The sequence below is a fragment of the Hippopotamus amphibius genome, chromosome 11, assembly GCF_030028045.1.
Source record: "Hippopotamus amphibius kiboko isolate mHipAmp2 chromosome 11, mHipAmp2.hap2, whole genome shotgun sequence".
NCBI classification, from domain to species: Eukaryota; Metazoa; Chordata; class Mammalia; order Artiodactyla; family Hippopotamidae; genus Hippopotamus; species Hippopotamus amphibius.
In genome coordinates this window covers 93,479,520-94,632,952 of record NC_080196.1, presented here as the reverse complement: position 1 = coordinate 94,632,952, position 1,153,433 = coordinate 93,479,520, and the positions used below count along the sequence as shown (strand labels likewise).

The window sequence follows — 1,153,433 nt, the reverse complement described above, 5'->3', positions numbered from 1 at the left end:
TCATTCATACAAGGGATTGAAGGAAAATCCAATTCTGTACACCAGAATTCCAAAAGATAATAATACAAGTACAACAAGAAATGTACTACAAGAAAACAGTGATTTTTCTGTTATCTTGGAGTAGGCAACAAAAGAGAAATAATATAGGAAAAGGTCAGTAAGCGTCACTAAATAAGATTAAAAACTTTTGTTCAGCAAAATAATATGATATACACTATCAAAAACCCAACACAAACTGAAGAAAATGTTTGCAACATATTTGACAGAGAAAAGACAAATTTTCTTAATATTAAAAATGTCCTTGACAATTAATTAAGAAGGACAATGACTCAGTGGATAAATGGAGTAAATACATGAGTAGGCAGTTCAGAAATAGCTGTGGCTTATAAACACCTGCAAGGATGCTTACTTCAGTGGCCATCAGGGAAATACAAAACACCATATTTTTAGGTTATCCAACTGACTGAGATAAAAAAGTATGAGAATAAAGGGTGGAACATAAATCTTCCACCTTTGGAAGGCAGTTTGGCATCAAAAATCAAGATTTTAAATGTATATACTCTTAGATCAGGAAATTCACACAAACCTGTGTACTCACACATGCGAGAAATGATGTATTTTAAAGGATAATTATACTAAGAGAAGGAAAGCATCCAAAATGCAGCTGTTAAAAACCAAGTCATACTCGAGGGGGGCGGGGGGGAGTCAAGGAAGGGAGGGAATACGGGGATATGTGTATAAAAACAGATGATTGAACTTGGCGTACCCCCCAAAAACAAAACAAAACAAAACAAAAAAAACCAAGTCATGTCTTCATTTACTGACACTGAAATCTAACAAATACAAAAGAAGCTTAAAAGCAGTTTCATCTGAGGAGTGGAGTTGGAGATTCAGGATGAGATAAAGACTCACATTTCTTTGCTTACGCTTTTATACCTTGTGAGTTTTTTTTAAAGCCCTTTATTGGAATATAATTGCTTTATACTGTTGTGTTAGTTTTTGCTGTACAACAAAGTGAATCAGCTGTATTTATACGTATATCCCCATATTCCCTCCCTCCCGTGACTGCCTCCCACCCTCCCCATCCCAGCCCTCTATGTCATCACCCATCATCAAGTTGATCTCCCTGTGTTATGCAGCAGCCTCCCACGAGCTATCTATTTTACATTTGGTAGTGTATATATGTCAATGCTTCTCTCTCACTTCGTCCTTTGTGATTTTTTAACTCTGTAAATGGACTATTTTGGTAATAAACAGATGTGTAAAACATAGTTGTTAAATAATGGAGCGAAAGAATTAGTTGCTACCTTGGTTCTGGATTGGTTTCTGTGGTTTAGGTAGTCCCTGGTCTGCTTGTCCTTGGACACAAAGTACCTGTGGCTTTTTAGCAGTTCATCCCATATTAACTTTGTATCTTTAGTAGGGTTTGCAACAGTGGTCATTAGGATTGGTCTGAGAGACATCTTCTGCTCCTCACTCTGGCCTGAACTGTTCTCCCACTTCAGATTTTCCTGTCCAGACTGACCAGAACATGAGGAAGACAGAGGAATGGGAAAGGACAATAAAAAAGAAAATCCAGTACATAGGCTATTTTTGACACTTATAGAAGGTTAATAATCTAAGAGATGTCTTTATAGTCTCAAATAAAAAAAGGTTGAGCAGGCTTCCACATCCATCCCCAAGACCCCTAAAATCTGGCTGTAAGTTTGTGTCTCTGAGTGTGTGTTTATCTGAGAAAGGACCAAGGAAGTGCAGAAATATACAAAAAAAATCTGTCATCTCCCTAGGTCTGTCATGGCCCATGTAATAGATGTTTCTGAGATTTGAAAAATGCCATGCATCTGCCATTTAAAAGTCACATCTGAATATACTTGCTACCTTGTAAGTAATCTTTTATTTTTAATTGTAATATTATTTATGAGTTTTTGCTCACTAGGAATTCTGTGTCGCTTTCAAAGCGATGGTATGAAACACAATACATCAGGAGAAAGACATGTGCTGATGAATTATGGTCCTGAATGTCATCATTCCAGTGATGTATATTAGAATAGGGATGGAGGAGTGAAGTTGAGGGATGAGACTGTGTGCTGTGCATTCTTGAATGATCCCCAAGAAAACTGTGATAGAATTATTATCCATGTTTATCATCATAGGATCACAAAGTATTTGCCTGCAGAGGGAACCATTTTGCAAGGTAACTAGGCATATACACCACCAATACCCTGGACTAAAACCAAACAAAGTCTAAGAAAAAAATCAAATCAATTGCATCTGAGTAAAAATACTCCAAATTCCATCCTTATAATTGAGGTAACTTCTAACTACCTCGACTTGGTGGGCTGGTAAGGATAGGCTGTGTGTATGCTGATCGTCATTTAGAAATTTCTGCAGGTGATGTTAAATTCTTCTTGGCTCTGAAAATGCTGGCTATATGTAATTATGCCGTGGATTTCTTGTACATCTTCATATTCATAATTACCTGGTATTTAACTTTCAATAACGACATTATTAAATCTGAGGTGACAGCCCTTCACTTGTGACATTTAATTTACTTTTCAATTTTCCTTCTTCCCCTGGTCCTTTAAATCGTTCTTAAAGGCAAACAGCTGAGGAGGTACTGTCAATCCTGCAGAACAGCAGCTATGATGATTTTCCTTGAGAAATATCTTCACAATAAATGTCCAAATCTGAGTTTCTCTTAATGCCTTCTCGGGCAGTATACAGGTACCTGTATTTGTAAGTGGTGTCTTTTACACACAAAATAGCAGTGATGAGATGCTAAGTATCTTTTTATGAGTTGCTTAAGAAAGAGCGCTTGAGGATTTGGTTGCTTTTAATCATGCCACAGGCCATTATTTACACAGCAAATTTCCTTGCTGTCTGCTTTTCCTTGATGATAAAGTCACAAAAGGTTACCCTTCTACCTGAAGGTGAGCTGAAGAGCAAATCTCACTTACTTATTTACTTTCCTGCAGATAAATCTTTCCTTCCAGTTCTTTTGCACACTCTTAAGAATGTAAAAGACTATCCATAATTATTTGTTAAACACTGCAGAAAATATTTTTAAAAGAAACATACATAGTGAGTAAGGGAACATAACTGATGGGCCTTTGGGATTTTCAAATTGGGGAGTTTTATCTGAGAAGTCATTAAGTTCTAGTGAAATTGAAGCTGGAAATAGAAGCCAATAAGCATATTCTCATGATTTTATAAAAGGTATAATACAGTCAGTGGTAAACATTATTGATGATTGCTCAGCTAGTATCTTCTACACAAACAATAGCCCCCCATGGTGTCCTCTAAAAAGAAAGTTTTCTTTTTGCCATGAAGCTGATAAATGTTCCTGTGGTTGGCACTACTCTTTTAATTAATGTACTGCTCAGTGTGTCTTTATAAGTCACTTATCTCCTATAGTACAGAACCCATTCTAAAGGTGGAAGAAGGAGAATTTCACTTTGGGGACTCTGTGCCAATGATTTTTTATTTTTCTACTGCTTAACATAATAGAAAATTGTTGCTGAAAGAACAATCAGAGGGCATGTCCCTGATATTAAACATAATGCTGGGACCCATTTTGCATTATTTACTCACGATTCACTTGGCTTCCAGGATATGGCCCTCTCTTTGGCTTTCCGCCTATCTTTCTGTCTATTCCATCCAGTAGAGAGGCTGCTGCCTTGCTCATCCTCCATTGGGTCAGTGTGCTCCAGCCAACTTTCAGCTGCCAGCATTTGAGCTTGCTTTGGCTGCTGGAGCCACTCAGCTCACAAGCAAGGGAGGCTCAAAATAGCAAAGAGTTAAGGTCTCTTGGGAGCAGCTCCCTACTAAAGACTGATGGCAGTTGGTATCTAAATATTCTAGTTTCTTTTCTTTATGGAGGGATAACCTCAAAGCATGCATTCTGTATTGGTGAACAGCGTTGTCCCAGAGAATTAAGCCCCAGTAGTGCACAACGATAAACTGGCTTGATAACGCACCCTTTATTGGCTGCTTTCCTTTCCTTGTCTCTTGTTCTGATTCCACTGCTGGCATTTCTTGGGGTCCTCTCCCAAGTAAATTACTTGTACCCAGACACCTGCTTCAGAGTCTGCTTCTGGGGAAACTCAGACTAAGACACTTCTCTATCTCCTTTTCTTGATTCTCATCTTTCGGATATCTAAATGTTAGTATAGCCAAGGGCTTAGTCCTTGGACCACTTTTCTTAACTAAATTTATTTCCTAAGTGAATTCACCCAAACTTAAGTTTTCAAATATCATCACAATTATGCCTCAGGCTCTGTCTTCTTTTTAGAGTCTCAGCTATCAAATTTAAATGTGTTTGTGAGTGGTGTTTATATACATCTATGTGTGTGTATGTCTATATCTGTCTGTCTGTCTCCATTTAAATGTCTCCTAGGTATCCCAAAATTACATTTCCCAAAACTAACTGTTGAATTTCCCCCTTAAGTTGTTGGGAACTGAGTATCCCATAGGATGTTTAAGTTTTTATGTTGAATACATTGGTCCTAGTTTTTCTCCTATTTGTAGGAAATTTTTTCAGATATTTAAAGAAAATAGACAGCTCTTTTCCTCTAAGATTCTCTGGAATCCAGGTTCAGTAAACCTACTTGACTCAAATGTCCTCATGTAACAACACTCTTAGACACTGATCACATTCTTCTCTGTAAATATCCCAGTTTTCATTGTTCCTCTCAAAATATGACAACTAGAATTAAATCTTATATTTTTGATATGGTCTAGTCAATGTGGGATATTTCTCTCTCACTCACTCCCTCTCTTTCACACACACACACACACACACGCAATATATCAGGATATATGCATTGTTTGCTGGTCCTTGCATTGAATGTCTTTTTATATGTCAGCTGTGTTATTGTTTTGTTGTTCTTTTAAATAAAACTGGACAATCATAACTAGAAAAAAACCAACACATCTTAACAGATTTTCATAGAATGGTCTTGTTATTTTAAATGTAATTTTAAGATAGTTTCTGAATTCGGGACGGGGCATTGTGAGAGGATCAAGAAAAGAGTAGAAATGTGTCTGAAGACAGAGAACACTGGTGTTTGAGTAGTGTTTTTTTCGGTGACGTTTATCTCAATGGCCTATTGGCCTGTTCAGCCTTTCTCTGGGGGAAGCTGCAAGTCTGAGTGAGGTGTGATATTTGAAAGAAAACAGAGGCTACTTTTTTGTTTTGTTTTTGTAGAATGGAAAAGCTTTTTATTCCCTTGTCAACTAGACTTAGGTAAGCAACAGTCATTCTTTTTGCTTAAGAAGATGGATTTGTTTTGGTGTAAGAATTGTCAGGCCTCAAGAGGAGACAGTTAATGCAGTCCTACTGGGAGAGTAAGATGCCAGGATCATGAGGAGGACATACTCTAAGTACAGCTAATCACAGAAGATCAGCCACTTTCCTGGCGCTTATGAAAACAGTAATTATATTGAGCTCTTATATATGCACGGAATTTACAGTTTCCAGAGCAATTCTGAATACCAACTCTCCCCTCCCTCCCTTCCTTCCTCCCTCTCTCCCTTCCTATCATTTGCTTGATATATGCCAGGAACTGTCCTGGACACAAAATAAAATACGACATTTCCCCTGTCAGGAGAAGCAAATCAAAATTACAGAGCATGTCTTTGTAATAGCCCTGATCACAAGGTAGTGTAACCATTAGTTCATTCTTAAGGTGATTGTTGTAAACTCCATGAAAACACCACATTTGGTCAACAAAGCTGATTTCCTTGACACCTCCCTTTAGGTCAATAGGTGTATAAACAATTTAGTGTGTATCTTAGACATAAGCCCATTGTTCCTCAGTTGTCTAACAGAAGATGATCTAGAACAATGATTCTCATCAAAATGAAAATCAGAAACAATATAAAAATTAAACTCAAAATATGGTTCACGTCCATGTTCCAGAGATTGAAACTGACATTTTAAACAGAATTCAGTTTCTCAATAAGAATTCAACTAGAGGAGACTTTATCTCAATGCTTAACATGAAAATATTATCCAATATGGAGTATGACAACCAATGAGAAATTGATGTGTAAAATTAGCTTTATAATGCCAAGCGTTTTAATATGATGATATTGACAGAATATGAATGTTGGTGATAAGTTCAAAGGGGGCTAACATTAGTAATGATGCCCAAACTTCTTAAAATCCATGCAATTCATTGACTCTAATTCCATAATGTGGCCAGTGGAAAATCGGGCTTTTACCATTATTAATTTTTAAACACTGCAGAAGAATAAGATAATAACTTTTCATGTATATTTGAGGACTTTCATGTTGAGATGGCAGGAGCTGCTATAACTTAATTTCAAAATTAATGAATGAGGCTACATTTAAATGAGGCTTTTTAGATTGGGTTGTGAACCCAGCTGTTTCAGAGCACTGTTATTTTTATCCCAGCTTGACAAAGAAACGTGGAGAGATAATATCAATAACCCAAGACAAGGGAGGAAACCCTCTACACTAGGATATCCTGGGATTTGCATTTATTTGGGCTTTATCGGTCACTTCATGAGAAAAGAGGTTGTTATTTTCAAATTCTAAGACCAGTGGAATCTTTGTGTTTCTAAAGCTCGTTTTGTAACCTTTAACTGCAGAAATATGGGATTTAGGAGGATCAGCATCATTTTAAGGAAATCATAGCCAAGCATTAGTGCCGGGTTTATTTTCCTCATCTAAGGAGGTGAGAATCTAAATGGGCTTTAATATCCTATTTTCAGTGCTAACGTGCCACATTACCTGTTTCCGGGGGAGGTGTAGAAGAGCCTGCCACGTCCATTTGATACATGATCACTATGGTCACTGTGTCTGGGAGCTTGGCTTATTAATTACTTGATAGTGAGTGATAGTGAAATGTGATGAGCTGCAATGATTTTTTGGTGGATAATCCCTACTCAGTCAGGCTTCCTGATGTCTTAAACCCTGAAAGAAATGGGAAGGATTTTGTTCTGTTTATTATGCTTTTTTTGGTTGTTTTAAAGGTTATTTTTTAAACTATCAGCCAATCTGAATTTGTGGAGAGCGACGTTGTTAAAAGCGTTCAATATAATTCAGCAAATGTTTTCTAAGCCCCATTTTGTGCCATTTCCTGTATTAGCTATTTAGAATTGTGTAAAAGCCTTGACTACCTACTCTACGTGTTCCATTGACTTGAACTGGCAATGTGGAAACAGTTAAAAAAAATTAAAAACTGACTACCAAAATCAAAAGGTAGAAAATGTTTTACTGAAGCAAATGTGTCCTCAGAGAGGAATTGGTTTGTATGTATAATGTGACTATGGCTTCGGTACAGAACATCCTGGCATAGTTTTTAGAGCCAGGCCCTGACGTCTGACCACCTGGGCTTAAATCTCTGATCTGCATTTACCAGCTCTGTGGTCTTTGCAAAGTGCGCTGTGGTTGGATTGCAACATTGAGTGGTTATGTGGATTAAATAGGAGAGGTTGTTCAGAGCACTTAGAGCAGCACTCCGGGTTAGCAATGACCTTTACTACCTTCTGTTCTGCGCTGTTGCATTTACAAATGGCTTGGTCTTCTTGATTTACTCTGCTTTTTCAAAATATATCATCCTGCCACGTCTGTCAGACAATATATGAAATCAGGTTTTGCTTTTTCGGAGGCTGAGGGGGTAGGAACCATATCTAATCCAAGAGCTTTCAAAGATAATATTTTTATTTATCAGTAAAATTTTTTCTGAATGTAAAAGTACTATTCGTATTGAAACATATTCAAACCATATAGCAATGTTCTAAGGCAAAGGTTTCTTTGTGGAAATGTACATGCATCTGCATATGCACCTGCTATTACTATATGGATCAGTATTTTGGGTTTTTTTGTCTCTAAGAAACAACTTTATTGAGGTGTAATTTACATATCACAGAGTTCACAAAGTGAATTCAATGATTTTTAGTAAATTCATAGTTAACGGTACAATCCTCACCACAGTTCAGTTTTAGAATATTTCCACCACCTCAGAGATTCCTATGTCCATTTGCAGGAGAGCTCTGTTCCCATCACAGTTGCAGGCAATCACTGATCTGTTTCCATCTCTGTAGATTTGCTTTTTTTGAACATTTCATGTAATTGGAATAATACAATGTGTGATTTTTACAGCTGTCTTTTTGAACAGCATAATGCTAATTAGAAGTTCAAACATGTATGTATTAATAATTTGCTTTTATAATTTATTATGTCATTGGCTTTTTCTATGTTAGTATATATACATTTGCTTTATTCTTTTTTAGTGAGTACAGATGATTTTATTTTATGACTATACCATAATTATAAGGTACTCAATGATATGTGTCAAAGTTCTTTAGATGGTAGTCCTTTGTTGTATATAAGGCTACACAAACATTTTGTATAAATATCTTGGTAAACTTATATTAGCACTTCTGTAGGATAAATTCCTTAAAGTAGAATTGCTAGGTCAAAGGGTACAATAAATTTTAGGTTTTGATATACGCTTCTAAATTACTTTCCAAAAGGTGGTACCAATTTATATGCCCACCAATAATACGAGTACCTGCTTCCCAATGTTTTGACATATTTACTGTTGTTATTTTAAAATCTTTGTTAATATGATAGGTTAAAAAGTGATATTTCTTTGTTTTAATTAATATTCATTTGATTATTAGTGAATCCAAGCATCTTTTCATATTTGAATGAGCCAAATGCTTTTATGATTTGGAGGATGGATTACCCTGTCCTGTTTTTTTTTTTTTAAATACCATTTTAGATTTTTTCTGTTGATGTATGGGAAATATTTATATATTTAAAACAATTTTTTCTATCATTTATGTTGATTTTCTGTTGACCTTGTCTATTGTGTTTTTCAAGCTACAGAAGCTTTGTTTCATTTTTTTTAGTGCTGTTAAACCTGTTTTTTAAATTGAGTTATAACTGACATATAACATTCAGTTGTACAACATAATGATTTGATATTTGTGTATATTGCTAAATGATCACCACAGTAAGTCGAGTTAACGTCTGTCACCTTACAAAGTTACAAAAATACTTTTCTTATGATGAGAACTTTTAAGATTTATTCTCTTAGCAACTTTCAAATATGCAATACAGTATCACTGACTGTAGTCACCATTGCTGTACACATTGTTCATTTTATAACTGTGTTTGTGTTTGTCCTTTTGACCCTCTTCACCCACTTCTCTCACCAATCCCTCCCCCCTTCCTTCTCTGGCAACAACTACCAGTCTGTTCTCTCTATCTATGAGCTTATTTTTTTGTTTTGCTTTTGTTTTTGATTTTTAGTTTCCACATATAAGTGATATCATACAGTATTTGTCTTTCTCTGTCTCACTTATTTCATTTAGCATAATACTCTCGAGGCCTATCCATGATGTTGTGAATGGCAAGATTTTATTTTTTTAATAGCTGAATAATAATCGTGTGTGTGTGTGTGTTTCACATTTTTTAAACCCATTCATCCGTCAGTGGACACTTAGGTTTTTTCCATATCTTGACTATCGTAAATAACGCTGCAATGAACACTGGGGTGCATATATCTTTTTGACTTAGTATTTTTGTTTTCTGTGGATAAATATCCAGAAGTGGAATTGATGGGTCATATGGCAGTTCTTTTAATATTTTGAGGTGCCTCCATACTGCTTTCCACAGTGGCTGCACTAGTTTATATTCTCACCAATAGTGCATGAAGTTTCCCTGTCCTAATGGAGTGACCAACACTGTCTTCATCTTCCCTGTAGGGTTGATAAAAAGTTACCATTTGTGGGACTAACTTGATAGTGTGCCCTTGTTTGCTTCCTTTCCCACCCCAGTCCCATTGACCCACTCTGCCCACATTTTCCTGGGAATACTTTCAAATAAATCTGTTTCGTGTGAATTCTCATCCGAGTGCCTTAGAAACCCAACCCCAAACCCACTGAAGGGTTTAAGCAGAAGACTGGCATATCTGTTATATCTGTTGGTATTCATTTAACTGAGCCCCACTGGTTTTTTTCTTTTTTGTGTGTGTTTCAGAGTGTTTCCAACAGGATTTTCGTTTCGCTTATCTTCTTTTTTAAAAATAGACATTGTTTTTTAGAGTAATTTTAGGTTCACTACAGAATTGAGGAGAAAGCTAGAGTTCCCATACACCCCCTACCCCCACACATTCATAGCCTCCCCATATTAACATCCTGCACCAGAATGGTACATTTGTTATATTTGATGAACATACATTGATGTATCATCGCTCACAGCCCATAGTTTGTGTTAGGATTCACTCTTGGTGTTTTCTGTTCTACGGGTTTGGGCAGAGGTACAATGACATATCTACCATTATAGTATCAGACAGTAGTTATACTTCCTTAAAAATTCTCTGTGCCCTGCTTTTTTTTAAATCTTTCCCTCCTCTCAACCCCTGGTAACCACTGCTACTCTTATACTGTCTCCATAGTTTTGCCTTTCCAGAATGTCATATAGTTGGAATCATATAGTATGTAGACTTCCCAGATTGGCTTCTTTCACTTAGTAATATGCATTTCAGTTTGCTCCATGAATTTTCATGGCTTGATAGCTTATTTCTTTTTAACACTGAGTAATATTCCATTGTCTGAATATACCACAGTTCATTTATCCACTAACCTGTTGAAGGATATCTTGGTTGCTTCCGAGTTTTGGCAATTGTGAATAAAACTACTATAAACATTTGTGTGCAGGTTTGGTATGGACATGTTTTCAACTCATTGGAGTAAATACTAAGGAGCATGATTGCTGGATCTGTGGTAAAAGTATGCTCACTTTTGGAAGAAACCACCAGACTGTCTTTCAAAGTGCCTGTACCATTTTGCATTCACACTAGCAATGAATGAGAGTTCCTGTTGCTTCTTTTCCTTGACAGCATTCGTTATCGTCAATGATTTTGGCCATTCTAATAGCTGTGTACTGATATCTGATTGCTTTTTTTCCTCTCTTCTTTTTCTATTTTTTTTTCTTTTTGCTCCTCAGTAGCTCGGCCTGTATTTCTTCTTGTGATAATAATACTTGCCCATTTTTGACAAAATAGAACTTTCACAGTGTAATTTTCCTTAACCAGAAATTCTGTAACTGTTACTGGAAACTGGAAATGCTGTTTTCACCCTTCCTGAACTCCGTTTTCTCAGAGCTAATATTTTACCCTTGGGATGTAAGTCTCAACAGAACTGAGAGATGTCCAGGTTGTAGTGACACTGTGCCACCCACTGTGTGTGCTCCTTGGTGTGTGGGGGTCCCATGGGAGGGATGTTTAAGAGTTTAGTGAGAAAGCTCTTTTAGTTCATGTTCACAGATCTTTGTGCCTGCAGTTCTCACATGTATGCAAGGTACCTGGGTCAGGAAGGCTTTCAAAACTCAGAAACCATGACCTTGACTACTTAGTTGAATCTGGCTACTTGAATCAGACTCCTTCCATCATTGTAGACTTACCCTCAAGGCTTCAAATTCCCTCTTGAAATCTAGCCCCTGTTCACCTTCCCCTTGGTTCCAGTCATCTGATGACACATCTGTATGTCAGGTGACAACTGTATGTCTGGTCCCTAGCTGTGAAATTTTAAAAATATATCCATATGGCTAATAAATATTTGGAAAGTTTCCCGAACTTATTAGTCATCAAGACACTCAAGTTAAATCCACAGTGAGATGTCACTACATACCCATCAGAATTTCCAGAAGAAAAAGGTTTTTTACTACCAAACATTGGTGAAGCAAGTAAAACTCTCAACATACTGACACAAGTGTAAATTGGTGCAGCCACTTGGCAAAGCTGGTTGGTATTGTCTACTAAAACTGAACATACACCCAACAATGACACAGAAACTCCGCTCTCAGTTACATACGCAGCAGGAAGGCATGCAAATGTGTATCAAGAGCCACGTACCTGATTGTTTGTAGCTGCACTGTTCATGATAGCTAAAGACTGAAAACAACCCATGTGCCCATCAGTAGTATATTAAATAAACAATTTTTTGCATATGCTTATAATGAAATACTCTATTACTATATTATAGGTAAAGTGAATGAACTTTTGTTATACACAATGTGGCTGAAGCCCACAAACATAATAGTAAGCAGAAGAGGCCAGAGAGCAAATAATGCAGACAGTGTGGTGTGCAACTAAATTATAGTGTTATAATTGCTAATTGGGAAAAGGTATGAAGGGGTCTTCTGGGGTGCTGGCAAAATCTTACTTCTTTACCTGGCTCTGAGTTCATGGATGTTTATTTTCTGAAAATTACTGAGTTGTACCTGCAGATGGCACTTTTGTGTATGTGTGTTATCTCCATAGTGATTTTAAAGTAAAAGAGAGAAAGAGAACATTCTGGCAGCTGGAGAGTGGAAGGACTGAAATCAAGAAAATTAATTAGGAAGTAATTGCAGTAATAATGATAAAAATCATGACAGTGAACACTTATTGAGGGCTTATCCTATGCTCCACATGGAAACTCCATGAGGGAGATATTATCCCCATTTTATAGATGAGAAAACTGAGGCATAGGATTATTAAGGACAATGCTCAAGGTCACACAGATATTCAGCGGTAAAGCTGGAATTTGAAACCAAGCCCAGGCAATTGAATTCTAGGACATGTGCATTTATATACCGGATTATATGCTCTTGTGATCCTGGTCTTAGGAAAAGATAATTTGGTGTTGATTAGTGGCGTTGGTGAGAAGTGGTCATATTCAAGGAAGATTTTAGATTTGCTGCTGGATCTGCTATTTGGGGAGAGGAAACAAAAGAAATTACAGGTGACTTGTAGATTTTTTTTTTTGTTATGCAGTTAAGGGGATATTGTTTCTGACTTGTGACAGAATGGGTATGGAATAGGTATTAAGATGAAAAGAGATATCAAGGCTTTTAGTTAGGCCTTGTTAAATTTGAGATATCTGTTAGGCATCCAAGCATGTAAGTGAAATAGGAATTGGATCCATAGGGTCCACAGGTCTGGAGGGAGATCAGGCTGTGGATATAAATTTATGAGTCATCAGGACAGTAGTCAATTTAGGCCACAGGAGATGATGAAATTATCTAGTGAGAGGCTGCAGGTAGAAAAGAATATAGGGCTGAAACCGAGTCTTAAATTTAGTGGAGAGAATGAGGTTAGGCTTTAGCAAATTTGTGGAACAGAAGAAATCAGAAGAAAATTTCCCAGAATCGAAGAACAACACAAGCGCTCAGAATGAAAACGCTCAGATAGTGCTAAGCACAGTGAATGTGTAAAGAGACTCCTACAGATATAATTGTGACCTTGTAGAATACCAAAGATAAGGAGACCATCCCCAAAAGTGGGTCATGGAGAGGTTAAAACAAAAGTTGCATATAAGGGACTAAGGTTAGATTTCTTACCAACAGCACTTTACACTCAAAGATAATAGGCAATAAATCAAAGATGATGGCAGAGTGGATGTTTTCAGACCAAGATGCCCGAGTACCCTTTTGCAGAAAGTTCCTTGAGGATATGCTCCAGAAAAAAAAAAAAGAAAGGCATATTAGGAAAAATTATACAGAATGTGGGAAACAGAGGATCCAAACCAGAGTGCATTGATGGGAATTCTGTGTGCAGGCCTAAAAAGCAACTAATCCATGTTATCGAAAGAGAAGGAAGACACCAAAAGGGTGGCCTCTGGAAAGGAAAGAAAGGCAGAATGAAAGGATAGATAATATGATTGTGAGTCTAGAAATGTTTGAGGATATGCTAAAGGAAATTGATAAACTATGAAAAAGGAGAATCCAATTGAACTGATTCTAAGTATATTTTACTTTAATTGGAAAACAACACTGGAAAAGAAAATGGAGTCCTAGCTTATGATGCAGCTCATTATTGACATGACCACACGATAAATCAAATACCACTTAGTGGTTTTCATCTTTTCGAATCAACCTATAGACAAAATACGGAAAACTGTAGGAAGATTATAGATCAAATGGTAAACAGTATCAACTCTGCTATTAAAAGTGGAGATATGGTAGATGGAGAGATGGAGGAAGGGAAGAGAAGAGAAGACAAGAATGAGAGTTTTCATGTCCTATCCTCTTGTAAAGTAAGGAGCCCAGATGTATTGTGTATAATGTACGGGCCAAGAAATCGTGTTTTAACTTATTTCGTGTTACTGCAGATATCTTTAGTGGAGAAACTCTGGTGATAAAACTATACAGAGAGAAAGATTTGGGTAGGTAGGGAGTGATGGAGGTGAGCAGAATCCTCTTCTACCATAGCAGGAGGCCAATAGCCAAGAAATCCTGGTATCAATGTGCTAATTAAGTGTTTGAAGATGAGCCCCAGAAAAATGAAAAGGAAGCAGTTGAAAGTGTTTGCCTATGGGGATTAAGGCTCTGTGGGTGGGGAGGCATGGGAATGAGAATTGTTGATTTTCTTTATAAGCCCTTCTGTTCTTTTTTGTTTCATAAGTCATATGCATTTACGACTTAGAATAAAAATGAAGAAAATGAAATGGACAATTAAATTATAAAATGGAAATTATTCTAAAATAAGGACATTGATTAGGAAGATATTAAAAAACAATTTAAAACAAACAGAAGAAAATCCCACAGGAAGCCTGGAGTCAGTGTTTAAAAATACCACAATTAGAAACATAGACATAGACAAGTGCTTTGAACTGAAATCCTATAGGACTCATTTGCAAAAAAAAAAAAAAAAAAAAACAATTGTAAGAAAAAAATGTTTTTTGAAAATGAAAAGAAGGATGGAAAGATGGAAATAAATACTGCAGAGTTGTAGACCAGAAATCTAGACATATAGGCAGACTCCGCCTCACCCCATTTCCACTGCCTTTTGAAATGAGTTCAGAACCAATATTGAAAAATAATTAAAACATGAAAGGCAAGAAAGCACCAAAAAACTAGTGGAACTAACTGCAGATCATGGATAAAAAGGAGATAATACAGAATAGGTAAAGTGTTTCTTAGGTCTTTATTGAGAAAGTGATTAAAGAGATTCTCACTCTTTAGTTGTCTTTTGAAGCAGGAGGATGAAAAGGAATGGATCAAATAGTAACAAATAAGAAGGGAGAATTCAGATCAAGGATGGAGATATTTGGCACAAGTGCCATCAGTCTCTCCTCCTCTGCCGGTATGGAGGTAGCCTCAGAAACTTCCTTTGCAGTTTTCCAGAATAGCCACTGAAATTGGTATGTGAGATGAAAACTATGATCTAGGTAAACCTAATTGAAACAGGGTATAATTAAGTCACTTAGCTCCTGTTGAATTTGTTAAAAATTTGGACCCAAACTTAACAGGTTTAAGAGAAAGAACATTTATTGTTTTGGGTGGCACACACAAGAAATATCTTCTAAAAGAGGGAAGGAGTGCTCTGAGCATTAGTGGAAATACTGACACTTTAGCCAGAAGGGTATCCAGTGACCTATATATGACCTTCATCTCAGGTTACTAGACCATGGTAGCGACTGAGTTCAGGTGAAACTTGAGATAGACATAAAAAGCATTAACAACTCATTATACAGATAAATAAACTGAGGTTAAAAGATATTAGGTGACATTTCCAAAATCTAGAATCAAATTAGTAGAAAATCTGACCCTAGATCTCAGGTGCCTGATGTTCTAGTTCCAGAGCCCTCACCCTAAATAACTCGACATTCACATCATGTGAAGTACGTTGAGATAACACTAGAGGTATCAGATTTAAGGAACCAGTTGTGGTAATTGAAAATGTTTATCTTGAGCACTGTTGTCTTTACATACATCTTGGTCTGTAAAGAACTGGTGGCCTTTATATTATTCCTTCAGATGGGAGATACTACAGAATTAGAATATGTGGCAGAAACTGCTAGGGATCCACTAATGTTAAGATGACCATATGTTCTGGTTTTCCTAGAAAAGTCCTCGTTCATGCTATTGTCCCAGCATAAATAGTGATAGCATCCTGTGCCTTTCTTATTAGTGTCCTATGTCAAGAGAATCCTGTGAGTCAGGTAATAACTCCCTGTTACCTGGACTATATATTTAAAGACGTTTATAGCGTGAACAGCTTTGGAAGATAGACAGGGAGACTCTCTCCAGCACAAAAGGCAAGCCTGTTGCTGCCACTATAAAAGATTTGAGTTCACTAAATTCAAAATTCTTCTCCTATATTGCGGCCAATTATGTGTGCATACACCCATCCAAGCCCATCACATTGCCTCTGTGGGACTTGGTAGGGCAAGGGAAACTGATGCAAATACGGTGATGCTCATGCTACTTGTAGTACCATGAGTAATAAACCATTGTTCCTGACCCAGGAGTCCCATGTCTTTTGCCAGTATCCATGAGACTGTGCCAGGTAATCTTGTTATCTTGCAAATGGCATAAAATCTCAGACCCTTCAAAGTTAACATTCTAAAAATTATATGTTATACTAAACTAATGAAAGAGCTCCTGAGTTTCTGCTGGGCACCCTGGTAGAGACTACATTTCCCATCTTTCTTTTCATGGCCATGTGATCAAGCTCTGGCCAATAGAATGTGAGCAAAAGAGTTACTGCCAGATCACAATCATAAGAGGAATGGATATACCCTGCATTCGATCTTTCCTTCATTCATCTGGCTGGGATACAGACATAATGGTAGCAGCTTGAGGGGACATCTTGGACTCAGGATACAAGTCACCTGATGAGAATGGCAGGACCATCCCTTTAGCCTTGGGCTGGCTACTTCTGGACTGTAAGGGAGATATACACTTTTTATCTTACTTAAATCAGTGTCTTTTTGGCTCCCTTTCATGGCAGCTTGAATGTACTCTAAGAAATGGAGAAGCAAACTTAAAAATCTCTTTGTTATTATTATTTTAAACAAATGAAGAAGTTGAGATCTAAAATCAATAAATAACTTGCTCATCATTACAGAGTTAAGAAAACTAAAAGTCCCATTGATTTCCTCCTCCCCTGTTCCTCACATGGCCCATATCCAGTAGTACCGAATGACGTTGAATATACAAGTACAAGGTGTCCAGAGAAGTAGGAGTATCGGGAAATCTTTACAGTGAGTACAAGTAAATGGATGATAACTGATATCAATTATCCAGCTCTGGATGAAGAAATGCATATAAAGATATAACTTGAGCTTTGTGAGCTGAAAGTCAAGGTAAGAATGAGAAATTGCAAGGGTAAAAAGTACCCGGTGGAGGAGAAATGATTTATACTAAAGTGAAGTGGTCGGCAGTTTCTTTCAATTTTCATTGTTATGTCCCCGACGTCCAATTCACTGCCTTCTTGGAATGGCTTCATTAAGCAAGTGAAATTTAAGGAGGGATCTGAGAGAGTTGAAATAGTTCTCATGGCAAATGGGTGAGGGAAAACTGGCTAGGCACTGACTTCATAAATCAAGCAGTATCTATATGTAAGACACTTGTGAAATGCTTGTGGGTGTGGCGAAGATACCGTGATTTTGAAGACAGGTTTTGTAACCGAAGGGAAAACACAATTTTGCAGGGCTTACATGCCAACATTAAACCTAGCAATACAGTTTTGTAGGGAGGAAGGAAATAGGTAGTTTCATAGAGATTATGGGGCTCGAGGTGTGCCTCGAAAAATAGAATGTTGGGAAGTTGAAGTCTTGTTAACAGCTGAAGAATTGCCAAAGGGTTCTTCATTTAACTGGAATGTCTTAATAACAAGTGTTTTGTTATTGTTTCTTAACTTTTTGGTGAGCTTAGTAAAAACTTCTTCCTTAATCTTGTCTCCTTGGAATCTGGTGGTTTTATAGATTGCGCAGAAGTGCTTTTAGGACATGAAAGTATCTGAGATGAAATGGAAAAACTCTGATACAGAGCATTGGATTTCAGATGGACATTATTCAAAATTCTTAGGAGCCATATATAATACTGAAATGGAGAAGATTATTGTAGGCTGAGATTCGTCAGATATGTTCTCTTGGAGCAAACAGGGAGTTAGGCAAGTTCGAAGGAATTGAGAATCAATGAGGCACAAAAAAGCCCTTGGGCTAGGCTCTTAACATTTTCTGCACCTCTGCTACTATGCATGTTTTCAAAAAATTAATTGTGGTAAAATACACATAAGATTTACCATCTTAACCATATTTAAGCATACAGTTCAGTATTGTTAAGTAAATTCACACTGTTGTACAAACAATCTCCAGAATTTTTTCATCTTGCAGACCTGAAATTCTATATCCATTGGACAATAATTCCTCATTTTCTTCTCCTCCATCTCCTGGTAATAGCCATTGTACTTTGTTTCTATAAATTTGACTACTCTAGATACTTCATGTAAATGGAATCATACAGTATTTGTCTTTTTTGACTGGTTTATCTCACTTAGCAAAATGACCGCAAGTTCATCCATGTCGTAGCATGTGTCAGAATATTTTTCCTTTATAAGGCTGAATAATATTCTATTGCATGTACATACCATATTTGTTTATTCTTTCACCCATTGATAAACACTTGGGTTGCTTCTACCTCTTGACTGTAATAAATGATACTGCTCTGAACATGCTTATACAGATATCTCTTTGGGACCCTGCTTTCTATTCTTTTGGATATAAATTCAGGAGTGGAATTGCTGGATCACATGGTAATTCTATGTTTAATGTTTCTGAGACATTGCTATGTTGTCTTCCATAGCAGTGACACCCTTTTACCTTCTCAGCAACACAACACAAGGTTTCCAGTTTCTCCATGTCCTTGTCAACACTTGTTATTTTCTTTTTTTAAAAAAGTAGTAACTATCCTAATGGGTATAAAGTGATATCTCATTGTGATTTTGATTTTCATTTCCCTATGGTTAGTGATGTTGAACCTCATTTTATATGCTTATTGGCCATTTGTATATCTTCTTTGGAGAAATGTCTGTTGAAGTCTTTTTTCCATTTTTAAAACTATGTGAGCTATTTATTGACAGACAATGCCCACAAATTTATTTCTTGTTGGACACATCTATGGTGCAGCCATGGTGGCCTGTGGACTTGGTGTGTTGGTCTCAGACACAAAGTCCCCAAAAGTGTTGTAGCCCTCTGTGGGCCCAAATCTTCTTCATTTGCTCCAGGTCTTCACGGAGTGTGTTGTCCAGACCATTGGCCAGGACATGGCTGTGTTTTCCATCCTTCATGTCCTTCTATCTATTGAAGAACCAGTCTGGGATCATGTCCTGGTGTGGCTTCTGCATAGTGGTGATCACATGTTCCACCTCATCCTCAGTGAGCTCTCCTGCTCTCTTGGTGAGGTTGATATTGGCTTTCCTCAATGTTACATGAGCAAATCTTTGCCCCATACCTTTAATTACTGTAATGGCAAAAGCAATTTTCTGCTGTTCATCAATATTGTTGTTGAGTACTCAAAAAATGTGCTGGAACTTCTCAGGGATTACAAGAGACATGGCAGCGGCCCCAGCAGCCCTTTTGTCCATTTTTAAATTGAGTTGTTTTCTGTTGTTGAGTTTTAAAATTTCTCTCTGTATTCTGGCTATAACTCCTCATCATATATTTGATTGCAAATATTTTTCCCATTCTTTAGGTTGCCTTTTCACTCTGTTGATTGTGTCCTTTGCAGAGAAGTTTTAAATTTTGATGTAGTTCAATTTAGCTATTTTTACTTTTGTTGCCTGTGCTTTTGGTGTCATGTCCAAGAAATCATTGCCAAATCTGTTGTAATGAAGTTTTTCTGCTAGGTTTTCTTTTAAGAGTTTTATCATTGAAGTCTTAAGTTCAAGTCTGTGATCCATTTTAAATTAGTGTTTCATATGATATAAGGTAAGGCTTCAAGAAAAAAAGATGGCGGCGAAGTAGAGAGACGTGGAGTGCATCCCTCTCCACAGATGCATTGGGAATGCACGGAAGGACGCAGTCATTCCCACAGAGAGCCAGCTGAACACCAGCAGACGGCCTCGGACACCAGAAAGGGCTGCGGGGAGCCCGACATAGCCGGTAGGGAGGCATCTACGAGGGCTCAAAGAGGGTGAAGCGGCGGAGCTGTGGCAGATGGGAGGGAGTGAGAAACATACGGAGGGTCCGCAGCGCAGCTCAGCGTTCCCGGACCGAGACATCGATCCGCGACTGAACGGAGGGTCCGGGAGCGGGAGCGTGGGAACCGGAGAGCTGGTTCAGGGTGAGAAACATTGTTGCCCGTAGGGTAACGGACCGAGAGGACAGGAGGGAGGAGGTCCTCGGAGAGGAGTGCCCGTCCCTGAGAGCTGCCCGGCCATGATGGCGGCTGCAGGCTCCCGGGCGGGGGGGAGGACCCGCGCGCATAGCCTCTCCCTTTCTTTCCGTGCCTCTGCAACAGGCAGTGGAGAGACGCCCTGCAGGCCACCTAAGGCGCTCAGGGATAACAAGCATCCTCAGGCGCTCGGGCGGGGCTAGATTAAAACTCCTTGCAACTCCAGCAGCAGGGAGGCTGCCAAGAGAAAAAAAAAAACCAGCATCAAAAAGAAAAACCCCGAGAGAGGCCCAACTCTAAGACTTTCTGTGTACGCCTGAGCCACCAGCGCCCTCTGCAACAGGCACCTCCAAGCCTGACTGAAACAACAGTGCGCCACTGCTCACTCACTCCCAGGAGAAGGAGCCACTATTGTACCCTCTCCCTCCCCACACACCAAGGCTTACAGACGAACAATAAAGAAACCTCTGCTGGTCACAGAATAACGCAAAAAAAAAAAAAAAAACCCAAGGCAAGGAGAAGGACACTTACAGCTGAGACGCTAAGGAAACAGAAATGGTAGTATCAATACCTATTGAACTGGTCCATTCTGGGATCAGTTCTGGATTTTTTTTCTTTTTTTCTTTCTCTCTCTCTCTCTCTTTTTTTTTTTTTTTTTTTTGATTTATTAAATACGATCTTAGCCCTAAGGGATCTACAAGTTTTACAACATAATTTTTTAAGGATATTTTTTATTCTTTTTTTTTTTTTTTTTTCTTTTTTGCCTTTTTATATACTTCTATATCTAGCTAAGTTTTTGGTAGTATGGACAAAATAGCTTTCATACTTTCCTTTCATCCCTTTCTTTTATACACTTCTATTCCTTTCTTTTTCTTTGCATATTTCCAACCACATTACGCTCTTCTGTTCCCCTTTCTTCCAGCCATTTTAAGTGTATTTTATCTTAACATACTTATAAGCAACACTATCAGTCTGCTCAGACTCCTTGCTCTATTCTCCAGATGATGCACTGCCTTGCTATTAATATTAGGCTTTTGTCTTTATCTTAGTTCTTAGTACAGTTGTCTAATTACATTCTGAGAATCTCCATTCTCTCTGGTGGTACTCCAGCTCATTTCTATATTTGATCCTAGCTTACAAAATCTCCCTGGATTGATGTTTGTATGTGTAGGGTGTTATTTGTTGTTTGTTTGCTTTTGCTTTTGTCTCTGATTTGTTCTGTTTCAGTTGTCAATTTCTGCTGGGTTTCTCTTTGAATATCTGATAGCACACTGGGGTTCTGTCAGGTCTTTCTAGAGCCTTATGTCCTAACGGATTCAATAATTGTGTGTCTTATACATGTATGTGTTTCCTAGACTAAATATTCATTTAATCCAATACTTGGACATTAGTCTGAGGCTTGGACAGTCTTCTATAAACACCTCTATCACCAGGACAAGCAACCCCAAAAGCTCGGACAACCATGAGGAAACAAAGAAACCCCATGCAGGCAAAGGAGCAGGAAAAAAACCCACAAGACCAAATAAATGAGGAGGAAATAGGAAAAATGCCTGAAAAAGAATTTAGAGTAATGATAGTCAAAATGATACAAAATCTCGATAACAAAATAGAGAAAGTACAAGAAACAGTTCATAAGAACTCAGAAAAACAAACAGCAATGGATAACAAAATAACTGAAATTAAAAATACTCTAGATGCTATAACCAGCAGAATGACTGAGGCAGAAGAACGAATAAGTGAGTTGGAAGATAGAATGGGAGAAATAAACGCCACAGAGCAGGAAAAAGAAAAAAAAATTAAAAGACTAGAAGACAGCCTCAGAGACCTCAGTGATAACCTTAAACGTACCAACATTCGAATTATAGGCATCCCAGAAGAAGAAAACAAGAAAGGGTCTGAGAAAATATTTGAAGAGGTTCTAGTGGAAAACTTCCCCAACATGGGAAAGGAAATAATTCACCAAGTCCAAGAAGCACAGAGAGTCCCATACAGAATAAACCCAAGGAGAAATACACCAAGACACATATTAATCAAACTAACGACAATTAAACACAAAGAAAAAATATTAAAAGCAGCAAGAGAAAAGCAACAAACAACATCTAAGGGAAAACCCATCAGGATAACAGCTGACCTTTCTACAGAAACTCTGCAGGCCAGAAGGGAATGGCAGGATATACTGAAAGTCCTGAAAGAGAGAAACCTACAGCCAAGAATACTCTACCCAGCAAGAATCTCATTCAGATTTGAGGGAGAAATCAAAAGCTTCCCAGACAAGCAAAAGTTCAGAGAATTCAGCACCACCAAACCAGCCTTACAACAAGTGCTAAAGGAACTTCTCTAAGTAGGAAACACAAGAAAAGGAAAACACCTACAAATACAAACCCAAAACAATTCAGAAAATGGTCATTGGAACACACATGTCAATAATCACTTTAAATGTAAATGGATTAAATGCTCCAACCAAAAGACACAGACTGGCTGAATGGATACAAAAACAAGACCCTTCTATATGCTGCCTACAAGAAACCCACTTCAGACCAAGGGATACATATACACTGAAAGTGAAGGGATGGAAAACGATATTCCATGCAAATGGAAGTCAAAAGAAAGCTGGAGTAGCAATACTCATATCAGACAAATTAGACTTGAAAGTAAAGACTATTACAAGAGACAAGGAAGGGCACTACATAATGATCAAGGGATCCATTCAAGAAGAACATATCACAATGGTAAATATCTATGCCCCCAATATAGGAGCACCTCAATACATAAGGCAAATGTTAACAGCTATAAAAGGGGACATCGACAGTAACACAATAATAGTGGGAGACTTGAACACCCCACTTACATCAATGGACAGATCATCCAAACAGAAAATAAATAAAGACACACAAGCTTTAAATGACACATTAGACCATCTCGACTTCATTGATATTTATAGGACATTCCATCCAAAAACGACAGACTACACTTTCTTCTCAAGTGCACACGGAACATTTTCCAGGATAGATCACATCTTGGGTCACAAATCAAACCTCAGCAAATTCAAGAAAATTGAAATCATATCAAGCATCTTCTCAGACCACAACGCCATGAGACTAGATATCAATTACAGGAAAAAAACTGCAAAAAATACAAACACATGGAGGCTAAACAATTCACTCTTAAACAACCAAGGAATCACTACAGAAATCAAAGAGGAAATAAAAAAATATCTAGAAACAAATGACAACGAAAACACAACAACCCAAAACCTATGGGACGCAGCAAAAGCAGTTCTAAGAGGGAAGTTTATAGCAATACAGTTCTACCTTAAGAAACAAGAAAATGATCGAATAAACCACCTAACCTTACACCTCAAACAACTAGAGAAAGAAGAACAAAGAAACCCCAAAGTGAGCAGAAGGAAAGAAATCATAAAGATCAGAGCAGAAATAAATGAAAAAGAAAGGAAAGAAACCATAAGAAAAATAAGTGAAACTAAAAGCTGGTTCTTTGAGAAGATTAACAAAATTGATAAACCATTAGCCAGACTCATCAAGAAAAAAAGGGAGAAGATGCAAATCAACAGAATTAGAAATGAAAAAGGAGAAGTCACAACGGACACCTCAGAAATACAAAACATCATGAGAGACTACTACAAGCAACTCTATGCCAATCAATTGGATAACCTGGAAGAAATGGATACATTCTTAGAAAAATACAATCTTCCAAGACTGAGCCAGGAAGAAATAGAAACCATGAACAGACCAATCACAAGTACAGAAATTGAGGCAGTGATTAAAAATCTCCCAACACACAAAAGCCCAGGATCAGATGGATTCACAGGCGAATTCTATCAAACATTTCGAGAAGAGTTAACACCTATCCTTCTCAAACTCTTCCAAAATATTGCAGAAGGCGGAGCACTCCCAAACTCATTCTACGAGGCTACCATCACCCTGATACCAAAACCAGGCAAAGATGTCACAAAAAAAGAAAACTACAGACCAATATCACTGATGAATATAGCTGCAAAAATCCTCAACAAAATACTAGCTAACAGACTGCAACAGCACATTAAAAAAATCATACACCACGATCAAGTGGGGTTTATCCCTGGGATGCAAGGTTCTTCAATATACGCAAATCAATCAACGTGATACATCATATCAACAAATTGAAGGATAAAAACCATATGATCATTTCAATAGATGCAGAAAAAGCTTTTGACAAAGTTCAACATCCATTTATGATAAAAGCTCTCCAGAAAATGGGCATAGAAGGAAATTACCTCAACATCATAAAAGCCATATATGACAAACCAAAAGCCAACATTGTTCTCAATGGAGAAAAACTGGAAGAATTCCCTCTAAGAACAGGAACAAGACAAGGGTGTCCACTCTCACCACTGTTATTCAACATAGTTTTGGAAGTGTTAGCCACAGCAATCAGAGAAGAAAAAGAAATTAAAGGAATCCAAATTGGAAAAGAAGAAGTACAATTGTCACTCTTTGCAGATGACATGATAGTATATATAGAAAACCCTAAAGACTCCACCAGAAAACTGCTAGCACTAATTGATGAGTTTAGTAAAGTAGCAGGATACAAAATTAATGCACAGAAATCTCTTGCATTCCTATACACTAACAACGGAAGAGCAGAAAGAGAAATTAAGGAAACTCTCCCATTCACCATTGCAACCAAAAGAATCAAATACCTAGGAATAAACCTGCCTAAGGAGGCAAAAGATCTGTATGCAGAAAACTTTAAGACATTGATGAAAGAAATCAAAGATGACACAAACAGATGGAGGGACATACCATGTTCCTGGATTGGAAGAATCAACATCGTGAAAATGACTGTACTACCCAAAGCAATTTACAGATTCAATGCAATCCCGATCAAATTACCAATGGCATTTTTCACAGAACTAGAGCAAGAAATCTTACGATTTGTATGGAAACGCAAAAGACCCCGAATAGCCAAAGCAATCTTGAGAAGGAAAAATGGAGTTGGTGGAATCAGGCTTCCTGACTTCAAACTATACTACAAGGCCATAGTGATCAAGACAGTATGGTACTGGCACAAAAATAGAAAGGAAGATCAATGGAATAGAATAGAGACCTCAGAAGTAAGCCCAAACACATATGGGCACCTTATCTTTGACAAAGGAGGCACGAGTATACAATGGAAAAAAGACAGCCTCTTCAATAAGTGGTGCTGGGAAAATTGGACAGCAACATGTAAAAGAATGAAATTAGAACACTTCCTAACACCATACACAAAAATAAACTCCAAATGGATTAAAGACCTACATGTAAGGCCAGACACTATCAAACTCCTAGAGGAAAACATAGGCAGAACACTCTTTGACATACATCAAAGCAACATCCTTTTTGACCCACCTCCTAGAATCATGGAAATAAAATCAAGAATAAACGAATGGGACCTCATGAAACTTAGAAGCTTTTGCACAGCAAAAGAAACCATAAACAAGACTAAAAGGCAACCCTCAGAATGGGAAAAAATAATTGCCTATGAAACAACGGACAAAGGATTAACCTCCAAAATATACAAGCAGCTCATGAAGCTTAATACCAGAAAAGCAAATAACCCAATCCACAAATGGGCGGAAGACCTAAATAGACATTTATCCAAAGAAGACATACAGATGGCCAACAAACACATGAAAAGATGCTCAACATCACTCATCATCAGAGAAATGCAAGTCAAAGCCACAATGAGGTATCACCTCACACCAATCAGAATGGCCATCATCACAAAGTCTGGAAACCACAAATGTTGGAGAGGGTGTGGAGAAAAGGGAACTCTCCTGCACTGTTGGTGGGAATGTAAGTTGGTACAGCCACTATGGAAAACAATTTGGAGGTTCCTTAAAAAACTGCAAATAGAACTACCATATGATCCAGTAATCCCACTCCTGGGCATATACCCAAAGAAAACCGTAATCCCAAAAGAAGCTTGTACCATAATGTTTATTGCAGCACTCTTTACAATAGCCAGGACATGGAAGCAACCTAAATGCCCATCAACAAATGAATGGATACAGAAGATGTGGCATATATATACAATGGAATATTACTCAGCTATAAAAAGGGATGAGATGGAGCTATATGTAATGAGGTGGATAGAACTACAATCTGTCATACATAGTGAAGTAAGTCAGAAAGAGAAGGACAAATATTGTATGCTAACTCACATATACGGAATCTAAAAATGGTACTGATGAACTCAGTGACAAGAACAAGGACGCAGATACAGAGAATGGACTGGAGAACTTGAGGTATGGGAGGGGGCGGGGGGTGAAGGGGAAACTGAGAAGAAGCGAGAGAGTAGCACAGACATATATATACTACCAACTGTAAAATAGTCAGTGGAAAGTTGTTATATAACAAAGGGAGTCCAACTCGAGGATGGAAGATGCCTTAGAGGACTGGGGCAGGGAGGGTGGGGGGGACTCGAGGGGGGGGCGTCAAGGACGGGAGGGAATATGGGGATATGTGTATAAAAACAGTTGATTGAACCTGGTGTACCCCCAAAAAAAATAAAATAAAATAATAATAAAAAAAAGAAAAAAAAATAAGCTAATTTAATGGAAAAAAAAATATATAAAAATAAGGTAAGGCTTCAACTTTATTCTTTTGCATGTGGCTATCCAGTTTTCCTAGCACCATTTGTTGAAGAGACTGTCCTTTTCCCATTGAATGGTTTTGGCATCCTTGTCAAAAATAGTTTTACCATATACTCAAACATTTATTTCTGGCCTCTCCATTCAATTCCACTGGTCTTTATGTCTGTTTTCATGCCAGCAACATACTGTTTTGATTGCCATAGCTTTGTGATAAGTTTTGAAATCAGAAAGTGTGAGCCATTAACTTCATTCTTCTTTTTAAAGATTGTTTTGGCTATTTGGGGTTCTTTGAAATTCCATAGTAATTTTAGAATGGATTTTTCCATTCAAAAAATTTGCATTAAATCTGTAGATCATTCTGATTTGTACCGACACCTTAATAATAGTAAATCTTCCAATCTATGGGCACAGGATGTCTTTCCAATTATCTTCTTCAATTTCTTTCAGCAATGTTTTAAAGTTTTCAGTGTGTAAGTTTTTCACCTCCTTGGTTAGATTTATACCCAAGTATTTTATTTTTTTAATGCTATTATAAATGGAATTAAAAATTTTTCCTTTTATTTTTTGTGTATAAAAATGCAACTGACTTTTCCATTTTAATTTTGCATCCTACAATTGCAGAATTTGCTTATTTATAACAGTTTTTTTTTTTAAATGTGGTCATTAGAACTTTCTATATATAAGGTCATGTTGTCTGCAACTAGAGACATTTTACGTCTTTCTTTCCAGTTTGGGTGTCTTTTGTTTCTTTTTCTTGCCTATTTATTCTGGCTAGGACTTCTAATACTATGCTGCATAGAAACAGCAAAAGCAGGCATCCCTGTCTTGTTCCTGATCTTAGAGGAAAAGCTTTCAGTCTTTCACCATTGAGTATGATGTTAGCTGTGGATACTACTCATTTTTCCACTCAGGCTTAATTATGTTCAAAGAGAGCCTCTCTGATAAAAAATAGTCTTATCTCTTGATGCAGTTAAGAGTAATACTGTGATTTTCCAAGTAAAATTTTATATTTTCTTCAATTTAATCTACTCGTTTAACAGTTAAGGAAAGGCCCTGGAGGTAGGCGTGGCCACTTGATAATTAATGACATAGATGACAGTGGGAAGTGGCCAGGGTCTCTTAACTCTTGGGACAGTTCTATTTGAATGACTCTTGAGTGCTTCTTCAGCTCTAAGAGTTGCAATTGTCAATTGAATTTTGTTGTAAGCAATTCTTAAACTAGATCAATCAGACTCAGCTCTCCCCTTACCTCCTGCAATGAATTCCCTTTTCTCTTTCGATCCAAATACTGTGATGCCTACTCTATGTTACTATCTCCTTTTTAAAGATTTTCCTGACTCAAAATTCCAGTGGGCATATTTTCTAGAGATAAAATTGTGCTGAACCAGGAAGGTTCTCAACTGCACAGACAACGTTGTAGTTTTTGAAATACATCTCTCATGTGACTGTGACCCTATTTTCCAAATGGATAAAGTACTGCTATAAGGAATGAAATGTATAAATTCACTTATTGAGGGTCCTCTGAAGTCAAATCATTGGAAATCATATTTTAATTGGAACTTTACACCAGGTGGGTTAGAAATCTGAATTAAGCACAAAAAAATCGAGAGAACAGTATATCAAATTAATTTGAACTGATATTTCTACATTTCATTTCATTCTTGAGTAATGGGTTTGACAAGTTGGTAGGAGTATTTTCTTAATATTCGTAAATATGGAGATATATATCTTCATGTTGGCAAGAGTATTTTCTTAATACTCTTGCTTATATCTATGGATATAGATATAGATAGGATATATGGCTATAATGGAAGTTATCAGCTGTCTCAGTGAACGTGTTCAGTGACACTTTTCTTGCCCAAACTTTAGCATACATTAAGTTCCACAAGATGAAAAGAGTTATGGGGATGGATGGTGGTGATAGTTGCACAATAATGTGAATGTATTTAATACCACTGAACTTTACACTTAAAATTAAGGTGGGAAATTTTATATTATGTGCAATTTACCACAATTTAAAAAAACTTAAAAAAAAATGCATGCTTATTTTGACCCTCTGTCTAACCTCCCTACCAGCCAGCACTAGCAGTAAGAGCCCAGGGTGCTTGGTTTCCAAAACATATAAAAGAAGAAGAAATATCATTTGCCTTTTAGGTTAAAATGCAAAATGCTTACACATACACAAGTACACGGGGAGGCAATTATGCATAACTTAAGGCAAGTTAGGATGTTACGAGAAGTACGTGCACAAAATACTATTCAAGAAAGAGTATTTGAAAGCAAAATATGCTGTTCTCATGCCCTAGGCTGCTTTTGATAAGGAAAGAAGTAACAACTGTAACCAGTGGCTTGTATTTAGCACCCATTGCTCCGACAGCACAGGGGATCTCTTCCACAGGCTGGTTTGTGTTAAAGTTGTTCTGCTGGATACAAACTTATGGGAATGTCGGGAATATCCTATGCAGCTACTTCTAACAAGTGGAATCATCTCTAGACCACTTTTGGAGAATTTTCCTGTGCTTGAGAGGGGAAAAATAGTAGTGGAGGATATTTCTCTTTGATAGATTTCAAATTTATTATGTGTTAAGGACCATAAAACAATGTGCTCTCTCATGTTTCTTATTGGAGGAACAAAGCTGGAAGGTGGAGATTTATTAGCTAGGGGTCATATCTTGAGGGACTAGAACGGTTTTGGATTTCTAAGAGATCCAGATTTCCTTGTCCCAAACATACTCTCTGTGCTTTACGTTCTGTAGTAAAATATATGAGCAGCGTGCTGTGGAAGGCACACAATTTCCTGTCCATCTGTGCTGTGCTACCAATCATCGCCCACAAGCTCAGAGTGTGTCACCCTCGAAAGATAAATAGTGTTTCATCTGAAGAAGGCTGCTACTGAACTGCAGCATGTGGTTATTTGAATAAGAACAGACTGATAAAATTGTTAATGGCAAGAGGGGCTAAGGAATCAATTTTATGGACTCCAGAGGTAGAAAACAGAAGAGAACTCTCTGGGATTCCCAAGTAATTTTAACCAGCAGCCCAATTTAATGTATTGAGACATCAGAATTGCCTATGAATCACCTAGCCTTCTGTATTTTATAGGCATTCTTTTCTGCCATTAGAGAGACTATGTGTGTTTTGATGTTACGTGGCCTAAGTGTCTGCAGTTTTCAAGAGGGAGAAAGGGTGTTGTACCCTTCCAAAATGTTAGAGAGCGATGGCCCCAAGGAGCTATAAGTGCACGGATATAATGGAAGTATATTAATTTATGGGAAACTCAAGGATCAATGGAAATGTCACACTGGGATTATAACAGTATAGGTTTAAATAAAGGCAGTATATGTTTCCTGGGCTGTACAGTTGACTGTGCTAATCTACAGAGTGATCACATATGTTTCTGCTTTTTCTCATACTCATCCTGGCTCTTTCACAACCCAGAGGTCATAGGTGTCTCTTGGATGCAGTTAGGAGCCACTAGGAATGGTGCATTTTAGTTCACCAAAGGTGAACACTTCCTTTTTCCATAAGGGTCCAGAAAAACAAAAAACAAAAAACAAAAACCAACTGAGATCAGGTGGACAGTCCTTTTTGTTATATAGTTAGCTTTCTCTGAACAGGTCACTGGATTGGTGCTGAAGGCTTAAGACACCCTCAGAAGGGATTTATAAGACTATTGTAATTTACAACATATTACAATGCAACAATTTATAATTCAACACATTTGGTGGCTGAAATTTCAGCTAATCTGGACTTTTTATTGTTTGATAAAAGTGAAGCCTCTTCAAGACTTGGGCTTTCCTAAGAGGGTCCTTCAATGAAGCTTCCTCCTCTAGTTCATTAACTTTTCTCCAGAATCATCAGTTTTTCACATGCACTCCCCTCTTCAAATACCACTTTCCTCTCTCTAGAGGAGTCCATAGAGAAACTCTTGGACTCTAGGTAGAGTACAGCCCTAGGTTTTGGTTAAATAAACCCTGAGCTCTGTTCTAAACAATCAGAGGCTCTGGGTGGGGAATGGGAACCAGTCCAGGAGAGAAGGTACAGGTAGACCCTTAATTTTTTTTTTTTAACTTCCTAACAGTTGTTGGGATGCTGCTGCTGTTTATCTTTGTAGGGAACTTGACAAATAACCATGTCACTTGAAACATTAATTTTTTTTTGAAAGCTTCACAGCCTACTCCCATATTATTGAAAGAACTTTTCTCCTATTAGCAAGGCTATGATGCTGTCTTATAGAACAAGATATTTTAATTGTTGCCATAAGGGGAAGTGGGTTTGTTTCTGCTCCAGCTGAGGTCTGGTGGCACCAGAAAAAAACTGTTACTGTCTTTTACAGGGTTTTCTTTTTTTGTTTCTCAAGGCATGACTCCAACTCCTATTAGTTTATTTGGATTCAGAGTCTCCCTCTGGAGGGGGTTTCTGTCAGTAGCATCTGCTACACAGAGTCTTCTCTTAACAGTCAAACTGCCTGAGAAGCACTCGTGTTATTTCTCTGTTGGAGGCAATCTGTTAAAGACCTCTTTAAAAGATTTAACACTTTCCTGAAGTTTTAGAGAATCTCTGAAGCAATATCTTATCCCCTGTGTTGGAGGGCATTCTGGTCTTCTTAACTTTGAGTGGGAAACCTGAATAAAGGGCTTAGGTGGTCTTTGCTCAAATGTGTTGAGAGCCTGCCTGTCAGGGGCCATGCCGGCGACTGTGACATAGCGATGTTCTCACTGTTTGTGCTTCACTGGTTTAACAGTACATTTATGAATCTCACAGTGACTGTTCTGCTGGTAGCCAGGATAAGTGATGGGTGACAAGAGACTCTGCCCTCCAAGCAGCCTGGTCCTGGAACAGGGGTCAGCTCTCTCTCACCCTCACTTTCTATGAACACCTCAGCCCCTCCCCTGACAGCACCAAGAAGTCCGGGAGCCTCAAGCATACTTGCCCATCTCTGACAACCTTTTATCTGCCTCTTGTATCAGGCAAGATGTAGATGTGGGGATATTTCCTCTCGATTTTGGCTGACTCCCACACATTCCAAGATAAGATGTCAGAGCACCCCAGTGTGGGATGTGACCGTGGTCTCCTCATCTGCTTATGACTATAAATTGGAGAGGAGAGAGGGGCTGCAGATTGGAGGATTTTAGTCCTCTGTGCTTTCCCCTCACCTCAAGGCTAATGAGAGGGGTTTCAAAGGTACTCATTGAGAGGCTTCAAGGAGACTAGTTGGAGAGCTTTTGTGCATCCTCTGTACTGAGGGGATGGCAGGCTATGGTTTGACTCTTGCATAAGAAATCTACTACGTAGAAAATAAATAATAAGGACCTATTGTGTAGCACAGGAAACTCTACCCAATACTCTGTAATTACCTATATGGGAAAAGAGTCTAAAAAAGAGAGAATATATGTATGTGTCTTACTTATTCACTTTGCTGTACATCTGAAACTAACACAACATTGCAAATCAACTATAGTCCAATAAAAATTAAAAAAAATATATATAAAGGGCAAAGTGGGCTGTGGCCACAGTGCAGAATATGAGGTTCGGGACCACAGAGTCAGAGGTTACACATGTATGTTTCTGAGGGTCTGGTGGTCATGGAGAACCAGCCTGCCAGGGGTCTTAGAATCACCTTGTGGGGACTCTTCCAAGAGGGCTTCCTGGAGGATAATGGCGCCCCTAAGGGGAGAATGTGTGAAGAGGAGAAGCACAGAGAACCAGGAACCTAAAATCGATATGAAGGGCCCGTGGCGATTGTATCGCTGAGGCAGGGAATGGCAGGTGACAGATGAGATCACGGCACCAAGGGTTCTGCAAAAACACACAAAGGTGCCCATGACAGAGACAGCTTTAAAGCTGTAGTCAGACAGATACAACTCTACATGATTCCAATGAAGAAAGATGTTTTCTACACTCTTATCCCTTCACCCCTTTCTTCTCATCACTGCACTAAAGGAATTTTCATATGCTTCACTTAGAAAGAGTTCCAAACCCATTCCCACTGCTTCCTGCTGGCAGCAGTCTTGAGATAAACCTGGAATCAGGTCTGGAATTTTGATATGGGATTGCACCAGATTTTTGTATTCAGCTGAGACTGTTTTAGGGACCAAACTAAAGGGCAACATTATAGTATCAGAACGTATGCATGTCTATGCAGGAGCTTGCCTAGGCTTTCATGCAGCAGCAGGGGGAGAACAAAGCTTACGTAGTGGGTTTGAGAGGGTCATGATGAAAAAGAATGAAGGAGTTTCTGATGTATTATAAGCCTAACTTACTCGATGGATTAATTACATAACGTTTGATCCAAGTCAAAACTTGGAGTTGGCTTGCTATTCAGTCACAGGTTTAAGATCAGTCACCCAACCCTGTCCTCCCCATTACTATCTCATGCTGCCTGAGTCTACACTCCTTCTTATTGCAAATACCAGGCCCCCTCCCATGCTATCTATTCCTCATTGCAGGCAAATACCTGAAAGGAAGAACTCTCATGTCACACCTACAAAGTAACAAGAACGAGTGTTACTGTTACATGGGAGGTTGCCAAAATGTTCCTGTTTAAAGCTTGCTTCTTCAGTCCCCACCTTTAAGCTCTTATTCTGATCTCTGACTGTTCTTTTAAGACCCGATCTTGCTGGCCCCAGTCAACTGATCCCTCACCCAGTGCAGCAGCCCATGTCCTATTACCCGTGGTAGCAGATCTTCTGAGAGCTAACCCCCTTTCTTCCTGGACTCCTAAGAATCACCCACATCCAATCCTCATTGTAAAGAACCTTCCTTCTTTTCCAAGTCTAGTCACTGTCACCCTTTGCTCTTCCTTGGACCACTGGTTGCTGGCACTTGCCTGACTGTGATGGGGTATTGCACTGCTTCTTGGAGTGGCCTGCTTGAAACTATCATCGGTGAATCCACCAGCCCTAGAACTTGTTCCACCACAGGGACAAGTTTCCAGCTTTCTCTGAAGGATGAAATAAACTTATGTAGCAAATTAATTCTAGTGCATATCTGGGGATGGTATAAATTCGGCCTAACATTCCATACCATCTTTACTTCTCAATGACAATGGAATTAAAAATGGAACCTAAAGATGATGTTGAGCCTGAAATTGAGGTTTAACTGTTTCATAGATTTTATTTGCTGATAATAAAACAGCTACTCCTTTTAAAATAGCTAATATGCTCCAGACACTCTGCTAGTACTTCGCATATATTATCTTTCAGCTACCTGCAAAAGCAGGTTTTATGATCTGCTTTTTACAGATGAGGAAACTGTAAAACCTCAGCAGGCTGATTCCAAACCCAGGCACTTTCTCTCACTTGTGCCTTCACTATATCACACGGCTTCTTGGGAGCTACGCAGTATTAGCAGGGTTTCTTTCTATTAAAAATGAGCTGGTTTTGTTTGAATAGTGGTTCTCAACCAGGGGTAATTTTTGTCTTCCAGGGAACACTTGGCCATGTCTAGAAACCGTTTTGGTTGTTATGACAATGGGGAGAGTGCTAGTGGCATCTAGAGGGTAGAGGCCGGTGATGTTGCTAAGTAGCCCTCAAAGTCCAGGGCAGATTCCACAACACAAAATTTTACCTAGCCCCAGTGTCAGTAGTACCAAGGTAGAGAAACTCTGATTTAAAGCAATTTTAAAAAACAATTTGCATGACTAAATAGAACAGCTGGATATGCAGTTTTAGCTAAATATGTTGCTAGATCAATGAGTGACTGGGATAGAATTTTATAGGAAGAAACATAAAATTAATCGTATTTTGTGATGTTCCGAGTCCGCAGACGTGTTACAGATTTTTAAATGTCGGTAAATGTGGGCTCCTCCAGGAGCCCCTCCTGCCTGGAAGGGATCTAGATAAGAATGGTTATGTTAGGTGGGCTCTGATGATTTCTAGCTTATATAGAATGTGGGTGAGTTACAGAATCCATTGTGAGGAGCCCAGCAGATTACAAAGCAGAATAACTAAACGTTTTACTAGCTGATATGTGATCAGGGGCTCCTGCATTATTTTCCAGAGTTTCTACCTCCTTGCCTTTCTTCCTGTTAAAAGTCCCAAACAAACCTCAGAGTAGAATTCTGAAAAGCCAGGTGAGTGTCTTATTTCATTTATTTTCATAATAGGAAAGTCATGCAAGTTTGCTCACTGGAACAAATTACCCACTTACTGAATCAGGAAAGGACAATATTACTTACAAACTGTTCTCTGCTGGTCCTCATAGCAGAGGAAAGATTGTTCTAGCATAATATAATGGCATCCAAAATATTATAGCATTAATTCAAGTAACCAGACAGTAAGAAAAAAAATAGCAGGCCCTGTACAGCAGTAATGTTCTGCTCCTGGAGCTGATTAGCTATTTAAAATACAAAACAGCAGAGAAACCCAGAAACCAGAAAGTGGAAGCAAATACACTTAATGATTTAGGAAAAGAGCTCGGAAAGGGTGAGGTAGTCACCCATTGGCCAACTTAACTCTTGACTTTTAAAATGAATTGGAAGTGGGAAGAAACACATTTCCTTTTAATGTAATAGAGTCCAAGCATAATTCTTAATGATGCTGTCCAAACTGCGTTCATATTGTTGCTGTTGCCCTGAGAAGTATAAATGAATGCAAACATCTGTGCATACCCCATGCATTTGTGCACAACATGGTCGTGCTGTAAAGCTTCCCATAAAACAGAGCAGCCTGAATATTACTCAGGCTTATTTTATAATGCTGCCCGGATTTGAAAATGAATAGAGAGAGTTATTATGCACTCATAAATTCAGGCCAATTAGGCAGAGAAATATTCCAAGCATCATGCCACATGTTCCTGCATCCTACCACCTCCTTTAGGTGCTGTCCTGTGGGAAAAGAAAGCCTCAGCAGACCTTTACACACAAGTTGTTTTCCTGGCAAGTAGAGAACACATGTCTGTAAGGATTGTGGCCGGTATAAATCTGCTCTTTCATGAGATGATGTCCACTAGCTCCTAGGCTAGGTGTGTTTCAAAAGGATGGAAAGTAATGTAATCATAGCTTGGGGAGAAGTATTATAGAGACTGAATTAAAGGATGAGCAGTTGGTGAGGGGTAGATTATCCAAAGGTAGAAAATAATACACATTAAGAGATGGTAAATGTGCAAATCCCTAGATACTTTAAGCTCTATCTTTGAAGCTTTAAAAAGTTTTAAATTTATTTTAGGAAATATCAATTCACAAGGAAATTAGTAAATATTAGTTCATCACACTTATTCATGTTTTTTTTTTAAATTTTTATTGAAATGTATTTGATTTACAATGCTGTGTTACTTTCTGCTGTAAAGCAAAGTGGAACAGTTATACATATATCCACTCTTTTTTAGATTCTTTTCCCCTATAGGTCATTACAGAGTGTTGAGCATCACTTCTTACTTATTAACAGCAGAACTAACTTTATTGAGTACCTATTTTGTGCCAAGAATTATGTAAGGTACTCAGGACATAAACTTAAGCAGACACAGTCCTTGATTCCATAGGACTTCAATTCCACAAGGGTGAACAAACATAATAAATATCCTGATGCAAGTTGATAAATGCAACTAATTAAGTCTAGGAAGGAGATGGAGATTAGAGAGGCATTTAGACTGTGGTTGAATCAGTTACTGATTCAGAGCGGGAGTCAAAGGAGAGGCACTCCTCAAGTGTGCCTTTTAGCCCTCCAGCACAGGGAACTAGATGGATAGAGGTGCCGGGAACCAAGATGGTGGTGGTGCAGGAAAGGAATCCAGTTGTAAGGAAAGTAGAAGAGTTAAGTTTTTAAGAGATTGAATTTAAGGTTTCTAATTATTCAAGTAGATATTTCTAGTAGCCAGGAAGAAATATGGGTTTGGTTATTAGGAGAGAGAGTTCTGAGTTGGGAAAAATAGATTCAGGATACCTTTAAGTTAAGTAAAGCCACCACATTTTGCTGCTTTTTGATGGACCCTGAGATGGTTTCTGATTTTGTGCCATTTCCATACCAGACTATAAGCTTCTTGAAAAGTACCATGTCAAATGCATAGAACATATTTTCATTGTTTAAATATGGTTAAAAATCAACTGATGAATGAGTGAACTGAATGATATATGTATATATCTCAAATCTGTTATAAAAAAGAAAAAAAAAACAATTGATACAATTTTCCTTTTCCAAAGTATTTCCCATAAGAAGGAAGGAAGATAGGAAGCAAGGAGAGCAGTCTTACAAATTGAATTCATGGAATGAATGAACTGAAAGCATTTGATTCAATAAGAGATCATTCCATTTGATTTGATAAGAGATCATTTGATTCAATCCCCTACTTTTGTTGATGAGGAAACATAGACCAGAAGAATGAAAATGCGTTCATTTAGAGTCACACACTCAGTTGCCTCTAACACCCAAGCCTTCTTTCTCAGTTTTTTTCGTTTGATTTGGTTTGTTTTTTTGTTGTTTAAGCATATTGTCATGATGTTTATTATTATTAACAGTGTAATAAATGAATATTGGTATTTTAAAAAAACACTGTCAGTGGAAGCATAACAGAATAAAGGGGTGACTTTTCAGAAAGAAGAGACTCAGAATGAGACATCAGGAAAGAGTAGGCTGGGCCTAGACTGTGAATCATGTATTCAGTGAGGCTGATTTTCTCCGTTTCTATTTTTAATGAAACCCTTCAGTTCTGGCAGCAAGTGTTAACAAGTCCGCTTAGTATTTGTCAAAAAACTTAAGGTACTTAACTAATTAAACATTCCTATCTTTTTGCCTTTGACATTTTCATAAACTAGAAACTTTCTAGACTAAATTATTGAGTTTGAAATAAAATTTTACGTAATTAAACTTTTAAAGACAGATACTTATGCATTTCAAATAGAGAACCAGCCCTAAAGAAAGCAAAACCTTACATTAAAGTGGACCAATTACCAACTGAGAGCTTCAAGAGCAACTTGCTTATGATGCCTGAAATGAAATAAAAATTTTAAGTGGCTGAGCTGTCAGATGGAGGAGCCCAAGAGATTTACATGTGCCACAAGGATTTCCATTTTTCACAAAATAAATATATGACCCTGTCTTCAAATTTGATTTCCTATGTATGAATCCTAGTGTCACTATATCGCTTTCAACAGTTTTATTAGTGAGAGTTTGTCCTTGGTCCCTGGGAAGAAAGTTAGTTCTAGGAAGTAAAGTGCTTCTAGACCAGTGGTGGCTTTAAGAACTAACAGGATAGTCTCCTCTTTTTTATCTTTTCCTCCTTTTGACTGAAGTGTGTGTTTTTAATTGATCCTATATAGTTATCATTTACTCTCTTAAAATCATTCCATTTTCTTAGTATATGTTCAGGGAGATAAGTGATTTCAGGGGAGTACTTCTGGATCTATTTGTTCTTTAGCTTAAGATATAATTTCTAGGGCTTCCTAGGTGGCACAGTGGTTAAGAATCTGCCTGCAAATGCAGGGGACACGGGTTTGGTCCCTGCTCCAGGAAGATCCCACATGCCGTGGAGCAACTAAGCCCGTGCCCCACAGCTATTAAGCCTGTGCTTTAGAGAGCCCGTGAGCCACAACTATTGAGCCACATGCTACAACTACTGAAGCCCATGAGCCTAGAGCCCTTGCTCCACAACAAGGGAAGCCATGGCACTGAGTAGCTCGTGCACCGCAACGAAGAGTAGCCCCTGCTCACTGCAACTAGAGAAAGCCTGTGTGCAGCAACAAAGACCCAACACAGCCAATGTATACATACATACATGCATACATTTATATAAAAAAAAAGATATAATGTCTATTGGAAGCATTTTTAGCTACAGTGTTTGACACATAGTGGTTGTTTGATAAACATCCAATGAGTTAACAGATCAGTGAAAGAGATTCTTGGATGCTGCTTTGGTAAATAAACATGTGTAAGTGAAGAGAGTTTTTCTTCTTCAGCTAAAATGCATAGGTCAGGTGACATTCTCTTTCAGAATTTGTGTAGTTTGTAGTGCCTGCAAAAGATATTGTGGATCATTTGTTAGTCAGTATGGCAATTTGGTGAGTGACTCAGTCTGCTGCTAAGGGGACAGCTATGAGCAGCTGCATATTTAACTCCAAAGCATTCCATGCATGTTATAAATCTGTGCCTTTGAAAGACAGGGCTAAAAAGTTTCACTATGCTACATTGGGTGTGAAATGGTTGAAGAATATAAAATCCTGATCTTTATAACAGGAATAAATGATTAATAATATTACGGATAAAGTAAGATATTGATGGTGTTTCTGTTTACTGGAGGGTGGTTTTTAAGTTCAGACTTCAAATCTGGAATTTACTCTTTCAGCCAGATGAGAGGAGGTTGGAGAATGAATCAGTATCATTTACGTAATGAATGCAGACGTGTAGAGCAGGTAAGATCTGGCGGTGGAAGAAAACACCTGAATATAATGGAAACATCTTTAGGAAGTGAAGGTGGTATCAGTACAGAGGTTCATGACAACCCTGGTTGCCATAGTTCAGGCAGAACAGAGAGGCAGGCTGATTAGCAGGTACTACATCAGAAAACTGAGTCTGCAGCAGCATGAAAAGTCAAAGAGAAGCCCTTCCCCAATAAGAAACCAGTGGCAGACATTTTTGCAACGGATGTTGAAGGAAAGTTCTATCTTCTTGGAAATAAAATTAATCAAGATCCTTATCGAAAGATAGCTTTGTGGGTGTGCAATGACTTCTATAGTATATGAGGTGAGAGCAATATGGAGGAAGCCTAAAAACAGTACCTAGATCAAGAGAAATATAGACTGAAGGAAAATTCCTTCCCCTAAGCCTACCATTTCACCCATTTTTGGTGAAGAATTGCAAATTACTATATATTACTGTGAGTTTGTTTTAAACAAATATGTTTAGATTAACTGCACCATAACTCGTAGTACTCACTGTGTGGGTTTAGTCATTCCCGACCTGTTGGAGACATGTTGTCTTCATAAATTCCCACGTTAAAGAACCATTGCCAGTATTTCTCCAGATACAGATTTGACCTTGGCGAAGAGTCACTGTCTGGCATCCAAGATACCCGTGCAGAAGTGTGTGCATCCCTGGGTAAGAACGTGTCATTGCAAGAAAACTTGCTTTTCCCTGGCTGTGCTACGAATACATCGCCTTACTTAAAAGTAACCCAAAGCACATGTCCTGTTAATGACATTCCAGAAATATCATCTTCACACAAAAAGCTTATGCATGGCTGACCCTAAGGCTACACTCAGGCCTGGAGAATATTATGAATGCATTCAGTTTATACAATGACACTCAGACTAGACCAAGAGTAGTATTCAGAGTTTTGAAAAATTCTCTATATGAGGCTTAGCCTTTTTTATCCATACATTTTATCATGTTACTTCTGCACATAATATCCTACAGTTATTTCAAATTGTCATTGTGCCTGGCCTAAAGTAACTGTGAGCTTTTCATGACCTTCCATAATCTGACACCACCTTTTCTTTCTGAAGATGTTTCCATGATAGTTAGATACTCTCTCCTACAGGAGACTTTACCTGCTCTGCACTTTTCTGCATGCATTACTTGATTTACACTGATCTTACTACCAGGAAGGCTCTCTTGCTTATCTCTACTATACAAACTATGGTCTCCCATATCTTAAGGTACTGCTGTCCCAAAGATCGCTCCTGTTCTGAGCATCTACGGTATGAATGTTGAGTACCCCATAGTTTACCACATAACTATCTACTACCGTCCATAGTTTTCTTCTTTAATTTTTGTTATTCTTATCTTTCCAGTTAGAATTTTATTTCTTGAAGGCAGGGACTTCTATGGTAGCTCCATGGCAGGCAGTTCAGCAATGAGCAAATAACAGGTCTCAAACACTTTTAAACCCATCTCTCTTTTGGTTCTATTTAGAAAGTCTTGGTATAAGAAGTAGTCTTTCATAGAGCTGTGATGCTCTATTGTTTTGTGATCCTGCTGTCCGTTCATTTGTTCATTTTATAGTCCCCTCCTTTGTACCCCTTACATTGCAGTGGTGGTCTGGAAAGTAGCATGTGGATTAGTTTTGAAAATTAAGGTGAATTGTGTTTTGAGAACTTTGCAGCACCCCTTACAATATAATTAGCATTTTTCCATGTCATTGCACAGCTTAATTTGAGAAACATTCTAGACATTACCAGAAGAGCTTGTGTGATGTACTGGTAACAACCAATGCTGATTAAGCTAATTGGCTAATTTGGTCACAGAGTGCCATACATGAGGAACATAAGGTCAGAATTCAGGAGAACAAGGACTCTGTGGGCAATTAATGGTTTGAAACACCTGGATAAAGCCAAAAAGAGAGAGATTTAACACTAGTGAGGCATCACACAAATGTAAGGTAACACTATATCATTAATATTATTTTAGTAGTTTGATTGTCATGGTGTTTGGCACTCAGTAATATTAAAAAAACACCACGTGTCAACTTTTGGAAGCAACATCTCTCATGTTCTGTTGCTTTCCATGACTGTGGTTTGAGAATGGGCAAAATTTTGCAGGATTTAATTCACCGATGTTTAAAAATTACCTGTTTTATTTCTCCATGCTGTCATGATGAGTGTAATTTTTTTTTTTAACTGTGGTAAGAACACAACATGCGATTTACCCTCCTGACAATTATTTAAGCAAACAATACAGTATTGTTAACTACAGGTGTGATGTTGTATAGCAGATCTCTAGAATTTATTCGTCTTGCACAGCTGAAGCTTTTCACCAGTTGAAGAGCAACTCCCATATCCTGCTCCCCACAAAGTGCAATTTTTACTAATGCTCCAATTATCCCGCAAAGAGTTATACTATACTAGAATGTCGGTGTCAGTTTTATTTATTCTTTTTCTACTCTTTCAAGAAGTTTTAGGTTACCAAATTACTTATTGGATTAAAATTTCATTTCTAAAATTTGTTTGTAATCTAATCCCATTATTTGAGAAAATCTCTCTGCAGATCCTGAGTCGTCAAGGACTAACACCCCCACTTTTTTGTTGATATCCACTTGTATTTTTCAAAACAGTTTTGTTGGGCCCCAGTCATCGTTCCCACAGGCAGAAGCTCTCAACCCTTATTTGACTTTCTTCCTTCAGAGATCTTCAGTTCATATCTTAAAAAAATTTTGTTCTCTCTATCCTGAATGGACTTCTACTCTTTGTGTCCTTTTAATTTCTCTTTTGGATATTGTTTTGAAAATAGAGTAAATAGTCTTGAAATAATTGTTATGTATATGGAGCCGGTGATATTTCTCCTTTATTGCTTATCAAAGACATTTGCCTTTTAGGAGTGGAAGGAAGGCAACACTGAAGATTCATCTACAAGGGTGAGTCAAAAATTATCTGCACTCTGGCTGTAGAATTTATTTCAATTAACTTTTAGAAAAGACAAATACATCATTTTCAACATAATCTCCTTAGTTTTCAATATACTTTGTCCATCTGTCAAGGAGCTTTCGTATTCCCTCGTTAAAAAATGTTTTGGGCTGAGCTGCAAGTCACGGATGCACCACTGTATTCACTTCTTCATCAGAAGTGAATCTTCATCCTTGTAGGTCTGCTTTCAGAGGACCAAACAGGTGAAAGTCCGATGGAGCAAGATCAGGACTACAGGGAGGATGCCTTAACATCTCAAAACGAAGTTTTTGCGGAGTGTCGACAGCATGGGCAGAAGTGTGCAGACGTGCATTGTCATGCAAGATCACAACACCCTTGAATAGCAGTCCTCTGTGTTCAATCTGAAGTTTAGGCTTCAACTCTTCAATAAGCATCTCACTGTAATGAGCACTGTTGATTGTTGAACCTTTTTCCTGATAATGTTCCAGTACTGGCCCTTGAGAATTGCAGAAAACTGTAAGCATCAATTTTCCAGCTGATGGTTGACTTTTGAACTTTTTCTTGGTTGGCAATTGAGGATGTTTCCATTCCATACTCTGTCATTTACTCTCAGGCTCGTAGTGATGAATCCATGTCTCGTCACCAGTAATGATTCTCTTTAAGAAACTTTCATCTTCCTTAGAGTGTTGGTCCAAATTTTGTTTGCAGATATCCAAACGCTTCTGTTTATGCTTTTCTGTGAGTTGTTTTGGTACCCATCTCACACAAACTTTTCAAAACCTAAGTCTGTTGTGGATTACTTCGTTTTGAGGTGTTAAGGCATCCTCCCTATAGTCCTGATGTTGCTGCACCAGACTTTCACCTGCTTGCTACCCTGAAAGCAGCCTTACAAGGACGAAGATTCACTTCTGATGAAGAAGTGAAGATAGCAGTGCCTTTGTGGCTCACAGCTCAGCCTAATACATTTTTTAACGAGGGAATACGAAAGCTCCTTGACAGATGGACAAAGTATATTGGAAAGCAAGGAGATTATGTTGAAAATGATGTATTTGTCTTTTCTAAAAGTTAATTGAAATAAATTCTACAGCCAGAGTGCAGATAATTTTTAACCTACCCTCATACATTCATCTCAGTCTGAATGAATCATTATTTCTGTGACCGTGACTTAGTTTAAATGTTCCATATTATTGTTCATTTTGTATCCTTGCTGTGTTCTATATTTTTTCAACCTTATTTGACCTTCATTGTATCGATTTCAGTTTCTCCAATTTATCCAAACAGTATTATATTATAACTCAACTTTTGTAACTTTTAGAAATTATTTGCAGCCATGAAATGCCTTCATACTCTAATAGTTGCATTGTCAGTCTTTAGATAAAACCAGCAGGTTCTCTGTAGTTACCTCTCAGTTTTAACACCAGGTGATTCACAATTGCACTTTAATTTCAAATAATTCAATTAGGAGTGTACTTTGGCATTATTTATTTTACTTCCTGTTTGAGTGTGCAACATGTAATTTGCATTCTGTTCATTTGTCACTTAAATTTAGGACATGAAACAGCTGTCCAGGAAGGCAACACTTCTCCTAACATATTGTTGGAATGTCTGGAGGAGAAACAGTAGCCTATTGGTATAATTTTTTAGAATTCTGGGAAGACTCCTTGGTCTAAAATATGTCTATTTAAGAGCTAACTGATGCTAGCAGTTCCATCACTACAGATTTGGGTTTTATTTTTAGCTCAAGTCTTTGATTACTATTAAAAGGCAAATTACTCTCGAAGTTTTAGTGCTCAAGCCTTTTCAGCCACTTGTACTTAAGGGTCGTCTCAGGTAGCAGGATCTTGTTCTAAAGAAGTTTTTGGTAAAAGGCAAGATCATGGGGACACATGGCCCTTGACAAAGAAGATCAGGTGCAAGTCAGACAAACAAGAAACGAAGGTATAAGGGACCCTAAAGATAAACATCATATATTTCATTTGTGGCAGAGTGATATTTTGATATTAAACGTGTGCTTTTCCTTCTCTTTGTTTTATCCATACTCAGGTCAAGTAGCAGGGAGGACCACTATCTTTGGCAGAATGTTGTTAGAGAAAATGCAAAGTGTGAGAAGCAAGGAGATGTTCAGCTTGTGTATTATAAGGCAGAGGCAATGCTCTTGAGTGCTGAGGCATCTGATTTGTACAAGTTGAATATTTTAAGAGAGCTTTGTAATTTCCAAAAGCTCATTTTGTAGGATCAAAATCAGAGCCCCGAAGGAGTCAATTCACAAAATTTGTGATATATGTTTAGTACAAGCTCCAGGAAGAAATCATTAATCTCATCCAGAAACACTGCCACAGACACCCAGAATAATGTTTGACCAAATGTCTGGACACCTTGTTGACACATAAAATTAATCATCACAGGGAAATTAAGTAAATGTTTGTGATCACAAAACTAGAAGGTGGTGGGAATTGGCATTTAATCCAGACCTGTAAGAAAAAAAAGACTTTGCCTTTTAGTAACTGTGACATTATCAATATTCCATTCATATCCAGTTGCCAGTCAGGATCTTCCTTTGTAGTGCTCCTTGCTTCCTTTACATCTTTCCAGCCAACCTAGTTTAGCGCCTCTTTGTCTCATACCCAGACCACTGAGATGATCTGGAAACTGGTAACCATTCCTCCACTTGCTTGCTCAGGAATCTTCATGACCCTCCAACATTAATGGACAAAATGTGAATACCTCCATCTGGACATTAAGGCTTTCATGTAATGACTCCACATTTCCAGCCCCGGCTCCACCTGCACAGGTGATGGAGGTGTATTGTATTTGGAGCAGAGATGTCAAAGTCTAAGGTATAAGGCAAAGTTGCACATGGTCAAAATAGCATAACAAGTAATTCCTATGTGTACTAACATTTGACACACCCTGAGCTAGGCTGAGGGGATGAACTAAAGGAGAGTCCATAACAGAATCTTGGAATGTCCACAAATGTACTTTAAAGTCCCCGCTAATGAATGAGGCCTTGGTGGAGAATTCTGAAATATTCCTGCTTGCTTCCTGGGTGTATTCAATTTGTTTCATTGTTCAGTCTCTCTACCATTAATACATGTTAAAAGATTTGTTATTGTGAAGACTAAATGAGATAGTGGGATTCTGTGTGGTGGGGGGACGGAGGGCGTTTTACAATCATCTGTAAGTGAAATGTGCTTCGCACCTGACCCTGTTGTGCTGCCTTTTCTCCACTATATTTGTGTACAGATAGTATGTATCCTTTTCCGGTTGCTCAAGGATGCAGAGCTGTAACTCATAGAATGCTGCCTTATGACCCTCCTGATTCCTATGAACTTCTCTGCCCACAGCAAAGTATTGTGATTGTGACTTGGACTAAATATCTCAAAGGAGACACGAATAGCGGGATTTCTCCTTCATTAGACAGGCTGGTCCAGAGGCAGCGGCCTGGGACTTTCCAGAAACTTTGCATCTGTGAACTTCAGCCTGCCCTTGCTCCCATTCCTTTACCCTCAAAAGTCATTGATCATGTTTCCCTTTTCCTCCTCATCAACCGACAAGTATAAGTGCATCTCATCATTTCTTTATTGGTGATTACAATACATACAAATAGAATGACAAAATATTTTGAGGTTTGGTTTGGTAGGGGAGAAGGATATTAACATTACTCAAAGAAGGAAAATAGGACATGATTTTAATTTTGACTAGAAGCTAGTTAGACAAGTATGTTACTGTACAACCAGCCCTGGATTAGAGATACTCTGCTCCTGGCTGTCACTCCTGGCTTCTGGGGGAGACCTTGGGAAAGTCACCCACCCTCATTTACCTTTTGTTTTCTTATCTTTATCAGAGAAATTAGGTGCTCTCCAAGTCTCCTTCCAGTGTCATGTTTTGTGATGGCAACACATTCAGTAGCAAGTGCAGCAGGTGGTAGGGTATACTCTTTGCATATCTCACATTCAGAGAATTACCAGCGTTGTTCTTGTTTGTGGAAGTGGATGCTATGTCCTCATTTGCTTTTTGAAAGCATTGGAATGCCTGTGTCACGGTTCTGGCACAGTTGACAGTGAAGCACAGATCTAAAGGGAATTATTTGTGTGAATAATCTTGTGCATATAGGCACAAGTGGGTTGTGTATGGGTGTATGTATAAAATGAATTTTGGGGTTTTGAATTCTCTCTCAGATGGCCTTCATTTGGGACAGATAAGCCTGTATTTCACTGCTTTAGTTCATTCAGAACACACTGAGCACAATAAAATCAGAGTAGGAGCCTCCACTCCTGTCCTTGACTCTGGGCTGCAAACGACTTTACGAGAATGGATAAAATAACCATTAGAAGTTTATCTTAGAGTATCGGAATGAAACCTTTTTCGTGTTCAATATGAACCGCTCTTTTGTTCAAACTCACGTGTGTCTTTTAAAATTCTTTTATCTTTGACTTTAAGAAATAAAGGGGAAGAAAAGAGAGTAAGGATATGGTAGGCCCAGAGATAATATCCTGACAGAAATTCCATTGACCAAAAAATATATTTGGAAATGAAGAAGAGAAAAAAAAAAAAAGAAAAGGTGTCAGACACAAGATGATAGATGACTAAGGCAACTATCAGTTTGAAGGAGGATAATATGAGTAAAATACAATTTTATTTTTAAAGTTAAAGAGGTTTCATGTTCAGAGAGAAGTTAAGAATTTTTGAAAACTTTAGACTTAATTTGTGTAGTATTTTTAAATTGATAAATAAGGAAGAAGTTATTTTATGAAAGTAACCTAATACTTTAGAATGCTTTGTAAAGTCCTTCAGCTGAAGTTTAAATATCTTACATTCTGATCTGCAAATACAAGGGAAAACTAAAATCTAAACAGAATACAAAGTGATTTTTTAAAATGAGGTTTGGGTGGTAATTTACCTGTGCTAATCCTTTCCTCCTCTTTAAAGTCATGAATCTGTTCATTGCATTTTTGAGTTAGAAATGAAAATCATTTTACTTCTTATTTTCACATTTATGGTACTTTTTGATGTTAAAACAATACAACTTTCAAATGCCAAACTGTACAAGAAAATATTGCACTAAAATGGGAAGTGTGTATGAGATACTAAAGCATCTGGTTGAAAAAAAAAAATGAAACATTAAATCAACTCTCAGACAACTGTTTTGTTTCTCCAACGTTAAATATCTGGTTTGGGGGAAACATCTGAATGTTTACTCTCATGCTGAAAAAAACTTACTGGCGGTAGAAGGATCTTTTTTTGTTGTATCCGAATATATCAGGATATTTCTGTCTAGGATCAAGAGTAAAAATACATAAATAGCTCTGATAGTGAGGTTCATCTCCTAAAACGGAAGTTGAAAGAAACCAGCTTTCTAGGTGGTTTACGATCATTTAGAAACACCTTGACAATCATGTACACATATCTATCTCTTCGTTAACTTCTTTTTTGCCCCAGTCAACCCATTTTACTTCTTATCCTCCAACCCCAACCCAACCATGCACTTTTAATTTTGCTTTCATTGATGGGCCTTCACTGAGAAAGCTGACTGATAAGTCTATCAGGTTTTCCCTCTTAGTGTATGAGATCTATTTTAATCCTAAAGAAGAGAACTGTCTGCTGGGATGCCAGTGACATTCATTAGGAAGCTTCCCAAGGGAGGAGGATGGTATTGAATTCCCTAGGAAGCCATGACCAAAAAGCTGTCTCTAGGAAGACACCATGAAGCTCATGGAATTCACCTTCAGAAAGCCAGCTTGGGGGCCCGTGGAACGGTCTTGGAAATTCACTAGAGGTGAGTTTCCCTAGGCATCCTGACCTCCAGCCCCGTGCAGCGGGAGCAGGAAAAATATCTAATTTAATGGAATTGTAAACTATCAATAAATCACGAGCCAGGATCATGTAGCCTTACAGTGTTATTTAGAGGATCAGTCCAGTCTTCATTGCTTCTGTGATTTAGGTTATAAGATGATTATACATTCTCTATATCTTCACATATAAGATAACATCAACTGAAGAACAAACCACTGAGGACCATGATGGTACCAGCGTGATAGAAAATCAATGCCAATTAGACTAAGACATACTATTGAGTGTAATTTGCACCCTCATTTCTGAGACATTAAAATGTGAAAAAAAGATCTTAGAAATTTTAAGTCTTAATTGTTTTAGAATCAATGCAATATAAGCAAAAAGGATCATAGCTTTGGTTAGCAACCCCAGTAAATGATCTGTCTTCTCCCTCTTCTTGACTTTCTCCTTACTCAAAGCTTAATAATCTTTCCATATGTCACATTTCTCCCACCTCCATGAAGACTTGGATACTTTGCCTTCTACTCTTCTTATCACCTATAAAGTTGTCTTCTGACTGTGCTTGATTGTATATGCTCATATTATTACCTGATTGTTTCATACATATTACATGTGAAAGATGTTTCCCTATCTCCCTTGTAATTCCTTGAGAAATCTTATTTGCAACTTTGATACATTTGTATAAAGTTTGGATGTTTTGATCAGTAGATCCCCGTGAGCAGGATAAAATCATTCTTAATCTGGGGATTGAAAATAAGTAGCTCCGTCACATCAGTGCTTGTGAAGATTTCTGTTCCTGTTTGACTTCATACGTCAAAATGTGGTTCATTGAAAAATGTTGGTAAATCATAAATATTTACATTTAATTTGCACAGGAATTCAGCTTTGGTTCTTATTTTCAAAGCAAAAGCCAGAGCATGATATTATAAGATGAACATATATTTGAACTTGGGCTGACTTGAGTGGATCTTTTAGATCTTCCACCAACACATTTGCCCAAGTCATGGGAATATATATTGTTACCATTAAAATCAGTTCAAGCTCATTGCATCTTCCTTCCCTGGAGATCTAGGTCAAAGGTAACCTTCATCGGCCAAGCAGATGCTGCTTGAAACCAAGGTCATTTCAAGCATCTCTATTAGCAAAGACATTTCAAAAGGCAGGCAGGGAAAGGAACTGATACATGGCTTTTCTCACCAGAGAAATTACTCACAACAAGTCACACTGGAGGAAAAGAATGTTTTATAAGAACAGATTTTAAACATTTGCAGAAGTGAGAGGGGAAAGGTTGTTTTGCAATTTAATTTTCAACTATAAGGGTACAAATTAAACTCTGATGATACTTAAACCTTATTAGAGGACTTTGGGACAGCAAAAGGTAGTAAAAGAGAGAAAGAGAGAGAAAAGAAATCAACATTTTTGCCTGAGTAGTAAAATAATCTCTTGATTTATTTTCTTGTAGAGGCAGACCATAACTCCGGGGTGAAGTTTGTATTGCTCTTTTGCTCTCCTATTTCCCCCCATTAAATGTTATTAATAGGAGTGATGAATTCGAAAAATTGGGGGCGGCCCTTGTATTGCACCCACTATGTCATTGGGCCTTCCTTCTGTCCAGTCATGCTATCTATATCCTGAGAACAGAGGGCTAGAAAGTATAAGTATTTCTAACTCTGATTTCTTTAGCCTGGGAGGTTTCTCTCTTAAATCAATATTTTGAACAAGCTTTATTTGAATTTAATTTTGGGACTAGAAGATTGATGATGGTGAGAAGCTACAGGAGCTAAAATGATTGCCTTTGTTTCATTCAGCCTTGAATTATGTGAAAACTGTAACTATTAAAATTTAAGGAAAAATTATTGGAAGAAGGCTTTGGATTGTGAGATAAAGTTTATTCAAATTATTTTCCAAGCTACTTATTTTAGTTGATCAAAATTTTATTCTTTTATTTGTGATTACATCCTGAGTCACGGGATGGCAAGCAGTGATATTATTCTTGGGAAATGTGGGAAGTCTGTGAGTGATTATTGAAATTTTAGCTAGTACCATGAACTAAAGGACCAGCGTCACCATCTATGCCTGAGATGGCCAGAATCTGACCTCTATATGATCATTCTCAATTCATGACATCTTCACATAATAGGTTCATTGTATTTTCCCTTGGAGCCTGTGTAAACACAGATACTATTGCATTTAATGAAACCGTTCTCTAAAAGAAGTACAAATGAAGAGCTGAAATATATACACTTTGCTTAAATTTACTCAAACCCAGGACTTCGATTTTTTTTTGAAATTTTTACACATTTTGCTCATACTTTTGGAAACTGAGAGAGGAAGCAGGTCTTTCCAAGAGCTGCATTTTCAGGCTCCTCATATTAGATTAGGGAAAGAAGGGGAGATTCCTGAAAAAAAATAGAAGCATAGTGTCCCCTCCTCACTACCCCTCAACATGTCTTTGTGACTGAGGGAACATTGTTTTGAGGATACTACATGTCGACTGGAAAAAACACACAACCTAAAAGTTAAGAATCATGTTTTATTTGGTGGATAAAACTGAGGACTTCAGCCTGGAACACAGCATCTTCAATAGCTCTGAGAGACTGCTCTGAAGCAGTAAGGGGGAGCCAGGATATATAGGAGTTTTTGCAACAAAGACCAGGTACTGGGAACATCAATAGATTACTGTTAGAGAAAACCAGGCATCTGAAGTGAATGAATTTTGTGCTTTTCTACGCATGGGAAGATGCAAAAGTCTGGGCTCATTGAAATCTTTCCTTTGATATGCACCTCAGCTCTCTGGGGCCAGTATCCTGTGCTTTCTCTTCAGGGTGTGCTATGGGGGGATGGCTGCAGTGGCTGATGACAGGCATTCTGTTTCTACCTTGAGTTCCCTCGGGGCTCACTATTGGGGCAGCTGTAATGTGATGGCTTGATGGCTGCAACATCCGTTGTTTACTGATGTGGCAGGCAACTTTTTTTCCTTGATATACACAACTTACCAAAAAGATCGCTGAAAAAACTGGTAGGATGTGGAAATGGCAGGACACATTGGGGACTTTCAAAAGCTGAGGGCCAAGAACGATTGGTCTCTTTCAGTGTCTTTGACTATACAGAGGCATCAGCTGTGATCTGTAGCAAGAAAGAAATAACCAGAATCAGATCAGAAGCTCTGCATTGCAGAGCTGCCTCCATTCCTTACTGAGCCTCTTTGAAAACCGGTAAAGTAGGTATCTCACTGTAAAGTAGAAGTGGCTGTATTTCCTAAATTACATCATCCAATGAGACAATATTGGGTAAATAAAAACTTCTTTGTAAGCTCTAAATTGCTGCGAAAATGTTAATTATGGTTATTACTTTGTGACGTGTTTGGCAGCATCTGTGATGATTCTCTGCTTTCTGATAAAAGCATCTCTTTTACTCCATCTCTTGTAAATAAGTCTCAAGACATAATAAAAGTACTACTCCTGTTGCCACAAGATCTAGCATCAGTTCCAATACAGTGTCATCTAAATTTATATGAAAAAAGATTTTTTCCTATCAATTTCTCATTTTAAAAGAAACAATTCCCTTTCCAGCCTACCCTTTCCTTATAAAACAAAACAAAACACCCCCCCCCACATACACACAACAAACAACAAAAAGTTTTATAAATATACTGATTTATGTTGACTGATACATCAAATAGTGGCCCTAAATATCTGCTTTTGGGTCAATGGTACCTAGGGTGTTTTTTCCGAGAATAGTTGCTTGGATAATTAATCCATATGGTGAGGGGGCTGGCTCTGAGCAAACAAGCAGCCAGTCTTTAAAAAGTCTCCATTCGAGAATATGGAAAACTTTGCTGGTTTAGATGACAGGGTTTTTATCATAACCTGAATGTTTTAGTTTCAGATATTGAAACTAACTAGAGTACTCTGATTTTAGGTTAATATCTTTTTTCTGCTTTCATATCAACTTCTTTTCTAGGTTAGAAACATTGACCTTAATCTATATATATTTATGTCAGCAAACTCCATTGTAAGGAGCCCAGGGCTTAGAATAAAAGGACTCGAATTTCATTCTCAGCTTTATCATTTGAGAGGCATTTATTGAGAAAAATGAACAGGCTATATGACAGAGTTTTCTTTAGATGTTAAAACTTCTTGTAATTATTAGCTGTTATTATTTGTGACAGGTAGATGGGAGAGTTACATAAAGAGAAAAATTAGGGAGGTGTTTCAAAGGAAGACCTTTTTGAAAATTTGCTTTACCCCACTTAGCTTTTACTAAAGACCTACATTAGTACCTGTTCTCACTAACTGAATCTGAAGGAGATTTCCACTTTTACTAAAAAAGGTGAAAAGTGAGAAAATCATTCAGTGTGTGTTTATCAGGGAGTAGTCAGAGAGGCATTGCAAATCCAGAGAACTGAGAGTGGTACTGCCAAGCTCCTTCTCAGGGAACTGCATTCTGCATCTCAGCATCAGATGCCATAGCTTTGAACAGTGTGTGAGCATCTGTGCTTTATCTCCATTTATTTTGTGCATCCTTTAGCAAGATATTTCCTAAGGTAATTGCTTCTTCACTTTATGGCATCTTAAGAAAGGTTGCATAGGAATGCTCTACTTTTGGGTAGCTGGGAAACCTATTCTTATGTAGGAAGACTGTATACATTTCCCCCTACCCATTACAGAAAGCTCAGTTCTGAACTTGGAAGCTGTCAAGATGAACAATTTTGCATTTGACCTTTGAAAATGTAGCACATTCTCACAGAGAAGTTGGGACATAGGATATCCAACTCTGATGATATCAGAAAATTATGTGGATTAAGATGCTCAAGTACAATCTATGTAAGGTTCAAAAAGATACAATAGATGTGTTGTGTGTTAGAACCCATTATTGGTCTGGCTTATTTTCATGCTTTCTAAAACTCATGGGATTACTTGGGCTTGTTGACTATTTGTAAAGCTGTATCTCTTTGGGAATAAATAGGGAAGTACTATGAAGTTGTGTTAAGCAACCCTTCTTGGTTTTGGTGTTCACAAGCATCTAGCAGTAGTAGAATCTGCTACTCAAAATTTAAGTAAGATCAGTGCATGGACTGTGCTGCCAGACTGCTTTCTAGGACCATAGGACACAATAACAATGTCATGCACAACTGTAAACAGCCATTAAATTAATTTCCCCAGTGATGAAGTCAAATGAGGTGCCAGCAACAGAGTGACAAATCATTTTCGGAATGGAAAGAAAAACAACGTTAGCTTCATGATGGCTATGCCTTTGAAAGCATCTTTAGAAAGGTTATTTCAAGACAGGCATATCTGGAAATATATCCAAGTTTTTATATATGTGTGTGTGTGTGTGTGTGTGTTAGTTACAGATCGGGAGAAATCATTCTTGTTCTCCATCCCTACCCCAATTTCTCTCTCTCTTCTTTCTTCCTCTTTTTCTCTTTCAACACACACACACACACACACACACACACACACACACACCCATACCCCTTTCATGAGCAGTTTTCCCAGCTTGCTGCGTTAAAACTGTGTTCCGCCATTTACTCATATAATTCACTTAAAGTATGGCTTCAGAACTGGGCATTTTTAGGGGATAGTGAGATGTACTAAGTTATAGCAACATTACCCAGTACTGTCTCAGTTCCTTCCCTTCTTGTTTCAGAGGGTAACATCCTAGAATAGAATAGAATACAATAGAATACAATAGAATACAATAGAATACAATAGAATAGAATACAAGGAGTCATCAGAAGGTTTAGTATTAACATAGCTGGAGAAAATCCAGATTGTCTAATATTTTCCAGTGTTTAATTATTTTTTCTCTTTGATAGTATGCCTACTAGGAGGCAAGTAGCTGGCATAATAAATCCTTGTGATGATAAACTCCATGTCCAAACCCCCGGGTAGTAGAATTCCAAACAGATAGTCTTGCAGAAGCCATTGGCAAGCTTTAAACATCAGAATGACATGATCTGATCTACATTTTAGGAGATCATTGTGCCCTTTGACCAACATCTTCCCATTTCCCTCAGTCCCCCAGACCTTGGCAACCACCATTCTATTTTCTGTTTCTACAAGTTTGGCTTTTATAGATTTCACCTATGAGTAATGTCATATAGTGAGAAAAACAAATACTTATTTCACTTAGCATAATGCCCTCAAAATCCATTCATGTTGTGGCAAATGACAGGATTTCCTTCTTTCTCATGACTGAATTTTATATATACACATGTATATGTATACACACATATATATACATACATATACATACACAAATACACACATATACATATATACATATATATACACACACACATATGTACACACACACACACAATCTTCTTTATCCATTCATCCTTGACAAACCCTTAGTCGTTTCCATCTTTTGGCTATTGTGAACAATGCTGCAAAAAAATGGGAATGCAGATATGTCTTTGATATCCGGTTGCATTTCCTTTGGCTATATACCAAGAAGTAGGATGGCTGGATCATATGGTAGTTCTATTTTTAATTTTTAAGGAATCTCCATACTGTTTTTCATAGTGGCTGTTTACCAATTTATATTCTCACCAACAGTGCATGAGGGTTCCTTTTTTTCCACATCCTTGCCAAAACTTACTATTTCTTGTCTTTTTGACAATAGCCATTCTGGCAGGTATGAGGTGATATCTCATTGTGGTTTTGACTTGCATTTCACTTATGATTAGTGATATTAAGCACCTTTTCATGTATCTTTTGGCCATCTGCATTTATTATTTGGGAAAATGTTCATTTTTTAACCAGGTTGTCTTTTTGCTATTGAGTTGTATGAGTTTTTATATATTTTTAACATTAATCCCTTATTAGATATTTGATTTGTAAGTATTTTCTCCCATTTCATTGGTTACCTTTTAATTTTGTTAATGATTTCCTTTGCTGTATAGAAGCCTTTTAATTTGATACAGGCCCACTTGTTTATTTTTGCTTTTGTTGCTTTTGCTAAGTGTCAAGCACAAAGAAATCACTGCCAAGACCAATTTCAAGGAGCTTATCCCTATATTTTCTTCTAGGAGTTTTATGGTTTTTGGTCTCACATTCTAGTCTTCAATCTATCTTGATTTGATTTTTGCATATGATGTAAGATAGGGTCCAGTTTCTTTTTTGCATGTGTATGTCTAGTTTTCCCACCATCATTTATTGAAGAGACTATTCTTTCCCATTGATATATTCTCTGCCCCCTTGATAAATATTAGTTAACTGTATTACATTAGTTAATGTTATTAGTTAACTGTAGTTAAATATTAGTTAACTGTATTTGGGGGCTCTTGATTCTGTACTTTTGGCCCATGTGTCTGTTTTTATGCCAGTACTATACTGATTGATTACTACAGCTTTGTAGTATAGCCTGAAATCAGGAACTCTGATGCCTCCAGCTTTGTTCTTTCTCAGAATTTCTTTGGCTATTCAGGGACTTTTGTATTTCCATGCAAATTTTAGGGTTTTTTTTTTTTTCTCGTTCTGTAAAAATGCCATTGAAACAGAGGTTGCATAGATTTATAGATGACTTTGGGTACTATGGACATTTTGACAGTATTAATTCTTCCAGTTCATGAACATGGAATATGTTTCCATTTTTTTGTGTCTCCTTCAATTGCTTTCACCAAAGTCTTGTAGTTTTCAGTGTACATGCCTTTCACCTCCTTGGTTAAATTTATTCCTAAGTAGTTTGTTGTTTTTGATGCTACTGTCAATGGGATTGTTTTCTTTACTTATTTTTCAGATATTTCATTCTGGTTAGATGATGAATAAGTTCTGAGGTTCTAATGCACAGCATTGTTATTATAATTAATAATAGTGTGTTATATACTTGAAAGTTGTTGAGAGTAGATCTTAAATGTTCTCATCACAAAAAAGAAATGGTAATTATGTGACATGATGTAAGTGATAGCTAACACAGTGGTGGTAATCATTTTGCAATACAGAAATGAATCAAATTAACCCATTGTACAGCTTAAATACACACAATGTTGTATATCAACTATATTTCAATAAAGCTGGGGAAAAATAGATCATTCTGGTTAGTGGAGAAGAATGATTTGAGGGAAGAAGAAGAAGGAAACAGACCAGTTAAAAGGTTATTCTTGTGTTCCAGATGGGAGATGAGGAGACTTGGTTTGAGTTATGGACATGGAACTGATGTGAAATTGTTGGATTCTGAATTATTTTTGGAGGTAGTGCTGGTAGGACTTGCTGATGGTTTGGAAGTGGTGGAAAGAAAAGGAAAATGGCAGAATCCAGGGTGACTCTTAAGTTTTGGAACTGAACAACTGGGTGGATGGTATTGCCATTTACTGAAATGGGAAGAACTTTCTGGAGAGGGATGGATTGGATGGGGTAAGCAAGTGTTCTGTTTGGTGACATTAAATTTCAGATGCTTATATAAAGCTAAATGGCAGTAGAAAATTGTGTAGTTGATTTTATGTCTCTTAGAATCCTGAATGTTTCGCTCACTGTTTTATTAAAAGAAACCTATTAATGAAATTGGAATCTGGCAAGTAGAAAGTAGCTCACAGCTGGATAAAATTCAATTCGTTAGATTAGCATTCAGAGCATCTCTTTGCCTACTTGCTTAACCTCATCAATCTCTATTCCTCTTTCACAATATATGCTGTAGCCATATCAAGCTATATGTGGTTCCCCAGACACATTATGATGACATACGCTCTCATGACTGCCTGTGTTCCAAATTGCAATTCCTTTTCCATCTCTTTCCATACAGCAAATTCCTAACTCATCCTTAAAGACTCTATTTTGGTGCATGTCATCCTTGAAAACTTCTCTAACCTTCCTAGTTGATAGTCTTTTACTTCATATTGGCACCCAAGGCCTCCTTCAAATATAACATTTGTTATGCAGTACTATAATCATTCAAATGTTTGCCTTCTAGACTAACCTGAGAACCCTTTGAACCCAAAAGTTGTCTTAATTTGTGTACCCCTAGCAATTGAAATGGCTGGAATTAGTAGATGATCTAACTGGTTGTTGGATGAATAAATATTTCTTTTTGAATGTTGAGTCTCTCTGAGGAACCTGTAAAGTAGAAAAATTTACACAGTTCAGATCCTTGGAAATTCTTTCTGAGTAGACAGGACCAGGGAGGTACTGATAAGATGACCTCTTATAGAAAATGATTTAAAGTTGCCCAGAATGTCTCCTTGTACAACCTTTAGTGATTCATTTCTTGAAGTTTATACACTTCCCTCTTACTTAGGTTCTCTTAAAAATGTGAATCATGGGGACAGAGAGTAACACATTAAATCATGGCATGAAGGTAAGGTCTCATAGTAGAAGGAACACTGAGCCAGGAGTCTTGAGTTCTGGGTTACATGCAGTCTCAATTCTCTCCGTAACTCAAGGCAGAAAGTCAGTCATGTGGAATTGGCTAAGATGGCAAATGGCATAAAAGGGGAATTCTGTACTTCTGCAGTTTCAACAATGACATTCATTGCTCAGAAAGTCAAGTGGTAGAGTTATGAAATACTGTTGAAAGTCTTAGGGTGATAGTGAAAGGGCGTGAGCAATAGGATAGGAAGAAACAACTACTATTTAGAGGGGAGTAAAATGGTACAAGTGATTTCAGTGGAACATTATCTTTGAAGAAAAATAATTGTCCTTATGGCTGTCAGCCAGCCATAGAGTAGAGGACATTATGCTTTGAGAATGACCTTCCTAATGTTGAGAATTTTCCATGTTCTGAGCTCCTTGACTTTCAAGTGAAAGCTTGCCAGATGGGAGGTAGTGTTTGCAAATCCCCATTCTTAATTGATAGCCTTGACATGGCTTGTGTTCTAAGTTTCCTTATTGTCTCAGGGAGTATTTGTTCACATTATTCAAATTTGCATGTCTAAACTGATTTTCTGATGCTGAAAGCTTATAGCCAGCCCCTTCCTTGTGCAATTTTGAGACAGACTTGACTATTATCATTAGTAATATCATATAATGGGACCATTAAGAATCTTGGCACCAATCTCTCCTTCATTTTCAATGTCGTGGGAGAGAGATTTATTTGAACTCCTGCAGCGCTGCCTAAGCCCCGCATCTTTCAGAAGGAGGCAGAAATGATTGCTCTGATGCTGTATTATATGGTGGGTCTATAGGGATCTCATGGACAAGACCTTAGCAGAGCCTTTTAGCCTTGACACCCAAACCTGTGCTATAAGACTCTTCATATTTCTTAGTACTAGTGGCACTGATTAGCTTTTTTTTTTATAAATTTATTTATTTATTTATTTAATTGGCTGTGTTGGGTCTTCTTTTGCTGTGCGTGGGCTTTCTTTAGTTGTGGTGAGTGGGGGCTACTCTTCATTGTGTTGCACGGGCTCCTTATTGCTGTGGATTCTCTTGTTGTGGAGCATGGGCTCTAGGCGCGTGGGCTTCAGTAGTTGTAGCACATGGGCTCAATAATTGTGGCTCACGGGGTCTAAAGCGCAGGCTCAATAGTTGTGGCTCATGGACTTAGTTGCTCTGCGGCATGTGGGATCTTCCTGGAGCAGGGATCGAACCCGTGTCCCCTGCATTGGCAGGCGTATTCTTAACCACTGCGCCACCTAGGAAGCCCCGCTGATTAGCTTTTATGTGTCAAAATATAATGATTGAGCCTTATCCCAAAGGGAACGAAGAGGAAGTAAGTATAAGCCCTTTCTGGGATGCAAAGGCTGAAAGAAGGAAAGTTAGAGGATTGCCTGTCTTGTCTGTTAATAACTAAGACGCTATATTCCAATTCCAATCTCCTTTTACAGCTTTTTCCCTCATTGCCTTCCTACATGAATTCTCTGTGTCAGCCAGGTTTGTCTACTCATTGTCCCTCAACTGTAAGTTTTCTGTTCTCACCTTATTAGCTTTCCACATGCTATTTCACTTTCCCAAGATGCACTTCTCTTTGCTCTCCATTTATTAAAAATCACTAAATCATCCAAGGGCTGGCTCTCATTCCATCTTCTATGTAAAGTCCTTCCTGTTTCCTATTATTAACAATCACAAAGCCCCTCTTCTCTACCACCTGGAATCTTTCATTTAGGTAGTATTTACGAAGGTCTTACATTGCTGGGCCTGGTGCTAGAGATGAAACTGAGCAAATCAGACGAACCTTTCTCTGCCCTTAAGGAACTTTCAATCTAATGGGGTGGAAAGATGTTAATTCGTTGTCAAATTATAGTTAATATTTGTAGTGTTTACTGTGGTCCAAGAATTTCACTTGATATGATTTTGCTTAATCCTGACAACAGCTTTATGGGACCTTATATTATACTTTGAGATAGCCTCTGTTAATTTTCCTATTTAACAGATGGGGAAATTGAGGGTAAAGGGGTTTAATAACTTGCCCAGGGCCATCCAAATGCTGGAGCAGTTTCTGAACTCAGGCAGTCTTTTTTTTTTTTTTTTTAATAAATTTATTTATTTATTCAATTTGTTTATTGGCTGCATTGGGTCCTTGTTGCTGCACACTTGCTTTCTCTAGTTGTGGTGAGCAGGGGGCTACTCTTTATAGTGGTCCTTGGGCTCCTCATTGAGGTGGCTTCTCGTTGTGGAGAACAGGCTCTAGGGTGTGGGCTTCAGTAGTTGTGGCACACAGACTCAATAGTTGTGACTCACAGGCTTAGTTGCTCCATGGCATGTGGGATCTTCCCGGACCAGGGCTCAAACCCGGGTCCTTTGCGTTGGCAGGCGGATTCTTAACCACTGTGCCACCTAGGAAGTCCCTGAACTCAGGCCGTCTTAACCACTAAGATTTCTCCAGGCCTCCAGGTATTTTACCTTCACCTTTATTTTTACCCACTGCTTTTTGCTATAATTCACCTGTCTGGATACATACCTTGTCTCCTCAACTACATTGTGATGCAGGATCCACAAGGAAACTGACCGTGTCTTAGGGAGCAGGTATGAACACACGCTTTGGAAACAGATCTATATTTCAACCCCCAACTCCCTGGCTGTGTGTCAAGGGGAAAGTTAATCTCCTCAACTTTGTATTTCCTTATTTGTGAAATGGGCAAAATAATAACCACAGGGAGGTGCTCGAGGATTAAGTAAGATAATATATGTAGTCTTATCGCAGCACCTTGAATGTCCAGCATTGAGTAAACAGTAGCTAATTTTATTCTTTGCAGCCTCCGGCCTTGCCTATTAGCACAATGGTTGACACCCAGCACTGCAAACATCTTTCTTAAATCATTGAACATAGTGAAAACCTAAATTCAAAATAATCCTCAAGAAAACCCCTTTGACAGTTCATTTTTATTAAAGGATATATTTATAAGACATATACTTTTATTATTTTAAGGTATATAAAATGGAACAAACTAATTACCAAGTACAGGAAATTTTAAAAGTGTGAGTGATAAGGATTTGGTTAATTGCAAGTGAAAATTTGAGAACTTTGATATAAATTTAATGAATAATAACCATTTATATTCTTAGCACATACATACTTTTGACTACACAGCAGGCAAAAAATTCTATGAAGTTATTTTTCAATGTGTATTCTATTAATACAAAACTATTTAATGAGCATATATCTACAATATATTCCAAAAAACTTAAACATATTTTTTTCCCACTAGTTTCAAAGTTTCCCAGATTACTTAATTTTTTTTAAATAATCATAACGGTCAGCCCAGACTTAGTCTGAATTATCACTAGTTTTTAAATGGTTATGTTCAAATAAATAAATATCCCAATATAAATATCTCAGATATCCCTCTTTTCCTTTCAGAGACCTACAAGGAAGGTAAAAATTTAACCTAACCTAACAAATTTCTCAATATTTGGAGATTTGCTAGATATCTCTCTGATAAAGATTTCAGTTTAACTCCATTAGGTCCAAGGACATACTTCGCATAACTTCTACTCTTTTAAATTAAGGTTTATTTTACCCACCACTGTGAGTATTCTGTGAGGAAATTCTGTTGAGAAAAATGTGTATTATGCTGTTGTATGGCAAAATGTTCTATAAATGTCAGTGCAATGAAGGTGGTTGATGGTGTTGTTCAGATTTTATTTTTTCATTTTAAAAAAATTAGTTAATTACTTTTGGCTATGCCTAGTCTTAGTTGCAGCACGTGAGATCTTTGTTGCAGCATGTAGGATCTTTAGTTGTGGCATGTGGGATCTACTTTCTCCAACCAAGGATTGAACCCAGGCCCCCTGCATTGGAAGTGCAAGGTCTTACCCATTGGACCGCCAGGGAAGTCCCCAGATCTTTATTAAATAATTTTTTTCTACTTATTCTCATTACTAAGAGAGGAATATTGAAATCTCCAGCTGTAATTATAGATTTGTTTATTTCTCCTTTCAGTTGCTATTAGTCTTTGCCTCGTGTATTTTGAAACTCTGTTGTTTATTGTATACACACTTAATATTCCTTTTTTTGAAATTTAATATTTCTAATATTAAATTAATATGGCCAACATTGATTTCTTTTAATTGGTGTTTACATGGTATATGTTTTTCCCATCCTTATTCTTTTAACCTATATGTGCCTTTACACTTAAAATAGAGTTCCATTTTATATGGCTATTTTTTTAATCTGTTGTTAGATCACTTACAGTTAATTATTGATACAGTTAGATTAAAGTCTACCATGTTTACATTTGTTTTCTATTTGTTCCATCTGTTCTTTGTTCCTTATGCCCCCTTTTCTGCCTTTATTTAGATTGAATATTTTATTTATCTCCACTCTTGATACATTAATTATAACTACATTAAAATTGTTTTTTTGTGTGTGTGTGTGGTTGCCTTGAGTTTACATCTTCAATTAACCATGGCCTATATTCTTATAATATTAACTGCCTGATGTGTAGAGTAAGGACATTATAACAGTATTCCTCCTTCCCATTTTTGTGCTATTGTTTTCATATATTTAACTCAACTCATGATATAAACTCAGACATTGCTACAGTTTTTTTGCCTTAGACAGTCAATTATGTTTTGTGTCAGTTAAAATTGGGGAAAAAAAAGATTTAATATTTACCCTCATTTCTGTTTCTCAAGATCTCTTCATTTCTTTGTGTACATCCAAGTCTGTCTCGTATCATATTTCTTCTGTTTGAAGAACTTATTTTAACATTTTATTTTTGTAGTGCAAGTCTGCAGGAAACAAATTCTATCAGTTTTTGTTTGCCTGAAAAAAACAAACACTTCATAAAGTTTATTTATCCTTCATTTTGAAGGATATTTTACTTGTTATAGAATCCTAATTTGATAGTTTTTTTTTTTTCTTTCAGCACTTTAAACATTCACACCATTGTTTTTTGGCCTAGCACAGATGAAAAGTCTGCTATAATTCTTATCATTATTTTTATGAATATAATATGTTCTCCCACATCCCCATGGCTGCTTTCAAAAAGTTTTACTTTTATCTTTGTTTTTCAACATTTGAATATGATTTGTCTAGGAGGGTGTGTGTATGTGTGTTACTTTCTACTTATCTTGCTTGGAGACCTCTGAATTTCTTAGCTATATGATTTGGTGTATGTCATTATTTCTGGAAATTTCCAGCTACTATTTCTTTAAATTTTCTCTTGCCTTGTTCTCTCTTCTCCTTCTGAGATTCTAATTATGCATTTATTAGGTCATTTGACATTGTACAACTGTTGGATGCTGTTAATTTTCTTTTCCACTCTTTCTTCTCTTTGTGTTTCAGTTTGGGCAGTTTCTACTCACCTGTCTTCAAGATCATTGGTTCCTTCCTTGACTGTGTTGAAGTCATCAAAGGTATTTCTCATATCTGTTAAAATATTTATTTTACTTCTAATATTTCCATCTTACTTTTAGAGTTTCCACCTCTCTGCTGAAATTCCCCATCTACCTATCCATGTTGTTTGCCTTTTCCACTAGCGTATTTAAAGTATTAATCATGTTATTTTAAATTCCCTGTTAATTCTAATATCTGGTTCATTTTTGAATCTGATTTTGTTGGTTATTTCGTCCCTTGACCATGAGTTGTTTCATTTTCTTAAATTTTTATGTATCTCACAATTTTTGTTTGAAAGCTGGTCATCCTGTGTGTGACAGTAGAGACTGAGATAAACAGTATTTCCGCCTAGAAATGGGAACACCTCGTCTTCTGCTAGGCCTGCCGAGTGAGGGGTTGTATTAATCTCATTAGGAGTTGGACTGAGTTTGAGTTTTGTTGTTATTCAGCTTCCCTTGTGTTCATCACTGACTTCAAATTCCTGTATTGCTGCCTTGTAGTTAGGCTGGGGGCTGGTTTGCTGGAGAGTTTTTGCCAGGGTCTGTTTCACCTTCAACTTTAGGCTTTCTCTTTTTACCTGCACCTCAGAGAGGTCTCTCTCCACACTCTTGAACATCTCCTGGCAACAGTGTTGTTGCTTGTTATTTAGTACCTGATAGCCTGGTTGGGGAGGTATTCCACTCTAGACTCAGTGTTAGACAGGCTGTGTGTCCCTCATATCTGGTGTGAGGCCTTTTCAGTGACTCTGTCCTTCTCCCAGAACTAGAATACCTCTACCTTTCTCCAGGGTAGGGAGTTTTTCCATTTTCCCTCCCCATAATCAGAGTGGGTCTTCCTATGTGTCCTGGCAACAGCAGGCTTTACTGCCCTTCCTCCAGCTACTTAAAGCTTTTGTTTCATAATGAAAAAGAATCCAGATGAGATTCAGTGTATTTTTTAGAGAGAAAGCCACTCCCCAAATCTAAGCCTGCACCGCAGTGGAGGCTTTCTCTTATCTTTTATTGTGACCTTGATCTTTCTTGTGATGACTGGTGAAGGTCCTGCTGATGGGATTGGAGCTTCCAGAGACTCTATAATCTCATACTAGCTCACATTCAGTCTTTAGCCATTAGTTAAAGCACTCTTCTTACCCACTTATAGGGAAGCCCTGTTTTCATCCTATGCACTGGGTCAGTGCTTGTGTCCCATTTTTCTATGGAGTTGCCTGTTTTTCCTTAGATCTCAGGTGTGACTAGCAATTGCTAGGTGCAAGGAAAGTTAAGATTTTGTCTTTTTTCCATATTTTTCTCATTAGAGTGAGAGTGATACACTTGTAAGGTTGCTCTATCCCAGGTGGAATATAATGTCACTTAATTAAAAGAAAAAATAAAGTTATGCAGGCTTGAGTGAAGGTTGCCAGTTTAATAAGTTCTGCGGGATAAAGAGACATCTTAGAACTGGAGTGAAGGGGGAATCCAGTTGCAGAATCTGTAAGGGGAAGGGCAAGGAATAAAGCTGTATGCTCTGAACATGAGCCAGATAATAAGAAACAAGCCTCAGGAGACCTGAAGGGGCGAAGGCACAGGATTTTCCAAAAATGTCTTGTTGTTTAGGTGGGTCAGCAGTGATGAGTAGGGTGAGCAAAGGTCAGAAAAATTTTAAAGTGGTGCATCCATGTGTTAAGGTTCACTGACAGCCATTAGGGAAAAACATCATGTCCCATATGTGAGAAGACGAAAAATGAGAAATTTAAGAGACTCTCAGAAGGGGAACAGCTATTGCTCATCCTTGTCCAACTCAGACTTAGGACTAATAACATATAAGCAGGGGGCAGAAAACAAAACCAAACAAAGCAAAACCACCTACTAGTTCAACAAAGAGATAGGAAATCCAGCTGGTGATAGCTTGCATGAATGATGCAACTACCTCTTATAACAGTAACTTATAGTTAATCAATTGAGATAATATATGTAAAACTACTTTCTCAAACATGTAGTGGTTTGTTTAGGAATAAATACAATCCTGTATATGTTTCAGAATGAGCTCAAGAATGTCCGTGTCCAAACAGATATTGATAAGATGGTTTCCATGAAAATCCTGACAGGGCTGTTTCTGTTTTTGGTGATTTAAGTTGCTCGTCATTGATGGGTTGATGTCCTGTGACTTCCATGAAGCTGTGCCTGACTCCTTTGACTAGTAGGGATGGTCTCTGATTTCTCTGATTTCTTCTTGAGCCTGCATCCCTCCACATTGCACTAAATCATTTACAGTGTGGCAGGACAAGATTTTGAAAGCTATGTCCTTCTTCTCTTTGCTTCGTATTGCATTCCTACTCCCTGTCCAGAGAGATAGACATTAGTCACCCATTGCCTTAGGGAAAGTCTGACAGTGCAGAAACTCAGCATAGAAGTGTCAAATTCCTTGAGATTTAAAGTTTGTTTCAGAAAATGTTTGAAGTAATACCTGGCCTAGTTATGTGTCCCTGTAAGAGAGCTTATTCCAACCCTGAAGGTGATCTAGTCTCTACTTGGGTGAACCAGTCTTTACTTGAGTGAGCACGGTTATACCAGCTCTGCTAACAGGCTGTGTTGTCCTCATTGCTGACCAGTGAAGACTGCAGCCAGCAGGGCTAGGGATCCCCTAGCAGAAAGCACACACGTGTTGACCTCAGGACTGCTCAGTTTACTTTCTGTATCTCCCCATGTGGACAACCACTCTTTCACAACTGACCGGAGTCCTAGAAAGACCCAGGAAAGGATAACTGGGCTTTAGACACCTAAAGTGGTAGTGGTGTTGTAAGAACCCAGGTTATCTGTGGGTGTACAATAAATATTCAGCAGACGGATACTGGAGGCAGTGGCGCGGAACTGGAAAGCAGGCAATGTTCCATGGAGGATTAAATCAGAAAATGGCTCTGTTTCACTTATCTATTCCTGTGTACAAACCACCCCAACTTTAGTAGCTTGAAACAAAAATCATTTCTCTGCTTCGGATTTTGTGGCTTAGCAATCTGAGTTGGGATCAGGTAACTGTTTTGTCTGGTGGCCTTGCTGCGCTCTCTCATGTAGTTTCCATCTGCTGTCACCTGGTGGCTCCTCTGGGGCTGGGTGGTCCAAGATGGCCTCATTTTCATGTCTGGTGGTTGTTGCCTGGATCTCTCTCTCTCTCTCTCTCTCTCTCTCTCTCTCTCAAACCCTCCACCTGGTCTCTTATCTGCCAGGGAACCAACCCTGGCTTCCTACACGGTGCTTTCAGGGTCACAAAACTGAACAGTGGAAGCTGCAAAAGCTGTGAGACCTCATGCAGCTGAGGTTCAGGAATCACAGAGAGTCACTTCTTCCACATGCTACTGGATAAATCCATGCAAGACTAGACTAGATTCAAGGAGAGAGGAGAATAAACACTGCTTCTTGATGGGAAAAGTGGTAGAGTCAAACTGCAAAGGCACCAGCTTGTAGATATGGGAACAATTGTGATCGTCTTTGCAAACAAACCACAGTACGTGTATAAAAGCACTTAGCATAGTGCTTGCACTTCTCCTAGTAGGCAGCGAATCAATGGAATGATGATGGTGACGTTGATAACGGTGATGGTGATGCTTTAATACATGAATTACTGTTGGTAGATTCAGCACTGAAGGTTCGATCCTTGTTTGCAGTACTGACAATCACTGTACATAAGACATAGGAAGTCTTATACACTCTTTCATCCTGCGCTGTTGTTTCTTTGCTATTGAAATATACTGCTCTAATGGTTTCCTGAGCAGACAATCAGCAGGATGACTTAAGATCCCAAATTCATTGCCAGAAGATCAAGAGGGTAAGAAACAACAATAACTTATGTCCTCATTCTTACTTTCTGAGGTAGTAATACAGTCCTAATAACTTCACTTTCAAGGCCTAAATTCATTCATGTACCAGGTATTGGATTCATGGGTTCCAGAATATTTTACTGGAGTATGCCTTTAAAAATACTGAGGATAAGCCAGTATTCTAATGAATTTTTTCCCCCAGTAGGCAGCCTATTTAGCAGATCCTCCCAGAAGCTGTCTGGTTTTGATGTTTGAGGCAATAGAATCTTACACATTCAGTGTCAATGGCATACTTACATGCCAGCTGTTATGAAGGTGATTATCTGTAAAATGCACCATTTTAAAATAAACCAGAATATTCATTGGTTTTGATGGTGAGAAATGAAAATGTAGGGAGCGACATAATACCTGAGTTGCTTTGTTGTTGTAACTATAATCGGAATTCTCTGAGTAAGCAACGAAACCAAACAAAGACAAACCTAGCTTTGAAGTGATGAGATAAAAAATACTGAGAGCCAGTGAGCAGTGCAGTGCACTGAATTCAACACAGTCCTAGCACTGCCCACTCCCGGAGTATGAAGGCTCAGGTAGACAGTGAAAGGTATGCATCTGTGGCCTGTCCTTCATTTGTCAGTGTGACATGCCCCAAATGAGACCCATTGATTTTTGGGTGTCACAAATTTTGCGTCTTATTAATGAAAAAAAAGTTGCTTTCAGGAAAGACGTTTTCTTTGCACAGATATTTATAAGGACTGTAAAGACTGAGTAATCATTTCTGAGGAAGAGTAGGGGCTAGTCTTGTTTAAAATTAGTTGAATTTTTGGTTAACGGTGATGGCAGTACATATTTCACAGTATCACTTTGCAAAAATGGAATGTTGTTCAGGGTGGAAAGAGGCTCATTTGTCACCTGAATTCCTCAGGGAAGCATTTCTTTTTCTGTATTTGAAAGGTACACCTTTTATAAAACAGGTCCTGAAATTCCAAATTGGAGGTTGTTTGCTGCTAAATATTCACACCCTTTTGTATACAGGCTTTACTTAGATTCTCTTTTCTGGTCACCTTGCGCTGATGAGAGGATGAATCTTGAGGCAACTATATTAATTGTCATTTAATTGGTGGACCTATTGCACATTAGACAATTGGATTGTCCTAAACCCATTTGATTAAGTGGAGCCAGTTTTACAGGGTCTATGCCTACACGGGCAATGAGCAGTGAAGAGTTAAGGGGAAAACCTAAATTACTATCCTCCATGAAATATTGCATCACCCGCTTTCTTACTGAGATTACCAATAGCAATGTATTTAACATGTCTATTGCAATTAAACTGATTGGTTATATGTGTTTTTTTAAAATTAGAAGTCATTGATTCCCTATCCCCTACTTTCTTAACCACAGAGGATCACATTCAATATCATCACTGTTAGCTAAGGGTATTTTCCAGTGTTTTCAGAGAAAACATATTGAAAAACCATAAGGACCACCCAGACTAACACTCTCTTTGGCAAATGAGAGTTGTATTTTATGTGGATTATATCTCAATAAAGCTGTTACTAAACAAACAGATAAAAACTAGAGAAGTTTCGTGCCACTGTCTCAATTCCTGCTTAGGCACCAAAGTTTTACCCGTGATTACATTTGCATCATTAGCGCAAGTGTTAACATAGTGAAAAATGAATAATAATTTGGTATTCTTATGAAAATGATTTTGACCTCATGCAACACCTGGAAAGGCCTTGGGGTCCCCCAGGCATCTACAGACCACGTGGTTTAAGGCAATAAGTGTGTCATATAGAGCTGGTCTTACATGGTGCCACACCACACTTTCCCTGGGGAGAGCTTCGAAAGCAAGGTTTCCCTTGGATCTCATTCAAGGGTTTGAATCTTTCAAGGAGCCAAATGCCCATCTTTATAAATTGTTTTCCCCTATAGTATAGTTGAGTGTCATGCGTCCCAAGAGAAGACAACAACACATCTCTGGTGTATTTCATTTTCAGTGTGGAATTGCACCAGAAACAATAAATATTTGTTGTGAATGAATCCATAACCCCTTACAAATTACTCTTGGTTTGCGTTTCTGATTGTTTTGTTACAGGCAGTAAACACTGCCAGATGGAAGACCTCTGACGCTTTTTAATCAAATAACAGAATCCTAAAAAGGTCAGAACTGCAACTTATAAAAGCACTTTTCACTGGTTGTCCCCAAAGGAATGAAAGATCAACATGTGAGTGATTCCCTAAGCAGAAATACCATCCAGACACGAGAATCAAAAACGCATTGCTTCAAAGTGGGACAGCATTGACAATGAGTTGGAACAAGAGAAGTGAATTTCTCCTGGGCCCTGGACCACCTTCTTCCATTTTCTTTCTTTCATCTAGTTTTGAGAACTTAAATTATTTTCATGAATTTGAAAAATATGATCCTCATATCAACAAATAGAAGAAACCATCATGCTACCAACTAGTTTAATAAAACAATTTGACCCATGCCATATGGAATTTATTTACTTTTGTCCCCCGGGATAGTTATAACTCTCTGACCATCCACTACACGCAGTTTTATCTGGGAGGTAGAAACAAAGACAGAGAGATACATTTGCTTGATCTTGAGGTAGTTTTATTAGAACACTTGTTGCCTTTATCAGCCAGTTTCCCTATTTAAATACAATCTGTGACATTCATTTGTTCTTTGACTCTTTATAAGTACATCACTTGAGCACTGACTGTCCAGGAATAAATATAGAGAGAGAAGGGAAGGTGGCAAACTAAAAGAAAACATTCAAGAATTTAATGCCCACAAAAGAATAAACTGAGATATTTTAAAGTCTCATTTGCCACATTGGCAGCAATATCTGCAACTAGAAAGAAAGTAAAGGTGGAAGACATGCACGATATGAATTTCCAAAGATTATTGTATTTTGTCTGCTTTGTATTGAAAGTTGGTATGTAAATAGCCATGTAGTTCTCTAAGGCTTGATCTAAAAAAGTTTCCTTGTCCCCACCATTTCTCATTTCCCAAAGCAATTACTTTCAATTCTTTCAGTTGATTTGTTTGATATGTACCTCTGTATTTATGAATAACATATGCACACTGCTACTTTTTGATGAGCCAGTTTTAGGCATTACCTGTTTACTTCCTACAATGGAAGATGGAATTAAACTTTATCTTTTCACTCCCTAGCCCACACGTGTATACTACTTGTCCCTGGCCACTAGATTCTCAGTATATTTATATCAAGATTTTAGGACATATTTAAAATATTCATTGTTTATATAGGTAAACACTGTACCTGACTGACCAGGTAGTTTACTGCGATTATTTTTTTCTTTTCTGTACAACATCCTTCTGTTTCCCAGAGTTAATAGCTGTTTGTTTACCCAGTTCTCTACAAAATGGGCACTAATTTGATTTCCTGTCAATATGTTAAAATATCTTATCTAAGATATCTATTCATTCAATTTCATTTTATTGGAAAAAAAATTCAGGGCTTTCAGATCACCTATTATTTGAATTAATTGATTTCTAGACATGCTGTATAGCTGTCATCCTGAGAGCTCCTTTTACCGTCAGCCTAGAGATTCCCTTAGCCTTTCTTTGGTGATAGAATCTCTGTTTCCCTGAGCCCATGTTTTTCATTTTGGGTTTACTTCCTCACTTTGGTAGAGCATATCTTGTGATATCTTCCTGAAAATTCATGCATGGGAAAAACATTTTTAAAGATCTTTAAGGGGCAAAAACATCTTTATTCTATCTTGCACCATAATTAAGAGTTTGGGTAAAATGTAGATTGGAGGTTACTTTTTTTCAGAACTTTGAAAGGATTTCTTGGCTTCCATAACATTTAGGAGAAGCCTTTGGAGAAATTTGAGGATATTTTGAAACTTGATCCTGATGTGGTATCTGTTTTTTTCTCTCTCCCCAAATTGTGTGATCTTCTCTTTGTCTCCAATATTATAGAATTTCCCAATATGTGTATTTTAATTTTATCCACTGTGCTAAGGACTTTGTAGTCATGTTCAATCTGGAAATGCATGCCTTTTATTTTGGGGGGAATTTTTGCTTTTTGTTAGTATTTCTTTGATATTTTCTTTCTCTCCATTTTTCTTTAATATTTATCTTTGGGACCCCAGTATTTGAAGGTTGAGCCTCTGGGACTGGTCTTCTCATTTTCTTATTTATTTCCTTTCCTGTAACTTATGATTTCTTTCTGGAATATTTCCTTGACTTCACCTACTAATCTTCCTATTGCATGTCTTATTTCTAAAAATATTTCTCAGAATATTTATCTTTTAAAATGGAACTCTGTTCTGTTATCTCTGAGGATGAATTTATTTTTATTTTGTTTCTGTATCATCTATAACTCCTTCAAATTGATTTTTTTTTTTTGGTACTTTTTCTTTGGTCTCTGACTTTCACATTAAATAATTTCCTCAAATGTCTGGTGTTCCTTGGTAATCTGATCCTATTTAAGAGCAGGATGTTGAAAAGACAATTAAAACTTCTATGCATTTGGGTGCCATTATCTAAAGCAAGGTTTGATCCTGAGAAGCTGTCAGTTTCTCCTTTCTTCCTCTTGCAGCCCTGGACTACCTTAAAAAGAGGCTGTGCCACCATGTTGGAGATGGGGGTGGAGGGGTGGGGGGAGAGAAAGAAAGAGGGGTGGGGTAGGGGTGTGTGTCTGGAATTTGAGATGCCCAGGCAGACTCCACTTGTCTCAGCCTTCCAGCTGAGAGGTCACACACAGAAGTGAAGTCATCCAGGACTTCTAGCTTCAGTGAAGCCTCTAGATAACTGCAGCTGCACACATGACCTCCAGGGAACGCAGCAGAAGAATCACTGACTTGGGCCCAGCCAAAATTGCAGAGTCATGAGCAAAGAAATTATTTAAGATATGGAGTTTTGAAGTACTCTGGATGCTGAATGGAAAAATCCAATAGGAAAAAATGTGCCACACAGTGAAAATCACCAAAACAATATAAAAAGGGGGAGGAAGTACTCGAATTTTGCGAAAAGAGGAAATGTGTGAAACAGCTCTCTAGCGAAGTTGCTACTCAAATGCTTTACGGAAAAAATACAGAGAACTGAACCAAGGCGGCAATGCTGAAGTAGAGGATTATGAGGGATAATTGTGAGGTGTCATCTATAGGAATTTGTGATCGATTAGAGGTAAAGGAAGAGCAAGAAATACTGGAGGATGCACAAATTTTTGACTTGTGCAACTAAGTGGAGGTATTAGCATTCCCTGGGCTGGACCAGTGAAATTCATTATTCAGTTTGGAAAAATTTCAATTTCAGGTGCATTATCTCCTTATTAATACTATTATATCTGATTCCTAAGGCACAAGATATTACCTACAATTGTCTGGTTTTGAGTGTGAAAAATGTGAAAGAACCTACTCTAATGCAGCTATAACTTCCTTGGAGAGGAGTTTGGTCCTTTCAGAGAGAGAGATGAGAGCTCTCCTTCTGGGGAAATGCAGAAAGCAGGGAAGGTGAGTGGAGAGAGAGCCCTGCTCCCCAAGAGGTGGCTTAAAAGGAAAGTTCTCTGAACCTGGGTCCTTCATCATTGCTCTGAGCGTTAATGGTGGAGTGACCTTATCCGGTTAAGTCTAGTCTTTCTTTCTTTCTTTCTTTCTTTTTCTTCCTTCCTTCCTTCCTTCCTTCCTTTCTCTTTTTCTCTCTCTCTCTCTTTCTTCTTTCTTTCCTTCCTTCCTTCCTTCTTTTTTTTCTTTCTTTCTCTCTCTCTTCCTTCCTTCCTTCCTTTCTCTCTCTCTCCCTCTCTCTCTCTTTCTTTCTTTCTTTCACAAATTTATTTATTTATTGGCTGCTTTGGGTCTTTGTTGCTGCACACAGGCTTTCTCTAGTTGCAGAGAGTGGGGGCTACTCTTCGTTCCCGTGCGTGGGTTTCTCATTGTGGTGACTTCTCTTGTTGTGGAGCATGGGCTCTAGGTGCATGGGCTTCAGTAGTTGTGGCACATAGGCTCAATAGTTGTGGCTCACAGGTGCTAGAGTGCAGGCTCAGTAGTTGTGGCACACAGGCTTAGTTGCTCCATGGCATGTGGGATCTTCCTGGACCAGGGATCGAACCCGTGTCCCCTGCATTGGCAGGCGGATTCTTAACCGCTTCACCACCGACTGGGGAAGAAAGTTATGAAATGAAGACAAATCCAAGTTTTAAGCAGTGAAGCACTGTTTATTATAATCAAAAAATTTAGTCTTTGACAAGAATTTTTGTCTTTGACTTCATTCCCTAGAGCCATCCATCTTTCATGTGATCTGTCTCAGCATAAAAAACATTTGCATGAAAATCTCTGTTTTGCTGTTGATGAGATTCTTCTGTAACTTTCTTTCCCCTTTTCTTTCCAGCCAGAGAGCTGGTAGCACAGCTGTCCCTCTGTGGGTGCCAGGATCTCTTCCGGGCAGTTTAGTGGGGTACCTTGGACAGGGGATGCATCTTCTCGCTCCCTGAGGGGAATGTTGCTTTCACAGCTGTCCTGTGCCTGACACCGTGGGCCCACGTGTGACTCCACAAAGGTGGTAAACATCTAAGTTTTCTCCTAAGTCTTCCTGTTGCAGAGGAGAGAGGCAACTTTTAAGAGGCAGCATTTCTGTGTCACAGAGCCTTGGGTCACCACATGAGGCATGTAAAATTAGTAGAAACAAAAACAAAGACCTCCTCAGAATTTTAGGATTTCACAAAATGTTAACACTGAATTTGGGTACATGAAGAAAATATTTAGATAACAATGGCCACTGAGCCCCCACTGTGAACTCACAAAAGCTCTTTCAGCTGGAGTGTTCTGGAACTTTGATTCTGCCATGACAACTCAGCCTGTCCAGGAACAGCAGTGTGCCCTGTTAGAAGCAAAAACATACAGCTTAGAAAATATTTACACACCACCGGTAACTCTTTCTTGTTATAAATGTGAAAGAATTGCATATTTTGTCGTGCTATTTTCCCCACTTTTTGTTGGCAACGTTATGATGATGTTACTTTTAAAATCAGTCAGTGTGTACTAATGACCTAATGCTTTGCCAAAGTTACTGGAGGAAAATTGAATTCATCTGCATGGTCAGATAAAAGACGATAAATGAATCGATATGAAATCATTAAAAAATAGAAATGGGTAAAAAATTTGGCCATTCTAAAAGATGTATACAGCTCGCTTTCTATTGGTAAGATCGCCTGTTTGCATTTTTCATCTTAGAAGAATCCACCCCCTCCCCTCCAGCTCTCAGTCTGACAATATTACCATGTGGTGCTGATACTGAGATAATTATGTTGGTAGCATCTTTTGGTCTTTCTGGATGCCAAGTTATTTTCTCTGTAAACATGTAATTCTGATATTCTTATCCTGGGCCAAATTCATCAAGAAAAAGAAAGGGTAGAGAGGTTCTCCTTCTAGCTTTAGACAACAAATACAATTTCTATTTACTACCAGGTGAAAATACGTGAAATAAAGGATAGTTTTAGTGATGAATTGTTGAATTTCAATATTTATAATAACTGGCCCACAATTCAGAGAGAGAATAGTATTGTTCATTGTTTGTGAAGTCTCAATTTTCTGCAAATATTGACATTTGTTATTTAAAGTGTCTATCCTTATTTTGAAGCCACAGCTTCTATTCAACCTAAATACTTTCCTTTGCAGCTTTGTATTGAGGATAACTTCAGAATTCTGGCATCTGCTTTTATGACCTGCATAGTTAAAGTTCAGTTGTAAGTGGAGAATGATATTTATCTGAATTTGAATTTTAATGAATAAGAATGTCATTTATTTGTGAACACTTGAATAATAAGAAATACCATTATCTCTCTGATTAATCTTGCTCATCACTTGTAAATATACTTCATGTAGAATATGCATGTAAATACACTGCATTTTAGCCTAATTAGAATTTTTCTCAAAGATCCACTTCTTTTAGATGATTTTAATATGTGCTATTAGGACCTTTTGGTACTGGCTTCTGGGTTTCTAGATCATGGGCTTGGCTCTGAAGAATGGTCCTTTCATATTCCTGGAAGTCAGTGGAAGAAGTCGGTGGGAATTGTGAACCATTTGGGGGAAGAAAGAAAAGCTGTTAAAGGAAAGAGACGCAAGAAGGAAGTGAACTGTATTCTTTCAACCAGGTTAGAGAGGGTGTCAATGACAAGAGGGCCATGGTCATGAGTATGTAATGTAAATTAAGCAGGCTGCGGGGTTTTTGTGGTTATGGCTTCCTGGAGACCGAAAGTGAGAAGATGCAGGATCCGTCATGAGTTGGGGGTGGACATAGCTGAGAAAAGTAGCTATTCACTTAGTTCTGAGACTTCCTGGCTGTGTTTGTGTCATGGTGAGGGCTCATCCTAGGTAAGAGGAACTCTGAGTAGCTTGGTGATGCATTCCATATGCATTTTGTTGAGTGTAAAAGTTAATGTCAACAGTTATCCCAGAAAAGGATTCTCTGAGCAGGAAACATCGTGCCCCTAAACTACTTATATTCCAGGTAAAGAAAGGACAAAGCATCAAGGATGGCAGTTGAAGTGTGTGGGTTTTCAGATTGGGGTTACATAGGTAATTTCAGGGTTTCTTTGTACTTTTGTCACTTAATGTTTGATATAATAATTTTATGCTAATTAAGTTATTCCTAAGAATGCTTGTCGGGTATAAATAATGTGTAAGAAGATTGAGGACAATGACTGTATCGCCACTGGGGGGAAACCCTTGAATGTTGTTGAGGATGACAGTGGTAACGTTTGTCCTCTTGGGAGAGGGCATTTCTGGACTCTCTCCATTTCCTATGCTTCCCCCACTCCTTTCTTCAGCCTTTTCTGGTCCAGGTGCATGTTCTGTCTTCTGAGTTCTCTTGGCGTTCTCTTTAGGGAGTCACTTCCATCATCCCAGCAACCTGGGGAGCTGAAGCCAGGCCAGTGACTGCTGCTTTCCCCCTCCTGCTTCTGTCTGTTTTTGTATGTACTGCTTTCTGCAGATTTGCTCGTGGAATTTATGTTTCCAGTTTCTGATGCTTATTTTCAAGTAACTTCTTTGCAATTCTTTGAAATGAGAGTGAAATCTGGTATCTGCTAAGAATTGGATCTACCTCATCCTAATCGCTTCTTGCTATTTTTTTTTTCCATAAAAAACTACGGAATGAGCAGTGTATAGTGAACAATGATTATGACTCCGATTTGACTTTGGGGTTGACTGTTCATCATTGTCTTTTACTAAATAAACCTAAGTCCTAAGTGAAACCTCCTTTCTTTTCATGTGTCCTATATGTATGTGTACCATACAAAGCTCTCCTCCACCCCCCCAACATGCTTATGTATTTGAATTGAATACAAATGTGGTTATGCTTTTATTCTAGATTTCAATGAATGGACTATAGTGTTAGTAAGCATACACATTAGGAAACTCTTTAAATTACTAATATACTCACATCATCTTAATTTCATTTAATTTGAAACCCTTGAAGGTGCCCACTTACAGTCCTCTTTTGTCTTTATGTTCACTATGTAGATAATCCAATAATTTGTGTACTGGCCATTGGGTTGCTGTTGACACTTATCTCAATACTCCTTTCCTAATGGGTTACTATGTGTAGAACTTGAAAGTTTACCCTCAGAGTTTCCTTTCGTACTACATTTCTGTGGTTTTGATAAAATTAAATTCACCTGTACACACACAGCACACAGTTCATTTTAAAAAATACTTTCTTAGGCATGATTTTTCTCACTTTTAGCTCATTCCTCAAACAATGACATTTCTCAACAAAAATAGATTCAAATAAGAAGCTTGGTAAAGGGAGGCTAGACCAGACCATAGAAGGACAGGCAAGGCTAGATAGACACTTAAGACAGCCAATAGAGTCAGGCAGAGTCTGGAAAAACAGCAGGTCTAAAGATAGGTTCACATTCAGGCTGTTTTTGGAAGGAAAAAGTTATTCATGAGTCAGGAAAGCAGATACAAGATCAGCAAGTCAGTCCAAAGAAAAGGACAAATGGGATGGAGCTGAAACAGCTCAATGTATACCAAATTTTGTACCTTCCCTTTCTTAGTAGAGAATTGTTAAGAAGCAACTACCCAGCCAGGAACTGTGCTTGCCAGCTTTCTTTTATCTGGGTAGGGCCATATGATTAGTCCTCACCGGTGGCATATGACCAGAAGAGAGGAATGTCACTTCCACGCCAAAAAGGTTTAGAAGCAGGTAGGCTTCCTTCACTCTCTGCTTTCTGTAGAATTGATGCAGGTGAGCACAGCGCCCTTGGAAGGCAAATGTTGGGAAGGGTGGATCCACAAGAGGGAAGAACCTTGGTCCCCAAATTGCTTATTATGAACTACCTTTTTTTGAATTTACATAAGTAAGAAATAAAACTGTTATGATTCAATTGTTTATATACATATAAATTATTTATATATGTATATATATGTTTGTTACAGTATACATATATGTTATGTATACATATATATTTGTTACAGTAGCTACTATTGCTAAATAATATAGTGAAAGTGGGAAGTGAATGGTGGAAGTTTAAATAACAGCCACTTTGTCCAGTTCCAAGTGGTCAGAGGAGGTATTAGGAATGTTGCAACTTTTGGGGAGGAGATGTCAGGGACTAGAGATCAAGAGTCTAGGAAAGTGGGACAGAGATATGGCCGCATGGACAATTGAGTTCATCCATATTAGAATTTTCTCCTAACGCCAAAACGGAATTTCCCAAATCTTAAAAAAAAAAAAAAAAAAAATCCTGAACCAAATGAAGAGTTAGTTCCAGAGATTGTTGTGGGATGAATATACTGATGGATTTTAAGAGGCTTAATTACCACAGTTAGATGGTGTAGGAGGGGAAATCAGACAGATTATCTCAAATATGTAGTTAAATTTCTGCTGACAAAGCAAGATGTAAAACATTCTGTTAGCTGTAAATATCAGAGTCCACTTAGTTGCTGTTACGTTCTGCAAAGAGCTCAAATGTATATATATTCATGGCAAAGAGGGAAAACAATCTTCATTTAGGCCTTTGGAAAAATTATAATTTAGAACATTTTGTGAAAGATGGTACACTTGGTCTCCATGGATTATATGCCTTAGTTGTCCCAAGAAATTGAGTCATATTGTTAGTGATAAAAAGTCGATTTCCCTTAATTAATTAGATTTTATGAATTCTGATGTCTTAATGATTAAATTAAGTTTAACATCACAGGAATCATTGGATTTCATATTAGACACTCACTTTCTTAGTCGTTCTCTAGAGAATCACAAAGAACCTTGGTCCCTCCACTAACCTTGCTAGAGAGAAATTATAATTGTTACTGGGAGCATGGCTTCGGCTTTTTGAACATTTTTTTTTGCCATTTTCATTAGCAATAAGTGCTATATGGTTTGAATTTACATTTCTATTAGACATGACTTTGTTCTTTGGTAATAAAAAGCAATAACATAAGTAGAAAGTGATATTGAAGATAAGTTTAAAGAGACGACAGAAGTTCAACAAAACTATACATTCGGAGATAAGGGTACTTATTATCTCTTTAGTTACAGAGACATTGTCTCCTCTCATATTTCCTGTGTGTAGAAATTAACATCTCATGTTCTAACGAGAAGGTTATAAGTAAGGCGATAATTATCCAGAGATGAATAGAGAGTGACTTCGTCTATGGTAGATTGTATAAATGAATCTGCATAGGCCATACTTGCCTGGTAACTAATATGTGATAAGATGAACTGTAAACTAAAACTTAGATGATGTATTTATGCCAGTTGCAGTAAGTAGTGACTTGAAGTTATTATTCAGATTATCTGAACCGAAAGATTTATTTACCTAAAATACCCAGATCATTAAAGCAGATGATTTTTTTCTTTTGTTAAAAAAAATCTAGAAAGTTAAGTATTATAGCAACACAGGCAGCGCTACAAGAGCTATGGTAAACAATCTATGTTTAATATTCCAATAAGGAAGTAAACACTGAGTTCAGAAGAGGGAAGGGCCACTGTGGTCTGGGAATATTTCATAAATGAGAAAGAACTTATACTAGAAGCTATAGTTCAAAGAAAAGGGGCTTTGGGTAAGCAGACAAAAAGAGAGACTGGTGTTCTGCAGAAGAAAATAGTATATGAGAATGAAAGTGGGCTATTTTAAGATGTGCTTGGGTGGCAGTGAGTAGAGAGATCATAAACTTTTAGTGGGAGATGAGGTTGGGAATGTAAATAGGAGGCTGGTTGTGGAGGATCTTAATTATCAGCTTAGGAAGTTTAGGTTTTTTTTCAAAGGCAATTAGAGATATTGCAGATTTTAAAGCAGAGAAAGATCTTTGGAGAAGGCATATATGGCAGTGGTATGCAAATGAAGTTCCTTTGGAAGAGGCTAGAGGCAGGGAGACTTTGAAGAGAGAAATGTGAGATGATACAATAGCAAGAGTGAGGAAACCACTAGATGAAATCAGAAAAGAAGAAAAGAAAAGTGGATAGAGATCTCATCTAGGACAATATCTCATCTAGGCTTGCATCAGAACATGGAAAACCTTAAATGGAGTTGAACTTTTAGTATACTGAAAGATTTTATAGCCAGGAGAAGAAAAAGATCAGATCTACTCTGTGAGCAAATTGATCTGGCGATTACCAAGAGCAGAATTAGTCATAGTCTGGAGGTAAAGGGACATGTGGTTCCCCAAACCTTAAAGACTAAGAGGGGATTTCAACAGTCAAAGGTTAAGTTCTTGGGGAAGAACTTGAATAGTTTTAGTGGGACTAGAAACAACAAATGTCTGGGAGAGAAAAGTTGATGAATTGATTGGATAAAGCAGAAGAGTTAAAGGCATTCATTGCATTTTATCTGGTATAGTTATCAGATTATCTGTGTTAGAATTAGTTGGATACAGAACAAACACAAAACAGAAACAAAAAACCCCCTAGTAATCAGAATCTGTAGGGGGTGGGTTGTGGGAATGTGAATGACAAACAAACTTCCAAGAGGATTCCTAGGAACTCAGCTAGAATGGACAACTGGCATAAAAGAAATAACATGGATTTGGAAGTCAGCAAGGTTCAGGTAATATACCATCTTTCTTGCTTAATAGTTCTTTTAAATTGTGTGCTGGTTAACTACTACATTCTCCGAGACTCGGTGTTCTTATCTATAAAATGAGGATAAATGAAATCTAACTTAGGAAGTAATTGTAACATTCAATTAAATAACAAATGGGGAGTACCCAAACCATGCTAAGGGCATAGTTGATTCTTACCAATTGTAGCTGTCATAATATGAAAATAAAACTATTCGGAGTGGGCAGATATAAGGAGATTTGGTTTTGGATAAATATTGGTTAGATATACTAAATTTTAAAAAAAAAGACCTTCCTAACTAATATGTGATTTTAGTTAGTGCTCTTTTTAGTATTAGTAGGTGTAGAAAACATGGTTTATAAAATCTTGTAGCTCAAGGATCTTAATCTAGGAAAACAGTTATCAAATAATGAGTTAAAGATGTATATTTGTTTTGAGGGATTTATAACCTTAGAATAGATATTTGCTTTTAGAGGGTGAGTCGTTATGCCTGAACACATATTGGTTTACTAAGAGGGAGATGTGCAATTGAGGTAGGCTGATCAAAAGTAGAGTAGAAAATACTCAAAATTTAGCAGATAATATAGAGAATTAGCTGTATTTTGATGTGAATTTGGTTGCCGTATAACTCTGCCTATCTATCATCACAGACCAAGATGAGAAAGCAAAGCCATTTATTTGTATATAGGAAGCTTTCAAGTGCTTTATTGACGTTCTGGCTTGAATCAGATAACACCACACTTCATCATTACTGGGTTCCATGCAAAAGCTCATTCATGGTGCCTTAAGACTCTTCAGAGCCATCCTAGAAGTCCATAGATGATGCAGCCCTATTCATACAACATATTCTGGTGAAAGCAGCAAGAAAGAGCCTGCCAGATTTCCTCCCCCAAGATTAAGAGTAAGAAAGCAGACCAAGACAACACAGGAAACTCCATTAAATATCCGAAGGGGTAGGGTGGTGTATTAGTTCTGGTTGCCATAACAAAGTACCACAGGCTGGATGGCTTAAACAACAGAAATTTAACAGAAATTTATTTTCTCACAGGTCTGAAGGCTGAGAAGCTCCAGATCAAGGTTAGGGAGGGTTGAATTTTGGAGAGGACTCTTTTCCTGACTTACAGATGTTCACCTTCCTGCTGTGACCTCACATGGCTTTTCCTTGGTGCATATGTGTATGTACACAGAGAAAGTGAGATCTTTCCTCCTCATCTTATAATGCCACTAATCCCATCATGAGAGCCCCATCCACAAGACCTAATCTAACCCAGATTACTTCCTAGAGACCCAATCTTCATCACTTTGGAGGTTAGGGCTTTAACATATGAATGTGGGGTGGGGGGGGGCAGGTATAAACATTCAGTCTGTACCTGGCAGGGATCAGACATTTTAGTTGGCATGTTTCTTGAACTCAGTGTATTTGACTCATAAATAAGGAGGCTATTTCAAGCAGATATAAGGGATACGTATCCAAGTTGTCTTTCCAAGCAAATGAGACCCTGAGGCTCTGGTCCCAGCTGGGTTGCAGTACCTCAGGAATTTGGACAGAGCAGGGCAAACAATGTTCATAAGCTTCAGTGGGGCAGAGGAGGTAACTACACACGTGACCATATCCTGGGAAGAAAGTGAAAATGAAAACGTAGAAAACTACACGAGTAAACATTAGTTGGAAAGCACTTGGCAGTGAAAACAAATCTGTGAATGACACAAAAGATGTGAAACCTGGGAAACGTTGGAGAAAGGAGTTGCACATCTGTAGTGGAAGGAGGAATGCAAAGCAATTCTATTTTAACAAGTAGAGAATTAATCCCTAAGCCCAGGGCCATGAGGGAGCTATTGTGGGGATAAAACCTGTTTCAGATATACTAGAAACAAGAAAGATGCGCTGACTTGGGGAACAGTAACTGGCAAGAACATGGTGAAAGGCAGTTACGCATGTTGTACCCAAGATTGGTTTTCAGCCCATGGGGGAATTAAAATAAGAATGATGTACTAGGGACTTCCCTGGTGGCATAGTGGTTAAGAATCCGCCTGCCAATGCAGATTCTTCAATCCCTGGTCCGGGAAGATCCCACATGCAGCAGAGCGAAGAGCCCATACCCCAAAACAAGAGAAGCCACTGCAATGAGAAGCCCAAGCACTGCAACGAAGACTAGCCCCTGCTCACCTAGAGAAAGCCTGTGTACAGCAACAAAGACCCAACACAGCCAATAAAAATAAATTAATTTTAAAAAAAAGAACAAAGTACTAGCAGCCTAGACTGAATGGACATAGGCGGCAGAGATATGTCAAGGAGATGCAGACTAGTGTTCACCATGCTTTAAACTCAGCTTACTCGAGGCAGAGCCTAGATGTGGGACCAGCGGGCAACATTCCTATCCCAGGTATGGATCAGGCTTGAGGAGCCTGCAGGGACAAAATGTGGGGCACATAGACCAAAAGAACTGTTGGCCGTTTCCCTTGGGGTGGTCTTTGCAGTGCCAAATTTACAATAATAGAAATAGAGGCCCAATTTTGTCTACATTCATGAGCATTCATTGTAGAAGTGCATTTATGTGCCTTTGTGAACAGTTGGCTTTCCTTTGCTGTTTTTCTGGGCATGGCGTCCAGTTCGATTAAATCCTTATTTGTTATCACACATGGCGATCTATATCCTCCCAACACCTCCTTTTCTCATCGCCCCCACTGACTTCTTTTGGGATTGGCCTCTTTGTTTGGATTACTATCAAATGAAATAGAGAGTGCTGGTAGTTAGCATGTGGCTGTGATGCTGAAGAAGGAGGCATAAATGGGAAATTCAGAGGCAGCAGGCTAGAGTTATTCCATTATAGGCTTTGCTTTCATGGGGCCTTTGGATTCCAAGGACATCATGAGACAGTAGGGGTCTGCAATTCCACTGACTAGGGCCTCTCTGTGACGTGCCAGGCTTAGTGAATTAGATTTGAGTGCCATCATTTTATTAGTAACCTTTTCTCAGAGTAGATTAGTGCCCAGGCCCAAGGTTCTCTAGGTTAAATCGATGCATTCACCCGGAATGACTTTTTACCATTCCTAATCAGCAGTACTTTTCCAGAGTTCTAATTTAGTTGAATAATATTGTGTTCCTGTTAACGTCTCCTTCCCGTCACTTCCCTTTCTCCCAGTTGCATTAGAAACAGGCATGATTTTAAATATAGAGGCGAATTAAAAGTAAACTAAGCCAACTAAATGTAAAATGCAGTGATTGCTATTTCTCCTAACAGGAATGCAGGCATCACTAATATACTTTCCCCCCTGTGGTAAAGTCCCCAGTTAATATTGCAGCCTGAACAAACTGAAAGTGGGAAGTGGAAAGTTCGCTAGGATTAGAGATGTAAGATGAAAAAAATATTTTCAGAGAATTTTATTAAGTCAACAAGTACACTGGCTTATTTTAGCCAATAAGTATTTGTAAATTACTCTCCATGTACTCAATGCTGTGTGAGTGTGTTCTTGCAGCTAAAGTAATATTTGGATTGGTTTGGGAGCACTTTGAAGTGAACTTTCCCCTTGGAGACTGTGGCTATTATTCCACCAGGAGCATTGGGAGAAAATGCGTGCTTTCTGATTTCATCTAAAGATCAGCGCTTGCTGTTCCCCTGCTTAACCCAAGGTTGTGCTTATAACAAGAATATAAAAGAGGCAGGATCAGGAGTCTGGCATGCGAGCAGATGGAAAGATTGGAAGACAATTAATTATAGAAAACCTCCAAGCAGGTTTGATAAGGCAGTAGACAGTAGGCAGATATTAGGCACATGGTAGAGGCAGGTTAATAATAATTTCCTGGTTTTTCATGTCAGGGACCTCAAGAGGCCCCATGGCCAGGTAAAAGAGCAAGCGCTGAGACTGAAGTTTGTGTTTGGGAAACATCATTATTGAGTAAGATATCCACAAAATAAAACATAGACATTTTAAAGGCACTGCTTAGTGAATTTTTACAAGGTGGTTACATCTGTGAATCCACTACCCAGATCAAAATATGAAACATTAGCAGCAACCCAGAAGCTTTCGTTCTATCGCCCACCACTCAGCATCCCTCAAAAGTAACCCAGTAACTGTCCTAACTTTTCTTTCTATGGAATCATTTAACCTGGTTTTGAATCGTATATAAATGGAATCGTGTATTCTTTGGTATAGGGTTTCTTTTGCTGTTGCCGAGATTCATCCATTTTGTTACATGTAGCAATAGTTCATTATTTCACTATTGCACCATATCCAGTTGTGTGATTCCACTGCAATTTTTTATTGTCTTCTGTTGATGGATATTTGAGTTGTTTCCAGTTTTGACTATCATGAATGATGCTGCTATGTGCATTCTTGGTGCACATATATATTCATTTCTGGGTATATATCTTGGAGAGAAAGTGCTGTGTCATAGGGTTTGTATATTTTCAGCTTTAGCAGATACTGCCCAGCTGTTTCCTGCTAAAAGTGTATGAGTATTCCATTTGGTTCATAAGTGAGTCGATATTTAATCTTATCAGTTTCTTTTTCATTTTTTTATACCTAGGTATTCTAGTGCAAAATGGTATCTCATTATGGTTTTAATTAGCATCCTCCTGATAACTAATGATGTTGAGACTCTTTTAATATTCTAATTGCCATTTGAATGTATTTTTTTCAAAATGCGTATTCAAGTCTTTGACACAGTTTCAATGGGATTATCTGATTTTATCTTACTGGCATGTTACAGCTCCCTATATGTGTATTGCAGATGAGTTATTTGTAATATTTATGCATTCCAAGCATCATTTTCTACTCCATTGTCTGCTTTTTCACTCTCCCTTATAGTCTTTTTTTTTTAATTTATTTTATTTATTTATTTGCTGAGTTGGGTCTTCGTTGCTGCGCATAGGCTTTCTCAGTTGCAGTGAGTGGGTGCTACTCTTCATTGTGGTGCACGGGCTTCTCATTGCAGTGGCTTCTCTTGCTGCAGAGCACTGGCTCTAGGCACATAGGGGCTTCAATGGTTGTGACACATGGTCTCGTAGTTGTGGCTCGCGGGGTCTAGAGTGCAGGCTCAGTAGTTGTGGTGCACGGGCTTAGTTGCTTCATGGCACGTGAGATCTTCCTGGAGCAGGGCTTGAACCCCTGTCCCCTGCATTGGCAGGAGGATTCTTAACCACTGCACCACCAGGGAAGGTCCCTCCCCTACAGTCGTTTGATGAACAGATGTTCTTAAGTTTAAGGGAGCCTAATTTTCTTTTTTTTTTCCCATTGTGGTTAGTGCTTTTTATGCTTTACATATATAAGATCATAAAGCTATTGCCTTATGTTTTCTTCCAGCCACTTTACTGTTTTAGATTATTCATCTGGAGTTGTGTTTATGTGTATGGGATGATATAGATATCAAAATTCTTTTTTTTTCATACCTGGATGTTAATTTGATCTGGCACCATTTAATGAAAGGGTCTTTTTTCCCTTTTTACTATAGTGGCATCTTTGTTATAAACTATGTGACATTATATGACTAGGTCTGTTCATAGTCTATATTGTACTGATCTATTTATCTCTACTTGTGACAATGTATATTAAATAATTTTTTGTAGCTTTATGATGAGCATTGATGTATAGTAGTCTTCTTACACAAATTTGTTCTTCAAAATTGTTTTGATCTCTTCAGCCTTTGGTATTTTCATATATTTTTAGAGTCAGCTTGTCAATTATCATACATACTGACACACATACACAAAGGCCTTGCTACTGTGTTGATTTGGATTTCAATCTATGTATAAATCAATTGGGAGAAAATTAAAATCCTTACAATCTTGAACATTACAATCCTTGAATATGGTGTATCCCTTCATTTATCTGGGTCTTTTTTAGTTTCAGTATTGTTTATAAATTTTTCAATAGCTGTCTTATATCTCTCATTAAATATTTTTAGATATGTAAGAGTTTTTTATTACTCATGTAAATACTATTGTTTCTAAATGTTACATTTAAAATGTTTGATGCTAGTATATAGAAATAGAATTTATTTTTTATGATTTGGTCTTTTATCCAGATATCTTGATAAAGACATTAATTTTAATAGCTGATTTGTAAAATATTTTGAATTTTCTCATACACAGTGATTTCATCTGCAAGTAGTGGGAGCTTTATTTCCTTCTAAATCTTCACATTTTATTTTTTCTTTTCATTAACCTCCCTCCCTCTCTCCCTGTTCTTTTGCTGCTGTTGTCTTCTTATTTGCAGCGGCTAGGTCCTCCAAATTAATGTTGAATGGATTTGATGATATTTGACATTCTTGTCTTTTTTTCTGATCTCAGTATTTCAAGGCCAGTCTCATAATTTCTAGTATCTTTTAAAATATTTCTGGTTCTCTATTCTCTGCTCTTTTTGCAACTGCAGTTTCATTTCTGTTAGACTTTCATACTATGTCTCATGTTTTTCTTGCCCTCTGTTCTGTTTATTTCATCCTTTTTACCTCTGTGCTTCGATTTTACCTATTTTCCAGCTAATCAATCCTCTTTTCATCTCTGTCTAGTCTATTGTTAAATCCATCTATCGATTTCTTAATTTTAGCTATTTTATGTTTTAGTTCTAGAGTTTTCATTGATTTTTAAAATACATTCCAATTTTCTAGTGTAATTTCCATCTTTTCATTTTTCCCCTAACATATAAACATAGTTATTTCAATGCCCATAAATAAATCGGAATCACTGGGAGTTTCTTTTCTTTTCCCTTTTGTTCCTTTATATTTTGCAAATTTGGTGTTTTTTCCTTGCATGTCAGCTAATTTTGACCAAATGCCTGAAGTAGGCATTAAAATATGAAGAGGATCTAGATAATAGTATTTCTTCCAGAAGGATTCAATATTTTTTTTTCCTTGGCAAGTAGTTAAAGTTTAAGTAGATTAACTTTGATCCAGTCATGATGTATCTATTTCAGGCTTTCCCTTACTCCTTGAAGGCGACACTTCAGTGGATCAACTGAAAAACTGGAATTATTTTTAGTGTTTCTCCTTTTTTGGAAAGTTCTGTATTCCAATTTTATTTCCCCATCACTGTGAGACTGGGAGATATCTACTTAGTTCTTTAACATCTCAGCACCTGTGTTTTGTATGGGTTCTGTATGTCATGCCAGATAATCCCCAGCCATGAACTCGCAGATGCCTTAAGGGGAAATGGTGCACAGTATGTCAAGCTTACTTCCCTGGAGTTCTCTTTTCTCCAGAGGTTGGCCCCTCAAGTCCTGGCTGCTTTGAAATTCTGAATTTCAGTTTTACTTTCCCAGTCCAATGAGACTACCAGAAACTCTTGGCTTCTATGCCCTATCGTGATATTGGCATAAGTGCTAAAGGGTGTTAAAATTTTTAAGACTTTGTGTTTGTGGTGAGAACACTTAAGATATACTCCTTAGCAAGTTTCAAGTATACAGTACACTATCCATACTGTACCTTAAAACCTATAACTCCCTCATCTTGGAACTGAAAGTTTATACCCTTTAATATCTTCCTATTTTCTCACCCTCCCTAGCCCCTGAAAATCTCTAAATTAGCAACATATTTTTGGACTCATTTCAATGTCTGGATGTCTTGGTGGCTCTCCAATGCCTTCACTTAGCTGTTTTGTATTTCACCCAGCTTTTACAGTTGTTTTTGGCATAAGATTTTGTATGATGTCAGATAACTCTGTAATAGGCGCAAGTAGAAGCCTGGGGTAAAGATTGACTCACTCATTGGCTTTGAAACTGGGGAATTTACTAAACTTTATGAACTTTTGTTCATTTCTGAGATAGACTTGATACAAACTATCTTGTTTTTAGAAAGAATAAGTGATATATGCACATAGCACAGTTCCTAATAAACCATTTTTTTTTCATATTGTTACTACTGATAATGTAAATATGAATAATCATCCATTTTACACACTTGCTCTAGACAGGGTTGAAAGCATATTCTGGATGTATATAATACAGTATCTAAGCAATTTTATATTAACATCATTCAGGCAAGTAGTAGATGATGGAGAGTTAAGACAAAATAAAGCATAATATGATTATAGGAAAAGCACAATAATGGCGAGGCAGTGATTGGGAGTCTTAGCAGATAGATTGGTGAGCTGTCAACATGACAGCTCATTTACCACCAAGCTGGTCCTCTGTAGTTTATAGGAAAAGGTCAGAACACAGATCTCTTATTTCTAGATGTGGACTGATGTGGCCAAATTGTAATGTGTAGATATATTAAAAGTTTTTAAAAAATTTCAAGCCATTATTAAAAGTAACCAGATGGAGAGAGAGCATTGAGATTTGGGTAGAGGCCAGTTGCAAGGCTCTAGCACATGTTTAATTGGGCTTCAACAGTCAGAACTTCCTCAAAGCGCACGGGTCAGGTCAAGATTGGGAACTGGTAAAGGACTGAACTTGTAAGGGGAATTGTGTATCTCAAACACATAAAGGTTGCAGAAACTGGAAGAACAAGCAGGACTAGCAGGTCAAGGAGTCAAGGAAGTAATGCTACCTTCAGCCCCCTGCTCTTTTTTTTTTTTTTTTTAATCTTTATGGAGTATAATTGCTTTACAGTATTGTGTCAGTTTCTGCTGCCAGCCCCTTACTCTTATGCCACCACTCTACGTCTACAGACAGATGTCATGAATGACAGAGACTTGTGAATCTCTGGCCAGCCTGACATCATTTTTTGGGTATGGGGAATCACGATTCACAGACAGTCACCTTAGAAGAAAACCAGAAGTCTCACATGAACACTACATTAAAAAAGGAATACGAATTAATTGTTTATTGGGGGAATTCACTCCTCCAGGTCTGTTACCATTGAATATAAATAACAGAACTTGTCTTCTGTTTTCTCTCATTGTAGCTTTTTGGACATGATCATGCTGAACCACTGAATCAATCAACACAGATTCAGTGGTACATACTACATGCCAGATCCTATATTTAGAAATTCTCTGATAAAACCAAGTACTTCAGGTACTTCATTCATAAGCCAGATGAAACTCTCCTGGCTATTTTACTTCTTTATACTTCAGCATCCTAACATGTAAAAAGTTGATAATAATATTACTTGTTTTATGAGGTTGTTGTGAAGAGCAAATGAGATATAAAATGCTTAGCTTTATCTCTGATGCATAATAAACATTTCTTATGCTATGTTTGCGTTATCTATTACTGTGTAACACAGTTATTCCAAAACTTAAAAGCTGAAGACAACATTTATTATTGTACAGTTTACATGGGTCAGGATGTCAGGAGCAGCTTAGCCTGGTTATCCTTGTTCGGAGTTTCCCATGAGGCTTCAGTCAAGGTGTTGGCCAGGGTTGCTGTCATCTGAAGGCTCAGCTGGGAGAATCGCTTCCAGGCTCACTCAGGTGGCCATTGGTGGCATTGTCCTCAGTGCTGCCTCATGGCATGGCAGCTGGCTTCCCATGGAGCAACACAATCCAAGGCAGAATGAGGGAGAGAGCACCGAAAAGGGAAGACAGAGTCTTTTTAGGACTAATCTCAGAAACGCCTAATCCCATCACTTCTGCTGTATTCTCTTCATTAAAAGCAAGTCAAAGTCCAACCCACTCTCAAAGGAAAAGGATTATACAAAAGTGTGAGCATGAGGAGGCAGCTAGCATTGTGGTTGACAACCACATTATGTTAGGTATTTGCAACATTTCTGATGAGCTCAGCGTTGACAAGAAGAAAGTATATGAACTATAGGGTACACTTCAGTTTTGTTAGGCAAGAGTGGCAAAATCTGTGACAAAGTGTACAAGCAGGAACCTAGGTCATCATCAGGTAGCTTCTCTTGGTCCCAAGTTCCTGACTGAGGGTGGGGGACCCCGGTAGTTGGAAGGATAGGAGATGGCCCACAGCTGCTGGTGGACTGTGCATGTGAGTCAGTCTTGTCGGATCTGAGTAGCTTAATCGCTCCCTACACTACAGACATTCGACACCAGGGACTTACTTTGGGATCCACGGGGGGTGGTTCGGTGCAAGGGCTCTAGAGCCACGCCAATCAGGTGTAAAATTTCCACCACTTAACAACCAGCGAACCTTGGAAAAGTTATCTAACCTCGATAAATCCCATTTTCCTCAATTGTAAAGTGAAAACAGAAATGGTACCTACTTATATGGTTATTGTGGGAATTAAATACAACAATCATGTAACGTGCTTTAGAACAGTGCCTGCCTGCAAAAGGTTCTGTCAATGCTAGCTGTTAGTATTTCCAGAAACATACATGGAGAAATTGCACTAGCAATTTGTGGATTTTCTTTTGTGAGCAAATTAATACAAACTGCAAATTAACACAAACTGCATAGGCCTCATCTTTCTACAGGGAGAAAGCTGAGTTACTCCCTGGGAATCTTTGAGCAGGGTGTTTCTGCCTCTAACTTTCTGGGATTAGACAGCACTCAGGAAATCCATTTCCCATATATTAAAAGTGCCTGCAACATACTAGCAACTTGAAAACTATCAATTGCTTCCCCATTTCTCCCTTTACTCCTATTTACAATGAAGTAGAAGTAAAAGAAATCTCTACATAGAATGCAACTGGCGATAGAAAGTGATATATGCTGGATGAGTGGTTCAGGTGGTAAGTGTTCTGAGATCCTTGAGGAAGAAATGATTTCAGGAGTGGATTGCCAATTACCAAGGGGAATTTAGTCTGTGGAACCAGCCAGACGGTTTAGGATTGGGACTCATTTTCTCTCAATGACCTGACCAGCTAAGGTGAAATTGTGCTATTTGTTAAAAATGTTCTGATACTGGAATCTCTCTCTCCATATCTCCCCATGTAGCTTCAACCTTTTAGGTTTGTCTGTTGGTGAAAATGCTGTTAATTAAACCTATTTTCTCTTGAGACTGGAAATCAGCTTCATTTCATCTTCACAGAGTTTTCGTGTCTTCAGAGGCAAGTTCCTAAATTTCACCCTATTAATACTCACGGAAGGGAAATTATTCATTGCGAAGGTAAATGCTAGTCAATTGGAGGCCATCCTTGTTACATTTTCAATAGAAATCTGCTTAAAATAGGTAACCTACTATCTTAAATGTGAGAATAATTGAACATGGAAGTATGTATATTTTACGATTATTCCATGTAAAGAGTTTAATATCATTCGAACATTAACTTTTCCTCTTAATTTGTAAGCATTGAATGAGAGAGTCAGAAATTGGGGCAGAATTTTCCTTTTTCATGAAAAACCTTGGCAGAGAGTAAAAGGGTAGGTTTTCATTTCTGAACTAAAAAAAACTCAAAGTAGAACAAAGTAATCAAAGGCTCCCAGCCCAACAATTAAGACTTTTAACTAGATAAAGTCTTTATAAATTAGGTATTGAGGGTGTAATGTACAACATAATGAATGTAATTAACACTGCTTGTGGTGTATTTGAAAGTTGCTAAGCGAGTAGATCCTAAGACTTCTCATCCCAGTGGAAAACATTTTCTTTTTGGTAATTATATGAGGTGACAGGTGTTAACTAAACTTATTGTGGTTATCATTTCACAATATATGTATGTCAAGTCATTATGCTTACACTTGAAACTTAACAGAGTTCAGTACGTTAATTATATCTCAATAAAACTGAAAAATACCTTTAATGAATTAGAGAACTTAATTATAATTTGTATTGCCATGCAAAATTCAGGATACTTGTTTTGGGCTGTTTTTGGTATAGGCTTTAAACTAGATTATTGTATCTTCAAGGAATTACAAAAATTATTAATTATATATTTCTCACAACTACATTATGACAATAGAAAATGCTTATTAATCACAAAACAATGCAGTAGTATTCTTCTTTCCTCTAGGAGTTTTATAGTGTCTGGTTTAACATTTAGGTTATTAACCCGTTTTGAGTTTATTTTTGTATGTGGTGTTAGAGAATGTTCTAATTTCATTCTTCTACATGTAGCTGTCCAGTTTTCCCAGCACCACTTATTGAAGAGACTGTCTTTTCTTCATTGTATATTCTTGCCTCCTTTGCTGTGTGTTAATTGACCATAAGTGGGTGGGTTTATTTCTGGGCTTTCTATTCTGTTCCATTGATCTATATATCTGTCTTTGTGCCAGTACCATACTGTTTTGATGACTGTACTTTGTAGTATAGCCTGAAGGCAGGGAACCTGATTCCTCTGGCTCCATTTTTCTTTCTCAAGATTGTTTTGGCTATTCAGGGTCTTCTGTGTTTCCATACAAATTAAAAAAATTTTGTTCTAATTCTGTGAAAAGTGCCATTGGTAATTTGATAGGGATTGCATTGAATCCGTTTATTGCCTTGGGTAGTATGGTCATTTTAGCAATATTGATTTTTCCAGTCCAAGAACATGGTATATCTTTCCATCTGTTTGTGTCATCTTCAATTTCTTTCATCAGAGCCTTATAGTTTTTGAAATACAGATCTTTTGCCTCCTTAGGTAGATTTATTCCTAGGTATTTTATTATTTTTGATGTGATGGTAAATGGGATTGTTTCCTTTATTTCTCTGATATTTTGTTGTTAGTGTATAGAAATGCAACAGATTTCTATATATTAATTTTGTATCCAGCAACTTACCAAATTCATTGATGAGCTCTAGTAGTTTTCTGGTAACATCTTTGGGATTTTCTGTGTATAGTATCATGTCACCTGCAAACAGTGGCAATTTTACTTCTTCTATTCCAATTTGGACTCCTTTTTCTTCTCTGATGGCTGTGGCTAGGACTTCCAAAACTGTATTGAATAAAAGTGGCAAGACTGGACATCCTCGTCTTGTTCGTGATCTTAGAGGAAATGCTTTCAGCTTTTCACTGTTGAGTATGATATTAGCTGGGGGTTTGTCATATAAGGGCTTTATTATGTTGAGGTATGATCCCCATAAGCCCACTTTCTGAAGACTTTTTATTATAAATGGATGTTGAACTTTATCAAAAGCTTTTTCTGCATCTACTGAGATGGTCATATGTTTTTTATTCTTTATCTTGTGAATGTAGTATATTACACTGATTAATTTGCAGATATTGAAAAATCCTTGCATCCCTGGGATAAACCCACTTGATCATGGTGTATGATCCTTGTAATATATTGTTGGATTCAGTTTGCTAGTATTTTGTTGAGGATTTTTGCATCCGTGGTCATCAGTGGTATTGGCCTGTAATTTTCCTTTTCTTTTTTTTTCTTTTTTTTTTTTTTGTGATATCTTTGTCTGGTTTTGGTATCAGGGTAATGGTTGCCTCATAGAATGAATTTGGAAGGGTTCCTTCCTCTGAAATGTTTCGAAATAGTTTTAGAAGGGTAGTTGTTAACTCTTCTTATATGTTTGATAGAATTCACCTGTGAAGCCATCTGGTCCCAGACTTTTGTTTTTTGGTCATTTTAAAATTACTCATTCAATTTCAGTACTGATAATTGATCTATTTATATTTGTTATTTATTCCTGGTTCAGCCTTATTCCTATAACTTTCTACAAATTTTTCATTCCTTCTAGGTTGTCCATTTTATTGGTATAGTTGCTTGAAGTAGTCTCTTTTGATACTTGTATTTCCGTTGTGTCAGTTGTAACTTCTGCTTTTTCATTTCTTATTTTATTGACTTGGACCCTCTCTTTTTTTCTTTTTTATGAATCTGGCTAAAAGTTTTTTATTTTTGTTTATCCTTTCAAAGAACCAGATTTTAGTTTCATTGATCTTTTCTATTGTGTTTTTTTTTTTTGTCTCTATTTCATTTATTTCTGCTCTGATCTTTTTTTTTTTTAAACTCTTTATTGGAATATAATTGTTTTACATGCTTGTACCAGCTTTTCAGGTACGTCAAAGTGAATCAGCTGTATTTATACATATATACCCATATCCCTTCCCTCCCACAAATCCCTCCTGCTCTCCCCATCCTGCCCTCTAAGGCATCACCCATCATCGAGTTGATCTCCCTTTGTTATACAGCAACTTCCCACTAGATATCTATTTTACAGCTGGTAGTGTATCTATGTCTAAGCTCCCCTCTCACTTCGTCCAAGCTTCCCCTTTGCCCCCTGTCCACCTAAGCCCATGTCATCCAGTCCATTTCTGCATCTGCGTTCTTATTCTTGCCCTGTCACTGGGTTCATCTGTACCTTTTTTTTTGGTTCTGTATATATGAGTTAGCATACAGTATTTGTTTTTCTCTTTCTGGCTTACTTCACTCTGTATGACAGACTCTAGATCTATCCACCTCATTATATATAGCTCCATTTTATTCCTTCTTATGGCTGAGTAATATCCCATTGTATATATATGCCACATCTTCTTTATTGATTCATCTGTTGATGGGCATTTAGATTGTGTCCATGTCCTGGCTATTGTAAACACTACTGCAATGAACATTATGGTACATGTTTCTTTTTGGGTTATGGTTTTCTTTGGGTATATGCCCAGGAGTGGGATTACTGGATCATATGGTAGTTCTATTTTTAGTTTTTTAAGGAACCTCTAAATTGTTTTCCACAGTGGCTGTACCAACTTACATTCCCACCAACAGTGCTGGAGAGTTCTCTTGTCTCCACAACCTCTCCAACATTTATTGTTTCTAGATTTTTTGTTGATGGCCATTCTGACCAGTGTGAGGAGATACCTCATTGTGGCTTTGACTTGCAATTCTCTAATGATTAGTGAAGTTGAGCATCTTTTCATGTGTTTGTTGGTCATGTGTATGTCCTCTTTGGAGAAATGTCTATTTAGGTCTTCCGCCCATTTGTGGATTGGGTTATTTGCTTTTTTGGTATGAAGCTGCATGAGCTGCTTGTATATTTTGGAGATTAATCCTTTGTCCATTGCTTCATTGGCAAGTATTTTCTCCCATTCTGAGGGTTTTCGTCCTGTCTTGTTTATGGTTTCTTTCGCTGTGCAAAAGCTTTTAGGTTTCATCAGGTCCCATTTGTTTATTCTTGATTTGATTTCCCTGATTCTAGGAGGTGGGTCAAAAAGGATCTTGCTTTGATGTATGTCATAGAGTGTTCTTCCTATGTTTTCCTCTAGGAGATTTATAGTGTCTGGCCTTACATTTAGGTCTTTAATCCATTTGGAGTTTATTTTTGTGTATGGATTTAGGATGTGTTCTAATTTAATTCTTTTACATGTAGCTGTCCAGTTTTCCCCGCACCACTTATTGAAGAGGCTTTTTTTCCATTGTATACTCGTGCCTCCTTTGTCAAAGATAAGGTGCCCGTGTGTGCTTGGGTTTGCCTCTGGGTTATCTATTCTGTTCCATTGATCTTCCTTTCTATTTTTGTGCCAGTACCATGCTTTCTTGATCACTGTGACCTTGTAGTATAGTTTGAAGTCAGGAAGCCTGATTCCACCAACTCCATCTTTCCTTCTCAAGATTGCTTTGGTCATTCGGGGTCTTTTGTGTTTCCATACAAATCATAAAATTTCTTGTTCTAGTTCTGTGAAAAATGCCATTGGTAATTTGATAGCAACTGTGTAGAATCTGTAAATTGCTTTGGGTAGTACAGTCATTTTCACAATGTTGATTCTTCCAATCCAGGAACATGGTATGTCCCTCCATCTGTTTGTGTCATCTATGATTTCTTTCATCAGTGTCTTATAGTTTTATGCATACAGGTCTTTTGCCTCCTTAGGCCGGTTTATTGCTAGGTATTTTATTCTTTTTGTTGCAATGGTAAATGGGAGAGTTTCCTTTATTTCTCTTTCTGCATTTTTGTTGTTGGTGTATAGGAATGCAAGAGATTTCTGTGCATTAATTTTGTACGCTGCTACTTTACTGAATGCATCAATTAGTGCTAGCAGTTCTCTGGTAGAGTCTTTAGGGTTTTCTATGTATAACATCACATCATCTGCAAAGAGTGACAATTTTACTTCTTTTCTAATTTGGATTCCTTTTATTTCATTTTCTTCTCTGATTGCTGTGGCTAACACTTCCAAAACTATGTTGAATAATAATGGTGAGAATGGGCACCCTTGTCTTGTTCCTGTTCTTACAGGGAATGCTTTCAGTTTTCCCCCATTTAGAATGATGTTGGCTGTTGGTTTGTCATATATGGCTTTTATTATGTTGAGGTAATTTCCTTCTATGCCCATTTTCTGGAGAGTTTTTATCATAAATGCATGTTGAATTTTGTCAAAAGCTTTTTCTGTGTCTATTGAGATGATCATATGGTTTTTATCCTTCAATTTGTTGATATGATGTATTACATTGATTGATTTGCATATATTGAAGAATCCTTGCATCCCAGGGATAAACCCCACTTGATCAAGGTGTATGATCTTTTTAAAGTGCTGTTGGATTCTGTTAGCTAGTATTTTGTTGAGGATTTTTGCATCTATATTCATCAGTGATATTGGCCTATAATTTTCTTTTTTTGTGACATCTTTGCCTGGTTTTGGTATCAGGGTGATGGTGGCCATGTAAAATGAGTTTGGGAGTGTTCCTCCTTCTGCTATATTTTGGAAGAGCTTGGGAAGAATAGGTGTTAGCTCTTCTCTAAATGTTTGGTAGAATTTGCCTGTGAATCCATCTGGCCCTGGGCTTTTGTTTGTTGGGAGATTTTTAATCACAGTCTTCATTTCTGTACTTGTGATTGGTCTGTTCATATTTTCTATTTCTTCCTGGATCAGTCTTGGAAGATTGTATTTTTCTAAGAATTTATCCATTTCTTCCAGGTTATCCAATTTATTGGCAAATAGTTGCTTGTAGTATTCTCTCATGATCTTTTGTATTTCTGTGGTGTCCATTGTTACTTCTCCTTTTTCATTTCTGATTCTATTGATTTGCATCTTCTTCCTTTTTTTCCTGATGAGTCTGGCTAATGGTTTATCAATTTTGTTTATCTTCTCAAAGAACCAGCTTTTAGTTTCATTAATTTTTGCTATTGTTACTTTCATTTCCTTTTCATTTATTTCTGCTCTGATCTTTATGATTTCTTTCCTTCTGCTCACTTTGGGGTTTCTTTGTTCTTCTTTCTCTAGTTGTTTTAGGTGTAAGGTTAGGTTGTTTAATCACTATTTTTCTTATTTCTTGAGGTAGGACTGTATTGCTATGTACTTCCCTCCTAGAACTGCTTTTCCTACATCCCATAGGTTTTGGGTTATTGTGTTTTCATTGTCATTTGTTTCTAGATATTTTTTGATTTCCTCTTTGATTTCTTTAGTGATTTCTTGGTTGTTTAATAGCATATTGTTTAGCCTCCATGTGTTTGTATTTTTTGCAGTTTTTTTCCTGTAATTGATATGTAATCTCATGGCATTGTGGTCAGAGAAAATGCTTGATACCATTTCAGTTTTCTTGAATTTACCAAGGCTTGATTTGTGCCCCAGGATGTGATCAATCCTGGAAAATGTTCCATGTGAACTTGAGAAGAAAGTGTATTCTGTAGTTTTTGGATGGAACGTCCTATAAATATCAATTAAGTCGAGATGGTCTAATGTGTCATTTAAAGCTTGTGTGTCTTTATTTATTTTATTTTTGGATGATCTGTCCATTGATGTAAGTGGGGTTTTAAAGTCTCCTACCATTATTGCATTACTGTTGATTTCCCCTTTTATGGCTGTTAGCATTTGCCTTATGTATTGAGGTGCTCCTATGTTGGGGACATAGATATTTACCATTGTGATATGTTCTTTTTTGATTGATCCCTTGATCATTATGTAGTGTCCTTCCTTGTCTCTTGTAATAGTCTTTATTTTAAAGTCTAATTTGTCTGATATGAGTATTGCTACTCCAGCTTTCTTTTGACTTCCATTTGCATGGAGTATCTTTTTCCACCCCTTTACTTTCAGGCTATATCTGTCCCTTGGTCTGAAGTGGGTTTCTTGTAGGCAGCATATAGAAGGGTCTTGTTTTTGTATCCATTCAGCCAGTCTGTGTCTTTTGGTTGGAGCATTTAATCCATTTACATTTAAGGTGATTATTGACATGTGTGCTCCTATTACCATTTTCTTAATTGTTTTGGGTTTGTTTTTGTAGGTCTTTTCCTTCTGTTTTGTTTCCTACTTAGGAAAGTTCCTTTAGCAATTGTTGTAAGGCTGGTTTGGAGGTGCTGAATTCTTTTAAATTTCTTGTATGTGAAGCTTTTGATTTCTCCATTGAATCTGAGTGAGATTCTTGCTGGGTAGAGTGTTCTTGGCTGTAGGTTTTTCTCTTTCAGGACTTTCAGTATATCCTGCCATTCCCTTCTTACCTGCAGAGTTTCTGCAGAAAGATCAGCTGTTATCCTTATGGGTTTTCCCTTATATGTCATTTGTTGCTTTTCTATTGCTGTTTTTAATATTTTTTCTTTGTGTTTAATTTTCATTAGTTTGATTAACATGTGCTTCAGTGTATTTCTCCTTGGGTTTATTCTGTATGGGACTCTCTGTGCTTCTTGGGCTTGATTAGTTATTTCCTTTCCCATGTTGGGGAAGTGTTCCACTTTAACCTCTTCAAATATTCCTCAGACCCTTTCTTTTTTCTTCTTCTTCTGGGATGCTTGTGATTCAAATATTGGTGCACTTAATGTTGTTACCAAGGTCTCTGAGACTGTCTTCCATTCTTTTTATTTTTTTTTCTCTTTCCTGCTCTGTGGCAGTTATTTCCCCCATTCTATCTTCCAACTCACTTATTCCTTCTTCTGCCTCAGTTATTCTGCTGTTTATACCATCTAGAGTATTTTTAATGTCGGTTATTTTGTTGTCCATTACTGTTTGTTTGCTCTTTAGTTTTTCTGAGTCCTTATTAACTGTTTCTTGTATTTTCTGTATTTTGTTATCAAGATTTTGGATCATCTTTACTATCATTACTCTGAATTATTTTTCAGACAATTTTCCTATTTCCTCTTCATTTATTCAGTCTTGTGGGTTTTTTTCCTGCTCCTTTGCCTGCATGGTGTTTCTTTGTTTTCTCATTTTGTCTATTTTATAGTATTTGCTGTCTCCTTTCCCTATGTTGCCTAGTAGTAATTCCTCTTGTTTCTGTGCTCTTCCCCCTGTGGTGGGGTTTGTCCAGTGTCTTGAGTAGGCTTCCTGTTGGACGATCCTGTGTCTGCTTTCTGGTGTGTGGCTTTGTGTCTTTTCTCTCTGGTGAGCAGGGCCATGTCAGGTGGCGTGTTTTAGGGTATGTGTGAGGTTAATATGGCTTTAGGTAGTTTGTGTGCTGATGGGTGGGTTTGTGTTCCTATCTTTTTTGTAGTTTCGTGTGAGGTGTCCATCATTGGCAGTTGCAGAGAGTCAGACCAAGCTGTGTCTAGACTCTGATATAGGGCTCTGTGAGAGTTCTCTGCAGTTAATCTTCCCTGTGTCAGAGGACTCCCTAGTAGTCTGTCATCCTAGATTCAGTGGTCCCTCCCCAGAGCCTTCTACTTGACTTCTAATGGAGTAATCCAGAGTTCAGAGGTTTCTTTTCCTGGCAATAAAGGGGTTTAAGGAAGACTGTCAAAGCCCCAGACTAATGGCAGAGTGTTGAGTTAAACAAATACTAAGTCAAGGAAACACATACATGTGTAAGACACACAAATACTGAATCCAGTAGAACATAAGGCACTAGAATGACCTGACAGAAGAACCCCAGTATGCCATCAGACAATCAAAGAGAAAACCAACAGAAATTCAAAACCAAAAAAAAAAAAAAAAAAAAGAAAAGAAAAGAAAAGAAAACCCACACAGAAACACAAATCCAGGGATATTTTGAAAGCTAGGATCAAATATAATAAAGAGCATGAGTACCACCAGACAAGCTGAAGATTCTCAGGACAAAATCAGACAATTATACTTAGAACTGAGATAAAGAAAAAACCTAGTAATAAAAACCAAAGCATTGTGTCATCTGAAGAATAAAGCAAGGAAACAGATCATATTGCTTATAAGTATATCAAGATAAAATGCATTAAAGAAGGATAGAAGACAGGGAAACAGAAGAGCATAGTGTGACTAGAAATATGAAAAGAAAAAGAAAAGAGAAAAAAATAGAAATGTATAAAACATAGAGAAGGAAAGTTGGTAGAAGAGATAAAGTTAGCACTACAAAGAACTTAGCTAGAAATAGAAATATGTAAGAAGTCTAAAAATAAAAATAGAAGAAAAATAGAATAAAAGAATCAAAAAATATGTTATAGGATATGTAGATCATAATTAATTAAAAAAAAATAACCACACATACACAAACAGAAAGCCAGGGAAAATTTGAAAGCTAGGATCAAATACAATAAAAAGCGAGAGTACAATCAGACAGATTGAAAATTTCCAAAACAAAATCAGACAGTTATAATCAGAACTAAGATAAAGACCAAACCTAATAATAAATATCAAAGCAGTGTGTCATCTGGAGAATAAAGCAAGGAAACAGAGCAGACCAATAATATTGATTATAAGTATATTATGATAAAATATACTAAAAAAGGATAGAATGCAGGGCAACAAAATAGTATAGTGTGACTGGAAATATGAAAAGAAAAGGAAAGAAATAGAAATGTATAAAAGATAGAGATGAAAAGAAAGTAGAGGTATAGTCAGCACTACAAAAAACTTAGCTAGAAATAGAAATATATAAAAAGGCTATAAATGAAAATAGAACAAAAAATAGAATAAAAAATGTTATAAAACATGTAGATCCCTTAGGACTAAGATCAAAATTAATAAAATTGAAAGACCAAACAAACAGAAAAACTTAGAACTGACCCCAGAGTGGACCAGATCAATAGAATTAATAATAATATTTCTGTTTCCTTGGGAGTCTCAGCTGTAAGTGTCCTTCTACCTGCCTTGGGCTTTTTGTATTACTCTGGGACCAGTAGTGCTCCCTTTATTGTTTGTTTGTAAGTGCTGGTGTGTGGGGAGAGAGAGGGTACAATAGTGGCTCCTTCCCCAGGGAGTGAGTGAGCAGTGGCACCCTACCTGGGTCACAGCGGCTCAGGCAGTGCCTATTGCAGAGGGATGCTGGTGGCTCAGGTGTAAACAGAACGTCTCCAGACTGGGCCACTCTGTGGAGTTTTGGCGTTCAGCTGCAGGTACTCTGGGCCAGCCCTGCTCAGAGGCCTTTGTTATCCCTGAGTGCATTAGCCAGGCCCAGGTCCTTCCTTTGTCTGTGGCAGTCGCCAAGAGAGAGGCTACACCCGCGACTCCTCCCCACTGCTTGTGAGTCAGCAGTATTAAGCCGCTGCCATGGCGCTGCCCAGCTTTCCATGGTAGGCATTCTCCACTGCAGATTTCTTACCTCCTGTCCTCTCAGTCCGTCTCTCCACTGTCAACAATGTTTCTCACCTGAACCAGTTCTCTGGTTCCCACGTTCCAGCTCCCAGAACCCCTATTCAGCTGTGAACCAATGTCTCAGTCTGGACACACTGAGCCTTGGTGCAGACCTTCTGTGTGTTTCTCACTCTTTCCTGTCTGCTGCAGCTCAGCCACTTCACACTCTTTGAACAGTCCCAAATGTCTCCCTTCTGACCCAGGGAAATTCCCCATTGAAGAAGGGATTTCCCCATCAGATAAGAGATGTTTCCCTGAATTTGGCAATCTCCCCTCTGTTTCAGATACCCCTGCCCCAGGGTGTGGGACCCATCCCTTTCCTTTCTTCTCCTCCTTTTTCTCCTTTTTTCCCCCTCTGTGCTACCCAGTTATGTCAGGATTTTTGCAGTCCTTTCTGGTGTCTGAGGTCATTTGCTTTTGTTCAGCTGGTTCTCTGTGGGAATTATTGTGTCTTTTGGTGTATTGCTGATGCATCTGTGGAGAGGGATGCATTCCACATCCTTCTACTCTGCTGCCATCTTTCCGATCCTGCTCTGATCTTTATGGTTTCTTTCCTTCTGCTACCTTTGAGTTGTATTTCTTCTTCATTTCCTAGTTTGTTTAGGTATAAGGTTAGATCGTTTGAGATTTTTCTTGTTTTCTGAGGTAAGCTTGTATCTTTATAAACTTCCCTCTTAGAACTGCTTTTGCTGCATCCTGTAGGTTTTGGATTGTTGTGTTTTCATTTTGATTCATCTCTAGGTATTTTTTGATTTACTTTGATTTTTTTCAGTGATCCATTGATAGTTTAGCAGCATATTTTTTAGCTCCCCCCCCCCTTTTTTTTTTTGCATTTTTTCTTGTAGTTGATTTTTAGCCTCATAGTGTTGTGGTCAGAAAAGATTCTTGATATGATTTCAGTTTTCATAAATTTATCAAGGCTTGCTTTGTGGCCAGCATATGATCTATCTTGGAGATTGTTCCATGTGCACTTGAAAAGAATGTGTATTCTGCTGCTTTGGGATGGATTGCTCTATAACTATCAATTAAGTCCATCTGATCTAATGTGTTATTTAAGGCCTGTTTTTCCTTATTGATTTTCTGCCTGGATGATCTGTCCATTGATGTTAATGGGGTGTTAGAGTCCCCCACTATTATTATGTTACTGTCAGTTTCTTCTTTTATGTCTGTTAACATTTGCCATATATACTGAGGTGATCCTTTTTTGGGTGCATATATATTTACAATTGTTATATCTGTTTCTTGGATTGATCATTTGATTGTTATGTAGTATCTTTCGTTGTCTCTTATGACAATCTTTATTTTAAAGTCTATTTTGTCTGATATAAGTATTGCTACTCTGGCTTTCTTTTAATTTTCACTTGGGTAGAATACGTTTTTCCATCCCTTCACTTTCAGTGTGTTTGTGTCTCAAGATCTGAAGTGAGTCTCTTGTAGGTAGCATATATATATAGGTCCTTTTTTAAATATATCCATTCAGCCAATCTGTGTCTTTTGATTGGAGCATTTAGTCTTTTTACATTATTCCTAGCCTTATTGAGAGGAGAAATTAAGGTAAATGTTAGTCTTATTTTATTTTATATAGGTGCAAGTTTCAGACAGTGAGGGAGATGGTGAGACAAGGGGGACTGAGACAAGGGGAGATGCAGATGAATGTTGCCTAATATATTCCTGTAGCAGCTACTGCTTCATGAAGAGCTGCCCAGATATGGCATTCAAAAAAAAGGAATGTCTCCTACAGTACTGCAAAGAGGGAGTTCATCTTGGAGTAGTACTGCAGGCCTGCTGAGTCACTGCCTGTGTATCTTAGACCTTGTGAAATGTAGCTAGTGTAATGTATCATATCACATTGCTTTGATCTTCTCATGATTACTTTCCATTTCCTCTCCCCTGCCAAGGGCTTGCATCTTATAGATAGAATGCTACCACTTTAATTCTTGCTTTAGGTTATGTTTTCAAGAGAAACCAGGCTAAGGTAGTTGGTACCAGACATGGGATTATAAAAATGAACCCTCAAAATATAATTTTGAATGAATAAATTTACTCCTGAACCAATAACTCTAGCTAGGGGGATAGAATATCCTGTATGCTTAGCTAATCAAGGTCCATTCCAATATCTCAGGGTAGGTCAATTCAGACTAACACCTGGCTAAAAATTCTGTAGGAATGGGAAATGGCTTCTGGCATGGCAATTAACAGATATTTTCTACTAGCAATTTGTAAATAACTTTAGAAAAAAGAGAAGGGAAAGAAATACACTACTCCATCATGCCAGTACAACTATATTTAGGTTTGTTTACACTCTGATTTATATCTTTTCCTCTTAGGTGCTTTATTTGACATAGTTGTGAAAATAGTGTGTTTTTAATTTTATGTCATACCTTTTTGTTTTATTATTTTATATCCTTGGTTAATTCTAATAACTAAATAATATTCCATCAAGTAGAACATACCGTATTTACTTAACCAGTCTTATATAATCAAATATTTAGTTATTGCTTCCCCATTATTGTTTGCTTCTTTTATTTGTTTTGGTTTATTTGCAATTATAGATGGTGTAAAGGAAACCTTCCTGAATGCTATTCCAAGTTTTCATCTAAACATGCCTAAAAAATGATCTAGCCTCAATGTTTGTATTTATCCTAATATATCAACAAGATAAGATAAAATTTGCCTATGTTATATACCTGATGCTCTTAATGTCAGTTTATTTTTCTATCTGCCAATTTATTTAGAGTCAATTAAGTTAAATGCCTAATGTTGTCCATGTATAAGAACATGTTGTAGTCTCCTTGAAGAACTTGAAAATTTTGGTTACCTTCTTGGGATAATTCTAGTGAAATCTCTAGGTACAATTTATTCAGATACTTATTGATACCCAGTGTATGCCAAGCACAGTTCTAAACACTAAGAAGTAAGTGATAGATAAAAGAGACATACTCCCTGCTCTCATGAATGGCTGTGATTAATCATCCATGGAAGTAATTCAAGAGATTATGTACTGATAATTGAATCTAGCATTTGGGACAACCCTAAAAGGCAACCATGATAACTTGCTTATAATTTTAGAGAGTGAATGAATAAGTTAGAATTTCGAAACCTAGTTGATTATATCATGTGAAGTTTGAAGATTGAATATTGGAAATATAGAACTGAGATGTTCAAAAAGATAAAAGTGGTTGTTGTCCATCTCCCATTTGTGCAGGCAGCAGACTTCCCAATTCTGTGGATTTATGAAATCTGGTTCTTATGAAAGGGACATCTCTACTTGGTCATGGAACCATTTCATTTTGTTCTGATTTCACACTCTTAACTGTTATTTCTATAATAGATTGACCTGTGGTCTGAACACAGCCTGATTTGGGATGCATGTTTCAGGCATACCAGATCACCTGAGAGACTTAAATATGTATACTTCCAGGGTATCACTTGAATCCTGCTACAGCAGAATCTTTCAGGGCCATGTATGTTTGAAAAACTTCCTTAGGTCATTGTTTCTCAAATTGTGAGTCAGGATCTATTAAGCAGGGAATGAAATTAATTAAGTAGCTTGTTAATAACATATTTATAAATATAAAATAGAACAGAGCAGGAAATATCAGTATGTTGCACTCTAACAGTAAGGCATTATGGTAGTCAGATGCTAGCTTTTCCTGTCAACACTCTAGTTTTTCCCTTTTATTTGAATTTTAGTGCTCATCAAATCAATCAACCAATTAGTTAATTAAAAACCATCAAGCTGGTTTTGTGAATGATTTATTAATTAATAGGTCATTAATTTTCCAAACAAGTTATGCATAGATATCAAGTAGACTATTTCTTTAAAATTCAGATTTCATGCATACACTCTTAGATTTTCTAGTTCGTTATTTTGGAGTGGGGTCTGGGACGCTGTTTAAACAAGGGCCCCAGATGATTTTGATCTAATTAATCAAATAGGTCCTGAGTTTGGGAACCAAGGATTGGATGACAAACTCATCACAGGGAGGCTCTCTTTTGTCTGCTCATTTGAAGCACTGAGATATTTGCACCCTCAATACTCGAGTGTTTTAGGTGTACCAGTAAAGCTAATACAAGGTAGTTGGCAGAGTATATGTAGTTTCTCAGGAGACATAGAACAAAAGCTATGCTCTGGAGAGAAAAATGGTGTCCCTCCCTAAGATAATAAATGCAAGACTGATTTTGCTCAGAATGCAACACAGTATTGTTTCTCATCCTTTTATCAACAGCAGTGTGGGAATTTACCAGAATATGTGAATCCCCAAAGGTGGACATCTAGGTTGGGAATAACTGAAATGATAAGCTAAATAGAATTGATATAGAACAGCATTCCTATTTGTTTAATATTTTTTATTCTTCTGATGTGATCAAGTTGCCATGGGAACCGAAAAGCTCGTTTATCCTATGTGAATACATAATGCTATCAGTTTTTTAACTAACTCCAAAAACTTGCTAAAGATCCATTCAGCTTACTCTACCTTCAGAATGATAGCACTTTATAAAATCTAACAAGTAATTTAATTGTAGATAGTTGTTTAAATGTAAAATTTTGAAAAAACTTCAAACTTGCAAATGACTTGGTTTTGGAAACTTAAGCTAGAGTATGAAGTGATCTTTGTTTATTCAAATGTTTTGCGCTAATAATTTAGATGTTGTTGTGTATAAGCCTTCAAAGAGGAGTGATATTTAAATACATTATGATGCAATTCATCCAAATGGACACTGGCAGTGGTTTTACAGGGCCTTGTAGTAAGGCTAGGCATTAACCCATTTTTTAAAAACTGGATTCTGGGAAAGTTCCTTGAATTATGAGTCGGTATGGGCAGGATAGGTCAGGGAGACAGCAAATTTAAACAGCAGATGTTTTCCAACTAGTACAAAAATTTTTCAGTATTTTAACAGTGTGTACTGTCTGACTGCCAACCCTGCTTCAAAGGGACTTTTGAGCTTTTGATTTCAGATTGAAGCTTGGGTTAGTAAGGTAGCAATTAGATGTTGCTGGGAGGACCATTGGTGCAGTTTAGAATGAGGAAATACAGAACTGCACAAGATAATCAAGGTGATTTTCCAGTGAACCAAAAAATTGGGTTGCATTGAGCAAAATGATGATTTGTTCATTTGGGCCATCACTACTATGTGTACAGAAACACACATACACACAGGTACGCCCAGAGTTTCACATGTTTACACATATATTGATGCAGATATACTCATGCACAGGCAACAAGTTGGAAGAGTCTCAAATGAGAATGAATGAAAAAAATTTCTTTTATTTCTTTCAAAAAATATGTCAAACTATCCTTGGTCAAAATTCTTTCACCACCAGATAGATCTTAGTGATATTTCAGTCCAGTTTGAGAATTTTTCAGTCATTTTTGGTAACTACAACCTCATATCTCATATTACCTCCATTAGAATAGGCTTGTCTTGCTCAGTCACTGGGAGCAGCCTACAGAGGTGAAGGGCCAGCCAGGGTTTGTCTTTGCCTGTCTTATTGAGGATACAGGCCAGCAAACACCCAGCTGATGGTAGAAAGAACCCATCATCCCTCTGGCTCCAACACAAATAATCAAAATAACAAGAGGGCCCTCCCTCTCCTGCCTAGTCATAACTCTGTGTACCTCTCAAAGTGAACCCCTCTCCCCTTCTCTAGGCCTTTTTATATCAAGTAAGGAGGGGGGTGTTGCAGTGCTTATTATACTAAATGTAAATAGATAGCTGATAAAAAAATGGACTTTTCCCAAAATACAGTTTAAAAAATGCAAGTCCTAACGAGGAGATATTGTTTGGCACCTGTTATATTGGCCAAAATTCTATCATGTATGAACTAGTGTGGGGTATCAGACACATTTATGCACTCTTATGGAAGTGAAAATTGGTCTAATCTCTTTGGAGAAACTTTCAGCAATATCTTTTAAACTTAATTTTAAAATACATCTTTTGGCCCTAGATGTTCATTGGTAAGAATTTACCATTTATACACACTGCACAAATCCAAGGGTGATTATTGCAGCACTAATGTCATGGAAAAGAAAAAGATAAAAAACAACCTAAATACCCTCAATAGAGCACTCCCTGAATACATTACGCATGTAACAAAATACTGCAGTTTAAGCTGATGGAGGTAAATGCATATATGTTGATATAGAAAGATTTTGGAGAATATGTTGCGAGAAATCCCAAGGTACAGAAGTGAATAATACCTACTATGATGGCATTTTTGTAAGTTAAAACTATATATACAATTGTTTGTCTTTATATTCTTTTTATTAAAAATATTTGTATATATATGCATGCAAATTCTGAGTGTGTATGAGAAAATGTAAACAGTGTTTAACCCTGTGAGTGGCACTGAGAACTGACAGGTGTGGAGATGCATTGACTCTCAATTTACATATTCTCTATTGTTCAAATGTTTTTAAACCATTTGCCTGAATATAATGACAATAAAATAGTAGAAAACCAAAATAACTCCATTGTGACGATGGAGGTTATAACTCAAGAATTAGTTTGTAAAGCTCCTGTAAAGGTCATTAAACTTAACACACTGGAAAGAGAGGCTATGGAGGGAGGTGGGGAACCTGTTCTATGAGCCCTTCCTCTGTTGTTCATTCTTTATTGCTGTTCACTGTTACAAGGTCTGTGCTGGTGCCCCCTGCTCCCCACCCAAGGCCTCCCATCTCCTGCTCAGATCACCACTGGTCATCTTTGCAGCTCCTAGAAAACCCACTGCCTTGGAATTAAGGTTGTATCCACTGCAAAAGTGTTGCCTCAAGGGGAGAATGGGCACAGAGTTTGTGAATCAGCATGTGTGCCTCTCACCCCATCTCCAGCTAGGAGTAGCTATGGATTTTCCTTTATTCTTTAAATGCCACTGAACAAAAGTGCATTTTTTGTGTATTCGATCTTAATGAAGGGTATGAGTAATGAAAGGAAATTATGATTGTAGGGTAAGGAAAATATCTAGAGCTGGAAATCATGTATGGCTTTTAGTCCAAGGAAAAATCAGCCAAGGGTGTACGAGCATACACCCTTTCCTGGGTATCCGTTTTGTGCATCTACTCTTCCAAAATTGGCTCTGCTGCCTGCTGTGCTGGGGTACCTCCTTCCTCTCATGCATGGTGCCAATTTCTACTGAACCTTGGGAGAACCTGTCCTCTTCTCAGTATGCTTGAGATGACTAATTGTTAAGCAATGAGCATCCTCTCTTTCTTCCTTAGGGACACAACCATAAATTTATTTGATGTATTAATATGTTCTGCTGAAAGTTTATATTTCCCACACCTCCTTGTATCTAGTGTGGCCAAGGAGAGGCATGTCGAAGTGCTTAGATGGGACTTTTGGGAAACATTTTTAAAGATGACTTACTCAAATAAGAGGCATGTGGTTTTTGCCTTTCTTCCTTCCTGCCATTTCTTGTCTAGTGCTCGGTTGTGATGGCTGGAACTTCAGCAGTCATCTTGGACCATTGTGGGAGTTTCAGGAAGAAAGCTGGCATTGAGAATAGCAAAATAGAAAGGTTGGAAACACCAGATACTGTAAGGCCATCCTATCAGCTCTGGAAACCTGCCTCTGGTACATTTTATTTGATGGAAAATTAAAACTCTTATGTATTTAAGTTGTGATAATTCTCTCCTCTTGCCACTAAAACCTAATTCTAATAACCTCAATCTACTTAAGTAGCTCCAGGATATTTTCCAAGTCCGAGTTGTTCAGTAGTTAAAAAGCATGGTTACCTCAGGCAGAACAACAACTGATGAAGAAATGGGGTGATAGGCCTGCTTTGGTTTTTAAATTGCTGCAGAATAGTGCAGGGTGGACATAGTTTGGTTCCCTTTGAATTCTCTCTTCTGGAATGTGTTGGAGACATACTTCTTTATTTTTTCAATTACTCAGCAGTAACTTAAAAATATTTTTTTATGGCTATTGTCTTATGGAATACTTCTGGGTGGAGTGCATTTTGCTCACATTAGTTAGGTTAATCCCCACATCAACCCTATGAATAACTATAACAATGGAAATAAGTGTTTCAAGCCAGTATTGGTTCCTTTCATTTGCAGTTCTTCCCTCCTACTTTATTCATTGTATAATTCATGAATTTATGGCATTTTAAAACATGCCCAATCCTGACCCAATAATACATAATAATCACTTCCTAGACCTAGTGATACATTACTCTTAAGAAAGCTTGTTTCAGTTCTTAGGCAAGGTCTTATCTTGTGTACAATCTCTGAGGGTGGGGGGATAGGGTGAGTGGATGCGTTCCAGGCTTTCGGTCACAGATGTAAGGAGGAATATTTTGAAAATGGTTGAATTGTTTGCCTTTGAACTTACCTAGCACATACAGATATAAAATACATGTGATAAATGTTCAAGGCTCCCTTCATGCGTCCTATAAAGAGGCAGCTCCTTTTGACTACAGGAACCTCCCTGTCTTTGAGTGTCTCACAGTTAGGCTCTAAATAATTATATGTTACATGAAAAATACTAAAAGGTTAAGTAACTTTTGATCTAGATACTTTATATTAAAAATCTAGCTGTCAATTACTTTGAAGCAAAACAGGCATCCAAGGGGATGGGCAGATAAACTTATTTTGGTGATATGAATAAAAATGTGCTCATGCCACATATACTTAGCATCCTGGGCAAATGAAGGTATGGAGGGGCAGTGTGAGGATACTTGGTACTTCCAGTAGGTCTAAAGGGCACTAGAACAAAAATTCATGATTTAACTATAAGTCGGCTCTGCATGTATTTGTATGGACTGTATGTTCCATTGATTTGAGCCCTATGTTGATTTATACCCCAAACAAGATTATGTGAGTTGACATAGAAAATATTTTATTCATAATTTCAGAATGCATGCCCATTAATTCCTATCTATGATGTTCTTTTATTTCCTCCAGTGTAAGAAATTAATTTTTAAAAGTCTAAAGATCCAACTTTAGGAGTAAAGGTTTTTAAAAAATACATTTAGGTTGCTATTTTCTCTTACAATGCGGGAGGAATGAATCTTCCCAATTTACACGTTTAATGTCTTTGAATGCATACAATTCAATTTTGAGTTGAAATAATGTATCTGTTTGGACATTATTTATGGATAAAAGATTTAAATTTGGATGTTACAGCTCACGGATCAATGTTTATACATCAATTTCATGCTTCAGAAAAGAATAGCTTCTTATAATACTTGATACCAAATTATGTTGTGTATAAAGATCTATAAATGTGAGTGCTAGTGTTGTTTGTGTTGAATAGACTAGAAATGAGACGTAAAAAGCAAAATCAGTACCAATTGTTTAAAAAGAATCTATTTGCCTATTTTAAACCTTATTGATAACTTAGCCAAAAATTGAGCCTTCTAAATTATGAGTCATATAATAGCCATGGAGAAAGTTGGTTTCTCTGATCCAAACCCTTTTAAAGAAGTGATCTGTAAAATAATTGCTATAGAGAAGAGCTTACAGTGGTTTATTGCTGGTATCTATGTAAGTGGGATGCTACAGAACATCTTTTGTGAATGTAAGTTACAAGGTTAAAATATATCCACAGAAGTACACAAGGACCAGAGATAAGAAAGTAACTTACTTGAAATGGCAAAACAACAGAAAACTAAAATAAAATTGCTTTCAGTTTGTGTTGAAAAATTGTTGGCTGTGGCTAGTTGCACCAAATGTATGGTAAAATAACTTGCTTTTCCTGATGAAGAGTGCTTTATGCTTCTGGGAACTGTATACAGAGACATGTTAAAATATAGCCTGATGTATCTTCAATCTTAAAGTTGGTTATAATTTTGCTGGCATGATCCTTGAAGCTTTTGCTGCCAGGATCTATTAGAAGAATAAAATAAGTTTAATGAGTGCCAAAAGAGAAAAGCAAACAAATACACAATATGCATATCAAAATCAATATCATAAAATGGCAAGCACCCCCATTTGCCCTGAAGTTCCTCTAAGTTTTATCATAAGCTATAGCAGAGAGCTATAAAGTGGTTTTCTCTGCTGTCATTTTGGGAGATTGGGTAAGAGAACTATGAAATCAGAAACTCATGGAACAAAGGCAAAAAGGTTCAAAAATAAGGAAAGCATAAAGGACTGAAATAATTTGAAGAGAGTGTTTTGGGTGTATGTGTATTTGAAGATAGAGTCGAAGGCAAGCTCTGAAAATTCTTCACAGCATGGCAGCATCTGAGTACATGATCTAATCAGAAAGAGTGCTGGTCTCATTGTAAGAAACCTGTGTTTATTCCCTCACTAGCTTAGAGCTCTTCTTATTTCTGTTTCCTCCTTTCCGAAAGTGAGGTTGGTTTGGCCCAGTGAAGTGGGTTGAAGAGTGTTCCCACCAAATTGATGTCCACTCAAAACCTCAGCATGTGACCTTGAATGGGAATAGAGTCTTTGCAGATGTAATCAAGCTAAGATAAGGTAATACTGGATTAGGGTGGTCTTTTTTAAATTTTTTTCATTTCTTGTAAGATTTTTACATTTACAAACATGACAACAGCACAGAGTTTCATGCAATTGTTTTAAATAGTATTTTTCTGAATTTTAATTTCATTTCTTTCAACTACTTTACTGAGATGTAATGGACATAAAAAAAGCTGCACGTGTTTAATGTATACAAATTTCATGAGTTTAGAGATATATATTACCATGAAACCATCACCACAACCTAAGCCATAAACCTATTACCTCCAAAGTTTCCTCTTGCCCCTATTATTATTGTTGTTGTTATTATTACTATTATAGGAACACATAACATAATCTGCTCTTTTAGGAATTTTTTCTTTTCTTTCTTTTTTTTTTTCTTCAAATCCTTGTGTTGAGGTCTGGCTTTTGATAGAGCAAATCTTTAAGTATACAATACAGTATTGTTAACTGCAGGTCCTGTTCTCTGCAGTAGATCTCTAAGATGTATTCATCTTCTATAGATGAAATTTTGTGCCCTTTGATTAATCCCATTTCCTCTTCCCCTCAGCCTCTATGATTTTGAGGACTTTAGATTCTTCATGTAAGTGGCATAATGTAGTATTTGTCCTTCTGTGTCTGGCTTATTTCATTTAGCATAATGTCCTCCAGGTTTATTTACATTGTGGCAAATGGCAGGATTTCCTTCTTTTTTTAAAAACTGAATAATATTCCATTATATATATATACACCACATTTTCCTTATTAATCCATCACAGACATTTAGGTTGCTTCCATGTCTTGGCTATTGTGAATACTGCTGCAGTGAACACTGGAATGCAGGTATCTCTTCTAGATCCTAATTTCAATTCCTTTGGATAGATAACAAGAAGTGGAAATGGTGAATCATTTGGTAGTTCTATATTCATTTTTTTGAGGTTTCTCCATACTATTTTCTATAGTAGCTTACATTTATATAGTGGCTTACATCTATAATGACACTAGCTTACATTTCCACCAACAGTGTATGAGGGTTTCATTTTCTTGGCAATCTCAACAACGCTTAATATCTTTTATTATCTTTTTTTAAAAATAATACCATCCTGACAGGTGTGAGATAATATCTCATTGTAGTTTTGATTTGCATTTCCCTGATGATTAGTGATGTTGAGTACCTTTTTATATACTTTTTGGCCGTTTGTATGTCTTTTTTGGAAAAAAGTCTATTCAGTTCTTTTGCTTATTTTAAAACTGGATTCTTTGTATTTTTGCTTTTGAGTTGTGAAGTACTTATGTATTTTAGATATTAACGCTTTATCAGGTATAGTTTACAAATAATTACCCCATTCTGTAGTTTGCCTTGTTATTTATTTATTTATTTATTTATTTATTTATTTATTTATTTATTGGCTGCATTGGGTCTTCGTTGCTGTGTGGGCTTTCTCTAGTTGCGGTGAGCAGGGGCTACTCTTCATTTTGATGTGTGGGCTTCTCATTGAGGTGACTTCTTTTGTTGTGGAGCATGGGCTCTAGGTGCGTGAGCTTTAGTAGTTGTGGCACATAGGCTCAGTAGTTATGGCTCACAGGCTCTAGAGCGCAGGCTGAGTAGTTGTGGTGCACAGGCTTAGTTGTTCTGTGGCACGTGGGATCTTCCCAGATCAGGCTCGAACCTGTGTCCTCTGCATTGGCAGGTGGATTCTTAACCACTGTGCCACCAGTGAAGTCCCTGCCTTTTCATTTTGTTGGTCATTTTTTTTTTTTTTTTTGCTGTGCAGATGCTTTTTAGTTTGATGCAGTCCCACTTGCCTAGTTTTACTTCTGTAGTCTGTGTTTTTTGTGTCATATCCAAGAAATTATTGTCAAGGAAAAGTCAAGAGATTTTTACCCTATTCATTCTTCAAGGAGTTTTACAATCATAGGTCTTACATTTAAGTCTTTAATCCATTTTGAGTTAATTTTTGTATATGGTATAAGGTAAGGGTCCAATGTCTGCCTGCCTGCCTGCCTGCCTGCCTGCCTGCCTGCCTGCCTGCCTTCCTTCCTTCCTTCCTTCCTTCCTTCCTTCCTTCCTTCCTTCCTTTTGGCATGTGGATATCCAATTCTCCCAGCACCATTTATTGAAAAGACTATTCTTTCTCCATAGTGCCTTCTTGGCATTCTTGTAGAAGACTGTGTATATGCATGGATTTATTTCTGGGCTCTCTATTCCATTACACTGATCTGTATGTCTGTTTTTATGCTGTTTTGTACCACACTCTCTTGATTACTGTAGTTCTGTAATATATTCTGAAATTAGGACATGTGATGTTTCCAGCTTTGTTGTTCTTCTTCAAAACTGCTTTGGCTATTCAGGGTCTTTTGTGATTCCATATGAATTTTAGGATTGTTTTCTCTATTTCTGTAAAAAATGCCATTGGGGTTTTGTTAAGGATTGCATTGAATCTATAGTTTGCTTTGGGTAGTATGTGCATTTATATATATATATATATATATATTTTAAATTTATTTTTTTTTTATTGGCTGCGTTGGGTCTTCGTTGCTGTGTGTGGGCTTTCTGTAGTTGCAGAGAGCAGAGGCTACTCTTCATTGCGGAGGGTGGGGGCTACTCTTCACTGTGGTACACGGGATTATTGTGGTGGCTTCTCTTGTTGTGGAGCACAGGCTCTAGGCACGCAGCGTGTGCACTTAGTAGTTGTAGCTCACAGGTTCTAGAGCTCAGGCTCAGTAGTTGTGGCACACAGGCTTAGTTGCTCCATGGCGTGTGGGATCATCCTGGACCAGGGCTTGAACCTGTGTCTCCTGCATTGGCAGGCAGATTCTTAACCACTGCGTCACTGGGGAAGCCCTTGTGCATTTTAATATTATTAATTCTTCTAATTTATGAACATGGGATGTCTTTACATTTATTATGTTTGCTTTAATTTTTTATCTGTGCTTTATAGTTTTCAGTGTACAAGTCTTTTCAACTTCTTTCTTAAGTTTATTCATATGTATTTTATTCTTTTTCATGCTAGTGTAAATGGGATTATTTTCCTAATTTCCTTTTCACATAATTTGTTATTAGTTTATAGAAATGCTACCAGTTTTGTATTATTTTTGTATCGTGCAACTTTGCTATATTTGTTATTAGTTTAACATTTTTGGATGGAGTGCTTAAGGTTTTTTACCTATAAAAATGTATATCTACATGTAAGATCGTGTCATCTGCAAACAGAGATAATTTTACTTCTTTCTTTCCAATTTGGATGTCTTTCATTTATTTTTCTTGGCTAATTTCTCTAGCTAGGGTTTCTTGTACTATGTTGAATATAAGTAATGAGAGTGGACATTCTTGCCTTGCTCCAGATCTTAGAGAAAAAGTTTTCAGTTTTTCATCATTAAGAATGATGTTAACTGTGGCCTTTTCATATATGGCGTTTGCTATTTTGGGATAAGTTCCTTACATAACTAATTTATTGAGAATTTTTATAGTGAAAATTATTGATATTTGTCAAGTGATTCTTCTATTGAGATGATCATTTGATTTTTAGTCTTTATTCTTTCAGTGTGATGTATCACTTGATTAATTTGTGGATGTTGAACAATCCTTGTATCCCAGGGATAAATCCTGCTTGATTATGGAATTGAATTCAGTTTGCCAATATTTTCTAAAGAATTTTTGCATTCATGTCATCAGGTATATTGGCCTATAATTTTCTTCTCTTCAGAGCCTCCAGAATGAATTAACCCTGCCAACTCTTTGATTTCAGACTTTAGCCTCCAGAATTATGAGACATATCTGCTGTTTTAAGTCACTCAGTTTATGGCACTTTTTAATGGCAACTCTAGGAAATGAACACACCTAGTTAACACACAGAGTAGAAAATTAAAGTGAGACTTAAGAATCTATTGTAAGAATGTTAGGTATTTTATATAAGGAGTATTATCTAATGAGATACAACAAGAAATGAGGTTAAGAATAAATACATTTTAATTTGTATAATTATTACAGTAAGTTTAAGATTTCCTGACATTTTGAAGTGTAGTTTTGGAGGGAGACTCCCATGCAGTTTCTGCTCATCACAAACATTTATGGGATTATTAGAAAACTGGGAGAAATGGGTATGGTTGCAGTGACCAGTTCAAAGAACCAGTAGATTAGGTGAGTCTGTGAAATTTATCAAGATAAATCTAATCCTCATGTATCTCTGTTACATGAGGATTGGATTTATATTCAGAATATTTAAATTATCTGAATCTAATGTTGTTAAGAATGGCAAAGGGAAAAAGATCTAAGTAAAGCTTTGATCTAAGAAATGAAGTGTTTATGATAAAGGTATTTAGAAAATTTCATTTGCACTCCTAAATATTGGGATATAAACACTGAAAATCTGACCATAATATAATTCTTCTTAGCTTTGCTTCCCTTCAGACAAGAAAATAGCTAACAGCACATTGCTGATTAATATAAGTAATAAAATAAAAGCAATTTATTCATAAAATTAATGTCCTGACTCTTTTCTGGTGTACTTTTATGCTTGGATACATAGAGAACATCAGCATTTTTAAATTTTCTGCTCTGCAATTAAAAGTTGATGTTTGGTCTTAACAATTATACTTAAGAACACTGTGTCAGAAACACTAATGCAGAACACTGAAAAAGTGCAAAAGATTTGAAACTAATTCAGTCTTTGAGGCAAGAATTTAATCTCTGGGTACTAGGAAAAATAAACTAAAGAAAATAGATGTTTTGCAGGCAAACACTAGATCTGTTCATCCATGTTGATTTTAGAAGCAGAAATAAAGTATTTAATTAGGCTGGTTTTCTGGGCATCAGCTTCACAGGAGTAATAAAAATGCTTCTGAATCCTGCCATGCCAATGATGAGCCAAAGTCAAAGAGATTTACTCAGACCCATCCATCGAACCCTTGGGTGCTCAGTTTGTTTGGTCTGAAAAGCTAACAGTTCTTAGTTGCCCAGCCCCTAAACCTAAACTCAGATTGCAATTTAAATCCATTCTTTAAATGCCATTGCCTTATGCAGGGTTAGGGAGCTGTGCCTTCAAGATGAACCAGTTATATACTAACAGACCGCTTCAGACAGGTACAGCCATGCACACCAACTTCTGCTGTTTACCTTTAGGAATCCAAAGGGTAGGAAGTTCTTTTTTTCCCTTTATTCTGTTGTTATGTTACTAAGGTGGAAAATAGAGAAGAAAATTAACCAGCATATGTCAAAATGTGGTCTCAGATGTGTGTCTGGCTGTTCTACTTTCTTCCTGCTGTGTTGCCTATAAGAGGACATATATACCTGGAATTGATGGGTTTACAAGGATCTGTAGAGTTTTAAGATTCTGCCTCTTCAGAGCCTGGATCCTGAATGCCTGAGGAATAGAAAATCATTGAATTGTATATAGAAGGGACAGGCCTTTGGCTAGGGTAGGTATGTTGTTTCTGGTGCCTAAATATAGAGCAGAAAAGGGTAACCTGAAGGGATTTCCTCTTTCAGTGAAGAAATCTGGAATTTTTTTCATCAGCAATGGCATGGAAGGAGTATTTGCAGAAACTTCTCTTTGTAAACCATTTCTGTTGCTATTTAGTTTGATTTTAAGTTGGACCTTGTCTTAATGTGGATATAATTTGGCGTAGCCTCTGGACCAAGTTATCTTAACCAAACTCTTGATTTGCTGGTCACTACTAATGCTGTTATTGGCATTGGGTATAGCTATAGATTTAAATGGAATGCTTTTCAAATTTCAATTTTCTGCCATTTTTGATAAAACACAGACTGGTCACAGCTGAATCAATCAGTCTTAATAGCCATATAACTTAGTGGTTCCACAAACATAGGCTTGTGCTTTTAAATCCCCAGCCAACAGTGCTTGAGTGAATAAATTAAAGAAGGAGTGAATCAATAAATCAATCATGGCTCAATGGATGAAGAAGTTAAGAAGATGTTAAGAATATGTCTGTTCCAAATGGATTTTAGGACACGTTAGAAGAAGGATCATACAAGACATAAAAATAGACTTCTGGAAGTTTTATGCCCTTAAAAATGAGATAAGGTCGGACTATTTCATGAGTATCACCACAGGAAATCATTAAGAGGAAGATGAGTATAGTCTCAAAAGATTTGGTCTAATTAATTGGTGAAAGTCTCAAAAAGGAGATGTTTCAAGTAATTTATAAAGTGTATATTGAGAAAATATCCAGGAAGGGTAAGTGATAGAAACTGAGAAAGTTGAAAACCAAATTTCACTGGGAATAATGGGCTCTTCAGATATAGAAACTCTATTGAGTACTTCAGAAAAAAATTCCCTTTTGGTTGTCAAACTCAGTTAAATTTTCTACTTGCCTAATTGAGTAAGTATGATAAAATGGAATAATCCAAATTAAAATATAGAATGGTATACAATACAGAGTTTAAAAGGATTAGAAGTTTACTGAGGACATTTATTTTCATTGTTACTATAGATTAGGTACTTGAATAGACAACCATCTCAGAAAGAAGAATCCTGTGTAAATATTAAATGAACTGACATGTCTCAGAAAAACAAGGACTTCTCAGGTTAAAAAAAGACTAATCAAAGGCATGGACCTAAAGAAGTAAAGAAAATGGTGAAACTGACTTTCACTTGAAGGCATTTGCTGAACCTGTGAACTTGAGTTGTATTTTAAAGGTCTCCCAGAGTTTGGGGCATAAAAAGACAAAAATCTAGGGCCTGTCTAAGGTAGAGGATCTAATGTGAAATCCATACTTCTTAAAGCTCGTACCTAAAGGGTGATCCAGAAATAATCTCTGCCATTCTCCAGTGGGACCTCAAGAGAAATTAGTGATCTAAAATACGGGGTTGAGGTGAGGGGGGGAAATAACATTAGTAAACATTTGGAAATACCAGCTTGACCACATGCAGCTTTGCAGCCTAAATTTTTGTTACCTTTGAGATCCAGAAATTTAAATTAAAGTGATTACTGACTGGTAATTTCCCCAGGCCCTTGGAAGAGGCAAATGTAGATCTTAAAGGAACTCATTTTCACCTTAAGTCTCAAATGTGTCTTGCAATTGTAACTAAGGATAGAAAGTACTGAGAGTAAGAACTATCAGAAAAAGACCCCAAAGCTACAGGCACTGTAATTTTCAGATATAGGATATAAAATACCCATGCTTACTATGTTTAAAGAAATCAAAGACAAGCTTAAATTTGTGTGCATGGAACATGAAACAGTAAAGAATAATAATATGTATCTGGTAATGAGTCAAGTAGAACTGCTAGAAATAAAAACAGTAATATTTAAAAATCCAGTGGAAGAAGGGAACATTATAATAGGACTGAAACAAAAATGTGTACCCTAAAGAAATTGTAAACTAAAAAAAATCATGCATAACCTAGCAAAGAGAGATTAAAGAATGAGAAATATAAGAAAGAAGTTAAGGGACATGAAGGAGAGAGTATGAATGTCTACAATATGTCTAAATGGAGTTCCAGAGGGAAAAAAGATAAAGAAGGGGCTGAGGCATATTTGAAAACATAATGGCAGAAAATTTTTCAAGAACTGATGAAAGACACCACCCTTGAATCTCAAGAAGCCCCCAAATCCAAAACAGATAAATAAAAAATATGGTGTTTAGACAAAACATCAAATACAAGGAGGTGATTTTAAAGGTAAGCATTGAGGAAAGAGTGATTACTTCAAACAAGAAAGAGAAATACATTTAACTTTTTCTTAGCAACAAGGGAAGACAAAAAACAGTGAAATGACCTGCTAAGAGAAAGTAACCATCCATCTAAAATTGTATGATCAGCAAAAAAAAAAAAAAAAAGTCTTTAAAATATGACAGTACAATAAACACATTTGTCAACAAAGAGGAACTGGAGATAATTTGTTATCATCAGACTTCTACTAAAAGAAATCCCAAAGGATATACTTGAAGCAGAAAGAAAATGAAGCAAGATGGAAGGTCAGAGATTCAGGAAGGAATAAAGAGTATAGAAAAGAGCAAATGGGTATGCAAATCTACATAAACACTTCCTATACAAAATGTAAGTAATAATGTCAATTCCAAGTGAAGTAAAGACATAAAGGTAAAATCCAAAGCTATCATTTTTTCAGAAGTTCATATTCAAAAATATTTTCATGATTGCAAGACAAAAAAATTTTTTTAAGGCACAATACTCACTAACTATAAAGAAAAATATTACTAAGTTCTATTAAAGTTAAAATTTTCAAAACTTCTGTTTGTTTAAAGGTACTATAGAGGGGAAACAACAACCAAAAGGGGGAAAAAGCCACAAACTGCATGAAGACATATAACTGAGGATTGCAAATATCTAGAGTATGTAAGGAACTCCAATAAATCAATAGAAAATGGCAAAACAAACAAACAAACAAACAAACAAACAAAAAAGAAACCCAAAACCGACAGAACAATGGACAGTAGACTGAGATAGGTACTTCACAAAAGAATAAATCCAAATGGTCAATAAACTTATGAAATGATGCTCAATGTCGTTAGTAATTAGGAAGATTGGTATATTTAAAAGTCTGACATCAGTATGCCAAGTGTTGGCTAGTACACAGAGTGGTGGAGACATCTGTGCCTTGATGCTGGTTGTATGAGTCCAAGTACTATGACAGTTTGGTATTATCTGGTAAGGTTGAGCATGTATATAGGCAACAATACAGATATTCTAACCTCAGGAGTATTCCTTAAAGAAATCTTGAATATGAACAAGGCAGACAAACACAGAAATGTCTGTAGCCATTTTTTATGAATCAAAACAGAGGAAATAATCTGAATGTCCATTAACAGTAACTTAGTATGTACATTGCAATATATTAGACAACAAAATATTATGTATCTGTGAGAAAGAAACTAGCCATGGGCATCATCATAATCTTGCAAAAGTAATAGCAAAAGAGGAAAGTGTGGGTTCCATTTATATAGAGTCAAAAACTTATAACCCTAAAAAGTATATTGTTTGGGAAACCTAAGTGAGAAAAATGTCAGCAAAACCTTGATAATTCATATGCAAGTCAGGAGGTCAATGATTTCCAGCACAGAGGCAGAGCGATTAGTTTAAGGAATGTACAAAAGAATGTTTTAAGTTACTGGCAATCTTCAATTTCTTATCTTGCACATGGTAACATGGTGATTAAATGGGTATTTGCTTTTTTCTTTTCTGGAAGTTTGTAAAAAGTTTTCCTTTATATGTTAATCATCTTGGGTTGCTATAACAAAATGCCATAGACCAGGTGGCTTAAACAACAAACATTTATTTTTCATAGTTCTGAAGGGTGACAGCAGTCAGTTCCTCGTGAAGATTCTCTTCTTGGTTGCAGACTGCTTCTTCCTGTATCATTCATGGTGGAGAGAGGGAGAGCTCTCTAGTCCCTTCCTTCGAAGACACTAATCTCACCATGGGGGCTGCACCCTCATGACCTCATGTAAACCTAATTACCTCCGAACAGCTCCACCTCCTAATACCATCACATTGGGGGTTAGGGTTTAACACATGAATTTTGTGGGGACATAAACATTCAGTCCAAAGCAATACCTTTTATAAAGTCTTTGATATGTATGATACTTTTACACTTAAAATTTTGAATTAAAATTCCTCTTGAAAAAGGGACACTTTTAAGAAATTTCAAGTAATTTTAAGAACCATTTTTCAATGTTAACTTCAGGCAGGGACTACATCTTATCTGTCCCTTTATCCCAGCAACTAGCATAAAGTCTGGTTTGTAATAAGTGCCAATAGTTATTTACTAATTGAAATATTAAAAAAACTATTTTGGTTTAGATTTTACCCTCTTAATATAATGAGGATAAAATTTAGCAACTGACAGTATTTTGAAAACCAGGTTCCTAGTTACAAACCTCTATTATCTTGACTGAAGTGTATGTGTGTTTGCTAAGTGGAAGTAGTCCCGAGGAAGGTATCCCTGCTCACAGTGAACTTCTACATGTATTGTGCTGATTAGTAGTTTATTTGGGGTAACAAGCTACTTCCAAACTCAAAACCAGTCTATCTCTAGGGAGGTTATAATAGTGATATTCAGCAGTCATTTGTAACTTAGCATGAATTAATGTCACCATATAATTGATCAGCTGAAGATGGGGGCTAGAATGAAAAGAAAGGGACATTGAACATTCAGAAATGATTGAATTACTCCATCACATACATTTAATTTTGCCTGTCTGGCTGACCATTCTAGGGATATGAGTCTCTTCCATGGGCAAATAGAAGCCCAGGGTCACCAAAGAGCAGACCCAAGCTGTTGAAGAAACTCACATTTTGTGTGGACACACACCTCTTATCTTATCCATCACACTTCTTTTCAAAGGGTTCTGAATCTAATGTGTGTATAATTCTCACACTCTCCCTTCGCACCCTCACTTCAATTTCAGTGGCTAGTTTGTTCTTTGTGGGGGCTGATGAGGATTAATATCTTACTACCTCACCAAAGTAACTACCTGAAGAGATCTTTGCTGTTCTTGTCGGATAGGAGGTGATCTTGTTCCAGTCACAATGTTGGAACTGAGTTAACCTGACAAGGCCCAGGAACCCAAGGGTACAGAGTTTTTACTTTGAACCTATTGTGGGCATGAGAAAATGTTAAGTTTCTGGAAATGCCGTAGGGAGGCTTAGGCACTGCTCAAAACTATGTAATGAGATGGATAGACCTAGAGACTGTCATACAGAGTGAAGTAAGCCAGAAAGAGAAAAACAAATACCGTATGTTAACTCATATATATGGAATCTGAAGAAATGGTACTGATGAACCCAGTGACAGGGCAAGAGTGGAGATACAGATGTAGAGAATGGACTTGAGGACACGGGGCTGGGGTGGGGGGCAAAGGGGAAGTTGGGATGAAGTGAGAGAGTAGCATAGACATATTTACACTACCAACTGTAAAACAGATAGCTAGTGGGAAGTTGCTGTATAACAAAAGGAGATCAACTCGATGATGGGTCATGCATTAGAGGGCCAGGACAGAGCGGGGGGAGGGAGTCACAGGAGGGAGGGGATATGGGGATATATGTATAAATACAGCTGATTCATTTTGGTTTACCTCAAAAACTGTTATAAGAGTGTAAAGCAAATATATTCCAATAAAGAGCTTAAAAAAAAAAAAAACTGCTGATGGTCTCAATAGTTACAGAGTATCCGTTAGGAATTTTGTACCCTGTAATATTAATGAGCTCATATATACATTGTTGCTTCATAAGATGTAACTTTTATTACTGTACTCTTTCTGTAATCCTGGGCATCATGATGAAACGTGTAACAGGTATAACTGTAATATATTATATTACAGGTGCCATGTAAGTGTAACACATACATTATGTTACACACACACACACACACGTATGCACATTCATATGTTTGAATGTCTGTGCATGTGACTCCCTGTATGATAGATGTAGTTATGTAAATATATATGTAGATACATCCACTTGAACAAGAATAGGAGGGACAGAAACTCTGCCTGGTGCATTTAGGGTTTTGTTGGGCATGGTTTTCTGGTGGAAAGCAGAAATGTTCAGTGACTATGTATAGCCTCAAACAAGATTTTGTCAGCTTTCCTAGGGTTCCCAGGACTATTAGCTTTGTTTTGAATGTTTAATGACATTTTAAGGGGACCAGGGTCGTTTTCACTAGCGGGCTTCTGTGGGCTTCTAAGGCAACAATAAGGAAGACAAAGTTTGGTTTGACTCAGAATCTTAGGGGAACGTATTAGTTGCATCTTGCTTGTGGGAGTATTAAGGAAATGAAAGCATAAACATTTGCAACTTAAAAAAAAAATAACTTCCAAGTTAGCCTTGGAGCCTATTTGGCATTTCTTTGGTGCAGGACTCTTCAAAATGTGTGGGTAACTGGCCCTTTCTCTACTTCAACTATCCAGCATCCAGCACTGAGAGGTCTGTTTGCAGTCAACTGTGTTGGCCTAATAAGGCTGAGGGTGGTAAGTGTGAATGGTGATTATGCTGAGTAAACTGTGCTGTCTCAAAATCCATTTACCTAACAACTGCATAACTCCAAAATCAGTGAGGTGTGCTGAATCCAGTGGGCTGTCCCTTGGCTCAAACCCAGACCAGTCTGTGTGCATTATGGATCTGGATTTATGAAAGATAGTTGGGCCCCAGAAACCTGTCATGAACCTTGTTCGTGCAGGCAGTAAGCTTTATAGCTGTACATGCAAGTGATGATTTGAGGGTCTGCATGTGTCCTGGTCCTAGAAGAAAATATGCCTACATGTCTCCCACGTGTCATGACTACACTGACCTTCTCCATACTTTTACATACATCAATTCTGTTTCATGTGCCAATTTAATTTATTGGTGTCTGGGTCTAGTCATTCCATCAATCTAAGCCCAGTATTGCTATCATTTATATATGGTGATCATGTGATAGTGTTATAAATGAGGTTTACATAAGAAAGGGAAAAAACCCCACATTTCCTCACCTTACAATCTTCTAATTTTGACTCTCTCCTATAACAACCCATCTCATATGATGGTATTAGGGGACACAGTCTGGAAAAATGGGAAAAAAACCAGCTTGTCACTTGGGTCCACATTTTTTGTGGACTTGTTTGATCAGCACCTTTCTTGCTTTCTCTTTGAGAACTCTCAACATCTAGTTGAGATTAGCTATATATCTTGGCTTTGCAGTTCTTACTGTATCTCCTTTGTCAATAGATGAGGTAGACAGAATGACATACACCCTACCCATCTGCTGTGGGAAAAGTGACAACTCTAAGAAAGCAGAGGTTTAGAAGGGAGTATTTAAAAGATAGTGGAATCTAGAGAAGATAGTTAAATTAATGCTTAAATTTAACATAGCAACCACTTCAGTGCTCTGGCAAATAAGGGAAAGATGAGACTACTACCCCCAAATTACACGTTAGCGATACAAAACAGAGGTGAAACTCAGAGGAAAAAAGGAAAAGGAAAATCAACATCAATCAGTTTTAGATAGATTAATTTCCCTTAAATTTCCTTAAGTTCTTTAAACCGTCCCCCTCCAATAGCTGGTTTTCTTTGTAGCCTCCAGAGGTACCCACCAAACCTATACTCTTCTCCAGAACCACGGGATTCGTCATCAGCTCTCTCTTCCCCAGCATGCCACAGATTAGATTAGAGGGGATTTTTCTCATACTTTCTGATGATTCTGGAATGAAGGGACCATGGTTGTAAGGATCATAGTCTTTAAATATCCATATGACAGAATCACAAAGTTTTGGCAGTTTCTCAAAATAATTTTAGAGCCCTTAGAAATGCCTTATTTTTCTTGACTCCCCCCAAAGCACTGGCATAGTTAAGACAAGGTTCAGAAAGAGGGTAGCAGGTCTGAAATAGTAGGAACATGAGCTCGTGGTACCAATATAGCTTCTTCTATTTCTAGTTCTTGGGTATCCTGGAATCATGGTGATGCCAATGCATTCTTGAAATAAGGCCACAAGTCTTTGACAGACATTTATATTGTTGGGTGCTATAAAATCATAGAGATTAGCTAGCTCTGATTGATCCATTTGCTTACCACCTAAAACATACTACAAAACAGTATTGAATATATGAGAACCTGGTTGGGATTCCTGGAGGTAAAATCCACAAAAGTTGAGGCCCCCATGGATTTCTCATTCTCAAGCCAGTATCCACTTTGCCTCCAGAAATTCATCACATTTCCTCTCAGCTTTATAATTTTAAGTTATAATTTATAATTTGAGTGTTCCTGTCAGTTTATAACTCTAGTAAGCTGATCTCAGCTGTGATTCTCTGCATTTACTCATCCCTCCAGAGTTTGGAATGGTAGTTTGCCTGTGACCTTAATTCTCTAGTGTCCAAGGAAAGTACTTTAGCTTGTTCAGATATTTTTTTGTTGTTGTAAGAATGGGAGTGGTGATGTCAAAGCTCTTTATATGTCAGAGCTGAAACCAGAATGACTTTAGGATTTTTTATATGTAAAATGGAAAAGGCACTAGCTTTCTGTGTGGTTTGTAGAAAGGAAAACATCTATTACAATGTCTTGCATGTAGCTATTGCTAGATGATTCTTAACTTCTGACCTCCATCACATTGTGTGCAAATGACCTGAAATCCTTATGGCTTTTATTATATGCTTTGTTTAATTAAACCCAGTTTCCCCCATTTTATACTTACACAATTAGAATTTTAAGCTCTGGAGCAAGATTTACATTGATAACTGTTAAATTTTATAGCTATTCTAGGTGTACGTGAAGCAGGAGCCATTACCACAGCTAATGAAGTAGATCTGCATGGAGCATCTTCACTTGCTTCATGACATGACTCATATGTGTCAAATGGCCATCAAGAAGTCAGGGGCCTGAAATCAAAAGGAAATAGTGGTACTTGAGCACACCAGAGTATGGGGAATCAACATGAAGGCTGAATCACATCCAAATTAGTGGCTTCCAGAATCAATTAATGATAATATTCTTTGATACATTTTACACAAGAAACAGTTGAAAGACTAGGGGAAGTTTCAGCCTGGGGAAAAGGAGATACGACAACTGTCTTAGAATATCAGAAAGATGCTAAATAAAGGAGAGATGGAACTTGTTTTTGTGTCTGTAGAGATTAGTCCTAGAAGTTATGGGTGGAAATTTAGAAGCAGACATGTTTTAGTCTAATATAAGGAAGAATTTTCTATTGGGCCATAGTCTCTGAATATAGGAATAAGAGAATCCAGATGACCTCTAAGTTATTCGTAAAACAAATACAGCCACAAACTGAGAGTTTGGATGACCCTAAGCTATGTGATTTTGTTATTCTAGCTACTTACTCACTGACTTTTGTTATTCTAGGCTACATGGTTTTGTTATTCTAGGCTCTTCTGAGCCCAGACTTATACAGTTCTCATGTTCTATCACAAATAGATTTTCATATCACAGCTTCCCAATTTATCCAATTTATCAATCGATTTTCCTGTGCTTGTATTTAATATACATGCTCCCAGTTAGGAGAGTTTCAACAGATCACATTGGTATAAAGATATTTAAAATTTTGATAAATATCTAAATTTAATAAATAAATATATTTCTTAATTTGCTGGAAGGAGATGATTAATAATTTTTGGATTAAAAGAGGCTTCTCTTATTACCAGTATTTCAAATGTTCTGTTTGTTTGATGCACCAGAGATTATACTCCTCTCAGCAACTGATGTTTCTGGGCTAGAATATTCTGGATGGGTGTGAAGGGAGCCTTTCTGCAGGGTGATTGTGAAAGAAGAAATAGGAAAAAAAAAACTCCACCATGATTCCTCAGTCCCCATCACATCCTCAGGCATACCAGTTTTGAAAGAGTACACTTGGACATTGTGCATTTGGAAGATGGAAGGTGGTTCTTTTAAAACTCTCAATGCCTGTCTTCCCCTTCTCTCTACCTGAGTTTAAAAACCACTGGTCTAGGGTGGTGATTATCAATTTTAGCTACTTTAAAAATATACCAATACTCAGGCTCCACACCAAACCAACCAGATCAAACTGTCAGAGGATGGGTTTCTGGCATCCATATGTTTTCAAACCCCCACCCCCAACCCCCACCACTCAGGTTGTTCTAAATATGCATCAGCCATGATCTAGAATCCGTGGTCTGGGACCTAGTTTGGGAAATCCACTTTTTATTTTGGAAGGTAACTGGCAAGAATGACTTTCAGCTTTCTGAATTTTGCAGAGAAGAAAATGAAAACAAACAAAAGTAAAAGTTTCATCTGATGGCTCAGATTTCCTGTCTTCAAAAGAAGAAAAAGAAAAATATAAAACAGGAAAGAGAAGAAAGGAAAACGTGATTGTCTCAGCTATTTCCAAAATTTAAAGCCCTGACATAGCCATAATCCACAAAATAATTAACATCGCTTTATAAAGATCTTTTTTTTGTTTCTCACTTCCAGCAATTTGAAAATTAGAAAAAGCTGCACTCTAGCAGAGTCAAAGATCAAACAAGGTAATTAATACTCTTAGACAACATATTCCCTTTCTGATTAATTGCTTGCTTGAATACAGGACTTATATCCCAATCAACTTTTTTCTCCTCACATTTATTGTTTTGTCTCCTGTTCCCATTTATCTATTCACGAAAAAAAAATAAAATCACCTATTCTTGTAGTAAAAGTTTTATTAGAAATTAACGAAGTTTGTTGCTTAAAAAAACTTTCTATTATTATCTGTCCTAGAATTTAAATGTATTAATACCCACATCTCGTGCCATTGGAATTATTGTACGCTTTGATGGAGCATCCTAGAACTTGTATGTATTTTAAAGTCATAAGTGGTAGCAGATTCTGATTTTAAGATCTCAGAATTTACAGGTGGAAATGTTTCTGGGATGTTAGGGCAGATTTCTCCAAATGGAGGGATTTGCTTCCATGATGTTGAGCAGCTTCCAGCAGAGCACACGTTGAATATTAGAGGGGAAGGGATGATTCATTATGAAGCTGCAGCTCTCTTTGAACATAAACTTAGAAAGGTCAGGAAACTCCGTCTTTTGTAATATCTCCTGGTATCCTAATTACAGGAAAGCTGCAATCTGTACTACTTAGCAACTGGGCCCCATCAATGCAATATTCTTTTTTGTATGTTGAACAGGACATAATGGTTTTCTGTAGGCCTGGCTTAATAAATATATTACCCATCTTTTTATTTATCTGTGTATCTATCCATATTTTGAAATTTCTGTATAGTCTTTACATCAACACTTCACCCATCATTATCAACCTAATCTATTATGTATTACAGATATATACATTTTCACCTATCATCCATTGATTTATTCTTTTTCTTTTTTCAATTTGCAGCCTAAGCGCTATACTTATCTGAATTCTTTATCCCTGTAAACTATCTAAATTATTTCTCTCCTGCTTTCCCTTCCCTTTCATAAGTACCTTCTGTGTTTGGCTTAAAAATAATTAGTAGTGCTATGAGGTCAGGGTTGCAAAATTGTTTATGTCAACATGCTTTATTTCCCCCCATTTCAAGGTTAGTAGTCCTCAAAATCTTATGCGTATCTATCCATCTCTTATCAATTCTACTTTTCCAGTAGACTGACAGCGTAATTAAAGTTTCCTTATTGGAGGTCAGAACATGAATAGATACCATAATATTCTGAATACACTATAGCTTCCTTTGGGTGGACCAGAAAAACTTAATCCTTTTTTTCCCTGCTCCTCGATTTGTCACATGCCAAGAGGACATCCAGAGAAGGTTTACCTTTGAGTGTAGGTGAGATAAGGGAGGTACCTGCAAGTGTCCTTTCATCAAGATACAATTCCCCTCTCCTCCACTATTTCTGCTATTAATATCCCATCTTGATATGTGAAGTTAAGCTCATACACCTAGTCTTACAGGAGAGATACTTTGGAACCGTCCGTGCTTCTAGTCTTTCCTTCACTCTCTATATCTAATGTTTGACACTATCTGTAAATCTTGAAGGTTCTTTTTTGGGGTGGGGGAAGCATCTATAAAAGATAATTCTTGCCTTTCAGCTGCGGAGAAGGCTAATACTGCTTTTTGATCCTCTCTTTTCCCAGGCCTCCTTTTTGTCCCTGAAAGCACATCAAATCTCACATTCCTGCTAATATTGCCTGAACTTGCTAGGATAGTAGATAAGTTATTGGGAGATCAAAGGCTCTAAATATCAAATATATTGGAGCGTTTGTGTTGGCTTTCCTGATTTTTTGTTGAAGGATACACTATAAAATTCCTTCCCATCTTAATGTTGAGAGTACATAACAAACAGGAAGTCATCTGATGATCAAATTCAGACTGGAGGGGAAGTAGGTCTCCTCAGAGCTCATTCAACTTATTCTTGGACAGAAATGAGTCTTAGAAGCTGCTTCAAACCAAAGGGGAACTACTGTGGCTTGTTCTTTTTCCAGGATATGAGATATTCATGGGTGTTAAATAAAGGAATTTTTGGTTCTCTAGGGAGATGATTTTCACAATGTTAGACTTAAAAGGCAGAGAGGGAAGGGGAAAGAGGGAGAAAGAGAAATAAAGAGGCTGATTTTTTCACTGTAGAGTTTTTCAAAGCTTGATTGTACTCCAAACTTTGTGACTCTCAGTGAGGATGACTGGGCCTCCTTTCTCAACCTTGTTGACTGTATATCCTTTTTATCACAGAATTTCCATTAACCGCTCCGTCTTCATAAGGTTATTTTTCAACAGATTTTCTCTCTTTTCAGAAAAGAGACATTGTGTTTTGTAATTTTTTCGTGCTGTACTGTATTGAGAATCATTTTAACTTCACATTTGAGCAATATGTATATTTCTGTAAAATTTTGCCATTCTCTTTTGAAATGTAAATCTGTTCCTTGTGTAACTATTCCAGGAATAGAGAATGAACTACTTCTAGCATCTACTTGATCCTCTTAAGACTGTGGGCCCCTTCTTGTTTTTTAAGAAAAATCAGTATTAGATAGTGTTCTGAAGTCCATGTGTGCTTTGAGTAATATTATAAACAAATGTGACAATCCTTTCTTTAGCAACTTTGTTGTAACTCTGTTGTTTGGTTTCCCATCAGTATGCTAAATATAACCCCCAAACCTTTAGCATTTAGCATAGGATATTCTAAATTTGTACCCAAAAGGTTTAACAAATAGATTATGAGGTTTTTTGTTTTTGTTTTTATGAAGACAAGTGTTTGTTTTTGTTTTCCTAGTGCTGAGACATTGCAGTAACATCTGTTTGGTGTAAATAAAACCTACCAGGTACTAAAGAATTTCTCATAATGCCTCACCCACCCATTACTAGAGAATATTAAGCAAACTAGGAATTAATCATGTTGGATCAGTTCAGTCTAATGAGGAAGGCATTGATGGCTTTTTTTACCTCTTCAAATTCTGGCACAAACTATTTCAGGCACTGAGATAATGATGTTTGCGAGATTGTTAATGAGAAAACTGTCCCAGCTCAAGACTTAGTTTTAAAGAAGGGAGCATTCTGAAGATTTAGACACGGTAGTTATGTAGATCTCAGCTTCTGGAATTGGAATCGTAAATGAAGGTGAAAGAGCAAGCAAACAATTAGGACAAATCAGATGAAGTGTTAACATGCCTCCCCTTCTCCTTTCTTATAATAGCTAAGAGGCTCCTATTCTTAGGTAGATATAATACGTATGTATTTCTCTAGAGAGAGAGAGAGCCTCTCTCACTCTCTCACCATATATATGTGTATACCTAAATCTAGATGTATCTATATATATATATATACCCATAAATATTTATATATACATGTATCTGTATATATCTTAGCTGCTATTGAAAATAAAACATTTATGGTACTATATTTTCAAATGATATTTCTGACACTTTCATGTTTAAAAATAGTTTTGAATATTTTAAAGAAGAAAATTATATTTCTAAGAAGGCAGCTGTTATGGGTTGAGTTTTATCTCCCTTCAAATATGTTGAAATCCTAATCCCTAGTAACTCTGAATGTAGCCTTACTTGGAAATAGGATCTTTACAGAGGTAATTCAATTAAAGTGAGTTCATTAGGTTGTGTCCTAATCCAATATGACATCTTTTTATAAGCCTTATTAAAAAGGGGAGATTTGGACACAGAGACAGATACACACACAGGAAAGATGATGTAAAGACAGAAAGGGAGAAGATGGTCATGTGATTGGAGAGATGCACATGCAAGCCAAGGGATACCAAGCATTGCCAGCAAACACCAGAAGATGGAGGAGACAAGCACGGATTTTCCCTTAGGTATTGCATGGCTCACCTGATACCTTGATCTCAGACCTCTAGCCACCAGAACTGTAAGATGATAGTTTCTGTTGTCTTAAGCCACCCAGTTTGGGGTGCTTTGTTACAGCAGCCCTAGAAAATGAACACAGCAGTTCTGTGGTTGAAAGCACAAGCGTTGGGATGTTGGATTCCTAAAATTATACTTCCAAAAAGGGAGTTCCAAAAACATTTATTAAATGACAGCCTCAATAACATGAGGGTTTGTAACCATCCTATGTAACTCAGATGAAATAGCTAATAATGTTTTACAAAATTTAAATTTGCTTGTGTGTGTGTGTGTGTGTGTGTGTGCGCGCGTGTGTGTGTAGTGTGACTCGGGAAAATAAATGAGAGAAGAATTGAGGGAAGAAAGCAATTGAATGCCTTGTGGGAAAAATAAATTTACTGCAAAAGAAAATGCCAAAATTGTCGAAAATTGTTCATTTAGTTATCTCCTTGAAATAGTTATTAGTTTTAAAAAATATGCTAGCAGTGCACTATCAGGTGATCACAGTTAATCTAGAATTGTGTGGCATAACTTGCCTTTTACTATGTGGAGAGAGATTTGTGCCCAGTGGCATTCGAGCTGTCAAAGCCAATAAAAGGAATCTCTGAATCACAGATTTCAATATATTTTTAATTTAGAAAACTAATAGATTGACTTGTATTTTGAACAACTTAAGAAAATATGAACATTCATTTTCTAAAGGAAACTGGTACTTTTATTATTCATATTTGTTTCAATAACTCCCCTACTGCCTCAATCACAAAGCATGCAATTTCACCAAGAAATCCTCAATATTTGAACTACAAGACTTTTGCTAAATATTACAGTCTGTATAGAAATAGCACAGCTTCTAATGATTTCCTTCTGAGATATAACCTAAGCTCATTCAAAGGCATAGAGTGGGTCCCCAGGGCTTAGTCACATAATTTGGCTTGGCGTTTAAGTATAGGCCTCTAGAAGACCAAATATGGTTCACAATGTCAGGAAGTAAATTGTGTTTTCATTCTTTTTCTTTTTTTTTTTTTTCAAAAATATTATATTATGTGAGTAGAAGAGCCTAAACTAGGAGTTATGTCTTGATGAACAAAAATTTGGCCTCAAAACCAAAATCTTTTACCAGCAACTAATGCTTCCTAAACAGAACTAACATCCTTGGAGTATTTTCTGTGTGCCAAGAAGTGAACTTCGTTTCTAACATAGGTAGCTTCTTTAATCCTCATGTAACCTTTTGAAATGGATGTTCATGTTTTACAGATAGGGAAATTGACGGTGACAGGTTAGAAAACTGCCCAGAGTTCTGATTCTGGTAGGGCTTGATAGCCACTTAATTCCTACCTCTTCCCATTTCCTACTACAGTCGAAAAGAAAAGGGAAATAAACCCACAGAATCCATCTCCATGTGAGCTAAGAGGAAAAGGAAACCTCGTACACCCCAAATTTTATGTAAGTGTGGCTTTAACACTGTAACCAACAGAATAAGCTCTTACCAGAAATCAGAGAATGTGTGAACCAAAGGTTTATGATTCCACCAAGCTGTCCCTTAAGTAAAGGACTATAAACAGTTTTAAACATGGAAGAACTGAAAAAATATTCGTTAGAATTCTTTATGAGAAATATACTAATGGTTAGCTTCAGTCATTAAGAGATAATTAGTGAAATTTCAGCCAAAAGACTAAGGGTCAGTCTTAAATATATTGAACTATAAACTAAAATTAAACAGAGGTGGTAATTACCAAAAGAAAGCAGTGGTCATGATTAGACCAAGTAAGTCAAGCCAAGAAAGTATTAAGTGAGACAGAGCATGCTACTTTATAATGGTTAAATTTACATTAAAAATATAAGGTTTGTGAACTAATATCCTCCATATAACATAACTTTCATAAAGTTTCCATAAAGAAAGAAAAAATTATTCCTATGCATTAAGAACAACTGCTTTTAAGCACCCATATATGTTTATAAAAATTAACTCACAATGAAAATGCCAGCAAATTTCCGAAAGCAGATATTTTATAGGCCATAATGTCTGATCACTAAATAATTAACTAGCAACTGTCATGTAAAATAAATATAAGAGAAGCCCCAACCTCATGAAAAATTTTTTGTAATTTTAACATTTTCTTTAAAATGAATCTTAAATTTATGGAAACGCTGCAAGGATAAGAAAATATGGAATAAGTATTCACTCTTTTACCCAGATTCATCTGTGGTTAAAAATTGTCGCATTTGCTCTATTATTTATCATTTGCGTTTCCTCTCTGTGTACGTGCATCTGTATGTACATACTGTTTTTTAACCAGATGAGAGTAAGTTGCACACATCAAGCTCTTTGCCTTGAAGTAACCATTAAAAAACTTACTGAGTATTTTCTAAGAATAAGAGTGTTCTCTGACATAACCACGGTACAGTTAGCAACTCCAGTAAATATAGTATTGACACAATGCTTTTATCTAATGTACCATCCATATTTCATTTTTGTCAAATAACCTAATATTATCCTTTATGGCATGTTTTTTCCTCCAGTACAGGGTCCATTCTAGAATCTGTTATTGCTTTGCTTGTGATGTATCTTTAGTCTCCTTTAATCTTCAACCTTTGCACAGACTTTCTTTGTTTTTTATGATGTTGTTACTTTTGATGGATAGAATCTCTCCCTGCTTTATGTTTAATATAATGATCCTTCTATTGGCTTACCTGATGCTGCCTCATGTTTGTATTCAGATTATATACTCCAGGGCAGAATAACACATGAGTGATATGGTGCCCTTCCTAGAGCATCACATCTGGATGCATACTATGTCCACTTGATCCTCATTAGCGATGTTACTTTTGATCACCTACAGTCTTTTTTTTCCCCTGTTTACTCTTCTTTTTTTCCCCACTATAGATAAAAAGCAATCTGTGGGGAGATGCTTTAAAACAGTATATATCTTGCTCCTCATGAGAATTTCCCCCCGCATTTAGCATAAATAGGTGAGTCTTCTCATTATCAATCTTCACTGTGATGGTTATAAAATGATTTTCTACTTTCAGCATTCCCTTCGCATTTACCAATCAGTTCTTGGCATTCTACTGTAAGCAAGGTCCTCTCTTCTTGTCTATTCATTTATTTATTTACCTATCATCATAATGAACTGAAGGATTCCTATTTTTTAAAAGATCTTTAATTATTGCACCTTAATTGGATGCTCAGATTGTCTCAATTTGGCCAGTAGGAACCCCTTTAAACTGCTCTTGTCTGTTTGAGAGATGCCTTCAGGCTTCATCTTTTTTATTTTTTCTCAATTTCACTGTCTGGCGTAATACGTCTCAGGCCCAATTTGTTTCTCCCCGGAATCAGCCATTTCTCTGAGGATCTCGGGTTTCCTTCATTAGAGTTCTGTATCTCTGCATTGGGTAGATTCATTCCTAATGGAGTGTCTTTGTTTCTTAGACCTTCCTGCATACAATGTTCATGAAAATTCAGGAAGAAATAAAATATTCCATATAACTCGATGGTCAAAAATAACCCAAAATTCCATTTCATCGAACTTCAAGACAAAATTCAAAATAAAAACAAAAACCCTATCTAAAGAAAACCATGTGTCAAAACTTACAGAACACAAAGTATTATGTAAAATCAAATTTCTAGCCTTACATAATTTCATTAGTCATAATAAAAGGATGAAATATATAAATGAACTAACCATTCACATTAAAGATAATAAACAATAATTACAAAGAAGACCTAAGGAAAGTGAAAGAAAAACAAAGCATAATTTGTAACTTAAAAAACAGAACAAAAATTAGAACTGTTTGAAATGTATATACAAACAATAAAATGTAGGAAATTATGGCAAGACCATAATTTAAAGAACATACATTTGAAGAAATTTTCCCTTTGTATCTGAAGATTCCTTTATTATTCATCATACATTTTATTGCTTTGTTTTCTCTATCTTTTAAGGAAAATTATGAAAATAAAAAATTGTGATTGTTAGCTCCTTTTATAAAATGAGTCAGCATGATGTGCATATGTAATTTTACATATGTACATCATACATGCAATACTTACACATTTCCCATAGGAATCTTTGCATAAGATTCCTGCTAAGTTACTCCTTAATGTTGGTGCTGAAGAATAGAGAGAGACCTGCCAATTATACCTATGTTAGACATGGAAATGCTGCTAGGACAAATCATTTCTGATCCAAGGATGGTCATGCAGCATCTGGAAATCCTCCTTTGAAGAGGATACTTGATTGCCAGCAAACTCCTCTACTGTCTGCTTCCTGATCTATCTTGGTTGATCCATCTTGGCAGATGCTGGTTTTGTGGAGCCTTATGTAATTTGGGGGGGATCCAGTTAAGAAAAGAGAATATAAAATTATGTAAATAAATTTTGGGATAAGAGTAGTTATTTATTTAGAATGAGAAAAGAAATCATGACAACTTATTAAAGTCTTAACAATTCAAGTCTCTTCTGATATTCCTTCAGGCAATTTTCCACTCATCCTTACACATTTCATAATTCTAACCTGGCTTCCTTCTCACCCCCTAGAACACTGTACACCTTCCAAGAATTGTTAGTACTTGCAGGGGCCCATGTCAAGTGTGGGGACTGAAGGTAAATTTCATTAGCTTTGCAGTACCTCTTCCTCTGGCTTAGACGTATGAAAACGTGTCTACCACATGCCAGGCATCATTGTTGGTGTGAGAATACAGCTTTGAATAAAGGCTCTGTTCTTATATAGTTTATAGTCTAGTGGGGGGATGGGATGGAGAAAGTCAGTAAGACAAACATAAATGCAAATATATCAGGCAGTGATATGTATGGAGCAGAATATTAGGGAGAAGAAAAGGGAAGGAATGTTAGGGAAAACGGTCATATACATTGGTCAGCGGAGACCTCTCTGAAAGGATTATATTGAAGTTAAGATCAGAAGGATGTGAAGGGGTGAGTCAGTTACACATGTGGGGACATTTCCTGAGAAAAGCAGGAAATAAATGGCTTTGGCATGGGAGGGTGTGTGCCTTATTCGTGTGACTGGAGTAGAGTGAATCAGGAGAGTTGTGGAAGGTAGAATCAGAATTAGAGGGGAAAATTATATAGGATCTTGTAAAGTCTTTGGTTTTGACACTGAGTGAAACAGTTTCTGATCAGATGAGTGTTTGAAAGTAGAGCCAACAAATTTGCTGATGGATTAGGTCATAGGAGAAATAGAGGCGCCAGTGATGAAAGCAGTGTCGTTTGGCTTGAGCAACTAGAAGAAACATCACTTCCTGAGAGAAGGAAGTCCTTGGATGGGGGCTGGCACAGAGGCCATTGGAGGGAGTGCTGGTGGCTGAGATCAGGAGTTCGGGTTTGAACCTGAAGCCCAGCTGCCTACTGAACATTCAGATGGAGATGTTGGTACACTTTAATAATATGGTACTTGAATTTCAAAGGAAGTATTTGGGCTGCAAATGAAAATTTGTTTTAGTATCTATAGATGGTCTTTGCAGCCGTGGATTTATTAGATTACCTAAGGAATGAATTTATAATGGGAAGAGATCTGAGGACTGCACCTGGGGCACTCAAAATTTTATGATTTGAGATGAGGAAAACCAGCAGAGCTTGAAGAAGAACTGAAAGAGTAGGTATCATAAAAACCATAAAGAGTGTTTCAAGAAGGAGGAAATAAATTCATCAAATTCTGCAGATAGGTGGAGTGATATTAGAATTATCTAAGTGTTATGTAATGTATTTGTAGAGAATAGGGTCAGTAGAAGAGCAATTTAACTGGTCTTTAGGCCTTTGGTATCTTGAAATTCCTGCCGCATTGCTGATATTAAGTGTTCTGAAAATCAGGTGTAGTCTAGAGAAAGTACTCAGCTTTCCATAGTGTGGTAACAAGGCAGGAACAGGCAGAGTAGGATTTTGGAACCTTGGTGGATGGAGCTTGCTAGAGATGCATGAAAACCTGGGACAATATTACATCTAAGCTTTGCTTCTTTCTTTCCTCTCCCGGGGTTTCTGGAGCTCTTGTGTGCAGTTGTTGGCAAGCAAAGGCAGGGAAATAACCTTGGTAGACTCTCTTCTTGCTTTTCTCCTTTTGCTTTTAGCTGACAAAGATCATACGTATTACAAAAGGTAATGCTTTTTAAGTAGAAATTTAAAAAAATGCATTTGTACACAAAACTTCCAGCAAAAGTGTACAGCCTTCTTTAAAGAATTTTTTTTAAACATAAACATATTATTGTTCTGGAATGGATAAACGTAAAGGTGACTAAGCAAATGTTTGAAAGATTCTTGCCCTTAGTTTTTAAATGGATTCCAACCAGTCAACTTAAATACAGTCAAGAAATTAAACCAGTAATTATGGTTTTCACTGTAATCTTACACTCAAAATGAAATCTAATTTCTGAATAACTTTTTTGGAAATTGATAGCACACCTTGAATTGGAGAACATGCATACTATGACAGCATGCTTAGAGTGTAGATGATACTGGATGTTAAAGCTCTTTCCACCCATCCCCAAAGCTAAAATTTTAGGAAGAAAAAAATTGGCATGCCTCTTTTAAATTGTATTTGAGCCCCATATCAGAGATTCAATTGCCACATCACTTCTTTGGTAAATACAATGAAAATTTATTTTGAAGGTTTCTGATTCCCAACTTAGGGAATTTTAAACTAAATGAAGATAAAAATATGTGTATGACAAATCTGAGAAATTTATGACTTCTGAATTTGAAGATTTCTTTAACTAATGCTTGTAGAATAAAACTTTTAGCACAAAACAATAGCATGTTTATTGATAATTAAAATTTTTTGGAGAATCTTAATTTTTCACATTGTCTTTATTTCATTACTGAGGTAAAGGTGCATTTTTCACAATACAAAATCAGGTGTACAAATGTGATATTTTAATTTATGAAGACTCAGGCTTTTACATAAACACAAAACTTGTAGCTTGTGGCCGTTCTCTGTCGCTTTTAGTTTACTTATTGATTCATTCATTCGTGCATTCATTCATTCACACAGCAAATTCTTATTGAGTGACTGCTGTATGCCATGCCCAGAATTATTAATTGGGGAAACATTACTGGACTAAGCTCTCAAAAACCCCTGCCCTTGTAGAATATTCACTGCAGAATGTAGAGACAGACCAAATAGCAAACCTATGAAACAATTTTTTTATATTAAAAGATGATAAATGCTTTGGGAAAAATACAGCAAAGTAAGGCAGATTGGGAATACTGTGGACAGGTGGCAAATTTTCATGGTGTGCTCAGGTTTGATCTTATTAAAAGGTGACATTTGAGCAAGAACTTCACGAGAAGGACAAGGTAGATAAGATGTATCTTGAGAAAAAGTGTTCCAGATAGAAGAAACAGTAAGAATAAAGGAAATGTTATCTCTATGAAAATATCTTGATTATCGATTCTCAATCAATTAGAAAAATAGCAGTGTGGAACATTTTAGTAAACGTTACTTAAATTGTCCTTTGTGGCTGAAGTTCCCTAACAGTCATAGCACATTTAGTAAATTTCTCTCCCCTAGGAAGAAGACAGCAATAAAAAATAATGATGATAAACCCTCAAGCAGATCTGACAGAGATCTGTGTGAATGCTTCTGAAGAAGATGACTTTTATGGTTGTTGAAACACATGGAGTTGTAAAATGTTTGCAGAGTTTCAGTGAGAAATCTAAGGCAACATCTGTACCAGATTCGTGTTTAATTTTGTGGCTGAGGAATGGCCTAACCTTTAAATCACCTTCCAAGGAGGTAATGGAGTTCCAATTGGAAATCATCCTCACAGTCATTGCTGCCATAGGACGGGTCGTAAGAAGGATCTGGAACCTACATTCTCTTGAAGCACTGTGCCCAGTGGGAGGCAAGAACTCCTCAAGATTCTGCCTCACAAATTGGTGGAGGGTCTATTATGGATTGTAGATGTGAAAAAATATTCAAACCACCAACAGAGAGCTGGAACCGTGTAAGAGAAATAGTATAAACAGAAGTGGTTTGCCAAACAAAATGTTGTATGATCTTTGGGCAAGAAAAAGTAAGTGTATCAAAAGAATACTATGAATAGAAGTATCCTGACATATATGTGTTTTGCCTGTTTGAAAAAACAATAACAGAAAATTAAATCTAGCCTAAAATATTTTAACACAACCAGCCATTCAACAGTGCTCAAACTATTTTTCTTTCTCTGATCAGCTCTGTCTCCCATTTTTCATTTGCGTGTGTGTGGTGTGTGTGTGTGTGTGAGAGAGAGAGAGAGAGAGTGCATGCGATTGAGTGTGGGAGCATGTGAGAAATCTAGCTACTTAGTTACCAGATATTTAAGAAGTTAAGCCTATCTTAACTAGGATTTAGCTACAGAGTTTCCAGGCCATCTGTTTCTGTGTTGGGGGTATCAACACTTTGGAGTAAATGTTCTGTTATTATTTTAACTGGGAAAAAGCTCTCAAGTTTCATTTCAGTATTACAAGGCATATATGTGCCTACATTTCTGGAGAAAAAAAGTACAACAGGATTTCCTTTCTTCATGACAGAGGACTAGCCTTCTTCACACCATGATGTTTGGAGCTCAAAGGCTACATGTCCATGGTGTGAGGTAGGTGGGTTCACATAAGGAGCCAACAAGCTTTGTGGGAAGAAAGGGACTAAGACCTTGACACTTTTTTTTTTTTTTTTTTTTTAGTGGAGGGAGACTGAATATTTGAATATTCTGAATAGAGTAAAGCCTCAGAGATTAGCCGATGGGAAAGGACCCAGAGCAGATTTACCAAGACCCAAAGAGAAACTAGCCATGAGGGTTTGGGAGGAAGTAAGGGCTTAAGTTATCCCAAGAAAGAGCTACAGTGGGTGTGGTGTGAAATTGATGGAGAAACAGTCTCTGTCCACTTAGCCTTTTTACCTGTTTTACCAGTAGATCGGGGTGCACTTTGACTCATTCTCGGCCAGTGAAACAGAGTGAATGTTAGCACATGCCAAGAAGCTTTTAGAAGAAATTGCTCACTTTTTGGTGGTGTTCAGACACTGTGAACCTGAGGTAAAAGGTCTACGATATAACCCAGCTAGCCCAAGGTAAGCAGAACTGGGAAAGACTTTGTACCCTTCCCAACTCCCTTTTCTTGTTTCTTCTCCAATATCATTTGCCCAGTGTGTCTGCAGACTTGAAGGAAAGGTGAGCCATTGTAGGAATGACCTTGGGCAACCCTTTAGATGTGGGAGGTCTGGCTCCAGTAACACAAGAACATCATCTGTTTCAGAGAATAAAGTTTCATTCAAAACTTTGCCGTTCCATTTTGATTTATTCACACCTTCTTTACATGTTTTGTGTAATGAAAACTGTGTCCAACCCAATGTGAACTTAGAACTGGTCCCTTTCAGACCTGACTCTGCTAACTTTTCTGTCCTGATGATGCACGGGGGACATGGGCTTTGGCTACCACTGTTTAGTGACAGGGATAGTGTTACTGGTTATCGGTGTATGTTTCTCGTGCAGAATAGAAATAGAAGGTTAGAAATGCATTGTTGAGAGACACTTTATTTTTGAAAATAACTGAAATATATTTCTGCTTTCAGAGTGCCTAAGGCCAAAAGAAATGTCCCTGGCATCAAATATACTATAGATGCAATTAAACCCTGCTAGTGTTTTCTGATAAACAAAGTAATGGTAAAAATTTCCAGCATGTTCTCAGGTAGAGTGCCTTACCTTCTACTTTAGTTTTCATTCCACTTGTTGACCCTCAAATTTCTCCCCTTCTTTTTGAGAATCCTGGAAAGAGGTTTATGATTTTCACAATAAGCAAACAGTGTTCTGAACTGTAAACTCCACAGTATGAAGAATGCTTCAGCTCCTGGTATTCTAAGATCAGCTAACGTTTGCCTGGAGTCAGCTGGTTGATCCAATTCTTCCTATGTTTTAAGTAAAGGCTTTCCGAGGTGAAAACCGATTTCTGGTTGGTCATAGACAGGTGGGCAAGTTAACATTTGCCATTGTGAATAGGAGGGAGAAATGAAGATTTTCACTAGAGCTGGTATTAGAGAAAACTCGCAGCTGAAGGTTTCTTCTTTTTTTCCTTTTGACAAAAATCCTCCTCATTTCAGTATGCACTTGAACAACCAAGATTATCACACAGGCTCCCAGCCCATCAGGTTCCATGCCTAGCACTCTCTTGTTTTCAGACTGTCTTTTGCTGTGATTATTCTTTTTTGCCTTCTTGTTAATTTTCTTTCCCCTTCACTTGATACCAACCATTCTTGTCCTCTATCCCATTCTCTCAAAGTCTTAAAAGGTATCCAAGATTAATCTTATAAGCTAAGGTGTTGATGGATAGTTAGTATATTTTCCTTATCACAAAGGTATTTACATTTTAAAGGAGCAATTCTGGAGCTATTCCAAATTAGAATCTTTATTTCTGGGATATTAGACACCATGGATGGTGAATTGGAGAGTTTTGTTTTTTTTTTTTTTGGTTGGGAAAAGATTTTCATGGTCTTTCTTGGGTAATACTACCTGAGCAGTGACTTACTCTGCTTATGTTGCCCATATATAAATGGGCATAGAATGTGTAGCTATAAAATTCTGGGTCACTGAGTCAAATGTGATGGTGTAGCTATACAGGAAGTAGTCCAGATGAGGACTTTTACACAGTGCATAGACTTCTTTGTATGGCCCTCAACCTTGAAGATGTTTCATATGAAATATTAGAGAAATCAATAGAATTTCTTCAACAACAATGACAATAAGACTTAAAGGAGGTTCCCAAACTTTGTGCTGTGAGTGGATTGCAGATATTCTCTGAAATATTGATTCCTTCAGCCCAGTAATTCTCAAACATGAGCATGAATCAGGAGGCTTGGAAGGCTGGTTAATACACACAGTGCTAGACCACACACCCAGAGTTTCTGGTTCTGTAAGTCTCCTGGGACCTGAGAATATGCATTTCTAATAAGCTTTTAGTTGCTGCTTCTGCTCTTCTTAGTTTGGGGACCACACTTTGAGAACTGCTACATTAGTCTTTGGGGTACCTAGGTTGGGTCATCAGGCAGGAGCTCAAGCAGTCACATCTGGCAGTCCTTCCTTGCTCTTGACTGCCTGCTGGGCACTAAGGGGATGCTCTAGCTTGTAGAAATCCACCTTGACATCCAGCTAAAGCAGCCCAGGTTGCTGCTGGAATAGTTCACATTCAGAACATAGAACAGAGAATGTAGCTCATGGTGAACTGCGGTCAGAGAGGCCATGAGCAGACTCCTGGAGGGTGTTATTTTAGGAGTGAGCTCCTGAATTTGTCTGTTTTGTGGCTTGTGTTTTGTTAGTGCATACAAACTACCTGCTGTGTGGCTGCTCTAAAAATGAAGGCATGTTCTGCAAATTCTATGTTCTCCATAATTTTGAAGTATCTCATTTACAGAAAAGGATGTGCCTTTAGATTTTTAAAATATAATTCAACTTGCTAGTTAAGACTATAAAAATGGAAAAATGGTTTTAAAATTTTCTTATTACCTCTATGTGAACAAAGATTTTTTTGATGTGACTCTCAAGGATTTGAAAAAAGATCATCATTAAAATCATGATTAGGAATTGCCTGTAGCCAGTTCAATCATAAAATCAAACATAAAATATCTATTTTTTAGGAAAGCAAGTTCAAATTTCTCATTAAAGAAAAAATGGAAAGTCTATATTTAGAAGTTTTATGTGAACTTAATTGTTAATACTCTTTCTATCACTTATTCTATTTTTCTAACATTGTTATATTACATTAAGAAAGTAACTTTTTTTTACCAAGCCCTATATAGACACTTGCAAATCCATTCCAGTTTATCCCAGTGCATCAAGTAGATATAATCACCTTTTATGTGTATTCCAATCTGAAAATGGTTCAGAGGCACTGCAGTGGTCTCCAATGAATGTTGACTAGCAAGGCAGAATTTAAAATTACATTTGCCACTTCTCTGTCTAGAGCTGTAGACAGTAAACCACCTTAGAGCAGACTTGTGCTATTATTGGAAGAATCAATTGCATTGTTCCTTTTAAAAAGAATTTTAAGGTAAGTACTCATTGCTTTAGGGGAAATATGTAAGAGCATCTTTTTATGGTTTGACAAAGATATCTTTCCTCGGTTTTCCTTGGTATATAGAAATGGGCTTGGGGAAGAAGTAGATATGTCCTCAAAAGGATAAGGATTCTCCTGAAAAGAAAATGATCAAGGCACCAATTGGTTTTCTTCTGAGATTCACTGCTGTCGTAATGAACTTCTGTGATTGATTAAAATGACTCTAACTAAGGCCCCCGTGGACCTTGAAGGGGAATTCATCTTATAAGAATTGGAAATCCTGATTGGTGACTTGGATTCATGACTGCCTTTGTCATGAAGGGAAAAATTATTTAAGTGCAGCATTTTTCAAAAGCAAGAGATCTCTTTCTTATCCAGATGCTCTGACATGGAGACCAGTATTTGAGAACAGTGAATACATTTTGTGGATATAAATTAAGTATGAATAATCCTTCCTTAGGAGTTGAATATTTGGGAGCCCAAGTAGAATCCTTCCTTAATGGATTGTAATATTAAAAGCAATGTGCTCATTTTTCCTTAAACAAAATAAAATAAAACAAAAATTCACATACCAGTTTCAGAGAGAACATCTCTGAATCTTTGTGAGATTAGCTTACAGTGGCAACAGTGGTAGCCTAAAACAGGGACCAGTTTTGAGAGCCTCTTCATTTGTGTTTGCCTGGAATTTGGAAAAGGATACTTTCTTTGTCCTGAGCAAGTTTCTTTGGTTCTTAGAAAATTTCAGTGGCTGAAGGGAAGGACAAAAATAGAAAGGGTTGGGCAGGGAATAGGGAGAGAGGAAGAGAGAGAGATTGGTGTTGGATCACCAAGTTGGCCAGGCATGGTCTTGAGTAATGAGTTAAAATATCATAAGGAGATTTGACCACAAGGTAGTGAAAGGCACCAACTAAATAATATAATAATATGTATCTATGATATGATAGGTGTTTTTAGAATTAGAGTTATTTCTTTATTATAGGAATTTCTAACTTGAGGGGCAAATTAGGAAATCAATAACTAGAACTTTAGAAAAATATACAAAGGACACTGTAAATAAAATATAAACTTTAAACAGTTTCAGGTGAAAAAGATTTAGTATTTGAATCTCCAGAATTCATCTACATACTTAAATGTATGAAAATGAATATGTAGATGCAGAATGGCAAGGGGTAAAGAAGTTGACATGCTAAATGCAAAAGATGGAAGAAAACCCCCAAACAAAAAACCTCCCCCCAGGACAGAGACACTTCCTTTAACCATACCTGAGGTTGTATCTGTACCAGTTTAATATTTTCTTTTTGTAGTTTCAGATATTTATCTCTCTCTGCCTCTGTCTCTGTTTATACACATACACTCACACACGCACACGCACATGTACGTATTTGTCTATACCTTCTTACATGTGTATGTGTGTTAATATATATGTTTATACTTAATCTGGTTGGTGAATACAATGTGGCTTATCTACAATAGGTTAATTGTGTCTCAATGAATTTTTTGTGGGCTTATTGGTTTCTTTGTTTTCATCATATAATATGTAGGTAAGAAAATCTCTTACCAGATTCACAGTCCATGCAAGTGGCACCTTTTAAATAGTGTTGCCTTAGCAAGGTTTCTTTTCGTTAGTGGGCCGTATTTTATATTTATGCCAAAGGCAAAGCCAGATGTAGCCACTGACTGCATTCTGCTTATCCCTGTGTATTTCAGGGAAGGAGAAATGTTAGAGATGTTGTATATGCTTATGTTGCATTTGAGTTTTAAAGTGTGGGGTTTCTTCTCTGAGAAATTCTGAAGGCCACAGGTATCAGCTGTACTTAACTCTAGCACTCAAGGGAACATTAGATGTACGGGTGTAGAGTTGGGCATGAGGTCTTTATCATCAACACTGTCATCAGCATTGGCCTAGGGCTACAAACTGTGAAAATATTCTTGGCATTCTTTTTTTTTTTTTTTTTAAATTTAAGTACAGTTGATTTACAATGTTGTGTTAGTGTCTGGTGTACAGCAAAGTGATTCAGTTACACACATAAGTGTGTGTGTGTATACGTCCTTTTTCATATTCTTTTCCATTATTGTTTATTATAAGATATTGAATATAGTTCCCTGTACTATGCAGCAGGGCCTTGTTGTTTGTGTATTTTGTATATAGTATTTTTTATCTGCTAATCCCAAACTCCTAATTTATCCCTCCCCCTTCCCCTTTGGTAACCATAAGACTGTTTTCTATGTCTGTGAGTCTGCTTTTGTTTTGTAAATAAGTTCATTTGTATCACATTTTTAGATTCCACATATAAGCAATATCATATGATATTTGTCTTTCTCTGACTTATTTTCACTTAGTGTGATAATCTCTAGGTCCATCCATGTTGCTGCAAATGGCATTATTTCATTCTTTTTTATGGCTGAGTAACTTTCCATTGTGTGTGTGTGTATGTGTGTGTATGTGTATTACATCTTTATCCATTTGTCCATCAGTGGAAATTTAGGTTGCTTCCATGTCTTGGCTGTTGTAAATAGTGCTGCTATGGATGTTGGGATGCATGTATCTTTTTGAATTATAGTTTTCTCCCCGGAGTGGGATTGCAGGATCATATGATAACTCTATTTTTAGTTTTTTGAGGAAACCTTCATACTGTTTTCCATAGTGGCTCTACCAATTTATATTCCAGCCAACAGTGTACTCTTTGCATTCTTAATCAAGGTTAATTAACCCTGGTAGCTAAGATTATACAAAAAAGTGATATCAAAATATTAGTACAGGGACTTCCTTTGCGGTCCACTGGTTAAGACTCTGTGCTGCCAATGCAGTGGGTACAGGTTCAATCCCTGGTCAGGGAATTAAGATCTTGCATGCCGTGCAGCGCAGCCAACAATAAATAAATCAATAAGTAAAAATTTTTTAAAAATGTATTAGTACCTATCCTTGGTACAAGCAATGGTTTTGAGTAATTTAAGAAGGGGCTTTTTCTTTTTTCTTCATAGGCTTACTTTTAAGGGGTGGCATGAGTACTTATCCATCATTCTAGCTCGGATTTGGAATTGATAATCAATGAAGGGCTCATCATACTACTATTTGATTTTTCTCTAAATTTACAACTAAACATATGCTTCCTATTTTCATTTTGAAATGGAAACAGCCTAGCCTTAATCTTCACATTATGCTAGTAGTAACTTACATCAAGCTGGTATGTAAAAACATTTGGACATTGAACTTAGATCTTCCTTGTAAGAAAAGAGGTTACTTAGATTTTTAGAAGAATGTGGAGGGTTGGCAATTTATGAAATGAGTCTGGGCAATGTGAAATATCAGTGCAGTAATTTAGTCTCAATTTACCTTCTTTTCTTGATTGCCATCATTTCCCTCATGAACAATGTATACAAGACATTGCAGGTGTGTTTACCTAGTATAATGAATAGGCATGTCATACAGAATTGTGCCCAGTTCTCAGTGGTGTGCAATGCACTTGCTCCCTGCGTCTGAGAGTTCTAATGTGAGATGGGGATGGGGAGGGATCTCCTTCTAACTCACCTGTGGAGTCTCAATTCCCCCCAGGCTTACCACTTGCAGATTATAGGATTTATTTCCAGGACAGGAATCTTCCGATGCTTTGTCATCAAACATACTTGGCAACTTTCTGCTCTCTGAGATATTTCAGTTCAAATTTATTATAGCTCACTTATTTTTCTCATCCCAGCATAATTTATAGTAGAGGAGAACAACAGGGGAGACAGATGGAATCATTGTTCTTTTCTTCAAAATCTTAGAGTCATGAGTGAGTTGTGCCTGTGAATCTGTTGCTATGACCTAAAGCCCTGGTATTTTGATAATATAACTAATATTTGAAACAAAACTCAGAGATGAAAGAAAAATCTTGAAAAGAGTCCAATCCCCAAATATGATTCTTTATAATTGAAGATATATAGGTTTATATAGAGAAATCTCGGCTCTAACAACCTTAGCTGTTCAAGAATTTATTTAATTTTTACCATTTAAACTCTATAGTTCAAGTTCTTGACTATGAAATTGCTTCATTCTGGAAACTGTAGAAACATTATTATACCTTATAGTGCATATTCTGCTGACTATTATCCTTAGCAGCCGTTAACTCCCACAGGAAGTGAGGAAGTTATGAGGTTTTTTCCTTGAACATTTTCAATAGGAGAAAAATGGGAAATGGCTCTAAAAGAAGAATAAAATTACACTTATAAAATGGTAACTTGATGCATTATTTTCATGTACCAGAGCTGAGGGAGCCTGGGGAAAACCCAAGTGTGAGCAGTTTTGCTTTTTTATAGAGTGAGAAAAGAAAGTTTTAACAACTTTATTAGAATATGGGTAAACAAGTAAAGTTCATAAAGAATTTTAAGGAGGAAGTTATCTTAATTCATATTACAAAATACAAAAGCCGCTAGACAGACAGACACACACATACTATCTTTTTCTTTTTTAACTTCAACACGAGCTCTAGGACTGCAGTCTTTTCTCTAAATGGATTTGAAAACCATAAGTACCAAATACTTCTCTGTTTCACTCAAGGGAAAATAATTACATTGGAAGGGTTGGGAACTCTCAAAACACATATGAAACTTGATACTCTCAAGAGACTGCACTGGCTGAAAGTTTAAATGGGTTAGAGAAGGGTTTAGATAAATCCCTGGATGACTAAATCGTAATAAGTCATTTAAAGGCAATTAGAAGTTTAGAAGTAGAGGTCTTGGGAGGATTATGCCGCAGCAGAGGCAAGGGTCCTTTTAGGGCACTTGAAGAGCCAAGATTCTACTTAATTCTTTTATGCTTAAACAGAAGGTCTAGATATCTTAATACTCTGGGATTTCATATATATTAGAGTTTTTGGCATGGTCCACAGGGAACACAGTAGCTGGTCCAGGTTAAATGGAAAGTAACACTAGATGGTCTCATCCCAACTGATGAATTCCAAATTCAGTGCTATGTACCAGGAAAGATAGCAAATCATTCCTAGAGTTCATTTTATGAAAAATGTAGGTGTGAGATTACATCTCTATTCTCTTTTGCCCGTTTTCTCTCTAATTTTCTCCATTCATATTAATTACAGGGATAATTTAGATATAATTTCATTTTCCAAGTAAGAATAAAGGGAAAGGAATCCTGTAACATGACTGGAAGTGAATCATTTTGGCCTGCTCCTTTACTGTTACATAGCAAGTCCCAAAAGATTTGGGTATGTGATAGACTGATTGTAAAAATGTCCCAGACTCTTTATCCCTCCCTCTATCCACACCCTTTGCAATGTGATTTTGCAGTGCCTCCAATCAAGAGATGTTCTATTTCCCCAGCTCTTGCTTGGCCTGGCCTCGTAATTAGCTTTGGCCAATACATTCAGCAGAGATGATGCTGTGCCAGTTGCAAGCGTAGGCCTCTAGAGGCCTGGCACTATTTCAGGCTTCTCTTTGAACTTCTTCCCCTGGCACAGAACAAGCCTGCTGGAGAACGAGAGACCACATGGAGAGAAGACCTGCTCATCTTTAAGACTAAGTAGCTCACACACCATCAGCCAGCTGACAGCAGTTGCATGGGTGAGCCTGGCCAAAATCAAAACAATTGCGCAGATGATCTACAGATTCATAATTAATAACAAATGCTTATTATTTTATGATATTGCATTTTACAGTAGTTTGTTATACAGTAAGAACTAAATAATAAAGGGATGAAGCATGTCATTGAGTTACTTGTTACCTAAATATTATCATCATAAGTATGTGGTTTCATTCTCTCTTTCCTCAGTAGTTCCTTGGTGATCTTAAGTGATTTTGAAACAAGTGGTCCCATGTCAAGTCCAGGAGAAAAAAGAAAAAGTTATATACCAAACTTAAGGAAATGCATCTCATGAAAATATCATTCTTTTATTGGGTAGATTATCAGAAAATAAAACTGTGTGTTTGTACGTACTTAACAACGTGCCCTTATATACAGAGTAAAAACAGTAGTAAATTAATTATGATGAGATGTTTTCAACACTCTACTCTCAATAGATAAAAGATATAATTTTATTTGGAGAGCAAGATTATAAAAATTAACCTAATATTCCACTCAACAACTGCAGAATGCAGTTCCCTCCCCTCTACATAAAATATTTATCAAAATTGACCACAGACTGAGTCATAAAGCAAATCTAACAAATCTCCAAGAATTAAAACCACACAGAAGAGTACATTCCCTGATTGCATGGATGAATTAATATATATACATATGTATGTATATATGTGAAGTTATAGAAAGAGAGAGTAGCTATATGAATTTTGGACAAAGCCAACTTCAAAGCAAGGAAAATTACTAGGGATGATGAAATGTGTTACATAATAATAAAGTGGTCAGTTCTCCAAGAAGATATGAATCCTTAACATGTATGTGCCTAAAAGCATCAAAATATGTGAATAAAAAATTAATGGAACCGCAAGGAGAAATAGATCCACTATTATTGCTAGAGATATGAACACCCTTTTTTTCAGAAAAAGATCCAGCAGGTAGAAAATCAGGAAGGATATAGTTTAACTCAACAACACCACCAATCAACTGGATATAATAGACTTTTATACTCTACTTCATCCAACAACAGCAGATTACACATTCTTCTCAACCTCAACTGAAAAATTCATCAAAATAGACCACATTCTGGGCCAAGAAACATACCTTAACAAATTTGAAAGAATAGAAATCATACACTGTCTGCTCTCAAATGACATTGGAATTAAGCTAGAAATCGAGAACAGAAAGATAACTGGAAAATAAAAAAAAATTTGGCAATTAAACAACACACTTAAAAAATTATTTATTTTTGGCTGTGTTGAGTCTTTACTGCTGTGTGCAGGCTTTCTCTAGTTGCGGCAAGTGGGGGCTACTCTTCATTGCGGTGCACGGGCTTCTCTTTGTTGTGGAGCATGGGCTCTAGGCATGCAGGCTTCAGTAGTTGTGGCACACAGGCTTAATTGCTGTGCAGCATGTGGAATCTTCCCGGACCAGGGCTCAAACCCATTTCCCCTGCATTGGCAGGTGGATTCTTAACCACTGCGCCACCAGGGAAGTCCAAAGAACACACTTTTAAATAGTACATGAGTCAAAGAAGAGATCTCAGGAGATTTGAAAAATATTCTGGACTAAATAAAAATGAAAATTAACTTAATATATGTGGGATAAAATTAAAGCAGTGCTTAGAGGGAAATTTATAGCATTGAATACATATATCAAAAGAAGAAGATCTAAAATCAATAATCTAAAAGAAGAGAACCCAGAGGTAAACCCAAGCACATATAGGCACCTTATCTTTGACAAAGGAGTCAAGAATATACAGTGGAAAAAAGACTGCCTCTTCAATAAGTGGTGCTGGGAAAATTGGGCAGCAACATGTAAAAGAATTAAATTAGAACATGTCCTAACACCATACACAAAAAGAAACTCAAAATGGATTAAAGACCTACATGTAAGGCCAGACACTATAAAACTCCTAAAGGAAAACATAGGCAGAACACTCTATAACATCCATCAAAGCAAGATCCTTTTTGACCCACTGCCTAGAATAATGGAAATAAAATTAAGAATAAACAAATGGGACCTAATGAGACTTAAAAGCTTTCTCACAGTTAAAGAAACTGTAAACAAGACATGAAGACAACCCTCAGAATGGGAGAAAATACTTGCCAGTGAAGCAATGGACAAAGGATTAATCTCCAAAATATACAAGCAGCTCATGCAGCTTAATACCAAGAAAGCAAATAATGCAATCCACAAATGAGCAGAAGACCTAAATAGACATTTCTCCAAAGAAGATATACAGATGGCCAACAAACACATGAAAAGATGCTCAACATCACTAATCATTAGAGAAATGCAAGTCAAAGCCACAATGAGGTATCACCTCACACCAGTCAGAATGGCCATCATCACAAAATCTAGAGACAATAAATGTTGGAGAGAGTGTGGAGAAAAGGGAACTCTCCTGCACTGTTGGTGGGAATGTAAGTTGGTACAGCCACTATGGAAAACAATTTGGAGGTTCCTTAAAAAACTAAAAATGGAACTACCATATGACCCAGTCATCCCACTGCTGGGCACATACCCAGAGAAAACCATAATCCCAAAAGAAACATGTACCATAATGTTCATTGCAGCACTATTTACAATAGCCAGGACATGGAAGCAACCTAAATGCCCATCAACAGATGAATGGCTAAAGAAGATGTGGCACATATATACAATGGAATATTACTCAGCCATAAAAAGGAATGAAATGGAGCTATATGTAATGAGGTGGATAGACCTAGAGACTGTCATACAGAGCGAAGTAAGCCAGAAAGAGAAAAACAAATATTGTATGTTAACTCATATTTATGGAATCTAAAAAAATGGTACTGATGAACCCAGTGAAGGGCAAGAATAAGGATGCAGATTCAGAGAATGGACTGGAAGACATGGGGTTGGTGGGGGTGTGAAGGGGAAGCTGGGATGAAGTGAGAGAGTAGCATAGACATATATACACTACCAACTGTAAAATAGATAGCCAGTGGGAAGTTGCTATATAACAAAGGGAGATCAACTTGATGATGGGTGATGCCTTAGAGGGCCAGGACAGGGAGGGTGGAAGGGAGTCTCGAGAGGGAGGGGATATGGGTATATATGTATAAATACAGCTGATTCACTTTGGTGTACTTTAAAAGCTGGTACAAGAGTGTAAAGCAATTATATTCCAATAAAGAGCTTAAAAAAAGAAAAAAAAAGAATTTGCCTCTGGTAACAAAATAAATAAATAAATAAATATAAATAAGAGCAAATGAAATCCAAAGTAAGCAGAAAAGAAATGAAGCAGTTATCAGTGGAATTGAACATGGAAAATCGGTAGAGAAATAAAATCAATACAACCTAAAGCTGGTTCTTTGAAAACATCAAAAAATTGGTAAGCCTCTAGTCATACCAACTAATAAAAGGGAGGACACAAATAACTAATATCAGAAATGAAAGAAAGAATGTCATTATAGATTTCATGTACATTAAAATAATAATAAAGGAATATGAACAACTCTATACCCACAAATTAGGTAATGTTCAACATAAAATCTAAAACTAATGTTTTCTAGAAGACAACTTAGGGGAATATATTTGTAAGCTTGATATAGACAGATATTTATAAGATTGGATTTAAAAAGCACTAAACATAAAAACAAAAATTGTTTTTAATGGAAATCAACATTTCTGCTCTTTGAAAGACATCATTTAAAAAATGAAAAAGCAAGTGAAGGAACTGGAAGAAATATTTGCAGTACTTATATCTGATAAAGGATTTATATCCTCAAAAATTATAATAAAATGAACCTCTTCGTTATATTCCATGCACTCTTCTGTGGGAGAATTAAAACTCTCAATTAAAGGTTAGACAAACAAAAATAGCAAAAGAATTCCAAGTTTCTTGCATTGTGTTTCAAGTAGCAAAATTCTTAGACAGCTTCTGAGGTGATACAGAGATGTGTTCTTGTACAAAAATAGCACCTTTTTCGCACTGGATCAAACAGCTGTTTTCTTATGTACCTACTGTATAAACACAGTCTTCCTTTATGGAAAATATAGGCAGAATGAAAGGGAAATTTCCCAGTGAAGTATTTCATAGATTTCCAATCGAGGGAGCATAGAACAACCCGGAAATGTATATTCATTCAGATACACGTACATAGGAACACACAGATTAAAAAAATCCAGTCTTTATGTTATTTTTTATTAAGACGCAGTTCTAGAACCTTTTCTTCAGAACACAACAAAGCCTACTGGATGTCTGAGATGCGTCATCATTGGTGAAGAACTCACTTTTTCCCTGCATCCTGTACAACCCTAGAGAAGAAAGCCAGTGCTGTGTCCAATTGTTAAAGACTTAGCAAAGCCCAGTTGTGCAGCTGTGCTGCTTAAAAGTTTCTTGATGACAAGTTAATCCTACATCTCTGATATGTTTCATTGGCAGTTTAAATGGAAAATTTAACAGACATCCTCATATATATATAGTTTTGGCTGGCAGCCGTATTAGGCATCCTGCGCAGTGAGCTCCTATTTTTTTTTGAGTCCTTTTTACTTCCAAAGACTGTGCTGACTGCTGTTGATGAGACTGAGGCCGTTTCCACCATGGAATAACCTGCTGCTTCTGCCTTCATTGATTTTTGGCTTGTGCTGCTCACCAGGGAGTAATTGTTAAAATCTCCTGTGGACCAGGGAAAGCGTGCCACCCCAGTGTTCAGACAGCTTCTCTCGCCACCCCAGTGTTCAGACAGCTTCTCTCGCCGAGTAACTGTTGGAAACTTTCCATAACCTAATTGTACCCTTATTCAAGGAAAGAGGATATTTAGTGTGTCTGGTCAGAATGGAAAATTTACCTTAAAAGTTTCCAAAACTGCAACATTGAAATATTTATATATTCTTTTAGTTTGGTGTTTCTTTAATTGAAAAGTACTGTACCAATATAGTAAGCAATTCAGTGTAACAATATACCATGCGACCTGTAATCTTCTTCCTGAGTGATGATCACTGTGAATAGTTTCTTGTTTATTGCCAGAAATGGTGTATATACATGTATAAGCATGCATAATTGTGTGGATTTTATGATATATTACAGATGTGCGTACAATACATATATATGACATCTGACGTTTGGTATGTGACATATATATATATACACATACATACACACCAAATACAAAGGGGAAGCATATAAAATATACTCTTCTGCATGATATCTTTTAAATTTATTTTAAATTTTCATGTGGTAAAATTCACTCCTTTTGAAGTGAAGTTCTATGAGTTTTGGAAAATACATAAAATCATGTAAACAACATAATCAAAGTAGAGAACAATTCTATCACTCCTTCCCCCCTAAGTATCCTCCCATGCTGTCTCTCTCTTGTGGTCAAATCTTCCCTGAACCATTAAATTCTGACCCTCAGTAATCTGTTTTCCTCCCCATGGTCTTGCCTTTTCCAGAATGTCACATAAATGAATCATACAGTACATAATCTTTTCAGTCTGACCTCTTTCACTTAGCAATATATATTTGAGATTCATCTATGTTGTAGGTATTGATAGTTTGTTTCTTTTTATTGATAAATAGTATTTCATTGTATGGATGTACCATAGTTGCTTTATCCATTTCTCAATTGAAGGACATCTGCATGGTTTCCAATTTTGGTGATTAAGAACAAAGCTACTATCAACATTTCATGGATAGATTTTTTTATTTCACTTGGGCAAATACATGCGAGTGGGTGAATATTGCTTTTAATCTAATGTATTTTGAACATTTTTTAATATTAGCACTAAAAACACACATAAATACACACATACAGCCCACAAACCTACTTCTCTGAAGAGGATGTAGCTCAGACTCTAGACCCTCTGGCATTGCCTAGAAATACCCTGTGGTGTTAAGAAGGGTGTGAGTTTAATTTTTCTTCTAATTTTTGCTGTAATTTTCTAATTTTCTAAAATGAACAGCTGTGTGTTGTTTAATAAGGAAACAACAACAACAAACACTGACTGGGTCCGATTTTTTGAAAATGCTTTAAAAATTGAGTCTAAATTTAATTGGCTGACTTAACTTTTTTTCAGATATTTAAAAAGTTCATAACTAAATGCAAGCATCAGTTTCTCAAGTCTGTTTGAGTGTATAATCACCAGCTGCCTGACCTATTGGAGCATTTTGTTTATTACAGTTTTTTTTTTTTTTTTTGCATCTGTATCTTTATTCTTTTTTTTTTTTATTATTATTTTTTTTTGGGGGGTACACCAGGTTCAATCAACTGTTTTTATACACATATCCCCATATTCCCTCCCTTCCTTGACGCCCCCCCCTCGAGTCCCCCCCACCCTCCCTGCCCCAGTCCTCTAAGGCATCTTCCATCCTCGAGTTGGACTCCCTTTGTTATACAACAACTTCCCACTGACTATTTTACAGTTGGTAGTATATATATGTCTGTGCTACTCTCTCGCTTCTTCTCAGTTTCCCCTTCACCCCCCGCCCCCTCCCATACCTCGAGTTCTCCAATCCATTCTCTGTATCTGCTTCCTTGTTCTTGTCACTGAGTTCATCAGTACCATTTTTAGATTCCGTATATGTGAGTTAGCATACAATATTTGTCCTTCTCTTTCTGACTTACTTCACTATGTATGACAGATTGTAGTTCTATCCACCTCATTACATATAGCTCCATCTCATCCCTTTTTATAGCTGAGTAATATTCCATTGTATATATATGCCACATCTTCTGTATCCATTCATTTGTTGATGGGCATTTAGGTTGCTTCCATGTCCTGGCTATTGTAAAGAGTACTGCAATAAACATTATGGTACAAGTTTCTTTTGGGATTATGGTTTTCTTTGGGTATATGCCCAGGAGTGGGATTACTGGATCATATGGTAGTTCTATTTGTAGTTTTTTAAGGAACCTCCAAATTGTTTTCCATAGTGGCTGTACCAACTTACAGTCCCACCAACAGTGCAGGAGAGTTCCCTTTTCTCCACACCCTCTCCAACATTTGTGGTTTCCAGACTTTGTGATGATGGCCATTCTGATTGGTGTGAGGTGATACCTCATTGTGGCTTTGACTTGCATTTCTCTATTACAGTTTTTTTGCTAATGCTATTGCCCCATGTTGATATCAGAGGAATTCACTTATAAACAAGCTTGGCCAATATATCTGACTTGGCTAGTTACAGCAATTTGAAAGCATTTAATAAAGTGAAATAATTGGTTATGTGGACCAATGACAGGAAATAGCTGGCTATATATTGAAGCATTGTTTAAATAGCCATTGTTTAATTTCCCAAAGAAGAAAAAATAATAATGAGCACAAAGAGAATTTTAAATTCAGAAAACTTAAGTAGAAGTTTATAAAGTTTCTTAGCACCTAACTCTGTGAGATTGCTGCTTCCTTAAATATACTTGTGTGTATCTCAAGGCATCTGGCCACTTTGACTTATAGATGTTATAGTATGGCGATTAAATTGAGGCATTTATCACATATATGTAATATAAATATATATGGTAAATCATATATATATATACATACATGTATACATATGATTTTCTTGTTCAAGAAGATCCCTGACATGGATTGTCTTGTATTATGGGCTAAATTGCGTTCCTCCAAAACCCATATGTTGAAGCCCTCACCACCAGTTTCTCAGAATGTGGCTGTATTTAGAAATAGGGCCTTTAAAGAGGTTTTAAGATTAATGAGATCGTAGGAAGAGACCCAATCCAATATGACATGCCTATATGAACAGAGGAGATTAGGACACACACATGAAAAGGTGACCACGTAAAGACATAATGAACTGGCCACCTGCAAACTAAGGAAAGAGGATTCCAAAGAAACCAAATATGCTGACATCTTGATCTTGGATTTTAGCCTCCAAAACTGTGAGAAAGTAAACGTCAGTCGTTTAAGCCACCCTGTTTGTGGCGTTGTGTTATGGCAGCCCTAGCAAATGAATGTGGTATTGTCTCCACTTCTTGACAGATTTAAATATCACAACCTGAGCTTCTGCTGTAGAAACTCTACTTAGAAAGAAATAGAAAAATAACAATTACCTCTATGGTTATAAAATAATGCTTAGCAAAAACAAATAGATTGGCAACATCTACATAGGAGGTTTGATATCAGAATATTTACTATAGTTTCCATTCAGTTCACTTTAACAAACATTTCTTGGGTCTCTCCTAAATAGACCTGTCTGTCAAGGCTTAAGGCAGGAAGTAGATATTTAGGGACAAAAGTCCACATGCGCTGGTCCTTATCCTTTTAGGGTAGCCGAGGAGATATTGTTGTTAAAATGAGTAACCACAGGAGAATATTTTCAGTGCCAGGATAGAGGTACAAATGGGTACAGTAGGAGCACAGATAGAAGCTCCCAGTCTGAAAGGTGTGTGTGTGGCGGGGGGTGGGGAGGGGGTACAGAGGATCAGAGAATGATTTTATGAGAAATAGGTGCTCTAGCTGACACATAAAGGTGAAGAGTATATTAGGTGGCATGAGGGTAAACAGGATGTTTCTAGTAATGGAGAGAGCACAAGCAAAGGCATGATAGGGGAAGCAGCATGAAAAATGTAGGGTGTTGCAAAATAGTTTGATTTCACTAAAGCACTGAACAGGGGGCAGGAAGTGGTGAGAACGAGAGTGAAGAGGTGGGCATATGCAGGATTCAGAGAACTTTGTAAACTGTACTACAGACTTTACATTTTTCCAGTGGAGGAACAGGAGAAAAGGATGGATTTGAGGAAGGAACTGGTACAGTCATATTTGCATTTCTAGAGAGAGCCTTCTGGCAACAGTTCAGAGGGTAAATTTCACAGGGTCGAGACTGAAGGCACGGAAACTGGTAAAGGGGTCACGTAAGTAGTCCAGAAAATAAATAATGAGATCCAGAAGTGAGGAAGAAATAGAAATTTCAAGGACTGGGAAGACAAACAGGTTTTCCTCTTGAGTGTCATTTCCAGTTACCTGTGGTGTCTGTAAGGAGTGCTGTTTGAGGCATTGTGTGAAGGCAAATTCAGAGTTAGCAGGAATGGGTGCTGCAATTCTGTGATTGTTTAATCATGTCTGTACAGGCTCAGCTGGGGGATGTAGGTGGCTGGGTGCTTTCCATGCACTTCCCTGCCCTGATTTCAAGTAGAAAAATCAGGAAACCTAGAAGAATAATTGGATGTTTGGAAAAAGGAGCCAGAGGTGACTAAGATTTCTGCACTGAATAACTGAATAGATGTAATGAACTGTTAATAAAGTACTAGGGTGAGTCAAAAATTATCCGCACTCTGGCTGTAGAATTTATTTTAATTAACTTTTAGAAGAGACAAATACATCATTTTTCGACATAATCTCCTTGCTTTTCCATACACTTTGTCCATCTGTCAACAAGCTTTTGTATTCCCTCATTAAAAAATGTTATAGGCTGAGCTGCGAGCCACAAATGCACCGCTGTCTTCACTTCTTCATCAGAAGTGAATCTTCGTCCTCGTAGGGCTTCTCTCAGGGGACCAAACAGGTGAAAGTCTGATGGAGCAGAATCAGGACTATAGGTGACCTTCTTCAGGACAAAACACTTTCTCCATACTGCACACAGTCTTTGATAAAATAATGGCACCAGGTACACTCTCAGATCACAAAAAACAAATCACTACACGCTGCTCTTCTTTCGTACAAATCACAAGTGGAGCATCCATTTTTGCTTACACCACAGTTACAAATGAACTGATGTGACACATTCACACGTGCACAGCAGTGACTGTGGAGACAGTAGCCTTGAATGGAAAGTGCTGATAAGACAATGCGGCCAACAGAAGTTCTAATATAACCAGAGTGCAGTTATTTTTTGACTCACCCTCATAGAAGTAAAGAAGGTTTTGCAGTGTGTGTGTGTACATTTGTGCAAATGTGCATGTATTTGGGGGGGAAGTTCCATTTTCATTATCTGGCAGTAGAATTCCCTGCAAGACATTCAAGTAGAGGTGTCAGGTAATTAGCTGTATAAATGAGTCTGAAGGTAAGGAGAGTTGGAGAATCACATTTAAGAGTTATTAGCTCTCCAGTTTAGTTTAAGAAAATAAGGAAACCTAAAATGAAACAAAACGACAGATTTTGTCAGGATGTCAAGGTTGCCTTAAATTTCTTAAAATAGCAGAAAGCAAAAATCAAATCTGTAGTCTATTTCTATTCTCTGGTATCCTCCAGGGAAGATAATCAACTCTCCTTGGGCTCAACACTTCTAGGTTCGAAATGGAAATGATATAACCTGTCTTTTACTTCTGTCTCAGCGATCTTGAGTCAGATCATTCCAATGCCTAATCTTTTAATTAATCCCCTTTGCAATTGGATTAATCTTCCTAGATGCTTAGCAAATGCTGCGTTAACAATTTACAGCCTTAATTGTAATTAATGACATATTTATAAAAGTTCCCACAAACCCTAACTTTTTAAGAGAGTAAATGTACCTGTCATCACACAATGAACAATCAGATCAGTCAAACCAGACATTATGAATATTACATTTTTACTGATGACATCAGTCTTCAGTAAAAGGATGAAAATTAGCTTTTTCTCCCCTACTCTAATTCTCCATTTCTTAGGACTCCCCTTAAGATAGAACACTGTCTTGATTATTGTATGATTATCTATCCTCTCATTAAGGGTCATTTTCAATGCTTCTTGGACCAGATATAGTGTTCTCATCTATCTTATACAACCTGCTCATGGTGCTCTAAATTTCCAGAACTTACTTTCTTCTCAGAATTTTGAGAAACTTTCCCACTGATCACCTCCACTCTCATCTTCTCAGAGTATATCTTTTATTAGAAAATGTGAGATGGCAAAGAAAAGAATATTTAGTTGTGACAATTATGGTTTGGTTTTACATTTTATTATTTACTTTGTAGATTTTTTTTTCTTGAAAAGCACTGAACTATTAGAATTCCCAGTGTCTACAATGTATTAAATATTATGATTATTAACATACATAGAAGCAGTTTATTTGTCCAATCACTTTAGTATTGTTATGGTTTTATGGAATATCAATGCAAGAATTATTTATATTGCCAGATATTACAGACTTTGGCAGGAAAAATACTTTGGCTTGATAAATACTTACTTGAATAATTATAAGGATGAATAATAATAAAATTATTGGGCCTACCACTGAAATTAAATATACAAATATTAATGATGGTGCTATTAATGATCTGATTCTCAGATGTACATGTGTGTATATCGTAAGCTGGGGCATCCATTATTTCAGAATGGAGAGAGGTTGAAAGACTCTGACAGGTGGCAGATTTAGTCTGTAAATTTAGTTCTTGGAGCGATCACTCACTTGGTAAGTGATCAATGAAAAAAGAACTATTTTGTAATAAGAAACAAAATAAACACACTTAGCCCTAACATTAAAAAAAAAAAAGCCTTATCAGTAATGGCTGGCATTTCTGGCATCACATCCTCAGGTGTGATTGCAGGTAAAAACCAAATAATCCTTTGCTTTGAGATTGCAAGTCACCATAGAGGGCTGTAAAGTAGAAAATTCAGTTAATAATCATATATAAGATGATGTAGATTTTTCTAATCCAGCTGCAGATGCAGAATCTTGATGATACTAAGGTTAGAGTTGCAGGGCAGTGTAGCATTTAACAATTAGAATAAGATTATACGTTGTCAGAGAAATCACTAATAATTTCATAGTGTGTGGATAGTATTTCTGAAACCAGTTAATTTGTCCTATCTCAAATTTGCCTGGCCTTTTAAACTATAATTTCTTAAGTGTAATCAAGGAAATTGTTTGAATAAAATGATACAATGTACTGCCACTAGCCCAGATCATGATTCCAGTTTTAGTCTAGTTTTCATGCATATAGGTAGATATTAATAATTATGGGACCCTTGGGAAGTGACTTTTGGGTTTACCAGTTGGCAGAGACATTGCCACAGTGATATGGAGCATGAAAGGTGGGAAATGACAAACATCATCTAAGAGACGAGGCAGCCAATTCTTAGGCCATTAGTGAGATACCCCAGGGGACACCCAGGACTATGGGAAAAATTTTTGGAGAAGCTGGAGTTTGAAAAGAGTGAAACTGAGCCAAGACAGAAAAATACCCTTATGGGTCCTTTACTCTTACTGTCTTAGGATATAAGGTTTTAGAAAAATTTATAATAGGTAGAAAGTATATTACAGTCATATTATCATAGTCCAGGAATATGTTTCCTGTGGCTGCTGTAACAAGTTACCACAAACTTGATGGGTCAAAACAACTGAAATTTATTCTCTCCTAGTTCTGGAGGTCAGAAGTCCAAAGTCCATTTCACAAGTTGGCAGGACCCCACTCTCTCTATAGACTCAATGGAGAACCAGTTCCTTACCTCTTCTAGAGGAAGCTGGCATGCCTTGGCTTGTGGTCTCATCACTGCAATCTCTGCTCCAACTTGACACTGCCTTCTGCTTTTCTGTCTGTATCGAATCTCGCTCTGTCTCTCTCTTATAAGGACATTTGTGATTGGATTTAGGGTCTATCTGGATAATCCAGGAGAATCTCCCCACACCAAAATCCTTAATATAATCACATCTACAAGGATCTTGTTTCCTTATTAGGTAACATTTATAGGTTCCAGGGAAGAGGACCTGAAGACAGTGACTACTAACCAAGTAAGAAAAGACAATAGCAACAACTAATTGACAAGAAGTAGAAGAGGAAATCATAGGCCCACAAGCTGAACTTCCATTTCTTATCCTAATTTTCTATTTTTAAAATTTTATTTTTATTGCCATTGTCTCAGGCCACCATCTCCACTTAATTTAGTTTTGTCATTCTAGCAAATGTTCTTCACCCTGACTACACATAAGAATCACCTGGGCAGTTTTATAAAACCATGAATAGTCAGGCCCAGCCACAAATCAATCTAAATAGAATCTCAGAATGGGGCCTGGGTATCAACATTTTGAAAATGTTTTTCAGATGATTGCAACATGGGCAGGGTTAAGAACTACTGCAGTAAAGGGATGCAAATTTTGCTTGGCTTATGGAACTGTGTCTTATAATGGAAATCCTTGGCTTCGAAACCTGGATTTGAAACTTGTCTCTGACACTTACTAGCTAGAGGACCTCAGACAATACACTCTAGTGCCTAGGTTTATTGCAAATAGTAAATTAATATATATGTGTATTTATTCATTTATAGTATACTTAATATTTATGCATATCCATTTGTAATATAAATATGAAGAATATTTGTTAAGTGAATGTACAAATGTCAAGAACTAAGCTAGATGTTGTAACACTATGTTAAGTGATAGTGATAAAATAAAGAGGAATATAGATACGATTGCTGTCCGTGTGCAGTTTATACTATAGTGGGGGAAAAAAGAGACATTAATCAAATAAAGTCTCCCAAAGAGGGATATTGAGAAGAAATAGTGCTATAAAACTCTACAATGTTATTGGTAGTGTTTTTACTCAGTCAAAAAGATTATGAAAAGCTTCTCTAATGATGTGCACTGAGGTCCCAAGGACAAGCAGGAGTTATTCAGGCAACATGAGGAAGGAAAATCGCTGGGAAAGGAGATCAGCATAGGTAAAACCAGGTTGTGTGAGAGAGAATGGTGGCACATGGCCTGGAGGTAAGCCAGGGACCAGGTAAGAGACTACAGTGATGGGGGCAAGACCAGACTGGGCAGCTAGCACTAGTTATGGGGTGGTTCATGCAGGGACTCTGTGAAAGAATCCATGTGAAGGAATCCATGCCTTTATCCTGAATGCAATGAAAAGCCCCCCAAGAGTTTTAACCAGCGGTAGTCAGGAAGTGAGGGTGGTAATATTACCCTGGGACTTAAATAGGGGCCAGAGTAGATGCAAGTAGATGAATGAATGTACTATTGGAGTAGTCAAGTAAAAGATGGTGGTAGCTTAGACCAGGGTGATAATGGAAAGATAAAGAGGTATGGGTAGATTAAAGAAATCTATAGGAGATAAAACTCACAGGGCCTGGTGAAGAAAGGTGTCATGGAAACCAGTGATGACTTAAGTTTCTGGTTGGTACAACTGACTGAGTGTTGAGCCATTTTCTGTGTTGGGATCTAGAAGAGAGTCAGTTTCAGGGAAGATGATCAGGAGACTTGGTTTTCACCTTGCTTACTTTGACATTTCTATGAGTTATTTAAGAGGAATCACAAGTTCTCATTTGGATAAGCAGGTCTGTAGCTAAGAAAAGAAGCTTAGGATGAAGATAGGTATTTGTGAGTCATCTGAAAACGAGCAGTAATTAAAGCTGCAGCAACAAATGAGATTTCTCAGGGGTAAAACATTGAGTGAGAAAATGTATGAACTCAAGGCTGAGTCTTAAAGAACTCTGGTATTTACTGGCCTACGTAGAGGAGGACAAACTTGAAAATTTGGCAAATACCATCAGAGAGGTAGGAAAAAAAAATTGAAGAATATTTATTAAGAAATCTCCCAAAAGGTTATTTTACTTACAAGGGCGTACTTAAGAAATTTGAATGTTGATCATAAGTGAGGTATGATGAGGACTGGGCAAAATTCATAGGCTTTAATGTCATGGAGGTCGTTGGTGATCTTTGGAAGAATAGTACTGGGGAGATAAATAAGCAGAAAGTCAGACTGACAATTATTGAACAGTGCATGGAAAATGAGAAATTGAAATATAGGGTGTTGATGAGTGTTTTGAAAAATATGGTTGTGAGAAAGACAGTGCATTACCAAATGGATTTGAAAGGTTGAAGGAATTTTGCTTCATTTCTTGTTTGTTTTAATGGGACAGATTGAGAGCATTTAACAGTGAAAAGGAACTACAAGGGAGGGAGAAGTTGAATTGTAAGAATAACTGTGTGTAGCTAAGAAGGAACTAGATTGGTCTTAGATAGAAGCAAGTTCTCCAAGGTAGGAGAGAGAAGAGAATGGATGCAGATGAAGAAGGCGTGTATGCTTGGTCTCGGGGAAATGGACATGTTCCTATGTGAGAGCTTCTGTTTTCTCTACAAATTCGTCTACTGAATGCATAGTAGAGGAGAAAGGAGGGGAAGATTTGCAATAGGCATGTGGAGGGTTTCGAGGAAAACTTGAGTCATCCAGACAAACCTAACAGGGTTTCTAGGTATAGAGAGGCCTCAGTGACAGTCTCTGGTTTTTGTTTTTGTTTTTTTTAGAAGTTCTAATCTTGTATAATTTCATCAAAGTTCAGGACAGAGAGTTGAACTCCCCCAGAGTTGGAGGGAAAAGGGAAGTTAGGAATCCGTAAGAATATTAGTAACACAGTACACAGCCAACTAGATCTTCCATAAAACCAACAGTCTTTAACAACTCATTCTTTCTCTCCCTTCACGATGCCTATTTCTGTCTTTTCCCTCCCCTCAAAGTTCTAATCCTCCTCTTCCTTCCACTGCCCTGTCAGAAGATGAAAGCCTCCCTACTTTGTAGAGAAAATGGAAGCAGTCTAATAGAAACTTACCCATTTTCTTGAGACCAAACATTCAAAGTAGTGATTACCGTGGAATCTGACCTTCATAAGGAAGACAGTGAAAAAATGAGAGGGGCTGATGGATTGAAGGTCTCTTTCTCCACTTAATTTTTACATAAATACTTATAATCTTTCAAGTTTCTATGAGCTGTTTTTAATATAAATATTCTATTGCTTCAAATAATTAGAAAATTCCCTTACTAATATTTCTACCTTTTTAATCTTTCACTTGTTGCAGAAATCGGTCCATCGAGAAACCAAGCACCACACTCGGAGGGTTGGAGAACTCAGGTTTATTGAGCCAGTGGCCCCAGATGAGCTAATGCTCCAAAGTTCTGGGCCCTGAACTCAGGGTGAGCTTTACTTTTATAGTGCATATGTTTACAGAGCATGGAAGTTTCCAAAAAGAAACTTAAAGAGCAGGTGCAGAACATTCCATTTTTAGCAAAACATCTTAAAGTTACATTGGATTGCTAGGTCATTCTGTTTTTTTTTGTTTTTCTCAGCACAGCAAGTATATTTCACAAAAGCAGAAAAAGCATGGAGTTATTTTTAGCTGTGTGCAAGTTTCTAATTTTCCTCTTCACACTGACTCCTTTTAGTGAGTTTTCATGGTGTATAAAGAAATGCTTTCGGACACTCTTTGGGTCATGACAGTGACTGCTTAGCTCAGATGTTTAAAGGAGGATCTAATGAGGCCAGGTCTGTTTAGTGTCACTCTCCTCCCTGGCTTCAGACTGACCCTCTCCTCCTGCTCTCGTCAACTCTGTCGCATAAATACACTATTAATCTCACAAGGTGGATGGGAGAGAGTGGAAAAAATGTGAATAAAAATATCAATAGTATGGAAAAAAATCCAGCTCTCATACGTTCTTGATGGGCTGTTCTTTATAAAATAAAATATCTTCATAAATAGATGTAGTATTTTCAAAGTCCCTTCACATCTGTTATTGGCCAATTTTTTGAGATTCAGAAAAGAATGTTATCTCCACTTGTGAAGTCTGAGATTCAGTGATATCAGGGGGCTTGTCCATCAAGGTAGTTGTATTAACCTTGTCTTTGATTTTCTGTATTTCTGATGCTTTGACATCTGGGGCCTTGCTGACTGTGGAGGGCCCCTCCCAGGGATTGCCAATTCCTAGGAGAGTAAACAACTCACCTGTGAGTGTACTTTTCAAACACAGGCCAACCCAGCTAGAGCCCACGCCTCAAACACCACCTGTGTCAGGCTCTATCACTCTGAGCTGCTCTCCACCTAACATAATCACCCCGGAGCCAGGTACCAGACAAGTAGGGACAGCTCCTACACTCCAGGGTCTGCTGAAATCTCTCAAACTAGCCACCCCTATGCCTGCTTACCCTGCCTCACCCATCCCTTCCTGAAGAAACCACAGCTCAGTCTCTGTCCACAGCATCTCCCTCTCCCCTTGCTTTTAACCACCCTGGTGCTTCCAAGGGTGGCTCCCTGTGGCATGTCATGCTCCTGTTCTTGGGAACAATGAGAAATAAGGCATCTTTTCAATGGCAGTTTTCTCCTCTTCTGTTGGCTTTACAATACATCAAATTTTCTATTAATGCACTATATTTTAAAATAGTAGGATAGCTTGAACATGGTGAAGCCAGAAATAGAATCCAGGCTTGGTTTTTTTTTCAATTTTATCACTCTACTGTTCTGCGGATGGTGGGGCAAGAAAATTACATCTACTGTTCTTTGGATGCATTCATACATTGAATATGTATGTTTGGAGCACGAGTAACATGCTAGGCAGTATGCAAGCATTTGATATATATTGATAAAATAAATTATAATGTACAAAGTGGGGAGACAGAAAAGGAGGAAATAAACATGAATATATAATTACTATTTGTGACAGCACTGTAGGTGAAAAGGAAAACTCTAATGTAGGATTGTGCACTTTGGCTTGGAGGTCAGAAGAGATTTTTCTGAGGGGGTAATATCTCGATTACAATCTGAAGGAAATGGAGGATGCAGTTAAGCAAAAAGGAGGGTAATACAAATGCTCAAAAGCCCTTAAACAGGAATGATCTTGGTTTCTAAGAGGATGGGAAAGAAAATAAGGGTAGATATAAGATAGGAGAGAAGGACACAATGTGGAATTAGAAAACTAAGAAGTCAGATTATTTCAGGGTTTTGTAGGATATGGAGTTTGAATTGCTTTGCCAGGACAATGGGAAGTTATCAAAGGGTTTTAAGCAAGGGAGTGACATTCTTCCTTTCATGTCTAGAAAGTTCACTTTCGAAGCTGTGAAGAATGGATACAAGAAGGGTAAGTAAAGGAGACCAGCTAGGAGGCTATTTTAATAGTACAGAAAAGATGTGCTGGCGGTGGCTAGGTTTACGGTAATGGCTATAAAGATGGAGAGAACCAGGCAGACTTAAGATATATTTTGGTGATGGACTGATTTTATGTGTAGGGGTAAATGAGGAAACCAGAAGGGACTAGGGTAACTGGAGGTGAATAGTTAATAGTCAGATGATGATAATGCCATGTGCTCATATGAAGAAGGCTGAGGGAGGAATGTGTGTATGTGTGTGTGTGTGTGTGTGTGTGTGTGTATGCATGCATGTAACTGGGGTGGAAGAGGAGGAAATTGAGAATTCTTTTTCAAAAACATGTTTGACATGCCTCTGAGCTCTTTCAGTGGGATAGTAACAGACAACTGCCTATGACTCTGCATTTCAGATGTCAGAAGGCTGAGCTGAATGGGTATTTGGGAAGTAAGAACATAGAGCTAGCATTTTACAATATATGAAAGAATGAGTTCATCTGAGGCCATTTATAGAGAGAAGTAAAAAGATCCACAGTTGATACCTAAGAAGCGACAACATTTTTAGGTAAAGTTAAAGGAAACAACAGAAAAGAGTGAACATGAGTGCCCAGGGAGAAATGAGGACATCAAAAAGTTGGACCATTTTGTAAGGTAGGAATTAACACCATTACATAGGCTCAGAAGCTAATCACTAGCAAGTGGTAGAATCAGGATTTAAACTCAGTTTGTCTGACTTCAGAGTTTCTATTCTGATTGCTCTACCAAGCTGTCTTTCTGAAAGCAAACAAAAAAATAACTGAGGATCATATATTCTCCACGTTTTCCAAACTGCCAGGTTATAAGTATCTCTTGGGATTTTTATTAAAAATCAGAGTTTCTAATCTCTCTCTTTCTGATTAAAGAAACTCCCACTTCATCCTGTGGCCACAGCTAGATGTAGGTTGATATGAAGATTAAAGAAGGTCATGTAGTTTTGCCCAAACTTGCCAGAATCAGAGAGGTTAGATGATCTGCTCAAGGTCACACAGCTAGGAAGAGTGGGCATTTGAACTCAGGACCATTGTCTCCAAAGTTCTACCTTACTTCTGTACCTCCCAGTATTGATAAAAACATTAATCATTTCCCATGAATGTGGAATGCACCCCCCACTGGCTCTTTGTTGAAAAGCCATCTAATCTCCTTCAGATTACACACATTTTCTCTATGAAGCTTTGACTTTGATGTTTTTTCCTTCCTCTGGATGCCTATAGTGTTTATTATCTATAATGTTAAATTATTGCTCAGCATATGTTGCTTTGTATTGCTGTGTTCTGTCTCTCCTCGACTGTAAACTCCCTGTGTTCATGACTTACAGTCTGTGGCAGAATCTCCTAACTAACCTCCAAAGTCCATTCTCCCTTTCTTCCTAGTTGCTGAGCTGCACTGAATTCTCAGCTGCCCTTGCAGTTGTGTGACTTTTGTAACAAAAGTTTCAAAACAAAAGTTGCTGCTAATGGAGTAGAAGTTTAACATGCCTCTTCCAGGCCTAAGCTATAATAATTTCCATGACTTCTCCACTGTGATCTTTCCCCCTTTCTGTCTGCTGAAATAGTGACAACCAGTGTTAAAGGTGGTAGAATCACTATTAGCCTGGGATCCTGAAAGACTGCATGGAGCATGGCTTCCTGCCAACCTGAGATGCTCCAGGCTGTATGCAAAGAGAAAATAAGTCTTAATAGTATGGAACCCTTGCACTTGGGCAGTCATAGATATTTGTCAGTTTAGCATACCTAATATACGGTCCTATACTTGTTTTGTATAATGTGGGATAAACATGTGATAAATACTTACAACATGGTGATGATAAATGTCAACCCTGAATAGTGACATAAAAAGCTGAGTAATATAAAAACAGTTCTTATAAGTTACACACCTCATCAAACACTGTGCTAAATTTGTCTCAACTTTATTATGATCATTCACTTGATTTTCAGATTTTGAAAAAGTATTATCTTTATCTTCTCATATTCCTGCTTTTATAGGGCAATATCTTGAGTATATTTGTTTGATAAAAATGTTCTATTTCTAGTGCAGGTGGGTCATAACAGCTAAAAATTATTAGTTAATCAATGCCAGGTTCATAGACTATATCATTTGCAATAGAAATGATGGGTTTAAATGTTTTATAAGAATCAGAGGAAATATTACTTTCTGCCATTTATATAATTTATTTACTTTACAAGTTCAATATTTAAAAGGTTAGAGAATCTGCAGAGGGCCAAGGACTTAGCTCACGCTCATAAATAATAAATAAATCATTCTCATTAATACTTTCAATAATATATTAATATTAATATATTAACACATTAATAATTGATTAGTGGTTAAGGCTTTGAAGCAAACCAAAGTAGATCTGAAATATTGAGATATACGTTACAACAAGAATAGTGTTTTGGTAAGGAAGTCGAGGGGAAAAATAAAATTAAACTATAGAATCAACTAACCAAGAAAAATAGGTTTTCAGGTTCCAGTGATAGTACTTGGGGGAATAATTAGAATAAGATATAGAAAAAGCATTGGAGTAAATACTTTTATTATTTTCTTTGAATTATTATATATGTTAATAGAAAAGCAGATAAAAGAAGAATAAACAATTTTGCTCTGTTGACGATCAACTAAATTCTGATTTAACCAAAAGAGTAATTATGTTGATTTGTATTTTGAATTATATTATGAAAGTAGTAGGCATTCAAGTTGACTGTTAGAGTTTAATGTGACTAGTAGTACTTCATCCTATGAGTGATGTGTGAGACCTCAGAACAGGAATCCAAGAATTCTTCTCCTCCTCTCTATTCCTTCCCAATTCTGATTTATCACTTCTTCTGAGGCAGATATCTCCTGGGACCTATGGGTAATTGAGTGCAAGTGGGACCTTGGACTGTTGGGTTTTTAAAAATATTTATTTATTTATTTAGATTTATTTGGTTGTGCTGTGTCTTAGTTGAGGCATGTGGGAGCTAGTTCCCTGACCCGGGATCAAACCCGGGGCCCCTGCATTGGGAGTGCGGAGTCTTAACCACTGCGCCACCAGGGATGTCTGGGGACCTCGGATGTGGAGAACTGGTTCACAGCTTTCTTTGCTGAAAGCTAGATGTATATCTGTATCCTTGATTAGGAAACCTAGATTAGGACCAATGGTGGTTGGATCCTAGGAAGAGCTTGATCCATGTATAACTCAGGGGGTCACTGTCACTGGCCAGGATCTCTGGGGGAAGATTGACACTGGACACACATGATCTTTCTGGACCCCCAATGTCTAGAAGAAGCACGATGGACAAGCTAAATCCTCGTTCTCTTGAAGTTGAGACAATAATTAGTGACCTGAAATCAGCAAGAATTCCTCTAGGTGGTTTAGGGGGAGGTAGCTGCCCACTTGTTTCTATACTGCTAGCCTCCTAAAAGAACATATAACTTTATGTTCCCCCATCTGTAGGACTACCACCACTCAGAAAACTCTAATCCAGTCTGAGGTCTAATGACCAACAGAAAGAGAAGAAGAAAGAATTGATTGTGCAGTATCCACAATCGTTAAATAGAGCTGCTGAAAAAGACAGACTGCAATCTGAGTAAGAAAATAATAGGAGTACTTAGGTAGAACCTTAAGTGAAGTGTTCTCACATGCATACAAATACTTTCCTTAATTTATATCTATTTCTATTATATGAGATATATACAGCTTTCTGTATATATCTCTTCAACGTGTTCTTATGTCTCATTCTCAGTTCAGAATATCTTGTTTTCCATTTTATATTTGCAAGACATCTTAAGGTATTACCTAAATTGCATTTTCAGACATTTAATCCATAGTCTTTGGAGACCTCTCTGTTGTTGTTTTTTGGTGTGTGTGTGTGTGTTTGTTTGTTTGGTTTTTTTTTTTGGCAAGTAAAGCAAAAAAATTGAGTAATTATTTAATTCTATTGGGTTAGCCAAAAAGTTTGTTTGGTTTTAAGTAAAAATAAAAGACATATTTTTCATTTTCACGAAGAGCTGTATTGAACAAGATATTCATTAACCGAGTGAACTTTTTGGCCAACCCAGTACATCCCAGGATTCAGAATTGTGATGTCAAGTCAATACATCCTGTGCCTGGGAGGTTGGTTGTTTTTTCCCCCATGTCCAGGCACACTATCACATATTCCAACAACCCATAATACAGTGGGTCCTTCAGGAAGATGGAAAGCATTTTCTTGAGTCCAACTGCTATGGGATCAAAAAACCTCAATTACAACCAAATTTGTGATTGTTTATAAAATACAATGGAAACATCATTCTTTAGAGATGAGGTTGAATGTCATTTATTCAAAGAAAAACATCGGGAGTCCATAGGAAATACTATGTTTAAATGAGAGGTGAAGGAAAGGCAAGTAGTGCTTAAAATATCTTTAACAGAACTTATTATTTTCATGCCTATATTCTCTCTTAGTAATAGATTATAAAAATGTACTTTGTGAATTCCTTATTAGGGCTTAAAGGAATAATGTTATTATGTTTTTTTTTTTTTTTTTTTCCATTCTTGCTTGTATCCCTATTCTTGACCTTTCCCTCACCCAAAGTCCTGTTTTGGTTTTGTTTTGTGTGTGTGTGGTTTTTTCTTAAGCTCTTTATTGGAGTATAATTGCTTTACACTGTTGTGCCAGTTTCTGCTGTACAGCAAAGTGAATCAGCTATATATCCCCATATCCACTCCCTCCCACCCTCTCTATCCCACCCCTCTAAGTCGTCACCAATCATTGAGTTGATCTCCCTGTTATGCAGCAGCCTCCCACTAGCTATCTATTTTACATTTGGTTGTGTATATATGTCAGTGCTACTCTCTCACTCCAAAAGTCCTGTTTTGATGATAAGAACAATTGAGGAAGGCTTTCCTTGAATTTCATCAAGATTGAAATGTGGTCTCTAAGAAAGTCTAATCCTAGTGGCAATGATTCTACAAGTGTATCTTTTTCAAGATACCTTTATTGAGACCAGCTGGGAGGAGAGCGAAAGCATAACTTTGACCAATTCAGATACTATAATTGCAGGATTTTATTCTAATATCTTGGTCATCAAACATTGGCGTACTAACTGTTAGACTGACAGGAAGCAATATGTACTCTCTAAGAAATACTTTTGAGCGGTTACCATGAATGGAATTTTGAAAGTGGAATTCCTAAAAAACAACAGCAAAGAAATCATCCCAAGGAGCACATCGAAGCTGTCACTCCAGCTCTCAAAAGCTCGATTCTCGGTTGACAACATTAATGCAGGCCATCTGTAACTTGTTCCTATCTCTTTTCAGTCTTATCTGGCCAGTTAATATGTCTTGGGTCTGACGCTTCAAGAGTCTTCAGTGTGTATAAAAAAAAATTGATACATCTTGATTCAACCGATGGAGCATAAGATTGTTCTCATAGATAGATTGCAAGTTTTCAGAAAAATTTATGGAACTTCCACAGAATGAAAGAAACTAAATTTTACGCAATGAATGAAACATATTTTCTCAGCTCTTTTCATTTGGTAAAAAATTATGTATAACCTATTTCAGATGGTACCCGAGCTGCAATCATCTATTTGATATCTGGTTTCATTTAGCTAGTGGGGAAGGGCTAGAAAAGAGTAGAAATCCTACTCATTCATTTATCTGTTAGGAAGAAAATCTGAGACACTTACAAAAGGCAATTTGGTCTTTTTTTTTTTTTCTTTATATGAGGTTTTGACTTACAACTTCCAGTAAGAACCCCATCAGAACTCAGCAATTCAAGGGGACTTGTCCTTGGGCCCTTTTTGATTGCCACCTACTTAGAGTAAATAAGTGGACACTTCTAGGAAATCTGTTTCCTTTCACTGCTGTCAGACTCACACCATATTATGAGATAAAGAGGAATATTATGAGAAATATAAACTACAATGACAAAGAAGAATCATTGAACTTAGAGAAGAAAGATTCTTCTTTAAAAATGTACAGGTAGGGCTTCCTAGGTGGCGCAGTGGTTGAGAATCTGCCTGCCAATGCAGGGGACATGGGTTCCATCCCTGCTCCGGGAAGATCCCACATGCCATGGAGCAACTAAGCCCATGTGCCACAGCTACTGAGCCTGTGCTCTAGAGCCCGTGAGGCACAACTGTTGAGCCCATGTGCTGCAACTACTGAAGCTCACACGCCTAGAGCCCGTGCTCTGGAACAAGAGAAGCCACGGCAATGAGGAGCCTGAGCACCACAACGAAAAGTAGCCCCCGCTCACCACAACTAAAAAGAAAACTCATGCACAGCAAAAAAGACCCAACACAGCCAATAAAATAAATAAATAAAAATAAAATAAATAATAAAAGACTGTTGAAAAAAAATGTACAGGTAGACAATATACGGTTCTGGTGTGGTTTCAGTTTTATTTATAAGTAGCTTTTTTTTTTTAAGATTTATTTATTTATTTTTATGTTTTGACTGTGTTGGGTCTTTATTGCTCTGCTCGGGCTTTCTCTAGTTGTGGTGAGCAGGGGCTACTCTATTGCAGTGTGCAGGCTTCTCAGTGTGGTGGCTTCTCTTGTTGCAGGGCTCAGGCTCTAGGCACTCAGGCTTCAGTAGTTGTGGCACGCAGGCTCAGTAGTTGTGGCACGTGGGCTCTAGAGGTCAGGCTCAGTAGTTGTGGCACATGGGCTTAGTTGCTCTGAGGCATGTGGGATTTTCCCAGACCAGGGATAGAACGTGTGTCCCCTGCATTGGCAGGCAGATTCTTAACCAATGTGCCACCAGGGAAGTCCCTATAAGCAGCTTTCAAGTGAAATTTTTTTTTAAGAACTTTTATTGAGATACAGTTAACATACAGTAAACTGTACATATTTAGAGTGTACAATTTGATATCCCAATCTCTCAAATCATTCCACCCCAACCCTCCCCACTCCCCTCACTTGGTGTCCATATGTTTGTTCTCTGCATCTGTGTCTATATTTCTGCCTTGCAAACCAGTTGCTTTGTACCATTTTTCAATATTCCGCATATATGTGTTAATATACGATATTTGTTTTTCTCTTTCTGACTCACTTCACTCTGTATGACAGTCTCTAGGTCCATCCATGTCTCTACAAATTCAAATGAAATTATTTTAAGGAAAACTGAAATAATGAGGCTATTCTCTCATGTTGTGAATGAGCTGTTTCTGAATTTTTTCCTGAAGGAACTTTTCTTTTTTTAAAAAAATGATTTCTTTATTGTTTTTATTAGGGTATGATTGACATATAACATTATATTAGTTTCAGTTGTACAACAGCAGGAACTTTTCTTATTTAACTCTGTCTGACTTGCCTCCCTGTCCTGCTGAGAACACCGATCAAGATCTGCGCGTTGGCTCTCGCTGGATTCCTGTTGAACGCGTTACTTGTTTTCCCAAGCTTTCACCCTAATTGCTTCCACCAGATTGGCAGCTCTTTGAAGATCAATGTGCTGTTTTCCAATTCTTCCTAATCTGCTTAGTTCTTCTTTGCATGCCAGAGAACTCAGAAAATGCTAGGCCATGATCATTTGGATGGCCTTTACAGGCAGACTTTGCCCTGTTCTGCACATTCATTGCTGCTTAAAAGCAGCTACAGGTTATGGCTCTACTGCTAAGCAGGTGGTATAACACTGGGCAGATCGCTTCCTGGGCTGGCTGTCATCTAGGGGCCCCTTCCAGGGCTGCTGTCATTATTGTTAATAATAATTGTAATAATAGTGAGAGTTTCCATTTATTGTCTATCTTGTGCCACTATGGGTTTTTAAATAAAATTTATTTCATCTTTACAAGAATCCGGTTAGGTAGGTGCTATTTTCTCCATTTCACAGGTAAGGAAAACTGAAGCTCAGAGAGAGTAAGCAACTGTAAGTACTGGCACCTGCCCACTCCTTCCTGATTTCTCTTCTGCCGCTGGTCATCGCTGAGTCCTGCTGGTTACGCCTCTCCTCCATTCCTACAACCACTGCCCTGGTTTCAGCTCTCAGCTTTAGTCTGAACTTGTTAATCACTTCCTAACTGGACTCCCTGCCTCCAGTTTTATACTCTTTCTCTTATGTCTGTCAACTCTGAAGATGTAACTCAGGTACCACCTCTTCTGGGAAACGTCCCCTGACCACCCCTTCAATGGAGGACGTTACCCTCCTCCGTGTCCTGTAATACTTCACATATCTCTGGTCTGCTTCTTTAAAAACACAGTACTAGCCAATATTTAATATTTGTCTCCTGTCTCCCAAGAACTGTTCTAAGCACATTATATGCATTAACTTATTAAATCCTCACAACAATCATATGAAGTAGGTACTATTAATACCGTACTTTACAGATGTTCAGTAACTTGACCATGAAGCCAATACATGCTAAATGTGGACTTTGAACCCCAGACACACTTACTTGAAAGCTTGGTCTCTCAGTCTCTGCTCTGTACGGTCTTTTGCTTCAAGTCCTGTCCTCACCAGGAAGCCTTCTATGACTCTTTCCTAAGTTACTTTTTGAAATAATTTGGATCTCTAAAAGTCCAAGTTATCTTAAACAACCAAGGAATCACTAAAGAAATCAAAGAGGAAATCAAAAAATATCTAGAAACAAATGACAACGAAAACACAACAACCCAAAACCTATGGGACACAGCAAAAGCAGTTCTAAGAGGGAAGTTTATAGCAATACAGTCCTACCTTAAGAAACAAGAAAATGATCGAATAAACAACCTAACCTTACACCTCAAACAACTAGAGAAAGAAGAACAAAGAAACCCCAAAGCGAGCAGAAGGAAACAAATCATAAAGATCAGAGCAGAAATAAATGAAAAAGAAAGGAAAGAAACCATAAGAAAAATAAATAAAACTAAAAGCTGGTTCTTTGAGAAGATTAACAAAATTGATAAACCATTAACCAGACTCATCAAGAAAAAAAGGGAGAAGATGCAAATCAACAGAATTAGAAATGAAAAAGGAGAAGTCACAACGGACACCTCAGAAATACAAAACATCATGAGAGACTACTACAAGCAACTCTATGCCAATCAATTGGATAACCTGGAAGAAATGGATACATTCTTAGAAAAATACAATCTTCCAAGACTGAAGCAGGAAGAAATAGAAACCATGAACAGACCAATCACAAGTACAGAAATTGAGGCAGTGATTAAAAATCTCCCAACACACAAAAGCCCAGGACCAGATGGATTCACAGGCGAATTCTATCAAACATTTCGAGAAGAGTTAACACCTATCCTTCTCAAACTCTTCCAAAATATTGCAGAAGGCGGAGCACTCCCAAACTCATTCTATGAGGCTACCATCACCCTGATACCAAAACCAGGCAAAGATGTCACAAAAAAAGAAAACTACAGACCAATATCACTGATGAATATAGATGCAAAAATCCTCAACAAAATACTAGCTAACAGACTGCAACAGCACATCAAAAAAATCATACACCACAATCAAGTGGGGTTTATCCCTGGGATGCAAGGATTCTTCAATACACGCAAATCAATCAATGTGATACATCATATCAACAAATTGAAGGATAAAAACCATATGATCATTTCAATAGATGCAGAAAAAGCTTTTGACAAAGTTCAACATCCATTTATGATAAAAGCTCTCCAGAAAATGGGCATAGAAGGAAATTACCTCAACATCATAAAAGCCATATATGACAAACCAAAAGCCAACATTGTTCTCAATGGAGAAAAACTGGAAGAATTCCCTCTAAGAACAGGAACAAGACAAGGGTGTCCACTCTCACCACTGTTGTTCAACATAGTGTTGGAAGTGTTAGCCACAGCAATCAGAGAAGAAAAAGAAATAAAAGGAATCCAAATTGGAAAAGAAGAAGTAAAATTATCACTCTTTGCAGATGACATGATACTATATATAGAAAACCCTAAAGACTCTACCAGAAAACTGCTAGCACTCATTGATGAGTTTAGTAAAGTAGCAGGATACAAAATTAATGCACAGAAATCTCTTGCATTCCTATACACTAACAACGGAAGAGCAGAAAGAGAAATTAAGGAAACTCTCCCATTCACCATTGCAACAAAAAGAATAAAATACCTAGGAATAAACCTGCCTAAGGAGGCAAAAGATCTGTATGCAGAAAACTTTAAGACATTGATGAAAGAAATCAAAGATGACACAAACAGATGGAGGGACATACCATGTTCCTGGATTGGAAGAATCAACATCGTGAAAATGACCGTACTACCCAAAGCAATTTACAGATTTAATGCAATCCCGATCAGATTACCAATGGCATTTTTCACAGAACTAGAGCAAGAAATCTTACGATTTGTATGGAAACGCAAAAGACCCCGAATAGCCAAAGCAATCTTGAGAAGGAAAAATGGAGTTGGTGGAATCAGGCTTCCTGACTTCAAACTATACTACAAGGCCATAGTGATCAAGACAGTATGGTACTGGCACAAAAATAGAAAAGAAGATCAGTGGAATAGAATAGAGAACTCAGAAGTAAGCCCAAACACATATGGGCACCTTATCTTTGACAAAGGAGGCACGAGTATACAATGGAAAAAAGACAGCCTCTTCAATAAGTGGTGCTGGGAAAATTGGACAGCAACATGTCAAAGAATGAAATTAGAACACTTCCTAACACCATACACAAAAATAAACTCCAAATGGATTAAAGACCTACATGTAAGGCCAGACACTATCAAACTCCTAGAGGAAAACATAGGCAGAACACTCTTTGACATACATCAAAGCAACATCCTTTTTGACCCACCTCCTAGAATCATGGAAATAAAATCAAGAATAAATGAATGGGACCTCATGAAACTTAAAAGCTTTTGCACAGCAAAAGAAACCATAAACAAGACTAAAAGGCAACCCTCAGAATGGGAAAAAATAATTGCCTATGAAACAACGGACAAAGGATTAACCTCCAAAATATACAAGCAGCTCATGAAGCTTCATACCAAAAAAGCAAATAACCCAATCCACAAATGGGCAGAAGACCTAAATAGACATTTCTCCAAAGAAGACATACAGATGGCCAACAAACACATGAAAAGATGTTCAACATCACTCATCATCAGAGAAATGCAAGTCAAAGCCACAATGAGGTATCACCTCACACCAATCAGAATGGCCATCATCACAAAGTCTGGAAACAACAAATGTTGGAGAGGGTGTGGAGAAAAGGGAACTCTCCTGCACTGTTGGTGGGACTGTAAGTTGGTACAGCCACTATGGAAAACAATTTGGAGGTTCCTTAAAAATCTACAAATAGAACTACCATATGATCCAGTCATCCCACTCCTGGGCATATACCCAAAGAAAACCATAATCCCAAAAGAAACTTGTACCATAATGTTTATTGCAGCACTCTTTACAATAGCCAGGACATGGAAGCAACCTAAATGCCCATCAACAAATGAATGGATACAGAAGATGTGGCATATATATACAATGGAATATTACTCAGCTATAAAAAGGGATGAGATGGAGCTATATGTAATGAGGTGGATAGAACTACAATCTGTCATACAGAGTGAAGTAAGTCAGAAAGAGAAGGACAAATATTGTATGCTAACTCACATATACGGAATCTAAAAATGGTACTGATGAACTCAGTGACAAGAACAAGGAAGCAGATACAGAGAATGGACTGGAGAACTCGAGGTATGGGAGGGGGCGGGGGGTGAAGGGGAAACTGAGAAGAAGCGAGAGAGTAGCACAGACATATATATACTACCAACTGTAAAATAGTCAGTGGGAAGTTGTTGTATAACAAAGGGAGTCCAACTCGAGGATGGAAGATGCCTTAGAGGACTGGGGCAGGGAGGGTGGGGGGGACTCGAGGGGGGGGCGTCAAGGAAGGGAGGGAATATGGGGATATGTGTATAAAAACAGTTGATTGAACCTGGTGTACCCCCAAAAAAATAAAATAAAATAAAAAAAAAAAATCAAGGAGAAAATAAACAAAAGCATTCAATAAAAATCAATTACACAAACAATTTAAAGAAAAAAAAATAAATAAATAAAAGTCCAAGTTAAAGTTTGAAGCTGAAAATGAAGGGTTCTCAGGCATTTTTGTTAGACTTGAAGTAGTAAAATCACCCCAGGGTCAGATGATCCTCCATTTGTATAAAGCCAAACACTTTAAAACATTTTTACCTCCGTGAGACACATGGTTCCTGTTTTCCAGGTAAGAAAAGTAAGGATAGAGTGATGAGAAGTGATGGCCTAAAGCAGAGTTTCTTAGGTGTGGTGTTACTGCTGTCGGGAGCTGGATCATTCTTCACTGTAGGGGGCTGTCCTGTGTATTTTGGAATGTTTAGCAGCATCCCAGGCCTCTATCTCGCCCCAGGTGTAACAAGCAACGTCACCAGGCATTGTCAGTTATCCCCGGGGAGGACAAATTTACCTCCTGTTGAAAACCACTGGTTGGAAACTTCATGTTGTCAAGTGGCAGTTTGAAAACTGGCTTTCTACCTCTCCGTTCAATTCTTGTCCATTTCTCTAAGTTGGCTCCCATTCTCAAATATCAAACCAAAAGAAAACAAAGCAGCTACAACTCAGTCCTCATTGTCTTTCACCCCTATTTCTGTTGGTGATGGTGGGCATGTCCCTTTGGTTGCAGGCAGAAGTGCATAGCTGATTGGCATTTTCCTGAACTAGAATTATCAAATGGGGAAATTAGGCCTTTGAAATGTCAGGGGCACCTTACCTGGTACGTGATTCAGAGAAGCAGCACAGTCTACTTCACTACTCCCTATCAGGCAACATTGCGAAGCGTTGGGTGGTAAAATGGACACAGCCTGCACATGTGCTGGGTCCCCGAAGATTTTAAAAAGCACCGTGAATAGTTGCTTCCAGAAGGTGTATTCTGGACTTTGATACCAGCTTCTTCAATATATTTTAGACAAGGGATTCTGCTTTGGGGAGTCTAACAGGGAAATGATCCATTGCTACTCTTCACAAGGGAATGTTTTAGGGATTGATGTTTTGATGTGGGTGTGGCAATTTGAAATGCTCAGCAGAAAAGCAAAATGCTTACAGAGCAGTAATTATTGATGAGGTGACATGAGGATCTAGAAGTGAGATACGTTGCAAGTGGCTGAGTGTATTTGCCTGCTTTTCTTTCCCTGTCTTTGCTTGTTGGATGTACTTATTGTGATGGTTAATTTTGTGTGTCAACTTGAATGGGACATGGAGTACCCAGATGTTTGACTAACTGTTCTTTCTGGGTGTGTCTGTGAGGGTGCTTCCAGATGATATTAACATTTAAATTAGTAGACTGAGTAAAGCAAATTGCCCTCCCTACTATAGGTTGGTATCATCTAATCCCTTAAGGCCCAGAATAGAACAAAAAGGGGAGGAAGAATTAGCTCTCTAACTGACCTGTGGAGCAGGGACATCCATGTTCTGCCCTTGGCCCTGCTGGTTTTCAAGCCTTCAGACTGGAATCTACACTATCAGCTCCCTGGCTCTCAGGCCTTCATATCTGATCACCGGCTTTTTTGGGTCTCTGGCTTGCAAAGAGCAGATCATGGAATTTCTCAGGTACCATAATCACATAAGCTGATTCAATACAGGGTTCTGTTGACCCCTGACTAATACACTTATCTTAAGTGGCAAATGTAAGATGTTTATCTTCCTTCAAAATTTAGAAATCAAGAGCAGTTTTTTTAGTTCTCAATTACTGTGATAGTATAAAATGTGCTTAAGCCAGAGAGAATATTTTGGAGCAAAATTATTTTCAAGGGCATAATGAATGAAATAATAACTCAAATACTTGACTGAGAATAGGAACAAACTATGATATACTCCTGACTCTGCTCCTAACTAGAGCTGTAAATGTGATGAGGTCTCCTCTTCATTCTGGATTTAGATACCTTATCTGCGATGAAGAGGTTGGACTATATCATAGTGGTTATCAGCTTGGGCAGTGTTGCCCTCAGGGGACTGTTGGGAATGTCAGCAGTGATTTCGGTTGTCACAAGTAAGGGTAGTGGTGATACTGGCATCTCTCGTGGGTAGAGGCCAGGGATGCTGCTAGACACCCTACAATGCACAAGACAGCTTCCCATAACACAGAATTATCCAGCCTCAAACACCAGCAGTGCTGAGGTTGAGAACCCTGGCAATAGATTCACTCTCTTGCAGCCTTAATTTTATGAATCTATCACTCTGCTCTCATTAAATCTGATAAAGTATGCTACCTTTGAAGGGTCTTTTATAAAAAGTTAAGACAACTGATGATACATAATTAACATGAAAGTCAATTTTGCTAGGAAGAAATATAGTCCCATTTATGAAATACTCCCCTGGATTTATTAACTTGAGGGTCAGAATCAATACCAACCACATTCCCTCAAGAAAATATCTCCTTTCATGGACCTCTGCACACGTAGCTTTTTAGTATCTTATCTGAGTTAAGGATGGGATTGCATTCTCTTTGTCTATAAAGCTATTTTTGTGTTTGTTAACTGGTGACAAAACCTGTTGGGGAAAAGTTGAAGTAAAGCACAGAGGCTTGAAATGACAGTGTCTGAAAATCCCCTTGTTTAAAAATTTTCCCACACTACCTCTAACTGAGAAATCAAGAGTTTGATAAGCAAATGCTTCCTCAGAAATTCAGATGGCGCCCTGCCCTGAGAATGGACAGATATCACTCTGTGTGAATCTCCTGAATCAGAACCATACCTAAGGCCTTGTAGAGCTTTGTTTGGGAATAAGGAAGTTCAGAGGTGGTGCCTGGTGGGAGAGGTGGCTTGAGGAGTTGACTCTCTGGAGTCAGGAAGGAGAAGGTGAGAAATAGAGGCTTCAGGGAAGAGGAAGAGTGGATGAACACTTGGCCCTTGGTGGTTCTTCTGCTGGAAATCACTAGGTAGGGTGTGAGTGCCGTAGGAAAGACAAGGAGGAAGAGACCCCAAAATTTCCAGTTTGAATATCCCTTCATCACTGCAGATTTCCCTAGTGAGCTGACCAGACTCTCCAAATAAGGAAAGGGGGAAGAAATGTACCACGAACTCCTCATCTCTTTCCCTTTCTTCTTCTTCTTTATTATTAGTAGATTCTCATTTTCAGAGAGCCTTTGAACGTGTTATCCAGCGACATAGGAAGATTATGTGACAATCAAAGATGACTTTCAGTCCTGTCGCCTCTGTCATCTTAGTGAGTCACCTGACTTCCTTGAGCTGATGGATCATGGGCCTTAGCTCATGAAGATGGGGGTGCTTTGGAACATCAGGCTCCAGAGTTTCAGATAAGGTATAGAAGACCTGTGTTTCCTGTGGAACTCAGAGCTAGAAGTCTCTGGAATGGAAAGGGGAAAGAAAGGCTTCCCTGGTGAGCAAAACTTAGGAAAGAAAAGTTGTTAATATGAGCTGGTTTAGGAGACTTGGAAAGCCTCTCATAGCTCAACTAGCCATTCCTGATGTCTGATATTCAACAATTTTAACTCATTCTCTAATTTCTTTTAATATTTCCTGCTATGATATAGAGCCTAGATGCCATAGAAAGGAAACATTGAAAGCCCCACCTTAAGGATTCACCTGTGAATATATGTGTAATTTTAAATAATAATAATATTATTATTAATCATACTATAATTGTTATAATTATAATTATGTAATATATATATATATAATTCTGAGGCGAACCAGGTCAAGCAGGCATTATTTTGATTATAGAAAATATCTTCAATGGCATTTCTGACCCTTGTGCCTTAGATCCATTGAGGCTGAGGTGACTTTGGCTTTGGGCCACAGTAAATGCCTGGGGCAGATCTACTGATCCCTAGGTCTTAGATGAGCTGGCCTACCCTTTTGTTTTTTTATTTTAGTTAAAAATTTTTTTTAATTGAAGTATAGTTGATTTACAATGTTGTGTTAATTTCTGGTGTACAGCAAAGCAATTCAGTTATACATACACGTATTTTTCAGATTCTTTTCCATTATAGGTTATTACAAGACATTGAATATAGTTCCCTGTGCTATACAGTAGGTCCTTGTTATTTATCTATTTTGTATATAGTAGTGTGTATCTGTTAATCCCAAACTCCTAATTTACTCCTCCCCAACCCTTTCCCCTTTGGTAATCATAAGATTGTTTTCTATGCGTGTAAGTCTGTTTCTGTTTTGTAAATAAGTTCATTTGTGTCATCTTTTTTAGATTCCATAAATAAGTGATATCATATGATATTTGTCTTTCTCTGTCTGATTTACTTAGTATGATAACCTCTAGGTCCATCCATATTGCTGTAAATGGCATTATTTCATTCCTTTTTATGGCTGAGTAATAGTCCATGTATATATATACCACATCTTCTTTATCCATTCATCTGTCCACGGACATTTAGATTGCTTCTATGTCTTGGCTATTGTAAATAGTGCTACTATGAACATTGGGGTGCATGTATACTTTGAATTATGGTTTCCTCCAGATATATGCCCAGGAGTGGGATTGCTGGATCATATGGTAGCTCTATTTTTAGGTTTTTAAGGAACCTCCATACTGTTCTCCATAGTGGCTGTACCAGTTTACATTCCCACCAGCAGCGTATTGGATGGCCTCGCCTTTTAGCATAGTTTCTGGTTTTTATCTTCCACAAAGGTACTTCCTCTTTTCTATGAGGCAGTGGATTTACTTCTGAACTCCTCTCCTTTTTGGAATTTATACTAAGGGGTAAATGACCTATGGGCTATCAGTATTTCCTTTCTATGGCGTCTAGGGTCTATATCATAGCAGGAAATATTAAAAGAAATTAGAGAATGAGTAAAAATTGTTGAATTTCAGATATCAGGAATGGCTAGCTGAGCTATGAGAGGCTTTCCAGGTCTCCTAAACCAGCTCATACTGATGACTTTTCTAAGTTTTGCTCACTAGGGAAGCCTTTCTTTTCCCTTTCCATTCCAGAGACTTCTAGCTCTGAGTTCTATGGGAAATACAGGTCTTCTATACCTTATCTGAAACTTTGGAGCCTGAATTTGGATTTTTTAGAATTCATTTTTTAAAAAGAGATAATATAATGAATAGGTGGGGCACAGAGGATTTTTAAGGCAGTGAAACTACTCTGTATGATAGTACAATGATGGATACATTTGTGCAAAGCCATAGAATATACAATACCAAGAGTGAACCCTAATGTAAACTATGGACTCTGGACAGTAATGGTGTGTAGATTTGTTGATTGTAATGAATGTAGCACTCTGGTGCCGGATGTTGATAACAGGGGAGTCTGTGCATGTGTGGGGCAGGAAATACGTGGAAAATCTCTGTACCTTCTTCATATTGCTGTGAACCTAAAACTGCTCTAAGAATAAAGTCTGTCTCAAAAAAAAAGGTAATACAATATATAATCACTGGAAGAGTCTGAACCATACCCAGTAACCAAACTTATAGCTTTACAGTGAAAATTAGGCTCCTTTATGCTAAAGGGGATAAACATAGTTTATAAATGGCCTAAAGTCAATTCAGGTCAGATTTTTGCCTCCATATAAGTTTGCATCAAAGTTGCAAAAACTGAAATAATAGTAGTTGGATTTCTGAAGTCTTCAGATTTTGAAATTGCAGTTAAGAGAAATTCTCCACCCACTCTACCCTATTTATATTGGCTTTTTATTAGCCAATTCCTGATAGCAGTGCGACAGGCTTTATTGTTTGGTGAGAAGGCTCAGAACTGCCATCTTATCAAAGTTACCCCGTACCAGCACTCCTACACGGATGCACTCCATGGACTCATCCTCTGTGGTGTGTGCACAGCTGCAGATGGTGCCAGGTGACAGTACATGTGATGGGAGAGGTTAATTCTCCTACCGGGCCTGAGTCTCTATTATAAATCATCATAAAGCTGCCCTACATTTCAGAGGCAGCAGTTCACTGCAGCTATTTCTCTCTCTCTGCTCTCAGAAAGGGGCAGCTTTACTCACACATTTCTGGGCAAATGTCTCTTTGCTTTTGGGGTAATCCCAGACTTATCAAAAAGATAAAAGTCAGAGTTGAGGTTTTGCTGATCACCAAAATAACCCACAAAATAAAATGCCAACTTTCCACATTTTTATACTCTCGCTTTCAAGCACAGATCTATTTCTCATGAAAGGAAGTGCTCACAGGTATACCTTCTTTTATGAGTTAGTCAGCTTGTCCCTTTAAGAGTAATCTTTTTAACGTAAATATACCTAGGAGTGTGCTACTCATATAAATCCCTCAATAATTTTTTTTTAAAGTAACTAGACTCAACATTTATGTTCACCGTAGAGGAAAAAGTGTTAATCCAGGAAAAAGTTGGAATCCAGAGGCAGATCTGACTTCTGGTCACATTTCTACTAGTAAATATCCGCTTCATCTGAGACAGGTGTCTCTGGTTCTCCATGCATAAAAGGAGGACATTGAATTCAAGTCCATCTCTAAAGTTTGTGCTCATCATGGGTCTTTCTTCAGATGGGCTTTGGGAGGTCTGTGAAACCATTGCTAAGTAAAAGTGTGTGTGTATGTTTGTGTGTGTGTCTTGACATGAAAGCCTTCCCAAAATTCTAAAAAGGATTCATTTGTTTTTCCTTAAAATCTTTATGCTTTGATAAGTGTGAATCTTCATATATCAGATTTGCTTAAAACAAATTATACTTGCAAGTTTATGGCAGCCTTAGATGTTGTGGTTATTGAGTCTGTAGGGTCCCAGCAAGAAATAGATGCTATGCATGGTGATGGATATTGGAAGGAAGGAAGGGAGGGAGGAAGAGATGGCATAGTCAGGGTACTTTGAAGAATGTTTAATAAGGAACTATTTATCCATACAAATGTTTACAAAACATTTATAGAATTTTATAACATTTATAATATTATAAAAGCAAAAGAAGTAATATAGCATCCAAGGGCTAGTAATGGAGGAGTCATCATCATTAGCACACTTAGGCCTGAACTGGCAAGGGAAGGGGGCCATTACTTAGAGTCATGACCTTGAAAGGAATGGTGAGTTTGGGCCCAGAGTTGCAGCTATTCTGATGTGAACACTCAGAAAGAGAACTGGAAAATAAATACTCCAACCATCATTTCCTCCTTCCCTTGGATTTCTCCCCAGGGCTGTGCAATAGCCACACTCAAATGTATGACAGAGATAGGGGAATCCATTGATATAGGCCAGACCCACTCTCCTCCCCGGGCAGAGGAGGGTGGATCTGGTTGGGTAAGTGGCAGCTATCCAGCCAAGCAATGTAGAGTAAATCAGATGGAAGCAGCAGGAGCCTGGAGACAGAATCAGTCTCGTCCCTGCTGTGTGACCCAGACCTTCCCTGTGGCTCTGTTTCTTCATTATTTAAGGGCGATGATACAAATGTACCTTGGAGAGTTCTTTTGTGAAATGACCAATAAAAATGAATATAAAACATCGTGCAGATATAAAGTGCCATATGGATGCTCAGTGTTTGTGGTTACTGGTTTTAAATTCTGTAGGAGGAATGACAAAAGGAGGGGTGGCATGTGCACTGGTCGGAATGGCCCTCAGGCTCCTGTTGGAACAGAGCCAACTGTGGAGAAGGACACATTGGTCGCTTCATGGACGTTTCTGCAGAGTGAGATCTGTCCTTGATATAGCTCAGGCAGAGCATAATGTGGTTAGGGAACATGAGGACAACTATTGTTTCAATGACAATATCAATAACAGACTAGTCAAATGAGCTATTCACTTCCCCCAATTTAATAACGTCCCTCTTTAACTAATTGAAGGTGTGTGGTACTAGTGATCACCAAGTGAAAAAACAGATTAATATGCAATAGCTCTGGAGACTCTGATTCTGCTTTTGAGACATAAATCATGGTAGCTCTACAACAAGCTCCCCCCACCCCCCCCACCCCCTCCCCGGTTATTTTTATGACTAGGTTGGTTTGGGGACACATGATACAGGCAAATCTTATCCATTCATTCTTCTGTCACAAAAGGGAGTAATCTGGACAGAAGAAGGACCGAATGGAGAGTTGGTTTGTTGCTTATTGAGGGGATGCAAGTTTCTGATCCAGCCTATTGGCAGAGCTAGTGGATGTGGGCTGAGTATTATTTGAAGGTGCTAAAGAATTCTGCTTAAAAATGCCTCTCTTGCTTCTTCTATTACAAACCCAACAATCCTCACATGACTCATTCTTCTGCATCAGGCCTTTAAAGCCTTTAAGTGCAATCATTCTCTGTGAGCCAACATGGCAGATTGGAAAGGTCACTGGACTAGGAGTCAGGAAGCCTGGTTTTGTGTCCGAGGTCATCTGCTGGTGTTCAGTTGGTTCTCTGTGGGATTTATTGCGTCTTTTGGTGCATTCCCAATGCAACTGTGGAGAGGAATGCATTCCACGTCCCTCTACTTCGCCACCATCTTTTTGCCTCCTGGTTTTGTGATTTACTGTATTTTTCATCTCTTATCATCTGTCTCTAAGGCTCCTGGAGCCTCGGGTTCCTTCTTTATAAAAAGGAAACAGATGCAATTAGTAGTTTTCTGGGCTTTTTACTTAGTAGTAGAACTCTTTTGTCAAATTAAAGCTTGCAAAAGACCAAAATATGTCAATTTTTCTCCTAAGTTGAGATGTTTTAATTAAAAAACAGGCAGATGATGCAGAAAGAAGCCTATTCTAGTTTCTCTTTTACCTCTCGTTGTTTCCATTGTGATGCTTCCCCAGAACCCTAGGATTCTACCACCCGCATTTAGAAAATCACTACAAAAAAATGAGCTCTAAATTCTTTTCATTTAAAAAAAAATTTTATGCCATTTGGATACACTTTAAACAACTAACAGCAGTTGTATTTGGAGCCATCAATTCAAAGTAGTTTCTCAAAAAATGTATTCACCTAAAAATATCCATAAAAAATAGAACATTTAATAAAGATATTATGGTGAGGCATAGGAGTTAGGAAAGAAGGGACAAACTCTGAAAAGAAAGACCTGAGAAAGGAGCCGAATTCAAGAGGCTGAGACATCCTGAAAGGTAGTATGAAGGCCTTGGGTTCCTTGTCGGGGGAAGGAATTCTAAGGGTAAGTGGAAATCAATAATATGGTAATAATGACACCATCAATTATATAATTTTGTGGATTCCTAAAATATTTGCCTCCTTTTCCCTTTTATCTTCATAACAACTCCTCAGTACAGGCAGGACAGGAAAAACATCTCCAACCTCTACATCAGGGTTTCTCAGTCTCAGCACTACTGACATTTGAGGCTAGAACATTCTTTGTTGTGGGGGCTGTCCTGTGCATTGCAGGAAGTTTAGCAACGTTCCTGGTCTCTACTCACTAGGTGCAAGTAGCAACCTCTCTCCCAAATTGTTACAACCAAGAATGTGTCCAGACATTGTTCTGTGGGGCAAAACCACTCCCAGATGAGAACCACTGGTCTACACAAAATATGAGGGTGATTCAAAAATTATCCACACTCTGGCTATAGAATTTACAGAAGTTTTAATATAACCAGAGTATGGATAATTTTTGACTCAGCCTTGTAATTGAGATACAGAGAAGCTATGATACTTGATTGAAATGATACAGCTGTTGAGTTAGGCTATTTGTTCCCAATCCTGGATTCTTTCCCTGTGCAACGTTACTTGAACCATTCATTCTTTTTATATTTTGCTTCATCATATATCTGATCCTGGCAATGATTTTATCTCCCAACCTTCCATATCCTTTCCCAAAATTATACTTCTGAGGCCTGTTTTTCAAAAAAGAAAGAGCCCTGACTCTTTGCAGAGGCAAATTTAGGTCAAGAATAGGGTCAGGTATGTGCACACTTAACACTCCTTGCTTGAAGGTATATTTGCTGTAGAATTAAACCCAAGGCTTTTGGGGATGCTGGTCTTGATAGTTGATATAATTATAAAAGACATTCTTTAGTCTATTGTTAATTCTGCTGTCCATAGGAGTTGATGCCTCCTGTATGTTCCTTCTTTAATACTTTTCTGTTGCATCTTTAATGACCATTTAGAGAAATTAGCCATTAGTTAAAAAGCTCATCATGGTAATGAATTTCTCTACCCAGACTGACATCACGGTCATAATTTTGAACCCTGCTTAGTCTGGTATTAGAAAAGGAATTTATTGTTTTGAAGAGTTATAAGATCAATACACTTGGAATAATGTGTTGGGTATAATGTGTTGGGTAACCATGCCAACACAACTGACATACGGGATTGGAAAGCAGGGTGGTTTTAAAATAATTGACAGAGAGATAATTAAGTCTAGTTGTGACAAGACATAAGATAAATGATGATTTACTCGAAGCTCTCTGGTATTTCTTTAGCTGAAAAAAATAATGCTAGTATAGCAAACATTAAATCTAGTAAATGATTCTCTAAACAAGGTTTCCCAGAGTATTTCCCTAAGAGGAGAATTTTGCCTTATTTTATGTTTCTCCTTTCACATTTGAGCTCATCTCAGTCTCCTCTCAAGGACTGCAAAGAACTCATTTGTTTCATGGTTAAGAGTACAAAGTGAATAAATATGCAGCAAAGTAGTGGCAATTAGGGTCAAACATGGTGAAACTAGGATGATCATTGAGGTTTTCTTTGGTGAACCTCTCTCCTGTTCAGTACCTCACTCCTTCCTGAATCTTTTTGTATTTAACATTATCTTCAATTAATATCAACCACTCTCAGCAAAACAAAAAACAAAAACAAAATTACAGAGAATGGTTTCCTAGGTTGTACCCTTTGCCAGCATTTCAGGCTGAGATAGTCCTATTCCTAGCAGTTTATGAAAACTCTCTTAGGAGTACCCTGGCATGAATAAGTGAATCAATTTCCAGAACTTCAATTTCCACCTGAACTTTTCCTAAAATTGATTTGCCTGAAGTATCTGCATTTGAGATGTCAATCAGTTCTTCTTCTCCACACTTCCTTTTCTCTTCCATCTCACCCATCCAGAATCTTACTATGGCTCTTTGCCCAATATGCTTGAAAAAAAAAAAAAGGCACCAAATAAAGGGACAATTTAAAATACCGGTGTCTAGGAAAACTTTTTTAATCAAGACACCACAATGTCCACTTCCACCCATATCATTAAGAAAAAATTTTCCAATTCTATTTTTGGGTTAAAAAGTATATTTATAATATATTTATTTGTTTTGAATAATTGTATACTAACAATAATTATAATAAAACTCAATCCGGCTAAATTTTTTATAGCATCATAGAGCCTTAGGCTCAGGGCAAAAAAATATGTAGTTGTTGCAAAGAAATATAACATGATATGTGCTCATTAAAACTTTCAAATATAAATATTACATTAGAATAGAATTTTGTGGAATATGTAAAATGCAAATATGAGTTGAGTTGTACAAGTAAGATGTAAAATTTTTCATGAGTTTATCTAAAATGATTGATGTTGAGTATCAAATTACTATGCTATTTACAGCCTATTGAATACATTTAAAGGAGTGATTCTATTATTTTGTATTTTGGGGGGGCTGTTGTGAATTTAAAAAAATTTTTTTAAAATAGAAAACTAGTTGATTTACAGTGTTGTGTTAATGTCTGCTGTGCAACAAAGTGATTCATATACATATATACATATTCATTTTCAGATTCTTTTCCATTTTACAGTTTATTACAAGATGTTGAATATAGTTCCCTGTGCTATATGATAGGACCTTGTTGTCTATATGTTTTATAAATAGTGGTTTGTATCTGCTAATCCCAAACCCCTAATTTATCTTTCCCACCACCTCTTTCCACTTTTGTAACCATAGTCTGTTTTCTGTCTGTGAGTCTGTTTCTGTTTTGTAAATACGTTCATTTGTATTGTTTTTTAGATTCCACATATAAGTGATATTATATATTTGTCTTTCTCTGACTTTGTCACCTTAGTATGATAGTCTCTAGGTCCATCAATGTTGCTGCAAATGTCATTATTTCATTCTTTTTTATGGCTGAGTAATATTCCGCACGTGCACATGCGCGCGTGCACACACACACAAATATATACATACCATCTTTATCCATTCATCTGTTGATGGACACTTAGGTTGATTCCATGTCTTGGCTATTATAAATAGTATTGCTATGAACATTGGAGTGCATGCATCCTTTCCAATTATAGTTTTATCCAGATATATGCCAAGGACTAAGGTTACAGGATCATATGGTAACTTTACTTTTAGTTTTTTAAGGAACCTCCATACTGTTCTCCATAGAGGCTGCACCAATTTACATTTCCACCAAGAGTGTAGTAGGGTTCCCTTTTCTCCACAACATCTCCAGCATTTATTACTTGTAGACTTTTTGATAACGGCCATTCTAACCTGTGTGAGGTGATACCTCATTGTAGTTTTGATTTGCGTTTCTCTAAAAATTAGTGATGTTGAGGACCTTTTTATGTTTTTGTTGGCCATCTGTCTGTCTTCTTTGGAAAAATGTCTATTTAGGTCTTCTGCCCGTTTTTTGATTGGGTTGCTTTGTTATTGTTGTTGTTATTGAGTTGTATGAGCTGTTTATATATTTTGGAAACTAAGCTCTTGTCAGTTGCATTGTTTGAAAGTATTTTCTCCCATTCTGTTGATTTTTTTTTCATTTTGTTTATGGTTTCCTTTACTCTACAAAAGCTTATAAGTTTGATTAGGTCCCATTTATTTGTTTTTGCTTTTATTTCTATTGCCTTGGGAGACTGACCTAAGAAAATATCATTGTGATTTATGTCAGAGAATGTTTTGTCTATGTTCTCTTCTAGGAGTTTCATGGTGTTGTGTCTTATATTTAAGTCTTTAAGCCATTTTGAGTTTACTTTTGTGTATGGTGTGAAGGAGTGTTCTAACTTCTTTGATTCACATGCAGCTGTCCAACTCTCCTAACACCATTTGCTGAAGAGACTGTCTTTTCTCCATTGTACATTCTTGTGTCCTTTGTTGAAGATTAATTGACTGAAGATATGTAGGTTTATTTCTGGGCTCTCTATTCTGTTCCATCAACCAGTATGCCTGTTTTTGTGCCAATACCATGCTATTTTGATTACTGTAGCTTTGCAGTATTGTCTGAAGTCTGGGAGGCTTATGCCTCCAGCTTTGTTCTTTTTCTTCTGGATTGCTTTGGCAATTCTGGGTCTTGTATGGTTCTACAAAAATATTAGGATAATTTGTTTCAGTTCTGTCTTGGGTAATTTGATAGGGTTCTCATTAAATCTGTAGATTACTTCGAATAGTATGGCCATTTCTAACAATATTAATTCTTCCAATCCAAGAGCATGGGATATCTTTCCTTTTTGTTAAATCATCTTCATTTCCCTTTATCAATGTTTTATAATTCTAAGCATATAAGTCTTTTACCTCCTTGGTCAGATTTATTCCTAAGGTTTTTTTGGTTTTTTTTTTTTTTTTTTTGCTGTGCTTTTAAAAGGGATTATTTTTTACTTTCTCTTTCTAGTATTTCATTGGTAGTATAAAGAAATGCAGCAATGTCCTGCAGGTACTGAGCTTACAAAGCTGCTGGCAGCATAAATACACCAAGTCCACATTCTCTGGGACACGACTCAGATATCAGCCCTGTCTCCATGAATTCTCCTCCCAGAATTTTTCGAGGTGGAGCTGCATGTGCTGTGAGCATGCAGAGAGTGAAGCAGCTATGGCAGGGCCCCACCCCTCCCTTCAGCAGTGCATTAACAATGAGGCATCTATAGCAGACCCAGACTCCGTCCTGTGCACATCCCAGGTTTCAACCTGGATCACACTGCAGTCCTTCAGGCTGTCTCTGAGTGGCCAATCCCAGTCCTCTCCCCAGGTCTGTCCACTGAAGCCTAGTTTCAGCACCCAACCCCTGTGTGCACCAGCAGACATGCATCTCAGGCTGGAGAGTGTAGTGAGGTGGCCAGGGCCATCTGCGCTGGACTCTCTCCATTATGCCTGCTGCAAGCTGGCTGCTGCACTCTCCTCTGGGTCTCTGAAGATCCCTATGTGTCCCAGCTGATCTCCCAGCCAGTGAAGGGAGTTTCCAGGGTGAGGGAACCTTTCCTCTTTCACAGCTTCCAGGGGCACAGGTCCCACTCCCAATTCCTTTTTTTTTTTTCTCTTTTGTCCTTCCTGTCTACATGGTGATCTTTCTTGCAACTTTGGCTGTATGAGATCTTCTGCCAGTGGTCAGTAGGTATTCTTTGAGAATTGTTCCACATGTAGACGTATTTTTGATGTATTCATGGAGGAAGTGAGCTCTACATTTTTCTATTCCACTATTTTGATCTCCGCCCATATTACTTTAAAATATGTATTCTTATGATATGCTGGAAATTACATCCTCACGATGATATATATGAGCAAAATGTTTCAAGCCTTTTGCTTTATACCATGGACCACTTTTTCTTTGAAAGCCTGCCTATCTTGTGACCTGGTACCTCATGGGATATATACAACTGTTTTTTTTAATTAATGTCAACTAAAATATTAATTATAGGTGAAATGTAACATACATTTGCCTTTAATAGTGCCTTGAACCTTGGAAATCTTATAACACTTTTTTGCTGGTGGATATGGTGGACACTTTGTTACCCTTCACATCACATATAATTAACTCACTATGCTGTAAATACTCGAAACTATCTGTGAAGGGTCAAATAATTCCTCAAAAAATGTGTCCACCCTGATTTTAAATTTTAGTTTTAGATATCAATTTTTTAACTTTTTAGAATTACAACTGTTTTAATTTTTAGGATTTCCAGTCTCTATAGACTGTGTTACTTGATGAAATAAGGTGAAAAAACATCCTCCAGTACTATGTTTTCTATTTCTTCAATTCTTGAAGGAATCTACAATTAATAGCACTTCTACTACAGAGAGAAGAGAGTGAGAAATTATGAATTAAAATGTTTGGGGGAAACATATTTTGAATTTTAATTGTCCTAAACATGTCCAGGAAACATGGAAGAAATTGATCCTATCAAACATGACTAGGGGTTCCAAGTCACTACTTAAATATAGCTAGCACTTCATTTATTTAATGACACACTCAGGTTACTTATATAAGGAAGATGACAATAAACATTTTTCATATCCTCTCAAGATATTTTTACCTCTGTGTAGAAAATAGTTGTCCTTAATTTTATATACAGCAATAAATCTTCCCTCTTGCCTTTAATCCATGGCCCTGAACAATTAAAACCATTACTAGACTGTCTTTAAATTAAATGTTTCTGCAACTTCTCTAAACACTTACTCATGGGCATATATGGAATATGGAATGGAGGACTTATACAAATAACCCAACAGACTCTGAGGTACTTAAAGTAAAGCAGCATCTCATAAATCTTTGTATTTCTAGTGCTTCACTTAGTAGCAGTATCATAGTATGTAAGAAATAAAATTGTGTTCTTTCCTAAAACAACATCTTTACTCTAAGGACCAGTTTTAATATACCAAATACATAAGTTCCCCAAATAATTGATGACAGCTATCAGAATCATTCATATCACTGCTCAAGGATCTGTTTTCAGTTTCACTATATAGACTCACCCCTAAGTTCAAGATTATTGCAAGAACAACTCACTGCTTCTTTTCAAAAAGCACTTTGTGTGGTATACAGATCAGCTGCTTAAATATATTCTACTTGTTCAAAGTGGCAAATAATTTACAACCAAGGACAATAAAAAGTAATCAACAAGGGTTTAATCCTTGCTATTCTCCCTGGCACCATTTAAAATGAGGCTGTGGTACTACTTCACCATAAAGACTGAAGCAATTATATATGTGTGTGTGTGTGTGTGTGTGTGTATAATATATATAATTATGCTTGTATGCAATTATATATAATATATAATTAGTGATATACTATATTCCTATCTATCTATCTATCTATCTCCTATTTTTCTTAGTCCCTGCTTATTCCTAGTAAAGAAAACCATTGTCTACTCTGACCAAATCTAAACTTTGAAATAGCTGGGAGAGGGAGAAAGCATTGTGGAATGTTTGCACTTTGCTGAGGAAAGATATCTTGCATGCACCTGCTGATTTTTTAAATAAGACCTTTGTTTGTCAAAACATACTTTCTTGAGTTGTCGTAAATTATACTGCATAATTGTTTGGGTCCCAAGTTCAGTCTGTAAGCACTGTGCTCACAGCTGGCAAATCTGTTACATTTTGCTTCTGGCTTGCAGCCTTTCATTTTATTTAAGAATCACATCTGCTCAGAGCTGGCACTGGGGCACAGACTTGAGAAACCTGGTACACTTAACTTGAACATACAACCTGAACTTGCTAAGTAGCTGTGCTGAGTTCTGAATTTTGGTACACCCCCCCCCATTCCCCTCCCAGTGCATGTGCATGCCTGTACACACACACACACACACACACACACACACACACACACACACACACTCTTTTTCTTTCTCTCAAATGGCCATATGGGCAGAGTTGGCTGTTACAACTTATGCTAGTCAGTAACACTATCAAATCTGAGCTTGATTTATTTTCTCCTTATTTTAGAAAAGCACACTGTGGTCTGTACAGTGTTTATGCTGTAAACAATAACTGCAGCCACAACAAAAAAACCTATGTAAGGAAGTTCTCTTTTATTGTTAAGGAGCCAAAAGGAGAGGTCTGGAAGGCAAGAGCTTCAGTTCTCAAGAACTGGGATCTGGAAGCTCTAAACCATTTTCAGGATCCACGACGAATCAGTGTCCTGAGAAGAATGGGGCTGTGAGTTAGTTCTCAAATGATACTAAAAGTCAGGTACAGAAATTAAGAAACTCTCCTCAGTGGTATCACAGAGCAAGTGTGCTGTGGACCACCACCACCCTGTTGATTTTACAGGAAATCCCAGACCAATTTTTTAGGGAGCATCCACATCTCAGCATCACACCTCACACATGCTGAACTGCAAAGGGCATGAGCTTGGTCTAATAAAAAGCACATTGGCGAGGCGAGCTGAGCACCAGGTTTCCAAGCTTTCTGCTATTCTATTCAAACTAGAAAAAAATAATCACTTACTAAATACCTGCAAGTATGTGCATTTCCCTTCTGCTTTAGGGACTGTAAACAAATTTGAAGTGTCTTTGATCTCACAGGTTTTGTTGTCCAGTTGCAGAGAATAGATGCACATTCATGAAACAGTGGCAGAAAGAAAGACATACATAAGCTAAAAGAGATGAGAAAAGACAGCAGAGGATGTTATTAAATTCTAGACCACGTAAAACAGCTTCCAAGACAGAAAGCACTGTAGGGAGGGAAGATCACCAAGGCTCCCGGATCATAGAAAATGTCATGAGTCTTGAGCAAAATTTCAAAACTAGATAGTTTATAACTAAGCAAAATAAAGGAAGACCTTCTGGTTGAGGGAAAAAAAGACCCAGGAACTGCATGTTTGAGGTTCAGTAATGAGACCTCGCTGACCTTAGCAGAGAGTACTTATAATGTTCTTTATCCTGTTTAGTTTCACAACTTTCTCTAGGAGACACAGCAGGAGTTTGGCGGAATATGGATGCCTAGACCATGAAACCAAAGATGAAAGTGATTTTAATGTTGAGTAGGCATCCTGATAAACTGCATGTATTACAAAAACAATGGTAGCTACCACTTTATTATTATTATTTTTTAATGCAGAAACTTAGTTCCCTGACCAAGACCCTGTGCTTCCACTGCTGGGGGCATGGGTTCCATCTCTGATCCTAGAACTAAGATCCCACATGCCACATGGTGTGGCCAAGGAAAGGGGGGGACTACCACTTCTTATTTACTACCCACCAAGTTACTCTTCTAAGCGTTTTACATGTGTATTAATTCATTCAATTCCTCAATGAATCTATGACATGAATCCTGTTATTTTACCATTTTACAGATTATGAATCTCAGGCACAGAGAATTTAAATAAGTCACCCAGGGTCAAGCAGCCAATTAGTGGTGAAACTGGAACTCCAGGCAGAAGTCCTTCCTCACCCAGTCTTTCCACTCAAATACAGCTCCCAACGAGGATCTGGAGAATATCATGTGCATCTCATAAAACTCCCTCTGATATTTTAGACTGCCTGGATCCGCAGGCTTCTCTGATTGCTAAATATCTTTGTATTTTATCTTATTTAGTTCTTCTAAAAAAAGGTCTTTTCTGTTTTCTCTCATCTTTTATTATCATCATTTTAAACTTATTTTTTTCTTAAATATCTCTGCGTGGTGAACATTAGCTATTCCATCTTTGTACCCAAATCCTTAAAGATAGTTTAAAAACTTAACACTAATATATATATATATATATGAACTTGATAATTTGCTTTCCTAAGTCAGAGTGAGACATCTGTTTTACCCCTTTCCTTTTCAGTACACATACATATTCTAAAAAGTGATTTGTAATCCTGTGTAACAAAGTGAATGTTACAAAGAGGCAATACATCCTATGCTTAAGGCAGAAAGAGCTGTGAAACCACACTGTGCAAAATTAAATCCTGCCCTGTCCTTCCCATTCAACTTCCTCTATCATTTTGTACTTAACATTTTTGTACTTCAGGGTTTTTTTAAATTTAATTTATAAATTGATGTACTATAACCTATCTGATAGAGGGATTAGGGATATATTTGTAAAGCATTTAGGTAGACTTGGCACTAATAATAATTACTTCCACTACCACCAACCAACAACAGTGACATCAAAACATAATCACAGGGCTTCCTAGGTGGCGCAGTGGTTAAGAATCCGCCTGCCAATGCAGGGGACATGGGTTCGAGCCCTGCTCCAGGAAGATCCCATGTGCCGTGGAACAACTAAACCAGTGCGCCACAACTATTGAGCCTGCGCTTTAGAGCCCATGAGCCACAACTACTGAGCCCATGTGCTGCAACTACTGAAGCCCACGTGCCTAGAGTCCATGCTCCACAACAAGAGAAGCCACAGCAATGAGGAGCCCGCGCACCACAATGAAGAGCAGCCCCCACTCACTGCAACTAAAAGAAAGACCATGCACAGCAAAAAAGACCCAACACAGCTGATAAAATAAATAAATTTATAAAAAAAAAATAATCACAACTGCTTCATCACCATCACCATCATCAAGCTGTTACTAAAATAATATTATGAAGAGAATTGGCCCCTTTCAAGGTATTATAAACCCTTTCATGTAAAAGTTGTGATCCCAAGACATAACTGTGAATAGCACCACAACCAATCCTGAAGTCTGCTGAATTCAACAGTTGCATCAACATATATATATTCTTTTAGTAGCAAAATACTGGAAACAAAATCAGGGTCAATCGTTGGTTGAATAAACTATAGATTATGCACAAAATGGAGTTCTTAAAGTCATAAAAAAGAATAAGAATGATTACTATGAACTAATTTTGAGTGACCTCTAGAACATATTTTCAAGGGTAAAGAAGTAAGGTTCAGTACAATGTATATGAATAAATAGAAAATGTTTTATATATTCAAGACTCAAATGAACTCAGAAAGGAAGCAAAACATGTTTGAAAATAAACTAAATCAATAGAACTATATGTATATGTGGTAACAGAATCACACAGAGAAAAGAATCATTCCAAGTTACCTTTAACTCTGTACTTAGTGGAATATATTCTAAAGGGGCATAAATGAGCTGCAAAGCAGTCTTGAATATCACCCATTAGTTTCATTGTTAACTAGTTTTGTCTAGCTTTATAAATATTTTAGGATAAATAAAGATGATAAAGTTATTAGGAACTGCATTTTTTGGACCATAATATTTGGAAGAAGAGAAAAGAAAATAGAACGTTCAACATGAACTTGTGATTTTAAAAATATGTTTCCTAGGTCTGCCCACTACATGGCCCAGGAAGGAATGACCATAACTAGTTTTCCACACTGAAATGAACCAGGGTTTCTTAGAGAAATAGGTGATTGTCAGTCTTGGGCAGAAGAACCTAATGATATCTTCTTTCAGGAACGAAAACACTCAAAGACTAAGCTTGAAGGGATTCCCACTAGCCGTGTTTGGGATAATTTGAACAACAAAAAGAATAATGACTCTGATTGTAAAGCACTGAGCAAATTGAAATCTATGAACTCAAATGTGACAATCAAAGAATAAAATTCATTTGCCACTCTGGGAGGTATCTTCCACCAAATCTTTACCCTGAAAATTGCTAATTAAGGAAAAGGAATTAATCATTTACTTTTGCCTTTTGGTGGGGGGAGGGGGAGATATTTCAGTTCCAATTGATAAGAGAAAGATATTTTTTCCCAGAGGAAAGACAGCAGATAAATGCAGAAGAAATGATAGAATTAGAAAGTGACATTATGCAACCCTCAATAAAACCATGGGCCAAGGCAAGGATTAGTGAAGTGGAGAGGTGATTCCAAGGCAGAATACTTAAATGCCTCAAGCTTTACCTCAAAGGGCACTTAGTGCAAAGGAGGAAATATAACTTTACAGTGGTACTCTTAGAAGTTTACCACCCTAACCAAGGGCTCAACCTTAAATTATTCTGAGTGGAATAACCTCTCCTAACTGTGAACTTGTGATACAGAACGTATTACTTCATTCTTGAATTAATCTTGTCAAAATTAACTCAATCTAAATAAATCTTTTGACCTTATTTCCAGTTTACAGGAAATACAAGGATTAAGAATTCAAGAACAACTGCCCTAAACTCGTCAAGAAATCAATGTCATTTTTAAAAGTAGGGAGTGGTGGTGGCTATTCTAAGGTAAAAGAAACTAAAAAATACAGCAACCAAATGCAATATGTAGACCCTGGTTGGATCCTTGGTTTGTTTTGTTTTGTTTTTAAGTATACAATGTATAGCTGTATGCAAAATTACATGTGCAACAGAGATATAAAAGCTATGAAAGGAATGTGGGGTTTAATTGAGGAAATTTGAATATACAATGGATATTGAATGATGGAAAAAAATGTTAGTTTTCTTAGATGAAAATACAATTGCAGATTAGTAGGAAAAATAGCTTTCTTAGGAGATGCTTGGTGAAATATTTAGGTATAAAATATGATGTCTAGAATTTACTTTCAAATATGTTATCAAAAACACATGGTGCATATTATACGTATGATAAATATGGCAACATGTAAACAAAGATTGGATCAGAGTGGAGGGAAGATTGGTGATGATTGTACTATTCTTTCAACTTTTTCTTCATATCTGAACTTCAAAAGGGAAACTTAGGGGAAAGACTTCAGAAACATTCAACAACCAGTTGAAATATGTTGTCCTGATATATATACTGAATTAGATAAACATTTATTTACTCAATTGAAGAAGCTTAATAATGATAAAAATCAGTTTAAAAATTATTTTATCAATAATAAAGTTTACATTCTTTCATAGTTTCAAAGGATCAAAAAAATTCAAGACAACTTGGTATGGTTAGTTTTAGCCATTCTGAGTGGACTTCTGCTTAGAGAGGATACATTCAGGGCAGTCTTCTCAATCTGCTGGCTGAATTTAATGTGTCTCCACTGAAGGGCTTCTCCCAAAGTGGACCGCTGCAGAGTATCAGGTGTAGGCATCTTATAACTACTGAAAGAGAATAGTAAAAGAAAAGAAATCCTTTAGGTGTTATCAAAGGCGCTACAGTAGGTGAGTGAGTGTGCTTTTGTGATACCCTAGTATGAGAACTAGATCATTACTTGATAATTCAGGAAATATTTGTTTATCCAGTCTTGTGATAACTACCTGTACAGAAATATGAAATTTGATATATTTGGTATATTGGTATAGTGTATTTCTCTTCTAAATCTGAATAATCTTATTTTAATAAATTTTGTATAAGAAAATTGTCCATTCTGTGGAACCTACCTGTTTATAAGATACTTTTATATTCAGTGAAGAAGGCAGTGACAATTTTTATTTCCATTTTTTACATGAAGTAACTGAGGCACAGCGACTAAATAATATACCTAAAGCCATATAACATCTAGTAAACAGGGAAACTAAAACTTGGGTGAAGGCTACAAGTCCACCCTCTTTTCTTCTTCCAGGCTACTTTTTTAAACAACTGAGTCACATCAAACTCATTTGTACTCCTAGATCCAGACTAAGACTCAACTTGACTGGTGAGAAGGTGAAGAACTGATATTGCCCAGTAATGAATTCTCTTTGCCGCATGTGCTTTGCAGGATGAAATATGGCCAAGTCTATTTTTTCAGGTTGCAAATGGTTGTTTGCTCCTAAAGATCTATTTTGGGCTTCTTTTTATTTTAATGATAGTTAATATTCATATTCTTTTTGTTTCACATGAGGAGTGGTGATATTTTCCTGTTGACTTTGTTTGAATATGAAGCACCTTAATGAGCTGTGGCACTGGGAGGGCATGTCTGCCTTCCGTTGCTTCTGAACCTCCATGGGAATTCTTTGCCCTGTCGAACTTTCTAGGTTCATTGCTCTGTATAAAGAACTGTCAGAGGTGCCCGAGGGCTCTTGAACTTTTGATGTCAATGGGGACTGAGAACTCTCTTGGCTTAATAAGTTCTTTCCACGATTGCTAGACTGTGTTTGTTTTTCAATACCAGCAGGCTGGGATACCCAGAGGGATGTTTGTGTATAATTCAGAAGACAGTCTGTTTTCCTGTTTGTTTTTTTTATAGTTCTTTTGCTTTCTTTTTTTTTTTCCCATTTCAGTTTGCAGCTATCTGTGCATAAAACAGTTGGTGTGTTTAGGTAATGTCTTCGAATGGAAGCTAAATGAATGCTTTCAGTCTTTCCTTAGTGGACCATGATTTTCCAGACATAGACTTCTACTACAGAGGAAGGCAGGAGTTCATTTTTGTATCAGCTACATTTAAAGGGATTTAACTCATTCACCCCATCCTAGTGTCCACCTATGACTCACCCCTAGTTTGTGCATGTGTGTGTGTATGTGTGTATGTGCACATGCTTATCTGCACCTGTATTCTCTAGTCTACTTTTATGGAATAAGATCTATGATTCATTTATGATTTTCGGCTTCAAAATAGTAGCTGCTTAATCAAATGGCATTTCTCTTTTATGTTTCTGAAATTTTTATTGAAATATAGTTGATTTACAATGTTGTGTTAGTTTCAGGTGTACAGAAAAGTGATTCAGTTTATATATATATATACATATATATATATGTATATATATATATATTTTAGATTCTTTTCCAGTATAGGTTGTTATAAGATATTGAGTATAGTTCCCTGTGCTATACAGTAGGTCCTTGTTGGTTATCTATTTTATATATAGTTGTACATATATTTTTATCCCAAACTCCTAATTTATCCCCCCCACCCTTTCCCTTTGGTAACCATAAGTTTGTTTCCTATGTTGTGTCTCTCTCTGTTTTGTGAGTTCATTTGTATCATTTTTTAAGATTCTACACATAAGCAATATCATATGATATTTGTTTTTCTCTGATTTACTTCACTTAGTATGATAATCTCTAGGTCCATCCATGTTACTGCAAATTGTATTATTTCATTCTTTTTTATGGCTGAGTAATATTCCATTGTATACATATATCACATCTTCTTTATCCATTCATCTGTTGATGGACATTTTGGATACTTCCATGTCTTGGCTATTGTAAATAGTGCTGCTATGAACACTGGGGTGTGTGTATCTTTTCAAATTATAGATTTGTCCAGATATATGCCCAGGGGTGAGATTGCAGAATCATATGGTAATCCCATTTTTAGTTTTTTAAGGAACCTCCATACTGTTCGCCGTAGTGGCTGCAGCAATTTATATTCCCACCAACAGTGTAGGAGGGTTCCCTTTTTACCACACCCTCCTCAGCATTTATTTTTTGTATACTTTTTGATGATGGCCATCTTTTAAATTTAAACAAATTAAGCTTAAAACCATTTACTCTTGTAGTATACATAAGATTATGTTTTACTTATTTTTGGCGAAAAGGATAATTTCTTTTCCATTGTTTTATCAAATGGTATAAAGAATATAGTACTCTGATTGGGGAAGTAATTGACAAGAGTAGCATGTTTGTGTGTGAAAGGAGAGCCAATTTTTTGATAACAGATTTTTAAAAAATCATGGTCTATACTAGCTAAGTAAAATGGAGAGGACAGGAAGTAAGAGAAGGAGAGAGAATGGGACATAGGAAGTGCTTTAAAATACAGTGTATCAATAGAAAATGTGAGGTATAGTAAGACCAATAGATTTAATAAATGACTTATTGAAAAGATTGTTTGTTGCTCACAGACAAGAGATTTGGGCACATCCAGCCTTGGGGATCCACCCAAGGAAGCAGGAAAGGAGAAAAACTGTGGGCAAGAGCCTTTATTGTGGTTTCTTCAGAAGGACAGGCAGGCAGGATGGGCAGGTTTAGGGTTGCCTAGTTTGAATAATTTCAGTTGGCTCTAGGGTGTAGGCGTTGTCCCTAGTTGTCTGATACCTGGCCCTGGGGTGATTAGGGTGGATGGTTAGTGGCTCAGACTGTGAGAGTCTGGTAGAGGGGGTGGTTGAGCTCTGGATTGGTTGGTTTGTGTTTGAAAAATGTATGCTCCACTCTTGGTGAGCTGTTTCCTGGCTCTAGGAATTGACTATACCTGGAAGGTGCAGCCCCTCCAGGGTCAACAAGGCTCCAGATGTCAAAACATCAGAATATAGACAATAAAAGACATGGTTAATGCAGGGAGAAAAAGGAGGGTTGGAGAGATATTAAGAAGAAAGATATACAGAATACCCTCAAACCAGTAATGATGTTTTAGAAGTTTAATTTCATAGTGCAGATGAAGACTTTGAGATTTTTCCTGACCTAGCCAAAAAGTTGTAAACACTCTCTCTTCTTGTCCCCTGCAGAACATTTTAAAGTTTCTACTATAGCAATACCATCACAGTACTATAATTCTAATTATTTGGGGGCTATCTGTTGTCTCCATTGGCTCAGTAGTCCTGGAAGTTGGGACTTTATGTTTCCTCTATGTAGCTATTCTAGCACTTTCTGTATCCTTTTAAATGTTTAAAGAAGGAAGGGAAAGGAAGATAAGAAAAATGGAAAGGAAAAAGGAAAGTGCTAAGGTTTTAAGGACCTCTAGTATAAGAACGGGATTTGAGACTTAGTCTCTAAGGAAGCACCAAATGACAGAATTTTCTGTAGGGAGGAGGCCAGTGACATGAGTATCATCCAATGAAGTATATCATTTGGATCACTTGATGCCATCCAGCTTGGATGGTACTTATGTCACTGACCTTACCTTATGATCAATCTGCAGATTAATACTTAACTGTAATTGTGGAGGAATATGAGAATGGCAAAAGAAGATAAAAAGAAACTTGTGAGCCAAAATGCTCATAATTATCTAATATGTAGCAATAATGATAGTTAGGAATGAAAAATGAGAATGAAAAGCCTAAGTATGTGTTGAGTTGCTTTGCTAAAATATCAAGAAAGAGGGCTACAAACATAGGGACCGAATGAATCATGACAGATATCTACATTTCTCACCATTTAGAAGATAAACTATGATATACTATGCTTGAGAGAGAATGTGTCAGCAGAGTGGTTGTAGGGGGCTGACTTCATAAGGCAGTATCCACCAACATCAGACAGAGCTGACTGCGGTTTGAGAGAAAGATACATACGAAGAGAAAATACCGCATCTGAAATTGAGTGGTTTTAGAGAAGGTGGTCTCCAGTTGTTGGATGCACAATCTATCTTTCTTAGTAATGATTAGGTATCATAGGTACCTCTTTGCACCATTCCCCTACATTATCTATGGGAAATCGCTGTAGAAATGTTTTTTTTGTGTGTTTCAGTAGAAAAACTATACACTGTCTACAGCATACATTTCCAGGTTATTAATTCTAGCCCTGTTCACTGTCTTTGAACTACTTCACAATTATTAATTATAGGTAACCAACAGATACATAAATGCTATCCTGTTTGGTAGTGATTTTAATTGGTTTCCTCCTTTCTAGAAAATCTAGCTTTGTCCCCCTTTGCAATTCACCTTGGCATTTTTTTTTTAACTCTATATCATTTTGTGCTCTTTTGACTTTTCCTTTGAACTAGAAATAATATCTGGTTGGTTCTGTTATATCAGATGAGTAAAATAAAATCTTTAACACATGTTCATTTTTATATCTGCATGAGAATCATGATTTACCAGTTTCTGAAAACGATCTTTAATACCACATTTAGAGGAGTAGTACCTTCCAGTTTTGGTTTAGTTTCGATGAACTATAAGTAAGGTCATAATTAGTCCAAAGATAAGTCATTTTTGAGGCAGGTTAGAATTTTAAAATTTATTTCAGATAGACTATTACCTCTTTTTCTGTTTCTCCTCCTCCTCTTCTTCTTCCTCTTCTTTATTGACAGAATCAGTTAAGTTAAACAGATGCTTTCTTAGTGACAATCTTAGATTCAAAAAGAATGTTTTGTTTAAAGTGATAACACTATAAATATTCAAAAAATGTTGTCTCTGTTGATTTCCTACAGTAAATAAGGATTTTTTAACATTGTAAAATTAACTATAATCTCTGTGATAAAGTGCTAAATTATCTTGACAGGAAAATAGCCCTCCAGCTTTATGTCTTTTCATGTCTCTGGAGCCTGCTCATCTCTCTTGGGATAAACTAAGCAGAAGATTTCTCTAAAAGGAAAGAAAACAAAATCTGGGTTTAATTTTAAAAATTACTTGGGAAAAAAATAAAATGTAATGCCTATACAGCAGTCTTAAATAGACAAAGATGTTATTTAACTTAACTAAAATACCAAGACAAAATAAAGGAGCATGCCATCTTCCCCTTTCACATTCTCTCCCAGGAAGAATTCTGGATCATTGCTGCCATTTGAATTTCACAGTTCTGCTTCAATGGTGAGAAAACACAAGCAAGGTTTTTTTGTTTTTGTTTTTGCTTTTGATTTTACAAGCTTTGCTATTCCTCCCTACCCTCACTATCCTCTAAGGGAGGTTTTCTGGTTGTTCTGACTTTTCTCAAAGTTTTGGGTTTCATTTTTAAGTTAATGTTGTTTTATACAATTACTTTTCATTGAACTCACTATATTTGTTTTTCCTGCCCTTTCCCACACCATGGGCCATAATGTGATAAAAGTAGGCTTAAACATTTAATTGACCATTTTTTTTCTTTTCAAAGTGTGTGTAGTCAGAAAGCTACCTTTAAAGTTTATATTCGTGATTAAATTTACCAAACATTTATTGAGCACGTGTTATGAACTCTTGAGGGCCTGAGAACACACCAGTGAAAGCTACAAGGCCCTTAGGATGCATAAATCACTAGCCATAATTTCAATGAAGAATTGGAGCCCCAAGAATTTTTTTTCAGCTCTAATTGTATTCAAGATTTCTTGAATTTGTAACCCGTGTACTTACAGAGTAGTATCTTCAAGATAAAGAATCTTCTGATATATAAGAATTTTGAGATTCCTGTAAGCCTGACCTAAGTAAAAAAAAAAAAAAAAAAAAAGCTCAGAAAAGTGATATTAATGACAAAGAATTCAGAAAAAGACAAAATCTTGACACAGGTATAAAAATATTCTGTTCCTATGACATGATCTTTTACTCAGGATATGAAGGAACCCAGAAAAATGTTTAACCTGTTCAAAAAAGGTCAAAGGAGCACACACTTATGTGAAATAAAGGAACGTCGAAGTGAATTGCAAATGGACACAAAACTGGATTTTCCCTAGAGTGGAGGAAGTCAATTAGTTCATCATCAGTGGCCTACAGTTTACACAGATCTGACAAATGAACAATGAACAAAGACAATGAACAGAGCTATAATATGATGACTGAGAAGGGTGTGCTACAGATGAGGCATAGTTTTCCATGGCAACAAAAAGTTTTCTGCAGAAGGAAAAGGAGAAAATGCCAAATATACATTAAACCTAGTTAATTTCTTTTTTTGTTTTCTTTTTTAAGCTCTTTATTGGCATATAATTGCTTTACACTCATGTACCAGTTTTTGGGGTACACCAAAGTGAATCAGCTGTATTTATACATATATCCCCGTATCCCCTCCCTCCTGTGACTCCCTCCCCCCCTCCCTGTCCTGGCCCTCTAAAGCATCACCCATCATCAAGTTGATCTCCCTTTGTTATACAGCAACTTCCCACTAGCTATCTATTTTACAGTTGGTAGTGTATATATGTCTATGCTAATCTCTCACTTCGTCTCAGCTTCCCCTTCGCCCCTGTCCCCCCATGTGTCCTCCAGTCCATTCTCTGCATCTGCATCCTTATTCTTGCCCTGTCACTGGGTTCGTCAATACCATTTTGTTTTTTTTTTTAGATTCTGTATATGTGAGTAAACATACAATATTTGTTTTTCTCTTTCTGACTTACTTCACTCTGTATGACAGACTCTAGGTCTATCCACCTCATTACATATAGCTCCATTTCATTCCTTTTTATGGCTGAGTAACATTCCATTGTATATGTATGCCACATCTTCTCTATCCATTCATCTGTTGATGGGCATTTAGGTTGCTTCCATATCCTGGCTGTTGTAAATAGTGCTGCAATGAACATTATAGTACATATTTCTTTTTGGATTATGGTTTTCTCTGGGTATATGCCCAATAGTGGGATGACTGGATCATATGGTAGTTCTATTTTTAGTTTTTTAAGGAACCTCCAAATGTTTTCCATAGTGGCTGTACCAGCTTCAATTCACACCAACAGTGCAGGAGAGTTCCCTTTTCTCCACACCCTCTCCAACATTTATTATCTCTAGATTTTTTGATGATGGCCATTCTGTGTAGTGTGAGGTGATACCTCATTGTGGCTTTGACTTGCATTTCTCTGATGATTAGTGATGTTGAGCATCTTTTCATGTGTCTGTTGGCCATCTGTATGTCTTCTTTGGAGAAATGTCTATTTAGGTCTTCCGCCCATTTGTGGATTGGGTTTGCTTTTTTGGTATTAAGCTGCATGAGCTGCTTGTATCTTTTGGAGAGTAATCCTTTGTCTGTTGCTTCATTGGCAAGTATTTTCTCCCATTCTGAGGGTTTTTGTCCTGTCTTGTTTATGGTTTCTTTCGCTGTGCAAAAGCTTTTAAGTTTCATGAGGTCCCATTTGTTTATTCTTGATTTTATTTCCATGATTCTAGGAGGTGGGTCAAAAAGGATCTTGCTTTGATGGATGTCATAGAGTGTTCTGCCTATGTGTTCCTCTAGGAGTTTTATAGTGTCTGGCCTTACATGTAGGTCTTTAATCCATTTTGAGTTTCTTTTTGTATATGGTGTTAGGAAGTGTTCTAATTTCATTCTTTTACATGTTGCTGTCCAATTTTCCCAGCACCACTTATTGAAGAGGCTTTTTTTTCTTCCATTGTATATTCGTGCCTCCTTTATCAAAGATAAGGTGCCCATATGTACTTGGGCTTACCTGTGAGTTCTCTATTCTATTCCATTGATCTTCCTTTCTATTTTTGTGCCAGTACCATGCTGTCTTGATCACTGTGGCCTTGTAGTATAGTTTGAAGTCAGAAAGCCTAATTCCACCAACTCCATCTTTCCTTCTCAAGATTGCTTTGGCTATTCGGGGTCTTTGGCATTTCCATACAAATCTTAAGATTGCTTGTTCTAGTTCTGTGAAAAATGCCATTGGTAATTTGATTGGGATTGCATTGAATCTGTAAATTGCTTTGGGTAGTTCAGTCACTTTCACAATGTTGATTCTTCCAATCCAAAAACATGGTCTGTCTCTCCATCTGTTTGTATCGTCTTTGATTTCTTTCATCAACATCTTATAGTTTTCTGCATACAGAACTTTTGCCTCCTTAGGCAGGTTTACTCCTAGGTATTTTATTCTTTTGGTTGCAGTGGTGAGTGGGAGAGTTTCCTTAATTTCTCTTTCTGCTTTTTTGTTGTTGGTGTATAGGAATGCAAGAGATTTCTGTGCATTAATTTTGTATCCTGCTTCTTTACTAAATTCATCGATTAATGCTGGCAGTTTTCCGGTAGAGTCTTTAGGCTTTTCTATGTATAAGATCATGTCATCTGCAATGAGTGACAATTTTACTTCTTCTTTTCCAATTTGGATTCCTTTTATTTCTTTTTCTTCTCTGATTGCTATGGCCAACACTTCCAAAACTATGTTGAATGACAATGATGAGAGTGGACACCCTTGTCCTCTTCCTGTTCTTAGAGGGAATGCTTCTATTTTTTCACCATTTAGAATGATGTTGGCTTTTGGTTTCTCATGTATGGCTTTTATTGTGTTGAGGTAATATCCTTCTATGCCCATTTTCTGGAGAGCTTTTATCATAAACGGATGTTGAACTTTGTCAAAAGCTTTTTCCACATCTATTGAGATGATCATATGGTTTTTATCCTTCAATTTGTTGATATGATGTATCACATTTATTGATTTACATGTATTGAAGAATGCTTGCATTCCAGGGATAAACCCCACTTGATCATGGTGTGTGATTTTTTTTAATGTGCTGTTGGATTCTGTTAGCTAGTATTTTGTTGAGGATTTTTGCTTCTTTATTCATCAGTGATATTGGCCTGTAATTTTCTTTTTTTGTGACATCTTTGCCTGGTTTTGGTATCAGGGTGATGGTGGCCTCGTAGAATGAGTTTGGGAGTGTTCCTCTTTCTGCTATATTTTGGAAGAGTTTGAGAAGAATCGGTGTTAGCTCCTCTCTAAATGCTTGATAGAATCCACCTGTGAAGCCATCTAGCCCTGGGCTTTTGTTTGTTGGGAGATTTTTAATCACAGTCTCAATTTCTGTACTTGTGATTGGTCTATTCATATGTTCTATTTCTTCCTGGTTCAGTCTTGGAGCATTGTACTTTTCTAAGAATTTAACCATTTCTTCCAGGTTATCCAATTTATTGGCATATAGTTGCTTGTAGTAGTCTCTCATGATCTTTTGTATTTCTGCAGTGTGCGTTGTTACTTCTCCTTTTTCATTTCTAACTCTGTTGATTTTCAGCTTCTCCCTTTTTTTCTTGATGAGTCTGGCTAATGGTTTATCAATTTTGTTTATCTCCTCAAGGAACCAACTTTTAGTTTCATTGATCGTTGCTATTGTTACTTTCATTTCCTTTTCATTTATTTCTGATCTGATCTTTATGATTTCTTTCCTTCTGCTCACTTTGGGGTTTCTTTGTTCTTCTTTCTCTAGTTGTTTTAGGTGTAAGGTTAGGTTGTTTATTTGATATGTTTCTTGTTTCTTTAGGTAGGTCTGTGTTGTTATAAACTTGCCTCTTAGAACTGCTTTTGCTGCATCCCACAGGTTTTGGGTTGTTGTGTTTTCATTGTCATTTGTTTCTAGGTATTTTTTGATTTCCTATTTGATTTCTTTAATGATTTCTTGGTTGTTTATAGTGTATTGTTTAGCCTCCATATGTTTGTATTTTTTACAGTTTTTTTTCCTGTACTTGTTATCTAGCCTCATGGCGTTGTTGTCAGAGAAGATGCTTGATATGATTTCAATTTTCTTGAATTTACTGAGGCTTGATTTGTGACCCAAGATGTGATCGATCCTGGAAAATATTCCATGTGCACTTGAGAAGAAAGTGTATTCTGTCGTTTTTGGATGGAATGTCCTATAAATATCAATTAAGTCGAGATGGTCTAATGTGTCATTTAAAGCTTGTGTGTCTTTATTTATTTTCTGTTTGGAGGATCTGTCCATTGATGTAAGTGGGGTGTTAAAGTCTCCTACCATTATTATGTTACTGTTGATTTCCCCTTTCATGGCTGTTAGCATTAGCCTTATGTATTGAGGTGCTCCTATGTTGGATGCATAGATAGTTACAATTGTTATATGTTCTTCTTGGATGGATTCCTTGATCATTATGTAGTGTCCTTCCTTTTCTCTTGTAATAGTCTTTACTTTAAAGTCTACTTTCTTTGATATGAGTATTGCTACTCCAGCTTTCTTTTGACTTCCTTTTGAATGGAATATCTTTTTCCACCCCTTTACTTTCAGGCTATATGAGTCCCTTAGTCTGAAGTGGGTTTCTTGTAGGCAGCATATAGAAGGGTCTTGTTTTTGTATCCATTCAGCCAGCATGTTTATTTTGGTTGGAGCATTTACTCCATTTAAATTTAAGGTGATTATTGACTTGTGTGTTCCTATTACCATTTTCTTAATTGTTTCAGGTTTGTTTTTGTAGGTCTTTTCCTTCTCTTGTGTTTCCTGCTTAGAAAAGTTCCTTTGGCAATTGTTGTAAGGCTGGTTTGGAGGTGCTGAATTCGCTTAACTTTTGCTTGTCTGTAAAGCTTTTGTTTTCTCTGTTGAATCTGAATGAGATTCTTGCTGCGTCAAGTATTCTTGATTGTAGGTTTTGCTCTTTCAGGACTTTCAGTATATCCTGCCATTCCTTCTGGCCTGCAGAGTTTCTGCAGAAAGATCAGCTGTTATTCTTATGGGTTTTCCCTTATATGTTATTTGTTGCTTTTCTCTTGCTGATTTTAATATTTTTTCTTTGTGTTTAATTGTTGTTAGTTTGATTAACATGTGCCTTGGTGTATTTCTCCTTGGGTTTATTCTGTATGGGACTCTCTGTGCTTTTTGGACTTGATTAATTATTTCCTTTCCCATGTTGGGGAAGTTTTCCACTATAGCCTCTTCAAATATTTTCTCAGACCCTTTCTTTTTTTCTTCTTCTTCTGGGATGCCTATGATTTGAATGCTGGTGTGCTTAATGTTGTCACCAAGGTCTCTGTGACTGTCTTCCATTCTTTTTATTCTTTTTTCTCTTTCCTGCTCTGTGGCAGTTATTTTCCTCATTCTATCTTCCAACTCACTTATTCGTTCTTCTGCCTCAGTTGTTCTGTTGTTTATACCATCTAGAGTATTTTTAATTTTGGCTATTTTGTTGTCCATTACTGTTTGTTTGCTCTTTGGTTCTTCTGAGTCCTTATTAACTGTTTCTTGTATTTTCTGTATTTTGTTGTCAAGATTTTGGATCATCTTTACTATCATTACCCTGAATTCTTTTCCAGGCAATTTTCCTATTTCCTCTTCATTGATTTGGTCTTGTGGGTTTTTTCCTGCTCCTTTGACTGCATGGTGTTTCTTTGTTTTTTCATTTTGTCTCATTTATAGGATTTGCTGTCTCCTTTCCCTATGCTGCCTAGTAGTAATTCCTCTTGTTTCTGCCCTCTGCCTCCTGTGGTGGGGTTTGTCCAGTGTCTTGAGTAAGCTTCCTGGTTGGTGGTCTATTGTCTACTTTCTGGTGTGTGGCTCTGTGTCTTTTCTCTCTGGTGAGCAGGGCCATGTCAGGTGGTGTGTTTTAGGATATCTGTGAGGTTAATATTGCTTTAGGTAGTTTGTGTGCTGATGGGTGGGTTTGTGTTCCTATCTTGCTTGTAGATTGGTGTGAGCTGTCCAGCGCTGGCAGTTGCTGACAGTCCAACAAAGCTGAGTCTTAGACTGTGATACAGGGCTCTGTGAGAGTTCTCTGCAGTTAATATTCCCTGTGTCTGAGGACTCCCTAGTGGGCTAGCATCCTGGATTCAATGCCCCCTCCCCAGAGCCTCCTACTTGACTTCTGATGGGGTAATCCAGACTTCAGAGGTTGCTTGTCCTGGCAATAAAGGGGTTTCAAGAAGACTGTCCCAGCCCCAGACTAAGTCAAACAAATACTAAGTCAAGGACACGCATACATGTATAAGACACACAAATACTGAATCCAATAGAACATAAGGCACTAGAAAGACCTGACAGAAGAACCCCAGTGTGCCATCAGACAGTCAAAGAGAAAATGAGAGAAATTCAAAACCAAAAAGAAACAAACAAACAAACAAACAAACAAAAAACATACACAGAAACACAAGTCCAGGGATATTTTGAAAGCTAGGATCAAATATAATAAAGAGCATGAGTACCACCAGACAAACTGAAGATTCTCAGAATGAAATCAGACAATTATACTTAGAACTAAGATTAAGACTAAACCTAACAATGAAAACCAAAGCAGCATGTCATCTGGAGAATAAAGCAAGGAAAGAGAGCAGACTGATAATATTGCTTATAAGTACATTAAGAGAAAATGAACTAAAAAAGGATAGAAGTCAGGGCAACAGAAGAGGGTAGTGTGCCTGGAAATATGAAAAGAAAAAAAAGAAATAGAAATGTATAAAAGAGATGAAAAGAAGGTAGGAGAGATACAGTCAGCACTACAAAAAACTTAGCTAGAAATAGAAATATATAAAAAGGCTAAAAATAAAAATGGAATAAAGAATAGAATAAAAAATATGTTATGAAATGTGTAGATCCCTTAGGACTAAGATTGTAATATATAAAATTAAATTAAATTAAAAAAAAAAACAAAAGAAAGCTAGAACTGATCCTAGAATTGACCAGATCTATAGAATTAATACTAATATTTCTGTTTCCTTGGGGTCTCAGCTGTAAGTGTCCTTCTACCAGCCTTGGGCTTTTTGTATTACTTTGGGACCAGCAGAGCTTCCTTTATTGTTCATCTGTAAACACTGGTATGTGGGGAGAGAGAGGGTACAATAGTGGCTCCTTGCCCTGGGAGTGGGTGAGCAGTGGCCTCCTGCCTGGGCCACAGCAGCTTGGGTGACTCAGGCTGAAAGAGCAACTCCAACCGCGGCTCCTCCCCCTGCTATGACTCTGCCAGGGCACCTTGACTGAGGCACGGCAGCTCAGTTGGACATGGTGGTGCCTGTTGCAGAGGGGCGCTGGTGGCTCAGATGTAAACAGAATGTCTCCAGAGCTGGGCCGCTCTGCGGACTTTTGGCTCTCGGCTGCAGGCACTCTAGGCCAGCCCCGCCCAGGGACCTTTGTTATCCCTGAGTGCATTAGCCTGGCCCAGAGGAGTCCTTCCTTTGTCTGTCGCAAGCACTGAGAGAGAGGCTACACCTGTGACTTCTCCCCCAGCTTGTGAGTCAGTAGTATTGAGCCACCTCCATAGCTGCCCCACTTTCCGCAGTAGGCATTCTCTGCTGTGGATTTCTTACCTCCTGTCCTCTCAGTCCATCTACCCACTGCCAACAATGTTTCTCACCCTGAACCAGTTCTCCGGTTCCCACGTTCCAGCTCCCAGACCCCCTTTTCAGCTGTGAACCGATGTCTCAATCTGTACATGCTGAGCCATAGTGCAGACCCTCCTCTGTTTCTCTTTTCCATCTGCCACAGCTCAGTTGCTTCACCCTCTTTGAACAGTCCCAAATATCTCCCTTCTGACCCAGGGGATTCCCTGTTGGAGAAGGGGTTTCCCCATCAGATAAAGGATGTTTCCCTGAATTTGGCAATCTCCCCTCTGTCTCAGATCCCCCTGCCCCAGGGTGTGGGACCTGTCCCTTTCCTTTCTTCTCCTCCTCTTTCTCCTTTTTCTCCCCCTCTGTCCTACCCAGTTATGTCAGGATCTTTGCAGTCCTTTCTCGTGTCCGAAGTCATTTGCTGGTGTTCAGCTGGTTCTCTGTGGGAATTATTGCATCTTTTGGTGTATTCCTGATGCATCTGTGGAGAGGGATGCATTCCACATCCTTCTACTTCGTTGCCACCTTTCTTCTCTCAGACCTAGTTAATTTCTGGAAATCGTTTCATCTGTAGGCTCAGAGTGCCACAACCATGCAGGAATAGATACATAGAAGGAACTATGGTCAAAGGCAACACAAAGTACAGGAAACATCTTGTTACATCTGCCCCCCCCCCCACACACACACAGATTATCTGCCATTAACCATGACCCTGGCAACTTGACCATGGGTGGTAGACCAGTGTCAGCTGCTGACCCAAGCTAAGTCAATTAGATCCTCTCTCAAGAAATACACACTTTGAACTGGATGCCAGTTCCTGTCTTGGTTTATCCTCTTGAACATAGGAAATGCCAACTATTGGACTCTGTCCTGGTAATGTTTAACCATGTGAATAGTGAAGCAAAGAAAACTAGTCTCAAAAAAAAAGATGGAAGAAAACTCTCAAAAAGAAGCAGACTTGAGAGAGAGACAGGCTCTCAATGTGTCCCTTATGAATTTCAGTTTTGGCACGGAGTAAAACAGATGATATGAGGCCCCTCTCTGAAGAGAGAACATGTGTAATCAGAAATGTGAGGCACCTTGAAGAAGGGGATTAGCTTTTTTTTGTTTGTTTTTGTTTTTGTTTTTTTGTCTGTGTTGGGTCTTTGTTGCTGTGTGGGGGCTTTTCTCTAGCTGCAGTGAGCAGGGGGCTACTCTTTGTTGCGGTGTGCAGCCTTCTTAGTGCAGTGGCTTCTCTTGGTGCAACGCATGGGCTCTAGGTGCATGGGCTTTAGAAGTTACGGCACCTGGGCTCAGTAGTTGTGGCTCTCAGGCTCTAGAGTGCAGGCTCAGGAATTGTGGCACACAGGCTTAGTTGCTCTGTGGCATGTGGGATCTTCCTGGACCAGGGATCGAACCCATGTCCCCTGCATTGGCAGATGAATTCTTAACCACTGCACCAGCAGGGAAGTCCAAGGGAATTAGCCTTTAAGTAAAGGTAAGCTAGTATTAATTTGCTTACACCTTAAGGTAATTGGTTTATTCAGATACTGTGCTATATCCGTTTTCGTTGTTGACTGAAAAAAAGTGTACAACCTAAAAGTTGAGAATTATGTTTTATTCAGCACACTTGCTGAAGACTTAAGCCCAGAAAACAGCCTTTCAGATAGCTCTGAGGCACTGTTCCCAAGAGGTGAGGGAGGAGCCTGGATATATAGGAGTTTTTGCAACAAAAACCAGGAAGTCGGAACATCAAAAGATTACTGTTAATTAAAGAAAAACAGGCATCTCAAAGTAATGAATTTAGTGTTTTTCTATTTATGAGAAGATACAAGAGTCTAGGCTCATTGAAATCATTCCTTTGATAGGCATCTTAACTATCTAGGGCCACCCTGAATTCTTTTATTCTTTCCCACCCTGAATTCCCTTAGGTGCACAGTCAGGTCGGCTGCAGTGGCTGATGGCTTTATGGCCACTGCAACATCCTTGGTTTACTGATATAACAGGTGACATCCTTTGTCCATGCTGTTCTGATAGGAAAATCAAATTTATGACCACGTAAACTGCAGTTAGTAGGGCAATCAGGTTTTAAATAGTGTTACATTTGGTTATGCTATGTTATCGTAATTATGGATTTCTATAGTGGCTTCCTTCTTTCTGCGTAAAGAAACAAAGATGTTCTTGCTCACAAATTGTTTTACTGCAAGATTGTTTTGACCCATTTAAGTAGTAAATCCACAAGAAGCCAGAGTTTGTGATAACTGTATAGTTGTGAAAAAATCACAAAACATGGCTAGTATGTGGGGTAGTGATAGTTTATGAGTTCTTTTTAATATCAGTCACCTCAGATTTAACTGAACTTAATGTTCAACTGCAATTCATTTTGATGATCTTTCTGGTGTTTCCATTTTACTTATTGTGATTCTTGGGTATGTCCCTGGAAAAGTTGATTAAGCCAAAAAGAGGTTTATTTTTAGTATTGATACTTCTGGCTTCTACTTAAGGGGTAGAAAGCTGGAAAGAGCTTGGCCTCCAACTAACCACAAATCAAACAAACAAACAAACAAAAACAAAAAACTCACCAGATTATGTGCAAAATCATAACTTTTCTTGAACACATTAAAGGGCTGAGATTGTAGTACAAACAACTAGCCTGATTTCTTAGAAAAGATGGGCACCTCCAAGGACAAACAGGATGTGAGCATCATTTCTCCTGTGGCAGTGGGAAGAAAGCAGGGCTTCCATGCAAGTTGTAAGAAGAAATTCAAGTAAAAATTTTTTTTTGATTTGATAAAGGCAGAGTGTGGCTGTCCTGAGGGTTCAGAGCCACTGGGACCTTAACCCATGAGGGAAATTCACACCTGCCCTTAGGCTCTTCTAAAAATCAGTGCATTCACAAGCAAGACTGAAAACAGGGCTGGCGGGGAGGATAAAGCGTCCATTGGGAAAGGCTCTGAAGGAGGAGCAGATGTCCACTTGGCTCCTTTGCCATCGAAGAACAAAAACCATGAGCTGCTAGGGGAAGGGCAGTATACCCTGTAGCCCTCCAGGACACAGGTAAAAACTCATTGCACCTGGAGCAAGAATAAAAGGGAAACATCCTATACCCTAGTGGGGCCCAGACTGTTTAAGTTCTTGAAACTCTAGAGGAGGAACAGGATCACTGAGAAAGTCCCACCTCCAAGATCTAGGGATTCAGTGTGAACAGAAACAGGGGTGGGTTTCAATTCCATTATGCTCTGTGACAGAATTCAGACTCAAAAGTCTAAAAAAACAAAATAAAACCCATAGGGGCAGAAAACAGATCAGTGTTTACAAAAGGCTGGGGTTAGAGGAAGAGGACTAAAAGGGGCGTATTTATGAAGGAATTGTTGGAGGTGATAGGTCTGTTTTATATGTTAATTGTGGTGGTGGCTACGTAACTGCATGCATTTGTCAAAAAAATATAGGCTCGTGTACTCTATAAATTGTATGTAAATTATAATCAATACTCTTAAAAAATTGATGTAGAATTCTTGGGTTATGATAAGAGCTAGATAGAATTTGAATCTCCCCAAATTCCTCTCCTTATAAAAATACACATACAGACCTGATTAGCAAATCAAAACTCCATGGATAACATATATAATAGAACTGGGTGACAAGGTGTCCTCATTAATTCCCAGATTTGAGCGGATAGAGACCAGTCAATGACAGCTACAAGACATGCATTGTGTCAATATCTGTATGGAGAAAGTATCTGTATGGGCAGCTATTGACTAGAATCCCAAAACAGCCATCAGATAATCACTGAAATGCTAAGAGGGCCAGTTTGTGAACAGTGGCTGAACTTGAGAGAACTGCTGCACTCAATAGTGAATAAATACAAGTCTTCAGAAACATCAGAAGGGGCTTGCGTAGTTCCTGCCCTGTGAATTCTCAGAACAAATCAGCAAAAGCTCCCTTCCTGGACAAAGCCCCACACTAAGAGAAACTCCTGGGAATAGAATTTAATTGAGTAGTACAGGGGAAATGGAGACAAAGTAGGAGAGAATGTCAAGGTCAAAGTTGGGGAGGTGAAAATCATGTTAAAATGTGCGCTGCCATCTTTTGTCACACTTCAGAAAAATAAAAGGAAGTGATATAGCTGTGAGTTTTGAAATGCTATCCAGAACCAACCTTTTCATTTTAGTTCAAGAAAAGTAAATTCACATGAAGATAGGCAAGAAAAAGAACTGAGGTCAAATTATGAGGCTGAGTCAAAAATTATCCACACTCTGGTTATAGTAAAACTTCTGTAAATTCTACAGCCAGAGTGTGGATAATTTTTGACTCACTCTTGTATTGGCAATGTTATTAAAAGAAGAGGAGTAGAATAGCATCCCCAGCTGCAGCTAGTATAAGACCTGCCATAAAGATGTGTCCACCACAAATATATAAGTACAAGTTATTATTTCAAAATTAGCTAAAAGATATTAAGAAAATGAAATCATGTGAAAAATGACATAAATCAGAATTAGAAAAACTCAAAAGTGAGATACTAATTATCAAGAAATAATTAGATATAAAATAATTAGAAATGAAAAGAATCAAAGACTAAGCTAAATGGAACACCTGAGTAAATAAACTCAAAGATAATACCTTTAGAAAAATACAAAAGTAAATAAGAAAGACTTCAAAAATCAAAAAGTGATAAAAAATATGTGAGAAAAATGATAAGCAAAAAAGATCTGAAGTATGTATTACAGTGGTCCTTCCAATGCTCCCCTACCCCTCAAAATGGAAGAAGACAGAAGTCACTAAATGCTATAATTTGTTTTTAATTCCTAAAATTAAAAAACAAAAAGATTTGAAATAATAACTACTACTTGAGAAAACTGACCCAGAACAATCCATATCTTGATCCATTCTAGTAAAATTATAGGACATTAAAGAAAAAAGAAAAAAAAATTACTGGACATACAGAAAAAAATACGCAGTTACTTATAAAGGAAAGAAACTCGGACTGTCATAAGCTTTTAAGAAGCAAAACTTTGCATCAAGATCATTGGACTATTATGTTCAAGATACTCATGGAAAAAAAAAATTGAGCCAATGATTAGATCAAGTCAAATTGACTTTCCAGTATAAAAGTCACATATTCCTATCTGTATGCAAGAATTCAGGAAATACTGGCCTTCTAAGTTCCTTCTATGGAATTTACTAGAATGTGAGCTTCAAACAAAATGGGCAGAGACATTGATATAAAGATTCAGGGTAAATTTTAATTATATATTTGCTTATACAATTAATACTAAATAAGGACTATAAAGCAAAAAGTATGTTGTAACAATGTAAATATTAAGAAATTGAAAGAGAATGGAGAAAATATGAGCAGAAATAGTTATCTGCTTTCAGTGATCACTATTGTTTTTCTGAGGTTGTGAATGTAATGTGGGATTGAGCAAATATATGATTATGTGACATTTTACTTCTCTTCCCTAGTGATCTTGAAAACCACTTGTCAGGAAATAGCCGTGAGATACAGGTATAAGACAGACAAACTTAAGTCAACAGACTGCCATTCTAAGGTCGAATTAAAAGTATTATTATGAAGTGGTGAGGCGCTTTCTCTTTAAAAACGTGTGTGTGTATTCTAGTTCTGCTTAGTGAAAACACCAAGATAATGACTAGCCCAACAGCAGTGACTGTCCCTGGAGCCCAGATGGTGCTCAGTAAATATGATTTCCCTCTTATAACAAACAAATAAACAAAGGCATCTTGGAGTAATGTCTGCTGTAGGGGCTTGGGTCAAAAGTTTTCAAGATAATCCTGAGACGTCTTGTCTCTGCAGACATAGCAGAGCTATCAGAAACTTCAAAGGTCAATGCTGAAGGCCTTAAGGACAAATTTAAGAGGCTCCCAGCATTTAAAGATGTAAAAATTTGTACGTCAATAAGTGTAATAACCATATGGCTTATAAAACGTCAAATATGTTTAAATATGTGAGTTCATAATGATTCTTTACAAAGAAACTAATCGTTCACATTGGGAAGATGATAGGAAACCAACTCAATATTTTGAAACTTGGCAAATAAAGGAAAAGATCTAAGCATTATCTTTATTATGAATTGTTTTGCTGGATAACTACATAATGGATGCAGAGAGACGGCTCTTTACAGACGCATTCCTAATAATATTTGGAGAAGCAAGGAATGAATTAGAAGATCACCACTCTGCAGTGCCTAACAGGCTTTGAGAATCAATTGCTGGTAGACTCATAAGATGAAAGGCAACTTCACATGCCTCTTGATGGAAGAACACAACACCAACTCTGAACTAATTCTTTTAAAAACTCATCAAATCAAAATATGACCAATTCTTTACATGTAAGTTTCAATTTATAGAAAATACAGAGAACAGTGCCTACACCATGCAGATACAATCAGCAAAACATATACTGTTTTTCTGTGTGTGAAACTCAATGGGCAAAACAAGCTAGTTAATGAATGTACAAATTGTATGGAGAGAGGAGGCGGTGAGGGGTGAGGATGATGGGGGGGGGGATGAAGGAGATGGAGAGACACGGGGGAGGGCGGAGAGGAGACTTAAAAGAAATGTTTTCAAAAACAGGTAAACTATACTATTTAGGGACGCACATTCCTAAAAGAAAATTCCTAAATAAAACCATAAAGAAATCGAGGAAGTAATTACTTTAAAAGTCATATTAGTGGCTACTTTTTAGCAGGAAGAAAGGGTGGTGATGCCCTCCAAGACACACAGTAAATTCTGTTTCTAACCCTGGGTAGAGATTACAAAGCTTATCCTCATAATTCACTGTTATAATTTGATACACATTTTTCTGAATCTGTATTGCATTTTACAATAGAAAAGATTAAAAAAGATATTGGTTAGATCACAGAATTTTGGGGAGAGTATAGCACTAACTTGAAGTTAAATTTCCAAAAATAATGTTACGACAGCACAGATGTAATAGGAAAATTGCTGTTGCTACTGCTTCTTACCCACCCAAAGGCTAAATGCAGTCATTTGTCCTGTTGCCCAAAACTCTATGGCATCTATAAATCCCACCATTACCAGTGTCACTTCTGCCTCAGAAACCTGGCCTTACAGCCTACTTCCTACTTCCCAAACTACAGCAAGCAGAGTGAATTCTGTACAGAGTCTCCTTCCTCATGTTTTTCACAACTGTATTGAAGTCTCAGTGATGAGACTGATAGCAGAGCCTAAGCTTGGAGGGGTGGGCATAATCCTTGGGAAATGATTGACATGTTACGTGAGAAAATACTGTTCCTTTTTTTCTGTTTATTGTCCTATGTATTCTTACTATAGAGCTTACAAAATGGAAACACATAGAAAATGAACAATTTGATGTTCTCCACCCAGAGTTAATGAATGTTAATATTTTATTATTTTATCTTCAAATATTTTACATACAAAGGATGTAAATGTAATAGTTGATGGCCTCTCTTGTTTTCTTCTTGAGTTCCAAAGTTCTCTCTTCCTTCCAGAGGCATCATTATGACGGAGTTTACAGCATTCTTCCAGTTCATGTATACCACACGTGAGCAAGAGTTTTGCTAAGGGACTACAATGAGAAGGAATATTTGGGGATTACATTGAAACACAGTGCCTGCTTTTATAGATACTGCCAGATTTTCCACTAAAATGGATGGACCAACATTTAAGATTCCTGTTTTACCATATCCCTGCCTACTTGATATTTTTAGACTTTTCAAATTTTGCCGACTTGATGACTGTTAGTTAGAATTTCACATTAAATTGCATTTTTCTGATGTTCATTATAGTATCATCTTTAATAGCAAAACCTTGGATTTTTTATTTTTCATGAGCAAACCATTCTTTGGTCTAAATTGACACACAGATGCTAAACTAGGCCATAGCACAGAAGGCATACTCGTTTTGTTCACCTGCCAAAGAGTAAAGCAACTAGTCTGATCATTTGGATACACACCAAATCAATTGTAGAGTCTTGACCTGTGCTGACTCTCTGGATTTCTGCCTCCTGGAAATTGAGAATTTGAACATGATAAGTATGGGTTCCTTATTTGAGAATGATGGACTTGTAAGTTGACATTGGGACTCAAGTTGCATTTTTGAGTGGCCATTCTGGGAGTTCTGAGAGAGAGAGCCTGGTGATATAGAGGAAATGGAGCACATGGTGGACCAGAGTTAGGTCAGAGGACTTCAGGGTACTTCTAGTGTTCCAATTCTAGTTCCAGGTCAGAGCCAGACCCAACACCTTTAGGCTCTGGAAAATCTCCACTGAATGCTTATAATAAATCAACCTTTATTTATAGTCGGTTAAGTGGGTAGTGACCTGGACCCAGCCAAACCCCTGTTTTCTGTTTGATATAGCAATCACTCTTGTCAGTGGAGACATTTTTCCTTTGTGGCAAATAAAGGACCAACCTAAGGAATAGGCACTTTCGTACCTTTTGGGAGATATTAAACAAAGACTAAATCAGCATGTTAATCTAGCAGAGTGGAAAATAAATCAGATTTGGAGTTATAAGATATGAGGTAGATTCTCTGCTGCTCCCTAGCTGTTTGAATTCAGGCAAGGATCTCTTCTGAATATAAATTACTGACCTATGAGATAAAGACAGTAATATTTCTCTCTCAGGATTGGGGTAATCTTAATGAGATTAATTGAAATAATAGATGTAAATGGACTTTATAAAACATGTCACCATAAAGTAGAAATAGTATAATTTGAAGAAAAAAATCAAGAAGGTCAGAATAACCCAATTTTCCTGTATATTTGTCTTCCTTCTGTCTCCTCTGGGTTAGAAACACATAACTCAGTTTCCAGGGCAAGTTTAAACTCTCTGAGAAACATAAACTTTTTAGTGAGGATTTTTCTTTGATCAACCAGGAAGGAAAGAAAGAAATCTTAACCGTAAACCATGCTTTTTGGCAGTTTATTAAGTCTCTCCTTTTTCATTGCTGCTACTTTTTCTTTCTCATCCATAACCCAGCAACTTCACATAAAGCAGTAAGAAATTCCTAAAGAAAGAGAAATTCTTAGCTGATCAAGCTGAAAAGTGGTTTTTCCCTGATTGCTGGGCAACCTGGAAATGTCAGTTCAATAGTCCGTTTGGTAGGAGATTGGTAATGAGGTTTAGAGATGGTTTCCAAGATTAGTGAAAGTTAAGACCAGTAATAGACTTGGATTTGATGAGCTCACATTGAAAGATGTATACTCATAGAAGGGGAGGGACATCAGGGGCTTTATTAAGCTAGTGATTATTAAATATTCTATTCTAATGATTTTATTTTTAATTTTTAATTATGGTGAAATATACAAAATATAAAATTTACCACTTCCAGCATTTCGAAGTGTACAATTCAATAGTGTTAAGTACATTCCCATTGTTGTACAACCACCATTCTCCAGAACACTTCATCTTGCAAAACTGAAACTCTGAACCTATTAAACAAAAACCGTTCTAATTATTTTAGAACTTTTTTCTCTTGAATTGCTTGGTGAAGTACATTAGATGTCAGAAGCAATATATCCTGTGCCTTGTATATGACATGTATATATGTCATTCTTAGATTACAGAAGCGGAACTGGCACCAGGTCCAAAGTATTTGTACAAAATTTGACACAACATGCTTTTAATGAGTAATAATAACTGAAAGGATTCTGATGACGACAGTGATGTACACCCACATATCAAAACCTGTCCTTAGATTTGATTTAAGGACTACATTTGAGTTGTTTTAGTTGATTTTGTTGGTTGATGAATCTGTTCTTTAAAATGATAAGAAGTGGTTCCAGTCATTAGGACTTTGATTTCATGGAGCAACTGATTTGGATAGAAGCCCTTACTTGGCTAAGTTCGTGAGCTCCGGCTTCCCCTGCTTATTTTGGATGGTGAGTGTGGATTCTCAGACCCATAAGGAGATTCACATTATTGATTCCTTTCTCTAGGAGAATTTGGCTGACATTTCCTCCATGACATACACTTGTATGGCAATAGAAGATTTTCCAAGTTCATTTTTATGCCTACTTCAAACAATTGTCAAAAAAAATGTCTCTTTCTCTCTTGCCTTTCTAACCTTAACACTCAAAACAACTTGAGGTTAAATCAATTTCACAAAACAGCAAACTGTTGAGAAGGAAATCAACTAGATGTGCCAGTGGCAAAGGATTTCTGTTGTCATTTTCCTTAGATCTAGAAAACGACTTGGAATAAAAAAAATTAAAATTAATTGATCATATAACCTCTCTTATCCTTAATCAACTCATTAGACTTTGAAGTTTTTATAGAGATAAACAAAATCCCATGTTACCTGCAAGATGAAAATGCACACGTGATAACTGATGTGTACATTACTCTCCTGCTGGAGCTGCAGAAAAGCTGGAGGGGTTTCAACAGATGCTGCTTCTCCCAGCATGACATGCATTATTATTCCTGTTAGCATTTACTCTTCCATCTGAGGAGAACAGGCAGAATTGTCACAGTAAGAGAAAACAAGGAAGCAACAAAAATGAATGTTCTTCCCAGATGACAAGCGTGTATCTTGCAAAGTTTGAAATGCTATTTAGGTAGAGTGAAAAACAGAGTAGGTCTGAAACTATTCGACCAAGGCACTTCTGATGATCATAAATTTGTTCACTTGTTCCATAGACACCTTTAGGATAAACAGTCAAATGCAAAATATTTGGAGGCATAATAGGAATGATTTAAACTAATGTTTATTCTTAATTAAATCATGTTAATTTGCTGAAAGTAAAATGGTATAATGTATCAATTTCACTGAAAAATGCACTGTTTGGGCTAAGAAAAGAACTCTTGCCAAACATTTATTAAGAATAACCAATTAGGTCCCACAGTTAATATTTAAAATAAGGGAATCAAAGAAATTAGCTACTGGTTCCAATTTCCATCATCTTTATTAAGTACTCATTTTATATCTTTAAAAGCAATGCATTAAAATAAAGATACTTAAACACATATGCAAAAAAGCAGGAGCAAATGCTTTACGATTTACAGAAGGTTGCAGTGAAATAATTTTGATAGCACTCAAGCTTTGTGAAGTTATTATTCATGCAAGGAGAGTTAGAAATTCACTTGTCTAACTCTGTCCAACTATGGAATAAATGAGGGCTAACCAAACGGGAACTCTTGCTAAGCAAGAGTCAGCCACAGACACTAGCCTCTAAGGGCTAAGACTCAAAGGCAGGTGGAGGAGTGGGAAAGCCTTATAGTGGAAAAAGGAAAGGCTTCAAATATACCCTGAATGGAGGTTGTTGGCATGGGGAAGGCAGGCCGACTAGAAACAGGGCATCCTGTGTGATTAGTTAGGAGTGGATATTTGACTCTCTCTTGTTGGTCCTAAGTTGGAAGCAGGAACAAAAACTGACAGGAAAGCTGTCAGGTGTTAATCAAGTCCTGGCTGTCTGGGGCTGATTGTTACAGGAGTTATTGTTTGGCTTCCTGAATTGTTGCTAGCAATAGGAGTCTGGTGTCCTACAGGTTTGGCTTATAGCAGATTGATTTCCTGGGCTTGTTATTGCAGATAATGGGATGGTTGGTTCCTGGGGCAGGTTGTTGCAGCTTGTGGGTCAGAGTTCTGTTTCTGTGTAGGGTCTTGTCATTGTTCATTTGTATACTCAGTCTCTCAAAACAAACCAGTGTGAAAGACAAAATGCACGGGGCAAATAAAGAGATGCTTTCACTTAGGCTGTTACAATAGGGAGAATATTAATTAGTAAGAAATGTCTCAAAGAAGAGAGAGAAAACACAGAGTTTTATAAAGACCGGTAAATAAGAGCGTCACAAGGAAGCCTGGAGCTGGACCTCATTTGAGTTACTGAGAAAGGATGGAGATTTGACTTATCTTGGAAAATACTAGAGCAGGTGGTCATTTGCTATTACCTCCATGACATAACGGAGTGGGGGAATTTCTCAACCTTTGTTGCCTTCCAGGAGCCCAGGGCTGTTCAACATCATGGCTAGTAAACAGCAGATTGGTTGATGTAAGTCAAGTGCTTATATATAATTAGTTGCTTGATCTAACATTCCCTCTTGCTATTATCTATACACTGGTTCTAGCCTGAACCAATTCATAATGTGTTTGTAGCAGAACTCTGAGAAGAGCCCCATCACTTCTGACAGGAGTGATGTGGGTAGGCTGCATGGATATATGTTCATATCTGGACTGGACTTCAAAGGATGACTAGAATGTCGATGGGTATTGCATGTGGGTAGAATGGAATGCAATGTGATCCAAAGCATGGAAGTAGGAAAGCTGTCATGGCCTTCTCAGGGCTTTGTATAGGAAAATTTGGCCAAGTTAACCTGGAAAAGTAAAGGGGAAGACAGATCACAAAGGGGCCTGGGAATTTGGATATCATTTAGCAGACAGTGCAGAGCTAGTGAAGATTTGGGGGCAAGAGAGTAATGTGTCAAAGTGATTCTTTAGAAAGATCCATCTCATGGCAATGTAAAGGCTATATTCTTAGAAAGAGACTAATGAGAAATTAAGGAAATGTCAAAAAATACTTTGGCCTCAGAAGGTAAAGAACCAAACTGAGGTGGGGGTGGGGCAGTGACTTTTGAGAGGAAAATGAGGACAACTGCTATTTTTTGTTTCTCCAGTTTGCATTCTTCCTTCCCCTAGTGATAGCATATACAATTTTCTTTATTGTTTCTTGGTTGCACCACAACGCTTGAGAGATCTTAGTTCCCCAACCAGGGATCAAACCTGGGCCCCCAGAAGTGAAAGCGCTGAGTTGAAACCACTCGACCACCAGGGAATTCCCTAAAATTTCCTTTTTCTTTGGATGACTCTCCCTTCCCACCCTTTCTTGTGAAGTCTAGACATTTATTTCACGGTGCCAGTGGGATGACCACATGGGGATGTCCAGGAAATAGTTTAATATATATGTTGAGAACTTAACTCATATTTTTGGCCCCAAACCTCCTCTCATTCTGGCTTGCCATGTCAGTGACCAATGCCAGCATCAATCAAGACATCCTACTTGGACTCCTGGGTATGTTTCCTGACACTCTTCTCTCCTTTATCTAGCAAATTCAATCAACAATGAGATCATACCCATTTTATTTAGTAAATAAGATCTGAATCTATCCTCTATCCTTTCTCTCACAACCAAAACTCTGTTAGCCTCAACCCTCATCATCTCTTGAATGGACTTCTGAATACCTCCCCTCCCCCCAACCCGGTAGTTCTATATTTTTTCCTTTCCCTCTCTATCTAGTCCCTGTGTTAACCTTGAGATCTTTATGCAAAATGCAAATATGTGCAAATATGATCAGGTAATTACTTTGATTGCTCCTATATTCTGTTACTCTTAGAATAAAATCCAAATTCCTTTATGTAGATAACAGTCTCATACGACCTAGCTCTTTTATGTTATCATCCTCTTTTCTCAGTTCTACCCTTTCTCTATTACACTTCAGTGAGATTGGTCTTCATTTAATTCTTCAGTTATATCACTTATTTTTTTAGCTGCCTCCAATCTTTTAAGTGTGCTTTTTTATCTTCTCGTAATTTTCGTTTCCCCTTCGGATATACTTCCATCCATATCGCCTCACTAATCTTGATTTATCCTTTAGATATTATCCCATATTTTGTTTCCTTCATGGGGACGAATGAGCCTGAAGCTTGTGGGAGAGGTCAGGGCTAGAGCTTTGCAGGCAATAGTGAAAACTCAAAACAGATAAAATGTCTCTGGGACAGCATGTGAAGCAAAAGAGAAAACTGCCAAAGGTGGCTCCTTGGAGAATACCAGTACTTACTAGAGAGACAGAACAAAATAAAAAGTTGAGAGTAGATAGCTAAAAAGGCACTAAGTGAAGGGGTTCAAGGTGAAGCTAGCAATCAATAGAATTAGGTGCATCCTTGAGATCTGTTAGGGTTAAGATCTGAAAAACATTCTTTGGAGTTACCATTTAGGAATTGATCAGTGATCTGAAGAGAGTAGTATGAGTGACCCTTGAACAAGGCTAAGGTTAGGGGTGCCAAACCCGTGCAGTTGAAAATCCACATATAATTTTAGAGTTGACCCTCAGTATCCACAGTTCCACATCCACAAATTCAACCAGTCCCAGATGGTATAGTACTGTGATATGTATTGAAAAAAAATCTACGTATTAGTAGACCTGTACAGTTCAAACCCAAGTTGCTCAAGGTTCAACTGTGTTATCACAGTAGAGAGGATAAAAGTCAAGTGGCAGTGAGTTAAAGACTGAAAGAGTGGCAAGGATGTAGAGATAGCAAGAATAAAATAGTTTTTTTTTTTTTGAGAATTAAGGATGAAAAAGAATGGAAAGAAGAATTATCATTGCAGTCTTTGGAGGGTGAAGATGGACAAGCAAGGGTTTGTGTATGTTTTATGAACTAGAGGTAACTCTAACAGGGGCCAGGAAAAGAAGATTAATTTTTTTGCCACATGTTCAGGCTTCCTCTTAGAGGTGGTATCACGTAAAAATTGGCAGCATGAGACTATAGTATGGCTAATCACAGATAATGTCTATATCATCTTTTATATTGGTATTGGAAAGAGTTTCATTCATATTGATACATGGTTGTTTATGATATTATAAACACTTTCTTTATTCTGTGATTATTTTGAAGGTTTGGGCTTGTATCATTAAAATAATCTGAGTAGGGAATTGTTCATTTCGCTACTCAGCTCCTTCCTACAACACACACCAGGCTAGGAAAGGAGAGTTTGTGTATCAGACTGGTGTGAAAACACAGTTGTTATTTTCATTTTTCCTAGAGTAAGGACTCGGTCCAAAGATAGAATAGGTTGCCTCAGGGAGTAGTGAGTTCCACATCACTGGCATTGTTCAAGCTTCTGTGAGTCATTCAGATTGATGAGAGGCCTAGATGATTTTTAAAGGCACTTCCATCCACAATAGTCTATGAATTTCGCATTTCTAAATGACTGGAGAACTTGAATGCATGCTACATGCCACGTTGAGAGTAAATAGATGTGAGCTGTTAACAAAGTAAGCGTGAAGTGGAATATTATTTTTGCTGGCAAGATTTGCCAAGGATAATCTTCTTTAAGAGAACTGAGAGTTGATTCTATTAATGTTCATTGTTGTTCTTTTTAGACAGATTTCCATCTTGTGCTTAACTTACAAGTTATATTTTCCAGATGAAGAAGAAGATAGGATGGGAAACTTGTCATGTAATATCTGTCTAGAACCTGAATAGGCAATAAAGTTTTGTATTCATGGAGTGTTCCAAAGAAATTGTGTGGGGTTCACTTTCCCCCATCTGTATGTAGTTGGCGCATGTTGTCATCTTTTCCCATCACTTACTTGTCCCTTTTATCATCCACCCCTTTTCAGATGAGAAAACTGAATTACAGCAATTGCAAAGGGTCCAAGGTCATGGAGGAAATCAATGGTGAGAAATCACCATATACATCAGGAGGAAACATCAATAACAGAATGGTCAATGATGATTCATCCAGATCCTGTCTTGATGCTGACATTTGGCCTTATGCTTAGCATCTCTGCATGCCCAGCACTCTACGTGCATTTTCCATTCAGTACAAATTGCATTACTGTGGGTGCCCACATACTATTACTTGTAGAACAACTAAGTAAATATCAGAAATATTGAAAGTCAAATTTATATTAGAAGACTCATTTCTCCTGTAAAAACATCTGATCATTGCCTTTACCAATAATAAATTCCTTAATATTTTTGTTATTCAGAAAAAGAAGTATGGTAAAAGAGACAGAACCATGAATTTGAAAAAAAATAATAAATCTCAAATATTTTCTAAGCTTTGTGCTTCATTGAAGATGGCAAGAGAAGGAGCCACGACAAAGAGACACAATCTTTCATGGGGTTTTATGTATTTGACAGAAAAATGATCAATAGAACTATTCAACAGTTTATTTCATGAATGTAAATAATAGTGGAAAATCTCAACTAATTTGACCTAGGTTTTTGTTCAGATGATTCTATTTTTATTTCCTTTTCTGAAGTAAGGATAGTTTTAAATTTTTACTGTAGGCAACTAAGTGCATTTTATTTTCTTTTATTTTTAATATTTATTTATTTGTTTATTTATTTATTTGGCTGCCTTGGGTCTCAGTTGCAGCAAGCAGGATCTTCATTGCGGCATACAGATCTTTCGCTGCGGCGTGCGGTCTCCAGCACATGGGCAGGCTCAGTAGTTGCAGCGCGTGGGCTTAGTAGTTGTGGTGCACAGGCTTAGTTGCCCTGTGGCATGTGGGATCCTAATTTTCCAGCTGGGGATTGAACCTGTGTCCCCTGCATTGGAAGGTGGATTCTTAACCACTGGACCTCCAGGGAAGTCCCTTTAAGTGCATTTTAAAATGAGATGCTTGAATATAATTAAATGTTTAATTAGATATATTATGTATCTCTCTGATGACCAGGATGATAGAGTAGAAAGTCTTTTTTCCCATCCCTGATCTGAGGAGAAGTCAATGGAATTTAATTCAACAAATATTTGTTGAATGCATAGTTTGTTACAAAGACTAGTATAAGAACTTGACATACATAAATGGAAAATATAGTCACAGTCTTCAAGGACATCTGTCTCGTGGAGGAATCCATAGCCTTGTGAGACAGTGTTTCTTAAAACTCTGAGTCCCATAGATTCTCATTTTTAAAGCCATTTCTGTTTTCAAAACCACATTAATTTGTTTATCTTGGTTGAAGGATCTCGCCAATTCTGCTCTCTCAATTTTCATAGAATAATATAAAGGATGGAATCTGAAAATGTCTTGATAAGAAATCCTGGCAGCACTTCCCATAAATACACAGTGTCTGTGTTACACTTCAAAACGTCTTAGTGAAATGAACATTTTCCCAGTCTGCAGCTGTTCTCAACTTGCTTCATGTATTTGCGTGCATTTTGATAGGAGTCTTATTTCTGAGTTAGCTCACATCTTTTCTTATAAATAATATACAACAGAACATCAGAAGGATCAACAGTAAGACAAGAAAAAAAGACTCCAAATTTAGAGTTTCTAGTTACTTTCTTAGTAGTCTTTGTGAACGTTGGCTGTGGACCTGGGAACTAAAGGAAGAGCTGATTAATTTGTGGGAAACCAAAAAGAAAATTAAGAGTTTCTAGAAAATCAAGATGATGTGTTTTTCCTACTATTAGAACGTATTATATCAAGTAATTAACTATTGCCTTTTCTCACAAGACTGAGACATCAGTATTTCACTATCCTGCAAGTCAGTTCAGTATTTTGTACCTGCACAACTGTGAAGCCAAAGATAAATAACTGAATAGGTTAGGTAGTGCTTCTCAAACTTTGAGCTTACAGATCACCTGGGGGATTTTGTTCAAGTGCAAATTCTGATTCAGGGTCTGGGGTGGAAACTGTGCTATATCTACTCTAAAACTGTAGCCACCAGCCACAGTGGCTACTGAGCATTTGAAATGTGTGATTAAAATTTTAATTAAGTTTAGACAGCCACGAGTGGCTAGTGGCCTCCATATTGTACAATCCATGATTAGTCTGTCAAGAAAAGTCAGATGATTGACAGATCAATGACAGTCTTTAAGATCTCTTATATTTTCTATTTCTTTTCTCTTATTAGAAAATAAGATGGTAGTCTCTTTTACTCATTTGAGGATATTGAATTTTTTGGTAGAGTCTTTGGAAAGCATAAGCTGCTATTTTTGGTAAACTTATATAGCTTTGCCTGAAGAAAGCGAAGTCAGTTGACTATGACCTTTTGTTAGCTTTTCCATCCAATCTACACCCGACAAAGCATAGAGTTGATGGTACATTAAAATGCTCAGTGAAAGCTGATGTGCTTCATTAACTCACGGAAAAATCTCTTCCTGTGCCAGATATTAGAATAAGTAGGTTTGATTTTGAGTATATTTTATTTCTTCATTTAAAATTAAAAGATTCTTTATGTCTGGATTCTGTTAAAATGGGAGTATAAGATACTTTAATACTAAAGGTAACAAGTACAATCAGTGGGTAAATCATCTAATTAATATTTACTCTGAATAAACATAAAGATCCTTCCTTTAAGTGATTTATACTGAAAAATAAATCTTCCCTAGGGATACAAACAAAATGTGCTACCTTAGTACATTAAATGGGCACTGGCTGAGTTGACTGTACTCTCATAGATTTTTAAGATAATTTATTATTAATAGATATTTACATAGTATTTATTATGCAGCAGACACTATTCTAAGTGATTTTAGTCAATGCTTATTTATTTAACCTTAACAATTCTGTTAGGTATTAGTGTCTACCCCATTTTATAGGTGAGAAAACTAGAACACAGATAAGTGGAATTAATTTGCCAAAGGTCAAATGGCTAAAAAATAGAAATCATGTTTGAAAATTTTCAGAATCCATGCTCTAACCCCCTCCCCACCCCGTGCCATACCGTGTGACCAGTTCCGTTTTGGCTTGGTATTAAAGGACAGGCTTTCTTATGTTAGGCTCTGTATTTTCAGAGTATTGCAAGCATCACTAACTCATTAGCAGTCTTTAAAAGTGGAAGGCTTTGTGACCATTCTTATTTCTATTTTTCCTTAAGGTCAGCCTGTTGAATTTTGTACTTGAATTTGAAAAGGCTTTGGAATTTGATTTCCCATCTCTGTCTTATAGTACTTGTGTCATTTGGGGCAGAATTCTTTATCTTTCAACTCTGACTTTCTCATGCATCCATGTGGTTAATCATAGAGCCTACCTTACATTGTTTTTTGTTAGAATAAATGAGAAATATATAATATAATCCACAAAAAAACCCAGCCCAAAACCCTTCAACTGTTCATCAAGTCCCCAAGAAATTGTAAAGCAAATAGAAATTTAAACAAAACTAATGTCCGTATATGAAAATATTTTTTTTTTATTATTATTTTATTTTATTTTTTTTTGGGGGGGTACACCAGGTTCAATCAACTGTTTTTATACACATATCCCCGTATATGAAAATATTGACTGAGGCTGACTCCATGTAATAAAATCAAATACAAAAATTGCCTGTAAATTTGATGAAATTCATATAGCTTAATCATACTTGTACACTAAGGTAGAACATTTTACTAAAACTGTCTATTTGGAAAGTAGAAAGAAATTAAATGTATAAATTGATTAATTTCTCTATTCCCTATATGAGTGTTTTATAATGTATAAGATGTGTTAATTCTTTTTTGTGTTTAATTGATATATATTTTAATGAAGATTTGGCTGTGAAAATGGGTTTAGTATAATATGGGCTCATTATATTCATTCCTTTCTAAACATGTCTAATACCTTTGACATCAAAATGTTGCCATGAATAATTGTCCTCACCAAACAAATCATGTGGTTGAAAGATACTTGGGAAAGGAAAAAAGATGGCGGCGAAGTAGAGAGACGTGGAGTGCATCCCTCCCCACAGATGCATTGGGAATGCACGGAAGGACGCAGTAATTCTCACAGAGAACCAGCTGAACACCAGCAGACGGCCTCGGACACCGGATGGGACTGCGGGGAGCCTGACATAGCCGGGTGACGGACCGAGAGGACAGGAGGGAGGAGGCCCGCGGAGAGGAGTGCCCGTTCCTGAGAGCTGCCCGGCCATGATGGCGGCTGGAGGCTGCAGGCTCACTGGCGGCTGGGAGGAGCCACGCTCATAGCCTCTCTCTCTCTTTTGGCGCCTCTGCAACAGGCAGTGGAGAGACGCCCTGCGGGCCACCTAAGGTGCTCAGAGATAACAAGTACCCTCAGGCACTCGGGTGGGGCTAGATTAAAACCCCTTGCAACGCCAGCAGCAGGGAGGCTGCCGAGAGAAAAAAAAAAAAAAAAAAGAAAAGAAAAAAAACCCCCGAGAGAGGCCAAACTCTAAGACTTTCTGTTTACGCCTGAGCCACCGGCGCCCTCTGCAACAGGCACCTCCAAGCCTGACTGAGACATCAGTGTGCCACTGCTCCCTCCCTCCCAGGAGAAGGAGCCACTATTGTACCCTCTCCCTCCCCACACACCGACGCTTACAGACGAACAATAAAGGAACCTCTGCTGGTCACAGAATAACGCAAAAAAACCCAAGGACAAGCAACCCCAAAAGTTTGAACAACCATGAGGAAACAAAGAAACACCATGCAGGCAAAGGAGCAGGAAAAAAACCCACAAGACCAAATAAATGAGGAGGAAATAGGAAAAATGCCTGAAAAGGAATTTAGAGTAATGATAGTAAAAATGATACAAAATCTCGATAACAAAATAGAGAAAGTACAAGAAACAGTTCATAAGAACTCAGAAAAACAAACAGCAATGGATAACAAAATAACTGAAATTAAAAATACTCTAGATGCTCTAACCAACAGAATGACTGAGGCAGAAGAACGAATAAGTGAGTTGGAAGATAGAATGGGGGAAATAACTGCCACAGAGCAGGAAAAAGAAAAAACAATAAAAAGATTACAAGACAGTCTCAGAGACCTCACTGATAACATTAAGCGTACCAACATTCGAATTATAGGCATCCCAGAAGAAGAAGAAAACAAGAAAGGGTCTGAGAAAATATTTGAAGAGGTTCTAGTGGAAAACTTCCCCAACATGGGAAAGGAAATAATTCACCAAGTCCAAGAAGCACAGAGAGTCCCATACAGAATAAACCCAAGGAGAAATACACCGAGACACATATTAATCAAACTAACGACAACTAAACACAAAGAAAAAATATTAAAAGCAGCAAGAGAAAAGCAACAAACAACATATAAGGGAAAACCCATCAGGATAACAGCTGACCTTTCCACAGAAACTCTGCAGGCCAGAAGGGAATGGCAGGATATACTGAAAGTCCTGAAAGAGAGAAACCTACAGCCAAGAATACTCTACCCAGCAAGAATCTCATTCAGATTTGAGGGAGAAATCAAAAGCTTTCCAGACAAGCAAAAGTTAAGAGAATTCAGCACCACCAAACCAGCCTTAAAACAAGTGCTAAAGGAACTTCTCTAAGTAGGAAACACAAGAAAAGGAAAACACCTACAAATACAAACTCAAAACAATTAAGAAAATGGTAATTGGAACACACATGTCAATAATCACCTTAAATGTAAATGGATTAAATGCTCCAACCAAAAGACACAGACTGGCTGAATGGATACAAAAACAGGACCCTTCTATATGCTGCCTACAAGAAACCCACTTCAGACCAAGGGATACATATAGACTGAAAGTAAAGGGATGGAAAAAGATATTCCATGCAAATGGAAGTCAAAAGAAAGCTGGAGTAGCAATACTCATATCAGACAAATTAGACTTGAAAGTAAAGACTATTACAAGAGACAAGGAAGGACACTACATAATGATCAAGGGATCCATCCAATAAGAACATATCACAATGGTAAATATCTATGCCCCCAATATAGGAGCACCTCAATACATAAGGCAAATGCTAACAGCTATAAAAGGGGACATCGACAGGAACACAATAATAGTGGGAGACTTGAACACCCCACTTACATCAATGGACAGATCATCCAAACAGAAAATAAATAAAGACACACAAGCTTTAAATGACACATTAGACCATCTCGACTTAATTGATGTTTCTAGGACATTCCATCCAAAAACGACAGAATACACGTTCTTCTCAAGTGCACACGGAACATTTTCCAGGATAGATCACATCTTGGGTCACAAATCAAACCTCAGCAAATTCAAGAAAATTGAAATCATATCAAGCATCTTCTCAGACCACAACGCCATGAGACTAGATATCAATTACAGGAAAAAAACTGCAAAAAAGACAAACACATGGAGGCTAAACAATTCACTCTTAAACAACCAAGGAATCACTACAGAAATCAAAGAGGAAATCAAAAAATATCTAGAAACAAATGACAACGAAAACACAACAACCCAAAACCTATGGGATGCAGCAAAAGCAGTTCTAAGGGGGAAGTTTATAGCAATACAGTCCTACCTTAAGAAACAAGAAAATGATCAAATAAACAACCTAACCTTACACCTCAAACAACTAGAGAAAGAAGAACAAAGAAACCCCAAAGCGAGCAGAAGGAAAGAAATCATAAAGATCAGAGCAGAAATAAATGAAAAAGAAAGGAAAGAAACCATAAGAAAAATAAATAAAACTAAAAGCTGGTTCTTTGAGAAGATTAACAAAATTGATAAACCATTAGCCAGACTCATCAAGAAAAAAAGGGAGAAGATGCAAATCAACAGAATTAGAAATGAAAAAGGAGAAGTCACAACGGACACCTCAGAAATACAAAAGATCATGAGAGATTAATACAAGCAACTATATGCCAATCAATTGGATAACCTGGAAGAAATGGATGCATTCTTAGAAAAATACAATCTTCCAAGACTGAACCAGGAAGAAATAGAAACCATGAACAGACCAATCACAAGTACGGAAATTGAGACTGTGATTAAAAATCTCCCAACACACAAAAGCCCAGGACCAGATGGGTTCACAGGCGAATTCTATCAAACATTTCGAGAAGAGTTAACACCTATCCTTCTCAAACTCTTCCAAAATATTGCAGAAGGCGGAGCACTCCCAAACTCATTCTACGAGGCTACCATCACCCTGATACCAAAACCAGGCAAAGATGTCACAAAAAAAGAAAACTATAGACCAATATCACTGATGAATATAGATGCAAAAATCCTCAACAAAATACTAGCTAACAGACTGCAACAGCGCATTAAAAAAATCATACACCATGATCAAGTGGGGTTTATCCCTGGGATGCAAGGATTCTTCAATATACGCAAATCAATCAACGTGATACATCATATCAACAAATTGAAGGATAAAAACCATATGATCATTTCAATAGATGCAGAAAAAGCTTTTGACAAAGTTCAACATCCATTTATGATAAAAGCTCTCCAGAAAATGGGCATAGAAGGAAATTACCTCAACATAATAAAAGCCATATATGCAAAACCAAAAGCCAACATTGTTCTCAATGGAGAAAAACTGGAAGAATTCCCCCTAAAAACAGGAACAAGACAAGGGTGTCCACTCTCACCACTATTATTCAACATAGTTTTGGAAGTTTTAGCCACAGCAGTCAGAGAAGAAAAAGAAATAAAAGGAATCCAAATTGGAAAAGAAGAAGTACAATTGTCACTCTTTGCAGATGACATGATACTATATATAGAAAACCCTAAAGACTCTACCAGAAAACTGCTAGCACTCATTGATGAGTTTAGTAAAGTAGCAGGATACAAAATTAATGCACAGAAATCTCTTGCATTCCTATACACTAACAACGGAAGAGCACAAAGAGAAATTAAGGAAACTCTCCCATTCACCATTGCAACCAAAAGAATAAAATACCTAGGAAGAAACCTGCCTAAGGAGGCAAAAGATCTGTATGCAGAAAACTTTAAGACATTGATGAAAGAAATCAAAGACGACACAAACAGATGGAGGGACATACCATGTTCCTGGATTGGAAGAATCAACATCGTGAAAATGTCTGTACTACCCAAAGCAATTTACAGATTCAATGCAATCCCGATCAAATTACCAATGGCATTTTTCACAGAACTAGAGCAAGAAATCTTACGATTTGTATGGAAACGCAAAAGACCCCGAATAGCCAAAGCAATCTTGAGAAGGAAAAATGGAGTTGGTGGAATCAGGCTTCCTGACTTCAAACCCTACTACAAGGCCATAGTGATCAAGACAGTATGGTACTGGCACAAAAATAGAAAGGATGATCAATGGAATAGAATAGAGAACTCAGAAGTAAGCCCAAACACATATGGGCACCTCATCTTTGACAAAGGAGGCAAGAATATACAATGGAAAAAAGACAGCCTCTTCCATAAGTGGTGCTGGGAGAACTGGGCAGCAACATGCAAAAGAATGAAATTAGAACACTTCCTAACACCATACACAAAAGTAAACTCCAAATGGATTAAAGACCTACATGTAAGGCCAGACACTATCAAACTCCTAGAGGAAAACATAGGCAGAACACTATATGACATCCATCAAAGCGCCATCCTTTTTGACCCACCTCCTAGAATCATGGAAATAAAATCAAGAATAAATGAATGGGACCTCATGAAACTTAAAAGCTTTTGCACAGCAAAAGAAACCATAAACAAGACTAAAAGGCAACCCTCAGAGTGGGAATAAATAATTGCCTATGAAACAACGGACAAAGGATTAACCTCCAAAACATACAAGCAGCTCATGAAGCTTAGTACCAAAAAAGCAAATAACCCAATCCACAAATGGGCAGAAGACCTAAATAGACATTTCTCCAAAGAAGACATACAGATGGCTAACAAACACATGAAAAGATGCTCCACATCACTCATCATCAGAGAAATGCAAGTCAAAGCCACAATGAGGTATCACCTCACACCAGTCAGAATGGCCATCATCACAAAGTCTGGAAACAACAAATGTTGGAGAGGGTGTGGAGAAAAAGGAACTCTCCTGCACTGTTGGTGGGACTGTAAATTGGTACAGCCACTATGGAAAACAATTTGGAGGTTCCTTAAAAAACTACAAATAGAACTACCATATGATCCAGTCATCCCACTCCTGGGCATATACCCAAAGAAAACCATAATCCCAAAAGAAACTTGTACCATAATGTTTATTGCAGCACTATTTACAATAGCCAGGACATGGAAGCAACCTAAATGCCCATCAACAAATGAATGGATACAGAAGATGTGGCATATATATACAATGGAATATTACTCAGCTATAAAAAGGGATGAGATGGAGCTATATGTAATCAGGTGGATAGAACTACAGTCTGTCATACAGAGTGAAGTAAGTCAGAAAGAGAAGGACAAATATTGTATGCTAACTCACATATACGGAATCTAAAAATGGTACTGTTGGACTCAGTGACCAGAACAAGGATGCAGATACAGAGAATGGACTGGAGAACTCGAGGTATGGGAGGGGGCGGGGGGTGCAGGGGAAACTGAGACGAAGCGAGAGAGTAGCACAGACATATATATACTACCAACTGTAAAATAGTCAGTGGGAAGTTGTTGTATAACAAAGGGAGTCCAACTCGAGGATGGAAGATGCCTTTGAGGACTGGGGCGGGAAGGGTGGGGGGGGCTTGGGGGGGGGGAGTCAAGGAAGGGAGGGAAGATGGGGATATGTGTATAAAAACGGATGATTGAACCTGGTGTACCCCCCCAAAAAATAACTAAATAAATAAATAAATAAATAAATAAATAAAAAAAAGAAAGAAAGATACTTGGGGCAAATATTTCAATTGATTATATATAGTTAACTGTTAATGTAAGCTTTTATTTTTTTCCTTAAATGTTTTTTGGTTAGTTAGGTTTGAGGTATGGCTGTAAGGTAAGAGGATGTGTTTTACTTTTAAAAGCATTATTTCACATTTGAACTACTTCTGGCCTTTTAAAGAGGTAACTTGGGAGAGTTTATATTTATTGCAGCAATGCTGTCATAACCCCAAATATTTTTTAACTCTTTTTTGAAACTTCCTTCATATTTTTTGACACATGCATAACAGTTTAGCCACTGTGTTTACTCTTCACCTATTTGCAAATGGATTTGACTCTTAGAGAGCACTCAGTGTCATTCAGAACCAAATCTATGGAATAAGATGGATGATTAAAAATTACTTATTCTTTTGATGACAAGAAGTAGAGTTGAGGGACTTCCTAGGTGGCCACAGTGGGTAGGAATCTGCCTGCCAGTGCAGGGGACACAGGTTTGATCCCTGCCCCAGGAAGATGCCACATGCTGCGGAGTAACTAAGCCTGTGCACCACAACTATTGAGCCTGCACTCTAGAGCCTGTGAGCCACAACTGTTGAGCCCATGTGCCACAACTACTGAAGCCCATGCACCTAAAGCCTGTGCTCTGCAACAAGAGAGGCCACCGCAATGAGGAGCCCGTGCACCACAATGAAGAGTAGCCCCCACTCGCTGCAACTAGAGAAAGCCCATGTGCAGCAATGAAGACCCAACACAGCCAATAAAATAAATAAATAAATAAATTTATATTAAAAAAAAAGTAGAGTTGATATACAATGGTGAGGCACAGTTACAAAGAAATGAGATGTTGTCAACCACCCTGAGGCTGATAATGCCAGTATCAGCAAGAGCTTGCTAGGGTTCTAGTATTTTCCAGCCACTGTTTTAGGTAATCAATTCATACTATTTTATTTAATCTTCATGGCAACTCTGTATTTTTTTTTCTATCATTCAGTTGAAAATAGTGATGCTTAAAGGCTTAGGTAACATTCTCAAGGTCACATAGCAAATAGCAATATAAGGTTTCAAATTTAAGATCGTGTAAATCTAAAACCCACGCCCTTTCCACTGTTACACTGTTCTGAAGTAGTATCTTGCAAATGCTTGAATTATAGTGAGTAAGGGCAACATCAATGGAGAAAATACCTAATCTATCTCAGTAATTAAATTAAGGGCAATATTTATTTGGATGATATATTTGTAAAAAGAGGTCCCATTACCTTTAGGACATGCTTCTTATATTCTGGCAATTTTACAAATTGAAGTTTAAATCACCAGGTACTAATTTTATCTAATATTATGTTGAGTAGAATATTTGCTCAACTATAAGGCACTGAATTTGATAAAAATGTAATATGCATTTTTTAAATTTTTTTAATTTCTTTTGAGAACTTTTATTGAGATACAGTTAACACACAATAAACTACATATATTTAGAGCGTACAATTTGGTATCCCAATCTCCCATTTCATTCCCGCCCAACTCTCCCCGCTTTCCCCACCTGGGTGTCCACATGTTTGTTCTCTACATCTGTGTCTCTATTTCTGCCTTGCAAACCAGTTGCTTTGTACCATTTTTCTATACTCCGCATATATGTGTTAATATATATTTGTTTTTCTCTTTCTGACTCACTTCACTCTATGACAGTCTCTAGGTCCATCCATGTCTCAACAGATGTCCCAGTTTCATTGCTTTTTACAGCTGAGTAATATTCCATTATATATATGTACCACATCTTTTTATCCATTCATCTGTTGATGGACATTTAGGTTGCTTCCATGTCCTGGCTACTGTAAATAGTGCTGCAATGAACACTGGAGTGCATGTGTCTTTTTGAATTCTGATTTTCTCTGGGTATATGCCCAGCAGTGGGATTGCTGGGTCATATGGTAGTTCTATTTTTAGTTTTTCAAGGAACCTCAACACTGTTCTCCATAGTGGCTGTATCAATTTATATTCCCAACAGTGCAAGAGCGTTCCCTTTTCTCCACACCCTCTCCAGCATTTACTGTTTGTAGATTTTCTGATGATGCCCATTCTCACCAGTGTGAGGAGATACCTCATTGTAGTTTTGATTTGCATTTCTCTAATAATGAGTGATGTTGAGCAGCTTTTCATGTGCCTCTTGGCCATCCGTATGTCATCTTTGGAGAAATGCCTGTTTAGGTCTTCTGCCCATTTTTTGATTGGGTTGCTTGTTTTTTTGATATTGAGCTGGATGAACTGTTTATATATTTTGGAGATTAATCCTTTGTCTGTTGATTCGTTTGCAAATATTTTCTCCCATTCTGAGAGTTGTCTTTTCATCTTGCTTATAGTTTCCTTTGCTGTCCAGAAGTTCTGAAGTTTCATGAGGTCCCATTTATTTATTTTTGTTTTTATTTCCATTACTAAAGGGGGTGGATCAAAAAAGATCTCGCTGTGATTTACGTCGAAGAGTGTTCTTCCTATGTTTTCCACTAGGAGTTTTATAGTGTCTGGCCTTACATTTAGGTCTTTTACCCATTTTGAGTTTATTTTTGTGTATGGTGTTAGGAAGTGTTCTAACTTCATTCTTTTACATGTAGCTGACCAATTTTGCCAGCACCACTTTTTGAAGAGGCTGCCTTTTCTCCATTGTATACCCTTGCCTCCTTTGTCATAGATGAGTTGACCATAGTTTATCTCTGGGCTTTCTATCCTGTTCCATTGATCTATATTTCTGTTTTTGTGCCAGTACCATACTGTCTTGATCACTGTAGCCTTGTTGTACAGCCTGAAGTCAGGAGCCTGATTCCCCCAACTCCATCTTTCCTTCTCAAGATTGCTTTGGCTATTCGGGGTCTTTTGTGTTTCCATACAAATCATAAGATTTCTTGCTCTAGTTCTGTGAAAAATGCCATTGGTAATTTGATAGGGATTGCGTTGAATCTGTAAATTGCTTTGGGTAGTACATTCATTTTCACAATGTTGATTCTTCTAATCCAAGAACATGGTATGTCCTTCCATCTGTTTGTGTCATGTTTGATTTCTTTCATCAGTGTCTTATATTTCTACATAGAGGTCTTTTGCCTCCTCAGGCAGGTTTATTCCTAGGTATTTTATTCTTTTTGTTGCAATGGTAAATGGGAGAGTTTCCTTAATTTCTCTTTCGGCTCTTTTGTTGTTAGTGTATAGGAATGCAAGAGATTTCTGCGCATTAATTTTGTATCCTGCTACTTAACTAAATTCATCAATTAGTGCTAGCAGTTTTCTAGTAGAGTCTTTAGGGTTTTCTATGTATAATATCATGTCATCTGCAGAGAGTGACAATTTTACTTCTTTTCCAATTTGGATTCCTTTAATTTCTTTTTCTTCTCTGATTGCTGTGGCTAACACTTCCAAAACTATGTTGAATAATAATGGTGAGAGTGGACACCCTTGTTTTGTTCCTGTTCTTAAAGGGAATTCTTTCAGTTTTTTACCATTTAAAATGATGTTGGCTTTGGTTTCTCATATATGGCTTTTGTTATGTTGAGGTAATTTCCTTCTATGCCCATTTTCTGGAGAGCTTTTATTATAAATGGGTGTTGAATTTTGTCAAAAGCTTTTTCTGCATCTATTGAGATGATCATATGGTTCTTATCCTTCAATTTGTTGATATGATGTGTCACATTGATTGATTTGCATATATTGAAGAATGCTTGCATCCCAGGGATAAACCCCACTTGATCATGGTGTATGATTTTTTTTAATGTGCTGTTGGATTCTGTTAGCTAGTATTTTGTTGAGGATTTTTGCATCTATATTCATCAGTGATATTGGCCTATAATTTTCTTGTGACATCTTTGCCTGGTTTTGGTATCAGGGTGATGGTGGCCTTGTAAAATGACTTTCGGAGTGTTCTTCCTTCTGCTGTATTTTGGAAGAGTTTGAGAAGGATAGGTGTTAGCTCTTCTCTAATGTTTGCTAGAATTCGCTTGTGAATCCATCTGGCCCTGGGCTTTTGTGTGTTGGGAGATTTTTAATCACAGTCTTCATTTCTGTACTTGTGATTGGTCTGTTCATATTTTCTATTTCTTCCTGATTCAGTCTTGGAGGATTGTATTTTTCTAAGAATGTATCCATTTCTTCCAGGTTATCCCACTTATTGGCATATAGTTGCTTGTAGTATTCTCTCATGATCTTTTGTATTTCTGTGGTGTCCATTGTTTCTTCTCCTTTTTCATTTCTAATTCTATTGATTTGCATCTTCTCCCTTTTTTTCCTAATGAGTCTGGCTAATGGTTTATCACTTTTGTTTATCTTCTCAAAGAACTGGCTTTTAGTTTCATTGAGCATTGCATTGTTACTTTCATTTCCTTTTCTTTTATTTCTGATCTGATCTTTATGATTTCTTTCCTTCTGCTCACTTTGGGGTTTCTTTGTTCCTCTTTCTCTAATTGTTTTAGGTGTAAGGTTAGGTTGTTTATTTGATATTTTTCTTGTTTTTTGCGATAGGACTGTATTGCTATAAACTTCCCTCTTAGAACTATTTTTGCTGCGTCCCATAGCTTTTGGGTTGTTGTGTTTTCATTGTCATTTGTTTCTAGATATTTTTTGATTTCCTATTTGATTTCTGTAATGAATTCTTTTTTTTTAATTTTATTTATTTATTATTTTTGGGGGGTACACCAAGTTCAATCATCTATTTTTATGCACATATCTACAGCTGTACCACCCTGAAAGCGCCCGATCTCCTCTTTAATGAATTCTTGGTTGTTTAATAGTGAATTGTTTAGCCTCCATATGTTTGTATATTTTACAGTTTTGTCCTGTAATTGATATCTAGTCTCATGGCATTGTGGTCAGAGAAGATGCTTGATATAATTTCAGTTTTCTTGAATTTACCGAGGCTTGATTTGTGACCCAAGATGTGATCGATCCTGGAAAATGTTCCGTGTGCACTTGAGAAGAAAGTGTAGTCTGTCGTTTTTGGATGGAATGTCCTATTAATATCAATTAAGTCGAGATGGTCTAATGTGTCATTTAATGCTTGTGTATCTTTATTTTCTGTTTGGATGATCTGTCCATTGATGTAAGTGGGGTGTTAAAGTCTCCTACTATTATTGCATTACTATTGATTTCCCCTTTTATGGCGGTTAGCATTTGCCTTATGTATTGAGGTGCTCCTATGTTGGGAGCATAGATATTCACAATTGTTATATGTTCTTCTTGGATGGATCCCTTGATCATTATGTAATGACCCTCCTTGTCTCTTGTAATAGTCTTTACTTTAAAGTCTACTTTGTCTGATATGCATATTGCTACTCCAGCTTTCTTTCACTTCCATTTGCATGGAATATCTTTTTCCATCCCTTTACTTTCAGTCTGTATGTGTCCCTTGGTCTGAAGTGAGTTTCTTGTAGGCAGCATATAGAAGGGTCTTGTTTTTGTATCCATTTTGCCAGTCTGTGTCTTTTGGTTAGAGCATTTAATCTATTTACCTTTCAGGTGATTATTGACATATGTGTTCCTATTACCATTTTATTAATTGTTTTCAGTTTGTTTTGGTAGGTCTTTTACTTCTGTTTTGTTTCCTACCTAGAAAAGTTCCTTTTTCAGTTGTTGTAAGGCTGGTTTGGAGGTGCTGAATTCTCTTAACTTTTGCTTGTCTGTAAAGCTTTTGTTTTCTCCATCGAATCTGAATGAGATTCTTGCTGGGTAGAGTGTTCTTGGCTGTAGTTTTTTCTCTTTCAGGACTTTCAGTATATCCTGCCATTCCTTCTGGCCTGCAGAGTTTCTGCAGAAAGGTCAGCTCTTATCCTTATGGGTTTTCCCTTATATGTTATTTGTTGCTTTTCTCTTGCTGCTTTTAATATTTTTTCTTTGTGTTTAATTGTCATTAGTTTGATTAATATGTGCCTCAGTGTATTTCCCCTTGAGTTTATTCTGTATGGAACTCTCTGTTCTTCTTGGACTTGATTAATTATATCCTTTCCCATGTTGGGGAAGTTTTCCACTAGAACCTCTTCAAATATTTTCTCAGACCCTTTCTTTTTTTCTTCTTCTTCTGGGATGCCTATGATTCAAATGTAGGTGCGCTTATTGTTGTCACCAAGGTCTCTAAGACTGTATTCCATTATTTTTATTTTTATTTTCTTTTTCCTGCTCTGTGGCAGTTATTTTCCCAATTCTATCTTCCAACTCACTTATTCATTCTTCTGCCTCAGTTATTCTGCTCTTTATGCCATCTAGAGTATTTTTAATTTTGGTTATTTTGTTGTCCATTACTGTTTGTTTGTTCTTTAGTTCTTCTGAGTCGTTATTAACTGTTTCTTGTATTTTCTGTATTTTTGTTATCAAGATTTTGGATCATCTTTACTATCATTACTGTGAATACTTTTTCAGGCATTTTTCCTATTTCCTCTTCATTTATTTGGTCTTGTGGGTATTTTTCCTGCTCCTTTGCCTGCATGGTGTTTCTTTGTTTTCTCATGGTAGTCCAAACTTTGGAGGTTGCTTGTCCCAGCAATAAAGGGCTTTAAGGAAGACTATCCAAGCCCCAGGCTAATGGCAGAGTATTAAATCAAACCAATACTAAGTCAAGGAAACACATACATATATAAGATACACAAATACTGAATCCAATAGAACATAAGGCACTAGAAAAGACCTGACAGGAGAAACCCAGTATGCTATCAGACATTCAAAGAGAAAATGAACAGAAATTCACAACCAAAACAGAACAAAACAAAAAAGCAGAAACAAACAAACAAATAACACCACACACACACACAAACACAAATTCAGGGATATATTGAAAACTAGGATCAAATATAATAAAGAGCTAGAGTCCCACCAAACAGACTGAAGATTCTCAGAATGAAATCAGGTAATTATACTAGTATCTAAGATAAATACAAAAACCTCATAATAAATACCAAAGCAGTGTGTCATCTGGAGAATAAAGCAAGGAGACAGAGCAGACCAATAATATTGCATATAAGTATGTTAAGATGAAATAATTTAAAAAGGATAGAAGACAGGGCAACAGAAGATTGTGGTGTGGCTGGAAATATGAGAATAAAAGGAAAGAAATAGAAATGTATAAAAGATAGAGATGAAAAGAAGGTAGGAGAGGTACAGTCAGTACTACAAAAAACAGCTAGAAATAGAAATTTATAACAAGGCTAAAAATAAAAATAGAATAAAAAATAAGATAAAAAATATTATAAAACGTGTAGCTCTCTTAGGACTAAGATCGTAATTAAAAAAAAAAAAAAAAAGAAAGAAAGAGCTAGAACTGACCCCAGAATGGACCAGTTCAATAGAATTAATACTGATATTTCTGTTTCCTTGGGTTCTCAGCTGTAAGTGTCCTTCTACCCACCTCTGGCTTTTTGTATTATTCTGCAACCAGCAGAGTTTCCTTTATTGTACATCTGTAAGCACTGGTGTGTGTGGAGAGAGAGAGTACAATAGTGGCTCCTTCCCCTGGGAGTGAGTCTGCAGTGGCACCCTGCCTGGGTCACAGCGGCTTGGGCTGCTTGGGCCAAGATTGTGACTCCAATCATGGCTCCTGCCCCCTGCTACTGCTCCTCTGGGCACAGTCCCTGGGTCACGGTGGGTTGGGTGGCTCAAACCTAGAGTGTGACTCCAACCGCAGCTCCTGCCCCCTGCGACTACTCTGCCAGGCACAGTGCCTGGGTCACGGTGGTTCAGTCAGACATCATGGTGCCTGTTGCAGAGGGATGCCTGTGGCTCAGTTGTAAACAGAATGTCTCAGAGTTGGGCCACTCTGTGGGCTTTGGGTTCTTGGCTGCAGGTGCTCTAGGCCAGCCCTGCCTAGGGGCCTTTTTTATCCCTGAGTGCTTTAGCCAGGCCCACAGGGGTCCTTCCTCTGTCAGGCACAGGTGTTGAGAGCGAGGCTATGCCCGTGGCCCCTCCCCCCTGCTTGTGAGTCAGCAGTATCCAGCTGCCACTATGGCCTCGCAGCTTTCTGTGATAGGCACTCTCCGCTGTGGATTTCTTCCCTCCTGTCCTCTCGTTCCATCTCCCCACTGCCAACAGTGTTTCTCACCCTGAGCTAGTTCTCTGGTTCCCACGCTCCAGCTCCCAGACCCACTATTCAACTGTGAATCAACATCTCAGTGTGGACACACTGAACCGTGGTGCAGACCCTCCGTGTGTTTCTCTCTCTTTCCCGTCTGCCACAGCTCAGCTGCTTCACCCTTTTTGAACAGTCATAAATGCCTCCCTTCTGACCTAGGGAAATTTCCCATTGGAGAAGGGGTTTCCCCATCAGATAAGGGATGTTTCCCCAAATTCAGCAATCTCCCCTCTGTTTCAGGTCCCCCTGCCCCAGGGCATGGGACCTGTCCCTTTCCTTTCTTCTCCTCCTCTTTCTCCTTTTTTTTTTTCCCTCTGTCCTACCTAGTTATGTCAGGATCTTTGCAGTCATTTCTGGTGTCAAGGTTGTTTGCTGGTGTTCAGCTGGTTCTCTGTGGGAATTATTGTGTCTTTTGGTGTATTCCTGATGCATCTGTGAGGAGGGACGCATTCCATGTCCTTCTACTTTGTCACCATCTTTCTTCTCCTCCGTCTTTTTCTTGATGAGTCTTGCTAGAGGTTTATCGATTTTATTTGTCTTCTCAAAGAACCAGCTTTTAGTTTCATTGATTTATGCTATTGTTGTCTTTGTTTCTATTTCATTTATTTCTGCTCTGATCTTTATGATTTCTCTCCATCTACTAACTTTGGGTTTTGTTTGCTCTTCTCTCTCTAGTTTCTTTAGATATATGGTTAGATTGTTTATTTGGGATTTTTCTTGTTTCTTGAGGTAGGATTGTATTGCTATAAACTTCCCTCTTAGAACTGCCTTTGCTGCATCCCATAGGTTTTGGATCATTGTGTTTTCATTGTCATTTGTCTCTAGGTAGTTTTTGATTTCCTCTTTATTTCTTCAGTGATCTCTTGGTTATTTAGTAGCATATTGTTTAGCCTCCATGTGTTTGTGTTTTTTACAGTTTTTTTCCTGTAATTGATTTCTAATCTCATAGCATTGTGGTCAGAAAAGATGCTTGATACAATTTCAGTTTTCTTGAATTTACCAAGGCTTGATTTATGACCCAAAATGTGATCTATCCTGGAGAATGTTCCATGCGCACTTGAGAGGAATGTGTAATCTGCTGTTTTTGGATGTAATGTCCTATAGATATCTATTAAATCCAGCTGATTTATTGTGTCATTTAAAGCTTGTGTTTCCTTATAAATTTTCTGTCTGGATGATCTGTCCATTGGTGTAAGTGGGGTGTTAAAGTCCCCCACTATGATTGTGTTACTTTCGATTTCTTCTTTCATAGTTGTTAGCATTTGCCTTACGTATTGAGGTGCTCCTATATTGCGTCCATATATACTTATAACTGTTATCTCTTCTTCTTGGATTGATCCCTCAATCTTTATGTAGTGTCCTTTCTTGTCTCTTGTAACATTTTTTATTTTAAATCTATTTTATCTGATATGAGTATCGCTACTCCAGCTTTCTTTTGATTTCCATTTACATGGAATATCTTTTTCCATTCCCTCACTTTCTGTCTGTATGTGTCCCTAGGTCTGAAATGGGTCTCTTGGAGACAGCATATATATGGGTCTTGTTTTTGTATCCATTTGGCCAGTCTGTGTCTTTTGGTTGGTGCATTTAGTCCATTTACATTCAAGGTGATTATCGATATGTATGTTCCTATTACCATTTTCTTAATTGTTTTGTTGTTGTTTTTGTAGGTCCTTTTCTTCTCTTATGTTTCCTGCTTAGAGAAGTTCCTTTAGCATTTGTTGTAGGGCTGGTTTGGTGGTGCTGAATTCTCTTAGCTGTTGCTTGTCTGTAAAGCTTTTGATTTCTCCATCAAATCTGAATGAGATCCTTGCTGGGTAGAGTATTCTTGGTTGTAGGTTCTTCCCTTTCATCACTTGAAATATATCATGCCACTCCCTTCTGGCTTGCAGAGTTTCTGCTGAGAAATCAGCTGTTACCCTTATGGGAGTTCCCTTGTATGTTATTTGTCATTTTTCCCCTGTTGCTTTCAATAACTTTTCTCTGTCTTTCATTTTTGCCAGTTTGACTACTGTATGTCTTGGCCTGTTTCTCCTTGGGTTTATCCTGCCTGGGACTCTCTGTGCTTCCTGGACTTGGGTAGCTATTTCCTTTCCCATGTTAGGGAAGTTTTCAACTATAATCTCTTCCAATATTTTCTTGGGTCCTTTCTCTCTCTCTTCTCCTTCTGGGACCCCTATAATGTGAATGTTGGTGCGTTTAAGATTGTCCCAGAGGTCTCGTAGTTTTTCTTCAGTTCTTTTCATTCTTGTTTCTTTATTTTCTGCATCAGTGATGATCACCATTCTGTCTTCCAGGTCACTTATTCGTTCTTCTGCCTCAGTTAATCTGCTATTGGTTCCTTCTAGTGTATTTTTCATTTCAGTTATTATGTTGCATATCTCTGTTTGTTTGCTCTTTAATTCTTCTAGGTCTTTGGTAAACTTTTCTTGCAACTTTTCAATCTTTGCATCCAGTCTTTATTCAAAGTGCTGGATCATCTTCACCATCATTATTCTGAATTCTTTTTCTGTAAGGGTGCCTATCTCCTCTTCATTTAGTTGTTTTTCTGGCATTTTATCTTGTCCCTTCATCTAGTACAGAGTCTTTTGCCTTTTCATTTTCTCTGTCTTTCTGTGACTGTGGTTTTCAGTTCCACAAGACGAAATACTGCTGATACTGCTTGATTCTGCTGTGTGCCCTCTTGTGGAGGAAGCTATTCAGGAGGCTTGTGGGTGCTTCCTGATGGGAGGGACTGATGGTGAGTTGGGCTGGGTGGGCGGAGCTCAGTAAAACTTTAATCTGATTTGGTGGGTGGAACTCAGTGAAACTTTAATCTGCTTGTCTGCCAGTGGGTGGGGCTGTGTTCCCACCCTGTTGGTTGTCTGGCCTGAGGCTACCCAGCACTGGAGCTTACAGGCTTTTTGGTCGGGTTAATGGCAGACTCTGGGAGGGCTCATGCCAATTAGCACTTTCCAGAACTCCTGCCACCAGTGCCTCTGTCCCCTTGGTGAGCCACAGCTGCCCCCCACCTCTGCAGGCAACCCTCCAACACCAGCAGGTAGACCTGGTTCAGTCTCCTATGGGGTCACTGCTTCTTTCCCCTGTGTCCTGGTGAGCACTTTTTTGTGTGCCCTCCCAAGAGTGGAGTCTCCATTTCCCCCAGTCCTGTGGAGGTCTTGCAGTCAAATCCCACTGGCTTTCAAAGTCTGATTCTCTGGGGCTTCCTCCTCCCATTGCTGGACCCCCAGGTTAGGAAGCCTGACATGGGGCTCAGAAGCCTCACTTTAGTGGGTGGACTTCTGCAGTATAACTGTTTTCCAGCTTGTAAGTCACTCACCCAGCATTTATGGGATTTGATTTTAAAGTGATCGTGCCCCTCCTACTGTCTCATTGCGGCTTCTTTGTCTCTGGATATGGGGTGTCTTTTTTGGTGAGTTCCAGTGTCTTTCTTGTAATATGCCTTTTAATATATATAGTTCCTGTAATGATTAAGTTGTTGAAAATCTTCATAGAAATTTTATTTATTTATTTGAAATTTAATTTTTGTTTTATATTGGAGTATAGTTGATTTACAATGTTGTGTTAGTTTCAGGTATAAAGCAAAGTGATTCAGTTTTATATGTATATATATTTTTTCCCAGATTCTTTTCCCTTTTTCCTTATATTGTAAAACATTGAGTACTGTTTCCTGTGCTATACAGTAGGTCCCTTTTGGATATCTATTTTATATATAATAGTTTATGCATGTTAATCCCAAATTCGTAACTATCCCCCAAACCTCTTTGCCCTTAGTTAACCGTAAGTTTGTTTTCTATGTCTGTGGGTCTCTTTCTGTTTATGTTTAAGGTCATCTGTGTCATTCTTTTTTTCTATTCCACATACAAGCGATATCATATGATATTTGTCTTTCTCTGTGTGGCTTTCTTCACATTAGTATGATAATCTCTAGGTCCATCCATGTTGCTGCAAATGGCATTATTTCATTCTAATCCAACACTCCAAATAGGCTATTGGGTCTCCCTAGTTACTCGTTAAGAAAGTGCCAACTGCTTTTAAATTGCACAAAGCCCTTCATAGTTATACCTGTCAATTCATAAAGGGAGACTAGGTAGGTGGGGAAATTGGAATGGTTCATCTAAGTGATATTCAGTGTAGACCTGTATGTGGAGAGTTTCCTTCTATACATCAGACCTAAATCATTGTTATTCTTTATGACTGTACATCTGGCTGCTGGACTTGATTCACCAGGTAGAAGGAAATAATGGATATTAAATAGGCAACCCACAGCATCTCCCACACTTTGTAAGGTATATACATTACCCACTCATAACCCACAGTCATGAGTGATACCCACTCCTTCCTTTTTATGTAGAAAAAAACTTTGTCATCTTTCTATTTCTATTAACTCTCATAATACTGGGCCTCTTGTAAGTGCTTAATAATTTCTTGTTTGTCAAATAAACATTAGAATGTAAAAAAAGCTTTTATATATTCTTCCCAAATCAGCTTCAAAAAATAGCCTCATATGGGAATTGAAAGAAAAAAAGAAGCAGAAGGAAGGAAGAATGAGAAAAAATGGGGAGAAGAAAAAGTGTCTTAAGTTGCTAGCCATCCTGTAACAAAAGAAATTAAACCTCTGGGCTAAAGGCCTCTAATCTAGTTCAAGGTGAGAACTTCGACTTTGCAGCCCTTGGGTCTTGGCCATAACTGTGGGGAAACCTCAGTGTGTGATCACTCAAACTCTTTTCTGCACTGGGGCACCTGACAGCACCTGCAAACACACTCAGTGTTGGGATGGCCATGGGTGAGCGCCATGAATCATGTCAGGATCCTTTACTAGACTTGGTTCTGGAAGAATGCAAGAGATATGAAGCCTTAGGGTCAGTCATAACTTCTTTAATAAGGAAATGCACCAGTTTTGTGTTTTCATCCCCCCTAACACAGAAAGTTTGCTGTGTCCCTCTCAATTTAATTTGTGGCATACCATTTAGGAAAGACCTATTTGCTGTAGTGCCCCTAAGAAAAGATAAATTTCTGGATGGAACTAAAATAAATATCCACAATGAAGATTATTTTGGCCATCCAGCTCAAAGTCTTTTCCCTTTTGTTTTCTTGCTTTTTCGCAGATGGTAATCAAGGCACTCTGTATAATCCACCATAGTGTTTGAAAGGGTGAGGTGGCCAACGACAGGGTAGCAGAGAAAAACGTTTGTATTTTGAATCATCAGAGATAGCCTACTGCCAGCAATACAGGAGAGAACAGTAGCCCGGCCTGACTCGCCCCATGGCTGTTCTACCCCAGTTCCAATAACCACTAAGCCCGTTGGAGTATAAATAGCAATATGACAAGTCTCCATTCAATTTATAGTGTTTTTATTGCAGGCTGTGGCAGCAAACTATTTATCTAAGGTAGAATTCCCTAATGAGCATAGCCAGCCCCAACGTACAGACCAATTTAAAGCCAGTGTTTACAAATTGCAGAATACTTGGAAACGAAATCAAGGAAGATTGATTCTTCGCTTATAAATTTAGTTTGTTCCCAGACACTAAATGTATGGATTTTTAAATAGCCATATGGCTTAAACAAAATAAAGCACGAAAATCTTCTCCCAGCAAATCACAGACACGAGAACTGCCTTGGCTTGAATTATCTTCCTTAGGGCTTGATCAGAGAGCAAGTTTCCAAGTCTGTTGTTTTTCAATAACAGTCTTTTCCTGCAAACTTCTATTTGAAATATTTATGCCGGTGCTCTAGCGGTTTCTTTAATGGGGTTTCAACAATGAAACCTGGGGACTGAGTACTGCAGATGGTGTCTGCTTTTTGAGCTATGGTCTCTGAACAAAACCAGCTAATTCACTCTATGCTTTCCCTGCCTTGAGAATTCCACCTTCTCTTATCATCGGCTATGGCAAAGCACACCGGTGGCCAAGCAAGACATGTTCCACATGCAAGGGCCACTGGGGAAAGAGTTCCCGTTAAGCCATAGGCCAGAAAAGGAAAAGTTAGTACTGAATCACAGCTAAGCATCTTGAATAGAAACATACTTGCCCCACAGTTAGGAGATCTTAGAATTTAAAGGCTGAGAAAAAAACACGAAACACACAAAATCATCTTTTGATAGAGAATCATATTGAGAGCTTGGGAATAATTTGCATTATGAAAAAAAATATTCATAGGCCTGGGATACCTAAATTCAAGGGTAAAACAATTGTTCACCTTGACTGGGTAGAATTATCCTGGAAATTAGATTCTAGCTTGTGCCTTTCCTGGGTCAGCTGCTACCTGGAGGCCACATTGAACATTTACATTTTAAAGTTAAAACAAACTAAATTGGTAGGAACATTAGAATGCTGCCCTCTAGAAATGCCTGTCATCTCATTGGAATGATAAGAGCCTTTTCCTAGGTTTTCCTTCACAGATTGTTATTAACCAGTATTGCTGAATGCCTGTTATGTGCTAAGGCTGTTCTAGTCACTGAACATAGCACTTAACAAAAGAGACAACCATTCTTGTCCCATGCGTCTTCTATTCCAGTGGAAAGAGACAGAAACAAAATAAACAGTCAGTAATGTAATGTATTAGGAGGTAAAGTGTGCCAGGTTATAAATAATAGGAAAAAAAGGAAGAAAAATAACGATGGTAAAAATGTATCTGCAGTATTTTAAAAGGTCGTCCAAAAAGGCCTCCCTGAGAAGGTGACATTTGAACAAAGACTTAAGTGAAGGAATGTGCTATCTGAGGGAAGACCATTCCTGGGACAGGGTGTACAAATGGCAAAGGCCCTTGTGTGGGAGAATGCCTGATCCATTGAAGGAATAGTAAGGACACCAGTGTCCCTGGAATTGGGTTAGGGAGAGAGAACAGGAGGGGAGGGGTGAGGGAGAATAAGGAGGCAGAGCCTGTGGACCACTCTAAGGTCTTTAGTCTGAATTCTCAGTGAGAAGCCATTGGAAGACTTTGCCTACAGGGAAGACAGGGATTAATTTATGTTTTAAACAGGTCACCCTGATTTTGTGAGAATCAGCTGAAAGTAGACAAGAATAAGAGCAAGGAGACCAGTTGGGAGGCCATGGTAATGACACAGGAGTTTGTAGTTTGAAAGATGATGAGAAATTGTCAAATTTGGACATATTAATATTTTAAGGTGGATTTAAGGAAATTTGCTGCTGCATTGGATGTTGGGGATAGTTAAGAAGAAGAGTCAAAGATGATTCCAAGATTTGGGGCTTGATAATTGCACAGATGGGGGTGGGGTGTGAGATGTAATTGCCAAAACAGAGACAGGAAAACTGCAGGTAGAGTAGGTTTGTGTTCTTGAATATGTTCACTTTGAAATTAGACATCCAACTGAAGTTGTTTAAGAGGAACTTGGGTATCTTAAGTATGGAGTTCAAGAGAAATAGTGCTGAAGAGACAAATTTGAGGTCCGATTTTATGCCTCAATAAATGTTAATTTTAAAGAGTGAAATTTGGCCTCAACTGAGTAGTTTAAGTATTTTAAGAGATTTTTCTCCTCTGGAAAGCAAATCTATCCCTACATGCTTTCACTCATCACATAATAATTGAGCATTTTGTGTACCTGATAGTGTACTTGTATGTGCATTGATTAATGTGATAGTTTTGATCTGTACTCTCCCAGGGTTCATGGCAGGAAATGAGGGAAACAAGGGACAGATCATCACAATACTTTGTGTCAAGTGCATGGTATGGGCAGTAGAATATCTCATGGTTGCAGAGAGCAAGGGAACCTCACACAGTTAATGAGTCAGAGGAATCTTCTTGGTAGAAATTACATATTGCGATCTTAAGGAAATGTAAACACAGAAGGGGAAGACTATTCGAGGCAGAGCAAAACAACCTATGGAAGGGCTTAGAACTGAGAGAGAGCCCAATGTATTTGTAAAAAAGTAAAAAGTTTAGTTTGCTTGGACATAGAGTACAAGGTTGGAGTGAGGTAAGGTAAGAAGGGCTGAAACGGTAGTGTACCTGTTAATCCCATGCTAACAATTTATCCCCCACCCCTTCTTCTTTGGTAACCATAAGTTTGTTTTCTATGTCTGTGAGTCTCTTTCTGTTTTGTAAATAAGCTCATTTGCACTATTTTTTTAGATTCCATGTATACGTTATATCACGTAATATTTGTCTTTCTCTTTCTGACTTATTATGATAATCTCTAGGTCCATCTATGTTGCTGCAAATGGCATTATTTCATTTTTTTAATGGCTGAATAATGTTCCATTGTATGTATATATACCACATCTTCTTCATACATTCATCTGTTAAAGGACACTCAGATTGCTTCCATGTTTTGGCTATTGTAAATAGTGCTGCTATGAACATCGAGGTTCGTATATCTTTTCGAATTAGAGCTTTCATCTTTGCCAGATATGTGCCCAGGAGTGTGATTGCAGGGTTATATGGCAACTCCATTTTTAGCTTTTTAAGGAACTTCCATACTGTTTTCCATAGTGGCAGCAGCAATTTACATCCCCACCAACAGTGTAGAAGGGTTCCCTTTTCTCCACACCCTCTTCAGCATTTATTATTTGTAAGTTTCTTGATGATGGTCTTTCTGACAGGTGTGACATAATACCTCATTGTAGTTTTGATTTACATTTCTTTAATAATTAGCAATGATGAGCATCTTTTCATTTGCCTATTGGGCATCTGTCTGTCTTCTTTGGAGGAATGTCTGTTTAGGACTTCTGCTTATTTTTTCATTGGGTTGTTTGGGTTTTTTGTTATTGAGTTGTGTGAGCTGTTTGTACATATTGGAAATTAAGCCCTTGTGCATTCATTCTTTTGCAAATATTTTCTAGTAGTCTGTAGGTTGTCTTTTTGTTTTGTTTATGGTTTCCTTTGCTCTGCAAAAGCTTATACATTTGATTAGGCTCCATTTGTTTATTTTTGCTTTTGTTTTTATTGCCTTGGGAAAGTGACTTAAGAAAACATTGCTGTGATTTATGTCAGAGAATGTTTTGCTTATGTTCTCTTCTAGGAGTTAAATGGTGTAATGTCTTCTTCTTATGTCTTTAAATCATTTTGAGTTTATTTTTGTGTATAGTTTAAGAGAATGTTCTAACTATGTTGATTTACATGCAGCTGTCCAGCTTTCCCAACAGTGCTTGCTGAAGAGACTATCTTTTCTATATTGTATATTCTTGCCTCCTTTATTGAAGTTTAACTGATCATAGGTGTGTGGGTTTATTTCTAGGTGCTCTGCTCTGTTCCATTTATTTATATGTCTGTTTTTGTGCCATTACCATGCTGTTTTGATTACTGTAGCTTTGTAGTATTTTCTAAAGTCTGGGAGGGCTATGCCTCCAGCTTTCTTCTTTTTCCCCAGAATTACCTCAGAAATCCTGGATCTTTTTGTGGTTTCATATAAGTTTTAGGATTATTTGTTCTAGTTCTAGAGGGCCTTTTAAAGGAGTTTGGACTTTATCCTTAGAGCAAAAATAAAAGCAATAAAAACATTAAAGAAGCAACTGTTTGTTTTATCCATTCAATGTCCAACAATCAATCTGAGATTTTTTTTTTTCTCACTAAATTGGGTCCACCATCTTTCTCATTTTGAAGAACTTTTCCTATCTGATCAACAGTGATTTATTATCCTTGATATGCATATCTATTTTTATTGAGCTATCTGGTTGTTTCACTCAGTTGCTAATCTTTAGTCCAGGTTTTGATGCACATGCAGAGATAATTTCAAATATCTGCAAAAGTCAAACTCATGCTTGTTCGGATTGCTGAGAAATCAGTCCTGTGCTGTTTCAGATAGTTGCAAATCTTAAAAAGAAATAAACAGCCAAGAACTAAATGGTAGAGATATGGATGATATATATAATGGAGTTTGAAAATGAAACAATTTAAAAATTTCAGACAGCCCAGTTCTCCACCATCTGTTAGTAGCAATTATTGGAACACACAGCCAAAGTTTAGTGTCCAGTAACATAATGACCATTTATGGTACCACAGGAAGACTTTGCCAGAAATTTGTTGAATGGAGTCACTTGTGATGCCAACAAGTGGCATGGAGAAGATGATATGACAGAGAATAAAGTTAAGAGACAAATGTAGACATTATTGCCATATTTCTTTTGTAGGAAAGGGAGGTGAGAAGAGAGAAGATCAGCAGACAGCCTTTAATCTCAAGTCAAGATAGTGGAATTTGCTCTCAGAAGAATCGGGTCCTAGAAGAGAGGTTGCCAAGGTGAAATTAAATAGTTCAGACTATCTTTCAAAAAAAATTTAGCAGGACCCCTTCACACTTAGCCACATGCATAGGTAAATGCCATATGCAGTGACAAGCTACTAATGTCCTTCTAGAGAACTGAAAGATTTCAAGTAATTTGTAGGTAGTGAAATTTAGTGAATAAATTTTTATTTTTCCTGAATTCACTAAGAGTATCATTGTAAGGTCAAAACCAGCTGTGGGTAAAAAATGGCATAATCTCAAACCTAAGAGTGAGATTCCTTCCTTATGTTAAAGGTAGTTAATATATGAACACACAACTTTTAGGTTATAACATTAAAGTGGATAAATGGTGTTACAGAGCAATTAAGCAGTTCACTTATTCAGTGGAGAGTACTTGTTCTGTCTTCTAAATTTTAACGCCCCATCTTTATATTAGTTTCTATTGTGCAGTTCAACAAATGGTCTCAAGAGAATTTCAGGGGAATTTAAAGAGGTAATAGGCTAAAGTGATAGATCCTTTCTGTGGGTCAGGATGGTCTGAAATTTATAACTTCCCCTGAGAATTGTGAAATTTCTCATCAAGGCCAGAGAGGTCAAAAATACCCATTTATCTAAGAGGGTCAAAAGAGCTAAATAGGAAAGAAGTAGCACATAAAATCTCTACAGACTTATATTTTAAGCAAAATATGATGTTTCTATGTGTTTTTACTCTTTGGATTCCCAAACTAGCAAAGAGGACTGGATAATAGTCAACTCAGCCACAGGAGAAAGAAATAATGTCAGACCACTCTAATTTTCTTTTGTAATGGAGTGACCAGTTTTGTGGATGGAAAAAGCAATAGGCGTAATATATCTTTCTTTCAGGAAGGCTTCCCTTTGCTCTCCAAGATATGCTCATAAACAAGCCAGAAAAAACATTGTTGATTATTTATGTCAGATGTTAGATGTGTGGAGGTCCAGGAGACTGTTTGTCACTGATTCAGAGTCAACACACCAGACCCCATTGAGAAGCTCAGTTCTAAGTTTGGCTAAGGCTCAAAATGTAGAACAATGGCCCACCTCATACTCCCTTAGAATTCAGGATGATTTGCTGATGACTTAGCAAATGATTGATTTCAATTCAATTGATGAAGCTTGAGTAGAATGAATTCAATTATTTTTGGAATAACAGCTTTACAAAGCTGGAGGGAAGCAGTTATTTTAGGGAGGAAAGTGGAGAGGAATTTAGATTACTCTTATGAGTTGAATTGTTACCCAAAAAGATAAGCTGAAGTCCTAAACCTCAGTAGCTGTGACAGTGACTTTATTTGGATATAGCCTTTGCAGATATAATCCAGTTAACATAAGTTCATTAGAGTGGGCCCTAATCTGATAGGACTGTTGTCCTTATAAGAAGAGGAAAATGCCACGTGAAGACAGAGACTCACAGGGAGAATGCCATGTATGGTGAAAGAGGGAGCGATTGGAGTGATGCAGCTGCGAGACAAGGAAAGTCAGGGATTGCTGGCCAAGACCAGAAACTAGGACGAGGTGAGGAAGGGTTCTACCCAGAGTCTCTGAGGGAACATGGCCCTGCCAACACCTTGATTTCAGAATTCTGGCCTCTAGAATAGTCAGACAATAATTTCTATTGTTTTAAGTGACCCAGCATGTGGAACTTTGTTATAGCAATTCAAAGAGATAAATACAATGACAAATAGCAGATGTTCCACAAAAGAAAATTGTGGCTCTGAGGACACTGAGGCACCAATCCAACAACAGCGCTCTGGGGGTAATCCAGGAGCAGTAGCTGTGATGGTAGGCAAGTGATTCCGCTCATATGGGCCTTAGTTTGCTAAACTTTATGAAGGAGAGATGTTGGTGTAGAATGGAATTAGATCAGACTTTCCTAAGTAGTATTCTGCCAGGCATATCTTTCCTTGGGAAAAAAAGGTTAACTTTTATAAAATTTCGCATAACATTTTAGGGAGTTCACAGACCTCTTTCAGCCTAGCACACAGTCTCCTGTTTAGATCTCCTGCTTTAAACAATGCTGCCTGTCTAAAAGCAAGCCACTTTAGGATGACATCGTCCATCCTTTTACCAGGGCAGTGATGGCAATTTCAATCAGCCATGGCCAACAGTGTAAAGAAAAGAAAGAGTCCTTGATGTATTTGACCTTCTGTCCTCTGCCATCCATCTACCCACTGATTCTCCACATTCATGCTCAGGGTCTGTCTCCTCCCCAAGCTTCTCCCTGACTGTACTCTTTCATCGTCCTTGTCCCAACAGCTCTCATCAGAGCTCCATGGTGTAACATGTGATCAGTTGTATTTTCATTGATTGCATAATGTTTTCCATATCTTTACACATAAATTATAAAATACTGCTCCTGGTTTGGAAGCGATGAAAAAAATGGTGAGGAATCTTTACCACCATAGCCATTCACCATGAGAACCACTGCTGAGGATTTTAATTCCAGTCTCAGCTTTCCTGAATGTCACCCTTGGAAGATGGTGGTTAGTTTCCTTCCTTACTCGGGAATGAGAAGTCGAGTGCAGAGAGAGGGATGGAGAAAAGAAAGGAGCAGAGGAAAGAGAAGAGTGAGCTTGTCTATCATGATCAGTTATTACCTGTAACCTCCAAAACAACAACAAGAAGACATGTGTTATGATTTTATTGGGGAAGCAGGAAGGTTATAAATCTTGGCTTCACTGTGTTGGTTTAACATTTTTAAATAGATTTCTGGATGGACATCACATGTGAGCTTTAACAAGAGGCTTGATAACTCTCCATGTGGACAGTGAGGGCACAGGCCTCACCCCTGAAGTCCTTCCAAACCACCCCTGCGTAAGAAAAATCATTAGACCTCTGAAAGTCACAAAGTTAAAACAAAAGTCTCAAAGACTGAGCAGATAATTCCAGGGAGGCCTATTCACAGCACCTTCTTCAGTTACAGTCAATTTTCTTCCACACAGTGTTTATTCCTTTGTCAGATGTTTATAGTCCTAATACCAAAAGTCCATTGAACATCAACCATTGATACAGTAACATAAAGCAGATTTATGTATTCGGCTTGTCTAATACTCTATTGGGAAGAGAAGGCATTGCTCAATCTAATAGCCTCTTTTCTTAGAGATTCATTTTAAAATGTTGTCTTATAAATACAAAATGGGTTGAGACTCATGTGCTCTAAATATTTTAAGGGATTTATGTTTTCATTAACTGTCCTTTTAATCAAACTTCAATGCATTGCAAACACTGCAGGCATTTCAGGGAGAGAAATACTACTTGTTGTTTTGAAGTTAAAAATTTCCTAGTAGAAAGGAAATCCAAAAAGTTCTAAAAGATGATATTAGAAACATACTGTCAGGCTCATTATTACTTATAGAAGATATTCCTATATGAAATCATGGTTTTGGATTTTAAAAAAAAGAAACTTTCTTAGTATCTCTTTTTTTCAAATACTTTATGAAAATGTTCCAAAATTGTATGTCTGCATTTTTGTGGCATTAAAAATATGTAATATTGAACTTCCCTGGTGGTCCAGTGGTTGACTTGGCACTTCCGCTGCAGGGGGTGCAGGTTCGATTCCTGGTCACAGAACTAAGATCTCACAATGCTGTACAGCATGACCAAAAAATTAAAAAAAAAAAAAAGAAGAAGAAGAAGAAATAAAAACAGAAAAAAACTCATTAAAAAATGAAATATTTGTACTTAGTCTCTATGCACACAAATTTCCATTTTAATTCAGTATATTTCAGTTTCTAAATAGGCACTAATATGTCAGTGTCTTCAAGGCTACGCCTTCAAAGGTTAACATCTCTGGCATTCATTGAAGCTGGACCTTGCTGCATGGACTGTTTTGTCCCTCTGGAGCTGTGCTTTCTTACATTCACTGCACCTTCCCCTCAACCTAGAACCCACTCTGTATTCCCCAAAATAACATAATCCTCAATCCTGAACCATTTTCTCTTTTTCTCTTCACCCCCAAACTTCTTTTTTCTTAAATAAAGTTTATTTATTTATTTATTTATTTATTTATTTATTTATTTATTGGCTGCATTGGGTCTTCATTGCTGCGCATGGGCTTTGTCTAGTTGTGGTGAGCAGGGGCTACTCTTCATTGTGGTACAAGGGCTTCTCAGTGCAGTGGCTTCTCTTGTGAAGCATAGGCTCTAGGGGTGCGGGCTTCAGTAGTTGTGGCACGTGGGCTCAATAGTTGTGGCTCATGGGCTCTAGAGCGCAGGTTCAGTAGTTGTGACACACAGGCTTAGTTGCTCCATGGCATGTGGGATCTTCCTGGCCCAGTGATCGAACCTGTGTCCCCTGCATTGGCAGGTGGATTCTTAACCACTGCACCACCAGGGAAGCCCCCACCCCCAAACTTCTTGAAGGAATAGATTCAATATTTGTCTCTACATCTTCAGCATCCTTGCACTCTTCAACCCTTAACAGTATGACCCCAGTCCCCAACCATTGCCTGAAATCAATCTTCCTCAGGTCCACAGTCACAGAATGTCATGGCTTTTCATTAATTTTCTTAGTTGACCTTGTCAAATCATTGAATCGTGGATAAGCAAATTTGGAAGAACCTTCGGTATTACTTTATGTGGTGTTTTCAAAATTTTTTGAGTCATGAAACTTTCTTACATGAAATCTTATTCAGAAGCTCGGCATAGATATGGGGCTGATTTGATTGAACTGAGATGGGGGTCTGGCTATAGAGCATTAATTAGAAATAACATTTGGATACAAGTCAAAAAAATCCTGACTTGAAAGGGCTTGAAAAATAATTTTTTCAGCTTTATTAAGGTACAGTTGACAAATTTGTAAGTTATTTAAAGTGTACAATGTGATAATTTGATATATGTATATACTGTGAAAGGATTCCCCCGATCTAGTTAATTAATACTCCATCACCTTACATATTTTTCTTCTCCTCTTTCTTCTTCTTTTGGTGAGAATATTTAAGTTCTACTCCCTCAGAAAATTTCAATTCTACAATACTGTTATCAGCTAAAGTCAGCATGTTATACGTTAGATCCTCAGACCTTATTCATCTTGTAACTGAAAAGTTTGTACCTTTTTATCAACTTCTCCCTATGTCCCCCAGACCCCGGACAGGTACTTTTCTACTCTCTATTTCTGTGTATTCTACTTTTGTTGTTGTTGTGTTTTTTAGATTCCACATATAAATGATAACATGGTATTTGACTTGGTCTGGCTTATTTCACTTAGCATGATGCCCTTCAGGTTCAAACATGTTGTGGCCCATGACAGGATGATTGCCTTAGTTTTAAGCCTGAATAATATACCATGATATATATAAATCAAATATAAATGCAAATTATATATATGTGTGTGTATATATATAATATATATTGAAAATAGAAACATCAATTTTATTGACAAGACAGGGCCACAGTGGGCAGCTTCACAGAAGAACAAATAAAATAATCCCAAGATGATAGTGTAAAATTGCAGCAGACAGTTTAATATTGTTCACCCTCATCTTCTCCCTCATCACTGTCTGCTCCAACTTCCTCATAATCCTTCTCAAGGGCAGCCATGTCTTCATGGACCTTATGTCTGCCTGTCTGTCTGTCTATGTACCTACCTACCTACCTCCCTCCCTCTATCCCTACCTTCCTCCCATTTTCTTGATTTGTTCATCAGTTGATGGACACATAGTTTGTTTCTATACCTTGGCTATTGTGAATAGTGCTGTGTGAACGTGGAAGTGCAGGTAACTCTATGATATACACCCTTTGGATATATACCCAAAAGTGGGATTGCTGGATCATATGGTAATTCTATTTTTAATTTTTAAAGGAATCTTCATACTGTTTTCCATAGTGGAAAACCAGTTTACCTTGTCTCCCACAAGTGTATTAGAGTTCCCTTTTCTCTGCATCCTCACCAACATTTGTTCTCTCTCCTCTTTTGACAATAGCGATCCTAACAAGTGTGAGGTAGTGTATCGTGGTTTTGATTTGCATTTCCCTGATGATTAGTAATGTTGAACTTTTCATGTACATATTGGCCATTATATATCTTCTTTGGAGAAGTGTCTATTTGGGTTCTTTGCCCATTATTTAATTGGGTTATTTGTGGGGTTTTTTTTTGCTGTTGAGTTGTATAAATTCTTTGTGTTTTGGATATTAACCCATTTTCTGATATGTGGTTTTGCAAATATTTGCTCCCATTCCACAAGATGCCTTTTTGTTTTGTTGATGTTTCCTGTGCTGAACAGACATTTAGTTTTTTTTTGTTTTTTGTTTTTTTTAAAACGAGTTTGCTCTTGTTGCCTTTGCTTTTGGTATCGAAACCAAAACATTATTGCCAACCCCATATCAAGGAACTTGCTGCCTGTATTTTCTTCTAGGAGTTTTAAAATTTCAGGCCTTAATATTGAGCCCTTAATCCATTTTGTGTTGTTTGGGTATAACGTAAGACACGATCAAGTTTTATTCCTTTGCATGTGGCAGTCCAATTTTCCCAAAACCAGTTATTGAAGAGAACCGATTAATAGTATTTACAATATCTGCTCTCCATTCACCCTTCTCTTTTTCCTTTGTGATTTCATATACTCCATGGGAGGGATTTTTGATGAATATATAATTGTCTATTTCATTTAAAATCAGTTTTTGGCTGCTGGTAGTTCTTAAACCCATTCCAATAATTCATCAAGAAGAAGTCATTACTGTCTTTTCCTCTTCTTTACTGTTCCTATCATTACCCCCATTAGAACTGACTGCAAACTACAACACTCCATTCAGAGAATCAATGATTCTTTCTACACAATGGCCCTGGTGCTCTCAAAATGTTGAGAACATTTAGAACATTCTTGTGCCTTCTTCAAAAACTGGTAACACCCTGATGTTGAGCTAATGCAAATTTTTTTTGAAGTATCATTGATTTAAAATATCATATTAGTTTCAAGTGTACAACATAGTGATTTGATATTTTTATAGATTACACATCATACAAAGTTATAATATCATTGGCTATTCCCTGGGTCATGCATTACATCCCTGTGACATTTATTTTATAACTGGCAGTTTGTACCTTGTAAACCCCTTCATCTATTTTATGCCCCCCGCCTCCATCTCCCTCCCCTCTGGTAACCTCTGGTTTGCTCTCTATACCTGTGAGTCTATTTCTGTTTTCATATTTGTTCATTCTGGTTTTTTTGGTTCCTACTGAAAATTTCTGAGTAAAGAATTGAAAGGTTGAAAATGGTGTTGGGTTCATTTGAATATCTAAAGGTAAACTCCAGGATACATATCTAAAAACAAATATTCTCTGAGATTTGCCCAGTAAAGAAGTATAAATTAACATTTTTTTTTGTTGTAGGACAAAAAAGAGGGAAAATGATGACTTTTCAGGCCCTCAGTCAACGACTTAAAGCCTTGTAACCACAATAAAGTACAACATATAAATTGAAGATTTTTATAGAGTATTTTAATAATTTAGAACTGATTTTTGATGTATATATAAAAGAGAAAGACCAGATAAATTATAATTACAAAGGTGATAAGATTCTAATTAAATGGGAGAACACATAATAGAACATTTTTTAAAAAATACCATTATGCTTGTTTGTAGTATTATATATTCCTAACTGTATAAAACTGTGATAGTTAATAAAAATAATGCACGCAGTCAAAACTGACTTAATTCAGTATTCTCTTTAGGAATAATAAATATTATTTGCTGAGTAGCTCATGTAATTTTAAATACAAGTTCAGAAAGGTTTAGTTTCTGTTAAAAAAAAAAAAGTGAAACAAACAGAAACACTTTTTATTCTTAGTATCCTGTGGCTGGCAGAATACCTTGTGACCAAGCTGGTGATGTCAAGATAAAGGTCAGGGTAGGCTTTATGAGAGACGTTTGAGAGCCAAGAGAACTAAATAGAGGCCAGAAAATTAGTGTCTACATGCTAAAACTGATTTTCTGGAATAAATACTAGGAGGAGATCAACAAAACCAATGAGGAAGCTTGTTTTGTGGGCCAGTGGGGCAGTGGTTACAAGTTGCGAAGTCAGTTAATTCAGCCCTTCCTACTTGGCTGGTTTTCTCCCACTGCTTATTCAAACCCTGCAACTAACTGAAGTCCTGGCCAGATCATGCAGCCAGGAAGGGCTACATTATGATGTTCATGGACCTCTTCCATGAAAAAAAATTAAAAATTATATTTCATGAAAGTTTATTCTAACTATGTTTTCGTAGATTCTATATTCATCTCTTTGGCATCCATTCATCATAGAGTCAACGTTATGTTAACTGTATTTTCTTATTTTCTGTATTCTTGACACTCTGGCATTTGGAAGCCTTACAGACCTAGGGATAGACTGCACCTTCCAGGGCTGGCTGATTCCTAAAATTAATAACTTGCCCAGACAGCATGCCTTTCAAATGCAAAGCAACCAGTTCTGAGTCTGTACACCCAAGCACTTCTTTATCTGACTCTCATACACCAAGACAATATTTTCCTTGTCCTAAATCATCCCAGGGCCAGGTATCAGGCAACCAGAGACCACTCTTATGGCCCGAAGCCTGCAGGAATTATTCAAACGAGCCAGTCCTAAACTGTTCACTCTGCCCTGACTTGCCTTTCCCACAGAAACCCTGATAAAAGCTCTGGCCAAAGCTTGCACCTTGCTCCTTTCTGCTTCCTGTCCAACAGCGAAGCTTTCTTCTATGATCCTGCGTGGTACACGGTGACCCCTCTCTGGGACTTGTGACTATAATCAGCTTTTCCCAAGCCCCATTCTCATTTCTTCCTGTGGCCATGCTGTCTGTCTTTACTCTACCATATGCAACATTTACATTCTTAGAACACTGAGTTGGCATAAAGACAAATGTATTGATATTAAACAGTAAACATTTTGTAACCAATATATTTATTTTTTTCCTTATATTAAATGAAATTTTAAAGTTTTGTTGGCTCCTAAGGGTACCATGAGCCCTTGACACTGGGTCTACAATGCCTAGTAAATAAGTTGGCCCTGTAGTTGTAACTGAGTTAGAAATAGACAACGGTCAGTCCGTATATGATAAATAGAACTCTGACCCACAGCCTCTGCAGCAACCTTCACAGGAAGCCACTCACAACCTCTTCAGCAATTGGCCTGGAATGGTCAAGACTTGACCAATGACTGTCAGCTTCCCCGTTTTTTACCCTTGTTTCCAGTTTCAAGCCAACCAGAGAAAGCTAAATATGTTCCCCAAACCAATCATATAAGATGCCACACTTCTAGTTAGCCTGTTTCCAAAAACTCCAGCACTGCTGAGCCAATGACTTCAATCACGTATCTAAAAGCTTCTCTTTTTCCACCATAAAGCTTTTCCACTGCTTTGCCTGCCTCTGAGTTTCTGTCAGACATAAGTTATGGTGACTGACTGTTGCTATAGCAAGCTCTGAATAAATAGCCTCTGTTTGTTCTCATTTGGGTGGTCTTTGTTTATTTTCACACATCCCATTTTTCTTGGGGTTTTTAGTTGGGATACTTCCTTCTCACTAAATGCCACCTATCCTGTACATCTTCTAAGGAAATGGTTCATCATGTGCTTTCCAAGATAACAGGCAGATAATCTGTTGAGTTCATCTATACACATATAAATATATAACATTCATAAATGCCTTTGCTACTTTCTCAGATAGAATGCTTATATTGAAACCAGAGACCCTTGAATCTCATTTTCTAAAGCTTTCTTTATCCCAAGGAAATATGAATAAGAAAGTGAATAGAGTTAAATGTAGGCTGGCAGCAGCAGCATCACCTGGGATCTTGCTAGCAATGCACATTTTGGGGCCCCACCCCAAACCTACTCCAGGTGATCTTGATGCACTCTTTATTTTCCCATTTTATTTATTTATTTATTATTTTTTGGGGGGTACACCAAGTTCAGCCATCTGTTTTTATACACATATCCCCATATTCCCTCCCTCCCTCGACACCCTCCCACCCTCCCCGTCCCAGTCCTCTAAGGCATCATCCATCCTCGAGTTGAAATCCTTTTGTTATACAGCAACATCCCACTGGCTGTTTTACAGTTGGTAGTATGTATATGTCTATGCTACTCTCTCACTTCGTCTCAGCTTCCCCTTCACCCCCCGCCCCCCCAAACCTCGAGTTCTCCAGTCCATTCTCTGCATCTGCGTCCTTGTTCTTGTCTTGTCACTGAGATCATTAGTATCATTTTCAGATTCCATATATATGAGTTAGCGTACAATATTTGTCTTTCTCTTTCTGACTTACTTCACTCTGTATGACAGACTCTAGGTCTATCCACCTCATTATATATAGCTCCATTTCATTCCTTTTTATAGCTGAGTAATATTCCATTGTATATATATGCCACATCATCTTTATCCATTCATCTGTTGATGGGCATTTAGGTTGCTTCCATGTCCTGGCTATTGTAAACAGTGCTGCAATAAACATGATGCTACATGTTTCTTTTCAGATTATGGTTTTCTCTGGGTATATGCCCAGGAGTGTGATGACTGGATCATATGGAAGCTCTATTTGTAGTTTTTTAAGGAACCTCCAAACTGTTTTCCATAGTGGCTGTACCAACTTACATTCCCACCAACAGTGCAGGAGAGTGCCCTTTTCTCCACACCCTCTCCAACATTTGTTGTTTCCAGATTTTGTGATGATGGCCATTCTGATTGGTGTGAGGTGATAACCTCATTGTGGCTTTGACTTGCATTTCTCTAATGATTAGTGATGTTGAGCATCTTTTCATGTGTTTGTTGGCCGTCTGTATGTCTTCTTTGGAGAAATGTCTATTTAAGTCTTCCACCCATTTGTGGATTGGGTAATTTGCTTTTTTGGTATTAAGCTGCATGAGCTGCTTGTATACTTTGGAAGTTAATCCTTTGTCCGTTGTTCCGTAGGCAACTATTTTTTACCATTCTGAAGGTTGCCTTCTAGTCTTGTTTATGGTTTCTTTTGCTGTGCAAAAGCTTTTAAGTTTCATGAGGTCCCATTTGTTTATTCTCGATTTTATTTCCATTATTCTAGGAGGTGGGTCAAAAAGGATCTTGCTTTGATGGATGTCATAGAGTGTTCTGCCTATGTTTTCCTCTAGGAGTTTTATAGTGTCTGGCCTTACATGTAGGTCTTTAATCCATTTTGAGTTTCTTTTTGTATATGGTGTTAGTTCTAATTTCATTCTTTTACATTTTGCTGTCCAATTTTCCCAACACCACTTATTGAAGAGGCTGTCTTTTTTTCACTGTATATTCGTGCCTCCTTTGTCAAAGATAAGGTGCCCATATGTGTTTGGGCTTACCTGTGAGTTCTCTATTGTATTTCATTGATCTTCCTTTCTATTTTTGTGCCAGTACCATACTGTCTTGATCACTATGGCCTTGTAGTATAGTTTGAAGTCAGGAAGCCTAATTCCACCAACTCCATCTTTCCTTCTCAAGATTGCTTTGGTCATTCAGGGTCTTTTGCATTTCCATATAAATCATAAGATTTCTTGCTCTAGTTCTGTGAAAAATGCCATTGGGAATTTGATCGGGATTGCATTGAATCTGTAAATTGCTTTGGGTAGGACATTCATTTTCACCATATTGACTCTTCCAATCCAAGAATATGGTATGTCCTTCCATCTGTTTGTGTCGTCTTTGATTTCTTTCATCAATGTCTTAAAGTTTTCTGCATACAGATCTTTTGCCTCCTTAGGCAGGTTTATTGCTAGGTATTTTATTCGTTTTGTTGCAATGGTGAATGGGAGAGTTTCCTTAATTTTTTTTCTGCTCTTCCATTGTTAGTGTATAGGAATGCAAGAGATTTCTGTGCATTAATTTTGTATCCTGCTACTTTACTAAACTCATCAATTAGTGTTAGCAGTTTTCTGGTAGAGTCTTTAGGGTTTTCTATGCATAATATCATGTCATCTGCAGAGAGTGACAATTTTACTTCTTTTCCAATTTGGATTCCTTTTATTTCTTTTTCTTCTCTGATTGCTGTGGCTAAAACTTCCAAAACTATGTTGAATAATAATGGTGAGAGTGGACACCCTTGCTTTGTTCCTGTTCTTAGAGGGAATTCTTTCAGTTTTTTACCATTTAGAATGATGTTAGCTTTTGGTTTCTCATATATGGCTTTTATTATGTTGAGGTAATTTCCTTCTATGCCCATTTTCTGAAGAGCTTTTATCATAAATGGATGTTGAACTTTGTTAAAAGCTTTTTCTGCATCTATTGAGATGATCATATGGTTTTTATCCTTCAATTTGTTGATATGATGTATCACATTTATTGATTTGCATATGTTGAAGAATGCTTGCATCCCAGGGATAAACCCCACTTGATTATGATGTATGATTTTTTTAATGTGCTGTTGGATTCTGTTAGCTAGTATTTTGTTGAGGATTTTTGCATCTATATTCATCAGAGATATTGGTCTGTAATGTTCTCTTTTTGTGACATCTTTGCCTTGTTTTGTTATTAGGTTGATGGTGGCCTTGTAGAATGAGTTTGGGAGTGTTCCTCCTTCTGCAATATTTTGGAAGAGTTTGGGAAGGATAGGTGTTAGCTCTTCTCTAAATGTTTGATAGAATTCGCCCATGAATCCATCTGGCCCTGGGCTTTTGTTTGTTGGGAGATTTTTAATCACAGTCTCAATTTCTGTACTTGTGATTGGTCTGTTCATAGTTTCTATTTCTTCCTGGTTCAGTCTTGGAGGATTGTACTTTTGTAAGAATTTATCCATTTCTTCCAGGTTATCCAACTTATTGGCATATATTTGCTTGTAGTATTCTCTCATGATCTTTTGTATTTCTGTGATGTCTGTTGTTACTTCTCCTTTTTCATTTCTAATTCTGTTGATTTGCATCTTCTCCCTTTTTTTCTTGATGAGTTTGGCTAATGTTTTATCAATTTTGTTTATCTTCTCAAAGAACCAGCTTTTAGTTTCATTGATCATTGCTATTGTTACTTTCATTTCATTTTCATTTATTTCTGATCTGATCTTTATGATTTCTTTCCTTCCACTCACTTTGGGGTTTCTTTGTTCCTCTTTTTCTAATTGTTTTAGGTGTAAGGTTATGTTATTTATTCAATATTTTTCTTGTTTCTTAAGGTAGGACTGTATTGCTATAAACTTCCCACTTAGAACTGCTTTTGCTGTGTCCCATCGGTTTTGGGTTGTTGTGTTTTCGTTGTCGTTTGTTTCTAGATATTTTTTGATTTCCTCTTTGATTTCTTTGGTGATTTCTTGGTTGTTTAATAGTGAATTGTTTAGCCTCCATGTGTTTGTATTTTTTGCAGTTTTTTTCCTGTAATTGATATCTAGTCTCATGGCATTGTGGTCTGAGAAGATGCTTGATATGATTTCGATTTTCTTGAATTTGCTGAGGTTTGATTTGTGACCCAGGATGTGATCGATCCTGGAAAATGTTCCGTGTGCACTTGAGAAGAAAGTGTAGTCTGTCGTTTTTGGATGGAATGTCCTATAAATATCAATTAAGTCGAGATGGTCTAATGTGTCATTTAAAGCTTGTGTGTCTTTATTTATTTTCTGTTTGGAGGATCTGTCCATTGATGTAAGTGGAGTGTTCAAGTCTCCCACTATTATTGTGTTGCTGTCGATGTTCCCTTTTATGGCTGTTAGCATTTCCTTTTGTATTGAGGTGCTCCTATATTGGGTGCATAGATATTTACCATTGTGATATGTTCTTCTTGAATGGATCCCTTGATCATTATGTAGTGTCCTTCCTTGTCTCTTGTAATAGTCTTTACTTTCAAGTCTAATTTGTCTGAGTATTGCTACTCCAGCTTTCTTTTGACTTCCATTTGCATGGAATATCTTTTTCCATCCCTTTACTTTCAGTCTATATGTATCCCTTGGTCTGAAGTGGGTTTCTTGTAGGCAGCATATAGAAGGGTCTTGTTTTTGTATCCATTCAGCCAGTCTGTGTCTTTTGGTTGGAGCATTTAATCCATTTATATTTAAGGTGATTATTGACATGTGTGTTTCTATTACCATTTTCTTAATTGTTTTGGGTTTGTATTTGTAGGTGTTTTCCTTTTCTTGTGTTTCCTACTTAGAGAAGTTTCTTTAGCACTTGTTTTAAGGCTGGTTTGGTGGTGCTGAATTCTCTTAACTTGTGCTTGTCTGGAAAGCTTTTGATTTCTCCCTCAAATCTGAATGAGATTCTTGCTGGGTAGAGTATTCTTGGCTGTAGGTTTCTCTCTTTCAGGACTTTCAGTATATCCTGCCACTCCCTTCTGGCCTGCAGAGTTTCTGCAGAAAGGTCAGCTGTTATCCTTATGGGTTTTCCCTTATATGTTGTTTGTTGCTTTTCTCTTGCTGATTTTAATATTTTTTCTTTTTGTTTAATTGTTGTTAGTTTGATTAATATGTGTCTTGGTGTATTTCTCCTTGGGTTTATTCTGTATGGGACTCTCTGTGCTTCTTGGACTTGGTTAATTATTTCCTTTCCCATGTTGGGGAAGTTTTCCACTATAACCTCTTCAAATATTTTTTCAGACCCTTTCTTTTTTTCTTCTTCTTCTGGGATGCCTATAATTCGAATGTTGGTATGCTTAATGTTATCACTGAGGTCTCTGAGACTGTCTTGTATTCTTTTTATTCTTTTTTCTTTTTCCTGCTCTGTGGCAGTTATTTCCCCCATTCTATCTTCCAACTCACTTATTCATTCTTCTGCCTCTGTCATTCTGCTGGTTATAGCATGTAGAGTATTTTTAATTTCAGTTATTTTGCTATCCATTGCTGTTTGTTTTTCTGAGTTCTTATGAACTGTTTCTTGTATTTTCTGTATTTTGTTGTCGAGATTTTGTATCATTTTTACTCTCATTACTCTGAATTCTTTTTCAGGCATTTTTCCTATTTCCTCTTCATTTATTTGGTCTTGTGGGTTTTTTTCCTGCTCCTTTGCCTGCATGGGGTTTCTTTGTTTCCTCATGGTAGTCCAAACTTTTGGGGTTGCTTGTCTTGGCAATAGAGGTGTTTATAGAAGACTGTCCAAGCTTCAGACTAATGTCCAAGTGTTGGGTTAAACAAATACTAAGTCTAGGAAACACAAACATGTATAAGACTCACAATTACTGAATCCATTAGGACATAAGGCTCTGGAAAGACCTGACAGAAGAACCCCAGTATCAGATATTCAAAGAGAAACCCTGCAGAAATTGACAACCAAAACAGAATAAAAGAGAAACAAAAGCAAAAACAAACAAACGAACAAATAACACCTTACACATACAAACACTAATCCAGGGAGATTTTGTAAGCTAGGATCAAATATAAAAAAGAGCTAGGGTACCACCAGAGAGAATGGAGATTATCAGAATGAAATTAGACAATTGTAATAAGAACTAAGATAAAGACAAAAACCTAATATTGAATACCAAGGTGGTGCGTCATCTGGAGAATAGAGCAAGGAGTCTGAGCAGATCAATAGTGTTGATTTTAAGTATGTTAAGATAAAATAAACTAAAAATGGATGAAAGACAGGGGAACAGAAGAGCATAGTGTGATTGGAAATATGCAAATTAAAAGAAAGGAATAGAAATGTATAAAAGATAGGGATGTAAGGAAGGTATGAGAGATATATTGTCAGTACTACCAAAAACTTAGCTAGAAACAGAAGTATATAAAAAGGCAAAAAAATAAAAATAGAATAAAAAATAGAATTAAAAAATATGTTATAAAATTGTAGATCCCTTAGGACTAAGATCATAATTAATAAAGGAAAAAAAAAATCCAGAACTGATCCCAGAATGGACCAGTTCAATAGAATTGATACTAATATTTCTGTTTTTTTAGAGTCTCAGCTGTAAGTGTCCTTCTACTCGCCTTGGGTTTTTTTGTATTATTCTGTGACCAGCAGAGCTTCCTTTATTGTTGCTCTGTAAGCATTGGTGTGTGGGGAAAGAGAGGGTACAATAGTGGCTCCTTCCCCTGGGAGTGAGTGAGCAGTGGCGCACTGTTGTTTCAGTCAGGCTTAGAAGTGCCTGTTGCAGAGGGATGCTGGTGACTCAGTTGTAAACAGAAAGTCCCAGGGTTGGACCTCTCTCAGGGTTTTTTTTTTTTTTTTCTTGGCAGCTTCCCTGCTGCCTGCGTTCCAAGGGGTTTTAATCTAGCTCTGCCTGAGGGCCTGAGGGTACTTGTTATCTCTGAGTGCCTTAGGTGGCCCACAGGGCATCTCTCCACTGCTGGCTGCAGGCACCGAAAGAGAGAGAGAGGCTATGCCTCTGGCTCCTCCCCTCTGCCCATGAGCCTGCAGCATCCAGCTGCCATCATGGCCAGGCAGCTCTTGGGGCAGGCACTCCTCGCCGTGGACCTCTTCCCTCCTGTCCTCTCAGTCCGTCACCTTTCTGGCAACAATTTTTCTCACCCTGACCCAGCTCTCCGGTTCCCATGCTCCTGCTCCCAGACCCACCATTCAGCTGTGAATTGACATCTCGGTCCGAGAATGCTGAGCTGTGGTGTGAACCCTCCATATGTTTCTCACTCCCTCCCGTCTGCCACAGCTCTGCAGTTTCACCCTCTTTGAGCCACCGTAGATGCCTCCCTACCAGTTATGTCAGGATCCTTGTGGTCCTTTCTGGTGTCCGAGGCCGTCTGCTGGTGTTCAGTTGGTTCTCTGCGGGAATTACTGCGTCTTTTGGTGCATTCCCAATGCATCTTTGGAGGGGGATGCATTCCACGTCCCTCTCCTTCGCCGCCATCTTTCATCCCCCGATGCACTCTTAAGTTTGAGAACCATTGCTCTAAACTATTTTATTGAAATTCCCTAAACCTTTTATTAGGTCCTGAAGCTATGGGATCATTTGATTGATATTTCTGTGCTGTTAAAAAAAAAATCATACCATTTCATCAGTGCTGCCCAATCATCCTTGAACCAAGCTCTTATTTACCAGAGGCTCTTTCATCCTTAATATAACTGTCTCCTTGGGGGTGGTATCTCACTAGTTCTCTGAGCATACACAATAGTGCCTAAGTCCCAACTAAACACAGCTTACACTTGAGTTGGCTCCTCTGATACATGTATTCATAGAAATAAACATGTATGCGAAGACATTTTAAAAACAAAACATTAGAAGAACAATATAGTAGTAATTGATTATTATTGTCATTACTGCAACCTTGGTGTAGGGGAAAGACTTTTAGCTGGGCCCCACAATTTTCACTTCCTGATATTCATGCTCTTGTATAATCCTCTCCTCTGTGACAGTAGAATATCAAAGATGATGGGATGTCATTCCCATGCTGGTTACATTATGTAAGACTCTATCTCACTAAAAGACCCACTAGGTCAATCTCCCTTCACTGCCTTTGAAGAAGCAAGTTACACATAGGTGTTCTATTGTAATAATTAATTGTTACCTGCTTATGATTTGTGCACTTTATCTGTGATGATATACTACAATAAAATATTTTAAAATAAAACAATGTTATACATACTATTGATAACAGAAAGCAATGATTATCAGACATTAGAGCAGTGCTTCTAATATAGAAGACTTAGATCAAAACACATTGATATAACAAAAGAAACAGCAAACACAGACACTGCAGTGAACAGAAGAAAATTTCAACAGAACTCAATCAATACGTTAGGAGACAAAGTAGTATGCAGCAATCACAAAATCAAAAGTCTAAAAAGTGAACTTTCAGAATTGTAGATATTTTTCAACTTCAAGTCCTAGCAGAAAACTAAAAAAAAAAGAAAAAAGTGGAGGATGAGTTTGAGAAAATATCTTCAAAATTAGAACAATAAAAAAGAAACTGAAGAAAATGATAAAGATAAGCCATTTTTTTAATGTAATATCTGAAATACAAATTGGACTATTTTGAATCTCTTATTTGGGGAGTCCATGGTTTTCCCCTTCTCGTAAAACAGGGAAGGTAATATGGAGAGACATATTAATTTTCAGCTGCCAAATAAACTCTAAGGGAATTTGGGAAAGTCTTTACCAATCCATACTTATTTATTAAGCCCTGTGTCTTCACTGCCTATAGCCATGTTTCCTAAACTTTTCCAAGTTAAGTATTGATTTTTAAATTTAACTCTTTAAGTATTTGATGTGCTTAAATTTGCAACTACTTTCTATTTACTCAATAAAAACAATCTGCAAAATTTATTTAAATTCATATATAATTGCCAAAGAACTCCTGGTGAGTCATTATTCCCAAAATACTTGTGGTAGTAAGACTTAAGTGTTAGGAACAAGAATATCAAATCATATGCAAATGCAAATACCTAAATAAAGGATATCCAAGCCTCAGTTATTTTATCTATAGAATGAGAACATCCTGACTTATGGCATCATTGCAAATGTTAACATGTCACCATGTCTGGAATCTAAGTGTTAGCTGTTATTAATATTATCATTGTTTCATACTGAATCAAGCTGATGTAATTCTATGTCAAAACAAACAAACAAAATTAACCATTTATCTAACAGAGGCTTATTTGGGTAACTGCTCAACTTCTGCTCTACTTTTTCAAAAAATGAAAACTAACCCATATTACCTGTTTTGCAAATCACTACTAGTCTGAATAACTTAGCTTGGAAATCACCTGCTGAATTAAGGAAATCTTAAAATCTACTTTTATATTTATGATTAATAGAGTTATGTCAGAATAGTTCCTCTTATTATTCCACTTAAACCAAATGCAATACACTTGTAAAGCTGAAATTACACATATTTGATAAGAATCTTGAAAAACAGTGATATTATTTAGGTCATGATTTAAATTATATATGATTCACATAGATCTCTAGAATTATTTTTTCTGGTCCCTAATATAGATATATAAAGTGATATACATAATCTGTGAGTAAGTTAATGCATCTGATACGTGAAATTATATGCTAGGTATTCTACGAGGATCCTTGTGAACAATTTCTAAAGAGACTTCTTTCTCAAAGCCTCCAGGAACTGGGGGGAAAGGTTAGAGGCTCAAACTGAAAACAGAGATTTAAATTATCAATAGTTGTGAGGACAGATTCCTAGATGAGAGAATGATTTAACACAGAAATGCGTTTTTTGAGGAACCATCTTTTCTGATTTAAATAATACTATTCCAGATGCTGGCGATTTCTTTACTCTGTTCCTCACTCTCTAACTCACCCTTTTGAGTCCTCCAAATACTAACTCAATTCATTCACTAACATTCAGGATGTCATCACCATATTCTCACCCATCTTTTTTGTCCTAAGGAATGGTTCATTTATAGCAATACATTCCTACCTCAAGAAACAAGAAAAATCCCAAATGAAAAATCTAATCCTACACCTAAAGAAACTAGAGAAAGAAGAGCAAACAAAACCCAAAGTTAGTAAATGGAGAGAAATCATAAAGTTCAGAGCAGAAATAAATGAAATAGAAACAAAGAAAACAATAGCAAAAATCAATAAAACTAAAAGCTGGTTCTTTGAGAAGATAAATAAAATTGATAAACCTCTAGCAAGACTCATCAAGAAAAAGAGGGAGAGGACTCAAATCAATAAAATTAGAAATGTAACAGGAGAAGTTACAATGGACACCACAGAAATAAAAAGCACCATAAGAGACTACTACAAGCAACTATATGCCAATAAAATGGACAACCTGGATGAAATGGACAGATTCTTAGAAAGGTATAACCTTCCAAGACTGAATCAGGAAGAAATAGAATATGAACAGACCAATCACAAGGGATGAAATCGAAACTGTGATGAAAAATCTCCCAACAAACAAAAGTCCAGGACCAGATGGATTCACAGGTGAATTTTATCAAACATTTAGAGAAGAGCTAACACCCATCCTTCTCAAACTCTTCCAAAACATTGCAGAGAAAGGAATACTCCCAAACTCATTTTATGAGGCCACCATCACCCTGATACCAAAACCAGACAAAGAGACAACAAAAAAAGAAAATTACAGACCAATATCACTGATGAATTTAGATGCAAAAGTCCTCAACAAAATACTAGCCAACAGAATCCAACAACACATTAAAAGGATCATCCACCATGATCAAGTGGGGTTTATCCCTGGAGTGCAAGGATTCTTCAATATATGCAAATCAATCAATGTGATACACCATATTAACAAATTGAAGGGCCAAAGCCACATGATCATCTCAATAGATGCAGAAAAAGCTTTTGACAAAATTCAACACCATTTATGATAAAAACTCTCAAGAAGGTGGGCATAGAGGGAAACTACCTCAACATAATAAAGGCCATATACAATAAACCCACAGCAAACATCATTCTCAATGGTGAAAAACTGCAAGCATTCCCTCTAAGATCAGGAACAAGACAAGGATGTCCAGTCTCTCCACTACTATTCAACATAGTTTTGGAAGTCCTTGCCATAGCAATCAGAGAAGAAAAAGAAATAAAAGGAATCCAAATTGGAAAAGAAGAAGTAAAACTGTCACTGTTTGCAGATGACATGATGCTATACATAGAAAATCCTAAAGATGTGGCCAGAAAACTACTTGAGCTAATCAATGAATCTGGTAAAGTTGCAGGGTACAAAATTAACACACAGAAATCTCTTGCATTTCTATACACTAACAATGAAAGATCAGAAAGAGAAATTAAGGAAACAATCCCATTCACCATGGCAACAAAAAGAATAAAATACCTAGTAATAAACCTAACTGAGGAAGTAAAAGACCTGTACTCAGAAAGCTATAAGACACTAATGAAAGAAATCAAAGATGACACGAACAGATGGAGAAATATACCATGTTCTTGGATTGGAAGAATCAACATTGTGAAAATGACTATACTACCCAAAGCAATTTACAGATTCAGTGCAATCCTGATCAAATTACCAATGGCATTTTTCACAGAACTAGAACAAGAAATTTATGATTTGTATGGAAATGCAAAAGACCCCAAAGAGGCCAAGCAATCTTGAGAAGGAAAGACGGAGTTGGTGGAATCAGGCTTCCTGACTTCAGGCTATACAACAAGGTGACAGTGATCAATACAGTATGGTGCTGGCACAAAAATAGAAATATAAATCAATGGAACAGGATAGAAAGCCCAGAGATAAACTATGGTCAACTAATCTATGACAAAGAAGGCAAGGATATACAATGGAGAAAAGGTAGCCTCTTCAATAAGTGGTGCTGGCAAAATTGGTCAGCTACATGTAAAAGAATGAAATTAGAACACTCTTTAACACTTTATTTTTTTATACAAAAATAAACTCAAAATGGATTAAAGACCTAAATGTAAGACCAGACACTATAAAATTCCTAGAGGAAAACAGAGGAAGAACACTCTTCTACGTAAATCACAGCGAGATCTTTTTTGATCCACCTAGAGTAATGGAAATAAAAACAAAAATAAATAAGTGGGACGTAATGAAACTTCGCAGCTTCTGCACAGCAAAGAAAATTATAAGCAAGATGAAAAGACAACCCTCAGAATGGGAGAAAATATTTGCAAACCAATCAACAGACAAAGGATTAATCTCCAAAATATATAAACAATTCATCCAGCTTGATATCCAAAAAACAAACAACCCAATCAAAAAATGGGCAGAAGAACTAAATAGGCATTTCTCCACAGAAGAAACATGGATGGCCAAGAGGCACATGAAAAGCTGCTCAACATCACTCATTATTAGAGAAATGCAAATCAAAATGACAATGAGGTATCACCTCACACTGGTCAGAATGGGCATCATCAGAAAATCTACAAACAGTAAATGCTGGAGAGGGTGTGGAGAAAAGGGAACGCTCTTGCACTGCTGGTGGGAATGTAAATTGATACAGCCACTATGGAGAACAGTATGGCAGTTCCTTGAAAAACTAAAAATAGAACTACCATATGACCCAGCAATCCCACTGCTGGGCATATACCCAGAGAACACCATCATTCAAAAAGACACATGCACTCCAACGTTCATTGCAGCACTATTTACAATAGCCAGGACATGGAAGCAACCTAGATGTCCATCAACAGATGAATGGATAAAAAAGATGTGGTACATATATACAATGGAATATTATTCAGCTGTAAACAGGAATGAAACTGGGACCTTTGTAGAGACATGGATGGACCTAGTGACTGTCATAGAGTGAAATGAGTCAGAAAGAGAAAAGCAAATATCGTGTATTAACACATATATGTGGAATATAGAAAAATGGTACAAATCAACTGGTCTGCAAGACGGAAATAGAGACCCAGATGTAGAGAACAAGCATATGGACACCAAGTGGGGAAAGCAGGGAGAGTTGGGGGGAAATGAATTGGGAGAGTGGGATTGCCATATATAGTTACTAATAAGAAAAAAATACCAAATTGTACACTCTAAGTATATGCAGTTTATCGTATGTTAACCATATCTTAATAAAAGTTCTTAAAAAAATAAGAAAAGGAATGGTTCAAAACTCTGATTTCTGTTACTGGCAGAGGGCATTGCTTGAGAACTTTTGGAACACATTCCTGGAGTGGTGTAAGACCAAAGTCTGACAATTATATGACCAGCCAACGTTTTAGGGTCCCTCCCACCCAGGCAATCCCAGGCCATATATATATATTTAATTTGTCTTTTCTGTTGTTTGTTTTGTTCTCTTTTTTTGGTTTTGCTGTGTTTTTAAAAGGAAGCCCTCAGAAGCTGGAGGACCCTTTTGTTGTCTAGATTCATGTAATTTTGCCATTTTGCCATCTGGTGGATTTCCACTGTAATTGCAACCATTAAACAAGTTTACTATGGGCAGAGATGCAGACAATTTCACCATAGACTTTGAAAGAGGAAATCTTGTGATTTTGTTGAAAGGGAGGCAGACATATACAGTTATCTCTCCCTGCTGTATCTAGTTGCTTTCCTATATTAGAAACTTAAGAACACCTAAGGAGAATCCTAGTTAATGTTGACAGCATACATTTAAGATTCTAAGAGTCATAAAGGAAATCTTAAAAAAGTGAAGCAGACAGATGTTACTATATAACTAGATGTTATGTAGACATTGATGTCTGATGTTTGTGTGTGTGTGTGTGCGCGCGCATGTGCGCGCACGTACGCACGTGTGCAATAGATATATTTGCATCAAGAAAACCTAGCTTGAGAAAGTGTTCTGGGGCAAATTGAATAATAAACATAACCAGAAATATCTCCTTATGGATCCAAAAATGAATATTCATGTCAAAATTTCTGCTACCTGAGCTACAACTCTGAGATATTTAGTAAGACACAGACATTACCTATTTCTCAGCAGGGGCTCCTGAAAAGCCTAAGTTATGGTTGAAAAGGAAGCTTAGGTAACGTAGGCCCGTGCCTTAGAAATTCATGGATTAAAAGCAATCTTTTGTTTCACTTTATTAGCTGCTGTGTAATGTCATAGAAGCAGCCTAGGCCATTTGAATACAGTAAATTAGAAATCTCCATTATCTCCTGGTGTCTTATAATTTTAAGTTTCTGTTCATGGGGCTTAATGACTATATGCAGAGTGAAAAATATGGCTTTGAAGCCTGGAATACCTGTGGGCTGCTTTGAAATGATTCCTTCTTTTAACCTGTGAAGAATCCCTTGTTAACAGGGGCCATCCTTCCATACCACCTGCAGTGCCTAAAATTCCACTATTTTCAATTTAAAACATTTAGTTTGTCTGGGAGGATGTAATGTGCGCCTGGCTGGCTCTATGTGTGTCTTGGAGACAGGGGACAGAAGATTATTGCAGGGAGGGAAGGGAGGAACATTAAAGGTAAACTTGCTAATTTGTTCCTGAACCTGCAAATGACTCGTTATGACTGTGAAATGCCCCATGGGCATGAGATCATGGATGGTACCTCTTATTTGTATGATCAAGTTTTGCTACCTACATAGGCTACTGTTGGTTTTTACATCTGAAAAATACTTTATGTCTGAATTGCATTTATCGTTGTTAATGTTTTGTTCCAGGAAATACATATTTTGATTTGTTCAGGAGAATGATTTCAAGAAGAACAATTGACAAATATGCATGCTGGGTGGTGCCCAAAGTGTCTGTCTTTGGTATTGCCCTCTGAATTAATGCATTATTCGATCCTACTGACTCCAGAGACATTTGACTCATTTTCCAGGCCAGTACTTGTGGCCCACAGGGTTAAATGCCCTAGTGGTTGAATGCATCAGGCTCTATCATATGTTTTTCTGTGGAATTAATGATCTTTATTCATTTATTTTCCAACTATGGCTTGTATTCCCAAGATTAATTTTTATTTTTCTGTGCTATAGGACCTTGTATAGTTTTGTCTGCTTAGTGCACCTGCTACCTTCTGAGACTAACAGAGCATTCTTTGAGAAAATACTCCCCTGTCTTATCCTCTACCTCTAACCCAACTGTGATGAACAAAATGGTGCTCCTGTGTTCTTAGAGACTCCGTGTGAGGCTGTAGTTGATGGTGCAGAGATAAGCACATGGCACAATAAGACGAGTCATAGCTGATGCTTGGGAATCTGGAGAGAATGTAAATCAGTCCCTCTCTGGTGATGGCCACTGTGGGAGGTCGTGCTTGGGAACTGTCAACCACTATATTCTCTAGCACATGAAGGAAACCAGTTTGCAGTAGGACAATATGTGGCTAATCTTTCGAAAAGGCAGAGATGAGAATTTTTCAGGATTTCAGTGGATCTTGAGGTAACTAACTTCCCTACTGTTACAAAACATACCTCCAATATATTTCATCTGTAGCCTTCAAATACATTTTTTTCTTCTGTGTCACAATTTGAGTTGATGTCACTTGGGCCTGAGAGTCCCAACTGACACTTAGAGTTCTCCCCAAATACAGTGTGTTTCTGTTCCAGCAGTTTTATACACACACACATTGCACAAAAGTCTCTGCAAATTTATGGCTTCTGACCATAGGTGTACAATCCTCTTGTTTTCTCCTAAGAAGGCTAAAGAAGACAAAAGAAAGTTGGCATAAGAGTACAGGGAAAGCAGAAAGGAAGTGACTACAAAAACCAGTTTTGAGGACATTCGTCAGGATTAGTTTCCTTTAGACCTCCCAAAGGCTAACTGTGCTGTGATAATCAGTCCTAGTGTCCCTCCAGGATCTCTTGCCTAAACCTACTTAAGAATGCAGCTTGTTTCTCAGAATGATTGGGTGTATTCATTATCTTTAATTATTGAAAGTTTATTTCTGTTTGCTAAGTAGGTTTAAGCATAAGCCTTACTAGGATTTGGCTTCTCACGTGGCAGAAATGCCACCCAGCTCAGGGGGATGCAGAATAATTCCTCTTATTTGATATCTATGGTGGAATCAAAATGTAGATTCACAGTGAACCTGTGCAAGTTCTTTTTATTTGTTTGTATTAAAAGCAAATTAAGCCCAAATTACTTTAACATTTACTGCTAAATACTGTGATTTCATTGTTATTGGTGACAACTCAATACCTTCCAAGGAAAGACTGTATTAGATAAAAAAAAAAAAAAAAGGTAGTTGACCTTCTCAATATGAACAGTTCAATTAGTGGCAAATTATATTTTTTAATTAGGAAAAATGCAAGAAAGGAGTCTGAGAGTCCTGTGCAATGAGGGAATTGACCATCTCTAGAAATTTATAATAAAGTCTCATTATAGAAGCCATTGTAGAAACAAATGGATCAGGTGAAATGTGCATTTGAAACATTTTTCTCCACTCAGCAAAGCTTGCCCCAAGCTCATGTTTCTTACCAGCTGCTTGACTACTTCTTCTAAGAGCCTCTGTAGGGAGCCACAGGCTTGGAAAGGACAGTGGACCTTGATGTCAACAGTTCTTTAAGTGAGATTTCTTTCCCAACTATTCTGATAGTTGGGAGTCCATTTTCTCCCTGAAACTGTTGGCAAATTCAGGTTTGGCTGCCTGCTGCTCAAAACCCAATACTCGAGAGAGAAGTGCTGGTAGGAAAGGAAAGGTTGCTTTATTCAAGAGGCCAGCAACCTGGGGTGTCAAAAACCAACTCCCAGATGCTAATCAGGGGCAAGAGCTTTTAAAGGGGAGTTTCGGGGGTGCACAGGAAGAGGGAGGGGGCTAGGTGCAGGACGGTCGGCTCTGACAGTCATCTTCATGTTGGTTGTGTGGTGCTCCGATCAGCATCACCTTGTTTGTTTTAAGCATAGTTAATCTTTAATTCCAGGGTTGGTTTGTTCCCATTTCCTTGAGACCAGTTCTTGGAATTGTGTAAGATGGAACAGCTTATGTCATGGCTATAGTTTGGTCATTGTTCAGTTAACTTCTTCCACCTTGTGGGGGTTTTATTATCTGCAAAACATCTCAAAGGACATGGCTCTATAGCTCCTGAGGAGGAACTAAAGGTCCTTGACTTTGTTTAATGGCTGAACTATTGTTGTTATGTCTTGTTTGACTACTTTCTTTTGCTTCTGCATTTTCTTATTTCTCTGATTAAATTCATTTTTTGACTAAAGTTCTTCTACAGACAAGGGGCAGCCAGCAGACATAGATTGGAGGGGGGTCTGTCCTGGGAAGGCCCCATAGGGTCCTGCTTGTTTACAAAACCCCTTAATTCTGTAACTATTACATCTTTATGTCAGCTATATAGACTTCCAAGTCACTGCTCTAAGATCACTTTATGTATTTATTAATTTAAATATAATTTAATGGGAAAGATTCATGTCTCCTACCAGTCTACTTAACCACGCTATCAACAATGCCACCTCGAAATAAAGAGAAATTTGCTTGAGTCAGTAAATATCTGCTATACCTACATTTAGCATCAAAACCAGGATAATTTTGAGTGTGAAAGAAAATTCTATTTATTATTATGGTGGGGCAATAGGTATAAGTTAGAAATTTCTTAGGAAATCAGAACACATAGTTTCCCAAATTATCTGATTATGAATCTATTTACACTTCTAATTGGCTAGGGAGGTGGGGTAGGCATGTCTTGGGCTATCCACCCAGCTCACATTTCATTCTCTGAAAGCTACCCTTTTCCACATCCTTTCCTGTGGTTTATTCTTGGAAAATCCGGAGCCATGACCCCTGCCATTTCCAGCCAATACTACAAGTTGTGGTGGATTGAACTAGATGTGGATTTGGACCTAAGATGGGCCAGTCAGGTGATTTGTTTACTAAGCAGTTTAAAATTGGGATTCAGAGATCCTAGTTAGAGTCTGTTGGATTTTAACATTTTGTATATTTATTTGTTTGCTTACTTATTTAAGCTTTTTATTGGAACATAATTGCTTTACACTGTTGTGCCAGTTTTTGAGGTACACCAAAGTGTGCTTATTTATTTTTCTTTTTGGCTGCGTGGGATCTTAGTTGCGGCATGCAGGCTCTTTTGTTGCATGGACTCTTCACTGTGGGCTCTCTAGTTGTGGTGCATGGGCTTCTCTCTAGTTGTGGCATGAGGGTTTTCTCTCTCTAATTGTGGCGAGCAGGGTCCAGGGCATGTGGGCTCTGTAGTTGTGGCACGTGGGTTCCAGAGCACGTGGGCTCTGTCTTTTGTGGCACATGAGCTCTCTAGTTGAGGTGCGCTAGATCAGTAGATGTGGTGTGTGGGCTTAGTTGCCCTGCAGCATATGGGATCTTGGTTCCCTGACCAAGGATAGAACCTGTATCCCATGCATTGCAGGACGAATTCTTTACCAATTGACCACCAGAAAAGTCCCAAGTCTGCTGGATTTTAAGCTGAAAGATCAGGTAAAGCAAGACAATCATGACATGTGAATGCAGACACAGGGAATATTGCTCTGCTGAAGAAGGAAAGAATGAAGAAGACATGTAGAGCTAGACAGAGTGATAATTCCATCTGCTCCAGAAAAAGCAAGTAGAGACCAAGACTGAATGGGCTTCTGACTCCTTTCTGGTTATGGGTTTCATGATGTACCTGGGATCCACAATGTATTTAAATGTTCATGCAATGAATTCTTCTTTTTGCTTACTATGGTTTAAGTGTGTTTCTTTTGCTTGTAACCCAGTATTCCCTGAGACAGGCAAATATTTGCTTAAGAAGCTCTCTTTCCATGTATCTCCTATGAATTCCAAAAGAAGTTGACTAAGCCTTGGTCTCTGCAATGAGTTGTAATATAAAAAAAATTAAAACTACTTATTAAAAGTAAATACGCTTTTGTTTCCTTATGGTCTCTAAAGACCAAATTAAAATATACCTTATTTTTAAATTGACATACTATTAGCCTTGATGGAAGAAACAGTAGCAGAAATCTAATTTTCTAATTGTTCCACCTTGCTTCAAAGTTTACCTGGTGTTTGCCTTTAACAGACAAGAAATACTCATGATGTGGGAAGGCAATTGGCATATTCTTCCTAATTCTCTGGCCTCTTATTATTCTTTCAAGCCTAAATTGCCTATCCTAGGTTTATCAAATCCTTTAAGATTTGCAACAGTTGCGAATTTTCAAGGAGCTGCAGGTGCAACGTTCAAACAGGCCAAGTTCTCAAGAATTAAGTAAAAAAGTGAAAGAGAGTGAAAAAGCCCATTTGCCAAATTCTACAGGAAGGGTGAAAACTGTACACATGAATAAAAAATGCACATGTTTACATAGACATAGACCATTTAGTATTAGAGAGAGCATCTGGATCCCAAGAGCTGCTCACCTGATGGAGCCACAGGGGACTAAAAAGTTTTGTCAGATAAAAGCACTATAACAAACTCTTATTCTTGGGGAGATGTCTTGCTATAGTTAGAAAGAAAACAGAAAGAAAATCAGCCATTGTAATGTAGTGTTGATTTTTTAAAAATCAGCAACTTTGTTATTGTTTAATCATTACTGTTACTTTCTGGCATCAACCTAATAATTAAAGAAATTAGAATGATTTGTAAATATTGGACATGATCCTGCCTTAATGAAGACGAGCATGTCAGTAGCTGTAGGTCAGCTGATCTTTTCCTTACTTTACAATTATAAACTATACCCCACACTAATTAACTGATCCACCCATGTTACCAAAGGGAATTAAATATTGGAACCTGATATTAAACTTAAATTTTGATTAAATCAGAGGTATATGACAGTCCTGTGGTTATTAGATTTATATATCAGGTTGACATCTCCTGAAGCATTAGCTGACATAACTTTGGGTAAAAAACAAATGTCTCATTAATCTTCATAAGGTCATATTCTCCTGTATTTAGAGGGACATGTGAGTATGCTGGATTCAGAAACACTGAATTACATAGACTTAAATATTCAACAGATTGTGGCTAGTCAATCATCTAAAAATCTAAGGTTTTTTTTAATTATACGCTAAATGAGTGGTTTTGTCAACCGTAAGCCTCAGGGAGTGCAACGAACTGGACTAACCTAGGTTGGATTTTTAAATGTTGATTTTCAGAAAGGATATGGGATCCATCAGGGTTCAATCAGAGAAACAGAATTATTTGGAGATGTGTATTAAGAGATTTATGGCAAGGAATTGGTTTACGATTGTGGAGCTGGCTGGGCAAACTCGAAATCTGTTAAGTTAAGCCATCAGGAAGAACAGGCTAGAGTTCTCAGGCACAGACTGAAGCTGCTGTCCACAGGCAGAATTTCCTCCTCTTCAGGGAAGCCTCAGCTCAGCTTTTAAGACCTTTCAGTTGACTGAATCAGACGGACCTTTACTTAAAGTTAAATAATTATAGAGTGTAATTCCAACTACAGAACACCTACACCAGAACACCTAGATTCATGCTTGATTGAATGAATGCAGTCTGTGGCCTAGCCAGGCTGACACATCAAAAAAACCATCACAGATTTCTAGGTCATAGACCAATCCATAAGGTGAATCTCTATTTTTTTCTCTTTGGCAGCAGTGACTTCCACTCCTCTGTACCATTTCGTCTACTATTGATTCCTTCTCATGTATTTTTCATTTCAGTTATTGCATTCTTCATCTCGGGTTGTTTTTTACATTTTCTGACTCCGTTGAAAACTTCCAGCTTCTGGCTCCATGCATCCATTCTCCTCCCGAGTTCTTTGATCCTCTTTATGTTCTTTACTCTGAACTCTTTCTCGGGTGGACTGCCTGTCTCCACTTCACTTAGTTCTTCTTCTGGGATTTTATCTTGTTCCTTCGTCTGAAACATGTTCCTCTGCCGCCTCTTTTTGACTAAGCTGTTGTTGGTATTTTTATGTATGTGGTAGGTTGGTTACCTTTCTTGACCTTGAAGAAGTGACCTTCTGTAGAAGATGTCCTATGCATCCCAGCAGCAGACACCCCTCTGGTCACCTAAGCTATACACTCGAGGGATTCTCCCTAAGAGGGCTGCATGAGTCCTTCTGTTATGGTTGGTTGACTATGTGTGCGGTCTGATAGGCTGGGTTGGCCCCTGGTCTGGCTGGTTTCCAAGCCTGCCTTGTGTGGGTGCTGTTGGCTGCTGGTGAGTGGGGCCTGATCACTACGTGGCTGACTGCAGAACCCCAGGGGGCCACTGGGCTAGTGCTGGCTCACTGGTGGATGGAGTCAGGGTCCAGAAGACTCTGGAGCTGTTGCTTCCCCACTGGTGGGTGAAACCAGGTCCTGGGTTAAGTGCCAGACTACTGGCAGTCAGAGCCGGATCCTGGAGTCTGGCTTCAGGGCTCAGGGATCCCAGGGCTGCTGTCATATCACTGGCAGGGGAGGGTGGTTCCTGACACAGTTGGGTATGGGGTCTGAGGTGTCCCAAAGCTTGCCTACTAGTAGGCAGGGCCCTGGACCAGTTGGTCCCAGGGTAGGGTCTGGCCTGCTGCGGAATTGTGGTTTTCTTCCTTCTGGTGTCTGCCCCCTGCTGGGTGAGGCTGGTGCAGAGGCTGGAGTAGGCTCCCTGGAGGGTGGGGCCAGTGCCTGCCCATTGGTGGGCAGAGCTGGATCTTTGCCCTTTGGTGGGCTGGGCTATGAGTAGAGGTGTGCCTAGAGGTAGCTGTGAGCTCAGGAAGCCTTTAGGCATCCTGTCTGCTGATGGATGCAGCTGTGTCCCCACCCAGTTAGTTGTTTGGCCTGAGGTGTCCCAGCAGTGACGCTTACAGGCTGTTGGGCAGGGCCAAGTCTTGGTGCTAATGAGCTAATGGCGGCTCCAGTACCAGCTTCAGGCTTCTGCAAAGTGCTACAGAATGAGCTCCCAAATACAGCTGCTGCCAGTGTCTACATCCCCAGTGTGAGCCGTAGCAGCCCCCTCTCCCTTTCCCCACCTCTCTGGGAGACTCTCCAAGCAGGTAGGCCTGGCCTAGGCTCCTGTCGAATTACTGCTTTTGCCTTGGGTTCCAGCGCGTGTGAGATTTTGTGTGCTCTTGAAGAGTCAGGTCTCTATTTCCCCAGTCCTGCAGGGCTCCTGATATGAAACACAGCTGGCCTTCAAAGCCAAATGCTCTCCAGGCTCATCTTTGCAGTGCCAGACCCACCCCCCCAGGCTGGGGAGCCCAACATGGGGCTCAGAACTCTCACTGCTGTGGAAAAACCTCTGCACTATAATTATTCTCCTGTTTGTGGGCGCCCACCTTGGGGTATGGCACTTGATTATATCAAGAGTCCACCTCCCGTATCTCTCTCATTGTGGTTGCTTCTTTAAGTCTTTAGTTGCAGAAGATCTTTTCTGGTAGGTTTCTGTCTTTTTCATAGATGATTATTCTTCAGGTAGCTGTGGGTTTTGGTGGGCTCATGAGAGGAGGTGAGCTGAGGGTCTTTCTACTCTGCTGTCTTGGCCCGACCCAACCCATAAAGTGAATCTCAGGTGTAATCTTATGTTCCTCAATGATGTACCAAGTTTGATTAATTCCTTCATGAATCAAACACTTGGCAATTCTAAGAGATCAAGTTGAAAGAGAGACCTTTTTTATTCATCTCTTTATGGAATTTGTTAAAAAAAAAAAGAAATGAAGTGTAGGTGGTAGAGAGAACATTCTTAATCTTCACTTCAAAGAAACAATCCCTGCTTTGTCTTTTGTGATTTGAAAAAAATCTTTTTTTTTTTTTTAATCTCAGCATTCATCTAACAGCAGGTGACCATTATCCTGCACAAATGTTCTATTCCATTGACATTATCTCTAAATGATGATCTAGGGATAGACCTGAGAATGCATTCTAACTACCATTTTCTCTCTGAGTTTTAGAGAGCTCGAAATTTTATTGGAATATGTCAGAGGGGATTAATGAGAGCATTTTCTATTTTATCACATTTAAACACAGAGAGTTATGATGGGAGAGTAAACTAACTCATGATAAATAGCATGTGCTAAGGCTTTAGTCTGAATTTAAAGTGGTGTTTTCTAATAAATTTATCATGGGTTACTGTTTTATTGGCCAAGAGGGGATGGTATACGATATATACAAAAAGATGGCATTTCTCTCTGCTGCTAATACATTTTATTCGTTTTAGTTATTCGTGTAGCCAAATGATGTGAATTTTTTTGAGCAAATCAGGTCAGCAGATAAAGATGACAGCAAGCTAGTCCTTGTTCTCTTCTGAAATCTGACTGATTACTGTATTGGAGTTTGTTTGGGTCTGGTTCTCAGCCATTTCATGCATTATTTTTCTAATCACTTGAAAGCATAAAATTTTCACTTTTATTCATGTGGATACCTCCACAAATTTGTACACGCCACATAATTTCTTGCCTGGTTTAGAGCACATATTAGAATTGGATGTTAGAAATGTTTAGAGCCTCTGCATATATGGAAAGGGCATCAGAATTCCTTTGGTTTGTTTTTGTTTCCTTCTCATTCTTCTTATTCCATAATATCACCCCAACCAACAATTTGAGAGGAATATTAGCCACCATTTACTGAATACCTATTATTTGCCATTTGTCATGCTAGGAGCTCTATAACCATCTCTTCTCATGTTTACAAACTTTTCTGTATAGTGAGTTCTATTTTAGAGATGAGGAAACTAGGCTTAGGGAAGCTAAGTACCCGGCTTAAGATCACACAGCTTCTTGGCATTGGAGTTGGTATTTCAGCTGGTGTCTGCCTGTTTCCAAACCCCAATTTTTCTCTACCATCCCATCTGTCAGTTTAATTTGTTATTTGACAATATATAAAATGTTTCATCCAAGGGAATGGTGATTCCCAAAGCATGAAACTTTGTCATCTTTTCCAGATAGACAACTGCCTCTAGAAGCTATTTTTATACAACTTATGCAGACTATCAAGAACAGTCAGAATTACCATGTACCTCTTTCATTCTGACTCTATATTTTGAAATTTGGAACTTTGGGTATTGGTATGGAGGATTTCATTTAAATTAGGTAAAATTCCCTTTTATACTAAGAATACCTTAAAAATGAAATGATACCTAAGCAAATTAATTGTACAATTAAGATTGTAGGGCAAATGTTTAGCCTATTTTGTAGGACTGGCTGATTTTAAGCACTTTAGAAGTACCATTAACATACAAGTAATTGCTGTGCTCCTTTGAAAGTGGTCTGCTTCTTATCCATTCATTAAGCCGATCATCAAAGAATTCTGCTTGACAACAATTTTTTAACCTTCTTCAAGTTGCTATATTTACTTAAAAGTCATTAATCTGTGCTTTACGAAAATATTATATAACCGTTTTGGTCATGATTGTTTCCTTCAAGTGGTTCTAATCAGTGAAGTTTTTTCTAAATATAGAATACGCTTAGGTCATATGCAGTGGAGTGTTTTTTTTCCCTCAAAAAAATTCTTATTAGATATCTAGGTGGAACTAAAGTGTTGGACTGCATTCAGAAATGCCCAGGGGATAGATATTTTGATAAATTTCACTTAGTGACCTGAGGATTTTTGGTTGTAATGGTCCCTGGAGCTACAGGACGACTTAAAGAAGTCATAATCCAATCAGGGTTATTATTTGGGGGGTATTGTCATTACTCTCATGAAACCAAAAGCCTTGAGTCATATGGGAGGTTCACAGTGTGACAGCTTACACCTATCTCAAAAATCTAAGTTAACATTTTAAGAAAACGTAATTGGCACATGAACTTTAAGCTCAATTTTTTATGTTTTCAAATCCTGTCTTGCCATTTCAAAATAGGAATGTATTCCTTACATGATATCAGAAAGAGCAGAGACAGGAAGAGAAATGTTATTAGAAGAGAGAAGATTAGTAAGAAAACAGCCCCACAAATTAGGTAATATTTGTTCCCAGAAGACACATTTTATTCTCTTCATAATCTTCTAGAATCCCTCCGCAGTCAAGGAATGATATCTCAGTTACAAGGGCATTGTTTGGGACCTTTCTCATGCCCAGATACACTCCAAAATTGTATAGATTCTATATATTAACTCGTAGAATGATGAAAATTATTTTAAGACAATAGATCAGGGCAGTAGCCCAGTTTAACAAGGTAGGAAAACGCAAGGCTTATAATACTGCTTAATATTAGTTGTCAGGGAGCCGAAACAGTGCCTCATCAGAAGAACATGGAAAGAGAAATTTTAATTACAGGATATTTAATGCCATGAAGGCACAGAGGTCAGAATAGCTACATAATTAGTTTTCCCTAATAGAATAAACTTTTGGTTCCCTCCCAAACTAGTATTTTTATATAGATATTTCCAGAAGTACCTAGGTGTTCATTATGCTCATGTGTCATCTATAGGGCATTTAGTTTGTAATAATACCCTGTTTTGAACTGCCCTACAGTGAGACTGAAGAGAAATTGCTATCTTGCACTGTAGCTTCTATGCTTTTTGATGACTGCTATTGACATTGAGTGTCTCAACTTCATTTCCTGAGTAAATAATGTTGAACTTGTTACTGCTAATTTTCTCTCAACATCTATTAAGAATCTATATTGTGCATTTGTTTTTGGCATGAGAGTTAAGGTTGGTTTCATTTTATGTTTCAGAAATGTGTCACGGGAAGATTAACTCAGGGAAAATACCTGTCATGAGCCATAGAGAAGACAGATGAGTGTGTACATTGACTAGAAACTTCTCAACTATAGAATTGTCTAAAAAAATGAAATCAGATTACCTGTCTATAAGTGAAAACCATTTTTCTTAAAGTCCATAAAATAGCAAAAAAAAACTTAGTGTATTGATTTTCTTTTTTAGAAAAAATTACATCAATTAACTGGTTTTCTGCCACTCATAATTCTACTATTCCTAATTCAGCTAATATGCATCTTGAGAGAGGTGACAGCAACATTTTCTTCTTTCTCTTGCAATTAGCTATATCTATAGAAGCAGTTATTCTTTTGGGTACCGGTTTCCCTACTCTTTTGAGAATTTATATAAAAAAAAAAAGGCACAAGGGCACATATATACCAGATTCTGCATAAAATTTCAGGGGATCATAAACCCACCTACCCATACAGATACAACTGTCTCAATACATGGACTCTGGACCCTGGGTTAAAAGTATAACATTTTTGAGACCTGAGATGTCATCTTAATCAGTTTTGTATTCCTCATAGAGTCTGGTATAATGCCTTGAACATAAGTTGGTTCTTCAATATTTGTTGAATTTATTTGCATAAAAATAAAATAGAATCATTTTTACATGTCCAAAGTTAAGACCAATTATGTTAAAAAAAAAAAGATATTCTGATCTCTGGAAAAGAATGGAGAGTCCAGAAATAGGCCCACACATGTGTGGTTGATTGATTTGTAGCAAGTTGCCAAGGTTATTTAACAAGGAAAATATATCTATCCAATATCTATCCAAAATATATGTACCCAGTATGTCACCCAGGAAATTATAAGGGTGTTTGGAGCTCTGTGTCAGGAACTGGATTCAAAGACCAACTATTAGAACAAAGATAATCCTAGCACTCTTATAACTTAGGAAATTCCAAGGGTTTCAGGAGCTCTGTGCCAGGAACTGGGGGCAGAGACCCATACATATTTTTTTCTGTTATCTCACAGGAGAAAACATGAATAAATGATACATGAAAAGCACTAATGAATTTGCCTTATCAAAATTAAAAACTTTTCCTTTTTGAAATACACCATTAAGAAATGAAAGTGAAAGCCACAGCCTGGGAGAAATTATCCCAATACACATATATCTGATAAAGTACTTGTATCTAGAATTTATAAAGAACTTATTCAACTCAATAAAAAGAGAATAAACAGTCTAATTAAGTAAATGAGTAAAAATTAAACCGATGTTTCACAAAAGAAGATACTGCAAATGACATATAAAACATACTTAACCATCAAGAAGTGATAATTAAAACAAAAACCACAGTGACATACCATTATGCTCCTGATAGGCTAAAATTAAAGACTGACCAATTTTCCCAGCACCACTTATTGAAGAGGCTGTCTCTTTTCCATTGTATATTCTTGCCTCCTTTGTCAAAGATAAGGTGCCCATATGTGCTTGGGTTTACCTCTGGGTTCTCTGTTCTGTTCCATTGATCTTCCTTTCTGTTTTTGTGCCAGTACCATACTGTCTTGATCACTGTGGCCTTGTGGTATAGTTTGAAGTCAGGAAGCCTAATTCCACCAACTCTGTCTTTCCTTCTCAAGATTGCTTTGGCTATTCGGGGTCTTTTGCGTTTCCATACAAATCGTAAGATTTCCTGTTCTAGTTCTGTGAAAAATGCCATTGGTAATTTGATAGGGATTGTGTTGAATCTGTAAATTGCTTTGGGTAGTATAGTCATTTTCACAATGTTGATTCTTCCAATCCAAGAACATGGTATGTCTCTCCATCTGTTTGTATCGTCTTTGATTTCTTTCATCAGTGTCTTATAGTTTTCTGCATACAGATCTTTTGCAACATGTAAAAGAATGAAATTAGAACACTTCCTAACACCATATACAAAAAGAAACTCAAAATGGATTAAAGACCTAAATGTAAGGCCAGACACTATAAAACTCCTAGAGGAACACATAGGCAGAACACTCTATGACATACATCAAAGCAACATCCTTTTTGACCCACCTCCTAGAATCATGGAAATAAAATCAAGAATAAACAAATGGGACCTCATGAAACTTAAAAGCTTTTGCACAGCGAAAGAAACCATAAATGAGACAAGAGGACAACCCTCAGAATGGGAGAAAATACTTGCCAATGAAGCAACGGACAAAGGATTAATCTCCAAAATATACAAGCAGCTCATGCAGCTTAATACCAAAAAAGCAAATAACCCAATCTACAAATGGGCGGAAGACTTAAATAGACATTTCTCCAAAGAAGACATGCAGATGGCCAACAAACACATGAAAAGACGCTCAACATCACTAATCATTAGAGAAATGCAAGTCAAAGCCACAATGAGGTTATCACCTCACACCAGGCAGAATGGCCATCATCAAAAAATCTAGAGACAATAAATGTTGGAGAGGGTGTGGAGAAAAGGGCACTCTCCTGCACTGTTGGTGGGAATGTAAGTTGGTACAGCAACTATGGAAAACAATTTGGAGGTTCCTTAAAAAGCTAAAAATAGAACTACCATATGACCCAGTCATCCCACTCCTGGGCATATACCCAGAGAAAACCATGATCCCAAAAGAAACATGTACCATAATGTTCATTGCAGCACTATTTACAATAGCCAGGACATGGAAGCAACCTAAATGCCCATCAACAGATGAATGGATAAAGAAGATGTGGCACATATATACAATGGAATATTACTCAGCCATAAAAAGGAATGAAATGGAGCTATATATAATGAGGTGGATAGACCTAGAGTCTGTCATACAGAGCGAAGTAAGCCAGAAAGAGGAAAACAAATACCGTATGTTAAGTCATATATACAGAATCTAAAAAAATGGTACTGATGAACCCAGTGACGGGGCAAGAATAAGGATGCAGAGAATGGACTGGAGGACATGGGGTTGGGGGAGGTGAAGGCGAAGCTGGGATGAAGTGAGAGAGTAGCATAGACATATATACACTACCAACTGTAAAATAGATAGCCAGTGGGAAGTTGCTGTATAACAAAGGGAGATCAACCCAATGATGGGTGATGCCTTAGAGGGCCAGGACAGGGAGGGTGGGAGGGAGTCGTGGGAGGGAGGGGATATGGGGATATATGTATAAATACAGCTGATTCACTTTGGTATACCTCAAAAGCTGGTACAAGAGTGTAAAGCAATTATATTGCAATAAAGAGCTAAAAAAAATCCTATGATAAATCATAATGGAAAAGAATATTTAAAAATGTATATATATGTATGACTGAATTACTTTTCTGTGCAGCAGAAATTAACACAACATTGTAAATCAACTATACTTCAATAAATAAATTAAAGTTAAAAAGAAAAAAAAAAAAGACTGACAATATCAAGTGTTGGGAAGGATGTGGAAAAACCACAACTCTCATACATTTGCTAGTGGGAATATAAAATAGCATAGCCATTTTGGAAAACAGATTGGTAGTTTGTTATAAAGTTAAACATATAAGAACCATAGAACTTATCCAATGTAGTGCAGCCACAAACCTCATCAAAGTTGATTATAATGGTAGGAAAGAAAGATACCTTTTCTTCTTGAAATTTTTTGTGCTCTTGGAAAAGTCATTATGTTTTCAAAATCTATCACTTCAGAATTCCAGACACCACCATGTGCATGTACCAACTTCCATAATGGAGGCATTTTTTTTTCTCTTAACGCATAATTGTTATTTCTCACAAGAAAAATCATATTGAATTTTTGAATTCTTAATTCAACTGCCAAATTAAGAGCAATAACTTCAATTTAGTTTCTAATAAAAATCACGTTTAATAATAGCCCCAGGGTAATTGAAAGCACAGTAGTTCTTTGGGTTCAAATGTGCCTTATAAGCGCTTGTGAATGACCGCTCTGATTGGCACCCAGCAGACCTCCTGATCACATCCCAAACCACCGTGCAAATGTGGTCAAGCGTCACTGGGAGACCTAGCAGCCTTTTCCTCGGCTGATGGAGCAGCAGAGAGTCACAGCCAAGGAAAGGTCAAGTAGAGCTATATCAGCAAAGTTAACAGGAATTTAAGAGAGCCCTATGCTTTCCTGCTCTGCTTCCTAGCACTGGCTGAGTCCTTTCCCTTTCTACACCTTATATGTGACTCCATAGAGAAGTTCTGCCTGAGTATTTTGGCTCATGTCCACTTAACAGTTGGCTATAGGCCAGAACACAGCCAGTCGAATCCCACGGTGCGGGTTACTGTGTGAAGGGCTAGGAGGGGGCCCATAAAGCTGGCAGATCAGAATGAGTCAGCTGCTGTGAGGAGAATGGTTGAGGTAGCTTTAATGATTTCCTTTCGCTTAACTAAGTTAGAAGATTGAACTTTGGTGGACAACCACCATATAGAAGAATGGAAGAAAAAACTAAATATAAGTATAAAAATAAGTATAAAATGGTACATTGATAATAATAATAAACCAATGATATACATAGCATTTTATAGCTTAGAAATTGTTTTGGATTTTTTGAAGCGATTTTGGCATAAACCTAGGAGGGGAGCAGGATTTATTGGCCACATTTTGTGGAGAAGGGAAGTGAGTTAAGTGACTTGCCCAAGCAGGTGAATGAAACATCTGGGACTCAAATGTCATGCTTCTGCCGTGCCTATTGCTTCCACGACTGTTATTGCTAAGATTCTAATAATATTCCTTCTGCCTGATATGGTGCCTCACACAGAGGAGCTGTTCAAGAAATATTTAAGTGAATAAATGAATCATCGCAGTGCTCAAAATATTTTATTTCCCTCTAACAAAATGGCATTCTGATACAGGAAACCCTGATGAAATAAACCAAGCTTTATTCATAAGTGGCATCTGGATGAGACTCATGGTAGAAATTTGGCAGAAGCTTGTTATATGAATAAATAGACATTTCTCAAGTACCCATCTCTTAAAAAAAAAACACATTTAAAAGATTAAGAGCATACAAACAAAGCTGCCCCATATGTTGTCATGCTTGTCTCTTAAGCCAAGTCTTTTCAAGCACAGCCTTGAAAATCTGCCAAGTTGGCAAATACTGACATGTTTCAGTGTTTGTTTCCTCTCCTGTGTGAGAGAAAGCTATATTGAATACAGGACTCATCTTATAATTCTCAGCTTATATATAACACTCTCTGCAAAGCCCTCTCTGACTTTGCAAAGTCTGGGCCCAAACCCAGCAAAGGGAAGCTCCATGCATTCAGGACAGTATCTGCCTCGAATGATTAAGCATCTCTAGAGCACACAGTGTGTTATCAGGGATGAATTCCCCAAAGGATACTACTATGTGAAACTGCTTTTGGGATTAGAGTAGTGAATATAGCACTTTTTGGCAGGAGCCTACGGGCCATGATTGGAAATTTCTGAAATGAAACTGTTCCTCTACTGACACTTACCATTCAAATACCAAAGAAGAAGAAATGAACACAAAACATCCATACATTTTTATCTTTTATATTACATTTTATTTATATGTTTAGATTTTTCAAGATAGATGATGCTAATGAGATTTGGAGGTTATTAGCAATCTGGGAAAGAGCCAATGCCTAAAACAGGGAAACTTACTAGAAAAACAAACAAAAATCTTCAGGCAAATTTCTCCGGATAGTAAGACACTTGAGTCACATTGATGATGCAGAAAAAAATTTCTAAACGGACACATTTTCCACATATTTTTTATATTACATGTGTGGTTCCCCACATTGAAATATGTTTTTAAATTTTCTTCTTGTTTATTTTCACAACTTATTTTCGTGATTTTAAAATATAAATTAGACTTTGTTACATAGAATGCTGAAGCAGACAGTGTTGATTTTTTCTACTTAAGAATACTTTCTTACAGAAAGAGCATTTTTTTTTTTTTAGAAAGAGCATCTTGCAGCACACTTCACTTCTCTCTCTTTTCATTCACACTCTTCCTTCCTCCCTTCCTCATTATTTCACTTGCCCCAGCTATGTTTTGGTTGCAGCTGTCAAGCACCTGTGTCTCCCGAGGCACAGAGCTGGCCACTTGGTCCAGACCGGGCCAATCATTTTATGCCATCCACCTGCCTGCAGTGTTTGGTGCAAGTAAGGGCACATTTTCCGGAGTAGGTGAAAGAGATCACCCCAGGAATTGCATTAACTAGAGCTGGTGCTAGGCAATGAGGGTGCCACACAGCGCCAGCTAGAAGTGTATTCTAGTCTTGTTGGAACAGCTAATCTGAGGGAGCAGGCTTTTGTACCAGTGTTGCTGCGTTGCATATGTCCTGTCCAATGTTCCTGACATTTGGCTGTGTGAACCAATAAATTTTCCATGATTGCTCAAGTTCTGTTTTGATCCCTAGAGACTTGAGACTCCATTAGACTGTTAGAAGCCTTAGAGTTCAAATCATGCTTGAAGGTCTAGGAGAGCTCAGGGTCATGCCCAATTTATTCCATTTTATGTTTTGAGGATTAGGATTTAGTTTTCTGTTTTCTTATCTTCAAATTTTGGAAGATAAAATTATTTTGTGTAATTCTACAGTGAGATGCAATATTCATCAATGGCAAAAGGGACAAATCTGAGAGATGTTTAAAATGGGTGCAATGAGTATTCTGTACCCTGGGCACTTTTGACGATCCAGAACCTAAAAGTAGTTGGCAAATAGGAATCATTTTCTAACATTTATACATGAAGAAATTGTTGTTTGGGGGCTTTGTTTCTTGTGGCTTAAACTCTGAAGTACATCTGTGTTCAAAGTAATTACTTGAAATAGACTCTCTAATTCACTTTTTTGTCTGGTATTAACATTAAAATATAAGCTAGAGAGGGAGGAAAATTATGTAACTGGGATATTCTGAAGTATCCATAAATACATATGTTTATAGTTTATATTTGTAGCATGGTCTTAGCTACTATTCTTTAAATAACATTTATCTACATTTAATGAAATGTTTAAACAGAAAGGATTAACATAAGATGTTCTCTTATGTGAGAAATCTTCAGGTGATTTCCAGAACCTTCTGTTTTTATTCTAGACCTGATTTCATTGACTTGAAGAAAAGCGTTACTTGATAATTAGTTTTACTCAACATGTGAAAATTAATATTCCCTCAGTGTTTGATGTACCTCCAGAGAAGTAGAATAGAGTTGAAGAGCGAGGAGAAGTTTGGACAACAGCCATTTCAAAAAGAAGAATAGGAAAATAATGTATATCATTATATATACAATATATTATTTTTCTATTCTTTTTGAAATGAAAAACAATAATATTGACTATGCTTTTTCTCAGGACTCAGAACTTCTTAGAAGAATACTCTGATATACTTAAAATTTTGAAATGCAATTACAGGTAAAGAAGATGCAGAAATCAGATTGGCTCTTTTGGGGTTGTTATCTAAACACATAATTTTGTAGTCTAATATATCCTTTGGGATTGAAAGAGTCATTAAGAAACCATTTATCTACAAGAAATATCAGCAAGAAAGCACTAAATCCAGATGGTTATAAAGTTTTATTTTAGGAAATATTCAGTGATAAAGCATATCCAATTTTAAATGAGAGTTGCAAATAAGCAGTAAAGCAGTTTCATCTTAATTTAGTAAACATTTTCCTTCTTGAAACTGAAGTAAAATCTCTAAAATATAAATCTCCAAAAGCTTAGTTTATAATTTAACATGAATGCAGTAAACTTTACAAAAAAAATAAAACTGTTTTTTAAAAGATCTAAAGTAAATGAAAATTGTGCAAAATGAGAAGATTTATTTTGGTCCACTTCCCCTCCCCCTGCATTGGATAAAAGTATGGATAAGAGCATGTGTTCAAGAATATAAGAAAATGTGTCTACTTGAGACATACAGATAATACAAATAATACTGATGATTTTGTGGAATAGTCTGTCTGAATATATAGGTCTGGAAGGCAGTAGCTTAGCAACCAAAATATCCTTGCCATGATAAGAAACACTTTGGAGTCAGATGATTTTGATAGTTTCTTAAAGCAGCTGACATAGTTTATTCTTATGACCTTTACATTTTACCTAGAGAAGTCTAGTTATTTTCCCCACCCTGCATCCATTTCTCCTCCTTTCTGATAATGATCCATGGTGCCCTCCCCTCCCCTGTTCTCATCCCGTGGGCTTCAAGACAGCTGACATTTCTCCTGGGCTTTAGGGGAGGAGTGAGTGAACAAGACTAAGAAAATAGCAAATTCCAACCACTTTAAAGTGATTGGTCCAGGGATGGACCCTTGATCCACATCTAGCCAACTAGGGCCAAGGATAGTCAATTCTGGTACTATTGATTGTGGTCTCCAGGAAGCAGTTTTCTCTCATTGTATCCTCCAGTTGTAACCTGAAAATGAAGATGTGTGTAAAATTAGTCTACCCTAAGTTGTTCAGGTACCTGAGCCAATATAGTTTCTTTTTAAAATTTAAGTTAGGAGTTTTAATTGGATTTTCTGTTGAATATAGCAGACAGAGTTCTTATTGATACACGTTGCTGCTACCAAACAAGGCTTGGGTTTGCTCACCCATGCTCAGTAAAGCTAATTTACTGACACTGGATTGTGATGAAGGAAAGTGCAGCGTTTTTGCAGGGTGCGAAGCAAGCCGTTCAGGTGGCTAGTGCTTAAAAGACCCGAAGTCCCTGATGGCTTTCAGGGAAAGGTTTTTAAAGGCAGGGTGAGGGAGCAGGATTGCAGGGTGCGTGATCAATTCATGAACATTCTTCTGACTGGTTGATGATGAGATAATTGGGAGTCAACATCATCAACCCTCTGGTTCCAACCTCTCTGGGGTCTATGTGCTTTGGGGCAGCATACAGTTAACTTTTTCCAACTGGTGGGGGCTTCAGTATCTGCAAAACAGCTCAAAGGATATGGCTCAGAATATTATCTATAGCCCTTGAAGAGGAACTAAAGGTCCTTGACTTTGTTTAATGGCTAAACTGTTATTATTTTGTCTTGCTTGACTGTTTTCCTTTGCTTCTGCATTTTCTTCTCTGATTAAATTTAATCTTTATAACTCAAGGAGAGCATAAGAGGCTATTTCTTTCTTTCCTTCTTTCTTTCTTTCTTTTATTATTTTTTTTTTCCTTTTTACAATTACAAATAAGACGATGGAGGACATGGCTGGGGCAGGGGTCCCAGGAAGGCCCCATGGGGTCCTGCTCGGTTACATTATGAGACTAGAAATCAGCTGGGGATCTTGTTAAAATTAGATTCTCAGACCTTACCCTTGACTACCTGAATAAATATCTGTAGAATTAGAGCCTAGGGTTTGGTATTTTAACAGGAGTTCCAGGTGGGTTTTTAATCACTAAAGTTTGGGAAACACTCTCAAGGAATTCCTTAGGACCAGTACTTGAATGTTATTCAATTTGATGATAAAAAGCATATATTTTAGAGCTGACAGAGTGGGTTCAAGGTCACTGATTAGCCAGGTGATTTATGGCAAAGTACATCATTAACCTAGTTTGAATATCCTCATCAATAGATAGAAATAATACACAACATTGTAAAGCAACTATACTCCAATAAACATTAATTAAAAAATAAATAGAAATAATGGTACTTTATTATTCATAGTTGATGAAACATAAAATCTAATTAAATGTATTCATTTCTTCAATACATTCATTCATTTCTTCAGTCAGTCAGTCAGTTTGGCCTCCATGTACAAGCTCATATTGAAAAGCCATTGGTCTATAAAGCATATCTGAAAAGGCCAAAAATTTAGTCTGAAAGGAATCACCTTTCATAGCTTTGGATTTGAGAAGGGTCCTGGTTTGACTCAAGAGAATCCAGAGGAAGAAGAAATCTTGTTACGGCTGTAAAGTCTGGCCTAGGAGGTCTTCCCTCTCACTTAGATGGATAAATGTGTGAAAAGAATCCCAGGATAAAGTTTCATTTAACATTTCCATGTAACAGGGTAAGCATTATAACAGCTGGGAACAGAATTCCTTCTACAGAGGGAATGGTCTTTAGGGAGATAGAGACTTAATTAACTCCTTGGGTTAGGAGGTAAGAGGCTAGAGCTCCACCAGCAATAAGCTGAACAACTAAAGAGTCGGTGATGCTTCTCTGAGGGAAAAGATCAGATGGATTTGTATTTTTGCAACTGGAAGTAAGTAACAGAATAGAATAGAGAGACAAGGAGCGAACAGGAAAGAGAGGGGAGTTTGAGAGATGGTGGAAGGACATGGTTTCAGAGTCACTGGGTCTTTCTTTTTGATAAAATGGCTACAGAATGTTTTTTAAATTGGAACGTTCACATCACTACAATTACTGTAAAACCCTCTTAGGCCTTCTCTCTCCTTCCTGTCCTCAGTGTGATCTCAAGTGAAGTCTACCACTTACACTTTTTTATTTGTTTGTTTTTAGTGAGAAAATAGTTGAGTCAAAGAGATACCCAACAGGATCTGACTGCCCACAAACAAGAACTTGAGCCAATATTTCCAACTCTACTCCTTTGGAAGCTCAGAGAAATCTTAGGAAGGGCCTTGGAACCTAATCAGGTATGGAGTTTCCAGTAAAATCCCCTACAGCGCCTCCCCTTGCTTGTATTTTAGATCTTAAAGGATAGGTAGGTCACAGTTTTCCAGGCACAAATTTTGATGATTCATACCACTTTAGCTTTGTAAGCTATAAAGTAGCACTTTGTAACTTATAAAGTGTGTCTATATATGGTATCTAATTCAGTAAGAAATCTGTGAGGTAGGCAAGCTAGATATTATTACCCTTGTGTTATATATGAAAATAAATCAAAATCAACTCAAACTCAGAGAAGTTTGGCGTCTGTTCAGGGCCCAGTGGCTGGTAACTCTAAAGACTGATTCCTTTTTTTTTTTCTTTTTTTGTTGTGTTAAATGAAGTAAACATAAAATTTACCATCTTAACCATTTTAAGGGTATAATTCAGTGGTGTTAAATACTTTCACTTTGTTGTCAGCCATCACCACCTTCTACCTCCATAACTTTTTTCATCTTGTAAAACTGAAACTCTATAACGATTAAACAATAACTCCCCTACTCCTCTTCCCCCAGCCCCTTTCTGTCTCTGTGATTTTGGCTACTCTAAATACCGCATAGAGTATTAGTCTTTTTGTGGCTGGATTATTTCATTTATCAGAATATCTTTAAGGTTCATCCATACTGTAGGATATGTCAGAATTTTCTGCCTTTTTAAGGCTAATATTCCATTACATGTAACACCAGATTTTGCTTATCCATTCATCTGTCGATGGACGCGTGGGTTGCTTCCATATTTTAAGCAGTTGTGAATAATGCTGCTATGGACATGGGTGGACAAATATGTTTTCAAGACCCTGCTTTCAATTTAGAGATTCATTCCTTTGACTTGTAGCTGGATCATTCCAGGTTCATCTTCCCAGTTGCCAAACCTGGAGAGTCCATAAGAAGTCCACTACAGTTGTGATCTGATCTTCTAGACAATAGACAAGGACTCTTGTCTACCAGTCATATCTTTATACACTTGAACCCAACTTGTCTGTGCAGTGACGTTGAAACTGTTGACTTCATTTCCTTGTCTCCACCAAGGTATCTCCTCTAATCACTTTGGATTTGGTATTTTTCTCTTTTTTCATTGCATTTAGTCTTCATGTTCCTGGTTGAGTTTTACTCAATCTTGGCAGGTTGGTTTCCTGTGGCTGCAATCAGAAATTACCATAAATTTGTTTCAAATGACAGAAAGTTATTCTCCCACAGCTCTGCAAGCCAGAGTTTGGAATCTGAGTTGAAATCAAAATTGTGGGCAGGGCTGCACTCCAGCCAGAGTCTCCAGGGGAGAATCGATTCTGTGCCTCTTTCAGTGTCTGGTGACTGCCAACATTCCTTGGTTTGTGGCTACATCACTCCAACCTCTACCTCCATTGTCACATTGCCTCCTCCTCTTCTGTCTGTGTAAAATCACCTTCTGCTTTTTTTTTTTTTTTGTAAGTACACTTGTGATTGCATTTAGAGCCCAACCAAATTATCCAAGATAATCTCCCAATCTCAAAATCCTTAATTTAATCACATCAGCAAAGATCCTTTTTCTATTCCACATAAGGTAAAATGTGGAGGTTCCAGGTGAGGACCTGATATCTTTGGGCACTATTGTTCAGCCTATTAAACTCTGTCCTCTAGAATGAAGCTACTGCGTGTCCTCCTACTTTTGGTCCTGGAGAGTTCCATTTCCTGCTCCAAACCAGGGCAACTTTCACACTTATGCAACAGTCTCTGGAGTGTTTGATTATTGTTCCTAGCCTACAGGTCTTTTCCTTAAATCACACTGCTATTTACTCTGAAAATTTATGGCACAGGAGAATTTGGCTTGGAAATCACCCAGGTTTCTTACAAGAATCATCGTGAGTGGTTTGAGAATTTGTTTTTAAACATGTACGATCCAGTTACACTTGTAATCACTTCCCTATTCTGCTCTTTTTCATAGTATAACTTCTTCTAAGAGTTATTGTATGTGTACTATGTTTATTTTATAACTTCCTATTCCATCTTTGAGCTGTAATAATCTGGTTTCCAGCTGCACTACTTCACTGAAATTGCTCTTGCTTTGGTCACTAAAAACTGGTATGACCATACAAATTATCACCCATATAAGTTATTTTGAAAGTGATGCTACACTATGCTAAATACTACTCTAGATACGTACTACATGAGGGCATGGTGCGTAAAGTGGGACTGTCCCCAGAAAGCTAGAGGGCATGGTTATCCTATCAATGATCACATTGACAAATGCAATATTCACTATTTTATCTTTGTCTTACCAGCATCTTACCAACTTTTTAACACAGCGTATTTTCCCTCCTTTTCCAATGTTTTTTTTCTCTTTTCTTCTGCCATACCAATGTTTTTTTCCTGTTACTTTTCTCTAACAGGAAACGCCTGCTTTTTCCTCTTATTGACCCTAGTTTCATCTGGTTGCTCCTTCTCTACCAAATATCTATATCCTGGACTCTCTTGGTGCTTAGTTTAGCCCCAACTCTCTCTTTCCACCAAGTCTCCTGTGACTTTATGTGTCATCTATTTACTGGCAATTTCTAAATTTATGTCTCCAGTCCAGACCTTTCTTATGTGTTCCAGATTCAAATATTCAACTACATTTTTAGTTGTCTCCTCTGGGATATCATACAGGTGCTTTAAAAATTATACTCTTTTTTTCCCATATATACCTATACCCAAAACTGTTTCTCTCCCAGTCTACTATATCACAGGAAATGTCACTACCAACTTAAAGGCTGTTCAAGCCAGAAACTCACCCCGTCTAATCCATCTGCAATTATGTTTGTTTTTAGCTTCAAAACTCATTTCAAGTGTACCCACTTTATTTTCATTTCTTTACCACCACTGCAAGATACCTTTCCTGTAGCTTTTTTTCACTTTAGCTACGTGGAATTCAGTCTCTACACAGTAGCCAGATTGGTATTTTAATACACACACACGACTGATATACCATTTTTGTAAATATTAAAGTAACAAAATTTATATTCTTTAATTCTTGATGCCCTGTGGCTTCATAAGAGTTGACTTAGTGGTTTCAGTGCCCAAAGGGAAATAAAGATACTAATAAATATGCACACAGTGAAAATTTCCAAGATATGACATAAGGAGAATTTTCACTAGAACTGAAAAGGGAGCATAAAATTTCTGTTGGACAAGATATGGTACCTCAGTGGACAGGGGTATGCAAGGAGGAACAAAAATATTTCCCTGACACCCCTCTATAGGGTAAAACTCTAGGAAACTCTAGGACAAGGTGGCAAGAGATGATAGAAGCCCTAGATGGGGGGCAGGGAGGCCCAAACCAGAAGATGCTTGGACTCTTGTCCATTGTGGCTTGTAGAATTCTTGGAAAGGAACATCTCAGAAGGCTGGGTATTGCTGTGGAGGAAAATGGTGACTTGATAATGCTAGGCAGAGAGAATACTGGTGGTAAAACCTGCATGTAAAGTAAGGAATCAGTTATTCTAACATGCTGTCAGTAGGGCATTTGGGAGAAATCTGAGTTGAGAGTCACTGAGTCTGCCATACAGTTATCATGGCCAGGGCAAATGTAACTCTCAAATAGAGGTTGCATAGTGGACAGCCTGCTTGAGGTCCAGGTAGAAGACAAAGCCGAGACTCAGATGGAGCAGTTACAGGAAGAGTTTAGAATGGGCCAGTTCAGTGAGGGGAATGATGGGATCCTATCATGCTGAGAGAAACGATTCTCAATTCTTCAGATGCAAATCTTGGCAGTAAAGGCCAAGAGAGTACCCAGTAATGAGGGAAAATGACAAACTTGGAAGCAGTGAGGATCTGCATTGGTCCAGCACACGGAAAGAGCTTATGTGCTTCCCCAGAAGCCATCTTGAAAAGAATTGGCAAAGGTAGGGCTTTTGTGAAGAGCAACGCAGATGTGACAGGGAGTTAGAACTTTGAATTTCATGACTTTATCCCAAAAAACAAACAAAACCCCAAAACTTAGCTAAACAGAAAGAGGTTGCTTTAAATGAAAAAGAAACAACAGACTCTTTTCATTGACAAGACTGAGATTTGTCTCTTTACTCAACAAGAACTGGGGCTCATAAGAAACATAAGAGCGATTGTAGACAGTAAAGAGTGCTGCGTGATTTTGCACATCTGATGTAGTGTGTAGAGTTTTTACAAATCTTGGGACACCTAAATTAGATCTAAACTCTCTTCTCTCTGTGTCCCCAAATGGCTCCTATTCCGTTTGGAATCTAAGCTCGGTGGCACGCATGGCAAGATGCAGCATCATCTGGCCCACATCCACCTCCCTAACCCCTTCCTTCTGTTCTTCCCTCCTGCTCAGTGAAGTTCAGCTGCACTGATCATCTACCCATTACTTGGATAAACCAAGCTCTCTCCCAGCCTGGGGCCTGCTCAGTTTTTCCCTCCCTCTGGAATGTTCTATGTTCCCAATATTCACTTGGGTTACTCCTTTTTATCCTGTGGTTTCAGTTTAAATGTCACCTCCATGAAGAAGTCTTTCCCAATCTAAGCTGTCTCCATTCCCCATCAGTAATTATGACTAATCTCTAAAGATCTGTCTGTGTCACAGTCTTAGTTTATAGCACTCATTATGATTATAATTATTGCACCAATCTGTTCTTTGTCTCCACAAGCAAATTATAAACTCCATGAAGACAGAGATCACATTCACATTGATCATTGTTGTTTTTCCAGTACCAGTTCAGTCATTGGTACGTGGTTAATATTCAACAGACATTTGTGAGTGAAAGGATACAACTTTATATTCAGTGGTTCTGTATTAGTAACAGTTAAATATCTTAGATCACTATTACATAATTTCCATTGATTTTCTAAATGTACTTCCTACTTTTTTCCCATAAACCATAGACTCCAAAAAAATACCCACCCTGAAATTAGTTCCAATTTTGTCCTATAAATTCTTACCTTTGTATCTTTTTGTTCATATAATAACTTCTTTTATCTGAATAGCCTTTTTCCATCTCTAAAGATTTTGATCTTATTAATTATTTAAAGCTCTTTCCACATACCGTATTCCCTATGAGGCTTCTATGAACTTTAGTTTGATACTTTGTATTCTTTTGGAATTTTATTTTTATCTGTCTAAAGATATCTAACTGTCTTATTTGAACTATAATCACATATATACATATATATATATATAGATAGATATACACAATTTTTTTCCTGTTAGTGAAAGATATACAGATTTATCCTTTGGTTTGCTGGTACCCTTAGCACTATGCCTTACATGTGAATAAAAGGCACTAAATAGATACTGGTTGTACATATTAAGAAAAGGAAAAATATTTTATAATACCATCCATTTGAAAACTTTTTTCTACATCTACATGCATACTACAAATAATACCTATAATATTAGAACCACACCCAAATGACAGATTTGTTAAATTCATATTTATATGTTTTAAATGTATGAAAAGGTTCACAGATATCAAGGGGAAAGAACGGAATGCAGAGACTTTCAGAAGCAGCAGTCAGTAGGCTTTTGCCAAGTACTGGAAATTGTAGTAGAAGCTTTACATACATTGTCTGATTTAAATTTAAGCCCACAATATACATCTAAAGTAAATGTTGTAGTCAATTTTTTGAAACATCCTATTTCAGGAAGAAATAGGAAAATTAATGGCAACTAAGGAGCCATATCTACAAAATTAAAATACTGCCATAGTTAAGAGAGTTCCAGACCAAAGAACAGTTTTTCTCTTGAATAAAAGAAAAGTACCTGAGGAAAGCAACCACAGGGTCAAAGAATAGCACAAGAATTAAATCCTTAAGAAATATTAAGACGGTGAAAGATTATTCTACTAAGAGGTATTTTGTCAAACTTATGTAAAGAGTCAGAAAAGATATTAGCAAAGACAGGGAAATTAAAGGACTGTCATTAATTTATAAAGAAGAATGTTAATTAAAACCTGAAAGGAATCTTGGAAAAATTACTTCTGTTATTTATTTCAAGAAATCTTTTGAACTGCTAATGAGGACATTTGGATTATCTCAGAAATAATTGCCTTAGTATTTATTGTATCAAATTATGAGTTTCCAAAGTTAAGGTGAAGGAGAGAGATTAGTCACAAATAAAAAGAGAAGGAAAATAGTGATATAGAAATAAATTGGTAAATAAAAAAGTAGGTGAAGATTACACTTAGGTAAATAGAAAGTAGGACAAAACATGGCATCTAGAGAGTTGCCCCTAATAGTGAACCCCGATTTCCCATGATTATATCAATGGACTCAGAAAAATATATAATAGAATGAGAAAGGGGAAGGGGAGAAGGGGGAGAATAAGACATTATTACTAAAAAACAGGACCTCTCCACTAAATCAGAAAGTTTTTTTTTTTTCTCTCTAACTATAAGGCCAGTAAAACTTCAAGGAAGCATAGTATATGGGCCATTCTCATCATATTGCCAGTGATCTGATACAAAATGATCTTCAGATCACAAGTGAAAAGTTTATATCAACCAAAAATCCAGGCAGGTATCACTCTGGTAGCCTCAAAAAGCATCAGGCCCCCAGAAGTCATTTATTCCTTCCTCTAATCTCTCTCTCTCTCTCCACTGCATTCATTTGTTTACTACAAACTGTCAGAACAGAACTGGGCAGAAAGGGTAAGAAAGGAACTAATATGCTTGGGCACATTTCTCATCTTTACAGTATTCCAGGTAGAGGTAGAAAAGAGAAGAGATAGGGCATCTGTTTATTCTTGAGCTTTGCTTTTTCATACACTCCCCTTCGCAATGCTGAAAAAGTCTATTGAACACAAACAGTCATAAAATGGGGCCAGGAGCAATTCAAATGAACAGGGAGTTGACACACTTTGATTTGACTAGATCTTCCTTCATTTCAGAGTAAATAGATTAAAAATACTGAAATATAAAATAAAGATAAGAATGGGCTAAAGTAATGAGACATAACAAGCTTATAGTATAATCCTTTTACAACACCAGTAGAAGGTTCTTTCATAGAAAACTGGTGTTTTCAAATTTATAAAGAAATATCAACTCTCTGAAAGAGAACTGGGATATAACGAAGAAAGAACAGGATGGGATAAAAAGACAACATGATGAAATAAAGAAGGCAATGGGTAAAAAAAGGAAGAATTGCAATAAAATGTAAAATCCAAGTGCACAATTAAAACCATTATTGGAGGCAGTTAAAGATTTAACTTTACCAAAAGCAAAAGTAGTGATGTGGATGACCAACCTGAGAGGATGCAAAGGATGTTTGGAGAAAAGAGTAATGCATGAAAAATAATGAGAAGTTTAATAATAGGATGGAAATCAGGAAAGATTTTTAAGAATTACAGACACACCTTTAAAACACATCAAAATAAATGCAAACGATTAATTCATGCATTGAAGAAAATGTCCATGAAAGAGAGGCAATGTCAGCCTTTCTGAATTCCAGCTCTGGGTAAACCTCTCTGATTTTCCACTTTCTTTCAGACTGATTAAATTCTCCTACATTTGTATTAATGCAATCTGCTGTCTATCTTCATTATAGCATTTTAGGGTATTTAAGATAGCATATCATTCTTTGACTACTCCAAAATCTTTCTTATATATTTGCAGTGGAGAGAGTAGTTAATCCTTTAACCTTCTGCTGTCTAGGTCAAACACCAGTAATCCATTTTATTTTTCTTCAGTTAATTGGTTTTCCATGAAGATATCATCTCTGGTAGCTTCTGTGAAAGCATGACATTCTTCTGTAAGAGATGATTACATCAATTGAATATGTGAGATAAAATAGACTGTGGTAAATATGGCACTTCTAGGGCTTGCATATCAGTTTAACATTTTGTTGTTAACGTATTTATATTTCAGGAGTCATAGAATAAATATCAGCATTTATAGAAGATGGCTCTAGACTATCCTTATTTGGAATTTTTTAAATTGTGGTAAAATATACCTAATGTAAAATCTAAAATTTTAATATTTTTAAGTGTACGGTACAGTTCAGTAGCATTAAGTATGTTCACATTGCGCTACCATTATCACCATTCATCTCCAGAAATTTTTTCATCTCCCAAAATATCCATGTTGTAGCATGTGTCAGAATGGACTTCCTTTTGAAGGCTGAATAATATTCCATTACACAGACACACACAGACACATGCAGACACACACACCCCATATTTTGTTTATTCATTCCTTGATGAATTCTTGGATTGTTTTCACCTTTTGGCTATAGTGAATAACACTGCTATGAACATGGGTGTCCAAATATCTCTTAAGTCCCTACTTTTAATTCTTTTGGATATGTGCCCAGAAGTGGAATTGCTAGATCATATGGTAATTCTGTTTAATTTTTTGAGGAACCACGGTACTGTTTCTCACAGCAGCTGCACTAGTTTATGTTCCCCCTAGCAATGCACAAGGGTTCCAGTCTCGCCAGGTTCTTGGTGATCTTAACCACATTTTTTTTCTCTCTAGGTGGAATGATTATGCACTGAAGAAGATGAGAAGAGCTAGGTGGCCTCTAAAGCCCCACCTGTCCTGTCACCAGTGATGTATTGGCTTTAAGCAAACTCACTGGATAGTTCTCTGCTTACCCAAAAGAGTTAGTAAAACTTTTATTAATACATGATTTTCTCTTAAAGAATAGATTACATGCCCAACTTCATCCTTCAGTACTCATAGCCATATGTTATTTACCACATATGTGTTCCCGTGTTCTTCTCTTGACATGATAAGAATGAAATATCTCGAGGATGTAGAGAGTATTATATTTATTTGGTGTTGGTGTGTTGAAACGGGAACAAAAATAGTAGGATCTTCACCTTGGGTTCAATCCCTAAAAACAGCCCTTGACATGAAGATGTGTGTAAAAGTGATTTATTATGAAGTGCTCCCAGGAGAAATCACTAGTGGGATGGCGACGAGGGAAAGAATGGAGGCAGGCCAAAACTGGGTGCTATATCTATGGTGCAATATTTTGGAGCAATGTCTCCCTCTAGAGAGTCACTTTGGCTCAGTCCTGTAGGGGAACTCTGGAAGTAAGTTGGCTTACACTGCAGAGTTGTCTCAATCAGGGCATGGGGGCTGGAGTATTTATCAGCTATTGGTAAATGGAATTTTCAGCTCTCCTGTAATATGCAGGCAAAGCAATTTCTGGCAAGGAGAGGCAGTCTTCTGGCAGATAGTGGTAGTGGCTGTTGGGATAGAAAGCATACTGGGTGTGTGCATGAAAATGGTAGAAAGATTCAAAGGGCTGTGGTAGGGGAGTGACAGTCTCTGATACAGATGTCAAAAAAGGCAACACGTATGCTGAGGATAAGAACAGACAGGCAGGGGTTAGGGTCTTGTGCATTTCATATCAGTCATTTAATATAAATAACATGAAGAAAGAACTTTATATCAAAACTTTATTTATTAAACAAAAAATGCACCATTGGAATAACATTTCTATAAAAAATGAATATGAGACTGTTCTACAGTGATTACAAAACCCCTTTTTCCTCGTGTAGTAGTATACAAGATCGTGTGTAGAAACAGTCATTGTTTTAAACTGTAAGCAAGTTTCCTTTCTCATAGAACAAGATTTACACTTAAATATTGCAATCACTAGTCTAATTTGGTTAACAATGCTAGAGTCTGACAATTCAAAGAAACTCTTTGTAGGCTCAAAATACCTTTTGTTGTTGTTGTTTTAAAGACATTTTGTAGCAACAAAAAATTTCTTTTTTCCACTAAGGCTAGTTAAAGCTGTAGTATACCCATTTCTACCAAATAAACCTACCACTAGCACACTAACAATTTGTTTGAATCGCAAAGCCCTTTGAGAGAACGAGTAGCATTGATCTGTAAAATGCTGTCAGAATATTGTAGGTTTGGTGGTACCATGTTTGAATGACCCTGGAAAGGGAGAAGGCGGTGATGATAGGGATGCAGTGGGGGCTTTGCCTGGGTGTATCCTCATACTCAGCAGTGGACGATTCATTTCCAAAGTGGTCCCTCTGAGATATGGAACACTGCAGCTTTAACAGCCGTATCTAGATTCCCAACCAGATCTCCCTTTGTATCATAAATTATCCAAAAAGAAGCCACTCTAAATAATAAATTAAATATTACTTATAAAAAGTACACCCCAGACCCACCCACCCAGCCCCCCAACAAGCTGACAATTCACAAAGTTCAGAACTGTCAGGTTTACCCTACAATAATAAAAAACAGCATTTCTCCTCCTCGCCAACATTCCTGTCTTGCATCTGAGAACACACTTTCAGCACACACTGAGATCCCTTGGCCCATGCATCTGTGTTTGCAACATCTTGTAGAGTTTTGCTGTTGCTCTCCAACCAACACAAAAATCATAGGATGACAATGTTCAAAGGCTCTCTACTGAGAGCAGGAGAAATCCTTCAGAGAGTGCAACTAGAAATCCACCAAGTGAACGTTATCCAATAGCGGCAGCGGAGAGCCCAGATACGAGCTTACTGTGTGCTCTCCTCTATAATCTCGCTGACTAGGAACTACTCAGGCATTTCTTTTCAGAATCAGGATGTTTTGGAAACAAGTATTTGGATAGCAAGTTACACTGAGGCATGGGAGCACATATGGAATATCATACAAAACATCTATCTATGATTTTTCCAATGTCTGATTTAATTTGAAACATTGGAATCAAGTGAAAAGCTTTTCTGTACACTATGAAAGTGATTTCTGAAAGTTACCAGAGAAATACAAGTTATTATCCATAAAAGATTGCTTTGAAAGTAATTTTAAAAAGAGATGATAGATTTGAGTGTACGACTGCTCTGCTGCTCTAGAATGTTAGGGTTTCTCTATTGTGTATATGGGATTAGAAACAGGCTAGGCTACTAACCTCTGACCTTAGGGATGGTCTGCATTTAGATGAAGTAGACTGGTCCAGGAAGGGAAAGCAACCTTGTTCCACATCTGTTTTAAAGTTGCGATGATTTCATTTTTTATAAACATACCTAAAACTAAGGATTTTTTCTATTTTTCTCTCCCTCATAAACTAGGAATGGACATTCTGAAACTACAAGTAGTCTCGGACACAATTTTATCTAAAAGGTAAGGTGATCTCTTTAGAGGTGATTTCTTTCTCTCTCTTTTTGTTTTTTTTGGTTAGAATTCCAGTCCAGCAGTCATGTATGAGACATTCTATTATATTTGGAGAAGGCCTCAAGACATTCTTTTCAACAAAGTCAACAGACAGGTGTATCACAAGGGTGGCCAGGAACAAGAAACCATCTTCAAGCACAAACTACGAAGGCTTCCAGGGAGACCTGTACTTAGAGTCTTTATCAGGAAAGCCAGTGAGTGCCAAACATTAGTTTCCGAATGTTGTCTGCAATGACACACCCATGCTGGACAGCTCTCTTTTTGTAGCTTTTACCAACGCAGCGGATGAAAACATACATGTCATTGTGCACAACCCTTATTTTGAAGAGAATAATGCTATATCCAACTCCTCCCAGGAAGCCTTAATAAATCCACCTCATATCCCTGGCTTGATATGCTTCTTTTTTTTTTTTTCAGCTTGTTCAATTGTGTGTGCATTTTATAATACCCAAATGTAAAGTTCCATTATTGAGGTACTCTAGAAGCTTATAGCTCTGCTCTGCAAAGAGGTAGCTACAACTGGTTTCTTATTGAATGTGAGTCACTAAGAAATATTTAACTTTTGGCTGGTGCATCCTCCAGATATGTTTTATGCATTTTGAGCTATCTGCCTTTTTGTGAGTTTAACAAATGCAGAACTTTCTAGAGGAACGACAATAGCTTTCTTATCGGTATGAAACAGAAGAAAAATACCAAACTTTTTCAAGAGGAGGCTCTTGACTGACAGTCCAGCCGACTGCAGGGGAGGCCTGAGTATGCCCTGCCAAGTTTTATTTTCTTCTTTTTTCGGGGAGAAATGACTCCTGGTGGCAGAGCTGCTGGTTGGCTGTCAAGCATTGCCCTACGGGAGTCAGGGAGATTTATGAGCTTAAAGAGCCCTGTATGTCATGAACTAGATTCAGAGTAGGAGCAAAATAAGGGCTGTCTTGCAGTATTTACAGGTTTCTTCTTGTCAAGAGATCAGGAGACTGGGAAATTAAAAAGTTACCTGTAAACTTGGGCAGGCAGTTGTACATACATATGAACTATTTGAGAGAATGGGGAGCAGAGTAGTGCAGAGTTGTGGTCAAATCATTTTATATTCAAACCATTGGGTACATCTCCCAAGAGTCTGTTGGGAGAATTTAAATGGATTTTACTCTGTATTCACTGGATGGAGCAAAGACGTATTAGCACTGGCAATTACTAAACTAAACCACTGGGTTTGTTTAATGAAGAAAGTTTCAAGAGCATCCACTGAAAACAAATAATGTATACATTCATATATTAAAAAAATTATTTCCTAAGGTAATTGACTTCAGAGGAGTCTAGAATGTTGTGAAAATGCTAGTTCTCTTGATTGTGCAGATACAGTCTACAGAGTGAAGATGTGACTAATCCCTGAAATCCGAGATTTGCAGCTCATTCCAAACTGGACACTCAGGATGACCTTCCTTGGATGTCAAATGCCTTCAGAGAATGTTCCATGTTTGTGAGGATTAGAAAGGGAAGGCCATCCTAGAACCTTGAGAAGGTAAGGCTGGCCTAATGAACATTTTCTTTTCTGAGATAAGGGGTTATTTCTGTAAGACTCAATATTATGTTATGAAATGCCTTGTTCCAGGTCAGTGGAGGGTTGTTTGCCTAAGTGCCTACATGTCGAATAAGAGTTATCTGCCCCATAGGATAACGTCACATAGCTCTTCAGAAGGACTTCATGAAAATATAAGTAAATTGAACAAGCACTCTTGTTGAAGGAACAGTTTCACAAACGGACCGGACTTTCTAATGAACCATTTGAACAAGCCCTCTCTCTGACATCAGATTTCCTTCCCGACATAAAACTGTAAAAAAATAATCTGAATTATTACTTCTGTTACAGTGCCATTTTGCTCAAAATATTTCATTCAGGGATTCATATATAATTACCCACCTAATAAAAGGAGCTATTAGGTTGTAAAGATCCTATCCCTTCCATGCTCTTTTAAAATTATGACCTACTCAAGCTTGAAATCAAAGGCAGAGCTGAAAGGAATAATTCAGCTGAAACTCTCTTATTGGGTTTTCAAGTTGCCTAACTGATAAATATGCAAACTGGCTCCCTTTTGGCAATTCAGCTGCATAAATGGATTAACTCCAAACGCAGCTGCAAATTCAGAAACTAAAAGGGTGCACACAAAATCTTTTTAATTTCACCTAGTTGCAAGCTGTAGAAAAACATGGCATAGGATTTTAAGATTCTAGCTCACAATGAAGATGCAGTTTTAAAGAGCATCCACTGGGTTTAGGATGTGTCAGAAGAGTCAAATGATGCCTTCCCTGCTGCTCTTCTCTGACTCTGGGCAGGCATGGTGCAGAAGGTTTCCTTGACAACAAAGCTTGGTGGTGGTCACTTACCCACACCGCCTGCTCTAAGTCAGTGAGGGATCTGTTGGTGGAAGTGACATCACTCAAGAGAAGGTAATGTTTGAAACTGACTTCCGTTTTCCTTCCCTTCCTCGGGATGGGTCTGCCATTTCCACAGAGGGTTTTAGGAAGGTGGATCAGGAGGCCATGGGATGTGTGGAACTGGCCACCTGACCAGGGCTGGTTGCCAAGGAGAACTCAGGGAAGGATGGGGTGGTGGTGGGGGGACCTCTTCCAGCCAGACTCCTGATGGAGACGGACTTGGTGAAGCTTTGAAATATCATCACAGTGTGGTATGGCACAAAAGCCATCCAAATTGAAAAGTGTCCTACTATAAGCTTAAGCACATAACTGTCATGGTCTGAAAAGATTGCATATTGTATCCTCTTTCAGGAAATGGACCAGTTGCTGGCAGGATGCCACTAACTGCAGATTTTTAAATTACATCAGTGTTAACCAAGGGTGGATTTACCAATACTTGCTAAAATGGGTGAATTTTACAGCCACTTGCGAGAATGAATCCACCACCTGTGCAAGAATGACCGCGTTACAAAACGTAAGCATTTGCTGCCTTTTGCTTGTTTACTTGTTTACTGTTTTGTGCTGTCAGAAAAACATCCAATCCTTTGGTGCTATGGAGTAATGAAAATCTCCCATGGGTGCTTTGTACCTTACATTTGAAAACAAAATAGTGAACTTGCACTGATTTGCCATGACAGGGTACAGGCTTCAATAATGCACTTGCATTTTGTAAGACTAGACCTACACATAGAAGAAAATGACAGGCCGTGATGAAGGGAAACAAGCATTCGTCATGACAGTGTGGTCACTGCGGTGGCAAAGGTCCAGGACTATTCTAGCAGCTTCAGCTTTGACACTGCAGTGTAGATGTATCTTTGCTTTTGTTAAGGGACCCCAGAGTCATCACTTTGAAACTCCTGATGCCTATGAAAGAAGGGATGCTTATTCCTTCTGAACTGCTTCAGGATCTTCCAGAACTGAATGGTCTTGATGGTTGACCTGTACACTGGTTAGAGTTCTTGGATACAGGTGTGCTGTTTATGGGTAATTGGTAATGCTGCAAAGGTCCTGGGAAATTCACCTCATCAATTTGGCAATGCGTGTTAAAAGGCCGAGCCTGTGATAGCATTAAGCTGCTTCATTAGCCCTTCCAAACTTGCCATTTGTTCACTCAAGTCATCCTGTTCGTATACCTACAGAGAGAACGAGAGCAAAGAATTAGTACAGGTGAATAGTGGTGCATTCCTTTTGTGAAGGCAGGGCCATGTCTAATTGATTCACTGTATTCTCATGCATGACACAGTGGCCCATAGCCAGGGGCTGTGCTCAGCACATCATCATTGAATGAAGATGCTGGTAATGAAACAGGCAGTGATGAATGGTTGTCTGCTGTTTCACCGTCTTCATCCTATGATGAGGCAAAGGCTTTAGTGTCAAAAAAAAAAAGAATCTTATTTCAGATCAATTTGCACCAGTCACTACCTGTGTGAGCTTGGACAAGTTAGTAAACCTCTCTGATGTATAGCTCTCAGCTGTAAGATGATGATGATAGCTATTTCATAGGCTATTCTGAGCATCCTCTGACATGTTTAGTGCTTATCAGTGTTCAGCACATGGTACATAGTCAATACATTAGCTCCTTTTCCTTTATATCAGGATATGAGCAGAATTGACATCACTGGGTTTCCTTTCTTTGTAGCACCACATAGGCACTTTTTGTTGTGTGGGAACTGGACCTGACCAGTGAAAAGTCTGAGGATTATGATCTTTGTTTGTGTGTGAAAACAAAGATCTCACCCTAAACCAGAATTGGCTCTATGCATGGCTGTAGAGGCAACCTATGACACAGTTTGACTGGTGGATAAAATGAAAAGCTTGAACCGTAGAATCTTAGTGACCATCCTCTTTGTAACTCTCCCTCACTGTGAGCCTCTAGGATCGTGTCAAAAGTAATACTACATTATTAGTGAGCACAGATCCTCTGGTCACTAGCCTCAGGGATTTGGACTCCATAGGTCAAGGGAAGGTTAGAATCTCTTTTTATAAAGCTTCCCAGTGAATTCTGATCATCAGCCAGTGGGGAAAACAAGGCTTGTGGTGTTGATTTGAATTGCAGTTCTTCTATAGACTTGACTTTTTGAGTCTGTCTCATTTGTCAAATGGAATAGCAGGCTTGCCTCACTGGGTGGCTGGGAGGATTCATTCATCAGATCAGTGCTGATGAGTAAGTGCTCAATAAAGGTTACTGTCTTTTTTTCCCCTTTCTCAACATACCCGTTGTTATGACTTATACAGACCAGCCCTACCTGATTTTTCTTGGTTAGCTCATTCATTTGATGAAGTTATTGAAATTACTGAACCCATCTGAGGCCTGAGGCGTGATGTCTAGCTCTGTGTAGGCCAGGATGTATATGTACTATGGCCAGAATGTATATTAAGTCATGCCAAATAAACACCCTGGATCCGATGAGAACACTGGTGGAGAATATATGATATGGAGCAGCACAAAGCCACCCCAGTCACTAAAGAAACAACTCGTGGTAGTAAACAGGTTGGAAATGGTACATTCTTATAGAGGTCTCAGCCTGCCAATGAATGACATGGTCATTTACTGTGTAATCTTCAGAGTTTAACAGGGATTGAAAGATGTAGCCAGTTTGGCTTAAAAGACTGGCCTGTGTATGAAGAGGGATGCTGAAGTGAACTGATTAATTTGATAACTCCTTTCCCAAAATGTTGTCATAGTTGTCTGGGTTGTTTTCTCAAATTATTTGCTACTGAATTTTTGAAATGTGGATAGCCTGAATTGAGATGTGTTGTACACATAAAATACACATCATATTGAGTACTTATAACAAAAAAAGTAAAATATCTTAGTGATTTTTTTTGTATTTATTGCATGTCAAAATGATAATATTTTGGAAATATTTTGGAAATATTGGGTTAGATAAAACATATCATTAAAATTAATGTCACCTATTTACTTTTACATCTTTTCATGTGGCTCCTAGAAAGTTTTAAACTACACATGTGGTTCACATTATATTTCTTTATGATAGTGATGGTTTAGATTATTTGTCCCATTTCTGTATTTCCTTTAACATATAATCTTATTGTTATACCTTTGGCTGTCACTCCTTAGAGTCAACCTTAAGTGCAAAAATGGGTCACCTGGCATGATTCCTTACGAGATGAGATATGTAAATTTAAGAATTTGATCTGAATTAAGATATGGCCAACAACGGTTAACACTAAACAGCTATTGCAGTGTGTAAACATCTGTATCCTGACAGAGCAGTGCATTAGATGCTTATAAATTTGCATATTTTTTATGTATACAAAGGTATGTTGATTATATAACATACTTCTACAAACATTCACACACATACGTATATCCAGATTGTCTGATCTCCAAGTGTTAAAATATTTTATTGTTTTGTAGTACTGAAAACAGTAAAACCAAGAAAAAATGTACTGTTCATTCAAATGAGATGATTCCAATCTGTTTTTTCATCTTTATTCCCCCTTCCAGTCCTCTAATTTTTCAAGGTATCATATGTGTTAGTTCCTTAGCCCTCTTTTTTATTTTTTTTATAAATTTATTTATTTATTTATGTATTGGCTGAGTTGGGTGTTGTTGCGTACAGGCTTTCTCTAGTTGCAGAGAGTGGGGGCTACTCTTTGCTGCAGTGCACGGGCTTCTCAGTGTGGTAGCTTCTCTTGTTGCAGAGCACAGGCTCTAGGGGCGCAGCCTTCAGTAGTTGTGGCACAAGGGCTCAGTAGTTGTGGCTTGCGGGCTTTAGAGCGCAAGCTCAGTAGATGTGGTGCATGGGTTTAGTTGCTCCGCGGCATGTGGGATTTTCCTGGACCAGGCATCGAACTTGTGTTCCCTGCATTGGCAGCAGGATTCTTAACCACTTGCGCCACCAGGGAAGTCCTTAGCCTTCTTTTAAATGTTTTCTCTTGAACTATATTCAGAAACAGTCCGGAGTTTTCTAAATTGCTGCCTTCAGGCAACATCTTTTTAAATCTCCCTCAAAATGTGTTTTTTGGGGGAAATGTTTGCTCTCTCAAAATTTTGATTTCTTTTTTTGGTCCCCATTGATTTTTTTTTTCCTGAGTTTTCTAATTTGATCACTTTTTAGATTGTTTCCTTAGTTGGTAAATTTTTTCTCTCATTAAATAATTAAATGTTCCCCTCTTATTTTCTAAATATATCAGTTACTTCTCTTTTTTCTTCTTAAATGCCTTCCTTCATTTTGTAGTTTCTTCTCAGTTCTGTATTTCCAGGCTGTTTTATGATTTTTATAAGTGACATATATGATAACTTCAAAAAACTCCTTAGAGTATAGCTTTATTACTAATTTTTTATTTTAAAGAATAATTGTATAGTTGTATTTCCAGGTACGCCAAGGTGTTTCATCTCATTGATGGAAATGTTTGTGTGTATATATATATATATGTACATTTTAACATCTTTTAATGTGGCTCTTAGAAAATTTTAAATTACACATGTGATTCACATTATAGGATAGTGATGATAGTGTATATCTATATATACATATAAACACACATACACGTATATATTCATATATGTGTATATATACATATATGGATGTAAAGTCACATTCTGTTGCTATCTGCTTATAGGTATAAGATTGCCTTTAAGTACCAACGATTTTCTAACATAACTGAATCCCTGATACAATTTTTTTCCCTAAAATTTTTTCTCTTCATATTCAAGTGCAGGAAAACAGAACTAAACAAACAATAAGAACAACAAGGGCTTGGGGTTAATGGAGAGCACTGGGTGGTTTAGACTGCATTGCACAGCAGTGCGTCCCTTGAGGGGGCATGAATTTCAAGGATGGCCTTACATTGGCTGGATCCTCTGTTGGTTTGTGGCTCTCCTCAGACACTTCAGGTGCTGTTGGCACAGATACAGGAAGCAAAGGAGATCTTGCCTTTCCGGCCAACCCAAGAGAGGCTGTTTTGACATGAGTCTTGGGAAGAGTAGGCCCTAGAATAGAAAACACAGAGTGATGAAAGTACTGTAGAAAACATTCTGGAACAATCTCTCAAGCATGTAAGCCAAATCCGGTGAGTTGGCATTGATTTTAGGTTATTGTTCATTCTGTAGTCTAGAGATGAATTCTGACACAATGAATGGGCTCATTTTATTTCTACTAGGTCAAAACCAAATCCTGATTAGGCCTCTCCAGATGAAGCTCCACCAGTCATATGTAATTTCAAGTGGATTTCGAATCTCCCTGTGAAAGGTTCCTTGGGAGCTGCAGACTTTTCATCACACCTTATAAAGTGTCAGGCCAGCTCATTTGGGGCCAGTCTCAGCTTTGGGTCAGAAAGCCCTGTGCTAAACCACCTATATACATCATAAACTGTTTAACAGTACCAAGGAATATTTGTGCAGTTAGAAGAGATGGTTGCTCTGATCTGCAAATGAGTATTAGATGTTACAGTACAAAACAGTCCTTTATGGCTAACCTGATTGAATATCATTATTGATTTTCTTTTGGAAAAGAAGAAAGATATGATTCTATCCTAATCAGTATAGTTTCTCTCAATGAAATACATTCTAATGCTCATGAAAATCATTTGAATAACTGCTGAGTTTCTGCTAAATGACATTTCAGTCTGCAAAAAAAAAAAAATTGCTACCTTTTCTTTTTGGGCCTAAAATTTGCCTTGTAAATTCTGCTTAGCTTATAGCAGTCATATAACTTTGTCCCTATAGTCTAAAATAAAAATTTTATGAAGGCATATCAAATGAGCTAGTATAGCTCACATACCTAAGGACTTTTGCCATTCTTAGTATTATAACCAAGACCTCATCATAGAAGGCACTGAAGCCATCGAAAAGTTTGCCTCAGTTTTCTTCTCTCATCAGTGATGATATTTAAGTTCTAATGATCTGGGGGGAAAGAAAAGTTATTTTGACAATACTTTCAAAAACAATTCTAGTTAATAAAACTCAAAAGTTATTCGACTACTATCAGAGAAATAGGGATAGTAGGATAACTTTTTCCTAATATTTGCTTATTGGGAAAGAAAGAAAGAAAGAACAGAAACAGTCTAGGAGACTAGCAATTTGCTAAATGCTAAATCCCAACAAAAGCACATTTTCTCATTCCATGGCCTAGCATCTAGTTCCTTCATATTTATATTCTGTCACCCTTTTTCTTAAACCAAGGATGCAAAGTCTGCAGTTAAAATCATTTATCACTAGAGGGTGATATTCAGTTTTTGGTAACTCATATGAAAAGAGATGCAGAGACAGGAGAAACAAGAATCATTTTCTTAAGAAAGAAAATACTAAAATTTATGGAGCTCCTACTAAGATCTAGACTTATGCTAAAATTTTTAGTTCACTTTAGGCCAAATAACGTAGTGGGGAAGAATTTGGGACTTAACAACACAACCTGAATTCAAATCCTGGAAAGCCCAACTACATACTAACTGTAATTCCTTGCTCAACTAATTTCTCTTGCCTGTTTCTTCATCTATAAAATAGAAATGATTATAATTTGTGAGGATTAATAAGATTACATATTTAAATTGGCTGATTTCCTTCACTTGTTCAAAGAGAGGTAGCTATTATTATTTCATTGCCAAAGCAAGCCTGCTAAGTATTCTATCTCCAGTTCATATATGATGCTAAAATGAAGAGAAATGGAGGAACTTGCCTAAGTACATACATTTCAAAGGGACAGAGTAAGGATTTGCACCAAGATCTATCAAACTGTACTGCACAAATTAAGCTTTTATCATTGATATGTTGATTTAGTCCATCCAATTTGAATGAGCTTTTTGAAGAAGCAATGTAAAAGAACATGAAATCTAGTTCTAGACTGTAAATAACTTGAGGGTAGAAACTATTTATTGTATTACAGTTTCTCATAGTTAAATTATGTTTGTATTTAAAGGGGAAAACAAAACTCTAATGAACTTCAGCATTGATTTAAACTACTTTTATTACAATGTTATTTAAATTTATACAAACATAAAACTTGGCATAACCTTTATAAACTTGTAGTTCTTATATTATGCTATAAAACCATGTAAATTTGGTACTGACTGCTGTGTCACAAGTCATTTTGGGTTTGTCTTACGTGATCAATTTCACTATCAGTTTTTTTCTGGTTCAGCAACAGGTAAACCTTCATTCTTCCAGAGACTGTAATGGCAACTGGTCTTCATTGGATCTGAAGAATATTTATATAATAAGTCTACCTCTATCTTTTTCCCTTTAGCCTCTGACTATAAACACAGTGTTCCTAGAGCCAACTTAGCTATAAACGCAAATACAAAGGCAAGCACTAAAAAACCCTGGCAGAGCAATGCTATAAAATGGGCCTCTAGATACTCCAACTTGTGTAATTCACATTAATATTATAGATAATCACTTAAGTGAAAGCATAAAGTTTAAAGAGGGATTTTCATACAGTAGTGGTGAACACTGAGAATGTATCTATTGAACTCCTAATTTGAATTTCATTTTCTGAATTATGTCTATAATCCCTTCAAGAGTGTTCACAATGTTCTGATTACACCTGAGTGTAGATTTATTGCCATGGAAAGTTCCTCCTAGCACATTCCATGAGTCACCTCTTCCTTCCCTACATTTAATAGAATGGAGTAGCGGCATTTTAACAATGAACACTTTATGTATATATCTTTTATATTTTTTGTTACAATTTTGACTTCGATTTCCTTGATGATATATGGGAAGTTAATTAATTAGTTTTTGAATGTTAAATTTTAGGTTTTAATAAAATTGAAGTATACTTGATTTACAATGTGTTAGTTCCAGGTGTACAGCAAAGTGCTTCAGTTATATATATATATTCAGATTCTTTTTCATTATAGGTTATTACAAGATACTGAATATAGTTCCCTGCACTGCTATATGGTAGGTCTTTGTTGTCTACTTTATATATAGTAGTTTGTATCTGCTAATCGCAAACTCCTAATTTATCACATCCCTCCATCCCTTTCCACTTCGGTAACCATAAGTTTGTCTGTGTGTCTGTTTCTGGTTTGTAAATATGTTCATTTGTATCATTTTTTTAGATTTCACATATAAATGATATCATATGATATTTGTCTGTCTGCCTTCTTCACTTAGTAGGATAATCTCTGGGTCCATCCATGTTTCTTGCAAATGTCATTATTTCATTCTTTTTTTTTATGGCTGAGTGATTTGTGTGTGTGTGTGTGTATATATATATATATATATATAGTATATATATATGCCACATCTTCTTTATCCATTACTCTGTTGATGGACACTTAGATAGCTTCCATGTCTTGGCTATTGTAAATAGTGCTGCTGTGAACATTGCGGTGCATGTATCTTTTTGAATTAGAGTTTTCTCCATATATATGCCCAGGAGTGGGATCACTGGATCATATGGTAACTCAATTTTTACTTTTTAAAGGAATCTCCATACTGTTCTCCATAGTGGTTGCACCAATTTACATTCACACCAATAGTGTAGGCATGTTCCTTTTTCTCCACACCCTCTCCAGCATTTATTATTTGTAGACTTTTGATGATGGCCTTTCTGAATATTGTAAGGTGGTACCTCATTGTAGTTTTTGATTTGCATTTCTCTAATAGTTAGCAATGTTGAGCATCTTTTCAAGTGTGCATATTCGCCATCTGTCTTTTTGGAGAAATGTTTGTTTAGGTCTCCTGCTTATTTTTTGATTGGGTTGTTTGTTTTTTCAACATTGAGCTGTATGAGCTCTTTGTATATTTTGGTGATAAATCCCTTCTCAGTCACATCGTTTGCAAATATTTTCTCCTATTCTGTAGGTTCTCTTTTCATTTTATTTATGGTTTTCCTTGCTGTGCAAAAATTTGTTTGATTAGCTCCCATTTGTTTCTATTTGCTTTTATTTCTATTGCCTTGGGAGACTGACCTAAAAAAATATTGGTACAATTTATATAAGAGAATGTTTTGCCTATGTTCTCTTCTAGGAGTTTTATGGTGTCATGTCTTATATTTAAGTCTTTAAGCCATTTCGAGTTTATTTTTGTGTGTGGTATGAGAGTGTGTTGTAACTTTGTTGATTTACATGCAGCAGTCCAACTTTCCCGATACCACTTGCTGAAGTCTTTTCCCCAGTGCATAATCTTGGCTCCTTTGTCAAAAATTAATTGACCATAGGTGTGTGGATATATTTATGGGGTCTCTGTTCTGTTCCAGTGATCCATATGTCTTTTTGATTACTGTAGCTTTGTAGTATAGTCTGACATCAGGAAGGGTGGATTTGTAGTATAGTCTGAAGTGTGTGAGGGTTTTGCCTCCTGGTTTGTTCTTTTCCCTTAGGATTGCTTTGGCAATTCTGGGGCTTGTATGGTTCCATATAAGTTTTAGGATTATATGTTCTACTTCTGTGAAAAAAGTAATGGATACTTTGATAGGGATCACAGTAAATATGTAGATTGCTTTGGGTAGTATGGCCATTTTAATAATAATTTTTCCAATCCAAGAGCATAGAATATTTTTTCCCATTTCTTCAAATAATCTTCAGTTTCCTTTATCAATGTTTTATAGTTCTCAGTGTATAAGTCTTTCACCTCTTTGGTCAGGTTTATGCCTAAGTATTTTATTTTTTTGTTGCAGTTTTAAAAGGTTTTTTTTTTTTTTTTTTAACTTTCCCTTTCTGATGTTTCATTGTTAGTCTAAAAAATGCAACTGATTTATGTATGTTAATCTTGTATCCTGCTACCTTGCTAAATTTGTTTATCAGTTCTAGTAGTTTTTGTATGGAGTCTTTAGGGTTTTCTACATATAGTGTCATGTCATCTGAATATAATGACAATTTTACTTCTTCCCTTCCAATTTGGATACTTTAATTCTTATTCTTGCTTGATTTCTGTGGCTAGGACTTCAAATACTATGTTGAATAGAAGTGGTAAGAGTAGACATTCTTGTCTTGTTCCAGATTTTAGCAAGAAGGCTTTCAGCTTTTCATCACTGAGTATTATGTTTACTGTGGGTTTGTCATAAATAGCTTTCATTACGTTGAGATATACTCCCTTTATTCCCACCTTGGTGAGAGTTTTTATTTTATTGAATGCTTTTTTCAGCATCTATTGAGATGATTATGTGGTTTTTGTCTTTTGTTGATGTGATTGATGTATCACGTTGATTGATTTGCATATGTTTATCCTTGTGACATTGGCATGAATCCAGATTGACCATGGTATATGATCCATTTTATGTGTTGTTGGATTCAGTTTGCTAGTATTTTATTGAGGAATTTTGGATCTATATTCATCAAAGATATTGGCCTGTAATTTTACTTTTTGGTGGTGTCTTTGATTTTGGTATCAGGGTGATGGTGGCTTCATAGAATGATTTTTGGGAATGTTTCCTTTTCTTCAAACTTTTGGAAGAGTTTGAGAAGGACTGGTATAATCTCTTCTTTAAATGTTTGGTAGAATTCCCCAGTGAAGCCTTCCAGTCCTGGACTTTTGTTTGCATGGCATTTTTAAATTATAGGTTCTATTTCACTTATAGTGATCAGTCTGTTCAAATTATCTATTTCTTCTTAATTCAGTTTTAGGTGGGCTGTATGTTTCTTGAAACTTGTCTCTTCTAGGTTGTCTAATTTGTTGCCATATAATTGTTCATAGTATCCTCTAATGATTTTTTTTTTGCATTTCTGTGGTATCAGTTGTTATTTCTCCTCTTTCATTTCTTATTTGTTTATTTGGGTCTTCTCTCTTCTCTTTTTAGTGAGTCTGGCCAAAGGTTTGTCAATTTTGTTTATTCTGTCAACAAAACCAGCTTTGGTTTTATTAATTTTTTCTATTTTTAAATCTCTATTTTATTTATTTCCTCCCTGATATTTATTATTTCCTCCTTTCTGCTTACTTCAGGTTTTGTTCGTTCTTTTTCTAATTCTTTTAGGTAGTAGGTCAGGTGGTTTTTCTTGTTTTTTGAGGAAGGCCTGTATGCTATAAACTGCTACATACCATAGATTTTGTATGGTTTTGTTTTTATTGTCATTTGTCTTGAGGTATTTTCTAAATTTCATCTTTGATTCCATTCTTGACCCATTGGTTTCTTAGTAGCTTGTTATTTAATCTCCATGTGTTTTTCTCATTTCTATTTCTGTGGCTGATTTCTGATTTCATGCCATTGTGGTCAGAGAAGATGCTTGAAATGATTTCTATCCTCTTAAATTTGTTGAGACTTGTTTTGTGTTTTAGTATGTGGTCTATCCCAGAGAACATCCCATGTGTGCTTGGAAAGAATATGTATTCTGTTTCTTTCGGATTTAATGTTCTAAAGATATCAATTATGTATAACTTCTAGTGTGTCATTTAGGATCTCTGTTGCCTTATTAATTTTCTTTCTGGACTCTGTCCATTAATGTCAGTGGGCTGTTAAAGTCTCCTACTATTATTGTATTCCCATCAGTTTCTCCATTTATGTCTGTTAGTATTTATGTATTTAGGTGCATCCATATTGGGTTCATATGTGTTGACTATAATATTGTCTTCTTGTGTTGATCCTTTTAACAGTGTATACTGTCCTTTATCTTTCTTTATGGATTTTATTTTAAAGTCTATTTTGTCTGATTTGAGTATTGCAACCCCCAGTTTCTTGTCATTTCTATTTGAATGAAATATCTTTTTCCCTCCCCTCACTTTCAATATAGGTGTGTCCTTTACCCTAAAGTGGGACTCTTGTAGGCAGCATATTGTAGGTTCTTGTTTTATTGTCCAATCTGGCACTCTGTCTTTTCATATTAACTTAAGAGTATTATATTACCTTATATGTCTATTGACATGTGTATTGACATTTAAGGTAATTATTTATAGGTATGTATTTATTGCCACTTTATTTTTTCCTTATAAATTTTTAAGCTCTTTATTGCAATATAATTGCTTTACACGCTTGTGCCAAGTTTTTGCTGTACAACAAAGTGAATCAGCTGTATTTATACATATATCCCCATATCCCCTCCCTGCCACCCTCCCTATCCCACCCCTCTAAGTCATCACCCATCATTGAGTTGATCTCCCTGTTTTATGCACTTTAAATCTTGTTTAGCAGATGATTTTGTATTTCTTCTTTGTTCTTTTCCTTTTGTTATTTCCTTTTGTGGTTTGATGGTTTTCTTTTGTATTTGCTTGAGTTCTTTTATTTTTGTTTTTTGTGAATCTGTTTTTGATTTGATAATATGTTAACATACTTGAAAACCCTGGATTTCAAGTATGTTAACACATTGCTATATCTACTTGCTTTAGATAAGCTGGTAGTCATATAAGCTCAAACACAGTCTAAAAAATTACATTTTCTTACTCCCCTCCCCCACATTTTGATTTCCTATTTTACATCTTCATGTTTATCCTTCTGCTGTTCATTGTAGTTAAAATCACTTTCACAATTTTTGGGGGGGGGGGGTTTTTTATAGATGTACTGGCTAATTTAAGTGATATACAATCCTTTTATGTATTTACTTCTCCTATTGTGATTTTCCCCTTTCTTATAGATTCTTGCTACTTTTCTGTTTAGAGAGCCCCTTTCAATATTTCCTTTAGAGTAGGTTCAGTATTGATGTATTCTTTTGGTTTTGGTTTGAGAAATTTTCTCTCCTATTCTGAATACTAATCTTGCTGGGTAGAGTATCCTAGGTTGCAGGTTTTTCCCAGTCAGGACTTTAAAGTTTCTGTGGATAATTTAGATGATGTGTGGGGGAGGGGTGGTGTCACTTATAATTATTTGTTTTTCTCTTGTTGCTTTTAGAATTCTCACTTTAATTTTTGCCATTTCAATTATAATATGTCTTAGTGTGGGTTGGTCAGGTTCATCTCATTTGGGACCCTCTGTTCTTACTGTATGTGGATTTCTTTTTCCTTCCTTAGATTTAAGAAGTTTTCAGCTGTAATTTCTTTGAATACATTTTGATCCCTTTTTCTCTTTCTTTTCCTTCTGGGATCCCTATTATGCATAGATTGGCACACTTTATATTATCCCATAGATCTTATGTGTTACTTTCATTGTTTTTCATTTGTCTTTCTGTCTGCTGTTCTGATTGTGTAATTTCTGTTATTCTGTCTTCGAGATCATCAGTCTACTGCATTATTCAGTTTGCTATTTATTGCTTGTAACTTGGTTTTCATCTTGGCAATTGAGTTGTCTAATTTTGAATGGCTCCTCTTTATAGTTTCTAGTTCCTTGTTACAGTGATCTGCATTTCTATCAATAGTCTTAAGTATTTTTATTACCTACTTTATGAAGTCAGAGTCTGGTAGACTGGAGAGATCTAGTTCATTGTTTAAAACAGGATTTCGCTTGTTTTTTTTTAATTGGGAGTAGTCCCTCTGTTTTTTTCACTTTACTTCTATTTCTCTGATTCTATGAATTTATGAAAAACAGTTAAAAGTTATCTACTGTGGCTTTAAAGAGCTGTTTTTATGTGAGAATGTCCCTGTGTAGCCTGCATGTGTCCAGTATTTTTGGTGTGAGAGGGCTGTTTTTGGTATGCTTGCTTGCCATATTTTTCCTCAGGTTGTGCTGGCCCTTGATAAAGGGTGTTTGGTGTTGTGGTGACCAGAGCCTTCAATGGATGTTGGGCAAGCCCTCCTCTTTGTTCTATGGTTGTCACAGCCCTTTCAGGGGCTGGGTCTGCTCTCCAGTTGTTGAAGCCCCCAGACAAAATTTAAATGGTGGTGTGAGTAGGCAGGACTAGGGCACTCCCACTGGGGAAGAGTTATGGCATATTTCTTCCCAGGAGCTGTCCACCAGGGCATGCACTCTGTGGGTGCCCACATTAGGTGATGGGCAACATCACAAAGTGCACTGTTGTTGGTGCTACCCATAGGGCTCCTATGGTAGACCCAGCCTCTGTCCTGTGCATCCAGGCCCTTCAGGCTGGAAAGTGCAGCAAGGTGGCCAGGACCATCTATGCTGGACTCTCTCTGTCCTGCCTTCCACAAGCCAGTTGCTGCACTTTCCTCTGAGCCTCTGAATCTCCCTATCTGTCCCAGCTGCCCTCCCAGCCAGAGAAGGAGGTTCCCAGAGTGAGGGAACCTTTCCTGTTTCAAAACTCCCTGCCGGGCATGCAGGTACCATCTCAATTCCGTTTCCCCCCATTTCATCCTATCCAGTTACATGGTGATCTTTCTTGTAGCTTTGGTTGTATGAAATCATCTGCTAGCATTCAGTAAGTATTCTGCAAGAATTGTTCCACGTGCAGATGTATTTTTGATGTATCTGTAGGAAGAGGTGCGTGCCACATCCTTCTATTCTCCCATCTTGACCTCTGCCTAAATTTTAGTTGTTTTTAAATAATCTCTTTCAATCTATTTCTGAAAAATTTAACCCTTAACTAAACACATGCAACATATATCTAACACATTCGCAAATTAACACAAATCAATTCACTTTAGCATAGATATATGTACAAAGCGAGTAGCACAAGAAAATGTAAATGGTACAGGCTTAGCCTATTATGCAGAAAACTAAAACAGGCCTGTCCCTGTTGTATACTAGGAAACATATAAGAATAAAGATTCTTTTATAGTTTTTTAAGACTATTCTATATAATGCCCTAATATTTATTTCTTTTTGTAGTTTTGCACAGAGAGAAATTATAGTTCTCACTATTAAAATACATTCTAATGGAGTATTTTCTGCCTGGGATCCTAATGACTTGGGCAGATCCATGGTGTATTATACTGGATCTGAAACACTTGTATTATTATAATAAGATGCAGATATGCCTAAAGAGTACTATAGCTCAAACCCATTAGAAAGAAGATAATTATAATAATTGATTGTCTCTAGTGTCCAGGCAACAGTTACACATTTAGAACCTGCTGAGTGTTGAATAACATGCAAGATGCTGTGCATTTTACGAAAGGAATTAAAGACATTGCCTCAGCTCAGAAACCACGAAAACTGTTTAAACCTCATGTGACTCCCTTTTCTCAAGTAATATTCACAGATTTAAAGAAATTTAGAATGCTGGAACCTTGACAGCCGTTGGAGTTCATCTAGTGACCTTCCCTTTATTTTGCTGAAGAGAACACTGAGGTCCCTGAAGATCAAGGGATCAACGTAGAATTAATTTCAATAACATTCCAGTACAGGAGAAGAATCTGAGGAGTCTCTTAGAGTTCAGTATTAGCAGGGTTTATCTGGTGTATTATATGGCCTTACATTTTTTTTTCTTTTTCATGAATGGGGAATTAAAGAATAGAAGGGAAATTTTCTAGGAGAGATTTATCAACAGACAATAAGACAACTTTGGTCTAAATATTGCCCTTTGGTAAAGGGGAATAGATGTTTTAAAATAAAGATTCTCATGAAAACATGCTGTGTTGGATAGCTGGCATCTTGCTTTTGGACGTGCATTAACTCTATCCCTATGCTATATGCATTTGTATTTGGGTAGATTCAGTATTTTATACTCTGAATCTCCAATCTTTTAAGCTTGGAAACTGATGAGGTCTGGGTCCTTACAAGGTTCCTTCACTTATGCACTCACAGGTCACCCCATATTACTGGCTTCTGTCTTGATTTTCTAGCCTGCATCTTTATTCTTCTGAAGAACTATGAGACATGCCTTTATCACCTTATGCCTGAGACCTTAACAGTGGCTCTTCCAAAAGGCTACATTCTGAATCTATTTTCTATACCATTCAAACCAAGCAAACATCTTCCTATAAAATAACCAGTCTCATGGCACAGAGTATGTTCAAGTGAGAAAGTAGTGTAGTCACCTGGCATGTGGATTAGTAAGTGATGTCTGAGAACTCAGTCCAATCTGAAGAGGACTCTAGGAACCCTCTTGCTGCCTCTCACCTGCTGATGGATTGCTACTGGTGGTAGGTGATTTGTCCTGAATCCATTCATCCTTATTTTCTTCTGTATTTTTTAAAAATTGAAATATAGTTGATTCACAATATTATATTAATTTTAGGTATTCAACATAGTTATTTAAACCTTCCTGGATTTCAGTTGCAGATGGACTTTGTCACACTTCCTCTGTTGCTATCTGGCTTTATCTACACTGCCCTCATGAGCCAGTTTAAAAGCCAACTTTATTCTTGCAGTCCTGCCTGATGCCCCATTCTTGTGTGTTCCTTCTGCATGATGGGTTATTTTAAGGCATGATAGCTTTTGCCTTGCCTGATGGTATTCTGACACACTGGAAGACTGCCATAATCTTACCCTCCCAAACAAACAACTAGTGAAAACAGTAGCAACTAGAAAAAGCATTTACTTTGTGGTATTAAACTCCTGTTTTCTATGTCAAGAAACAATAGGATTTATGACAGCTTTTCCTATTTTTGTAGATCTAGGGAGTGGCCTATAGATCAGACTGTGCTTCCTATTTATTTCTTCCCTTTGGAGAACTGCACTTATGGTGATAATTGGTTTAATATAAATAATTTTTAATAAAATTTCTCTTAATTTCAGTGGAATTTCTGAGTTTTATCAGAGTAATATATCAAAGGAAAAGTGAATGGAAGAGTGGCCAAGATGGTGGAGTAGAAAGACCCTGAGCTCACCTCCTCTCACAAGCACACCAAAATCACAATTATCTGCAGAACAACCATTAATGAAAAAGACAAGAACCTACCAGAAAAGATTTTTTACAACTAGACCTAAAGAAGGAACCACAAAGAGACCAGTAGGAGGGGTGGACTTATGATATAATCAAAGTCCCATACCCTCAAACTGGAGAATAATTATGTTGCAGAGGTTCTTCCACACTAGTGAGAATACTGAGCCCTCTGTTAGGCTCTGCAGTCTGGAAGTCCCCTACCACTACCAAGAAGACAAGCATCCAGAGCATTTGACTTTGAAGGGTAGTGAGGCTTAATTTCAGGATCCCCACAGGACCAGGGGAAATAGAAACTTCATTCTTAAAGAGCACACACAAAATCTGATGCTACCAAGACCCAGGGAAAAAACAGTAATTTGATAGAAGCCTGGGCAGACCTACCTGCTGGTCTTGGAGAGTCTCCTGGAGAGGTGGGTGCCACTCACCCTGCAGATGTAGATACTGGAGACAGCCATATTTGGGAAAATTTTACCACGTGACCACTGCTCCTGGCAGCTGGCATCTTGGTTCATGAGCCCCAGGACCCCGCTCCACCTTCAGTGGCCAGACACTAGACCGGCCCTCCAGAAAGCCTGCACTAGCTTCTAGACAGACATTCTCCCTCCACCAGGGGCATACACCAGAGATAGCAAGAAAACTACAATCCTGCAGCCTGTGGATTCAGCCTACCCACAGCAGGTCAGATCCTATCCTGGGACCAGCTAGGCCCTGACCCTGTCCAGTAGCAGGCTAATGCTAGATGAAAAATTCCCTAACATAGGAAAGGAAACAGGCACCCAAGTCCAGGACACACAGAAAGCCCCATATAGGAACACAAGACACTACTTAAAATGACAAAAATTAAAGAGAGAATATTAAATGCAGCCAGTGAAAAGCAACAAATAACATACATGTGAACTCTTATAAGACTATTAGCTGATTTTTCAACAGAACTCTATAGGCAAGAAGGGTGTAGCACAGTATGTTTAAATGGAAAAACCTACAATCAAGAGTTCTGCACCACTAAACCAGCTTTAAAACAAGTTTTACAGGAACTTCTCTAGATGAAAATAGAAAAGGTCATGACTAGAAATATAAGAAAATTATGAAATGAAAAAGCTCACTGGTAAAGAGCAAATCATCCACACACAAAGCTACTAGGAAGGTTAAAACACAAAAGTAGAAAAATAATTTATATACACAATAAACACCTAAGGGATACATAAAACAATTCAATGTAAAATATGATATCAAAACAGTAATCATGAGGGGAGGAGAATATTTAAATGCATTTGAAATTAAGAGATCGAGCAACTTAAAACAATCAGACACATTATGTAATACTGCTATACAAAAACCTCATGGTAACCACAAGCCAAAAATGTATAATAGATATACACAGAAAGAAAAAGAATTGAAACATACCACTAAAGCTAATCACAGAACAAAAGAAAGGGAATATAAAAGACCTACAAAAACCAATCCAAAACAATTAACAAAATGGAGCATACCTATGGATAATTAAATGTAAATAAACTGAATGTTCATACCAAAAGACACAGACTGGGTGAATGCATATGAAAACAAGACCCTAGTATATATGCTGCCTACAAGAGACTCATTTCAGATCTAGGAACATAAATACACTGAGGGGATGGGAAAAAGGTATTCCATACAAATGGAAATCAAAAGAAAGGGTAGCAGTATTTATATCATACAAAGTAGATTTTAAAATAAAGACTGTTACAAAGAGACAAAAAAAGACACTACATAAATCCAAGAAGATAACAATTGTAAATACATACACACCCAATATAGGAGCACCAAAATATATAAGGCAAATATTAACAGACATAAAAGGATTAATCGACAGTAACAATAATAGTAGGGGGCTTTAACATCCCACTTACATCAATGGACAGATCATCCACAGAGAAAATCATTAAGGTCACAGAAAATCAGCACAGGCTTTAAATAACATACTAGACCAAATGGACTTAACTGATATTTATAGAGCATTCCACCAAAAAGCAGCAGAATACACATTCTTTTAAACTGCACAGGGAACATCCTTCAGGATAGATCACATGCTAGGACACAAAACAAGCCTTAGTATATTTAAGAAAATTGAAATGATATCAAGCATCTTTTCCAACCACACTATGAGACTAGAAGTCAACTATGAGAAAAAAAACTGTCAAAAACACAAACACGAGGAAGTTAAACAGTATGGTACTAAACAACCAATGGATCAAAGAAGAAATGAAAAATAGCTAGAGATCAATGAAAATGAAAACACAATAATCCAAAACCTATGGAACACAGCAAGAACAGTTCTAAGAGAGCATATGGACACAAGAATACCTCGGACACAAGAAAAGTCTCTAACAACCTAACCTTACACCTAAAGCAACTAGGGAAAGAAGAACAAAGACAATCCAATATTAGCACAAGAAAAGAAGCCATAAATATCAAAGCAGAAATAAATGAAATAGAGACTTAAAACACAATAGAAAACATCAATAAAACTAAAAGTTGGTTCTTTGAAAGAAAAAAAATTAATGAACCTTTAGCCAGATTTCTCAAAAAAAAAAAAAAAAAAAGAGGGTCAAAAAATTAGAAATGAAAAAGAAGTTGCAACTGATACCACAGAAATAGGACATTATGAGACTAGTATGAACTATACACCAATAAAATGGACAACCCAGGTGGAAAGGACAAATTCTTAGAAAGGTACAATTTCACAAAACTGAACCAGGAAGAAATAGGAAATATGAACAGACCAATTATAAGTATGAAAATTGAATCAATAATTTAAAAACTCCCAACAAACAAATCCAGGACCAGATAGTTTCACAGGTGAATCCTACCAAACATTTAGAGAAGAGTTGTCACCTATCCTTCTGAAACTATTTCAAAAAATTGCAGAGGAAGCAACACTTCTGAACTTACTCTGTGAGTCCAGCATCACCCTGATACCAAAATCAGGAAACATATCACAAAAAAGAAAGCTACAGGCCAATAGCACTGATGAACATAGATGCAAAAATCCTCAACAAAGTATTAGCAAATTGAATCCAACAATATATTTAAAGGATCAAGTGGAATTTATCCCAGGAATGCAAGGATTTTTCAGTATCCATAAACCAGTGTGATACACTGCATTAACAAATTGAAGAATAAAAATCATATGATCATTTCAATAGATGCAGAAAAAGCTTTTGAAAAAATTCAACATTCATTTGTGATACACTCTCCAGAAAGAGGGCATAGAGGGAGCATACCCCGACATAATAAAAGTCATATATGGCAAACACAGCTAAAATCATACTCAGTGATGAAAAGCTGAAAGCATATCCTCTAAGATCAAGAACAAAACAAGAATGCCCACTCTTGCCACTTTTATTCAGTGTAGTTTTGGAAGTCCAAGCACAGCAATCAGAGAATAAAAAGAAGCAAAAGGAACGCAAATTGCAAAAGGAAGAAGTAAAACTGTCACTGTTTGCAGAAGACATGATACTGTACATATAAATCCTAAAGAAACCACTGGAAATGAGAGGTCAGCAACTAATTCAGTAAACTTGCAAGATACAAAATTAGTATATAAAAATCTGTTGCATTTCTATACACTAAAAAAGGAAGTATCAGAAATAGAAATAAAAGAAGCAATCACACTTACCATTGCATCTAAAAGAATAAAATACCTAGGAATAAACCTATCTGAGAATGCCAAAAACCTATACTCTGAAAACTATAAGACTCTGATGAAAGTAATTGAAGACAACACAATCAGATGGAAAGATATACCATTTTCTTAGATTAGAAGAATCAATACTATTAAAATGACCGTACTACCCAAAGCAATCTACAGATTCAATGAAATCCCTATCAAATTACCAACAGCATTTTTCACAGAACTATAACAAATAAATTTAAAATTTGTATGGAAACACAAAAGACTCTGAATAGCCAAAATGATTTTGAGAAGGAAGAGTGCTGGAGGAATTATGCTGCTGACTTCAGGCAATATTAAAAAGCCAAAGTCATTGAAACAGTATGGTTCTGGCACAAAAACAGACACATAGATTAATGGAACAGGACAGAGAGCCCAGAAGTAAACTCATTCACTTATGGTCAATTAATCTACAACAAAATAGGCAAGAATATACAACAGAGAAAAGACAGTCTCTTCAATAAGTGGTGCTGGGAAAACAGGACTGCTACATTTAAAAGAATGAAATTAGGACATTCTCTAACACCATACACAAAAATAAACTCAAAATGGATTATGTACCTAAATGTAAGATTGTATACCATAAAACTCCTAGAGGAAAACATAGGCAGAACACTCTTTGACATAAATCACGGCAATATTTTTTTTATCTTTCTCCTAAATCAAAGGAAATAAAATCAAAAGTAAACAAATGGGACCTAATTAAACTTAAAAGCTTTTGCATAGGAAAGGAAACCATCCACAAAGTGAAGAGGCAGTGTACTGAATGGGAGAAAATATTTGTAAATGATATGACCAATAAGGGATCAATATCCAGTATATATGAACAGCTCATAGAACTCAACATCACAAAACAAAAAACCTGATTAAAAAATGGGTAGAAGAACTGAATAGACATTTTTCCAAAAGGATATGCAGATGATCAACAGGCACATGAAAGATGCTCAACATTGCTAATCATCAAGGAAATGCACATCAAAACCACAGTAAAATGTCACCTCAAACTTGTCAGAATGGCTATCATCAAGAAGAATACAAATAACAAATATTGGCAAGGACATGGAGAAAAGGGAATTTTTGTACATCATTGGTCAGTATGTAAGGTGGTGTAGCCACTGTGGAAAACAGTGAGAGGTTCCTTAAAAAACTAAAAAGAGAACCACCATGTGAAACAGCAATTTCATTCCATTCCTGGGTATATATCAGAAAAAAACAAAAACACTAATTCAGAAAGAGACATACACCCCAATGTTCACAGCAGCATTATTTAGAATTGCCAAGGAATGGAAGCAATCTAAGTGTTCATCAACAGATGAATGAGTGAAGATACACACACACACACACACTACTCAGCCATAAAAAAGAATGAAATTTTGCAGGAGCATGGATGGACTTGGCATTATGCTAAGTGAAATCAGTCAGGCAGAGGAAGACAAATACTGTTTGATATCACATATATGGAATATAAAAATTCCACAAAACGAATGAATATAACAAAAAAGAAGCAGACTCACAGATATAGAAAACAAAGTAGTGGTTACCAGTGGGGAGAGTTGGGGAGGGGCAATATAGGGGTGGAGGTATGGGAGATACAATCTACTGGATATAAGATAGGTGGGGGAATATTGCCAATATTCTATCTATAATAACTGTAAATGGAAAGTAACCTTTAAATATTGTATAAAAATTAAAAATTTTAAAGAAAAAAAAATCCTTTTCATGGCTCCAGATGCTAATTTTATATAAGCTTAGCCTGGCAGTCAAGATTCTCTGTGATCACTCCCCAAAATGAAGAATGACTTGGAGAATGTGATAAAGAAAACCCATATCCCTTTCAGAACAGGATGTGAGCAAAGCTGAGTGTGGCAGCAATGAAGAGGAGAGCCAATACTGGCACTCTGAGACACTGGAAAGCTTCCCTTTTCTTTGTAGACAGGGTTGAGTGATGAGAGATTCCCAATCCTGAAGAACAGAGCAGAACAAAAGGTTTCTGATTCCCTGTATTATTTACGCCCTCCCCCCAACTCCATGATTGTAAAATGTGTGTTGACTACACAAGGAATTCCAAGCACATAATGAGTGCTCAAGTACATATCCAAATACTGAGGATGAATCCTAGCCTGGAACTTAGGAGATCCAGTCTTTTTAGTTTTGTGACTTTGGCCTCATAGCTTAATTTCTTTGGTCTTTTGTTTTATTTTGTTTTGTTTCTTTAATATCTATAAAGGTCAAACAATTTTATCTTTAAGCTATTAGCTATCAAATTATACAAGGAAAAAGAATATAGTCTACCTATACTTAACTTTACTAGTTAGAATAGGTATTCTATCTCTACTTCATTTTTCTGGAGTTTTTGGCTCTCCTTAAGATTTAGGAAGCATAGTTAATCCCCTGTTAAAAATGAATCTAAAGAAATCTCCAGCAAGTGAATCCTTAACTCATAAGTTACAATAATTGGATTTTAAATTGGTTCTTTCTATAAAAAAAGTTCTATCATTTGCTCTTACAATTATTAATGAAAAAACCATAACAACAATTATGGTTGTTTTGCTTTTTTTATTTCAGACTAACATCAGAGAGTTCAACCTACAATAAGCAGTATTAAATTACTATGAGTTTAAACGATCCATGATTAATTGAAAAATTTAAATTTACAAATGCTCATTCGGAAATTGCTATAAATTTCCCCCTACCCAGGGTGCATGTTGGAGAAGTGTTTCCGGCCAACCTTAGGTGAAACACATGATGTTGATAATGCTAAGTAAACGGGTTTACACCAATATACAACTAATTAAGTGAGCATGGCTTTGGTTTTAATGCTACTCTCCCCAGCAGGACCCACTAAGGGGGGGAAATACAAATGATACTGGAATTTTGAGACGGGCCAGCCATGCACATCAGGTGGAGATGAGCTGCCTCAGCAGGAATTTACTGTTTTAAGTTTTATTTTCACAGTACAGTTATTAAACATTTCATTTGCTCATTAGGTACATAATATATGACTGCCAGGTGCAGACTCCTGCTAGCATCTCCCTGCAGAGGGCTCTCCCAAGTAAAATAGTTCTTGGTAAGAAATGTTAGATTAAGCTGTGGCAGGAATGAAGTATACAGACTCAGCTGGGTCAAATCATAGGCCAACGTGTAGCATGATTTTTACTTCAATATTAATTTTTACATCCTTGTCTACTTTCTCTTATTTTCTATCTGATTTTCTATTCCTTCACCCTTAAGAGTAAATTTAAAATGGGTAGCTTTGAAGAGCCTGAATTCTCATCTCCACTTTGTCTCTGACTTATTCTGTGATGCTAGACACATACAAAAAAGCCTCTCTTGATCTAGCTGCCACATGAACCACAGTATTAGTCTAACATGTATTTATCAATGAGTAACTACTCTGTGCTCAAGTTATTTGGGGGAATATAGAAGTGTCATATAGACGTATACATTTCTCACATGCAGAGAGCTTTTGAGGCTATAGAAGAAATAAATATGTACATGGAAAACTTTGTGTAATACTCTCTACCTTTTTATGTTCACAAAATATTGATCACAAAGAGAGTAGCTGTATTTACCTAGATGCAGTAGCATCAGGCATTCTTCATAGGTGATAAAATTTCAAATATGTAAGTTTTGGCATTAATCTTAAAGCATTTGGTCTACTATGTGTATTATATTTGAAGGGTGATAAACATTTAAATGCCACTTCTAGGAACCAAAGCTTTGTGTTCTTCTAACTTCCCTGTTTCTCCTCTAAGATAAAGAAAGCATCGAGGCTGTGTTAATGAGGGGCTTCTTCCAACCCCTCTACCCTTATCTACTCCTTCCCATTGAGTTGTAAGGGGGAACTACTCCGAGTGACTTTCAGTGGGCCACCACTCTGTGAAAGGTGGGAGGGTAGAATTAATGAACTAATGGTCACTATTCAAGTTTTTAAGCCTGCCTGTGCTGTGACATAGAGGACCCAAAGTCTCTGTCCCTGAATTTTCCAAAGGTTGAATTTGTTAAGCAAACAAGGCACAGTCTGACTGTAGCAGGGCAGGCAGGTCTCCACCTGCTCTAGCTCACTGCTGGTGATCCTAGTAGTCCTGTAGTCAAGGAGGAAAAGGCCTCCCAAATACTCCCACTCAATTATTCCAGAAGGTCATGATTCTCTGGGATCCTTGATTCCCATTTGGTTATCAGCATTTTTTTCTCTGTAATTTCCATGAACTGCAACCCAGAGAGAAAAAAGATAAAACTTAGGTATTCTCTCTCTCTCTCCCCCATAGGCACATAAATTACAATAAAACATCTTTTCCTACATTGTCTTATTTGCTTTTTAAAATAAACCTTTTAAAACGTATCTTACTGCCCATGTCTTGAAGACAAAAGTCAAAGTTCAAAGAAGATAAAGGATTTCCTCAAAGCTATTTAGCTGGTAAGTGGAGTTTGACTATGATTTTTTAAGTATGTGTTCTTTCTTAGACAGAAACAAATAAAAATAAAATTCTACCCAGTAGGCTTTGATGGAAAGCAAGACATTCTTAGCTCTGGAAAGGAAAGGAGAGAGTGAGAGGGGGAGAAAGGGAGAGAAAACAACAGTGAGATGGTGGTAGTGGATGATGGAAGAGAGAAGAAAGAATAAAAAGTGTTCCTGCTCTATCTTGATCCCAGCTAGACTTGTTCCCATCTAAGTGGTGAACCAAGGTAAATATAAACCTCATAGCATCACAGAAGTAAAAACTTCTTATGTCTTAGAAGATAATAAATATAGTATATGGGATGATTAGAGACAGGATGGCAGAGTAGAAAGACCTTGAGTTCACAAGAACACCAAAATCACAACTAACACCTGAACAACCACGTATAAAAAAGACTGGAACTTAAAGAAGATATTCTGCATCGAAAGACATAAAGAAAGAAACCCAACAAGTGGGTAAGAGGGGCACACTAGTAATACAATCAAATCCCATTGCCCCCAGGTGGGTGACCCACAAACTAGAGAATAATTATATCACAGAAGTTCTCCCACAAGAGTGAGAGTTCTGAGCCCCACAACAGGCTCCCCAGCTGGGGGTTCTGGTAATGGGAGAATGAGCCCACAGAGCATTTGGCTTTGAAGGCCAGAGAGGCTTGATTGCAAACTCCACCAGACTCAGGGAAAGGGAGACTCCACTCTTGGAGGGCACACACAAGGTCTCATGCACACCAGGACCCAGGGCAAAAGCAGTGACATCATAGGAGTCTGGGTGAGACCACCCTGCTGCTCTTGGAGGGTCTCCTAGGGAGGCAGGGGTGACTCTGGTTCTCCCTGGGGTCATAAAAGCTGATGGTGGCAATATCAGGGAGTGTTCATCTACTTAAACTCTTGCTGGAGGCAGATATCTTGCTTGGGTAATAAGCACCATGACCTGGCCCCACCCAACAGCCTATAGGTTCCAGAGTTGGGATGCCTCAGGCCAAACAACAGGGCAGCAACACATCCTCACTGATCAACAGAGAGGCTGCCTAAAGACTTCCTGAGCCCACAGCCACCTCTAGACATGCCCTTTGACATGGCACTACCCCCCCAGAGGGACAAGAACCAGCTCTACCCACCAGTGAGCAGGCACTGGCCCCTTCCACCAGGAAGACTGCACAAGCTTCTAGACCAGCTTCACCCACTAGGGGGCAGACACCAGAAGTAAGAAGACTATGATCTGGCAGCCTACAGAACCAAGTCTGCAAATGCAGGTCAGAACCTACCCTGGGACCAGCTGGTCCTTGACCCTTGGGTGATGAGAGGGGAGTGTACAGCTGGGTGACATAGGACATCCCCTATGGAGGGCCACTTCTCCAAGGTCAAAAAACATAACTAACCTTAACATATATAAAAACTATGAATAGAAATTTAGATAAAATGAAACAGCAGAGAAATATGTTCCAGATGAAGGAATAAGATAAAACTCCCAAAGAACAACTAAGTGATGTGGATATAGGCAATCTACCTGAGGAAGAACCCAGAGTAATGATTATAAAGATGATCCAAAAATTGGAAAAGAACAGATGTACAAAGCAAGAAATTACAAAAAGTTTTTAATAAAGTTAGAAAATATAAAGAACAACCTAACATAGTTAAAAGAATATAATAACTGAAATGAAAAATACACTAGAAGGAATCATTTGCAGAGTAAGTGAGGCATAAAAATGGATCAGTGAGCTGGAGGACAGAGTGGTAGAAATCACTGCCATGGAACAGAAAAAAAGAAAAAATGAAAAAAAAATGAGGACAATTTAAGAAACCTTTGAGAGAACATTCACATTATAGGGGTCCCAGAAGAGGATGAGATAGAGAAAGGGCCTGAGAAAATATCTGAAGAGATAATAGCTGAAAGTTTCCCTAACATGGAAAAGGAAACATTCACCTGAGTCCAGGAAGCACAGAGAGACCCATATAGGATTCACCCAAGGAGGAACATGCTGAGACACATATTAATCAAATTGACAAAAATTAAAGATAGAGAAAACATGAAAAATAATAAGGAAAAAGCAACAAATAACATACAGGGGAATCCCTATAATGTTATCAGCTGATTTTTCAGCAGTGTCTGTGCAGGCCAGAAGAGATTGGCATGATATATTTTATGTGAAGAAAAGGAAAAAAAAATACAACCAAGAATACTTTACTTGGAAAGGGCCTTGTTTAGATTTGACAGAGGAATCAAAAGCTTTACAGTCAAGTCAATGCTAAAAGAATTCAGAACCACCAAACCAGCTTTACAACAAATGCTAAAGGAACCTCTCTAGGTGGAAAAGAAAATGCTACAACTAGAAACAAGAAAATAATGAAATGGGAGAGCTCACTGCTAAATGAAAACATACAGTAAAGGTAGGAAATCATCCACAAACAAAATATACTATCTAAACCAGTAATTGTGAGAGGAGAAAAGTACCAATGCAGGATATTTGAAATGCGTTTGAAACTAAGAGATCAGCAACTAAGAACAATCATGTATAGCAGTCTATATGACTGCTATATCAAAACCTCATGGTACTCTCAAACCAAAATATAGGCACAAAAGAGAAAAAGGAAACCAAACACAACACTAAAGATAATTATCAAATCACAAGGAAGAGAACAAAAGAGAAAGGGAAGAAAAAAGACCTACAAAATCCAATCCAAAACAATTAACAAAATGGCAATAAGAACATACATATGGAAAATTACCTTAAATGTTAATGTATTAAATGCTTCAACCAAAAGACAGACTGGTTGAATGGATACAAAAACAAGACCCTTATATATGTTATCTACTAGAGACCCGTTTCAGATCTAGAGACACATACAGACTGAAAGTGAGTGGATGGAAAAAGGTATTCCATGCAAATAGAAATGAAATCTGGAGTAGCAATACTCATATCAGACAAAATAGACTTTAAAATAAAAAATAGAGACAAAGAAGGACACTATGTACTGATCAAGGAATTGATCCAAAAAGAATATATAACAATTATAAATATAAATGCATCTGAAAGAGAAGCACCTCAATATTTAAGTCAAATGCTAACAGCCATAAAAGGAGAAATCAACAGTAACACAATAATAGTGGGGGACTTTAAAACCCCACTAACATCAATGGACAGATTATCCAGACAGAAAATCAATAAGGAAACACAGGCCTTAAATGACACATTAAACCAGATTGACTTAATTGACATTTATATAGCATTCCATCTGAAAGCAGCAGAATACACATTATTTTCAAGTGCACATGGAATATTTTCCAGAATAGATCACATGCTGGGACACAAAGGCAAGCCTCAGTAAACTTTAAAAAATTGAAGTCATATCAAGCATTTTTTCTGACTACAACACTATGATATTAGAAATTAACTGGAAACAAAACAAAACAAGAAATCCAAAAAACACAAACACATGGAGGCTAAACAATATGCAACTAAGCAACCAAAGGATCACTGAAGAAACCAAAGAAGAAATGAAGAAACTAGAGACAAGTGAAATGAAAACATGATGATCCAAAACCTATAGGATGCAGCAAAAGCAGTTCTAAGAGAGACATTTATAATGATACAAGCTTACCTCAGGAAATAAGAAATCTCAAATAAACAACCTAACCTTACACCTAAAGCAACTAGAGAAAGAACAAACAAAACCCAAAGTTAGTAGAAGGAAAGAAATCATAAAGTTCATAACACAAATAAATGAAATAGAGACTAAGAAAACAATAGGAAAAAAATCAATGAGAGTAAAAGCTGGTTCATTGAAAAGATAAGCAAAATTGATAAACCTTTAGCCAGACTCACCAAGAAAAAAAGGGAGAGGGACCAAATCAATAAAATTGGAAGTGAAAAAGAAGTTACAACTGAAGCCACAAAAATACAAAGGACCATGAGAAACTGCTACAAGCAACTCTATGCCAATAAAAATTGGTACAGCCACTATGGAAAACAGTTTGGAGGTTCCTTAAAAAAACTAAAAATGGAACTATCATATGACCCAGTAATCCCACTCCTGGGCATATACTCAGAGAAAACCATAATCCAAAAAGAAACATGTACCATAATGTTCATTGCAGAACTATTTACAACAGCCAGGACATGGAAGCAACCTAAATGCCCATCAACAGATGAATGGATAAAGAAGATGTGGCACATATATACAATGGAATATTACTCAGCCATAAAAAGGAATGAAATGGAACTATATGTAATGAGGTGGATAGACCTAGAGTCTGTCATACACAGTGAAGTAAGCCAGAAAGAGAAAAACAAATACAGTATGCTAACTCATATATACGGAATCTGAAGAAATGGTACTGATGAACTCAGTGACAGGGCAAGAGTGGAGATACAGATGTAGAGAATGGACTTGAGGACATGGGGCTGGGGTGGGGGGCAAAGGGGAAGTTGGGACGAAGTGAGAGAGTAGCATAGGCATATTTACACTACCAACTGTAAAATAGATAGCTAGTGGGAAGTTGCTGTATAACAAAGGGAGAACAACTTGATGATGGGTGATGCCTTAGAGGGCCAGGCCGGGGCATGGGAGGGAGGGGATATGGGGATATATGTATAAATACAGCTGATTCACTTTGGTGTACCTCTAAAACTGGTACAAGAGTGTAGAGCAAACATATTCCAATAAAGAGCTTAAAAAAAAGGGTTTGGGGATGCAAATAAATAAATAAATAAAATAAAATGAGAAAAAAAAAGGACAACCTAGAATAAACTGACAAATTCTTTGAAAGGTACAATCTCCAAGACTGAAGCAGGAAGAAGTAGAAAATATGAACAAGCAATTACAAGTACTGAAATTGGACCTATGATTAAAAAAACTCCCAATAAAGAAAAGTCCAGGACCAGATGGCTTCACAGGTGAATATTATCAGACACTTAGAAAAGAGTTAACACCTACCATTCTGAAACTCTTCCAAAAAATTGCAGAGGAAGGAACATTCTCAAGCTCATTCTACAAGGCCACCATCACCCTAATACCAAAACCAGACAAAGATATCACACAAAAAATTACAGGCCAATATCACTGATGAACATAGACACAAAAATCCTCAACAAAATACTAGCAATCTGATTTCAACAATACATTGAAAGGATCATACATCATGATCAAGTGGGATTTATCCCAGGGACGCAAGGATTTTTTAGTATCAATCAGTGTGATACACCACAGTAACAATGAAAAATAAAGACATATGGTCATCTCAATAGATGCAAAAACAAAGCTTTTGATAAAATTCAACATCCATTTATGATAAAAACTCTCTAGAAATTGGGCACAGCAGGAACCTAACTCAACATAATAAAAGACATATATGACAAACTCACAGCTAACATCATACTCAATGGTGAAAAGCTGAAAGCATTTCCTCTAAGATCAGGAAGAAGATAAGGATCCACACCTCGCCACCTTTATTCAACAAAGTTTTGGAAGTCCTAGACAGCAATCAAAGAAAAAGAAATAAAAGGAATCCAAATTGGAAAAGAAAAAGTAAAACTGTCACTGTTTGCAGATGACATGATACTATACACAGAAAGTCTTAAAGATGTAACCAGAAAACTACTAGAGCTCTTTGATGAATTTGGTAAACTTGCAGGATACAAAATTAATACACAGAAATTTGTTGCATTTCTATACACTAAGAACAAAAGATCAGAAAGAGAAATTAAGGAAACAATCCCATTCACCATTGCATTGAAAAGAATAAAATACCTAGCAATAAACCTAAGAAGGCAAAAGACCTATACTTGCAAAACTAAGAGACATTGATGAAAGAAATTAGAGATGACACAATCAGATGGAAAGATATACTGCGTTCTTGGATTAGAAGAATCATCTTTGTTAAAGTGACCATACAACCCAAGGCAATCTACAGATTCAATGCAATCCCTATCAAATTATCAATGGCATTTTTCACAGAACTAGGACACAGAATTTTAAAATTTGTAAGGAAATACAAAAGATCCCCAGCAGCCAAAACAATCTTGAGAGAGAAAAATAGTGCTGGAGGAATCATGCTCCCTGACTTCAGAATATATTAGAAAGCTACAGTCATCAAACCAGTATGATGCTGGCACAAAAATACACACATAGACAGATGGAACAGTTTAGAAAGCCCAGAAATAAATCCACACACTTATGATCAATTAATCTACTCAAAGGAGGCAAGACTATACAATGGAGAAAAGACAATCTCTTCAATAAGTGCTGTTCGGGGAAAACAGGATAGCTACATGTAAAAGGATGAAATTCAAACATTCTGTAACACCATATATAAAAAGAAACTCAAAATGGATTAAATACCTAAATGTAAGACCTGAAATCACAAAACTCCTAGAGCAAAACAGGAAGAGCACTCTTAGACATAAATTGCAGCAATATATTTTTGGATATGTCTCCTAGAGTAATGGAAATAAAAGCAAAAATAAACAAATGGGAGCTAATTGAATTGAAAAACTTTTGCATAACAAAGGAAACCATACACAAAACGAAATAACCATGGAATTGGAGAAAAAATTTGCAAACGATGTGATTGGCAAGGAATTAATCTCCAAAGTATACGAACAGCTCATACAGCTCAATATCAAAAAACAACCTAATCAAAAAAAAAAAAAAAAAAGGGCAGAAGATTTAAATAGAGATTTCTCCAAAGAAGACATACAGATGGCCAAAGGCACATGAAAAAAAGCTCAACATTGCTAATTACTAGAAAAATGCAAATCAAAACTGCAATGAGGTACCACCTTACCCAGGTTAGAATGGCCATCATCCAAAAGTCTACAAATAATAAATGCTGGAGAGGGTGTGGAGAAAATGCAACCTTCCTATACGGTTGGCAGGAATGTAAATTGGTACAGCCACTATGGAGAACAGTATGGAGGTTCCTTAAAAACCTAAAAATAGAGCTACCATATGATCCAGCAATCCCACTCCTGGGCATGTATCTGGAGAAAATCACAATTCAAAAAGATACATGCACCTCAGTATTCATAGCAACACCATTTACAATAACCAAGACAGGGAAACACCTAAATGCCTATCAACATATAAATGGATAAAGGTATAGTACATATATACAATGGAGCATTATTCAGCCATAAAAAAAAATGAAATAATGCCATTTGCAGCACCATGGATGGACCTAGAGATTCTGATACTAAGGGAAGTAAGCCAGACAAAGACAAGTATCATATGACATCATTTACATGTGGAAAATTAAAAAAATGATACAAATAAATTTATATTCAAAACAAATATCCCCACAGACACAGAAAACAAACTTACCAAAGGGGAAAGGTGGGGTGGAGGGATAAATTAGGAGTTTGGGATTAACATATACACAGTACTATATATAAAAGAGATAACCAACAGGGACCTACTGTATAGCACAGGGAACTATACTCAATATTTTGTAATAATGTGCAAGATATATATATATATATATCTGAATCACTTGGCTCTGCATCTGAAACGAATACATTTTAAATCAACTATATAATAAAATAAAGGGGAAAAATAGTTCACGGTTTTATAGTTTGCTTTTGAGTAACGCAAAGGGTAAAAATTGTCTTCAAATATATTTCCTCTTTTGTACTCCCTCCTTTTGGGATGCTTCTCCACCACACACAGTCCCCCATACTCTTCTTTCTGTGTACATCCAATATGGGATACCAAGAGACATCATATAGCCCTACATCCTCCCACATGATAGAAAATGATCCAATAATTTAGTGACAAACTATTAACAAATTATCTAGTTCAATCATCTGTTTTTATATATATATACCTGTATTCCCTCCCTCCCTCGACTCCCCCCCACCTTCCCCATCCCAGTCCTCTAAGGCATCTTCCATCCTCGAGTTGAACTCCCTTTGTTATACAGCAACTTCCCACTGGCTATCTATTTTACAGTTGGTAGTATATATATATGTCTATGCTACTCTCTCACTTCGTCTCAACTTCCCCTTCACCCCCACCCCCCCAAACCTCGAGTTTTCCAGTCCATTCTCTGCATCTGCGTCCTTGTTCTTGTCTTGTCACTGAGTTCATCATTACCATTTTTAGATTCCGTATATATGAGTTAGCATACAATATTTGTCTTTCTCTTTCTGACTTACTTCACTCTGTATGACAGACTCTAGGTCTATCCACCTCATGACATATAGCTCCATCTCATTCCTTTTTTATAGCTGAGTAATATTCCATTGTATATATGTGCCACATCTTTATCCATTCATCTGTTGATGGGCATTTAGGTTGCTTCCATGTCCTGGCTATTGTAAACAGTGCTGCAATAAACATTATGGTACATGTTTCTTTTCGGATTATGGAGTACCCCCCAAAAAATAATAAATAAATAAATAAAATGAAAAAAAAACCCAAATTATCTTTCCCTTGTCTTCAGTTTGTTTACATTTTAAAGGTAAATGATAGAAAGAACCATAAAAGGGATTCTTTTCTACTAATGAGTCTTCTGTCACCATTGCACCTGAGTAGGGGAGATGTTTATGCTTCCTGGGACACCTCTCAAATCTGATCTTGATATTTTTTCATCTTTTTTCTCTAGGCTACAAGGCAACCACCTTACTGGCTTAAACAGCTAAATAGTAATCCAAAAGTAATTCAGTTCCTCCCTTGCGGAAGTATCAAGGTCTAGTTGCTCCAAATATAAAGACATACACTTTCTTAGTTCTACATATTTGTGATTTGTTGTACCTTCTAACCTTTGCAAAGTGGAATCTAAGTCCTGAATTCACTCGGCACATCAGAAACTTCCCAACAGTAAACGAAGAAGATAGCAAAGTCTAAAATACTGGACGGGAGAAAGTGGCCAACTGTGTTGGAAAGATGAATGAGTTAAATGTTGCCCCAGATGGCTCTGAATCCATAAAAATCCTTTATACAAGAGAGGTGTTTATTTTGCATTTTATAATGGATAAGGGAGAACCTTACAGAGGATTTAAAAGGAGCTGGAATTGATAATGAGTCATCCTATAAAGTTTATGGTGGGAAATAATGACTAAGCAAAGGATGGCTAAGAAGCCCTCAAGTACCAAAAAAACCTTTTCTAATCTGTCTTTAGGACTTACATCAGTGCCTAATTCATACAGAACAGAACTGACATTGTACTTTGTGGAATTCATTCCTGGAAACAAGACTGAGGTGACCAAAGCAACAACAAGCAGATGAGGATGCAAAGACACTGGACTTCTGATTCTAGTTGTTTCTGCTTCTTGATTTAGAAACCCTATAGAATAAGAAAAGTTCTAGGAAAGTCATCAATGATCATGAGAAATGAATTTACCAGAACAGTTCTACTTCTCTCCTTTTCTCTTGATGCTTCTCTGAGGTTCCTAGACCATAAATTAACAAAATACCAAAACAGAATTAAAAAACTACAAACTTAAAATTAAACCTCTGTGTTGTTTATTGGCAAGCTCCCATAATTCAAAGTAAAAATGTTCATTCCACATTGCTTCCATTACTCACTTTAAGAGGTCTACTTTGACTTCCTGTGTCCTTTTGCATATAATGTCAAAGTCAAGAGGCTTCTCAGTTAATTTCATGTATATTCCAGATCATAGAACTATCTATCATTGTAGATAGTTTGGAACTTTGTATCCTCTGCCCAATTCTATGAATATACTATAATTTTCTAACTTTTTCTACCCAATTTTCTGCAAGAAGCAACAAGTTTGAGCTTTCTATTTATAGTTACTGCAATTCAGCTCTTTTGTGCTCCTAGGAAGAAAATTGTCAATTTTGTTCTTCATGAAAAATAAACTTTAAAAACCCCTCCTTTATTATCTCATTTTTGATAATATCCTAGTGATCAAACTTCAAAGAAACCACACTCTCAAGTCATAAGGAAACAAATGACACTGGATAAAGTTTCCATAATATTTCACGAAAACATCAGAAAAATGTAGAAACAATGCAGAAATCCAGAGTCAGTCTTGCACAACTTTTGTAATTATGTATTGTGTAGAATGTCATCACAACCCAAATTCATCCACATCAATATGCAATAGATTACATTTCTGGTAAATATTTCATATGTATAATAATTTTCACTTTTCAAAAATCAATTTATTTTGTAAATATTGAAAATATTTCCCTTTATGAAGACAATTTGATTGCCACAGAGGATTCCGTTTTTTATTTTAAAAACTTATTACTCCAAACCAGATTTCTCAATATCCTGAAATAATTGATTTTTTATCTGGTTTCATCTTTAATAGAAGTCATCAAATTATACGCACGCGTACACACACACACACACACACACACACACAGAGGCATGCATACTCCAAAGCACATATACACAAATGGATATCATAATTATGGCCACAAATATATGAGGTTAGTACACAACCAATGTAACCCAATATTTTCCAACTTTTACATGTATACCGCTCAGACTGGCCACAGCACAACATGAATCGTATTTTCAAGGCACAAGAATATTTTAAAAGCTCAAAGCAAATTACTCAGTCAGTGGAGTATGGCCCCATATTTTAAAAACATTTTCAAGTATAAGATTTAAACAGTGTCAGGGCTTCCCTGGTGGTGCAGTGGTTAAGAATCCGCCTGCCAATGCAGGGGACACAGGTTTGAGTCCTGGTCTGGGAAGATCCCACATGCCGCAGAGCTACTAAGCCCATGCACCACAGCTACTGAGCGTGCACTCTAGAGCCCATGAGCCACAACTACTGAGCCTGTGTGCCGCAACTACTGAAGTTCATGCACCTAGAGCCCATGCTCTGCAACAAGAGAAGCTCATGCACTGCAAGGAAGAGTAGCCCTCGCTGTCCGCAACTAGAGAAAGCCCGCGTGCAGCAACAGACCCAATGCAGCCAATAAATAAATTAATTAATTAAAAAAAAAGACTTAAACAGTGTCACCACATCCATCCCAGAGACCAAGTCTGCCACTGAGGAAAACACCTTAAATAGTGCCATCTTCTCCACTGACTGACGTCTTTCCTGCATTTTGCTGCCATACTTCTCAGGCTGGTCTATACTTGCACATCATCTATTTATTTATTCCCCACGGCTCTTTGGTCACCTGGCTTTTGCCCTCACCAACTTATGGAAATGTCAGCTATAAAGGTCATAAATACTCTCATAATGTTTCAGCCTAATGAGTATGTACCCTGGAAACCTTTCCATGGGATTCGTTAGTATTGCATTTCCTCAGTTCTAAGATTCACAGCAATGTCCCTGAAATCATAATGCTTCTTCCAAGTGATTCTGTACAATTATTATAGTTTTTATTTCCCTCCCGCTAAAATTATACAACTAAATCAGTGGTACACTCTATAGGCAATGGCCTCTTACATGCTTGCTGAAATGTTGAGGGGTAAAGTGAATTAACGTCTACGATTTCCTTTGAAATGCAACAAAAATTAAGGTGAATGGATAGAGAAAAAAATATGTGGGAAAGAAAATATGAAAAATGTTAATTGTAGAATCTAGGTGGTGGGTAGATGGGAGTTCAGTTTTCCTGGGCCTTTGATATTTTTATAGTAAAATGTTAGAGGAAAAATAACTCTATGGCAACTTTGAATCAAAGAACTATTGTATTTAAGACTGCTTTTTCCCTGAAATACATGCCCTTCCTGGCTTCTGAAAAATTATTCAGTCATTGTTTTCCTATTTCTAGGACCTCTTCTTTATTCCCTCATAAAAATGTAGATTTACCTTAAGGTAGAGCTTTCAAATGTTTTTTTCTTTTTTCTTTCAAATTCTTTCCCTGGGAGTTGTCATTTAATTCTATCTACTATATCCTAAAACTCTTACCTCTCAGAAAATGATTCCCCAGCCTACTCCTCAGTTTGACTTCCTTCTTGAATTCTTAGCACTTTACCATGTCCACCCACTATGTATTTGCACTTGGATGTCCCACTGTCCCTTCATGCTCAACATAATTCACTCTTTTTTTTTAATTGGAGTATAGTTGATTTACAATGTTGTGTTATTTATTGCTGTACAACAAAGGGACTCAGTTACCTGTATGTATACGTTCTTTTTTATATTCTTTTCCATTATGGTTTATCACAGGATACTGAATATAGTTCCCTGTGCTATACAGTAGGACCTTGTTGTTTATCCATCCTATATATAATAGTTTGCACCTGCTAACCCCAAACTTTGAACATACTTCGCTCTTTCATACTCTTCCATTCCTTTCAAGGAGGAGCCTCTCAGCACACTTCCTTCTGTTTGTTTCTAACCATGTTCCCAAAGACAAGGAATTAAAACAACAGAGTCACCTTGGACCTCACCTTCTCCCACATTCTTCATATCCAATTATTCACTCAGTCACTTGTGTCTTCTTTGGGAAGGTAACTCCTGCAACTGTCTCTTCCATCTATTCTCACTGCTGTCAACCTACATCACACATTTTATGTCTCCATCTTGGTTTACCATTTGATCCTCCCAAAGCACTGTTCTGTTTTCACTCACCATACCCTGCCCTTTTCCAGGCTATTACCTCATAACTGCACTGGGAATCTTCCTCCCTAGCAAGACAGCTTTACCTACAGACTCTGAAAATATCTTGTACTTTTCCTTCTCTAGGCCTTTACTTACTCTGGTCTTTCTTCCTGGTACACTTCTGCAGTTGCGGAAAGAGAATAAACATTACAGTCATGCAGAAACAGACTTATATCTTATCTTTGCCCTTTGTTAACTGTGACCTTGGAGATGTTATTCCATTATTCTATAGTCTGGGTTCATCCCATATAAATTGACATTGTCTACTTTAGAGAGATGGTGTGGGATTTAAGGAAAAAGTATGTGCAAAATGGCATTCTCCTCAGTCATAAGTTTATAGCTAACATAGAATTGGCAACTGATAAACATTTATATGTTATAAAATGATTTCTATTTTACCCTGAGCTATTCAGAAATGCAATTTCCTGAGAACAGTCCATTCCCCAAAGATACTAGTTAATTGAGATTTTATTCTCCTTTATTTGTAGTGGAACTAAATGTCAATGAAAAATTCTGACTAATCCTTGTCATGCTGGGCCCAAAAGAAGTTCTCTTCAAGCCCATATATGGGAAATTATTTGTGAGGAAAATATGTTTCTATGCAATATTTGATAAATTCTTCAATATTCAACATGTTCTGCAGCATGAACTTTCTGAATATTTCATATCTATAAAATGATTGGAAACTACTTCTCAAAAAAGGGCTGTAGGATATTTCGTGTTGAGCTTAGAAATAAGTCCACGTTATCTTTGGGGTTTTGACAATTATATAGGAAATTATTTTAGCCTTCCAATGAAAAATAAAACTTTTCCCAGTTGGATGTTTTGGGACCATTCAAGTATGAAAAAATGTAATCAATACATATTTGGAAAGGAAACTGAAAAAGTGTGACAAAATAAAAACCAATGGAAATGTAAGTAGTATATAGAGAATGCAGAAAAAAACAGTCTATTTTTTCTTTTCATTTGTGAAAGTATAAGCTGGAGAATTGTGTCATGGGTATAAATATCATAGAAGAATACTAGAAAACCTCTGGAAAAATAATCACAGTGTATAAATTTACAGTTTAAGGGAGATGCCAAAATATAGGTTGAATGTTTATTATCTGTGATATTACTATTCACATAATCATTGCCCTTTTATGTACACACATCATAATACAGGTGTTCAGAAAAGTAGGCTTTGGCTTCAGAAAATCCTAGGTTCCAATCCTTGTCCTGCCATTTAAATACAATGTGACAGTGAGTAAATTATTTTCTACTTTCTGATCCCCAAATTTCTCATGAGTAAATTGGGAGAAATAATACTTTAGTCTCGGTGTTTTTGTCAAGATTAAATGAGACTGTAAAGTGATAACTGCGTGCTTACTACTGGTAATTATCACAAATGAAGTTTGCAAACATGATCGTCATGGTTAGCCCAGTTCACTTTTTCCTGAGGATCTACTGGGACCCAGCACATATTAAGGTTTACTGTTACATTAAAGGACATTGAAAATGAGTGTCTATCATGATATTACAAGTTGGTGTGAGAAGATAAGTCATTTAAGTGTGAAGCATTTAATTATAATCATACTACATACTGAATAAATAAAGAGAGAAATTTTTGAGCTTTATGAGCTTTTATGAGCCTTAACCCAGGAAAGAATTAGAGACAGTACTGATTGTGTGGCATCTGGGAGACAGTGGAGTTGGAGGAAGCAAGAGGGTGGCGCCTGTGTGGCGGGATGGCCTGCGTCTGGCGGAGGGGGCTCCAGGTCAGCTTTTAGGAACCAGATCCTGCACCATCTGTCTAACCCACGAATTCAAGGAAAGAGGTAACATGAGGCCTCTGAGCCGAAAATTCTCAAACATTCGAAACATCAAGAGACCTAGGGACATTCATTTTAATACACTTTTCTCCAAGGTATTTTCCAATATTCTATCATTGTTCCTGTCTCTGGTTTGGAATCTCGCAAATGCAACTACTCAGGTACTGGTAAGTGTTTGTGCAGCACCTGTTTCCATTTAAATTCAGAAGCTCTGATCCAGAAAACAAACAAACAAACAAACAAACAAAAAACCAAAAAGAAAGAGACAGACACAGCAGGATGGAAGGAGAGAGGGAGAAAGATTTTAATTGCTCCAGCATTGACTAGAGAAACAGGTTCTTTTTCTTTAAAAACCCTCCTCTCTCCTACCCCCTCTTTACCACAACCAAGCCTCCTCAGACACACATTTACTCCTTAGAATTATTTTATACCCAATAAACGCTTTATAATATCTTTCAGGATATCATACAACTTCTTCACTTTTCAAATAAACATTCAATTACTTCCCATCGAAAATTATCTTCGTGATTTATACTATTGCTAATTAGAGGTTCACCTACCCTCATGACCATTTTTAAAAATATGTTTTACAGATTTCAGATGCTATTCATCCTGGTGTGACACCGGCTGAATCTGAAATTTACATCAAATGATGAGTCATTGTTTGGGGAAATGTGTGTGTAGTCATTCAGTTTCTGTTGGCAGTGCTCTCCACCGCACCCCAGAACACAGGGTGCCAAGGACAGGTTATGATGACCCACTTCAAATGACAACACATTTCCATTTCCCACAGGAGCTCCTCTTCTGGAGAAAATTTATCCTAGAGAGTTGTGGACCTTCTCTATCAGTTTTCATTTTGGCAACAAAAATAAGAGTTTCAGAAGTGGGACCTCTTTTAAGACATTTATAAATACTAATCTAACTGATTCCCTCCTCAGGCATTGAAAAATGTACACAAAGGCCCTGGTATTTCTACAAGAAAATGAATAACTGAATTTTTTAGAATTTCATTGAGCAGGGCAAAAGTGTTCTGTTCTTGGCCTTAGATTCTGGAAGGTTATCTTTGCAAAAGACATTTTGGAATTGGTCTTGCAAAACAAACAAACAAAACCAAGGCAAAACAAAAACAGACTTCGGTGTTTATGTGCTGCAGCAGAGCCTAAACGCAGGTGAATGACAAAATGGCAGCTTAAGTGGTCCTTAAAGTATTTACAAATAATGAACCATTTGAAACGCTAATGAAAGCTATGAACCCACTCAATAGAAAAAATACACACACACATACACACACACACGCACAGACACGCAAATGTAAATTTAATTTCAAATGAGTTACTAGACCCACACATTCTTCCCTGAACTCCAGGTGAAGAACACATGATCTGTTTTAGAATCACACTACTCAAAACAGGATCTACAGAAGGGCAAAATCTGCTTCACATGAATATCTTCTTAGAAATGGAGAATCTCAGGCCCTCTTCCAGGTCTACTGAATCAGAACCTGCATTTTATTAAGCTCTGCAGGTGATTCCTAGGCATCTAAGATTTGAGAAGCTCTGCTTACATAGTCATATTCATGGAGAGTTTGGAATTAAAAACATGTCTCAAATCACATTTGAAAATGAGTCATACTATAATATTCTTAATAGAACATATATATTATTTGTAAATGGATAAACAACAAGGTCCTACTGTAGAGCACAGGGAACTGTATTCAATATCCTGAAATAAACCATAATGGAAAAGAATATAACAAAGAATGTACACACACACACGTATAACTGAATCACTTTGCTATACAGCAGAAATAAACACAACATTCAATTTAAAAAAACTTTAAAAAAGAACATATGTATTATTTGTAAATGAGAAGAGAAAGCTGGTAGCAATATTTTACATGTGTTTGATGAGAAATATCCCTTTTCTCACTTTCAATAGCTCGCTTCCTGGTCTTCACTTCTTACTCTTCTTTGCTCTGCTATTCTCTTTGCAGAAGGTTAGGGCAGGGACTAGATAAGCTGGAAGTGAGAGGGGGGACCTTGGAAATTCCAGAGGCTTTAGTCATATTAAATTGGTTCATCATGAGAAGCAACTCAGGAGATGCAGTGTTTATGAGTGAGAGGAAATCAGGCACGTTACCAAATCTGTACACCTACTGGACATAAATCCTTAGTGGGCTTGAGGAACAGACATTCATAACAATGGGTGGAGAGACAGATTAAGAAATTGGAGGGGGGATGATACCCGATGCAGTTTGGTCATTTAAATGGGCTAGTGGGAAATAGTTTCATGGCTGTTGGATGGATTTATGATTTAAGAGCAAGACCTGTTTAACTGAAAGAGGCCATGCTTCTCTCTAGACTTAAGAAATGATATTCAGACAGCTCTGAGCCATTCTGAAATTCTCTGCTCAAGACCATTCTGTCTTCCAAGCAAGGGCCCATTTCATTGGCTGCCCCTTCTGTGATACATATACTTGTGGTGAGATACAACCTTCAGGGGTTAGGTCTTGTTTCACCAGCCACTGAACCATTAAAATGTACTTTTAAACCCCCTTCTACATAACACACTGCCTCTTATTATAAGGCACTGGAAACTTCACTGGGCCCAATTTATACGGCAATGTGGTCTCCAGATTCTATTAAATCAGAAGCTCCTGGATTCAGTGCTAACATTTTTAACTAGCATCACTCATGTTTACATGCTTTGACTCCCTTAGGAAAATGAAACTCTTTCCAGGCTAGATTTTATTCTCCGCATTTATAGTTGTGGAGAATGGAAGCACAGATGGTAAAAGAGTTAGTCGAGGTCAACCTAGCCAATGAGCAGGGGAGCTGGGTCCTAGTGGATTTTATCATTTTCCTCCTGTAAGTCCTCTTTCAGTCATACTTTGCTTCTGCCAAAGAGACCAGGAAGACTGGCCAAATTCTCACCAAACTTCACCTTCCTGCCTTCCGTCGTGCACCACAGAAGGCATCAGCTCAGACTCGTATGCCCAAAGCACTCTGTTTCTATTAACTAACTGAAGTACCACTCCAGAGAGGAGCCAAGAAGAAAACAAATAACTATAATATTAAATGCAACATCTACCGAACCTAAAGGTTAAACCAACAATCTCAGGCTTTAAAGATACACTAGGTAAACACATTATTGTAGTTTGAAATATGTTGTTTCTATTAAAAATCATGACTCAGATGACCACAGAAATAGAAAGATACAAACAACTGGGTAAGAGGATGGGAAATGTGAAAGAAAAATATTTAAGAAGGGCAATTTGGAGTAGCTGTTATAAGTAACTGCAGTCGTTATAAGTACCACCAAGTCAATTGGGCTTACTGCCTATTAAAAAAAAAAAAGTTTGTTGGAATCTCTTTTACCACAAAAGATAAAGGTATTCTACTCTGAAAGCTTTGATATTCTGGTAAATAAAGAGATTCTGGCAATAGGAACATCAGTCCTCCTGCAAGCCTAAGATGAAAGTCTTAGAAGCACATCTAGAAGCACATAAGATGTTTAACATGGCACTTGAATTTCCCATTAAGCCCCTGCCAATAAGATAAAAGTTATAAACATTCAGATGAAGTAGGATCTTTAAGTGGTTTTTATACATTCTTACATACTACAGGTCATATCTTTGGAAATAGTTTGCTGGTGGTTAAATTCTCACTTATTTTTAATCACAAGAGACTTTTCAGTGTGTCAGATTTTTCACAACCCATTTTCAGTAGTCCATTAATACAGAGATTTATGTGAACACTTTTCGTCTGTTTCAAAATTTCTGTCTGCTCCCAAAGAAAGCAACTGGGATCTGACACGAACTGATGAACTATAAGGAACTCTGTCAAACACTTAGAAGACTTAAGATGCACAGTGTGTAGCTCAGAATCTTTATTCAAAGGAAAACCTTTCTCTTACTGATACTCTTTCACAAAGCAAAAAAGACATACAGAGAGAATGTCTACCCTTATTTCTGCAGTAATTAGGATTGCTAGAAAATCTTTCTTGCTAGAAAATTTCATTCTTCCTTGAAGGGGAGAGTGTGTCTAATTTCACAGATGAGAATTAGTAGGAATCAGGGGAGCAAATTCCATAACTGGCAAAATGGAGAGACTAGTCCTCGGAACTCTATTTGCACTGAGCCTCACTCCCTCCTTTTAGGAATAAAGGGATGCTGTTCTTCTCCAATGTAATATGGATGTCACTGCATGTGTATTTATTTTCAATAAGTTAAATTACTGGATAGAATTTCCAGGGGTGGTGGCTTACTATTGCTTTATTCACTGTATGTAATTTAACTCAACTTTAGCAGAAGTTGTTATTCAGAGTTCAGAACATTTAGCGTTTTATGATCAAATGGTCGTGAATTTAGAAATCATTTCATCTTCCCTTATCATCAACATCTAATCCTTTTACCAACTCTCAAATTGCCTTACTTCACCTATAATCATCTTTAAATTGAGATTGAAGATCTGAACTTAATTTCTGGCTCGTACCTTTATTATTCTATTCTGACCACTCCACAAATATTTACTGAGTGTTCATGATGTGTAAGGGTTTGTATAAAGGTCCAAAGAGCAATGACACTTGATCCTGAAACAGGTGCAAGTTATTCAACCTCTGCATCAATAATGGTGATAATAGTTACTTCTCAGGTAGACATGAACTCATTTGGAAATATCCTTTATAAACTGAAAATGGTCAACAAAATGTAAAGCATTAACCCTACTGGTTTCACCTAAGCTGATTTTTAAAAAGACACTTTGATCCTCGAGATATTTCATAAATAACAAAATCTGTAGAGCAGTAGTTAACCATGTGGTCTAGCAGGTTCTTAGGAAATGTGAGAGGAATAACTGCTGTCTTGACAGCAGCTTGTTCCTCACATTTTCATCCATCATTCTCTGTCACCCACAAGACCACCACTCCCAAGTATAATCCAAGGACATTCTTCTTAGATTATATGTTTCAAATTATATAGTCTACTAGGTAACAAAGTTCTGCAAATAGATGTGTTTTCATTTTCTTTATGATTATCTAGATAGCAATGCAATACTTTAACCCTAGAGTGTAACTGCATAAAGTTGATAATTAGCCTCAATTTTATTTATGATGTAACAATTCTTGGTATAATATTTTCTTTTTTTTTTAATTGCACAAAAGTTTGACCAAAAGGACTCAAATTTTGACTCAATGGTGCTCATTCCCCCTCTCTTCCCAATAGCTTTTTGCAGTTCTAAAACGTACCAGCCTTTCCTTTTTCACTCTCACTGACCTTCACATGTTCTAACCCACAATCTGAGTAATATTCTCATGTGTGTTAACTTTTATCTTTGTTTTACACTTCCTTCTGCTCATCTTAATTTTATTATTGGACTCCAAAGCCCCGGCCATCCATGGTGCATGGTGTAAAAGCAACAGATGTCAGCTCCTTGGCTCCTTGCCTTCTTGTAGAGGAATCTGGCAGGCTGGACAGGTGACTTTGACAGGAGCTATTCCAGACTTCTGGCTACTTACTGCTCTTGCTATAACTCATTTCCTCCATCTACCCCACATAAAGGAATAAAACATTTACTCAGACACTAAGCTAAATAAGTAACCTACCTGCTATAAAACAATTCTTTCTGAGGGATATTTAATAACTAGAATCATCCTAGAAGCCTGCTTGTAGGGAAAAAGTCAATCTAAGAATAACAACTCACAGCACAAAGGCTAACTAAAATCCTTTATTTTTCTTCAACATTTTATTTCTCTGAATTCTTTAAACTTGGCCATTAGCTCAATTGCTGACCTTCGGCAAGCTGCTTAACCTTTTTAGGCTTCACTTTTGTCATTTATAAGTGAGGTACCAGTCATATGGCTTACTCATAAAGTGTCTTCTAGAAATGATTTCCCTCTCTTTGAGGCAGCTAGCAGAGATTTTTCCTATTTAAATACTGGAACACCATACTAAAGGAAATAGTATTTTATTAAAACACCAAGTAGGTTCCAGAGTTACAAATATTGGTGATGTATAAAGCAAACTTGACTTAATTACATTTTACCAAGGGGCAATTTAGAATGATTAGACCAAATCCAATAAAATTTCATTAAAAAAAAAGATCTGTTAGGAATGAGGACAGGACAATTTCAAGGAGGTACCTACCAAAAAAACAGAAAAAGAAAACCAAATAAAAAAACAAACACACACACACAGATGAGTTTACACATTAGATGAAATGTAAAGGAGGCAGTGTAATTTTCTGCTCTGAAATTGATTGGTGGTGTTGGCTCCAATAACATCAAATCAACACATCTCTCCCACTTAACTGTGCCAATGATATATTTGATCTGACTGGCCTGAAAAATGACCTTCTTGTTCTACTTGATAAAGGATGTCTGACCCCCCATGACCTCTGCCTGTGACTGATTTCAGCAGAATGGAACACTCAGGTGGAATCTTGATGAACACCTGCAATGGTGGCCTATAGGTGGCTCAGGGAATGGAACTGTAATAATGTATTAATTTATTGGCAGTTTTGTGTGATAGCATATTTACTGAAATGAGGCCTGCCAACAAGATCAGGTTATAGCAGGAACACATGATTTCCCAACTAGCCATAAAATATAAATGCCTTTTCTGTCCACTGTCAGCCACTTCCACCCACTCCTTTTCCTCAGTCCTCAGACAAATTGAAGCACATGCCACAATTTGCAGAGCGAAAATCAAACTCAATTTCGCAGTACAATGAAGTGAGTTTTGGTCTTGTCATGTCCACTGACATATTGATCCCTAGAAGACTGAAAAGATCAGGATGTTCTAGGTTTTTGCTTTTATAAATAAAAACATGTAGAAATACAGTGTGTAAATGGAGGACAATACAGCACGCAATCAGCTTTACAAAGATGCAGGAACTCCAGGGAGCTAATGTTGTAAAACAGCACTATGATATAAAAGTCACTATTTAAGAGGTCACATTTTCTTTCCCTTTAGAATTACAGCCTCAGAAGACAAATGGTCTCCTAATCCAGGTTCATTTAAAGTGCAGCTGATCAGTTCACAGCTAAAAGGAATTTTCACTAGTGAAAAAAAAAAAAAAAAAAAAACAGCCTATCTTGGCCCTTTGTAGAATTTATGCCAGATCTATAATGCCATAAGCCCAACACTCCATCAAACATTTTCTATTTAATCTGAAAGGGGACTAAGCCAAATCACTTATATGTCCACATTCGTGATTTGCAAAGTGCAGTATTTGCAGCCTCCCTGATATGTGTAAAGACCACACAGTTATTCATGTCTATAGATGAAGCATTAAGAAATGGAACCACTTATCATGAGGTGATGATAAAATTGTAAGAAATACCATAAAACACCTGGGAGTCCAGGAAGCTAAATTTCTAGCTGGGGAAGGAAAAAATAAATGAAGGAAAGAATCTGTATTTTTCAGGTAGGCAGAATGTCAGTCGTTATGACAACAGGATGATTTTTCTAATTACCATTTATGAGAGAAATACTGCAAAATTCTCTGCAACTCCATGGAAATCAGTACTGCATATTATGGGATGCCCTATACCTCATATAAAACTGCTGCAAACATAGCTTCGCATGCCTTTTTGGAAGGCAAATTGAGGTACAGGTCGATAACATTGCCCAAGAGAAGCCACACACAGGAATTTGAGGACAGAGAGAACTTCTTCACTGATCATAATGTAAACAGTTTCAAACCAGAAGGAGCTTCTCATTGGCTGTGATCTTTAAAAATTACAGCGATGCCTCACGTTACCACATTCTAGAGTAATTACTTGTGGTAAGTAAAGATAAATTCATTAGTAATTATGCAGTCCTTTATTGTGAAACCCAGAGTAAAATTATTTGAGGTATTTTTTTAAGCCAACAAGACAATGACTTGACTTCATCAATCAGTTTGACTAAAGTAATGATTTTCTTAGAATTAAAATTTGTCAAAAGCTCTAAGTATTTCATCTTTTAGACTAAGAAGCATGTAGTTAATGTCACAGCTAATACATTTGTCATTCTGCTAATTTTCTTTTTCTATTAGAATAAGTAAACATCAGCCCTTTCTTAAAAGCATACTATTTACCATGTGTCAGGAGCAATGCAGGGAGGACTTATTTGAAAATCATGAGGTAAGACGTTATGAAATGAACAGGAATCACAGGCAGACAATGGAGAAACAAAAAAGGGAAAGGCATTGAATAATTCCCAAGTGATGGTGGGGTGTGCCACAAATGCATGGGGGAGGGTGGCATTTAAAGGGGAACTATGAAAAATATAAAATCAACCTCCAAAACGCAAGCCAGAGATATGGGAAATTTTTGAAAGGAAAGATCGTTTTAAGAAACAGTTCCAGTAAAAACAAGAACATTAAAACAAAAGAAGACTTACAAATGTGCAATGGAAATAAAAGAAAATGAGATCTGGCCTGCATGACATTAGATCAGAGAACAGTTCTTCAAATATGCTTATTATTTGAGAGAATAGGGGTAGAGACAGAAGAACAAACTCTCTTTGCCATCTTTTAAAGATACAATACACATTTATGCTACAGTGTGTCAGTTTTTTTAAAGCTTTGGTTTTATGGTAACTAGAAGAAAAGAATAACTAGTAAATAACAATGATAAGTGCTTTTTTCTGCCTATTATCAGATGTTCTTTCTAAAATTAGAATCATTGGGTCATTTTGGGGTCATATTTTGTTATTATAGATCACTTGGAGCATGGGTTGATTGCCAAACTTTGTGTTCGAAACCAAACATTACTGTCACAGCAAAATTTTCATTTCAAATGGACTTTTGAATATCATTTCTATCTTTTTCTCTGCATAACATAGTTACTAAAAAAATACCTTTACTTCCAAATAGAGAGACTAGTCGACAGTATAAAGTGCTATAGCACTTCAGTTTCTTGATGTTATACAATTGGTATTCTCAGAATAAAACAGTTAAACATCTCTAGAAGAAATAGACAAATTCTCAGAAAGGTATAGTCTCCCCAGATTGAACCAGGAAGAAATAGAAAATATGAACAGACCAATTACAAGAACTGAAATTGAATCAGTAATGGAAAAAACTCTCAACAACCGAAAGTCTAGGACCAGATGGCTTCACAAGTGAATTCTACAAAACATTTAGCGAAGAGTTAACACCTATCCTTCTGAAACTATTCCAAAAAATTGCAGAGGAAGGAACACTTCTGAACTCACTGTATGAGGCCAGCATCACCCTGATACCAAAATCAGACAGATATCACACAAAAAAGAAAATTACAGGCGAATATCACTGATGAACACAGACGCAAAAATCCTCAACAAAACACTAGCAAGTTGAAACCCACAATACATTAAAAGGATCACACACCATGATCAAGTGGGATTTATCCCAGGGATGCAAGGGTTTTTTCAATATTGACAATCACTCAGTGTGATACACCACGGTAACAAACTGAAGAATAAAAACCATACCATCATCTCAATAGGTGCAGAAAAAGCTTTCGATAAAATTCTCAGCTTTCCTCATTAAAATGGGAGGGAAGAAGCCTTGTGAGCAAATGGCATTCCCCAACTCAGAATGACTTCAGATGTTTCTCATTTTTCCTTTTTATCAGTTTTAGATTAATAGGCTTTAAAAAATTGTCTTTGTTTTTGTCATTAAATGAGTTAGACATAAGCTAGGAGTTACAAATGGGTTCCTAAAAGTTCATAATGCATGCTTTCTACAGTTAAAAAAAAAAGTGGGAAAATATACATCACTCCCTAGCTGTGTAGACTTAAATATGCTACTTAAATGCTCTGTGTCACAATTTCTTTGTCCATGAAATGGGTTAAGAAAGTAGCATCCTCACAAAGTTTGGAGGATCATATGCCACACTACAAGTCTTCAGAAGCATGCAGGTCACACAGTACATGTTCAACAAAGGTTACTTATTAGTAGTAGTTGCAATTAACCTGTCATCTCTCCTGAATACCAGTCTCCTCCAAGATCAATTCCCTTGGTTGGTATTTCAGTGGGAAACTGAGTATAGCCAGAAAGCACCAGGCAGCATGCTCTGGACACAGGTACGTCTTGAAATGAATGTTCTTGCTTCAAACTGTCCCAATCTCAATTAGCAAAGACCACATAGCTTTGGGGCAATACCAAGTAGCAGATTCTCCTTATCATATGTATATGAGATATACATGTGGGGAGTGGGAGAAGGGCTTGGACAATATAGACTTGCTTTAAATCCTAGCGTGGGCTTCTTTAGGGCTAGAAGAGCCATCTCCTGTGAAATGAAGTCAGGAGCTGCAGTGAGCCTATGTGTCAGAGAAGACCCCATCCTGCCCAGGAGTGACAGGCAGCGTGCATCTCAAGGGATGGAGTCCCACACCCCTCCTGTGTTCTACTCCACCTCCCAGGGTCTGGTAGCTGAGCATCCATACTAGACAGCACATGAATGATGAGAACACCAGAGGTAATACACAAATCGATTAAAATGATGCCAGGAACAAGATACAGTCGTGATATTAATATAAATTTAACATTCATAATTGCAGTCTTATTTTTGCTAGTGTCAGCAGTCACCGTGAGGTTTGTGTACTAATGGAGTGACTAAAATCGCTGTGGGTGTAGATCTGAGTAACAGAAACTAACTCAAATGTATCTGTAGAGTGGTCCATCCAGCTGCCTGTGTCTATTAGGGGGGCATCTCTATTTACTTGGAACCACTGAACTTTACTATCTTATGCCTGATTTGCTGGGGTTGTTAAGAATGATGCCGACATTCCAAAGAATTTTAAGCACTATGTAGTTCTTTATGTATCTACTTATCTAGCTACTGACCTGTCTTTCATCCTGTTTGTTCCTCCTCCCCCCCCCTCCTCCCCCTCCTCCTTCTTCTTCCTTTCTCCCTTTCTCTGCCCTCTTCTTCACCCTGATCCCTAAGAGAAGCAAAAAGGAGCTCTGGTTCAGCCTCACTGGACACCAGCTAAGGTAATAAAATGAACACTGAATTGGGAACTGGGGACTCTGGTTCTCTTCTCTGCCACTTGATTTTCTTAGAAAGGCAGCATAGAGATGTTACTTCCTATCTATCTAAGTTTTGGTTTCTTTATTTCTAAAATTAGGAAGTTAGATGCTACACTGGTCGGATACTCCTTTCTGGCCTTGGAGCTCTAAAATAAGAACCCCTGGAAAATGACTATTAAAAGGAACAAAGCAGAATTATGAGACTTACATGAGTTTTTTAAAAAAGTGATTTTGCAGACTTCTGTTCCTTTAACTCTAGTCTTGGAATCTAGCTTTAAATCCTACAATCCATGTGGCAGACAGAAGAACTCTTCCAGTATTCTCTAGTGGACATACTTATAGCACATATCAAAAGTATTGGACTGACATTCAGGATCAATGAACAACTTTCCAAGGGAATCAAAGGCACCTACAACCAGCCAGTTGCTTATAAGGCAAATACTTAAAAGCTGCACCGCAAAACATCAGTGAAAGACACGAGCACACCAGGCATATCATCAACGTCAAAAAGGTATATTGCATCCATTCCTTCTCAGGAACCCTCATGCACTTAAGCAGAGCCACCAAGGATAACAAAGCTTTTAAATGTAAACAAATGGGCACTTACCTGACTGAGACAAAAGCGGTGTATAGGGGACTTTCGGTTCTATTGCACTCATTGGTGGAGGTAGCAAAGGGTTAGCGAAGCTGCGGAGTGGATGAGTTGGTCGAACACAGGCTGTGGGGATGGTTCTGCTGGGTGCCTCCTCACTGCTGGGATGCTCAGGCTGAGTTGGGGGCAACATGGGTGGCTGTTGAGTCGTTGGTCCTTCGCTCACTGCTGCCATGGAGACAAGAAATGCCATTCATTATTCCATGGCAAAGTGGACTTTCCCTAAGTCACCTGTAGGGCCCCTGCAGCAGTTGAAAGAGTTATGCCAGGATCTGGCCAATCGATTCTTATGTTAAGAACATTTTCATCCCTCTACCCTCATATATTTATGGGATGTGATAGCACTGCCCCTTTAAACAGTAGAAATAGACCCAGTAGGACAGGACTCTATCTTCCAGGAGGAGTAGTAAAATATATACGGCACTGACTATACTGCCTGAATTGTCTAGGCCCTGCAATCATGAGTGATGAAGCGAGAAAAAAAGAGTTATTTCTCCTTTCATAAGTGGCAATGTCAGTGAAATTCAATGTACCAAACCAGGCTACAGCTGCATTATTATCTTCCAGCCAATATGCCAATTCTTCTGTGATTTAAACATGCCATGTCAACTGTCACACAAATGCTCAAGGCATTGCTAATAGAATGATATGAATAATAACCATTATCATTATCTTCCATAACAAAATAGAAGCACATCCATCTAAGAAGTTATATGAGAGATGACTCTGCTGAAACAAGTTGCCTGAATGCAGAATTGCAATTTTTCCTCTTTGGTAGCAAACGTAATTTTCAGTCAGATTACTATGGTTGAAGAGGTTTCACATAGTCGGTTGTAACAGCGTTTGGTTATTTGGACAGTTTTGTATGTGGAAACACACCTTTTCTCCAGAGAACACAGCTGAGTTGGACTACAATACTGGCCAGGCAGCTTCTCATGCTAAAGACACTGTCATTAGACTTTATTCATTCATATTTGGAGTCCACAAATCCAAAATAAATTGCAAATGAACAGAGTGGCATAGTAGGTATAAGTGCGGATGAAGAGTATTTCTGATGACTTATTTCTTAAAAAAGTACTATCGGGTAAAGTGGAAAAAATACAGTGATAGAAGATAATCTCTCACTTTTGAAAGAGAATTTCTAAGCAGGAAATATTTCAAGATAATTAGTTTGTGAGATAATTTTGAGACACCTCTCTGGGAGGCTTGGTGAGGTCAGCAAAGGACAGAAAAGATAGAGAGAAAATCTGATAATGCTGAAGGGGGTGGAGACTGAAGATACAAAAGACCAAGATATAATATTAAAGATATGCGAAAGTGAAATGTGCCTGCAGAGGGTCTTTGATAGTGAAACTCATTTTTCTATATTTGAAAGGGTTAGAGGTTCTCTGAGTCACTGAGGGGCTTTGGGCTTACCCCATTCAAAGATGAGGTGGGGACATACAGGGTTAGCTGAGGACAGACGTAGCCGCATAGCAACCAGAATGAGAAAATGGGCAAAGACTTAAAGATTTCTGCAAATAAGGAAAACGTAATCCAGCAAACTGTATAGAACTCTGAGGGCAGGAGTAATTTGAGAAGTATCTTTATCTCTAGGCTAGGAAATCTTATCAAAGATGGAGAGGAGAAACACGTGCATGTACAATCTCAAGGTTAAAGTATGGGGCTGCAAGGAAAACATTAAGGCAAGTCTTTGGGGATGTTGGTTCTAAAGGCAAAAGGGAATGGGGGCTTGAGGTAGATGCTATAAGCAGCTAAACTGCTTTTAAGAATGTAAAGGGAAAGAGGAACATGTGTGTATCTGTGTTCAATCAAGATGATATAATTAGGTGGTTGAGGGTATAGTTTTAGAAACAGAGGAAATTATGCAGGTTTTACTCTGGACTCGTATTTAGTCTAAAGGAACAAGTGACCAATGGTCAATTGTCCAAATAAAAATACACTGTCTCTCAGCTCTAGATCAGAGAGAAGCAGGTGCAAGAACCTACGACTAGGTCCTTCTTTATTACCAAAGGGCTGGTTTTTATTAAAGGGGCCACATCATCATATTAAAAATGCCTCTCCTGGAAAAGAAACTTGACAATTTTCCTCAGAAAACTGCCATAAGTAATTCTCTCTTTGAGGATGGATTGGATGCAGTAAATCCATACCATATTTTGAAAACTGCTTTAGTTGTAACAGAAATAATGTTTTGTGATGTCTTTCTTTCCTTCATTCCTTCCTTCATATTTTCCTTTTCTATGTCTTCTACATTTTTGAGATGAAAGATATCTGTGTTAAAATATTATCGTGATGATAGGCTTAATAAAACTTACATGCATTTTTTAGTCTTCTAAAATTTAGTTACTTAAAACCTCAGGCTTCACATGAATTCTGTTGGCTTCAGTGAATTTTAGGGGGGGTGCTCCCAATTCCCCTTCTCTTTAGCATATCTGAAAAGAAAAATGCTGGGCATGCCTCATCCTCCATTCCAGAGTTTCCAGTTGGCCACCATGATTCCCACTGGGAACACCACAATGTAGTTCTTGACTTTGAGGGTGGCTTGATACCAATGGACCAGCTGTTTAGCAAAATCAATACTTAGTACCACATAGTGAAAAGGAAAGTGCCTAATCTAATGTGCTAGGTGGGAATGGGAGGGTCCAGCTTCAAGACTGAATATATCAGGAATGCATAAGGGACTCTTTTTGTTTTGTTCAAAATGTTGATTTTGCTTAATACCTAATACTATGGACAAGGTACACGTTTTCCATAGACAATTCATAATTCTTATACTTTACAGAAGAGAAAAAAAAAAGCCTTTTAGACTGGCTGACATTTAAGGCAGTGAAAAAATTCTCAAACAAACGCAATAGCAACTGCTCCACTGGAGAAAAGCTCTAATTTCAGATGATCCCATTTGGCCAGTTCAGGTGCCAGCTTCAGGACACCTATGTGAAACAAACTGGCTCTGTGACATGACATTTAGCTGTGCTAAGAGCTCTGAAAAGCAAAGAAAACCTCCTTTTGCCCACGAACTACAGCCTCCCTGCAATTCAGAGACTAAAGTGAGAATCAAATATGTACTGGCAAGGCACTCGTTTTCAAATGATGAAACAGTAGGGATGCATTGTACAAATAGCATACAATTACACAGCAGAGTCAAATCTCAAGGCACTTTATAGTAATTAATGTCAACACATAAATAATTGCTACAGAATAACTGGCAAAAATATTGAAAAAATGGAAATGAGGATTTTTCTTCTATCTAAAATTGCAACAATTGAAAGAAATATAGCACATTAACTCTAAGCAAAGATACTTCAAAATTTGAACATTTCTAGGAACCAAATCCACTCAGTCTTAGAAGAATAGCATCAGGCAATATTCCTGAGTAACCCCAATCCCTCACAGCCTGGATTTTGTTTAAAGACCCTAGAGAAAAGTTCATGAACTCCACTGTGCTGATTTTATTTAGGGCAAGTTCCGTTTGGTAATTGATTTCCAATTCTGGGGAGAGGTGGCGCAGAAAAGTAACATGGATAAAGTTGACCAACACTCTCACTAAGACAATGCCCACACTGAAAACAAGAGTGGAAATCATATACTCTTCTCTAGCACCTGTTTCAAAGTTGAGGAAATGGGACCACTGATTTTATACTGATTTGTAGAAATGAGACCTCAAGATGATTATCTGAAGTTTTCAAAATACAGCACTTTTCCTTGTTTGCCAAAGGCCAGTTCCCTTGCCTACTGGGGCTAAGGGCAGAACTGCAGTACATTAGTAGGAAGAGGAAAGATTTGTCCATCACAACTGTATAAATCTTTATCCGTGGACCACTGAATATATGCTATGCAAATGTACTATATCCTATATCTTTCCTTTCCTTACGGGAGGGGAGAAATTCAGCTTTATTTGTGTCTTCAGAAAGCAGCAGTCTTTGTGGGGGGTGTGGGGTTGTTAGTGATTCATCTCTCAAACTCAAAGGTCTTTCTGATAACTTTTGAGGAAGGAGAGTCGCCCCACTTCACACAGTCAAATGTTTCTTTTCCTCTGCGTGCCTTTCGCTGTTTTTCAAGGTGACTAATAAGACATCTCTAGCCAGAGACATGAAATGTTTTCTGCTTGAGAGAGAACAGGGATGTTTAGTGTTCTCCAAGGCATTTAGAAACCGATACTGAATGGCTGGAAGTTAACTGTTTCTGACAGTGATTTAGAGAATATTTAGTTTCCTAGAAAAGAGGATGCTTTTTTTTTTTTCCGTTGCTAAGCAATCAGTTGGAAACACATATCAGTTCCCATACCTTTTGCACTGCACATAGCTTTGGTCAAAATATACTTGAAGAATGACTGAGTATAGATTTAAAAAATCTATGAAATGTTGGCCAGGAGTAGAATGTCTATGCCTTTTGATTTTAGATGAGATTCAAGAATTATTAAACTAAGAATTCTGTTAAGAATCCTTTATTTGGATAACTTTATATAATAGTTACATTATGTATTTTATGTTTGCATTATATAACAGTTATATAATCAAATTTATTTGAGGACACGGGGTGGGGGGAGGGCGAAGGGGAAGCTGGGACAAAGTGAGAGAGTAGCACTGACATATTACACTACCAAATGTAAAATAGATAGCTAGTGGGAAGCTGCTGCATAACACAGGGAGACCAACTCAATGACGGGTGATGACTTAGAGGGCTGGGATAGGGAGGGTGGGAAGGAGTCATGGGAGTGAGGGGATATGGGGATATATGTATATATGATTCACTTTGTTGTACAGCAGAAACTGGCAGAACAATGGAAAACAATTATACTCCAATAAAGAGCTTAAAAAATAATTCTTACTATTAAATAAACAAAATAAAAACCTCCTAAGGAGATTAAATTTTCCTCCCTTCCTTTTCCCTCCCTCCCTCCTTTCCTTCCTTTCTCTCTAATAGATCTTATTTTTTAGTGCAGTTTTTAGGTTCATAGCAAAATTGAATGGAACATACAGAGTTACCCTCTGACTCCAGATATGCACAGTGTCTCCCACTATCAAAATTTTGCACCATAGTGGTACATGAGACTAGCCACAGATATAAGCAAATCTGTGGTCCTTAACCACGATGAAAACAAATTTTATACTAGTTCACTTATTGTTTTCTTTTTCATTGAAATTTAACTTTTGGAATCATTTTCCCCATGGTTTAATGAGACAGTTTTGCATGCTGTACCAGATCAAGAGAGAAAGCAAAGAGTAAGTGGGATGTTGAGTTTTCAGAAGAAGATGATGCTTTAAAAACAGAAAAGAATTTACAGGAACACCCATGAATAAAATAGTTAATTTCTAGTTTTAAAGAAAGTAGTGAACTTTGGCTGTCTCAGCCTTGCTGGAATGAACAGATAAATGCCATTCTTATACTTCCTTTTAAAGTTAGAGAATATAAATGAAATCAAAAGAAAGTAGTAAACAATAAACCAATGAGAAGAAAACTAAACTAAAACTACAAACCTCTCTTTTCTATTGGATACAGTTCATTTCAGAAATTGAAGAAGGGACTTGTGGGTTCTAATTCTTTGACTGGAATCATCGTCCTAGTTGTCTTGGGATTCGGAAATTTTGAGTTGTTGGATTTCTCACATATTTCTTATTTAAATTCCTTCAATATGGTTTGGGAGGCTTTTCTTCTTAGAGTTTCTGCACACAACTCTATTCTCTAGATATGATGTGCAGTGAGAAAAAGAAAAATCTAATTCTCTTTTGGCAGATTTTTGATGCCTTTTAATTCTAACCTTGCTACATCTAGATGATTTATGATTTCTTAGAGCTGTCCCTGTTGGGTTGGAAAAAATATAGCTACCCCACAAATATATTTTATTGCTGTTACCATCTTATCTATTACGAAATATCCTATCTCACAGGAGCTGCTGAGTCACCTGTTCGTAACTAAGAGAAGAATGCCATAAAATCGATTTTAAAATGCTGTGCTTGAAGAAAAAAAAAAAAAGCCAAATGGCACAGGAAAAAATCACCAGGGCGCATATAATAGCTTGAGACGTTCTCTCCATTCCTACATTCCTTGAAACAAATGAAATACTACTCTTGGGATACAAAAACAATATACAAAAATCAGTTGCATTTTTATACGCTAACAACAAACTATCAGAAAGAGAAATTAAGAAAACAACCTCACTTGCAATAGCATCAAAAAGAACAAAATACTTAGGAATAAAGTTAATCAAGGAGGTGAAAGAGCTATACACTGAAAACCACAAGACTTTGATGAAAGAAACTGAACAAGCCACAAAAAGTGGAAAGATAGCCTGTGCTCATAGATTGGAAGAATTAATATTGTTAAAATTACTACCCAAAGCCATCTATATATTCAATGCAGTCCCTACTGTAATTCCAATGTCATTTTTACAGAAATAGAAAAAAAAAATCCTAAAATTTGTATGGAACTCTGAATAGCCAAAAGCAATCTTAAGAACAAAGCTGGGGGCATCACAGTTCCTGTTTTCAGGCTATACTACAAAACTACAGTAATTAAAACAGTATAGTATTAGCATATAAACAGACACAGACCAACGGAACAGAATTGAGAGCCCAAATATATCCCCACATATAAAATCAACTAATATTTAACAAGGAATCCAGTAATATATCATGGGGAAAGAATAGTCTCTTCAATAAATGGTGGTGGGAAAACTGAATAGTCACATGTGAAAGAATGAAACTGAACCCTTATCTTGTACCATCTGCAAAAATAAACTCAAAATGGATTAAAGACTTGAACATAAGACCTGGAACTGTAAAACTCCTGGAAGAAAATTTAGATGTTGGACTTGGCAATGATTTTTTTGTTTTGACACCAAAAGGAAAGGCACCAAATGCAACAATAAGGAAATGGAACTATATCAAATTAAAAAGCTTCTACACAGAAAGAAAATGAAAAGGTAAGGGGAGAAAATTCTTACAAATCAAATATCTGATAAGTAGTTAATATCCAAAAAATATAAAGAACTCATGCAAGTCAATAGCAAATGTGATTAAAAAATGGGCAGAGGAACTGAATGGACATTTTTTCAAAGAGGATATACAAAAGATCAGCAGATATATGAACAGGTGCTCAACATCACTAATCATTAGGGAAATGCAAATCAGTAGCCTTGAATGGAAAGTGCTGATAAGACAGTGCAGCCAGCAGAAGTTTTGATATAACTGGAGTATGGATAACTTTTGACTCACCCTCGTATACTATCACTTATACATGGAATCTGAAAAAGTCAAACTCATAAAATAGAAACTAGAATGATGTTTACCAGGGGCTGGGTTGCTGAGCGAAAAGAGGAGATGTTGGTCAGAGTATATACTTGCAGTTATAAGATGAATAAGTTCTGGGGATCTGATGTACAGCATAGTGATTATAGCTAATGATACTGTATTATACACATGAAAGTTGCTAAGAGAGTAGCTCTTAAATATTTTTACCACAAAAAAGAAATGCTTATATGACATGATGTGGGAGTTGGTTATGGTGGTAATCAGTTTGCAATATATAAATGTATCAAATCAACACTTTGTACACCTTAAATTTATACAATGTTAAATGTCAATTATATCTCATTAAAACTGGAAAAATAAATACATAAAAACAGATGAAATACCACTCTGAGAATTTTTCATTTCCAATAACCATTTCTTAAAGATGAAAAGGTACTGCTGACCTGATTTAACTAAGGAAAGCTAAAGCTTTCCTCCAGGTATTGGTTCATAAGGAAAATCAATGAGATAGCTTTACTTATAACCAAGAAGCACTTAAGATTATGTTGGAGGACAGTCATTTCCTTATTAACTTCCCAAATCACAGAACATATTAATTTCAAGCATCCGTCACATCACTGTTTTACTGAACCAGTTAACCTTTGTTTCCTCAGGACGCCCCATGTTAGTGCAATAGACTATTGAGGACTCCTAGAAAATCAGTCCCAAAGCATGTAAACAGGGTTCAAAAACTGACCATGCTAGAAAAGAAAATTCTAGTACCCAGGTCATAGGTATATCAATCTTTCCAAAGGATAAGAACATCCAAATGCTACACACTTGACAAGACATCCTTGGTATTAATCATTTGTTCTTAGTAAAAAGAAAGGAAAATGCAATACACTAACTTTTTCCTGCTGTGAAACCTCGGTCCACTGACAGTGTAGGGAATGGCACAGGCCGGAGGGTGAACTGTGGGTGGGGGTATCCACATGTGGGCGATGGAAGGATTCCTGGGTACTGGGCACTTTCTAGGGTTGGCACAGGGATGGCACTCACGACAGCTGCAAAACAAAGATGTCATCATTAGTATTTGTAATCCTATGTATCTCCACCTAACAAGCAAAAAAGAAATAGCTACATTTTCATATCTTCAAATCCATGCAGGCTCTTTACAGTTTCATGCAGGTTCCTCTTTCCAGAAAGTCCTTTTCTTACTTTAGAAGTGACAACTCACTCTTCAAGAATCTTAATAGGGAGCATTACCCTGAGGTTTAAAACTTTTCATGGTTTCAAACAAGGAAATGATTCATCAGCCACCATAAAGCCATCTTAAGGCTTCCTAGTTTTTATTTAGTTTAGTTTAGTTTTTGTCTTAATCTTTCTCGTAGGCAAGAATGATGACATCAGAAATGGAATATATTATATAGAGTGGGCTAAGGAAATGGGAATTTTCTATTAATTCTGTGAAAGAATGTAATACTTTGGAGATCTATAGTCTGGAAAGAGAATAGCAAGTTATATTCTAAACAATCACACTAAAGATTTATTTAAATAGAAACAAAATACTTTCAAACAGCCAAAACAGTAGTACAACCTAGTGACACATTAATTTAAATGCAACTGAATTTTTTCTGGGAATACAAACTATGTTTTAAGTTATATTGGCTTAAACCTACAGATGACATCTTACACAATATTTTTTAGGTTTAGTGTTCCATTCCATTATTAAAATATCTGTTCAATTATATATTATGAAATATTTCCTCTAAGTGTAGTCAATCATCTCATAAAATGTTTAGTATTCTTTACCTCATATTGGCAAAAAAATAAAAATTAAGCTAGCTACTGGAATGATCAGTTTCAACGGTATATTCCTGTTTATAAAGTTAATGAAGTTATTTCTATTACATACATGATTTTTTATTTAATTACACCCTAATGCCAATTGTTGGAGTTCAACGTGCACAGCAGTGTACACTTACAAAAAAAATCTTTTTTTAAAAAATTACATTTCTCTTACATAAGTAATTTCATTATCAAGATGCAGATTATATTGCACTATTGTAAGTTAGTTAGAAACAGATTTAAAAATATTTTTAACTTAAAAATGCAGATTAATTACACTAAGTACATAACACTTTAAAAGGACTGCCTCTAGTAAACTAGCTCTTAAAACTGCATTTGAGAATTTATTTTGCAGTGTATTTACAATACTCCTTGAAGTGCATATTAACATGTTTAACAGAAAATTGAAGGCAGGTTTTTTCAGGAAGAAAGTTTTGATTGACTGGTTTGACAATGAAGACTCTTTTTTAAGTAGGTTAAGTAATGGGTGTTTCATCTGAATTGAATAAAAATATTTATTAATCATTTAATGGGACAAAACCCTTTTTTTCCAAAAAATTATGTTAGTAAAGATATACATGATATTTCAATGTTTCCAATCCTTAGTATACTGTATTACACAAAGTACCTCTAAGTGAAAAAAACCTGCAGATGTGTTTTATAATTATAAGTCTTGGTAAAGCTTTTTACAGTTTTATCTTCTAGAAAGTTAGAAACTCAATAACTTGAATGAGTAATAAATGCCTTTGAAATTCAGGTAATTTCTAAAACCTTTACTTCCAGAAAAATTGAAGGAGGACATTATCTAATTGTTTACTGAAATACTATTAAAAATAACTTTATATGAGAGTTCACAGAATAATCCTGGCATGTAATTTGGAAGGAGTTTAAATCACTGAATGATTGCTATAAAAATCTCATTGCTATTAGCCTCACCCATACTTAATGCAAACAAGGTTTCTCAATGTTTAGATCAATGAAAGAAAACATTGGAATAGAATTTATACACTAAGTAATGTTCAACCATGAATACATGCAATAATTGCAAAAAAAGCATCTTTCATATCATTAGGTGATAGGATTCTAACACATTATTTTATATACAATTGTGCAGAAATACTAATTGTAATGTTAACACACAGAAGAAACATAATTAGCAGTTAAAGACTTGTGGTCACATAAGTTTATAATATAAATCTAACATCTTAGTTTATAAAAATATGTTTCAAAGAAATAAGACAGATGATCAACAAAAGATACTTATAAAACCAGATGACAACTGTATATTATTCTGTGGAGATAAGTGGATTGTAGGTACTAGTTCAAGGAAAAAATGACTGATACAAACTTTTCTGTGTAAAAGGGGAGCTTTCTCATGTATTTTGTAATTGGATGATGTGGGAATTATCAAATTGCTATGGTATTTTCATATGTTTGGCTTACTTAACAGAGTGGAATACCAGAAAAATTACGTATTCCACAGATATTTAACTTATAATATTGTAAGTGTTAAATTAAAAATGTGTGTGGCAATACAAAACTTTTCTAAATTATTTTTGGGAGGGCTTGAATTAAAAATTGAGACTAAATAATATATAGCATCATAAATAAAGATGCTTTATAATCAATAAGATATTTTATAAAGAGTAAACTGTGGCTATACAAACACATGAACAGACTTTAGAAAAAGGAAAAGAAATAAAATGACAAGGAAACATTTTCAAAGAATCAGAAGTTCAAACCAGATACAAGCCAAAATAATTATAAATTCCGTAAAGGAAAAGGTTATAATTTTATACTCTTTGTGTCTGTCACAGTACAGTACTAGAGATACTTCATATTTTTCAAGTGAGTTAATAAGAAAGATTTTCTAGAAGTAGTATTTAGAAATCCTTCATTTTAACTGATTGGAGATTTTTTTATGTGGTTTGATGTATTTATTTGCCTCCTGCTGTGTATAGTTACGATGTTACTATACTAATAGTAATAATAATAATAATAGAAGATTTGAATACATTGTAAATAAGAGTTGTATAATAACATAAAGTCTGTATTCATATAACTCAAAATCCCAGTCTCTGAAGTGGTCGATTTAAGGAATTCACACATCTTACTGATCAAAATGAGATCACTGCATAGTCATTAAGGTTCTCTGCTGAATTGCAAAGCCTTTCCTGTGTTGACAATTTTTACTCATAAATAAATGTCACAATGATAGTTTCCCGTAGATACAGAAGGCACCCACTTGACAAATCGAGCACATTTCTAATCAATATTATCATTTGAATTTAACCAATATTTTAGAATATATTTAGAAAAAGAATGTCATAAATATCTCCTGGTTGGAGCTGAATAAATCTGAATAGAGAAACATAAAGTAATTTGGCAAGCCACAGATTCTGTATAAGTTAGAGCTGAACCCAAGAGACTAAATTTATATTCCAGTTCTGAGTCTTTCATTACCGAAGAAAAGAAATTTTACTTTCTATGAGTTTTGCATTTTGCCTACTGACCTGGGTGCAAAAGTTCTGCAAATAATAAAAGTCCTTAAAAAAATATTAAATCTGTTGTATGTCTCTGCTTCTCAGAAATTCGCATTGTTCTATTCCCTGACATGAAACAGAATAGTCAGTATTCCCAAGCTTTGGTTTTGAAGTATATTTTGATCCATGATTCATTTCTAAAATGGCACAGACATCTACCCTTAGTTATAAAACTATTGTTGCAAAACTAATCATTTTGAAATACCTTGGATCCAACACCATGTATTGAAGTGCATTTTGGTATTTTCCCTCTACATGTCAGTTTTGAGAGCCAGAAACCCGCGAGTGCGCGCACGCACATACACACGCCCTCACACTACAATTCAAGGCATTCACTGCACTGCTCTGTTTATGTAAAACAGCTCAGAGAACGATATCATCAAGCATTTTCAATACATCTCTGCTCTGTGGCCAACTATGACAAGAAATCTGTTCTGACACAACTTGCTGACAACTGAATTTATATCTCATACTGACACACAGAGATTTTTCAAGTGGAAATTCCCTCATCAAATTACTTAGTTCCCTGAACAGGGCACGTTGATATTCAAAAACTTTTACAACATTAAAAAAAAAAAAAGCTGTAAATGTTAGCACTAAATGCTACCTATAGGAGATTTTATTTTTAAAGCTACAATGTTAAGAAATAAAGCTCTCTGTAGACATTTCTCACCATGATACTTGACAGATTTGAGAGATTTGTTGAGGAGGAAAGGTGGACAAATAGAAGAGTAAAGATAATATTTTGAAGTGCAAAGACTTTAAGTGAAATGATTTCTCATTCTGCCTCTCTTTAGCATCTCTCATTGGCAATGGCCTATATGTACTCTGGACTATTTGGAAATGTAGTGTCCATTGCCCTTGATAAATATTCTAATCTTCTTCACATTTTCAGGTGTCCTTTGACAAGCAGTTGTCGCTGGATGGCAGCCACGAGTATCCGTAACCTCCACCTTTAGGAAAATAGTGACCATTCACAACGATGTGTTTTGCATTTATTCTTAACATGGTGGTAAAGAGCCCAAACCCTGAGGTCAGACTGCCTGGGTTCATTAGCCAGCTCTGCCACTTGGTAGTGAATAAATGTCATAGCCAGTATCTAAGATGCCTTCCATTGATTCCCTCCTCATGTATTCACATCCTTGTTGGATTTTCCTGCCACAATTCACCAGGGTTGGTCTGGTGACCAAAGAATGCAACGGAATTGATGGTATGTCACTTCCAAAATTAGGTTAAATGAGATCTCTCTCTCTCTCTCATCGTTCACTCTGGAGGAAGCCAGGAGTCATGTCTTGGGGACTCTGAGCCAGAACTGTCTGGCTAAATCACTCCTGTATTCCTGACCTCAGAAGCTGTTGTAAAAATAAATGGCTGTTTTATGTTGCTACACTTTTGGGGTAATTTGTTATGCAGTAGTAGATAACTATACATTCACTTGAGAGGATATATAAGCTCTCGATTTCTCGGTTTTCTCATCTGTAAAGTGGAGATGATCATGGTACCAACTCTATGGTATGGTTCTGAGGAGTAAAGAGAACATCCACATAAAAGTACAGCAGGGTGGGGCGGTCAGGAGTCAGCACTGAGGAAATGTGGATTATTGATATTAATCTGCTAGGCTCCACTCGATCTGCCCCAAGACTGAACTGAATATCATTCAATAAGAAATACTGTTTAAAACAGCCTTCTTATATTTCTATGACTTTGATTATGGTGATTGCTTCAGGGGTTTATACATATGGCTAAACTTACTAGACTGTACACATTAAATATGAACAGTTTTATATAAATAATTATATCTCAACAAAACTGTTTAAAGATAAGTACAATTTTTTAAAAAAATAACCACTTAAAATAAAAGCCAAGAAATTTCCAAAGATACTGAAAATTACTGTCATCAAAATATAATTAGTTCTATTAAAAATGCTACCTTACATTTGAAAGAGGAATACAATACATTCAGATAGAGGCAACTAAATAGTAGTTTTTAGCTCAAATTTGAACTTGAGGGAATTATGACACTGTAAGATTTATGAGATTGGAGGAGGAAAATAACTGGAATTATGATTATGAAATCAAATCTGGGTTCAAATTCTGGTTCTGTCATTTATGAGCTAAGGGAAGGCCCTTAATTTATCTAAGTCTATATAGCTGGCCCATTTTTCATGAGGTTTTTACACACTTTACAAGATGAGATATGATCTGGAGGTGACTGGACCAGTGGCTGCCATAGGGCAGCTATGAAAATGTCCTAAGATCTAATGTGAGCAGGGAACTTTAAGACTCTTAACAGCATCCTACAGCCTTTGCTCACTTCCATCTGGCCCTTCTCAACTGAGATCTCAAATGAGATATGGTATGAATTCCAGAAATCTTAAATAGTTGTGAACATCTGAGTGTTCACTTTGACCCCATGAACATCAGACAGAGGAGACTGCAGGAAAAGAAGACTCTGCTTTGGGGCCAGAGGAATCCTTTGAGAAGAGGCTGAGGCATCACACAGCTTCCTTCTCTGCAGACCAGTGACTTTCCCAGGACACTGGGAACCCATCTGCTTTAATCTTTTATGTTATCCCAGACCACCCAAAAGACTTGACTCAGATGAGAAAGGTCCTGGAATAAAAGGTAGTGCATTTATCTGAAGAAATCTCTAAGATGTGAGGAATTAAGGAAGAATTGGGTAACATAAATCTGAAAAAGTGAGGGATTTTCTAGGTCCATCTATGTTGCTGCCAATGGCAATATTTCATTCTTTTTTATGGCTGACCTAGAGAATATTATACTTAGTAAGCCGGACAGGAAAAGACAAATACTATATGATATCATTTTTATGTGGAATCTCAAAATAATACAAATGAATCTATATATAAAACAGAAACAGACTCACAGAAAGAGAAAACAAACTTATAGTCACCAAAGGGGATAGGGAGGGAGGGACGGACAAATTAGGAGTATGGGATTAACAGATACAAACTCTTATTCATAAAATAGATAAGCAACAAGGATTTACTGTATAGCACAGAGAATCATTCAATATCTTGTAATAACCTAAAATGCAATATAATCTAAAAGAACTGAATCATTTTGTTATACACTTGAAACTAATCTACTATTGTAAATGAACTATACTTCAACTGAAAAAAAAAAAAAAGCAATGGATCTCTATTTTTCATATTTCTCTAGGAAACCTTTCTGAAAGCTGTGTTTGTATTCCTTTTGTACTCCATCACCTAAAATTTTCACCAACTCTTTGTCAGGTCCCTTCTTGATTATTCTTTTATCTCTGATAATCAAACTTTTTTTTTTTTTTTGCCTTGTAAAATCCTCCCTAAAAATACAATTCTGTATTCCCCATAGGTACCATTTTGAACTTAAAGGCCATACCTTGACCATGTCTGCACAATCCTACTGACCTGCTGATTTGGATAATGCAGTAGAATTATTAATCCATGAATTTTATTTAAAAGGTCATTTGCTTATAGAACTATCAAGAAATGACCTCTGTTATTTCAACCTACATTCAGTAACAAGTGTTATACAAAGTACTGTATATAGCACTGTGGGAGTTATAGGGATACATAAAAAATATTCCTCCTGCAGAAATTCATAGTAAGACGAAGAATGAAGTATGACATTCAAGACTCAAAGAATAAAAAACTGATCGTAATAATGCTATCAAGTACTGTTTGGAATCATATCTTAGGTAATGATATCATTTCTAATGCACATTTAAATTAGCTTTGAACTGTCTGCACCTTGCCACTGCTCCCACAGTTCTGAAGAGCTGAAAATTTGTATGCACTGGTGTTTGTGGTACTACAACAGTTGTTTGCACTTATTACACTAAGAAAGCATTCTCGGTCAGATGCAGGAACCCACAAGGTGATGGAATAAATGTCCAGTTCCAGAGGCCCACTGAGCTGGGACCAGTCCAAAGATACTGGCTTCTCATACTGTGTATGTAAGGATCAGACTAAGATTCTGATTTGGAATCCAATATTTCAGAGGTTAGGAAACTGGCCTCTCACAGGCCAGCCCCTACCAATGTCCATCTATTTATAAGAGAACACGCTGGTAATATAGCACCTCAAGTTAAGAGAATCCTAGCTTTTAAAATCTGCTTTTTCTCATGCAGCTTTGTTTTACTTTTCAGTAGCTTCTCCAATGTATTGTTTGAGTTGTGCAGTCAAGTGACTAAAGCAGATAGTGGGGATGGAGAAAAAAAGGGGTTGGTTCTCACTGTGAATGTTCTAGAAAGCCCCCAAATCAGTAGCCACAGCAGCATCCAAGCTATCCCCAAAGCAAAACTGTATGTTTTCCTTTGCCTCAGGTTTTTTTAATAGCCTCTAGTTTAACTTTTTGAGATTTTGTTTTTCTTTAAAGGCTGATTTTACATTTTTCCTTCAAATATTTACGAGGAAAGAAAATGCTGAAAAAAAAAGAAATTCAAGAGGATTTTACCCAACAAACTCTCATAGAATAAATTATTAAAATTATACAATGATGTGGTCTTATAGGGTGTCTGCTTTCATCCTATATCCTTCCTGGTTTTGATTCCTCACCTCTCCTCTGGCATTTTACGTAAGAAAACACAGGTTGAAAATGGAAAGGAAATCTTTCCAAGGCCAAACAAATAGTTAGGTTCTATCGAGTAATAAAATGCCGAAACTGTAAGAAAATCTACATCTCTCCAGGAACTGCTCTCAGCCAAAAAATGTCGCTCACCCAACTTATGCCTTACTTCCTAGGAGCAGCCCACGTCAAAGACTACAGCATCGCCCCCTCCCTGCCCCCCACCTCATTTGGGACAACACGGAAGGACAATCCCAGCACCAGAACAACCTGTAGGGTCAGCTGAGGCCTTCATTAAACTGCATCATCAATTCAATATCTCCCTGCCAGCAATGCTGCATCCTTTACCCTCATAGGTGTTACCCCAGAAAGCACTTGCTAATAAATCTCCTGTTTTCCAATCTCTATTCAGAGTTTGATTCCTGGAAACCCAGCATGTGACTCTTACCTATCCTTGAAAAAATAAGGAAAGTTATACCTGATGCTTCTGATTTCTTGTAATTAATTTAATATATAGTAAGAAAAATATTTAAAATAATTCTTTGGCCATTGTAACCACAGTCACTTTTTGCTACCGTTTTATAGGAAAGAGCACTGGACTGAGGAAATCAGAATATCTGGGTTCTAATCCTGCCTATGCTGTCAGCTGGTGTGCTTCTCATGGGCATCAGCTTACTTAGCTGTGAAGTGTGTTTAGGGTAAGAAGTAGCATATGCCACACCATGTTTTCAACCAAGAAGCAAAATCTTAGACAAATAAGCAGATTTTGCACTTCAATGAAATTAAATACCATTTCCCGTGGGTTTTAAGAACTAAAAAACACTTCGTATAGTTTATATTTTATCTGGTAATTATCATTTTACAGAACATGGTGAGCAATGTCAAGGAAGAGAGGGGAAATAATCTTACAAAAAAAGCGATTCTTAAGTGGAACAGCAAACATCTTTATACATGTGACTAGAAACCCAAACTATGCTATGATTTGATTTATACAAGACTTGATTCCCCAGTAAATCCAAATAATTGCTAGTGGGGCTATCAGTAAATGTATCTACTATTCTGAATGAAATCATAACTCTGCCAAGATGCAGATCTACACGTTTTTCAGCCTAGTTATCAAAGGCCTATCAAGCATGTCAGTTGCAAAGAACCCATTTTATTTATCAGAAAGCCTAGGAATTTATTTTAAACTCAGCTTGGATTATATGTTGAAGTCATTTTCTCTTGTTAGATAGAGTTCTACTGACAGAGTTCAGAGCCAACAAAGAATGTAATGTGACAACGTAATTTCAAAAGCTCTATATTCTATTGACTCATTTCTTATTGAAGTTTTATTTAAATGTAATATACATATTAAAACCTGAATATCCTCAGTAGTGTTCAGTGATTTTTCAGAGTGAAATGTCTTATAACCATCATCCAGGGCATGAAATGGAACTTTATCAGAAGCTGCCCCATGATCACTTCTGGTAACGAACCACCTCTCATCAAAAGTAACTACTCCATGGGCTTCCTAGGTGGCGCAGTGGTTGAGAATCCGCCTGCCAATGCAGAGGACACGGGTTCGATCCCTGCTCCAGGAAGATCCCACATGCCACGGAGCAACTAAGCCCGTGCGCCAAAAAAAAAAAAAAAAAAAAAAAAAAGTAACTACTCTTTTGAATTATAACCCCATAGGTTATTTTGTCTCTTTTGGACTGTAAGTAAGTTGAATCATATAGCTGCTTTAAGTTTCTGTCTTGCGACATTCCATCTGTGAGCTTCACCATATTGTTTGTATCGTTTTAGTTTGTTCATTTTCATTGCTACGTGGTATTCCATTCTGTGAATATATTATATGCATTACAAAGTAATGAAGATATGATGAGTAGTGTTGCCAAAAATATTCTTATACATGTCTTTTGGTGAGCATATTAGGTGTTTCTGCTGGATATATACCCAAGAGTGGAATATAACTAGGTATGGAATTGTTAGGTCAGAGTATCCTTGTACATTTTATACATTTATTTAACTTTAAAATCACATATGCATGCCTTATATAATAAATTAATAAAACAAATAAATTAGTAGTCATTAGGGCCTACATTCATGTAGAGTAAGACACTAGGAATAAGAGAAGTTTTGTTTTAGGCACAGAGTAACTCGGAGCTTGAGGTGACAACATGAAGCAGCAGAGTGAAGTCAATAGACTGAGCACAGGTTTTGGGTTCAGACTCTCAGAACCTTAGTTTCCATGTTTGTAAAGTGGAGACACTAAAGTAAAAAAAAATTTTTTTTAAATGAATACAAATAATATAAGGTATCTTTATCCTTAGAAAAGCAGTACACTATAGGGGCTCATAGGTTGCCCACTTATGTCCCAGAATAAGTTTCTTAAGCTGTCTGAACTCTGTTTCCCATCTGCAAAATCAGGATAATCTCACTACGTGAGAATGTTATAAGGGTTGAATGAAATAATAATTAGCAAGATATTTAACAAGTGAATAATACTTAGAAGTTCTCAATACTTGTTAGATTTCCTTTCATTTCTCTTTCTTTCTAAGCATATTATTTCCTTTCTTCTTTAATGAAAACAAATTTTTTTTTTTTTTTTTTTTTTGGCACACGGGCTTAGTTGCTCCGTGGCATGTGGGATCTTCCTGGAGCTGGGATCGAACCCGTGACCTCTGCATTGTCAGGCAGATTCTTAACCACTGCGCCACCTAGGAAGCCCCTAATGAAAACAAATTTTAACTACCCTTAATATATCAAAAAATTTTACTTGAAGATATTCTATTTATAATGGCTAAAAAAGAGCCCTAAAACACTAGTGTGTTATAAACACAAGGCATTCTTATAATACATTTATTTATTCATGCAGTCATTCATTTGACAGATATTTGGCAAGTACCAATTATGTGCTAGGTATTGAGTTACACAATGTGTGAATATGAAAATGAATTAGTATATACCCTCCCTATCATGTAATACACGATTTGTTAGAGAAGAGAAGGTTTGGACTTGAATATCTAAGCATATGAGGCAGCTATATGGAATTAATGCCACAAAACTGTTAAAAAGAAAGGTTATTTGCTGGGTGGGTGACTCACGAGCTGGAGAACAGTTATACCGCAGAAGTCCAGAGGGTTCTGAGCCCCACGTCAGGCTTCCTAACCTGGAGGTCCAGCAACAGGAGGAGGAATCCCCAGAGAATCAGACTCTGAAAGCCAGCAGGATTTGATTGCAGGACCTCCACAGGATTGGGGGAAATGGAGACTCCACTCTTGGAGGGCACACAAAAAAGTGTGCTCACCAGGACCCAGGGGGAAGGAGCAGTGACCCCATAGGAGACTGAACCAGACCGACCTGCTGGTGTTGGAGGGTTGCCTGTGGAGGTGGGGGGTGGCCGTGGCTCGCCTAGGAGACAGGGGCGCTGGCGGCGGGGGTTCTGGGAGGTGCTCATTGGCATGAGCCCTCCCAGAGTCCACCATTAGCCCCACCAAAGAGCCTGTAAGCTCCAGGGCTTGGTTGCCTCATGCCAAACGACCACCAGGGTGGGAACACAGCCCTACCTATTGGCAGACAAGCAAATTAAAGTGTCACTGAGCCCCAACCACCAAATAGGATTAAAGTTTTACTCAGCTCTGCCCACCCAGCCCAACCCACATCAGTCCCTCCCATCAGGAAGCACACAGGAGCCTCCCAGAAAGCTTCCTCCACAAGAGGGCAGACAGCAGAATCAAGCAGTATCAGCAGTACTTCATCTTGTGGAACTGAAAATCACAGCCACAGAAAGACAGAGAAAATGAAAAGGCAAAGAATTTGAACCAGATAAAGGGACAGGATAAAACCCCAGAAGAACAACTAAATGAAGAGGAGATAGGTACTCTTCCAGAAAAAGAATTCAGAATAATGATGGTGAAGATGATCCAGGACTTTGAAAAAAGATTGGATGCAAAGATCGAAAAGTTGCAAGAAAAGTTTACCAAAGACCTAGAAGAATTAAAGAACAAACAAACAGAGATATGTAACACAATAACTGAAATGAAAAATACACTAGAAGGAACCAATAGCAGATTAGCTGAGGCAGAAGGGCGAATAAGTGACCTGGAAGACACAATGGTGATCATCACTGATGCAGAAAAGAATAAAGAAAAAAGAATGAAAAGAACTGAAGACAGCCTAAGAGACTTCTGGGACAACGTTAAATGCACCAACATTTGCATTATAGGGGTCCCAGAAGGAGAAGAGAGAGAGAAAGGACCTGAGAAAATATTGGAAGAGAATATAGTTGAAAACTTCCCTAACATGGGAAAGGAAATAGCTACCCAAGTCCAGGAAGTGCAGAGAGTCCCAGGCAGGATAAACCCAAGGAGAAACATGCCAAAACATATAGTAGTCAAACTGACAAAAATTAAAGACAGAGAAATGTTATTAAAAGCAACAAGGGAAAAACGACAAATAACATACAAGGGAACTCCCATCAGGTTAACAGCTGATTTCTCAGCAGAAACTCTGCAAGCCTGAAGGGAGTGGCATGATATATTTCAAGTGATGAAAGGGAAGAACCTACAACCAAGAATACTCTACCCAGCAAGGATCTCATTCAGATTTGATGGAGAAATCAAAAGCTTTACAGACAAGCAACAGCTAAGAGAATTCAGCACCACCAAACCAACCCTACAACAAATGCTAAAGGAACTTCTCTAAGCGGGAAATGTAAGAGAAGAAAATGACCTACAAAAACAAAAACAAAACAATTAAGAAAATGGTAATAGGAACATACATATCGGTAATTACCTTGAATGTAAATGGACTAAATGTACCAACCAAAAGACACAGACTGGCTGAAAGGATACAAAAACAAGATCCATATATATGCTGTCTCCAAGAGACCCACTTCAGATCTAGGGACACATACAGATGGAAAGTGAGGGAATGGAAAAAGATATTCCATGCAAATGGAAATCAAAAGAAAGCTGGAGTAGCGATACTCATATCAGATAAAATAGACTTTAAAAAATATTACAAGAGACAAGAAAGGACACTACATAAGATTGAGGAATCAATCCAAGAAGAAGAGATAACAATTACAAATATATATGCACCCAATATAGGAGCACCTCAATACGTAAGGCAAATGCTCACAACTATGAAAGAGGAAATCGACATAGTGAGGGACTTTAACACCCCACTTACACCAATGGACAGATCATCCAGACAGAAAATTTATAAGGAAACACAAGCTTTAAATGATACAATAAATCAGCTGGATTTAATAGATATCTATAGGACATTACATCCAAAAACAGCAGATTACACATTCCTCTCAAGTGCGCATGGAACATTCTCCAGGATAGATCACACTTTGGGTCATAAATCAAGCCTTGGTAAATTCAAGAAAATTGAAATCGTATCAAGCATCTTTTCTGACCACAGTGCTATAAAATTAGAAATCAATTACAGGAAAAAAACTGTAAAAAACACAAGCACATGGAGGCTAAACAATACGCTACTAAATAACCAAGAGATCACTGAAGAAATCAAAGAGGAAATCAAAAACTACCTAGAGACAAATGACAATGAAAACACAATGATCCAAAACCTATAGGATGCAGCAAAGGCAGTTCTAAGAGAGAAGTTTATAGCAATACAATCCTACCTCAAGAAACAAGAAACATCCCAAATAAACAATCTAACCTTACACCTAAAGAAACTAGAGAAAGAAGAGCAAACAAAACCCAAAGTTAGTAAATGGAGAGAAGTCATAAAGATCAGAGCAGAAATAAATGAAATAGAAACAAAGAAAACAATAGCAAAAATCAATGAAACTAAAAGCTGGTTCTTTGAGAAGATAAATAAAATCGATAAACCTCTAGCAAGACTCATCAAGAAAAAGAGGGAGAGGACTCAAATCAATAAAATTAGAAAGGAAACAGAAGAAGTTACAACGGACACAGCAGAAATAAAAAGCATCATAATAGACTATATGCCAATAAAATGGACAACCTGGATGAAATGGACAGATTCTTAGAAAGATATAACCTTCCAAGACTGAATCAGGAAGACATAGAAAATACGAACAGACTAATCACAAGTAATGAAATAGAAATTGTGATGAAAAATCTCCCAACAAACAAAAGTCCAGGACCAGATGGATTCACAGGTGAATTTTATCAAACATTTAGAGACGAGCTAACACCCATCCTTCTCAAACTCTTCCAAAACATTGCAGAGGAAGGAACAATCCCAAACTCATTTTATGAAGCCACCATCACCCTGATACCAAAACCAGACACAGATACTACAAAAAAAGAAAATTCAGACCAATATCACTGATGAATTTAGATGCAAAAGTCCTCAGCAAAATACTAGCCAACAGAATCCAACAACACATTAAAAGGATCATACACCATGATCAAGTGGGGTTTATCCCTGGAATGCAAGGATTCTTCAATATATGCAAATCAATCAATGTGATACACCATACTGACAAATTGAAGGATAAAAACCACATGATCATCTCAATAGACGCAGAAAAAGCTTTTGACAAAATTCAACACCCTTTTATGATAAAAACTCTCCAGAAGGTGGGCATAGAGGGAACCTACCTCAACATAATAAAGGCCATATATGACAAACCCACAGCAAACATCATCTCAATGGTGAAAAACTGCAAGCATTCCTTCGAAGATCAGGAACAAGGCAAGGATGTCCACTCTCGCCACTACTATTCAACATAGTTTTGGAAGTCCTTGCCACAGCAATCAGAGAAGAAAAAGAAATAAAAGGAATCCAAATTGGAAAAGAAGAAGTAAAACTGTCACTGTTTGCAGATGACATGATACTATACATGGAAAATCCTAAAGATGCTACCAGAAAACTACTTGAGCTAATCAATGAATTTGGTCAAGTTGCAGGATACAAAATGAACACACAGAAGTCTCTTGCATTTATATAGACTAACAATGAAAGATCAGAAAGAGAAGTTAAGGAAACAATCCCATTCACCATTACAACGAAAAGAATAAAATACCTAGGAATAAACCTAACTAAGGAGGTGAAAGACCTGTATTCAGAAAGCTATAAGACACTAATGAATGAAATCAAAGAAAACACAAACAGATGGAGGGACATACCATGTTCTTGGATTGGAAGAATCAACATTGTGAAAATGACTATATTACCAAGCAATTTACAGATTCAATGCAATCTCCATTGAATTACCAATGGCATTTTTCACAGAACTAGAACAAGAAATTTTATGATTTGTAGGGACACACAAAAGACCCCGAATAGCCAAAGCAATCTTGAGAAGGAAAGACGGAGTTGGTGGAGTCAGACTTCCTGACTTAAGGGTATGCTACAAGGCTACAGTGATCAAGACAGTGTGGTACTGGCACAAAAACAGAAATATAGATCAATGGAACAGGATAGAAAGCCCAGAGATAAACTATGGTCAACTAATCCATGACAAAGGAGGCAAGGATATGCAATGGAGAAAAGGCAGCCTCTTCAATAAGTGGTGCTGGGAAAACTGGACAGCTACATGTAAAAGAATGAAATTAGAACACTCCCTAACACCATACACAAAAATAAACTCAAAATGGATTAAAGACCTAAATGTAAGGGCAGACACTATAAAACTCCTAGAGGAAAACATAGGAAGAACACTCTTTGACATAAATAACAGTAAGATCTTTTTTGATCCACCCCCTAGAGTAATGGATATAAAAACAAAAATAAATAAGTGCAACCTAATGAAACTTCAAAGCTTCTGCACAGCAAAGGAAACTATCAGCAAGATGAAAAGACAACCCTCAGAATGGGAGAAAATATTTGCAAACCAATCAACAGACAAAGGATTAATCTCCAAAATATATAAACAGTTTATCCAACTCAATTTCAAAAAAACAAACAACGCAATCAAAAAATGGGCAGAAGACCTAAATAGGCATTCTCCAAAAAAGACATACAGATGGCGAAGAGGCACATGAAAAGCTGCTCAACATCGCTAATTATTAGAGAAATGCAAATCAAAATGACAATGAGGTATCACCTCACACTGGTTAGAATGGGCATCATCAGAAAATCTACAAACAGTAAATGTTTGAGAGGGTGTGGAGAAAAGGGAACGCTCTTGCACTGCTGGTGGGAATGTAAATTGATACAGCCACTATGGAGAACAGTATCGAGGGTCCTTGCAAAACTAAAAATAGAACTAACATCTGACCCAGCAATCCCACTACTGGGCATATACCCAGAGAACACCATAATTCAAAAAGACACATGCACTCCAATGTTCATTGCAGCACTATTTACAATAGCCAGGACATGGAAGCAACCTAAATGTCCATCAACAGATGAATGGATAAAGAAGATGTGGTACATATATACAATGGAATATTACTCAGCTATAAAAAGCAATGAAACTGGGACATCTGTTGAGACATGGATGGACCTAGAGACTGTCATACAGAGTGAAGTCAGTCAGAAAGAGAAAAACAAATATAGTATATTAACACATATATTTGGACTATAGAAAAATGGTAGAAATCACCTGGTTTCCTAGGCAGAAAGAGAGACACAGATGTAGAGAACAAACATATGGACACCAAGGTGGGGAAAGCTGGGAGGGTTGTGGGGGGAATGATTTGGGAGACTGGGATACCAAATTGTACATGCTAAATATATGCAGTTTATTGTAAAAAAAAAAAAAAAACAAATAAAAAATTTAATAAAAAAACAAAACAAACAAAAACAAAAAAACAAACAAACAAAAGAGAAAGGTTATTCAAACATGAGAAAGAAAGCCCTCATTTCTGGATAGAGTAATCAGAGAGGAAAGAATTTAGGAGAGCATCAATACCTCTCTAGTCTTTGAAAGATAGATTGAACTGTGTGAAATTAGAGATAGTTACCGAATCATTCCGAAAGGGAAAAAAATATTCTGAAAGAAAATCAAATAAAGGGCAATGCATATTTGTGGATTGGCGATTAGTCTGATTTAGCAAGAGTGTAACATAGCAACAGGAAACTAGAAATGTAGACTTAAATCTGGTATGTGGAGGGGTTTGTCGTTTTTTCTTGGAAGACATTGAGGAGCCACTGGGAAAATTTATGGAGTGGAATGTCATAGTTAAGTTGTTTTAGCATGAAATTTAGCAAGGGGGAAACAAAGAAGTCTGGAAGACACTATGGAGAGGAAGACTAGTTATACAGCTGTTTTGACAGTTCAGGTGTGAGGCCATAAAGAAGAATAAAAATATGATTCTTGGGAATGGGAAGGTAGCCAGAGATTCAGAAGATATTGTGGAAGAAAAAAAAAATCAGTGGGATATGGGAACTTATTAGATAAGGAAGTTATGTATGGGAGAGAAAGGCCCACAAAGATTCTGAAACACCATGATTTTTAAGAAGAAAGCTACAGAAGATCGACACAGAAGGAACTTAGTTACAAGAGGAAAGCGGCTGGAAGGAAAAAAAAAATAGAGGCAGCTGAGTGTACAGGGTCTCTCTATGGGGTGAAAGAAAAGAAAGAAAAAGGACAATAGCTTCACAGAGGCCTGCAGCTGGGAGTATAATGATTAAGAGTGCAGGACTCTGAAGCCAGACCTTCTGAGCCCAAATTTTGGCCCTGCCACTTACTTGTTATGTGACCGCAAGCTAGGTACTTAAACTCTCCAAGCCTCAGTTCTCTTATTAGTAAAACAGGCACGACAATAGTATCTAACCCATGAATTGAACAGTTGGAATTTATTATAAATTCCATGTAAGTTTTTACACTTATTATAGTAAAATTGAGAGTTATATTGAAACATAGAGGAAACATGACTTAAGGTAGGTAGACAGACACAACCATTAGTTCATTCATTTGGCTACACTGTATTGAGTGCCTACTGTGTGCCAACCTCTGTTCTGGGGATTGAGGATATGAAGTGATGAAAGCAGGCAAAATCCCTGCCCTCATAGAGTTTACACTAAAATATGGAAAACAAATAATAAATAAACAAACACAATAAAGCAAGTAGGATAGTTATATACATTAAGAAAAATGAAGCAGAATAAAGAGGGCAGAGAGTGACCAAGCAGGCTATTAGGCAATGGTCAGGGAAGATCTACATTCCCTTCTGGTGGTGGAAGTTGAACACAGACCTGAAAAAAATGAAGGAAAAGCCAAGTAAATATCTATGAAAAGAGATTCCAGGCAAATAGGACAGTAACTTAAAAGTCCCTGAGTTGGAACGTGTAATATTATCCAAGGAACGGAGAGGAGAGTTATGTGGCTGAAATAGATTATAGAGAGGAGTAGCAGGAGACAATGTGAGAGAAATGCCAGAGGCTGGATCACATGGTGCTGTATAGCACATGGTAAAATCACTGGATTTTGTTCTACATGTGATGGTAAGTCAAGAGGAGTAACACAATCTAATTCATATATTGAAAAGCTGTAAATAACTTACTGTGGGGTCAACAGCTAAAGAAAAGAAAATAGTTACAAGCTTACAGCTATAGTCTATAATCTATAAGAGATGGTAGTGGCTTGGATAAAGGCAGAACAGCGGAGAGGGGAAAAGTGGTCAGATCTGGGACAGGTTTTGAAAGCAAGAACTATAGGATTTGGTGAAAGATTAGATTTGGGATGTGAGGAAATCAGAATAAAGAAGCATGAAACTAGAGTTAACAAGAGTAGATGGATAAACAGTGGTACCATGTAGTGAATGGGAAAAATAATAGGAAAATCAAGTTTGGAGTTGGGGAGAGGAAATTATAAAAGAGCAAGATTTCCATTTGAAGTATACCTGGCTTGCCTATTCGATAGCCATTTGGAGAAGGTGAGTCAATGTTTTACATGAACACTGATGTGGATTTCAGGAAGAGATTAAGCTAGATAAAATTTAGGATAAAATTTAGGATTCATGAGTATTTAAATGGCATTAAAGCCATTGGTACTAGATGACAACATCTAAGAAACTAGTGTAGATAGGAGACAGCAGCTTGAAGACTGAGCCCTAGGGTACTCTCTGGCTCTCAGAGATTGGGAAGAAAAGGAGGAATAAGTAAAGGACTGAAAAGGAGGAGCTAGTGAGATAGGAAGAAAAACAGGGGCATTTAGAATACTACAGCCAAGTGAAGAAAGCATTACAGGAAAAAATAAAGAGAAGCTATATTAAATTTTGCTGAGCATCGGAGAATTGACCAATCGGTAAGACAATGTGGAGATTATTGATTATCTCGGCAAACATGGTTTCAGTAGAGAGGGACTGTGGAAATGTTATTAAAACTAATAAGGAAAATTAAAAGAGGAAAAAGTAAGTATAGACAATTTTTAAAAGAGTTTTTCAGGAAAGGGGAGGAATGGACTTTGTTTGGAAGGGCAAGTGGTTCCAGTGAAGATACTTTAACACGGGAGTTATGAGATAATGTTCATATTCTTATCGGAGTTACTAGTAGAGGGAAAACTGATGATGCAAAAAAGTGAAGGGGTAATTACAGAAGAGTCCCTAAGTGAGGATGAAGGGATGTCCTCAAGGGAAAGAGCTGGCCTTAGAAAGGAACAGAAGCAGATCAACTAGATTTGATGGGTAGATAAGGATATCATTTCTGAATGCTTCTCTTTTCTTGGTGATATAAGAAGCATGCTTATTAGCTGGGAGTGGGGAAAGGAGAGAAGTATTGGGAGTCAGAAAAGTAAGAACAGATATAAGACGTTCATCTTATAAAGTGAGACAATGAATGATTAAGAGAAATGAGTGGCATTTCCAAATAGATGACAGCTCACCTTGAATTTGTGGTCATAAGTACCCAGTAAACAGGTTACATGTTTTTCTCCAGATAAAGTCAGCTATTAGAGCACATGATCAATGTTGGTAGAGGTGGTGATTTAACCAGGGTTGAGTTTTTCAGGTGAGTATGATAGGGAAGAAGAACCAAGGGAGATGAGGGGGTTTGCAAGAAACTGGAGGTAATAACTGATGATGGATTGGAAGCTGACTTTGGATGGAAATGAAGACATGAGGAAGATGAAGGACAATGAGAAGGTTGCAGAGTAAATGGATTGGAGGTCCAAGTTGGATTGAAAAATTGTTGGCAAGGGGGCAATAAAATAAGTGACAGGGATGTAATATGGTGCTAGAAAAAGGGATGATAGAAACTGACATTCTGTAGTGGGTGCAATTATTGGTTTAGTGTGTGACATGGAATTGATGAATTGAGGTGGGAAAGAGCTAATATTACAGGGAACATCAAGGAACTAACATCAGATGGATTATCTGCATGGATACTGCAATTACCAAGATTGATCATAGAAGTAACTGGAAAGGAAGTGATTCCCAGATACTAATATCTTCAGTGAATGTGGGAGTAGAAAACATGAAGAGGGTATTAAGTGATTATCTCAGTATTTGCTTCAAGGGTGCTAGATTATTTAAGTCTGAAAACTGGACTTATTAAAAAAGGTGAAAAACCCATGAAGGTGGTCATTAGAACAAGATCCATAATGACAAAAATTTCACTCTTTTTACATCAATTCATATTTTTTTATAATTCCTTAAATATGTATCAACTGATTGCCAATAGATCATTTGATTGTGTACAACAAATACAACAGTAATAGTGAAAATTCTAACTTCCAAATATAAATGATATGATTTTACTCATTCTTCATTATGTCCACTTGCCCAGAAAGTTCAGAGAAAACTCTAATTAGGTTTTGGTAATTGATAGAGAAAAGATACAAACAGACAGCACTTCACTGCTCCACTGTGGTACCCATGGTCACTCACCAGGATTGTTGGACTGGGCATCCACAGGAATCATGAGCTTGGCCCGGGTGGCTCGGCGTGCAGCCAGTGACCTCTCCAGGGTCGACATGGAGCTCCCTGCTTCTTCTGTGTCTTGACCTAAAAAACAAACAATACTCCTGAGTATTAATGATGCAACACTTCATTTCGATTCAGGAACTCCAATGCCTTTTTCGTTTCATTGACGTTTTAAATAATAATATCTATGTTTTTTGTTATCCAACCGATATGCTCTCATTGTACAAACATTAATAAAATGTACCATCACCTCATTACCCAGAAAGAACCATTATTATTTTATGTATAATTTTTGCACATGTATGTATATTGAAAGCAAGAGAGTATATATTAATATATTTATTTCAAAAATGGCATTATACTATACATACTGTTTTTGTAGCCTTCTTTATAAGATAACATAAAAATCTTTTTCTGTCAATAAATAAGTCAGCAATATAATTTTTTAACAGCTCCACAATATTCAATTTTATGAATTTATCACAATCTTTGCAACCCATACTTAAGTCCCAAAGACATTAAATCTTATTATAAAAACACAGGAAATAGACTACATTCTTCCAAAGAATGGTTAGGTATCACTATACAAATTGATTATAATTCCATAAAATGTCATACTAAAGAGTCATAAAAAATAATAAGAAAGAATGATATATGGAGATTTGAAAATTTAATAAAAATATATGTTGAAAAATAAAGCTGAAATTCTGAATATTATGTATCACTAAAAAGTGTATGATTCATTAATATGAAGTTTTGCTTTTTTTCCCTTAAATGAAGTATAGTTGATTTGCAATATTATATTAGTTTCAGGTATACAGCATAGCAATTCAGTATTTTTATAGGTTATACTCCATTAAAAGTTATTCAAAATAATGACTATAGTACCCTGTGCTATGCAATATATCATTATTGCTTATCTAGTTTATACAGAGTAGTTTGTATCTCTTAATCCCATATCCTTATTTTGCCCCTCCTCCCTTCTCTCTTTCCACTGATAACCACTAGTTTATCTTCTTTATCTGTGAGTCTGTTTCTGTTTTGCCATGTACATTCATCTGTTTTATTTTTTAGATTCCACAAATAAGTGACATCATACACTACTTGTCTTTCTCTGACCCATTTCAGTAAGTATGATATTCTCTAGGTCCATCCACATAACTGCAAATGGCAGAATTACATTCTTTTTATCACTGAGTAATATTCCATTGTATATGTATACCACCTCTTCTTTATCCGTTCGTCTGCTGATGGACACTTGGGTTGCTTCCATATCTTGGCTATTGTAAATACTGCTGCTATGTACAATGGGTGCATGTATCTTTCAAATCAGTGTTTTTGCTTTGCTCTGGATAAATACCCAGGAGTAGAATTGCTGAATCACATGGTAATTCTATTTTTAGTTTTTTGAGGAACCTTTACACTGTTTTCCACAGTGGCTGCATTAATTTACATCCCCACCTACAGTGTACAAGGATTGCCTTTTCTCCATATTTTTCCCAACATTTGTTATTTGTAAACTTTTTCATAATAGCCATCCTGAAAAGTGTGAATTGATATCTCATTGTGGTTTTGATTTGCATTTCTTTAGTAATTAGAGATGTTGAGCATCCTTTTATGTGCCTATTGGCCATCCATATGTCTTCTTTGGAAAAATGTCTAATCAGGTCTTCTGCCCATTTTTTGATTGGGTTGAATTTTTTTTTTGATATTGAGTTGTATGAGCTGTTTATATAATTTGGATATTGACCTCTTGTTGGTAATATCATTTGCAAACATATTCTTTCATTTGGTAGGTTGTCATTTCATTTTGTCAATGTCTTGTGGGTTTTTGTTTTTGTTTTCTGTGCAAAAGCTTTTAAGTTTAATTAGGTCCTGTTTGTTTATTTTTGCTTTTATTTCTTTTGTCTTAGGAGACAGGTCCAAAAATATATTGCTACCATCAAAATCAAAGAGTGTTCTGCCTATGTTCTCTTCCAGGAGTTTTATGGTTTCAGATCTTACATTTAGGTCTTTAATCCATTTTGAGTTCTTGTATATGGTGTGAGGAAATCTTGTAATCTCATTATTTTACATGTAGCTATAAAGTTTTCCCAGGACCACTTATTAGAGAGACTGTCTTTTCTCCATTGTATATTCTTGCCTCCTTTGTTGTAGATTAAATGACCATAGATGTGTGGGTTTATTTCTGGGCTCTTTATTCTGTTCCATTGATCTACATGTCTCTTTTTGTGCCAGTACCATGCTGTTTTCATTGCTGTGGCTTTGTAGTATAGTCTGAAGTCAAGGAGTCTAATATCTTCAGCTTTGTTCCTTTTTCTCAAGATTGTTTTGACAATTTGGGGTCTTTTGTGGTTCCATATAAATTTTAGGATTATTTGTTCTAGTTCTGTGAAAAATGTTGTGGATATTTTGACAGGGATTGCATTAAATCTACAGATTGCTTTGGGTAGTATTTTAACAATATCAATTCTTCCAATCAGAGTTTTGTCCTTTTAACCAGGACAACACAGAGAGCACTTCATGCACTGTCAATTTAACAAACAGGATTTCAAGTGCTACTTTCCCTGTTGTTATAGAACTGGCAAGTAGGTCCTCAAATTAAAGACAAATATGTGCAAGTATCCTCTCATTCTGAAGAAAACAGCCATCATTTGGAGTTAAGCTTTTCCCGAGACTTAGGAAGAGACATCAAAACTTGTCTCACTGACCTCAAATGTCATCTGAGCATATAAATGATAAGGGGAAAATTGAGGAGGAATCCTAGAAATCACTAGCAAAAACTTTTGAGGGTTGAGAGACAATTTTATTGCCTCAAGTGAGGCAAAGGTGCTCTCCCTTCCTGATATCCAGTATGGAAAAAAATTACAAGAATGAACACCTATAGACTGTTGAGGTTCTCGCAAAAGAAGCTTTCATTCATTCTCCAGGTAGAAGCTTATTCAGGCAGCAGGCTTGCTGGTCTACCTTGTGTCTATTTAAACAGAGGAAGAAGTAATTGAAGAAATCAAGGCTGAGAGAGGGGCAGCGTGGATTACAAGCTCTTTCATCATTTGGCCTGTCAAAGATATAGGAGCTTCCTCTGGGTCAAGTGGGCACTTGGAAAGTTGACCAGGCTTCAGTCCTCTTGCTGGAATTCACCTAAGTGCAACTGACCTACCAGAAGAGCAGTTAGGTTGACAGAGCTATTCCTGGTTAAGCCCTGACTTGATATCTCAGGTCACAGAATTGGCCAGAGGAGGTATCCCACAGGGTCTCATAAAGAATTCATATTGTATTTCTTAAGAGACTGAGAATTTGGATGGTCCATGTGCCGAGAAAGTCAGTGAAGAACTTCAAACTGTGCTTTCTTCCTTCCCACTTTGCCTTTCTCCTCCCATCTTTTTTTTTCCTCCCCTCTCCTGTCCCACAAAACCAGGAAGAGCAGATAAGTAGGAAAAATGGGTAAAGGTGCTTCTGTAACAGAATAAGTCCCCTCCTTCTTTCCCACCCCCATCACTCCATTTTACTCCAAGGTGCTAGAGGATTTAAAAAAACAAATTGTGATCCCTAGTCCTCAGAGCTAAAAGCATGATTGGCTGTAATGGGAAAATAATCCTTAATTTAAATTTCAGATTAAAATTTTTAATTGAGCTGGACTGTAGTTTAATCACTGAAAGTGACAGAGAAGTTAGTGACTCTGCTTGAGATATTATTTAAAGTCTAGAAAAGGAATACTCAACCCATGATTAAAAATAAGCAATTAAAGTCCTTGTTTAAACAACTCTGTAAGAAGGTCTAGTCAATCAGTTACATATTTAAACAACTAAAATATTTTAATTTGGCTTAAAAACAACAGCTACTCATTCTAGAAACACACATCATGAGTAGATCAAGAGATCTTTTGATGGGAGTACTGGGTTGATTATTCAACTTCCCATAAGCATTTTGAAACTATGAAGACCCACAGAAAGTGAAATATCTTACCACCACTTTCTGGATTCCTTAGTTATTCCTGGACATAGATTGTTCTGCACCAAACCATTAAACAGCAGGCTTTTTTCTTCAGATCACTTTGTACACCAATAGAGACTTCAGAGAGACTCCAAGACTACATTAGTGATCATATACTATGATTGCACAGGGATGATAGTTGCTCTCCATGGTAATCAAGGCAAAGTAACAGAATAGTTGGTGTTTTCATACTTCAAGTGTCCCTGAAGTGATTTTTTAAAGTAAGGAATTGACAGCAAATTTAATATTAACTTTTCACAAACGTAGGGAACTAAAATATGTACAAAGAGCTTCAAATTTTGCCTTGACAAAACTTTTATTCAAGATGTAACAAAAAGCAATCGGTTCATTTAGCCTTCACATTTCAATATGTCCCAATGGTATCGTCTCTTACCTCTTAGAAGTTGCAAGTCCCAACTGCATCACCTCTTACCTCTTAAAAGTTTCAAGAAGTATTACAATTATAAAAGGGAGTCAACAAGATGATGGAAAAGAAAGTAAACCTAGTTAATCAACCCAATTTACATCAGATTATTTTAACTATTGGTAAATGACCTGCTAATTAGTGGGAACGATACATTCACAAAAGAGGGAGTAGAGAGCTCCTCTGTGGGGTTCAGAGTGGGATGTTTTTCCTGATGCCAGAAAGATGAGAGTTACCTGAATGAGAAGTGCTTTTGCTCCCCAGTTGGGTTTCTGACTGGCTGTGACTGACTGGCGTGAGGTCTTGGCAACTCTGGATGGGGGAGTCCCTTCCTGTAGGGTCAGTGCCTGATGGCTTCTCGATATTTTTCATCTCCATTTCTTCATGATGGATCCAAAGATCAGGAGGCCGGAGGTCCTTCTGACTGCCCTTCCTTTTGCCAACACTGTGGGTGGCCCGTTTCCTATGGAACAAAATTAGAAGGCAAATGTGAGTGCCTTTATTCAATGGTCCTTCCTTTTTTTTTTCCCTCAGTCAATTCAAGTTAGAAGCAGGGAAGGAAACAAAAGCACTCCCAGGAGGAAACCTGTGAAATAAAGGAATTGGCAGACTTGTCTTGGCTGCCTTTCCTCTTCTGCCCTGGAGCTTCACCATATTACAGGAGATGTGGTACTGAATCCCCAGGGCCGCAGCTGCCTGCCAGAGAGTGCCTTACTCCAGCTTCCCCTGCTGCAGATTTGAGCACAAAGTGACAATGGGTTAGATGCAGCCATATGCCAATCTTCGGAGCTAGGCATAAGGTACCCAACTGCAACATCTGTTTAGGAGATAAATGACAGAGTTGCTTCAAAAGGGCAAATAGAAATAAAAAGGCCAGAATTTGTGCCAACAGCCAAGATTGGGGCTTAGAGGAAAGTCTATAGCTCAGCTGTCCAATTTCATGTGCAATTGAGAAGCTGGCTGTTTGAAGACAAAAGGCTGCACGAGTATATTCTTAGGAGAATAAAATACTTTCGTCTTGGAGTTACTAAGTGTCTGGATTCAAACACAGTAAGACCCATCCTTTGAAAAGTGAAGAAGCCACTTTGGAAGTGTGCTTCAAATGTTTCTTATTTTCCTCAATTAGAATTTAGCAATCATTAATTTATTTTTCAGTTGGTAGTCTCCTCGTAGGGCTAGTGAGACTCCAATGTCCCCTGCATGCGGAGTCCAGATCTTGATGCTCCTGTTAGCCGTTCTCTACAGCAGGGGTCATGAAGGCCATGGCCTGAAGGCCAAATCCTCCACTGCTTATTTTTGTGTGTTTTTCTGTGGTTGTTGTTTTGTTTTTTTAAGATTTTACTTTTGTTTCAGTTGACATTTTGGTCAAAAGCACAGAACAGTGAATGTTTCAGTGGCTCACTGTTAGGGTTACAAGCAAAATTCTTAGGTCAAACAGTTACAGTATCCCGCATCAGTTATTTCACATTAAGTGTGGGTTGTAAAAAAAAAAAAAAAAATCAGTGCTGTGCTTGAATGGAGCACAAACAAGATAAACATTTTAATGTAATAACAGTGAAACCTAGCACCTTTAAAATAAATACTGTAAGTACAAAGGTATCATTTCCATGGGGGGAGAATCCAGTTCACCATCAGTGCAAACGAAAAGCAGCATTTTCAAAGCTGAATTAAATTTGTGTAAACACACACCCACCTGCCACTCGGCCTCATATGGAGAATATGCACTCCTGTTGCACCCTCCCCACTTAGGACTGAAAAGAGCTCCTCTGAGTCTCTTTTTGATTCCGTATCAGAAAACTGCCCTGACTCCTAGGCCACGGGCTAGGAAGACTTACGTGCAGCACAAGGAGATCAAAACGTTCGAGCAAGACGAGCTCTTCTTCAGACGGGCCAACTGCTAACACTTCCAGCCACCCCTGGAGCCTCCCAGCCCAAGGGTGCCTGTGGCCACAGGCCTACCTGGTGTGACCTTGACTTCACTGGGGGCGTCTGAGCACAGAGCTCCTGAGCGGCATGAGGAATGGCGGCCTACGTTCCCCACAGCTGATACCAATTTGCAAACAGAGCATGTAGGCCAATCGGGATAATTAAAAACATTTGTGATTCTTAACCCATTGTGACCAAAGGGTTATAAAGCAGGGAATGTCTACGTGTTAGGTCTTCCTCTTCTCAATATTCTCAAACATTAATGATTAGTCCTTTCCAGTGTGGTTTTTACATCACTTACAAAGTTACATTTTCTTTCTCGTGAGCGCTCCATCTTTTACATGGAAACTTGGAACTTCAGGTCTTACTTTTAACAAGTACAGCCAGATATAAACAGAAACACTGAAAAGCAGTAGAATTTCTACAGCCAGAGTGTGGATAATTTTTGACTTACCCTCATACTTGCATTACAGTGTTAGCATATGCTAATGGCTAGATGTTTTTTCTAAATCATTCAGCATTTACCAACTGTCCAGACCGAAGATCATTTCCAAGCAGTAACGTTCTGACTACAACTTTTCCAGTTGCATGTGCAGCATAGTTTACTCTGTTCCCAAATGCTCGTGGAAGGACCTGCTTGCTCGGCTGTCCCCAGCGCTGAATGGGCTTTGTAGACACACAATGCCTAAGGATCATGGTCACCAGCAGGATGCTGAAAATGGTTCCCAACACCACCAGGTTCTACCCACGCAGCACTGCACGCGGCTGGCTCTGCTCTGGCGGCTCCACAGTGGAGGGGCTCGGGTCCTCTTCCTGCCCCAGCAGGAGGCCACACAGTCCCAGGCACAGCCACTGCCACACTGGACTCAGCATCTTCCCTGGCTGGCAGTAGAGAGCTCCACTGCCTATTTTTGTAAATGAAGTTTTATTGGAATCCTGCCAAGCTCATTCGTTTTCGTACTGCATTGTTGAAGAGTTGCAGCAAAGACCATATGGTCCACAAAGCCTAAAATATTTACTTTGGGGCCCTTTTCAGAAATGGTTTTCCACCTCTGCTCTACACTTTTATAATTTTTTAAATCTCCACTTGTAGCTTCTGCTTCTTTTAAAATAATAATATCTCTTCCTAAGGCAGAATTCAGACAGTTAAAATCTAACTTTTGGCAGAAGCCCAGACAAGTACCTCTTTCTCACTTTCCTCACTTGCAATGAATGGTTTAAAAGGATAATGGCTTTCATGTGAGCTAAATGGTTCAAACACACTACTCTCAGTGGAGACTCTTTGTAACCTGTGCAAGGCCACTGAGAGTAGCTGATTTCCCAATTGCTGGATAAGATGCTTTGTACATATTAGGCAAATTAATAAATGTTTAGTAGTGTGATTTGTTGAATTTTTGTTAACATTCTTTTTTCTTGTCTTTCCTGAAGCATGCTGATAAGGATAAAAAACATCCTCTTTAGTAGTTTAGTGGAGAAATAATGCTGGGTTTTCTGCTCTAATATTTTCCCAACAAGTACCTGCACTTTGCTGATTTTCTGGCAGCAGCCTCACACTGACTCTAGACAATGGTCTGTAATATCCCCCACATCATTTTCTTGTGTTTAAGGTAATAACTCTTTTGCTAACCATTTATTCCCTGAATTCATTTCCTTACACTTCACCTGCCCATAGTAAATGAGGCTATAGCTCATATATAGCTCCTTATGTAATCCATCTCTGGCCACTTAGAAGAATTTAATGTAATTTTCAAACTTGGAGATTTCACCCCGTTATCTTTCTTTTTAACACATCAAAACGCTAAATAACTTAAAACCTAGTGCCCACATGACTGCATACAGAGACACACCAGTTCCCAAATCCAGGACAAGATCGTCAGAATGTCTATGATAACTCAATATTTAAATAGCTTGTGGTAAATAAGTTTGTCAAATAATTTTTGAAATTAGAAGGAAATGATGAATTCTGGTTTGCCTTACTTACATTCATGCCTCATTCATTCATTTATTCATTCATTCATTTCCCAGTCCCTAGACCTCAGTACCAAACATCCCCAGGCATATTCTATTAAAAAAAAAAGTTCTGGGACTTCTCTAGTGGTCCAGTGGTTAAGACTCCATGCTCCCAATGCAGGGAGCCAGGTTCAATCTGAGATGAGGGAACTAGATCCTGCATGCCACAACTAAGAGTCCACATGCCACAACTAAGAAGTCTGCATGCCACAACTAAAGATCCCACATGCTGCAACTAAGACCCAGTGCAGCAAAAATTAAGTTCTAAACTTGATTGAGGTAGAAACTTTTTAGTATGATTTATAATCTCCATCTGGAAAGAAATTATCATTCTTGATAAAATGTATAAGCATTTTTCAGATGGATTTTAATCAGATCAAGACCTTTTCTGAGAAGTTGTTCATCTACCCAGCTGACAGACATCAAGAATCCAAATATCTCTATTTTTTTAGATTCTTTGCCCACATAAATCATTACAGAGTACTGAGTAGCATTCCCTGTGCTATACAGTAGGTCCTTATTAGTTATCTATTTTACATATAGTAGTGTATATGTGTCAGTCCAAATCTCCCAATTTATCCCTCCCCCTCTTTATAACCATAAGTTTGTTTTTCACATCTGTGACTCTATTTCTGTTTTGTTAACACTCGACTCAATGTAATGACCTATATGGGAAAAGAACCTAAAAAAAGATTGGATATACATATACGTATCACTGATTCACCTTGCTGTACAGCAGAAACTAACACAATATTGTAAATCAACTATATCCCAATAAAAATTTTAAAAAAATCTAAAGATCTCTAACAGACTTTATTCCCTTTTCGTATATATTCTATGAAAGAGCATCTAACCAATTCTGTTTTCTACAATGTCTCTTATCAAGAGAGAAAGCTTTGGCCTTGGAGAGGCCTCCCTCCCCTGTTGATAGTAGCCCAGTGGTCCAAGTAGCAGTGTTGTAATAAAACTGACATCTACTCATAACTAAATTGTGTGAAATTTGTCTTAAAACCTGTAGGAACAGCTGTAACCTCAACCTTTTGTCCATCTGCTGGTTCCCTGGCATAAGGACTGCTGCCCATTTTGGTCCACAGTTCCTCTATCTCACCATTGGAATCTTCAAAATTTGTATGTAGGCGAACCCTGTGCAATGGTTCCTAAAGTGTGGTCCTAGGACCAGCAGCATTGGCATCACCTGGGGAACTTGTTAGAAATGCACATTCTCAGGCCCCACCCCATCAGAAACTTGGGAAGGGGGTCGTGAGGCCCAGCAATCTGTGTTTTAAGAGCCCTTGAGAGGAAACTGATGCACCAAAATTTTGCACTGTCTTAAGTGAATGATTTGGTTTTATTACAAAGCTAGTTTTTTCTATTAGATGTGCAGTGTGTCACATTTATCCCTCCCCCAGACACACATCTTTTCTTACAGGTACCAGTAATCTTTTGGCTTCCAAAAAAAGCTGTGTGATAAGAGGGTCTCTTTCCACCCATGTATTCTTGAATAAGGGCAAAGCAAGGAATCTTCCAGCACTCTCTCTGCTGTTTCTTTCTCATACTGTGGCAAAGCTTCCACAGCTCTGGTGGGTTTTTGTTACGTGTCCATGTGATAAACATGTGTCCAGAATTTCTAAGATAGTCTCAATGTCAAACATGTTGTCTTCAGTATCTATAGATACATTCTAAATTATTGTAATACGTGTTCTTCATTTCATCCAGGAAAATATTATTACTTTATTAAAAAGCACTGAAATCCCCCGTCAATTTAAGCTTTGCTAAAACAAATTTTTTATATGATGATATTCTACTATAATCTCACTAATTCAAAATGTGTAAGGGAATTCTCTTCAAAGTGGTAAAAAATTTTAAATTAATAACTAAAAAGAAACACATTAATACAAAATGTGTAAGGGGAGTCTCTTCAAAGTAGTAAAAATTTAAATTAGTAACTAAAAAGAAATGCATAGTTATTTTTATTTCATATGAATTTGAAGCTAAATGCTATCACGTGATTCTATAATTTAGTAGTAGTCCGTTGGGGATTTTAGTGGTAGGAGGTTGATAGAAAGTATTTACTCCCATTTCTTATTTGAGGAAACAGACATTCAGAGACCAGGTCTTCCCTTAAGTATAATTAAATACCATTAATTTAACTAAAGAAGTGATAGAATCAGAACTAGAACTTGGGTTCTAACTTCTGTTAGTTATTTTATAACATAAAAAGAAAATCTTACCAATTAGAATGTGAGTCAATCAGATAAGCTAGCTCATTACCTCATCATTACATAAATCACAGAATAAAATGAGTATCTACTAACTTGAATGAAGTATTACCGATGGTACACAAAAATATGTTTCAAATCCATTTGGATGCAATTCAAGTTCCCCAATAAAACACAAAGACAATTTACATTCTCCAGCAGTCCTAGATAAAGAGATATTGAAAAAGCCCATGGACATTTCCTACTTCACCTTATTAATTACATTAAACTCCCATTTCTGAGAGCCCTGTAATGGACATTATTTCTGTTTCAAATTAGAATTGATTTTGCTTTCATCTGCATTATTTAATTTGTTCTACAAAGTTCAATGGTGGTGGTATGTGGGGGGAGGAGCTCTCAATGAAATCAAGAAAAGCTAAATTAAAACTCAGAAATATCTTAAAAGAGAATTTTTCTTTTTTTCTTTTTCTCTGTTAACATATACAAACAAAGAGACCAAGATGAGTGCCATTGGGTCTGTTACTAAAGAAAAATATATGAAGCTAAATAGTCACAATATGCCAAGTAAATATTAAGAGACTTTGCGGTGGGGTGAGGAAAAACCCAAATGGCAGTAACACAGGAGCTATAGATTTACTTTCTTTGGGTTTTCAGTCATTCATGGAGTGATTTATTCTTTCATTTATTCCCTAATTTTAAAAACAAGTGATACCCAGGGTTCAGCCTCTACTATTTCCATATAAAACCTTCAAGCTCCTAACAAAGTGCTTAGGGTGCGATTTAGGACAATTCGAGAGTTTCTCTAAATAGCACCAAATCCCACTTTTGTACATGGAGAAGACTAGCATTTTCTCTGTGGAGAAACAACATAGGTCTAGGAGTTCAGTTCATCAAGTCAATATAACCCTCAAACATTCTTCCAACAATGATGAAAATGATCAAAACAAAACTGAACACCTCTCTACAGATGGTTTAGTTAATTCAATTAGTTTTGTGAACCCATCCATAGTTTTAAAACTGTCATGAAATAAAGCCAGAAATGGCTGACCTCCCCGCTGCCGTTTCTGTGAATCTTTCTCAGCTCTGCCTCACAGACCTGTGGCTTTGATTTTTCACCATTCTTTGTTTATAAAAGCCCTTTCCTGGGGTTGCGGGACCAAGAGATTGTTCAATGAGGTAATCACAGTGATTTTCCCCTACAACCTTACTAAGTGCCCAGCACTTTAGAAGCTCAGTGGGTGATTATGACTTCCCAGATCGCTTACACAGGAAACCCACTCTGTTAATCTCATTCTGTCTGGTTCCTTGTTTGGGAATAGTGGGCCAGCACACCACCTATCATCAGCTTCATGATAGTCCAGTCAAATGAATGCAGCTGGGTATAAAATTTGACATGCCATACAAATACTGATAAGTGAAATGCGAAGACTACATCTATATCCCTATGTTACTTTCTTCAATATGTACATCTTTCTGAATTCTGTTACTAAACACCTCACCACAAAATGCTAGAACATACACTAGAAATCAACAAATAGGGTCATAGGATTTTTAAAAAGAGAGAAAGGCTGAGGTATTACCAAGAGAAGAGGGAAAATTATTTGCTAGAGAATCTTTCTCTAGCAACGTGTGTGGTATATAGTTGTCAAACCAACCACCTATGGGGCCATGCCTCAGGCTTGCAGAGCACCACGCCTCCGGCCAAAAACAAACAAAAATTAAGGGAAGAGCCTACTGTAGCCAATCCAGTGAGAGTAGCACAGCTGAAAAAGACATATCAGGATGGATTTGAAAAGTGCTAGAGAGGCAGAAAATAACCAGAAGATTATTGCTGATTTCCACAACTGGCTGATTCGTTAATAGGCTGGTTTCAGTGAATTGCTGGGAGGGGATATGCTGAATTAAAACCCCCTTTCCATTCCAAACTTTGTACTTTGATGTATCATGCTCTGCATGTGCTATAACCTAGAATTGCATGATATGAAAATATTTTAAACCCCTCAAAATTTTAATTTCTGAAAATCAGCCATAGCCAGGAAATAGGAACGATTTTGAATTTTCTGGAATCTCTCTCCTAACCTAACTACTGCCTCCAAACTAAACACTCCACAGTATTATAACTACATTGAGTTTGGCATTCGATACTTAGCCATTCATGCAACAAGCATTGAATAAATGCCTACACGTCTCCTTGCCAAAAGGGATAAATAAATACTTTCAGAGGAACACACATCTCCAACCTTTTCTACATAATTGCAGAGAGGGCCATAAGTAGGGACACAGTGAAGTACATTCTCTAAGTGTTTCTTAAGAAACACCCGCCCTCACTTGAATAGAAGAATCTGTTCTCAAGAAGTAAAACCAAACAGAAAGGCAAAGTGGGTGTCCAGATGGGTTCTACTATTACATCTGCAAGCCTAGTCCTCACTCACTTAAGTTATGGGCCTGGAATGAACAAAAGGCAAGATTTTGCCAGGGCAGGAGAGGCAATAACGAACAAGTAGTGAATTGTAAAAGTGCTCAGGAAGAGAGCTGTCAAAATCTAACTCAGGGGCTTCCCTGGTGGCGCAGTGGTTAAAAATCTGCCTGCCAATGCAGGGGACATGGGTTCAATCCCTGGTCTGGGAAGATCCCACATGCTGCGGAGCAACTAAGCCTGTGCACCACAACTACTGAGCCCATGTGCTGTAACTACTGACATCTGTGCACCAAGAGCCTGTGCTCTGGGACAAGAGAAGCCACCGCAATGAGAAGCCATGCACCGCAACAAAGAGTAGCCCCCGCTTGTTGCAACTAGAGAAAGCCCACAGGCAGCAACAAAGACCCAAGGCAGCCAATAAAACTAAATTAATTAATTAATTAATTTAAAAAAATCTAACTGAAAAAAGATGGTAGTCAGGTCAAGCAGTGACTTCTCTTCCCTTGGGAACTAGTTGTTACCTACTTTCTCTGCTGAGCTGAAGAACGCCGGGTACAAATCACGGCCACGATCACCACCACCAGCACCGTGATGACGCCAACGGTGACCACAATAATCATGAGCAGGTTGCTGTTCTTCTGAGGAGTGACGCTGCCGTGTGGGGGGTGCATCTGGCCAATGGGTGGCTCTGGGAAAAGACAGGCAAATGAAGATCAGGTTTAAGGAGACGTGGCAGCCCATGGCTTATCAAGCTCTGTTAAGGATTCAAAGAGTTCCTATTGTTCTGGGCATTCCCGCAGCTGGGGGAAAAAAGCAATGAAAAATGAGAGGAAAGATCTAAATTATCCACCAAAGATAAATGAAACCAATGACCACACAGAAACTTGCACAGTAATATTCATAGCAACAGTATTCAGAATCGCCAAAAGTGGGAAACCCTAAGCCATCAACTGATGACTAGATAAACAAATGTGATATATACACACAGTAGAGTACCACCCAGTCATAAAAAGGAATGGGCTATTGATACATGCTACAAAATTCATGTAGCTTGAAAATGTTATGCTAAGTGAAAGAAGCCAGACACAAAAGGCCACATATTGAATGATTCTACTCATATGAGATATCCAGAATAAGCAAATCTACAGAGACAGAAAGTAGATCAGTGTTTGCCAGTGGATTTGGGGAGGAGTGAATGGGGAAAGACTGCTAATGGATACAGGGTTTCCCTTTGGGATGATGAAAATATTCTAAAACTAGATAGTGGTGACAGTAGCACAACCTTGTGAATATGCTAACACTGTGCACTTTGGAAGTGTAAATGTATGGTATGGGAATTATATCTCAAAGAAAAAAATATAATTAAGCTAACATACTGAGTAGAAAAGTGGGGAGGGCAGGAAGCATGCTGCTTTGAATGATAAGAATTCCAGTATGATAAGAATCAGAGAAGGCTGAGAAAATACTATTTATTCGATGCTGTGAAAGACAAACTATTTGACACCAACCACTCAAACCTTCCATTCCTTTTAGGAAGCTATCTATAAGGCACATTTAATTTTCAACCTGTCAAGGGTGTATGAATCCCACTTAAAAGCAGCCAGAGGGTTAGAAAGAGTGTCATAAAGTCTTGATATAAATTTTTTCCTGTGCTGCAACTGTACCTCATGGTAGATAATATTTAGGCAAAAACAGCAAAATAATGAGACATTTTGATAATTTTCTTATGTAAGCAAGAATGACTAATGACCCTTCAAATGGCTTTCTTTAAACCTTCAGTGATTAATCCATTAGAAATATTGATTTATGTCATATTTGTTATTACAAGCTACAAAACTTTAAAAAGTAAATATTAGCACATAATTTTATCTATAAATTAACTTTAAAAGTAGCAGAAAGCAATTTATTTGGATATTTTCCTAGATCTAGATTTGAATGAGTTTCTTTAACAATCTACATTAGCTTTCTATACCCCTTGAGCAAAATCTTTAGGGCTTTTGCACCCCAATGCCTTTACCTGTAAAATGAAATAATATTTATCGTATGTAGTTACTGTCAGAATTAGAAAAAACATAGACAAAGCAACTATCTCGGTGCCTGACACAGAGTAATTGCTTATAATATCATTATACTACTGAAACATTAAAGAAAATGTTGCCTAAATTAATAATCTACCATACCATTTGGGATACTTTTGGTGTGGATTGCCAAACTACAAAATTTTTAGAAATAATATTCAATGTGAAAAATAAATTAACTTGTTTTCACAAGTGAATACAATAACCCAACACTTGCCTCAAAATTGAGACACTATCTTTTGACAAGTTATCTAAGAATCATTGGGGTTTTTTTTGAAAAGACAGTCACCTAAATTTAAACAAATTATTGCTGATTCAATATTATTGGGAAAAAAAATAAGTGCTACCAATATAATTTGAATCTCAGGGATGGGTAACTCATCAAGTCTTTAAATATAGCACTTTTTGTTAAAAGATTCTGATTATAAGTGAAAGAAATAAGGTTTCCTTGAAGTAATTTTTTCACTTATTACAAAGGAATGAGGCAAGTAATGAAAGGTCAGAACTTCCTGTATCATAGTTTTACTTACAATTTAAAAAGTCATGTTACAGTAGTATCTCAATATGCCCTTTCTGTTCTTAATAAATTAACTGATTGGAATAAATTAAGCTTTTATGTGAGAGCGTACAATGGAGGCAGTTGGGGATCTCATGGATTTTATTAGCTTAGCTTAAATTTAACAGTTCGCCATTTCTGACTAACTTAGTTTGAGTCATACATGGCAGTAACACTGTATGAATATTTTTTAAATGTAAATTGGAATTTTTCAAATTCTTACTATTCTTTCTTTCTTTCCACCTAAGAAGACATCATGTTCCAAATCAGAAAATAATGACTCTGGATTCTGCCGTGCATTAGTGGGATTATATTGATGTCATTTGCCTCAGAGAGTTGGGTTCATGAGGGCTCCTATTATAAATCTTTGATTCCAGGCCTTTATGACTTCCTCATAAAAGTTCCATTAGTTTAAAACGTGGTATTCAAGATCTTTCATTAATTTCCCAATCTCCATTCAAAGACTGACTAATCAGAATATCTGACATGGAACAGGCAGTTAAGAAAAGTCAAGCACATTGGTGTCTTTACATGGAGTCCATCTTTGTTATTTGCAGTAGTTATGTTCCATAACAAACTAGTTACGGAACATCACATTAGTCATCACAAATACTAAATTAGGGAATACAAAGTATTGCTTCTACAGGAAATACAGCGTCAGATTCCTGCGAGCCTCTGGTCACAACCTTTCTGTCAACCAATCAAAGCACAACCTTGTTTTATGTGGGTTTCTGTTTAAAGGCGTCTTATTTAATATGTAATGTTGATTCATTAACATTGAACTCATAGCCAACAGCGCTATAAATTCATGACCGATTGAAGCTTAATTAACACACCTATTTTCTCCATAAGGCACATCAGCCTTTTGTGTTTAGGAACACTAGAAAGCACTTCATCACCACATTTAGGGGCAGCTTTAAACAGTGAAAACACCAACAAAACCCCACAAAAATCGGAAAAATTGGCAGTAAATGTAGTGTCCCCGAAAGGACACATCCACAGTATGCGATCTGAAACATAAATGCAGGATGTCACTTTGTTCCAGCTCAGATGAGTTTGTGAGCAGTGGGCTGCTCAAATTTCTGGCTGCTCTACACATGTCCAAGGTTGATCATAAAAGCACCATAATTATTGGTTTGGGGGGTCAGAAATAAAATTTTAGAGAGTAGATAATTTCATGAATAAAGAATCTGCAAATAATGATGATCAAACATATATCTAAATATGTCAAAAGACTGCTCCAAATTAGGGGAAAAAATAGAACTCACAAATCTAGATTGTGTAGTTGAGTTCTAGGAGACAGCCTGACTCCAGAAGGGGCAAGGTGACATTTGCCACCTTTCAGAAGCTGAATGGCATAATTCAAAGGCTTACAAATCTCCAGGGCACTGTCATTATTTCATGAGATAACAGACGCATCACACTGACCACACACCCTGGCACAGAGGTGGTGCTCAACAGACATGATGTGGCCCAATGTATTTCATTCTATGTGATTTTTCCAAATTAAAGAAAAATACAGTATCCTAATGCATCTGTTCCTAGTGTTAGCCTGAGTGTGGGTGTCCAGTGTCTGAGTAATCAAGACCTAAATATGTTTCATTGAAATCAGTGAGAAGGGAGTCACATTTTTCAATATCACATGAGCATTCCATCCAATTTAATTTTCATGATATCTGATCACCACAAATGATTTCATTCTTTTTCTACTAAATTTAATAAAAGCAAACATAGATTTCATAATCTGATGTGTCTAAAGTCTTAGTAATGATTAGAAAATTGTTTTAGTGAAACTGCTAATAATGCCTTTAATTTTTATGATACTTGGTAGGCTTTCAAAAATATTTTATGCGTTTTAACACATTTGCCCTCAAAAATTCTGCAGTAGACTAATGGATAGACTGGTGCTCTGAACGCTTAACTACCGCATAGAACACAAAGCCAAGTATCGAATCCAGGAGTCCTGGCTCCTGTGTTGAGAACCTGGTCTCATTGACGCAATGGCTGAGCCTTAATAGCTATACAATATCAATAGGCAGGTAAATAATGTGAACATAAGATTGACAAGTTCAGTTCTGGGGAGACAAACGAATCCAATGAAAGCTTCTAGTTGGGAAATTAACTTCTCTCCCATGACTGCAGTGTTCTCTGATAACAGTTTTATTATTAGAACATTTCAAGCTCAACATATATCTTCATAATTTCACAGGCCTTTGAATTTGAACAGACATTCATATGGCATTGAATATTTTAAAGCACTTCCCCTGAAATAAGGTGGTATATGATCAATCAGCTAGAAGAGATCTCACAGGTAATCTAGCCCAATGTTCCCTAAAATGAAATATTAATCACCACTATGGCGGAAAAAGATTCCTTGGTCAATTAAGTTGCAAAACATATTTTTCCCTCAAATATCAGAATTTTGAACACACTAATGTGAACTGTGCATTGCCAGGAGAGGTAGGGCAGAAATGGCAGAGAATGTATTTAATTATTCTGTAAATATGTACAGAAGATCCAATTAGGCGCTGTGGATATGATGTTTTAATTGAAATATGCATAAGTGGTAATTATATGATATGATGGAGGTGTTAACTAACTCTATGGTGGTCATCATTTTGGATTATTTAAGTGGATCAAATCAGCTCATTGTACACCTTAAACTTGCATGATGTTATATGTCAATTATTTTCCAATAAAGCTGGAGACAGGGGGAAAAGCCATGAGAGGATTCAAGTAGACAACAAGAAACGATATGAGATAAGACACACACACAGTTGTGAAATAGCCAGAGGCTTGCCCAAGTAGTTGGACCAGAGAAGAAAAAAAAATGTTCTGTCTTCCATCCCTGAAACATGTACCCCATCTGGGTCACTATGACATGAATAGAATGTCAGGTTACTTCTCACCTGAGATCAAGGCATAGCCAATAGAAGGAAGTTATGAAAGCTCCATTTCTGAGCTATTTTTCTGGAACGGTGGAGAAGGGACAACAGACAGGCTATGAAAACCATTAGAAAGCATTTATAGGGTACGAAATATATGAAGTATGAAATACGTCATTTCATAACAATTTATATGTCATGTTCTTCTTGTATATTGTGTGGTCTGAGAAAATTTTCCAAATTAGAGTATTGATTGCTCCCCACCGAATAAAAAAAAAAAAAGCATAATTACCTCATGGAGCTTACAATTTACTGGACAAGATTTACATTAAACAAATCATGAAGCAAAAAAATATAACATTACCACTATAGTTGGTGCTTTAAAGAAAAGCAGAGTTCATGTAGAAAGATATAACATGAGGATATAATACAAGGTCACTGACAGAAGAGAGAGGTCATGAAAGGCCTCATTACAGAAGTGACATTTAAGCTGAATTATGAAGTGTTGCTAGCAGTTAGTTCTTGTTCCTTTACAAGGGCACTGAGAGCAGACTGAGTGTCTGGAACATTGGGAGCAAAAAGTAAATGGCACAAAATGAGGCTGGAAAGAGAAAGAGAACCCTGTGCATATGAGCTTTGTAGATCACATTCAGTTATCCTTGGTAAAATCACAGATGATTTAAGAGTTTTCAGCAAAGAAGGGGCAGGCTTGATTTGTTCTAAGGAAACATCTCTTCCCTCTATGTGGAGAGGGGTTGGTGGTGGAAAAATAGAGACCAGCTAAGAGGATATTGAATTCTCCAGGTGAGAGTTGATGATAGCTTTAACTGTGATGGTGGCAATTTCAGTCAAGCAAAGAGGACAGGTACACAATATAGTCTGAAAGTAAATGAACAAAGCAGACTGCACTTGGGGGAGGAAAGAAAGGAAGAATCGGGTTCAGGCCTTAGCAATATCCTTATGTCTAGGATGAGGGAGAGGATGAAAGGGCAGGTAGCCTCAGTGTGGCAAGAACAAAAGTTGTCTTGAATATGTCAGGCTTGAGATCTTAGGAATTGTGAAGAGGTGGCTAGAAGGTCTGTGTTAGAGATATAAATGTGGGAACTGGCATATAGATGGAATTTGAGGCCTGGGAGTGGATGACATCACCAACTCAAGGGTATAGAGTCAGCAGAGATGCTCTCTCAAGACTAATCCTCTAGTGTTCAGGTAGAAGGCAAGGACCTGGCAAAAAGAAATGAGTACCAAACGCGTTTCCCAATGATTACTTGACAATGGAACACTTCTTTGTCTCAGAGCTTCTCATGGGACCCATGTATCTTGGAACAACTATTGGGGAATGCTAGTCTAGATCAGTGGTTTTTAACTGGGGATATTTTGCTCCCCAAGGGGAAATCTGGCAATACTTAGAGACAGTTTTGGTCGTTACAACATGGTAGAGGGGAAGTACTATGGGTGTCTAGCGGCTGAAGGCCAGGGATGCTGCTAAACCTCCTGCAGCGCACAGGTTGAGCACAATAACAGAACAACTTATCTGGTTCCCCCCAAATCATCCAGTCCCAATGGCAACAGTTCTGCGGTTGAGAAACCCTGATCTAGTTTAACACTTTCTATGTTCAGAGGAAAAACTGAGATCCAAAGAGGTTAAGCGACTTGATTCACACATTTCTAATCCATGGCAAAGTCAGTTCTAGAACCTGGAGTCTGGGATTAGTCTGAGATCCTTAACATCATTTCAGATAGATAATGTTTAGAGAGTAGGTGGGCAGTGCCTCTTGTAAACTAGAACTTGAGACCCCTGGGACACTTCAGTTATCTTTACATAAGGGAAATGAGTGTAAAATTTTATTTCTGGACCTTTCTTTTGGCATTAAGGTGTCTGTTGAGTGTTCTATAATACCATACCAACTTCAGAATGATCATCTCATGCAAAAATCTGTATACTTCATTTAGATTGGTTAAAATGTTAGTTAGGAAAACAGTAAAACAAATTTTTTCAAAACTGAAGGGCAAATCATGGCTTTTTCTCTGAAACGCAGAGTTTAAGTCATGTTTTACAGAACATCTAATGTGATTCTAAATATACAAAAATTAATAACATTAATTTTTAAATAATGTTTCACCGAAGTATCAACACCTATCAAACTTAAGTTTTCAAAGGTTGAAGTCAACATAACAACGTTTTTGCAGGGTTTGTAGATCTCTTTACCAAAATTACTGATTTTGAAAATTTTAGGAAAAGCTACCAACAAAAAGAAATTGGTGATTTACCTTCCTCAGTGAAAAAAGGACTGAATTGAAGTAATTTTCACTGTTGTTATCCTTCATACAAGTATAAACTACAAAATCACATTTTCAGAAGTTGAAGATTTTCCTGCTTTAAGAATGTGGACTATAAAACTGAATGCATCATAAAAGTAAAATACTACCATATCACCACATATTAGCTTTGATTCTAGCTGCCAACAGAAAATAATTTAGGAAGCCTCTTCAGTCTCCTCAATGTAATTAAGGGCTTCCAACTTCAAGAGTAAACGTGAACTGTAGCTTTGTTTTTCTTTATTTGAATTCCAAGAGTGCTTTTTGAAAAGAGTGACACATTGTAAGAGAAAGTAAATGATTAGCGAGGTCTAAATTTATTTGCAACTGGCTTGTGTATCCTGACAATAAACCACTATTCTATTACAATTATTTGAAGGATAAATCCAGCAAGTATAAGAAGAGACAGGAAACCTCTATAATTCTGTCACAACATGAGGAGACGTATGAAATTTTCATTGTATATGAGGTTCAAAAACTCAAGATTTTAAAATGTTCTTGTTGATGCAGCCTACTTTGCAAAGGTGGAGAGGGGTTAAAGTTTTATTAGTCAAGCTTTCATTTATATATCTAATTAGAAAATATACCCCCTTCTTAAGGTATAAGATGTCAGTAGAAGTTTAATTAGCAAGGTAGAGTTTTCAGATGCCTTTGCTGATTTGCTTGTAAGAGCCCAAGCTAAAGGCAAATTACATATTTGCTATCATTTATTGGATAGCAAAATAGAATAGGAAATAAAGTATGCCCTCTACCATCCATGCCTCTCTGAGGTTATCAATTCACCTTAATTAATCATGTAGCCTGTAATAATTAGTTATTCCAGTTGGGATTCTAGAAATGTTTCAGGTACTTGGTTCATCCCATCCATTTAACAGGAAATGCCTAAAATACCATTGTGTTGCAGAAAATTGAGACGGGGTAATGCCAATAATCTATCTAAACTGGTTCAAAGCCATTGGATGTCATTCATCTATTTTATCTTCATGACTTTCTCCTTTGAGATAATATATATCAGATCAAATTTAATTACAGTTATATTTCTCACTAGGCATCTTAAATAGTAAAAAAATAAAATGACATGCATTTCTCTCAGTTAATGACATTCTCTTCACCTGAGGTCTGACTCCTGTGAAAAGTTCTTATCTGCTGACTGATCTGTTCACGTCAAATTTGGGCTGGGGTTTCTTTCCAGAGAATTCATTTTATTTTGAAGGGCAAGTTCAAATAGTCAATGCCAGACTTTTAAACTTGATCCAAAATTAGGATTGCCAGATTTAATAATTAATAATACAAAGAGGTTCAGTTAAATTTGAATTATTTCTAGTTGCCTACTGATATGTACATTGAGATGTCTATGTACCTTGAGATGGTAATCCCTTGCAATATTTTTCTTTACCTTATATCATAGGCAGTTAGAAATGATTCAAATTTTACTGTGCCTCCTGTATTTTTAGTTGTTCCATTTGGCAATTTTGCCCAAGATTAGTGTTCTTTAGGACACACAATGTAAGAGAGTATATTGTTCTGTGTCTGTGGCTTACATTTGCTTCACCTGTAACATACATAACTACTGCTCAGTAGTGGATGGAAATTGTGAGGAAATAACTACTCTTTCTCAATTGTCCATACCAATTACCTCTTAATTTCCTGACACTCTCACTCTTCAAAAAGTCCCAGTAACTTCAATGTATGAAATTGAGTGTTTCAGTTTGATCTACCTTAGATGTAACCTCTCTTTAATAAAATTTCAGTTTTGGAAATATTTCAAATACATATAGGATTTTCAAATCTATATAGTTAACAGCCCTACATCATTTGTAAAATTCTCTATGCTTTTCTAACTGACTGTTTTGTCTCCTGGTTGAATATACTCCAGGTTTGTTAATAATGTCACGTTCCTATTACCCCGACTAAAACCCTAAGTCTGGGGTTCTTGGCACTTGCAGTCAAGAGAATTAATCATTTTAATTAATATAACTAATCCCATAGAAGCTAATTTATATACTTACCGTTGAGAGTGCTTCTATCAATCAAATTAGTATCAACTGGCCAATAACCTCCATCTCCATGGCGACCTGTTGATCAGGAAAATATATCAGAATGTTAGTGGACCTGCAACATGAAAGCACAAATGAAACAAAACAGATAAAAATAACAAATATTTAAAAGTACACAAACAACTGGATAGGACTGTTTTGTCCATCTCAAAGAAAGCCTGAAAATTATGATAGCATTATACTCTGCAAGAAAATGTTATTTTCTAGGCATGAGAAAAATCTGTCACAAAAATATTCTTTTAAATAAGCTAAATTCAATTCCTCACTGAAAAGCTGACCCCTCCTTTTCTTCTCCAATATTCTTGTTAACATGTCCAAAAGGTACAGCATCAGTGTTAGTCTAACTGCCTGAACATCTTAGAACAGAAGAAGGGCTGGTCCTGGATCCTAGAGAGACAGAGCCCACCTCCTTCATGTTGCAAGAGGTCCAGTCTTTACTGTTGCCCATTGGACACAACTTTGTGGCAAATTACCATTATTACTCTACAAGGGGACAGTACTTTTTGCCTTATAACTGGGCTTTGAGTAGTCTTTGCGTTATGTGTCAAACAGGTGTCTGGGAATGAGGAACTAGATATGGAGGAAAGAGTAGGGGGTGAGTCACAACCCACACGATCTGAATATTTCTTATAAACACGCCAAGAAAGAAAGAAGGTTTCTTTAGTATCACCGTATGGGAAACACTACCTTATATTAGGTGTTCAACAGTTGTAAAAGTAATCTTTAAGAGAATTGAGCCAGAAATTAACCAGAAATAATTATACTATCATCCACACTTAATTAATAGCTTTTCACTACAGGTAATCTCCTTTTCTATTGGTACATTTGTAGAACTGTAATTATTTGATTCGATTTTGAGTTCTAGAATATCTATTAGAAAAACATTTGGGAGTTGAATCTATATGCAAACACGTACAAGAGTACAGCTAATTCTTTATTCACTTCGGGGTGCTATTTGTGAAAGTGGTTATAATCACTAGGTGATGCTGAGGAAGTCAGCTGGGCAGCCAGCTATGATAACACTGGATATTTTTCTCAAGTGTATAGATTTTCTTTTTTGAGACTTTCCAGTCCTGCTCTTGTGACATTCCTTTGCATACCGAACTCTCTCTTACTACAGCTTTTCCAAGAGCTCACCATTTTATTTGCAAAAGAGTTGTGAAGAAGCAACTTAAATCGTGTTAATAGACCATGCATTCACAGCTAAAAAAAAAAATTCTTTTGATATCAAGTCAGAGCTGAATGAACTGAGGGTGTTAAGCTTCCAACAAGCAATGATAAATTAATCCAATCACATCATATTCTGTTTTCAGGGTATACTGGTACATTTAAAATTGCTGGCCAATGACTCTGGGTATATAAAGAAGTGGGAATTAGGATGGAGCCTCCAATATGTGTGTGTGTGTGTGGCGGTGACTGAAGAAGAGCAACTGAAATAAGCAGCAATTGTGAAAATTTTGGGGGTTGACTGATAAGCCTAACCCTTTTCCCAAATACCTTGCTTGTGTGACTCTGACACATCTGGGGTTTCAATAAGCAGAGGATACTTTACCCACGGGACACTGTCAGATCAATGTTGGAAGAAATGAAGTGAGACAGATGTTCTGTATGAATATTAAGAAGACTTTTCTCACATTTGAAAGCAACTAGATTGCAAAGCATTCAGCCAAAGAGATGCTAACAGCCCCATCACTTAGGCCACTAAAGCAATAGATGATTCCTGTTGGGAGTAATTCTGTATTGGCTGGAAATTAGGTACATAGCCTGTGGAGGATTTTTCCTTTTCCTCTAGCATCCTGATAAATGTCTTTTTAATGAAGTTTCTTATTCTCCCAGCTAGTTTGTGGGAAGATGCAGAAACAAGCCCACAAGCACATCCATATGTTCTAATACTTAAACATAAATCTCTATGGGTATAGCACCCTTTAGATTCAGCAAGGCTATTGATTACATGGTGAATTTCAATACACAGAGGAAAATCAGATGGCATATGGTGAGAGCTCTGGGTAAGACAAAGGAACTCGAAACGCTCTCTAAATCACAGGGCAGCTGAAAACTTGCGCATTCTACCCGTGTAATCTAGGGTATTGACATTGGTTAGCATTTTGTTGGTTATAATTATTTTGATACCACAAAAGAAAATTAAGTAACTCTTAACAAATTCAACAGAAACTACTTTAAAGACATTTGATATCATCAACAAGCAAGATTGGATTCATGGTAATTTAGAGTACTGGTACCACTTCAGTAAGGAAACACAAAACTCATTTCTGGGATATCGATGGGTCTGGGATCTCTTCATCTAAAGATGTGGGGATCAAATATTAATTTTGTGTGCTGCTACATTTCTGATCTCTAAAATATGTCTTTTAAATTCCAGGAAGTCTTCCTTTATGGATAAATAATAAGTTAAAAACAGAAGATTCTCCTATTGTCTTGAGGCAAGAACCTCAATATTGTCAAATGAGGAGACACTGGAGACTAAAGATGACACTGAACGTTATTGTTTCACATGTCAAAACATTTATAAGGGCTTTTTGCTGTGGATCAAATAGTAGATATGTTTAGTTAACTTGGTGAATTTCATAAACACTGATTAAGGGAAATAGAGAACTAATTAGACTCTGGAAGATGAAAAGTCAGTTAATGCAAAGATATAAACTACTATTCAATCCCAGAGGTCTTAATTTTTTAATGGAGCATAAAACTGAAAATAATTCATTCAAAACGTATTAAGCACCTACTATATGCAAGGCACAGTCCTAGATCCTCAGGGAAAGGATAGCATAAAAAGATTTAACAGATATGGAACCTGCCATGACAGAGTTGGCTCACTGTATCCAAATCCTATACATGCTTATTTATGGTTAATATTAGCTAACTGCAGACAGTTTTTAACTTATTCTGACTTTAAAGATTTAAGAATAAGTTAATTCTTATTATAAAATCACTATTACTGAATTGATATACTATTACTATAAAATCACTATTAGGTTTAATTGAAAATGTTTTTCATTTATCTAGTATTATTAAAAGAACTACATGCAAATAAAAGATAATGTATTATTTTTTAGTCTTATGCATATGTTTCACAATTAAATTTATCTTAAAATCCCTGAATTTCTTTTTTTGCTTATTGTACTAAATGTCTAACATTTTTCAAGATTAAAAATTTCAGATAAGAAAGTGAATACACGGATATTTAAATATGACATTTGTGGAACTAATATACATTTCAATGTATATGAGTTTTTTTTTTAATTATTCAAATAAAGTTCAATGTAGTTCATAAAACTGGTAATGGGTAGTTTCTTTTTTTATTATGGAATTAGTAATATGATTTTACATGAACACGAATCAAAATGTAGTATATGAATATAGCATTATATTCTACAGAATATAAAAAAAGAACTCGTGTTTCTGTGTACCCATATTTCTTTAATAACAGAAATCAGGGTAAGGAAAAGAATTAAGATGATAAAGAGTAATGAATTTATGTTTTACTTAGCCAACCACGGATTTCATCCAGATAATTTCATCAAAAAATCACTTCTTCCAGAAAGCTTTGAAAACTAAAGCAAATGTTTTTCACTTTTCAAAATGTTTTGAAACCAAAGAATGGTAGTTCCAGGAAGAAAAATAAAACAAAAAAATGATCCCATGTCTGACTTTAAAAAGTGGAAGACTGTGGCTTTCTAGAGTTATTCAAAATAGTTTATATAGTTTTAAATTTATTTTACTTAGGTACCTCTATGGAAGGTCCAAACCAAACAATTCATGTTCCCTCCCTTGGTTTGTACTCCTAAAAAATTATAAATGATAAAGTCACTTAAAGAGTAATTTTTTATATTTTATTTAAATAATAGATTATCCTCTTTTGGCAGGAGACATATACTCCCTTAGGCAAAAATAATCTCCATGATTTCCCTGCCAGTTACTCTCCGGACTGAGGGAAACACGGGCAGAGGTAATATGAATTCCTTTAGGAAGGTGCTTATTATTTTATTTCTTGGTACTTACCAAAGTGACATTTATACTGTTCTCAATACTTGATAAGTGACTAAACTGAGTTAGAATACTCTGTAATGTGTTAATAATGTAAACACATTTTAAGTTATTACTATTACACATTAATCTCTATGTTCTTGTTTTTACTTACATTATCACTTAAATTAGTTTCTGCCTTTTTTTACTGTGGAGTGTGTGTGTGTAAAATTAAACAGTATAGTATTTCATCAAACTCTTACTTTTAGCACACATGGACAGATGAAGAATATTCCCCATGATAATAAACTTTTAGCACCTAGAAAATATTAATTCTATTGGAATTTCAGTTCTAGAGTGGTTTTTCTGAGTGGATATTTATAAGTTCGGGGAGGAGCGAATGGAAAATCTGCAGAGGACATGGAGAAAGGACCACTACATGGATGAGTTAGTTCTAATCTATTTTTTCATCCTTCCTTCCTGAATGGGGTTAACAAAGGTCCTTCAGAATGGCACCTACACAATCAATCCCAAGATATGGACCATAATCTAAATTAAATGGACAGATTGGTTGTCTAACAAACGTTTAATATATATCCTCCCAAGGATGCAGAGCACTGAGATATCTTCCTGATCTTAGAATCGGTTCTCTGAAAATAATTCTGGTGATAATGAAGGAAAGTGCCTTGATTTTATGTCTTGTATACCAGTGGGTAAAGATAATGCGTTGATGCCACACGGATACAGTTTTACTGTCCAATACACAGATCATATTGAGACATATTTAAAGCAGATGATTTTTCAGAGGCTGAAAAATGTGGCTAAGAGAGCAATTTACCATACAGTTTATACTGCTGACTTTGAACAAAGGCATCAGGGCATCTAAAAACCAGGAAGCAAAATCATAATCTATACCTAGGATACTTCAAACCTATATTAATAGAGAAAACTCATGAGCTCTTCTCACCCTCTCCTCAGGTTTAACACACTGTTTTCAAGTTAACATGAATGAAAGTTCATTGATTAAAGAAAGTACAATGTTACTACTTCATATGTGAGGCCAGCTAACGTGCCTGCCTGCCATATACTGAGGCTTGGTGCTCAACAAATACTGTGTCAAGTCTATGAGCAATAATTTTGGGGAATGCGTTTGGTGACCTACTCTGAGTCAGACACAGTGCAAGAGAACCAAATAGGCCATTGTCCATCTTTTCTTTGACCACGGGAGGCAGTTCTTTGGGAGTTCCAATTTCTACCTTTCTGCTATAAAATATAAATATGATGAGAAGTAAATTCATTTTCTAAGAATCCTTAGAAAGTGATCAAAATATGTGATTATAATTTCACATACAAATGTTATGAATAGAGTGACCATATAGCTAATATGAAAATCAGCACACTTTAAGAGTGAAAGAAGGTGCTATTATCAATTTTGCCTGGACCCAAGTATCAATCAGGACACTCCTGGACAAAATGAAAATTATATTTATCCTAGACATGAACAATTTAAACAAATAAACCCTTAATTCCTAGCTCTTGGTTGATACTGCAGTTTGATTCTGGGTCCTGATTTCCTGAGATGTATGGGTAATCTTTTTCAGAATGTGGTAAATGATGGGTAAAGAAAGTTGCCTGAGAGATGTGCTAAAGTAGGAAAAAAGTTTACAAACATTTCACTCTTCTTTTGCAAGCATCAGAATAAAAGCAGCACTAGACACAGACCAACTGGTATCTGGATATCTGAGCATGATGGCAGATGTCAGCCAATGAAAAGAGAAGAAGAAAATCATATATATATGAAATATATATACATACATATATATGTATTATGAAATATTTCAGAAGCACATTGGTTACTTTTATGAATTCTACCACCATTCATTTTCAACCTCTTGCAAGGGAGAATGGACTCAAAAGGCAAATACCAGGAGACAAAAGGACCTGTCTAGATCAACAAGATCTTTTGCTCACAGGAAAGAAGTTAGCTTCATTAAATATTTCAGGTGGGCTTCCCTGGTGGCTCAGTGGTTAAGAATCCGCCTGCCAACACAGGGGACATTGGTTCAATCCCTGGTCCGGGAAGATCCCACATGCTGCAGAGCAACTAAGCCTGTGCGCTGCAACTACTGAGCCTGTGCTCTGCAACAAAAGAAGCCACCGCAATGAGAAGCTGGTGCACTGCAATGAAGAGTAGCCCCCGTTCAGCACAACTAGAGAGAGCCCGTATGAAGCAACGAAGACCCAACGCAGCCAAAAATTAAAAGAAAAAAAAATAGATAAGCAAATAAATAAAATAAATCTTAAAAAAAAAGATTTCAGGTAAGGGGAGTCCACACATTCTTATCTATACGACTTTAACTACAATTAGCCTGTGTGCATTTATCTGGTTGCAAATAAAAACTTGTCAATTTCTCCTGATCACACATGTCATAAGATTCCACATATGAAAAGCCAGGTAAGTCTACTGGTTATTGCAATCACTATTCATGTAAGTTTAGAATGAAACTTTTGTTAAAATTGAATGGTTAATAGAATAAAAAACAAAGATGACTTAATAATATTACTGATATGGTGAAGCAGGATGGTCTCTCAATTGTCTCCTCTCACAAGAATCTCTTTGAATGCATTCTTCCTTGCAGTGTATCTGGAATAATGGCCAGCATATGGGTCTAAGAAATCACTTTTAGATGCAGTGCTGTCTTTATGAAAATCTAAAAGGCATCCTGTTTCTCTAAACATGGACACTTTCTTGGATGACTAGGTCTTCCCAACAGCCAGTTCCTTTACCAGATGCAACATGGAGGATGAAGCAGTCTTGTGTGATTTATAAAGGAGCAACAGTTCTCAAAGGCTACTGAATAATCCAGGAAAGCCTCACCAACCTGGATGGTCTGCAAGCTTATCCCAAAGGCAGTGTGAGATATGTTTGTGTTTCAGTGACATTGCCAAGTAGTACAGGGAGAAGTAACAGAAGAGCATGAATGTTCTTTCTTCTTCAAGTGACTGTATGTTGGGAAGTTGAGACTATAGTATAAAAATACTGAAATGTGAGCATCCTGATGGCTGCACTGCTAGTATGTATAAAATAACAACACTGTTGGAGCACAATATTTCTTCATTCATGTATCTGTCCAAGCTCCATCCATCCAGTCCACAAATGTGTTGAGTTGACCACCCACTGTTCTAAGAATTAGCGATACAAAATGACTATTGCAGAAGTTCATAATTTAGTAAAGGGAAAATGTTAAGTGAATAATAATAATTATATCAGAATATCCAAAAGTTAAAAACATTGTAAGTAGTTGGCACAATGGAAAAACAGGACGATTGACTATTTCTACCTAGAAAAATGATGGAAGGTATTTCAGGGGTGATATCTGAGTTGAGAATGAAAGCATGAGTGGAAAGGCATCAGGTAGAAAATAATGAACTGGGTAAGCTTAGAAAAATAGACAGAGACGAAATAATGAAACTCCTTATATTCTCTATCAAAGAGTCTGGAACTTTTCTTATAGGGTACAGAGATCCACTGAAGGTATTTTAAGCAGAAAAGTGACAATTAAATATGCATCTAGGAAGATTATTCTAGCCGCGTGTGAAGAAAAAATTAATTAGGAAAGATCACTGTGATAAATAGGGTGAGAATAATATTAATTATGAATCCATGACGTTGACATTATTAGCCCCATTCTACAGAAGAGTAAACTGTGGCTCAGAAAGACTAATACACTCATTTGAAGTGGCTGAATCTGCCTGACTCTGATGATGGTGGTTTTATCCTTGGCGGGCAAATTAATAAATGAAAGATGAATGGGGAGTGAGTTGGACAGAAATTAGAGCACCTCCTAGAGTTGATCGTGGTGTGAGAGTGTGAGGGTTTAGGGGTGTGGGTGTGATTTGCGGTGGTGGCTCCATTCTCAGTAGGGCACAGAGAATACAACAGACTTTGGAAAAGAAACAAAAGAGTGCGGTTGGTCACCATTCAGAGGACTGGGACAAGTGAAGGTGACCCTTCAGAAAAGGCATAATGGAAGTGAACAAATAAAGCTCAGAAAACTCTTTGAAGATGAAGGCTATTGAAGCCCTATGCCTCTTTCAGATTTTCCTTTCATCTCCCTGACCCATACTCTCACCAGGTCCTCGTCCCCCCAAGCAAGATGTGATAAACATCCGCAGCCAAAGATGCATGTGGTTTGCCGGGATCTGGACCCAGGGGAGCACTGCTGGGCTTCATAGCCAGGGTAGACAGTAGGTACTTGATGTACTGAAAAGTCAGAAAGTCTGAGAGCTGCTGTGTTAGAGCAGACAGAGAGAGCAAAAGACCTGTTACCAATTATATCCTAACCATAGCGTACTACTCCGCACAGTCGTGCCCTAATTATGCCCTGAACACATCCTGTAATCCTCACTATTTGAGCAGCTTCTTGGCTTCTTGATTTTCCCACTGTAGGATTTTTCTAAGTAAAAATTCAAGTAATCTTTCTCTCTGTAGTCATTTGTGCTCACTTAAGTTCTACTCATATATCTGAAGTCCAGTCTTGGGTTTTAAGAAGTCTTTTCTACTACTACTCACAGTGATTTCCATCTGAAACCCTATAACATACATTCGCAGAGAGTACCACCTGCTTTAGTGTTTCATACTTTTCATATTGGGCTGGGAATCTTTATTTCTAACTATACTGCATGTTCCTGGAAATGAACCCATGGAACTGGACTTCTTTCTTATGTTTCATCACACCCAGTACAGTGCTAGGTAAAGAGTTATAAACAAGTTGTCCAAAGTGAGTCCAACTCTTTTCATACTGCACATTTGGAATTTCAAAAACTCATCTGCACCCATTAGTTCTGATTTTCTCTTTTACGTACTCAGAATTACAAGCAGCTGGTGAAAAGCGAGTGTATAAATTTTCTGCTAACAAGAAATGACAGGAAGGGTGGAGGTCAAGAAAAGGGCACAGTGGGTCAGAATCATCTGCAAATGTGACCACCATTTCCTGAATCAGAGACAACTTGTCATCTTTCTGTTTAGCTTAAATTTAATAGACGGATATTGAAGATACATTTTCCCTATTGGAAAAAATATGTTCACACCTTTTTCATCTCCCGCAAGATCAATCACATATACAGTGGTCTCTCAATACCTGCAGGGAGTGGGTCCAGGACTTGCCTCGGGAGCCAAAATCTACAGATGCTCATAGATCATAGACATAGTACAGGATCCAACATTGGTTGAATCTGCAGGTTTGGAACAGGCAGACAGGGAGGACTGACTATGCAGTATCCACAGCCATGAGCACTATTACTTTTGGATTCTCCAAACTATACTCTGGATTAGATGGTGAAATCTATCTTTCCAGATTAGTCTGTGACTGCTTCCCGAAGATTTGTGTTATAATTCAATTCAACAAACACTTATCAGGCAACTATAATATGATAGGTTCATAATTAGAGATTGGGGGTGCACAGAGGCAGGGATTGAGGCAGGAGACGGATGGGCCCTCAGGGCAAACAGTCGGAGATCGTTTCCTGTGGTCCAATACTCTGAAATGGGAATAACAGGACAGTTGAGAGAGGAGGCTGGGCACTGCCCAAATAGAAGATAAGAGACCACATATTCCTCATTCTCGAAGTCAGGAGAGCTCCCCCAACTACACCTGCACAGAAAGGCTCCTTGGAGGTCAAAAGGGGAGTGATGCCAAGTGGCCAAACCTACCCACAGGCCTCTTCGGTAGAATCCATCTTGGCTAAGAGACACACGCAGACACATGGGAAAATCCTGAGATACACCAAATGTGGACTCTGAACCAGGCAAATCAAAATGACTGATCAAAGGAAACACAGAAGAAAGGCCCCATATAAGTGATTCAAACTGCCACGAGGGTTCGGACTCTCTCTCTCAGCCTGCCCGTGTGTCTATCCACATGTATTCTACTCTTTTTTTTTTTCTAATAAATACTTTGTTTTACTAATTTCTGTCTTTGTGGGAATTCTTTTCTGCAAAGGCTTGGGGCCAGGGCCTCGTCACTGACCACCGTCTAGCGGCTAGGGTTCGGTACTCTCACTGCCACGACTCAACCTCAATCCCTGGCCGGGAACTGAAACCCTGCTTCAAGCCACTGCAGGCCAAGGCCACTGGAGATCAGGATGACAATGTGAATGAGGCCAGCCCTTTGCCTCCAAGGAATTTACAACCTGGCCAAGAGGTTGAGAATAAAAATGGTAAACTATAAGAAACAGACAGCATAACAAGGACTAAATGGGGGTGTTAGAGATATACAGAAGAATAAAAGACCAGAAAGGTAAGAAAGGCTTCTTGGGCAAAATACAATTCAGAAGGAGCCTTAAAAGATGAGGACCTCTCTCAGTTAAGAAAGGGAGAATGTACTGCTAAGGCTTAGAGCACGGAGTTCTAAAAATATACATTTTCCAGTGATTTATGGATCTTTGCTAATAGACAGTGACATATGTGGAGGGATAAACTGGTTGTGAGGCTGGAAAGGGGGAATTTGCGGTCACATAGCCAGGACCTTGATGTCAAAGCACTGACTTCATTCTGTAAGCAACAGTGAACCGTCTGTGTTTCAGAAAGAAAACTGAAGTGACAGAATCCAGGACTGATAGACGTGGGCAGAAAATAAAGCTAGGGAAAAAAAAAAAAGGAAAATAAGGCTAGGAATTTGATATTTGACTGATGTCTACAGCAAAGGACATTCAACAACGTGGTGGGCCTTAAAATAAGAACTTGTTTAAGAAATGTTTTTGAGGGCTTATTAATGAAAATGTCTATCTTTCAGGTCTGAGAAGATTAAAATTATACCATGAATCAACATCAACTTCTGAGAGCACTGAGTATGTTTTTTTTTTTTCCCCCTTTCAAAGTTACCTATTAAAACACAAAAACTCCTGAGAGGTTGACTAGGCAGCCTTGATTGCTTAAGCACTCAACATTTTATCAAAAGCACACTATACTCATTTTTTTGCCTCTACTTTTTTGCAGTCCTGGAAATTATGACCATAGTCATAATTTCCAGGATTGCAACATCCTGGAGCTGAGAAAAACATATGTGACAATAGCTTTTTCAAGGAAGTGTAGCAAGCAGTTGAATAACAAAGTGAGCTGAAATTACACGGGATAATAGGGTAAAAAGAGGTTTCATTTTCAATTAAATGACGCCCATCAAAAGGTGCTAAAGGTTTCAATTTTTAAACAGCAGCCTGGTTGCTGTAATCCAAACCCTGCAAGATCTAGATTACATTAACTAAATTCCAAGCTTGACTAGACTACCTTGAAAACCCTATTTCCCTGAAATTGGAAACAATTAGCATTCTGTTTATTCATGAGATTAAACCTGCTGAGGTGTAAAATGGCAGGTGTAGTGTTAAGTACTTGGCCTGAATACCCTATTGAGGAAAGACAAAGACCTTTAAATTGGATGAATTTATGGGGAGGATGTGTAAGTTTCACTTTCTTGATAACAAAGTAGGAGTCGATTAACTCATTGCATTTCCAGAAATTATACATTGATTGTGAGCAGAAATTCTCAAGTTAGTTAGCCTGGGTATATATCTCAGCCTAACCACTTACATACTGTGAGCCATTGGGCAAGATTTAACCTCTTGGAGTCTTACTATCTGCATCTGTAAGGATGTTGTGAGAACTAAATATGATAGAACATGCACACTGCACAGAAGAGTAATGGATGCACAGTGGGAGTACTGAAATGTGAAGTGCTACCCTCCTCGAAGATGCTGTGCTTAGGTTTTTTAATTCTAATACCAATCCTAAAATTTGATCATCTTAAACTTGAAAGAAATCAAAGATAATTTGGGCGAAAGTCATCATTTTAGAGGTGAGGATGCTCTAAAGAATTCAGTCACATGCCCAAAGCCACACAGGCGCTCACAGGGACAGCATGGTGCTAGAATATGGGGCATCTGATTCCATTCTCGTTTTCTTCCAGCACACACGGAATGATGCTAACGGGAAAGCCCAGAGCATTACCAGCCATTATCACGATTCAGAGGAGAGTAATTCTCTCTCCTTGGTAGGAAGGCACTTCTCAGCAGGCTGCCTTCATCTGGATCTAACAACTGGTCTGTGAATTTATGCCTCTTTTCCAGGCCTCTGTTTTAGATCACCCCTCTGCAGGCCATGGAGAATTAAAGATACCTGACAGTGCTTGAAGCATTTTCTTCATGATTCACATCATCCATGATACAGCTCATTTCATGACGATTCCTGCCCTCTTTAAGGTACTACATCATGGCCATAGCACCTGCTCTACTGCCCCAATGGGCAGGCATGGAAACACACGTGAAATTGAAAACATTTGTGCTCATGCCAAGAATGACCAGTTTTTAATGACAGACACTTCAAAGTGGAGAACAACATTTTGGGGTTAAATGGAATCTAAGGATGCAAAAATAATCCTTTAAGATTAAAAGCTTGATTTAATAATCACTTTTGAGAATTGGTCATATTTTACAATTACTGCTATCCTCCACTGTGACCCCAAAAAACAAGAGACTTTTATAAATGCTTCTGTGAGAAGCTCTAGAAAGTTTAAGCTGATTGCAGAAAAACAAAAAGCCAGTTTTTTCACAAGTAGAGCAACAGTCTACAAAGGAAAGATGACATTCTCTGGGAGTAAGATAAATGTGTTTGAGCGTCAACTCTGCCTGCCACTATATTTGAGTGACCTTCTGTAAAACATTACCTTCTGCTTCCTCACTTGAAAATCTGGAAAGATAATCCATAAAAGAGTGAAAGAACAGTTTTATTTTTGAAAGTGGATGCAATGTCTACTTTCAATTATGTGCTCCCCAACCCTCAAATTCATATGTTGAATTCCTAACAGCCAGTGTGACTGTATTTGGAGATATGGGCCTTTACAGAAGTAACTGAGGTTAAATGAAGTTATAAGGGTGGGGCCCTGATCCGATAGGATTGGTGTCCTTATAAGAAGAGACATGAGCAAATTTGCACTCTCTCCACCATGTGAGGACACAGCAAGAAGGCAGCTGTCTGCAAGCCAGGAAGAGAGCTCTCACAAGAAACCAACCCGGCAGACCTTGATCTGAGACTTCCAGCCTCCAGAACTATGAGAAAATAAATTTGTTACTTAACCTACCCAGTCTGTAAATTGGCAGCCTGAGCTGACCAAGACAGCGGAGTTAGTACCATCCCTGTGTTTCCTGAGATAAAGAACTATCAGGATCACATATTCAGTGCTGTGGCTTCCCACTTACAAGATGACCCCAGGTTGAGAGCTGTTTGCTTTGTTCTCTAGTATATTCACAGAGTTGGGGAAAGAAAGGCTGATATTGGGAAAATATCTGTACACCCACTTTACATACAGAAATTTTATAGATATATGTCAAAATGTTGTGTGTGTGGTTGTGTATGTGTATATGTAGCATATAGTGATGGATACACAAGATGGTACAAAACAGGGGTTTTAGAAGATGGTTGTCTGGGTTTGAATCATGACCTCATTACTTACTAGCTGTGTGTCTACAGGCAAATCACTTAAACTCTCTGAGCTTCAGCTTCTGTATGACTAAAATGGAGACAATAATAGTATCTTGCTCACCATATTGTTATGAGGATTAAATGAGTCAATACATGTTAAGCTCTTAGAACAGTGACTATGGTCACTTTGTCAGGATTAATTTTACCATTACACATGCCCACCCAGACAGACAAATTGATAGGGTTTTTACCAAAACATGGAAAAGAAAAAAAGAAAAAAAAGAGTCTAAAGCAGAGGATTTCTATATCTTTTCCACTGACTTTACACAGCCCATACAATTTCCCTACCCTGCCTGACCCTCCAAAAGAGTAAATCTGTAGTTAATCTTTAAAATCCCGATTACTTTAAAACTTATTGGCTACTTGTGCTTACAAGAGACTAGAGAAATAAAGATGTGGAACAAGCGATAAGTAAATGGTAGATATAACCGATTTACACTGACACAAAGGGAAAATGGAGTTGTATGCAAATCATTTCTCATTGTCATACTGGTACCACTACTACTCAGAAGAAAATATTTTCCCCAAATCACAAGCTATGCATATATAATTGACTTTTTATTTTCACATTTCTGTTCTTCAGGGCACATATTAGATTCCAAGAAAAAAGTAACTGCGACAAGAAACCAAAGAGATACTTTTTAAAAACAATCAAAACTTTTCTCACTTTCTCTTACATAAGTCAAACGGCCTCCTGCTTTTCTATTTAGGATTCATCTTTGCAAGGTTAACTCTGACCCAGGGTGCTAAATATTCTCTCTGAGCAAATTTTCTCTCAACAGAAATTCAGTGCTTGTCATAAATGTAACAGTGGGATCACTGCACCATGGGAAGGGGGCAAATTGGTCTAACAGTGAACACACTAATGCATATTCAACTGATCCGCTATGTGCTGAGAGTGGGAACATTCAGAGCAGCTTTTTCCTATTATTTTCACCAGTCTTAGAGGGATCTCTAAACTGGGTTATTCCTGATTTTGTTTACAAAGAGTTTTTGATGGCCAACAAATTTTATACACTTTCTTTGCAAGAATTTAAAGATCTTACCTATAACCACTAAATTATATGTTGTCACTCCCTCTCAATTTTACAAGTAATTTGAGTTTGATGTATCAAACCTATCAATTTGACCAACTGTATACCAGCTGTGATTGAACAAGGGACCGAGTAGTATAATATGTGACAGAATCTTTCTAAGTAATGTTAGATGAAGAAAAAGAGCAATTTCCCAAATATATTAACACACTCAGCCACTGGCAATAATTCTTGGGAATTCCTTTTGTTCCCAGTAAGTGATCTGATTTCACTGTCAATGAGAAAATCTGAGTAAAAGCCATGGAGAGTATGTGACCAGAGAGACTATACAAAATATATTTCTTGGTAGCTGACAAGATTATTAAGCAAAACAGTTAACAAGATGTAATAGCAAGAAACAATTAAAAGGAACTCAGAAACAACTGGAAATCCACCATACTGAGAAGCTTGGGCATGTTGTCATGCAAACGGCTAATAATGTAACTTTTCATGAAGTTCAGTTACTTAAAAAAAGTTTGTGTGTTTTCTTTCTCTCTATGCATACTTTTTCTAAATATAATTTCAAAATTTGGGAGTTACCTGACTGTGGAAATTCCAAATTCATTTAAGTTAAGAAAACTATTTGAAGTTGTTTTAATTGTTTTTTAACTGAAATAATACATTCTGCTAATTAACTATTCCAGCTTCAATTTGGCTAGCACTAACATTTAATTTACCTAAGTAAATACACACTAATTGCCAATTACTTATCATTAGTAGTTTTACAAATATTATTGTTTAGTAGACACTGATCTTACGAAAATATTTTAAGGGTAAGCAAGCAGGAACAGCTAGATGATTAGTGGAAACGCGAACCCTGGGTGGACATTTCTGTGTACTGCATCATTTCTATGACTCCCTGTGTGAAGCCCTAGCCATGTTCTCTTAAGCAGAGGGATGGTTTAAGGACCCCAAAATAAACTTGAACACAGGATCCTCAGAGAAAGTCTACTCACGTACACAACCTTCTGTTGTTAGTGAAACTGAACATTGTGCTTAGTATCTGTCAATAGTTGAAAAGTATTGTTGTTGAAAAGTATTGTCGAAAAGCACGTTTTCCCAAAATCTACAACAGGATGCCTTATGAGCCGTGATGCCGGCAAAGAGGTTCTGTTGACAGTAGATGCCCAAAGCAGGAGACAACTATACAAGCTGAAGACTCTGAACTAATACTCAAGACACTGACTATAACCAGCATTTCCAAACTCTCCCTTCTTTGAAGAATATAACACCCTGAAAAAATAAAACTCATAAACTATTCTTTTTCTCCTTTAGCATTCTATTAATTATCCTTAGTGTAAAAAAGAATGGAATCCTAATATATTAGCCTACAAATCATGGTAAGAAATTCCTATCCACCTGAGAGTTGATGGATAACTCTGATTTACCTCTATTTTCCTTTGTGTAAAACCATCCCTGTTTCTCTACACAAATCAGTTTTTAGCAAATGAATGGAAGTGGGACAGAATACTCCAAGTCAAACTGGCACCTGATTCATGAAATGAAAGCTTTCTGGCTTCAAAATGAACAAAGGTAATGCCCTAAAAAAAGTTGACCGAACTTTGTTTTTATGTATTAAAAGAAGCTCATTACAGAGGAAATGAGCACATGATTTATGGGGTTTCTCTGTCGAGCTATAGAACTTTAATCCAGAGCTCACGAAAGGGTGCAAGAGCAGCTTGAAAATTATGCTGAGCTTAATTATACTTAATGTGAATTATTCAGAAGTGCAGACAGAGACTAAAAATTTATTTCATACAAAGAAGCTTGACATTTTAATTGGTCCTTCAGAATGGAGACAAAACAATTTCCTCTCAAGAAAATTTACATCCTCCCTATCAGAGCCAAAACCTCAGCCAAGCAGAACTTCATTAACAAGATTAATTATCGCACTAGGGTCTGCTTCATCAGGTGTACGGCCCAGGTGAAAAGAGGAATACAAAATAATGACTGACATTTCTAACAGATAGGATTGATTCAAGGAGGGAAAAATGACGGATTAAACCACCATACCTTGGTCATTAGCCATTTTGTCAGGGTGTTCCACTGTGGGAGAAAAGAGAAATAATATTATTAGATTTTGCCAGTTTCCATCAAGAAAGCTGACATTTCAAATCAACGGTTTTGTTAGCAAGTTCTCATATCAAGGCCAATGCCCTACTGAAATAAAGTTGATAAGGAATTCTGGCTAATGTGATTATTTTGATTAAATGAGTCAGAGAAAGAAATCAAAAATAATCTTTTTGCTGTATAAATGTGTTCTAAAAATGTTATTTGTAACATTCCTCTAAACATAAGCTCAAAATGATCACCATGCAAGTTGAATTAATAATACAATTAACAGTAAAAAAATGTATGTCGTTACCAAGTAATTATCACCCACATATTTTAAATAAGTTAAGGAAGCTATTTTCTTGCATTCATTTTTAAATTTTTCAACAAGAAAACTTTACCAATTCTCACATGAATAAGGTAAAATAATAAAAGATCATAAAGTTTAATCTAAGTGGTTGGATTTTAAACCTTGTGAAGAAAAGCCTTGAATTGTTCACAACTTTAGATGAATTATGTGTAGTGTTCTTGAAAATGATTTTTTTTTTAATTTTAAAATACAGTATCTCTAAATTTTTAAAAGAAGGCTTCCTATATAAGAGGTAGATCTCTGTGAAACACTGCTTTTCTGGAAATTGTGCAATGACATTTTGGCCAATGTAGATCTTTGTAAGTCTCCATCAATTAGAATTATTTCACCTATACTTGATTTTCTTTGAGTCTTTTGGGCGTGTTTAACTCACTTAACTGCAGTCACTTAGGCTACTTCACTTGCTGGTTTGCTTCTTGTATATGTCTCAGTTAAACTCAGAGAATAATATTGGGTTGGCCCAAAAAGGTCATCTTTAAGTAAAAATAAAGGACACACCTTTCATTTTCACCAAGAACTTAATTGAACAACATATTCACTAACCTAAAAAGTCTTTTGGCCAACCCAATATAATAGCGTTCCCATGGTCAGCAACCTATAACCTAGTTGGTTATCTCATTACATGTGGTTGTCGCACAGCAAATTCATACCATTGCTTGAAAAATACTTATAGCAAATATCTTACAGGCGTTGGTCCTTCCTTTTTAAATGAAGGAATGTAAATAATTGTCCAAAAGAATATATAAGCTCAAAATACTTAAAAAATGATGCTGTTAATAAAACCTCTTTCAGATAACAGGGTTTATTTATGTCACATCATAGAAGGACAAATTCCTAAACCAGAGATCATCTATAATTTCTTTCATTTTAAAATAATATGTAGACATATTCTATGAAAAGGATAAGCCAGGAAAGATATGTTAATACGTATTAGACTTTGAATTCTGAATCACTTTTTGGAAAATGGTATATACGAGAGTGCTTATTAGATTAAGATTCTACAAGTTTTATTTTATTTATTTTTTTAGCTCTTTATTGGGATATAATTGCTTTACACTGTTGTGTCAGTTTTTGCTGTACAATAGAGTGAATCAGCTGTATTTATACATATATCCCCCATCCCCCCTCCATAAGTTTTATAAATGTCTTTGTATGTCCTCAAGATTTAACAATTTTCAATTCACCAGGTTATCTAATCCAATCTTTCCAAATCTAATCATTATGTTTAAATTTTATCTTGATTTTCTCTCCCATTTCCCATTCAAGACTAATGATGTCTCTGGATGGAGCTAGAGACTGTCATACAGAGTGAAGTGAGTCAGAAAGAGAAAAACAAATATTGTATATTAGCACATACATGAGGCATATAGAAAAATGGTACAAATCAACTGGTTTACAAGGCAGAAATAGACACAGATGTAGAGAACAAACATATGGACACCAAGTGGGGAAAGCGGGGATGGTTGGTGGGGAATGAAGTGGGAGAATGGGATTGCCATATATACATTACTAATAAGAAAAAAAATATCAAACTGTACACTTTAAATATATGCAGTTTATTGTATGTCAACTATATCTCAATAAAAGTTCTTAAAAAAAAGACTAATGATGTCTCAAAATACATTTTGTTATGGTATTAGGGAATTGTTGATGAGAGGTGCTTCTGATAGGAAAATGCATTATCTGTAGTTTACATACAGGGATAGGATGCTAATGTAGCCTTTAAGGGAGGACACTCTGCCGTAGGATGTGGCATACCAGGTCTCCAGTAAGAATGAGGAAGGGTATGTCAAAGTCATGTATGACCACACAATCTAGGAAGGGAAAAGTTTGGTAGCCAGAGCAGAACACACTTGAGAAACTGCTTCACCCAGCATCTCATATTTAGGTGAGAACTTTTTAGAATGACATTAAAAAAAGAGAGAGAAGAAAACCGATCTTATCTTATTTCCATTCTTCATCTCTCCCTTTTTGTTTAATTATATAATGCATTACCTGTAGTCTAAGAAATTTTTGGCAAGTGACAAATAAAAATGTGGCATGGTGAACAATTTCATCCTTATTCTTATCTTTTGGATTTGTTTAACTGTTTACAAATCTGAACTGAATATAACAAGAAATTTTGAATGTCTCAAGAAAAGTGAATCTACTAGAGAGTATTTCCCAACAGGGACCAAATATATTCTAAGAGTTACTTTTCATTAAAGACAAATAATGGCTTTTTAAAATAAATACAAATAATAAAATATTATAATTTGTGCCTTGACTTTTTAATTGCTCCTGTCATTTGTCAAGAAAATCATATACTTTGTTACAAAATTATTTTAAATCTAAAACTTTTTTGTATTCTGGAACAGAGCTTTCAGTTCCATATTCTCAGACGGGAGAGATGCACATTTCAGAATGACAACTAAGGATGTCCAGAAAAGAGACCACATTCTACTCCTGTTTCACTGCTGAAGACTCTGCTTCTTTGTGTGTAAGAGGTGATTTCATCCCTCCACAGAAGCCCTCTTTGGTCTACTCCATCAGGTGCATCTTTCCTCCCTGTTACTTGATGGTCTCACACAGAGAAGGTTACTTTACTGGAGGGAACAACTCATGGGCAGAAATAACCATGCCTCTTAGACACCTTCCAAGCTTTTGCTAGTCTGTGGGTACCATAATGGAGACTTTTGGGAAGGGTGGTGGCAATCTTCAGAGTCCTTTGTGGTCAGAGAATCAAGTTCAAGATTCTTCTAATCAACATTCCAAAGAAAGAATCAGATCTACCACATATATGCATGTACAAAAGGGTGAAGTAATTTAATCCCTTTTAAGTTATAAAAATCCTTTTAATTAATCAGTGATTACTGATTGAGTTTCCTGTACCTCTCTGGCTGGTGGCCAAAACTGAAAAGAAAAACACTAGTCTCTAGCAGAAAATGTTTCTATCTTTGCAAAGACTAACTATGATAAAATGAAGCTGTGGACACCTGCCTAAGGCATGGTTTGCAATGGAACACTTGCCTGTTACCCAGTAGACTACTGAGAGCTTCCTCAGCTTTAGGACAACATGGAAGCCTTTTCCTCTGTCAAACAAAGTTACGTTCTGATGAACAGAGAGGCCTTATGTTTTGAAGCAGCTTTGGAAACTGAAAATCTTAAATCAGAAAGCATTTTGTCTTTACTGTAGATGGGGTTCGTTGTGGCTTCAAATCTCTTATAATGAGTAAATTATTTACCTTAGAACATTTGTCATCTGTAAGTGACACACAAGTTAGTTACACGCCTGTACAATCTCAATTATCGATAAAAATACAGGCAACATCAACATGTCTGAATAATTTAACATACACTCAAGACACCTGAAACTTAAGTTTACTGTAAGATTTACCACAAAAATCTAATTGAGTACTAACTGAGCATGGCATACTTAGGGCAGACAATATTAAACATTCAAATCAGGATACTAGAAATAACTCTTGTGGACTATTGTGACACGTAACAAATCTTCCAACTTGTTCTTAGTTCTGAACATCATTTCATGGATGAGTTTAGGGCACTTAGAGTAAACAGTGCCAAATGAGATATGAAGTTCATTAAATAATCTGCAGGATGATTATTAGCGTGGGCCTATAAATCCTGTGATAACTCATCACTTTGCTTCTCAATACACTTGGATGCCTTAAGTCATCTTCAACCCTCCCTGAGATCTCTAGTTGGCACACATTGTGAGCATGAAATTAATTTGGCACTTGTCTTCAGATAAAGGTGAAGCATTTGTGAAACATTATCTAGTCACATTTCATGCTCCCACAAAATGAGTAACCAGTTTCCTTTCAGTTGTTCATCTGGAGTGAAACTTGATGTAGACATGAAGTCCTAAAAACCTGGAGAGACAAAGATTGGCTCATTTATCTCCTGCCTCCCTCCCAGCTTCTACTGTGTCGTTAGGAGCTGTCATGCAAGCTTAGGCTGAATGCTTTTTTGTGCATTCTTGGCAAACTTTCAGATTAGCTGTTACCAAATCGAGCTTTTGAATAGCCCAGTCACCAGAATTCAAAAGTCTACTATTTATCAGAGTACTTTTCCTAGGAGAATTTAGAAGTAGTTATTTTAAGCCTCTTCTTTTAGTTATTCTAAAGCCTTTTCTTCAGTATGTCCAAGTAAATGGGTAAAAATGTCAATCAGATACATGTTTCTAATTTTTTGGTTGTTTGCCATCATGTTTTATTAAGTTTTCAGCCAGATGTATGGGCATAATGTGGTAACAGTTTTAAGAGTCAAGTATCCTTCTTTAAAATAACACACATCAATACCTTAAATATGCATCTTTAAATAACAGCTATGGAACGTTTGAATTATTTTCAATTGCTAAATAATAGAGGCTCTTGAAATCATTCACCCTCCAGAAAAATAACACTGTGCTCTAAAATGAAAAGCACTTATATGGAGATCATTATGAGGTAGTTACCATTCTTGGGCCTTAGTATTTTTCTGTATAAACATATAATTATCCTTAAATTGAGCAGTAATTTTTATACTGGCAAGTATGTAGAATTTTCTTCTAGTAATCACATCACAAGATTTTTTTTTTCATGTTGCTACCCTGTGTCCTTAAAAAAAAAAAACAATTAATTTTGTTTGAGATTTTCTGTCTTGCCATATCAAAATCTCTTTCAATATATAAGGACAATAGTTCCTGAAAGGAAATATTTAAAGTTGGCAATAGTATGCCAGTCACATAATACAATGTCTTTTAATTTTCATTCCCTTACATAAAATGGCTAAAATGTTTCATTATATTTTGAACACAGCCCATATACATGAAGTCAATACAAAATTCCAAAAGGCCTGTAAATGAAAAAAACTCAAGTTAAATATGTCTGCTTTGTGCTGAAGGCAGAAAATGTATTAATATATCTTTCTTTCATATGCTGGCTTTCATTTTTTAAAAAAAGGTAACTTTTAATTAATTAATTATTTTTATCTTATTTTTTTTCCAGTTTTCCAATTTTTTTCCCAATTATTTAAGAAACAGTTGACATACATCACTGTATAAGTTTAAGATATACAGCATGATGATTTGATTTACATATATTGGGAAATGATTACAACAATAGCTTTAGTTAACATCTGTCATCTCATATAGGTGCAATAAAAAAAGGAAAAATTTTTCCTCATGATAACTCTTGGGATCTACTCTCTTACCAACTTTCCTATATATCATTCAGCAGTGTTAACTATAGTTACCATGTGTTTAATACATCCCTAGTACTTATTCATCTTATAACTGAAAGTTTGTACCTTTTGATTACCTTCCTCCATTTTCTCCTCTCACCACCTCCTATCTTTGGTAACTATAAATCTGATCTGTTTTTCTATGAGTTTGGTGTTTATCATTTGTTTAGGTCCCATATATATAAGTGAGATCATATAGTATTTGTCTTTCTCACTCTGACTCATTTCACTTAGCATAACACCTTCAAGGTCCATCCATGTTGTCACAAATGGTAGGATTTCCCTGTGTTTTGTTTTTTTTTTTTAATGGCTGAATAATATTCCATTACACGCACACACACACACACACACACACACACACACACACACACACACACATATATAATTATATATACACAATGGAATATTTTATATATATATATGCCTCACAACTTCTTTATCCATTCATCCATCAATGGAATTTACGCTGTTTCCATGTCTTGGCTGTGGTACACAATACTGCTATGAACATCAGGATGCAGGTTATCTTATAGAGTTAGTGTTTTTGTCTCCTTTGGATATATTCCCAGAAGTGGACTGCTAGATCATATGGTATTTCTATTTTTAATTTTTTGAGGGACCTTCATACTGTTTTCCATAGTGGCTGTACCAATTTACATTCCCCAAAAGGTGCATGAGGGTTCCCTTTTCTCCACGACCAAGCCAGCATTTGTTGTCTCTTGCCTTTTGGATGATGCCCATTCTAACAGACTTGAGGTGATATCTCATTTTGGTTTTAATTTGCATTTTAATTTCTTTTGAATGTCCACTGTAGTCATGTTGCAAACAGAGATGGTTTAAGGCAATTCCTAACACAGACTCCAAAACTATTTTATAACAACTCCCTAGGGGAAAAAAAAAAAGGAAATTACAGGAAATGATTCAAACCTTTCAGAGTCCTGAAGAGGATGGGATCAGAGAGGGGCCCCACTCCTTTAACATTCCGTGCTTGAATTCGAAAGTAATACATAGTGTCAAGGTTGAGATCCATGATTTGATGTGTAAGCCGATCACCACTGATTGTTTCCATAATCCAGTCATCAATTGGAATGTTCTTGTCCAACGTATAAAACAAGATGTAAGCTACATGAATAAATGAAAACAACTTTGATTAGTGTACTGACTACATGCTATACTTTTGCTTCCAAACATCCATATTTTCCAAATACAATTTTCAAGGATTATTATACATCCATAATCTATGAAGTGCAGTATTCAATTTGGCAAATAATGATTTTTTTTGGTATTGCAAAGATTAGAAAAAGAATTGCTTCAATGTACAAAATCTAAAAATGGAATTAGCAGTTAGAAATAAAAATACCTGCCATATTTAAAAAATGTGAGGTTTCTGCTGTCTATAAATCCAGATTATTGTTTGTTGTAATATATAAGCATGATGAAAAATGTAAAAGATAGACAACAAGTCTGTATCATTTTCACTTGTATCCCATAATGAAGATAAGTAATGTTTATTTTGGCTAGTATTTAAATAATAAAAATACACTGAAAAATATAAAATGCCCTATATTTTTAAAGTGGTATAAAAATAAATGATCATGTTTGATTACTGTAATAATTCTGTGAGGCTGGCTGGGGTACTGTTGCTGTCTTTTTATAGACGATGAAGCTGAGCATGACCTAAGCTAAGTGATAAAAGGGCTAGGATAACATCCTCTACTACCATACTAAAAATTCAATACTATTTCCCCTAGTCCATCCCACCTAGGCAAAAATTAGCAAAAGAAGAAAGAAAAGGTATTTCTGGATAACTGTAGGGTATCTAGTCAATATCTGAAATATTAATAAATCCATCATTTGATAGTATCATTCATCCTCTGTGTTAGGAGATATGTTACTTGGATAACTGTAGTGTACTCAGTGGTCATCACCTAATATGCACCCAAACAGATCCAGGTGTCCCTGTAAAATATTCATAATCTAACATTATATTTAGCTAATATTTAAGCTAGCTTTTATTTTAAAGCATTAATTCACCACTTTGTTATATTATATATTATATCAGATGATAGTATAATATAAACTGTAAAATAACTCATTGCAGGTGTGTTTGCTACATGAGTGTGGTATTAGTCTCTTTTTCTGTCAAAATTCTGCAATGGTATCTGCATCAGATAGGCCACAAATGCCCTAGGTCTATTCTTATGCATTGAATACCTCCTTTGTAAAAAATACTTTTAAAAACAATTGTCTTCCTTTGTTTCCCCTGGTCCTTCCTTTTGAGTCCTGCTTGTCCCATCTGGACCGGGGACCTTCACACACAAATATTTCAATGGTCATGTCACAAAGTTCTTTGACTCAGATTCACCTCCCTCCCAAAATAACCATGCGTATTACCTACATCTCAGCACACAACCCTCACTCCAGGAAGACTGGTTTCCATACTATCTTTATTCCCACTTCCGTCTCATTCCTCATACCACTCCACTTTTCATTACTTTCTCCATCCAATTCCTACCCATCCATCAAGGTCTAGTTTAAGCTACATCTAATATATGATACTTTCCTCTATAGTGAGCTCTTCTTTCTTTAAGCTTCATAATCCACTTCAATAAAGTATAAGAGTATTTACATGATTCTGTATCATTTTCCCTTAATCCCATACTGATTTACAGAATCATGCCTGGGTTTAGGGGATGCATTCTAGACAATGAACTGGATGTTTCTTCCTTGTGGTTCTGCAGGATTAAGCAATGCCCAAAACTCCAACACCCAGAAGTCCATTTGTCTTAAATTCAGATCAATGCTGAAAACTTGCATCTATTTTGCTTTGGCTTTCGCCTTTCCCCAATGCTGTTAATCATAAGAATTACCTGAGGACTAGGTATAAGTTACAGAACATAGAGCCTAAGAAAGGGAATTTTGATTCAGTAGGTGTGGCAGGCACATCTTGGATAGCCCCCCAGTTATCCCTGCCTCCTGGTAGTTACACCTTTGTGTAGTCTTTTCTCTCTGGGTGTGGATGGAACCTAAGTCTTGCTTTTAATCAACAGAATATACCAAATGTAATGGACTGTCACTTCCATGATGTTACATAAATTATAACTTCTGTCTTGCTAGCAGACTCTATAGACTCTCTCCTTTGTTGACTTTGATGGAATAAGTTGTCCGATGGAGAAGACCACGTGGCAAGGAACTAAGGCTGGGCTCTGATCAACAGCCAGTAGGGAACTGAGTCCTACCAACAACTACATAAGATCAGAAGCAAGTATTTTCCCCAGGTCAGCCTCAAATGAGATATCACCAAAACTAATACCTTGATTGCCACCTTGTAAGAGACCCTAAAGCAGATGACCCAGCTAAGTTGTGCTTGGATTCCTGATTGACAGAAACAGTGAGATAGCAAATGTGTGTCATTTTAAGCTGCTGAGTTTGTGGAGATATCGTTACACAGCAGGAGCTAATACAATAGGTTAATGGTAACCCCAGTTACCTGCACCCCAAATGATTCCTGTGTTCAAGTCAAGTCAGGAATCACTGCTTTAGTTGATGATGTGAATTCTGTATATTTTGTGGTTATCTGTTGAGATGTTGATGCTGCAGATATGAACATCTAAGATGTGGAGAGCTCAGAGGGGATAAAAGACTTACCAAGGTAAAGAAGTCTGCAAAATCTATCAAGGTTACATGGCTCCTCCCTCTGGCTGATATTAAAACTGGAAGATGATAATTCGGAAGGGATTATAAAATATCATTGGATAAAGGAGCTATTTCTGACTCACAGATGTCCATTCTTTGATAACTCAGCCCCCGTGACCAACATCAATAAAAGCTCCTAATATTCTTTGAGCCAGAGAAGTCTCCATTCTTGTACCCAAAAAACCACATCTATTGAAAAGAAGACCTTGGCAATAATAATATTTTTATAGCTTTTATTATGTGCATGTCTTATCTCTTCAAAAGAATAAAAACTTTCCTCTAGTTCAGGAGCTATAACTTATATTACTTTTTTTTTTAATATGACTTCTTATTCTTCAAAAAAACTAATAAAATAGTCTTCACACAATAGGTATTGACACTCTCTTATTGAATAAAATCCCCTAGCCTGTAAGTATATAAGTTTTAAATTCATGACATTTAATGAAATTGTTAAAGCTTTCATGGGCTGTTGTAAGTACATGATGAACTTGAAAGTTAGGATAATTGTGCTCCCATCCCAAGTCAGCTACACTTATTCCTGATTTTCTCCATTTACCAAATGAGAATGTAATATTTGCCTTCACTGTAATTTTTTCTATGTGAAGAGTATTCACTGAAGCATTTAAAAATGACAGTCCTGGCATCAGGTAAGTAAAGTTGAAAGTGCAAGTGTTAGGTCCTGACTCCGAATTGTATTTGAGCAATTTCCTAAAATTTATTAAAAAAAACCCCTGTCATTGGTTGTAAATTTGAAAACTGAGATGCAGAATAGAAACAGAGTACATCACTCAAAACTCTTAAAATCTAGCCTTAGAGAAACCATACAACTTCATTTGGATGTGTGAGTTTGGCATGTTTTGAGGCTATTAAATCCATTATTGAAGTCTCACCTTATAGATTTTCATCTAACCACACAGGTTGGGACAAATTTATATAGGTTTCTCACTACCTTTCTGTATCTATATGTTCATTCCGCTGTATCCAATTCTCTGTCATTCTCCATCCTTTCATCTTACATTTTTTCCACTTCATTTTTATCTTTTACCCACCACACTGGCCAAATAATAAAGTATCAATATGATATTCTGTCATATGTTGTAAGACCTTTTGGGATTATTAGTTTACCTGGGCATTCCCGCTTTGAAATACCATTTGTCTAAATACATATAAAACGCAGCATCATACATATTTCATTTTGACTCTACTTATACGAATAGGTAGCTGTAATTCCAGAAGAAAAGTGTTAGAAAGTATTCACCTGTACCTCTCTTCTCTCTTCTGTCCTTTTCCATACTTCCTCTCACTCATTACTGATTCCCTTCCATGGATCACGTAGGTGGATAAGTACTGGGAAGACCAAGATACGTGATGTGGCCCTTCCCAGCAAGGAACTCAGCCCAATGAGGGCTTCTCATCTTTAAAGAACTGATTCTGATAATTGTATATATTGTATATATTTTCATGTATATACATGAAAAAGGAGGACATATTTTCTCCTTTTTTATGGTAAAAAATTATAGGCTATGGATTCAGGGAGGCCTGACCTCAAAACATAGTGCTATCATTTACTATCTTTGCAACCTTGAGCAACTTGCTTAATCCAAGTATGTCTTAATTTTCTTATCTGAAAATGTGAGATAATGCATTTTAAAAACTTAAGGTATGTGGGTATTTCTATTACAGTATCTTTTACATAGTAACTACCTAGTAAATGCTAAAGCTTTTATTTATTTATATTAATAAAGCTTAAGAAATATCTCATTTGGAAGCTGGAACTTCAGTTTGAAGTCCAATATACTTAATACCAATTCTGTGATTATTCTGCTCAACAAATGTTTACTAATTACCTACTCGGTGTCAAAGATATTGTTACCGGGGAGAAAGCATTGAACACAATCTGAACCTTGTTCTCCTGGAGCTTTCAGCCTTGCACTATAAGCATTTAGATTTTCTCTCATGATAATATGGAAAGGGGATGGACAGGAAGAAGTCAAGATGAGTATGTTTCCAACTTTTGCAGCTGGATGAAGTGTGGAAGCTTCTGAAAAGATAAGAGTAAGACTATTTAGACACATATGACTCCAGTGTGCATGCCCAGCTGGGTTCACAATCGCAATGAGCTAACCACCTCTTCCAGAATATACTAGTGCATTGTTTGGCCACTTGCAGTGGGTGATAGAGCAAAAATTGGAAGAATGGGCGAGAGGGAGACTGGTGAATAGAACGAGGCAACAATAAGACAGACAAGTGGAAATGTACAATATGAGGTAGGATGTGTGTATTTAGAACTCCTTGGATGGTGACATAGATTCCAGAGACATAAGATCATGTTCACTGAAGTCCTGGAGATAGTGTAGATATTTTTTCAGAGAAAGTAACGAAGGGAATGAAAAGATCTACATTCTGCGTAATAACATTTACGGAACAGGTGGAAGAAAAGTCTGCTTATGAGACTGAGAAGTTATAGCCTGGAAGTGGGGAGAAAAGTGGTTAGGCGATTTTATAAAAGTCAAGAGAGAGGAGAATTTTGAGGAAGAGGAATTAGACCAGCGTATCAAATGACAGAGAAAAAGAGGGTACAACCTTAGCCATTAGATGGTATTGATAAGGAAACAATCTCTGAAGCTCTAACTCTTTTATCTACATGAGCCCTTGACCTTACATAAGGGTGGATGCTGCATTTATTTGGATTAATGTCTCACAAATCTAATTGTACATTAAAATCACTTGGGGAGCTTTTAAAAATACCAAACTCAACCCCTCCTCAGATAAATTAAACCATAAATCAGTTGAGCACCACTGATTCGGACCAGTAGAATACCGATAAGAAGAGAAAAACAGTGTGTGATAGTTAAGTGTAGGAGCCTGAGTTTTACATCCCAGCTCTGCTACTTCTCAGTTATTTGATTTTGGGAAAGTTATTTACCCTGGAAGACCCCAACTCTTTATTTCAAAATGGAATAATAGGATTATACAATCACTTATAATACAAAAGTGCTTAGCAGAATGCCAAGCATGTAATAAATGCTTAATTCATTTTGAATCATTTTCTTCTGAAAATGTCAGTCTAAATTCCTAAGATGCCAGTTTATAATCAAATAATTTAGGCAACGGAATTACCTGGATCTCCTCTTTCATCCTCTTTTTTGTTTAATCTTTTTGAAATACACACACATACACACACACATTTATATAAATACATATATACATTTATAAATATACATATATTTATAAATTGATGATCTAGGTTCTGTGCAGAGTACATTAGTGAACGCTTGTCTTAGAATGAATTTCAACTGGGAATAAAAATCACTAAATTATTTCAGTGCTCACTGGGTATCAGGGACTTTTCTCAGTCCTTTATTATAATAATTCTATAAAAGAACTTCTAAAGTAAGACTCAGGGAGGTTAAATAACTTGCGCAGGCATCTCCATCAGAAGCTTGTGTCCTTAACTACCCTGTTCTCCCACTGCGCACATACAGGGATTTAGGAAAACAAAGAAATAAAAAAGTAAGATGAGAGTACATCCCTCTACATAGGCATACATGTGCCCTGACACACGGAAAAGAACTCACATCTTCCTTTGTACTTTCACAAGAAACTGAGTGTAGAAAATCTAGGCCCTCAGCCTAACGGTCTGGTATTTTAAATATTTTATCATCCAATTTTTTGAAATGATTTTGTTAGGGGAACCACTGACTCAAACTGCCCATCCTGGCCAGGTAACCATCTGCATGAGTTGTTTTATGACAGGAGGTCCTGGCAAGGAACACAGAACTAACAAGCCACCACCAAGTGGAAGAATACGGGAAAGGTCAAGAGGAGAGAGGAGACGCCTGTCCTACGTCCTACCAGCCTCCCAGCATCCTCTGTGCTGGAATCCATTTTGGCTGAGCGATGTGCGTGCCACCAGGTAGAGCCCTAAGTCAGAATGATTGGCCAGAGACAACCCGGAAACTGATCCCATCACCATAAAACCTGAGACTGTGAGCCACGTGGCAGAGCAGTTCTCCTGGGGTCCCTTACCCTCCTGTTCTCCACCCGGGTGCCCCTTCCCAATAAAGTTTCTTGCTTTGTCAGCATGTGTGTCTCCTCGGACAATTCGTTTCCAAGTGTTAGACAGGAGCCCACTCTCGGGTCCTGGAAGGGGTCCCCCTTCCTGCAACAATCTGAATGAAAGAATCAAAATATGCATGGAACAGAAGTTATTTTAAGTGCTGTTCAAAGTTGTTTTAAGGGTTTTTAGTGTTTGCTCCTTGTTGAATTGAATCAAGATATATTAACTTGATAACCACAACTTGGCTTTAATAAATGAAGCAGTCTTTAAAGATGAATTAAGTATTTCATCCCATACCTTTCACTATGCCATTGTGAAAGAATGGATTTTTAGTTTTGAGAACTACTGAACATACAACTCTAAATAAAATATGTGGACACGATTTCTTACACATGCACTGTTACATTTACATACAGAATTTTATTACTTGGGTTAATTTGTATTTCTTAATATGGGGAGGACTTCTATTTTTTTCCAATTGAAAAGCAAAATTAAGCTTTTTCTTCAGAGTTGAAAATATATTCTATTGTTCACATAGACCATTTGATGAGATTTATTTAAATAAGTGTGGAGAATTGGATAGTATATGACTTATTTTATCCTTTACCCCCAAACATATTTTTTCTAACAGAACTTGCTTTTATTTAGACAATTTCTATTCTGTTTTTTCCTTCTTAAATTTATTATCTGTTGATTTACCATATGCTTATAAATAACTTTATAACATAAGTCATCATGTAAACAAATCAAAATCTACAGAAGTACTGAAATAGAACCAATGAAAATAGATCCTAACACTAAGGGGAAGAAAAAATTAGAATGAGCCAGCCTCAGTTTTAAAAAGCCTGGCAGAGTGACAACTGAGTATGTAAGATCTGGGGGAGATTTTATGTCCCTTTTCTTTTTCCATATTTGTCAGCTCAAATAGAAATTCTGTTTGCTATTGCAATTAAGAGCAATTTCCTAGAGAAAACAAATCTTCAACTTAAATTTAAACCACATTTGGAATTTTCACATCATCTTTTCATTTTGTAAAATTCAAAAAGTAAGTCATATAAAGTAAGTGTGCCATCAACTGTAATTTCCACGCTCATCTCTGTATCACAGAAGGACTGAACTACTTTGTTAATTTATAATAGTGCTATCCACCTCTGGTATGCAAAAAAGAAGAAACAGGAGTGACTCTCGCATGCACCTAACCCAATGGTTCAAGTTAATTAGACTATAATGTGCACATTTTTAGTTATACAATATTTTTCACAATAATTATATGCTACGGAGACATCTATTAAAAGTCTAAAGTGATCATTTAAATGCAAAATCTCTGATAGAACTCCATTATATTTTTCATACTAAATTAACATTACAGGCTTCTAATGGATGCTTTAATTAGGCATCGATGTTATCAGCAATATTTGGCAAAATAAAATCTGTCACTGTGAAATATTCATTAAGTTCAATTTCTGTCAGTCAATATCAAGTGTTTTCCGAACCTTATGATTTAAGAAAGAAGCTAAAAGCTAAGTGAGAAACTAAAAACCCTCAGACAAACCTCCTTCCTATGTTCCCTATAAAAATACATGGTCATTAAGTGTCTTTTATATTTTATAATTGCCAAACCATTGCCAACAACTGGCTTCTTTTTAGTCATTTAGGCTCAGAGGTATTCCATTAGGAAGTTGTTCTAATCCGCCACAGAATGAAAAACCAAAGGTCTATACTAATTGGAATACACAGCTTTCATGAAACAACACAAATGAAATGTGTCTGTGTGTGTATCTGGAGCCTCCATTAGAAGAATTCCAAGGTCAGTCTGGGGCAAGAAGAGACAATCAGAAAGGGTCAGGAGTCAACGGAGATGCTGGGACAGAAAACTAATACATGAAAGGGCCACGCAGTGCGCAGGAGGTAAGCAATCTCAGGCCAAGCAGAGCAATGCAGGAAATAAAGTGGAGGTGCCTACCGGTAATTTTCCCATTGGCTTCCAAGGGAGGCTGCCAGCTCACAATGACAGTGCGAGGCTTCCCTTCCCGAGTAATGACTGTCAGATCCTTGGGAGCAGAGGTCGGGGCTGTGAGATGAAACAGAAACATGGCCTTGTCATTGGATGTGAAAGAGAGCAGACATTTATGGGACTTCTAATCATGATGTTGACACTCAGAATCTATCATGTAATATATCATGCTTATTTTACCGTGTAAGATTTATTTTAAGTATTTGAATTAAACAAGGAAACAAAGATACAGAAAGGAATGTTTTTCCAATGGAAGTGAACTGACTTTCAAAGCTGTGAATACAGAGAGGAGAACAGAATATGTCTGAATGTACAGGAGAAAAATACACCTGGTATTTTCAAGTGAGCGATACACTAAATATGTAAGAACCATTGTGAGAACAAAAAAATGGACGTGTACTTAGTGAGATTAATGGCTACATGTCTCCAAGGGACAAAATTCTGTTACAACTGTAGGATTTATAAATAAAAATTCACCTAATTCTGTTTCTCCTTAAAAGCCAAAAAAAAAAAAAAAAACCAAAAAGAATTTAAATGCAGGTCACAACACCTTGCTTAGGTAACATACTAGGTATCTCCCAACAAGAAGACAACAAAATATTTGAAAATAGGGTCTATGAGGGTCTTAGTATCAACCTGGTAGGAAGTAAAGATGGCAAGAAACGCTGTCTTGTTTAGGGCTACTTTCCCCACATGTTTGAGGGAAGCAGAATCTGTCACCCCAAAATATGCCTCTTTGGCGTAAGAATTATCTTAAGCTGATTCTTTTTAAGAAACAGCAGACGGAGGAAAAGTTCTGAAAACCGAGTAGAAGTTACCCTTTCATGAGAGAGATTTACATTTATAAGGGTGTCTCGTCTTTGTGCCAGGAAGAGGATGATGACAAGAAGGCAGAGACTTAAATGTACATAACAACCATGCCCTTGTTTATTTGCCTGAAGACTTCCCATTACTGGCTCCCCACCTTCCAACATCTTTTATCTTTAGCTGGAGGTGGTATTGAAAATGGTGGCTTGGACCATTTTAGGGGATTACTGTTTTCCTGGGTATCTCCCAAGTATAAAAGAGGTATACTTATTATCAAACTTCTATTTGTTTTTCTCTTGTTAATCTGTCTCTTATTAGAGGGGGTCTCAGCCAAGAACCTGGAAGGATAAAAGGATTATTCTTCCCCTATATTGTGCTCAACAAAAACTTAAATATACTTCAAAGGTGGCAGCAAACTGGTCAAGCTGGTCCAGCATCTTTCAGATATTCTTTGACCTGCTTTCTTACTCTCTGTGCTTTGAAATGTAATTAGTTTTCCTTCTAGGTAGCTCACAACGCCCAAGTCTACTATCCATAGTCTTTTTCAGTTACCCTATATTTGACATAGGCAATTTCAGAATGTATCTAAGTTCTGAGCTTGGGTTCTGGAGGAATTTTCTGATCTCTGCACAGGAGTGCTTGTGTATATTACAAATAGGTACAACTTGGTCCTAATTCTGAATTCCTTTTCACTCTTATAATTCTCTTTGGCTCTTCTGTTGATTGTACAGTACAGAATCTGAGCATTACAAACACTCTATTTGTAGCTTCACTTCCTAAGAGAATTTCAAATAGAGGGACATCAAACATGCCCACCTATCATACCATTTTATTTCCAATGCCCTGATTCTCCAAGCCACTAGGTTTCTAGGTTAACCAAAGCTGTGCCTAATTATAATAGCCTTATATATAAAAATAATACTTTTAAATTAAGTATTCAAATTAAAAAAGAGGGAGGAGGAGAAGGAAGAAGGAAAAGGAAGAGGAAGAGAAGGAGGAGGAGATGAAAAAGTCTAGTGTAGCAGATCCCTGAGTAAAGAGACTGTATATTAACCATAGTTTAATATATATTTTAATGAAAAAAGAGAAAGGACATTATTGCATAAAAGGATTTGTAATAACAAAGTACCGGAGAGGCAATGCTACCTTAAAGAAGGGTTAGTCTTATAAAGAGCTCATTCAAGATATTTCCTAAGCCACAGATAGGAAGATACTATACAGCCACAAATTAGAGTATTATACCAAACATAAAAAGAAATTTTCCAATTTTGTAAGTAATTAAAAGATCTGTCTTTCTAACTAGTCAGAATAGTGTTTCTTTCTTAACTGTGTTAAAAGTAAAATTGATGTTTATTTACAAAACAAACGATGATTAGATTGCTTCACTGAATCTATGTTGATATTCAAAAAATATGAAATGACTCCGACTTTAACTAGCAAAATAATACATTGAAGAGCTGGTTATTTTTCCAAAAAGAAAAAAGAAAAAGAAAAAACACCCTAACAACTAATCTATTTCAGGTGCTGAGCAAAGTTTTCTTTCTCCTCAAACCATGTGACTGTTGGTGAACAGAGATTCTGGTACTGGATGTTTGGGATTATTCTCTCATATTCTTTTAGTTTTTTTATTTAAAAATTTTTTTGATATTATAGTGGCCCTAACAAGTTCAATGATCCCCTAGGTCAAGCAGAAGGACAAGTTCTTTGGTCTGCTCTTCTCCAATCTCATGGGTTCCCCTGAAATAATTTTTATGAATTCTTACCTATCCTCTTTGAATGAAATCTAAATAAATAACAATAAATAATAAATACCAGGCACTGTAGGATTTATACTTTATTTTCTTGTACAATCTTACGTCCCCATTTGTGTTCATGAGTACATGCTCCAATCACTCTAAACCATTCATAAGTGTCTCTTTAAGACATCCTTTTGATACTTGCATGTGTATTTTTGTGCATGCTGTTTCCTTCCTTTGGAAGACCCTGGAATGGGTACCTGATGATCCACCCAGGCCACAGCTCCAGCATTACTTCATTTGTGACACTTTTCCTAATTTCTCCAGACAGAATTTATACTTGGATTTTATTCCTCTGATTCCAACTTGCCCACAATTCTACAACTGTATTTTTCATGTTACTTCAAGGTGGTATTTTTTCAATATTTTTCTTATACATTAGATCATAATTCTCTCAAAGATATAGGCTGTATTCTCTTTACCTTTTATACCAAGTCCCTATCTCAGGACCTGACAATTAAAATGAAGCTTATTGGAATCCCGTAATTAATATCTCAGATAACCGGACAAGCACTGCCTGCTGGTTCATCTGTTTCTCAGTTGACTTTTCCCATTCTTAAATCTCTTTGGTAAGTGTATGAGTGGAAGGTAATATTCAATATTTAGAAGATTTCCAGCCGTGGAAATCATATTGGGCATTTGTGGTTGGACTGCTCCACATCCCATCCTCTCCTCCTTCATTTAGAGAAACACTTGGCTTTTTCCTTTGAGAACAAGCTCTCCTCTGTGTCACGTGAGCTAGGTAGCAACATCAAATAGGAATTTCATGGCCTTCACCTCACTCTCTTTAGCTGTGTGATTCTCTCTTCTGGGAAACTGAATGTTGATACAAGAAAGGAAAACACATGGAGTCAAACCACTGTGACTGTAACACCTTGAAGGGAGAGACCTATAGTTCCTCATCTCTAAAGCCTGGGAATTCTGCTTCCTGTCCCTCTCCAAGACTTCATTAGTTCAGCTGCCCTTCCAATTATTTTTATTTTACTTAAATTAACTAGAGTAAAATTAGGGATTCATCACCTGGACAGAAAGAAATGTTTCATTTCAAGAATTTGTTGGCTGCCATTATTTTTATTATGAGCAATTTCAGCACAAGTGCATGACAACACAGCCCCATAGAGTCTTTGCATTATTACAGAATTAGAAACAAGCTCTAGTTATTTCACTTCGTTTCCTTCTCACAGTTATAAAACCTGCAGACACTTGTGAATTACTTCTTGCTTCTCATCATCACCCAAGGATCTTATCCACATGCTATTTACACCTTTGTCCAGATCATTATCTGTTTTGACAATCATCCTTCCTACTAGCCATTTCTAAAAGTTAGTATCTTTTTGTCCGCAATGGGTCTCACCACTGATGTCCCTACAAGGCTGGGCAGTTGAGGAGAAATCAATAGGGTGCATTTATCAAGTCAGATGTTGGTGTGCCTTTATGTTTACGACAGGGAAAAATGAATGAGGAAATCACTTCTCTTTCACTCAGGGAAGACCAAATGCCTTACTCGTTTTCATTTAACTCCTTTCAATTCCTTTTAAGTAAAAAGAAAGAGCAGAGCCTTTATTCTCCCCATAGTTCATAACTCATTCAGCTTGTCTTATTCTTCCTAAGAAGCTAGGAATATTGACATCCAGGGCAGAATTCTAAGAGAATGACTTAATATATATAAACATGTAAAATAGAACAGGATATTGAAATTAAACAACTAGAAAAAACTTCTTATAGAAAGAATTATCCACAAAATTGTAAAAATATTCACAATGAACTCAGACTTAAGGTAGTAGCTTGAAATAAAAATTAGAACTGCGATGCCATGAGACAAATTCTAATGGAAAAAGAAATTCAACATACCCAGATAAAAGTGTTACTGGCATATTTTTTAAAATTTGGAAATATGTGATATAGTTTACCCCCACATATGATATAATGCCATGAAAGCAATCAGAAAGTATGTTAAGCCCTATTTTCTTCAGATGTTGGATTTCTGTGAACTATAAATGCCATGTGCACTGCATGTCTGCTAAGGGTGTAAACTCAACATTTATGACCCATCGTAAATGTGACTGGTAAAATTTACAGTGAATTGCATTTACTCTCGATCTGAACTATTGCAAAATGCATGAAAGTTTTCCATTGTGTTGTTTTATTTCCAAACAGTGAACACGAACACCCAGAAACTTCTTCCCACAGGCAGCCAAGGTTACTTGGGGTAAGCATCCATGAGACTACTGTTGTAATGCAATGTTTCATTTTGTATCTAATTTCTTTCCAAAAAAGTAAATACCTAACAGGTCTGTTGATCAAAGACACACATGCATTAGAGTAAAATGTCTTTACTTAAATGTATGGAAAAGAAGCTTTAAATTCAGACCTCCTAAATTAACATACAGATTAAAACCAGATTACTTAATCCACTGGGGACTCATTTTCTCTTTATCTAGACTGGGGAGGATAATATTAGATATCAAAGTGCTATGAATGATTTTACAAATAAAATCATTTTAAGATAAAGCGTAATTTAGACATCATAGTACACACATGTTCCAGCTTCCTCGGAACCAGGAAAACACCACTGCCAAATATCAAGAGTAGAAATTTCCATTCCAGCCTTTTTTCACATACCTGCTTCATATGTGGTGGCATGTGCAGTCATGCTCCACGTGCTGGACCTTCTGTTTTTTGTTACCATGACCGAGAACTCATACATTGTGTTTGGTTTGAGGCCTGTTGCTGTGTAACTCAGAGATGTTGTGTCTTCTGACTAAACAAGTGGGAAATAAGGAAAGACAAAAAAAGAAAATGAACACTATCAACTTGGTAAATCAAGACACATAAGAAGACTTTCAAAAGCCAACGAAAAAGGAATTTATTTCCAAACAGAGGAAGACCTAGGACACGGCACTAACTTTATTTCCTTTCTGTACCAGTTTACACTGGCTGATTGTACATCTAAAACCTAATCGATAAAATCAGGTGTTATGTTGTTCAAAGGGGCAGATAGCTGATAAATTTTCCCAAGTGAGGCAATAACCACAGAGACAGGGCCCATTCCACTTCCTTCTGTCAGTTCCATTTTTAAGGTTATCTGCACTGACTTTAACTTCAATTTATTTCTAATAATCAAAATCTTTTTTTCAAAGGTTTTCACATTTTATATATTTTACATAGATTGTTATGATTATTTTCCACTGGTAATAAAATGAAATTTTAGAGCTCTACTACTTATGATTCTTTTAAAAAGTCTTTACAATATAAACTTTTAGTGATTCCAGAATCTATATAGCTATTATAAAGAAAATGGACGAAATCAATATTGTGTCATGTGCTTTTCTTTCTTTGTGCATAGGTCATGTTAAACATACACTGAAGTATGATCATTAGAGCAGTTGATCAGGAAGAGAACAATAAATTGCATAAATATTAAATGATTACATTAGTGTTAATATTTTTCATCTTCTGAATACATTCTTTGACCTTTTTTTTTTTTTTTTTTTTTAAGCGGCACTTAAAATGATTTATTTCTTGACCTGGGCAGCAGTCACATAGATATGTTCATTTGCGACAACTGAACTATATACTTAAAATTTGTGCACTTTTCTATATCTATTATATTTCTTTTTTTTTTTATTTTTTTGGGGGTACACCAGGTTCAATCAACTGTTTTTATACACATATCCCCATATTCCCTCCCTTCCTTGACGCCCCCCCCCTCGAGTCCCCCCCACCCTCCCTGCCCCAGTCCTCTAAGGCATCTTCCAATCTCGAGTTGGACTCCCTTTGTTATACAACAACTTCCCACTGACTATTTTACAGTTGGTAGTATATATATGTCTGTGCTACTCTCTCGCTTCGTCTCAGTTTCCCCTTCACCCCCCGCCCCCTCCCATACCTCGAGTTCTCCAGTCCATTCTCTGTATCTGCTTCCTTGTTCTTGTCACTGAGTTCATCAGTACCATTTTTAGATTCCGTATATGTGAGTTAGCATACAATATTTGTCCTTCTCTTTCTGACTTACTTCACTCTGTATGACAGATTGTAGTTCTATCCACCTCATTACATGTAGCTCCATCTCATCCCTTTTTATAGCTGAGTAATATTCCATTGTATATATATGCCACATCTTCTGTATCCATTCATTTGTTGATGGGCATTTAGGTTGCTTCCATGTCCTGGCTATTGTAAAGAGTGCTGCAATAAACATTATGGTACAAGTTTCTTTTGGGATTATGGTTTTCTTTGGGTATATGCCCAGGAGTGGGATGACTGGATCATATGGTAGTTCTATTTGTAGTTTTTTAAGGAACCTCCAAATTGTTTTCCATAGCGGCTGTACCAACTTACAGTCCCACCAACAGTGCAGGAGACTTCCCTTTTCTCCACACCCTCTCCAACATTTGTGGTTTCCAGACTTTGTGATGATGGCCATTATGATTGGTGTGAGGTGATACCTCATTGTGGCTTTGACTTGCATTTCTCTGATGATGAGTGATGTTGAGCATCTTTTCATGTGTGTGTTGGCCATCTGTATGTCTTCTTTGGAGAAATGTCTATTTAGGTATTCTGCCCATTTGTGGATTGGGTTATTTGCTTTTTTGGTATGAAGCTGCATGAGCTGCTTGTATATTTTGGAGGTTAATCCTTTGTCCGTTGTTTCATAGGCAATTATTTTCTCCCATTCTGAGGGTTGCCTTTTAGTCTTGTTTATGGTTTCTTTTGCTGTGCAAAAGCTTTTAAGTTTCATGAGGTCCCATTCGTTTATTCTTGATTTTATTTCCATGATTCTAGGAGGTGGGTCAAAAAGGATGTTGCTTTGATGTATGTCAAAGAGTGTTCTGCCTATGTTTTCCTCTAGGAGTTTTATAGTGTCTGGCCTTACATGTAGGTCTTTAATCCATTTGGAGTTTCTTTTTGTGTATGGTGTTAGGAAGTGTTCTAATTTCATTCTTTTACATGTTGCTGTCCAATTTTCCCAGCACCACTTATTGAAGAGGCTGTCTTTTTTCCATTGTATACGCGTGCCTCCTTTGTCAAAGATAAGGTGCCCATATGTGTTTGGGCTTCCTTCTGAGTTCTCTATTCTATTCCATTGATCATCCTTTCTATTTTTGTGCCAGTACCATACTGTCTTGATCACTATGGCCTTGTAGTATAGTTTGAAGTCAGGAAGCCTGATTCCACCAACTCCATTTTTCCTTCTCAAGATTGCTTTGGCTATTCGGGGTCTTTTGCGTTTCCATACAAATCATAAGATTTCTTGCTCTAGTTCTGTGAAAAATGCCATTGGTAATTTGATCGGGATTGCATTGAATCTGTAAATTGCTTTGGGTAGTACAGTCATTTTCACGATGTTGATTCTTCCAATCCAGGAACATGGTATGTCCCTCCATCTGTTTGTGTCGTCTTTGATTTCTTTCATCAATGTCTTAAAGTTTTCTGCATACAGATCTTTTGCCTCCTTAGGCAGGTTTATTCCTAGGTATTTTATTCTTTTTGTTGCAATGGTGAATGGGAGAGTTTCCTTAATTTCTCTTTCTGCTCTTCCGTTGTTGGTGTATAGGAATGCAAGAGATTTCTGGGCATTAATTTTGTATCCTGCTACTTTACTAAACTCATCAATGAGTGCTAGCAGTTTTCCGGTAGAGTCTTTAGGGTTTTCTATATATAATATCATGTCATCTGCAAAGAGTGACAATTTGACTTCTTCTTTTCCAATTTGGATTCCTTTTATTTCTTTTTCTTCTCTGATTGCTGTGGCTAACACTTCCAAAACTATGTTGAATAACAGTGGTGAGAGTGGACACCCTTGTCTTGTTCCTGTTCTTAGAGGGAATTCTTCCAGTTTTTCTCCATTGAGAACAATGTTGGCTTTTGGTTTGTCATATATGGCTTTTATGATGTTGAGGTAATTTCCTTCTATGCCCATTTTCTGGAGAGCTTTTATCATAAATGGATGTTGAACTTTGTCAAAAGCTTTTTCTGCATCTATTGAAATGATCATATGGTTTTTATCCTTCAATGTGTTGATATGATGTATCACGTTGATTGATTTGCGTATATTGAAGAATCCTTGCATCCCAGGGATAAACCCCACTTGATCGTGGTGTATGATTTTTTTAATGTGCTGTTGCAGTCTGTTAGCTAGTATTTTGTTGAGGATTTTTGCATCTATATTCATCAGTGATATTGGTCTGTAGTTTTCTTTTTTTGTGACATCTTTGCCTGGTTTTGGTATCAGGGTGATGGTAGCCTCGTAGAGTGAGTTTGGGAGTGCTCCGCCTTCTGCAATATTTTGGAAGAGTTTGAGAAGGATAGGTGTTAACTCTTCTCGAAATGTTTGATAGAGTTCGCCTGTGAATCCATCTGGTCCTGGGCTTTTGTGTGTTGGGAGATTTTTAATCACTGCCTCAATTTCTGTACTTGTGATTGGTCTGTTCATGGTTTCTATTTCTTCCTGGTTCAGTCTTGGAAGATTGTATTTTTCTAAGAATTGATCCATTTCTTCCAGGTTATCCAACTGATTGGCATATAGTTGCTTGTAGTAGTCTCTTATGATGTTTTGTATTTCTGAGGTGTCCGTTGTGACTTCTCCTTTTTCATTTCTAATTCTGTTGATTTGCATCTTCTCCCTTTTTTTCTTGATGAGTCTGGCTAATGGTTTATCAATTTTGTTAATCTTCTCAAAGAACCAGCTTTTAGTTTTATTTATTTTTCTTATGGTTTCTTTCCTTTCTTTTTCATTTATTTCTGCTCTGATCTTTATGATTTCTTTCCTTCTGCTCACTTTGGGGTTTCTTTGTTCTTCTTTCTCTAGTTGTTTTAGGTGTAAGGTTAGGTTGTTTATTCGATCATTTTCTTGTTTCTTAAGGTAGGACTGTATTGCTATAAACTTCCCTCTTAGAACTGCTTTTGCTGCGTCCCATAGGTTTTGGGTTGTTGTGTTTTTGTTGTCATTTGTTTCTAGATATTTTTTGATTTCCTCTTTGATTTCTGTAGTGATTCCTTGGTTGTTTAAGAGTGAATTGTTTAGCCTCCATGTGTTTGTCTTTTTTGCAGATTTTTTCCTGTAATTGACATCTAGTCTCATGGCGTTGTGGTCTGAGAAGATGCTTGATATGATTTCAATTTTCTTGAATTTGCTGAGGTTTGATTTGTGACCCAAGAGGTGATCTATCCTGGAAAATGTTCTGTGTGCACTTGAGAAGAAAGTATAGTCTGTCGTTTTTGGATGGAATGTCCTATAAATATCCATTAAGTGGAGATGGTCTAATGTGTCATTTAAAGCTTGTGTGTCTTTATTTATTTTCTGTTTGGATGATCTGTCCATTGATGTAAGTGGGGTGTTCAAGTCTCCCACTATAATTGTGTTACTGTCGATGTCCCCTTTTATAGCTGTTAGCAGTTGCCTTATGTATTGAGGTGCTCCTATATTGGGGGCATAGATATTTACCATTGTGATATGATCTTCTTGGATGGATCCCTTGATCATTATGTAGTGCCCTTCCTTGTCTCTTTTAATAGTCTTTACTTTCAAGTCTAATTTGTCTGATATGAGTATTGCTACTCCAGCTTTCTTTGGACTTCCATTTGCATGGAATATCTTTTTCCATCCCTTCACTTTCAGTGTATATGTATCCCTTGGTCTGAAGTGGGTTTCTTGTAGGCAGCATATAGAAGGGTCTTGTGTTTGTATCCATTCAGCCAGTCTGTGTCTTTTGGTTGGAGCATTTAATCCATTTACATTTAAAGTGATTATTGACATGTGTGTTCCAATTACCATTTTCTGAATTGTTCTGGGTTTGTATTTGTAGGTGTTTTACTTTTCTTGTGTTTCCTACTTAGAGAAGTTCCTTTAGCCCTTGTTGTAAGGCTGGTTTGGTGGTGCTGAATTCTCTTAACTTGTGCTTGTCTGGAAAGCTTTTGATTTCTCCCTCAAATCTGAATGAGATTCTTGCTGGGTAGAGTATTCTTGGCTGTAGGTTTCTCTCTTTCAGGACTTTCAGTATATCCTGCCATTCCCTTCTGGCCTGCAGAGTTTCTGTAGAAAGGTCAGCTGTTATCCTGATGGGTTTTCCCTTATATGTTATTTGTTGCTTTTCTCTTGCTGCTTTTAATATTTTTTCTTTGTGTTTAATTTTTCATTAGTTTGATTAATATGTGCCTTGGTGTATTTCTCCTTGGGTTTATTCTGTATGGGACTCTCTGTGCTTCTTGGACTTGGTGAATTATTTCCTTTCCCATGTTGGGGAAGTTTTCCACTAGAACCTCTTCAAATATTTTCTCAGACCCTTTCTTGTTTTCTTCTTCTTCTGGGATGCCTATAATTCGAATGTTGGTATGTTTAAGGTTATCACTGAGGTCTCTGAGGCTGTCTTCTAGTCTCTTTATTTTTTTTTTCTTTTTCCTGCTCTGTGGCGTTTATTTCTCCCATTCTATCTTCCAACTCACTTATTCGTTCTTCTGCCTCAGTCATTCTGCTGGTTATAGCATCTAGAGTATTTTTAATTTCAGTTATTTTGTTATCCATTGCTGTTTGTTTTTCTGAGTTCTTATGAACTGTTTCTTGTACTTTATTTTGTTATCGAGATTTTGTATCATTTTTACTATCATTACTCTAAATTCTTTTTCAGGCATTTTTCCTATTTCCTCCTCATTTATTTGGTCTTGTGGGTTTTTTTCCTGCTCCTTTGCCTGCATGGGGTTTCTTTGTTTCCTCATGGTTGTCCAAGCTTTTGGGGTTGCTTGTCCCTGAACCAGCTCTCCGGTTCCCACGCTCCCGCTCCTGGACCCTCCGTTCAGCCGCGGATCGATGTCTTGGTCCGGGAATGGTGAGCTGCGCTGCGGACCCTCCGTATGTTTCTCACTCCCTCCCGTCTGCCACAGCTCCGCTGCTTCACCCTCTTTGAGCCCTCGTAGATGCCTCCCTACCGGCTATGTCGGGCTCCCCGCAGCCCTTTCTGGTGTCCGAGGCCGTCTGCTGGTGTTCAGCTGGTTCTCTGTGGGAATGACTGCATCCTTCCGTGCATTCCCAATGCATCTGTGGAGAGGGATGCACTCCACGTCTCTCTACTTCGCCGCCATCTTTTTTCTATATCTATTATATTTCTATGGCCTTTTGTATATGAAACAGTAAAATCTGATAAAATGATCCAGTCTTTATTATCTCCTATGTTACTTCTTGGATTGTAATCTTGTTTTGTGATAACTTGAAGATTTAGCCATCCAGGTACCAACAATTAGTGAAATACGAAAACCCAGGCTAAGGCTCTTTCCGTAGCGACGAAACTAGGGCCGAACGCTCACCGCCATACCCATCCGCCCATTCTTTGACTTTTAAACAACAGGTTAAGGATATTTTAGTGGAAAGTAAATTATCTGTCTTTATTGCTTACTCGAAAGATCAAAATTGCAATAAAGAAGAAAAAGGTTAATCTCCCAGGTTAATGTGTATTTTGCATATGATCAGGCAAATTTAAAACTATTTATGCCTCTTCTAAATATCAATTTATGCTTGTTATTTAGATCTTGATCCTCATCCAAGGTTAAATATTTACTTTTACTTTTAAATTTATTACACTTGTTATATATCTATGTCTAGAAAAATCAAGGAAAATTTTTGTCTCCACCTATGTCATACCTGTCTCCTCCCTTACCTACTCTAGTGTGGTATATCTTTTTTATTCTACTATGAATCTTTCTTAGATTAAAGCTATGAAAATCCTACATTTCATTCTAAAACCAAATAAATATTTAACTGTATTAATAACATTTTGACGATGTGCCCATCCAACCTATTTAAGTGATGACCTCATAAACATTTATCAGAAGCTCTTCTTAAAAATAGCTGCAAAAAAGTGTGCCCTAAATAAATGTAAAAATACTTTGTAGACTCAGTAAGATGGAACCCCATCAAATAAAACATGAAACGGGCAGCTAGTATCTGACAGGCTGATATATAACTTCCAATCTTGCCCTCCTTCCCTGTCATGAATACCTCTAAGTCTTAGAAATGGAAATAAGGGCAGAAATGGGGCAATGAGAAATATTCCAGTTAGGAGGGAAGATCCACACTTTGATAAAACTAATCACTGAGCATAGACACAACTGGCATTTGGGAGGCAACTAAGCAATACCATCCGTCCTTGTGTTTCTTGAATTCTTATATTTCTTGTTTGTATTCTTGAATGATACGCTTGCGTTCTATAAATACCATGAATTCACTGAGTTTTCTCAGGAACTTCATGAAAAGTTACTGTTCATCGTAAATCATTAGCCTAGAAGTATTGATAGAAAATCACAGCTGTATGTATGTGGGGGGGGGGGGTGCAAAATATCCAGGTACTACCTCTCTGAGCCACAGTTTCCTCATCTATAAAATGGAAATAACCATAGCACTTACCTTACAGTGCTATTTAAAGTGTGAAATAAGTCAAGTAAAATACAGTATATGGCCCAGAGTAAGTACTAAATAAACGTTATGTACAATATTTTGTGCATTGTCTTGTCTAGTGTGATATATAGACACTCTATATGTGGTGTATATATATACATATATACACATATATATATGGCATTTTGATAAATTCTCCATTGAACCGTAAACATCATGAGGGCTGAGACTGAGTCTTGCACAACTTTCTATCTCCTCTAATATACATGCTATTATCTGGTAAGCACTAGTCAGGCAATGAATATGTTTTGAACGGAAAGATATAAAACATCAAATGATGAATCACTTAAGTAGAAAATAAGCTACAAAAAATTTGATAAGGAAGGTCAACATAGAGTTTTGGACAATCAAAATATGCATGTCTGGGTTATGGATTGATGTGCAACTAAATGAAGTAGAAAGGTACTCCTATGGGGAGAGGCCTGGGTAATGCCATCACGTCTTTGAGTTCCAGCTCTAGTTTAAAGGGTGAATTTTGTCACATTATACAGCCTGTCTAAATCTTCATAAAGATCTCTACATACATACTTAGCTATGAAGAATCTTACTTATTCTTTTTATATTGATAGTAGATGTCAATATCATGATCACATAGATGAGAAAAAAGATTAAACAAGTTAAGTCACGTGACCGAACATACCAAAGCCCACTCCAGAGCCCCATTTATTTTACTCCAGGTATCTATTTTTCCCCCATTATTTTGTGTTGCTCTGCCTAGCTTATGAAGCTTAGTGGGGAGTGAAATGAAGTAATAGATATGGCCGTGGTTTGAAAAGTTCAAAATGCAAAAACAAAGCACTCTATTACCATTATTTGTAAAATTTAAATCTATTGTATGTCTTTCTAGTAGATCATATATGCTCTACATTTATCCTTGCTATCCAGCTATCTTACTTACCTAACTCTTTGCTCTAACCCTTCTTCTCAGAGTGTGGGTGTAGAGTGTGTATATGTGAGAAGGGGGATAGGAGGTTAGTAATTTAAAGACTTATTGGGTCAGGGAAGATGATGGGGAGAGAAAATACAGTTGAAATATTTTTTTCTATTCTCAAACTTCAATCCAGAAGAGAAATCAGCCTCTCCTTACAGAGGATGGTTTTTGGTTGGGTCTCACATTGTAGGCACTATTTATGAGGGTCAATAATTCTCTGTCTGTTCTATTAACTATTCAACTGAAAAAAAAAATTGCCTCCAGAAATTTTGGAACTCAAATCATTCTGCAGAGAACAATCATTGTCCTTCAGAACATTTCACATGCTGGCAAGGTACCCACGGCCATTCTGTGAAATGACTGTATCCACAAAGTACAGCAACCATAAGCATAAAAATTTTAAAGTAGTCTTTTAAAAGTAAACTTAGAATTGGGTAATATAAAGAGAGATTTTTATAAAAATGTTTCATTCGTTGTCTTATCTGATAATGTTATCTTTATTTATAGTTCTGCTGAGTCTTAAATCTGATACTGTAAGGAGATGGATAGGATACTGACAACACATATCAATGATACTATTTGGGCTTGCCTGGAGAGTTTCTCCAAGTACCTGACCTAGCAGAGAGGCAGAACCAAAGAAAACTGTTTTTTAAATGGTTTCAACTAAAAACTGATTTACTATGAAATGTGAATTTTATGCTACTTAAAGTTTGAATGAAACTAGAAGCAGATCCAGCATGACTTCAGGAAAAAAGAGGCAGACTTACAAAATTATTGGTGGGATTTTGCTTTAACTCCAGGGTCTTTAGAGTCAGAAATTTCCAAAGGATATTTTCATCCCCCCAAACTACCTCTGGCTTGAAGCCAGATTAAGCAAGATGGCAGTTTAGTGGAAAGAACATTGGATAAAGTACCAGGAGATCCACATTCTCCCTGAAAGCCCCCCCAGTAGAGTGGTCAAGAGGAGGGATGTAAGGGAAGTATGAAGATTTTGGCGTGCCAGGGTTGAACTACTGGTTCCTTTGTTGTTGGGTAACATTTATGCTGTTTTTTTTTTTTCCTTCCAGTTTTATTGAGATATAATCGAAACATTGCACCATGTAAGTTTAAGGTACACAACATAATGATCTTACCTACATACATCATAAAATGATTACCACTTAATGATAAGTTTAGTGAATGCCCATCATCTCATACAGATACAAAATTTAATACATAGAAAAAATATTTTTTCCTTGTGATTAGAACTCTTAGGATTTATCCTCTTAACTTCCATATATAACATACATCAGTGTTAATTGTGTTTATCATGTTGTACATGACATCCCTCGTACTTATTTATCTTTTAACTGGAAGTCTGTACCTTTTGACTGTCTTCATCCAATTTGCCCTCTCCCCGCCCCCACTTTAAGGCTCTTACTTTTAAAGCTACCTTCTTCACCCTAAATAATCATCCTGTGAATATTTTAAATATTCACTTATTTAATATGTAAATTAAACATATGAATTCTTTGAAGTACAACTATGGAGCTGAGTGTATAATGCATCCCCAAATTACAAGTAATGATTTTAAGTACGTGAAGTAAGGGCTAGAGCACGTTAAACTGCCTCTATGATCTGGCATAGTTCTAAGTAAATGGTAGGTGGTTAATAATTACTTGTTGATCTTATTTTACTCTACATTTGTGTATTGTTTATTTTTTTAATTTATTTGTTATTTATTGGCTGTATTGGGTCTTCGTTGCTGTACACGGGCTTCCTCTAGTTGCGGCGAGCGGGAGCTACTCATCCTGGCTGTGTGCGGGCTTCTTACTGCAGTGGCTTCTCATGTTGCGGAGCACAGGCTCTAGGAGTGTGGGCTTCAGTAGTTCTGGCACATGGGCTCAATAGTTGTGGCTCATGGGCTCTAGAGTGGAGGCTCAGTAGATGTGGTGCACGGGCTTATTTGCTCCGCGGCATGTGGGATCTTAATGGCCCAGGGAACTTGTGTCCCCTGCACTGGCAGGCAGATTCTTAACCACTGCACCATCAGGGAAGTCCCTGTGTATTGTTTCTATACACTACTAACGTGGTAGGCTTAGGAGGTAACAAAATCGTTTCAGTATATAAATGACTAATTGTTGGAGTTGCTGAGGCTAGCTGATAGAAATATGAAAGTAGTCATGACAATGCCTCAAAAGAGTATCTCTCAGGAGCTCTTGGGGGGTTATGAGATGACTCAGTGATAGGACAGCAATAAAGGAGTTGGTCTAATTCATATTAGTTAAAGGGGAGTGTGCATTGTGAATTTTCTTTACCACATGAGGGTGTTTCAAGGCTAAATGAGGAAGTATATGTTAATGGCTTAGAGTGTGCTCACCATCTAGGGATGGTATAAAAAATCATCATGTATCACTTTTCATATTCACTATAAGATGGGTCTCTGTAACATTAATAGGGGTGCCTTTGGTATAAATCTAGATTCCAAATGAAAAGAAAAACACCAAGATCTAACCAAAAAATGAATGTAGAGCTCTGCTATTTTCAATAGAAAATGGCATTCCCTTGTACAAAATCACATTATTTATACAAACCCAACATCTGGTGGAATTCAAATAACATTTTGCAGCTCTTGACGTTTTTCTACCTTGCGTTAGAATTGTTTCCTAAGACACAATAGTTCCCATGCCAATTTTAGATACTGAGTTCTTAAAATGCTTTGTTTTCCATTTCGTGTCACTGCAGCAAAATGACTCATGACAGTCCAGGAAGCATTTAAAACAATGTATTAAACAAATGACAGTTCATGTTAAATTTCATACTATCAATCAGAATTTCACCTTGTATTTCGCATTCGCAGAAAAGCTGGTCCTCCACCGGACAGTGTAAAGTCGCACTTCAGACGTTTTTTGGTTCTTAGGGACAGAGTTGTCTGCCCAGCTGACCCTCACAGCATCGTGAGTAAGAGCCACAGCCTGTACACCTACTGGTGGGAGCATGGGGGTGGAGACATCTGGGACCGAGGTGGGGAAATCATCAAGCAAAGGATAATAATCAACTGGGTCAGTGGGATCTGGGTTTAAAAACCCACCAAATGAAACAAACAAATAAATACACAAATAAAAGAGTTAAAGAAATAAACGTCAGTGGCAACACATCACAATGAGTTAAATGCATGGCAATAATGATGAAAGGGAACATGAGAAGAACAGAAAAAAATACAATTAATTCAATCGGAAAACTCATTAGAAACAGTATTGCTAGATGACAAAAGTAACTGACTATTTTCCATAATTTACTCATTTCCTTAGAGTGGTTTTATCAATTTGGCTGTCACTTCTAGTTATAGATTTTAAAAGTTCATTTTTTTTTCTTGGAATGTTGCACTTTGCTTCTTAAAATATCCAATAGAGAATTTATCAGTTGTATAACTATTCAGATAACTTAAAAAAACAAAATACTAAGGAGTGTCTGGTTTATTTACTCCTGCAAGGGAAATAAATGCCTATCTAATATCTGTTTTGTTATTTATTTGTTTGTTTTTCTCCTCATTCTCTAACTTGATTTGGTATCTCTAATGCTTTTATTATCGCTTAGAATCTATCTGCATAAATATTGTTTAGGTAAGAGCCAAACAAAAGATAAAGACCAAAGGGCTCTAAGGTCTACAGCAATCTGTCTACAGCTACTCCTGCACAAAGCCACCAAGTCCATGGACCACACGGTTCAATGATGTGATAATTAGGTTTTACATAGCACGTGGTATGGTTAGTTTGAAATTCTTAGAGAGTATAGAAGGGTTCATTTTGCCCACATTCTCACAGAGTAATTAAGTTCTCTATGGCATTTCTATATTCTACATTCCTTGTTCTAAAATTTTAAGTTTCATGGAAAGAGTTCATATTATTGGGTGGGGAGACAGAATGAACTACTTACAGCCTGATGAGATTTGCGCTAAGATACACACATGCTTCAATCCGTAACACAATAAGAATCTGCATAATGATGTGTGTGGTTTCATAAAATTCTCTAGAAGAATCTTGTATTTGTTTTTATGCTGGGGATTTCAGAATCAGGGGAGCTTTTTTTGTGGCTGTAACCAGAGTCCAATTTTGAGCCTTTATTACCTAAGACATTTACATTTGTTAAAAATTTTCCTTGAAATCATATAACGTGCTCTCACTAACAAAAAACCAGATGAGCTCTCAGGCTGGGTATATGATTGCATTTGGGGAGACGAGACCTACTAAAATGTAGAGTATCTGAAGCAGTAAACATATAGAGCTTATATTTTTAATTATAGTATAGAGACTACGGACTGATTTTGATGATTACTTCACTTTGTCCACTGAATTTTAAATGTCTACCTCCTACTCATCACTGTTTTCTAATGAATTATTTAGTAGTTTGCTGGGCTGCAGTCTTTGGAGCAAAATATAAAATCTGAAAACAAAAACAGAACAAAAGGAAGACAAAAAAATAGAAAGAGAAAGAAAAATGTGTGTTTAAAATTTAATGACAGAGCCCAGGCTTTTCATATTTCCTTTGATGTGTCTTTTTATTAAGGGCTCCTTTAAACCCGAATGGATTTATGGAATGATGAAGAAGCAGCTGAAGACACTGCAGCCTCTAGGAGTAACCTAATCAGTCATCAGGCTGGTGCATCAGTGGAATCTTCTGGCAAAACTAAAGCAGGTGTAGCCTCACTTGACTTGAGTCTATTCCTAGCTGACTTATCAAGAGGACTTTTAAGGGGCGGGGGTGTGGGCGGAGCGCAAGTACTGTTCTCAATTGCAAACTCCATTTAGACCAACTCATATTCATGTTACCCTATCTGTTGCTTAATCTAGTTTTGTTGATAAACCTACACTGACTTCACAGTTTTTCACAGGTACCCTATATAAGATTTTGAAAAGTAGTGATTCTACTTTAAGAAATGGTAATGCTCAACGCTGCTATTCCTGGATTTTAGAAAAAGTATGCTTTTCATGACTTGTTGAGTTTCTCAGAGTCTCAATTCCAGAATGCATCCCTAAATTTCAAGTAATGCTGTTTGTTGGTGAATATCTATGAACTCATATAATTCAAAAATTTCTACCCTGGCCAAGTGTTCCTTGCTTATTATAGAGGAATTTTTTTTCAGGCATGACTTTTACTATTTGTCACTTCCTCCATAGCTGGGCTAATACAATAGCCACTAGTTACATGGACAATTTAACTTCAAATTAATTAAAATTGAATAAAATTTAAAATTTATTTATTGTGTTGTACTAGCCAATTTCAGATGTTCAACAGCCAAATGAGCCTCGTGCCTGCCATACTGGATAGTACAGACACAGTACGATATTTCCAACAAAGCAGAACATGGTAGCAGGTAGCAAGCGCTGCTCTAAATCTACGCTACCTATATTGCTCATTATCTTTCCCTCTCAGGTCAGAAACTGAGTAGTTGAATTAAAAACATTATTTTGCTATCAAACCAAAATTTTTTTTAAGTTTTTCTTTTTCTTCTGGGTACTCCTGGGTGCCTTATATACCACTGATTTTTAGTGGAGATATTCAAAAGAGTGGAGAAAAAAGATGAAAACACAAAATACAGCTTTAAAACTTTTTGTTAAGAAGAGAAACCTATTCAATTCCTAATAGCTGTTTTGGTAAGAACATATAAGTGTTTGGTCAATATACTGAAGTTCAAAACAATCTTTTTAAAAAAGTAACCCAATTTTACATCAGGATTGTACTTCATTTAGACACTTATGAAACAATTGAGAATAAACAAATTCAAATAACACACCTCATCCTTCCCCTGCTCTCTTCCTTTCTCCAGGCTCAGAATGCCTTTTTGTTGCAACAATATGAAATAAAATTGCAAAAAATGCAGCAAAAAAAAAAATAAAACTCTTAACCTGCCCATTTGACCTGGTGAAACTTTCCTCAGTTCTAATGCCAATGTGTTGAGAATGAGATGAGGTCCAGAGTGGACCAGCATCTATGAGCACACCCATGTGGAAAGTACCATAGCCTGATACTTACTCCAGCCTGATGCATTTACTGCCTCTGATTTTTTTTTTCTTTTATTATTTTATGTTGGCCTTTTCCAAGACTGCTCACGAGAATACTTTGCAGAAGCTCAGAGACTGAGAATCTCTTCTATGTAGCCCTGGGACACATTTATTGAGAGAGTTTCTCCCAGAACCATAGCCTTTGATTGCATTTATTTGTCCTTTGTTCTCTATGACGTGTGAAAACACAATAAAATAAGTCTGCCACGTCTAGGCAGGGATGTGGAAAGGGCTACATTTATTCATCCTCTCCAACCCCTTACTGACTTTTCTTCAATAAGAAAATCCCTAACACATTTTCCAACTTTCAGTATTATTTGATTTCTCAGATCCATTAGGGTTATTCATAGCAGGAAACAACTGTCTTATGGATCACTGGTATTTTAGAAACCACTCTGGGTATGCCATATGCTAAGAATTAAAGAATGACAACAAATGCTAAGGGAAAAGAAGTTAATAACGCCTCAACTTGCTCTCTCTGAGTAACTTATCCTCAGCTTATCTGAACTCTACTGAATCTAACACTACTAGTTCCTGCTCAAAAATTGATTTTTGGGGGGTCATCTTAGTGTTCCTTCTTTGTGGCTTTAGTTTTGACAAGAAAATAAAAGTTCTAAAAGACTGGCCATGGTACAATTTTGCATGGCCTGATTGCAAGCCACATCAATGACTTTTTACCATCTTTTACCCTAGGCAGGAAAGAGCTGGCTTACTGAATAAACGTTATGGGAAGAAAGGGCACAGCCAAAGTGATTGCTATCTCTCAAAGAAATTTTGGCAGCATCCTGGCCCTCTATTTGCCTCATTTCTCTACATTTAGAGACAACACGTTTGATAGTAAAAGTTCTCTAGGGTAATATTTCTTATTTACCCTTTTTGGGGAGTCATGAGCCCCTGTGATAACACAATGTAAGATATATACTGTCTCCACAGATAAAATTAATATACCGACATGCACCCGAGCTTCTGCCTACCACTTCAGACAGACCATGGACGCTGAAACCAGCAGCCAAAGATTCAAGGAGACTCTGGAATAAGATCTTTGCTTTACAAGGAAATCTGGTTGAAATCAATAAAGTGATGGTACACTCTGAAAATCATCACATAAAAACTGTGAATTTGGTTTACAACTGTATATTCTAAAGATGGTACGAAGCGTCTGGATTTGGAAAACAAACTGTACAAAGTTCTCATAAATTTAGGTGGTAGCGGAATTATTTATTTTTAAAAATTATTTATGTTCATTTATCCCTACCTGCCAGGACTCATACTCAGGTACCCTAGTAATTTTTCACGTTCTCTGGTTCTCACTATTAAATCCTGCTCACAGATCCTTTGTTCTCATTAAGGTGAAAATAGCTGATAAGTTGAATGAGGCCTGAGGGTTGTGAGTTTTGAAAGGGAGCAGGATCAATGTATTCATTAAAAAAAGGGAACTGGTTGGTTTTACTTTCACATTTCAGACATAAGGCTATTGGGAGTGGTCATGTGACTTTGCGTCATGTGACGGGGTCATCAACAAGCCCCACAGAAGTGGTACTGATTCCATTTCTGAGTAGGTCCAGCCTTGTTCACAAATAGTCTCCAAAAATGGCTGGAATCCTGCTTTCTTACCCATTCCTTTCTCATTTCCTTGAGCCCTGTTTCTTTCCTGTGCTACCTTTAAAGTCCAACTCACGTAGCGATTCCTAGAGGTGATAAGCCCTTGAAGCAGCCAATCCTTTTAATGTGCAGTGGCCCTGGACACGGTTGGGATAACCTATTGGCCCAACTCAGAAAGAAGCCACTGTGTGACTCAGTTCAGCCCAAACTAGCCCCATGAGGTCAGTTCATCCTTGTCATATCAGCTTGAAGGGCCCTCTGCAGAGAAGCAAGTGTCCATTCAGGTACTTGGTGGCCTTTCTGCAGAGACCCTCTTGTCTACATTGCATTGATTTGAGACAAACTGCCAGGGGAATGAACAGTGATATCAGGATGCCAAAATATGAAGCAACTGGGAAAAGAGAATAAGAGATCTACATTTTCTAAGTCCATTTACTGATTTATAGACTGGATCCCTCTCACTTAATTTTGATAACCAAAAAATAATACATTGTGTGTGTATATATACATACATACACATAAGGCTTAAGACATGATTACATAAATTTTTTCTTTGTATTTTGTTTTGTTTCACTTTAATTTGTTTTTTTCACCATAACTCAAATGCTTTGTCTCAAGAGAATTAACCATTTTAGCTTACCTGTTATAGATCTGGTGGTAGCACTTTCGTAAAGAGGAACTCCTTCTCCTGCATTGTTGAAAGCTTTTAGGGAGATTACATAATGGGAACTTGACTCTGGAGAAAAAAAGAAAAAAAAGTAGAAACGTGTTAATTTATTTAATATACTGAAATTTCAGGATAAACTTCTTTCTGAAATCAATTTAAATAATCAATTAAGCAAACGGTTGTTGAAAAATGAGTTTGACTCTGGGAAGAAGGTAGCAGTGGTGGCAATATAGTTTTTTGATCTTTCTGAATCTCCACAAAGAAAGAGACAAGGAGTAGATAGAAAACCAAAGGCATTTTGACATTTACGACAAAACAAGGCGATGAGGTCTACATGCTCACACTCTAAAATACAAGTGGATGTGGACAAACCAACAAGGACCTTAGAACCTGCATGTTATCTGTATCTTTTAAGAGAAATCGGAAGGAAGCATCAAACCTGAAAACAGTAATCCTAAAATAACTATCAATAGGCCACTCTGAGAGCAGTAAATGTAAATACTTGAAACTAACCTACAAAATCTCCTTTCCAGGACAGGGTTCACACTGGGGATAAACTAGTCAGAATATATTTAAAATTTATGAGTAAAACAGAAGCAACAGACATGAAAGGAAGAGAAAGTCCAGATAAAAGTAGGAGAGAAGAATAGTCACAAAAATTCAGAAAGCAAAGTGCCACAGTTTTTAATGTGTCTCAGAGTTTGGCCAACTTCTCTGTAAAAGGCCAAGATAGTCAATACAGCTTTGCAGACCACTTAGTCTCTGTCACATATTCATCTATGCTTGTTTTGTTTGCTTGTTTACAACTCTTTGAAAATATAAAAACCGTTCTTATTTCACTGGGGCCCAAACAAAAACAGGACCCGGGCCAGATTTGACCCACAGACTATAGTTTGCTGAGCCCTGAGCCCTGGTCTAAGGAAAACAGCAGGACAGGGAACTTTGTGTAATTAGAAACGCTATTTGAACTTCTGGGATTGCAGGGAAACAAATCACATAAAAGCAAGCAACAAAAATTTGTTAAGGTTAAATTCCTTACAAAATAAACTGAGGAGAATATTATTCTACAAACAAGTACACACACATAAAAGGATCAAAAATACACAAGAAAAAGAGATTAAACCTGCAATTTACTGTTTCAAAATGAGCTAAACAATATTAAGAAAATGAAATACCAGATATGCAAGAGTTAACATAAATCAGAATTAGAAAAACTCAGAAATGAGGTGGTATAACTTGAGAAAGAATTATATGTAAGTGAAGAAGTAATTTTAGAAATAAAGTGTAATTAGGTGAACAAATAAATGTGACAAGGAGAAACAAACAAAACAAATATAAATTAAGAAAGAACAAAAAAAGAATTCAGGAGAAAGGAATAAATATTAGAGAAGGAAGAGCTAACATTGGAGTAATAGTTGTCTTTGAGGAAAAAAAAAAACAAAGGGAACAGAACAAATGTATATGAAAAAATGTAATTTAAGAAATTTTTGCTGACTTAGAAAAAATCTTTTAGGCATGTGGACAAAAAGAATATGTGACTTATAAGAGGGAAAATTAGATTATTACCAGACTTTTTGACAGCACCATTTTGTGCCAGGAGAAACTGAAGTGATTTGAGTTACTCAAGGTAAGAAAATGTGATTCAAGGATTTTACAGTCAACAAAAGTTAACTTTAAATATAAAGGGCTCACCCAAACTGTTATCACCTTGCAAGTAATCAGGGGATATTGTTCCCCTGATCCCGAGGACTATTAGAAAATGAGCTTTAGACATTGAAAATGACCAGGGGAGATACTGACCTAATAGCTAACTGGTGAAGAATAAATTTAATGAACTAAGACTAAACGAGGGTTAAAAGGGAGAAATTTTCTTTTGCAAGGCTACCTGCTCTGTTACTGTACCTATATTACAATCATAAGACAGAATTAAGGGAGAATATGAATGGTATATGCAAAAATGTTTCAGTAATTATTATTGATGGTAATACTATTATTATTGTTATTCTGAGACCAATGCAATACAAGACAGAGCAAATGAGTAATCGTGAGAAATTCTATCTACCCTGTGTCCTTGAGAACCAGGCTCCTGGTATGAACAGAAGGACATACAGATGTAAAACAGAAGAGATGAAGTATTGTGTTCCTAAAATTTAATTGAAAAATCAGTTTAAACTCAAAAGGTATTTTATCTCTAATTCTGTCCACTGAAAATGTCTAGAAACACTGACTCAAATAACAACAGGTATCCCTAGCACCCAAACTGAGATTTTGAAAAAAATATTTTGCACTGCAAGAAACAAGGGCTTCTTGGAGAACTGGCTGATTCATAGTCTGAGGCAGGAAACACAGCATTTGAGCCCGAGGCATCCTGACATACCAAACAGAAAGGAAATAATCAAGGACTAATAGGATTGTGTCAGATGGATTTGGAATCAGCCTGGAAGAGGCTTCCACAGACCAAAGATGAGGACAATCTGAACTTTAATAAACATAAGAGTTGCAATAAAATAAAACTTAGCAAATATATATGACTATAAAGAGATTTTAAAGAATAATAAGAGTTGGTCACTTCTGAGATTGATAGGGAACCAAATTACTATCTGTAAGTGTGGGTAAAGAGTCAAATATTTATCATGTCTTTCTTGAATAAACTCTACCACTGTGTAACCAAACCTCTTATAGTATTATTCCAACTAACTAATAAGAAACAAATGATAAAATTCAAATATTGCTATTTTTCAGCCCCAATGAACAAATGAAACTATGCATTAAGGATTCATGATTGCTAAGATAAAATAGAGATATCTCAGCATTATTTACCTCCTAATGAAAGAACACACTACCCTCTAGAGATTTGCAAAGGAATTGAACCAACTTAGTCTGATCAAACTCCTGGATCCAAATGCCAGTTTGCAGGAAATAGAGCAAAGAAACAGGTTAAACTCTAACTTAAAATAATTCATGAGGTGATACATTTGTTTCATGTGGTTTTCTGTGTCTGTGTTTTATTTTACAATAAAAAAGCTTTTAAAATGAATGAATTTATCTCGGACAATGTTCTTTGAAAATTTATTAGATGGATTTTCCTTCATGAAATTTTTATGTGACCTAAATATGAGCATTAAAGATTTGACATTCCAAATCTCAATGACACAAGAACCACAATACAACAAGAAGAATAAAAAAAATTACATTTAATACAGTCAAAGGGCTTCTATTCAGTGAATTACTTTGCCTACAAAGAGGGGATATTTATTTTTTTAGATTTATGTTGTCAACTTAGTTTACCAAAAAGAAAGCAATTCGTCAACAAGTGTTAAATGCTATTGGAGATCCAAGAATATTTGGAAAAGATGGACCTTTGTTGTCAGGTTACAGTCATAATTCTGGGCAGAAGAAACAATGAAAGACTACATAAAATTAAGCAATAAAGTATGTGGTACAACATATGAATGCTATATGAGTGTAGAGGCCTAAAAATTAGTGAGGGATTGAGTCATCAAAGACTTGGAACTAGGACTGAAGGGCATGAGTAGGATTTAGAGGTAGAAGGATGGATGAAAAAAAAAATCTCAGGAAAAATATGGGACAGATTGAAAAAAACAGGAAGATCACCAAATTATTTTTCTACTAGGAAAAATGTACTTTACAGTTACTGGAGTGAAGTCAAAGTCTGATTTCAAACATATATTCAACTACAATATAAACATTTATATTAGGTTCAAACCATAGAAAATTACTTCTTTTGGGTGAAACTGCATTTGGTTTCACCTAATATACATATACTATATATTTGCATTTGTCTATGTATTTCTTTATCAAGGGAGTGAGAGTGAGAGATCAGGAATGCCAAACTCACATGCTTAGAAGTTAGAATTTTATTTTTGTTTTTGCCTTTGTTTCTAAACCTGAGAGAGGGAGGGAGAGACAAAGACATTTGGCTACAGTATATGAAAGACAATAGGGGAAGAGGATGCCGGACAGGGATACAACTAAGTAATTCACCAAAGGAGTGGGGCCAGCACTCAGCTTCAAGGTGTTATTAGCCTATGGAGAGCAGTCCTGCTGTTGTCAAATTTTCTGGAAATCCAGATTTTTATGGGAAATCACCAAATTTTCAAATGTTGGTAAATAATTTAAATAAAGAAAATAAACCTGTGCTGGCAAAACAAAACATATCTCTGAACTGAATCCAGGTCTATGGCCAGTAGTCTATAACCTCAGATTTCTACATATACAACTACATGCAAGTATGTATGTATTCATGCAAGAATCGCTAACAAAGTCTGGGCTTCCTTAGTCAAGATGTCAACCATAAGATCAACAGCAACCAGGTAGAAACTATATGATATGGTAAGGACGGTAAACATAAAATAATAAAGAAGGTCTCCTTTATGCAAGGCTATTGATTATGCTTGTTTTATGTGGACCTCTCCAATTTAAACTGGAATTCAGAGGGAAGAATGTCTGACTTGAGCTCTGAACTTCCTGCTCAGGGTTAATGCTGAAACTTCCAGCTGGTCAGCCTGGTCCATGTGACATTGAATTCATGCCTTCACCACTCTGTCCCCGCCTCCCAGCTGCCCAGTTTATACCTCCTCACACAATACACTCTGTAAGAGCCTCTGCAGCATTACTGCACTATTGGCTTTCAGTTTGGGGAGTATGCATGATTTCTCATTTTAAAACATTAAAAGGACCTTAACTGGTTCGTTCTCATATTACTGGTTTGAATTTTTGTCTCAATGTGAAGGACCTCATCTGGCTTCCATCTGGCTCCTGAGCAGTCACCACCATTTCTTAATCTCCGCCCACAGTAAAGGTGAGGTCATTGTCATTTCAATACTGACCCTTGCCAATATCGATACCCGTCAAGTCTCTACTCATCTGAGTAACAGCAGCTTCTTCCACTCACTGTCTAGCCGTGGTATAGAGTATGGTAGCAAAGAGTACAGAGTTTTATAATTTTCCAGCTGTTGGATTAATGAATTACACTAACCGCTAAATTCCACAAATCCTATCTTGTGTACACCTTAAGGGTGACCAGGTTTCAATTTAAGTAGAAAGTGGTAATGGCTTATTTTCGGAAACATAAAAAGGTTTGCCATGGAGTTGTTACTGATATAAGGATATTGCTAGAGCTAGGGGTCTCCAAGACTTTTTGATCTGGTCTTTCGCTGTTGTCAGTAATTTGAGGATCAAGTAAGTTCACTGACATTTCTAAAGTAACACTGAGCTACCTAGAAGTAAGAGACCTAAGACAACTTCACATCCCCTTCTGTCTACCTTTTTCAAGAAGCTTCTTTAAGTTCTTCACACTCTACCTGCTAATCAACATATTGTGGGCTTTCTCTGGCCTCTATACAGGGCTTTTGTCAAATTGCATCTGGATCTCTAAGGAGAAAACAGAATCTTTCCATACCCCCATCAAACTTGATCCAATATTGAATCAGCCTGAACAACAACAATAAAAATATTATTCAGATTACTCAGCCATAAACAGGAATGAAACTGAGTTACTTTGTAGGGAGGTGGATGGAACTAGAGTCTGTCATACAGAGCGAAGTAAGCCAGAAAGAGAAAAACAACATATGCTAACATATATTTGGAATCTAAAAAAATGGTTCTGAAGAACCCAGTGACAGGGAAAGAATAAAGATGCAGATGTAGAGAACGGACTTGAGGACACGGGGTGGGGGTGAAGGGGGAGCTGGGATGAAATGAGAGAATAGCATTGACATATGTATATATACTACCAAATGTAAAATAGATAGCTAACGGGAAGCTGCTGCATAACACAGGGAGATCAACTCGATGATGGGTGATGACTTAGAGGGCTGGGATAGGGAGGGTGGGACGGAGTCGTGGGAGGGAGGGCATATGGGGATATATGTATAAATACAGCTGATTCACTTTATTGTACAGCAAAAACTGGCACAACAGTGTAAAGCAATTATATACCAATAAAGAGCTTAAAGAATATTATCCAGTTATTGGTTAATAGTGGGCATAGGACTATATTGCTTTGATCCCCTTTCATTGTATATTGCGATAGAGGCATCTCCTTTAAGTGTGTACTGAGGGGAAAAGACAGCTGTGAGAGTGAATGGGGAGCAAAGGAGAAGAAGGGTTTGTGTTTTCTCCCCATATAAAAAAAAGGTGTCATTTACTAGCACACCACTAGAGGGCAATGTGGAGCTATTTTCCTGCACATGCTCAGAGCTCTTAAACTTTAAAACCAATAAATCACAAAAGAATTGCCTAGAATTGCTCCCTCTTTCGAAGCATCAAATGAGTTAAACACATTTAATACTTTCATAATGAATTCCAAATGAATTAATCATTAATTATGGTCAGACCCCACTGTTCAGATACATTTAATGACTATTAGGAGAGTAAATTTATTTTTTTGGATTTGCTAAAATGATACACATATAGGCTTGAAATATGTATCAGTTGCCTCTGAAAAATAACGTATAGCAGTATTTTCTCATTTGAATTCACTGTGATTGAATTGTACTGAGATAACTTGAATTTTGGTGGGTGTCCCTGGGGATTATTTTTAATTATGGCTATTCTGAGTGAGTCCAAAGATTTCAAATTATTGATCAGATTTTCATCAGTTTGGCCAACCTTTCCTATAGAGTACATCACATTGGGAAAAGAAGGATAAAGAAATACTTAATAACCATTTTAGCATCCAAAATACATGGCTTCTGGCCAGTATCTTCTTTGTGGCTAGGGAAAAAAAGGGAATAAATGCACATTTACTGAGTATAGGAGTTGTGAAGACAAGGAATGGGCAGTGGGGAGAATTTTGATTCTTCTTCCCCAGAGACTTGGTAGGTGTGAGACCCATTATTCTAAGAGCTTTTGTTGAGGCTTGCATGAAGGTAGTGAGATGCATGTGTGTGGCTCTCTGGGGTTGAGGGAATGAATCAAACCACCTGCAGACAGATCCTCAGGGGCTGGACCAAGACGCTGTACTTGGTAACAAAAACCAGTAAGGAGAACATCATTATTTTTAATTAATATTTTGTGTGAATTAAATGCCACTGGCATGTACTAGGTTGACAGTGCATAGTCCTTTATTCATTACAGATTATGCACTTCGCTCAGTGGCCCCATCAATGCGAAGTGCTTGTCGGGGCCCAGTCTCCATGCCCCTACGTCTTTTGCCCTCTGTTAGCACTGCCAACGAGTCAATTAGAGAAAATTAGAGTGGTAGCTGTTTTCCTAATGCAGACACCTGCTCATTGCAGAGAACCAGGGCTACCTCAGGCACAGAGTACAGGCACTAGACCCCTGTCAGATGCTAAACGTTACTGGACACCTCTGACCCCACTGGACCTGAACCGTTTAATTAAGTGTAATGGGTGGATAGCAAACACAGCCAATTGCATTGATCTCTTAAAAGCATGAGCAATTCATATTCAAGAAAGATGCAATTTATATAGTACATTCAATATTCAATTCTACTTCATTACATATACTTGTTTGCAAATTTAATTAATAGCTAATTTAATTAGCACCCTTTGAAGATTTCCTTCCTTCCTTCCTCCCTCCCTCCTTCCCTCTCTCCCTTACTTCTTTCCTTTATATTCTAGGAACACTATCCAAAGAATGGTCAAATTATAACATAATTTGTTCATTAACTAGTCTTGTAGGTACCACATACTCAGCTAGTCTGTGTAAAGAAGTATTTGGGTCCAAAGAAGGAGAATCAAGGTAACTTTTCTTTAATCTACCAAGGTCTATTACCAGGAGGGAAATGAGATAAAAATAAACTTTATAGGGAAAGTTTCACTGCTTGGCATATAGAAAGTACTTAACAAATATTTGTTGAATTGATGAACTTGTGAGACAGAGAAAGGCTGTACTACTTAGTGAAGGTTACATGGCAGTCCCCAATCAATCTGAACATAGAACTCGGATTTCCTGATCTCAAACTGCACATTCTGATACCTGGAGGTTCATGAAAGATGAATCCAAAGAGACTGTGCAACAGAACCTGTCACTTGCGTATTCAGTTATTCTCCATCTATTCATTTGTTCATTTGCTCTTCAATTATCTTTGAGCATGTTCTGTATGTAAGACACGGTTTTAAGTTTTCTCAGGTATGGAAGGATTTAAACAAACAAGCCCTTATTCACCTTGATGAATCTTCTAATAGAGAAGCTATGTTGGAAGTTTTAAAAAAAAATCAGAGCAAAGTGTTCTGAAATCAGAGACACTTTGTGGAGAAGATGGCAGTTTTGCTGAATCTTTTGATGAAGAAATGTTGAGGAGAGTGGAATAAGCAAATACAAATAAACAGCATATGGTGGCTGTGGAATCATGCGTGTCAGGGTCAAAATTTGAAGACCGACAATTTCTCCTTCTCCTCCCTCTCCCTTTCTCTCCCTCCCCCATCCTCCTTCTAATAGGAACATTTGTTGGATATTTCATTAGGCCCTTTGTTACCTACCTCACATCCTTTATTTTATTTAATCCTTCCCCTAATCCAGTATCTGGCTTACAGTAAGTACTCAACAAATATCTGTTGAATGGATAAACCATTACTCTCTTTTTGTAGGTAATTCCAAAGCTCAGCCCTTTATCCTTGCCTTTTACTGAATAAGAGATGGTGAATACATTTTGAATGTCTCAAACTGTGCTTTTAGAGATACTGATTCCCCAGAACTATGTAGTCCAGGGAAAGATGTTTAAAGCAGATCTGCCTCAGACACTATTGTAATTGTCCAGGCAAAGATTACAAAGGCCTTGCCTGAGGTGGTAGAACACAAATGAAGAGCAAAAGATGGATGTGAGTGACACAGTTTGTAGGTATATCTGGAGAGACCGTGAGGATGGGAAAAATCAAGAATGATTCCTAGATTCTGAGGCTCAGAGTGAGATGAAATTATTGCTGGGACTAGGAAATCAAGAAGGGAGAGAAAAATTCCTGCTTCTGTCATGTTTGGTATAGAGAGGAGGGGGCATCACAGATAAAACAGGCGGGCTGCTCTGGGCTCTGATCATGGTGTAAGAACTGTATATAAATAATCTGCAGTATGGAGGAGTCTTTCTTTAAGCCTCAAGGAAGCAATGCATCCCTCCAGATACTCTTCTAAATAATTGTTTTCCTATTTTTTCCCCCCACTGTCTTGGGGTTATTAGACTGGAGATAATCTGCTTAGAGATGCTGGTTCTTTCTTGATGAGTGCTACCAAATTTGTGTGGTGTTTTCCATCACATTTAAGAAAAGCAGACTTTCATGTGTACTGTGCTTTGACTTTAAAAACAATTTTTCATCAGTTATCTCAACAATGTTACAAAGAAGTTAGGGCAGCGATGAATCATTGCCATTTTAGAAATGCAAGGACTGAGGTCCAGTTGTAATCCTTTCAGCCAGAGAAGACACAGGAAGCACTGACCGTCTTCCATGTGCCTAGACTCTCTTCTCCATAGCACCAGCATGAGAAGGTCTGGGATTTTCTCTGGACCATTCTGCAGAGCAGCCTTTAGTCACCAATTAGAGCAGAATAAACACTCATCACCTGCTTTGGGTGGTGAGGTGTGCTTTGGCAGCCAGCCCTCAAAGTCAGAGAAACAAGTGAGTAAATGCTTAGATTATAAAGCACCGCGAACAGCTTACAAATGGGGCACTTAATGAAATGATTTCTCAGCAAAGCTTTACATCAGGAAATTACCAGAGACAATATAACCAAACATAGAGGTTTTCCTCTTTTCGTTCACATTTCTCAAGGAAATATTGACTTAAATAGAAGACAAGGTGAAAATATTTTATGACCATCTAAGGACTCAACTAAATAAGAAACACAAATACTGTTCAATTAGTTAATTCCAGCACACAAATCATTACTTTGGGTTAAAAATCAGTCAGGCTAACCTCCTAGCATAAAGGAAAAATAAAGAATAAAATAATAAAATGTGTTTTGGTTAGGAATTGAAAGAGGAAGCACAGCTTTCCCTTTTTACCAATATTTGCTATTCTTTCTTCTCTTACTAACTTTGGTCTTCTTCTATGCTTCTGGGGTTCTTCTCTTCCTTACTCTCTTAATTATTCTGGGTTTCTGGGAGAGGGGATGGGAAACAGGAAGTAGAGGAGAAATACGAAAAGGGGACAAAGAGAAAGAATAATAAGCATATGAATCAGAGCTGCTGAGGAAAGAGAGCAGACGTCAGTGTAATGAGGAGAGATTTTGTTTATTAGCACTTGCTGTACCAGACACCAACGTGGCCATGCTTTACCACACTTATGTAACGCTAAAGGTGGGTACAGTGATGGTCCCCACTCCAAAGACGAGAGAATGTAATCTTAGTGATGGTCAAAGAGCTTGTTAATTAGCAGCACTCAGGTTCAAAGCCAGGTCTGTCCCACCTTTGCATCCACCCACTTTCCAATCACTACAGGATAAAGACAGAGAAAGACAACATGGGCGAGAGGCCCCAAATGGTTCACACTCTTTTTTGAAGTGGAAAAGTAGAAGGAAAGACACAAGACAGAAATAATCTTGGGACTTTACATGGCTCAGGTTAAGCAGAGCCCAAATGGAATGTTTTACCTTTTAGTGTCTGAGATGTGTGTGTGCGTGTGTGCGCGTGCGTGCACACATGCGAGTATCAAAGGAGCCTGCTCAATCTGTCTGCTTCTTTATTCACTCAGGTTCCTGCCTTCATCTGGGTAATGTGTCTTGTTATTTGACTGCTGACCTTTAATTACCCAGAATGCCAAATAGATAATATTCAAACACTTAAGTGGCCTGCAGCCTGCACTCATGTATGTGTGTATTTATTTATAATTACAGTGGTTATTTCTCTAAGTCCTCTTGCTTTTTTTTCTTCATTGCCATCAGATCAAGCTCCATTTACAGTAACCCATTAAAGTACTGTAAAACAGCCTTGTCCTATAGCACTTTCTGTGATGCTGTAAATGTTGCATGACTATACTATATAGTATGGTAGCCACTAGCCACATTTGGCTATTGAGCACTTAAAATGTAAGTAGCATGACCAGGAACTATTTTTTTTTCTTTTTATTTAACTTTAACTAGTTTAAGTTTAAAGAGCCACATGTGGCTAGTGACCTCCATGGTGGACAGCACACCTACACAGAAGCTCTGTTTACCTTTCTTTCCCATGGTGTTGCCATAGTTACGAAGGTCTGGAGGACAATGCCAAGGGCAAATGGAGAAGATTCAATGTGAGGGTTCCTGCTGCTGTTTTTCTCTTCAAATGTGGAATAATTCACTCCATATACATACTATGATTTTATAGTCTGGGTTTAATTTAATAGGTTGCATACATATATCACACCTGAAGGTAAAAAATTAAACACTGCCTTGTATCTGATTCAATTTCTTGTATATATCTTAATTGATTTCTATCCTCATGGCAATAAAGCTGCCTCAACTGATGAAACTTTGGAGTACTCAAATTTTCATTTCTGTGCTCTAAAATTTGGATTTTCTGCTCATCTGTATATGTACTTGACTCAGGAAAATATGTCCAGATGGAAAATAACTTTGTTAATAATGGAAAGGGACATTACTGTTAAGTCTAAGGTGTCTGTAAACTTGAACTCATTTTTAACCTCATGCTTTAATAAACCATGAAGAAATGAAGTTGAAATAGTTAGGTAAGAATAAAGACCTGGTAAAAATAATAACTACCAATGAGAAATGGCACAAGGCCACTGATATACAGCATTAGGCCACTGATCATAAACAAATATAATTTCTGACCTAAGTTCTCAAGGAAATCAACCAGTATTTTAGATACCCACTCAGATCGCCTTGGACTCAAGGGGTAGAAGAGGAAGAGAAAAAAATTAGATGAAACCAAATGGACTTAAAATAACCTGAGCCAAGGTTAGGCAAATGTCTGCATTAATAGTAACAGTTAGTAGATGTATGGGTAGAGTAAAACACACTGTTATTATCAGGAAGACAGTGAAAGAAGAGGCAAAATACACTTGTTGATCCCAGCAAGATATACTGAATTATAACATTACTGGTATAGATTTGGATTTTAACAGGCAATTTTGTACATGATTGATTTACATTGACCTAGACTGTAATACAGTTGCATGTCTGGAAAATTCTGCTGAAAGACTGTGAACAAAAGGAAATGATAAATAGCAACCCATCCAGTTGTGGGGAGACACACGTGGTGAGACTGGGCTTTCTTCAGCACCTTGTTTAGTAAGAACTGGGAAGAGGGTAAATTGCCGGAGGAGAAAGTTTAGAGATATAAACTGAAAGGGGTATAAACCTGAACCTTGCAGCAGGATGACCTTAGTGAATTTACGGGGGCCTGGTTTTCAGGGAGAATCACTGAGCATTTAGGGTGAAGGATTGGAAGGAAAGAGTTCTTCCTTCCAGACAGATGTCACCCCAAAAGATAAAAATTGAGAGAGAGTGGAAATGCCATGGCACTGGGAATACACAGACCTGAGTTAGAAATGAATTTGACTACTTAAAAGATATATATATTCTTAAGCAATTTTCTTGACTTCTCTCAGTTCTTTGTCTTTTTTTTTAAATCTGGACATGTGAATGATATTACCTTCATTTAAGATATATGTTGAAATTGGTGCAGCCACTATTGAGAACAACATGAACTTTCCTTAAAAAACTAAAAACAGAGATACGATATGATCCAGAAATCCCACTCCTGGGCATATATCCAGAAAAGACAAAAACTCTAGTTTGAAAAGATACATGCACCCCAATGTTCATAGCAGCACTATTTACAATGCCAAAACATGGAAACAACCTAAGTTGTCCATGAAAGATGAATGGATAAAGAAGATGTGGTGTGTGTGTATATATATATACACACACACACACACAAATATACAATGGAATATTCCTCATCTATAAAAAAGAATGAAATAAAGCCATTTGCAGCAACATAAACGGACCTAGAGATTATCATACTAAGTGAAGTAAGTCAGACAGAGGAATACAGATATCATATGCTACCACTTAGAGGTGGAATCTAAAAAAATGATATAAGTGAACTCATTTACAAAACAGAAATAAGACTAACAGACTTAGAAAACAAACTTAAGGTTATCAAAGGGGAAAGGAAGAAGGGAAAGTTAAATTAGGAGGTTCGGATTAACATATACACACTACTGTATATACAATAGATAAACAACAAGGACCTACTATATAGCACAGGGAACTATATTCAATATCTTATAATAACCTATAATGGAAAAGAATCTGGAAAAGTATATATATATGGAATTACTATGCTATACACCCAAAACCAACACAGCATTGTAAATCAACTTTGCATCAAAAAAAAAAAAAGTTGTAAATAAGGCTAGAACTGAAGCTTCACAAAAGAAGATATGAAAATGGCTAATAAGCACATGAAAAGGTAAATGTAAGTTAAAACCACAACACAATGGGATGCCACTTGACTTACAGCACCAAATGTGAGGGTATGGAGCAACTAGAAGAATGCAGTGCTTCTAGTTGAAATGTAAAATGCTACAACCAGCTTGGAAAACTATTGAGCAATTTCCTTTAAAGTTAAATATAGTCTTATCATACAATCCAGCAATTCCCTTCCAGATATCTACCCAAGGGAAATAAAAACATACATCCACAAAAAGTCCTTTACAGAATGTTTACAGCAACATTATTAATGATAGCCAAAACAGAAACTAACTCAAATGTTCAAAAACAAAAATTATGAATAATGACATTCACACAATGGAAAACCATTTGAGTAATGAAAAAACACGAGCTACTGATACATAAAAATATATTGATGAGTCTTGAGAACATTACACTAAGTGAAAACAAAAGATATCAGACTCAAAAGAATACAGATTATAAGGGTACGTCTTTAGGAAGTTCTACGACAGGACAATCTAATCTACGTTACTCAAAATCAGCACAGTGGTTGCCCCCGAGGCACGGGAGGTTGATTGGATGGAGGTGTGCAGAAACTTTGTATGGTGATGGAAATGATTTATACCCTGATTACGTCCTTGTTTATACAGGTGAATACATTTATCAATATTCATGCAATTATATCTTTAATATCTGAGTATTTTATTAAGTGTCAATTTTGTCTTAGTTTAAAAGAAAAACTACACGTCTTGTGGTCAGAAAAAAAATACGTTGATATAATATTTTAAAATAACGAGCTAGTGGATCAACATTCAATAATGGTATGTGTTTTATTATTATGACCTGTTTTGAATGCCACCTTTTATAACTATTCACTATAAATTTATTTAAAGTTTTGTTCACTTTCCTTTTTTAGGGTCCTAACTTTATCTTTGATGCCTACTTTGTTTCTCAGAAGCCTGCAAGAACCATCACCTTGGTGTAAGGGTGACCAAAAGCTAAAATTTTACTTCACCACTCCTGTGCCCATGCAGTAATAGTGACAACGGCCATGCTTTGTAGATTACAAAAGGAAACACAACTGTGCTCCTGATTAGTCACTCCCTCTCATTCTGGCACTCACCAGCCCCACTTCCTTTGAAAATCATGAACTGGGATTGAGATTCTTCTGAGATGACCTGGCCCTGGAATAATTTATAAGGCAAGAGATGTCTCTGATAATTGCTCTAGTTATTTTGAATATATCATTTAAGGGAGAAACAAAACTTCAAGCAAGCTGCAAACAGAAAGATAATCTTGCCATTCAAAGACTTTTTTTCATCTGAAATGTTGGTTTATAATTTGTTGTTCATCTTGTTTTTAATATCTGTCCTTGGATCACTTTTGGTTGTTATATTACATCAAATCCGTCAAAAAAAAAATTCTTGTCAATGAAGGAATTCCAGAATATATGGTACATTCTAAAAGTCTTTCTCAACAAAGATTTTCAGGAGACATCGTAAATAGAAATATCACTGGAATAGGTTTTTAATATCTTAAGGAAACAACTCGGATGGAGCAGGACTCGTTTGTATACATTTTATTCTGTTAGCTAAGCATCATATTGTGTTCTACATCTACTCCTATATACATACACTGTTGAAAGACATGTTCTCTTTCTTATGAGTTATATTTACTTAAGCCCATTATTTTTAGAAATTCTTCATGTGTCACAGAAAAGGCAAAAATTAAGTCTGAAAAATAAATTCAGAACTATAAGTATGACTTGTCCAAATACCACTTCTAGATTTCGTCAAATATCAAAACTACTTGGGTGGTTTGAAGATTAAAGGAATTTTAAAATATTATAAAACATAAGAAAGGTCTAAATCCAAATCCCAAAGAGAGTGCTCTAATTATTTTGCTGTTTAAGAATTTTATTTCATTGGACATTACTTGAAATAGGGCTATCAACAGAAACAAAGATTTTTTTCCTTTGTGAGTGTAAATTTTCTTGCACTGTAATTATCATAACACAACTCAAACTAAAAATAATAATGTAGGGAAGTACAATTGGAGAGATACTTAAATAATACTGTAGTAGTTTCAGAGATAGATTAAAAAATATTTTCCAGTGATGAATGTTAACAAAGGATGTTCTTTCTATGATTCAAGACAATGAATATGGTATGAACTCTATTTGTCACATATATCATATTAGTTAAGGTACATACCAAGCTGCTATAATAAAGAAACACGAAGTACCACAGCTTAAGTTAGAAGCGACAGTACAGAAGTCAGCAGTCCACTGTTGCTCATGTGGCTTTGCCATCCTCTGTGACTTCTGAGTCCAATTCCTTGCCATCTCCTAGCCAGGGAGAAGGGGAAAGGACCTGAGTGTCACACATGCTCATGCATTCTGTGAGGGGGTCAAAGCCTGAGGATGGAAATGTCACACTTGTCTGCACTGGCCAGATCTTACTCACACCGCCATCCACAACTGTAAAGAAGGCCATGCACGAAACCTGACTTTAGCTGGGTGGCCCGGCATCTTGCTAAAATCAGGTAGGTGGGCTTATTATTAAAGTCACTGCCTTTGGAGGAAATCAGAAGAAACAATCCATGGAAAGTTCTTTCCAAAAGAAAATGAGATAATGATCAGGATGTTTCGGGACAGTGGTGATAATTTATACATGCTCTCTCCTTTAATGCACACACCACTTGTGAGAGAGGAATCTCTTTACTCACTCTGAAGGCAGGGACCTTTTTTTCTTTATTTCTTATACCCCCAATGCCTACCATAGTTCCTGACAGACAGTAAACACTTAAAAACTATTTATTGAATGACAAAAATGACTGGTCAAATGAAGGAATTAGAAGGTAAACAAAATTGATATTCAAAAAGATTAATTATCTTAGCCAAGGTCAAACAGCTTCTAGCTGGTAGAGACAAGATTCTACCCAGGTTTATTTGAAGTTTTTCTCCTATGTGATGCTCCTGCAAGAAAGTTCCTGTGTTAAAACAAGCAATCTGCTTGAGAGAAGCTCTTCTTCCATAAACTGGAATATAAAATCTCTAATGACTACAGCTTTGTCAGCAAAGGATTTGTTGTATTCCTTTTGTGGAATGTGAAAGATACTCATGTTGGTCTCATAAATTTCCTGAGCAATCACCCACTGTTTTCTCAGCCTTTTTGATGTCAGAGAAGAATGTGGTTGAGTGATTCTCAAATGAATAATTTTAACAAGAAGGCTCATTCCCAATGTGCTGCATTTTGGCTTATGATTATAAACAGTAAGGTTAACCCCTGATTAATGGATGTTTTAAAAAATGCACAACACTAGAACACTCACATATTCTGGTCTTGTCCTCTGCCCATCACTATAACGATTTCTGAACTGATCCCCTTCAAAAACCATTAAAGCTGGTAATGGACTAACTGGGCTCCCATCCATACCGTAGGCTTAAGTATTAATGCTCACTCAAGAAAGGAAAAGTTTGCTGATTTTTCTTTATCCTTGAAGATAGAATTCAGAGAGAGTTGGCTGAATGTTTAACACAAGGTGAAATTTCCATCAACGTGAGAAACAGTGAGAATGTATGTGCGTGCATGTGTGTGATTGTGTGGAGGGAGCTGCAAAAGAGTTCAAAGACTAAATCTAGCATTTGTAAATTTTAAAGTTATGAAATAACGTGTGTGGGAAACCAAGTTGGTAAATGACATATCTGGGAAAATACAAATGTCACGACATTATTTACACATATGTGAAAAAGAGCTAGAGATAATTGGAACACATATAAAATTACTTTCCTCCAAATCTCCACCTCCATTTATTTGAACCTTATTTATGTGGAAATATTCTATGAAGGTTGGGATTTCTGAATTATCCAGGTCACTTTGCCTTTGGTAATATGGTGGATGAATTAGGAGAAACCCTAAGTGCTTGTGATGCTTAATTTTATGTGTGAACTTGACTGGCTATAGGGGAACCATTAACATTACTTCTGGGTGTATCTCTGAGGGTGATTCTGGATGAGATTAGCGTTTGAATCCATGGGTTGAGTAAAGCACATTACCCCCTCTGGCATGCGTGGGCATCATCCAATCCACTGAGGGCCTGAATAAAACGAAAGTTGAAAGCAAGAAGGATTCACCCATTTTTTTCCCACCTCGCTGCTTGAGCTGGGACATTTCATCTCATCTTCTCCTGCCCTCAGACTGGGATTTATATTATTGGTTCCATGGATTCTCAGGCCCTTGGATTGGGGCTGAATTATACCACAAGCTTTCCTGGATCTCCAGCCTGCAGAAATATACATCTCCATATCTATCTACCTATCTATCCATCCATCCATCCGTCCATCCATCCATCTTATGGGTTCTTTTTCTCTGGAAAATCCTGACTAATACAATGTTCTCCCTCTGCCTATTGTCCACAGCATCCTCAATACAAAAATTCATGAACATTTGCTAGGCCAATATATTGGCAAAATAAAGATTATACCTTTCCCAGCCAGTCTTGCAGCTATGTTTCTGAGAGGAAACACAGATGATTTATCCTTGTTTATGAAAGAAAAAGGAAAAACCTTTATAAAAATGTTAAGTGGCTTTATATATTTTATTTCTTTAATCTTTATAATAACCTCAAGAAAGCTGTATTTTTATCTCTAATTTGACAATGTGGAAATTGATATTTAAAGAGATTATTATTTGTCAATGGTCTTCCAGGTAATAAAAAGAAGGGCCAGATTCTAAAAGAAGTCTTTGATTCTAAGTCTAGTGTTCTTTCTATGCAGCCATAACTGGCAATATTGTTTCTCTATTTGGCACTTGATAATGTTGATTGAATTACTGATTTACAGCATTCAACTCCAAGCACACTAATCCTCCAGTAACTCTATCTAATTAGCTGAACAGACTTATCCAAGTAATTCTATTCTTGTTATTATAACATTAATGATCTTGAACAATTTATTATGATTTTTGCACCTCTAATAAGTATCTCATTGATAATAATAATAAAACCTAGTCTGCTCACTGATGCTCTAGGAAACCAGGCAAATCATTGGAGGCCTGCACTTAGACATGAAGCAACTTGTTTTAAAAGAAAACAAATTGTTCTGCTAGCAAATTATTGTACGTCATTACTAATCCATTCAATATATTTCTTAAATTGAATAAAAAAGCATATACACTCTTTCTGTATTATGGGAAAATCTGGATAGCTCAGGTTGGGGACTTTAGTTGAAAAACAAGAAAAACACACGTAGACAAAGGAACATAAAGAGACGGTGTGTGTGTGTGTGTGTGTGTGTGTGTGTGTGTAAATCTGTGTGAGAGACACAGAGAGAGAAACAGAGATAGAGAGAGAAAGAAAGTTGGAAAAAAGTACTTTCAAACTTATACACTTTTAGTGGAAAAAAAAAATTCCCTGAAGAATTTTTCAGGTATGAAATGCTTGTAGAGAAATGACAGACTGCAGAAAATTATTCTAGACCTTCAGAGGGGTTGGCTCCATTTGCTAGATATTTGACTTCCACAAGTACATCTTGTGGAAGATGCTTAGCCTGATGTGGTTAAGAAATACTTTTTTTAAACTTTTATTTTATATTGGAGTAGAGTTGGTTAACAATGTTGTGTTAATTTCAGGTGTACAGCAAAGTGATTCAGTTATACATAGACACATATCTATTCTTTTTCAAATTCTTTTCCCATTTAGGTTGTTACATAATATTGAGCAGAGTTCCCTGTGCTATAGAGTAGGTCCTTGTTGGTTATCTATTTTAAATATAGCAGTGTGTACATGTCAATCCCAAACTCCCTAACTATCCCTTCCTCCCACCCTTCCCTCTGTAATCATAAGTTAATTCTCTAACTCTGTGAGTCTGTTTTTGTTTTATAAATAAGCTTGTTGTATCATATTTTTTTTTGGATTCTGCATATAAGTGATATCATACAATAGTTCATTTTCTCTGACTTACTTCACTCAGTACGACAATCTCTAGGTTCATCCATGTTGCTGCAAATGGCATTTTTTTCATTCTTTTTAATGGCTGAGGAACATTCCATTGTATATATGGACATTTAGGTTGCTTCCATGTCTTCGCTATTGTAAACAGCACTGCAATGAACACTGGGGTGCATGTATCCTTTTGGACCATGTTTTTCTCTGGATATATGCCCAGGAGTGGGATTGCAGAATCATAAGGTAGCTCTTTTTTTGGTTTTTCAAGGAACCTCCATACTGTTCTCTATAGTGACTGTACCAATTTACATTCCCACCAACAGTGTAGGAGGGTTCCCTTCTCTCTACACCCTCTCCGTCATTTACTGTTTGTGGATTTTTTTGATGATAGTCATTTTGTCTGGTGTGAGGTTATACCTCAATGTAGTTTTGATTTGCATTTCTCTAATAATTAGCGATGTTGAATATCTTTTCATGTGCCTCTTGGACATCTGTATGTCTTTTTTGGAGAAATGTCTATTTAGGTCTTCTGCCCATTTTTTGATTGGGCTGTTTGTTTTGATGACATTAAGCCACATGAGCTGTTTGTAAATTCTGGAGACTAATCCCTTATCAGTCACATTATTTGCAAATATTCTCTCCCATTCTGTGGGTTGTCTTTTCATTTTGTTTATGGTTTCCTTTGCTGTGCAAAAGCTTTTGAGTTTAATTAGGTCCCATTTGTTTATTTTTATTTATATTACTCTGGAAGATGGATCAAAAAAATTATTGCTGTGATTTATGTTAGAGAGTGTTCTGCCTATGTTTTCCTCTAAGAGTTTTATAGTGTCCTGTCTTACATTTAGGTCAATACATTTTGAGCTTATTTTTGAGTATAGTGTTAAAAAGTGTTCTAATTTCATTTTTTTAACATGTAGCTGTCCAGTTTTCCCAGCACTATTTATTGAAGAGAATGTCTTTTCACCATTGTACAGTCTTGCTTCCTTGTTGTAGATTAATTCACCATAGGTGCACGCGTGGGTTTATTTCTGGGCTTTCTATCCTGTTCCATTGATCTATATTTCTACTTTTGTGCCAGTACCATACTGTCTTGATGACTATAGCTCTGTAGTATTGTCTGAAGTCAGGGAGCCTGATTCCTCTAACTCTGTTTTTCTTCAAGATTGCTTTGCCTATTCAGAGTCTTTTGTATCTCCATATAAATTTTAAGATTTTTTTTGCTCTAGTTCTGTGAAAAGTGTCATTGGTAATCTGATAAGGATTGCATTCAATCTGTAGATTGCCTTGGATAGTAGAGTCATTTTGACAATATTGATTCTTCCAATCCAAGAACATGGTATATCTCTCCATCTGTCTGTGCTGTCCTCGATTTCTTTCATTAGTGTCTTATAGCTTTCAGAGTACAGGTCTTTTATCTCGTTAGGTAGGTTTATTCTTAGGTATTTTATTCTTTTTGATACAATGGTAAATGGGGTTGTCTCCTGAATTTCTCTTTCTGATCTTTCATTGCTAGTATATAGAAATGCAACAGATTTCTGTGTATGAATTTTGTAACCTGCAACTTTACCAAATTCATTGATGGGCTCTGTTACTTTCCTGGTGCTGTCTTTAGGATTTTACTAAACAGTGACAATTTAACTTTTTTTCCAATTTGGATTCCTTTTGTTTATTTTTCTTCTCTGATTGCCACGGCTAGGACTTCCAAAACTATGTTGGATAAAAGTGGCAAGAGTGGACATCCTTGTCTCGTTCCTGTTCTTAGAGGGAATGCTTTCAGGTTTTCACTGTTGAGTATGATGTTAGCTGTAGGTTTGTTGTATGTGGCTTTTATTATGTTGAGGTATGTTCCCTCTATGCTCACCTTCTGGAGAGCTTTTTATCATAAATGCGTGTTGAACTTTCTCAAAAGCTTTTTCTGCATCTATTGAGACGATTATGTGGTTTTTATTCTTCAATTTTTGATGTGATGTATCATACTAATTGATTTGCAGATATTGAAAAATACTTGCATCCTTGGGATAAATCCCACTTGATCATGGTGTATGATCCTTTTAATGTATTGTTGGATGCTGACTCAAATACTTTTGAGTCAGGCAATTTGAGTCCCAGTTCTGTCGATTACTTGCTAAGAGATTTGGTGTAAGTCACTTAAGCCTTCTTAGCATCAATATAACTTTATCTAATTGGTGTTAACCTCCCTAAAAGTTGGCATCAATCAGAGCACCCTTCTCTTAGGATTACTGTGAGAATCAAGGGAGATGGTACAGATAAAACACAGAGAGCTCTGCACATAGTAAATGCTTCAATAAATGGTATTTTTGGCTGCTATGGGCTGTGCAAGCCTTCTACTATTTGTAGTACACATACTCAATGCGTTTCCTAGGTGTTTATTATATTTCAGCATAAGCAATATTATCTGCTTGTTTTATTGAACACTATTAGTATAGGTTTTCCTCTTGTTTTCTCTTCAAGGTCTAATAATAAAAGATAGTTCACATAAAAGTATATATAGTCTTCACATGAAAAATAGTTTCCTATGTTTATAGTAATAGGTTATTTGGAAAAGAGAAAAAAAAATCTTAAACCAGATTTTGTTTCCTGAAGATACATAATACTTGTTTCAAAAATAACTTCATCCTCCATCAGACTGGCAGGATCTGTCTTCTCCTCCTACACTTGTTCCTGTGAAGGCCAGGAGTGCTTGTTATGCTCATTTGACAGACTGCGGAAACCAGGACACAAAGTCTAAGTAACTTAACCAACAACAGAAAAATCACTCTCAAGGCACACTAAACATTTTGAAACTTCAAAACGCTTCTCCCTGCCATTCAGACAAGTAAAGAACCAAGAGAGATAACAGATGCTTTCACCCTGTCATTATCGAGAGATGGAAACTCTTACTATTTCTTACCAAAAATTCTTTAAATATATTCCATTTGACAATATATGTTTCCATGCTTTTGCTTTCTATATATTATCAAACATACATCCCACTGTTAGATTCAAAACAACAGCCTCTTAAGTTTTACTGCAGGTTCTAATCATAAAAGATGGTGTGGAAAGAATACAAGAGAGTTGAGGGAAAAAGCAACAATCGAGCATTGAATCTTTACTCATGATTGTGAGATAACATATTAATAAGGGACACTGATAGGAATAGGGTCAAGTATAAAAAGAAAATCATCACCTTTCTTCTCTAATTCCGTAACAACTCCATAAGTACAGTTTTGTCCAGTAATTTTATACTATTCCCTGATTTCTGCTCAGAAATGACTAATTGATGCATAAACCTTATGAATTAGATTACCAAAAAGATGAATAATTTATGTTTATTTATGTGGGTATAATTTCTTTTTTTTTTAAATTTTACTTTATTGAAGTATAGTTGATTTACAGTGTTATATAAATTTCTATACAGCAAAGTGATTCAGTTATACATATATGTACATTCTTTTTCATACTCTTCTCCTTTATGGTTGGTTTATCATAGGATATTGAATATAGTTCCCTGTGCTATACAGTAGCTTGTTGTTTTTCTCCCTATCTTCAATTTCAAGGACAAAATTCTCATACTGAAAATATCAAATTTTGACGTAAAATATTCAGAAAGATTCTAATGATTCATCAAAACATTGACGATGCTTGAAAAGCAATAATATGTTTAAATGAGACCTAGAAATGTTTTTCTCAAAAAGGAATGAATTATCAAAAGGAATACAGTCAGCCCTCTGCATCCATGGGTTTCACATCCACAGATTCAACCAACCATGGATTCAACCAACCATGGACCAAAATTTCACAGATACAATACAATGACTATATTCATTGTACTACACCATTTTTTATGAGGAACTTGAGCATTGGCAGATTTTGGTATCTGTGAGGGCTTCTGGAACCAAACCCCTGTGGATACTGAAGATGAACTGTAATGAAAGGTTACGTCCAGGTACATAAACTTCTACCCTGATATCATCATATTAATAATTTACTAATAACTGAGTTAGAATGGCTGTCAGACTTTATAAACACTCCAGACATAGAGCATTTAATTAGAGCCTAACATATAGACTGTACTTGTGTGTCACTTTAATAAAAGCACTTTTATTAGACCAGTTATCAAGGTTTTCAAAGTATTTTAAGCTAAATACTACCTAAAAGAATGATTTTCTTCCTTTTTTTTTAATTTTTTCATTTATTTATTGGCTGCATTGGGTCTTCGTTGCTGCACGTGGGCTTTCTCTAGTTGTGGTGCGCGAGCTTCTCATTTAGGCAGCTTCTCTTGTTGCGGAGCACTGGCTCTAGGCGCACGGGCTTCAGTAGTTGTGGCACGTGGGCTCAACACTTGTGACTCGTGGGTTCTAGAACTCAGACTCAGTAGTTGTGGCGCACGGGCTTAGTAGCTCCTCAGCACGTGGGATCTTCCCGGCCCAGGGCGTGAACCTGTGTCCCCTGCATTGGTAGGCGGATTCTTTACCACTGCGCCACCAGGGAAGCCCCTTGAAATGATAGCCCCCATTTCAGTCTTTTAGAAAAACAGCTGGCATTACTTATTTTTTAAAAATGAAGTTTCATGGAAGACTTTTTCAGATTAGAAGATACACTGCCCGCCGCCACCGCCACCAGCTCCCGGCTCCGGGTGCGCGGTCAGCAGCCCAGGCCGCTGCGAGCGTCCAGCTGCGGCGCCCCCATCCCCGGCTCTCTCAGGTACCACCCGCCTGCCCCGCGCAGCGCTACACCAGCCCACCACCCACTTATGTGGCTATAATTTCTGACTCTGGTTTTTTTTTAGAAAAATTTTGTTCTTTTTTTTTTTGCTGTTGATGTGCTTTGCTCTTAGCCAGAAAAAAAAGAAAAAGAGAAAGAAAGAAAGAAAGAAAAGAAAGAAAAAAAGAAAGAAAGAAAGAAAGAAAGAAAGAAAGAAAGAAAGAAAGAAAGAAAGAGAGAGAGAGAGAGAGAGAGAGAGAGAAAGAAAGAAGGAAAGAAAGAAAGTCCTCTGTGCAGTATTCACTATATTTCATCCAAATTTCTTTTCTGTCTCTTGCTGAAAACCAAAGGCCCTACCACATTAGAGAAAAGCTAGACAGGAATGAAGGCAAGACTGCTATTCAGATTCTAGTTTGCTTCTGGACATTAACATAAGAGGTGTGCTTGACTAGTCAGAAGAACACAATTCCTTTGGATAACTGAGGTATAATAATCCGTTTGATTACAAAGTTAGAACCATCTTGTTCATCTAATTTCACTACCAAGAATCTTCTCACATGGTCATTTCCAATCATTCTAAGAATTTCTTTGGTGAAGAACACTGCTTCTTGTGTTAAATTCTTTCTTTTCATTTTTTAATATTTTAATATTGGTCATGCTGTTTTAGAAAGTAGATGATACCTGGTTCAGAAAATGTTTTTTAAAAAAATTTAGAAGGAGATTGAGAAAAAGCAATTAAGATTGAGAGTTACCTTGTTTTATTGCTTTCCTAGGGCTGTTGTAGCAATTTAGAGGCACAGTTCGGAAATATTATGAGTTGGGTTCCAGGCCACCATAATAAAGCAAATATTGCAATAAAGCAAGTCACACAAAGTTTTGGTTTCTCAGTGCATATAAAAGTGGTATTTCCACTCTATCGAAGTGTATAATAGCATTATGTCTAAAGAAACAACACACATAACAATTACAAATACTTTAATGCTAAAAAATACTAACCCATCATCTAAGCCTTCCGTGAGCTATCATCTTTTTGCTGATGGAGGGTGTTCCCTTAATGTTGGTGGCTGCTGACTGATCAGGGTGGGAGTTGCTAAAGGTTGGGGCAGCTCTGGATATTCCTTAAGATAAGACAACAATGGAATTTGCCACATTGATTGACTCTTCCTCTCATGGACAATTTCTTTGTAGCACATAATGCTGTTCGATAGCAATTTACACACAGTAGAATTTCCTTCAAAATTGGAGTCAGTCCTCTGAAAACCTGTCGCTGTTTGGTCAACTAAGTTTGTGTAATATTCTAAGTCTTTTGTTGTTATTTCAAAAAGCTTCACAGCATCTTCATCAGGAGTAGACACTATCTCAAGAAACTACTTCCTTTGCTCATTCATAAGGAATGACTCCTCATCTGTTAAAGTTTTTTCATGAGGTTGTAGCAATGCAGTCACTACTTCAGGCTCCACTTCTAATTCTAGTGCTGTTACTATTTCCACCACATCTGCAGTTATGTCCTCCACTAAAATCTGGAACCTCTCAAAGTCATCCATGACGGTTGGAATCAACTTCTTCCAAAATCCTGTTAGAGTTTACATTTTGACCTCTTTCCATGAACTGCAAATGTTTTTAATGGCATCTAGAATGGTGAATCCTTTCCAGAAGGTTTTCAATTTACTTTGCCCAAATCCATCAGAGGAATCACCATCTATGGCAGCTATAGCTTTATGAAATATAATTCTTAAATAATATGACTTGAAAGTTGAAACTACTCTTTGATCCATGGGATGCATAATGGATATTGTGTTTGAAGGCATGAAAACAACATTAATCTCATTGCACATCTCCATCAGAGCTCTTGAGTGACCAGGTGCATTGACAATGAACAGTAATATTTTGAAAGAAATTTTTTTTTTCTTCTGTGAGAAGCAGGTCTCATTTACTGAATTAAAATATTCAGTAAACTATGTTGTATATAGATTTGTTGTCATCCAGGCTTTCTTGTTTCATTTATACAGCACAAGTAGAATAGATTTAGTATAATTCTTAAGTCGCTAGGATTTTTCAGAATGGTAAATAAACACTGGCTTCAACTTCAAGTCACCACTGCATTAGCCCCTAGCAAGAAGGTCAGCCTGTCCTCAAAGCTTTCAAGCTAGGCATTAACTTCTCCTCTGTAGTTATGAAGATTCTAGATGGCATCTTTTTTCAACAGAAGACTGTTTAGTCTGCATCAAAAATCGTTTAGTGTAACCCCCCTCATTAATGATCTGAGCTAGATCTTCTGGATAACTTGCTGCAGCTTCTACATCAGCTCTTGCTGCTTCACTGTGTATTTTGATATTACAGAGATGGCTTCTTTCCTTAAACCTCATGAACCAGCCTCTGCTAGCTTCTAACTTTTCTTCTGTAGCTTCCTCACCTCTATCAGCCTTTGCAGAATTCAAGATCTCTGAATTAGACTTTGGCGTAAGTGAATGTTGTGGCTGGTTTATCTTCAATCTAGGCCACTAAAACTTTCTCCATATCAGTAATAAGGCTATTTTGCTTCCTTACCTATCATTTTATCACTGGAGTAGCACTTTAAATTTTCTTTAAGAACTTTTCCTTCGCATTCACAACTTGGCTAACTGTTCAGCCCAAGAGGCCTAGCTTTTAGCCTATCTGGACTATTGACATGCCTTCCTCACTAAACCTCATCATCTCTAGCTTTTGATTTACAATAAGGGACATGTAACTATTCCTTTCACTTGAACACTTGGAGGTCATTAGAGGGTTATTAACTGGCCTAATTTCAATGTTGCTGTGTCTTGAGAAATAGGGAGGCCCAAGAAGAGGGAGACAGGGAATGGCCAGTCAGCAGAACAGTCAGAACACACAAAACATTCATTCATTAAGTTTGCTGTCTTATATGAGCACACTTTCCGGCCCCCCAAAACAATGACAATAGTCACATCAGAGATCACTGACCACCATAACACAAATAATAATCATGAAAAGTTTCGAAATGTTGTGAGAATTACCAAGACATGACACAGACACACAAAGTGAGTAAATACTATTGGAAAAATGGCACCCACAGGCTTGCTGGATGCAGGGTTGCCACAAACCTTCAGCTTATAAAAAGTGCAAGGTCTACGAAGCACAAAAAATGAAGCACCGTGAAATGACGTATGGCTGTATACAAATTGGGTGTCTGAAGTTTAGACATCTATTCTCTCACAATTCTGGAGGCTAGAAGTCTGAAAACACGGTGTCAGCTGGGCCACACTCCCCAGGAGGATCTAGGGGAGGATCCTTCCTCGCCTTTTGTAGCTCCTGGGGACTGCCAGCATAACTCCTGGCTGCATCACTCTAACCTCTGCCTCTGTCGTCCACGACCTTCTCCTCCTCTCTGTTTTTCCTCTGTGTGTCTTTTATAAGGACAACTCCTTAGATTTAGAGCCCACCTAACAATCTGGGAAAACCTTATCTAGAGATTCTTAATTACATCTGCAAAACCCCTTTTCCCAAATTAGTCACGTTCACAGGTTCTGGAGATTAGGAGGTGAACCCATTTTTTGGGGGTCCCCATTCAAACTACTATACTTTATAAAGTGGCATACGGAAGAAATTGATAATTTCTAAAATGTCACTTCTCTGCTAATTGTTAAGAAGGCTCTGTTGACCTTCACTTAAATGCTTGGAGAAAAAAATGATCCCTTGGCTTATAACACTATGACTTCTCAGAAACACTCTCAGCTACCAGCACAAATATTTAATTTCTACTAATGAGAGAAGTGCCTCACAGATGATGTTTAAGGGGTTGAAAGTCTGCCTTATCGTAGGTCTGCTATACGTCTTATCTATATAAATTAACATACAACACAGCAGTAGAAATGCAACCAAACTTGCTATGTTTTCTTTTAATGATTTATAACACAATCTGTTATTTCTGAACTATACGGCCATTTTTTTCTCTTCTAATGAGACAGTAAATTGCTTAGTTTAGAGAAAAGTCATTCCTATTGAGTGAGTAGAATTTGAGATAACATGCTATTTCCTAAGTATGGTTAAAACGTTTTTCTAAGATTTGGGCTGTATATAACCAATAGTCCATCCCAGACGATTATGTTAATTAAACAAAATATGTAATTTACATATTGGATATTCTACCTGATTACTGGATTAACTGATTGATATGTTTCAGGGTAGACAATGTGAGACATGATAAACTGTATTCAACTACTGTCTTTAATTTGTTAATTTATCTGTACTGGTCTCACCACTAGTATATGTCTTACTCTCCACATTTGTGCAAAGGAATAGCGATCATTAAAACATGCACCTAGCCCCCCCACCCCCCCACGCATGCAGAACTCCTAAAAAAACAGAAATATCCTGAGATGGACCATCTAATGAAATGATGGTGAATTTTTAAAAATTTTAAAGGTGATTTTTTAGGTGAATTTTTAAAAATTCTTGATTAGTAAATTTTATCTGTTTCACACGTCTCTCTCCCTTACCACCACTCTCAGAACAATTAAATGTCCAGGCACAGGGCTTCCTAGGTGGCGCAGTGGTTGAGAATCCGCCTGCCAATGCAGGGGACACGGGTTCGATCCCTGCTCCAGGAAGATCCCACATGCCGTGGAGCAACTAAGCCCGTGCGTCACAACTACTGAGCCTGTGCTTTAGAGCCCGTGAGCCACAACTATTGAGCCCATGTGCTGCAACTACTGAAGCCCACGCACCTAGAGCCCATGCTCCACAACAAGAGAAGCCACAGCAATGAGGAGCTCGCACACCACAACAAAGAGTAGCCCCCACTCACCGCAACTAAAAAGAAAGCCTGTGCACAGCAAAAAAAGACCCAACACAGCCAATAAAATAAATAAATTTAAAAAATAAAAATAAAAAAAATAAATGCCCAGGCACAGTCCAGAGAAAAAGCAAGATTTATATCACCATGAGCCACTTGGATACAGGGAGGAAGATAGGACACAAAGTCTAGACGGCAGGATAGGTCAGGAGTCACTCAAATATGTACTGAGTCAGGATTCTTCAAAGTAATTAAGGGTATCAGAAGTTAGGCTCTGAATGTCTCTATCAGAATATCAGGAGCTTCACCTTGAGAAATTCTGGATATTGAACAAAATATTTAAAGAGAACAACCAAAGCATAGGGCACAACTGCCCAGTGCTGGCTAGAATTAATTAAATAATAACAGGCTAATCACTTTTCTTTTTCACGGCTCAGTTTTCAGAAAAGATGTGACAGGGAGGAAAAGAACACTTACCAATAATTATTTTACACAGACAGTGAAATAGTGACCGTCTCTCATGACTAAATTGCATAGTAAAATGGCCAAGTCTGGGATTCAAAGACCACCACAATGTAGTTTCAGCTTCTTTTTTAACCCTGTTTCTCAGTTTTCCTGGGACTTTTTGAATACAGAATATTATTTTCTCATAGTAATGGATTTGTGACAATGAAAAGAAAAGTTTGGTGGTGGTGAAGACTTGCTGATGAGCTAAATGATTTGCGCATGCATTCTCAGTATCTGAGATTCATTTAGTACCTCAACAAAATGACTATTATATATACAGCATAAACCCTTAGAAATATTTGCGAATAGGTGAATCCAAGAATGTTAAAAGAGTTTCAATTTTATTCCCCCTCAAATTTACAATCAAGTTATCTCTATTCATTACTGCTACAACTGCCTCAGAAGAACTTGCATTCATGGTTAAATTGTCTTGTTCACTAGAACTTACACCTCCCTTGCTCTCCCTTGACCTTGAGTCTTATATTTACCATATCATGTCTTCTCCCAGGAGAATGAATCCTTTATATTCCTTAAGTCAAAATTCTCAAGCAAAAATTTCTACCAAAATTCTTTTAACAACCTCATGTCTAAGTAACCTTCCAATATACCAGTGCAATTACTGTTCTTGTAGAAACCTTTGACTTCATTTATTCTATTCAAGAAATATTTTTATATTTATCAAATAAGACGCTGGGAGTCTAGAATATATCAGAGAACATGCCTTATATTTCATAGTATCTTCCACTATCCTCAACATGATGTCTTATGCTTAACAGTTACCAATAAATAATTATACATAGTAACTTTGGCAAGAAATGATAAACTGCTTAGTCTTTTCACACATCATCTACCATAAGAACTTTTTTTTTCTAACTTAGCTTGTCCTGTCAAAAGTTCATCCATTTAGTATTTTGACTAATATTAACTAAATGACAAGAACACTTGAAAATACAACTATAACTCAGACAATAATTCATTATGTTGAATTGAATTCATCTACATCTGTAAAGTAAAGCATCAAAACCTACTAAGGTGAATGTCAAAGAGACTATAAAGTGCTAAGAAAACAAGAATAAGATACATTTTTCTTTGGATTCATCAGAATTCATATTCCATTCACAAAATTTAGAATATAGATACTAGGCAAATAGCATTGACAGGGAGAAATAATTCACAGCAAAGATAAGGTATACACAATCAAATCTGAGATAAACAATAGACATTCACGTTTTCTAGAAACTCCGACTCAGAGTCCACCCATTACCACTGTCAGAATAAAATTATATTATAAAATTGCTGATATTAACTTGAGAATAAACATGAATTCCCTGTGTAAATAACAAAATTACAAAATAAGAATGACAAGTAAGTTGACTTTCTCCTAGAATGGCTTATACAGCATACAATATAGAAATTTTCAATGATCTATTTTGATCCTCCAGTCTGAAACACAGCTGGAGTTTATGTTCCCTACTGCTTCTTTGTACATAAGATAGTTGTGGATAAAGAAGGAGTATATCTACTCTTCCTTTGTATTTTCTTTACCATTAAATGACTTATTTCAATGGGGTTTTTGTGATCAAGCTTTTCAAATTCAGGTCAAAAATCATTCTCCATAATTCTTCTTACACTTTGCTTAAAAAAACACAAAGCAGAGTTTTGTTAACCAACACCTAAAATGTACTTCATTTCAAAATAATAAAATGTTCTCTACATGGTGCTCATTCATTTTTTATTCGTGTATGTCAAGCATTCTAGAGGCAGCTAAGGTGCATTGATTTTTCTGATTTAAAATGTTTGCATGTCATCAACTCACAACTTCTATATTCCAAGCATGAATGGATTATTTTTGATGTGGGGGGTGATGCTAAGGTTAACATTTTAATTTACATTGTATTCACTGAACTCAGAATGCACTCTGGGAGTTATAAACGTTCATTTCTCCACAGGCTGAGACCTATTTCTAAGAGCACTCAAGTTAAATTTATTCTCCAAAGATACAATATGACAGTTAGGAATCACTCTTGATGAGATTTGTGACCGACATAAGGAAACAGATACAATGCAGTTTGGTATCTCTGGTACTCTTGAAAAGATGAAAGTTTTGGTATACTGAAATAATAATTGTTTAATTGTTCACTAAAGGAATTCCACTTCTGATCAAGATGTATTAATAGGTTCTAGATTTCCCCTTTTGCCTAGGTCAACTTAAAAAAAAAAAACAGAGAAAATATATGAGACAACAGTTTTCATATTTTGGACATCAGGAAGATCAGGTCAGTGCTCTGTGAGAGAAGAGACACGAAGTGAGTCCATTGATTACCCCAGCTTACTGCCTGAAGAAAGTTTGAAGGATACAGAAGAGAAAGGGGAAACCCAGAGGAATCCCAGTGGTCTCCCTCCATTGACAACACAGATTTGGAAGTCTGAGATGACCAAAGAAACTGGAGTTTGTGGGGAAGAGTACCAGAGAAGAGAGAAATGCACAGAAGGAGAATTTTGGACATCTACAGAGGGTCTCTCTTAAATCTCCATCTGAGTACTTAGTTTATATGTATGAGGAAATTTCCCAAGGCTGGGGAAAGAACCACCCAATATGAGAAAGGAAAAAAAAAAAATCTTTGGTGCTCACCCAGGGCTATGAAAAACTGGATTTCCACAAGCCAGATGGATAACCACATAATACATAGGATCTTGAGTAGAGTATTCAGAAGGTATTGCCTCAGTTGCAGGGCAAATTAGCTGTTTGCTATTATGTGGTACTATGTTCTTGTACCATGTAATAGTTTAAAAGTAAGCCTCAACAGAACCAAAGTTGTTCCAAGTAACTTAGTTGCATCCTAGAACAAAACTTCAGAATATTTTTAAAAATATAAAAATCTCCAGCTTCCCACAAGATAAATGCAATGTGCAAAATGCACACAAAAATTACCAAACATGCAGAAAGTAGGAAAACACATTCTATAATGAGGAGGAAAATTAATAAAGAGAAATAGACTGACGAAGTAGACAGATGAAAGAATGATTAAAGAGTTATTGTAACTATATTCCATATGTTCAGGAAGGTAGAGGAAACACAGCGTATTAACTGAGATATGGAATATATAAAAAAGACTCAAACCATCCTCTGGAGATGAACACTGCCATGTGTAATATGAAAAATACACTGGATGAGATAAGATTAAGATCAGATCAGCCACTTCAGGGAAAAAACACAGTGTTTTAAGGATAAAGTAATAGAAACTATCCAAAATGAAACATATGGGGTAAAAAGAATGGAAAAAAAAATGAGCAAAGAATCAATGAGCTGTGATACAACTTAAAACACCATAACATATGTATAATTGGAATCACCAATTGAGAGGAGTAAGACTGGGAGAAAAAACAACAACAACAACAACAACAAAACTATCTGAGGAAATAGTGGCCAAAATTTTTTCAAATTCAATGAACCCAATAAACTCACTGATGCAAGAATCTCAACAGACTGTAAGCAGAAGAAACATAAATAATACTACACAAAGACATAATATCAAAATTGTGTAAAAGTAGTGGCAAAGGACAAATCTTCAAAGCAGCCATAAAAAAGACTTATTATGTACAGAGGTACAAAGATACGAATGACTATAATAGTCTTATTAAGAACAAGGAAACGCAGGAAATAATGAAGTAACATCATTAAAAATGCTGAAAGAAGAAAACTGTTTACCTAGAATTCCATTTCCAGTGCGTGTATTCAAAAAGCAAAGGCAAACTGAAAACTTTTTTAGATGTACCAAAAAAAAAAAACAAAACCCAAAAACAAAATCACCAGTGTAACTCCATTACAAGAAATATTAAGGAAGTGCTTCAGGAAGAAAAATACCAGTAGAAAATCTGGATTAACATAATTAAGATATAAAATACATTTTTTTCTTATTTTTTGAACCATTAAGGGATATTTCATTGTTCAAAGAAAAAGTAATAGCAATGTACTGTGCAGTGGTATAATATTTCTATAAGGTCAATAGAGATAAGTTAAAAATACATAGTATAAATTCTAAAGCAATCATTAAAAAAACAAAATAGCTATAGCTAATTAGTCCACAAAGGATATAAGAAAAATGATTAAAAATACTTAATTCCCAAAAATGGCCAGAAAGAGAAGACACAAAGACCAGATAAAATAACAAATGCAACAAATAAAACACAAAGAGCAAAATAGTAGATAAAATCCAACCATATCATTATTTACATTAAATGTAAATGGCCCAAACACCTCAATGAAATGTCAGAGATTGTCATATTGGATAAGCAAACAAACAAAACTAAAATAAGATGCAACTATATTGCTGCTACAAGAAACACACTTTGAAGACAAAAATAATTTGAAAGTAAATGTAATGGAAAAATATATATCATGCTAACACACAAACAACAAATAGGCTGGGGTTGTTATATTAATAGACACAAAGTATATTTCAGAGCAATGAATATTACCACTGATAAAGAGGTATAGCTCATAAGTGATAAAGTGGTTAATTTATCAACAGGATATAACAATCCTAAGTAATTGTGTGCCTGATAACAGAGCTTCTAATTACATGGGGGCAGAAAATGATTTACCTAAAAGAAGAAATACTAATCCACAAGTATAAATGCTTAATCATACAGCATATCCAGACATCTGTTTCTCCATCTTTTCTCCTCAAGTTAGTCCTGAATCTGGCTCACAGGATAACAACTCTCAGACCTCTATGGTTAAACTCTGGGATTCATACCTGAACCTATAACTTGTGTTTGATCAGAAATTTTAGGATTGTGTCCTGTCTCACAAGATCATATTATTCTGTTGTTGAATTGAAGAGATTTAACTTTTGCCAGAATACCTTGTTTTTCCCTATAGGAAGTGAAACTTCTTTGAAGTAATATCTCCTAGTGCAAGTCCTGATCAGGCTCAAAATTGGTTCTAGCTTCTTTTCCCCATGCTAAAGCAATCGATGTTTGCTGTTTATGGTAATATTTATCTGAGTGTGTTAATGTAACTAAACTTTTTCAAAAAATTACCTTAAACTTTTCTTATTTACTTTAGTTCTTTTGTTGTCCTTCCTCATTTATAAAATCAGGATGATATTTGACACTAAAATAATGGAGAAGATGAAGGAATAGATTAATATTTGTAAAGTCTTTGGAAGAAATGCACTGAGCAGTTGACTGTAAACACTAAATGACATTATATATAATATATATATAATTATACATGTATAAGTTTTACCCCATTGAGAAGATTTTTCCTTCTCTTGTTCCATAATAGTATTCACCTATTGTAAATGATTCCAAATAGTCTTAGAAAACTCACCAGGTATAAGACAATGCATCTGCTTTGGACCTCAGGGAGTAAAAAGCGACAAAAGAGTTACAAGTAGAATGTTATGTATTATTAATGAATTACCCTGAGGCTGCCCTTAAACACTGCTAGAAAATGCCTGTAGGTTTAGAAGACAATAACCTCAAAAAAAAAAAAAAAAACATAAAAAAAAAAAGCCATTCTTCCTGGTACAGTCAGAGTAATGATCTCATAAAATGACCTTTTCTATTCTGTCCTCACTCCTCTCTGGGCAACCAGTGCTCATGCTGAAAGAATCTAACTCTCCCACTCAGGATTTTCTAATTAGCATTCTATTGCAGCTGTAACCAGGAGTTTACATTTTTGTCTTTCACACTGAATTGAATGTCACAGTGTTGTTCAGATTTTTATTTAGTATTAATTTTAGCAAATCAGTATGTTTTATACAATTTCATGCATTAGAAGAGTTAGATCTGAGTTTAAAATGGAATCCTCAACTATTTAAAAAAATTGTATTTGACATAATAGTCTACTTCAGGTATAGAACACTATAACCTTCAAGGTTATAAAAACACACAATTCAAAGCCTGTGGAACGACATTATTTATATTTGCTAAACTGCTGATACACAAAACTATAATAAGAACAATGCCTTATTTACATGTGCATAACGTTTTTAACTTTTAAAAATTGCAATTGGCTGTACTTTTGTTATCTCAACTGAACCTCATAAAAACCTTGTAAGGTAGCACACTATACTTACTCTACAGATGAGAAAACTGAGGCTTACAGAGCCCCACAATATGAGAATAATAGGGCTACTGTGCCACATATAACCAATAATTCATTGTTAGAGACAGAACTTAAACCTTCAAAACCAATGGATTATGAAGAAATTAAATCACAAATGGAACACCCATTTTCTTAATTAAACTACTAAACAGTCCCAAGCAAAATATTTCATTAGTATCATAAAAAAAGTATTTTTGATAATATTTAATGAATTTATCTAAAAAAAAGACCTAAATTTTTTAATTAAGGCAAAACTAATTTTTTTGCAATGATCATGATGCAAATTTTGGTATTTATATCTCTTACAAAGACCAACTTCTCTACCTGTGTTAACTCTTTTCAATATCTGTTAATTCTTTGTACCATATAATATGGAATATAAAAGGTACTCTTATTCTGCATTTCACTGAAATACTATAAGGCTGGAGTTCAAATGACTTTTCCAGTATTAAACATTATGGCAGAGAGAAAAGTATGGATCTGAAGCCAGTTTCAGAATTATATTCAATTCCATCTTTATTTACTTTTTAGTGTGCTTAGACTGTTTATTAACACAAATAAGTGAAGTAGTGCCAAATATAATTCAGATGATAAATACACTTTCTAGAAACCAAGTTTACTTTTTATCAAGGGTGTCCACCATAGCAACTGTCCAAAAATATTTAACTAAGGGACTAGGAATTTCCAGTTCTGCTATGATGGTATGAGCACACTTTAGCTCAGCCACCTCACTGATAACAACTATAAACTCTAAAGAAAATACAAAGGAAAAAAAAAGAAAAGAAAAAAACCTAAAAACCCAAGCTACATAATACTCAATGGTTATATAAAAGTAAGGAGACTGTAAAATTAAGTAAGAACGTGGAAAAGTCATGAAAAGAGAAAACAGGCAAGCAGAGAGAGAGAGAGAACAAACAAAAAACAATAAAATTGTAGACCTAAATTCAAGCATATAATTACATATAATTAAATTTTGTGTTCTAAAAACTCCAATTAAAAGGCAGAATTTTTAGAGTTCATAAAAAAGCAATACCCAACTATATACTACCTACAACAGAAAGACAAACATTAAATACAAGACACAGATTGAAAGTAATGAATTGAAAAAGATATACCATGTGAACTGTAAGTAAAGGCTAGAGTGGCTGTCTTAATAATAGATAACATCATCTTAAAGACAAAGAGTATTATCTGAGATAAAGAGAGATATTTATAATGCTAATGAGGTGATTTACCAAGAAGACCTAACAATTATAAATCTATATTGGCTTAATAGACTTTCAAAATAAATCTAGCAAAAAATTTGACAGAATTATAGGGAAACATAGATGATTCCATGTTTATAAAAGGTGATTTTGATACTCAATCTCAGCAATTCACAAACTATTGATCAAAAATTTTAGTAAAGGCATAGATGATCTGAAAAATACTATCAAAGACCTTGATCTAATTGACATTTACAGAACTCTATATCTAGTAACTCCAGAATGTTCATGATTCTCAAGTTCACATATCACATTCAACAAAATTAACAGTATGCTGGTCCCTGAAACGAATTTCAAACATTTAAAGACAGTAAATTGGTGCAGCCACTATGGAGATCAGTATGGAGTTTCCTTAAAAGAACTGAAAATAGAGTTACCATATAATCCTGCAATCCCACTCCTGGACATATATCCAGAAAAGATGAAAATTCTAATTTGAAAAGATACATGGACCCCAATGTTCACAGAAGCACTACTTGCAATAGCCAAGACATGGAATCAACCTAAGTGTCCATTGATGGATGAATGGATAAAGAAGAAGTAGTATATATACACAATGGAATATTAGCCATAAAACAAAGAAATAATGCCATTTGCAGCAACATGGATGGACCTAGTGATTATCATATTAACTAAAGGAAGTTAGAGAGACAAATATATGATATCACTTATATGTAGAATCTAAAACATGATATAAATGAACTTATTTACAAAAAAGAAATAGACTCACAGACATAGAAAACAAATTTACAGTTATCAAAGGAAAAGGGGGGGAAGATAAATTAGGAGTATGGGATTAACATAGATACACTACTATATATAAAATAGATAAAGAATGACCTACTCTATAGCACAGGGATATTCAATATCTAGTAAAAACCTATAATGGAAAAGAATCTGAAAGAATACATATATATGGATAACAGAATCACTTTGCTCTACACCTGAAATGAATACATTTTAAATTACCTATACTTCAATGAAAAATGGTTTAAAACTAAAAAAAAAAAAAGTAAAAAAATTGTGAAACCAGAGTATATTTTCTAATTATGATAAAAAATTAAAAATCAATATTAATAAGATAGCTAGGCAAACCCAAAATTGGAAAATTAAGCAACATAAGTCCTAGGGCAAAAATAAATCACAGAAAAGTTTGAAAATATTTTAAACTAAATGATAGTGAATATACAACACATAAAAATTTGTGAAATGCAAGGAAAGTGTTGCTTAGGCAAACACCAACAGCTTAAAATGCCTAGATTATGAGGTTCCACCTTAAGAAATTACAAATAGGAGTGCAAACTGTGACTGAAATATGTATAAGAAAGAAAATAGTCAAGATACGAGCAAATATGAAAGAAATAGAAGATAGATAATAGAAATAATTAGTAACATTAAAGCCTTTCTTTGACATCAACAAAATTGATAAACCCCTACCTAGACTGATCACAAAAAAGAAACAGAGCATAAATTATTATTATCAGAAATGTAAAAGCGGTTATGACCACAGATAACCACGGACAGTAAGAGAATATTATGATAGAACAACTCTGTACCAACAAATGTGACAAAATAAGAGACTCCTGAAAAAATCAACTTGCCAGAACCAATACAAAAAAAAAAACTTCAAAATATAAAAATACCTACATATGTTAAAGAAATTTAATTCATTTCAAAAGCCTTCCCTAAAAGGAAATCTCAGTTACAGATGGTTTTGTTAGTGAATTTTATCAAATATTCAAGGAATAAAAAATATCAATTTTACACAAACTTTTTCAGTTACAGAAAAAGCAAATTGTTCAAATAATTTTATGAGACTGGTATAAGCTTAGTTTTTAAAAAAAAAAAACTGAAAAAAGTCACCAAATGAATAGAAATTTATCGACAAATATACTTCATGAATATAGGCAAAAAAAATCCTTTATAACTATTAACAAATTAAATCCCACAATATAAGAATGGGTATTTACCCTTCAAAAATCAATCAATATAATTAACAATATTTAAATAAATTAAAAGAGGAAAAACATATGACCATTTCAAGAGATAGAAAATGATTTCACAATTCAACAAATGTTCATGATAGCATTCCCATAAGCTAGGAATAGTAGAAAACTACCTCATTGTGGTAACAGACATCTGTGAACCCACAACCAAAGTCCTTTTTGGGCTGTACTCCACAGGCCTACAAGCCCAGTACCTGCCCAGCTTCAAGACCAAAGAAAGAGCCTAGAGTCAGCAACAGAGACATCAATGAATGGGAGAGCTTACACATCTGAAGCAAGGTCCTGGAGTGACACCCCATCATGTGTGGGCAGATGGTGGGCAGTCTTTGTTCCCGGGAGTGAAGGGGAGGTTACCAGTTATAGGGGAATTAACATCAGGTGGACTCATTAGCTACCAGCGAAACCAGTAGAAGGGCATGCCCCTCCTGGCCCTTTAGATAAGAAAATCATCAGCTGGGGCCTGGGGCAAGTGCAGAGGAATGTCAGTCCTGTGTTTAGGGCTTAGGTGAAATAGGCACTGGTGGGGTAGAGGACATACAGAGAGCAAGCGGCAGACATCTTGAGTGGCCTGACCATATAGCCCTATTTCATGTTTTCCTGAAGATTAGGAACAAAGTAAAGATGCCTGCTTTCACTATTTCTATTCAACAATTTACTGAAGATCTTCACCTTTGCAAGAAAGAAAGAGAAAGAAATAAAAGACACAAAGATCAGAAAATAAGTATAAAACTGTTCCTATTTGCATGTGATATGCTCATTTAAATGGAAAATCTCAGAGCATCTACAAAAATACTAGTAGAACAAACAGTTGAATTTAACAGTCTTAGGATACCAAGGTTGATGTTAAAAAATCAGTTTGTAGCAAACAGCTGGAAAATAAATTAAAGAAAATTCATATATATATATATATATATATATATATATATATATATATGTTTTAGGGCTTAATCTAACAAAAATATTCAAGAACTCAAGACCTCCACATTGAAAACTAAAAAATATTGCTGAGAGAAATTAAAGAAGAAATTCAAAAATACACAGCCTATTGTATGTGATTATAACTCAATAAAGCTCTTTTCAAAACTCAATAAATCATAGCCTTTATATATGCAGAGTTCATTATCTACAGAGATATCTCCAGAAAGAAAAAAAGATAAAGTCATTAATAGATAGATTGATCAATAGTTTGGCAAACAGTAAATACTAAGGTTTTTAAAAAAAAGGACGTGATTTCAAATTAATTTTGCTGAACATTGCTAGAATTCAGATATTATGGGTCTATACCACGTGTATATACCAAACTTGGCATTAAGACTTTTGAATAAAAAGGAGGAAGATTTCAAAAGATTAATAAACACCTAATAGTACAAACATTGGTTAATGAAACTCTATGCCTACACTAGGTAAGCTTTGTTTTGTTTGTTTTAAATTAGGCAATATTAGATATTGTTCAAATAGTCTTGTATTTCTAGTCCAAATGCAGCTCACAGTGCCTGGTGTCTAAATAGTGACTTACTATGCCTGATAAACAAAATGCCATTTGGAAGTTCTCATCTCTCACCAAAGAAAAGAGGAGGTTTATTGGTCAATTACAAACTACGTAGCTTTTTATAGTCTAAAATACAATCATGATACTTGAAGTTACGGCTGACCCTATGCTTAAATGGATTACAACTTTCCTTAATTCATTTTTAATTGCATAACTGTCATACAGTTCTTAAATTATATCATTCCCTTTTGTTTGTTATATATAAAAGTCTAGATTAAAAGCTTTAAAATTGTATTTTAAATACATTTTCAAAAAGATATAAAAACTGATATGCCTATTTTAATGCTCAACAGAACAAGTGAAATATTGATGTTTTCTTTGTAGAGTTCAAATGTGCACTTGATTGAATCCTTTATCTTTATAAAAATTAGAACTTAAGATAAGTTTAACGTACATTTAGCCAAATATTGGAAACTCATGTTGAAAAAATGCCAATTTATTTTCATAACCATGAGGCTACTGGAACAATAATGATAAAACACTATTTTAGATTTTATGTTATGACATGGTACTATGTTAAAAGAGTTTCCATAGATTTTAAATACATATCTACACATACACGCACGTGTGTGGGAGGGAATGTGTGGGTGTATGTGTGTAATTTCTCTTTCCAGATACGTTTTAAAGTGCATACTCATGATTATCTATCGAGACAGGTTCCTATCCCATTTTACCTTTATCAGTTTTCCTACCTCTTTAAAATGTACCTTACAAAGGGAAATTTCATTTTTATGCATTTGGAAAGATTTGCCAGAGTACTAATCTCCTAAATGCCTCAACTTTACTAGACTTGCAAATTCATGGTAGAGTTTCTTTGTAATAAAGGGCATCAATACCAAAAGCACGTGGTGAAACAATATAGTTTTACTTCAGGACTTTCATTCTGAGTTTGCATCACAACCTCATGGCCAGGAAAGCCTGTGTACTGCCAATGGGAATCTCTCCCTCTGGTGCGGGGCATCAAGATGAACTGTCAGAGATGGGGTAGTATACTGAATAATGGATAAATGAGAGTCCCCTGACATAAGTTTGATGGCCATAAAATATGAATTTTGTGACTGCCTCTGCATTCAAACTCAGGGACTGACTGAGAGAAAACTATTTCCAAATGCCAAGCTAACTAAAATTGTGGAGATTTGCAGAAGGTGCTTCTCTTATTAGTGTTTGAAGCAATTATAGAGAGAATGGGTCAGTGCAATTTTCCTCTTGCACGACAAAACCTTTTCTTGCTACTGCGTTTTAGCTATTCAAATTCAAATCAGGCTTCTCATCACAAATGCTCTGTTTCTGAGAGACACTGCAAATAAGTAGCAATCCAATCAGGTTGCCTTTTCACTGAGAAGGTCACTGTACTTCAATGCAAATAATATCGTGTTAAATCAACAGGTAGAATCAACTTGCTTTTTGCTTTATGACAATTGTTTAACTTATTGGCACCCTATATATGACATATATTCATTTTATTTCCCTCTGCTAAGTATATCTTATTGCACTATGGAAAAGCTAATGTAAAATGAACATGAAAACGATACATATTAACCCCATCTGAATAAACACAGTTTCAATGAATTCAGAAACATCACAATAGAAATATTGCATTCAGTAAAGTGAGGTTACATACAGTAAGAGAACTTGGATTGGGAGGGACCAGGACTACATGTGGAGAAGAATTTGACTGCTCCAAGTTACTGGCTTAGTTGGAAATTCCTTTTTTAAAATCTTTTTGCTTTACGGTCATAATGAGATATCCACCAAGCTTTATCTATAAATACTAAGAAAAAAAAGGTTATGTGACTAGATAATTCAAGGTTAAAGAAAAATTGACAGAATATCTTTCTAGTGAGAAAAAAAATGTGCTGACTTTCTGTAAGAATTATTAAGATTAGAAATTTCCATTGACAGAGGAAAAAGAAAAATGTTCCAATGTACTTTTTGTATCCTTATGACACACAGACAGGGTACACACCAGTACACCCAATACTATTATCTGTCTAAATAAAATTCCCATTTCAAAATTCAGACAGGAAAAAATGCATGTGTGTATATAGGAGGGTGGGTGAGTATATTGATAGAAGACAGCTAGAAAAAGAGAGTTATGAATTAATGTTACAAATTGAAATCAACTTCCAAAAAACAATTTTCCAAGAAAGAAAATGATTGAAAAGAAATGACTTCTTTTCCTTAAGAGAAGAAAAATCACAGTTACTCACCTAACCTCTCAATGGAATAATATCGCTGTTTACTGTCCACACGTACTGTTTCGGCATAAGGGCTCCCAACGCCATAACCGATGATGTAACCTCGCACCACAATGTTTGGGTTCAAGGGAGGAGTCCAACTCATGATGATGCAGTTGGTCTGGGGCCTCACATGAAGAGAGCTTGGCTGGTCAGGGACTTGAGACTCTAGAATTCAAAAGGAAGACATCACCATGTTTCGTAATAGAACACAGCATGGTAACACGTCCCATTTAAACAAGACTTAACATCATGTTCCACAGACCCTCAAATGATGCGTCACTTATTGCCCAAGTTCCTCCTTGTATCAGCTTATGATATGATTTTCATGTTTGATTTGACTGTCACAGAATTTCTTAAGTACAAGAGGATACTGAATTCCCTCCAGAGGCACTGTAGCATCATACATGTTTATTCTAACAGATTTTTTTCCCTTGGGCTTCTTATTTTCCTCATATATTTCTTCTTAGGTATCATTAGTAAGGGGTGAAATCAAGGCAGATGTAAGTATAATAGAAAGGGAAATGAAATGTTGAAAACTGTCTTGCCCAAGGATTATTTACTCTGATTTAACTAGAGATGAAAATAAATGTAGCAGTCCTTTCTTAAGAAATTGTCAGGATAAACAAACCCATGATTTGCTCAGCATGAATAGGATGGTACTTGACCTATGGTTTACTGCATCTGTGAAAAACATATTTATTATTAAAGGAAAGGAGACAGTGGCCTGGATTAAAGCCACACAGACTTTGGAGTGTGCAAATTTGCTTTAACACCAGGCTCTGTCATTTACTAGCTGTGTGTCCTCATCAAGTTATTTACCTTCTCTGAGTTTACCTACAAATTAAACTGGTATTCCAAATACCTGTTGACTCAAAGCTCAAGCTCTGGAAATAATCAAGAGAAGCATTCACATTTGTACTGGATTCTCACTAGATGTGAAAACTTAAAACCTTATTTATCCTTTCTAAGCCTCAGTTTCCTCATGTGCAGAATGAGGATAAGGATAGTAACAGTTTCATCTGGTGGTGAGAAGACTGAATAAAATAATGCACAAGAACACTCCAATTATGAGTAGCACCAACTGATGTTAGCTACCAGAGAGAAAATGCACTTGCTACCCTGATATAAATTTTTTTAAAAGAGACTGTGTGTAGGAAATTAATAAATTGGCATTCTGATTTTATATCACCATTCTTTCTTATAATCCTAACCCTAAAGAAATGAGGTATTTTCTGGACACTGATCATATTTCTATTAATAAATATTAGCAGAGTGTCTCTTAGGTTTGAAGTATAAGGTTAGGTACCCATGACAATCAGGTTACAGGAGAGAGTAAATATGGCAGACATAAAACCTGTACTCTTGGAATTTATAGTTTAATGGGAAAGAGACAAGAAAAAGGCAGTTACAATATACTATGATAAATATTTTGATAGGTTTAATATAGGCACATGTAGCCTATTCTTTGAAAATCAAAGAAGTAGTCTAGGAAGAAATTTGAGAAAGAATACGCCCATCTAAACTTTAATAGTCCATTAAGTGCTTTGCACAGTTCTTGGTAATTGATAAGTAATCAAAATTATTAGTGATTTAAATTGTATTCAAATTACTTGTGTTCATTATTTCTTTCACAACTGAAAATCTCTGAAGGTAACACATGTTTAAATTATATAAGAGAATCTGATGATTAAAGGCAATATTACAATTCATTTTTCTCCTTGATGTATGACAAAGGTGATGAAGTCTCCACCACCAACTTTATCCATCTTCAAAACATACACTTCTAGCTTAAGTGATGTATAGAAGCATGTCTTTTATTGAAGTTTTTAAAGTAGGTACTATACTAACAGCTTTTCAGAAGATGCTACATTCTAAAGATGCTACATCAACAACATTTTCTGAAGATGCTCTTTTATTTTTCCTTGAGGATACTACCTATTTGGGAACAAAAGGGACAGGGTATTGTTTGCCCTGAAGATGCCTGAGATATAATATGCAAAAGTATAAAAAAATCATCTCAAAATGTGTATATAAACCTTAACAGAATACAATGTTTGTGGAGAACTTCCCACTACAAACCCTAAGTAAAAGTAATAAAAGATGTGAAAGGGATGGATTAATACTTATCAACCCTATTGCTATAGAGGCTCTCCAGTGTCCTCGAAGTGTAATGGGCTTTCCAATGAATTCTGTTTGGCATATTTGAAGCTTCTGCAATAATTACTGAAATAACTAGATAATCCGCCTAATCTTATTTTCAGAAAATAAACAGAATACGACTCAGATTTTCTGTATTTATGACTTATTCAAAATAATATGAAAGCCTAATGATTTGAATGACAATATTCAACATCTTTTAGAATAAAAAGAAAAATATATTTTCAGAATTACTATTTCTCCATTTTTCTACAAACCATAGAGTTATCTCCCCTGCAAGTTAGTTAAATTAATACTCATAGAATTATATCCATTGGCGCTTAAAGGCTACCATGGTAATGAGTGCATGAACTGGCTCTTGAAGAAGATGGGTTGTCAGTACACAACTCATCTTTATTCTTCACTGCTTTTATGCAGTTTCAATCCTAGATCCAAATCTCAAAATACTTTTTAACATGATAAAAAATAAGGGTGTTGATACATAAGAGTACATGCTGCCTCCCATCTAAACAGTTAACGGGCTCTTACAACCCAATTAAGATCATTGGGCCAGAAGGAAAGGTGCCTGTCAAGTATTTGACTTAAGTCATTCAAAATACATGGCCTCAGGGTAAAGGCAACTGGGTTAGGAGATTGCTCATAGTGATGTGAGTACCCTTTGTTTGAAAACCAAAACTGAAATCTGCTATTTAGAAGTACATGAAAGATTTTTATAAGTACCTCTCGGATAATGCCTGCATATATAAAGCATGGGAAGAAGTAGTTATTGAAATAACTTGAAACCAAAGAACACATTTTGCCTGAAATATCCAAATTAACAAGGCCACAAATTTCTATCAGAGTCAAGATAACCAGGTTAACTGCCATTCCCGATTAGACTACAGAATCATGAATTCTGTCTTGGTTTAATTTGTTTCTAAAGAATATTAATTATTCTCTGAGTGAAAATACAGAGTTTCACTAATGAGTAATGTTCACATATAGCACACTAGGAAATTTACCAGCCTAATCCCAATGACATTTCAACAATTACTGTGCATCTCCTATGCATCAGTCATAGTTCTAGGTACTGGGAACAGAGATTTGGAGAGATAAGACCAAAAACATTAAGAGTAAATAAGGAAATCATGAGATCTTGGTAAGCTAGGATATAGGATATAACTGAATCATGTATATGACATATCAAGGAAGGTATCCCTGCAAGAGTCTAAGGTGAATGATCAGAAAGAGCCAGTTAAGTAAAACTCATGCTGAAAATCATTATAGACAGAAGGAACAACTACGGCAAATGACTAGAGCAAGAAACCGAAGAAACCAAAGGTCATTGTGCTTGACTGTAGAAGGAAATGAAGAAGATAAAAAGGGAGTCACCTAGTGGGAATACAAAGTGGTACAGTTGCTATGGAAAATAATATGGTGGTTCCTCACAAAATTAAAAATAGAATTACCATATGATCTAGCAATTCCACTATTGGGTATATTCTTGAAACATCTGAAAGCAGGGATTCAAACAGATATTTATATACCTGCGTTCATAGCAGCATTGTTCAAGATACTCAAAAAGTAGAAGCAACTCAAGTGTCTATCAACAGATGAATGGATAAACAAACTGTGTTCCATACATTTAATGGAATAATTTTCATCTTTCAAAAGGAAGGAAATTCTGACACATGCTACAAGAACCTTTAGGACATTATGCTAAGCAAAATAAGTCAGTCACAATAGGACAAAATTGTATGATTCCATTTATATGCGATACTTAAAGTAATCAAATTAATAAAGACAAAGTAGAATGACAATTGCTAGGAGATGGGAGGAGTAAGGAGTTACCGTTTAATGGGTACAGAGTTTCAGTTTTGCAAGATTAAAAGAGTTTTGGAGAAGGGTAGGAGTGATGGTTACAAAGCAGTGTGACTATCCTTAATGCCACTTTTTAATATACTTAAAAGTCATTAAAATGGTAAACTTTATGTAATGTGTGTTTTAAAACAATTTTTAAAAGGTTGAAAAATTTAGGAGACCCTAAAATCATGTTTGCACTTGTCTGCATGGCCATTCTGGAGATGCAGTGTGCTTATTTGGGACATTTGAGAGGTAGCGTCAATGGAACTGTGTAATTGGTATGGTAAAGGCTCAATGATAACTCATAGATCACATCAACTGGTGGACGATGTACTGAGCTGAGGAAAAACAGGCAAATTCTGGTGGTCATGTTAAATTTGAGATGCCTATTAGTCACACGTATAGATATCAGGGAACTAGGAGGGTATATAAGTCTGGGGTTTCGGAGAAAGACCGTGGACAGATTTACAGATGTGGAAGCCACCAGCATATAGAGGGTATTTAAAATAAATTTGTATGAATATAGACACAGAGTGAGCATGTGAGTAAACAAATAAAATACAAATAAGATGATATCAAGCAAGATCATCCAAAATTCCCTAAAGTCTTCCCATACCACATTGGAAGGCCAGGTTCTTTACAATGGCCTAGAAGGTCATGTGTGAGCGACTCTTTGCCCCCAGTTCTCTATCCTCATCTCCTACCACTTCCCCCACCCCGCCCCCCCAGTCATCTCACCTCAGCCATCCACACTGGACACTTACTTTTCCTCAAACATGACAGGCATATTGTGTTCTCAGGGCAGCTGTATGCCCTGCCTGGGAAGCTCTCCCTCAGATATACCTTCTTGCCTGAACTTCTTCAGGCTTAGTTATTTAGTTTCCAATTTCAGACTTCTCTGGCTACCCTATTTAAAATTGCAATCTTTCTCTAATCTCTAATCTTTTAATCTCCTAATAATCTCCTCTCATGTTTCCCCCATAGGATTTATGGTCACTTGTGCTACCTATTTCATGTGATTATTTTATTATTTTTCATCTCATCTCTCTCCATAAAGTCTCTACAACTCTAGTAATTAGAATAGTTCCTGGCACGAAGTGCTCAAAAATATAGGAACAAAGTGTATATTTCCTATAAGGTTTAATGCAATTGTCATTTTGTACAACTCAAATATAAAATTACCACAATTTTACATAAATCTCTCCACAGGATAAAATTTTTAAGAAAAAAATGGGATAACATTTTTAACTTTGCTGTTGAAACAAGATGAAAATATCATTATTGATGTCACTTTCTCTAGCAAGATTGGTCACTAGCAAGCCTGGTCTCCTCTGGCTCCTGGTAATGAAAATGCCTGCTGCTGTGGACCGTCTGCGGTGGCTATGGCACTGCCAAGTGGTGTCAGGTGGCTGGTACTTTTGACAAACACTCATATCTGTTCTCTATTTAGTATGTTGCATTTTATGGGCCATTTTGTTAGAGTTTTGCTCCAGTCCTTAATAGCCTATATTTCTTTACAGAGAATTACAGAAGGCAATTGACATACCCATACTCTGTCTTTCTAGACAGGTCTGATACATACTAATGTGTTCATTTCTACTGGCAGGGCCTGTTCTCAGCAATGGACATCATCATTCTTAAGCACTCGCCTCTATAAACTTTGAATGTTATTTGCTTGTTTATCGCAATGGGCAATCACTTCTATTCATCTTTATGTTATTTTATTTTTTACAGCTCTACTCCTACCATTTTCTCAGAATTAACTTTTTAATACACTTTTAAAATTTACACGCAGTGAATTCACTTAGCGGTACTCAGTTCATGTATCCACCACTCCTGTCATGGTACAGAAGAATTCCAACCCCCTCTTCCCACAAATGTCCTCATGCTGCTTCCCTTTGCAATCATTCTCTCCCCGCAATCCCTCAGGAAGCCTGCTGGCTTGGATGACTGGTGGATGCTGGTACTGTCCCAGTGTGAATAACATATTCAGTTATAAAAGAAATGATGTCTTGAAAGATCAGCTCATGATCATGTTTTTGAGCTCTCCATATTTGTTATACTTGAAAATACTGAAATAAAAAAAACAACAAAATCTTTAAAACCACCCATGATCAATCTGTCTTTGAATTATATAAGAAATGACATCACCCTCTTTTGCTTCAATTGCATCACTGGAGTCACTGTCAACTAGTTTGATCTAAGAGAAAGAAAACTTTATGTTCTACCAAAAGTACTGTCAACAGTCTCAACACTATTAAATAATCTGCTGATTGAAATACCAATTTTATTATTTTATTTATTTCTCAAATAATAGCAAATGTTTCTGTCCTCTATGTTGTTACATTGATTTACAGAATTGTCTATTTCTATGCCAGACAGTACTATATTGATTTTAAATCAGGCTTTATAGTAAAAATGTTTGTTCTACTTTTTCAAAATTTCTTCAAATTCTTTTGTATTTATTCTTTTATATAAAGTTTATTCTGGTTGGAATTATATTAAATTAACCATTAATTTGGCAAGAACTAACATTTATATAATGTTTTTCATCAAAGAATATACATATCTTTCTATTTATTCATGTCTTATTTTATACCTTTTAATAAACTGCTATTATTTTCTTCATATACATTTATTTACAGCTTGTTAAATTTAGTCCTAGATTCACTTTAGTTTGCTGTATAAATTCAATTCTTTTTAATGTTTAAACTAATTATTGCTAGTGTAATAAAAAAAAGTCAATCACTTAGAAAAAGTCAGTCAAGTCATAGGCAATCAAACATTTCATAAGCACATTAAAATATTTGCTGTGGCCAAGGAAAGCATTGGGAACTTCTTTGAACATTTATCCAAGTCTAAATAATTTGTACCATCCTTTGTACAGTAGGGCTCTGAGATTTTGAACCACCACTTGTCTAAGAACTAAAGCAGATTTTAAATTGCTTTCAAAAATCAGTTTTGGCTTTGCTGGCAACATTTCTTATATTTAAGGTGAATTTCACTTGAATGAGAATAAGGGGCTGGATTCTTCAATTTCATGATGACTTGGCTGCTGCACCACTGGCTTATCTCATCCCGTAAGCGTCTTTGTCAATCAGAAATGCAAAGTATCATGGATTTTCTATCAAAAGCCCATGTGAAAGAAATCCTTTTTCACAACATGCCACCTACATTCCACTGTACATAAAATCCCATACTAACATCTTTGTATCTCCAGGTGACCACATTTGTGAGCTCAATGGTGTAAACTCCATTCTTTATTCACAAATTGGTATCTTCTACTTAGATGCATTTTAAAAGCATGTCATTGGCTTTCACCAACAATTTTACCAAAATAATAGTCAAGTGAAAATAATTTCTGCATTTGTTAAAATTTAAAAATCAATTTTATAAAATGTTACCTAAGAATTTTAATCTAATAGGTATACAAGTAAACCATGTTGCCTGGATTTCAGGTGATAAAAGCTACATTTTAGATGTAACAATTTCTTTTGGATCAATAAATTATTTAGAAGTTTTACATTTGTCAATATATATTGGGTATTATATTATTATTGACTATTAGTTTAATTACATGGTGATCAATGAATGTGTTCAGTATGATCCAAGAACTTTAATATTCATTTCTTTATAGCTAAGTGCTAAACGTCCTTTGGATGCTTAGGGAAAAATGTGATTTTCTAGTTGTGTGAATATTTCAATTATGTCCAGGTAAATCTTCTATATTCCTTCCTTTTTCTTACAATTCTCAGAGAGATGTGTTAAAATCTCTGAATATAATATTGGTCTTTATATACAACTTCCAGTTTACAAAAATACAGAAAATAGAGGAACAAGTTAAATAATACCAGAAGAAATAATTAGACGAAAACAAATATTAGGACTGTTGAAACGAGAGGGAAAAAGCACAGTCTTTTTAATAAATCAGAGCAAGATAAAAGGATTGTGGTAGATTAAGAGATTTAAGGGATATAAAAACTATACACTGTGTTTCATCCTAGATTAAAATCTTTGTACAAATTTGTACAAATCATCTGTAAAGAAAGTTTTTATTGGTCCATTGAAGAAATCTGATAATGATCAGGATATTAGGTAAAATCATAATCTGCAAAAGTAAAGAGAAAATAATTGAAGAAAACTCCAAAGAACAGTATGTATATGTTTTCATTTTAGTTATATATATATATATATCTTCATTATAATATATAAACATTTTGTGTATGTATGTATGAACGTATGTATTCATTTATGTGTCTAAAGACGGAAGTTAAAGGATATGTATTAGGGTGTTAAGTGATAATCTGATAATCTTTGGGTGGTGAGGCTTGTGTGTGTGTGTTGTCTATTTTTTCTACCTATAATACTACATATTTACTGCTTCTATAACAAAAGTGTGTTCAAATGTTATGGTGGATTTCTAAATTTGTCCATAAAGATCTGTCATGATTTGCTTAAATAGTACAAATGCATGTTTTATAAAAGCCATAGCTTTGTAACTATTACATATTTCTTTAAAAATTTACATATTTCTATAAGACAATCCTTTTATCATTGAGTAGTAACCCTCTCTTCCAAAAGCTGTTTTTGGCCTTTAGAAAATTACCGAAGATAAATCTACATTTGTTTTCTGTTAGAATGATTAGTATTTTTACCCCAACCCTTTACGTTCAATTTTTTCATAACTTAGTATTTTAGATGTGCTGATTATAAGTTTCATAGATCTTGATGTTTTAAAAATCCTATTTAATAATCTATCCTTTAACTGGTGAGTTTAACCCATTTATATTTATCGTTATTGGTATATGAGTATTTATTAATACCATTTTATTATGCACTTTTCTTATTTATCCATAACAAATTATTAGTTTTCTTCTTTATGATTTTGTTTGAATAAGCTAAAGAGCTCCTGCCACAGCATTATTTTTTTCTCCTCTACTGAATTAGACATTATACACTTTGTATCCTTCTAGTTGTAATATTTTCAATTTTGAGATCACATACAACTTGAAATCTAGAGTTAATTATATCTTAACTTTTCACAAGAACGTCATTAAAAAAAAGACTCTAAACTGTTTAACCTCCATGATCTCCTCTCCTTTACCAACACATTTTTGTCAACTTTTTAAAACTCTCCAAAATACTATAATTTTTGTTTTATAAAGTCATAATTTGTTCAGATGTACTCATATATTGTACAACTTTGCTTATCACTTTCTCTAATCATCCTTCTGGTAATTTTCTATCTTTTTTAAAAAGTACATCCTTTACAAAAAAGATGGTCGTGATAAATTCTGTTTGTTTATGTGAAAGGTGTTTATGTTTCTCCTTTCCTTGAATAATTATTTAGTTATTTGGGGATATACAATTTGGGGATGATGGTAATTTTTTATCAGCATCTTGCAGATATTTCATTGTTTCCTGGTTTAATTGTTACCGGTGGGAATTCTTCATCAATATAATTATAGTTCCTGAATAAGTAATCTCTCTCTGGGGCATTCAAGCTCTTATTTTTGTCTTTATCTTTGTAATGTTCAGTGATAAAGCTAAAGCATTATTCCTGAGTCTAATAATCCATGTATTTCAATCAATTCTAGAAAATTCTCACTTCTTATCTCTTCAAAAATTATTTCTCCTCCATTCTTTATTTTCTTTGGGGATTATGAATGATGCATGCTAAATTTCTCATTCCATGTTTTCTGTCTTTAAAATTTCCTCTCTCTCTTTTTTCTATCACTGCGTGTTAATTTTGTCTTCAGCTATGTTTAATGTATTATTTTACACATCCAGTGACATTTCATTTCAATGAGTATATATTTTTCACGTTCAGAGTTTTTTATTTTGTTTTAAGCATTTAAATAAATTCTTCCTCAAATCTGGATTGGCCTTTTAAATTTTTTGGAAAACATCTTATTTATATACTTTGATTGTTGTGTTATACATTTGAGATTTGAAGTTTTATGACTTGAATATTGGAAGTTATCAATATAAAATTAATCACTCATTTCATGTATGTATGTATGAATATGTGTATGTATATATTGTCAGCACCTCCCTGGAATCCTGTCAATTTGTTGGCCTGATAATTCTTTGCCCAATTTTCATGTTTAATCTTTTCCCTTTTTCTTAAAAGTATACAATTTAATTTTGTTTTTAGCAAGATCTAAAAGTCTTTCTTTTAAAAAGAGAGGTAAGTTCAGTTTTGTTCAATTTTACAATTTCTCTCATCTAGAAGTATTTTTCATTTTTCCTTTCTAGTTACTTTCTGTATTTTGCTATGTAAAGTTTTATTTTTATTTCTTTAATGATTTAGAAAGCAAATATTTTAAAATATTTTTAAAACAGCAAACCTTGGCTGGTTATACAATTTGATATGGTGTTCATCTTCCATCAAATTATAGGTCATTTGGGGCTTTAGCTTCTGTTTCTAGATATCTATTAGGTAAATCTATCATCATAGAACATGCTGTTTATCTCTAATTTTTGCTCAAATAAAACTTTTGTTAAATGTTTGGACTCTGTGGAGTTCCAGATTTTTGAGTCTCTCATTTCTATAATACTATTTTTCCCTTTTCTTGTCCTACTTTCTATTCAAGTTTAGTGCTCATTTTTTTTTCACAACTTTTGACCTCAAATGACGCTAATATGATGCCAAAAGAAAACACAAACTGGTTTATCTTATTGTATGCAAAATTTTATTTTGGTACAAGTATACTTATCTTTATCAATGAGTCAAAAAAATTTTTGTTTCTTCTGGCAATTGTATTAGTTTCCTATTGCTGCTATACTTGGTGTATTAAATTACCACAAGCTTAGTGACTTAAAACAGCATAAATTTATTGTGTTACATTTCTGGAAGTCAGAACTCAATATCTGTTTCAGTGAGCTAAAATCGAGGTATCAGCAGGGCCTGACTCCTTATCGAGGCTCTGGGGACCACGTGTTTCTTGCTTTTTCCAGCGTCTAGACCAACTTCCTTGGCTTATGCCAAACATCACTCCAACCTGCTTCTGCTGTCACACCTTCTGTCATTCTGAGCTTCCTGCCTCCCTCTTCTAAGAACTCTGTTGAATACATTGGGTCCACCTAAATAATCCAGGATAATCCCCTGTCTCACAAACCTTAATTTAATCACATCTGCAAAGTCTCTTACTCAGAGATCCCAGGGATTAGGACATGGACTTTTTGGGGGGCCATTATTCAGACTGCCACAACTCTTCCATGTATTCTATTCTTCCATGTATTCTATTCTTCCTTCTCTCTTTTCTTCCTTTTGTCCTTCCTTCTTTCCTTCTTCCTTTCTTTTTCCATTCTTCAATTTCTTTCAATTAGTCAAAAACTTATTTTTCTCATTTCTCATCCTTCTGCCTAGAGATTTCCCACTTTTCAGAGTCTGTTTTTTGAATGAATATGAGAATTTTAATATGCAGTGTTTCTTTTTTTCTGGGTGGTCTCATCATCTTAGATTTTACCATTATTCTTAAAATAAATCTTAATGTGGTCCTTCTCAAAGCCATATGCCCAGCAAGTCTCACATATCATGCAGATTCCAAAAGACAGAAGTTTTTTCATGGTTCATTTCTCAAATGAAATGAACTTACAGTAATACCACTTTACCATTACTGAACAGGCTAATAGGGCTAATTATCTATTTCCTGGGGCAGGAAATTAGAGCCTGTTCTTAGATTCACAGTTTTTGCTTACATCACTGTTGTATTTTCAGGAGTCTCTGCATTGCTAATTTTTTTGCTAGCCAAGCTCCTCCATTTTAGGGTAGAGGTTTACTTTTAAATTATATCATTAGTGATTTGTATAACAATTTCTACCTGTTCACTTTGATTCTTTTTTTTAAGCAGCACAAATAGACGCCTAAGCTCAATTTCCTGGAGGATGCCTTGCCGAACTTCATCATAAATTCCTGCATATCCTTATGCAAAACATTTACAAGAGAACTTTGGGGAATTCTAATGATTTTGTCTTTTTAAGCTGAAATTTTGAGGCACAAAATAAATATTTTAAAACTTTCCAGCTGTTAGTAATAGCAAATATGCTTTCAGGGAACCCTGAACAAATGGTGAGGGTTGGCTCTATAATTACTTTAACAAAACATCCTAATTAAAAGGGTAATCCATAAGGAATTGGAGTATTTCTCCAAGTTACTGTTGATCTTCACACTGCTTAAGCCAAACAGAGAAGACAAGAGAAACTACAAAAGTCACAGAAAGAGAGGTAATTGCTTCCAGGTATCTGTACATACCACTGCTTCTGTTTAGCTGACTTGCAAGGCTCAAAGTTACCACCCTAATGAGTAGATCACACCTTTGGACTTCCCAAGGAGACTCGAAGGCAAGGGGAGAAAGTTATGCAATGCCATGCACCTAGAAGGGCCAACACTAGGGTTCCCTCCCAATGTAGATATCTCTGGCTAGAGCAAAGAATGCCTCCCATTTCAAGTGGTTTTCAAAAGGATTGCTTCCTCCTTACCCCAAAACTTAAAGGAAATCAAAGTCATTCTATATGGAAATCTGATTTTGTAATGCTTAGCCATGAAAGCTCTGGTAGAAGTCATCTGAATCTCATTTTAATTTAAACATTTACTTGAAAAAGTTAAAATGAGATGAATATTTAAAGAAAGCTTCCCCAGCTTAAATATATGTATATATTTATTCTATAGATTCTATATAGATTCTACATTCTATGTTATTTTTATATTTCCATATGGAAAGACAGCAAGCATTAGGCTGAGTATTCTTTGGTGCTATTAGCGACCGCTTCTGAGTTTGTCCATTCATCCAAATATTAATTTGTATCAAGGGTTACACTTTTTAATATTTGAATGATGTAGTCAAAAGAAGAAAAACAGGAGGAAGGAAGAGGAATCAAAATCAGTTTCAGGGAGTAGCTCAGTGAAAAGAGATCATGCGTCCAGAAATTGAGAAAGCCTTAGGACCAAATATGTTTGGTCCTATTAATTTGGTACAGTGAGTAAAATCAGTGCTTTACAAAGCAAGTGAGACACACTTGTCCCACATTCCTATAGTTCAATACCCTGAAATGGCTATTAGTTTCCATTACATTTTAACGGTATATAATCTTAAATCATAAACTATAACAGCATTATGTGCAAGAAGTATGAACTTCACTAGCTTTCTTCTATTAATTTTTCATTTACCTTTTGTCAGATTGCTAACATGCATCTTATGGTCAAAGATAAGAATTTGTCTAAACAATTATAGCCCAAATGAAGAAGTGGAAGAATGAGAGAAAAGGCAATATTTGAAATGTGTTGAAATGAGTTAAGATAACTGGCTGGTAAAGGAGTACCATTTGGATGAGGGAGGATGAATTCTGAACTAACAGTGGTAGAAATGATTTTCCTTAAGGTATTCATTGTGAAGAATGTCTACTGTGCTGTCCTACATACCCTTCCCTATAATCCTAGCCATCAGTCCCCTTTCCCTGAAGTTTCTAGTTTAAGTACTATTTGTTTCCATGAAGCCTATTCAATCAGTGCAGCCATTATCTGTTAGTGCCTCAAAAGAGCTGTCCCTTTTCCACATTTGTACTCCCTGTTACTCGGTACACAATAGATGCTTAATCAAGATTCAAATAAGAAAAAAAAAAAAAAAAAGGAGGGAGGGATGCTGCATGCAGAAGAGAGATATTATTAAGCTAAAAACATGGTAAAGTTCAAACATCCAATGCAACAGCATTTCTTAAGACACTATTCATGAGCTTGGCTTAGAGGTTCTTCATTAGAATAGATGTATGAAATGGATTCTACTTAGATCACATGGATATGAAAAGAATGCAGTTAAGTGGAAGTTTTCTGCCATCCCTGGAGCTGTGATTTTACCTTTTGGTTCTACTTACAATGTGAGTCATTCAGAGTGAGGAGAAGGAGCACATAAGTCAAATGGAGCATCCCATTCATCCTGGATATTTTATGGGATCTTCAGCACCTCTGCTCCATTTATTTTCACTCCTTCCAGTAAGAGATATAGTCCCTTAAGTTTGGGTAAATGATATGACATCATTTCTTAGAATCTTTTGCCTTGAATCACTGTTTTTTATTGTCACTGGGTCAGTTCTAGAGGATTCGTGGAGACTTTGCTTTGATAACCTGTACTGGATATTGACTCACCCAATCTGGTCTTGAGTGTCAGCTCCACAGTTACCAGTGAATTGATCAAATTGGTTTAATTTTTTTAGCTTAAGTTATTGTTCTATAAAAGTAAGGATAATAATATATACTCCATATGGTAGATGAGAGCATAAAAACACAAGTATATAAACTTTAAAAGTTATTTCTCAAGTAAAATAAACAATGAAGTATTCCTACAGCATATCCTAACCATCCTTTTATTGTATAGACAAGACACATCACGTCCTCATGACTTTAGGCCCAGCTATCCTGGCCACCAACTGGACTTCAATCTCTGGATGTCTGTTCTTGCCATTCCTTCTGCACCAAGGGCTCTTGTCTAACCTATTTGCAAGGCTGCCTTACTCACTTTCTCAAGGTCTATGCTCATATGTTGCCAATCCAAGAGATCTTCTCAACGACCTATATAAAAGAGTACTCCTTAATCACTTGCTGTGCCTTCTACCACACTTTATTTTCTTCAGATCATTTGTCACCATCTATCTTTACCTCAATAAAATTTATACTCTTTGAGAGTAGGAACTTTTTTTATTGCTTTGCCCACAGTACCTAAAATAATGGTATATAAAAATTTTCAAGAAGAAATACATGTTGAATAGATGAATACATGAATTAAAATTCCCTAACCTATTAATGAAGGGTGTACATTTTGCAAAGTGTGACGTGTAGCTCCACGAATTCTCAATTGATCTTATCTAAGACAAGTTAAAAAACATTTTCTAAGCCTCAAGTTACTTTACTGCAGGGTTGTCCTAACTGAGTTGGCCTATGTCTGCCTACTTCTAATATATTTTATGTGCTTTAGCCAGAGTATTCTCTTCAAAATGCAAATATAATTGTCCGTATTTTAAAAATTTCTTCCATGACTTGCTTAGGATAAAGCAGCTTATGGCTTTAATGAGATTCTTAGGACAAAGTTCAAAATCCTTAATTTGGTCTTGCTAGATTTAGAACCAGCCTGTATTGCAAAAGTAATTTCATGCCATCTCTGTCTTTCAACCTTGATGGTCTTTATTTCAGGCCCCTAGCAGCAACATGTTCTATCTTGACTTCAAGCATGCATTCACCTTGCCTTCTACTTCTCCTCCTCAATTTTTAATGTATGTTTTTGCATAGCTAATTCTTATTCATGCTTCAGGGTTCAGTTTAGATGCAGATCTTCTCTATGTCTGTGTGTTTGCCTGTTTATCTATCTTCCTATCTTTCTATATTTCTATTTAGTCATCCATCCTATGTTGAACCATAAGATACTGCCAATATTCAACCAGGTTTGTACTGTAACAATAGCAATTTCCTATGACTTGATTTAGAACGTTTGTCTTTGTAAGCTCCACAAGGAAAAAAAATCATATCTTTCTTATTTATTATTATATCCTCAGAGCTAAGCACAACGCCTGATGCTTAGCAAATTTTCTATAAATTTTCTTTGAATTAATATGCTATCACATGGCAGTGATTATTATTACAGAAACAGTAATTGTTGATTGTTTTACTGCCACCATAATCATGTTGTAAACCCAAATCTGTGACTGTATTAAAGTCACGTATGGCAGTGAGTTATTTAGAAAGGGACAAAGGGAAAGATCAAGGAGGAAGAAAATTAAAAGAAGGACTTTAAGGAAGAGAAAGGGAGGACAGATTTGAGAAATGGTGCTGGAGAGAAGAGAGGGAGAGAGAAAAAGGAGAGGAAAAGAAAGAGATCTAGAATTTTCACCTTCCAGTAACTTGAATATTTTCAGGTCTATCAGTGAAGAAGTTAAGTGAATTCCATTGTCAGATGTTTAGGCAGCCATCTTGAGTCATCATATTTTCAACACACATGTGTTTATTCTTTTGGCCACTTTTTTCTTCATCCCATTTTGAGTCACCTAGCTTTCAGTTTACTGATCATAACTTACCTCTTTTTCAAGTATCTTTCATTTTTATAAATTTCTACTTTGCTCATTTGTAACTTTGATTCTCTAGGGTATATTTGTTTTATTATTTATATTTCTGTTTTTATTTTATTATTTATTTTTTCTGTTGCTTCCGTTACCCCTTTCTCTTGAATTGTATTTTTGTATTTAGTCATGATGCTTTTTATTTCAAGAAGTATTTCTCAACTGATAATTTTAGATTTTGTTATATTTAATGTAGTCATATGTGACTTTTATATGAATCTCAATATCTCATTCACAAGTGTTTCAGACAGCTATCAATTAAGCAAATAAGGCACATTGTCCTTTACACACAAAAAAAGTGTCAAATGTTAATGACCATATCATAAGCATGTCAAAAATACATATTGCTGTTTTGCAGAAGCATCATAAAAGAACCAGAGAAGCTATGTAAAGTAATTATGTTTTATGATTATTATCAGAAATTGCAGCCACTCCTGTGAAGAAAATGGTTAAGGTCCATTATTCCAAAGAAAATAGAAAAAAGATCATTTCAAACTATTTTGAAAAAAAGTAATTTGTTATGACTATAATTAATTTATATTTATACGGCATTGCTGAAGACTGTATTCATTCAGGGTTTTTTTTGTTTTGTTTTGTTTTTGTTTTGCATCTCAAGATATAGAAAGAATAAATATCCCCAATGTTGAAGTTCATCAGTTTTTTAAGGTACCCTTTGAAGCTGAAGTAATAAATAAGACAGAAATCAGAGTGACAGTGCCTGGGGAAAGGTCTTACCATCGAGATCATTCTCTGGAGTCTCTGCTGTGTACCAGTTGGAAGGTGGCCCAGTACCATTGACTGTCATGGCTGATACTTGAAAACTGTACTGACTTCCTTTCTCCAGTCCTGGGAAAGAATTTTCCACAGAAGAGAAAAAGAAAGTTACTGAATAACAAGTATTTCTGGTGGATTTTAAAAGTTTTAGTAAAATTTTAACAATAGTAGACATACTTTACATTGTTTGTGATTGTTGTGGTAATTACTGCTATTTTGGCTGAAAGGGTTGGAAGATTACAGCGAGAAATCAAAGTATTTTTCATATATTCTCATGTATTTTTTTTCCGGTTTACAAAAATGTAACCCTAAAAATAGCCTCAGGGCAGATGCAGAATATAAAATATGAACGATGAAGAAATAATCAAAAATAGCAAGGATCATTTTTCCTCACAGTCCAGAAGAGGCCTGCTTATAAATCAAGAAGACTCAGTCTAAAAATGTATGCTCCATCATTCATTCAAGGTCAGTGATTATGTTTCCTTTGGGCCAAGAAAGAAAACTCCAAAGCCACTATACTTCAGCAGAAAATACTAGGTCTTTGTCTCTCAAAAACATCACAAGACAGACTTTGTTTTGTGTCAGCTTCCATAGTAGAGCATGAAGAAAGGCTATCTCTATGAAAATTTGGACATACATTATGGTACACAGTGATGACCTTAGAGCTGATTTTCCGGTACACAGAGAGTATAGGTAGATAAGAGAGGCCCTGTGCATCATTAGCATGGTACGTGTACATTTTTAATGCAAACAACTTTCCTTCTTATTGAATCTCAATGTTGCTCATTAACATGACAAATTATTGTAAAACAAATGATGCTTGTCAAAAGACTACATGACTTTTTTGAGACATTGAGGACTCAGTTTAAACTGGCAAGTTCTTAAACCTCAAGAAATTGAACAACACTGATAAAAAATAAAATACCACCTCTCTGTTTTTTCCATTAATTTGAAATGCCTTGAACATTTAGTGACAAGGAAAATTCATACATAAAATAATCTGTTAGAGAAATGATTACTTCTATCAAGTACAAAGTTATGTATTTGTATATTTTTGCATAGGAAGATGAGCCAATTTGGGTACTAGGAAGAATTCTAACCTACTATTATTAGGAGAAGGTGTTTTACGTGATGGTTAGAAAGGACTTGTTAATGTCGAAGGGTACTTGTATTCAATAACTAGCACTATTAAAGAAGACAATTTGATAAACTCACCCACACAAAATGCTGTCCTCTTAAGAGGCTTCTAATTTTATAAAACAGATTGGAAGGCATGCACTCAGAATAGTGTTGGTGAGTTGTTTTGTTATTATCAGTGTTTTAATTGTACATCCATAGAGCCACTAAAGAGCCTGACCCATAGAAGGCACAAACACAAAACAACCTTGAAAGATCCACTAAAGCATGTCTTAGCACAAAGGAAGTACTAGGCTACAATATAATAGTTAACATCATCAGCAAGGTGGTGAATGGACCTGTGCTCACTTGGACTTTTCCTTTAGTTAACATGGCATCAATTTGATACTTGTTAACATTTTTCACCCTTTAATAGGTGCTGTTGTTGATTCCTGAGGCAGAGGGATTATAGAGCCCTTCTGGGAAATTAAAAAACTCACAGGGAGAGAACTCTAGGAAGAAATGTTTACCTAATCATTGCAATCATTTCAGCTCATGCCTTTCATAGTGGTCTCACATGAAATAGTTTAAATCAACCAAAAATATACTCTTCTGTATTAAGGGGAACTTTAACTTCATTTTTTTTCTGAAATGGATGGATAATTATGTCAATACTACCTCCAGCAACTAATTTGAAATACTATCTGTGATGGTCAGTTTTATGTGTCAACTTGGCTAAGGCTAAAGTCCCCAGTTATTCAATCAAACACTCAGTGTTGCTGGGAAGGTATTTTGTAGATATGACTAAAGTACATTTTCAGTTGATTTTACATAAGGGATATCATTCTAGATAATCAGGGTGGGTCATATCCAATCAGGTGAAGAGCCTTAAGAACATACTGCGGTTTCCCTGAAGAAGAAATTTCACCTGTAGACAGGAGCTTCAGCAGCTTCAGCTGTCAGGAATTCCATCTGCTTTTCTTGATGTCCTGCTCTGTGGATTTTGGAAATGCCCAGCCAGCCATCACAGTCAGTTAAGCCAATACCTTGCAGTAAATCTCTCAGTATATATCTTCACTGATTCTGTTTCTCTGGTCAAACCTTGACTGACATACCATCTTCTTACATGCAATATTTTGACATAAATGGAAATCTTTCTGAATGCCCTATATTCTGTCCCATTCATTTGACTTTAAATCAAGTGATGTTTTGCATGCAGAATTTACTGATTTTTAATACAAGTTAATTAAAATATCTTACTATAAAGCAGATATGCAAATTTCTCCTTATAATTTTGTCAATTTTCAATTTACATATTTTGACTTTAGGCTCGGTCAGTATCATTAATTTAGTTTTGAGTAAAACAAAAGCCTACTAATAGCTTGAATAAGAACTTGAAGTGACCATTAGGAGGCAGTTAAGAGACTGTGCATTGTGTTTCCCCTATGGGGCCTCACCTGGCACCCCCCCCAAGCTACTTATCAGAATATCTCTTCTAACCATATACCATAGGGGAGCTTTTCATATCTTTGTCTCTATGACATGAGTAATGACGTTTTAGTGTTCTATATAGAGTAGTACCTAGGTCACCCTGAAAATCCTGTCAACTTTTCTTGAAATACTATATTTTAGCTTAAATTTTAAAAATTTTGCATTTCATTCTAGAATATTGCTGTGGAATCTCACTAATAACACCTAGAAATTCTAGATTAAGTATAAGAAAACTTTTAAAGATATATACATATAATATCCCAATATTAAAAGAGGATATAACGTCTAGTCAAATGGCCCATCTAATGCTGTACATCCAACTAAGTGGTCCTGTAAATAGAGCAGGAATACTTTTGGAATAAGAAATTCACCAAGGAAGGGAATCCACTCCAACAGTTTTTGCTTGTTAAAAAAAAAAAATTCTTTAGATTGCACTGAATCTGCTTTACTATAGTATTACCTACAAAATAATCTGAGTTTTACACAGTGGGATAAAAAAAAAAATTAAATTCCACTTTCAAGATATCTTTACCCAAGTCTTCTGATTCTAAATTCAGTTCCTTCTGTACCAGATCTTTATCAACGGAATTAAGCCTGTGACCCTCTTCTAGTCTAGATAAGTGGAGCATGCAGTAATAAGCAAAACTAGAAGTTTTGACTTTTTAGAGTCAGTCAGTACATTACCCTGAATTCTAGGCTGCAAATGTTCCTGCTTCTTTGCTGTGAGGTGCACTTGGCCAGACAAGTTTTAGATGTGCTGAGAGCTCTTTTAATTTCAACTTCTCATATACAGTTATTAGGTAGTAATACCTGCATTCTTACCTTAGAGTGTTCTTTTGAGAATCAAATGATAAACTGCTTTCAAAAATGATTTATAAAATTAGGCATTCAACAGATAAAGATAACTAACATTTTTAGATTATTTTCTCACTTGAAACACTCCACTGATGGATGGATAGCTGGATGGATGGACGGACTGATTTTGTGTGTGGATTTTTCAAAGTTTCTGAGATGTGTTTCCTGAGTTGGGCTAATGGAAATATTAAACAGTATTTTAAACATAAATTTGTAGGACAGTTTTGACTTAATCTCTTCTAAAGTTACTCAGTTCCTCTAGCTGCAAATTTAATCTTCAATTTTTATTATTAAATAGATATCTCTTTCCATCTCTGAATTATTTCACTCCCTTTATATACTCACACAACCACACAGCCAATGCCTATGGTCAACAACATATTACCTATGGTTTAAGAGTTAAGAATATGGGTTTAAAATTCAGGCAGAATTAAACTTAAATTTTTGCTTCATGGCACTTATTAGCTGCATGACCTTGAGAAACTTACTAGCCCTCTTTCTTTACCTAAGTTTTCTTATCAAAAAAATGGGGTATATGAATAAAAAAATATTATAAAGATTAAATTTTAAAAGTTTTATTTTCTTATCATGGATATTTTTTCAGCTATATCAAGGTATACTTAATATACCAAAAGTTGCACATATTTAATGTATATATTTTAATGAGTTTGGACATAAGTATACGTTATGATACTATCACCACAATCAAGGTAATAAACATATCTGTCACCTCCAAAGACTCTTCTGTCCTCTTGTTTTTTTGTTTTTTTTTTTAATGGTAAGAACACGGCATGAGATGCCTTCTAAACAAGTTTTTAAGTGCACAGTACAGTATTGTTCACTATAGGTACTGTGTTGTACAGCAGATCTCTAGAACTTATTTATCTTGTACACCTGTCATTTTATATCTATTGAACAACTCCCCATTTCCCCCTCCCCCTCTCCCCTGGCAACCACCATTCCACTCTCTGTTTCCATGAGTTTGACTATATTAGATACATCATATATGTGGAGTCGTGGTGTTTGTCCTTCTGGGACTGACTGACTTCACCTGGCATAATGTCACCCAGTCCATCCATGTTGCTGCAAGTGACAGGGTATTTTTTTCTATTTTAAAGCTGAATAATATTTTGTTGTATGTATATACCACAGTTTCTTTGTCTATTTGTCTGGCAATGGAAATTTGGGTTGTTTCTCTACCTTGGCTATTGCGAATAGTGTTACAATGAACAAGGGAGTGCAGCTATCTCTCTGAGATTCTGATTTTGAATTCTTTTGGATATGTACCCAGAAGTGGGACTGGTGGTTCACTGGCAGTTCTATTTTTAACTTTTTGAGGAACCTCCTTACTTGTTTCCAGAATAGGAGCTGTTGTCAAAGTTGCTATTGCTGTTATTATTGTTATAAATGTTAAAATTGTTTTTACTATCAATGTTCTTTTACAGATTGATACAACAGCTAGAGTCACTCACAATAAAGTGAGCTAAAGATGACAACATTGTATAGTACAAGGAGCACATTACTAAGAATCAGAACGTCTGTGATCTAGGTGGAATCTGTACCTTTAACTAATGGTATATCTTAGCAATGTCACACTTCAGACCTCAGTTACCTTTTCTATTAAATAAGGGCTTTGGATGAGATGAATTGTGTTTTCTGTTCTGTTTTTCAGGACCTAAAGTTCAGTCTCAACGTGTGTGTGTGTGTGTGTGTGTGTGTGTGTGTGTTTTTCCACGCGTGCGTGCCTAGCTGCTTCTAAGCAAAACTTTGTTCTAAAACAAGTATGGTATAGGTAGCAATGCTTTTCTTAGCTGTAAAAAAAATTCTGTTATTGAAAGCAGATTGTCTCCTGCCTGTTTCTATCTCCAATAACAAGTGCCTTCAAACTCTAATTCTTCATTTCTATTTCTAGTTTCGTAGAACTTACAGTTGAGACGATATATTATTTAAATAATATAATTTCCCTTTATTCCCCTAATGTTAACCTTGTTATAAAATTGCTGTGCTATTGTTTCAATTTTCAATCCATAAAATACCAATGCACCTTTACCACTATGTTTATTCTTATATTGGCCGTGAAGCACGAGAAAACTCTTAAATTCAATTCCAAACAACCTTCTCTGAAGAGCACTCAAAAATTAAAAACAGCACTTTAACATTTAGTTAACTTGGGTTCCCACAATAAAATTGATAGCAGTGATTTAAAATCCTTGTTATAACTAAATTACTTTGTTATTGCAGATGTCTCATTATCCTAGTGAAAGAACACACAACAGAAAACACCTGCCGAACAAATAGAAGACTATAGAAAACAATATTTGAGTCTCTATACCTGAATATTTATATCATCCAAAGGAAGCATTCTGGCATTTTCAATTTTCTAACAGCCAAATCAATATGTCCACATATTTTACAGGTACTGAAAACATGGGGGCAAATCCTATACATTTTAAAGTGCTAAAGATTCATATAGAAAATCAATTACTTCTTCTCACTACAAAGTGGGTAAGTTACTGAATATATCCTGGGGACAAGTCAAAACCACAACCAATCTACCAATGTGTAGTACTTCCTGATTCCTTGATGCTTTGTAGCATGAAAGACATTCCCACAGCATCTAGGAAAGCAACACGCATCACTGAAGCAGGGATACAGAACAGGGGAGAGGAAGGCAGAGACTTTGTAAAACTTGTTTTTAATGTTTTAAGAGTATGAGGCTAACCTCTGGGTCTTTTTAATTCTTTATTTCAAATTAAAAATGAAGCCTGTGTGGCTTTTTTTTTGCAATAAATATCATGTACAGTTACAAATATAACTGCTCAGATTATGTTTGCATTCCCAAATTCATTTTATAACAATTGAAATGAAGAAGGAACATTCTGAATAAAGGTTTCAAATTTGGAGTTCGGATTCCTACAAATCTATAAAGATGGGAAGAGGCATTTGTACGTCATTTCAATACAAGCTAATTAATTCATCCTATTTCTCTGCTTTTGACTGAAATGATATTAAACCAGAGTGAAGATGGGTTATCCTATGCTGATTACAAGTGCTAAATGCCACAAATATTTTAGATGAATAAAGATGTAGGGATGAATTATTTAATTTTGGATAAATAAAGTTTTATTAGAGGTATAATTCAAAATGATTGTCCTTGAGAGGAAAAGTAATACAAGAGTCTATAATAAGTAGAATACTGTATGCTTCGAACATCCAAATATAGCCTTTCCTGGAAATACAGTCTTAACAGATATACTTAGTTTAGGACCTTGAGATGGAATCATCCTGGATTCCTACAGAGTCTATATCCAATGAATGGTGTCCTTATAAGGAGAGAGGACATAGAGACAGACAGAGGAAGTGATGCAGAGATGGAGGCAGAGATATGAGAGCTGCATCTTAAGCCGAGGAATGCGAAGGACTGCCAGCAATCACCAGAGGTTAGGAAACAAACATGGGACATTTTCTCTCAGAGCCTCCAGAAGGAACCAATCCTGTAGATACCTGAATTTCAGATTTCTGGTTTCTGCTGAACTGGAAAAGAAAATTCTGTTCTTTTAAGTCACCGCATTTGTGGTAATTTGTTATGACGCCCCTAGGATTAATAGAGCATCTTTGATAGTAAAAAGGCTGATACTCGCTATGCTATATAGTTATCTTTTTAAATGATTTTACTTTTTGTCAAAAGAAAACCCCAAAGGTTTGCATATTTAGGAAGTCAGAATCTTGGCTTGATAATACTAAGCTGAATGTGTTAAATTCTATTTGGCAAAAAAATCATAAATACTAAACAATTCATATCAGTAATGCCTTTTGGCCACACGGCTACTATTCTTCATTTATTTTCTTTCTTTCTTTCTTTTTTAAGCTCTTTATTGGAGTGTAATTGCTTTACACTGTTGTGCCAGTTTCTGCTGCACAACAAAGTGAATCAGCTGTATTTATACATATATCCCCATATCTGCTCCCTCCTGTGACTCTTTCCCACCCTTCCTAGCCCAGCCCTCTAAGTCATCACCCATCATCGAGTTGATCTCCCTGTGTTATGCAGTAACTTTCCACTAGCTATGTATTCTACATTTGGTGTCTGTATATGTCAGTGCTACTCTCTCACTTTGTCCAGTTCCTTCTTAGCTCTTCAACGGGCATAGAGTTAAAGTCAGTGGTAGGAAATCTTCAATTTTGGTAACCAAAAGTTATAATGTAATATCAGAGTCCTGACATTTTGTTTTTCACTGGACATATGCAGTTAAAAATGCATATTTTATTGTTACAAAAGTAAGCAATAATCACTATTAATATTTTGGTATTAGAATATATTATTTAAAATATTTTCTTATGAACTTTTTGGTTTGTAAAAATGGACTCATGCTTAATACTGATTTAAAACTGAGTTATTCACTTAACATGTTTTAATATTTAACATGTAATTTAATGTTTACATTGTAATAGTTTCAATAGATATGCCATATTCCATGATATGATTGTGTCTGAATTTTCTGTAACTGCCTATAGTTAGAAGCTTAGGGTCTTTTTTTCTTGTTATTTGCTATTAAAGTAACAGTGCCATGAACATATTTTTAGTTTAAAACTTTGCAAAAAATATGTCTGCTGAATTAGAATAAATTCCTAGAAGTTGGAAACTTGAATCACACATTTATGAGTACACACACACACACACACACACACACATATGTTCATCTGTATATAACACAAATCTCCACATTGCTTACTGGAAAGATTCTAGAAACTTTCTCTCCCACAAGTAGTAATATGAGAGTTCATGTTTTTCTCGTATGCTTTCCAAAACAATGTATCATCATTCATTTTTATCTTTATTACTTTAATCAAAGGAAAATGCTAACTCATTTTTGTTTCAATTTACATTTCTCTACTAATGAGATTGAACACTTCATTATGCTTGTTGGCCATTTACAGTTCTGTAAGTTGAATATCCAGTCTTTAGTTTTTCTATTGGATTGCTCATATTTTAATTAATTGTTTTATAAAAAAGAAGTTTATTTTACATTTTTAATATTTTTCATTTCAGAAGGAAAAGCAATGATTAAAAAAGTTTCAGGGCTTCAAACGCCTATAGCTATTAAAATACAAGACTGGGATTAAATTATTCTTAGAGCCTCTTCTATTCAAATATCAACTCAGGAATTACACTAAAATTTTTTCAGCAAGATTTTTCAATTTTGGTGATTTATTTTCAAATAGACTATGTACATATTGTACCAAATATTCCAATGAGCACATATGCCTTACTTCAATTATTTTTACCTTCTTCCCATCATTTTATCAGGGAAAAAGACATAGGATTTTGGCTTTTTAAATGGTATGGTAGCGTGCCATAACTTCTGCTTAGATTCAACAATACCCACCTAAGAGATTTTGTCCAGATACAAAACAAGTGATGTGATTTTTGGCAATCTATTTTGGAAGCACTCTGATTATCACATTAACATTTTATAGTCATAAGAGGCAAAAACCTAAGAGGAAAAACCGGGTTTCTATCAATTCTTATATTGCAGGCTAAGCTTAAATTGTGTGTGTGTTTTATGAGTTCAGATGGCAATTTACTGAGTACTTGATATACAAAAAGGAATGAATGAGGAGTTACTTTCCTTTATTCTCATTTGTGATGATAGTTTATCCATTTTCTGTAAGATATGATTTTTAATTTGCATGTTATCATGGACCCAGTTTATGTGCCATGACACATCTGTTCAACTTGACCCACCAATTCTTGCCATGAGCCACTGTTATATGCTTTGCTTCCCAAACCCTTAGTTCATGCTCTCTTTGGTCCTAAAGCCCCAAGTGCTGCTGCTACCCTACACGATGCCATCACCACATAAAGGTGCTGACAGACAAGGAGAGAATTCCATGTTTGTGCATTTACTAGAAGTGCCGGCTTCCCAGGGGGCTGTCACGAGGTACAAAATGGTTAAGAACCTGTTGGTGGGCTTACTTTGACCCACGATAGATGAGAGAAACGGCTCACACTTCCTATCCAGTTATCCACTGTGGGCCACAGTAGTTCAATCAGCTTCTCTAGTGATACCTTCCCACTCCCGCGCGGCCCACCCATCCGCAAGAACAAGCAGGTTCTGGGTTTGTTCTAAACTTGTGGCCAGCTCAATAACATGTCATCATTATTTAATTTCTTTTCCTCCCTGTCTCACTTCCCCTGTTCCCTCACACTTGCTTTCCTGCGCTTGCACCCCAAACACATTAACCTGAAAGCCTGACTCAGTCTCTGTTTTCCAGGAACTGGACTGACATGTATTAATAGTTCCAATAGTTAAAGTAAATATATGATTATTCATCTTATAAAATTAAAAAAAAAAACATTATCTTAATACTATATGGAAACCGAGTGCAATTTTCAGAGAGAATTTTGACCCACTATGAGTTCCACCAATATTGCTACATAAGCGAATTTACTTTTATATTTATGGAAAGTAGTAGTATATTTATGTTCTCTTTATTCCCCAAACCACCCCTCTCCCCATTTTCCAACCTCATTCTCACTCCTGGAGTTTGCGGGGAGGGGGCTCAAAATGACAAACTTGGAACCATTTGATTACATGACTTTTAAAAGTTATTAAACAGTTAAAAGTTATCTGACAACAGAAGCTGTTGTTGAATCAGCAGTATTAAGAAACTAGTATGGATAAAAATTCAATGATGTGTTTATTAAGATGATGATCCAGAAGCAAAATATGTAGTGAAAACCTCACAGGGAATACCAAGTTAAAAATATAAAGGTTACTCTTGTTCAGACCAGTACATGCCACCTACCAGGAAAAAAAATGAATGTTCCTTTGAAGTGAGAGTATATTTTATTGCTGAGACATTTGATTCATCAGAACCTTCCAAACCACACCATATGAACACTGACCTGTGAACAGGTACCAGAGGTTGTTTGGCTCCAGTGTTTCCATCTCACCCCTGCGGGTCGTCTTTCTGTGTCGAATTTTATAGCCAGTAATAAATCCATTTTGTGTTCCTGATGGAGGAGGCAGCCAGCTTACTTTGATACTCTGTAAAATAACAGATGCAAATTAAAACATTGGAGAAAGGAAGGACAACATGATAGGGTCAAAGAACTGACCCAAACCTAAGTGCAAATAAGGCAGATGCAAGAAGTGCTAGGGATTTACTCCTTAGAACCAAATGAAACCCACTCTTACAACTATGTGTCTGATTTTGACAAATTTACACAATTTATTTGATTGACTACATTCTCTCTTTTGTAAATGCCACTAAAATGACACTAAAATATTCTAAATGGTATAAACCCATAAAAAATAGAGAATAGGACTCTAGTGGATAAGAGATGTTAAATTTTTAGAAGGTGCAAATGAGGAAAAGTGTCGTGACTGAGCCAATGGAGAAAGATGACACCTATATACCTCCTTAAGAGATAGTAATGAAAACAAGGTGATGAGTACAACAAAATTCAGGGAAGACTAGAAATTGTTGCTTCCTAAATACCCATGAAGGTAGGACTAAGGCCTGGTTCTGAGATAGAAGATGAACTGAAAGTTCTACTACATTCTGCAAAACCAGTCTGCTAACGTTCCCTGAGCTCGGAGCTTCTGGGAGCTTCATTGTCTAGGGATCCTGAAACAGAAGCCATGGATTCAGAGATACCAGGCACGAAAGAGAATACAGATGAGGGTAAGTGTTGTTAAGTTACTGACATAAGACACACAAGTCTTCTTCCTTCATCTGATACCTAGAGCAATAGCAACCCGGTGTACACTTCCCAGACAGAATATCAGATAATTGTTCTCTAGAGAAAATTAAAAAGACTAAGAGAAAAGAAAATAACAGCCAGGTCCCTGATCAATCCCCCAACAGTGAGGACTCCACTTAATAACTCCCACTCATGCACTGGAATTTGCAATTCATAATCATCATTTTAGTAATGCAGTTTTATGTAAACTAATAATTTAAGGCTATCAGACATTGAAAACAAAGCCTTTGGCATAACATGCAGAGAGAAAAACACATAAGAGCATAATGGCACTCGAAGGAAGCAGAATTATTGTAAGGAAAAAGGATCCAAAAGAACTGTCATTAATACCCTAATAATCAAAGAGAAGATACTGCACCCATAAATAGGATAAAAATACAAGAAAAATAAAAGATTTTTAAAAAGCCTATGACATTTATAATTAGGTTGCACAATGAAATATTCAATAGATCTATTGGAATATAAATTAATAGACACCTTCCAAAATTCAGTGAGGAAAAAAAGATAGTGAAAGGAAATTGGAGAGAAAAGATAAGAAATCAGAGGTTTAGTCCATAATTTCTGACACCTAACTAGTAAGATGAAAGAATGAGGGAATAGGAAAAATAAAAGGCAGTAAATTAGCAAAAACAAAACAAACCAAAACAAAAAATCCTCCTTCCCAATAAAAACTTCACAGAACTGGAAAACTTGAGAGCCCAATCCTGAAAGGGATTATGGAATATCTAACAGAATAAATGAAAAGAACCACATTAAAGCATATTATGTGAACCATCAGAAACTCATAGGGGAGGGAGATTCCAGAAGCTTCCAGAATGAAGAAAAAGAGAAGGAAAAAAAAAAAAAGTACATAAAAAATTATCAGGAATAACAATAGCATCAGATTTCTCAACATGTAAAGTTTGAAAACGACGTGTAAACCTAGAATTCCATGTTTAGCCAAATAAGTTATGATGTATGAGGAAAATATAACACAAGCATAAGAACATACACTAACATAAGTACAAATATAGAGATATTTCAGATATGTATGGCTTCAAAGATATCCATCCGTGTACTCTCTACCAGGAGACTAACGAGGGTGTGCTCCAGGTAAATGAGAGTGCAAACTAAGAAAGAGAAAGATTTGAAATCCAACAAACAGAGAATCTAAATCAGAAAGAGGAATGTGGAATTCTCAGGAAGATAGTGGGGAAAGTAGCAATACAATATAAGATTGTATTTGATTAAGACACCAGACTCAAAAAGTACATACTGTATAATTCCATGGACACGAAGTTCAAGAACAGACAAAACTAATCTACAGTAATGTAAGTCAGAAAAGCAATTGCCATGGGCAATTGCACTGGAGGATTGATTGGACATGGGTACAAGGAGACTTCTTGGGGTAATAAAACTGCATCTTCATTCATGTTTGTTACATGGGTAGATACAATTTTCAAAACACATCGTTATGAACTGAATTTTGCCTCCTGTCCGTCAAAGGTCCAAATTCACATGCTGATATCCTAATCTCCAGTACCTCAGAATGTGACTGAGGGCTTTAAAATAGGTAATGAAGGTTAGATGAGGTCATTAGTGTGGGCCCTCACCCAATATGACTGGTATCATTACAAGAAAAGGAGATTAGAACAGACACACACTGACAAAGACCACGTGAAGACACTGGAGGAAGACAGCCACCTATAAGTCAAGGAGACAGGCCTCAAGAGAAACAACTCTGCCAACATCCTGACCTTGGACTCCTGGCCTTCAGAACTGTGAGAGAATAAATATCTGTGATTTAAGCCACCCAGTCTGTGGAATTTGTTAGGACAGCACTAACAGACTAACATATTCATGGAAATGAACACTCAAGATTTGTGCATTTCACTTTAATTAAATACATCTCAACCAAAGGAGAAGAAAGGAATAGAAGTGAAATGAGGAAGAGGAGAAGGAAGGGAAAAGGAAGAAGACTAGGGAAGGGAAATGGGGACGGACATGTGCAGAGTGCTGAATCCTGACATAACAAAAAGTCAGTAAGTTATTTATAAAAGTGGTGAATTAAAATTAGGAAATTAAGGAACATTAAAAGTACATTATTGAGAAACATAAAGATACATTCCAGAAAAGAAACAACAGTTCAAAGTGATGGATATGGGAGTCCAAAGGGAATGAGGACAAGGTTTGGAGAGGGGCAGGTTTTTGTTATAAGCCTAATTGGTATTTAATTTAAAAAAACATAATATGCATGTATAATGATACTTTGATGAAATTTTAAATTAATTTTTAAGATAAACACACAAAATTGTTCTTTTGAGAACAATTGAAAAATGACTGTCAGAAAGAGGCTGAACACAGTGACAAGGAATGGATTTCAGAAACCTTAGCCCACACCCCTAGGACCACTTTGACATTGTTTCAATTATGTGAGTGTAGCAGAGGCCAAGCAGTGTTCTCCAGGGAGAAAAGAGTTTGAGACCCCTCTTTACAAATTGGCTAGCTCTCTACAAATGATTAAGTTCCTGTAAAAGGATTTAAGAAATCATCTAAAGGCACAGTTATTTGCTCAGCATTTTAAAAATTTCAAAGAATATGCCAACTATAGTCAATTATCATCATTTGCAGTATTTTCTATAAAGGTATTGCAAACACTGAATTTGGGAATACTGTAATATTGTTACTAGGAAAAACACAGGTTTATGTTCTTGTGAAATTTTGGTAACAACATTTTTGTCAACTCATTAATACATCAACTTGTTTTATATGTGTTCCTGTTTAATGGTACCTTATTTAATATCATTATTGATTCATTAACAACGAACCCACGGCCAAGGGCACTATCATGCATGTCTGAACGAAGCTCATCTAATACATGTATTTTCTCCTTAAGGCACTTTGCAATCTTTTTGCACTTAGGGACACTAAACAGCACTTCAGCAGTACACTTGGGGACCATTTTAACCAGCAAAATCTCCAGGAGAAAGCAAAAAGAAAAATGCAAAAATGTGGCATTTATTTGACCACAAAAGGGACACTTGGTTACAATATGAGAACTGGGGGACTTCCCTGGTGGTGCAGTGGTTAAGAATCTGCCTGCCAATGCAGGGGACACGGTTTCAAGCCCTCATCTGGGAAGATCCCACATGCCACGGGGCAACTAAGCCACTAAGCCACAACTACTGAGCCTGCACTCTACACCCCATGAGCCACAACTACTGAGCCTACTTGCCACAACTACTGAAGCCCGCGCCTAGAGCCCAAGCTCCACAACAAGAGAAGCCACCACAAAGAGAAGCCCGCGCACCACAATGAAGAGTAGCCCCCACTCACCACAACTAGAGAAAGTCCATGTGCAGCAACGAAGACCCAACACAGCCAATAAATAAATAAATAAATAACAACAACAAAAAAACCCAAAAAAACAACATGAGAACCAAAAGAAGACAGAGCCTCTCCTTGTTCAGTCTAGCTGGGAACATGTGTTCCTGGAAACTCAAATTTTTCATTGCTCCACACGTGTACAAGACTGCAAATGACAATAAAGATACTATGGGTATTGATTTTGGGACACAAATTTTAGCAGGTAGGTGAATTTGCAAATGTAGACTCTACAAATAATAAGGATCAAATAATAAATAGTTTAATAATTTTATAGGAACTTAGCTGAATAAAATTAATCTACGTTGGTAGAATATATTTGAAAGAGTATGGCACTACTGAGATCATTTGCTTCACCTCCACTGCCCTTTAAGTGTGAGAAACTAAATGCCACTCATTAATACTTGTTAACACTTTTTTTTTCACTTACTCTAGGATTGGAAATGGTCTAGGCACCCCACATATCTACATGAGCTATGCTTTTTATCCTTACAATGACCCAGTGAGTTAAGACTGTCATTATGCCCTTTGTACAATCATGTCAGCTGGGACATAGAATGGTTAAGTAACTTGAAACCATGTGGCAGTAAGTGATGGAGGCAGGATCTGAACTGAGATAATACCAGTTTGAAGCTGGCATTCTTTACTATTTAATGTTGCCTCTCATGGGAGTTCCAAAGGCTGAGAGTCTAATTCATTCAGTTATTATTCATTCAAAATATATAAACTACATCTCTGCTGTATTGCAAACACTATCTTTGGGACTATGGAAACACCCAAACAAATTATGACAGTATATTCATTTTGGCTGAGGAAATAAAGACATAAACTCATAAACTCATAATGAAAACAAAGTGCTAAAAGCTAGACTAGATAGTCCCAGAAAACACAATGAAAATATAATAGGGGGAGAGAGTAATTCTGTGTCATGTGGTCAAAAGAGACTTGACAAGAGGCCATACCTCAAGTGTGAGTAGGATTTCATGGAGGGGATAGATAAGATATTTAAGACAGAGTGAATATTAAGAGCAAGTTCAAGGTATCATGACAATGTAAAGCCTCTTCAAGTGAAGGTGAATTAATTGCTTAGTGGCTAGAGGCAATGGGACACATGGGACAATGTAATGGAAAGTCACATTGAAAAAAATTAGTATTTTAGGCTCATTTAAGGCACCTGGCTAAGTTTTGGGGAGACAAACTAATGAATAAAACAACAATATATTGTCCTCAACACCCAAAGAAAGCATAGTCTAAAATATGCCTCCTTCCACACACGTACCCACCCACATACATGCACATGCAGGGATCTGTTCTTTGTTCTCAAGCATTTTAGACACCAGTTAAGAAAACCAGATTTGATGAATAGTTACACCTTGTGTTTACACTGTAATACTTATTTTTTTTTCATTACTTTAAGATAGTCATGGCTGATTTTATTGCCATTTTACAACTATAAGGGAGGTAGCTGAGGCACAGGGTTAAATGAATGGGCAGGACTCACTTTGTATCAACAGAGGACGATTATGAGACTGCTGATTCTAAATGTCCTTTTTATTATTTCATACGAAAATAAACAATCATAGAGCCTCTACTTGGAAATTCTAGTCACCTAAATTCTCCTACAAAATATACTTGAAAGGAATAAAACTGATTTTAAATAATTAATTTTAATACATCCAATAGGCCCTCCCATAAGTAGCCCTTGGCAAATCAAGAAGGGTCATTTTCTAAGGATTACAAGGTTGTTCTTTAAATTTAAACAGAAAATTTTTTAAAAATGAAGATCTTAGACCAAGAGGTAAAACCTTATGGGTTCAAGTTAATACTTTGCTATGACTTTGCTGAGTGACCTCTCATAAGTCTTATAAATGATCTAAATCTCTACGCACATATTGAAAACGAGAGAATAACTGTGCTTAGTATATCTACCAAATGATTGTAAATCACTTGATAAGCCTGGAAATTTTAATTATACTAATGATTACATGAACAATACTTAGTTTTGACAGATAATAATTTTTCTTTATCATATTTGAGGACTTCCAGTGATTGCATAAATTATTCCCATATGACCAATACCTTAATATCAATGCCTGGCAGTAATTAATTAAACAGAATCAGTTATACACTCTAGACGCCAGGAGGTAAAACCCTCAAAGGTTATTATTCATCTTTGGAAGTAATTTCATCATTTTTATTCATCTTTATATGTGAATAGCAGCTAAGTTTATTAGCAACTTTTATATGTTCTCATTGATTTCAAGCAAGCAGCAGCAGATTGCAAAGATCAAATTCTTTCTTCATAGGTTCCTCTGCAGATGATATGGTGGGATGTTCCAAATTGTATTGGGAAGTTAAATGAAAGTATTCAGTAACTTTTTCTTATTCAGTGGTATAATGTATCTTTATTTTCTCTATGAGACTTGTTTTGTCAGTGCTCAGTGGCTCAGATTTTACCGCCCATCCCCTCACGAAGCCACCTAAAGCTGTCACAACCTAGTCTTCATGGGCAAGCCTGGTAATGATTTTTATTAAAAGTACTTAACACATGACCTTTGACTTTTGAAAAATCAATTCTAGTAGCTATGACTTGAATTTTGGTCCTTGCATTACTTGAGAGGGAGAAAGTAATCCTTTCCAGTGTTACAGTATTCTATCTTCAATCAAAGATTAATTTTTTTTTCCAGATTTCGCCAAAGAAACCTGCAAAACTTAAGCTCTCCAAATCCCTCCATCCCCTCTTTGGTTACCACAAAAATGAATTTGCTTACAAATAAACATGGTGGAGAGCAGTTAGCCTTATTGATCTAAAAGAAAGGATCTCGTTGGCCATTATTTCCTGACTGTCTGAGATAACCCTGCCCAATTCGGTGCTGTGGTATTATCCTTCTCATGGGCTCTTTATTTCTTGCTTCACTCTAGATGTGCATAAGTAGTAACTAAGAAAACAGAACAAAAATTTGACAAGCTGACTACCCCACCTTCAATTTTTTTTTCAGACGCCACATTTCATAAACTTCTGCTTTCAGTTCCACATATCACATCACACAGCTACATCTTGCCTTACTCTCTCTAGGGTGAATTGCAGGGGAAGACCAGCCCCTCTTCAAACACATTCAGTTCCTGCAGTAGAGAGCCCCCCTTCCCCCCATTTTTTTTAATTGAATAATTACTTATTGAGGATCTGCTTAGTGGGTCAACAATAAAAACACACACTGGAAACCAAAGTTAATACAAGATTTCAAGTCATCAAATGCCTATTTCATAAAGGACACTGTACAAGGGTGGCTGTAAAGTGATGGATAAGACAAACTGCCAGCTCTTGAGGTTCCCAGTCTGATGAAGCTTGGACAGGAGTCTGGCCTCAAGGTGGGCCTGGCTATGAACAGAGGTGGATCAAGAGCTCTATCTCCTGGAAGTGGGTATGGAACACCAGGAGTGATAAAGAGGCTGCAAAGCAATACTTTCTGCTGGGACTTCGAAAGGTCTAAGTAACAAGTTTGGAATAAGGCCTTAAACACCAGGATATAGCCTAGATTAGAGCTAATAATGTATACCTTTTAGAGTTTTAAGCAGAGGAGTCATATTGATTGAGGACATATATTTTGACACCACACAATCACTAAGCAGCTGATAATGCATTATAATTTTTGAGAGTAAAGTACCATTACTCTTGTTTTACATAAGAGATTAAGAAGCTTGCCTAAGGTCATATAGCTAAAGCATGACAAAGCCAGGATTTGAACTCTGTTTTATATAAATCCAAACCCAGATCTTTTGAGCATTATATTGGACTGCCTTCAGCAAAGCTGTGATCTCAGAATCTCCTGGCAGTTCACCATCTACTTTTTAAATAGATTTAATGCCCTGGGAAAGCCTTTTTTTTTTTTTTTTTTTTAAAGCAGTTTTATCTGGATAACATTCCCATAGAAGGGAACTGGAGGCCACCATTTGAAAGATCTTTGCAGCCAATAAGCAAGGCAGAAATAGAGACACGGATGTAGAGAACAAACATATGGACACCAAGTGGGGAAAGGCGGGGAGATGGAGTTAGGGTGAGATGGATTGGGAGATTGGGACTGCCATATATACATTACTAACAAGAAAAAAAAAATCACATTGTACACTTTAAATACTTTAAATATATGCAGTTTATTGTATGTCAATTATATCTCAATAAAAGTTCTAAAAAAAAAAAATGCCTTGGCTGAAACTAAGGATCTTGAAAGTTAATTGAAAGTCAGTTTTAGACTCTGCCTGTTATTTCTCTTCTCCATTTATGGGAACTTGGTGAATCTCATGTGAACTTTCTTGAAGAATGAAATATGCTTTCAACACTCATGAGGCTCTACAGATTTTATTAAAGAGAGCCCATCAGCACTTCTAAAAAAGCCCGTTTTCATTATGTCCCCACCCATCCCCTTATTTACATTCCCTCTGCCACTGCCCTAATTCAGAACATAATTTACCATCGCCCAGAATACAGCCACAGCTAAGTAATTAATCCTCATGCCTCCATGGTCACACTCTTCACACCCATGTCAGTCATCTTCCTTATCAGTGAATGAGCCATTTAAGCTCTCTGAGACCAAGTTTTCTCATCTGCATTACGAACTAATAACAGTACCAACCTCAAAGGCTTGTGGTGCGGATTAAAAACGACAGTGGGAACACGCTTAGAAGTTCCATGGAATGCTGGTGCACAGTAACCATGCAGTACATTGTAAAAACTTTAAGGGAGGAAAGAGAAAAAGAAAAGAGAGGGCAAGGGAGCAAGAGATAAGAGATAAAGAAGCAAAGACTAAAGAAAGGCAGAATCAAGGGTACAAGGGAGAATCAAGAAATACCATGTGCAGTAACAATGCTTAGAATGTGGACCTACTTATTTGCCTGGCTTCATCCAACAATTTTTCTTCTGGAACTCAAAAGGGGCACTGAGAGGGATAAATTACTTAGCAACACTTTTTAAATTCCTTTTCTTCCATGAATATTTATTGAGCAATTTCCTCTGTAGAATATTAGTCACATTTCCTGTTGTAGCCAATAGAACCTTCAGATGTGGGTGGTAAAGAAGAGACCTTGGAAAAGGGTGGAGACTCAAGGAAGGCAGAAAAGTGAAGAGATGCAATATCTATTTTTGCAGGTAGACTTGACAGCACTTGGTGATTTATCGACTGTCAAGTGTAAAGGAGGAAAAGTCATCAAGAATGACTCCTAGGTTTCTGGCATAAGCAACTTGCTAGATGATAATGTGTTTATTGTGTTAAGGTTGTCTGAAAAATAATCTACTTTCAAAAAGAGTTCACCGGACCTGCTGGTAGCATCAATAAACAACAATTCACAGAGGATGTAGAAACAAAGGCTACCCATATTGATAATATATTGGGAAGGGAGTTTTTCTAATTGTGTCATTTAGAATAAATTACATCTTAATATCAAAATTATATAACAGCATTTAATATTTAACCTTTAATACGTATCCAAATACTTGGTGAATATTTCTTTTATGCTGAAAATGTCTAATTTGAGTTTCAAACTGGAATAGAAATTAGCTAATAAAACAGCATTTTAAGCTCTATTATATATATAATTGTGTGAACAATTTTCAAACATGGTTTTGCTTTTTTGTAAACCTATATACTTGATGGCACTAATCAAGTATGGATTTGAAAAAATGTCAATAAGGTATTATAAGGGTATATATATATTTTTTCCACTGCTGTTTTATACTATTCTTGCAGATTTGATGTTTTTACTTCACTATCATAAATATGCAATCTCTTGTGATAAGCAAAGTTAGAAATTTGGCTAGTATACTATAGTTGCCATTCTTGAGTTCATATAGGCAACTGTTATCCAAAATAATATAAAGCCATGTAAGAAAATACTTTGTGTGACACATTTCCAGAGTGAAGTCTGCCAGTACCACTTACAGTTTGAGTTAAATATCTGTGCAATAATAAAAATATGGTTACATACAAATTGAGTAATACTTGATTTTAAATAAAATTTTATGAACATGTCAAATTCAAGCAGGAAGATTGCCTTCTTTAATTGAAAACATGAAAGCTAACCTGCTGTGATCTTCTATAATGACTTTGAAATAATACATTTTTTCATCAGTAGGTTTGTTTAGTTGTAAAATTTCTACCCTTTATCTCTGTGCCCTGGTGGCTCCTACCCCTCAAAGCTACTGCCAGTGGGACTCCTATCTAGAAGTTAAGCCCGACTTGACCTAGTTTGGAAAAATCCTGTCCCTGATTATGTAATATGCTAAGCCACACTAGGACAATTTCTCAGATTGCTCAACTTCAAATAAAATACTGCAAATGCACTTTGGCTCCCAGTTTTAGTAACTGGGTTTCTCTGGCAGGGATGCTGCCATGCTATTTTGTGAATATTCCTTTGCCTTGTTAATCTGCTTCCTTCATCCGAGACATCCAAGGCATCCTAGACTGAGTCCTCCAGCAGCTAGTGTCTCCTTTGTGAATTTATCAGAGTTTGGCAGACTTGCCTGACAATATTTACTTGCCTCTCTGAATCTAGGCATGTTATCTGCTTTCACACACCCAACTGCCCAAACCTACTGGCCTCGTGTTTCACCACCCGAGGTGCCTCATCAGCTCTTTCTGACACCACCCACAAGGCACAACTGTCATCTACCTTTCTGTTTCTCTGGATACTGTGACCAGTCTTCCTGAAGGAACATCCCTAATCACCTTACTCACTCCTGGTTTAGGGCCACAACCCTCCTGATACCAGCCCTGAACTCCATACCCATTCCTACCACAGATCTGTCTTCTTCAAGGGTATGTAATGGACACACATCAGATTTTAAAATTCACAAACAATGAGAAAGATCATCTGGAAAATGCTCCACTTCTTATAAGTTCCACTTTTATATCTCTTAGCTAAGGTAAACTTGGCCATATTTAAATTGACGCTGGGAAACTGACATGCCACCACTTTTCTCTACTCCTTTCGTCAAATTCTGAGAGCTCAACCTTCACAAGTCCAAAGAAAAAAGGGGAAGCTAATAACCTACTTAACCTACTTCATTTTAGAAGCATGGGGGCCTCGAACCAGTAAATTAAGGTCAAATATGTTTCCAAACCTCCACTGTGAGATCCCCAATCCATCACTGTCTAAGAAGACAAAGGGTAGCCCATGTTTACTGACAACACACCACTCTGGTAGGTTAGCGTTTAGCATACTTTCAAAGTAACATTTTTCAAATATTTCTTGAGTTATTTAAAGATGAGGCTTAGAGTTCTATTTGGAGAAGAGTGGACAATAGCTTAGGGTGGCCTGGAAAGGTTTTTCGAGAGGTGTGGCTAATTCAACACTGGTCTCAAACTTGCATGCCCATTCTATACAATAAACACTGGTCATGCCTTTGAGATTTGACTCCAAGTGTTAAATAAAGTTCATATACCAGGTACAAGTGCATGGAAATATACTTGAAAGTATATTATAATCAATATAAATAATAAATATAAGATAATTATAAGAAATATAACTCTTACAGCTAGTGCTTAGAAAATCTTATTAGATGTTCTGTCTACCTGTGGTTTTGAACTGTTGCTTAGACAAAGAAAGAACAGTGTTCTGTAAATAAAAGATATTCAAGAAATATAACAAGATGGGTGACAGGAAGCATCCTGTTCCAACTCAGCTTTTCACTACTTTGCTAAGTGACATTAGGAATCTGTTACCTAACTGCACCAATTGATATCAGAGGATTGTACCTATCTACCACCTAGTTGTTGAGAGGTGATCAATGAGAAAGGGCTTAGAATCTTGATAAAGTTTATAATTATAACAATACTTATTATAATACTAGCAGTAGTAGTGGTAGAATGTACATCCGTTTTGAATTCCACAAAAAGGCACTGAAAAATCAGCGTTTTTTCAAAGAATGAAGTCATTCAGGTCACTTTGGACAACCATGATTAGGTATTGAAAACATAAAAACAAATGAATGAATGGTTCTTGATGAGTCTGAATAATCTTCAAAAGCGCTTCATCTGATCACAGGAACTGGATTACACTTTCCTGGAAAACAATTTTCTTTGCCATTCAAAAACCATTCCATAGAGAAGAGGTGGTTGCTTTATGGTAGATTTTACATATTCGATAAGAGGCCCATAGAAACAGTGCTTTCTCCATTGATAACCAAACACTTGTTGGAGTTGATTCTCAAATATGTAACTACATAGGGTCTCAATTACTAAAAGAAAAATCAATTGTTCCTGCTAGCTAGGCTTTCTTGGCTAACTACATAAAATTAACCAAATACTCCTAAACCAACCAATAAAATCACCCACAAGTGCAGAATATAGTCCAGACTAAGGAAAAAAAAAAAAGAGGAAAAAAAAAAAAGAGAGAGAGAATTGCTTGGTACCTAGCATCTTCTTTTTGTAAACTCCTGAATTTAAAATAGCATTTTTTCATGTGAAAATTTGCTATGTATAACCTAGTAGCCAGGCCGGTTTTCTTTTAGGTCCTAGAAGGGAATGTAATTTCTAGGCAGTATTCACATTTCAACAAAATTCCATTACAATAAAGCAATTTGGTTGTTCCCTAGAGTTCGTGATAAAGCCATCTTATGGGTAATACATTTCAGGATTTGTCAGTATCAACAGACTTTATTCTCCAGTCCTAAATCATTCCCTGGAAGTGAGCTGGATGTTTAGGGAGGCTCATTAACTCTTTCAGATCACTAGATCCTTTCTCAGATGATTCATGTCTACTAAATAAAACTACTAAAAGAAATATAATAGACTTGATGCAGGAACTAGGGTTCAGAAAGCCAGAACACAAATACATCAGGGGAGTTATCAGTAAAATTATACCCTTGAAAGGCACAAGAAAATAGACCAATATATAATTTAAGGCAGAAAATACAGTGCCCACTTATCTCCCATTCCTTTTTTTCTTTTAGTATATAGAAACCAGGATACTATTTGAGCAGCAAGTTGACTGGGGTAAGTTCAGGATAATTCATTTCACCAGATATTTAAGCACCCTGAGACAAAGAGATAAGAGTTTAAGTTCTGATTTGAACCATATGAAAATTCTTTCACATATGAGATAGAATGCATTTTTCAAGAAACACCAGTAAGAATTCAGGGTATTGCAATAATGCACTCATGCTAAGATAATCATGATATACTAACTTGGTCTTAAAATAATGAAACATTAGTTTAAATGTTGTACATTGCTCAATAAAAGAATAAAAACCATAATTTTTACAATACCATATACTCAAAAATACTTTTTAGAGCAATAAAACCAGAACCTTTAAAATTATTGTCACAAAAACAATTTCCATCTAATGAGTGATGGAAGAAATATGATTGCAAATCAGTCTCACCCTGTATAGAACAAGCCTTTTCTGCTTTTACATATATCAAAATTTAGACATGTCCAATATTTAGCGATAAACTGCTGAGTCTATATTAAATAAGGAAATAAAACCTTAGTATGAAATATTTTTTAAAAACTGCAGATGCAGCTATTTAACAGAGGCATATCTTCAAGCAAACTGTCAAATTAGGCTCTAAGTAATTAATCTCTGAAACCAGCAGGCTTTCAATCTCAGAGCAGCCATCTCAAAGACACGACTTACCATGTAATTACATGGGACATTACAATGCATTTATGAGGTCATTTGTTACAATGTACAGTAATTACAGAGTACTTACATAGCTATTTATGTCACATAAAATGAAGTGAGACTAAATATTTTAATTGTGTTGGAGAAATAAGGGAAAATATTTGAGTTCCAAATGTCAGGTGAGATTATAGGTCAGATTCACAAAACTCATGTTAACAGCTGGTTGTCTCCAGAATCACAAGTGTTTTGTGGTGCTTTCTTATTGGAAATGAAGGTTTGAGAAATATTCCTTACAAGGATGAAGTAAGTGGAACTGTTCTCAATTGCAATCTTCAGGTAATGCCAGAAGACAGACCAATGATATAATTTGCTGTTTACAGTTTACACCCAAACCATAGATGTCCAGGTGTCAATAGAGTTGCTAGATTAAAAAACAATGCCATACACAATGTTTCCATAAATGACACAGCACACCACTAGATAAAATAATAGCAGTCCTTATGTTTTTCACTTCTGTTACTTTAGTTAAATATAGTATTTGCTTGGAGTTTCAGATTCCTTTTTCTCAAATACAGAGCCTACACCCATTCTCATTTTTTAAAAAAGAGAACTCTGAGTTAAAATTTCCAAATTGTGTTTTTTCCAAGTTTCTTTCCCTTATCTCATTCTATACTTGAAAATTCTTTGGGAGCCTAACGGGTGAATTATGGCAGTAGACAGAAGAGGTTTCTGTGCTTGCTACATCTGAAGCACCATTGATACATGAATAATCAGGAGAGCTGATTTTAAACATTAAAATTAAAAATCTTTTTGGATTGTTAATGATCTAGTCTCTCTGGATTAATCCCCAAAGTGAGTCCTGCTATGCTTTACGTACATTACTTTATCAGTTTGTTCCTTAAACAATTGTCCTCAGTGTGTGCTGTGTTCCAGGCCTGGTTCTGTGTAACAGGGGCATATTCACCTAAAACACTTTCCTTGAAGAGCGTGGTCCTTTCCAGAGATAGCTTCTCTGATGCTATTGATAGACTAGCCTTACTAAATATATTAAGCTAAATAGACATACCATATTATGGTCTCTTTTTGGGAAAATAAATTCTGGCTTTATATTCAGAGTTCATGCCTTAAAATTAGAATGGTCATTATTTGATGAATCATGAAATCATCTTACCCAGACTTCCTTACTCTTGCTAAGCTGCCTCCCATTCATGTGACTGAATGATTGGAAAGTGCAAAATAATCTTTATTTATGATGGTATAGACAGAATACTCCTTTCTATGCTTTAGCCTGTCTTGAGAATTTCAACAATCATTTTTCTAAAGGAATAAATGTCAACTCTTTTTTTGTCATGCAGATATTCTAACCACCAAATTGCTATAAATATGTGACCTAATTAATTACTGTAAAGGCTGATGAGCAGGTTGACAGTGATATCGACTGCAGCCTCCTGGCAAAAACAGGGATTCTATCAGTGTTTAATGACTGCCACATTCCTATATCATGGTCCCCAAATTTGCCAAATTTGGATACTCAGGGCCCACAGAACCATCTGCAGAATACTTCCTGTTAATATGCAAATAAACCAATTAAAATTCACCAACCTATTCAACAGCCAGTCAGGTCAATTCTCATCAACTGTACAAATTTTATTTATACATTCAAAAGATCAGGTCCATTTTCCACTAAAGTTCAGAGAAGCTACTCAGGGAGTTGTTGAGAACATATTCTCAATAACTCATTCCAATTTAAGACCAGTAAGAGGTAGTTTACTTTAGAAAAAAAAATGAGTAACTGTCAATACTTCAATCAGTATTTCAATTAATGCAATCGTTATGTGTATAATTGATTAACAATTAACAGCACCTGTAGTTGGCTATAATTTTAATTACTCATTACATTATGGCTGATTAGTTTAAATGATGTCTGCAATGAGCACTACTGGATTATAAAGAAAATGATAAAACAATTCCAGAACAATTAGTCCATTAAAATTGGGATTAAGACCAATGTGATAAAATATTTTTAATTTTAAAGAATGTTAATGGATTTTCCTTAAATTATACAACATGGAGAGAAGCTGACCAATGATTATTTCAATGTAATTAATCTGCCATTTTCCTGGAAGATGAGGAAGTAGTTCAGAATAAGCCATTGTCCATCAGAACAATAGGCATGAGAAAGAAGGTCCTCGGTAACAATAGATAACAATAGAGCCCCATTTCTAATCTACTTTATAAATATGCATGTTTTAGAATTGAAAAGGCTTTTTTGATCTTTTGTCACAAATATGACAGTCTGGTCAATAGTCATTTTCATAAGAGATATTAAATTGTCTTTTTTAGGCACAACGTGAACCCAAATGATGGTTTTAAACACAGTTTTGTAAAATAGAGAAAATTAAATTTTAAGTAAATACCTTAAAACTTAGGTCACAGTAGCAAAACATTCTGAGGTGCAAACTACTATGTGTTTTCATTTTGATATTCTGAGAAGAGTTTGCAGTAAATTACGTATTAGTATTAGAACCAATAATTCTTTCAAATTTAAAAAATATTCTACACAATTTCATACTATTGCAACATATTTTTTTGAGGATTTAGGACCTCACAAAACTGATTGAGGAGTGAGATAAAGTAAGTTTTTTACAATCATTTTTGGTATAAATGAAATATTTGTACAAATATTTTTTTCTATTTGGAAACTTCATTATAAAAATATTCAAACAAACACCAATTTAGAATAGTATGAAAGTACCACTTCACAATCACAAGGACAGCTATGAATGAAGGACAGATAATAATAATACTGGTGAGGGTGCGGGGAAACTAGAACCTTCACACACTGCTGGGTCAGAACGTAAACTGGTGCAGAGGCTTTGAAAAATGGTCTGTCAACTCCTCAAAAGACTAAAAATAGAATTAAATATGGCCCAGAAATTTCTTCCTAGGTATTCTCAAAGAGAATTAACACATAGAGTCACACAAAAAACTTACACATGAATGTTCATAACAGCATTATTCATAAAAAGTGAAGGAAAGTGGAAACAACTTAAATGCCCACCATCCGATGAATGGATAAATAAAATGTCGCATGTCCCTACGATGGAATATTATTCAACCATAGAAAGAAATGAAGTACTGATACATGCTACAGCATGCATGAATCCTGAAAGTATTATGGTACTTGAAAGAAGTCACTCTCAAAAGACGACATGGTGTATAGTTTCATTTATACAAAACATGCAGAACAGGGAAATTCTAAAGACAGAAAGCAGACTAGAGATTGCCTTTGGCTGATGCAGGGACAGTATAAGAGGAAAATGAGGGGTAACTGCTAAAGTGTACAGGGTTTCTTTCAGGGGTGATAAAATAATAAAATTAATTGTGATGATAGCTTCGACTTTAAATGGGTGAATTGTGTGGTATGTGAATTATATCTCAAGAAAGATATTACAAAAAAGTAATTGCACCACAAAAACATTAGAATAGGATAATGAACTCCAACATGCTCATCATCTGACTTCAAATTTTCAGTTCATTTCCACTCATTATATATTTACTAAACTCTCTGGACTGGTATTTTATTTAAAGAATTTCTAGATATATATTTGTAAGGTGGAGAAATATACCTACATGTGTGGATTTTCTACAAGTGGTAAATACATTCTTCTGGGACTTGAATACAATCTATTTTCATCCCCCATCATTGGTACGATGCCCTGTCCATGAAAATCTCTGCATAAGGCAATGGTGACAGACTGGCCTCCAGAAGGAGAGGAAATGGGGTAAGGGCAGCTCAGTTCCACTCCACTGCTTCAGGTGCTTTCTTTGAGGACATTTAGAAGGTAAAGTACAATTAGGGGCCAAAGCATCTGCAAAGAGCTCAGTTGTTTAAGAGCTCTAATCAAGTCCATGGGAAAATTCACAGAGGCTCCAATCTAACTCCTTTTTAAAATGATTTCTATATAACAGAACTAGAAGGTAAAACATGGTTCCAGCCTACATAGGATGTTTCTTTGGCGTGGAGGCGAAGCAGGAAGGAGGGATATAGAACAGAGGTAGGTCAAATACTACTACAAATGCATGGTTAAACTAGGTACGAAGTTTATGTAAGGTCTCAGAAAAATATTTTGTATGCTTATTTATTTGCTTAAGCCCAAGAAAATGAAATAAGAATATATGCGAGGTTTTCATGGGCTATGTTCTTTTTCTAATGGTGCTTTCCACAGTTCTACGTTTCTATTCATTTGATTATTTGATGAATATCTTTTGAGCTCCTTAGAACTTAACCTCACTAAAATTCCTGCTGTTTCTTTCCACAAGGTCCCCAGTGCCAACAATGTCTAAAACTTAGAATACGTCCAATAAATAGTTGTTGAAATGAAATAGAAACTAAAGAAAACAAATGATCAATAAAACTAAAAGCTGTTTCTTTGAAAAGATAAACAAAATTGTAAACCTTTAGCCAGATTCATCAAGGAAAAATGGAGTGGGCCCTAATAAATAAATCAGAAATGAAAGAGGAAAAGTTTATCTGATACCCACAGAAATACAAAAGATCATGTGATTATTATGAACAATTGTACAGTGATAAATTGGGTAACCTAGAAGAAATAGATTAATTCCCAGAAATGTACAATTCCCCGAGACTAAATCAGGAAGAAATAAAAACTATGAACAGACAAATGACCAGTAATGAAATTGAATCAGTAATTTTAAAAACTCTCAACAAACAAAAATCCAGGGCCAGATGGCTTCACCAGTTAATTCTACCAAATATTTAGAGGAAAGGTAGCATCTACCCTTCTTGAACTATTCAAAAAAATCTAAGAGGAAGGAATGATTCTGAACTCATTCTATGAGGCCAGCATCACTCTGATACCACACACACACACACACACACACACACACACACAATTACAGGCCAATATCACTGATGAACATAGATGCGAAAATCAACAAAATGATACTAAACCGAATTCAACAATACATTAACAGGATTACATACTATGATCAAGTGGGATTTATCATAGGGATATAAGGATGGTTTGATATCTGAAAAAATCAGTGTGATGTACCACATTAACAAATTGAAGAATAAAACTCATATCATCTCAACAGATGCAGAGAAAACCTTTGACAAAATTCAACATCCATTTATGATGAAAACTCTCAACAAAGTGGGTATAGAGGGAACATGCCTCAAGTATTAAAGGCCATACATGTCAAACTCACAACCAACATCACAATCAATGATGAAAAGCTGAAAGTATTTCCTCTAATATCAGGAGCAAAACAAGGATACCCACTCTCACCACTTTTATTAAACATAATACTGGACGTCTTAACCACAGCAACCAGACAAGAAAAAGAAAAAAAGGAATCCAAATTGGAAAAGTCGAAGTAAAACCGTCACTGTTTGCAGAAGATATACTGAAATATATACAGAACATCCTAAAGACATCACCAAAAAACTAATGAATTCAGTAAAGCAGGAAATGAAGTAAATATTAAGAAATATGTTGCATTTCCATATATTTACAACAAAAATAGAAATTAAGAAATCAATCCCATTTACAATTACATTAAAAAGAATAAAATACCTAGCAATAAATCTAACCAAAGAGGTAAAAGATTTGTAATCATAAAACTACAGGACACTGATGAAGGAAATTGAAAATAATGCGAATAAATGGAAAAACATACTGTGCTCATGGATTGGAAGAATTAATATTGTTAAAATAACCATACTACTCAAGACAATCTACAGATTCAATGAAATCCCTATCAAAATACCAAGTGCATTTTTCATAGAACTAGAATGAATAATTCTAAAATGTGTATGGAAACAGAAAATATCCTGAATAGCCAAAACAATCTTGAGAGAAAAAAAAAAAAGCTTTAGGTATCAAGCTCCCTTACTTCAACCTATAACAAAGTTACAATAATTAAAATATGGTATTGACACAAAAACAAGTAGACCAATGGAACAGAATAGAGAACCCCCAAACACGTCCTTGCTTTTATGATCAGTTAATCTACAACAAAGGACGCAAGAATATACAATGGGGAAAACACAGTCTCTTCAATAAATGGTGTTGGACAGCTACATGCATAAGAATGAAACCATACTACTGTCTCACATTATCTGCAACAATAAACTAAACATGAATTCAAACTTGAATGTAAATCCTGAAATCATAAAACTCTAAGAAGAAAAGATAGGTAGTATGCTCTTTGACATTGGTCTTAGCAAATGTTTGTTTTTTTTTTTTTTGGATCTCAGGCAAGGGAAACAAAAGCAAAAATAATGGAACTACATCAAGCTAAAAACCTTTTGCAGAGTGAAGGAAATCATCATCAAAATGTAAAGGCAGACTACTGAATGGGAGAAGATATTTGTAAACAGTGTATCTAATAAGGGGTTAAAATAAAAAATATGCAAATAACTCATATAATTCAACTTCAAAAAACACAAACAAATTGATTAAAATGATATTCAGGACCCGAATACACATTTTTCCAAAGAAGACATTCAAATAGCCAATGGACACATGAAAATATGCTCAACATCACTTATCATCAGGAAAATGCAAATTAAAATCACATGACACCACCTCACACCTTTTAGAATGGCTATCATCAAAAAGATAACAAGTGTTGGCAAGGGTGTAGAGGAAAAACAAACTTTGTGCACTGTTGATGGGATTGTAAAGTGGTGCAACCACCACGGAAAACATATAGAGGTTTCTCAAAAAATGAAAAAAATAGGACTACCATGTGATCCAGCAATTTCACTTCTGGATGTTTACCAGAATAAAACAAAAACACTAATGTGAAAAGATATATGCACTCCAGTATTCTTCACAGCATTATTTACAACAGCCAAGATACGGAAGCAACCTAAATATCCATCGATAGATGAATGGATACAGGTGATGTGGTATATATACATAATGGAATATTACTCAGTAATAAAAATTGAAATCTTTCCATTAACAGCAACAAGGATGGATCTAGAACATATCATGCTAAGTAAAATTAAGTTAGATAAAGACAAAACACATTATGATATCACTTATATGTAGAAATTAAAAAAACAACCAATCAACCAATCAAAATGAAAACAGACTTATAGATGCAGAGAACAAATAGGTGACGACCAGAGGGGAGGAGGTGTGGGCTTGGGCAAAATGGCTGAAAGGGATTAAAAAATACAAACCTCCAGTTATATAATAAATAAGTCATAGGGATGTAATATACAGAATAAGGAATACAGTCAATAATATTATAATAACTTTGTATGGGGACAGACAGTTACTAGACTTATGTGGGTGACCATTTCATAATGCATGTAAAGGTTAAATCACTATGCAGGACATCTGAAACTAACATAATATTGTATATCAAATATATTTCAATAAATAGTTGCTGAATGAATCAGTAAGAATTTTAATGAAATTGTTAAATACCACTTCAAATCATAGTACTTTCCTTTTCCTTGTTATCAAAATATCAAGAGCATTGCCATTACATTTAGAAGACATATTGTGGGCCTGATTTTTGCTCACACATATAATGAATAAAGAAATAAAAGAATGACAGATGGAAGAGGTGATAGCTCTTAAGGATTTTGACAAAAGTTTGAAGAAAATAAAAGGAAGGGGCTAAAAGGTGACAGCATACTTGTGAGAAAGAGGATGATTACTTAAACGCAAATGAAAAAAATTGTATTGGGAAAAAAAACTATTTTAATTGTGGTTCTCTATAACTTGTACCAGGTGACGCCCTCAGCTCCCTGGAGTAAGAATGGGGTCATGCTGGGAGGAAGAGTGTTGAAAGGAAGAGGAAAGTGTGGAGTCCATGGTACCCAGGAGGAGGGCGGGGCATGGGGGGCAGGTCATATGGCTGCATGTTGTCAAGGTGGATGCTTATGAAGCAAGGTGGGCCTTATAGTACCAACAAATTTATACTACAGTTAATGAAAAATTAATTTAAGTAAATGCCAAGCAAGTAACAACTATGGCACATATATATATATTTTGAAGTAGAATTATAGATTGGAAATATATACATATATATAAAAACAATAATGTAAAAATATAAGTAGTATATATTTATACAAATATACTGAATATAAATATATAAGTAGTATATATCTATATGGCTATAATTAATATCAATAAATTATACATACATATATTCCTACTGATCTTGATTATATACAATTGTAACACTAGCCCATGTTTTAATTTTCCTTCTCAGTTTCTTTGTGGTATGAAGGAAGTAGTTGAGGAGAACAATGGCAGAAGCATAACCAAAAGCCTATACTTGGATATTCTACTTTAAATTTTCTATCCGCACTTATTATCTATTGTCTTTGCTTTCAAAATTATAATAAAATATTATGAAAATGTCTTTAAAATATGGATCAAATCAGTAAACACTTTCTTCCTACAGCAATGTCTTTATTCTTTTTTAGTTATTTTAGTTTTTATTTTATTTTCCTAAAGCAATGTCTTAATTGAAGACACTGAGTGTGAAGTTGGGAAGAATAAAACAAAGAGAAATTAGTCCTTCTTTCTTCCCTGGAATAAATCAGAATACACTTGTCAGTAGTCAAGCAGATGGCAACATTTGTCTCGTCTATCCAAGTTTATCATGTTACAGCTACCCTACTGGTAAACCCTACTCTTTAAACTCAAGATTTATCTTATTCATGAATTCTGGCTGAACTCTTTTTGTTTTCCTCTACACTTTATGATTCATATGAAATATTAAAATGCTTGAATAAAGATATTTCCTCACTCCTCAGTTGCCTACAGGTCAGTTGTAAAAACATTCACTCTGCTATAATTAGGTCAGTGCTGACTTACTGTTCCTTCTTTTATGTCTCCTTTTATTCTTTTGTTCATTACCAAGTTAGGTAAAGATCGGGAGATACAGCCACCGAATATTACTGGGAAACGCAAATGATCAGAAGTCACCAGACAACATTCAATGTACATTGATTTTCTTTTTTTAGGATTAATGGCTAGGGTCATTCAGTTCAGTCCTTTAAATTTTGTACCCAGTGGCATTTACTTAATTAGAAGTCTTTCTTGCTCTTTGCACATATTCGATAACATGAGGCTAAGTACCATCGCTTGTGTATCTTATATCTTAGAGAGGAAAATAGAATCCTTATTTCAGTTTGGTGTTTCTCACCTAAAAGCATATGAATATTTTAAATATGGGTCTGAAAGTGGGAGATAGTAGGAAGGGTGTGGAGACATGCTAACACGCAAAAATGATTAAATTCTAATGTTCCGCATTTATATTACACTTTAGCATAATAAACTCCAAAGATATTAAATAACTTTGTTCTACTTGATTTCCGTATTTTGCAAATGAGGACCCAGAGGCAAAGTAGCTCTTGGTTCTTTGGGTATGAATTATACAAACTGTTTATTTTCTAACTCTCTACTGTAGAAACGTTCTACAAGAATGTGTTAGTTTATCTGGGGGAAGATGTGTTAAGGAATAAGAGAGGATAGGACACTCAAGCTACTGGTCCTACTCATCAGAGGCTCCTGTGCAGACAGAAGACAGCCTTGAAGTGGAGGGCCTGGGTGTAAATCCCATTTACTGCCACTTACTAGCCTTGTGACCCACCATGCTTGTAACTGCTTTATAAGTCAGAATTTTAAAACAAATACATACACACAAGATAAAACTACCAGAAAATAATAACCTCAGAGGAAGCTCCAGAGAATTAAGGTAGGCATAGGAAAATATTCATCAAAGTGGGGCATGTTGTAGGTGGCAAATAAAGCCATTTCTTCCCCTTGCAGAGTTATCAATGTTCCTGTAAAGGCTTAGGAGAAATTGAAACAATTCCCTGAGTGTGGGTTTCCATTTTCAAAGTGTTTTATCCAAGTTATAGTTCTCCCACTTCTCTTTATTCTACCCCAACTAGATGTGTAGAAGATTTCAGAGTCCTATTTTGGGCTTTTAATTAACTCTCTATGCATAATAATCAGAAGTAAAGTTTTCTGAGAATTCTGCTGTAACGACCAGCCTTGTGAATTCTGGTGGCGCAATGGTAAATTGGCTCTCTGACAAAAACAAAAACAAAAACCCATAGGTAGTATTTGCCAATTTCTACGAATCAATACTTCCACCATGGCCAATTTTAAGGCAGCAAAGGTTTAATAACCACATTGCAAAATTCCTGAATAATTAACAATTGGCTCTAGTGAGTCTGTCCCAACCATCTCTAACACATATCAAAAAGAAATGTGAAGCCAGTTTGCCAAAAAAAAAAAAAAGCATCAAGTCCAAAAGATAGAATGGAACAAATTTGCATGGAGTACATTAAAACTGACTGCAAAATCCTTGGGGGAAGGCCTTTGTTTGATTCAAAGTTTTAATCTCCTGTACTACTTAGCAATCAAGAAATACTTATAGATAGAAAAGCTGAAACTCAGATGGCCACGCCACAGATTTTTGTTTGTGTCAGTCTTGAAGAGTTAATCTGAATTTCTATTAACTATCATAAAAAATGACATGACATTAAATTTAGAATGAAATCATTAAATAATAACTTAAGCCTAGTCCTAGCTTACTAGTAACTGCAAAACTACCAAGATCTTGAAAACATATCAAAAAAACTGAAGCATATATTATTTGGCAAACAATATATGCTTTGTAGCTATATTTAAGAATTCATATATTGTATTTTATTACACAGTGATGGCCACATATTGCATCATGGTGTAACATTTAAAAAGCTGGTTTCTTATGAAATTGTAGTTCAAGATTCTGAGGATCCCCCAAACAACCCAACTTATACCAACAGAACATTTGGCTGGTGTCAGGCTTTTCTGAGGAGAAGTTCTGCAAAAAAGAAGAGATTGCACATTGCTACTTTTTCTCCCTATAAATGCATATAAATATTGAGTATCAAATTATAAAATAGTTGACCTCAGGTTAAGCCACATGAAATGGCCAATAATCAATTGTTTTTGAGCTCCCAAAGTGGTAATTTCATACAGTTCAGATGAATAAATGGTTTTTATTCCTCACCTATTCCAACCTTTTCAGGCTTTAAGGAAATAGAAGCCTCAAGGACATTTTAGATGTTTTAACTGAGATGTTTCAGAAATTTTTCATAATGGCACTATTATAAACCGAAAATAAGATTTGCTCAATTTTCTGAACATGTAAAATAATACTGGATTTGAGAGAGAAAAACATATTTCATACCAGAGGACAGTTTTCAAAGAGGAATACACCAGTGCTAGAAACTAGGCATTTGTATAAATAAAACAAAGAAAGTTCATAGGAAAAAGCAAAATTCCCCATAAGCTCAGAGTGTGCTCCTTCATCCTACCTCAAAATCTTCACAAAGGAATTTAAATCAGATGGACATTCAAAGGTTTAGAAACAAGATTTGGTTTTATAATGTGGGATGACCCACTTCAGCAACTTCCTGAACATTTTCTGTTCTCACTATATTGTTCCAAACAATGATGACAAAACCCAGAAAAAATCCCTGAAATGTAAACAGTAATAAGATTCTAGGCTATTGAGTAAATCCAATATTGGGGAAAGAAAATAAAAACATTGAATCTAAATGCCCGTAGAAAATAAAATAATAGTTTGCATATGACAAGATGGTATCTCCTGCGATCCAACTTTTATGTTTTATTATCATTCATTCAACAAGGAAGAGGCAGCGTCATGAATAGAGGAATCCACAGGCTTCTGAAACAGCCTAGGTTTGAATATGAGTTTTAACACTTACCAGCTGTGAGTTCTTGGATACAAGTCACTTACTCTCTCTGTCCCTCACTTCCCCCATCTATACAATGGGAATAACACCACCAAATGAGGCAACAGGTATAAAGCACTCACGAGGACACTGTTCCAAATGGCTGTGCCAGGTTAACTGCAGAGTCAAAAAGTGAGTTCTCAACAGAAAGGGGTTGAAATTAATTATGTTATGGAGAAACAATAGAGTCACGTCACTGGGGAATTTTTTTCCTTTAATTTAGAAAGACTTTTGAAAACTATCAATAGACGAGGAGAGGGAGCAGAAGGAGAAAAGGAAGTGCAAGAAAAAGAAGCTGCTTTATTAGCTCTACCACATTAATGCTGAAACAGTAAATACTAATCCTGGGTCAACTAAAGGTGTCAGCATAGCCCTTAATAATAAGGCTCATTATTGCACAGAACAGATGTAGATGGAATGGTACATGAAATTCACATTGCACCCACCTAAGAATCATGTAGAACACCTTGCTATGGCAATGTTACTCTGCAAAGTGAATATTAGTTCCAATCTGAAAGAAAAATGTTCTTTCCATGTGAAGGAAAATTCTAGTTTTTTCTTGAAAATGAGATGAGCACATGTTCCCACATTCTAGTCCCATATACTTCCCAAGTATGTGAATGAAAAAGCCATGAGGTTAATAACTCAGATGTTTTCCTATAATGCCAGATATCTGCATGTCTGTATTTTTATCCAGATGGTGCTATATATACACTATTTGTCCGGTCACATGCCTGAGAATATTTTTAGATTTTTGTTATTTATTAAAAATCTATCTATTAATACTTAAGAGGAAGCCATACTAGGGGACATCCCTGGTGGGGCAGTGGTTGAGAGTCCACCTGCCAATGAAGGGGACACGGGTTCGATCCCTGGTCTGGGATGATCCCACATGCCCCGGAGAAACTAAGCCTGTGCTCCACAACTACTGAGCCTGCACTCTAGAGCCTGTGAGCCACAACTACTGAGCCCATATGCCACAACTACTGAAGCCTGCACACCTAAAGCCCATGCTCTGCAACAAGAGAAGCCACCGCAATGAGAAGCCCACACACCACAATGAAGAGTAGCCCCTGCTCCCCGCACAGCAACGAAGACCCAACACAGCCAATAAATAAATAAATAAGAAAATAAATAAATTTATAAAAAAAAAAGAGAGAGAGAAAGCCATACTAGTCTCTGTTCTTCTTTTAAAGGAAAAGAAAAACAAAGTACCTTTTGCAACTCCAATTATTTAAGTACAGAATATCTAACCTTGAAATAAAACTCATAGCCATTATTATTTCTCAAAAAAAAGCAGAAATGTTACAGCCCAGATCCTGGAACATGCTATTCTCTCTCTCTCCAGATGCTTGTGTGGGAAATTTTCAGCAGCAGAAAATTGCTGTCACACGGACCATCACCATAGTCGGTGGCTTTACAAATGTGTGGAGCAACCCAGGGTCCCACTGGCTATAAATACGCCAGCATAGCTGCTGATCCGCTCTCTGAGCTGAAGCCCTGTGGAGTTGGGGTTTTCTGTATAGTGAGGGCTTTATTTCTCCAAACGATCAAAGGATCACTTGGGCAGAGTCCATTGAAAAAGGGACGGTATCACAGGAGAGGAGCTCACCAATTTGCTGCTCGACTGTATCACCAAGGTTGCAAAGGAGAGGAGAGCGCAGGGCAGGGAAACAGTTCTTTAACATCTCTGTCAAAAATGGAATGAGACAAACCCATTCCACAAGATTTTCTAATTTTATCAAAAATTATACCTGCTGTCCAGTAAACTGTTAGAACGCTGAAGCATTAGTACAACAGACGGTGCTGGATGCATGCTCAGGTTGAGTTTGCATTTGGCAAACAGATGTGGGGAGTGAGCAGAATAGTAAGCAGCACGGGATCACCCTCATCCGACCCGAAGACAAAGTAAATGGGACACTGTGAGACTGCGGAGTGAGGGGACTGGCCGCGAGTCCCACTCTGTAGAAGATGTAGGCCGAGATGCATCCAGTGGCCCAGTGGAGGAACAGGCTTACAATTCTGTTCCTCGATCATGTTTAGAATAAAGATGCAGATGCAGAGAACGGACTGGAGGACACGGGGGTGGGGGGAGGGCGAAGGGGAAGCTGGGATGAAGTGAGAGAGTAGCACTGACATATATACACTACCAAATGTAAAATAGATAGCTCGTGGGAAGTTGCTGCGTAACACAGGGAGATCAGCTCGATGATGGGTGATGACTTAGAGGGCTGGGCTAGGGAGGGGATTCGCTTCGCTGTACAGCAAAAGCTGGCACAATGGTGTAAAGCAATTATATTCCAATAAAGAAAAAAAAAATAAAGTGCATGGTGAGTCTTTCAGTAGCTCAGGCTGTTGTCTGTAATGAAATGTACCTGGTAAAATAATGATCTATCCAGAGTCCCCAATACTCCCAATAGCCAATTTAAAGAGCACACACAGTTTAGCCAAATCCACTCTAAGTGCATCCAATACAGAGGCAGCTCAAATCTCCAAAAAGACTGGTGTTTGACTCTAGGGCCATCTGTATCCCTCAAATTCCATTTTTTTTGCCTTTGTTTCCTAAATCCCTCAGACAGATAAGTCTCGATTGGCTCTTGTTTTTAAAGGAAAAGCCCAGATCTATTTACCTCATTTCTATACTAATGATGATCTCACAGGCCTACTAGAGACGATAAACTACCTTTAAAAAATTGTTTGTAGTAATTTAGAAAGAAGCATGAAATATTAATATTTGGGAAATTAAAATTAATTTCTATATGTGTGTTGAAAGTACTCTATTTCTTTGTTTACATTTTCAGAGTAGTTTGCATGCACTTACATTGCCACATCCTAATTCTCTTATTATCTGACTGCCCTTTTCTATATTGCCTCTTCTTTTTCTAATACCTAGCACTGATTATGTTAGGTTTTAATCATGGGTCCTTTTTTTCTATCATTCTATATCCTCTGTAGGTGACTGTTTTTAAATCAGTTTCCATGGCTTCAACTATCACCCATTAATAGGTGCCTAGCAAAACTACAGCCCTGGTTCCAACACTGACCCAAGTCCCAGAATAAAATTTCTAACTGTTTTATCAACGTCTTAACCTCGAGATTTCATAGTACATTAAACACGAAATATCAAAGATCATATTTATTCCTATTGTAATCCCACCATAATTTTTGGCTCTTTCCTCTCCCAAACTTTTTTACACCCAAGCAAGCATGAAATCGTATTGGTTTTATTTTTGGGGTATATCTCAGACCCATCCTTCCTTTCCATTTGCATGATCATCATGCTTGGTTTAGCTCTAACCATCTCTCACTTGAGCCACATCACTCAATTCCAGCTGGTCCATAACTTTACTGAATCACATGGCATTAGGCGTGTCCTAACATAGAAGGGTCACCGACGGAAGGAAGACATTTGGAGTAATTTGGTATTGTTCTTACTTTCTAAAGAATTAAGAAGAACTGAATTAGTGCTTATTGACTCCAATAGAAATAAAGCAAGGGGAATGGAAGGTAAAGTAGAATTCATTTCTGATCTGTCTAAAGACAGGTTGTGATAATAGAAAATATTTAAAAATTGGAAATAAGAAAAAAAAAGGCAGGTGACTTTTTTCATGGGGATTTAACAGGCTGATACAAAGATCATTACTAGGGGAACATACTTCGTTAAACTTACTATTGATGAAAGGACCCTAGCTTAGTGAAGTTACAGGTGAACTTGTAGATTTTCTGTCCGGTAGAAATGCATATAATTTCTGTCCAGCAGAGAAGGAAATGTCAAAATTTATAGTTTATTACCCCAATGGACATTAACCAATTTCATAACTCTCCTAGCAATTTTATTCTAACATTCCTTTATTAAAGTGCCCATATATACCAGCCTGGCCATCTTTCTAGTTCTGTCATTAATTAATGAGATGAATAAAATGTTTGATATGTTCATTTTATATTTATATGGGATTCATATTTTTAATTTTTTGAAAGTTACGCTTTACCAATGGCTTAAAATAACCGATTCTTAAGAAAACTTGCTTTTACTCATGAAGAGGGCCTTTATTTGCATTGCTGATAATAATAAAAAGGGAGAAAAACTACAAGGGTGAGTCAAAAATTATCCGCACTCTGGCTGTAGAATTTAAAGAGGTTTTAATATAACCAGAGTGCGGATAATTTTTGACTCACTCTCATATTATAATTTGATTTTTTAAAAAATAAAGTCAATTAAATCTGGGCATATGCATTCCCAGCAATTTCCCTTTTGTGTCTACCATCACATTTGCTCTAGAAACACCAGGCCTACCTGATAAGCAAAACCAACAAGAAATTAAACAGAAGAGACTTTCACTAGTACCACTTGATTTTTTAGTGTGTTGTTGTTCACTGCCTTGTCATGACCAATTTTTCAAAATAGCTATGTTTTTTACTTGATTAAAATGGCATAGTCTTTGGCAAAAAGCTTTTTGCTCCAGTTTTTCTGTGCTACAATGCAATACAATGAACTAAAGGAAGCCAGCAAAAGAGTTGAATGAAAGGACTGCCAATTGAAAACCAATTAAAAAGAACACTTTTCCTCTGTGACATGTTAGTCAGACTAGAATTTAGGGCCGGGGGAGATCACACAGTTGACTGAATTTTCCAAAGGTCAGTATAATTTTGTAGTAACTGTAGTGATGACTGAGAGGGAAAAAAATGTCAAATCTTCTCTAGCTCTACTGTACAATAATCTTTACTTTCTTAGGACTTGCATAGCAGTGACAGCCTCAGGTTCAGACTCCCACCTTTGACTAAATAATGGGCTTATATTGTTCTCTATGAGTTTTTGGAATGTATGTTTCATCTCCTACAATGAGAAGGAAATCACAGCCTCAACTAATTCCACTGTTCTGCAAAGTTCAGATCTTTCTTTTACTTCCTATGCATTCCTCACTGTCTTGAGAATGCACTAGAGGCATCAAACACTAATTATCTTTATTTGTTTTGATTGGCAATATGACATTTTTAGTGCACGTGGGTTTTCCAGCTAGAGGATAAGATTGGAAGTTGCAGTCTTGTGGTAGAAACAGTTCTCTTCTGCCTTTTAGAATATACCCTACCCAAGGTGCACTTGCCCAGGGCTCAATGCTTTGCACACCATAATGTGCAAAACGATCACCGGGAAAATCTTGGTAAATGCAGATTTGGATTCAGTGGGATGAATCTGAAGCTTGAGACTATCTCTCTAACAAGATCCTAGGTATTGCTGATGTTCATGCTGCAGGCAAGAGACCACAGTGACCAACAAAGCCTTAGATAGTTTGCTTCAAAAGCAAATAGCAATTCATTTCAGGCTTTCATCCAGTTCCTAAATAAAATCCGGAAGCATAGTCATCTGTAATGGGTAGGAGTTCAACTGAGCTTTTCAAACTAAACGCTCCTTAATTTCACTGAAAATCCAAACTAACATTAGGAGATCTGTCTAATCTCCTATACAACTTGTACTGACATCTTTCCCCGTAAACAACATTTCATCTTCTTAGCTTGGCATCCAAGGTTCTTTATAAACTTAAACTACTATCCAATCATCTCTCATCCTTATCCACTCACCAGATGCCCTTATACACCTGCCACACACATTTATTTGCTGTTCCTTATTCTTACATGATTTTAGTGAACAATTCCACCCTACCTGGAAAATATTTCTTCTACTTCTTCACCACTCCTTTTTCTTCTTTAATATTAGTTCAAATGTTACATCCTCCTTAAAAGGCCCCTTAGTCATCTTCTTCCCCTAAATTCCTACTTAGAGGTAAGTGCTCCTACAAAAATTTGGGCTACATACACAATTATATTGAAGCAAATAATACCGTCGTTAAAACCACAGTGTCTGGTGACAGACAGGCATGAATTTATTCAATTGGTTCAATTCTCACATCTGTGCACCATAGGGTAATGAAAGACAGCATCCTTGCCTCAAAAAACTTACGTTCTAAGGAAATAAACACATACATACAAAAGAAAATTTAAACTATATACATATATATATATATATATTATGTGAAGAAGACAGATTAGGGTAACATGATTGAGAGCAGTAGCAGGAGAGAGGGGATGCTGTTTCAGCCTGGAGGTTGGGTAAAGTCTTTCTGAGGAAGTGATAGTCATGTTTTCTGAGACCTGAAGGAGAAGATTGGGGTGGAAGTCTGAGTATTTGGAGAAAAGCTGTCCCAGGCTGGAGGAACAGCAAGTGTGAAAATCCTCAGTATTAAAAAGGGCATGTTTGATTACTGACATGTCAGATGCTGAAGGAAATATAAGAGGCAGATGAGGGGCAAACAGAAAAGGAGATACAGAGGCAAAAACAGAAAGAAGTGATGCTATCACTGCTAGCAACAAGAGTACAAGACCAAACAGAAAGTATTAGAAAAAAGAAGAGCCATAACTGCTCCAAAAGAAGCTCTGAGAATTACTCAGCCTTAAAGAAGAATGAAATAATGCCATTTGCAGCAATATGGATAGACCTAGAGATTGCCATATTAAGTGAAGTAAGTCAGACAGAGAAAGGCAAATTCATCTAAAAAATGATACAAATGAACTTATTTACAAAACAGAAACAGACTCACAGACTTAGAAAAAAACTTATGGTTACCTAAGGGGAAAGGTGCGGGGAAGGATAAATTAGGAGTTTGGAATGAACATATACACACTACTATATATAAACTAGATAATCAATAAGGACCTACTGCATAGCACAGGGAACTCTACTCAATATTCTGTAATAACCTATATGGGAAAAGAATATGAAAAAGTATATATATGTATATAAAACACTAAATTTTACTTTGCTGTATACCTGAAACTAAGACAACATTGTAAATTAACTATACTCCAATATAGAATAAAAATAAAAAGCTCTGAGATTCTTTCCACCTGACCCTCTCCACCACTAAAGGGAATGTGTGACAAAGAAGGTCAAATACTTATGTATACTTTGAGTTTCTCACCTAAGATCTTTAATGGGTCTGGTTTGGAATGCAAAAAAATAAAAATAATAAATAAAATGTAGTCCACACTGACAACTAACTGATATGCAGTTTCTTTCAAAATTCAGCACTCAGTGTTGAAAGCAGCATGCTATGGGATATATTCTCCTTTACTACAGATCCAGCTCACTGTTTCAGTCTCTTGCAGTCAGAGGTTCCAGGTATGTCAGTGTCAGTAGCACCTTTTAAGGCTACAGTTTCTGCTGGTACCGTATGTAATCTCCAGTCCCACTGGGATCTTGAGACGTGATAAACAATAGAGATGCAAACTGTGTGGCAACCTCAGTGACCCGTACACTTAACTGAATGGATATTTAAACTGGCTACTGTAGTTCAACACCATTAATGGCCACTGTGAACCATTACGAAGAATGTGGCCATTTGCTTGTGTCTAAAAGGAGGAATCAGAACTAGAATGTGTGACTATGTGGGGACTGCATACATTTGTGAATCAACCTACACCTAAACTTTAATGTGTTTGTGTGTCTTTTCATTGCTTTCAGCATTTCAAGACATCCAAACACTACTCCTAACTTTTTCCTGTGCATTAACCTCTGCGTGTGGAATGTGAAAGTTACTCAACTTTGTAAATACGTGAATTTCTTTTTTTTTATTTAGGTGGGTGCATTTTTTGTTTTACTGCTCTTCTCAGCTTTATTCAATAAACTTGCATTTTGAAAAAAAACACACACACACACACACACATTAAATGACAGCAGATGGCAATCTATGCCATTGACAACCTTTACAAAGATAACATTGCCTACTATAGCAAGTTTGCTCCAAACAGGAGGAAAAGTGAACTTCAGGAGGTAGGCTTGTAACTCGACTATGGGATGCTGGATGATGTAGAACAATTGAGACTTCTTTAATTTAGCCCCTACCTACCACCCATGATTGATATTGCTAATGGCCCTCTCATCACTCTCACTGAATTATGTGGGGATTTTTAATTAACTAATATAAGTGTATATATCTATAATTTATTTAAAATTTAAGGAAATACATGATGGTGTCTTTGAAAAGTCAGAGCATAGTTTTCTCCTGTTTTGCCCCATCTTCTACCTCCTTTTTCATTTTAAATACATTTGGAAATATTCCTTTTAAATTTATCTTGCAGCTTGTCAATGATGCCTCTCTTTTCCACATCCCTTAATTAACTCTCTTCCTCAGGCTTGCCTGGGGCCCTACTGATTTCTCTCTCCTGCACAGTATTATCAGCAGAAAGGATCTGCTTCTATATGGCTGTGAAGCATATGTGCTGGTGCCTCACAGAGGTGCCAGGGCCACATGTGTGACGTGTGGACTCAATTGCAATAACTCACTTGGACAAGAGGAGTGAGCCCCTAAAGTACTGCTGAGTTGAAAAGAACATTCATATTGAAGTAACTGAGGTAAAAAAATGTATATATAGCAGAAATAGATATGACCCAAAGAGATAAATTATGGTGGGAAAATAGGATGTAATGAGTAGAAGAACAACATTTTCAATGGCAAGGGAACCCAGTAAAACAAACCCAGAATTTATTTGCAAATAGATAGCTCTCAGGCAACACACATGAAGTTTAGTATTTAATTTTTAAAAGTGGAATTCAGTTCCACATGATTTTTCTTGCCACAACTATTAACTGGATAATTTGAGGGTTTTTTAAAAAAAGGATTTTAATTACATTTGCTCTTTAAAACCCAACCAGGTCATAATTTGCTAATCCAACCCATCACGTTTCATTTGACTGAAATCATTTAGTACACTCATTTAGCCACTATTAATATATAGAATCATGTGAATCAGGCTGGATGCTGAGTACCCTTGCACAGGAAACCGCATCAACAACCAACGGTAAGAGCACGAAAAAAAAGGACAATTCTCACCAAACTGACAAGAATTCAGAGGCTGTGTGATTTCTTATTACGAAAAAAAAATCATAAGGTGAATTATTATTCATAAGAGCTCATGCTTTCAGCTCTATGGGGCTGAGATTATGATATCTTAAATATAATCGCAACATCACTACATTTAATTTACAACTGTGTACCACTTGTCTGCATGTGGCTGATCTTGCTGCTCTTGAAAATGCAGGAATAATCAAGCTAAATTATTTCCATTTAGTAATGGATCATTATCCCTCTTTTACTATTTGCTACTGACTCCTAATCAAGGTTCAGATCCAATCAATAATTGTGTTCTTTTCTCTCCAGGTTAATTTATATTTCTCTGTCCGTGTTAAGCCTTCTACTTATCTCCATATGAATCATCATTCTTAGAAAATCATATATCAATTTTTGGTGATACTTAGATACTCTTTAAGAGAAGAGCTTTGCTGAAACAATCAGAAGATAACATAATTATTTGAAGGTTCTTTCCAATGAAAATATTAAGAAGTAAATATTGCTACCTGAATCCAACACGAGGCACTAAATACTCTTACGCTGACAAAGATATCTGGAAAATTATGCAAAGGCTAGAGTTACACTGCAGTGTTTAGAACTGTGTTTGGCCCAGAGCAGACACCCTATAAACAACTGCTGAATGAATAAATGACTGAAGAACTAAATTAATAAATGAATTCTATGAGGAAATAAAAATGATCTGATATATGAACAAAGGTGACACACATCGACCCATTACCAATGTATCCTACGTGTCAGAATCATTTTGTAATGACAACTAGGAGAAAAAGGCATATATCTTTGAAAGGATATTTTGGCAAAGAATTACAATGGATTTTTCCTTTAGAAAGGATGTGTTTCAACACTCAAACCTGATATCATTCTCTGATAGGAATAACCATTCATCAAACATAATCTTACATGGAAGAATACAGTATCTGATTTGTCTTGAAAAATTTCATTAATGAATCCTACATCTTCCCTTATTATGGATCTGAAAAATAGGCTAGGGAAAACGCGCTCTACTTCTCGGATGTTTTGACCTAAAGCTAAATGAACACACTATCTGATTAACTCAGCTAAACAGGCATGTACTAAATAGATTCAGATTGGTCAAATCGGTTGCTGCCTGAATTAACTACTTGTTTAAACAAATTAACCAGTCAATTCTGCCAAAATGCTAAGTCTCTCCTGTCCCTGTAATGAAGGACCAGTCACTCTGAAGCAGGGACGATATAATTAAAACATTTTATCACAACACAGAAAACTGGGCAAGATTGTTGTGAAGTTAATTGAGGGTTCACAAATGGTCTTTTCCTGACAAGAAGCTTTAAATGAAAATAAGTTGCTATGTCCATTAACTATAAAAACAGGTAAGAAGACAAAACATTCACTGATCTTTTACTATTCTACAGTGATCCTAACTTAACTTTGGCAGACAAGGGGAGACACACTGGCAAGCAACCTAAAAAAATGGAGCCTGATGACTCCTACTTTTTGATGTTTAGGCCCTGTGTAATCCCCTCCCGCAGGGTCTGGGATGGATGTACTGACTTGCTTCCAACAAAGGGAACATAGTAAAAGTGAGGCTCACAAAAATACCCTGCTTTCTGTCTTGAGTTGCCCTCTCTCGCTGGCTTGCTTTAAGGGAAGTCAGCTGCCATGTTGTGACCTGCCCTATGGAGAGGTCCTTGGGGCAAAGGACTGATGTCTCTGGCCAAAACCAGCAGTACCTGGGCACTGCCAATTGCCGTGCATGTGAGCTTTGAAGCAGATCCTCCCTAGTTAAACTTGGAGATGAGATCACAGCTCCAGTCCATACTTGATGACAGCCTTGTGACAGACCTTGAGTTGGAGGCATTCAGTTGACCTGTGCCTAGATTCTTGACTCACAGAAACTGGGAGATAATACATGCTTGCTGCTTTAAGCCACCAAGTTTTGGGATAATTTGTTATGCACCAAAAGATAACTGTTCACATTGCTTCCTTCACTTCTTATTAAAAATTACCTTAACAACTGACAAAGGATTAATCTCCAAAATATACAAGCAGCTCATTCAGCTCAATAAAAAAAATCAAACAACCCCACCAATAAATCGGTGGAAGACCTAAATAGACATTTCTCCAAAGAAGACATACAGATGGCCAACAAACACATGAAAGGATGCTCAACATCACTAATCATTAGAGAAATGCAAATCAAAGCTACAATGAGGTATCACTTCACGCTGGTCAGAATGGCCATCATCAAAAAATCTAGAAATGATAAATGCTGGAGAAAAGGGAACCCTCCTGCACTGTTGGAGAGAATGTAAATTGATAGAGCCACTATGGAGAACAGTATGCAGGTTTTTTGTTTTTTGTTTTGAAATTGAAGGTCTTTATTTTTTTTTATTATTATTTTTTAAGCTCTTTATTGGAATATTATTTGCTTTATACTCTTGTACCAGCTTTTGAGGTACACCAAAGTGAATCAGCTGTATTTATACATATATCCCCGTATCCCCTCCCTCCCTCCCTCCCATGACTCCCTCACCCCTCCCTGTCCTGGCCCTCTAAGGCATCGCCCGTCATCAAGTTGATTTCCCTTTGCTATGCAGCAACTTCCCACTGGTTATCTATTTTACAGTTGGTAGTGTAAATATGTCTATGCTACTCTCTCACTTCGTCCCAGCTTCCCCTTTGCCCCCCACCCCAGCCCCGTGTCCTCAAGTCCATTCTCTACATCTGTATCTCCACTCTTGCCCTGTCACTGGGTTCATCAGTACCATTTCTTCAGATTCCATATATATGAGTTAGCATACAGTATTTGTTTTTCTCTTTCTGGCTTACTTCGCTCTGTGTGACAGGCTTTAGGTCTATCCACCTCATGACATATAGCTCCATTTCATTCCTTTTTATGGCTGAGTAATATTCCATTGTATATATGTGCCACATCTTCTTTATCCATTCATCTGTTGATGGGCATTTAGGTTGTTTCCATATCCTGGCTATTGTAAATAGTGCTGCAATGAACATTATGGTACATGTTTCTTTTTGGATTATGGTTTTCTCTGGGTATATGCCCAGTAGTGGGACTGCTGGGTCATATGGTAGTTCTATTTTTAGTTTTTTAAGGAATCTCCAAACTGTTTTCCATAGTGGCTGTACCAATTCCCACCAACAGTGCAGGAGAGTTCCCTTTTCTCCACACTTTCTCCAACATTTATTGTTTCTAGATGTTTTGATGATGGCCATTCTGACCAGTGTGAGGTGATACCTCATTGTGGCTTTGACTTGCATTTCTTTAATGATTAGTGATGTTGAGCATCTTTTCATGTGTTTGTAGTATGGAGGTTTTTTAAAAAACTAAAAATACAACTACCATATGACCCAGCAATTCCACTACTGGGCATACACCCAGAGAAAACCATAATTCAAAAAGATACATGTACCACAATGTCCATTGTAGCACAATTTACAATAGCCAGGACATGGAAGCAACCTAAATGTCCATCAACAGATGAATGGATAAAGAAGATGTGGCACATACACACAATGGAATATTACTCAGCCATAAAAAGGAATGAAATTGGGTTATTTGTAGTGAGGTGGATGGACCTAGAGCCTGTCACACAGAGCGAAGTAAGCCAAAAAGAGAAAAACAAATACCGTATGCTAACTCATATACATGGAATCTAAAAAAATGGTACTGATGAACCCAGTGACAGGGCAAGAATAAAGATGCAGATGTAGAGAACGGACTTGAGGACATGGGCCGGGGGTGGGGGGGGAGAGGGAGGGGCGGCGAAGGGGAAGCTGGGACGAAGTGAGAGAATAGCATTGACATATATACATTACCAAATATAAAATAGACAGCTAGGGGGAAGTTGCTGCATAACACAGGGAGATCAACTCGATGCTTGGTGATGACCTAGAGGGGTGGGATAGGGAGGTTGGGAGGGAGGCTCAAGTGGGAGGGAATATGGGGATATATGTATAAATACAGTTGATGCACTTTGCTGTACAGAGGAAACTGGCACAACATTGTAAAGCAATTATGCTCCAATAAAGATCTGAAAAAAAAAATAACACCTTCAGATATTTCATCTGTATCTATGGCAGTAGGCTGCTTAGGAAATATGCTTTCAACAGTGCTGTTCTAGACTGTAGAAAAGCAAGTACTTATAAGTACTAAACAAAGTACTTTGGTATTATACATGGATGACTTGCAGATTTAATCTTATCCTTGGAGGATAACAGAGTGGTAAGCAGCAAAATCCTAAGACCAAATTGCCTGGATTCAACACTGAGCTCTGATACATAATAGCCATGCTCCATTGTGCTAGTTGTTAAAGTTTTTGTGCCTCAGCTCTCCCATCAGAAAAATGGGTAATAATACCCATCTCACAGGGTACTGTGAGATTTAAGTAAATTAAATAAATTTAATGTACTTGTAACAGTGCCTGGTACATAGTAAGCACCTGTAGGTATTACTTGCTTTTATTGGAAAAGAAATCCTGAAGACTTTTAATATTCAGTGGAAACCATAAGAGTAAAACCTTAGAAACATGCTCATAATAAAAGGAAGAGCTACTCTCGATAAATCTACGGAGTTCAAATCTGCAGGGGTTAGGGAAATAAAACATAATTCTTAAAGACTAACAATTGGTACCAATGTGCCATATGGTATTTGGGAGCTAATTACATTTTCTGCACCATGAGGTTTAAGGTAAAATTGTAAGACGTAGTGAGTCTTTTATTTCAAATTTCTCTGTTCTGATTGTGTTAGGGTAAAATCTCCCAGTACATGAATGCCAGGAAGTAGGTTGACATTGATCTCTTTAAACAAGCCTTCAAAACAGCCATTTTAATTATATGGTCTGTGTAAATTCAAGGATTGAGACCATATAACTAATCACATATAATTAGGATTTTAAGGTGATTGCGAATCCCCTGCTTTTCTTATATAAAAATCATTAGCACTTGGCCTGCTCCCCAAATGAAAAACCAAAAACAAAAAAAAAAATCACAAAAATCTTCGATTGAGCAGCCTTTATCATAGTTAAAAGATTCAGAGCAACATTTCAAAGCAACTTGCAACAGCTTAAAAAGATTTCTCAAATCCCCTGCTGTGTTTGGACAAAAGCATCCTTGGAGCCAAGAGTTTATTTACACTCAGTGTTCTTTTGAGGCAAGTGGTAAACTATAGACACTTTGTGTCTGTCTTAAGAAATGGAAGGACAAATAATAGGGTTCTCATCTCTCTTGACCTTCCACCTGGCTAGAATGAGGTTGTCTATTACAATCTGTAGAGATGTTAGTCCCTGCTCAGCATGAATGGCCTGTGTGATAAGCCTGGATTCTCCATCATCTAATGAATGCATCACATTTATCCCTACCCCCCACTACAAAGAATGTTATTGTTATATGTTAATCACCTCTCAATAAAGCTGGGGAAAAAGAATGCTATTCTCTTCTAGAAGCCTCCTTCCCCTTCAACATTGTCTTAATCTATCCTAATGCCATCCATTCTCCAGACCAAACTCTAGTATATCCACCTCTAGAAAACACTCATCCCATAGTAGAGATGTGCTCTAGAGGCAGGTTATCTATGTATGGTTTTTAGATTGGCAGAATCCAGATGTGCACTTTGGGACTGTTTCTTATCATTCCTTCACCTTGGCTTCCTCACCTGTAAAATGGGATTAATAATAGTACCCATCATGTGGAGCTATTCTGAGAACCAAAAATATAATATGCATAGAACACTCAGCATTGTACCTGACACAAAACAGGTATTCCAAAGACATCAGCTATTAATATTATTACCTTTAATATTATCATTGCTACTACCGTTAACATGCTATGCCTTTCTCTTATTTCATACATGCAGGAGCATAATTTTCTCCCCTGCTTTTTCTCCTAGGACCTGGGTTGGTAATGGGGGGAGGGGACAACACTATTTCAACCACCGCATTGGATGGAACTTTGTGCCCAAAAAGGATGACTAGGTTTTGATGTAAAATAGACACTGCCGCTAAACTTCGGATATCAGCATGAAACATCTTTTGATTTGGAAAATCCAGGAATGATGAATATATGTGTTGTGAAAGTGTAATAGAGAAAATAAAAACAATATTTTCATTAAAATCATATTTTGCCATTTTTAACAAATGCATGAAAAACATACTCATGATCTCATCAAACCGGTCAAATAAGTTAAAACATTAATCCCACATGCCTGTTCACAAATGCATGTATATACACATGCACACATATGTATACATATGCAGACCTCCATTACAATAATAGGAAATTGGATATTTTTGATGTGAACTCTATACTTGAGCACAACTTGCTCCTGTGAAGCCTTTCCAACTGAAACCCTCTGTTCTCTAATAGACAATATTCCTTCCACTAAAAGCACATGTCTAGGGTAAATGACCTGGAGACTACAGTCTAAAAAGGGCAATTGCCCTCTCTCCCAAGGTGGTCTTTGTAGTCTTACTTCCCCCTTAACTCATCCGTCCTCGTTCCCTACAGCTCCTCTCCACAGGCCAAGCCCGGTCCTCTGTTCTTTGGCTGACACACAGTGGCAGCAGCTGTGGCCAGTCACCCTGTTCAAGTTGTCAACTTAACGACAGAGGAAACAGAATGGAAACAAGGCTTCCTGAAATCAATGTGACAGTGTCATGATTCCCCTATAAAAACATTGCCGTTTTAAACTTGTGAGAGTTCAGCAGTTGGACAGAGATATGGATCTTGTCATTTTTTTTTTGAGGCCAAATAACAAAGGGAAGAAAGAAAGGAAGGATGCGAATGGCATTGCAAATGAGATAATTGAAGGCTGAGAAATCCTGATTAGACACATTCTTGAGAAGAGCTTATTGAATATGTAAGAAGGCATTTTATATCTTAACATTTCCCCGGGTGAAAGAAAAAGCTATTTCCTAAATTTAATCCAATGTGCCTCATAAAGTAATCATTCTTTTGATTTTTAAATTGTATTCATTTGGAAGGACATGTTTTCCTTCCTCCCCAAATCTATGTGAGACTACTTCAAACTCAACATATTTACTCCATGTTCTATGTACAAACGTATGTATAAATCTTATTGATTTTAATTTAAATTGCTAAATTGTTGGGGTTTTTTTTTTCAAATCTATAAAAATCAAGATGCTTCAGGACACAGAAGAAATGACCCCCCATTGAGAAAAACATCCTTTGAAAGAAAGCTAGAGATAACACTTAATATTAATCTTGTTTCTGACTAAATTTACCCCAGAGACCTGCAGCAAACTCATTTTGGCTGCCTGTCTTCAAGTGGAAATCAAATATTATAGATACAATGGAAGCTCTCAGCTACCCACAAAGTAATAAGTCTGCAATATGGTGCTCTCACTGGGGAATCTTTGAATGCTTTGAAATACTTACTTTTTATATGCCTGCAAAATAACTATATCTGTGGTTATAATATAAATGAATCTTCTTCAGGTATAACCAATCTGTGCCAGGGTGGGATTTTATCAAGTATTATACTTTGGAAATCTGCTGTTCACAGAGCTAAATGTGTCTGAATTACGTCCACTCAACCTGACAAATTCGAAACACAAAGTGTCACCCATTCCTCATTAACAATATTGCAGGTATACTTGCAAATAAGCATTTGAAAATACAAGATCCAAACACTAATAGCTCTGAATAAAGTAAGTGACAAATTTCAGGCAAGTGTCAGATACAAAATAAGAAAATATGACCAGGAAATTTATCTAGTTTAAACCCAATATATGAGGAAACTACGTAGTCATATTTGACAATAATATAGGTGGGTTTGGGTGATTTGCAGTTTGGGTGGTGAGTTTTGGACAATTTTCTTTTATCTTGGTTAATGTATATATGGCAATCCCAATCTCCCATATATACATTACTAATAAGAAAAAATATCAAATTGTACACTTTAAATATATGCAGTTTATTGTATGTCAATTGTATCTCAATAAAAGTTCTTAAAGAAAAAGAAAGAAGTAGTACCAGTAAAATAAATAAATAAGTAAATAAATAAATCCTGGTTAAGGTTTTTTTTACTCTGGCCAAAGTTCACTAATTGATGAGTACAGCAATAATGGTAAATAAAGAAAGTTGTTTTGTAATATTCCTTTCCAAAGGAGTTCAAGATACACACGTGGCTCTCCTCGGGGATATACTCATTTTAGGAATTAAAATGAAAACACACAATCAGTCAAGTAAGGGAAAAGCTAGTTTTAAAAGAAAGGGCAGGGACTTCCCTGGTGGCACAGTGGTTAAGAATCCATCTGCCAATGCAGGAGACACCGGTTTGACCCCTAGTCCAGGAAGATTCCACATGCCATGGAGCAACAAAGCCCATGCGTCACAAGTATTGAGCCTGAGCTCTAGAGCCCGTGAGCCACAACTACTGAGCCCACGTGCCACAACTACTGAAGCCCTTGCACCTAGAGCCCATGCCCGCAACAAGAGAAGCCACCGTACTAAGAAGCTTGTGCACTGCAACAAAGAGTATCCCCAACTCGCCACAACTACAGAAAGTCCACGTGCAGCAACGAAGACCCAATGAAGCGAAAAATAAATAAATAAAATAATAAATGAATCTTTAAAAAAAAAAAGGGCAAGAAAGATGTTCAGCATCACCAGTCATCAGGGATATGCAAATAAAAGCCACAATGACATACATGCCACTTCACACCCATTGGGATGGGTATAATCAAAAAGACATAATAAGCGTTGGAAAGGATGTCGAGAAATTGGAGCTCTCTTACACTCTACTGGTGGAGTTTAAATGGTACAGTAGCTTTGGAAAACACCTAGCAGTTCCTCAGAAGGTTAAATATAGAGTTAGGATATGGTCTTTATGACTCTTGGATATGTCCCTAGGAGAAACAAAACACAGGTTCACACAAAAAATCATGTATGGATATTCATTGCAGCATTATTCATTATAGCCCCAAAGTGAAAACAACCCAAATGTCCATCATCTGAGGAATGAATAAATAAATGTGGTATATCCATACAATAGAATATTATTCAGCAGTCAAAAGGAATGAAGAACTGACACATGCTATAAATGGATGAAATTTGAAAATGTTTTAGTAAGTAAAATAAGTCAATAACAACAGACAAAAATATCGCATGATTCTTCTTACATAAAATGTCCAGATTAGGCAAATCCACAGAGACAGAAGGTAGATTAGTGGTTGCCTGGGGCTGGGATTGGAGAGGATGGTGACTGATTGCTAATGGATACATGATAAAAATCTTCTAAAATCAGATTGTGGTGATGGTTACATAACTCTGCAAGCATACTAAAAACCACTGAATTGAGCACTTTAAAGGGTAAATTTTATCTTATAGGAATTATATTTCAATAAAAGTATTTTTAAAAGAAGAAAAAGAAAGAGCACAGGAAAGGGATCAGGAACTTTGGGTAGGGTCTCAGCTTTGCATGCTCTGAAATAAGTCTCTTAGCCTCTGAGTTTCATTTTATTCTTGACATTGCAAAAAAAACCTAAAACCAAAACCAAACAATGAAAAAAGACATTCTGGGTGAGATGATCTCCTCTAGTTGCTCCAAGCTCTGCCTTTCTAAATATTCACAGAGCACCTGTTATGTGCCCCATGCAATAGGTGAGGAATGCAATAAAAATGTCTCCAAGATAGGATACAAAGATTAATAAAGATGATTTGTAGAGGCACACAGAAGAGAAACAAGATAATGTGCGATCAGGTACTAAAATGTACGGTGATGATTATAAAAGAAGTAGAACTTCATGGAAATTGATGTGGATCTGAGGTCACTGATCTGGTGCTTGTTTAGGATTTCAACAGGTGGGAAGAAGTGGAGAAGAAGTCCCAGATCAGGAAAGAGCACAAGCAAGCCGAGAGGCAGAAACTTGCATTGTATAACCATGAGGCAGGAGCTAAAGTAGCGCTCCAGTGAATGGTGGGGAATAATAGGAATGGAAGGGTGGGGTGAACCACAGAAGGTCTTGAAAGATGAGTTCAGTGTACTTAACAGAGGAACCTGGAAGGACAGGGGTAGCACCATCAGAAAATGGATTTTTGGGAACAGGAACCAATTTTGTTGGGGAGATCATGAGTTCTGGGTTTGCTGTGATGGCAAGGAGACCTGTAAGCCTCTCAAAGTCCCACATAAGAGGCTGGAGCTGAGGATGTCTATTAAGAGTCATCAACCTATGTAACCTTGGCCTTTTTTTAGTGACAAATTTATTTCTAGAAAAATATAACATATAAATATCTTTGTTTTCTCACTTCCCATTAATATTGGAAGGTCAAGAAAATACGACAATAATCCTTGAAAAGACTAAGATCAGAAAAAGAAGATGCTGTGGTCATTTAGGGAGAGGGAAAATGAAAATGATCTCCAAATTCTTGACACATTAATCTCTCTAGCAGAAGAAGCTTCTTTTGCTGTCAATCATCACATCTCTTTAGAATCTGATTATGATCAGTCAACTGTTTTCTAGGTTTCCTTAATACCTAGAGTATTTCTTCAATGCAACATACACTTTTAGGACTGAAATTCATCACCTAGAAATTATTTATAACATGCAAAAATTCACCTTTCCCCCTCTAATTTCTCATAGGCTGTCACCTCTGTTAGTAATATTGAGCCAGGTTATAGCTCAGAAAACTTAGTGCTAATGAGGCCAAGGACCTAGGTTCTCATTAGTTAGCATTTGGAAAGAAAAGAAAAACACACTGTTTTCATAGAGTGCATCCCTAATGCCATCCAATTTCTTCTGACATGCCATGTGTTCCGCTTAGGACAGATCTGCATTCCTACTAGCAAAAGTGTAGGCTTGCTTTCAAGGTTCACTTCTGGGCACAAACAGGACATCGTGTGAATAGAGAACACTCAACAATCTGTGCTGAATGAAGATATCTTGTTTAAATTAAAAAAATCCTGAAACAAAAGTTGTAAGATTCTTTTTTACTCTAAATATTACACAATAGTACTTAAGAATCTTCTATGAGAGCACCCATCACTTTTTTTTCAGGATATGAAAGATGGTCCTATCACATTACTTGACTTTACGGCATATTGCTTTGTCTGTGCTGATTTTTTCAGCCTTATTCTGTTCAGTGAAAAATGATGAGAATTATTGAGCTAAAGGGAGAGCCATCTGACAACTACTTTATAATGAGCTAAGTGCTGAGTAGCAGGTCTTACTTCTGCTGAACTTGAAAGACTTTGAACTATCAGCCTTTCCAAATTTAGAAAAGAATCGGATGTGCCATTGACTCCATCTATGAGATAATGGAAGAGGACTATTAATTACAGTTAAACTCTAAGTCAGGGGTGCTTGATGGGGATTGCCTAGTAGATACTACTGAGATGTGTTCTTTTTAATATCACTTCCCAACATTCTGCGTAAAAGGGTTTCATGGTGAAAGGGATTTATGAAATATTTGAACAAAATTAAAGAGACTTCTATGATTCTTTCCTATGTTGATGGGATTTGTGAATTTTAAGAGCAACGCATATGGAGTTTCCCAAATACATTTAGCACTTATATGAGAATACACTTTATGAATCATTACATTTTACTAAAAATCAGAGAATGTGCTTTATAAGAAAGCTTAACCTAGAGACTGTCATACAGAGTCAAGTCAGAAAGAGAAAAACAAATATCATATATTAATGTATATATGTAGAATCTAGAAAAATGGTACAGATGATCTTATTTGCAAAGCAGAAATAGAGACACAGACGAAGAGAACAAACCTATGGATATCAAGGGTGAAAAAGGGGGGTGGGATGGATTGGGAGATTGGAATTGACATATACACACTACTATGTATAAAACAGATTCTTAATAAGAACCTACTATATAGCACAGGGAACTCTGCTTGGTGCTCTGTGGTGACCTAAATGGGAAGGAAATCCAAAAAAGAAGGGATATAAGTATATGTATGGCTGATTCACTCTGCCTGAACAGCATAAACTGACACAGCAGTGTAAAGCAACTATACCCCAATTTACCAAATGCAAAATAGATAGCTAGTGGGAAGCTGCTGAATAACACAGGGAGATCAACTCCATGATTGGTGATGACTTAGAAGGGAGGATGGGAAGGAGTCGTGGGAGAGAGGGGATATGGGGATATACGTATAAATACAGTTGACTCACTTTGCTGTACAGTGAAAACTGGCACAACAGTGTAAAGCAATTATACTCCAATAAAGAACATAAAAATAAAGAAAGAAAGAAGAACACAAAACAAAACAAAAACAAAAGAAGGCTTAAATCATTGTCAATTCTTGAGTACCCTTTTTTTTAAAAAAAACGAATACTTCAAAAGTTCCTAAAAGAAACAGTTGCAAATTGAGAAGGATACAATACCAGCAGAGCCAGGGCTTATTATGATAGTATTAAGATATTATAAATATCATGAAATTATTAAAAAGTATTAAAAGTAGCATTTAAAGCTACTAACAGGGTATCTATTCCAGTAAATATTTGATTTGCCTGTATTTTAAAGATTATAAAACCAAATCAAAATTTTATTACTCAGCTATGAAAAATATGAAATAATGCCATTTGCAGCAACATGAATGGACCTAGAGATTATTATGCTAAATAGAGTAAGCCAGGGAAAGACAAATATACGATATCTCTTATATATGGAGTCTTTAAAAAATGATATAAATGAACTTATTTACAAAACAGAAATAGACCCACAGACATAGAAAACAAACTTATGGTTACCAAACGGGAAAGGTAAGGGGAGGGAAAAATTAGGAGTTTGGGATTAACATATACACATTACTGTACATAAAATAAATAAAAAGGACCTACTATGTAACACAGGGAACTTTACTTAATATTTTGTAATAACCTATAAAGGAAAAGAATCTGAAAAATAACATATATATAATATATATACATTATATATATGTAACTGAATCACTTTGCTGTATGCCTGAAACTAAGACAACATTGTAAATCAACTATACTTCAACAAAAATAAAATAAATTTTTAAAAAACCTATATAGCACATATATAGTACATAAGTTCTTTGTCCTTTATGTACAAAGATGTTTATAGTATAATTGGGTGCTCCATCATTATTATTTAAAATTCAGTATTAATAGTGGTCACAATATTTTCCATCCTGATAGCTACTTTTGTTCCCAAAGCAAACGTAATTCAAGTCTTTTATTAAGCATGCCTTAATCTTTCAATTTTCCAAAAATCATGTACAAAAGGTTAAACTATTAAGACAGAAATATATTTTAAAATTGTGTATTCTGTATAATATTGAACTCAGAGTAAGAGATGATCTTTTTCTAATGTTCTGATATATATTCATGTTAATTTTGTTAGAATGGCCATAAGCTGATTCTCTCACACATCTACCCAGTTCTCAATGGAAAATTTCATTCCTAATACTCATAAAAAACAAAAAAACAAACAGGAAATTCACAGATATGCACACTATTCTTTAAAAACATTAAAAAAATTACAATCTAATATTTGTAATCTTTTGTTATAAATGAACAACTCTCCTCATTTTATGGAAATAGCATGAAATTTATTCTGGGTAAAAATGGAGTTCAATACTTCAGAGAAATGAATATATTGATTTTTTGAAGATACTTGTGATTATTTGCTATTCTGAACCCTTATTCAAAACTCAGAACAACCAGTAAACTTCTGATCGAGGACTAAGGAAGAATGTCTATGCAGCAAAGTGTTTTTATTTATCTTTTAGAAATTATCAGTGTTTTTCATTATAGAAAAAGAATGTCTACTAAATTATGTGACCCCTTGAGTCCTGGTATCTCCCTGGGGGACCATGCTCAATAGACATTTAAATGTGTGCATGAAAATTTATCATAAATCATCTCTTCTCATGTATTATAAGATCTTTAGAATCAGGATGTTAGCTTTAAATGTCTGGCCAGGGACAGATGAATTATATGCAACTCATTGTGCTACACATCATGTTGAAAGATAGAAATTATGTCAGGGTGTCACACACCACCACGGGATCGACTCTTGAATATAAGAATTGAAAAAAAGAGGGTCTGGTCTGTAGGCCTAGATATACAGTTGTCTATTTTATTTAATTTCAGGTTCTTGTAAAGAAGAAAAAAATGAGTATAAGTTAGGTTCCTGCATTGGAACAAAAGTTGGGTTATTGGGCTGGGCATGTGTATTTTTCAAGAGCATCACACCACTGTTTAGAACCTCTTGAGGAGAGGGAAGGCGCATAAGCATAGGCAGAAATGAGGATCACATCTTTCCATTTTGAAAGAGAGATTCACTTAAACTGAAGTAGGCACTGAATTTATATGTTAATGGATGATTTGAATGCTGGTGGCTCTTGAATCTCTCTCAGGGATGCTACCTGAGGAAGTCCAGTACAACTGGGGACAATGCCATTGCAGAGGCAGACCTCACTGGCTTAGTTTGGGTTACTATAATCAAGTACCACAGACTGGAAGCTTAAACAATAAACATTTATTTCTCACAGTTCTGGAAGCTGAAGGAGTGAGATCATGGTGCCAGTAATGGTTGGGTTCTGGTGAGAGCCCTCTTCTGGGCTGCAGACTGCTAACTTCTTGCATCACATCCTCATATGGCAGGGAGCCAAGAGGGCAGATGAGCTCTCTCATGACTTTTATAAGGGCACTAACCCTATTTGTGAGGGCTGCACCCTCATGGAATCCTAATTACCTTGCTCCCTTAGACTCCACATTCAAATACTATCACATCTAAAGACAGGATTTCAACATATGAATTTTTTTTTTTTTTGGCAGGGGGTAAAAACCCTCAGTCTCTCCCACTCAGACCCAGGCTTTCATTACCACGTTCATGATGGTAAATCTGAACCCATTTTCCTCTCAAGTTTGCTGACGTGGTTCTCTACCTCCAAAAGGAAATGTTATTTCAGAGCAAACACCCACACCAGCCTTGGCTAAACCTTTCTGATCATAATTCAGTGATTGTTTTTTTATGCTCAGGGTGAGGATATTTGCTTGATAAGAGAAATAAATTTGGTCTTTCTCCCCACACTAAGTAATCATTCACCCTTATAATGAAGGGACCCTGGAAAAACCCCTTCACTCATTAGCTCTTAAAACTGCCCAGATGTTTTTGACTTCTGAGGCTATATGACACGTTATGCTAATACATTTGAAGGAAAACACATTTCATCTAATCAGGCATTGTTTAGACACCTGCCACCTAACTGATTCCTATATATCCTTCATCACCCTGTCTCAGATGAAGTATCAGTTCTTAAATTAACTCATTAGTTGTGTAGAATAGCACTGGGTCGGGGAGGAAGGAAACAGATGATTTCTTATGCTGAGGTAAATAAAATGTCATGGATTTATAATTATCTTCAATCGAACTCCTTAAATCTGTATGAGAGGTTTCTTAGTCTGAGATATTTAATCCATATTTTCTTTCTGACACTCCCACTAAGCTGGCTTTGAGAAAGTTCATGTTCCCTTCCCATTAAAAGACCAGTAATACAATACAAATGACATGATGGTTAATTAGCTAAGTTCTTCAGAGCATTTGTCAACTCCTTAGGGAAGGGTAATATTAATACAGAGAATTGTTAGAATGGCACCAAACTGGTCTAAACCTTATTTGAGGCAATAGGGTACCAGGTCTGGAATTTGACATTCCCAACAGAAGGTGACATTTGGAATCACTTTTAATTTAAACCCTGATTCGGATATCTAAGTAGCCTTGGACAAGGTTTTTTTTTTTTTTTCTTAATCTTGCTCTGTTTCCTTGTCTGCAAAATGAAGATAATAACAATTGCTAACTCATAGGCTTTTTGAGAATGAAAATATGAAATAATGCATATAAAGTGCTTGTAGTCATGCTTGAAATAAAATAAGCTTTCAATAAATACTGGCCATTAGCATAGTAAGAGGGGATGGATGGGAACCTTAGCAACTTCAAAAGATATAAGTAAGAGCTAGCTGTGGTAGATTATCAAAACATTTATATGATGGTCGGGGTTCTGGTCATTTTAGCTGTGCTTGAATTAAACATTTTTTGTGTCTATTTACCTGTCTGTGTATTATTCTGGCATACAGTAATATTTTCATTAACTAAGAGAGAAAAATTAAACATGAATAAAACAATTGATTAGTAATTAGGAAACATGAGCATTAATCTTCTATTATCATTAGCTATGTGACTCTATTCCTTAGTTTCCTCATCTCATTTTATGAAAGCAAAATGAGAGCACTGGATGAAGTAAAAAAATATTCTACAAATGCAACCTGTCACCATAAATTGAGGTTTTAACATACAAGATTAAACTGCTCATTTAAACCAATTTAAGGTTTTAGTCTGTTCTGCCTTGATAAAAAATCAAGGCTTCTATGTGCCTCTTCCTCCAAATAAATAGCTAAGTCAACCTCCTGAATTCAGTGCCATGTCTTCCACTTCTGGTACAACACTGCACAGCCCTTCTCCTAGTTCTGGATACAGAGAAGGTACCTGGAAAGACACCTGGTAATAGATCATACCTCATCATTACTGGACCTAGCAATATTTTATTCTTTCTTACAGAATTTTTGAACCCTTTGAGATTGCACTGATCTGTTGACTTTTTTTTTAAAGCTCTTTATTAGAATATAATTGCTTTACACTCTTGTACCAGTTTCTGAGGTACACCAAAGAGAATCAGCTGTATTTATACATATATCCGCATATCCCCTCCCTCACGCGACTCCCTCCCACCCTCCCTGTCCTGGCCCTCTAAGGCATTGCCCATCATCGAGTTGATCTCCCTTTGTTATACAGCAACTTCCCACTAGCTATCTATTTTACATTTGGTAGTGTAAATATGTCTATGCTACTCTCTCACTTCCTCCCAGCTTTCCCTTCGTCCCCCACTCCCACCCCAGCCCCGTGTCCTCCAGTCCATTCTCTGCATCTGTTGACTTTTAAATTGCCTCCTTGAGGTCTGAAAAATATGTGTTGTTTTGGAAATAAATTTCACATTTAATATATTTTCGGGGAATCTGGTTTTACTGCAATTGTTTTTCTGTCTGTGAACATACTAGCATACCAACCATCTGAAACCTCTACAGTAACTAAGTCTCAGTCTTTCCTTGGTGTCATTCTTTCTCCTGTCTTAACTCTTTACTTTCATCATGTTGTAATATTTTCTTTTTCTTTTTCTGTTTGTCTACTGTGGACCATCTCAAATCCTATGCAGCATATAAACACCTGTAAAAATACATAAATAAACAAATCAAGTAGCATCTAAAGAGATTTTTTGCAAAAAGCATAGGTCAAACATAATGAAGAAGGGTCTGAAGCAGCATGTTTTTATTAGGTGAAATCATTTGGTTTAAATCTGACAAATTTTTCATGGCTCTTATTTTGAATGCTTTTGTGGGAAAACATACTCAAATAGGACAATGGAATTCTGTAAAGATAATTATATATACTCACACATACATTCTGCAACGATAACCATCAGCTCTTAGTATGGAGCTTGTTTTCCTATAGGATTCTACCTTTTCTGTGTGCTCAAATTTTTTAACAAAATGAAAGATTTTTTTAAAAAGAAATTTTATTAGTTTCTTTGTTTCACCTGTGGTATTAGAATAGAGAACTACTGGCAGGACAAACACATGTTTCTTATGGAGAATGTGGGCCATGCCAGATAACATCTTCCCAGAATTGTTCTAAATTCAGCCCAGTGGGATGAAATAAAGAAACTTCAGCAGGAAGAGGTATGTGGTAATACCCTAGAGACAAATAGTGTTGTGGGATGCCCAGGGGTGGAGTGAGGATATGGAAGTGATAGCTGGGAAAGATGCATTTATCACCCACTTTAATGTACTGCAGGTGATGAATCATGGATGATGGTGGGATGTGGTGCCCAATGCATCCATTTCCCTAGAGAAAGATGATGTTAAGCATTCCTTTCTTGTCATTGCCATTCCTATATCTGTTTGCTGAAGGGTCTATCTGTACACACACATACACACAAGTGGATACTACTGTATGTAACCTTCAGAAGTTTTTAAAAGAAAATAATGTATTGGTTTCAGAGAATCCATGTTTATTCTAGAAGAGAAGATGAGGACTAAGTAAAGTGTAGGAAGATTCCATTTGAGCTGGAATTTAGTTATAGGTATGATTTGGAAAAGTTCTTGATTATTTAGTACATGAATTCAGGAGTCATATTGGTGTTATTGTTAGTTATATCTGCAGGACATAGCACAATGCTTACTTCCATTTAAATGAATCATTCCTAGTTAAAAGATAATGAAATGCAAAGATGAAGGAAGTTCAATGTGAAATAGGAAAGAAAGCACACTAAAAATAAAAGACAGAGGTTTTATTTGGTGGAACAAAAGCTGATTGTGGCAAGTCTTACTTTGTCAACTAAGATCAGGCTGTTTTACATTACAGGGAAAATATGCAAAGAATTTTCGAAAAGGAAGCTTATATAGTTATAGAAGAGGAGGGAGAATGGAGTCTAATAAAAAGATCAGGGGATGGGACCAAAGATGACTATGCAAGAGACCAAAAAGTCCCCACTTAAGGAAAAGATAAAGAAAAGGGAGGCCACAAAGACAACGCAAGAGAATGGACAAAACAAGAAATAGACAAAAGAGATGCAAAAAGAGAAAGATAAACCAAACACAATGAGGCTCATTAGCTAAGAAAGGGCAACAGAATGGTCTTGGGTGACCTCAATGAGAATAGGTTTAGGAAAATAATGCAGCAGAAGCCAGATGACAGGGTTCGAGGAGTCAGGAGAGGCAAAAGGATTAGAGACACCATGCCTCTAATACTTTAAAAAGCACTGCTATGAAGGAAAGGACAGAGAGCAAGAGGTTAGACACCTTTCTGTTAATATGGTAGAAAAATGATTACAGTCAAATGCAGAGGAGGAGGTCACTGAGGGAGAGGTTGAACATATATAATAGAAAGGATCATCAGGGTGAGACCCTAGAGGAATCTGGAGGACATGGAACCAAGGGAGAGCGATGGACACCAGAAAGGATGGATCTTCCAGAAGCTTGAGGAAGGAAGGAGAGAATGGAGATGATGTTGCTCAACCTGTAGGTCTGGGACCTGAGCAGATGCCAGGCCAGGTCAGAGTGAAATAATGCAGAGGGATCTAAAGTATAGTAAGACGTGTTGGATCAGTTACAAATGGTAAACTGGCAAGTTATTTATCTCAAAGCATAGCCAATAATCAGTGGAGCTGCAACTCCAACCACCGACTCTCGGGATGGAGTCATTTATCTCATGGCATTCTGTGGAATCATTATTTACTCTTAATTTATTTATTAATTTACTTTTAATTCAAAATGGAAGTTTTTACAGTAAAAACATCATTTGCTTTGTGAAATGTAGAATGCAAATATTCTATATGGTGAATTTTTAATCACTGATAGAAGTACGTAATCTGGTCATCAATATGTATCAAAAACTACTTCCTGAGGGAAGTTCAACTCCACCCCAATTTTTTTCATACATGGACTAATTCTCTCTTAAAGACAGAATTCCATCATGGGTATGATATTTAAGATATTTTAATGGCTTTTCAACACCATAGAATATCTATATTTCACATCACTGGGAAGGGTTTATTTTCAAATTATCTGTCTCTAGCTCCCATTGAAAACCCAATTAAGCTTTCACTACAGTATTCTATGATGGAAAACGTAACCTGACTTAATGCCTACAAAAATGTGATCATAAGAGAGAAACATACCAGAAGGTATTATTTTAGCTCCCTTATCAATGTCATCAGAGATTTATAATTAATCATAATGCCATTAACTTTTGTTGAAGATTGATATAAGTGCTGACATAACCACATGGCTGTATTTTTGATAAAATCTACCCAGAAAGAATCTATTCATATAATAAATTCTTTTTAAAATTTGGTACCTAGGAAAAACATTTCTTTCAACCATCATGTTTCCTATGACAGCATACATAAGGAAAATATATAATTCACTCTGTTTACTTTTTGCCTTGGAAAGCAAGAAGCTCAGAGTCAAATTTGGTACCATAAGTGATTAATTTACCCTATATTTCCAGGATAATTATCTATATTTTATCTTCCTTAATTTTTACATATATTTTTAATCCTTATTTCCTTCATGAAGTAGACTCCAAATATCCCAAACTTACATACATAGTCCTTGATTTGTCATGAAAGAGCTAATCATGAAAATGTCAAAAACAAATGACTTGAGGGAATCTCCTATTAACATTTAGTATTAGACTACTCTCAGAATGACAGGAACTTTCAGGCAAAGGTGTTATTTGTTCTGAACTGCCAAAAAGTACCTTCCCCTAAAGCACATGCTTAGTTGTCACTTTTATAAAATTATTCAGATATTTGTATTTTTTTAATCATAGTTATACATAGATAAAGATAGTCACAATTTTCACAACATGGTGAAGAAGGAGAGTTTTGCTTTCTTCTTTAAAGTCAGCATCTAATTTTTCCAATTGGCTAGGGATTTTGTATCAGGATGGTGCTTCCGATATTGAGTATCAGCAACCTTACTCACACTGGCATGAACAATAAGGGGTTTAACTGGCTCACAGAACTCAAAATGCTGAAGTAGGGTGGGGAACGTCACACACTATGGCAACCCAGCTCTGGCTTTGTTTCTCTGCTATTTTCCAGGCTTGACTGTCTTCCATGGATAGACTGTCATCAATCTGGCTTCCTTCATGGTCACGAATTAGCTGCCACCAGCCAGCAACTAGGACAATGTGTTTTCTTCGTTACTTCCGGTGGGAAAGACTGAAAGTGGTTTCTCATCGCTCCTTTCTAAGTTCAAGGGAAAACTTTCTTAAGACCCTATAGGAATGCTTCCCTCAAGTCTGATTGGCCAGAATTTGTTCACAGGACCATTCTGGAGGTAATCATTGACAAGGGTATATAGGATTACCAAAATTGTCATAAATTAATTGGGACCCATCTTTGAAACCTCTGTTGGGGTCAGCATCTCCTAAACTACATGAACAGTGTTAGAGAGAGATGGATATGCAATCAAAATCAAGGTGCTATTAGGAAGACAAAAAGTAGAGTGGATACTGGTCACCAAACAATTCACATGTTTTAATTCTGTATTTATGCAACACCTGACATTAATCCATTTTTTTTTCACCCAGTTAATATTTACTGAGCATCTACTGTATTCCTGGCACTCTGCTAACACAAGGGATACAAAGAGATCAGCAGAAGAACAGTTACTGAAGTAAAGTGTGTGGCTGAAAGGCCACCAGATTTGAGAAAGTTTAGAAATTATGAAACTAGAGTATAGAGTAGGATGCCCACATGGATATTAAAGCACTCCCGTTTAGGGCTAAAAGGTAGAAAAATAATTCTTTGACTATGTTAAAAATAAAAGAAGAATTTTTTGAAGTTCAATAGACTTTAAAGGAAGCTCTGTAAAACACAACTGAACCAAATATGACTAATTCCCAAGTAAGAGCAGTCTCAAGAGCAAATCTCCATTAAATGACTGGGCAAATAGCTTCAAAAACAATAAAAGTTTTTTAAAAAAATTAACAGCTTATAAAATGATTTAACTTAAAGGCTACATCAAATCAACAATCAACATTAATCTCCATGTCTTTTATGTAACTGCCCTGGACTCAAAGCAAACAAACCAAAAAAAGTGCTAGTGTCCATGTTATTACTTTTTCCCTTTAATTATATGTCTATATTACGCAAGACAGCCTCCCATGATCTTTCACATTTGTGAAACCAAATTATGTAAGTAGATGAATTCAATGTTAGTTTGTAAGAATAATCTTTACTATTTATAGACATATAATTTTCTGGAATTAGACATATTTGCACTAAAAAAGTACTTTTCTTTGAAATATCTCCTTGTTCTTGTCCCATAGAACATCATTTGAGATATAACACGTTCATGGAAAGTCCAAACTAGATTACCTATCACACTGTTTCTTCTTCCTGGGCATCCAGAAAGATCGCATTTCCCAACTTCCCCTGCAGTTAGATTGAGGGCCATTTGAATATATTTTAGCCTATGGGATGTGGGCGGAAGAGCTAGCTACTGCCAGGTCCAGTTCCTAAAAACAGCCTGTGTCATGGTCTGATTTTCAAGGAATGTCATGTTTTTCAGATCCAGGCCCAATCTAACTTAACGGCTTCATGTTCCATAAAGCTCCATCAGGCAGTCTTTATTCTGGTAAAAGTGGGACCCTTTCTATTCTCTGAGCTTTCCCAAACTGTGTCTTTTCTGTGCCTGTATTCCTGATGTTTCTTTACTTAGAACACATAAATTCCCTGGCTCAATCACCTTATAAATGTCACTCATCTTTTATAGGCTATAACGAATCTCATCCTCTTTTCTAACAACCTTTAGAATCCCAGCTTTGATCTCCATAAATTTGCATCTCCAGGCAACTGTTCAATTTGTTACCATGAAGACATACTTTATAATATTCATACTTTATGCAATTACTATTGTTATTCTTCCACTAAAAATATACCATGAGAAATCATCCATTCCTATGCAACTCCTATTCAACATTTTTGAACCACATTTAAAAAATAAAAAAAACACTTCTTTCATGTAGCCTTCCTTGACCAACTCAGCCCTGAAGTAAATTCTGAATTCTTGTAGCAATTGCCTGCACAACTCTTTGAGTTAATCATAATTGGCTTTGAGGTCCCTTCTATTTTGTTTTCCTGTTCTATTTAACTGTTACTTTTAGTTTACCTATTTTCTTTTCCACTATAAATGACTGCATTAGTTAGTCGAGATAAAATTAGAAAATACTAGCTGAGATATTTATCATTCCATTTCCTTGCTCCCTGACCCTTGACCACATCCAAGTAATCATATTTTCACTCCCCATCCCCACATACACACAGAGAAAGTGAATGTTTTGATACTCAAAAGACAAAGTCCTAAAGGAAATCAGTTAATGGTTAGGGATGTAAAAATTAAACTGCAAAGAAATTAAATTAGTCAGACCACCTTTGCCAGACAATGACGATTTGCTTAGGCTGGAGAAGAAAGAGGGTAGATTTGGAAGACTCTCGGAGAAGGGTCCTGGAGCCTGGACCCTGAGCTGAGTCTGAGAGCACTGGTGGCAAATAACCAAAACTAGAGAGGTTCAGAGGGAATCTGAGAGATGAGGGGGCATACACTTTTATCCCTTGGTAAAGGCCATGATAACAGCAAGCCTCATGGAGAACTCCTCAACCACCCTCATGACACTATGTTTGTGTAACAGAAGTGGTGTTTGGTAAGGACCTGAGAAAGCCTGGCAACATCCACACCTAGACAGACCTGTGAGGGAATCCTAAACCTCACACAACTGTTGTTGCTGTGAGAGGCTTGCAGACCTGAAGCAGCTGGGGAATTGGACGTCAAGTGACTTATGGAAGCCTGACAATTGGAAATCAAGGCATGGCTATGACTTTGGGGCTTGCACAGGGACAGCAGACAAGACATCCCTTACCGTTTGAGGCGACTGAAGAGGGTTTTCAGTTATTTACAGTCTAAGGCATCCTAACTGATATCCAAGGCTTACTGTGAAATATTTTACTATTAGTGCTAATTGCTAAGATTAGTCTTGCTTAAGGAGACTGCTGGGACTTCCTAGGTGGCAGAGTGGTTAAAAATCCACCTGCCAATGCAGGGGACACAGGTTCGAGCCCTGCTCTGGGAAGATCCCACATGCCGGGGAGCAACTAAGCCCGTGAGCCACAACTATTGAGCCTGTGCTCAAGCGCCCATGAGCCACAACTATTGAGCCCATGTGCTGCAACTACTGAAGCCCGTGGGCACCCAGAGCCCATGATTCACAACAAGAGAAGCCACCAAAATGAGGAGCCTGTGCACCACAATAAAGAGTAGCCTCCACTCGCCACAACTAGAGAAAGCCCATGTGCAGCAACGAAGAGCCAATGCAGCCAATTAATTAATTAATTAATTTATTTATTTATTAAAAAAAGGGAGACTGCCTTCATGCCGTAAATCACGATATCATCATGTCTGACGTCTCTCTGCATTTCCCTTTTGCATAAGGCTATTCATATGTCAGGTACAACTGAAAGCATTTTACCAATACAAACTCATATAATCCCCATAAAAACTCTGTAAAGCAGGTACCATTATTTTCCTCACATAGTAAATGAAGAAACTGAGGCACAGAGAGTTTATATTGAAGAGGAAAATTAGAAACTTGCACTCAGCTAAAAATAACTCCATGCTCATTCTGCTTTTGTAAAATACACTTGCTGTGTCGAAAAAGAAAAACAAAAAACGGATGACCTAGCAATCAAATGTAAACATAAGATGTTTTGCTAAATATGGAACCTTCTGCACCTGCTCTTGTAAGTTTCTGTTTGGAAATTCTGTGCCCTGTAAACCAAGTAACCAATCTACCAATGTTAACTGTAACCATGTGCACTGACCCCTATAAAAGTAAAGCTCACCCTGAGCTCAGGGCCCAGAACTTTGGAGCGTTAGCTCGTCTGGGGCTGCCGGCTTAATAAACCTGAGTTCTGCAACCCGCCAAGTGTGGTGCTTGGTTTCTCAACGGACCGATTTCTGCAACAAAATCACAGCCCAAGGTAGTTTGGCTCCAGAGTCTGTATTCTCAACCATTAGCTAGGCTGTCTCTTTCTCAAACTTCATTTTACTGAATTTGGATTCCACATAAAATCATACCTGAGCCACACTCCATAAAGTAAATGACAGACAAGCAGCCCTACTGAAGTAGGGGAGGGGGATTTGAACAAGTTATAACCTTACAGGTCTCAGCAATTTTTTCTGCAAAAATATTGGAGGCGAATTAGATGAATTCTAAGATTCCTTGTAGCACAGACTATACTTAGATGATATTTCTGACACCCCAAGACACAACTCTATTTACATTTTCTCAGGATAATAAAGTTCAGGCACAAGTGAGAAAACTACTAAATACTATATGTGAGTAAATCACCACTGATGTTTATTCACAGTTTTAGAATGAGTTCAACAAATAACTTAAAATAATAGGATATCTTGCTTTTAGCCCCCAAAGGCAGAGTGATTTACTTGACACAGTGTGGGTAGTCTCAATTTTGTTATCTTGTGGACAGTATCACATACTGAGATTCTGGGATACATACAAGTCGGTATGTGAATGTAAGCCAGATCCAATTTATGCTTACTAGTCGCTAAAAATGGACCCTGATGAACTATGTGAACCATACCCTTATGTGGTCCCATTCTACTTGGTGTACTTCTTGAAATCCAGCTGCCATGTTGTGAAAAGCCCAAGCTTACAGGCAGTCCACATGTAAGAGAACAGAGTTATGTGGTCAACTATCCCAACTGAATTCCCAGCAAAGCCAACATCAATAGCCAACAAGGCAAGTAAGCCCCCTTGGATGTTCCTTTAAGCCAAGCCCCCAGATGCAAACTCTGCCCACATCACATGGAGCATAGGAATTTCATAACTGAACCCAGTAAACCCACAGAATCACAAGAGATAATGGAATAGTTATTATTTTAAGCCACTAAGTTTAGAGGTGTCTTGTTACACAATACATAACACAAACGTAGCTGTGCTAGAACACTTGATTCAAGTCCTGTAACATTATCCTGAGGGCCACATGGGGATAACTGGTCATAGGCACTTCACCATTGGTTTTAGGTCTAAATCCATGTATAGCAAACACTAGAATTGGAATATCAACTTTTCTGTAGGTGGTTCATTTTTTTAAAGGCAAATATTTTTCAAGTGCATAAAATGAAACTGAAGTAATAAAATATCAAACTTTCCATGAAGAACCTTCAGTTTCCTACAGTCGAGAGAATACTGCTCAGTGTGACAGCACAAAGTGGATTGCAGAAAGCTCTTACATCAGGTTACATCTGCAGCAGCAAAATAACCTGACTGCTCATTGAAACAAAACTGCGTATAACATGCAGAAGCCAACTCACACTTTTCATAATCATTGGGAGACTATCTTGTGTCTTGTGAGGCTCTGCTGAGAAGGCGAGAGCATTGCCCTTGACAAATTACCCCCTGAGAACAACTGCTATCTTGCTCTGTTTTTCCTAACAAGCTTACTTGAGTGTTGAATCTACCATAAATATAATAAAAAGAGAAGATTTTTAGGACTGGATTTCTACTGAGAAACCAACTGAATCTGTAGAGTTAGAAGAGTTATTCTCACCTCTTCATTTCAATGGAATGACCACGCTGTGTATATGAAGGTTATATGGCTAACGCACCATGACAATCTCATTTAAAGGTAGATTGTGAATCCTGCTTTCCAGCAGTGTCCACACTTCCAAGAGTCTCCAATTTCCTTGAAGATTCTTATACCATGTGATCTGCCAGTAACTCATTCTAAGTCTTTGCTGAGAGCACCCTGAAGGAGCATTCAGTGAATCTGCCTATTTTCCATCATTTGGTTACATTGATATAGAAGGAACTGTGAATAGTTCAGAAACAAAGGGAGGGCTGGCCCCTGCCTTATTCCATTTGTTACCATCTAGTTGCTCAGAGAATCATGCATATTTCCCTGGTAGGCATTTGAAAGATTTTCAGTCACTGGCACAAGGAGAACCTTAAAACGTAATTGCTAAAGATAGCAGCCAAGTACCAATGCCTTCTTGAACTCTCAGGTTTTGGATTGATTTGTTTCCCCATGGTCACTGTTGGAAGTGTCTTCCCCAAGCCGTATTACATGATGATTCTTCTTTAACAGAGAGTTTTTGTTTTGTTTTTTTTTTTTGCCAGAAAATCCATAATAGAGTCAGAAGTTGTCTTCACACTCTTAATGAGGACCCAAGTCCCTGACAGCTCAACTGCTACTTCCGCCAGTGCCAGCCTTGGTGCCATTTGCCAAAGTAAGACCGCTTTCCTCACCATTCGGCTTCTCTTTTGAATCCAGAAATACCCATATCAGTTCAACGTGTTGACAATGTTCCTTCTTAAATCACAGTCAGGTGGCTTTTCTAGCTTCGGGGTCCTCTGCCTTACCACTTAACAGTGTTGTCATGTCTCAAAACCAGGGATACAAAGGGAGTGCTTGAAACCTTGAAAGTTTCTGGCCAGATGTCAGGATGTCAGAGACATACACACATCTCATCATTTTCTTCTACACCAAAGGATATGTCTGGACATCTTGAGGGAATAGAAGATTTTATTCAGTGACTAAAAACGGTATGCATTTTACTGAGAGACTGGAGAATGTGATGTTGGCCTACTTTTCATAAAAAAAGAAAAACAACAAAACTGACCAGTGGTCTATATTGGGGCCTATTCAGCAAGTTCTATACAGTTATTTAAACTCTTAATCCCAACAAAACGTTGCCATCAACAGGGTATCACTACTTTCTTGAATTCATTTGGTTCCTTAACTATGAAGGAGTTAAGTTTCATTTTTCTATCTTCCCAATGAGACTAAATATTCTCTACAGGTAAGAGACTTGTCTCAGAGTATTTGTTTGTTTGGTTAATTTTATCAAAATTAAAGCTGGCACACTAGGTATCTAATACATATTTATTGATTAAGTAGTTTGTACATCCACTCCCTTCCACTTTCCTGAGAAAATGGAACAGACACTGATTGAGAAAATACTATGTTTCAGATAATGTAGTAGGTGCTTTCTATATGTCAATTCATTTAATCCTAATTGCAATTTAGAACAACAAAGAAACCATAGCTTCCTGCTCTCTCTGTGGGAAACATATCATTAAGCAAGAAGATCTTTGTGAAAGCTCCAAGTTACCTGATTCACTCTTTTACTTCCTACCTCAAATATTTAATACATTTCTCTTGCTTTGAAATGTGCAGCTACTACAGTTTCCTCCTTATTACTGGCTCTGGACTAGGTCTCAGTCTTCTTAGTTTCTGTTCTTTACTTTCATCTTCAATACAAACCCACCATCCCTTTTCTGTTTTAAGAATTTTATTGCGAGTAACGGGAAGGAAAACAAAAAGCCTGGCCAGTTTCAAGAAGTTCCTATTCTTGCTAGTCCTGGACGTCTGCAGGACTGCTTCCTATAGAGGCTCCTGGCTTCTGGCTAAAACTCAATGTGTGATTTTTTTCCAGGCCTGACCACGGGTGATTACAAAGACTTCACCTGGCAGATGCCCTAGCAGCTGCCCTCCCCACAGCAGACTTGGTACACATCTAAGGCTCTGCAGTCCTGAAGGCAGCTGCAGTCAAAGCCTGGCAATGGCCACGTTCTAGGCCTGCGTGCAATCCCAGCCAGTGCACCTCATTGAGACATATCTTTTTCTGGGGCCTTCAAGTAGAGGCTTTTACCTTGGGCTCCTCTGCCCAGAGCTCATTCTGGGGAAAGGAGTGGGGACCAGGGAGACACTTTTCTCCACTCTGACTCAGCACTCAGATCCTTCCCACTCCTAGCCTTCCCTCCCTACTACCCCCAGCCCAAGGTCCGTGAAACTGAGGGAACCTTCTGTTCAGGGCTCCCTGGGCAGTGAGACCAGCCCAGTGTCTGTGCTGTTCCATGGGGGGAGCTGGAACAGGGGAGAGTCAGTGCTTTCTCTGGTTTGCCTCTGGCTTGTATTATTGCGGCTAAGTGATCAAAGGCTTGACTGTTACTTTCATTGGGCCTCTTTACTGATTGGCTATTTTGACCCCAGCAGCTCTGCTCTTCCCAGCTCAGCTGAGCCCTTGACACTCATACATTTAAGCTACCAGCATCCTTTCTGAGAGCCAGCCAGACATGGTAACCTCACCCTCCCTCTGCCCTGGGTCACCCTGACCTCTCATACTGAAGTGCCCCTACTTCATAGCCTCTGGGCCAAATAACGTATAGGAACTAAGGTCTCAGAGATCTGAGCAGAAGCTCAGAGATGTCTGCTCGCAAAGAGGTAAGGAACATTTCTGAGGTCTTCCTCAGAATAAGAGAATAGAATAAGACTATAAGGTGAACCTATGTGTTATTATTACAAATACCTTAAAACTGGGTTGACTAAATGTAAGCTTTTAAAAAGTGACTTTAACAAACTGATTTTTGAGTGTAGACATAGCCTCAGAGAAAAATGGAAATATTAAAAATAATCATAGTAATAGTAATAACAACCTTTGCTAGCTTCTGTGCATTTAGAAGTATTATTTAATTCTAATAACAATCTTAGGATAGTAAGGACCTGGTCTTAGTCTCGCTTTACAGACAGATTGTTAATTTACTACAGAAAGGTCACATGGCAGAAAAGAGGGACTTAAGGTTGGGTCTCTTTGATACCAAAGCCTTTTTTGCCTTGAAAATATGTTTAACATATTTTATACAAATATTCCTACCTGGATACACTTGAACAACTCTATTTCTGATCCTTTCAGCAGCAGAATCAGGAATGACAACTTTTATTTCTCTGCTTTTCATGTATAAATTGACTATAACGACAGCTATCACAGAGATAATTGTTAATCCCACAGTGGTTACAGCAGATTTTTGATATGGCTTAGGGTGGGCTGAGGCCACCTCAGAAATGGGGAAATATTCGGTGTTTAAGGACCAATAAAACATGGATGCTTTCTATGCATTTGTTCTTGAGGCTTTTTTAAAAATGTTAGCATTTGCATTCATCTGTAATTTTATCTGACCTCTCTTCCCTTTAAAAAAAAAACCCAGAAAAAAAATGTCTAAAATAAAAATAATTTAAACTCTCTGTTATTTATTCTTTTGGAAAAGAGTAGAGACATGACTGCTTGTGATTATATATTACACATTTGTGAGAAAACAGTGTTTTCCTGATTCTAGAACTCAAATTTTGGAAGTCTAAATATTTGTACTTCTTTTCTTAACATTCTTCTCTAACAAAAACAAAATTATAAGCAGAGTTTTTATTGCTCTGTCCTACTTTTGATTAAAATGTGCATCATGTTACCATTTTGTTTATGTAGCACTTTCACATGCTAAGATAAATGGCATAAATTATATTATTTTATCAGCCCTTGAGTATTCAAAATAAAAGAATTCTTCTAATAGGCCATCTGAAATTCTGCAAATTATATTATCATGTCCATGCCCCTTGAAGAGAAACCAAGGAAAATCAGAGGTCTTTCCCCAAAACTCCTGATTCCTGGGGTGGAATATTAGGATTCAAAACATTTGAGTTCCTCTACTCAAGGCAGAAAATCTTCAAGGTTTTGTTTGACCTTCTCAAGCATTCTTCTTGTTATTCATGCCAAAAACACCAAAGAAAGGGCTCAATGGTGTAGGGATGCACCCTGGGCCTTTCTGTAGGTATATTTCCCCCTCATTACCTACTCTGCTTGTGAATTTGCTCACTTATCCAAACAACTGTCATCTCTAGTCCATGGCCTCTTTCAACATTCGCTACCACTAAAGAGCTCACAGCAGAGAACATTAATAACTGGAAACAATGAAGAAAGCTTCAGTGATTCATGGTTATTTGGGGTTTGAAGAACCACAAAATGATACACCTGGGATGAATGCTGAAGGGTCATTTCATCTTTTCTGTTCTTTGGGCTTTTCTTTCCTCCAATTTCTGCAACTATAGAATGGAGAACAGTGATGGAGTTTGTTGGATTTTTGTAAAGGTTGGATAAGATTAGGTATTGTATATGGAATGCACATGGCACATAACAGACATTGAAGGTCCTTTCAGTAACCTTTAGCTGTCTATTAACTTCTCAGAGTTCGCCTTCTGTAGGTTAATGGCCCCAGTTCTGTAGGTTAAGGTTTCCTGTCCTCTTAACATTCCTTTATCACAGCATTTTCCACATTCGGTTTTACATGTTTGGTTGTTTTTCTCATGCCTCCTCTAGGCTGAATCACTTAGTTGCAGTGATACTTCTTATGTATCATTTTTGATGTCTACTACTACTCGCATTACAAGGGTCATAAGGAAGATAGGGTCCCCTACAGTCTGTGTGAGCTTGGACAAATCACTAACATCTCTAATTCTCTATTTCCTCATCTTCAGTGAAAATCGTTATATTTCAATTCTGTCTATGTCATGGAGTTTTTGTAAGGATTAAAAGGCATACTTATAAGATTACTGTTTCATGGCTTATTGTACTTATAAAGGCATTTCCAGGAGAGTTATAATCTTATGTAACACAACCTCAGTGCATGAATATAATATTTAACTTCAACAAAGCATTTGTATTGCATAATTCTAAAAGCCATGATTCATCTAGATTCACCTGGAATACCTAAAACCCAGGATAATATATCCCCCAATGATAAATTAGAAGATCCATTAGAAGAACAGAAATTAAATACATATTGCTTAGATATGGTACATTTTATAGAACATTAAAAAAGTAGCTGTTATGAAGAAAATCATCAGCAATACATACTCGATAAATTCAAAGAATGTAAGAAACACACTTTAAACGACTGACATCTCTAAGTTTCCTTGTGTGAAGGTCAAGCAGGATCATAAGGGTCTTTTAGAAAATAATTGATTTAAAGATTTTAGATGGACAACATGACTTCTTAGGACCTCTCAGTAAGTAACCGATTATAAGGTTAAACCCAATTGTGTGCTAAGGTATTCTTTCTTGGTGGTGTCAAAATGATGATCATCTACCTAGTTAAAGTGATATGTAACTAATGTATAATTTTCCAGCTATTAATGTTTAATGCTGTCAGAAAATTTTGTCACACATTTTTTGGCATAAAAAATGCTATTTCTATTTGACTTCTATTCTTAATAGTGCTTTTTAAAAACAATGAGACTCAATGAATTGGGAGATTTAGGTTGCCATATATACATTACTAATAAGAAAAAAAAATACCCAATTGTACACTCTAAATATATGCAGTTTATTGTATGTTAACTATATCTCAATAAAAGTTCTTTAAAAAAATATAGGATAAAGAAATTAATAAAAAATAAAAACAAACCCAACCACCCCCCCAAAAAAATAAAAAAATAAAAACAAATAAAAACAATGAGAATCAGAATTTGATTTCTCTCACCATCACTTTTAAAGTACTTCTGGATATAATTTTTATGGAAAGCCCGTTGAATTGTCATAGGATTATTAAAACTCTTCTCTGGATTATATCTGTATTCAGTATAACAACTGGCTAGGAAGACCTGTCTCTAGCTAAAAATCCAGTTGTCAAGCCCACATGATCACTCAGGATGACTGCTGACCAGCCATGATCATCAAGAATGAAAGAAAATCCATTTGAATTATGTGAACAGATGACTTCTCTGACCATCACTTTATTTATTTACTAACAAAGATAATAAAAACTACCTCATAGAGTTTGTCATGAGAACTAAATTTAAATAGAACAAGATCTAGAAAGAAAAGGCATAAAAGGCACCCCAAAACACTAGCACTCATCTCGCTTTATTTCATTCACCCATGCATACACATATCTGGCAAAAAGTTATGTTATGGGCCTTGCCTTATTTAATTATGAAGAAGAATCTAATAGAGATTCCCAACAGAATCTAGATTACTTCTCTACTAAGATCACATGTTCTTTGTGGACAATAATAGTCTAAAAAGGAATATAAATAATAATGATCTGTCTTGGAGAAGAAGTACAACAATGCTGGAGGACTTATACTACCCAATATCAAGACTAGCTCTAAGGGTGCAGTGACTAAGACAACACGGTATTAGCAAAGGGATAAACAAATAGATCCATGAAACAGAATAGGGTCGAGAAATAGACACGAACATATATGTCAATTGTTTTTCAACAAAGGCGCTAAATAAGTCAATGAGAAAAGGGGAGTCTTTTAACAAATGATGCTAATAAAACTGGATATCTATATAGAGAAAAAGAAAAGAAGCTCGGCTTCTTCCTTAATCTACACACAAAAATTAATTCAAGTGGATCACAGACCTTAACGTAAAAGGCAGTATAACATAAAAGAATATCTTCATCCATTGAGGTAAACAAAGCTTTTTTAGACAGGTTAAATAAGGTATTAAAACTGAAAGAAAAATGTAGTGATGAACTTCATCAAAATTAAAAACATCTACTCCTTAAAAGACAATAATAAGAAACTGAAAAGGCAAACCTCAGATTTGGAGAAAATATTCCCAGTCCAAAAATCTGACAAGAAGTTGCTTCCAGGATGTTAAAGAGGTTTGACAAATCAGTAATTTAATAGATTAACAACCCAGCTTAAACAAATGGGAAAAATGCTCAAACGGCCAGCAAACATCAAAAGATGTTCAACATCTTTAGTCATCAGAGAAATACAAATTCAACCCACAACAAGACATGACTACATACCCATTAGATTGCTAAAATTAACAAATCTCAATGCATGTGTTAGTTAAGACTGGACAACTGGAACTTCCATAAACTGCTGGTGGGAATTCAAATTGGCAAAATTATTTTGGAAAACTGTTTCTAATCAAGTAAGACATATATCTAAATTCTGAACCAGTAGTTCTACTTATAGATACTCATACAAGAGAAAGTAAGAGAAAGTTAATGTCAATGAGACACTTGTTTAAGAACGTTGTAGCCATTTTAACTTATAATAGCCATAACCTGGAGACGATCCAACATTCACCAATAGGAGGATGGATAAATGTGTTCAGTATATCTATGTAAGGAAATTATGATTAGCAACAACAAGGAACAAGTTACTGTGACCATACAACAATATGGATGAATCTCAAAAACATCATGCTAAGTGAAATAAGCCAGAAACAAAAGGGCAAATATTGCATGATTACACTTACATGAGTTACCAGGAATAGGCAAATTCATGGAGACAAAGTACAACAGTGGTTACCAGAGTTTGAGGGGAGAAAGGAAAGAAGAGGTATTGTGTAATGAATACACAATTTTGTATGGGATGGTGAAAAATTTCTGGAGATAGATATTGCTGATGGTTGCACAATAATATGAATGTACTTAATACCAATGAAGTGTACATTTAAGAATGGTTAAAATGGTCAATTTATGTAATGTATATTTTACCACAATTAAAAAAATTCAAATCATCTGGGTCTAGTTGTTTTGTTTCTGTCTTACTGATCTATGGTCTTATGGTATTGTATAAATTTATTCATACTTTTTTCATCAATCCCTTCAAAAAAAGAAAATGAACACTTAAAAGACAAGAATTTACGAAAAGGAATAGGGACTCACTTTTCTAGGAGTGCTTTCCCTTGCAATTCTGTTCAGACAAAAGAAAAATAACTCTAGGTACCACATGGCATTCTAAGAGGTTTAAATTTTCATTAAAGTGAGACAGCAGACAAGCTTTCACAGAAATAATATGAATCTGTACCCACATCCAGCAGGGATAATTCCTTTAATTATAAGTTACTGGGCTTTATTCAAAAAGACATGATGGGCAGGCATTAGGTAACTAAATAATAAATAGTAATTGCATTTCTTCCTTTGCATTTTAAATGGAAAAACATCTGAGAACACCTACTTGATATTCCTTACACAATGTACCCTCTGTGTCATGAAGTCACTTGAAAGAATGGCATTTGATGCTGTGCATCCAATAACTTTAAATAACAGCATTAACATTAGAATGAAAAGAATGGAAATTGATAATCTAGAGGGCATCCTTCCGCATGTTTATGAGGTTTGTCAAACAAAACTTATGTGACTCTCCCTTCGTCACACATATTTGTCTTGTCTAAGTAATAAGGTAATATATTTATAAGGAAGAAGAGAGGAGCAGACCATATGATTATCAAAAGCTTCAACTTTAAACAAGTCATTATGTAACAGACTGTTATCTTTCTCAAGAGATTTAGGTATTAAAAGGCATTATCAGTTCTTTGAGAATTTCTTTCCACATAGAACAGAGTAAGTACTAGTTTAGGTAGTCACTGACAACTGTGGTTTGGGTTCAAGGTCTACAACTAAGTTGCTGAGGAATTTACACATGTGTATATTTTATATAGTTTTTAAAGAGGGGATTGGACAATTTTATCTTTAAAATAAATATTTGACATATTCCAAATATTTGACATATTCCATATAGGTCATTAAGTCCCTGTTTAAAAGAAGGATGGCTTTCTGTAGGTTATATTTATAATTTTTTTTGTGGTACATTTGGCCAGGCTTTGTGTGACCTTGAGAAGCAAACAAACAAACAAACAAAACCAAAACCAAAACCAAATCCATGATTGGCCAATACATTTTGAGACTAGAAAGAATGTAAAAAAAAAATATTTACTTCATTTTTGTATCTTGCTTTTGTGTTGGTGTTTGAATTATTCCATGTAAAAGAGTAGTACACCAATCATAAGGTTATAAGCAATGGTTTCCATGTTTGCTGCCAATAATAATCCAGGACAGTTTTAAGTAAAATCAGATACAGTTCAGTAGGAAAACCAGGAAGTCAAGTAGGAGAACAATTTTCCTTTCTATCACCTCCTTTTGTGTGGTTTTGAGTGAGAATACGACAAATATATTGACCCTGAAACTGCAGGAAATGAGATGAAATGGGGACCTATAATAATTACCCAAATTAATCAGCTTCAATTACTTTTTTAAAAAATGTATAGAAAAACTGTTTCTTTTATATATATATAAATTTATATATTTATTTTAGGCTGCATTGGGTCTTCATTGCTGCATATGGGCTTTCTCTAGTTGTCACGAGTTGGGGCTACTCTTCGTTGCAGTGTGTGGGCTTCTCATTTTGGTGGCTTCTCTTATTGTACAGCATGGGCTCTAGGCGTGCAGGCTATAGTAGTTGTGGCGCATGGGCTTAGTTGCTCCGCAGCATGTGGGATCTTCCCAGACCAGGGCTTGAACCTGTGTCCCCTGCATTGGCAGGCAGATTCTAAACCACTGCGCTACCAGAGAAGTCTGAAAAACTATTTCTTGATAGGATTTTAGCTTTGATGAAACAGGGCTAGGTCTATGGAGCCCTGCATACTAATTGACCTTTTGCATATGGATAAAAATCTGAGTTTTGGTGTAAAGTGGAAAAAATTTCTGAATCATTTTTGTGCATGATACAGAGAACTCTAGGGAAAATTAAAGTATTAGATTAACAACTCATATGATGACTGTATGGAAAGAACTGGAAATTGTCACCATGAGCAAAGGATTAGTGGCTTGTTTAGGGTCCTTTGGATCTAGGTATTTCAGCCATTGTAGAACTTTCTCTCATAACACTCATGAGCTTGACTTAGGAACAGGCAAGGGAGTTCAGAGGAGTGATAAGAGGCAAATGGTGCAGTGTTAAAGCAAAATAAAACAAAATAAAAATAATCTTGAGAGTGATGAATATGATTAGTCACATGGTCAAACACAAAGTCCAGTCTGAAAATAAGAGCAACATAAAGGGGAAAATGATAAATGGATCCAAAGAAATGAAGGGATAGTATTTATGAGGTTAATCAGTTCATTGAGAGTGAACACAGCACAGATCTGAAAGGAGAGAAAAATCATCACTTAGGACGGTTTTAGAATTTAAGATTTTTAATGAAAGTTTCTTCAAGGGAGAGAAACAAAATATGGTCTAGGGGTGACAGACAAATTAAAGTGGGAGAGAAATTGCTGGAATAAGGAAGCCAATTGAAGTTGGGTGATGTATCAAATAACTGGACCACAGAATTAACATCTTACACATCGCCTGACACGTACCAAGTATACAACTAATCTTTGTTCACTGATGTTGAATAAGTGCATAACGATTCCACGGGACCTTGAAAGGCTGTTGTAATGGATTTCATTTGAGACAAAATGTAATAAAGATAAATAAAGAAGTCTTGCATGTAAATCAGACAAAGGCTGGCGTGAACAGAGTGAAGGAGATGCAGTTTGTAAGCATTATTCATGAAATACTTAAGGGTTTTTTAGTGGAGAATTACCTCGATAATGAATCCACAAGATGTGACCACCCACAACATCAACGTGATTGTATATTATACAAGTAATGATGTAATATTTAAGATGAGGAAGGTACCCCAAAGGGATGTTTAATAATCAAATGACATCTACATACTATACAGAGGAGGATGACATATCAAGTTAGGAGCTGACAAGCAAATGAGAAATATTTGTAGAGACTAAGGATATTTAACATGGAGAAAAAAAAAATCTGTGGAGGAAAGGGGGGCTTGAGAGACATCTTCAAATATTCAGGGTATTGCCATAAGAGAAAGCCACTAGACTCACTAGATGTATTCCCTACAGTCTCAGGGGAAATAATTATGACAAGTGAATGGATGTTACAGGGAGAGAGAGCAATTCATTCTGAATATAAATTTCTGAAGTTAGACCTACATGTGACAAAAATGGCTGCTTAGAGAGAAAAAAGTTCACTGTCCCCAGAATAGTTCTGGCATGAGCAAGAAGAATGTTTGATAAAAGGGACTCAAATATCAGATGGATGACTGGAGAACCAGTCACTTATTTTATGAATCAATGAAATTAAAATGACAGTTTCACAATAAATTTTTGTTATTATTGTTGTGTATGTGATAGAGGAGACTATCAATTAGTAAAAATGGAATGAATTAAAAACTTTTTTAATACTGGAAGATCTATCTAACATCATGAGGATTACATAGAATTTGTGTAAGACTCATGCATTTAAAAGTCTGAACTCAATACTTACATGTTAAGTCAGTCTTTCAAATATAAAATTCAGAACTGCAATAAGTCTCAAGTTCATTAAAGAAAAGAGTCTCTTCGAACCGGTTATGTCACTAGTCAGAATTCCCTGCAAATCAGGCAAAGGAACGCTGATTGCTGGATTAGGTAAAAATAGGATGTGCTCATTGTCGAAGTACTGACTTTATAGTCTACTTCATAGGTACAGGTATTAATAGTTACAACAGCATAAATTTCTTTTATCATGTACTTATTATGACAGGTATTGTTTTATATACTTTATAGTCATTTATGACTTATCCAAAAAGCCAAGAGCATATTCAGAAGTATCTTTCCCAAGCATAGTATCATAACAAAAGTATTTACTTAGTCTGAACCAAATGTGATGTGACAGCATGATAGATATTCCTCCTTTTTGGCTAAAGAGCATCACTTCCCAACAATGTCAGTTTCTCACAAGACCCACATGTCAGAGAATAAGTATGTTTTCTTATTGATAACAACTGGCTTCTGTGTGTGTCACTCTGTCAAACTGCATCCCATAGTCAAATTCCTGACATTCATGTCTTCCTCAGCATGGGGGGGAAAATCAATTCTAAAACAAAAACTAGGAGTCTAGGAAATGCTCTCGGAAAAAGGCACATTCATTTAAGAAGAGAATAGAAAGTTTACATGCACCTCCTAAGGAAAAGTAGACATCAAGCTACATGATTTCACTTGTGCAGACATTTCTAAAAGTCTAGGTACTTGCTAGTAATTATAGAGAGAAATTATATAATATTTGATTTAAATTACTGTTCTAAACTGAATTTCTGTATACAGAATTTTAAAATATTTTGTAATTTTAAGTGAAGATTTTTAAGGCAAGCATTTGCTCCCTTTATATATAGTTCAAAATAAGAAAAAAAAAGTCACACTGGTCTAATTAGCTTATACTACAATTCAGATGGTTTACCTCGATGACCTAAATTTTAGGTTATTTCATGATAAGGCCTAGTAAGAGATGCCAGTATCTAATTGTTAAACAACAGGTTCGTAATAACTCTTTGTTGAGTAAGTGAACCAATAAAAATGAATTAATGAGTAAATGACCAAGTGACAGACACAAGACTACACATGATTATGTAAAATTAGATGTTGAAACCCCTTAAGGAAAAACTGTGCTTTCTAAATAACATTAAAAATTTGGAACATTTTTCAAAAGCTAGACTAATTAATAACTAATGAAATAATTTATATTCATTATAAAGATATTATTAAAGGCACTATGTAATTCTTCTGTACTGGGGGCATGTTGAATTTTATGTTAAAGACGAAAGTGTAGGTTATAGACAGTAAGTAGAAGAAAGCCTAGAATTTGCTGCAGTAAATGCTAAGTATGGTTTTATTATGCAAGATGGTCACTTTCATTTCAAAGAAGGCACAGAAATGTTTATCATACATCATAATCACTGAAGATGGATGGACCATTTGCAAACATATACACACACACATACATATATAGAGAGAGACATATGTATACATATATATGTACATATATTGCCTCTCTTCATCTTACTAATCATTATCATGTAAAGGAGACTAAGAAAAAAAAAGATAACCAGTAGCAGAATGGTTATTTGGATCTACCTTTGTGCTGTTTTCCAAAAAGATTTCCAAATTAAGACCATTTGGAGATTTTTTTAAACTGACAATGTTTCTTTTAAGTACCATGATATTTAATTTCAATTTGATTTGATCAGCATTCAAATGAAACACAAATATGGTTTTTTCTTTCTTTGAAGGACAAAAAAGAAAACTCAACTTGGAAATATTGAAATATATATATATCTGGAGAAATAGATCTTGATACTACTGCCATAGACATACACATATATATATTTGCAACAGTTAAATTCATCTATACCTAAAAGATAAAAATCTATAGTCAGCTTCTTATTTTTAAAGGATGTATATTGTTTAAAGTTGGTATGAGACATTTCTTCACATATAAATCCCTTTTGTGTGTCTCTCTTCAACTTTACCCATGTAAAAATAAAATAGACAATGATCTAGTTAATAGCTACTGCCTCTCAGCTAAAACACAAAATGGTCTGTCAAATAGATTTCTCTGAAAGATGAGAAATGTTTAGGTAGGAGGAACTTGAGTTACTACACTCACCGCCCCACCCTCCCCAAATTTCCTATCATTTACTTCAGAACAAAGTTACTTATAGAAGACACAAGTAACCTCTCCCAGTTCCATTAATATATGTAATATGATCTCAAGTTAACTTTCTGAAAATATTAAATTGTTCCTCGAAACTTTTTAGCCTACCATTACATACTTTTCATTGTATTTGAAAAATCCATTTGTATTCACTACGTAGCGCACTTTCTATAAAATGCTCAGGAATCATGAAGATGACCCTCTTAGATTCTGTCAATTTCACATAGTTTTCCAGTGGACTGAGTGATGTTTTTGACAGGTTTGAAAAACTAATGAAGGTTACCAATTTCTATGTGAAAGAACATAACAAATGAAATAAGTAGATTTCAATGTTGAGTGTTATTGGGAGTATATATTCCAATTGCATAACGTTAGAGGGTTTTTATAATGAGATTAAACTAAAATGACCTCAGGGGAAAGATACATTAGATTTAGGTTGGTAGCTAAAGCAACTATATCTTAAAATAATACTCTTATTTAGACAGTTGCACTATTAGCTGGCAACATTTGCCCTATATTTATCTAATTTACACCCATTTGGTTTAGTTTTATTATTTAAATGAACAACGTTTGCTAATAAAATGTATGCCCAGTGCTCTGATTTTGCATTTTCTCTGAATCTAACTTACATTTCCTAATGGTTCCAGACCACAGCTGCTGATCAATTAGAGGTTTTATTTTACTGCCTACAAACCTTGAGGCCTAAGGTAAAACTCTTCTCTGTGATCTCAACTTTTCCCTGTCAAACATTAGACAAAAATAATATTCTAGAACTTGGAATTGAAGAAAAACCAGAATTACATTTGGAAATGCCAGAAGTTTTTAAGATTGCCTAATTAAGTCTGCTGAGGTATCAGCTTTGTTCACTTAACAAACTGCAGTTCCTCTCAAGTGTTTTTTAGGCTCATTAGGGAGAAATACATCGCTGTGAGATACAGAAGCTTAATTGTAGATTCCCTCCAGGAAAAACTAGGAAGTCAAGGAAATGTGTATTTTTGTTTATTTTTTGTTTAATCCCTTCCTTTCTCAGCATTTACATCCATATCTTCCTATGCTTTCCACAGAGTTCCACAGGGTGGCTGAATCCATCTCCTAGCTGCTGATATAGAACTTACCTACTATCTGGGAACTAGAGAGTTTAAGTTCTCTCCCACTGAGAACTTAAACCACTTGAAGACAAAGCTTATTTTGAATTCTGCTTTGTATCCATTACCTCATAAGACCCTATAATTTGGAGACAGTGTGGCCAAATGACCAACAACCCTAACCTAGGTTCGAATCCCAGGGCCGCCACTTCGTCCCTGTGTGACACTGGGGCCCATTACCTGGTCTTTCTAAGCGTGAGTGGTCTCCTTGGTAAAATGAGGGGAACTGTACAATCCAATGACCTTATCACTTTTTCATTATGCAACACACCCCCACCCTAACCATGCCCTCGTTTTTTTCATTAGTTTAGACTCTGTTGGTTTCCTTTTCAATCACTCCCTTGCCAAACCTGTTAACTCCACCCCTTCTCCTCTGGAAAACTCTGAACAGGATGAAACAAAACTATCTGCCTATCCCAGGCCAGCAACCAAGCGACCAGCCATGGGAAGAAAAACCAACACAATTGTATTGGCCAGTTTCACTTTAAATTCATGACAAGAAATCTCAAATGGTCAGCCCACACTGCTCACGTATATTATGATATCTTTCTATAATCTGAAATAACTACTGGTCACATTTTCCCCTCTCTTCAAACCCTCAATACTTCATCCTCCAAGACATTACACTCTGGTGATGGTCTTTTCTCATGTTTCTCATCTTCCCCAGCTCCAAACTGACACATCTGCATTCATGCCCACTTCTCCATCTTTGCTCATCTTACCAAGACTGAAGTATCTGTTCCCCTTGACTTGTCTGCTGGATCCTCTGCTGTCTTACCTACTCAAAGGCTTGCACTCTTGCAAGTTTCCACTCTCTCTTCTACATCATGAATTGCCCCCTTTGCACTGCATTATTTCTAAAAGTCGCAGTATCACTCGTGTTCAAAAACAAATAAAACAAACAATAAAACACCCCTCAAGCCTACCACCTCCTAAAATTTTACTATCCATTTCTTTGCTCCAATTTGGAGCAAAATTTCTCAAAAACATCATCTACAGTCACTCTACACAATCCCCCAACTTCCTCTCCATCGTCATGCTCCCTCCCGTGACGGTCACTTTGCTGCCGTTATACTATACCGTTCATCAGTACATGACATAGGTAACAGCATCCACTCTTCCCCCTTGACCTCTATAACAGTAAATCTCTCTTTTTTCCTACCACTCTTGTTCCTTCTCATCTGTCCAATCTCTAAGTGTGTGGTGTCCCAAGATCTAGGCTTTTTTTTCCAACTATAATCTCTCCCTACACGTCATCAATATGACAGTGACTTCTAAATTTCTATCTCTTGGCCAGTCATCAGACCTCTAGTCTTATATACCAACTTGTCTACATGACTGCCATCTCTAAGTATGTGTCTAGTAGTTATCTCAAATTCAACATGTCCAAAAACTAATTGATTATTCCCTGTAAACCAATTTTTTTCTCCAATCGTCTTTATCTCATTAAACAACTCCACAATTCACTCATTTTTTTGTAGCAAAAATCTAGTCTCTACCCTTGATTCTTTTCTTTCGTGTATGTGTGTGTGTGTGTGTGTGTGTGTGTGTGTGTGTGTGTATCCACCAGCCAATCTTCTTGGCTCCAGATAAAACACATGCAATTTTTTTCCACTTTTCTCCTCATCTGCTCTAATGACTCCCAGGTTTCAGCTACAATCATCTTATAAAGATCACTCAACTGTGTCCTAACTGGTCTCCCAGCTTCCAACTCTGCCCTATCCCCAATAAATTTCCACGTAGCAGTCAATGTGATCTTTTAAAAAGTTGAACGGGGAGGGTGGGGGGGACTCGAGGGAGGGTGGGGGGGGAGTCAAGGGAGGGAGGGAATATGGGGATATGTGTATAAAAACAGATGATTGAACTTGGTGTACCCCCCCAAAAACAATAAATAAGTTTAAAAAAATGAGCATCAGGTTTAAGATTAAAAGCAGATGACTTTATAATGAGTGCACAATAAAAATATTTAGTTGACAAAAAAAAAAAGTTGAATGACATCACTCTCCTTTCAAAACCCTCTTCATTGTTCACAGAATGAATCCCAATGTTTACCATGCCCTAGACAGCCCCTATGATCTAGCTCTGACCCAGTGATCCATAATCTACTCATATTGCTACATTTCAAGTTCACAATCATGCACACGTGGGTCCCTTCTCAAGGTTTTTGCACTAGTTGTTAACTTTACTTGGAACGATTTATTCTAAGTGTGACAAAACTGGCCCCTTTTCATATTCTTGTCTCAGCTGAAGTGTCATCTTCTTAAAAGGCTTTTCCCTGACAATCTGGTTTAAATTAGCTCCTTCTCTATCATATTATTGTGCTTAATTTAGAAGGACATTTGACTGCCTTCACTGTAGCTTTTCCAGCAATAAACTCAGCTCAAAGTTAATATTCCAATCATTGGTTTAACAAATAATACTTATAGGGTAAGTAAATAGAGCTTATACTTATAAGGAGTAGATAGGGCTTTAATTACTTAGCGCTTTGTCCAGCACGAAACACCTGCTGAAAAAGATAGTTACTGTCATTATTATGATAAAGATGATGACTCTTATTATGGTTATAATTAGGTGCTCCTTAAATATGTGTCAAGTGTTAATTACAATAACACCAATATCTTAAATCTTTCAGATGAAAGGTTTGTTTTTCAACAGTTGTTTTCTAAGATAAACAACATTTTAAGCTACACTAGTGAATTAAATGAATGCTTCAACATCTCTAAAATCAAATCACAGTTAGCAACTGCTTTTACCTACTGGTAGGACTAAATCTATTCATGTCCTCTAACTAATCAACCATTCCAATTACAAGGGCAACTTCCACGAACTAAATTAAAATCAGAGACCTTATCACTAGACCTAGGCTCATTTAATTTAAGCCCATTATTAAACCTACCACTTTTCAAAAATGTATGATTTGAGGGAAATCTCATTAAACTTCATGGAAGGGCTAAAGTGATCTTTGCCTTCAGAGCCAACCAGAATTGGATCCATAGGAAATGTATGTGATGAAGTACAAATTACAAGGTGATATTAAAGTTGGACTAGAACTCAAAAGAGAATGGTATTCTATCACATAATTTAGATTCTTTGTCATAGCCTTTGTGCAGATATACTAAGTGGCAGTGACTAGAATACATTTGGAAAGAGCAAAATATAATAACCTCAAAACACACAACAGCAAAAAATGATGTACTTAAGTATTTGAAGTATGAAGATAAGAACTTCTGGAAAATGTTTTTCTATCCTGCTTACATTATAAAATTTCACATAGACATGGAAAGTTAATCATGTCTCTGCCTTATTCAAATCATGTAATAGACGTCTTCGATGCTTCTTTATTCCCTATTCTTTAGTTACGTACATAGGCATTTTATAAAGACTGTTCTTAGATTTACTTCTAGCTTTTCATAAATTTTTCTTCTTTCACTTAATTTATATTGCTACTTCAAATTAATTCAGGTAATGATGTAGGGGATGAGGTTACTCAATTTACGAGTACAATGTTCTGGTTTGGAATGTAGATCATGATGTTAAGGTAAGTAAAAAAGTTTCAAAGATAGTATTTATTACAAAATGCTTGTGTAGAAAGAAATCATTTGGGCAAAGCAGAATTAAACAAAAGCTTTTCAGAGCCTTTTGTATCTTCACTAGGAGACTTACATTTCTCACAATTTTTAAAAACTTCATTGCCTGAAAAAGTACTGTAAGTATCTAAGAAAATGAGTGATAGTATGATACAAAGATATGCTTAAAATTTCCAGAGTATTCTCTTCTTCAACTTATTTGCAGAATGTATTTTAATGGTGTGATACATTTACATTATTTTTAAAAAATTGGTTATCCAAATTTTTTTTACTTCCCTAATATCTTTCTCATTCATAGTTTATCCATTTATTGTGTTTTCACTAAAAAGGATGAAAACTGTTGACTTACTGGAACTTCAAAAATTAATCAGGGACTTCCTAGGTGGTGCACTGGTTAAGAATCTGCCTGCCAATGCAGAGGACATGGGTTCAATCCCTGCTCCAGGAAGATCCCACATGCCGTGGAGCAACAAAGCCTTTGCGCCACAAGTATCGAGTCTGTGCCCTAGAGCCCGTGAGCCACAACTATTGAGCCCGTGTGCCACAACTACTGAAGCCCACACGCCTAGAGCCCATGCTGTGCAACAACAGAAGCCACCGCAATGAGAAGCCCGTGCACCACAGTAAAGAGTAGCCCCCACTCTCCACAATTAGAGAAAGCCCGTATGCAGCAACAAAGACCCAATGCAGCCAATAAATAAATAAATAAATTTATTAAAAAAATTAATCACAGCATCAATTTAGCTACTGGCTAGGAGCTCTGATGTAAATTATAATGGGATATAAAAGTGATGCTGGTGACCAAAATGATGTTTCCCAGAGTTACCCCAGAATAATCTCATGCATATATTTCTGGTTCTTTATTGTTAACTATGACAGATGGCTTTATCAGTTGATTTAAAAAAATAATTCATCAATGTGAGGGCTTGGAACAGAAGTATTCTGGAAGCAGTATTAATAATGGGAAGGGAGGTGTTTCTTCCCAGCCCGTGAAAGCATCTGCCTATATTCTCAACTACTAGGGTTCATTAAACCCTTCATTTCCCTGTGAAAGTGAAGACCTAAAACTTTAAAAGTGTTTTATTTCTGTATTAAGATAAGTTGAAAAGGCAATAATACATTTTTCCTCACTCTTTTATAAAATAAGTAAGTCAGGATATGGAAAGTAGAACGGTGGTTGCCAGGGCCTGGAGGAAGGGGAGGGGTGGGGTATTGTTATACAATGGGTACAGAGTTTCGATCTGAGAAGATGAAAAGAGTTCTGGAAATAAATGGTGATGGTTCGACAATGATGTGAATGTACTTATGCCTATAAACCATGCATTTAAAGATAGTTAAAATGGTAAATTTTATGTTATGTATATTTTACCACAATAAAAAAATGTATTTTTCAAAAAAGTAAGTAGGATAGCAGCTATCTGAAGATGGGTTCTGTCCAAATTACAGACAAAACACAATTTTATTTTTGAGGGAGCCTCATGAATTATTATATATTGTCTTATTTTAATATTAGGTTGGCCAAAAAGCTCATTTAGTTTTAAGTAAAAATAAAGGACATATTTTTCATTTTCACCAAGAATTCTATTGAACAATGTCTTTACTAACTGAATGAACTTGTTGGCCAACCCAATATAATATAAAAACTTATATCTAGTCTGGCCTACAAATTCTAGAAAAAAACCAGAAAGACTAGACTACAAGAACCATTGGAAAGTATTCCCTTCCTTAAAATTATGCTCCTATCCTCTCACCCTTCCCAAAGCACTTTCAATCATTGTTCCCTGGAGATTATCTATATAACTATATACCTATAGATATATATATATTGCTATATATCTATAAAACTGCTCAAAGAACAGTTATATAATGAATGTGATGGAATCGATAACTAAAAAAAAAATACAAGAGATCTGTATCTACTTGAATTGAATTTAAGTCACTATATTGGAGCAGAAATGTTCTGTGTATTATGATTGAGTACAAAGACCAGTGTGAAGTTTGTGAGTGTAAATATTACTGTAAATGCCGGTTTCTAATTTATCTTTACATGGAATCAATCATCTAAGGTCTCCTATGTCTCCTCCTTCTCTACATTAAATTCGAGAAATCCACTATATTTGTGAGGGGAAGACTCAGAACTCCGGCTCCAAATAACTCAGTGGCCAAAGTGTACTTTATGAAGGATTTAGGAAGATTCAGAGAGAAACAAACAAACAAAAAAATATTTTTCATGAGCTATCTAAAGCCTTTGTACAACACAGAAGAGGGAGATCAACATTTATAAGAATCTTGGTGTGACAGTAGAAGTGATTCCAGAACACCTATGCGAACAGTGCGGTTGCCACACAGCAGGAAGCAGTGTTAATACAAGTGCTCCCTGCGCAGTCAAGACAAGACAACCCCAATCTCAAAATAAAAAGAAAACAAAGACAACCCCCCACCCAAAACAGAAGACATGCACATTAGCATCATAACTCAACTGGCTCTTTGATTTTCATCCCTCCAGTTTCTCCCCTTTTCTTTATTTTCACACTTTTGCTCACAGTAGTGTTATAGCAGAAATTGATTAAGGCTGCTTCCAATATGCAAGGCCTTATTCTTTTAGCCCAGTCAGCCCTTTTCTCAGAAATGTTTCTCTTTCTTACTTAAGCATATTTTGAAAACGATTACTTCCTGATCAGAGCTGTACAGGGTACTTGTTATTTGCTTCTCTAAGGAAGCACTCCCTAACACTCCCTTTCTTTGTGAGAATTCTTTTTTCCAGAAAGAAAGTCACAGTGGGATAGCCTCAAGGACCACCAGAACCCTCCCAAGACTGCCCAACACCAAGTTTGACCATGTAGAAATTTTCCAAGAGGAAAGAAGAATGCAAGCTTGCATCTCCCCCTCTCCTTATCTGCAGCACTCCCTTCCCCTTCTGAACTGTAAGACCCTATCCTATTTTCTCCCAAAGGAGGGCACAGTCTTGAGGGCACTAGCCTACTGTGGCCTCCTTTGCCTGGCAAAGCAATAAAAGCTACTCTTTTCTACTTTACCCCAAACTCTGTCTCTGCATTTCTATTCAGCACCTAAGAACAGAGGCCGGGATTCAGCAACAGTAGCTACCAAGTAAATATCCCAGTTGGGAGTCAAATGCAAAAGCCTCACTCAGCTATCCACTTGGCTATCACTTCTGTTGATAAGAGAACTATCATTAGCCCAATGACAGAAGACAGAAACCTCAGTTAAAATCCTTCCTGTATATGTATGTATTTGTATAACTGATTCACTTTGCTATACAGCAGAAACTAACACAACATTGTAAATGAACTATCTTCCAATAAAAATTAATTTAAAAAAAGAACTATTTCTTAAACAGTCAAAGCTTAAAGTGAAAAAACAAAAACAAAACCAAAAACCCATCCTGCCATACCACATCTTCAGAAGGACGGCCCTCTAACACTACCCAACGATACAACACTTAAGATTCCCCCGTATTATTAAAAAATTAATAATAATTAATTTTTAAAAGACATTAAAACATCTGGGGCCAAAATAATCAGTTTGTTTCCTGAAGGTGGAAAATGCTATTTTAATTCTCCCTTTGGGTAGTTTCTGGGTAAAGGGAATTTGCATATTCACTAAACTAATTTTTGAGTTATTTAAGCATGCCAAATTATGCTGAAACATGGGGAAATTAATACTTTAAGATTCAGGAAGATAACCAGTCATATCTTCTACTGTTGCAGTGATGGTATCACTTACTACTGAACTATGTGTGACAAACTGGGTACCCCCTTTCTAGGAGTGAACAAAATGGCATCCACATAGATGAACAGTAAGAATTTCAACAACAGAGAGGTGTACGGTGATATAACGAGAGGACTCCAATATGCTGTGTTTAAAGATTCTAAATTTGCACAATGATCCATGGCCGGTGATATACTGGATTTTGTTTTTTTCTTATTTGGATTTAATATTGCATTCCTTGCAGTCACCCCATAGCGCTCAGTTGATAAATACCTGGCTTTGTGAGTGAAAGTCTGGTATACTTTAATCAAGATTCCTGTGCCATGTTCCCTAACTCTGTAAAAATAAAAGGCTAGAGAAAAGGTATAACAAGTAAAAGTACAGTCAAAGATGTTTGGAGCTATAAGAGACTTTAGAGATTATCTCTCCAGCTCTCTCATTTTATCAAGGAGGAGAAAATGTCAATTTTGAAAAGTTACAATAGATTAAATGTGGTTAGATGAAAGCTGAATTTTCTCTTGCATCTTTTCTTATTAAACTGTGAACTCCATGAAGGTAAAGACTGAATCATGTTCCTAGCATTATATTTACACACATGCACACACACAATAGATACATAATAAGTACAGAGTAAAGGTTGAAAGAATAAATGAAACTGAGGCACAGTGACTTTTCAAGATCTCAAAGAGCTACTAAAAGAGCCCAAACACCTTCAATATCAGTATACTCTAAATGATCTTATTCTAAGATCTTCTGTATTGGAACATAGGAAAACAGTCAAGTGCAACTTAATAAGCTCTTTGTATTCTACAAGCTTGTGCTTTATATACCAGCCAACTAATTAAGTTGTAATATTTATTCCTCCAAATAATTAAATTTCAAAGTAAAATCTTAAAAAAATTACCCCTATAAAAAGTTTTCCTCATAAAAAGTCACATTTTAAGTACATACTGTAAATCACTATTTTCTCTTTTCTTGTGAATATGTTATTTCTTGTAAAAAATATTTAGTATGAGAAATAACCATCTCATCATAACCATTACCTAAAAATAATATCTATAGGTCAAGCCATTCCTTCAAAACAAAATTTGTTTTCACAGGTAGCCTGCTGAAAGGGAATCTAGTCTGTTTTGTGATTACAGCTTTATAAAGGTAATCTCTATACTGGGTTTTCAAGAACAGTACAGCACCAAAAATCCCTTTGGTTCTTTTATCTGAATATATAAGGACCCCTCTCTGTTTTCACATCCTGTAACATGATTTCTTGGTTCAACTGGCTTATAGATGGCTATATCCATAATAAATATCTATAAAGGATCATTTTATATCTTGTAGTCACTCAGTTCTATGTACAGAAATCCTAGCCACATGCATACAAACACCAAGAAATTCCCTCATTGACTGTCAATAAAATTATCAATTATGTTCCGTAATTGCAGATATGACATAGAATAAGAATTTAAAATATGACTGTTTCTTCTATATTAAATAAAAATCCCAAGTAAAATGTAAAAAACATTAAAATCGTAATTCCATTAGTCTAAAAGAACACAACACTTATTCAGCTACGTTTCTTTTCAAACAAATTTTTTCCTTAAAATGGTAATCATCGGGGCAAATATTAGTGTATTTGAGAGCTTTTCTTTTGTTTCAAACAAGAGAAGAATATCAAAATAGAATACTGGCACTGTCTTTCTCTGCATCAACATAGTGGGAATGATAAAACAGTGTTTTGATCATCCAGTCCCTTTCCTCTTGATAACAATCCAATAAAAATAATTTACAATTCCTTAAAAGCTAGGAAAGAACAGAAGGAGGAAGAGGAGAGTAAGAAGCTTTCTAGCGCCTGGGCCTGCTGAATTCATTCTAAAAAGCTAATGAAGAAGTTAAATTTTATGGTAGTACAATGTTACAGAGATAACTTCAGGTGGATAGAAGCAGGGGTGTTAATATTTCGTTGCTGCAAACACTGTGATATCTCTGTGTGTGTGTGTGTGTGTGTGTATCAGTTGAAAAAGTCAATTTTGCAATCCCTTTTACAGAAAGGAATTCCCTTTTACAGAAAGGAATTCCCTTTTACAGAAAGGTAATAAATTCATATTCAAAGACAATCAGCATCCAGGGTCATTCAATAATGCCTTATTCACAGTCCAGAAGAAAATATCCATTATTTGCTGAATTACACTTTTACGGGATATGAGCACACACACAAAAAATAGCTTATGTCAATTTCTATGTTCTGTCCTGGAGGAAAGATGTAAATCGGGTGAAACTCTAATAAAAATGAGTCATTAAAACAAGATAAACTACAATATGGTCTCGCAGTTTCATTCATTAGCAACTGACGATAATTGTAAAAATCAACCTGACTTTGATTTGGCAATCTCTTAATTAAAATAGCACATCTGTAAAACATTCAATGTTGTTGTAAATAATCATGTCATTTAAGGATGATGTCTACATTTCTGTTTTTTTTTCTTTAGCTCATTTTTCCTCCCTTAGTTCACTTATTTTCCTCCCATCTAAGTTTAAATTTGTTTCACTCATTCTTATCTAAATAGTGCCTAGAAATATAAGAGGATAACCATTTTAGAGACATTTCACTAGCTCCAAAAGATAAATTCATTTGACAGAGGTAAATCTCATCAAAAAAATCACGTAATATGGCTTCATCAGAGACTTTTGCAAAATATGGCAAGGACTTAGATCTATTGTGTATGCTATATTACTACTTCCTCATGATAAACCAATGAAGCAGGGGTTAACATTGACACTATATGAATATATAGAAACTGGATTTTATTGAGGTTTGAAACTTTTCTAACATCATATACAGGTATTAAAAGGGAAAGCTAGGATTACAAATCAGAGTATGACCTTCCCTAAGACACATAATTTCCCTGTTGTCTCCTAGAGCTTAGAGACCAGTTAGGCCAATCTCCTCACGGATGCCCAGGGATAGTGGAATTATTTCCCCGAGCACAACAGATGATGACAGAAGCAAGCCAGACCGATCTTACTTTTGCTTCCCTCTATTACATGGCTTTGGCCTCTTTCCAATGATTAGTGAGACACACTTGAAATAAGGAGCTATTTCTAGAAAAATGATTCTGGCATTAAACACCTTATCTTAAGCTATACCCATCCTAATTTAAACACTTTTGAAAGTTGTATCAACTTTTTAGGCCAGGAAAACATCAATCACGGAGTAACATTACATTATAAACATAACCTTATTATAAGACCTCAAGAACAGACTTCCATGTCTATATTTATAAAAGAAGAGGAATGATGATGAACTATTCAATTCTAATTAAATCTACCAGGAAACAAAGTCTCTCTTTATCTCACCTCTTGTAATTGCTTTTTTCATCCCTACATTCAATTGTTTCATCTAGTATATTATGTCCTGTACTGATAAGTACAGATAAATAGATAACTTTGTTACCTGATGGAACAGACTTTAATTGTTATAGCATTTATAAAATCAAGTGTACTAGAAGCAAACAACTCTGTTTAATTAATTCAAGTGCAGTGGAAGATGTGGGATTAATGCCACTCACGGTGCTGTTCTGGAACATTTCCTGGCATGGAAGCCACCATTCACCCAAGGCAGTGGATAGGTGACTGAAAGTTACACATGTATAGGCAATGAAGTAGTAAACATTACCACAACTTACCCTCGAATTAACTACTTCCAGGGAGACGTTCTGAGGTGGGGCACTTGGCACTAGAAGAAATAAAACAAGGTGAGATTGTTATTGCCAAAGTCATGAAAGAGAAACTCCAACCCTCCTTGAAAAAAGAAAGCATGTCTTTGTCACTGTTCATAATGATAATTAGATAGGTGGTCCCAGGTGGCACTTCAGGAATTTCCTGGAGAGTTGAAAAATCACTGCATTTGTTTATTTTTCTCACTTAGTGGGCCAGTTATTCCTCTAGGGAGCCCCCAAAACTGTTAGGCAAGAGAGCACCTGCTGTGATACTAAATACAGCCATTTAATTATAGCTTTCTGGTGATAACCTTCCCAGAGGAACCAATAAAAACATACAGGAGATTTCCTAGAGTGGTTTTAAAGGCTTAAGATGTTGTGTATTTCAGGACCTGCATGGTTTTATGATAAAATATGTCACTCTAATGGTCACTCATGTTGCTTAATCCCTTTAAATGCAAACTTTATTATCTCTTAAAAAGTGAAAAGAAGAAATACATCCCTTTTTAAATGCTTTGTAATTAAACCTGTGTGTCATAGATGCAAGCAGGTTACTAAATAGCACTTGGTGAGTCAATTCTATTAACAAAGGAGCAATTTATTTTTCTTTGAGGATTTTCTAGGTATTTTGTTTCTCTCACTTGGATTTTGATTGTTCCAGTCCTTCATAGAAGGAGAAAGAACACATACAGCTTTCTTTATAATACTTGTAATGAATATTCACTATATCAGAAAGTGAATATTCTATCATATGAGTAGTAGCCATTCACTGAATGACTTACATGTCAAGTGCTATTCTAGATGTCTTGGATGAATCATAAAAACAAAAAAATAAAGATTTCTGCCCTACAACAGGAATATAAGTAGCATTCAGTACATGCTTTATATATACATATATATATATGTACACACGCACATCTGAGTACTCCTTATCCTTGTTCATGACAAATTGATACAATTTAATAGAGAATGAATGCTTTTAGGGTCCTCAACATTTTAAGGGCTATTTTTGTCATGCTCTTCTTTACTTTGAATTTGGGCAATACCTATGTTTTGCTAGGGTACTTATATTTACCCTGAATTTATTTCTGTCCTACTCTGATTTTGCCTTCTGAAAAGTAATCACTATGAGGGCATGATATATGTCTAAGCAATCTTTATGTCCTCCAAACTGACATTCAATTAATATTTACTGACTCAATAACTAAATAAACAGATACTTACTTAAATATTAGCTCCTGGACCTTTCTGGACCTGATGGGAATTATAATCACTTATTTTCTTTGACTTTGAACATCTTGTCTTAGTACTTGATAAAAGTTATTACCATATTACCAATGTAACTTGTGATAAGATGTTTACCAAAGGCTTGTTTTTCATGAATTAGGTCAAAAAGCATTCTTTTAAAAATATTTCATTATTTAGGAGATAGACTTTATTTTTTAATTTCATTTAATTCTATTTTGGTTTTCTTATCAAATACAGAATATAACCTTCACAGGAACCAGGATTTTTGTCCTTTTGATGTTGCATCCCCAATATTGATGTGCGTCAAGCACATGGGCCACACTCAGCCAATATTTGTTGAATGAATCAATTAATAGAAAGACTATAAGATTATAATAAAATATTTTTCACATTTAGGGTTTTGGTCAACAAAAAAACAAGCCTATTATTTTTGCAATTTTATTTTTTAAATTAAGGTATAACATACAGGAAAGTGCACAAATCTCGAATATATGACTGGATAAAGTGGGGGGTGTGTGTGTGTGTGCTCCTATTTAAACAGCACCTAGATCAAGATATAAAACATTTTCAGTACCCTGGAAAGCTCACCTGTGTCCCTTCCCAGTCAATATCTTTCTGATAGTAACTGCTGTTGATTATGACCTCTATGGATTAGTTTATTCTGAGCTTACTAAAAACAAAATCAGAGTTCCTCCCTGCCCCCCCCGCCCTCCTGAGGCTGGCTTCTTTTGCTTATTTCTTGAGATTCATTCATATTGTTGCATGGAGCAATAGTTTTTTGTTTTGTTTTATTGCTCTATAGTTTTAGAATATACAATTATTCTAATTTATATTTATCTATTATACTGATGAATGGCATTTGGATCAATTTCTAGTTTTGAGTTATGAGAATAAAGCTGCTATGAAAATTCTAGTTTGTGTCTTTTGTTGGGCAATTGCACTCATTTCCTTCATTATATACCTGGGAGTGCAAACACTGGTAGCAGGGGAACCCCCTATGAGGGTTAAACATATGTTAAGTTTTAATATATACAAAGTTTTGTAAAGTGACTGTACCAAAGAAAGACTAAAGATAGGCTGGAAATAACAACTTGTGTGATCAGAAGAACTAAAAAAAAAAAAAATGATGTTCTCACATGAGGAATAATTTAATATGATCCACATTCAAATTATTCTGTAAAGCAAAAAAATTAAAGTAGGTACAAACTGAAAAAAAATGCTATGTTCTAAATCATATAATTGCATAGCTTCTGAAAAGTATATTCTTTAAAAGCAAAGATTGGAAATAATGTCTTAATATTAAGTGATAATATAAGTCATTTCTTAAACATGAAAAATATTTCTACTTTAGACTTCATAATATTTACATCGTATTATACTTTACTAATTATATTATACCCACTTTTGACCAATTAAATAATATGACAAGATAGAATTTTGCAGGAAAGAGAAGGTGTCTTAAATTTATCATACATTTTGTTCTAGGTACTGTGCTAGTTGATATGTAACTCTTAAATTTTACTGTAATAAAAGTTTATAAATGGCATTTAACTCATTTCAGAAAGCCAAGAATATATAAGATAAAGAATAAACTACCACAATTTGATAATTTTCTGTATTAGGAATTTAAAGCCATCAAGCCCCAAAAGTGGATTTACAACAATGGTGTTAATTAATTTTATCTATTTTTTTAACAATATAAATTTCTTTTCTCATTGATAACACACCGGCTATTCTTGCCTTACACAGTCAGGAAAGAAAGCGGATAATGTTTCTACAGTGTTTTTAGTTATTATTGCCTCTTTCTTACTATCAACTTCCATATTATTTACAAATAAATAGATACAATAGATAGGATTAGATGCTTGCTGGAGGTGAGTGGAATCCACATTTATCTATTGGGACTTTTCTTTATTAGTCTTATTTGATAACACTTCATTGTTTCATGAGAAAGAAGGGAAGGACACAGTTCATTGCTTTTCTCATCAAAATGTCAAGTAATTGATCATTTACAATTGGTTCATTAAAGCCAATCAGAGGCATTTGGTCTGGAAACTCCTCTTAATATAGTGGAACATGCTGGTTCAAGTACGTGGTGATGAAGCATTCTGCAGAGTAGATTAAGTTCCCACATCTATAAATGAATCATACACAGGGTCACTTGAATTCCTCCCCTTATCAACTGTGTGCTGTCCTGTACACATAATTTGTGGATTGAAATAATTTATATATACCTTTGATCTTTCTTCTTGAGGGAATTAATATGTGACATTTATTATAGAATAAGAGAAACAATACATTTCCACATTGAATCCCCCTCTTTACTTACTAGCTTATATGACCTGGCTCTGCTGCTTTTGTGACCTCTATCTTAGTTTTGTCATCTGTAAAGCAGGGGAAAATATAGTGTTGTGAAGTGTGTGGGGTAGGGCCTTGCACTAATAAGTACACAATAAATATTATGAAAACAGTAAGAAGCACTTTCCTTCAGTTAAGTTTGCCTATGAAATTTGGTCCCTCTGCTTTTGGACACAGGGCAAGTTGGCATGGACACTAATAAAGGTTAATTAATTGATAAAAATCTGTTAATAACCTATCATGTCAACTAGTTCAAGATACAGTGCTTGGGAACAAACTGGCAACAAACTACTTACAGTTTACCCTAAATAGTAGGCTGTCTAGAGTGATGGTCTACAATCCCAACAGTTTGAAGAAGTGGAACACTGTAAACCAATGATACACAGGAATTTGAACAAAAAACAATGTTTCTTCCCAGAAAAACAATTAAAGCAGTGCTAAATTAGAGGTGACAGCTCATCAGAATAAAATCTTTATAAGCATCTAAGCATAACAGGAATACTATGGAGAAAATTAATTTAAAAAAATTATTTGCATTTCATTTTTGCTTTTTATTCAATTTTTCTATGGTCCCAATATAAATTTTTCATGGTAAGAATTTCTCTGGCCTTAGAGGAAATCTGATTTTCTCTTAACACATATGTATTTAGACAGAATAATATGTTAAATTAGTCACACAAAGAGGAAGTCCTAAAGATGAGTCTATACTTACAAACATTTGTACAGGTTTGGCTGAACGGTCTGATTAATTCAATAAATATTTACTGAGTTGGAGGGATACAGAGATGAATATAACATCATCCCTCATATTAAGGAACATTGAGAATAATGAGAAAAAGAGGCATGGGCATAGATAATATTTATTAAACATTCAAATATATGCTGTGCTCATGTTTTAGGTGCTCATATGGACTAACCATTTACTTTTTCACAACATCTCCCTTTTATAACATCCAGAAAGTCAATGAGAACAGGGCTTTGACTGGGAAGCCGGTGACTATTAATTGTAATTAAATTCATCTGTATATGACCTCAGCATGGGTAGCTTCAGTAGAGAGGAGAGGACATCAGATTGAAGTAGAAGAGATGAGTTGATTGTAAAGATAAATGCAGATGAGGTTAGAGTGTCCACTCCTGGGGCCCCTGAAGCTCATGCTTTCTCTACCAAATGCATCTGATAGAGGGAAGCTGGGGGTCCTTTGCACAGCGACGCTTGTTGGATTAGAGTAAAAAAATCCTTTTATTCAATGACAGGCATTTTCTAAGTCCTAAATGTTTCAATACTTCTAGGTAATAATTCTTGGATTAATGAGTAATAATCTATCTTTCTCATTTATGACATTTAAAACCAAAGTAGAGAATAAGGCCACAGCATTACAGTTCAGAGTGTGAATGAAATCTACATAAATTATGTAAAATATTCACTTTCATTTGTTTTCCTTTTATTTTTATAATTATAAGTTGTGAAGTAATTTATTCTGCCAATAAATATTCTGTTCTGTCTTCAATAATAGAATCAGATAGATGGGCTTAAGAATTACATTAAAAATGATACCAAAGTGGTGTCAGATATAAAGTATTTTTTTTACATTGAAATTGCAAATGAACATTACTCCTGTGTCTTCTTTGCACCATCCTTAGTAACAGGCATGCCCTTCCTCATTTCACTGATACTGTATGAAATATCCACCCAGATACTTTCCCAGATTAAAGCATGGAGGATCGGTCAAGGAATCACAAACTAAAGTCATTTTTTTTGAAATTCAAAAGATCAATAATTTATAGAATTGCATATACGAACATGGAAACCGCTGCTGAAAAGAAATAGCTTGCTGCCTTTTTAATATTCATGGAGGTCACATCTTTGCATTTCTGCACCTGCCTGAATTGTCACTGGCCCCATATCACATACTCTGCCGTGCTTTATTTTCACTTTTCATTAAACTTCCAACCTTTCATTATCATCCATTTCTTAGATCTCTAGTTTGCTCTGCCACTGCTTTGTCAAATTTATCTACTTCATTAAGATTTCTTCCTCCTTTTTATGGCATTAAAAAATACATCTAATCTTTCATTTGTTAGGCAAGGTAAAACTAAAATATAAATTTTCATATTCAGTTTTAATACTTTCAATACTGGATTATTTGGTCTAAATCTTCACGATTTTTTTTTCCAAATTAAGAGGTACATGTAGGAGGATTGTCCATCATTTACACTTTTAATCACTTACCACTGTTTAGAAGGAGAAACAAAAGAAAGGTGATGATGTAAATTAGCCCACACATGCACACAAATGTGTTTGTATTTATAGGAATAAAGGAAAACACCCACACAAAATGATTCTGAGCTCTTAGGCAGCAGTCACACTTTGAAGATGACTAATTAGGACATCCTGATTCAGAGTGTATACCTTTTAAAAGTTTAAATTTGACCGTAATAGATAGTTTGAGTGAATTAGCCAAATTTCTAATATATGCTAGTATATTCCATGAACTTTTAGTTAGGAAGCCTTGAACATGGAATGTATGATATACATTCAATATTATTTCATTATAACAAATATGTGAGTCAAATTTCACTGTCTCTAACTTACCATCAGAAAGCGTAACCACTGTTATATCATCAGTAGATACTCCTGGCCCATAGCGATTATAAGCTAGGAATCGAAGACTATATTCCGTGAATTTTTTCAGGCCTTCCAGTTTATAAGATAGTCCATCAACCTCTATATTCTGGAGACATAAAACACCAAAACTGTTATTCAGGAGACACATTAAAGCACAAATGGCAGCCATTCTGTGCAATCAGTGAATTGGCTATTAGACTCTCACTCACAAAACTACACTCTAGCCTTATTATGAGTTGTGATAAAACCTAAGTTCTGACACACACTCCCCCACTGAAGACCAAACCACTCTGTAGACTCCTAGTTAAAATAGTACCATGCTATCTTTACAGTCATTAAGTTCCAATTTGTTTAACACCACTCAACACATCAAATGGCGGGTGGTATTAACGCCCACACCAATACCCTGACAGGCAGAAAGCAGCTTGTAAATCCAGGGGAACAAAGAGTTGCTCCTGTACCCAAAATGGAATAATTTACCAAGAAACAATAGAATTCTTCCTTCCTGTGCTGAAATATACCCAAGACTCTAGAAACTGACAGACGCTTTGCTACAATTTTTCTCTCCCAAAATACTGTGAGGTTAAGTTGGAATTGTTTTCAGCACTTCACAGATGTAGAAATGAGATAATGGAGGTGAAGGTCACTGAGAAAGCAGAGCCAGTTCATTCCAGAGGACCTATTATATAGCTCTTCCCAACGATCATCACACTGTATCTTGGGTAACACTATTTTTTAATTTATTTAAATGGATTGGTAAAATGCATCATTGAAGAATTAAAATGTGTAGCAAAAAGGGTAAAATAGAAAGGTGAAAATAAGATAAATAGCATGGGAGCCGTAAACAAACAAAACTGGAATGAATGATTATGTAGGAGGATCTCTTAATAATTCTTATGCTATAACTTGGAACTAGGAACAGTTCAGAATAGAACTAATTCAAACATTTTATTTTAATGAAAAATATCTATCATGAAGTATATGTGGAAGCATGAAGACCACACTATGCTGGGCAAACTTCTCAACACAGTATAAGAACTCCACTATCCCAAGGGCACTTCTGGGTCTTTCCTATTTAACTACCCATTTGTCTATGTATCTTGTCTATATATATATATATATATATGTTACAAAATAGAGCTGAGTTTCATGTGTCTCCCTTAAGAGTCATTTACTCTTACTTTATATGAAAATCTAATTTGCCTGTTTTCCAATGTCTGTGCTAACCACAGATTAGAAGAAAAATGGAAGAAGGAGGAAGGTAGGCTTCAGGAGAAAACTATTCTGAAAAAAACAAGAAGTGATAGGTGACAGTCCCATGGTGGGGAGAAGACAGAAATAATATCAAACATATGAATGAAAAAAAGCAATGTGACAGAAGTCATTGAATATAAGATTGATCATCCCTTAGGATAAGCACTGAAAATGCAAATACTTTTCTGGAACCCGATGGGCTCATTCAAATGTGGTTACATTGGCCCAGACCACAATATACTCAAACAAAAAATCAGCATCCTTTCTATTGACTTCATTTTGTTGCCTCTCTTACCGCCCGAATTTAATTAAATTGCTTAACATTTTCAATAACAGTTACTTTAAAACTGATCAGCTATCCAATCAATGTGCTGGATACTAGATTATATCAAAAGCCTATAGATCTCCTATAATTTTTCCCATAGATGGCAGGAGTAGGGGCCATTCTCTTGCCTACCTGTTCCTTCCCCGTGGACACTTCAGTGCAGAATAATCTGTAACCTTGCACTGGACCATTTGCATAGGCAGGGGGTTCCCAGGTAATAAGAATTGAGGTAGGTGAGGTAGATACAGCTTGCAGGTTTTCTACTGGCCCTGGAACTTGCACTGTTTACAAGAGAAATTGATTAGTACAAGAAGGTCCTCTTTCTCAAAACAAACAGAATTACATCTTTTACAGTTCAAGGAAATTATAGCACCACATACTATTTTTAGAATCATATGGAATAAGAATATAAAAAATAGGATATAACTAGAAAGTAATGACATTTTAGAATCATTTCATTTTAAAATTCAGAAGAAGACATTAATCTAAATTACTTATTTCATCTTACAGTTGAGGAAACTGGTCAAGGACTATGAGTGACTAGGGTAATGGCTGAATAAGAATGGGATTCTTAGTCTAAATTCTTAGTATGGAGAATTTTCCACTTTGCGAGTATGCCTTTGCCTGTGTATTGTTAACTGCAGAAGGAAAAGAGAAAATGCAATCAAAATACTTGTACCACATGGTCCCATTTATAATTCAAATAGGCAGCACAGTTATAGATAATTTACCACATTGTATTTATTGAAGTCATCATTTTAAAATCTTGCTCAAATCTGGGTCCTTTAAATTAATTTCAGGATTTAATTTTCAATTTTACTTTCTAGTATTCCATTTTCTCTCATAACTATTACTTCACTTAATCAAGGATAAGAAACTTGTTCATTAAATAAATTAAACACAGGTCCACAATCACCTAACCAAAACACTCATGTCCAGATGTGTTTCTACATCCAAAACTTTTCAGGTTTTAGAAAGTTAACATAGTACATATGCAGTGTTTCATGCAACACCCCGAGTGGAGTCTGAGGTAGCACTCTGTTATTAAACCATATATAAGCAGCAAAAATATATGACATTCACACCAAACAGGATTATTAAAGACTATACGTAGCCTAACATAAGGTCAGGTCAGGTTAGGATGTGAAATGAGTTAAGAAAATCCTTCTCATTTTAGATTTGCAAATTTTGAATTTGTGCAGAATTTTTTATGTGTCTATGGACCTGAATATAAATATATGATCTATAAATGGTAAATGCACTCATCACGTTACTGTAATCTAAAATAAATAGTCTCATCATTGCAAGCATAACAACAACTTTAACTTAAACATGTTATGTATTTCCCCCAGCCTTAGATACCACCTTGCTTTGGACAGATATACACTTTGGGTCTCTAATTCAATTCTTCAAACTCTTGTGAGTTTGAACTTCCATAGTAAAATGGCATGTGACAATCCAGCCGACATGACATCTGATGATATACTTCTTAGATCAGAATGGAACCTGTGTCTCTGGATCATTTTCAGAATTTGTTCCATGGAATCCAGCTTATTAAGACATTACTGCTCACACATTTTTGGGGAAAAAATACGTCAGAAACACATATTTTATGTTAAGACAGGTTGGGACCTGGGACACTTTGCTACATTGCTACAGTGCTTGCACCTGGACAAACGTCTCCTGGAGCAACAAAATACAAAGAATCTATAAGGGACTAAAAATAATTGTGCATGTACAGTTGGGGCAAATTGTGGACAAGAAGATACAAAAAGACCCCCCCCAAAAAAAAAAAATCCAACCATCACTTTGGAAGAGCCTGGAGAAAAAAACAGCGTGTCTGGGAGCAAAAGCAGGGTACTACATATGCCCCCTACACTCAACACCACCAAAGGGGTGGTAGACCACCTAAGACACCCCTCTGGCTGAACCCCTGGACACGCCCCTACCCTCATGCCATATAAGGAATGAGCTTACCTGCCCTTGGGGAGCAAGCAAAGGAATCTGTTACTTGTTTTCGCTCCTTCCTGCCCCCCTTGCCCCTCCCCGCTGCAGCAGGGGCCCCAATAAAGCCTTTCCTGAATTTCTTATCTGGCCTTTTATCAATTTCTATTGATTGGGGAAGGCCAAGAACTCTGGTCTGTATCAGTGTCACCTTCACATATTTTCCCACTAGTCCCCAAATCCTGAGAATCCTTATTAATGACAATTGCATTCTTTTCACCTTAACAAGTGATTATTAATAATTTCTTAAAAACTTATTTGGAAAACATTTTAAACCTATAGAAAAGTTAAGAATGAGAATAGTACATAGAACAGCCTTGTTCCCTTTATCCAGATTTAACACTTTAACACTTTGTTCTATAAACTTTATCACTCTCTCTCAATTATCTATCTACCTAGATTAAGTTGCACTGCTTGGGCTCTTTACCCCTAAACTCTTGAGTGCATATTTCCTAAGAATTAATGTGCACACGAATAATATAGTTGTCAACTTCAGTGCATTTCATATTAATACAATATTTTATCTAATCATCATCTGTATTCAGATTGTGTCAACTGACTCAATAGTGCCATTCATGTAGCGTTTTCATCTCTAATTGAGGATCCGTTTTATGGCCAAGTTTGAATTTCATTACCATATCTCTTTAGTCTGCTTTACACTGAAACTGTTTGAAAGCCTTATCTTTTAGGCTTTACACACACACACACACACACACACATATATATATATATATAAAAATCAACTATACTCCTATTATATAGTTGATTTACAATGTTGTATTAGTTCAGGTGTACAGCAAAGTGAATCAGTTATACATATACATATATCTACTCTTTTTTTTTTTTGAGATTCTTTTCCCATATAGGTCGTTACAGAGTATTGAATACAATTCCCTGTGCTATACTGTAGGTTCTTATTAGTTATCTATTTTATATATAGTAGTGTGTATATGTGAGTCCCAATCTCCCAATTTATCCCACCCCCCATCCCCTGGTAACCATAAGTTTATTTTCTACATCTGTGACTCCACTTCTATTTTGTAAATAAGTTCATTTGTATCCTTTTTTTTTAAGATTCCACATATAAGTGATATCATATATTCATCTTTCTGCATCTAACTTACTTCACTCAGTATGACAATCTCTAGGTCCATCCATGTTGTTGCAAATGGCATTATTTTGTTCTTTTTTATGGCTGAGTAGTATTCCATTTTATATATGAACCACATCTTCTTTATCCATTCCTCTGTTGATGGACATTTAGGTGGCTTCCATGTCTTGGCTATTGTAAATAGTGCTGCAATGAACACTGGGGTGCCTGTATCTTTTTGAATTACGGTGTTCTCTGGGTATATGCCCAGGAGTGGGATTGCTGGGTCCTATTTTAATTAATAGAATGGTCTTCATTTTGGGTTTGTCTTTGTTTCTTCACATTTAATTTAGGTTATACCTTCCAGGCTGAAACAAAATACAAGTGATCTCTGTCCTTCTCAAGGCATCACATCCAGAGGCACAAGATCTCTGTACCATCATATATGTTAATTTTGAATACCAGGTCAAGGTACTATCAGATTTCTCCATTGTAGAGTTAAGTGGTCCCCTGCATCCCCCCCCATACCCTAGCAGCCCTCTGCTCCATTGCTTACAACTAATAAGCAATCTGTGTAGAGATGCTACATTGGGAGTATGGTCTTCATTGATGTCTGCAAGTCCTTTGGGTGAACAAGAAACACAAGGATGTGTATACACAAAGACATACAAAAACTTTTAGGTGGATACATATACTCAGACGTACAGATCCACATGCTATTTTGCATGACTCTATAGAGATGCCTCCCGTTCCAATCCATCTCTACAGGGGTCATTCTTGCCTTTCCCGTTCTTCTTTTACACGTCCTTTCTTCCCAAGAGAGAACCCCGACTCCCAAACAATTGTATTTTGATAGGCATTTCATGAGTGTCCCCACCTCAGTACTCTTCCACGAAGGAGTAATTTTTCTATGGAAAATCCCTTATTACACAAAGGGGACTTTCGTAGACAATGTTGAACAGTGGCAAGTCTTGCCTGTGTCAAAATTCATAGTGACGCAGTTAGAATTGTATTATAATGAAGCAGACATTTTGTTCCATGGGGGGAGAAAAGCAAACTCAAAATTTGCCTGCTGATAACACTTCAACTGGATTTTTGAAGTATTTTAAATAACAATAGTAAAAACATTGATGACTTGTGTGCTTCTTTGATTACTGATATATTCACAAAGACAATGCAAACATTTCAAGAAGGGAGATTTCTGATTCAGAATCTATTATTCTTGTGAGGAAGGAAGACAGAGAAAGGAGCAACAGCAGCAAGATTGAGTGACCTTCTTAAGAAATATGTTGAATGTGAGGTAACCAGGATTTTGAAAGTTCACACAGAGTATATTTGTGCAGCCCATTAATGTGTAAAGTATTAACTGAATGCATCCCTTCTGGCTCTCCCATGGCTCAAGTGAAAGGGCTAAAGCCCTTCCTAAGAACAGGGCTTATTCTGAGAACAAAGATTCAGATTTTAAAATGTCTAAACTCCAAAGCCATCACTCCTGCTGTGAGATGTAACACATTCAAGGAAGGTTTCCAGGAGGTGTCTGGAAGAAAGGAAGGGGAGGCAATGTTTGAGGAGTTTCTGCTCATCTGTTTTATTGGAGCACAATGGGATGATGTGAAATAATTTAAAATGTCTTCAATATTTGAGGAACGAAGAAGACAATGAATACGCACTTCACCTGAAACACCACATGCAGAGTCAGTGGCAACTCTGCTAAGAAGGCAGGGTTGTGATAAGTGCCCAAGTCACTCTGAGAGTTTCCCGAAGCTCCGAGTGTGGCTGGGAGAGAATCTAGAAATGACCCAGGTGCCCAGAGTGAGCCACCTGAGAATCTGGAAGGACAAGCTAAGAGGGCCACTCAGCATGGGTAGGAGTGGGGGGGGGGGAGGTGGGAGGGTGCAAAGCCTGTCTATGACTCTTTGGGTGCATGGGAATCAATCACTTCCATCAGCCATTGTGGTAGAAGAAACTACAGGGATGCCTGCAGCTCAAGGCAACAGCCCCACAAGAACAAATAGGCCACAGTCCTCCCCTAATGATTCCAGCCATGGCTGCTTATTGTCCCTGCTGTTGGAAGAATGGTCAAAACCCTTCTCTGAGTTTCCCAAATTATAGGAGCAGCTGTCTTCTTCACAGGCATATGCACAAGCCTAGGTATACAAAAAGTAATCAATAAAAGTGCATCAAATGAATGACTTTATATACAGTTACCAAATGCTATGGTAAATCACAAGCCTCAGATACACAGTCTAACATTTGATTTTGTTGATTCAGCATTGTTACTATGAGTGATCATAAAAATGTATTTTCCTAACACACCAAACAGAACTAATGTTGTTATATATGTCCATGTTTCTTGTATGCATGAGAGTCTGTGTGCACTTTGCCCACAGTATAATTTCTTTATATGTATATGTGGCTTAGTTACCAATGGGCCAACAGCAGGCAGTAAGTACCATAATTTGGATTCAGGATGTACTGGTAGTGTCAGCCCCAATCATCTGTTCACCAGCTGAATTATTCTCCCTTCCTAATGGTCATGAGACACCATCAGGGAAAAAAAGTGCGCTTGGGAATTCAGAACAATTTCAAGCAGAGACGATAGATACGGGGAGTAAAAAGAAACATTCAGAGCATTTAGTTTAAGCACATTCACAAACAACAGTAGGTGTTTTCACAGATAACATTTGACTTATTAGTGTAAAGTTTCCAATTGTTTTTTTTCTGAAAAAGGATTGCATTTTGGAGTGAAATTAGTTTCTACTTTAACTTTTTGTTTTAAAATATAATTTATTTTGTGATTTCATTGAATTGGTAGATTTTCTTTAATATCCTCATATATTAAGATAAAAATACCATAATCCTATGTTATCCCAAGTGAATACAAACATCACAACATCAAAGAATTATCAAATCATATATTTATCATATATACTCATATGCATGCAATTAATCTAATCTAATCCAATCCAATCTAACCTAATCTAATCAAATGTAAGCAACTCATCAATGAATGCCAGCTGAACCAACTACCTTTTAAAATATAGATATAGATATACAGTCAGATATATATACACACACACAGATATATACATATATAGAGAGATATATGTAGATATATACAGTATATGTATAGATATGCATATCTGTAGCCTCTGCATGTCTGGATTTAACCTAATTAAAAAAAAAAATCTAGACTATTCCAAAAACCAAAACTTGAATTTGCTGCACTGTGGCAACTATCCACATAGTGTTTACATTTAACTTACAACTATTCACATAGCATTTAATCTAGAGATATTAATTAATAATTAAGATTAATTAAGATTAAATATACTGGAGGATGTGTGTAGGTTATATGTAAATACTACCTCACTTTATATAGGGTACTTAAGCATCTGGAGATTTTGGTATCCATAGGGGAGCCCTGAAGCCAAAGCCAATGCAGATACTGAGGGACAGCTGTACCGACATACAGGCATAGCTTGGAGATATTGCAGGTTAGGTTCTAGATCACCCCAATAAAACAATTATCACAATAAAGGAAGCAACACAAAATTTTTGGTTTCCCAGTGGATACAAAAAGTTATCTTTACACTATACTGTATTCTATTAAATGTGCCTTATGCTTAAAAAAATGTACATAATTTAAAAATACTTTATTGCTAAAAAATGTTAACTATCATCTGAAACCTCAGTGAATCATAATCTTTTTGCAGGTGGAGGGTCTTGCCTTGATGCTGGTGGCTGCTGATGGATCAGGGTGGTGGTTGCTGAAGGTTGGGGTGCCTGTGGCAATTTCTTAAAATAAGACAAAAATGCAGTTTTCCACATCGATTGACTTTTCCTTTCACTTGAACACGTAGAGCTCATTCTAAGGTTAGTAACTGACCTAATTTCAATACTGTTGGCTCTGAAGGAATAAGGAGGCTCAAGGCAAGGGGGAGATAGGGAATGGCCTGTCAGTGAAACAGTCAGAACACACACAGCATTTATCAGCTAACTTTACCTTCTTTGTATGGGTGCAGTTTGTGGCACCCCAAAATAGTTACAAGAGCAACATCAAAGATTATTGATCACAGATCACCATGACAAATATAATAATCATGGAAAATTTTGAAATATTGCAAGAATTACCAACATGTGACACAGAGACATGGAAGTGAGCAAATGCTGTTGGAAAACTGGTGCCAACAGATTTGCTCAATACAGGGTTGCTACAAATCTTCAATTTGTAAAAAACACAGTCTCTGCAAAGTGCAGTAAAGCAAAGCATAATAAAATGAGGTCTGCCTGTATAGAGAAAGAGAAAGAGATAATCATCCAGACCAAAATACTGCCTGAACGTGGGATGCTCTTTTTCACAACATTCCTGGCGAGTGTTAAGACTCTGTGTTTCACTTTGAAACTGAGTCCCCCTAAAATCGAGTTCCTCTGCCAAGTTTATGATGAACCCATCTATCCAAAATGTTACTCCCTTTCTTTTCCTAAACCTGTTCTCCTCAAGATTGAGGAGTATCAAAGGAAAGCGGGATTGAAACCACACATAAGGTCCTGTGTCCCTGTCCATTGAAGTAAAAGGCACTTGCTTTGGTCTCCCAGGCCTGCCCTAAGTCTCTAAAGGCTGACTCAAGAGTTAATGATTAGGAAATGTGAAGATGCAGAAACAAAGAATAGCTGTTGGGCCAGGAAACTGGTAACAATTTAGACTATAAATCCGCCACAGAGCAGAATCACCAAACTCCCAGTTTCCTGAAAGGCCTGACACACCTTCCTAAATTGTTTTTACAGGAAGCAGACCCCCTTCATGAAAACTGCAGACCACAAGCACACAGACCCTGAATTGGTTGAAAACCAGAAGGTTGATGATGCAAAACTTCCTGGAAGCCAACCAATGATAGAATTCTGCATGAGCTGATCAGACACCCTGCGGCCCCCTCCCTCACTTTGCCTTTAAAACCCCTTCCTAAAAAAGCCATTGAGGAGTTTGGGACTTTTGAACATGAGCTACCTGTTCTCCTTGCTTGGTGCCCTGCAATAAATGCTGTACTTTCCTTCACCACAACCCGACAGATTGGCTTTACTGTGAGGGGGATAGCAGATGCAAGTTTGGTGCAGTAACAACTTAAGCTATTACATGCTTACTCTTCTTCACAACAGTACTATAAATTCAAATTTCTGAATTCCCTAATATTCTCCTTTTGAATTACAGCTGTAACATAGGCCTGTGGATAACATATTGTGTTTTATGTTGATTGTGGAAATATGTATGTGTATACATACACACACACACACAAGAACACGTACATATATACATATGTACTTATGTATTTATTCAGATTATGTCTATAAACTGTATTTAAACATAACACATTTTTATATGTGATTCATTATATGCATATTAGAGAGAAAGAAAAAGAAAGAGAAGGAGAAAAAGGGAGACTCAAAGATGTTTAACAATAGGAATTAGATGTGAAATCAATACAGTTAACAGCTTCACCCTTCCATTTCATTACATTTTAGTATGTCAGTCAAGAAACTTAATGTGCTTAACTGCTCATCATTTCAAAGATGTCTTTTATAATCCCCACTGATCCCCTCAGTTGGACAAAAATTTTGCAGCAAACTGCATCTAATTTCTCTCCATCTCTATTCCAGTTACCTCTTTCTTCGAAGAATGGAAATACTTCAGAATAGATGCATAATCTATACAAGTAACTCATCAATCAATGTCAACCTAACCAACTACCTTTTTAAATTTCAATATTGCATTATAGTAGAAATTCATTATAACACCTGTACCTAAGAACAAATTAAATACTTATGTTAGAGTAAATGAGATGTATTACATGTCACTATTTCACTGGGAACAGTAATTTCTGATCATATATATAAATTATAGTGTAACGGGGTACTTTATAATGAGATCTTATCACATATTAATCTGAAAATGACATAAAATTTGGTTGAATCTTTAATAAAACATGACTTATCACATATAATCATACTGATGACAGGACATATGTTTGTATTCTATATATGAGTAGGTAAGTGGGGGTGGGGTAGAGTATTACAGCTTAATGAACTATAATTGATTAATTAAGATGAGAGTCAGAAGGTATGATTACTTGTCCCTACTCTACTCATGATAGAGACCAGTCACTGGCATCAAAGATCAGGGTGACTATGGACCTCCTGAAAGTTTGCATATTTTCAAGAATGTAATATGTACATTTTTTGAGGTAGACGGTCCAATGTTTCCATCATTAAGGTCTACAATTCCCTAAATGGCAGCTCCCAGTGGATTAGATAATGTCTCTGGTTTCTTTTGGTTCTGAAAATCAATGACTCTTTACCATCAAATCATTTGTAGTGATTATTAATTACTTTATGATAGAAAATATGGCTATAATTTCACTTTAAATAGACATCTTCAACTTTTAATAAAATGCTACTCTTTCATAAGCTCAAACATTTATGAAATAGATGTTTCTATTTCATTCTGCAAATCATGGGTAAATCAAAGGCATCTGAATTCATCTGGTTTAATTCACCAAATATTTTAGATTTTCCAGATGTTAGGGCTTCTGACGATAAAGAAGTCAAATAGCATATACAAATTAACACCCTACTTTATTTTCCTTTCCTTTCTCTTGCTCTGTATCTATTCTGATATCTATTTGTCTACCTTCCTGACTTTTCTGTACTGTAATTTGATATTTGTATTACGTACACTAACGTCCAAATTATGATTTATCAAATATATGCTCCTAAAAATGGGAGTTTAAATGACCTCTTTCAAATAAGAATGTGACTATAAGGTTTTCATAGAAAAAGCTTTAGAAGGATCAAGACATGTCTCTGTCATCACAATACTGAATGAGGCTGATATCTTTTCTCCATTATACTGATGTTTCCCAGCTGGTAGTCTGAAATGAAGACAAATGTTAGTGTCAGAGAATATGTAGTTGAACATTTGAATATTTAAAGTCTTTTCAAAATGACTGTGTAGTACAATGTTCCTAAATCATTAATTTAACAGCCACCAAAACCTTTTTTTTTTTAAAAGAACTGAAGTAAAAGTGCATTTAAAAAAAAAATCACATTGTTGTCATTCAAATAATGACCTATATTTCACATGTCCTCAATTCAGGCCAGAATTCTGAGGGTGAGTCTAACTTCTTATTCATGTGCTATTATAAAAATGATTCTTGAGTCCATTTTTAAAAATGGATAGCAAGAGATCTAAATAATTATCTGTAGTGATCCAAATGGATTTAGGCCACAAAGCTCTCTTATTTAAGCAACGGCTTCCATTTCCAATGATATCCTCACTGAATGTGCTTCAAATGCAAACCATTTCTGAAACTACTTGCATTTATTGATAATAAAGTGGATGCTTTGATTGCCTTTTTGATTTTTTTTCTCCTGTAGTTAACAGCTTTAATGATATTTCTATGAAATCTGTTTCTATTCTGTATGGGGAATGCAACATCAAAAAGCCTGCAGGCAATGTAATTATTAACATAATAAAACCCCTTCTTGACTGAACTATGCATATTTAGGAGATATGACAGTAGTTTGGCAAGGAAGAAGCACAAACTGTGGGGTAGGTTGCTATTACAAAACCACAGGAGTCTGACAAGATTTGGTTGGAGGAAGCAGTTATTACCCCTGATCATTTTATTGAATGTTATTGGTTTGAATAGGTGATATCTGCTAACTCACAATATACTCTACTGTGTCATTATGTGTGTGTATGTGTGTGTGTATGTGTGTGTCTGTGGACATATACTGACGTATATACATAGATGCTGATATATTAAATAATGGATATTTTTTGACAGCATAGAAGGAAAAACTTTAATGATTCTATCTGAAGAAAAAAATCTTGAAAGTAGTCTTCTTAGAACCAGAAGTAGTTTTATAATAAAAGTAATTATAAGGATTGACCTCAATGTAAGGTCTTTTCAGTGGAGTAACAGATTTTTCACTAACACAACCAAGCAGTAATAATCTTGGTGAAGTGCATAGCTTATGTTGAATTTCACTTTAGAACACATAAGCAATGCCAAGAAACTTAAAATCTAGTGGGTAATGTAGATTCTTAACCACATGACTGAGGTTTCAAACCATTTAAACTAAAGATTTTTAAGTAATGTCAAAAGCAATTGTTTTTATGATACAGAAAAATTGCCGAAAAGGTAATAATCATTGAAGTTAAAAACTTTAAAGTTTCAGCCAAATGTGCTTTAATTTCCATATTACTGAAGCCTTCATGTCATGTAAATCTAATCATAATGACTTAAAACTTTTTTTTCTCAGAATAGTTTGGGTTTGGTTACTTTCCATTGTGATTGAAATTTCTAGATAAAAGTAACAGCTCATTTTAAAGTCTAATCATACTCTTCATGTGTTTATCATACAGTGCTTTCTCTAGTATTGTGAAGTATCTTATTATGTAGAAATTTTTAAGAAACTTATTAGGACAAGGAAAACATAGACACACACAAAAACAAACAAAAAACACCTCTCTGGACAGATGATGAAGTATACAAGAATGCTAGAAATAGACCTATTGATGAAATACATAGTAATTGAGGACAGTTATGGGAGGTTTGGTTAAGAGCATTTCTTGAAAAACAATTGAAAATTGCATTGATAGAACAAGAAAGGGCAGGACATTCAGATGTGAAGGAGAAATCTAGTGAGTCATGGTACATGGGTATGAATGAGTTTAATGAATAATGGCCTTGATATTTGCCTTTCTAGAACAGAGTTTCTAAGTTGGTCAAAGGAGAGAAAAATACTATATAGTTTGGGGAAGGATTTAGATGAAGAAGTCTTTAAGTAAAAATAATGAGAATAATTCCAAAGCGAACTAATTAATGATGGCACAGTTAATCAGGAAACAACCCACCAACGTGAAATTATCAATGATTAAATTGCTTACCTATTTTATTAGCATTATCAGCAAATCAAACAGTGTTCTACAGATTTTAAGAAAATGTGATATGTCTCAAGATGCTTAAAGGATGTTAAAAAAATTCACCCATTTTTTGCAAGATGTTTGTCTCTAGAACTTCAGTTTGGAAACAAATGTTCAGAAAAGAAAAAAAAAATCAAATGAATTTTCTAGGAAATTGTCAAGAACTTTTGAGAAATTCCAAACAGAGATAGTAGAAAGGTGAAAACTCTCTCTGCAACAAATGGTAAAAAAGAAAATACCCCAAATGGGAAGGAAATACCTTAATTATGAATCCTGAATCAAAAACCCCTCTCCGCTATTTAATAATACTTTTTCTTTCGATCAGCTTAATTCAACACTGCATATTATTTTCTTATGGGTTCATAATTTCTATATAATAGAACTATTGTAGAAATTGTAAATGATGCTATATAAAAAAGCAAGTCTTCAAAATAATACAGTAGTTAATATTATTGTTATCCAAAATCAAGTCCCTTAAACTTTTCCAAATTTTGGTTCCCTCATCAGACAGTTGGAAGGAGGAGTATTTGCTCCTTTTAATTCCCAAGATTGTTAGAAGAACACAAGGAGAAGATGTGTGTGAAAAGGAAAAGGTAAGCATAGCAGTCCATACATGCATAGGCTATAGCATGAGTCCTGGCCAAGATTATGTTTGTAAACATAAGTTAAGCCTTACAACCGCCTCATAAATACTCCACACAGTTATTTTGTTGTTATTATACAGACCATGCATTTATGTTTAATTCTTGTAGAAAAGTCCCAAGCAGAAATTCCCAGGAAAGGCACACATAGGCCTGTCACTTGTTTCACACTTGTCTGAGACTCGTATATGCTTCAGGGTCATATTTCTGCACAAAGAAATGTCAATTCTCTATAAATATTATAGATACACATCAAAGAATCAGGTGTCTTCAGGTTATGTGCAACCCAGACTGTTCCCCATGGTGGTAATGTAACTAAATCTCAGCAACCTTTCTCCAAGTTGGTTTGTATTATGGTCAGTATGGGAAGAATCAATATTTGATACCTGTAGTTTTAATAGAGCCAATAAATGACATGTATGCGTTGCTTTTATAAAAGAGCCCTGCTGCCACATATTAGAGAAGGAAGCAGCAATCTTTTTTCTGGCAGTCAAGTGAGTAGGTTTTTCTACATAACGGCAAAATATCCTACCTTAAAAGATACTGTCTCTTTGGGGAAGAAATGTATTGTTTATCTATTTCTAGGCTTTAAAAGATAAAGAACTGCCTTGGGTAAACTGACTTTTAGTGGGGGAACCATGGGTTAAAGAAGAAATTTAGAACTCTATTCTCCTAACACATAAAGTCACCGATCTGGGCTACATCCCATCCAATAAAACTTTGGTGAAAGAGACTAACAGTAAAGAGTGTGGCCTCCAGAATCAGAGACCCTGGGTTCAAATCCAATACTCTTGCTCAGGCTATGTGGCCAAGGTCAAGCTACTTAATGTTCTTGAGCTTAAATTTTCTTACCTTAAAAACAGGATTAATACCAACACCTACCTCATGGCTCTGTTGTGAAGATTAATAATAATTCACTTATGAACGTCATCTAGTGCCAAGGAAATGCTCAATAAATATTACCAATTTTTACAGTGCACCAAGCACTGTGAGAATCAGCAGTGGAAACATGAAACCCTCCTTAAAACAGACTAAGGTGGTGGGACCACAAAGAGCTAGGAGAGGAGTCCAGATGAGGTGGGAGAGATCATCAGGGGTGAGACCACACTGGGCCTTAAAGGCTTTGGGAGGATTTTGATTTTTAAGACTTGTCAAGGTACTGATGGATTTAACCATTTTGTACTCTGTCCACTCCTTAAATTGAAAATTGAAGGGGCAATGTAGGTGTTGGGAGACCAGTTGGAAGAGTATTCTATAGCACAGAAGAGAGAGGTGAATAGCTTGATTTAGAATGATGGTGATGGACACGAAGAGATAAAGAGGGACGCAAGAGCTATGAGGAAGGTAAAAATCAACAGCATTTCACGGATTGGAGGGGACAGTGAGAGGAGAGAAGCAGCAAGAACGACTCCTGTATTTCTGACCTGCAGAGCTGGGTGTTTCTCATGTTGTTCACTGGGATAGAAAACGCTGGATTAAAGCAAGACTGGGCAGGTATGTGGGTATGATGTGTGGGCAGGTGACTATCACAGCATTGGCACCCCCACTGGGGCTGAGGTTCTTCACTATATACAGAGATATCCAGCTGGGTATTTATCCCCAGATGGACAGTCATAACCTATTATTTTTCTTCATCTTTACTTCTCTCTTAATTTCTTGGGCTCTCAGCTAGACAATTTCACACCCTAGTTCTACGAACGGCCTCATCACAGACGTTTTTCTTCTTTCTTTATTTCTCCTACAATTTTTTCCTCTTTTTCCATATATAGTCAGCTGCTTTTCAGGAACATTAACCAGTCTCCAGATTTTGTGATCATCTGTTTGTTCTGTTCCCACCTAACTTAGCTCCTCTAAACTCACACTTTGCTCTTTTTTAAGGCACTCAAAATAATTACCCCAATTCACAGATCTGCTAAGGCTCTTTTTTCTGAGCAATGTATATGTGTGTTGAGGAATTTTGCTCCATTCCACTCCTGATACTTGAAAAAAGGCGCTCAAGAAAAAAATATCTTTCCTAACAGCAGCAACAATAAAAATGTCAATAACAACGAAGCTGGGTACACATGTGACCTTGAAAATACTGAAATTAATATTCACTTTGCGACTCCACTGACATTCATCACTGAGAAGTACCTTTAACGCCCTTACACATACACACGTGAGAAGGGAAGATTGATCATCGCACAGGGCAGAAAACCTAGTTGTCCTCTATCTCTAAGAAGCATCTAAAAGGCTCCCCGTCTGCTGACTGAACCACCCTGAGGATTAAGTTTGTTTTATTTTCCGTATTCAAAAGATAAGAAGTTTATTAACCACATGGAAGATTTGGGCTTTTTCACAGATAGCAGCAGGAAGACAAATAGTCTTCAGCAGTAAATCATCTCTCAGAAGTTGGACAACGACTTTAAGTAAAACTGAACACAGGGACACGGATGCACTACTCTGTTTCCAAAGATTCCTTTTCTTTCCCCAACTCCACCTCCTTGGCTTTAATTTTCATCAGTGCCATAAAGTTTCAGACCAATAGGAAAGAAATGTCTTTGACTCAAACATTCAAAGGCCATTGATTATAATGGTCAGTAAATCTGGAGTAAAATAAGGAAAATGATGGTTAAATATGAATGTTATTTAGATAACATTCAGAAATATTTAAGAAGATTGGTTTGTTTAACCACAGTATTTCAATAACTCCCAAGCTCATTTTAACATCAGATTGGCAATCTTCTCGACTTCCTTGTGGTTGGGTATAAGACACAGGGAATATATCGAAGTCATCACTGTCCCATATAAATATAATGTGAGCCATGAATGCTCATATGTAATTTAAATTTTCTAGTAGCCACATTAAAAAGGTAAAAATGAAATAAGTGAAATTAATTTTAATAATATATATATTTAACCTAATATATCTAAAATATGGTCACTTCAAATCATAATCAATATGAAACATGTTAATGTGACAGTTTATATTGCTTATACTAAGTGTTTAACACCCAGTGTGGATTTTGCTCTTACAGCACCCCTCAATTCAGGCAAGCCACATTTCAAGTGCTCAACAGCCATTTGTGGCTCGTGGTTACCATAACAAACATTGCAGAATAAAAAATGCCACTAGAATAATTCAAGAACTCTGGAAAATTTAATATTTCCAAATAGAGTGGCAAAATTACTATAAGAACATTAAATTATCAAAAGGATAGAGAACAAATCATACTCCAAGTGATAAAATTAATCAAGCTGTTGGCATAACCTAAAATGTGAGTGATACCTTCAATCTACTGTTACACTGTTATTTGTGGTTTTAAATTATATTAAATGATGAAACATAACACCACAAGTGGCATCAAGTCATTTCTGGGGATCCTAAGCATTTGGTTAGATTGAACTACAAGTCAGCTCCTCTGAAGAATGGAGGTGATAATAATAATTTTCTGTTTCACTGCAAGATAGTAGGAGATGACTTTGAATCAAGTCTTTAGCAGACAGCAGACTGAAGGTTAAGCTCAAGTAAGTGATTTATAACAGGGAGGAGAGATGATGTCCCCAGCATGTTCTTCAGCATGGGGGTTAGCGTAACTCACCCAGACTGGCATGAGCTCAACAACGTTGGGATTTTTAAAACACTATACTGTTATGGCTATGTTTTCTTACATAATAAGAATTTTAACTCATTAAAGAATTGTTAAAATGCAGTTAGCTTTCGGGGAATTGTTTTTCCATTTCCCTGAAACTGCCGTGGCTAATCTGTGTGTGTGCACATGTGCACACACAGACACGCATTAGCTCTGGGGTAGGAATGTTATGCCACGTTCTCTTCGCAACTCTGAAACTATTCGTTCTGTCGCAGCTATTTGACTTTGTCACAGCTAACGGAGGAGTAAGGTTGGGCCAAAATTCTTTCTCACAGGATATTTCACAGGTACAGGGGATTGCTATGGGCTGAGGTTGAAAGATTTCAAGGTGATGACACACAATTACTGCTTCAGGTTGTAGCTGTTAAAACCACAGTCAAGATGTTGCCATCAGTGTTTGGGAGGAAAAGATCATGGGGTTTTTATCAACTGAAGGTCAAACAGTGGAAATCGGAGTGTGTGGTCAGTGTCTGTCACAGTTCTCCCTGCAGTTCCTGCAAACTCTGTTACCCAGCTGATTTCTTTCACGTTAGTTGCCTTCAGGCCACCTGAGCAGTTTGCAGTCCTTAATATTCAGAAAGTACTGTGCCCTACAGCCTACAAGGCAGGGTTAGAATTCTGGAGAGTGGAAGAAGGTAGGAGCATTTCAAATATGATTTTAAGGACACTAAGGATATTGTTAACACTTCTCTGCTTGAGAGACAGTAACTGAAGTTATTTTTTAAATGGAAAAAAAAGTGTATATTATTGAGGATTTTTGTGTTTGTGTCATCAGTGATACTGCCCTGTAATTTTCTTTTTTTTGGTGATATCTTTGTCTGGTTTTGGTATCAGGGTGATGCTGGCTTCATAGAGTGAGCTTGGGAGTGTTCCTTCCTCTACAATTTGCTGGAATAGTTTGAGAAGGATAGGTGTTAACTCTTCTTTAAAAAAAGGGTACAGGTGAACTTATTTACAAAACAGAAGTAGAGTCACAGATGTAGAAAACAAACTTATGGTTACTGGAGGTAAGGGGGGTAGGAATAAACTGGGAGATTGGGATTGACATATACACACTACTATATATAAAATAGATAACTAATAAGGACCTACTGTATAGCACAGGGAAATCTACTCAATACTCTGTAATGGCCTTTATGGGAAAAGAATCTTAAAAAAAGAGTGAATATATGTATATGTAAAACTGATTCATTTTGCTATACACCTGAAACTAATATGACATTATAAATCAAATATACGTCAATAAAAATGAAAAAAATGTATAAATATATGTATATATGTATGTATATGTGTGTTTGTGTCTGTATATATGTATATGTGTGTGTCTGTGTGTATATATATATATATATGTCGTTTTTTCAGTCCTCGCCCACATTACTAGGAATCTTACTGTGTGATTTTTAGGGAAGTGTATGCATTAAGTTGAACATTTTCCCCCACGCCCTAACTCAGGTGTACCCAGAAAGGCCTTCGCAGATATAATTAACTACATTAAGGGGAAATCATACTGGATTAGGGTGGGCTCTAAATCCAATACAACGGTGTCCTTATAAAAATAAGAAGACACAAAGGGACATGGCCACAGAGGGGAGAAGTCCATGTGAAGATGGAGGCAGAGAGTGGGTGATGCACTTATAAACCAAGAAATGCTAAAGATTGCCAAAAACCACCCGAAGCAGGGAAGCAACAAGGAAAGATTTTTCTCTAAAGCCTTCAGAGGGAGCATGGCTCTGCTAACACCTTAGTTTCAGATTTCTAGTCTCCAGAACTATCAGAGAATAAATTATTCTTGTTTTAAACCAGGTAACACATGGCACTTTGTCATGGCAGCCCCAGGAAACTAACACAGGCAGGATCATCCCTATTTTAGGAGAGAAAATTGAAAATCAAAAAAGGTAAGTGGGGACTTCCTTGGTGGCACAGTGGTTAAGAATCCGCCTGCCAATGCAGGGGACATGGGTTCGATCCCTGCTCCAGGAAGATCCCGCATGCCTCGGAGCAACTAAGCCCGTGCACCAAAACTAATGAGCCCGCGCTTTAGAGCCCGTGAACCACAGCTGTTGAGCCTGTGTGCCGCAACTACTAAAGCCTGTGCACCTAGTGCCTGTGCTCCACAACAAGAGAAGCCATGGCAATGAGGAGCCTGTGCACCACGATGAAGAGTAGCCCCTGCATACTTCAACTAGAGAAAGCCCGTGTGCAGCAACGAAGACCCAACATAGCCAATAAATAAATAAATTTATTTTTTAAAAAAAAGGTAAGTGACCTACTCAAAAATATATAGCAACACATAGAAAATATCTCAGTGTAGAACCCAGGTCTTTTGCTTATTGGTTTGGTGTTACATCCTTTTTCCAAAAGAGGAAACAGATTTTTTTTGCAAGCAGAGTCATCTAACACAAACAATCCTGGATTAGCAATCCAGACAATAGGCCTGGTGATACCCACAGTGTACTGACCCACCCTATGACTGGCCTTAAGCTCTCTGATTCCCAAATTTATTCTTGTAAAACCAATGATTGAAATCGGCTATCTTGAACTTTATGAACTTAACATTATGTTTCAGATCACTGGGTAAATGTTTTGGATTCTGGGTACCCTGAATTAATGGAGTGTATAAGATACCCCAAGACAGGGAAAGGGGTAAAGAAAAGGGATGTTACAAATCCAAAGGCAAACTTCTTTTGAATTCTGTGGCCTTTACTTGGACCTAGAAACCAGGCTTCCACTGATAAAATTCCGACGCAATCTCACAGAATAAGGTGACTCAACATCTGGGTCATTTCTGAATAGACACCCCATTAGAATTCATCTCCTATTTAATGAACACAGGCAAAGGAAATGTCAGAAAGCAAGCTGGTTCTGGGCTAACATATATTTGGGCACTAACTGGTCCCTTTTGGATTGGTTCCTTGGAAAATCTTGGCAGCAAGAAGATCGGGCTGTGGATCTGAGGCATCCTTTTAGTCAATTCTCCTTTATGGGATCAGCCAATCAAATTACACTTCACTGGCCTGCCAGGATGCTTTCTAAGAAGGATGCTTCTCTTTGACTGACAAATATTTGAGTGTCTTCTCCGCATGGCACTGTGCATATCCCTGTAATACATGCATTAGGGACTTGTAGGGCACAGATGCTTTATAGTTAACAACACAGAGAATTTGCCCCCGTTATTCCAACAACTGTTCAGTTTTGCCACTACAGGAAGCTAAATACTGCATGACCTTGGCCACTGATTAGCAGTATGTGGCATTTTCTTTTATTTTTCTATTCAAAATATTGGGCACCTTCTTTGAACTTACAGTCTAATTAAATAAATAAAACCTGAATCCATTTAACAGTCAAACCTAACATATTAAAAAAAAAAGTCTTGATTTGTTCCCCATGTCTCTTCCCTCCCCACACACCCTCCAAGCTGGCTCTTTACCCAGTTTAAGGCCCCCCAAAATGATCCCACATTTCACCTAGTTTCTGAGGCCTAACATCATTGAGTAAATTTGACTCCTGTCTTTTCTCCTATCCCATATCCAGCAGCAAGTCTCATCCCTTCCAAAGACATCCTGAATCCTACCAGTTCTTAACACTTCCATAGTTTTCCCCCAAACAGGACCTACCAACATCTCTTGACTATACTACACATTAGCTTTCTCTCTAGCCCCCACTTTTAAAATGAAAATTAGACCATGGCACCCCCTCCTGTGAAGATGCCTCTGCATTGAGAATTAATCCACCACCCTTACTGTGGCTTTACAGTTTCTCATGTCTGGGCCCTGCTACCTGTGGACTCCTCTCTTCCACTCTTGCTCTTTGCTCTGCTGCCACACAGTGGTCCTCTTCCTCTTCCTCTCCGGGGTCTTGGCACTTGCTGTTGTCCCTGCCCAAGATCTTTGCTGGCATCCCTCCAAATTCATTCACAGGTCCCCTTAAATGCTTCTTTTTCGGAAAGGCTCTCCTGACTTTCCTTTCTAGAATCACCTCTATCCTTTTCATTGTCTATCTCCTTAAGCTACTTTATTCTTCTGCATGCTTTATTTTTATTTGTTTATTGCCCCTTTCTATTACTAGAATATGAACCTCATAAAGATAAATATTTGTCTGTCTTTTTTTTTTTTTTTACTGCTGAACTCCCAGTGCTGAGAAATATAAGGTAGCCCACCAGGGGCACACAATAACTATTTGTTGAAAGAAAAAAAATGAATGAATGAAAGACATGAACAAATTTGGAGTGGGAAAAATGAGCTTATGCAGACTAACAGACTAACTAACTAACTAACTAACAGACTAACAGACTAACTAACAGACTAACATGGGGTAAATTAGCCAGAGTGGGCTTTCTGCTTTTAAATCTTAAATAAAATCTTAAATAGAAATAGAAGAGACACGAAATAGCCTAAAGAAGGAGAGAATTTCAAACACATGTGAGTAGCACAGAGACAGAAATGAACAAATTATGTGAATTGTTAAGGAACATGACTGCATAAGAATAATTAGAACACAGCAGTGGAGGAATGCACGATTATAACAGCACTTATTGAGGGCTGACAAGGTGCCAGAGAGCAGGCTAAGTATTTTATTCTAAACAGCTCATTTCATTCTCAGAATACTCATTTGAGGATGTACTGTTTTGTCCCTTTTTACAGATTTTTCTTTTAAGTTTTACAACATCCCTGTAAGAGCTCCCTATTTTACATATAAGGAAGCTGTGGTTTAAGAAAGCTAGCTTATCCCAGTTAGCTAGTAAGTGAAAAAGACAGAATTCTAATCCAAAGTGATTTCTGAAACCTTGTTCGCAACCACCTTTCTCTTTCCATTCTAAAGACCTGCAACACTAATTACAGATTAAAATAAGGTGGTAATGAACAGTTACTTGCATTAATCATGGGCTCAGAGTTCCACTATTTGACTTCCATGATCATTTCCTCTTGGACACCAGTGGCACCATCTTGACTCCGATTTTAACATCTACCATTGAAAGCAGTAATTGTTTGGCCTCACCTTAAAAATCTTTCAATTTCAACCCATGGAAATGCCCTGTACCTGTCAAATATCCTGTGATCAGAAATTCTGGCCCAGTTTAAATTCTATATTGGATGTGATATGGGGCTTCCTAATGTGGGAAGATTGAGCTGAGACCCAAAAAAGTTTTCATAGAATAGGGAACAGTTGTAGGTATTTTCCCCACTACGTATGTTCCTACAAAGTAGAAATAATATCTTTATTAAAACAATATAACAATGTAGGAACATTGGAATTAGAGAATAAGAGTTAAAGTCAAATTATTATCCTTTTGTGTAGCACATAAGATACATTACAGTAGGTAGACTATAACCTGCAGTTAAAAGAATCTGTAAAATAGTGAAGTGATTTGAAAAGTGAGTTTCACTTACTTTTGGTTGGGTATCACATGAAGATAATCAACTATAAATTTCTTCATGTGATACTTTCTATCATGTTTCATACTAAAACACACTGTATGTGTGTGTATATATGTATGTGTATATATGTATTAAATTATATATGTATTTATACACTAATAATTTATAATCCTAACTCTAGGTTTAAAAAAAAAAGAGGAAATAAATTTGGTCCCACAGTATGATTTAGAACAATTTATCTTACACATACTTTTTCTTCAAAAACTTCATCCCTGATTTTTTGGATACTATTCTGCCCATCTTATTTTACTTTCTAACTCCAGCACCTTATAAAAGCCTTGATACATAGTAGGTGCTCAATAATTGCTTGTGGACCACATAGATAAAAGGGCTGTCAAGACGAACGAATATATAAATACATATGAATAAAAATGCTATATACTCTGTGTGTCTTTACTCTTCGCTAGTCATGAACACCAGCTCTCCATAGAATCCGAAATAACTGAAGGAGTCCCATAAAAGAGCTCAGCTCAGCTGTTTTATCTTTGGAGTAAAGTTTTATCTAGCTGTTGCAGCATGACAATATCCCTGACGACACTCAAGCTCTATTTTGCTCTAATTCAGTTTACCAAGCAACCTACTTTCATTTTTAGTAGTCTATGCAACCAAGCGAGGCAATTAAACCCAAAACAAATCTACTTTTTTTGGAACCTCTTTATCCCAGGCTAGATTCCCATACTTCCCAGAAACTTCTCATGAGTATGACACTTTCCTGTCTTCTTTCTTTACAATCCCTAATATCAGTGAGAAATCAGAAGCTTTTTCTCTATAATTTATCACCTAGCAGATGTTTGGCTATACCAGTGGAATTATGCTTTTGTGCTCAAAGACAGTAACAGTGAGACAGCAGATTTTTAAGGGGAAAGTGAATTTATGATGCACCACTGATTAACCCAAGCAACAAGTCACCTTTGTCCTTCATCTTTAATTGTTCATTGAAAGATAAGTACATTTTTTAATCTGAGAAAATATTTAAGGAACTTTAAGTAACTAACTAGGGAATAAGTTCAGATCTAGATTCTCTGGTCTTTTAAAAATAAATCTTTTATATTAATTCAATGCATAATGAACTTTTTTAACTTTCAAAGGGGACTAAGCTATTAAATATGCTTTTAATGAGTGCTGCTTAAAATAGTTTACACTAGACTAATAGTTCCTTGGGAGTCAGGACATTATCTGACTTGCTTCCGTATCTTCATGTACCAGCAGGGCATCTAGATCAGGGATGCCCAATAGAACTTTCTGCAATAATGGAAATGTTCTCTGTGCTGTCCTATATAGTAGCCAGTAGTCACATATGAACTCTTGAAATGTGGCTGATGAGGCACTAAATTTTTAGTTTTCAATTTTATTTAAATTTTAAATGCTACCTTGACAGCTGTGCTTAATATGCCTGAATTTTAAATTTTATTTTACATCAATACATTGAAATGTAAACAGACACATGCAGCTAATGGTAAGTGTACTGGACCGTGAACTTCTAGAACTTAACACAAAAGAATCATTTTGAGTGAATGAATGAATGAGTACAGAATGACTCACCTCTGCTTTCAACTTTTCTAACGTGATTAAACAAGCCTACCTGTAATTCTTTCACTAATATACATTATTGTAGAAGATATAATACCTCGCTAATTGACCATTAAATCCAAATGGATTCCTGAAGCCTTCTGTTGCTAGGATGACACACCGTAAGTCTTTAATGTCTCCCATCTTACACTTGTAATACCTAAAAATGTGTTTTGCAATGAGAGAATTTTAAAATTATACCAGCATTTGTATGTTACCTAAAAAGATGAAACATCAGTGCTTTTCTTTCTTTCTTTCTACTATTAGTCTACAGCCACGTACATGACCACAAAACTGGACCAGTTGATTGGCTCATGGTCAACTTTGCATCCATAGTCATCCCAAATATTCACTCAAATCACCATGTAGTGCAGTTAATAACTGGAAACCAGCTTAAGTGATAAAGGAAATGAGCTAGACAAAACTGTGACTTACTTCGTTTGCTTAATTTATAGAATCATGGTGAATAAATATTACTGCTATGTATTATCTCCGCCACAAATTAAGTACAAATCAGATTCTACCAGCAAATGTTAACCAACTAGCTATTCCCAAAATGGCAATGCTGTGACACATTTTAGGGGATAACAGAGTGTTCTCTGCTTATAAAGTTTCAAAATGTAGTTAGGGATGCAAAGATGCACAAGAGGCAACATTAAGACAACAAACCAGTTTACAATAGCCTGCTAAGTAATAGGGAGAGGATGACTGGAGCAAAGTAATAATACACATGAATGGCTGACTGCATAGTAATCAAGCCAATTCCAAGCTATCAGTAAGTACCCCACTTTGGTTGCCAGTGCAGGGCAGCTAGAATTATGTTTCCATTTGATCCCATTAGGGACAGGGAACTTCTCTCTACTGAGCACCTACTAGACGCCAGGTAAGACTCAGGGGCTTCCCATATGTTATCACATTTCACCTTTACAACCCAGGAGTGAAACTGAGGAGGACCTTGTGGGGCTCCTGAGCACAGAAGCCTTTTTGTCCCCTGTTTCTTTTGTCCCCTGTTTTGTCCAGCCTCCATGACATTCATTCCCTGGGTTCCAAAGGGCAGATTCAAACAATTGGTAATCAAGGGAGGCACAGCCAAGAAAGTACCTGAGGCAAGATTAAAGGGACCAGAGAAGCTCATCAAGATTAGGAGACTGATCACCTGAGACCCTGCACACACCCTAATCTTGTCAGCAAACCCACCCTTGAACTATTGCTATAAAACTCTTCGTCAAATCCTCCCAGGTTGGGACACATAGATTTTTGAGGCAGGAGCCTGCTGTGTCCCCCTTTGGCTGGCAAAACAATAAAGCTATCCTTTTCTACCAAGCCCCACACTCTGTCTCCGAGATTCATTTCGGCACCGGTGGACAAAGAGGCTGAGCTTTCAGCATTAGGAAGAGGAGTAAATTATATCTCCAGTTTATAATTGGAGACAATGAGGTTTCAAGGATTAAGGAACTTGTCCCAGGATACAGGTAGTAATGTTTGGCGACATAATGTTCAGAGACTTTCCAGTCCCCTGCCACAACAACTATACAAGTAGGGCCTTTTTAGAACTAAAAAAAAAAAAAAAAAATCCAGAGACAGATGAAAAAGGCAAATATATCTATTTCCTCTGGATAATATATTCTAAAGTCACTTGATTTGGGGGTTGCTTTCACTCATCTTTTCAGTGTAAAGAATATAATGGACTAAGAATATTACTTACATCACTTAACTATAAAAGGGTTTTGTGGATAATTGGGTTGTGGTCTAGCAAATAGGCTCCCCATTCTAACCCAAGCCTCCAGCCAGTATGTGGTCCATTTTAACATCCTTCATGATAAAACTACCTTAACAGCATCTTTAAAGGACCTCAAATAATAATTCAAAAATTCTCCACATGTGGTATGAAAAGATTAGACAACTCTTAAGCAGGCAGGGACTTAAATCCAGCTGATAATACAGTGGAGAAATTACACGCCATAAAGGCAGGGGAAGGAGCAAGGGTTTAGCCAAAGGAAGATATAATCAGGAGACACAAACCTTCCTATAAATCAAGCCTTTGTATTCCAGGTGATTATTTCATAAACTGTATCTTGGGCTGCTGATCTCTTTAAATGATTACTGCAGTATGCGTGCACTTTTAGAAACAGTTGCTGGCTGATTTATATTTCAGACATATTTTCCATCAGTGTTTATTCCTTGAGAGTATGGTTTTCATAATAGAGTTGATATTTTCAAATAATATGGAAAACTTGAAATTCAATTCGTATAAAAGCTATGTCATTTTCGTGTACAATTACTACATCACATTTGGAAAAACAGTGATAAAACGAGCAAGCAAATGCGTACCCAGATGAGACCCATTTTCACAAGATAAGATCATTTTGTCAGGGAGAGAAAAATGAAAACGTCCCCCCACTTTGCCTCTAAATTCTAAAACTCTAACCAAGTAATAAAATCAGCCTTTGAACTTAGTCTAAAAAAGCCTATAAGAAGTCAAGAGAAAAGGAAGAGAAAGGAGGAGGGAAGAGAGGGGAGGAAAAGAAAGGGGAGGAAGGGGAGAGGAGGGGAGGGTGGGAGGGAGGAAACGAAGCACAGGATCTCTACGATGTTCTATCTTGCTCAGAAATTGGTGTATTATTGAGCAGGTTTGGAGAAGATGAAGTGTTTCTTACTCTAGAAATATTTTTAACTTGCCAAAATGGCATTTTGTGTTAACAACAGAAGATAAAATGCACATGCCATACTTATTAGTCATGATAACATAATTTATTTATCCTAATGTCTGTAATAAAGATAGTGAATGAGTTACACAATACTCTTAATCTAAATGAATTGAAGGAGCTGGCTGTTTTGCACATGTAAAAGATATTCTAAATGTACTGTTTATCTAAGCTGAACTGTTCCTATCTACCTATCTACTCAGTAAGAGATTAATTATCCAAGGACAATTTTCAATGAAACAAAATTAGGTCACCCTGCAAGGAAACAATGGCCTGCAAAGGGAATAATTCTTCCTTATTTAATAAAACAATGCTGTTATTAAAGGCCAAAATATGGTTAGCATCCTAAGGCCACTATCACTGCTCTTAATGAAAAAAATTCAAGACACTTTCATGTTTCAAAAACAGAATGATTTTCCACTTTCATTTTCTGGAGGGAAGATAACTTCTATGAGACAACAATACCAACAAATACCATTTTATTCAGTTAGGCGTTTAGTTTTTATTTAGTGCCTTATTATCATTTACACTAATTTTTAAGCAAAGTAAATGCTTACAGACACCAGCGTCCAGTGAGTTCTTCTACAAAAATTCTCAGACTGCTTTCTGAATGAAGAAGAATGGATGATATATGCAAAGGACCAAAGTAACTGTCTTTGTAATAAAGCACTTATTTGAGGAGGCAGGCACAATAGGATTCAGGCATAAAAAATTACCTAGATAATATGTGAAACCGAGCAGGACCGTGTGGGGCTCCTAGGCACAGAAGCCTTTTTGTGCCCCCCATTTATTATAGGGAACAGACTCCAGCCTCCATGACCTTCCCTGAGTTTCAAAGGGCAGATTAGGACAGTTGCTAATCAGGGAAGGGAGGGGATGCAGAGACAGGGGAGGAGTGGCCAAGAAGCAATAGTGCAGCCTTGGGGCAGGGTCCTGTTTCTGCCTCAAGGGACACACAAAACAATGTCTTTAAGCCCTTTATAGAAGTACAACCCAGCAAATGGAAGATGCCAGCATTCTTCATACTGGAGAAGACCACCTGAGGCCAGACTAAAGGAACCAGAGAAGCTCATCAGGAAGATCACCTGAGACCGGATTGAAGGAGTACAGGCCCTGCACACACCCTAATCTTATCAGCAGCCCCACCCTTGAACCCTGGCCATAAAACCCCTCACAAACTTCCCTGGGTTAGGACACATAGTGTTTGAGGGCAGGAGCCCACTGTGTTCCCCTTTGCCTGGCACAGCAATAAAGCTATTCTTTTCTACTTCACCAAAAACTCTGTCTCTGAGATCTGATTCAGCACCAGTGCACAGAGGCAGAGCTTTCGCCATCACATGCCTCAGCCACCACAGTTAATAGGCTCATAAGCAAATTTGTGATTTGGATTTTTAATATTTCATTTAACAAATTCTTACAAGTTTCCTTACTTATTTTGTGGTTGTTACATATTTAAAATATTTGCTTCCTCAAGAAGCTTATGAGAGCCTTAAGTGCCATTACTTCATTACACACATATGTTTTCTTAATGTGTCTCACAGTGTGGGCAGTATTAGGAACACAGTGCATGTTCATTAAAAATGCTTATAAGTTGAATTATGTCACTGTTTTTCCTTTATAAAGGTTATGGTCATATGTGTAATACAAATAATCAAGGACTGATATTTTTTTGATTAATTATACTAAAAATGGTGTATCATGAGAGATTTTTTTTTAATGAAACGAGGCATTATTGTTAGTCAGTATCCATGTAGAAAAGAGTTTCTTGTCCCTGGAATGGGAAAGCTTGGCCTTTAAAAAACTGTGAATTAAAAAGAGGCTGGAAATTGATTTTCAAGCTGGATACTTGAAAATAATGGTATTGATAGAAGAAAATTCATGTTGCTCAGTCTTAGAAGTGAGGCTGACTATGTAGAAGTTTTATCAGAAATGTAATGTAATCACAGTGAGTCAGCCCCGAAAAGTACATAAAATAATTCCAGGGATACTACTTAGCTTAGGGAGTGAAGAATTCAGACAATCCACACAAGTTGGCTCTTCTGAAAATGAACATGCTTTGAAAGTTTAAGTTCTGCCCTGAGAAAATTGAACAAGATTTTTTTAGAGAATTTTTTATGGGTTTTTCAACTATAAGTCTGTATACAATATGGCATATACCATTTTTAAAAATATGTATTTTGACCTAATTTGTTTTTTTTCAAGTTTATTGACTAAAATACCAAATATTCATAGATGTTATTGATTATATATATATGTATATAGAATTCTCCCTCTCTCTCTCTATATATATATATGTTCTATGAAGAGTAAGTCAGTGAAGAAACTGATGACCAAATTATATGTGAACATAGACATTGTGAAGTGAAAATTAGCATTATCTAGTGATTTAAATATGAACAGCAATAAAACATTCTTAAGGAGAGAAACATGGAAGTTGGACTAGCTTTGTGGGCATACAACTAAGGAAGCTGCATAAGGCCCCATGCTTAGGAGGGTCCAGCGTGGAGCATGGCTTAATGCCCTACTGTAGCTTCTGGGTCCAGCAAATTATTTAGCTGGTCCTGCCTGGGAGCCTGCATTTTCTACATATGATCTAAAACCTGTACATTACTTTCCCTTTAAAGATGCTATGTAAAGGTTTATTTCTGTGAGACAAGTATCTCTAAGACTTGTCCAGCGTAGTCCTCTCCCCAACCCCAACGAATACTTTACTCCAATTTGTTCTTGTCTTGTCTTTGTAGCTTTCGCTGCATGGAGGAAGGAACAGAGATTCTGCCCAGTGTAGAGCATGATACCAGCACCCAGCCTACATCTCAGAGAGCGCCTGCTCGCTCTTCTTCAACATATTGATTGCAAATCCCTAAGAAGTAACCTAGTCCAAAGATTATTTTCTCACATTTACCAATTAAAATATTTCTGTTTTCTAACAAAAGCATGAGAGGTGATCTTGAAGTTAAATACAGTTTTCAATAAAATGATCGGGAAAACAAATAAAATAGCATCAAAAAAAAAAACAGTAGATGAATTAGGTGTCTAAATGTCTAATGCATTTTGTTACAAGTAGTCATTCACTTCCTTTAGCTATTAGATCACAATTTTTTAAAACTCTAAACAAAATAAAGCTGGCAAACTACTCATCAGCAGTCCATCTTCCCAAATAACAGAAGGTTAGTAGAAAAATCAAAATTTGGTACAATAATCTTTTTCAAAAGTACAGTTTGGGGGCTGTTCCTTGATATAAGTAGAACTCACTAAATTATAACTTGGTCAAAGAACATTCAGCTCTATTATTTTGTGATCATGGAGGTTAATATAGTGATTTATATTACAGGGTAGTGAGATTGCTCAATAGAGATTATCTCCTCATAGCTCTTGATTCTAGATTCACTTTTGGAAGCTTCTTGAGGGTATTCAGTGCATGAGTAAGTTCTTGAATAAGTCCCTGTATTGAAGTCCTGTGCCATTTTTCTTTTCCTTTGATGTCTACACTTTTCATAGACAAACAGAAAAATCTGAAAAAATCAATGCAGGAAGCTGAAACCCAATGTTGATGATGAAGTACTGGTTGGTAGAGTCCATCACTTACTTGGGAGTGAACATGTAGACTGTATGGATGGATCAGGCCATGATAGCTGTTAATTTGTCACTATGGAGACAGTCAATGCAGGCAGGCCATTTTGTTAAAATATTATCTTACCTTCAAAAACCCTCGGGTTAAACACATTGCTTCAGAAATCTTCCTTCCATTTTGTCACCTCAATAAATTACTATGAAAGGATTCAATGATATCGCCAATGAAAACAAACACTTTCTAAATTTGCCCTTCCAGTCTCATACTCACACTCAGGCTGAGTGGCCACCTTGATGGGCTGAGAGCTTTCCCCTGGCCCCCATTCATTGTAGGCCACGACTCGGAAGGTATACATGGCTTCCGGCTTCAGGTTTCCCACAGTAAACTGAAGGGACCCAGGCTGGGATGTATTCACTGCTCGTTCCCTAGGAAATAAAAGGTGCAGGAAAAGATTATTCCCACATGAATACTTTTAGCCACAACCTTTATTGAATAAGCAAGAGCAGTAAGGTGGACCAAAAGGTTGCTGACTCATTTCCTGTTGACTCTGCATGTAAGGCAAGAACTCAGAGGCTTACTAATGGATGTAAACTGACTGGAAGGGCCAATAAATAAATATTGCAGGGGTTCTGAGGAGTTCACGTTGATGCCATGCCCATGAACCTTGCATACTAAAGTCTTTTCCCTTGACACTGTACAATTTAGTCTCAAAACTCATAACAAAGAGCGAGTAAAATAAGAGGAAGCTTCCGGAATGTAGGCAGGAAGATGTATTTTGTAAACATTCAGCTAATGACAGAAATCAAGGTTTCAATTACTCCACAAGTCAGTCTTTGTCAGTACTGCCAATCAATGCATTTATGCATTTTCTTTCATTGTAGGAGAGGAAAGGCAGATGCCAAGTGTTGGTGTATACAGAGCTTGAGGTCCTGTGGTCATGTTAACTGCAATTTAGTGAAAGGAAGGAGATTCCCTTCTTCTTGAAGAGAAAGTACATCACATGTCTACTCGCCTTTTCTTCAGGCCACATCTACACGTGTCCAATTTATTTTCCAATTGAAAACTTCCTCAGTGGTTCCAAACAAAAGAATTACTCTGCTGATCACGGTGGGATTTATAGTACATGTTAAGAGAAGACAAACCCCATGGATATGGATGCCGACATATAACAAACAGGAACTCCTAAAGTACACTTTAAGGACATACACGATTCTGGAGATTTACATCTTCATTGGCCTCATATAATTGAATATGAAGAAAGAGTTCCTTCTAAGCCACTTAACTGTTTCTTAAGGTTTCTATGTCTAGATGATATCTCCAGCATCTCAGTAGAATTACATGTTCATTTTAATTTTACCATTCAGTTTTATTTTGTTTGGGGAGATATTTAAAATAAAACCTATTTTTCTGCCAGGGCAAATTAAGCTTCCAAAGAGAAAAGCAAAAAAAAAGTTCTAAGGACATGAATATTGGTGGTTCCTGGGCATATATACACTCTTAATTTGACTGATATGACAGACTGGCTGGCTCCTCCTCAAACCCATTTCTCCTTCGTGTGCTAGACCAGGTGTCTCCAACCCCCAGCCATGGACCAGTAGCAGGCTGCACAGCAGGAGGTGAGAGGCGGGTGAGTGAGCGAGGCTTCATCTGCCACTCCCCATTGCGCCCCCTTGCTCGCATTACAACCTGGACTGTTACTGCTCTCAGTATCAAAATTCCCCCTCCAGCCCCGTCCATGGAAAAATTGTATTCCATGAAACTTGTCCCTGATGCCAAAAAGGTTGGGGACCGCTGTGCCAGACTCTATGTCCCAGCCCCCCCGAAACCTAGATGAGGCTATGTGATTGAGTATAACCAGTAAGTCTGAGTGTATACAATGTGTGCTGATTCCAGGCCTGGCCTGGAAAAATCACATATGTGGCAGGCAGACCTTGGAAGCCATATACGGATGATGGAGGAGTTGAATTTTTACAAGACTTCTGGAGAAGACCTGGGAGAAGACCTGCCTGTCAATTAGGAACATCCTTTTTCTACTTTACAGAGTTAATCAGATTATAGCCACTATAAATGTAATGGCTTGTTAGAACAGCTAGCATTAGTTTATCCATTACTGCTCATAATTAAAATATGCACCCTGGGTGGTAACCAGGGGCAAGGTGGAGGGGGGAAGGGGATGTTAGTTTTTAATGAGTACAGAGTTCAGTTGGGGAAGATGAAAAACTTCTAGAGGGTGGTGAGACTTGCGCCACAAGGTGAATGCACTTAATGCCATAGAACTCTACAATGAAAAATGATTAAAACTGTAAATAATATGTTATCTATATTTTACCACAATAAACCAACAAAGACCAAAACACCCTGTATGAATCTGGATATAGCCCAAGGTTTAGGTATTCCTTTACAAGTACTGTGTTAATTTGCTGCAAGGCCGAATTGTGACTTATAGCGGGAGAGGCATGTGGGTGGGATTCAATAGTGACCTATAGTAAGTAAGAATAAGAAACATCAGATAGAGTTCCCATGTACCACACAGCACACTGATCTATTCTACCAAACTAAGATTACTTAGGCCAATACATGGCTTTTTAAAAGAAAACCCTCATAATCAGATTGTATGCCTGGTGGATGTAGAGATTTTTGTATCTTATTTTCTTTCAGCAGGAGAATTTTTATATGCATTGACTCTCTTTTTATATAAATAGGATGGTTTTATTATCATTATTTTATAGATGTAAAGGTGAGATTCAGAGAAATAACATTTTTTTTCTAAGGACTCATAGTTAGTGAACAGCACCGTTAAGAATGAAATCTGGGACTTTAACTTCTAGACCCAGCATTGGTATATTCAACAATACGGGAAAATAGGGGACTATTTGGATCATGGGCACTTTGCGTAGAAGACATGAGCTCTTAAAGGGAAAGAAGAGACACTTGGGCACTCAGAAACCACTGTGAAAATGAGTGTAACTATCAACTGTTTGAGTCATTTCACGATGTATTTTCTAGACCTTCAAAGCAACATATTTGTTATTGAAGGTCAGATTTGCATACCAAACTCCTTGAGTATCTATAAGGAAGGACAGCTTTCATAACTGACTTTATTCTTATCACTACTAAATCATTTAGATGAAACATCTGTGTTCTAGGACATGCTGGCATAACCCCCCAAAAAGGCATTCTTCAAAGGAAAAAGAGGCAAGAACATCTGGGCATGTCCAGGTAAGAATGTCTAACATCATATAAGAGAAACATGATTCACATATAAAAGGGGATGCTGGATTTCATTACAAGGAAAAGAGTTTTAGGTTCTTATAATCTCCAGCAGCCTCCAAAAATATCCTAGATTACAAATGGTCATGAAAAAAAATTACATTCATTGATGTGGAAAACTGATACTTCCTCAATGTTACATAGTGTGAACAAAGCATCTTTAGAAAATACTTCCATGGTAGTGATCTCAGCCCTTCCTCTATCCAGATGCTAGCACTGCCCTGGATTTACTGCTAGAATTTCTTCAATGTGGGCTCTTGACGGTTTTAAACAACAATTTAACCTAAGCATTTCCATTTTGTTTGCCAATTTTCAGCAATCGGCTTATCCTATCAAACTGAGGTCGCATCAAAATGCTATGTAGACTGTACAGTAGATTCAGGAATTTTAAGCCTGGGGTGGTAGTCTTGGCTCTCTCATTATCTTATCTGAGCCTCAGATTCCTCAAGTGCTAACCGGTGCTATAAAAACGTTTACCTCATAGTAAATGTTTCTATGAGAAGCTGTACGTAAACCAGATAAAGCAGTAGGCATGAGACCTGGTACTCATGAAGTCTTCCATACATGGCAGTTACTACTGCTATTATTTCCATTGTTATAACAAAATACCACCACAATCTCATATGAAATAAGTGTTCTTGAGTTCAAGAAGAGGACTTTTCCACAATCAGAAGAAAGAAATTAATGAGGTACAATAATGAAGAAAAACACATAAATATTGATGTTTTCTATCAGATTAATTTTGTTTACAGAGATAAGTCAGATCAAAATGTAGTCATACTCAAAGACACAGAGAACAGACTTGTGGTTGCCAAGGGGGAGGGGGTGGGTGAAGGATGGACTGGGAGTTTGGGATTAGCGGATGCAAACTATTATATATAAAGATGGATAAACCACAAGGCACTACTGTATAGCACAGGTAACTATATTCAATGTTCTATGATAAATGATACTGGAAAAGAATATGTGTGTATACACACACACATACATGTATATACACACACATATATATAACTGAATCACTGCTGTACAGCAGAAATTAACACAACATTGTAAGTCAACTATACTTCAATAAAAAAGTAGTTATAACTAGAGGCACTGAACAAGTTTCAATAATGAAAATGGTAATATTTTTAAAAGGGAAGAGGCTTTGCTGACAGCTACAGGGAAGGAATAGGTATTCCCTGCGCTCCGCAGCACAGACAGCTCTGTGATATCTGATGCCCACAATGGTGTCTGGGCTCTTATGCTTCCTTGGGTCCTACTGGGGTGACATCAAACGTGATACCAATCAGCTCTAAGAAAATGACATTTACTGCCATGTTACCCTTCACAGATTTGTTCAGTTACAAAGATTCGCAGGTGGCTTTTGATCACCCCGTTTGTTCTTTAATAGCTGAAAACAAACCATCACCAGTCATCTCCCAAAAAGTAAGTAAAATCTGAATTTGGAAGGCCAATTTGTTACTCTTGTTTCTCGGGTTCCACAATAGGGCAATGCCAGCCACCGTAAGTAAACTCTCCATAATCTCTATGTTGAGGCAGTTAGTAATCAGAGTTTTCTCTCGCTCATTCTAGCCTATGCTCCTCTGTAAATGGGCAGATACCACACTAGGTTCTGAAGCACAGAGAACAGTAGATGTTAGGAGGAGTTTGCCCAGTTACTGTGCCCCGGTGTCCTGCCTGTCACCGCACCAATCACTCCTGGTGAAGCAGAAGGGATCCCGTCTGCATCTCCATGAAGTTCTCTCCTATGACTCTGAAGACATAATTACACTTCGAATCCACACAACTCAGAGTCAGGGTCTGTGGAGGAAGATATACTGTCAGACAAAGCTTCATTACTCTATTTCTTTTCCCCTTGACTCTGAGTTGGTAGTGTGGGCAAGTTCAAGATAAAGTTGACTGAAGTAAAGGAAGTAAATCACCTGTGCTTTCTAGAATCTATTCACTGCACATTCATTCATTGAAAATCCACATAGAGTATAAATTATATAGTCTGTCTCCTTCTGCTGGCTGGAAAAGATGTAGGCAACTTGCCGTCTTTGACCTTTACACGGAGACCAAGAGGAGTTTGTCAGTAAGAAACATCTCTTTTTTGTAAATTCTGGTTTTCAGGGCTTTGGGTTACCTGGTTGAGGTTTCTTGGAAAATAACTACTATGTTCTAAAAGCATACACTCTGATCCAGTAGCAATAATTCTGCTGCTTTGCTAAGATCAGGCAAAAAGGATTTTGTCTAAAATCTCCTTAGATGCTGACACACATTAATTCAGGGAGTCACACATGGCAACACGGAATGTACCCTTGAGCACATGCATTGAGACCTAACACTGGTTAGGCTATACTGTCCTGTGCCTGCAACTGGCTCCTGCTCTGGTTCCTATTTACCATAAATTGCATTATAATAGCTTTCCCTAGTCCTTTGTAGTTCTTTTTCCTAGTTCTGTCTTCTGCTGACAGATATACTCTTCTAACATACATCATCTATCAACTCCATGCCCAAAATATCATGCTAGCTGCCATTCTATCGTTAAAACAATCTCTAATCCTTGGGACAAGATTCAAAGACCTTCAAGATGTGGCCCAAACCTTCACACACTCATCTGCAATGGGTCACTCTGCCCCACAATACACTATCCGTCCCTACCTTTGTCATTCTGACTTTCATTCATTTTGCTTTATTTCGATTATCTTGGAGTTACCTTCTCCTGACTCAGTTCCTTCTCAGTTTGGCAAGAGCTCATTCATTCTTCAAATCCAATTCAAATGAAATCTCCTGGCTCGAGCTTTCCTACCATCATGTCCTCTGATTCAAGCAGCATAAAATACTACCTCCTTTGCGCTTTTGTTGCTCTTGGTTTACATGTCTACTGCACCCTGTATCACATTGTGCTGATGGACGTGTCTGTCTCTTTGACTCAACTGTGAGTTATTTGAGAAGATAAATCATATTCCATTCATACTTTATTGACTCAGCCTACACAGCTATTGCAGATAAAGAATGCCTATGCTGCTGGTGCTCACATTTAAAAAAAAAATGAATGCATCAATAAATGTAAAAATTGTAATAGAATCACTGTATAATATTTTCACATAGTGTGATCTCAGAAATGCTTAGAGAGCTGGATTCTCTTCCATGTTCCATCCCAACTCACTCAGGTGGCCTTCAGATGACACGTCACATTTCTGGGATCTACTCAAAGAAGTATTTTTTTTTTTAATCTAACACTCTTTATTGGGAATAGAAAATTACCTGTGTGTGTGTGTGTGTGTGTGTGTATTAGCTGAATTCAGCACTTCTGTATTTACATTTCAGAAGTAAACACAGTTTAAAGATTAAGATGGTACTGTTTCTTAGTGGATCATTTGTAAACTGTCTCCAGCATACATATTAAGAAAACACATATCCTCTTGCCTAAGTATAGCAGTGTGTTTACATTTAGTCACAGCAGTGAGCTGAGCAACAGGTCCTGTCTCAATGTATCAAATGCCTAATTAGTTGCTTCAAGAAGGAACTATTATGTTTCTTTGTAAGGAAGGACCTATGGTATTTTTAATGGAAATATTTTTGACATCTTTTGATCCACTCCACTTTCATTTTTATTCCTTTAGTGAGAGCAAGAAGGGTACAACGAGAAGATTTCAAAGCTGAAATATGCTGGTTACTGAAATAAGGCCCAAAGTGACAGCAGCAACCGCCACCCAAATGCCACACACCCTTTCTTACCCCAGAACCATAGACTTTGGAATCAGTGTTATCTTGAAGGAAAGGTAGGTTCAGAGGTGACCCACCTCCAGACAAAGCATGATAGGGGAATGGAGACCATCTTATTGGTCAGAGGCGTCTCCATTAAAGTTTGGTTAAAAACTCTGTTTTTACTTCAACTGTTCAAAAAAGAAATAGTCAGAGGAACAGGCTTTAAAATTTTTTGCCTAAACACAATCTCTGTTTCAGCAAATAGAACACATCCAAAAGATTAGTTACATAACCAATCACTACTGCAACAACAAATAAAAAAGCTATCTTTTCATGGAAAAAGAAAAGTTCTGGTTTCAAATTATTTATTTTGTGTAGTTCCAGCCAATGCCCCCATAATAAATGAGTCAGTTCTGGGCCCTCTCTTCATTCTGTTTTGTGGGGATGGCCCGTCTTACCCTTTTCTAACTGCTGTTATCATCTACAGGCTGACAAATTCCTGCTGTGACTCTCCAACCCAAACTGCTCTGAGCTCCAGGTTCCTATTGTCAAGGCCCCGCCTGACATTCCAATTTGAATGTCATAAAGTTTGTCAAACACTATGTGTCTGAATCTGAATTTCTGATCTTCATTCTCAACCCTGGATTTTTTCCAGCATCCTACTTTGAGCAAATTGTCCCCCATCCATCCATCTAAATAAGCTGGAACCTAGGAACTATCCTTAAAAACCCCTCTGTCTCACCATTAATGACCAGTCTTTTACCTTGTTCTGCCCATTTTGCTCCTAAATATTTCGAGAATCTGTCTCCACTGCTCCATCTCCACTGATGCACCCTTAGTTCAGCCCACCTACTAAACAGGACTAAACTGTTTCCAAGAAGACTCTTCCCTTCTCTATTGTTTCCCACATAGTTCTGGACACATCACCAACTCACAAGTGAATGATGGGTCATTCATGTGCACGTGGAAACTGTTGATGACATGTTTTATGTTTCAATATGCATCCAGGCCACGGGAAAAATCAAATCACTCTTCTCTCTTTCAATGACCTAAGAACATTTTGAGGTGGAAAGGACAGGGTTTTACATTTCGCAGAGAAGCGGAGTGAGAGGAGGGCTGACTCTGCCCAGCTTTAAGCCAGAGCCAGAGGGTGGTGCTTTGGATTCTGAGTCTCATTCTCTTTCCATCACGACCCACCCCCTTCATGACAGGCTTCATCAGCTGCCTGGTCCTCGACTCTGAGAAGCAGGGAAAGAAGAATATGTAAACACCGTGTTGAAAATGTAATGCACAATGAATTCTAAAGTGAATCCTCCACGTCAATCATGAAAAGCTGGTCTCTAATCCCCAGCAGTGAGCAGAGGTTTCCTGAGGTGACATAAAGCTGTGTAAAGCATACAGTGCTGCAAGTTGGAAGCCCCTGTCCAGTCTTTGTTCTGCCACAAAATAGGCCTGTGACCTTGAGCAAGTCAGGGGCTATCTTGGAGGCTTCCCTGCTTCATTTGCAAAAAGAAGATACCAGTCCCTTATCTGCCTAACTCACAGGGTTATTGTGAGGATTAAATCGAATGGTGCCCATGAAAGTCTTTTAATTCTCTCATCTGAACTCCCGCAGTACTTTATATGCACCTCTTTCAGGAAGTATCTTTTACTTTGCGTGGTATAGTAAAGAGATCAATGGACTAGAAACCTACACTGAAATCCTGCTTCTAATATTTCCTAGTCATGTAGCTTTTAGGTAATGCTTTGCAGACTTTCTGAATTGAGCCAGGCAAACTCATTTGTAAAATTGAGATTAGCATACTGCCTTATCTGAGGATCAAATGGGCTAATGTTTGTGAAAGTGATAAAGTCCTTTCTAAATATGAATTGGGAAATACCTGTATTTCACAGATTTTCACTTCCCACACAATAGTTAGCACATGGCACTAAATAACAAAAAGTTGAGTGCTTTCAGTGTACGCGTCAATGAGCAAGTCTTTTAGGCACTTTTTCTTAACTTCTTTCATAACCATCACACCCTCCCATGTCAGGTACTATTATTATTCCAGGAGGAAATGAAGGCACCAGTAATTGGCCCAAGGCCACACAGCTAGTCAAGTTCTGAGCCAGGACTGAAACCCAGGCAATTCAATTCCACAGCCCCAAAGTATTAACCTTGTGAATACACTGAGTCACACTCTGTATGTAATTTTAGATTGTTGAATGGAAGGTATAATGTTCTATACACATATAAAAACTTTGCTACTGTGTTTCATATATGGTAAATAAATGATGCAAATCAATTTTGCCATTAAATCAGAAAATTATCAGAAAGAAGCCTATAGAAGAAATCCATGTTCTAATTCTGAAACTATCAAGAAAGCTTGGTTCTCTTCCAGATTAATCCACAAACTGCTAGGAACAAACAGGTATAGAGATTGAGAACACCTGCTTTGGAGTCAGGCCTGCATTTAGTCCTGGTTCTACCACTTGCTAGCTGTATAACAGAGGTGCAAACCTCTTTTAAGCCTCTTTGTATAATGTTTTGCTGCAAGGAAGAAATAAGATAATTTATGTAAGATGCTTAGCCTGGTATCTGTCATAATGAGTACTCAATAAATGGATGCTCTTATTATGGACACTTACTCTGTGGCCTTAGGGATGCAACTGGCCCCTTCCCTGGGCATCAGCCTCTAGATGTTTAAGTAGCAGGAAATTGGACTATGATTCCGAAAATCACTTTCCATACTAATGATTTTTAGGTACTAGCAGGAGAGCTGGATATCTGCGAAGCAATTGTGTCTCTGTGAATTCTGGCTTTCAGGTTCTAGAATTTATGCTGTCCTCTAAAATGAAAGCTCCTGAGGGGCTGAATAAAAAATGTTAACCCTGGTACTTGCATTATTGACACTATTAACCAGTCAGACAGATTAATGATAATCTGAGCTAGAGTAATTTGCCTGACAAAGCCATTGCAAATCTGAGGCAAATGTTAAATCCACTACCTTTTAAAAAGCTATTATGTTAAGGGGCTAAATAAACCTGTATGAGCAAACAAGCATCACAGCCAATCACTCAGAGACATATGGTATGTATTTGTTCTAGCTGAGAGCCAGAAAACAGAAAATGAACAAAGATATTGGAATCAAATTTCAAAATCAACTTTTTGTTTCTCAATTAAAAAAGTTTTTATTGAATTGCAGTCAGCTTTTTCATCTTCCTCAGTAACACAATTTGCTTTACTAGTTGAGGAAAAAAATCTATGAAGAATATCACATCTGTCTCTGCCACTTTTATCATATCAGTTCCAATCAGTAAACATCTGCAGAAGTCAGGATACTAGACACTTGGATATGCAATTATAAATAAGATCTGGTCTCAGTCATTGAGGAGAGAAACACACGTACTCAAACACACACAAAACCAGATACAAGGTGCCACATGCTACAATAGTGATGTGATCAAAGTGAAAGGGGAGGATAAAGGAGAAATTGATGACTTCTAACCTGGAGGACCATGGAGAGTTTCACATGGTGATTGACATTTCAGTTGGAGCTTCAATTCAACAACTATGATGTGTGTTTACTCTGGGTTAGGTATTGCTCTAGGTGCTGAGAATAGCTAGATGAATAAAAGCGATAAAAACATCCTTGCCCACATAATGCTTATATTCTGGTGGCGAGAAAGGGGATTCAGGGAACAATAATTAAAAGGCAAGGGACCTGGTGGCACAGTGGTTATGAATCTGCCTGCCAATGCAGGGGACACGGGTTTGAGCCCTGGTGCGGGAGGATCCCACATGCCGTGGAGCAACTAAGCCCATGCACCACAGCTACTGAACCTGTACTCTAGAGCCCGCGAGCCACAACTACTGAGCCCACATGCCACAACTACTGAAGTCTGCGCGCCTAGAGCCCATGCTCCTCAACAAGAGAAGCCACTGCAATGAGAAGCCCATGCACTGCAACGAAGAGTAGCCCTCACCTGCTGCAACTAGAGAAAGCCTGCACGTAGCAATGAAGAGGCAACTCAGCCAATAAAAAAATAAATATTTTATTTATTTATGTATTTTAAAAAAAGGTAATAATGCAATGGTAAAACAACAAGAATGAAAAAGGATACTGGGAATGCTAGCAGTCAGGTAAAACCTCCAAGAGAAAGTACCATTTCTCCAAAGACTTAGTGAAAGTTAAAGAATGATCCACATGGATGTCTGAGGGAAGGACCATTCTAGGCAGACTGAAGAACTAGTACAAAGGTCTTGAGGGAAAAGGATTCTTGGTGCATATAGAAAACAGAGAGAAGCCAGAGAGACTGGAAAGGAGTGAGAAAATAAGAAAACAGTAAACACAGTAGGTGATGAAGGTGGGAAGGTGATGAAGGTGGGAAGGTGACAAAGGGCCAGATCAGGAAAGGTTTGTGATTATTCTCTGAATGAGACAGGAAGTCAGTGGAGGGTCTGAAGAAGAGAAATGACACAATCTAACTCATGTTAACTCCAGGTTAACTCCAGCTGCTATAGTAAGAACAGACTTGAGAGATTATAGCGATAGTTCAGATGAGACTTGATGATAGTAAAAAGAGGTAGGATTCAGTATATGTTTTATTTTAGCTTATTTTACTTTATTTTTTTTTATTATGGAAAAGTTTGAGCAATACAAAATGGGATAGAATAATATGATGAATCACCTTATTCCCAACACTCAGCTCAAAGTAAATCACAAAAGTCAGTCTCTTGGTATTACTTTATAGCAGAAATCTGGCATCATATTGTTTCAAAGATTCAGGATCTATTTTGACAGTACTGCCAAGATCTGATGATGCATTTGATATAGAGTGTAAGAAAAAGAGAGGACTTAACAATTACTCCAAGAGCTATGGCCTGAGCAATGAGAAACAGGCAGCTTTCACTTAGATGGAGGAACCTCTGGAATGATCAAGTTTTCGAAGGGGGTGGAGGTTGAAGGAAAATAGGTGTTTAGTTTTGTTTATAAGTTTTAGATGCTCATGATAAATCAAAGTTGAGAAATGAAGCAGGAATTTGGAAATATGATTCAGGGTTGCAAATAAAATGCCAGGACCATATATACACATTTGGAAGACCTCAACATATTGACAAAATATAAAGTCAAAAACTGGATGCAGTGAGATCTTCAAAGCCTGAGTCCTAGGACAATTCGATATTCACAGGTCAGGGAGATTAGGAATAGAAAGTAAAAGAGCCTAAAAATGAGTGTCCAGAAACGACTGGAGTAGAACCAAGAGAGTGTGTACAAAAACCCAAGGGAAGAATGTGTGTCATGAAAGGGGAAGTCATCAAATGTGACAAAATTTGCTGACTATCCAAGTAATGAGAGGACCAGGAATTGACTACTGGGTTTAGCAACATGGATGTCACCTGGTGAACCTTCCTAAGAACAGTTTCAGTGAAACTAGGGACAGAATCATAACTGGAATATGAGGTAAGATACTGGAGTGAAGTTAGACAACTCAAGGAAAAGGGAACAGAATGAAGTGATAGGGAGGGAGAAATGGGATTGAGAGGGATGATTTGTTGAGGTGGAAAATATAAATAATACATGCTTGTATGCTGATGGGCATGATACCACTTCGGGGTATTGATAAGGAGGAGAAAGACTGGGCTGAAGCTTAGTTCTTTTATTTGCAAGAAAGGATGGGATCTAGTATGTAAGTGAATGTTTGGCCCAGTTAAAAGCATGGGCTATTGTTTTATAGCAATTTGAGGAAAGACAGATTATATGCTTAAAGACACACTTGGATAGGTAAATCAGACATAGCTTGTACAACTTCTATTCTGATTGCTACTATTTTCCAGGAAATTAGAAGCAAGATCAATTAAGATTGAGGGAAAGAGGGAAGGTGTTGGAGATTTGAGAAGAGGGGAAAAGGTAGCAAGTATGATTAGGATGGTGTGTGAGAGAGGCTGACTGCTATGTGTAAGGTAACCCCCGGCACCATGAAGAGGAAACTTCAGATGAGCACTTATGAATTTCAAGACTAGTCAGCACTGCTACATATTTTCTTCCAGGTATATTTAGCTGCAAGAGTGCAAGAAAAAGTAGGTAGAAAATTACATTTACTTGAGTTGGTTTTTGCCAAGAAATTAATATTAAATGAGAGAGTTACAAACAAAACATCAGTGTATATCAGTGTTCATAATAATTGGCCATGGATTTTTGCTATTTAACAAGTGAAGTAAAACATGAAGGATGAGGGGCAATGGAAGCACCATAGAATCAGAATTGTAGGTCCCTGTGGAATCAAGTTTTGTTGAATTGGAGTTTTAAATGGAAGATAGGAAAATAAGAGAGTGAGATGAAAGTATGACCTTTGAAATTGCAATCATGGAGAGGTTGCAGTGATTGGTGTTGATAAGGACCATGGTATGACCACAGAAATGACTGGCCAAGAAGGTATAGAGGATGGATCCATGGGCTTGAAAGGGAAGGTAGATATCAATAGATGCATAAAGGATAAAAGTGTTTTATTAGCAAGAAACAGTGAGCAACTTTGAAAATAAATTGTTCATATAAAAAAGTGGCAACCCATTGTTATTAATTATTCCTGTTATCACCATTGCCTTTGGGCCTTATTTTCCACCTCTTTTCCATATTGTCTTTGAGCTCACACTGTTCTGAGACCCTTCATTCTGCCTTTGTGAGTAACTGCCCTGGATGACTTACTTGAATTCTTTCAATTAATTCTCATAGCAATTCTGACAGGTAGAATTCATCTTCCCTTTGTCCATCACAGCAGAGAGACGTTCTTGCCGGTTCTTACATAAGTGAATACACAAAACTCACATGTCTGATAAAACAGTAGTACCATTTCCAAATCCAGCCATTTGGACTTAAGTGGTATATTTTTAACCATCATAGGTTAAAGGAATCACACTCTACCTATATATAGTTTGGAGACAGACTTTCATTCAAGGGAGTTTGGTAGTTATTATGTGCATGTCTTCATATAGAAATTTTTATCATACTTAAATTTAAAACACTTTCACATTTTTTAAGCAGTGAAGCCAGTGATCCAACCTGTATTTCAGAAAGATAGCTGGAGACAGTGAGGAGGATGGATTAGAAGGTGAGAAGCTATTGTCAGAGACCAGGTAAGTGATGGTAGAGATAACAGAATAAACAGGGCATGGCTGAACTGTGGCCAAGGGAGACCTGCCAGGACCTGATGACTAATGGCAGTGCTAAGAGTCAGGGAGGAGTAAAATATGACCTGGGTTTTCTTTTTTCTTTTTTTCTTGCTTGGTCAACAGGATGGAAGGTACTAACATAAACCAAGAAAAGTGAAGGAAAATATATTTAAGGAGGAGACAGTGAGGATGGTTTTCGGCAGGTTGAATTTAAGGTGCCTTCAGGAAATCCATGTGGATACCTGGAGACAAAGGGTCAAGACTTATTACCATCAGTTTTCACAGCTGCATGTGAAGAACTCATGGGACTTCTCATAAGGTCACAGGATTAAACAGTTGCAGAGATCAGACTAAAACAAACACCTGCTTTTTCAGGTAATGAATGATCTTAGGGAGCAAAGGCGATAGGTATATGTGCATTTCCTTCCCTTCATGGTAAAGCCAGGTCAAATTGTAAAGAAAACAAAAACTTAAAAAAAAAAAAAAAAAAAAAAGATGTACTTTAACTGCTACTGTGGACTGGAAAGAAAAGCATTTTGAGACGCAGCATGAGAGAGGCTGCAGTGTGCCGTCTGATTACGACACCTCAGCATTTTACACTAAATACCACTCTGCCAGCCCAGGCTCTGCTGGCCCTTTTGAATCCTGAAGGTATTCCTGTAGATCAGTATGTGTTTAAAGCACTCACACGTTTGAGAGACTAGAAGCCTCACGCTTGAATCCTGGCTTCCCCCCTACATGTCTTTAATAGGCACTGGAATACTTGTGACAGCCAACCAGTCTCGTCTTCTCCAGAAGAATGAATAGTGACAGGATCGGCGTGAGCTCAGCCTTAACAACCGGGTCCCACCGGGACACCTGTCCTTTCTCTGTGTCTCTCTCTCCTTCACTCTCTCCCTTTCTTTCTCCCTCTCCTTCTTCACTTCTCCCATGCCATCACCATCCCCTCCCCAAATATTCCATATACAGAGATGCATAAAACAGGTCATATTTCCTTTGGCTGGAAAACTTTACAGAAAGTGAATGTGGTCCTCAGTCAAGGATGAAAGAAGAAGCTGCCACATCCCAGGAAGCCCTGTGTAGCACTGGATGTCCACTTTAGACTGGCTGTGCATAGGAGGAGGTTTAATATGGAAGAAAAGATGTGGAACTAGGAACTCAGCCAAGTCAACAGACAGATATTCCAGCTGCCCTATCAAAATCCTCATCTGTTGAAGAACATAACAACGCCGTTCCCTCCCCCTGTGAGAGGCGCAGGTAGGTCTGCTGAGTACATTTGAAAATAGGTGTTCTTCTCTACATCATCTTGGGGTTTAGCAACATAGTGTTTCTCTGAAGCAAATTCAGCTTTTACATGCTGATCTCTTTGATCACCTTTAATTGGCAATATAAAAAACCCCAAAAGTTGATAAGAAGAGAAACTTACAAAATGCTTAAAAAATAGAATGAGAAGGCCTATTAAGAAAGCTTCCTAACTTTCTGATTCCTTCTAAGTGAGATGTTTAAAGAGTGGCTTTATGCTTTAATCTTAAATAAAAATTTCCAAACACTGAACATGCTTATATTCAAATATACTTGTTCAAATGCTGATAATTAACAATGTATAATGAGACCAATCGTATGGGCATTTGATAAATGTTACAAAATTCCATTGCAAGCAGTATGGCAAACTGGATAGTATGTGAAAAACCCTTCTGTTATAGCATACCTAAAATGCTGACTAAATTATTCAAAATCTCTTTTATTAAAAAAATTTATCCATGAATTTGCCGGCAGCAAAGTAAGAGAATTATCAGAGTGGCAAAATCAACTTGCAGGGCTGGTATTTAACTGAGAGTATTTGCCCATCAATAGAAGTCTAGAGCTAAAAGTTTTAGCAATCAACAGGAGAAAAGAATAGGAAACAAAGCTGCAGGCAAAGTTGGGTATATACAGCCATGATCCTGCAAGACCAAACTTCAGTGGATGAACCAGAAGATGAAATTAGCCTCGTGAGAGAACTGGTGAATACACGCCAGTCTCAGTCTTAGCTTAGTTGGAATGACAACAAAAAAGTCTCTCTAAAAATTGCTTACCACAAGTCTGCATTTTCTCATTTAAGTTGATATGTTAAAAATGGCAGAAAAACAAACGTCATCATACTCAAGGACTTCCTGATAACTAATGAAATATTAGTATGAGACCTGTATAGACCAAATACACCTTAACAAAAATTTGGTTGAAGGTGGTCTCATTTTGGTAAAGCAAATCCTTCCACGAGAATGTACTTCAAACCTTGGCCTCAAAAATTCCCTCAGATAAATTTCTAACAATGAGAGTTAACAATCAAGAATCACTCAAACATGGGAAGAAGTAGGTCCCTACAAGGAAGAGTCAGCAGAAACAAACTGGTGAATCAGACACACCAAGACTGCAGATATGAGAGTGATCAAATATCGAATATAAAATAAGTAAGTGCAATAAATTTAATTACATGGGGTATTACACAGTTTATTCTTATAGATTGGAACTAACCAATATCTATCATAGACCTACAAATCAAACTTCAAAGCCTTAACATTGTGAAACATCTTAAGGAAAAAATGATGAGAAAAAAACCAAAACAACAAAAAACAACAGTAAATTATAATCTTGAAACCAGATGCATACAGCTCACTTTATCTAGAAAATAATGATATTAAGTGCTTTTACCAGATACTAGCTACTCTTGAATGACCTTGATAAATGCAACCTAATTTAATCCTAACAAAAACCTTCAAAGTAAGTACTATTATTTCCTTTTTATTAAAGAGTGAAGTGAGGCTCAGAGAAATTATGTCATTTTCTTGAGATCACATGATGTTAGTGACAGAGCTGACATTGCATCCTAGCCACGTTGGTTCTCCCACACTTGGTTCTATCAATATACAGCCTAATTCTGTTCTCTGTTTACCACTTCGAAAATCAAGGAAATTTTTAAAAATGATATCACGTATTCACATGCTTGTCTTTTTTCAAGGAAGTTTTCTATAAATAACTGAATTTGATTCTGTACAAAGTCCTGCCTTAGAAAACCATACAGGCAACAGAGACATATTATCTCCACTGAGTAATGAGTGAACGGTACAGAGGACAAATTTCACACAGTCTCCAAAGTTTCTGCTAGAGACCTCCCACTGCAGACTTCCTAGGTGGTGTAGTGGTTAAGAATCCACCTGCCAATGCAGGGGACACAGGTTCGATCCATGCCCCAGGAAGATACCACACGCCGCAGAGCAACTAAACCCGTATGCCACAACTACTGAGCCTACGCTCTGTAGCCTGTGAACCACAACTGTTGAGTCCATGTGCCGCAACTACTGAAGCCCAGGTGCCTAGAGCCCATGCTCTACAACAAGAGAAGCCTTCACAATGAGGAGCCCACACACCACAATGAAGAATAGCCCCCACTCACCACAACTAGAGAAAGCCCGTGTGCAGCAACGAAGACCCAACACAGCCAATAAATAAATAAATAAATAAATAAATAAATAAATAAATAAATAAACCAAAAAACAAACAAACAAATAAAATGAACCCTGGGGTTTTTGGGAAGAAAAAAAAAAAGACCTCCTACTGCCATGACCCCACACACCCCACAGTCTACATTTAAAGACCTGGTGGATTAGGCTAAATTTTCTTGGTTGTACATACCTGTTGTCACCTTCTCTGGAGTAAAAGACTGTGAATGTTTGAATGTTCCCTTTGGCTTCTGCAGGTGGGCGCCAGCTGAGACGGACAAATCGACTGGAAACCAAGACAGGAACCACGTCTCTGGGAGCAGAAGGGAGGATGCTGGAGCTCGGGATAGCTACAGAGGAAGGAGAGGAGGCTGTTAGAGGTGTTGGGACATGGGTGTAGGAAATGTACAGGAAGGCAAAGAAGACCCATTAGCAAACACAGAATGGTACATTCCCGTAGATTCTAAAGGAAGGAAGAAAAGAGAAAGCAAAGAAACGATAAGTAGAATCAAAAGTATTAGAATGTATATGGTAATTCCAAATTCCTAATTTATCCCTTCCCCCCACGACTATATATAAAATCGATAACCAACAGGACCTACTGTATAGCACAGGGAACTATACTCAATATTTTGTAATAACCTATATGAGAAAAGAATCTGAAAAAGAATATATATATGTATGTATGTGTGTGTGTATATATATATCTGAATCAATTTGCTCCACACCTGAAATTAATACATTGCAAACCAACTATAATTAAAAAAAATGTATTAGAATTTCTTGGGGTTTATAAAAGATTGACAAATTAACAATATGATTCTATTGCATATTTGTCCAGTTTCTATTACTAAAGGGATCCTTGACAATAAGGAAAAATGTTCCTTCAGGCATGAAACATAGACTTACAAGCAATTTTTTGTTTTGTTTTGTTTTGTTTTTTGGCCAAAACATGCGGCTTGTGGGATCTTAGTTCCCCCACCAGGGGTCAAACCTAGGCTCATGTCAGTGAAAGCACCAAGTCCTAACCACTGGACCACCAGGGAATTCCCTACAAGTATTGATAAATGCTTCAAGTAACCAAGTAGTTATCACAAAACCTTATTCCACTCAGACAGAGTCCATCTACACTGTTTTAGATACAATGAGAAGGACCTTGTTTTTATATTTTTAAAGATCATAGAAAATTAAAAGTAGCAAATTAAATGCTGCTGAGAGATAACAAGTAGAAGCAGTTCTCATGGACCACCTGCTAGTAGAAGAAATGACAGAAAAAATTCCACCAGACATCAAGATATACCATTGCACCATGCTTGTTTAGTATCACCATATTTATGGCCAAATTTAATGATTGTTATTTATAGGAATGATTGAATCATCCACAATTGGAAAACCATGTTTTTAAACACCTGGGGCATTTATAATCTGTAATAGATGTTTGCAATTAAATGTGTGTGTGCGCATGCATTTGTGAATTCATAATTCGTATTTGCTGGACATCTCTGTTTTCTTATTTGTTCTTCAAGTTCCCAAGTCTAAAGAACGTGTATTTCATTTTGACAGGTGATTCCTAGCCCCTAAGCACAAGTACCCCTTTGTCTACATTTAATCTTCAAACTGTCTTTTGTGGGCCATTTTCTCTAGTTTCTTATTGAAGTTAGTCTCCATTCTTGCATTTACTTTCCCCAGAGGCTGGCTGAGTGGGCATTCCTGTCGTAAACTAAACTTCTGTTAGCTGAAAAATCCATTTGGGGAAGTGGGGGGAGGATATCTCCTTTCCCAATGGTTCCAGAAACTATCAGATTACAATGCATACCAGCTGGAAAGAGAAAGAGAGGTTTTCAAGAACTGCAAAAAGCTTTCAAAGTTATTTCTGGCTTCATAGATTCTTAGCCAACTTCTTTGTAGGTACACTTTCCCTTTGTTGTTTTTTGTTTGTTTTGTTTTGTTTTAATTTTTATTGGGGTATAGTCAATGTACAATGTTGGGTTAGTTTCAGGTGTACAGCAAAGTGAATCAGTTATACATATACATATATCCACTCTTTTTTAGATTCTTTTCCCATATAGGCCATTACAGAGTATTGAGTAGAGTTCCCTGTGCTATGCAGTAGGTCCTTATTAGTTATTTATTTTGTACATAGTAGTGTGTATATGTCAATCCCAGTCTTCCAGTTTATCCCTCCCCCTGCTTTCTTGATCAGCACAGTGTTTGAAATAAATGAAGGACTGATGGTAAGTTAATTGATCTTTTACGGCAGAGTAATAAGGGGAGAGGGAAAGACTGATAGCTGGATAGAGAGCATCTCTCTCAAAAATATGGGTGATATTAAGCCTCTTGACAAAAACCTTTGCTTCCAAACCTTTGTTCCACCATGGACAGCTCAAACTAGCACACTGGAAGTGAATTTATCCTTTCTCTGCACTCTCACCACCCCCACCCCCACCCCCCAGCCGGCTTCTCCTCCTCGGCTGCGGAACTCAGTTGTGCCTACACTTTCTTCTCAAACCTACAGCCCAGAAGCCTGAAATGTATCCCCTATTCCCGACTCACCCCACTTGCCCTTCGAGGATTCCCCTTCCTGGACATCTGCTACATCTACACATCCACACTCCTATCCACACTGTCATCCTCTCTCAATACACTCTCCACTACTGTCTTCCAGCTCCTCCGCTTTCCTTCCACTCACCTCCCTCAAGTGTAATCTCTGTACAGCATCCAGCATCTACTTGTAAGAAGACACATCTGCTCATTTCCTCTACTATTTATCCTTGGTGCCTGCTCTTTACCTCAGAGAAACTCCAAACTTTGCAGTCTGCCTGTTGGCCTTCCTCCTGTTTATCATTTTTCTTGGCTTCCCCTATAAGGAGGCCCTAAGAAGAGGATTTAAGTGCAAATACTTTATTTGGAAGGTGATCCCAGGGAAGACCAGTGGGGAGTCAGGAAGTGAGACAGGGCAGGGAGGGAAGGTTAGATAGAGTGAGTTATCTGGCTGGGTGTCACTCAGGGTAACTGAAGGGCAACCTCCCTGGAGACTCTGGGAATCAGTGCAGCAAGGCCTCGAGGGAAGCATGTCCCTGAGGGAAGCACGCTGGGGGATTTATCTACCCGCCGTTCCTCCACTGCAGGCTGAGGGTAATCCCAGGGCATTCACCTTCCTGCACAATAGCCTAGTGTGTTCTATTGCCAGAAAAATGACAGCTTTGGGCAGAGGCTTGCACATGTCCACACTAGCTCTGCTCTTTCAGCAAATATTCACAGAGCACCTATCCTATTATACAGCAGCCTTTTTTCTAGCGCAGAGGAGATGAGGTCATTGTTCTCATGGAGCTATGTGGATACACCGTGGCTTTTTGATGCTCACCTTGAACATGCACTCTCCAGGCTGAACCCCTTGCAATTCCCCAGGGCCTTTGCACAGGCAGCTCCCACTCAAACAAGCCCATCTCATTCACTTAAATCCTACTTTCCTCTTGACTTAGTTTAGATGGGTTTCCTCTGTAAAGACTGACTCAAAGTATTTGTCAAATGCTGACAGACATAGAGTTAATATCTATAATAAAAAAGAATGTCTGAAAAGCAATAAAATAATGAATAATTTTATCTAAAAATAGGGTTCAACCTGACATAATGAAAGAAATGTAAATTTAAACAAAATCTAAAAAAAAGAAAATCCATCAGAATAAACTCTATTTAAAAATCTGTCAGAGTAGCAAGACTTTAAAGAATGTTAGTATGTAGCATTGACCAAAGTGTGGCAGCCTCTTATATTATTGGTTGAAGTTTGTAAGAGTACAATCTTTTTAGAAGTCAACTTTACAAAATCCTTTAAAATGAAAAATATTCATACCATTTGGCCATTCTTACGTCTGTAAATTTATCATTTCAAAAATAACAATTACCCCCTTTATCAATGCATCCAGGTGAAAGCATAGCACACTTTCTCAAAATGTAATACCTATACATCTCACCAGTTTAAAGAAAATGGGATCCCTTCAAGATTTTTTTTTAACAAAAGTTTTTTATAAACAAAATGTGAACAATTATAGCTTGGAAAAATCTTTTGAGAATTTTCAAGAAGTTAGAAAGGTAAGTTTTCAAAGAATAGGAGAGAAATTTTCAAATCCTTTCCCCCAAGAGCATGATGCTTATAGATGGTACCATATCAAAAATGAGTTGGTTTCTCCACCCATTCAGGGGCTGCCCAAAAGGAGAGTGGTGGGGGTCCACACAGATGCTTTTTGCTCCAAGCTTCTGAAGTGTCTTCTCATAGAGCTAGTCTAGACTCGATTTATCAGATAAAGCTCAGAATAGAATTAATCATGGACTCTTTATCTCAATTTAAACAGTCATTATATGAAAAGGAAGGGACATGTTTTTAACAAAGGAATGGCTTCTTACTTTATACAAGGGAAATCATTTTGTTCTTACTAATCCTTCATGCTTTCTCTCAACAGTAACTTGTCTTCACATAAGGTCTCAGTAAAGAACCAATCAGGGCTTCTTTTCTTTGCTCTTGGAGGCCTAATCTCCAGTCTGGCCCTAATCTCCCTGGCCCATTACTGTTGTCATGGTTACAGCTTCTTTATCTGTTGTCATGGAGAAGAAGAGGCAGATATGCCACACTATAACATAGCCTTTTTTTTTTTAAGAACCTCTTTTAAAAAAATTTTATCATAGCAAAATCTGAAAAAGAAGGTGATTTCTGAAGATAATGTAAATCCAAAAATAGTTTTGAAACCCAAAACTAATAATAATAACATTTTTGTGATGTCATTGCAATAGTATTGATAACAATTATAATACTGGGTTAGTTTTTCTCTAAGGCTACATTCCCTCTAGATACCGGAGACTTTTTTTCTGTCAGATTTTTAATATACAGTGTTTATGGACGCTAATTTTTCTCTGAGCTTATTAACAATGCCTGACCTCCAATTCCTATGAGACATATGAGAGATATATTCATAAAAATACAAAAATATTTAATTTGCATTAAACACCAAACAACCAATAGCCTCACCTCCCTGTTACTCTCCATGTCATGAACTAAAATACTGTAAATGTAGCCACTAGATCAGCCAGGTGCTTTATTTGCTGTATCTCTTTATTAGCTAGAAGATTTGATAAAAAGAAAATATAAATACAGAACATTAATGAAATGATAGGATCATCTAACTGTATTAAGGGCAAACATCTCTTTCTTTTCCTTTTGGACTTTTTTTCTTGTTGTTATTCCTTTGACACCGAATCTAGCTTTTACTTGTCTAAATGGAGAAGTAGATAACATTTAAATTTTGGTTTGGAGTTTTTATAGTTCACAAAGTAATTTCACAAGCTTACCAAAAAAAGAAAAAAAAAAATGCTTGGCTATATATGGCTGAAAATGACAAAGACTAACATTTGTTTTCTAAAGTTTGACATTATTTTCAAAATTCAAAGAATCGTGGTTTTTGAGTGAGTTATTAAAATTTTTATATTTTAATAAGAAAAAGAAATGTGGATTTTAAAAAATAGTGATATGAAACCATTTTATTGAGTTAGTATCTAAAAATAAGTAACCAGTATTTACTGAATGTCTACAGTCTACTATTGTTATGCTTGAAGTGACAAATTAATTATTTTTAAACCATGAATTTTGTCTTGTGAGAACAGGGAACTAATTTGAAGACATGTAAGACAATTATAATGTTTGAGATAATCTCTTATTACAAACGAGTTCCTTTCTAAATTTATTTGGCAGGGTGGTTGTTTAGAAACCAGAACACACTTTCTCACTAAATCATTTCTATTCTGTTCCTAGAAACCTGTTTATCATTTTATAAACTATCCATAGTAATAGTGCTATAGAATTGGATGATACACGTTCGAATTTTCTTTGGTAAATTAACGTATGTATCCAGTCATGAATCAATTAAATATTCATGGAGGGATGAGGACATGTAAGGCAAGGTGTGAAGGCCTGTTTTAATCCATTTCCCAATTCCAGGGAGGAAGGCCAGCTCGGGGATTCTGCCGGAGCTACACCCTCAGGGACCGAACTCCTCCCATCTCCAACATGGCTCCCTCCATCCCTACTGTCTCAGTTGTCTTGGGCAGTGTTAAACCTGATGAAGGATCCAGCTGAAGTTCTCTGGGGTTGAGAAATTAGCTTGAGGAGTTTCCAAAGGCTTTAGTTTCAGGCCTGGTTCCTTGCTAGCTCTCAGCTCTCCAAGCTGAACTTGCTGGGTTCCATGAAAACCTTATGCTTTTACCTCTGCTACTTCCGTATGCTGAACCTGAGCTGGATGGAATTCCTCCCTCCAACTGCTTCACTGCTCTGACCTGGGCTTCTTCAGAGTTCGGCCTAGGAGTTACCTCACTGATCCCCAACCTGGCTTAGGTGCCTCTGCTGAACTCTCACACAGCAAGAATAAGCATCCCCTCAGGACACGTCCTACACCGCACTGTTGTGGTCTAGTCACTTTTTTGTATCCTATCCCAAAGTATATGCTTGGTAAGAGTAGGAACCAAGTCTAAACCATTCACCACAGTTTAATCCCCAAATCTAGTGCATTGTATTTAGTCACATCCTAGGCATCAAATGCATTCTTGCAGTGTTAGCTAAATGAAAGGTTTGGCAAATTTGTGAAATTATGATGTTTAGACTTTGATTAGAAAATTTCATTTTGACACTGTGAAAAATGGGTACTTGAGATTAGGTATTGGAAGGGGACTGAGCTGTCACAGCAAGCCAGTTATGCTAATCATTATCACTCTGCTAATAAATTACAAAGTAGAGTGAAAACCGAACTCAGAGGGAGGTTTCCAGGGAATGTAGGTTAGGGGTAAGAATATTTCATTTTGGATCAAATATAGAGGGGAAAAATGTTTCTGAAATCCAACTATATGCCAAACAATATAAAAGGTGTATCCATATAGGAATATTTCTAAGAGCAACAACGCTATCAAGAAGCAGAAAAGAAGCCTTGAAAGCTGATTTGGCCTGACCTGTGCATCCCTGACCTGAGCATCTGTTATAAAAAGTCTAATGCTTATCCCAGGACCACACATCAAAGAGAACTGCCAGGCCAAGGTAGTATGCTAAGAAAAATTACCTATGGCCACACAAAGAGATAAGAAGAAAAACAAATTCTGGGCAGTATTACCATATCAGCAGAGATTAATATATCTCTCAGAGTTTAAAGTCTTTTCGAAAGATGAAATGAGAAGAAAAAAATAATATCTGGTGAACTGGTCAACAAGCAATCTGTGAATGAATGTTTTTACATTCAAATCTGTATATTGTATATGCCATGCTTTTAATGCTTTCTTTATTTTCATTTTGTTTATTTAGGAAAATATATTTTAAAGAGTTTATCCAGAATGGAGTAAGGGCCACCGGGCAGTTTGTGGAGGTGACAAATCCATCAATTGTGTAAACAAATGGTTTTGACTAGAAAACTGCAATTAAATAGAGGTGGTGTTGGATCCCCGCTCTGACATTCTGTGACTATGTGACTTGGGAAGTTAATATTTAGCTTCTCTGAAGATTATTTTCCACATTTAAAAACTGATTCAAAATATTGATCATGCAGGATTGAGTGATGATGAAAGATGGATTTTAAGGGCTGTTCACAATCCCTAGCATATGATTTGTATTCAATAAATGAATAAATGGGTTTGTTTTTTGTTTCTTGTTTTTTGTTTTAATTTCTCTATCTTTAGATCCAGGGAGCAGAAAGTCTGTTTTTGTTGGCCCTATGTCAAGTTGTCTGGCTGGAAATCTAGACACCCTACTTGGAAAGGCTTTAAGAAGGATTTGGACTCTGATAGGTTAAGTGAGTCGGGGATAAGAGTGCCTCCAATATCCAGGGCTTCCTAGGTGGCGCAGTGGTTAAGAATCCGCCTCCCAATGCAGGAGACACGGGTTCAAGCCCTGCTCCAGGAAGATCCCACATGCCACGGAGTAACTAAGCCCGTGCGCCAAGAAAAAAAAAAAAAAAAAAAAAAAAAAAAGAGTGCCTCCAATATCCAAGGACAGGACTTGGTCCCCTCAGTCTCTCTCCCTATTTCCTTTATCACGTAGCAGAGAAAAATTCATCCTTTGTTTTCCCTTTTTTTCATGCCACACGTCTCCTCCTACAAGAATTTTCTTCATTTCATGTCTTTTACCCTTCTCTGTATTTTCTTACTAATCATGGTACCCTTTCCACCTGTCACTATTCCAGGGCTTTCTGAGGCCATCTTTAATCATCTCTCCCATCAATGTCTCTCCCTGGCATCTTTCACCAACTGCAGGAGAGCTACGCTTCTACCCAATCCCCAGCTCCCTTTGTTTCCATCTTTCCCCTGAGTTTATGTCATTGAATTCCTAGTCATTGTTCACCCCTTCTCCATGCCCAGGGACCCCAAACGTGCCATTTCAATCAGTCCCCTGTCACCAGAGCTTCCTCTAGGGATAAAGACTGACAAGTGACACCTCTCCTCCCATCCCTCCTGTGCCTTTATGATCATTCACCTCATCCCAACCATATGGTGCTTTGTGCGACTGCCATGCAATCGTCTTCTCCAGCCATGGAGAACATGTAAAGAACACAAACCAGATACCTCTAAAGACACAAATCAGCGCGGCAGGCTTTAAGAAGCAGTGCTTTTCCGTGCAATTTCCTTTGGTAATAAGACACTATCAATGTGAAATAGCTGACAGGCTGTGTTGTTAAGAAAGAAAAAAAAATTGACTCAGTGCTAGGGCATTTTAATTTTTTTCTTTGTTAAGTAACTGAATCTTTCCAGTAAGAAACTCAAGGAAAAGTAAGTTGAAGATAATGCAAATTAAGTAAGAAGAACTCAAGGTTTAAGCTACTCCCTTTAGTAGCGTAGGTACTTTTAACAACTGCTTTTACTGTTTCAGAATACCAAGTGACAAAAGAAGAAAAAAAAAAAGAAAAACTCCAATTACATTTGATGGTTCAGTGAGTTCTACTAATGGCAAACTTCCAACCCGGTCCATGGGATTTAAAATAGGTTTCTAAATTATTTATTTAAGGGTACTGTGTAAGCGTAGCCATGGAAATGCACATTGCCAGGAAGGGCTGCTTTCAATGTTCAGAAGTGTCTTTGAGAATCAAAATTTCAGACTGGGACACATTCACCAAATGCCCTGTCTCCTGCGAACAGAATGAGAATGGATGTGAGGAGGATGTAGGCTGGGGGCACTGGCAGGATGTGGAGGTTTATTTAGCATCTGTGTGCCATACGCTCGACTTTAACCCCTAGCTACTCACCCTTGAATTTTATAGCTACCAAAACAAATTAAAGGGAAATAAAAATCAAAAAGAATAAAGAAGGATATAAACAAAGATAAATTATTACTTATTTCGATTAAGTTTATACAAGTAGAACCTTATATAACGCTATGAGGCCACCACAAAACAAAAGGAGGCAGAGAATGTGAATGAATAACATTTCTTTAGATCCCTGTTTCTTTTTGAACGGGTCCCTCTAAGCCTATAGACAGCTGAGACAGACAGACAGACTGATTCTATTGTAGTCCCCTCTCTGGGAAGTAAGATGGTGAGCATGGAGAATTTGCAACCACAGCTGAGTGGTCCCTCATGTGAGCTCATCCTTTTTCTTTTTTAATGCACTGCAGTGAGGAAAATGATAGTAAAGCTGTAAAAGAGGCTTATTGGTCTGAACCTAGCATTCATTCTTCAAATCCATTAAGTAGGCGAACAAAAGGAGTAACTACCAGAGATGATTGATTAAGTAATAAAAACGCGTTAGATAATCATAAATTGTGGATGTGCATCGAATGCCAGTGTTCTCCTTGGTCCTTCTAAATAGAACAATGTTCATTCCTACAGGAGAGATGGCTCTTTAAAAAAAAAAAATCTAACAAGACTTTTTAATCATTCCATATGTTGATTTACCTAAAGACCCATGTCGATCTGAATTATGGTTGGTAAATTTATCCAAGAATTCAAAATATAACAAAAGGCTTGTGAAATTTTGAAATATAAGATACAGGTATTCATCCACCATAACAAAGGTATCTATTTTAAGTCTGACACCTGGTTGCTACTCTAGCTAAAGCAAAACAGATACTTGACCTGTATTCACATGCTCATCAGCAAGTAAGAGGTATGACGGATGATGTATTTTTCTGAAGGAAAGTGAAAAGAATCCTGGGATTTGCGATTAGGTGACAGCCTATATTCTCCATCAGTTAGTAGTTGGGCAAATATCTTCTGAAGGGCAAATGAGTTAATCTCTAAGGTTGCTACTACTAAGGTTCTATCATGCTAGGAAGCAACAATAACTTCCATCTCTGTGTCTTTTCCCTCTTCTGTTTTCTACTTTTTTTTTTTTTAACCCCTGCCCTCCCCTTTCTTTTCTTTGAAAATGATTCATCTAAATTTGAAAAAGAATTTAGAACCAATTGGCAGCCTAACTATCCTGCTAATGGGTGATAGCTGGGTTTAAAGATAACATGCCACAGAAAAACTTTGGAATTAGGGTCGCTATTGATTATAGGAAGTTCAAAATGGTGGAATTCTGCACCAGGGTCACTACTGATTACATGACCTTGTTATAATGCCTCCTGTCTCTGAATTTTCCCCAGTGTCAAAATGTTGCATGAATATCCCTCTTCTTCAATGCGACCATGAAGACACGAAGTATAGCAGATGATGCCCATAAAGTACTTTGAGCTCAGTTAAAGACAGTCTAAAAATAAAGAGGAAAACGAATGGCACCAGCCCCTGCTGTGACTGTTTTACCACCTTAATAAATATCAGCATTTTCTACATTAAGCAAAAACATAGACTGTCCTTGCACAGGAAGGCTCAATAATCTTAGGATGGAAATTTACACTAGAAAGATCTATCAATCTCCACCTTGAGAGGTAGCTCTGACAGTGAGTATAAGGGCTTACTGGGGTCACACAGGGCCGGTGACTTACTCTGTGTGTGATCCTGGATGAGATGCTTAATGTTTCTGTGCACTATTGCAAAGAGGGTCAGAAAGAACAATAGGTCAGAATAGAGTATCCAGAAATAAATGTAGAAAAAAAAATCTGAAAGCTGCTAAAGAAAAACAGAGGGGAATATATTCTGCTATTGAAGTGGGGAGGCAGTTCTAAGAACATGACAAAAAAAGAACCCATGAAGAAAAATCTTGATAAATATGACTGTATTGAAACCAAAATTTTTATATGGAAGAGCATAATAAAATGAGATTGAAATATGAATGACAAACTGGGACAATATTTTTAATAACATTACAAAGGATTGACTTTTCCAACGTGCAAATAGCTGTCACAAAATCAATTAAACTAACCAAGAAGCTAATAAGTAAGAGTTAGAAGAGATGGGGAAGTAGTATCAGTATACAACTTACTTCAATATATTTGAAAATTTCTATTATCTCCTCCTCAGAGCATTTATTTTTAATTTTTAAAAATTTTTATTGGCGTATAGTTGATTTACAATGTTGTGTTACTTTCAGGTGTACAGTGAAGTGATTCTGTTATGTGTGTGTGTATGTGTATATATATACACACATATATTCTTTTTCATTATAGGTTATTATAAGATATTGAATATAATTCCCTGTGCTATACAGTAAGTCCTTGTTGCTTACCTATTTTACTCCACCAAATAATAAAATAATTCTCTTTGGTGCTATTATTAATTTCACCAAAAAGAATTATTTCATTATAATGGATGTCAACATAAAAATACAAAATACTGTGGTCTTCACCTTCAAGAATACAAAAAAATCCATTAAGCTTCAAATGAGAAGGAAACCATCATTCTCACACCTTTGGTTATTTAAAGTATGAGTAAATGATATACAATATTCACAAGTAAATATTTTGACAGGGGTAAAAAATTAGCTGTACAGAGTTCAGAGCTCCATGCCACACTTACTGAGACATTTCTAAATTACAAATATGTAGTTTGGGATTCTGCAGCTATTTTGTAATAAGCATGAAGAGATGGTTATGAAAATTCCCTCCTTACTACAGTTGTGTCAGGACAGAGATCACAATATTGTACTTTAAATAAATCCACTTAAGGATGACCAGAAAATAAAACAAACAAACCAAAAACAAGATGAAGTAGAGGAGATGTCTTCTGTCCCCTCTGCTACCCAGCCATGTCATAATTCAAGTATGTAAATGATCTCTTCTGGGGTCTAATTCTCTTGGGTAAAGTTAAGAGATGGGAAATTTGGTAACTGTAAAAGTTTTATTGTTGAACTCTCTCTGAGCAATCATTTTGTGCTCTCAGAAGAGGAGGTACCCCTGCCCATATAAAGGCACAAGGCTATCCTGCCTTCTACAATAATTCTCTATGTGTTAGAGAATTAACAGAGATGGGCTGGACCATAGCAATAAGAACATAGACCCTAAGGGATCCCCTGAGAAGCTGTATTTCTTGAATTAGAATTCTGAAATTGTATATCAATAAATATGTTTATTATGTGGGAAAAAAAAAAGAGAGAGGCAGAGAGGCAAAAATCAGCTAGACTTAGTACCTTGCTTCCAAAGAAAAGAGTATGCAAAGGGAATAAAGCAAACTTCATGGTAAAACCCTGGCAAACTTAGTTACTACTTAAGTTATAATACCCAGCGATGTCATGTAGCTATCACATAGCCCTGATATTATGTAATAAGAAGGGCATTTCACCTCTGTGGTAGTCTTTCAAAATGTAAAAATCCAGTCTAAATCACGAGGAGAGCTTCAGAAAAACCAGATTGGGAGATAGTCTATGCAGGATAACTGGCCAGTATCATTCAAGACAGTCAAGGTCAAGAAAGGCAAAAAAAAAAAAAAAGAAAAAGAAACCATTATAGAAAAAGGTGACTGGGGAAAGATGACAACTAAATGCACCTGGTACACTGGATTGGCTCTTGAGACAGAAATAACATTAATGGAAAAACTGACAAAATCCACATACGCTCTAGAGTCTATTTCATAGTCATGTACTAATGTCAGTTTCTTAGTTTTGACAAATACACCATGGTAATGGGAGTTGTCAACAGTGGGGGAACCTGGGTGAAGGGTAGACAGGAACTCGGAAATATCTTTACAAATTTTCTGTAAATCTAAAAAAAAAAATCCACAGTATATAAAAACAGTTTATTTAGAAAAGGTGGGGAGAGCTGTTGTTTTAATTACAGTTGCTGGGTCAACTCCAATGCTTTTAGCTCTGGTGGAAAAAGTTGAGAGTAGACTCCCTGAAGACACATGATAAAAAGATGCTTACCTTTTAGGAGTGCACCATTTCATCCTGAGTAAAGAATTAAAAAAAAAAAAAGAAAGAAAGAAAGAAAAAGAAAGAAAGAAAGAAAAAGAAAAAAAGGAACAAGGGTGGTGTTGGGTCTTAGGATTCTTAGTGTGGTCATAGCAAACATTTATCAGTCAGTGTGGAAAGATGAATTCTGGAGGGTTGAAAGGGATGTGCACCACCGAGATTTCCAAACACAGACCTGAGAGACAAAGCATTCACTGAAAACATCCATCTAGGAACTGTCATCCCACCCAGAGCACGCATGATTCACGCTGATGCGCCTGTATCACCTGGCACCGGTCTTACTGAATGTCCACTTTGTATTCCATTGTAGGGAGTAACACACTGGATTCCGAACTAGATCTTTGTTTCACTCTTTTTTTTCAAATTGTGAAGTAGCTAGTAAAATTACTGGTGACAGAATGGCAAGACAGTTTTCCTCAACTTGGCTTGATGAATTCCCAGGTAGTGTGGACCTGAATCATCACCAAAGTTGCTTGTCCTATGGGGAGAGTCTCAGGTAAGGAGGTGGACGTGTGCATCACAGTTGGTTTTACAGCCTGTGATCACACCCTGGGTAACTTGGCGTTCTGTGTGCTTCCTCGGGAACGAGTGGAAACACCATCGAGGATGGTAAGAAAATGAGAAGTAGTAATAATCAGGGCAACAAAGTTAAAAATTGTGGGTGGGAAGACTTACTTTTTGTATATGTGTAACTATGGAGAGGTGGGAGGGGTGAAGTGTAGAGTATAATGATTTGCTGAGGGAAGTCAAGAAAACACCCAGTAAAATTTACTGAAGAAAGCATTTATGTACTAATGACTCAGATGAAAGGACTGAATAACCAGAGGAATCCATGAAATCCAGGTAGTTAAAGTTATATTTCTAAAAACTCACATATCACAGACCATGCTGGGCCAGGGTAAGAATGTCATGGGTCACTAAAATCCAGGATGAGCTTCCACATAAAATAATGTGCCCTCTAAAGATGGCAACTGGATTCCATTCCAGCCAATCAGTAAAACCCATTTTGGTCAGAAACTTCAACTTCTTTCTCCTCCAAGACTTTTTCCCATCTCTGATTATCAGCAGTTATGACAAATAGTTTTGAATTTCACTTCACACACTTACTCAGGTCTATCCTCCACTTCACACATATCAGGTCAGAAATATGGTCCAGTTTTTTGTTATTGTTTTGGAGGATACCTACCCATGCATACTCTATTCTCCTGCTTTCTCATTCCTTGTATTCAGGTCATTTCAGTTTTTAGCCCATTAAGAAATAAAAAATATAAGTCACCAGGACTTTTATCATAATCTGTCTCCATAATAATCTCATCTAAGGGAAGCTACACTTATCAACTAGGTAAGGAGTCTGGCAGGTTTTTTTTCTGGTGGATGTTTCACCAGGGACCACGCTATACAAGCATTTGACTAACCCTCATGGTATCAATGGTAAAATTTAGAGATGCGTATTAAAAATTTCATAAGTTATCGTAATGACTTATTAGGGAGCTTTTTGTGCCATTTTCACTCTGAATTTATTATCTGCTATGAAATATATTTATAACTCATGCTAAAACAACCACTTCTAAATTTCGAGTAGATCCTTGGGGTGTAAGATACTGGGATTTGTTAAATAAATCAATGGCCACATTTCATATCCTTCTTGGTTTTATACACTTCGATGAAATTCCATTCTCAGACCTTTCCAATCTTGAAACAATAACCCAACTGCCTCCATCACCACACAATGACATTTCCTTCCTTCGCTCCTCTTAGCATATATTAGTCTTTAAATGAAAATCCATTCTTCTCTCTTGATTATATTAGCTTCGCTTCTTGAATATATCTACTTCTGTCTCATTTTTTGAGCAAACTGAATGGCCCAATTTAAAAAATATAAACTTTAAAAAATATAAACATGGTGTTACTTTTTATGATGACGAAAATAAAAACTCACCTTCTAAATCCTTACTATTAACCTCCCTCAGCATGTTACTGATCTCTCTAGATTCTGATATATTGGGGGGTATATTTAAGATGAAGACACCTGCAACAATCTACCCCCCCCACCCCATTCTTACTTCTACTTCTCAGTTTCCTCTCATAAAAATGCCACCCATACGGAAATGTCATGCTAAAATATGGCAAGATAATTTCTGTGAAAGAATTCATTTTCACCTCTATGAAATTAATCTGGGTTGAGACTGAGCCATGCAGATAAAGGCCTGTTTAATTTGGATTTTAGCATATGTTTTTCTAATATATATTTTAAAACTGAGCAAATCTGTATCACTCAGACTGGAATAGTTTTATATATAGAAAGCTTTTTTGAACAATCTGAAAGGAATAAAAAGATATAAAATGTTTTATTCATCTGAAGTATGGCTTGTCTCCTTAGACTAAAAGCTCCCTTAAAACAAGGTACATACCTAATTCATACATTTATCCATTCATTCATCTATCCATCTGATTGTTTATTCATTTGAAATATTTTTGCTGATCACCTTCCAAGCATCAGGCTCTGTTCTAGGTGATGGAAATGCAGTAGACAAGATAACTCCCTTCTCTCTTGGAGCACACATTCTTGTACCCTCCTTGGTGACTGATTCAGTATGTTAAGCAGAGTAGAAGCTCTAGTAATCATAGGGTGGGGAGAATAGGCACTATTTGATGTGTTTTGGACTCAGAGGGAAAAAAAACAAGTCACACCTGAGAATGAAAGGCAGCACAGGACAGTGGTTAAATACAGATTCCAGAGCCAAATCCATTCTGCATTATAATACATATACACAAGTTACTTCACCTCTCTGAGCCTCAGTTCCTTGCCTACACACTGTGGATAGTAATAGCAGTACCTAACCCTTAAGACTGCCTTGAAAGTCAAGTGAGTGAAAGCTTGTAAAACACACACAATAATGCCTGACCCACAGGAAGCACTATAAGCTTCTGCTAAATGAAGGAGACACCCAAGAGGAAAAAATAACTAGGAATTAGATCACGAGACAGTGCCTACTAACACCAATGTCACCAGTGCACGCCATTGGCCAAACACAAATCTTCCTTTGCTTCTATTTCTTCTTTATAAAAATAAATATAATAACATAAACTCCCACTGCCTCTTTCAATCAGGTAGAATGAGTCCAAATGACTTCCTGATCCCTGAAGAAAGTTGCATAATTAGAAATAACACACTACTGGTTCTTTTTGGTTTTGGTTTTTTGTTTTGTTTTGTTTTCCTTGTTGTTGTTGTTGTTGCTTTGGCTGCACCACATGGCTTGTGGGATTCTTAGTTCCCAAGCAGGAATCGAACCAGGGCCCTTGGCAGTGAAAGCGCAGAATCCTAACCACTGGACTGCCGGGGAATTCCCTCACAGTGCTGCCTTTCGCCCCACGAGTTGCCAGCGCCAGGGGGGCAGTTTAGGCTGGAAAATGATATAAACAATGACCAGCAATGGTTTATTGTGATAAGAAATTGTATCATCACTGTTTTTTGAATGATCACTATGTGTCAGGCACTGGGCAAACAAGTGGGCACAGTAAATGGGTTCTACTGTAACTTTGCATCATGGGAGGCTTTGGGTAATTCAAGAACGCACTCAAGGTCACTGACAAAGTGGCAGAGAATGTGTGCAAACCTGAACTCCTGGTTGCAATTGATACCATATATCATGTACAAGCACAGAGAATATTACAAACAGATTCTACTGACACCATCTGTAGCTGCCTTCCTGGTATTTGAAAATGAATATTAAGTGCTGAGTGTTGTGTACCTGTCATGAAAAAATACATTAGATAGAAAAAAGGAGCTAAAATTATTAAAAGTCATATTTCTCAGGTTGAAATTATTGATGCATTTGCAGTATTTAGTAGCTTGTCAGAGTTGCAGCCTTATTTTGCTGTAAACCCACAGGCATATCGTTAGTGTCATCTTTGAAATATTCACTAATTCAATGACAGAACTGTAAATTCTTTTCAGTCTAGAAGGTATAGAGCCACCTGTTATTTTGAAAACCTAAGCAACATGTATTTAGTACATGATAAAATTAAGAAAGCTACCACTGTATGAATCACAGATGCTAATTTGCTGGCATAAATGTAGAATGATATATTGTACAATCCTGGCAATTATGTCAGAAATCAGACTAGAGTAATTCATTAACACCTTTTCTTTAGAAAAAAAGAGGGAAGCTGACATCTGTAACTAATATTATGATCTATGTTATTTTATATTATGTTTTTGATTTTATGAACAGTAGGCAACCATAAGATAATTGAATAGCTAATTATTAAAATACTCAGTTTTTTCATTCAGTCACTGTTCAAGAATGCAGATTCATTTTGCAAATTATAGGCCTTATTTTATGGATGGGGAAGAAGGAAACTGACAGTGTTTGAGAGACACATTAACTCCTTCAGGGCCTGACGCAGCCTGTAAGGATGTGTCTGATTCTGCACAATAGCTGTGGTCCTGGGATTTTGTATAAAAATAAAACCAATATAAGTTAAATCAAGTTTTAAAGGCACTAATAACCGTGTTATTTAAAATCAAATCATGCTCGGCTTAAATTGTTTTGAAACATATGTTTATAAATTTAAAGATATATTATTTATTTAAATATATTATCAAGGAATTATTAACTTCAAGAGCCCTCTGTAAAACAACTATGGTGGATATGACCCTAAGGTGACCCATGTGACCTAAGCTGACGGTACTTCCTCTGAGCACAGTTAGACTCCCAGTCAACAGAATATGGCACCGTTGATGAGACAGGTACTTCCTTACATCATATGGCAAAGGTGATAGAGTCCTTACTCTCACGATTCGGTAAAATTTTATAAAGCTCTGACTTAGCCAACTGAAAGGAGAACATCTTCTGCTGGCCTTGAGGATGTGAACTGCCCCTGGGTAATGAGCAGTAAGAAGATGGGGACCTTGGTCTTACAGCCACAGGCATATAGGTTCTGCCAGCAATGCAGGAGCATAGAAATGGGTCATTCCCTAGTCAAGCCTCTGATGAGACCTCCACCATGACCAACATCTGGAATATACCCTGAAACAGAAAACTGAACAAAGCTGTGCTTGGGCTCCTGACCCATGGAAACTGTGAGGTAACAGATGCACGTGATGTTAAGTTGCTAAGTTTGCAGTAATTTTTTATGCAGAAATAGACAACTATTATGGCAACCTATCATGTAGGTCAACATGAGAAACTCCCAAAAGGTCAGTTATTGCGCTTCTCTTCCTAGGAAAGTGGAGATCTTCAAGCCCATTAGAGAAAGTCTCGGTTGTCTTCAGAAGAGCCCTTTGGAGCCTGAACATTCAACATATATCATGCATATTATCAATTCGATTCCTCCTAAGAGTATATTCTAAGCGAAATGTAGTTTTCATTCATTGCAAAAATGATTTAATATTATTAGAGACATGGTAAATCTATAGTAATTCTCCAAATAGTGTTTAAATGATGAGGTAAAAATCTTCTAATTAAAAAAAAACTTTATCAAAGTATGATTTCTGTCCAGTGAACTGCACCCACTTGAAGTACACAATTTAATGAGATACATAAAACTGACAGATGTAGAAACCCATAAATTACTACCAGAATCAAGAAATAGATTCTATCCGTCAGCCCCCAAAGTTTCCTCATGCCCTCTTTTCACTCAATATAATGTAGATCCTCTAAGCTTTTGGTGATGTTGTGAAACTGAAAAAGTAGCCCACTCAAAACTCCATATCTTAGGACTTCCCTAGTAGCACAGTGGTTAGGAATCCGCCTACCAATTCAGGGGACACAGGTTCAATCCCGGGGCTGGGAAGATCCCACATGCTGCAGAGCAACCAAGCCCGTGCACCACAACTACTAAGCCTGTGCTCTAGAGCCCGCAAGCCACAACTACTGAGCCCATGATCTGCAACTACAGAAAGCCCGTGCACAGCAACGAACACCCAACACAGCCAATAAATAAAAATAAATAAATAAATTTATAAAAGCAAAACAAAATGAAACAAAGAACTCTATATCTTAGAAATCACTCTCGGTATAATGACTACAACTTTACAGCATGGCAATTATTTGTGCCTCTCCTTCTCTGCTCACACAAACACATCTGTATCTATATTACAGGGAATTTACTCTTTATGGGCATGTGCTATTCACAACATCTAGTGCTTATGTGTATATATTACAACCATAGCTATTTCAATTTCTGTTTGGCTCAAAATGAACAAATCACTGATCATGTTTGTAGGGAAAGAAAATCAATTGAAAATACGGTCATAATGACTGCTTACATTTATGCAGTGAATGGCTCTCAGTAATTAACTGACATCATATACTGGAAAAATCAATATGAAAAATGTCCATGCATAGCTTTTCTATTCCATCAACAGAGGTCGCCTGCTCTGCCCCTGTCTTAGCATCAGGCCAGCTCAAGCAGCAGAGCTTAGGTGACACCTGTCATAATCAATTAGTCAAGTAGAAAATGGTGTAAAAAAATGGCTTGTAGATTGAGAGCAATTCAATCACTCTCAAATGTTCCCTTAGGAAATGAAAATCTGTTATTCCATCCAGCCATCTTTGAATTGCTGAATACTGTTTTTCCCCATTCATGCAAACTAACAAATATAAATAAATGCAAGAGATTTGGGAACATGTTGGGGAGAAAAGAAATACATGAAACTTTGCCCCGCTGAAAGCAGCTCTCAGTCCTACACGGCAGTACTCCTAACTGTAACCACAGCAAAAGAGGAAGAACAGATTAAAAATTACCAGGGACACTCACACAAATGATTCCTACAACCCCAAAGAATTTTTTCCAGACTTGAGATGAGGGATGTCAAAATCAAAATGTCATATTTCATTGTCTTTTCCTCATAGAATAAACATGACTTTTAGCTGGCATTCTTGCCATATGATCTTTAATTCACAAACCCTAATAAAAATGGATTTTGTATGATGAATCCTGACTTCCCAAATTCCTTTTTTTATTGAAGTATAGTTGATTTACAATGTCGTGCCAATCTCTGCTGTACAGCAAAGTGACTCAGTTTTACATACTTATACATTCTTTTTTTAAATATTCTTTTCCATTATGGTTTATTCTAGGAGATTGGATATAGTTCCCTGTGCTATACATTAAGACCTTGTTGTTTATCCATTCTAAACGTAATAGTTTGCATCTACCAAACCCAAATTCCCAGGCCATCCCTCTCCCACCCCCTCTCCCTCTTGGCCGCAAGTCTTATCTCTATGTCTGTGAGTCTGTTTCTGTTTTCTAGATAGGTTCATTTGTGCCACAGTTTAGATTCCACATCTAAGTGATATCATATAGTAATTGTCTTTCTCTTTCTGACATATCACTTAGTATGATAATCTCTTCTTGCATCCACATTGTTGCAAATGGCATTATTTTGCTTTTTTTAATGGCTGAGTAGTATTCCATTGTATATATGTAGCAAATCTTCTTCATTCATTTGTTGAGGGACATTTGGTTGTTTCCATATTTTGGCTATTGTGAATAGTGCTGCTATGAATATAGGGGTGCATGTATCTTTTTGAATTGTAGTTTTGTTTGGGTATATGCCCAGGAGTAGGATTGCTGGATCGTATGGTAATTCTCTTTTTACTTTTCTGAAGAACCTCCACACTGTTTTCCATAACGGCTACACCAACTTATATTCCCACCAACAGTGTAGGAGGCTTCTATTTTCTTCACACCCTCCCCAGCATTTGTTATTTGTAGATTTTTTAATGATGGTCACCCTCACCAGTGTGAGGTGGTGCCTCATTGTAATTTTGATTTGCATTTTTCTAATAATTACTGATGTTGAGCATCTTTTCATGTGCCTACTGGCCATCTGCACATCTTCTTTGGAGAAATATCTATTAAGGTCTTCTGCCCATTTTTTGACTGTGTTGTTTGTTTTTTTGTTGCTGAGTTGTGTGAGCTGTTTGCATATTTTGGAGATTCTGACTTTCCAAATTCTTATTTCATCTTTCCTCCTACTCCCATCTAATGAGCTTAAAGTTGCCAGTTTACATCATCTTTGGAAGGAACATTTTTCTTACCTGGCCCCTCCCCAGTAGTCCCCACTACCACTGAAATTCAGCTCTAGAAAATCAGAGAATGGCACAGTTTTGGCTTCAATCCAATATGCTGAGAAGCAGAGGTTCAGTGAACATGCCTGGTGAACAGAGACACCTGGAGACTCCATTACAAAAATGTGTCCTCAACAAGCAAAAACAAATGAATGAGACTTGCCAGCAATTGTGGGCTCCTGGTATTGTTTTCCTTGTCAGACATGCTGCCTAAGCACCAAATTACTAACAACCTAAAACTAATCTGAAGAAGGGCCCTGAGGAGTGACAACATAGGCAACACTACATGAAGGAGTAAAAATTAGCTGCCAGAAAACACAGAAACAGAATTTCCAATGTCGCCTCTGATGCTTGCAAATGTCACCTACTTTTGTTGATGGAGAACATTACTGTTGTTCCTGCAAGTCCCACTTCTAGCCACAGAGCCAGAAACTGGGTTCAACATGTCTTTCCTTTGAAATCTCTAGTACAAGTATATGCACAAAGGAAATCACTATAAGAAAATAACACTCTGACAAATGTCAAGAAAATAAAAATAATTTAACTATAGTCTTCTCACACTAGAGTCAAATTCTGAACTGAAAGATAAATCATCCATTGGGCCCCTAGGTTTTGATCTACCAACAGGCTAAGTGAAATCCAGATTTGTGTATAAAAAATGGGTCACTCAAGGACTTCCTAGGTGGCGCAGTGGGTAAGAATCTGCCTGCCAATGCAGGGGACATGGGTTTGATCCCTGCCCCAGGAAGATACCACATGCCATGGAGCAACTAAGCCCATGTGCCACAACTATTGAGCCTGCACTCTAGAGCCCGTGAGCCACAACTATTGAGCCCATGTGCCGCAACTACTGAAGCCCATGCACCTAGAGCCCATGCTCTACAACAAGAGAGGCCACTGCAATGAGAAGCCCACACACCACAACAAAGAGTAGCCCCCACTCACTGCAACTAGAGAAAGCCCATGTGTAGCAACAAAGACCCAATACAGCCAATAAAATAAATAAATAAATAAATTTATTTTAAAAAAGAAGGGTCACTCAAGGTAGCTCTGCGGATCTCTGTATCTCCAATGACCTGCGAACAAATCTTGTCCATGTTTTAGAATTGTGAAGCTCTAGTAATGTGACACTCTTGAAAAACATGTATATTATTGATACATGCTTATACATTCAGACTGAGAGTCTAATTCACAAGCATATGGGGTCCAAAACCTTCTTCATACTCAGCATATAAATGCTACTTCATTATTATTCAGCTAAATCAAGCTTAGAATATATAAAACCATAATTAAAGTAGGAAAGCCACCACTAAATGACTATAATTAAGTATATGTCCTGCTTTATTAGGATTGACTATCCACAATAGTCTTATCAACACACATGCTGATATTTTAACAAACCCACAGCACAGCAAAATATCATTCACTGAAGATGCATCTTTCAAAGGCAGACACTCTAAAGAGAAAGGAAGCCTCAACTTGTCCCTTTGCTCAGTTATGAGCATGATTGGCTGATCATAAATACTTTCATACAGCTTACACATCCCACCCTGCCTGACTCCATTAACCTAGCTGTTACTCCATGGAAATGGTCTCCTGCTCTCTGACAATATTCACGACCTTTCCTCTTCACCAATCTTTCCATCCCAAGTCACATTCATTTCTGACTCTAGCATCTGAAATCTGAATTTTATTTCTTTCCCCTGGCTCCTCATCACTGGCACTATGGCTCATCCCTGGCTCTGACCTTTGGCTTTAACTACATCTGTCTTGACTCAATGGTTTCCCACTGGAGGAACTTTGGAGACTTGTAGACAAATCTTCTAGGGCAGTGGTTCTCAAACCAATGTGTCCTTCTGTCCCCTGTGTTCAGTGGGAAGAAAGAAAGTGGAGTGGAGCTGTAGTTAATGCACCAGGAATTGCTTTCTCTCTCATCTCCTCTGCAATGTTTTTAAAATCTGTGTAATCTATGGTGGGTGTGATCTTATTGAGTGGTGGAGTTCAACAAAGAGTATTTTGGAGAAGGAACAACATCCCCAGAGAAGGAGTAAGATACACATATGTACAATTCCAGGAGTGGAAGGGGTGAAGAGTCTGTTACCCAGAAGACTCAGTCTGACCCTGAAGACTCACTGCTGAAACTTCTAAAAAGGGCTCTTAACAAAAGAGAAGGAACACAACTAATAATGCTAAACAGTACTTCGATTTTCCACTAAAATCTCTGGGATACTGTCAATTTACAGCATGTGCATTAAGTTCAATTGTATTAGTGTGGATGATTTTATATCTGGGATGGCTTGGAGGCCCCCTCTTGGTCTTCCTAGGAACTTCCTAGGCATCAACAAGACCAGTGGGGGCAACGGCAGTTTGGTCCAGTCTCTGTGAGATATGGTGGCTGACACTGTAGTGGCAGCAACCAATGAGAGAGCAGGAAAATGGTAAATGCCATGTGGTAGCCAAGAGGACTATTAGATGCCCACAGCCATGGAAATTTAGGAAGTCGGTACTTTCTTAATGGTAGCTCAGTATTGGACATTGTTTGGAATTTGCTTGGCAAAACAGGCTCTAACCAGATTATTACTCACTGTTTGATTACTCTGCTTCACACATTTATGGGTAAATACCTGATTTGTCCAGGCCTAGGACTGAGATGTCCCCCTGTGATGCAGGTACTCAGGGCTTGTGAACACCTCTGCAAAGTTTGCCCCAAACCCACTAAAGGAGATGAAGTACCATATAAAGAATTCGACCTTGGCATGGCCCTCAGAGTTATGTGATTATGGATTCTTCTTCACCAATCAGTGGAGGCCTCTGGAATTACTGTCCGTATTTTCAGAAGAGGAACCCTGGAATAACAGGCTTTTATCAGAAGTGAGTTCATAATAAACAGCTGCACCATACCTGCGCTGACTTCAGGTCCTGTCACCTCTCTTTGCATTTCACATCCCTGCCACATGCCTACTCAAGCAACAAGGCGCTGCTGCTATCAATATCAAACTAAATTGCATTTGACAGCCTAAATGAACAAGATACATATTGGGATAAAGTATCTTTCACTTTTACAATGTTGTCACCAGAGCCATCTATCTGAGAAGGAAGAACGATAGGAAGACCAAGTGAGGATTAGACTGGAAAAAGGAAGACTGAAATGTTGACACAACTCCTGCCCACATTTCTCTGGATGGAATTTGAAAACCTGGTAGCTTCAACAGTATGCTGGAGTGAGCCTGCACCACCAGCTCAGGACAGCCATTTGTGGTCAACTGTCCCCAAGTCAGGATTCAGTAACCTCAAGTTGGTACTTTGAAATTGGCCATGGTGAATACATTCACATCAGAGAAACTGGTCAATGCTATAAACCAGGGATGTTTACCTTATCATCGCATCACTGGTCAGACTCCTCCCTGACTTTGAATTTTCCCTGGCAAATGTGCTTATCAAAAAATAAAAAAAAAATTGACTATGATATTGTTTCCATCTGCCAAAGTCCTCAAGTGCGGCAGTCTGTGATCATGCTGCCAAAGATGTTCATATACAAACATACATAGAGCAAGAAGATATGCTTTCACTAAAGTATCTAAAAAACTTGCTACCTACTAGACAATGATGAACTGCATGTTTCTTTATCTCAGCCAATATACAATGTAGCTTAAAAAAAAAAACCCTCAGAGACAAGGATACCATGTTTCCAAGTTCCTTTATAGACTACAAAACTTAGAGCATCCATTTTTACTTCAGCTGATTTAGTCTTAAGAGTAATGGCAAATTCTGCTTCTCCTGTGCAGACCCCATTTTCCATCTACCTAAGACTGTGTTTTGGGAGCTAAGGCAGTTCTTATTGTATCACTTAATTGACAGTCAGTGTCAATTCCTTTACAACATCTCTTTATTTGAATATGCCTCTACAACCAAGCTAATCTCTCTTACAACCATGGGTGTGCTCATATTTCTTGATAGCCTACACAGCGACTAGCATGTCAGGGGTTCTTGATTATATACGTTGATTGATATTTGGGTGAAATTTTCCCTCTGATCATACACATCAATAATCACACACACAGCAAGGCCATCCAAGTGTCATTTTAGCACATTCTTCCTTGGTTGCCTCCTGCAATGTCAATAATTTGTCAGCTCAGATCCCCCCTGTTGTTTCCAATATGCTTAATTTATAACTTGTTTTTATCTTTGTCAGTGAATAACAACTTTAACATCCTTCCAAGATACAGTCTAAAAATAAGACAATTTGCCTAGCAATCCTTCCACTTTTGAGTATTCGTCTCTAACAGTATTTATTAGTTATTTTTCCTTAATAAATTCTATAATTATGGGTTTTCAACGCCCTTCTTGAGAGAATAAAGAAATACTGTGAATGTACTTATTTTCATTTTTTTCAAAGATAGGACAAAAACATTATGCTGATGTTGCAGTTCATTTACATTTTAAAAGGTGACTATATCCTTTGTTTGAACTTTTACCCTCAAAACCCTCCTAGTGATGAAGAGAGATAGGGTACCACCCCTGTTATGAGGTTCTGAAATTCCTCTGTGTCATTTTCTAAAGCAGCCTTTTAAGCATTCCTGACAATTAACTGAGTGGCCCCATTAGATTTAGCTCTTTGGAAATGCTAAATTTGCTCTTTATCAGCAAATACTGTACTTTTCCTCTAACTCAATCTCCCTCAAGCCTCAAGTACAGTGTAATTTGCATGTCTTGGGTGAAACCACGTAGTTGAAAAATTAACAATACACTAAGCCCTCCAAACACAGAAATCAAAGAATAAATACAAACAATTTTCAGGAAAGTAGGAAAGGGCTAAAACCAAAGATGAAGGAAAGATGAATGTTAGATAGTACAGGACTTAAAAGAACAGTAAACTGAAGTGTATTTGAGAAGCAAATGATTCATCCCACAGATCCCAGGATAACCTAGTACTACAAAAGACCATGGTAAGGTAGGGGCCGGAAGCAGGAGAATTGTTTGAAACTTTGCGTGAAGCACACCAACCTCCCTCCCCAAGCACAGTCAACTTACTCGTCCTCAGCCAACCTGGGTAGGCGTAAGGAGGTACAATTTGTGCAGAAATTAAACCAGAAGAGCTCTAGACTTGGGGACATGAAGTACAGAGAAGAGGAGGAGTGAAGTGTGAGATGGGAACCAGACTTATAAATCCAAAGTAGAAGGTAAGAGAATTTCTCTCTGGGAAATCGGAACCACAACAAAGTAAAGACTAAAAGAAGCTATTATTTTGAAGACAACTCTCAAAAGACAGACGGACATATGATCGTCTTAAAAAGAAGCCTATAATTTGATCTTCCTGCCTTCAAACACGATGTTTTTGATAAAATGTTTAGTGCTTCACTTTTAAATATGAATTGGGAGCCTGGATTCCTATAATCTTGTGGAACATCTCTGACATGAAAGAGACAGACAAAATGTAAAAGGGAACTTAGAGGAAACATAGATAACATGCAAAGAGATCAGAAATAATGTCTAAAATCAAATGGCAAATGTTTAATAATATGGATAGAAATTTCATACATTGCTGGAGGGATTATAAAATGGTTTTGATCTTAACTCCTTTGGAGAACTATTTTGAGTTTCATATGACCTAGCAACTGTATTCTTAAGTGAAAATATGTATGCTAAGAAAAACCTATTTGTAAATGTCCATAGCAGCTTTATTGATAACAGTAAGAAATTGGAAAAAATCCAGATAACTATCAATAAAAAACAGATAAGTAAATTGTGACCAATGGGTATACTATTTAGCAATAAAATAATAACTAATTATTGGTACCCATAACTACATGGACCACCCTCAAAAACTAGGTTAAGGGAAAGAAGCCTGATTAATAGAGGCAATATTGTTTGAGCCCACATATATGGAATCTAAATACAGGCAAAACAATTCTGTGATGTAAGAAATCAGGTAACGGCACATGTATGTATAAAGGAGAGGGGGAGAAAAATTTAGTGGATAAAACCATGAGAGAACACCCTGGAGGGAGAAAAATCTTCTATATCTTGTTTTTGGTGGTGGTCAAACAAGTGTATACAGGTGTCAAAATTCAATGAACTACACGCTTAAGACCTGTGTATTTTGTTGCATATTAGTTATGCCCTTATTAAGAAAAAAGTAATGGAGGAGGGAAAGTGTGAGATGTAGGGTAATTAAAGCATTAATCTGTCATAATAGAAGTCAATGTGTAATATCTAAAAGAGATAGCTTTGCATGAATATTACTTAGAAACACAGAGGTATATATAAGGAGAAACAGTTAAACAGTTGAAAATGACTGTCTCAAAGAGGCAAATCATCTACGTTGAAAGAAACCATGATTTTCCCATGTTCCCTTCCTGCCTCTCTCTCTTCCCTTTCTTCTGAGTTTAATAGACTTAAACATATGTTTAAAAAATAATTTCCTTAAAAACAATGAAACAAATTTTTACAAAATTAATGCAAATAAGAGAGCAAAACAAAAAACACAATTTAAAAGGGAAAATGAACATTCTGTGCATTGAGAGCACTGAGTATTAATAGAGTTTCACAAGAAATGGTTTGCAAATGCTGAAAACTGAAAACAATCTATCTTCAGATGTCACTATTGTCATTAGGATATGACAGATGTAAGGACGGAAAGAGAGAGATGTGAACTGTCTCAATGTTACCATCAGATATTGGAAGGAAAGATGCATTTTTTAGCCAAATTGAGCTGAGTTTGTGCATTCATTTTCTATGTAATACCCCTCTTCAATATTGGCCATATGATTTTTAGCAAAATAAATATCAATAAAAAAATTAAGGGCAAATAAATGTTTATGTAAAAATCACAAATTTGATTTTTAAGATAGCTTATAGTTTTTAATCCATTCTATATCATGCACCATGATACAGAAAGGATTAAAAAATATAAACTATCTTCCTCACTAAGGTAAATGAGGAAAGAGTTTGAGTCCGTTATCACTATGACAAGGCTAACATGACCTTACATTTATTCTTTGCATATTTAACAAAAGTGTCATAGCTTAACTCTCAAATGAGTATTGTCTTTTTCAAGGAACCACAATGGCATCTCAGGTAAACATTCCAAGAAATTGAGGTTATTAAAATAATTTGGGGGATATTTCTTTGGAAATTGTCTTTAGAGTCTTTTGTATATAAATATTTAAGTTATGAGAGATTTTGATGCTTAAGAATATTTGATTTTAAGAAAAAATGTGGTGTCCTATATTTTGAACAGTTTGGTGTTCTGGTTGAATGGCCTACTTTTTGGATTTATGAAGGAAGATAAGGCTTATACCTTAAATAAGGCTGTAAACCAGTGACACTGTTTTTACTCTGCGCTTGTGAACTGACTCTGGATCTACTTTTAAAGGCAGAGTTCCAAAACGTTCAAAATAATTTTCCAAAGTAATGACTTGGAGGAAAAAAGTTCATGTAGACATTGAAATTATTCAATGTTTTTGGTGGCAAAGTCCCCACTAGTTTAAGGTCGTACATTTTATGTCTGCCAGTATGTAATAAATCCAAATGATGCAAATTTTTTTTTGTTTAAATCCTTAAATGGCACAGGTAACATTAGGGATCAGAGTGACTCTCCTACAGGTAGCATTTGTTAGTTCAAAACCACTGAATATGGATTTCCAGGGTCCCTGTAGACTGAAACAACAGTGGTTAGATTTAGAACCCGGCTGAATGCAGAGCTCTCGGCAAACTGCAGGGGGATGCATGTTTAGCCAATTCTAGGAAAGCACGAGGGATAGTGTGAGCAAGCTCTACCTGAATGATCCTGATGATCATTAACAGCTAGAAGCCAGTCCAGCCTTTTGGAGAGCATCTCTTATCCAACTAAATCCTTCCAAAAGCATCATTGCTAAGACCGATCTCCATCGAACACGTGTTGCATCTGAAAGAGATGAGCCACCACCTGCCAGACTTTGGTTCCTGGGAGACCTCCAAGTATTCATCTTTTATCCTTTGTGTCCTAAATTCTTCAAGGCCAGGCATATTTGACAAAAAAAAATATTGGGCATATAATAAAATAATTCTGAAGTAGACAGCATGATCCTCATTTTAAGCTCTTATTTGTGAATTTCAATTTTTGGTTTTCTTCCCAGTTATTTCTTCATGTCAGAATTGTGCCTGTCAACTTAAATGTCACAGCAATTTCTCTCTTACTTATGCTTTCACTTGACCTGGATATCTGGATGATGCCAGCATTACAAGAAAACAATGACAACAAAAAACATGAACTTCAAAATGAACAGCTCTCAGTGACAGATATTAGTCTGTATTCCTTTTTATTCTCCATATATTTTGTATTTATCTGGAACAAACAGTTGGGCAAATAAAATCAATAGGGAAATCATTAAGCAGCCCAGAACATGCGTGCTGTTCCGAAATACATGAATTTTCCCCCAGTTCTTTCCTGTGTTTTAAAAACTTAGAAGATAGTACTTTCTGTTCCTAACAAAAGCTCAACACAGTGCCTCAAATGCCTGTTGCAATGAATAACCTAATTTCAATAATAAAAGCAAAGCACTTCTAAGCTTATAAAAGTTGCATCATCAACTATGCTGTGCTGCTCTAGTTAGTCAATGTATTAGCTAAGGAGAGTTGGGACACTGTAGGAATGTTTTATTGGTTTCTCAAAAATTCTAGGCACAAATAATATCTCAAAGGTTAAAGCCAAGGAAACGATCTTCAACAAGATGCTTGATCTTAAAAGGCAGGTGAGTCAAGAATTATGAATTTAAAATCCTCAGTTTGTGCAGAATGCTTTTTGAACACTCTGCAGTCGTTTTGGATTTACCCATACTACTGCCTCTGTTTCTAACCCACTCCCCCTTCTCTCCCCTACCCACCCCAGATCTTCTACCTGGTTGAAGGACATTTCCTCCTAAAGTTTCTTTAAAACATCTCTCCCTTGAGGTGAGGTCCCTTTCTTTAAGTTCATACATCATCATGCATTTCTTTTTGGACACACTCAATAACTTGCTCTTACTCGTTGAATGTGCCTCTTCTTCCTATAGCGCAAGCTCCCTGACAGTAGATCCATCCATTCCCTGTTATATATGATGTGTTCTCCTCTAGGAACTCATGTGTCATGTTACACAACAACAGTATAAAAGGATCACTGTCTCTGTGTGTGCATGTGAGCCTGTGGTCCAAATTGTGCTGGGTTGCTCTGGTTGTAGATGTGCTGCTTAGTGCTCCAAGAACCAGAGACTTGGGAATGAAGGCAACTACAGTACCATGGGAACTTGTTCTATTGAACCATTTGCTTGATGTAATACTTTGGCCTGGAAAATCCCTAGTGATGAGCTGTTTGGTGACCATTTTGAGCCAAACATTAAACCCACGAAACGTTGGAAGGACCTATGAGAGTGAGTACAAGTAAAGAAAATCGCTAAGGGAATACTAATGAAAACACGCAATTTCAGGGCATGGAAAGATGTGTTGAGGGAGCCCAATGTATAAACTATTCATGCAGAAAAAAACCCACAAGTTGTATTTGGCAGAGTAAATGCCAAGATGATGCTTCAAAACATCCTTAGGACTTAAAGAGCTCTGTGACAGACAGTCATCATGAACTGAGTTACCTGCCACAATGTTAATGAGAGAAGACATGCTCCACAAGAAAAGAAAGGTGCAATTTTGCAAACAGGAAAATGAAATAAAGCTCCTAACATCACAGAAAGTATTGTGGCAGTAAAATCCATAAATCTTTGGCAGATCCACAAGCTATTATGTACCAGATGGCTGGTAAAATTTTATTTCCCTGGATAATTTTAAATTACTGTTTAAAATAGAGTGGCTTACCATTGGGTTAATTGTCCAAATTATACATATGTATACACAAGCATATATGTATTTTATTTTTCTCAAGATGTGTAATTGACGAAAATCAGTTAAAATCTTCAGGATGTTTTATACATTTGGTAGGATTATTTAAAAGTGGAAATGATTCTGATGAGAACACAATATTACTCAGGGAGCTGCAAGAGGCCCAGAATAAATGTCCGAGCACAGATCTCCTCTCCCACTCTCTTCACAGGCTCCTACAGATAGAAGGATCCCAAACAAGCAATTGATAATCTTAAAGAACCAGCACAGCAAGTTACTCGTGTGGCACGAGAATGAACAGAGTTCAAAAAGTAGGTGGGATTTCCATTCCTTCCCCTTGCCACCAAAAACGAATTTATAGATGGAATAAAAGATTTTGAAAAATTCCAAATAACTGTCATCGCCGATTATAACCTGATAGAATATGAAACTAACTGATATTTGACGATGTACACATTATGTACATTTTTTCATCCTTAACTTAGACATGCTTTCAGAAAATTTTAAGTGTCTACAGATTGTGATTTTAACTTATTAAGCTTGTTTTTAATTGTTCCATGAGTTTAGAACAATTAATTACAGCATTCTAGAGATTGATCATGTATTAAAAAAAGTTAAAAGTTAAAGAAAATGGAAATGATTTGGCATCTGTAGCAACACATCATTTTCAATGTTATATCAGCACCACCATTCTCAATCATACACTGTACTGATCAGTTACCCATCAACTCTTACCCTAAGATCCTGGCTCTAATCCTCAACTCACTGAGCACTCTGATGGAGATGACTTGATGTCTTCACAGAGTTAATGTCCCCGGTCCTTGTACAGCCTACTCTTGGTTTTTTCCTATCTTTCCAAATCCTAGGCATTTAACGTGTCATTAAGCCTCAGAGCATAGCCAAGCCCTGAATGTATATAAAAATATGCAGCATTTAAAAAAAAAATCTACCAATGTTGAAAAGGAGAAAACACAATAAAAAGCAACTGGTTGAGAACAGAAGAAAGAGAAATAAAAGTGTTAGTACAGCAACACAATAAACATCAAAAGCATGGATGAAAACTGTGGGCCAATCTTCTCTGTAAAATTTTTTAAAAACAGCATCCTGGGAAGGCAATCCGGCTATAGGAGGCGTCAATTAATCCATGCATCTGCTGGAAGCAGAATTTAGCTGAGAGCCGATCATCTGATACGTTCCTGATGTACGTCACTGATGATTTCATCATCCAGAAAGTAAAGGAAATGATGAGGAAAACGGCAACTTGGGACTTAATTCCAGCCAAGGAGAGAGAGTAACATGAGACAGATGCAAAAGGAAAACTTGGAGAAAGGGGCCATATCCTATTGCAGTGCTGTCATCACAGATGGGAGGGGTGAAGACCGTGACTGGATGTGAAAATAATTTTTAAAAGCAGGAAAGGTGGAAGAAAGCAAGAGAATCAAATAAAGGAAAACAACAAAAAATAGATGATTTCATTGTCAGAAAATTTAAAAGGAGAATGGCTTCACAAGAAAGGGCAGCTCTGCTTTAAAAAAAAAAACAAGCCAACTGTAACCATGTACCCTTAAATTATGTCAAGAAGAATAAACTAAGAAGGTATGGAAAGAACCTTCCATAGGGCTGTCTGCAACCAGCCATATATATATATATATATATATATATATATATATATATATATATATATTTTAAGTTACTAGTTTACACCATTTTTCCTTTCTTTCTCCCTGCTTCAAAAAAACCCCCATCATGTTAATACCTGAGAAGTCTTGTGACATTCTTTCTTTAAGGTCAGACCATAGGGCAATTTAATTAAATCCTGAACTGATTCTGACAGCTAAAGAGTCTGGTCTAATGGCCTAATGGTAGAGCAAAGCTAATATGGTCAATCATGTTTACTACATGTTTTCCCAGATAAAGTTTTTCTAGACTATTGAATTTTACAGAAATAAGGGAGAACCAGCAGAACAAATCTATATCTTAATGACACTGTGTTCCTCATTCAAATGAGTGTCACAGACAAGAAGAGATGCAACTGTGAGATAAACAGTGACCATGGGGTTACTATCTACAAGCCTACACTAATTATAGTTCATTTTTTAAAAAAATCATAATGTATTTGTTTACATCGTTATCAGACACCACAAATCTGCAGTGAAAAAAAAAGGTTCTTTAGAATTTAATGGCTAAAGCTACTTTTAATTCTATTCCTATACCTATTACTGTAAAATCAATGCTAAGTGTCATAACTGTGACCAATTAAAGGCATTTCAGACCACCAGTTACCAGTTTCGCAAACAATCTCTGGGATTTAATTTGCATGTAAGTCAGCTTGAAAATTGAAAAGTTTGAAATCATTCACTCAACTGGTCAAAAGCCATGGAGCAACTGGATGAAAACAATTACAGAAGGAACAATTGAATGAGTTCACTTATTACTTTCAAACATAAGGTTGCTATGAGGAATTTAGCAGGGAACCTTCGAATTGTGTTCTCTTTCTCAAAAGAGCTTTTGCACAGATCCTCAAAGTGTGCAGCGCTGAGTAGATCCTCAAAGCATCCAATAAACCGTTTTATAAAAATGTAATGGCTTTTCATTAATAGAATTAGGCACAGAGTGAGATTTATAGGACAACCAGCATTAGGCATAACTTTCTCAAGGCAAGTTACGTGGCATCTCTGGTTCATAGTTTTTTCTATCTGTGAAGTTTATACAAATCAAAGAATTACTGTTAAGATATAAGAGATATAGATAAACAGCAAAGTCCTACTGTATAACACAGGTAACTGCATTCAATATCCTGCATTAAACCATAATGAAAAGAATACGAAAAAGAATATATATATTCCGGTGTACAACAAAGTGATTCAGTTATACACACAGACACACGTATGTGTGTATAACTGAATCACTTTGTTGTATATCAGAAACTAAAACAACATTGTAAATTAACTATACTTCAACAACAGCAGATATGAGAGACATTATACGCAAAACCATTAATCACAGTGTTGAGCTCATAATAGATGCTCAGTTAATACTGTTTATATTGCATTATATTTGAAAAAAAAAAAGGGTAAACACATGGACATTAAAAGTTTAGTTTTGACTTCCCCCAAAAATTAAAAATAGATTTACAAATATTATTTCAGCAGGCAAAATACTCCTAAGGGATAGAGATAAAGGAGGCCAGAATTCAAATCAAAATCACCAACTACATGCACGTAATTGTAAGTGTCCATAATGCACCTGAGATAGAGGCTGTGTGAATGCTCATGAATTTGAATGGAGAACAAGAAGAAATGTGAACTTGGGTTACAAAATGCAAGAAATGAGTGGTGAACCATGACTTCATTTGGTATGTGCTACAACATTTAGCATAACTTTCACTCTTAAATGCAACCCACATTATTTCTCATGCAGTATGTTGAAATAATACTTTGTATTAAATGGTGTAAAAATGGTCCTTAATTTACCTCTGAAAGATATATCCCTAATAATGTCCTTTTGTTTCCAATCTCTTATTTTTTATGTCTAATCAACTCTGGCTTTTCTTTGGTTCTTAAATTTTTCTAACGTTATCATACATGAAACGAATGTGTGTGGGAAGATGGCTTTATGGCGCCTCGCTATCCTTAACTTTCTCACCAGATTTCACAGCTACCTATGTATTTAATGAAGTGTTAAATATGCAGTTCATGTTTTCTTTCCTTAATGACAAAATGTATTTCCTTTCTCAATACTTTCCATAGAACATAGTGAGTCGCAATTCCACTAACAGCAATAGTCTTATTCTGATTTCAATGTATCTCTAAAATTTCAGTAATCCCTGCCCTGAAGTAATACTTGCCCCAAATATCCATTCATTTAAATATAGCTCCTCTTTTAACATTCTAACTGTAAAACATATTTTCTATCAAGAACATCCTCCTCCCACTCAGCCAAAAGGAAAAAATGGTACTGATTAGAAACTGATTCCAGCTTTAACATGTACAGGTGTAGACTTAAAACAAGTCTATAATTATCAGGCAGCATTTTAAATAATTTAGCAGCAAGACACATCGTGGCTTGTGGCTTTATTCTGTAATAGCATTCCGATATTCATTATTCATAATCATTACTGTGCTTATTAGCAGCATGATTTCTCCCCTCTCCCTTGTAAATTCAAACAGTTTTTTTTTTGAGCATAAAGGTAAGCAGAACATAGAGTTAAATTGTGTTATGTAATCTTTTCATTAGCGTACATATAGCTTCTGTTTAGCAAGCAAAAGTTGATTTGTACATACGTTAAAGAATGAAGCTGTAGCATTTTATTCAACTGAAGAATGTCTTATCCAATTACAAATTGCCTGATGCATTTCTTTTAAGAAAAACCTATACCAATTAAAAATAACATTCTCCTTTTAAGATTAAACACTAAATTTAAAGTGTATTTTAATTCTATCAATGCTTGTTTCTATACCAGGCTAACTGAGGGAGATGAATAGTACTTTATACAAAGATTTTTTTCCCACATATATGACCATAAACAGAACATGAAAAGATTTCAGATACAATATATTCTCATTTCAGAATTTGTAGAAACTACTGAAATTCTTATGTAAAATTAATTTGTTGAAGCTTACACTTAGATATTTATACAATCTGAAGAATATAGTTATTTTTGAAATATAGCTACATGATTATATCCTATTTAAATTTCTGATAATACTCAATTTATCAAGAATTTCAAGGTGGTGAAGTTGCTTGGGATGCAATTTCCAAACCAATTTTTCTAGAATGAAATTTCATTACTAACAGTTCTTGTTTAGCATTAGAACGTCCAATTACCATATTATCTGGGTATAATTTGCATCATCCTTTTCTTAATCTCATCCTATCCAAGAAGCATAGGATATATAGAGGTTAGAGAGAGTTAATTAAGAAAACTAGGACTTCCCTGGTGGTGCAGTAGTTAAGAATCCACCTGCCAATGCAGGGGACACGGATCTGATTCCTGGTCCAGGAAGATCCCACATGCCATGGAGCAGCTAAGCCCACACACTGCAACTACTAAGCCCAGATGTCTAAAGCCCATGCTCTGTAACAAGAGAAGCCACTGCACTGAGAAGCCCGCGCACTGCAACGAAGAGTAGCCCCTACTCACCACAACTAGAGAAAGCCTGCACGCAAAAACGAAAACCCAATGCAGCCAAAAACAAAGAAACAAACAAAAAGAAAACAAAAAACAAAACAAAAAGAGCACAGAAGGAAACTATACAATAGATGAAGCACTAAAATTTCTATCTAAGCAGCCCTCACAATGGTGATGCAACCTACCTGTTCAAATTGCCTAGGAGGTTACTATAAACTTTACAATAACATGATGGTGATGAAGAGACAGTGACAGTGGAGCTGCTCAACAGCAATGACGATGGCTCTATGAAACACTTCACAGGGCAAACTGATAGAATCAGAACTCAAACACTGAAATATATCTATCACATACCTTTCCAGATCAATTATGACTCAAATTTTAACTGTTAGTATTTGAGGATATTTCAATAAGAAACAATCTAGAAGTTCAAATCTGTGCTATTTGTGGTCTGCTGAGGGTTTCTGATTTCTCCAGGGGTAGCCCTGATCTCACACTAGTCTTTCTAAGGCTGAAGATGAAGGCCTAATACTGAAGATGAAGCTGCATGATACCTGCTGGTGAAGAAGCTGGGCCAGGATGCATCCCAAGGAAAGCTTAGCACACAGAAATAAGATTCTCAGGGCAGTACAGGGGTGAGAGATTGGGTAAGCACCTGAAAAGAGGGTGAAGAAAATAAAGCAAGAATAAGACCAAAGCATTTGGTTTACTACATTCTTCTGCAGCAGAGACAAAGGATTTGTGCCAATGGGAAAAAGCTTCCAAAATCAGATCATGACCCATTATAGCTATATTCATAGACATTCATTGATCCCTGACTTTGTACAAAGCTTGGCTTAACTCAAGGGATACAGCATAAATAGACCATAGTACCTTCCTTAAGCTGCTAAAAACAATGCACTGTAATAAGCCTTTGGAAATGCAAGAGGAATGACAAACTTGGCCACGTGGGTTTTGGACAAAGATTCATGAAAGATTAAAATAAATTTTGAAGAGTGTGTAGGATTTCACTTGAAAGAGAGAGAGAGAAATATTAAAGTAACATTCTATCATGTGGTTACACTGGCATTGTAAATTTGTAAATTATGGTTAGATGCAACAAAGTGCTTCAGTATAGGGTTTGGTGTCAAACAGACCAAAAATCCTAATTTGGACTCTGTTAATACTAGTCATAGTTCTACTTTTCTATACTTGGGGATAATGACATTTATTTCATAGAGCTATAGTGAGGATTCAGTAACATAATATAGTTAAAGTGCTTAGCATGTTGCCTGCCACATAAAAAAGACTTAATGTACCATTTCCATTAATACAAGCACCACACCCCTTTAGTAATTTCAACAATTTTAGTGATCATACACTCAGACTCAGTAATCCCACTTTGGAAATCTTCCCAAAGAAATGAATCTAAACACTGAAAATGTAACAATATGCACAAAGGTAATCATCTTAGTGAAACAACTGAAAGCAACCTAAGTGTCCAAAATTGGTAAAAGCCAAATATGGCATGGAATAGTTGCTCAAGTGAGCTGTATTTAGTCAAGACACGAGAACTGTACTTATAAAATTACGTACTTTATGGAAAATACTAAGGATGCAGTTATATGACAAAAATAGTATTCAAAATCTATACATTATTATTGCAGGAATCTGTGATAATATACATAGAAAATGATTTGGAAGAAAATATTGCCCAACATTAGTGATAATTATGTCACTGAGATAATATTAATGTGGGCCTTCTTTTTCTTTTGCTTGATTCAAAATAGGCTTTATAATATGGTTCCACTGAATTTATAAGTGCAAATGAAGCATTTGGGATGTGCTGACTTGTGTCATCTCCCAGTCAAGTGAGGTGTTTATGATGATGCCAGATGACCCAAGTCAAAGATGCCGTAAAGGATGGCTTGTGAACCAAATCCATCTGGTCGCCTGTCTGTGCAGCCCATGAGATCGGAGGGATCTTTACATATTTAACTAGTTGGGAAGAAGTCAAAATAATAACAATATTCATGACATGTGACAAATGTATGAAATTCAAATTTCAATGTCGATAAATAATGTTTTATTGGAAGAAAAGCATTTATATGGCTGCCATTGCCCAATGATGGCAGTTAAGTAACTAAGTAACTGAAACAGAGATCATACGGCCTACAAAGCCTAAAACAGTTTCAGTAGTTTCTTTACAGAAAAAGTTTGCTGACTTCTGCTATAGGGATCATTTTAACTGAAAAGTGATTGAAGTCAAATACCCCTAGTTCAATCGTAAGTTTCCTTCAAATGTAAAGGTTCTCCTATTCCCTGATAGCTGTCTGCATATAAATAGCAGATGAGAAACCATGGACTTTAAAACAGCAATATAAATTAGACACCCAGAGAGCTCCAAACAGCCAGAAACAAGGAGACTGGCTACAAATAAGGTGGGAAAACAAGAAAGGTTAAAGAACAAGTAGCAAAAATAGATCTTGATCCTAAAGTTTCTTTCTGTCCCATCCTCCTGTGTTGAGTTATTCTTCAAGGACCTTATGGTGGGAACTTTTAGATAGAACCTAATGGAATTGCTGTTTTTTGCACGTCAAAACCCATCAATTACTGGCAGTTCCATACAGTGCAAGTAAACTTTGGGGATAAAACTGCAAAAGCAACTTCTGACTAATGCAAGCTAGTCTAAATAACTCCTGATTTAGAAATAGATTAAATTATCTCATATAAGCAAAATTTAATGAAAGTTAGGCACTCTAGATTGAAAATGTTTAAAATGTTTTGTATTCCAGAGCTCAGATCAGATATTTTCTTTTGACATTTGAAGGTTTTATATATGCATTTTACTGAATTTTCATTGATTATAATTTTCCATCTTGCAAATAGTTCAATATGAATTTGATTATTTAAAAGTTCACTTGATAGACTGGTTAAAAAAAATAAACTATTTTGGTCACAAAAGGAAAGAAATTTATTTTATTTTTTCAAAGCTAACTTAATATGGGGGATCTGCCCTTTAGGTCTAGGCATAGGAATTAGGCAAGTAGGTGAGATAAATGTGGGCTGTTTTTAAAAGATTATCTATATGTATTATAAATCAAGAAAAGGTGAGAAATCTTGAATTGTAATAGAAGTAGAACCTCGGAAAGATTAATTTTTGCTAAGAACAAAGCAGCAAAAAGTATGTGATATTGAGCAGGATATAAAGCAACTTCCTTTGTTGCAAATCATTTTTAATAATTCTTGATCTGAAACCCAGGAATACTTTCATGATTATTTGAAAAGTATCAATAATAAATAGCTGGAATTGTGCATAACATATCAAAAAATGGACCTATCCTAGTTAAGAGGGAATTAATTTTGCAAAACAGGGCAAACAAAACCATGTAACTAAACTCAAAACATTCCATTCATTGCAAATCTGACTCCCTTTGGTTATAACTCTGGAGGGAGGCTCAAGAGGGAGGGGATATGGGGATATATGTATAAATACAATTGATTCACTTTGTTGTACAGTGGAAACTGGCACAAGAGTGTAAAGCTATTAAACTCCAATAAAGATTGAAAAAAAAAAGAATATAATATTATTTGAATTATTTGATATCCTCTTTCAGCCCACGATAAGGATTCAACTGACCCATCACCTCATCATCTCTGACTTGTTTTCCCTTCTGTGCTAAGAGTTTGCTCCTAGTCCATTCTTTCTACATTTCCTCCAGACTCACACACATTCCTGAGATTACCAGTAAAAAAAAAAAAAAAAAAAAAAGCCTGTCACCTGTCACTACAGAATAAGAAGCAGTGAGAAAAAAAAAAATTCAAAGAAAAATGTTAATCCTCCCATTAAGATATCCCATAATGATGTTTCAGCAAATACATAAGTTGTTTCAATTTCAAGCTGACATTATTTTTAATGCTAAAGAACTAAATGTACACATTAAGTGAATGAGAATCCCAGGATAGATTCTATCATCAAAGAAAATGTCTATCATTTTTATGTGCAAAAGACTTATGTAAATTTGTTGCTATAGTATGAAATAACAAGTGTATGAACAAGGCAATGCTAGGGAATGTTTACACAAAATTATACTGAGCAAAGTCTTGTTAGACCAGATGGACTTAACAGATATATAGATATATATAAAAAACATTTCATCCAAAAGCTAGAGAACACATGTTCTTCTCAAGTGCACATGGAATATTCTCCAGGGTATGTGAGGCCACAAAACAAGTCTTAGCAAAATTAATGAGATTGAAATAAACAAAAATAGTTATGTAAATTTGTTAGTCAAATGTTACCTTAGCTATAAAAATACAACCACCACGGTGCTTCTTTTTCACAGTTACTGGTCCAAATACAGTAACCAGAAAGGTGAATCAAATCTAAGAAAGAGATTCAATGGGCCAGTTTCAAAACAGAATTTAGAAAGATGACCTCTAGACTTTATTTAATGAGGCCGCTATCACTTTCCATCCCCTCTCCCCAAACTAAACACACACACACACCCTTTAATACACTGTATAAAACATACAAAACTAATTTGTATAAAATTTCATAGATATTTAAGACTAGGAGGACATATGTAAGATACCATTGTGAAAATGTTGTCTTTTAATGTTATTTAATGTGTATTTCTTCCTGTTAATCCTCTTTTTTTTTTAAGATGGAAAGATTTCAATTCATTTCGCATCCTCAGAAAAGCACCATTTGTTTTACAACCAGTAAATTAGTTTGCTGTACCAGGCCCTCCAACAAATTACTCATTTGATAATACCACCGATAATCCGTGAGTGTATTTTCTCCCCCCTCTCTAGAAAAGTCTATTTTTTCCAAATCACTGGTAATATAATAAATATTAAGAATTGTTTTAAAGAAGAAAAACTTGAACATTCCAATGCCTGTTTGAAGTAAGGGAGAACCTTAAGAGTTCATTTCAAACTGCAGCTTAGCTTGCCAGGCAGAGAATGCAAAGGTTCATGCTTTCGCCTTGATGGCAGTGAGCCTTGCTTTCAGAGTTCAAAATAATAATTGCTTTTGGACCCATTCCCTTCATCAAGTGTATAAAAATTTCTTCATCTGTATTCCATTTGGCCCCAAATAAGTGAACTGGTTTATTTTTATAAATTTGTGAATCCAACCATAAATGTAATCAAGGAACGAGGGCCCACAGAAATCTATAGTCCTGGCCTGGTCTTTTGGAAATGATTTGAAGTCCTGAGCTCCTGTAGGTGGGGGCAATTCAGCCCAGTGTGGCTGATCTGCATGTAAATAACCCACCACTCAAGCTTGCAAAGAGAGTAAGTTCTGCTGCTCCTTTGGCAAGCTCATTGGCTCAGTGTGTACACTACACAACATGCTTGACTTTTGAAAAACTGTAGCTTCCATTTAAAAAAAAATAACAACATCCAAATCCATTTCTCAATGGCACACCAGATTTTAAAATATGCTGACGCTAAGGTGGAGGAAAAACAACTTTCTGGTTTGTTTTGTAGACAGAAATTACTTTTTTATGTGATTTCTGTTGGCATGTGCAAGTTCTGATTCTCGGGAGAGTGCATTATGCAGTTGGAAGGATGACACTTTTCTTTTAAATGTTAAATATCTCATACAGAAACAACCCAATGATTTAAAATTAATTTGCACTCAACATCTTTTAAAGGCATTAACAAAATAAAAGGGAGTTTTCACTTAAAAAATTAATAAAATTTAGAAATAAAGCATCACCAAGACTCAACACAAATGCTACCAACTGGTGCCACAGATAACTATTTGGTATGACATCATTTGCATAAACATAAATATATTGTGCAGAAATTATAATTAAAAAGGACCACAGGATACCACTTTCTAGAGGGCTATCTACTTGTCTTTCTTCCCACAATAAATAATTTTGAATCTATCTTCAGGTCCACAATTTTCATTTTCAAAAGAAGAAGAAAACACATTGTAAAATTTCATTTCCAAGTTAGAGAAAAAAGAAAGCTTCAGAAAATTCAGAAACGAAGAACGATAAGAGAGAATGTGACTTTAATATAGTAAAGGTCTAATCAAAACATCATTGGCAAGATTAAGTTAAGATTACAGAATAAAGTGACAGATATGAAGCAGCATGGCTCAAAACTTTATCAGTTAAAAGTAAAAGAAGGCAAAAGACCCAGAACAGCTAACACAATATTGAAGAAGAACAACATTGAACAACTGATACAATCTCACTTCAAGATTTACTATAAAGCTACAGTAATTAAGATAGTGTGGTACTGGTAAAAGAATAGACAAATAGACCACTGGAATGGACAAAAGAGCCCAGAAATAAGTCCACATAAATACAAGTCAACTGATCTTCATTCAACAAAGGAGCAAAGGCAATACAATGGAGCAAAGCCTTTTCAACAAAAGCTGCTGGAACAACTCAACTGGCCATCCACATGCAAAATGATTAATCTACATACAGAGCTTACACCTTTCACAAAAAGTAACTCAAAATGGATCACAGACCTACATATAAAATGGAAAACTATAAGATTCCTAGAAGATAACCTAGAAGAAAACCTAGGTGACCTTAGGCATGGCAATGACTTTTTAGCTATAACACTGAAGGCATGATACATGAAAGAAATAATTGATAAATTAGACTTCATTAAGATTAAAAACTTCTTCTTTGTGAAAGGCAATGTCAAAAGAATGAGAAGACAAGCCAAACAACTGGATGAAAATATATGCAAAAGACACATATGATAAAAGACTTTTAAAACTCAACAATAAGAACACAGGAAACCTGGTTTTAAAATGGGCCAAATATCTTAACAGATACCTCGCCAAAGACAATATACAGTTGTTAAGTAAATGAAAAGATATTCCACATCATATGTCATCAGAGAAATACAAATTAAAACAAGGATGAGATACCACTACACACCTAGCAGAAAGGCCAAAATCCAGAACACCAGCACCACCAAATGTGGAATGACAGGAACTCTCATTCATCGCTGGTGGGAATGAGAAATGGTACAGCCACTTTGGATGACAGTCTGGCAGCTTCTAGCAAAACTAAATACACTCTTACCAAACTAGTAATCCTCACTCCTTGGTACTTACTCAAAGGAGTTGAAAGCTTATGTCCATAGAAACACCTGTACATATTTACAGCAGTTTTATTCATAACTGCCAAAACTTGGAAGTAAATATGATATCCTTCAATAGATGAATGGGTAAATAAACTGTGGTACATCCAGACAATGGAATATTATTCGATGGTAAAAATAAATGAGCTATCATGGAGAAAACTTGTGTACATATGATTAAGTGAAGGAAGCCAGTCTGAAAAGGCTACATACTGTATAATTCCAACTACATTACATTCTGGAAAAGGTAAAGGCAAAACTGGGAAGACAATAAAAAGACCCATGGTTGCCAGGGGCTGGGGGGTGGGGTGCTATAGGGATGAACAGGCAGAGCACAGAGGACTTTTAGGACAATGAAAATACTTTGTATGATACTATAATGATGACTATGTGTCATTATACATTTGACCAAACCCACAGAATATACAACACCAAAAATAAGCCCTCATAGAAACTAAGGACTTTGGGCAATTATGATGGCAAATATAGGTTCATCGATTACAACAAATGTACAACTAGTGTGGGTGTTAATAATGGGGGGAGGCTATGTATATGCGGAGGCAGGGAGTATATGTGAACTCTACGTACCTTCCTCTCAATTTTGCTGTAAACTTAAAACTGCTCTAAAATAATTAAGTCTTCAAAAATTGAGAAAGAAAAGAAGGTTGTTTGATTAGATTGTCAGCTTAATACCTCAGATTTACTATTAGTTTGTTGTCAGGATAAGAAAAGGACCCATTATTATTTCTAAATATGATGTAGATTTTGATAAAAATAAAGTTTTTGCTTTGATAATTCTAAAAATAACCTACATTCTAAACTTTTCCTATTATAACGTGTCATTCTGACATAAGGTTGACTTTCAATTCCACATAATTAAAGAATAATAGGATCTATGGCATGTGAATTATATCTCAATAAAGCTGTTGCTGAAAGCAAATGAATAAATAAACAGGGGGAAAAAGAACAGGGTCTGTTTTTCTAGGAAAAATAGATCAGCACTAATAAAAATCATTATTTGGAGGTAAGCCTATGATATTTCCAAAAGGGAAGTGAATGAGGGAAATTACATGTTTTATAAATGATCATGTTAATCATTAAACTAAGCCTCTCATTGGTATTGAATGGAATTCAATAAATGGAATTAATAAATTATATCTAACTATGTAAAAATGAATCTTACATATCTGTAGTTTATTTACTGAGCAGCCTCTGAATAAAAGATTCCAACTCACTAAATTTTCATCCTATATAAATATTTTAAATACAATAAAATATACATCAACTTCTTTAACCTTCTTTTCTATGTTATTTTCAAATAAGCATTCAGGGATGTGTTATTTGGTGGGTTCAGTTTAATTTTTAAAACATATTTTAATGGGATTTTTTGACTAATTGAAGCCCTGGAAACTCATTTAAAAGAAAATCTCTTGAAATACTGGACTTGCATATAATTGATTTTATGAATCAGTCATGAATAAGAATGAAAGAGGATACTTTTTTAAGGGAATTTTTGAAATAAATCATTATTCTAATTTCAACTTTGAAAATAAGTGACAAGTCCTATAAATAATAATGACAAGTAATCTGAACAGTAGTTACACAATTGGATGCTAAAAGCTAAAACAGTTTTAAGGTAGTACAGAATAAGTCATTATATTCTGTTGCCTTATTCTGTTTTCACTGACCAGTGATCTTTTGAATGTGACTAACATTCATCTACCAGAAGAATCCTGCCGATATTCAGTCTATAATGGGAAATGGTGATATTGTGATTTATGAGAAATATATATTTGGTCTTTGTCCATAGTTCCTGCCTTACAGCTCTCAAAACCCTTGGAATCTCCTACGTGATGAGAGTGATAAAGGTGTCTTTGGTCAGGTGAATGGGGTGACTTTTGCAAGCACTTAAGAATGAGGGCTGGTTGCTAGGAGCATCAACCATGTGATCACAGAGTTGGACATTTCAGTCCTCATCCATGACCCCTCGGGAGGGAAGAGGGGCTGGAGACTGAGTTCAAGCACCACTGGTCAGTGATTTAATCAGTCATGCCTATGGAAGGAAGCTTCCATAAAAACCTGAAAGGACAGGGTTTAGGGGTGGTGAGCACGTGATCTGGGGTAAGTGACGCGCCCAGAGAGAACATGGAAGCTCTGTGCACTTTCCCCATACCTTGCCCTGTGCATTTCTTCCATCTTCAGTTAAATCCTTTTATAATAAACTAGTGATAACCAGTAAGTATCAATAAAATGTTTCTCTGAGTTCTATGCACTGCTTTAGCAAATTAGTCGAAGTTGAAGAGAGAGCTTGGGAACCCCTAATTTATAGCCAACCAGAAGCACAGGTAACAATCTGGGCTTGTGACTGGCATCTGAAGTGGGGGAGCACAGACTTATAGGGCTATACCCTTAACCTGTGCAATCTGATGCTATCTTCTGGAGGAGAGTGGAAGAATTGACTTGAATTCTCAGACACTCTTGCTGATGTATGAGAACTGCTTGTTGGTGTGGGAGAAGCCCCCCACCACATATTGGAAATTGGGTGTTCAGAAGATCAAAAAGAGAAGTGAAACAGATTTTTTCTCATACTTGCAAGGGGGTCCGTCTAAACTCTAATAAACCTGTCTCAAGCTCTTTGTCCTTATCTGAAGACAGAGGAATCATAGAGTTTATAGATCACTCTAATATATCTAGTACATTGTTCAGATACCTATGATTCAATCATGGTGAACCCCCTCTCCCCCAATACACAATGCAGCAGCACTGGGGCTGAGAATAAAGCCAGACCTGGTTCTAAATTCAGACGCTGCCATTTACTAAATGGGCAACTGGCAAGTTATTTCATCACTTTAAACTGCATTTTCTTCAACTGTACAATAGAACCTCTTCTCAAGGTAGTGTTGTGAGGACTGAATGGAGCGGGAAAAAAAATGAATAAAGAGTACTTAGCAGAAAGAGCATTCACTAAGTGTTCCTTTCTATTGACAATTTTAACATTATGCCAAGAAGTTGATTGCTATAGAAAAATGAACTGTTAGTATAAAACCAACATTATTTTCCTTCCTCCAAAGTTAGCAGCATCTTAATGTTCTAAAAATATTTCAAATACATTTTTGGCATAACACCACCTAGATATAAGCCAAGGTTTCACTTATTTTGGGGAAATTGTTTTCTCTAGTGGCTTCTAAATGCATACATAGCTAGAGTCACTCTGTGTAGATCAAAAGCAACAGTGAAAACAATATCCAGTGTCCAATCAGAAACATTCAGGCTAGGATGAAATGGATGTTTTCTTCTCTGCCCTGCCTCCCCGCTGCCCAGCACAGCTCTCATTTCCTGGTAGATCAGTGAGACAATGAAGCACTGAAGAAAATTTTTAGCAATTGAAACTACAAATTGCAAAACAAACTAAAATGTCTAAGTGACTGGTACTTGGCTGAATTTCCATTTTTCTCATTTCTTTTCAGATTTGTTATCCTTAGAGGGTCTACTACATATATAGTTATTCAATTAATTCCAATAGGGTTAGAGGTTCACAGAGAAAATTTACAAAATGAGCATACATTCATTCTGTCAGTATAAATGCTTACAATTGACAGGATCTAAACATCATGAGAGGGTTTTACAAAATCAATTTACATAAGATTTTGTGAAATCCTTGTTTATGAGAAAAGCAGAGATACCAGCGTGGACCTTTTTTGAGATGCTATATGTAAACTGAAGGATAGAGAAATTAAACCCACAATTGGTAGCCACTTTAGATTTATACTTTTTTCTAAAAGCTGGACCAAAGTGGCAAAAATCCTGTTGTGTTTCCCTAGTCAGTCTTGAAAGTTCCCAAAGGCTTAAAACTTGCTGATTGCTAAATTATCTGATTTCACTTAACCTCCAATGTACTTCTAAGCTAAAGAATGGTCTTTAAATGCATTTGCATAATACAGAGAAGAGAGAAAACGCCAACTTGCACTTTATGTATCTGTCTATAAACCTATTGACGTGACAATTAAGAAGTTGTGCCAATTCAGCTGAAAAATTAGGGAGGTACAAGTCACCTCACTTTATTCCAGAATTACTTTTTAATCATTTAATTATTATTTTCCTAATTCAGGGATGGTGAGTGTAGGTGGACATCTCTCTGTTTAAGTATATAAATTGTAATAATAGTAATTAAAGGAAAAATGTTTCAAATTTTTCATTCAAATAAGAATTTTTTTGTGTATCAAATATGAGTATATCTCAACATTTTCAATAGTTTACAGCTAAATATGCACTATATCCTAGAAGAAATCTTTTCAGAATGTTCAATGGTGATTTCCTTAAAGTTCTACCTAGAAATAAATTAACAAATGCATATACAAATAAAACAAGAATTTTGCTTCCTGTAGTTGTGGGCCAGATAACTCAGAACAAACTTCCCATTGAGAATCTCTATTTAAAAAAAGAACACAACTTAAAAACAAGTCTGCTTGAAGGCACTGAAAAGCTAAAAAACAGAATGAAGAATTACTGGGCAATGGGAAAAAATAGGCAGAGGGAAGGGATGATCCTAGAATTTAGGGCCCATTTTACTTCACGAGACTGGGTCTTTTCAATGTAAAGAGACTGAGAGGCCCTGAGGTGATCCTACAGTGGACAGCCTTGATGGACAAAGGCTACAAGGATGTGTGTCTAAGACCAGTGAACAGACTGTTCGGGGAGCCCTGGTAAACCTGCTACTCTGGAATTATAAAATAAAGATATAAATATAGATATAGATATATATGTGTAGATATACATGCTATAGTTCATGAGTAAGGGCAAACCAGAAGTACGCAGAAGTATGTACTGAAGTTCAGTGTTTAGTTATCTCAATCTCTGCTGAAAGGGCTCTTATGGCAGAAGGAGTGTGAATTCTCTTTGGAGAAAGATAACATCTTCCTAGGTCTCAATTTGCTTTCTTAAACATTTCTGCACATATGATGTCCAGTTCACCATAAGAGCACTCAGCAAAGTTCGGACAGAAGAAAATGACATTTATTTAATAAAAGTTACTTTCTAAAAGCCTGCAAGATACATTACACTGATTAGTTAAATGTTAAAAGCTTTTATCTTGCTACTGAATGAAGGCAAGAGGTCCTATATTGTCATCCCTATACAACACTATCTTGCACAGTTACTCAATTTTGGCATTATTGGCATCTGAGGTCTGGCATTCTTTGTTGCAGTGGGTTGTCCTTTGCATTGGGGATATTTAGAAGAACATCTAGCTTCTATCCCTAGATGCTAGCAGTACTCTTTCAGTTGTGACAATCACAAATGTCTACACATTGTCAATCTCTTCTGGGGAGCTAAATTGCCCTCAGTTGAGAACTAGTGCTCTGCTGGAAGTTCCAGCTGGTGAAATAAGGCAAAAAGAAAGAATGGGATAAAGAAAGAGAGAAAGGAAGAGAGAAAGGAAAGAAAGAAAGAAAGAGAAGGAAAGAGAAAGAAAGAAAGAAAGAAAGAAAGAAAGAAAGAAAGAAAGAAAGAAAGAAAGAAAGGAAGGAAGGAAGGAAGGAAGGAAGGAAGGAAGGAAGGAAGGAAGGAAGGAAGGAAGGAAGGGAAAAAGAAAGAAAAGAAAGAAGGAAGAAAGAGAAAGAGAGAAAAATAAAATGAAAATGAAAGAAGGGAGGCAGGGGAGAGAGAGGGAGGGAGTGGGGAGAGGGAGGGAGTGGGGAGAGGGGGGAGAGAGAAAGCAAGAGAGAGAGAGCACACGTACTTGAAAACTCCAGAATAAATAATGTAAGACAAGCAAGACTTCTATACAGAAAACTATAAAATATTTAGAAAATACTAAGAAAATCTGGTAAATATTAAAGTCTTAGAACACTTAAGTACTCTATATTGCAAAAATCAGCATACTTAATTTTGTATCAAGTATTGAAATATTTGAAAACATTATTGTAAAATATTGATACTCTATACTGTAATATCATGTCTTCCTCAAATTGATCAATAGATTCAATATACAAAGACAACCAAGGAATGTAAAAATGGAGAAAGGGTCTGATTAGTTATACCAAAAAAGAGAATACCAAATGGTCAATAAATACATAAAAGGGTGGTTGACCTCATTAGTTACCAAGGAAATGCATATTGAAACTAGAATGAAATAAAACCAGTACCTTCCCATAAGAAAAGCTAAAATTAAAATGACTAACCAGCACAACAGTGCAAAGCAATTATATTCCAATAAAGAGCTTAAAAAATAATGACTGAAAGTGTTTATGAGAATGCAGAGTAATAGCAACTCTCATAAACACTGCGTGAGAGTATAACTTGATAAAACCACTTTGGCAAACAGGTTGATATTATCTACTGAGGCTGAAAATATGCAATTTGACATTTAGATATACACACAACAGGAAAGCATGTGCTTGTGAATCAAAGCAGACATGCCCAAGTTTGTTCAGAAGAGCATAACAGCCACAAACAGGAAATCATCCAAACATTTCCCATCACTAGAATGAATAAGTAACTTATGGTATCTTGATGCCATGGGGCACTAAATATGAATAAAATGAGCAAGCTACATCAATGCAAATACCTGGTTGACTCCTATAAACATAATGCCAGGAGTCAAGATGGTGGTGTGGGATGACACGGAGATCACGTCTCCCCACAAATAGATAGGTTGCCAGAGGCCAGCAGGGACCTGAGGCCCAAGCAGACTGCAGGAACCCTGGAGCAACTGGGTAGGACCTGGGGGAAGTCAGGGGGGCGGGGAAGGGGAAGCCAGATGGGACTGGCACCCCTGGGGGGTGGCTGGGTGAGGGGAGAGGTTCCTGCCTGGAGGGACCGTTGGGGGCTGGGGAGATCCGAAACCACAACTGGGTTTCTTCTGCCCAGGAGGCCAGCTGAGCTCCCCAGCTTGGGAGCCTGCTGGGCTCCCCAGCGGGGTCCTCCACCCTCCAAGGCCCCCTCTGGGCTGCCTGGTTCCTGGGGGTGTGGGAAGGAGGGAGGAGGGGCGAGGAGGTGGAGAGGTGGACAGGTGGGGGTGGGGGCTTTGAGACTGGGGGACTGGGAGGTGAGAGGGCGTTTCGCCTGCCCTCTTGGCCAGGGAGGCAGACTGGGCTCCTGGGCCTGGTCCTTCACTCTCCGGGCCCCTATCTGGCACGAGGATCCTGGCAGCGTGGGGGGGAGGGGGAGAGGCAGACAGTAGGGGTGGGAAGGGATCTCTCCAGGTCAGAATAGGGGAGGTGCCGCTGGGTATTTCTTCTGTGTGGGTCCTTCGCCTTCCAAGGCTCCTCCAGGCCGTTGGTCCTAGAAGTACAGGAGGGAAGCAGTTGGGGGAAAAGAAGAGAGGCAGCAGGGGGAAGGGACCCTCTGGGATCAGAGGATTGGGGGAGGAGCGGAAGGCATTTCCGCTGCCCACTGGCCCGGGAAGCCTGCTGGGCTCCTGGGCCTGATCCAGGCTCCCGGGCCTGATCACCAACTCTCCAGGGTCCCTTCCCAGATGCCTTGGTCTGGGGCACATTGGAGCATGGCAGGGGAAGAGGAAGACAGGCAGACTGGTGGTGGGATGTTCCAGGAGCAGAGGACCAGGGGAGGTGCAGAGGACCCTTCCCCTGCCCACTTGGGCCCAGCAGGCCTGCTGGGCTCCTGAGTCTGGTCCCTCGGTCTCTCCAGCTGAGTGGGTCATACAGGCATGGGAGGGAGGAGAGGAGAAGAGGAAGAGAGGCAGACAGTGGTGGGGGTGACCTTGCAGGACCGGAGGATCAGGGGGCACACTGTGGGAAATCTCCCTAACCACTTGGCACTGGAAGGCCTGTTGCACCCCCCAGGCCTGATCTTCAGTCCTCCAGGGGACCCCTCTAGGTCTCACTGGTCTTAGGGATGTAGAAGGAAAGCAGGGGAGAAGAGGAGAGGAGGGCAGGGAAGGGGGCCTTCTGAGATTGGAGGATCAAGGGAGGCAGAGAAGGTATTTCCCCTGCCCACTAGCTCTGGAAGCCTGCTAGTCTCATGGACCTGGTTTTTCACACTCCAGGGCACCATCCAGCTGCTTGGGACCTAGGAGAGTGAGGGGCAGGGGAGAGGAAGAGAGGCAGACCGGGACTCTACGAGACTGGGAGATCTGGGGAGGTGCCACAGGTATTATCCTAGCCCACTTGACCCTCGGAAGCCTGTTGGGTGTCAGAGTCTGGTCTCCTGCTTTCCAGTGCCCCCTGCAGCTATGAGAGTCCTAGGGGAATAGGAGAGAGGGATGAGGAAGAAGAGAACCCAAGGGAGAGTGACCCTCCAAGACTGGAGGACTAGGTGAGCTGCCTAGCATTTCTCCCACCAATTCGGGCCCAGGGAGCCTGCTGGGTACCTCGACCTGGTACCTGAGGACCAGAGGCATTCCTGGGCCCCTCTGCCACATTGGGCCTAAGCCCCATTCCCTACCAGCCCCAGGGTCTTTTCTAAGTGTAGGCCCTGCCCATTGCCTAACCTCCCCACATCCACCACTTGTCTAAGCCCCACCCCACAGCCAAGGTCTTTTCTGGCTTTTCTTTTTTTTTCTTTTTCTTTTTTTTTCTTCCCACCTCCTCATTTAGGCTATTGCAGTTTTTTTACCTTCCAGTTGTTGCTCCATCTTTTTTTTTTTAATTTTTTTCCTTTTCCTGCTCCACACGGCTTGTGGGATCTTGATTCACAAGCCCAGGCTCAGGCCTGAGCTCCTGAGGTGGGAGCTCTGAGTCCAAAACATTGGACTAACAGGGAAACCCAGTTCCCAGGGAATATTCATCAGAGTGAGGTCTCCCAGAGGTTCTCACCTCAACACCAAGACGCAGCTCTACTCAATAGCCTACAAACTCCAGTGCTTGAATCATCAGGCCAAACACCCAGTGGGACAGAAATACAATCCCACCCATTCAAAGTGGGGGGAAAATGAGATGACAAAAAAATATGTCACAGATGAAGGAAAAAGGTAAAAATACACAGGACAAATAAATGAAGAGGAAATAGGAAAATTGCCTGAAAAAGAATTTAGAGCAATGGTATTAAAGATGATCCAAAATCTCAATAACAAATAGAGAAAATACAAAAAACAGTTAATAAGGACTCAGAAGAACTAAAGAGCAAACAAACAGTAATAGATAACAAAGTAACTGAAATTAAAAATACTCTAGGTGGTATAAACAGCAGAATAACCTAGGCAGAAGAAAGAATAAGTGAGTTGGAAGATAGAATGGGGGAAATAACTGCCACAGAGCAGAAAAAAGAAAAAAGAATGGAAGACAGTCTCAGAGACCTTGGAGACAACATTAAGCATGCCAACATTCGAATGATAGGCCTCCCAGAAGAAGAAGAAAAAAAGAAAGGGTCTGAGAAAATATTTGAAGAGGTTACACTGGAAAACTTCCCCAGCATGGGAAAGGAAATAATTGATCAAGTTCAAGAAGCACAGAGAGTCCCATACAGAATAAACCCAAGGAGAAATACACCGAGGCACATGTTAATCAAACTAACATAAATTAAACACAAAGAAAAAAATACAAGAGAAAAGCAAGAAATAATATATAAGGGAAAACCCACAAGGATAACAGAGAATCTTTCTGCAGAAACTCTGCAGGCCAGAAGGGAATGGCAGGATATACTGAAAGTCCTGAGAGAGAAAAACCTACAGCCAAGAATACTCTACCCAGCAAGAATCTCATTCGGATTCGACGCAGAAATCAAAAGCTTTATAGACAAGCAAAAGTTAAGAGAATTCAGCACCACCACACTAGCCTTACAACCATTGCTTAAGGAACTTTTCTAAGCAGGAAACACAAGGGAATGAAAAGACCTACAAAAACAAACCCAAAACAATTAAGAAAATGGTAATAGGAATACACATGTCAATAATCACCTTAAATGTAAATGGATTAAATGCTCCAACCAAAAGACACAGACTGGTTGAATAGATACAAAAACAAGACCCTTCTATATGCTGCCTATAAGAAACCCAATTCAGACCAAGGGACACATATAGACTGAAAGTAAGGGGATGGAAATTGATATTCCATGCAAATGGAAGTCAAAAGAAAGCTGGAGTAGCAATACTCATATCAGACAAAGTAGACTTTAAAGTAAAGACTATTACAAGAGACAAGGAAGGACACTACTTAATGATCAAGGGATCAATCAAAGAAGAACATATAACAATGGTAAATATCTATGGCCCCAACATAGGAGCACCTCAATACATAAGGCAAATGCTAACAGCCATAAAAGAAGTCATCAACAGTAACACAATAATAGTCGGAGACTTTAACAGCCCACTGACATCAATGGACAGATCATCCAAACAGAAAATAAATAAGGACACAAAGCTTTAAATGACACATTAGACCATCTTGACTTAATTGATATTTCTAGGACATTCCATTCAAAAACTGCAGAATAGTGACAATTTTACTTCTTCTTTTCCAATTTGGATTCCTTTGATTTCTTTTTCTTCTCTGATTGCTGTGGCTAAAACTTCCAAAACTATGTTGAATAATAGTGGTGAGAGTGGACACCCTTGTCTTGTTCCTGTTCTTAGAGGGAATTCTTCCAGTTTTTCACCATTGAGAACGATGTTGGCTTTTGGTTTTTCATATATGGCTTTTATTATGTTGAGGTAATTTCCTTCTATGCCCATTTTCTGGAGAGCTTTTATCATAAATGGATGTTGAACTTTGTCAAAAGCTTTTTCTGCATCTATTGAAATGATCATATGGTTTTTATCCTTCAATTTCTTGATATGATGTATCACGTTGATTGATTTGCGTATATTGAAGAATCCTTGCATTCCAGGGATAACCCCACTTGATCATGGTGTATGATCTTTTAAATGTGCTGTTGGAGTCTGTTAGCTAGTATTTTGTTGAGGATTTTTGCATCCTTATTCATCAGTGATATTGGTCTGTAGTTTTCTTTTTTTGTGACATCTTTGCCTGGTTTTGGTATCAGGGTTATGGTAGCCTCGTAGAATGAGTTTGGGAGTGCTCCGCCTTCTGCAATATATTGGAAGAGTTTGAGAAGGATAGGTGTTAACTCTTCTCGAAATGTTTGATAGAATTCGCCCGTGAACCCATCTGGTCCTGGGCTTTTGTGTGTTGGGATATTTTTAATCACTGCCTCAATTTCCGTACTTGTGATTGGTCTGTTCATGGTTTCTACTTCTTCCTGGTTCAGTCTTGGAAGATTGTATTTTTCTAAGAATGTATCCATTTCTTCCAGGTTATCCAATTTATTGGCATATAGTTGCTTGTAGTAGTCTCTCATGCAGATGACATGATACTATATATAGAAAACCCTAAAAATTCTACCAGAAAACTGCTAGCACTAATTGATGAGTTTAGTAAAGTAGCAGGATACAAAATTATTGCACAGAAATCTCTTGCATTCCTATACACGAATAACGGAAGAGTAGAAAGAGAAATTAAGGAAACTCTCCCATTCACCATTGCAACCAAAAGAATAAAATACCTAGGAATAAACCTGCCTAAGGAGGCAAAAGATCTGTATGCAGAAAACTTTAAGACATTGATGAAAGAAATCAAAGACGACACAAACAGATGGAGAGACATACCATGTTCCTGGATTGGAAGAATCAACATCATGAAAATGTCTGTACTACCCAAAGCAATTTACAGATTCAATGCAATCCCAATCAAATTCCCAATGGCATTTTTCACAGAACTAGAGCAAGAAATTTTAGGATTTGTATGGAAACGCAAAAGACCCCGAATAGCCAAAGCAATCTTGAGAAGGAAACATGGAGTTGGTGGAATCAGGCTTCCTGATTTCAAACTATACTACAAGGCCATAGTGATCAAGACAGTATGGTACTGGCACAAAAACAGAAAGGATGATCAATGGAATAGAATAGAGAACTCAGAAGTAAGCCCAAACACATATGGGCACCTTATCTTTGACAAAGGAGGCACGAGTATACAATGGAAAAAAGACAGCCTCTTCAATAAGTGGTGCTGGGAAAACTGGACAGCAACATGTAAAAGAATGAAATTAGAACACTTCCTAACACCATACACAAAAATAAGCTCCAAATGGATTAAAGACCTCCATGTAAGGCCAGACACTATAAAACTCCTAGAGGAACACATAGGCAGAACACTCTATGACATACATCAAAGCAAGATCCTTTTTGACCCACCTCCTAGAATCATGGAAATAAAATCAAGAATAAACAAATGGGACCTCAGGAAACTTAAAAGCTTTTGCACAGCAAAAGAAACCATAAACAAGACTAAAAGGCAACCCTCAGAATGGGAAAAAATAGTTGCCTATGAAACAACGGACAAAGGATTAACCTCCAAAATTTACAAGCAGCTCATGAAGCTTAATACCAAAAAAGCAAATAACCCAATCCACAAATGGGCAGAAGACCTAAACAGACATTTCTCCAAAGAAGACATACAGGTGGCCAACAAACACATGAAAAGATGCTCAACATCACTCATCATCAGAGAAATGCAAGTCAAAGCCACAATGAGGTATCACCTCACACCGATCAGAATGGCCATCATCACAAAATCCGGAAACAACAAATGTTGGAGAGGGTGTGGAGAAAAGGGAACTCTCCTGCACTGTTGGTGGGACTGTAAGTTGGTACAGCCACTATGGAAAACAATTTGGAGGTTCCTTAAAAAACTACAAATAGAACTACCATATGATCCAGTTATCCCACTACTGGGCATATACCCAAAGAAAACCATAATCCCAAAAGAAACTTGTACCATCATGTTTATTGCAGCACTATTTACAATAGCCAGGATATGGAAGCAACCTAAATGTCCATCAACAAATGAATGGATACAGAAGATGTGGCATATATATACAATGGAATATTACTCAGCTATAAAAAGGGATGAGATGGGGCTATATGTAATGAGGTGGATAGAACTACAGTCTGTCATACATAGTGAAGTAAGTCAGAAAGAGAAGGACAAATATTGTATGCTAACTCACATATACAGAATCTAAAAATGGTACTGATGAACTCAGTGACAAGAACAAGGATGCAGATACAGAGAATGGACTGGAAAACTCGAGGTATGGGAGGGGGCGGGGGGTGAAGGGGAAGCTGAGATGAAGCGAGAGAATAGCACAGACATATATATACTACCAACTGTAAAATAGTCAGTGGGAAGTTGTTGTATAACAAAGGGAGTTCAACTCGAGGATGGAAGATGCCTTAGAGGACTGGGGCGGGGAGGGTGGGGGGGACTTGGGGGGGGGGAGTCAAGGAAGGGAGGGAATACGGGGATATGTGTATAAAAATAGATGATTGAACCTGGTGTACCCCCAAAACAATTTAAAAAAATTAAAAAAAAAACAAAAACAAAAAAAAACAAAAACTGCAGAATACACTTTCTTCTCAAGTACAAAGGGAACATTCTCCTGGATAGATCACATCTTGGGTCACAAATCAAGCCTCGGTAAATTCAAGAAAATTGAAATCATATCAGTCATCTTCTCTGACCACAATGCCATGAGACTAGATATCAATTACCTGAAAAAAAATGTAAAAAATACAAACACATGGAGACTAAACAATACACTATAAACAACCAAGAAATCACTAAAAAAATCAAAGAGGAAATCAAAAAATACCTAGAAACAAATGACAATGAAAACACAACAACCCAAAACCTCTGGAACGCAGCAAAAGCAGTTCTAAGAGGGAAGTTTATAGCAATACAGTCCTACCTCAAGAAACAAGAAAATTATCGAATAAACAACCTAACCTTACACCTAAAACAATTAGAGAAAGAAGAAGAAAAAAAAAAAACCCAAAGTGAGCAGAAGGAAAGAAATCGTAAAGATAAGATCAGAAATAAATGAAAAAGAAAGGAAGGAAACAATAGCAAAGATTAATGAAACTAAAAGCTGGTTCTTTGAGAAGATTAACAAAATTGATAAGCCATTAGCCAAATTTATCAGTAAAAAAAAGGGAGAAGATGCAAATTAACAGAATTAGAAATGAAAAAGGAGAAGTAATAACGGACACTGCAGAACTACAAAAGATCAGGAGAGACTACTACAAGCAACTATATGCTAATAAATTGGATAACCTGGAAGAAACGGAAAACTTCTTAGAAAAGTACAATCCTCCAAGACTGAACCAGGAAGAAATAGAAAATATGAACAGATAAATCACAAGTACGGAAATTGAGACTGTGATTAAAAATCTCCCAACAAACAAAAGCCCAGGGCCAGATGGATTCACGGGCAAATTCTATCAAACATTTAGAGAAGAGCTAACACCTATCCTTCTCAAACTCTTCCGAAATATAGCAGAAGGAAGAACACTCCGAAACTCATTCTACGAGGCCGCCATCACTCTGATACCAAAACCAGGCAGAGATGTAACAAAAAGATAAAATTACAGACCAATATCACTGATGAATATAGATGCAAAAATCTTCAACAAAATACTAGCTAACAGACTCCAACAGCACATTAAAAAGTTCATATACCATGATCAAGTGGGGTTTATCCCTGGAATGGAAAGATTCTTCAATATACGCAAATCAAACAATGTGATACACTATATTAACAAATTGAAGGACAAAAACTATATGATAATCTCAATAGATACAAAAAAAGCTTTTGACAAAATTCAACATCCATTTATGATAAAAACTCTTCAGAAAATGGGCATAGAAGGAAATTACCTCAACATAATAAAAGCCATTCACGACAAACCAACAGCCAACATCATTCCAAATTGTGAAAAACTGAAAGCATTCCCTCTAAGAACAGGAACAAGACAAGGGTGTCCACTCTCAACATTATTATTCAACATAGTTTTGGAAGTTTTAGCCACAGCAATCAGAGAAGAAAAAGAAATCAAAGGAATCCAAATTGGAAAAGAAGAAGTAAAATTGTCACTCATTGCAGCTGACATGATATTATACATAGAAAACCGTAGAGTCTACCAGAAAACTGCTAGTACTAATTGATGAATTTAGTAAAGTATCAGGATATAAAATTAATGCACAGAAATCTCTTGCATTCCTATACACTAACAATGAAAGAGCAGAAAGAGAAATTAAGGAAACTCTCCCATGTACCATTGCAACAAAAAGAATAAAATACCTAGGGATAAAGCTGCCTAAGGTGGCAAAAGACCTGTACGCAGAAAACATTAAAACATTGATGAAAGAAATCAAAGACGATACAAACAGATGGAGGGACATATCATGTTCTTGTATTGGAAGAATCAATATTGTGACAATGACTATCTTACCCAAAATGATTTACAGATTCAACATAATCCCTATCAAATCACCAATGGCATTTTTCACAGAACTAGAACAAGAAATCTTATGATTTGTATGGAAACACAAAAGACCCGGAATAGCTAAAGCACTTTTGAGACGGAAAGACAGAGTTGGTGGAATTAGGCTTCCTGACTTCAGGCTATACTACAAGGTGCAGTGAGCAACACAGTATGGTACTGCCACAAAAACAGAAAGGAAGATCAATGGAACAGAATAGAGAACCCAGAAACCCAAGGAAACCCAAGCACATATTGGTGTCTTATCTTTGACAAAGGAGGCATGAATATACAATGGAAAAAAGACAGCCTCTTCTACAATTGGTGCTGGGAAAATTGCACAGCTACATGTCAAAGAATGAAAATAGAACATTTCCTAACACCATACACAAAAATAAGCTCCAAATGGATTAAAGACCTACATGTAAGGCCAGACACTATAAAACTCCTAGAGGAACACATAGGCAGAACACTCTATGACATCCATCAAAGCAAGATCCTTTTTGACCCACCTCCTAGAATAAAGGAAATAAAATCAAGAATAAACAAATGGGACCTCATGAAACTTAAAAGCTTTTGCACAGCAAAATAAACCGTAAGCAAGACAAGAAGACCACCCTCAGAATGGGAGAAAATACTTGCCAACGAAGCAATGGACAAAGGATTAATATCCAAAATATATAAGCAGCTCATGAAGCTTAATACCAAAAAAGCAAATAACCCAATCCACAAATGGGCAGAAGACCTAAATAGACATTTCTTCAAAGAAGACATGCAGATGGCTAAGAAACACATGAAAAGATGCTCAACATCACCAATCATTAGAGAAATGCAAGTCAAAGCCACAATGAGGTATTCCCTCACTCAGGGCAGAATAGCCATCATCAAAAAATCTAGAAACAATAACTATTGGAGAGGGTGTGGAGAAAAGGGGGCTCTCCTGCACTGTTGGTTGGAATGTAAGTTGATATAGTCACTATGGAAAACAGTTTGGAGATTCCTTAAAAACTAAAAATAGAACTACCATATGACCCAGTAATCCCACTACTGGGCATATACCCAGAGAAAACCATAATCCAAAAAGAAACATGTACCATAATGTTCATTGAAGCACTATTTACAATAGCCAGGACATGGAAGCAACCTAAATGCCCATCAACAGATGAATGAATAAAGAAGATGTGGCACATAGATACAATGGAATATTACTCAGCCATAAAAAGGAATGAAATGGGGCTATATGTAATGAGTTGGATAGACCTAGAGACTGTCATACAGAGCAAAGTAAGCCAGAAAGAGAAAAACAAATACTGTATGCTAACTCATATATTTGGAATCTGAAGAAATTGTACTGATGAACCCAGTGACAGGGCACGTGTGGAGATGTAGATGTAGATAATGGACTTGAGGACACAGGGCTGGGGTGGGGGGTGGAGGGCGAAGGGGCAGCTGGGATGAAGTGAGAGAGTAGCATAGACATAGATAAACTACCAAATGTAAAATAGATACCTAGTGGGAAGTTGCCATATAACAAAGGGAGATCAACTCGATGATGGCTGATGCTTTCGAGGGTCAGGACAGGGAGGGTGGGAGGGAGTCGCAGGACGGAGAGGATATGGGGATATATGTATAAACACAGCTGATTCACTTTGGTGTACCTCAAAAACTGGTACAAGAGTGTAAAGCAATTATATTCCAATAAAGAGCTTAAAAAATTTGCCCAGAGAAAAGGCTAGACACAAGAGGATACACCTTGTGTGATTTCATTTATGCATAGCTCAAAAACAAGAACTAAACTGTAATGTTTGAAGATGATTGCTTAGGAAGTACAACTGTAATGAAATGTCACGAAGTGGTTTCAATACAATTCAGGATAGTGGCTTCCTTTGGTGGGACGCAGAGGTGAGCAACTAGGAAAGTCATGATGGGGCTCCTTGGGCAGCTGGTGACATTCTATTTCTTGAACTGAGGGAACTGGTGCAAATACATTGAGCTGCTCGGGGTGTGTGTGTGTATGTGTGCGTAAGCACTATTCTGTGTAAGTCTTTATTTCATTATAGAAAAGATATAAAAGAAAGCAGATAAAATGCCATGGATATAAATTTAAAGTTTCTAAGTCTCTGAAAATTACTTTGAGTTTTACACTTAAAGATAATTTCTTTTGTTCTGATGCATTACTCCTCTGTGTTTATCTGCTTGAGGATAGTAAGAGAAAAAAAAAACAGATAAGAAGTGACAGGGATAGTAAGAGTAATATAAATAATCAACCCAAAGTAAACAAACAAACAAAAAACCCAGAAATAAAAGATGAAATAAAACAACAGGTTAAACATATGTTAGGCATAAATAAATCATAGAAAAATCATAACCCTCACTCTGGCCTAGAATAGCAGGTAAATGGCTCTCTGTGATTATTCTTCAACATGCCTTAGTGTTTCCTTCTGTTCTTGGCACAATCTTTGATCTTTTTTCCAAGGTTGGAGACTTTCTCTTCCACATTCAGAGCAAAGTCTTCACTAGAAGTCCTAGAATAATTACTTCCTCTTGACTACCAGGGGGCCAACCCATATCAGACTTACATTCAAGTCAACACCCACTGAACAGATTCTAAAAGTAAGTAAAAGTACATCCCAGTCATGTAGAGAATGATGTGTCCAGAGTCCCAGCTTACAATGAAATGCCGGTACCAGGCAAGCAAATGTGTCCAGTGAGTAAGCAAGAAGCAGGCACATGGCAGGTACTAGGAGCAGGACATTTCACTCTGCATTATGCAGATGGAAAAATGAGCTAAGAAGCTATCTGTCCTGATCTAAGAACCTAAGATCAGGCATCTAAGGCAGCAATGGGAAATAAGCCACTTCCTTTGAGTTTTAACCCATCAAGCCCAATTGCCAAAAAAGTTCAATAGAAAGAAACAGAAAATAATTTGATCTGTCAGGGATTTTTATTAGCTTCCCCCAAGTGATATCTGAGGGTGCTGATATACCCATGAAACTGCCACAGTCAAATAAAATACAAAATGACAATTGAAGAAAGCCAGGCTAGGATTTCAAATAGCCATTCTGTCACTGCTTCTTGGATTCCTCTCTCATCTCAGGTCACAGGGAGGTGTGAAAGAAGGCAAGCAGACAAAATGCCTCAGGCAGCCCTCACAAATATACTAAAGAGGACATTCAAAAGTTGGTCACACTAGAATGATTCTTTCAGGCAGGCGTGACAGCAGAAAGCGAGGGTGTGAGAGTACAAATTGTCAGAGACTGATAAGAAAATAACCTATTACCTGCAAAAAATGCATTCTATTTCCCAGGCCCTGGAAACACCTTATAAAAATGGGATGTATAGGAGGAAGGGGAGCAGAAAGAGTGAGTGAAATCAGGTAACTTACTGTATAAGATGCATAGTTTGTCATGGTTTTGATGAAGTTAAAGTATAAATAATATCACAGCCCTTTCCAAAATAATTCACTTATCACAGATATGAGTATTTACCTCTTTTAAATTGGACCTTAACTGTGTAATCTGAAGTCTGGTTATTTAACAACACACAAGTAAATAAACAGACATATCCTTTCCTGGTACTGGGGCCCATGACAAAGCCAGGGCCATAAGGCAGAAACAGTATTTGTGGATTCTGAGCTGGATACTCTGGGAATTAGGATCTTTAGAGACAGATAAACTCAGAAAACAAATGGCCCTTGGAGTAGCATGAGAACTTGTATATTTTCAGCTGCCGATGAGTTGCTTCTGGCTCCTGGAATCTAATGAAGCACCCCAGGAATGTACCTGGCTTTCTTTACTGAGGAAATTCACACTGCTTGTTAAGGAACTTCTTCTGTGGCAAGAAACGACGTCAGAGGGGACCCACTTCCCTCATACATAAAACATTTCAGTTACAGCTTCTTCTCACTCTATTTCTCTAAGATCTGGAATTCTAAGGACGCCAGTTAATACAGGAACACATTTAATTTACAGTCTCCAAATGATGCCATTTCTTAGCACAGTATTTAAAATTATGATTGCTAACCCATTAAATGCCTGCATGAAAACCAGAATGCATTTACATAATCATAGATGGGAATTAATTTATCTGTTCTTTGTCTACTCCCATGTGGTGTATTCATTTTGTGTGAGAAGGTTAAATTGAATTTTCATAGAACATCCCTAGGAGATTTCACAAACAGGAGCTCTCATAAATAACCTACTTCTACCTCTGAAATACTCAGGCCCCAGATAGCATGAGCAGTGGACTGGGAGACAAAAGAGAAGGTTCTAGAACAAACTGCATTTCACTCACTTGTTAATTAGTTCCTAACTCTGGACTGCTATGTGACCTTCGAGGATACTTCTACTTCTTATACTCAGATACTATGTAGACTGGTAGAAATATTGCTCTAGTGATGCATGGTCTCTTTTATAGGGTCACCAGAATGTCAAGTAGGCATGTCTAAAAAAAAAAATCTGAGAAATGATGTAACCCAGAGTTAAAGTTCTATGGCTGTTACAGAACAGAAGTGCCTATTCTGGATCTATAACTCTTCTAGATTGGTACCATGCTGAGCCACATTGAAGCCTGAAGCCAAAAAAAAAATTGGTAAAACCAACAGTCTTTACTTAACATTTTGATATCGTCATGGATTTTGTTGCATTAATTTTGATTAAAAAATTATTGCATTAAAACATTGCCTTGATTACTGTGTTTTGGAGTCCTTTTAAGTTTTCCATACCAGGCAAGAGCTTTACTTTCCTCATCTTAGTCCGAGCCGTGTTTCTAGATCATTCCTCTAAACCCACATGCGTTGGTCCAGTTGACACGGAGGCAAATAAATCAACACACTCACACCAATTTGAGAGTATTTGGAACTGTGGCAGAGGAAATGAGCTACTTAATAAGCATTTAGTCAGAATCTACTGTCTTCTTAATACTGTTCAAGGTGCAGTAGGAGATATAATTTCTCTAATGTAGAAGACAGGTAATCCTTTCATTCTATGAAAGCACACCAGAAGTGATTTTGGGGACAGCTGATGTATGATCAGTTTTGAGGATAGAACTTTACCACAACTGTTGGCTTCAGATTTTCGTAGAGATTTTCATATTTTCACATTATTAGTTTCATATTATTTTAATTACATGTGACTATTGTGGCTTATTTCAAAGAAAAGATAATCACCCTAAACAGACACCAAATACACTGCTTTAGATCACATCTCAGTTCCCATTCCCTCATGGTCCCTCTTCTTTCCTGAATCCCTTCAAACGCCTTCAAGTTTCAGCTATCACGGACTGTAGAGGGTGTGGAGCTTGGTTCCATCTCTCACTGGTAGACTCCTGGTCTGCGTTTCCAGCTCAGGTTATGATCACATACTTATTGCAGGCTGTCTGTCTCTTGTGCTCTTGTATTTCACAGAATTTAGCATGGTGACATGCCCAGATTATCACTCAGTTAAGAAATTGCTGAATGAATGAATACATGAGTGAATGAATGAATAAATAAAAAGGTAATTTACAAAACCGTGAGCAAACCGTCCCTAAGTAACTAACCTAAGCAGTACACGGTTTTCAAAATTCTCTCCAAAATTTAATTTTCTCCTTGAGTAGTAAGGGTAAAACAAAATAATCCAGGCAATTTGGGAAATATGTAGATAACTTGGAAGCATATTACAGGAAGGCAGCCTTATAGTTTATGATTTGACATCCTAAGGGGATCTTCATGGAATCCTCGGGTGGTGAACACTATCCTAATCCAGTCTGAAGACCCTAAAGCAGACTAAATAGTCTACGAACCTGAAACAGGAAACAGGTTAGAGCGTACACGAAAATTATTAGTTAGGTCAGCAGTGAATGGATTTATCTGGTGCCCATATGCCCATCGCATTGAATAAGCCAGGAAAATAGACACGATCTGACCTTTAGATTTCACTGCACCATAATTAACTTTAAAAATCAGCTAAGCAGACTGTTTTAGGGAGCAAAGCTCACTCTCTCACAAGAATACAGCTTGAATATTAAGCTAGAAGCACACACACTTTTAAAAATTAGGCAGAGTTCTTTTAATATGATGTATAGAGAGTCTTCTAGAGTCTGCAAATGGATTTCACAAAATTACCAAATCTTCTAGATCTCAGACGCTCTAAGGAATAAAAATACATGGGATGATCACTCCTATCGCTTAAAAATGCTTTTAAAAATATCACTGTGTCCCTAAAAATGGCTTGTGAACAACCAGCTCACTTTAAAAGATATCATAAACTTTATATAGATATATATTTTAATGAAGTAGAAAAGAACTCACTAAATAGAATTACTCTGAAAAAAGGGAAGCTGACTAGTCACAATCATTCTACTTTTTGTCTGGGTTTCCAATCAGAGCATTATGATCTGACTTTATGATGAAGTGGTTTCAGAATCATGGCCAGTTCTACAATTTGTGTGGCCTTCAGTGATGAACCTGGCCTCTATTGATGCAAAAATGTGCAAATCAAGGTGTGGGAGTCTTTAAGCTCTCCTGAGAGATCTGCCTTAATGCAGGGCCTGCCTAAATCCCTGAATCTGTCATTCCCTGAAAGCACAGGAGATATGCCCTTTTCATTCCCTGCTCCTGGAGTAATTGCAGGCTCAGGTAATGGGTCAGTGGGGCACCTGGGACTTCTACACGCCAAGAGGAGAAAAATCAATGTCAGCACTAAAGAAAACAGCCCAGTGGTCGGGTCAGGAAGCACTTCCTCCTGTCCTAGGGAATCACCAGGACCCTGACGGCATCTCTAGTAAAAACAAAAAGTGTCTTAGAATCAAGACTCCACATTTTATCCCCATCCTGGGAGGATGGCTGTGGAACAAAGGACAACAAACATGTCAGTAAACTGTGAGTTGTCCTCTATATTTTCTCGGCTAAGTAGCCATACGGGAAATCAAATATTTTGAACAAATACCTCTGTGTACTTATTGTTCCCAGTATCCTGGTGTGTGACTAGCAGTCTAGAGAATTCTTTATGTAAAGATCACCTTGCCCATTTTTTCAGACCTAATAAGATTGTGAATTGGCATCACTGTTAAAAGGCCTCAAGAAGGTCTATAGATTTAGCAGCTCTCTAATGCCTCTCATTTTGCTCCATGCAATATTTCATGGCTCAGTCCCAAGAGTTAACATAACTGGCTCTTTGAGTCAGTCTCTATTCATCTCCTTGACTTTGTGACATCACAGCTTCCTTTGGCATCGTGAAGGAGCACACTGCCAAGTGCATGTACAAGTGTGTGGGCCCTCCAACATACCTCCAGGGAGAGGACAGATATGTCATCCATCCTTAGTGTTCAGAATTGACCTTGGGCTCTGATGTTTGGACTAGCTGAAAGGAGATGCCGCTGAGACAATTTCAAGACTATAACTGTTCCTACTTTAATTTGTTTCTGTTGTATTTTACCTGTAATGCAAAATTATACTGTTGTCAAAAAAAGTCAATAAGGCAGCTGCACAAACAATCGTTCATTGTGTGGAACAGGATTATGGCGAACAGGGTATGGGATAAATGGTTATATCTCCTCCACCACCAGGATAGTACTGACATCCACCACATCAAAAGTGAATCCTGAGAACACTCTCTGTGGTCAATGTTTTAGAATGCCAGAGATAAAAGGATGGTAGCCATCTCTGTACTTTAAAACAGGCACTCCCCATTTCCCCTGCCATTGTTTGCAATCTCTTCTTGAAGTTAAGTATTGGAATTAGATTATTTAATCTAATTGATCTGAGTGCTCAGGTCTTGTCAAGAGATGGCACAGGTAGCACAAGGCATCTGACCCCTGAGACAAGTGTGTTCTCTGTACAAGCTGCTTCTCATTCTCTCTCTTCCACCCTCTCACTGCACCCACCATCCTTCTTTTCTTCTCTCCTGCCTCTGTTTCCCTCTCATTCTCTCTTCTCTGACTCCACTGCAACAGCTAAAAGATTTTCTGTCCTTTCTTCTTCTTCCCTGTGGCCAGTATGGCATTTGAAACTAAGATATTGCCAAACATTCTTATTTAGTTAGAACTGAGATTTTAGAAAATGTAAATCAATATGATGCCTGTCTCCTGATTCTCAGCTAAATCACCTAAATCATGGACACCTCTCTTACTCTCTTCTAATCTTATGCTTAAGAGCATGTGGGGGAGGAGGAGGGATGAAGACTCCTAACCTAGAGTAACTCATATTCCTCTATCCTCTAAGTGAAATTAGGTAGACCCTCTGGTATTTCATAGATAAAGATAACTCATTTATTTCCACTGTCATTACAATAAAACTAACATTTAATAATAACAGAATTCACATTTATTACCTTCTTGTTATGGCTCTAAAGCTACTTTTCCTGGATTTAAAACCGTCTTCAGTAACCTGTCTTTGTATGGCCAAGGACAGGTTACTGAATTCCTATCTCTTTCAGAGAAATAAAGGATGCACATACAATATATATATAATGTTCAATAAATATTAGCTATTATTACTATTATTATTGTTATTATTATTATTATTATTTTAAGCACTGGGGTAGATGCTTCATATAGGTTTTCTCATATAGGTTTTCTCATTAATCTTCATTCTTATTTTACTGGTTAGAAAACGGAGACTCAGGTTTCACTTGCTAAGGCGGCACAGCTAGGAAGTGACAATGCCAGCACTGAAACGCAATTCTACATGACTTTGTGAGTTTTTCACTGCATTATTTGGGGTTTTGTGTTAAAGTAATTTTAAAGTGATCTAGGTTATAATGTAATTGGAATATGTCAAAAGGATACAGTAAGCAGCTGGAAAGATTGCTACTGGCCAAATATGGGACAATTTGAATGTCAATATATTATGGTCTGAATGTTTGTATCCCCCTAAAATTCACATGTTGAAAACCTAATGCCCGATGTGATGATATTAGGAGATGAGGCCTTTGGGAAGTGATTAGTTCATAAGAGCTGAGATCTCATAAATGGGAGTAGAGCCCTTATAAAAGACTCCCCAAAGAGATCCCTCACCCCTTCCCTACATGAAGGAAACACCAGAAGTCTGCAACCCAGAAAATGGCCATTCTTGACCATGCTAGCACCCTGACCTTGGACTTCCAATCTCCAGGATTGTTATAAATAAACTTGTGTTGTTTATAATGCACTCAGCCTGTAATATTCTGTTATGGCAGACCGAACAGACTAATAGAGCATCATATTACACACTAGATATATTTGGCGCCTTAAAAGACATGTGGAAATTAGTGCATTTACTTAAATCTGTTCTCTCTAATTTATTAATATATTTGTCTAAGTCTCTCACTCAAGTCTAAGCTCCTTGCAAGTAGATCTTTTCCTTTTTTTAAAAATATGACAACATGCCATACAGGTAGTAGGTAGACACTCAATTTTTCTTTAAAGAAACATCTTAATAGTTGGTCAAGATGAGTCAAGAAGAACTTATATACTGCAGCAGGATGCAGTGTGGGTAGGTTGATGGCCATGAGGACTAGACAATAAAAATAGATAGGTGACTTCTTCATCTATCAACAAGTGGCTCACTTCATATCTTTGAATGTACTTAAGATAGAAAAAACTGAATATAGAAGATGCATAAATTTAAACCAAAGATGGTCTCCATTAGCTAATCAACCTCTTTTTATTTTATTTTATTTTATTTTCTTGCATATAAAATTACATCTATTAAGCAATTTATTATTGAATGGACAAATTAACATGACAACTCTCTTTGTCGCACTAGGTTTTCCTTATTTCAACTTATTTTTTAGTATCATGCAATAAAAGCTCATTTCAAATGCCATAAAAGCCCTGTTTATTTTGTGCTTCATCATTTATTACCTTCCCCTTTTTCTTTCCCTTGATATGTGTTTCCAACTACATTATTTGGCTTTGTAAATCTTTTGAGAATTTATTTTGTGTAAAAGGCATCACATTAAATATTAATACATTTTACTTTATTATAGAGTAGTTAAGATATTTTTAGCACAGTAATTATGGTAATGATATCACAGACAAAAATCATAATAATAATTATCATATCATAAACTAAGCTGATTTTTAAACAATTGCTGGGGCTCTCTGCTTCATCCCTACTTTCCTCCTGTCCTGCCTCCCTCTCTTCCCATTGGTATCTTCTGGAATAAAGTTAAAAACCATCTAGAATAGGGCCTTCCTGGTGGCACAGTGGTTAAGAATCCACCTGCCACTGCAGGGGACACAGGTTCCATCCCTGGTCCGGGAAGATCCCACATGCCATGGAGCAACTAAGCCTGTGCACCACAACTACTGAGCCTGCACTCTAGAGCCCGTGAACCACAACTATTGAGCCTCTGCGCCACAACTACTGAAGCCCACGTGCCTAGAGCCCGTGTGCTCCACAACAAGAGAAGCCACTGCAATGAAAAGCCCACGCACCGCAATGAAGAGTAGCCCCCACTCACCACAACTAGAGAAAGCCCACACACTGCAACAAAGACCCAATGCAGCCAATAAATAAATAAATAAATTTATTTTTTTAAAAAGCATCTAGAATCTACCATGACTATAAACTCCAATAAAAAGTATAGCCCCTTCATTATATTTCCTTTGATAGCTTTGTCATATTTTACAGCCTATATCTTCTCTACCCTTTAATTTTGGGTTTCCCATGAAAACAATATAAAAGATCTAAAAATAACAACATTAATAAGAATTTAAATACCAAATGATTGCAAATTGGAACTCAACTTTCTAGCCCCTGTTATGCTCAACTGGGCATCTGACCATAAGACTGTGAGGTTACTCCTGCCTGACTCACTTGAAAGCTGCCCTTCTCCTTTTGATACAACCACAACTCTTGTGCATTTTCATAATATGATTTCTTGTACATTTCTGTGCATTCCTTCTCATGTATTCATTTGAGAAATATTGGTTGAGAGTCTACTCTGCACATATTTTAGAAGACTAAATTGTTTGCCTTTGAGGTAGGCTGAATAAGGCTTCCTGTCCCCCAAATAAAGTATCCATATCCTAATCCCTGGGTATTATAAATATGCTAATTTACATGGTAAAATAGACTTTGTGGGTGTGAATAAATTAAGAATCTTGAGATGGGAAGATTAGTCTGATTATCTGGGTGAACCTAATGCTATCACAAGGATGCTTATGAGCAGAAGCAGGAGGTCAGAGGCGAGAGTAGGAGAAGTGACAACAGAAGCAAGAATCTGAAGTGATGAGAGGATGGGGCCACGGGCCAGGGAATGCAGGCAGCCTCTACACACTGATAAGAGGCAGCAAAAGTGATCCTCCTTCAGACGTTCCATTGGGAACCAACCCTGCCAATACCTTGACTTTAGCCCAGTAGAATGATTTTAAACTTCTAACCTTCAGAACTGTAAGATAATACATTTCTATTGGCTTGAGCCTATTATTGTTCTGTGGTCATGTGTTACAGCAGCACTAAGAAACTAATAGGATTTTCTTAGAACAACTTAAAAACCTCATCTGAAAGCCCCTACCAATTCTATCAGCAAAGGCAGCTGCTTTCTCTGAGATGGACAAAGGTTACCCATGGGGAGGTAAACAGATCACCAAATTCTGTGTCTTCCAGAAAATGGGTGAGCAGTTATCACTACATTTTTACATAACACAGAGACTGCTCATTTCCTTCAGATTTTATTTTATGAATAACGTCTCATGAAAAGAGCACCAGCAATGAAAATTGAAATATATTTATATTTAACCTTTATGAAAGATTGCAAAGCAAAATGTCCATTCTAATCAGGGGAATTAAACATGAGTAGAAGTATCTTATGCTTTATTTAAATTGGAAAACAGATAAATAAGCTTTGTTAAATTCTGTTGCCAACTCTAATTAAGATTCTTATAATAGAAGTTAACTGCACCCTCAGAATCTGTAGTTAACAGAAATGCATAATCATAATATCAGTAATGCTAACCTTTCATTTAATCAGAATTCTAGAGTAGGAGATTATCTAAGTTAGTGTTATTATATTATTACTATCCTGTATTATTTATTAAACCCAGTTGAGTACATCCATATGTTAAGTAACCTCAGTACATATTAAATATAAGCAGAAAAATAAGATTAGAACAATTCAATTTTTAAAAGTTATTTAAAATTTCTCTGTGTTCAAGGCAAAACTAATAAAGAGTTATGGAACCACTGGAGATGTCTGGAATAAGTATTTATCCAAATATCCTATGATCTCTGTGCTGAATCCCTTTACCCTAGATCTCTTAGCTGCATGCATTCTTATTGAGGCATAGAGTTATCTGAAATTATTCTGTAAAATTCCATCAAAGTTTCACTGAACAATTTATGAGTTTAGTTTTCAGCTGATGCTATGAATTTCACTGCAAATTTAAGAATTCCACAGGGATTCTGAGACTTCTGACAACCCTGTGATGTGTTGTCAAAAAATAATACAAAGCGAGAATACTGATGAATCTTTCAGATTGTAAGAATCAGGGCTAAAAGTGACAGATTCCTAAAGGAAAATGAAACCTGCAGGTCTATGATCTTCCAGGTCTAGTGCCTTAAAAAGTCTGATCACCTTCAGAAGAGGAAGGAGAAAAATAAATAGTACTTATCTCATTACAAAGTTCTTCCTGCCAGTCAGGACAGTCTATACACATCTCCTTCCACTCACTCACTCAACATCTAAAACAATACAAGCCTTATTATGAAATCAGCCAGTTTTCATTCTATAACTCAAACGGATACTAAAAGCTTAAATACCCTCTTCTCAGGCTAGAATCCCATGGGAAAATCTAAGTATTACTGCAAAGTGAAAGGGTTGAATAAGGAAAGCATGTCACTGATGAGTATTTTTTTAAATCTCAATTTTAAGCATTCCTTGTTGATAATTCTATGGGTGATTTTTTTTTTATTTTTTGCTATTATTATTTTTTTAATTTTGGCACTTAATCCTACTACCAAGGTATTCTCCTCCTATTAGTGATTCTCTCAGACTGACTCAGTTATCGTTGCCAAGGAAACAGCCAGGAAGCAGGAGTTAAGCAGACTCTTTCATCTGGCAAGAGGATGATGGGAATGGATGAGGGAGTTGAGGAAGGTCAGGCATTTACCACTGAATACAAATCTGTCATGCCTAATAGATGAAGCTCTTTAGTTTCTGTGCTGCTCAGGCTACTCCCAGCAGCCAAGGAGAAAATAAAAAAAAGACGCTCAAGCATGAATGCCAATCAGTCTGTGCTGGCAACAGTGATGTATTTACATGTGCCACAGCAGCTGTACTAGGCTTGGCTATGGATGAAAAGATAAACTAAATAGGTGTCAATAATTATAGAAGGTCAGAACTTAAATCCTGAGGGTATCCTAATAAGATCAGATAGATGGGATTTGGCTGAGCTATCCTGTTAACATGCCCAAAGCTTCCTTCCCTGAGGTTAGACTTCAAAACTTGTCATGAGCTCAAAAATACTGAACTGAGTCTACTCAGAAGACCCTAGTCTTTTCCTCCTATGATTATTTGCAGGGCTGAAAATCTTTTGATATTTGTTGGCAAATACTATATACTGAGATTTTATTTAGAGCAATGTGTGATGCAATTGTAACAGTTCCTTCAAAATGCTTTATCATCAAAATTGATATAAGAATATTTTATTTTAATGCTACTGTTAATAATAGTAACATAACATAGTAATACATAATATAATACTATAGTAATGTTAAGCATGGATATTTAATAGTAATGGAGCTGTTCATATTGGAGATCGAATGCATCTTTGAGACTATCCATGTGATTCAGTTGCTAGCATTAAAATTCCCTGGATTGTGTGTGTGTGTGTGTATATTTAGACACAATTGAGTAGTAATTCATTTCCTCAACAAGTTGTCCAGGATCTATATGATATATCAGATTCTGTGATGGGTACTGAAATGGATACATAAAAGAAAAATAAAGTCCCCTTACCTCAGAAAGAGATAGACAAGTAGACTAATAAGTAAAACAGATATTTGAAATATAATCCATCCAAATAATATCAGTTAATGCCACATCTAAAAGGGTTTTACAGAAGTTAAATCAGCTTGAGCTTCACACATTTATAGAGCACTTACAGACTCAGTTTTTTCCTTACGCTGTCAAACTATCTACATAGGAGATTATAATTCCTAAAATGGATTGTTGCAATAAAGTAAAACACATCTACAGATTTATAAGTTATAATAAAACATTCTTAATGATATAGTAAATGTATGATGTTGTGTTTGGTTTATAGTGTCCATTTTCTAATCATGGACTAATTGCTAATTCCTCTAATAATTTATTATGCATTTGCAACTCTGAGTCGGGGAGAAAAAAATTAAGAGGAGAAAATTCACTTGCTTAAGGCATTGGTTCTAAAAATTATTTGAATTTAAGAATTACTTGCATTGCTTGTTAAAAACATAGCTTCCTGGGCATATTAAGGTTTTCATAAACCCATCAGGTATTCTGATGATAAGTAATGTTTTAAAACCTTTATAAATGTACTCTAGTTGTTAAGATTAACACTAACATCTTCTCTAAATTTTGAAGTTTAAGAAGTCACTTTGATCAAAAGCATAATGAGTCTATGAATAATGAAAATGTTATTCTATAGCAACTACCACTGTAGAAAGCCTCCTAGAATTTTAAATTTTTTCACAGTAATTAAAGATAGTTCTCAAAGTTTTTAATGACCTCAGACTAAACAGAGAAATCAGCAAATACTTCAGTCCCATAGAGTTTTGTTAGTGGTATTTAGAATTCACTAAATTTTAAAGACTCTCTCTAGCTTTTGCTCTCATCTATCTCCCTATCTACCTACCTTCCTATCAAAGAATAAAGAAGATTTTTGTTATTGTTGTAGAAAGCCCACAGTAATTATTTTTAAATGTTATTCTCTTGGATATCACAATTCTTTCATTATTTTGGAGAGATGAAAAGCTAACTGAAGCTTCTTGGATCTATACTGGCTATATGAGTTCTAACTACATTGAACATCAAATTTATTGAAAGTCTTTGATTTACATTTTCCAACTTAAAATGTACATGCTAAGAGAGCCCGTCTCTCTTATATTCACATGCTGTAGACATTTGGGGCTCAACTCCTGCTGAGATTGACTCCCGGGAGGAATGAAATACTGCTTCAGGATGTGGAGCTGATGTTGGAATCATGTACTGACTCCTGACATTCCATTATGACACGGCTGCCGTAAGTGCTGTGAGCATGATGGCCCCCAGACACACGTGGTCCACAGGGCAAGGCTGTATATTAACTGTAGAGCATGCCACCACGGTTTATTCTAAAATTTGCCTAAACTCTAAGAGATTCTAGATAAACTATGAAAAATTACTAAGCTTATTTAGTAACTTGGTTGAACTGGTTAGGACAGTCTTAGGATCAGGAAATACTACACATTTGTTAAAGCACCCTTCAAAGCACCAGCTCTAGTGTACTTTTCTGCATAGCACAGAGCATTGAGGCAAACTCTAGCATCCTGCTAGGATATTTTTAACTATCAGTAAGAGCATTGGGATTGACATATGTACACTATTGATACTATATATAAAATAGATAACTAATGAGAACCTACTGTATAGCACAGAGAACTCTACTCAGTGCTCTGTGGCGACCCAAATGGGAAGGAAATCCAAAAAAGAGGGGATATATGTATACGTACAGCTGATTCACTTTGCTGTACAGTATAAGCTAACACAATATTGTAAAGCAACTATACTCCAATTTAAAAAAAAAAAAAAAGAAAGAGCATGCACTAGTCTCATGAATTGGTATTTAGAGTTCTATTTGTTACTTAATGTAGGTAACTATTTGCCTCTAAAGATACATGTTTGCTATTAAGAATATTTTCTCATATCCCTTACTTTAAGGAAAACAAACAAACAAACAAAAACCCCAAAACAGACATGTCAGTATTCCAAGTGACATCACAGGTAAGTTACGGATAATCTCTTTTGTTAAAAAAAAAAAAAGATTTCCCTAAATTTTTAACACCCTTCATAAACATGAGTATATGTGTCAAAACACGAGCTCTAGGACAGAAGAGCATGCAAACAGAAGAAGGGGAGTGATAAGAAATTAGAAGACAAAGATTCTCAAACCTTAAATGTGAGATGCTATTTGAATTGGAAATTGATATGAAATAAGATTCAATTCCTTTGTGGTAATAACAAAAGTTAATGAAAACAAATCATTTCATTGATTAAAAAATTAATTGGCACAACCTCACAGAATATACCTATGACATAAAAGTGATTTTAAAGTAAAAATGATTTATTAAACTATATGAAACAATTGATTAGCTGTCTTACTCATCAAGAGACTTCAAAGCACTTAGAAAGTTAGGCTAAGTTTACTGAAAGTGTAACCACTGGCTGTCACAGGCCTGACAACCATGGGGCACAGGAAGCACAGTGCCCAGGAACCACAGGAGTGTTAGGGGCCCAGGAACATGTTTTAATTTTTGTTTTCTTTTTTTATTTAGCAGGAAAACAATCAATACAATCCAACCTGGATTATATTAGTCTTCATGCCAGTGTAATTATAAAATATAATTCTTAATTTTTTTTTAATGGAAGAAGAGACCTAAAAATCAGAGCTGCCTCTGGGCCATGAAAACCAGGTACAGATCTGGGTGTAAACAGGCCCTAGCTCATTGTAGAAGGGGAAGGTACCAAAAATGATATTTTTGATGTTCTATCCTGTCACATCTCAAAGATTGTTCTCTCTCCTTTTCCAAGGAAAATAAGATAGAGAAGAACAGCAGATATATGAAGAAGGAAATAATTATTTAAAAATACATGAACACAAGCATGGCATTGCTTTATAAAACTAATGACTAAGTCACATTACTTTGAGGAATGTTTGGTCACATTTATTATAAATAATATACAACTGGATAGAGTTCCTTGTTAGAGCATATTCATATTATCAAGCATCACAAACTTATCCAGTGTTGAATTACTGTTCATTGCTGGCTAATCTTTCTTAATATTCAAAATAAGAGCTTTATGATCATTAACAGTGTTCATGAGAAACCATTTTAAATATAATGCAAAATAATAGATCAGCACTGGAAATTATAATGGCATCACTGTTAAGAAATGCTGGGTAGAAATGATGTCAGAAAACATGCCACTAGAAATTAGGGTGGCAGAGATGGACTTCGTATAAAAATTAAAGTGCTCACTTTATCCTGCTTGATTGACTGATTTTTTTGTCATTTCATATTATTCATTACTATTAAGTCCACAAGAGAGATTACTTTTTAGTGAAGGACCGTTTTGACAAACATGTAGAAATGAATTACTCTGTACTGTCTAAACTTAAGAACCAGCATCAGAACTGTGTGGTTTTAGAGGGAGCTGCAGTGATTCTTCCACCTTTCCATCTGAAATGTTAGCTTGATATTTCTATTTTATTTAAAAGGAATAAAAGTAAAATCAAGTAGAAGATAGCCTGGTGATACAGAAAGTTCTAAGAGGAAATTTTTAATGGTTTCTCTACTCCTGAGACCAGAATTGATTATGTTTATTAGGTTGGGTTTAAACTATCCAGGAAACCCATTATAACGACACCCTGTAGTGTCTTTAAGATTGAAATTTAAGATGACTAATTGATTTGGGGAGTTTATTTAACCTACAAATCATAATGAGAATGTGGCATTGTTTACTCCAGTTTCTTACATATAACAATCCTAAGAATGAGGACTGGGTTCTAAAAGGACCCATTTCTAAGGAATTTATGAGGACTCAATTATTTTGGAAAAAACAAATCTCTGTCTAGGTTTAATTTGAAGTGGTGTTCTTGCACACATTTTTCTTCTTCTATATAGCCTAGTTGGTACTAAATTCTTGCTTCATATCTTTACTGTAATCCTTGGCCTTCACTTATTAATTCCAGGAAAAGCTACTGAACACAAAATCTCATTTTCCTACCCTGTGGCTTCCTGATCTGTTTCTTTTCCTCCTGTTCCAAAGACTGGATTTTCTTTGAGTACCAGGATGATGGGGGAGGTTTTAAACAGGTTGGCAGGAATTCCCTTCCTGATTAGATGAAAAACCACAAAGGGATTCCCTGTTTTCATAATTCCATAACTCTTCTTGTGGAATATTAAGACAGAATTCCTTGGCAGTGATAGTCCTAAACATTAATATAAAATCACTGCTCAGTGGTGTACAACTTCTATAAGAATTAACCAAGGTGATCAGAACACAGAGACAAAAATTGAAGAAACTTGCATGCAAATGTATGTGTGTCCTGTTATTGCTGTAGCAAATCACCACAAATTTAGTGGCATAAAACAACACATATTTGTTATTTTCTAGTTTTGGAGCTGAGAAAGTTAAGAAGGCTCTAAGTGCATTATAATCAAGGTGTTGGCAGGGCTGTATTCCTTTCTGGAAGCTCTAAAAAGGAATCCAGTTTGTAGAGTCTGTCCATCCACATTCCTTGGCTTGTGGGACTATCCTTCATCTTCAAAATCAGGGATTACAAGTCATATCCTTCTCACATTACACTGCTCTGACCTCTTCCTTTGTCTCCCTCTTCCACTCTTGAGAATTCTTGTGATTATATTGGGCTCACTAGGATAATCCAGAATCATCCCTGCATGTTAAAATCAATTGAGTATCAGTCTTAATTTCATCTGCTACATTAATTCTCCTTTGCAAGGAAACATAATATATTCAGAGGATCTAAGGATTGAGATGTGGACACCTTTGAGGGGGGGCACTATTCCGTGCATAGAGTGAGTATTTACCCTGTGCATCTGTGACTTCTTGCTTACTCTTCCTTTCTCAAATCTTCTTGAATAAAAAGAAAAAGCTTGTGAAAAATTGGTCAAGATTCTGTGCTGGATGTGTTTTGTTTTCACACAGACACACTTGACACCATCTCCATCTCATCTCTGAGTGGCTGACTTCTCAAATATCTCTGGTATGTCAAAAGGCTCCCTTGGCTTTTGGCTTTTTGTTTTGTTTGGGGTTTTTTGTTTTGTCTTGTTTTATTGGAGTATAGTTGATTTACAATGTTGTGCTAGTTTCAGGTGTACAGCAAAGTGATTCAGTTATACATATATATATATCCACTCTTTTTCAGATCCTTTTCCCATATAGGTTATTACAGAACATTGAGTAGAGTTCCCTGTGCTATACAGTAGGTCCTTGTTGGTTATCTATTTTATATATAGTCATGTGTATATGTTAATCACAAGCTCCTGATTTATCCTTCCCCACCATGTTACCCCTTTGGTAACCATAAGCTTGCTTTCGAAATCTGTAAGTCTGTTTCTGTCTCATAAATAAGTTCATTTATATCATTTTTTGAAATTAGATTCCACATATGAGTGATGTCATGATATTTGTCTCTCTCTGTCTGACCTTTGGCTTTTCTTGAGTACACCCACTGTTGAGCACTGACAGGAATCTGAATGAGGAATGAGTGTGAATCTGAGGTTTTTATTCCTACCTGTCTCCATGCAGATTTGTCTTAAGCCAGCTGTTCCCCTCCAATGCAAGTTACAACCTTTTTCAAAGTACCCCTCTTTGTAAGGTCCTCTGTTCTTCCAATTCTGGCAATTGCTTTACCAAGTTCCCCCTTTGAGCCAAGGGACGATGACAGCTCCACTGTTAATAGCCTCTCACTACTGCACTATCTTTTGAGTTTTCTTGTACCTTATGCCAACACTTTTGTTAACAGTTTCTTTATTAAGCCTTTCTTGAATTAAGTATGCTGCACATTTCCTTCTGGGACCCTTGTATATGCAGACTCACATTCTAGAGCTTATAACTTTAGTAGATGAGGAGAATTTTAAAAGCGTTTTAATGAAAAAAAAAAAAGTAAATATTGTTATGGTATGTCTTAGAATTTGGCCAAATCATTTAAGGGCCTCTCTCTTCAGTAATCCTTCCTCCATTTCCCAAAATTCTTGGCCACTTTTATTATTGCTGCCATTTCTCCACCGTATCAATCAGAGTTTGATCAGAGCATGAGAGTCAGGGTGGGGGTTTATGGAGGGGGCAGAATTTATTTTAGGGTTGAATATTACACTGCTGTCAGGGCTGGTTACACAGTGTACATAAGGCTGTTGTTTCTGAATATGGTCATTGAGACTGAAGTCATCAGGGCAGCGAGTTGGGAGGGGAAGAAGGCTGTGAACTGGGGAAAGCAAGGACCAGAGGAAATCTGCAAAGCTTAGATGGAACCCATGAGGACAGACTGGAATCCATGTCAGGCTCTCATCATCTCCAGCACAGCCCTGAACACACACCTAGCCCAGGAGGTAGAGAAGCTGAAGCAGCATATATGGCAGGACTTGGAGCTGCTGCTGGCCAGGATGCTACCTTGCTACTTGCAACAGGTGTGGCAGCAGATGAGCCGTATCTTGTGCCCTGCAACAACCTCAGAACATAAAGAAGTATGGCTTCTCTTTTCTATCTATTTGCCAAAAAATATAGATCTCATATAAAATTTCTCTTTTGGCCCACACTACGTAGAACCATGCAGAGAAGGCAATCTAGAGAAATGTACCAGGGTGATTGAAATGACACAGTAAAAATTCATCACACCCATGTTCACTCTTTGAAATTCAGATGCCTCAGCCATTGAAACACACTGTAAACAACAATTTTTTCTGCCATCACTATAGCTGGTCATTTTCTCCTGAAAGCCTCAAACACCTGGAAACATAGTAGGGGAATTTGATTGTTGACAAGACTACACCAAAATTTTGATCGTGTTTCTATGCATATGTGAACAAAGAGCTAGGTTTTCCACAGATTCTCTCTAAATAGCAGCATATCATCATAAACTCTTGGTATCTTCCTGTCTTGAAATTTATTTTGAATAGCAAAGAAAGGTAAAATATAGTCATTCTAAAAACTGTGTAAGGAATCTTACTAGTTATGGATATGACACTTTAGTGGGTAATATTTTCAGAATGCAAAGTGTTCTTTGGATGAATCTAAGAAATAGTCAACAAAAAGTGGTCTTAAAAATTCCTTAGGTCCTAGTATATGTTGACAGCATTGTACGTTTTAGGAGAAACTGACCCAACATACAGTGCAAACTTTTAATATTGTCAGTTTGCCTTCATGTCGCTAACCGGCCAAACCATAACTGTGCCACTCTTCAGGCATCATGAGTTTCACATATTAGAAATCAAGTCTTCTCCAAGTCAATGTGGATATCTGGCATTTCTTGCAGTAACAATATATAGAATTTTACATGTATATCTCATCCACAGTTATCAATATGTCATCTCTAGCACACAAATTGTCACTCTTATTTGGGATAATTGGAAAACACAAAGGAACTGAGGTTTGGGGACAAAATACCGTGTTAAAAACAGCAGAGAAAAATAAATGTTGTGATGAGGAGGAGGAGGAGAAGATGATGATAGCTGTTTGTTTGTTTTTTTAATCAAATATGCCTTGGGAAGGTTATTGGAAGAAAAAGTCAAAGTGAAAAAAAATATCTTAGAATTGGTCCCTAGTAGAATCTGTTATGAAAGAAAAAAATGGACCAGTGTTACAGGAGTAGGTAGATGTAGAAGCCAGTGAGGTATATAATTGAGGGGTCTGCTAGAACAGATGTAAATAGGATAAACTTGGGACAAGAGAGTAGAGACTCAGTGAGGCAGGACACAGAAGCCAGATTTGGTAGTTAAGTTAATCCCAGACCAGAAAACAAAGGAAAATAGAGTTAGGATATGTGTTTTCTGAAGCAAAATATTGTATACACGTCACCTGGAATCTATGAGGGCAAGACATCTTTAAAGGTTTCCAGCAAACAGGGCTAATAAGTAGAGTTAAAACAAAATATCCATTATTACTAATATATCTTTGATACTGCCTTTATTTCACATGCTGCTTCGTGATTCGTTAGTGAACAAAAATAAAGACTTTATGTACACATTTTAATTCTTGTCTACCTGATCCAACTTTTACCCTAAAATAATATATTCCTCAACTATGATTCTTTTCAACAGTCACAGTAGGCAAAACTCTATTGTATATGAAAGTGAAAATTACAGGAAGTAATTTTAGAATATAACATGGTTATAGTGAAAGAAAGACAAGTCTGGGAAAAAAGGTCACTTTGGAGAGTTAAATTTTAATCACCAAGAGAAATGATTACTAATAAAGCTAGATTCCATCATAACTATATAACAATTATGTTTGCGATCAGTTTATGAGGTTAGTTTACATTTTCAGATGTGGATTACACTGTTTACTACATTTAGCGCTTTCTATTTTAAAAGTAGAACGAGGTTGAAGACCCACAAGACTTGTACATTGCATAAATTGATAAGGACAGGATAATTTAAAGAATACAATTGAAAGCCCCTACTGAACCTTATGCTGAAATAAAATTCCCATTACTGCTGCGTGGGGACCAACATGTTCTCCTTTGACAAGGACAGATTTTAGATTAAGATTGTAAATTACCATTCTCGATAGCTGGCCTCCCCTGTCTACGGTGCCTTAGAGAAATGGGATAGACTGTGAAAGAGTATAGATTTCAAGAAGGTAAAACCCTGCCTCTTAACCATCCCCAACCCCCTCACCCAAATTTCCATGTTTCAAGAGAAAGAATAGTAATGTGAAGACCCTGCTGAATTTAAATGTGAATGAAGGACATTATAATTACAAATCTTAGTAGCCATGTCTAGAATGATTGGCCTACACTGTCATCGCCACCCCATCACCAATTACAATTACATCAAATTTGGCCACCCGAGATAGGCAAGGTGGGGGCCTGGCTAAGAGAGGCACCCCTCTGGATTCATCTTCAAACTTGCAAGGAATTTTATTTTACAAATGAGCTGCACACAGTTCAGGCTAAATAATTAATGTTTAAATAAGGTATATATGACTTTCTTCAACAAGGGAAAAGAAAAAGTAGATGGTTTCACAGAGACAGGGTGAAAGTCTTTTTTGTTTAATCCTGTCACTCAGAGATAAGATATTAGCATTGTTACCCTATAAAGATTGCTTCCCCTAGGAGATAGCTGGAGCTTCTAAATCATTGTTTTGTTTTGTTTTGTTTTGGATTCTAAGCTTTTTAAATATTGGGATGATAAAATGATTAGAATCCTTATCATTTTTAAAGAAAATCCATTCATCATTTCAAAATATACAGGTAGGGCATCCAAGCCATAGTAAGCAGATGTTTATTTCCTAAAGCAAGCGTACTCTGAGAAATCAATTTGTGAACTCACTACATAAATCCATATTAAACTCTTTAGTCTATATTTAACACTCTAACAAGGATAGTCAGGGTAAATTAAATGGAATATTTCCAGGTGGCGAAGAACCAAAGTTAGTTCTTCCACTTGTAATTTATTTCTCGGTTCTAATCTGTGTCTGCCACAGACAGAAGGACAGACAAAGAGGAGAGAGAAGAAAAAGAAGTAATCATTTTTATCCTTCTGATAGTTAAGGGCTAATCAAATCAATATATTCTGGTCCTGGCTGTGACAGTATGTTCTCAGTGGTTATCTTATGTTAATGCATAACTCTTTAACTCCTTCCAAGATGGCAGTACAACGGGTCCCCTTCCTCAGAGCTGGGTAAAAAGAAAAAAATGTCCAGCAAGGAGGAATCCTCTCATCAGTAGAGAATGGTTCACTTATAGCCTATCAAGGAACTTAGGTGCATAATGAGGCCTCATCTTACTCTTCCTTAAGCTTTTCATGACCATCAACAATGCCAGTCACTTACAGGATTCCCAGTCAGCATCAAAAGCTCTTTTTCAATTCAAATGCAAACTGCTAACCATTTTCCTCTTCCCCAGTAGTCTTTGAACTTATCTTTCTCTCCATGAGCTGAGTCGCCACTCAGTTCAGATCATAACTATTTCCCTCTGGGGATATCACAAAACATTTTGCATTCATCTTTCCTTCTGTTCCAAGTCCTCAAATACAGCAGAACATTTCTCTTCAGTCAGACTATTATTAATTTTGCATGTTTTGATTATAAATTTTTCAATTATATGCTTTGAGATCTTTTTAAACATTTACCTCCTTTGCTCCATCTTTTACTATATCATAGTTCATAGCTGGCACTGTCACTTCAGCAGTAAAACAAAGAACTTACTTTCAGGCCTTCTAATGAGTAACTGAGAGTCTGCCCTTGTTAGGCCTTTCAGCAGGTGTTGCAAGTGCAAAGACAGGAGCCGTCAATGACATCACAATCCAGATTCTTTCTGTCTAAATGCACTAAATCACTCTTCTTGGTCTTCCACTTTTAGTAAGTAATCGTTTTACAATCTATACAGTTAAATCAAGAATCTAGGAATCATCCCAGATCTCTAAGGCATCCATACATATTCATAGTAATCACGTTTTGAAGACCTTCTAATATATCTGCTCACTTTTTTTGTACTCTTGTGTTAGATGGCCTTATTCTCTCTTGCCTAGCCAATGGCCGATGTACCTTCCCAATTAGTTTTTCTATTTCCAGTGCTGATTCCTGCCACTGTTAACCAGCTATTGACCACACTGCTTCCAGAGTTATCTCATAAAAACACCAATAGGAGCATGCCTATCTTTTTTATATCCCAGCTCCCAATATCCCACACGTAGCCTACACAAAAAGTCCATTTTTCGTTGTCTATTCTAAAAGATAGACTGTGATTCAGCCCCTGCATATCTCTCCTATCTTACTGAACCACACATACTTCTCTGAATATATATTACTGCTTCTGTGTTATTTCTCTAAGCTTTGGGTGTAACATGTTTTTTACTAGCCATTTCTCTGCCCTTCTGGACAGCTCGGCAAAAATCATATTCCTACTTCAACGTCCATCTTAGCTTAGATGTCACATCCTCAGAGATGAGTTCCTCTGATTCCATAGAAGGGTTGCTTAAGCTCCTCATTGTGCTAGACCTGCATCTTGTACATACATACTCCTGGGACTCGTGGTAATGATTTGTTCTACTCCAAAGTTCCCTATTAGACTAGATGCTTGAGCAACCACTTAGCATCTGCATTCAGCAAATAGGAATAACTTATTTTAGGATAATGTTTTATGTGCCAGAAATTATCTACTTGGTATGAGGTTTTATTGTTGTTGTTATTGTTCCTGATATAAAAAGCAAAAGGTATTTACCACTTCATTCAGCTGAATTTCCCCAAGGGTCACATTATCCTTTCTAGGCAAGCGTGTTAAAGACCTAAAATATCTGATCAGAACTGGGCTCACAGGCTCATATTAAATAATGGGAAGTAAGGCTCACATATGAAAAGAAAGCAGGTAGTCTGTCAGAAATTGGATATGAAATTTATGAGATCCAAAGGCTTATGTCTGGGCCACCAATTCTGTTATCTCTTGCCTCTTTCTATTTATGAGATCAAGAAGACAAGGCAAGAGAAGGGTATAAAGTATGCTACATAGTATTTTTATTTATTTCTTCTCCCAAATAAGTGCCATATTGTTAGGAGAAATTCATTTAGAGAAAGAATCATTCTTTTCTATTCAAAATACTCTATTCCATTTTTGTACATGTTCATATACATACACTCAGTCCACATCTTTCAGAACTAAAGAATATTTTGTCTGATTATCAGGTAGATCTTTATTTAAATAGGAACCGACACTGAAAAATAACAGAAAATATGGAAAACTGACTTTACTTGATTTTCCTTGCTTTATAATGATGCATGCTTTACTTTGAGGATGGGTTATTTTTTATTTCAACTGAATTTTCTTATGTTTCACAATATATCAAACAGATATCAAATAAATAAATAAATAAATATATTTTGTCAGTATTGTCAGGGAAAGTTAAAGTCATCTATAGATCCTTGGTGGATATTTGTCAACACAAAGACGGCTGTGCACAGCACACACTAGTCACTTAGGCTGATTAACTAACTATTGTTATTTAGTGGAACTACACTATAGGTTAAAGACCCATGAGTAGACAAGCTGAAGAAAAAAAGTTTTAAACCTACTTTTTAATCAGGAGCTTCTTACTTAAAGCTGAAGAAAGCTGGGAACAAAATAAAACAATAAGCAAAAGAAATTTTCAAAACAATAGAAGCCCTGTCATTCTGTGTGATGAGTGGAACTAAAAATAGGGTTAGAGCAACAACAACAACAATATACCAAGCACTAGCTGCATTAGAATTTAAGGAGTATAAATATAAACAATTGAACTTTCTTTGAATGGCATGTACCATCTCTAATTTGCATTTGTTATGTGAGTCTTCACACATTTTTGAGGTGTCTAATAAACGTTGAAAAATTAAAACACCATGACAAGTCACTCTGTCTCAATTGTATTTGATAAGTAAGATTAGTTGCGTCAAATGTATTTCTGGTTAAAGTATGAATTCCTGAAGAGCAGGGACTGTGGGATGTTTCCCTTTAAGACTCTTAAGACAATATTATAACTGACCCACACTTAGTAATGACCTCTAGCACAGTGGGAATCTGGACAGAAATCATTTGGGTGGCAGAATGTTAGAAATTTTAATTAATTCCAAGCTTTTCTCCTCTTTCAATAATTCCCAAACTAGTCTGACCAGATTCAAATAAATCTGAATCATCACCCATTCACCTGACCAAGCTCCATGTGGTGGAGGGAACGTGGATGGACAGTCACATTATGGCAGAGTAGATGAGAAAGTAAGTGCAAAAGTCAGATGGCTGTCTGCCTGTTAATTACCTTCCCTGAGCCACAGTTTTCTCACCCACAGAATAAGGGGAAAACAATTCTACCTCCTCCATAGGACTCTTGAGAGGAGTCAATTAATATGTGATTGTAAAGCCCAAACCCAGCATGGTACCCACTAATAAAGATTCAACAGTGTTTTCAAATCCAGCTTCACCACTTTGTAGCTATTTTATATTGCATGGTCCTCTTTGGGGCACAACCTTCTAACATTCAAAATGAGAACAGTAATATATTCTAGAATGGATTATGGTAGAAGTGAAAGGAATGATGCATATAAAGTGCTTAACACACAGTACCTAACACAAGAAGGTTCTAGAAAATGTTATTCTCTCTGTGTTTTCCATTTTGTCTGTATTTACATAAATCTTACCCTAAATAGGATTGATGCTAGCTCTGTTGGCATGTTATTTTCCATAAATTAAAACGGTGTTTATTTTCTTACGTTTCTAAGTTTCTCACTAGATTGAAAATACAAAAGTCTTATATCCTAAAACCTTCTAAGTGTCCCAAGTGGTAGAGAACATTCCAAGCAGCTTCTTTGGGGGCTGAAGATAAAGGTAAAATCACACTCACATTTCCAAAACCCTTGCTTTAGTGTATATTGCTTGCTGTTTGCACTCTTTGCATCCATATATTTTGATTTCTAAAATAAAAATAATAGAGTTTTATTGCAAATATAGAAATAGATTTGTTTGTTTTAAAAGTTGGGACCCATATTGTGTACAAAAATTATATTCTACTTCTCATATTTTATTCCACTATTTATATACATATTATACATATTTATCCCACCATATATTTATATTCCACTACTTATGTTTTATATTCCACTTATTACTGTACCATATCACATCTTGGGGAAAGGGCAAAGGTTACTATCACTCTCAATTATCTAAAGAATCGTAAATCCTATCATATTCTAATTTAATTCCCCAATCTGGTCCCTTACAAAAATCAGATCAAAACTAGAAAATGACAGGGGACAACCACAAGCTTAACTAAGTGGTAGTTCCTATTGCATCTGCTATACTAGATGCTATATTTTTGCATGAAGAGAGCAAAATGACTGCCAGTCACATGTAGCCATAATGATGTGTTCTTCTCTACCCCTACAAGAAAAGATCACCAAAACATTTTCTCATTCACTAGGAATGAAAAATCACTATTCATTTCAGTCCCAGAGCTATGCTAATTCTCCCATGTTCTGTCTTAACATAATCCAAGGGACGTGGACCATCCAGATATTTTACAGCGTAATCCACTTGTCCATTATCTTAATGACATCATGTTCACTGGACAAGTGCAGCAAGAAATGGCAAATATATGGAAGGCTTTGGTAAAACACATATGCTCCAGCATTGAGAGACAAACCTTATAAAGTGGCCCATAACATTAATAAAGATTTTAAAGGCACTGTGATTTGGGGCATGGCAAGACATGTCCTATAAATAAGGACACGTTATTATATCAGATACCTCCAAACACTAAGAAAGAATCACAATACTTCTTAGGCATTGGGTTCTGCAGGCAGCACATTCTGTTCTGACCTATTTACTCAGTAATGTGAAAGGCTGTCATCTTTGAGTAGGGTGTCCAGAGTAAAAACTGACATTATAGCAGGTCCAGGCCATGATGCAAGTAGCTCTGCCACTTAGGCTATACAACTTAGTAGGCTCTGTTGTATTAGAGGCATTGGTGGTAGAAAAAAAAAATTTCTATGGAGAGATGATAGCAGACCCTGATAGAAGAATCACAACCTAAACCCTTAGAGTTCTGTTGCAAAGCCATGCCACCTTCAGCAGAGAATTACACACCATTTATAAAATGGATTCTGACAATATATTGGACCCTATTGGAGTAAGAATGCCCCACCATGGGATAACCACGTGACCAGTGGCAAGAACTGCTCATTATGAGCTGGGTTCCCGAGATGCATCGAGTCAAAAGTTCAAGCAGCACCATTCATCAGATGAAAGCGTTATATCTGGCATCAGGCACAAGCATGACCAGAGGGCATAATAGCAGGTGTCCCTGACCGCCATGTTTTCAATCACTGTTGTGCAAGGAACTTCCCCCTTGACTCACACTTATGACCAAGTGACTGGGGAGGAAAAAGACCAAGCTTTGCCAGCTTGGTATGTGGGTGTGTGGATGTACTCAAAATAGATGGCTGCCCGTCTTATGGAGAGCCCTGAAAGACAGCAGTCAAAGAGCTTTTCTCAATAGGCAGCATGTCTGGTACATCAGGTCATCTACCTTATGTGAAAAGAGAAATGGCCCAGAGTATGAATATACATACATTATGAGCAAGTCAAATGGCTTGGCTGATTGACCTGGGGTCTGGAGGGATAGCGATTGAAAGACCAGGGACATGGAGGTTTGGAGAAGAGGGATATGGATGGGCCTCTGGGAGTGAATATCAAGTATTATAAAGATCTTTGAATCACATCTTAACACCAAGCTTTGTGCAACAGCAGTACTGTAGTCAGTGAAGTTTATCCCAGGCGTGGTTATTGCTAATTGAAAACATCTAAACATCAGATTGTATCCTCCAAGAAAGAGACACAATCAATTAGATGGAACAATCCAGCCAGCTGATATCAGCCATTTCTAGTAGTGACACAAAAGGTACATAAACGAAGAGGTTACTGTGGCAGGGTAGGGACCTATGCATTGGCCAACAACATGGGCTCAAACCCAACAAAGCTGCTGCTCCTCACCAGCAGCTACTGGCGCTGCCATACATCCAATCTACTAGGAAAGAGGCAGATGCAGAGCACCCAATAAAGCACTGTTCCTTGAGGAGACCAACTAACCTCTTGGAGGCATGTTGTTCATACTGGACGCCCTCCACTCTGGAAAGGGCAGAAATTCATCTTGATTGGAATACACACATATCCCACCTTTCTTATTCTCAAGGCTTCAGCATGCAGTACTATCTGAGAGCTCCCAAAGTATCTGAGCCACCAACATGGGATCACGCAAAGTATTGCAGAAGATCAAACAACACACTTGACAGCAAAAGAGATATGTGTGTGAATATATGATCTTGGGATCCCCTGATCCTATCACATACCAACCTCTGAGAAGCTACTAACTTGATACAGGCTAAGTACGGTCTTTTAGAGGAGCAATGAGGAAAGACTGAAGACAATATCCAAAAAAATGCAGAGCCTTTCTCTTGAGCACAGTACATACTCAAAATGAGTGACCAGTATATGGTGCCAGGTCCCCAAAGGTAGAGTAAATGGATACAAGAGACTGAAGTAGGTGTGGTCCTGCTTACCATAACTCCCAGTGACCCATATGGGATTCTGTGTTTCTCATCCCTGAAACTCTAGGCTCTGTGGACTTAGAAGTCCTCGTTCTCAGAGGAGGAACGCTTTCATCATTAACCTTTGAGCTATCACTGCTTCCTGGTCATTTTAGGCTTCTTGTGCCAAAATACCAGCAAGCAAGGCAAGAATCTGGATAGGATCATCAGGGGAAGGTGGGAAACAGGAACAACTATGGTTAGCACCCAGTGATCTACTGGAGTATCTTTTGGAACTCTCTTTCCTAATTTTGATGGTAAAGCCTAGTACAAGTTCTATGACTTGCGAAGGGATAGGAGTTTGAGTCCTCCCATCTGCTAAGCCATATAGATGAGCAGAGATGCTGGCTGAGTGTGAGAGGAAGCAAATGAGGAGCACAAATTGCAGCCTTGAGACCAGCCGTAGCTGTACTGGTGAGGGCTGTAGTTCATCCCATTAGCCTGCCTTTTTCCACCAGAGAGTAAGACCAACCTGTATCCTGGAAAGTTATTTCTAGAATTCATTACACGACTCAAATAGATTGGAGTGGCACAAGGGGGAGACTGCAGTGAATAGAGTGGTGTACCATCTGGATCTCGCTTTCATGGACTGTGGCACTTGTTCCTCCAGCTGGAAGAAGTGATGGCGGCTGATGGCTCCCTACTGAATCCATCTCAAGTAACTGCCTTCAGCTAAAGAGAAGAACCTCACTCAAGGTCATACCTATCTCTGAGGGTAGAGTAACCTGAGTAGCTATTCCGGCTTCAAAGCTTCCTATGGAATCACCTGAGGCCTTCACTGTTGACTACACTGTAATTCATTCCTTCAAACTGTGTATATGAGTACTATTTCACTGTAGTTCTATCAATGTTGGTTATTATTACTTTGATAACCAGTTAAAAATTATACCTACATAATTTTAGCTATTAAATTATATAAACCTCCTACTAATGATTACATTGATATTTTAAAATTCTCTAATATCTATATCAGAAGGAATCTAGGCATGTGTGTGTGTGTGTGTGTGTCCAGGCACACCTATTATCAAATGATGATTTATAAATAAAAGGCAGAAATATAACAAGATTCTTTTAGGTTCATTGTAAAAATCAGGATTCTTCTCTTCTACTTCCCCACTATAGCGTTTTAAAAAAGCTATGGAATAACAATCTCTGGTGTGTTTACCACCGAAGTCTGATGTGATCAATATTCATGAATCTATCAAGTCTTTCATAGTGTATGGATTTATACTTATCACTGGTCTCAGGATATTTCATATTACTGTAGAATTCATTTCTAATTTCAAAGTCTGCCATAGAGCCATATCCTCTTGATTAGCACTGAGCTGGCTTCCTACTTGAAGCACATGCTGAATGAAGGACAAGGTGAACGACAAGCCTTTATTTGCTGAGAAACCTCTGCCAACATAAAACTGGAACGAGCAAGTCATTAAACGGATACTGTAAACCCTGCTGCAAACCTCTCCACCGGCAGGCATTCTGAAAGAGACCTTTTCCCTTTACCTTGTCCACTGGGCTAAAAACTTAGACTTCAAATGGCCACTGTCCCTGAAACGTTTGTTGATTAATTCTTATCTTGGAGGATGGAAAATATGTGAGAAGATAGCTATTGTTGTATCCATCCCAAGAAATGCCTGATGTTTTTCCTGAGACTAAATAAACCAATGGAAGACTTTATAATAGCTAACATTTGTGTAGCAATTTACAGCCTGCAAATCCCTTTGACACACATTCATTGCACTAAATCTTTGAGACAATTACCTACTGTATTTTAAAGCTGAGGAAATGGAGACTTGGAAAGGTTAAGCAATATTGTCTGTCTAAGATTCTGTTTATTATATTCTATATTCCAATATATTTTAAATCTCTATAGATAAACTAGAGAAGGATGTGGAGATGAAATGTGTCCACATCTCATAGACTAGGTGAATATTACATGGTAAAAGATCAAACAGCTGACTTACGTCAAACTTGGGCTCTCACCGAACCCCTCAGGGAAAGTGCTAATTTGAGTGTCAACATTTCTCTAAGGGAAAGGAGACTTTGAGGTAGAAAAATAAAAGAGGAAGAGACTACCTTCCTCTTATTTTTATCTTTACCTTAGCAAGCAAAATAATTTTTCAGTAGATTGAACAAATTCATAGCCACATATACGGACATTAACAACCTCCTTGAAAAAATTGGTTCTGTATCCTAATAGCTACAGTTAATTACTAAGGCTTATAAGGGAAAATGTTTGTGGAAAGCTTATGAGCTCTAATCACTATAATCATCCCTGGAAATAAGTTTCAAAAATATTAAGTTGCACTTTTATTCATTTAGACTCAATGATGGAACTCTGAAGAGAATGTTTGTAGTTTTAATGAGCATCTCAGTTTGTATGAGGGAAACTGCCTAATGACTCATTTTTTAATTTGGGTCCACCAATATATTAGTCCAGTACATGGAACTGACTCTTCTAAATTATTTATAGAACTCCAGGAATAATTTGATCCCACACGAAATACTACTGAGCATTTAAATCACAGTAACTCTTCTCATATTAAGAGACAAAAATTCAACTTAATTTACCACCAGTGACTAATATCAGACTAAAAAGCACATCATTTGAGAGTTAGTTATAATCTCTCTTACATAGTTGCTTGTGTGCTATTACACTAACAAATTAAATTCTAACGGATCTTGAAGTGTTACAACTAATTGTACAAGTTTTCACTGCTTCACACAATCCCACTGAAGTTCCTATATGAGTCCACATTTAGTAAGGAACACTTTAATTAGTTGCAGTTAATATACAACTGTATGAGTAGGCACTCACATATTCCTCTTGTCCATTTGGATTTCAAGGTATTCTTCTCGTATTGGCAGGGAACAAGTCACAAAAACAGATCCAAAGTGAAACCAAGCAGGACCCTGTGGCCCTACTGGGCATGGAAGCCTTTCCATGTCCCCCGTTTCTTGTAGGGAACAGACTCCAGCCTCCATGACCTCCCCTGAGTTCCAAAGGGCAGATTCAAACTGTTGCTGATCAGGGAAAGGAGGGGATGCAGAAACAAGAGAGGAACAGCCAAGAAGCAATAGTGGGGCCTTGGGGCAGCGTTCTGGTTCTGCCTCATGGGATACACATAACAGTATATTTAAGCTCTTTATAGAACTTAAACCCAACAAATGGAAGATGTCAGCATTCTTCATATAAGAGACCACCTGAGGCCAGATTAAAGGAACCAGGGAAGCTCATAAAAAGATTACCTGAAATCAGATTAAAGGAGTGCAGGCCCTACACACACCCTAATCTTTTCAGCAACCCCACCCTTGAACTATTGCTATAAAAATCCTCACCAAATCCTCCTGGGTGGGGACACATAGATTTTCAGGGGCACTTGCCCTCTGTGTCTCCCTTTGCCTGGCAAAGCAATAAAGCTATTCTTTCCTACTTCACCCAAAACTCTGTCTCTGAGACTTGATTCAGCACTGGTGCACAGATGCCAAGTTTTTGGCATCAAGAGGACTTCTGGTTTTATGCCTTGATGTTTATGATAAGACCTAATACTTTTGCTAATATATGATCTACCACCTTAATACAATGTTTAAAATTCTACCTCATTTGTAATCAGTAATCTTTCTCAGGGGAGAACAAGGATTTGATGATAGCTCACATTTTTTCCTAAATTCTTAACCAATATATTTCCCCTCCGACAGTGGGAAACTCTATTTTGTTACCAATATTGGAAGAAAAACACAAAACTAGTGTTAAAAAATATTCAATATTAACATGAGACACACATCCTACACAAATTTCTTCTACAGAAGGCATGATTTGGTACCTTGTCCAAGCAAATCTACATTTAGGAAATATTTAGAATAGCATTTATTCGTTTGTGAACATATAACCTTTTTGTACATAGCAGAATATAAAGAATATATTATTTCTCCCCATGGCAACTTTACTCTATCTTCACCCATTTCTGCCATTAAATTTAAAACATTCCAGACTCATATGTCCTGTTTACAGCTGCATTCCCAGTTCCTTGGCCCTCATCTTCTCTGTCCAGCAGTTAGGTATTTCCAATTACCTTCACCGCAGACCACGGCCGGGAAACATAATGCTACCTAGCAACCAGAACCAGGATGAGTAACTCAAAGATAACTGCTATATCTATCTTACCTTTCTTCCTGTCTTACTCTCTATGCTCCCATACCACCCCGCCGGCATGAGAAAATATGCTAAGTTTTCCTTCTAGCTGCGCAATAGTCTTAATTTAATTAATATCTACACACACTCCAGTTCACTTGATGATGATTCAAGGGTAACTAGCTTGGACTTCCCTGGTGGCGCAGTGGTTAAGAATCTGCCTGCCAATGCAGGGGGCATGGGTTTAAGCCCTGATCCAGGAAGATTAACATGCCGCGGAGCAATTAAGCCCATGCGCCACAAATATTGAGCCTGTGCTCTAGAGCCTGCGAGCCAGAATTACTGAGCCTGTATGCCACAACTACTGAAGCCTGTGCGAGCTTAGAGCCTGTAAACCCCAACAAGAGAAGCCACCACAATGAGAAGCCTGAGCACCACAGTGAAGAGTAGCCACTGCTTGCTGCAACTAGAGAAAGCCTGCGTGCATCAACAAAGACCCAACATAGCCAATAAAGAAAGAAAGAGAGACATTTATTTTTTAAAAAAGGGGGGGAACTAACTCATGAGCACCTGCTATGTCAACCAGATCCTGAGGTATTGCTAACCTGCTTGCAAATCTGGCTACTGAAATATCTTATTCTTATAGATACCTAACACATTGATTCTTGACGCTTTTTGGCCGGGCTGTTCACTGACTAAGAGACTTGGAGAGCTACAGTCAATCTTCATTTGGAAAGAGGACTTCTTAACCAATGTCCCTTGCCGAATAACAAATAAATAAAACTAAAACAAATAACAACAAGAAAACATTTCCTTAGCAATACGAGAGATACATATCAGATAAAATATTTTAACTTGCATTCACCACCATTTACATAATAAGGCTAAGTATTTTTGATGCACATGCAAAGTCTTCTTAAGTGTGCAGATCATTGTCTGTAGGTACACGAGTGTGTGTATGCATTCATGTTTGCGTTAGGTATACAAAGAGATGGTCGGCAGCCTGGAACTCTGTGTATGGTTTTAGAGTATACCATCATTGGTAGCACTTCCTCTAGTACAAAAATATTTTAAAATGCCATTGATCTTCTTGATCTTTATCTAGAGGAAATCATGTATATATTTCACATGTTATAGGGCACACATTTCAGTATTTTTCCAAAACTTATTTTCTGGAGAGAAAAACAAGTCATCTCAATTTAATTTAGTAGATGATGTTTCTTTCCTAAGGCACTAATTGCTAAAGAGGGACTAGCTAACTACATAGAAAAGACTAGGTTGAAACTTCATTAGGCTTATGTAAATATGCACCAACAGCGGGCACTGGCTCGAACAGACCATTGTGTGCGCTTCAGTGAGAAGCAGATTGTTATGGTTGCCAAGAGAAACTCAGCCGCAAGCGTGTAGACAGACCAAAGCCGAACAGCTGGTCAACGCAGGCCCACAATGTGCCTCAAAATATATGGTGACCGTTTATTGTTGGAACTTAAACAGAGAGGGCTCTGTTCTTCCTGCCATGGTCAACCTCATTGCCGAGTTTACATTTATAGCTGGCCTCTCCACCATCTGTGCACGCGGCCTACACTGCATCTCTGAGGAATTGGAGAGGCATTATTTGAAGACCTGATTAAACAGCCAGGGAAAGCAATCCATCACTTACAAGGAGGGGATGTAAGACAGTCACAACAGTTCTGTCACGCTTTTGGATTTTGGTCTTCATTTTACTTTCCTTCTAATCCAATGCCAGATACAATAAACACTGACCCAGAATACAGAATCCAGTGACAACATTTTACCATCTCGATGGGAGACGGATAAATTATCAAGATTTTCCCTAGCCAGGAGGTAAATGACATTTCTGCTAAGGGGAGCCTTGCTCTTTTGTGGTCAGAGAGACCCAAATGAATCAGGGCCTGAGTGGAATGCAAGATACCCTTAATGAAGAGCTACCTGTTGAAATCAGAGCTGCCTGGAGTAAGTGAAGTTGAATGCCTATAATTGGTTTATTGAGCAAGCGAAACTATTGGAATATTAAGAGGAAACAGCTTTATTTTCTCCTGTCATCCACTTTCAAACACATTCTGTTGGATCTATTTCCTATCCCAGATAGTAACTTGGGTAAATCATCAGGTCCTAAGGGCATCTTAAAATATTTAAAAGCCTTATTTTCAAATATTAAAAATAGTAACAATAACAACAGCAACCCCCCCCACACACACACACACCAGTGAGATCTAAATCAAGACATTAACCTAATGTTCAATTTAAAGTTTCTTCCCTCCTCCCAGAGTAGGCCTGAGACCAAAAATGGGGAAGAGGCAATGGACCTGTCACTTGTTTTCTTATTCTCTTGGGTTTATTTTTCCCCCATACTTAGGGCTTCTCCAGGGTAGAAAGAAAGGATGGATTTGGAGTAAAGAGACAAAGGCTGTTTTTCTCAGCCTGTGCTCTTAAGAGTACACAGTCATGGAAGACATCTACATGCCTCTTTTGGGGAAGCAGCTCTGTGGGTTCTTCAGAAGCCCCTCCACCCTAGGAATCCTCGTCCTGGACCCCTTTCTAAAGCAGGCGCGGCAGGGTCTGGCTGGCCTTCTGCACCAGCTCCCAGCTCAGCTCACCCCAGCCAGTGTCCCTCCAGTGTATTTTGGTGGCTGTAGCCTCAGCAGCCTGGACCTCGTGGGCAGGGTCCTTTCGAAATGTCTTCAGTCCTGCTTTCTTCAAAAAAAATAGACACCCGTGTCTTTCCAAAGGTGGCAATAGAGCTTCTCCCCACAGCTGCCTTCCCCATTCTCCTCCTGGGGTTGTGGCAGCTCCAGACAACATGTAGTCAGGATAGCTTGCCCGTTTTCCACTTTTACAAGCAATTCCCAGTAAAACACACACACACACACCCAAACACACTCTGTTAAAGGCATTTTCTTAGTATCTCCATAACTTGATGACTTGTGGGGGAAAGAAAATAGCATGACGATGTATGTCTAATCCTATGAATGTCAACACTTCAAAGAATCCTGCATCCCTAATGGCATTTACAGGGGATGCTCATTGGGCTGCTTGGTCACTGCCAACAAGTCCTAGGAGAATGTATCTCATACTTCTCTTTAGAAATACAGGACTACTTATCTTGCATTTTCCTCAGCTTTATGGCCTTAGCAACAAATCAATGTTAACTAGAATTCTCTTATTCTGGGACATCTGTAGCAGCCATATTAGTGTAAATGTCACCACGTTGTCATTGCTAATGAGGTAGCACAGAGTTTTTAAACCATGGCTCACCTTAGAGACCTTCATTTTAGAGGTTCCGGTTCTCCTCCTTAACCATTACTGTTTCAGCAAAAGAGAATGTACTTAGTCACACGAATGAAGTTACACTCACATGTAAGGCACAGTAAATGAAGGGAAAATAGCAATCCATCAGAGAACTTGGTGATCTTGAACAAGGGTTAACTGTCCCGATTGGGATTGCCATATATACATTATTAACGAGAAAAAAATATCAAATTGTACACTTTAAATATACGCAGTTTATTTCATGTCAGTTGTATCTCAATAAAAGTTCTTAAAGAAAAAAAAAGAGTTAATTATTCCTTTAAATTCCTGGATAGCTCCTTTCATTCCTTTACTCATCTGGGACTGAGGTTCTATGGTTGCTTTTTGGTTTTAATCAAGAAAAACAGAGAAAGTCACTACTGTGAACATTATTATATGTCTGCGCATTGGTTAGAGATACACAAACTATAAGGCCTTGACAGGCACACTGTAAATGACAGAGGCCAAAGAAAGACTGTGCATCACATATTTCTATAGCTATATACAAATTTCTGTTCTAGTAAAATTACTGCAGTGAAAGATTAAGAGAAGATTGAGTCAAGAGGAAGGAAACTGGACTTAAAAAGTTGAAATTAATGTAATCAATAGATAGTATGAAACTTTTTCATAAGGAGGTATTAGCATTTTAAAGTATTTGTATCTACATAAACAACTGTTCAGTCCCTGCTTTAGGAAAAAAAAAGAGAAAGAGAAGGGATATTTTTGACCTTCTTTAGTTTAACCACATTTCAGGGCAGCTGACCAGTTAGTTCTTTTTGTGTGTTTGTTTTTGTTTGTTTGCTTGCTTTCTGGTAGAAATCACATTGTTATGGGACTGCTACATGACATGTCTATTATAGATTTATGCTAGTTTTGAATACACCACCATATTAAACCTCTAAAAGATTACAGAACAAAATAAAATAAAAACAATAAATTATAGGAAAAAGGACAACTTATCAAAATCTGTTTTTAAAAAAAAAAGAGAGGACTTCCTAGGTGGCGCAGTGGGTAAGAATTCATCTGCCAATGCAGGGGACACGAGTTCAAGCCCTGCCCCAGGAAGATACCACATGCTGCGGAGCCACTAAGCCCATGTGCCACAACTATTGTGCCTGTGCTCTAGAGCCCATGAGCCACAACTATTGAGCCCATGTGCCGCAACTACTGAAGCCCATGCACCTAGAGCCTGTGCTCTGCAACAAGAAAGGCCACCGCAATGAGAAGCCTATGCACCACAACGAAGAGTAGCCCCCGCTCGCTGCAACTAGAGAAAGTCAGTGTGTAGCAACGAAGACCCAACACAGCCAATTAAATAAATAAATAAATAAATAAATTTACTAAAAAAAAAGAAAAATATTTTTACTTTCAAGTGATTACTTCTGCAATTTTTCTATCAACTTCCACTGATTTGAGACTATAAATAAGCATGTGTATTACATATATATGCTTATCTATTTTATATATATATACATATACACATTATGTATGTGTTATATATACATGTTCCATATATAGATTTTATATTCATATGAAACACCAAGAAGAAAGGCAGGCCACAAAAGGGGAGAAGGCAGTAATTTAGTGGTGTCGTCTTGACAACCAGAGGCGCCTATTGTTCATAATGACTGTATCTCACTGGATGGAAATGCATATTGTTAGTTATAGGTATACCTTGCTAGTACAAATATACCATCAATATATACATGTACACCTTGATTAACTAAATAACTCAATAATTTCAAACTGACTTTGAGAATAGGGAAAACAATACGGATTTTACAGATGAATCATGCAGTATTGTAACTATAGGAACCAGAGGAAATTTCGCCTCATCTTACCAGGCTTAGGGACAATGAGCTGTGCACTGGACTGGGCATTTCCAGCCTCATTTTCAGCCACACACTGATAAAAGCCTTCATCTGACTTCACCACCCCAAGGATTCGTAGGTTGCTTCCTCCCTAGGGAGAAGACAAAGCAGGTAAGCATTTGAAACAGCAGAAAACTCCAAGGCACAAAATGATCACAAACACATTTTAATCAAACTTCCCAAAAGAAACCAGAAGGGAGGCCAAGAGGGTTCTCAGCCTCACAGATATGTCCTAGGCCACCTGGGAAATGTCACAGATTCCCAAGACTCTGCTGAATCCACGGGCAGCCATTTAACCCAGTTCTGCCATGAAAAGTATACTCTCAGCAATGCACGTGCTCTTCCATATCTAAATGAGCAGTAAACAGAAAGTTCTTTTGTTAGGTATGGATGAAAGAGAGGTTAGTATCAGAAGAAATCTCATTCTTTTCCTTGTTTTGAAAATAGGTTCAGCGGCTGCTGGAGGGAATAAAAAAGCAAAAGGAAACAAAAATACTGATCTTTGCAGCTTCTAAAGGACAAGAACTCTAGGTTAGATATTTTCTGGACATGTTTACCAAGAACAAAAAGTCTGAAAATCCTTTTAAAATTGCATGCCCTTTCAGGGATTTGGAGGGGGGTGTGGTGGATATTTTATCCGCATGTCATTCTTGTTATATGGCCGGAATGTTTCACCTTCAGTAATCCTTAAATTATACAGAGCAACGTTAACTCCTGTTTTATATAAATTGGGCCACCATAGTTTTCAAGGATGGATGATAAAATGATGTGAAATAGCATTTAATTATACTAACTCAGTTTATCTTCGATAGTATAAGAATTAGTTCAGTAAGTGAGACGTGTTAAATCACTTCCACTGAAGTCATTAAGAGATAAATATTACCTCATGGGGAATTCGTAATTGTTTTTAGTGTCTTGTAGTCAATTCTCAGCTGAGGTAAAATTCTTAGATAAAGCTGACTAACTTCTAATTAACAATTTTCATATAAGTTACTATTTGTGCTAAATGTTACATGTGTGACAGACAATGGCTCTCAGATATCTAGAGCTTTTGCGGAAACATTTTTAAGCACAATTTAATGTGAAAAGGGCTCATATCACACATTTTCTTTTTACCTTAAGAAAAGAAATATTTAAATAGGTTGGCTATAATGAGTAATGCTGGGGGAAAGATTATTCAAACTGTAGAAAAAAATTAAATGTTGCATTTTATCATATGTCCTTAAGGGCACTCAACAATTTCCTCTCTATGCAAGTAGCGTATATTTTAGGCATATACAATACATTTCAAGTTGCCCCATGGCAGGTCATTTTTAATTCAGTGATGGGGAAACAGCATTGCATGTAAAGGAACTAATGGATTGACGTGGCATTCAAAAGTTAAATTTTTTTCCTTTCTTACTCCATTCCCAACCAATTAAGTGCAACGAAAAATGAAAAATGGTAAATGGTGATAAACATAATAAAGATATTCTTTATGGATGTACTCCTTCAGAGCCCTTATAGTGTGACGAAATGCATGGATCAAGAGATGATGAAAGTTTCTGAAAGCCGACAGATCATGGAAGAGGGATCCACCAGCAGGAGGCAATATAAAGCCATGGAGAGAGCTTGTGCCTGACTTCCATATAGGGCACTATAATCCCCTTCTGCTGGGAGACCAGGCTTGGAGGACTACTTTTCTTTGACAAGGTCCTGTCTGCATCTCACACATAAGAGGAATGGACTGAAAAACCTCCCTTTTTAGCTGCAAAGTTCTTTGATATTTAAAAAGTGCTTTTCATATTTCTCAGATATTCATATACTTGAATTGAGAACCTCTGATACTGACCTACACCAAAAGGAGAGTTTTCCTAGAGTATTTTCCAATGAGCAAAGCATTCTGCTGGTAGCAGCGAAAACAATAATAATACTGATAGGTATGGATCACTCACTATGTACCAGGACAGCAACTGAGTGCATATACCACTGTTATCCTTGTTACCTCCCTCCAGGACAGAGACAGAGAATACATCTAACCTCATAGGAACTACAAGAACCATCGTTCTTAGTTTCAATTCTTTCCAATGTTCAAAATTACAAAGCATGTGAACTCTGGGTCTTCATATCTTCTCCACCACTGCCACCACCATTGTCACTGTCACCATCACCACTGCCCTTTTCTACTGCTCACGTAGGATCAGCTGGTCCCATCTGGAAGAGTAGCAAAGGAGCAAAGAGTGGCCATCCTAATTACTGAAGTATGACTAACCATATTCATAAGTAGTGCATCTTATTTGAAATTATTATAATGGGTAAAAGTTAAAGAAGAGATTCTTGGATTCATATTGTCTAGAACTAGACTCTAAACTCTGTTTTCCCAAGAACCACCAATGAGAATACTTAGAAAGTATTGTTCTTAGGCCTCCCTTTTTTTTTTCTTTGTTTAAAACCTCATCTGTAAACCAAGGGGGTGGACAGTTTGATGACTCTTTAGCTCAAAAATTCCAAGTCTAAAAAATCATTTGGTTTATTAGAACAATTTTCTTCACACATCATAAAAATTCCCAAGGGGAACTCTGTTCCCAGGAAAGAAAAGCACATGAAAACAGAGTAGACAATGAATGGGATTGTAAAGCAAATATGAAGAAAGATAATTACCACTATCTGAAAATAATCACTAGGAATGACCACATCTCCATTCTTCATCCAATTCACAGTGGGCACAGGCTTCCCAGAGACTGCACACTCAAACTCAATGTCCATGCTTTCATAGGCATAGAGGTTGGACGGGTGATTTAAAAACCATGGTGGAACTGTAAAGATAGAAAAAAAAAAGTGAGTGGGTGGGGATGTGAACTTGCATGCTAACATCTTCTCTAGGTTAGAAACAAATATTGAAAATGTTTATAATTCAAATAATTCCCCTAAGCCCTTAGAGTTTACTTTACAGGAACTACTATAGGGCATAATATACACCCTTACACACACACCAATGCAGTTAAACAGCTGTGTTCTTGTGTTAATGGTGTCTTGCCACAAAGAATGCAAAAAAAAAAAAATGGAAAAAAAATTGCATATAATAAACATTGCGAATAACCAAGTATTTGTATCCAACTGACTTACATAAAGGATACTGGAAAGTCCACAAAGCTATGGCAACTATGCTGATAAAGCAAATAACGGGGAGCTGATATGACTGAGACAACCCAGAGTAGAAGACAAGAAAGCTTAGCGTCTCCGTAATTCTAGAATTTCATTACGATTTAGTTAACGCGATGGACTCATTACCATTGAAACTGGCTGTGGTGACAGGGCACTAAAAGTGACCATCATCTTTACTGTGGACACATTCCTATTCTCCTAGCAATTATCTACTCTAGTGCACTGCTATACCGTATTACTATTTTCTCAGCAGGCTACATGATACACTAATTTAATTTAATGTCTTAATTACCATAATACTAGTTATTCTATGATGGAAATTTGCAACTGAAAGGAAATTACAAATATAATATAACACATCTTTGCTAGCGAATCTCTCAGACTTGGTCCCTCAAAACCCTGCCTAGGAAAGGAACATTTTAAAAAGTGATGTTGCAAGGGATAAATTGGGAGCTGGGATTGACACATGCACACTACTATACATAGAACAGATAACTAATAAGAACCTACTGAATAGCACAGAGAACTCTATTCAATACTCTGTAACAACCTATATGGGAATAGAATCTAAAAAAAGAGTGGATATATGTGTATGTATAACTAACTCACTCTCCTGTACAGCAGAAACTAATACAACATTGTAAATCAACTACATGCCAATAAAAAAAATTTAATAAAAAAAGTGATATTCACCTTCTTCCACTGGGAATCTTACAATGACTTCAAACTTGAATATTTACATTGTCTGAGATCTAGGTTAACTTTACAGGAAGTAGCATTCCTGATCTCCTTTTCACATTGGAAATAAATACACATTTTTCGTAGACATTTTTAAAGATATATTCTTTTCTTTGTTGTTATTATACTCAGTGGATAAGGTGTGCTAATTTTTGATACTTTGAGTAACCCACATACTTTGCTCTTACCAACCACTATCAGCAAAACTTCCCCTGAAGTCAAAGTGAATTTGCAATCTTTGATGGTCACTGCCTTCTAGAGAAATCGAAGAGCTAGTGGAAGGCACCCAGGACTCAAGTCCTAGTTTTTCTATTGAATGATCTTGGATATTTCTCCTCTCCCTCTCCTCTCTCTCTCCGCCCCTCCCTCCCTCCCTTTCCCTGTCTTATTTTCCTGTTTTTAACTAAATATTTGGGCCTCTAGTACCAAACAACTTTTAAATTCTTTAATCTTTCACAGGGGCAAGTTGGTTTAGATGACTCGGCTGGGATGCATTAATATTCACATACGAACGATATGAAAAAAATGTGTCTGGGAGCCTTCCTGCAGAGAATGTGTTGCCATTGTTATAGCGCTAAAATTAATTATTTATCATTAGTAATAATATTAGACTTTATTCTTTCACCAAATTCATTGAGAATGAAGCAACATCAGAAATATTTCTTGAGTGCCTCTGAGCATATACATTTATTGTCTCGTTTGTATCCTGTTGTCAATTTTATCTCAGATTTTGATCAAGCATTTATTTACCAGCCAATAGCCAATATTTATTGTGAACTGATTGAACAATTTATTAGCCTAAGCACTTTATATTTATTATTTGCACCACAACGCTTTGAAGCAGGCTCTATTATTCCCATTCTAGAAATGAAGAGTCTGGTGTGTAAGAAAATTCTTCAAACCACACAAACAAGCTGACTCTTCTGCCTACATTCTGAACTATTTGTAATTGTTCTACAACTGGGAAATTCCAATGGAAAATTATTTTGCCATCAAAAAATTCTGATGGAAGGAGAACTCACAAATATTCCCAAAGCCTCAGTGATAATAGAAATTAAGCAATTAGGGCTGTTAAAAAAATAATATCACATTGTCTATTCCGCCTCTCTCTTTAAGTCTGTCTTTCCTGGTGCCAAGAACACTGCCTGAGTCTGCTAAGCCCTGGTGTTCATCAATTTCCTGGAATCATCTGTGTCCACATCAGAGTTTTCAGAATTTGGATGACTTCCATCAGTGGATCTTGAAATTAACTTATGGGGTTGAGACTAAACTTTAAATACATATGTATACAAATAATGTAAATATACATAAACATATACATATATAATGCATAAACATATACATATATATGTATATATACATATATATATGGAGAGAGAGAGAGAGAAAGAAAGAGATTTGGTATTCTCTTCTCCTGCTTTCCTTTTCTATACCCTTAATCCTTCCTATTCCTATGCTACTCCTCTCTCTCTCTCTTTCTCTTTTCTTTTGATGAGCAGACTAGGATCTATTCATCCCATTTTAGGATTGCTTCCTAGAATTTAGGGCCTAGGTATACTTTTCACTGCTCTGGGGTATTAGATTCTCAACACAAATATAAACTGGGACTACTGTGTGAATATTACTTATTAATGTTGTGGACATGTTTCTTTAGCATTTTTCTTATCATGAATCCCTGCCTGGAACTACAGTCCTCAGATGATACCATTTCTATGCACTCCTTAAGAGGCAACTCAAACACTCCCTCTTCCGTGAAATTTTGTTTTTCATGAAGCCGATGATGGATTTTCCTGCCTCTTGCACTGCTCTCATTCTGTGTTCAATTTTTATATCACTTATTATTGTTAGACATCTTTCATCTACATCATTTATTTACTAACCAGACTATGAAGATGGGACCTGAAGCATATGCTTTTTCTTTTATTTCACTTTGAATATTAACATAGTTCTTCCTTTCCACTCTCATGGAAGGAATAATTCACTACTTTAAACCATTTGGTAGGCAGCAATTTCTTAATGACTAACATAAATGAAGTGCCATGAATTTTCAAGTTTATCAAATTGTTCCATTCACACAATTTTAGTCCATTTCAGAGAACTGCTTAACATACACATATGATGCTACAGCAATTTCAGGCAAGATATTGATTTTGTTATATTTTCCTTCTTCAGATAGAATAAAATCCATGACCAGAAATAAATTAGCTACATTTTCATCAGATCTTGGTTCCTCAGGATCTTCTTAAGTACTTAGGAGTACATATATAGAGAATTTTTATAACTTAGGGGTTGAGGGAAGAATAAATAGTGACTACAATAGAAAGATGGAAAAAATATAATTCTTTTCTTGAAAGTGCTATCGTATTTAGAAATGACTAAAAGATAAGAAATCTCTCTGAACTGCAGTCATTAGAACTGTACAATTAAAACTTAAATTTGAGTAAGTCTTCTCTAAATTAATTATTTTTTAAAATACATTTCTACACTATGACTAATTATTGGAATTCTGTAGAGTAAAATTTATTTTGTATTTTCACCCCCAAGCCAAGTCATCACCAACAACCTAAATAGTATTAAGGGTTTTATTTCACATAAAAGATGCCTCACAAGTATTTTTAGTAACATTTAGCTATTCTTTTGCAGTTATTTAGGTACAAATAAATGTGGGTCAATTCTAAAATACTGCTCTAGGACACATAAGTAATACTCTCTGTATTACCTTGACATTGAGAAGATTCTATACATCCTAAAAATTTACTGCAGCTCTTTGAAACTGCAAAAATGAAACTTTAAAGGAATGCAGATGGTTTAAGTAAACAGGCAGCACACACCACTGGTAAACAAAAAACAAGGATCAAGGAAAAAAACAGATTAGTGAGCTTTTATTAGGAAGATGACAGAAACTACCATGAGGCTTGATGGACTACATTTTTACCCTGAGAACACTGGAAAGCCAGCTAGTGTTCCTAGAGTGAAACACTTCTATCTCTCCAGGCCCTTTGGAGTTAATTTGTTGTTGAAATAATGGACATAAACCCTTTAGTCTTCTATTAAATGCAAATACCTGAAGATTCTGACCACATCAAAAAATCTAAAATATGTTTGCTGCCAAATTGGGTTAACTCAATATCCAAAATACATGAGTTCTTTCAAGTATAGTCTTACAATGGCATCAACAGATAATTTCACTTTAAGGAGCCATAGTTTGATATGCAATCATGTTCAGATGACTACAAAGGAAGCCATCTGGTGTTGAACGTAGGTTTAGAGATAACATATCACAGGAGGCAAATTTTTTTTAATCATTTCAGGCTTTAACAGTACCTCAACAAAATCCTAGTTTTATGGAATAATGTTTCTAACGGACATTCAATTTATGTATTAGAAATAGCACTTTCATCCCATAGTTTCAATTCTTCCTGCACCAACTTCTGTTGCCGAAGTAACTTTCTTTTAGCTAACTTGATCTTTAAATGCATAATCCTCCTTCTTTATTTAACAAGGAGCTGTGTGATATATTTCTGCCCAATCCAACACTTCTCTCCAGGCCCTTTCCTATGTGACAAGTAACTTGAAATCTGCTGAATATTTCTAGTTTGTTCCTTCCTACCTATACATCTGTCCTCCCCCATAGGACTGGGTGCTGAGATTTGCACTTCCTTCTCTATTTAAGTTGTCTCTCACACATACATGTCTGTACTCTCTTAAAAAATTTAGGTTGGAGTAAGTTGGGTTCTAGCCTTAATTGACTAGAATGTATTCCACATTGGAAATAAGATCACATTTGCGCTGAGTATCAAGCAGTATCAGCAGTATTTCGTCTTGTGTAACTGAAAACCACAACCACAGAAAGACAGAGAAAATGAAAAAGCAGAGGACTTTGTACCAGATGAAGGGACAGGATAAAACCCCAGAAAAACAACTAAATGAAGAGGAGATAGGCACCCTTCCAGAAAAAGAATTCAGAATAATGATGGTGAAGATGATCCAGGACTTTGAAAAAAGACTGGATGCAAAGATTAAAAAGTTTACCAAAGACCTAGAAGAATTAAAGAACAAACAAACAGAGATATGCAACACAATAACTGAAATGAAAAATACACTAGAAGGAACCAATAGCAGATTAACTGAGGCAGAAGGGTGAATAAGTAACCTGGAAGACAGAATGGTGATCATCGCTGATGCAGAATAGAATATGGAAAAAAGAATGAAAAGAACTGAAGACAGCCTAAGATACCTCTGGCACAATGTTAAACGCGCCAACATTCACATTATAGGGGTCCCAGAAGGAGAAGAGAGAGAGAAAGGACCTGAGAAAATATTGGAAGAGAATATAGTTGAAAACTTCATTAACATGGGAAAGGAAATGGCTACCCAAGTCCAGGAAGCGCAGAGTCCCAAGCAGGATAAACCCAAGGAGAAACACGCCAAGGCATATAGTAGTCAAATGGACAAAAATTAAAGACAGAGAAATGTTATTAAAAGCAACAAGGGAAAAACGACAAATAACATACAAGGGAACTCCCATGAGAGTAACAGCTGATTTCTCAGCAGAAACTCTGCAAGCCAGAAGGGAGTGGCACGATATATTTCAAGTGATGAAAGGGAAGAACCTACAACCAAGAATACTCTACCCAGCAAGGATCTCATTCAGATTCGATGGAGAAATCAAAAGCTTTACAGACAAGCAACAGCTAAGCGAATTCAGCACCACCAAACCAGCCCTACAACAAATGCTCAAGGAACTTCTCTAAGCAGGAAACATAAGAGAAGAAAAGGACCTACAGAAACAACAATAAAACAATTAAGAAAATGGTAATAGGAACATACATATCAATAATTATCTTGAACGTAAATGGACGAAATGCACCAACCAAAAGACCCAGACTGGCTGAATGGATACAAAAACAAGACCCATATATATGCTGTCTACAAGAGACCCACTTCGGACCTAGGGAAACATACAGACTGAAAGTGAGGGGATGGAAAAAGATATTCCATGCAAATGGAAATCAAAAGAAAGCTGGAGTAGCAATAGTCACATCAGATAAAATAGACTTTAAAATAAAAAATGTTACAAGAGACAAGAAAGGACATTACATAAGATCAAGGGATCAATCCAAGAAGAGACGACAACAATTATACATATATATGCACCCAATATAAGAGCACCTCAATACACAAGGCAAATGGTAACAACTATGAAAGAGGAAATGCAAGGCAGAAATAGAGACACAGATGTAGAGAACAAACACATGGACACCAAGTTGGGAAAGCGGGGAGGGTTGGGGGGGGGGATGAATTGGGAGATTGGGATACCAAATTGTACACTCTAAATATATGCTATTTATTGTCTGTTAACTGTATCTCAATAAAAGTTCTTTAAAAAAATCACATTTGCGTTTTGTTCTAATTACTAATATTGAGTGGGGCTCCCACTGTTCTAGAAAAATGAGTATTAAGCTATGGATTTTATTCTTAGCATTTTCAATTCAAAAAAATGTTTCAATTTCTGAGGGTGGGAGGTGTTTGGGTCCTCTTAACAACTGCCAGGATGTATGTTACCTTTTTTCCTGACGTGTACAAGCCCAAGTGGTATATTTAATTATATATATATTTTTTCTCAAGCAGAAGTAAATTTATCATTATTGAAAATTACATTTCAGGGACTTCTCTGGTGGTGCAGTAGTTAAGAATCTGCCTGCCAATGCAGGGGACATGGGTTCCCTCCCTAGTTTGGGAAGATCCTACATGCCGTGGCACAACTAAGCCTGTGTGCCACAACTACTGAGCCTGCACTCTAGAGCCTGTGAGCCACAACTACTGAAGCCTGCATGCCTAGAGCCAGTGCTCCACAATAAGAGAAGCCACCACAATGAGAAGCCTGTGCACTGCAAAAATCGTGTAAGCCCCCACTCCCTGCAACTAGAGGAGGCCTGCGCACAGCAACGAAGACTCAACGCAGCCAAAGATAAATAAATAAAAATAAATAAATTTTAAAAAAGAATTAAAAAAAGAAAACTACATTTCAGAAAAGCAGGTGAAGCAACAACAATTCATCCCATTGTGGAATCCATCTGGATGTAAATTGACTAAGCTCTTAATTTCTTAAGGACAGGGGCAGCCTTACCTCTCTTTCTGTCCCCAAGACCAAACATGGGATGGGTGCTAATAAATATTTATTAGATAAACAGGCATGGGTGTGGTTTAGTCTTCACAGGCCAATGCTTTGGTATTGCCACTTTCTGGTTGCAAATACATAATAGCAATGAAAAAGCTAGATGAGGAACAACATGTAAGAATAAGGATACGCTTTTTTTTCTAAAGTCAATGCCAATGACAACAATGGAATATGAGAAGCATCAAACTATAAGCTATTCTGCTATAGCTGGCAAAGAGGATATTTTAATCATCTTAGGGAAATAAAAATTGAGACTTTGAATTTTATCTTCTACCCCATCAATACTCCTTATTGTGAGCACCACATGCTGAAAATTTGTGCTTCTATCTAAAAATTCTAGTCTGTGTGCTGTGGGGATGCAGAACATCTGATCTTCAACCTCTACTTTAGAGTTGTGTGTTTGTTTTTGTTTGTTTTAATATGCGTTTGGAAACTATTTTAGATCTCTTCTCATAATTTTCTTTATCCAGACAAATAACCCCATTACCCTTTCTCAGTTTCAGCTGTTTCTGTAGTCAGGGCTGCTTTTCTCTAAATCCAGACCGAGCTTTCCATTTCTCTCTTTAATTGTCGAGCTTAAGACCATACTGGGAGAATGATGTTGTAAGGCTCAAACCAGTGATAAAAATGATAGGAGGATTATTCTTAAGGTTCTAATTCTATATGCCTACTTACGTTATCACCATGTCTTTGGAAACGATTTGTGTGCTATCAATGTCCTTCAGGAGCTATTGGCAACTCTCCAACCATTAAGTTTATGTGTGTGTAAGTATATATGCATATGTATATATAAAGACACACATATGAAATACATTTACGTCTATATATTTATATACATATCTGTGTCCCTACATATTTCTATGTAAACTATAAAATCACATAGAATATCTATATTTAAAATGGTATGTATACACAAAGACACAAAATTATACATCCATACATATACAATTTATAAACATCTTTCTTGTCCAATTTTCAACTTTAGCTGGGAAGAAAATGACAACATTTTAAGAAAAACAAGATAGAAATATTAACTCACATGGGTTGTGTGATGGTGAAAATAATAAATACTTAGAATAAGTCATCAAGTTCCTAACATTGTATAATGACCGAAATTTAAGAGCTATTATTTTTCCCTCAGTCAAATGTTTCCTAGAATGCCCTCTTGGTACTTGAGAGTAAAAGATGTGGATATTCGACTAGAAAAAAAATGTTTCTGTCATGCATGAGAGCAATTTCTGTGTATCTCAAAATGGGCATTGAAGAGCTACAGTAAATTACAGTAGAAACTTTGTTTTTCGAGTTTTTGTTAGTGGTACATATTTTATGAGGGAATCTTCCAGCACAAACATTTAACTGAGACGTTGGTGAATTCTAACACACAACTAATTTCCCTCCCCTGATACCTAATGAAATAAAAAGTCCCAGCACACGTATGCACGTGTGCACACACGTGCGAACACACACACACACACACACACACACACACACATACACACCAACCACAGCAACCAAACGAAAGAAAGCAACCAATTGCAAAAAAAAAAAATCAAAATCAAAATAGATGTTTCTGGAAAGAGGAGAAAGGCAGAGCAGGATTTAGTTCCTTATCTGTCCTTAAACCCTGGAAACTGCCCCAGACCTTGTGGAAAAGCCTACGAATTCTCAGTAATACCTCCAAAACTGAATCAATGCAAACCCTATGGAGAGTCTTAGGTTTTTCCTTCCTTTTCTGATTGAGGAGAAGCTGCAGTGGCCGTAAACCTAAGGACCAGCCCCTCCCCTATGCAAGGGAATAGGAGGCAGACCCAGCCAAGGATGCTGGGTGCTCTCAAAGAGGCTGAATGTTGCTTCAGCTGAACTCACTCCCTGACCATTCCTGCTGGTTATTAAATAATTAATAAAACCTGAAATATCCACCACTTCAAACTGGAACCCAAGGGGTCTCAGGCAGGATGGTAAATAAGTCTAGAAGTAACTTCTGCTATAATAGAACAAATAGTGTCTGGACAGAGTCATCCACACATGAGCAAGATAAATAACACATATGGGAAATATGGAAATATATTATCGGTAACAATAATGAGAGAGAGAGAGAGAGAGAGAGAGTGGGGCAGGGAGGGAAAAGTGGGTGTAGGGAGGAAGAGAGAAAAACAAAAGACTCAACCCAGAAGAAAATGTAAGGGTAGAAACAGAAATAAATTTCTTAGGTTGTTTCACACAATGGATTTACTTATTATGAAAATAAATTCAACAACACTAGAGGTCAAAGACTAGATGAAAAACAACAGAATGAAATGAAAGGGGAGGTAGCAGACCTAAGGAAACAAATCAAAGAGCAAAACAACATCATTAGAGAGCCAATACATAAATTAGAAAGTACAAGTAACATAATAGACACCACTAAAAACCAAATTACCGACATGCTGGAGACTTGAGATAACCGCAGTGAATGTAGATGAAAGAGGCAAAGGGACTAAAGTAATTAGGAAAAGCTTGTATAGAAAGAGGCCAAGCAAAGATGATTTAATATTGAGATAACTGGCATCCTGATGTAGCAAGCCCACAAATGGAACAGAAGATATATTCAAAGATAATAGGAAATTTTCCCTGAAAAATAAATCTGAATTTTTAGATTGAAAAACTATACCATTTTCCTGGGAAAATGAATTCATAATTCTCAATAGTAAGACATATCTTATTTGAGATATTGAATCTGAGGGATAATTATTTGAACATCCAGGCAGAAAAGTCAAATTCAAAACACATCTATAAGGAGTGAGGAGTGAGGGGGAATCGGATTCCCATATAGCAATACAAATGTCAGAAGATAAGGAAGGAATATTATCTAAGAATATTATACATAGTTTTTTATATACAAAGCCATAGTCTCAATTATGAAAGTGCTCAGAAAATATAGCATTTTCTAAAAGTCTGACAACAAAATCCAGGCAATTAAAAAGAGTGCCATCAAAATGAAAAGATAGGCATTTTGATAAAAGGACTGGTGATGAATTCGATCTACTCTATAAAAGTAAACGCAGCGGAAATAATGTTTACTGAAGATATCAATTGTCATAAACCTGAAAAGGACACAACTAATAGCATAATTACCAAAATCAGAAGGTGGGAAGATGAAAGGATGGATGAGATCACTAATCCCTCATGCTAATCTCTAGATTTTTTTTTAAATTTTATTTTATATTGCAGTATAGTTGATTTACAACATTGTGTTAGTTTCAGGTGTATAGCAAAGTGATTCAGTTATATATATACATACATCTATTCTTTTTCAGATCCCTTTCCCATATAGGTGATTACAGAGTATTGAGTAGAGCTCCCTGTGCTATACAGTAGGTCCTTGTTGATTATCATTTTTACATATAGTAGTGTGTATATATTAATCCCAAACTCCTAATTTATCCCCTCCCTTTCCTCTTTGGTAACCATAAGTTTTTTTTTCTAAGTCTGTGAGTCTGTTTCTGTTTTGTAAATAAGTTCGTTTGTATCCTTTAGATGCCACATATAAGTGAAATCATATGATATTTGTCTAGATGTTATCTTTCATAGCAGGAATTTAATCAATTATGCCTTTAAATAAAACATGAACTATAAAAAACAGTATCTATAGCTGCAACACATTGTTATAAACATATGTCTACTTAACCATCCAACTATCAATGTACATAGAAGGATGTATGGAATACTGAGATTGGGGATGATTTTTAATTCACATAGGTTATCTTCGCAAAATAACAGTGATTTTTCAAAAGCAATTTACAAAAGATTCTAGAAGCAAATATTCTAAGATGTACAGTGATTATGGAAGTATGGTTATATCTTCTTTATTTTGTATTTTTAAACATGCAATCATTAAAAAAGATATTCATTAAAAATATGCTTTCTGGGAAGGCTCACTTTAAATAATAGAACCGACTGGAAATTCAAGAGCTTGTATAAATAGTACATATGATATAAATAGCAGGTAAATATATTTATCTTTATTTTCTTTTTCTTTTATCCTATTTCTCCACCGGGTCTTGGAAGAACTTCAGAGAAACTCTTGTTGCTGGTGACGAGAGTACATGAACCCTCAAGGGAAATCATACGGAGGTAAGAGCAATACCAGGTTTCCTACATCAAATTCGGTGAAGGGAAAATATATAAAGGATGATCCGGGGAAAACCACTGTATGAGAAAAAGGGAATCAGGAACTGTGACTCCTGGTTCTGGCTCTACTATAGGTCAGATTATGGGCACTGAACAAGGAAGTGAACTTATCTTGACTTCAGTTTCTTACTTGGAAAACTTAGAAGGTTAAATTGGAATCCAAACATTCAAATTCTTTGGAATCTCTCCCTGTGTTGCTGGGGAGGGGATGGTGGTGATGTCGTTCTCCAGCTCTTCAATACCTCCAAGGAAAATAATGCTGAGACAGGCTGAGACCTGGGAGCCTTTGCTGCAGGTGCTTGCACCTGGACAAATGTATCCTCAAGCAGCAAAATACAAAGAAACTATAAGGGACTAAAAATAACTGCATGAGTGTGCAGTTTGGGCAAATTATGGACAATAAGATACAAAAAGACCAAAAAACCCAACTGCCACTTCTGAAGAGCCAGGAGCAAAGAAAGGGTATCAGGAGCAAAAGCAGGGTACTACACATGCCCCCCGAACACAACACCACCAAAGGAGTGCGTAAACCACCTAAGCCACTCCTCTGACTCAACCCCTGGACATACCCATACCCTTACCCCATATAAGGAACCAGCTCCCCACTACCTTGGGAAGTGAGCAAAGGAAACTGTTACTTGTTCTCATTCCCCCTGCTGCAGCAGGGGCTCCAATAAAGCCCTGCCTGAATGTCTTGTCTGGCCTCTTATCAATTTCTACTGATTAAAGAATGCCAAGAATCCTGATTGGTATCAATGCCATTGTATATACTGAGCTTCTGTATTAACTTAAAGCTTCATGAAAACATTCTCTGCTGCTAAAACAAAGAAAATAAATGATCTCCAAGCTTTTCCACCCCCAGCTTTAAAATTCTTGGGATTCTAACCTGCTAGTATATTTGGCTAGTCCAGGATTGTACAACATGAACAGTTTACATCAAGTTGATTTAGAAAAGAAAAAACAGGGAAAATAAAATGATCAGTTTACTCTTTATTCTGCCACTAAAATAATATTTGGATAGCTTGTTAATACAGTGTTTAAAATGATAAATACCAACTTAAGGGCCTCATAAAAATCACAGATAGGGACTCAAAGGCAGGTCAAGGGTAATTAGTTCAATAACTTGTTGCAAAATGACACTATTCCTTTCATTCTAACACTTACCTATGGCTTACTTTTAAGATTACTTGATGAAAGAGTACTTCCAGCATTGATTACCTTCCAATTTTGAGACTTTATCTGCCTTTTTCATTCCTACATTTTGGCCTCAAGAGACCTGAGCTATCTCCCTGTAGATAAGACCAAGCTCCATGGTAATTTCACTGCTTTACAAACACGGATTTCAGAAACCATGAGGAAAGTGTGTGTGTGTGTGTGTGTGTGTGTGTGTGTGTGTGTGTGTGTGTGTGTGTGTGTGTGCGTGTGTGTGTGTGTGTGTGCGTGCGCGCGCGCATGAGCATGTGTGTGTGTGTGTATGTTAGGATTTATAAAATCTCACCACATAGACAACCCATTTATAAACTTGAATGACTTCTTGCATAGTAAATGAAAATGGTCTTTTTAAGCATTTTGCCTGATATCTGAAAACCAAAAAGGAGTGCTTATAAAATGTGTGCATTATTCATAGTGGTAAATTGGATTAAAAAATTCAGAACTCAAAGTCCATTTTAGTTAGGAAAAATTGGTAACAAATTTTAAAATGTAGTGTATTAAGGGCAAGTGATAAAAGCATGCATTATATTAAAAACAGCAAATCTACTACAGAAGTTTAACAGAAGTCTAACAGAAGTTTAACAGAAGTTTACATCAAAAGAGATCTAGGAATTTTTTTTTTGACTGCTAAGGATTGCAATTTTATTTTTATTTTTTGTAACTGGAACTACATTTAAAAATTAGTACATAAGACAATAAAACCCAAATCATTTGCTGTATATAAAACCGAGGACCACCAGTCCTGGGAGAGTAGTTGTTCAAAAAATGTCTTCTGGCTCTAGGTTTGAGACCAGTAGGAAGAAGAATTTCTTCCTGATTCCAGTGATTATCCTGGCACTTCTTTAAAATTCCATTATTAAGAGCTGCCCCTGCTCTTACACTTAGAGGACCCTGAATATCACAAACAAATATATATATATGCATGTGTGTGTGTGTACACCTGTGCGTATTGCTACCTTTATCACTTGGGGTCTGGCAATCAGCACTGGTAGGGAAGAGTGTGTAATCCTAAACTTCCTCTCCTGTGAATAACACTCTTCAAACCTCAGGGAGGTGCTTCTTCGTTTCCTCTCCTATAACTCACTAAATACGACAGTCAAAATGTAAGGCTAACTCAGAAGTGCTGTGTTCTTGCATTTCTGCCCCCACATTTCATAGTGAAATCTTCTTACACCCAAAGGATCTTTGGGAAATGGCTGGAAAGAAAAGCTCAAGGAAATATGTTATGTAATACTTCAAACTTTACAGATTCCCTTCTATTTCTTCTCATTTGCAGAAGTATCTGTACAGTTTAACATATGACTCATCAGTTAAAAGCAAACTGGTTAGAATCCATTGATTCAATCCATCGATTTAATCCATTGATTCTGATAAAAAAAATACATATGTGCTTTTCAGAAGCTTCTAAAAAATACTTGGCAGATCTTCATACTTATCATTCATATGTATCTAATGTTTGTTCTTGTATATACGTTTAATTCCTGTTCATGTGCCAAATGAAAGCAGTCACATAAACGAACACAAGTCTGTACTTTGTGACTAATCATGCCTACATCTATACACCTCAAGCATCTATATTCTATGGCCATATATATGCCTTTGTATCCTGTTATACCCACTGACATGCCTATAACAAAAGCGTAACCTGCAATGTGAACATTCTTTCTGTTTCATGTGCGTAAAGCTGATACAAGATTTATGCATTGTAAAAAGAAAAATAAATCCGCCAAGTTACAAGTCAAGTCACAAATTAGATAAGATGGAGCCAGTTTTTGTTTGTTTTTGCTTTTAAAATAAACCTGAACTTCAAGTAGAATAGAAGTGTAGTCTGGGAGTACTTTGAGGATAGAGTTCTGCTTAATTACTTTTTACTATACATCCTAAAATACAATGAATGCTGAATAAATGCTGATTTGATAGACTGACTGATTAACAGGATATATAAAGGATCTAGATCTAGTCCATCCCTTATATTTTGCAGATAAGGAAAATGAGGGTAAATGACATGTCTGTGGCATCACAGAGCTCATAGATATCAAAGGTAATATCAGAACCCAAGTTTCCTAAATTCTAATGGTCTTTCCTTCTTTCCAAACTACATTAAATATATATATATATATATATATATATATATATATACACACACACATCAAGTAAGTTGTCAAAGTATTTTAATGGCCTATACAATCACTTCATGATTCCTGAACAGGAAAAATGTTCATTTTTCCTTTTTTCTCGACTAAGTGACTATCTTGCTTTTGCCCTATATAACAAGCAAACATAAAAGGCAAAATGATATTAACTCCAAAATTCTCCTCTGTCATGTTCTGAAGATGCTTCCCAGCAATCTTACTTATTGTTGTGTCTATATATGGTTCTTCTCAAATGCAATTCTTCTTTGTTAATTTTTCAAGACATCGTGATATAAATAGGCAAGAACAATAAGACTAAACTCTTTATGAAACCTGTTTGGAGCGGTCAGTGCCATTACCTATTCTGTTCAGGGACATTTCAGGGTTTGTAGGCAGTTCAAGTTTGCCCTGCCTTCAGCTGGGTGATCCCAGGCATAGTAGCAGCTCTGTGATGGAGAGCTTAAATGGCATCACAGGATAGTGAGTAAATGGGGGTGGCCTGGAGAAATAGCAGGGGTAAATCCTTATCCATCCAAGTAATTAATAGTTTACTAGAATTTGGTAGTGTAAAAGCATCTGATTTAGAGCTAAATCAGAATAATGAAACTGTTAAGGCATATATTTTGGAAATAAACCATCTAAAATACAACTTTGCTATTCAGTGCTATAACATACTTCTCTAAAGGAAAGTCAGCATGAAACTTGACAAGTTAGGTCGATCACTTTCAAAATCCCCCTTTGGCACAGAAAAGTCATAAAATGATCTGAAGTTTTTAGACCAGTCACAAAGAGAATGTCATTGGTTGTGCTAATAATTGGTTTGCTTTTTTCAGGAAACTCTGCTTTGAAGAAGAAAATGTAGATGAGAAGTCATTACCAAAGATTTGTTCCTGGTCTGGTTTTTAATCTCTTCCTTGGCATTCCTACCACCTGCACCTTGCAACTTTCACCTCTAAATGGCTGACCACTATATTTAATCCTGGCTCATCTCATGAGTTCCACATTTGCAACTAACTAGTGGCTGTTTCCAACTCTGTGTTTCTGTCTGTCATTTCAAACCTACCACTTGCCCTCACTACCAGATTCCCTACTAGGTGCTACCATAGCCACTCAAGCATTTGTTACGACGTGTTTTCAAGGTCTATTTCTTTTTTCCCCCTCCCCTTTAGTCTAGTAGCTCCTGGAGGGAAGCAATTATGTTGCTTATTTTTATACCTGTAGAGCCTTGGCCAAGTTCTGTACCATTATACCACCTTCACAAAGGTTTACTAAATTGAATTAAATACAATATTTAGAAATCTTTAGCTGGCATTAGAGTTTCTTCATGTGCTTTCAAACATGCATAATCCTTGGCTCTACATTGGCATGTTTGCCACGGGATCCAGGAATATGCATTTTAAAACCAACACCTCTAAGTGATTTTTGATTTGGAGAGTACCTGGATCAGATTTTGAGAAACTCTGGTTTCATGGTATATAGAAAAATAGAGGACTTAATTCAAATTCTGGCCTTACCAATTACTTAGTATGGCGAGTAAGTCTCTCTTTAGCAAAACATCTTATTGGATCAGGATTCAGTGAGACAATACATGTAAAGCACTTATTACAGTGTCTAGAACATAGTAATTGTTCAATAAACTGTAGCTATCATTATCTCATTAAATCTATTGCTGTTTTATCTCTGACATCCAGCTTGTTGTGTCTATTTTTCACCCTTGAATTTTCTTTCATACCCTGCATTTAATCAGTGCCATGCTTTGCCATTCCATCTCTATAATATCTGCTGTCTTTTTGCCATTTCTATTGCTATTGCCATTACTCTGGAATGCAATTCAACTTAATTTAGCAAATACTCACTGAGCCTATGTGTTAGGCATTATGTTAGGCCCTGAGGATGCAAGGACAATAGATATGCCCTTAAAAAGTGGGCAATATGATGGGGAAGAGGAGGAGCATGTTTTTAAAACCCACAAGGTTTGACTGTTGCTGTAACAAAGGAGCAGTAGGCACACTGGGACATAAAGCAGAAATAAAAAGGATTTACAGGATCTGACAATGTTGGTGTCCCCAGTGATTAGGATCTGAAATTCTCCAGGGTTGTAGAACATAAGAGAAGACAGAATGACTGATAACCCATGCCTGAGATATGGAAATACGGAGGCGAGACCTAAAGGGACATGGCTGAATGCCTGCATCCCTGGCTTGGACACAACTAGAGTCAGGAAGCCTCTTTCCAATCTCTTGTATAAATACTTGTGGACTTTGTATAAACACATGGGGACAACAGCGTGTCCCGTAACAGACAAAATCACAAATATGTACTAAATATCTTTTCCATTCCCCCTAAGAATCTAATTAGGTAAGAAAGCACAGTATGGACCTTCCTCTGGCCAATAGTCCTGAAAAATCAAAGCTGTGCAACATAGAAAAAAAAAAAACATGGAGGTTTGTAATTCCCATTTTCTGAAACCACAAAAGATGGCAGAATTTATGTAAATATTCCCACCAGCATGAAAAAAAAATAACCAAAGAGTACTTGTAGGAGGATAAAATTCCTAAGTTAACTTCTTAGAATGCATGGTCTTTGTATTGTCCAGAGACCTGGATACTAAAATATGGTATATTAGTAAAAGTGTAAATGCAGATTTTGATCAATGGGCTCTGAAAGAAAAAAAAAAAATCCCACATTGCTGGAAGCTATACAGACATTCTGTAATAAATCTATATAGAAACTTCTGAGACTTATGGAATGCATGCAAGATGGAATGGATCAGTTAAAGAGCTCTATATTTTAGTGACCTCAACATTTCTTCAAGCTATTTTTTTGCCTGAAGTGACAGCTGATTGGGTGACAAACAATTGTATCCCCCCAAAACGTCATCTTTTCTAATACAAAGAGCAGTTAGTTCTCCTTCACCAAGTGACTAACCTCTGTCAGCTTCTCATCTGAATGATGTTTTGTGAATCTTCCTTTAATGGTTTAAAAGGCACAGTGTTAGATGGGGGTTTAGAGCCCAGGATGAGTAGTCACACAGGCAACTGTAGGCCAGAATTCTGCCTGCCACTCCGTGGTTATGGGACTTTGGGTCAATTAATTTCACCTCTCTGAGTCTCCACTTCTATCTGTAAAGTGAGCATACTAATAACTATCAAATAAAAGATACTTTGAGGATAAGAGAAAATCCTATAAAACTTCTGTCCTAATGACAGCATTGTATAGATATTATGGGCTAAAGGTTTATGCTCCCCCAAAATTCATGTTTTAAGCCCTAACCTCCAAAGTGATGGTATTTAGAAGTGAGAGGTAATTACTTTGGAGGTAATTAGCTTTAGATTAGGTCATGAGAATGGGACACTGAGAAGGGGCCCTCATGATGGGATTCATGCCCTTATTAGAAGAGGAAGACAGAGAGATCACACACACGCACAAAGAAGAAGTCCTGTGAGCACACAGCAAGATGGTGGCCATCTGCCAGCCACAAAGAGGCCCTCACGGATAACCAAATCTGCTAGCATCTTAATTTTAAATTTCCCAGGCTCTAAAAATATGAGAAATGAATGTCTGTTGTTTAAGGCACCCAGTCTATGGTATTTTGTTACAACAGCCCAAGCTAAGACAATAGGAAATATATATATACACACATATTATTAATACCTGTAATAATCAAATCCTAAAACATCAAAAATGAAAGAGAACTAATTGATTATCTGTCCCAATTACTTTTTTTAATTAATTAATTAGTTTATTTATTTGTTGACTGCGTTGGGTCTTCACTGCTGCCAGTGGCTTTCTCTAGTTGCAGCGAGCAAAGGCTACTCTTCTTTGTGATGAGCCCAAGTTCTCAACTTTACAAATAAGAACATGCAAGACAGGGGCTGGTTTGGTACTTGGTTGTATCCCTGACACCTAGCTTGGTACCTTACAGTCATTCATATACTTGTTGATGAGCACACACATGAATCAAAAGATAGCATGGTTAAATGCTAACAATGATCTCAAACACATTTGTTTGTTTTTGCTTTGGAATTGCACAACCTGGCCACCTCTGGAGATAGATCTGTTTCCAAAAGTGGAACTCTGACAAAATACATTTTCATTTGTTTCTTTTTGTTTTTTGTTAGGCTTCATTTCCCATACTTTCCAAATGACAGATATTATAGAATATTTTCACACAACTTTATCTCATTTAATCTTTTAAAACATCCTTTCAAGTATTCTCATCAGTTTTAATTTTACAGATGAAGCAAACAAGACTCATGATGGCTAAAGGATTTCCTCCATGTTGTGAACCCATGAGTGGATGGTCTGGATAAAGTCCAGCTCTGCTTGACTTCAAAGGTCCTGCTATCAAACAGCACCATGTGGTTTTCTTACCTTATCAGAGGATACATTTGTTGCTACCTGTTCACTGTATAGTTGGCAAAGTTTAAGAGTTCAGTTTTTTAAGTAACATCTTCCTGTAATCTTCTACTCAAGATTTATGATAAAAACACTTAAGAGACCAAAAGGCAAAGATGTAACATGGTAACAGAACAAAGCTACATAAATACTGTTCATGACCATAAACAATAAAACCATCTCAGGTTTTAGTTTTTCTTTTGTTTTCTGGCACCCCCTCCCCAAACACACATATAGTGACTTACTAAAAGGGTGGTTAAGTAGGCAATATATCAAGTATACTATATATTAAATATATATATATATATATTTTAAAGATATTTTGATGTGGGCCATTTTTAAAGTCTTTGTTGACTTTGTTACAATATTGCTTCTGTTTTTACGTTTTTGGTTTTGTGGCCACCAGGCATGTGGGATCTTAACTCCCTGACCAGGGATCGAATCCACACACCCTGCACTGGAAGGCAAAGCCTTAACCACTGGACCACCATAGAAGTCCCTTAAATATGTATTAATATATTGTATTATATGTAAATACATATTTATATATTAAAATATATTAAGTAGGCAATATGTGTTAAGTAGGAGATATGTGTTGTTTCTTTTTGTACCTATGTTTATTTTCAACTGATTGATTCCTTATCATCTTTCTTCGACTACTCATTGTCAGTTCTCTTATCCTCAAAATTTGCCTAGCTGTACTTGTTGCCATTTGCAACAACTGAATCTAAATTAGAATGCAAAACCAGGGATGGCTATACTTGAAGTTTTATCTCTTACTGTAGCATGGAACAATTTAGGCATCACTGGTTGAGTCTGTAAAGCTTCTTTGAGCAAATGGTCCTTTCTGATGTCCCTCAAATCATTTACTCCGTCTAAACAGAATGTCAGCTCTCCTGCTTGAAACTGATGAAAATAATTCCATGTTTGCTGAGTCTTGAAGGATTGATAAAGACCCTGCTCTACTACCTGCTTGAAAAATCCTCATGTCCCTGCTACTTTGAAAATGCGTATCAAGTTTGGACTAATCTTTATCTTTCTGAAAAGCTAAAGGATTCCAGTGTATCCAAGATGGGAAGCAATGCTTGAAAGAACTCATCTTCCAGACTCTACAGCATGTTTTTCAGACACAGATATTCAGTTCCAATATTGCTTACACCAAATGTTCTGAACACTTCCTTTTCCATTTCAATTTCTGCTGTCTCAAGTTTGTCTTCTCCACGAACAATTAAGGAGCAGATGGGGGGATAGGGACTCATACAGAATAACAGACCCACCAGTGCCTTTGCCAATGACTCAGCGTCTTAAATAGAGTACTACTTATGTAGGCTATTAACAAACAAACACAAATAACACCAGTGTAGACATACCTTTGATATCTATGGAATTCGTACACATTTTTGCTATAATGAGACATGTGTTTCTAAAAAATTGGCATGTTATAGTGAAGTAGTAAAAGGAATGTTATCTGAAATCAGACAGAAAGTTGTAAAATCAGCTATGGATAGGTGTAGCTCATAACACATGCGGTGGATGAGGGTAGCTAGTAGATGTCTGAGTTCTGTACTCCTGCCTGGTTTGGCTCAGCTGGGCACAGCTTTCTCTATTCACCTATTATTTCTTGCAGATGAAATCACATATAGAAAATGCAAAATGTGCATTATACTCCAATTGTTCTCTAATATATTGATTATCTTGCAACAAGTTCACATTTTCAAAACAAGAATTATGGCAGAACTGACTATACCAGAAACTGTGTAGGTGCATATCCTAATCAATTTGGGTAAAGATTTTTGGAAGATTTAATACCTTCCTAAAAATATTTTTTTGTAAAGATAACATTTTTTTTGTAAAGTTGAAATGAAACAAACACCATTGTATAATTCTGAAGGAAACATAATTGAAACTCTTATAAGGCAATTTTGTAAGATGTCTAAAGAGTCCATGTTAAGATTTGAGATATGTGTTTTCTCTTTTATTAAGAAATTCAGCATCTAGGAATGTAACCTATGGAAATAAGCAGAGTTGAAGACAATGATTTATCAACAGGAGTGTTCACTGAAGTATCATTTGTAACAGTAAAATACTAAATGCTCTAAGTAAAGAATTGCTAAATCCTACCCCCCAAAAAAATCACAGGAAAAAAGTTCAGACAAATAACATATTTAAAAAAAAAAAACTAGATCTAATTTTAGCAAAAACTCTAGGAATTAATAGAATGGGACTTATTCGGCAAATGCAAAAAAAAAGTGTGTATAGGGATGCCCGTTAATATTGCATACAAAGTATCAAATATATATTAGAATGACTGGTTTACTTAAATCAATTATGGATTAACATGCAACCACTGAACATTATAGCATAGTCTGTAAAGGCTGCCTAGTACCCCATTACACAAATATACCAAAGGAGGGAGGCAACCCCGCTGTTGTTCATTTATGTTGTTTCCACTTTTCCCCTATATTGTTATAATACTCCTCATTGGGCAAGAGTATAAGCATATTTGAGAGACAAATATTGGGCTTTTGATGTTCCCCCAAACTATAATTATCTTAAATTTTTAATTATAAAATAAACTTGATTCCACTTTCCACAAAGCATTGGAGAGTCAAATTATATCAGTTTTTTGACCAGGTTAATACTGCAGAGAGTGAAATCAAGACTCTTTAGATGAGATCTAAAACTGTGATCTTAAAACTCTGCTCTCAGCACTGTTTCAGGCACTGGAGATACACTAGAAAACAAACCTAGTGTAGAAAACAAAGTTCCTGTGCTTAGCAAGCTTATATTCTAGTTTAGTAAGATTGAGAATGAGTGATGGTGTTACCAAAAAAAAAAAAATGCATGTAAAGGAGAAAAGGGAGTTGGGAGAGTCCTTTGGGAGTGTGGAAAGAATCAGCTAGTTTAGTAGGAAGGAAGTATTTAGGGCATAAGAGTACTTGAGGTAGAGGGAACAGCAAGGCTGGAGGGAGGAGTGTGCTTGAAAGGTCCAAGGAACAGCAAAGGTGGCCTTATAAGGCTGGAGCAGCACTAGTGAGGGGAAGAAGAAGAGATGAGCTCACAGAGGCCAGATCTCCTAGGTCTCCTTGACTATTCTGGTTTCCACCATGATAAAAATCCTTAAAGAGATTTGAGCAGAGAAGTAACCCAGCATGCCTTAGATTTATCAGGATGACTCTCATTTCTGAATTAAGAACAGACTGTAGAGAAACAATGATAAAAATTAAGGAGGTCAGTTAGGAGGCTCTTGCAACAGCCACATGAGAGAGAATCAAGGTGCTTCAAGGTGGCACAGTGGCAGTGGGATTCTAGGTTCTGACTGTATTTAACTGTATTTTGAAGTTAGAGCCAACAGGATTTGTAGACAGACTGGAGGTGAGCTTTGGCCAGGGCGGGGGGTGGGGAAGGAGAGGTTGTAAGTGACTGTGGGTTTTCTTGGCCTCTACAACTGGAATAATGCATCTGTTCTATACTGAGATGGGGGATATTTCTGGAGTGATATGATGGGCTAGGGAGACTGAAGGAAGAGAAGAGAAATTTGGTTATCATTTTAAGTATAAGATGTCTATTAGATATCTTAACAAGAGTCTGTATGAGTCTAAAGCTTAGGGAAGAGTTCTGGGACAGAAAAAAAAAAAGATTTGAAAGCTATCAATAAACAAATAGTATGTCTTGGATATCACCTACCTAGTTAAAGAAGAGGAGTGAAAACTCAGAGCTGGGAAAATTCAACATTTGGCATCAGGGAGATGACCAGTAAATAAGATTGAAAAGGAGTAACCAGGGAGGTGTCCCAGAATAGAAATGAAGATCGGGTTTTAAGAAGGAAAGCAGTATATCAACCATGTCAAATATTGTTAATAAACTGAGTATGTTAAGGTCTGAGAAATAACTATAAAGGTCATTAGAGGCCCTGGAAAGGAAAGTTTAATAGACTCTTAGAAGAAGAAGTGGAGACAGAATAAGTCCACATTTTACAGAAGTTTTGCAGTGAAAACAACACAAAACAAAACAAAACAAAAAGCAGAGTAACAAGGAGATGCCTGAAGGCAAAGTGCATTCATGAAGTTCACTTTTTTAAGGCAGAGAAAATTACATCATATTTGTATGTTGGTTGGGAATGATCTAGCAGAGAGGAAAAATAGATGATGTAGGAAAGAGGGCAAATGCTGAAGCAATGCCACTAGGTACCCAAGAAGAGATGGAGCCAGTGCAGGGATGGAGGGGCTAGTTTTAGGTCAGGTCATATAGAAGGAAAGCAAGAGTTTGTGGGGCACACACATTGGTCTGATAAATACAGAGTAGATGGAAGTTCTCTTCTGATGGCTACTATTTTATCTGTGAAATGGAAAACAACATCATCAGCTGACCTTGAGGTAGGGAAGAGGGAGTGGATGGATGAGGAGAAAGGAAACATTGTGAAATAGGTTTACAGGCTTGTGGGAGATCAAATGGAGTAGAGAAACATAGCCTGATCACCAACAAACATTAAGGACCACTCAAAGATAGCAGTCATCATAATTAAGAGAGACCTGTCAGCAAGATCTGGTGTTTTTCTCCACTCATGTTTGGCTTCAGGAATTCAAGTGCAATGTGGGTAAAGATTAGGTTTAACAGGGACTTGGTTTGCCAGTTGAGTTTCTTCATCATGCTGTACTTGAAGTCTTCTCCACCCAGAAACTTTTCATTTCTATGAGCCATTGTATTCCCTTTTGGGTTAAGTCAGTTTGGAAGTCTTCAGCTACTTGCCACAGAATGAGTTCTACCTTTCATAACTACTCTAACTCTTTCTAACTGGTATGAAAGGCATACTAAAGCAGAGAATTTTCAACTCATTAAGAGGCCTTATGTGAAGGACTGGGTATGTCATTATATTTTTTTAAAGCTTTTATGTGAGTTGCCAAGAAAAGTCAGACTTAGAGCCAGAGGGAGTTTTCTGGGAAACTCACCATGTCTACCTCAAGTCTGACTTGCACTGCAAGTTTTCCTCTTTATTATTAACTTCTTTCTCCAGCAGCGAGCTTCAATGCTCAAAATTCTGCTCAGGAAAAAAAAAAAAAAATCCCTGTATGTTCTGTGCAGTCTGTACCCTGAAGCTCTCATAGGGACCCATGGAACACTAGATCTTTATCCCCAAGGGTTTACCATGAGCAATGCTTCCATATGAATGCAAAAGGAGCTTGAGATTTCCCTGATTCCCCCAATATAAAATAGGAGGGTAAGTAGTAACCCCACAGATACAATGTACAGAGCCATAGATTCCTAACTCCTAGAAACACTTTAAGTCAAAGATGTCGCACCAATAAATTCAACTTTTCTTCAAAATGGATTCATGGCATGCATACAAAATAGGTTTCTCAAAACACAAATAACCCCATATATCATGAGAGAAAGGTTAGATCAATAAGTGCCTGTATCACATCCAAAGAACTGACAACAGGGAAATCAAATGGGAAAAATATACACTTGGTCCAACTATTTGCCAGGAAATTATCTTTCCTTCAAGTAAAAGGGCTTCTAATATGTTTTCCTTTAGTTTTATCCCTCCTGAAAAGGAATTTATACAGAAAAAATCAAATGCAATTCTCTTTATCTCTCTCTTTCTCTGGTTCTACTAGACTTCCTTTTATTTTATTATTATTATTTTTTTAATTTTGGGAGGTTCTAATTCTTTGTAACATAGGAAAAAAAAGATTCTAAAAGATGAAAGTATGTTCTGTATCATTTATCTGTGATAATGTTTTCCTGTGGCATCTAAACAAGAGGAAGGTCTGAGTCCAACCTCCAGAGCAAGATACACATATTTCTCAAAATAACACTGTCTGCCAATCAGGCTGCATATGAACTAGAACATCGCATTCTCATATTCTTAAAGCAGTCCCATAAGGAATAGTGAATTGTCCTTTCTGAAAAGTAGGTTAACTGACAACTAAAATTAGTTAAACCTGCATACCCATAAACCCCCCAACATACACACACACACACACACTGCCCCTATATACTGATTTAAAATGTTCAATGTAAATAAAAATACATAATCTGAAGAGTAAGTTACTAGACCCTTTTGGAGCTCTTTCCAGGAAAATATCTTCAGAAGACCTTAACCTACTGAAAAAGTCAAATTTTTAAAACATAATTTTAGTTTGATATCTAGAATATATAATTTTGGCAAATCCTAACATTATGCATTTTGTCTTATTTTTCCTTGAACATCTTTTTTTAATTATTCTGTTAACCTTCATTTTTCTTTCTCAACTCAAACTTTATTATTCATTCAAAATTTGAATAAACCAAATATTGGAGTCTATGGATACATATCACAGTCATTTCTATATGATCCAAACCAGTTATCATTCTTGTAACATGAGAGAATTGGAAACTCATCTCTCATACTCCACAGATCTGCACTTTTAGCAATTTCCCAAATAATGCCAATAGGGAAATTTACTTCTAATTTCCCAAATAATGCTATTTCAGAGTGAACAAAAGTTACTTTTAATTATAAAAAGCTGGGAAAGCTAATATTACCTAATTATCACACAAACAAAAATAAGGTCACAGTGTATCTAGTCCAGGAAAGAATTTTATCAAGATGCTAAGTGATCACATGTCTGAAAAGAATTTGAAGAGAGACCCATGATTGAATACACTGGTCACAGCCCCATTTGTGGGTGTGCAACCACTGGTCAAAAGGTGATAGATACAGTTCAGGTCCCCTGATTTCTAGTGCACTGATGATTTATTTCAGTTTCCCGGTAATGTATTGCAAAAGAGTTGCCATGATTGGCCACAATGAAGTGATGGAATGGAACACTAACACTGTGCTCTGTTACAAAATATGTCCTCTACTAGTGCTGGGTCTAAAATTCCCATCAGGGACATCTCTCCTTTGAGTTAGAGTGCAGTATCCACTAAACTTCACCTAGAAAAAAATATGCATATATCATTTTGAGGGCAGTTATTATAACATAGCCCTTGGCTATTACCAAGATAGGGGAGGGACCCATAGCACATAGGTCCAAGAAGAGGTAAGTTTTGATATAATTATAGAATAATATTTTCAGCTCAAAGTAGACTGCTTCCTATGTGCATAATGCTAATCCTGACGGCCACATACAACATTAAAATGGAAATAAAAACAGATGAACCCTCTTTCTTTACATCAAAAAGAGTCCCATTTATTCAGCCGCTCAGCACTCTTTAATGAGTATCTATTATGAGGAAGAATATTCTTTCTACTATATCTACTAATATGTTAGGACCTATATTGAGATGCCAATATGTGCTTATTCCTCCTGTATTTTGTCTCTCGTCTTCTAGAAAAATAGCCAAAACTCTGTAGCCCCTGCTTTATTGGGGATGCAGATGAGGCACAATTACTGACCAAAAGCTTAAGTTTTCTGAAGACCATCTTCTTTTATTTTAAAATACATTGGAGTGGATTGTACATTTTAATAGCATTGAGGAATAAAAGGGAGTTTTAAAGGGTGGCATGGGCCAGTCTAAGGAAGGATTTAAGATTCATCAATACCAGAAAGTGTCCCTCTGCTGTTCTGGGAAAATGGAGGAATTGGAGAAGTGAATTGCTAAATGAAATATCTGCGTAGGCTGAATTCTAGAGTCCAAGGTTCCCAACTTCTGAAAATATCCCAGTACTCAAATTGAGCATAAAGTCAAGGAAGCTACTCACCTGTAAGAGTCTAAGCAAACTAGATAAAGACAAATAGTGATCAGAATGGCTCTGGTGAATGGACTCTCTCCAAATGTTTTGCCCTAGCAAGCCCCTAGGGACTGTGGAGTAAACACTGGAGGAGTGGAGGAGCCCTAAAAATATCACAGATTGAACAGCCCCGGAATTTAATAGGAGAGGGTTTTGAAGTTAAATTGGGAAAAATAAAGGTATATGATATTTGTTGTACCTCTGAGTTTGTGTAACTACACAAAGATAAAGACACAGACATAGTACAGGTCTTCAAGTTATTTCCAATTTAGTGACAGTAATTATTACAGAGATATATAATTTCCATAGTGTATGGGAAAGTCTACAAATCAGGCATTTCCAAGTTGCTTTAGGTTCATGAAGGAAGTAGGATAGACCACGCTCAGTGATTATTTTGACCACAAATGTACATAGAAAAAGTCTCAGCAAAATGATTTACATATGAGACAAATAATAAATATTTATTTTGTTCCATTGTACTAAATTAAAGCAAGTTTCAGGATCTTAGGAACACATAACAAAGCATCAATAAAGGCTTATTTTAAGTTACTCTTACTCTACAGAGGGAAATTTTCATCCCCCACATACCTGCATTTCTTTTCTCAATTCAAGTACTAACATTCTAATTATTTACAGCAATAAAAAAATCCACATTTGGAAGAGTTTAAGTTTATTGTTATTGTTAAGTTTATTGAGACAAAAACTATGGCTCATATGTACTTCCCCTCCTAGTGCTCAATTGTTATAATCAAGTGAAAGAGAAACAAACAAACAAACAGAAAACCTCTGAAACTCCTTTCAGGATATGTAATTTTTTCCAATTCCAAAAATTCTACACTACATGGCTGAATATAAGGTTGTGTACTGAGAATCATTTTTGGATTTAACTGCAGTGTAGTAATTGTTTTGATCATTGGCACACACTGCAATCACAACAGTAATAGTGTATGTGCACTGGGTCATTAGGTATATTTGGATGTCATTAAAACTCCAGCAGAATTATTTTCTGTTGTTTAATATTGAGACTTTTGCCTTCGTTGGGAGTTTTCATATTAAACTGCAATGAGAAATGGTTAAAAATTAAATTTACAAATGATTAATAAAAGAACTATCAGGCTAAGAAGTTATGGAAGATTTAAGTCGGCCTAAATTAGAAGAATCATTTAAGGATTTTGAGTTTTAACTACGACCTAACGTGACTGATAATAGTATAACTACAGTGTTCTTGGCAAAGGTCTCTGAATATTATGCACACATAGGATAATTCTATGCAGTGGAAAAGCTATCTGTATGATATTTTCCATTTTTAGTAATTAATTGGGAAAAGAGCCAAAAAAACTTTGTTGGGGGACAGAGGCATTATTAATGACTAAGAGGAAAATGTGGTTATTCAGTATATTTTTAATGCAAGACTCATTTTAATAAAAATAATGTAAATTTTAAAGTTGAGAAAGCAAAAAAACAAACCAAACCAAAAGTGTGCCACTGATAATGGTACCTAAGACACATTCTGATTTGGATAATAGAACTTCCAATAGCTTAATTTGTCTGACCTGAACTCACTTGCATGGCAACATGAGCACTGGGTATCTATGATGATATTAACTTGGACAAACAGTGTATTTCAGATTGGCTACCTGGGTTGTGAGACAAATGTCCATTTACCTTACTGACCGTTATTAGGAGATTACCTTTAACTGTACCTTAATATGTCTTTATCCGTATTCCTAAATAGATCACTGTTCTGGCCTCCATTTGCTAAAGCTAAACTGCCTTCACTCAATTCTAAGACTGTCTTACTCTCGTTTGAAGCCAATGGTCCCTCACTTTATAATGCCTGATGTCCCCTTGGCCAGATTCCCATAGGAGATTAGAATGGAAAATAATATCTGCTGTTGACATGAGTCAAAGCTATAGGCAGGGGGTGCACAGGAAAGGAGGAAGTAGAATCATAAAAAATTGGAGACTAGAATTGAGGGAGACAAAATAAAGGAGGGGAGAGGGGAAGAAAAGCTGACAGAAGAGAAGAGAAAAATAAGAGCAAATGGAAATGGTCAGATGTCCCCAAATACCTACATACTAAAAAATTTTACAAAATGTTGACTTCCCTGTGTTTTTTTCTCTAGAAGACCTGAAGCCCCACTTCCTCTAAGGCCCTCCTGGTATGTAGGCATTTCCATGGAGATGAGCATCTCTCATGTGGCCTGCTCAACACTGGTCCTCCATTCACTGCACATCATTCCTTTCCTGCTACCGATCTCCTACCTTCAAAGGGGAATTATCACCTGCCTACAGACCACATTCCTCAGACCCGATCATCCTAACCCCCTACCCCAAAATGTAGTTGAATATCTTTAATGACACCAGGAAAGGTTTGATTTAATTATTTCATATGCCATCACATTTGAGTTTTAAATGTTGCTCTGGAATGTAATGTGAAATTTTGGGTTTCTGAGTATGCTGTGTGCCTGTTTAAGTGGTAGAAACAAGAGAGCATGCTATGTAAACAATATTCTCTAAATCTTTTCTTAGAGAACACGCCATGTAAAATTCTAAAGTTGTGAGTTCTAAAATACCAACATCAGACCAAACATCCTAATTGAAGTTACTCAACAGCAGTCAATGCAAAACACTCATACATGTCCAGGGAGTTATAATGCAAGTGCAGAAAGATGATATTCTGAAACATTAACTGATTTTTTTCCCTGTTACCCCTTGACCCTTTCCGAGTTTGGCTACTAGAGAGGGAAACATTTATTATCTTAAGGAAGGGGTGTTTCATCACAAAAGCAAAGAAAAGGCTTTGTAGTTCCAACAGGGAACTACAGAAATTCAAGGGACTTTGGATAGAGGAAAAGAAAATAAAACCAATGTGACGAGTCCGGCCCCTGCTCCCCACCACCACAATGACTACAGGGTAATGTTTCTCCATTGGGGTGGGAAGAACACAGAACTGGAGGGCAGGTAAGGTTAGCTTAGATCCTTGTCCACACTGTTCAAGGCTAGATAGTCACTAGACCTGCACTGGCCATTAGGATATCAAAGAAGGATAATGCCATAGCTGCTTTTTACAGATCACAGCCAGAGAACCAGCAAGAAATAAGGAGGTACCTATGAATGCTGGAATACAGAAATATTATCACTCAGATGACTATCCCAGCTTTCTACTCCTGGCCTTGATAGTATATGTAAATCTTTTTCTATTTCCCTGCATATTAACAGAGATTGGGCTTCCATCCGCAATAAAATAAAGCCCATCTCAAAAGAATAATTAAGATGAGATATAAGAAAGAAAGGCACATTTTTGTAAACCTAACATTGGTCTCTGCACACAATACATGCATAATGATTTTAAATAAATAATGTATGGTACTTATATGCCATGTAGAAAAGTACCTGTGAGATCAAAACTATAATTGTTTTCTTACTATGGTTAGACAAATTGGTGGGCTTATAGCAACGCTATTTCTGGGTTCATGGGGAAAAACGGTTAAATGTCTTCACAAACAAGAAAGTATGGAGAAGGGAAGATCCATTTTGAAAATCCTGAGAGCTCAGTCCAAATAAGGGTTCCAGCTCAAAGCTGTGGCTGAGGTGTAATGGAGAATATATAGCTACATCTTGCTTAACACGAAATACTACATATGAAAACTTGTGTCCGCCAAAGTGATAAAATGTGCCTTCATTTTGAGGCAAGATTCATAGCATAAATATGTTAAATAGCATGATAGTCTAGTGAATTTAAATTATCCAATATTTTCAAAAAGAATTTATCTACGTACCATGCTTTAGGTTCAAGTTTATTGTACGAAGTTATCTATACCAGTATCCAAGCTAAAAGTAAGCATCATTAAATGATTATGATGAGTGATATGGTAATAAAATATTTATAACAACTAGAATGACATTTGATGAAATGGAAAGCTACAAAAAAAGTATAAGTTCTTAGAGAAAATCACCTGCAACATCTTAAATTAGGATCATTCTGCTATATCATTTTGCCTGCATAAGAAAGAATTTAAGGTTCCTATTACATTGGTGGATGTACTGTCATATCTTCCTGGAAAGATAAACAGCAATTAAGGCATCTCAATTATAAGGATTCCAAATGTAGATTCATTAAGCTAAATAATAATAATAACAGTAATAATAATAATGTTTATATTTCACTTAGCCTATTGTAACCAACAGGTACCTAGTAATTTACAATTAATCAAGTAGATAATTGGCACAAATTATCGCTTCTATTTTAATACATCTTCTATTTGATGGAAAACACTGAATGCAAAGGTCACATCAGCTTTCTGTTGCTTGCCAAAAAAAAACCCAACAAATAAGCTACACCTATGTTTCCCTATTATAGCTGCAACATAAAGGGTGACTCCTAATGTTTATATTATAATGTTTACAATAAGGCTCTGAAAACAATTTTATATTAGACTGTTGCAACCCTTTATCACAAGTTGATAAAATATATATTGTATATTATATAGAGGAAAATTCAACAGAAATGTGATAAGGCCAAAATCAAAAACTTCTTTTCCAACTCAGAACATATTACAGTCAGTTACAACTCCACTGGTATTTAAAAACTGGATAAAATGGATGAATTTCCCCCTTACTAATCAGTGGTTGTACCACTGCTTCTTTTCTCCAGGAAGCTTGGATTTAAAGTCTGGGGTTATCACTCTTCAGTGGGAGAAGTGCCGTTGTTTTTCCCATTAAACCCTCTATCCATTAGCATCAGTGTGTAAAATGTGGATGGTCTCTCTTCACCAGGCGGAGGTGTTATGAGGTTAAAATTAAATTATAAACTCACAGAGACCTGAGAAATAAGGTATTTTATCAGTCAGAGTACTACTGTGTTGTAATTATAGATTCACTTTCTGTTTGACAATAGTTACTCATCCCTGCTGCATAATTTGCCTATCTTGGGGCTAATTAAAAAGTCTTCAGGGTTTAAGGCTTTGTCATTTTCTCTTTGTTAGAAGAACAGACTCATCAAAACCTCTCTATTTTTTTCTTTGCATTATCAGGATGATCTGAGCGGTAGGTGGAATACTGGAGGGCTAACATTGATAGTGTAGTAACAGAAAACACAAAAAGTGTCAATTTGTTTTGAACATTTGCTAACTAGGTGTGAATAATTCTGTGTCTGATCATTCTCCCAATGAATGTTTTATAGAATAGAAAGTTATGGCCTTTTTTTTCTTACTAAGTATGTAAGGAAATGCTGGCTTCAAAAACACTAAGTCAATTTCTTTTTGAACCTAAAATGATCATACTTTACCTATTTTTTATAACTGGCTTAAAAAAAGTCAAGCAATCAGAAAGCTCAACAAAGCAATTTTAAAATGGTATAAATAGACAATTGTGAATCAAAAAATGACAGAACCACAAAATCAGTCGCTAATAATTGTGGAGTGCTGAGGATGCCAATAGATACTTTTGATGCCTTTTCTCACTTACAGCAACAAACTATGAAAGAGAGGTTTCTAATCTTGCCAGTTTACAAATAAGGAAGCTGAATTTGAGTAACTTGTCAAAGGTCATGCAAATAGCAATGAGAGAAACAGGATTCAGAGCCAGTGAACATAATTCTAGAACTTGTACTCATAAGTGCTTTGCTACATTGCTTCATTTTTCTATTTTCCAGAATAAGAACAAATCCTGTTAAAGAGACCCTGCAGAATAATGACTATGCTTTGGGGAGTGATGGGAAGGAATGACAAGGAATGTGAGAACAGCACCCACTACATAGTCTAGAACTTTATTAAGGCTCATAGGTTGAATAACATGGAATTAGATGCTACTCTTGCCATACAAAATAACTAATTGATCACAAGAAACCTTTTTAATTTAAGAAGAAAAGGAGAAGAAAAATAACCAATAAGGAAAAAGAAATATTATACTGGTCCTAGTCTGTCTATCTGTCTATCTCTCTCTCTCATTCTCTTCTCTTGCCATGATTATCCGATTCTAAATAAGACTATTCCATAATTGTTCTCGTATTTAGAGTATCTCAATATATGAATTCCATAATACTGAATTATCTCTTGTTTAACTGAAAGGTTAACAAAAATAACAATAAAGAAGGCTGAAGGAAACATTGAGGAAAGATGAAGGTAGCAGAAAACTAATGAACGAGAATCCAAAAAACAAAGAAAATAGACGAATCAACGGTTGAATCAAGAGTGAGAAAGTGCAACATTAGAGGCATGGAAAGAAGATAAAAGAGGCGAGGAGATCAAAAGTCCCAGCAGAACCTCTTCAGAGCTCTATGACAATAAACACTATTATCATGAAACTTATTTTGATAACAAAGTGCAAATCACAAAACTGCCTTAAGAAGTACAAAACCTAAAAAGAAATTGAAAACAAACTCAATTTCTCTCAACATTTCTCTTCAAAAATGCTGCCCTAGCTCAACCACATCTACAAGTCACTTAACTCAAATTTTCAAGAAACAGATAATGTTCTGTTGAGATAACTTAAATAATCAAATTGTCCTAGAGTAAGAAAAAGGTGGAAAGCTTCTCAACTTATCTAATGAAGCTAGTACAAACTTGAAATTAAAATATAATAGGGGTAATAATAAAAAGTTTTTAAATATATAAAATTTGATGCAAAAAGTACTTATACCAAAAATAAAAGGACTGTTTACCATTCAAAAAAGATGTATATGATCACTTCAGAGGACACAAAAATGCATTATTTTGTACATAATTTCTAGAAAAGAATAGAAAATAGCCAATATTTCATAATAACTTTAAATGGAGTATAATCTATAAAAATATTAATCACTATATTGTACACCTGAAACAGAATATTGTATATTAACTTACTTCAATTAAAAGATAGAAAAAAATCTTTATCATGATTAAGAAAAGTGCTTTCTGAAACAAATAACCAAAAAACCTTTAATGGCAGAATATTAGAAGCGTTCCCATTAAAATTAGGCCAAGAAAAAAAGACCACAGGTAGTTTACGTTTGCTCTCTAATTAATACTACATGAAATTTACCAAAGCTAAAATTATTGGTTGCTGAAAAGGAAGTAGCAAACACTCCTGCTTTTCTAAGGGTGAACCATTTTCCCAGTGACAGTGTTGACTGACAAACCACTGAACTGCAGGCAGTGGGACTTCAGTACTATGTGGAAGGTGACAGTTTGGTACATAGAAGGTGATATAGGGAAATCAGTGAATAATATGAAAAGTGAGATTAAATAAGAGAGGGGACTACCTGTAAATAATTAAATAAACCATATATATATGGTATATGTCTATGTGTACATACATATATATATATAGACAGGGAGGTAGTAAATTTCCTCATCACTCAGTCAAGCAGGTCTGGGAAACCAGGTGTTGGAAAAATTAGCATCAAGTGACAGGCGAAGGAGGGGATTTGTCATCAAACATAAAGAGAAAATGTGATCTGGTATTAAGTGATGTGGTTTTCTGCCCCAAGTTTGCAGCTGTGTGATTTTAGGCAGAACACTGCCACTCTCTGATCTTGTTTTCCCATCCAGGAATTGTTTCTATATTATGTACAATTTCAGAGTGGTTCTGAGAATAACATTACTTCATGCATTTAGAGATTTTTATAAATTCTAATGGGCCATATCAATGTTTGTTGATGCTAATGTTGTGGTTGTTATTGAGCTAGATAGGCCTTTACAATATTTTTCATCAGTATGGAGTCTCTAAGGTCTACTCATTGCTGAGCTGTGACAGTCATGTCCACATTCATTATATACAGTGGGTTTCACTTCAGTGTTCCTATAAAGCAGGAACTAGGTAACTCCATTCATCCAGGTAAGTTTCAGAATCACTTCATCAAACATTGCTGATTCCTTTCTGTATGTGGTCCCATAGAAAAAGGGGAGAACCTAGTCATCTTGGAGGATGGTATGTTTTTACAGGCTGTTATGACCAGGAATAAGATACACGAGAAAGACAAATAGAACCTTATTAGCTTAAGGAATGTCCAGGAAACTACTGGTTTTGTTTAATATTTTTTAATGTGAGTAACGAAGGGTTTGCATAATCACAATCTTTTAGATAAGCTGTGGTGACCGGAAGGGATAAGAAAAATTATTTCAAGGGCGGGATGCCATTAGAGACTGGAGAAATCTTACAGATATTTACAAGACGTCTTCAAATTTTGTCTTGAAAAAGTGGGCTGGGGTAGCATGGAATGAGGTTACCCAGATGTAAGTTACCAATTCAGGCTACATTTCCTAAAGTGAAAGGGGATTTTTTTAAAATTAATTAATTTATTTACTTATTTATTTATTTAATTGGCTGTGTTGGGTCTTTTTTTTTTTTTTGCTGTGCGCGGGCTTTCTTTGGTTGCAGTGAGTGGGGGCTACTGTGAAGACATTGTGGTGCGTGAGCTCTTCATTTTGGTGCGTGAGCTCCTCATTGCCGTTGCTTCTCTTGTTGTGGAGCACGGGCTCTAGGCGTGTGGGCTTCAGTAGTTGCAGCACATGGGCTCAATAGCTGTGGCTCATGGGCTCTAAAGTGCATGCTCAACAGCTGTGGCTCACGGGCTTAGTTGCTCCGCAGCATGTGGGATCTTCCCGGAGCAGGGCTCGAACTCGTGGCCCCTGCATTGGCAGGCGGATTCTTAACCACCGTGCCACCTAGGAAGCCTGAAAGGGGATTTTAATACGACAAAACCAAGTGTTATAATGTAGGACTGAGGGGAAAAAAAGCATTGATCCCTGTAAAGAGATAAACAGGTGACATATTTCTTTCTCTATAACACAGTTTTTAAAAAAGATTGTGTCCTTGGAGAGAACATAAATAAAATAAAAAAACAAATAAAGAAATGTCTTTGTATATTATAAAAGAAATGAAATGTTACATTAATGTCACAGGGCTATTGTTTATCTTCCTTTTTGCTTTAGTTTTCTCAATTTTGTTTATGAGTTCACATTAAAATAAAAATAATTAAATATCAATACCTCCATCTACCTTTTACAGCAGTTTAATGAATACCCACCATAGGCTCCTGCTGCGGAGGGGGAAACATCAGAGTCCCAAAGTCCTTGGATATTATCCAATTAACCCCACATGAATCTTATGACCAACCACTCTGAAAAGTCATCCTCTAAGCTGAGCTGGAACATCGCATATAATGAGAAAGTCATTGCCTAATAAGAAAGCTTATTCTAGTTATGAAAGTCTATAAATATTAAAAATATTTTTTTCTTCTATTAAACAGCAAATAAGTTACCTGCATCCTGTACTTTGTCTTAATTTGTTCCACCAAGAAAGACATAGTTTATAGTTTAATAGTCTCCAATATGGAAGCTATATATCATAAGATAGTTTTTGCCTACTTTATCTCTAATTCTCCAGTCTAAACATCCTCACTTATTTCAATTCTCTTTCAAATAGCAAGGTTTTAATTTCTATCCACTATCCTAGACAAAAAATTCTAGATATATTGTGGGGTAAAACATCTGAAAATTTGGCATCAGAGTCAAACATTAGAATCTTGTTCTGGAATAGTCATGACAAAATGAAGATTGGCATCTCCCTAGTATCAGGAACCTCCTGTGTACTAGTTGGCTGCAGCCCAAATGACATAACACCAGCCTTTAACAAATGGGTTGAACAGGGATGGGACAAGTTAAGAGCCCTGAAGAAAACAATCATTTTGATTGATATCAGTTTATCACATTTTCTTTTTGAGTTGTACTCAGGTACCATTAGATACTCATTCCATTAGCCCACTGTCCTCAATTTCTTCCTCGACAATAGCATGATAATATTTTTTAATCTCTAAAGAAACTTCAAGATTTTCCAGTCTAGTAACATCATTAAAATATGGCAGAAAACGAGTTTTAAATAGCTTGTTTTTCATGAACCCTCATCTGCTCCAAGTGATCCCTCAGTAAATATTTACACATCATTTATCTGATTATATCTTTACCACATGTTTTAACCAGACTAACACCAAACACCTATGTTTTAGGTTGAAGCGCTTCATCCTTTTGGGAAATCAAGGCATTTTTGAGAATCAACCTTGTCTGCAATATTTTAATTTTTAACTAAAGTTGGATATGTTTATATATTATGTCTATAAATAAAAATGTATTTAGAGAGGGGAAAATACAGATTTTCCTTACTTGTGAAGGTGGCAGATAAAAGAAGGGAGGTATGCGTGTGGAGTGGATTATTTTTCACATGCTAAGCTACAGCAAATTGTTAGTGTCATTAACTATGAAAGACAAGTTTGTATGTATTAAGAAATGACCACTGCAATCCCTTGACCCGTTGCTGATAAAAAATTTACATTTAACACATATATTTCACAAGGCTTAGGAATTTAAAATTGAATTGATAGAGTGTTGTTAATACTCAAAAGTTAATCAAAGGACTAGGAACCCATTAGAGACCAGTTATGATGGAATAGTCCTTGGTTTAGCTGCCAGAGACTATTGGGTCTCCTCTGCTGAGTTGAATTTCTATGTCCTATTCCCTGTGATTCAGTGGATGACACTTCTGTTCATCTTCCTCCCTCTTTATTACTTTGGTGAGCTCTCTGGCTCACTGGCAGTCTCCCTTGGCTAATGTATGTGAAAAGTATATGAAAACTCTTAAGAGCTATGCAAATCTAATACATTAACAGTAACCTCAGAGATTATCCTCACAGGATGATACTTTGGAATTTTAGAATAGAAATATCCTCCAGAGACTACAAAGGAGGTAAACAAGAGTCTAGATTGGTGGAGTTGCCTATACAAGGTTGCACCCAAAAAAATACAACGGATCCATTTCCCCTGATTTCCAAGAATTTACTTCCTACTAGGTTGATTTTCTTTTAAGTATCATTTATAAAACTCTTTAGAGCCAAATCATTCAAGAAAAATAAATTAGCCTATTTCCCTTGTTAAATATTATGTGTTCAGGGCAAAAATGAACAATTTTGCTCTCAGATTTTTTTTTTAAAGTCCATCTCCTCCATTCTAAATATATCTTTGCCCAATTCTCCACCTTCTCCCCAATCAAGTTATGAAGTTTTTGATTCTACTCATCTAATAATCAAAACATCTTTTAAAATGCATTCATTTGAATGAAAATTGACCCATAACATATGAGCACACATTTTAGAGGAAGTTAACAGGTTAGTAGATATAAAATAATTTCACTAACTAAATGACCAAGTGGAATTTGGGACATCTGTAGCAAGACAGTACAGGCTAAACCAGCCAAGTACAACCCTGGATTTCAGATTACACAGCAACTGTCAAATCAATTCACTCATAAGTAAGGCTTTTAAAGTGCCAGGCGCTATGCTAAGCTCTAGAGACGTTATTACCAGAATGCCTCATAAACTATATTATTCTTGTAACATCCATTTTAAAGATCAAAATATCAAAATGGACAAATAAGTTGCTGAAGTTCACTCAGATGGACAAATCACATTTCAAATAAAATTCTGACTAGCTCTGGAGTCCAGGTTTTTAACTTTGATGACATACTGCCCAAACCTGGAGTGCATTAGCTGGATTGTATCAAGAAACTTTTCTTTAGAAACAATCTAGTATTAAAGGTCAACCTAGTTGTAAGATTATATATCCTTGAAAAATCTTGAAATCATTTTTTCTCAAAGGATTTTTTGTGTTTATGTCAACGGTTTTGTTACAGACCAGTAAAAACTTCTGTACTCTTAAGTAGTATTCAGTATAATACATTAGTTATTATAAAACTAGAAAAAAAGAGATGAAAACACAGAGGAATTTACACCCATCAAGTGTGAGATTATAGTGGTATGTTGATAAATCCATTGCAACCAGCTCTCCAAAAATACCCAGGTTTATATTTATACAATTTCTATGTACAAATACAACCCTCACTGCCTATTTTAAAATTTCAGGGTGATGTTTTTTAAGACAAACTTGGGAAGAGACATGCATGGTCTGCTCTCATGAGCTGGAAAAGCTGATAATGTAAAGCTTTGTTTTGAACTGTTGAATCCTTTATGAAAATGCAAGGGTAAATTTTGAAGAAAATATTATATAATTACAAAATATAAACATTCTTTTGATTGTGCTTGCATAGGAGAGAAAAATCATTATTTTCTTATAATTGCAGCAATGTTTGCCTTTATAAAATGTTATAAATTCATTTTTACTCTGTTTCATTGATTTACATGTTCTTCATTTTGTTTTAACAAAAAGCAGAACTTTCTGAAAACTAGGATGTTGCAGTCATTGATGTGGTATTTAATGAGACAGGCCTCCAAGAACCTTTTTCATTATTTGTATTCAAAATTACATAATTGCTGGAAAATGTATATTTTTTCTTAGAATATAAAGATGAAAAATGAATTTTAGTATTTAAAAGATACTTCTCTATTTTTTATTAATGTTTTTCTTATATAAACTTTTAGTGCTTCTTAAGTAGCCTTAAGAATAAATGATATTCTTGCAGACAGGTTGTCTGAAAGGGAGATGATTTCTATAAAGCCCTCTTCCCTTAATTTTGATGAAGGAAATTAAATCTTAATATACAGTTTAAATTATTTATTTTTAACATTTACTTACTTATTCTTTAATTTATTAATATAAATTGTCTCCAGTTAAAGGAAAATATTGGGCTGAGTCATTTATTTCCTTGTCTAATTATTTAAAACAAAAAGGACTAAAGTTATTATTGTTTCACTTTTTTTTTATTCTCAGGATTTTCTAGTCACCAAATTTGAATTTCACAAATTAAGCTCAAGAGGGAAGAAAACTTATCAATAAATATTCAGTTTAAAAATGATTTTGCGGACTTCCCTGGCAGTCTAGTGGTCAAGACTCCGCTCTTCCACTGCAAGGGGTACGGGTTTGATCCCTAGTTGGGGAACTAAGATCCTACATGCCATGTGATGCGGCCAAAGGACAAAAGAAAAAAAAAGTTTTTTTTACAAATTTCAGCATAATAGAGTTGAGTAGTTCTACCAATAGTGAAAAAAAAAATCTGCATCCTAGTGACACATTCTCATATTTTCATCCATACTCTAGGCACTGTTCTAGTACCTTGCAATGATTAATTCTTAGTTCTTAGAAAAATCTCAGGAGGGAGATAGCATTACTATCAATTTAATGATAAGGAAAGTAAGATAGAGAGGTATAGCAACTTGCCCAAGTTCACAGAATTAATAAGTGGCAGGTCTGGGATAAAGCCCAAATATTATGACTCTAGAACTTATGTTCTTAACTTATCTTTTAATAAGAATATCTAATTTTAGGTTAATCTTTTAAAACGTCTATTAGTATAAACCTATACTTGGGATAAATGCTTTACAATTGTGTTTATTTTACTAAAATGATATTCTCAAATGTATGCATTACAATAGAGATTTTGAACTGAAAATGTACTAAAGTATGCTGAAATATATGAAGGTACATATAAAAAAGAGATTATTATTCCTATTAATATAACTAGGAAACAGCTGAAAAAATGTACCTTTCCCAATATTTTAATTGTGACAATTGCTGCAACAAAGTTTGGAAATTTTAGCCCAAAGATTCATATTCCATGCAGTTATATGTAGCTAGGTGAAACCAGGGCTTTTGAGTACAGTCCAGATAAAACCAAACATAACCAACATCCAACTGCTTGCTTTTCCCGAAACCCTAATTAAGGTTTTCCAGAATTGTGCAATATCCATCAAGTCATCCAAGTTTATTCTCCTTATCAGGCCAGGCTTCAAGGAGAATTAATGGAGAAGTGCTTTATTTCCCTCAATTACGGTAACACCTACAAGAACACGGTCTGATAAAAGCAATCAACTGAACTTCAAAATTAGTCAGTTTAGTCCAGTCCTGGGGAACGCTCCAATATATAACTTTCTAATCTTTTTCTCTATGAGAATTTTTTCTTCAAAGCATAGGCATGCAAGTTTATTTAGAATAGCAATTGTCTGCTCAGTCCTTCCTCTCAGAAGATGCTATCAGGGGAATAATATTTCAGTTTCCAGTGTGTCTGTCACCCTCACCTGACTTCCCAGCTCACCAGACACACAGCAGAACAAGACATAATAATAGTCATTAACAGATACATGTGATGCTCTCTGCACAACTATTCACTCACAACTCATTCACTTCAATCGCTTCATAGAAAAACCTTCCAATTCATGTCCTACATTACTGTGGTTTTGGCTTTAGAAGACTTTACAATTTTCAAAGGTTAAGGGAGCTCTTCCCGCAACAAGAGAAGAAAGCCACTGGGCTGAGTATCCCCTCCTTACCTCTTCAGAGCTGATGCTCACCATCTCCACCCTCTGCTCTGTGCCCCAGGAAGCTGACCTTTAGGGATTGTCTCAACAGACTGCCTTTCCCTCGGGCAACTTGAGGAAGCAGCAGGAGGCAGAAGGATGGGGCTAAGGCCAAGATGATTTTTCTCCGTGTTGCCTGGCTTCTAATGCACAGCCGGGCTGGTTATGCCGCTCTACCAAAATCTCTTGTCGGATGGCAATAACATGCTCCCTCCAGGTTGCATAACTTGACCCTCCCTTTAACCTCTGCTGGCCTTGAAGTGGGAATGAACTCAGCCCAGGGACTTTATACTCTCTCCTGTTTCCTAAGTGTTGCCCCTTCCCTTTAAGACAGCTCTTTTATTAAATTCTACCCAATTCCCAGCTAAGAGTGCTAGGGCCTTAACTTATCCATACCCTACTGATCTCATACCCTTATAACCAGATAGTCTGTTGTCCTGAAAATACTTTTAAACAAAGATGCAAGAAGACACAATTAAGGTATTTGTTACAGTTTTCTCTTTGCTTCAATAATTATTGGCAGGAGTCCATCCAAGGCTAATTAGATTGAAGTAATATTTACATTGAGGATTAAGAACTAATAAGGAGTGTGAAGCATATCACATTAATTAGGAATAGTATATGACCTTTTCCTCTTTGATTATTGCTAGTTCCAAATAACTTTCGGTACAAGTTCAATTTTAAAGAAAACCCCCAGAGACTTGGTCAATAAGATGCCTATTATTTGTATGAATATGCTAATTTAAGTGTTGGAAATTACATTGTGAATATTTAAACATAGTGATCCCCCCAAATTTATAATTTGTTAATATCTACTTTGTGCTACAATATGGTTCATCTTATATTTCTATTGATAAGAACTGAATTTTTAAAAGCTGAAATTACAACAGATGATCTTTGGTCAAATTCAAGTTTTATTTTGTTTTTGGTACATAACAAGCTCAGGCAGAATGAAATCCTAAAATATTTAGTCAGTTTTATTTATTTGAAGTTTTTGCACAAGAATATAAATGTCAGGCTTCTCTTGGAACATTAGGTTTGCAATACATTATCCACAACCCAATTAGGCAAACTGATTTAGAGCTAGGTAGTAGCTTAAGCAAAATGTGCACCTACTAAACTCCCACATCTCCCACCATTCCCTGTTTCTTACACATCTGATCTACTTTTAGTTTACGAGCATATGGCCACAATCTGTGTAATATGTGATTCCTAGTATCCAGGAAACTTTACTCTCGCTAATACCTTATTGAAAACCACACTCAGTAATTCCCTATGTCTAAACTAGGAGTCAGAAGAATCTCTTTTTTTGTAAAGGACCAGATAGTAAACATTTTAGGCTTTGTAGACCATACGGTCTCTGCTTTCTTGTTCTACCGCAAGCAGCAGTCATAGATAATACATAAACAAGTGGGCCTAGCTGTAATACAATAAAACTTTATTTTTAAAAATGAGTGGCGAGCTAAATTTGACCCACAGGTTGTAGTCTGCCAACACCTGGTTTAAGGAATCAGAGAATCTGTAATATAACTGTACAAATACTATAATGTGTTTTAAGATTTTCATTATAGATTTTATGTTTTATGAACAGGAAGGAGGAAGGCTTAAAGATAAAGGAGGTGGTGGAGCCCAGAATGAGGCTGATGAGAATATTAAGAGGGTGCAGATCCCAAAACCATAGAGATGACCAAGACTGCAAGTACAGATACATAAAATACTAAGTGTTCTAGAGGTTCCAACCCAGGGAAGGTAGAGACTCCAACGGCAGAGACTCCAACTTCTCTTCAATTTTAAAGATACAGAATTTTCTACCTCAGAACTTACTCTAAAGTCACAAAGCTAATTCCAATGTCTGCTGCAAAATTAGGACATGTTGACCCTTAAATGATCATGGACCATACAGGCAAAAGACAGAAATTTAGTCTTGACACTAGTTATAAAAACTGTACGCTCAAATGGATGTTGAAGAGGCAGTAACTATTATACTAGTTTTTTTCAAATTATATGTATCAGAATGTGTACACTTCCACTTTCCTGAGGCGGTGGGGGTGGTGATGAGCCCTAGTTTTTACCAGTGCCTACTAAGTTCATGGACCATTGCTCTATACATGCCTTGAATATCATCTGTGAAAGGGCAAGTTTAAGGTTAATAACTCTACCCAGTATCCAAAGATTTAGGATTTAGTATGGATATTGAGGAAATTCATAAACTTCTATGTTTGGCTATATCTGTTTTGAAATTACCATTTTAGTTAAAATAACAATTAGATAACTGGAGACAAAAACCACTGGGGAAAAATTCACTTTAGTGAAGACTGAAATAATGAGTAAGGCTTAAATTATGTGTTCCTTCAGAATAGCTAATGGAGTATTATTAATTTTAAATTTTACTGAAAATTATTGGTACAAAATCACATCTAAGTAAAAATACATATGCGTGCCATGAAGCATAATAGTAAAGTGAATATTTGTAAACTCTCCACCCATCTTAAAAAATAGAGCGTCACCACTATTGAATACCATATAGACTTTCATAAAATTTAAGTAAGAACTTATATAAATCATTTCCCAAAGTACTGCACTGTACACTGACATAAGATATACCTTTGGCTGAAGATGCCTATTTGGTAGCATCTCATAGAGGAAATTCCTATTAATCAGCAAACATACTTCAGTAGAAACCAGTTTACCATAAATAGTTGACTCAGTTTTTTAGTTGCTGATAAGCTCCAAATATTAAAGGAGAGATGTGAAAAATCTTTAGAAAACAGTTTATTGAATGATTGATTGATTGATTTTTTGCTGATTTCTTCTATAATTTGACACAGTTGCAGAACTCTGTGATTTTATAGCATTTTCCCTTGTAGTGTTTCTCTGGGCTCAGTAAACCAAGTATTCTGACTTGCATCATGCACTTAAGCAAAGAGAAGAATTAAGTCTTTTACTATACATCTTGTCCCCATTTTGGCAGGCCATGACTTTCAAAAATATGAGGTCACATATTTTACTTTCATTAATTCTAGTGGATAATACAGTGAAAATTCACATAGAGTTTTGCAATTTTTGTTCTTATTTAGAATCAAAGCATAATTATTAAAGTTATATAATCTGAAAGTTATATGCAAAGCAAGGATGAAGAGTTTCAAATGCAGCTTTTAAAATATCAGATCTACTTTCTCAAGGGCATGTCCTATTTTGCTCAGTTAGGGGTATAGCATTTTTATCAACGTTTTTAGTGTGAAATATTTGCCTTGCTGGCTGAATAGATTTAAACAGTAACTGCCAGGAAGAAATAGATTTATCTAAGGTAGTTTATAAAACATTTTAAGCTTTCCCACTTCACATACATACACACACACCCAAAACATGACTGTGACATAAGGGACATCTAAAGCCACCAGCAACTAAACACAATAAAGTGAAGGTTAAACTACATTAGAAAAATGTCAATAAGCTTGAGCTCAGGAAACTTTGAAATCGCATTTGTACCTAAGAGAGCCCAAGATTAATCACATTCATACAAACTAAATGTTGTTTAATTCAGCTAATGAATGAAGTTTATGTTTTTCCAAAAATCTCTTTGTTTTGACTAGCTGATAGATCAGAAAGATTCTTGTTTTTCCATCTTTGGGGCTTACTGTATATAATTTTATAAATGAACTGAAAATCATCTATGAATTAACATTGTTAAATTTCTTATCACCTATCATTTCTTGGAAATCAGGAAACATATAGAGAAAAAAATGTAGTGATACTCTAGAATCTGAGTGTAACTATTGGCATTTCTTCTCTCTTTTATCAAAATCCCAAAGGGATTTGAAAGGATGATGATTTTACATTTGAATTTTCCTTCCCTTTGTAGAGTATTAGTTATGTTCTAATTTTAATTATTCGGGAAAGAAAAAAAAAAGTATTTTAAATAAGATCTACAAGGTAATTTTTTTTTATTCCAGGGTGAATTTAATTAAATAGAGAACTCAACTCCTCTATAATACAGATGAAATCATACCTATTTCACCAGAAAATAGTTTGGGGGCCAACTTCACTTTGATTTCTCAAGTATCTTCTTTTAAACCTCAGATGCTTTTGCAGCACCTAAGAGATTCTTTTTAAAGATCTTCTTAGATATTTCCAAACTCAAATCTTTTCTCCAGAATCTGAGATGTTACCCTTTTTGTACAAGCCTATATGCATCTTCTGTTTATATTCCATAATGCTAATCTACTTCATTTAAAAGTAGATAAACATTCTACTTAAGGTATCTACATCTGAAGAGCATAAGTCATTACCCATATTTTTCAAATAACTGCCTCATCTTCAAATATATGCTTAAGAAATTGCAACGGTTGATCTACTAAAAAGCAAATGATTTGTCTCATTCATTACAATGGCCCAAATGTAGAGTGACTCACAATAGACCATCTGTTCTGGTCATGTAATCATTAAACTTGAAATAGTCAGTATAAAAATAGTATATTGTTAAGAACAGGGTCTCATTTGAAGACAAAATGCCTAGGTTCAAGGTGCAGCTCCAGAACTTACTAAGATCAAATAATAAGATGTATTTCATTAATGTTGCTATGAGGAGAAATTCATGTAATGGTACATGGTACAGTCTTGACATAGATAAGTAACTATCTATGATTATTTTATTGCAGTCATAAAGCCATTTTACCATTTTTTAAATACAGTAACTCAGGTACAGAGCTAGACACTGTAACCAGTAACGTCTGATTTGTAAACTGTTTCTTTTTCTCCCTATCATACGCAAAGTTTTTGAGCTTTGATAGAAAATTCTTAAGAAGGCCATGGATAAATGTTTTATAGAGAGCAAGGGTAGTCAGACTGAAGAGGAATTAGACTCAGGTTTTAAGGCCTTTATGTATTTTGTTTTAGTATAATCAATACTCATGAAAATATCCTATTTTTTTCCTATGTAACAACAATCAATAGTACCATGTTTCTTTTATTTCTCCAGGTATAATTTACATTTGGCAAAATGTACAAAGCTTAACTGCATAGCCTGATTAATAATTGTGTGTGTGTGTACACTCTACCAAAACCAAGATATAAAACACTTCCCTTCACCTAAACTTTCATTGTGCTCCTGTTTAATTAAAATCCTCCCCCCAGAGTTAACTTTTATTATGACTTCTATCACGAGCAATAGGCTTGCCTTTTCTAGAACTTTATATGAATAGATTCACATAGTATATGCCTCTTTTGTTTCTTTTTCTCAAAGCAATATATTTGAGATTTATTCACATCATACTGTATAATAGTTTGTGCATTCTTTTTATTGCTGTTCAGTATTCTATTGTTTGACTCTTACACAACTTGTTTATTTCTCTTCCTATTTTGGCACACTTGAGTTGTTTTCAGTTTTGCACTATTGTGAACAAAGTTTCTATGACTATCCTTCTATGAATCATTTTATGCACATACACACTCATGTCTCTTGCATATATACCTAGAAGTGGAATTGCTGGGCCATAAGGAAGGCATATGTTTTTGAAATTGTCAAATAGTTTTCCAAAGGGATAGTTTCATGTTTGCATTTCCACCAACAATGTAAGAGTAGACCAGCTGTTCTACATCCTTGTCAACACTCTGTATTGTCAGTCTTTCCAACTTAAGCATTCTGGTGGGTGTATAAGGGCATGCCATTGTTTTTCGCTTTGCATTTTGATGGCTAATTATGTTGAGCAGTTTTCCATAATTTTTTTTATCAAAGCGTCAGTGGAATCCAAATTTCTTTTACTTTTTAAGTAAGCTTTTAAAATGTATTATATAATTAAATCATATACTATAAGTATGTTTACATATGACATATATATAAGGTTGATCCTTGAAGAATATGGGTTTGAATTGTGCAGATCCACTTACGCATGATTTTTTTCCAATAAATACATACTACAGTACTATGCACTCTACAGTTGATTTAATCTATGATATGAAACTTCAGATATGGAACTGTGAAAAGAAGGAGCCAAAGAGAATCAACTGTAGGTTATTTATGTATTTTCAACTGCAAAGAGGATCAGCACCACTAACCCACATGTTGTTAAAGGCTCAAGTGTATATTCAGTATAAAGTGAATATATGATGTAGTCAAGGACTCAATAAATCTGTGTTATATAAGTCAATATGAAAAATATGATAAAAGGGTTGGAATCTCTTGGGAGAAAAAAATTAAGGGAAGGTCCATGAGCTTAATGAGTAGGAAGGGGGGATTTAAACCATTCATTAGCTGCACAATACCTTTAATTCAAATTAATCTGAGTTTTGCCCCAAACATATGCAATTAGAAAATGCATTCCTTCATCAAAAATGTTTTATATAGCAATTTCATCTCATTACAAGTTTTTCATTAATGTACTTTATCAATAAAATTTTCATTAAAAAACTTTTTTTTTAAGGCATTGATTTTTAACACTCTTTAGTTATGCAAGGCTTATTTTTGAGTTGAAGATATAACCTCTTGCAAAATTAGGAGATATAACCTTGGGAAATAAAATTAAAATACTGAATTTAGTTATAAGAGGAGGAAAATATGGTCAAAGCTGAAACCATATGGAAAATAGATTATGTTTTTAGAAAATGAGTATTTTAAGCATTGAAATACATGATAATAATGTTCAAAAATTAATTTAAAACAGAATTGTTTCTAAACAGAGGGATTTTAATTAGATGCAAGCATCTCTGAGTATCATAACACTGGCTTCTTTAAATTATGTGCAAACAATCAAAACAATGTATTGAACTGTTTCTCTATGAACAATTGACACATAAATTATTACTTACATACTCATATATGTTTTCAGTCAGATTATTAGTAAAATGAGTTTAGGGATTTTTTTTTAAAGGAATAGTTTCATCAACATATTTAATATGTGGCATTAATTTAATATTAATATGAGCCATTTAATTAAATTTACATTTTTAATATAAGTGCAACTATTTAATATCAGATTTAAACACACCCTGAGTGATAAATCAGGCTGGTTTTCTTTGAAGGTGGAAGAACTGCATTCTATTGTTGCTTAATAAATTTTCCCTTTTTAGTTTCATGACTAAATCATTTCATTAAAAAATCAAATGTGAATTACACATTAAAAACACCTTTAATTGTAATCTCTGCATTGCCCATTACTAAAAAATAATGTTTGACATATGTCAAAAGACAGAAATGTGATTTTGTACAATGATATTTCACTAAGATACAAATTCAGGGAATGTGGTTTTGTACAATGATATTTCACTAAGATAAAAATTCAGGGAAAATTATTCACAGCTCTTCAAAGTGTCCTCTAACTCCTTTTCTTAAAAATTAATATAAAGGTTAATTTGAAGTTTAAAACTTCTAGGTATTTCTCTACCCATGAATATATCTCTCTTTCTTTCAATATTGAATCTGACACATTCTCTAGAATAAGCAATGGATTATATTTGACAAAGGAGTTTGACTTAAAGTGATAACTGAAAATGCAAATAAACGTTGGGTGTGTTTCAAACTTGGTGAAATTAATTCTGCTGACTAATGACATAGATAAGAAAGAAAAATAATGCATTACATTCTATTCGGATATCTAATAGCCGAAGCAATTTTAGATTAGATTAATTAGAAGAGTGTGGGCATCTTAATTATATCACTGTAGAAACAAAGCAGTATCAACCTACTATTTTCAATGATGACAGCAGATCAAATTAGACAGGGTATTTTGCTTCAGAAAATTTATACAAACAGATCATGGCATGAAAGAAGTGTGGGGATAAATTAGATCATTGCAAAGATTAATTGCAACATTAACTAAACTAAACAAAACCAGTCTGAGGCAAGATCACATGAGTGAGTCTAATCAATTTTGAGTGAATTTAAAGTAGTAATATTTGATAGATTTGATTTTAAAAACGTATGTCACATGTACTTTCCAAGAGTTACTCCTGCTGCTTCATTGTCTCTACCTAGAGAAGTCACTGGGGGTTCAACTATAAAACTCAAGACATGATTAGACCCACGACAATATCACTGACTCTGAAAGCCAGTAATGTAGATGATTTCAATTGAGTTAGCCTATAGGTGAAGGATATTGGGAAGTTAAAACTTTTAAAGCTGGGTGTCCAATTCAGAACATAAAATATATGACTGTTTTTTATTTTTTATTTTTATTTTTTAGACATACTTTTTTAATACAAAACTTACAAGAAGTTACATTAATAAAACAGTGTGGTACTGGCATAAAGGATAGATGTATTTTAAGAGCTAAAACTAAAATTCTTAGAAGAAAACATGATCTTGAATTTGGCTATGATTTCTTATTTTTTTTTAAGCTCTTTATTGGAATATAATTGCTTTACACTTTTGTACCAGCTTTTCAGGTACACCAAAGTGAATCAGCTGTATTTATACATACATCTCCAGGAAAATTGCCTGAAAAAGAATTCAGAGGAAGGATAGTAAAGATGATCCAAAATCTTGATAAAAAAATAGAGAAAATACAAAAAACAGTTAATAAGGTCTCAGAAGAACTGAAGAGCAAACAAACAGTAATGAATAACAAAATAACCAACATAAAAAATACTCTAGATGGTATAAACAACAGAAAAACTGAGGGAGAAGAACGAATAACTGAGCTGGAAGATAGAATGGGGGAAATAACTGCTACAGAGCAAGAAAGAGAAAAAAAATAAAAAGAATGGAAGACAATCTTGGAGACCTTGGTGACAACATTAAGTGCACCAACATTAGAATTATAGGTATGCCAGAAGAAGAAGAAGAAAAAAAGAGAGGGTCTGAGAAAATATTTGAAGAGGTTATAGTGGAAAACTTCCCCAACATGGGAAAGGAGATAATTAATCAAGTCCAAGAAGCACAGAGAGGGCCCATACAGGATAAACCCAAGGAGAAATACACCAAGGCACATATTAATCAAACTAATGAAAGTTAAACACAAAGAAAAAATATTAAAAGCAGCAAGAGAAAAGCAACAAATAACATATAAGGGAAAACCCATAAGGATAACAGCGGATCTTTCTGCAGAAACTCTGCAGGCCAAAAGGGAATGGCAGGATATACTGAAAGTCCTGAAAGAGAGAAACCTACAGCCAAGAATACTCTACCCAGCAAGAATCTCATTCAGATTTGAGGGAGAAATCAAAAGCTTTACAGACAAGCACAAGTTAAGAGAATTCAGCACCACCAAACCAGTCTTACAACCATTGCTTAAGGAACTTTTCTAAGCACAAAACACAAGAGAAGGAAAACACCTACTAAAACAAACCCAAAACAATTAAGAAAATAGTAATAGGAACACACATGTCAATAATCACCTGAAATGTAAATGGATTAAATGCTCCAACCAAAAGACACAGACTGGCTGAATGGATACAAAAACAAGACCCTTCTATATGCTGCCTACAAGAAACCCACTGCAGACCAAGGGACACATATAGACCAAAAGTAAAGGGATGGAAAAAGATATTCCATGTAAATGGAAGTCAAAAGAAAGCTGGAGTAGGAATACTCATATCAGACAAAGTAGACTTTAAAAACTTTTACAAGAGACAAGGAAGGACACTACATAATGATCAAGGGATCCATCCAAGAAGAACATATAACAATTCTATGTATCTATGCACCCAACAGAGGAGCACCCCAGTACATAAGGCAAATGCTAACAGCTATAAAAGGGGAAATCAACAGTAACAGAATAATAGTAGGAGACTTTAACATTCCACTTACAACAATAGACAGATCATCCAAACAGAAAATAAATAAGGATATACAAGCTTTAAATGACACATTAGACCATCTCAACTTAATTGATATTTATAGGACATTCTATCCAAAAATGACAGAATACACTTTCTTCTGATGTACACACTGAACAGTCTCCAGGATAGATAACATCTTGGGTCACAAATCAAGCCTTGGTAAAATCAAGAAAATTGAAATCATCTCAAGCATCTTCTCAGACCACAACGCCATGAAGACTAGATATCAATTACAGGAAAAAAAAAAAACTGTAAAAAATACAACTGCATCAAGGCTAAACAATATGCTATTAAACAACCAAGAAATCACTGAAGAAATCAAAGAGGAAATCAAAAAATATCTAGAAACAAATGACAGTGAAAACACAACAACTCAAAACCTATAGGAGGCAGCAAAAGCAGTTCTAAGAGGGAAGTTTATAGCAATACAGTCCTACCTCAAGAAACAAGAAAAATATCGAATAAACAACTTAACCTTACACCTAAAACAATTAGAGAAAGAAGAACAAAAAAAAACCCCAAAGTGAGCAGAATGAAAGAAACCATAAAGATCAGATCAGAAATAAATGAAAAAGAAAGGAAGGAAACAATAGCAAAGATCAATGAAACTAAAAGCTGGTTCTTTGAGAAGATAAACAAAACTGATAAACCATTAGCCAGACTCATCAGGAAAAAAAGGGAGAAGATGCAAATCAACAGGATTAGAAATGAAAAAGGAGAAGTAACAATGGACACCTCAGAAATACAAAAAATCACAAGAGATTACTACAAGCAACTATATGCCAATAAATTGGATAACCTGGAAGAAATGGATACATTCTTAGAAATGTACAATCTTCAAAGACTGAAACAAGAAGAAAAAGAAAATATGAACAGACCAATCACAAGTATGGAAATTGAGACGGTGATTAAAAATCTCCCAACAAACAAAAGCCCAGGGCCAGATGGATTCACGGGCGAATTCTATCAAACATTTAGAGAAGAGCTAACACCTATCCTTCTCAAACTCTTCCAAAATATAGCAGAAGAAGGAACACTCCCAAACTCATTCTACGTGGCCACCATCACCCTGATACCAAAACCAGGCAAAGATGTCTCAAAATAAGATAATTACAGGCCAATATCACTGATGAATATGATGCAAAAATCTTCAACAAAATACTAGCTAACAGAATCCAACAGAACATTAAAAAGATCATATACCATGATCAAGTGGGGTTTATCCCTGGAATGGAAGGATTCTTCAATATACACAAATCAATCAATGTGATACACCATATTAACAAATTGAAGGATAAAAACCCTATAATCATCTCCATAGATGCAGGAAAAGCTTTTGACAAAATTCAACATCCATCTATGATAAAAACTCTCCAGAAAATGGGCATAGAAGGAAATTACCTCAACATAATAAAAGCCATATATGAGAAACCAAAAGCCAACATTGTTCTAAATGGTGAAAAACTGAAAGCATTCCCTCTAAGAACAGGAACAAGACAAGGGTGCCCACTCTCCCCATTATTATTCAACATTGTTTTAGAATTTTTAGCCACAGCAATCAGAGAAGAAAATGAAATAAAAGGAATCCACATTGGAAAAGAAGTAAAATTGTTATTCTTTGCAGACAACATGATATTATACATAGAAAACCCTAAAGACTCTACCAGAAAACTGCTAGCACTAATCGATGAATTTAGTAAAGTAGCAGGATACAAAATTAATGGGCAGAAACCTCTTGCATTCCTATACACTAACAATGAAAGAGCAGAAAGAAAAATTAAGGAAACTCTCCTGTTTACCATTGCAACAAAAATAATAAAATACCTAGGAATAAACCTGCCTAAGGAGGCAAAATACCTGTATGCGGAAAACTAGAAAACGCTGATGAAAGAAATCAAAGACGATGCAAACAAATGGAGATACATACCATGTTCTTGCATTGGAAGAATCAACACTGTGAAAAAGACTGTGCTGCCCAAAGCAATTTACAGATTCAACGCAATCTCTATCAAGTTACCGACGGCATTTTTCACAGAGCTAGAACAAGAAATCTTACGATCTGTATGGAAATGCAAAAGACTCCGAATAGCCAAAGCAATCTTGAGAAGGAAAGATGGAGTTGGTGGAATTAGGCTTCCTGACTTCAAACTATTCTACAAGGCCACAGTGATCAAGGCAGTATGCTACTGGCACAAAAACAGAAAGGAAGATCAATGGAACAGAATAGAGCACCCAGAGGGAAACCCAAGCACACACGGGCACCTTATCTTTGACAAAGAGAAAGGAATATACAATGGAAAAAAAACAGCCTCTTCAATAAGTGGTGCTGGGAAAATTGGACAGCAACATGCAAAAGAATGAAATTAGAACACTTCCTAACACCACACACAGAAATAAACTCCAAATGGATTAAAGACCTACATGTAAGGCCAGACACTATAAAACTCCTAGAGGAACACATAGGCAGAACACTCTATGACATCCATCAAAGCAAGATCCTTTCAGGGTCTCCTCCGAGTCTCGGTTGGCTAGGCGCCGCTTTGCCGCGCAGTTAAGATGCCTTGTGGAAGCTGAAGCCGCAGTTCCGGCGTGGCCCCTCCAGCCAGCCGGGCACCTCAGATGAGAGCTGCGCCCAGGCCAGCGCCCACCACTCAGCCCCCAGCAGCGGCTCCATCGTCTGCTGTTGGCTCCCCTGCTGCTGCTCCCCGGCAGCCAGGTCTGATGGCCCAGATGGCAACCACTGCAGCTGGCGTGGCTGTGGGTTCTGCCGTCGGCCACACCCTGGGTCATGCCATCACTGGGGGCTTCAGTGGAGGAAGTAATGCTGAGTCCTCAAGGCCCGACATCACTTACCAGGAGCCTCAGGGAACCCACCCGGCATAGCAGCAGCAGAATGGCCCATGCTTTTTTGAGGTGAAACAGTTTTTGGAGTGTGCCCAGACCCAGGGTGACCTTAAGCTTTGTGAGGGTTTCAGCGAGGTGCTGAAACAATGCAGATTGGCAAACGGATTAACTTAATGAAGAAGTCCCGATTGAAGGCATGAAAAATCAGCTCTTGTGACCACGTTTATTTAGGGTTAAAAGTATAATTGATAGTGAAGATATAAAGTGTGAAACCACCAGTTAAATGTCTCCTCAATCATTAATAGTTTTTGTGCTTCAGGACTGCAGTGGAAGAGGGTGTTCTCACCATATATAAGCTCATTGAGATGGTATTGAGTTGGGGCTGGGCAGATGTTTGTGTGGCCTCTTAAGCATGCTTTTCTGATGTTATTGTTTGTGAATTAATTAGAATAAAGTGATTTTCTTTCAAAAAAAAAAAAAGCAAGATCCTTTTTGACCCACCTCCTAGAATAATGGAAATAAAATCAAGAATAAACAAATGGGACCTAATGAAACTTAAAAGCTTTTGCACAGCGAAAGAAACCATAAACAACACAAGAAGGCAACCCTCAGAATGGGAGAAAATACTTGCCAACAAAGCAATGGACAAAGGATTAATCTCCAAAATATACAAGCACCTTGTGCAGCTTAATACCACAAAAGCAAACAACCCAATCCACAAATGGACGAAAGACCTAAATAGACATTTCTCCAAAGAAGACATACGGATGGCCAACAGACACATGAAAAGATGCTCAACATCACTCATCATTAGAGAAATGCAAGCCAAAAGCCCCAGTGAGGTAGCACCTCACACTGGTCAGAATGGCCATCATCAAAAAATCTAGAAACTATAAATCTTGGAGAGAGTGTGGAGAAAAGGGAAGTCTCCTGCACTGTTGGTGGGAATGTAAGTTGGTATAGCCACTATGGAAAACAGTTTGGAGGTTCCTTAAAAAACTAAAAATGGAACTGCCATATGATGCAGTAATCCCACTACTGGGCATATACCCAGAGAAGACCATAATCCAAAAAGAAACATGTACCATAATGTTCATTGCAGCACTACTTACAATAGCCAGGACATGGAAGCAACCTAAATGCCCATCAACAGATGAATGGGTAAAGAAGATGTGGCACATACAGTGGAATGTTACTCAGCCATAAAAAGGAATGAAATGGAGCTATATATAATGAGGTGGACAGACCTAGAGTCTGTCATACACAGTGAAGTAAGCCAGAAAGAGTAAAGCAAATACTGTATGCTAACTCATATATATGGAATCTTAAAAAAAAAAAAAAAAAAAAGGTAATCATGAACCCAGTGACAGGGCAAGAATAAGGATGCAGATGCAGAGAATGGACTGGAGGACACGGGGTTGGGAGGGCAGGGGGCGAAGGGGACGCTGGGACGAAGTGAGAGCATAGCACAGGCATATATACACTACCTGCTGTAAAAAAATAGCTAGTGGGAAACTGCTGTATAACAAAGGGAGATTAATTGAATGATGGTTGATACCTTAGAGGGCCAGGACAGGGAGAGTGGGAGGGGGTCATGGGTGTGAGTGGATTTGGGGATATATGTATAAATACAGCTGATTCACTTTGGTGTACCTGAAAAGCTGGTACAAAAATGTAAAGCAATTATATTCCAATAGAGTTTAAAAAAAAAAGAAAGAAAAAATATATTATAAAATGTATAAATCCCTTAGGTCTAAGTTCGTAATCAATTAAAAAAAAAAAAGCTGAAATTAACCCCGGAATGGACCAGATCTATAGAATTAATAATAATATTTCTGTTTCCTTGGGTTCTCAGCTGTAAGTGTTCTTCTACCTGCCTTGGGCTTTTTGTGTTACTCTGCGACCAGCAGAGCTTCTTTTATTGTTCATATGTGAGTGCTGGTGTGTGGGGAGAGAGAGGGTACAATAGTGGCTCCTTCCCCTGGGAGTGAGTGAGCAGTGGCGCCCTGCCTGGGTTGTAGCAGCTCAGGTGACTTGGGTGGTGCCTGTTGCAGAGGGACCCCGGCAGCCCAGGTGTAAACAGAATGTTTCCAGAGCTGGGCTGCTGTGCGGACTCTTGGCTATCAGCTTCAGGCACTCTAGGCCAGCCCTGCCCGGGGGACTCTGTTATCCTTGAGTGGGTGAGCCAGGCCCAGAGGGAGCCTTCCTTTGTCCATCACAGGCTCTGAGAGAGAAGCTACACCCGCGGCTCCTCCCCTCTGCTTGTGAGTCAGCAGTATCAAGCCACCGCCATGGCCGCCCAGCTTTCTGCGGTTGGCATTCTCCGCTGCAGATTTCTTCCCTCCTGTCCTCTCAGTCTGTCTCCCCATTGCCAACAATGTTTCTCACCCTGAACCAGTTCTCTGGTTCCCAAGTTCCAGCTCCCAGACCCCCCGTTCAGCTGTGAACTGACCTCTCATTCCGGACATGCTGAGCCACGGTGCCAACCCTCCGTGTGTTTCTCACTCTTTCCGGTCTGCCACAGCTCAGCCGCTTCACCCTCTTTGAACAATCCCAAATGCCTCCCTTCTGACCCAGGGAAATTCCACATTGGAGAAGGGGTTACCCCATCAGATGAGGGACATTTCCCTGAATTTGACAATCTCCTCGCTTTTTCAGATCCCCCCACCCCAGGGTGTGGGACCTGTCCCTTTTCTTTCTTTTCCTCCTCTTTCTCCTTTTTTTCCTTTTTTCCCTCTGTCCTACCCAGTTATGTCAGGATCTTTGCAGTCCTTTCTGGTGTCCAAAGTTGTCTGCTGGTGTTCAGCTGGTTCTCTGTGGCAATTATTGCATCTTTTGATGTGTTCCTGATGCATCTGTCGAGAGGGATGCATTCCACGTCCTTCTACTTTGTGGCCATCTTTTCCATTTTTCACTGCTTTTTAAAATTTCCATATGATTGAACCAGAAACTTTAAATAACCTAACTAACCCTAACTAAACTAAATGTCAAAACCTAACCAAATGCCAAGAAATTTTGATTTTCTCTTCTTACTATTAAATATGAAGAGCAGACTTACTCTACTAACCAAGACCTATACAATGGATAAATGTTCATAGGTATAAATATCTAACATATTTTTTTTTAAAGTCATCTAATTGCAAGGTCTGAATTCAGAGTTTTATTATTATCATTTTTTTTATCTTGACTTTCTCTCTTATTCGCTTTTACCTTAAATCTGGAACCACTATTTCCCTAGCTACACAATCAATGTAACAAATAGATTGTTTTGGTGTCTTATGGATACCAATGCACAGATAGCCAGTCCCAACCCTTCAATGGTAATATCAGGGACATTTTCCTATAGTGACCAAGGATTCTCAACTTTGAGGAATATCTCTGATTTCTTGGGGACACGGGTTTGAGCCCTGCTCTGGGAAGATTCCACATGCCATGGAGCAACTAAGCCCGTGCACCACAACTATTGAGCTTGTGCTCTAGAGCCTGTGAGCCACAACTATTGAGCCCATGTGCCACAACTACTGAAGCCCATGCGCCTAGGGCCCGTGCTCCATAACAAGAGAAGCCACTGCAATGAGGAGCTTGCGCACCACAATGAAGAGTAGCCCCTGCTCGCAGCAACTAGAGAAACCCTGTGTGCAGCAATGAAGACCCAACGCAGCCAATAAACAAATAAAATAAATTTATTAAAACAATTAGTTTAAAGAATCACAGTCTAATAATAATAATATATATTTTTATAGAGTATCTTTTAGCTTCTTGTATTTGTTTTTCAGGCTGAGTTCTAAATCAGTAAAAATGACATTATGCTTTGCTATATGGGCTCAGAAATATGATCAGTTAAGACAGAGTAATTCCTCTTAGCACCCACGAATAATGTGAAGTAATAGAAATCCAGAGGGGGAAGGGGATTACTAATGAGGGCTATAATATTCTATTCCCATTATCCTAACTTACATGTTCTGATCTAATCCTTTCAGGTCTGTTACAACTCCTTCTTTAATACAATCCTGAATTTGAAGGTTATAAATGTGGGGTGTGAGTTCTCATATACAGCACTTATTACAATCATTACTTCTGGCATTATTGATGTAAGCAGACACTCATTTGTAACCTGTTTATTTAAGAGTCACCAGTGTTATTTGGTATTTCTTTTACTTTCTGCCTATATTAAAGTTAGTACCGTTTCTTCTGGAGTTAGTAATGTTTATTGAGAAATTTCTTCTAAATTTATACACTACAGTTTTGTTCATAATAGCTATTAAGTAAACTATATTCATCTATCTATTTACAAATATTTATTGAGTAATAACGGCATATTCCAGAAACATGGACAATGCTAGTGAAATGGCTGACTTAGAAAAACATTACATAGCTTTAAAATATTTTATATCTATGCAATAAGTTTATTACCAATTTAAGTAATATGGACATTTTTTAAATCCTGAGAATTCACTTATCACTAAATTAAAGTTGTTGTTTCAAGTACTCATTAGACTGAACAGGTAAAACTTCTAATTATTCTCTCCATAGGACATATTCTCTTTTGAAAATAGATAAATACTACCAGACAGAAGCATATACTGGAGCAATGGAAACAGTTAAAGGTTTTAGTTTCCAAACCACTTCTCTGGAAGCAAATTAAGTAGAAATTACTGTGATATCAACAGAAGTGTAATTAAGCAGAATAGATACTAATGATCATTGGTAAAAAGTGTTCACGAGTCAGCGGAATAACTAAGCTAAGTAAAGGGCTAGCTATCAATAAACATGAAAGTGTGGTTTAAGTCAATTGAATGTAATGGATGCACAGAATAACCTTAAACAGGGAATTCAAAGCACATTGCAAAAAAGTTAATATTTATTATGGCTTGATTTTTGGGTGAGGACTCGTTTAACATTTCTGTATATGTGATTCAGAGGCATTTTAAAATAACATAATGCAAAAATTCTGGTGCTACTTCATATTTTCATTCTTGGAACAGTAAAATCACTCATCTTTACATAATATATCTTTAGAACTGAGGGGCTTACTGGTCAAAATCACCAACACTTCAATTAGCAAAAAGGTTTCTAGATTAGAAAAACTGAATGGGAATAGCTTTAAATAAGTCATGAGCTCCCCAGTTGGCCATGGTCCCCAACATTCACTATTATATAACACTGGGCCATTTATGTTAATATTCATGTTAATCTCCTAGTTCCATAGACATATACACTTGCAACTTCTAGGCTTAAAATTTGCTATATTGAGATCAAATAATTACTGTACTTCTAATATATATGATATTTATTTATACTATATAAAATTTAACTTTATATTTACTTATATATAATTTCCTTTATAACATTTTATAAATTTTATTTATATCATTTATATTTATATATTCACAAAAGATTATGGGGGTTTAGTTTCTATTCTCAAGCTTCTAACTTGCCTCTGGGACTCAGCATATTTTAGTTAAAACTTAAGAATTGATCTTGATTCCAAATTAGTTTTCTTTCTCTCATAAACACTGTTGCTACCTCAGCTCTTATTTAGTTCCAGACAATATATTCTGATGAATTTCTTCTATAACTTGTCTGTTTTTGCCAAGTAATGGGGCTCTCCATAGAGCTGGCAGTTCAAAGGAAACTAATTCTATTTGGAGTCTGATTGCTCATTTAATTGGCTGACACCCATGTCCAAACTTACCATAAATTTATTACTTAATTTATCCTTGTCAACTTGAGTTTCTCTACATGTAACCACATCTCCTTTAGTTATCATAGCTGTTATAATTCAACTTCAGTGCCTCTTCAACAGTGGCTAGAAAGTTAAATTCCATAATGCCAGATGCAACTAATTTTGTTCTGTGTTTGAATCCTGGAGTACATCCAAACAACTTAATCAGTTGCTTCACTTCAGATAAGGATATTTTTATTGTTTTTGTTTGTTGTTGTTGTTTTTATAGCTCTTTGGCATTCCCACAATCCTGCCCATCACTTGCTTCAAATCAGCCTATGGTGATTACATTTCAGTTAATGCACCATTTATAATGATATATCACATGCAGTAAAGCAATCTCTTTGGAATCCATTGTCATTAGCATTTGTAGGAAAAGGAGGTTGCAAAACATCATGGCCTTGTCGTACCCTGTTGGAAGTGGATCAGCTGCCAGATATTTATTGACAGGTCTCAAGACTTAGGTGCTCTGTGCACTAGAACTGACAAGGTCAGAGCAGCTTGTAGGTAATACTGAAACTAATTCAAAGAGCTGTGCTTACATGATGGTGTGACATCAGTTTATGCGTTCTGCCAGGCTAATATAAATGACCAACCTCTATAAAAGTCAAAGCTAACAATGTACCATGGCATAGTTTCATTTTATCAAATTATTATCAATATCATCAGTTTTGCACTCACATGCAATTCTTGAATTCTGCAGCTTGGTCTTGGAGGTCAATATGCATATTTACCTCTAAGTTTATGCTTCCTTATGGAATATTTTGATTATAAAAATGTATCTCCAGGATATCATCAAGATGGCAACATAGGTCATTCCCCACTTCAGTCCCCATCACAAGAAAACCAACTAGCAACCATCCATAGACAAGACATTTGTGAAAAATCTGAGAACCCAGTGGTGAGGCTGAAGCACTCCTCATCCTGGACGGTAGAGGCTGAGAAGGATCAGATTAGAAGGTAAGAGAAGCAGCTACACTCTGACTGAATCGCCCTTCCTCCAGGCTAGTGCAATGTCACACAGAAAAAGCCCTTCTGGGCCTATGGTTTCTTCAGGTGAAATAAGAAAAGAGAGCCCAATGTGGATATCCGGTTCCCTAGCAATGCAGGATGCTTCCTGGGAAGCCTGGTTGGGTCTCACCTCAAGTGGATCACCAGAGGAATCTAGAGGGCTCAAGGACTGAGTGTCAGGTAGAGACAGAGAAGGAGGCTAGGACTTTCAGCAACCCAGTACTCATATCTTGGCAGACTGCATTCCTGCTTTGCAGAAGCACCTGAGCTGAGACCCCAGCCAGAGAATATGCCCATCTGCAGAGCTTATCCGTATTTGGCTAGGGAGCTCAGTTGGCAGTTCTGCCTAATTTGGATTCCCAGCCAATGAGATATGTTATATATCCATGCCTGGGCAGGAGAGCAAATCCCAGCCCCTCCTAACTGCTGAGTATAGCTTCTGGTAACCCACAGCCAAGAAGACCAGACAGAGAACACTGGCTGCCATGGAGCCCATCCCGCACCCCACCTTGGGCAGGGAGCCACACCAGCAGCCTTGCCAACTGTTAAGTATAGCCTCAGGCCCTGAGTAACCAGGGAGCCTGATTAGAGACCCTGGGCAGCTTAGGAGCCTATTGTCTAGCCCTGCAGCAGAGCCCTGCCCAATTGCTGAACATAGCCTGTGACCTCGCCCGGACATGGAGCTATTTCAGTGACTCCTGCCAGCTACAGAGCATAGCCTGTAGCCCTACCTGGGAAGGGAGCCCTGACAGCACCCCTGCCTGACCCCAGAGCACAATCTTTGGCCTCAACTAACTGCAGGGTACAGCTGAAGGTCTCTCCTGAAAAGAGAGTCTGGCCATTGACCTTGTCCAGCAGCGGAGCACAGCCAGAAGCCTACCTGATCACAAAGTCCAGCCTGTGGCCTTGACCAACTTTTAACATAGCCTACAGCCCCACCTGATCACAGAGCATAGTCTGAGGCCCCATCAGACAAAAAGCCCTGCCTGTGGGACCACCTGAACATGGAATGCAGCCAGAGGTACCATCCTGTTGGAGAGCAGAGCCTGAGACTCACCCAGCTAAGAGCAATTGGGGAGCCCAGATCATTGCCCTGCTCAATCAGGGAGTCCAACAAGTGGCATCACACTGCCAGGGAACACAGCTGTGACCTCACCTGACAGGAGGTGATTGCAGAGCCCAGAGTGACAGCAAAAAGATAAAAAACCCAATTAAAAAATGGGCAAAGAACCTGAACAGACATTTTTCCATAGAAGATATCAAATGGCCAACAGGTTTACAGAAAGGGGCTAACATCAGGGGAATGCAAATCAAAACCACAATGTGTTATCATTTCAAACCTGTTGGAATGGTTACTATGAAAAAGATGAGAGATACCAAGTGCTGATGAGATGTGAAGAAAAGGGAACCTTTGTTCATTGTCAATGGGAATATAATTGGTGCAGTCACTATGGGAAACAGTACGGAGGTTCCTCGCAAAATTTAAAACAGAACTACCATATGAGCCAACAACTCTATTTCTGGGAATATATCTGAAGAAAATGAAATCACTATCTTGAAGAGGTATCTATAACCCATGTGCATTGTGGCATTATTTACAATAGCCAACACATAAAAACAACCCAAGGTTCCATCAATGAATGCATGGATAAAGAAAATGTATACACACACACACACACACACACACATAGCTCAAAATATTATTCCATCACATAAAAGGAGGAAACCCTCCCATTTGTGACAACATGGATGAACTGCGAGAGCATTATTCTAAATGAAATAAACCAGACAGTGGAAGACATATAGTATGGTCTTACTTACATGTGGATTGTAAAAAAAACAATCTCAGAAACAGAGAGCATATGGGGGTGGGGTTAAGGGGGACAAAGGGTACAAACTTCCAGTTTTAAGATGTATACAGTTTAGGGATATAATGAACTGTATGGTGACATAGTTAACAATACTGTATTGTATATTTGAAAGTTGCCAAGAAAGTAAATCTTAAAAAGATCTCATCACAAAAAATAAATAAAGATTGTAACTATGTCAGATAGATGGATAGGTTAACAACCTAACTGTGGTGATCATTTGCAATATATACATATATCAAATCATTACACTGTCTAGATTAAATTTATATAACGTTATATGTTAAATTACATCTTAAAGTTGGCAAAAAAGAAAAATAATTTTTTAAACGTGTATCCAAAATCATTTCTCTTTTGCCGATTCTTCCATTTTTGCCATCATTTTTCATCTTCCTAGATTGCATTTTTAATGGTTAAAATACATACTCTTACCTTATACTTAGCATTAAAACCCAGAAGGCAGGGACTGATTTGAGATGAGGATTGCCATGCTTAAGAATTAATCAATCTATATAGAAGACACCTGATTGGACACTTTAAGTATTGTTCATATCATTTACAAATTTCACTTTGGAAAGTTGAGTAGACAATTCCACTTGTTTATCATGAGACATACAACCAGTTTGGCTTTTTGTTGCTCTTTGTATCAGTAAAAGTATTTGGATGTCCACATAAGAATACAGAGAAAATGGGCATAAAAAATGCTATGATAATTATTTGTACATAATCACTGAAGAATATATATGTGGACTAAAAAAATGCCAAAACTACAACCACAGAGATAAAAGTTTATCTGAGGGATCATCCCCATTTTTGTCATTCCCTCACCCAGTATACTACTCATTCTTAATGAACTGCCACTATCAAGAAAGACACTGTATGAATTCCATTGATTCATTTATAAGTTTCAATACTGAAGGTAGACTGGGCTTTGTTAATGAGAATGAACTTTGGAGAAATGATAACTGAAGCAAAGGTTACAAGCATATCAATATCCATCACACCCAAATGGTGATTGGAGTGGACCACCAAAAAGAACTTACAATACCTAGCAAATAAAGATTTTTTATAAGTATACAGATTTCAAATGACACCCTTTGTCATCCATAATCTTCCCCATCTTGGACCATCACCATAAACTGAAGCCTGCGACCCAATGTCTGCAAAAGGCACAGAGATAGGGATAGAAATTCGTAGTGGGTGGCCACTCACTTCTTTGTTTTCTTGGAAAGATAAAGAAGAGTATGTGCCATCTCCAAGTGCATTATAGCTTTCATCATTAATAACATCTAGAACCTACAGACACCACCAGGTTGTCATAAAGATGGCATACAGGAGATGAGACAGAGATAGCATCTGACCTATTTTATTATGTCTGGGTAGCTCCACCCAAACCTCTCTCTCCTCAAATCCACACAAGCTCCACCACTGACCCCAGGGTCATATTACTGGGTTCAATGTGTATTATAGATCCAAGAGGAAGGGATCTCTTAATTTAGCAGCATTTTCAATCATGTATTGAATGGTTTGCCTTCAATAATCCATTATTTAATTAAATAATAATGATTTCCCCAGCATTTTAATTAGTTATCTCAGGTCTGACCATTAAGAAGCCAAGTTGCTAAGGAAACAGGAGAGGACGATGCAGTGGGAAACATATCACGTCACCTTCTACCCCTGCATCCTTGACAGCATTCCTTATATTCAATCTAGTCACAATCCCATTATACAGCTTTGTTTTCAGCATATACCAATTTGCTTTTCCCTAAAGCTATGTACCCTTGGTTCCTACAAAACACAAGACAGGACCTAAGGGCAGAGTTTTCTTAGTCTAGAGGCCTTGACAGGCAGCCTCCCTATATGTTGGTGGCATATAAAGAAATAAACACAAAGGAAACTTGACCAGTTCCATTCTTAGCTTTTATAAAGACTATGTGCTGATGCAGCTCCTCACTGGAGAGCCATTCAGTCTTGCCTGTAAATATATCAGGTGCAAATCTATCCTTCTGTCCTCCCAACCTCCCCCATTTGTCTTTTCAAGGCTAATGCTGCTTCAGAAACAAGTGCTTTTTAAACATCTGTCATGTGCTTATCATCAAAGTTCTGAGAAAAACAAACACAAAGGGATGTAATTAAAGGAATAATGAGCAGACTTGTGGTATTTAATCAGAAATGAGTTGCTTTCGAATCTCACCAAGAGCCAAAAGTAATCATTGGTCTATTGTGAATTACTTGCTCATCCAAGATGTTCCTGGTCACTTTGCCTACGACAAGCAAAAGCAGTACAGCACTGCGATCTTAACTACAAAAGAAGACAAGGTGGGTAATCTGAAGAGGAAATCCATAATTCTCCCATTGTCGAACGTGTAGCAGAAATATTTTATTTTGCAACGTAATAGTTCATGACGATGATGATGATTTCCTTTCCCCTCAGAGAAGACATCATTTAAGCTAGTCTATATGTGGTAGCTCTCATTCGTGTTGCCCTGAAAACACGTTGTTATACTGTGTAATGCAGGAAGCTTAAGCAGGGAACAGTAGTATCACAATGTACATGAGCTGGGAAACTAAAGGATATTTACATGGCTAGAGGAACAGTATTAGCTGTGTCATTAGATAGTTCTGTCAACTCTACACAGTAAACACTGACAGCAAAATAATTGCATCTCAGAAAAATGCACTGATCTGTTTTTTATTTGGTTATAATACCATGAAAATAAAGAAAATATATTTTTAAATTGTGTTTCTCCAGGGGAAAAGGCTATCAACATATTTTTTATATTAGAGTCATTTTCGCAGATTGCGATACAAAGTTGTTGGACAATACAGGTTAAAGAAATTACAGAAAAAAAAATTCTGAAATAGCTGCATAAGGTGACCAGGATGAGTTTCTTATCATGTGGTCACACTCATGGACAATCCCAAGGAAAATAATTAAAGAAAAATTAAGATTAAAGGAGGAATTTCCCCAGATCTCAGACAGTTAAAACTCATTAAATCTGAGTTATAGTATGTTGCACCTCATTGCTTTTGTCTAAGAAAAGAAAAAGACAATAAAAAACAAAATATAACAAGTATATGACATTTTAAATAACCTAGAGAAATTTATCTTTGTAACATAATCAAACAAGAAATAGTCTCTTGTAGGTTAGAGATAGTATTGAAAGTTTTCAGAAAGGTCACCCAAGAGAAAAGGGTTATATTTCAAATGAAAAATGTGATTCACTGTTCTCATAAATTGTTATTCAATCATGCAAAATCTAGGACCCAGAGGGAAAAGTCTTGAGAAGGTTATGAACTATTTTACTCTTATCCATCTTAGGAGAACACTTGGTCATGATAAGTCATAAGAAAGATGGTGGCATCTTGTTCCCTGAAAAATTTGTAACTGCAGAACTGACAACTCCTTTATATTCATAAAGGTCAGATCTAGACGTAAAGCACTGTTTTCAAACCTTCTGTGACCTCTCCTATAAAAAAGAGTGTGATTTAACCTTGCTCAAGGGCCCTCTCTTGTAGTCTAGTTCAACTTTCTTATACAATATCCAAAGTTGTGAAAATTCCAGGGGTGAAAGAGTGCACAATCAGACAAGTGAACCAGTGGTAGGCTGATAAATATTATCAACTCTCATGATTGGAGGCTGGAGAGGTGAAAGCCCTTGGTGGACGCTTTTGTCAATTTCCTTGGTGATCCAGTTTTCTACTATAATTGATTTCAAGCTACTGACTTGATGGGACATGGAGATGGGAAGAGAGAGAGCATAATACATCTCATATAGTATGTCTATCATAGAGATTAAATAGATGTAAATAATGTCAAGAATAAAGGTAATAGCAAAGTGCAGTAAAAATAATCAGGAATTTATGAGTTATAAGTATTATTACTTTGATTTTAATATAATTCAAGTGAAAGTTTCTATAATTTAATTTTAATAATGACTGAGTTTAACTACCATCTTGCAAAAATCCTGAAAGTTTACCAGTCAGCTTTCATGAGCTGTTATCAGCTGGCTGTAACACATTACTGGCTCTGACTGACTACATGTCTCTAAGAGGTTAGTCTGGTGGAATCTAGATGTTAAAATAAATTCAGGCAGCTTATTCACAATGAGGGGAGTGTTCTGGACTTTCAGTGTTAAAAGAGAGAACAGTTTCTAGTTCCTAGACTCTCCATCGAGAGTCTCACAAAAACTATAGAACTTTGCCCTAAGAAAGTTGTACATGTGAAAATAATTATCTGGTTTTGCTTATATTTTCAGAGAGCTGTTGCCTGCCCCCTTCCCACTCTCATAGCCATGTTTTATTGAGCAGGAAGTGATGAGGAAATGGATGAGAAGAGAGACTATGGAAGGCTCCCCAAGGGACACTGCTGCATCACCTTGAACAACTGATTTCCACTCAATTGATTTTTTAAAAAATGTCTGTCTCAGAAATAAGAAACTGACTGGTCAACTCATTTGGGTGCGGATTAGTTTCCTAGGGCTGCCATCACAAAGTACCACAAACTAGGTGGCTTAACACCATAGAAATTTATTTCTCACAGTTCCAGAGGCAGGAAGTCTTACATCAAGGTGTTGGAAGAACCATGCTCCTTCTGAGACTCTGGAAGGAGTCCTTCGTTGCCTCGTTCTAGCTTCCAGTGGTGGTCGCTGATCCTTGGCTTTCCCTGGCACAGATTATAGCTTCATCACTCTGTCATTACGGTCTACTCAGTGTGTGTGTGTGTCCTCTTACATGGACACTAGTTATGTTGGATAAAGAGCCCACCCCACTGCAGTATGACTTCATGCTAACTAATTACATCTGCGAGGACCCCTTTTCCAACCAAAGTCACATTCTAGGGTACTGAGAGTTAGGACTTCAACTTATTTTTTTTTGGGGGGGGTACACCAAGTTCAATCATCAGTTTTTATACACATATTCCCGTATTCCCTCCCTCCCTCGACTCCCCCCCACCCTCCCCGTCCCAGTCCTCTAAGGCATCTTCCATCCTCGAGTTGAACTGCCTTTGTTATACAACAACTTCCCATTGGCTATCTATTTTACAGTTGGTAGTATATATATGTCTGTGCTACTCTCTCAGTTGGTCTCAGCTTCCCCTTCACCCCCCACCCCCCCAAATCTCAAGTTCTCCAGTCCATTCTCTGCACCTGTGTCCTTGTTCTTGTCTTGTCACTGAGTTCATCAGTACCATTTTTTTGATTCCGTATATGTGAGTTAGCATACAATATTTGTCTTTCTCTTTCTGACTTACTTCACTCTGCATGACAGACTCTAGGTCTATCCACCTCATGACATATAGCTCCATCTCATTGCTTTTTATACCTAAGTAATATTCCATTATATATATATGCCACATCTTCTTTATCCATTCATTTGTTGATGGGCATTTAGGTTGCTTCCATGTCCTGGCTATTGTAAATAGTGCTGCAAAAAACATTATGGTACATGTTTCTTTTGGGATTATGGTTTTCTTTGGGTGTATGCCCAGGAGTGGGATGACTGGATCATATGGTAGTTCTATTTGTAGTTTTTTAAGGAACCTCCAAATTGTTTTCCATAGTGGCTGTACCAACTTACATTCCCACCAACAGTGCAGGAGACTTCCCTTTTCTCCACACCCTCTCCAACATTTGTGGTTTCCAGATTTTGTGATGATGGCCATTCTGATCGGTGTGAGGTGATACCTCATTGTGGCTTTGACTTGCATTTCTCTGATGATTAGTGATGTTGAGCATCTTTTCATGTGTGTGTTGGCCATCTGTATGTCTTCTTTGGAGAAGTGTCTATTTAGGTCTTCCACCCATTTGTGGATTGGGTTATTTGCTTTTTTGGTATTAAGCTTCATGAGCTGCTTGTATATTTTGGAGGTTAATCCTTTGTCCGTTGTTTCATAGGCAACTATTGCTTCCCATTCTGAGGGTTGCCTTCTAGTCTTGTTTATGGTTTCTTTGACTGTGCAAAAGCTTCTAAGTTTCATGAGGTCCCATTTGTTTATTCTTGATTTTATTTCCATGATTCTAGGAGGTGGGTCAAAAAGGATCTTGCTTTGATGGATGTCATAGAGTGTTCTGCCTATGTGTTCCTCTAGGAGTTTTATAGTGTTTGGCCTTACATGTAGGTCTTTAATCCATTTGGAGCTTATTTTTGTGTATGGTGTTAGGAAGTGTTCTAATTTCATTCTTTTACATGTAGCTGTCCAATTTTCCCAGCACCACTTATTGAAGAGGCTGTCTTTGTTCCATTGTATATGCGTGACTCCTTTGTCAAAGATAAGGTGCCCATATGTGTTTGGGCTTACTTCTGAGTTCTCTATTCTATTACATTGACTTTCCTTTCTATTTTTGTGCCAGTACCATACTGTCTTGATCACTATGGCCTTGTAGTAGAGTTTGAAGTCAGGAAGCCTGATTCCACCAACTCCATGTTACCTTCTCAAGATTGCTTTGGCTATTCGGGGTCTTTTGCATTTCCATACAAATCGTAAGATTTCTTGCTCTAGTTCTGTGAAAAATGCCATTGGTAATTTGATCGGGATTGCATTGAATCTGTAAATTGCTTTGGGTAGTACAGTCATTTTCACGATGTTGATTCTTCCCATCCAGGAACATGGTATGTCCCTCCATCTGTTTGTGTTGTCTTTGATTTCTTTCATCAGTGTCTTAAAGTTTTCTGCATACAGATCTTTTGCCTCCTTAGGCAGGTTGATTCCTAGGTATTTGATTCTTTTTGTTGCAATGGTGAATGGGAGAGTTTCCTTAATTTCTCTTTCTGCTCTTCCGTTGTTAGTGTATAGGAATGCAAGAGATTTCTGTGCATTAATTTTGTATCCTGCTACTTTACTAAACTCATCAATTAGTGCTAGCAGTTTTCTGGTAGAGTCTTTAGGGTTTTCTATATATAATATCATGTCATCTGCAAAGAGTGACAATTGTACTTCTTCTTTTCCAATTTGGATTCCTTTGATTTCTTTTTCTTCTCTGATTGCTGTGGCTAAAACTTCCAAAACTATGTTGAATAATAAATGGTGAGAGTGGACACCCTTGCCTTGTTCCTGTTCTTAGAGGGAATTCTTTCAGTTTTTCCCCATTAAGAACGATGTTGGCTTTTGGTTTCTCATATATATGGCTTTTATCATGTTGAGGTAATTTCCTTCTATGCCCATTTTCTGGAGAGCTTTTATCATAAATGGATGTTGAACTTTGTCAAAAGCTTTTTCTGCATCTATTGAAATGATCATATGGTTTTTATCCTTCAATTTGTTGATATAATGTATCACGTTGATTGATTTGTGTATATTGAAGAATCCTTGCATGCCAGGAATAAACCCCACTTGATCATGGTGTATGATTTTTTTAATGTGCTGTTGGAGTCTGTTAGCTAGTATTTTGTTGAGGATTTTTGCATCTATATTCATCAGTGATATTGGTCTGTAGTTTTCTTTTTTTGTAATATCTTTGCCTGGTTTTGGTATCAGGGTGATGGTGGCCTCGTAGAATGAGTTTGGGAGTGTTCCTCCTTCTGCTATATTTTGGAAGAGTTTGAGAAGGATAGGTGTTAGCTCTTCTCGAAATGTTTGATAGACTTCGCCCATGAATCTGTCTGGTCCTGGGCTTTTGTGTGTTGGGAGATTTTTAATCACTGCCTCAATTTCCGTACTTGTGATTGGTCTGTTCATGGTTTCTATTTCTTCGTGGTTCAGTCTTGGAAGATTGTATTTTTCTAAGAATGTATCCATTTCTTCCAGGTTATCCAATTGATTGGCATGGAGTTGCTTGTAGTAGTCTCTCATGATGTTTTGTATTTCTGAGGTGTCCGTTGTTACTTCTCCTTTTTCATTTCTAATTCTGTTGATTTGCATCTTCTCCCTTTTGTTCTTGATGAGTCTGGCTAATGGTTTATCAATTGTGTTAATCTTCTCAAAGAACCAGCTTTTAGTTTTATTAATTTTTGCTATTGCTTCCTTCCTTTCTTTTTCATTTATTTCTGCTCTGATCTTTATGATTTCTTTCCTTCGGCTCACTTTGGGGTTTCTTTGTTCTTTTTCTAATTGTTTTAGGTGTAAGGTTAGGTTGTTCATTCGATAATTTTCTTGTTTCTTAAGGTAGGACTGTATTGCTATAAACTTCCCTCTTAGAACCGCTTTTGCTGCATCCCATAGGTTTTGGGTTGTTGTGTTTTCATTGTCATTTGCTTCTAGATATTTTTTGATTTCCTCTTTGATTTCTGTAGTGATTCCTTGGTTGTTTAAGAGTGAATTGTTTAGCCTCCATGTGTTTGTATTTTTTGCAGTTTTTTTCCTGTAATTGATATCTAGTCTCATGGCGTTGTGGTCTGAGAAGATGCTTGATACGGTTTCAATTTTCTTGAATTTGCTGAGGTTTGATTTGTGACCCAAGATATGATCCATCCTGGAAAATGTTCCGTGTGCACGTGAGAAGAGAGTGTATTCTGTCATTTTTGTATGGAACATCCTATAAATATCAATTAAGTCGAGATGGTCTAATGTGTCATTTAAAGCTTGTGTGTCTTTATTTATTTTCTGTTTGGATGATCTGTCCATTGATGTCAGTGGGGTGTTCAAGTCTCCCACTATTATTGTGTTACTGTCGATGTCCCCTTTTATAGCTGTTAGCATTTGCCTTATGCATTAAGGTGCTCCTATGTTGGGGGCATAGATATTTACCATTGTGATATGTTCTTGAATGGATCCCTTGATCATTATGTAGTGTCCTTCCTTGTCTCTTGTAATAGTCTTTACTTTCAAGTCTAATTTGTCTGATATGAGTATTGCTACTCCAGCTTTCTTTGGACTTCCATTTGCATGGAATATCTTTTTCCATTCCTTTACTTTCAGTCTGTATGTATCCCTTGGTCTGAAGTGGGTTTCTTGTAGGCAGCATATAGAAGGGTCTTGTTTTTGTATCCATTCAGCCAGTCTGTGTCTTTTGGTTGGAGCATTTAATCCATTTACATTTAAAGTGATTATTGACATGTGTGTTCCTAGTACCATTTTCTTAATTGTTTTGGGTTTGTATTTGTAGGTGTTTTCCTTTTCTTGTGTTTCCTACTTAGAGAAGTTCCTTTAGCACTTGTTGTAAGGCTGGTTTGGTGGTGCTGAATACTCTTAACTTTTGCTTGTCTGGAAAGCTTTTGATTTCTCCATCAAATCTGAATGAGATTCTTGCTGGGTAGAGTATTCTTGGCTGTAGGTTTCTCTCTTTCAGGACTTTCAGTATATCCTGCCATTCCCTTCTGGCCTGCAGAGTTTCTGTGGAAAGGTCAGCTGTTATCCTTATGGGTTTTCCCTTATATGTTATTTGTTGCTTTTCTCTTGCTGCTTTTAATATTTTTTCTTTGTGTTTAATTGTCATTAGTTTGATTAATCTGTGCCTTGATGTATTTCTCCTTGGGTTTATTCTGTATGGGACTCTCTGTGCTTCTTGGACTTGGTTAATTATTTCCTTTCCCATGTTGGGGAAGTTTTCCACTAGAACCTCTTCAAATATTTTCTCAGACCCTTTCTTTTGTTCTCCTTCTTCTGGGATGCCTATAATTCGAATGTTGGTATGCTTAATGTTATTACTGAGGTCTCTGAGACTGTCTTCTATTCTTTTTATTCTTTTTTCTTTTTCCTGCTCTGTGGCAGTTATTTCCCCCATTCTATCTTCCAACTCACTTATTCGTTCTTCTGCCTCAGTCATTCTGCTGGTTATAGCATCTAGAGTATTTTTAATTTTGGTTATTTTGTTATCCATTGCGGTTTGTTTTTCTGAGTTCTTATGAACTGTTTCTTGTACTTTCTCTATTTTGTTATCGAGATTTTGTATCATTTTTACTATCATTACTCTGAATTCTTTTTCAGGCTTTTTTCCTATTTCCTCCTCATTTATTTGGTCTTGTGGGTTTTTTTCCTGCTCCTTTGCCTGCATGGTGTTCCGTTGTTTCCTCATGATTGTCCAGACTTTGGGGTTGCTTGCCCTGGCATTAGCGGTGTTTATAGAAGACTGTCCAAGCCTCAGACTAATGTTAATATTTCTGTTTCCTTAGAGTCTCATCTGTAACTGTCCTTCTACTCGCCTTGGGTTTTTTTGCATTATACTGTGACCAGCAGAGGTTCCTTTATTGTTCGTCTGTAAGCATCGGTGTGTGGGGAGGGAGAGGGTACAATAGTGGCTCCTTCCCCTGGGCGTGAGTGAGCAGTGGCGCACTGTTGTTTCAGTTGGGCTTGGAGGTGCCTGTTGCAGAGGGATGCCGGTGGCTCATGTGTAAACAGAACATCTCAGAGTTGGGCCTCTCTCAGGTTTTTTTTTTTTTTCTCTGCAGCCTCCTTGCTGCTGGTGTTCCAAGGGGTTTTAATCCAGCCCCGCCTGAGTGCCTGAGGGTGCTTGTTATTCCTGAGCGCCTTAGGTGGCCCACAGGGCGTCTCTCCACTGCCTGTTGCAGAGGCGCTGAAAGAGAGAGAGAGGCTATGCCTGCAGCTCCTCCCCCCCAACTGTGAGCCTGCAGCCTCCAGCCGCCATCATGGCTGGGCAGCAATCAGGGGCTGGCACTCCTCGCCACCGACCTCTTCCCTCCTGTCCTCTCTGTCCGTCACCTTACTGGCCACAATGTTTCTCACCCTGAACCAGCTCTCCGGTTCCCACACTCCTGCTCCCAGACCCTCTGCTGAGCTCTGAATCGACGTCTCAGTCTGGGAAAGCTGAGCTACTGTGCGAACCCTCCGTATGTTTCTCACTCCTTCCCGTCTGCCACAGCACCACCGCTTCACCCTCTTTGAGCCGTCGTAGATGCCTCCCTACTGGTTATGTCGGGCTCCTTGATGTCCTTCCTGGTGTCTGAGGTCGTCTGCTGGTGTTCGGTTGGTTCTCTGTGGGAATTATTGCGTCTTTTGGTGCATTCCCAATGCATCTGTGGAGAGGGATGCATTCCGCGTCCCTCTACTTTGCAGCCATCTTTTTCTCCAAGGCTGGCAGCCCCGGAGGGCGGACGGCACTCCAGCTGGTGGGGTCCCTCCCGAGCGAGGCGGCGGTGTGGCCTTGGGCAGGGTTGGGGGTTGCCTTCAACTTATCTTTTTGGAGGAGGTGACAATTTAACCCTTAACAGATGTTAAGTTAATCATTTAATAAATTATGAATGATAATCATTGCTTCTGAGTTTGAGGCCTTTCTCCCCAAAATAATTGTTTGATCTGTGTCATTATTTCATTGTTTTGAAAGGAAAAAATGTTTATATTCCTATTTAATAGAGAAAGAAGCAGACTCATTGATAGAAGAAAAAATCTGCTTCAAATCACCTAGTGTATCAAGAGGTGAGCCTAGAATTTTCTCAGATATAAGAGTAAGGTTCTTTCTAAAGCCCAAGTTCCCTTTCTTGCTCATTGAGGCCCTTTCTTGGGCTTCACTTGAAGCCAGTTCTGTGTAGGTTCCTTTAAAAAGTTCACTGTATTTCTCAGGTCCATTTTAATATTTTGTTGAGCCTATGCTGTTGGGTTATAGTTAGAACCATGCTGTTTTTGAACAAGAGATAAACACACACACACACACACACACAAATGTTGTTGCCCCCAAAAGGAAACTTAAAAAAATAAATAAATCAATTAATCTCTAGGGCTTTCAGTGAACAAATCAGAATGCGCTTGAAAAATCAGACCAATTGCATTCAGTCTCTTCACACTTCATAACTACTGAATGCCCACTATGTGCAAAGCTCCCAAATACAGTTGAGTTCAATTATTTGAAAGGCAGATGTCTGACAAATTCACATGATTTCTCCCCCACCCTCGTTTAGTCCATGATGCTGAAATATGATATGATATTGTTTTCTCAGTTATTCTTTATTACAGTTAGTGTTTGTTTCTTTACCAGAATTTAATCCTTAACTCAGTGTTCTACCTCCACACAGCCTTCCTTAAAAATTAATAATAATAGAACATTTTAGAGCTGTATTAGTTTAGAAAAAGCTATCTTAGGAAACGACAAGGTTTACATTTGAGATATTTTAAAGTGAAGCATGGATCATTGCTGACAGTAAAGGACTGAAATGTGACAGGTAGTCAAAATTTCTGAAGTTTCACAAAACTTTCTCAAATGTTGCTCACAAGAATGACTGAAACTCAATTATTCTCTTCTATTTACAGTTCCCACCACAAAGCAAGGATCCGTTGCATCAGAGTCCTGAAAGGTGACTCCTAGCTGTAATGGAATGAGTTTGGGGCCTGAGCTAAATATCAAACAAGGGAGCCCATTTCATTTTCCAGTAGCTTTATTGACAGAAAGCTTGCTTTCCACTCTGAACTCAAATCTGCCTCCACGGTACCTTCATGCATCTGAAATTCTATCCTTGTGTCTAAAGCAACACAAACTCTGATTCTATTTTCCATGTTAGTATACCTACTATTTCTCAGTTCAGCTGTGTTCAGTGGTTTGTTACTGGCTGTCTTTCATGTACCAAGTACTACCCCAGATGATGAGGGTGTACAGATCTGGGGAAAAGAGTCTCTTTTAAGGATCTCAGCCTAGCGTAGTTCTAGCCAATAGAGATTTCTAAGATGATAAAAATATTCTATACCCACATGGTCCAAAATGGTAGCCACTAACCAAGCGTGGCCATTGAATATGTGAAACATGATAGGGCAACTGAAAAACTGAATTTTAAATTTTATTTAATTATACAACTAAAATACAATTATTTAATTGTATTTTATTTAAATTGCCACGTATGGCAACGGGCAATGCATTGGACAATGCAAGTCTGGTGGAAAAGACAGGCCTATACATTGATAGGCCAATAAACATATATTGATAGTTCCCAGTAGAGAAGGGCTGACATGAGAGACCAGGTGTGGCTGAGTTAGAGTTACCCTGAGGAGGTGATGCCTGAGCTGGGTCTTTGTGCTGAAACTAGCCAGGTGACAAAGGGCGAAAAAGTTTCAGAAAAAAAAAAAAAATCACAAAGTCAAACAGGCACAAACGAACCTACTGAGAACAACGAATTTGAAGACCAGTTTGAACACAAAATCTGGCTGTGAGATACTGAGTAGAAACTCCATTTTCCTCACAAACTTCATAAAATTAGTTTTCAAGGTATACTCTATACACAATTTGTCTTGGCCCGTAGAAAAAGAATGTGAGAATGTTTCTTTCCTCATTTGAATAGTATACTTCAAAATGTGCATCTGAAATTCAAATTGGCATTCGTGGCAGAAAAATGGCTCCATTTGAGTTTACATTTAATTAAAAGAATTCTATAAATTCTCAGCCTTACTGCTAATAAGTCAAGCCTCTCCGATAGTAACTGGAAAATGTGAGTTTCTGAACTAAGATGTAGAATTTTATGTGCCTATTACAGTTTATCTAGATAATAAAAACATATTTAGCCTTCTAAGATTTTTTTATGTGAAGTAAGTGTTCTTTGGGTAAGCTCTTCTACCCCACTCTGTGTCATATCCACATATCTGGAAGTAAGAAAAGCTGTCTACATCATTGTTGAAGGACAAAATTCTAACGAGGATGGGAAAGAGATGGAGCCCTACTGAAAGCTGTCAGAGCTGATTCCCAGGTGAAGATTAAGGTGAGTTGTCAGGACTAAGACATTCCTGGATAACCTTTTCAAGGTAGACAGATGTGGTCTGTACCTTCCTCATTCACTCAATGGACACACTGTGTATTTGTTTTAGTTTAACACAACAAATAGTTTTCTAATGCTTCTGGTTTGGTTTGGCCTGTGGCTTTTGCTTATTTTTTAGCCAGGTACTGGGGATATAAAAGTCTAAAGATCAGACTTAGCTAATCTTCTGAATAGCCTAAAAGACTGGTGTACCTGGATAAATTGACAGCCCTGTTAATAGTTGAATTTTGTGTGTCTTCATCAAAAATGTCTGTCTACAAATTGTTCACAGCTTGGAACACCAGGAGCCCACTTACATTTCAGAAGGGTGGTCAGAGAGATAAACGCAGAGAGAAAAGTGTGTGTGTGTGTGTGTGTGTGTGTGTGTGTGTTTCTCACATTAGAGAATGTCAAGAAAAAGGTGGTTTTGTCTGAGAAGAGAAAATAAGTGGAGAGTGTGGCAGGTTGTGGTGAGGTAGGGCTTACCTTTTCAAAACAAAACATTATGGCAAGATTTTGTTTTGATTCCTAAATATTTGACTCTGATAATATTTAATGAATTTATATATGGTTCTCTTAGCAATCATTAGTGTCTGCAACATGAAATGACATGTAGATCTCAAAGAAAATAATAAAATATTCAGGATTAAAAATTTATGAAATTCAAAATAAACTGTCACTTAAGAGTACTGCTTGCATACAATTTCTCAAAAAAAATTTAATGTACATGAAGTTAAGATGTGTTGATAAATATATCCAAGAACAGTCACCTAAAATATAGTCATCCTATATCAAAACCACAGATCCCTGAAATCAAAATGTAAACCCCAAAAGATTCATGGAGCTTTTCCTTAGACATGCAATCTATGGTAATTACTGTTAGAGACATTCTTTAAAACAACAATGTAACTAAAACAGTTCAATTATTATATAGAATAAACTGGCTTAAAGTACAGATTTAACACACTGAAGTTTGAATGGAATTGTGAGGTACATGCATTTTGTGATTTAACGCTGCTGTGCATGACTATGGAGAAGTAAAATGTGTTCTTTAACAGTGCAGTCTTCCTGACTATTCCCTTGACCCAGCTTCCATCTGACATGGGGACAATTGGAAACAATTTTGGGTAGTGTGAAAGATAATCAAAGCTAGACACTAGTTAAAGTGTTCAGGCTTTGTGCAGCAGTAACGATTGTAATAGGAAAGAAAGTCCAGCATGAACTGAACTCAGCATCATCCAAACAAAAGACAGACTTTTAGAAGGCTGGGATGTACGAGGAGAAAGGCACTGAAGGGCAAAGGGGAAGATTTGGTCCTTGTAGCTAGGCCATCTGGGTTGGTGAACTTATCAAAGTTAAGCTTCTACCCTCCCACAGAGAGGAGGAGACAGGGGTCCTATCTTCAGGTGTTGATTAGAACAAACAACAATTTTTTTTTTTTTTTTTTGGCAGCTGTGAGCTTTCCCAGCAGGAACTAAAGGAGGTTGGAGTCACCATTCCAGGGTCTCAGCCTTGAGCTGTTAAAAAGTATGCTAGCGTTTGTTTAGGTTTTTTAGTATAGGAATTTGGATGAGTTTGTTAGCTGCTGAGTGTTCTCAGTGGAAGGAACATGGCTGCATGGGAGGCGTACCATGGCTTAAGTAGTGGATACAGATTCTCCAGAAGCTGATCAGTCTCCACAGAAAAAGGCCTGAGGCCTCTTGGTCACAGAACCTGGACTCTGCTTGCCCAAGCCTTCTGACCTCTACAAGGTGGCAAAGAGAGGGAATCAGGTAGGGGTGGTTGAATAGCAAAGAAAATATTCATTGAACAAAACAAACACTGTGTTTGGGACGCTTCAAAAAATATTTCTCCTTAACAGTCATGCAGAGTAGGTATCACTCGCAACATTTTATGACAGAGGAAATGGAAATGCATCAAAGTTAAATTACTTCTCAAGATTAAGCTATTAGTAAGTTGAGTTGGGACAGATGTCAGATCCAAGTTTACTACCTCTTTCTGTTCACTCTAAACCTCCTATCTTGACCATTGGTTAACAAAAAGCCTGACCATGGACAAAAGACCAAAGACCAAATATTCACTTAAAGTAGTTTTGGGTTCATATTAGATGCTGAGCACCCAACAGCTGACAACTGAGGTGCTTGTTTTCTTAAATAATATTTTCACAGACATATCATTAAATTAATATTAATTTAGTTGTGACTTCAAAGGTACCTAGCTTTGAAAAGTTTAATGTCTTAAAATGTTCTTGGTTCATTTAAAATGTAATCAGGAATCATGTTCAGTAAAGAAATAAAAGTTGCTTTGAGAAAATTTATTATTATTTGCTGTTGGTGTAACTATTAATGAATAAGTGACAAGTTGAGGAACCAAAAAAATAAAACAAAAACATCTTTCAAAATGTTCCCACTCTCATAAAAGGTACCTAATTTTGTATGAATGTTAAGAAAAATTAAAACTGCACGAAGCAATTCGATTTGTTAGATTTGTTTGTAATGCGAAATTTGATCCACTGAACGCTTTCTTAAAATAAATTTGGTATCCAAGTTACCAGAAGTATTTTGGTTCTTAAGTTATAGAATAGTCGAAAAGCTTTTTAATCAAGACATTTAACTAGAATTATCTTTCCAACTAAATTTAATTTCCATTCTGTAAAGAAACAGCTATATCCATCACCAATTTTGTATTAATTGTCCCTAAGGTAATGCTTACATAATGCACTGAAACATTCAAGTTTGAGTATCAGGAGTTCAAGTCTCACTAGAAAGTTAAGCATAAAATGCAATCATAGTTGCTCAAAATACTTCAATTTTCTTAATGTATGCATACTTTTGTTTAATCCTTGTTTTAAAAATAAAAGAAGAGGACATTCTTTTCTCAGGGGAGGCAAGTAATTGAAATAAAAATTGCTTCTTTCTCTTCCCATTTCCCTCATATTCCTGAATTGGTGGAAATTTTTAGAATGATTTGCTAAGATTCTACTACTTTATTTACTTCTCTCAAAAAATGGTCTTAAAAAAGAATATTCTGTCAATAAATCCAAGTGGTAAGAAGAGAAAGCAATGAAACTCAAAGGATCTAGATGGTTGCATTTTATAGAAAATCTGATAGGCAATGTTAATTTTAGCATTTTGTAAGATATTTAAGCTGTATGACTATTCCTGACACATACTAGCTACTCTTAACCTAGGTTGAGATTTCCTTTTTATTAACATAACTGAGCTGAATAGTTTTGTCCATGTAGTCAACTCTGAACTTGTCCATCTGTGTGATAAAACATTTTTCATGTTGCAGTTCCTGACCATTCATAAAAATATGAGCTAAGGTATTTTAAAAATTTGACCTGATTCAAGGAAAGCTCCTCATTAATCCTAATCCAAACATGACACAGACCGAAAGGAATGTCCCTCTGACAGGTAACAAGGAAAAATCACCCAGAAGTTTTAAAATTTATATGAATGGGAGCTACCAGTTACGTATTTATATAAGATAGAAATTTTAATTCAACAGAAATAGGTATGCAGGAAAATGGAAGCATATGCCTCAATCCATATTATTTCTCACATACCCTAAGAACTCACCTAATCCATCTTTTTATCTCTGTCCACATTTGAACTGGAAACATGCCAAATCATAGCCTTTTCCATCCCAAATTCTTTTGACAATTTAGTCATTAGTGTCAAGACTCATTACAACATGAGGCAATGATAGAACCTTAGTCTCCCATTCAAATTTGATGGTAAAGAGACATTATATTGACATTAGAGGTGGTCATTTTTGTTGTGGAAGGGGATATTCTCATTCTGCTTTATACAGGAGTTAGAATAATCTAGAATTATACTGTGCTCCTCTTACTTTTCCTTCCACTGGTAAGCATATTCTTGTACATTTGCCAAATGTTCTTGTACACTGGAGTGAAAACCCACTTGAAAGTTCTTATATAAAATGAAACCAGCAAAGAACCTTTTTTTTTTTTTTTTTAAGCAAAGAACTTTTCATTTCCTTCCTGCTTTTGACAATCCCATCAAGCTTCACAGCAACTCTTCAAAGTTTTATTGGTCTCAATGGATGTTATAAAATAATTGTCCTTTTCTATCAGAGATATTTTCTAATTTTAGCTTTATTTAACTTAACTTTATGGAAACTGGAACAATGACTGAGGAAAAAGGATGAGGATTCCCAGGTTCAATTCTCTAACAAGATATTGAACCATGCCAAGGATGGTAATGAACTCATTCCACACAAGATGTCCTAAATTAAGTCATCAGAGGGAGGGTTCGAGAGAGTTGTGTTCCCTGAGTTATATTGATCGATAATGAGTTTGCACAATTGTCTTAAATAGCAATTCTTTGTCTCTTGAGAATAAGTGGCTTAGGAAAGTAGTATTGAGCATCTTTTTAAAAAAAGATAAATCAATCTCAGTCTATAGAGGCAGAGTCACTAGATAAAGAAATTAACCACAGAAATGCAGAGTTGGAATGAATCTTAGAGGTCACTTATTGAAATATCCTGTCATGTGCTTCAATCCTAAAAAGACTCCATCCAGAACCTGTTTGAGCACTTCTACAAATGAGGCAATCCATTCTATTTCTAGATGGACTAATTGGAAATTCTCATTTATAATGAGTTGTAATCTGCCTTCAGTTCAACACACTGCATTTAATTCTGTTTATAAAATAAACATTTGGGTAGGGAGCCTCCTGTGCCACTGGACTATACAGGAAGGAAATCCATTTACTAATTCTAGAGTTTCTGCCAAACAGGCAGGGAAATGTCTGGGGCCAGAGATGCCACCTAGCACCATCGTTTGAGTACCCTCAGGACTCCCCTTGGCCCACACCCATTTAAGCTCCAGTCACCCCACCAACTTAGCCTCATGCTCAGCATTCCCCAGGGCCTCCCCTTCCAGGCTGCACCCACTCAGCCTCAGCTGCCTTGCTAAATCAGCCTCAGGTACAGCATTCCCCAGGGGCTGTCCTGGACCAGGCTGCTCTAGCCCAGTTGCACAGGCAAGGTGACTTCAGGCATGGCAATCCCCAGAGACAACCCCCAGCCTGGGCCCACTCCAGCCCCAGCCAGATTGCTAAAGCCACCAGGTACAAGTAAGCAACATAGGAGACACTCCCACACAAGGCCAGTCCTTCCAGACCACGAGAGGTAGCTGTTTTGCCTAATTCATAGAAACAAAAAAACAAAATGCAAACAAAAGGAGGAGACAGAGGAATATGTTTCAAAGAAAAGAACAAAATAAAACCTCGGCCAGGGGTGGGTGGGGGTTACTGAAGTGGAGATAAGTAATCATCTGATAAAAAGTCCAAAGAAATGGTCATAAAGATGCTCACTGAACTTGAAAGAAGAATGAAGGAACTAAGTGAGAACTTTAACAAAGACTTAGAGGATAAAAGAAAGAACCAATCAGGACGGAGAACAATAACTAAAATTTAAAATAAAATAGATTAGAGGGAGTTAACATCAGATTAGGTGACACAGAAGAATGAATTAGAGATCTGGAAGATAGAATAGTGGAAATTACCCAATCAGAACAGTAAAAAGAACACTTTTATTTTTTTTTAATGAGGGAGAGTATAAGGGACTCTGGGGACAACATCAAGTATGTTAACATTGGCATTATAGGAATACCATGAGGAGAAGAGAAGAAAAGGGACAGGAAATTAATTTGAAGAAATAATGACTGAAAAAATTCTCTAACCTGTGGAAGGAAAAAGATACCCAGGTACAGGAAGCACAGAGAGTCCCAAACAAGATGAACTCAAAGAGGTCCACAAATAGACATATTATAATTAAAATGGTAAAAGTTAAAGATAGAGAGAGAATCTTAAATGCAGCAAGAGAAAAACAACTAATCACATACAAGGGAAATACCATAAGACTATCAGCTGATTTTTCAGCAGGAGCTTTACTGGCCATAAGAGAATGACAAGATACACTTAAAGTTCTGAAAGGAAAAAACTGACAATCTAGAATACTCTACATGGCAAGGTTATCATTCAGATTTGAAGGAGAGACATCAATAATTTCCTAGACAAGCAAAAACTGAAGAAGCTCATCACCACCAAACTGGTCTTAACAATAAATGTTAAAGGGTCATCTTTAAATGGAAAAGAAAAGGCCATAACTAGAAATAAACATATATATATATGAAACATACACATATATGAAAAAATTTCACTGGTAAATATATAGTAAAGGCAGTGAGTCACCACTTAAAAAGCTAGTATGAAGGGTAAAAGACAAAAGTTGTACAATCAATTATAACTACGGTAAGTAGTTAAAGGATACACAAGATAAAAAGATGTAAAATATGACATCAAAAACATAAAATGTGGGTATGGGGAGGGTAATAAAGATATAGTGCTCTTAGAATGCTTTTGGACTTAAGTGACTCAGCTTAAAACAGACAGCTAAATAAACAGGTGGGTATATATGAACTATGAACCAAAAACCTACAATGGAAACACAAAAAAATAAAGAGAAAGGAATCCAAGCATAACATTAAATTAATCCATCAAAGAGTAAGATAGGAACAGAGAAGAATTAAAAAGAAATAAAAAAATGGCAACAACAATAAGTACATACCTATCAACAATTGCTTTAAATGTAAATGGACTAAATGCTCCAATAAAAAGACACAGTGTAGCTGAATGGATTTCAAACAGAAACAAAATGATGCATCCATACGTTGCCTACAAGCAACTCATCTCAGATCTAAAGACACACATAGACTGAAAGGGAAGGGATAGAAAAAGATATTCCACTTAAATGGAAAATAAAAGAAAACTGAAGTAGCAAAACTCACATTAGACAAAATCAACTTTAAAACAAAGACTGTAGGAAAAAATAAGGAAGGGCATTACATGTCAAGGGGTCAATTCAACAAGAGGATATAACATTTGTAAACATTTATGAGTCCAACATAGGAACAACTAAATATATAAAGTAAATGTTAACAGAAATAAAGGGAGGAATAGACAGCAATCCAATAATAATAGGGGACTTTAATAACCCACTTACATCAATGGATAGATCATCCAGACAGAAAATCAATAAGAAAACACTAGCCTCAAACCACATATTAGACCAGATTGACCTACAGATTTATATGGAACATTCCATCCAAATTCAACAGACTACACACTCTTTTCAAGTGCACATGGAACATTCTCCAGGATAGAATACATCCTAGGCCACAAAACAGGTCTCCAGAAATAAATCTAATAAGATTAAAATCATATTAAGTATCTTTTCCAACCATGACAGTATGAAACTAGAAAACTACAAGAAGAAAATTGGAAAAAACATATACACATGGAAGCTAAACAACATGTTAATAAACAGCCAGTGGGTCAATGAAGAAATTAAAAGGTAAATAAAAAAAAAATCTTAAGATGACAGTGGAAACACAACTGTCCCAAATCTATGGGACACAGCAAAAGAAATTCCAAGGAGGAAATTCATAGTGATACACGCCTACTTCTAAACACAAACAAAAAAACCTCAAGTAAACAATCTAAGTGTACCTTTAAAGGAACCAGAAAAAGAACAAGCAAAGCCCAAAGTTAGAAGGAAGGAAATTATAAAAATTGGAGTGGAAATAAATAAAAAAGAGGTTAAAAAACAACTAAAAAGATCAATGAAACTAAGAGTTGGCTCTTTGAAAAGACAAACAAAATTGACAAAATTTTAGCAAACTCATCAAGAGAAAGAGAGAGCACAAATAGATAAAATCAGGTGAAAGAGGAAAAAAAAATTACTACCAACATCACAGAAATAAAAAGGATCATAAGAGAATTCTACAATATTAACAATTATATGCCAACAAATTAGACAACCTAGAAGAAATGGGCAAATTCTTAGAAACATACAATCTTGCAAGACTAAAACATGAATGTAAAATCTAAATGGATCAATTCCTAATAACAAAATTGAATCAGTAATCAAAAAACTAACCACCCCCCAAGAAAACTTTGATATCCAGATGGCTTCACAGGTGAATTCTACCAAACATTTAAAAAGGAGTTAGTGCCTATCCTTCTCAGCTTATTTCAAAAACTTGATGATGAAGAAAGATTTCCAAATTCATTTTACAAGTCCAACATTACTCTGATACCAAAACCAGACAAAAACAACACACAAATCCTGATGAACACAGATGCACAAATCCTCAAAAAGATATTAGCAAACCCAACTCCACAATACTTTGAAAGGATCATACACTAAGATCAAGTGGGATTCATTCCAGAGTAGATCAATAATGTTATAAACCACGCTAATAAAAGATGAAAATCAAATGATCATCTCCACATATGCATAAAAAGATTTTGACAAAGTTCAATATTCATTCAAGATAAAAGCTCTCAGCAATTAGGCAGCAAAAATAAATAAAAGACATTCAGATAGGATATAAAGAAAGAAAACTGTCACTGTTTGCAGATGATATATAGAAAACCCCAAAGACTCCAAAAATTATTGGAACTAATAAATGAATTCAATACAGTTTTGGGATACAAAATTAGTATATGGAAATATATTGCAATTCTATACATTAATAAACTATCAGAAAGAAAAATAGAGAAAACCATCACATTTAAAATTTCATCAAAAAGATAAAATGCTTAGGAATAAATTTAACCAATGAAGTTAAAAACCTGTACTTTGAAAGCTGTAAGAAACTAATGAGAGAAACTGAAGATGACACAAATAAGAGGAAAGATATACCATATTCATGCACTGAAAGAATCAATATCTTTAAAATATCCATACTACCAAAGGAAACCTACAGATTCAATGCAATCCCTATCAAAATGCCAGTGATATTTTCCAAAGAACTACCACACATAATTCGAAAATGTATTTGGAATCACAAAAGACCCCAAATACCAAAGCAATCTTGAAAAGAGAAACAGAGTGGAGATATCACACTCCCAGACTTGAACTGTACTACAAAGCTATATTAATCAAGACACTATGGTATTGGCATAAAATCAGACACATAGATCACTGGAACAGAATAGAGAGTTTAGAAATAAACCCATATTCATATACTTAATTTATGGCAAAGGAGGCAAGGCTATACACTGGGGAAAAGAGAGATTTTCTCCATAAATGGTGTTGGGAAAACTTGACTGCTATATGCAAAAGAATGAAACTGAACCACTTTCTTCCACCCTATACAAAAATAAGCTCAAAAAAGAATTCAAGACCTGATACCATAAAAGTCCTAGAAGAAAACATAGGCAGTAACCTCTTTGACATCAATCTTAGCAATCTTTTTTTGGCTACATCTCCTCAGGAAAGGGAACAAAAGTAAAAATAAACAAATGGGACTACATCAAGCTGAAAAGCTTTTGCACAACGAAGGCAACTACCAACAAGGCAAAAAGGCAACTGACTTAATGGGAGAATATATTTCCAAATGATATATCCAATAAGGGGTTGATATCCAAAATATATAAAGAACTTATACAACCCAAAACAAAAAACAATAACTCATTTGGGAGGGTGCTATGAACTCAATGTTTGCACCCCCCACCCCGCCAAATCCATATGTTGAAATCCAAATCCCCAATGTGATGTGTCAGAAGGTGGGACATTTGATAGGTGATTAGGTCACAGTGGTGGAACTCTTATGAATGGGATTAGTGCCCTTACAAAAGTCCCAGATAGCTGCCTCATCTTTTTCTCCAAGTAAGGACACAGCAAGCATTTCCTCACCAGACATCAAATCTACTGGCACTTTGATCTTGGACTTTCCTACCTCCAGAACTTTGAGACATACACTTCTGTTATGTATATACTACCCAGTCTCTGGTATTTTTGTTATAGCAGTCTGAACATACTAAGACAGGGGGTACATTTAGGCAAGTCACTTGGCTTCTCAGAACCTATAGGCAGTAACTGTAAAACCTCATGGGGTTGCTTTAATAATTAAATTTGCATATAAAATTGTTTAATAAATTGTGAGATCTACACAAAGGCAAATGGTGATTTTCATAGCATCCCATACAGATTTCAATGGTAAAACATCTCACCTTGGGCTATAATAATTAACTTATTTTAGCTGCTACCTATGAAAGAAAGGATGCTATATATCCCCCTTGGTATTGAGCACTCGCTATAGTTTCTGGCACATGGTTTTTGGTGAAGGTCTCTTCAATTAATGTAAATGAGCACTACTCTAAGCTCTCACAAACTGTGATGCTACTGAACAGAATAGGTAGTTTAGAAGCAAAACAGGAATATTTTACTTTAAAGATAAATAACGAATTCACTTTTCATATGATAAGTTTAAGTATTAAGCATTCTGCAGCACTGATGTACAGGGTTAACAAGAGGACAGGGCTGGATGTAATATTTTGGAAGTTTTCAAAAAGAAAGGATTGGTGAAATCATGTAGGAAGAGAAACAAGAGGCAGCACTTTAGAGAGGAAAGAGCCAAGGTTCAATTTAAAAGCTGGGTAAATTGGGATTGCCATATATACATTACTAATAAGAAAAAAATATCAAATTGTAAAAAAAAAAAAAAATCTGGGCAATACAAGGGTTGGAATTGGCAGAAGAAAAGACAGGACAAGTATAACCTTACTCAAGTGAATTTGTTATTACTGACACTTTACTCTCCTAAAATGACCTTCAATCAATCAATATTTATGTGGTAATAACTACTCTCTGTCCAACAAAGCTTGGCATTTTATGATGTACATGATGTACAAGAGAAGAATTAAATAAGACTCATACTTTAAAGAAGTGTTCAGTCTCCTGAATAGACAACACATAGTTAAAACAAGAAACAAATAAAGAACATAGGACACAAGGGTAGCCAGCGTGCATGACTGTATGTGTTTAAACTTTGCTGCTGTGTGCCAGTCTCCAGGCTTGCAAAAGAAGCAGGAGAACAGTGAAGATCTAAGAAACTGAGAAAGCTTTATGGGTGAGATGGGTCTATAGTTGAGCCATGGATAGATAAGTTTTCACACTTAAATTTCATCTTCACAAATGTAAATTTCTGAATCCTGTCTCCTCCACTCACTAACTGTATGATCTTGAGCAACTTAACTTGTCTGGCATCCATGTCGTCATCAATAAACTAGGGAACATAACAATACCTATGAAAGAGCTGTTATAAGAATCAAATGAACTAATATATGTCATGCTTAGATGAGTACATGATACATCAAAATGTGTAATGATGTTAGTTATGCTCATTATGATATCTTATTGGCTTAAAATAATTATTTTGCCATGAATCAGGGATGTTGTAGCCTGTTTCACAAATTTCTACAGGAACTCCTTCTTATACAGAATGTAACACAAGTAAGCTGTTCCTCAATTCGTGGCCTTCAAACCATATGCAGACAGCTGGATAAGACACACACTGGGTATTGAATGTAGATGGGAGCATAAAAACACTGATGTTTGTATTATTAACATAATCTTAATTGCTTTTGCAAATGAGGATATGAGAGGAACTTTTTGGAGTCTGAATATACTAATTTGTTCTTTTATTTTATTTAGGTCATAAGGGATGAAGTAGTATTGAGAAAAGATCACTGTACTAGGAATTAGGATTTCTGGGTTCTCCCCTGGTTTCTACCACTATCTTGCTGTGAGACCTTGGACAAATCAATTAACTTCCCAGCTTTCTCACCCAGAAGGTTATGTTGCAGATCCAATGATGATTTAATATTCCAAAATGCTAAGTACTGACCAAAGTCTAGGCAGTATCTTTGTACATCTGAGGTGCTGTGTGATCACAGACATGCGACTAGAGACCTTCTCTACCTGTAGGATGAGTGGGCACTTGGGCACTGAGGCTGTGACCACAGCCCTCATGTCTGGTCCTCATATGGCTCTGATTGTCTGAAATTATTTCCTGCCACTCCAGTCATAGTGGCAGCCATAGAGTTGTCCCATCATCTAATTTAGTAATTGATGGATAATTCAAACTATATCATGAGATGTTTTATCATTCATGTTATTAAAAAGAAACCCAACTTGCCAGGGATGGGAGAAGAGATAGCTTGTTCATACGTGACTGTGTGTGCCTGTTCCCAAAGTTTGTCTTATCTATATTTGTTCTATTTTCAAGAATAGAGAAAGAGGCAAGATATAATGTCTTCATAATGTTCAGTAATTAACGTTTCCAAAATCATATCAGAGAAACAATCTTGTTGGATATATTTCTTAATAAATAAAATTATGGTCAAAATTCTGAAGAATAAAACTATATGTCAGTCAAAAGTATAATTACTTTGAGAGAAGAAAATTATATGAATTAACCTCTTTTCTATATATGTCCACCCACTCTAATTAAAGGAAACTATTTCTAAAATTAGGACCACACTATTTTAAGATGTTCACTGTGTGTGGTCTCTTAAAAAATCCATTTTCTAGGTAGTCAACATTATATCATCCTAGTACATGATAAAGGGATGCCTGCTTGATTTTTTTTAAATAGTCATTTAAAAACTAAAACTGTTTCGTGATTTACAAGTCAATTCAAACCTAACGATAACAGTGCATTGCTATGAAGATACAGCATGATCCACACTAGCATAATTTTTTAAATGAAGGCTACTTTAAGATACTACATAAATATTATTTGGAAATTCCATCATATACAATTTACATCTTCCTTCCTAATAGAAAGATTAAAACTTTATATACACAATACATAAATAGGAGTAACAACTTTTAAGCTAATAGAAACATAAACATTGCAGTACAAAATGCTTCATCTTCTATTTTTATACCATGTTTTTTTAAAAATAATGGACTCAATTTCTTAAAGATTTTACAACTGAATGTATAATAGTCGAAGATTGAATAAAAATCATATTAAGGTATATAATTGAGAAGTTTCTCACTTTTTAAATATGTATGAGTTTTTCTCACAGAACACCTCTCTTTGATATGACTTTAGTTGTGCCTACAGAGGAACAGTCCTTTCATAAATAGAATAAAAATGTCAATCATCTGAATATTTCAGTACAAACTAGATAACCTTGTACTATGTGAAATTTCTGTTTTATCTTCCTTTGATAGTTATATAAAGTAAGAGGAATGATTGATTTTTCTTTTCTTTAAATTTTTTGTATAGTAACCCTCAGAACTTTAAAACATACATAACATATAAACCCTCAGTGTTTCCCCATTTGGTAAGCTAATTTTGGTCAAAATTTGCTTTCATTTTACAATACTCAGATTATAATTCTTTATATTTATATTCTGTAATGCTCAAGACACTTCAAAATATTTTTGGGCCAAGGTAGAGTATAAATAAATAAAATCCCAAGCACAATATTCATTAAGCAACCAGTAAACACTAAAATACAAATTACTTAAATTCCTCTACTGACTTAAAAGGTTGTAAATATTGGCAGCTTTGCTGGCTAAATAGCTTGAGCTTTCTTGCTGGCCAATATTGATAAGAAGAGAAAACTATTATATTGGCAGAAAGAAATGATTAGGGTAAACAATAATTATATGAAATGCATTTATTTTTTCAGCCAGTTTGGAAATATTTTTCATGTTATGTTAGTAGAAATACCATGTGCTAAATCATGGAATTCAGGAGACACAGTGGGAAAAATAGAAATGTCAATGAGGACTGCCCAGTGTCTAGATGCCTGTGATCCCAGGGATGTGGCAAGGTACATACACAGATGGAATCAACCAACTGTAATAGAGAACTGTTGAAAGCAAACCATTTGGGCCCCACTGTCCATTTCCTCAGCTCTGCACCCCACTCTGCTTTAATTTAATGGTATTATAATAAGAAAATTTACATGGAAGTAGATGAAGACTAAGCAAGGATCGAGAAACAAATCTTGTCCTAATTTCTACTGTGGAAGATGTTGGAATAGAGTTTGGCAGCAGTTGTGTCAACAAATGATAAAGTCACAAGGTGATGATTTGGATTGTAAAACAACTTGATCATATGGCACCTTCAAGCTAAAGAATTCCTTGGAAGCTCTGCATTTTGCCATTTTGTCTTATCTATTCTCTCTGGTAGCCACTGTGCATGGACAGCTGAACAGAACCGAAAATCATAGTGCTCATGTGGAAACCCTGTTGGTTTTTCACTGCTTCTTAATTAGAGGATTAATACAGAAAGAAAGGGGAATGAACAGTCCTTGGATTATATTTTTATCTTGAAAATCTTGTGTCTGGTGCAAAAATACCGAAATAAAATGTTCTTTTATCTCCTTCCAAAAATCCCACTGAAATTCGAAGAGATAAATCAGAATGTAATAAATTCATAAGAGATCTAAAAATTAAAGTGGGCTGCGGTGATGGTTAGGTCTCACTGGAGTAGGATTTTTTAGATAGATATCTGGAAGAGAGAAAGTGAGTGAGATCAGATTGATGTTTTAAACAAAGCAGGTGAAACTAAGACTTAAAACATTTACAAGACAAAGCTTCTAAGGAGATGAGAGATATTCTTTATAACAAAGACCCAGAGGTGCAGAGCAAATATAGAAAGTAGGGCAGGGAAATGAGGTAAGTATAAATATTGAGGTAAACATTCTAAAGAATGTTTGTGTCATTTACCACCCACTACTGTCAGGTATCTGCTAAAAAGCCATTACCGGTATGATTTCTTCTTATCTCTAAAATTACAAAACTACTCTCTAAAGACATTTAATGACATTCATAGATAGGGCTGAGCCTTAAGCCATTTTCACTTTGTAAACTTCCTAACATATCCTCCTGCTACCTAATGAAACCAGCCAGGTCACTAACCCATGTAGCCCTACCTTGGAGTGGACAGACTTTTGGGAATCAACATTTTCATAATGATAGAGATATTACTCAACATGCAGTCATATTTTTTAATAAACATGAATGAACAGTCAATGATTACTAAACATATTGAAAACATTTAACAACACAACGCAAAGGAACTAAAAAGAGCCAAGATAATAGCCAAGTCTAAGATAATGCAAGGAATAGAAAACACTGCTAAATTCCCACTAGTGCTTTGAGAAACTATTGCATCCATAAACTAAAACAAGGTGTTATGATAAAGAGAAACTCCCTGAAGAGTTCTTAAAAATCTATAAGGAATTAAGAAATCCCATTTTTTGCAGTGAAGAAAAAGGTAAATGGAAGAAAAAGATGAACAGACACAGCAAATTAATTCAGGATGCCGACATTCATCTAATAAGAGTTTTAAGAAAAGGCATAGAAAATGGAAGGGTTGAAAAAAATCAAAGGAAAAAAACAGGAAAAAAATATTCTAGAACTGAAAAAATGACAACATTCTTCAAAATAAAGTGGCTGTTATGTAGTTAAGTGCCCAGCAAGACCTACACCTACTCATAACTCAATGAAATGTCAAGCCTCCAAAGATTTCAGAGAACTTTATAAAAGCTTCCAAAAGGAAAGGCTGCCATCTTCAAGGGAATGACAATCAAAGTGGCATCCTATTCCTCATCAGCAATGTTGAATGTCATAAGACAATAAAGCAATGTCTTCGAAATTCTGCAGGAAGATGATTTTGAACTTAAAAATCAACTTTTAGCCACATATTTAAGTATGATGGCAAAATAATGACATTTGACATTATTAAATGTTTCAGTAGGTATTCAGAAAGCAAATGTTTTGAGTCCTAGTATATATCAAATGTCATTATTTTGCCATCATAATTAATACAAAAGAGAGACAAAAATAAAACAAAAAGGAAATCCAAGCACAGAAGAGGCAGACAATATCAAAAGATAACAAGCATAACCAAACAATACTGGACTAGGAGTGAAAGGAGAAAAAAGTCCTGAGGTGACAGTTATGGGGTAGAACTAAAAAAAATTATCAGTACAAATTAGAACAGTGATCCAGATATCTCCAAGGGGAAAAACAAAACAAACAACAATGACAAAAAAACCCAAACCAAAAAATCCCCAAAAACAAAAAACAATGTCCTTAAGAAAAATAACTTTTCATTTTAAAGACAGTTACATGATTAAGAAACAAGTAATCTTAGTGGTGAGGTGAAGGTACTCTATTATTTTTCTTTGAAGTGTAAAATGTCATTTTTAAATTCCAGGAAAACAAAAGGGCAATTCATAGTCAAAATATAGGGTAAATGAAGGTAAGTTTCGGTGGCTAAAAGTAGGGAATTCCTTTGATCTCCATGCTGGAGAGGAACATGCTTGGAGACAAAAGATTACATGTCCTTTCTATGTGTCCAAATAAGGACTTGGCTCTGCATTAAATAATAATTGGATAGTCATGATATAGTAATATGTTGTTTACTGGTTTTCAATTTTACAATTAATCTATAGTTACAGTTTAAAAAGAGCACATAAGACTGTAGAAATACCTGTATATTTGATAGAAGATTCCATAAAATTGATGACGGTTGAAGCAAAAGTGTAAATGTGCTTAATGAGAACAATTTTCTGGAAATCATTTTTGACACTAATATAATACCTTACTTTCTTAAAGCCTTTATTAAACTATAACTTCTATGTATGTTGTTTTTTCCTTTGAAGTTTCATTATGAATGTAATTTTCTATGAATGAATCAAATGCATAATGAATACAGAAAAAAATATCAACTGGATATTTTCTCAAGGTGACTGTCAAACACAGTTAAATCTTCAAGTTTGAAAACCTGGACCCTCCCCATTCTTCAGAGAGACTTTCACACTGATAACAGGACACAAAATTTGCCCACAGAGAAAATTTCTATTTCTATGAAACTTCACAACACCTCAAATATTAGCATATAACAGATAAATTACATTTATCAATAATTCGCAGTTATATCCCAGACTTTAAAATCATTTCCTACGTAGTTTATCGGATTGTTATTTATATTTATAGATATTTGAAATACTGTATTTACAGACCCCACCATACACACTTGCACACACACACCCATGTCTATATGAGTATTTACATATTTACTCCAGAGCAGGAAGATATTTCAATGCCAAGACTCTGAAATGGTAAACATTTGGACTGGAAAAAATTGTCTTTGCATAGCAAACCTAACTCAGCTCACTGCCATCTGAAAAAATTAAGTGCAGAAGGCAGTGAAAAACGACCAGTCATTCCTTTTCTCCCAGCTGATACATATCTTATTTATTCTTTCTTGTAATGTGTGAATGCTGCACCATGCCCTATTTTGTCTTCTGCCTCAATTAAAATGTAAATTTCTGCAGCCCATCTCTGTAATTCCAAACTGCTCTAGGCAGGGGAATTTAAACTGCTTTTAATAAAACCAACTGCAGATGCTGAAATAAGATTTCTTCCCAAGTCTTTGAAATCTATTTGTGTAATGGTATGCTGGATCCTCTGTAGTTACGTCTCGGCTACAAGCATTCAGATTAAAGGAAGAGAAAGTAACCGGTGCATTTTAATATCACCACATAGGCAAACCCATAGCTTGGGGACTGACCCTCCTCTCCTTATGGACAATTCCTAGCCATCAATCCTTTTCCTTTTGTGAAAAATAAATGTTGGTTACATTTAGAATTTATAGCCTCAAAATGCCACTAACCATTTTGCTAGATAGGATAACAATCTGATAGGTAGATACAAAATTGAAGTCAAGTTTGCAAAAATGATTTTTGGATTTTCATATTAGCCTGTTGCTCTAACTCTTCAATGTATCCATTTCAGTGTCTCACCCTATTAATCATCCTGTTGTCTCTGTCTTGTAAAGCTTTTTTGCCCCTTTTCCTGGTTAACTCCTAAAGTTCTTCCAAGTCTTAAGTCTGGTGGCCTCTCCAGGAAACATTTTCTGGGGCAGCCAAAGGGGCACTTTGTCTCTTTGCCTTCTTTATCCCTAGTATTTCCTGGTTGTTCTCTCACAATTCTAGCAATTTACATACAAGAATGTATGTAATTTACCATCCAATCTAGGACACTTAGAGAGTGAAAAAGGGTACTAACCAGACAGGGATGAAGAAACCAGTTGTAAACCAGGACACTCCCAGGAAAACCAGGACATACAGAGAATCCACTAGTTACATGTTCAGTTTCAAGTAATTGTTGGCTGGTAGAAGAAGAGGGTTAATGTTGGAATGTGTCAACAGAGAAGGCAGGTTACACTGCATGGGTGACATTTTGGTTCTCTGATGCCTCCAGGCCTCACAAAGCCCACAGCTTAGAAATGTTGGAGAAGGGAGTTTCTCTTTTCCTGACACAAAGTTTAACATTTAACAAAATAATCTGTGTTTCTCTAAGCCAGTGGTTCTCAATGGGAGGTGATTTTTATCCCCTGGGGGACATCTGGCAGTGTCTGGAGATATTTTGGGGTGTTACACTTTGGGAAGGAAAGAGAGGGTGCTACTGGCATCTGGTGGGTGGAGGCCAGGGAAAGGACAGCTGCTCAGACCAAAAAATTATGTTGAGTCTAAAGCTGAGAAACATTGCCCTAAGCAAGTGATACAGTGAGCAGGCAAGAAGGGCAAAGAACAAAGGCAGAGGAGATACACGCTGTCCGGATTAACAGTGTCAACCACGTGGCCGTACATGGAGAAGCCTGCCTTCCATAAGAAACACTTAATTTCAAAACCATCCTCGATTTGCCACCGATGAGTGCACTGCTCTCATTACTTGTTATTGAGAACATGGCTACAAATGAAAGATAACTCTACATCTATACCCTCCTCTAAGTATTTCATTGTAGAAAATAAAAATAAGCAGCTATCCTGAAATGAACTTCCCAGTTTCTTCCCTTTTTACATCTTTTCTTCCCACCACTGCCAAGTTGATCACCCAGAAGCACTGCTTTCTCCATTTCAGTACCCTGCTTGAATACCTCCAGCATCAAAGTCCAAAGTGCTTACATCAGTCTTTCTGAAGCTATCTTGCAAAAGAGCATCTAACTTCATCCATATTTTTCTAATCTCTGTCCTCCAAATAACATTTCCCACCTCTCACTCTTTGATGTTTCCCGCCTGCAATACCTCCTTGCTTCCATTTTGTTGACCCCGATCCTATTTTTCTTCTATGATCTTGCTTACATTCCACTTTCCTCAAACTCTTCTTGCCACTGTACCTCCACGATATCTGCTTACTCCATTACTCACTTACATGTGTTGACCATTATCTTCTGATGGACATAATCCTAATCTTCCCATCAAGACAGTAGACACTTAGGGAAAAATAGAAATTTACATTTTAAAAAGTATCTTCTTCAGTAAACTTACTTATGGTGAATTATTCATAAAGATGTTTAAGAAATATCACTCATTGATTATCTAGAACATTGTGCCACTCCAACTCACATTTACTGGTATTTAATAGATATATGTTGTGGATAAAACACTTACAGAGACAAATCTGTGACTAAACAAGCTCTTTATGAGATCAGCTTTCAAAAGAGACACTTTTTTTCCCCCAGTCTGAATGGAGGAAAAAAAGAAATAGGGAAAGAGTTTCAGAAGACATTCATTTTTGTTACCAATCCTTTCCTTATTGTTCTGATCCCACAAGGATGGGGAAAACTCGGCAGCAGGATTCAGACTGAATTAATGGTAAGGCTCAGAGAAAGTTGGCAATGTAACATACATAAAAAAGAATCCTTGGCAAGTTCCAAGTTTTGGTTAAAAAATGCTAAAAGTAGTATTTTTCAAATTGATTCTGCAGATATAAACTTGTAGATCCCCAAGGTTTTATGTGTTTTGGCTGCTTTGTTTTTTAGTTTTTACTGGCAATTGGAATCTGAAGTGATTTTTACCATTAAAAGGATCAATTTTATACTTTGCTATTAATATTTTCAGTTAAAAGGTATTTTCATGGACTAAGACCTGGAATCCTTAGCCAATATTTCTCAGTATTGAGACAGCACATGTTACTGAGGGCCTGCAAATCTCTTTTCTTAAAGAGGTTCTATATAGTCTCAAATTTGGAAAACACCCGGTTATATCTTCATGGGCATTATTGGTTTATTTTAATCAAATGTAATAACAATACATTTGAACTCTGAAACAATCTGAAGGTTTGTGGCTTATTGATGGAAAAGTCAGCTTAGCCTAGATTTCTTCAACTGATGGTCTTTGATATGGTCAATTCATTCTTCTCCTTCACTTCATGAGTTACTTGCTATATGCGATAAGCGAGGTAATTTCTTCTCCAACCAATTTTGATTATTCTATTGATAGTTAAGAGATATTTAACCATTGGTTGACTTGTTTACAATCAAAGGTATGCATTCATTCATCTAAAAATTTACAAGAATTTACACATTTTTGAAGACTGTATAACAATTTTGCAACTTGAACTTCCCAAAATGTTTATTACATTGTTTTCCTAGAATCATTGCTAAAAAATGAAATTAACACAGGTGAACTATAATTCTTTTTCTACTTTTCCTCAACTTCTTGTCGAGATTCTAATCTTAATGGTTCCTTCGCATGAGCAAATAAGAAGACAGGTAAGACAAAGAATGGAAGGAAGGAAAATCATTAGACTTAAATATAACTGTACCTAGATAACTGGACTCTGAAAATTCTAGAATGGAATGTGAATCTGTGGTAGTATTCACATAGCAAAAAAAAAAAAAAAAAGGAAAATTTTAAGTGTAATTGAAATAAGCTCTCTTAAAAAAAAAAAGACAATTAGCTGACTCCAATCTAAAAAAAAAAAAAAAAATCAATTCATGGCATAGACCCAGTCATCCTCCTGCTACAAGCAGCTGAAGCCCCATGACGACTTCCCAGAGGAAGCAGCTGGGTGAGTAAGAGCTGATCCTTTATTGAATTCCCTAATAAAGAATGTACGTCTTTGGGGACTTGCAGAAGCATCAAGCATCACTCTCCTCCCAACCTTCCTTGTAAGGCAGACAGTTGGGGGTGGCGGGGGCAGATAATTGAATTAAATACAGTGATTGAACACGAAAGCCGTGCCTATGTCTCGAGGGGCGCAGGCTTTCTGGAGAGCTGACATTCCCTTTCCTTTTCAAGTTAGATTGACAGTGGCTGGGCTGCCTGTGGAAAGTTGTTGAAGTTGCCCTTTGCAACCACTCCTCCTGTTAAGTGAGATGGGGAGAGAGTCTGCACTGGGGATTTCATCAGAAGACATCTTTCCTCCAAGGTTCTTTCTGCTCAAGTTCAAGTGTTATTAATTCAGTTCACATCCTTTCCACAGGCAGGCCCATCACTGCCAATCTGACTAGATGCGTTACCCGTGATACTCTCCTAATTCAGCACACTGAGAAGTAGCAGCAGACTACAAATCAATCTCAGACTCCTCCTGGGTCACTCTAGACACAAGCTATGCAAGAGGCTGTCCTTTGCTATTCTTTTATTGAGAGGTATTTTTTGTTTGGTATTGGCCTTCCTCCTTACTGAGAAGAGGAAATATTATGGAATTCAAAAAATAAACTTGAAGAATGTGCTGAATGAGAAAAATGGCTCTATACTGAGTGGGTAAGTTAGTGATTTTGAGGCCTGTTGAGAAAGTTGGAACACAGCTACGTACACAGTCGAAAGGCAAGCACACCCTCTGAGCAGACTATGTCCTCCTTATTCCATGGGTCGCGGAATGAAAGTGGCCTTTAGGTAAGTAGTCCCTTGCAACTTTCTTACCCTTTTATGCTGTTATTTCTCACATCCTCTCTTTTCTTCTGTCACTGGGAAAGGTAGTCAATACGGATTCTGCCCTCAACATTTTGGTTCTTCTCAACCCCTGACCTTCATGGGAAGCTACCATAAAGACATATCTCCTATGTCTTCATTTTTGCATTTCCCTTGGGTACTTCTTAGCATAACGTAATAATATTCTACCTCTTCCACCTTTAAATATAATCCTTCTTTTGTACTAAGTCACCCTCAAGGCATCATCTTACCATGTGTCTTTCTTCACACATAAGGCATTTAAAAGAACACATTTCCTTACTTCTAATTCTTTCCTAGCCCCCATCCCTGCTCACCCCGCAACACACACACACACACACACACACACACACACACAGTTTGGGATCTGCACTGTTTACTAAATTCTGCTCTCATCAAGGTCAAAGACTGATTTCCAATGGATACTTCACTGTCCTCACTCCTCATCCTTCTGGCCGTTCAGCAGGGTCATTTCAAGCATGGCTTCTGGGGGTCAGACCCCAGACTCACATCCGCATGGCACCATTAATTAACTGTGTGATCTTTGGCAAAATACTAGGTATACTTTTGTTTCCTCTCTATACAATTAGATGACAATACCTACCTTTGAGGGTTATTACGAGAATGAAGTGAATCAACATGCATAAAGCAACCAGAAAATTGGAGCTCAAAGCATGTAGCAACTATTACTCAGCCTCTATGCTGACTACCTCCTCCTTGCTGAAATTCTCTTCCCCTTCAAGCTCCAGGATATCGCTTTGTTCAAGATTTTGCTTACCTTTCTCTTTTTTATGACTATTTCTTATTTGTCTCTATTTTCCTTAAACTAAGAATCTGTCCATGCCTTCCTCCCAAACTACACATTCTCTGATAAGAATTTCATCCATCTTCCTTGTTTTCAATATAATTACATCACTTTTTTTTTTTTTTCTGGAGCTCAAATCTCTTTGCTTATGAGACCAACTATACTGAACAACTCTTTTTTTTTTTTTTTTTGGCCATACCATGTAGCATGTAGTACTTCCCAGACCGGGGACTGAACCCATGCTTTCTGCGGCTGAAATGTGGAGTCTTAACCACTGGACCACCAGAGAAGTCTGCTCTCTCCTTTTTTTAATTGAAGCATGGCTGATTTACAATGTTGTCTTAATTTCTTCTGTACAGCAAAGTGATTTAGTTATACGTGTGTGTGTGTGTGTGTGTACACATTCTCTTTATATATTATTTTCCATTATGGTTTATCACAGGATATTGAATATAATTCCCTATACAGCTCCTGCTATACAGTAGGAACTTGTTGTTTATCTATTCTATATATAATAGTTTGCATCCGCTAACACCAAACTCCCACACCAACCCTCCCCTAACCCTCCTCTCCCTTGGCAACCACAAGCCTGTTCTCTATGTCTGTGAGTCTGTTTCTGTTTCACAGTTAAGTTCATTTGTGTCATATTGTAGATTCCACATATAAGCAATATTATATGGTATTTGTCTTTCTGACTGATTTCACTTAGTATGATAATCTCTAGGTCCAGCCATGTTGTTTAAGTGTTATTATTTCCTGAATAGCTCTCCTTGAATGTCCTACAAACTCAGCATATTTTAAAATCATTAGCCAAACCTGCCCCTCCTATGTTCTTCATTTTTTCAATAAATAGTTTAACCAAACCACCCATTGACCAAAATTAAAGTCAGAGATTGCTTTATTGGGGGAGTCTTGGTGATCATCTAGTTTAGGTGCTCTCAAGTCTGGCTGCAGTTTAGAATCACTCAGGGATCTTTTTCAATTCATCAAAGGTCACGACCCATCAAAGATCAAGTAAATCAAAATCTCTGGTGTCCAGGGTATATTTTTAAAGCTCCCCAGGGGATTCTAATGGACAACCAGGACTAAGAACAGCTGATCTAGTCTAAACCATCATTTTACAAATAAGCACATTGTAAGACACTTGATTTCACCTTTCTCTCAATATTTTTCCCCCCAGAGAAAATGACTAAGGTTAGCAATAAGAGCTAAGGCATAAAGATGGCACAGAATGATAGCTAAAGGGCAAACATAGCAATAGAAAAGGAGTTTATTCTGTGTGAGAAAGAGTGAGCATATTTTTTCTTATCCAGACTAGGGCATTTTGAGTTTCTTGAGGGGACAAATTTCGCTGTCCATTGTCACTCCAATGCTTAGAAAAGTGATTGACACATTAAGTGTTTATCAAAAATTTATCAATGAATGAATTAATGAGGGAAGGATTACTAAACCTTAAAACAACATCTGAGAATAACATGAAACACTGTATCTTTTCTAAAGCTTTCATTTGCAGAACTGTGTACCCTTTACCTATGGTTTCAGAAGAAAGCTCTGTCTTTGCATTTCTAAGATAGTGGAGGCAGATGGCGACTATTATTTCTCTCCTTTAAAAGATGGATTTACACTTAAATTTTGGATACCAGAGTAGAATTCCCTAAGGGAAAAAAAAATCCTCTTAGGCTTATGTTTTACTTTTCAACTGGAATCAGATTGGAAAAGAAAACGTGAAAATATCTTCAGTCACTGAATTAAAATTTGCAAGAAAGTGAGAATTGTAATTGAAAATAAATTTAAAGGTTGTTATCACCTGAATTGTGACCCCCAAAACTCATATACTGAAGTCCTAACTCCCAATGTGATTGTATTTAGAGATAGGACCTTTCAAGACATAAAGTTAAATGAGGTCATACGGGTGACCTTGATCCAATGGGAAGGATGTCCTTACAGAAGAGACACCAATATACCAGAGATTCACACACACACACACACGCACACACACACACATGGGAAGGCTGGCCAGCATACTGATCTTGGACTCCAGCTTCCAGAACTGTGAGAAAATATATCCTTGTTATTTAAGCCACTCAGGCTATGTATTTAGTTATGGCAAACCCTAGCAAACTAATACTAAGGTGGACTTTTTTTTTTCTCTTTAGGGTCAAGCAATGAGATGACATAAAGGAAGCAGAGAATTCAAACAAGTACCAAGACTCTTCTGCTGCTACCAACAGAGATTATTCTGGTGGGTAGAGTGTGAAAGGGAGTCAAAATATGTTAACTGAAATTCCCTGAAAATAAAACTCAATGAAGTTTTCACATATCCATGGTGAATGTCTATAGAGTACTTTTTATACACTCTAACTCACAGCAAAACATAATTTAATGTAAAATTGCCACAAGTCAATTACACTTTTTAAAGGTTAACGGTAAAGACAAGATGCCATGTGGTAATCTCCCTCCCAGTGGCTTTGGATCTCCCAGTGCAGTCATCACTTCTGGGTTTTATTTTAAAGTGAAAACTGAAAAATAAAAATTAGCTGTCTACGTTGCCAGTGGAAAATGACAGGGGAACATATTGAATCATTTGGATTCTCCTTGCAACGTAGGCTCAGATAACATTGTCGGTGTTTATTCTCATATATTCACCAAGGCTCCCTCCGTTAGATTCTACAGGCCACCCTGTGGCTTTTCAAGTAAAATAATCATTCTTTTTCCTACAAATTCATTTTAGCAGCACTTGTGTTTTGATTTGCTGCAAGTCCTCTGGTACTTACTAACATTCAGAGCCTTTCAGGGCTGCCTCATGTAAATGTGGCTCCTTTAACCAACAAAATGCACATTTTCGGATTGACAATCAACATGTCATTAATAGCTTGTTATAGCTGGAATAGACCTTAATGATGACCGATTTCAGCCCCCACCTCTCACCCAGTTAATATTAGCAACAGATAACAGCCCTATGTGTCTTGATTTTCAGGACATCATGCTACCTACATGAACAACATTAGGAGATGCCTGCTTTACTTCTACCCTGCATTCTGCCAGATTCCACTAAAGGTATATAGAAAATCTCAAGCTGCAGTAAAAAATTGTACCAGGCTTGCCCTTAATTGAACATATCTCAGTACCCCAAATTCCTGCCTTTTAATTGAAATAAAAACATCTTTATACACATATAATATACACTTCAGAATATAGGATACTTTTTCACTTAAAAATACTTTTCATTGGCACAAAAAGTGTTAACACATTAAACTTAATTATCTTCTGTACCTATTATACACGGCCATCTGTTATTTAAAACACACACATACACATAATAGCCCAACACTCAAGCCAGATACTTTTTTTTAGGATACTTTTTCACTTAAAAAATAATTCCATTGGCATGAAAAGTATTAACACACTAAACTTCATCGCCATCTAACTTCTGCACCTATTATAAATGGCCATCTGTTATTTAAAACACACACAGACACAGAACGGCATGTGAATGGGCCAACACTTAAGCTGGGAGTCTTTGAACCACTGCATGGAGTTTGAAAACACTTGGTTTTGTCATGCACACAAATGAAAGATGAAGAGGAGTCAAGTAAATGTGTTATTAAAAACAAAAAGCAATAGTCCTGAAGTTCTAGCCTCCTCTTTCCTCCACTCCTACCAGCTTTTGAATCCCACATATTTACTCTCCAGGCCTCCTAGGGATTTCTTCTGTAAACTGGTGAACATGGTACCTTTCTGACCATAGTCAGCAAGCCAGTCCAAGGCCACTAAGGTCTCTTCAGATGCTAAGAGCTATCTCTCAGTGAACTCCTGGGATACAAAGCATGTGGGAAGAAAGGCAATCCCACGCTAGCCTAGTCGGAGATGAGGACACAGAGAGTTGGAGCTTGGAAAATGACAGGAACAGAGAGGTGATATTTACTCAGAGAATAGAAAGATAGGAGATTAAGAACAGAAACCTACTTTCCCCAGCCACATATGTTTGGATATGCAAGATAAATAACCAGTATTTTTGCATGCCACAATTTGAAAGATATATAAAATGTAGGTAGCATTATTTAGTACAAAATTAATAAACTTTGATGGTCATTTAAAAAGCCACACTAATTTGTGTTGAGTTAAAGAAAAACTTTACCATGTGTATTAATTTGAAGATTTTGCGAGTCCTTTAATTAAAATTAAAAAAAACAATTTTCAATAAAAATGTGTTGCTATAGTCATTTTCTTTAGACCACATCACATCTAAGTAGACCCCATTGAATACACATAAGGCATTTATTCTTCACTCATTCACCCATTCAGCAAACATTTACTGAGCATCTACTAGGTTCTAGCATTGTGTTAGCAGGAAAACTCTAAGAGGCCAACCAGAATAAGAATGTTAAATCTGCCCTGTTCTGCACTGGAATTGAACCTATCACTCTATGGCTGGATTATTACCTCTTTTCATTTGAAACGCAGTGTGTGCACACTGCACAGCCCAGTGCATCTACACAAAAATGATATACAAGAGAGAACCATTCAAATTATATTCAGTGATGTGTCTGAGATAATGTAAAGCAGCAATGGATACTAAGCGAGCTTAACCCTGAGTACCAAATAGTGTGTCTGTGCTTTAATAGCATCATCAGGTACATTGAGAAAGGATGGCAGCTGTTCCATGTGTCCTCAAACAAGAAACCCATTTGTGCTAATAGAGCACAGGAAGGAGAGGGAAACATGTATGAGACAGACTTTACTTCCTTAGTGTCAGAGTTTCCCATTTTGGGGAATCCAGTGTTTACATATGCATATATGTTAAAGTATGCATATGCATTTTATTATATAGCCGTATGCATCTTGATGTGTACATAAAAGGAAAACTACAGTAGAATTTCTTTTAAAGAAACATGGGAGAAATTTTCATATACACATATGTATACATCCATTAACACAGAACTGTGTTTGTAGCAGCTGATAAAACATCCACCTCGTGATCTGGGGGCCACAGAGCTTATCCCCCTGTAAGTCTTTTTTATCCTAAAATGGAACAGCAATTTACGATAAAATGGAACAGCAAGTTAAGATTTTAGTGATTTTCACTTACTTAATGGTGCTTTAATTTGTGCTGTGTTACACAAATCAACTCCAGGACAACTCATTTGTAAAGGCATAATTGAATAACAATTTATAAATATTATATATGTATGTATACTCTAAATACTATATAAATATGCAGAGTAATATGCATATTTACTATATATATTACATATACTAAATATACATATTTTACTATTACCAATACCAGCCTGCGGCTTACAATTTGAAAGAAAATTGAAATGCCTCCTCTGCCCTACTGTTTCTGTTCCAGACATCTACCAAGGTGATGATATTTGATCAGGAGACCTGCTTTTTTTCTTTTACGTTCATATACTTTCTCACCTCACAGTGCTGCTTTAAATCCACATTATTCTGAGAGAGGTCACATATGAACTACAAATGAGCCATCAGCACCTTCGTGTGCATCCGTTTCTAAGCTCCCCTTCTGTCAGGGTACAGAAGCAGGCATTGTTTGGAGCACAGAGTACTTAAGGAAGCCATGCCTGAGTGGGATGCTAAGGTCTCTCAGGTTTGGGGACTGTGTACCAGGAAAAGAAACTCCAGGGATAAGAGGAGAGTTTGGGACGAATGTTCCACCTATGACGGATCATCACTGCCAAGTGTCAGCTCTCAGGACAGTCTGACTTCTCTCTGCCTAGGGAGGTTTCAGCAAGTGAGATCCAATAGAGAGTGCAATCACTGAGTTATTTCCTAGGGATACTGCAGAATGCAGTAGGGTGCAGGAGATAGAGGTGGAGGAATCAAGATTGAAAACCACCGCTCTTCCACCTCCCACTAGAGTGAGTCCCTCACCCCACCTCCCCCATTCCCTAGTCCAGCCTGTAAGCGCCTCTGACTGGAGGTCTGAAAGACTGTGTGTACGTGTGCATGTGTGTGCACGCACCTCTCTCTACATCTCAGGGCAGTATTATACACTTCGACAAGATGTTCCGAATCCTTTCTGAAGACATATCATATTGCTAATCATATCACTCTGATGCCTTTTCTACTAACCAGAGCCATCGGGAATTAGACATCCATTGCTAAACAGCCCACAATTCCAATGGTGCTGAGCAAGCTGATTTTATGAGCCCAGTTTATAATGCTCAATTGGTAGCCACGGAGCTCCTGCTCAGGGAATTCTGGGAAAACTGTGGGGCTTTGGAAGCTGTGCTGAAGGAGGAGAAAAGGCCGAGGAGAAAGCTGTGTTTTCTTTCTCCCCTGGGTCTGAACAGCTGTCATCTGTCTCAGAGAGGGAATGCTTTTTCTAAGTAAAAATCTCATTTACATACTACAGAAAGTGGTGGAAAATCAGTGAATAAACAAATTTAGCATCAATTCCTAGCTAATAATTATGACTCTTTCTTATTCCCTGGAGTCTCAATTCAAAAGAACTGAAGCTTCACAACATTAGTTTTAGGAGCCAGACTTTTAAAGATGCTGTTTAGAGGAAATGCCCCTGATGTTTCTTTGCGCAGCGGTGCACTGCTGCTGTAATTCTGCGTAATAATACCCCAAGCTCCACTTGTTACTAACTAAACAGAAATAATTCTACAGAGGCTTCAAATGGAATTGTGTTATCCAACATGAATTCTACCACTGCTTCGGCTAGAGCATGCCAAAAGGAATTATTTTATTAATGGCAAGTAACTCTCCCTACTCCATTTACAATTTCTTTTCAGTCATACACATTATCCGGAAGGTTAAGTTAAATGTGGCACACTTGTTTGGTTGCTATCAATACTCTGAGCAGTCCTGAAACTTTACAAGAGGTGTTTATTTCCTCTATGTTGCAAATTATACATTTCAGCTTACAACTGGAGAAAATCTTTATTAGTTAAAAATATTTTTTAGTCGAAGAATATTATATGTACTTTAGAGATAATTTAATTATATGTTGTGTGAATGTTTTGAGTTTGGGGACACTGAATGAACACCTATAGTCTAAAAAGAGGTTTCTCTGTTTTCTCATAAATGAAAATGCTTATCACATATAAATAAACTGCACTGTCCTCTGAACTACCTTTCAACATGACCAAGGTTTAATTACACCCCACATAATTGCAGCATGGATTGTATTTTAGTCGATTTGAAATGTTAGGAAGTGGTGATTAATTAATCAGAAGATTAAAACAATCAAAACATCAATATTTCTTACCTATGCCAAAGAGTAAAGCAGGTTCAATGTACTTAAACCTTTATATGAATATACACCTTCTCAGGGGCAGTTAATGTTTACATGTATTTAAATATTTATATGTATAGACAATCATACATAAATTCACCAAAGTCATGGCTCTTTATTACCTAATTTCTGAAATACCATTTATCATATCAAGTCCCTCAAGTCTAACAACCCTCTCATTAGTGCACAATGAATGTCCTTTTCGCTGATGATATGACAAATAGATTTCACTCTGTGAAAACTCTATCATTCTCTCATTCATACAACAAAAAACCATTGATTGTCTGCTACACACAAAGCATGAGACAATGAAAAAAAGAGACCGTATGTGCTCTTTCATCCCTGAGAGAAAAGACTAGAGAGGCTGGCAGGGGCCAGATTCTGGAGTGTATGAGCCATTACATATAAAGTTTCAAGCCTATCCTGCAGAACATAAGAAGTTATCCAAGAACATTAAGTAGAAACAAATATATTCAAATTTGAAATTCTGGAGATGTCAGAGACATCGGGTGTGTGGGTGGTGTGTGTGTGTGTGTATGCATGTGTGTACCTGTGTACATGCATGCACCAGGGAAATGCATTGGAGTCTCACCTAATATGCTGTGTGAGGTGATACAGGTATAAACCAGGATAAGTTCCAGAGAAGGGGGGCAAATTAAGCCATGTTAAGAAGGAGAACTATAATGAGTCATTTTGGGCTGGGTAGAGCGATGGGGAACAGAAGTGAGGGAAAGAATGAGTCTAGAATGATGTCCAGGGTTTCCATTTTGGTAACTGGGTTGGGTTGGTGGTGGTGCCCTGTGTTGACACGGAGAACACAGGCAGAAAGCAGCTTTGGGAGAAAGATGGTACGTTTACTTTTGGTATGTGGGGTTTTACACGCCTGTAGGACAACCACAAGAAAATGTCCAGTAGGCCTTGGATATACTGATCTGGAAGTCAAAGTAGGGGTCTCGGATGGAAGTAGAGATTTAGGAGTCGTAGGGAAAGAACAGCTAAAACCAAGAAAGGGGACTGGATTGCTCAGGAAAACATGATTGAATCGTCAGTCTCCCTTGCAGAGAGGGAAAATTTAGAGTCCAGATTTAGTAAGTAAAAATACAGGCATCCCAGCTAAATTGGAATTTCAGATAAACAGCAAATTAGTACATCTCAAATACTGCATCAAACGTGCTCATACTAAAAAATGTCCTATTGCCTCTGAAATTTAAATGTTACTAATTAAGCTTACTAATTAAAATACAGGGTATCCTGTATTTTGTCTGGTGACCCAAGTCAAATTATACGAGAACTATAAAGATTCCATTTCCCCTGGCAGGAACAGACTTCATTAACCATATTTACAAGATAATGTTATTAAATTATTTAAATCTAGCTGTTATGGGTTGACAAGTGGATGAATAAGGAAGGGGTGAGGAATTGAATCCAAAATTTAAAATATTCTTTCGAGATCTTTGCTAGGATGGGAAGAGGGAAAGATAGGGGAACACCTACAGTGGGACCCAAGGCCTCTTTAGGAAGTAAAAGAGGGAAAGAATAGAACCATTAGAACAAGAGAGGGTGGGATGCTGACTCGGAGACACAACTGCTCCATCTCTACTCACCCACTGCCAAACCCTTTGACAAGTCTCTGTGCTGTCTGTATGTCTTCTCAAGCTTGGTTCCTCTGTCGTGTAATCCCTTCCCTTTGGCCCTGCCTGATGTACTACAATTCATCCTTGCATACCTAAACCCTTTGTAAGAAATGTGCCTGGCCACCCTCATCAGGGTTGTTAACTACTCTTTCAATCCACACTCTAACAACCTCTACCATGATGTTTTAAACTTTGTATTGTAATTATTTTAATATCCCTGACACCTCCTGAGACAGCTTAAGGACAGGAAACTGCTTTACGAAACTTCATAATGCCAAAGTTTAGCCCAATTCTTGGACCAGTGTAGATGGTTAATAAATGACAGAAGAATAATATACACCCACCTTGGATTCCTTTATTCTATTTATATAGGCTATAACAACTGCAAATAGGGCAATTGCAAGAATCTCATGCTTACTGGACAAAATAAAATTTAAGATCTATTCAAATTCCAAGTATAGATGCATTAAATAGCTATAGAAACATAAAGATATATATTGCACCATACATCATACATAATTTACACCATCTAGTTTTTTACTTTCATAAATGATATAGAACAGTGCTTCAGTTACATTGCTGGAAAAAATCCAGTCTCTTGTATTTCGTTTTCTGTTGTTACTTAAGGGACATATCTCCATAAATATACCAAATACAGTTTTTCAAGTTATCAGGAGGTGAACATACTGAATGGAATAGATTAGTCAGAGGAAAATCTAAAGCATCAGAAGAGGAGAAAGCAGCAAAAAATTGAGGTGGTAAATGTAGGAGAAAGTACAGATATACTGGAACTTGGAGAGTCAGACCTTGCAAAAAGCAAGACACAAAGAGGAAAGTTTTTAAAAATACAAAACCTTGAAATGACCTGAAGTCTTTCCACTGCAAAAATTATTACCAAGAGTACTGAAATAAAATGACCAAATTGAAGGTCCCATTCAAAATTTCACTGTGCATATTCCACCCTTGGTCACCTTGGCAAAACCTCCCAACATTTTGGGTAATCATATTGTCATGAAGAAAACCAGCTTCAAATCAAACAAATAACTGACAACTGGCCCAACCATATCCCATTAAGCCCGCCTTGGGAAAGGTCTGCAGAGGAGTTTGGGTTGGATTTGCTCCATAGCAAAAGAATAAGGCAGTGAAGGAAAATAATAGGTTTTATGTTAAAAAGGTTTTATGTTAAAAAGGTTAAAATCAGGCTGGGACTGCCTACCTGTATTCTTATCTTGGTGACTCTGGTCTAAATAGCCAAAGTAATAAATTATGTGATTTCCACATTGTCAGGCAATTATTCAACTCACCAAAGCTTAAAACCATAGAAATGTGGGGTACTGGATGGGGAAAAGTTAGTGACTCAACTAATTACAGAGGGATTTAAGCAGCAGACTTCTGAGATCCTTTCTCTGCCTGCCATCCCATCTACAGGCTGGGCCAATCAGAGGGTGGAGTAGAGTCAGCAGATAACAGAGCAGAGGGATACGACAAAGATGCTCCAGTGGCTATTGAGTTTCCTCTTACATAGAAGGGAAAATGGTCATCAGTGACAAGCTTACTGGAAAACTTCAGGTGATTCAAATGCAAAGGCTTAATAAAGACACCAGTGACGTGTGGACCAGATTAAGTGACACACCTAGAAATCAGCAATAAAAGGAAGTCATGAACACTGACTATCCAAAAGGAGCAAAGGGAGGAAAAGAGTTTCCTACCCTGAGATCAACAAGAGCAGGACTAAAGAGTTTCTCCTTGACCAAACCTTAGCCAGGCTCCTCTGAACTCACTTCTCAACTAGGCCCTGACTTTGGGGCTTCCATGTAAGTCTCAGTATTGTCCAATTTTAGCAAGAATCTCCCACCCTTGGTATCTGATCACCCTCAATATCTGATTAGGTTCTGCATCTCCACTATCCCCCAGGTGATGTCTGATCACTCTGGTCTGTCTTGAGCAAGAATCCTCAGGTTAGCCAGAATCTCCCCTGACCCCTGAAGTTTTCTCTTAGTAATTTTTCATCCACCAACACCACATGCCCCTGACAACCCTGATCCTTCGCTATAAAACCCCACTTTTCCTTGCTGTATTTGGAGTTGAGCCCAATCTCTGTCCACTACTACAAAATGCTATCGTAGTAGCTCCCCTGCCATTCCTAATCATCAAGTGCCAGAATGAATAACTTTTTCTTTAACAGTGAGAACAATAGAAAGGGGTCCCCCTGAAACAGCGGTACTCATGGAGGGTACAGCCCAGTGGGGAGTGAAAAGAAAAGCCCCAACCTCACTTTCCTTCCACCCTCCTACCTATCTTCTCCTGCTAGTGCTTCCCATTGGGCAAATACGCTAGAAGTCAGCTCATGATAAGACTGCCTATTTGATGCAGAACCAAGGGGTCAGCCTCCCATGACACACTTCATAGCAGAGATGGACAAACTTTGGGTTTGGGGTGGGGTAAACAGAGAATAACTTGATATTGCTCAGGATATTAGCCAGCTAGTTTGCAAAAGTGTATGGAATGTTTGAGCAATTCAAAAACAGTACAAAAACTATTTTTATTCTCTTGGGTGTTTTAAAGCATAAATAAATAAATGCTATCCTTCTGCTACTTGTTTTTGGAAAGTAAATCGTTCAAGTTGTCAGAGTGTATAAGCAATGTCTCTTTCTTCATGGCCACAGAATAAAGTGTTCAAACAACCTTTTGCTTTATGGCAAATTTTAGCTTTATAATAGCAAGGGGAAAAGGTTAGAAAGGCTTCCTTGTTTACTCTGGGAAATAATTTATGGATTTTTTGGAAAGAATTCCTAGCAGTCTATCTTGGGTATTTTGAAGTTCTTTAGCAATGGAGAGAAGCATTTCTGGATGATGAGCGTGATCTAACTTCACGACTCCCTACAGATCTGAGTACATCAGTATGCTTTATTGAATGTACTAAGAAAATGCTCCTGGCTTACAGATTAACTGGTTTATGAAAGGAATAGGCTCATGGGTAGTTTGTACATTGCACTGAGATCCAAATTCAAATGCAGATCACTGAGCTAATGGATTTAGTGGGAAGAGAACTGAATTAGGAGTCAGGAAACTTGGCTTTGGGCACCGAGGTTTGGGCCTAACATTAAGAAGTAATATGATTTCAGATGGGAAGTGTAAATTCTTTGTGACACACTCTACTTTCTCTGTAAAAGTTATGGTTAGTTTATTTCCAGTGTCTTTTTCAAAATAACTTAAAAAAATCTAAATTCTAAAGGCATTCATTGAAACAACCATATACCCTTTTGAAGAATAAGAAACACAGAAAAAAGAAAATACCTTTCTCTAGTAATATTTTTTCTGGCCATATTTTTAAATCTGATTTTGAGATTCACAATTATATGATCATAAAAATTTACTACAGAAGGTGCAAGGGGATAGTATTAGCTAAATAAAAGGGATAAAGTTTTGGCCCTGTCTTTGCTTAGAATTTTGCCCTTAATAAAACTGTGGAGCGTGAACACTTTTATTTGAGGGAGGGAGGGAGGGATCTCCCTTTTGTCCTTTCATGGTACTTTTTTAAAAAACATTCAAGTATATTCTTTCTAACCTCTTTTTCTCAATATGGCCTAGAACTCCAGCACTGTGTCTATTTCTTCACGAATTTTATTCCTTATAAAGATCTTCTCTGAGATAATACTGACATATCACAACAGAGTTTAAAATATTACCTTCTGTGATAAACTGAATAACGGCCCTCTGCAAATATTTAATTCCTAATCCCTGCAGCCTGTGACTATGTTATCTTACATGGGGAAAGAAACTTGGTAGGTGTGATTAAGTTCAGGATCTTGAGATGGGAGATTAGCCCAGATTATCCAAATGTGATAAATGTTATCACTAGCAAGCATCCTTATAAGAAGGAGGCAGGAAGATCAGGGTAAGAGAAAGAGATATAGGGATGGAAGCAGATGTCAGAGAGGAAAGAAGAAGCTACACTGTTGGCTTTGAAGGCTGGAAGAAGGGACCATTAGCCAAGGAATGTAGGTGGGAAATGAAAGCAACAGATTTTCCCCAAGAGTCTCCAAAAAGTAAGGCAGCCCTGCTGACACCTTAATTTTAGCCCAGTGAAACAGATTTCTGACTTCTGGTCTCCAGAGCTGTAAAATAACATAATTATGTTGCTTACAAAGTTCGTGGTAATTCATTTACAGCAACAATAGGAAGCAAGTAGAAATTCTAAAAATATTTTAAATAAGGTCTTTAGGAAAGACCTAAAAACTCCATTAACCAGAGAAACAAACATATAATTATTTAATAAATCTCTGATGATTTCATATTCTATAAAAGAAAGAAGTGTTGGTACCCATAAGTCTCCCAAATACCACTAATTCAGCTATGAGTTCTATTGACTTGTAAGGCAGTAAGTCCCATGAGATACTCCTAAACTATGCTTCTGAGAAAAAAAAAACTGAGATTTGAAAAAGAAAATACACACACACACATATTTATATATGAAACAGAATCGCATAGGTAGACAAAAGAATACAAATGGTTCTTTCTATCACCATTGCAGGCACCCTCATGAATTCATAAGAATACCTTATCTTTTCTGTTAGATTTTATACTATTCCATTTTTTCTATTAACAAACATCAGTAGGCAAAGCATAAATTAATTTTTAGATTCAATGTCATTAAATGTCTTTTTTGGCTAACTATGATATTATAAACCATTTCTGAACTTCCCTTCCCTTGGGTCATCCTTCCTGAATCAAAGTACATTCAGGATGGATAATCTTTGGCGTCTTTCCAAGTCTTATTAAGCAGGGCTTCTAAGAAGGGTAAGATGGAATTTACTATTGATGGAAATGGCTATTTATTCCCTCTATGCTCTCTACCTCTAAATATAGTCCTCTAACTCCACATATCATACCATGTTACAATTACTTATTTACAAGGCCATCTCTGTCCAGCAGAGTCAATGATGAAACTACGAGTTTTTAAGGTTAGGGATCATTTTTATGCACCCTTGTATCTCCCAAGCCTGTGCCAGATAAGCACTAAATAAATGTTTTTAGAATTAATTAATCTTTGCATAGACTAAGATTATAACATACTGGATAGTGCTCAGGGAATCTGGGAAAAATACTAAAGATAATCAGAAATAGCTGTCAATATTGAACAACATACACTAGATAACAGAAGCATGGCTCCAAAGCAAACATATCACGGTTTAAAATAGAAGTGCTTACCTTGGGCCAAATGGTTAAGAGTTGAGTATCGTTTTCCCTTTGCATTTCCACATTTCCCTCTCAACCTGGCCTTCACAACCTCCTCCTACTGAAGAGATGTCCTAATGCCTTCATCCTGCTCCACTATTCCCCAGGATACATTCCTGGTGTGGCCTGGGTCTGTCTTCAGACTGCTGTGTGTTTTGTGCAGTTTCATCCCTCTCTTGTTCATCAAATTGTACTCGATGTGCAAGAATTTGCTCCATTCTCTTGCTTTCTGCTTTAATCACTAAAGAAATCCGTTCTCACTTGTTAATATATGTGTTGATTTAATGTCATTCTCCTAGGAAACATCTTTGACACTGCGGCTTTCTTAAAAAATAACTTATTTGTGTGCAGCATAACAAAACTTCAGATTAGTGATACTGTATTGTAGAATATATTTTAGCAAGTCGTTAATGTGCCCTCAATTAACATAAGCATATATTTAAGGGTAGCATTGGTCCTAACTGCAAGAATCTATGAGATTTTACTGACCCCTCTGTAAAGCCAGCAAAATTCAATTTTTGACCCACTTTATGCTTTCCACAAAAATATTATTATAAAATAATATTACTCTATAACAAAAATCCTTTTAAGCCTATCATTTATTTACTTCAAACATCGGTCAATCAATAAATTCTTGATTTTGAACAATCCCTTAGTGTTCACAGATATTGCATTTACTTGTCTTGTGAGAGTGACTGTGTTGGAGGGATAAAAGGGGGGAAGTAAAGAAAGCCAAGCTACAAATTTCATTTGTCAATAAAGTCAGTTGAGAGTATAAGATAATATTATAGAGCTGGGTCCACTGCAATGCTCTAGGACAGTTTCCAACAGTGGCTGAAATGTGATAACGTTTAAACTGAATACGTCATTTTGATTTTGGAGTCACTGGATAATGAACTGTGGTGAACCATAGTAAGTGATTTTTAAAGATGACTGAAGAAAAAACAGATGAGCTTCTTAAATGGGTAAAATACAAAGAATAAAGAAAGTATGCTAATTAGTAAAGAAGAGAAAGAAGGCCTAAAGCAACATTAAAAATGTAAAACTTAAAAGAAATCAGGGACAGACCTGGAATTTGGAAGCTATGGGTCTCTAAACCTATTTCTGCTGGCAATAGAAAGTGTGATGATTTATGCAATTCCTTACAAATGTTAAATTTTTTTAATTACAGGAAAAGGCTTCAGGGATATTCATTTGATAAAAATTTTCCCTCCTTAATCTGTCATTCTGTAACACTGAGGGATGTGTCATATGCAAAAACTAGAAACATTCAGAGGTCTGTGGGTGTGGGGTCCAGGGAAATTTTAATCACCTGTGTTGTTTATAAGGACATGATTACTGCGATTGAGTTTAGGGTGTAGATGGGGAAGAAAGAAGTGGAAGAGGGTTGTACATACCACAGCTAGGATCCAAGAGCATGCATTATTTGAACACCATCAAATTCCCTCAGGAGCACTGCTTGAATAATTGATGTCCTCTCACTAATATTAAACTTTATATGCATATCTTATTCCTGATTAAAGTCCTTGAGAGCAGGAATGATACCTTTTCATGTTGTTGTTGTTGATTTTTGGAAATTTCTTTGGTGTCCAGCATAAAGTCAGTAGAGACTTGGGTAGGGCTCAAAAATGTGTACACATAAATCTCAAGTTTCAGAGAAGGTGTACAGCTGCAGCCAGGATTGAGAATCACTGCCAGAAGTACCCCAGCTAAACATTTTTTATCACTCGACAATTACCAACAGCCTTCTGAAAGTGCACAGGAAGCCCATGTAAATCTTCTCAAAGTATATTGATTTCTTTTGTAAACCGGATGCATAGGGAAGCCAACAGATACATCTTGTTCTGCTTGGCACTCATTTTAGCATTAGTACTATTACTGATAAATAGTATTTATTATGAATCCCCCATGTACCAGGCAGTGTGATTTTTTTTTTAATTATACCAAGTGCTTGAAAAAATTACAAACAGAATTTTATTTTCCACATTTAAAAGTTTAAAACAATTAAGTTTAGAGGGCTAATAACCAAGAGCACAGAGCAAGTGAATTCATTGGTTTAAGTGACTTCCATCTCCAGTGAAATTGGTTTAACATGAGGCATTTTTGTGGGTATGGCTGAACCATGGATGCTCAGAAAGGCAAACCAGTTTCTACCTACTTACTTCCCTACTATTTACAAGATCTAATTCAGCCAACCAAACACCAGAGGCACAATCCACAAAAGAAAGAAGTGATAAGCTGGACTTTAAAAAACATCTGCTCTATGAAAGACAGTATCAAGAGAATGAAAAGACAGTTCACAGATTGAGAGAAAATATAGCAAAGGACACGTGATGAAAGATTGTTATCCAGAATACACATAGAGCTCTAGAAATTCAACAATAAGAAAATGAACAACTCAATTGAAAAATGGGCAGAAGACTTAGACACCTTACCAAAGAAGATATACAAATGGCAAGTAAGTGCATCAAAAGACATTCAACATCATATATCATTAGAGAACTACATATTAAATAATGAGATACTACCACATACCTATCTGAATGACCAAAATCCAAAACACTAACAATACCAAACACTCGGGAGGATGTAGAACAACTGGAACTCTCATTCATTGCTGGCAGGAATGAAAAATGGAACAGCTACTTTGGAAGGCAGTTTGACAGCTTCTTACAAAACTAAACATACCATTACCACATGATTCAGCAATTGTGTTTCTTGGTATTTACCCAAGTGAACTGAAAACATGTTTACACAAAAACCTGTACAAGGATGTTTGTACCTATTAGGTGAATGGATAAATAAACTGTGGTACATTCAGATAATAGAATACTATTAAACATTGAAAAGAAATAAGCTATCAAACAAAGAAAACACTAGGAAAAAATTTAAATACACATTACTAGTGAAAGAAGACAGTATGAAAAGATTACATACTTTATGATGCCAACTATATGACATTCTGGGAAAGGGAAAACTATAGAGACAGTAAAACAATAAGTGGTTACCAGGAGTTAGAGAGGAGTGAATGATGAATAGGAGAACACAGAATAATCTTAGGACATTGAAACATATTCTGTGTGATACGACAGGGGTGGATACAAGTCATCATACGTTTGTCAAAATCCATAGAATGTACAATACTGAGAATGAACCTGAATATAAACTATGGACTGAGGGTGATAATGATGTATGTCAATGTAGGTTCCTCGATTATAACAAATGTACCACTTTGATGAGTGATGCCCCTAATGGGGGCATTTGTACAGGTGTGGGGACAGGAAGTACATGGGAACCCTCTGTACTTTCTGCTCAACTTTCCAGGGAACCTAAAAGAAGCAGTTAAAACATACAGGCTTAATTTAAGATGTTCTTCGGTTGTGGCTTAAATACATTCAAATTAAAATATTTATACAGCTCTTTTCTGTACATAATAAATAGACTACAACAGATTTAGAGGAGACTGAGAAAAGAACAATGTCCATTTGCTCCATTTATATTGTTATTAAATTAATTTAAATAATGTGACTTTAAAAATTGCCTCTTGAGTGATCAGGTATATAAAATTGGCCAATTGTCCCTTGGAAAGACTTGGGCTACTAATCTGCCTTGTAGATTGCAAAATCCATGGGGAAACACCAGACTGTCCTCAAATACATCCCTACTCTTTCTTGTGAGTGTTCCCCAGAGCCGTCTGCCATATAAATGTTGTTTATTGCCTGGATGTTGTTTTAAATGTTTGAAAATCCTGTTTTAGTTATTTAATTTTCCCCCAAAAGAATAATGAAAGCGTAAATCACACTAAATTAAATTATCTATGCAGGAAATGAGGAAGACGCAAATTATATAAACCTGGTAATAGTTAGGACAATTACAACCGGTATGATTATCTTATCTTCAGAAGATACTGAAAGGATAACTAGTGATATACTATTCCACCATATCAAAGATTGTTATATCTTCTTGAATGATCAGTCTTTGCTACATTTTCCAGGCTCACACTATAAGGTATAGGAGGGTCCCATGGCATTTGAGTCATGAAGATTGTTGTTGTAAATCTAATGTTAAATTATGAAGATAGCATGACAGTAATATGACGAAAATAATCCCATTTTACAGAAAGAGAAGTTAAGCACAAACACCGACAAGATAGAGGTGATATTAAAACTGCGATAAGAATTAAAGGATCACTGTAAATTGTAATTTTGCTCAGGGTGTATAATAACATTTTTATGGTGTAATTTAAACCTACTGAGGCACCTCCAGATTGCTGCTAACAGCACAATTGTATTTTAGCCTAAACCTGTCAACACTCACAAAAGCTCCTGATTGCTTCTGTAGACCCAGTATGGGGGGGAAGGTGGGGGAGGCAGGGAGGCAACAGCACAGTTCCTCTGAAAAACAACATTTACTTAGTGATCATTTTGGAGTCCTGCAGACACTGTTATGTAGTCTGATGCACCTTTGTCGCTTTCATAGTGTTTGAGCCCTTTAGATCAATCAGCTCAAATTTCTGCTCCTAACACACTGAAATGTTTGGTTAAGCTGACAAATTTGTGTGGTAAATATAACCGCCTGGCAGGAAGCTTTCTGTCTGCTTTAGTCAATGCTTTGAAATAAATCCAGCCAGAACCATTTGTTCAGGCAGCTTTGAAAGTCAGTGATACAAAGGAATAAGCTATAGGTCCTGTCTGTAGTGCTGTGTTTGAATGGCTCAGTGGATAGAGAAAGACCAGTGCTCTGGAAGGTCCAAAGGACTCCACAGGCAAATGGAACTGGCAGATACAGGTTGGACTCAGCAGGAAGCACTCAGTGTATTACGCGTGAGAATTTGGGCCAGGTCAAAGAGGCAGCAAGCCCAGAGGAAGCAGTCAAGCAAGCCTGTGAACCGATGTACCACTTCAGGGCACTGCTCTAAGAGCAGCAAGTGATGGGGAGGGATGAGGGGATGCACAGACACTTCAGCTCTTGTCTCTAAGGCTTGTTATCTAAGTGCTGAGAATAAATGTCCACAGGGGCTTTGAAATACTTCTATAACTCACCCATGTGTCTATTTCTTAATTCATTTAAAACTTAGCAAACATTTGATGAGCATGTCCTCTTTGAAAAAGAACACTGGATGCTACTGGGAGGGGATGTTGAGCTAGAGATCTATTTGGGACACCTAAACAGATAAAAACAGCAGAGAAGAAAATGGTGTAAGAAACCTGAGAGAGGCACAGATACAAGGCTACCTGATTTTAAATAAGTGAGAACTCCAGGTTGATTCAAAGTGATGGTTAATATATAAATGAGTAAACTGGTTCAGTTTATGAGAATGAAAGTAGGCTCAACAAAAGCTAAAGCTATACAGAATAAAAGGGATATTTGAACTGAGTAGGATATTTTTTACACAATCTATGCAGTAACTTAAATTTGTATGACCTTTTAACTTCCCCATCACTTTTATATACCCTATTTTATATGGTCATTATGACAGTCCTAGGGTATAACTAAGAGAAATATTATTCACCCATTTTGCAATTGAAAAATGAATTTCCTGAGATATCGAATGACTGTCATGGTAGGAAAATCATATCTTGAATTTGGGTCTTCTCCTTCCAGGTACAACATGTGATTTTTTCCTGATCATGTAGTTTGTAGTGAATATTGTTAAAGATATGGGAAACACTTAAGGATGTTTGTCCCTAACAAATGAGAATACGACTTAGAGGGAATAAATTTACATTTCATTTTAGGTATTGCTGAGCTGTTTGAAGTATTTTTAGTGATAATATACTCCTTTTTTAATTAAAGCTAATTAAGAGGAAAATATCCAGAAAAAGAAAACGTAAAATAAGGAAATTAAGAACACAGACAACTTAAGATATAGGGAAAGGGAAAGGGTATATCGCACTCAGAATATAAAAAGACTACATTGTATGAACAGGTATCTCAAGTTCAGGGATAAATGGGAAAATAGCCTGATCATTATATATATATATATATTTGATCTACTTCAAAGGTGCATCACCTTCAATGCAGGATCAAATAAACTTCCCCCAAATAATATTCATCTATAACTATGGAAAGTCTATCCCATATCATGTGAACTAGCTGAGCATACTTGAACAATTCAGTGAAAATTTCTACACTTGGGTATCTTCCCTTTATCATGGGAATGAGCATATGTGCCCATCTGCCTCATTGTTTGTAGTAATAACACCAATTGTAATGGCATTTTACAATTTCAGCAACAACGATATAACATTGAACTAATACTAATGACAATGTAGCTGCATATTTGGAGAAGAATAAAACATTTAATTAATATGTTCAGAATTCTTAGTTATCGTCATATGAAATGATACCTGTATATCTCTTATCTGAAAGGAACTTGTTTAGAGCCTTCTGAACCAAACTGTACTTGGGTGTCAGAAAGCTGATACTCAGGTGTTATCACGTGGTGATGGTTTTCAAAGACTTAATTTATTAGAAGGAAAAATCAGTCAGTGGAGGTGTAAGACATGCGTCAGGGCAGCAAATAGACCATAGACCATTTGCAAGTTTATGCAGACACAGCCAGAGAGAGTCACTCCAAAAATGAGAGAATTTGTTTTCAATTAAAAGAGAGTATGGTGATTCTTGGTGATGACCTAGAGGGGTGGGATAGGGAGGGTGGGAGGGAGGCTCAAGAGGGAGGGGATATGGGGATACATGTATAAATACAGCAGATTCAGTATGTACTTTGTTGTACCATGGAAACTGGCATAACATTGTAAAGCAATTATACTTCGATAAAGATCTAAAAAAAAAAGAGAAAGTATGGGATGACATGAATGAAATTTGAGGACATTGTGCTGAGTGAGAATAAGCCAGTCACAGAAAGACAAATACTGCATGATTCCACTTACTTGAGGTATCTAAAATAGTGAAATTCATAGAATGAGAGAATGGAAAGGTGTTGGCAGGGGTTGGGAGGAGGTGGAAATGGGGATTTAATAATCTTTGGGCATAAATTTCAGTTAAGCAAGATGGATAAGCTCTGGAGATCTGCTATATAACATGGTACCTAACGTCAACAGTAATGTATTGTACACTTAAACATTTGTTAAGGAGGTACTCATGCTAAGTATTCTGACCAAAAGAAAATTTTTAAAAATAATAAAGAGGGAATAGGAAATTCAAGTTCTTGAAAAATTTCCCTTAAAGCTTATATTTGGGGGATAACTTGATGGGATAAGAAGGATGAGGTGAGAAATCCAAAAATACTGATGGAGAGAAACAGAAAAATATCATGTGGATTAATGTGAAGATAACAATATTAACCTCCAAAAATATAGAGTGAGATGGAAAATGTAAGTTTTTCAAGGACAGAAGCCAGCAAATGGTGCCCTAGTACCTAGCCAAGTGTCTGTGTAAGTAGGTCCTTAAGAAATATTTGTCAAATTGATGAAGTGTTCTTGACTATTAATGATGGAGATTTGGCCATCTAGTTCTTATTTCTGCAATGAAAATAAACCCAAATTGAGACTAAGGAGATGGGAGAAGAAGGAGTTTGAAAAAAGGAAAGTCAGCCTGTATTTTTTTTTTTCTCTCCAAGTTCCCAGATCATTAAATGAACTGTTTTGGAATAATGAAGACAGAACCTATTACTATCAAGGTCTTAGACTCTTAGAGTCCTGCCTCCTTCACACGTTGGTCATCCCTGTCTACCATGCAGAGGGGTCCAGGACTTTGCTGAAATCCACTCTGAAGGCAAGAGAAAGTAGTCAACACATTACTACATGTAGCCAGGTCATATGAATTTCAGAGGCAAGTCTCAGGATTAATTTTCAGAAACTATCAGCTGTTGGTATTCCTTACTTCCTATTCACTAAGAAGTAACAAATTCGAGGGAGGGGAATTAGAAAAGCAGAACTGAAACACGTAATAGGAAACGTATTAATGAGGAATGATTTCCTGACTGTTCTACCTGTTCTTCATCACAACCTTCTAAATTACACTTAGGGCTGGTTCTGCCCATAAGGAAAGAGAGAAAGAGGAGCCTTTTCCCACTTTCAAGAAATGCCCTTGAAATCTCTCTTACCCAGACAGCTTCTGTTTGTTTTCTTTTTGTCTGAGTCCTGAAAAGCTTCAGAGTCAAGAACTCTTCCAGGCTGTGTGAGATACAGCACAGATCATTACAGCAGCTTCAGCCTTTCAAGCTGCTCCCAGTATTTCAGCAATAACTTGCAGTGTGAGATCTCCCTTCCCGGCTTCTGGTTGAAGTCTAACAACCTAGATATGACTTACACAGGGCAAGAATGATTAATCATCGCATTACAGATGAAGAGACAGGACTTGGCAAGAGCCATGTCTGGAATAAAACCCTGATGTCTGTGACTATTAATCCAGTGGTTTCCCCACTATATCACAGTGGAAGCATGGCATGGCCTGAGCTGGTTCTGCACAAAGGTTAACAGCATGACATCTGGAGGTGGATCAATCTGGGTTTGAATCTTGACTCAACTATTTCCTAGCTGTGTGACCAAGGCAATTTACGTAAGCTCTCAGGGCCTTAGGTTTCATACCTGAAATATGGATACAATGATGATACACCATATCATGTGAAGATTAAAGGAGATATGTTACTATTAAGCCTAAGGTCTGGTCTAACTTAGCCTTCAATGGATGTAGCCTTTGTGAGTGTGCTGACAAGAAGGGAAGCTACTCAGGAGCTGGAGCAGAGTCACAAGGCTGAAAGCAGTAGGAAGTAGGTCTGCCCCAAGGGGTTCACGTTGGGGAGAGGAAAGAACATGAATCTGAATCCAGACTTGGATGCTCATTAGCTATGGAGGCAAGCCATTTACTCTTTTCTCAATCTCAGTTTTCTAATTTGTAAAACAGGGATTGGATGCATACTTTACAGAGCTGTAGTAAAGAGAAATATAAATTCATGTGAAATACATAGTATGATGTCTGGTGTACAGAAGGCACTCAATAAATGATAGCTATTATTATTCAATATCATTCATAATTGTAGGAGCTCCTCTCTCAATCCACTCCGTGTCCCAATTGTTCAGAATAAGTTACACAGATACACATACACACACATACTCAAACACACACACTATGATAGAAGAATTAGTGGGTAAGAAACTAACCTAAGACTTCATTAAATATAATGGTTTTGGTGAAAGAGAAGGACCAGAAGTAATTTCTAGGGAGTCTTGTAAAGTTAGTGTGCACTACAATAAAAGTCATGATAGCACACAAAATAACGGCATATTAAAAGTATTTTACATATGCTGAATTAATAAGAATATTAATCATAATAATATTCTTTTAGAACTATTCTCCCTGTTTTAAAGACTGTATGTTGCTAATATTATTTTACTTGATTTAGCTAAAATACCTACAAAGATATATTTTTGTGCTTGTTCCTTAATAGTAATTAAAATAAAAGTTAGATGTCTTTCTACCTGTAAGCGATTGGAGTTGTTGACTCTTTTTACGTCATAGGTCTTACCTTCATCAGTCTCTTCCAAATATGTCCCAGCTATCTCTTTACAAACATCACCACAGTGTGCTCTACATTTGAAATTCAGTAGGAATCCTTTATGGATTCTTGAACCTACAACTTCAACCAGAAGATTGTTCCAAACTGGCCAGGGGCTTCAAAGGACCCCAGAAGCCAGATGTAGAATAACTCTCAACTCTGGCAACACGTATGGGATGGCCCCTTCCACCAGATGTATTCTACACTATCCTCATAAACAGGGCTGAGCCCAGTTTCCAACTTCCAGGTCGAAAAGTAATAAAATATTTGAAGACTTACATGATAAGATGGTTGCTTTTCATGTGCCTCTCTCACAGGAGAGTCCAATATCTGTGGTTAAACCTCCACTTAATGAGATCAGCTACACTCTGATAAACTTAGAGAAATCCCTAAGTGGACCAGAAAATATTGCTGTATTAGGTCTCCTACTACCCTCCTTACCTCCAACTACAGGGAATGTTTTGTTATTTTTATCACTGCAGTCTGATGCCAAGGTACTCATGCTTAAACAACCAAATTTAGGATTTGGACAGTATACAGTATAAGGAGTTGACTAATACAGTCATCCCTAAGTATCTGAGGGGGACTGGTTTCAGGACACACTCCTCATCCCCCACATCCTCAACCTTTGAAGATATGGAAATCCAGGGATGCCCAAGTCCCTTATATAAAAATGGTGAAGTATTTACTTATAACCTACACATCCTACTACATACTTTAGATAATCTCTAGATTACTTATAATACGTAATACAATGTAAATACGTAAGTAGTTGTAAATACAATATAAATGCTATTCAAAGAGGTGCCTTGCAATATTCAAGTTTTGCTTTTTGGAACTTTCTGAATTAAAAAAATAATTTCAATCTATGTTTGGTTGAATCTACAGATGCAGAACTCATGGATACTATACCTGTGGGTGAGGAGGGCCAACTGTATAAACATGCAGACATTTTAAACTACTCAAGAGCACATTTCTACTTAACTGACATAAAAAGATTTCTGTGGAATATGTTATTTTACATAATGTTTTAATAAATTTTGTTTTTACAAATTAAAGATGTTTTATGTTAAAAGCTACTTGCACTAAATCCTCTTTTCCTGGGGATATCTTAAATTATATGTAAGTAAAACTCCTGGAGACCTGAATTCCAAATATGTTTCAATACAAATATTCCAGGCTGATGCAATGTCAAGATACAACAAAGCTAGTCAGATAACTGCTGCTCAGCAGAGTGTTTTTGATGGGACCAATGGTAGGAATCAGATCCAACAGGGCCAGGACTCAGGTGAGGCAAATGTGATGACTCTTGCAAAAGCATGGTCAGACTATCTTTATTGAATATGTTATTATTTTGTTCATCAAGAATGTTTGCATTGATCTTGATTTCTTAAAATATAGTATTAAAGTATTATTTATCCTAATTACTGACTTTGGGGGCATTCCCTTAAATATCATACCTGAAGAAAGTACCTCATTTTGGCCCTGGATTGGATCACTGGTTCCAATTTTTCACACACCCATATCAATATATTCCTGGTATCTTTTCAAGGTGAGTGGGAAGTAAAGGAAAAGTGAATTTTTAAAAATATAACAAATTTACCTTTGTATAAAAATCATCTACCTTAGACATTACTCATATAAATCTTAGAAAGGTTTTTTTTTTTTTTTTTTTGTCAAAATCTAAGTTCATAGTTTCAAACAAAACAGTAGCACCAACAATGGAAGGTTCTGGAGAGACTAGGAGGATAAACGTCAAATTTAGCAGGACTATGTGAGTGATCTTCATTTATAAGTAATATACTGCAACAGAGTAACACTTTATCTAGCATTGTGTAGACATTTGGTATTCTAGGAACACACATATTTTTGATAGCTTAATGGTTATCAATTCAAATGCCCCCAAGAAAGTTGATGAGAAGCTATCACATTATTTACCTGCCTTCTTAAACAGCCTAGACTAAAATAAACAGAGAACTAAAGTAAAGCCCTGGATTCTTTAAGTTTATCATCATGAATAGCATATTAAGTTGTAATATAATGATTCCATCTGTAGCTATGGGGGGAAGATGGAGTTGTTGATCCACGGATGAAGTGGCCCTTGATCTAGCAGTCCAGTGGTTCTCCTGTATCACACTCACCTGAGGGAACACAGACTGCTGGTCCCCTTCCTCTACTGTTTCTTTTTCAGGAGGTTCAGGGTGGAGAACAATTTTGCATTACTAACATATTCCCAGGTGACTCTGCTGCTGGTCCAGAAACCACACTTTAACAGCATTGCTATAGATTTTTCTTTTATCCTCCTCCCTCACCTGCCCCCCTCCTCCTTCTTCCATTTAATAGATTTCCTATCTATATCTTCTTCATCTATCACTTATCAACGTTTTCCATATGCTCTTGCTTGTAAAGCTCTTGCAGAAAAAACTGGGTCTTCTCCTCTTGCTTCTTCAGACAAAGATTGTGCCTCTAGACTTCAGACTTTACTTGCAGCAATCACACAGCCAGTTTCCATGAAGAACCAGGATTGGAGTTCCTGGTCCTGAGTGATTCTGCCTTTAACTTTTGGGCTTAAGGAACTGGGGACATTGAGGTGTCATTTCCTATGAAGGATGGATAATTTCCAGACCTTCCTAACACCCTCAGTTCCCTTCCCAGGCTTTCAAATTATCACTCCCATCTTGAGGGGGCAAATCTGGTTCTTCAGTCATCCACATTACCAAGGAAGCATCTCTGCTTCCACCAATTTTCTCACGCCTTATGTAAAGTAAGATACAGAAATGTTACTCACCAGAATGACATTTTTCTTGCTATTTATAAAACCCAGATTTGTTGTCAAACTTTGATATTTTCATTAGCCATCACTTCCAAGTCCTTTAAAATCTACAGTAACAACATAGAGAAAATCTCCCCCAGTTTTTCTGAATGTTAAAAAATAAAAATAAGAAAAACACTCATTCTTTTCTCAGAGAATTTAAATTTTAACTGTACCTATATATATGGGCTCTGTAAATTATATAGAAAATGTTTTCACAAATCAAAGGAACACAGAAGTTGTGGTATACACACACACAAAATGGAGTATTACTCAGCCATAAAAAAGAATGAACTAATGCCATTTGAAACAATATGGATGGACCTAGAGATTATCATACTAAGCGAAGTAAGTCAGACAAAGGCAAATATCATATGATATCACTTACATGAAATCTAAAGAAAAGTGATACAAATGAACTTATTTTCAAAACAGAAATAGACTCTAGACATGGAAAACAAACTTATGGTTACCAAAGTGGAAAGGCGGGGGGGAGGGATAAATTAGGAATTTGGAATTAATAGATACACACTACTATATATAAAATAAACAGCAACGACCTACTGTATAGCATGGGGAACTATATTCAATATCTTATAATAACCTATAAAGGAAAAGAAACTGAAAAATTGTATATATATGTATATATAAAACTGAGTCACTTTGCTGTACACCTGAAACATTGTAAATCAACTAGATTTCAATTAAAAAAGTAAGTTTAAAAAAGTACAATGATATAAACATAGATTACAAAAATGTTTTTATTGTTTGTATTCATGAACTTTCAGTCATAATTTCCATATATTTTACTAGTCAGTCATTGTCTTTACATGCCACCTCTTAATTCTGCCAGTGAACAATTAAAATGGTTATTAGGACATAGTTATAAGTATGCACAATTATTATAATAGATAGGATGAAAAATCAAAGGCAAATGCCCCCCAAATTTTAGATAAAATTTATGTGGTACCGAAATACTAATATCAATGAGATCTAAAGGAGGAAGAGGCAGGAAAAATAATGACATTCTAAATTCCCCACCAAGTTATCATATTTTAAAGTACAGATTTATGTAACTATTTTTATCTAGTTAACTGCCTATAAAATCTGTAAGAGTTTCTACTTTCTTAGTCACTCTAAAAATTAAAATTAAAAAATCTAAACAAACAAAAACTATACAGTAGAAGATATAAACAAAGAAAACACCAAAATGGTATTAAAAGCCAAAAGTATAAAATAAGGCAGAGGAAATAATCACAACAAAAATAATCATTTAAATGCTTACTCTGTGCCAGCCAATATACCAAGTGCTTTAAATCCACTATTTAATTTAAATCTTCATACAAATTCATAATATAGCTAGTTAAGAACACCAACATTCAAAGTCAGATTCTGTTTTCTCAAATATCTCATGACAATAATTTAAATTGTGTGTGATAATAAATAAAAGTGAAACCCTCCTTGGAAAAGGCAAAGTATTTCAAATTGGGTAGATATGAACAAACACAGAAGACACCTTTATGCTATTAAAAGACATACGTCAAACAGTCTTTATGTACTAAACAGAATAGCATTAAAACATAAAACAAAAGACATCAGCAATAAAATGGGGTATTTTTAGAAATAATGTAGAATTATAAAACTACTTAATTTCATGAGTGTAATAAACTTGAATACTAAAACCAACCAGATTAAGAAAGAAAACAGAAAGTCCGAAGTCTAACTCATTCTGAAATATACAGCAAAATTCCTATATTCTGGTTAACTGAATTTCACAGAATATTAGTATTTTCATGTTATTATGTTTTAAAATGCCTATCTTAAGTCAAAAATCTACACAGTGACAAAATTCTAGAGGCAGTAAATACTTTTAAAAATCAGAAGTACAAATTGTAACCATATATAGAAAATAGTATAGTAAAATGCTAATAGTATACTAGTATGCTATTTGTGTACTGTTTATATACTCTGTGTACTACTTTTACTATTTGTATATTAGTCTATATTTTTAAATGTACCTATAATTAATGTGTACGTGCTTCTTTCATAAAATTTTATTTTAAAGGAGAGCAAATATAAACCTATATATGTATATGCATATGCGTGTGGATATGAGTGTGTGTTTGTGCATGTATACATACAGGTTAGAATATTTAAAAACTATAACACTGCCTCAGTCATCAATTCCTGGACTCTGTTTTTTATGAGATTGCATGAATTTGGAAAAATCTCCAAATAATGTCTTTTTTAAACATTAAGCAAATATCAAGAATGATGAAGTGTTCCTTTCACAAACCACTTTAAATCTCATACTCCAAAATTAAAGTCATTTATATTTCTTATTATCTTTCTAATTTGTGAACTCACTTGTGGGGAACAATATCAATAAGTTTACTACCAGGTATGAAAAGAAGTCTAACACTTTGTCTTTTCTTTCTTTTCTCTTCTTTCTTTTTTTTTTTTTTTTTTTTTTTTGGTCCTAAAATTACCTTTAAGCTTCAGGAGCATTCTGCTAGGTATAGTATCCTTGAATTTGTTGAATATGATCATGCTCCAATTACTAATATCCTTCATGGACATGAATTTGATTGTGTCCCTTTTCACCCATCATGTTTCTGAACTGAAAATTTCTCATCTGGTCTTACTATTTTATTCCTTTGATCATTTCCGTTAACCTTTTAGGCTTTTCTGTTTTATGGCCTTAATGGAAGGTACTGTATAGAGCCATGAACTCTACTCCAAGTAAAGAAACATTATTAGATCTGTCCAAAGATTTAACAAAATTCTATAATCCTGTCTGTTTCAATTTTATAATGGTATCTTTGGCTTTTGGTTGACCTTTTGAACTGCCACTCTACACAGGACTATCTTCAAGAAATAGTTGACATAGATTCAGATGTCATTTTTTTTTTTTCAGACAAAAGTAATAGAAGAGAGAGTACTTCATTTACCAGCAGAGTTTCAATTATATTTCCCTGGATACACTGCCTTATACTTGCCACAGCTGACATTTATGCTCTATTATTTTGCTTATTTGCACAGCATTACAAAGTGTTCTTGCAGGATACATCCATCTCACCAGTTGAACCAGTTTCAGAGTCATCTGCAAACTTACAGATCTGTCTCAGTGCAGTCATCACTGTGCATCTTCCTTCCCATATCCACTTTTTTCCAGTAGATATAACGGGAGCCATGGTAGAGTTTTTGTTGGTTTTTTTTGGTTTTTGTTTTTTGGATTTTACTCTACTTTTGGCTTATTCCAGCCTCATGCTCTGATGCTAACCTTGTGTATGAGAATGGAATTTCAAGCACTTGAGCAAGTGCTACAGGTGAGAAGACTAAGTCCACCCTAACACTGTCTAATCCTACTCTTACTTGCCACCTTGTTCCCTACCTTGACTGTTCTTCCCCTAGTCCAAATCCCTCCCTTACACTCCAACTCTGCTAAAAGGTCTATGTTTTCGTACATGGCCTGTTAACCCTACTTCTGTTTGTTTGTTTTGATTTTTGAATGTGAATGCCTTGCCTTACTCTTGTTAATATCTCTTGTCTTTTGCTACCTTCCAGATTGGTTTTCCTTTTCTTAAAGCATTGGTTATGAATCACCCGGAAGCCTTACTGAGATACAGTTTCTAGGCTCCAACTCTAAAGATTCTGATTCACTAGGCAAGGGCAAGGTCAACAACTTTGCATTTGTAACAGGCTCACAAGTGATGCCAATGCTGCTGGCCTGGAGACCACTCTTTAAGAATTACACAGCTTCTAAGATTTCTATCTGTTTTTTGCTTGCCAGAAGCACACCTTGATGATCACCCTCTGACCAACTCATCTGGGTTGTCTTGATGGACTTTTCTACATCTAAGGGCCCTATTCCTTTCTCTGACCACTGTATGAGAAAGACAAATAATACCGACTCTAATTCTGCTTCCTAAAATGATGATGGTGGTGATGATGATGGTGATGGTGATGATGATGATGGTGATGGTGATGGTGATGGTGATGGTGGTGATGGTGATGAGCCCCAGCTTCCTTATCTTTAAAGTGGACATTAAACATGGAATAAGAAGAATATCCCTCTTACAGATTTTTGAGACTATGAAATGCGAAAGCCAGCACTTTGCACAATGCCTGTCACATGCTGTGGGCCCGATAAATGTGAGTTATGAGAACATCAATGCAGATGGTGACGGCAAAATATCATTAACTTAACAGATTGACCGATTCATTAGTTTCTAGGGATATAATAGTGAACAAAACAGATAAGGACTCTACGCTGGTGAAGACAGAAACAGCAAATGAGGACATAGATAATAATAGATTGTAATAAGTGCTACAAAGGAAAAAAATAACAGGAGCACGGAATACAGTAACTGAGAGAGGCTGATTTACTCAGAGCAGACAAGGATAAACCCCGTAAGAGGGTGGTATTTGTGATATGACCTGGGTGAGGAGTCAGCCACTTGAAGTGCCAAGGGAAGATAATTCCATACACTGGGAGCTGCCCCAAAATGTTTGAGACTAGAAATTGGTTTTTTCAAGGAACAGGCAGCAGGCCAGTATCAGAGCCTAGTGAAGAGAGGTAGGATGTGACAAAGTTAGAAAAGTTAACACAAGCTAAATCCTGCAATCGTTGGTAAGATGTGGTAAGGAGTTTTTAGTTTAGTCTAAAAAAAATGGAAGGGCCTTGAGGGTTTTAATTTCTAAGAAGGGACATATTGTGTTCTGATTAATTGTTAACAAGATCATTCTGGGTAAGAATGGGTTACAGTAAGCCAAGACTGAAAGAGAGACAGGATGTTATAAGTCTGGTCCAACGGGTGAGATTAGTTGGATTTATTTAGGATGAGGGAAGTCAAGATGGAGGAAAGTGCATAGATTTGAAATACATCCTGGAGTTTGAACTATTATAGATTTAATATAAGTAAGGTATAAGGAAAAGAGGGCCCAAAGCTCATAACTAGGTTTAATGTATTATAACACTGAGAACACATTCATTAAACCAAACTCTATTTACTTATTGAAAGTTTCCATATGTATTATATATGCAAATGATAAATACTCCTTATTATCCAAAGCTAACTAAATTGTGAATATTTATTTTCTAGGGGATTTTCTTAATAATTTACAACGTTGACATTTTTCATAGTTTTTGGTAAATTGTAAATAATGGTAGTACACTTCTTAAGCTCCCTCAAGAAAGCCTATAATACTTTTAGCTCAAATTAGCTTTTAAAATAATAATAGCTAATATGCATTTAATTCCTCATATGTACTAGACCTTGGTTCATGCTCAGATTACTAGACTATAGAGTCCACCCAAAGCAGCAGCACTCATTCATCTTTTCTCACTAATCCCTACTTCTACGACTTTGGTCCAGTGATCCTGTATTTTAGATAAATTTTACAGCCCTAAGTTCTACTATTCATAGAGTCACCTCTAGAATGCTTCTTTAGCACAATTTCATTCTCCTGGAGTTTCCCTGAAATGTCAGGAGATTTTAAGACCTGTCCAATTTAGGGACTTCCCTGATGGTCCAGTGGTAAAGCATCCGCTTCCAGGGACTTCCCTGGTGGCACAGTCGTAAAGAATCCACCTGCCAATGCAGGGGACACGGGTTCGAGCCCTGGTCTAGGAAGATCCCACATACCGCAGAGCAACTAGGCCCATGCGCCACAACTACTGAGCCTGTGCTCTAGAGCCCACCAGCCAGAACTATTGAGCCCATGTGCTGCCACCACTGAAGCCCATGCACCTACAGCCCATGCTCTGCGACAAGAGAAGCCATCACACTGAGAAGCCTGTGCACCACAATGAAGAGTAGCCCCCACTCGCCACAGCTAGAGAGAAGCCCGCGCGCCACAATGAAGAGCCAGCACTGCAATGAAAAGATCCCACTTGCCACAACTAAGACCTGACGCAGCCAAAAAATAAGGAAAATACATTAAAAAAAAAAAGACCTGTCCAATTTATAAGGTCTAAATGATCCTCGCTATTGAGTTTGAATAATCAAGCAGAATGTATGTTAATGGGTAGATACCTGTTGTTAATAATGATAACGATGCCACTTATCACATATCTGTTCCATTCCAGGAACTACCCTGGAGCTGCCCTGACTGTGTATCGTTTCACTTAGTCTAATCTTCATACCAGTTCAGCAGATGAGGTGTCATTGGTCCATCACACAGACCATGCACAGATCAAGTGATGTGTTCTCAGCTGCTTACCCAGTCATACCCTCAAGTATTATAAACTGCAGTAGAGGACTTCCTAGGTGGTGCAGTGGTTAAGAATCCACCTGCCAATGCAGGGGACATGGGTTCAATCCCTGCCCCAGGAAGATCCCACATGCCACGGAGCTACTAAGCCCGTGCGCCACAACTATTGAGCCTGCGCTCTAGCGCCCATGAGCCACAACTATTGAGCCCATATCCACAGCTACTGAAGCCCACGCACTCAGAGCCTGTGCTCTGCAACAAGAGAAGCCACGGCAATGAGAAGCCTATGCACCACAATGAAGAGCAGCCCCTGCTCACCACAACTAGAGAAAGCCCGTGTGCAGCAACGAAGACCCAACACAGCCAATAAATAAATTAATTAAAAAAATAAAAAATAAATAAACTGCAGTAGATTGGAGGAGTAGAGCAAAGAGCAAGATGGTGGAAGGACGAGGGGTGGCTAGAATGAAAGAGGAGATTCACGATCATACAAATGCTCCTCATTTTAGGGGAGATGCTGATGAGCATGAAATGCTCCTTCCTTAAAGCATTTAAAAAGAAGAAAACCATATAGTTTTACAGTGGAAGTCAAAACAAGCTTGCTCCTCTGTTTACATGGAAGGCAGTCAAGAGGTGGGAAAAGAAAAACTCACTTACTGATACCTTCCTCTGAGGCCAGAATTTTATTTCTTATGATTTTATTATTGTTTTAAAAATCAAAGAAGAAAAATGCCCCTCCTCTAACTCTCCCTTTCTGCATATATCTACACAGTGACCCTACGGAGTCTTAATTCCCAAGGTATTATACAACTTCAATTATCATTCTGAAGGAGAAACATAATATTACATACACAATCCCCACTCCTCTCGTTTGAAATTTCTTTTGTTTTCATACAGCGGAAATCGGTGATAAAGTGTTGTGACCAAGAATTCAGAAGTTGGATTCACTATTTTTTGACTGTCACTAAAAACACACCAAGGTAAAATTGAATTATATAATTTAATCACTGGGGCTAATTATTTTCTTTGCTGGTCCTCGAAGTAGTAGATGCAAACTCATAAATATCACATTTATTTTTCTTAGCAGGAGGGAAGCACTGGGCTGTGATTAAAAAGGCATCATGTTGTTTCCTATGAAATGTGTAACAGGTCTGAACTGCAAGAATTAAAAAATGGCTACATTAACCATAGTTAAAAAAAAAACTCTTTTAATTGTGTAGGCAGTTTCCACAGAAATGTATACAGTACGTTGCAATTACATGTAAGTTAAATTGGTGTAGCTTTACAGCTGATAATAGGATACTCTTCACCTAAAGCACTCTTTCATCCTGCAAACATAGGGAGAAAACGACTTTTAACTCTACAGTCTTAGCTAATTGCACATAGCATTTCCCAAACATTAGCCTGTTAAGAGATTCTGAGGAGAACTGTAGTGTGTACTTGTTTAATTTAACTTTGTTTGATGTAGCATTTCTCAAATTGAGGTAACCACAGAGGTCTTTTTGCTTTAGTTTTTTTTTTCGTTTTTGTTAGAATACTTAATAATAAAAAGACAGCTGGGGGGATGTTGGTGAATGAGAATGTTTAGCCTTCACCTTTACAAGATGTCTCACTTGATGATTACAGTTGCTTGTCTTTAACTTCGCCCATTTTGTTCCTAACGAACTTGTAACCAAAATATATTTCACAAGGAGTACCTACCAAAATATATCTATGCCAGTTTAGAACATTTTGTCAAGTCTTAATTATAGTGCAGTTAAAACTTCATGCATCGGAATAGCTTTTTGGAACCACAAGAATACAGATAAAATGAGAAAGAAGACAGAGTCTGAGGATTGTGTACAATCTTGTTGTTGTTGTGGGTTTTCTTTTGTTACAAAAAGGACTAAATGAATGAGACGATTTTTTTTTTTTCACATATTCAACATTTAGGATGAAAATTCAAACTCAATTCTGGGAGAGAAAACTATGCATTTCTTATATATTTCTTAACGCTTAAGCCATGCCAATTACTAGGGATGTGAAAATGACTAAGACACAGCCCCTTCCCTTGAGAAAGCAATTTGAGTTACATGTAATTACAGCTCACCTTACGAACTTCTGTGGAAACTGCCTGACCAGTGTGTTAAGTGTGAATAGTGAAATTAACAAGTTACAGAAGCACAGGGAAGGGAGGGAGCTGCCACGTGGGTGCAGGTTATGTCAGATCTAATGATCAAAGAGCAGTGCACATGCATGACACAGTGTCAAAGAGAAAAACAAGGAAAGAAAAGACAGTCATTGTGAACTTTGAACACCTCTGCCCAGGTAGCCCATGACCTCACATTGCCCTTAGAAGTTCCTCTGTGGCATTCCATTTAGCCTGTTCTTATCAAAGTGGCAGACTTCACACACATGCCCATGAAAAGCCACTAAACTCAATAATAAAAAAGACCAATGACCCAATTAAAAATGGGCAAAGGATCTGATTTCTTCAAGAAAGATACACAAATGGCCAATAATCCCATGAAAAAATACTCAACATCATTGGTCATCAGGGAAATTCAAATCAAACCTACAATGAGATACCACCTCATACCCACTAGGCTGGCTAGAAGAAAAAAAAAAAAAGTCAGCTATTAACAAGTGTCAGTGAGGATGCAGAGAAACAGAAATACTCATATACGGCCAGGGGTGGGGTGGGGGTGGGGACATAAAATAGTACAGTAGCTTTGGAAAACAGCATGGTAGTTACTCAAATATTTAAACATAGACTTACCATATGACTCAGCAATTCCACTTCTAGGCATATACCCAAGAGAATTAAAAACATAGGTTCACACAAAAACTTATACAGAAATGCTTATACAGAATTATTCGTAATAGGCAAAAGGTAGAGACTACCCTAATGTCCATTAACTAATGAGTGGATAAACATGATATATCTATACAAATGGAATACTATTTGACCATAGAAGGAATGGAGTACTAATGTATACCACAATGATGAACTTTGAAAATAGTTTGCTAAGTTAAAGAAACCAGTCACAAAACACAACACATTCTATGATTTTGTTCATATGAAATGTTCAGAATAGGGAAATCTACAGAGACAGAAAGTAGATTGGTGGTTGATTAGGGCTGTGGGTAAGGCTGGGAGAAAAAGAGAATATGAGGACAGTGAATGACAGCTGAAGGGTATGAGGTAACAAAATTGTTCTAAAATTGACTGCAGTCAGATGGGTCACACACACATCTGTATTACACTGAAACCATTAAATCGTACACTTTAAAGGCAAAATTGTACAGTATGTGAATTATACTGAATGATATTCAGTAGAGCTATTTTTTAAAGCATCAGGCAAGAGAATTACTGTACTTTAAATACACGTTTGTTGAACAAATGAAGAAATGAATCAACCAATGTATAGATAGAAACTCCAAATGTTTTAATGTAGTCCACCATTTTAAGACTTGTGTTTTCACGTTGGTGCTTTTTGCCCTTAGGTATGCTGCCACCAAGTGGTGGTGGGAGCCTTGGTTTTATAGTGTGAATTTCAGGTGCATGAGAATTAGGAATACTTTGGAGGTTTCCTGCTCAGATATACCAGATTATACTAAAGATGAGTACACAACAAACTATGTAAAATTACTGAAATGATTATACCTAGATATATCAATTAATAAATCAGAAAAAACTTGGAAAGTATATAAGGAAATAACATCTTTCTTCCCTAGTCTTTAAAAATTGGCAAGTACAACGGATGCTAACTTTTGCTAACTTTAATTAAAACACTCCCATCTAATTTAGTTCAAGTCCTATCACTCCTTCTGGCATAATGTGTACTTGTGGTACTTCAGGAGAACTTTGGCATGAACTGTCCTTTTGGGCAGCTTTCCACCACTGTCAGCAGTTCTCCTTCTAAACCACAGATGGTCAATTCACCTTGCTGAGATTGTTAGGGCTAATTAAAATCATAGTCTTAGATTGCCTTTTTAAAGCTCTGAATTAGTACATAGCCTTTGCCTTTCCCTCTGGGGCCTGTACTTCCTTCCTAATCTGTCTGAGAAAGAAAAAAATTAGATCATAATCATCTCAAGGATAAATGCAAAACACTGTCCAAATTGTTTTCTCCAAAGGAAGAGGAGAGTAGAGATCCACATAGTAGGCCTTCATATAAATATCTATATAATAAACACATAAATCCTACTACTAATCCAACTAGCATTTCCACAGCCAGGTATAACTGCAGTAGTAATACCAAGTAATTTTATTACTAACAGCCTGAATTCACTACTTTTCTTCTTCTGATACATATACACACTCAACAGAATCTTCTAAAAATCATTTTGGGTAGAACTGTTGTATATGTCCATGACAGTGGTGATCTCAGGTAAGGAAAGTAATTATAATAAGTAATCAACACAGTGATGGAGATAAGCAGCTAATATATGAATTTTTAAAATTTAATTCTGCCTTAATTTATGCACTTGTATCCTACATTTGGGATCATACATACCTCTACATGGAAAAACTCTTAACTAATTTCAATATGATCCATTTGGCAATTACCTTGCGAAGGATAATCAATATCAACTTACCTAAGGCACAGCTTTTATGACTATGATCATTAAATGCACATGGGTGAGGGGGGGTCACTGTTAATAAAGGCCAATTATAGATAGACATGAAATTTAAGCACTGCTACTTAGGCAGAAGCAGTAAATTCAGAAGAATTCCATTCAAACAAAGAGGTACACGTTGTAATAAAAGAATAAATATTATCTTAATTAATATATTTTATGATAACTGTTTTCCATTCATGACTAAGAACCTAAGCCTAAAACCCAGCACGGGTGATCCACCAGCGAGTTTATAAAGGAGACGACTGAACACCTTAATGGGAGGTGAATGTGCTCTCCAAACAAATGGATGTACTCTCCAAACAAATGGATGGGTTAATTTTCTGCTTGGCCGATTGTCCACGATCAGAAAGCAGCAACAAATGACACATACGTTTCACAAAAAATTGTAAAACTAAAGCACGTGGAAAAAATAAAAGGACATAAAGCCATATCAGTTCTCAATTAGCATGTTTCCTTCTATTACTAGACACATCTGAGAGTTGACGGGGTGTATGCACGTTTACATGCTTGTTGTAACAAGTTGAATTTATAGAGCATACCTAAGAGTTGATTTAGAAAACAAATAAACACAATGTTTTCACCATTGTTAATACATACTATTAAATTTGGATAGAGAATTTAAAATGATGGGATGTAAAGTGTACGTGGTACCAATATACTTAGAAATTACTAAGTAAAAATACGATGATATTGAAGAAAAAATAAGACAAGCAAACATTAAATTTATAAGGATATTAGAATGACATATAATCAATTGTATAAATGAAGCAATGGATTTTGATTACTTGCTATTATAAGAGGGAGTTGTTTTTTTTTTTCAACACTCCTGGAAATTTAAAATTGTCCATACTAACAATATGTAAGAAATGTTGGTAATATACTTCTCTATTGTAGCTCACGTCTCTGTAAAACTGATCAAGATTAACAGGTTGATTCACAGAACTACCCTTTCTGTGGTTTTATTAGTCTGCTTGGGTTGACACTACAAAATACCACAGACTGTGTGGCATGGGCAACAGAACTTTATTTTCTTCTCAGTTCTAGAGGCTGGAAGTCTAAGATCAAGGTGCCAGCAGGGTTGGTTTCTGGTGAGACCTGTCTCCTTGGCCTACAGATGACGGCTTTTCTCTGTGTCCTCTCATGGTCTCGTCTGTGTGTGTGCACTGAGAGAGTGATGTGACATTGTTTCCTCTTTTTTCAAATTTTAAAAATTTGTCCAGTATGTTTCCAGCCTTCCTGGCAGGAAACCCTTATGCTCATCAACAGGGTGTGTGTGTGTTGGGGGGAGAGATCTGGGTCTTAGGTAGTGAATGCACTACAGCCTGACTCCCTCCACCGTCTCATACTTGGTCACTGCCACAGTCACTAAAGGCTGTCTTGTTTGCAAGGGACATGTATGCATCCCCTGAAACTTGCACACTTTGCAACTTCTCCTCTGCCCGCATTACCGATGACCAGGGCACAGGCAGCCTGTAATCACTTCAAACCCGGGACTGCTGAGACTGGAGACCAGGGTCAGAAGACTACAGCTGTGGCAGGACCCACTCTCATTCTCCTTTTTTAAAGCCTCACAGAAACCAGCACTGAGCCAGGCACAGAGGGCACTCAGTAGACACCAGGTGCCAGGAAGCATCTAAAAGGTGGTGGGAGGGAGGAGGTGCGGGAAAGCTCCAGAGTTTGGAAGGGACAGGATGGTATACTGCCATAACTACCCGGAACATACTCAATCTCCTCTTTCTCTTCTTATAAAGACATCACTTCTTTTGGATTAGGGCCCCACCCTTATAACCTCATTTACCTTAATTACCTACTTAAGGAGCCTCTCCAAATATAGTCACAGAGGGGTATTAAGATTTCAACATATAAATTTGGAGGGAACAATTCAGTCCCTAACAGTGATGTATGAAAAAACCAAGAGTCTCAATGAAGAGCTTATGGAATATATTGATAGAAAGTCAGACAATTTATGTACAATGCACATTCACCTGTATTTCATAGATTTCAAACTCAGTTGAGGTAGAGAACAAACCAACAGTTTGAGTGGCCAAGATGAAAGAAAAAGACACAGCGTTGGGTTTTAAGTTTCTCACAATGTAGCTGGGAAGAAAGCATGACTAGCAGGCAATTAGAGGCATGGAGGAAAGCAAAAAATAGACAATGCTTCATGAATTTGGGTATCATGCTTGTGCCACAAACCTAATTTTTTGTCTCTGTTTCCAGATATTTCTAAATCTAAATTTAGATTTAAATTTAGGGATTTCTAAATTTCTAAAAACAAAATCTCTGTGTATCCTTAGGACATGATTATATGATTCCTCCACAATTTGTGAGAATTATATAGGGAGCAGGTGTTGCTGTGGACATTTTACAGATGAGAAACATTGGTTATGGAGAGAATTCATGGGATGTTTTAATATTTGTGGCATTTTGTTTTGGTTTGTTTTTGCTTAATCTTTGCAACTATGCTCTAGGCTTCCATGAAGGCTGGAACAGCATTTTACATTTATTTCCCGAAGCACCCATATCTGTGCCTTGCTATTCTGAAATCCTTCCCTCCCAATTCTCACACCCAAGTAGTCACCAAATCCTATGATGAAGTAATTATCATTCTTTAAAAACGAAGGCACTGAGGATTAGAGAGTTAGATAACTAGCCAAAATAAAAAGCTGGTAAGCCACAGTTCAAAAATCTTTCCATATCTTTCCATTACCCTTAAGGTAAAAATCTAACAACATTAGCAAAATATTCAGGGTCTATACCATTTTTCCAGTCTACCATCAGATTCCCTTCGTACCCATGATCACTTCCCCTTCTCCATCCCTTGCTTCTCTCAACTTTTGCCCACTTAGCTCCTTCCTGCTGCCCAGAATGCTCTCCCCCACCCCTCCTCCCAATGGCCCAGCCCCAACTCCTATTCTTTCATCTTTGTTGAGCTCTTTATTCAGGGCCTGTACCTCCCTCTCTCCCAACTGTTCTTTGACATTTTTAGTAATTGCCTACTTCCTGTCTGTTTACTTAACTAGTCTTTAAGGCCTGGATCTGTGTCCTATTTCTCTCCAGGCCCAAAGAGTACTTGAAAGAGTACAGAAGAGACACCCAACAGTTGGGTGCTACTTTACTGCTAATACTGTGGCTCAGTTGTCTCTCTGGGACTATAAACTGTAATTGGTTGTCTCACTATATACCTAGCCATCTTTTTTATTGTCCAAAAGCTTTTTCAGAAGAAAGTGAGCTACTAATGTGGACATTTCCATCCCGTGACATTACAGAATGATATTTATTAACAGGGGTTTTTTAACTTCCCCATGTATCTTACTTAATCTGCTCTCAATTTACGCTGAAGATGGTTTTTCTAAAACTTTATGAATAGCTTTGGTCTATGATCTAATTATTTCTAGAATCAGTACATTGTTTAATGGTTGAGATAACCACAAGCATTTGAGAGAATATGGGACTGAATTTTGAAGAGAAATTTTTGTAGAAATAGAGAATATGGATGGGGTGGGATGAATTGGGAGATTGGGATTACCAAATATACATTACTAATAAGAAAAGAAATATCAAATTTTACACTTTAAATATATATAGTTCATTGTATGTCAATTATATCTCAATCAATAAAAGTTCTTAAAAATTAAGGGAAAAAGGGAAATAGAGAATATGTGTGTACTGTATATATATATGTGTGTATTATGTATATGCATGTACATATGCATATGTATATATGCATGAATATATTTATATCTTTTGAAATAGAATTTAATATTCCGAATCCACCGCCATTAGGCTTAAAGAACATATCTGTGTAGGGCAAATATGCTCAGGTCAGTAGAGAAAGCCCTTCTGAACACATTACTAAAGGGTGACACGTGAATCCCAGTCCCTTCAGGAAGAGTTTCAGGCAGGGGTAATACCTGTCTCAAAGGACTTCTTTTCATAGGTATTTACTTGGGAGAAGTATAAACTCAAACACCAGCTGAAGTGACATGTGACACTTGTTCGGTGGAAGATACAGAGAACTCTTAGGTATTGTTTCAAGTTTTCAATTATGCGTAAAAGACTGACCCAGTAGAATTATTTGTGTCCTAAAAAAACCAGTTTGTGACACTTCTAGCCAACATTTCTCTGGAATGTTGCTAAGGCAGATAACTGAGAAAACCTACACACAAAGGTCAACTTTTAACAGCATATTGTTTGTATTGCTACAGACTGTTTTAAAAGGAATTCTAGAATCTGTTCTGGAAAATTCAAAAATATTTTCATTTTCTCATTGATGTCAGACCTAATGGCTTTTACTGAAGAGTGAACTTTCCAACCATCTCTTTCTGGGTGTATATGGACAGTGCACAGGGTTTGTCCAAGGTCAAGCACTGTATTGGTTAAAGATCAAATACCTTTTTAAAGTATGCATTTCTGCATTGATTCAGACAATGAGTCAATTTAGACCTAAGGCAGTGGCAAATCTCCTGAATGCTTATTAAGTGTTGTCTTGATGTGTTCAGGGAGGCATGCATGAGGGTAATGGGTGGATAGAGAAAAAGATGTACATGTGTTCAAAAATGGTGATTATAGCTCGAGCCAGAAATCTGCACATTTTGAAAATAAGAATTGACAGAATACCATTCTCTAGATCCTTTTTAAAAAATAGAGTTAAAAAAATAGTCATAGCAGTAGTGATTTAAACAAAATATAAGCTGGTTACAATATTCAAAATCTCCCTCTGCATCCTCATCTCCAGATTTCTCCTGTCACCATTGCTTTAGGCTCTATCTTTCATGAAAGTAGAGACTATCAACTCTTCATAGCGTCACAGATTCCATGTTTACATGCAACATGGGAAAAAAAAAACCTTACTCGGAAGTCACGAAGGCAATAGATTATATGAATCTGTAACTATATTGCAAGTGCTTCAAAGCCAGACTTCAAACCTTTGTGTAGCCTTTCCAGAACCTAGTGCAATGCATTCACTCAAAAGAGGTCTACCAATACTGTATTGATGGTTATTCTTATAGGTCAGAAACATTATGTAAATGGTTATTATTAACCATAAATTTATTTTTATTTTACTTATTTCAGATAAGGTTGTCCTTAACCTTATCTAATATACATAGATTTCTTCAATAGGTTTACATATTATGGAACTTTCAATTTTCATTTTAGAATGTAAATGCTTTGAATGATGTTTAATGAACATTAACTCCAAAACTCTTGAGGAAGACCACAGCATTTCTCTTTATATCTTGTTGTATATAAAATTATATCCTACTTGAATAGTCTGCTAGTTCATGCTATTTCACACTCAAAGGCAATCTAAGTGCAAGAAAGAACCACGAGTTAAAAGGCAAAACAAGAGTCTGATAAAATCCATGATTAAAGGTTATAAGCACAAGCTTGGATTTCTTGTGGAATTTTATGAAGAATTTAAATTATGCTTAAATTCTTAAAAATGATGGAACCCAAATGTGAGTAATACTGATAATGAAGTTATTTTTTCCTTAAAAACAGTAATAAATTCTATTTTCCAAATGAACTCAGTCTTGCAGGATGTACTTAACTTTATATCAGAATAGTCAAAGACTATATCAAAGATTTTACTATATCAATACTTATTTTAAAACCCGGGTAGAAACAGTGTTACAACCACATCCCAAATTAAAACATGCCTTCCACAATAGTTATAAATCATATTAACTCTGTGGAAAATCTTTAAAATGTATATGCAGTTACCAAAAGGATTCAAGGAAGAAAGGGATGGAGAGGGAGGGAGGGAGGGAGAAAGAGAGAGAGAGAGAGAGAGAGAGAAAGAAAGAGAGAGAGAGAGAGAAAGAAGGAAGGAAGGAAGGAAGGAAGGAAGGAAGGAAGGAAAGAAAGAAAGAAAGAAAGAAAGAAAGAAAGAAAGAAAGAAAGAAAGAAAGAAAGAAAGAAAGAAAGAAAGAAAGAAAGAAAGAGAAAGAAAGGGAAAAGAAAGGAAAGAAAGAAAGAAAGAGAGAAAGAAAGAAAAGAAAGGAAGAAAGAGAAAGAAGGAAAGAAGGAAGGAAGGAGAGAAGAGAAAAAGAAGAGAAAAAGAAAAGAAAGAAAGAAAGAAAGGGAAAGAGAGAGAGAAGGAAGGAGGGAAAGAGGAAGGAAGGGAAGAAGGAAGGAAAGGAAACCAAGATACAAACACAGCTTTATCTATATTTAACATTTAATAATGCTTCTAATTTACATATCAACATGTAATCTATAACTAGATTTTTAGAAATAGAATGGTTCATTTAGAATACAAATGAAGTCTAAAGGCAGCAAATCTGACAGCCATAAAGAGAGAGACTTGGTACCTTATATAAAATTTAAAACCAAGCCAAACCAAAACCAAAACCACAACAAAATACACACACGCAGAGCATATAGAGCATTATTACTGATCTCCTATATAAAGAGTTCCTACAAATCAGCAAGATAAAGATGACTATTTCAATAAATGCATAAAGATCAAAAAGATTGATAGCAAGTCACAAAATGCAAATGTCCAGTAAAACTATAAAAATAATCTGAATTTTATAGGGATACAATTTAGAACAAAGAGACTCAATTTCATAAAGTTACTAGATAGGCAAATACCAGAAAAATGTCCTCTTGTGAGGGGACTCTTGCACTGCTGATGAGAGTATAAACTTTTCTTTGATACTTTTCCTCAGGATATATGCAAATAAATAACAATATATAAAGATAAGTTAGATTAGTGTTTGCTTTTCTAAAAAATAAAATTTTTAAACAAGATAATGCTCAACAATCTAGGACTGGAGAACATATATACGTGCATCGGAACACGAAGAAGAGGCATGAATGTCAAAATGTGTGCATATATGTACATCTATACACATATTTCTTGGCTAGTTTATCCTCCGAAATCAGTATTTATATACATTTGACTTAGATATCAATGAAGCATTCCATCCAAATATGTGCATTAATTTGATATAAAATTAGATCTCAGGTATTTGCAGTTAGAAGTTTAGCTACAAACACCGCAAATTCTAGTTCAGTCCATAACCACGTTTGCCTTATGATCAGCAATACACATGACAAGATAATTTCTATGGTAGCTATTCTGTGTTACTGTACATTGATGTTACAAATGTGAAAGTTCTTTGTTTCACCAAAAAACTTCCATATAAAATAACAGCAAATTAAATTGTTTCCATTTTAAAGTTAGCTGATATTTTAGTTACAATAATGCTACCTTTAAAACCAAATAATTAGAGTCCTTTGCTTATTCTTAGTTTATGATTTGATCAAAGAACAATGCAGTTGTTATTCATACTAACATATATGTTATTACGCTGTGTATAGATGAAAGCATTTTCTGAATAAACTTTAAAGTCAAATGCAAATTTTAAAGCAAATATAAGCAGATATAGATAGTATACCACACCTTTTTCATTCCTACAGAATAACTATAAAAAGCCTATGATTTTACCTGGACTGTTTAAATGGCAAAAAGATTTATTCCAGAGGAAACACTTCAAAGACTGATACACACGTTTTTGTTGTTACAGAAAAAATCAATTGAAATTCAGATGTTAAGGCACTTTCTCTAAACTACGTGATTCAAATGAAAGTTGCTAAAAGAAATCTGGTAGACAATAAAACATTTTGTTTGATTGAGTAGCTACCACATATAAGATTTATTTGAAATGATACACAGTGACCCTGCCTATCTCAATTTAATGAACTTATCCATACCTCTTACATTTATTTAAATTAGATTCTTGCTATGTAAGCTTTCTTTAGATGTATTTGATTTTAATGGTTCACTTTCAATGTAACATCTACAGTATTTCCACATTAACTGAACAATTTTACCAATACATCAAGTTTAATGTCAGAAACCCTGTCATCTCAAATGACATTTAACTTTTCTACTCAAGTACCTATTTTTTAATACAAATTCTCTCATTCATTTCTTCATCTATTTCCCCCAGATATTTTGGAATCTCTCATTTGCTACTTACTACTTTTGTTGGATAATAATTTTTGGTAAGTTTGAGTTATGTAACAGGAATAATTAAACAAAAGAGTGATCTATCTGGATTTTAATCAATGAGCAAGTATTCAAATACTACATTTAACCCCTGTGAACTGATCAATGTAGAACAAGGAGATGTGTGAAGTATTGGGGCTTTGCAATTTCACACTAAAAAAGTAAGAAGCAATTTAGTGATGAGCATTTATAGAATCATGGTGATATATTTTGAAGGGTACAATGTAAACTCAGCTCAAGCCATTAACTTACCCAAGACTGTGAGCTCTGCAGAGGCACTGATATTCTCATTTTTATATGTGACAACACATGTGTAAGTTCCACTGTCATCATCTGTCACATTGGAGATAAGCAAGTTGCTTCCACCCAATAAAGAATACTTTTTGGACCTGTGAGACAGAAGGCACAGGACATTAGAGAGTAGATTTACATATGTGTATATCAGGCAAGGTATTCAAATGTTTAACTGAACTCCACAAAAGCTCAAATTATAAAATTGGGGAAAAAACTCTATTTCATGGGAACTTGATAACATTGCATTTATTGATCAAAAATCCCATCAAGGTAAACCACTCCCTTTGGAAGACTGTGTGCTGTGATCAAAGAAATGAAGTAGGTTAAACTTGGAACTAATGTTAGTACTGAAAAGAAACTTAGAGATAATTTGGCTCAGTTATATCACTTTGGATTTGAGAACCGCTGGTCCAGAGAAATGATTACGCACAGTGGAAGTCCATGTCCTATGTTCTGACATCCAATTTAGTAATCTTTGTACAAAGTCACATGTCACACTGCACCATGCAAGTCTGGCCATATTCACAGAACACATCTTCATATGCTGAAGATCCAGCCGGATTTATTGCATACTTCAATATTCTCAGTACTGTGATACCATATCATGTATTGTTATATAAGTAAATACTTAAGGTAGATGAAACTTAAAGACAAACTTATTGCCTATGAACCTATTTTGCCATAGAATATAAATGTATTGAGGGAGGAAAAAGATGGCGGCGAAGTAGAGGGACGTGGAATGCATCCCTCTCCACAGATGCATTGGGAATGCACCAAAAGATGCAATAATTCCCACAGAGAACCAGCTGAACACCAGCAGATGGCCTCGGACACCAGAAAGGACTGCAAAGAGCCCGACATAACCAGTAGGGAGGCATCTACGACGACTCAAAGAGGGTGAAGCAGCAGAGCTGTGGCAGATGGGAGGGAGTGAGAAACATACGGAGGGTCCGCACCGCAGCTCAGCGTTCCCGGACCCAGACGTCGATCCACAGCTGAACAGAGGGTCCGGGAGCGGGAGCGTGGGAACCGGAGAGCTGGTTCAGGGGGAGAAACATTGTGGCCAGTAAGGTGACGGACCGAGAGGACAGGAGGGAAGAGGTCCATGGCAAGGAGGGCCTGCCCCTGAGAGCTGCCTGGCCATGATGGCAGCTGGAGGCTGCAGGCTCATGGGGGGGGTGGGGAGGAGCCGCATGCGTAGCGCCTCTCTCTCTTTCGGCACCTCTGCAACAGGCAGTGGAGAGACGCCCTGTGGGCCACCTAAGGCTCTCAGGGATAACAAGCACCCTCAGGCACTTGGGAGGGGCTGGATTAAAACCCCTTGGAACACCAGCAGCAGGGAGGCTGCCCAGAAAAAAAAAAAAAAAACAAATAAAAACCAGAGAGAGGGCCAACTCTAAGACTTTCTGTTTACACCTGAGCTACCAGCATCCCTCTGCAACAGGCACCTCCAAGCCTGACTGAAACAACAGTGCGCCACTGCTCACTCACTCCCAGGGGAAGGAGCCACTATTGTACCCTCTCCCTCCCCACACACTGATGCTTACAGACAAACAATAAAGGAACCTCTGCTGGTCACAGAATAATGCAAAAAAACCCAAGGCGAGTAGAAGGACAGTTACAGCTGAGACTCTAAGGAAACAGAAATATTCGTATCGATCCTATTGAACTGGTCCATTCTGGGATCAGTTCTGGATTTTTTTTTTTCTCTCTCTCTTTTTTTTTTTATTAATTACGATCTTAGTCCTAAGGGATCTACAAGTTTTATAACATAATTTTTAATGATATTTTTATTCTATTTTCATTTTTTTGCCTTTTTATATAGTTCTATATCTAGCTAAGTTTTTGGTAGTACAGACAATATATCTCTCATACCTTTCTTTCATCCCTATCTTTTATACATTTCTATTCCTTTCTTTTTATTTCCATATTTCCAACCATACTATGCTCTTCTGTTCCCCTTTCTTCCAGCCATTTTAAGTTTATTTTATCTTAACATACTTATAAGCAACACTATCCATCTGCTCAGACTCCTTGCTCTATTCTCCAGATGACGCACCACCTTGGTATTCAATATTAGGTTTTTGTCTTTATCTTAGCTCTTAGTACAACTGTCTAATTTCATTCTGAGAATCTCCATTCTGTGTGGTGGTACTCTAGCTCTTTTCTATATTTGATCCTAGCTTACAAAATCTCCCTGGATTAGTGTTTGTATGTGTAAGGTGTTATTTGTTTGTTTGTTTGCTTTTGCTTTTGTCTCTGATTTGTTCTGTTTCAGTTGTCAATTTCTGTTGGGTTTCTCTTTGAATATCTGGTAGCATACTGGGGTTCTATCAGGTCTTTCCAGAGCCTTATGTCCTAATGGATTCAGTAATTGTGTGTCTTATACATGTATATGTTTCCTAGACTTAGTATTTGCTTAATCCAATATTTGGACATTAGTCTGAGGCTTGGACAGTCTTCCATAAACACCTCTATTGCCAGGACGAGCAACCCCAAAAGTTTGAACAACCATGAGGAAACAAAGAAACACCATGCAGGCAAAGGAGCAGGAAAAAAACCCACAAGACCAAATAAATGAGGAGGAAATAGGAAAAATGCCTGAAAAAGAATTCAGAGTAATGATAGTAAAAATGATACAAAATCTCGATAACAAAATAGAGAAAGTACAAGAAACAGTTCAGAAGAACTCAGAAAAACAAACAGCAATGGATAACAAAATAACTGAAATTAAAAATACTTTAGATGCTATAACCAGCAGAATGACTGAGGCAGAAGAACAAATAAGTGAGTTGGAAGATAGAATGGGGGAAATAACTGCCACAGAGCAGGAAAAAGAAAAAAGAATAAAAAGAATAGAAGACAGTCTCAGAGACCTCAGTGATAACATTAAGCACACCAACATTCGAAATATAGGCATCCCAGAAGAAGAAGAAAACAAGAAAGGGTCTGAGAAAATATTTGAAGAGGTTATAGTGGAAAACTTCCCCAACATGGGAAAGGAAATAATTCACCAAGTCCAAGAAGCACAGAGAGTCCCATACAGAATAAACCCAAGGAGAAATACACCAAGGCACATATTAATCAAACTAATGACAATTAAACACAAAGAAAAAATATTAAAAGCAGCAAGAGAAAAGCAACAAATAACATATAAGGGAAAACCTATAACTATAACAGCTGACCTCTCTACAGAAACTCTGCAGGCCAGAAGGGAATGGCAGGATATACTGAAAGTCCTGAAAGAGAGAAACCTACAGCCAAGAATACTCTACCCAGCAAGAATCTCATTCAGATTTGAGGGAGAAATCAAAAGCTTTCCAGATAAGCAAAAGTTCAGAGAATTCAGCACCACCAAACCAGCCTTACAATCATTGCTTAAGGAACTTTTCTAAGCACAAAACACAAGAGAAGGAAAATAGCTACAAATACAAACCCAAAACAATTAAGAAAATGGTAATTGGAACACACATGTCAATAATCACTTTAAACGTAAATGGATTAAATGCTCCAACCAAAAGACACAGACTGGCTGAATGGATACAAAAACAAGACCCTTCTATATGCTGCCTACAAGAAACCCACTTCACACCAAGGGATACATATAGACTGAAAGTAAAGGGATGGAAAAAGATATTCCATGCAAATGGAAGTCCAAAGAAAGCTGGAGTAGCAATACTCATATCAGACAAATTAGACTTGAAAGTAAAGAGTATTACAAGAGACAAGGAAGGACACTACACAATGATCAAGGGATCCATTCAAGAAGAACATATCACAATGGTAAATATCTATGCCCCCAACATAGGAGCACCTCAATACATAAGGCAAATGCTAACACCTATAAGAGGGGACATCGACAGTTACACAATAATAGTGGGAGAATTGAACACCCCACTTACATCAATGGACAGATCATCCAAACAGAAAATAAAGACACACAAGCTTTAAATGACACATTAGACCATCTCGACTTAATGGATATTTATAGGACATTCCATACAAAAATGACAGAATACACTTTCTTCTCAAGTGCACATGGAACATTTTCCAGGATAGATCACATCTTGGGTCACAAATGAAACCTCAGCAAATTCAAGAAAATTGAAATCATATCAAGCATCTTCTCAGACCACAACACCATGAGACTAGATATCAATTACAGGAAAAAACCTGCAAAAAATACAAACACATGGAGGCTAAACAATTCACTCTTAAACAACCAAGGAATCACTAAAGAAAGCAAAGAGGAAATGAAAAAATATCTAGAAACAAACGACAACGAAAACACAACAACCCAAAACCTATGGGACGCAGCAAAAGCAGTTCTAAGAGGGAAGTTTATAGCAATACAGTCCTACCTTAAGAAACAAGAAAATTATCGAATGAACAACCTAACCTTACACCTAAAACAACTAGAGAAAGAAGAACAAAGAAACCCCAAAGTGAGCCGAAGGAAAGAAATCATAAAGATCAGAGCAGAAATAAATGAAAAAGAAAGGAAGGAAGCAATAGCAAAAATTAATAAAACTAAAAGCTGGTTCTTTGAGAAGATTAACACAATTGATAAACCATTAGCCAGACTCATCAAGAAAAAAAGGGAGAAGATGCAAATCAACAGAATTAGAAATGAAAAAGGAGAAGTAACAATGGACACCTCAGAAATACAAAACATCATGAGAGACTACTACAAGCAAATATATGCCAATCAATTGGATAACCTGGAAGAAATGGATACATTCTTAGAAAAATACAATCTTCCAAGACTGAACCAGGAAGAAATAGAAACCATGAACAGACCAATCACAAGTACAGAAATTGAGGCAGTGATTAAAAATCTTCCAACACACAAAAGCCCAGGACCAGATGGGTTCACGGGCGAATTCTATCAAACATTTAGAGAAGAGCTAACACCTATCCTTCTCAAACTCTTCCAAAATATAGCAGAAGGAGGAACACTCCCAAACTCATTCTACGAGGCCACCATCACCCTGATACCAAAAGCAGGCAAAGATGTCACAAAAAAAGAAAATTACAGACCAATATCACTGATGAATATAGAAGCAAAAATCCTCAACAAAATACTAGCTAACAGACTCCAACAGCACATTAAAAAAATCATACACCATGATCAAGTGGGGTTTATTCCTGGGATGCAAGGATTCTTCAACATACGCAAATCAATCAACGTGATACATCATATCAACAAATTGAAGGATAAAAACCATATGATCATCTCAATAGATGCAGAAAAAGCTTTTGACAAAGTTCAACATCTATTTATGATAAAAGCTCTCCAGAAAATGGGCATAGAAGGAAATTACCTCAACATAATAAAAGCCATATATGAGAAACCAAAAGCCAACATCGTTCTCAATGGGGAAAAACTAAAAGAATTCCCTCTAAGAACAGGAACAAGACAAGGGTGTCCACTCTCACCATTATTATTCAACATAATTTTCGAAGTTTTAGCCACAGCAATCAGAGAAGAAAAAGAAATCAAAGGAATCCAAATTGGAAAAGAAGAAGTACAATTGTCACTCTTTGCAGATGACATATTATATATAGAAAACCCTAAAGACTCTACCAGAAAACTGCTAGCACTAATTGATGAGTTTAGTAAAGTAGCAGGATACAAAATTAATGCACAGAAATCTCTTGCATTCCAATACACTAAGAATGGAAGAGCAGAAAGAGAAATTAAGGAAACTCTCCCATTCACCATTGCAACCAAAAGAATGAAATACCTAGGAATCAACCTGCCTAAGGAGGCAAAAGATCTGTATGCAGAAAACTTTAAGACACTGCTGAAAGAAATCAAAGAAGACACAAACAGATGGATGGACATACCATGTTCCTGGATTGGAAGAATCAACATCGTGAAAATGACTGTACTACCCAAAGCAATTTACAGATTCAATGCAATCCCGATCAAATTACCAATGGCATTTTTCACAGAACTAGAGCAAGAAATCTTACGATTTGTATGGAAACACAAAAGACCCCGAATAACCAAGGCAATCTTGAGAAGGAAACATGGAGTTGGTGGAATCAGGCTTCCTGACTTCAAACTCTACTACAAGGCCATAGTGATCAAGACAGTATGGTACTGGCACAAAAATAGAAAGGACGATCAATGGAATAGAATAGAGAACTCAGAAGTAAGCCCAAACACATATGGGCACCTTATCTTTGACAAAGGAGGCACGCATATACAATGGAACAAAGACAGCCTCTTCAATAAGTGGTGCTGGGAAAATTGGACAGCAACATGTAAAAGAATGAAATTAGAACACTTCCTAACACCATACACAAAAATAAACTCCAAGTGGATTAAAGACCTACATGTAAGGCCAGACACTATAAAACTCCTAGAGGAACACATAGGCAGAACACTCTATGACATCCATCAAAGCAACATCCTTTTTGACCCACCTCCTAGAATCATGGAAATAAAATCAAGAATAAACAAATGGGACCTCATGAAACTTAGAAGCTTTTGCACAGCAAAAGAAACCATAAACAAGACTAGAAGGCAACCCTCAGGATGGGAGAAAATACTTGCCAACAAAGCAACAGACAAAGGATTAACCTCCAAAATATACAAGCAGCTCATGCAGCTTAATACCAAAAAAGCAAATAACCCAATCCACAAATGGGTGGAAGACCTAAATAGACACTTCTCCAAAGAAGACATCCAGATGGCCAACAAACACATGAAAAGATGCTCAACATCACTCATCATCAGAGAAATGCAAGTCAAAGCCACAATGAGGTATCACCTCACACCGATCAGAATGGCCATCATCACAGAATCTGGAAACAACAAATGTTGGAGAGGGTGTGGAGAAAAGGGAAGTCTCCTGCACTGTTGGTGGGAATGTAAGTTGGTACAGCCACTATGGAAAACAATTTGGAGGTTCCTTAAAAAACTACAAATAGAACTACCATATGATCCAGTCATCCCACTGCTGGGCATACACCCAAAGAAAACCATAATCCCAAAAGAAACATGCACCATAATGTTTATTGCAGCACTATTTACAATAGCCAGGACATGGAAGCAACCTAAATGCCCATCAACAAATGAAGGGATAAAGAAGATGTGGCATATATATACAATGGAATATTACTGAGCTATAAGAAGGGATGAGATGGAGCTATATGTAATGAGGTGGATAGACCTAGAGTCTGTCATACAGAGTGAAGTAAGTCAGAAAGAGAAAGACAAATATTGTATGCTAACTAACATATAAGGAATCTAAAAATGGTACTGATGAACTCAGTGACAAGAACAAGGACGCAGGTGCAGAGAATGGACTGGAGAACTCGAGGTTTGGGAGGGGGCGGGGGGTGAAGGGGAAGCTGAGACGAAGCGAGAGAGTAGCACAGACATATATATACTACCAAGTGTAAAGTAGATAGCCAGTGGGAAGTTGTTGTATAACAAAGGGAGTTCAACTTGAGGATGGAAGATGCCTTAGAGGACTGGGATGGGGAGGGTGGTGGTGGGGGGGGAGTCACGGGAGGGAGGGAATATGGGAATATGTGTATAAAAACAGATGATTGAACTTGGTGTACCCCAAAAAAAATAATAAATAAAATTTTTAAAAAATGTATTAAAAAGCACTACACCAGATCTCAAAATCAGTGAAATTAATTTCTTAAGTTACATCTAATCCAAAATGTTTCAGACTCAGTGTTCCATTCTATTAAGAGTTTACTTTCTAACTATGCCTTAGTATTAATGTCCAGTGATTTAAAGCCAGCCAGTTTCTCTGTCTTATCTTGAATATCTGTTATAGCTGGGATGGTGAGAGATATAATCAGAGCCAAAAACAAAAATTGCACAGACCCTATCATATATTTGAATGCAGGAAATGTTGGTTTCTTAAGAAATATTTCACTCTCTGTACCACTTCCTTAGGACAACATCCTCCAAAGTATCTTTGCTGAAGGCTCTGTGGGTAGAATCATCCAAGAGCAACTCTGACTTTCTAAATTTCCTTTTAGAAGTGATCTCATGGATTTTGACTCTGTTCCCTACTCCTTTATCCCAGTGGGTACATGTCTTTTATATACTGTCTAATGCCAAGGAATGCAAAAAGAATACTCAATTATTATCAAAAACCCTAGTATTACAAGGTACTTACATCAAATTAGAAAAAGATAAATAGTAACATACACTTCACAAAAGTTCTAAATTTATAATACCTGAGTTGGATGACTTCCTCTCCTCGTAGCCAGGTAAAACTTGGGGGAGGATAGCCAGAAACACAACACTCCAGGATGGCATCTTTTCCTTCAATGGCTACTACATTTGATGGTCTTTGCAGAAAGTACAGTTGTCTATGCAGTCCTGGGTCTGTAGGAAAAAACACAGGATCACATCTTTTATGAAAAATCTTGCAAAGAAAAATGATGTAGCTGAAAACTTTTTTTTTTTCTAACAAGACACTGTGATGAGGAGGAAGGAAAGAAAAATGGAAAGATGCCAATGATATTCATGAAATAGAATCCTAGAAGTTTTTCCATGCCTAGTTTCTAGGATTATGATATTAGAATATTCTTCGCTGCTGATGACATCAGTGGTATAAGGCAAAGGGAAAAAGCCTGAGACTACATGTCACTCCTGTGGGCTACAGGCCCTGTTGACTTATCGTCATTAAAGAACAACACGGTATCCGTACCTTTTCTAAATGCTATCATCCAAAGCTTTTTGATATTTTCAGTGTGCCTGCAACTAATATGTATTCCACCTCCTTCTGCTTTGTTTATTGCTTCTGTGGCTTGGGAAATAAGATTTTTTAGAAGTTAGAATTGTGTTAAATGACATACAAGTACAGAGAAGTAGACTGTAGAAGGTACTAAGAAATATCTGTTGTCTTCGAAATGAAAGTTATACTAAAGTTTGTTTTTTATAACAATAAGTTATAAAAAGTAAGTTATGAAGGTTTAATTTAGGCTGTTTCCAACTTAATGAATTAAATGGAATTAGCATATAATCTTTCACTTTGCAAACTCAAAGCAAAATCTTGAAGTAGAGAAAATGAGGCAATGAAATCTTCAAAACCAGGATTGGGGCGGGTGAAGAAATGCAAAGGAGGTTAAATCTAACTAGGTCCTACTGGGGGCCATGGGTGATCAGAGAGGAAGTAGGGTGGGAGGAGATCTGGGACACATTTGAACATTGCTGTTAATCTCCCTTGGTTGGACCCAAGTCCACACAGGTGGATCACAGATGAATAAAGGAACATCAATTCTCCAGTTAATAGCTGGGAGAGTAATTGTCATCTAAAATACTCTTTGTGTGAAGAAAGAGAAATTCACACTTTCTCAGTCTTCTCACATCTGTTTCTGGTTGAAACAGCAACAAAAATAAATATTGTTCACAATGACAATATTGAAAGAATTTGTGAAACGTGTTAATCTTTATTAAACCAATATTGTAGATAAAATGTCTCAAAATTTTTCAAAACTTCTGGTAGTTTAATAATCCTCCTTGAAAGTTATTTTTCAAATCAAATGAAAATGTTTTGAAGGAAAATGTTACTTAAAAATGTAACCCCTGATATGGAGAAAAGGGAACACTCCTGCATTGTTGGTGGGAATGTAAGTTGGTGCAGCCACTATGGAAAACAGTAAGGAGGTTCCTCAAAAAACAAAAAATAGAGTTGTCATATGATCGATCCAACAATTCCACTCCTGGGCATATATCCAGACAAAAGTATAATTCAAAAAGATGCATGCACCACTATGTTTATAGCAGCACAATAGCCAAGACATGGAAACAACCTAAATTTCCATCGATAGATGAATAGATAAAGAAGATGTGGTACATATATACAATGGAATATTACTCAGCCATAAAAAAGAATAAAATAATGACATTTGCAGCAACATGGATGGACCTGGAGATTATCAAACTAAGTGAAGTAAGTCAGACAGATAAAAACAAATATCTTATGATATCACTTATATGTAGGATCTAAAACATGGCACAAATGAACTTATCCACAAAACAGAAATGGACTCACAGACATAGAGAACAGGTTTCTGGTTGCCAAGAGGGAGGGATGGATTGGGAGTTTGGGTTCAGCAGATGCAAACTATTATATACAGAATGGATAAACAACAAGGTCTTCCTGTATATCATAGAGGACTATATTCAATACCTTGTGATAAACCATAATGGAAAAAATATAAAAAAGAATGTATATATATGTATAACTGAATCACTTTGTTGTAAAGCAGAAATCAACACAACGTGGTAAATCAACTATACTTCAATAAGATAAACTTAAAAAACATAAAATAAAATCCCTGAAATGGACAGGTTCATGTGCATTAATAAATAGCTATCTTTATAATGGAGGCCTATTCATCTGAATGCTTGCTTTTTACAACCTGTTCCTCACTAGAAATGTTTCAGCTATATATACTGTAAAATACTACATTATTATAGAAAACATCAAATAAAACCTACATAATTTTATCTCCTAGCTCAAAGAAAACTTACCTGGGACCTATGTGTAATACTACTTATTTATCCATGGAAGAGGCAAAATTTCGACTCAATTATACTTTCTTTTCTCAGAAAATTGTGTAACACAAAATGGTTATTTTTTTAAATTTACGTTTATATTTTATTTTAATTTACAAAGAAAATGGACAAAGAGTACAGAGTTCCCACATACTAGTTTCCCATCCCTGACATTGAGTTTCTCCTATTATTAACACCTTACATTAGTGTGGTACATTTGTTACAATGAATAAAGTGATATCGATACATTATTATTAACTAAAGTCCATAGTGTACATTAACAGTTCACTCTTTGTGCTGTCTAGTTCTATAGATTTTGTCAAATGCATAACATCATATATCTAACATTAGCATGTAGCATATAGAATAGTTCCACCACCCTAAAAACATCCCCTGAGCTTCACTTACTCATCCCTCCCCCACCACCTACATCTCCAACTGTGGGCAATCACTGGTCTTTCTTACTGTTCCTATAGTAGAGCCTTTCCCAGAATATCATATAGTTGGAATTATATAGTATATAGAATTTCCAGATTGATTTCTTTCACCTAGCATTATGCATTTGGGGTTCCTCCATGTCTTTTTGTAGTTTGATAGCTTATTTATTTTTACTGCTGGCTATTTTTCTATAAAGTAAAATACCTGACTCTGTACCAAAGTTTGTTTATTCATTCATCTATTGAAAGACACCTCGATTGCTTCTAGTTTTGGAGGACTATGAACAATCTGCTATAAATGTCCGTATTTTTGTCTAGACATAACTTTACAGCTTAATTCAGTAAATATCTTGGAGCATGATTACTAGATTATATGGTAAAACTATCTTTCTAAGAACTCCCCAACCATCTTCCAAAGTGGCTCAGAAATTTTACATTCCCACCAGCAACGCATGAGCATTCCTGTTGCTCACACCTCATAATTATTTACTGTGGGCTTTTCTTTTTTTTTTTTTTTTTCTGGCTTTTAACCATATTAAAGGTATTCAGTGGAATTTTACAGTTGTTTCAACTTGCAGTTCCCCAATGACATAAGACATACAGCCCATTTCACATGCTTAGTTCTTACCTGTATATTTTGGTTAGGCATCTGTTAAGATCTTTGGCCAATGTTTTAAATTGGTTTGTTCTCTTATTGTTAAAATTCAAGCATTTGTTGTGTATTTTGGACACAAGTCCTTTATCCAAATATGTACTTTGCAAATATCTTCTCAGTCTGTGGCTTGTTATTCTCTTAATGTAACATTGTCTTTTACAGAGCAGAAAGTACTAATTTTCACGAAGTCCAACTTTCATGGATTATCTTATAGGCGTTGTATCTAAAAATTCATTGTCAAACCTAAGATTACCTAGATTTTTTCCTATCTTTTAGAAGTTTTTTTCTTAACAGTTTTGTGCTTTATGTTTAAGTCTATCACCCAAATGGAGGTTTTGTGGGGTTTTTTGTGAAAGGTATAAGGCCTGTGTCTAGATCAGTTGACTAGTTCTGCGGGTCTATTTCTCTCTCTCTTTTTTTTTTTTTAGAACTTTCATTGAGATACAGTTGACAGACAATAAACAGCATATATTTAGAGTGTACAATTTGGTATCCCAATCTCCCAATTCATCCCCCCCAACCCTCCCCACTTTCCCCACTTGGTGTCCATGTGTTTGTTCTCTACATCTGTGTCTCTATTTCTGCCTTGCATTTCCTCTTTCATAGTTGTTAGCATTTGCCTTATGTATTGAGGTGCTCCTATATTGGGTGCATATATATTTATAATTGTTATCTCCTCTTCTTGGATGGATCCCTTGATCTTTATGTCATGTCCTTTCTTGTCTCTTGTAACATTTTTTATTTTAAAGTCTATTTTATCTGATGTGACTATTGCTACTCCAGCTTTCTTTTGATTTCCATTTGCATGGAATATCTTTTTCCATCCCCTCACTTTCAGTCTGTATGTGTCCCTAGGTCTGAAGTGGGTCTCTTGTAGACAGCATATATATGGGTCTTGTTTTTGTATCCATTCAGCCAGTCTGGGTCTTTTGGTTGGTACATTTAGTCCATTTACATTCAAGGCAATTATTGATATGTATGTTTCTATTACCATTTTCTTAATTGTTTTGGGTTTGTTTTTGTAGGTCCTTTTCTTCTCTTATATTTCCCGCTTAGAGAAGTTCCTTGAGCATTTGTTGTAGGGCTGCTTTGGTGGTGCTGAATTCTCTTAGCTGTTGCTTGTCTGTAAAGCTTTTGATTTCTCCATCGAATATGAATGAGATCCTTGCTGGATACAGTATTCTTGGTTGTAGGTTCTTCCCTTTCATCACTTGAAATATATCATGCCACTCCCTTCTGGCTTGCAGAGTTTCTGCTGAGAAATCAGCTGTTAACCTGATGGGAGTTCCCTTGTATGTTATTTGTCGTTCTTCCCTTGTTGCTTTTAATAACATTTGTCTGTCTTTAATTTTTGTCAATTTGACTACTGTATGTCTTGGCGTGTTTCTCCTTGGGTTTATCCTGCCTGGGACTCTCTGAGCTTCCTGGACTTGGGTAGCTATTTCCTTTCCCATGTTAGGGAAGTTTTCAACTATCATCTCTTCCAATATTTTCTCAGGTCCTTTCTCTCTCTCTTCTCCTTCTGGGACCCCTATAATGTGAATGTTGGTGCGTTTAACATTGTGCCAGAGGTATCTTAGGCTGTCTTCAGTTCTTTTCATTCTTTTTTCCATATTCTATTCTGCATCAGCGATGATCACCATTCTGTCTTCCAGGTTACTTATTCACCCTTCTGCCTCAGTTAATCTGCTATTGGTTCCTTCTAGTGTATTTTTCATTTCAGTTATTGTGTTGCATATCTCTGTTTGTTTGTTCTTTAATTCTTCTAGGTCTTTGGTAAACTTTTCGATCTTTGCTTCCAGTCTTTTTTCAAAGTCCTGGATCATCTTCACCATCATTATTCTGAATTCTTTTTCGGGAAGGGTGCCTATCTCCTCTTCATTTAGTAGTTTTTCTGGGGTTTTATCCTGTCCCTTCATCTGATATAAAGTCCTCTGCTTTTTCATTTTCTCTGTCTTTCTGTGGCTGTGGTTTTCAGTTCCACAAGACAAAATACTGCTGATACTGCTTGATACTGCTGTCTGCCCTCTTGTGGAGGAAGCTATCTAGGAGGCTGGAATGTGCTTCCTGATGGGAGGGACTGATGGTGGGTAGGGCTGGGTGAGCGGAGCTCAGTAAAACTTTAATCCAACTTGGTGGGCAGAGCTCAGTAAAACTTTAATCTGCTTGTCTGCTAATGGGTGGGGCTGTGTTGACACCTTGTTGGTTGTTTGGCCTGAGGCTACTTAGCACTGGAGCTTACAGGCTCTTTGGTGGGGTTAATGGTGGACTCTGGGAGGGTTCACGCCAATGAGCACTTCCCAGGACCCCTGCTGCCAGTGCCCCTGTCTCCTCAGTGAGTGACAGCTGCCCCCCGCCTCTGCAGGCAACCCTCCAACACCAGCAGGTTGGTCTGGTTCAGTCTCCTATGGGGTCAATGCTCCTTCCCCCTAGGTCCTGGTGAGCACACTTTTTTGTGTGCCCTCCAAGAGTGGAGTCTGTTTCCCCCAGTCCTGTGGAGGTCCTGCAATCAAATCCCGCTGGCTTTCAAAGACTAATGCTCTGGGGATTTCTCTTCCGTTGCTGGACTCCCAGGTTGGGAAGCCTGACGTGGGGCTCAGAACCCTCACTTTAGTGCGTGGACTTCTGCAGTATAACTGTTCTCCAGTTTGTGAGTCACCCACCCAGCATTTATAGGATTTGATTTTAAAGTGATTGCGCCCCTCCTACCATCTCATTGCGGCTTCTCCTTTGTCTCTGGATGTGGGGTGTATTTTTTGGTGAGTTCCAGTGTCTTTCTGATGATGACTGTTCAGCATTTAGTTGTAATTCTGGTGCTCTTGCAAGAGGGAGTGAGCTCACATCCTCCTACTCCGCCATCTTAATCCTATCTCACTGTGGGTCTATTTCTCAGAGCTCTGATTCTTCCACTGATCTATTTCCCTATTATTTTGCCAATATAGCAATGTCTTCACTATTGTAGCTTTATCATGAGTCACTGTCAGACAGTGTGAATCCTCTGACTTTCTTCCTTAGTATTGTATTCATATTCTGATTCTCTTGTCTTTCCACATAAATTTTAGAATCTGCTTTTTGATATACAGAAAATGCTGGGATTTCTTTTTAATCTTAAATATTATTAGTTCAGGCATCACTGGGCTCAGCGTCACAAAAGAACCATCTGCTATTTTTAGACAGCATATATATTCTAGATTATGTCGATCTCAACCTGGCCCATTTGAGTTGTTTATGCTCTTTGTGGCTCCACAGACATTGGAACCTTGTCATATGTGTCACCCTGATCATATATGTGAAAATGTCAGCTTTGGCAGAGAAATCTGTTCCATTTCTACACAGATATTTCTCTGTAATTATCTAATCTAATTAATTTTAATATGGATGTTACCCACCCCCTCACCCAAAGCTAATGGAAACGGTCTTTAATAGTAAATAGTTCAGGGACTTCCCTGGTGGTCCAGTGGTAAAGAATCCATCCTGCAATGCAGGGGACGCAGGTTCAATCCCTGGTTGGGGGAACTAAGATCCCACATGCTGTGGGGCAACTAAGCCCATGTGTCACAACTATTGAGCCCATGCGCCTCAACTAGAGAAGAAAAAACCCACACGCCACAACTAGAGAAGCCCATGCACCACAACTAGAGAGAAGCTCACATGCTGCAGCAGAGTCCATGCGCCTCAGTGAAAGATCCCATATGCTACAACTAAGACCCGATGCAGCCAAAAAGAAAAATAAGTAAAATTTCACTTTTTACAACATTGTGATAGAGTCAATATGATCATAAATTGTTTGAGCTCCTTCAATCCAGAGTTGAGGGTCTATTTCCCTATGGTTTAAATCTGCCCTGGCCCTGGATCTTGTTTTGACCAATAGAGTGTATTGGGAATTATATTGATGAGCTCTGGACACAAGGCCTCAGCGGGCCTTACAAGTTTCTGCCATGACTTTTGCTGAATGACCATGTTGATCTAGCCAACTGGAGGATGAGCAGGCACATTGAGGATGACTGAGTTCCCAGCCAAAAACCAGCACCAACTGACAGACATGTGCATGAGGCCTGAGTGAATCAAAGTGAAACAAACCAGTAGAGGAACAGGTGAGATAAAACGCATAATTATAAGAGAGAAGAATTTAAGTCACTACATTTTGGAGAGGTTTGTTATACAGCAATAGATAACTGAAACATACACATGAAAATGAAAACAAAACAAATCCACCCCAGCAATTGAGAAGAACAAATAACCTTTTTAATGGTGGTTGTTTTTACTTTGACTTTTGTTTCTGGTTTTTTTTTTGTTCGAATTACTATCAGGGTGATTCTGGCTAAAGAGATAGGATTAAACTTGATATATCGCATATTTTTCTCCTTTAAAATGTGATTGTTTTTAGAAAAACATCAAGAAAATGTATATAAGTTTTAAAATGGGGAGGATGGAGATACGATTGCCAAGGTTATCTTTGTGTGATAAAATTGTAGGTGGTTTTTATTTCCATCTTTAGATTTTTCTGTATTTTCTAAAATTTTTTATTAAGAACATTTTTTTCTTTTAGAATAAAGAGTTAAACTCTGGTGTTGCAAAGTGGATGGAAATTATACAAGGAACAAAGAAATTATCAAAGTTAATGACTAAAACACACGGCAAATATTTAAGAGCTAATGAACACTCTCCCTCCAGTTTCCATAATAATATACATGAAAAAGCCCTGGGAGGAGTGAACTTAAAATTCATTTGTGAACTTAAGATTCAAGGTCATGATTTTGTTGGCTAAACTGATTTTAATTGAACTATGATGGAATTGGTAATTATTCATAAAAATCATTTTTGTTCTTGCTACATGAGCACTGATTATTCAGACCCAAATGGAGTTATTCAGCTAGTAGAATACGAAAAAAATCCAGTAAATTAATAAACATGATTTCATCAAGAAACTGGCATATAAAGCCAGTTTGAAATGTTCTATTTTAATCAGTGACAGGTGCACAAATGGTCATTTTATTTTTATTCTTCAAACTGACATGTTTCATATACTTTTATGTATGTGTAGTATGTTTTAAAATTGTTAAAAAATGCAAGGTAGAGCTTTTATCATAAATGGATGTTGAACTTTGTCAAAAGCTTTTTCTGCATCTATTGAAATGATCATATGGTTTTTATCCTTCATTTTGTTGATATGATGTATCACGTTGATTGATTTGCGTATATTGAAGAATCCTTGCATCCCAGGGATAAACCCCACTTGATCGTGGTGTATGATTTTTTTAATGTGCTGTTGCAGTCTGTTAGCTAGTATTTTGTTGAGGATTTTTGCATCTATATTCATCAGTGACCATTTATGATAAAAGCTCTCCAGAAAATGGGCATAGAAGGAAATTACCTCAACATCATAAAAGCCATATATGACAAGCCAAAAGCCAACATTGTTCTCAATGGAGAAAAACTGGAAGAATTTCCTCTAAGAACAGGAACAAGACAAGGGTGTCCACTCTCACCACTGTTATTCAACATAGTTTTGGAAGTGTTAGCCACAGCAATCAGAGAAGAAAAAGAAATTAAAGGAATCCAAATTGGAAAAGAAGAAGTAAAATTATCACTCTTTGCAGATGACATGATACTATATATAGAAAACCCTAAAGACTCTACCAGAAAACTGCTAGCACTCATTGATGAGTTTAGTAAAGTAGCAGGATACAAAATTAATGCACAGAAATCTCTTGCATTCCTATACACTAACAACGGAAGAGCAGAAAGAGAAATTAAGGAAACTCTCCCATTCACCATTGCAACCAAAAGAATAAAATACCTAGGAATAAACCTGCCTAAGGAGGCAAAAGATCTGTATGCAGAAAACTTTAAGACATTGATGAAAGAAATCAAAGATGACATAAACAGATGGAGGGATATACCATGTTCCTGGATTGGAAGAATCAACATCGTGAAAATGACTGTACTACCCAAAGCAATTTACAGATTTAATGCAATCCCGATCAGATTACCAATGGCATTTTTCACAGAACTAGAGCAAGAAATCTTACGATTTGTATGGAAACGCAAAAGACCCCGAATAGCCAAAGCAATCTTGAGAAGGAAAAATGGAGTTGGTGGAATCAGGCTTCCTGACTTCAACCTATACTACAAGGCCATAGTGATCAAGACAGTATGGTACTGGCACAAAAATAGAAAGGAAGATCAATGGAACAGAATAGAGAACTCAGAAGTAAGACCAAACACATATGGGCACCTTATCTTTGACAAAGGAGGCACGAGTATACAATGGAAAAAAGACAGCCTCTTCAATAAGTGGTGCTGGGAAAATTGGACAGCAACATGTAAAAGAATGAAATTAGAACACTTCCTAACACCATACACAAAAATAAACTCCAAATGGATTAAAGACCTACATATAAGGCCAGACACTATCAAACTCCTAGAGGAAAACATAGGCAGAACACTCTTTGACATCCATCAAAGCAACATCCTTTTTGACCCACCTCCTAGAATCATGGAAATAAAATCAAGAATAAACGAATGGGACCTCATGAAACTTAAAAGCTTTTGCACAGCAAAAGAAACCATAAACAAGACAAAAAGGCAACCCTCAGAATGGGAAAAAATAATTGCCTATGAAACAACGGACAAAGGATTAACCTCCAAAATATACAAGCAGCTCATGCAGCTTCATACCAAAAAAGCAAATAACCCAATCCACAAATGGGCAGAAGACCTAAATAGACATTTCTCCAAAGAAGACATACAGATGGCCAACAAACACATGAAAAGATGCTCAACATCACTCATCATCAGAGAAATGCAAGTCAAAGCCACAATGAGGTATCACCTCACACCAATCAGAATGGCCATCATCACAAAGTCTGGAAACAACAAATGTTGGAGAGGGTGTGGAGAAAAGGGAACTCTCCTGCACTGTTGGTGGGACTGTAAGTTGGTACAGCCACTATGGAAAACAATTTGGAGGTTCCTTAAAAAACTACAAATAGAACTACCATATGATCCAGTAATCCCACTCCTGGGCATATACCCAAAGAAAACCATAATCCCAAAAGAAACTTGTACCATAATGTTTATTGCAGCACTATTTACAATAGCCAGGACATGGAAGCAACCTAAATGCCCATCAACAAATGAATGGATACAGAAGATGTGGCATATATATACAATGGAATATTACTCAGCTATAAAAAGGGATGAGATGGAGCTATATGTAATGAGGTGGATAGAACTACAATCTGTCATACAGAGTGAAGTAAGTCAGAAAGAGAAAGACAAATATTGTATGCTAACTCACATATACGGAATCTAAAAATGGTACTGATGAACTCAGTGACAAGAACAGGGAAGCAGATACAGGGAATGGACTGGAGAACTCGAGGTATGGGAGGGGGCGGGGGGTGAAGGGGAAACTGAGAAGAAGCGGGAGAGTAGTACAGACATATATATACTACCAACTGTAAAATAGTCAGTGGGAAGTTGTTGTATAACAAAGGGAGTCCAACTCGAGGATGGAAGATGCCTTAGAGGACTGGGGCAGGGAGGGTGGGGGGGAATCGAGGGGGGGGCGTCAAGGAAGGGAGGGAATATGGGGATATGTGTATAAAAACAGTTGATTGAACCTGGTGTACCCCCAAAAAAAAAAAATAATAAAATAATAATAAAAAAAAAAAAATGCAAGGTAAATGCAAGGGTGGATTCTAGAAAACATATTTGGCAATAGCTTTAAAATCAAACCAGAAAAAATGGATTTTTCTTCTAATGTAAATTTTTATATTAAAATTTTCAGAAGCAGACTTCTTTCATATGATGCTCACGGAAGTGAATGCACACGATGTCACAACTGTGATTTCTACATGGATTATAAGCCGTCATGATTTGCCTGGACTAAAACCCAGTTTAGTTTTTTCCTGTTGGGAGGCAAATAGCCTGATTCTCTGATCTGATCTCATTGTCATGCTGGTGAAGGTACAGCTAATCCTCCTCAGAGACCAAGAGGGTGGTGCGTAAATAAAAAGAAAACAGTCATTACAGTGATTCAGATCTTTGACATACACACATTGCAGTAAATTGTAGCAATAACACCTTATGGCAACATGCTGCTTTTACTTATGCTTTTCTTTCTTTTTTCCTTCCTCCTTTCTTCCTTTCCTTCCTTCCTTTGTAACTTTTTAAATAGAAATTTTGGCCTACTTTGGTTTAATCTATCATCTGAGTTAGAGACGGCTGATTGACAATCATTAGGAAAATTAATAATAATATAAACATTAGATCTCAAACTGGTCTCAGGAACCATTTGTATTCTTACAATTATTGAGGCATCCAAAGAGCTTTTGTTTATGTAGGTTATAGCTATAAATAGTTACGATATTAAAAAATCAAAGCAGAGATTAAAATATTTTATTAAATATTTATTCACACCTTACCAAAAATAGTACTTAAAAAAATAACTATACTTTCCAAAATAAAATTATTAGTGACAAGATGGTAGTACTTTATATTTCTGTGCATTTTTAATGAGTGGCTCAAAGGAAAATAACCAGATAATTGTGTTCTTTCTGCATTCACTTTGTTCCCATATGTTGATTTGGTCAAATTACATGAAAATAATCTGACCTCGAATAGATAAGTAGTTGAAAAAGGAAGGTGTATTTTTAATAGCCTTTACAGAGACTTGTAGATTTTATCCTTTAAGACTGCACCAAAACTCAATAAGTAGTTTCCCAAAAGTTAGTTGTAATGTGAAATCTGACACCATGTCAATAAACATTTTGTGCTATGTTATGTAAAAATCCATTGGTCTATCTTGCATTTTGAATATATCTTTTGCCCATGCTTGATTTAGTCCCATCAATCAATGGTCATTTGGAATGGTACACTGAATTAGACAGATCTTCCAGATGTTGACACATTTCATTATACAGTATCACAAAATCTCATTTCTTACTATCACCACCAATCCCATCAGAAAGGCCTTTTAATGTTGCAAAGCTGTCAAGATCCCAGTGGCTGATACAAGACTTCCAAATTTCTAATTTTAACTTAAAAGCATGAATTTCATCCTAGGCAGCAAACACTATTTTCCTTGCACTGACTGACTCACTTCATTCATTTTTGAGAAAATGTCTAACTAGTACTCAAGTCTGACTAGCTACTGTTTTCTGCTGATTGTCCTTTCAAATAAAAATGTTGTTCCGAAAAAAAAAAGTAGCTAACTCATCTAGAAACTCAAATGAAGACGGAAGTGTTTACCCCTCACAAAACACTGTACTTTGATATCCTCGCTGTATACTTCCCATTTTGACATTCAGAATATTAAAAAGATATGTATTTAAGAATTGATTTAATAAAATTAATAATTTTTACTACTTCATCGTATTAAAAAGATGTATTTAAGAATTGATTTAATAAAATTAATAATTTTTACTACTTCATTGAAGACATTCTTAGGTTACCATAGTGAAAGAATACCCTCAAAACATATTAGGATTATTATTAAAATAGGTTTGACCTCACAGATCCCCTGAAATCATCTGGAGAAATGCCAAGAGTTCATGGACTATATTTTGAAGAACTGATCAACAAATTAACCAGTTTTCTGAGGCATTCAAGAAGCCCACTTCCTTTCAACATGGGAATAGTTTTGCATTTCTGAAGTAGAAATTCATAAATTAAATGTACTTTTTATTCTCCTCCTCCTCCTCCTCTTCCTCCTCATCAATCATGGTTATTATTTTGCATTTAGGAAAGCAGTGCAAAACAAATATTTCCCATCACTCTTTCGGCAACAGACCATTACAAGTTAAAAAGCATCTTGAATCATATAAACTGACATATGTAACCTACACTTCACAATTCAGAAGTAAAAATGCAACTATCTTCAGGCCCATACCCTAAAGAGGTATGGGAAAAGTGCGCTAGTGAGACTGGAGAGAATATTTTCCATTAAAGACATTCCTGCCTCCCCCTTGCTCCTACCACCCCCCCCCCCCCAAAAAAAAAAAAAAAGGTTTCTCTTAGACCTTACAGTGGCCAAATTTATGGACTCTGTGAGGCTGGCTAGAAGCTAAATTTGACTCTCAGCATTCACAGGTTTTCCCAAATGATTTGGGGCCACATAATTTTGTCTCCCTTCATGATCCATGACCAGGTTGAATATATAAATTATCCAACCTTGGATATGTTACAAAATGAAACGTAACTCTCCTTATAATTATTCCAGGCCATCAGCTGTGACCAGAGCCATCCTGGGCAAACAGGAAGGCATTCTTACTTTGTAATGACAATGATTTTTTTTAAGGGGGCCATTGTCCTAAACTATTATTTAGGAACATTAACACTAAACTTACACGGCAGAATCTAAAGAATAACTGAGGCATAGAGAAATTTGATGATGGACTGTTGGCATCTGTGTCAGCAAGAAAAAAAAATGCTGGTTTTTACAACTTAATGGCTGTCTTCCTCAAAATACCTAGTACTTCCTTTTAATGGTTATGCTTTCTGAATGCAAAATCTTCTTTTCTCAGAGTATACTCTTGTTTTCTTTATTAAATTCCTGCCGCAGTGGAATATCAAACACTTTTCCAATTGGAAATAAAAGGGCACTGCAGGCTCCCATGGGATATTCTCTTTGATTTCTTCCTAGGCATAAGAGTTACAAATTAATTTAACTTCCCAGAGCTGGTTTCCTCTGTCTGTATCCTCAGTTTCAAGCTAACCTGCTGGCCACCTGCTGCCTGCTTAGCCATCCCCCATCTAGTTCTGTTGTAGGAAATTCAGCAGGTACCATGTGTTTTCAAACACAAGTAGGTACCCTAATATGTGCTGAGCCAAAAACTCCATGAAACTCCTTCTAACTCTGTGTTTAGAGTGTCTTTTATTAAAAGCCATCCTAATCCACACGGATCACAGGAATCAAAATTGATTTAATAAAAAACAAAAAAACTCCATCTGGCTGAAAGCCAAGGAGCTTTGAACAGAGAGGAAGAAGGGAGTCATTTCTCAGAAACTCTAGGATTCTATTATTTACCTTCCTCATTTACACCAATTCAGTACTAAAAATGGCATTCCCTCTTTGTAAATACGCCTACATCAGTTCATATTTCCTCTTTCCTTCTCCATGTACACACACATATTGCTATTTGTAGTTAGAGCTTGGAAGAAGAAAGGGAGTGTCTATTCTTATCACAGCATGTGGTTACATCCCTTCTGTCTCACAGGCAAATTTAGAGTCTATCAGTTTCATTTTATAGCAGATCTGAAGGAAGTGATTTTTCTTTTATAGAATGATTTTTTTTTAAATTTTACAGCTGACACTAGAATCCCAGAAAACAAATGTTGCCATTATGATGTGTCAAAGTTACTTTAGGGAACCCAGAAATCTTCATAATTTATATAAATGCATAAAGCAGTACTTAAAACTTTCCAGAAAAGTAATGGATTTGTTATTCTCTCATTTTTGATACAGAACCAAAAGTATTTGAAATATGTCCTATTTGGCCAATGTTGAATCAACAAAGTTGTGCCCATAACTCTTGACTAAATTGTGTGTTTTTTTTTTTTTTTTTATGCTTGAGGAATAAACTGATGTCCAATAGGACCAAAGAAGAAAGTTCTACCAGTTCTTTCATTAATTTTTGTGACTTCTGCACTTATAGGTTATGGGTTTTCCTTCCACACACACCTGCAGAAAGCCTCTTGTTTGTGTATGAATTAGGGAAGATTAGCTGACCCTTCAGTCACCCACTCAGTGCTGCTAAGTGTCATATTCCTAGTAAATGCAGAGCTGACTGTATGTCAGCTCAGTAGACTCTTAGGAAAAGACAAGCTCTCTCCTTTTCAAGAAATGTTTATTCCTCCTTGTGGAGGACAATCTCAAGCATATTGTTTTTGTATTTAACCTTATGTGAAAGAGTGAATTTCACTTCGGGAATGAAACTTAAGAATAGGTAGTATAATCAACATCCAGAATCACTCAAGGTCAAGGATGAACATAGAAAAACTAGTGGATTTGGTGAAGGAGAGATCACTAGTGACATTAGAATGATAGACATGGCAAGAAAAATATCATAGATCTCCCAGAATTCCAAGCACTTTCAACTGGAATCCTGGACCTTGTTGATCAACCCCCAAATAGCACTGGGAGATGAAGACTCATTCTTAACAAATTCAGAAACCAAAACAGATACTGTCTGTTTTACACATCCACAGTAAGTCAGCTTAGATTTACTCACATATGAGACTTTGGTGCATTTAAATGGGATTTCATCAACTCCATGTGAAACACTAGTTATCTCAGTTATCTTGCATTGGCTAAAAGACATGACTTAAAATAACTAATTCATATAATATAACCCGATTCTTAATTGGTTTCTGTGTCCTGCCCAGCTCAGGCTCCCCAAAAGGGCAGGATAAAGTTATCATCGGGTGGAGGAGAGGCAAATCATAACATGAACTTGGTCAATTCACTGCCTGGGCAGTCAGTTGTATATAATAAAAAGTATCATCTTCTTTTGGTCTGCTTTCTATGACAATATAAACTGACTTTAAACTTGTTTTTTTAATAAATGTAAAAGTAGAACAATCTCCTATTTTACGAGATTGATTTTTGACTTTTAATTGTTGTGTTTTAGCATGGCCTTATGATTTTGAATAATTAGAATATGTCTAGCAAATGTCTACTCTTAAACATTACAATTATAAAGGCAGAGTTGTGGATGAATGTGGATAAAATAATAAAAGAGATCCTTGGTAATGAGAAGACTTGGAAAGGCTGATCTAGTCCAACTTTTAAACATCTAAGGAAACTAAGGATTTTAGAGGATGAAAAGAACTGGCAACGGCTAGTAAAGATAAAATATTAAGAAATCCTATTTATCTAACTCTTATTTCTAAGCCACTGCCTGTTGCAATATTTCATATAGCCAAAGAAATGATGTTGACAGAAAGGTAAGGGTGCAAATCATGTATCAATGAGTTAGTAGAGAGGAAATAGTTGCAGGATACTCTGACTTCTAACAGATGGGCGAAGGAAATGCAGAAAGTAAAAAGCACTATGATTAGATAGCATAAAACCTGTTTAATTAACTACCGGTAGGTAAATGAATACTTAGACATCCAGAATCAAAGTCAGGTCACTTATTATAAGAAAAACAATCTTGACATGAGAATCAAAACCTTTAAAAGTGGAATTTCTAAGATGCCAGAGTAATTATGAAAGTTACTAAGGACTTAGCAATTCTAGGCATTATACGTGGCCCCCAAAAGTGCAGCCTCATAACCACCCTATGAAATGTATGAAATTACTCTCTACATTTCACAAGGTTAATAAATGAAGACTTAGATTAAGTAATTTGCTCTATTTGCACAACTTGCAAGTGGTAAAATTGAGCTTTGTATTTTGGTATCAGACTCTGTGCTTTTAACAACTTTTATCATAATAATAGTTCAAACTAGGAATTTTAAATATTAATTAATTGATCAATATTAACTCAATATGAACAAATCCATGGAAATGTAGGTGATAGTCCACATACTAACCCCTTATGCAATCTGGATGATATCTAATATAACATTAGGACATACGAACTTCACATGGCTTAAATGTAATATGGTCTTCTACTTCATTCTTTTCTAAGCACATATAAGACAGAAGCAGAAGAAATCACTTTATCCAACTTGAATCTATAAAAGGCCAAAAGTGTCCTGTTTATAGCATGGCACAGGAAATAGTTTTATTCAAAACTAGCCTAAAAAAAGAAAGCAAACTATGGGAAAATCCTTCATTGCAGGGAAAACCATTAAGTACAATACAAAACTATTAGGTAATACATTACTGTGATTTGCTCTTCACTTTCCTGTTTCTGTTTTCCTGAGTGTGTTTTATGTCATGGAATCCATCGTTTAAAAACCTTCAAGGATCCCCAATCCCAATAAAGTGAGGCTAAATTCCTTGATATGGGACTTAAGGTTCTCCACAAGGAAGGTTCAGTTTGTAACTCCAGATTTATCACCTGCTATTATCATTCTACAAATGGTTATCTCCTGATGACCTAGAAAAGTAATCTCTTTAAAGACTTTGCAAATTTTCTACCCAGAATTGGTGCATCCCTTGTCTGTGTTGATGTGGATCTAGAGAGATTTACCTAAATTTATCATTCCCTGCTTTATGTCAGTCATAGGGCTACATGAATTAACTGTCTGGCTTGATGGTAAATTTCAAAACAAAGAATGTGTCTTCTTTATTTTCCTCTACAGATCATTATTCTGAAGAAATTATACAAATAAATGGTAACAAAGTATAATTAATTTTGAAATATAAGTAATATTTTGTCAAACTAAAAAGTTTAATGCACCCATTGGTCAATAATAAATTCTTAGTGATGAACAAATTCTGAATGTCTTTTAAAAACAGTTTTCCTTTTAAATATTATGCCTTTTCATATGGTTTCTATTAAAATTTATTCCAATAAAAAATAAATATTATAGAGAGAAATCATTCAAAATATATTTTAGTCCAATTTATTCCATTAAAAGCCAATGTCTCTAATTACACAGATATTTAGTTCAAGTCTATCCAGGACCCAGAGTCATCTAATTATAGTTAAATGAATGAACAACAGATTGAATTACCAATTGATCAATTCAATTAGGCCATTAAGAAAACTGAAATTAGAGTTCCAGTGTATGGGCCAGTTATTTCAGTCAACCTAGTGCCCAAAGTAGATTTATAATTCAGCAATTCAATCTATTGTTTGGCACTTAGACGTGATGAGATCTGAATAAAGTGGACTTGACAATCATAATGGCCTTTTCAATCCCTCCTACGTTCCCCATCACAGACAATGAAACATTTTAAACCACCTCAAGTCTAATTTAGTGTTTGTTATCAATATTTCAAAAAAAAAATCCTTTACAATAATTTAATAGTAACTCACTCTGTTAAAAATGTGTAATTCTCCACAATTTTATTTCTGTCTTAAAATATTAATTAATGAATTAAATTAGTTACCAATTATTCTTCCTATTAATGAAAAAAAATTACTCATTTAACCTTGAAAATATACAATGTTCTGAGAAAAATCTCTTTTACAATTTTGTAATTTAACTTGAGCACAATAACACCACTACCCTGCTCCTAATGTCAGGAAAAATGTCATTACCTAGTTTCAACTGAGTGTGGACTCCATACCCTCCCTCTTAAGTTACATCTGATATGTCTCTAAGACCTGTCCTCACCCATCTTCATTTCTGAATCCCTTCTGATACCACATTAGTAGCAATTTTTAAAATCAATTCTCTCCAGAATTAATGCTCTACAGTCTACCATATCTTTCTTCCTTCAGTTTATCATCCTTGCTTCCAGTTTCTCCTCCTTCAACACTTCCCATGCCCTATGGCCCAGTTAAACAGAATGCGTGTAATTCCCCGAAAAGCTTTTCTCTCTCTTTTGTCTATGTTTTGCTGATGTGGTTCCTTCCTCCTGGTGTACTCTTCTCTTTCCTAGTTACTACTCATTCTTCAAGACTGGCACATTGCTTTTCTCTCTTATGTAAGGGGATGGCACTCTATTTCTTCTTTCAAAGCACAGTCCACTTGCTTTATCTATTTCCCCCACTAGACTACAGTTTGTGGAGGGAGCATTATCTTTCAACTTTGTATTCCTAGCAACCTGTGTGATGGCAGGTACATGAGATTCACTCAGAAGTTTGTTGAATAAAGTAGTTGTTGAATAAACTGCAACTACTTGCTGAAAGACAGCATTTCAAAACAACTATTTGATCCTTAAAATCTGAATTTAAAAAAATCTCCATTACTTGGTGATATTAGACACCTGACACATAAAAGTGGCTACTTGAAATATACATAAACTTGAATAAGGGCATCAAATTATATATTATTTAGAAATGGATAACTCTCCACACATATGCACACAAATGAAAATACTCTATCAACTGTGGTAAAAACAAGTGTTGAACAATGTTGCAAAACCTCAAATTAGCATTTATGTTTCAAACTAAAGCAAAAATAATTAAGTTCATCAGTCACCATGATATTTAAATGGCCATGGAAGAATGTATTTTTCTTTAAAGAGTGGTAACCATACAGGTACCACTCTGACACTTCTAAGTCATGTTGATAATATGATGGATTTCTATTTTAACTATGTCTATCTTTTCTTATTAAATATGTGTTAGAATAGAGAATGGGCAATATATCTGTGCAATTATGACTTCCTCAAATCAGTACTTATAGAAAGTGGAAGTTGATTCAGAAAGGATTAGCATGATTTTAAAAATGAGAAAACACTAAATGGCAACTAAATGAAGCTGGGATTAAGCATTTATTCATTCATTTACTCTTTCACTCAATTTTGTACTTGTGGATTTGTGGATTTGACCTCTAAACCAACTTGTAAACTTGGGGATAAATGGGATGAACATGGTCCTCCCGCAGGTCTTATATGTGGTCAACAGCATAGGAGACAGGCTTAATCAAGTATGCTAATAATGTGTGTGTTTATCACCTCAGCTCATAACTCCTTTGTGAAGTTTATATTTGAATTCATAGAACTTGGAGAAAAATTCTCAGTAGATGTAACCATTTTTAAAAAATCAGTTTTTATTCAAGTAAGAAATACCCACATACCTCCAAAGTACACCAGGTTCTTGATTTTAGCCAAATGGACAATATGAAGTTTGGCTTTAAATAAATCTCCATGGATTACAATGCAAATGTGTTTTACAAGGTGAACAAATAAATGTAAACGGTGATTTGATGATTATGTCTCTGTGTCTTTCAAAAGTTTCCATTTCATATTTAATATTTAATTAGTCCAACTTTATCCCTTAATGCCACTGGAAAACAGGCTTTTCGGTCATGTTAAGATAGTCAAACATATTCTTGCCAATTTTTTATGTGGCTTACCCGGGTTTCTCATCTGATTGACTTAGATGCATTATTAAGGGTATGTGAATATAAATATTTAAAATTTTTGTGTATCTAATGGATGCCTAAATAAATGCATGTACATGTTGGGAATAAATGCTGCATTTGCATCTGTTACTGCCTAGAGGATGGAAGGTAACAGTGTCACTGATGGTTATTGACACATTTAAGTCAGTATCCCTGTGACTAACAGCGGAGAGAATCCACAAGAGTTAGAAGAGGTTTTAGAGATGTCCTTATCAATCGCTGGAAACTTTCAATCAAATTGCCAGTTTGCATTTGGAATGACTTGGGGATGTTACCTTCTACCTAGTGGAGGGACTTGTGATAACTACATACAGAATGTGGAGACAAGAGCCCATGTCAGTGCTTTGACAGTGAATCCATAACAATTATTCAATGTTGCCTTCTTTGTGATTCTCACAAATGAATCTAAGTAAAACTCAATGAGAAAGTAGATATTACATACATATAAGATAGTAGCAGTTATTGGAAGAGAGCTTAGAAAATATTCATCCCAACCTCTGATTATTTAGGAGAGGAAAATGAGCCCAGAGTTTTCAGAATTTTCCGGGGAAGAGAAAGGGAGATAAGAGATGGAGAGAAACAACTTTCCTTATCATAATATCAATCGTACTTTATTGTAATTACTTGTATGTCCATGTTCACCCAGAATTCTGAAAATCCAGGCTCTGTGTCAGTCTTAGTCTTTACTGTATGTCTAGTACTTAACACAATGCTTCTCAAAAATGAGTGTATGAATGGATAAGTCAATGAATGTTCAGCATTAACCTGGGGAAGGCTCTTAACTTTCATCCTCTGAAAAGGGGAATAATAATAACTGCCTCTTAGATTATTATCAGAGGAAAAATAAATAACATAAAAGTATTTATTAAAGGGGTTTGCACAAAGAAGCACTCATTAACTATTAATGGAATTAATGAATGAAGTCAAATAAAAGGAAAATACCTGTTTCTCCAGAAAGTTCAACTACAAGACATGGAAAAATAAGAAAACTGTTTGGCATACCCTCATCTAATGGTTCTTCCTTAGAAAGGAAGAAAATAATATAAAATCAAATCCAATAAACAGTATAGAACTTAAAAACAAATAAAAAATATTTGTTAAAGAAAACATTGTTCAAACAACTCTAGAGAATGTAATTCTGGAGAGAATAAACAGCATTGCAATACCTGATAAGATTCTGACTTCTGCTTCATTCCCCATTCTTGAGCTGGCTGGATTCCGGGCTAAGCATCGATAGATTCCAACGTCCCCTGGTTGAAGTCTACTGATCTGCAAGGCTCCAGAGGGCAAGACCACTATGCGGGAATCACCTGGGATGGGAGTCAAGTCTTGTTGGTTTTTCTGCCAGTGTATTGTTGGTGTGGGCTCCCCAATGACTTCACACTTGAGTAGCACTGTGTCGCCCATGAAGGCAGTGACAGATTCTGTCTGGGAGAGGAACCTCAGTGGTCCTAGCAGAAACACAAAGAATGAAAGATAAATCCTTCAGAGGTGGCACAATAATCACCAAATAAAATAATCACACCCATATTCTTCATAGAAAACTGTATTTTTACAGAGTATATTCTCAAAATCCATCTCGTTTGCTCTTCACATTTTACCACATTATGTGTCTGGCCCTACAGTAGTTTATGTAACTAAAACATGATAAAGGTGTTGCCATTAACCTCTAGAAGCTTACTATTTTGTTATTATTGGTTAATAAAACAGTCTTATAAAATAAACAAAGCAGACAAAGTCATCCTAATTGTATACATGAGGAAATTGAGGTTCAGAGAAGTGAAATTCCACATGCATTCACACAGTTACTAGGTGGAAATCCTGCAAAGGAGCCCTGGATCTTCTGAATTCTCATCCTATGCTCTGTTACCCAACTTTGGACAAAGGGCTATGAAGTTATGGGGATTTATGAAGGACTCGCCATATGGCATGTCCTAGCACAGTTTTAAGAAAGACGGGCCATACTGACCACCAATTACAGTAACAGAGAACATACTTTCACGGGTTGACGGCTTAAGGTAAATGGTCATCAGTATTTGCCAGTTATGGCTGTGGTGGGAATGAAAAAATGCTTAAATTGCAATTATATTAGCTTGTGTTTTTAGTCTGGCTGTGTGAGTCCTTTGGTAACTTGTTTCATTTCTTTGGGCTCTAAAACAGGATAGTAGTGAATTCAACTCATACAACTATTACTATATTCATTTGAAATTACATGTAAAAAAGATGCATCCACATGGATGATTAAGCGAAGGTAGGGGGAAATGAAAAGCCAAAAATTAAATAAATAAACTGGCCATCACTGAGCATAAAGCATAGTGAGGGAGAAGCCTCCTCCATCATGCTGCTGTACATGAGAAGGGTAGAAGACATTTGGAGCCTGCCCTCTTGAACCCCCTTTTATGAACAGATGGATATTTGTGACCCTAATGCTTTGACCATGAAAACATTTTTATGATCACAAACAAACATACTTGAATGAACTATGAACCAATGATGGAACATTGGCAATTTTACTTTCTAGAGTTAATTCAATTAAATAATTTTAATTTCTTGATTTGTGTTCTATTCACCACAGTTATATTCCAATATTTTCATTTTAATTTTACTGGAACTGGTAAAATTCATTGTATGTGCATTTCACAATAAAATTTAATTCATCAGTTTGGGTTTCACGTCACGTTTTTCTGATCATATTTGTATTACTGTGATTTTTACTTTATAGGTTTATTTTACTAGCTCAAAACTTCCTAGGTCTTGGTTTAAATTCTGTCAAGAAACCTACCAATATTTAGTCAATAACAAATTATAATGTGTTTAGTTTTAACTACTGTTAGTTTAATTTGGGGTCTATTAACTCTCACAAACCTACATTTCCTTATAATCTGATAAAAGTTTTGCTGGAGTGAAAAAGGCAAAGGCCAAACAGGTTAAAACATCAGAATTTAATATGGGAAACAATCAGAAATGCTGTAGAGAAGCCTCATACCCTAGGTTAAGGTAGCATTTCATGTCCCTTTCAGGTATTAGTCTTTTGAGCCACAAGATAACTGAACCTATGAAAAAGGAAATTAAATCCGTATCACATATGGAATAGATATAAGCTGCTAAAGATGGCCTACCACTCACTACAGCCACACTCATAAACAGACCTACAGACCTGGAGATGTGACATTATGGTTTAGTAAGAACAATTCATTCTAGACCATACAGAAACATTAAGTTTGATGAGTATGTTAATTTATCAATTGAAATTCATCCTACACACTGATACTAAAATTACTCATCTGGAATCTGGGTCCACGGAGATATGAGTTTATCTCAACAGTACAGATGTGTCTACAGGGGGAGCCAAACACAAGCTTAATTTTATCCTTCTCATTTAGTTAACTGGAACTAATCTATAAGTGTGTTGGATTTACCACTGAATGAAGACCAAAAGGAATCAGTTAACTAGTGCCCTGGCTCATTGTTCAAAGTCCAATTTCCAGGCTGTTTATAGTGTATAATCTTGAGAGTATTCAAAAGAAGGCACATTAATCTACTATTGATTAGCTTCATTATGGATTTCAAGCATGTACTTGAACAGAAAATGGTTTATATATACTACACACGGCAAATCTGTAATAAGTAGTGGCCAGATGTTGTGACGATTACTAGGTCAAGATATTTTTCAAATAAATTTCTGACTTGTTTATTTAATAGTTTTCTTCTTGGTCTTCATTCCTAGCATTTTATTTTACAGTTAAGGAAACACAGTTGGGAGGTATTTACACACACATACGAGTTACACATTTTATACAAACTAGGTAAGAATAAAATATTGTGATAAGTTGATAAAATATCTAGATACTTTCATATATTCAGATATATGGTCCTATACAAGTTACATACACTGCATAAAATTCTAAATATGTATTTTACATCTGAATGTCTGTGGTATTCAAAAAATTCACTTCAGAGTTCTACAGCATAGAATAAAACAGAAAATGAAAGAGTAATTCAAATTGATACTCAACAGTTGGTTCCTTTATATAAACTTCACCTAGCTGGAAGAATCATAGACAAGGTATGAGATCATATATTAATATAACTGAGCTTAATGGCATTGGCTACTCTTCCACATGCTTATTCACTATGGTGATTTCAGATCTAAATACACAGGGGGGTGGAACTGCCTCTTACTTAACATTTAATGAAGCAAAGTTTGAAAACGTCAAATAGTTGATGGTTTGATATAGTTGGAAATTACAAACATGATTTGTAGCTTTTTCTCTTTTTGTCTCTACAAAGGAAACCCCACACATCAAAAAGAAATTCTAGGTTTACAAGGTTCTATATGGCTTGCATTAACGCTCCCAGTGTTGTGCTGCCTTTGAGCACTCACATCTCATGGTGGTGTAACAAACCAGCAATGGTATTAAAAGTTATAGGCTATCAACATAATACTCTATTTTCAAGGCACGTGTATGAGCACCTAGCTATGAACATTAAACTCACTGAAACTCATAAGAATGAAATACAGTATTTTCACAAGTCATTTAATGCTCTAATGCAATACAAAGATACAGGTAAAATTTTAACTATATCCTCATGAAAAACAGCTACCTGCTCATCAAGAGCCTGTTCATGGAAAAAGCCTGGTTCAACTCATTAGACCATAGTTGATTCACTGTAATCATAACACAAATGGTATTCCTATCACTACCTTTTTCTTACCTAAATCCATTCTAAACATAGTCAAAAGTTCACTGTTTCTAAATCACCAAAGTTTTTTTTTTTTCCCACTTAAGAAACTCTAACGTCCCATTTTCCAATACTGCCTTATACCCTAAATCATGATACCCAAGAATCTAACACAGTGTTCCTTCCAGGTTCATCTTCCAGAACTCCTGCAAGAGAATTCTTGGATCTGTGTAGCAGGGCTCCCTCTTGATTGTATTTCTCATGAAATTTCCTCTAAAGAGGTATACCTTCTCCCCTAACATCTACCTAGCAAAACTGTAGTCATTCTTAAGGTACTAAGTCAAAAAAATACTCTTTTCCTTAGTCTTACTTACTGGAAATCATCTCTCAATCTTTTGAATTTTTTATAGAACTTATAACTTATAGATAGTATGACAGTTGATTGTATAAGTAAAAGGCTGACAAGTGTTCATATGTTTGTACATGTGTTTTTTCAATCCATGGAGTGTATGAAATATCTACTGAAAGGAAAAAAAAACACAAATACTTACTGAGGGTCTATGTCTAAGCAGACTATTGCAAGCATGAAAATTTTGATAATTGCATTTGTGTGTTGGTTTATCACTTTCTAACATACTCTGGGGTGGTTTGGGATGGTGAATAACATACCTGGGTGCCAGATTACCTGGGGTCAGTTCTCTGCCTCATCATTTAGCCAGAACTTGGCTTCTTTTTTTTTTTTTTTCCTTAACAGAACAGAGCCATTCAAAGGCCACCATAAAACCATAAAAAGCAATTGATCTCTTCACCTGCATCCTTATCCTTGCCCTGTCACTGGGTTCATCAGTACCATTTTTTTTTTTTTTTTTAGATTCCGTATATATGAGTTAGCATACAGTATTTGCTTTTCTCTTTCTGGCTTACTTCACTCTGTATGACAGACTCTAGGTCTATCCACCTCATTACATACAACTCCATTTCATTCCTTTTTATGGCTGAGTAATATTCCATTGTTTATATATGTGCCACATCTTCTTTATCTATTCATCTGTTGATGGGCATTTAGGTTGCTTCCATGTTCTGGCTATTGTAAATAGTGCTGCAATGAACATTATGGTACATGTTTCTTTTTGGATTATGGTTTTCTCTGGCTATATGCCCAGTAGTGGGACATGAGGTTGAGGGGGCGGGGGGCGAAGGGGAAGCTGGGATGAAGTGAGAGAGTAGCATAGACATATATACACTACCAACTGTAAAATAGATAGCTAGTGGGAAGTTGCTGTATAACAAAGGGAGATCAACTCGATGATGGGTGATGCCTTGGAGGGCCGGGACAGGGAGGGTGGGAGGGAGTCGCAGGAGGGAGGGGATATGGGGATATATGTGTAAATACAGCTGATTTACTTTGGTGTACCTCAAAAGCTGATACAAGAGTAAAGCAATTATATTCCAATAAAGAGCTTAAAAAAATTAAATAAATAAATAAAACAAATGAACCATGAAAAAAAAAGCAATTGATCATCTTTAACCATTAAAAGGATGCTTTTTTCCCTGGCATCAACCAACAGGATTGAATTCTGGGATGAGTTTTTTGGTGATTTTAGGAACCAAGCAGAACCTTTACCTTCTCCCTGGCAGTGTCCCACTTTCAGACAAGAACAGACAGCTTGCTGTTGTTGTTTTTAATAGTTGTTCTTTTCCTCCATTTAATATCAGTTGGTAAATGGAGAAAAGGTACCCCAAACAAAATGAAATGAAAAACCCAAAGCACAAACAGAAAACTCTAAATAAACCCTCAAGTTTGGTCTCGGGGTTTTATTTTTCACAAGAACCATCAATTCAACCCACATGCAATGTGACTCCTTGGAGAGCTGTTGGATCCAGACCAATGACATAGGAAACCTGAGTTTTATCACTGACACTATTCTAAGCTCCTTTATAAATTACCTCTTAATCCTCACAACAGCTGAGTATTGCTGTCTCCACTTTACAGATGGAACTGGAAAGTGAACAAACCTTACCCAAATGTTTACATTATGTATGATTGTTTAAAACAAGGTTTTGTCCTGAATGATACTTCTTAAAATACCCTATTTCTCCAGTCTAAATGAAAATGTCCCAAAAGGAGTTTCTTTTATATAACAATACCTCCTGACTCCTCAACCCCCAAGTATCAGCACAATACCCGAAAACTCTGTTTAGTAAGTACATCCTGCCCCAGATTGAATTTTTACAGGCAAACTTCAGCCTGAAGTACTGTGTGATTAAAAATAGCATACGAACCTAAGTTTGGTGTTTCCGTGGAGGCCTTTCATTATTAGCCTTGGGGAAAGTCTGTTTCCAAGAATGAATTATAGTCAAGGTTCCTACCTTCACACCTTGCCTGCCCCAGGATTCTAAGGCAGCTGGACTTGTTGGAAATGTCTCATCCTAGCTAACTGACAGGTTTACACATTATCCGCACCTCTCTACATTAACCAAGACCAGCACCTGCTAGTGAAGGGCCAGTTCAGGAACCATAATAAGGAAAGAACACATTGTTTTACATACAGAAAAGTCAGGCATGCATATATGGGAATGCCATTTTATTCCCTGTCCTAGAAATGATAAACACAGACATTATAACTCAAATTTTATAAGCTACTAATAGTAAAAATGCCTGGGCCTCAGCATCAGAAATTTTATTGATGTCAACTATCCTAATTACAGTTGTATAGTAAGCATTAAATGTTGTTAGCAAGAGATATACAGCCATTATGAAAGTACCGTGGAGAAATGGGTCTCACCCTGTTTATTTCGATTTCTGTAAAGGATCCTTCCTAATTCTTTAACACTAATTTTAACGCTAAAGGATTCATTAAGTGTCTATTTATATAGGTTACTTTGTTAAATGTTGCTCAAGGCCTGATAAACAGCCATAACTACAATTCTTTTCTAGAACATTTACTAACTATACTATCTAGACTTAATTACCTGGGATTTAATAGTGCCAACACAGTATCAGAATTCTCACTTCCTTAGAGGGGCCTCCACCAAGTCCAGATAGAACCAATTATTCCTGTATGTCTCCACAACACTTACTTCAATTATAATCTACTAACTATGGAATTAATTTAATAGCCATCTTCCCAGCTAATGTGTAAATTCCACAAAAGCAGAGCTGGTTCTTTTTTTCTTTACTCTGAGCTCTTAGCACAGTGCATGGCACATAACTGTCATCAAATATATGTTGAATGAAAAAATATGTATGATTGGTCAGATAAGTAGTTTTAGGCAAATATCCCAGGCTCCTATACATTGGAAAATCTAGGAAGAAGAGCATAAAGAGAGGGAGAAAGCAAGGATTTCTTCAGGGAAAGTGAAAAAGAGCTGAGGCTAATAAACATACAAAGTTAAACTATACAGCCTTTCATTTGAAAAGACTGGGAGTGGGAGGAGCGATGTTTAGTGCATCCTCAAAAATTTTTTCTAAGCCCCTTAAGTTTACATTATGGACGTGGTATTTCTAATGAGATTTCCCCATCTTCCTTCAAATGATGCCCCAGAAACCAGGTTATCAGCAGTCTCAGGACGAGCCCCCACCCAGCTGGGACAGGCTGGGTAATGGCTCCGGCCATCGATCAGGCTCTGGGCAATACATATTTCTCCAGGAGCTAGGCACGACCAAACTGTTGGCTGTCACCAGGGCAGTAGAAATGTTAATAGCAAAGCAGCAAACATTTTTCATTTGGGATTTTCCTTTGTGATGCTAAAAAAAATGAGGTAAAAAATCACCATGGCGATGAATGCAAAGCTGCTAAATCTGCAGGGACATCAAAAGTGTTAGGCTCTCAGAATTAAGATAATGAGAACAATAGTCTCTCCGCACCCTTCTACCCATGTACACACACCACACAGACTAGGAGAAATCTTTCCATCAAATCCAGACAGTCAGAAAGTTTGAATAGCGTAGACAGCGCTCTCCTTCATTTAATTCTAAACTACTTTGCTTTTTAAGCAAAAGTGGAAATAAAGCATTCCAGGTTTATGCCAATAGTCTCCTCCTCCCCGGAGGCCTCTCCTGCACCCACAACACCCCCAGACTGGCCCTATTTCTTCTTTTAAATCCTAATCTCAAAATGGCACATTCTTCTGATTTGCCCTCTGGCCTCTTTGGGAGACTATCAGGATCCCCACCTCCTCTGGAAGTTCTAATTATTAAGTAATTAAAGTTCACTTAATAAAAACAGACGTATCAATTGGGGGACAGACCTTGGGGTTGGAAACCTCTCTTGCTTTTAAATATTCAGCAATGTGGTAATACCCTGTAACTGCCAGAGGAGAGCTGAAGGTGATGCTTTGTTTGCTCCAAATTAAAGCCTCACAGCCAGGTCCCTTCAAAGCCAGACCTTGTTCGCCCCCTTTTAATTTTCACATTAGCCCAGGGGAAGAGAATAGACAAAATCAAAAGAGAAGTGTTCTAGATTTGGTTGCTTTTCATCAGCCAGAAGACCAATAAAGGATTCTTAGAACATGTTATAAGCATATTTCTCTATGTCCCTCTGAGAGTTATCATTTCCCTCATTTTTTCCCCCTAGGTTTTTGTTTTGGTTTTAGTATTTTCATTTTCATTGGTGAAATTACAGACTCCTAGGTGCTTGGCTACATTGCCGTGGCTGGGATGTGGCATTGCAAAACAAGTCTATGAAGTGTGTCTGGCGGGTACTGGCCACACTCCTCCAGTGTGTGATCTCATAAGAAACCTCCGTGTGGTCAATTAGTTGAACTCAGAAGGATGTAACAGAAGTGTAAAAGAGAAAGAAGACTGTAGGCGAATTACAGTTTGTCTGTCCAGCTCTGCAAGATTAGCAATATATAATGAACTCATTTCCCTGGCAAAAAACAGTCAAGGAGAAACGTCATCACATAAGTCTTTCTCAGAATCACCCTTGTGGTTTGTTCAATATAAACACTCTATAAAGGGCTGTTTTTTTGTTTCCCCAGATCTTTGAAAACTGATTATACATAAGACTTGGAACCAAGTGCTCATTTTGGGACTCCTGTAATCTGTGAGTGATCAAGAGCCAGTGTGAACACAGGTCGATCACAATCTCATCAAGAAGACTTGCTAGATTCTTGGCCTTCAAATCCATGCAGCAGCAATTCAGGATTCTCCAAGTCATTCTTCTTAATAACATCATTAGGGCCTCTGGTAGCCAACACGACACCTTTATAAGAATTGGAAAAGGGTGCCATCTTTGAAGGGATGAGTTTGAAAAGGTACTCCATGTGATTGGCTAGCAAATCCAGAGCTGGATTTTGGGTCCTGCCTAACCTTCCCCTGGAGACTGTTCTCAGATGTGAACTACACCCACATACTAACAGCTCTGTCGGCATCTCTTGACTTCATTATCTGCAATCAGTCAAGAGTGATTTGGCTTGGTCCATCCGTGTCTTTTGTTAACTCTAGGGTTAACAGAGGCAGATTCTGGAAGCATTTTTCTAGGTAGCATGTTAATAGCTTTTTTTTTTTTTTTTTCATCCTCCTGAGCTATTATACAATATATATTTCCCAGAACAAGATTAAATAATGAAGAGAGCTTTACCACCTCTTCCTTAAATTCACATGGTATTGTCTTCCTGGACAGAGATTCCTCATAAAATCTAATCAAATTATATTGAATATCAATGTCATTATTGTACATGAAGGTTAGAATAGAATCCTTCTTCAAGAAAGAGCTAGATGGCAACCCCTGTACAGTGGCAGCTGCATTTCCTCCTACCTGTACCATCAGCTCTTTGATGGCTGAAACTGGCCTTTTACCTGTATATATGTAGTAAGCCAAATGGAAACTCATTCTCATAATGCAGAGCAAATAGGAGTTTTTCGTTCGCTTGTTTAAGATTTTCTATAGGAATTCTTTAAAGGACAAACTTCTAGTGTAGAAAAATGTTCATTAGCAATCAAAAACTGAAAATAAAAATGAAAATAATATAGCACTTTAACCTATTAAGGTTGCAAAGTGATTGCAAAGTGATTTCAAAACAACTTTGAACAGTAATCCTGAAAGCATGAGTTGATATGCTACCTTTGAAAAGTGACTAGTCAACGTGCATAACAATTTAACCCAAGAACTCCACTTCTAGGAATCTTTCCATAAATATATGAAGCAAAAAGTTTTATACACACACACAATTATTCAGTACAGCATTATTTAAAATAGTGAATAATATAAAAAGTTGATAAATTCCTCCCTCTCCCCCAAAATAAAATAGTGAACAATAGAAAATGGGCTAATTGTACAACTGGTGATTGCTTAAGCAAATTATAGTACATCCACTGTACTTAACATTACACAGCCCTATAAAATCATGTTAATAATTATTTTTTAAAGAAAAATTTTCTCATTTTTTTCTAAAACAAGCATATCTTAAAACATACAAAAGGATACTTTGCTAATGATTCGAACCCTCTATTCAGTGTAGTCTATTCAGTGTGATTTGTAAAAAACTATTCATGAGCATATTGATTTCATGAAAAGATGTTTACCCCCACAGGCTTTGACAATAACTTTATTTTCATTCTCTACTCTGCAGATAAAATTCTTATTACAAAACCTGAGATTGGTTTATAATCAATAGTAATGAATAATTTTACAGAATTCAGACTCAGGCTTTCCATCAAGCTTAAATCTCATTATGCATGGCTAACAAACAGTCACAACATTCATGAAAGCTGATTATAAATGTGGCTAATATTTGCTGGGCCTTCTTATACATTGTGAGTAATTCAAGGCAGGCAAGTCATCCAAATAACAGAAAAGCAAGCTCTTAACGTTGTATGATATTTTGTTTTACATCATATAACTGTCAACAGCCCTTTCCTACTTTATCTAGATTCTCTGGATAACCCAGCCACAACCCCCCACCAGCACGGATTATATCATCTTATGGGAATTTCCAAAGTATTCATTCATTCATTCATTCATTTATTCAGTCAATGTTGAGGCTAATTTTATTTGTGGATGTAAGTAGGCCACGCGGTGCTAAGATTTTTGGTTACACATTATTCTGGCTGTCTCTGTGAGGGTCTTTCTGGATGAGATTAACATTTGAATCAGTAGACTGAGTAAAGCAGACTGTCTTCCCCAATACTGCTGGGGCTCATCCAACCCACTGAAGGCCAGAATAGAACAAAAAGGTGGAGTAAGAGGATTCATTCTCTCTGCCTGATGTTGAGCTGGGACATCAGCTTTCTCATGCCTCCAGACTAGGACTTGAACTGGAACTTACACAATCTGCTTTACTGGGTCTCCAGCTTGCCAACTGCAGGAGGACTTCTCACCCTCCATAATCATGGGAGTTTCTCTGGAGAACGCAGGCTGATACAATCAGTCAGCATTTATTGGGCACCTGCCATGCGGCAGGCATCATACTAATTGCCTGAGAAATATAATGACGAACAATCAATGCTAGCTTCTTTCATCAAAGGGCTCTTCTGGATTTCGGAAGTCCAAAGGAGGAGTATAAGATTCATACTCATCATATTTCTTGAGTGAAACGTGACAAAGCCCTAATAACAGGGGAACCCATAAGCAGAAAAACCTTGCAAGAGATTATGCTATTAGTTTCAAAGGTCATTGAAACAAGACCCTATTGAGTTATGATTATTTCACACTTTTAATTGAGCATATTATCCAAAGGATTAAATGATCTTCTACCTGCTAATCTATTAACCCAAATATTTATTTTTCTTACCACCAGTAGCATTGACTGAATACATAACAGGCACTATATAAGTATAATAATATAAAATCTAGCTTCTACCTGGCTGTAAAGGGCCCAACTGAAATTCCCTGGCAACATTTTTTATTCTCAGTTTGTAGGTAGGACCACCCTCCTTTCAACATATATGATTTTTTTTTTCTTGTCAAAAATATGTGACTAAATCCTATATTCAGAACTTGTAGACACAGACCAAAGAAAGGGGAAACCTAAAAGCAACAAGTTTTCAATAAAAGGAGGCAGCAGAGAGAGCAGTTTCAGCTCAGCACCTCTATTTCAGTATATAATTGATTGAAGTTAATTTGATAATAGCTAAGATTCACATCAAATATATCAAAAGGATTCAATTTTGTTTCCTCTCACAATTCCAGTATCATTTTTCCTCCCCACAAAATCCATCTGTAACATGAGAATCAAGAAACCCGAGCAGAAATAATCACTTAGATTAAAAACTTCTGGTAAATCTACATAATTTTAATTTTGATTTGGAAGTACCTACTGGGAGAAAATTGGAGCTAATGAACACATTTGCATGTTGTGCATTTGCACAATAAAAATGGAAAGTCGAAATATGTCTGCTTCACTGCTGAATGGGTATGATTTTCTACCTTCTCTATTGAGACCCTGAGGAAATCAAACTTTTTTTTTAAAAATTACCAAAATTTTGTAGCTTGACCCAGAGTTACCAAATACCCCTGATAGAATGAACCATTCAAATGGAAATTAAAAAAAATAAAAGGTCTGAGGTCAAAATTCTTCCTTTGGGATTTATCTCAAACTCACCTTAATCAATATCCACCACAAGAAGCTGAACTAGTCATTTACTCCAACTTCTCTTTTTGTGTACCTAATTCCTAGCAATTGTTTCACTGTAGAAGAATATCAATAAATTAGAGAATAGTAAATCACCCTTCCTGAAAATGTTTCGGTTGAGGAGTCATTCTCATGGATCTAACAAGGTGGAAAAAGGGTTTCCTGGGCAGTCAGAAATAGATTTTTTCCCTACTCCTCAGGGGGCCAGATATGGGATATAGGCATGTGTGGCTGGAAGTAAAATATTCCTTCAGGATAGCATTAGGTCTCAAGTATGAGAGTACTTACACACTTTTTATAGAATCAGGAATAACATTACTTCCAAGCTGGTTTATGATCTTTCCCTATCTTATGATCTGTGATCATAAAAAGAAGTATTAAAGTGTTGGGAAGCATTTCTTAAAAAGAAGCATGATGGGAATTTCCTAGTGGTCCAGTGGTTAAGACTCCATGCTGCCACTACAGGGGGCATGGGTTCGATCCCTGGTCAGGAAACTAAGATTCCTCATGCCAAGTGGCAAGGTCAAAAAAAAAAAAAAAAGCATCATTCAATAGATAGAAACTGAGCTTTGAAGAGCAGTGGGCAAAGAGGAGCACGGCAAAAGATTAGACTGGAGATGTCACATAATACAGATAATTCAGAACCTGACACCTTATACCATCTTGGTTAAGTTTGGATTTCATTTCAACTACATTGAGAGTTATTAAGGAATTTTGAGCAAGGAAATTACATGATTAGATATACATTTTTTGAAGACCATTCTTATTGCTATGTAGGCGATAGTTAGTAGGGGGTAGGTCACAGGGGAAGGCAAGAGTGAAAGAAGGAATCCAAAACTTAACAGTAGCCGAAGTAAAAGAAAACTGGGCTTGTGTTGGGAAAGAGGATCTCGTGCTAGCAGTCTTTTGACTCCCACCCCTGAGCCAGGGACACTTCCTTAACAAGGAATAAAAAGCCCGCATTGCCTGTGCTGGCCTATCACCCTGTGTGAGAATATCTTTCCATTTCAGACTCAATGAATATTCCTTTGTTCTGATTAAGTGTGCATGCCATTGACCCTAAGGCACATCCCCCATCCTCAGTGTTTCAAACTTCACAGCAGGGTTTTCGGCTTTTTCTACTGTGGTGCTGAGGGCTGCAAGTAGACTGCCCTGCATCAGCTTTGCAGGGGACCACTGGTCATGGGGAAACACTGACCACTACTGGAGCTGAACTTGCTCTGTTTTTTCTATGCAAGTGAAGCATTGTTCCATCCAGTGCTTGGCTGTGTTGTTTTCCTTGGCAACACTGATACTAAGACACAGTGGACAGAAGTGTCTGGAATCCTCCCCTGGGACTGATAACAGGTGCACAGTGCTCTGATCCACAGCTTGGGAAAGTCAGGTAAGAGTGGGAACAGAAAAAAGATAGAGGCTAGATATATTCTGAAGCATCATCAAAAGGACCTGTTGAAGGCTGAGTGTGGGTTGTGAGAGAACGGGATGGATCAAGAATGAGTCCTGGGGTGGGTTGGGTGGGATGCATTGGGAGATTGGGATTACCATATATACATTATTAATAAGAAAAAAATCAAATTGTATACTTTAAATACATGCAGTTTATTGTATGTCAATTATATCTCAACAAAAGTCCTTACAAAAAGACAAAGAATGAGCCCTGGTTTCCTTTAAGTTGTGGGGTAAGGGATTTTGGCTTGGGTTATGTGGGTATATGTGGTGGTCTGAAGGAAGCAAGAAGACAAGGCACTTGAGTAAGAGATATGGTATTAAAACTTCAACAAGAGTAAGAGATCAAGTAAATTACTGGCTCTCAAATCTCTGAATCTCAAAGTTGAAAGGATTAGAGGTGACTGTCAAAGCTCTTTCCATTTGTAAAATTATATAACCCTGTGATTCTATGTTTAAACAACTTAATATGTGGCCAGACCTTATAGTTATCCACCAACATTTAACAAAACTAATATAATAGACACTGTAAATCACTGGAGATACAGAAGTAAATAAAACACTCCCCATCACTGCCCTAATGGAGTTGCCAGTCAGAGATACGGTGCTCATCAGACAAGAGTTATCACAAAGACACTTAAAAGGGATTTAAAAACAAGCTTGGAGATTTATGGTAAGAGAGAAGCCAATAAAATTTGCCCAATATTGCAAAAACTGAGCAACTCAAGTTAATCTGAACAGCTCTTATTCCTTTGTTTATAATCGCAAGTGAATCACCTTGTTGTCTATTGATCCTTCTTATTAATTTAGTCACTCTAATTTATTATGGCTCTGTAGATAAAACTCTTGTTCTCAAAGGCTATCTAAACTATTGCTATTTTTAAGGCATACAGTTTTTCAGCAAAGAGAAGATCAAAAGCATAAGTTTAAAACAGCTAGATTCATCCTAAATTTTGCCAAGTTCTTTGAATTCACTTTGAATCAAATGTTGCTTTCTTTGAAGCAAACTCATGTATTTTCTCTTGGCCTCAGCATTTGAGGATTTGAGACAGTCTTTAGAGTGATTTACAGATAACTACTTCTTATTGTAATCTCTCTTCATCCTTTCAGGAAATATTCTACTGAATGGAGTCTCAGATCCAGAACCATTTATTAAGATACCAATGGAGTCCAATAATCTTAAGTCCCTTATGAGTTTTGTGTGAGGTGTATCTTTAAAGCAATTTCTCACCACTAAACTTCCTAAGGGTTAACCTGATTTTACTGGGGATCTCAGAATACGGCATTATTTGTCAAATTTCTCATCAGATACGCACGTATCTTTTTCTCGGGTTTATGAGATCATTCACTCTCCATCTCTATCTCCTATAATTCTCCTTTACTAACCATATGTCCTATTATATAACTGCTCTTCTCACTGAGCTTCTGGACATGGCTTTGTACTTTCCCATCTACCTGTTCAGCTTTGCCACCCCTCTTCTCTCCACCCACCTGTCTGATTCCTTTGCTTTTTCAAACCTTGCGAGGCTGAGCCTTGTCTGGATTTGATTACTGTTCTATCCTAGGTGCCTGGTACTTAGAAGATACTCAATAAATATTTGCTGAATGCACAAGTATCTGAATCCAACTCAACCTCCGAGAGCAAAATGGAATCTATTTTCCCTTTTCTTCCCTGATGTCTCATCAAATATATTCTCACTGGCACTCATTTGACAATCCTCAACCAGTCGTTGGTATCATTATCACATTTTCTTGCAGCTCTTCTACTCAGTTAAATTTTAGATTACTCAAGGATAGCTATATTGCTTTATAGTTCTGTGAATATTCACAGCTCAGTGTCTCACATAGTGAAGACATCAAATAATATACCTGTTTTAAGTCTGATAACATTGAGGAGCGATTATTTTTGTTTTGCCCATTTACTCAAAGGGCCATCTGTTAAGAAAACTCTAAAATAGTTAGCTTCAGTTGATTTATTTCATCTTAAAGTTTTGATAACTGGTCCTTTCCATTTCAGAATATTTTAATGGTGGCCTTAATTTATGGGAAAGCCTCATTATTGTAATTCAGAACTTACAACTTGCAATAATTTAGACCCTAAAGAGTTGGACTATCTTTGAGACAGCTCTCAAGAGAAGACTGTGTAAACAAAGTAATTGGACAAACACCATTTACAGTACAATCTACATTTTTTTAAAGTGACTTCTCCTGATTCTGAAATGTAGGACTTGGTTTTGCATTTTCTACCCCACTTATCAATCCCTGCTTTACAGTGATGGCTTTGATGCCAGTCTGCATATTTCTCCAAAAGTAATCGATAAGCTCCCTGGAAGTAAGAATAAGGCTTCAATTCCTTCATACTTCTGCCCAGCACAGTGCCTTTGCTGTTGTTAATAGTTATTGGTCAATTGATTATTGAAAGCCTGATTTTTCATCTGTATTCCTTCTATAATCTTTCTATCCTCCAATAATCATTATAATCATTTCCAGAATTCTCAAATGAATATGAAGATACATAAATATTAGACTTATCATTTAAGGCTGAAAGAGGCCTTAGAGGTGAAGCAAATCTAAATCATTTAATTTTATGGAAAAATGTGTTAAATATACAAAATTTTTAATATTTTACACCGTCTTCAATTTTTTTCCAATTTTTATACATTAGAGGTTCTGTATATCTGATTATATGTCTATATGTGATGTATATATATATACACACACGTATATATGTGCATGATTAATAAATATTCATACATGTGCTTATGTGTATATAGATATAGATACAGATATAGAGTATGTGTGTATATGTATACTTATATATGTGCAACTGTAGTCAAATGTATACATATATACATCTATATTTCAAGTGAATGTACGTCTACAAACACATACATTTACTTCACATACACTACTACAAAGATATTTAGTTAGTTATTAAACAAGTGGAGAATTAATTGGGTAAAGTGATCATATTACCATAGTGCATTGTTCTTAGTTGTTAAAAAAGTAATTTTATCTTAAATAACTGAGTGATTAACAAAAGTTTTTCTTTCACCATTATTACATATGTATGAATTGTCCCTTTATAAAACATAACACTTTCCATACTTGTTTCTAAATTTTTCAAGTTATCAAAACAGATCTAAAGAATAAGCTAACTCCAGTTTTATCATTTAGAGAAATGGAAATAGCCTTATAAATCATGAACTTGTCGATAATACAGATTTTTTAAATATGATTCAAACTTATCAGAGAAGATGCCTTATTATTCACACCAAGCTGAACTGCTAATTTTCAGAGAAAAATGCACCTGTGGAAGAAGAAAATATATCTTTAAGTTGTATTATCCACTGACAGGACCACATACTGTTTTGTCCTTGTTGTTAATACAGAAATCAGAGGGTGTAAATCTCTTCATCTTCCTGTCAGCACTTCTGGCCAGGGTGTTAATGGCTTGCAGCCAGGAAGGTGCATAGGCTTACAGCCAATCAGCAATGAAACCATTTAATCAGCTTTTCAAACAGGAAGTGCAAGTTGAAGAGGTAGGGGAGCTCAGTGCTAATGCATTTAGATGGAAACATATTTTAAATCTCTGATTAAAACAAAGGACAAGAGATCTTAATCCTTTGTGATATAAACTGAGTAGAAGAGACCCACTTCATTTATTAAGTGGTATACTAATTTTACTGATGAAAATAAATTATCAGTATCTGAACAGATTTCTTTTCAAAGGCTAAACCCAGACTCTCCCTGCCAAGATGAAAGTACTCAATGTATCTTCAGAGAGAAGCATCAGAAAGTCTCCTGCTTGGAAAAACCAACACTTCTCAGAGCAGATGATCTGGTCTGGTATAGAAGCTGCAAAGTGTCTAATTCTGAGACACACTGGACTGAAAAATCACGACCACATGAATGATGACCAGTAGCAGTTGGATGAACTATACAATGAGGCTATGGAAATGTACCTTTTAACATCCTTGAGGGAAAAAAACAAACAGGAAGTTGAAACAATTGCCTAAAATATCTTGAGAGAAATACTCAGGTATCCAAAAGGGTTGTATTACAAGAGCATTACAGTTATAAGCAATTTATTCAAACACTTGTTAATGATTGATAGGGAAAATTATCATCGTGGACAAGATCTAAAAATACAATTAGTGTCTTTAAATCTTAACTGCATATAATAAACTCTGAACATCTTTGCCTTTTGCTGGAACTATCTCTTTGCAGCTAAGATGATACAGGTGGAGAAAACAATACAAAGCATTAAGCAACACAAAGGGTAGAAAATAACATGCTTAACTCTCCATTTCTACAAATAAATACTAATACCAACTTAAAAAAAATCATTGATGAAATTTTCCTGATATGCTAGGAGAAGAGATACTACAAGGAAAAATGAGCCTACATTAATTAGGCCTACAAGTTGCACAGTGAGAACAAGATTTAGATAAAAGTACAAGCAATTTACAAAGTCTTGATTGGAGATGAAGCTCAGAGTCGGGTTTGCAATACAAGCTGCAAACAGCTATGTGATTAAAAATCTTGCCTTTCTTTGATTTAACCAGGGATGGTCTCACACATTTGCCATGACTACTCCTTTCCTAGCTAGTCCTGCTCCTATTGCACTAGGATAGCCTACAAAGACAACACCACCTTGAAGCAAAAAGTCTGTAGCAAGAAAACCATATAGTCTGTGGGCCAAATCTGGTCTGCCATCTGTTTCAGTAGGGCCCACAAGCTAAGAATGGTTGAACAAAAGCAAAAAAAAAAAAAAAAAAAAAAAAAGGAATATTTCATGACGTGAAAATTACATGAAATTCAAGTATCAGTATCCATAAAACAAAGTCTAACTGGAGCACAGCCATGGACATGTCTATGGTTGCTTTCAAGATATAGTGGAAGAGTTGAATAGTTGTGGCAGAGACTATGTAACCTGAAAATCCAGAAATATTTACTAGCTCGTCCTAAAGGAAAAAAAAAAAAAAGTTCGGCTCCTTGTCCATGGTAATGTTGACTCAGGAGTTCTAAATTAACTAGGCAATATCATGTACAGCTGGTCAATGTCCTTGAGAAAATAATCTCTCCATCTGGTGTATTTGACCTAAGTGAACAATCGCACAAAAATGATCCCTTGATATCTTAACATTCCATGTAGACACAGCCCCAGAAGGTACTTGCTCACTTCAAATACAACTTTTATGAAGACAACAAAGGAGACGAAAGGAAAACAAAGCAAGGGTTTATGAAACAGCTTTTTTTCCACTTTTTTTTTTTTTGGCCCAATCATATTTCTACAGTTACTTAGCTAATAACAAGTAATATACTATTTATTACATCAGGAATTGTCAAATTTCCAGAACCTTGTATTAGAGAAGTTTAAGCAAGGGAGACTTTTCAGTACCATTCCCTCCAAACTGCAATCAATCAACATGATTTTTCAGGTTTTCTTCCTAAGCTTTCTCTGTGAAATAAATGCAACATAGGATTAGAAAATAATGAGTTTGTGTCTGGGTGTGTAAGAAGTTCTACAGCCAAAATAGTTTTATTTCTGCAAATTCTTCTACTTACATTTCCATGGATCAGAATTTTTAAGACCAACTCCTTTGGAGGTGGTACTTTCAGGTATTTTGGCACATTGATTTACTAACTTATTCAACAGGTATTTATTGAGCACCTAATATGTTCCAGAAACAGATCCAGGCAGTAAGAAAATAATAAGTAAAAGAGAAAAAGAACCCTTCTTCAGTAAAAAAATTATATAGTTGTAAAGGGAATCAGATAATAAATAAATTGGTAAAAATAAAGTATGAGGGAAGGTGATGGCTATCATGAAAAGATATCAATCAGGAAACGGTTAAGCGTGTCAGGGCTGGGATCTGGGAGGTCAGGAAGGACCTTACCTAGAAGAGATCTCAATGACATGAGGGAGTATGGCTGTGAGGTTATGTTAGACAAAACATGCCAAGAAGAGGGAAACACACATGCAAAGGCTTTAAGGTGGGGCCACCAGGGGGACTGTAATGCATATTGATGGTCTATGGAGGATGCAACATTGAATTAGTTCCAAAACCTACTTTAAAGGTCTTTCCAGGTGTGCAAGAGAGATAAAGTCCATAAATGTTTCTAATCCTAAAGAGAAAGTATGCTGTGCTATAAAAGAGAGACATGGATTATAAAGTGTCAGAAGATAGGGTGATTGTTTCAGGCTCAGAACATAAGACTAGGGTTTCTTGAAGAGCTGAATTTTACAGACAGCTTTTCTGTTCTGGGTTTTGTTTTGTTTTGATTGAGTTAGAGTTGCTGTACAATATTATATGAGTTACAGGTATGCAATAAAGTGATTCACAATTTTTAAAGGTTATACTCCATTTATAGTTATTATAAATTATTGGCTATATTCCCTGTATCATATAATATATCCTCGTAGCTTATTGTATACATAATACTTTGTACCTCTTACTCCCCTAATCTTATATCGCCCTTCTTCCCTTCCCTCTCCCCAACAGTAATGATTGATTTGTTCTCTATATCTGTGAGTCTTCGTCTTTTTTGTTATAATTTATTGCATTTTTTTAGATTCCACATTTAAGTGATATCATACAGTATTTTTCTTCCTCTCTGGCTTATTTCACTTAGCATAATACCCTCCAAGTCCATCCATGTTGTTGCAAATGGCACAATTTCATTATTTTTTGTGACAGAGTAGTATTCCATTATAGAGACTGCTTTATAGGATGGCTGTGAGACAGGGTAGAAGGAGGGAAACACGAGGAAAGCACATGATCAGAAAACACTTAGGCAACACTGTAATCAGTGAGTGGTGTATGTCTGTTTTGCATAACATGATGTAGTGGATGAGAGAGGAACATTAGAGACTGTAGTGGAAAACCTAAGGGGAGAGGGATTGGGAGGGAAGAGGGAGCTAGTGGATGATCATGAATGCTGGGGAAGAGAGTGTTAGTTTAATCCCATAGACACTTAGGACAAATGAATATTCCATGGCTGTAGACATGGGGTAAAATACTCAGGACACTGTACATATATTTAACATTATGATTAATATAGCTTTTACATGTCTTGGGGTGATAGGGCATGAGAAAACAGATGAATAGGTATATAAACAGAAAACAACAGTTGTGTCTAAATAACTTTCACTGACCTTACCTTAGAAATTTTCACTACATATTGTATTTGATTGAAAAAGACAAATGACCAAATCTTTCCTGAAGTTCTGGCCCTCTAAACATCCAGAAACACAACACACACACACACACACACACACACACACACACACACACACACACACACAGTCTCTTCCTCTAGACAGGTGCACCTCAACTAGGGCGTGGGTTTGCTTCCCCACGGGACATTGGTAATGTCCACAGACGTCTCCCATCTCCTCACTCCCCACTGTGAAAGCCATATGCTACAGGCATTTAGTAGGTTAAAGCTAAGGATGCTGCTAAACCTCCCTCAATGCCCAGGACAGCCCCTCACAGCACAGAATTATACGGGCCCAAAGTCAATAGTGCTGAGGTCGATCTAGAACAATACACATCAAGGCACAAGTTTCAAGAGTAGGTTAGCCAGATCAAAAACAGAACATCCAGTTAAATCTGAAGTTTAAATAAATAATAAATAACTTTTTGGTATAAGCATGTTCCATGTACTATTGTAGATGTACTTATACTAAAAATATTCATTGTTTATCTGATACTAAAATTTAACTGGGCATCCTGTGTTGTTTTTGCTGAATCTGGCAAAGGTATTCTAAGGAGATGGAGAGTCTGAGACAAGAGAGAAGAAACTGGCAGGTGAGTTTATTAGGGGCAGCCCCAAAGAAAAGCCAGAGGCAACTTTAAAAGGGATACATAGAAGCCCTGAATTTCTAAGGCATTTAGATCTCTCTACATCCCTGTTTTGAGGACCACTGGGAACTGACTCACAGACCTCACCCAAGACTACTGATTCAGAATCTGAGGTTACAATATCCCCAGGGGATTCATAAGCACATTAAAATTTGAGAAGCACTGATCCAGATCATTCCTTCTGTTAGGCATTAATACACAGAATTAACCCTAGCGATTAAAGGCCTATAATATGGAAATTGCCACCATAAAGCTCAGTTCTACAGCTTGAGGAGATACACCCAACTGCTTTTTATCAACTCTAATGTCTCATATAAGGCTTTCTTAATAGTATAATAGTTGAATAATGTGCTCATTAAAGAATTTATGTTTTTATAGACCAAATTTGGTAAAACTAGATATTAAAGTTAAACCCCAGTAAATTAGTAATGCAACTCTAAATGCCATTTCACATTGAGAAAAGGAATGTAGACCAGTGCCAAGATGGATCTGAGAAAAGCTACTAGGAATATCAGATCAAGAAGCAACAGGATGGATAAACAACAAGGTCCTACTCTATAGCATAGGGAAGTGTACTCAATATCCTGTGATAAACAATAATAGAAAATAATGTGATAAAGAATATATATACGTATAGTTGTATCACTTTGTGGTACAGCAGAAATTAGCACACCATTGTAAATCAACTATATTTCAACAAAATTTTGAAAATAAATAAAGCATACAAATGTAAAAAGAAAAAAGAAACCATAGGTTGCTAGGTTCATCCAGACACACAGTGAGCAAGTGGAAGGGAAATGTAAGGAAGGATGAAAACATTTTTTTCACTTTAATTTGTTCACCTGCTCACCCACATGGTCTAGGATATTTCAAATCAGCCATTATGGCCTATGATTTCTTCATACCTGGACCGTGGTTCCAATAGGGCAAATGAAGAAAATGAGGATCCTTCACAAGGGATTATCCCAGAGAGCTGGGCACCACCTGACCTCTGTGTGGCAGGCTAATTTCCTTGCCTTTAGCTTCAACTGAAAGAGGAAAGGCTTCAAAAGACCCTGCCATTGGCTCTGACAAGGCTTAGCTCATTTCTGCTTGAAAAACTAGTACCAATGGCAACAGAACTGCAAACCTGAAAAATGCAGAAGCCTCCCAGGGATCATAAGGACTAAGCACCATAGCATTGTTATGAATGCCTTACTACCAACTCCACATAAATAGTGGTCCCTTCAGCACCAGTCACAACATGAATATTTTAGACCATAGCATCATGGCTGCAAGTTGAGTTTTTATCAACAGCTGAGTTGATACTTGAGACTGCAGTTTTCTTTGCTTCCCCACTATTATGTCTTCTGCATGTATTTCTTAGTGTTTTATGAGTACACAGAGAACATTATGTTCAATGTTTGTGTTCCACATCTCTGTCTATCAGAGGATGGACAGATTGTAATGAGACTGAATTTTGTTTAGTAAAAAACTAAAACAAGTTCCATTCAGTGCTGTGTCAACGGCCAAGTTGAAGTAATGACTTCGCTAAGAGAATTTTTAAATGCTTAAAGGGGAATTTTTATGGATTCTGGCAAGGAAGAATAGCAAGTAGGTTTGTTTTTTTTGTTTGTTTGTTTGTTTTTTGTTTTTTCAGAAAAAAAGTTTCAAAATCCAAAAGAAAAACAAAGTATTTTTGTTGTCATTAAGAATTAAATATGTGTGGCAGCTATGGGGACCCATAAAGGAGATGGGTCCCATAGACAAGATGATGAACTAGATAAACAATTAAACCTGAAAACTTTTGATCAAAGGGCATTCATCATGTCCTAATCAAGGAAATTTGGGAATAAAGATTGGCACACCAAAAATTGATTATAAGCTCAAATATTTTTGTATTTAAATACCTAATAATATACTAATATTGACACTGATCAATTTTGATTATAAAGAAATCTCTGCTATGGTTTAATTATTTTGTAGTCTAAAATTTGGCTGTTCTGAGTATCACTTTAAAGAAGTGGGCCTTCGTGATTTTTTTCAAACCACTAAAGACAGTTCTTATTTTCTTGTCATTAATAGCAATTAGTTTACAAGAAGATACAATTTAGCTTATCTCATTGAATATTGTTAACTCTTGTATTGTGAGTCTTATTCCACCCACCAGAGTGTATTTGCATCCTGATCCACTGAGAAAAAGATAGACAGTTTAATTAAATCCATGATGTGCACTTTAATCCCAGAGATATCTGTAAGGACCTCATCTCCATCTCTCAACCAATGAAATATAAGTTTTTGTCTGACAAAGAAAGAAAATACCAAGTACTGTGCTCATTGATTTTGATCATGGGAACAAAGAGAAAGTAGAATGAAGCCTTGGTAAGAGAGAGGACAAATTAGAAAGTAATTTTAGATCAAATCCTTACATGAACCTTCCTTTCTAAAATACCCTAGGTGGAAAAAGGCTTCATTTCACCAATTTGCTTTCACAGGATTTTGACCTGAGGGACAGTCCCTCTTGAGCAGATATTCATATTCTACTCATGGAAAACTTTCCTTTGCCTCCTCCTCCAAACTCATGTCACTCACATCAATACCGTCCATCTAGCAAATGCTAATCTACTTATGCCACCTACTATGTTATTAACTTTGATTGTCATATACCCAGGAGACAGCAATGCAGTTTTGAAAGAAAAAGCCATGCCAGATCAACCTGATTCACTATGTTGACTGGTCTGTTCCCTTCTTGGTGAGTCAAATGGCTTCTATAGATATGATATATCCTAACTTTGGTAACTCACTCAACAGAGATGATAGCTCTTGTGCCCGTGAGGTTTGTTCACCCATTCAGGGCTGTATCTTCAGCAGGGACAGAGGGTTTTAAATGCTAAATCTTTAATCCAGGTTAAAGTCATCCAGGTTAAATTCAGGAGTGGAGGAATAACCTAAAATACTCCATTCTACACTCCTCCATGACATGAGGGTCTACACATCTGCCGATTGATGTTTCTGTATTTCACTTGGTTGCTCCGTTGTCAAGACTGAGATAACCAGGCATATAGCTAGAGTTCAATAGCTTTATGTTAAAAGAATAAGATGCTTTCTCTCACCCTTCTGTACACTCTTCACTGTGAGATGGAGAGGAGGGCACATTTAGCAGATGTTGAAAGAGGGAATTTTGGTGGGAAACTTGACCCTTGAAGACTAAGATAATTATCTTACCAATTCTCTTTACATTAAAATTGTGTGCTTAATAGGGGAATGGCTTTGGGTAAGACTTGTGGGAAGATGGAGTTATTTTTTTCAGGAATTAAAAAATCTGTGTGCCACTGATTCCAAATTGTCATATTTGAACTTCACAGTATTAATACATCACAAGCAGGCTATCAGGAGGATTAACACAGTTTATCTGGGATCATTTGGAAGATTTCCAAAGGCCTTCTTTCATTAGTTCTTCTATATAAGCATAAAAGTTCATTTCTTTTTTTATAATCTATATTTTGGACTTGAAGGGATCACAGGAGGCCAAACACCTAATAAAGAGTGGTGAAGATTTTTTTTTTTCAAGTGTCATATAATCACTGAGTTCTCACAAGTGATGAAAGCCCTCTCTCCGGGAGCAGTAACCCCTTATTATGATGATATATAATCATCAGATCAGTGCATTAATACTGTTTTATCTACCTCAGAAACAGCTGTCAGCATGACCAAAGTCTTTGCCTTGGAAGTTTTTACTTTATTACATTTCCTGAATGTGTTCAACTTTATCAATCATGTTGACCATAAGACCACATAGAACAACTAGGACAGGGATGGGCCTCCTGTTCCTTCTATGAAGTGTTTAAGCATTTGGATCAGTCTCTAATGAGTCCTCTATAAAGGGTCAAGCAAAAGCAACAGCAAGTCAAGCTCTCACGCCAACCAGTTTTATGATCTTGGGAGCAGCCACATCTCTACAGGACATTTTCTAACATCTCTAAAATGTGAAAAATTACACTGTATTCAACAGACTGTCTTACTTGTTTGCTACAGTGACTAAATCAAGATAATGCAGGGTGATGCTCTTTTGAGAATGGAAAGGGAGATACTTTAATTATGGAAACTTCCTGGCTTTTGAACTGTGGCTTCCCCCAAGCCCCCGAGAAGTGAGCAAACACTGCTGCCCCATTTCAGTCACCTCCCCACAGTGACCCTTCCCTTGGCTGAAGCCCTCCTCTGCGGTGGTGTGACCTTCCACAGGGGCCACACAGGACGGCTCACTTTCTCCCCCCTCACTGTCTTTTCTTTCACTTGGAACTCCCCCCGGCACTGCCCTCTCCAGCAGGGTTTTCCAAATGGCTATTAACCTCCAACTTGACTTCTGAACTTTCTTGGGCTTAGACTTCTGAAAGGTCAGGTTTTAAAGGAATAGGGAACTCAGCAGACCTCAGTGGGCCAGGAGAGACCAGAAAAAGGAGCCTAGAAACCCTGGAAGAGTTTCGTGACTCTATTAAGTAATATTTCACCACTTTATGTGTAGGTCTGAGTACCGAACCATAACCATGGGTACACATGCCCCTCTGCGCGTTAAGTTCCAAATAAAATATGCTTATAAACTGGGCACTGCCGTGGTTATGAAAATGCTTTCTTCTTCTGATTTGTGCCGCTCACGACTAGTGCTGCTTGTGTTGATCTACACATTAGACGTGGAAGCTGACATTCCTGAATTCTAACTCCAATTTCAGAAATCACTTAAACTTTGAGCAAGTCGAATGCTTTTTCTCCACCTGTGAAATGGATCTGCTAGCTCTGCTTCCTACAGGGCAAACTTCAGAAAGAATATAAGTAATTGTTTTATGTAGTTAACATCAAGTACTACCCAAGGAGAAAACATCTTGTCCCTTGGTATCTAAACTACAGAGAAAAGAACAATGATTGTTTTGACTAGAACATCAGAATAAGAGTTCAACAACATATATATTTGTGAAAACAAGCCAAAGTCATTTTAATTCCTCCTTTCCAGTAAGTTCTTTGGCATTCATTTCCATATATGCTTTTAACCAAATAATGAAATAGTTAATTTCTTCTTTTGGAAACTCATGGCCAATATTTAGTCTAAAAAGGAAGTTCTAATTATGAGGAGATTATCATTTTCTCATTTGCACAGATTTGGCTCATTTGAGCTACAATCTTTTTCCCTCAGCCCACAGATTGCAAACAACTGTTTTCTGATTTCTGAGAGTGAAACTGACTCTTTGAACAAAAGTTAAAATCACAGTGACAGAAAGGCCTGGCCCACATGACCCTTAATAACAACGACCAGAGACGAGATTGATTTTCATACTTCATTTGAGGGCCTTCTTAGTGATGGTTCATGAAAGTCACTGGGCTTCATCTTGGTGGCTTCATAAAAATATGATGTCAAATTCGAATTATGCTCTATAACATCATGGTGTCTAGCCAGCCAAATTCAAACGACATTTGGTTTATACTTCTCTAATCCCTCCAAGTGCTTCAGTGGGTCATTTATAGAATTGGCTCTTAATGGTCAGAAATTAAATTAGAAAGGAAATATGCATCATGCTTCTACGGCACTAAAATGAAAACTTTTTTTTTTCCTAGTTAAGTGGTCCATCTTTCTCTTTTGGATATTTAACAAGAAAAAAGAACTAATTTAATGGAGTGAGCTCATTAATGCTACTCTAGCCCATCCATTAGCCTGTGTCTTTAGAGGAAAGATAGTGAAGTGTTACTCAAACACGTCTACAGCCTGAATTTACTAAAAGCACCTTCCCCTCAGATTCACCCCATTAGGCACTGACTTAGTGTTTGTTTTTAACCAGAGTATCCAATCTGTTTAAGAAGGAATGTACATGACGTTATCTTTACCCTTTTCTTCCCCCAAATGAAAACTTAACCCATGTATAATGGTGATGGATCAGTTACACAGCAAAATACTTATGAAACAGGAAAATTAAAAGAAGTGGGTATGAATCGGCCTAAACATGTAGAACATAACCCACTGACTTAAAGCTAAGACCCACATTGACAGCTTGAAGAGGAAGAATTGGTCCTTAAGACCAGAATTTCATTTGATTTATATGTAACTTGTTGTAGAGCAGTTATAACTAATCTGTGAACCAAGGAACTCTGGGGTAAGTGTGGCACAGGCTTTAGAATTATGGGAAGGAAACCTTGAATCAACATTCTACATACCAATTATTGCTCATGGCTATTAACGTGCCTTTCCAAGTACATTCAGAACTATTTTCCAAGAAGAGGAAGATACTGTTAAATTTTATTTTACAGCCTTACTAGATTCATAATAATGGATATTGCCACTTTTTTGTTTTTAGTTTTTTAAATTAGTGGCTGTCAAAAGAATAATTCTATTACCTTATTTTCCATAAACATCTTAAAAAGATGTCTGAATAAACAGAAGACATTATGTATATGTAAATATGTAAAATATTTTTTCACACACTTACATTAATACATGCATACACACATAGTTATACAATAATATTTAAATTAACGTTTATGGCATGCAACTGATTTTGTGACACTGGCTCAAATTATTTATTGGTTTTTGTTGTCCTGAGTTGAATAATCACAATCATCTTTCCTCATTATTAAAGCAAGCCTTCGTAAGAATTTAGGTTCTAACATCATTTTTAGTCACCATTCTCATGACCATTTGGCTGGATTTTGTATATGACTCTTTGACAAAACATACTACCAAGGGTTTACATGTTTTCTCCAATCACAATAACAAGTCTGTGAGGTACAAGTGAGTACCCACATTTTACAACTAACTGAGGCTCAGGGATGTTAAGTTTTGCCTTTGTCCAACGTACCAAATTCCTGGTAGACCTGAAAATAAACGTGTGAATATTGACTCCTAAGTCTGTGTGTGGTCTTTGCATCACATCATGGTCACATCCTCCCTGACAAAATAAGCCATTGAGTAAGTCATTCATTAAAACAGCATTTCAAAACTTTATAAAGCTATATACAAATAGAAGACATTATTCTGTTTACTATTACATATGTGAATGTAGAAATCGCAGGGAGAAAAGAAGTAATGGGGAAAATCTACTAAGTCTTGCTCCTCATTCAGATCAAATTATTGGAATTGCTGTACTTTGTCAGGGATGCTGTGAGTAAAGATGAAAAGTTGGCATAAGCAGAAAAGATAAATAGAATGTGGAAATGGCTGAGGGAGAGAGACCAGGCGCTGGAGAGCAGTGGAATGTGGGAGGAAAGAGAGCTGAGAACAGATGGTGATGGTCTGGCTCCTTCACAGAGAAGAGCTCCGTGCAAAGCGTTAAGGAAACCAAAGCCACCCAGAGCGTGACCCTTCACTGTTTGCCTGCCTTCAAGGGGGTAGGGTGTAGCCTTGTGCAAACTACCTCTTCATTCCTTTCAGCCACTGAGTTTGGAGGCTGCCTGAACTGTAGGTCTGATCCTGGAAGCTATTTCTGACAGTTTCACTTAAGAAGACCCTGTCCTGACTTTCATTCCTGTGGGGGCCAATTATTTCTTCTCTGACAAACAGAAACACAGCCAATCCTTGGGAGGCCTCTCAGAAGGCATGCCCATAATTAATGGGTCAGTGGAAACACCTTTGGATAGGAAGATACTAAAGACTCCTGTCCTAGAAGGACACATAGCCCCAAACCCTGCTGGGGGGCTTCCTGTGACGGATAACTACTAAACAGCTTCTATGAAAGAGAGTGCCTCAAATGAGATGTTATGTCCTCAAGCTGACACTCAGTGAAAAACAGAAAAGAATTCCTAGCTGCCTGTAGCATGCGAGGGTGTGTATGTGAGCCTAGAGAGTCAATCAATTGTTTTAGATGCAGAATGTCTAGTTGACGATTAAGTGATAGCACTTGACTCTAATCTTACTTACTTTCAAAATAGTTTTCTTTCTTTTCTTTTTCTTTTTTTCCTTTAATAGTAAAACATGGAGAGAGAAAAGTCTATGACATCTTACTGGTGTATTAAAGTAGGTTTAGTATTAAATTAAAAAATTTTTAATACGGCCAGGAAATGTTAATTCCTCTACCTCCACCTTCCCTGCCCCATGCCACAGTTACACCCGCCCAAACCATTAAGCCAATCACTCCAAGAATTAGGTATTTCAAAAACTGTCTTAGTTCACTGGATTCAGATTTATGAGTACTGAGTAAATGAGTGGTTATAATTTGTTCTTATGATGCAAAACAGGATCAGAATAAGTCAAATGAGCCTGCGTATTTGGAGGGTTAGCTGGTTCTCACTGGGATGTAAAATTAGAGACATAACACAGCCTCGCCTCTACTTATGAAATCCATTCAAATTCCTTCTGTCTCATAGCCTAATGTTCAGCATTCCTACATTACAGAAGAGAAAACCAGTAAACTGAGGTCAAGGAAGGCCATTTGTCAAAAACTAGACAGCTAATGATTTGTGTATTGGGAAATAAGATCAAACTCCTTGCTGCTAGTGCTTTGAGTTTTACTATAATTCCTGCCTCTCCTCATTTACAAGAACCCCTAAAGACTAGGACTCCTGCCCATGAGTTTATTAGGGAGGCTGAATCTGGGTGTCTCCAACTTACTCATAAGCTGTAATACTCACTTCTGATAATTTTTGCATGTTGGCGTCTATCTACCCTGTCTGCTCTCAAGACCTGTGGCCTTGGTCCCTGACCCAAGAGCACTAAAAGCCTGACATACTGGAACATTAGAATCTCTGCTTCTAGGCTCTAGAAATCATGCAATTTACTATTGTTCCTGTGTCAACTGGCCAAGTTCCTAGAGGTAAACAAAGAACTGAGGAATAGTGACAGCATTACTCCTAACTTCTCAACTCCATCTCTACTGTGTGTTAAGAACATCATTTAGCTTTCCTGCTGAGATCTGGACATCTGGTTTCTCAGCTAGTTATACATGCTTGGAAGCTGTACTGTTTTATAAAATGGAATTCAATGCATTTAGTTTCTCGGTGTAGTAATTGGCATGGAGTAAGTAGCTAGAAACTAACGCTACCTCCTTGAACCTGAATTCCAACTAACTTGAGACCTGATGGTCTTAGCTGATTTTTTTTGGTTCATTCATTTATTCATTTGAAATGCTTAGAGAAAGCCTATTCTGTGCCCAGCTCTCTGCAAGGCACTGAATTTCTGAACAATACCATCTGCTGCCTGGTCTGTAAAAGCAACATAAGATTCTCAAACTACTAGATATACCAGCAGTTGCCCTGGTCCAGCTCAATTCTGGAGTCTGCTCACTTGAGGCTTCTGTCTCTACTTTTACTTATGACCAAACTCCTTGTCACAATGTTTCACCATCCCAGCCCTGCCAATATGGGCTTAGGAGAGGAACTAAAAGGCTGAATGAAATCAAGCTAAAAAATATAATAAAATGAATGTAAAGTTAGAAACTTTGGGCAAGAAATGAATGCAGTAGTTTAAGAGGCAGAATTTTTAACTACAGGAAGACAACCACTATGACCTGGACTCATTTTTATAATCGTTCACCTATTAGCTGGAGACAATAATAATACCTGCCATGTAGGGCAGCTGTGTGGACCAAGTGAGATAATAAACACACACTTTCCATAGTAAATATTCAATAAATGCTGATTTTCTCAAAAATAGCAACTATTATCCATAATAACTGCTATCTAAATGTACATATGCTTGTGATTTATGTGACTTGCAGGAAAAGAACAGAGCTCACAAAATGTTAAAGAAATGACCAACTAAGCACTGCAACTACATTAAAAAATAAAAGCTTGATGCCTCGAATTATTTGTTTAAAATAAATTTATATGTACCTCAAGAGTCTACTTAATGTTCGTGGACCAACTGAATTTGATATATAATCAAAATCCCTAGAAATAAAGAAAACATGCTTACTTTGTATTGATTTGCCTGTTTTCACAGAACATTAGAAAATCACCCTACAAAAAGCATACTAGAGGCCCAGAAATTTTGTTTTGTTTTTGTTTTTAGGCTTTCAAAATCTTGTTACTCTTGGCTTGCATATGCAATTTTTGAAAAACAGATAGATAAAGGATAAATAACAACCATCTCACCTATCAAAAGTCTAACTTTAAAAATTAATATGGGAAGGTAAAAACTATTGCTAGAGAGTACCCTGAAGCAATATGATTATGTAAATAGAAGTACCAATCCTGGATCCAACACACAATGATTTTGATTTTTTCTCTTGTTATGCCTGTAAGCATAGTAAGGTAGAGTGAAGAGTTCTGACATTTAGTTTTATAATTCAGCCTTTTTTGTTCTGGAGATAGAATATCAATTTTCAGTTAAAGTGTGTTACAATGGTACCATGACTGCTACTGAATTTTTTAAAAAGGGAAATTAATCAGTATTTTGATTGTAATAGCCAAAAAGGGATGTGTTTTGGGTTGGCATGCATAGTTTAGAAAACAAACTTATGGTTACCAAAGGGGAAGTGGGGGGGGAATAAATTAGGAGTTTGGGATTAAAATATACACACTACTATACATAAGACAGATAGCCAACAAGGACCTACTGTATAGCAAAGAGAACTATACTCAATATCTTATAATAATTAAAGATGTTAAAAATATATATATATATCACTGAATAATTTTGCTATACACCTGAAACTAATGTGACATTGTAAATCAAATATATTTTAATATTTTTTTTAAAAAGCTATAATCTGATGTTCCCATTATTCTATCCCCAGTAAGTAAAGTATGATCTGTCTTAACTTATAAGAATCTGCTTAAAATCTATTTGTAATATTTTAATTGTAGTAAAGTAGGCTGTTTAAATAACAATACTTCCTGTATTATCTGTTGTTTATTATCTCCATTTCTTTCAATATCCAGCAGCTGGAATGAGGCCTAGCACAGAAAAGGTACTCAATAAGTATGTGTTGAATGGATGAATGTTGAACTTCTGCTATTATTCTAAGGTGTCCATTTAGATTCAACTGACCTTCAGCATTGGACTTGACATTGGCCTTTTCATGTTCCCTCTTAACTCAGTTTGCTATTTATTTGGAAAAGAGGAACAGGCTAAGAGCGTCTAGGGAATTTTGGTTTATAGAAAATGATGAATAGAAGAACTCAAAGTAAAACAATAATAAAAAACTTTATGAATGTTTTTTTAACGAAGTATCCCTCTGTAGTTCAAGAATTACAAACTCAAATCAGAAAGAGAAAGACAAATATTGTATGCTAACTCATATATACGGAATCTAAAAATGGTACTGATGAACTCAGTGACAAGACAAGAACAAGGACACAGATGCAGAGAATGGACTGGAGAACTCGAGGTTTGGGGGGGCGGGGGGTGAAGGGGAAGCTGAGACGAAGTGAGAGAGTAGCATAGACATATATATTCTACCAACTGTTAAATAGAAAGCCAGTGGGAAGTTGTTGTATAACAAAGGGAGTTCAGCTCAAGGATGGATGATGCCTTAGAGGACTGGGATGGGGAGGGTGGGGGGGAGTCAAGGGATGGAGGGAATACGGGGATATGTGTATAAATACAGATGACTGAACTTGGTGTACCTCAAAAAAAATAATTAAAAAAAAAATTAAAAAAAAAAAAAAGAATTACAAACTCATACGAAAGAAAAGGGAGTAATGGAGACTGTGGCTGACTGGAATGCACACGGTGCAGCTGGAGTCACCACCACTCCGGAACTCTACTGCCTTGGAAACTGGGAACTCTATTGCCTGGTAAACATGGTAATTTCTAGACTGATTCTTAAACACTGTAAGAAAATGTAGACAGTATTTAATACATTTTGCTAAAACTACATAAACGTCAAGGATAATTTATGAACAAAAGATATAATAGGAAAAATCTAGCAACAAAATCTTAAAAGGGCTAGATAAGTTTCCAATTCCATTCTTAACCCACTGAGGTAGACACTTTTGTGGGGACAGTCACTTCACTTTGAATAAAAAGACAGTAAACAGATTACAAACACATCATCAGTTGTAATCATCTCTCTGTGGAGTTTTCCTACTTAGCAATTTTGAGATAATAATACAAGTCCTTTTTAATTCCTTGTTCATCTGTGATTAGAAGCAGACGAAGTTTTAAAAAAACAGGTAATATGGAAGCCACGAAACGCCATGATTTTGTCAATGTAGCAAAGATTAAAAGGCTAATTAAAGACATTTATGGCTGGTATTAATTTATCTGACCAAAATAGGTTAAACAGCCATCTAGATTTAGAAGGTGTTCAGTAACATAAAATAAAACCTGACCCTAGACATTACTCCACATTTTCTAACTTGGGAAAACAATAGGACTCCAAAAATTTATACATAATAATTTAAGTCCCATTTCCTGAACAACTTTTCTTTTGTCAAAACAATCATAGCAAAATGCATAAGGGTGAAGGTAAGATTCCAGTTAGAGGACAAGTAGAGGAAGTGTTTTCTAAGGAGGGGATTAAAAAATCAACTTTCAAGGAAACATGAATATCCCTTTTCAACTCAAGATGCTAAACAATGTTCACTGCACATCCTCGTCATATGCTTGTTAAGAACAAACAATAAGTCACAATGGAGAATGTAGATAAGGCAGAACTTTATTGCACAGAAAGAGCCAATAATGGATTTTTCCCTCTTCCACAAGGTCAACCAACGAGACAGCATGTTTAACAACCAGCTGAAATAAACCAGTTAAAATTATGGTTACTGGGAGAAGGGGGTAAGATTTTAATGTCTATTTTTGAGAAATGTTTCTGAAAAGTTAAAGCTAATTGCTGAACTAATTACACTTCCCTTGAATTTCTTAGACACAAATGATGTGCTTCCAGATTAATTAACTTTACTTCCAAAGAACTGGGAATGATTCCAAATTTTGACTCTGTGATGACTCGACTTCCGTGGAAAGTATTCCTTAAAGCTCTGCCCTTGGGCACAGGATGTTAGAAATGCTTTCACAGGGTATAAGTAGAAATTCAGAAATAAATCTCTGACTTAACAGCTGATATTCTATACTTCAAGATGGTGAAAAAAGAATTATTTCTGGGCTCTCAAAATTTATTTGACGATTCAAAACAAAAACAACCAAACTAAAAAACAAATAAACCCCCAACAACTATCTTAGTACTGTAATCTGCAGTTCTATTTGCTTTCAATTCTATTTTGCCCAAGAGCAATAGTGTTCTCTCATGGCCTGGAGTGTTGAGGTATTTAATAAGACTTTATTCCTGGGCTTGGATATTTTTCTTGTTTACCTCCCAAATCAAACAAAGTTGAAAACTCCATGTGCTCTCTCTGCTAAACCTCCTAAATGTGAACACTGAAGTCGGAAGTTCAGTTCACTGGCTAGTACCTAAGAAATCTATTTTCCTTTGGCTCCTTCTGTTATAAAATTTTGTGCTAGATTTTATGCCCTAAAAAAAAGTAGGAAAATAATCTAATAAATAATCAAGTTATAAAAGCTACTTTTTATGAGCTTTGCTGCTCAGGGGCATATTCGGTTGCTGATAATGCTTTATTTAAAAAAAAAAATCTTGAGAGTCTGTTTTGGGAGCAGGTACAAAAGATGCTATATTGCCTGTGAATTTTTGTGCCCTGATCTTTCCAACATTCTTTTCATGCTCTACACCAGGTTTACAGTTACTGGATTTAATTTCAACTGCTTAGCTAGGGGCACTATTCCCATCCTTGATTATGAGTAAAGTTTTCCCTGTAGAACTAGAGAAAGACAAAACTAGCCAATTCTATCTGCTGTTGGCAGAGCTTGTGAAAATGGGACCGGCAGGGAATCAGTCTTTGTTTGAAACAGGAGAGACAGACTCTGGCGCATTTTCAAGAGGGAACAGCAACACATAATTAACTGGGGCAGGCATGACCTAGGGCAGATGGCAGCAACAGCCCAGTGGGGAGCATGCTGTCTAGAACAAAGATTCTCACTGAGCAGTACTAATCCTCAGAATTAGGACGGACTGAGAAATCTTTCTCAAAAACTCTATGAGTTTAAACTGCCTTAATTTGTCTGAAAACCTAATAGAATACACATACATACACAGAGACACACAGAATACACTGGGAACGACTGCAAAATATAAATGAAATTTAACAGCAGGAAGAAAATACAGTAACGCTATGAGTCTGTTAATAATTGCTAATATTTTTTGAGAGTTTAGAATAGGCTACATATTGTGCTAAATTCATTAAAGCATTATTTGATTCCATGTTTACAGTATTTTTGAGGTACATATCACTTCCTTTCTAAAAATAAGAAAATTTAATCATAAACAAGCTGAGGAATATGCCTGAGACTTCACTGTAAATTGCCACACAAAGTATTGGAGTGTGAATCTACAGAAAGAAAATGGAACAGACTCAAAAGTCCAAAAACTCATTTAATATATATGGGAAAGTATGCCTAATCTCAAACCAGAGGAAAGGGTGGATGATTACATAAATGTTGTTGGGACAACTGGGTAGCCATCTGGAGAAACATTAATAAAGTTGGAGCCTGACCAAAACCAACAAAACAGAGTAAATTTTAATAGATGAAAGAGATAAATACAATTGTAAGTAAATACAAAAAAACAACTTCTAGAATAAGCTTTTAGTTTCACTGATCTTTTCTATTATTTTTCCAAATTGGAAAAGAAGTAAAACTATCACTGTTTGCAGATGACATGATACCATAAATAGAAAATCCTAAAGATGCTATCAGAAAACTATGAGCTCATCAATGAATATGGTAAAGTTGCAGGATACAAAATTAATATACAGAAATCTGTTGCACTTCTATACACTAACAACAAAAGATCAGAAAGAGAAATTTTTAAAAGTCCCATTTACTATCACATCAAAAAGAATAAAATACCTAGGCATATGCCTTCCTAAGGAGACAAAAGACCTGTCCTCCAAAAACTGTAAGATGCTGATGAAAGAAATCAAAGATGACACAAACAGATAAGATATACCATGTTCTTAGACTGGAAGAGTCAATAGTGTCAAAATAACTATACTACCCAAGGCAATTAACAGATTCAATGCAATCCCTATCAAATTACCAATGGCATTTTGCACAGAACAAAAAAAATCTTAAAATTTGTATGTAGAAACAAAAGACCATGAGTAGCCAGAGCAATCTTGAGAAAAATGGAGCTGGAGGAATCAGGCACCATGACTTCAGACTATACTACAAAGCTACAATCATCAAAACAGTATGGTAATGGAACAATATAGATCAATGGAACAGGATAGAAAGCCCAGAAATAAACCTGAGCAGTTATGGTCAATTAAACTATGACAAAGAAGGCAAAACTATACAATGGCAGAAAGACAGTCTCTTCAATAAATGGTGTGGGGAAACTGGACAGCTACATGGAAAAAAAAAAAGAAATTAGAACATTCTTTAACACCATACACAAAAATAAACTCAAAATGGATTAAAAACCTAAATGTAAGACCAGATACTATAAAACTCAGAGGAAAACATATACAGAACACCCTTTGACATAAATTATAGCAATATCTTTTTTGAGCCATCTCCTAGAGTAATAGGAATAAAAACAAAAATAAACAAGTACTTAAACTCAGAAGCTTTTGCACAGTAAAGGAGACCATAGAAAAAATGAAAAGATGACCCACAGAATGGCAGAAAATATTTGCAAATGATACAACTGACAAGGGATTAGTCTCCAAAATTTACAACAGCTCATGTGGCTCAATATTAAAAAAAAAACCCAGAAAGAAAAACAAAACAAACAAAAAAAGCAATCAAAAAATGGGCAGAAGACCTAAACAGACATTTCTCCAAAGAGGCACATGAAAAGATGCTCAACATCTCTAGTTATTAGAGAAATACAAATCAAAACTACAATAAGGTATCACCTCACATCAGTCAGAATGGCCAACCTCAAAAAATCTACAAACAATAAATGACGGAAGACAGTGTGGAGAAAAGGGAACCCTCCTACACTGTTGGTAGAAATGTAAATTGGTACAGCCACTATGAACAGTATGGAGGTTCCTTAAAAAACTAAAAATTGAGCTAGCAATCCCACTCCTGGGCATATATCCAGAGGAAACAAAATGGTTGGAAAGGATACATGTACCCCAATGTTCATTGCAGTGCTGTTTGTAACAGCAAGACATGGAAGCAACCTAAATGTCCATCAACAGATGAATGGATAAAGATGTGGTACATATATACAATGAAACAATACTCAGCCATTAAAAAGAATGAAATAATGCCATTTGCAGCAACATGGATGGACCATGTTGATATGGTCCATATCATACTAAGTGAAGTAAGTAAGATAGAAAAAGACAAATATCATATGATATTTATTATTATATGCAAATCCAAAATATGATACAAATGAACTTATTTACAAAACAGAAACAGACTCACAGACTTAGAAAATGAAACTTATGGTTACCTGGTGGGGGGGTAAGGGTGGAGATGAAGGATAGATTGGGAGTTTGGGATTGACATGTACACACTGCTATATTTAAAATAGATAACCAACAAGGACCTACTATACTATAGCACAGGGAACTCTGCTCAATACTCTGAAATAACCGGAATGGGAAGAGAATTTAGAATAGATAGACATATATGTATAACCAAATCACTCTTCTGTACACCTGAAACTTATACAGTGTTAATCAACTCTACTCTAATTTAAACAAAACGAAACAAAACACTAGAATAAACCAAGAATTCTTGTATAATATTGAAATGAAGAACTCTATTCCAAATATACACAAGATTCCAAAGCCATTAAAGAAAATATTTATAAATTAAATTAAACATTTTAAAGTTTTTTGCTGCAAAAATATCAAAAATGTTTCTATAATTCCAAAATGAATTATTTAAACCACCAAGATATGTGTCCCTCCTCCCAAAATAACTACCTACTGATGTAAATTGATTTCAAAATGAAAAGAAAACCTTTCCCTGTTTCTCCTCCAAAACACAGTATAAAAGCTGCCTTCCTCTGCTTTACCATGTCCAGCTAATCTGTGGGTCAGGATAATCAACAGCAACTAACTAATGTCAAATCATATGACTAGATTTAAAATACCAACCCCGAAGGAATCTTGTGTATCCTCCACATGTTCCATAGATGAGAAAAAGTGGTAAGTGACCTGCTCAAAGTCACAAAACTAATGTGTACATCACTTACCTGGGATATTTCTGCTGTTACAGATTGCCTCTTGCTAGCAAAGCAAAGCATGGGAACTGGTTTGTATTTGGGGTAAGAAAACTTGATCCAATAGTTTAACCAGGGAAATTATTAATAACAGCATGTTTCAAGCATTTTCTATAAACCAGAGCCCCATCTACACTTTATATACATCAACCTATTTAGTAAAGTGCTGTCTGTCATTATATTCCTATGAGAAAATGGAGACACATATTCAAGGTCACCACTAGCAAGTGGGGGTACCCGGATCTGAACTAAAGCAGTCTTATTTCACATTCTACCTCTTAATAGAAGCCTACACACAGTAAGTTTGTTGGATGCTAGCTGAACGTGACTATGGCAAGTCCAATGTCGAGCCCTCACACTTCCCAGATGTACCTCCCAGATGTACCTCCCAGATGTACCAAAGAAATCAGTTCCATATATTCAGGACAGGAAGTCTGATGGCCATCCCTATGCCTATTCCAACCCAAGCCATGTTCAGAGCACCATTTGAGTCTAATCTTCTGGGCAAACACTTCCCTGAACAACTCATCCTCACTGATCTTCCTCACTGATCTTCCTCTTGTCTAAACTACTGAGTCCTTTACAGTAGGGACCACAAATGTATAATTTTATTATACCTGCTAGTAAATTGATCTCTAAATGGTTTCATGTGTATTTGTTTGCCTCAAATAACTTGTAAACCAATTAAAAAGAAATAAGATTTTGTACACAATTCTACACATCTAGAAAGGCAAAACCTCAAGAAATATTTTTTGACTGACTTATTGCTTACTGATCCCAAATCTATACATTCCATCTCACTGTCATGTGGCTTTTCCACAAGCTATACCTGGGATAACACTCTTCCTAGCTCAATTTCACCACTCTTTTCATGAAAGAAATGATCACACATTGAGGAGTGGGGAAGTCCTTATGGCTAACACATAAGTTAACTTGAATTTTATGCTAAATAAAACAGCCTGTTTGTGGCCTATCAAATAAATACTGCATGCCTGTTTTAACTATAAAATAATATGGAACATTGACTAGAAGTAAAGAATGTCCAAGTTAAAAATAAAGATTAAATGCCTCTCTTCCTTGGACGCCAATGCTGGTACTCCTTTGATGGTAAGATTCCCTTCACTGATGCCAAGATTATACTGACTCCCTGTGTACGTGCTGATCTGTTTTTTGGAGACCTTGACGGAATGTATCCCCGACTTGTTTGATATTCTTGGTTCTGCCAAGATATAAAACTGTGCTGAAAACCGCGCTTCTCCAGAGCAGTTCTTCAGAGTTATCTGAGACTCTGCTGTCTTCCAGGCTTAAGCCCACAGTTTGGCTCATTATAAAACTCTTTTCTCTTGCTATTGTAGATTGCTTATGGATTACTTTCATCAACGGTTTTACATTCGTTACACTCCTGTCCATCTAAGGTTGCAAGAAGACAGGACCAGAAACGCTGTTGTCACTTTTGCTGGTGGAGTTGTTACTCTACTAATTTAAGAAGTTCAAGTCAAGCATAAAGAGCCTCCGCATTTATGCATTCTTATTCCTCCTCTTCCTCTCCTTCTCTCTTGCTATTACCCTAAAGTTACAGATTAGCACTTAGGTTCATCATTGCGCTATTGTTCCTATATCTTGTGACTTACCTTTAACCCTGTATTTTTAGTTTTGCCTGAAGAATTGGCTCAACATGGTGTTTGAGTATTGAGGGGAGAGGGAAGGGTCATGGAGATGAATGATGACAGGGTCTTTGTATATTCATAGGGTTGTCATTTTGCGAGTAGTTTGATGCAAAGTCTGATGGGTTAACAATTTGCACCTGGAGAACTAGTGTTAATGCACCATTATGGCTAAACTGTACTGTTTATAAAAATATTGAAATCCTTCTCTTCTGACAATCAAATAGCTTCTAGTCTAAGCGCTCAAGTTCTATGAGGCCCACATACCCCATTCCCTCCATGCATCATACCGATATCCAGCAACCAATGAGTCAAGGTGATTTGAGCAGGGAGTTTCCAAATTCTACTCTAGCATAGCAGTTCATGTTGATTCTGATCGGTCAGTGTTTGTGCCTTACAGAATGTTAAACATTTTGACCATATTTCTGGGTATATAAGTTCAAAGGTCAGTACAAAACCCAGAGTTCTTTGCAGGAAGAGAATGACTTAGTAGCAAGATTTTCAAACCATGTCTAATCTGAGAACATAAAACATATTTTTATGTGCATGTTATAGGAAGGGGATTTCATATAAGGGATAGATGAGAATAAAAATAGTAACAACAAAAGTATGTCCCCAAATGAAAGACCATCTCAGTAGAAACTGTAGCATATAAAAATGCACACCTGTTATCTAAAATGCCAGGACTCTAAACATGATGCTTGTGTGCTAAAGAGGTCCAACAGGCTGCCTTCCAACTGCAGGTGGGTCAGAATCCACGACCATATTCCCTACATTTACACCCTCTGACAGGTCTATGTGTCCATCCCCAATCTCAGCCACCCACTTTTTGCATAGATCTCTGCTGAATACCCATCGCTTACACTTTAAATCTCAACAGTTACTGAACTCCCGTTGGAGGTCCCCCTCCACCACTGCTTATTCTGGTTGAGGCTCAACTATTGGCATTTTCCTACTTCTAGCTCTGCACACTAGAAGAATAGGCTCAGACCAGGTACATTACTTCTAAAAGCTCCCGAACTTTGCATGTGAGATCAAAAAACATCTATCAGTGTATGTGTGTTGGGGAGCAGGGAACAGTTAAAGCTTAACTCATTGCAGCTCAGAACCTCATCATTAAACTCTTTCACTTCCATAGCACTATAGTCCATCGAGAAATCTAGTGGTACTTTTCTTCAATGCATGCTTCCTGTTAGAGAAGTGAGGAATTTATCACATACTGGAAATCAATCAAACCTCTGGAAAGGACAACTGAAATGAATGTCATTAACTTATATTTAAGGGTTTATTCTGCCATTTGCTCTTGCTTCTATTTAAGGGTTTATTGTGGTGGCTATGTATTATGTTTTATAATGGAAAGCTGGCATTTTTACATGGAACTTGAGTATGTTAACTGAGAACTGAGACCTCCCTATGTTTTCAGGAAGCTGTGCCATATCTAATGCTGGAGCCAGGCTTGCAGACTCTGACTGCTTATTTCAGAGTTTTGCAGGATCTTTTATCCTTGGGGATTGGGGAGGACTGCTGATGGAATCACAGTATCACCACAGTGGGATCATTGCTGCATTTGGTCCATTGTTGCATTGTACATGATGGCTTTTCCTATCTGGTCAAGGAGATCATCCACAGTGATTACATTACCTTTTGCTATCTTTCACACTTAAAAACAAATGTCAATATCCAACTCTCTTACAGAGTACGTACAGGTCACAGGGAAGGGTTCAGTAAAGAAATGTAAGCAGATTGCGTAGCTCAGTCTTCTTTAAGATGAGTTGCCTTTTCCTAGTAACACAGGGGTAATATTGTTGGAAATTGCTCTCAGACCTCTCCTAAGGCCTGCTTTTAAGCTTATTCTGTGTCCTTTCTTTCCCCCAAGGGAGCTGGGATGCATCTCAGTGATTTCATTTTTCACTGACATCTTGTCAAGAAAGAGGTCGGATGTTAGCACAGACGAATACCTCTTGGACAGGTCTTTTCATTGTGTTAGGCAGAAAACTGCCTTACTTTAATGGCAAATTCTTCTCTTTCTTTGACCAAAGAATATTTTCTGTAGTTACTTCATGGAACACACTACCCATAAAGCACAAATCCAGGGCCATTCATTCAGAACCTCTTGTTCCGAGATTCTGATGGCCCAAATCAGATCTTCTCCCATAGATATCCCTGGGAGACAAACATCAGGCAAGAGCCCTGACTTTCTCTGAGTTTGCAAGGACTGGAAATGAATAAAAGAAGCAACATAGCATGTCTTCAGAGAAAAATGAACTTTAGCTTTAACTCCACATAGATCTGATCTTTGTCTTTGGACTAGTTCATATTTATGCATTTCACTTCTCCTTTTTTTGATATAGGGATAATAATACCAATTTAAATCTTCCATCATGGTTCTTGGAACATGGTATAATCTCAATACATATTAGATAAATGAAGGAATCAATGCATAAAATGGTGAGTTAACGTGAGGAAGTGATTGCAAACTGCTTTGGAATCTACCACACAATAATGCTAGAGTTAAGCAGGCAAATTATTATTATGTGTGTGTAGAAAAAATAAAAGGGGACTGTCTATTAACCAAAGGAAGATGAAGATGACTTCTCTTAAATGGAGAATGACTCCTATATTGAGTGAGTACACGGTGCCTTGGGTTAGTCCCAACTGACACCTGAAAGGTCCTTAGGACTTCTAGATTTTATGTTCACTTCTTCCACCAAAACACATACACTAATTGGGGAAACTAAAACCCTGAAAGATTGAAAAGCATGTGTAAGGTCAAATAACCATTTATTATTTATTTTAAAAAAATCCTCCCCATAAATCTTAGCCACTTTGATATTTTTTATCAGTAAAATCACTATATTACATGTTATAGTTGTTAATTTGTTAGTTTTATACTGATAATTAGAACACTAGCTCCATCGGATAGGTATTTGTGTTTTGTTTACTATTGCATCATCTAGAATAGTTACTAATACATCTTAGGGCACTCAATAAATATTTGCTGCATAAATAGATGGATGAATATATAGTAGATGAAACCCAAAATACACATTTCCTAATTTCAAATCCACAGTTCATCCCAGTCTACCACATTGCCTCTCTATAAAGCTACTTTGCCATTTTATGCTTTAACATGAAATATTATAAAACAGAATCATACAATGAATCTTGGGTAAATGATGATCTCCAGTTCTATTCATCATCTAGTTAGGAAGAATGTAGCTTCTTGACTCACTTATTGTTACCATTTCAGTAGAAGCAGAAATCAGATTCTTTTAAGTATGAAAGAGTGAAAAAAAGTGGTACATAGCTTGGATGCTTGTTACAAACAGAACACATATGGCAAGATTCCCTTTGCTTAAAAAACTACTACGAGGGTGAGTCAAAAATTATCCACACTCTGGCTGTAGAATTTATAGAAGTTTTAATATAACCTGAGTGCAGATAATTTTTGACTCACCTTCATATATTATTCCACTTAACAGCACACCAAGTCTTAACAGAAGTTTGTCATTGTGGCTAGACAGACCTTCATCTAATGCTACATTTGCTTAACTGGTTATTGCTATAATAGCTCAGAGATTGGGGACAGTGGGTATGGAATTAAGAGTATTACTGAGGCCTTCCTATATCCCAAGCAATGTTCTAGGTGTTTTACCTCTGTCATACTATTTAACACATATGATAACCCTGCAAAACTACAGACAAGAATAGTCACAAAGTTGATAGGTGGTGGACCAAAGTCATTGCATATGCCTTCAGAAGACATGCTTGCAAGCACCACCATGTTACACCATGCTAATGGTGTTCTACAAAGGATATAAGTTGCCTACAGAAAAATCACTTTGGAAAATAAGTCAGCCCCAAATGGCTCTTACATGTTTCCTCTTTCGTCTCACCTGTGTTAGTCTCTAAATAGTAGAAAAATACTTAAGGTCTGTTCTAGCAATCTGCTTCTGGAAACTGGGTTAAGTTTTACATCATAAGCAATTGACACAATTGAAGTTAGGGTGTGTACAATATAGGTGGTGTTTTAATAGGCACTAGTATTTAATATATAATGTATGATTTTTTTTAAATCATGTGAGACTGTCTTTCCCTTACTGAATTTATGAGTAAAAGAAAAATTCAAAATGATATTGGAAAGAAAGCAATGATGTTTAATGCACTCACAGAGTTATTATATGCACCCAAATTGAAATTTTATAATTTGACTGTGTAAAAAATGATACAAATGTCTTTAAAATGAAGCACTTTCTTTAATATCATTAAAAGAGTTTCATTTTTACAAGTGTGCAAAAATTGTCATTTCTAGGATATCCTCCAAATTCAATCTTTGTATTTCTCTGCTTCACTTTTGGATGCAGGAATCAGACTTGCCTTCTTGACCTTTCCCCAAGTTCTGCTTTCTTGCATCTAAATGTATATATATGTCATGTTCCATAAGAAACCCTCTCTACTTAGAAGGTAAGAAGGGTGAAAAAAATTCTTCATACACCTTTAAAGCTAAATCCAAACTAGAATTTTTAATTAGTAATTAGCAAAATCCTTTGCACAGATACAGTGCAAGTAACCGTATTCTTAATACATTCAGCTATTATCTGTTCTATTCTACATATGGGGTTTTTTTTGAATCAATATGGTTATTTCATACAAACTTAGAGAAAGAAGTCGAAGAGCCCTACATTGTATAGTTCTAAGTACACACAAAAATTAGAGGTTCTTGTCACCCTCTTCTCTTACCTCTCTAGGAGCTCTTCCAAGATCTTATTTTCCACATAGTGAAGGCTCTGAAATTTATAACTCAAGCCTTGACTTTCCACATGAGTTCTGGACTTGTATACTGATTACCTACCTGACATTCCCACTGGGATATCTAATAAGCACCTCAATCTTAACCAAGTTCAAAATAGAATGCTTGATTCCTCCAACCCTGCTCCTCCCCAAGTCTTTCCCATCTTAGCTAAACAAACTATAAGTCGACAAGGTACTCAAGTCAAAAACCTAGGAATTGCCATCAGTTCCTGTTTTTCCTTCATTCTCTGCCTTTGGTTTCATTTCCTAGCAGTGGAACATGAAAGGAGATTCTCGTTCCAGTGATTGATTGAGGACTGCTTTATTGCAGTGGGTTCTCAACTTAAGCATGTATCAGAATCTCTTGCAGGGCTTGGAAAAGCACAGAATCCTGGACTCCATCTCCAGAAATTTCTAATTAAGTAGGTCTGGGGTGATATCTGAGAAGTTATCATTCTAACAGTTTCCCAGGTGATGTTGATGCTACTTTTTCCAAGACCATATTTTAATAACCACTGCTCAAAGGGAAGAATGGAATGAAAGAAGGTGGATGGAGGGTGGGGAAAAGCAAAAATGTGGTCTCAGAAGGAAACGAGTGATTCATGGAGAGGCAAACATAAGCACTTGGTAGCCAACAGTCCCAAAAGGTTCAGGATGATTCTGCAGCCAGAGAGTATCTAGACAGAGCACAGATAGAACCTAATGCACTCCCTAAATCCATTTTCAGCAAGCTTTTCTGATCTACCTCTAGAATAGGCACTGAGTGTAACCACTTCTCACTATATCCACTGCTAACACGCAGTTCACTCTCATTTCTCAGCAAACAGCAATTTCTTTTTAGAATGTTTTATCTAGGGTCAGAGTCAACGTCCTGATATAGTCAGTCTAGGATCTGCAGGTGGAAATAACTTAGCGAGCTTTCAGGTAAAGAAGCTGCAACTGCAAGTTCAAGGTCGATGTCTGAAACAAAGGCCTGATGAAATCAGGTCTCAACCAGATTCAGTCTTACTCTCCTACAGTGCATTCTCCATGCAACAGTCAGAGTGATATATATATGTCTATGTGTATATATAAATGTAAAGCTGATCTCATCACCTTTCCATGATTCTCCAGTGTTCTTAGAAGGAAATCAAACTTCCTTCCATGGCCAACAAGGTCTCAGGTTTTTCATACATTTGCAATTTTCCATTTCCTCTTCCTGAAAGCTCTATTCTACGTTCACTCCAAACCTGATCCTAACCTTTACCACACAGAGATACAGATGAATGAATACTTCTTATCATTCAGGACTCAGCCCAATTGCCTCCTTCTTAAAAAGACCTGAACAGATCTTTATACATAAGATAGCTCCACATGCCCAGTCACTAAACCATGTTACCCTGCTTTAGTTTATTCAAAACACCTCAACTATCTGAAGTTAACTGTTTTTTTAAAAAATGTATTTGCTTGTCATCATGTCTTCCCCCATGAGAATATGAGTTCCATGTGTGCAGACTTTGTTTTCCAGTTCACTTCTCTGCCTCCAGCACCTGGAAGTGTGTTTAGCACATAGTAGGAGTTGAATAAACATTTCTGAATACATAGATGAATGATGTGCATGGATTGAATGAGGAAATATTTTGCTTCTTAGCTTTCAATTGTCCTACTGACTGTAGGTCAGTATTTTAGTTATTTTCTTTGTGGTCATGCATGCTCAGTTTGGATAAGAAAGATCCCAAGAAACAATCTGATCAGGTTTAATCAGCATAGTTCATATCTGAGACAGTTTCTTTAGGGCAATGAATATATCTGCATGTTGACAGCTGGACCATCCATCAAAAAGACAGACCAAGCTGATTAGTTCCAACAAAGTTACATTAAGAATGGTTCTACAAATATTGGTGCCACTGAAAAATTAGGTACAAGGTGATTGCATCAGTGTCTGAATATTACAAATCAGAAATTCAGCCTTAGAAAATGCAATTGGTAGCATTTCTCTGCTTAGAGCACTGTTTGTCTGCCTCATGGAGACAGAGCAAGAAGCCATGGCTAGAAAACGGCAAACTGTGCCCAGATTTCCGAATCACGTGGGACTGAGATTTAGAAAAACTTTCAGGGGAGCATCCAGTAGTTGAGTATCTGGTCAACATAACGTAACCAACAATAAGTCATATTTTCAGGCAGGATTTCTTTTACAGTCTTTCTTCTAAAGAAGTGGCTCTTGATCTCCAGATTAGCAGCATCTGTATCAACTTGGCATTAACTGGGGACTTTTTAGAACTGTCAACCAATTTGGCTGGCCCAAGACCATCTGAGCAACTCTGGGTGTAGGACCCAGTGCTCTGTGCTTTAATATATCCTGCAGGTGATTCTGATGATTCTCGCATAAGGTTGAGAATACCTTTTGCAGGGCTCGAGTCGACCCACTGGGGGTGTGAAGAGATGAACTACATTTTGGTTAAAAGTACCTGCAGTTGGAAGTATAAGGTTTGGAATGAAGTTTGAGTCTGACATTCTGCTTTAAAATAACCAAACAGCCCTCAGCGAAACACTCTGTCCACCCATCTCATTTTCCATGTAAACACAAAATCTAAAACTTGACCCCCAACATCACAGATAGTGTGGCACAAACGGAAGGTAGAAAGCACTCCAGAAAAGTAGAGTGTTTTCAGAACGACGGGTATTATTACAATTCACAGAGCTATGTTAGATTTAGCTCTCAGCATACATTTCTCAGTAATCATAACGTGTTTTGCTAAGTGAAGATTCTGTACATGAATTGCCTTAAATACATATTTGATAATATTCAGCAGTGTTGTCAGAAGGGGCTGGGGGGGAGGAGCTCAGTTTCTGAGGGAACACCAATCAGCTCATCAATCTGCCTAGTTCTGCAATCATTTCCTTTAATGGGAGGTCTGTAATTGTCACTTATGATGACTTAACATGTCACTGTTGATTAGTACAGGAGACGAAGATGTCTCAGGAGCAAAGTGAGACAAAGCTCACCTCACCCGATCTTTGCTCTCCTCATGCCTAATTGCTTGGGTAGCTGCAAACTTTTATTGTGATAAATGACAACTCCAACACTCACATGCAAACACACATGCCTGAGCACAGGTGGATACACAGGCACACATTTCATCATCTGTTAGATAGAAACGTTTTGCATCAATTAGAAACAAAGGCTACAAATGAATTTATTTACAAAATTGAAACAGACTCACAGACATAGAAAACAAACCCCTGGTTGCCAAAGGGGAGAGGGGGAGAAGAGATTGGGATTAACATAGACATACCACTATATATAAAATAGATAACACAAGGACCTACTGTATAACACAGGGAACTATACTCAATATCTTATAATAACCTATAATGGAAGAGAATGTAAAAAAAAAGAATATGTGTGTGTATTTATGCATAACTGAATTACTTTGTTGTACACCTGAAATTAACACGTTGTAAATCAACTATATTTCAATAAAAATTTAAAAAAACAAAAACAAAGAAGGCATTTTACTTATTATAGGATATGTGGATTTACTTGCACATTTTCTCCTACTAAAAAAAGTTCTGTCTTTTTTTTTTTTTTTACAAGAACTGTAAAATGGGTAAGGAGGTTTCCAATTTATTCTGCCATTCAACCCTTCAATGTGGCCTAACTCTACAGAGCCGATATCTATGTTTTCCTGCAGATTCCTTCACATGTCCCTTGATCCAGCCAAGGTAATCTTGTCACTTTCAGCTAAATAAAGTTCACTTCCATCTTTACTAAAGCTATTTCCCTGTTAATGCACTCCTTACATTTCTCCTATCTTCTAAGATTTTCTTCAAATTCTAACTCAACTGCTACTTTCTCCCAAAGTGCTGATGAACTATTTTAGTTGATCTTTCCATTTTCTGAATTCTTATGTAACTCACTGTTTTTCTGGATCATTTGTCATTCATAAAATACACTGCTTTGAATTATTACAGAATGTTGACATATGATCAACTGTTTAAATGTTAAGATCTTTTAGGTTAGAGCCTAAGTCTTATGCTTCCTTCCTATGCTCTGAATATCTGGTTCACAGAAAGAATTAAATAAACACTTGTTAAATTATTGCATGTGAGGCTTTAAAACAAACTGTTGGCAGAATAATAATAATTCATGCCTTACCATAAAAGTGGTCATCTTTTTTTTTTTTTTCTTGGAATCTTCTATGGGAATGACACAGCCAACACTATTACTGACATTGTGTACAATGTCATAACTTTTTTTCTTACTAATACTGGTAAGTATTGTCTTAACTCCCAAAATGCATCAGTCACAAGAAAGGACTTCAAAAGCATTTAGTAAACCTCATTTTCTACGACAAGGAAGTAGAATCACATTTTTAAATTATTTCTTCAATAAAAATGTCAGTGAAAAGATATTCCTGTTGGATCAGGAGAAAATTCTTTATATCAAAATACAATATCCCCCAAAACTTCAAGTAAATGAAAATTTCATATAATTTAAAGGACAAATAGAGTGTGCTCATCCAAAAATTACTGATAAACAATTTCAAAAACAAAGAGATGCAGAGTTTATTTTATTCTTCCCCATGGTATCTATCTGAACCTATTTGAAAACTTAAATATTACACCAAGGTAAAAAGATTTCTGTAGCAATAAGAATCATATCATAAAGATGTTTCAGTTGTCATTAAATGTGACTTTTAAAGAAGGTCCAATCTTTAAGAGTCAGTTTTGAATGCATTTAATTTTAAGGAGTAGATAGATAAATAGAAAGATGGTTAATTTTTAATAAATTTACTCTAAAAACATTTCAATTTGTTAAAGTAAAGGCTCTCCAATTATGGACTGAATGTTTGTGTTTCCCCAAAATTCATACCTTGAAATCTAATTTCCAATATGATTGTGTTTAGAGGTGGGAGCCTTTGGTAGATGATTGGTCATGAGGGCAGAGTGCTCATGGATGGGATTAGTGCCTTTATAAGGGATCTCAGAGAGCTCACCAGTCCCTCTTCCATGTGAGAACACAGAAAAAGACAATCAGCTATGAACTAGGAAGAAGACCTTTACCAGTCACTGGTAAGATACTGCCAGTGCCTTGATCTTGGACTTCCCAGCCTCCACAACTGTAAGAAATAAATTTCTATTGTTTATAAGTCTCCTAACCTGTGGTACTTAGTTACAATAGCCTGAACAGACTGGCAAAGCCATAATTTCAGTTCCAGAGTCAAAATTATAGGCTTGGAATAGGATCTTATGATATCACAACCAACATCAAAACAAAACCTGCCTCCCCAAATATTCAGACACAAGAAATCACCTTATACATTTCCAATGCAGTGAAATCAGAAGTAATTCATTTTAACTTCTGAATGAAACAAATGTCCTTCAGCAACATTTTCAATACTTAAATTCCATATTTTGGAATTAAAAGAAAACAAGTTTGGAAGGCAGGGACAAACTGGAAAGTAAATCACTTTGAAATAGCATAGTGTTCTCAGTGGTGCTTTTAAAATTGAATTATTTGTCTGTTTTGGAAACAAAAAGGATTGTAGTATAAATTGTGTTTCTTTCAGGATTTATGAAAACAGCCAGTTTTTCCTTGGCCATACATGATATGGTGTTAAATAACCCACTACTCCAACTTCACTAATTATAAAACATCCATAGAATGTTAAATAACCTAAATTCAGTCATCTATGCCAGTGAATCAGTTACAAATTAAAGTATGCTTAAAAGGCTTATTTGCCCATGAAAAACAAAGCTTCATAGAATTTGCTAAAGGAAGAAATGTTTAAATACTGGACGGAAACATGAAACGAACATCCAAGTGTGTGTGTGTGTGTGTGTGTATGTATACATATTGTGTGTGTGTATATATATATATAGTATGTATGTGTGTATCTATACATATATATAATCAATTGTATGTCACTTTTCTCTAATAAAAGCCTCTTATTCTTTTGCCTCTCAAAGTCGGTTGAATTTATTGAACAATTATAACTCAGTATTGTTTCTAACTATGAGAAAGGCTATATACTCACAGGACAAGAAAAAAAATGGTATCACTTAGAAATATATTTCTTTTCTAATTTCTCAAACAATAGTTTTGGTGAGGTTTGATTCAAAGGACTAAATTATTTCATAAAAGAAAATAAAGATACATAAGCCTATTTCTCATAAACGTGTTGGTGTAGAAGAGACACGCCAGCTTGGGTACAAGTTATAAGTATTAGGACTGAAGATGCTCGGCCACACCCCAGAGAAGCTCTGCAGGAAATTCTCATGTGTATTAACATTTGAGAAACAATGCCTGAGACCTGTGGTTCTGAAACTTCAGTGAACGTTAGATTCACCCAGAGGACTTACAAAACACAGATCACTAGGTCCCACCCCAGAGTGTCTGATCCAGTAAGTCCTGAATGGGAACTTCTAGCAAGTTCCCCAATAATCCTAATGCTTCTGGTCTGGCACTGCACTTTGAGAACCAAGGCTACAAATTTCCTTAAATGTCACATTTTTGAACTGGGGTATCAAGTGAATTGGACTTCAAACTATTTAAATCTTTTCTTTCTGAGAAGGGCTGAAGAGCTCACGTTCAGAGATGCTGATGGAAGTTGGATCTAAACACTATGATGAGCAGAGGGCATGCAGGCTCATCTCTGATAATGAAAATTGCAAAGCCTGATGTGTTCCCACCTATGTGGAAGTCTAGCATTCTCTACCCAGTAGTAAGCTACAGGTTTGAGACTTGTTTTCTCCAAAAGTTGCTTTGCATCTGCTCAAACACATGGATCCTGAGAGTTTAGGATGGAGCCTGGCAGACCTGACCCACCTGTTCTGCTTGGGGGTATAAAGGTCTTCAGTGCCACTGGAGGAGTGTATGCTCAACACTCATCAATCACACATTGCACTGCCTTAACCTGCGACACAAAGGAGTTTAGAACTCTTTTATAAAGTGTGGCAGAAATGTTTTAGTTTGAAATTTTCATAACAGCTGGCTACAAATCATTCTCCAAGGCTCTAAAAAGAGCCTCATCAGACCTCTACCGGATCTTTGAATTTAAGGATCATGGCACTTATCAGTGTAATAACCAGAGGGGATTTGTTTAGAAAATGTATCCCAAGGTGGACTTACTATATGGAGATAATTAATGTGAACTAGGTGCATGTGAAAGCCACGTAGCAATGAGGTTTGTTTTAGTGAAATTAAAGCTGAGACAGACTTTGTGGCAGTACTTAGATTCCAAACTGTTCTTTCTATTCAAACTTCTCCTAGTACTTAAAGGAAAAATCATATAATTATCAAGCAAGAAGCTATTTATTTCCTTTTTGCGATGGCAGAAGGCTATGCATATGGCTCATCTATGAGTAGTTTCATTCACATATAAATTAAAAATTTTAGTAAATAAATATAGCCCTGTTTAGTACTGTTTGGAATTTTCATTTGTCTTTCAGGGCACCAATTCAGTTAGCCCTGCTCACTACACTGATAACAAAAGATTTGATAAGTGTACCCAAAACAGGAAACTATATGAAACATGTGCCAGTTGGCTAGAGCTAATTTCTGTTTACTAAGTCAATGGCCAATAAAAGGGCAATGAAGTCACAAATAATTTTTATTAACTCTTGGCAAATGTCTATGAAGTGAGTATAACGGTGATAACAGTGGAATAACAGTACCTCATCTCTGTTTGCTACTCACGTTAAATAGTAGACAGAGTATAACAAACACATCAAATGTAGTGGCTGACAAAGTTTTGAAAGAAAATTTGTTGAACTAATAAGTCTGTTTTGGAGGTCACTGTGAAGAGATCTTAAAAACAAAGTGCATAGATGACCCCCAGAAGTCTGACTAAAATCGTGTACATACATTTTGGGGTATACAGAATTGGTTCTTGTTTGAAGGTACTCAAGTAACTGTAGATTTCTTGGTAAGGAGTCTTTGTAATCTTAACAAATTCTTAAAGGGGAGTCTGACTCCAAGATTAAGAGCCTCCAAATAAAGTCTTCATTTATGAGATGTGCAGACTGCATTAAGAAACTTATAGCCTGCAAGCGGCCCTCTACCCATCTTGCTCCCTTGGAAGCACTCACGATACCACTGCGGGGCTCTTTACCCCATGAAACCCATGTCCAGCCTTCATAACTTCTGTATGAAGCACAGCATCCCAAGTGGTCACTACCAAGTGATTGGAGTTGTCATGGAAAGTGATACTTATTCACTTTTTTTTTTTTTTTTGGAAAGTTTATGTTTTGAGTACATCCCAAAAGGATTATGCTACAAAGATAATTAAAGGATAGTTTCAATCTGAAATGAGTTTAAACACTTTCAATAACAGATCTAACTGATAGACCAGGAGAAGTGATCAAGTCCAACTCTGAGGTATTTGAGTTCTTTTTTGCTTCTCCAAATCATTTAGTATAAGAGTATGCAGGGCTCAACTTCGGCCTTCTTTGTTCTGTCCTCAGACACTCCTTTGGAGATCCCCTGCTGTCTCATGGTCTTAAAAACCACTCTAAGCTGATGACTCCCATTTATATCTTCAATATAGACCATCCTTCCTACTCCAGACTTGCACAGTAACTGCCTATGCAGCATCTCCACCTATATGTCCAAATGCATCCTGTCCAAAGCAAGACCACTGATATTGCCTTAAATTCGCTTCAGCTAGAATCTTTCCCATCTTTGGTGACTGCAATGCCATCCTGCTAGTCTCAGGCATCACCAAATGTTATTGTCATCATAGTCCTCTCTCTTTGTCTTAGATCCATATCCAATCTGTTAGTGAGTATTGCTGAATCTACCTTCAAAATACAACCAGAATGTGATCACTTCTCCCCACCTCTACTGTCACCATCCTTGTCTGAGCCTTCATCTCTACCCTGTGCTGTTGTGATATCTTAACTAACTTCCTAACTTTCATGCCTGCCTCCTTCATCATAGTACAGCACAGAGCCAGCATGATAGCTTAAATCAGATCATGCTTCTTCCTCACTTGACTTTTCACTTCATACAAAACAAAATCCAAAGTCCTTACAAGAACTTTCAAGTGACTACATGATCTCCCAATTCATCCCCCACCCCTTCCCCTTGGTATCCATACGTTTGTTCTCTACACCTGTGTCTCTATTTCTGCTCTGTAAATAAGATCCTCTATACCAATTTTTTCAGATTCCACATATATGCATTAATATGCAATATTTGTTTTTCTCTTTCTGACTTACTTCACTCTGTATGTCAGTCTCTAGATCGATCCAGATTAAGATTGACATCTATACACTATTGATACTATGTATAAAATAGATAACTAAGGATAACCTACAGTATAGCACAGGGAACTCTACTGAATGCTCTGTGGTGACCTAAATGAGAAGGAAATCCAAAACAGAAGGTATATATGTATATACATAGCTGATTCATTTTGCTGTATAAACTAACATGATATTGTAAAGCAACTATACTCCAATAAAAAATATTTTAAAACAAAACAAAAAACTGACTACATGGTCAGGCCCTCACCTTCGACTCATAGCTTATTCCCTCTTAGTTCTCCACTGCTCGCTCCGTGCTATCACACAGATACCACATTGATCCAGGGTGTCTGGAAACACAATAGCCATGTCCCTGCCTTGGAGCTCTCGCACTGCCTGTTGTTTTCCTCTACTTGTTTCCATGGCCTGGAACGTTCTTCTCCCAGAAATCTCCATGGCTAACTTTCTGATCTCTTTCAAGTTTTGCTTAAATCTCATTTTCTTAAAAGTCCCAACTAGAATATCTGATTAACACCAAGACTTATCCTATCCCCTTAGTTTGACCTCTATTTTCTTTTTTCAGTTTCACTCACAATTCTCTAATAAACTTAATCCATTAATTACTGTGTCCTTTACTTTGGTATTACTTTTCTCTGTCCTTTCTTTTTTAAAATGTTAACTCCATGAGGGCAGGGATGTTAGACTCTCTTGTTGACTATGGAATTCCAAGTAACTGGAACTGTGCCTGACACAAAGTACATGCTCAGTAAACCTTTGTTTCATTGAATCGTGCTATCCTGGATCCATAAGTGTAGGGGAAATGGGCATCTAGGGTTGCATATACTCTAAAAGCCAAAATCATATAATTTTAATCTAGTGCAACAAGTACTGCATTTTGTACTAGTCAATTACAGTATAGCCCTAAATGAGTGAATAAATTAAATAGTATGAAACCAGGCCATAGATAATGTCGGATAGTTTCTGTAAGAGGAACTAGCTCATAAGGGAAGATAACGTCTGTGGAATATCATCCAATGGCTTTGTAACAGGACTGCTGCTTTCAGCCCTGCTCCCACACTATTCTCAATCCAGCAGCCACAGGGATCCTATTAGATAGCAAGTCACCTAACGTTGCTTACTCAGCGAAAAGCTAAAGTCCTTAACATGGCCAACACAATCTCAGGAGATTTGGCTTCCGGTTATAACTTGACCTTATTTTCCTCTCCCCCTGGCTCACTCAGCTCCCTCCACCTGGTCTATTTACTATTTCTCAGACACGGGAAGCAAGCTTCCACCTCCGGGAAGGTGCCGGCTCCGCCTGGGGCGTTCTTCCTCAGACAGCTTTATGGCTTGCACCCTACTTCCTGTAGATCTTCACTCAAATGTCGTCTTCTCAGCAGACAGCTCCCTGGACACAATAAGGTGGAATTATCTAGTGAAGTTATCCTCCCTAGATCCTGCACTTTCATTTGCTACTTTATACCATAGCTTTAATATACTCTTTATCTCATCATCTTATTTAACACACAGGATATTTTACATCACTGTCTCATTTGTTATCTCCCTACTCCCGCACTCCTTCACAGTATGAGCCCATAAAGGCACAGTCTTTGCCTGCGGTATTCCCTACCATATGCCCAACATCTAAAATAGTATCTGGCAAAAGAACATGCACAATACTTTTTGATGAATGAATGTCTGAATGTGTAGATATATAGATATGTACACATGTGAGGAAAATTCTCATGTGCTTTTTGAAGTGTCATTTTAACTGCTACCAAGCACTTCTTGGGATCTGAGTGGTGTCGTTCCTTCAGCCTGTGGATCTGTAATAGGAGAGTTTTCTCTTTCATTCCTGGGCTTAGGCTTCCCACTTGCCAAATCAATCAATAACATAAATCATTTACATCCTGTCTCCCTGGAGGCATTTCACAAACTTACAGATGTCTACAATGTTGGAGATTAGAGAGACTTCAGTGATGGGCTATGATACCTCCTTTACTTGAGATATGATGAGTAAATAATAGATCTAAAGGCCATTATCAACTTATTCCAGCACTGCAACTAGAACTAACGTGTCTTAACCAGCACAGCGATCTCACTGTAGGTTCACTCTTGAATCTGTTACTACACAATGAGAAAACTCAGAAACCATAGAGAGTACCAGACACTCTATACACAGCTTTATGTGGCAAAAGAAAATCCGGCCCAAATGTAAAGTCATATTTCTTCATTTGTGAGGAGTTCACACCTCTATTTCTGAGTAAATACTCAGATCAGATGGGGCAATGGTTAAATTATCCAAATATTTTTAAAAACCTAATTAATCAGACTAGTCTTTAATTCAACCTAGTCATTTTATGCATGACTGTCTCACCAACTGACCCTAATGACAGCCAGGATAAAAATGGACAGCATCATATACTTGGACAATTTAACTTTTCTTAAAACTTTCCATGGTGAACTTTGTGTAAGACAAATAATTGTTTAATTCAGAAATGACTTATTATAAGTGGTGATACATGTGTACATCTCATGTACTTTTCCTCACTTGAGGATGTTTTCTCTCACACAATACCAGTACATTGATGCTAGTAAAGATTACTAGTTCTTTCATAATACTAAAAGAACTGGCACCAAGAGGCTCCAAACCAAACGGACTTCATTGCCAAGGTAAAGATTAACACTAGTTATTCAATATTTAAAGAATTGCAACTCCCCTGAGATAAGCTTTTAACACAATATAGTTTCAGGAACAGGTCTTCCTTAAAAACAAGTCCTCATTACAACTGTAGTAATCTTACATCCCAATTCTCCAGGACAATAAAAAAAAGTCAAAGTGCCTTTAGACAAGAAGCAGAAGGATTTCTTTAGTTTCATGCCCTTGTCACTGAAATTGGAGACATTAAATACCTTTAAACCAACCCTAACAATTAGTTTGTTTTTATTGAAACTACTATTCCTCACATTTTAAAAATGTTTTCTACCATATTTGCCATCTCTTTATAAGACCGGATTACAAGTGTCTTTCAGTAGTCTGCAATTAACAGGAATAACAAAAATGCTGGATGACATAATCAGGACCTAATAAGATCTCAACAGTCTGGAACCATGGACCGAATCTTTAAAGATTATGCTTAACTAGAATCAATAGAACATCTTATTTTTGTTTCCAACAACAATTTTAACAATCCAGCAGGAAGGAAACCTGAAGAATGTACGGTAGAAAAAGGTTTTGGGGTTGCATTTCATAATAAATAGAATACGAACTGAAGAGTGATATGGCAGTTAACATATAGATGACATATATTCAGGATACATTAATTACAGAGAGGATGGGAAGTGAATCATTTATATAACTAAGTCACAACAGAGCTGGAACACAGGATTAACTGTGTAATTTATGTGAACTGGTACAAAATGAAAATGTGGGGACCATCATTCAAAAATTACCACAATGTTCAAGTCAGTGGCAGAAGAGTTAAACAATGCATGAGGCCTTTCTGTACATGTGAGAGCCCTGTAAGACTGCACAGCTCACATGCTCATGAAACCAGTCCTATTGGAACTCGCTATGCTTCCTAAAAAACCTCAGGAATAAATTTAAGAAAAGTGAAAAAAGAACGTGCAGATTTTAAACCAAATCACATAAAGAAAGACTGACGGAACTAGGAATATATTTAGAGAAGCAGTGACTAAAATGGGAGCACTTGCCATTATTTACAATAAAGAGCTACCTTACCACATGGATTAGGAATAAGATTAATTCTTCATAGCCTCAAGTAATAGAATACCAATGGGTACAGAAGCACATTTTCATTTAATATTGGTATATTTGTTGCAGGCAAGCCTATTCAAAAAAGTATGCAACCTACATGCCCCTCAGAAGATGAATGGATAAAGATGATGTGGTATATATACAATGGAATACTACTCAGCCATAAAAAGGAATAAAATAATGCCATCTGCAACATCATGGATGGACCTAGAGATTATCATACTAAGTGAAGTCAGTCAGAGAAAGACAAATATCATATGATATCACTTATATGTGGAATTTTAAAAATGATAGAAATAAACTTATTAACAAAACAGAAATGGGCTCACAGACATAAAAAAACAAACTTATGGTTATCAAAGGCGAAAGTGGGGGAGGGTGATAAATTAGAATTTTGGCATTAACAGATACACACTATTATTATAAAACAGATAGGGACTTCCCGAGCGGTCCAATGGTTAAGTCTACATGCTTCCAATGCAGGGGGTGCAGGTTTGATCCCTGGTTGGGAACTAAAATCCCACATGCCATGCAGCGTGTCCAAAAAGTAAAAACTTTAAAAAATACAACAGATAAACAATAAGGACCTACCGCATAGCACAGGGAACTATATTCAGTACCTTATAATAACCAATAATGAAAAAGAATTTGAGAAAGAATAGAGACACACACGTATAACTGAATCACATTGCTATACACCTGAAACTAACACATCATTGTAAATCAACTATACTTTGATAAGAGGAAGAGGAGGAAGAGGAAGAGGAGGAGGAGGGAAGAGAAGAATAAGGAGGAGGAGAAGAAGGAGAAAAAGAAAGTATGAAAGTAATGATTTTGCAGTCACCAGAAGTATTCAAACATACTTTGGGCTACTATTTAGAGAAGACTCTAGGGAAGTTGCTCAGGAATTCTCTGAGGGTATATTTCCCAAATGCAAAACTCACAAATTAGTAGTAGGCATGCTACATCAAAATCCCCTAAATAATCTTAAAATGCTGTTTCCTGCCCCTCTACCCAAAGAACGACTCAAGAATTTGTAATTACTAACACTTCCCACTAGGGGCTTCTGGTAATCAATAAGGATTAGGGATCTCTGATTTAGGAATCTCTAAATTTAAATCCAAATGCCATTTGAGAGAGAGGAACTCTACATAAACTTGAAGGACTCTACATAAACTCAACAGATCTTCTCAGCCTGCGATTGGTTGTCTCCTCCCTCTAGGCCCTGCCTGGGGTGCTAAACGATGATTGATAGACAGATAGATAGATAGAGGTAAAGATATATATTTTCTAAATCCATGCTGCATCTTACACATCCAAACTCATTCTGACTTTTTCGAAAACTATGATCTTGGAAAGAGAGCTCATTTATGCTGCCATTTGAATAAATGATTAAATACAAAAAAGTTATACTTATTACAAAATTACCTCATTTGTTAAAAGTGAAAATCACATTGTGCAACATAATCATAATATATTTGCATGAGACTATTTTTGAAAAAGTTCATTTCAAAGGGAGAAGAATTACCCTCATAAAAAGTTTTTTATTTAATGCCACAAATTCTGAATGTTCCCTTTCCACTTACAAAAGAGAAGATTCCAAATTCTCTCAAAGCTCTGGCTAGCCACTTATGTAAAATTATATGCCTTTCCACAATGAAAGGCACTTTCCAAGGCTAGCACTTCTTGACTTAAAACTCTGGTATATCCTGTGATGATATCTTTGACTTGTACACAGAAAAATCTCAGTATCCTTTTCTATATTTCTTAGAGAGGCAAGGTTAGTCATTTTTTTACAAATTAGCATGCTAGTTTTGTTTTGTAGTTTGGTTTCTACTTTGCTAACTTTGCTTTGTCTGTAAATTGGAAATATGGGGAAGAATATATGGGAAGGTTGCTATCTGAGACAGTAAAGACCAGTCCTCCAACTGAAATCACTTGAGAAAGATGCTGATGTGAGTTTGGATTTGAGGATGCTTTATATTTGAGGAAGGAAGTGTTATTGGATGGGAAGTAGAAGGATGTTCCAGGAAGAGGAGTCACCCAGCAGCAGAAAAATGCTAAATTTTCTCTTTGGGGGAAAAGTCAGACCTCAGTGTAGGCACGTGGACACCTAATCCTATCTCCTTGCCCTTACTGCTCTTATAAGACCTTCCTGACACCATTCTCACATGATAAATAGCCTTTCGGTCCTTTTGGCAGAAAAATAGATAATCCATGCCAGAATGAATGGGCAAAATATTGTTTGCTATTGTGTTGTACAACCGAATACAAATCATCTACAAACTAGTTGTAAAATTTTTGAAATGGTAGCTTAAAATAGTATCTTCAGTAAACGCTTGGAGCATAATCACAAGAAAAAAACAAGGCTATACCTACACATTTCATTATTCAAGTGCTCTTTAAAATCAAAAAGTAAAATTCAAGGATAACTTGTAAGGGAGGTGGGAGAAACAGTTACTTGGAACTTTTGTTCAGCTGGTAGATTATCTGTAATAATATTATCTTTTTTTTTCTTTTTTTTTTTTAAGGGGGAAACCTTCCAAACTGTAACTCAGCACAACTTTCTCAGTATTTTGGCTTCTGGGCTTGCATTTTTAACTATCCATAAAACACACTACAAGAATGTCAGCACAGTGCAACTTTTGCCTAAGTTATATACGGATACTCTTAAAAGCAACATTGATTTTCACTCATAGGTCTTGTGGGGGGTGGGCGACAGCAGAACAACTTAAGGCTCGTTCACCATTTTCTTTAAACATAAGTTGACTTTTAAAAACAATCTGAAACAATTATAATCATATTTCCCATGGGTCTGGAATTTAGCTGTGGCAACTGCATCACAAATTTCAAGAGCAGAGATACTTCTTGGGAGTAATTATACTGTTTGCACCTATTGTCACTAGATTAAAAAAAAAGCATAAGTAATTTCCACCTCACATTATATGTTGCAAATTATAATTATGCATTATAATATATAAATTATACATTACAACTTAGGAAAATTAATAGTACAAGAAAAAGGCAAACAAGCCTGAAGCTGTTCCTCTCAATTACCACATCTAATGCACATTCATATAAATTATAAAATTTAGGAGGAATATGAATTTTTTAATTTTATTATTAATGAGAATAATATAGCAGCTTTCCTTTAGCTGGCACTGAGCTATTACATGCATACTCTAATTTTATCTGGGTAAGAACTATTTTAGTTAGGTGCAATGGTATGTGTTTTAAAAACAAGGAAGCCGAAAGTTAAAGTTGACCAGTTGGACAGCCTGATCCTGGGACAGCTTGAACCCATTCTCATTACTGAACCGTGCTTCCTTTCCAAAGACAATGATTAATCCTTGGAGTCCTTTAGTAGATATTTACCATAATAAATTGCCTATTCAAAAGTATTAACTTTAAAGAAACATCTATGTAAGGGGTCAGTGGAGAAACTGAACTTCAAATTTCATTTCCTGTTCCTAATTCTCTCTATCTTGTTTGTTTTCAGTAGTTAGACTGTTATAAGAAGGGACATTACTGGTCTCAAAGTTGTGAGATTGAGGAATGTCTTAGTCACTAACTAGCCAGTGTCAGAAACAAGTCCTCTAATATTTTCAGTCTTCCATTGCTCATTGCTGAGATCAAGGGTTTTGTCATCTCTGAAATTGCAGCAATCAGCTTTAAAAGACTAGGCTTCTAGTTTTTCTTCTTTCATCTTTCAATGCTCAAGTACTAGAAAAATTCTGTATTTTTTTTTTCTTCAAGACTAATGATTTTGAAGTACAACCACACACAAGAGACTGGCTATGAATCCAGCTTTAAAGCAATCAAAAGAACATTTCCTGTAACTTCCCACCAATGGATCCTGCCAACACCCCATGATGTACTACTGGAGTGCACAGTTTAGACAGCACTCTAGCACTCTTGCAAGACATTTCTCATGAATGGGCAGAATAAACAGACCACTTCACGTTTTTTAACCTCTGTTTATCTTTCCTCACAATTTTGCAATAAATCTGCCATCACTTACAAGACACAAGGAGAATGAAAGAACCAAAATAACTTTCTAGTTCTTTTAGAGAGTCTACTAGAAGCACAGTTGAGAAACAACTTTGTCACTTTCCTTTTTAATGAAGACTGGTTTATTTCTCAAGATGAAGAAATGACCCACTTTTCAGAGTGTCAAAATCTGCTTGAGAATAAATCAAGTCAGCCAGAAAGATATGTTTAGATGGAAAGATACCAACTAGCCATGGAGTTGCAGTTTGCCATTTCTGAGAGAATCATGTCACTATTTTTTCCCACCTCCACTCTCAGTTTTAGAAAGAATGTCTCATTATTCCATTTTTCCTCTAAGCTTCTGACTCATTTCCCAGGTAGTAGAGGTTGAACAAACAACCCACAGGCATTGCACATTTAACAGTGCTAGATTCCCACTGCTTTGTCATACATGTCACTCCCTGGATATTAAAATTGTGTGTTGTCCTATTCCTCTCACTTAGGTGTTCTCATTCCTTAATCATCCCTGTGCAGGACACCCCCTGAAAGTATTTACAGAGTGCTCTCCTAGGTGCTGGGTCCATTCTTAGTAAACACATTATATCATGTATGAAAATCCTGCAATCACGAAGTACAATCAAAACCATGATTCTGATCCTTGAATTTTCTGTTTAGCTCAGTTAACAAAGAGCTTCTTTTTATTTTACCCTTGTTTTAGAAAAAGTCCTTGTGAAATGTATAAATCTACTCCATATCCTACCTTAGTAGGTAAAATATAGCCTCAAGACAGTATATATTTGACTTTCAAAGGATTCTGCAATCTTTGTTGAAAATCTTTGCTTTTCAAACTACCCCAAAAATGGAGGAAATTAGGCCGAACATATCTGATCATAGGCCATGCTATAAATACATTGCTTAACACTCTTTTAAATACATGAAGCAAAAACACCCGAAGAGTAAAGACTATTGTATTCACTTATAAATTCACCCAGAATTCAGCAGAGTCCACAGGTTTTCAGTAAATGTTGACTCAATGTCATTAAACACCAAAGGAGAGAAGAATTGGAAAACAAACAGAAAACAAGGTTCTAGTTATGTGAGTTCAGTTTTTCCTGTTCTGACTTATTTTCTCAGAAGAACATCACTCTAGCATCACAACAATCTTCCTATAATGGTCTACACGGTCCATTAATGACAGAACAAACTTAAACATCTATAAACACGTATCTTAATCCAACCCCTTGTGTGTGAATTCTTCAAAGAAAACAGATAAGAATCTTCCCCATCCCTACCCCCACCACCCACTTCACAGTATTAATAATAAAGGCCAGGGTTTTTATCCACAGAAAAAGTAGTGCCATGTGATTGAGCTGCCAAGTGATTTCACAAAAAATTTGTGGATCCCAAATATGCCTTAGTCTCTGCCTGCTGGAGTGTCTGACAGTCCTGAAGGAAACATTTCATTTGAATACACTCTCATTTGAATGTTTTGTCTCCTTTTTGTTCAGGGGAAAGAAGCAAGGTTGGAATTTGGTGGGAAAGAGAGGGGGCTTGTTATTTTCATAAGCCCCTGGATTATTTATGTTCTGGAGAAAGAAAAAATTTAAAAATAAGTAAAAGGCCTTCCAGTTCAGCTATCAGGTTATTCTGAACTATAAATAGACTTCTTGGCTGCAGCCTAGAACTAGGTGGACTATTTAGGCCAATAGCCAGATGGAGACATCTGGAATGAGCTGGGGACAGCAGGGCAAGGGGTGGTAATTGGATAGTTTGTACATTCTGCTCCTTGTCGGCACTTATCTCAGCATGGAGTGAGGCCATTGCATCTCAGAGGTGTTGCTTGTTGGATGAGTCTGAAAATATAGGGCTTACCCTTTTTGGACCAACGTTTTACAAAAGCAACTGAGATTTAGTCTTGTGTTTTCGTGGGATAGTAACCCAGATGAATGGTTTCTGTGAATATACTTACTTATCCTGAGTCAACTGGAAAGAGTCCAAGCTAAGCTGTGTAGTTCAATGGAATAATTAGATGGATTCAGTTCAAATGGAAATAGATTCCAAACCTCAGTTTTCAATATAAACTAAAAGACTGTTCTGGTGCTGCTAAAACTAGCAGTAAGAATTATCTGACTCTCAAAATCTTGGTATTATTTTTAAAATCTGTGTTTATGGCTTCAAGTGCCTGTTACTCAAACCTGTGACTGCTTAAATAATTCAATAAATGAGCAAGTGAGCATCTAGCATATGCCAGGTACTGTTCTAGACACTGGGGATACAAGAGGGATACAGATCGACTAAAGGGAGTAGAGTTACTAGCTCTATTCTCATTATTTTGGTTTCTTTGCTTAGATTTTATTACTAAAATTCACAATGACCCTTCTATAATTTTTAAATTATAAAATACAGTGCCTGTGGTACAGTTTGAAAATCAGAGAGCATGATTTCTCCAACTATGTTCTTCTTTCTCAAGATTCCTTTGGCCATTCCAGGTCTTTCATGTTTCCATACAAATTTTAGAATTATTTGTTCTAGTTCTGTGAAAAAAGCCCTTGGTATGTTGATAGGGATTGCACTGAATCTGTAGATTGCTTTAGGTAGTATGGTCACTTTAACAGCATCAATTCTTCCAATCCAAGAACATGGCTTATCTTTCTGTGTCGTCTCCAATTTCTTGCATCAGTCTCCTGTAGTTTTCTGAGGGTCTTTTACCTCCTTAGATAGGTTTATTCCTAGGTATCCTATTCTTTTTGATACGATGGTAAATGGGATTGTTTCCTTAACTTCTCTTTATGATAGTTTGTTGTTAGTGTAAAGAAATGCAACAGATTTCTGTATAGAAATTTTTTATCCTTTATCAAATTCATTGATGAGCTCTAGTAGTTTTCTGGTAGCTTTTTAAGGATTTTCTATGTATAGTATCATGTCATCTGCAAACAGTGACAGTTTTATTTCTTCCTTTCCAATTTGGATTCCTTTTATTTCTTTTTCTTCTGACTGTTGTCGCTAGGACTTCTAAAACTATGTTGAATAAAAGCGGCAAGAGTGGGCATCCTTGTCTTGTTCCTGATCTTAGAGAAATTGCTCTCAGCTTTTCACCATTGAGTATATTAGCTGTGATTTTTCCATATATGGCCTTTAATATGTTGAGGTATGTTTCCTCTATTGCCACTTTCTAGAGAGTCTTTTTTTTTTTATCATAAATGGATGTTGAACTTTAAAGCTTTGTCTGCATCTATTGAGATGATCATATGGTTTTTATTTTTCAATTTGTTAATGGGTTGTATCACATTGATTTGTGGATATTGGTTTATAATTTTCTTTTTTTGTAATATTTTTGTCTAGTTTTAGTATCAGTGTGATGCTGGCCTCATAAAATGAGTTTGGAAGTGTTTCTTCTGAAATTTTTAAAAATAATTTGTGAAGGATAGGTGTTAACTATTCTCTAAATATTTGGTAGAATTCACCTGTGAAGCCATCTGGTACTGGACTTTTGTTTGTCTGGAGTTTTTTAATTACTGATTATATTTAATTACTGGTAATTGGTCTGTTCAAATTTTCTATGTCTTCCTGGTTCATTCTTAGGAGATTGTACTTATCTAAGAATTTGTCTACTTCTTCTAGGTTGTTCATTTTATTGGTGCATAATTGTTTGTAGTAATATCTTATGATCCTTTGTATTTCTGTAGTGTTGGTTGTAACTTCTCCTCTTTCACTTCTTATTTTATTGATAGGGGCCCTGTCTCTTTTTTTATTGATAAGTCTGTTTATGTATTTTGTTTATCCTTTCAAAGAATCAACTTTTAATGTCACTGATCTTTTCTGTTTTTTTTTTTTTTTTTTTTTTTGTCTCTATTTCATTTATTTCTGCTCTGATCTTTATGATTTATTTCCTTATTCTAACTTCGGGTTTTGTTTGTTTTTTTTTCTCTAGTTCCTTTGGGTATAAGGTAAAGTTGTTTGAGATTTTTCTTGTTTCCTGAGGTAAGCTTATATCACTATAAACTTTCCTCTTAGAACTGCTTTTGTTACATCTCATAGCTTTTATATTGTTGTGTTTTTGTTTTCATTTTTCTCTAGATATATTTTGAGTTCCTTTTTGATTTCCCCATTGATTCTACAAAGCTACAGTAATCAAAGGAGTATGGTACTGGCATAAAAATAGACACAGAGATCAATGAAACAGAATAGAGATCCCAGAAATAAACCTACATACTATGGTCAGTGACTATATGACAAAGAAGGTAAAAATAAACAATGGAGAAAAGACAGACTCTTAAATAAGTGGTGCTGGGAAAACTAGACAGCTACTTGTAAAAGCATGAAGTTAGAACAGTTGTTAATAGCATATACAAAAATAAACTCAAAATGGATTAACACCAAAATGTAAGACTGAATACTATAAAACTCCTAGAGGAAAACACAGGCAGAATACTCATTGACATAAATTGTAGCAATATTTTTTTTGATTCATCTCCTAAAGCAAAGGAAACAAAAGCAAAAAAAAAAAAATAATTGGGACCTAATTAAACTTAAAAGCTTTTGCACAGTAAAGGAAACCACTGACAAAATAAAAAGACAACTGACTTGAATGAGAGAAGATATTTCCAAATGACATGACTGATAAGGGGTTAATTTTCAACATATATAAACAGCTAATAGAAATCAACATAAAAAAAAAAAAAACAACCAAATTAAAAACAAGCAGAACTAAATAGACATTCTTCCAAAGAGGAAATGCAGATGGCCAACAGGCACATGAAAAGATGCTCAACACTGCTAATCACCAGGGAAATGCAAATCAAAACCACAATGAGATGCCATTTCACACTCATCAGAATGGCTATCATTGAAAAGAACACAAGTAACATATGTTGGGAAGGATGTGGAGAAAAGGGAACCCTCCTACACTGTTGGTGGAAATATAAATTGGTGCAGCCACTGTGGAAAAGAGTATGGAGGTTTCTTATAAAACTAAAAATAGAACTACCATATGACCTAGCAATTTAACTCTTAAGTATATATCCAAAAGTAACAAAAACACTAATTTGAAAAGATACATGCACCCTAATGTTCACAGTAGCATTATCTACAATTGCCAAGGTATGGAAGCAACCTAAGTGTCCATCAACAGATGACTGGATAACAAAGATGTGGTATATAAGTACAAGATAATACTACTCAGCCATAAAAAGAATGCAATTTTCCCATTTGCAGCAACATGGATGGACTTGGAGGGCATTATGCTAAGCGAAATAAGTCAGAGAAAGACAAGTATTGTATAATATTACTCATATGTGGAATCTGAAAAATACAATGAACTACTGAATAAAATAAAAAAAGAAACAGACTAGCAGATATAGAGAACAAACTGGCAGTTACTTGTGAGGAGAGGGAAGGGGGAGGGGCAATAGAACAGTAGGAGATTAAAAAAAGGGAGTTATTATGGAATTATATGAAATCATGGGTGCAAAACTTTTGAAAATTGTAAAGAACTTTAGAATATAAAGAATCTTTCATTCAATATGCAAAATAAATAAGATAAAAAAAAAATACAGTGCCTGGCTCTACTACTATATTACCTGCAAGCTATTTCTATATAAAGATTGTAAACTTCTCCAGGATAAGGATTACATTTCCTATCTCTTGTAACCCTACCATACTGCAATGTACGCTTAAGTGCTTAATTGTTCTAACATTGTAAATGTTAAGTCACAAGCCTCTAATTCTCTTCAAGATACATCTTGGGATAATGTGAAGAACTGAGTGATATAAATCAGAGATGTCACTGATTGAGTGATTCAAATCTCTACCCATCCTTTTGAAAAGTGTTCTCAAAACAGCCACTGCTACGGAGGTGACGATCCTATATCACTTCGATTTGCTTGGGTGGCCATTACCCTTTAAAGTCAGCTGTGTTAACACATTTCTTGTTATGTTGTGCCCTGAATTTTCTGACAGCCAGGTGTGTCTTAGTACACGAAGAGTGTAAATATATAGTTTATCATAAGACGGCAAGACAATAGAATCTCCGATGCTAGCTAAATAAAGTGCTGGGTAGATCACTGATCTAATGATCTTTCTCTTCAACCTATTTCAGGTTCCGTATCACATTGTTTTATATCTTTTAGTATTTCAGAGCAGCCATTCACATCCACAAACTCAACAAGTACCACAAAATTACAAATAGCATTTACAGTTCCCCTTTTTCACATGGTTCTTACTATCAAAATGCTACCTACTGGATACATATGCTTTCCACCCTCTCTTCTTTCCTTTTTATTTCATATCTGCTGGTTAACTAAGAATTCTAATTACCCTGTTTCCTCCAATAACATAAAATTGGACTGAGTCTGGAAAGTATCATCACTGCTTCTTGGAGACAATGACGTAGCAGGATTTCACACTGCATTGGTTTAAACAATGAGGACAAAAAGCAAAGACTGAGAAGTTCTACCTGGCTACATGAAAGAAGGTTGCATGGAGATAGTGCTATTTGAAAAGGGCTTTGAATAATATGATTTTTTTCAGGGATACAAGAGTTTTCAGGCAGCTGGAATAATTTGAACAAAAGCATAGAGTAATGAAATGACATAGTATGTTTTAAGGAAGATTATATAATACATTGTAGCCAGAATTTTCTAAAAAAAAAAAACAAAACACTGATATAGAAAGGAATATATCAGACTCTTTAAAATATTAGCAGTTTCACCTGATCACAAAATCAACAAGAACAAATTTCAACAGTATAAAAACATTGCTAAAAAAACAACGATAACAAACTAACAAAAAACTAGGGTCTATGTGGAAATACTAATTTTTAGAAAGAATGTGATTTAAAAAGTCATTTCCATAAATTGTATCTAGAAGAAAAAATTACTTAAAATCCTTTTGGTAAGAGAGTTACTAAATTTAAAAGTGTGTATGTGTGTGTATCTGTAGGGAGGGAGGGAGGAAGAGAGAGACAGAGAGAGAGAGGAGAGACAGAATTTTTTATAGTTTTCAAGTACATTTTCAAGTCATTAATCTTGCTTTTGAATTTTTTTTCTTCATAAGCAATTTAAAATGTAAGGGAAAAAAACAATAAAATATTTACAAAGACTCTAAACACCAAACCATTTATAATTAACTTAGGATTGTTCTATAAAGTTGAAAACTAAACAATTGGCAAAGTGAAGCTAATGGAATATCATATAGTCATTAAAATCATGTTTACAAAGAGTTTATGAGCATCTATAAAATGGTGATGTTATCAATGCGAAGGAAGAAAAGCAGGGTTCATAACAGGCAATGCAGTGCAAATGCAGCTATTGTAAAAATTAATGTTCATCAAACTAAATAAATAAAAAAGATACATTAATGCTAAAAAAGATTGAAATGATTGACCCCCATGAGGAATACTAAACAATTTATGTCACTACTATTTTCTTATATGCTAACGGTATTACATAATGAGTACATATTGATTTTTTAATATAAAAAGTTTATTTTTAATAATTAATGTCATCTTAAGTAATACTTATAAAAATATACTATTTGGATCCAGTGAGATAAGGGTCAAGTGTAATGCAACATCTGGGATATTCTACCCAATTTTAGCTAATATTTTCAAAGTAGCTTAACTAGAGAATTCAGGGTAGGACAACGAGATGAAATGGATGCTGCGCTGGCATTGAATATCCACGTAGCCTGTGGTTAACGCATACATTCTGAGATATAAACCGGCTCAATTATGTTGTTTAAACTTTCTCAGCCTCACATTCCCCATCTGTGAAACGGGAGTGGAAACACCCACTGGTGTGACTGGATACGAAAACACTGTAAAATACTCAGTTACTCAGAAAGAAACGCAGCAGGAGTTCAAGAAATGTTAGCTTTCAGAAAGGAAAACAAATACAAGTGCATAGGGGAGAGAGAGAGATCTGAGCTCAATGTACTGAGGAATTCCGAAACACTGGGCGCTCTGCCACCTTGGAAAGGGCTTCTTTGGGAAGCAGAGAGCTACTCTCTTCTGAGAACACGCACTCTGAGCCTGGCTGACCTACCAGAGCAGCTGATAAACGAACGGCTGTCATCCCATGGAGAATTAAGCTGTGCTGCGCCGCAAGCCTCTTTCTTCCCCAAGATCCCTTGGTTCAGGAAAATTTTCAACCAAAGCTCATACAAACTGAGCAATATCTTTCCCCCACAAGAATGACTACTTTAGAGATTTAAAAATCGCCACTGATTCTTCTCATTCACTACTTCTCCTCAGTTCCTTTACAGCTGTGTGACAACTTCCTGATTCTCACTCTGCCTCAGCTTCCTCATCTATAAAATGAGATTAATAATAGTACCTCCTAATAAGGTTGTACAAAGACTATTTGAATGAATATATACAAGGTGCTCAGAAAATATTTGGCGTGATGCAAGTGCTCAATCTACAAGGATATTTCGTACAACACAGGGAATATAGCAAATATTTTATAAGTGGAGTATAACATTTAAAAATTATGAATCACTATATTATACACCTGTAACATATTATACATCAACTGTATTCAATAAAATAAATAAAACCTTAAAAAAGTCAAAACATACAAGCGCTCAATAACTATTAGTTGCCATTATTATTATTTTATTATTATTATTACTATTATTCACCCGTTGGTTGGTTTACCCTCCTCTTTCTTGCTATCACTACCCTAATAAAGTGTTTCCCTCTGGTAAATTTGCAAACTCCAGTGTCCTTTGGATAGTCCTATGTCTCTATATGATTCTGAAGCTAAACATTTTGAAGGCAAATCCAGCTGAAGTTGTCAATGTCTTTTCCAAGGTATTTACATTATGCATCTTCATATATTCTTGGAGAGATCACACAATTATCTAATAATAGATAACTTATTATCTTTAGTTTCCTGATGTTTATCTTCTTGTTTTGTGCCTTAAGTACAATAATTAATTAGGCAAAGTAAACCATAATTACTTTATTTCTAAGCATGAAAATTAGAGTTCGGCCTGCCATAACAAAATACCACAGACTGTCTTAACAGAAATATATTTGCTCACAGCTCTGAAGACTTGAAAGTCCAAGGTCAAGTGCCAGCTGATTCAGTGTCTGGTGAGAGCTCTCCTCCTGGCTTGCAGATGACTGCCTTTTCACTGTTTCCTCACATCGTGGAGAGAGACAAGATTTCTGGTGTCTCTTCCTCTTTTCATTAGGCCACTAGTACTAGTGGATTAGGGAGCCACCCTTACAACATCATTTAACCATTTTCACCTCTTTATAGGTTAGGGTTTCAACGGATGAATTGGTGGGGGGGGGGATGTGGGGGGGGGGATGGCAGGACACAAGCCAGTCTATAGCAGTGACCAAATTTCCACTCAATCTGAGCCAATTGCTAACCAGTCCCATGTTTCATCAGAATTTTTAAGCCTGCCTTTAGTTTTATCTGGATACCAGGCTCTTACCACAGTCACACATCTTCTTTGACCCACAATAGATGTGTTGTCCCTAACTGAAACCACATTTTTATCTAGTTGCCTAGTCTTATAGTTTTGAAGTTACTGTTGATCTCTCTCCTCTATCATCCACTTCCAATGAATCACCATGTTTTATTGAACTATCCTTTGAAGCAGCTCTCAACAACACTGCTTCGTTTTTATTAACCCTGTCGCCACCTCGTTGTGGGGCCCTAATGGCTTGATGGGTCACGATACCAGCATGTCAACCGATCTCCTCGCCTGTGTTATCCCCTCCCTCCTGAGGATAACACATAGTCAACTACTCTTTCTAATAGAACCTTGTCTTTATTTTATCTCTTGCTGAAAAGTCTGCATTTCCCACTGTCCATCAGATTGAGTTAACGAAAGTCTCCTTGGTATACCAAAGCCTTTGAATTCTAATTAGTTCATGTCTCCAACTATTTTTCAACACATATCTTCCATAAATAATAAAGTTGGGGTGGGAATGGCATTAGGAGTCTGGAAGAAATACTCAAGAATATGTTTTCAACCCACTATTACGAGAGTGAGTCAAAAATTATCACACTCCGGTTATATTAAAACTTCTGTTGGCTGCACTGTCTTATCAGTGCTTTCTGCTCAAGGCTACTGTCTCCCCAGTTACTGCTGTGCAGGTGTGAACGTGTTATATCAGTTTGTTTGTAACTGCAGTGTGAGCAAAAATGGATGCCCCACTTATGATTTGCACGAAAGAAGAGCAGCGTGCAGCGATTATCTTTTTGTGGTCTGAGGGTGTGCACATCCTCACACTTCTGCCCACAATGTCGACTCTGCAAAAACTTCGTTTTGAGGTGTTAGAGCATCCTCCTTATAGTCCTCATCTTGCTCCATCGGACTTTCACCTGTTTGGTGCCCTGAAAGCATCCCTATGAGGATGAAGATTCATTTCTGATGAAGCGAAGACAGCAGTGCATTTGTGGCTCACAGCTCAGCCTAAAACATTTTTTAATGAGGGAATACAAAAGCTTGTTGACAGATGGACTAAGTGTATTGAAAAGCAAGGAGATTATGTCAAAAACTGATGTATGTCTTTTCTAAAAGTTAAGATAAATTCTACAGCCAGAGTGTGGATAAGTCTTGACTCACCCTCGTATTTACTAATCTTTATTTTCTATACTGACTTTTTCTTGTATGCAGCAACTCCTCAGCAAGACTGCGTTTTTTCATGGTGTCATTAACAGAAGATCATCAAGTCTAATCCAGCAATGTGTGACTCAAGGATCAGGACAGCACACAGAGGGCGCTGATGTTCACTTTCTGTTGCATGGAAAAGAAGGTGACTGGGGCCAGAGACTTCCTTCTCTCAGGGGAAAGGTTGCACCCAAGCTCAGTTGCCTGTGGTTTCCTCCCTATGGCACAGTGGATGGCAACTTCCAGGGGCCACAAAGTCTCTAGGAGCTGGGTTACTAGCAACCCAGAAAAAACTGATATAATGGTCCTATACCAATCTGGACTGGCTGGCACCCAAGGAGTTTGTTTGTCCTTCCACTGATAAATGTAGCCTCACACTTGCCTCATGGGGCTAGGATAGGTGTGGCAGGCTGGATTTCTGCATTAAAATACAAACCCATGATGTCTTTACTGCGGCACACTTCTAGGAGAATGAAGGAATGGCAACACGTATCACATGTATATTAGGGTTATCCAGAAAAACAGAATCAATAGTACAGATAGCTAGACAGACAGGCAGACAGATAGAGATATATTCATTATAAGGAATTAGCTCATGTAATTATAGAGAATGACAAGTACCAGGATCTGCAGTTGGCAAGCTGGAGACCCAGGAAAGCTGATGTGTACTTGCAGTCCAAAATCTGCATGCCTTGAGACCCAAGGATAGCAAATACTTCAGTCTAAGTTGGAAGACCAGTAAAGGCCAATGTCCCAGCTAAATCAGTCAAGCAGGCAGAGTCTCCTCTTACTTAACCTTTTTGTTCTATTCAGATCTTCAATTGATTGGATGAGGCCCACCCATGTTAGGGAGGGCAATCTGCTTTACTCAGTCTACCCAGTCAGATGTTGATATCATCCAAAAACATCCTCACAGACACACACAGAATAACCATTGGCCAGGCAGCTGGGCACTCTATGGCCCAGTCAAGTTGACACATAAAATTAACCATCATACTGTGCCTTCTTTTCCTCTCACTGATCCCTATGAAGTATATCCCTTCATCCTTGCTGTGTGATGCTGTGGAATGCATTCTGATCCCTGATCTCTGACAGCTGGTGACCCAGATGGGACTTACCTTGCACAGAGGCCATGTTCATCATACATTGCCTCTCTTTCCTGCTATCTATCATCTTCCTGCCCTTCATTTACCCTATACATTTATACTTCAACTGATATTTCACAGCAGTTGTTGACCTACTTCTTTTTGGAATTTTTAAACAATTGTCCCATGTTTATGTGTCTTTAAAACTGTATTAATTTATTTCTTAATACACAACAAAGATTATCATAGAATCACTAAGATTCTTTATACCATGTAGGCCAATTACCTTTTCCTGTCTTCAACTCAGTATCCATATTAAATCTTTCTTCTTGCTCTGCTATAAATCTTTTTGGGTCCATGTCTCAAACAGGCTCTCCATGATGCTTCTTTGGTTTGGTGGTAGATATTAAAGAGCAACCAGAATGTGCTGTTCACAGAAAACCACTGCTTTTATGTGATAGATTCCGGAAAAATCTTCACTGAACATTTTTAACACTGTCTATAGATATTCAACTTGTAAAGTTCAATTTTGCCCAAACTCCCCATGCTCAGTTTCCTCAACTTTGACATGCAAATGATATGTATAGTAATAGTCCCTGCAATTAAATGAAACTGTATTAATACTATTTACCATTCACCTTTAGCAAGTCATTAATTTATAGCACTACTTCTTGTTTAATTACATAAAGTGCTTAAAGGCTCTGAGTGCTTTTATATTTCAACTCCTTTAGAAAATTATTTTTCTTGCTAGCACAGCTATAAGATAGAAGATTTTCAGATGATACATTCTATCTTAATTTCTCTCAAACATCTTTTGTCCAGAGGCCTTTTGAATCTCACTGTGAGTGAAGAGATTTTTCTTGATATATTTGCATCAAGAGTTCTCTGGAATAGATGATTTTTGCTGTTGAAGAGACAGTAAATACACCTACAGCATCTGCGAATGCTACCCAGTTCCCTCCAGAAGTTTGCATTCATGTTCAAATGGCTTTACATGTTTTTCAAGATTAAGCAATTGATGGGGTTCAGGACAAGCTACCCCAAAATAAGGTATCTTGACATACTAAATATCTTAAGTTGAAGAAGTCTGAGAAAACAGCAGAAGCAGAAAGATCACTCTAATCTCTCCCCCTTCACCCCTCTTCCCTGAAACAGGTCCTAAAACTCCCATGTGAAAGGTGTGTTCCCTGTACCACAGAAGACATTCTTATCATCTGCAACAGGGAATTTGGGAAAATACTCTGTACAAACAAACCTTGCTATACTAATCCTTATCTTCCTGTTATGTCTGAAACCAAGTAGAACTCTATGGGACCCTCCCAGTTACAAAAGCCCCTCTGTGTTCCCTGTTTCTTGTTTGTAGAAAGGGGCTTTAGTCTCCTAGGCCTTCCCTGAGTTCCAAAGAGCAAGACTTGAGCAGTTACTAATTAGGGAAGTGAGGGAACAGAGAAACAGGAAAAGCAGTCAAGCAAGAAAAATACTGATAGCTTCAACAATAGTTCAGCAATAACAGAGTCCCCGTTCCTCCTCAAGGAATACATAACAATCTGATGCACATCTTTGAGCTGTTCTGCAAACTGACCACAAGCCCCCAGACTGGCTGGAACCAGGAGATGATTAAGTATCCTGAAACATCACTCTGTTACCTCACTACCAACCAATGAGAAGGAAGTCCACAGGCTGCAACACTCACCCCAAATGTTGCCTTTCAAAACCCTTCCCTGAAAGCCTTCGGAGAGTTCAGTTCAGGTCTTCTGAGCATGAGCTGTCCATTCTCCTTGCTTATCACCTGCAATAAATGCTGCCCTTTCTTTCACCACTATCTGGTGTCAGTAAATTGGCTTTGCTGCTTCATGGGGGAACAGAGCCAAGTTCACTTGGTAACACTTCTTCACCATTTACTACCCAGAGCCCAAACCCCTTGTCTTGTCAACAAATGTATTGTTTCTTCATCTAAAATGTATAAAAGCTTCCTGCTCTGGTCACTCCTTGGGGTCTTCATTCACTTGTGAAGTCTCCCATATACACGTACAAAGTCAATAAAATGTGTATGCTTTTCTCCTGTTCATCAGTCTTTACCAATTCGATTTTCAGACACAGCCAGGAACCCTAAGAGGTTCAAAGAAAACATCTTCTGCCTCTGTATCACTCAATCTCTGCTGAAAGGTAACAGCCACCAAAATTAGACATCAGTGCCTAACTGTACTAGAAAACCTTAAGGCTAAGCAGGAAAACTGCCCTGAGATCGTGTGCCATTTTATAGAGAAAGATCTTTAAAGGCCATAAAGTTCAACTTCATTGTAGAGAACCAAGTTAGGTTTACATTATTTTCTTAAACATACACATCTTAGGCCTATTTCTTGTCTTCACTGGGGTTTCGTAACTTATATGTTCCTGTTCTCTGCAAAGACCCAGTGGAGTAGCTCCATGTAGACCCTCCATATTGTGTAATTTCGGGGGACTAGAGTTTCTGCCTGCTCATTCCTGGTGATTACCGCTAACACCTTCAGAGCTCTGGCCTGTCTTTACCCAAAGGCTTCAGTTCCTGACCTGACACACCATCACACTCTCAGCCCAAAGGTGTTCAGCAGTTATTAATATCTACTGAATTTTAACAGAACTTTGCCTTGGAGCACCAGACCAGCATGTACGCAGTGCAAGACAGTTCAGCCAGAAACCCTGATTATCTGCATTCACTTTAATTAAATGGGAACTTTTAAACACTATTTAAGCTTCTGAGTTTTCTAAAAATGTGTACCCTTAGGCTTTCAAAATAAAGATGATCTCCGGTTCTATGCAGGTTTTGGCCATTGAACTAAACAATTATTTTTTCGAGATGAAAGAACTGCACTTGGATGACACTTTCCTGCCAATTACCCGCTTCTCTGGGATTAAAATTTTTAGGTGAACACAATATGTAAATTTCTACCTTTCTGGTGTATTCCTTATGCTCTCCTTGAAGGCAAACATTAATACAAAATGAATTATTAGTTGTTCTAGAGGTATTTGTCTTCACTTTTGCCTGAAATAACAATTAACCTTAATTTACAGAAATGTGTGTATTTTATATTTTATATATATATATATATACACACACACACACACACACACATATATAGTATACACATACACATTGAGCATTGGGAAGGATAGTTTTCCAAGAAAATATATCTTATAAAAACATTAAGTGAAATACACATAAAGTATATCATAAAAATAATATCAGGAAGGATAACTGAGGTGTGCTATAAACACTCTATTTTATAATCCTACATATTGAAAATAAAATATTGAGTGATTTCCTAACTCAATAAGCCTTCTATTTATGATAATCAGATTAATTTTCTTCTTAAACTACTTTTCTAGATCTTGTTGGTCCTGAGTCCTAATCCAGTTTACTAATGGTAGATTCTGAAAAGTTGCTGCTTGAAAGAATTTCAGCTTTGTTTATTTATAAAGACACAAAACACAAAGTAGGATTTCAAAAAGAATACTCAGAATGGATTAATTTGGAATTTTGGTTGGCATTCAGTTTTTTCCTTTTCTTTCCTCAGATTCACCAAATGTCTATTGTTGATAAGATAAAAATAATTGAAAGTGTGATTGATGTAAAAATTATATAAGAGAGCTGAGCTAGGATTGAAGCAAAAAATCTTTTAAAAAGAAAATCTGTCTATTCAGATCTTAGATAAAAATAATGAAAAACTATAAAGAAACATGTTCTCGTGTTGTAATTTACCATATTGATTCCTTTTCTTTTGTGTTTAATAAGATTGTGGTTTTGCTGGGAGTGCTAAAATTGTTTACTTCTTTTCTAATGTAGGAAAAAAAAAAAGAAATCCACTTGCTATACAATTTAAGGTATGAAAATAAACTTATCTGCAACCTAAATAAAGGTCTTACTTTTCCTTAGTGATTTTAGTAAGTTATCAGCGCCTCCCCAATATAAAGTGATTTCATTTTCCAACATTCATTTCTGTAAAAGTTGTTTACCCATTTTTATTACTTTTAACCAAACAAATGCTATTGAGAATACGCACTTTCTCTTGAATCACTGTATGACAGCTTTCTTTAAAATTAATTAGCTTATCCATGTAGTTAAGCCAACACACAAACAAATATCACCCATAAAACCTAATTTGGTGTTTTCATCATATATGCAATACCATCAAAAGTGATTAAAAAAAAGTTTCTCTATATTTATGTAATAAAAAACTGCAAAAATGACCTTGTGTCACGTTATTCATGGGTTAACATTTTTATTCATAAAACCTGCAAATAAACTACAGATCATGACAATTTGCCAGTTTCCACAAATATCTGTATGGTATGAATTGATCCCTTGTGGGGAGAAGGTCAATAGGTTTTTTTCCCTCCAAATGAAGACCTCACTCTGCATCCTATGACTCCCACGTTTTAAAACTGATCAGCTAGTTCTGTGTTGCTCCCTCTAGATGACTCACTGTGCTGCCACTTGGAATTAGAGCCTCCTGCTGTTTTGTCTTTATAGTTGCCCACCCACCTTCCATTTCAGATGTTAAATCTGCTTGCCTCTGTGCACCACCTGGTTCACCTAGTGGTTTCCCATCTGCCCGCTGGTTTTGCTTCCCTTCCTACTTTAGACCTTTCTATCTACATCCCACGTACCTGTTACGTCTCCTTTAGTCTTCAGAAGTGGGTCCATGGTGATGCTTTCACTAGACTCTAGTATTTTAAAAAATTTAAGAAAATTTGGTGATTTTCATAATCTATGTATATCCAATTTGTGTTACAGTGAATTTCCTTTCTTGAGAATGCTCCCTTTAATTTTTCTTTTGACTGTTAAAAAGCCCTTTTTCTTATGAAGTGATATGACCATATGTGGTAGTTACGATTTATTTTAACTATTTTAGCATTTTTCTCTGGCAAAATTAAAAGATGATAATCATAATATTTTTATGAATAATAATAATTATTACTTTTACTAAAATGTCACATTTTAAATGTTCCAAGGATGCCATTAAATTTCTAGTTCTCATTTTTTGCAGCCCCTACCGGATCTTGCCGTATTCAAACCAGTGGGATACGAGGTAATTGGTCAATGATACCAACAGAAATACAATTACCGATTGCTCTACATATGGCATCCACTAGAAACCAGGATTATCCAGGCATAAGGTTTTGTAGACGCAAACATATAGGTTAAAGAAGTGAAAACATTTTAAGTCAAGATCATCCTGCCAAAAACTTACAGCTTAAGGAAGCGGTCTAATAGGTCGGCAAGTCAATTGAGAAGCTCTAAAATCTCACAGGTCCAAATCAGCTGGTAAAAAATGCAGAAAATAAGAGGAAACCAACAAGAAGAGTGGAAACTAGCAATCAAAAGGAAGGAGGGGGTAAGCAGAAACAACCTCAAATTTAAGTACACCCTCACTTAGCAGAATCTTAAGAATTTTCACAGTACAATTAAAGCAACATATCCACACAACAGCGTGACTTCTTTGGCTGCCACAAGTATGTGGCAGTAGATATTCCTTTGGTAATATTCATTTGGATTTATGGATTTTGGAACAGCGTTCTTCTTCCTTGTCCTTTTCAAAGGAGGACAATTTTGCTTATACCTTTCTCTGATCATGCTGGTTTTCTTTTCCGTTTTCAAATAATAACATGAAGTACTATTTTTAAAGTATGATATGAAATAATTTATGGACTTTTTTCTGTTTTGCATTGTGATATTCTTGGTAAATGTTATAGCTCAATCTAGGCTTTCGAGTCATTTTGGGGGGAGTGCAAAAAATGCCAAGTTTTCTTGACTGATGCAGTCAGTCACTCGGAAATACAGACTTTCCACTAGAATATTACTTGTGAAGTGCTTCCTGATGGTTTAGGTAACTGTCAAACCATTCCATTTGGTAAAAGGCCACCATGAAGAGACAAAATTAACATTGAACTAATATTCAGATTTAAAAATCCAGAGTAAGACCTTTTAGGCATAGCAATACATTCAGGTGGATAGCACCTAAAAGCAGACCTTCTTAACTGGGGGCAGGGGTGTGTGTGTGTGTGTCTACCAGTTCTCATTCAGGCATCTAAGCGTCAGAAATCCCATACATAAAGGGAAGTTTGCTAGGGAATAACTGCATGACAGCATCAGAACTGAAGTGTGGGTTTCAGCAACACAAAGCATGAGTGGTCATAGCAACAGCAGAGCCAACCCCCACCCCTCCAACTCCCACAGCATTTAATGTGGCATCCGTCAGAATTAACACACGAAAGGGGATTGGGATGGGTCTCTGTGGCATGGACCAAGCCACCAGTGAATGAAATATTTCCCATACATTCCCAGGGAAGATTGAGAAAGGCAGTGTGTAACTGGATATTCCTCAGTCATAATAGGAAAACACAAAATCACATTAAACTCCCAAATCTGCACCTATGTTAAAGCAGCATTTTGCAAGGAGGATAAACACCTGTTTGCTGCAGAGGCAGTAAAAATATCAAGTGTTATGAGATTATTATGGATCTTGTAAAAACCAGTCCAGGGGCAAAAAAGAAGAATATCATGGAATTGATTTATTTCAGGCTGATATTTAATGAAAAGCCAGATCCTGAGGACAAAGTTGTAATAATACTTCTCCTTCCTTTAGAGCCTCCAGCACCCTCCTCCTGTGATCCGTTACTAAACTAATAGCTGTGCTCTTGGATATTGCTGTCATTATTTTAAAACAATCAAGCATGTATGTTTGTATTTATATATATATATATATACACACACACATTACTTTCTCTTTGACAAAATGTGTAATATGAATGAATGTATTTATATCACAGCTGAGTCAGGTCACCTGCTGGGAAATGGTTGTATTTTATGCTTGGTCATTAACAATCTAGCCAGACACAGGCTGAGACTGGGCGTCTCCCCATACTACCCAGTAATATAATAGAAATTTGTAGATTAGAAGTAAAGGAGATTCACCAAGAGTGAACCCTAATGTATACCCATAGTATTATGGACTTTGGGTAATGATGTAGCAATGTAGGTACCTCTATGAAACAAATGTACCACTCTGGTGGAAAATGGTGACTGTAGGAGAGGCTGTGTGTAGGGGGAGACTGGGGGTATTTGGGAACTCTCTTTTGGCTCAATTTTGCTGTGGACCTAAAACTGCTCTAAGAAATGAAGTCTATTTAAAAAGTAAATATGTAAGTAAGGGAGATTCAGATATGACCCACCAGAGCAAACTCTTGGTCTATTCAAGCCAAAACCATCTGAAGGAGGAAACTTATCTCATTCTATATCAATGTCAACAGTTTAGAGGTATGTTTCAAATATTCCTAAAACTCCTTAATAATCTGCATCTTAACATCTTCAGTTTGTCCCCTCCAAACATATCTAAAACATGCTGAAATTAGAAGCAGCTATTGGTTCATTGACTTTAATTGGACTTTCAATTAACTGTGTAACCCACATATCCCTGGGAACTGTTTCTCTCTTGAGATCTCCCCCAAATTTTCTTGGGCCCTCAAGATTCCAGATTTCTGAGACTGCCAAGCTAGCTTACACTCTTAGGGTCTGTTTTACTTTCAACCATGTATTTCTGTTCTTCCTCATGGTAATCCAGATGGGACAGACAATGTCTTCACGAGCTGGAAAATTTTTACTGAAATTTGATTTTTTGGTAGAGATTAAACCAAATTTAAAACAAGTTTAAACCAAATTAATATAAACAGTTTAAAATTGAGCAATACACTTCCCATTTTTAAAATGTCCTCCTATGACTTCCCACAGGAGACTAGTCCTCAGCTGTCCTGCTTGTGTGTCCTTACCTCCCCCTAGCTCTCCAGCTCCTCTTTCCTTCCCACCTTCTCCATTCTTCTCTTTTCTCCTCCCTTTTTGGTAGCAAAACATACATTCCTGTAATTTTCTTATCCAGAAAAGCCTAACCATCTCTCTTTACAGCTGGGTTTCCTGCTGACATCTATGCCCTCGGAGTCATACCTTCCACAAATACTTAAGATTCTAACAAATAGTTTCTTTCCAAAGATGAACTTTGCTGCCAGCTATAAAGATGATACATCTTTTACTTGGTTATATAAGTTGTACTCTGTCCTGAAACTACCCCATTTGAGTTGAAACGGATGGACAGAAGGAAAGCAAGAGATTACACATTGAGTATCTAAAATATGTTTGGCCCTTGGCTAGCAAGCATGCTTATGGTTTAATGTAAATCTTGCAATAGATCTATGAGACAGCTGTATTGCTATTCTCATTTTAGAAATGAAGCAGAGGCTCAGGGAGTTTAAGTCATTTGCTTAAAATTATACATTCATTTAGTAGCACAGGCTTGGAAAATCCTATGCTGATTTTTAAAAAAGCTTTGTGTATTCCATCTACTGTTAGAAGAAAGAAACATGAACTGGAAAAATACCAGACTTTAATTAAAAAAAAGATTCCAGGTTCTTAGCTGAGAACCTGTAGTTATATGACCTTGGGGGAAATTACCAAAACATCTGATTTTCACCTTTCTTGTCAATAAAGCTCTTCGGATCCAGCTGAGTTGTTGTAAAGATTAGTTAATTTGTAGGAGAGCATTTTGTAAGTGGGACATAGCTTTGTTCAAAGAAGAAGAGCACAAGTTTTGGCTACAGATGGTCTGGGTTTAAATCATGATCCATGTGTTGCTTACAAATGGTGTGACCTTGTTCAAGTGACACACCTCTCTAAGCCTCAGTTTCTTCACATGTTAAACAAATAGTGAGTATTAACTTCTAAAGTTGTATGCACTAAACGAGGTAAGGAATATAAAGTGTTTAACAGTCTTTGACATATGGGGAGATGTGAATAAATTTGATGACCGTTATTGCTTTTAAGTTGTAACATTTTGGAAGTATCGGGAGTGACAATCGCTCACCCCTTTTCTTCAACCAAGGCTGTCATGTATGACCATGCTGGGTGTGCCTACGTGTCATTCACATGGTCTCAGATGAATCGTGCCACTTAGAGTTGTGCAATATGGTAACACTGTCATTACAGGATCCTTTCAAATCTTTAATGAAAACACCAAATGAAAACGACAGAGAGTTGCTGGAGGGCTGTGCTAACTCCCATCTCAAGCCTAAACCATGAAACTCTCCCTCCTCTTCCCTGCCCCCATGAAAACTTGGTTTGGAAAGTAGATTTGGGGTACTCGGTCATTTATGTAGAGACTTACAGACTTGTCCCACAAACCCAGGTATTAGCAAAATGGAGACTCAGGGAAGCATCTACATGATGTTTTGTTGATATGGTCCTATTACCTGGTAAAGGTGTGGCCCCGTGGAACTTGGGCTCTCACCAATTCAATTAGCTACTTCATTTTAGTTGAGAGGAGCTCTCTCCAACATCTCACCCTCCTAGGCCAACATCTCACCCTCCTAGGAGGTGAAGCTTAATCTCTTCTATAATGAAGGAAGATCAACAGTGTCATCCCTACTTTGATTAGCTTTAAAGCATATTCAAATACAAGTGGTTTCAGTCTTACGATCATTTATGGTTTTCATAAAGGCTTAATGCCTATCTCCTATTGTGTGCTGCTTTGTAGACCTGAGTCCTAATCATCTGATCTATCCCTAGTTGATTGAGTTTAGTTTCTTGTGTCTGTAGTACTTCTTGAATAACCCGGATGATCTCCCAGATAGATGTTACCACATCATTTATCAGTCTTTAACTGGGCCACATTCAGATATTCTTCTAATCAATGATCTAAGTCTTCACAATTTCTCATTGTTTATAGAAATACAGAATAAATCCAAATGAATAAACAGGTTTTTTGTTTCTCCAATGCTTCAAAAGAACAGAGATGTTAGTACACAGTATAAAGCTCTGGACCTACATGTGAAAGATGAACATTTTGGAAATGAGTAGTAATTACTTTAGGAAGATGTGTGTAAGTGTGTTGCTGGGGAGAACATCAGTCTAGCTCTTAGAGAAGCAAACCCAGCCTTCCTTCACTAGGTTCATCTGCTCAACAGATTCTAGTGCATGTCTTCCACATTTCGAATAACCAAAAAGGAGTATTTCATCCCTGGTCTTTAGGTAAAGCTGCTGATTTCTGTGGAGTGGAGAGGTGTTGGCCTTACATTATGTTCTGATACCACTCCACCATCTTGAGAAACAGAATTTTCTATCCTTGGGGTATAAAGAGATTATCTGAGTTCATGGAGGTAAAGGAAAATGTTAGCCTTTAAAATTCTACTTTTACACGCAACACCTTAGAAACTGGCCTCATTTATATCTCTTGCCAATTGATGTACCTAAGTGTATATAAATACAAATAGGTCTATTCACTCATGCATTCATTTGGTGAACATGTATTGAATGCAATCATGTGCTAAGCAGAACCAGTGAGATGGAGGAGGTACAAGTCTCTAAGGTCAAATAGGATAGATGGAAAGTTAATTATCACAGTCAGGTTTAATGGTGACTCAAAAAACAGTCATGATATAGACACACATGTATGTGTGTGTATCCGTGTTTAATAACAATGCAACCTAAGCAGCCAAGGGCTCAGTTGTGGTTGCCTGTGTGTGAGTAGCCCACACTTCTTATATAGGGTCCAGGTGCCTTACAATGTGACCTCAGGATGAGTCTCTGTTATTTCTGGGGGCCCCAGAACCAGCCTGGGCTGCCCACAAGCTTCTGGATGCCCTTGACTCCACCCAGCCACACCTGCTGCCAGGCTCAAAGTTTATTCAAAAATCCTCTGAATTTCCAACTCCACCTCACCCCAAGATGAAGTATAAGAAAGATTAGCATTTTCCTCTGTATTAAGAAGTTTAGGCTTTTTCTCTTTGGGTTAGGCTCAGCTGAAGTTCTCTCTCAGCAGATTTCTCAGCTTTCAAAGTTTTGTTATGAGTTCCTTCTGGTCATATGTCCAGTCTTTTATTTATTTTTTTTTTTTGATCTCTAGATTTTCAGGTTAGGATGGGTTCAAATTCAAGGACCCCCTCCATTCTCTTAGCAACAAACCTCATCCATTCACCTACATACCATATACCATCTCTCCTGACAAAAGGTTCCTTGCCCAGGAAAGCAGAGCGGAGTGTGCAGAAGTGTTTGAAGATAAGGGACACCTAACTAATGTCACAGCTCAGCTCACGGCAACCCGAAACCCTGGCCACTCCATCACAGGTTTATATATTGATACTTCTGCAGCTCAGGTGATGAACACACTGTATCTCTTTATTATTCTACTTACTTCTTAAGTTCTAGTTAAGATCCTCTGGTTAAACACATTCAAGTTCAAACCCCATCTCCTCCTTATTCTTTGTGTGATTATGACTAATTTACTTTCCCTTTCTCACTCTCCTAATCTTCATCTATAAAAATATCAATTTCATCAGATTGTTTTGAGGATTAAATACTGATTTTACACAGTTAATATTAGGTCATTACTTATCCTTTTTCAAACTCCTCCAGAGGCCAATGAGTACATGGGTTAAATGAGTGTGCTGAGTCTCTAAGGTAAAAGATACATATGTACACAAATACACAAGCACATTTTTTAAATGAAGCTTTGCATGCTAGGATCTTACTCCTGCCACCTGTGTATAAACCCATATATAACCTAATCTGGATTCTAGAACCCCCTCCTCAAGGCTATTTCTTTGACAACAGCAGTATTAAATAGTAGATGCTAAGTACTGAAAAGCTAGAGATAACGTTCCCCAAGCTCCTGCCTCATCTGTATGGCTGACATGTGTGTGGGGTGAAGGGGATCCTTTCTCATTTGACTTGAAGTAAATGATTCAGAAGCAATTTGACAAAGGTATAATTTCACTCAGTATCTTACTGCCATGCTATAGTACTATTTGCCAACTGTCGGTAACAGTTAACACTGGGGTACTGCTCAGGGGGAGGTCAATACAAAAAGAAGGGGATGGTTTAAAAGGAAGAGAAGGAGGAGGAAGGGGAGGAGGGGAAGGAGAGGGGGAGGAGAAGGGGATAGAACATTCCAAAGCAGATAAACTCGGTTCAAAACCCTTGAGGGGATTCAGAGATAATACTGGCTTTTCGGTCCATGTTTTTTGAACAAACAAGCAAACAGCAAAAACATAAGGTATTTTGCATACATCTTAATATACTCAGTGACAGAGCTACATTTGCTATAGAATTGGGGTGATCCGGTTTCCGGTTTGAAGCCTAAGTACAATAAATATTACATCATTTTCCAAACTGGATTTCATAGAATGCTACTGTCCTATAAGACGTTAATAGATGTTACATAAGAAGGGTTCTAGGTTCCAAGTTTGGAAAATGAGGCTTACGACCTTCCCTTCTGAAAGATTCACAATGCATGTTATCACATTCAAAACTTTGTGAAGTCCCACATGAATGGATGGATAGATAGACTCTTCATTATGGTTTAACCTTACATCTCCAAAATTTATTTAACAAGGGAAAACTCTGGAGAACTTTTATGTCTTATAAAATAGTTAACTCCTCCAAGAGGAAGTTTCCTTATCTAAAGTGGGGAAAAATAATACCCACCCTATACTCTTACTGTGAAAATTAACTGAGTTAATCCACAGAAAGCATTTAGCAGAGTGTTGGGCACACAGTGAATCTTCCATAGGTGTTAGCAGTCATGGTCATGGTTATCATTAAAAGACACTACTTGTTGAAGAGGCTGGAGTGAGAAATGGCAATATTAGCTGTGGTAAATTGTAAACATGGTCACAGTCTCTTCCCCTCTCATCAAAGTGAGGAGTATATTATTCATCTACTCCTTGAACCTCGGATGATTTTGTGATGAGTTGTGACCAACAGAATGTGGCAGAAGCTGCCCTGTGAGTTCCAGGCTATGCCTCAAAAGACAGACCTTGTAGTCTTGCACCCTCACTTTCAGAACCCTGAGATCTCCATGGGACCCCCAGGTGAACAACCCAAGCTGTCCTGCTGGACAGGATGAGACCTGGAGAGAAGTCTCCATCTTTCCAACCAAGGCTGTCATAAGCAAGCCACCCCCACCAATACCCTAGCTGATTGCAGGTACATGAATGAGACCATGAGCTGGCTCAGATCAGAAAAATCACCCAGGCCAGTCCAATGCATCATGAATTAAACAGTCTTTGTTTTAAGCCACTGAGTTCTGAGATGGTTTGCTATACAGCAAAAGCTGATACATTAGGAAAAACAGAAAACAAACAAAACCTCGGGTGCTTTTACCCTACTCTGCTTGCAGTCTCTCAGAAACAAAAGCTACTTCTGAATACAATGTGATATATTAATAAAATGTATGTTTTGCTATTTTATTAGCAGTCACTAATCTGTAAAATAGACAACATCTGTCTGGAGCTGAAAATGCTATCACACAGAATTTTTTTTCGAACTTATTTATGTATGCATCTAATGACGTCATCAGCACGATTTTCAACTGAGCAGGATGGCAATCTATGTATCAAACATATTATTTTTATATTCATCTATACACCTGCAGAATGATACTTTGAGTCCAGGAATAAAGGATACATTGCAAAGATAAGATGCTGCTCAAACATCACTGGGAAAATGGCATTTTTGTAGAGCATCTCTCAGTTAAAAAAATAGAACACTATCTTTTACTCCACCGTTGTCCTTAAAGACTGCACACACACACACACACAAAAATCAGAATATTGGAGTACACTTTGTTTAATGACTCATTAAAACATCACATGTCATACTGCATGGGAGCTTTCAGGCATTATGATCCAGAGTATTAGCCAGCGAACACTGAGGCTTTCTTTTTTTTTTTTTTTTTTTGGGCACACGGGCTTAGTTGCTCCGCGGCATGTGGGATCTTCCTGGAGCTGGGATCGAACCCGTGACCTCTGCACTGGCAGGCGGATTCTTAACCACTGCGCCACCTAGGAAGCCCCACTGAGGCTTTCATAACAGATATTACTGAAGGTACATATTGAGTAGAACCCATGAATGCCTTTTAACATCAGGAACTCTGCAACACTAATTTTATTAACTCGCTGAACACTAATGGAAAATGAATATTTTTAGCACATATTGTAATAAAAGTATAACCCAGAAATATTCTTTAAGGTAATTCAACAAATGTTAACTGACAATTACTATGTCTTGGAAATTTGGTAGCCATTAATGATTCAGAAGAAAGAATACTATCCCAAAGCACCAGGAATTAAATTGTATCAATAACTTGGAGGGGTTTTTGGTGTCCACTGTTAAAAAAATAAATACAATGCTACACTCCTTGTAATAGCCGTCCTAGCACTTGGACGCCAGGGCATTTGAAATGGCTTCTCAAATATCGATCAGTGGGTACCAGTTGGGATCCACAGGAATATTTTGAAAGTGGGGTTAACTTTAGGTATTTGAATAAAATTGCTAAAATTACTGCATAGAGCCCACTGTGGTTATAAGCACATGCCTTAACATGAGACTGACCTGGGTTAAAATTCTAATTTTGCCCAACTAGTAGCTGTGCAAGATTAAACAAGTCACATAACCTCCCTTTCCTTCGCCTTCTCATCTTCATGGTTTCTTGTTGCCTGTATGCCCAGGAGCAAAAATGCTCCACGCCACGAAACAAAAAGTACTATTTTACCTTTGATCAAGTTTCAGATTTTCTTGTTCGGTAAAGTGAGGAGCTTACTGCTGCAAGGTTTTCCAAATATCAAACCACTACTATCTGTTGCAGATTAATGCAGAGAGGCTTAACCTACTGCATAGATTCTAAGATTGAGGACCTGTGTTGTGCTGAATGTTTACAGATTAATTTAGGTGCCAAGTAGTCACGGAGCAGCAAGTTTCCGATTTCAAGAGCTTTAGAAATGTGTCTATATTTATTAAGCTTCACAACACAAGGAAGTGTTTGTTTATATGAGTTTGTAATAGCAGTTCCCTATTAACAAGCATTAACAAAAAAACAACTTCATATCTGTGGTCTTTGACTCTAAATAAAGCTTTTCCTCCTCACTGCCTCCTCTTTTCTTTTATCTTTTCCCCCTATTCCTCACCTGCTTCATTTTTTCCCCCCAGCATAAAGAGGCTCAACTCACATACACAAATCCTTGCCCAACTAGAATAGCTTCCTTCCAACTCAGAAGGGATTAGGGTTTCTGCAAAAGACAGCTGTACTTACAAAGTTCTTCTGAGACCTTTGTGAATCAGCCAAACCCTAGCCTGCTACTTCCTCCAGCAAGGAGAGAAAAAGTAGTCAAGTCTTTGCTATAGCCCGATACTAAGTTACTTAAAAAACAAACAGAAAAAAAACCCCAAACTGTATTACCCTAGAAGGTAAAGTAAAATAGAATCTATAAGGAATTTCAGTAAAGTCCTGTATTTAGAGGACTCTAGTTAAGTGACTGTTTACCAAATGCCTGAGAGCAAGGTTGGTATCAAGATCATCTTTTGAGCAAGAGTGTGCCTTTTACAGATAATACAGAAAAATACACTTTAAAATTACACTGCACACAACTTTTTATAAAGACTCAGAAAGAATTATAGGATTCTGTTAGGCCTCAAGTCACATTATTAACAGTAATTTTTATCATATATGCCTGAGGATACTGTGACTAAAACGAAGCTGCCCTGTGAGAAGTAATAGCATTTTTATGTACTTTGTATTGTAAAAGTAGAAGCAGAGTGAAAATACATGATTTGGGGCTCTGGATAAATACGTGCTTATTGTACTCAAAGAGTTTAAAGAGATATAAAACTACTTTCTAGGGCAGTTGTCTGAGGAACAAGTAGGGATGTCCAACTCATTTAAATTGACAGCCTATATAAATGGAATTTCCTGCGTAATTTTCATTCTTCACTTAAATGTAAAATAAACTCTAAAGCTATTTGTATTCTCTGAAAGTATCTGTAGTGTACGTCTATTTTTGTTATGACATGCAACACATTCTTAGAAACATCTGAACACTGGGAATCAGTACAGTCTCTTGTTTCTAGCTTCTTTGAATCTCACAGGGTACCATCTGTCCAAAGACATTTAAGCCTTTCACCAGCATTACATGATATAATAAAATAGTGATGATTTACCTTCCTAGGCAAACCTGTCACCCAGGTCTTCTAGGTAGAGTGTCAGGTTTTAAAATCAAAATGTTTATAGGAGAGCATAATGGGGCATAAATTCCCCTAAACTGTTCTTAAATTTACTTCTCTCTTAACAGAGTATTGGGGATAAAAATCAGAATTTTGCCAATGTTTATTTCTCTCACACAGCAACTTAGAGGGGAGCAAGGAAGCTCAGTCAAAGCCAAGCAGAAGAGAGCTGGTGGTCCAGGTCTAGGAAGTCACATTTATAAGAGGTCAGATCCAGAGGTCAGCAAGCCAGGAAGCTGCAGTGGAGAATATTCATAAAGACCTATGCCTCCAGGGCTCTGTCCTCCAGGCTCTAGTCACTACATTTGGGATTTAATGAAAGTGCTTGGCCACAAAAGGGTGAGGGCATAGTTCAAGAAGTTAGGATCAAAGCAGAGTGTTAAGAATAGATGTGGAACACTAGAGCATCCAGGGTCAGAAGCAGTCTTGGGGTGGGGCTGATGAGAGAATTATATGAAACCAAAGGAAAGGGGGAAACAAAAATTAGAAACTCCAGTTTCTGCTCCTGATTTCTAAATACTGTCAGACTCATGGAAGGTTAGTTCAAAGCAGATGCTACGAATTAACTTGTGCTACCAAAGCTTCCACAATAATACTAAACACCCTCCTCTCTGCTTCTCTAGAGTCTCATGACTTTCCAAGCCTTTAAAATGCACTGCATTTGAAAGAGCCTGTTGAACTAAATAGGGATCCTTTGAAAAGATTCTCTCCAACTTGTACCCTCATTTGTAAAGGTCCTTTTGTTTAGGAAGCACCTTTGTGTTTAGTTCTGGAAATGCATTAACTGGAGAGGTCCTTTACTTTCCTACTTCTACTCAATTGTGTTTTATCTTGACTCTCTTCATGGGAAAATGGTCCTTTTCATCCTTCAGAAATTATTTTCTTTAAAAAATCATTCATTGTTTCTTATTGCTGAAGTTTCTCCTTGTATATTAAATCCATAATGAGAGAAGTCATTCTCTTCCACTAACCAGCTCTTTAAATATGTTCTGGTAGTATTTAAAGAATAAAGTAATGCAAACTTTCTTTACTCTTTTTACATTTAAATAGATGGATATAACATCAGTCTCAAATTGATGAGGGCTTTAAAAAAAGATTAATATTCATAAAATTCAATGCCTTGAAAGCTAAAAAAGAAGACTGCATTTCAAGTAGAGACAAAGCCTTCTTCTTAAAGACCTCTGTTTATTGAACTGCATTACAGGCCAATAAAATAAAATATCCATGCCATTTTGAGAAAATGAGCAATAATGGAAGAAAAAACACTGGAGCTTGGAGGACAGATGAATGGTGGAGGATACAGTTGGTGGCTTCTGCATAAATACAATGTTAGAGACTCTCCTTCCGCTCCTCCCGCTACAATGCGAGCTCCTTGAAGGAAGGCACTCCCTTACAGCGGATGCTCTAGTATTTATATAAAACAGGTATGCAGTAAATAGTGACTGTAAAATTCAACTCTCTACAACTTACATTTATTGAGATCAGATAGCATAGTCTAGTGGATCCCAACCTTTCAATCAGCTGGGTCTTCTTTTCATATATTTCTCTCCACAGATAATATCTTTCAAATTTTATGGTCTAACAACCTGTTTTCATAATATTTTTAAAAATGACCATTTTATTAATTTCCTAATTCTAAAGTTCAAAAGAATGTCAAACTAAGTTATTAGAATTAAAAATAATTGAGCTAGGTTCTTGGATTCTTTCTACCTATCTAATCTATCTAATCTATTTTATCTACCTAGGGAGGGAGTCCTATTCAAAAACAGATAAAAAATTAAATGTACTATTTAAAATATTAGCAGGACTTCCCTCGTGGCACAGTGGTTAAGAATCCGCCTGCCAGTGCAGGGGACACGGGGTTCAAGTGCTGGTCTGGGAAGATCCCACATGCTGCAGAGCAACTAAACCCGCGCACCACAACTACTGAGTCTGCCCTCTAGAGCCTGCAAGCCACAACTACTGAGCCCACATGCTGCAACTACTCAAGCCTGAGTGCCTAGAGCCAGTGCTCTGCAACAAGAGAAGCTACCACAATGAGAAGCCCGCACACTGCAATGAAGAGTAGCCCCCGCTCACTGCAACTAGAGAAAGCCCGCATGCAGCAACAAAGACCCAATGCAGCCGATAAGTAAAGTAATTAATTAAAATATTAGCAATAATAAATGTTGTACTAGGATTAAATCTACGGAAAGAGTCAAAAGACTTCTATAATTAAATAGACTTCAAAACAGAGTTTTAGAGACCAAAATGAAGAGAGAAATAAATAATATTAAAGTACTGGAAAGGCCAGAATTGTAAAAATGTAAACTGTAAGATGATTCCTTTCTAAAACATTTATAACTTAATGCAATTACAATCAAAATCCCAATAGCTTTCTTGGGGAAACCTTCAAAGTCAACTAAAATTTTAAGGAAATGTAAAGGCCCAATGAAAGCCAAAACACACTTGAACAAAGAACAAAATAGGAAGTGATAGTAATCAAACTGACATGTTACTGATGCAAGGATAGACATACAGAACACTGACACAGAGTCCAGAGTCCAGAATCAGAATCTACATTAGGGGACCCCTGATACTTGACAGAGCATATGTTATATGGCATTGCAAAGCAGCGAGAAAAGTTTAATCCAATCAATTGACAGGCAAAAGACAACTGATAAGGGAAAAATTGCAAGAGATATTGGTAAGCGGAAATTAAATCAAAATTTCTACCATATACAAGTCAAGTGTATTGAGTCCCTAAGTGTGGAAATTACGCAACATTTAGAAGATAATAAAATTTAATTATCTCAACAAAATTGGGGAAGAATTTTTTATGCATGACAAGAAAAAAGCAACACTAAGATTTTTTTTTAAGAAAGGAAGAACGAAGAAAAAAAATGATAAAACTAGGCCAATGCTCAAAATATGCCTCTTGAAATTTTCCTAGTCTTCAAACTTTGTGTTACCAGAATGCAACATGTCAAGTAGACATACTGAGAGGAAGTCTTAGAAACTTTTATAAAAATTTGAGATAGAAATCTATGCCGATAGAGTCTAATTTAAAAACTGTACTTATAATGTCTTTATTTTCATTTTTGTATCAATCATTTTATTGCACTTTAATAAAGTATCAGCCTGTCAAGGAAAAAAATAACAAATGACTGGGAAAAAATAAGTAATCCACAGAGTCCGAGTAGTAAAATAAGCAATCTAAGATTAAAATGAATAATTAAAAGAAATCCTACTCATTAAAAGTTACCTAATGGTTAAAGACACTTTGAAACCACAGAATAAAAGAAAGCATTACAGGTTATTTTATCATTTTTTGATGTAATAAATACACATTTAAAACAACAAAGAAAAGGCTGAATATTAAATGCAATAGGCATCCGCCACTGGGAACTTTTAAAACCTCTCCTGGCAACCTCTTCCACAGCTCTAAATAGTGTGGTTGGTTCTGGGTTTATCAATGTTAGGCATTCTTATTGACTTCTCATAATGATGGATGAGTACTTAGTTCACTTACGCCACCACTTCCTCCTCCCCTATATTTTTATTGGGACTACCTATTTTGGTCACCACTGAAACTTTTAAGTAACATAATACTCACGACTCTATTTCTTCTTCTTTCAATGATAGATAATACTTCTTGATTTCATAGTTTGTAAGAAGAGACTATTACTATCTTTACCACTGCTTTTTAGCACTCTTTTCCATTTTATCATCTACCTTCTGCCATGGATACGTTTACCTTTTCAGGATAGATTCGATAATGTGTTGTGTATTGTCTATAGATGGATTCAAAAAGGCCAAAAGTAATTAAACACTGTGTACATTTTCAAAATTATGTAAATACTGCTTGCCGATGGGCCAACTAGTGTACAACAATTTCCTTTACAAACAAGTATGCTCTATCTTTTAATTCTAGGCATTTACATGTCTTCCTTCTTTTAAAAAGATTTTCCATTTATCATCTCATTTTCTCCTTCAAACCTTCCATTAAACCCACCAAGTCTCTTTTCCCTGGAGACCTGCCTCCTAGACTCTCTTCTACTCCAGTCTGTCCTGGCTCATCTCTAGATCAGCTGCAACAGGTTTCCATCTGGGAAGTTCCTTCACTGTTTTTTGTTGTTGGTTTGTTTTTTTTTTTCCTTACTTTGCATTCACTCTTTGTTACTCATAGTGGGCTTAATTCTTCCCCAGTCCAACCTCAAAAAAAGATATGTCCATGTAATAATCCCCAGAACCTATGAATGTTGCCTTACTTTTTGTAAACATGGAAGTCTCTGTAGATGTAATTAAGAGTCTTGAGATAAGATTATCCTTAAATAATCCAGGACGGCCCTAAAACCAATGTCAAGTGCCCTTATAAGAGGGAGGTAGAGAGAATTTTGAGACAGACATCAAACAGAGAAGCAGACAGGCAGAATGAAGCAGACACTCTCAGCCACAAAGGCAGAGACTCAAGTGATACAGCCACAAAGCTAATTAATGCCTGGCGTAGACAGAGCTGGAAGAGGCAAAAAAAAAAAAAAAAAACAGATTCTCCCCTAGAGTCTTCAGAGGACAACGCAACCCTGCTGACACCATGATTTCAGACTTCCGGCCTCCAGAGCCTTAAGAGAATACATTTCTTGTTGGTTTAAGCCCCTCAATTTATGGTACTAGGTTACAGCAACCATGAGAAACTGAAACACTAATCAAGGCCAGGGCTGCTGATATTAGTGAGGCAGACACCTTGGGCACAAATTTTATGGGGCACCAAAAAACTCAATCTGAAGATAAGTAATATTTTCTAATGCAATATTTTAAAGAATCAAAATGAAGGCAAAAAAAAAAATCCATGATAAACAAAACATCAGTTTGTTTTTTTTTTTTTAAAAAGGAGGATCCAGGCCTGAACTTGCACAGCTCAGACCTCCCTCGAGTTCCAGGCCTATTGCTGGTCATTGGCTTTCTTTTTTCTTTACTCCTTGGCTACAAGTAACTTCCTAGGAAAGGCATGAGATATATAAGTTCTGAGCCCTGTGCTGTTCTAGACCTTCCCAAACAGTCCACTCATGAATTAAAAAAGAGCCTTCCTTTTTTGACCTAGGCAATGACTATTAGGTATTCAGAAAAATAGAGAAGAAGGTAGGATAATTTGTTAATATCTCCACCACCACTCCCCTTTTCATCCCCTCCTTCCTACTTTGGGTACTACCTTGGTGTTCAAGCTTCTTCAAGATTCCGCCTGGGAGAGCAAAGCCATCCTGAGCTGCGATCCATCTAGGTATGTGTGAGGCCGGTGGCTCTAAGCTTGAGTGGGCATCAGAATCACCTGGAGGGCTTGTTAAAACAGAGAGTTGGGTCCTGCCCCCAGAGCCTCTGCAGGGGATTATAGGGTAAGGCCCAATAATTTGCATTTCTAACAAGCTCCCAGGTGATGCTTATGCAGCTGGTCAGGGACCACACTCTTTGAAAAATCACTGCTTACAGCTGACCTAACCTGCCTGAATGTTATAAACATTTGAAGCTCTTATGCCAGAATAGTCTCCCAGGCCCCACATCAACTTGATGATTACAAATTATTACACATAACCCCTGGGGATGACCATCAGGGCACCTTAGGTGGCTTCAGCCTTTTCAATCTGGTTTCATCTCTTTCCTCCTGCATCTGACTTCTGTTCCCTACAAATTGTTGCAGTCTGTTATTTACACATACACCACCTTTTTTTCTTCATTATATTTGGGTTGTGTCTTTTAATTTTTATAAACTTTTTCTATTGGTGCCTGAAGTGATGTTGGAGAGACAAGCATATTCGGTGAATAAATCATCTTGAAATGGAACCCAAAGTTAAGGATATAAAATGCAAGGAAGACCCCTTCCTTTTGGCTACCAATTTAACCGATGCTCAGGTCACAAAATGGTTCTAGTATCTCCATCAGGTCAGGTGAAACTCTTCAACATTAGAAGTTGAAAGGCTAAGATCCTAGTTTCAAATGTCTACCTAACTGAAACCAGAAACTTTGATAGAGAAGTTATAGTTTTCTGGAATCTAATGCTCTTAAATCTAAGCTTTTCTACTGAAATTATAATTTCTTTCTGCCAACTTCTTCCCAGTTGCTATTATTCTTTCTGATAGCCCCTAGAGGATGTGGTAAGCACGCTATCCCCAATGAGAGCCTAAAAGGTTTGAGGTCTCATGACATGATATTCATAGCCATATATCAATCCAGCTTTGAGGAGCTATGCCTATAGCACTGTGAATATCAGACAACTGACCAATTCGCAAAGTTCATTTTCTTGGCAATGAAAATATTTGCAAACACTTGAATGTGTACTGAAGCAGGAAATCTCCAGGAGAAGCAAGACAGAGATAGATGTACACTCTATTATAATGATTTAAACTTTAGAGGCAAGATATTAGAGATAAGATGTCAAATCATTCTTTGGGGAGTTTGAGCTTCCACTGAGTATTTACCATGAAGAAAGAATGAAGAAACAAAAGCAAAACCAAAACCCCAAACAAAACAAAACCACCATTACGGATCATATGTTCTACTGGACTAAAACCTTGGAGGAAGGGTTTTCTCTAATCTGAGCTCTTATCTCTTCAAACAGAGAATACAGCCAGCTCTGACATTGATCCTCGAGACATGCTTTTACCCTTTGTATTGCAGTATTCTTATTAGGACATCCCATGGTAGTTTCTCTGACAAAGTACCTTAGACATTAACTATCAGCCAGAGGGAAGGAAATAAAAGTAGAATACATTTTCAACTCTAAACTTATTAAACTTTTAACACAAATCATCACATCACTTCTGCCATAAACCACGGCAATCCACAGAGATGCATTTCATCGGGTTCTCTCAAAAACAAATTGCTGGTGCCCCACAAGGCACACTTATAAACCTCTTGCTATTATTCTCCTGATATTCATGGTTTACTGACTTTTTAAAACCATGGTACAAAGGAATATTCTTGAAAGAATAGCTGTTCACGTGAGGTTCCTTAACCAAGATGTGTTCAGCATGAATGGACAAAATTACCATCTACCTAAGTGGATGTCATTACAATATCATCTAATAGAGAGGACATAATGGTTAATAGTTTCTAATAATTAATAAGGATTCAACTATAGTTAGTAAAAAGAAGGTACCACACAGTAAATAAGTACACTCCAAAATAAAAGAGGGGGTTCAGAGAGTAACAAAGCACGGTGCTATTCAACATAAACTTGAACCCATACACATATGAAACTTCGGTATATATCAGAATCACCTGGGGAGCTGATGAAGAAAACAGCCTCACTGAAGTAGGAAAAGGCCTGAACCTGATATTTTTTTACCAATTTCCTCCAGAAGATTCTGATACAAAGCAAATTTAAGAAGCACTGTACTTGAGGGTTAATTAAAATACGAGACAGGCAGCAAGAGAGAAGAATTCAACACTACAGAAGGCTTTTGATATTGAAGAAATTCCTACCTCCCTCAAACAGATAAAAGAGCACAGAGAAAACTCTGCTAAAAGATCTCGCCAATAAAATGTCTCCAACTATATCCCCATGTAAGTGAGAAGGTAATGCTCCAAAATGTCCTGGAGTTTTGGACACCGACTCACTAGGTTTCTATGTAGAAAAAGTTTCCAGCGTCTGTGTCCACCCCTGGAGTATATGGTAGAAAAGAGAGACTACACTCACTTTTTCTGCAAGGAGCCTAGTGGCCTTCTAAGGGAGAAAGTGCTTCAAAAAATCAGCTAATAAGGGCCTCCGGCATATTTTTATTTAATTTGAATAAAATAATTTTAAAAGTGAATAGAACTGAAAAATAATGATCAGTTTCTTCATATATTTTAAATATCAGATTCATTTTATCTGAATGAGAATTTTCATTTACTGCATTTTAAAAAACCTATGGTCCCCCCCCTCATGCCCGCTTGGAGGTTGGCACTTGAGGTCTGTGCTCTGATGCTTGCCCACCCCAGGGTTCAGCTCCTCCCAGATGACATTGAATAAACCAGGCCTACTGAGGCTTGAAGGTAAACTGGGAAGCAATTGAAAACATTTCTGAAAGGGAAAATCAGGTTATCACTTAAAAATAAAAAACATGAAAGCCACAATTTTTCTCTGCATCAGCTCAATGGGAGGAGAGGCCGAGAACAGTAACTGTCCTATCGTCTTGGCATGTCGGGAATCAAAATGATCTCTGGACTACAGGTCCTTGAAGGATGTGCAAAGAAGATGAACTTTGAATCCTTTAATTCTCTGGGTTTAAGATCATTATAAAAAGGCTTGACTACTACATGCAAACTTTTATCTTTTCCAAATCTAAGATCCTGTGACTCTCCAAATCCCGGCTCTCTGGCTTGTTCCTACACACTGGTGAGTAAAGCCTTTTGACACGTGATTTGATTACCTCGCTCTCAAACAAACGAAGTCCTAGGCTCCAGTAATCAGGGGCTTAACCCTTAGCTCCCCTGCCCTGCAGTTCTGTACACATCTCTTACTGGTAATTTCAGTTCAGTACCGCCCACAGCCCTGGTAGGACACTAAGACACTGTAATTCCATGCCCACTGTGAATACATCAGGGAAGATGACAGACACGGTGCCCACTTCGATCAGGAAGCTTCCACTGCAGTGGGGGCAGGCAGGTGCTAAAAAATCATGATAAAAGTATAATCAGCAATTGTTATAAAGGAGATTTAAGGTGTGGTGCTATGATGGCAGCTAGCACTGAGACCTAAAAAATCAACAGATATCGCAGAAACAGTGACATCCAAACAAGGCTCTGGAGAATGAATAGAAACGAGCTTAACTGGAAGGAACTGGGATAAGGGTCTCTAGGAAATTATTCATGTTCCAAGTCTTGATGTGTGTGTGGGAGGCATGGCTTGCTCAGGGAAGTAAGAAAGACTGCTGTGGCTGGAGCATCCCAAAGACACTGGAGGAAGAGAACAGATCTGGCTGTGAAGGAAGGAGAGGGAAAGGCGATAAAGGGCTGGAAGGAGGAAGTCAGATCAGGAAGGACTTTCAGGTCATTAAAGACCTTAGACTGGGTCCTAAAAATAGTGGGAATACATTGAACAACTTCAAATACTTTTCAAAGACCACTTTGGCCTCTGTGTATAAAATAGATTATAAGCTAATTAATAGACTTTTGTAGGAGATACTGTCAAGAGATGATGGAAGCTTCTGTTTGGATGGTGCCAGTAGACATGGAAAGAAATAAACACCACCACCACCACCACCACAACAAATAAACAGTTGTAGACAGAGTCAACTGATCTTTGAGAAAGATGCAAAGGTAAAATTCTGGAGAAAATATTGTCTTTTTAACAAACGATGCTGGGACACTGCATATGTACATTACAAAAAAAAAAAAAAAAAAACCCTACACATACCTTGACAAAACCCTTCACAAAAATTAACTCAAAATAGATCACAGAACTAAATGTCAAATACAAAATTATAAACCTCTAGATAATAATATAGGAGAAAATATAAATGACCCTGAATATGGTAATGACTTTTGAGATACAACCACAAAGGCATGAACCATGAAAGGAATAATTGATAAGCCGGGCTTCATTAAATTTAAAAATGTTTTGTGAAAGACACTGTCAAGAGAATTAGAAGACAGACCACAGACTGGGAGAAAATACTTGCAAAACACTTATTTGATAAAGGACTGGTATCCATAATGGTATATCCAAGGGCATAAAGAACTCTTGAAACTCAACAGTAAGGAAAAGAACAACCCAGTTAAAAAAGTGAGTAAAAAATCTGAACAGACACCTCACCAAAGATGATTGACAGATGGCAAGTAGCCACATGAAAGATGCTTGGCGTCACACGTCATGAGGTAATCACAAATTAAAACAACGACACACACACCTATTAGACAGGCCAAAGTCCAGATCACTGACGACACCAGTGTCAGCAAGGTTGTGGAGAAGCAGGAAACTCTCATTCATTGCTAGTGGGAATGCAATATGGGACCATCACTTTGGAAAACAGTCTGGCAGGTTCTTACAAAACTAAATATACATTTACCATACACTCTAGTAATCACATTCTTTGGTATTTACTCAAATAAGTTGAAAATGTATGTACACCTAAAAACCTGCACATGGAGGTTTACAGCAACTTTATTCGTAATTGCTAAAAGTAACCAAGATGTCCGTTAGTAGGTGAATGGATAAATAACCTGTGGTACATCCAGACAATGGAGTATCCATTCAGAAATAAAAAGAAACAGCTATTAAGGCATGGAAAGATATGGAGGGCCCTTAGGTGTATATTAAGTGAAAGACGCCAAAGTTCCAACTATATGACATTCTAGAAAAAGCAAAACTAAGGAGACTAAAAAAGATTAGTGGTTGCCAGGGGTTATACATTTCATTATACATTTGCTAAAACCAATAGAATGTACAACACCAAGAAGGAACTCCGAGGTGAACTATGGATTATGGGTAATAACGATGTACTGGTGTAACCTCATCGATTGTAACAAATGTACAGCTCTGATGTTGGATGTTAATAGTGGGGGAGGCTATGTGTGTGAGGAGAAATGGGGGTAATGAGAACTCGTACCTCTTGCTCAATTTTGCTATAAACTTAAAAGTGCCCTTAAAAGTAAGTCTATTCAAAAGGAAAAAAAAAATTGTTTCAATACTGGACATGACTTGTTATTTGATAAGAATGTTGTGGGTGAGAGAGAGAGAAATTACATCGCCCAGATTTCTGTTGTAGATGACTCAGTGGATGCAGGTCCATCTGGTGTAATGGGATGAACAAGAAGAGGACAGTTACCTGAGAGGTAAGGGAGAAATTGCAAAGGAAAGCAGATTCCTGGTTTAAACTTCAACTACTGAGAGGCATTTGGCCCTGCATTTTTTTTTCTTTTAGATTTGGAGGTCCAGCCTTCATATGTTAACATTTTTTACTGGAAACTGTAAGCTATTTACAGGGTTAGGCATAACATTATTCTGATAGAAAAATGCAAACAGAAAGAGATGCCTTTGTACACATAAAGAAAGGCATGATGACTTAGAGAAAAGAATATGGTTTTACGGTCCGCAAGACCTGGGTTCTGAACCAGCCTTGGACATTCATTAGTTGTGGGGCAAATTATTTAAACCATCTGTCTCAGTCTCCTCCTGAGGGTGACTGACAGGAATATAAATATTTTTAGGAAACTGGCACAAAGTTGGTCCTCACACAATGGAAACAAGTGTTGGGATTATACCCTGGGTGCTTCTTACATTTTGACCTGAACTGGACAGCTGTATAAAAATATAATGCAATTAGGTGAGTGGAATAATGCTGAACATATATCAGGAAGTGGTGATTTTCTAGAAACCTCCTGAAACAACCTAGAACTGAAGGCTTGGTGCCATGCTTTTTATGGAGGGCATTCCACTTTTTTTCTAGATACCCTGCGTTTGTTCCTTTGGGGAACCCATACTAAGTAGTCAGTCCTCAAGACATTTCAAAGCCGGATACCAAATGACAACATGGCTTTTTCTCTTCTGTTGCTTCCTTGTTCTTTCTCTCCTCTTTCTTTTCTAATTGCCTTCCAAACAGCAATTCTTTGGGGGAGTTCACTGTACACTTTCCAAAGTGTAAAACTGGTGTCTGTGTTATTAACTACTGACTGAAAACCTACTGAGTGCTAAATCTGATAGGGAAACACACAACCACAAAGACTTAATAACAAACCAAAAAGATTAGAATGCATGTTGTAAAGCTTTAAGAAAAGGTGCTAACGTCATCCACAAACTAATACAAATGTTGAAATCAACAGACTGGGGACTAAGAAGTCTCCAATCAATGAGAGTCTTCTCTGCAGAGATCTGACATAGTCTAAAACGGTGAGGGTGGTATGGTAGAGCTCTTTCTGCTTTCTATACGATGGACTGAGTGACTAGTTTGACCGTGAGTCTTAGTGAAGAAAATTGGCATGCCGAACCTGTGTTGACCACATTTGTATATACTTACACCCCATCAGTGACCTACCACATGTAAGCCTTCTGCCTTCAATTTCTGAGGCACAGCAGGCCAAGTGCAAAAGTATGAAAAGGTTACTTGTTATAAACTGAGAAGTGGATAAACTCGTAATTTTTAAAACATGTGAAACACATGTTCCCCAGGTAAGACCTTGCACTCCAAATGTCAGGCCAGAGTGAATTCTTAAAGCTGAGTTATAAAGCTCTGAAAATAGAGTTTATAATGGAAACATTGACAGGCTCTTGGAGCCACTATAGTATAGAAAATTTAATATGTCACCTTGTTTTACAAGATTTTACTGGCATGGAAGAAAATTAAAACACTTAACATCTTTCACTTCACCAAATTGCTTACCTCCTCCAAAGTGTGGTGTCATTTGTGGTGCTATTTCATTTATAAATATCCTTTTCATTGTTACCAGGCTGAACACATACATCCTCAGCTTTGCACTCACATTTCCTTTCCAAATTACTGAAATGCATATTGGGGCAGCATTATCGTGTAATCTTATTCACATTTTCTGAAGGCATATTAAGTTGTGAGAGTTCTGATGGGGGAAAGGGCTGAAATTATATATGTAGCTACAAAGGCAACATAAATAATGCAGATCACTTAAATATTTTCCACGAGCTTTTCAAAAATCCTTTTTTAAAAGAAACATTTGTCCTATACACAAATTCTAAGGGAAAAAGACTTTGAAAAGACAGCTCAGTATTGGAGGAAACAAATTTAAACCCTCTGGCAAAATAAGATGACTGCTTGTATTTCTGAACACAAGTAGACAACAAACATAAAATGGAGGATAGTTTTCTAAGTCAGTTACAGATAATCAAGATTTGTGTGAAAACACAGCCATTAATCCAAGTCATATCATTAACATGAATCTCTTAACCCAAGTAATATTTTTATATCTCTAATCATCATTTACTTTTATGAAAGGTTAAAGACCAATGGGGGTAACCAGTCAGACTGCAGTTCATTTGCCCTCCCAGAAGGAGAAGGAGGGGTCCCAAGGTTTGCTGGTCCAGAGAAGGCTCTTCAAAGCCAGGACAAACTTTATGTCAGACTTTTGCTAAGTGAGCATTAAGAGATATTGTGACTTCCATGCTGTACTAACCAGGTTCTAAAGAGTTTGCCCACTGAGAGAAGCTGAGAAGATATAACATGATCTGTCTTCATGAAGTCACTGAGCAGTGGAGGAGTTGTGTGTATGTCTGTGTATTTTATAAGGACATAGAGTGACATGTTCCATGTTATAACGGGGGGAAACCCAGATGACCGTGAGTACAAGGAGGATGGAGACTTTCCTAGCCTGAGGGACCAGGTCAAGATTCCTAAAGATGGACTGCTTGAATCCAGTATTATTAAAAAAAAAAAAAAAAAAAAAAGTGCAAGGGTAAGCAATATGGATGACAAAGGAAGACATAAAGAATAAAGTATGTAGGACTTCCCTGATGGTGCAGTGCTTAAGAAGTTGCTTGCCAATGCAGGGGACAGGGATTCAATCCCTAGTCCAGGAAGATCCCACCTGCCATGGAGCAGCTAAGCCCATGCACCACAACTACTGAGCCTGTGCTCTGGAGCCCGCAAGTCACAAGTATTGCACCTGCGTGCCACAACTACAGTAGCTCACGTGCCTAGAGCCTGTGCTCCGAAACAAGAAAAGCCACCACAACGAGAAGCCCGCACACCACAACTAAAAGTAGCCCTCACTTGCCGCAACTAGGGAAAGCCCACGCGCAGCAACAAAGACCCAATGCAGCCAATAAACTAATTAATTAATTAAACAATTTTTTTAAAAAAGAATAAAGTATGCAAAGCCATGAGCACCAGAATATGCATGTTTAGGAAACGGCTATAAAAACTGAAGTTGACAGGATTATAGATTGATTAGACTAAAGGCACAGGCAGGGGCCAGACTCTGAAGGGTCTTTAGGCCACCTGAAAGAGTTCCCGTTCTTCTACGGTGAGCTGATGTGACCAAACACCACTTTGGACCTAAATGTAGCCTCAACCCCAAGTTATTTCATAAAGTGACACCTACTAGAAAACTCCTTTCACACAAAGCAAGAGAGACACCTATTAGCACAAGGAAATCCTAGGACTCAGATGAGATGTATTCTAGAATGCTGTATATAAGAGTCTCTATTTTCTTTTTTAAATGAGGCAAATAGTTGTAGCTGTTAATTAACAGTGTCAAGTCATCAGTACTCACTGGAGTAAGCAATAGACCTCAGTGATATTTACAAGCTAAGGAGAAGCCAGTTCTATTTGCTCAGTCAATGGCAGTAAAACAAATGACCTCTGATATTTAGATCCAGGCTAAACATCAGAATATTCTTGAATCTACAGTATCTATTAAAATGCTGATAATCTTTGACTCAGATATTACATTGCTAGGTACACACCTTGGAGAACTTGTCAAAAATATGCATAAAAGAGTATCCTCTAAATACAAGACTATACATAAGGGCATTATTAACAAAAGTGAAATAAATAGAAACAACCCAAATATCTATCGATATACAAATGGTAAACCAAAAAATACTATGGAGAATTAAAAAATACGAGGCTGATCTGTAAGAACAAATACAGAAAAATATTAAGCTATATCAGTAAGTGAAAAAAATGATACAGTGACAGACTATTTAGGATAATCAGATAATCTTGTTTATGTTAAAAACAAACAATGGAGACAAACAGTAGGTTAGTGGTTGCCAGGGTCTGAGGTGAGCAGGGAATGGAAATGATAAAATATTCTAGGGTTAAAAAATGGTACAGATGAACCAGTTTGCAAGGCAGAAACAGAGACACAGATGTAGAGAACAAATGTATGGACACCAAGGCAGGGAAAGCAGGAGGGGCAGTGGGATGAACTGGGAGTTGGGGTTGACGTATATATGCTAATATATAAAAAATAGGTAACTAATAAAAATAATATAAATAAAATAAAATATTCTAGGGTTAGAAACTAGTGATGAATATACTAATAATGAATGAATTACATACTTTCAAAGGGTTAATTTTATGGTATGTGTACTATTTCTTAATAAAAACACAAAAAAATCCAATATCTACGCAATATGTATGTGTTTGGGGTGAGAAGGACTAAAGCGGACATTTACTTTATCTGCAACTACATCTTCCAAACCAAGCACCTCCTGGACCGACACTCAACTGGAGATAACCTTAGAGAAATAGCCACACATTTGCTCATAAAGTACCCAATGCCCTGTGGGACCCAAAGGATGCCCCTGGAAGCAGTGCTTAGATCAAAGAAATACTAATTATTTTTTATGTCACGTTCCAGCCTTTGGAGATGAATTCTCTTTGCAAGAGGAGCCACAAAAATTCAATCCAATAAAATCAACCAGCACTGAAACTTAATGTTGAAGCTATATAGGCTTTATTAATCTTTAAAACACTTTCTTAAATAGATTCCTAGTTGGTGAAATGTTCCAGGTAAAAAAAAAAATCTCAGCAAATGAAACCTCATGAACAGTCCTTTTAAGGGTAGTAAAGCTTCAGGTTACAACAAAAAGGATAAATATTTTTCTTTATAAAATAAAATTTTTAGCAATGTGTATCACAGAACAACAAATTAGAGGGATTATAAATCAAACAGATTCTGTGACTGTGCTGTTCATCAAGAGATTTAAAACTATTTTAAAAAAGGAAAACAACAGCAACAACAAAAAACAAGAAATGGGCCCAAAATGGAGTCTCTTGTGTTACGTCACACACATTTAACAAGTCAGCCTGAATTACTTGGTCAGCACGAATAAAATAATCTGCTTAAAAGACTCCACCTTCCTCCAAAGGAAGACAACCTTCCCTGAAACAATCCACTCTTTGCTAGAAAATTCCTTTTTCCTGTGCTTCTGCCTATAAAGCCTTTTATTTTGTTCAGCTCCTTGGAGCTCCTATCAGCTAGATGGAATGTTGCTCGATTCATGAATCATTAAGTAAGACCAATTAGATCTTCAAATTTACTCAGCTGAATTTTGTTTTCCAACATGACATAGAGGCTTAGCTAAGAAGAGTCATCTAAATGGAAGGGTGTATGTGCACGATCTGTATTTATATCCAAATATCTCTGGGTAACCTAGGTTAGAATACAGTGTAAATTCAATTGTTTAAAGATCATAATGGGAGACAGACAATAGAATACACACTCTCTTACACACACACACCCCCCCTACCTGTACCAATATCTATTGATTTATTTGCATCCAATCACACTGACCTGAGCCCACTAGATTCCCAGTTAGGCATATGACCTTGGGACTTCATCATCCTCTAGAAACTGGAGCAGCTCCTGCACCTAATTCCAATGTGTGTGTGTGAAGGTGATTTCCTACACCACCACCATTTCTCTGGACATCAATGGGTGTCCGGACAATACAACTCGATACTGACACCTATCTATCTGCCTGCAGACAGCATCAGATTCCACAGGTTAAGGGTTCAGTCTTACAAGACTGTTTCCCTGCCCGCCCACTTCAAATGCCAGTCATGAGCCCAGGTTGTTACCTGTGCTTCTGACCAACTGGCTATAAACCAGAGGTTCCTAATAACCTCCTCCTCGGGCTCAATTAATTTGCTATAGTGGTTCACAGAACTTAAAGAGACATTTTACTTACTAGATCACCAGCTTATTATAAAAGGATATAACTCAGAAATAGCCAGATGGAAGAGACGCACATGGCAAGATATGGGGAAAGGGTGTGGAGCTTCCACAACCATGAGTCCAAAGGCACCACTAGCCCAGCACCTCCACCTGTTCACCAACCTAGACTCTTGGAACCTTCTCCTTTTGGGTTTTTATGGAGGCTTCATTACATAGGCAGGATTGATTAAGTCATAGACATCAGTGTTCAACTCAACCTCCAGATCCTCTCCCCTACCAGAGCCCATGGGGGTAAGACTTAACGTTCCAGCCTTCTCATCACTGGCAGGGCTGGTTCCCCTGGCAACGAGACCCTATCCTTAGATGGGGTTCAGAAGTCACCTCATTCAGATAATGAAAGACATTTATCACTCTCATCACTTAGGAAATTCAGAAGGTTTTAGAAACTCTGTGCCATTAATGGGATAAAGACCAAATATAAATTTCTCCTTATAAATCACAACAGCCCCACGGCTCTGTATGGCCCAGTTAGAGCAGTGCTACCATACCTGAGTGGCCTTTAGAGACAAGTTTCAGTTAAGGAACTGTGTGAATTATGTGCTTATTCTCACACAAAAAAGGGCTGCTTCTCAGATGCTTTGGGAAGTTTTCCCAATCTGCCTTTCAGTTTAAAACATTCTGACCTCTGGCACTAAGGAAATAGGTTTTGTCTTTTAATAGACAGTCTGTAAAGAACTTTCAGCTGTAGCTCTGAGACTGGCAGCTTTGAAGATACAATATTATATTGTACTATATTAGCATATATGTGTGTGCACACGTATATGTGTATATATGTGTGTGTGTAGGTATATGTGTGTGTGTATATATATGTGCGTGTGTATATATATACACACACATACACATTCCCAGTATATGAGGGTGAGTTAAAAATTATCCACACTCTGGTTATATTAAAACTTCTATAAATTCTATGGCCAGAGGGCGGATAATTTTTGACTCACCCTCGTATTTTGAAATGAGGAGATATATTTGGGATTTGGAATTTACTGTGATTATTTATTTGCTATCAAAAACATTTATTCTTGTTTTATTGTTTTCTTTAATGCTAAACGCATAATTCAAGGTCCAAAACAAGTTATTTGCTACATTAAGAATACGTGGCTTCTTCTTGTATTCTAATGGCTGTCTAGTCACTAGAAATCAACTTACTGACTTATTTTAATTCTCATCTCTACCTAATGATAGACATATTTAACAATTATAGGAGAAATGACCAATGGATTAGACTGCTTATTATAGAATATATAGATATCTTATACATATAAAAGTAGAAAACTAAAAAGCAATAACTTCTTAAAGGGAGATGTGTTCACTGATGGTATTCAGCACTCTCATCTCCAAATATGGATCCTGATAGGAAAAATTTAAGATGATTAGGACCATACACACTGAGATTTTCCATGATTTCTCCCAACTAACTTCGTTTCTAGAACATTCCTAAGTTTGGATATTTCCTTACTTTGTAGAAAAACTTCTATCTAATACAAATATCTTAATTCAAAATCTTTACTAAATGTAAATAATAAATTTTAGCCTGGACATAAAAGCCACAATAGGTTTATAAAAGTAAAAATGCTTTATTAAATTTTATGAGTCATAATTTTATCGGAGATTTACAGTTCTGCCACCTGATTTATCTACTTTACTTTCCCTGATTTGTCCTTGTTAGCCTGACATTTACCAAAAAAAAAAAAAAAAAAAAGAACCTCTTGTATTCCAAGGAGGTCTTCTAGAATTCAAGTTTTTGCTTACTACCACTGTACAATTTTACTATTTCAGTATTAATATTACTAAATAGTATTACTATCTTAGATATTCCCCCTTCATTTTTATTGCAGCACCAGCAAAAATCTCACTGTGGCTAGTTTAAGGGTTGAATAAAAGAACAGTGTTCTTAAGATATTGAACTTTAGAATGAATAATTAGCTGTTCCCATTGTCACACGAATTAGAATTCATAATAAAGAAAAGGAAATGAAAGGTTGGGAAAGTTTTTTAAAGTTATTTTGTTGATGTTTCTACTATAAAAAGCCCTGTCAAGTTTTCTTTTGTAATTTCTGTAATGTAGAAAATGTCTTTCTACTCTGCATATTTTTTGCAGGAATATATTTCTATTTTAATTTTATTGCAGAGTTAATTGACTTAGGAAGGAGGCAACTAAAAACCTACTCTTTAAAATGCAATTATTTAAGTTGAGGGTGTGGGAGCATGTGTGTAAGGAGGCATTGGGGCAATAAGGATGATTATCCCAGTTTTATTTGGCAATAAAACTAAAGCAAAATTATAAGATTAGCACACATACAAGAATTACTTATAACACCACATTTCTTCCTTATATTTTCGTTCTTTCTCATGTTTTAACCACAAAACAAAGGGAACATTTAGCTAAATGAAGATAATTAAGACCATTAAGAATTCTGGAGTCAGAACAATGGATTTTACTGCTTACTGCTTGAAAATAAACAATATCCCTATCAGTATAAAATTTAAAACTTTGCTCTGTAACTGAACCTTCCCCAAAATAGAATTTTGAGGGCATTCAAGAGCACTGGGATACATTTTCCAAACTGCTTCACTGGATGAATTTGACCTTCTAGGCAAGATTCTTATATTTTTTCCTTTAGAGAAAAGGGATATGAGCATTTTTTCTGGCTGTTTCCTTTCTATAACATTTGAGTGGCCCAAGGCAATGTAGTTTATTCTCCCTTCTCTTAAGACAAGCTCCTTTTTCTGTTTCCTTTCAAGTAAAAACGTAAAGGTCAGGTTATCATTTCACAAAACGCTCCATTCTGCTGAGGCAATTCTAGCTTCTCTCACCATAACATGCTTTCACTAATTATTTCATAACTCATTTAAATGGGAGGCATTCTGGAAGGGAATTCATTGAAACAACTCCTCAAGTAACTAATTATTTTTTTTTAAACTCAGGGGAATTTTAATTATAATGCCTGTGTTATTTAAAAGCAGAGTGCTACAATTTGCATCTTGAAACATCTATTGTAATAAGGAAGAAAAAATATGCTTCTGAATGAAATAACAACTCAAGTAAATGCAATTTAGTTGGCCTTTTATTTTCTTGATTCTCAAGAAATAGAAAAAAAAAATGCAAATTTGCCTTGAACTATAAAACCACTTACAGAGATAAAAGATAACCAAAATCTTGCCCCTAGAAAGACTATTATAAGCTTATTTTAAAAATCACATGTTCTCTACATTTCAGGAGAGATTGATCTTGTGTCATTATTTAATGTATAGCTGTGCTAGCAAAATCTTCTTATCTTACAAGAAAACATCCAAATCATTGTGTTTCCCCATGTTGGGGAGGAAAAACCTTTCCTTTACCCTTCTAGGTTCTTCTGACTGGTCTTGTTAGGGGAAACACTGTCTGAAAAACCTGCCCTGGCCAGGCAAAGACAGTAACAATCTGCATGAGTTATTTTACAACAGGAGGTCCTAGTAAGGAACACGGAACTAACAAGCCACCACCAAGGGGAAGAATACGGGAAAGGTCAAAAGGAGAGAGGAGACACTCATCCATATGTCCTTCCCACCTCCCAGAAGCCTCCTCGCTGGAATCCATCTTTGCTGAACGATGCGCTTGCCACCAGGAAGAACCCTGAGTCAGAACAATTGGCCAGAGACAATCCGGAAACTAACCCCATTTCCACAACACCTGAGACTGCGAGCCACATGGCAGAGCCATTCTCCTGGGTTCCCTCACCCTTCTGCTCTCCACTCTTGCTTTGTCAGCACGTGTGTCCCCTTGGACAATTCATTTCTGAGTGTTAGACAAGAGTCCACTCTCAGGCCCTTGAAGCGTCCCCCTCACATTTAATTTTGTACGTACAGGAATCTCACATACATGAAAGTGTAAGAGACCCCACCTATATGAGAGGTTCAAAGACAGAAAAGCAAAACGAGGTGTATATGCTATCCTGAGCTAAGGAATGGGATACAGGCTGGGGCTTCCCAGGACAGGAGGCTCATTCACAGGACAATGTGAAGAAGAGCAGACATTTGGTAATCAGATACTTGTCCTGCCATATAGATGGGGCCACTTAGATAAGATTTCTCTCTGGTAATAACTCTTTTTTCTGGGAAAAATCCCCAATTTAAATTCTTCTAGGTTGTTAAGGGACAGACAGTAGTTTCTCTTGAACCCATAGGATCTCCATTGCTTTTAGCTCAAAATAATCCATATACCAAAGTAGCACATCTTGGGGAGGCCTGTTCTGAACCCCTACACCCACAAGAAGTTGATCTTTTCAAGGGAATAAATGGATAAATGAAATCTACTATTATTTTCCCCTTCTTTTATATTTTGGAGAGTTTCATTGATTAAAAATAAATGACTAAGTGGGAAACTATTCACAGGATCCTTAAAGCTAGTCCTTAGACTGAGAAGCAAAATGATAAGGCAATAAGTATGTGCTTGCATCAGACAACGTGAGTTCTAGTCTCTGCCTGTAGAAAGTCATTGCCTCTTTTCAGTTTGTTCTCTGTCATTTTGGGTATCTATATCACAGGGCTTTTCTGAGCATTATGAGATCACGCATATGAATATACTGTGCAAAGAGCAAAGTATTATTAAAAAAAAAAAAGCAAGTCGATGGTTTTAATATTCAAGATGTAAATGCTTAAAATCAACAACAACAAAAAGAATCTGCCTGGACACAAATGCTCTATAATGTATCCTGCACTCAGTGTTGTTTCACATGAGGGAGGAGAGGCTAGTCCCCTTCCATCCCCAAGAGTGTGAATGAATAGAAGCAGAGGAAGCACTCAGGTTCCAGCTGGGCTTCTCAGAGCCCTGCAGGAGAAGCAGCTGGGCAAGGAGTCATGTGGGTAGGTGGGTGTGCTGGATGGTGGATGTGTGGTGGTGGTGTAATTAGGAACAATGAATAAGATGATTCTTGCATGCTTATTCGGAGGAACTCTGTAGTGATCTGGTTTTCTTACACATCTGCCTTATTATTTATTTATTTATTTATTTATTTATTTATTTATTTATTTTCCTTGAAGGAGAGGGGATTATTTAAATTCCCAATTTAGACCAACTAACTCCTGTGGACCCAGCATTGGTAACTCTTTTTCAGTTGGAAGGGAATCAAGGAAGCTTGATTGAGAAGACTGCCCAGCATCTTTTCTGCAAAATGACAGCAGTTATTGTTTTATCTAGACCCAATACAAATTATACTGGTTCCACTGACATAATAGTAGATCAACTTTTGAAAAATGAATTTTGTAGTCAAACCAATTTTGGCACTGCTAGCCAACAAACTGCATCGATTCAACCATTTGAAAATTCATTTCAGTCTTGCCAGTTTGCTTGCAAAGGCAGATCTCTGATCCAAGATGATAATATTTATGGCTCAGGATTTACAGCCTATGTTTCTCTCCTTTCCCCCTCCAAATGTTTTGCATCATCACATGGGAATATTGAAAGTTGTCCTTTCCTAGTAGTAATAACTGTAATAACAATAATAACCATTATTAAGTTTATTTATACTGCTGCTGCTATTGACTAAGAATCTACTCTGCACTTTGGCTTTAAATCCTAGATGTTATTTGAAAGCCACAACAGCCTTAGGAGGTAGGTTATTATTATGTCTGTTTTATAGAAGAGAATCAGCAGGCTCAGATAGCTAGTGACAACTGGCATAGGGAAGATGTACTTGGCCAGATGTGAACTCATCTTGATGTTACGGGAAGAAACAAGGAACTAACATGTCTGTTTTTTCAAGTAGCATATGAATATTCCAGCACAGTCCATCTTCTAATAATTAATTTGTAGATTATTGAGATATAAATCAAATTATTCCAACTCTGCCCATCAAAAGCAGGGACACACATAAATAAATTTAACTAATCACGTCAAGTTCAATAATGAAGAAGTGGAGGAGGAGGAGAAGGAAGATGACATTGGCCAAAAACTCTCCATAGATGGCAGCCCCAATCTTCATTGGTAAACCAAATATCTACTGAAAAACTACTAAACATGTCCGATGATTTTCTAGGTACTGAGTGGAGAGGGTGGTAGGAGGAGTTATATAAACAAAGCCTGGCTCTGCTTCTCTCTTCAAGCTGTTCTCCATCCAGAAATGCTAAGTAAAGGTATACAAGGCAGAGATTAGAGCTAATTGGATACAAATAGAATTCCCAAGTTTCAGCCAGTACTGGCCAAGTTGTTTACAAATAGATATTTAATAGCTCCGGCATTCCTTATTGATAGCACTCACAATTTCCAGAAATACTGATAGTGGGTAGCCTGTTACAATGAGATTTTTAACAAGATGTTGAATGGGCTGGTAGCCCTTCATTTTTCTTTCCTACTCTCTCTCCCTCTCCAGCTAAGCGTGCATTCAGGGCTTAAAGAGCACTTGAGAAATTTCTAGAAAATACAACAAATGGTGTATGACAAGATCGTTTCATAAAAGGAGCTGATTGATTAAAAACAGATTTCATTTTCCACATTTCTTTTTATCAAAAGATGCTTTGGGAAGGCAGAAATGGAAGAGAAGCATTCTACTAAATGGGTTCTACACAGCACCTGAGGGTAGAAAACAGATCTTTTTTTTTTCTTTTTCTTTTTTTTTTTTTGTCATCCAACGAAAAACTGCCTGTTACCTTTCAGGAGTGACTGGTTTATTGACTGCTAATGCTTTAAAAATGAGATTAAATCAGGCCCGTGGTCTTTATTACGGGGAAAATATATGCCCCTTGTGCATTCCAGTGGTTTGGCAATCTTAACCTCAACAGCATAACACTGATGTATGCTGTGTTGCCAAACAGCAAGGTAAGTGTTTAAAACGCTTATTGCCTTGAAACAATACAATCTAATATTAGATTGTAACTCAGTGACTGAATCTGCCAGCCTATCCTTGTAAGGAACAGGAAAGTCAAAAGTCGAAGCCACTTTATTTTAATATCTCACAGGGAAGGCAATACTCTTCATCTCACCATTGAGACAGAACACCTAAAAGTGAATTGAGATCACAGGAAACGGGAACCACAGCTTATCAGGACGTTTTCATTAACAGTGCATATGTGTGTGCCTTTTGGAACAGGCATCGAAACGCCAGCCTGATTTATTCAAATGGGCAGAACTATTTTGTATTACGGGCAATTATGGGATCCGAGTATCCAGAAATCTCAAATGCGGGAAAATCAAACTGTACCCTTTCTGCTTCACTCGGGGCATTCCAGGAAAGCACGTTTTACCTTAACCCTCAGCACTTGCTCTACTTTTCTTTTTAATCAATCATTACTAATATAGACTTTCAGTTCTCTCTACACTCTACACTCATCAATCAAATTTCAGACACGCATCACTCAGAGATCCGCGGTGGCTGATAACCTTGGTTTTCATGATCAGGATGCCACCTAACGTGTCTCCTGAGTAAAGGGGACATTCTGCATCCATGCTTCAGTCTAGCCTTGCTAAAGCAGGTGGAGGGTACCATAGGTAGGTTGACCAAGTATTCTAGTGTTACATGGGACTGAGGGGTTCTGAGGACAGAGTACTTTCAAGTGCTAAAAGCAGGTCAGTGGGGTTAAACCAAGATGGCTGACCCCTGTATCACCAGGTGAAGACCTGCCCACCAGGACATCTTTGCTCCAGGATAGTCTGGTTTAACGAATATGAAAGAGAGTCCTTAGTGGAGAAAAGAAGCCATAAAAGAGTGGCAGGAAGCTGCATTTATGGAATGACTGCTTATCTATGAGATCAAATATTTTACATCATCATCTGACAAAATCCTTTTTTACAGATGTCAACTTTGTTGCATATTCCCTAGAAGAGCACAAGGGGAATGGCGGTCCCGCCTGATTGTCCTAGTACATTGTTGCTGGAAATGAGTCCCCATTCTCATCTGTCTTCCTGGATATAGACTACATGAAACCTGGGAAAGGAAACCCATATCAAAAGACTACATTATGGCCCATTCATTCAAGTGAATAGAACTGAAGATTAAGTTTGAAAGGAGCCCTTCAAACCTGTTTACCTATTTGAAAGCCTAAATTTATTTCAGGTTGGATCCATTTGCCTTGTTTTGTGTCCAATATCAAAAAACAAAAAAAATAAACAAAAAAAACCAACCAAAACAAACAAAAGAAAAAAACCCGCAATCAAAGCCCAACTTTTAGCTGAATCATTATAGAAATGAGTAAAAGTTTAACTCCTCTTCCTACAGGTCTAACTCTGAAAAGAAATAATCATGAGCCACCCTCTAACCAAAATAAATGGGTCAAAAAGGGCAACATCCATGGATGCCAGAACATTCAGTACTGTTTCTTTCAGGGTCTACACCATTTCAATATATATATTACATATATATATATATATATATATATATAATATACGTATTATATATATATATAAAACTTTTCATCTTATTATTCAGGTATTGAGGAACTACAGTATCAGGAATAAAGACATTTGGAAGCACTAATCAAATTTTTATTTTTCATTTAGAGATTTGTATGTTATAGCCACTATAATTAAAATAAAATTTACTGCTCTAAAGGCAAAAAAACTTAAATAAACAAGCACACACCCATGCACAAACTCTGCAAATTTTCATCATTAGTGAGGCTGTAACATGGAATTCATTAGGAAATTATTTTTTTAATATTTTTCTATTAATGAAAATTTCTCCCTAAAGCATAAGTAGTAGATCAACTTGAACCAAATTTATTTTGGAAAATCTCATAATGCTATGTTAATTGTTGAGATTCTTGTATTGTTTCCCAAGCTAATTTAGGGAAAAAGTCAATCAAAACTATGAGGAAATAAACATACACCTTTTTAAATTTTTTTCCTTTTTCTTAAAAATACACTGTTTCTGCAAATACTAGTTTTCTTTTTTTTATCTCAGAAAGAAAAAAAAGAGGAGAAAGAAGAAGAGATGGAGAAGTAAGAGAAGGAGAAGGAAAAATCCACTTACCTGCCACTGCAACTTTTGCTGTCCGACTAATGATTGACCCAGAATCTCCTAAAGATGCCTCACATTGGTAAAGTCCCTCATCTGGCTTATGGTGCCTCGAGTGAAGGATGTTTTGTATCAACAGAGATCCATTTGCAAGTTGCTGCTTCCTTTCATCCATTCCCAAGGCGAGGTGGATGCCATCTTTCTTCCACTTGATAACTGGGACTCCTCGGTCAGACTCTGCAGAGCAGTTCAGGAGGACATTTCCTCCCCGCATCGTGACAGCATCAGAAGGTTCTGACAAGAAGTGCAGTGATGTGAAAGACTTAATCTGGAAACCTGGAACACAAAAGCAAAGGGAAGTATGTTCACTTATTCAAATAATCTCAGGAGTCAATCTGAGGCAAGAGCCTTTTCTTCACAAAATTTTTTCAAAAAACCTGAGGGCTTTGAAAAATGTCTGAGGATAAATGAAATTTAAAATCAAGGATGTTGTGTTAAAGAAGTCAAAAAGTGTCCAACTGAGGTAACCATAATTAATGAAGCTACTGGTCCCAAAATAACAATAAAAAATAAAGAATTTATACAAATCTAGGCATGGCCATCATCACACATTAACCAATACTTGAAAATTTAGACAGAATAGACTAATATTTTCCAAAATGAACTAGATATTTTAGAGTAGCCACGGTTTGTAGTATTGGGGTAGCTAAGATTTAGGGGCTATTTCTATCTCTGCATTCTGATTAGTGTATCCATCAAATTAAAAAAAGATCCACTCAGACACAACGATAAAAATCCACATGAACAACGATAACAAAAAAATCAGCTCCAAACAGGGTGAGAAAAGTTATTTAGAACAAAGCTCAGGTGGGTTTTAAATAGGTAAGAGATCCCACTCGCAGAAGCAAGTCAATAAAGCTACCACCTAACGTCACAAATCCCTGATGTGTCTTAATTTCCACTCAAATGTTGCTCACGAGCCAGGAAGTCTAGGTGAATATTATAGTTGGATTTGTTTTTTCATAAACATCCTCAAACATAAGAAATCAAAAGAAAGAATGGAAGGTCGTTTGAGAATCTGGAGGAGGTAGAACAAGTACAATTAGTTTAAGCACATTCTCTTCAGGGCTGGCAGCACAGCATTTGGCAAAATATTTGGTTGTTGGATCTAAGATTTTGACAAGGTCTCAGGTGGTTATGGGGCTCATGCTTTGCTCAGACAGGTGTATACCTAAATCACTCAAGCTCAATTACTTTCAATGTCATTTTCAACGATCTCTGGGGCTAGGGATTCCACCACATCCCTTGGTACCTTGTTTTCAATATTGAATCATTCTTAGAGTCTTAACTGAATTTTCTTGCTTCCATTCAATCCCATTTTTCTCCTAAATCACCATGTGTAACAATGCAGAGGAGAGGAACACATCTCTGTAAGAGCCCCTTGTTCTTTTGACGCAGCATTTAATTTCTTTAAAAACACCCCCTCCCCTAAGTTGTGTTTTAGCTTCAATCTTCCCGGGAGAATAATCTCAACTTCAGTAGCTTCCTTAATTTTTCTCTGATGGGAACAATTTTTGTTGTACTTTGAGAAAATATTCCAGTTTTCAATCATTTAAAAGGCAGGCATCTAAGTTGCTTATAATTAACACTCTTACAAAGGACTGACCCATACCAGCACCAATGGACAGACTTATTTCTAGCTTTGTGTACTTCACTCTCAAGATAAAGCTAAACAGCTTCTCACTGTTTCTCCATGGTGTTATCTGCCATGTTCCCTCAAACCCAATTTTCTAAACCTCACATTCAAAATAAATCTGTTACTTCATTCTTTCTGTGGAAATTTGTCTATCATTCACTGTCATACACTCATTTCATCCAACTAGGTCATTTACCCAAAGAAAGCAGCTAGAAGTTCACTCAAATTAATATAAATTGTAACATAAACGTGAGCATCGTGTCTACCATAAATTATAATGATAAAAAATTCCAAAAGATACAGCCTAGCCCCCATCACTGTTCAATGAGGTCCTCTTCCCCTCAGACTGTTTTACTGTAGTCAACCTAATTATCACTGCCCATTCCACTAGTGGAAAGTACATCACATCGGGAGTCTGGATATTTAGCCCTTGGTCCTGGCTTTATTACTTAAAGATCTGTGAGTCAAATAAGCCTTTCAAATCCTCAAATGCTCAGTTCCTTCTGTAAAATGAGTTTGGAAACTTTCAGAAGTAGGATGGGTTGAATACATGCATTAAATGAACGCTGCTCTAAGCTTACTGAGATGCAAACAGTGAACAGCTAGCTAGAGGTACACCAAGGATGACAAAGTAGAAAAAAGTTTTAACGTCCTTAAATGTCAAGATGTTTCAGTAGAGTAATACCTGCAATTTCCATAAAAGTAGCATTAATAAGGTAGAAATAAATTTAGAATTCAAGACCTGGCAACTAGATTAAAAAGCATTTATTGCTTTTTTGTTCTTCCTGGGGCCTATATTTTAAACAACAACCTCATGTTGAACACCTTATTTATGTCACAGAACACATAATATATTTAACGCAGCTGTTTATGACAGCATGTTAATGAGCATATGTACCCATTATCACAAATAAATAATCCACTTAATCTGAAACAAGGAGGTTATGACAGTTTTCAGTGCTGTGAGTACATAATTTAGGAAAGGTAAATAAAGATTAACTTTTCTTCAATACAATTACCCTTGCAGTTCACTGGCAATTTGAGCTTATGTGCTCCTTGTAACAATTATATTTTAAATGTATGACTCTGGAATAAAGATGTCTCACTACTTTAAGTACTTGCATTAGGTACTTCGTTTTTAGAAGAGATGGGCATGAACCCAAGCAAATGTAATCTGTTGAGAAATAAGAGGTGTGTTTCCAACTGTCCTAGTTTCAAAGTCTCAGCCCATGTTAGGCACAAGCTGCCTCTCCCTCCTTGGGGAGTATACACAGGCTGAAGAAATGTCTCACTGGTAATTACACTGACTTCAATCTAGGCTACCCTCCTCCCTCTTCTCTTGCAGTACTAGCTCCCCTTGGAGGGATGTGCCTACCAGTATATCATGTCTTCTAATATGAAATAATATTATCAAATTGTTTCATCTAAGAATCAATGTGAAATCAGGTATGCTGATTTAACGTAGGAGCAGAGAAAGATTGATGATAAAACTGAAGAAAACAAAGTAGAAATAACATTTGGAACTTGTACCTCAAAAAGTTGTGGCAGGAATTTGGGCAGAGTTTGATGAGGGTATAGATCCCCTAGGAAATGGGTGAAAGATTTAATCAGAAAGCATTAGAAGAATCCTTTTGAAGAGTCAAAATGAAACTACCTACTTTAAAATTTTACAGAGAATTTTACATTAGAATTACACTGGTGAGAATTTCATCCAGAAGAAAACCAACTGGAAAATTTTTGCTTTGTTTTGGTTTGGTGTTCTCTTTAAGATGCCCATGGTCATTCTGTTGAAACCTCAAATAGTAACACTTCCCAGCCTTGCTTCGTAGAAGAAGCAATCCTTTTGGCCTGCTGTAAAATTATGTAAGGCAATTATATTTGGAGAAATGTACTTGAGAATACCAAAATCCCACCCACTAAGAAATTTGTACAAGTGAGTCTGATATCAGAATTCATGATAAGAATAAGTGAGTCTCAGCCCTCTCTCTCCAAATTTTGTCTTGGGAAGATTCCTAAATCTTCTTTGTCTAGGATTTAGGCAAAGAGCCATGTATGCATTTAACTAATTGGTACTGTTTCTCTTCTGTATTGGTCTGAGAAAAAGAGAGTATCACATTGTCCTTAGACATTATTCTTTTTCTTCTTCTTCTTCCAAAAGATGGTAGTTCATAAGCAGATACCAACATAACAAAACTTTCAATGTTTTCCTAATGAAAATATAGAGTAAGGCCTACTTTTAAGAGGTGACCAAAGGAGAAATGTTAACATCTATTTGCTTTAGTTTTGTCAAACATAAATAAGCACTGGCGATAACACTGCTAGGGATATTCCAGGTTTATACTAATTGAGCATTTAGAGATAGAAAAGATCCTTAATATGTTTCAGAAACTCACCAGAATGATCAAGCAAGTAGTAAAAATGTTTCTGTAAGGTTAAGTCCCTTGTGCTTGCTCTCCCTATCATATTCTTGTTAATTTCAAAGATCAGTCACAGAGGCAGACTAACTTAGAATGGATTTTTAAGGTATGACATTGTATCCACAATATCAAACATTGTTAAGTGTGAAAAATAATTCCCCATGGAGTCAGATATTCCTTTCCAAGTCCAATGTGTAAGAGCTTCTGGTTAAAGCAATAAAAGCTAAAAATGAAATTTATGAAAAGTAGCATGAAAGTAAAAAAGAAGCTCCTAAAAGATTTTAAGATTAGGAAATGTCATACAAATCCCCATAGAACTTGCTATGCATAATTTTATCTCTTTCAAATGATGAAAACTTTCACTTTGGGATGCTTGGAGATTCTGTGGATCCCCAAATTCATGCAATCAACCCAGAAAATTCTGCCATTATTATCTCTTCTTAGAAATATATTCTGCATTTGTTTCTCTTGAGTTAAGATAAAGAAATAAACCTCAACTGAAAGAAATTAAAACTATTCTATGGATGATAGACTATAATCCATTTTCAATTAACCAAACATCACTTACATGTGCAATTACTACTCTAGAATCAGTCCTCGCAAAAGCTTACAATGCCTGTGAGGCTATGTGATGGAGGGGATTTAAAAAACAAAACAAAAACCCATGAATTAACAGGTCCCCTAATTAATGTGAACATTACTTGGTTTAGGATATCAGAATATAAATTCTGACACAGTGGTTCTTAAACAAAGTTCCCCAGACCTGAGAAAGCAACACCACCTGGGTTGCTTGTCAGAAATGCACAATCTCAGTCCACACCCCAGACACACCTGATTGGTCAGCAACTACGGGGCAGAGTCCCACAACGTGTGCCTTAATGAGCCTTCCAGGAAATTCTCACATTCACTAAAGCTTGAGAACTGCTTCTCCAAAACTTCCGGTGGCCTGAACTACACCTTGGGGGTCCTTATGTTTTTGAACTATCCTGTTATAACGTTCCATATTTGGAGAATTTGTGCAATATGGTCAATAATAAGTAGAGAGATGAAGTTACGGGGATGATCCAGGAAGTCAATTAATTGAATGCCATTTCAACGCATATTTCATTAATATTTGTTGTACATTTCTCTTTGAGAGGCTGAAAAAAGGTAGGGAAAAGGTTAAGAAAAAGGGCTACTAGTGACAACATCTCATGTTTCCTTTGTTATCAGCACTCTGGACACCAAATGGTCATACTCCATTAAGCCAAATAAGAATTCTACAGTTAACTGAATATTTAGAATGTTCTTTGGAATATTCTGGGTTGTTCACGCAAGGAGCTGTCAAAAGATTTCTTTTAGTCAGCTGCAATAGCTATAATCCTCCTGCAAAAGAACTTTTGATAAATATAGTATATTTTATCAGATTATATTTCTTTCATTACATTTTAGCTCCACAGTATAATTATAGCCTTTTAAAATACTGGAACTCTAAACACTTGCCTGGTTGACCTGTCCCTCAGTCTAGTTTAGTCTCTAAATGGACAAAACCATATTAGCACTCACTCTACTAGAGCCTGGAGGTATACTTTATGTGCTTCATATTAATGCAAAACATTAACTTCAGCCAGCCCAGAGTGGGAAAGTGTATCTCACGAAAGCACTGGAACCAATGACCACAGGAGTTTCTGTGAAGTATCAGTCCTTTTTTTCTGCTTTGGTAAGACACATGGTAAAAATACTTGTCAGGAGGTACGGTCATATCTTTAAAAGATTGTGTGCATTCCGGCCCTTCTTAGAGACTATGTTCAAGCCATTCAACTTCAAGTTTTTCATTACTAACAAATGGAAATCAGAAATGAATCAGGTTTTATAGAATTTATTCCTGAATTTAAATAAAGCAAAGGAAGACAACAGGAAGAAACACAAGTGCATTTTACTATGGGAATTTATTAAGTATCACTAAAATGTAGGGAAGCAATGGATGAAATGAAAAATTTTAAAGGATAGTTCAAGTGTCTCCCCCATTAGAGTCTCTAGATTTAACAAATAAAAATTAAAAACATCAGTTACACTTGAATTTCAGATAAACAAAAAAACATTTTAGTATATACGTGTTTAAGACAAAAAAATGCTTATATGAAATAAATACTGCATAGGACATACTTACACTAAAACATGATTAGTTTATTCAAATTTCAAACTTAACTGGGCATCCTCTACTTTATCTGACAACTTTACCCTCCATTAAATTACTTCCCCATGAATCATGGCAAAAGTAAGCAAATAGTATGTGAGTTCACACTACCCTTCTCAATTCTGAGGTATCTACAAAGAAGGGAACTCTTGGAAAGCTGCCATGATTGAATCAGGAAACGTGATTTTAGTGTCAGGACACTTGCTAACCTAGTCCAACACCACCAAACATCCACATAGAAAGGTTGCTGAACCCAATATGTTCTTAACACAGTGATCCTTCTTCTCTTCCCTTTACAAGACAGGGAGCAAAATTCAGAAATATAAATACAGGGTATGAAGTTCAAGAAGCAACTGCCCCAGCAGAAATCTCTTAGTGAGCCCGCACAGAGGCTCCCCATCAGACATTCTGAGCACATGGCATCTTCCACAAAACAGTGGAGGCTTTGCCGAGAGATCTGAGGTTTTTATAGGGCAAGAAATGTGTGCCCCAGGCAACTGAGTGTCCTCTGGCTAAATCCAATGGTAAAGAAAAATGATGAGGGCCAAGGCAGAGTTAGGGGAGTAGCTTTCTCATGCCTTTGCTGCTTCGAGAGCTAAATCTTTAAACCACAGCTTGATTTTGCTGTGTGATACTGGGCAAATTGTAATGGGATTATTTTTCAGCTCAACAGGTAATAAATTCTGACTTCTAGGTTATCATTTCCCTGGCCTCATGCAAAATTAACACTTAAAAGAGAAACTTTGATGTGCTGCTTAATCTGCCCTGGGTTTGAATCTTTATCCCCCTCTCATTTTGGTAAAATGTAAGCTGGCTTTCTCCTCTCTTGTGTGTTTCATCAGTAGGGGGGTGGACTGCTTTTTATGAATGCACAGCTGTCACCTGGAACACTGAGAAAGGTTATTCAGAGTATTCAGAAAAAGTACCAGGTAATGGGTACCCAGTGCATAGGAATCTCTCCATCTGGATGACAGTGAAAAGTGGACAAACATTGGAATGTCATGTATTGCTAAGAGACCAATCAACTTTCAGAACCTTGTTATTAGTCAAATTGCCCATGTTTACTGTACGCAAGTAAGAACATATAAACATAAAGTCAAAGATCATAACACTTGCTCATAATCCTGCTCACCTGGTGATAGCCACTGTTGAAATTTATATGCCTTTCCTTCTAAGAAATTATTCATTTTTTGATTCATAGTAATTTGCTATTTTATCCACGTTTGTAATAACATGAGAGAGAGGGGGGTGGGATTGGAAGGTTATATTCTGGTCTCTCTTCCTCTTCTAATCCCACTCTAATCCCTTCATGAGGCCACCCTCATGACCCCATCTAAACCCAAACGTTCTATACCTAAATATACACCAGGAGTTAGAGCTCCAACATGTGAATTTGCCGGGGCGGGGATGAGGGAGGCACAAATATTCCATCCATAATAGATGAAGAGTAGGTATCTAGGGGAGGAAATTTGCAGGGAGACAAGGTCAAGAGGCCACAGGGAGATGTGTAAGACCTGGTAGACAAGCAAAAGAACTTTGCTTTAACACTGACAAAGATGGAAACCAAGTGGAGAATTTTGATCAAGAGAGTGAAAAGATCCAATTTATGTTATAAAAGAGTAGTTTTGAATAGGGAAAGACCCTCCCACCCTACAGCCAGGAGACTGGGGATATTTTTGGTTGTAACAACTGGGAAGGGTGACCAGGGATGCTGCTACCCATCCTACAATGCATGGAACAATCCTTCAGACGAGAGAATTATCCTGTCCAAAATATCAATAGTGCTGAGGTTGAGAAATCTTTTAATGGAATCATCCTGGTTGCTGTGTTGAGAAGAGGGGTCATTGAAAGAAGAAGGGAAACCAGTTGGAAGGCTAGTGCCATAGTCCAGGTGAGAGATGATGTGACTCCATAAGAAAATAGTCAGGTTCAGGATCCATTTTTAAAGGTAGAGTCAGTGGGGTTGCTGAGGGACTAGATGTGGATTGTTGAAAAAAGAAAAGAGTCCAGGATGACTCCAAGTAGATCAATAGAGAAGTTTATATAATTTATATGCAAAAAAAAAAAAAAAAAAGGCACACCGTTTCAAAACAAAGCTCTCAGCACAAAAGGTCAGGAGACCTGGGTACTTTGTCTAACTCTCTCGCTCACTAGTCCCTCTGAGTATGGGCTACACCCCTGAGAATCAATGTCCTCAACAATGAAACAAGGAGTTGAACTGGATAACTTCTAGGTGTCTAAAGCTCTCATGTTACAAAAGTCTATGCGTTCACACCTATTAACTTTGCTACTTACAAAAATTACCCTCAAAATTAGGAGAAAATTTGCTACAAGAAGAGATTTGTATAATCACGCTGCGATCAGTTTATCACAGACTTATACCAGAGCACAAAGAGGTGCAGTTACTGAAGGTGCCAAGAGACCAACATCCCACCTCATTATCCATAAAACAGAGAGAAAATCTAATCTTTTCTCTTGAAGATAAAAGACTGCAGAGGTCACTCTGCCAACAAAGCACAGGCTGCTTTATTATGATTCATGAGAAATGAAGTATTCATCTTGTGGAAACTGCTGTTACACATGTGAAGGATTAATTCTATACAGGTCTGCCAGGTCCAGGGAAAGCCTTAAAAATTCAGCCAACCTTGTGTTTGATATTATGGTATAAAGTCTGATGAGAGGACCCATACTGGTAAACCATTTGTGTTATAATGATCCCAATTTTCTGCACATGGAGGCCCAACAGTGTTTTTATTAAAATGTTGTTATTCATTTTGTCAGGATATTTATTGTATCTTGTCTCAGCAGAAGGGTGATATTTCCCTGCTTAGTCTATGAAGGACATCAAGAAGGAAAACCCACGATGATAACAGAAACATCAACAAGGGAGGCAATGAGTTTTAAACCACTAAGGAGGTCAGCCGTTATTAAAGGACCTACATAAACAACTTGTTTTATTCGATGGTGATTTAGATTCTATAGGAGATGACTTGGAGATCAAGGATGAAGTCTCCTTAAAGGATCAAAACCATAAAGGGAAGTCTGAAATATACACACACACACACACACATATATGTGTGATAAACATATGCATGATCCAAGTGAACTTCAAGGATGAAGGAACTATATCTGTCGCTCAACTAAATGAAACTAAATGATGAAGAAACACGTGTATTTCTCATCTAAAAAGGGTTAACTGCATGCATGAGGTAGTTGTTGCAATTTCTAGAAATGTTCTCATTAGAGTCATCCCTAGAATCCAGTGGTTATTCCCTTGGACCCAACATACTAGCAGGAGGGGACCAATGTTGAAGGCAAACAGTGGCCAAGGAATGAGTGACCTGACCATATATATATTTTTAAAAATGCATTATTCAAATGTATAAAATCTGAATGTCTGGAACGCCACTATTGGATGCGATCTGGAAAATTCTCTAGATTGAATCATTCATAAATCCTTTGCTGGTCGAGTCCTACTGCAGACACCAAACAAAAACAGAGGACAAAGATTTCTCTAGGAACTGTAATCACTATATTAAAAGGGACTCTCAGTTCACTTGATTTCCAATATGGTGGGATATCCAATACTGTCTTAGAACTAGTCATAAATCTTAAGCCAGTTAAATAATAAACATTAATTCTCATCAGGCCCTCATTTTACAAAATGGAAAAGTCAGATATGGGACTATGCAGAAAGTGTCACTGAATAGACAGTGACAGTCCCAGCTCTTAGAAGTGATAGCTCTTTATTCAACCTCTCCTGTGGCTCTTTTCTCTCTATCACATATCATATTTATGAGAATTTCTTCCTTATTATACTGCAGACTCCAGGGGACCAGAAATGAATCATGTTTGTCTCTTTGTATTACATAGCCCTTAGTAGCCCTTACCTATCTCAGATGTATTTAATAAATATCTATTGAGTGAAGTTACATAGACAAAAACATGAATAATTTAGGAGAATTGCTTATATTATAGTGAAAGAAAATCATAACAGAGGTTAAAAAAAATGGACCTCGTTCTCTTAGTTTGGTTGTGAATGATAAAGATTACTCAATATTACTGTCAATAAAAACAAGAATTATCAATTTTCATATTGATAATATTTCCTTGAATAGTCTGAGGAAGAGTTGGCCAACTTTTTTTTTTTTTTCTGTGAAGGGCCAGACAGAAAATATTTTTCAGCTTTATGGGCAAAGAGGCAACACTGAGGATATTATATAGACATTACCATGATGATTTAAAAGTTAACCATTTAAAAATGTACAAACCATTATTTCAAAAAGAGGCAAAGGGACAAATCTAGCCCTCCCTCCAGGCTGTAGTCCTGACCCCTGTTCTAAGATGATTCCACTAATTCACAGTGAAGGAGACTCAAGCGTAGACCAGCCGCCTTGTGCTAGACTCACCACCCTCAAAGCTGCATTCCTCTCAGTAATGGATTTACCAGTTACAAAAACTTCGATAAGAATATTTGGTCTATAGGCCATGCACACAGGTGAAGTTCATTACACTTGTTCATTCATGCATGCTTATCATTAAACATCTATTACATGGCTATGTAGCTCCCCCGCTACATATTCCTTCTAACAGACCTCTAGTTCAGGACCACAGACCATGTACTTCATCCATCCTCTCCCTTCCTGTCCTCCTCGCTGCCTCTGGACACTCACTGGCCTGTCTCATGGCCCTGCTGCCTGCTGTACCTATTTCAGAGCTTAGCAAACAGAGTGGTCAGGGATTCTGAGGAAAATGCATTGTTCTAATTGCTGATGATATACACAACATGTGCTATTATCATATCATCATTTACTAAAAAGCCCCAGAAGAAAGGAAAACAGTCTTGTTAGCTTTCTTCATCTTACATGAATAAATATTCATAGTGAAGGAAAAAGCTATTTCTTTTGTTTTCTTGTTGCAATTAAGCCAGCACAGTCTAGCCTGTGCTGCTGTAGCACAGAAGAGTTTTTCACTGGCTTTAAAGAGCCTATAAAATTACAGTTATGCATGATAAATAAATCCTAGAGACCAACAGTACAGCATGGTGCCTATAGTTAACAATGTTGCATACTTAAAATCTGCTAAGAAGGTGGATCTTATGCTGTGTTTTTAATAACAAAAAATGTTTTTAAATTAAAAATAAAGAGGGTGGGAAGAAACTTTTGGAGGTGATGGACGTGTTTATGGCATTGATCGTGGTGATGGTTTCACAGGTTTACACTTATCTCCAAACTCATCAAGTTGTATACGTTAAATACGTACAGATTTTATATGTTGATCATACTTCAATAAAGTTATTTAAAAAAAAGACATCTGGGTAACTCCCAGTCCTGAAGAGCTAGCAACTTACAGTATTACCATCGGTGACCTATGGATTCCTGAGGTTGTTTAGCCACTTTTTACCATTCCTAGACAACATTCTATCCAGCTGCTTTTTATTTATTTTTTTTTATTATTTTTTTTCAGGTACACCAAGTTCAATCATCTGTATTTATACACATATTCCCATATTCCCTCCCTTTCTCGACTCACCCCACCCTCTCCATCCCAGTCCTCTAAGGCATCATCCATCCTCAAGTTGAACTCCCTTTGTTATACTCCAGCTGCTTTTTATGTATTTATCTTATTTGATCTTTAACAAATTTCATTCACATTGTCTCTAATTGAAAAAAACAATCAGCAAGGATTAAAGCAATGATCTTCCATGTCTCAATTTAGGAAGAGTAAATGCCTTAAATTTATCTAAATAATAAACAGCAGGTTCCCTTGAATGAAAGAAACTATATAATTCCATTGAGAGGTCCAAGCGTTACCACAAAACACTCAGAAATAAATTTATACAAAATTATCAGATGAAATGCAAAACTGAGAGCAGTAAAAGTGCTGAGTTTACTAAGTGTGGGTCACAGGCCCCCATCTCAAATGTGGGCTCCCTTATAATTCATCAGCTGGAGACACTTCTTGCCCCCACAACCCATGATCCCAGACAAACACATCTGCTTCTTCTCTTGTTCTGCCCTACTTATGGGTTCTCACCTAATGCCTTCAGCTCCTTTAACCTCATATTACCTAAAGATCAGCATAGCCAGGGACTTAATAGATGTCACCAGAACATAAAGCAGGGGTTACTTTTTGTTGTATAACATTTTGATTTGTACAATATATACCAGAACTGTAATTCTAAAACCTGCAATTAGTATGTGTTAAATCATATTAGCCAAAGCAGTTACCATCTTTTAATGCAATCAAATAAATAAAATCTCTCTCCCCTTTTCACTTATTTTTCTCTCCAGTTAAAAAGCAGCTGAAAAATACGACTTTGCTATTGCATAGCCAGGGGAATGCATCATACAGATGTGAAAAGAACTGATAATGACCCCAGTCACTTACAGACAGTTGGGTCTACTATCCTGTGCGGAGGCTGGTCTGGAGGTTGGGGCTAGGGGTTATTTACCACCTTAAATCATGCATCAAGGCTGTATTAACATTTGTGGAAGGTTTGCATTGCAGCTTATAAACAGTATGTTATTTTTTCCCCACTTTTTTTTTTTTTTTATATTTCTAGTCACTTACTTAGAGTTTACACTGAAACCTGATTTGATCCTATTGGTCAGAGAGAGACTGTTAACTTTCTTTTGCAGGTAGGGAAAGACTCAGAGAGGGTTCAACAAGATCACACAGCTCAGATGAGAAAGAAGAGGTAACAAAATCTAGATCTGTCTTAATTCTAGTCTAGGTATCATCTCTCTTCTTCTTATCCATGCCCTTTATTTTTCTCACATTGTATAAAAAGCAGACCGCATAGCCATATGGGGTCAAACCAGCTCAGAGGTGAGAGCGGCAAAAACACAGAGTATTAATCGAGATGTTTGATGTAGACGCCCCTGTAGCTACTGTGATTCCAGAAAGTCCATCGAACAGGGTTTGGGCACTGAAACTTTTTGGTCATGTGAATATGTAATCTAGGAAGAGAGTCAAGGTCAGTGATTCCATGATACCCAAAATCACTTGGTATAAAATGGCTTATCAGACTATAGATTTTGTCACCCAGTCAGTCCTAAAAGGAAGAACCTAGGGTTAACACAGTGAGGATTGGCAGGAGAGGAGTCTGGGATGGCCTGGGAAGTCCCCACCAGAATACAGATGCCCTGTACTCCCATCAACAAACAGAAGACCCGGGTGCCTGTGCATGAACGAATGGGGTAGTGGGGGAAGAGTCTGCAGGAGCAACGCCAAAGTACAAAACTTTTGTCTACCTTATTTTCTCCTTGGGTCTGTCCCTCAATCACAAAACCCAGATTTATCCCATATAACTGGATCTAGAAGAAACAAGGCATTTGATCAGCAGGACCTCCGAAATGTTGATTAGCCCAGAAAATCTGTATTGATCTACCACATAGATTAATAACTGATCTAGCACTTTCAAAATCAAGAACTATGCTTACCATTTTGTTTAAATCTCCTTCCCTATTTATGTTTAGCACTGATGAGCACATAATAGATAATAATTTTAAAAAGTGTTGGCTGGTGATAGTCTCAGGGCAAAAGAATATCTTTAATATGTTCGATGAACCAAAGGTGAATACAGGAAAAAGAGTGAACATTTTGAACTTCCTTTAGTAACTACTTTCCAGTAGGTCCACAGGTTGATTCACCAGCTGCAGGATTCAACTGGAGTCTGCCATTTATGGGCCAGCAGGACCCGAAGAAGCTCATAACCAGACTTTGTAGATTAAAGACTTTCATGGATGCCCATTTGCACATCTTCAAGACAGAAAGTCAATAACACAGTTTTTTAAGTGGGATTGTTGTTGATCATCAGCATGTCAATTGTTTTTCACCATCAATGCTAAAAAAAGTAAAATTTAACAAAAGATTGTATATATTATGAGGACAGGCTAATTATGACACTATTCATGTTCCTCTTGTCTAGTTTCAAGCTAAATCACTAGGGTGATCACTAGGTTATTCACATATTTTTTATAAAAATCTGATACTTTTGAGACTGAGAGGAGACTCAATTTATAACTGTTCCAGGACAATACATATAAAGTAGAACTGTTTGAGGCAACCTGGGATGCACGGTCTCCGAATCATCACTATTTTAAAGATGACATAGATGTCCATACCTGCACTCTTTTTTGAAATTTGTTTATTTTTATCTGATACTGAGAAATCTTGTCAGGCACTAGATTCAGAATTAATTATATTGCAATAGAGTTTATACATTTCTATTTCTGAAATGTATGACATACTGTCATGCTTCTGGATTTTTAGTTAAATTTGTGTTTAAAGAATGATTACTTTATTCTCACTGCATGTTGGTTACTCATTAATGGAAATGTCTTTGGGTAGGGGTAAAAGGCCAATGTTTATTGGAACACCTCCTGGTAATAACTGGAAAGACATTGCTGTGGGTATATCATACTGGCCTGTAGCTGCAAATAAATTGAAACCAAGTGATTAAAAATGTGACGGGTCTGAGTGAAGGGGACTGTAAACCAAAAACTATCACACTTCCCTGTCAGTTTGCAAAGTGACTGTGAAAAATGACACATGAATCATGGTAGAGAAGACTGCGGCCACTCAGACACTATTAACTCCACTCACTTTGACCATGAAGAATAATGGCTGAATGAAGCATGAGAGTTGGGATCATAGGCAAGAGCCCTGCTCCATCACATTAAATGACTCACAACTCTATGCCCTTTTGCTTAATAGTGGTGGGTTCAATGCTTTGACACAGATAAATATGTTCCAGGGAACCTTTCTAGTCAGTGCTGACATCAGCAACTAACAGTTTAGCATGGCCACAGCTAAAAGCAGGGGAAAATTACAGAAGACTGAGTTGGTATTTTTGGTTGCATTAATTTATGAATTCATAGAGAAAACTTTTTTTTTTAAATTTCCATAGTACTAATGGAGCTTCACTTGACCACATCAGGACAGTGCACAAATGACTACAAGATACTATAAACACTAATCACAGTTTTGAAGTTCTTCCTTCATAGGAGGGAAGAACAAGGGGATCGATACTTAAACCCATCATATCAGGGGTCCCCAACCCCTGGGCCGAGGACCTCTACCAGTCCACAGTCTGTTAGGAACTGGGTGGCACAGCAGGAGGCTAGCAGTGGGACAGTGAGCGGAGCTTCATCTGCTGCAACCCCATGGCTCCCCATCACTCTCATTACCGCCTGAACCATCCCCCCACCCCCCCACCTTGTCCGTGGGAAAACTGTCTTCCATGAAACTGGTCCCTGGTGCCAAAAAGGTTGGGGACTGCTGCATTATAAGACAATTTTCAATCAGCTGATGAAATTATTATTATGTTGATTTTAGGGAGAGAAAAACTGAGGCTAAAGTCTATAACATTATAATTTTCCCAAAGGATGAGTTTGAATTTGAAATATCTTTGACTCCAAACTCCATTTCTGACTATCAGATTTGTTCCTCTATATCAGGAGTCTACATGTTTGTTTTTGTTTTTTCTCTGTCAAGGGCCAGATAGTAAATATTTTTGGCATATGGAGCAAACTATTTGACTCTACCACTGTAGCAGGAAAGCAGTCACAGATAGTAGGAAAAGAAATGGGTGGGGCCACAGATACCCACCCTGCCCCTCCTTCCAAGTAATTACCAGAAATGAAAGCCAAAAAAACCCCCAAAAAACAAACAAAAAAAGAAAAACAAGAACAAAACAACAATAAAACCCAAAAGAAAAACCTAAACAAAGTAAATAAGCAAAATTATGCAACACACTAATATCTTAGACTATATTACAATGATGTCCCTGTAATATCTCCAGTAAATAAATCTGGATAGGAAACAATTGTATTTATGTATAATTCTCTAACTTTCTCTTTCAAAGCCCTTCCTGCCCTCCACCTCCTGGGTATCCAGTGTTTTCCTATTGGCGTTAGGGTTCTCTTCTCAAAATGCCTTCGAGCCCTCCCCTTCCTGGCTGAATCTTACTTTCTAAACTCTTCTCTCTTCAGCTTCCCATTTTAAAAACTTATTCAAAATAGCATCACCTAGTGGAGAGGCAGATTCAATAATTTTTACCCACCTTAAGGTATGATTGGCTGAAACAACTTAACACGGCAACCTTAAAATTATCACAATTTAGTAAAGTCTAGGCTGAGTTAAATTCAGTAACCATAAGCCTCTATGCTAGATATTGGGAGTGGGAGTGTTTCTAAAGAAAGCAGTGTATATCTAAAGCCAAAAAAAGACTTAAGTTCTAGTCAATCCACTCCTAAGAAGCTACCTCAAGAAAATAATTCAATGGAACAAAAATCACTGTATATACAAAAAAGCAAAGTTCATTGCAATGTTTGATATCATAGCAAATCCAGTTATACTGAAACATATTAACTGTCTAACATTAGGGAAATAATAGTAAATCACAGAACACAAATATAATGATATAGTAGGAAATAACCATGAAGACCTAAAAGAAACATGCAATAATACGCAAATCATTGGGGTAGATCTGCAGAGATTAATTTGGGATGAAAATCCCTTCTACAACTCAAATAATGTCATGAAGTCAACCACTGATTGAATATGAAAGATCTTTATATTGCATGAATGTTTCAGTGTGATTCTAATGCACTCTGTATAGGTATAAATGCTTGTGTACGTATGTAAAGAGGAAATAATCTGTGACTTCCTCATCCTAAACCCTTTTGCTAGAGAGGGATGTGTGGATCACTGAAACCACAGCATGGACAAGACCTCTGTCATATGACTGAATATCCTTTCTATAACTGGCAACTGTACCATCTCTGAATGACACAGACATGCAACAGCTCTTTCTCTTTGTGCATTTTTCTTTTTTTTTTTCATTTTAAAGCCTACTCCTTCATTCCTCAGAGGCCAGTTAGCAATGCAATAAATTAATTTGTACTTTGGAGTGAACTCTTTAATCCTTTTTTGTTCTCTCACCTCCCAATCAAACACACACTCTCACATTTGCATGTATTAACATAATGAATCATTAATTACACAGTGTCTAGGATAGTACCAGCAAAGCGCTTCAATCAATCTCAATAACTTGCATCAGGAAGGTGAAAAACGCTGCCCAGCCTTATCAAGACCACATAATAGACACAAACACAGGCTTGGTGCCTGTTGTGGGTGTGATTTATAACCAACATCTGAAAACAAAAAGCAGAAAATTACAAGGAGACTAATCAATAACAATTATCTTAATGATAGATGGACAAATTTTATTCTTTTGTTGGGCGGTATTGCCAATCTAGTGGTTTGTTTGCATCAGGGGATAAAGATTAAGCAGGCTGCTCTAGAAAACCAATGAGGTCTGAAAATGCTTAATTCCTGGGGTGCGAAGAGTCGTTACATTATCTGATTTCCTTCAAGAAACTGAGAGTTCATATGAAGAAGAGAAGGTGTCTTCCAAAGCCTCTCACAAAGCCATTTCCCAACCCTTCTAGATTTTAGTTGGTCTTCCTGGTCTCTCCCCACACATATGTGTTCATCTGCTTAAGAAGTTCTGAATCCCACCAGGACCACCCTTTGTGCTTATGTATGGCCAGCATGCGTTCCGACTGGTTGAGCTGTGCCAGTTTTTAATTATGTAAATATTCTTACACATGGGTACCATGTTTGGAAGCCAGTACTCACAAACATCTTCAGTATTTTACATCTTTGTCAAGAGTTTTTTGTAAATATCAATTACGGTAACATACATGTATTTGGATCTATAGAAACCCCGTTCTTGTTGGAGTTTTTCTTAGAACCATGGAAGAGTAATAAGTAAAAAGGAAAAGAGAAAAATGAAGGGTGCTGTGGCACTCCTCCAAGGGCACACCTCTAGACCACAGTTTCTCAGTGTTGGAACTACTGGCATTTGGGGCTGGATGACTGGATAATTCTTTGTTGAGGGGAGCTGATCTGCACACTGTAGAAAGTTTAGCAGTCTATCTGGTCTCTACTTTTTAGATGCTGGTACCCTTCCCTCTCCCCCTCCAGTCGTGACAATCACAAATGTCTCCAGGCCTTATCAATGCTCTAAGGATGGCAAAATCACCTCCAGTTAAAAACCACTGTCCTAGACCCTTCTGTACAAGAATCACATGTAATGTTCATTAAAAAACAACAACAAAATTTGGTAAAGATTGCAAAAAATTGCTTGCTTACATAAAAACTGTGTTATTAAATCTTCTTTGAATTAAGTAGATTTCACTCAGCTTTAAAGTCAATATTTCAAAGCATTTATAAAACATTGAAAGCCAAGAAATCTAAATTTTACTCCTAAAGAACCCATCCATACTGCATGGCCCTGGACAATGAATCCCATTCCTCCCTCCCTTCCTTCCTCCTTTCCCTCCTTCCTTTTAAATATTACTTTCTTTCTTTGCAAAGTGAAGAGCTTGGACAAAGTGATTTCCTAGTCCCTGCCAGGTCTAACATTCTGTGGTTCTACCGTTAAAAGAAATGACTGATGTGGACTAGCTCTTGAATGAGGACCATCCACAGTCCTTCCAAACATCACATCCAATGTGAGACTCTGAGAACAGTCAATGTTTCTCACAGACTTTAGCATAGTACAAAATTGTAATCCCCAAAGAAGGAAAAATTGCATGCATTAAAATATGAATACATAACTCAGCAAAGGTGGGTGTAGTTCCTGTTTTGGGGTATTCAAAGAGACAGAAACATCAAGGGAGTAACAATTAGTTAGGGCTTCCTTAAAGACTCGGGCATGACCACAAAGTAAGAGAACAGGCAAACAGCAACAAAACAGACCAGTAAATCAAGCCCTAGATATTGCCTATTGTGCTAACAATTTTTCTTTCCTACTATAGTCATTTTGTTCAAGGTAGAAACTAGACTTAAGGAAAATAAATACACACATACATACATACATATAATTACTAAAAATCCAATTTTCCTGAATTTGGTCTTATGGGCTGTAAGGTCTCAGAGCCCATGCTTTCTGATTTGTGATTCTCAGAGCCCATTACTATTTGTAATCATTTCTCCAAATATACACAATTCACATAGATCCCTGGAGATTCTAGAGACCAATCTGCCCTTTTGATAGCTGTCGAATCCTTGTTTGCATGAGAGTTGCAACAAGTCAATGAAATCATCCTTCAGGACTCTCAACCCTGTCAACTATTGGCTATTGAAACTCATCCATCCGTAAGCCCTCATTTCGGCTCTTTCATAACTGATATGTTAGCTTGTGCATTCCTGTAGCTGCTCATGTGAGTACAAAATAAAATGACAGGACACAGACACAACATTATAATTCTCTACATCCAGAGACTCGAATGACCTGCCTGCCAATATACCATAGTATGTTCCCATTTACAATGCATTTATCTCAACAAAGAATTGAGGAAATCATCTTTTATATAGGCTGTATCTGTCTCTTTCCATTGCCTCTCAACATTCTAGAAGGTGCATCAAAATACAATGATCCTTATATTTTCATGTATAACAATCTTGGGAGGCAAGAAAGGCAAACCACCCAGCCCTGAGAAATGGAGCACACATGCAATAAAACGATACAGAGAAATCTTGAGTCAGCACACTTGGTGAGATTTCATCTAAGTGTCACTGCACTTTAGCTGCTTCTGGTAAGACAAAGAACTTTATATCTAAGGCTACATACAACAAATAATGGATATCAGTAACAACTACCGAATTTTTTTTTAAGTAGCTTATGATCTCTTCACTATACTTCTCGCTTTTATTCATTAACAAAGAAGAAGGGAAAGGCAGGGCGCACAGTCTAAATTCCATAGGAAAGGCACTTATGAATCCCAGGGACCTCATCCTTGTCATCACAAAAGCTGAATTGTTTTATGGCGACAAACCAACACTCTAAAAATGAAAACCTTCAAGTCTGAGCCAAGCACTGACCAAGCATTAGAAAAAAATGTTTACCATTAGGTGAATAAATTGCATCACTATAATGAAATGGGAGAGTTGGGAAAATAAACAGCTAATTCATTGCAAATGCAAAACCACTCTTTCTCTATAAAATGAAAGCCATGATAAAACCGATGGACCATGGGTTATAGATACATTGTTTGGGGTTTTCAAAACCCAAAGATATTTTAAAAACCATAATCCAAACATAACCAAATCATAAAGAATTCAATAACAAATGTGTACACTTCAGCACTGCCCTTCCAGCCGGCACCACCAGCAAAATCCCCCTGTCATCCTCTCCCAACCAGCTGTATTTGGATACACTTCATGAAAAGTCACAGCTTCCAGATCTCATTTTCTTTCAATTCAGTGGATTTGGCCATTTCAACATAGAGAAATTAAAATTTAAAAATAGATAAATAAAAGTATCTGTGGGTCGTAAACCCACAAGCTCAGCAGTTTTAATGTTTAAAATCAATGTTTAATGTCCAACAGCAGGATTAGGTGATATTACAAATGTGGATCATTTTCTTCTCGGAGATGAACAAAGCAAATAGGAGGAGGAAGGGCAATCAAAGTTGCAGGATCCTGAAACTTCACAGTGTTATTCATTACACCGTTGGCTTCATGTCAGAACTGGCTGTCACGTTTCTAAGTCCTTATCCCAATCATAATTAGCCCAGAGCAGCTTCAGACAAATAAGAGATGCTCCTGTTGACCATATTAAAAAGCGTTGGGCAGCTACAGTTATTTTCAAAAGAATGGTAGTATTTTCACCATCCGATGACAGTAAAGTGATGGAAGATATCACAAGGAAAAGTAATTTTTCATTTCCAAACTCATCACTGTGGATTTCTATTTCTCAGTGTTTTTTTTTTTTTTTTTTTGCCTGATTGTGGAATCTGGTGTTGCTACAACAACACACCTACTACCTCCAATATCGTATCTAAGAGATGGCTTTTATCAAAATAGATGAACACACTTTTCATCTTGAGTCATATGGGAGAGACTCCTATTTATTAGACTCTTAAAAAATACCCAGGGATTTACTAAGCAGGAGAAATGTCAGGTGTGGGATGTTTCCCAAAGCTCATAGCTTTCTTTTCATAATTATGATTAATAATGATGATAACATTTATAACAAGTTCTATTGTTTTTAATCTGCTACTACACACTATGTTAAATATCTATTATATATCACCTAGAATACTCCTTGCATCTGACCTATAATTTAGCCACAACCATTATCTCTATTTTACCGATGAGTAGACTGTGGTTCAGAGAGGCCACATAACTTGACCATTGTCATCCAATCAGTAAGAGGAAGAGCCAGGACTTGAACTTGAGTCTTCCTGAGTCTAGAGACTGTGCTTTTGATCAAAAGGATTACATTTGGAGTTCGGAGACCTGATTTCCAGTGCAAAACATTAAAATATAATTTAAAACTTACAAAAACTGTTAATGCCCTAAAATATTTTCAAAATAACTAGAGAAAGATGAGAGATATATACAAATAATGCTGAAGAACCTAGTGTGTTGGGAGGCTAGACAAGTGAGGTATATGGAGGATGAAATATGGAAGAAGTGATGTATGTGGATCAGTAGAGAAGATGTGAGATGATGCTACACATAGTGAAACTGACTAAAATAAATGTACTGATGGAGAGAGATGGGATTCAATAGAAAAGTGACCATACTCCGCAAGAATCACTAGATATCAGCAGAAGAATTGCTAGATTACAGAGACAAACTGTTTATAAATAGTGGTTAAGATCACAGACTCTGGAGACAAGCATTTCTAGATTTAAACCCAATCTCTGCCACTTAGCTACGTGACATTAGCAAGTCACCTATCCTTTTTTCTCTTCCATAAAGCAAGACTAAATGTCACTACCCATCTTCTAGAGTGGTTGGGACTTTTTAAAATAAAGTGTTAGCATAGGCTTGAGGGAAGCGTTTAACAGTTGACCACTTATCATGATCAACATTGGTCAAAGTTTGATGATTCACTCTCAGCGTGACCTCAAGCAAGTCACTTTATTTCTCTGTCACTCCATTTACCTTATGTTTGAAATGGGAATACTCAGAAACTCAACCTGTTCCACTCAATTAAATGAGATAACGTGTGTAAAAAAATTTCAAAAAGTATAAGTGTTATTACAAGATTGTTTAGATGTGGAAACTCAACCATGAACATTTCATCCAAACAACGGTGAGCCTTGTGTGTACTGATCTCTTGCGTGGAAAGGAAGGATTAAAGCTGAGGACCTGGTATTCATTTCATTTCCAATTTATATTTTCTATCTCTATTGCCTTACCCACTCTCTTGTTTCTTTCTCTGTAATGTCATCTCAGTCCAAACCATCTACTTCATTTAACACATTAAGTCCAAATTTCTAGTAAGATAAAACCATCCTCTCCCACTGTGAGGTAGCAGGAAAAGTATATACTGGTCTCTGGCCCTGGTTCCTGGCACAGAGATCCGGAAATCCCTGTAATTTCCCAACTGATAAGAACATTAGGAGTGTCAGTAGTTCTACTATTTGATCTTTGGTCCTGACACAGAGCCCCTAAACCTCTTGTAATTTCCTGGGCAAAAGCAGTGTCTTTTATCCTAATGAAGTGACTCTTGGTGGGCTCCCAGATGGGGGCTGGTCACCAGAAAAGACCAAGCCATGATTAGAGGCTTGGAATTTTCAGACCCACCCCCCATTCTCCAGAAGAAGGAGAAGGGCAGGAAATGAAGTTAATGATTGATCATGGCTAAACCCAAAGACAGAGACGAGACTTTTTAAGAGGCAGTGCTGTGCACAGTGGGGAATGAGGTGTGTATTGATCACCTAGGCTCACGGCTTTGCTCAGATCCTGGCATGGGCTGCCTTTCTGAACCCTCCTTCATCAGGAGCTCTGTCCATGAGTCTAGTGTTTATTTCCTCCTGCAAAAGGTGCTTCAGGCTCAGGGAAAGTGTGGCCACCCACAGGCAGGGTATAAATCAATCACAGGCTACAGAAGGGACTGCTATTGATGTGGCCTGCTGGGAAGTTGTCTACAGGGAATGTTTTGAAAGAGAATGGAGAGGATCTTTGGCAACCAAAATACTCTTCTTAGTTTGTACTTTGCTGTTCCTTTCTTTAGTGAGAAAGCCTTTCGCTGACCAGCAAGAAAGGGTTTCAACAGCAAACAGTCCTGGAAGAGGTAACAGCTTTATTTAGGTTTATATTCTGATTGTTTCCTGAGATTCATCTTTCATAGCAGATAAGACTGAGGGAAAGCTGAGATGCCACCCAAGGAGAAAAAGTTTATAGAGAGGGCCAGATGGAGTCAGGTGTGCTCACTGGGCTGGTATACCTATGTGATTCTGTGTGTAGAAGGCTTGAATGAAAATAAAGAGAAGATAGTCTCTGCTTCAAGAAGACTTTAGGCTACTATGAAAAAGAGGGAGATGAGGTTTAGTAACATACAAATGATTGCTAAAGGACAGAAAGTAAATAGGATGTGCCAATCATACTATTCTCTTGGTAAATCTTGGGAAGAATTCTGGATCAACTTAAGTTACAATTTCAAGGTGAGAAGAGCTATAGAATTCTGAAGCTACCAGGCAAAATTTGTGAAGTAAGAGAGAAAGAAAAAAGAGGAAGAAGTGAAGGTGAACTAAAACTGGCATTGAGATCAGATTAAAAATAGGGTATGAGAGGAAAACCTATTCAAACAAGAGTTCAGGGGCAGTTAAAGGAAAAATAAAGCTGTATTTGGTGGAGAAAGAGATGGGTAGTCAATAGAGGTCTGAAATACTCACAGTCATCCCTCTCTGACTCTTCCAGCCCACTCTTCACAGCTGTGACACTGAAAATTTTCAGTTCACAGAAGCCACCATTCCCAGTCCTGAGACAATGCCGACCAGGCAGCTTAAAGGCTCAAGCACACAAGCTGGTGGATGTGGAATTAGCCATGTTGACATAAATCAGGGAATTAAGGTGCCTGAAGCTGAGACTTAGTACCACTCATGTTCTCACTTCTAGAATTTGTCTTGTGTGTCTCTATGATTTGAGCTTCTAGTAGCAAGTGATTTGTCCGACCTCAAGAATTCCAGTTGTAGGGACTTCCCATGGCCCAGCTTCACCCTCCAGAACTCAGACAGAGTGCTTTAAATATGGTCTTCATGGCCTTTCCAGGAAGGAAATTTGGTGTGAAGGACTGGTAAAGCCATGCCTACCCTCTTCTAGTCTTTTCTTCTTTCCATTCCAGCCTACCCTTGAGCTTCTACAATTCCTCAGTTTTTGCCTACTCTCTGACCCACAATAATTACCCTGCTTATGGTAACAACAGACAGATTTTGTGCTACCCATAATGACCCAATCACTGGCGGGTCTGATTTGTATTTGTGTTGAATTTTGTGTCTAATTTATCATGACTGCATTTTGAATTTAGAAAAAAATTTATTGACAATAGAAATATTCCATTTGAATTTTAAAAATGTAGTCTAGAAATTAGAGCAAAAAGACAAAAATATGTAAAATGCGAGAGGGAAACAAAATTAGTGGGTCAGTTCTAGAGCTCCAGTCTCTGGGGAAAAAAAAAGGAAAAAAGATTCCTAGGACATTTTATGAAGATAATGGAAGAGAAGACATTATTGATGAACTAATTCAAGAAAATCTTCCAGAACTGAAGGACACACAAATCCAGATTAAACAGATCTATATCCATACCATGACAGATATCTCTAACAGGGGATATCTATCATGAGACTTTAGGTCACTACAGACAAAAGGAACATCATGGACATTTCCAAAAAGAGACAGACAAAGAGATCAAGAGACAGAGAACCTAAAAGAATCAGATATCAGAATGCATCAGATTTTTCAAAAGCAAATACAGAAGCTGTAAGACAATAGAGCCATACCCTCAAATTGTGATAGGAATCCTATACCCAATTTATCTACTAATAAAATAAGAGGGTAGAATAAAAACATTTTCCCACATGCAAAGTTTTAATTCTGCCCTCCCCTACCCCCCATGAATCCTTTCTCAGGAAGCTACTGAGAGATATAACCCACCAAAAGGAGAGAATAAAGAAGACATGAGCTTCGGGAAATTGGTGCTGCACACAGAAGGGAAGAGGAGGGGCTTCTCAAAATGGTGGTGAAAGGAAACCCTAGGTCATAGCAGTGCCCACTGAGTAGCAGTCAACCGTTTCAGATTGGGGCAGGTCATGAGTCGATGGGAGAGATTTCCTCAGCAAGAGACAATCCACAGATATGTCTGAATAATCGGGAGGTGATTTAGGCTTAGAATGAAGAGATGAATACATTAAAACTAAGAAAAACACCAAAACCATACAAAAGACAATGATTAACTGCAGGGGGAAAAATTATACCGGAATGCAAAAGTAAGCACAGTGTAATCTGTTTCAAAACTGTAAACACTGAGTATGGATCTAAACAAAAGTATGATAAAACTTTATTGGGAGTGTGAAGTGAGAACAGGGCACACACAGGGTAGAGGTGAATGGGTGAAGGGTATGAGAGAAAATCAGCTCTATATTTATTATAGGAAGTCAGTAGATAATGCTCAAAAAGGAGTAATGTGTGTATTTCACTTAGCGATATGGAGAAAAGCTCCATAAAAATCAACTGGAGGAATTCAATGTGGTTACTTCTGGGAAGGGGAGAAGAGCTGAGGTGTAGTGGCAAATGAGTGATGTTCTTATAACAAGCTTTGCAGAACTCTAGAGCTCTTTAAATCATGTGTGTGCACAACACTGACAAGCAATGAATGCAAAATGTATTTCACCTAATTCTAAAAAGTAATTTGAGACCATCATACTTGTAGAAGAGTCAGGGATCAAGAGGCATGAATGAAGGGATCACTGTGACTAATGTTGGTGCTATTTCTCCTTAGCGAAGTCAAAGTCTTCCCACCTCGCCTGAGGTCAATGGCCAACTGTCTGCTCACAGATCACGTAGCTTTTCTCTCTCCAGGTAAGACAAGATGAGGTGAAAAGTTGGCTTCCCACAGCTAGGACCTGTTTTTATAAAACCCAGTGCCAAGCTGATAAAGTCAAATCCGACCTGATCCTTTGAGCTTGGAGCAAACACAACTGTAGCCCCCCACTGTCCTGTTAAGCACAGTCAGTTTGCTCATAATAAAGTTATTTTTAGCATTTTGGGAGCTTCTGTTTGGGAAAACAGAAGGAACAGCCCAACATTAAATTATTCACCTGAATGACTTTCCAAATTGAAATCACAAAGATTGCAAGTACAGAGTTGTCACTACATAGGAACCCATTTGAAATAATTTCAGATCTGAACATTGCCATACGGTCCTGTTGATTTCGATGGAGGCAGCCTACTCATGTGGATAATACTATGCAGATGGGCCAGTGGTGCCGGGGCCCTCTGCCAAGGCCACCTCTGTCCCAGCCCACCTCTGGCGCCCAGATACTCTGTAAGGATTAAATATCTTTGTCAGGGGGCTGGAGGAGCTCAGGTTGGAATGGAAGCTGTGTATATAACATTAGTTATCCTTCAGATAAGAGGACTTCTGCCATGAGGACCATGTGCTTCCTCTATAAGGTGATTGTCTGCCAGAAAAATGAACTCATTTGCTACAGTCAGATGCTCATCTTCTCTCAGCCAATTACACAGGGAACAGGAAGAAGCAGTATGTCAGAGAATCCTGTGGGAGAGACCCAGGCATGTTCATGTTCATGGCTCAAATAGAGTTGTACCTACATGGTTTCCAGTAACAAGTGAAAGTGTCATGTCATTTTCATGGTTGGGAGACATCTTTCCTTACAGTTCATCTCATCTTAGTTTTCTCTTCTTTTTCCCTGCAGCTTTCTGGTAGGATATGGGGTGCCCTACTGGTTCAGAGGTACCACAGGCCACTATTTCTAGGTCTGAGAGACTCACACTTTTTTAGGAAGGCCTTCCTGTCCTGTGTGATAGCACTTCTAGATCCTAATGAGTTAGCAGGGGAGTCAAGGCAGGGCATGCCCATCTGCATAAATCAAATTCCAGACTTATATTGCAAACTGGAATATAATTCCCAAGTTTTAGTAGCAAATGAGCAAAGGTATACGCTAAAATCCCCTTTCATTAATTTTAAATAAGATCCATTTGAAAATGATTTTCATTTCATCTTTTTTAAGAGTCAATTCTATCTAGATGATGGAGTTATACGAATCTCTATTGAGAAAAAAAAAAAAGCCTGTTCAGTCAAGATTGCCTTTTGGCCAGGAAATAATCCATTGGGGACCCTCCCCATCACCTACCAGCAGCAGGAATAAATGGAATGTTTCCTGGATAGCAAGGTCTCTGCTCTAGCCACCTACGTCACTTTATCATATTCAGCCTGCAGGTGTCACTTTTCTGTCCCTATCTCTTCTCCACATGTCAACCAGTGGGATCACATAAAATAAAATTCAGAGCTTGACATTCCTCTGCTTAAATCCTTCTGGGGAGTCCTGCTGCAGGGACCCCCGAATGCTGAATGTGAACCACTATGGGTGCATAACTGGGCTCCTGACACCCCCTCTTCATCCTCCACCCTGATCATCCTATCACAGCCATAGCAGCTTCCTTTCTGCACTCTGAACTCACCACTCTATCTCCCTGGAATGATCTTCCCATATTTGTACCTGGCTAATTCCTACTCATCTTTTTGTTTCAGCTTAAATATCATTTCCTCAGAGAAAGATTTCCTGACAGACCCACAAGTGAAAAGGAGACCCTTCCTCCAATATGATTCCCTCTCATGGTAAGAGGTATAATAACTTCCTTAACAATTGGCAATAATAATAGATAGCTAGTGGGAAGCTGCAGCATAGCACAGGGAGATCAACTCAGTGCTTTCTGAAGCCTAGAGGGGTGGGAAAGGGAGGGTGGCTCAAGAGGGAGGGGATATGGGATTATATGTGTACATATAGCTGATTCATTTTGTTGTATAGCAGAAACTAACACAACATTATAAAGCAATTATACTTCAATAAAGATGTGAAAAAAAAAACAAAAATAAAAACACAAAAATACTTGGCATAATTCAATGGAGAAAGAACATTTTTTTCAGCAAAGCTGCTGGTACAATTAGATATCCATACATGAGAGACTGACGTTAGATCCCTACCTCACACCACACACAAAAATTACCTCAAGATAGACAAAACAACTAAGTGTAAGAGTTAAAACTAAAATAGTCTCTCATAAGAAAACATAGAGTAAATCTTTGCCATGTTAGATGAAGCAATGGTTTCTTGGACATGGCACCTAAGCCACATACAACTGAAGAAAACACAGAGAAGATGGGCTTCATCACAATTAAAAACCTTTTTACATAAAAGACACTACCAAAAAAGTGAATTTTCTGAAAACTAAAAACAGAAGGTAAATTTCTCAACATAATAAAGATTATCTACAAAAGAGCTAAGGCATTATATTTAATGAATAAAGAATCAATGTCTTCCCTCTTTTATGGGATAAAAAACAAACAACAAAACAAAACAAACAAAAAACACCTGGCAGTAATAGATTTGGTTTTGCATAGGCTGATACTGACCTCCTCCACTGAACCAGAAATACCGTGAGGATGTCTTCTGTTTCTTTACAGTCACCTCTCTACACTCAGCTCTAGTAGACTGCCTGGTACATCTCAGGGGTGAATAATAATTTGCTGCACAAATGGATGAGTGGATCAGGTTCCTCTCTAAGCCCCTAGGATACTTGAGAACTAACACAAAACATTCTCTTACACACTATCTTTCTATCTATTGCAGGCCTTACTATGTTTTTAAGGTTGATTTTTTTTTTCTTTTTCTTTTTGGGAAGGTATCTACAGAAGGTTGAGTAGTACCCCTGCCACGCCCCCCCAAAAATTTTATAACATTTTGGAACCTCAGGCTGTGATCTTATTTGGAAACAAGGTCTTTGAGAATGTAATTAATGATCTCCAGATGAAATCATCCTGGATTTGGGGTGGGCCCTAAATCCAATGACTGGTGTCCTTACAAAAAGCAGAGAGGATACAGAGAGACACACACACACATACACAAAATAGTTATGTGAAGACAAAAATAGAGACTGGAGTGATGTAGCTACAAGCCAAAGAATGCTCAGGACTGTGGGAACCACCAGAAGTTGGCAGTGGCAATGAAAGTTTCTCCAGCAGGTTTCAGAGGGAGCATGGGCCTGCTGACATCTTGACTTTGGACTTCTGCCTTCTACAACCGTGAAGGAATAAAATTTTGTTGTTTTAAGTCTCCCAATTTATGATAATTTGTTATGGCAGCGTTAGAAAACTAATACAGTGTCCTAAGAGCAATGGTTTTGTTCTATAACCTCTGTGACTTCCTTTTACAAAATTACTGAGCAAGAAACTGACACAGAGACAAGAATTCATATTTGGTAATCATTTTACAAATGCATAGAGGAACTCGAGAAATAGGACTTGGGAATTAAAGAGGTCATTAGAAGTCATTCTGTTTAAACTCTCCATGATACCAGTACTCTCTGCACAGCATCCTTTCCAGATAGTTCCCTGGCCTCTGCTGGACGACAAGAAACTCACTCTCCCACAATGCTGCACAGAGGCAGAACCTTTAAGGGAAACAGTCTTTGTGCCCTGTCACCCAAAGCTGACAGTGAGACTAACACTGAATTGATTGTTGAAGTTTCAATGTGCCTCTATAGCTTCTAAGAAGCAGCTTCAAAGAGTGGCAACATTGTGGTTTAAATGCTGACAAAATCTTGCCCTGGCTTCCTTAAACCTAATTCAATTTTTGCAAGAAAGAAATAATAGAAATATTATTCAGTGACATAATTTGATTCAATTATCTCTGCCCAAATCCCTGCGGCAACTGAAGAATAGAGTCAATTTTCATACTTGTGACCAATACCCCAGTCAAATTAAATCAAGTCAACGAAGACTTATTGAGCATTTTTCTTTGGGTAAATGTTTTATTGGAGTGAAACACTGATTTGGAAAGTATGCCAATCACAGCTTACAGCTCAACAGATCTTCATGAAGTGAACCACCTGTGTAGCCCCCACTCAGATGAGCAACGGAAACTCACTAGCCTCCCCAAACTCCCCTCCTGGTCCCCTCCAGTCACTGGTACCTCCATCGGAAGCCACACTCACGACCTGCAGCTCATTAGATTAGGTTGTGCTGGTTTTTGTCTTTTTTTGGTGGCAAAATATATGTAACATGAAAGACATCATTTTAACCACTTTACAAGGTTTTATAATTCAGGGGCATTAAAAGTTCTGCCTGGTTTTGAATGTGTTATAAATGGAATTATACAGAGTGTAGTTTTGTGTATGGCATCTTCCATTTAGCATTTGTTTAAATCATGTCATGTTCCTGAAAAGACAGTAAATAAATGTCTTTTATGTACTTTATCCACTGAAAATCTGCACCAGTGAAACTCTGAAATGGGTGGTTTTATGGGTTAAAAGGCCCCTGGAGACATGTATTACATTGGTGTCCATTACACATAAATGTAGTTTTGAGCCTCTCAAATTACTCCCTTGGTCACCACCTGCAATCTATGGGCCAAGTTTCACTGCTTGTGGTTTCTGAGCACTTGAATGTTAGGCTCTGTGGCCACCTCAGGAAGCATTGTGGCTGATCGCTGGACTGGAGGTTACAGAAGCCCATGAGTAGATGGACCTTTCCTTTCTGGACCAAACACAATGTGGAAAGGACCTTAATTTAAACCAGAAAGAGGTAAGGAGTGACCTGAGCCTCCAATGCCATAATAATGTCGATTAAAGGAAAGCTACCCTATAAAACCGAGCTTCTGATTTATGATGTATGCTGTTTTAAAGGTTCTATGACATACAGTTATAATGACCTCATATAAAACATTTTTATTAAGTTTTATGGGTCTTCTTCTGCTAAATATCACATTCCCCTCTGCACCAAAGGTTGTAGAATAGTCTAGCTCATCCTGTTTACAAAACCCAGACAACTCTTGGCCAATTTGCAAAAGCTCCATTGACTTCTGTTTCTGGTGGCCCCCTTGCGGTCAGCTGTCACTAGGGAGAGGATTTATCTATGTGGTTGGCTACTTCTTAGAGTTTGTTTACACAGATGAACAGGCAGATCACACTGCAGGGGACAGAAGTATAATACTCTGGTTCTTGGTCACTTGTTATCACATTTAGATTCCTATCTGTGAATCCATTCTCTGCACTGGTTTTGAAACCTTACAGCCTTCTTTAAAGAACGATCAGAAAGCGTCAAAGTTAAGAACAGTTTCAAGATGGAAAAATGGTCACCTATGATTGAATAGCAGAATGCTCAAGGGAAATGGAAGGGAAGTAAAATCACATACCCATGTAAAGCAGGGCAACAGGGAGCTGGGACAGAGTCTTTATAAGGATTATGGAATCATAGGGAAGATGGTGATATTCCTTCCGCGACAGCCCAAAACAAAATCCTATCTTCATCCCTCTGGCAGGTGCAGCTTTTTACTGACAGCCATGTTGCCAGGACGGACAAGAGTAATCACACGGTGTTCTTAATTGGGCATCGTACTTATTTATCCTCACCATCTATCACTCAAAGGGCCTTGCCAAGTACAACACTCTGACCCTCAATCATAAGCCGCACGTGAGACTACAGAGGTTTCAATGAGCAGCTGCCGCTGTCGTATCCCATTATGTCTTCAAGGGCTTCCTTGCTGTCCACCAGTGAGGTCAGAAGAGCCCCCTGTCCCTCACTGTCCATCACAGCATGACAGGTGAGGGAGAGGACAGCCTCAGAATGGAGGTGGCAAGGAAGCCTGGGGTTCATAGGTGCAATTGACTGCCAGCATGACAGATTGTTTGTTTCATATGCAAAAGAGGAAGGAAAAAAGAGACCCCACGGGATCTCAGTGCTCTGCAGCAGGCAGGCACAGCCTGTGGGCATGGGGCAGGCAAGCCAGAGCCTAGTAAGGGCCCCTGCAGGGGGGTGGATCAGTAAACAATGAACTGAGAGCATCTGGAGACCCCAGTTCTGCATCTGCTCCCTCGTCCTGAGCAGGGATCATAGAGTCACAGAGCAGGAAAGGACTTTGAGACATCTATGCCACCCCTTTCTTCTTGCAGGTGAGGAAACAGACACCGATGGGTAACTTACATGCTGCAGGTCACATGCCCCATTAGTGCCAGGGCTGGAAGGAGAACCCAGATCGCCTGACTCCTGAGCTAGAGCTCCTTCTACTGTATTTGCCGCCTCCGAATCCAGAACAGCTCTTTCAAGAACAAATCAGTAGAGAAGGTCACACATTTAGACTTTGTAATTAATGCAGAAGACACCTAAGCACAGCCATTATATTGGTCTAAGGCTATTCAAGTGTAGGAGGGCTGTCGTAATTAGGGGTAGAGAACTGCAGGGACTTTCAGGGGTTCTCTAAAGCGAGTCTCCATGCAGGATTACCCCATGATAGTAGGAATTTCCTAAAATGGTGATACTTTGTAACATTCTTTCACATGTTCAAATACCCTAAAAAAGTGAAAAATCAGATAATTTTATCCTAAAAATAACTCTTATTCTTAGGAAAGGGAAATTGAAGATGAAGGAAGAAAGGATTCATTGCCACACTTTCCCCTCCAATCCACACCCCTTCTCCGGAAAAGCGACCATGGGAGAGAAAGAGAATGGAGAAAAATGGAGGGGGATGGGACAGGGAATGGAATTACCAGTACACATAGCATCAACTTGGAAAGAATCCTTAATTAACATGTAACCACTGAATCTTTTTAATGGAATAACCAGAACGTAATAAATAGTGAGTAATGCAGTATTAGAATTAGAAATGAGTGTATCTGCAAATAATCAGGATTCAAAAGGATGAGATGTTTATTCAAATTATCAGTCTCAACTCATTCACTCACCCTCCAGATAACATCATTCCCCAATACAGCACAGCCCTCCCAGTTCAGTACACAATGCTCTTCCATTTCTAAACCTTAAAAAAAAAATTGTAATATTTCAAAAAATGTTACAGAGTTAATTCCAAAAATTTACTACCTATAATCAACTGCACTCATTCTTTCACTCTCTTTCTTGCTTTGTATGTTCAGCTGAGTTTTATGTCATTATAAACATGATGCTCAAGAAAATTTTCAAAGAATAATGCAATGCAATCAAAGTCTGTCCAAGGGACTTCCCTGGCAGTCCAGTTGTTAAGACTCTGAGCTTCCCATGCAGGGGGTGCTGGTTCCATCCCTGGTCAGGAAATTAGGATCTGGCATGCTGTGTGGCACAGCCAAAAATGAAAAAACTTTCCAAAATTTGTCCCAAAGGTGTATTTTCTAGGAAACATTGCCATGCTTCCTAAAGGGTTTCAATGCCACCTTCCTGTGGACCCTGAGGTCAGATAGATTGGCTCAGCAGCTTTGCTCTGCCCCTTTCTAGAAGTGTGTCCTCAGTATTGTCATCTGGTAAGTGGGGTGGGAATTATCATGTAAGTCCGTTACAAGGATCATATATGACCCGTACAAAGTACTTAGGACTGTCGCAGGAACACAGCAGAGGTTTAGAGGTAGTCCTTAAAGAGACTAAAAGTGCCCAGATGATAGTTTGTGGTCTTAAAACAGAGATCAGTCAGTTAAATCCTCATAACACCTGCTCACTCCCTCTGTTTTCATCTTCCTTTTTGCATGAACCTGTAACACTGGTCTGCCCCAAGCATAGCATATGTTTTGATTATGCACAGCTGGCCAGTAAGAACCAAGTGCCTCCTTGTATTGCACTTAGCCCACTGCCATGTGTAATTACAGGCTTAATACTTTCATTCTGATAATGATGATGATGACAGCAATGGCACCATTGATAATGGCTAAGCGATGACAAATAACCTGCAATGCAAAACTTGCCCAAGGAGGGGCCACCTCTCCCCAGCTCTGGGCTGAACACAATAAAAATGATCATCTCAATCAAAGAGGCAATTAAACACTTCCCTGCAGGAAGCTGAAACTAAAAGAGCCATCAAGTGCGGGGGGGGGGGGGGGGGGGGCTGCCCTAGGGAGCATTTCATGTCTTCTTCATGCTGCAAACTCTGCTTCAAAATTTTAACAGGCCATTAAGCACGCGAGATCCTGAGGGGTGCCCAGGTGATCAAAGTGGTGTCTTGAAGCTTTGACCCTCTTGCTAGGTTTTTTGTTCTCTCTCTTCTGTTCTTTCTTCCTTATAGAACTAAAAGTTCAGTTTTGAACAGGCCACTGGTTTCCATGGTTTTATGGAACTCCGTGACTCTTTGGTACGAGCCCTCAGTCTGTTTGGTGTGACCAGCATTGTGAGCCCATGGAAGCGGAAGTTAACACTGTTCTTTCTTCCCTGGCCTAGTTTGTAATGCAATCTGAATATGAACAATTAAAGACAAAGTGTGCAAGGAATGACTTGAGCCAGAGAAGCTGAAAGAATGGGGCATCCACTTCCCTAAGTCCCTCAGCGCTCTCCACTGACAGAGCTTTCAGAAATGTCCCAGCTAGGCACTAATGTGGCTTTATGTCCCAAATGGCCTCTCTCTACCAATTAGGAAAATTAATTCAAAAGTCAAAAAGATGGAATGGAGTGAGCTCTGCTTCCCTCAGAGGACAAGTGTAAGAAGTGAGAGTCAGGCAGACTCAAGAACAGCAAGGGAAACACATTTCAGTGGGTGACAAGGCACAGGAGTGACACCTTTGTGAGCCCTCATAAACTCTGCAACCCTTGAAACCAAGCAGGACCCTGTGGGGCACAAAAGCTTTTCTGTGTCCCCTTCCCTGAGTTCCAAAGGGCAGGTTCAAACAGTTGCTAATCAGGGAAGGAAGGGGACACTGAGACAAGGGAGAAGCAGTCCAAAAACAATAGTGCAGCCTTGGGGCAGGGTCCTGGTTCCCCTTCAAGGGATATACACAACAATGTCTTTGAACTTTTCTGCAGATAAATAAAACGCCCAACAAATGGAAGATATTAACTACTTGATGAAGCATTCATTCCAGAGAGAAGGTCACAGTTTGTCCATCACTACCTGACGCCAGATGATCTCTGGATTGAAGGAATGAGGGCCCTGCACGCACTGTGATCCTTATCAGCAACCCCACCCCTGGACTACTAGACTCCTCACAGGCCCCCCTGGTTTGCGACACACAGTTTTGAGGGCATGAGCCTGTTGTGGCCCCCTTTGCCTAGCAAAGCAATAAAGCTATACATTTTTACTTCACCTAAAACTCTGTCGCCAGTTTGGTTCTGGGGTACAGAGGCCAGATTCAGCATCATCTGAGCCCTCCAAACAAACTGTCTTCACAGATCTCCCCTCTGCCTTTGCAAAGCTGTTTGCCTACAGGTTGAAAGCAGAACAATTAGGATATCAAATAACACATGGATGAAAGGCAGCAATGGTAACAATGTAAGGCTGGTTTACCAAAACTAAGAATGCCAGCCAGAATGTTTTAGAAAACCAAACTTCTCTGGGTGGCTTGAGCATTTTCCATGGACTGTTGGCCCTAGTTCCAGCTCTACGTATTTGTAGAATACCTAGGATACTTAGTATTTCAGGATTCTCACATGGAATGTGGATAGAATAATATGTTCTTTGAGATCAGTCACACCCAGGTTAAAATAGACTCATTTTTCTCATCTGTAAAATGGGATAACAACATATACCTCCCCAGGTTATGATAAAGGCTGAGTAGGTAATGCAGGGCATGTAAATGATTTAATATAGTGCTGACACCACAGTGCATATTTTAAAATCAGTTGCTAATGACAGAACAATAAGATAAAAATAAAATGATATTACACATATATAACAGTATCCTTATCATGTTACCTAATAGGGCTATTTGTTAACTTAAGTAGGTGGGAAAGTATTTATCTGATTTTGTGGCTTTAATTATCCTCCTAGATGTGTGCAAGACTTACTCATACAATAAATTTAAATATGTAGAATATGCTTGTACTGGTCAGACACATAGAAAAGTCAGCAATTTCCCAAACCAGGCATCAATAAAAGAGCAGTGAGTGGGACACACGCTATGCCATTGCCACAAAGGCCCCCAAATAGCATCTCTTCCCCACCTGTGTTCTGGGTCAGAAGGACAAAGCGAGACTGTGGCACCTTCATGCTCACCTAAATAAAGGCAGAAAGCTTGAAGGTTCTGTGATTCTTCAAGCCATTCCATTCCTTCCCCAACATCTATATCTGCAATCAACTTAAAGAATGAGTGTACACCAACAGCCTCAATGAATCAAGATTAAATCTGAGGTCAAATCCTATGACAGGTTGGTAGTGAATTATTTATTTCATCTATCACTCAATCAACATTCATAGAAGATAAAAGCAATAAACAACAAGGACTTACTATATAGCACAGGGAACTATATTCAATATTTTGTAATAAAGTATAATCGAAAAGAATCTGAAAAAGAGACAAGACATTTGGCCTTACATTCCTTACAATCTAAAAAGGGGAAATAGCCAACAACAAATAAATAGGATTATAACATAACTGCTGTGTTATATAAGTTATTATTAGGTTACAGTACAGAATGACAGGCACAGGGGTTGGGAGTGTCTGTTTTAGGTAGTATGGTGTTCTATCTGACACACAATCAAGTCTTTGGCTTTATGCTCACTGGAAGAATAAAGTTATTCTGTTGGATATCAAAGATGATTTCCTAACCAATCATATAAAGTCTCCTGGAGACCAGCTTCTCTCCTCTGTAAGCCTTTATTCCCAACCAACACCCTCTCATCCCTCCCTTTACCCTAGATGTGTATGTCAGGGGTAGAACAGGGAAGGTACAGCTGGGAATACAATGCAGTTACACCTAAGGGTTAGTTAAATCAAAGTAACCCCTCTTTTACATATGCTAAAAGAAATACTAGTTATTGTAGAAAATTTGAAAAATACAGTAAAGTATAAAGGAGAAAATTAAAATCATAATATCATCTACTAGGAGGACTGCAATTAATATTTTCGTACATTCCGTGCATGTTTTTGTAAATCCCTCTCAATCTCTCTCTCTCTCTCTCTCTCTCACACACACACACACACACACACACACACACACAGAGTTCTCACTGCACATTCTGTTTTTAATCTTACATTTTCTCTCCTTAACATTACATGGAGGGTATATATTTTTATATACAATTCTTTGAAGATACTTTAATAGCTGCATACTGTTCTGACCTATGTTTATACTATATTTTAATCAGCTATTTCCATATAGATGGCAATATAGACTATTTCCAATTTTTCACTGTTGTTAAAACTGCAGCTGCAATCAGCATTTATATATATATTTTTGTCCACATCTCTAATTATTTCCTTAAAATAGATTTCAAGGAGAAATACTGGATCAAGAAAGAGGGTAACAAACATTTTTAAGACCCTTGATAAAACTGACAAATTGACTTCCAGAAACCTGGTCAGTGCACAATCTTACCAACAGCTTCTGAGATGCCTGTCTAATCACATTCTCAAGGGCACCATTGCATTATTCCTCTTTAATTCTGTTATTTTTAACAGTAAAAAAAATTCTATTTCATTGCTATTAAAATTTTTATTAATTTGTTTATTCACTGAATTGAAAAGGCTTCTCTCTCTATATTTACTCATTGATATAGTTTCATTCCTGTGAATAGTCAAATTCACATAATTTGCCCATTTTCCTAATGGATTTGGATCTTTTGAAAATATTCATTTAATAAAAATAGTGCTGGATAAGAATTATTAAGGATTCTTCCAGTTACTTAATGGTTGCATTAATCTTTGGAACATATTTGACTAATTGATATGAGATTTCAAAATTACTATAGCACACATTTTACGAAACATCTGGTGTTGGGAGATTCAAAGAAAGCAGGCCATCCTCCCCACTGAATTAAACAGGAGAAAGTGGAGGTGACTGTCCCTGGCACACAGTGAAGGGACAGGCAAGTCCGTTTCCTTCCTGTACTGGAAGATCTCACTACTGACTGGCATTGGCCTCTTGGCCTGTCTGTGCTCTCCAGATTCAGAGTTGAACTCCTGTGACACGGCCTTGTTTTCTCTTCTTGGCATCACTGTGTTCCTAATCCAGTCTAATTTCTAATATTACTTTTTAAAAACATTTTAACCAGAGGGTGATTTGGGAATTAGACAACCAGTCTTTCTGGACAATGAAGAACAGGATACATTAGAACATGACCTTGGAATTGAGCAGATTTTAAATAATGTTTATGTAATTTCCTATATTTTAGTAGTCCTGGAACATGTGACTTTGGACTAGTTATCTAAATTCTCTGAGGATGAGTTTTCTCACCTGTAAAATTATAGGTATTTTGCAATCCAGGTGCCTTCTCCAAGTTTAACAACAACAAAGTATCTTGCGGGCTTTGATGATGGAAGGTAGGGTTGGACAGAGAGAGGACAGAGCAGATTGCCAGAAACAGACTGGACACAAAATGAATCTTACATTTGTGTGCCTCTTCAGCACTTTAATTCCTAAGAGTATAATAAGTAACAGTAGATAAGGGGGTAGTGTTTGGTACCAAGCTAAGCAGGTTTTAATTCTGCCAGAAAGGGTTCCCAGGCCATAGTTCTTGGTGGATTTAACCCAGGATCCTTTTCCTCTGGGTTAAATGGGAGCTTGATTACTTTGTGGGTTTGTTGTAACTTTGTTGCAACATACCATTTTTTTCTAGAAACTCCAAATCACATTTGCTTTCTCACTTATATCTTCTTTCCTCTTAGCTTTTTTTGTCTTTAGAAAATTGCTGATTGGGTCTCATATGAGCCAGGTAACAAATTCTTAACTTTCTAAATTTGAACTACCTACACAGACTCAGATGCAGCAACTCTGGCCGTGGCCCTGGGTGGGACTCCTTATGGCTGAGACACACATTTCGTGGGAGCCCACTGTAGCATCTTTTTGTTGACATCTTCAACTGCCCTGCTGGTTGTCTATGCAAATGAGCTTTGACATCTTTAGACTTCAGGCTCTGCTATTGGGTGTGATCATGTCTACCAAGGATAGGGTTAGGGTATTGCAAATATCTTGAAGCTACTGATATTTTACACATAAAAAGGTATGAGAAAGATTTTTGCCAATTTAAAAGTAACTTAGAGAGATAAGATGAAAAACAGGCCCAGATATTACAGAGTTAATAATCACTTAGTAATATTTACTAACTAATAACTTAGTATTTACTTAGAATTACTCAACAAGAAATTGTCAAAGTTAGCACCAAATTGTAGGTCTCCTGTCTCCCTATCCAAGCAAAGGCTATTAAGCAAATATGCTGTAATAATCATGAATTACATAGATACTAAGTTTAAAATTAAGTGTCAGAAATGGGGAAAGTTAGTAAGTATTGTAGCATCATTCTTTCTCTTCGTGTGTGTGTGTGTGTGTTGTTGTTGCTGTTGCTATTGTTCCTCTCCTGAGTCACAGTAAAAGTTCCCACCCCTCCCATATCCAGTTCACTGAAGGGTGTGGTTTTTTCCCTTCCATGCCTTTGTACAAGCCCAGAGAGCCCTTCACTTCCCAGGTCTCCCCTTCCCTCCCACCACATCATTTCTCTCCTGTTTAACTCTCCCCTTCTTTTATATCTCAGCTCAGATGTTACCTGTCCCTAAGACCTTCCCTGATCAGCTCTCCGCACCCCAAGCTCAGAAAGGTGTGTGTCCTTAAAGATACCTTGCTCTTCTCATAGCACTTTGCTCACCAGATTTTTGTATTTGTTTACTGTGGGTAAGGCATTAGTCTGAGCCCCTTAAGGGCAATGCAGATCACTTGTTCTCTCTCCCTCCCCAGTGTGTATCACAGGACCTGGCTTGGTGGTGGGTGGAGAATAGGTGAGTAAACACACAAACAGATGTAATTGCAAAAGCACAAAGCAGCTGGGGGCAATGCTTGAAGGAAGCAGGCAGCATCTTGAATTGTTCTCAGTAACAAATGTTCTGCTTTGGAGTAAAGATTAGAGAGGAAGGAGAAGAGAAATGCAAAGAACTCAGAAATAGCCTTCCAGAAACTTCCAATGTCAAAGGAAACAATATTCCCAAATAGCTACCAAGGAATAAAAGAAACCTAATTACCCTTGCAAAATATTTCACAAAATCCTAAAATATTACCATCAGGCCATAGGTTTTCATAATAAATAAAATTCTCAAACTATGGTATGTGGAACTCTTTTTATAAGGAAAACTAGAGGACACTCCCGAACCCAGGGCTGTTTTCTACGGACTGGTAGACATGATCTGGAAGCCTCTGCACACACTGGATTATCTGACCCAGACTTTTGTTCCTAGAATTCAAAATTGCACAGACTTTTAAAAAACATATTAGAGGATATTATTTCCACTTTAGGGTTTTATCAAGGTTGTTTAGATGTCAACCTCACTTTATAATCCCCACACGTTTCTGAGTGACACAGGTATATCAGGTGCTGGGTGTAGAATGAATTTCCATCATGACCTAATCAAGATGTCTCTGCAATGTTTCAGCATCCTAAGATTTAGCAGTCAGCTCATGCGGCATCCTTGCTATCCACAGGTTACTCAGTTGCCCTAGGCTCTTTGTTACCATAATACATTAGAACATCAAGTCCTTTTAGTCTAGTACGAAAGGAAAGATTAAACTTGGAAACCTAGACATCAAATCCTATGACAGATGTGTAACAATTCAATTATTAACTCATTATTCAATGAAAGTTTTCTGAGTACCTTTTACAGGCCTGGCCACGTCTAAATAGGACCCTCTGCTGAGTGATCTGAGCACCACCAGTAAGGTAAACGTCAGACCAACATCTGTGTTTTCAGATCGCCAGTCTAGTGCCCTTTCTACCGGGTTTCGAGAGAAACGCTGTGCTTTATTCAGGCCCTCCTTTTTTTTTCTGTTTCAGATCATTTATCTATTTAAGAGAGAAATATTTAACAGAAACCTCACTCCTTCTGTGTGAAGACTACCACTATGTGTATCAAATGGACTCTTGTATCTCGTGATGGAAAAAAGGATATTAGCAAGCAGTCTCACACACACAGTAGCATTTCCTTCTACCGCTGTCAGCTTCCCTTCAAATACAAAATCCCAAAGACCACATTTAAGAAGCATCAGAATTCCTAACACTTCTCTATCCACTCTAGCCTTCTTCCTTCATTTTTCCCAGAAATCCATTTTGGGGTTGCTGTCACTTTAATGAACCATTCTGAAAACCAGGCATTTTCAGGGATCAACATTTATATTAGGATAGTCATCTGCATGTGAGCAATTGATAATTGTCTACTCCTATCCCTGAGAGAGGGATAAATGTACTTAGAAAGTAATGAGACAAGTATTTACATACAGTGTAGGAAAACCAGCCTCTTTACCTTACAGCCACACTTTGCATAGCAGAATTCCTTAAGGGGGTCCTAAGAGAGGCTGCCAGAGACACAGCTGTGGACACAATGCCCGGGATAATTTCACCACCTGGGAACCAAGTGCCCCAAAGCTTCATATTAAGATGCATGAAGGGTAGCAGAGGCATGATTTGTCATAAATTAGGGCCAGCAGATAAATGGCCAGACTTCAACATATCCTCCAGCTCAAAGAAAAGACATGAGGGAGGCTAAGGAGGAAAGATTGAAAACAAATCTCTACCAGTAGTTACAATGGTTGAGAAGGCATCAGTAAAACCAAGAAGCCATGTTCATGAGGGCATTCTGAATCCACGGAATAAGAAAGAATTTAAGAGTGTGACAAAGGAAAGATGAAGGCCAGCCTGTGTAGTACCACCAGACTCGATGGCTGATAGCTGGTGTGTTGTTTGTACACCAAGAGGGCATGCCATGTATTTCATTTGCAACGTAGGATTCAGTGTCACAGTACTTCCAACAAGCTCAGGCTCTTGAATAGAAGCCTTCGATCACCATCTTCATTTAATAAAATCTGAACTTTCAGGAGATGAGGATAACATCTCTCATAAATGTTAATTATAATTGAAAACAGTCTCTATGTAATTTTCTTTAAAAAAGACTATGTGTAGAAAATTACTGTGACTGCTTTTGAAAGCCTCAAATATTTATTTATTAAGGCAGGACCCCAATTTGTAAATAAACAAATTACCAGCTGTCATCTTTTTTTTAAACAAATGGGCTACCCTACTATAAGGGCATGGAACAGATAATAAACTATGTCATGTAAAAATAAAATATTTTCCTTCAATGTTAAATGACAAATTATTGCATTTGAATTTCATCATGTACAGGGTTGAGAATTTTATGTGTACATTGACAGAATCGAAATGGGACCACATTATGGTTATAAAGCTCTTTTATAACCTGTGAACTACTTTAGACCTACTTTTATAGAATCATAGAATGTTAGCATCATAAGACAACGCTTAGAAGATAAGAAACTTAACTAATGGCATTGGAGTATTTAGTCTTAGATCCAGTATCAGAATATAGATCAACCATTTCCCATGTAGCTCCTTGATTCTAAGTTTATCCTGGAAAGTAGGAAATGGGAAAGAAGATCAGATCCTTTGGATCTAGTCAGATACCTGGACCCTGTGTAGTAACTTTCCATCTCTTTCTACAATCTAAGCATGAGAAAGCCAGAGAAACATTTGTTGGTTTATTCTTTTATCTGTCTAGATTTCTCCCATTTGATTTCATTTCCTTTTAGTTTTAAGATAACTCATGACATCCGAGCACATTTTCCAAAAAGAAGTCTTTGTAATAATTTTAAGGTAACACATTGACCTGACATGATAAAAAGACAAGAGAGGAAGCAGTGCGAAAACAGGATGATGAAACCCATTAAATCCAACCCACACTTCCACATCAACTTCTGTCTGCTACCCTGTGGCCCCTATCATTTACTGATCCTCACTGGTGCTCAAACCTGGCTTTGCCTTGATAAAATTGTGTAGAATTTCAAGGAGAATGAAGAGGTTAAAAAAGGTGTTATTTTCATATGAAAATAAAAATGGTCAATGTTGTCAAATATCATTGGGAAGTCTGTAAGATGAAATCTGTGACTAGAGTACCAGATTTGACAATTGGAAGATCATTCATATTTCCTAGAATAGAATCAGAAGAGTGATAGAGGCACCCAATCATAGAGGATGAAGACGGGTAGACTTTTCCAAGAAGAAAAGAGACTAGAGATGAGATAGTAAACAAAGAGAGGTTGGGGCCAAGAAAAGTTTTTGTTTGGTCTGTTTTTAAGTGGGAATGACATATGTAAAGTCTGTGGGGAAGAATTCTGTAACGGTTGAGATATTAGAAATTCAAATAATTTTAAAAAATTTAAATAATTGATAAAACATTGCAAGAAAAAGGAGAAGGCATCGTGAGAGTATTTTGCCTGGAATTAGAAAAATAAAAAGCTCTTTCTACAATGCTGGAGAAAAGGTAGTGAAGGTGGGTGATGATATATAGAAGTGTCTATGTACGGAGCAAGGTAGATGTGAACCTCAGTTTTCACTACAAAATAGGCAGAAAGTTTCTTTGAAAGTTTATAATGTCTGTGATGGAAGTGGGACCTGAAAATGGTCAATGTCATGTAAATGCCAGGTCCAATGTTAAGGAAGCTCAAGAAAGATGTAGACCATAAATTTGTAGAAGCAAAAACTCAGATTAAACAGCTGGATGTCTCTGGAAGGCAGGATACAGACCCCAGAAGCAGATAGTTGGTTTGACTGAAAGATGACAATTTGCAGTGTGAGGGCCCCCACAAGGCCAAAGGAGCAAGAATTTTAGAATGGGAGCAAAAAGGGCTAAAGTGGGCCATATCAGGTCTAATCTGGATAGGAAGGAAATATACCAAATTTTTGAAAAAATAGAGAGATTCCAGTGCGTAGAAACAACAAGGTCAATAACAGAAATATGACAGAACAAGATAACACATTTGAGAATTAAAGGAGGTGGTATTAATCATCATGTCATGAAAACAAGCATAAATAGGACTGACCCAGAAAAACTGGATTATATAGGAACCATACTCAAGGGTGTATAGAAGATAATCATTGGACTTGAAGGATCAAGGTACTTGATCTTGAGGATGGTCCATGATGAAAGGAAGAGTCAAGATAATAAGGATGAGTGTGGGCTGTACTGGATTTGGGAGAAGGATACAGTGGTTGGTAAACAACTACAAGTAGGGTTGAATGTTTCTGACAGCATGGCAGGAACATCAAAGAAAGGATGATGGATTGAGCTGGAAAAGTAGAGACTGGGAAGGGATAATAGAGATCTAAACATAATAAGGTTTATATAATAATTCTGTGCCTCATGGTAGATGGAAACTGTTAGAAGAGGCACTCTTTCATCATACAGAGACTGAGAATTATAAAAGGCATTAGTCTCAGAACATTTTGAGGATCCAACTTTCCTCCCCCTTCCTAAGAGAAAACATGCAACCCGCATGAAGGGGAAAACACGCTTATCACAGATACACATCACACCACCAGGGTTTACTACGGAGTCTACGTTTTTATTATATTGTCTATTAGGTAGGAAGGAAGAAACCTCTGACAGCTTAAGTGTGTATTTTGTATGCTGATAGTTGTCCCACTGGGCTCACAGGAAAAGAAGCTCCAGGCTATGGTCTTTTAGCACAGTTAATGAGAACGCAATCATGTTCCTAGGTGTTATTGTACCCTCATTCAGGAGAGGTAACAGTTCAGGTTTCAAGGCTCCTGTAGCTGGGATGTCAATATGCACCTTCTTAAATTTAAAAAAAAAAGGAAAAAAAAAAGAATTTTCTAACTATACTAGCAAAGTCAAGATGAAAACACTCAGAAGAATTTTTAATACAATATAGCTGTACCTGATTGTATTGAAAAATAGATTTCCGCCATCTACTATAACAGATATGTCCTTATCAGAAGTCACCATGTGTTACTTAACTAGAAAATCTCACAAACAATATTAGGGATTGATCAAAGGCTATCACAGATACCACTCATTGTGGCCAATGAAATTCACCATGACAATATGTGTGTTATACAGAGCTTTGTTCAGGTTTAATGATTAACTCCCATTGGAGCAATATGGAATTGGATACTTGCAGTGCTTCTCAATCAATACCATGTGCTACTCCGGGTAATAATGCCTGTACTTTAAGGCACACAGCTGCAATCATAATGATGATACTCTGCCCTGGCAATTCCTAAAGTGCTATCCATTTTCAAAATATGTGAGCCTTTGGAAGTTGACCCTGGTAGCTGACACAGAGAGAACTCATCTGTTTTAAGATACCAAATATATTTCTGGGTAACTGTATAGAAGAGACTCAACAGCTATTCACTGACTATGAGTCGAAAGTGATGTGTGCGAAAGAAAAAATTCAAGTTTATAGTCTTGCTCAGGGAAAAATTATACCTAAAAAATTACATTAGGAGCCCGTGTCTAAGAGACAATCTTTGTGCGTGATAGAAAAAATGTAGCAGACATTCATGAGAAGGGGCCTGGGGGCAGGGGCACTGCAGGTAGAAGTAAAGAAGGTGAAACTTAAACTGGATGTGGTATGATGGGAAATTTGAGTGGGCGATCATGAAGGAAAGAATACTGTGTGATACTGTGTATGTGTGTGTGTGTGTGTGTGTGTGTGTGTGTGTGAGAGAGAGAGAAAGAGACAGACAGACAGACAGACAGAGACAGAGACAGGGAGGAATCTACCAAATGGTAACTTATAAAACATTCATTGTATTTCATGAATTTTTTTATGTAAACAGATTATTCCAAGGCTTGAAGTTATAGACTTACCATTCAAAAGAAGACTACAAATTTATTGCTCCCCTCTTAGTTTATACATATAGCAACTCAAGACTCACGGATTTATCTGGAGTGATACAGACACATCAATGGACAGAATTAACACTACTCTGTGAATATACTGATACTAAAACCTACTGAATCGTACATATTAAGTGGGTGAATTGTATGGGGGGATGTGAATTACATCTCAATAAAATTGTTTAAAACAAGGACTGAATTGGGGATATGGGAGTAGGGTCCATGTCTGCTGACTCCCAAATCAGAGAATAAAAATGTAATATGTACCACCCTGATCACCCTAATAGAATCAGCATATAAGGTAGCAAAAGTTCAAAACATAAACTTTTCTACTGCCTCAAACTTCAGGATGCCCATCTTTCTTATCCCTTAGACACCACCAAATGCAACTATCTTTGCCATGGATATTGAGTCTGATCACAAGGTTTGGGGAATTCACCAATAAAGCAGCTACATTTCATTTGTCATTTCCCTTCAATCCCTGACATTCTGATTAGCAAATTCATGAATGATCCAAAACATCTGAAGATGAGTAACAATTATTTCACAGTTCTTCCTCCCAAAGGCACTTGGATAATTATAGTGACACCATGTGACTGCCACCAGTGCTGCTACCACAGTTTAACCTGGAATGGGGAGAGGGTCAGATACAGTCTTCTCCGCTGGCTCAGAGAAAATTATTGAACAGACACCCTCAGTCCTATGGCAACCTTCATGGCCACAGGGCACTTCCAAACATAATCCCAGCATGAAACCACCCCTAGCTTGATGGCCTCACAGTTGGTTGAGGGGCAGAGTCTCAGAGGATGCTTCCAGTCCACTTGTGCACTAGGAGCTGCAAGGCTCACAGCTGTACAGTGAGCTTGTAAATTTCACACCCCACCCTCCTCACCAAAGTTTGTAACTGACATCTCCAGATTCTATATATACATAGAAGATTTTACTGACAACTATGCTGTATTTCTGTGAATTTGCTTTCCCTTTAAAGTTTCTCCTTGAGGAAGAACACACATTCAGTTATTTATTTATTCATTTATGCAAGGACATGTAACTATCTGCACATGATTTGGTCCCATCCTAAGGATGGTCATGTCACCATATTCCCTATACCCTGGAATGGTCCCTTTTTAAGACCTTCATCTTCCAGGTAGTTGATAATCTATATTTTCAAGAACCACAGGTTACATGGCAGAAAAAGAAGGGGTTAGAGCAGCCAATGAGGTTGGAAAAATACCAACCAGACCATAATCTAATAATCACGGTACTCAGAGAGTGTTGCAATCCTCATTAAATCAGAAAAAAAGAAGAGAGGAAAACCTCACCATTTCATCCTCCCTGAATGCAATTAGGTACTATTTCTTGGAATATGTCAGCTCTGGTGCAGATACACTCTTTAATGAGGCAGAAATAAATTAATATTTTTCTCCAAAGTTAAAGGATGAAAGAGAATCACAGCAAACAATTTTCATGAAGCTCAGAGTTACTGGATCAGGTAGAAGTGCTGGGTCTTTTTGAACACAGAGCATTTCAGATTGTTCAAAAGCTGGCTGTCATAACTAGGCAAAAGGAATTGGCATTATTTGGTTGGTTTTAAAAAGTAAGAAATATACTCATTCCCTAAAATAGGTGTTTTTCCAATATGTATTTGGCCTTGGGATTTGAAGGGAGCTTTACTAAAATTCTGTCTTAAGAAAACACTGTAAAGAATCTGTCCTGTTTTGTGTTCTATGAAGAACACATGCACACAGTAGGGCTACAAGTCAAAGTCTTTAATGGCTTGTTTCTGCTCAGGGATGTTGCTTCCTACCTCTCGGCTGACCCTTGCACTTAATTTCTAATTGCTTTACTACTTCTTAAAGGATTTCATTAGATTAAAGGAATCATTTCTTGGTAGTAGAAGTGGCAGAACACAAGACATCCAATTCAACCTATGCCTTCTAAACCTTGATGGGTGGTACCTAGATCTTGATATCCACCTTTATTCCAAAATTAGATTCAATTTCACAGAGCTGAGTAAGGGAGATGACCTTATTGTAAGAGTGTGAATTCAAATTAAACACAAAAGCGAGAGCAGATGATACCCTTTAATGATAATAAAGAGAAATAGAACTATAAGAAGGTGTCTGTTACATCCAAAATAGATTCTCAATCATACTTCCAAAAATGTCTTCCAGAAGGCTTAACCAGCTGTTCTTCAATGGAACCTCTTGGATCAACAATTATATTTCATATTCAATTTTTATGTTTAGTAGTATGGCATTTGCAAATTCTCTATTTAACAATGCACTTGTATCTAAATACTTTTAAACCCTGTACTCAAAATCCTTATTCTGAGCACTGGATGAATGTATCGGTGGCACAAAGGTACTTTTGGAGGAAACCTTCAAACAAAACATTTCAAAAACACTATTTCTTGATAAATGCACACATTAAGTACGTTCACATGTATGATTTAAAATAACTGTCAGAATTCAATGAATATATCTTCAAGGTGTGAAACACCCTTACAATTATACATGTATATCTAATAAAGGACCAAAAAGTGGGATCATGCAGGACTCAGAAGGCTTACTATTCCACTATTCATCTGTTAATCTAAACACATCAACTGCCCAGAGAATTCCTTAATAAATATTATCTATTCCTCCTCCTTTACCTCTTCTTTTCAACTAAAAACTAGGCTGTCAGGTAGTAGCCCAAGCTTCACAGGACATCTGAAGGAGAGTCTGGAATCCTTAATGGCTAATTCCAAACTCTGAGACCAACGGTGAAACAGAAAAACCTGATCAGTCTTGTTCTGTCTTCAGAATAAAAAAAAAATACATATATATCATCAGAACCTCTGTGTCCTGAAGTTACCCATACATTTAGATTCAGCACTCTGCAAACCCTTACTGAGAATTCTGTGCCTGGTGGGGCATTAGGGACTGAGTCTATATCTCCTTCTGGATAACAACTCAGATAAACAACCAGAGCTAAAGAGCAACACACACATATATTCTAAGATGGTAAAGTAGGAAGAAGTTACTGCAGTGGAAAGAATGCATCAAAGCTTCATGAATGCCAGGGTGTTTGTCCTGGGTCTTGAAATAAAGGTAGTGTTTAGGAGATAAGATCAGACATACTGATAGAATCCTGTTGCGACAGCCTGCAAATAAAGTTCACATTAGAGTAAAGCAGATTGTGTGGGACTGGCAAGGTCCAAAAATGTCGACTCATGGGCTCACTGCATGAGAAATACCTGGGGAGCTGGTCAAAAATTTAGATTCTACATTTTTCTAATTCTGTAAGGGTGAGGTGAAGCCAGGAATCAGCTGCACAGACAGGTTCAGGGGTTATCCCAGGGGATAGGGGATAAGATAGGTGACATTAAAGGAGCAGTTTGTACCAGCTCAAAAATACTGTTGGAAGTGCAAGGAGTTTGGGTTTTACTCTGTGGATGGAATAGAGGTTCTTGATTACTCAAAAGATCCTTATTATCAAGAACATTTAAATGCCAATTTGTGAACTTAGGGATAAAAAATGAGCAAAAGGTCACAGATGCAAAGACGGACACACACACACACACACAACCAGGAAGTTTACAATGTTAGCAACAATAATTATATGATTATTTCAATAATAATAATGGTTTTCCATTGATTTCCTGTATGACAATGATGTAGTTACTCCAGAGGGAGGTATGTGATGAGTTATCCACCTAGAGGTTGAGGGACTTTTAGAGTCTTTTAAAGGGCTCTTATCTCTATCACTGACTTGGGCAAATTAAACTTCTCTGTGCCTCAGTTTCCTTCTGTGTGAGAATACAACAAGAAAGCCTGCTGAGTATCAAACAGATGGCAAGAATCACAAGAAAAAGTAAGTAAAAGCCTTCAAAATATTGAAATGGAGTCTGTAAAACCCAATATAATGTGGGAGGCATATTCAGTTAAGTGTTTCCAGGGAATACTTTCTGACTCCTGAGTTCTAGGAAGATAATCCCATTTTCAATCCCTTTTCTTTTTTTTTTTTAACATGTAAATGGGGTCAAAGCCTTCTTGGGACTAGTTGTTCTGTGAGAAGCCCAGGTCCCAGGGGAGACGTGCAGCTGATCCCTCCCCTCCCACGGTCACAAGGATGAGAGCAGATGCACAGAGGGAAGAATGAGCAGCTTATCACTGAAAATCTAATTTACAATAAAAGAAGAACGTGTGCCAACATAAAGCCTGGGCTGGAGAAGAACCTTTCTCAAAAACCTATTTAAGACCAATCCACATATGTTGAAAATATTCCCAAGTTATCAATCTTCCATTGAGACTCCCATTCAGCGCTGGCTATCCCCACAACCATGCTTCTCCCTGCCACTTGGTTCCCCCCAGGAGAAGAGCCATCAGCCACTTGCACGCTGCTGATTTATGGACATAACCATCAAGCCTGTGCTCCTAACTACTGCTTCAAAATCATTTCCCCAAATCTTTTAGGTTCATCTTAGCAAAAACTAAATCTACCACCTTGGTATCATTTAGGATTTTTTCGAAGTCATGAATAGCTAGATTCTGCTCTTGGACCCTCTTTACCATCCAACACGAACACACTATTGTCATTTAATACTTGGCGAGGGTCAGGAGGCCAGAAAGGTCCAAATATTATCCACTTAAATAAGAATTAAATAACACATTGCAGTCTGGAAATGGATCTGCTCAATTCATTCTAAAGCAACGCAAAGTAGCTATTTTTAACCCCCATTTTATAACTGAAGAAATTGAGGCCCAGAGAGGTTAAGTAATTTGCTTAAGATGTCATAGTTAATTTTTGGCAGTGTCAGAACTGCACTAGGTAATGTCTGAAAGAAGAGGAGGAGGCAAGAAAGAGACCTGCAAAAGTCATTCCTTTCAACCTGCTTTATCCAGGTTTGCAGCTGACAGCCAAGCTGAGTCTGCCTAGTTTTCTCTCTCACCAGATCTGATTTTATAAGCTCCCCAACCCAGGGAGATAACCCTTGATTCCCCAGCAGGTGTCACTGTGGTTTGTGGAAGAGCATCCTTTACCCACCTCAGAAACTGCATTCTCTATACGTCAGCCTTCTACCACTTGTACATAGAGCTAGTAGAATTACATGTTGTAATTAGAAATGTAGATATTTTCTAATCTAATACCACAGTTTACAGACAAAGAAATTGAGGTATAGAAATATGACCTGTCCAAGGTCATGTGCCTGTGGACACTCAGGACTAGAAGATGACAACCTCCTCCCCACCGAGATCCACTGCTGAGGACCATTCTTTACTCAGCTCTGCCTTTTCCTACTATAATTATAACTGACGTCTAAGGTTCTTTGTCTGCAGCAATGCCTTCTGCAATTTTCTATCTTTCTAAGCATGAGAAGAAAACATACAGAAAGAAGCATCTAAAACATATTTTTTATTAGAAAAAATAGCGCTGACACCTTAAGTCTAACCTCTCCTCTAAGACATCTCCTCAGTGAACCTGACTTCTAGAACATTAAGGAAGTCTATAGCTAGAAGGGACTGGGCCATCTGGTCCAATTGTCTCCTTCCCTTTTTTAAACTATGAACTAAACTTCAGATTCTATTTGGATTTCACCAGTTTTTACCTTAATGTCCTTTTTCTACCCTGGGACACAACTCGGGATCCCACACTGCATTTTCTCATCCTCACTCCTTAAGTCTCCACTGGTCTGGGATAGTTCTTGCTCCTTCTTTTTCATGAACTTGACAATTTGAGAAGTACTGGTATTTTGTAGAATGTCCCTTAGTCTGGGCTTGTTTGATATTTTTATCATGATGAGACTGGGGCTATGGATTTGGGGAAGAAAACCACAGAGATGAAGCTCCCTTTTCACCATATCATATTGGGGGTACACGCTATTAAGATGACTTATTACTCGTGATGGAACCTTTGATAACTTGTTTAAACTGGTAGCTGCCATGTTTTCTACTCTTACTAACTTTCCCCTTTCCATGCTCTGTTTTTTGGATGATGGTAAGTCCAGTCCTCATTTATATTTGAAATAATTTTATAAGAAAGATCTGTGCCTCCTCCCCCATTTATTTATTTATTCAATTGTTTATGTCAATATGAAGCGTGATATTTATTTATACTTTGGGTTGTATATACAACTGAGGTCATAGTTCAATATCACGCTATATAATTTGTTCATAATAACAGGAGTGCCAAAGTCTTCTGGCTTCAAGGTTGGAGAAGCTTTTTCCAAAAGGGTACACTTCTACCTAACAATTGCTTTTTCTACAACCATGCTTATAGTTTTTGGCCTCTGATTTTATAATGTTATTCTTTTATACTTGATATCTGATTTCTTCACCTGAAAAATGCATATGGTATAACTACAAGTACCTTCCCACTGTGAATTCAGAAATGGGGTGAATAAAAATGGCCTTTAAAAGCTAAGCTACAAATCAGCTCAGAATGTGGCTATTTAACAACAGAGGTCTCATAGAACTCCTATAAGGCAGAGGTTTAGAGGACATCAGTCTGGTTAGAATAGGAAGCTAGGGAGCTTCCCCTGAACTTTTATTTGCACAATTTACATTGTACAGAAAATGCAAAATACGTAGTAAAGATAATTTTGTTCACATTTTACATAAGACTGAAAAATAAAACAGCATTACAGTAAAAGAATATTATTATTGTTTGGGTTTTGGATGACTTGAAGGAGGGGCCAAAGCAGTCCTCCCGAGCTCCCCCTTGGTGGTGGCATTGCTTCCCAAACAATGGGTGGCATATCCATTCCCACAAGCTCTCATCACTAACAGTGGATTCCTGATACAGTAGTGACTGCAGGGATTTTTAACCTGTGGGTTTAGGAATACAGAAAATATTTGGCATTTAGGATGAAAAACAAATAAAAACCAAGTTATTTAGGGGAGAATGTTCCAATCTCTCCTACTCTTCTTATCCCTAAAGTAAATGATGTAAAAGGTCGGTTATGAGTCAAGACACCTTAATAAGGTAGAAAAGCTCTCAGGCCAAAATACCACTTGAGGGCAGAAAGAATCTATCCTGGATAGGGTGGCAGTGAGGTTGGCCAAACAGTGAAAACATGAAAAAAGAGGATATAGTGGATTAAACTGTATCTTCCGCAAAGGATATATTCAAATCCTAATCTGTGGACCTTGAATGTAAACTTATTTGGAAATGGAGTCTTTGAAGATGGAATCAAGTTATGATGAGGTCATACTGGATTAGGGTGGGCCCTAAATCCAATGACCGGATGTCCTTATACAAAGAGGAGGAGATGCACACAGAGGAAAGAAGGTTCTGTGACCATGGACTCCGAGATTGGAGTGATGCAGCCACAAACCAAAGAAGGTCCAAGATTGCTGGGAGCCACCAGATGGAAAAGAATCAAGAAAGGGTTCTTCCCTAGAGATTTCAGATGGAGCATGCCTTGTTGACACCTTTATTTCATATCCCTAACTTAGAGGATTGTGAGAAAATAAATTTCTGGTTTTTTAAGCCACTAAGTCTGGATATTTTGTTAAGACCAGCCATAGGAAACTAATATAGAGAGTCAGGGAAGTAGATTTATTTTGAGGGATGAGTGAATCTTGGCCAGAGGACTGATGTTTCTGGCAGGGTGATCTCTAAAGTAGAAAAAAAAAAAAAAAAAAATACTTAAATCTCCCCACCCCCACCCAAGGAATGTCTCATAGGTTTCTCTAGTCATCTCCTCTCAACTCGAGACCATGGGCATGATCCAGTGTTTTACTATAACGGGGCTTCCCTTGAAGGCCTGTCTACAGGGAATGAATGTACTAGTTGTGCTGACAGAATACTCTAAGGTGAATGCAGTGACACTTCTCATTACAGTAATAAATCTGTCTGTGCATTTCGCTAATATGAATATTCCCTTGAGAGACAGACCTGCTTGCGTGCTAGCTAAGTCAGGTTTGAGAGCTTATAAAGCTGTGCACCTAACTTCTGACATCAGTAAATTCACCTCCCTGAGAAGCCTCTTGGGAGAAAATTGCCAGCCTTTCTGAGCAACGTGCTAATCACACCATACATTTCTTCAAAATGTCTACAGAAGTGACATTGCTTCTTTCTGACCCCTTAGACACCATTTTCTAATTAATTCAGGTTATTTCATTATATGTATTGATTTATACTTTCTACTTGTTTTCAAAGATCCTAAGCTTCATCTTGACCACTTATTACCTGACTGGCCTTGGACATAAGACTGAGTCCCTTAGAGCTGCAGCTTCCCTACTGATAAAATGGGCACAATAATGACCGCTCTGCCCAACTCACTTGGTTCATGTGAGAATCAAATAAATCACTATATGTGGATACATTATACTGTTAAGGTTTTAAAAAAGTACTTTAGTATTATTGCTATAATTACTCATTTTTCCAGCTACTCCATTTCTGCAATTTTGTCAATCTTATCACAAAATAGAACTCTTTATGCAAGACATCCTTTACATCTTCACGTGTGTACAATATGGTCATCTTTCAAAACTCAGCTTGAATGTTACCTCTGTCATGAAGCTTTTATTGCTCCCTCAATCTTCTTCCTACCACCTCAGACAATAGGTACTTGTACATATGTTACTTTCCACACTCAAACCGTTAAGTCCTTAAGGGCAGGACATCACCAAGGAACTCTATGCCTTTCACATGGTGTTGTCAGATATGTTGGCTGACTCAAAGCAATAAACATTTATTATCTCATAGTTTAGAAGAGTCAGGAATCTGAGCACCACTTAGCCCAGTGTCTCTGGCTCAAGCTCTCTTATGAGGCTGCAGCCAAGGTGTCAGTCAAGGTTACACTCAACTGAAGCCTTGACTGGCTAGAAGATCTGTTTCTAAGCTCACTCACATGGCTGTTGGCAGGAAGCCTCAGTTCCTTGCCGTTAAGTGTCTCTCCATAGAGCAGCTCACAGTATGTCAGCTGGAGCCCCTAGAGAGAGTGATTTCAGAGATTGAAAGAGAGAGGCCATGCTGCTTTTTATGACCTAATCTCCAATTCACACACTATCATTCCACTTTCTTCTCTTCATTAGAAGTGAGTTATAAAATCCAGCTCATACACAACAGGGGGTGGGGATTACACAAGAGTGTGAATACCAGGAGGCAGGGATCACTGGGGACTACCTTGGAGGCTGGCTACCACAATGACTGAATGAATTAATATGTCGTGTTTATCTGTAATTTACTTCCCACTCAGGGCTTTGTATTTTCTTCCAGTCAACATAGACTTGACTTCACCTTTGTTTAAGTGTGCTCAGGAGTGCAAATGCAAAGCAATCATTAACCTTTATTTGGTTCAGAAAAGATGATTTACAACAAAGAAGTCTGAAGCTAAACAAAAGTGACTTCTGCATTATCTAGTCAAGTGTTCATTCTAAACTCACCTCCCCTATTACATATACATACATAAGTAATTGAATGAACTTTTACTCAAAATTAACAGAATCTTTTTAGCAAAGTGATACCAATAAAATCAAGTATGTGCTAACTGAAATCAGCTATTTTAAAAAATATTTTCTAATTTATATTTTCCATTTTCTACTAAGTCAAATTGAGACTCCCTGCCTTCTCACAGTGAAGATCCACACATTATTTATAAGTCCCTAGAACATTCTAGGCACTGTGCTTAAGATAGAAGGTACGGAAGGGGCACAAGGCCCCTAGGCTTACTCACTTTATAGGAGGACAAACACACACACTACAAGAATTCCCTGAAATCTAATACATCAATGTATCCAAGTACTTTCACTACTTCCCAACACAAATTTTTATACTTATCATGCCTAGGAATTTCTTCATGTGTCTCAATTTACTCAAAGCTCCTCTACATTTTCTGAAGGCTACCCAAAGAGGAGTGTCCTCCATGAAATTTTCCATGCTTTCCATGCAATAAATTTTCTGTGCTTTCAATAACCTTCTGCTTTGAATTTCTACAGCAAATTAACACTTAATTGTGAACTATCTTACTTTTTTTCCAAATTGCCTCATATGATTTAGTCATATTGCCCCAACAGATGGCAATTTCTTTGAGGTTTAAGCTCCTCCCCAAATGCTTAGAAGGTACTCAATAAAGGCTTGCCAATTGATGGCTAATAAAGATAAAGTGTTTACTTCAATGTCCTTGGCCAAACTCCGCACGTTTGACTCTGGACTAATATGACTAGTTTCTGAATTAATATTCTAGGTGCCTAAGGCTGAACCTAATTTGAATTGAAATTTACATAAATTATTTTAATCAAAATAAATGCACAGTGCCTTAATCTTTTCTGAATTTAGGATTTACTGGAGAGAGTAACAAGGTACTGTTTCTTAGTGTGGAAGCTTAGCAACTGGAATGTTAAAATTCCATGTTTTTTAATAACTATACAAAGAGAGCTACTATTATTTGCAACGTTCTTTAGATAGAATACTTGAAACAGCCGAAGATCCGGAGAGAATTTTGGCGTTAGAGTCAGACAGACCTGGGTAACTCAAATTCTAACATTACTGTCTGGCAAATTGCAATCACTCTAAGCTTTCATTTTCTCCTCCACACAATGGGGTTATTACTATTTGTTTTGCAGAGCTATGGGAAATGGCAATGAAGTGCCTAAGTCACCTGGCCCAGGGCCTCAGTAGCACTTACTGTGTGTACGCCACTTCTTACTCTTTCAGTAAATATTTCTTTAAGAAACACTGGAACTATCAATATGCTGATCTGAGGGGAAAATTTGTTAATCACCCAATATGCCAAAACCAACCAACCAATGAAAAAAAAAATCATTGATCATTTTCAAGTACATTGCTATTAAACAAAGATCCCATAGTTGACTACATCTGACGCTGCACTTAAGGAAATGGTGGGCAATCTAGACCCCCAGTTTCCTCAGATTTCGGTAGGTTGTGAAACTACCTTGAGTCAAAGACATTTACAAAGCAGAAAAGCTGAGAAAAAGAATGGATGGTCAAAAAGAAACCAAAAAACTGTAAAATCAAAGCACTGTTCTCTGAAAGGGAACCCTCTTACACTGTTGATGGGAACGTACATTGGTACAGTCAAGATAGCATACATAGCGAAGTAAGTCAGAAAGAGAAGGACAAATATTGTATGCTAACTCACATATACGGAATCTAAAAATGGTACTGATGAACTCAGTGACAAGAACAAGGATGCAGATACAGAGAATGGACTGGAGAACTCGAGGTATGGGAGGGGGCGGGGGGTGAAGGGGAAACTGAGAAGAAGCGAGAGAGTAGCACAGACATATATATACTACCAACTGTAAAATAGTCAGTGGGAAGTTGTTGTATAACAAAGGGAGTCCAACTCGAGGATGGAAGATGCCTTAGAGGACTGGGGCAGGGAGGGTGGGGGGGACTCGAGGTGGGGGAGTCAAGGAAGGGAGGGAATATGGGGATATGTGTATAAAAACAGATGATTGAACCTGGTGTACCCCCCCCCAAAAAAAAAAAAAAAAGATAGCATAGTATGGAGGCTCCTTAAAAAACAAAAAATAGCACTATCATATGACCCAGCAATCTCACTCCTGGGCAAATACCTGGAGAAAATCATAATTCAAAAAGATATATGCACCCCAATGTTCATTGTAGCACTATTTACAATAGCCAGGACATAGAAGCAAACTAAATGTCCATCAACAGAGGAATAAAGAAGATGTGGTACATATATATACAACGGAATATTACTCAGCCATAAAAGGGAACAAAATTGTGCCATTTGCAGAGATGTGGATGAACCTAGAGGCTGTCATACACAGGGAAGTAAGTCAGAAAGAGATAAACAAATATTGTATAATATCTCTCATATGTGAGAGAATTAGTACTAGAAAAATGGTACAGATGAACTTATTTGCAAAACAGAAATAGAGACACAGATGTAGAGAACAAACTTATGCGTATCAGGGAGGGAAGGGGAGGTGAGATGAACTGGGAGATTGGGATTGACATATACAGACTACTATGTATAAAACAGATAACTAATGAGAATCTACTGTATAGCCCAGGGAACTCTACTCAATGCTCTGTGGTGACATAATGGGAAGGAAATCCAAAAAAGGGGAGATATATGTATATATACAACTGATTCACTTTGTCATATAGCAGAAACTAACACAACATTGTAAAGCAACTATCTCCAAAAAAAATAAAAAATAAAATTTTCATGTCAAAAAAGAAAAAAAAGCACTGTTCTCCAAATTTTTGGTTTACCATCTTTCTTTGAGTGCAATAATTCGTTGTTACTCTGAATTGTCAAGCTTCCTTGAACAGTCTCATGCTTCAACACTGGACCTCTGTTTCCCACCCACAGTGCCTGTAGACACTTGATTTCTAAAGGCATTTAGATTTTAGGTGTCACTACCAATTCCCATGAAACACCTCAGTATCAATATTTGCCTTTGAAGTTTGGAACTATTTTTTGTTTGTTTTTTATTCTGCTTATTAACAGTCCATACTATTGAGAAACAGTCTTAGGATACATTTCTTAGTTGTATGTGTGTATATGTTCCCTACATGTATTTGCAAAAATATTCACATACTTTAAAAAATATTTAGCTAACATCCTAACAGAAATTCAAGCCGTTTCCACATCACATGAGCACATCAGACTAAACTGAAGTCTTTTTTAGAATAAATTTTTAGAATAGGTTTGAGCACTGGATTCTTTTAAAAAGTAAAAGTTGCTGGGTTGGGATTAGGTGATGTGGATCCCAATCTAGATTGAGAATGGCTAAGAATTCTGAAAAAAGATGGGCAAGCTGATGAGTAGAACCACCACAGGAAAGAATCTCGGGAGAAAATTACACAGAGAAGCTAGATGATCCATGTTCCAGGTGTGACAAGAATGGCATTAAGTCAGATTCTACACATTAGTGCAAACTGTCATGTTCTTGGTGAGAAACTGTAGAGAAGAACTGACAGATTGGCAAAAACATGATCATGGAAAGTTGTCAGTGAGGAGGTTTAGTGCTAGGACCTCAGCCCTAGATGGTGACTGATTTATCTTCCACCCTCTTCAGTCTACTTCAGATGGACTCATGATGTCCTTAGAGTGATGCAAAAAGCTCTCACGGATTATGCTGAACTGGTTTGTTCTACTCAAGAAAATCTTGCACTGTTGACAGGAAATAGGAAAAGTTGCCCTGTGGTGAGAATATTCTGATCTAATGAGGCTCGAGATCTTAGGGACTCTGATTAGATTATCCTCTGGAATCCTAATTAATCTGGCATTTCTGGGCTTTGGACACTGTTTTTGGAAGTGTGGGCTGAAGAAGTAGAGGTAACATGGTTTCCATCCTGAACATGTCACTTGGACTATCCAAATATCGTCAGCTCTTACTTCAATTCTTTGGTAAGAAAAGAGAATTGAGCAGTGCCCCAAAACAGGACTCTTTTTAAAGCTCAGACACGATGTGTTATAAGGAGTTGTATATAGAGTTCTGTTGGAACAGAGGTGAGTATAAAAAAAGATTCTGGTAAATTGAATATTTCTTTTTCATGTTTCAGCCCAGGTAGTCACAATGAAACGTAGCCAGTTACATCCTATTAGAACAGCCTAATAGGAGTGAGTGCAGCCTGACCATTAGGAAAGAAGTACCAGTGGGATTATGAAGGAAGAGAAAGAGAATGTTAGAAGAAGCCTCAGGAATAAAATGCCTCAGGTTTCATGAGTAGCTAAGTCAAGTGACACTGGCAGTGCTGATAGCACAGACACTCTGGGTGTGGGTCACAGTGGGCTCGTCTGCATTCCTTCGGATGAAAACAGAATTTTCCACAGTATGGATGCTGATACAGGCACTCTTAACCCTTGAGGAGAAGGCTTGGATTGTGTCTACTCCCGTATCAGCAGTCTTCTGATAATATAACTAGCAATATTAGAATATAGAGTTTCTTTGTAGGTTTAGTAGCTATCCAAGTACATCTCTTACTTTTTCCCAGAAGGAGGAGGGCTTTATAAAGGTAAGTACAGGGACCTTTTTCAATTTACCTTTGAATTCTTTTCACCTTTCTGAATTACGTTCTGAAAACAGTATCCAAACAATAAACACTTAAGAAATGAAGGCTAGAAAAAGGAAGAAAGGGAGGTGGAGAGTGAAGAAGACAAGTACTACTTTTCCAGTAATTCCCTAGTTTCTCTTTCAGGCTAGCCAAAGGTTCTCTTGGAGGGGAAATTTCACTCGAGTCTGCCATTTTTCCAGCATATGTAATTTAATTTATGTAACATTAACTTTTCCCTATGATCCTAGTACTTCATTTGTTCACTCATTTATTCATCAAATATTTGTTGGGCTCATTCTGTGTACCAGGCACATCACTATACACTGGTCGTAAGTCATAAACATGAGCGATCAGGTCCCTGTTCTCTTGGAGCTTACATTCTTATGGAAAAATAATATCTATCAATCGATCAACCAATCAACCAACCAACCAGAAAAGTATCAGGGCTCTGCAGAAAATAACAGTAAGTGGATGACCGAAGGTGACTCAGGATAAGGGAAGGCCTTTCTCTGAGGATCTAGGAGAACAGCACTCCAAAGAGAGGGAACAGACAGTGCAGAGGCCCCAAGGCAGGAAGAACTTAGAAGTATGTCCAAAAAAAATATAGCTATTGAGTAGTCTAGGATGGGGAGAGAAGAACAAGGTGGGCTAGAGGAATAAGATAGGATAGATCATATTGGACTTTAAAAGACAGTTCAAGCATTTGAATTTTATTTCAAGGAAAGGCGTAATATAAATTAAGTTTTAAAGATTAGCGTGAATAGATTTTAAGGGAAGGATGCAGTTAAAGAAACCCGTTACAGGATTATTTCAGTCACCCAGCAGAGAGGTAACAGTGGTGTGGAGAAGGTGGTAGAGATTAGAGGTGAGAACAATTTTGGATGTTGAATTTCTAAAACTTGCCCATGGTTGGGATGGGGAAATTGAAGAAAAGAGAGAAAGAAGGAAAGCTATTTTTTTTTCTTTTCTTAATAGTGAAGCCACTAGTAGATAGTGGTATCTGTTTACAGATATGCATAAGAGGAGGAAGATTATATTTGAAAGGGAAAATCAAGTGCTTTCCATTTTGGTTAAGTTAAATCTGATGTACCTTTCAAACTAGCAGATGCTAATTACGTAGCTGAGAATAATAAGTCAAAATGTTTGCTTCAGAGCTAGAGAGAAGATCTATTTAAAGCGGCTAAAGGGGATGAGAAAAAATTCATTTCAGATATGGAGATCTATGTGACTTTCATCCTACACACTGCAACCCATAACAGATGCCTATACAGACAATGTCCTGTAAAAAAGTATCAGGTAAATCAAATTAATAGGTCAGAGTAAAATTATGAATTCTAAATATTTACTGCAGGCCAGAAAAGTTGTGATATTTAGCGTGTGTGTGTGTGTGTGTGTGTGTGTGTGTGTGTGTGTTAGAAAGAGAGAGAGATTTAAAAAAAAAAAAAGAAAGGCAAGGGAAGGATTGGGAGCATGGGATTAGTAGAGGCAAACTATTATATACAGGATAGATAATCAGCAAGGTCCTACTGTGTAGCACAGGGAACTATATTCAATATCCTGTGACAAACCATAATGGAAAAGAATATGAAAAAGAATATATATACACACACACACACACACAGATATATGTATAACTGAGTCACTTTGCTGTGCAGCAGAAATTAAACACAGCATTGTAAGTCAACAATATTTCGAGAAAACTTAAAAAAAAGAAAGGAAAAGTAAGAAATTTAAGCATGGAATAATAGAAAATCTAGTACCTACAGCCACCTACATCTCATTATTTAATTCCTAGAAGAAATGGGCATGTTCAATCCTGTATCAGAACATATAGACACCATTAATCTTAGATGAATTAAATTGAATAGCAGGTATTATCTGTCTTCAGAACATAAGTACAATTACCTCTGTACAATATATTAAAAAAGAAAGAATTGTAAGCATATATCTACCTATTAGTACTTCAAGGAATAGAAAAATAATGAATGATGACTGATAGAACAGTAGCTGCAAATGTTAGAAAAGTAGATTTGAAATTTTTGAAGTAAATATTTTCTTTAGCACAAAAATATAATACATTGCTGCAAATGGTATTATTTCATTCTTTTCTATGGCACAGTAATATTCCATTGTATGACTATACCATACTAAAGGGAAGTAAGCCAGATGGAGAAAAACAAATATCATATGATATTGCTCATATATAGAATCTAAAAAAAAAAATTGAAATAAATGAAATTATATTTACAAAAAAAAAAAACAGAAAAAGACCCACAGACATAGAAAACAAACTTATGGTTACCCAAGGGGAAAGAGTGGGGGAAAGGTATAAATTAGGAGTTTGGGATTAACAGATACACACTACTATAAATAAAATAGATAAACTACAAGGACCTATTATATAGCACAGGGAACTATACTCAATATTTTGCAGTAACCTATAAAGGAAAAGAATCTGGAAAAAAAAATATATGCCTAACTGAATCACATTGCAGTACACCTGAAATGAATACAACTTTGTAAATCAACCATACTTCAATTAAAAAAAAAAACACATAAATTTAGATTATGATTTGTGTCATTAGTAGTTTAAGCAAATTTCCCACCTGCACACTCAAAGGTCTTTTTCAAAGTTCTTGTTCTTAATTTTTTTTCTGAATATTCTAAGTGCTTTAGAAACACTGGAAACAGCAAACTCCACTTAGCCTGGCTCGTGCCTTCACCCCCAGCTTCAATTGGCACCAGCCAGATGGATAAGTTTGCCGAGTTGCTACAAGGGACGGTTGAAACACTCATCTTGACTGATGTTATGTAAAATGTCAGAGACTTTTGAATTTGATCTTGGCATGGCACGATGGAAACGTTCCAAATCCAAAGACTGTAGAGAGCTGTACAATCACTACACAAAGGGACTGATGTGTTGCATATTGAATTCAGGCAATGATTACATATAATTGTATCATTACCATCATTACCTAGAGTGAGATTAATGGAAGCAAGTATTCAGAAAAACAAGAAAGAAATTAGCTTTGAAGGAGCATAATGAAAGATTTTAATTGTGGGAAGAATTCAGTCACATTTTGAAATTACTGGTTGTGATTCCATCAGACTCACTAACCCCACATCTTATTCACTGCTTCAGTGCATGTGCTTCATTTCATTTGTCCACACAATGACTAACAAAGGTCAGATATCTATGGAATATAACCTCACCTCAAAGCTAATAAACCAACCTGTCCAAAATGTTTGTTTTAATAAATGGGCAGAGGAATTTACAACACCTGTTGACAGAGCAAATAAATGAAGTGGGTTTTTGGTTTGTTTCTTGTGCGCCATTAAAATCAACACATCGGCGGCATAACCCCGTTGGAAGCAAAATAACACAGTACAGAGGTGAAGTGAACTATATATGTTACAAATTAAGTCGGAGATTAGCAATTCTTAGCATCTAAGATAAGAGTCCAATTCTATGCAAATGCATTCATACAATCTACACATGAGAATCCTATTGGTTGTTTTTTTCACCAGGGGCTATGTGAATTTTCCAACCTTAAATATACATAAAGACTCTTGCTACTTCCTCACTCAGAGTAGGGAAAGCTTCCTGAACCACAGGTTCTGCCAAGGGGTGGTACTGGAATTCTTGTCTAGAGGGGCCTTGACATCTGGGATACACCTTCTTCCCCTACTCGTCACTGAGGGGTTTTTGAGGCTCTCAAAGGAAGCTCTTGGAGGGGTTACAGACTGGATTGAACACTTAGCTCTGTATCTAAATGTAGATATGGATGTAGGCTATGGTTTAGAAATTGTTGCAATATAGACATTTTACTAGTTGAGTTCAATCAACACGTCAGTTAATATGAAGTCATATGCATATGCAATCTAAATTGCATCATAAATCATTTAATATAGTGGGTTTCTTTGTAACAACTCTGTTCACTCTGGAAACTTAGAAGAATAAAAAGCTGCATATCCTCTAGTCTGGAAAAACAGTATTTATAGCGTTCAACCTACCCACTGTAGAATAACAACTGCTTACTCCTTATATGATATAGCACTTTACATATTTTAAATATTTATTTTATATCTGTTCTTTACAAAAGCTAGAGGTAGAAAACCCAGGAATCATGACTTCCTTTGATAGCAAAACTATAAAATATAAAAGTGGCTCAAGATGAAACAGATAAAAACTTGAAATAATTTATTTTTACTCTCGGTTCAGAACTCTTTCCAAAAACAGCATTAGAACCCCGTGGAATTAAGAACCAGCTCCAATGATGAAACCCATCCATATTCAGCCACATCCCCTACACCAATGTGGTCTGCGCCATCATCACCTCCTTCTAGGTAACTGCCATAATTCCCTTACTGGTACCCCACTTCTACTCTCTCCTGTTCTCATCTTTTTTGTACCCTACAGCCAGGTTGATCCTTTCAGGATGGTGCTCTGATCATGCCACCTCTCTGCTTAAAACCCTTCAAAGACTCAGCACTTGCTCCTAGGAAGAAAGCGTAAAACCCTTAACATGGCCAACTTTAGATCTCTATTCAAAGGTCACCTTATCCCCCCAATCACTTGGTAAACCAGGAACTCTTCTCCCAGTCACTCTCCATCCTCCTCACCTGTTTTGGTTTTCTTCATAACACTTACCACCTGACATATTCTCAATTTATGGCGTTAGCTGTTAATTATTTGTCTTCTCAGGGATTCATCAGTTTTGTTCAATTCTATATCCCCAGAATAGCATCTCATGGCAGGTGCTTGTTTTTATTGAAAAACAAAATGCACAAACTCTGTCTTAGTCTATTTGGGCCACTAAAACAAAATACTATAGACTGACTGACTTATAAACAACAGAAATATATTTCTTACAGTTCTGGAGGCTGGAAATATGAAATCAGAGTTTCAACACAGTCAAGTTCTGGTGAGGACCCTCTTCCAGGTTGCAGACTGTGGACTTCTGTGTCTTCACATGGTCAAATTAGACTAGGGACCTCTGAAGGGGAGGGCACTAATACCATTCATGAGGGCTCCATCCTCATGACCTAAGAACCTCCCAAAGGCCTTACCTCCTAATGGCATCATATTGAGCACTGGGGTTTGACATATGAACTTGGGGGACACAGACATTCAGACCACAGCAATTCCCTGCAATGCCCTGCAGGATCCAGCTCCTGCTTACCTTTCCAGCCTCAACTCTCACAGCATTTCCTCTTGCTCTTGGTTCTCCAGGCCCACTACCTTTCTTCGTGGTCCCTGAATATGCCAGCACTTCTCCCATCCCATTGTCTTGTTCCTAAGCCTGGAAAGTATTTGCCTCCAAATCCTTTACATTAATGCTTGTTTCTCCCAGTAGATTATATGTTTCCTCACAGCAGGATTTTTGGTTGCAGTTGCTCTGCTCCCTTTTTTGTCACCAATAACTGGTCTATAGAGTGAATGTCACTTTGATATGATGTTCCTATTTATTTATGTCTAAATAGGTAATGTGTTCTTTTATTGAATTAAAATCCATCAATGTTTCATTCCCATTGACTGGTTCATATGTGGACGTGCTTTGGTGAGTAAATTGGGTAAAGTTAGGCAGTCCATAAACTGCCACAAATGGAACGCCATTAGCAAATTGCCCTCTCCATTTATACACTTAGTGATGGCAAGTTTGGGGTGGCTTTCACAGAGTTAAATGCTTTTAGTGCAAATTAAGTTACCAGATTCTCAAAGCTTCTAGCATAAGCCACATTGGAAACATTTATTGACCCTCTGGATTTAAATGAGATAAAATTAGCCTTGAAATATTTAAAGTGTCATAATTGCAGCATTTTCTTCCAAGAGGAAGGATACCTTTCACAAGCTGTGAAAGTTACATTTTCCTGTTAGAAGCTGCAAAAAAGGGGCACTTACCCCTACTTTCTGTTGTGAATCAAACACTGTTTCCTCACATTGTCCTCACATTGCTGAACAAGCAGATTGAAAAAAGAGACTTGATTCTAATTCAACCCAGTGCATTCACTGTGGATGCATCAGTGACAGTCCCCAAACTGAGTCAGAATTAGCAGTGACTCCTCAATATTTCACATATGCTGACAAAGATGACCAGTCAGAAAAGCTCCCTGCTTCATAAAAGCAGCAAAGCAAAATTTCTCCCCTCTCCTTATAAATAAGTAAACAAAAAACGATTTTCCACTTCTGAAACATTTTGCCTAATGCTATGCCTATTGAGAATAAAGAATCTCACTTGTATCAACCAAATACATGGATATTAAAATAATTTTGTGTTTGCAACTGATACACCATCTCTCTGATGGCACAGAAATTAATTGGTAGATTTGGATTCTGCAAATAGTTGATATATAGAAATAAGTACTCAGGATTCAGATAGTAAAGGCTGATGGGAAGAAGAATGGGAATGATGGAAAGAAAAAGGCTTTAGTCTAACTGACCTGGGATTGACATTCACTTCTGCCACTTGCTTACTGTGAGCTGAGGAAACACCATTTAACTGTTTAGACCTCAGTATACCTCTTTCTAAAATGGGGCTAACAGAATATCTAAGTCTTTTGTTGTGATAGAAATTAAATGTGGAAGGGATAATATGAAATCTTACATCAAGTAAGTACTTAGTAAATATCAATCCCCATTCCCACTGTAATTTATTAATAGACTCAGGGAAGATTTCAGGCACTGTAATTTAGTCAATGCAAAACTAACCAGTAATTTTTTCCTGTGTTTTAACTATCCACAGGATTCATCTAAAAGTGCTTCTCTTCATGTTATTTATACTAGGCAAAAGGCTAAAGCTCTAGAAGATTTCTGGTAAATTTAGATTTATGATAGAATATATGTGGTAGATTTAGGAAGGGCAGTATATTAAGATGCATTTTTTTCTTTCTTTTAGGAATATCAACAACATGGAATATGAGGTTGGCCACCCATACTACGAAAGCAGAGAAGGCAGCTAGCTAAATGACACGATTCGCAAGTCCATTCACTCATTCATTCAACATTTATTAAGTTCTTACTATGTACAAAGCATTGTGTTGTTACAGAGGGATAATGCAATACAACTGCTATGTCCCTTTCTGGACAAAACTAAGAGTCTAATGATGGGGAAAGGTAGTAATGTTTGTTAAAGTATTGCATGATACTGTTCAGTATATAATTAAAACTGAGATAAGCCCTCTGAAGGAAAGAAGCTGAAGGAATATATCATGAAGGAATCCCATTTGGACAGAGATGTCCAAGAAGGCTTCCCTCTGTAACAGTGGTTTGCACTGATGGATAAGTGAGAGTTAACTGGGAAATCCAGGAAAGTTCATTCACCTTCTCTCCCTGGGAAACCCCTTATCCTTCGAGAGAGCATCTTGGAGTCTCTTGATTCCCACAGGCCTAATTGGTTGCTTCCTCCTCTGTCTTCCCCAAACACTTCTGCTCTACTTCAAGGTTTCCCACAATGTAATTATCTGTGTATATTTCTCCTCACGTATATCATGAGGCCAGGATGCTGTCTCACCTTCTGTGATATCAAGGCTCCTTATCCAAGCACATAGTGCTCACCCAAGAAATGTTTCAAGGATGAATCCACACCTCTCTGATCCTATCATGATGCTGAACACTTGCATGTAACCCATTTATTTTAATTAAGAGTTACGTTTTTGAGGAGTAGGGTTTTTTTGGTTGTTTTTTTCTTTTTTTTTTTTTTTACAGAAGTGAAATTCTGAGAAATTTTGCCTAATTATTTTATTTCTATTCTAGCTACAGTACTGTTTACACAAGATATAAGCATTTTTTTAAAAGTCTCTTAGAAAGCAAGATATCGGAAACTAACTCCTCAAAGTTCAAGTAACTGGTAAGATAAATTTATTAGGATGAAGTTTAATAACCTAGGAAGAGCCAAAGGGATCAGGATGCTCTGTAACCAAGTTTTGACTCAGGGAAGTAAACCCAACATACAATCTTGTAGAAAAAACCAAGCAAGACTTATGGATTCTTTACAGCAATGATTAAACTGTAACTGCCAGGAAGTTCCATAAGGCTAAGTGGTACTTTGTCATGCAATAATAATTCTGTTTGGTTCAGCAAAAATGCAAAGAAATGCAGAGAACTTCTCTCCTGTGGAGGTTTCTGCATTTCTGCTAGATTAGAGATACACACTATGCACCCTGCTTCCCTCATAGTATTCTGTTACCTAGCAACCAACATGTCTAGGCATTACAAGCAAGAGGGCTATATGAATATACACTCTTACTCTTTTTTAACAATAGACAGGAGGAAATGCAGTGGGGAAACAGCTATAAATCATCATCAACAACAAAAATGATAACTTCTAAAAGTTTGCTTGAGAATGAACACACTATCAAAAATGTAACACTGATGTGCATGTAATTTAAACATCTTCCTCAATGTTTGCAGGAGGGCACACTTTCTGTGTTCCTGAGTCTTAATATCTAAAACTCAAAATGAAAACAAAATAATAGTCAAATTAAGATGATAATTATAATTATAAATTCCTCTTTATCACCATGCAATAGATGTTTTTTGTAGGGGATTTCCTTTGGGTTTATGTTCATAAATAACATTCATTTAAGAGAAATTGCTATGCTCTGTGGGAAAAATAATATTTCAAAGCTTTATTCCTTGTAAACTGTCAAACTTTTCAACTGACCTTACACTCCTGGGTCAAATGGCTTTTTCAATTAAAAATTGAGAAAAAATAGAGCATGCAATAAAGCAGGTAACAGCAAAAGCTAAAGTATGGAAGTAAGGTTGTTGGTGTCGGAAATGGAGAGGAATAAGTGACTCCAACACCAGCTGGCAGATTTAACAATAGAATCATTGATGAGAGAATGGGCCAAAAGGATGGGAGAATAAAAGAAGAGGAAAGGAATAACATGTGAGAACCGTGGGGTGGAAAGAAGGGATAACGAAGGCAGTGAGAAGAATTGGTTTCCTAGTGAAAAGGTTAATTAAATCTGTCGTGGCATGAAATTCTTAAAGAATTACTTTTCTGACTATGTGTGTATATATTCGTGTGTGTTCTTTGTAAACACACAGAGATGATAATGATTCTCTCCTAACATCCTTTCACACTAATGCCTGAGCACATTTTTTTTAAAGGACAATAATGTATTATTTCAAGACTTCTTACATGTTGAGTGGAAAGAAATTTAACACTGTTGACCTGAAAATAAGTCTTAGGAGCCAGAGTTTGACCTCTTTTCACTGCTCTGTTTCATTTTCTCCAAAATTTAAAACCGACAACAGGAAAGCAAACCCAATCTCTCTATTAAAATAGATGGCGAAAGCAATGAACGCTTATAAACAATAGAAGGGACAAAAGGGATCCATAAGGCTTGGGAGCTTCAATACTACTCTGAAGACCATGAGGCTGATTTCTAATCTGAAGAAATGATTATAGATCATCCCAGGAGGACGCCAACCAATAAGGTGGCAGCAGCGCTATTTGTTTTCTGCCTTTTGTGTGTTTCTTAACGTTAATCTTGCAGGGCTGTCACACAGATTCCAGCAGCCTGGGGCAGGCTGGGGGCTCGGGGAGGGAGGGTGGAGTTTCTGATGTCAGTGTAAAGGGCAAATGTTGATCAGTATCATCAAGAACACACAGTCCATCCAAAGTGTGACATGCTGTCTCCATCACTGTTACCCTTTTATGCCCATCCGTGTAGTTTATACACACTTACGTGGGAAGGTATTGTGTGCGGTAAATACCTTCCTTTTCTTTGTTCTATATTTAGCCTTAGCCTTGACTTTAAAAAGCATTTGATTTATTTGTTTTCAGAATCCCAGAGTATTCTGACTACTGAAATAATTGCATGGATCAGGCTACAAGTTGTAGGGGAAAAAGTATGACTATACCTGCTCAACAAGAAGCCAGCCTTCCTAAACCCTCCTGTGCTTAAATAGAATCCTTTCATGTGGAAAATCAAAAACAGAGTGAAGCAGTTTCCTGAAGGAAGGCATTTGCTTTTTCTTTTCCATTTTGTCAGAAAGCAAATGAGAGACAGAGAGGGGGAGAATCCGTCAGAGATGTTCCATTCCGCCCTCAACTTTAAGAAGTTCCCATGGTTTTATCTCCAAAGAAAGGCATTTCCTCCTTCTTTACCAGTGAGGCAGAACTTCGGTTTGCCAAAAATGGGCAGGATGAATGTTTTGCTAAGGTGAACCAAAATAATGAGGACGATGGTAAATAATAATAAGAATAATGACAATAGTAACCACGGCAACAACCATAGGACAATCACAGAACCAGGGAGGCAGAGCAACGTGGCACAGCATCCGCTACAATAACTGTTACTGTTGTACGGCCAGTGAAGACTTTACCATGTACTGTGAGCCTTAACAGGCTGAAAAACAGGCATTCTAGTATTTAAGTCTTCACTTCTCCATCTTATTTAACGTAGGCATACTTCCTTTCCCATAATTATAGGGCAAGGATAGCTTTGGCATTAATGAATGAGCTCCAGTGATACAAAGGATGGACAGTATTTGTGATTAAAGAATTCATTCAAAGATAGAAATTTAAAACCCCGGTGTTAAGAGAGAGGAATTAAAGCCCATCCCATAAATTAAATGTATTATGTCATGTCTAGCACAGAATGTTGGCTGAATTTATTTGCTATTGAATTTCACTGATTCTCAGATCTCTTTGGGCTATATTAAAAAACTATTAGAGGATATATTACATGCACATTTCTGTAGTAAGTGCTTGGAAAAAACAGATATTAAGATGCTTTCTCTACCCTTGAGGCATCTACAATTTAGTTAGGAAGATAACATTTATAACCCCAAAATGTCCCAACTCCAGGCAAAAGGAAATCACACTCTAGGAAAAGATCACTGAGTGAGTTAAATGGGTCAGGTTCTATGTGCTGAGCTATGTGAATTAAGTCCCAGTAGCTCCTAAAAGAAAACTAATGAGAGAGAAAGAGAGAGAGACAGACAGAGAAACAGACAGAGACAGAGAGAGAGAGATGAGGGAGTGACGGAAGGAGAAAGGAAGGAAGGAAGGAGAGAAGGAAGGAAGGAGAGAAGGAAGGAAGGAAGGAAGGAAAGAAGGAAGGAAACTACAACTGGATCTAACTTTAGTCTTGGGATAGAGCCATGGTTGGATCTAACTTGACTGTCTCTGGGCGCCCAACACAGAACCAAGACTTGTGCCAGAAAGAGTTGTCCTCAGTTTAGTCATCTGTAAAATGGACTGGAAAATTCCCATAAACCCATCTCCTAGGAGCAAGGTTTGGCTTGTAAAATTTTCTCAGATATAAGAGAAGACACATTTGGGCACAAATCACTTACATGTATGTATTCCTTTGTAGAGCATACAATTGTACACATTGTGGGATAAGACATTTATTTGTCTGATTTGCCATTACTATCAATAATAGTTGTCCAAAAATAGTCGTAGACACCATTTATTGATGCATACCTTACTAAGAATTTCATCAGTTTAACCTCAAAACTCTATGAGGTAACTAAAACTATTACCACTTACTGACAAACTCAGGGGCCTCAAAGTTTGCAAGTGTTCGAGTCAGGATTTGAACCCATTTCTGCTTCTGACTATGAAGGCCCCTGCTGTAAACTATTCCCTTCTCGGATCTAGTTAGATTTATGTATCCAATTTGTTCTGCTAAACAATAAGTGTTGATGAAGGAAAATATGTGAATTAAAAATAAAGAATATATCACAGGACTTACTAAAGCTGACTAATCTGTAAAGGCCATTGAATATCCTCATTTATACATAATTAAAGTAAGGCCAAGAAAGGGTCAATCATTTGCTGAAGGTTACCCACCTATATAGTCAAAATTAGACATGGTACCCAGGCTGATTAAGTCCTACGTCACCCCTCTTTTACTTCTTCGATACCTTAAAATAGTAAAATGCTGAGGAAAGAATAGGGTTCATAGAATTTGCTAATTATATAAAAGGTTAAATAGAAAGCTCTTTCTATGGCAATCTTGGTTACTGAAAATCTAATGTATGGGTTGGATTTCCTGCCTCAGCAAACATAATAGAAGAACAAAATATATTTCTTGGCTTCAACATGCTACAGTGGAGTTGGTACTGAAATAGGATTAATTTGGGTTTTACTTACAACTTAACTAGTTATTTGCTGTGCAGATGCATAGACTGTTGTTGCATGAAGGTTTCCCAATGAATCATGCTTCTGGGTGTTCCCTCCCTTGTATGGCACCTCCAGTATCAACTCTAGACTTGGTTGTGATTTGCTTTGGCCAATGTATACCAACAGGTAGGACACAGCAAGGCTTGCACACTGGGGACAGCTGTAGTGGCAATGTGTAAGAGCCCATTCTAACTTCACTGAGCATGAAACACCATTGGCGAGAAATGCCCCATCAGCCCAGCCATTTCTATTACAGATGAGCTCAGTCCTCAGCTGTGGTATCCAGAACCTAATGGAGGCACCATCAGCTATGAAGTTTAACAGCCTAAGGTAAAAGAATTTGCCCCATAGTGGGCTACACACTTTCAAGAGACAATGTGTCCTCTTCCATGTCTCAGGTCTTCAGTGAAAGATTAGCAATGAGATTCAAACCTAAACATAGCTTTTTCCATCCACTCCTTTCTACCCCATCAGGTTGTATATCTCATGTTTCAAAAAGGGCCCTATGTCCCCCATCCTCTGAGGATGAGCTAGACTTAGTGACTCGCTTCTAAAAAATAGAGGATGCCAAGAGAAAACCAGAAACATAACAGTGGAGAAACTCAACAAATACTACTTGTCCAGGTGATGAAGGTCAGCATTACCAGTGCAAGTCATGAGGGTTCATATACCTCATGATAACATTATTCTAAACAAGAGATAAATATCAGACAATCCCAAATTATAGGGCATTCTACAAAATGCCTGACTAGTACTCCTCAAAACTATGAAGGTCATGAAAATAAAAGACTCAGAGACTATTACCAACCAGAGAAGACTAAGGTGACATGACAACTAGATAACTAAATGTGATGTGGCATTCTAGACTCAATTCTTAGAGAGAAAAATGAAACAATGAAAAAACTGGTGAAATCCAAATGAAGTGTGGAGTTTGGTTTAAAAATGGGAGGGACACTTATCATATAACAAATGTCATTACATCCTTCCATCCTATGAATGAAATTGAAAAATAAAAGACATAATCCACTCAGAGGACAGGAGTAGTTCTGCACACTGATCACTCTAATAAGCAAGGTTTTATTATGTCTTGACTCAGAAGACACTAAATAAAGTGGGACTGTTAGTGAATCTAAGGTCTTCTTAAAAGCTAGGGCAAAAAAGTAGAAAAGTAAAAAGGGAAGGAAGGAAGGAAGAGAGGGAGGGAATGAAGGAAGGACAGAAGGAAGGAAGAAAGGAAGGAAGGAAGAGAGGGAGGGAGGGAAGGAGGGAAAGGGGGAAGGGAAATAAAATGATTGTGTGCTTATATCATCTTGTTTCATATCTCCCCCTGTACCCACTTCCAATAAAAATTGGAGTACATGAAGAAAAACCAGTTACTGTAGTGTTAGTTGAAAGATTTAAAGAGTTAGATTCTAGTTAATTGAGTTTTCCTATTGGCATCTTATAGAGACTAGCCTATAAATTGTGTCCACACATACATCACTTTTAATAGTACTATTTTAAATAAATATTTATTTTTAAATGTTATTATTGAATATGTTTAGATCAGTTCTAGCAAGTCACGGACCTTTTTAATATCAATATTCTGTACTAATCTTTTATTATCCCAGTAAGCATAAACGTTTTAAAGTATTACTGTTTCGCACAGAGACTAATGTAGGGTGGTAGACAGTATTCATATTGGTTTATCTAAACCGATTTGTGATGACAACATAGTTTGGAATGGTGATGAGGAGAATCTAAAAATTTGCAAGGGTTGACGTGAATAAAAGCTTACACTTTGAAAAAAGTGCATCTGGCTCTTTAAATATTCATGAAAATAATAATATAAGGCCTCTGCCCCGTGGGGTATTCACTCTCTTTTCAAGAGTTTAGTTCTGCAAACGTGATGGTAAAACGGTTGGCATACGATACTGAATAATGCTATTGTAATGGGGAAAAAAAGGTTCTGATGGAGAACGACATCATCTGGGTCTTTTTTTTTTTTTTTAAAGCATTTTGGAAAGAGAGCAAGACCGGCCACTTGGCAAATAACATAAAACAGAACTAACTATGTGAGGGAGCAGAGACAGACGACCAGGAAGGATGTGCTAATTCCAAATATGTCACTTTGGGAACTGATCACAATTTCAGTCTTAAGACAAGGGCTATTCCCTTCTAGGGAATGATTGGCTTCCTGGGATAGAATTGGTGATTGATTTCCAAAATCAGTTGTCCTGGATTACGAAGCACTCATGTTTGAGGTCTAAGCATCTATTTAGCTGGAACCCCAACTTTGAATTCAAGGATGATTATCTTAAGCCTCCCAGCAGGGGTCACTAAGCTAATGATAAATATAAGCTCTGATACACTATGTGATCACTGTTTTCACTGACAACATGAGAGAAAAAAAAAAAAAAAAAATATATATATATATATATGATGTCAAAGACTCTGCTGGGTAAGCTCTGGATGAAAACAAAGTATTTCTTGGCAAAAGTGACAGTATTTTACATAGAGTCAAAATACAATAGTTGCACTTTAGTGTAATGTTTACAGAAAGGGCAGGAATCTATAGCCTGCTAGCTTTGAGAATTGCATGCATGTAGGTTTGGTGTACTAATCAAATGTTACAAATAATATATACATGAAAGAGACCTAGTGATAGAAAATTAATGATTTTCCAATGATTTTGCTTAAACTTTATACTTAAATAATTTGAACATAATAGATGCAGCATTCAGATACATTCTGATTTCACTGAGGACTCAGTCACTTAAGTCACCCTTCATTTGCAAAGAGGTCATCGGTCACCTCGTCCTGGTACTCCATCCTCATACTTGCTTCACTTCCTGGCCCTGGAATAGTTTGGAGCTTTGAATAGATTCTAATGATATTAGCAAGAGTGGAAAACACAGATGATTTACTTGAAAAATATAATTCATTTCCTTGAAATCAGTCCTAAACCTGTTTCTAAAATTTAAAAGATGGTAATGGGCAAAAGGGGTTGTGTCATCTTGCCAGCTCCAAATCCAAGGTCTTTACCAGGGCCTCCATCTCTCACCTTGATCTTCTCACTTCAGAACACTGGCTCCTCAGTGTTGGAAGAACACACCAAGCACAGCTCCCTCAGAGCCTCTCTGGAAAACACTTTTCCCCCAGACACTTGGGGAGGTGGTCCCTTCACCTCACTTAGCTGTTTCCCCAGCTGTTATTTCCTCAAAGAGGCTCTCCCTGATCTCCAGACCTAAAAGAGCAGCCACATTCCCTTAGCATACTTTGTTTTTCTTCAAAGCACTTTCAACACCTACGTTATCTTCTTGGTTTATCTGCTATATGTTTTCTTCCACCCCCCCCCGCTAGAATAATAAGCCCATGGAAGTGGGAGATTTATCTGTTTAGGTTTCTGCTGAATATCCAGCATCAAGGACACACCCAGTACAGTATGAACTCAATAAATATTTCCAAATACATGAATGAATAAACAGACAAATCAATATATGTACCATGTGTTACCCACTTTGGAGGATGGCAAAAGAGAGATGAGACACAGATCATGACCACAAGACACTTATATCTAGTTGAATAGAGTTGACCATGAAATGATTTTTTTGTAGCCCTTATTCCAACCAAACAAACACATGGTAGAAAGATAAACTGCTCTTCACTTTTAGAAACATAAGCCCTCAGTAGGAACCTCCAGTGAATTGATTACACATTGGAAATATTAGTTTTAATCAAATCTTTCATTATTTGAGAAGTTCACAAAAGAAAAAGCCATACTCTGTTCCACTGCCAAAGGCAGAATTTGAGGTTGAGTAGCTCACTGTTCTAAACTCCCATGGAATTTCTTAAAAGAGTCTGCTGTTCTTATTACATTTTGATATTTATTCTTTCATCTCTAAATTCATAGCATAGACTAGCACATCAGACACTTTCAAGACGAGAGATCATTTGTGAACTAACAGCACTTAATTAAATTTTTCTCTTGGCTCTTTTTGCTTGTCTAGTTATCATAAAAATCTAGATGTGAAAATGCTTCTTTTTTATTCTGCCTCCTGTCCATGAATCATAGCTTTAAAATCTGAGTTCTTCTCATTTTCTTAATTCTCCCCAACTTCAAATTAAGCATTTGATCCTGCTTTTTTTTTTAATATAATTGAAAATAAAAACAAGGTTGGGGGGTGGTGGCTACTCACTGGAAATTCCAAACGTATGAGATTACTTGAAACCATAAAGAATTGTACCTGATTCCCATGCTCCATACAACCTCTATTCTGACAATAAATATTTAAGTAATGCAAATATTTCTGCTTGACTTTCCAGAAAGCTGGCAGCCTTACACCTTGCTCTTGCTTTGATAGACTCATTCATTTTTTTTTTCCACCCACTCAGGAAAGAAAAATAGTGGGAAAAACCAAGGGGTTAAAAAGACACCTCTTAATGAATGTGTTTAATAGCTGACATGTCTTCTTTCTTTCTGTTCGATTAAACTGGCACCTACTCAGCATGGCATTGTTCACTTTGAAGTGGGTTTTCATTGTTCTCCTACCAGCCTCCATCAAGGCCTCCTGACAGATGACCTATCAAACGCTTCCTCTTTTGTCTTCCAAACTCCTTACCACCCCTAATTTCTTTTTTCTTTTCTTCTCTCTCTCTTTTTTTTTTTTTTCAAAAGGCACAATCTGCTCACCCTCTGGCTCTTCCTCCTCCAGCGGTAGCAGTTGGTAAGCCTGGGCCCCCCTCAAAGCCAGGGGCTGTTATGCAGAACATGTCTGGATCCCAATTACCCAAGGAGAAGTAGTGCATAAATTAGGAGATAGTGTTTCTAAAGCTGTCAGGGATAAACTGTTCTTATTTCCTGAATCTGTCATAGGAAAGAAGGGTGATTCTAAGAGGAGCTCTGATGCCCCTGTTGCTCCTTGAAGACAAAGAGGTCCTCAAGTCTCCTGCCAGGTCTGGGTCAGGACTAGGCTCACAACACACTCAATTTATCACAGAGTTTTAGGAAATGAGATAACACTGGTGCTGTGGTCAGAAGGCAAGTTTCAATTCAACATAGATAAGATGACATCTATCATTAATACAACTGTTTCATGAATCATGTGGGGTATTTATGCTGAGGTTGCTTGGATGATGCTGTAGCGGGCATTCTGGGCAGGGGCAAGAACTCTACCAAGAGGTGAGAGTTGGGATGAACCAACCCCTCCATCCCCCCAAGTTACCTGTAGTCCTGGAAAGGCTGTTAGGCTGGAATGACTAAAACTGGGCTTCTTTGGATCTTCCCGAACGCAAGCCTTCAGAAGTCTATCTTCAGTGAGAACAGAAAATCACTCTGCTTCATCCTCTGCCACCTGTCATCCCTCTCTTTGCCCTTCTCCCCACCTTTTGACACCAAGATTGTATTTTTGGGCATGGCTGACATCATTTACATAGAATTCAATTACTTATTAGATGATCCATGACACAGCCAAACACATACCTAAGCATAAACACACATGTATCTGAGATACAATTTTAAAGATTTTCCATCAAAATGATGGGGTATTATCTTTTTTAAAAAATTATTTTCCTTTACACGTTAACTTGTCAAATCATAAGCATAGATCATCCCTAAAATGAACTTCTGTAGAACAGATCCTCTTCAAAGATGGTGGCAGTGACACGTCATGACGTATGGCTGGTGAGGCACGAACTAGTTATTTTCTTTTTTCCAAGTTTTGTGAAATTTTGTTAAAACAAAATGAGTTGGACTGAGCAAAGGTACTGTGAACAGTATATAGTATTTGTATAGACAAGAATAAAATTTACATTCACATTTTACTACATTGTTTGACTGACAGAAACACAAGTCATACGTATTTTTCCTTTCTGCAGCATTTCTATTTAAATGACTGCTTCTCTGCTTTACTGTCCTCCAAATGGATGAAAATATGAAAGCCTTAAAAGAGTAAACTCCAGTACTTCTGTTTGTTTAACAAAACCTAAGATCAATCATTGCATTTAGTATCAGAACTGATAAGTACTAGTCACACACTGGAAAAGCAAAATCTATTGTTAGTCTCTATGACTGTTTTCTCTTCTCTTTATATGGAAACTTCACCATGTTTTCAATCAAGACAGAGAACTGGATGTAAGTGAAGTGTATAAATATTTTCAAACTAATGGTGAATTAATCTGAGTAAGTGAATATCTGAGGAACAAGGCATATGATTTAAGGCTGGACTCCTTTGATAAAGGAGGCTTCCTAAACAAAGTGTCAGTTTCATAGCAGAGAAAGGAATGGCTCTTTCCCAATAGAAACAAGAAACGCTTGTTTGGCTGATGTTGATTTACATGAGAAATCAGGCTTTTGACTTCCTTATATTTGGTTGATTAGACTGAAAGTTTGCGGTCAGCAATAATTACCAAAATATCACCTGGGCATAAGCCACGGCACCCTACACTTGATATTACTGCATCACTGAAAATGTGTAGCTATTGTTTTTCAATAGATGGTATAAATCAGGCTCCGATTATCTAAACACTAAGAATTCACTAACTTCTGGATGACATCCAAACTCCTCAAGCACATCTGCTCTATACACCAGCAAAATGTACAGCGACGAGTGCAGCACAATTCAACATAACAATTTAAATATTTTATATAATTAATGATATGTAATTAAACTTAATGTAATTACATTTGGGTTCTCTGAGGTAACTATTTTACAATTAGTGTTTCATCAACAAATAGCTTTTCCAAGGCACAGCACAGCTCTTCCTATAGTAGCAACCCATAACCAGAAGCGTCCCTGTTACAGTAAATAAATTGTGGGGCAGCAAAACCAAACACTCTAGCCCACCAGCCCTCAGCTTTGATTATGTTAGAAACAAGAGGCCTTCGCTTGCCAAAACCACATGCCAGCCTACTTGTTAATGGCTTTGCCTTCAGCTTGCTGGAAGTTGGAAAAGGACAAAAAGGTCCAACCACGAGATGGGCTTTCTTACAACTTTACAAGTATAGTCAATTACCAAGAGGCCCATAAAGAGAAGGCTCAACATTCTACATGTCTCAACAGGGCCAATAAAGCTGTCTGCTGACCTGCCTTACTTCTTTAGGTCAAGAATTTGATGAGGAGATGGTGGAGGGGCAGACTCTGAGAAGCTGTTCTGCCCTCATTGTTGGAGGAAGGACATCTACCCAGTATTCAGATGGGGCTGTACCTGTGAGAAGTCATTCTATGCCTCCAGCTCAATGACATTAATGGCCACATCATATAGCCACAATAATAGCAAGGAGATCTTATTGCTAGGATTTTTTGCTTTGAAACATTTCGACCACTGAACTGGTTTATGGAGCAGATATATGATTTAAAAATATATCCTCTCCCCAGATTTGTTCAATTCAAAGAATTGTAGCAAAGAGGCTTTTTCGTTTACACAGAGGGCTCCAGTCTGTAGCTGTCTAGATTTGCTCTCTAGACCGTCTTCTGAGGGCCATTGCATCTTTGGAATGAACACAGGTTTCTTGTCCACCCACACCTTCCTCTCAAAATAATTCTCTGCCTTGTCCATGCCCAAGATTGTTTCCTTTATTTCTTTCCTTTGAGAATTTTTATTAACAGCAAAGCATTACATGCCCACAGTAAATGTCAAATTAATCTTCCATGCCATAACATTAAAGCAACAATCCCCTGACACAGCCCTACTCAGATAAAAAATTATAGCTTTCAGGAGTGATCACACACAGCTCTTATTGATCCTTCTCTTATTCTAAGTAATCTCATTTCTTGATTCTTCCAATTTAAATATCATTTTATGTCTTTCTACTCTGGAAAGTAAGACTGTAGTTGTACTTGTTTTGAATACCAACCCCCAAACCATCCAAAACATACTCCTCCTCTTACTTTCTCTCAATACAAATGTAGCACAATCCATAACAAACCACTATGGAA

General features: G+C 36.9%; 1 protein-coding gene and 3 pseudogenes across 1 annotated transcript; 2 read left to right on the top strand and 2 right to left on the bottom strand.

The window, feature by feature from the left end:
* Positions 1-18,905: 18,905 nt before the first annotated feature.
* Positions 18,906-19,364, bottom strand: LOC130831965 (40S ribosomal protein S18-like; annotated as a pseudogene).
* Positions 19,365-316,191: 296,827 nt separating this feature from the next.
* On the bottom strand, positions 316,192-1,115,127 carry DCC (DCC netrin 1 receptor). The gene is made up of 30 exons (XM_057698213.1): positions 1,114,970-1,115,127; positions 1,114,325-1,114,494; positions 1,073,458-1,073,778; positions 958,021-958,305; positions 936,454-936,604; positions 928,198-928,334; positions 784,049-784,203; positions 781,379-781,499; positions 683,562-683,718; positions 666,041-666,195; positions 636,270-636,418; positions 634,526-634,664; positions 628,294-628,343; positions 541,803-541,944; positions 531,392-531,502; positions 514,523-514,717; positions 472,022-472,117; positions 466,558-466,790; positions 454,983-455,121; positions 449,707-449,814; positions 440,915-441,109; positions 434,356-434,388; positions 417,706-417,771; positions 408,384-408,546; positions 399,521-399,747; positions 394,832-394,948; positions 374,013-374,168; positions 365,831-366,043; positions 319,966-320,108; positions 316,192-316,281 (listed from the first exon to the last, which is right to left on the bottom strand). The coding sequence occupies exons 1-30, from the start codon at positions 1,115,125-1,115,127 to the stop codon at positions 316,192-316,194; spliced, it is 4,575 nt and encodes a 1,524-aa protein (XP_057554196.1).
* Positions 771,243-771,372, top strand: LOC130832173 (U4 spliceosomal RNA; annotated as a pseudogene).
* On the top strand, positions 837,715-838,402 carry LOC130831331 (coiled-coil-helix-coiled-coil-helix domain-containing protein 2-like; annotated as a pseudogene).
* Positions 1,115,128-1,153,433: the final 38,306 nt, after the last annotated feature.

Bases quoted from the DNA above. Each gene is read 5' to 3' on its own strand.
- DCC (XM_057698213.1), bottom strand. From the start codon at position 1,115,127: ATGCCTCTGCTACCCTTCATGCATCTTAATATGAAGCTTTGGGGCACT. The intron at 531,503-541,802 runs GTCAGTGTTCAT...ATTCTTTCCCAG, and splicing joins CCTCTGGTACCTGTTCACAG to GACTGGAGAAAGGAAGTCAG. The intron at 417,772-434,355 runs GTATGGTGGTTT...CCTGATCAACAG, and splicing joins CAAAATGGCTAATGACCAAG to GTCGCCATGGAGATGGAGGT.